A 1,153,433-nucleotide genomic window follows, 5' to 3' on the forward strand; every position below is an offset into this window, starting at 1 on the left:
GAAGAATGCAACCTAACAATAAACAGAGACACATCCTGCCCACAATGAGCTTACATATGTCTGCTGTGTAACCTTAGGTGAGTCACTCAACTTCTCTGGGCTTCATTTACCTCATCTGTAAAATGGGAATTAAAACTGTGTCCAACATGTATAGCTTATATCGCCCCTCAGTGCTTTATTACAGTGCCTAGCACATAGTAAGCACTTAACAAATACCATTAAAAAAAATCAGGTTGAACATAGTCATGTCCCACGTGGGGCTCACGGTCGTAATCCTCATTTCACAGGAGGTAACTGAGACCCAGAGAAGTGAAGTGATTTGCCCAAGGTCACACAAGAGACAAGAGGCAGAGCTGGGATTAGAACCCAGGTCCTCTATCTACTAGGCCATGCTGGTACTCACTGACTAGGCTGCTTCTCTCTTCTCAGTTGTCCCAAGAGTCCACTGTAAGAGTGGTTAGCACCTTTGTCAAGGGAAAAAAAGCCAAAGTGAAGTTTGATCTTTCTTAGAAAGATCTCTAAAATGTGCTGAAAACAGTGAGAATCTGTTTCTCAGTCAAATGGACACTCAGCCACTAGGATGGGAATTTGAGTCTTACTACATATAACAATAATAATGGCATTTGTTAAGCGCACACTATATGCTAGGCACTGTACTAAGTGCTGGGGTGGATAGAAGCAAATCGGGTTGGACACAGTCCCTGTCTCACGGGGGGCTCACAGTCTCAATCCTCAATCCTCATCTCAATCCTGAATTCTCTCTCTCATTCAACCCACACATTGTCTGTCACCAAATTCTGTCAGTCCCACCTTCACAACATCGCTAAAATCTACTCTTTCTTCTCCATCCAAACTGCTACCACATTAATGCAGTCATTCATCCTATCCCACCTAGATTACTGGGATAGCTTCCTTGCTGACCTCCCAACCTCCTGTCTCTCCCCACTGCAGTCCACACTTCACTCTGCTGCCCACATCATTTTTCTACAAAAACATTCAGGACACTTCATTCCCCACTCCAGTGGTTGCCCATCTGCCTCCATATAAAAAAAAAAAACCCCAAAACTCATCATTGGCTTTAAAGCAGTCCATCACCTTGCCCCCTCTTACTTCATCTAGCTTCTCTCCTTCTACAACCCAGCCTACACACTTTTCTCCTCTAGCACTAACCTTTCCACTGTGCCCTTATCTTGCCTTTCCCACTGCTGATCCCTTGCCCATGTCCTGCCTCTGGGCTGGAACACCCTCCCTCCTCAAATATGACAGACAGTTATTTCCCCCCCCCCCACTCCGCTTCAATCAATCAATCAATCAATCAATCAATCGTATTTATTGAGCGCTTACTGTGTGCAGAGCACTGTAGCTTCAAAGCCTTATCAAAGGCACATCTCCTCCAAGGGGCCTTCCCAGACTAAGTTCCATGTTTTCCCTCAGCTCCCACTCCCTTCTGCATCACCCTAACTTGTTCCCTTTGCCTGCCCCAGTCCCAAAGTACTTATGTGCATATATCTGTAATTTTATTTATTTGTATTGATGTCTGTCTCCCCCCTTCTAGACTGTGAGCTCACTGTGGGCAGGGAATGTCACTATTTATTGTTGTATTGTACTTTCCCAAGTGTGTAGTTCAGTGCTCTGCACATAGTAAGTGCTTAATGAATCCGATTGATTATTCAAGGTTACACAGCAGACAAGTGGCGGAGCCAGAATTAGAACCCATGGCCTTCTCACTCCCAGGCCCGTGCTCTATCCACTACACCATACATACACCATCCTCTTTCTATGTTCTCTTGACTAGTTTCCTAGTGCATGTGTCCTCATCAGTAAATTGGAGAAGATAATAATACTGTTTTAATACTAAGGAATAACAGTAAGTGAACACACAAGAGTGAGCATCTTGGTCTCTCTGCTTTTTCTCCACCTCTTAATGTAAAGTTAGGAAGTCAACACTCTCTGAAGGCTCCATCCATTCTCTTCCTGGAACATAATCTTTGTGCTTCTCAATCAGTCAATTAATTAATGGTATTCATCGAGTGCTTACTTTGATGCAGAGCACTGTACTAAATGTTTAGGAGAGTACAGTTGGTAGACACAATTCCTGCCCCCAAGGAACTTACAGGCAAGAGCCTGGCAGTCTCATCTGAAGGGCTGAGATCCATTCTTTTTGTCTTTTTTAGCAGCGTGGCTCAGTGGAAAGAGCACGGGCTTTGGAGTCAGAGGTCAATGGGTTCGAATCCCGACTCCTTGGGCAAGTCACTTAACTTCTCTGAGCCTGTTACCTCATCTGTAAAATGGGGTTTAAGACTGTGAGCTCCCCGTGGGACAACTTGATCACCTTGTATGCCTCCAGCGCTTAGAACAGTGCTGTGCACATAGTAAGCACTTAACAAATGCCATCATCATTATTTTTTTTTCTTTAATTTTCATGTTTCTCCACGAGATCCAGCTGGCTTGGCTCTATTCTTAACTTCTTAACTTCACCCTGACTCACGTTGTGCCCCGAGGCCTGTTTTGCTTCCCTTTATCCGGAAAATGGGGTTAAATTACTTCATCCTCCATCGGCACAGTGCATTGGGTAAGTCACCATTACCGTCCATCTTTCTCACCGGCTTTGCTGATAACTTACCAAGTACCTCCAAGGGCTCTGAGAAAAATCATTTCTCAGCCCCCACCCACTGAGAATCTGTGGAACGTCATCTGAGGACACAGGATAGGTTAGTCTGGGGCCTCAGCTTCCTTAATTAGGTACAGATCAGAGTTGGGCTGGTGCCAATGGTCAAGGGGAGCAGTGTGGCCTAGTGGATGGAGCACAGGCCTGAGAGTCAGAGGAACTGGGTTCTAATCCTAGCTCCACCACGTGTCTGCTGTGTGATCTTGGACAAGTCACTTCACTTCCCTGTGCCTCTGCTTCCTCTTCTGTAAAATGGGGATTAAGACTGGGAGTCCTATGTGGAACTGGGGCTGTGTTCATCCTGATTACCTTGTATCATCATCATCATCGATCGTATTTATTGAGCGCTTACTGTGTGCAGAGCACTGTACTAAGCGCTTGGGAAGTACAAGTTGGCAACATATAGAGACAGTCCCTATCTAACCTGTATATATGTTTATATGTTTGTACATATTTATTACTCTATTTATTTATTTATTTTACTTGTACATAACTATTCTATTTATTTTATTTTGTTAGTATGTTTGGTTTTGTTCTCTGTCTCCCCCTTTTAGACTGTGAACCCACTGTTGGGTAGGGACTGTCTCTATATGTTGCCAACTTGTACTCCAAGCGCTTAGTGCAGTGCTCTGCACACAGTAAGCGCTCAATAAATACGATTGATTGATTGATTGATCTAACCCAGCTTTTAATACAGTGCCTGGCACATAGTAAGCGATTAACAAATATTATTATTATTAATAAGGTAGAGGCAGGAAGACTTGTACAGTAACAGTAATCTGGGAGAAATCCCTACTTCCCCTTCTGAGACCACCGATATAATCCACTATTGCTAAGTGGGTGCAGGGAGGAGGAAGGACAGGGTGATGTTGATTCATTGCCAGATCTCTTTGGCCTTTAAATTAACTTCTGCAACTTTATTTCCCTCTAACTTCTTCATCTGAAGACTTTCCTTTTCATTTGAATGTTTGGGAGACTTTTTTTTTCTTCTGAGGATTAATTAGAATAATAGAGAAGCAGCGTGGCTCAGTGTAAAGAGCACAGGCTTTGGAATCAGAGGTCAAGGGTTCAAATCCCGGCTCTGCCACTTGTCAGCTGTGTGACTTTGGGCTAGTCACTTCACTGTGCCTCAGTTACCTCATCTGGAAAATGGGGATTAAGACTGTGAGCCCCCACCATGGGATAACCTGATCACCTTGTAACCTCCCCAGTGCTTAGAACAGTGCTTGGCACATAGTAAGCACTTAATAAATGTCATTATTATTATTACTATGAAAACAGTATTTGTTCAGTGCTTATTATGTGCCAAGCACTGTACTAAGCGCTGGAACAGTTCACATCCCACATGGGGCTCTCAGTCTAAGTAGGAGGGAAATCCCGCCTCCACCACATCTGCTGTGTGACCTTGGGCAAGTCACTTAACTTCTCTGAGCCTCAGTTACCTCATCTGTAAAATGGGGATTAAGACTGTGAGCCCCCCGTGGGACAACCTGATCACCTTGCATACCCCCCAGCGCTTAGAACAGTGCTCTGCACATAGTAAGCGCTTAACAAATGCCATTATTATCATTATCAGGGATTGAATCCCCATTTTGCAGATTAAGAAACTGAGACATGGAGAAGTTACATGACTTGCCCAAAGTCACACAACAGGCTTGTGGCAGAGCCAGGATTAGAATCCAGGTCCTCTGATTCCCAGACCCTTGCTCTTTCCACTAGGCCATGCTACTTCCCAATTATGTGATTAACTTCATCCCGGAAATCATTCCATTAATCAGTAGTAGGTATCAGGTGCCCGCTATGTTCAAAGCATTATATGAAGCACTTGAAAAAGTATAATGGAAGAAAAAGACAGGATCCTTGCCCAAAAGGAGCTTACAATTTAGCAGGGGAGACAGTCAGACTATAATTTACAAATAGGAAGACAAAATGTTCAAATAATCTTGTCTTGTCTTATGCCGTAGAGTGAGAAGCAGCATGGCTCAGTGGAAAAGAGCCTGGGCTTGGGAGTCAGAGGTCATGGGTTCAAATCCCAGCTCTGCCAATTGTCAGCTGTGTGACTTTGGGCAAGTCACTTAACTTCTCTGGGCCTCAGTTCCCTCATCTTTAAAATGGGGATTAAGACTGTGAGCCCTGTTGTGGACAACCTGATGACCTTGTAACCTCCCCAGTGCTTAGAACAGTGCTTTGCACATAGTAAGCGCTTAATAAATGTTATTATTATTATTATTATTATTATTATTATTATCTCTGACCCATAGCGATTCCATGGTCACATCTCTCCCAGATTGTCGCACCTTCACCTGCAATCGTTCTGGTAGGTGTGTCCATAGAGTGTTCTTGGTAAAAATACACATGTGGTTTACTATTGCCTCTTTTGCGCAGGAAACTTGAGTCTCCACCCTCGCCACTCTCCCATGCCACTTTTGTTGTCTGTCTCCCCCTTCTAGACCGTGAGCCCGTTGTTGGGTAGGGACCATCTCTATATGTTGCCGATTTGTACTTCCCAAGTGCTTAGTACAGTGCTCTGCACACAGTAAGTGCTCAATAAATATGAATGAGTGAATGAATGCCACTGCTACCCAGCACAGGTGAGATTTGACTTGTAGCAGATCGCCTTCCACTTGCTAGCCACTGCCCAAGCTAGGAATGGAATGGGTAATAATAATAATAATGGCATTTGTTAAGCGCTTACTATGTGCAAAGCACTGTTTTAAGCGCTGGACGCCTCTGCTTGACTCTCCCTCCCATAGGTGAGACTGGTAGAGGACTGGAAATTCTCCAGGTGCAGTCCAGAGAGGGGGGTTCAAATAGTAGCGCATTTAAAATGATATGTATAAAAGGGCAATAAGTAGTGACTGAAAAAGTGCTAAGGTGGTACAAAAGAGCTTCAGATGACATTAAGGAGAATGTGACCTGAGGAGGAGAAAAAGTAATCGGGGACAGCTGCTTGGAAAAGGTGGGATTTCCAAAGGAGAAAGATGAGATGAGAAAGGATGAGATTTAGGAATGAGAATCTGGAGATTTGACACCCAATCATCTGCTGTGTGGCTTTGGGCAAGTCACATAACTTCTCTGTGCTTTCACTGCCTCAATTGCAAAATGGGGAAAAGGCTTGTGAGCCAAATGTGGGACATGGGACATGAGAAGCAGCATGGCAAAGAGCAGAGATCACAGGCCTGGGAGTCAGAAAGTCATGTGTTCTAATCCTGGCTCTGCCTCTTTTCTGCTATGTGACCTTGGGTAAGTCACTTCACTTCTCTGGGCCTCAGTTCCCTTATGTGTAAAATGGGAATTGAGATTGCGAGCCCCACATGGGACAGAGACTGTGTCCAACATGATTTGCTTGCTTCCCAGCGCTTAGTACAGTGCCTGGCACATAGTAAGCATTTAACCAATACCATTGATATTATTATTATTACATGGACTGTGTCCAACCTGATTAGCTGTCAGAGCTCGTAGTTCAGGGTGCCAGGCTTAACTTTCAAAGAAGGTTTACCTGCAGAGCTCCATGAGTTCGAATCTCATTCATTCATTCATTCAATTGTATTTATTGAGTGCTTACTGTGTGCAGAGCACTGTACTAAGCGCTTGGGAAGTACAAGTTGGCAACATATAGAGACGGTCCCTACCCAACAGTGAACTCACAGTCTAGAAGGGGGAGACAGACAACAAAACAAGACATATTAACAAAATAAAATAAATAGAATAAATATGTACAAATAAAATAAATAAATAAATAAATCTCCCTTACTATATCCATCTCCAGATTGTAAGCTTACTATGGGCAGGGAAAGTATCTGCTAATTTTGTCATATTGTAGTCTCCCAGTCACTTGGTACAGTGCTCTGCACAAAATAAGCGCTAAATAAATATAATTGAATGATTGATTGACTGATCTTCCCCAGCAGGTAGTAAAGTGTCTGGCACATAATACATAATACGCACTTAACAAATGCCATTAAAAAAACATTGAGAATGGGGCACAGTGAGAAGGGAAACTTGGGAAGAACAGATAGTGTGAACTGGGTGTAGAGGGATAAAAGGATGAATAGATAATAATAATAATAATAATAATAATAATGGCGGTTGTTAAGCACTTACTATGTGCAAAGCACTGTTCTAAGTGCTGGCGGGGGGGATACAAGGTGATCAGGTTGTCCCACGTGGGGCTCACAGTCTTAATCCCCATTTTACAGATGAGGTAACTGAGGCCCAGAGAAGTTAAGTGACTTGCTGACAAGTGGTGGAGCCGGGATTAGAACCCATAACCTCCTGCTCCCAAGCTTTTGCTCTTTCCACTGAGCCACGCTACTTCTCTAATATTAGATATTAGATATTAATTATGGTATCTGAGGCCCAGAGAAATGAAGTGACTTGCCCAAGGAAGCAGAGCAGACAAGTGGAGGAGGCAGGATTAGAACCCATAACCTTCTAACTCCCGGGCCCCTGCACTGCACATGCGGCTTCTTTAAGGTAAGAGGGAGAGAGGGGCTAAGTGTGAGTTCCTTCTCCATACTATAAGCTCCTCTTGTGTAGGGAACGTATCTCCACCTCTGTTATATTGTACTCTCCCAAATGCTCCAAAGTACAATGCTGTGGTCAGGGTAGATGCTCAATAAATATGACTGATTGATTGATTGATAGAGTGCCTTTAATAATTGTGACATTTGTTAAATGCTTACTTGTGTGCCAGGCACTGTACTAAGCACTGGTGTGCATACAAGCAAATCGGGTTGGACCCAGTCCCTGTCCCACGTGGGGCTCACAGTCTCAATCCCCATTTTACAGATGAGGGAACCGAGGCACAGAGAAGTGAAATGACTTGACCAAGGTCATATAGCAGACAAGTGGTGGAGCCGGAATAAGAGCTCATGACTTTCTGACTCCCAGGCATGTGCTCTATCCAAAGCCAACGGTCAGGAGTTTCTATTTCACGGGAAGATAAATGGGTAACCACTGGAGGTTTGTGAGGAGTGGAGAGATCATCATCACCATCAATAGTATTTATTGAGCGCTTACTATGTGCAGAGCACTGTACTAAGTGCTTGGGAAGTACAAATTGGCAACATATAGAGACAGTCCCTACCCAACAGTGGGCTCACAGTCTAAAAGACTGTGAGAGAGATGTGTGCAGAGCACCATTACAGAAAGATGAACAGAGCAGCAGAGTGACTGGAAATGGAAGGGAATGGAGTCTAGTGAAGAATAATCAAAGATGAATAAGATGAGCACCTGGACCAGGATGGTGGCAGTTCGCTTGGAGAGGAAAGAGAACCATTGTGGATGAAAAGCTGACAGGATTCCACCACAGACTGGATGGGAGAGTTGAAAGAGGTCAAGGATAATGCCAAAGTTGAGGATTTGAAGACAGAGGAACTAGGATTAGCTAGAGAAATCAGGAAGAGGCAGTTGCCCTTGGTGTCATAGGTGGCTTAAGGGTCAAGGGGAATTAGAGTAAGGTAGAAACCATTTGATTTGCAAGAAGGAGTTTAATGGTGAGGTTGGAGAGTGTGGTCCTGGATTGGAAATGAGGGGAAACACAGATTGTAGTGGGTCAAGAAGGGAGTTGGAAGAGAGGGCAGGATGTGTCTATTCCAGGAGTTTGGACTGGAAACGCAGTAGGGAAATGGGGTGGTAGCTGGAGGGTACAGTGGGATTGAGAGAAGCCTTTTTCAGCCTGGGAAAGATAAGGCAATGGGAAGGAGTTACCAGAAAGTGATCAGTTTACAATTATTATTATTAATTACTAGTATCATATTTATTAAGCACTTACTATGTGATAAACGTTGTTCTAAGCACTAGGGTAGGTATAAATTAATCAGGCCAGACAGTCCCTATCTCACCTGAGGCTCACAGTCTAAGTTGGAGTGAGAATAGGTATTGAATCTCCATTTTACAGCTGAGGAAACCAAGGCACAGAGAAGTTAAGTGGTAGAGCCAGGATTAGAACCCAGGTGCTCTCACTTCCAGGACCATACTCTTCCCAATAGGCCATGCTGCTTCCCCTCTGATGGAGGTAAGAAGGAGATGGAGGAAAATGGTTGATTTTCAAGTTCTCTTAAGGCATTAGCAGACAGAAACAGGTGCCAAATCATCTTAAATTTCTTTCCTTCTTTTCCTTCATATTCGTGTTTCCCTCTGACCTTTCTTCTTCTTACCTTTATTCTCTTCTTGTCATGAGTTCGCACTAATTGTCTTTGCCTTCATTTTCTCACTCCTAGACATCCTTCAGCATTCCTACCATCTTTTCTTTATCGCCTCTCATCAATCAATTAATCAACGGTATTTATTGTATGTTTACTGTGTGCAGAGTTTGGGAGAGTAAAATACAACAGAGTTTGTAGACACGTTCCCTATCCACAGAAAGTCTACAGTCTAGAGGGGAAGACAGACATTTAAATAAATTATGGGTATGTAAGTAAGTGCTGTGGGACTGAGGGTGGAGTGAATATTTTACTTTTCTTATGGTACTTGTTAAGCACTTGTTATGTATCACATGTGGCTCCGTGGAAAGAGCCCGGGCTTTGGAGTCAGAGGTCATGGGTTCGAATCCCAGCTCCACTGCAAATCTGCCATGTGACCTCGGGCAAGTCACTTCACTTCTCTGAGCCTCAGCGACCTCATCTGTGAAAATGGGAATGAAGACTGTGAGCCCCACGTGGGACAACTTGATCACACTGTATCCCCCCCAGCGCTTAGAACAGTGCTTGGCACATAGTAAGTGCTTACTAAATGTCATCATTATTATAAGCGCTTAGTACAGTACTCTGCACACAGTAAGCGCTCAATAAATATAATTGGTGATGTACCAAGCACTGTTCTAAGATCTGGAGTATATGCAAGTCATTCAGATTGGACCCAGTACCTGTCCCATGTGGGGCTCACAATCTAAGTAGGAGGGCGTAGGATTGAATCCCCATTTTACAGATGTAGCAACTGAGGCACAGATAAGGGAAATGACTTGCCCAGAGTCATGCAGCAGACATGTAGCAGAGTAGAGATTAGAACACAGGTCCTCTGGATCCCAGGCCTGAACTCTTTAAGAGAAGCAGCATGGCTCAGTGGCAAGAGCCTGGGCTTGGGAGTCAGAGGTCATGGGTTCTAATCCCAACTCCCCCACATATCTGCTGTGTGACCTTGGGCAAGTCACTTAACTTCTCTGAGCCCCAGTTACCTCATCTGTAAAATGGAGATGAAGACTGTGAGCCCCACGGGGGACAACCTGATTACCTTGTATCTACCCCAGCGCTTAGTAAAGTGCTCTGCACATAGTAAGTGCTCAATAAATACGATTGATGGTAGTAAGCTCTTAACAAATACCAACATTATTATTATTATTTCCCCTAGGCCAGACTGCTTCTCAAGTGCCCAAAGACTACAGATCCAAGGGCAATGATAATAATAATAATAATAATAATAATAATGGGGTCTGTTAAGGATTTACTATGTGCCAGGCACTATACTAAGCACTGGGGTGGATAGAAGCTAGCGGGTTGGACACAGTCTCTGTCCCTTATAGAACTCACAGTCTTAATCCCCATTTTACAGATGAGGTAACAGGCCCAGAGAAGTGAAATGACTTGCTCAAAGCCACACAGCAGACAAGTGGTGGAGCCAGGAGTAGAACCCTGATCTTCTGACTTTCAGACCTATAGAGCGCTACGCCAGGCTGCTGCAAGGGTGACACAGAAGGGAAAGGGAGTAGGGGAGCTTAATTGGGGAAGGCTTCTTGGAGATGTCGTTTCATAAAGGCTGATGATCTTAGGGGTGATCTGTAGGATATGAAAGGGATATGAAATACCCTCATGCCAGAAGCAACATAGATGCCAATTCATTGGCAGCATTGGAAGGCCAGTTTTTAAAGAATGACGAAATAATTTCTTCCCACTACTCTGGGCGATCGCACGTAAATACAAAGATCTGAAGCTGATTAAGAGAAAGAGAGAAAATATGTGTGGGTGTGTGTGCAAATTTTTTAAAAGTTTTCCAAGAAATGAAAAAACTGCAACCCTGTGCTTTAATACGTAGGCGAGAGGCCTGTTAGAAATGGTACGCATTAAGCGGAGCTATCATTCATTCATTCATTCATTCATTCAATCATATTTATTGAGCACTTACTGTGTGCAGAGCACTGTACTAAGGGCTTGGGAAGTACAAGTTATTATTCTGGGCTATGGTAACTAATAGCAGCATCCATCCAGAGAGGTGATACAGCCTTCTATTCTTTTTTCTTTTTTTAATGGTATTTGTTTAGTGCTTACTATGTGCGAGGCACTGTACTAAGCACTGGGGTAAATGCAAGATAATCAGATTGGGCACAGTCCACATCCCACATGAGACTCACAATATTAATCCTAATCTTACAGATGAGCGAACTGAGGCACCGAGAAGTGAAGTGACTTGCCCAAGGTCACTTAGCAGACAAGTAGCAGAGCCGGGATTAGAACCCAAATCCTCTGACTCACAGTTCTGTCTTCCAACCACTAGACCCTACTGTTTAGTGTCATTTCAACGGTTCCCAATATTTGGTGCTAGTTTCTGGCTTAAACCTGTGCAGCTGCATTCCATAGAGGATTCCCAAACACAGTCCTGGGAGTCAGAAGGACTTGGGTTCCAATTCTGGCTCTGCCACATGTCTGCTGTGTGAACTTGGGCAAGTCATTTTACTTCTCTGGGCCTCAGTTACCTCAGCTGTAAAATGGGGATTAAGACTGTGAGCCCCTTGTGGAACAGGGACAGTGTCCAACCTGATTTTCTTGTATCCACCCCATTGCTTAGAACAGTGCCTGGCACATAGTAAGGGCTTAACAAATGCCCAACAATTATTATTATTATTATTGTTATTATTAGGGGGGTCCCACCCAGGGTGTTGGGAGAAACCCATTTCAGAGTCTGGCATCCCTCACCACATATACACACCACTGGGGGCTCAGGTTCAGGGTAGGGAAATCTCTCTCTGGTTTTGTGGTACCTACTTCTGGAGGCCACATTGACCTCCTCTGGGATCTTTCCCTGGAATAACCCACTGACAGGAGACACTGAGATGGGGTCACCGAAGACAGGGCAGAACCACTCCGTTTGGGTTTGGGGAAGCAATGGAAATGTGTGTTCCTAGGTTTAGGGGAAAGATTGCACTGGTGAGAGACTCTACAACCCCCTGAGTTTCTCTCCTACTGTCACGCAATGGGGTGAGCTCCTCTCCAGTCCTCATTCCCCACCAGCCCATTCAACCTTCCCAGCCAAACTGGCCTTTCCTACCCTTCCTTTGCCCTGTCCTCCTGATCAGCTGATTGATAACCTCAGCATAGGACTCAAATGCCTTCTCCCACCACTTTTTCCTCTTCCTCCATCCCTCTTCCCTCCAAGTTTCTGCTCTCACTCTTCGTGATGCACAATGACACAGCCCACTCCTATTTCCAGGAACTTTTTCCTATTTCCTACTTGGAAATAGTGACCATTGGCTTAAGGCACTCAATCATTTTCTCTCTTTTCCCACTTGAGCACAATTCTCACTTCCTCTCAAGCATATTACTTATTGTGGTTTGTTCTCAAGAAGCAGCATGCCTAGTGGATAGAGCACCAGCCTAGAAGTCAGGGGACCTGGGTTCTAATCCTGACTCTGCCACATCTTCTGTGTGACCTTGGCTAAGTCACTTCACTTCTCTGGGCCTCAGTTCCCTCCTCTGTAAAATGCAGATTAAGACTGTGAGCCCCACATGGGACCAGGACTGTGTCCAACATGATTAGCTTGTATCTACCCCCAGCATTTAGTAAAGTGCTTGGCACAAACTAAGCGTTTAAGAAATACCATATGAAACAAAAAAAAAAAAGTGTCCCAACTCCAACAGCTTGTTCACCCGTCTCTCCTGGCTTGAATTTCCTCCTCTTTAACATCTATAGCCCTTTCTCTCCTCAAACTCGTCTGAAATCACACATCTACCCAGAGACTTTCCCAGATTAATCTCTCATCACCCAACGTTTTCTTCCCTTCAATCACCACTTCAAAACTTCTGTATCACCTAAACGTTTGGGTCCTCACACCATGAAGTAGCATTAAGGTGCATATCTTTATATTCTATTGCTTTCTCCTGCCTGAAATTCATCTAAATGTCTCTTTCCCTCAGTAGACCGTATGCCTCTTGGGGGTAGGTAACATGTCTACTAACTCTACTGCACTCTCCCAAGTCCTTAGTACAGTGCTCAGTACACAATAGGTGCTAAATAAAAATTAGAGGGCAAAACTACAGTCCTGTAGACTATGAGTTCATTGTGGGCAGGGAACGCGTTATACCAACTCTGTTCTGCTCTCCTAAATGCTTAGTACAGTGCCCCGCACACAGTAAGTGCTCAGTAAATACCATTGATGATTGATTGATAGATTGTGTGTGGTGGAATTGGTGTTCTCTAGAAGGAGTCTTGCTATGCTGCAACTCAAAGTCACAGGTATGCTTCCTTGGTGTAGTGAGTCTCTAGGAACTTGTTCTGCACTGCATTTCTCACATTACGTCTGCTAGAGGAACCCAGAAAATTTTTCCAATTCATCTTTTGCATACTCTCTGATGGGAAATGATGCTATTCTCCGAAGCACATCAGCACTTTTCTATCACATGAGTCACTGCAGTAGCAGCGTACCATTTTCCCATCTTGGGATAACATGACATCCATTGTACTAGGTAAAAATGCTTACCAACCTAGTTTTTACTTCCACAGCAGCATATCATAGCATCGTTACATGCCTTTAGTATTTTATTAAGGTTTACATGGGCCTGAGAGGGCTTAAACCAGATTGAATGAGGAAAAATAAGCAGCTGCATCTGTCACTGGCTTTACAGAAGCCACTTTCATTCATTCAATCACATTTATTGAGCGATTACTGTGTACAAAGCACTGTACTAGGTGCTTGGGGGAGTACAATATAATTAACCAATGGACACATTCCCGCCCACAACGAGCTCTTACCCTCCAAAACCTGAAGGTCCAAACCCTCCCCTCCCACCCTTGCTAGTATCTGAGGGGAAAACCAAGTCCACATTTACGTTGCAGAGGGAGCAAATTTAGGAACCCTGCTGGAAGTATTTTTCCAATAAGCAGAACAATTTTCTGTTGATCAGCAAGGAGGTCCTGTGAGTTGGCAGGGGCTCAAAAAATCTGAACAAATAGGACATGGGTTAAAAGAATTCTTTTCATCTTTCCCCGAAAATCTTCTTTTCCTTTCCCTTGCTTTTCCAGCTACTCTGCTCTCCTGCTGTACCCTCTCAACCACTGTACCGCCTCGCCCATGCGTACCCCTCACAGAGCACCACTTCCTCACCCTACCCAATTTGAAATGTGGTCTTGTTCATTTAAAGTAGGCGAGGTCTCCGCAGGATAAACACATTTTTGTAAGAGCCTTTTTCAGTGGGGAAAACCATTTGTGGTGTGCTTAGGGGTAACCTAATAGAAAGCTAGCACGTCTGATGGATTCCCTCCCTTTCCCACCCTCTCATTGCCCACAAACCCTTGCTTATAGCACAAGTGGCCTCAGAGCCCAGGTGGGCTGATCTGGGAAAACACAAGATAGGCAGCACTACAGCCAGCAGGATTCAGCTGGATCAGTCAGTCAATCAATTATATTAATTGAGCACTTAATGTGTGCAGAACACTGTACTAAACTCTCGGGAGAGTACAATATAACAGAGTTGGTGGGCACATTTCCTGCCCACAGTGAGCTTACATTCTTGAGGGGGAGATAGACATATATATAATTGAATAAATTATGGATATATATATATAGGTGCTGTAGGAGGGGTGAATAAGGGGGGACTGAACTCCTTATCTTCCCTCCCAAACCTTGTCCTCTCCCTGACTTTCCCGTCACTGTAGATGGCACTACCATCCTTCCCATCTCACAAGCCCGCGCAACCTTGGTGTCATCCTCGACTCCACTCTCTCATTCACCCCACACATCCAATCAGTCACAAAAACCTGCCTGTCTCACCTCCGCAACGTCGCCAAGATCCACCCTTTCCTCTCCATCCAAACTGCTAACCTGCTGGTTCAATCTCTCATCCTATCCAGACTGGATTACTGCATCAGCCTCCTCTCTGATCTCCCATCCTCCTGTTTCTCCCCACTTCAGTCTATACTTCACTCTGCTGCCTGGATCATCTCTGTACAGAAATGCTCTGGGCATGTTACACCCCTCCTCAAAAATCTCCAGTAGCTGCCTGTCAACCTATTAATCAAGTAAAAACTCCTCACCCTCAGCTTCAAGGCTTTCCATCACCTCACCCCCTCCTACATCACCTCCCTTCTCTCCTTCTTCAGCCCAGCCCGTACCCTCTGCTCCTCTGCCACTAGCCTCCTCACTGTACCTTGTTCTCGCCTGCCCGCCATCGACCCCCAGCCCACATCCTCCCGCTAGCCTGGAATGCCCTCCCTCCACACATCCGCCAAGCTAGCCCTCTTCCTCCCTTCAAGGCCCTACTGAGAGCTCACCTCCTCCAAGAGGCCTACCCAGACTGAGCCCCCTTTTTCCTCTCCTCCTCCCCATCCCCCCACCCTACCTCCTTCCCATCCCCACAGCACCTGTAGATATGTTTGTACAGATTTACTACTCTATTTATATTACTTATGCATATTTGCTATTCTATTTATTTTGTTAATGATGTGCATATAGCTTTAATCCTATTTGTTCTGACGATTTTGGCACCTGTCTACACGTTTTATTTTGTTGTCTGTCTCCCCCTTCTAGACTGTGAGCCCGTTGTTGGATAGGGACCATCTCTGTATGTTGCTGACTTGTACTTCCCAAGCACTTAGTACAGTGTTCTGCACACAGTAAGCACTCAATAAATATGATTGAATGAATGAATGAATAATCAAAGTATAAGGGGACACAGAAGGGAGTAGAAGAAGAGAAAATGAGGGGTTAGCAAGAGAAGGCCTCTTGGAGGAGATGTGTCTTCAGTGAGGCTTTGAAGGTGGGGTGATTGATAATAATAATAATGATGATGGCATTCATTGAGTGCTTACTATGTGCAAAGCACTGTTCTAAGCACTGGGGAGATTACAAGGTGATCAGGTTGTCCCACAGGGGGCTCACATTCTTAATCCCTATTTTACAGATGAGGTAACTGAGGCCCAGAGAAGTTAAGTGACTTGCCCAAAGTCACACAGCTGACAATTGGTGGAGCCGGAGTTTGAACCCATGACCTCTGACTCCAAAGCCCGGGCTCTTTCCACTGAGCCACGCTGCTTCTCATGATTGATCATCTGTTGAGTATGAAAAGGGAGGACGTGTGCAAGAGGTCAAAATCAAGATAGACCAGACTGAGGTACACTGAGTAGGTTGGCATTAAAGGACCAAAGTGTGTGATGATCTGGGTTGTAGTACAAAATCAGAGAATCAGTAGACTGTAAGCTCATTGTGGGTAGGGAATTTGTCCGTTTATTATTGTATTGTACTCTCCCAAGTGTTAATTACAGTGCTCTGCATGTAGTAAAAATATGATTGATTGACTAAATGAAGAGAAGTAATATGGGTTGGGGAAAAGTGATTTAGTGTTTTAAAGCCAATGGTAGGGAGTTCTTTGATGTGGAGGTAGATGGACAATGACTGGAGGGTCTAGAAGAATGGGGAAACACGAACAGAAGAGTTTTGTAAAAAAAAATGATCTGGGCAGCATAGTAATGATAATAATAATGATGATGATGATGGCATTTATGAAGTGCTTACTGTGTGCAAAGCACTGTTCTAAGCACTGGGGCGGTTACAAGGTGATCAGGTTGTCCCACAGGGGGCTCACAGTCTTAATCCCCACTTTACAGATGAAGGAGCTGAGGCACAGAGAAATGAAGTGACTTGCCCAAAGCCCCCCAGCTGACAATTGGTGGAGCCGGTATTTGAACCCATGACCTCTGACTCCAAAGCCCATGCTCTTTCCACTGATCTGCACTGCCTCTCCAGCTTCTCTAGTGAAGTATGGACTGGAGTAGAGAGAGGCAGGAGTCAGGGAGATCAGCAAGGAGATTGATGCAGTCATCAAGGTGGATAGGGTAAATGCTTGGATTAACATGGTAGCAATTGGGATGGAAAGGAAAGAGTGGATTTTAGCAATGTTGTGATAGTTGAACTAGATCCTGGGGTCCATTAGATGGCTTAAACAAGAGCGAAAGCACCCAGGAAAATATCGCACAGCAAATGATGATGACGTTCTCCACAGGCAATACTCCCTCATATAGCCTGGCTGAAGAATAGGACTTGGTTAGAGACACTGGGTGCAGGTAGAAGTGAAGAACTTTTGATAGTTTTCCCATGCAGCCCAATCTTAGGCAAAGTGTGCATTAAATTCAAGGGCAACTAAGTTCTGAAACTCATTCGGTGGTCCCCTAGACTGTAAGTTCCTTTAGGTCAAGGGCCATGTCTATCTACCCTACTTTGTTCTCCCAAAGTGCGTAGTACAGTGCTCTGCACACAGTAAGTCTTCAAAAATCTTCCCAGACTGAGCCCCCTTTTTCCTCTGCTCCTCCCCATCCCCCCCAACCCTACCTCCTTCCCCTCCCCACAGCACTTGGATATATTTGTACAGATTTATTACTCTATTTATTTAACTTGTACATATTTACGATTCTATTTATTTTGTTAATGATGTGCATATAGTTATAGTTCTACTTGTTCTGATGATTTTGACACCCGTCTACATGTTTTGTTTTGTTGTCTGTCTCCCCCTCCTAGACTGTGAGCCTGTTGTTGGGTAGGGACTGCCTCCATATGTTACTGACTTGTACTTCCCAAGCGATTAGTACTGTGCTCTGCACATAGTAAGCGCTCAATAAATACGATTGAATGAATGAATGAAAAGAAGAGTAAGAGATCCAGATCAGGTTCTTGAGGGTACCCACAGTTTATAAGGTGAGAAATGATGGTTTATGTTCAGCGCTTGTTATGTGCCAAGCACTGTACAAAGCACTGGAGTAGATACAAGATAATCAGGTTGGACGCAGTCCCTATCCCTGATGGGGCTCACACTGTAAGTGAGAAGGAGAACAGGTTTTGAATCCCCATTTTACAACTGAGGAAACAGACACAGAAAAGTGGCTTGCAGGTGGCAGAGCCATGAGCCAGGATTAGAACCCAGATCCTCTGGCTTCCAGGCCTACGCTTTTTCCAGGAGGCCTTGTTGCTTCCCAGTGTGAGAAGCAGAAGAAGAGCCAGGGAATGACACTGACACGGAGAAGGAGAATCAGATGAATCCCATGTCAGAAAAAGTGAGGTCTGACGATTCAAGGATGAAGGAATGGTCCACGGAGAAAAAGTGTGGCCTAGTGGATGGGATGGCAAATCAGGAGACTTATCAGCTGTGTTACCTTGTTTATGTCCTGATTCGGAAGGAAAGGGAAGTGAGAACATACCTTGAGGAGTCTTCTTGGATCCCTTCTTGGAAGGGATGTGATTTTAATAATAATTATAATTATGGTATTTGTTAAATGCTTACTAAGTTCCAGGCACTGTTCTAAGCGCTGGGGTGGATACAAGCAAATCAGGTTGGACACAGTCCCTGTCCTGCATAGGGCTCACAGTCTGAAGCCCCATTTTACAGATGAGGTAACTGAGACACAGAGAAGTGAAGTGACTTGCCCAAGGCCACACAGCCATTCAGCAGACCCATGACCTCCTAACTCCCAGGCATCCACTATGCCATGCTGCTTAGTCAACTTTTAAAGATGCGGAGAGTGGAGGTATGACAAATATAAAGTGGGTGGAGGTTCCAGGCCAGAAGGACGTGGACGTGGGCGAGGGATTGGCGGTGAGAAAGATGAGAATGAGGTACAGTGAGTAAATTGGTGTTAGGGGAGTGAAGTCTGTGGGTTGAGTTGTAGTAGCTATGCACTCCAGGGTCAAAACAAACAGATCCTACAGACGTTTTGAAGAAGTCATCTAAGTTAAAATGCAATAACCAATTTAAAGAATCAGACCAGTGCCTGGCTTTAAAACTCTGGGGCTTTCTTAGTGTTTTGTAGGAAAAAATAATCCTGATAAATACTGATCTTGGTCTTACAGTTCTTTACTGGACTTGTAAAGAAGTGCTGATTTACTTTCTATTTTCTCATTTTCTCTGGTATCACAAGAGTTTCTTTCCTGTTCCTTTAGCTCTGTGTCGAAGAGGATTCAAGGGAAGGGATAAAGGATAATTAAATGAGTTATGGTTCTCAAACCGTGTGATATCACTTACTGCTGTTGACAGATAGAAACAGCTAATCCGGTTGCGGTAACTAATAGCTCTGCTTTAGGGGAATTATAGGGAGAAATCAGGTGAGAGTACATTAACTCACAAAGCAACAGCAGCATAAGAGAGGCAGCATGGCCTAATGGAAAGAACACAGGCTTGGGAGTCAAAAGGACCTGGGTTCTAATCCTGGCTCTGCCACTTACCTGCTGTGTGACCTTTGGCAAGTCACTCAACTTCTCTATGCCTCTTTATCTCATCTGTAAAAATAAGGATTAAGATTGTGAACCCGATGGGGGCCATGGACTATGTCTTACCTGATTATCTTGTACCTAGACCAGCGCTTAGTAATAATAATAATGATGGCATTTATTAAGCACTTACTATGTGCAAAGCACTGTTCTAAGCGCTGGGGTGGTTACAAGGTGATCAAGTTGTCCCAGAGGGGCTCACAGTCTTAAACCCCATTTTAGAGATGAGGTAACTGAGGCCCAGAGAAATGAAGTGACTTGCCCAAAGTCACACAGCTGACAATTGGCAGAGCCGGGATTTGTACCTATGACCTCTGACTCCAAAGCCCGTGCTCTTTCCACTGAGCCATGCTGCTTCTAGTGCAGTGCTTGGAACCTACTAAGAATTATACAAATACCTTTCTTTAAAAAAAAGAAAACGCAAAGGATCCCCAAGTTGAGAACTGTTTCTGGCCTATCGCATAGCATCCTGGCTGTGCTCTTTGATATCTTTTCTCCCACCTCTGCTCAATCCTCTCTTCCAGACAGTTCACTGCATTGAAACTATTAATTGCGGTGACTGGAATCCAGACTTCTCTCCCTGTTATTAAAGTTAATGTCAGGCAGTTTGATGAGTTGTAGCTAATATTTTCCCGATTCACACCCTTGGTTCTAATTTACTGGATAAGTTACCGCCATTTTGCCATTAGCTCTTTTCCAGATCATAAACACCATGCATTTACTCTCCTCAGTTACTACACAGAAACACCTCCAGAAGCATAATCTCTCTTCAGCCACTTTTTATGAACTACTTTCCCTTTGCAGAACATTTCAATCCTCAGAGAAGTTTGTATGCCCTAGGCCCAAGAGCTTGTGACTGAGCTTTGCACAACTTTCAGGCATGCTGAAGCTAAAGAGTCCCAGGAAAGAGAAGATTAATAGATGCTTGTGGGACACTTTGAAAGCTATGGATGAGAAGGATGCTTTAATGTATATTGTATCATTATAATTAATGAATGCCTATCAATAGGCTATGGTTATGAGCAATATAGTACTTTCCTGGCTATCAATCCTAGACATTTTTCACCAGCAGAAGCATCATGGCCTGGGAATCAGAAGGACCAGGGTGCTAATACAAGCTTCATCACTCGTCTGCTGTGTGACCTTGGGTAAATCACATACCTCCTCTGTGCCTCAGTTCCCTCATCTGTAAAATAATAATAATAATAATAATGGTATTTGTTAAGCACTTACTATGTGCAAAGCACTGTTCTAAGCACTGGGGAGGTTACAAAGTGATCAGGTTGTCCCATGGGGGGCTCACAGTTTTATTCCCATTTTACAGATGAGGTAACTGAGGCACAGAGAATCAATCAATCGTATTTATTGAGCGCTTACTGTGTGCAGAGCACTGTATAAAAGCGCTTGGGAAGTACAAGTTGGCAATATATAGATAAAGTCCCTACCCAACAGTGGACTCACAGTCTAGAAGGGGGAGACAGAGAACAAAACCAAACATACTAACAAAATAAAATAAATAGAATAGATAGGTACAAGGAAAATAAATAAATAAATAAATAAATAGAGTAATAAATATATACAAACATATATACATATATACAGGTGCTGTGGGGAAGGGAAGGAGGTAAGATGGGGGGGATGGAGAGGGGGGTGAGGGGGAGAGGAAGGAAGGGGATCAGACTGGGAAGGCCTCCTGGAGGAGGTGAGCTCTCAGCAGGGCCTTGAAGGGAGGAAGAGAGCTAGCTTGGAGGATGGGCAGAGGGAGGGCATTCCAGGCCAGGGGGATGACGTGGGCCGGGGGTCGATGGCGGGACAGGCGAGAATGAGGCACGGTGAGGAGATTAGTGGCAGAGGAGTGGAGGGTGCGGGCTGGGCTGGAGAAGGAGAGAAGGGAGGTGAGGTAGGAGGGGGCGAGGTGATGGACGGCCTAGAAGCCTAGGGTGAGGAGTTTCTGCCTGATGCGCAGATTGATTGGTAGCCACTGGAGATTTTTGAGGAGGGGAGTAACATGCCCAGAGCGTTTCTGGACAAAGACAATCCGGACAGCAGCATGAAGTATGGATTGAAGTGGGGAGAGACACGAGGATGGGAGATCGGAGAGGAGGCTGATACAGTAGTCCAGACGGGATAGGATGAGAGCTTGAATGAGCAGGGTAGTGGTTTGGATGGAGAGAAAAGGGCGGATCTTGGCAATGTTGCGGAGCTGAGACCGGCAGGTTTTGGTGACGGCTTGGATGTGAGGGGTGAATGAGAGAGCGGAGTAGAGAAATTAAGCGACATGCCCAAAGTCACACAGCTTACAGTTGACAGAGCTGGAATTTGAACCCATGACCTCTGATTCCGAAGCCCATGCTCTTTCCACTGAACCACGCTGCTTCTCCAATGGGGGTAAAATGGGGATTAAGACTGTGAGCTCCATGTGGGACATGGACTGTGTCCAACCTGACTAGCTTGTCTCTGTTGCTGAATTGCACTTTCTAAGCACTTAGTACAGTGCTCTGCACACAGTAAGCACTCAATAAATACAATTGAATGAATGAATGAATCTGCCTCAGCACTTAGTACAGTGCTTGGTACATAGTAAGTGCTAAACAAATACGAAAATGGGGGGGGCATTTTTCAGAATCCCCTACTTAGCTAGAAAAGAGCTTTACTCTTTGAATTCTGCCTTAGATACTTTATCCATTATGAAATGGGATTTTAGGGGCTGGGGTGTGTACCGATGATAAGCAGGGTATGTTCAATAATTTTCCACCTCTTATATTTTCTGAATTCAGTAAGGGAAGTCAGGTTAGCTGTTCAGGATCATGGAGACTGCCTCAATCTGCTGATTTGTATTCAGAACAGGTTGTTGTTACAGACAGATGACTGTTCAGTGGACTATGGGAAACAAGTTAATGGCCTCAATTCAGTTCCATATGGAGTGTTATCAACATTTAAAAATTCACTAGTGTACCAGGAAGTAGAGAGTAGAACTATTGCAATGATTCCCCTGGGCCATGCATGTGACATTTATATATACTCACTAATTCTGTTCCTTAAAAAATACTCCTAGATCTTCAAACCCAAAATGCCAATGCTGTGAGATATCATTTGCACATCTATCTCAGGCCCCATTGTGATGACTTGATTTTCTGCTTCCTGTTCAATCAGAATATGCCACATTTAATCACATCATTGCTCCACATTTTTGCTTAATTTGTGCCACTCGAAAATAGGAGAAGGACTATTACTTGGGGAATTGAATACAGTAAGATAGGGAGCAAGAGGAAAAAAAGGTTAGACGGAAGAGAAAGCTAAGAAGGTAATTCATTTCTTTTGCAGTCTCCCAAGTGCAGCAAACAGTGGTAACTTAGTGATCCACGTTCTCTTCTCCTCTTCTTACTACACCACACACATATAATTCAAAATCTTTCACTCTATCAATGGTCCATTTTGAGTGCTCACTGTGTGCAGAGTAATGATAATGATAACGGTATTTGTAAAGTGCTTACTATGTGCCAGGCACTATACTAAGCTCTGGGGTGGATACAAGCAAATTGGGTTGAACACAGTCACTGTCCCACATGAGGCTCACAGTCTCAATCCCCATTTTCCAGATGACGTAACTGAGGCCCAGAGAAGTGAAGTGACTTGTCCAAGGTCACACAGCAGAAGAGTGGCAGAGACGGGATTAGAACCCATGTCTTTCTGACTCACAAGCCCATGCTCTGTCCACTATGCCTTGTTGCTTCTCCACTGTACTAAACATCTGGGAGAGTAGTGAGGAAGGAAAGTGAGCAGTTATACATGGCATCCAGGGAGGGAATGAGGGAGGAGGAAGTGTTTAAGTGTGAAAGAATGGGGTCAGCGCAGTTCGGGGGAGTGGATTTGGGGAAAGGGCAGGAAAGGTGCTGCTGGGAAACATGGGGGAGTTGAAGAGAGAGCATGAGGAGGATGGAACTGGAGAGGTACAAGGGTGATCTTTAGGTAGAGCACACCGAACTGCAAACTCGCAGTGGGCAGGGTATGTAACTGCTTATTGTTGTGTTGTACTCTCCCAGGCGCATAGTACAGTGCTCTGCACACAGTAAGCATTCCAGTAATACGATTGAATAAATGAATGATGGTTTCAATTTTCTCGCTGAAATAGGTGTTGAGCTCATTCGGGGCAAAGGACAGTGGGGTAAGGAGGCAAGGGATTTGTCGATAGAGTTAAAAGTCGGAAATAGCTGGCAGAGGGAATGGACATGGTGGAGAAGTATTGTTGCTGGGTGGAGGAGAGGACAGAATTAAAGTTGGCAAAGATGAGTTTGAGATAGACGAGGTCAGCTCTGTGACTGGATTTCCACCAGCAGTACTCCACAGCTGAAGCACAAGAACAGAGGAAGCAGGCTGTGGAGGTGAATCAGGGCTTTGGGTCAATGGTACAAGATCGAAGGACAGGGAAGTTAGGGAATTTAGTTCAGGGGAGAGGGTGGAGTTGAAGACATGGATTTGTGCATCAAGAGAAGTCAAGTTGGGAATTGAGACCAAATGAGGCATGACGACCTTGGAAAATTGGAGGGAGAGTGTCAAGAGATTGAACGTCTCTGTTTGGGAACAGGACAGTTTTACGGGGACAGGATGTATGAGAGAGAAGGCAGGTGAGGAGTCAATCAATTGATCATTCGTATTTATTGAGCACTACTGTCTGCAGACCACTGTACATTATAAGCTTATTGTGGGTAGGGAATATGTCTGTTTATTGATATACTGTACTCATTCATTCATTCATTCAATCATATTGAGCGCTTACTGTGTGCACAGCACTATACTAAGCGCTTGGGAAGTACAAGTCGGCAACATATCAAGACGATCCCTTCCCAACAATGGGCTCACAGTCTAGAAACTCATCCAAGCACTTAGTACAGTGCTCTGCACACAATCAGCGCTCAATAAGTAGGATTGAATGAATAAATGAAGCATCAGTGAAGCCAGGGTTGGATAATGTTTCCAAGAGAAGGGGGTGGTAGACAGTATCAAAGGTAGCTGAGAGACGGAGGAGGATTAGGATGGAGTAGAGGCTGTTTGTTGCATTTGGCAAAAAGGAGTCCTTTGAGAGGACAGTTTGGGTGGAGTGAAGGGAATGGAAGCCAGATGGGAGGAGGTCAAGAAGAGAGTTGGAGGAGAAGAACTGCAGACAGCAGGTTTAGATAACACGCACAAGAAGCTTGGAGAGGAATGGTAGAAGGAAGATGGGGTGATAACTGGAAGGAGCTTTAGGGTCAAGGGAGAGGTTTTTTTTTAAGACAAGGGAGACATAGCATGGCTCAGTGGAAAGAGTGTGGGCTTGGGAGTCAGAGGTCATGGGTTCTAATCCTGGCTCCACTGTGTGACTTTATGCTAGTCACTTAACTTCTCTGTGCCTCAGTTACCTCATCTGGAAAATGGAGATTAAGACTGTGAGCCCCATGTGGGACAACCTGATTACCTTGTATCTTCCCCAGTGCTTTGAACAGTGCTTGGCACATAGTAAGCACCTAACAAATACCAAAATTATTATTATTATGATAGGTTGAGGTTGGAGAGAGAAATTTCAGAAATTGTACGGTGACTAGAGATGATGAGATCGTGTTCATTCATTCAATCGTATTTATTGAGTGCTTACTGTGTACAGAGCACTGTACTAAGAGCTTGGTACGTACAAGTTGGTAACATATAGGGACAGTCGGTCCCTACCCAACAATGGGCTCACAGTCTAGAAGGGGGAGACAGAGTAGGTGAGTGGATGAGATAGGGTGGAGCAGGAGGTCAGTGGAGTTGAGGAATGAGAGGAAAATGGGAGTTAGGAGGTAATCGGGAAGCCCTAGTGGCAAGAACATGGGCTTGGAAGTCAGGGGACATGGCTTTTATTCCCTCTCCACCACTTGTCTGCTATGTGACCTTGGGCAAGTCACTTACCTTCTCTGTGCTTCAGTTACCTCATCTGTAAAGTGGGAATTAAGACTGTGAGTCCCACGTGGGACAACCCGATTACCTTGTATTTACCCCAGTGTTTAGAACAGTGCTTGGCAAGTACCAAGCATTATATAATAATGATAGCATTATCATTATTATTATTACTGAAGTCCCTAAGGACCACTGTGGAGACAGAGAAAGAAAGAAGGAATATGAGAAAGAGATCAAAGTGGTTCCGAAAGTTGAAAGTGGGGCCTCGGGGGAGCCGGGGGTGGGGGGGTTCTCAAAGAGAAATCTTTGTGGCTCAAGTCTGTAACCTTTCTTTCTACACTACTGAGTACTGTTATCACTGCTTGAAAAAAAAATCAATTATATTTACTGAGCACTTACTGCGTACAGAACACTCTACTAAGCACGTGGGACAACACAATACTAAAGAATTAGAGGACACATTTCCTGCCCATAATGACCTGACAGTCTAGAGGGAAAAAACAAACCAAAACCTATTTCCTCCCCAAAATGGGGAGAATGGATCATTCAGTAGAGGCATTATCCAAGTAAATACAGTATGCATATATACTCAAATACATATGAAGTGCTCTGCACACAGTAAGTGCTCAGTAAATACGAATGAATGAATCAAGTATGCTTATCCGTGTATGTCTGTAATGTGGGTAATGTATATGTCTTCCTAATGCGTGGCTGCTACACTATTTCATTTGTGAGAAATTTATTATGCATCACACTTTTTAGCTGCTTTGGTTTGACCCAGTTCCATTCCTTACTCAGAGATGTCAGAGATTAAATCAGAAAACATGAAATGTTAGATGTTCAAATGGCTTCCAGTCTTGCAACAAAATGGGAGGCTAGGAATAAGACAAGGAAGCTACTTTTTAAAAATAAGATGTCTTATTTGTTCCATTCAACTATTAGAACATTGAATATTGAATATTATTGTCATTCATTCAATCATATTTATTGAGCACTTACTGTGTGCAGAGCACTGTACTAAGCACTTGGGAAGTACACGTCGGCAACGGAGATGGTCCCTATCCAACAATGGGCTCACAGTCTAGAAATGATAGATTATATTTGATCTAGAGTGAGATAGATTCTCTTTTAGCTAGATTATATCTTGAGTATTTATTCATTCATTCAATCATATTTATTGAGTGCTTATTGCAGGCAGAGCTCTGTTCTAAATGCTTGGAAAGTACAATTCAGCAACAAAGAGAGACAATCCCTGCCCACATCGGGCTCACAGTCTAGAAGGGGGGAGACAGACATCAAAAAAAGTAAACAGGCATCAATAGCATCAATATAAATATAATAATGATAATGATGGTATTAAGTGCTATTTGCCAAGCACTGTTCATTCATACATTCAGTGTATTTATTGAGCGCTTACTGTGTGCAGAGCACTGTACTAAGCGCTTGACTGTTCTAAGCACTGGGGTAGATACAAGGTAATGAGGTTGTCCCACGTGGGGCTCACAATTTTAATCTCCATTTTACAGATGAGGTAACTGAGACACAGAGAAGTTAAGTAACTTACCCAAAGTCTCACAGCTGTTAAGTAGCGGAGCCTGGATTAGAACCCACGACCTCTGATTCCCAAGCCGGTGCTCCTTCCACTAAGCCATGCTGCTCCTCTAGACTGTAAACTCCTTGTGGGCAGGGATTGTTTCCACCAACTCTGTAGTATTGTATTTTCCCAAATCCTTACTGCACAGAGCAAGTGATCAAAAACAAGCTCATTTTGGGCAGGGGTTGTATCTGCTTATTGTTACATTGTACTCTTCCAAGTGCTTAGTACATGTTCTGCACACATTAAGTGCTAAATAAATACAATTAAAGCACACTCTTTATTGATTAATTGATTGACTGATTATGTATGCAACCTAAACCTGATAGCTAATATCTGTTAAGGATTTTGAGATCTTCAATAATCCTTCCCACCAGCAGCCTTGGGTTTCTATGCTGGGTATGTCCCAACCAAAAAAATCTGGAGACAAATAGATATTACCAGGACACTAAATTTCTCAGTAAGTTTTATTGGAAAACATTCTAAGGTTTATAACAAATTCAACCTGAGGAAAGTATTTGAAAATGTGCTACAGATCTGCTGGTGTGTCTACAAATTTCTTAAAAAATCTTGTCAGGTGGTTTTTTTTCTAGTAAGGAAAGAAAACTATCTTTACCAAGGTGGATTGAGATTTGAGATAGAAAATTGTAGAATAAACAAAACCTGTTTCAGAAACTGAGTAGCAAACTCTGTGAGCTGAACCTTAAGGGCTTGTTCGGCTCTCATGATGTTTCACACAAGGAGCAACTAAGAGGTTTAATGAAGGTCAGATTCACTCTGAATATGGCCCAAAATTAGGATTTTTTAACAATAATAATAGTGATAATTGTGGTGTTCGGTAATTATGTTATTAAGAGGTTTTTTATGGAATTTGTTAAGCGCTTACTATGTGCCAGGCACTGTACTGTGCTGGGATAGATATATGTTTATCAGGTTGGACATAGTCCCTGTCCCACATGGAACTCACATTCTTATTTTCCATTATCCAGATGAGGTAACTGAAGCCTAGAGAGGTTAAGTGACTTACCCAAGGTCACACAGCAGACAAGTGAGATTAGAACCCAAGACCTTATGATTCCCTGGCCCATGTTCTATTAACTAGACCATGCTGCTTCCCTTCCTGCTTCCCTATGTTCATCATCAATTGTATTTATTGAGCGCTTACTGTGTGCAGAGCACTGTACTAAGTGCTTGGGAAGTACAAGTTGGCAACATATAGAGACAGTCCCTACCCAACAGTGGGCTCACAGTCTAAAAGGGGGAGACAGAGAACAAAACCAAACATATTAACAAAATAAAATAAATAGAATAGATATGGACAAGTAAAATAAATAAAGAGTAATAAATATGTACAAACATATATACATATATACAGGTGCTGTGGGGAACGGAAGGAGGTAAGGTGGGGGGGATGGAGAGGGGGACGAGGGGGAGAGGAAGGAGAGGGCTCAGTCTGGGAAGGCCTCCTGGAGGAGGTGAGCTCTCAGTAGGGCCTTGAAGGGAGGAAGAGAGCTAGCTTGGCGGATGGGCAGAGGGAGGGCATTCCAGGCCCGGGGGATGACGTGGGCCGGGGGTCGATGGCGGGACAGGCGACAACGAGGTACGGTGAGGAGATTAGCGGTAGAGGAGCAGAGGGTGCGGGCTGGGCTGGAGAAGGAGAGAAGGGAGGTGAGGTAGGAGGGGGCGAGGTGATGGAGAGCCTTGAAGCCCAGGGTGAGGAGTTTCTGCCTGATGCGCAGATTGATAGGTAGCCATTGGAGGTTTTTGAGGAGGGGAGTAACATGCCCAGAGCATTTCTGGACAAAGACAACCCGGGCTGTACTAAATACTGGGTTAGATTCTTTTCTTAAGTACTCATTAAGTGCTTGCTATGTGCTAAACACTGTGGCAAGCACTGGGGTAGATACAAAGTAATCAGGTTAGACAGAATCGGTGTCCCGCATAGGGATCACAGTCTTAATCCCCATTTTACAGATGAGGTAACTGAGGCACAGAGAAGTGACGTGACTTGCCCAAAGTCACCCATCAGACAAGTAGCAGAGCTGGTATTAGAACACAGGTCCTTCTGACTCCCAGGCTCACGTTCTATCCACTAATTAATTAATTAATGATGGTATTTGTTATGCGCTTACTATGTCACGCTGTTTCTCAACAGATTTTAGAAAATGTCTTGATCTAAATTTTGATTGATCTTCTGTCTCCCTATGATGTCACCACTCTCCCTGTGCACCCCCAAAGCAAGTGAAGTTGGGACACTCACGCTCCCTAACTATTCTCATAACAGTATTTGGGTGGCTAATCTGGGTGACTCCATGTAGACTTCTGAATCAATCAATCAATCAATCAATCAATCAATCGTATTTATTGAGCGCTTACTGTGTGCAGAGCACTGGACTAAGAGCTTGGGAAGTACAAGTTGGCAACATGAAAACCACTTTGCCACCATCATCAGCATACACGTCCCTGCAGTAATAATAATAATAATTCTGGCATTTGTTAAGCGCTTACTATGTGCCAAGCACTGTTCTAAGCGCTGGGGGGATACAAGGTAATCAGGTTGTCCCACATGGGGCTCACAGTCTTAATCCCCATTTTCCAGATGAGGTAACTGAGGCACAGAGAAGAGGCTTTGGAGTCAGAGGCCATGGGTGCAAATCCCGGCTCCACCAATTGTCAGCCGTGTGACTTTGGGCAAGTCACTTCACTTCTCTGGGCCTCAGTTACCACATCTGTTTAACGGGGATGAAGACTGTGAGCCCCCCCCCCCATGGGACAACCTGATCACCTTGTAACCTCCCCAGCGCTTAGTACAGTGCTTTGCACATAGTAAGCGCTTAATAAATGCCATCATTATTATTATTAAGTGACTTGCCCAAAGTCACACAGCTGACAAGTGGCGGAGCCGGGATTAGAAGCCATGATGAACACATCTATCGAAACTTAGATGGATTTATGGCAGGGGCAGCGACATTTGAAAACCCTTTTGCAATGGGAGAGGTCAGTGTTTGAATTAGTAGTGATACCTAAACATGGAAAATTCAGGGAGTCACATGGCATTGACAAATGAACAGCAACTGTCTACTGTAAATATCTGTAATTTATTCATTTGTATTGATATCTGTCTCCCCACCTCTAAACTGTAAGCTCCTTTTAGGCAGGGAATGTGTCTGTTTATTGTTGTACTCTCACAAGAGCTTAATACAGTGCTCTGCACACAGTGAGCACTCAGTAAATATGATTGAATTGATGAGTGATTGGTCTACTTTTCTCAGTGAATGGTTCAAACATCATCTCTTATATATCATATCTTATGTATGTTGGCAACATATATGTTGCCAACTTGTACTTCCCAAGCGCTTAGTACAGTGCTCTGCACACAGTAAGAGCTCAATAAATACGATTGATTGATTGATCTCTTGATCACAAACACATTCTTCGAATAATTGTTCGTCTCAAACCTACATCACTAGTAACTCTATTATTCATGCTTTATCCCTGCATGTACCCTCTCCTCTTCCAATAATCATAATAATAATTACGGTATTTGTTAAGCGCTGACTATGTGCTAGGCATTGTTCTAAGCACTGGGGTAGATACAAAATAATTGGGCTGGACACAGTCCCTGTCCCACTCTCACAGTCTTAATTCCCATTTTACAGATGAAGGAACTGAGGCACAGAGTAGTTAAGTGACTTGCTCAAGGTCACACAGCAGACAGGTGGAGGAGCCAGGATTAGAATCCATGACCTGACTTCCAGGGCTGGGCTCTATCCACTAGACCATGCTGCTTCTCAGTCCACAGAGAAGCAGCGTGGCTCATTGGAAAAGAGCACGGGCTTTGGAGTCAGAGGTCATGGGTTCAAATCCCACCTCTGCCAATTGTCAGCTGTGTGATTTTGGGCAAGTCACTTAACTTCTCTGGGCCTCAGTTACCTCATCTGGAAAATGGGGATTAAGATTGTGAGACCCCCATGGGGCAACCTGATCACCTTGTAACCTCCCCAGTGCTTAGAACAGTGCTTTGCTGTTCTAATAAATGCTAATAACACTTAATAAATGTTATCATTATTATTATTATTATTATTATTATTATCAACCTATCTCCCTCTCCATATTCAAAGTATTACTGATAATAGTAGAACTGTGGTACTTAAGTACTTTCTCTATGCCAAATACCATCACAGGGGTAGATCCGATATAAGCAGAGAAGCAGCATGGCTCAGTGGAAAGAGCATGGGCTTGGGAGTCAGAGGTCATGGGTTCAAATCCCGACTCCACTGCTTGTCAGCTGTGTGACTTTGGGCAAGTCGCTTAACTTCTCTGTGCCTGTTACCTCATCTGTAAAATGCGGATTAAGACTGTGAGCCCCCGGTGGGACAACCTGATCACCTTGTATCCTCCCCAGCACTTAGAACAGTGCTTTGCACATAGTAAGTGCTTAACAAATGCCATCGTGATTATTATTATTATTATTATTATTATTATTATTATTATTATCACATGAAACACAATCCCTTTCCCACAGGGGTTTAGCATTCTAAGGGAGAATTGATAGTTAATCTTCATTGTACAGATTGGGAAACAGAGGCACAGAGAAGTCAACTGATTGCCTAAAGTCACAGTGCAGGCAAGTGGCAAAGCCAAAACCTGGACTTGTTGAATCCCAGTCCTGGGCTCTTTCCCCTAGGCCATATTACCTCTCCTAAAAAGCCACCTCCTCCAGAAGGCATTCCCTAATTAATCCCCACTTCACTGATCGTCATTCTTTCAGCCACTAAAACACTCATGTGTGGACTCGTTAATTCAGTTCCCCATTTACCTGTTAGCGTGTCTGCAATTTGTGTTGTGCCCTCTTGTTTCCCCACTTAGATTCTCCAATTCCATAGGAGCAGGGATTGCCATTTACTTTTATTGTGAGTTCCAAAAGACCCACATCAGTACTCTCCACAAGGAAGATGCTCAATAAATGTTGCTGCTGCTGACTGGGGGATTTACTTAGATGCTAAAACCAACAGCAGTGAAAAGGCAGAAAAATAGGTGAGGCAATTCATTCAATCATTCATTCATTCATATTTATTGAGCGCTTACTGTGTGCAAGGCACTGTACTAAGCACTTGGGAAGTACAAGTTGGAAGCATATAGAGATGGTCCCTACCCAACAACGAGCTCACAGTCTAGAGGGGGAGACAGACATTAATAAAAATAGATAAAACAATAAGTTACAGAAATATATAGATACATATGTGCTGTGGGGAGTCATTCATTCAATCGTATTTATTTATTGAGCGCTTACTGTGTGCAAAGCCCTGCACCAAGCGCTTGGGAAGTACAAGTTGGAAGCACATAGAGACGGTCCCTACCCAACAACGAGCTCACGGTCTAGAGGGGGAGACAGACATTAATACAAATAGATAAAACAGTAAGTTACAGATATATACAGATAGATACATATGTGCTGTGGGGAGTCATTCATTCAATCGTATTTATTTATTGAGCGCTTACTGTGTGCAAAGCCCTGCACCAAGCGCTTGGGAAGTACAAGTTGGAAGCACATAGAGACGGTCCCTACCCAACAACGAGCTCACGGTCTAGAGGGGGAGACAGACATTAATACAAATAGATAAAACAATAAATTACAGATAGATACATAGGTGCTGTGGGGAGTCATTCATTCAATCATATTTATTGAGCACTTACTGTGTGCAGAGCACAGTATTAAGCTCTTGGGAAGTTCAAGTTGGCAACAGATAGAGACGGTCCCTACCCAACAACGGGCTCAGAGTCGAGAAGGGGAGACCGACAACAAAACAAAACATGTAGACAGGTGTCAAAATTATAAGAACAAATACAATTATAGCTGTATGCACGTCACTAGCTCTTCGCCCCAAAGAAATGCTTTGCTCCTGGAGGCTTCCCATATTTGTCAGAGTTAACATCTGTCTTTCCCAACATGCCTGGCAGTTGCACAGTCTCATAGTTACACTGGTTCAGCAAGTAGAGCAGCATGGCCTAATGGACAGAGCCTGGGCCTGGGAGTGAGAGGATCTGGATTCTAATCTTGGGCTCCACCACTTTCCTGCTGTGCGACCTTGGGCAAGTGACTTAACGCCTCTGTGTCTCCATCTCCTCATCTGCAAAATGAGGATTCAATACCTGTTCTCATTATTATTACTATTATTATTATTACATAAAAGTGCTCACTATGTGTCAAGCACAGTTCTAAGAGCTGGGGTAGATAATAAGAATAATAATAATTATGGCATTTGTTAAGCACTTATGTGCAAAGCATTGTTCTAAGCATTGGGGAGGTTACAAGGTGATCAGGTTGTCCCACGGGGGGCTCACAGTCTTAATCCCCGTTTTACAGATCAGGTAACTGAGGCCCAGAGAAGTGAAGTGGCTTGCCCAAAGTCACACAGCTGACAGTTGGCGGAGCCAGGATTTGAACCCATGACCTCTGACTCCAAAGCCCGGGCTCTTGCCACTGAGCCACGCTGCTGCTATTTGTTAAATGGTTACCGTGTGCCAGGCACCGTTCTAAGCACCGGGGTTAGATACAAGCTAATCAGGTTGGACACAGTCCATGTCCCACATGAGGCTCACAGTCTCAATCCCCATTTCACAGATGAGGGAACTGAGAATTGAAGTGGCTCGCCCAAGGTAATTCAGCAGAGAAGTGGCAGAGCTCACATCTCTCTGATTCCCAGGCCCGTGCTCTACCCACTAGGCCATGCTGCTTCCACTATTTGTTAAGCACTTACTATGTGCCAAGCACTGTACCAAGTGCTGTGGTAGATTAATCATGTCAGACCCAATCCCCGGCTCTCATGGAGCTCAATGTAAACCACAAAATAGGCCGTTCTCCCTCCTATAATAATAATAATAATAATGATGGTGACATTTCTTAAGCGCTTACTACGTGCAAAGCACTGTTCTAAGCGCTGGGGGGGATACAAGGTGATCAAGTTGTCCCACATGGGGCTCACAGTCTTAATCCCCATTTTACAGATGAGGGAACTGAGGCTCAGAGAAGTTAAAAGTGACTTGCCCAAGGTCACACAGCAGACATGTGGCAGAGCCGGAATTTGAACCCATGACCTCTGACTCCAAAGCCCGTGCTCTTTCCAATGAGCCATGCTGCTTCTCCTATTCTTAATAATAAGAATAATAATAAGAAACCGAAAAGCAGTGTGACTTAGTAGAGAGATCACGGGCCTGGCAGTCCGAAGTTCCTGGGTTCTGATCCCAGCTGGGTTAATGAGAAGCAGCATAGCTCAGTGGAAAGAGCCCGGGCTTTGGAGTCAGAGGTCATGGGTTCGAATCCCGGCTCCACCACTTGTCAGCTGTGTGACTTTGGGCAAGTCACTTCACTTCTCTGGGCCTCAGTTCCCTCATCTGCAAAACGGGGATGAAGACTGTGAGCCCCCTGTGGGACAACCTGATTGCCTTGTAACTTCCCCAGTGCTTAGAACGGTGCTTTGCACATAGTAAGCGCTTAATAAATGCTATCATTATTATTATTATTAATTGCTTGCTGCGTGATCTTGGGCAAGTCACTTAACTTCTCTGTGCCTCCATGACCAAATCTGTAAAATTGAGGATTAAGATTGTGAGCCCCACGTGGGACTTCTTCTCCTTCCTCAACTCTCCCATCTATCCCAGCAGTATATCAAGAGGCGAGCTCTTGCCTTCTCTCAAAATTCACCCCCTCAACTTTGCCCCCTTCTACTTTACTTCCCTGATTTCCTCCTACTACCCAGCCCAACACATTTCCCTCCTCTAAGGCCAACCTACTCCCTGTACCTCAGTTTCAACTACCTAGCCGCCGACCTCTCTCCCAAATCCCGCCTCTGGCCTGCAACTACCTCCCTCCTCATATCTGACGGATGCTCACTCTCCCCACATTCAAAGCCTTACAAAAAACACAACTCCTCTAAGAGAACTTCCTCAAGAAGGAAAGAGCAGGAGCGTGGAAGTCAGAGGATGTGGGTTCTAATCCCGGCCCTGCCATGTCTGCCGTATGACCCTGGGCAAGTCACTTCACTTCTCTGTGCCTCAGTTATGTCATCCGTAAAAGGTGGGATAGGGACTATGTCCAACCTTATTACTGTAGAGAAGCAGCGTGGCTCAGTGGAAAGAGCCCGGGCTTTGGAGTCAGAGGTCAGGGGTTCAAATCCCGGCTCCACCACATGTCTGCTGTGTGATCTTGGGCAAGTCACTTCACTTCTCTGGGCCTCAGTTACCTCATCTGTAAAATGAGGATTAAGACTGGGAGCCCCCCGTGGGACAACCTGATCCCCTTGTAACCTCCCCAGCGCTTAGAACAGTGCTTTGCACATAGTAAGTGCTTAATAAATGCCATCATTATTATTATTATTATTATTACCTTGCATTCATTCATTCATTCTTTCAGTTGTATTTATTGAGCACTTACTGTGTGCAGAGCACTGTATTGAGTGCTTGGAAAGTACAATTCCAAGGTTGTAGGCTTCCAGCATTGCTTAGTAGCAAGAGTGTTGGCTTTGGAGTCAGAGGTCAGGGGTTCTAATCCCGGCTCCTCCACTTGTCTGCTGTATGACCTTGGGTGAGTCACTTAACTTCTCTGTGCCTCAGTTACCTCATCTGGAAAATGAGGATTAAGACTGTGAGCCCCCTGTGGGACAACCTCATTACCTTGTACCTACGCCAGAGCTTAGAACAATGCTTGGCACATAGCAAGCACTTCACAAATACCATTATTATTATAGAGAAGCCAGCATGGCTTAGTGGAAAGAGCTTGGGCTTGGGAGTCAGAGGTCACAGGTTCTAATTTCGGCTCCACTACTTGTCAGCTGTGTGACTTTGGGCAAGTCACTTAACTTCTGGGTGCCTCAGTTACCTCATCTGTAAAATGGGGATTAAGGCTGTGAGCCCTATGTGGGACAACCTGATAACCTTGTATCTATCCTTAGAACAGTGTTTGATACATAGTAACCACTTAACAAATACCATTATTATTATTATTATTACAATTCTACCCCAGTACTTAGAACAATGCTTGACACAGAGTAAGCACTAAACAAATACCACAATTATTATTATTACTCTTCTCCCACTCCCTTCTGCATCACAGTTACACTAAGATTTCCATCCTTTATTCATGCCTCCCTCAGCCCCACAGCACTTATGTACATATCTGTAATTTAATTTATTCATTTATATTAATGTCTAGACTCTCCCTATACTGTAAGCTCACTGTGGACAGGGGATGTGTCTGTTATATCTCTGTTATGTAGTATTCTCCCAAGCACTTAATACAATAGGTGCTCAGTAAATTCAATTCATTGATTGATTGACATGGACTGTGTATAACTTGATTATCTTCTGTCTACTTCAGCACTTAATACAGTGCCTGGCACATAGTAAGCACTAAACAAATACCATTTAAAAAAAATACATGTTGAATCTTAATTTTATAGATAGGGATCGTCATTTTAGAGTCTTAAACTGGACCCCCAGGTGGGATAGGAACTATGTCCAACCAGATTAATTTGTATCTTTCCCAGCACTTAGAACAGTGCTTGACACAGAATAAGCATTTGCCAAATATAATTATATTACTGCTAACAATAATAATGAAAAGTAAGGTAGGCATTCTATCTAGCAATCAGAGGCAGTTACAAGGAGAATGTCCTTAGCCCTACCTTTCCTCAGATATTCTCTTACACTTAATTTTTTATTCTCTCCAAATTCTAAAGCTAGGAAGTGACCCTGGTTACCGTATTAAGATACACCTGAGGTGGACCCCAACGAATAAGTAGTTGAATAAAATCCTAACTCAATGCTTAAATATCAATAATCCCAAACACGGTGTGAAACAAATAGCTAGAAAGACTTCTGGAAAAATACGCATGTCTGTTTTTCCCTGACAAAACTGTCTCTCCAGTTAATATAGGAGAGAAACAGCATGGTCTAATGGACCGGTGACTGTAATAGGAGCTATTAATATTCTAGTGATTATTATTATTGCTGAATGAATCTCCTCATTTATCAATTTAATTTGATGACCTCCCAATGGGTTTATTGCAAATGTGAGTAGCCTACGTTTCTAAGTACTAAAATGCCTCAACGATGTTGGACTTTCTTCTTAGCTGCTGCAATATTCTTCATGTGATCAGCTCTCTTAGAAGTGAAAGCAAAGAGTAATTTTTATTACTTTTTTTTCTTGGGAATTTTGCCTTCGTAGTGATTTACTGGATTTATCATTGTAGCTGAATGACAATTTCACCTTCATTCTTATAAATCACTCAAAAGCTAGGCTGGTAACTTTATTGGAGTACCAACCAACTTTGTGGTATTGTACTTTCCCAAGCGCTTAGTACAGTGCTCTGCATGGAGTTAACACTAAATACACACCATTGATTGAGTGCAGTTATTCTAATGCCTGTCTCCCTCTCTAAGGTGTAAGCTTCTTAAGAGCAGGGAACGTATTTACCAACTCTATTGTACTGTACCTTCCCAGGCAGTAAGGGCTTAATGATTACCACTGATGATTGATTAATTGAATAAAGCTAGAGAAAGGATCAATTGAAAACATCAACACTCGAAGCAATGATAAATATCATCATCATCAATCGTATTTATTGAGCGCTTACTATGTGCAGAGCACTGTACTAAGCGCTTGGGAAGTACAAATTGGCAACATATAGAGACAGTCCCTACCCAACAGTGGGCTCGTAGTCTAAATATGTCCTCCTTTCACAGAGAAGTCTCTTACAGGGTTAAGGTTAGAGGCCTCATTATTGAATATGGGAAGATAATGTCCCAGATAAAACCTCCAAAATCTTGGATTTTTTTTCTATGTGATAGCTTTGTATTTTTAGACCCATCTATAACCGGACTTTTAATTCCCCTCTTCCAAGCATTAATCCTGTAAAGAATATTTGAGGTAATGGATCCTTCCATAGAAAATTTCCCTATATATTTACTCTGCCTTCTGGACGCATGAATAGGTCAATTACAACACATTTTTTGCAAGTGAAACAGTGGGATGAGTTAGGGTTATGAAGTGGGATGAGCTAGGGCCATGACTTGGGATGAGTTCAGATGAGCCCACTGTGGGCAGGAATTGTCTCTCTTTGTTGCTGAATTGTACTTTCCAAGCACGTAATACAGTGGTCTGCACACAGTGAGCACTCAATAAATATGATTGAATGAACAAATGAATGAATGAATGAGCTAGAGCCATGAAGTGGGATTAGTTAGGGCCATGAATTGAGACGAGTTAGAGCCACAGAGTGAGATGATTTAGGGCCATGAAGTGGGATGAGCTAGGGCCATGAAGTGGGATGAGTTAAGGTCATAATAATAATAGTAATAATACTAATAATGGTATTTGTTAAGTGCTTACTTTGTGCAAAGCACTGCTCTAAGCACTGGGGAGGTTACAAGGTGATCAGGTTATCCCACGGGGGGCTCACAGTTTTAATCCCCATTTTACAGATGAGGTAACTGAGGCACAGAGAAGTTACGTGACTTGCCCAAAGTCACACAGCAGACAGTTGACGGAGCCGGTATTTGAACCCATGACCTGTGACTCCAAAGCCTGTGCTCTTTCCACTGAGCCACGCTGCTTCATGAAGTGGTATGAGTTAGGACGATTAAGTGGGTTGAGGTGGGGCCATGAATTGGGATTATCTAGGACCATGAAGTGGGTTGAGTTAGGACCATAAAGTGGGAGAAGCCAAGACCATGAATTGGAATGAGTTAGGGCCACAAAGTGGAAAGAACTAGGGACATAAAGCGGGATGAACTAGGGCCATGAGCTATAGTCCCTGATTTTTACAGCAGCATGAAATCTCTCCATCTCCTCTCAAGAAGTGTCTTTGTATGAGATGGGGGAGCTAATTCTCCTGGGTTCTAAGTGTGGCTCTGCCATGTGCCTGCTGTGTGACTCACTTATGCTAAATTCTTTATGCCTCATTTTCCTCATCTGTAAAATGGAGATTTAATGCCTATTCCCCATCCTTTGTAGCCTGTAAACCCCATGTGAGACAGAGGCTGTACCCAACCTGATTATCTTGTATCTGCCCCAGTTCTGCCCCTCTCAGGATCACGCCTGGAGAGTTTCCAGTACTCTATCAGTCTCGGCTATGAGAGGGAGAGTCAGGCAGAGGCCTACCCATTCCATAGTAATAATAGTAATAATAATAATAATAGTATTTAAGTGCTTACTATGTGCCAATCATTTTTCTAACACTGGAATAGATACAAGAGTATTAGGTTGTCCCCATGTGGGGCTCACAATCTTAATCCCCATTTTCCAAATGAGGTAACTGAGGCACAGAGAAGTCAAGTGAAACCCAAAGTCACACAGCTGACAGGTGGCAGAGCCAGGATTTGAGCCCACGACCTCTGACTTCTAAGCCTGTGCTTTTTCCACTAAGCCACGCTGCTTCTCTAAGGCACTAGTAGAATTTAAATATTGTGGCTTGGGTCAATTAAAAAGCATATACGTTTACCTCGAAGGGATCATCTCTTCATGAAGCCATTGGGTATATTTTTTTTTAACCTAATTCCTCATTTCTACCCTATTTCCTTCTCTGCTGTCCTTTCCTTGGTCTAGTCTTGTTTTATGCTGTCGAGTTATCTCTGACCCATAGGAACACCACGGGCGCATCTCTCCCAGAACGCCTCACCTCCATCTGCCATCGTTCTGGTAGTCGATCCACAGAGTTTTCTTGGTCAAAATCCAGAAGTAGTTGACCATTGCCTCCTTCCACGCAGTCACCTTGAGTCTTCGCCCTCGACTCTCTTCCATGCTGCTGTTGCCTGGCACAGGAGAGTTTTTACTTGTAGTTTTTACATGCCTGCCACTGGCCAAGCTAGGAATGGAATGAGTATAATAACGATAATGGTATTTGTTAAGCGCTTACTATGTGCCAAGCACTGGTCTAAGCCTTGGGGTAGATACAGGGCAATCAGGTTGGACAATCCCTGTCCCATATGGGGCTCACATTTTTAATGAAGCTGAAACTGAGGCACAGAGAAGTGAAATGACTTGTCCAAGGTCACCCAGCAGACAAGTGGCGGAGCCGGGATTAGAATCCACGACCTCTGACTCCCAAGCCCGGCTCTGGCCACTAAGCCATGCCCTTAGTCTACCTCTGCTTGACTCTCCCTCCCACAGTCATTCACTCATTCATTCAATTGTATTTATTGAGCACTTGCTGTGTGCAGAGCACTGTACTAAGCGCTTGGGAAGTACAAGTTGGCAACATATAGAGACGGTCCCTACCCAACAGCAGGCTCACAGTCGAGACCGGTAGAGTACTGGAAACTCTCCAGGTGTCTCTCTGAGATAGAGCATTTCTGTGCCCGTTGTTGGGTAGGGATTATCTCTATTGTTGCCAAATTTTACTTTCCAAGTGCTTAGTACAGTGCTCTGCATACAGTAAGTGCTCAATAAATACGATTGATTGAATGAATGAATGCGGTACTTTAATAATAATAATTGTAATATTTAAATGCTTACTATATGGCACTTACTGAGTGCTGGGACCATTATTATTATTATCCAAGATAATCAGATCCCACATGGGGCTCACAGTGTGACATGTTTTGTTGTCTGTCTCCCCCTTCTAGCCCGTGAACCCGTTGTTCGGTAGGGACCGTCTCTCTATGTTGCCGACTTGTACTTCCCAAGTGCTTAGTACAGTGCTCTGCACATGATAAGTGCTCAATAAATACGATTGACTGAATTCCTACCTTGGGCAGTGGCTAGTGAGTGGAAGGCAGTCTGCTACAAGTCAAAACTCACCTGCTCTGGGCAGCAGAGGCATGGGAGAGAGTTGAGGACAGAGACTCAAGTTTACTGCACAGAAGGAGGTTAATGGTAAACCATTCTGTATTTTTACCAAGAACACTTTATGGATACACTACCAGAACGATTGTAGATGGAGGTGGGGCATTTTGGGAGAGATATGTCCATGGAGTTGCCATGTGTCGGGATCGACTCGACAGCAAAAGACAAGACCCCAATGCTAAGTACAGTGTTTGGCATAGAGTAAGCACTAAACAAATAGAATTATCATTACTATTCTATACACGTGATTTGCAATAGTCAACCTGGTTAACCAGATTTCAACTGTAACTTTCTGTTCATATGACTTTTTTATGGTACTTGTTAACACTTACTATGCTTCAAGCACTGTCATAAGTGCTGGGATCAATCCTTGTGAATTAGATGGGACACAGTCCCTGTCCCACATGGAGCTCGCAGTATAATAATAATAATAATAATAAAGGCATTTATTAAGCACTTACTATGTGCAGAGCACTGTTCTAAGTGCTGGGGAGGTTACAAGGTGATCCGGTTGTTCCACGGGGAGCAGCATGGCTCAGTGGAAAGAGCCCGGGCTTTGGAGTCAGAGGTCATGTGTTCAAACCCCAGCTCCGCCAATTGTCAGCTGTGTGACTTTGGGCAAGTCACTTAACTTCTCTGTGCCTCAGTACCTCATCTGTAAAATGGGGACTAAGACTGTGAGCCCCCTGTGGGACAACCTGATCACCTTGTGACCTCCCCAGTGCTTAGAACAGTGCTTTGCACATAGTAAGTGCTTAAAAAATGCCATTATTATTATTATTATTATTATTATTGTAATTATTAATCCCCAATTTACAGATGAGGGAACTGAGGCACAGAGAAGTTAAGTGACTCACCCAAAGTCACACAGCTGACAATTGGCAGAGCAGGGATTTGAACCCATGACCTCTGGCTCCAAAACCTGTGCTCTTTCCACTGAGACACACTGCTTTTCAAGTATAAGTAGGAAGGAGCACAGGAGAATTGAGGCAGAAAAGTTAAATGAACTGTTCAAGGTTACCCAGCAAGCATTTGGAAGAGCCGGAATTTAAACCCATGTTCTTTGACACCCAGGCGCCCGCTCTTTCCACTAGGCCATGCTGCTTCTTTGTTCATGAATCCTGTGATAAGGTACGTTTTTCCGATGCAATAATAATAGTCATGGTATTTGTTAAGCAAAAAAAAACTCAGAGCTGGGGTAGATACAAGACAATCAGGTTGACACAGTCTCTTCCCCACATGGAATTCACAGTCTAAATAGGAGGGAGAATTTCCATTTTACAGATGGGGAAACTGAAGCAGAATTTAAATGACGTACCCAAGGTCACACAGCAGACAAGTGGCAGAGCCAAGATTAGAACGTAGATTCTTTTACTCCCAGGCCTACTCCCTTTCTGTAAGGCCATGCTACTTCTTTTATCACGTTTTGAACAAAGGGAAATATCTGATTGAAAACTTTCTGTAGACTCTCACTGATCTCCACTGTTAGTTAAGAACCTACTCAGGTCCTCCTGGGCTGGCTACGGAGAAGCAGCATTCGTCACTTGCTTCCACAATTACTGACACTTCAGACTACAGTGGGGTACAGGGGAAGCAGGTTCTAGTAGATCTTGAGAAAGCAATCAACACAATCTTTTGACTTGCCTCTGGAAACTATTAAAAAAGTTTAGCCGTCCTGAAAAATTGATCTAGAATCTAGGATTATTTCACTGTCCCTAAATATGGCTGGGTGTCAGAATTGAAAGCACATAAGCTGCCCCTTTCTCCATTACCAGTTGAGTAAAGCAGACAGGTGTACTAGATCTAAGCTTATTTGACCTATTTCACACAGCTATTTCTGAGGATGCAACAAAGAATCTGAAGCTGGTGTCAGAATATGATTCTATTCCTCCGAGAAACTTTTCCAACTCAGCTGGTGAAAAGCATCATCAAAAGTCTTTGAATCAGCAATACAGGTGCTCCTATATATGACAACTGTGTTCTAACTGAACATGCAAGAAATCCAGATGAGTATAAAGTACCTTTCAGAGTAAGCAAAGAACTAGGCATTGGCAAATTCCCAGAGAAAGCTGAGGTTATGTATCAAGTATTATGTATCTTTTAGACTGTGAGCCCACTGTTGGGTAGGGACTGTCTCTATATGTTGCCAACTTGTACTTCCCAAGCGCTTAGTACAGTGCTCTGCACACAGTAAGCGCTCAATAAATATGATTGATTGATTGATCAAGTCCTACATATAACGAAGGATCTACAATGGAACAGAGCTGAATACAGTTACGGAGTTCTGTAACCTACTTAGACTATTGTCAAAAAATGCAAAGATAATGATCATACAGATGCCATTTGTTAAGCGCTTACTATGTGTCAAGCACTGTTCTAAGTGCTGGAGTAGATCTAAGTTAATCAGGTCAGACACAATCTCTGTTCCACATGGGGCTCACATTCTAAATAGGAGTGAGAACAGGTATTGAATCCCCATTTTACAGTTGAAGAAACTGAAGTACAGAAAAGTTAAGCGACTAGCCCAAGGTCACTCAGCAGGCAAGTGGTCGAGCTGGGACTTGAACATGGGTCTCTGATGCCCAGACTCCTTCCACTAGGCCATGATGCTGCCCTAAAATAGGCAAAGAATTAGTACTTGGATACTTGGATCTCTGAATACTGTCAGAGATAGTATATATGTATATATGTTTGTACATATTTATTACTCTATTTTACTTGTGCATATTCTATTTATTTTCTTTTGTTAATATGTTTTGTTTTGTTGTCTGTCTTCCCCTTCTAGACTGTGAGCCCGCTGTTGGGTAGGGACCATCTCTATATGTTGCCAGCTTGTACTTCCCAAGTGCTTAGTACAGTGCTCTGCACACAGTAAGCACTCTATAAATACGATTGAATGAATGAATGAATGAATGAATGAATGTCAGGGTGGGTCATCAATCAATTGCATTCACTGAGCCCTTACTGTTTGCAGAGCACTTTACTAAGGGCTTGGGAGAGTACAATATAACAGAGTTGGTAGGCCCGTTCCCTGCCCACAATAAGCTTACAGTCTAGGAGTAAGAAGCGTGTCTGCTAATTCTGTTGTATTGTACTCTCCCAAGCACTTAGTACAGTGCTGTGCACAAGCCTCAATCTCGCCTGTCTCACCTCTGACCCCTGACACACGTCCTACCTCTGGCCTAGAATGCCCTCCCTCCTCAAATCCGCCTAACTCTTCTCCCCTTCAAAGCCTTACTAAAGGTTCACCTTCCCCAAGAGGCCTTCCAAGACTAAGTTCCCCCTCCCTTCCGCATCACCTTGACTCTCTCCCTTTGCTCTTCCCCTGCCTCTCTGCCCCACAGCACTTATGTATATATGTACCGTCACCAAAACCTGCCAGGCTCACCTCCGCAACATTGCCAAGATCCGCCCTTTCCTCTCCATCCAAACCGCTACCCTGCTCATTCAAGCTTTCATCCTATCCTGTCTGGATTACTGTATCAGCCTCCTCTCCGATCTCCCAACCTCCTGTCTCTCCCCACTTCAATCCATACTTCACGCCACTGCCCGGATTGTCTTTGTCCAGAAACGCTCTGGGCATGCTACTCCCCTCCTCAAAAATCTCCAGTGGCTACCAATCAATCTGCGCAGCAGGCAGAAACTCCTTACCCTGGGCTTCAAGGCTGTCCATCACCTCGCCCCCTCCTACCTCACCTCCTTCTCTCCTTCTCCAGCCCAGCCCGCACCCTCCGCTCCTCTGCTGCTGATCTCCTCACCGTACCTCGTTCTCGCCTGTCCCGCCGTCGACCCCCGGCCCATGTCATCCCCCGGGCCTGGAACGCCCTCCCTCTGCCCACCTGCCAAGCTCGCTCTCTGCCTCCCTTCAAGGCCCTACTGAGAGCTCACCTCCTCCAGGAGGCCTTCCCAGACTGAGCCCCCTCCTTCCTCTCCCCCTCCTCCCCCTCTCCATCCTCCCCGCCTTACCTCCTTCCCTTCCCTGCAGCACCTGTATATATGTATCTATGTTTGTACGTATTTATTACTCTATTTATTTATTTTACTTGTACATATTTATTCTATTTATTTTATTTTGTTAATATGTTTTGTTTTGTTCTCTGTCCCCCCCTTTTAGACTGTGAGCCCACTGTTGGGTAGGGACCATCTCTATATGTTGCCAACTTGTACTTCCCAAGTGCTTAGTACAGTGCTCTGCACACAGTAAGCACTCAATAAATATGATTGAATGAATGAATGAATGAATGTACATATCTATAATTCTATTTATTTCTGTTGATATCTGTTTACTTGTTTTGATGTCTGTCTCCCCCCTTCTAAACCGTAAGTCTGTTGTGGGCTGGGATTGCCTCTATTGTACTTTCCCAAACAGTTAGTACAGTGCTCTGCACACAGTAAGTGCTCAATAAATATGATCGAATGAATAAATGAATAGTAAGCACTCAATAATTACCACTGACTGACTATCAGGTCATCAACATGGTGTCAACTTCAAGCCTAAACTGAAAGTATTCAGAGCAATTACAGGATGCAACCTTCTTTATCTGAGAAGCAGCGTGGCTTAGTGGAAAGAGCAGGGGCTTCTGAGTCAGAGGTCATGGGTTCTAATCCTGGCTCCGCTACTTGTTAGCTGTGTGACTTTGGGCAAGTCACTTCACTTTTCTGTGCCTCAGTTCTCTTATCTGTAAAATGGGGAATAAGACCGTGAGCCCCACGTGGAACAACCTGATTACCTTGTATCTACCCCAGTTCTTAGAACAGTGTTTGGCATATAGTAAGTGCTTAACAAATACCAGCATTATTATTATTATTATTAAATGCCATAGCCTACCTCTAGATCATTCAATGCCTGCTATATTGCTGTTTCTGTTTCAATGGTAAGAAAAGGTCAATAAGCCCATCAATCCACCAAGATTGGAGCAATGCTCCTCACAGTCCATCTTTGTTGAGGGGATGTGTGAAAAGAATGGAAGACAATAGGAAACAATAACAATGTAACATTAATATTGTTATTAATAAAAATGATAATAGTAATGATACTATCTCCTTGTGGGCAGGGAACATGTCTACCATCTCTGTTATGTGATACTCTCCCAAGAGTTTAGTACAGTACTCTGCACTTGGTAAATGCTCAATAAATGCAGTTGATTGATGGATATTATTTCTTAATAACTTACTGCATTCCAAGCTCTGCAGTAATAATAATAATTATTATAATGATGGCTTTTGTTAAGTGCTTACTTTGTGTCAAGCACTATTCTAAGTGCTGGGATAGATAGAACTTAATCAGGTTAGACACAGTCCCTATCCCACATAATAATAATAATAAGAATGGCATTTGTTGAGTGCTTACTATGTGCAAAGCACTGTTCTAAGTGCTGGGGAGGATACAAGGTGATCAGGTTGTCCCACATGGGGCTCACAGTCTTAATCCCCATTTTACAGACGAGGTAACTGAGGCACAGAGAAGTTAAGTGACTTGCCCAAAGTCACACAGCTGACAATTGGCAGAGCTGGGATTTGAATCTATGACCTCTGACTCCCAAGCCCATGCTCTTTCCATTGAGCCACGCTGCTTCTCTAAATTCATTCATTCATTCAATCATATTTATTGAGCACTTACTGTGTGCAGAGCACTGTACTAAGAGCTTCGGAAGTACAAGTCTGCAACATATAGAGATGGTCCCTACCCAACAACGGGCTTACAGTCTAGAAGGGGGAGACAGACAACAAAATAAAACAAGTAGACAGGTGTCAAAATCATCAGAAAAAATAGAATTATAGCAATCAATCAATCAATCAATCAATCGTATTTATTGAGCGCTTACTGTGTGCAGAGCACTGTACTAAGCACTTGGGAAGTACAAGTTGACAACATATAGAGACAGTCCCTACCCAACAGTGGGCTCTAAAAATATGCACATCATTAACAAAATAAATAGAATAGTAAATATGTACAAGTAAAATGAATAGAGTAATAAATCTGTACAAATATATACAGGTGCTGTGTGGAGAGGAAGGAGGTAGGGCAGGGTGGGATGGGGAGGAGGAGAGGAAAAAGGGGGCTCAGTCTGGGATGGGGCTTCCACTCTTAATCTCCATTTTACAGATGAGCTAACTGAGACCCAGAGAAGTTAAGTGACTTGCCCAGGGTTACACAGCAGATGAGTGGCAGAGCCGGGATTAGAACCCATTACCTTCCAACTCCCAGGCCCATGCTCCTATCCACTACACCATGCTGCTACTAAGCTTGGGAGGTCTATGAAAGTTGATCAAATCATACGGTCTCTATCCCACATGGGGACCTCAGGCTAAGTAGGAGGGAGAAAAGGTATTGAATCCCAATTTTACAGATGAGAAGTTAAGCAACTTGCCCCAGATCACTCAGCAGGCAAGGGGAGGAGCCTGGATTTAGAATCTGGATCCTCTGACTCTCAGATTGGGGCTTTTTCCAACAAACAGCTTCTATACGTTGAGCTAAAAAGGAGGACAAAGGAGGCATAGAAATGTCTGGAGACATAACAAAGAAAAGCTTTGGTTGATGTGGCTGAGCTGCAGACGTTGGGTGTCAGCAGCAAAAGACAACCAAAGGCAGGCCCGAAGCCTAAGAATTTGAGCAGACGACTTGAGAAGATCCAAAATTTTGAAGCAGAGATGAATAATCGCAGCAGCTCCTGCAGATTTCAGATGTCCTCCAGCCGGGTGGGAAGGAATGAGGAACACCACTGGTCTGATCGATAGGCCTCGCTCACCCACGCTCATCCAGCTCACTGTCCACGCGTCATCTTCTATTCTATTCTATTCTATTCTATTCTATTCTATTCTATTCTATATCTAAATATCTATTCTATTTATTTTATTTTGTTAGTATGTTTGGTTTTGTTCTCCGTCTCCCCCCCATCTTACCTCCTTCCCTTCCCCAAAGCACCTGGATATATGTATATATGTTTGTACATATTTATTACTCTATTTATTTTACTTGTACATATCTATTCTATTTATTTTATTTTGTTAGTGTGTTTGGTTTTGTCTCCCCCTTTTAGACTGTGAGCCCACTGTTGGGTAGGGACTGTCTCTATATGTTGCCAACTTGTACTTCCCAAGCTCTTAGTACAGTGCTCTGCACACAGTAAGCGCTCAATAAATACAAATGATTGATTGACTGATTGATCTTCAAACATTGTAGGACAGCTGCAGTCGAATCAAGGGTGAATCGAGCATTTAAATGAAATGAATGTGTGTGCAACCTTGTTGACTAGCTCCATGGTTTAACTGCTTCAAAAGAGATCTTCTCACTCTTTCACTCTGATGTCTTCCAGGTTGGAAAGGAGTCCATCCCTGAACAGTGCTCCAGCACTTAGAACACTGCTGGACACATAATAAGCGCTTAATAAGTGCCATTATTATTATTGTGCCAACAGTCTACAGACTTTGTTAATAATAATAATAATAATGGCATTTGTTAAGCACTTTCTATGTGCCAAGCACTGCTCTAAGTGCTGGGGTAGATTCAAGGTAATGATGTTGTCCCACGTGGGGCACACGGTCTTAATCCCCATTTTCCAGATGAGGTAACTGAAGCACAGAGAAATTAAGTGGCTTGCCCCATGTCTCACAGCAGACATGGCAGAGCAGCATTAGAACCCATGTCCTCTGACCTCCAAGCCTGTGCTCTTTCCACTGAGCCACAATGCTTCCCTTTGTTGTCTATAGTAATTGATTTCAAATGTTCTTATTGGTGGGTAAAAGAAAAGAAGAGCACTAAACTAGGCAGATAGGGTCCCAATCTCTGGAGGAAACCTGAGAGCATGCAAATGACACCCAAGCAAAACCAGTGCTTTTGCAACCAATACAGCATTAAAGGGCAGGGCAGGAAGTCCAAAGCACTGGGAGCTGTAGGTCTTTGTTAAATAGTCTTCCACAACATACATGCCTTCTTGTAAAATTTAAGTCTTTTGGGAAGGAGATTTCAAAAGCAAAGAACGTTAGTACTATTGGCCAATACAGAACACTGTTAAAAGCACTGCTCTCAATCCCTGGAAACACAATTCTATCCTACTGAATGCTCACCTCAGCGTGGCTCAGTGAAAAGAGCACGGGCTTTGGAGTCAGAGGCCATGGGCCATGGGAGCCAAATCCCGACTCGGTCAATTGTCAGCTGTGCGACTTTGGGCAAGTCAACTTAACTTCTTTGTGCCTCAGTTCCCTCATCTGAAAAATGGGGATTAAGACTGTGAGCCCCACGTGGGACAACCTGATCATCTTGTATCCCCCCAGTGCTTAGATCAGTGCTTTGCACATAGTAGGTGCTTAACAAATACCATCATTATTATTATATAGTGAAAAGTGAAAACAGATGCCCACAAAGAAATCATGCCAGTTTTTTGACATTCATTCATTCATTCAATCGTATTTATTGAGCGCTTACTGTGTGCAGAACACTGTACTAAGCACTTGGGAAGTACAAATCGGCAGCATTTAGAGACAGTCCCTACCCAACAATGGGCTCACATTCTAGAAGAATGAAACCATTGTTTATTACTATTATTATTAATATACTAATGATAAGAATAATAATGATGTTGAGAAAGATGAGAATGATGATGACTGTATTAAGTGCTTACCATATTCCAAGTACTATGTTAAGTGCTGAAATAAGTAAAAGATGGTCAGGTGGAACATACTCCCTACCCACATGGGACTCTCAATATAAGAAGGGAGAAGGGGTATTTTATCCCCAGTTTACAGATGAGGAAACATAGGTGCAGATTGAGGCCCTAACTAGACAAAACTGTCAGGAGAAGATTCAAAGTAGTTTTGCCTAAGATGATGAGATAGGCAATTACTGTTGCTTTGTGAATAGTTCTTTAAAAATTTACTAGGCCATAGTAGATTTTACTTAGACAGATTTCTCCCAAGGCACAATGATGATATAGTCAGATAAATTTTGTCTTTACCAAGGCCAAATCATTTTAATTTTCAGTTTTAATGCCTACCCACTATGTATCATGCAGGGTTTTGTCAAGAATTTTAGTCTGTATTTATTTTGCTCAGTCAAAATGTGTCATAGATGTAGAATTTCAATGAATCTGAGTTGAAATCAGGATGAGATAAAATAAGAAGCTACTTAGACAAGCAAACACCTCCTCTTTTGCACTGAAACCCAGAACTTAGGTGTTATAGGGTCACTTACATGGTAAAACCATTTAAAGTTTCTGACAGAACAATTCTTTAGAAAAGGGAGCAAATTTCTTATCTTTCACAATGATTAAGGAGCACCCTCAATAGCGGTATCTGTTAAACTCTTACTGGGTGCCAAGGACTGTACTAGCACTGGGAGGTAGATACAATGTAATTAAGTCAAACAGTCCTTGGCCCTCTTTGGCCTCATAATCTAAAGGGGAGGGAGAATATGTATTTTAATCCCCAAAGGAGGAAACTGAGAAGTTAAGTGACTTGACCAAGGTCACAAAGCTAGCAAGTGGAAGCACGGAGATTAGAACCCAGCTCCTCCAACTCCCAGGCCCATGCTCTTTCCTGAAATTCACACAGGCAGAATAGGCAGGATAAATCATTTTGTTCTCTATAAACTTAAATGCTCATTAAAGAATCTACTCTACTCTAGGAAGGTGTTCCCTAGCACTTAACACAGTGCTCCTCACACAATAAATGCTCAATAAATGCCACTGATTGAGTGCAGAAAATGGAGATAGTGGGATTTTTATAGAGCATAACACCATTGGGTTCGTTTCATGGCTTGCTGTCACTACTGATTCAACATATATGAAAATGCCACTATTTGCATAAAGTATTTCTTTTAAAAATCTTCGGAAATGATTCAAAGGACTCTTATGCAGTGAGTTGTTTTAAATTTGTCTGTCAGTGGGAATGGGGGGTAGCAGGGAGTAAAAGAGGAGAGAGAACAGAGGAGCATAAATGAGGGAAAGGGGAGGTCAAGTCATAGCAAATTCATTTGACCTCAGGGCAACATATGGAGTACAAAGTCAGTATTTAGTACCCAAAACGTTTCCTGTCTCAGCTGGTGGGGTGATTGCTGATGAAGTTAATAGAAGATGGACAGTCCCATCCCTGGACCCATCTTCAAAAGATCAAAACGTGGCCTACTGGTTAGAGCACAGGGCCTTGGAATCAGAAGGACCTGGGTTCTAATCCTGCTTCCACCACTTGTCTGCTGTGTGACCTTGGGCAAGTCATTTCACTTCTCTGCACCTCAGTTCCCTCATCTGTAAAGTGGGATTTAAGACTGTAAGCCTCAGCGTGGCTCAGTGGAAAGAGCACGGGCTTTGGAGTCAAAGGTCATGGGTTCAAATCCCGGCTCCACCACATGTCTGCTATGTGACCTTGGGCAAGTCACTTAACTTCTCTGTGCCTCAGTTATCTCATCTGTAAAATGGGATTAAGACTGTGAGCCCCCCGCGGGACAACCTGATCACCTTGTGACTCCCCCAGCACTTAGAACAGTGCTTTGCACTTAGTAAGCGCTTAATAAATGCCATCATTATTATTATGTGGGATGGGGACTGTGTCCAACCTGATTAGCTTATATCTACACCAGCTCTTAGTACAGTGCCTGGTAAACACCAAATATCATTAAACAAAAAACGATACAAAACCAAGAAACTAACCTTCTCAAAAACTCTTGGACACCATCAGCATTGTCGTGCTCATTACAGAGATGAACAGATAGGTAAATGACTTAGACAAGGCCAAAGCAGAGACGGGATTATCTATCAATCATTCTATGATATTTTTTGAGCTCTTACCATGTGTAAAGCACAGTACTAAGCACTTGGGAAAGTGCATTATTATAATGGACTTGGTAGATGTGATCTCTGCCACAGAGACCATATAGTCTAAAGGGGGAGACATAGGATAAAATAGATTAGAGATAGGGGAAATAGAAGTGTATAAGGATATGTACATAAATGCTGTTGGGGTTGGGGAGAGTATCAAAGTGTTTAAGGGGTACATAGCCAAGACGGGAGAGGGAGTAAGGGAAATGAAAGCTTAGTAGGGGAAGGTTTCTAAGGGAAGATGTAATTTTAGAAGGGTTTTGAAGGAGGAGAGAGTGTTGGACTGTCAAATATGAAGGGAGAGGTCGGCTGGAGGATGTGAGCAATAGGTCAGAGGTGGGATGGATGAGATGGAGGTAAGGAGAATAGCATGGTGCTAGAGAATGGAGTGTGTGGATTTGGTTGTAGCAGATCAGCAAGGTAAGCTAGGAAGGAGAGAGAAGGACTCTCACCTACTTAATTCCTTTGTTTTGCAGTCTTGACCGCAGCGGGTTAGGAATGCTAGGATTATTATGCCATTCCGCTGGCCCTTAATTCAGCTTGCAGTATAGAGATCTATTTTGCTATAAGTCTAAATCAGGTATCGCTAGATAGTTACAGTCAGTGGTATTTATTGACTACTTAGTGCAGAGCACTGTAGTAAGTGCTTGATAGAGTAAAATAAAACAGAGTTGGTCAACTCCATCCCTGCCCACAAGGAGCTCATAGTCTAGAAGGGTAACAGTCCACAGCGACAATTAATCAATTAATCAAACTGTATTTACTGAGCATTTACTATGTGCAAAGCCTTATACTAAGGCTTTCTCAAGCACAATATAACAGAATAGGTAGACATGTTCCCTGCCCATAAGGGACTTACAGTCTAGTGGGGGAGACAGATATTAAACTAAATTATAGATGTTCATTCTTTCATTTCATCGTATTTATTAAGCACTCACTTTGTGCAAAGCACTGCACTAAGCATTTGAGAGGGTACAATATAACAATAAGCAGACACATTTCCTGCCCACAACGAACTTACAGCCAAAAGGGGGAAACAGATGACATAAATAAGTAGATAAATTACAAATATGTACGTAAGTGCTGTGGGACTGAGGGTGGGGTGAATATCAAGTGCTCAAAGGTTACAGATACAATTGCATAGGTGACATAGAAGGGAGAGGGAGTAAGGGAGATGAGAGCTTAGTTGGGGAAGGCCTTCTGGAGGAGATGTGTCTTCAATAAGGCTTTGAAGCAGGGGAGAGTACTTGTTTATCAGCTTTGAGCAGGGAGGGCATTCCAGGCCAGAGGCAGGACATGGGCTAGGGTTCAGCAGTGAGACAGGAGAGATCGAGGCACAGTGAGAAGGTTAGCACTAGAGGAATGAAGTGTACAGGCTGGATTGTAGAAGGAGAGAAGAGAGGTAAGGTAGGAGGGGCAAGGTGATGGAGTGCTTTAAAGCCAATTGTGAGGAGTTTTTGTTTGATATGGAAGTGGACGGCAGCCACTAGAGTTTTTTGAGGAGGGGGGGTGACATATCCTAAATGTTTTTATAAAAGGAAAATCCGGGCAGTGGAGTGAAGTTTGGACTGGAATGGGGAGAGACAGGAGGCTGGAAGGTCAGAAAGGAAGCTGATGCAGTCATCCAGGTGGGATAGGATGAGTGGTTGTATTAACGTGATAGAGGTTTGGATGGAGAGGAAAGGGCAGATTTTAGCAATGCTGTACAGGTGGGACCGACAGGATTTGGTGATGGATTGAATATGGGGGTTGAAGGAGAGAGCAGAGTCAAGGATAATGCCAAGGGTAAGGGGTTGTGAGACAGGAAGGATGGTGGTGCTATCTACAGTGATGGGAAAGTCAGGGGAGGACAGGGTTTGGGTGGGAAGATAAGGAGCTTTGTTTTGGACATAATAAGTTTGAGGTGATGGGAGGACATCCAAGTAAAGATGTCCTTTCTTAAAGGCAGGAAGAGATGAGAGACTGGAGAGAGGGAGAGAGATCAAGGAAGTAGGTGTAGGTTTGCATAGCAGTGGTAGTTAAGGCCATGGGAGTGAATGAGTTATCCAACTGAGTGAGTGTAGATGGAGAATAGAAAGGGACCCAGAACTGAATCTTGAGGGACCCCTATAGTTAGGGGGTGGGAGGCAGAGGAGGAGCCTGTCACCCGTCATCCGGGGACGGGTTCGTTCAGTGATCGACGAGAGAGAGGGAGAGAGAGGGGCCGGGGAGGGAAAGCCTGAGTTTATATAAAATTTATTCCGTGAGGCTAATTGAATTTATGTAATTGTTTAGGAGCAATGGATTGAACTTCCCCTTCAGGAGGAATATAATCAATTAGCACTATTAGAGCTTCCCTACACGGGAGGAACACAATCATATATTAATTGCGTGTGGGTGAGGCGGCTAGCTCTCACCCATGTGCACTTCCCACTCGGGAAGAATCCACTTACTTTCCCACATGGGAAGAACTCATTACATTACCCGCACATGTGGTGGGCGGCTAGCTCTCACAATGTGCTCTCCCTACGTGGGAGGAATCCACTCATCATTCCCATCAGCAGCAGGGTACCTGGGTCCCACCCATGAGACACTCACCCATCCCATGGCCCTTGCCTCAGTGTGTTGGTTCTGGTTGTAGAGCAGGCATCTGGCCTTCTGGGCAGGGAGAGACACGTGGGCTGCTGCTGCTGCTGCTGCTGTGTGTCCTGGTGTTCTGACCTTGAAGTTCAGAGGCAACAGGTATTTATTGCCTGTGCCCCTAGGCCATTCCAGCTATCCAATCTCTGCCCTCCCCCCTCCTCCATACCTAATTTGATTGGCACGGGGGTGAGGGACACCTTCTGTATTCCCAGCTTGGGCTGTCAATCTAGCAGATTTGGTCGTGGGGGCGGTATCCCACCCTCACTTCCGAGTTCCACCTGCTGGCTCAGGTGGTCACAAGATAGCTTTTGACCTTGAGATGGCCGGTACCTGAGGGTCACCTCGGGACAGAGCCCAAGAAAGAAACTGAGAATGAATGGCCAGAGAGATAGGACGGAGTCAGTGAAACCAAAGTTGGATAACGTTTCCAGGAGAAGGGAGTGGCCCACAGTGTCAAAGGCAGCTGAGAGGTCAAGGAGAATTAGGATGGAGTAGAGGCCATTGGATTTGGGAAGAAGGAGATCACTGGTGATCTAGACCGTAAGCTCATTATGGGCAGGAAGTGTGTCCATTAATTCTGTTCTATCTTACTCTCCCTAGCACTTTGTACAGTGCGCTGCACATAGTAACCGCTTGATAAACATGATCGATTGATTGACAATGTAGTGTTTTCCCAGGTGCATTCCTGACTTGGCAGTTGTTCAAAATTTGAGCATCGTAAGGGGTAGCAAGTAGCTCGGCTGCTGTTTCTATTTGAAGGAGGAAGCAATCCCATTTGCGAAGAGACAGTTATAAACCCAGCCCACACTTTGTCTGCATGTCTCTAAAAATAACAGTATACAGTATACTAGCCTGACTGCTTCCTTAATAGCTGGAATGTAAAGGAAAATTTGACCAACATAATTATATATTTTTCGTTGTCACTATGGAAACATTTTCAGGCGTACTAGAAGGTCAAAATCTATTTAGGTCAGTTGTGGAGAGGTGTGCTACCTGGTATCCTTACAAGTGCAAAGACCTCCATGTCCATAATGGAAATAGGAAACTTATTCTGCAGTACCTGCTAACTGGGAAATGCCTTTCCCAGAAGACAGAGGCCTATATTTCCTCGATCCAAATGGGGCTAACAGCCAATCAGCATGTCAAGCGGAGACAAAGGCGAATTCAATAGAGAGAAACCGGCTGATTTTTCCTAACCTTCTTCCTGCCTTTTTGAACATACACTGAAAGCCTTACTGAACATCCTGCTGCTCCTGTCCTTGGGAGTACTCATGTTCTGAGCTTTGCATTTCTATAGAAGTTTATATGTCCACTCAGTTTTGACAGAATGAACATTTTCACTGTGCCTGCTCTCTTTCCTTTTTAATCAATCCATCAGTGGTATTTATTGAGTGCTTCCTGCGTGCAGAGCACAGTACTAAGCTCTTGGGTGAATACAACAGAATTAGTAGACATTCGTTCATTCATTCATTCAATCATATTTGTTGAGTACTTACTCTGTACAAAGTACTGTATTAAGCACTTGGGAGAATACAATACAACAATAAACAGACACATTAATTCATTCAATTGTATTTATAGATTGCTTATTTTGTGCAAATCACAATCCTATTTATTGAGGGTTTACTGTGTGCAAAACAGTATACTAAGCACTTGGGAGAGTACAAGATAACAAGAAACTGACACACTTCCTGCCCACAATGAGCTCACAGTCTAGAGATGTTTCTTGTCCACTACAAATTTACATTTTTAGCCTGTGAACTCTGCATGGGACAGGGACTGTGTCCAATCTTGATTATTTTGTATTTATCCCAGCATGTAGCATAGTGCTTGGCACATAGTACGTACTTAAGAGATGCCATCGACATTATAGTTATTATTATTCTTATTTACATAGAAAGAAGTTCAGAAGCGAATTGCATCACTTGTTTGTTTTTTTAAAAAATGTGGCTACGGAATGGAATTAATGATGACGAGAAAGGTTCCAGAGGTTGAACCTGTGGCTTAGAGAGAAAACAAGCTCTATATTTTAGGGAACAGCCTAATGTTTCGGGTTTGCAGCTTTGTAAGAATGCCTGTGGGAGGAAAACGAGGAAAACCTTTTGTTCTGGAGAAGTAGAATGAACATTAAATCTCAAAAGGGGGCACTGAGATCTCTGTGAGCAAATCCATCTATGAAGACACAAGGGTTATTTGTGGTAGGTTTCTTACCTACTTTGTCCAAACCCACTCATTTGAGGGGGTGTGCGGCACTGGATCCAAAATTTTGCTGAATTAACAAAGAGAAATGTCAATAAAGATGGATAAACAGCACCTCTGGAGGCAGAGATGACGTAGCAGAGAGGCAGTGAGGGAGACTGAATAGAAAGAAGAGGAAGCACAGAGTAGTCAGAAGAACTGACTACATTTATCTCCATCTAAACTGCTACCACATTAATACAATCACTCATCCTATCCGGCCTAGATTACTGCATCAGCCTCCTTCATGAACTCCTAAACCCCTGCCCCTCCCCACTCCAGTCCATACTTCAATCCACTGCCCAGATCATCTTTCTACAAAAATGCTCAGGACATGTCACCCTCGCTCCTCAAAAATCTCCAGTGATTGACTATCCACCTCCATATTAAACAGAAATTCCTCACCATTAACTTAAAGCAGTCCATCACCTTGCCCCCTCCTCCCTCACCTTTCTTCTCTCCTTCTAGAACCCAGCATGCATACTTCCGCTCCTCAGATGCTAACCTTCTCACTTTGCCTTAATCTAGCCTGGCTCCTGACCCACATCTTGCCTCTGGCCTGGAACTCCCTCCCTCCTCAAATTCGACTCGAATAATTTCAACTCACTGGCTAGAAACCATTACAATTTCCCTGACATTTAGATTTGGTTTTCAGGGGAAAGCGCAAAGCATTTTACCTTCCACACAAGAGTAGAATATTTACCATTTACTTACTTTTTGTGGTTCAAATGAACTCAACTTCCTCTATCAGGTAGTTCAGGAAATGTGTCAAAATGTAACCATCTCTATTATATTGTACTCTCCCACGTGATTAGTAAAGGGTTCTCCACACAGTAAGTTCTCAATAAATATACTTGATTGGTTGATTGATTGATTGATTCAATCCTATGAATGAATGAATGAATGAATGCTCTGCACACAATAAGTGCTCAGTAAACACCAATACTTGACCCAGGGAGTCAAGAGGCTGAAATTCACTTCTGGTTAGCACAGCCCCCCACTTCAAAGATTTACTGAAGGCATATCTCCAAGAGGCCTTCCCAGACTAAGCCCCACTTTTCCTCATCTCCCACTGTCTTCTGCTTCGCCCTGACTTGCTCCCGTCACTCTTCCCCCAACTCTGCAGCTCCGCAGCACTTACGTATATATCTGTAATTTTATTTATTTGTACTGAAGTCTGTCTCCCCTCCTCTAGATTGTGAGCTCACTGTCGGCAGGGAATCCACTGTTTATTGTTGTATTGTATTTTCCCAAGGCCTTAATACAGTGCTCTGCAAACGGTAAGCATTTAATAAATGCAATTGAATGAATGAATGAATGAACTGAACAGAGGCTGGAAGCTACATGGCCTATTATTTAGAGTATGGGCCTAGGAGTTAGAAGGACCTCAGTTCTATTCCTGGCTCTTCCACTTGTCTGCTGTGTTACCTTAGGCAAGTTACTTTACTTTCTCTGTGCCTCAGTTACCTCATCTATAAAATGGGGATTAATACTGTGAGCCCCACATGAGACATGGACTGTGTCCAACTTGACTAGCTTGTATCTACCCCAGTACTGAGTACGGTGCCTGGTACAGTAAGTGCTTAAACAAATACCATTAAAAAAAAACAACCTGGAACAATCAACACTCAAAGAATTTCAACTCACTGGCTATAAACCATTACGATTTCACTGACATTCAGATTTTGTTTTCAGGGGAAAGCACAATTTTTACCATCCATAAAAGAGTAAAATACTTGCTATTTACTCACTTTTTGTGGTTCAAATGAACTCAACTTCCTCTATAACGTAGTTCAGGAAATGTATCTACCAACTCTGTGATATTGTACTCTCCCAAGTGATTAGTAAAGGGTTCTCCACACAGTAAGCGCTCAATAAATATACTTGATTGGCTGATTGATTGATTCAATCCTATGTGAAGACCCAGGGAGTTAAGAGGCTGAAATTCATTCCTGGTTAGCACTTCTGATCTCCCTCTAGACTGTAAACTCGTTGTGGGCTGGGAACACGTCTACCAACTCTGTTGTATTGTACCCTCCCAAGTGCTTAGTATAGTGCTCTGCACACAGTAAGGGCTCAAAAATACTATTTATTGATTGCCTGATTTAGCCATTTGGTAGTCACCCCTCCCCCCCTCACCCCCAGCCTCACAACACTTATGTACAAATCCATCTCTAATTATCTGCTTCCCTGTAGTCTGTAAACTCACAGGCAAGGATTATTTCAACCTATTCTTTTACACTGTACTCTCCCAAGAATTTAGTACTGTTTGTCTCCCCCTCTAGACTGTAAGCTCATGTGGGCAGGGAATATGCCTGTACTTTGCCAAGTGCTTAGTACAGTGCTCTGCACACAGTAAACTCTCAATAAATACAATTGAATGAATGAATGAATGAATGAACGAATGAATGTTCTGCACACAGTAAGTGCTCAGTAAACACCAATACTTGACTGGTTGATAGGTTAGGTTTACTGATTAGTTTTGATCTTGAGAAATTCCTTTGAATTTTGCATATAAAACAAAAATTAATTCATTCAATCGTATTTATTGAGCACTTGCTGTGTGCAGAGCACTGCACTAAGCGCTTGGGAGAGTACAATACAACAATGAACTGGCACATTTTTCATCCTTATCTTCTAAGAGATGAGAATAAAGGAGAAAGTATTTTGAATTCCTCAGGAAAAGAAGCTATAGAAATCTGAGGTGGTATTAGGATACTCACAGAGAATGCCTCATGAAGGTTTGCCCCCCTAGAGGAGAACTTAAATGAATTATCGAAGAATAAGGCTAAATTATGATGAACAGTAAAATCCAACTAATATGTACTGAAGAGAGAATGAGGGAATCTAATAAGTAGAAGCAGCATGGCCTAGTGGAAAAGGCATGTGCCTTGGGAGTCGGAGGACGTGGGCTCTAATCCCAGTTCCGCCACCATGCTTGCTGTGGGACTTTGGGCAATTCACTTAAAGTCTCTGTTCCTCGATTCCCTCATCTGTAAAATGGTGGATTCAATACCTGTTCTCCCTTCTACTTTTTATTCTTTAAATGGTACGTATTAAACACTTACTTTGTGCCAAGCATTGTACTACTGGAGTAGATGGAGAGAATACAACTTGGTCACGGTCTCTGTCCTATCCAGGGCTCATAGTCTAAGTAGGAGGGAGTAGGAATTAATCCCTCTTTTAGAAATGAGGAGACTGAGGAACAGAGAAAGAATTTGAACTCCAAACCCCATATTCATTCATTCAATCATATTTATTGAGTGCTTACTGTGTGCAGAGCACTGTACTAAGCACTTGGGAAGTACAAGTTGGCAACATTTAGAGATGGTCCCTACCCAACAGCAGGCTCACAGTCTAGAAGGGGGAAACAGAGAACAAAACAAAACATATTAACAAAATAAAATAAATAGAATAAATATGTACAAATAAAATAAATAAATGAATAGAGTAATAAATACATACAAACATATATACAGGGAAGGAGGTAAGGCGGGGGATGGGGAGGGGGAGGAGGGGGAGAGGAAGGATGGGGCTCAGTCTGGGAAGGCCTCCTGGAGGAGGTGAGCTCTCAGTAGGGCTTTGAGACAGGACAGAAATTGAGTTTGACCTAATTATCTTGTATCTACTCTAGTCTATAATAAATACTTGGCACATAGTAAGTGCTTCAAAATGCCATTGTTAATAAGACAGTGAAATGTCTATCAGAGGTATTTTTACACAATAAGTATTATGCTGGGACTGGGGAGTAATTGTGTGTACCTGATCTGTTGGCGGGCTACATTTAGATTTAACTTCCTGGTGGCTTTTCAGTTCTGTCCCTTGGGAACCCCCTCAGCTAGGCATGGATTCCAGAAATATTCATTCAATTGTATTCATTGAGCGCTTACTCTGTGCAGAGCACTGCAGTAAGCGCTTGTGGGGTACAAGTTGGCAACATATAGAGATGGTCCCTACCCAACAACGGGCTCACAGTCTAGAAGGGGGAGACAGACAACAGAACAAAACATGTAGACAGGTGAAAAATGACTCTTCATGGCCACTTCATGCTATTTGCATATTACCTGCCCCTGTACCTTGACTGAGACTCTGTTAACCTTACTGTAGAAAACACCTCCTTCTATAGTATAAACCACTTTCATTCATTCATTCATTCAATGGTATTTATAGAGTGTTTATTTTGCACAGAGCTCTGTACTAAGCACTTGGGAGAGTACAATATAGCAATAAACAGACACGTTCCCTGCCCACAAGAAGCTTACAGTCTTGAGGGAGAGACAGACATTAATAGAAATAAATAAATGACAGATATGTATGTAAGTGCTGTGAGGGCTGCCCTACTATCGCAACAATAAAGAGGGCAAAGGAATGAAGCAGGAGGGTTTGATTTCCAGGAATTTCAGTTTAGTGTGAGGTCCGGCTTTTAGTCCGTGTGTGGGTGGGGCAGCCACCTAGAAGGACCCCTCTCAGAGAGGGCAGTGGCAGGGGTTCATTCATTCATTCAATCATATTCATTGAGCGCTTACTGTGTGCAAAGCAATGGACTAAGCACTTGGGAAGTACAAGTCGGCAACATATAGAGACGGTCCCTACCCAACAATGGGCTCACAGTCTAGAGGGGGGAGACAGACAACAAAAACAAAACAAGTAGAGAGGTGTCAATACCAACAGAATAAATAAAATTATAGCTATATACACATCATTAATAAAATGAATAGAGTAATAAATATGTACAAATATACACAAATGCTGTGGGGAGGGGAAGGGGGAAGGGAAGAGGGAGGGAGGGAGAATTGGGAGAGAAGGAAGAGGAGGAGGAGAAGGGAAAGGGGGGGCTCAGTCTGGGAAGGCCTCCTGGAGGAGGTGAGTTCTCAGTAGGGCTTTGAAGGGAGGAAGAGAGCTAGCTTGGCAGATGTGCGGAGGGAGGCCATTCCAGGCAAGAGGTAGGATGTGGGCCAGAGGTCGACGGCAGAACAGGCAAGAGCCCATTGTTGGGTAGGGACCGTCTCCATATGTTGCCTACTTGTACTTCCCAAGCACTTACTATAGTGCTCTGCCCACAGTAAGCGCTCAATAAATACGATTGAATGAATGAATGAATCAATGAACGAGGCCCAGTGAGGAGGTTAGCGGTGGGAGAGGAGCGGAGTGCGCGGGCTGGGCTGGAGAAGAAGAGAAGGGAGGCAAGGTAGGAGGGGGCGAGGGGATGAAGAGTTTTGAAGCCAAGAGTGAGGAGTTTTTGCTTGATTTGAAGATTGATAGGAAACCACTGAAGATTTTTGAGGAGGGGAATGACATTTCCAGAGTGTTTCTGTGCAACGATAATCCGGGCAGCACAGTGAAGTATAGACTGAAGCGAGGAGAGAGGAGGATGGGAGATCAGAGAGGAGGCTGATGCAGTAATCCAGTAGGGATAGGATGAGAGATTGAACCAGCAAGGTAACGGTTTGGATGGAGAGGAAAGGGAAGATCTTGGCAATGCTGGAGTTGGGCGTCGGATGGGCCTCAGGGTGGCTGTAGGGTTGGAGGCCATGGCAGGGTCACCCCTGGGAATGACACCAAAGTGCCCAGCCTCCTCCTGCTCTTAGCCCTTCTTTCCCCTGACTTTCCCAGCACTGTAGATGGCACCACCATCCTTCCTGTCTCACAAACCCATATTCTTGATGTTATCCTTGACTTCTCTTACATATTCAATCCACCTTCACAATATGGCTAAAATCAGCCCTCTCCTCTCCATCCAAAGTGCTACCACATTAATCCAAGCACTTAGGCTATCCCTCCTTGCTCCAAGTATTTAGCCTCCTTGCTGACCACCCAGCCTCCTGTCCTTCCCCACTCCAGTCCATACTTCACTCTGCTGCCCAGATCATTTTTCTACAAAAACATTCAGGCCACGTTTCCCAGCTCCTCAAGAAACTTCAGTGTTTACCCATCCACCTCCACATCAAACAGAACTCCTTATCATTGGCTTTAAAGTAGTCAATCACCTTGCCCCGTCCTATCTCACCTCACTAGGCTCTTACTACAATTAGCTTGCACACTTCACTCCTCTAATGCTAACCTTCTCACTATACCTCAATCTCATCTATCTTGCCACTGACCTCTCGCCTACATCCTGCCTCTAGCCTGGAATGCCCTCCCTTCTCAAATCTGACAGACAATGACTCTCTCCCCCTTCAAAGGCTTAGTGAAGGCACATCTCCTCCGAGAGGCCTTCCCTAACTAAGCCCTCCTTTTCTATTCCTCCCCTTCCTTCTGCATCACCTTGACTTGCTCTCTTTATTCATTCCAACCTCCCAGTTCCACAGTACTTATGTACCTATCTGTAATTTATTTATTTCTATTATTCATTCGATCGTATTTATTGAGCGCTTACTGTGTGCAGAGCACTGTACTAAGTGCTTGGGAAGTACAAGTCAGCAACAGATAGAGACGGTCCCTACACAACAACGGGCTCACAGTCTAGAAGGGGGATACAAACAACAAAATGAAACATGTAGACAGGTGTCAAAACCAGAACAAATAGAATTATAGCTATATGCACGTCATTAACAAAATAAATAGAATAGTAAATATGTACAAGTGAAATAAATAGAGTAATAAATCTGTACAAATATATACAGGTGCTGTGGGGAGGGGAAGGAGGTAGGGTGGGGGGTGGGGGGAGGAGAGGAAAAAGGAGGCTCAGTCTGGGAAGGCCTCCTGGAGGAAGTGAGCTCTCAGTAGGGCTTTGAAAGGAGGAAGAGAGTTAGCTTGGCGGATGTGTGAAGGGAGGGCATTCCAGGCCAGGGGAAGGACGTGGGCTGGGGGGTCGATGGCAGGACAGGTGAGAATGAGGTGCGGTGAGGAGATTAGCGACAGAGGAGCGGAAGGTGTGGGCTGGGCCGTAGAAGGAGAGAAGGGAGTTGAGGTAGGAAGGGGTGAGGAGATGGAAAGCCTTGAAGCCGAGAATGAGAAGTTTTTGCTTGATTCGAAGTTTGATAGGAAACCACTGGAAATTTTTGAGAAGGGGAGTGACATGCCTGGAGCATTTCTTTTCAAAAATAATCCAGGCAGCAGAGTGAAGTATAGACTGAAGCGGGGACAGACAGGAGGATGGGAGATCAGATAGGAGGCCGATGCAGTAATCCAGTTGGGATAGGATGAGAGATTGAACCAGCAGTGTAGTGGTTTGGATGGAGAGGAAAGGGCAGATCTTGGTGATGCTGTGGAGGTGAGACCGGCAGGTTTTGGTGATGGATTGTATGTGTGGGTGAATGAGAGAGTGGAGTCGAGGATGACACCAAGGTTGTGGGCCTGTGAGACGGGAAGGATGGTAGTGCCATCCAAAGTGATGGGAAAGTGAGGGAGAGGACAGGGTTTGGGAGGGAAGATAAGCAGCTCCGTCTTGGACACATTGAGTTATTAATGTCTGTCTCCTCCTCTAGACTGTCAGCTTATTGTGGGCAGGGAATATTTCTGTTTACAGTTATATTGTACTCTCCCAAGTGCTTAGTACAGTGCTCTGCACACAGTAAGCACTCAATAAAAAAAAGGAATGAATGAATGAATGAACATGTGCACACCTACTGTAACATAGCAGTATCTTTTAAGGGAGGAGCAGTGTGGCCTAGTGGATATAGCAAGGGCCTGGGAGTTAGCGGATCTGGGTTCTAATTCCAGCTCCACCACTTGTCTGCTGTGTGACTTTGGGCAAGTCACTTCGCTTCTCTGTGCTTCAGTTTCCTCATCTGTAAAATGGGGATTAAGACTCTGAGCCCCATGTGGGACAGTGACTTTGTCAAATCTGATTACCTTGTATCTACCCCAGCACTTAGAGCAGTGCCTGGCACATAGTAAACGCTAAGCAAATACCATAAAAAAATATTTTGTAAGGAAAGGAGTGTCCAATTCTTCTCCACTGCAAGGGTGATCACACTATTGAAGACAACCTCCGAAGCGCCTAGTACAGTGCTCTGCACACAGTAGGCGCTCAATAAATATGATTGAATGAATGAATGAAGCCCGATTGGTGGGGTTCAAATTAAGGAGGTGTAGCCAAATTACCAAAGGTCAAGTGCAGCTAGAATCTATTTTGGGGGATGGGCAAAAACTGATAGTGCCAAAGGCAATTTGGAAAAAAAATGCAAGAAGAGGATGAAAACATTTCTGTTTTCACTTCTACTCTTACTTCTTCACCTACCAGTTGTCACAAGGGAAATAAATCCAGAGACTGTCATGGGGCAAAGGGAAGTTTGGAGGTTACTTATTTGCTCCTTCAACACCCTCTCCCCTGCTTTGGCCTTCCTTAATTTCCAGAACTGCATTATACCACTTGCAATCAATGCAATGATAAGGTCTAGCATCCATTTTGTGGGTGATTAGAATTGGAAAGGGTCTAAGCTCTTGAAGTGGACTCAGTATATCCTCCTACTCAGAAAACTGCTGATTTGTACCTTGATGACTTATTTCTCTAGAGAGGAGACATAACATGGAGGAGGGTTAATAGACTAAGCTAGAGCTTGCTTGGCAATAGAGCACACTCTAAAAAGAAACCTGGAAATGTATGATTCCAATAAATAATGCATTGGCTTTCTGATTCGTGGTCTAATAGGTCTACATGGTCTACATGCCTTTGGCCTATGGTTACTGAGGTAAACATATAGACAGAAATTTACTTTGACATGACACACTTCTGCAAAAATCTAACTGTTCGTTCCAAGCCCTGAGAAATGCCTGGAGCCTCATGAAGGTGTACTAAAATGTTGGGACCAAGAAAAAACTACTCGATGTTTCATTAATTCATTCAGTCGTATTTATTGAGTGCTTACTGTGTGCAGAGCACTGTACTAAGCGCTTGGGAAGTACAAGTTGGCAACATACAGAGACAGTCCCTACCCAATAATGGACTCACAGTCTACAAGGGGGAGACAGACAACAAAACAAAACATGTAGACAGGTGTCAAAATTGTTAGAACAAATAGAATTAAAGCTACATGCACATCTTTAACAAAATAAATAGAATAGTAAATATGTACATGTAAAATAAATGGAGTAATAAATCTGTACAAATATGTATACTAGTGCTGTGGGGAGGGGAAGGAGGTAGGGCGGGGGCAATAGGGAGGAGGAGAGGAAAAAGGGGGCTCAGTCTAGGAAGGCCTTCTTTCTTCACAGAAAGAAGTGAAGTGACTTGTCCAAGGTCACACAGCAGTCAAATGGCGGAGCCGGGGTTAGAATCCAGGTCTTTCTTACTCCCAGGCCTGTGCTCTATCCACTAAGCCAGGCCGCTTTTCCAGCCTGCTGAATATCATTCATTCAGTTATATTTATTGAGTGCTTACTGTGTGCAGAGCACTGTTCTAAGCACTTGGGAGACTACAATGCAGTAAACTGACACAGTCCCTGTCCACAAGGAGCTTACGGTCTAGAGGCGGGGAGGCAGACATTAACATAAATAAATCCACGTTAGTGTAGCTACCTAGTGCCATGGTTTAAGGGTGACTTGGTGACTTCCATGTTTAACATTACAGAATATTTTTGCTACTCTCCTGTTTAAACTTTTCACACGTTTATGTGGGGATGCTTTTTGTTTTCAAGAAAATGCTGCATTCCCTAATGTTCTGTAAAATATTTCCTTGTGTTTTCTTGTGTGTTTTTTTTTGTTTGGGGATTTTTTTTGTGGTATTTGTTAAGCCCTAAAGCCAGGCACCATATTTAGAGCTGGGGTAGATATAAGATGACCAGGTTGGACACAGTCCTTGTCCCACATGGGACTCACAGTCTTGGCCCCCATTTTACAGATGAGGGAACTAACTGAGGGACAGAGAAGTTTTCTTTTGAGGTGAGCAAACTGCTCTTCTGATGGTGTCAAGCGGGATCGTATGGAAGCAAGATTCTTCATCCTCCCTCATTTTGTGCCATATCATCACACAATGTTCAGGCCTTAAAGTAAATATTGACCATTCCATAAATTTGTGTTAGGAAAGTGTATTCACGCACGAATTGGGCTGTCACTTTGTGTAATTTTTTTATGTTATTTGCTAGCTTAGACAAGAGGCTCTTGAGATAGAGAACAATAATAATAATAATAATAATAATAATGATAATGGTGTTCGTTAAGCACTTACTATGTGCCAAGCACTGTTCTAAGCGGTCGGGTAGATGCAGGGTAATCAGGTTGTCCCACATGGGGCTCACACTTTTAATATCCATTTTACAGATGAGGTAACTGAGGCACAGAAAAGTTAAGTGACTTGCCCAAGGTCACATCGCAGACAAGTGGTGGAGGCGAGATAATAACCCACATCCTCTGACTCCCAAGCCCACATTCTTTCATCTAAGCCACAAGGTGATCATTAATGGCAACTAAGAATAGCAGCAATTTGTCTAGTGGATAGAACATGGGCATGGGAGTCAGAAGGACCTGGGTTCTAATCTCAGCTCCACTGCTTATCTGCTGTATGACTTTGGGCAATCACTTAACGTTTCTGTGCCTTGTTTTACCTCATCTGTAAAATGGGGATCGAAGGCTGTGGGCTGCAAGTGGGACATGGACTGTGTCCAGCCCGATGGTATTGCATCTATCCTAGTGCTTAGTGTGGTGCCTGTCACATAACAAACACTTAACAAATACCATAAAAAATAGCTCTTTGCTGTACCCTCATACTTTCTCCCCACCCCTCTACCTCCATTGCCCTGCCAAACCAGCTGAAAACTGGAGTAATGACTCCATAGTATGACTCTTTGTTTTAATTCCATAAAAGGAATGTGAATTGCATGGAATAAAAAATTGTAAAACACGGTGGAGTTTTCCTTTGAAAAAGGAATAAGCAACTAAGCAGCCTCATTAACATTTTTTTAATAGCCCGTGTTCCGTTCTCACACCACACTCTACTCAATAAAGAAGGCAAAGCTTTTACCAAGTCTTCCACCAGAAGTAAAGTGAAACTGAGAGCCTCACTTAAGTTTTGAAACGAGACTAATTGCCTGGAAACCAGAAACAATTTCAGAGAAGAAAAGTCAATCTGTTTAATGTCATTTAAGGTAGAAAACAATTCATAAAGACATTTTTCTGGTAAATCACCTCTGATTAAATCATTTCTCTGGCCATTGTTAAAGTAGAGATGGGGAGCAGGGGGATTCATTCATTCAGTGGTATTTATTAAGTGCTTACTGTGTGTAGAACAGGGTACTAAGTGCTTGGGAAACTACAATCCAACAATAAAGAGTAACAATCCCTGCCCATAATGACCTCACAGTCTAAAGGAGGAAGAAGTTGCCAGCAAAGACTTCACTGAAGTGTGAAGTGTTAGATAAGAGCACCGTGTTGGGCATCAGAGGACATGGCTTCTAATCCTGGCGCTGCCACTTGTCTGCTGTGTGACCTTGGGCAAACTAGTGAACTTCTCTGGGCCTCAGTTACCTCATCAGTTACCTCACATGGGACAACCTGATTACCTTGTATCTAGCCTAGTGATTAGAAAAGTGCTTGGTGCATAGTCAGCGCTTAACAGAGACCATCATCAATCATCGTTATTATTATTATCTATATTTGCTCAACAAGAAGAAAGCTTGGGAACTGCCTGCCTGATTTGACTTGTTAGAAGGTTAGGAGAAACTGGTTCCATGAGCTATTTGTTTTTGTTGTGGTAACAGCAGCTAATTGAGTTTTTCCCCAACTCTAGACTTTAAGCTCATTGTGGGCAGGGAATGTGACTGTTTATTGCTGTATTGTACTTTTCCAAGCATTTGGTACAGTGCTCTGCACGCAGTAAGCACTCAATAAATATGAGTGAATGAATGTATCAACCAAAGGCCTAGATATAGCAAAGGACTTGGTTGGAGACTTTGGATGGACCTACCCATTTTGTTAGGATTTCTACAAAAAGGATGTAGGAATGCAATACTTTCTGTCCCATTGCTGGCCTCTGAGATAGAAAAAAATGTGTGCAACATTGGTTTGCACTGGGATCAACCTCTGAAAATGTCTGCCTACAAGGGGCAGAATTGCAGGAGTAAATACCTTGAAGAAAACTTTCTTCAGCAGAATGGGTTTGCCTCTACCTCACCCTTTTGAAAGGAACAGACTGTGAGCTGGTTGTGGGCAGGGAATGTATCTGTTTTATGTTGTATTGTAACAATAATAATAATAATGGCATTTGTTAAGCGCTTACTACGTGCAAAGCACTGTTCTAAGCGCAGGGGGGATACAATAATAACAATAATAATAATGGCATTTATTAAGAACTTACTATGTGCAAAGCACTGTTCTAAGCGCTGGGGAGGTTATAAGGTGATCAGGTTGTCCCACGGGGGGCTCACAGTTTCAATTCCCATTTTACAGCTAAGGGAACTGAGACCCAGAGAAGCTAAGTGACTGTCACACAGCTGACAGTTGGCAGAGCCGGGATTTGAACCTCTGACCTCTGACTCCAAAGCCCCCCAGATCAGCAGGTTAATAATAATAATAACAATAATAATAGTGGTATTTGTTAAAGGAGCTTACTATGTGTCAAGCACTGTTCCAAGCATTGAGGGGAATAATAATAATAATAATAATAATAATAATAATAATAATAATAATAATAATAATGACATTTATTAAGCGCTTACTATGTGCAAAGCACTGTTCTAAGCGCTGGGGAGTTTACAAGGTGATCAGGTTGTCCCACACGGGGCTCACAGTCTTCATCCCCATTTTACAGATGAGGTGGCTGAGGCCCAGAGAAGTTAAGTGACTTGCCCAAGGTCACAGAACCGACAAGTGGCAGAGCCGGGATTGGGACCCAGGTCCTTCTGACTCCCAGGCTCGAGCTCTATCCATTAGACCACCCTGCTTCTTGGTTTATTAGCCTGGACAATCCAGTGGACTACTGGTTGCGGCCTCCGGGCTACCTGGAGCTCAGCAGAAGCCATTCATTCATTCGTTCGTTTAATCATATTTATTGAATGCTGTACTAAGCACTAGGGAGAGTACAAGAGAACAATAAACAGAGAGATTCCCTGCCCACAAAGAGTTTATAGTCTAGAGGGGAAACAGGTCTCCCAACTCAGAGAGACAGGTTGTCCCACGTGGGGCTCACAATCTTAATCCCCATTTTACAGATGAGGTAACTGAAGCTCAGAGAAGTTAAGTGGCTTGCCCAAGGTCAAACAGCACACATGTGGAGGAGCCGGGATTAGAATCCATGACCTCTGACTCCCAAGCCCGATGCTCTTTCCACTGAGCCACGCTCCTTCTCTGTACTCTTCCAAGCACTTAGCACAGTGCTCTCCAGACAGAAAGCACTCAATAAATATGATTGAATGAATGAACAGAAAGAGAAAACTAGGGAGGAGGAATATATATCTCCCATTCAGAGTTGCAAAGGGGCATCAATCAAAGCTGATGATAGTAGTAGAGAAGCAGCATGGCTTAGTGGATAGAGCACGGGCCTGTGAGCCAGAAAGTCATGGTTTCTAATCCCTGCTCTGCCACATGTTGACTGTGTGACCTTGGGCAAGTCACTTCACTTCTCTGTGCCTCAGTTACCCCATCTGTAAAATGGGGGTTGAGCCTGTGAGCCCCACGTGGGACGCAAAGTGGGTCCAACTCGATTTGCGGCATCTACCCCTGTGATTATTTCGGTGCTTGGCACTTAACAAAATACCACAATTATTATGATGTCCCTCTGCATTAAGCAAAAACTTTTCAGGTAGGGATTGTCTCTATCTGTTGCCAAATTGTACTTTCCAAGAGCTTAGTACAGTGCTTCCCAGACTGAGCCCCTTCCTTCCTCTCCCGCTCCTCCCCCTCCCCATCCCCCCACCTTACCTCCTTCCCCTCCCCACAGCACCTGTATATATGTATATATGTTTGTACATATTTATTACTCCATTTATTTTATTTGTAAATATTTATTCTATTTATTTTATTTTGTTAATATGTTTTGTTTTGTTCTCTGTCTCCCCCTTCTAGACTGTGAGCCCGCTGTTGGGTAGGGACCGTCTCTATATGTTGCCAACTTGTACTTCCCAAGCACTTAGTACAGTGCTCTGCACACAATAAGTACTCAATAATTACGATTGAATGAATGAATGGATGGATGCTCTGAACACAGTAAGCACTCCATAAATACGATCGAATGAATGAATTAATTAATCCTCTTCCAGGCTCCAAATCCACTCTCAACATTTTATGTATCTTGCTCTCTCTTCACCTGCTAATCCCTCCCAAACCAAATGTCTTTATTACTCCTGAGATTGCCTTCTAATTTTTCCTCATTCCTTAATCTTTTTTCTCCAACCCCTCTCTCACTCTGTTTTTCCAGCTTGGAATTTTCTCCTTTCCCAAATCTGGCCCACTACATCTCGCTAGAGGAAAGAGCGCTGGCCTGGGAATTAGAGGACCTGGGTTCTAATTCCAGTTCTGCCACTTGCCTGCTCTGTGACCTTGTACAAGTCACAACTTTTCTGGGTCTCAATTTCCTCAACTGTAAAATAGGGATTCAGTATCTCCCTTCCTTCCAATTTAGGGTGTGAGCCCCATGTGGGACAGGAACTGTGTCCCAACTGATTAACTTGTATCTACCCCAGTGCTAAGTACAGTGCTGGACAGATAGTAAACACTTAACAAATACCAGAAAAAAACCCTTCTTACAAGCCTTTCAACCACCTCTCCAACTAGCCTTCCCAATTAGAACCCATCAGCAGCGGCCCAGACATGTCAAGCAGTTATGTATTTTTTTATACCCATCCCGAGTACTTGTATATGCATATTTATTCAGTGTACAATCAATTATTTATTTTAGTTACTCTATTTGTAAATAAAAGATATCTATCACCCCCACTAGAGTGTAAATTCCTTGTGTCCAGAGACGGTGTCACTTCTTTGAATTGTACTTTTCTAAGCACTTAGTTGCCCCACTGGCTGTTCAACATTGTTACTATTACTGCTATTAGTACTTGTGTTTTCTCATGCCGTTGAGTTGTTTCCAACCCATAGCAACACCATGGACACATTTCTCCTAGGATGCCCTGCTCTCCATCTGCAATGGTTCTGGTAGTGGATCCATAGAGTTTTCTTGGTAAAACTATGGAAGTGGTTTACCATTGCTGCCTTCTGCATAGTAAACTCGAGTCTCCACCCTCGGCTCTCTCCCATGACGCTACTGCCCAGCACGGATGAGTTTTGACTTGCAGCAGATTGCCTTCCACTCACTAGCCACTGCCCAAGCTGGAATTGGAATGGTTATACCTCTGCTTGACTCTTCCTCTCATAGCTGAGACTGGTAGACTACTGGAAAGTATCCAGGTGTGACTCTGAGAGTGGATTACTAGTACTACTACTAATAAAAATAATAATAATCATGGTATTTGTTAAGCACTTATTATGTGCCAGGCACTGTACTAAGTGCTGGGGTGGATACAAGCAAATCGGGTTGGACACAGTCTTTGTCCCACGTGGGGATCCCCGTTTTACCCAGATGAGGTATCTGAGGCACAGAGAAGTGAAGTGACTTGCCCCAAGTCACACAGCCGATAAGTGGCAGAGACAGGATTAGTACCCATGACCTTCTGAATCCCAGGCCCATGCTCCATCCACTGTGCCATGCTGCTTCTCTACTACTACTACTAGTACTACTATTGCCACTACTACTGCTACTACGAACTGTGTTTTTCCGCAAGGAAGGATAGCATTTCAATGATGAGTGATTCTCAATGCCAACTGGAAAGAAATTTTCTTTTAGAATAGCAACTCCGATATTGCAGAAGATTCAACAGGGCATGCAAAAAAACAATATGAATGTATGGAGTCATGTTTTTTAAAGCATAACATTTCCATCTTCCATTACATCCTTGTTAGATCTAAAAGCAGATAATGAGAGAAATGACAGGAAAATGTGTGAAATTCTGACCAGAAGGAATGAAATGAGGCTTTATTCATCAAGAGACTATCCTAGCATTGGAAGTTCAGAAACTCCTTACCATCTGCTTTAAAGCATTCAATCACCTTGCCCTCTCTTACCTTAGCCCACTGTTGGGTAGGGACCGTCTCTATGTGTTGCCAATTTGTACTTCCCAAGCGCTTAGTACAGTGCTCTGCACATAGTAAGTGCTCAATAAATACGATTGATCGATCGACTGATTAACCTCGCTGCTTTCCACTACAACCCGGCCCACACTTTTGGCTCCTCTAATGCCAACCTATTCACCGTACTTCTCTCTCATCCATCTCACTTCCAACCTCTCGCCCACGTTTTGCCTCTGATCTGGAAGGCCCTCCCTCTTCATAACCAGCAGATAATAATGATGGCATTTTGTTAAGTGCTTACTGTGTACAAAGCACTGTTCTAAGTGCTGGGGGGGGGGATACAAAGTGATCAGGTTGTCCCACGTGGAGCTCACAGTCTTAATCCCCATTTTACAGATGAGGTAACTGAGGCTCAGAGAAGTGAATTGATTTTCCCAAGGTCACCCAGCAGACATGTGGTGGAGCTGGTATTAGAACCCATGACCTCTGACTCCCAAGCTCGTGCACTTTCCACTGAGCCATGCTGCTTATTGTTCTCTTCACCTTCAAAGCCTTATCAAAAGCACATCTCCTCTAAAAGGTTTTCCCTAACTAAGCCCGCATTTCCAGTTCTCCCACTCCCTTCTGCATCCCTCTTGCACTTGGATTTGCACCCTTTACTCACCCCTCCCTCAGCCCCACAGCACTTACATACATACTTATGGTTTATTAATTTATATTCATGTCTGTCTCCCAATCTAGAATGTAAGCTTGTTGTGGGCAGGGAACGTGTCTACCAACTCCGTTATAATGTACTCTCCCAAGCAGTTAATACAGTGTTCTGCACACAATATGCACTCAATATATATGATTGACTGATTCATTCATTCATTCATTCAATCATATTTATTGAGCGCTTACTGTGTGCAGAGCAGTGTACTAAGCGCTTGGGAAGTACAAGTCGGCAACATATAGAGACGGTCCCTACCCAACAACGGGCTCACAGTCTAGAAAGGGGAGACAGACAACAAAACAAAACATGTGGACAGGTGTCAACTCATCAGAATAAATAGAAGTAAAGCTAGATCAATCAATCAATCAATCATATTTATTAAGTGCTTACTGTGTGCAGAGCACTGTACTAAGTGCTTGGGAAGTACAAGTTGGCAACATATAGAGACAGTCCCTACCCAACAGTGGGCTCACAGTCTAAAAGATGCAGATCATTGACAAAATAAATAGAATAGTAAATATGTACAAGTAAAATAAATAGAGTAATAAATCTGTTCAAACATATATGCAGGTGCTGTGGGGAGGGGAAGGAGGTAGGGCGGGGGGATGGGGAGAAGGCAACTGATCTATTTGTAATCATGAACATCATTTGTATTTTTAATTTACATTCTTTGTACCATTCCTAAGAAGCAATAATAATAATAATGATGGTATTTGTTAAGCACTTACTATGTGCAAAGCAATGTTCTAAGCCCTGGGGGGATACAAGGTGATCAGGTTGTCCAATGTGGGGCTCACAATCTTAATCCCCACTTTACAGATGAGGGAACTGAGGCCCAGAGAAGTTAGGTGACTTGCCCAAAGTCACACAGCTGATTGTGTGATTGTGTGACTCCAAACAATTGGTGGAGTCGGATTTGAACCCATGACCTCCAACTCCAAAGCCCATGCTCTTTCCACTGAGCCACGCTGCTTCTTTAATCAATCATCAATCAATTCATCGTCTAATCAATCTCTAGGTAATCTATCATTCCTCTGCTTGCAGATCAATACAGATTCATTTACTTATACATTCTTATACTCTGGGTCTCAGATACTGTTTTGTAGCTATAATAATAATGATACTTGTTAAGCACTTACTATGTATAAGGCACTTTACTAAGCTCTGGGGTGGATACAAGCAAATAATAATTATGGTATTTGTTAAGCACTTACTATGTGCCAAGCAAGTCCCTGTCCCATTAGGGGCTCATAGTCTCAATCCCCATTTTACAGATAAGGTCAGTGAGGCCCAGAGAAGTGAAGTGACTTGCACAAGGTCACACAGTAGGGATATGACTGTAAATTTCTAGTGTCCATATCCTGGCTATTTGATTAGCTCTTCATAACATCAAGCAAATAGGTACTTATCACCATATTTCTCTGGATTTATTATTAACTTTTTAATAAGTAATAATTTTTTAAACCAATATGTATGGTTTTATAAGTTGAGGGAGGGGTTCTAACTGTACCTGGCTCTTTTAATTCCAGGCAACTCAATTTTACCTGAACTCAATCTCCATCCTTTGGGTTCTGTAATCTCTGCCACTTTCTAATAATTCATGGTAATTTTAGCGTTTATTTAGTACTTACTTGGTGCTAAACACTAGAGTAGATGCAAGAGAGTCAAATCGGACCCGGGCCCTGTTCCACTCAAGGATTATAATCGAAGAGGAAGAGAAACTAAGGATTTTATCTCTATTTTAAAGATGAGAAAATGGAGGCCCAGAGAGGTTAAGGCATTTCTTCAGGATCACACAAAAGGCCAGTAGGAGGGCTGGGACTATAACCCAGGTTTTCTGACATCCAGTTCCCTGCTCTTTGTACTAGGCTACACTTTCTCCTAAAAGATTAATATTCTCAGCTCAAATGCCACACAAATGCAGTTTCCCCACTGAACCAAAGAAAAATCCCCCTTTTTCTTCTCCTCCCCCACCACCTCCTTCCCTTCCCTACAGCATCTGTATACATGTTTGTATAGATTTATTACTCTATTTATTTTACTTGTACATGATTACTATTCTATTTATTTTGTTAATGATGTGCATTTAGCTTTAATTATATTTGTTCTGACGACTTGACACCTGTCCACATGTTTTGTTTTGTTGTCTGTCTCCCCCTTCTAGACTGTGAGCCCGTTGTTGGGTAGGGACCATCTCTATATGTTGCCACCTTGTACTTCCCAAGCGCTTAGTACAGTGCTCTGCACACAGTAAGTGCTCAATAAATATGATTGAATGAATGAATGAAAAATCCTGCCTCTTCCAAAGTCCACAAGTGGTGGCAAGAATGATAGGCAAATGGGAAAAAAAAAAACAAGGAAGCACTTCCCTTCTCTCCTGTGTAAGGAATTATTAAAGGTAGATGTTCTAGGAGTGACAACACAGAGAGAAAGACTGTACTCAAAGAACCAGGCTTGAAGCATGGGAAGGGAATATGCTTTGCCGTTTAAATTATTTTTCCATTCTGAAACATTATTTTAGGGGCTCCTCTGAAATTCAAAGTTGCTTAGTTTATGAGTACTGGTGCTGCTGCAGATTATTTCATAATTATAGATAGGGAAACTGAGGCCCTGACATATGAGGTGACTTTAAGGTCAAAAATCAAATCAGGGCTAAATGCTTTAAATTTTTCAGTTTAAAATTATAGGAGTAAATTGTGCGATAAATTATGTAGGTGTATAAATACCATGCATTGTGGCAATGAGAAGCAGTGTGGCCTAATGGAAAGTTTATGGGCTTGGGAGTCAGAGGACTTGGGTTCTAATTTAGCCTTCCTCGCTTTCCTGCTGGGTGACCTTGGGCAAGTCACTTCTCTTGGTCTCCGTTCTCTAATCTGCAAAATGGGGATTCAATATCTGTTCTCCCTCCTATTTAACTGTCAGTCCACGTGGGATCTGATCATCTTGTATCTACCCCAGTATTTAGTACAGTGCATGACTCATAGTGAGCACTTAACAGATACCACCACGATAATTAAATTTAATCCAAATGATAGATTCCTATCAGGATCGCACCTGGAGAGTTTCCTGTACTCTACCGGTCTCGGCTACAAGAGGGAGAGTCAAGCAGAGGCCTATCCATTCCATTCCTAGCTTGGCAGTGGCTAGCAAGGGGAAGACAATCTGCTACAAGTCAAAACTCACCTGTTCTGGGCAGCAGAGTCATGGGAGAGAGTCGAGGGTGGATACTCGAGTTGACTGCGTGGAATAAGGCAAAGGTAAACTACTTCTGTATTTTTATCAAGAAAACTCTATGGATCCTCTAGCAGAAGCAGATGGAGGTGGGACGTTCTGGGAGAGATGTGTCCATGGCACTGTTATGGGTCGGAGATGACTCGACAGGATAAGACAAGAAAAATGATAGATTACTTTGGAATTCCAAAGTCGGTTCCAAACCTTTGCAGATATTTGACTTACATCTTTTAGTCTAGTGGGAGTTCTAGGTAGGGGGGCCACTAATGTTCGGTCAGTCAGTCAGTCAATCATATTTATTGAGCACTTACTGTGTGCAGAGCACAGTACTAAGTGCTTGGGAGAGGACAAAACAACAATATCTACATCTCTGCCCCTGCTCTCTCTCCCTCCCTCCAGGCTCGTATCTCCTCCTGCCTTCAGGACATCTCCATCTGGATGTCTGCCTGCCATCTAAAACTCAGTATGTCCAAGACTGAACTCCTTATCTTCCCTCCTAGACCTTGCCGTCTCCCTGACTTTCCTGTCACTGTAAACGGCACTTCCATCCTTCCCATCTCAAAAGCCCGCAACCTTTGTATCATCCTCGACTCCGCTCTCTCGTTCACCCCACACATCCAATCTGTCATCAAAACCTTCCAGTCTCACCTCTGCAACATCACCAAGATCTGCCCTTTCCTCTCCATCCAAACCACTACCTTGCTGGTTCAATCTCTCATCCTATCCCATCTGGATTACTGCATCAGCCTCCTCTCTGATCTTCCATGCTCCTGTCTCTCCCCACTTCAGTCTATACTTCACTCTGCTGCGCGGATTATCTTCATGCAGAAATGCTCTGGGAATGTTACTCCCTTCTTCAAAATTCTCCAGTGTCTGCCTGTCAACCTATGAATCAAGTAAAAACTCCTCACTCTTGGCTTCAAGGTTTTCTGTCACCTTGCCCCCTCATACCTCACCTCCCTGCTCTCCTTCTCCAGCCCAGCCCGCACCCTCCACTCCTCTGTCGCCGCTAACCTCCTCACTGTACCTCGTTCTCACCTGTCCCGCCATCGTCCCCCGGCCTACATCCTCCCCCTGGCCTGGAATGCCCTCCCTCCACACATCCACCAAGCTAGCTCTCTTCCTCCCTTCAAAGCCCTACTGAGAGCTCACCTCCTCCAGGAGGCCTTCCTAGATTGAGCCCCCTTTTTCCTCTCCTCCTCCCCATCTCCCCCTCTGCCCTACCTCCTTCCCCTCCCCATAGCACTTGTATATATTTGTACAGATTTATTACTCTATTAATTTTACTTTTACATATATACTATTCTATTTATTTTGTTAATGATGTGCATATAGCTTTAATTCTATTTGTTCTGATGATTTTGACACCTGTCCACATGTTTTGTTTTGTTGTCTGTCTCCCCCTTCTAGACTGTGAGCCTGTTGTTGGGTAGGGACCATCTCTATATGTTGCAGACTTGTACTTCCCAAGCACTTAGTACAGTGCTCTGCACACAGTAAGCACTCAATAAATATGATTGAATGAATGAACAATATAACAGACACATTCCTTTCCCACAATAAGCTTACAGTCTAGAGGGGAAGCTTACAGTCTAGAGTCTAATGGCTCCTGAATAACAAAGAAGCACACGTGTTTCACCGCACACCAATCAATCAATCGTATTGATTGAGCACTTACTGTGTGCAGAGCACTGTACTAACCACTTTGGAGAGTATAATATAACAATATAACAGAGGTGGTAGACACATTCCTTACCCACAATGAGCTTACAGTCTAGAAGGGGAGACAGACATGAATATAATAAATGAATTATGGATATGTACGTCAGCACCATGGGGCTAAGGGACGAGTGAATAAAGGGAACATATCAGGGTGATGTAGGAGTGGGAGAAGGTGATGCTATCATAGCTGCAATTTTGTGGAAGCTCATGGATATCACATTCATTCAATCATATTTATTGAGCGCTTACTGTGTGCAGAGCACTGTACTAAGCACTTGGGAAGTACAAGTCAGCAACATACAGAGAGGGTCCCTACCCAACAACGGTCTCACAGTCCAGAAGGGAGAGACAGACAACAAAACGAAACATGTAGACAGGTGTCAAACCAATTAGAATAAACAGAATTATAGCTATCTGCACATCATTAATAAATAGAGTAGTAAATACAGACAAGTAAAATAAATAGAGTAATAAATCCATACAAATGTATACAAGTGCTGTGGGGAGGGGAAGGAGGTAGGGTGGGTGGGGATGGGGAGGAGAAGAGGAAAAAGGGAGCTCGGTCTGGGAAGGCCTCCTGGAAGAGATGAGCTCTCAGTAGGGCTTTCAAGGGAGGAAGAGAGCTAGTTTGGCAGATGTGTGGAGGGAGGGCATTCCAGGTCAGAAGGATGTGGGCTGGGGGTCGACGGTGGGATAGGCGAGATCGAGGCACTGTGAGGAGGTTAGTAGCAGAGGAGCGGAGGGTGTGGGCTGCGTTGTAGAAGGAGAGAAGGGAGGTGAGGTAGGAGGGGGCGAGGTGATGGACAGCCTTGAAGCCGAGAGTGAGGAGTTTTTGCTTGATATCGCATGACCCCAAAGAAATTCTCCTGGGCACCCCTGAATTCCCCCAATAATCGTTTTCACCAAAGCTTTTGCATTCTCTTCCCAGTTCCTATGGACTTTCCCCGACGATCGAGCCACAGTCAGAGTGGAGGGAAAGCTCAGTGCTGAGAATTTTAAAATAATAATAATAAATAAATAATAAATATTGAGGCAATTGTTAAGCACTTACTATGTGCAAAGCACTGTTCTAAGCACTGGGGAGAATACAAGGTGATCGGTTGTCCCACGGGGGGCTCACAGTCCTAATCCCCATTTTCCAGATGAGGTAACTGAGGCCCAGAGAAGTTAAGTGACTTGCCCAAAGTTACACAGCTGACAAGTGGTGGAGCTGGGATTAGAACCCATGACTTCTGGCTCCCAAGCCAATGCTCTTTCCACTGAGCCACGCTGCTTCTCTAAAGCAGACATTAAAGCATTTGGTGCCCTACTGAAACTGGACAGAGAACAGACTGGCTGACAACAGGGCAACTGACCACTCCTAAGCTTTACTGACGTACACTGGCTTTACTAATGTTTCTCTTTGCCTAAAATGAAGTACTTGCTGGACTTCCCTGAAAGCCTGTGTCACTGACTTCCTGTGCCACCAGGAAGTTCTTTTTTTATGGTTTTTGTTAAGCACTTACTACATGCCAGGCACTTACTAAGCACTGGGGTAGATAAAAGCTAATCAGATCAGACAAGGTCCCTATTCCGCATGCGTTCACAATCTTAACCCCCATTTTACAGATGAACTAACTGAGGTCCAGAGAATTGAAATGACTTGCCCAAGGTCACACAACAGACAAGTGGCGGAGCCAGGATTAGAACCCAAGTCCTTTTGACTCGCAGGCCCCTGCTCTACCCACTAGGATATGCTGCTTTTCAAAGATTCCCCTTTGAGGTGCATGTTCCTGAATTTTCAGAATCAGGATCAGAACCTCAATGAGGCCAATGAAACTCTAAGAAGAAAATGCTGTTGAGAGGGAGTGGATTGTAGTGTAAAGATCAAGGGTCAGAGAGTCAGGAAATGTGGGTTTTATAATCCTAGTTCTGCCAGGTTTCCTTGGTGGCTTCAGACAAATCATTGGGCCTCAATTTCCTCTATAAAATGGGAGGTTTTAATTTTTAATGAGATAGCTTGTGACAGTGCTTTGGAAAAATTAAAGCACCATTCAGATTCTAGACAGTGAGCCCGTTGTTGGGTAGGGACCGTCTCTATGTGTTGCCAACTTGTACTTCCCAAGTGCTTAGTACAGTGCTCTGCACACAGTAAGAGCTCAATAAATACGATTGAATGAATGAATGAATGAATTCAAGGTATTACTACTATAAAAATGTTGTGCAGTTTGTGGTTTATATAATTAACCTGAGGGAACTTTCAAAACAGGAAGTAGCCTTAGAAAAAACCCTCCATTCTCTCTTCCTTTGAAGAGAAATATGTAAAATTTTCCTTAATAGATGCCAAACATTTGGGGATCTATGGCTTTTCCAAGTCAACCTTTCTTCCCATTGAACTGGCCGTAAGTAGACAGCCTAAAAAGCCAAAGTTGATTTTCCTTTTTTATGGTATTTTTTAAGTACTTACTGTATGCCAGGAGGCCTACTAAGCACTGGGCTAGATACAAGCTAGTCATGTTGGACACAGTCCACGTCCCACATGGGGCTCATAGTATTATCCCCGTTTTACGGGATAGGTAACTGAGGCACAGAGAAATTAAATGACCTTCCCAAGGTCATACAGCAAACAAGGGGCAGATCTTGGATTAAAACTCAAGTCCTTCTGACTCTCAGGCCCGTGCTCTATCCACTAGACCACACTGCTTCTCACTGATTTGGTTCTTTCAAAATAGTGAGGAAGTTGCTGGAGAGTCACTATACTATTAATCTGGGCTTCTGTATCAAGGTATGAGGAATACATGGACATTTTTATACAGAAAAAGTTATTTGTGGCTACTACGGACAATTTTAAGAATTCTTCTAACACTTTCTCCCACTGTTTTACATTCTTGCTATATGCTTCATTTTTTTCCATCCTAATTCCAGCAATTTGGAGAATCCTGTTTCCCCCTCAGTCAGTCAGACTGAGGGATCCCAGAGAAGCTGCCTTCTTTGAGCTGAGAACCCAGGAGGAATTGCCCTTCTTTTTTTTAATTTTTAAGGTATTTTTTAAGTGCTTACTGTATGCTAGGCCCTGAACTAAGTGCGAGGCTAGAAACAAGTTATTCAGGTTCTACACAGTCCCTGTCCAACATGGGACTCACAGTCTTAATCCCCATTCTGCAGATGAGGAATCTGATGCACAGAGGAGTTAAGTGACTTGCCCAAGGTCACACAGCAGACAAATGGTGGAGCCAGAATTAGAACCCAGGTCCTCAAGCCCACTTATTTTCCATTAGACCAAGCTGCTTCTCAAGTCTTTGTGTTTAGATCATAAACATATATGTGCACGCACACACACACACACACACACACACACTCTCATTCACTTGTTCACTCCTGGTTCTTTCTAATTCTAAACAACCTGAATTTCCACCTGCGCAGTTCTAGATTAACGTCTCATCCTGTGAGAAAAGAAAAACGAATCAACCCAACTGGTAGTTCTTGGTCTGAGAATGAAAATTGCGCTTTAGTTATAACACCTTTGGTGTGAATTGGGGTGACATCCTGGGTCACACGGCATTGCTTCCTCTATAAAAGCTTATTTGTGATAGAGGATTCCAGTCCCTCTAGTCCAGATTCTTGGTCTCTATAGTCAATTGTTTGCTGATGAGTTGCTTAAATGAGAAGCAGCATGGCTCAGTGGAAAGAGCATGGGCTTTGAAGTCAGAGGTAATGGGTTCAAATCCTGGCTCTGCCACTTGTCAGCTGTGTGACTTTGGCATGTCACTTAACTTCTCTGGGCCTGAGTTCCCTCATCTGTAAAATGGGGAATAAGACTGTGAGCCCCACATGGAACAACCTGATCACCTTGTAACCTCCCCAGCGTTTAGAACAGTGCTTTGCACATAGTAAGTGCTTAAGAAATGCCATTATTATTATTATTATTATTAAATATTCTCTAATTTTATACTTTAATCGTAAAGGATTTTAATCAGTCAAATTGAGAACTAGGGCCTCAGTGCCAAAGCCATTTGAGGGTTTTATTGACAGTTACTGTGTGCAGAGCACTATACTAAGCACTTGGGAGAGTACAATAGAACAATACAGTAGGTGCATTCTCTACCCACGAGTTTACAGATTTGGTAGAACATTTTGCCATGACTTTTGGCACCCCACATATGATCAATGCCTTTTGGGAGTTTGTCCATTAGCCTTAGTTAACACATGGCTAGCTTGTGAGAGATAAATATGGAAAAACTTCAGATCAGAGATGAAAAAAAAAGTTCAACAGAGGTCACCCTCTACTTAAAAGCAGATTACCCAGGCATCCTGAGTGCCCATCAATTAATCGGTGGTATTTCTGTCCAGAATAGGGTGGCAATTTGATCACTTTCATACTGGACAGTCCAGCTGGTCTGTCCCTCTTCCAGAACAGATACAGTACCACCAAACACTAGATTGTAAGTTCCTGGAGGGCAGGAACTTCCAACTCTATTGTGTTCTCCCAAGTGCTTAATACAGTGCTTGACAGACAGTAAGTGCTCAATAAATAATAATTATGGTACTTGTTAAGTGCTTATTATGTGCTAAGCTCTGTTCTAAACTCTGGGATAGATACAAGCTAATCGGGTTGGACGCCCTCCCTGTCCCACATGAGGCTCACAGCTTTAATCCCTGATTTACAGATGACGTAACTGAAGCCCAGAGAAGTTAAGTGATTTGGCCAAGGTCACAGAGCAGATGTACGGCAGAGACATGTGAAGAATCCAGGTCCTTCTGATTCCCAGGCCCGTGCTCTAAACACTAAGCCAAGCTGCTTCTCATTAATACTGCTAATTGATTAACTGATTGATACCTTTATGCTAGTATTTTTTATTTTAAGTACCCAGTATACTCTGTGGAATTCTGTGGCTTGGAAGCAGCATCCATGTTCACAATGACCTGGGAAGGAAACACAAAGCCTCTGGAGCAAGAGAGAGAAATGTTTCAGATTTAAGTGGACCAGATGTCTGCTATGACATCATTACGTTATACTGCACATCTGTCAGAATGCACATAATGTCATGTGCATTTGGGTGCTTGGTATATCCAAGTGCCAACCTTGGCCACTGTAGCCCAAAAGAAAATATTGACCACACACATTCCCCAAGTCTGAAATTTCAAACTAGTGAAACAATCAAAGCCTCCATCTAGAGGGGATGACAAGAGAAGGGCTATGAGTAGAGATGCTTCTTTGAGAAATAAATCAATGGTATTTATTGAGAAGCAGTTTTACCTGGTGGAAAGAGAACAGGCCTGGAGTCAGAAAAACTGGGTTCTTATGGCTCTGCCTCTTACCTGCTGTGTGACCCTGGGAAATTCACTTAAAAAAAAATAATGGTATTTGTTAAACGCTTACTATGTGACAGGCACTGTTCTAAGAGATATAAGATAATTGGGTTGGACACAATCCCTGTCCCACATAGGGCTCATAGTCTAACCCCGATTTTACAGATGAGGGAAATGAGGCACAGGGAGGTTAAGTGATTTGCCCAAGGTCATACAGCAGACAAGCAATGGAGCTGGGATTAGAACCAAAGCCCTTCTGATTCCCAGGCCCATAGTCTAATCACTAGGCACACTGCTTCTTTGTGCTTCAGTTCCCTCATCTACAAAATGAGGATTCAATGCCTGCTCTCCCTCCTACTTAGACTGTGAGCCCCATGTGGGACCTGATAATCTTGTACCCACCCAGCCCTTAGTACAGAGCTTGGCATATAGTAAAGCTTAGCAAATACCACAGTCATTTATTGAGTGCTTACCTCTGCAGAGCACTACAATAATAATAATAATGGTATTTGTTAAGCGCTTTGTATGTGGTGGGCACTGAATTAAGCGCTGGGATAGCCAAGATCTGCCTTTTCCTCTCCATTCTAACCGCTACCATGTTAGTACAATCACTCATCATAAACCAACCAACTGGATTACTGCCTCAGTATCCTTTCTAATCTCCCAACCTCCTGTCTCTCCCCACTTCAGTCTATACTTCACTCTGCTGCTCGGATTATCTTTCTACAGAAATGCTTTGGGCATATCACCCCACCTCCTCAAAACTCTCCAGAGGTTGCCTATCAACTTTCACATGAAGCAAAAACGCCTCACTATTGGCTTCAAAGCTCTCCATCACCTTTCCCCCTCCTACCTCATCTCCCTTCTCTCCTTTTACAACCCAGCCCACACACTCCACTCCTCTGGTGCTAACCTTCTCACTGTGCCTCATTCTCACCTGGCTTGCCATTGACTCCTGGCCCATGTCCTACCTCTGGCCTAGAAAGCCCTCCCTCTTCACATCACCCAAACTAGCACACTTCCCCTCTTCAAAGCCCTAATGAAAGGTCACATCTTCAAGGAGGTCTTCCCAGACTAGGCCCCCTTTTTCCTCTGCTCCCCCTCCCCTCCCCATTGACCCAACTCGCTCCCTCTGCTCTGCCCTCCTCCCTGCACCTTAGCACTTGTGTGTATATATGTACATATTTATAATTATGTTTATGTTATTAATGATGTATACATATCTATAATTCTATTTATTTATAATGGTGCTACTGATGCCTCTTCACTTATTTTGAAGTCTGTCTCCCCCCTTCTAGACTGTGAGCCTGTTTTTGGGCAGGGATTGTCTCTATATCTGTTGCTGAATTGTACTTTCCAAGTGCTTAGTACAGTGCTCTGCACACAGTAAGTGCTAAATAAATATGCTTGAATGAATGAATGGATCCGGTTGGACACAGTCCCTGTGTCCCACATGGACTCACGGTCTCAATCCCCATTGTTCAGATGAGATAATTGAGGCCCACGGAAGTGAAATGACTTGCCCAAGATCACACAGCAGACAAGCGGCAGAGTCAGGATTAGAACCCATGACCTTCTGACCCAAGGCCCGTGGTCTAGCCACTACATCACGCTATCCTAAACACTTGGGAGAATACAACAGTGTTGGTAGACACACTTCCTGCCCACAGAGAGCTTTCAGTATAGAGGAGGAGCTTGGAGTCTAGAGAAAATGTCATCAAAGAGTATTTGAAACAATGCTATTTTAAAACATTGGACAAATAACTTAGACAGAAGGCTACAATAAAAATATTCCAGAATGTTTATACTGAGTTTTAGAAATACCATAGTGTGAATTTTAAAAAGGCTTAATTCTTAAAGAGAGAAGTCTGCTTCGAAAGAAAACTCCCCATTTACTCTGTTCGGGTCTGACATGGAGAGCAAAATCAAATTTAAAAATGTATCCTGTTTGGAGTGGCTGGAAGAAGGGCAGCCACTCTCTTTAAAATTAAAAAAAAATCATCCACTTACCTTTTTCTGCCCAGTGGGCTTACTCTCCTGCTGAGACTATTAACATTCATTGACCACCTACTGGGTGTTTTTCCTCTTCCTCATTATAGAGGCAGGGGAATTCCTCTGTACTCCTTCAAGAAAAGCAAAACTCCTTCTAAAGACAAGGAGTTTGGTCTGACAATTTTAACATGGAGGCTGTAATAATAATCATAATTGTATTTATTAAGCACTTACTATGTGCTAAGCACTTTTCTAAGTGCTGGGGTAGATACAAAGTAATCAGGTTGTCCCAAGTGGAGCTCACAGTGTTAATCCCATTTTATAGATGAGGGATCTGAGGCTCAGAGAAGTGACTTGCCCAAAGTTGCACAGCAGACATGTGGTGGAGCTGGGATTAGAACCCACAACCTCTGACTCCCAAGTCCGAGCTCTTGCCACTAAACCATGCTGGTCACCCACAAAATCTTGCTTGAACTAGGGAACACTTTTAACCTCTTGATAGTACAGTACCCTACACACAGTAAGAGCTCAATAAATATGATTGAATGAATGAATTTCACTACCTTGTGATTTGGGGTGACCTGGGCTTGCTGCGTATCGCATGGGAACATGTAAAGTGAAGCGTAACTATTAATGGATATGACAGTCTTGGATCAATCAATCAACTGTATTTATTGAGTACTTACTGTCTATAGTGCATTTAGTAAATGCTTGGTAAAGTACAATACCACAGAGTTGGTAGACCTGATCCCTGCCCCCAAGGACAGGGATCCTTTCTCTCTTTTCTTTCCTTTCTTTCCTTTCTTTCTCTTACTTTCTTTCCTTTCTCTCCATGTCCAGTGGCGAGAAAGACATGAGAATAAATTACAGATAATGGAGGAAGCCCAAGTGCTGCCGGTGGAGATGAGTATCAAAGTACTTGGAGGGTACAGGCAGGCTCAAGTGAAAGCAGCATGGCCTACCGAATAGAGTATGGTTCTGGGAGTCAGAAGGAACTGGGTTATAATTCTGGCTCCACCACTTCTCTGCTCTGTGACCTTGGAGAAGTCACTTCACTTCTCTATGCCTCAGTTACTTCATCTGTAAAATGGGAATTAAGACAGTGAGCCCCATGTGGGACATGGACTGTGTCCAACCTGATTAGCGTGTATCTATTCCAGTGCTTAGTACAGTGCCTGACACAGGGTAAGGACTTAACAAATACCTTTTTTTTTTTTTAAAAAAAGTGCATAGGTAATGTTGAAAGGTGGGGTGATGAGAGGTTAGTCAGGGAAGGCATCTCTGAAAAGCTTGCATAAAAGGTGGTTGGGAAAGAAGGGAAAATATAGCTGAAGTAGAACGTGTTCCTTTTGAACATTTTAGGAATTATAACGCATTAGCTGGCTACTATTGAAAGGCTTCCTTCAACCAATCAATCAGTAGTGTTTACTGAGGACTTACTCCAAAGCAATATACTATGAGCAGCGTAGCTTAGTGGCAAGAACCCGGGCTTGGGAGTCAGAGGTCATGGGTTCTAATCCCGGCTTCACCTTGTCAGCTGTGTGACTTTGGGCAAGTCACTTCACTTCTCTGGGCCTCAGTTACCTCATCTGTAAAATGGGGATTATGATTGTGAGCCCCACGTGGGACAACCTGATTTCCTTGTATCTACCCCACCGCTTAGAACAGTGTTTGGCACATAGTAAGCACTTAACAAATGCCATCATTTTTATTATTATTCTGTGAATATGATCCCTGCCCACTAGGAGCTTACAGACCAGAGGGGAGACAAAATAAATTCCATCTGAATAGGTACATAAGTGCTGTGTTGTTAGGGTGAAAATCAAGGTGTTAAAGTGTTACTGGCCCAAGGGCATATGCTGATGCAGAAGGGAGGGCAAATAAGGGAAATGAGGGCTTAGACAGGGAAGTCCTCTTGGAGAAGTCATTTTAGTAGGGCTTTGAAGATGGGGAGAGTGGTGGTCTGTCAGCTATGAAGGGGGAGGGAGTTTCAGGCCTGAGGGAGGGTGTGGGCAGTGAGACAGATGAGATCAAACTACGTTTGGTATTAGAGGAGCAAAGAGAATGCGCTGGGTTGTAGTAAGAAATCAGGGAGGTAAGGTAGGAAGGGGAAAAGCCAACTGTAAGGAGTTTCTCTTTGGTGTGCAGATGAACACTGGAGTTTTTTCAGGAGTGGGGAAACGTGAACTGAACATTTTATTTTAAAAAAATGGTCAGCAGAAGAGTGAAGTATGGACTCTAATGGGAGAGACAGGAGGAAAGCAGGTCATCGAGGAGGCTGACACGGGAGTCAAGGCAAAATATGAGTGCTTGGATCCGAGTCGTAATAGTTTGGATGGAGCAGAAGGGGGCAGGTTCTATTCATTCATTCAATCTATTTATTGAGCACTTACTGTGTACTGAGCAATGTACTAAGCGTTTGGAAAAGTAAAATGCAACAATCAACAGTGACATTCTAGAGATGTGAAAGTAGAACTGGTAGGATTTCAGAGATTGAATATGTGGGTTGAATGACAGAGTTAAAGATAACACTAATAATAATTATGGATTATGTTATTTGTTAAGCACCTACTATGTGCCAAGCACTGTTCTAAGCACTGGGATAGTTACACGGTAATTGGGTTGGACACAGTCCCTGTCCCACATGGAGCTCGCAGTCTTAATCTCCATTTTACAGATGAGGTAACTGAGGCACAAAGAAGTTAAGTGACTTGCCCAAGGTCACTCAGCAGACCAGTGACAGAGGTGGTATTAGAACTCACATCCTCTGACTCACAAGCCCCTGCTCTTGGTTGAGGGCATGTAAAATGGAGAATTGTGGTGTTATCAACAGTGATGAGAAAGTTAGAGGGAGGACAGGGTTTGGGTGGGGAGAGAAGAGTTCCATTTTGGACATGTTTAGTTTGAGGTGTCTGTGGGAGATCCAAGTAGAGCTGTCCTGAATCAATCAATCATATTTATTGAGTGCTTACTGTGTGCAGAGCACTGTACTAAGCGCTTGGGAAGTGCAAGTTGGCAACATATAGAGACAGTCCCTACCCAACAGTGAGAAAATCGAAGACTGCAGTGAAGAAGAGAGGTCAGAGCTGGAGAGCTAGATTTGGGAACCATCGGCATAGAGACGGTAGTTTCAGCTGTGTGAGTGAATGAGTTCTTCATGGGAGTGGAGGTAGACGGAGAAGAAAAAGGGACCCAGAACTGAGCCTTTACGGGCCTCCCACAGTTAGGGGGTGGGAGGCAGAGGAGAAGCTGGTGAAAGAGATCCAAAAGAAGTATCCACAGAGCTAGGAGGAGAACCAGGAGAGGACTGCATTAGTGAAGCCAAGATAAGATAATGTTTCCAGGAGAATGAGGTGGTCTACAGTGATCAAATCAGTCTAGAAGTGGGGAGACAGACATCAAAACAAGTAAACAGGCATCAATAGGATCAATACAAATAAATAGAATTATAGATGTATGCACATCATTAATAAAGTAAATAGAATAATAAATATGTACATATATACCCAAGTGCTGTGGGGTGGGGAGGAGGGTGGAGCAAAAGGAGGGAGAGTACAATACCACAGAATTGGTAGACACATTCCCTGCCCATAATGAGCTTACAGTCTAGGGGGATGATGATGATGGTGATGAAGAAGAAGAAGATAATATTTGTTAAATGTTTACTATATGCCAAGCACTGAATTGAATAAAAGATAACCAGCTCAGAAACAATCCTTGTCCTACAAAGGGGTCTCAGTCTAAGGAGGAGTGAAAACACATATTTAATCGCTATTTTACAGATGAGAAAGGAGGCAACAGAGAAGTTAAGTGACCTGCCCAAGGTCACCAAGCAGGCAAATGGCGGAGTCAGAATTTGAACCCAGGATCTCTGACTCCTAGTCCTTTGGTCTTTCCACTACACCACACTGCTTCTCTAGCAGCCCCTAAATCGTGTCCTGTCTACCTGCTCAATTTATGCTGGGCAATAATAACAATAATCATGATAATAATAATAATGATGGCATTTATTAAGCACTTACTATATGCAAAGCACTGTTGTAAGTGCTAAGCAATACAGAGCTAACCTAGGGCTCAACCAATCAACCAACAGCATTTATTGACCACTTATTTAGTGATGAACACTTTTCTAAGGATTTGGGAGAGTACAGTAGCTAGTAGACAAGATCCCTGCCCTCAAGAGCTTATGATCTATTAGAGTGACAGACATAAAAATAAATCACAGTTAGAAGAATGCAACAGACTTTCAAGATAAGTATATAAATGCTAGGAGGATGAGTGAAGCAGTGTGGCCTAGTAGAAAGAGAACAGGCTGGAAGTCAGAGGACCTGAGTTCTAACCCTCGTGCTGCCACTTGTCTCCTGGGCGATCTTGGGCAAGTCACTTCACTTCTCTGTGCCTCAGTTTCTCCAACTGTAAAATGGGGATTAAATCTTACTCCTTTCTATATAGCCTGTGTGCCCCATGTGGGACTGGGACTTGATTCCCCCTTGACTTCCCTCTTCTAGACTTAGTACAGTAAGCACTTAGTAAGCGCTTAGTACAGTGCTCTGCACACAGTAAGTGCTCAATAAATACGATTGATAAATACGATTGATGATGACTGTGAGCCCACTGTTGGGTACGGACTGTATCCATATATTGCCAATTTATACTTCCCAAGCGCTTAGTACAGTGCTCTGCACATAGTAAGCGCTCAATAAATGTGATTGATTGATTAACTTGTTTCTACCACAGCACTTAGAATAGCGATTGATGTATAGTAAGTGCTTAACAAATATTATATTATTATTATATAATATATATTATTATATATATTATTAACAAATATAATAATAATAATAATAATAATAATAGCATTTTTAAATGCTTACTATGTGTGTAGCACTGTTCTAAGCACTTGGAGGAATACAAGGTGATCAAGTTATCTCACGTAGGGCTCACAGTCTTAATCCCCATTTTACAGATGAAGTAACTGAGGCACAGAGAAGTTAAGTGACTTGCCCAAAGTCACACAGCTGACAAGTGGTGGAGCCAGCATTAGAACCCATGACCTCTGATTCCCAAGCCCATGCTCTTTCCACTGAGCCACAGTGCTTTTCTAAGAGAGAGGATGATGGTATGTCTCATTGCCTGGGGAGCTCAGGAAAGGCAAGGAAGTCTAAACTTAGTGTTTTGGTGCATTCACGCCTATCTGAAAGGTAGGTTTAACGAAGATGAAATTGAAGTTGACCATGCAAGCCATGAAGGTGGAACTCGGTTCTGGGTGACCACTATGAGACTAATTAGGCTCAATAGTAAGCTGGCTTTTTGCTGCCAGGTTGAATTTCAGTGAATCTGACAGGGTTTCTCTTGGGGATGGAAATTGTTGCTTCAGAGTGTGGGAGAATAGATTTAGACTGCTTTCCTTGCCATTGTTGAGGCTTTTGATCAAGAATGAATAGTTGCTGTGCAATAGACCTGGTGAGCCTGTTGAAAACCCCTTTCACAACAGGTGAAACATTTAAAGCAAAGCTAACAAAAGTAAAGATAAAAAAATCCAACTGTGAGAATATCTATGGTCACTTTGTTCAGTGGCTGGTAAGATTTTTGGCAGAGTAAACTGAATCAGCTGATCCACAATATCGTGAACCACGCATTTTTTTATTTGTGGTCCTACCAAGAAGCAGCATGGTCTAGTGGTTAGAGTCAGAAGGAACTGGATTCTATTCTTGGCCCATCACTTTCTTTTTTTATAATGGCATTTATTAAGCACTTACTATGTGCAAAGCACTGTTCTAAGTCTGCTGTGTGACCTTGAGCAAGTCACTTCACTTCTCTGGGCCCCCGTTACCTCATCTCTAAAATGGGAGATTAGCTTATATGTACCACAGTGCTTAGTACAGTGTCTGGCACACAGTAAGTGCTTAACAAATACCATTATAAAAGAGGCAATTAGGTAGAGCTGTCCCGACTTTGGCACTATGCTAAAGGTGAGAAGAACATAGGAAAAGGCATCAAGGCTACTTCAGTGTTTAGATGTTTGAACTCTTATAAAGACTATCACCCAAATTACTGGTTGCTCAGACATAAGTTTGCTGTCCAGAAAAATGTGAACATCTGACCATTGACATTAAATCACTCAATCAGCTCTCTCCCTTTGACTTACCCTTATTCCTCTCCCATTGTACCTCAACTCACACATTTCATTATTCTTAATTAAACAAATTTACTGGCTGCCTCTTTCTCATCTCTATCACCCCCTGTCTCTTGCTCATACCCTCCCTCTGCCTGGAATCTCTCCTCCTTCACATTCATTCATTCGTTCAATCGTATTTATTGAGAGCTTACTGTGTGTAGAGCACTGAACTAAGCTCATGGAAAGTACAATTTGGCAACAGATAGGGACAATCCCTACCCAACAATAGGCTCACAGTCTAGAAGGGGGGAAGACAGACAACAAAACAGCAAAACAAGTAGACAAGCATCAAAAGCAAGACAGACATCAGTAGCAACCACATCTGACAGACCACTCCTCTCCCCATCTCCAAAACCCTTCTAAAACCAGATCACATCTCCAAGAGGCCTTCCCGAATTAACTTTTCCTACCCCCACCCTGTTTACCTCCCCACTTAGTCACTGTACTCCATTCTGTACTCCATTGCTACTACAACACAGCCCCCACGTTTCATTCCTTTAATGCTAACCTTTTCACTGCACCTCCATCTCTTCTATCTTGCCACCGACCTCTCACCCACATCCTACCTCTGGCCTGGAATGCCCTCTCTCCTCATATCAGACAGATAATTGCTCTCCTCCACTTCAAACCTTATTGAAGGCACATCTCCTCCAAGAAGCCTTCCCTGACTAAGCCCTCCTCTCCTCTTCTCCCACTTCCTTCTGTGCTGCTCTTACTTGCTCCTCCATTCCTCCTCCCTCCACAGCACTTATGTTGTTAAGTGTTTACTATGTACCAAGCACTAGTACTATGTCCTGAGTTGGATTTTTGTTTATGGTATCTATTAAGTACTTACTATATACTAGGTACTATACTAAGCACTGGGATAGATACAAGCTAATTAGGTTGGACACAGGCCATGTCTCACATGAGGCTCATAGTATTAATCCCTATTTTACAAATGAGGGAACTTGACAAGATAATCAGGTCGGACACACATCCGCCAAGTTAGCTCTCTTCCTCCCTTCAAAGTCCTACTGAGAGCTCACCTCCTCCAGGAGGCCTTCCCAGGCTGAGCCCCCTTTTTCCTCTCTTCTTCCCCATCCCCCCCACCCTACCTCCTTCCCCTCCCCACAGCACCTGTATATATGTTTGTACAGATTACTCATTTATTTTACGTGTACATATTTACTATTCTATTTATTTTGTTAATGATGTGCATCTAGCTATATTTCTATTTATTCTGATAACTTGACACCTGTCCACATGTTTTGTTTTATTGTCTGTCTCCCCCTTCTAGACTGTGAGCCTGTTGTTGGGTAGGGACCAACTCTATATGTTGCCAAATTGTACTTCCCAAGCACTTAGTACAGTGCTCTGCACACAGTAAGTGCTCAATAAATGCAATTGAATGAATGAATGAATGACACAGTCCCTGTCCCATGAGGGGCTCTCAGTCTGAGGACTTCCTCACTTCTCACCCGTGGATTCTCATCCAGGAAGAGATGAGGCCCTGTGTAGTGGGAAACCAACCATAATCCTTCAAATTTCATTCACTGTAGCTTTCTAGCTTCCTCTTACCTCCTGCCTTTCTTCCAATCTCCTTGCCAGGAGCTGCAAGGAGGGCTTGAGGCTCCCTTCCCTTTCCTGCCCCTCCACCACTGAGGGAGAGTCGGAGGGGTGGGAAATGGCCAAAAGATGAAGGGGCTCAGGGTAGGGATTAGGGAAGATACAATTACAAATGTCATACTGCATAGCAAAATTCTGTTGTAGCACTTTCTTGCTTTTTACATATATATGTATATATGCATACATATATATAATGGTATTTATTAAGTGCTTACAATGTTCCAGGCACTTCTAAGCACTGGGATGGATACAAGCAAATGAGATTGGACATAGTCAGTGTCCCATGTGGGGCTCACAGTCTCAATTCCCTCCCTCCCTCAATTTCCCTCCGCACATCCGCCAAGCTAGCTCTCTTCCTCCCTTCAAGGCCCTACTGAGAGCTCACCTCCTCCAGGAGGCCTTCCCAGACTAAGCCCCCTCCTTCCTCTCCCCCTCCTCCCCCTTTCCATCCTCCCCTTACCTCCTTCCCCTCCCCACAGCACCTGTATATATATACATATATATGTTTGTATGTATTTATTACTTTATTTATTTTATTTGCACATATTTATTCTATTTATTTTATTTTGTTAATATGTTTTGTTTTGTTCTCTGTCTCCCTCTTCCAGACTGTGAGCCCACTGTTGGGTAGGGACCTTCTCTATATGTTGCCAACTTGTACTTCCCAAGCGCTTAGTAGTACACTGCTCTGCACACAGTAAGCACTCAATAAATATGATTGAATGAATGAATGAATGAATTCCCATTTTACAGATGAGATAACTGAGGCACCAGGAAGTAAAATGACTTGCCTAAGGTCACACAGTAATCAAGTGATGGATATATATATATATATATATATCATCAAATAGCAATCAAAAGCTCCTATAATTGGATTCTGAGGCAAACCATGACTTGCGCTCACTCCTGGCCTTGTGGGAATAAAAAAGAGCAGTGATTATTGGTAAGCTGGAGGTCATTTAAGAGGTAAGGTGAGGGAAGCAACATGGCATAGTGGATAGAGCATGAGCCTTGGAGTCAGAAGGTCATGGGTTCTAATTCCAGCTCTGCCACTTGTCTGCTGTGTGACCTTGAACAAGTCACTTCACTTCTGTGTGTCTCAGTTACCTCATCTGTAAAATTGGGATTGAGACTGGGAGCCCCACATGGCATAGGGACTGTGTCCAAGATGATTTGCTTGTATCCACCTGAGCACTTAGTATAGTAATAATAATAATAATAATAATAGTGGCATTTATTAAGCACTTACTGTGTGCAAAGCACTGTTCTAAGTGCTGGGGATTACAAGTGATCAGGTTGTCCCACGAGGGGCTCACAGTCTTCATCCCCATTTTACAGATGAGGTAACTGAGGCCCAGAGAAGTTAAGTGACTTGCCCAAAGTCACACAGCTGACAATTGGTGGAACCAGGATTTGAACCCATGACCTCTGACTCCAAAGCCCGTGCTCTTTCCACTGAGCCATGCTGCTTCTCATAGCCGCGCTGCTTCTCATGAAGCAGCTTCTCAGTTCTCATACAGTGCCTGGCACATAGTAAGCACTTAACAAATACCACAGTTATTATTATTATTACCATTTAGAAATGTTCTAAAGGCTTTCCAAAATCCATCCCAAACTAACCCCACATGGATGGACAGTTCTAGAGGAAAGTTAGGCAAATGATCCTCAAAGAAAGGAAAACTAAATAAGGTTTCAGATGTAAAGCCAGCACGAATGACTGGTCAAGGGGTAGACCTGGAAGAAAACCCAATAGGTGATGCCCACTCATGAAATGATTGTAGCTTACATGAAGACTGAGACACTGGAGTTCAAAATTCATTGGAAATCCATATATGCAATTATAGCACAATAATTCAGCACGAGCGCAGGTTTCCTTTGGCTAAGAACATACATCAATCAATCAATGATTTTTATCAAGAGCGTACTGTGTGCATTCATTCATTCTTTCATTCAGTGGTATTTATTGAGTGCTTACTGTGTGCAGAGCACTGTACTAAGCGCTTGGGAAATCCACCACTCTCCATCCAAACTGCTACTATGTTGTTCTAAGCACTTATTCTATCCTGCTCTGACTTAGGTGTCAGCTTCCTCCCTGACCCTCGGTTGTGAGCCCCATGAGGGATAAAGGACTGTGTTTAATTCCCACCTCGCCCAGCACTTAATACAGTACCCTGCAAACAGCAAGTGCTTAATAAATACTATTCTATTACTACTACTTGACCTCCCAGCTTCCTGCCACTCCCTTCTCCTGTTTATAGTTCACTTTGCTGCCCGAATAATTTTTTTAAAGAAACGTTCAATTCCACATCTCTGTGCTCCTCAAAAACCTCCAGTGGTTCCTCATTCATCTTCAAATCAAACAAAGACTATTTACTGACTGTATTCAGGCACTCAAACATCTCACCCCTCCTATTTTACCACACTGATCTACTACAACCCAATCCACACATTCTAGTCCTATAACTCCTATAACACCAACCTACTTACTGTAGCTCTGTACTTCTGTCTCATCTTTCTTGCTGTTGACCCCTTGCCCACATTCTCCCTCTGGCCTGGAACTCCTTCCAATCAATTAATCAATCAATCAATCAATCAATCGTATTTATTGAGTGCTTACTGTGTGCAGAGCACTGTACTAAGCGCTTGGGAAGTACAAGTTGGCAACATATAGAGACAGTCCCTACCCAACAGTGGGCTATCCAACAGTCTAGAAGGGGCTCACAGTCTAGCAGTCCAGCAGTCCACCCCTCTCCACCTTCAAAGCCCTCCTAAAATCACATTATGTTGCCGATATGTACTTTCCAAGCGCTTAGTACAGTGCTCTGAACACAGTAAGTGCTCAATAAATACAACTGAATGAATGCATGAACAAATCGGCAACATGTAGACACAGTCCGTACCCAACAGGGCACTGCACTAAGAGCATGGAAGAGTACACTATAACAGAGTTGGTAGACACCATCCCTGCCCACGAGGAGCTTCTAGACTAGAGGGGGAGATGGACATAAAACAAGTTCCGTGAAGGCATGAACTGATTTTCTTTGTAATTCATCAGAAGATCTAACCATTCTACTGTGCACGGACTAAGTGCTCAATAAATACCATGGATTGACTAAATGCAGAAAAAGCATAGATACCATAGCTTCTGAGCTCTAGATATTAGCTGTCTAGCTACTGGAGGTTGAGGGGAGAATGATAGGAGGAAATAGTTCAGCAAATGAGTCCCAACTTAGGAAAAAAAAATCAAAAATCTGAAATGGCTGCTGAATCAATTAAAATGCATTTGAGGAGATGTACTCATGGTTGCTTAAAATCCAATTATGCACTTGATAGAGTATTAATATTTAAACATCCTAGAGTTTGTTTAGGCATCAACCCTCAAATATAGCTTCTGACACAGCGTCACTGGCCACAGAACCCATTTGAAAATAGAAAGGGGATATCAATTTTTTTCTACTCAACACTTGTGAAAAGAACATTCAAAATGCATAGCTCTAAATCTGCCCCTCTCTGTCTTCTTAAAAATGGGGTCTGAAAAGTTGTTTTTTTTTTATCTGACCTAGGCACTGCATCCTCTGTCTAGTTGAAATAGAAGATTTTCAATTGATGATGATGATGATGATGGCATTTATTAAGCACTTACTATGTGCAAAGCACTGTTCTAAGTGCTGGGGGGAATACAAGGTAATCAGGTTGTCCCACGGGGGGCTCACAATCTTAATCCGCATTTTACAGAGGAGGTAACTGAGGGACAGAGAAGTTAAGTGACTTGCCCAAAGTCACACAACCGATAAGTGGTGGAGCCGGGATTCAAACCCACGACCTCTGACTCCCAAGCCCGTGCTCTTTCCACTGAGCCACGCTGCTTCTCCAATTGTTTTGGAAACATCAAACATAAGATAGCTGAATGTGGTATTGATACTGTCATCAACCTATGCAATAGCTTTAACTGTGATGTCCCTGTGCTATTCTCAACATCAAATAACGTGATGATCAGATTTGAGAAAGAAGCTGTTTTACAGCATTTGAAAAAAAAATATTTTTAATCCTGGACTCGAACTAATCAAAAACAAGCCCAAGGGAACAATTTTATTATATAAGGGAGGAGAATCAATCGGTGGTATTTATTAAACCAGCATATTTTTGTTAAGGATGGGCAAATTTCTAATCTGAAAGAAGGGGACAAGAAAACAGTTTCTTTGGGTCAGCGGCTGACGATAAGATGCTGCAAACAGTTCCCGCTATACTGTAAGATTGTTGTGGGTAGGGAACGTGTCTACCAACTCTGTTGTATTGTGATGATGATGATGGCATTTGTTAAGCACTTACTATGTGCAAAGCACTGATCTAAATGCTGGAGCACTGTTCTCCCAAGTACTTAGTACGGTGTCCTGCACCCAGTAATAATAATAATTTAATAATTTTGGTATTTGTTAAGCACTTACTATGTGTAAAGCACTATTCTAAGCGCTGGGGAGGATACAAGGTGATCAGGTTGTCCCATGTGGGGCTCACAATCTTAATCCCCATTTTACAGATGAGGTAACTGAGACACAGAGAAGTTAAGTGACTTGTCCAAAGTAAGTGCTCAATAAGTACCATTATATGATTGATCATTTGGGCTTGTATTTGGGTTTGGAGCTTGGCTACATCTGTCACGGGTAAGACTGGGATGATTGTCAAAGAGGCCAGGGAGATGCTGAGAGAGAAGTGAGCACTATTGCTCACCTGTTCCACTTCTTAAATTGTCCATTCAGACTAAGCCTGAGAACAATTAGTGGACCTTGACTATTCACTCAATCATATTTTTTGAGCACTTACTGTGTGCAGAGTACTGTACTAAGCGCTTGGGAAAGAGTGTCAAAGTCTTATTGAAGGTACATCTCCTCCAAGAGGCCTTCCCTGAGTAAGCCCCACTTTTCCTCATCTCCCACTCATTTCCTTGTCACCCTGATTTACTCCTTTTGCTCTTCCCCGCTCCCAGCACTTTTGTACTTATCTATCATTTAATTTATCCCTTTGTTCTTCCCCTCACCATTCCCAAAGCACTATGTACATATCTGTAACTTTATGCATTGTCTGTCTCCCTCACTGTAGACTGTGAGCTTGTTATGGGCAGGGGCTGTCACTGTTTATTGTTGATTATAGGTGACCTGAGTGAGCTGTGTGACCTTGAGCAAGTCACTTCACAACTCTGGGCCTCAGTTACCTCATCTACAAAATGGGGATTCGACACCTGTTCTCCATCCTACTTAGAATATGAGCCCCATGTGGGACCTGATTATCTTGTATTCAGCCTAAGCCTAGGCACTCATTTACTAAGCACTTAGTACAGGTCTTGACACATAATAAGCACTTAAATACCACAATTGCTATCATTATTATTAGTATCAGATTCAATACCAATCACTAATTCTTAGATTGAGTACTCCCTGAGGGACTGGGGGTGTGTGCCTAATTCCCACCTATGTATTCTTTCCCAGTGCCTAATACAGCGCTCTGCACACAGTAAACTTTTAATAATTACTATTACTACTGATGGAAATAAAGTAGGAGAACAGATTACACCCAGGCATCACAGGAATAGCTGCTATGCCAAATTTGCAAATAGGCTTGCTTAGCCCTTTAACCGATTAAAATGTGTACCACTGACCAGGACATTTTTCTTTATGGATGATAATGTTCACTACTAGGTACTTATTATGAGGCAAGCGCTGTGCTGCATACTGGGAGAGATATGCAATAATCAGAATGTGGTATTATTTGTTAAGCGCTTGCTATGCAGCAGGAACTGTACAAAGTGCTGGGGTAGATACAGGCTAATTATATTGGCTGGCTGTGGCCCACGTGGGGCTCAGATAATAATAATAATAATGTTGGTATTTGTTAAGAGCTTACTATGTGCCAAGCAGTGTTCTAAGTGCTGGGGTGGGTACATCAGGTTGTCCTACGTGGGGCTCACAGTCTTAATCCCCATTTTACAGACGAGGGAACTGAGGCACAGAGAAGTTAAGTGACTTGCCCAAAGTCACACAGGTGACAAGTGGCGGAGCACTGAACTAAACACTTGGGAAGTACAAGTCGGCAACATCAAATAATAATAATAATGATGGCATTAGTTAAGCGCTTACTATGTGCAAAGCACTGTTCTAAGCACTGGGGAGGATACAAGGTGATCAGGTTGTCCCACATGGGGCACACAGTCTTAATCCCAATTTTACAGATGAGGGAACTGAGGCACAGAGAAGTTAAGTGACTTGCCCAAAGTCACACAGGTGACAAGTGGCGGAGCCGGAATTAGAACCCATGACCTCTGACTCCCACACCTGGGCTCTTTCCACTGAGATACTGCTTCCCAGTCATTATCCTATAAACTAAAATGTGGGAGAGGAGATCCTAACTTTACAGGAATGAACTCTGAGGCCCAGGATCCCCAGAGGACATTCGGGTCCAGTGGGCTAACCTACATGTTGACCCTAGTTATGTCAATCTCTGAAGAGTTTAAAAATATTAGTGCCTGTACTCAATTTATTTTGTTTCAAACAAAATGGAGAAATTGAAATCAGGTATTTCCAAGGTCTATGAAATTCATATAATTGATCTTAAAAGTGTGAAAAAGCGTGAAAAAGATTGTGAAGCAGCGTGGCTCAGTGGAAAGAGCCCGGGCTTGGGAATCAGAGGTCATGGGTTCTAATCCCAGCTCTGCCACGTCACCTGTGTGACTTTGGGCAAGTCACTTCTCTGTGCCTCAGTTCCCTCATCTGTAAAATGGGGATTAAGATGGTGAGCCCCATGTCCTGATCACCTTGTATCCTCCCCAGTGCTTAGAACAGTGCTTTGCACATAGTAAGCGCTTAACTAATCCCATTGTTATTATTATTATTTGATGTTGCCGACTTGTACTTCCCAAGCGTTGAGTACAGTGCTCTGCACACAGTAAGCACACAATAAATACAATTGAATGAATGAATGTCCTTGATTGGGTTGCATCTTGCAGCATAGGTATTAGTAGTCAAAAGAAATACAATTTCAGTGGCTCGTATTTTAAACTTTTCTTAGACTGTAAGCCCACTGTGGGCAGGGAACGTGTCTCCAACACTGTTGTATTGTACTCTCCGAAGGGCTTAGTACAGGGCTCAATACCACTGATCTTTTAGACTGTGAGCCCACTGTTGGGTAGGGACTGTCTCTATATGTTGCCAATTTGTACTTCCCAAGTGCTTAGTACAGTGCTCTGCACACAGTAAGTGCTCAATAAATACAATTGATGATGATGAGAATTCTTACTTGCCATCTCCTTTCTGTTTGGCCTAGTAGGTACATATTTCCCTGCAGGGCCAGTTTCAGGCATTTGACCTCCTTGGAGTGAGAAAGAAAAAATGCTATTCATCCTTTCATTCAGTTGCATTTATTGAGTGTTACTGTGTGTGAGAGCAACTGTACTAAGAGCCTGAGAGACTACAATAGAGCAATAAACAATTCCCTGCCCACAACGAGCTTACAGTCTAGGAGGTGGATGCACAGGAGGTTGCATGCCTAGTAACGTCAGGACATGATACAGATGTCCTACAGAGCCCACCCTAGTTTCTCAACCTAGCATGTTTCTACAGGGGACCCCCTGACCCGCCACCTCTTACACCCAAGCCATTGCTGTCACCTCCTAGATCTCCTCCATTTTCCACTTGGGTGGAAGGAGGCTGGGCATTTTCAAGTTTTCAATCCCTGCTCCCCTGCGGGGACGCCCCCTGACAATGCATCCTGAAGAGGCTGCCAGAATCTCCTATAATCTTAAATACGATTGATTGATTATCGACGGACGCTGGCTCTGTTCACATGGCTACCCATTGAACTCATCCTTCCGCTTAGAGCACAGACTCGGCCATTTTTCTTTCCAAGGGGATAGCAGTTTAAAAATGAACGAGGACAACGTAAATGTGCAGAGAGGATGGAGGGGGATTCTTCACAAAAGTGTTGATATCATGGTGTTGAAAGTCAAGCGAGAGTATAAAACACCGTGAAGTCCATTCCTGCTGACTTCAGAAGCACTAGGATTGGTTCAGGATAAATTCAACACAACAGAAACAGTTCACTTGAAAGGTTCAATTATTGGCAAGAATAAATTTAAAACAAAGTAAAGCATAAGGATTTAGGATAATTAAGCCACTTAAAAGTATAACAATATTTCAGGAATACATTTTGAAGAATCCAGCATATTGAAATTTACATACATATTTGTTGTTAGAAATGTACCGAGGAATGACAACATTCAAAGCTGGTTTGAAAGGGCTTGCCAAAATTTCACTAAAATATAATTTCAGGTATTTAGAATTATTTGTCTCAAATGAATTCTATTTTTTCCCCTTTGACTCCATTTGTGCCATTAGGGATTGCCTACAATAGATAGGATGCAAATTTTCAATTCAGGAGAGATTTAGGCACTTGGCACATTAACGAGAACTATCACAAGTATTTATTGTGGATACTATGTCTGGAAAAGTATATGCATCGGGCCTGGCAATGGAAAAATGTAGCAACTAGTATTCACTTAGAGTATATGGTCTCTTGCTGCTCTCCCTGGGCACCTAAATATATCAGGCTTGATCCTACTGTTAAACAAAATCAGATTCCTGTGAAGTTTATTTGCATTAGCTCTTTCAGCCAATGGCACACCCCGATAGTGCAATAGAGCAATAATTTATAAAATGGTTCCTCAGGGGCTTGAAAGAGTACAGTCTTTGTTAAAGTTGGAGTTGTTATTTTTAGTCAACAAAATGTCAAAAATTAAATATTACTATTTAGGCAAGTTGCTTATACATTTGATTAAATACCCTGTATTTATGATCTTAATTAAGTACTCCAATTTTAAGTAGTCCTAAAACTAAATATTTTCAAAGGCAAAATTCTAAACTTAAATCATGGCCATGAAGGAAAAAAGAAAAACAGAAAGAAAAATGACAGTATTAAAGGAGTCTTTGAAATAATTGTAATCTACTTTATTACTGTTATCACCTGATACAGGTAGGAGCATTCGGGGTCATCCTTCTGAAAATGACTTATTTGAATTCATTTCTAAAACCTTATTTATAACAAGTTTAAGGGAGAAAAATCTTCACGGTACGGGAGCCATTTATCTTTGAGCAATTTTCAAAGTGCACAGTGCATTTATTACCTAGGGTACCTATTTAGAAGTATTAATGAAAGCACAGTACAGTGAGTACTAAATATCATTTTAAAATATCAAACACTATTACAAATACTGTGAGCTAATTGGGCATTGACTTTCCATCGGTGGAAAGTACTGTTCTGGAGATGCTACCTGTGGTAAATCTTCTCAGAAAACGTAAATGGGAAATTATTTCTGTATGAACAGTAAAAAGGAACATTTTATTCTATTCTGTTTCATTCATTCAATCTTATTTATTGAGCAATTACCGTCTGCAGAGCACTGTACTAAGCACTTGGAAAGTACAATTCAGCAACAGAGACAGTCCTGCCCAAACGCATACCATTTCCGAGAGACCAGTGGAAAAAGAACATCATCTCCAATCTACATTGAATCTTTGTAATATTTGTATATTCGTTCATTTATTTAATCAATCGTATTTATTGAATGCTTGCTGTGTGCAGAGCACTGTACTAAGCACTTGGAAAGTACAATTCAGCAATAGAGACAGTCCTGCCCAAACGCGTACCATTTCCGAGAGACCAGTGGAAAAAGATCATCTCCAATCTACATTGAATCTTTGTAATATTTGTATATTCGTTCATTTATTTAATCAATCATATTTATTGAATGCTTACTGTGTGCAGAACATTGTATTAAGCACTTGGAAAGTACAATTCAGTAATTGAGAGACAATCCCTGCCCACACGCATCCCATTTCTCCCCCTTTTAGACTGTGAGCCCACTGTTGGGTAGGGACTGTCTCTATATGTTGCCAACTTGTACTTCCCAAGCGCTTAGTACAGTGCTCTGCACACAGTAAGCACTCAATAAATATGATTGATTGATTGATTGATTGATTTCCAAGAGACCAGTGGAAAAAGTACAGCATCTCCAATCTACACCAAATCTTTGCAATATTTATATATTCATTCATTTATTCAATCGTAATTATTGTGTGCAGAGCACTTTACTAAGCGCTTGGAAAGTACAAAAAAGCAATCAAGGGAGAAAATTCCTACCCACACATATCCCATTTCCCGGAGACCAGTGGAAAAAACCAGCATCTCCAATATACACTGAATCTTTGTAATATTTATACGTTCATTCATTTACCCAGTCCATCATATTTATTGTGCGCAGAGCACTGAACTAAACGCGGGGAAAATACAAACCAGCAATCAAGAGGGACAATCCCTGCCCAAGACTGTCCATTTCAGTGAGAAATTTAGGAAAGTCGATTAATTGCCTCTGACACCTTGCTTATATAAAGCAGTCTAAATCCTCACTAGCAAATTTGTAATTTCCCTGAGCGGGCGGCGGAAACATTGAGACAAGTCTCAGCTGCAGAATGCCCATCGTCCAATATCTGTGGGTTAACGGATTACCGTGAGCTGACGCGTTTAGGTTTTGGAGCAAGAGGAAACATTTCTCCTTTGAATTTCCTTTTTTGTTTTTTTCCCTCTCCTCCTACAGGGAATTGCGGCAACGACCTGACGGCGAGGTCAGGGAGAGGATTCAATTCCAGAGCTGGGCTGGGAAATTCCCTCCTCCTTGCAAATCTTTCCAGGATTCAAACAGAGCGAGAGGCTGCTATGCGTAGGGGCTGCTATGTAATAGACACTGATCTTTACACCTAGAGACTGATTTGTCTTTATAATAATAATAATAATGATGGCATTTATTAAGCACTTACTATGTGCAAAGCACTGTTCTAAGCACGGGGAGGTTACAAGGTGATCAGGTTGTCCCCCGGGGGGCTCACAGTCTTAATTAATCCCCATTTTACAGATGAGATAACTGAGGCCCAGAGAAGTTGTGACTTACTCAAAGTCACACAGCTGACAAGTGGCAGAGCTGGGATTTGAACCTATGACCTCTGACTCCAAAGCCCAGGCTCTTTCCACTGAGCCACGCTGCTTCTCTTTATCTTTTAAGAGGCCTGTTTCTAGACTGTAGAGCCCGTCGTTGGGTAGGGATTGTCTCTATTTGTGGCCGAATTATACTTTCCAAGCGCTTAGTACGGTGCTCGGCAAACAGTAAGCGCTCAATAGTAGCAATAAATAAATGAGAGCATTTGAAAGCTGGGTCAGGATCCACCGCCAGCGGGATAATAATAATAATAATAATGACATTTATTAAGTACTTACTTTGTGCAAAGCACTGTTCTAAACACTGGGGAGGTTACAAGGTGATCAGGTTGTCCCATGGGGGACCCACAGTCTTAATCCCCATTTTACAGATGAGGGAACTGAGGGCCAGAGAAGTTAAGTGACTTGCCCAAAGTCACACAGCTGACAATTGGCGGAGCTGAGATTCGAACTCATGACCTCTGACTCCAAGGCCCGGGCTCTTTCCACTGAGTCACGCTGCTTCTAGGGTGTCAGCGTCATTATCGAGGGCATTTATGAGCGCTTACTGTGCAATGCAAAAGATTTAAAAAAATGAGAAATGATATTATTAGAGTCTTTGAAATGATCTCTCAAGCACATAGCATAGTACTCTAAGCGCAGAAGGCGCTCAATAAATGAGCTCGTTGTGGGCATGTGACTGTTTATTGGGACATGGTACTCTCCCGGATGCTTAGTACAGTGCTCTGTGTGCGGAAGGCGCTCAATAAATGAGCTCGTTGTGGGCATGTGACTGTTTATTGGGACATGGTACTATCCCGGGCGCTTAGTACAGTGCTCTGCATGCGGAAGGCGCTCAATAAATGAACTCCTTGTGGGCATGTGTCCGTTTATTGGGAAGGGTACTCTCCCGGGTGCTTAGTACAGTGCTCTGCGCGCGGAAGGTGCTCAATAAATGAGCTTGTTGTGGGCATGTGTCAGCTTACTGGGACAGGGTATTGTCCCTGGCGCTTAGTATGGTGCTCTGTGCGCGGAAGACGTTCAATAAATGAGCTCGTGTGGACATGTGTCAGAGTGGCACCATGGAAAGAGCACGGGCTTGGGAGTCAGAGGTCATGGGTTCAAATTCTGCTCTGCCAATTGTCAGCTGTGTGTGTGACTGGGCGAGTCACCTAACTTCTCTGTGCCTCAGTTCCCTCATCTGAAAAATGGGGATGAAGACTGTGAGCCCCACGTGGGACAATCTGATCACTTTGTATCCTCCCCAGCGCTTAGAACAGTATTTTGCACATGGTAAGCGCTTAACAAATGCCATTATTATTAGAGATGCAGCGTGGCTCAGGGGAAAGAGCCCGGGCTTGGGAGTCAGAGGTCATGAATGCAGAGGTCATGAATGCATGAATGAATGCATTCATTCATTCAATCGCATTTATTGAGCGCTTTCTGTGTGCAGAACACTGCACTAAGCACTTGGGAAGTCCAAGTTGGCAACCTATAGAGACGGTCCCTACCCAACAGCGGGCTCACTGTCTAGAAGGGGGAGACAGACAACAAAACAAAACAAAACATGTTAACAAAATAAAGTAAATAGAATAAATATGTACAAGTAAAATAAATAGAGTAATAAATATGGACAAACATATATACATCTATACAGGTGCTGTGGGGAGGGGAAGGAGGTAAGGTTGGGGGGATGGGGAGGGGGAGGAGGGGAAGAGGAAGGAGGGGGCTCAGTCTGGGAAGGCCTATAATGATGGCATTTGTTAAGCGCTCACTATGTGCAAAGCACTGTTCTAAGCGCTGTGGGGATACAAGGTGATCAGGTTGTCCCACGTGAGGCTCACAGTCTTAATCCCATTTTACAGATGAGGTAACTGAAGTTAAGTGACTTGCCCAAGGTCACACGGCAGACATTCATTCATTCTTGTGGGCACGTGTTTATTCATTCATTCAATCGTATTTATTGGGCTCTTGTGGGCACGAGTTTATTGGCACTGGGAATTCATTCATTCATTCAATTGTATTTATTGAGCGCTTACTGTGTGCAGAGCACTGGACTAAGCGCTTGGGAAGTACAAGTTGGCAACATATAGAGACGGTCCCTACCCAACAGTGGGCGCACAGTCTAGAAGGGGGAGACAGAGAACAAAACATATTAACAAAATAAAATAAATAGAATAAATATGTACAAATAAAATAAATAAATAGAGTAATAAATACGTACAAACATAGATACAGGGCACTCTCCCCGGCGCTTAGTACAGTGCTTTGCACAGCATAGGCGCTCCCTCTCCCCCTTCTAGACTGTGAGCCCGCTGTTGGGTAGGGACCGTCTCTATATGTTGCCGACTTGGGCTTCCCAAGCGCTTAGTACAGTGCTGTGCACATAGTAAGCGCTCAATAAATACGATTGAATGAATGAATGAATGAATGAATGAATGAATGAACAAACACGACCGATTGATTGGTTGAGTGCATTCCGCTGCGCTGGTGCAGCAGAGGCGAGGGCCAGGAAGCCACGCCCCCGGGGAGAAGGCCACGCCCCCTTCCGGTTTCGCCCAATAGAAACGGCGAATTCCGGCGTCTGTTATTCTTCCAGCCAATGAGGCCTCCCTCCGCGATAAAGCCACGCCCACCGGGAGGAGGCCACGCCCCCACCCGGGAGTTGTGATTGACAGGAGTGGATGGGGTTCATTCGTGCAGCCGCCGTCCACGCCGGAGCCCGGGAGCCGGGCCCGGGGAAATTCACTGCAAATCTTCGGCAACACCGCTGCTGCTTCCCCAGCCTCGAGCAGGAGCAGGAGAAAAAGGGAGAAAGAGGACTGGGAGAGGGGGAAAGAGGACTGGGAGAGGAGGAAAAAGGGAGAAAAAGGGCCGCAAGGGGAGAAAAAGGGAGAAAAAGGGCTGCAAGAGAGAGAGAAAAAGGGCTGCAAGAGGAGAAAAAGGACTGCAAGAGGAGAAAAAAGATTGCAAGAGGAGAAAAAGGGCTGCAAGAGGAGAAGAAAGACTGCAAGAGGAGAAAAAGGACTGCAAGAGCAGAAAAAGGACTACAAGAGCAGAAAAAGGACTGGAAGAAGAGAGGAAGGGAGGAAAAAGGACTGGAAAGAGAGAAAGGGAGGAAAAAGGACTGTAAGAGGGGGAAAGGAACTGGGAGAGGAGAAAAAGGACTGCGAGAGGAGGAAAAAGGGATTAAAAGGATTGGAAGAGGAGGAAAAAGGACTGGAAGAGAAGAAAAAGGGAGGGAAAAGCCTGGAGGAGGAGAAAAAAAGGGAGAAAAAGGACTGGCCCGGCGACAGAGCCGGAGATTCTTCTCCTTGTGAACCACATCATTATCATTATTATTATTTTTCCCTTCCGCGAGAGGCGGGGAGGACAACCTCTCGGCGCGAACCCCCCCCCCGCATGAGGACGGGAGTGAAATAGGCCGAGGTGGGATTTAAGGGAGAAGACCGGGCCCAGCGTTGTGGTTGTTGTTGTGGTGGTGGTGGTGGTGGTGGTGGTGGTGGGTCCATTTCGCCGGCCAAGAAGTCAACATGGCGAGCGACTCCCCGGCTCGCAGCCTGGATGAGATCGATCTCTCGGCCCTCAGGGTGAGCAGATTTCTTCTTCTTATTATTATCATTATCGTTATTATTTGTTATTATCATTTAAACAGTGGGGGTTGTCTGGGGGAGGGAGGGGGGACACAGAGACCTTGGCTGGGCCTTCAACTGCAGATGGGTTGCTGGGTGTGCAAGCGCTTTGTGTGTGTGTGTGTGTGTGTGTGTGTGTGTGTGTGTGTGTTTGTGGTGTCAGATACTCTTGGGGAGATTGTGTGTGGTTGTGTTTGAGCCCACTGTTGGGTAGGGACTGTATATGTTGCCAATTTGTACTTCCCAAGCACTTAGTACAGTCCTCTGCACACAGTAAGCGCTCAATAAATACAATTGCTGATGATGATGATTGTGTGTGTTTGTGTTTGTGGCGTTAGATACTCTTGGGGAGATTGTGTGTGGTTGTGTTTGAGCCCACTGTTGGGTAGGGACTGTCTCTATATGTTGCCAATTGGTACTTCCCAAGCGCTTAGTACAGTGCTCTGCACACAGTAAGCGCTCAATAAATACGATTGATGATGATGATGATTGTGTGTGTATGTGTGTTTGTGGTGTCAGATACTCTTGGGGAGATTGTGTGTGTGGGGGGTCAGATTCTCTTCGGGAGATAGTGTGTACGTGTGTGTGTGCCTGTGGTGTCAGATACTCTTGGGGAGATTGTGTTTGTGTTTGTGGTGTCAGATACTCTTGGGGAGATTGTGTTTGTTGGTGTCAGATACTCTTGGGGAGATTGTGTGTGTTGTGTTTATTCTATTTATTTTGTTTTGTTAGTATGTTTGGTTTGGTTCTCTGTCTCCCCCTTTTAGACTGTGAGCCCACTGTTGGGTAGGGACTGTCTCTGTATGTTGCCAACTTGTACTTCCAAGCGCTTAGTACAGTGCTGTGCACACAGTAAGCGCTCAATAAATACGATTGATTGATTGGCGTCAGATACTCTTGGGGAGATTGTGGTTGTGTTTGTGGCGTCAGATACTCTTGGGGAGATTGTGTGTGGTTGTGTTTGTGGTGTCAGATACTCTTGGGGAGATTGTGTGTGTTTGTATTCGTCGTGTCAGATACTCTTGGGGAGATTGTGTGTGGTTGTGTTTGTGGCGTCAGATACTCTTGGGGAGACTGTGTTTGTGGTGTCAGGTACTCTTGGGGAGATTGTGTGTTTGTGTTTGTGGTGTCAGATGCTCTTGGGGAGATTGCGTGTGTGTGTGTTGTGTCAGATACTCTTGGGGAGATTGCGTGTGTGTGTGTGTGTGTGTGTTGTGTCAGATACTCTTGGGGAGATTGCGTGTGTGTGTGTTTGGTGTAGGATACTCTTGGGGAGATTGTTTATGGTGTCAGATGCTCTTAGGGAGATTGTGTGTGGTGTCAGTTTCATTCATTCAGTCGTATTTATTATAGTGTGCAGAGCACTGTACTAAGCGCTTGGGAAGTACAAGTCGGCAACATATAGAGACGGTACTCTTGGGGAGATTGTGTGTGTGTATTTGTGGTGTCAGATACTCTTGGGGAGATTGTGTGTGTGTGTGTGTGTGCGTGTGTGCATGGTTGCTCCCTGCACATAGTGGTCACCGATGCTCTGCAGATCGATGGGGTTTTTTGCCTAAAAACTCGCTCAGGACATTTTCATTCGCCACCGGGTGGAAAAGAAAAGCCCCTCGGATTGATAATCATAATCCCTATTTATTGAGCGCCAACTGTGTGCCAAGCACTGTAGATGCAACTGCCGTAGCAGACCCTCCTATGCCAGGCGAAATAACCGGCCTGATCTGACCAGGGAGTGATTTAAGGCGAACGTTTTCTCCTTTTCAAAAATAATAAGAAAATGTGCCATCCGGAATCGCAGATTTTCCCAGTGGAGGCAGAGCCTACCTGCAAGATGGCATTGCCATTTAGCCCGTTGTGAGTTGGGTTGGCAATATGAAGCCAATCCAATTGCTCCAAGGTGGCAATTATTGATCCGGTGAGCATATTATAGATGGCAACATCACCCCCCCTTCCCCTTTTCCTTTCTTTCTCCAGCTCCCAGCCTTCAGCTTTTCCCAACCACCTTTTCCAGATGGGTGGGGTTTTTTTGCAACACTGCTTGGGTCTCCTTACTTTTTTGGTTGGCATTCCAGTTGTGGTTTTTTTTTTTTTTGACAGGTGAAATAGAGTCCATCCAGGGGCCTGGGAGGGCTTTTTCCCCCAAGACACAGATAGCTAAGGGTGTGTTGAAAGGGTGGGGAGTGATGGAGGTGGAGGAAAATGGGTGGGACTTGGTGCTCCAATATGTGGGCGAATTCTTTGTATAGAGCAGTTGCCTCTCCAATTTTCATTCACTTTCAGTCCTGCTGACAGACTCAGATGCTGCCACTCTGTTGACTAAGACATCACCGTTCCAGGATCCATTTTGCTGCTGTTGTAAAATCTGAGCATCAAAAAGCCCAATGCTCTCTCCCCCACTCCCAGACCGGGCACATTTTTAAGCAAAAAGGATGACCTTTCTTGCTATTTTAATTACAAGCCGCCTGCCGGATTTGAGGTAGGGGGTGGGGAAAGGAAAAGAAGGATTAGGATTGGATTCACAGTCATTAAAAAAATGCTTATCGGCTTTGACTATAAGAAAAAAAATAGCAAGTGCATCTATTTTCTTGATATAGGGAGACTGGACTTGAATTGATGGTGATTATTAACGTGGTTGTGCAGACAAGGGGTTGGCTTAGTCACCCTGTGGAGAGCACATTGTTAAACTGATGCTAAACCCGAAAGTATTGTCTTGCATCTTTACCTTTTATCCCCAAATCCTCCTCTCCCTCCAATCTCTTTTTTTTGTTTTGTTTTATTTTAAAGGGTCCTTATGGACTTCTCCTTAGCCTTCTCTCTAGCTACTTCTGGGCTATTTTGGGGGGTCTCAAGATGAGGTTTTATCAAGCAGTAGGAACCAGGGTAGGAGTAGCATTCAGCATGGATATGCTCGTTTGGATGGCTGGGCTGAAAAACCTCATTCATAGTTCATTACAGTAAAACTGCTTATTCCATTTGAGTGGCATCAAATGCTGAATTAATAAGAGCAGCTCCCACACTTTTCCATCCACCTCCCAGCCTCTTTAAAAAAAAATACAGTTTGCTTCAGTGCAAGTGCTTTATAAAGTGTCTGAATTAATTTGCCCTATTTTCAGCACAGTGGGCTGCTAGCAGAATACCCGTACAAATTAATGAAATTGCTTAGCTCTTCAAGGTGTGGAGAAAATTGGAATACACGCGCCCGAACAATGAAACTGCTTGTTCTCTTAGGAAAATGGAACATTATTTTAGGGAATATTCATGGTGTCATTTCCTTATACCTGATTTTTAGCAATCTCACAGGAATTTAGAGTGCATTAAATTGGATGATGCCCATTTGAGCTTTTTTTTTTTCCTAAAGGAAGACTTTGACACTTAAAATCATGGGAAAAAAGTCTATATTAAGTCTTTTGGGAGGGCTGGCCCTTTAGTGTCTTCACATTTTGGATAACTACATTTCAGAATGACAAATTTGACTTGCACAGAAATTGCACATTGTATTACAGCTTGGATTGGGATATTTCTCGTAATAGCATCATGCCTGAGTAGGGGGTGGGGAGAGAAGAGAAGCAGCATCTGAGAGTGCAGCAGCATAAAAGCACTCCTGGTTGAGATTAAGGGTAAATATAGTACAGTATATGGCAAAAATGTATTCAGTATGGACTTAATGCTGAGCTTCCTGGTGTGATCCTTTTTGAGGCCTGAATAATTGTTCAGGCCCATGATAAAGGTTTGGGTGGGGTGATTTAGGAGGGAAAGCTGGAGACTTGAATTTTTACAGGAGGAAGATTATCCTCTCTCTCCCAAATGAAGAAATATGGAATCGTCCTGATGAAAAAAAAAAATCTTATTTTTTTTTCCCAAACTCAGCAGGGAATGTGTCCAAGACAGATACCTTTCTGAGTGCTTGATTTTAGCGACGATGCCAAGATCTCACTAGGCTGCTATAATAATAATAATAATAAATTAATAAAAATTATGGTATTTGTTGAGCACTTTAGGGGTGGCATTGCTGCAGCCAAAGTCTATTGCTGTTTTGGTGACATTTCAGTTTGCACAGCTAGTTTTATGAAACCTAAATCAATCTCTGGGGTGAGGCCGGATGTATTAAAACCACTCCCCCTGCAATAGGGTCTCTGCCTTTCTCATTTTGTCCTTGACACATGTTCCAAGGAGTGGCATGGCCTAATGGAAAGAAGCATCGTGGCTTAGTGGAAAGAGCCCGGGTTTGGGAGTCAGAGGTCGTGTGTCCTAATCCCAGCTCTGCCACTTATCAGCTGTGTGACTTTGGGCAAGTCACTTAACTTCTCTGTACCACAGTTACCTCATCTGTAAAATGGGGATTAAGACTGTGAGCCCCAGGTGGGACAGTCTGATTACCTTGTATCTACCCCAGTGCTCAGAACAGTGCTTTGCACATAGTAAGTGCTTAATAAATGCCATTAAAAAAAAAACAGTGCGTGGCACATAGTAAGTGCTTAATAAATACTGCAATTATTATTATTATTATTGTTATTATTATTATTATTATTATTATTATTATTATTATGGGCCTGGGAGTCAGAGAACCTGGGTTCTTCTAATCCCGGCTCCGCCGCACGCCTGCTGTGAGGTCTTGGTGATCTTGCAATCAAGCCTCTTAACTTTTCTGTGCCTCAGTTACTTCATCTGTAAAATGGGGATTCAATATCTGTTCTCCGTCTTAGTTAGATTGTGAGCACTGTGTGGGACAGGGACTATGTCTGACCTGATTATCTCATATCTTCCCCAGGGCTTAGAGCAGCTCTTGACACATAGAGTAAGTGCTTTACAAATAACAATACTATGGCCTAGTGGGCCTGAGAGCCAGAAGGACCTGGGTTCTAATCCTGGCTCCTCCACTTGTCAGCTCTGTGACCCTGGGCAAGTCACTTCATTTTTCTGTGCCTGTTACCTTATCTGTAAATTGGGGATTAAGACTGTGTGCTCTCCGTGGGACCGGGACTACATTTAACCTGGTTACCTTGTATCTACCACAGTGTGTAGAACAGTGCTTGACACATAGTAAGTGCTTAACAAATGCCATTATTTTTATTATTGTTCCTAGATGGACTTTAAATGATCCAAGAATAGCAACAGTGCATAATTTAAACCAAAGACATGGGTTGCCACTGCTTACATTTTAATTATGTAAGATATGATAGCTTTTCAGCGAGATCCTCTCATGTTAAAAAAAATGGATCCCCTAAGTCAAACTCATTTAGCATTTGAAACAATTGGTAGAGTTGACAGAGGTAACTAATATGTTTAAAAGTTCCAGTTATTTCCACAGAGGTCGAATAAAGATCAAATTTGCTGCCTTGAGCCCATTACTTGGCAGTGAATAGTAATTTCTTAAGGTTTGTGAAATTTTTGTTTAGGGGGAAATAAAAGCCGATCTCATATTTCAAGACTCATTTATAGGTACATAGTATTTCAAGTGTCAGGGATTGAAATAGCGAGCAAAAGGCATATAGGGAATCTCTTGGTATTTGTTGGGGGGTGGGGTAGAGAAACCCTGGCGAATGAAGTGAAGGAATGAAAACCATCTGCATCCAGTGGCAGGGCACTTAAAGCAGAAGGAAGATTATCCAACAACTCGAGATTGTCCAAGCTTTCTAAGGAGAGAGGAGAGGTGTCCAGTGAGGAAAAAGAGGTGGCTCCTGGCATTTGATTAAAGATGTGGTATCGGGCAGGGGGTAGGGCTGGGCCTGCTGCCATCACCATGGCCATTCGCGTCAGTCCACCCACCCACGAATGGGCAAAGCCACAAACAAAATGCCTGCGAATACTGAGAGACTACCATGTAATTGCGGGTGCAAATATAAAATGAGATTGTGGCTCTGCATATGATGATCAATGATGTTTATTGATTGCTTATTGCGCACAAACACTAGTGGATAGAGCGTGAGCCTGGAAGTCAGAAGTTCTCAACCTAGCTCTGCCTGCTGTGTGACCTTGGGCAAGTCACTTTACCTCTCTGTGCCTGTTAGCTCATCTATAAAATGGGGATTGAGACGGTGAGCCCCCATGGGACAGGGACTGTGTCCAACCCAAAGTGCTTGTATCCATCCCAGCGTTCAGACATATTAAATGCTTAACAAATACTACAATTATTGTTATTATACTAAGCGCTTGAGAGAATACAATATAGAAGAATTGGTAGACACGTTCCCACGAGGACTGGAAAAAGCATGGCCTAGTGGAGAGTGGGCCTGAAAGCCCAAAGTCCTGGGTTCTTATCCGGCCTTTCCAGTTGCCGGCAGCGTGACCTCGGACAAATCACTTAACTTGTCTGTTCCTCAGTTTCCTCATCTGTAAAATGGGGATTCAGCCTGTGTTCTCGCTCCTATGAGCCCCAGATGGGCCAGGTACCTTGTCTGATCTGATTACCTTAGTATTCAGTTAGTACTTAGTATGATCCATGGTGCATCGTATGTACTTACAAATAGTTATTTTCAAGGATGAAAAAAAATACAGTCCAGGGGTTTAAAGGTTAATTTCCTAAATCTCAATATCAAAGGCACAAAATTTGCCAGTCTCATTTTTCATTCTCCTTCAGTTGAAATAATTTCTGTGGCACATGAGTATCAATCAATCAGTGGTATTTATTGCCACTTAGTGCAGAGCACTGTACTAAGCTCTTGGGAGAGTACAGTGCAACGGAGTTGGTGGATGCATTCCCTGCTCAGAATGAGCTTTCAGTCTAGAGGGGCAGCAGATATCAATATAAATAAATAATTTACAGATCCGTACAGAAGTGCTATGGGACGGACGATGGGGTGAATACCAAATGCCCGAAGAATATGGATCCAAGTGCGTATCCCGCCGTCGACCCCCGGCCCACGTCCTCCCCCTGGCCTGGAATGTCTTCCCTCCTCACATCCGCCTCTCTTCCTCCCTTCAAAGCCCTACTGAGAGCTCACCTCCTCAGGAAAGTTCATATCCTATCAGCACACACAATGTCATGCACTTTAAGAAGATTACATTTTAGCTAGTAAAATTTTGGCCTACAAATCCCCTCTGTCTTGAGATGCAAAGTGGGAATGACCCAGACAAAAATATAACTAAAAGCTCCTACTGTCCCTATGAAACTCCCTTTGGACTCCTAAAATAGCTGCTTCCACCCATTTTGCATCCTGACTCCGATACCAACAAACCACTGAAATTTTATCAGGATTATTAAGAAGCAGTTCAAACTGTCTTAATCTCTGTATCACCCTTATTTACCGTATTTATTTTTCCTTTTCTCCCCTTTAATCACTTTTCAGCCTAGTTCCATTGATTTTTTTTTTTTTGGGGGGGGGGTGTTTGTGGAAGGAGTAGGTGGAAGAGAAAAGTTGAGCACAATGAATTAGGTTCAGAAGACATAGTCTTAAAAATCCACTCATTTGAGAGCTCAAAAGGAAATCTTCACAAATCAAGCAGCATGGTTTAGTGGAAGAGACCAGGCTTGGAAATCGGAGGATGTGGGTTCTAATCCTGGCTCCGCCACTTTTTTTTTTATGGCATTTGTTAAGTGCTTACTATGTGCAAAGCACTGTTCTAAGCGCTGGGGGGGATACAAGGTGATCAGGTTGTCCCACGTGGGGCTCACAGTCTTAATCCTCATTTTTTTTTTTTTTTTTTTTTACAGATGAGGGAACTGAGGCTCCGAGAAGTGAAGTGACTTGCCCAAGGTCACACAGCAGACATGTGGTGGAGCTGGGATTCGAACCCATGACCTCTGGCTCCAAAGCCCATGCTCTTTTCCACTGAGCCACGCTGCTTCACAGCACTTGTCTGCTGTGTGACCTTGGGCAAGCCACTTAACTTCTCTGTGCCTATTACCTCATCTGTACAATGGGGATTAAAACTGTGAGTCCCACGTGGCACAACCTGATTACCTTGTATCTACCCCATAATGTAACTGAGTGTTTGATTGAATTTGCCCTCTAATTTTGAGTAGGGTAGCAGTGTTGGAATTGTTAATATTTCAGGAAGCTGCCAAAATCTTCATAGGATCAGATTATTGAACAGAGGTGGCAACAGCAGGGCAGTATTCTTGCTAAGTAAAAATCAACTGTGATTTTTCAGAAGTTTTTAAATTTTTATTTTTATTCTTTTCACTTACCTACTAACAAAATGGGCTGTTTTCGAAGTTATCAGAATATCAAAGTGTTCATTATTCATCTTAACCAGAGTAGTCTTCTGCACCAAAGCTAATATGTCAGTCATGGTTTGCTGTCTGCTTAGTTATCTGCCTAGAAGGCCATAGGATATATTTGCTAATGAATAGTACAGAGGATTCTTTCCCAAGAAAGAGAGCCATTCTTTTGTTTTCATATTTGCACAGCCGATTGATATGCAGAAAATGGTAATGTTACCAGCTGCTCTTCTCTAGAGTGTATTTGTATAAATTGAGATTTCACTATCTCCCTGTTTGGTTTGTCTTTTAATGGTAGAAGTTTTGCCATCTAAAGTAGGATGAGATTGGTTGTGCCTATTTATTGATTTCCATCACGTCAGACACAGCCAGCAACATGACTACTACTCAATTCAGCGGTTCTAAGCAGCATGTCCTAATGGAAAGAACACAGGCCTGAGGACCTGGATTCTAATTCAGGCTCTTCCACTTGCTTGCTGTGTGACTTTGGGCAAGTCAACTCACTTCGTTATGCCTCAGTTCTCCTGTTCTCTTTCTAATTTAAACTGTGAGCCCCATGTGGGACAGGGGCTGTGTCCAACTTAATTAACTTGCATGTCCCCCGGCACCTAGAACAGTGTTTGACACGTAAATAAGCCCCCTGTAGACTGTAAGCTCATTGTGGGCAGGGAACGTGTCAGTTTATTGTTATATTGTACTCTCCCAAGTGCTTAGTACAAGTGCTGTGTACCTGGTAAGCGCTCAACAAATATGATTGAATGAATAAATGCTTAAAAAATACCATAAAATTTGAGTATGAGTCAGGGGACTTGGGTTCTGTCTCCACTTTGCCACTTGTCTGCTTTGTGACCTTGAGCAGGTTACTTAGCTTCTCTGTACCTCAGCTTCCTCATCCGTATGATAGGGATTAAAGCTGTGAGCACCACGGGGGACATGGACTGTGTCTAAACTGATTAGATTATATCTAGCCCAGTGCTCAGTACAGTGCCTGGTGCATAGTATATGCTTTTTTTAAAAAAAAGAAAGATGCTTTTAATATCATCATGTTCTTCCATGTAGTGATAGCTCAACAGGACCTAATCTGAATTATAGTACCATCCTGAAAGTTCAGAGAAAGGTCCAGGGGTAATTTTTCATGGAAATTTATCCTGCACATTCATTCATTGTCGTATTTATTGAGCACTTACTGTGTGCAGAGCACTGTACTAAGTGCTTGGAAAGTACAATTCAGCAACCGTTAGAGACAATCCCTACAACGGGCTCATAGTCTAGAAGGGGGAGACAGACATCAAAACAAGTAAACAGGCATCAGTGGCATCAATATAAATAAATAGAATTATGGATGTATACACATCATTAACAAAATGAATAGACTCATAAATATGTACATATTTACACAAGTGCTGTGGGGTAGCGGGGTAGAGCAGAGGGAGTGAGTGGGGCCGATGGGGAGGGAAAGCAGAGGATAAGGGGTGCTTAGTCTTGGAAGGCCTCCTGGAGGAGGTATAGAAATATTTGGAGGTCTTTTATTGGTAATTTCTCCACCTCTCTGATTTTTCTATTTATAAGTGAACGTCTGTTTCAAAGTTGTTTGGAAGAAAGTCTTGATTCCTGTGAAAAAGAAAGGAGCCTAGACCTTATTGATTCATTCAGTGATATTTATTAAGCACTTACTATGTGCAGAGCACTGTACTGAGTGCTTGGGAAACTACAATACAACAATCAAGTGACAGTCCCCACCCACAGTGAGCTCAGAGTCTAGAGGGAAATGCTTGCATTGTATTGCATTGCAGGAAATGCTTATATTGTAAAATGGCCGCCTTCAGAACCCCAATGTTCACATTGAGAATGACTGTCACCTGTAGCTTAAAATTGTAATTTTTATAAGGTGTGCCCATCCCCATGGTTTTTACATGTTATTTAAACTTGAGACTGTGTGCCTTTTTGGAAAAAAAAAATAGGTAGGCTCAACTGAGTAGTTAAGGAAATGAAAGGCCAAGTAGTGGTTAATGAACCCACTGATAAAGGCCCTTATGTTGATATCTTTTTAAAGGAGAAATGAATAATGGAAAAAAATGACCTTGGGTAAAATTACGGAGAACTTCATTTTTAAACCATCACTCTTCTGACCCGTAATGCAGCAGGTGGAGTCGAGGTTCCTGGAGTTGGCTGTTCTGGGAGATGGTAGCCTGAAAAGGGGCCATCCTTGGATGAATCCCAGTCGTAACTGTCTGTTCCTATGGAAATAATGCTTTTTCATTATAATAGCTTTCTTTTAATCCATGAGATTGGAACCTTGGCAGCACAAGTAGGACTGCTCTATTTCCTGGCTCTAACAATTTTCAATAAATGTAGTTTCATTCCAGTTTCAGTTGTATCAGTGGAAACACAGAATACCCCCCCCCACATAGAATTTATGTTCTTTTATCTATTCAAGGTATGCGTGTTAGTAGGTTTGCATTGAACACCAAAAAAACCCTCCAAACAAACCACAGGGGATCACATAAGTTTTAGAAGATGTCACTCATAAGTCTGTAGACTAAGCTAGAGAAGCATTGTGGCCTCTTGGAAAGGGCTGGGAGTCCGAGGACCTGGGTTCTATTTCTGGTTCTGCCACTTAACCTGCTGTGTGACTTTGGAGAAGTCACTTCACTTCTCGGTGCCTCAGTTCCCTCATCTACAAAATGGGGTGTTAATATGTGTTCTTCCTCCTACTTAGACTATGAGCCCCGTGTGGGACCTTATGATCTTTAGTATAGTGCTAGTCACATAGTAAGCACTTAACAAAAACCAAAGTTGTTATTATTATCATTCTGTTAATCTCATTGTGAACAGGGAACATGTTTTGCCGACTCTGCTGTATTGTACTCTCCTGAGCTCTGCACGCAGTAAGTGCTCAATAAACGTCAGTGATTGATAAATTCTTTCGTTAAATTAACATTAAAATAAACATGAGCCTAGAGGCAAACTTTTCTTTCTGAGCACAGGACATACAAAACATTCAAAGACGTGTCAGGACATCTTCTACGTACAAGTACTCTCCTTCCTTCAAAGCTTCAAAGCCCTCCTTTCCTCTTCTCCCACTCCCTTCTGCGTTGCCCTGACTTGATCTCTTTATTCATCCCCTCTCCCAGACCCACAGCATGTATGTACACAGTAGAGAAGCAGTGTGGCTCAGTGGAAAGAGCCCGGGCTATGGAGTCAGAGATCATGGGTTCAAATCCCAGCTCCGCCAATTGTCAGCTGTGTGACTTTGGGCAAGTCACTTTACTCTGGGCCTCAGTTACCTCATCTGTAAAATGGGGATGAAGACTGTGAGCCCCCCCATGGGACAACCTGATCGCCTTATATCCTCCCCAGCAGTTAGAACAGTGCTTTACACATAGTAAGCACTTAATAAATACTATCATTATTACTATTATTATATCTGTAATTTGTTTTAACTTCTGTCTTTCCCTCTTGACTGTATGCTTATTGTGGGCAGGGAATGTGTCTGTTTATTGTTATTCTCTCCCAAGCGCTTAGTACAGTCCTTGGCACACAGAAAGCACTCAATAAATATGATTGACTAGAATGAAGAGCATCCAAACAGTGATTCTGGCAACCCATTAGTATTTATTGAGTGCTTGCTCTGGGCAGAGCACCGTACTGAGTGCTTGGGAGAGTACAGTAAAGTTAGTAGACACAGTCCCTGCCCTTGAGAGCCACAGATTAATTGTAAAAGGAAAAAAAAATTAGAAATGTAAAAGGCCGAAAGGAACAATGAGTTAAGTAGAACTTCAAAGAACGCAGGGTTTTCTCAGGGACGACTCTCATTCAATCGTATTTATTGAACGTTTACTGTGTGCAGAGCACTGTACTAAGCGCTTGGGAAGTACAAGTTGGCAACATATAGAGACGGTCCCTACCCAACAACAGGCTCACATTCATTCATTGTCATATTTATTGAGCGCTTACTGTGTGCAGAGCACTGTACTAAGCGCTTGGGAAGTACAAGTTGGCAACATATAGAGACGATCCCTACCCAACAACGGGCTCACAGTGTAGAAGCAGCTTGGCTCAGTGGAAAGACCACGGGCTTTGGAGTCAGAGGTCATGGGTTCAAATCCTGCCCCGCCACATGTCTGCTGTGTGACCTTGGGAAAGTCATTTAACTTCTCTGAGCCTCAGTTCCCTCATCTGTCAAATGGGGATTAAGACTGTGAGCCCCACATGGGACAACCTGATCACCTTGTATCCCCCCAGGGCTTAGAACAGTGCTTTGCACATACTAAGCGCTTAACAAATGCCATCATTATTATTAGAAGGGGGAGACAGACAACAAAACAAAACATGTGGACAGGTGTCAAGTCATCAGAATAAATAGAAATAAAGCTAGATGCACATCATTAACAAAATAAATAGAATAGTAAATATGTACAAGTAAAATCAGTAGAGTTACAAATCTGTACAACATATATACAGGTGCTTTGGGGAGGGGAAGGAGGAGAGGAAAAAGGGGGCTCAGTCTGGGAAGACCTCAGTCTCCACATCCTCATCTAATCAATCACTAAATTGTATTTATTGAGCACTTACTGTGTGCAGAGCGTTTTAATAAGCTCTTGGGAGAGAACAATAGAACGGAGTTGGTTAGACCCGTTCTCTGCCCACAAGGAACTTACAGTCAACAGTCTGAAGACAGGGAGAGCCACTTCTTTTAAAGGGTCTTGTGAAAGCATCCTTCTCACTCTCCCTTTCCTCATTTTAGAAGTAGGAAGGGCCTCTAGACTGTAACCTTATTTGGGCAGAGAACATCTGCTAATTTTGTTGTAATTGTACTCTCCTAAACATACTCTCTGCACAGAGTAAGTGCTCAATAAATACCACTGATGATGATGTACCTAGCGTGTGGATGCCACAAGTGTACTAGCCGTGTAGGGTAGGGTTGAAAGTCCTCCGATGGGTTGATTGCTCCCCCTCGTCCCCCTCTCCATCCCCCCCCCCCGTCTTACCTCCTTCCCTTCCCCACAGCACCTGTATATATGTATATATGTTTGTACATATTTAGTACTCTGTTTATTTTACTTGTACATATCTATTCTATTTATTTTATTTTGTTAATATGTTTGGTTTTGTTCTCTGTCTCCCCCTTCTAGCCTGTGAGCCCACTGTTGGGTAGGGACTGTCTCTATATGTTGCCAACTTGTACTTCCCAAGCGCTTAGTCCAGTGCTCTGCACACAGTAAGCGCTCAATAAATGCTATTGATTGATTGGTGCAAGCCACTCAAAATTTTACCACTGCTTCCAGCAATTTGGGACTGATTTTGTGTTAATTAAAAAAGAGCTACCCCACCCCAGTGGAGGGTCTTGTCTTATGCCGTCGAGTCATTTCCGACCCGTAGTGACACCCCGGACACATCTCACCCAGAACGCCCCGCTCTCCATCTGCAGTTGTTCTGGTAGTGGATCCATACAGTTTTCTTGGTCAAAATCCTGAAGTTGTTTACCATGGCCTCCTTCCACACAGTAAATTTGAGTCTCCACTCTCGACTCTCTCCTATGATGCTGCAGCTCAGCATGGGTGAGTTTTGACTTGTAGCTGATGGCCTTCCACTGGCCAGCCACTGGCCAAGCTAGGAATGGAATGGGTAGGCCTCTGCTTGACTCTCCCTCCCGTAGCCAAGGCTGGTAGAGTATTGGAAACTCTCCAGGTGCGACCCTGAGAGAGCACCAGTGGAGGGAATGAGCTGTAAACAGCCATATAGACTGCCATATAGACAGTCTTTTAGACTGTGAGCCCACTGTTGGGTAGGGACTGTCACTATATGTTGCCACTTGTACTTCCCAAGCGCTTAGTACAGTGCTCTGCACACAGTAAGCGCTCAATAAATACGATTGATTGATATAAACCAGTCCTGCCTCCTTAGTTTCTGAGGTAAGCTGACTCCGTCCTTTGGTCAGTCAGAATGTGTTCGGTTCCACCAAGTCATCTCTCCATCAGGTACCACTTTAGGCTCTGCTGTGAATGCTTTTCTCAAATGCCTGAAACCAGGGAACTCTCTCATTGAGTTTATTAGTTATTCATCAATCGTATTTATTGAGCGCTTACTAGGTGCAGAGCACTGTTGTTATTTATTACTTATTATTATTATTATTATTATTTATTATTTATTACTGTTATTAGTTATTCCTTTTTTGAAATGTTGCTCACAAGTAGAAGAGTTGTTTGGACTTTCCATTCACGTCGACCTTTGTTGGAAGAGAAGATGACTCACGATAACTGCAGGGAATGTGTCTAACTGTGTCATATTGTACTCTCCCAAATGCTTAGTACAGTGTGCTGTTGGGTAGGTGTTGCCAACTTGTACTTCCCAAGCGCTTAGTACAGTGCTCTGCACACAGTAAGGGCTCAATAAATACGATTGATTGATGGTAAATAATAATAATAATGATGGCATTTGTTAAGTGCTTACTATGTGCCAAGCATTGTTCTAAGCGCTGGGGGGGATACAAGGTAATCAGGTTGTTCCTTGTGGGGCTCATAGTCTTCATCCCCATTTTACAGATGAGGTCACTGAAGTGAAGTGACTTGCTCAAAGTCACACAGCTGAAAAGTGGCGGAGCTAGGATTAGAACCCATGACCTCCGACTCCCAAGCCTGGGCTCTTTCCACTGTGCCACACTGCTTCTCTAAAGGCCAAGAGGGTTGCCAAATTATATTTTGTCATGGTGATGAAGCAACATCGTGTATTGGAAAGATTGTGAGCCTGGGAGTCTGAGAACCTGGGTTCTAATCCCAAACTCCATCACTTTTACCATCTGCGTGACCTTGGGCAAGTCACTTCAATTCTCTGAAGCAGCGTGGCTCAGTGGAAAGAGTACGGGCTTTGGAGTCAGAGTTTGTGGGTTCAGATCCCGGCTCTGCCAATTGTCAGTTGTGTGACTTTGGGTAAGTCACTTCACTTCTCTGTGCCTGTTACCTCATCTGGAAAATAGGGATTAATAATAATAATAATAATAATAATAATGGCATTTGTTAATGTGCAAAGCACTGTTCTAAGCACTGGGGGGATACAAGGTGATCAGGTTGTCCCACGTGGGGCTCACAGTCATCATCCCCATTTTACAGATGAGTTAACTGAGGCTTAGAGAAGTTAAGTGACTTGCCCAAGGTCACACAGCAGACATGTGGCGGAGCCGGGATTCGAACCCATGACCTCTGACTCCAAAGCCCGGGCTCTTTCCATTGAGCGACTGTGAGCCCCACATGGGACAACCTGATCATCTTTTCAAGCGCTTAGTACAGTGCTCTGCACACAGTAAGCGCTCAATAAATACGATTGATTGATTGATTGGGCCTCAGTTCCCTCATCTGCAAAATGGTGATTTCCTAACCTCTTCTTCCTCCTACTTAAGCTGTGAGCCACTTGAGGGACCTGATTATCTTTTATTGATCCCAGTGCCTAGTACAGTACTTGGCACTTAACATATACTGCAGTCATTAATCGTGAAGTGGCTAAATACCATTTATCTACTCATGCTCTTGTGAGGCAGTATTACTATATGTGTTTAGAGCTGTTCAGTTTCTCCCTGATCCTCTTAGATGAGTTTTGCTTGAATGAAATGAAAGGGGAGTCGTAAAAATCTCAGTAAATGCTAATGATTGATTCTCTGATGTCTAGGGGCATTTTTATTGGTAGGTGGAATGAGAACTTAACTGAAGTTAGAAGACTCCTAAAATAGTCTCATCTCTATGGCCTGCAGCCCTAAAGTGGCTCAACTGCCATGATTTAGTGAGTGTGAACGGCCGTAGAGCCCGTGGCAGAATAATCATTCGTTTTATTCCCATCAGAAGGCCCCCAGGACTGTCACGTCAATCAATCCATCAATTGAATTTGTTGAGCACTTAATGTGTGAAGAGCATTGTACTTGTACAATTGTAATTGTACTAGGTGCTTAGACTGTGAGCCCACTGTTGGGTAGGGACTGTCTCTATATGTTGCCAATTTGTACTTCCCAAGTGCTTAGTACAGTGCTCTGCACATAGTAAGCGCTCAATAAATACAATTGATGTTGATGATGATGCTTAGGAGAGTACAATATAACCCACGCATTCTGTGCCCACAACGGGCTTATAGCGGGAAGCAGCGTGGCTCAATGGAAAGAGCCCGGGCTTCGGAGTCAGAGGTCTTGGGTTCAAATCCAGGCTCTGCCAACTGTCCGCTGTGTGACTTTGGACAAGTCACCTAACTTCTCTTTGCTTCAGTTCCTTCATCTGTAAAATGGGGATTAAGACTGTGAGTCTCACGTGGGACAACCTGTTCACTCTCCCAAGCATTAATACTACAGTTAGCAGACGCCAGGCCAACAAGGGCAGACACAAGCGCTTAGTGCAGAGCTCTGCATATGGTAAGAGCTCAATAAATATGATCAAGTGTTAGTAAATACAACTGAGTGAACATAATCCCTCTGTACAGCAAGTTTACAGTCTACAGCAAGAGAAAGACAGTAAAATAAATTAGCAAAAACTCTAGGGTGCTTGGAGTGTCTTGATTGATTTAGAAATAAGGAAATCCCCCTTAGAGTGATTAGATTTTTATAACCTTACTAAATTTCTAAGATGAATATTTGTTGTAAGTACAGGGTGAAGGTTGCCTATGGAAATCATTCATTCATTCAGTCGTATTTATTGAGCACTTACTGTGTGCAGAGCACTGTACTAAGTTCTCGGGAGCGTACAGTATAACAAGAAACAAACACATTCCTTGCCCACAACGAGTTTACAGTCTTCACATCTTCCTCAAGGTGTTTTTGGACTAATACCAATCAAGTGACAGAAAATGTAGTGGGCATAATAAGTCATAAGAAAGAATTTCACCCATAATCAAATAATAATATTTATCATTTATAGATTGCTTTCATCTTCAAAGCTTATGGAGACAGGAAATAAACACGAATTGTGCATGTGACCTGACAAGTAAATCCACTGAAAACAATTCATCCCTGAATCATAAGAAAACTGCCATGCAGGCTATATGATGCGTTGAGCCAAACCTTCTAATTAATTATGATATTAAAGGCATGCTGTGTGCTTTTGACTGTGCTAAACACTTGGGTGGATATATTATAATCAGATTAGTTGCAGTGTCAGACCCACGTGAGGTTAATGGTATGTTATAAAAAATAATTCCGTAGAATTCAATTGCTTCTTTTTACACACCTATGCTTATCTCACGAGAGGGATTTATTAGATTTTATTGGTTGTCTTTTGCTTGTTTGACGTCTATTAAGGACGTAATATTGATAATCTGTCAGACATTTTCAAGCCTAAACGTGAACAAAGGTTCTGGAAAACAATCTATTAAATTCCAGGCAGTAAAGCCAGAAAGGCTGCTGAAGCATTATTGAGCCAGCAACATGTAAGTGAGAAAAATGTGTGGTGTGGTTCATTCTAGAACATCATATTTGGAGCTTAATTTAAAGTACTAAACGAATGGACCATGTTACATCATATTGTAAGAATATGGAGACCTGAGTTTTTTTGATAGTATATATTCATTCATTCGATCATATTTATTGAGCGCTTACTGTGTGCATGGCACTTTACTAAGCTTTTGGGAAGTACAATTAGAGAAGCAGCGTGGCTCAGTGGAAAAAGCACGGGCTTTGGAGTCAGAGGTCATGGGTTCAAATTCCGGCTCCACCACGTGTCAACTGTGTGACTTTGGGCAAGTCACTTAACTTCTCTGGGCCTCAGTTCCCTCATCTGTAAAATGGGGATGAAGACTGTGAGCCCCACATGGGACAACCTGATCACCTTGTAAATTCCCCAGCGCTTAGAACAGTGCTCTGCACATAGTAAGCGCTTAATAAATGCCATTATTATTATTATTATTATTATTACAATTCAGCAACAATTAGAGACAATCCCTGCCCACAACGGGCTCACAGTCTAGAAGCGGGGAGACAGACTTCAAAACAAATAAACAGGCATCAGTGGCATCGTTATAAATAAATAGAATTAGAGGTAAATACACATCATTAATAAAAAATAGAATTATAATTAAATATGTACATATACACAAGTGCTGTAGGGTGGAGAGAGAGGCAGAGCAAAGGGAGCAGAGGAAAAGCAGGGCTTAGTCTGAGAAGGCCTCCTGGATAATTCTTCTTTGATTCATATTGCATAGTGCCGTGGATAAAGCATGCGCTTAAGAGTCAGGACCTGGATTCTGATTCCGGTTCTGCCACCGGTCTGCTGACCTTATGCAAGTCAGTCATATTTATTGAGCACTTACTGTGTGCAGAGCACTGTATTAAGTGCTTGGGATAGTATGCTCCCTTCTAGACTGTGAGCCCACTGTTGGGTAGGGACTGTCTCTATATGTTGCCAACTTGTACTTCCCAAGCGCTCAGTACAGTGCTCTGCACACAGTAAGCGCTCAATAAATACGATTGATTGATTATAACAATAAACAGACACACTCCCTCCCCTCAAAGAGATCTATGCCTCCATTCCCTCATCTGTAGAATGGGGATTAAAACTGTGAACCCCATGAAGGACAAGGACTTTGCCAAACCTGATTAACTTGTTTCTACCACAGCACTGAGTACAGTGCCTGGCATATAGTGTTTCACAAATACCATTAAAATAAATAAATACTATTGACTATTTTTAGGTCTCTTCAAGCACTAGGAATAATGCTTCTGATGTGTTGATTCTGGAAGCTTCCTGCCGATATTATACATCCCAGGTGAAATTGTTCGTGCAGTGTAGCTCAGTGGAAAGAGCATGGGCTTTGGAGTCAGAAGTCATGGGTTCAAATCCCGGCTCTGCCAATTGTCAGCTGTGTGACTTTGGGCAAGTCACTTAACTTCTCTGTGCCTCAGTTCCCTCATCTGCAAAATGGGGATTAAGACTGTGAGCCCCCCGTGGGGCAACCTGATCACCTTGTAACCTCCCAGTGCTTAGAACAGTGCTTTGCACATAGTAAGTGCTTAATAAATGCCATTAAAAATATTCTTTGCTATTTTTCACGTTAATCACTGAGGAATACTAAAAGAAAATATCTAAAGGACGTATACTCAATTCATTCATTCATTCAATCATATTTATTGAGTGCTTACTGTGTGTAGAGCACTGTAGTAAGCGCTTGGAAAGTACAGTCCTGCAGCAAACAGGGACAGTCTCTACCCAACTCACTTATGCTAGTGTGTGTGTTTTTGTTACACATTTTGGCTAGAAGGCAATCATCATCATCAATCGTATTTATTGAGCGCTTACTATGTGCAGAGCACTGTACTAAGCGCTTGGGAAGTACAAATTGGCAACATATAGAGACAGTCCCTACCCAACAGTGGGCTCACAGTCTAAAAGGGGGAGACAGAGAACAAAACCAAACATACTAACAAAATAAAATAAATAGGATAGATATGTACAAGTAAAATAAATAAATAAATAATAAATAATAAATAATAATAAATAATAAATTAATAAATAAATAATTCAGGCAATGGCTGAATGAGGGATCATCCTTCCCACAGCGAACCTCCATGGGAATGTAGTGCCACTCAGTCTTGAGAGAAATGGTGCATCACTGGAACCAAGATGACCGACTAAAATGTGAGCAGTTTGGCCTACCGGAAAGAGCACGGGCTTGGGCATCAGACGATCTCTAATCACAGCCCCGCTACCTGTTTGCTGGGGGACCTTGGGCAAGCCACTTCTCTGTACCTCAATTTCCTCGTCTGTAAAGTGGGGATTCAAACGTTTTCTTCCTCCTACACATTCGTTCAATTGTATTTATTGAGCGCTTACTGTGTGCAGAGCACTGTACTAAGCGCTTGGGAAGTACAAGTCGGCAACATATAGAGATGGTCCCTACCCAATAATGGGCTCACAGTCTAAAAGGGGGAGACAGAAAACAAAACATATAGACAGGTGTCAAAACCACACAGACGGTGAACCCCAAGTGGGTCAGGGACTGTGTCAGACTTGATTGTCTTATAACTACCCTGGCGCTCAATACAGTGTTTGGCACATGGTAAGTTCTTAATAAATACCACAGTTATTGTTATTATTCATGATGAGGGTTAACCCCTGTATTAACAGGAGTTATCAGGAGACCTGGGAATACTTTAAGGGCATGTTTCCTATGGTGCTCAATAAATACTATTGGTGGAAGGAATATATAGTGGCTGCTACAAAATCTTTAAGTACCAGACTATCTTCATTGTTGTTTTTTTAGTGTACATAAATGGAGAATATGCTGAGGAGATTTGTGCTTGGAAAATCTAATCAAGTAAATACATTCGGCCAGGAAATTTAGTTACTGACCTGCGATTAAATGTTGTTTCAATGTGAAATTCAGTCAAGGTAACCGCCTATCTCAGGTTCAGAATGCCCTTCATTTTGAAGTCACTGCATTTCCCCTGTCCTCTCATTCAGGTGCAGGAGTTCTATATGCGTTCTAGAAGTCCTAAACTTTCTGTGAATTCAGTCATTCAATTGTATTGAGCGCTTACTGTGTGCAGAGCACTGTACTAGGCTCTTGGGAAGTACAAGTTGGCAGCATATAGAGACGGTCCCTACCCAACAGTGAGCTCACGGTCTAGAAGGGGGAGGCAGACAACAAAACAAAACATGTAGACAGGTGTCAAAGGTGTCAGAACAAACAGATTTGAAGCTAAATGCACATCATTAACAAAATAAATAGAATAGTAAATATGTACAAGTAAAATAGAGTAATAAATCTGTAATAATAATAATAATGATGGCATTTCTTAAGCGCTTACTATGTGCAAAGCACTGTTCTAAGCGCTAGGGAGGTTACAAGGTTATCAGGTTGTCCCATGTGGGGCACACAGTTTTAATTCCCATTTTCCAGATGAGGTAACTGAGGCTCAGAGAAGTTAAGTGGCTTGCCCAAGGTCACACAGCAGACATGCGGTGGAGCCGGGATTCGAGCCCATGACCTCTGACTCCAAAGCCCATGCTCTTTCCACTGAGCCACGCTGCTTCTCATAGCAAATATACAAATATATTTGTACAAATATATATACAAGTGCTGTGGGGAGGGGAAGGAGGTAGGGCTGGGAGGATGGGGAGGAGGAGAGGAAAAAGGGGGCTCAGTCTGGGAAGGCCTCTTGGAGGAGGTGAGCTCTCAGAAGGGCTTTGAAGGGAGGAAGAGAGCTAGATTGATGGATGTGTGGAGGGAGGACATTCCAGGCCTGGGGAAGGACTTGGGCCAGGGGTTGACAGTGGGACAAGCGAGAACGAAGAACAGTGAGGAGGTGAGCGGCAGAGGAGCGGAGGGTGCGGAATGAGCTGGAGAAGGAAAGAAGGGAGGTGAGGTAGGAGGGGGCGAGGGGATGCACAGCCTTGAAGCCGAGAGTGAGGAGTTTTTGCTTGATTTGTAGGTTGACAGGCAGCCACTGGAGATTTTTGAGGAGGGGAGTAACATGCCCAGAGCATTTCTGCACAAAGATGATCCAGGCAGCAGTGTGAAGTACAGACTGAAGTGGGGAGAGACAGGAGGATGGGAGATCAGAGAGGAGGCTGATGCAGTAATCCAGTCGGGATAGGATGAGAGATTGAACCAGCAAGGTAGCGGTTTGGATGGGGAGGAAAGGGCGGATCTTGACGATGTTGTGGAGTTGAGACCGGCAGGTTTTGGTGACGGATTGGATGTGTGGGGTGAACGAGAGAGTGGAGTCGAGGATGACACCACGGCTGCGGGCTTATGAGACAGGAAGGATGGTAGTGTCGTCAACAGTGACGGGAAAGTCAGGGAGATGGCAGGGTTTGGGAGGGAAGATAAGGAGTTCAGTCTTGGACATATAAAGCAGCATGGCCTAGTGGATAGAGCACGGGCGTGGGAGTCTAAAGGACCTGGTTTTTAATCCCGGCTCTGCCACATGTCTGCTGTGTGACCTTGGGCACGTTACTTCACTTCTCTGGGCCTCAGTTCCCTCATCTGTAAAATAGGGATTGAAACTGTGAACCCCATGTGGGATAGGGACAACCTGATTAACTTGCATCTACCCCCCAGTACTTTGAACAGTGCTTGGCACACAGCACTTAAAAAGTACCATAATTATTAATTATTATTATTGTAAAGGTACCAGGGAAACCTTTCTCTCCCTTAACCCAAGGAGATGAAAAATCTGTTCATATAAAGGCCTGCTCAGGCATAATAATGATGGTATTTGTTAAGTGCTTTCTATGTGCCAAACACTGTTCTAAGCATTGGGGGGATACAAGGTAATCAGGTTGTCCCACGTGGGGCTCTCAGTCTAAGTCCCCATTCTACAGATGAGGTAACTGAGGCAGAGAGAAGTTAAGTGACTTGCCCAAAGTCACACAGCTGACAAGTGGCTGAGCCGGGATTAGAACCCACGACCTCTGACTCCTAAACCCGTGCTCGCTGCTCGCCACGGATGGGCCTGCTGGTCGATCTGGCCCAGCTTTTGCCCAGGATCGAAGATGCTGCCTAGAGAAGCAGCTTGGCTCAGTGGAAAGCGCACGGGCTTTGGAGTCAGAGGTCATGGGTTCACATCCTGGTTCTGCCAATTGTCAGCTGTGTGACTTTGGGCAGTCACTTAACTTCTCTGGGCCTCAGTTCCCTCATCTGTAATATGGGGATTAAGACTGCGAGCCCCACGTGGGACAACCTGATCACCTTGTATCCTCCCCAGCGCTTAGAACAGTGCTTTGCACATAGCACTCAACAAACGCCATTATTAATTATTATTATTATTATTATTATTATTATTATTATTATTATTATTAAACATGCTGATCCCTCAGCCACTGAGAGACAAATGCTGAGCTCTGATTTTTCGCAGGCATCTCTGGGGCAGGCAGAGCTTATGTTGACCATCCTAGCCAGATTGGTGATATTTATGGCGGAGAATTGTATCTGTCCCAGTGTGGGAGATGTTTGGGACATACACATGCTTTTTTGTCTGCTGGGTGACCTTGGGCAAGTCACTTCATTTCTCTGTGCCTCAGTTACCTCATCTATAAAATGGGGATTAAGAGTGGGAGCTCCATGTGGGACAAAACCTTATGAAAGATACGTCTCCTCCAAGAAGCCTTCCATGACTAAGCCCTCCTTCTCTTACTCCCTCTGTGCCGTTCTTACTTGCTCTTTCATTCATCCTCCCTCCCATCCTCAAAGCACACATATTTGTAATTTTACTTGATTAATCTATTTATATTAATGTCTGTCTCCCCCTCTAGACTCTGTACTTGTTGTGGGCAGAAATGTGTGTGTTTCTTGTTATATTGTATTCTCCTAGTATAGTGCTTTGCAGATAGTACAAGCTCAATAAGTACAAATGAATGAATGACAGGGACTGTGTCCAACCTGATTATCTATGTCTACCCCAGCTCTTAGCACAGCATCTGAAACATAGTAAGTGCTTAACAAATACCACAATTATTATTATTATCTCTGGAGCATGCATGGATTCTGTATAGAGAACTGTGAAGATGTAGCTCTTGCTGGCACACAATCCCATAAAAGTTTAAATTGCTTTTTATTTTTAAGAACAGATCAGATGTAAAGCTGTAGGTGCAGAAGGCTGACAAAATTTGGATGGCACCTGTGTATATTTGGGGAGGGTGTGGGGGAAGGACGGGGAAGCTTTAAAAATCCTCATTTTGCTCTCCCCCCATTATTTTCTGTGGCTGGAAATTAGGCGGGAGTAACTGCCTGGCTCTAGACCATCCGGGTCTTTAAACCACCATGTAAGATACGGTGTTTCAAAAAATATTTTAAGATTGTCATTTTAGGTTTTCATCTGATAGATGCCATCAGGGCTTGTTATGAAAAGGAAGTATCTTTTTCTGAAGAAGAGAGGAAATTGCAGGAATTCAGTAAAATGTGTAGTACTTTGCAGTAAAACAGGAGACAGAAACAAGATCAAAGCTCCAGATGTCTTTGCTGTATTGGTCTGGTCGCTTCTTTTTTTTTCGTCTGGGGGAAAAACATGTGCTGAGGTGGATGTAAAGAGCTCCAATTTTCACTAGGGCTCTTGGAAATCTCCCCTGCTTCCACCTTTTAATTTCCAACATAAATAAAATGTACCTGGGACTTTCTTCCTAAGCAGCCGGGGCATTACAGACTCTTCAATCTCATGAATCAAGGGCTGGTTTCTTTTCATCTCAGAAACAAATAGGTCTCAGGTTTTTGTTCATCACCAGACACATTTAGGTTGCATCAGATTGAAAGAAACAGCCTTTTGAATGGTTGACTTCAGTTAAGTGTTGTTGATTTGAGTTGAAATCAGATTTATTTATGCTTCATATTATAGCCACTGTTAATCAGGATATGCTTAATGTTTTAGTAAATAATCATGAGTTTACTTTTTTAGCAGAGATTAGAATGAAGTCTTATATACCTGACTCCTGACATTCAAGTTCCACTGTCCAAATTTTAGAGGAGTGTGCCCACATTTCTATTTTGAGTCAATCAGTCATATTTATTGAGTGCTTTCTGTATGCAGAGCACTGTACTAGGTGCTTGGAGAGTACAGTATAGCAAAGTTGGTAGTTATATTCCCTGCCCACAAGTTTACATTCTTTCATTCCTGTTTTATTGACTTCTCCCTGCCTCGGTTGCCTCATCTGTAGGTTGGGGATTTAGACCACGAGCCCCACATGGGACAACCTGATGACCTTGTATCTACCCCAGCGCTTAAAACAGTGCTCGACATATAGTAAGCGCTTAACAAATGGCATCATTATTATCATTACATATTCCAGACTGAGCCCCCTTTTTTCTCTCCTCCCCATCCCCCCCCCTCTGCCCTACCCCCTTCCCTTCCCCACAGCTTGTATATATTTGCACAGATTTATTACTCTATTTTACTTGTACATATTTACTACTCTATTTTGTTAATGATGTGCATATAGTTGTAATTCTATTTATTCTGATGGTTTTGACACCGGTCTGCATGTTCTGTTTTGTTGTCTGTTCTCCCCTTCTAGACTGTGAGCCCGCTGTTGGGTAGGGACCGTCTCTATATGTTGCCGACTTGTACTTCCCAAATGCTTAGTACAGTGCTCTGCACACAGTAAGCGCTCAATAAATACGATTGATTGATTGATTGATTTTGACATAGCAGATTGCTCTGAATGAGTAAATGAATGGTCAATTGGTCATATTTATTGAGTTCTTAGTGTGCACAGAGCAGTGTACTAAGCACTTGGGGAGAGCATAATATAACTGAGTTGGTAGGACGTGTTACCTGCCCACAAGGAGTTTACAGTCTGGTGGGGGGGGATAGACATGAAAATAAAGTATGGATATGTACACAAGTGCTGTGGGGCTGAGCGTTGGGTAAATACTAAGTGCTTTAAGGGTACAGATCCAAATGCGAACGTGACCCAGAAGGGAGGAAGAGTAACAGACATGAGGGCTTAGGTAGGGAAGGCCTCATGAAAGAGATGTGTAATAAGGTGGGGGGAGTGATGGTCTGCCAGATATAATCACAGTAATAATTCTCGTACTTGTTAAGTGCTTACTGTTTGCCAAGCACTGTTCTAAGTGCTGGAGTAGATACAAGCTAATCAATTTGGACACAGTCCCTGTCCCATATGGGGTTCATTCATTCATTCAATCGTATTTATTGAGCGCTGACTATGTGCAGAGCACTGTACTAAGCCCTTGGGAAGTACAAATCGTCAACATATAGAGACAGTCCCTACCCAGTGATGGGCTCACAGTCTAGAAAGGGGAGACAGACAACAGAGGATTGGTTTTTTCATTCACATTTAAAAGGGGGAGGCCCAGAGAAGCGAAGTGACTTGCCCAACGTCACCCAGCTGACCAGTGGCGGAGCCGGGATTAGAACCCACGACCCCAAGCCCGGGCTCTTTCCACCGAGCCCCGCCGAAAAGGTTCACAGTCTCAATCCCCATTTGACAGATGAGGTGACTGAGGCCCAGAGAAGTGAAGTGACTTGCCCAGAGTCACGTAGCAGACAAGTCACGGAGCTGGGATTAGAACCCATGACCTTCTGACTCCCAAGCCCGTGCTCTCTCCACCACGCAGTACTGCTTCTCAGTTATGAAGAGGGGAGGGGTTTCAGGAGAGAGGCAGGATACAGCCGAGGGATTGGCGATGAGAAAGACAACATAGAGGTACAGTGAATAGGTCTGTGTTAGAGGAGCGAAGAGGATAATAATAACAATAACTATGGTATTTGTTTAATGCCTGCTATGTGCCAAGCACTGTTCTAAGTGCTGGGGTAGATACAGGGTAATCAGGTTGTCCCACGTGGGTCTCACAGCCTTAATCCCCATCTGACAGATGAGGTAACTGAGGCACAGAGAAATTAAGTGGCTTGCCCAAGGTCACACAGCAGACAAGTGGCGGAGGTGGGTTTAGAACCCACGTCCTCTGTCTCCCAAGCCCGTGCTCTTGCCACTAAGCCACGTTGCTTCCTGGGTTGTATCAGGAAGGAGGTGAGGTAAGATAGGAAGGGGCAAGCTTATCAGGTGCTTTAAAGCCATTGGTACTGAGTTTCTGAGTGATAGAGAAGCAGTGTGGCTCAGCGGAAAGAGCCCGGGCTTTGGAGTCAGAGGTCATGGGTTCAAATCCCGGCTCTGCCCCTTGTCAAGTTGTGTGACTTCGGGCAAGTCACTTAACTTCTTTGTGCCTCAGTTACTTCATCTGTTAAATGAGGATTAAGACTGTGAGCCCCACGTGGGACAACCTGATCACCTTGCAACCTCCCCAGCGCTTAGAACAGTGCTTTGCACATAGTAAGCGCTTGATAAATGCCATTATTATTATTATTATGCGGAGGTGGATCATTACATACTCTACCAAGCACTTAGTACAGTGCTCTGCATATAGGAGGACGCAGTGAATGCGATTAATTGATTAGTGAGCCGCCGCACTGTTTTATAGGAGCAGCACCGTTTTATTATGCTGGTACTGCTCTCACCCCTAATTTATCAGCGCTGCCCACCAAGGAAGTGGTTGAGAGGCAGTCCTGCACTTCTTGCTTAATGGACCCGGTAAGAGGAGAGGAGTCCGATAGTTAAATGAAAGTGCTATTAGCATCCAGAACGCCATTGACTCCGGCCGTCCTTGTACAGACCCCAGACATTCAAAGCGCATCGGGTCTTCAAATGAGAAGGGAGCCCTGAAGATGAAAGGAGAGGGCCTTCTTCACGTTCCTCTCTTTGTCCGTTGTTCATTTTGAAGTACGTTTTTGCTTTCAGCATCTCATTAAGCTCCAGTCGAGGGCAGGTGATAATTGAGTGAAGGTGCATCATCCTGGTGGCGGGGAGGGGGACGTGAAGGTATCATCGGGCCTGCCTGTCGCATGTGTGAACTGGCAAAAAGGGACTGTATATATGTATATATGTGTGTACATATTTGTTACTCTATTTATTTTACTTGTACATGTCTATTCTATTTTATTTTGTTAGTATGTTTGGTTTTGTTCTCTGTCTCCCCCTTTTAGACTGTGAGCCCACAGTTGGGTAGGGACTGTCTCTATATGTTGCCAACTTGTACGTCCCAAGCGCTTAGTGCTCTGCACACAGTAAGCGCTCAATAAATACGATTGATGATGATGATGACGGTAAGGATGGTTCTAGAACTAGGTGGGAAGTAGGGCTCATCCTGGAGATATGCTCTAGATCTGAGGGTTCATATAACATCACAACATTATGCTGCCTGTGTGCTTAGTAAAGTGCTTCCAGCGCCTAGTGCATTGCCTGGCACAGAGTAAGCGTTTAACAAATACCATAAACAACAATCTCAAAGTCTGTGGCTTCCATGGCATCAGGCAGCTTTGCAGGCCTCTGAAAATGCAACCTGATTAGCTTGTATGTACCCCAGCACTTAGTAAAGTGCCTGGCACAGAGTAAGCGCTTAACAAATATTAAAAAAAATGGTTCCTGAAGGGAGGGGAATCACCCTACTCCCACCAATTTTCTGTTCATTTCCCTTTTTTTTTTTTCCGTGGTATTTGTTAAGCATTTAGTATTGTTGGGCACTGTACTACGGAGAAGCAGCGTGGCTCAATGGAAAGAGCCCGGGCTTTGGAGTAAGAGGTCATGGGTTCAAATCCTGACTCCGCCACTTGTCAGCTGTATGTCTTTAGGCAAGTCACTTAATTTCTCTGGGCCTCAGTTGCCTCATCTGTAAAATGGGGATGAAGACTGTGAGCCCCCCCCGGGACAACCTGATCACCTTGTAACCTCCCCAGCGCTTAGAACAGTGCTTTGCACATAGTAAGCGCTAAATAAATGCTATCATTTATTATTATATATATTGATATATATTGATATATATCAATATATATATATCAATATATATGTTGATGAATATATATTGATAGCATTATATTGCTATCATTATTATTATTACTAAGCCCCGGGGTAGATACAAGCTGATCAGGTTGGACGCATTCCCCGTTCCTGATAGGATTCAGCGTCTTAATTCCCATTTTACAGATGAGGTAAGAGAGGCACGGAGAAGTTAAGTGACTTGACAAAGGTCACACGGCAGATAAGAGCCGGATTAGAGCTCAGGCCAGAGGGCCTGGGCTCTTTCTACTAGGCGATGCTGCTTCTCCGAGCCTTGGAATAGAGGCAGTTCTGAGAAAGCCAAGACCCCCGACCCCTGTCGTGCAAGGTCACTCCCAGGAGTCAAAACCCCCACAACAGAGCCACGTGGCTTAGTGGCTAGAGCGTGGGTTTGGGAGTTAGAGGTCATGGTTCTAACCCCGCTCTTTCACTTGGCAGCTGTTTGAGCAAGTCACTTCACCTCTCTGGACCTCAGTTACCTCCTCTGTAAAACGAGGATTGAGACCGTGAGCCCCAGGTGGGACAACCTGATTACCTCGGATCTACCCCAGCCCTTAGGACAGTGCCAGGTACATAGTAAGCGCTTAACAAATACCATCATTATCATTATTAGGTAGCAGGATGCAGATAGGTTTGTGTCTCTGACAGCCCGCCGTTGGGAGCGTATTTTTGACCAGTTCATGCTGGGCATCACCCTTGTCCCATCTGACCTGTGATAGCTCTCCCCTTCCTCCTGCAGACTCCCCCCAGCCCCAGGCAGGGGATACCCCATTAACTGGGTACCCCCCGGAGGGTACTAGAGGGTCAGAAGGTGGGTGGGGAGAGAAAGGGGCCAAAGTGAGCCTGGGGGCAGTCTGGGGGTTCCGAGTGAGGAATAATCATAATAATAATGATGGCATTTATTAAGTGCTTACTATGTGCAAAGCACTGTTCTGAGCGCTGGGGAAGCATTGCTAGCTGCTCAGGCTGAGGTGGATTCCCCTCCTTGGGGATCCCGTCCACTGACACTTCTTCCTGGCAGCCTTCCCAGGTTTTTCCGGGCCCTGTTTGTAATCCCCAAGCCCTGTAATACGGAGAGGAAACCGCTTGCACCACCGGAGTGTGACAGTATGTAGGAGAAAACCTGGCGGGTGGAGAGGGGGAAGGGGAAGGCCCGTGACACAACCGAAAGGCCTTATTCGAAGCTCTCTGACCCAGTGTCATCAGTCTGTCAATCAAAGGTATGTTTTGAGCGCTTACAATGCGCAGAGCATTCATTCATTTATTCATTCAATCGTATTTATTGAGCACTTACTGTGGGCAGAGCACTGTACGAAGTGCTTGGAAAGTACAGTTCAGCAATAGAGACAATCCCTGCCCACACTGGCTTTACTACTACTACTACTACTACCTCTACCTCCTCCGCCTCCTCCTCCTCCAATCAATCAATCGTATTTATTGAGCGCTTACTGTGTGCAGAGCACTGTACTAAGTGCTTGGGAAGTACAAGTTGGCAACATATAGAGACAGTCCCTATCCAATAGTGGGCTCACAGTCTAAAAGGGGGAGACAGAGAACAAAACCAAACATACTAACAAAATAAAATAAATAGAATAGATATGTACAAGTAAAATAAATAAATACAGTAATAAATACGTACAAACATATACAGGTAATATATAAGCACTGGGTAATAGTAAGCACTTAACAAATGCCATCATTATTATTATTACCCAGCGCTTAGAACAGTGTCTTAAGCAAAGCACTGTTCTAAGCTCTGGGGAGGATACAAGGTGATCAGGTTGTCTCATGTGGGGCTCACAGTCTTAATCCCCATTTTCCAGCTGAGGTAACTGAGGCACAGAGAAGTTAAGTGACTTGCCCAAAGTCACACAGCTGACAAGTGGCAGAGTCGGGATTAGAATCCACAACCTTTGGCTCCCAGGCCCGTGCTCTTTCCACTAAGCCCACGCTGCTTCTCTGTGCCTCCATAAGTGCCATGGGGCTGAGGGAGGGGTGAGTAAAGGGTGCAAATCCAAGTGCAAGGGTGATACAGAAGGAAGCGGGAGGAAGGGAAATGAGGGATTAGTCAGGGAAGGCTTCTTGGAGGAGATGGTCCTTCATTAAAGCACTGAAGGTGAAGCAGCGTGGCTCAGTGGAAAGAGCCCGGGCTTTGGAGTCAGAGGTCATGGGTTCAAATCCCGACTCCTCCAACTGTCAGCTGTGTGACTTTGGGCAAATCACTTCACTTCTCTGGGCCTCAGTGACCTCATCTGGAAAATGGGGGTTAAGACTGTGAGCCCCCCGTGGGACAACCTGATCACCTTGTCACCTTCCCAGTGCTTAGAACAGTGCTTTGCACATAGTAAGCGCTTAATAAATGCCATTATTATTATTGTTAAGGTGGCCGTATGTATGATACACCGCAGGATTGTCTGCTTATTGTACTCTCCCAAGCACTTAGTAAAGTGCACTGTTCACACAGTAAGTGCTCAGTAAATACAATTGAACAAATGAATGAATGTGAGTGCAGCGTGGCTCAGTGGAGAAGAGCACGGGCTTTGGAGTCAGAGGTCATGGGTTCGAATCCTGGCTCCGCCACATGTCTGCTGTGTGACCTTGGGCAAGTCACTTAACTTCTCTGAGCCTCTTACCTCATCTGTAAAATGGGGATTAAGACTGTGAGCCCCATGTGGGACAACTTGATCACCTTGTATCCACCCCCAGCGCTTAGAACAGTGCTCTGCACATAGTAAGCGCTTAACAAATGTCATTATTATTATTATTATCACTGCTCTGTGTGACCTCCCTCAGCCTAATCGGAGGGCTTTGGCCTGGGAAAAAGGAGGTTTGGCTTACATAGCTAGGCGATCTCTAGCGCTACATAGCTAGGAGATCAAGTGCTTAGTACAGTGCACTGCACACAGTAAGCGCTCAATAAATACGATTGAAGTACGATTGATTGATCTCACTGCTAGGGGATGAAGACTTTCAGCAGCCTTGCTTGGGGGAGGATTCCAAAGTCATTGGCACCCGAATGAACATCACCTGGAGGAGAACCTTCACCCTTTGCTGCTGAATGGAAGAGCCTGGGCAGCAATAATAATAATAATGATAATTATGATAATTTTTAAGCACTTACTATGTGCCATGCACTGTTCTAAGCACTGGGGTAATAATGATAATAATGGCATTTGTTAAGCACCTACTCTGTGCCAGGCACTGTACTAAGAGCTGGGGTGGATGTGAGCAAATCGGGTTGGATACAGAAAAGCAGAGAAGCAGCATGGCTCAGTGGAAAGAGCCCGGGCTTTGGAGTCAGAGGTCATGGGTTCAAATCCCGGCTCTGCCTATTGTCAGCTGTGCGACTTCGGGCAAGTCACTTAACTTCTCTGGGCCTCAGTTCCCTCATCTGGAAAATGGGGATTAAGACTGTGAGCCCCCTGTGGGACAACCTGATTGCCTTGTAACCTCCCCAGCACTTAGAGCAATGCTTTGCACATAGTAAGCATTTAATAAATGCCATTATTATTATTAGTAGTATTATTATACAGTCCCTGTCCCACATGGGGCTCACAGTCTCAATCCCTATTTTCCTGATGAGGGAACTGAGGTACAGAGAAGTGAAGTGACTTGCCCAAGATCACACAGCAGACAAGTGGCGAAGCCGAGATTGGAATTCATGACCTGCTGACTCCCGGGCGCGCTCTGTTCACAGTTGGACACAGCCCCTGTCCCACGTGGGGCTCACACTTTTGTCCCCGTTTTACAGATGAGGTCACAGAGGCCCAGAGAAGTGAAGTGACTTGCCCACGGTCACACAGAAGTCATGGGATGCAGCGTGGCTCAGTGGAAAGAGCACGGGCTTGGGAGTCAGAGGTCATGGGTTCTAATCCCGTCTCCGCCACTTGTCATTCATTCATTCAATCGCATTTATTGAGTGCTTACTGTGTGCAGAGCACAAGACGCCAACATATACAGTCCCTACCCAGCAGCATGCTCAGCTGTGTGACTTTGGACAAGTCATTTAACTTCTCTGTGCCTCAGTTACCTCATTTGTAAAATGAGATTAAGACTGTGAGCCCCACATGGGACAACCTGATCACCTTGTATCCTCCCCAGCGCTTAGAACAATGCTTTGCACGTAGTAAGCGCTTAACAAATGCCATTATTATTATTATTATTATTATTATTATTATTATTATCATGTGGTGGAGTTGGGATTAGAACCCAGGTCCTTCTGACTCCCAGTCACCTACTCTATCCACTAAGGCACGAGTGCCACTTGCTAGAGAGTTTCATCCTGCTTCAGGAACCAAACACTCGACGGGGGACAGGACGGTATCTGGAATTGTGGTGTCCTGACAGAATGTCACTTAGAGAGTGTATGGGTGGGCACCTCAATCAAGCAATCAGTGGTATTCATTGAGCACCTACTGTGTGCAGAGCACTGTACTAATAGCATGGGAGATTACAGTATAATAGAGTTGGAAGACACATTCCCTGCCCACAACGAGTTCACAGTCTAGAGGGGGAATCCAAAAAAACGAGTAAATTATCATTAGTATTATCAGTGGTCCAAAGAATGATTAAATTATATTAATCTCTCGGGAGTTATTTGATGTCCCCAACGAGTAGTCCCAGAACACGTCATTGTCATCGCCCCAGAGTTCTTTGTCGGGGGCTCAAATGGTGTGCAGAGCACTGTACTGATTGCATGGGAGAGTACTGTATAAGAGTTGGTAGATTTGGTCCTTGCCCACAGTGAGCTTGCAATCTAGAGGGGGGAGACATACAATAATATAACTGAATAAATTACAGATGTGGATATAAGTGCTGTGGAACTGAGGGAGGGATGAATAAAGGGAGAAAATCCAAGTGCAAGGGTGACGCAGAAGGAAGTAGGAGAAGAGGTAATGACGGCCTGATTCGGGGAAAGCCTCTTGGAGGCTGCATTTAGAGGCTGATAATTTTTGGAAAATACTTGGGTGTAATTAGGACAGTGCTCTGCACACAGTAAGTGCTCAATAAATACAATTGAATGAATGAATGAAGACATGCGACAATGACGTCTTCAGGTTTTAGGATGTTTAACTTGTGCATTTCCTCTTTTTTTACGGTATTTGTTAAGGGCTTACTGTGTGCCAGGTACTGTGCTAAGCGCTGGGGTGGGTACAAGCTGGGTTGGACAGGGTCTGTGTGCCGCATGGGGCTCACAGTCCTAATCTCCATTTTGCAGATGAGGTCACAGAGGCGCAGAGACTAAAGCAACTTGCCCAAAGTTACACAGCAAACAAATGGCATAGCCGGGACTAGAACCCAGGTCCTTCTGATTCCCAGGCCCATGCTCTATTTATTAGACCATGCTACCTTCTTCCCCCCTCGTTTTGTGTGTAAGGAATGCTTCATTTTGAGACTTGAAATTTACAGCTGGTATCTAGTGAGATACATTCTCGATGATGTTCCTGGAGTGTCAACCATGTTGTGAAGCACTGTACTAAAAGCTATGGAGAGTCAGTGTGTCCTGCCTTTGAGAAGGTTTAATCCTTCAATCGATCATATTTATTGAGCACTTACTGTGTGCAGAGCACTGTAGTAAGCGCTTGGGAGAGTACAGCACAACAGAGTTGGTAGATGCATTCCCTTCTCACAACTAGCTTGCACTCTGGCTTTACACTCAGAGAGGGCAACAGACAAAACCTATTTACAGAGAGGAACTGGAGGATGACCAAGGTTGTGACAAAGTCAGACACATGTAGCAGAATGAATAATTAGATACCCAAATAAATATATATATGTAAATACTGAGGATAGAAATAAAATATGTAAGGGTTGGCACAATTGGGGTGTTTTGAATTCACTCTTCCAGTGAGAGGAAGTGTAATTCATTGGAAAGAGCACTAAATTCATTCATTCAATCGTATTTATTGAGCGCTTACTGTGTGCAGAACACTGCACTTGATGAAGAATCAGAGGGTTTAGTGCTGTTAGCTGTAGGTCACACCTATTTTGAATCGGTTTTTCTCTGTGCAAAATGGAAATAATGTTTTTTTTTTGCCCTAGGAAGAATCAGAGTAAATCTTATACTTTATATTGTTTTATAATGTATTCTTATGCCACCACAGAAAAAAATGTTTTAATTGAAATACCATATCTATGACCACCAATGTGTGTTTTAATCACTTTGGGGAAAAGATGCCATAGGTAGCTTACTACTATTATTGGTTATTTATTGTATCAACTTTAACATTTAAAATATACCCTGAGTATCTCTTTTTGGGTAAACGTTCCCAGAATGTGTCAAGCTTTTTATTCCTAGTTGCACCACCAATCTAAATTTGATCTATTTTGACTCTGTAACGTTTTTTTCTTGTTGTTTACCGAATATATTTTCAGATAAGGTGAAATCGATTGTCAGTGGGAACAGTTTCATTTAAGTCTCCATTTCTTCCTGGTTGAGATCACCCTGCCTGTAGTACTGTAATAAATAGGGCCAGGAGGAAGAACGAATATCTAAAAAGAAGTAGTACACGTGTATCCGAATGAGTAACTGAATATACAAAGAGTGTAAGTGAATACACATATTTGTGTCCACAGGGCCACATCTCGTACATTCATTCATTCAATCGTATTTATTGAGCGCTTACTGAGTGCAGAGCACTGTACTAAGAGCTTGGGAAGTACAAGTTGGCAACATATAGAGACGGTCCCTACCCAACAACGGGCTCACGTCTAGAAGGGGGAGACAGACAATAAAACAAATATATTAGCAAAGTAAAATAAATAGAATAGTAAATATGTACAAGTAAGAGTACTACATCTGTACAAACATATATACACTCTCTGTGCCTGTTACTTCAGCTCCAAAATGGGGATTAAAGAGCATTGCATGCACAAACTTTATTGCACCCTAAAATTAAGTAGCACATCTATCAAGCCATGAGAGAATGTATGTCAGAGAGCCTACTCTTTGCTGGGACTTAGTTATTCTGTTTCTGTCCTTCAAGAAAAATGAGGTGTTCTTTTTCTTTTTCCATTTTGTGCGGTCACAGTATACTCCATCGTAGATGGAAAAAGACCAACTTGTGTAACTTTCTTGTGATGTCAACATCTTGTCTTCATCAGGATTATTCGTGAAGAGAATTTTTGACTTGCCAAACCGTGAAATGTGTGAACGTATCCGGCCGTTACGGAGTGGAAAATGAAGAAAGCTATCTCCTGGTTTCTTTTTCGTTTTTACAGTTCACTATGTAGGTCTTTATATCATTGATTCGACCTTCTCTGCTTGGGTGTGTCCCTTTCAGTTCCTTATACAGCAGCGGGCTTGGGTACAAGACTCTTGTCCATTCCCTTCACCCGTCCCGCTCAGCGCAGGGCCCTTCTTGCTGTGAGGGCTGGCGGGATGGTTGCTTGTAAGGATGTCTGTCAGTATTCTTAATAATAATAATAATTTTGGTTGTTTAAGTGCCTTCTATATGCCAGGCATTGTACTAAGTGCTGGGGTAGTTACAAGGCAGTTGGGTTGGATACACCCCATAGGAGGCACCTTAAACCCTGATCGCCCAATTGTACTATCATGGAGTCATATAAGGATCTTGGCTAAACTTTTAGGGAAACCTAATTTCTTTAACAATTGCCAGAACCCTGCTTTGTTGATAATGTTAAATCAGCAGTAGAGACTGACTCCTTGCTTGGAAACATTCACTAAAAGTCAGAGACAGAGTCCCTGCTTTTATAATAATAATAATAACAATAATAATAGTAATAATAATTTTGGTGTTTGTTAAGTGCTTACTATGTCTTTTAGACTGTGAACCCACTGTTGGGTAGGGACTGTCTCTATATGTTGCCAACTTATACTTCCCAAGCGCTTAGTACAGTGCTCTGCACACAGTAAGCGCTCAATAAATACGATTGATGATGATATGTGCAAAGCTCTGTCCTAAGTGCTGGCGAGGATACAGGTGATCAGGAAATGTTTATGGTATTCAGCACTTTTCATTCATTGTTGTATATATTGAGCGCTTACTGTGTGCAGAGCACTGTACTAAGCGCTTGGGAAGTAGAAGTTGGCAACATATAGAGACGGTCCCTACCCAACAGCGGGCTCACAGTCTAGAAGGGGGAGACAGACAACAAAACAAAACATGTGGACAGGGGTCAAGTCATCAGAATAAACAGAAGTAAAGTTAGATGTACATCATTAACAAAATAAATAGAATAGTAAATATGTAAAAGTAAAATAAAAATAGAGTAATAAATCTGTACAAACGTGTATATACAGGTGCTGTGGGGAGGAGAAGGAGGTCGGGTGGGGGGGATGGGGAGGAGGAGAGGAAAAAGGGGCTCAGTCTGGGAAGGCCTCTTGGAGGAGGTGAGCTCTCAGTAGGTCTCTGAAGGGAGGAAGAGAGCTAGCTTGGCGGATGTGCGGAGGGAGGGCATTCCATTCCGGGCCAGGGGGAGGACTTACTGTGAGCAAGGACTTATTCTGTATGTTGGCATAAATAAAAGCAAATCGAGTTGGACACAGTCCCTTTCCCATGTGGAGCTCACAGTCTCAATCCCCATTTTACAGATGAGGTAACTGAGGCACAGGGAAGTAAAGTGACATGCCCAAGGTCACGCAGCAGATAAGTGGCAAATCTGGGATTAGAACCCATCATCTTCTGGCTCTCAGGCCCATGCTCTATTCACTGTGAAAACTATGTAAGGGTCTCAGTGTGGTTCCCTGTGCTTTTCTCGTTACTCTCCGGCCACAAAGATCCTTTCAGTTTGTTGCCTCATTTTGATGTAAAACCAAATTAGGATTCAGATGCCTTCCAGTGCAAATCCCATCAACCCAGCAGTCACATCTATCCATCAATCAATGGTATTCAATCAATCAGTCAATCGTATTTATTGAGCGCTTACTGTGTGCAGAGCACTGTACTAAGTGCTTGGGAAGTGCAAGTTGGCAACATATAGAGATGGTTGCTACCCAACAGTGGGCTCACAGTCTAGAAGCGCTTGAGCGCGCTTCATTGAGCGCTTACTTTACTAAGTGCTTGGGAGAGTACATTGTGATGGTAGACATGTTCTCTGTCCACACAAGCTTACAGTTAGAGAACTGTAGCTCTAAGCCTTGCATATTCGTTTAATCTTTCCTCTGCACTGACGTATATATATATATATATATATATATATATATATATATATAATATATATATATTATAATTCATTCTAAATTACATTTATTTATTCTGATTACACTTTTTGAAATTATTTTTTGTGTCTGTCTTTCCCTTAAACTGTTAACTCCATGTGGGCAGGTGGAGATTTTACATTTTACAGATGAGGTAACTGAGGCCCAGAGAAGTGAAGTGACTTGCCCACAGTCACACAGGTGACAATTGGCGGAGCTGGGATTTGAACTCATGACCTCTGACTCCAAAGCCCGTGCTCTTTCCAGTGAGCCACGCTGCTTTCCAGCAGACAGCCTTGAAAACAGGGACAAGCTCCTTGTGGGACAATAATATCAGACACGTGTCGACATGGGGAGAAACTATCTAAAACATTTTGCGTGTAGGAGAGAACATTGATTGCAAAATAGTCCTTTCATTCATACCATCAGTGATGTTGCTTTGAAAGGGAAGGACTGTTCTATTTGTGTGGCATTTGAAGAGAGGGTATTCCAGGTTTTTGAAATCCCAGAAAAGGCTATATTTTTAGCATGCTCATGGTTTTATTTCCATATTTAGCTAAGGAGAATGCACATTTATTCCATAGGAAAATGATAAAAATACAAGTGTTTTGCAGAAGCTTACTTGTAAATAGTATGTAGGCTGTAATTTTTCACACTTGCTTATGGTATTTGTTAAGCACTTACTACGTGTCTAGCGCTGTTCTAAATGCTAGAGTAGATGTAAGTTAATCAGGGGGATCCTTGATGAGTAAATACAAGATACTAAACCTGCAGGACTAAATTTAAAGATCCAGAGTGTGCTCTGTGGGTCTCTTTTTATTAAATAATAGATGTTAAATCAATCAATCAGTCGTATTGAGTGCTTACTGTGTGCAGAGCACTGTACTAAGCGCTTGGGAAGTACAAGTTGGCAACATATGAGACAGTCCCTACCCAATGGTGGGCTCATGTAGTTTTAAAGAAAAATTGGGAAACAATTTTGGGTTTTCAGAGCCCCTTGCGGGACAACCTGATCACCTTGTAACCTCCTCAGCGCTTAGAACGGTGCTTTGCACATAGAAAGCGCTTAATAAATGCTATTAGTATTATTATTATTATTGTTATTATTATTATTATTATCTCCTCTCCAGACACCCAGTTTGAAGGAACAGCAAATTTAACCCTATGCAAGTACATTTCCATTCACGATTTATCAGGTGCAAAAACTCATCTACTCTATGAGTCCAACGTATTTCATCTTCATCATGTAAGGCAGAAGATGAGATGGCATGCCAGGATTTTCTTAAGGATACTATTCAGTAGAGGGGATGGGAATTTTTTCCCAGTCATTTTTAGTATATGAAGTGACTTTCTGTAAGGCCTCACATTCTCATACATTAATTTAAGACTATGCCACTGTCTCAGGATTTTTGTGGATGCAAAATAGGAGGTATTCCTTTTTTTTTTTTTCTACCCAAAGGAACCTGAGCCCTGAGAGATTGTTGCCAAGACCGTATAGGGTGTTAGTAACACAACCGATATATGTGTGCATAGTTCACCAAACTCGCTCCTTATCTGTCCCTGGGTGTGTGGTGTTTGTCTTATCAGTTTGTTTCATGTCTTCTCCCAATCCCCTTAGCCCTTCCATTTTGTACACTGTGATGAAGCTGAAGGCTCGTGAACTCCTGTGCTTGAAATACATAGTGCAGCAGCGCTTAGAACAGTGCTTCGCACATAGTAAGCACTTAACAAATGCCATCATTATTATAACTGGCCACATCTTTCTTCATGATGCACATATGGGATTGGTCCTTTTGTGGCAAGAGCATGGTCTTGGGAGTCAGAGGACGTGGGTTCTCATCCCAGCTCCACCAGTTTTCTGCTGTGTGACCTTGGGTGAGTCACTTCACCTCTCTGCTGCAGTTATTTTATGTGAAAATGTAAATGGGGAGAAAGACTGTAAGTCCCATGTGGGACGGGGACTGTGTCCAACCTGATTACCTCGTATGTACCCTAGTGCTTAGAACAGTGTTTGGCGCATAGTAAGCACTAAACAAATGCCGTAATTATTAGTATTAAGTGAAAGAAGTAAACTTTCAGACTGCATTTAGTGTCCCCTTTACAGTTGAGTGCACAGTGTTTTCCTAAGTAGATATACCCATTCACCAAGAGCTCAGAGGAGCCAGTGGAAATGGGAGATAAGTCTGTAAAATGGGGATTAATAATAACAATAATAATAATAATGATGGTATTTGTTAAGCACTTACTATGTACCATCTAAGGGATGAAGGCTGTAAGACCCATGTGGGACAGGGACTGTGTCTGACCTGATTAATTTATATCTACCCCAACGCTCGCAGTGGTTGGCTCTTAGTAAGTGCTTAACAAATACTACAGTTATTATAATTAATTGTCAGCCAGCACTGGGGGTGTTTATAGTTGCACTGGGCTACAGTTTCCCTCACTCTGACAGTTGATGTCAATCAGTCAATCATATTTATTGAGCACTTACTGTGTGCAGAGCACTGTACTAAGCACTTGGGAAGTACAAGTTGGCAACATATAGAGACAGTCCCTACCCAACAGTGGGCTCACAGTCTAAAATGATGTCTTTGCAGTTACACAGTGCTCTCTTTGTCGTCAGCACAATTCAAATGGATGCCCATTTTCCACCTCTGTCTCTCGGCCTTCTGTTGGAAAACAGGGGCATTGTCTGGCCTGTTACTTTTAATGATGGCATTTATTAAGCGCTTACTATGTGCAAAGCACTGTTCTAAGCACTGGGGGAGATACAAGGTGATCAGTTTGTCCCACGGGGGGCTCACAGTCAATCCCCATTTTACAGATGAGGTAACTGAGGCACAGAGAAGTTAAGTGACTTGCCCAAAGTCACACAGCTGACAATTGGTGGAGCCGGGATTTGAACCCCTGACCACAGACTCCAAAGCCCGGGCTCTTTCCACTGAGCCACGCTGCTTCTCTCTGTTCCAGCTTCCAGGCAGCCTAGAGCAGTTTTAGTCTGGGCATTACTCAGCTATGTTTGGAACTAGCTGTCCAATGAAAGTATGTTTCAGAGAAGCAGTGTGGCTCAGTGAGAAGAGCCAGGGCTTGGGAGTCAGAGGTCATGGGTTTGAATTCCGGTTCCACCACTTGTCAGCTGTGTGACTCTGGGCAAGTCACTTAATTTCTCTGTTCCTCAGTTCCCTCATCTGTAAAATGGGGATTAAGACGGTGAGCCCCATGTGTGACAACCTTGATTACCTCGTATACCCCCCAGCACTTAGAATTAGTGTTGAGCACATAGTAAGTACCAACATTATTATTATCATTATTATTATTATTATTATTATTATTATTATTATTATTATTATTATGTTTCATGCTCTTCAGCTGGGTACCGAAGGCCAACAGATATTACTGCCTTAGAAGAGTTACAAAATCCGCTTGTAACTTCCTCAGGACATTTGTGGTTTTAAGAAATGCACCACTAACAATTTGTCAGTAGTCTTGAATTGTAAACGCCTTAATAATAATAGTAAAATAATAATCATGGTATTAAGCGCTTACTATGTGCCAGGCACTGTACTAAGCACCGGGGTGGGTACAAGCAAATCGGGTCGATCCCCATTTTACAGATGAGATAACTGAAGCCCGGGGAAGTGAAGTGACTTGCCCAAGGTCACACAGCTGACAAGTGGCAGAGCTGGGATTAGAACCCATGACCACCTTATTCCCAGGCCCGTGCTGTCTCCAGTACACCATCCTCAAGGGCAGGGGTGTTGCATCATTACCATTTTGTTCTCCCAAACTTTTAGTTAAGGCATCCTGCATGTAGTAATAGTATTTATTAAGCTCTTACTGTGTGCCGAGCACTGTAGTAAGCACTGGGAGAAAATACTCAGGTGGGAATTAAATACGGTCTTTGTCCCTTATGGGGCTCAACCTAAAAGGTCACAGGAAAAGAGCAGATTGAGTGCTTTATAATCGATGGTAAGGAGGTGATTGAATTTTTTATGGAACGGACTCAAGATCTAGCATCTCTTTGATTTCATATTAGAATTCTGGGAAAAGGGACTCTCTTCAGACTCATCCTGATGATGATGGCTAGTGATGGCTCAAGGCTCAGTTGTGGGAAGCAGGGATATTATGAAAAATCCATTTCTTATCAGAAAGTTTAATTGAAGTACCCCAAGGGTGATGGAATTTGTTGCAGGCCGGGGAATATGTCGACTAACTTGGTGATATCATTTTCTTTCCAAGCGCAAGTACAGGCCTCTGCATGCAGGAAGCAGTCTGTAAAGATCACTGATTGATTGATGGGTGGAATGTGAATAGTTGTCGCTCTTTTCTTGAGGCCCAGATTCAAGCCCATGTCTAAACACGGATGTATGCCAGCACTGTGGGGAATAAAACCTAATTTACCATGGGCATTAGAGAAGGAGAAGTTTTAGTTAGCACTCTGGTGGATTGATGCACTATATATATTTTATGGTATTGGTTAAGCTCTTACTATGTTCCAGGCACTGTACTAAGTACTGGGATAGATACAAGCTAATCTGGTTGTACTCAGTCCAGGTTCCACACAGGGCTCACAGTCTTAATCCCCATTTTCTAGTTGAGGTTAATCAAGGCACAGAGAAGTGAAGTGACTTGCCCAGGGCCATACAGAAGACAAGTGACAGAGCTGGAATTAGAACCCAGGTCCTTCTGACTCCCAGGTTCACACTCTATCCATTAGGCCATGTTGCTTCTTATAGACTTTATGTCTGTTTTCTGGTGATCCAAGTTATTTGAAAATGCCCGTATGGGAATTAAATGATAGCAACCAAGTATAAGGAAATCAGCAGACAGTCAGATAGATCAAAATGTGAAATGTTAAGTTCGGCAGCAATAGGAATCAATGAAATAATGAAAAAAATAAACATTAAGCCGTCCTTAAGATGGGGTAACGGACATGATGTTAATGGAATTATCGGGGTTGGAAGAGGTAAAACCAGTGAAGCCATAAATAACAGTAACTAATGGAACTCTGAATAATTGTATATTTTTCTCCCAGACTGAACAGTAAGGTCTTTGAAGGCAGAGATTGTACCTGGTACAGTGCTTAACACACAGGAGTTTCTCAGTAAATACTGTTATTTATTGCTGACCCAATAGCAGCAACATTGCAGAGTATTATGGAAAAGTTTTCATGAAGTGCTTTGAGCAACCTTTAAACCTTTGAGTACTTTAGGGGTCAGGGCAGTTAAGAAAGTCTCTCCTCAATATTCAGATAATCTGCTTCACACCTCCAAGGTCTACAGCTATCCATAGGAATTTGACACTTTGAGAGGATTAGTAACTCTTTGATGCATACACTTCACAAAGCCACGAAGTGACACTGCTCTTGTTGTAGTTTATGGTTGAGTCATGGAATTGCCTCCAATTCTCACTTGGGTTTAATAATGTGGCTATACCCAGTGGTAAACTGGGCCCAGATTCTCAATTTGGACCAGGAATTACAGTTTAAAGGGTGGTGGGAGAGATGAGAAAGGTAAGGTGAATGGATTAGCTTGAAAGGAATGAAGATTGTGAGCTGCGGTGTTGTACTAGAAGTGAGTGCTAAGTAAGATGGCTTGTTGTACTGTATAAACAACCACTGTGCGTTCCGAGTGTGTGTTGTTGCCAACTTGTACTTCCCAAGGGCTTAGTACAGTGCTCTGCACACAGTAAGCGCTCAATGAATACGATTGATTGATTGATTCTGAGATGGTATGAGGATCCCTCTAACATTTTAAACAAAGGAACAACTTCCTCATTACTCCAGTCATTGTTTTCGTGTAAAGATAAATAATATTTTGGGGAAGCAGACTTTTCTGAGCCCTTTAACTAGATGTTAAAGTGCAGTGGCCATCCTTTATGCCAACCTGTCTCACTTCTTAAAGAGTGGCCAAGTTCCTTAAAATCTCTCCTTTTTGGCCAGAGATGAGGGAGGGGGCACGACGACAGTGGATGTAGCAGGGTAGCACAGACAAGTTTTGCTGTTCCTAGTTCTCCTTCCCCTCTTCCTCTTTTTCTTCCCCTTTTGCCTCTTCCTCCTCCACCTCTTTCTCTCAATGGCTGCTGTTAATAATAATAATAACAACAATAATAGTAGTAATTATGGTATTTGTTAAGCACTTACTACAAGCAAATTGGTTTGGTTACAATCCCCATCCCATGTGGGGCTCACAGTCTCTATCGCTGTTTTACAGATGAGGTAACTGAATCAAAGAGGAAGTGAGCTGACTTTCCCAAGGTCACACAGTAGACAAGTGGCAGAGCCGGAATTAGAACCCATGACCTTCTTAATAATAATAATAATAATAATGATGGCATTTATTAAGCACTTACTATGTGCAAAGCACTGTTCTAAGCGCTGGGGAGGTTACAAGGTGATCAGGTTGTCTCACGGGGGGCCCACAGTCTTAATCCCCATTTTCCAGATGAGGTAACTGAGGCACAGAGAAGTTAAGTGACTTGCCCAAAGTCACTGAGCTAACAATTGGTGGAGTCGGGATTTGAACCCATGGCCTCTGACTTTAAAGCCCGTGCTCTAAGATCACCTCAAGAGAAGCAGTGTGACCTAATGGAGTGAGCACAGGCGTGGGAGTCAGAGGACCTGGGTTCTAATCCTTGCTCTGCCAAACGCTTACTATGTTACCTAGGGCAAGTCACTTCACTTCTCTGATTCTCAGTTTTTCTGTTCTCCCTCGTACTTAAACTGTGAGCCCCATGTGGGACAGGGACTGTGTCCAACCTAATTCACTCGTATCTACCCCAGCGCCCAGAATTATGTTTGACACACGGTAAGTCCTTGACAAATGCCTTGAAAAAAATTCTAAAGGATCTAGGACCCAAAGACATTTAGAGACGCACAAGGCAATTGCAAGAAAAACATAGTTCTGCCTCCTAGAAGGCATCCCGTCCATTGCGTGGCAAGATTTCCCATCGCTCTGTCTCTCAAAAGTTCAACTGCTGTCTTTGGGACTCATCTGCTTGCTGTTCCAGATGTTCTGACCTCTATTACTTGAAGGGATTATTCTATAGTGTACCAGGAGAGATAAATTGCTGCTAGATCGTTAATCCAACCTCATCAACTGAGCCCCAAGGACTGTGTGAATACCAGTGGGTGGTCAGACTCTTTAGACTTCCACTGCAGGAGGCACGTTTGCCATTTAATCTCATCGTTTTAGGGGCTCCTGGACTAGTCTTCCATTGTGTGTGTCCCATGCAGTTTTCCATCAGACAAAGGCACTGTTGAAATGTGGATCGTTGTGGGCAGGGAATGTGTCTGTTATACTGTCATACTGTACTCTCCCAAGTGCTTAATACTGTGCTCTGCACACAGTAAGTGCTCAGTAAATATGATTGATTGATTTTTAAATCCATCAACAGAGTTCAGCTACTGAAAACATCAAATATCGTGAGCAGAGGTCACGGTGTCAGAAAACATCTTTCGATAATTACTGCTGAGAATCTGAAAGAATAAACCATGAAAGATATAGATGACTGACATTACTGAAGTATTACTGAAGTGCAACATTGACTCTCAAATAAGCTGTGCTAAGATAGCTTCATTCATTCAATCTCCATTGAAAGATGCCTAATCATAATGTTCATTAAACATTAATGAATGTTAGAACAGTTAGAACACACTTAGAATGGTGCATTTCACATAGTAAGTGCTTAACAAATACCATTGTTATTATTATTATTATAAAAATATTTTATTGAAGCAGTTGGTCTGCCAGTTGGGAATAGAGATGAGAAGACCTGGGTTTTCATCTCCTGGCTGTCTTGCTTGTTTTTTTCTCCCTCCTTCTCAACTGTGAGCTCATTGTTGGGCCTCTATTTGTTGCCAAATTGTACTTTCCAAGTGCTTAGTACAGTGCTCTGCACACAGTAAGCGCTCAATAAATACAATTGAATGAATGAATGACTGAATCTTCCTTGGGTTTTTTGGCTACAGATGAGCCAGTTGGGATTTTTAAGCACTTACTATGTGTTAAGCACTAAAAAACGGTCCGTGTCCCACATGGACCTTAGACTTAGTTCCCATTTTATAGATGAGATAACTGAGGCCCAGAGAAGCAAAGTGACTTGCTCAAGGTCACACAGCAGTCAAGTGGCGGAGCCAGGAGGAAGACCCAGGCCCTCTGACTCCCATGCCTGTTCTCTATCCACTAAGCAATGCTGCTTCTCTGTTGATGTTGCTCAATTAATTCCATCTCTTTGTAGAAGAGAATGACCTGCTCTCCAACCTCCTCCTTTCCCAGGACACTGCTAATAAATGATGATTGCCACTGTGCCTGGTGATCCTCTGCAGGAAGACATACTGAAGGTCACTTTTTTTTTTAAATCACTAGAGCTTAAATCAACTGCTGAATTATTCAAGGGTGCTTCATATTTGCATGTCTTGCTGCTTAATAAAATTCTCACTCTCTAACTCCCATTCCAGAGACTTGGAAAATGAGAATGTGCTCATTGTCAGTCTAAATTCGGGCAGCCTTCTTAAAATTTCAGCTCTGTTATCAAAATGGAAGTCCCCTAAGAATCAGCAAGTAAATACCTGAAACCTAAGAGTGGTCGTGCAATTTATTATGACTAATGGTCTTATATAAATATTATATTGGCATAGTATTTAAGTGGTGTCTCCTGAGTGGAGTTGAAAATCTTTTATATAGGACACTTAGTCTTGCTCAAATACTGTGAACTAGGCAAAGAGGGACAGCGACCCCCACGTAAGCATTAAATGGTGAGTCTCCTGAGGATCAGGGACCTGTGTATTTTCTCCCCGTGCTTAGTAAGCACATATTAAATAATAATAATAACAATTATGGTACTTTTTAAATGCTTACTATGTGCCAAACATTGTTCTCAGTGCTGGGGTAGATACAGGTTAATCAGGTTAGACAGTCCCTTCCTACGTGGGGTTCACACTTTTAATCCTCATTGAACAGATGAGGTAACAGGCCCAGGGAAGTGACTTGCCCAAGGTCACATGGCAGACGTGCGGCAAAGATGGGATTCGAATCCAGGTCCTTCTGAATTCCTTGCCCATGTTGTATCCACTAGGCCATCCTGCTTCTTACTACAACCCATCTCTCAGACTTTGCTCCTCTAACACCAGTCTATTCACTGTAGCTCCATCTTGTCTATCTCGCTGCCAGCCGCTCGCCCACGTCCTGCCTCTGGCCTGGAATGCCCTCCTTCTGCATATTCATTCATTTGTTCATTCATTCAATCATTTTTATTGAGCGCTTACTGTGTGCAGAGCACTGTACTAAGCGCTTGGGAAGTACAAGTCGGCAACATATAGAGACAGTCCCTACCCAACAATGGGCTCACGGTCTAGAAGGGGGAGACAGACAACAAAACATGTGGACAGGTGTCAAGTCATCAGAATAAATAAAAATAAAGCTAGGTACACATCATTAACAAAATAAATAGAATAGTAAACATGTACAAGTAAAATAAATAGAGTAATAAATCTGTACAAGCATATATACAGGTGCGCTGGGGAGGGGAAAGAGGTGGGGCGGGGGGATGGGGAGGAGGAAAGGAAAAAGGGGGCTCAGTCTGGGAAGGCCTCCTGGAGGAGGTGAGCTCTCAGTAGGACTTTGGAGGGAGGAAGAGAGCTAGCTTGGCGGATGTGCAGAGGGACGGCATTCCAGGCCAGGGGGGAGGACGTGGGCCGGGGGTTGACAGTGGGACAGACGAGAACGAGGTACAGTGAGGAGGTTAGTGGCAGAGGAGCTGAGGGTGCTAGCTGCACATCTGACAGACAATCATTCTCCTCACTTTAAAGGCTTTGAAGGCACTTCTCCTTCCTTCCCACTTTTATCCCTTTCTTCTTTCCTTTTCTCCCCTTCTCCCCTCTTTTTTCTCCCACTCTTTCTCACTTTCATTTTCTCTGCTTTATCTTTCACCCTCTTTTCCTCCTCCATCCTTTGTCTCCTGCCTCAAGTTTTCCCTATTCCTTCAAATTAAAAGTTGACATACCTTTGAACACTACATATCCAGTGCTCTTTTATCTTTATCAGTCATATTTATCAAATGCTTACTGTGTGTAGAGCACTGTACTAAATGCTTGGGAGAATACAATATGACAAAGTAGGTATACATGTTCCCTGTCCAAATGGAGCTTACGAACTAGAATGGGAGCTCTTTTTCATCAGAGGTTCATTTCAGTAAGCGCTCAGTAAATATGATTGATAAAGATAAAATAGCACTGGAAAAGTAAGTTAGGGGTAAGTATGGGAAGGAAGACAGAGGAAAAGAAGGAAGAAGAAGAAGAAAGGAGAACAAGTGAGATGGGATCTTATTTCTGGTGGACTTTCCCGAATAGAGCTATCTCTTTTCCTCCCTTCAAGGTCCTACTGAGAGCTCACCTCCTCCAGGAGGCCTTCCCAGACTGAGCCCCTTCCTTCCTCTCCTCCTTGTCCCCCTCTCCATCCCCCTCATCTTACCTCCTTCCCTTCCCCACAGCACCTGTATATATGTATATATGTTTGTACATATTTATTACTCTATTTATTTTACTTGTACATATCTATTCTATTTTATTTTGTTAGTATGTTTGGTTTTGTTCTCTGTCTCCCCCTTTTAGACTGTGAGCCCACTGTTGGGTAGGGACTGTCTCTATATGTTGCCAACTTGGACTTCCCAAGCGCTTAGTACAGTGCTCTGCACACAGTAAGTGCTCAATAAATGCAACTGATTGATTGAATAGAGTAGGCACTTAATAGATCAATCAGTCCTATTCACTGAGCACTTACTGTGTGCAAAGCACTGTATTAAGCACTTGGGAGAGTAAAATATAAAAGTGTAGATAGACACATTCCCTGCCCACATAGAGCTTACAATCTAGAAGAGGAGCTCTTTTTCTTCAGAAGTTCATTTCAGACTGGTGAATCCCCTCTGTCTGTCAGGTTGGATGAGCGAGTGCATAAAATTATTCAATGGCATAGTGGAGCCAAGGGAAACTCTTAATAGTTGGGGCAAGGACAGAAATAGGGTCATTGGCTTACTCGCTCCACTTATCTTATTCCTAGTATAGGTGTTTGCTTTCCTTCAGACTCTAGACTGTAAGCTCTCCTCTGTACTATAAGTTCATCGTCTAGACTGCTAGCTCATTTTAGGCAGACAGTGTATTTAGAGAAGCAGCATGGTCTCATGGCTAGAGAATGGGCCTGGGAATCAGAAGGAACTGGGTTCTAATCCTAGCTCTGCCAGTTATCTTCTGTGTTACCTTGGACAAGTAACTTAACTTCTCTGTGCCTTGGTTGCCTCATCTGTAAAATTGGGGTTGATATTGTGAGCCCCTTGTTAGGACATTCATTCACCCAGTCAGTCATATTTATTGAGCGCTTACTGTGTGCAGATCACTGTACTAAGCACTTGTGTACTAACCCCTTCCTTCCTCTCCCCCTCGTCCCTCTCTCCATCCCCCGCATCTTACCTCCTTCCCTTCCCCACAGCACCTGTATATATGTATATATGTTTGTACATATTTATTACTCTATTTATTTATTTATTTATTTTACTTGTACCTATCTATTCTATTTATTTTATTTTGTTAGTATGTTTGGTTTTGTTCTCTGTCTCCCCCTTTTAGACTGTGAGCCCTCTGTTGGGTAGGGACTGTCTCTATATGTTGCCAGCTTGTACTTCCCAAGCGCTTAGTACAGTGCTCTGCACACAGTAAGCGCTCAATAAATACAAATGATGATGATGATGATGGGAAGTACAAGTCAGCAACATATAGAGACAGTCCCTACCGAACAACGGGCTACCGGATTATCTTGTAAATACCCCATTGCTTAATAGAATGCCTGGCACGTAGTAAGTGCTTAATAAATACCATAAAAACCCCCAAAACCAACCCTTAGTTTTATTATAGCCTTCCTAGTGCTTAATACGGTGCTCTGTGCACAGTAAATTCTTAATAAGTACCATTGATTGGTTGCAGTTTCACTATTGACATTGAGTATCTGATGTACATTCCTACTGCGGAGAAAAAAAGTATCCTGGAACCCGAATGTGGTTGTGTGTGTATTTTTAAATTCATTCTGCATTTTGAAAAGTCTAACTGTCGCATTTTCCCTTCGATTTCTTTTCATTCTACTTTCCGTGCCAGAGTCGCTTTCATGCCACACTCCTACACACAGAGATCTTTTTTCAACTTCATATCATCCCCAGATTCTCTGAGCATTCTGTGGGTTTGTTTAGTTTGGTCACCAACAGAGATATTAAGTAAAAGGAGCCCTGGAGCCTATGCCTGTGGGACACCACATCCTACTAAACTTCCCCTTGCTCTGCAGCTTGACTACGAGCTCTGTGGGGGTGTCAGAGCTGCCTGTGTACCCATCTAAAGCAGTGTGGCTCAGTGGAAAGAGCCCGGGCTTTGGAGTCAGAGGTCATGGGTTCAAATCCTGGCTCCGCCAATTGTCAGCTGTGTGACTTCGGGCAAGTCACTTCACTTCTCCGGGCCCCAGTTCCCTCATCTGTAAAATGGGGATGAAGACTGTGAGCCCTATGTGGGACAACCTGATCACCTTGTAACCTCCCCAGCGCTTAGAACAGTGCTTTGCACATAGTAAGTGCTTAATAAATGCCATCATCATCTTCATCTAACTCTGGGGGGATCAAACTGTGATTCCCCCATATGCTGTCCAATCTGATGATCTTGCCACTTAGCAAGATCTTGCCGGTGCTTAGCATATTGTAAGTGCTTTTCATTCATTCGTTCAGTCATGTGCAAGCACCTTTTAGACTGTGAACCCACTGTTGGGTAGGGACTGTCTCTATATGTTGCCAACTTGTTTGTACTTCCCAAGCGCGTAGTACAGTGCTCTGCACAGAGTAAGCGCTCAATAAATATGATTGATGATGATGATGTACTGAGTGCTTGGGAGAGTACAGTACAGCAGTAAAAATACACATTCCCTGCCCATGACAAGCTTACAGTCTAGGGGCGGGGGAGACAGATATTAATAGAAATAAAAAAATTACAGGTATGTACAAAATTGCTGTGGGGCTGGGAGCGGAGAAGAAGAAAGGAAATGGGAGGTGAGGAAAGCGGGGGCTTAGTAAGAGTATGGGAAGGGAGGAAAGTGGGGGCTTAATCTGGGAAGGCTTCTTGGAGGAGCTGTACCTTAATGAACACTTAATAAATACTGTCATTATTTCCAGCTGGTCAGTGAAGATGGCATGTAGAAAATAATTGAAAGTGTGACTGAAGTAGACAGAAAGCTCCTTTTGGGCAGGGTCAGTGTTTACCAACAATTTTTTTTTAATGTTTTTTGTTATGCACTTACTACGAGCCAGGCACTGTACTCAGCACCGGGGTAGATAGAAGCTATTCAGGTTGGACACAGTCCATGTCCCACATGGGGCTCAAAGTCTTAGATGTGGAGAAGCAGCATAGTGGATAGAGGACCAGCCTGGGAGTCAGAAGGTTATGGGTTCTCATCCCGTTACTTGCTTGCTGTGTGACTTGTTAGGCACTTACTATATGTCAAGCACTGTCCTAGGCACTGAAGTGGGTACAAGCAAATCGGGTTGATTTGTGACTTGTCTGCTGCAAGTCTGGGCTTCAATTCCCCTCATCTGTAAAATGGGGATTGAGACCGTGAGCCCCACGTGGGACAGGGACTGTGCCCAACTCGATTTTGCTTGTACCTGCCCAGCGCTTTGTACAGTGCCTGGCATATAGTAAGTGCTTAACAAATACCATAATTACTATTACTTCTCAGTACAACTCTTGTACTTTTCCAAGTGCTGAGTACAGTGTTCTAAACACTCAGTAAATGCCACTGATTGCCTGAAGTCAAGGTAGGATGCAACTATTGCTTATCCCTTATCTACATGACCAGTCAGAAGACGATTAATTTTCTCTGGCATGATTTTTCTCTTCATTTATGGAAAGGCAAGTAGAAATAATTCCCTGGAGAGTGATGCAGGCAGATGGCTGTAGAAGTCTTCTATTGGGGATGAATTGATTAAAAATAGTGGCCTGAGGACTTCAGGCCCTTGCTCTGTGGTGCAGGGGACTCTCTGATCAGAAACACCAAAGCAGCCTTAGCATGTTCCAGTCATTTGCCCTCTATCAGACAATTGAGAAACTTGGAGAGCTATTCGCTGTCCCTCTTCAAGTTGACTTTCAGTGGAGGCCAGAATGTCTGAGGAATTTTAAGAGCAGGGAATGAAAGATGAAATGGAGAAAAAGTATCTTCCTTGTATTTTCAGTGTTGTTTTGGGTTGAATTTTTAAAGCTAAAGTAGGGGGAAGTGAAAGTGACATTCAGAAGGAAGCTGTCAATAATTCTTTTCACAGCCTGAGGAATAGAAGGAACCTTTGTACAAATGTTGGACAGGGTATATTGATAGAAATTCAAAACTCGGTACTTGATAATATGTTTCCAAGGCATCAAAAATGTAAGATATAGAATTTAGGAAATAGATGCCATTGGGAAAGGTCAAAGCAAAACCCTGTGAAGGCAGTCATGAATCCGGGCCAAATTCATCTCTTTAGAGGAAAAAGGAGGAGAAACTATTATATTATTGGCTCCCCTATGGTAAAGCCCATATTCTGCTCTGCTCTGTGACCTTGGACAAGGCACTGCACGTATCTAGGCCTCAGTTACTTCTTCTGTAAAATGGGGATGGAGACTGTGTCCAACCCGATTTGCTTGAATCCACTCCAGCACTTAGTACAGTGCCTGGCTCATAGTAGATACTTAACAATTACCACTATTATCATTATTTTATTTTATGCTTCTAAGCTTCTGGTGCAGCATTCAGTGACTACTCAATAAATACTGAAGACTGACTGACACTTAAGGGTTGCTTTGGTCCGAATCCATCACAAGGGAAAGATGATTGAACGTGCCCCAATGTGGCTGTGCTTTAAACACCCATTAGGAGAGTTTAAATTACAGCTTGTATAAGCATTGATGAAAGGTAGCTGAACAATATTGGCATTAAGAATGTTAGATAATAATGATGGCATTTATTAAGCACTTTGTGCAAAACACTGTTCTATGCACTGGGGATGTTACAGGGTGATCAGATTGTCCCATGGGGTGCTCACAGTCTCCATCCCCGTTTTACAGATGAGGGAACTGAGGCCCAGAGAAGTGAAGTGACTTGCCCAAAGTCACACAGCTGACAATTGGCAGAGCCGGGATTTTAACCCATTACCTCTGACTCCAAAGCCTGGGCTCTCTCCACTGAGCCATGCTGTCTTTCTCGGCCCGAATCCTACACCTCCAAAATTCTCCAGCAAGCCCTCATATGAGTTAACATTCAGTAAAACACAACCAAGGAGCAGTAGTTTCTGTTAGACTTTGATAATCAACTGATTTCTTCTGAAGGAGTTTTTCAATCAATCAGCCGTATTTATTGAGCTCTTATTGGGTGCCGAGCACTGTTTTAAGCTCTTGGAAGAGTACAGTATAACAGAGTTGGTAGACACATTCTCACCCATCAGGAGCTCACAGTCTGGAGGGGGAGACAGACATTAATATAAATTAAAAAAAATAAAATAATATATAAATAAAATATATAAATAAATAAAATAAAAATATATAAAATAGGGATATATATATATATATATGTATATACTGTGGGGCTGAGGGTGCCAATCCATTTGTAAGGTTGATGCAGAAGGGAGAGGGAGAAGAGGAAAGGAGGGCTAAGTTAGTGAAGGCCTCTTGGAGGAGATGTGCCTTCAATAAGGCTTTGATGGTGGGGGAAGTTTGGCTCAGTGGAAAGAGCATGGGCTTTGGAATCAGAGGTCATGGGTTCAAATCCCGGCTCTGCCAGTTGTCAACTGCGTGACTTTGGGCAAGTCACTTCCCTTCTCTGTGCCTCAGTTACCTCATCTGTAAAATGGGGATTAGGGCTGTGAGCCACCCGTGGGACAACCTGATCACCTTGTAACCTCCCCAGCACTTAGAGCAGTGTTTTGTACATAATAAGCGCATAATAAATGCCATCATTAGTATTAGTCTGTCAGATATTAAAGGAGAGAGAGTTATAGACCAGAGGCAGGATGTGGGTGAGGGGTCTTTAGTTCATCTTCAGTTCATCTCTTGTTTTTCAACATTTTGTGACTTCTCTATAAGAATCATTCGTACTTAGAGAAACATAGTAAGGACTGTTACTCAACATGTATATTAATGTTATATACATATATATATATATATATATATGTAGTTATATATATATTAATAGTTACGCGTCCCCCCGAGCCTCTGCCGCTAATCTCCTCACCGTGCCTCGTTCTTGCCTGTCCCGCCATCGACCCCCGGCCCACGTCATCCCCCGGGCCTGGAATGCCCTCCCTCTGCCCATCCGCCAAGCTAGCTCTCTTCCTCCCTTCAAGGCCCTACTGAGAGCTCACCTCCTCCAGGAGGCCTTCCCAAACTGAGCCCCTTCCTTCCTCTCCCCTCGTCCCCCTCTCCATCCATCCCATTTTACCTCCTTCCCTTCCCCACAGCACCCGTATATATGTATATATGTTTGTACATATTTATTACTCTATTTATTTATTGATTTATTTTACTTGCACATATCTATTCTATTTTATTTTGTTAGTATGTTTTGTTCTCTGTCTCCCCCTTTTAGACTGTGAGCCCACTGTTGGGTAGGGACTGTTTCTATATGTTGCCAACTTGTACTTCCCAAGCGCTTAGTACAGTGCTCTGCACATGGTAAGTGCTCAATAAATACTATTGATTGATTAATGTTGGAGTCCCCTTCTAGATTGTAATCTTATTGTCTGCAGGGAGCATGTCTACCAACTCTGTTTTATTGAACTCTCCCATGCACTTATTACAGTGCTCTGCATACAGTAAGAGCTCAATAAACACCATTAATTGATTGATTGATTGATCATTGATATTTTAACTACTTATTGGGTAGATTTCAGACTTAAAAGTTGTGCTCTTCATCAAACCGCCTCAGGATGTGAATCATTAATTAAAGTGTCAGTTAAAATACATGAAACAATGACAGTCATTAAAATTGCCTTAGGGTAAAAAGCTGCCTGGCCTTGCTGCAGGATCGTAATGACAATAATAATTATTATGGTACTTCTTAAGCACTTGGTGCCAAACACTGTTCTGAGCACTAGAGTAGATACAAGTCAATCAGGTCGGACTCAATCAATCAATCAATCGTATTTATTGAGCGCTTACTGTGTGCAGAGCACTGTACTAAGCGCTTGGGAAGTACAAGTTGGCAACATGTAGAGACAGTCCCTACCCAACAGTGGGCTCACAGTCTAAAATCCCTGTCACACATGGGACTCATTTTTACAGATGAAGTGACTGAAGTCCAGAGAAGTGAAGTGACTTGCCCAAGGTCACAAGGCAGAAATGTGGTGGAGCTGGGACTAGAACCCAGGTCCTTCTGACTCTCAGACCAGTGCTGTATCCAGTAGTCCACGCTACTCCTCCTCTGAAGCTTTATCCAATACATGGGGGCTTAGTAACCAGGAGAACTGAAGTTGGAACCTTGTAGAAAAATTCTGTTACTCCTGTTCCCACTATTTCAACTGCAAACTTGGAAAGTGAGAGTAAAACTGACTTAATAGTAGTAACAATAATGATAATAATAATGATAAATAATACAACTACTAAAAATAATAATAAAATAATAACAATTGCTGTATTTGTGAAACATTTACTAGCTCAACAGTGCCAAGCATTGTACTAGTACTGGAGTAGGTATAAGATAATCAGATTGGACACAATCCTTGTCGTGCGTGGGGCTCACATCTAAGAAGGAGGGAGAGTAGGTATTGATTCCAATTTTGCAAATGAGGGAACTGAGGCGTAGAGAAGTTGATTGACTTGCAGAGCCAGGTTTAGAACCCAGGTCCTCTGACTCCCAGGATTCTGCTCTTGTCCGAATGAATAATAATAATAATAATTATTATTGTGGTATTTGTTAAGCTTACTATATAACAGGCACTGTACTAAGCACTGGGGTGGATACAAGCAAATCGGGTTGGACATAGTCCCTGTCCCACAGAGGGCTCACAGTCTTAATCCCCATTTTACAGATAAGGTAACTGAGGCAGAGAGAAGTCAAGTGACTTTCCCAGGGTCACAAAGCAGACAAGTGGCGGAGCTGGGATTAAAACCCATGACCTTCTGTGTGGGGCTCAATATTATGATCAATTCCTTGACGTCCTAAGAAGGGTGGAAACAATTTGTAGGAATTACCTCTCCACCCCTCCACCTGAGCCATTTACAAAAGTGTTCATGGACATCTGTTCAAATCTTCAGTGAACTTCAGAGCTGGGAACTGAAGAACTGGGAACAACATAGCCTAGGAATCAGAGGATCCAGGTTCTAATCATCATCATCATCATCATCAATCGTATTTATTGAGCGCTTACTATGTGCAGAGCACTGTACTAAGCGCTTGGGAAGTACAAATTGGCAACATATAGAGACAGTCCCTACCCAACAGTGGGCTCACAGTCTAAAAGGGGGAGACAGAGAACAAAACCAAACATATTAACAAAATAAAATAAATAGAATAGATATGTACAAATAAAATAAATAAATAGAGTAAAAAATATGTACAAACATATATACATATATATAATCCCGCCTCTACCACTTGTCTGCTGTGGGACTTTGGGCAAGTCACTTAACTTCTCTGGGCCTCAGTTCCCTCATCTGCTAAATGGCGATTAAATACCCGTTATGTACACATTTATTATTCTATTTATTTTGTTAATGATTTGTATTTATCCATAATTCTATTTATTGATGTTGATGCTATTGATGCCTGTTTACTTGTTTTGTTAAGACTGTGAGCCCACTGTTGGGTAGGGACTGTCTCTATGTGTTGCCAATTTGTACTTCCCAAGCGCTTAGTACAGTGCTCTGCACATAGTAAGCGCTCAATAAATGCGATTGATTGATTGATTTTGTTTTGTTGTCTGTCTCCCCCCTTCTAGACTGTGAGCCCATCGTTGGGTAGGGATTGTCTCTGTTGCTGAATTGTACTTTCCAAGCGCTTAGTAAAGTGCTCTGCACACTTTAAGTGCTCAATAAATACGATTGAATGACTGAATGAATGAATACTTAAGACTGTGGTATGGAGTCTATGCTGGCATGACCATTGTCACCTGGCAGAGCCTAGTTTACCTCCAATTTGTTCTAGGTTTCACACAGAGAAAGAGAAGGGCCACTGTAACTTTCTCAGTGTGGTGGAGGGCTTTTGCTTAGAATGGGTTTCTAAGTGATAGACAATTTTCCCCATCTACAGTTAGTTTCAGAGGTGTCTATTTGTAATGTTTCCACAACCTCCACAACTTGAAGTAACCAAGGAATGAGTTTCTGCTACTTAGCAGGGAGCTTTCAGTTGTGGTTGAGAAAAGCGTGGTTTAGGTTAAGTTCTTTTCTATGCTGAAAAACGAAGGCATTTTACTACAAAAGTGAACAAAGAAAAGTTAGAAGGTCTGGGAGGTAAATGAGATTGATTTCCTCCAATTCTATCCTGCTCAGCTGTAGTGAATTTACTGATGGTATCCAATTATAGGTTATATACACGGTCCTATGCCTACAACCCTCTTTTTACAGTAATAATGAGGAAGACATTGGTCTCGCCTGTTGGAGGAAGGATAGAGGCTTAGTAGTATAAGGAATATAATATGTGGTCAGATTTAGTTCTTGGAAGATGCTGCATTTGTTAGAAAATGCTTCCTTTGTTAAAAGATGCTACCATGGAAATTGTTTTATGGCGTTGAAATATTGTTAGGAACACTATTGTCTGGCTTTGTGATCATTCTTTCCCTTCAGTCTTGGCCATGTGGAAAATTGGAAGCATTATTGCCTCAGAACGAATGCTTCAAATTAGCTTTGACGTTCACTCTGTGTAATGCAAACTGACCCAGAACTATTACTGAAGGGTTAGAAGATGAGAAACAATGAAGTGTTGGGTTGCTTCTCTTTCTAGTGGTCTAAAGCGTGAATGGACTTTTAAGTGAAGCAACATGACCTTTTCTTTTAGACTGTGAGCCCACTGTTGGGTAGGGACTGTCTCTATATGTTGCCAATTTGTACTTCCCAAGCGCTTAGTACAGTGCTCTGCACATTGTAAGCGCTCAATAAATGCGATTGATGATGATGACCTATTGGATAGAATTCAGAATTGGGATTGAGGAGGTATCGGTTCCAGTTCAGCTTCACCATTAATTTACTGGGTGGCTGTAAGAAAGCCTTTTAATGTCTCTGCACATCTGTACACACCATCTAAAATAGGATTGGCCATACCTGCCTTGTTTTATAGACTGTAAACTCAGTGTGGGCAGGGAATGTGTCTGTTTATTGTTATATGGTACTATCCCAAGTGCTAAGTACAGTGCTGTGCACACAGTAAGCGCTCAATAAATTCGATTGAATCAATGAATTTTCCCTTTTAATTTTGTAATTAAGTTTACGTGTAGCCTCAAAGCAGGCTGTGAGCCCGAGAATCTTCAGATAAATGGGTTGTTATGTGGAGTATGGCGTTTGGCTTTCGGGAAGCAGTGTGGCTTAGTGGTAGAGCATGGGCCTGGGACTCAGAAGGACCGGGGTTCTAATCCTGGCTCTGCCACATGTCTGCTGTGTGACCATGGGCAAGTCATTTATCCCCTCATCATCATCATCAATCGTATTTATTGAGCGCTTACTGTGTGCAGACCACTGTACTAAGCGCTTAGAGAGAGAGAGGGAGAGAAACATTTTTTTTCTTGGTACACAGCCCTTTGCAGACAGAGCATTTTACTCTATTATTAAATTGACACAGATAGGGAAGAAACACACTATGCAGGTGAAGGCAGATGTGCATGTATATTTACAACCTTTTTTTAGTCACCTCATCTGTAAAATGGAGATTAGAGTGTGAGCCCCATATGGGACAGGGACTGTGTCCAACCTGATTAGCTTGTATCATACCCAGCGCTTAGAACAATGTTTGACACACGGGCAGCACTTAACAAGTACCATATCATTTTATTATTATTATTCACTCAGAGAAAACGAAGGGGCAAAGCATAGCTAAAAGATGGTGGAGAAATTTTCACTTCATTTCATAAGAGTCTTCTGATTATTCAGAATGGGCTTTTTGGCATATTGTATAACTATTAGTGGTATTTGTTCAGCACTTTGTGCAGAGCACTTCTCTAATCACTTGGGGGAGTACGTTAGAGTTGGTAGATGCAGTCCCCACCCTCAAGGAGCTTACAGTTTAAGCTTACAGTTTGAGAAGCAGCGTGGCTCAGTGGAAAGAGCATGGGTTTTAGAGTCAGAAGTCATGGGTTCAAATTCCGGCTCTGCCAACTGTCAGCTGTGTGACTTTGGGCAAGTCACTTAACTTCTCTGTGCCTCAGTTATCTCATCTGTAAAATGGGGATTAAAACTGTGAGCCCCCCGTGGGACAACCTGATCACCTTGTAACCTCCCCAGTGCTTAGAACAGTGCTTTGCACATAGTAAGTGCTTAACAAATACCATCATTATTATTATTATTATTTAGGCAGATTACTTTGCTGATTGCAGTCAAAAGCAGAGGGTCAGTGGGGCTGACCCAGCATGGTCCAGCCAGGTGTAGCCTGGCCCAAGGTCTGATTGTGTCTAGGACAGCCCCCTGCCCACACCCACCACCCCTCATCCCAGCTCCAAACTGGTCACTCAGTCACTGTTAGAATAATATGAATAATAATAATTATGGGATTGGTTAAGTGCTTACTACATGCCAAGTCCTGTTCTAGGCTCTGGGGTAATTACAAGGTAATCAGGTTGTCCCACGTGGGGCTCACAGTCGTAATCCTCATTTTTCAGATGAGATAACTGAGGCACAGAGAAATGAAGTGGCTTGCCCAGAGTCACACAGCAGACAAGTGGAAGAGCTGGGATTAGAACCCACATCCTCTGACTCCCAAGCCCGGGCTCTTGCCACTAAGCCACGCTGCTTCTCAGCGTGGTATAGTGGCTAGAGAAGGCGCCTGGGGGTCAGAAGGTCATTGGATCTAATCCTGGCTCTGCCACCTGTCTGCCGTGTGACCTTGGGCAAGTCATTTCACTTCTCTTTGCCTAAGTTATCTCCTGTGAAATGGGGACTAAGACTGTGAGCCCCATATGGGACAGGGATTGTGTCCAACCCAATTTGCTTGTATCCACCCCAGTGCTTAGTACAGGGCCTGGCACATAGTAAGCCTGAAACCAATACCACAGTTATGAAGACACTACCAGCAGTGAAGCTCAGTTACAAGTTTCGAGTGCTTGACAGTCCTGTTCACGTGGGGCACATAAAAAGGCTACGATGATTGCATTTTTTTTTTTTTTAAATTTTGGAACTCTCGTCTGTTCTTTGCTCTTTTTGTTCTATTAATCCAGATAAACATTCCAGGAAGCTTGGGTTTTGGAGGTAGGTCAAATGAACCAAATTGTACTTTCCAAGCACTTAGTACAGTGCTCTGCACACAGGAAGTGCTCAATAAATACTGTTGAATGAATAAACTTTCCGGCTGCCAAAAGCTTTACCAGTTTTCAAAAATTTCACGAAGTCTTCCTACTCTTAATAATGGCATCATGGTGTCGCATCAGATGCCACTGAGTCTAAAGACATAGAATATCAACTCTGTGGATTGTATTTTACATTTTTATTAAAATTCTTGCGCATAATCTGATTTCTTGGCATGATCTAATTTCTTTTAGAACATGGTCTGATAGACCCATACTCACGAGTTTAATCCAGTTATTTATTCTTGGGTACAAGTTCTCCACTCAAAGGCAAATTTATTTAAAAATAAGGTAAGTTTTTTAAAAGTTGCATTTACTTCCAAAATGATTTATCTGTCTCCAGGGCCTTGAGTACGGTCAAATGTCTGACATTTCTCATATAGATTTTCTTTTATAGCATTTTGATTTTTTCTCTGTTCCTGCTAACGATCTCATTTTATCTTCCCAAGATTCCTGTGAGGTAGGAAGGGGTTGATATTATTGTCCCACTTTATACATGAGAAAACTGAGGCACAGAGAAGTAGTGAGTTGTTCAAGATCACACAACAGGGGAGTGACAGAATTCAGAATTTCTGCCTATTAATTCCATGCTCTTTAGACCCCATCCATCTCTCTGGCCTCATCACCAGTCCTGTTACAATTTTGGTGCATTTTTCATTTGGCTGCTTTCTCATCTTCTCTGCTTGTCCTCACCACCTTGTGGAATTCAATATCCATGTGGATGTTCTTGCTGACCCACTTTCTTCCTAACACTCCCCAACTCCACGGACCTCTTTTTTCCACCCCTTCTGACTCCCTCATTGTCTTCGACACACACTCTATCACGTCGTCATTAGTGTTGGTATCATTTTTTAACCTCACCAATTGGAAAATTGTGGTCTCCAACCACAGCTTTCCAACTTGCCTTCTGCCCCACACAGTCCCTCCTCACAAAACCTTTTGTAGAAAATCATTCTGCTCAGCCAGAATATTTCTAAGGTCGAGGGGAAGGGCGCAGGAGGAAACAATGATAAAACAGGAGGGAGTACAAATTTAGGAGGCTGATAAAGCTGAGTAAATAATTGATTATAGATATAAGTTGAATATACCAAGAAATCAAATTATATGCATAAGTGCTGATGATAGGAATAAAATATATGGGTCCAGGTAAACCTAGCAGCATTATAATGGAGTGAGAGAACAGTGTAAGAAATGTCAGCGAGCCCCTAAAGAGCCTTCTTTATGAGTGGGACAAGAGGTTCCCTATACCAACTCTTCTAAAAGATAGATTTTACAAAAACTTTTTCATGGTATTTGTTAAGTGCTTACTATGTTTCAGGCAGTAAACTAGGCCTTAGGTAATTATAAGTTAATTGGCCGTGTCCAACAAGGGGCTCACAGTCTTAATCCCCATTTTACATATGAGGTAACTGAGGCACAGAGAAGTGAGTGACTCACCCGACATCACACAACAGACAAGTGGCGGGGGAAAAAAATGATCCCACCGGCAAATCTGGGGTCTGGAAATTACGAAGTACATGTGACTGCCCCGAGAAGTCCATCTGAATACTGAAGTTGTTTTATAACGGCAGAGTGGGAGCCCTATCTGATCCAGGCCCCATTGCTCAGAGGGAAAACTGAGTTATGAAGTAGTTCTATTCCTGTTGACCTGTGCTGTCATGTTGGAGGAGACAGCAGAAGACCTAGGTGCTAGGGTTAGGTTAATTAATTTTGGTACTTAAGGGCTTATGGTGTGTCAAACACTGTTAATGGGCTGGGGTAGATACAAGATAATCAGGTCAGACACAGTCCCCGTCCCACATGGGGCTCACAGTCTAAGTAGGAGAGAGAACAGGAATCGAATCCTCATTCTACAGTTAAGGAAACTGAGGCCCAGAGGCGTTAAAAGACTTTCCCAAGGTCACAGAGCAGACCAGTGAAGCAGCATAACCTAGTGACTTGGGAGTCAGAATGATCTGGGTTCTAATTCCGGCTCCTCCACTCATCAGCTGTGTAACCTTGGGTAAGTCTCTAGGCGCTTGGGAAGTACAAGCTGGCAACGTATAGAGACGGTCCCTACCCAACAGTGGGCTCACAGTCTAGAAGATTAAGTTTTTGAGCCCCATGTGGGACAACTTGATTACCTTGTAGCTACCCCAGCGCTTAGAACAGTGCTTTGCACATAGTAAGCGCTTAATAAATGCCATCATTATTATTCTCTAAGCCTCAGTCACCTCATCTGTATGACATGTGGGACAGGAACTGTGTCCAACCTTGTATCTACTCCTGCACTTAGAACAGTGCCTTGTATGTAGTAAGCGCTTAACACCATAAAAAAAAAGTGGTGGAGTCTGGATTAGAATCCAGGTTGTCTGACTCCCGGGTTCATGCTTTTTCCGCTAGGCCATGCAGGTCTTCACTAGGCCATGCTGTGTAGTTTCCACTCTTAATAATCCATGAAACGCATCCTTCCAGCTCACCAGGAGCATCATTAAAAGTCCAAGAGAGAGAAAAGTTACTTCTAGACTGCTCCTTGAACACTCATACAAAGACATGGTGACTGTGAACCTCTTGATTTCAGTTTTCTTCAGATTGATGATCAGTTCCTAGCATCAGGCAGTGTACCAGCCTACTCAAGTAAATCCTTCAGTCAGCGGGCTTGAGGATTTATTGAGAATGAAGAACGGAATTAAGTTCTTGGAGACGAGTCAGTCATATTTATTAAGTGCTTACTGTGTGCCAGACATTATTTATTAAATAAATAATAATGGCATTTAAGCGCTTACTACGTGTGAAGCACTGTTCTAAGCGCTGGTGGGGGGATACAAGGTGATCAAATTGTCCAACGTGGGGCTCACAGTCTTAATCCCCATTTTACAGATGAGGTAACTGAGGCTCAGAATAGTTCAGTGACTTGCCCAAGGTCACACAGCAGACATGTGGCAGAGCTGGGATTAGAACCCATGACCTCTGACTCCAAAGCCCGGGCTCTTTCCACTGAGCCATGCTGCTTCAAGTACTTGGGAGAGTACAATATAACATGCATTCCCGGCCCACAACGAGCTTACAGTCTAGACAGGGAGACAGACGTTATTGTAAATAAATAAAATTTCAGTTGGGTACATAAGTGCCATGGGGTTGGGAAGGGGGATGAATAAAGGGAGCAAGTCAGGGCGATGCGGAAGGGAGTGGGAGAAGAGGAAAAGAAGGCTTAGTCAGGGTAGGCCTCTTGGAGGAGATGTGCCTTCAATAAGGCTATGAAAGTTATAAAGAGGGAGGGCGGTCCATGCCAGAGGCAGGATGTGGGCGAGAGGTTGGAGGTGAGATAATAGTAATAATAATAATAATAATAATGGCATTTGTTAAGCGCTTACTATGTGCAAAGCACTGTTCTAAGCGCTGGGGGGGATACAATGTGATCAAGTTGTCCCACATGGGGCTCACACTCTTAATCCCCATTTTTACAGATGAGGTAACTGAGGCTCAGAGAAGTTAAGTGACTTGCCCAAGGTCACACAGCAGACTTGTGGTGGAGCCGGGATTCGAACCCCTGACCTCTGACTCCAAAGCCCGGGCTCTTTCCGCTGAGCCACGAAATTGAGATAAAGAGAGAAGGTTAGCGTTAGAGGAGCGACATGGGCGGGTTGAGTTGTAGTAGGGAAGCGGTGAGGTAGGAGCGGGCAAGAAGCAGCATGGCGTAGTGGATAGAGCAGGGGCCTTGGAGTCAGAAGGTCATGGGTTCTAATCCCGGCTCTGCCACTTGTCTGCTGTGTGACCTTGGGCAAGTCACTTCACTTCTGTGGCCCTCAGTTACCTCATTTGTAAAATGGGGATTGAGAATGTGAGCCCCGTATGGGACAGGGACTGTGTCCAACCTGATCTGCTTGTGTCCACCCCAGCGCTTAGTACAGTGTCTGGCACATAGTTAAGCCCTTAACAAATACCACAATTATTGTTATTATTATTATTATTATTGAGTGTTTTAAAGCCGAGTACAACAGAAGCTCCAGAAGCTACTAGACTGTAAGCATCTTGAGGGTAGGTTTCTACCAAGTCCATTTTTTGTTCTCTCACAAGGACGTAGCACAGTTCTCTGCACACCAGAAGCACTCATTAAATGCCATTGGTGTTCCCTGTCTTCACAGAGCTTCCAATCTAATGGAGGAAACCAGTTGTCAGAGTTTTTGTTTACAAATTAGAGGAGCAGGAGAAAGAAGAAGGATAGAACAGGAAGAAGTACAAAGTGATCAGAATGAAATAGCTAAGTAAATGAATATCCAAATACATATATAAATAAAAACCGACAGTAGTCCACATATAATAATAGTAATAATAATAATGGTATTTGCTAAGCACTTACTACATCCCAAACACTGTTCCAAATGGTGGGGTAGATGCAAGGTAATCAGGTTGTCCCACATGGGGCTCACAGTCTCAATCCCCATTTAACAGATGAGGTAACTGAGGCACAGAGAAGTTAAGTGACAAAAAGTCACACAGCTGACAAATGGCGGAGCCAGGATTAGAACCCACGACCTCAGGCTTCCAAGCCCGTGCTCTTCCACTAAGCCACGTTGCTTCCACGTGTATCGAAGAGGGGACTAAGGTACAAAGTGTACATGATAAATTGCATTCCGTGGCCGCTCAAAATGAGTTGCTGTTAATTTGTCAGGGAAAAGCTGTACAGATAAACAAATACATCAGCCACAAATGTTTATGTTATCTCTGCAGACTATAAATATTTATATTTACAAATCAATATACTTACTATGCAATATAAATATTTATATAATATAAATATCATACAATAAAAGGTATAATGATAGACGGGAAATGAGAAAACCAAAATAAATTCAATGCATTCGTTGCGAGTATGTTAAATATGTCTGAAAGCTTCAGACCAAACTGAAGATCTAGAGATCTGTACTTTTTACTTCTACCTGTACTCACCACAAACACCACATGCAGCTGTCTGAGTATTTTGTTAACGTGACCCCTAAGCCACATTGAAAAACAGCGGCAACTCAGCATCAAAACCAAAAATTGTCCTGAAAGAACAATTTCCCCCTCCCATCCCCCCCTTCTTACCTCCATCCCTTCCCCACAGCACCTGTATATATGTATATATGTTTGTACATATTTATTACTCTATTTATTTATTTATTTTACTTGTACATATCTATTCTATTTATTTTATTTTGTTAGTATGTTTGGTTTTGTTCTCTGTCTCCCCCTTTTAGACTGTGAGCCCGCTGTTGGGTAGGGACTGTCTCTATATGTTGCCAATTTGTACTTCCCAAGCGCTTAGTACAGTGCTCTGCACATAGTAAGCGCTCAATAAATACGATTGATGACGATGATGATGATGAAAGAAAACTCATCCACCAACATTATGGTGTCCTCTCCACTGCTGCTCTTCTCTGACAGCTACTCTTCCATCTCCTAATAGTAATAATGGCATCTGTTAAGTGCTTACTATGTGTCAAGCCCTGTCTAAGTGCTAGCGTCGATATAAGCTAATCAGGTTGGACCCACTCCCTCCCCCACGTGGGGCTCAGTCTTAGTCCCCATTTTACAGATGTGATAACTGAGGCCTGGAAAAGTGAAGTGACTTGCCCAAGGTCCTACAGCAGACAAGCGGCGGAGCAAGGATTCGAACTGTACATATTTACTATTCTATTTATTTTGTTAATGATGTGCATACAGCTATAATTCTATTTGTTTTGACGATTTTGACACCTGTCTATATGATGATGATGATGATGGCATTTGTTAAGCACTTACTATGTTGCAAAGCACTGTTCTAAGCACTGGGGGAGGTTACAAGGTGATCAAGTTGTCCCACAGGGGGCTCACAGTTTTAATCCCCATTTCACAGATGAGGTCACTGAGGCACAGAGAAGTGAAGTGACTTGCCCCAAGTCACACAGCTGACACTTGGCAGAGCCGGGATTTGAACCCATGATCTTTGACTCCAAAGCCCGGGCTCTTTCCACTGAGCCACGCTACATATATATATACAGGTAGACGGCAAAACAAAACAAAATAAAATCAATAAATATGTACAAATAAAATAGAGTAATAAATACGTACTATGTTTTGTTTTGTTGTCCGTCTCCCCCTTATAGACTGTGAGCCCCTTGTTGGGTAGGGACCGTCTCTATATGTTGCCAACTTGTACTTCCCAAGCGCTTAGTACAGTGCTCTGCACACAGTAAGCGCTCAATAAATACGACTGAATGAACGAATGAACCCAGGTCCTTCTGACGCCAAGGCCTGTGCTCTTTCCTCTAGACCATGCTGCTTTTCCTCCGCAGCAGAAGGTTTAGTTTTTCTCTTTGTATTTCATCATTCCTTCTACACTATTGTATGCTCTACTTGTTCTTTTCCACTCTCTTTTGAGTTATTTTATATATTAACTTTTCAGCCTTCAACTGGATGTAAAATGATATGGCAATATTTCAGGTTTGTCCATAGTATATTGTAGGATCCCAGGAAATGCTGTCTCCTGAAAGGGTAAATAGTAAAATAGTATCATTTTTTTTTTTCTTGTACAAAGCATGCATCCTTTGGGTGCATTTTGTTAGCTTGAATGATGGTTTATTCACAATATTGCCAGTTGCATGAACTCTCTTAAAGGTCAAGCCCAATGAAAGTCAGCTCTGATCTATGAGGAAAACTTTCATGTTGATGCACTTAAATTTTATAGCATATATTATTTTAAAGGTGGGTAAAGGTTAGCTTTACCTGTGCTGGGCAGCAGCGTCACGGGAGAGAGTCGAGGGCAGAGACTCGTTTTTACCGTGCGGAAGGAGGCAATGGTAAACCATTTCCGGACATTTACTAAGAAAGTGCTATGGATACACTACCAGAATGATTGTAGATGGAGTTGAAGTGTTCTGGGAGAGATTCATTCATTCAATCGTATTTATTGAGCGCGTACTGTGTGCCGAGTACTGTAGTAAGCGCTTGGGAAGTACAAGTTGGATGTGTCCATGGCCTAGAGAAGTAGCATGGCCTAGTGGCAAGGGCACGGGCTCGGGAGTCAGAGGACGTGGGTTCTAATTTCGGCCCCGCCACTTGTCTGCTGTGTGACCGTGGGCAATTCACTTCGCTTCCCTGTGCCTCAGTTGCCTCATCTGTAAGGTGGGGATTAAGACGGTGAGCCCCATGCGGGACAACCTGATTACCTTGTATCTACCCCCAGTGCTTAGAACAGTGCTTGGCACATAGTAAGCGCTTAACAAACACCATAATTATTATTATTATTATTATCATTATAGTGTCACTACAGCATAAGACAAGACAAGGCAACAGGTAATTTAATAAATCTGTAATTTATTTATATTAAAGTCTTTCTCCCCATCTACAGTGTAAGCTTATTGTGGGCAGGGAATATAATAATAATAATAATAATGATGGCATTTATTAAGTGCTTACTATGTGCAAAGCCCTGTTCTAAGCGCTGGGGAGGTTACAAGGTGATCAGGTTGTCCCACGGGGGGTTCACAGTTTTAATCCCCATTTTACAGTTGAGGTAACTGAGGCACAGAGAAGTGATGTGATTTGCCCAAAGTCACACAGCTGACAATTGGTGGAGCCGGGGCTTGAACCCATGACCTCTGACTCCAAAGCCCGGGCTCTTTCCACTGAGCCATGCTGCTTGTCTGTATATTGTACTCCCTTATTAATAATAACAATAATAATAATAATAATTGTGATATTTGTTAGTGCTTACTGTGTGTCAGGCACTGTACTAAGTGCTGGGGTAGGTACAGGCAAATCATATTGAACACAGTCCTTGTCCCACATGGGCTCACAGCTTCAATCCCCATTTGACAGATGAGGTAACTGAGGCCCAGAGAAGTGAAGTGACTGGCTCAAAGTCACACAGCATATAGTGCTTACAGTGCTCTGCACACAGTAAATGCTCAATAAAGATGATTGATTGATTGATTTTGACTTTACGTAGGCTGCCGGATTGGGACTCTGCAGGATTGGGTCTCTGCTACAGTGGATTGGGAGGAATGAAGAAAAAATTGTCCTTTCAGAGAATGTTGATTTTTCTGTTCTATTCTCAAGAGCCCTAATAGAAAACAGCATATATTGACCCAACTGCATACCAAACACTATAGTATGTGTGTATATATATATATATACATATGTATATTTTATTTTATATAGTTTATAGAGATATACTTTATATATATATTTAAGTGCTTACTGTGTGTCAAACACTACTCTAAGCACTGGGGTAGATTCATGGTATTCTATTTATTCTATTTATTCTTTTTATTTTATTTTGTTAGTATGTTTGGTTTTGTTCTCTGTCTCCCCCTCCTAGACTATGAGCCCACTGTTGGGTAGGGACTGTCTCTATGTGTTGCCGACTTGTACTTCCCAAGCACTTAGTACAGTGCTCTGCACACAGTAAGCGCTCAATAAATATGATTGATTGATTGATTGATGGTAATCAGGTCAGAAATGGTCCCTGTCCCTCATGGGGTTCACAGTTAAGTAGCAGAGAGAACAGGTATTGAATCCCCATTGAACATTTGAGGAAACTGAGTCATAGAGGAGATAAATGATTTGCCCAAGGTCATCGAGCAGTGTGGCTCAGTGGAAAGAACACGGGCTTTGGAGTCAGAAGTCATGGGTTCAAATCCTGGCCCCTCCAATTGTCAGCCGTGTGACTGTGGGCAAGTCACTGAACTTCTCTGTGCTTCAGTTACCTCATCTGTAAAATGGGGATTAAGACTGTGAGTCCCCCGTGGGACAACCTGATCAGCTTGTAACCTCCCCCGCGCTTAGAACAGTGCTTTGCACATAGTAAGCACTTAATAAATGCCATCATTATTGTTATTATTATTATTATTATCTAGCAGGCATGTGTTAGAGCAGGGATTAGAACCCAGGTCCTCCGACTCTGAGGCCCATGCTCTTTCCACTTGGCCATGCTACTTCTCATGGCCCATAAAGGGTGTAAATGGAAGGACAAAGGTGATGTATAAGGGAGAGGGTGTGGAGGAAATGAGAGCTTAGTCAGGGAAGCCTTTTGGAGGAAGTATGATTCCAGTGAGGCATTGGAGGTGGGGAGGGTGATGGTTTGTCGCATATGAAAGGGGAGAGAGTTCCAGTTCAGAAGCAAGACATGAGCAAGGGTTGATGGCGAGATAGAGGATATGGAGGTACAGTGAGTAGGATGGTGTTTGATGGTTTTAGGGAAGCAGCGTGGCTCAGTGGAAAGAGCACGGGCTTTGGAGTCAGAGGTCATGGGTTGGAATCCCGACTCCCCCACATGTCTGCTGTGTGACCTTAGGCAAGTCACTTCACTTCTCTGAGCCTCAGTTGCCTCATCTGTAAAATGGGGATTACGACTGTGAGCCCCACGTGGGACAACTTGACCACCTTGTATTCCCCCCCACCCCCAGCGCTTAGAGCAGTGCTCTGCACATAGTAAGCGCTTAACAAATGCCATCATTATTATCTTCTAGACTGTGAGCCCATTGTTGGGTAGGGACCGTCTCTATATGTTGCCAACTTGTACTTCCCAAGCGCTTAGTACAGTGCTCTGCAGACAGTAAGTGCTCAATAAATATGATTGAATGAATGAAGGAACAGCAAAGTGAACATGCTGGGACATAATAGGAAAACAGCAAGCTAGAGGGCAGGTTAATTGAGTGCTTTAAAACCAATGGTAAAGAGTTTCCGTTTGATGCAGAGGTGACCATGAGATGTTCTTGAGGAGTGGGGAATCATGGACAGAAAATTTTTTTTTTAGAAAAATGAGCCATACAGCAGAGTGAAGTGTGGACTGGAGTGGGAGAGACAAGAGTCAAGGGTGGTCAACAAGGAGGCAGATGCAGTAGGCTAGGTGGGATAGGATATATGCTTGAATCAGTGCCGTAGCAGTTTGGATGGAGAGGAAAAGGTGGTATTTTAGCAATATCGTTGAGAGAACCGGTGGGATATTCATTTATTCAGTCGTATTTATTGAGCGCTTACTGTGTGCAGAGCACTGGGAAGTCCAAGTTGGCAACATATAGAGACGGTCCCTACCCAACAACGGGCTCACAGTCTAGAAGGGGGAGAAAGACAACAAAACAAAACGTGTGGTCAGGTGCCAAGTCGTCAGAATAAATAGAAGTAAAGCTAGATGCACATCATTGACAAAATAAATAGAACAGTAAATATAACAGTAAATAAACAGTAAATAAATAGAACAGTAAAACAGAGTAATAAATCTGTACAAACATATATACAGGTGCTGTGGGGAGGGGAAGGAGGTAGGGCAGGGGGGGAGGAGAAGAGGAAAAAGGGGGCTCAGTGTGGGAAGGCCTCCTGGAGGAGGTGAGCTCTCAGTAGGGCTTTGAAGGGAGGAAAAGAGCTAGCTTGGCGGACGTGGGGAGGGAGGGCATTCCGGGCCGGGGGAGGACGTAGGCCGGGGGGTCGATGGCGGGACAGGCGAGAACAAGGCACAGTGAGGAGGTTAGCGGCAGAGGAGTGGAGGGTGCGGGTTGGGCTGGAGAAGGAGAGAAGGGAGGTGAGGTAATAATGATAATAATAATGATGGCATTTGTTAAGCGCTTACTATGTGCAAAGCACTGTTCTAAGCGCTAGGAGGGATACAAGGTGATCAGGTTGTCTCACGTGGGGCTCACAGTCATCATCCCCATTTTGCAGATGAGGGAACTGAGGCTCAGAGAAGTGAAGTGACTCGCCCAAGGTCACACAGCAGACATGTGGCAGAGCCGGGATTCGAACCCATGACCTCTGACTCCAAAGCCCGTGCTCTTTCCATTGAGCCACACTGCTTCTTTAGGAGGGAGCGAGGTGATGGAGAGCCTTGAAGTTGGGAGTGAGGAGTTTTAGCTTGATGCGTAGATTGACTGGTAGCCACTGGAGATTTTTGAGGTGAATCGGTGTGTCTTTTTGTGCTGTTCTTGGGCAGTTCCCGGCATTGCCTTTCTTAACTGATCATCTCAAACTAGTATTTCTGCGTATTGCTGTTTTTTCATAACTCTTTGTTAGCCCTGGAAATGTAACAGCTCTATGATACCTTCTCGGTAACTTGCTGTTATGACACCTGTTGTGAGGGATCCAGCGGAAAAGCGACAGACTGGGGCTGAGGAAGAACAATTTCGAAAGTGTGAATAGTGAAACCTTAGCTATTAGCATCTCCAAAACATCTGTGAACTCCAGACCGGGAGTGAAAACTGCATAAACAAGATCAGGAAATTGCTTTCCTTGCCAAGATAAGCAAGGTGAATATCCCTATGACTTCACCGTTTTATTTCCTTCCCCTTACACTAAGGCCTGTTCAGAGGGTGAAAGGCAGATGCTTAGATCAAGAAGAAATTTCAAAGGGAAAAGGAGTGTTAAAGGTGCAACTCTAAAGGGTTTTGATGCACTACACCAGTGTTTGCTTTTTATTAGTAGTATCAGTGATTTCTGGGCATTCAGTAGACCCAAACCGTTCATCATCATCATCATCATCAATTGTATTTATTGAGCGCTTACTGTGTGCAGAACACTGTACTAAGCACTTGGGAAGTACAAGTTGGCAACATATAGAGACAGTCTGTACCCAACAGTGGGCTCACAGTCTAAAAGGGGGAGACAGAGAACAAAACCAAACATACTAACAAAATAAAATAAATAGAATAGATATGTACAAGTAAAATAAATAAATAAATAGTGTAACAAATATGTACAAACATATATACATATATACAGGTGCAGTGGGGAAGGGAAGGAGGTAAGATGGGGGGATGGAGAGGGGGACAAGGGGGAGAGGGGGAGAGAACGGTTATGATAAGTACAGCAGAAGCTAGAGAGACTTTCCTTGCCCACACAAGGTGCTTATTGATTCCTTGGAAAATCTATAAATCCGAATAGATCCTTGACTATTTACTGTTATATTGTACTCATTCAATCCTGTTTGGTAGAGCAATGTACTAAGCTCTTGGGAAAGTACAATACAACAATAAACAATGACATTCCCTGCCTACAACAAGCTCACAGTCTAGAAGAGGGGGAGACAGACATCAATATAAATAAATAAAATTACACTTATATACACACGATCTGTGGGGCTGGCAGGGTGGGGGGAAGGGCAAAGAGAGCAAGTCAGGGTGACACGGAAGGGTGTCGGAGATGAGGAATAGTGGGGCTTAGTCTGGGAAGGCCTCTTGGAGAAGATGTGCCTTCAATAAGATTTTGAAGGGGCGGGGAGAGTAATTGTCTGGTGGATTTTAGGAGGGAGGGCATTCCAGGCCAGGGGCAGGATGTGGGCCAAGGGTCGGTGGTGAGACAGGTGAGATGGAGGCCCAGTGAGAAGGTTAGCGCTAGAAGAGTGAAGTGTGTGGGCTGGGTTGTAGAAGGAGAGAAGCGAGGTGAGGTAAGAGGGGGCAAGGTGATCGAGTGCTTAAAGCCAATGGTGAGGAGTTTTTGTTTCATATGGAGGTGAATAGGAAACCATTGGAGATTTTTGAGGAGGGAGATGACATGTCCTGAGCTTTTTTGCAGAAAGGTGATCTGGACAGCGGAGTGAAGTATGGACCGGAGTGGGGAGAGACAGGAGGTTGGGCGGTCAGCAAGGAGGCTGATGCAGTAATTTAGGAGGGATAGGATGAGTGCTTGAATTAGCGTAGTAGCAGTTTGAAGGGAGAGGCAAGGGCGGATTTTAGCAATGTTGTGAAGTTCATTCGTTCATTCAAGCGTATTTATTGAGCGCTTACTGTGTGCAAAGCACTGTACTAAGCGCTTGGGAAGTCCAAGTTGGCACCATATAGAGACGGTCCCTACCCAACAGCGGGCTCACAGTCTAGAAGGGGGAGACAGACAACAAAATAAAATAAATAGAATAAATATGTACAAGTAAAAGGGCATTCATTCATATTTATTGAGTGCTTACTGTGTGCGGAGCACTGTACTAAGCGCTTGGGAAGTCCAAGTTGGCACCATATAGAGACGGTCCCTACCCAACAGCGGGCTCACAGTCTAGAAGGGGGAGACAGACAACACAATAAAATAAATAGAATAAATATGTACAAGTAAAAGGGCATTCATTCATTCATATTTATTGAGCGCTTACTGTGTGCAGAGCACTGTACTAAGCACTTGGGAAGTCCAAGTTGGCACCATATAGAGACGGTCCCTACCCAACAGCAGGCTCACAGTCTAGAAGGGGGAGACAGACAACAAAACAAAACATATTAACAAGATAAAATAAATAGAATAAATATGTACAAGTTAAAAGGCATTCCAGGCCAGGGGGAGGACGTGGGCCAGGGGTCAACGGCGGGACAGGTGAGAACCGGCAGGATTTGGTGATGGGTTGAATGAGAGGGAGGAGTCAAGGATAATGCCGTGGTGATCCCACAACAAGCTGCGTTATTGGTGACTGTTTGTGATCCTGTGAATAAAAAGAAGGAAGAGACTTGCGAAGGCACTGATGGGCGGGATATTGGCAATATCTTCATGCCAGACCAACTGGAATATATCCAGTTCCCACTTTCCATGATCCACTTCATACCTTTCTGAGGAACAGGAGGAAATAGGTCAGGGAAACAAACCGACTCTTAATAAAGTGTACAGGAATTTAATCTTTGCTTCTTTCCTCTTCGAAATAGACCCAATTGGTCCTTTATCTGTCAGCAACTCTTTTACCCATTAGTCTACCCCTAACAAAAGGAAGGGAGCAACAGACCGTGAGGAGACAAGGTGAGCATTCAGTAGGAAAATCTGAGCCCAAATCCCTCAACGCTCTGGTTCCAAAAGCTTCAGTGACTGACACATCAAGCCTGCAGTGATTTGTGAAAGATGTGGACAGAGCCTGTCTTCTGGACTGTGAGCCCGTTGTTGGGTAGGGACCGTCTCTATATGTTGATGATTTGTGCTTCCCAAGAGCTTAGTACAGTACTCTGCACACAGTAAGCACTCAATAAATACAATTGAATGAATGAATGAATTTTGAAGCTGCCATGTTTAAAGAAGCCCTCAACGGAAGGTACCAGCTCCTTTTTTCCCCGCCTCTTTTTGTGATGGTATTTATTAAAGCGCTTACTATGTTCCAGTCACTGCACTAACTGCTGGTGTAGATACCAACTAATTAGGTTGGAAGCAGTCCATGTCCCACATGAGGTTCACAGTCTTAAACCCCATCCTATAGATGAGGTAACTGAGGCACAGCAAAGTGATGTGACTTGCCTAAGGTCACAAAGCAGACAAGTGGTGGAGCTGGAATTAGAACCAATAACAACAACAACAGTTATGGTATGTGTTAAGTGCTTATTATGTGCCAGGCACTATACTAAATGCTGGGGTGGTACAAGCAGATCGAGTGGACACAGTCTCTGTCCCACACAGGGCTCACAATCTTAATCTCCATTTGACAGATGAGGTAACTGAGGCACAGAGAAGTGAAATGACTTGCCCAAGACCACACAGGAGATGTTGGAACCAGGATAAGAACTCCTGACCTTCCAAGTCCTAACTTCGAGGCACGTGCTCTTTCCACTAAGCCATGCCGCTTTGCTTTAGTATTTTTGGAGGGTTTTGATTACCTAGGAAAATCTGAACCTCTCACATTCCCCCTCACTGCAGCCGTACCGTAAATCACTGCCTCTGAGCAAGGGTTTCTACTCACTTAGATTTGCATTCCGTTTCCATCAGGCACAAGTAGTTTACTTTTCAACTTGAATCCCCCAGAAATATCATCTCTCCCCAGCCCTCCTACAGCACCTCCCTAAAACACCCCTCTTTGGCTACCAAGACTGTAAGGGTTTCAGGTCCACGATCAGGTCATTATGTGATTTAAAGGCTGTGGTCAGGGATAACTTTACAGGTCTCTATTTAGAGAAGTTGCTGGAGGAAAATTTCTGTGTGTGTATGTGTGTGTTTAAATTGAGTTGTTGATGTGATTCTTATTCTAGGTGCTTACTGTTTGCACCTTCTTGCCTTGTCCAATGCTTGCCGTATAATTGCTCGACTGGCCCCTGGCCAGAAACGCGTTTAGAAGCAGTCCCAATGGCTAAGCACTGACCCAGAGATTATATCTTGGTGCGGCTGTTAAATCCTGTATTTGCTGTAAACCTCCAGACTATTAGGGGCAGCCCTGCAGGCAGAGTCTTGCTAGATCTTCCTGTTTCATTGGATTCTTTGCATCCATTCTCACTGGGCACGTAGTCACAGAATTTGCAGAAGAAACCCTCCTTAATCCTGATGAGCAAATCCGGGGAAGGCCTGAAAAAGATGAGTGCGTCTAAAGATGGAATTGTAAGCTTGTTATGGTCCTGTTATGGTATTTTAGTATTTACTGAGTGCCATACACTGTACTAAACCTGGAGTGGGTACAAGAAAATCAGGTTGGACACAGTCCCTGTCCCAAAATAGGGTAATTTTGTTGTGTTGTACTATCCCAAGTGCTTAGAACAGTGCTCTGCACATAGGAAGGGATCAATAAATACGATTGATTGATTCATTCATTCAAATGTGTTTTTTGAGTGCTTACTGTGTGCAAACCACTGTACTAAGTGCTTGCGACCACGCGATTCATGGAAATGGGGTTTATTTGGACACACAGGAGAATGGGGATGGTTTTCATCTACATTCACCAGGATGGAGTTCAGGGGATAAGTATGGAACATCTTCCTTGCATGGAACAGGTAGCTTTGTGGCTACACTAGCTAGCCACAAGGCTAGCTTGGAGGTAGAGTAATCGACCCAAGGACCTCTATGTCCCTTTGACTGAATTAGTTCCAAGAATCTCTGGATATTCCCCTGACAAAAATTAACTGGAGAAATAAGTTTTAAAGTGGAAGTTACCACTTTTTACTTCAGTACATCCCATTTAAGGCAAGTACGTGTGCAGTATACGTATTGTGATATACATCAGATAGAAGAAGACACCGTCCCAAAGACAAATTTCCTTTATACTTGAAAGTCTCTCTTACATTTTCTTCCCAGTCTAACATTCACCCAGCACATTGACAAAAGCTCCTGTTGGCAACTCAATTTACTACTCCGTACTAAACTCTGTGATATTTACCTTGGATTACGGCAGACTTGTTCCTGTGAAATGCGTGCATATTGTCAAATTACCATTAATTTACAAACGTTCTGTAAATTGACCATTTACTCGCTAGCCTTCCCCAGGCTCTGAAAACTCTTTCCGTAGTGGAAGTGCCCTGACGTTGGCTTGGTCTACTGAGGGCCAGGCGTATTTCCGGAAAGGAATTTTGTAATAGAAAAATCCCATTTTAGATTCAGATCTGTGTGGGGTGAACCCAAACTCCGGATACCAAGTTTAAAATGGCTGAAAGAGTTGCAGGGAGACCAAGACTGAGCCCCTTCCTTCCTCTCCCCCTCGTCCCCCTCTCCATCTCCCCCATCTTACCTCCTTCCCTTCCCCACAGTACCTGTATATATGTATATATGTTTGTACATATTTATTACTCTATTTTACTTGTACATATCTATCCAATTTATTTTATTTTGTTAGTATGTTTGGTTTTGTTCTCTGTCTCCCCCTTTTAGACTGTGAGCCCACTGTTGCGTAGGGGCTGTCTCTATATGTTGCCAATTTGTACTTCTCAAGCGCTTAGTACAGTGCTCTGCACATAGTAAGCGCTCAATAAATACGATTGATGATGATGAGGGAGACAGAGCTAAAGGGCCTGGAGTTACCAACCACTGGCCCTGTGCCAGAGTTTTCCCAAGTAGCATCAGTCAACCAGTCAGTCAGTGGTACTTACTGAGCGCTGGCTGAGCTTATTGAGCTCGGTGTTGGTAGACCTTATTCCCGCCTTCAAGGAGTTTACAGTCAGTCTAGCGGCCCATCTGCCTGATTGACAGGTGGCATTTGGTACAGTGCTCTGCACACAGTAAGCGCTCAATAAATACGATTGATGTGATGATGATGATGATTGTGTGTGTTTGTGGCGTTAGATACTCTTGGGGAGATTGTGTGTGTTTGTGGCGTCAGATACTCTTGGGGAGATTGTGTGTGGTTGTGTTTGAGCCCACTGTTGGGTAGGGACTGTCTCCATATGTTGCCAATTTGTACTTCCCAAGCGCTTAGTACAGTGCTGTGCACACAGTAAGCGCTCAATAAATACGATTGATGATGATGATGATGATGATGATTTGGGGTTCGTCTTCTCCCTCCCGGCATCCTTGGGAACCTCAGGATAGTCTCCAGAGAGTTCAAGCCAGGGTGGTTGTAGGTAAGGGGAACAGCTCTCAATGAGGCAGACTGGGAAAATCGGAAACTTTTTCCCAGGCTTGGGAGCTGCTCTTTCAATCATTCATGGGCCAACAGGGCAAGCAGAACTCATTAGAACAACTGAAGAGTGTTTGCATTCTGTAAACTGTTTCTGACCTGATGTTCCACTTGGTCTGCCTAAGTGGAGATTCTTGCCGACTCGTGACCAGAGAAAACAAACAGGATTCATGCATAGAATTTTGAAAACATGACACCAGGAAGGGAAATAATAACAATAATAATAATCATGATATTTGTGAAGTGCTTACTTTCTGCCAAGTTCTGGGGTAGACACAAGATTTCAGCTCTCAAATGAGGCTCCCGGGTTGGGAGTTAGAGGTCATGAGTTCTCATTCTGGCTCCACCACTTATCAGCTGTGTGACTTTGGGGAAGTCATTTCACTTCTCTGTGCCTCAGTTACCTCATCTGTAAAATGGGGATTAGGACTGTGAGCCCCACATGGGACAACTTGATTACTTTACATCTACCCCAATGCTTAGAACAGTGCTTGGCACATAGTGCTTAACAAATACCGTCATTATTATTATTATTATTATTATTTTATTATTATTATGAAAGACTGAGAACAGGCATTGAATTCCCATTTTACATATGAGGTGAGTGAGGCACAGAGAAGTTAAGTGACTTGCCCAACATCACCCAGCTGGTGAGAGGCAGAGCTGGAATTAGCACCCTGGTCCTCTGACTCCCAGGGCCCTTGTTAATAATAATAATAATAATAATAAATGATTACAATAATGACATTTATTAAGCGCTTACTATGTGCCAAGCACTGTTCTGATCACACAGTGATCAGGTTGTCCCATGTGGGGCTCACAGTCTTCATCCCCATTTTACAGATGAGGTAACTGAAGCACAGAGAAAAAACCTTTGTGGTTTTATTATTCAGGTAAAAAAAAAAAAAGATCAGATCAAATCACCAGTTTGGTGCATAAATTAGGAATCCTTCACTTTTCTCAGATTTTTTTCCTAATGAATATTGACTCTGCTATAGGTGGTTTAGAGCTTCTGGGACTATTTGACTATACCCTTTTCCTGCTATACCTTTGTCTTTTTTTTTGACCAATAATAACATGATAAAAGTCCTCTAGATGTAAGCTGTTTTGGGCTGTGAACATATCCACTAATACTGTTTTTTTGAACTCTCCCAAGCGCTTCATGCAGTGCTCTGCACACATTAAATGCTCAATAAATACCACTGATGGATCGATTAGCGAAAACTAGTGTGTGTATTTTGTTGCAAGTTTGGACACATTTTTTGCTCATGCAAATACTAAAATAACTATAGGTTAGGAAAGCAGCGTGGCTTAATGGAAAGAGCCTGGGCTTAGGAGTCAGAGGTCATGGGTTCTAATTCCACCTCTACCACTTGTCGGCAGAATGACTTTGGACAGGTCACTTAACTTCTCTGTGCCTCAGTTCCCTCATCTGTAAAATGGGGATTAAGACTGAGCCCCAAGTGGGACAACCTGATTACCTTGTATCTACCCCAGCGCATAGAACAGTGCTTGGTACATAGTATGCGCTTAACAGAAACCATTATTATTATTATTATTACAGGTGGCTTTTTAAATGTTTTTTATTTGTTGCTTACATTGTGCCAAGGGCTCTTCTAAGTACTGGGGTAGACACAGGTTAATCAGGTTGAACACAGTCCCTGTCCCTCATAGGACTCAATGTCTAAATTGGAAGGAGGAGGATTTAATCCCCATTTTACAGATGACATAACTGTGGCCCAGAGAATTTAAGTGACTGGCCTAAGCTCACACAGCAGACAAGTAATGGCTTTTATGTTTGCCAGTAGAAGTGTACGTGTGTGCATGTGTGTATATTTTAAATAGTACTACAGTTTGTTTATCCTTCTAAAAGTGTATGAATTTTTAAACAAATTGTAAGTAGGCATTATGCGTGAATTTTACATTTAAGGTCAGCATCATTATTGCCATGTTATTTGGATGCTTCCTTTGGGAAGTAAGTTTTCCATGGAGTTCAGAAAAGCTGCAGTTTTTGAGAATGTACATCAGTCAATCAATCGTATTTATTGAGTGCTTACTGTGTGCAGAGCACTGTTCTAAATGCTGGGGAAGTACAAGTTGGCAACATATAGAGACAATCCCTACCCAACAGTGGGCTCACAGTCTAAAAGGGGGAGACAGAGAAGAAAACCAAACATACTAACAAAATAAAATAAATAGAATAGATATGTACAAATTAGAGTAATAAATATGTATAAACATATATACATATATACAGGTGCTGTGGGGAAGGGGAAGAGGTAAGATGGGGGGGATGGAGAGGGGGGTGAGGGGGAGAGGAAGGAAGGGTACATATCATTGTCCTGCTTGGGGGACTCTTCTCTGAAGTCAGTCAACTATTTCTGTCAGAAAATTAAAGGAAAGATCATTTATTAGAATTACCCTGAGAAGTTGCTGTGGTCTGGATTAACTTTTGGAAGCTTGAGTATGGTCTACAACGTATGTTCTTTAATAATGATAATAATAATAATGAATAATAATTGTATTTGTTAAGCGCTTATGTGCCAATCACTCTGAGTGCTGGGATAGCTATAAGTTTATCTTGTAGGACACAGTCCCTGTCCCACATAGGGCTCACAGTTTTAATCCCCATTTTACAGATGAGGTAACTGAGAAGCAGCGTGGCTCAGTGGAAAAGAGCCCTGGCTTTGGAGTCAGAGGTCATGGGTTCAAATCCTGGCTCTGCCACTTGTCAGCTGTGTGACTTTGGGCAAGTCACTTAACTTCTCTGGGCCTCAGTTCCCTCATCTGTAAAATGGGGATTAAGACTGTGAGCCCCTTTGGGACAACCTGATCACCTTGTAACCGCCCCAGTACTTAGAACAGTGCTTTGCACATAGTAAGCGCTTAATAAATGCCATTATAAAAAAACCCAAAAACTGAGGCTCATAGAAGTGAGGTGACTTGCCCAAGGTCACACAGCAAGGAAATGGCAGAGCTGGGATTAGAACCCAGGTCCTTCCGACTCCCAAGCCTATGCTCTATCCACCAGGCCTCGCTGCTTCCCAAGTGGTAAGGAAGCCTAATTCTTGCATGTGTATAAATTGTTTGAATTTAAGTTATTGGGCCCCTCTCAGGGTCGCACCTGGAGAGTTTCCAGTCCACTCCCAGTCTCGACTATTGGAGGGAGAGTCGAGCAGAGGCCTGCCCGTTCCATTCCTAGCTTGGGCAGTGGCTAGTGGGTGGAAGGCAGTCTGTTACAAGTCACACCTCTCCTGGGCTGGGCAGCAGCGGCACAGGAGAGAGTCGAGGGTGGAAACTCAAGTTGGCTGCGCAGACGGAGGCAATGGTAAACCACTTCTGTATTTTTACCAAGAAAACACTCTGGATACACTACCAGAATGATTGCAGATGGAGGTGGGGCGTTCTGGGAGAGAGGTGTCAATGGTGTCACTATGGGTCGGAGACAACTCGACAGCATAATAATAATATGGCATTTTTTAAGCTCTTATTATGTGCAAAGCACTCTTCTAAGCGCTCTGGAGGATGCAAGGTGATCAGGTTGTCCCACGTGGGGCTCACAGTCTTCATCCCCATTTTAGATGAGGGAACTGAGGCCCAGAGAATAATAATAATAATAATGTTGGTATTTGTTAAGCGCTCACTATGTGCAAAGCACTGTTCTAAGCGCTGGGGGGAACACGAGGAGATGAGGTTGTCCCATGTGGGGCTCACAGTCTTAATCCCCATTTTACAGATGAGGGAACTGAGGCATAAAGAAGTGAAGTGACTTGCCCGAGGTCACACAGCAGACATGTGGGGGAGGCGGGATTCGAACCCATGACCTCTGACTCCCAAGCCCGCGCTCTTCCCACTGAGCCACGCTGCTTCTCTAAGCTTGAGTAATGAAGTGAAGAGTAGTGAAGAGAAGTGAAGTGACTTGCCCAAAGTCACACAGCTGACAGTTGGTAGAGCCGGGATTTGAACCCATGACCTCTGACTCCACATCCCGTGCTCTTTCCACTGAGCCACGCTGCTTCGCAAGTTGTCAAGACAAGTTGTTGGGATCTTTGCGGTTCTTCATCCTTCTCTTATTCAAATTTGCCTGTTAGTGATTTTACTTCTACCTCCTGGAATTCCTGCATTGGGAAGTTAAAGATATCATTTGGGAATTGAGGGGGAAATTTTTTACCTGTGCTTAACATTGAGAAAATGTTGGAACTGTTATTACTGAAGTCATGTTCATTTAGCACCATGATAGAGTATATTTTTTTTAACATAAACAGTTATTCTGGCTATCAGGCTCAGTATTAGCCCATAATGGTTCATAGTTGTGTTTTGGGATTTTTTCATGTTTCTCTATTTGCAGAGTCAAGCCATTAGCACTGATCAATTCCTTTATGATTGATCTTACCCCCCATCTTACCTCCTTCCCTTCCCCACAACACCTGTATATATGTATATATGTTTGTACATATTTATTACTCTATTTTACTTGTACATATCTATTCTATTTATTTTATTTTGTTAGTATGTTTGGTTTTGTTCTCTGTCTCCCCCCTTTTAGACCGTGAGCCCACTGTTGGGTAGGGACTGTCTCTATATGTTGCCAATTTGTACTTCCCACGCGCTTAGTACAGTGCTCTACACATAGTAAGCGCTCAATAAATACGATTGATTGATTGATTGATTTAGGGATTTTCAAAGTTGAATGGCAGTTGAATGGGAGGACATCCAATAAGATCAGAAACACATCAGCTTCCCAATTTCTCAATTTTTTCTCGAATAGCAGCAGGGCATAGAGTGAATATGTCAGCCTATTTCACAACACTTATCGATGAGCAGAGGGTCTGTGTACCCAAAATCTTACCTGGCTTACCATCTCGTCATGAATATTTCAGTTCTCGATAAAGTTCAACAAAACCACGGGAGTTCAAGATGCTCATTTCTCTTGAGTTGTGGTCGCGAAGGAAAATTCAGTAGGTGCCATTGTATCCCTTTGTGAGCTAAGGAGAAACCAGTGCTTTATTATTCTTAGAACAGGCTCTATTAGGTGCTGAACACCGTCACTGCTTGTCCTGTCTTTTGTTCCCATCCAGTTTAAAGATTTTAATAGACCACCTGTTTGTACATGCTTCGATTTTTCCTCATTCAGGCGTAACACAGTGCCTCTCACTAAACGGACCGGATGAACTATGTAGTTCACCTTTGAAATCCTTATCACTTATCAAATAGTATTTGAGGTCTGCATCTGTTTCTGCCTTTTCCTGTTAGAGAAAATCTCCACCCTTCAGATAGGTGTTCCCTCAATTTTATGAAGACACTTTATGGTTTGGGATTCTTACAGGTTGGGATGTAATGCTTGCCCTTGCATATTGCTTCATGAATATGGAAAAGTGGCTCCTAGGGCAGGAATTGGGGAGTTGCTCTCTTGGTGGGTGCTACTGATACCCACGTTTTGTTTGGGTATTTCTGCCTAAATTTTAATATGCTGTTCAAAAAATGCAGTTTTCCATCGACATTCCCATCATCCTCACGGAGCCTCCTCCACCTTGGGATTTGTGGAAATCTGTTTTTTTTTTCTCCAGTTTTTCCAGATTAAGAAAATATGAGTTTTCATAAGTCTTTTTAAAAGAAGCAGTGTGCCCTCTATTGCAACACAGTGGGAAAAGAGAGACCAAGGAAAAGTAGAGCAGTGGTTTGAATAGAGACCAGTCTGGCTTTGTGTAAATAACCCGCATTCCCATCGTGTTGCCATGGTTCTGCTGAAATTGTCAGTGCTCATGCCGGTAGTCAGAGAGAGTAACCCTTAGCTGCTAGGTTGTTCGGGAAAATGGTTAGGAAATTGAAAGAAAATAATCGTTATTCAAAATGAAGAGGCAGGAGCAATCAGGTACATCAGGAATCTTGCGCTTGAAGGGCCTCAGTGTCCAGCGCTTAGACTAATGCTTTGTACTAGTAAGTGCTTAACAAATGCCATCATCATTATTATTAGCCAGTGGCCCATGGCCAGTCTGTGTACTGACACCTTGTTCAGGGGGTGGGGCTCAAATGTCAAGACAAACTGTCAGCCCCTCCTTGGGATCCTCAAAAATCTCCAGTGGCTACCAATCAATCTGTGTGTAAGGCAGAAACTCCTCACCCTTGGCTTCAAGGCTGTCCATCACCTCACCCCTTCCTACCTCCCCTCCCTTCTCTCCTTCTCCAGCCCAGCCCACACCCTCCGCTCCTCTGCCGCTAATCTCCTCACCGTACCTCGTTCTCACCTGTCCCCGCCATCGACCCCCAGCCTACATCCTCCCCCGGGCCTGGAATGGCCTCCCTCTGCCCATCCGCCAAGCTAGCTCTCTTCCTCCCTTCAAGGCCCTGCTGAGAGCTCACCTCCTCCAGGAGGCCTTCCCAGACTGAGCCCCTTCCTTCTTCTCCCCTTTGTCCCCCTCTCCATCCCCCTCATCTTACCTCCTTCCCCTCCCCACAGCACCTGTATATATGTATATATGTTTGTACATATTTATTACTCTATTTATTTTACTTGTACATATCTATTCTATTTATTTTATTTTGTTAGTATGTTTGGTTTTGTTCTCTGTCTCCCCCTTTTAGACTGTGAGCCCACTGTTGGATAGGGACTGTCTCTATATGCTGCCAACTTGTACTTCCCAAGCGCTTAGTACAGTGCTGTGTACACAGTAAGCGCTCAATAAATACGATTGATTTTGATTAAGCATGATATGACTAGGGTTTTAAAGTCAGTGAATTTAAAGTCAGTGATGAAGTCTTTGGGCTTCATCACTGAAGCGATCATTTCAGGATTGCCCAAGTGCTTAGTACAGTGCTCTGCACACAGTAAGCACTCAATAAATACAATTGAATGAATTTCAGTCATTCAGTCCTCCCCATCCCCCCGCCTTACCTACTTCCGCTCCCCACAGCACCTGTATATGCTGGGCTGTATGTGCACCTGTATATATATATATATATATATATATATATTCATTACTCTTTATTTTACTTGTACATATTTATTCTATTTATTTTATTTTGTTAATATGTTTTGTTTTGTTGTTTGTCTCCCCCTTCTAGATGGTGAGCCCGCTGTTGGGTAGGGACCATCTCTATATGTTGCCAACTTGTACTTCCCAAGCGCTTAGTACAGTGCTCTGCACACAGTAATCGCTCAATAAATATGATTGAATGAATGAAAGAATTTGTTTACTGAGCGCTTGTTGTGTGCACTGGACTAAGGATTTGGGAGGGTATAGTAACAGTAGAGTTGGTAGCCATGCTCCCTATCCTTAATAGTAATAATAACAATAATAATAATAATGATTATGGTATTTATGTGCTTACTATGTGCCAAGCACTGTTCTAAGTGATGGGCTAAATACAGGGGATCAGGTTGGACCCAGCCGCTGTCCGACATGGGGCTCACAGTCTCAAGCCCCATTTTACAGATGAGGGAACTGAGGCTCAGAGAAGTGAAGTGACCTGTCCAAGGTCACATGGCAGATGAGTGGCAGAGATTGGGATTAGAACCCATGACCTCCTGATTCCCATGCCTGAACTTTATCCACTACGCCATGCTGCTTCATGCTTCCATGAGTTTACAGAATCTTAAGGGGATGTAACAGATGACAAAACCCCCCAAATAACAAAACATTCATTCATTCAGTGGTATTTATTGAGCACTTACTGTGTGCAGAGCACTGTACTAAGTGCTTGGAAAGTACAATTCAGCAATAAAGAGGGACAGTCCCTGCCCATACCGGGCCTACAGATGATTTGTGATTTGTGAAGTGAAGGTGATGCTGAAACCTGGAACTGATAACAATTTTATTTTTATTTTGTTATTTTATTTTATTTTGTTAATATGTTTTGTTTTGTTGTCTGTCTCCCCCTTCTAGACTGTGAGCTGGCTGTTGGGTAGGGGACCGTGTCTATATGTTGCCAACTTGTACTTCCCAAGCACTTAGTACAGTGCTCTGCACACAGTAAGTGCTCAATAAATACGATTGAATGAATGAATGAAGCCTTCAGGGATAAGTGAGTGATTTACCATGGTTTTTGAGATTATCAGAAATCTTGGGGCCATCTTTTTCTATTATCCAGTCAACCTACGCTATTTATTGAGTGATTAATATAGACTATGAACACCTTCTTTAAAGTGAAAGCTCTTTTTTTGGTATATGTTAAACACTTACTAGTCCCCCATCTAGACTGTGAGCCCGTTGTTGGGTAGGGCCCGTCTGTATATGTTGCCGATTTGTACTTCCCAAGCGCTTAGGACAGTGCTCTGCACACAGTAAGCGCTCAATAAATATGATTGAATGAATGAATGACTTACTGTGTGTCAAACACTATAGTAAGTGCAGGGATAGATACAAGTTAATCAGGTTGGATAGAGTCCCTGCCCCACATGGGGCTCACAGTATAAGTGGACTAAGTAGAGAAGCAGCGTGGCTCAGTGGAAAGAGCATGGGCTTTGGAGTCAGAGGTCAAGGGTTCAAATCCCAATTGTCAGCTGTGTGACTTTGGGCAAGTCACTTAGCTTCTCTGTGCCTCAGTTACCTCTTCTGTAAAATGAGGATTAAGACTGTGAGCCTCTATGGGACAACCTGATCACCTTGTAACCTCCTCAGCACTTAGAACAGTGCTTTGCACATAGCGCTTCATAAATGCCATTATTATTATTATTATTATTATTATTATTAAGTAGGAGGGAGAACAGGTGAAGCAGTATGGCCTTGTTGAAAGAGCACAAGCTTGGGAGTCAGAGGACCGGGGTTTCAATTCCCACTCTGCCACTTGAGTCAACCAGTGGTATTTATTGAGCACTTACTATTTGCAGAGCAATGTACTAGGGGCTTGGGAGAGTGCAATACAACAGAATTAACAGAAACGTTCCCTGATCCTAAGGAGTTTGTCTGCTGTGTGACTGGGGGCAAGTCACTCCACTTCTCTGTGCCTCATTTACCTCATCTGTAAAATGAGGATGAAGGCTCTGAGCCCTATTTGGGACATGGACTGTGTCCAACTTGATTATCTTGTATCTACCCTAGTGATTTGTTCAGTGCCTGGCACATAGTAAGAGTTTAACAAATACCATAAAAAATAAACAAACAAAAAAACCAGGCATTGACTCCTCATTTTGCAGTTGAGAATACTAAGGCACAGAGAAGTTAAGTGCTTTTCCCAAGGTCACACAATGGGCACGTGGCAGAACTGGGATTAAAACCCAAGTCCTTTGGCTCCCAGGCCTGTGCTTTCTCCACTAGGCTTCACTGCTTCCTAAAATACAGGGATTGTTTCTAACAACTGTTAGATTGTTTCCGAAGCATTTAATATAGTGCTCTGCACACAGGAAATGTTCAATAAGTATCATTAATTGAGTGGTGACTGTGTGCCAAGCCAAGTAAGCAGAATTTCCTAGTGGATAGAGCACATGTCTGGGAGTCTGAAGGATCTGGGTTCTGATCCCTGCTCTGCCACTTTCATTCAATCGCATTTACTGAGCACTTACTGTGTGCAGAGCACTGTACTAAGCGCTTGGGAAGTACAAGTTGGCGACATAGAGAGACGGTCCCTACCTGACAATGGGCTCGCAGTCTAGTAGGGGGAGACAGGCAACAAAACAAAATGTGTAGACAGGTGTCAAAACCGTCAGAATGAATAGAATTATAGCTATATGCATTCATTCAATCGTATTTATTGAGCACTTACTGTGTGCAGAGCACTGGACTAAGCGCCTGGGAAGTACAAGTCGGCAACATATAGAGACGGTCTCTACCCAATAATGGTCTCAAGGTCTAGAAGGGGGAGACAGATGACATAACAAAACATGTGAACAGGTGTCAAGTCGTCAGAACAAATAGAAATAAAGCTAGATGCACATCATTAACAAAGTAAATAGAATTATAGTCACAATCATCGTAATGGTTTTTGTTAAGCACTTGTCTGCTGTGTGACCTTGGGCAAGTCACTTAACTTCTCTATGCCCCAGTTCCCTCATCTATAAAATGGGGATTAAGACTGTGAGCCCCATGTGGTACGGACGGGGAGTATGTCCAATCTGATTAGTTTATATCCAGTGTGCCTGGCACATAGTATGTATTTACCAAATACCTTAAAAAATAAAAGGCTTTAAGGAGAGAACAATGCAGTAGAGTGGGAAGACATAGCTCCTGTTTCCTCTTTCCCTCTCCTTCCTTCTTTCCCTGTTTTTTCCCGTTTTCCTCTCCCTCTCTGTTCATTTTTCCCTCTCCCACTCTATCTTCAGTTCACCTTTCCTCTTCATCTTTCTCTCCCTTCATTTTTCTTCTCCACTCCTAGCTCCTTTCTTTCTCTGCCTCCCCCTCCCTTTCTCCTCCAATTCTCTTTCCCCCTTTCCTTTCCCTTCCCCCTTTCCTTTCTCCCCCCTAAACTTTATCCCCATCTTACCTTCCCTTTCTTTGCCATCACCTCTCCTTCTCCCATCCCATCTTCCCCTTCCTCTCCCTTTCCTCTCAAGCTCTGAGTTAGCTTGAGCCAGGTAATTGGGCATTTTTACAGGGGCCCTTAGTACACAGGTGGCAGAGGATCAAAGAATGATAGTGAAAGAGCCCTGGGTACATCTTTGATCTTCCATCTCCTTGTGCCTTTTTCTCCTGCCCCAGGGCCTTCCACTGATCTCAAGCCTTTCCTTGCAGAACTCAGTAGGTAAATGTTTTATTCCTTCCCCCTCCCACCTTGGTATGATTAAGACTTTCTGTGAACTTTAGTGTGAGCCCAAATGTCAGCAGCACTGAATTTATTCGTTCACTCATTGTCATGTTTACTGTGTGCAGAGCACTGTACTAAGTGCTTCAGAGAGTACAGTACAACAATCAACAGACACATTCCCTGCCCACAATGAGCTTGCAGTCTAGAAAAGGGGAGACAGACTTCATACATTACAGATATGTGCATAAGTGTTGTGACAGTTCAGAAGGGAGTGGGAATAAGAGGAAAACGGGGTTGGGGGAGGAGATGGGGCCTCAGTCAGGAAAGGCCTCTTGGAGGAGATGTGCCTTCAATAAGGCTTCGAAAGGGGGGAGAGTAATTATCCATTGAGGAGGGAGGGCATTCCAGGACAGAGGCAGGATATGGGCTAGGGGTCAGGGGCTCCATAGCTGAGATCAAGGCACAGTGAGAAGTTTAGCACTGTAGTAAGTGCTTGGGAGAGTACAATACAACAGAGTTGGTAGACATGTTCCCTGCTCATGTCATCATCATTTTTCAGTGATATTTATCAAGTGCCATATATCCATCCACTCTCTGGACTGCATTCTGTGGGTGTATACATCAGTATAGGGTGAATAACTGGCAGCCAACTTTGAAGACCTATCAGGGAGAATTATATGCATATATACATAAATATATACATATATACATACATATGTATATATATATATTTATCTTGGAACTTAAGTATTTACTCTGTCAGTCACTGTACTAAACAATAAGGTAGATACAGTCCTCTAGACTGTAAGCTTGTCATGGGCAGGGAATGTGTCTGTTGTTGTATTGTATTCTCTCAAGTGCTTAGTATAGTGCTCTGCCCACGGGAAGTGCTCAGTAAACACAATTACCTGACTACAAGGTAATCAGGTCAGACACAGCCCATGTCCCACATTGGGCTCACAGTCTAATTCAGAGGGAGGGAGATTTAATCCCCATTCTATAGATGAGGAAACTGAAGCCCAGAGAAGTTAAATGATTTGCCCAAGGTCACAAAGCAGATAAGTGGAAAATCTGAATTAGAACCCAGGTCATCTAATATCCAGGCCAGTGCTCTTTTCCCTAGGCCACACTGCTTCGCTAAAGGTAGGTACCCCAAGTAACAGTTTTGGTCTGCCTTGTCTTGGGATATGAGGCTCATCAGGGACAGTGTCCAGTCTGATGACCTTGCATCTATTCCAGTGCCCAACACAGTGTTCTGGCACCCTAGTTAGTGCTTAATAGCGACCATAATTATTACTAGTAAATGCCAAAGTCTTGTGAATTTAATGAGCAGATGCTTAGTTACAGAAAAGCTGCAGTGTAATTAGTCAACCCCAGTAAATACCTTTTTTGGCAAATAAATTGGTCCATCATCCATGGTCATTAGCCTAGGCCCATGCCTGAAAGAAATTGAACTGGACCTAAGAAGAACCAGAATATATGGAAGGAGTAATTTTAATAAAAATAAAATTAGTTCCTAAACCAGTTTCGATGTTACCGAAGCTGCCTTCAGCCCAGTGGTGCTGTTGCAGTGACATGACCAATTATGAACAGAGCTACTGACAGTTTTGCAATCTGGTGTAAATCATTCTGGCTGTCTGTAAGCCTGTGACGGAGTGATAAATTACATGAAGCTGGGAGAAGGAACTAAATTTAATCAGGCAGAGTGAAGGCTTTGTAGGGTTGCCCAGCTGAAGTGACTTACAATCTGGGAAGGCTGCACCTGGTTTAGGAATTCGCCTTCCTTATCTTAATGAGTGGTATTTATTTAGAGAAGCAGCGTGGCTCAGTGGAAAGAGCACGAGCTTTGGAGTCAGAGGTCATGGGTTCAAGTCCCGGCTCCACCAACTGTCAGCTGTGTGACTTTGGGCAAGTCACTTAACTTCTCTGTGCCTCAGTTACCTCATCTGTAGAATGGGAATTAAGACTGTGAGCTCCCCGTGGGACAACCTGATCACCTTGTAACCTCCCCAGCGCTTAGAACAGTGCTTTTCACATAGAAAGCGCTTAATAAATGCCATTATTATTTATTGAGCTTGTTGTGCAGAGCACCTCGCCCCCTCCTACCTCACCTCCCTTCTCTCCTTCTCCAGCCCAGTCTGCACCCTCTGCTGCTGCTAACCTCCTTACTGGGCCTCGTTTTTGCGTGTCGCGCCATCGACCCCTGGCCTGGAATGCCCTCCCTCCACACATCCGCCAAACTAGCTCTCTTCCTCCCTTCAAAGCCCTACTGAGAGCTCACCTCCTCCAGGAGGCCTTCCCACACTGAGTCCCCTTTTTCCTCTCCTCCTCCCCATCGTGCCTTCCCTCCTTCCCCTCCCCACAGCACTTGCATATATTTGTATATATTTATTGCTCTATTTTACTTGTACATATTTACTATTGTATTCTATTACTATTTACTATTCTATTTATTTTATTAATGATGTGCACATAGCTCTAATCCTATTTATTCTGACGGTTTTGACACCTGTCTACATGTTTTGTTGTCTGTCTCCCCCTTCTAGACTGTGAGCCCATTGGGTAGGGACCGTCTCTATATGTTGCCAACTTGTACTTCTCAAGCGCTTAGTACAGTGCTCTGCAGACAGTAAGCACTCAGTAAATACGATTGAATGAATGAATTGTACTATGCACTCTGGAGAGTTCAACACAGTTGGTGGACTTGATCCCTGCCTTCAAGGAGCTCACCTGCTCTCTGTCCTCTATTCCAGAAGGCTATTGTAGTTTCGGTTGGTTATTCACTCTAGCCCTGATATCTCTCCCTCTTTGCACTCTCCAATTTCCTTCTGTCTTCAGGACATCTCTACTTGGATGTCCTCCCATCACCTCAAGCTTAACAAGTCCAAAACAAAGTTCCTTATCTTCCCACCCAAACCCTGTCCTCCCCCAGACTTTCCCATCACTGTAGATGGCACCACCATCCTTCCTGTCTCACAAGCCTGTAACCTCGATTTATCCTCAACACCTCTCTTTGATTCAACCCACATATTCAATCCATCACTAAATCTTGTTGGTTCCACTGCCTCACCGTCGCTAAAATCCACCCTTTCGCCTCCATCAAAACTGCTACTACGTTAATGCAATCACGTATCCTATCCCACCTGGATTACTGCATCAGCTTCCTTGCTGACCTCCCAGCCTCCTGTCTCTCCCTACTCCAGTCCATACTTCACTCGGCTGCCCGGATCATTTTTCTACAAAAACGTTCAGGACATGCTTCCCCACTCCTCAAGAAACTTGAGTGGTTGCCCATCCACCTCTGCATCAAACAGAAGCTCCTCACCTTTGACTTTAAAGCATCTAATCACCTCACCCCCTCCTACTTCACTTCGCTGCTCTCCTTTTACAACCCAGCCTGCACACTTCACTTCTCTAGTGCTAACCTTCTCACTGGGTCTCCATCTCGCCTGGTCACCGCTGACCCCTGGCCCACGTCCTGCCTCTGGCCTGGAACACTTCCCTCCTCATATCTGACAAACAATTACTCTCCCCTGCTTCAAAGACTTCTAAGACACATCTCCTCTTTGAGACTTTCCCGACTAAGCCCTCCTTTTCCTCTTCTCCCACTCCCTTCTGCATCACCCTGATTTGCTACTGTTATTCATCCCCCTTCACAGCTCCACAGCCCTAATGTACACAGCTCTAATTTATTTCTATCAATGTCTGTCCCCCTGCCCTAGAGTGTAAGCCTGTTGTGGGCAGGGAATGTGTCTGTTTATTGTTAGTACTCTTCCAATCAGTTAGTACAGTGCTCTACTAACACCATTTCCTCTCCATCCAAGCCATTACCCTGCTGGTTCAATCTCTCATCCTTTCCCAACTGGATTATTGCATCAGCCTCCTCTCTGATCTCCCATCCTCCTGTCTCTCCCCACTTCAATCTATACTTCACTCTGCTGCCCGGATCGTCTTTGTGCAGAAACGCTCTGGGCATTTTACTCCCCTCCTCAAAAATCTCCAATGGCTACCAATCAACCTACGCATCAGGCAAAAACTCCTCACTCTTGGCTTCAAGGCTCTCTATCCCCTTGCCCCCTCCTACCTCACCTCCCTTCTTTCCTTCTACAGCCCAGCCCGCACCCTTCGCTCCTCTGCCGCTAACCTCCATGCCGTTCTTCGTTCTCGCCTGTCCCGCTGTCGACCCCTGGCCACATCCTCCTCTTGGCCTGGAATGCCCTCCCTCCACACATCCGCCAAGCTAGCCCTCTTCCTCCCTTCAGAGCCCTACTGAGAGCTCACCTCTTCCAGGAGGCCTTCCCAGACTGAACCCCCTCCTTCCTTTCCCCCTCCCCTCCTCCCCCCAGCCCTACCTCCTTCCCCTGCCCACAGCACCTGTATATATGTTTGTACAGATTTATTACTCTATTTTACTTGCACATATTTACTATTCTATTTATTTTATTTTGTTAATATGTTTTGTTTTGTTGTCTGTCTCCCCCTTCTAGACTGTGAGCCCGCTCTTGGGTAGGGACCGTCTCTATATGTTGCCAACTTGTACTTCCGAAGTGCTTAGTACAGTGCTCTGCACACAGTAAGCACTCAAATATGATTGAATGAATGAATGCTCTGCACACAGAAAATGCTCAATAAATAAGATTTAATGACCGACTGTGTGCAGAGGACTGTATTAAGCACTGGGAATTAGATATGGGCCCTGTCCCTGGAGGAGTTCACAATCTATAAAGTTGTCCTGCTTTCCAAAACAGAGCTTTTTCCACTTGGCCACACTGTTACCCGCTTCTCACCCTGGCTGGAGTTCTCCAGTCATCTCAGCTCCAGGAGCTGGCTCTATTTAAAAACACAACAACGAAAGCTTCTTAGACTGTTCCATTTTGATTTATCTGCCAAAGAATCTTTGATAGATCGTGAGCCCCATGTGGAACTGGGCCTATGTCCAACTTGATTATTTTGTATCTATCCCAGGACTTGGTAAAGTGCTTGACACATAATAAGCAAACCCCAAGTAACAATATTATTATCATTACTGTTAGTGCTTCTTTGAGATTAATGTCTTCATTCCATCATATACATTGAGTGCTTATTGTGTGCAAAACATTCATTCATTCAATCATATTTATTGAGCGCTTACTTATTGTTGCCCATCTGTAGTAAGCACTTGGAAAGTACAAATGGGCAACATATAGAGATGGTCCCTATCCAACAACGGGCTCACAGTCTAGAAGACAGGCTCACAGTGTTTGGGAGAGTACAATGCAACAATACCCAGCCCTTTTTCAGTAAAATGAGTTTTTGCTGTTGCTATAGCGAATAATGGTATCCGGTTCAATCAAAGCAATGCCAACAGGCCTTTAAACTCGGCTTTTTCAAGCGCAAATGTAATGACAGGAAGCATCATATCAGCACTAGTCGACTTGAACAGCCATAATTGCAAACTTGGACATTATGAAAGAGGATGGTGGGCTCTTCTGATGTAAGGGAGGGGATTCAGACACTCTGACACTAAGAGTCTCAGAGCATATTTTTTACTATGGAACTAGGTATTTTTCCTGTCACATAGTAAGCGCTTAACAGGTACCATAATTAATTATTGTGTTTCCTTGGGCAGAATCACATGAATCTTACACGTTCATTTTGGCAGCATCAAAATCAGCCTTTAGAATACATGCAGACTACATACCATATCTGCCATAGCACATTTATCAGCCTGCTATTTTATTTTAGTGTTTGTCTTCCTCAGTAGATTGTAACCTCTCTGAACTCTCCCAGGCATTTAGTATAGTGCTCCTCACAGAGTAGGCTCTCAATAAATGTCATTAATGGTTTAGTCAAATGTAGCAGGTTTGATAGTTCCCAGGCATGGCATAGCCATACAAGAAAATGGAAAAAAAAAATAGAACTGATAGCAATTTAAAAATATTTTTATGGGCTCTAAATATTTAAACATATTTTGTGTCTTAGAGTGTTGTAAGTGCAGCACTGGATAGCGGGCCAGGAGATGAATAAGCATTATTCTCCCTAGCTTTGAAAGCACTTCTGGGGACTGTTCGTATTGAAAATAATAATACTAATAATAATGGCATTTATTAAGCACTTACTATGTGCAAAGCACTGTTCTAAGCGCTGGGGAGGTTACAAGGTGATCAGGTTGTCCCACGTGGGGCTCACAGTCTTAATCCCCATTTTACAGATGAGGGAACTGAGGCACAGAGAAGTTAAGTGACTTGCCCAAAGTCACACAGCTGACAATTGGCGGAGCCGGGGTTTGAACCCATGACCCCTGACTCCAAAGCCCGTGCTCTTTTCCACTGAGCCACGCTGCTTCTCTAATAATTTTGGTATTTGTTAAGCACTTACTATGTGCAAAGCACTGTTCTAAGCGCTGGGGGGATACAAGGGGATCAGGTTGTCCCATGTGGGGCTCACAATCTTAATCTCCAGTTTACAGATGAGGTAACTGAGGCACAGAGAAGTGAAGTGACTTGCCCAAAGTCACACAAAGCCTGGAGACTCAAGATTAACACAAAGAGTTATCCTACAGTTGCTGTTTTCTGTTCTAGTTTTGATTTAGTAAGCGGATGATTGTCAGGTTTGAAATCCTAACAAAAGAATGTTAAATATGGTTTTAAGTCTTTTTAGTTTACTTCAGGAGTTTGGCAGATGTCATTACAGAAGCCGGAGCAGAAAATTATAATGATTCTGGAAATCGTGCTACTACATTTTTCTATTTGGCTTACTAACTCACCCTCTGAAAGCACCCTTCTAATTGAAGTATGGGCTAATGTTTGGAATTATTGAATTAGGGTGTGAAGACTATATTATTTTCTTTCATAATCTGCCTGGTGTGCTATTTCTCTTCATCCGTTTGGCTTTTATCTTTTGATTTCAAAAGGGGGAAAAATAAGGGCCCCCTTTGAACTCTTAAGAGCTGGTTCAGATCCTATGAGGTAGTAATACTTTCTTGGGTCTCTGGGTTTCTATTGAAGCAGCATGGCATAGTGGATAGAGTAGGAGCCTTGGGGTCATGGATTCTAATCACCGTTCTGCCACTAGTCTGCTGTGTGACCTTGGGCAGGTCACTTCACTTCTCTGTGCCTCAGTTACCGCATCTGTAGAATTGGGATGGAGACTGTGAGCCCCATTTGGGACAGGGACTGTGTCCAACATGATTTGCTTGGATCCACCCCAGCGCTTTGTACAGTGCCTGGCACATAGTAGGCACTTAACAAATACTATAATCATTATAATTACTATTTGTATTTTTATTAGTGAATAGAGGACAGGCCTGGGAGTCAGAAGACCTGAGGTTTAATCCTGGCTCCACCACTTGCCTGCTACATGACCTTGGGCAAGCCACTCAATTTATCTGTGCCTCAGTTCCCTCATCTGCAGAATGGGGATTCAATCCCTCTTCTCCCTCTTACTTAGACTTTGAGGGACCTATTTATCTTGTGTCTACCCCAGCACTTAGTACAGTGCCGGGCACATAGTAAGCACTTTACAAATGCTTACAATTGTTGTTATTATTAAAACACCTAGAAGTGTGGACAGGCACTGGAGCGATGTCAACTGCTGGTCTATTGGGAAGTTGAGGGAGTTGGAGAGAGCTGGCTCAGGGTAAAGAGCACAGGCTTAGGAGTCAGAGATCATGGATTCTAATCCTGCCTCTGCCACTTGTCAACTGTGTGACTTCGGGCAAGTCACTTCACTTCTCTGGGCCTCAGTTACCTCATCTGTAAAATGGGGATTAAGACTGTGAGCCCCACGTGGGACAACCCGATCACCTTCTATTCTCCCCCAGCGCTTAGAACAGTGCTTCGCACATAGTAACCGCTTAACAAATGCCATTATTATTATTATTATTATTATTATATTATTATTATTATTATTATTATTATTATTATTATTACTGTTATGTCTGCTATGTGACCTTGGGCAAATCACTTAACTTCTCTGAGCCTCAGTTACCTCATCTGTAAAATGGGGATTAAGACTGTGAGCTCCAGGTGGGACGACCTGATCACCTTGTATCCCCACCAGCATTTAGAACAGTACTTGGCACATAGTAAGCGCTTAACAAATGCCATCATTATTATTATTATTATTATTATCATTATTAGCTCCAAGGTTAATATTTTGCTCAGGAGCCCAGCACGAACCCACTTCTGGGGATGCACTCCTCTTCATGGGTGGTTGGGAAATGTCCAAGTCATCTGAAAGCCCCCTACTTAGTGAAGCAGGGGTTAATTCCATTATTGTCACCATTGCTTGTAATGTGGTGGTTTTTGATCAGTAGTATTTATTGAGTATTGTTTTAATGGTATTGTGACAGGCACTCATCTAAGCTCTGGGAGAGATGCAAGATAATCAGGTTGGACACAGTCCCTGTCCCACGTGAGGCTCACAATCTTAATCCCCATTTTCCAGATGAGGGAATTGAGGCCCAGAGAAGTGAAGTGACTCAGCTAAGTCACTCAGCAGACAAGTGGCAGAGCCGGGATTAGAATATAGGTCCTGACTCTCTATCCGTTAGGCCACTGTGTGCAGAGCTCTGTAGGAAGCACTTGGGAGAGTACAACACAGCAATGTAACAGACACATTCCCTGCCCACAATGAGGTTACAGTCAATCAATCAATTGTATTTATTGAGTGCTTACTGTGTGCAGAGCACTGTACTAAGCACTTGGGAAGTACAAGTTGGCAACATGTAGAGGCGGTCCCTACCCAACAGTGGGCTCACAGTCTAAAAGGGGGAGACAGGGAACAAAACCAAACATACTAACAAAATAAAATAAATAGAATAGATAAGTAAAATAAAAAATAAATAAATACAAGTAAAATAAATAAGTAAATAAATAAATAGAGTAATAAATATGTACAAACATATATACATATATGTATATATACATATAACATATATATGTCACACACATATATACATATACATATATGTATATATACATATAACATATATATATGTCACATATATACGTATAACATATACATATATGTATATACACACACACACATATATATACACATATATATATATACACATATGTATATATATATATATATAGATATACATATAAGCCTAGACAGTGTACAGAACACTGCATTAAGCACCCGGGAGAGTTTAATACAGAGAAGACATGATCCCTGTCTAGAAGGGGCTTACAACCCCAAGGCGAGTAATAGTAATAATAATAATGATGGCATTTATTAAGCACTTACTATGTGCAAAGCACTGTTCTAAGCGCTGGGGCGGTTACAAGGTGATCAGGTTGTCCCACGGGGGGCTCACAGTCTAAATCCCCATTTTACAGATGAGGTAACTGAGGCTCAGAGAATAATAATAATAATAATGATTGTATTTGTTAAGCGCTTACTAATGTGCAAAGCACTGTTCTAAGCGCTTGGGAGATACAAGGCAATCAGGTCGTCCCATGGGGGGCTCACAGTCTTAATCCCCATTTTCCAGGGAACCGAGTCTAGAGGGAGAACTTTAACGTTTCCGTCTAGAAGGGATGACACCACAGCAGACATAATCCCTACACACTGGCCCACACCAGCGCTTAGTACAGTGCTTTGCCCACAATAAGAGCTCAGTAAATACGATCGAATGAATAATAATGATAATAATAATGGCAATTGTTAAGTGCTTACTATGTGCAAAGCACTGTTCTAAGCACTGGGGGGGGATACAAGGTGATCACATTGTCCCATGTGGGGCTCACAGTCTAATCTCAATTTTGCAGATGAGGTAACTGAGGCTCAGAGAAGTTAAGTGACTTGCCCAAGGTCACACAGCAGACATATGGTGGAGCCGGGATTAGAACCCATGACCTCTGACTCCCAAGCCTGGGCACTTTCCACTGAGCCATGCTGCTTCTCTGAATGAATGAATGAATGAATAAATAGCCCCTGAGACGTGGCATAGCCTAGTGGAAAGAGGACAGATTTGGGAATCAGAGGACTTGGGTTCCAATCCAAGCTCCACCACTTGTCTGCTGTGGGACTTGGGGCAAGTCACTTAACTTCTCTGGTCCTCAGTTTCCTCAACTGTAAAATGGAGCTTCAGTACCTGTTCTCCCTCCTACTTACACTGTGAGCCCCACATGAGACAGGAGCTAGGTCTTACCTGATAAACTCGCATCTAGCACAGTGCATTAGAAAAGTGCTTGAAGTATAGTAAGTGCTTAAGAAATACCATGATGATGGTGATGATGACAAGCAGTTATTCTGAAAGTACATCCAAAGATGTTCACCAGGAGCAAAGCAATATGTTCCCTTGGCACCTTGACAGTGAGGGTCTTTTCCTGGGCCCCTCTATTTTTCTTCCTACAGGTAGTAGTTCTGTCCTCTGAAAACAAAATTTTGTGAACACTGGGAATGGTAAAAATTACATAAAAATTGAACTAAACCTCTATTTGGCAAATGTTAGGAGAGTAAAAAAAAAATCTAAAAAAGAATCAATTTTCCGGCTTGTTATTGGAGCAAGTTGTAAATTTTTCATCACTGTTTCATTTTAGCCTGTTTACTACAAAACCACACTTCATTCTAGAGAATGATGAAATAACGCAAGCTAATTTACCCCAGAAGAAAATCTACTTAATGGGCTATCATTCAAAGTTGAGATTTGAATAAAGAAAATTGTTCCCAGCAGTCATTTTTAAATTTGGGGAACTGTCTACGATCTGCTCCTTTTCTGTTTAATGCCCTGAACTCCGTTTCACGTATTCCGCCTTAAAATGGAAGGAATTCTTGCAAGTGCCGGGTGAATGATCACAGGTGACTTTTCATTTTTTAGCGTACTTTTATGTACACACCATTGTACCCAAGCCTCACCCCTTTGATGCTGCTTTGCAGCACCAGGGTGATGGAGACATGTCCAGTGGGTACAGCACCCAGGCATGTGTAGAGCGTTTCCCTCTTTCACCTTGTCTGGAAGACCTTCTCTAGGATGCACTTGTTCCGATGGTACAAGTTGTCCTGTACACCTGCCAGTTGGTCATTAGTAACTGCCTTACCTCCTTCCCTTCCCCGCAGCACCTGTATATAATAATAATAATAACAATAATGATGGCATTTGTTAAGCGCTTACTATGTGCAAAGCACTGTTCTAAGCGCTGGGGAGGATACAAGGTGATCAGGTCGCCCCACGTGGGGCTCACAGTCTTAATCCCCATTTTACAGATGAGGTAACTGAGGCCCAGAGAAGTAAAGTGACTTGCCCAAAGTCACACAGCTATTTTATTTAGTTAGTATGTTTGGTTTGGTTCTCTGTCTCTCCCTTTTAGACTGTGAGCCCACTGTTGGGTAGGGACTGTCTCTATATGTTGCTAACTTGTACTTCCCAAGCGCTTAGTAAAGTGCTGTGCACACAGTAAGTGCTCAATAAATACGATTGATTGATTGACAATTGGCGGAGCCAGGATTTGAACCCATGACCTCTGACTCCAAAGCCCGGGCTCTTTCCATTGAACCACGCTGCTTCTATGTATGTATATATGTTTGTGTGTATATATATATATATATATATATATATATATGTTTGTACCTATTTATTACTCTATTTATTTATTTATTTTACTTGTACATATCTATCCTATTTATTTTATTTTGTTAATATGTTATTGTTTTGTTCTCTGTCTCCCCCTTCTAGACTGTGAGCCCACTGTTGGGTAGGGACCGTCTCTATGTGTTGCCAACTTGTGCTTCCCAAGCGCTTAGTACAGTGCTCTGCACACAGTAAGTGCTCAATAAATACGATTGATTGATTGATAGAGAACCTCTCTAGCCATGTCTCAGACCCACAGCTGGGGAAGAGAGTTTGTATGTCTGCAAGTTGGTGAATTTGGAAGTGTCAGTGTCCTGCAAGAATTGCTCGTGGGACAGGATGTGGTCTGTGCAGGAGGGGCTAGTCGAGTTTGTCCATTAGCCAGTCAGTCAGTCGTATTTATTGAGTGCTTACTGTGTGCAGAGAACTGTACTAAGTGCTTGGGAGAGTATAATATCACAATATGACAGACACATTCCCTGCCCACAGTGAGCTTACAGTCTAGAAGGGGAGACAGACATTAATAGAAATAAATAAAATTACAGCCATATAGGGTGGGAGGGAGGGTTAATAATGATTATAATAATAATAATGACGGTATTTGTTAAGTGCTTACCATGTGCCAAACACTGTCCTAAGCATTAGGGTAGACACAAGGTAATCATGTTGGACATAGTCCCTGTCCAACTTGGGGCTCACAGATAAAGTAACTGAGGCACAGAGTAAGTGAATAAATGGAGCAAGTCAGGGCGACGCAGAAGGGAGTGGGAGAAGAGGAAAGGTGGGCATAGTCAAGGAAGGCCTCTTGGAAGAGATGTGCCTTCAATAAGGCTTTGAAGGAAGGAAGAGAAATTGTCTATCACAAAAAGGGGTTGGGGGATTGTTGTGTCTGGTAGTCTGTCCTTCAGCCTCAAGCTTGCGGCTCATCTAAATCCATTTCCCTTCCTTGCTCAGCTCTCTGTGAACTGCGCCATCGCAGCCATGAAGAAGCCCAAAGGCAAATCAGATTGTCTGAATCAATCAATCAATCATATTTATTGAGCACTTACTGGGTGCAGAGCAATGTATTAAGCGCTTGGCAAGTACAAGTTGGCAACATATACAGACAGTCCCTACCCAGCAGTGGGCTCACAGTCTAGATGGGGGAGGCAGAGAACAAAACCAAACATATTAACAAAATAAAATAAATAGAATAGATATGTACAAGTAAAATAAATAAATAAATAGAGTAAGAAATATGTACAAACATATATACATATATGTATATACATATATACATATATACAATACAATATGCAATACAATACAATACATATATACATATATATACATATATACAAGTGCTGTGGGGAAGCGAAGGAGGTAAGACGGGGGGGATGGAGAGTGGACGAGGGGGAGAGGAAGGAGGGGGCTCAGTCTGGGAAGTATGTAGAATCTTCCCTTGACCTTGACCTTGGCTGCAACCAAGACAGTAAATCCCCAATTGTTTCTTTTACTGAGAGCACTGTTCTACTTGAAAATCCTGCAATCTTGCTCCCTTGCCCCCCCACTGCTGACGATCACTCATGCACGAAGCAGCAGGGCCTAGTAGATAGAGCACAGGCCTGGAAGTCAGAAGGTAATGGGTTCTAATCCCCACTCTGCCATTTGTCTGCTATTTGACCTTGGGTAAGTCACTTCACTTCCCAAGTCTCAATTACCTCGTCTGTAAAATGGAGATCAAGACTGTGAGCGCCTCTCTTCCTCCCTTCAAAGCCCTACTGAGAGCTCACCTCCTCCAGGAGGCCTTCTCCCCTTTCCCTCTGTTCCTCCTCCCCCCCCCATCGTCCCGACTCCCTCCCTCTGCCCTCCCCTTTCCCGTCCCCACAGCACTTGTGTATATTTGTACATATTTATTACTCTTTTATTAATGATGTCTATAATTCTATTTATTTCGATGGCATTGACACCTGTCTACCTGTTCTGTTTTGGTGTCCCTCTCTCTCCCTTCTAGACTGTGAGCCCATTGTTGGGTAGGGATTGCCTCTATATGTTGCCGAATTGTACTTTCCAAGTGCTTAGTACGGTGCGCTGAACACAATAAATGCTCAATAAATACAGTTGATTGAATGACAGGGACTGTGTTCAACCTGATTTGCTTATATCTATCCCAGGACTTAGTACAGTGCCTGACACATCGTAAGCACTTAACAAAGACTATAATTTTTATTATTGTCATTTTGTACGAATGCCTCCTCATGCTCTTCTCAACTTTTCATCCTCCTAGTTCTCCGGAACTCCCAGCTGATGGCTTCATCCCCCTTGTTCCAATCAATCAATCAGTCAATCACTGGCATTTATTGAGCACTCACTAAGCGCAGAGCATCATCATCATCATCAAAAGTATTTATTGAGCGCTTACTGTGTGCAGAGCATCATACTTAGCGCTTGGGAGAGTATAATACAAGAGAGTCAGTGGGCAGGGGCCCCTCCCACAACGAGCTTACAGGCCACAGGGGGAGAAAGACATTAATATAAATAAGTAAATTACAGGGTTGCGGGGCTGAAGGTGGCGTGAATACTAAGAGTTCGTTTCCATCCTTCCATCCCACTAATGGTTGCTTTCTATCCGTTGCATATTGTAAGACCTCAGTGACACCTGTCATCCCAATGGCAACACACCTCTGATTTGCGGATGCTAACTTGAGTCACTACATCCCGTCATCCTTTCTCTTAGTCTCCATTCAGGTTGTATACTCTCGTTACAGCTTTTCTTTCTTCATTTTTCATTACTATCAAATAGTATTCAAAAACTAGTTTTCCTTTACCTTTCAGTCAAGAAAAACTCAGTATTGGAAATAGAACAATGGGTGTATTTCAAGCGAATGTAGAACTTCCGTCTAAATTAGTTACAGAAACAGCATGGAGCATGCAAACTATTGGGAAACACAGCTTGGAAACAAACAGCAGCTGCCACCATTTGTGGGTTCTTTTTAATCTGTTCTTTTACTTCTTCTGTTGATAGGATCACCTGCTGCTCTGTTGAATACAGGAGAATTATAATATTCTAGTATATTTTCAGAAGCATTCTATTTTCCTCTATGACACTCTACATGATGGCCTTAAGAACATCCCACTGGTATTATGGCCCATCTACCCCATGGTCCAACTCCAAATGCTGCTTTTTGGGGGGTTTTTTTTAAAGGTATTTGGGAGTCAGAGAATGTGGGTTCTAATTCTGGCTCTTCCACTCGCTTGCTGTGTAAACTTGCACAGTTCACTTAATTTCTCTGGGCCTCAGTTACCTCATCTATAAAATGGGGATTGAGATTGTGACCCCCTCGTGGGGCAACCTGATTACCTTGTATCTACCCCAGCATTTAGAACAGTGCTTGGCACACAGTAAGCGCTTCACAAATACCATCATCGTTATCATTATTCCCTGAGCCTCCATTTCCTCATCTGTAAAATGGGGATTCAAAACCTGTTCTTCCTCCTGTTTAGACTCTGAGCCCCATGTGGGGCTCACATTCATCCCTCCTCCCAACCCCAGAGCACTTATGTACAGATCTGTAATTTGTTTATGTTAATGCCTGTCTCGCCCTCTTGACTGTAAGCTTGTTGTGAGCTTGGGATGTGTCTGTTATGTGGTTATATTGTACTTTCCCAAACGCTTAGTACAGTGCTCTGCACATATTAAGCGCTCAGTAAATTTGATTGACTGACTGACAGGGACTGAATCCAACCTGATTAACTTGAGTCTACCCCAGCACTTCGAACATTGCTTGACATATAAGTGTTTAACAAATATGATCCTTGTTATTGTGGTGAACCCACCACAAGCTGCCTTATTAGTGACTGTTTGTGATCCCATGAACAAGAAGAAGGAAGAGACTTTGCAGAGGCACTGATGGGCTCTACCTGAGGCAGATGATTACTGGCCTGTGGGGGTGGAGCATAGAGGGAGGCATGGCTTTCTCTCCTTGTTCTACCCAGTAACGTGCCTATATTAATCAATGACTGCCACATAGGACCACAGCTGCGATGCCTAAAGCAGATAAAAGGCAGTTGCTTTGAATCCTGAGGAGGCATATAGGAGGCACAGAAGGAAACCCCAGGGGCAGAAGCATGCAGCAAAGCAAGAAGGAAACACTTGACAGCGGCAGTACTTGGAAGCAGAAAGAAGAAACATTGGCAGAATAAGCTCCTTTAACCACAGACTGGTATTGGATCCTGGTGGAGTGGAGTGAGGGAGAGTGTGAATGTGTCACTCCCATGCACGCTGGTAAAACTAAGGAAAAAAAACTTTCCACGATAACCTCGGTGATCAGAGGTGCGGTTTGACTGTATTACGGGTCACCGAGGCTCCCCCGTCCCAAGAAGGTCCTGGTTGGTATGAACCGGGTGCTCATGATAATTAACCATTATTATTAATAAGCCATTACCATGTGCAAAGTGCTGAGGTGGATGAGTTAATCAGGCAAGACACTGTCCCTGACCCACGTGGGACTCACAATCCACGTGGGAGGGAGAGCAGTCCCCTACTAAACTGCAAGCTCCTCGTGGGCACGGATTGTGTCTACCAAATGTATCATATTCTCCCAAGCACACAGTAAGCGCTTCATTCCATTGATTGGCTGATTGGAAAATAAGATCTTGCCCCATATTGCAGATGAGGGAGTAGGAATGAAGATCTCAAGCTTGTGGAGAGAAGGAGAAGAAAGTGGATAAATAGGAGAAAGCTGATTGAGTGCCTTAAAGCCAGTGGTCAGAAGTCTCCGCTTGATGCAGAGAGGCTGATGCAGTAGATAAGTCATGTTATGTCAAGTTGGATTTGTGTTTATTCATTCATTCATTCAATCATATTTATTGAGTGCTTACTGTGTGCAGAGCACTGTACTAAGCGCTTGGGGAGTGCAAGTTGGCAACATAAGATAAGGTCCCTACCCAACAGCAGGCTCACAGTCTAGAAGGGGGAGACAGACAACAAAACAAAACATGTGGGCAGGTGTCAAGTCATCAGAATAAATAGAAGTAAAGCTATAAGCAAATCATTAACAAAATAAATAGAATAGTAAATATGTACAAGAAAAATAGAGTAGTAAATTTGTACAAACATATATACAGGTGCTGTGGGGAGGGGAAAGAGGTAAGGCAGGGGGATGGGGAGGAGGAGAGGAAAAAGGGGGCTCAGTCTTGGTAGGCCTCCTGGAGGAGTTGTGGCCATTTGGATGGATAAGAAGGAACATTCTGGAAATGACTTGAAGAAGCAATAGAATTGGATGGAAAACTGAGTATGGGGGTTGAAGAAAAGAAGGGAACAAGGATAATGCCAAGGTTACAGGCTTGAGAGTTGGGGAGGATGGTAGTTCTGTCACCAGTGATGTGGGCCATGAAACCATGGGAGCAGTTGAAATCACTAAGGCAGTGAGTGAGTGTAGCTTGACAAGAGAAGTGTACACAGACTTTGCACCTTGACAAACACCCACAATTAGGGAGTGGAAAGCAATGGATGAGCTTGTAAAAGAGACTTGAAAAAGAACAGCCAGAGAAGTCAGAGGAGAACCAGGCTGGGATTGTGTCTGCTTATTGTTCTATTGTACTCTTCCAAGAGCTTAATACGGTGCTATGCACACAATAAGCACTGAATGCGATTGAATGAGTGAAGGAGACAACTGTCATGAAAAACAGAGATACGTAGTTTCCCAGACTGGGGAGTGGTCCGCAGTGTTGAACAGAGCTGAGAGGTCGAGGAGGTTTAGGTTGGAATACTGTCTGGCAGATTTGGCAAGACTGAGATCATTGGTGACCTTGGAGAAAGCAAGGAAATAAAGGAATCACAACCAGATTGTAGAGGGTCCAGAAGGGTGTTGGAAGAGAGGGAGCGATTGAGTAGTTTGTATTGGAGTGGTAGAAGGGACCCTGTGTCGCCCTGACTTGCTCCCTCTTTTCTTCCCCCCTCCCAGCTCCACAGCATTTACGTACATATCTGTCATTTATTTTTTACATTAATGTTTACCTCCGCCCCCTAGATTGTAAGCTCGTTGTGAGCAGGGAATGTGTCTGCTTATTATTGTATTGCACTCTCACAAGTGCTTAGTACAATGATTTGCATCCAGTAAGTGCTCACTAGTTGATCGAATGAATGAATGTTTGATAATTTAGTATCTGGATTACCATTTTCTCTCCAGTATTAAGTCATGTGTGCCCCAAAGTTCCTCAAAGTTGAATTTTGTGAGAATTTTGACAGTGGCTCTTTCAGAACTTTGTTTTTCTGGAATAAGACATTGTATATGATGCCATTTCCTCATTTCTTTTAGGACCCTGCAGGGATCTTTGAACTGGTGGAACTTGTTGGAAATGGAACATATGGACAAGTCTATAAGGTATGCCTCACTGAGTTTGTACAAAGCTCTAAATGATTTTCGATACATGAATCTACATGTTAAAGATGTCAGTGACATGCAGGCTACCTCACTCAGTTTCACAGTCTCCTCAAAACCACATGCTTTGGATTTCAGCCGCTCTCCTTTAATTGCCTATGATTGTGTTGTCTATTCTAGGTCTTCAATTTGGGTGCATTGACCTGTAATGCATACATTGTAGGATCAATACTTTACACATAAACCATTGGATTTTTGAAGTCCTTTGAGCTTTCCATACCTTTTTACTTTAATTATGTCAAGAATAAGATTTCAAACATAGAAGGTAGGCCATCTTTTACAGAGATTTTATCCTATTCAGCTACCATGACTGAGGGGCACAAACCCAAGATGACCTGGGGCATTTAGTAAGTGGCATTAAAAGAAAAATATCAACACCACGAGGAAGGCTGAACCTGTCGTGGGTTTTGGAAGTTTGGTTATTCCTAGTTGTGAGTTGGTGAGACTTAAAGGACATTGGCAGAACTGTCGAAGCCTACCGTATGATCTCGATTCTGTCAGCAATGTCCGATAGCATCGTTCTTTGGCTGTGCTCTGAATTTAAAGCCACCCAACTGAAAATAAAATGCAGTAATTTTTTCTCGGAGTAATGGGGGAACAGTTGCTTTGAATTGGGGTCCTATTCTCTTTTATTGACACCCTTCAAAGGAATGGTTCTTTCGACAATGATGAAAGTGAAATTGAAGTGAATTGGACTTGAACTAAAATTTCTTGGGTTTAAAACGTGTGGCGATGAAAATTGATTTAAAACAGCCAAACCACTATTTTATGATTATCACCAAGTAAATGTACCTCTTATTTCTGTGAGGTGAAATGGGACAGTATTTTCCACTACCACTTCTGACATTATGACCTATTTCAGAAATTCTTCTTGGAATTACTGGTACCCAGTTTATTTTCTAAATTGTTTCATTGCATTTATTAAATAACTTTAAAAAGTTCAATTGTAGTGTATGAAATTCTAGTACTTGTCAATGAATAACATGATTAAAGCCTTATTTAAAGATTTAAACTACAGAAGAATGAGGGCATAAGCCCTCATTTTCTTGGAGGCACAAGGAATATTAGTATCATCTGGAAAAATATTGTTTTAAGTGAATGTCTTCTTGAAATGTAGGACCATAGCAGACTACCAATATTTAGTTTATCTAAAGCTAATTAAGTCAAGCTTTACTTTTACCCTAACTTTAGCTGTCCTCAGGAATTTCTAAAATGAAAATAATCCTGGAGACTTGCCACTAAATTTTGAGAAATTGGCAAGGACACGTGAGGGGGATGTGGACCAATGAAGTTACATTGGTGGAAACAGCATTAGGGCAAGTTCTTAACTGAAGGGTTTCTCATGTCATGTTTTTAACTTGGAAAAGCAGGATATTTTCCTCCACTTCTTCCTAGACCTCCAATTTGTTTTTACTGGTATTTTAATGGTCTCTCTAAAGACTTCCCTTGAAAGTTCATTTGTAACTTCTGTTCATTTCAAAATGTGTGTCGCCTCACTTCAGCCAAGGAAAGACATCTGGAATTGAATTATCACAGATCAGCCTGGATTTGCTCTGTAAAGGGGCGGGGAGCAAGGAAATAGAGTTTCTGGTTGGTTCCCCTCTTCTGAAAACTACTGAGTTGGGAATACAGCATGTGCCTTTTGAAACATAAGAAAAAAACTAGTCATTAGGGAAGTTGCTCCCTGCTGCTGCAGAAAAGCTAATTGTTCCAGTTCCCTTCCTGTTAATTAAAGCTTTCATTGTCCATTTGAAAATACTGCTGGGCCACGGTGGGCAGGAGGGAAAGCCACTTAATTTTTCCTGAGGAAACAGGGCTTGGCATAAAGTAAGTGCTTAACAAATACCATTATTATTATTATTAATAGTAGTAGTAGCAGCCAAGAAGGGTATGGGCACACTGACCCTGTCGTTCATTAGTGGCCTGGTAAAGATGTTTGGCTCTATCCATTCCCTCTGGCTCTCCATCGTGCTCGTTCTCTGTTCTGCACCTCCTTTGTTCAATCTATTCATTTTGGAGAATTAGAGTAGATACTTGGAAACAAAATAGAGAAAAAGATCAAGAAATGGCAACCTTTAAGGAGAGCAACAGTAACATTTTAGGGGTTGACTAAATAGGAATGTATGGTTCCGAATGCTGGACAGTTAAAAAACAAGATAGAAAAAAATTGATTCTTTTGATATGTGGTGTTGGAGAAGGCTTTTGTGAATACCATGGACTGCCTGAAAAACAAACTAATGGATTTTAGAGCAAATTAAGCCAAATAACTCGACTTAGATTAGCATATTTGGGACACATAATCAGGAGGAGTAATTCTCTGGAGAAGACACTAGTGCTAGGAAAAGTCCAGGGAAAATGAAGAAGAGGCAGACCCGCAGCTAGATGGATAGAGACTGTAATAACGATAACGGAAGGACCGATAGAAAGGTTGCGGATTATGGCGGAGGTCAGGACATTCTGGAGAAAGCATGTCCATGGAGTCGCTATGAATTGGAAACGACTCGACAGCACTTAATATATCGGAATATTTCACGGTCTGTGAAATTTAAATTGCATCCATCTTATCGTGTCAAATACCTGTGCCCCTTTTATTACAGGCACTAGTCAGGACTGCACCTGAACCCGAACAGGACCAGTCTGCTAGGGAACCCAGTCAATCAATTAATCATACTGATGCAGCACCTACTATGCGCAGAGCACTTTACTGAGCACTTAGAAGAGAACACTGAAGTGAGACAGTGTGAACCCTACCCTTAAGGGTCTTACAGTCCAGTGGGAAAGACAGGCACAAGGCAAATTGCAGAGAGGAGGATTGGATGGATATATGGGTAGGGAAGGGCTTAAGTAGCAGTCTGTAAGGTGATCCCTATGGTTGAGCTACTGGAGGGAGTAAGTGCAGAAATGCAGAAGTGGTATAGAAATGTTGAGGTGAGTATGGAGGGTATGACTAGACTAGCAGAAAAATCAGTTGGGGAGAGCAGCCTAGAGGAAGGATTTCTAGAGAGCTTTTACAGAGTGGGTGAGCGGCCGTCCGGCCAATTTGAAGGGCAAGGGAATTCCAAGCAAGAGAAAAGGAGTAAGTAGTTGGAGGTCAAAGTTGAGTAAGTTAGGCTGAGAGAAAAGAAAAGTGAAGAGGGAGAAGAGGGTGGAAAAATGAGAGGGGTCGAGTGCCTGAAGTCAGTGGTCAAGAGTTTGTGCTTTTTGCATAGAGGAATGGGTAACCATTTAAGATTTTTTTTAAACAGCCATCTGGGGAGCAGAGAAAGAATGAACTAGAGAGGGGAGAGGCAGGAGGCAGTGAAGCCAATGTAGAGTTGACAGAGAGTCTAGTTGAAATAAACTCTAAGCTCCTTGTGGACAGGGAGCATGTCTACAAACTCTGAGAAGCAGTGTGGCCTCGTGGAAAGATCACGGGCCTGGGTTCTAATTCCAGGTCTGCTACTTTCATTCATTCATTCATTCATTCATTCATTCAATCGTATTTATTGAGCACTTACTGTGTGCAGAACACTGTACTAAGCGCTTGGGAAGTACAAGTCGGCAACATATACAGACGGTCCCTACCCAACAACGGTCTCACAGTCTAGAAGGGGGAGACAGACAACAAAACAAAATATGCTTCTCTGATGTGTGATGTTGGGCAAGTCAGTTCACTTCTCTGGACCTCACTTCCCTCGTCTGTAAAGTGGAGGTTAATAATAATAATAATGATGGTGTTTGTTAAGCACTTATTATGTTCAAAGCACTGTTCTAATGTGGGACGTGAACTGTCCAACCTGATTAGATTGTATCTACTTCAGCACTTAGTACAGTGCCTGACACATAGTAAGCGCTTAACAAATATCATTATGAAAACAAAAAACTTTTATTGTATTAGATCAGTGGTATTTATTGAGTGGTTAATGTGTGTAATAATAATAATGGTGGTATTTGTTGAGCCCTTACTATGTGCCAAGCACTGTGCTAAGCGCTGGGGTAGATACAAGGTAATCAAGGTGTCCCACGTTGGGGCTCACAGTCATAATCCCCATTTTACAGATGAGGCTCAGAGAAATTAAGTGACTTGTCCAAAGTCACACAGCTAATAAGTGGAGGAGCCGGGATTAGAACCCATGACCTCTGACTCTCAAACCCATGCTCTTTCCATTAAGCCATGCTGCTTCTTGTGTATCTCTCCTATCCACTCCAGTGTAGAGGATTGTATTAAGCACTTGGTAGAGTACAACGGAGTCAGTTAACACATTTTCTGCTTACAAGGTGCTTAGAGTCTAGAGAGGAAGACTGACATTAATTAAAAAAAATTATGGATATATGCATAAAGGGCAGCATGGCCTAGTGAAAAGAACAGCAGGCCTGGGGGTCAGAAGATCTGGATTCTAATCCCAGCTCCTCAAGCTGCTTGCTTTGTGACTTTGAGTAAGTCACTTATCTTCTCTGTGCCCCATTTACTACTTCTGTAAAATGTGGATTTAATGCCTGTGACCATCTACCTACTTAGACTGTGAAACCCATGAGGGACAGGGACCGTATCTTACCTCATTAATTTATATGACTTATAATAACTATTATGGTTCTTTTTAAGCACTTATTATGTGCCAAGCACTGTTCTAAGTTCTAGGGCAGATACAAGTTAGGTTGGACACAGTCCCTGTCCCACATAAGGCTCCCAATCTTAATCCCCATTTTACAGATGAGGTAACTGAGGTCCAGAGAAGTGAAGTGACTTGCCCAGGTTCACACAGCAGACATGTGGCGGAGCCACGATTAGAACTCACGACCTTCCGACTCTGAGGCCCGTGCCCCATCCCCTAAGCCCTGCTGCTTCTTGTTTATCTCTCCTATCCACTCCAGTGCTTAAAACAGTGCTTGCAACATAGGAAACACTTAACAAAAGCTGTAATAAATTAAGAAAATATAAGTTCTGTGGGGCTCAGGGTCAGGTGAATATCAAGTGCTAAAGGGGTACAGATCCAATTTGACAAAGTAGGAAGAGGAAGTAGCATGGCTCAGTGGAAAGAGCACGGGCTTTGGAGTCAGAGGTCATGGGTTCAAATCCTGGCTCCGCCAATTGTCAGCTGTGTGACTTTGGGCAAGTCACTTAACTTCTCTGTGCCTCAGTTACCTCATCTGTAAAATGGTGATTAAGACTGTGAACCCCTTGTAGGACTACCTGATCACCTTGTAACCTCCCCAGCGCTTGGAATAGTGCTTTGCACAGAGTAAGTGTTTAATAAATGCCATTATTATCATTATTATTAAGTAGGGGTTATGAGGGCTTGAATTAGAGGAGGCTTCTTAGAGGAGATGTGGTTTTAATAAGGCTTTCGAGTTGGGGAGAGTGATGGTCTGTCAGATATGAAGGAGTAGGGAGATTCAGGCCAGCGGGTGGATGTGGGCAAAAGGAAGGCAGCAAGATAGAAGAGATTGATGAGGAAGTGGTCATTAGAGACATGAAGTGTGTGGGCTGGGTGGTAGTAGGAAATCAGCAAAGTGAGGTTGGAGGATGTGAGCTGATTGTCAGTTAGTTGTATTTATAGAGCATAAAGCACTTACTGTGTGCAGAGCACTGCATTAAGGCCTTGGGAGAGTACAGTATAATAATATAGCAGACACATTCCCTGTTCACAGCAAGTTTACAATCTAGAATGGGAGACAGATATATAAATAAATGAAATTACAGATATATACGTATGTGCTGTGGGGAAGGTGGGGGGAATGAATCAAGGGAGCAGGTCAGGGCGACGCAGAAGGGAGTGGAAGAAAAGAGAAGGCTTAGTCAGGGAAGACCTCTTGGAAGAGATGTGCCTTCATTAAGGCCTTGAAGAGGGAGGAGAGTAATTGTCTGTTGGCTATGAGGAGGGAGGGCGTTGCAGGCCAGTTGCAGGCCAGAGGCAGGATGTGGGCAAGAGGTCGGCAGCAAGATACACGAGATCGAGGTACAGCGAGAAGGCTAGCATTAGAGGAACGAAGGGTGCAGGCTGGGTGGTAGGAGAATAGCAGGGTGAGATAGGAGGGGCCAAGGTGATGGACTGCTTTAAAGCCGATGGTAAGGAGTTTCCATCTGATGCAGAGACGGTTGGGCAAGGAGCTTCTTGAGGAATGGGGAAACCTGGACTGAGTGACTGTATTGTACTTTCCAAAGTGCTTAGGACAGTACTCAGCACACAGCACTCAATAAATGCCATTGATTGATTGAATGATTGATATGTCTACTTTCTGGTCTAGGGTGGTGGCCATTAGGATGGGAGGAAGGGGTTGATCCAAGAAGTACTGTGGAGAGTAAGTTCCACAGGATTTAGTGACTTACTGAAAGGAGTGTGGAAAAATAATAGGGAGACAAGAATAATGCCAAGGAAAGCTGGCTTCAGAGACAGGGTAGTATGGTACAGTCAGTTTTGATGTGAAATTATTTGCAGGGGTATATTTGAGACAGAGTTTAATTTTAGACATGCTGAGCTTCAGCTGCAAATGGGCTGTCCTTGGGTAAGTGTCCCGGAGGCAGAAGGAAATTTGAGATTGAAGAATAGGTGAGATATTGGGGCTAGTGAGGAAGATTTGGGAGTCACCCACATAGAGGTGACGTCTGAAAACCTTGAGAGTGGATGAGTTCTTCCAGGAGGTGAGAAGAGGATCCAGAAGAGTTAGGGGGTTGAAGGCGGGCAGAATTGGAGTCAGGGAAAGAGATGGAGTAGGAAGGAGAAGCAGTCAGAGTAGAGGGGAACCAGGAGAGAACTGTGATCCAAGTAGGATAGCGTTTCCAGGAGAAGGGGGTGTTTCCTCCCAGAGACCGCATCATCTCTGATGACAGCTCTGAGGTCTACTGTCTCAAAAATATCACCTGAGTGTGTTCTTTTTTTCTTGGGAGGCACTATTACTGGTTGTCAGTGAAGAAAATCCAGTATGCCAGATGTGTAAATCATATCTAATTGTTGTTTGCCTTATTTTGCTGGATTAGAAAAACAGAAATGAAAGAAAACCCAATGATTCTATTTCAGGGACAGTGGGGAGAAAAAACTCACACTTTTTTTTTTTAGAGGCGCCAGCTGTCTCTTGCAAAGCACCTATGGGGGACCAAAAGGAAACCCCAGTACACCTCATTAAAGCAGAGATATTTTTATAAGGACCAGACAGGGTTCTCCTGGGAACTGAGGGGAAGGATGGAAGGGGAGTTTCTCTTGCTAGATATTTATCTTTAAGGCCCCTACAAATTGGTGCTCTCTATCCTGAGGGCTTTGTGAGGTGCCCTATTGTAATAAGGAACAGTTATTAATGCAGTAGTCTCAAAGAGTGTTGCCGGTGTGAACTGAATTACCGCCTTGGGAATTCAGCCACATTTCTCTCAAGTGCATGTGCTCCTCATTATTTCAAAGTAGACTTCCTGTCTGTTTGCGTCTCAGAAAATGAGAAGCAGCGTGGCCTAGTGGAAAGATCACCAGCCAGGGAGTCAGAGGACTTGGGTTCTAATGCCAGTTCTGCCACTGGTTTGTTGTGTGACCTGGGGCACGTCACTTAACTTCTCTATGCCTCAGTTTCCTCATCTGTAAAATGGGAATTTAATCCTACACCCCCTTTCAGGTGCTACTCCGGCCACCTGTACTTCTGACCCCATTCCCTCTCATCTCATGAAATCTCTCGCTCCATCCCTCCTCCCCTCCTTAACTTCCATCTTCAACCGCTCACTCTCCACTGGTTCCTTCCCCTGTGCCTTCAAACATGCTCACGTCCCTCCCATACTAAAAAAACTCTCTCTTGACCCCACCTCATCTTCTAGTTATTGCCCCATATCCCTCCTACCATTCCTTTCCAAACTCCTTGAACGAGTTGTCTACACACGCTGCCTCGAATTCCTCAACACCAACTCTCTCCTTGACCCCCTCCAGTCTGGTTTCTGTCTCCTACATTCCACGGAAACTGCCCTCTAAAAGGTCACTGATGACCTCCTGCTTGCCAGATCCAACAGCTCATACTGTATCCTAATCCTCCTCGACCTCTCAGCTGCCTTCGACACTGTGGACCACCCCCTTCTCCTCAACGCACTATCTGACCTTGGCTTCACAGACTCCGTCCTCTCCTGGTTCTCCTCTTATTGCTTCGGTCGTTCATTCTTAGTCTCTTTTGCAGGCTCCTCCTCCCCCTCCCATCCCCTTACTGTGGGGGTTCCCCAAGGTTCAGTGCTTGGTCCCCTTCTGTTCTCGATCTACACTTACTCCCTTGGTGACCTCATTCGCTCCCACGGCTTCAACTTACTGATAACACCCAAATCTACATCTCTGCCCCAATCTCTCTCCCTCCCTCCAGGCTCGCATCTCCTCCTGCCTTCAGGACATCTCCATCTGGATGTCTGCCCGCCACCTAAAACTCAGCATGTCCAAGACTGAACTCCTTGTCTTCCCTCCCAAACCCTGCCCTCTCCCTGACTTTCCCACCTCTGTTGACGGCACTACCATCCTTCCCGTCTCAGAAGCGCGCAACCTTGGTGTCATCCTCGACTCCACTCTCTCATTCACCCCTCACATCCAAGCCGTCACCAAAACCTGCCGGTCTCAGCTCTGCAACATTGCCAAGATCCGCCCTTTCCTCTCCATCCACACCGCTACCCCGCTCGTTGAAGCTCTCATCCTATCCCGTCTGGACTACTGCATCAGCCTTCTCTCTCATCTCCCATCCTCGTGTCTCTCCCCACTTCAATCCCTACTTCATGCTGCTGCCCGGATTGTCTTTGTCCAGAAACGCTCTGGGCATGTTACTCCCCTCCTCAAAAATCTCCAGTGGCTACCAATTAATCTGCGCATCAGGCAGAAACTCCTCACCCTGGGCTTCAAGGCTGTCCATCACCTTGCCCCCTCCTACCTCACCTCCCTTTTCTCCTTCTACAGCCCACCCCGCACCCTCCGCTCCTCTGCTGCTAATCTCCTCACCGTGCCTCGTTCTTGCCTGTCCTGCCGTCGACCCCCGGCCCATGTCGTCCCCCGGGCCTGGAATGCCCTCCCTCTGCCCATCCGCCAAGCTAGCTCTCTTCCTCCCTTCAAGGCCCTGCTGAGAGCTCACCTCCTCCAGGAGGCCTTCCCAGACTGAGCCCCTTCCTTCCTCTCCCCCTCGTCCCTGTCTCCATTACCCCATCTTACCTCCTTCCCTTCTCCACAGCACCTGTATATATGTATATAGGTTTGTACATATTTATTACTCTATTTATTTTACTTGTACCTATCTATTCTATTTATTTTATTTTGTTAGTATGTTTGGTTTTGTTCTCTGTCTCCCCCTTCTAGACTGTGAGCCCACTGTTGGGTAGGGACTGTCTGTATATGTTGCCAACTTGTACTTCCCAAGCGCTTAGTACAGTGCTCTGCACACAGTAAGCGCTCAATAAATACGATTGATTGATTGATTGATTATTTAGACCGTGAGCCCCATGCAGGACAGGGATTGTGTCCTACTTGATAATCTTGTATCTACCCCAGTGCCTAGAACAGTGCTTGGCATTTAGTGAGCACTTAAGAAATACCGTGAAAAGATGGGTTCTTGATGCAAAAATCATTTTATTGGACCCTTCTCCATATAGATCTATTATAGATGAGGGAATTTTATATAATCAGTCAATGGTATTCATTGAGCACTTACTGTATGCAGAGCACTGTACTAAGCTTGTGGGAGAGTACAGTACAACAGAGTTAGTAGACAGGTTCCCTGCCCACAACAAGCTTATTGGATAGAGGGGAAGACAGATAATAATATAAATTGATAAATTATGGCTGTGTACAAAAGTGTTGTGGGGCTGAGGATGGGGTGAATACCAAGTGCCCCTTCTAGACTATGAGCCTGCTGTTAGAGAGGGATTGTCTCTCTCTGTTGCCGAATTGTACTTTCCAAGCACTTAATACAGTGCTCTGCACACAGTAAGCGCTTAATAAATACGACTGAATTGAATGAATGAATGCATAGATGGTACAGAAGGGAGAGGGATTTGGGGAAAAGAGGGCTTAATTGGGGAAGGCCTCTTGGAGGAGATATGACTTTGATAAGGTTTTTGAAGGTGGGGAGAGTGGTGGTCTGGTGTTTTTGCAGGGGCAGCGAGTTCCAGGCCAGTGGGAGGATGTGGGAAAGTGGGTAGCCACCCAGCACTTACGTTTGTCATTTTTTAAATTTCTATTTATTTCTGCCTCCCCCTCTGGACTGTAAGCTCATTGTGGACAGGGAATGTGTCGGCTATATTGTTCTATTGTACTCTCCCAAATGCTTAGTACAGTACTCTGCACACAGTAAGCTCTCAAGAAATACGATTGACAGACTGACTGACCGGATGACACCATGCTCAGGGTTGAGGATGGGAGAAGCCGTCTGCCTGAGCCGTGCTACTTGGAAGCATTGGGGGAAAGGGGAGGACCGAGGATATAGTGTAGCCGCCACAGCAGCAGGAGTGAGAGGACAGAGGATGGTCTAAACCGTATAATTTCCAAGCACTTAGTACAGTGCTCTGCAAACAGTAAGCGCTCAATAAATACGATTGAATGAATGAATATAAGATGTAGGATGGGTGCAGCGAATATCAATCATTTTGCACACATGGCTGACATAATGAGGATTTCCTAAGAGCAGAATTAATTCATTCAGTAGTATTTATTGAGCGTTTACTGTGTGCAAAGCACTTGGGATAATGATACTAATAATTATGGTATTATTAAATGCTTACTATGTATCAAACACTGTACTAAGCGCTTGGGATAATAATAATAATAATAATGGTATTTGTTAAGTGTGTGTGTGAAGGACTGTGTGTCAAGGAGTGTTCCCAGCTCTGGGAGCTAATCAGGTTGGTGATACAGTTCCTGTCCCACAAGGGGCTCACAGTCTTAATCCCCATTTCACAGATGAGGTAGCTGAGGCTCAGAGAAGTGAAGTGACTTGCCCCAGGTCACACAGACAAGTGGCGAAGCTGGGATTAGAACCCAGGTCCTTCTGACCTTCAGTCCCTTGCTCTCTCCTCTAGGCCATGCTGCTTAGGAGAGTACAATATAACAGTAAACAGATACATTCCCTGCCCACAACAAGGTTACAGTCTAGAGATGTACATCTGTAATATATTTATTCATTTATTTATGTATACTAACATCTGTGTCCCCTTCTAGACTGTGAACTCGTTGTGGGATGGCCAATTAGAAAATGTTTTCAATATTTGGCAAAGAGTCTGTTAAAAAAAAAAAACCTGGAGAGAGTGATTCAAGGAGCTTTCATGAGTTGTTAGCCAAATGTATTTTTGAAAAGGAAAAAAAAAAATCCTATGAGAGCTTCCTTTTATATTTCTCCCACTGGTCGTTTTTCAGGAGACATATATGGTATGATAAGAATATTAATTGCGGAGGACTTTCATCTGCATTCTTACAGAAGTACTCTTTCTCTTCCAATTTACGTTCCCTGGTATTTTAATGACATATGGGGCCATCAATATAATATATGCGTAAAATCCATAGATTATATTCAATCCAATTACCTTTTTCAACTCCCTGCCTTGTATGTGGCTATTAAATTCAAAGGCGATATGAAGAGATATGTTAAATCCATTTATATATATTTACATACCACAGTAGACCCTTGCAAGAGAAAACAGTTTCCTAGTTGGCTATAAAACAAACTGATGAGGGCAGTTGGGAGGTGGTTTCAGGAACTTGCAGCAGTAAGAATAATAATAATAATTGTGGTGTTTGCTAAGTGCTTACTGTGTGCCAGGCACTGTCCTAAGCACTGGGGTGGTTATAAGCAAATTGGGTTGAGCACAGTCCCTGTCCCATACCTTAATTCCCATTTTACAGTCTTTTAGACTGTGAGCCCACTGTTGGGTAGGGACTGTCTCTATATGTTGCCAACTTGTACTTCCCAAGCGCTTAGTACAGTGCTCTGCACACAGTAAGCGCTCAATAAATACGATTGATTGATTTTACAGATAACTGAGGCAGAGAGAAATGAAGCGACTTGCCCAAGGTCACACGGCAGACAAGTGGCGGAGCTGGGATTAGAACTCAGGTCCTTCTGACTTCCAGGGCTGTGCTCTACATACAAGGCCATGCTACTTCTCTAACCATCGGTAGTGGTGTTTCTGGACAGCCACATTGTCGGAGTGGTGTTTCTGGGTGTATGCGCTGTCTGTAGAGAAAATCCCGCTGGGCCTCGAATCTCACTGGGGCTCGGAGCCACTCTTGGTAACGGAGGACTCAGTCATATGGCAGTGGGTGACTAGGAGAAAGAGCAAGGGACTATTAGAAGATCCAGGTTAGGTCTCGTGGCCTGTGTGTGACCTTGGACAAGTCACATCTTCTCTGAGCCTCAGCTTGCTCACCCATAAAATGGGGTAAAAGATAGGTTGTGAGCCCCATGTGGACCGGGGACAGTGCCTGACCTCATTACCTTGCATCTATCCCAGTAATATCTGCCCCTCTAGACTATAAGTTTGTTTTGGGCAGCGAATGTGTCTGTTTACTGCTGTATTATATTCCCCCAAGCGCTTAGTACAGGGCTCCACACACAGTAAGCACTCAATAATAATAATAATAATAATAATAATGGCATTTGTTAAGTGCTTACTATGTGCAAAGCACTGTTCTAAGCTCGGGGGGTGGGGGGATACAAGGTGATCAGGTTGCCCCGCGTGGGGCTCACAGTCATCATCCCCATTTTACAGATGAGGTAACTGAGGCTCCGAGAAGTTAAGTGACTTGCCCAAGGTCACACAGCAGACATGTGGGGAAGCCGGGATTCGAACCCATGACCTCCGACTCCAATGCCCGTGCTCTTTCCACTGAGCCACGCTGCTTCTCGGAGCCACGCTGACTGACTAAATGCCTTTATTGTGTTGTTGTATATTATATGTTTTATAATAACATTGTAATAAAATCATGAGGGAATTTAAGGTCTGTGTTAAGCAGGCTTATCACATAAACTGCATCTATAAGGGCTAGGTAAAATTAGCCTCTCTGTGTCTTCCTGCCCTGGAGGGAGGGTGTGTGTGGTTGGTGGAGGTGAGATATTACTGGGTATATTCAACCCTAAATCCCAACCACAGGAGCTTCCCCCAATTCATTTTTGGAGTCCCTGGACTCTGGTCAGCTTCTGCTGGGTCCTGAAGCCCCCCAGTTTTGTTCATTCAGATGTATTTATTCAGCGCTTACTGTGTGCAGAGCACTGTACTAAGCACTTGAGAAGTACAAATCGGCAACATATAGAGACAGTCCCCTCCCAACAACGGGCTCACAGTCTAGAAGGGGGAGACAGACAACAAAACAAGTAGACAGGTGTCAATAACATCAGAATAAATAGAATTATAGAATTTTGTTATTCTTATGCAGGGTTTGAGTGTTGTACACGTTGTTTCCCAAGTTCCTGCACCCATGGAGGTGAGGTTAGTGAAGACAAACCTAACACCCCGCTCCCGGAGCTGGCTGCAGGATGTTCACAGACAAAGACTTAAAGCAGTGTGGCTCAGTGGAAAGAGCCCGGGCTTGAGAGTCAGAGGTCATGGGTTCTAATCCCGGCTCCACCATTTGTGTGCTGTCACACCTTGGGCAGGTCACTTAACTTCTCTGTGCCTCAGTTTCCTCATCTGTAAAATGGGGATTAAGATTGTGAGCCGCACGTGGGACAACCTGATCGCCTTTATCCCCCCCAGCACTTAGAACAGTGCTTTGCACATAGTAAGCGCTTAACAAATAACATTATTATTCCCATGGCCAGGGCTCCCTAGGGGTCCACATAAGCAATAGGAGTTTATCTTTTAGCCCCTTCTGCAGGCAAACATCAAGATTTGAAGTCTCAATGATATTTTATACATTCTTAACGAGGTAATACATGAAATTAAATCCAGTTCAAACCACCTTTCCCTGGCTCTACTACTTCTTCCTCCAGGACTCTCTGTACTTCCTTGGAGGCATCCCAGGGCACATGTTCTTCTTCCCATCAGGGACAGGAGCCTGGCTCCTCCAGATCCCTACTCTGAACCTCCAGGGATCCTCTCCGATTCCCTCCCTGTACTCTGTGTCCATCCAGGGCCCACAGCACAAGTTCTCCCAGGAGAAGCAACATGGCAGAGTGGATCAAGCACGGGCCTGGGACCCACAAGGTCATGAGTTCTAATCCTGGCTCTGCCACTTGTCTGCTGTGTGAACTTGAGCAAGTCACCTTGCTTCTCTGGGCCTCAGTACCCTCATCAGTAAAATGCGGATTGAGACTGGGAGCCCCACATGGGACAGGGACTGTGTCCAACCTTATTTGCTTGTATCTACCCCAGTATATAGTACAGTGCCCGGCAGATAGAAGCACTTAACAAATGGCATAATTATTTTTATTATTGTTATTATAGCTCACTCTCCTCACCTCAATATGGCTGACTGTCATATTCTTCCCCTAACCTGGCCCCTCTACGTCCTCAATCAATCAGTTGTATTTATTGAGCGCTTACTATGTGCAGAGCACTGTACTAAGCGCTTGACCTCAGTCCCCATCTCGGATTGGCGTTCAGCTCCATCTTCAAGCCGGGGCACATTGAGTGTCTCTCGTGGTTCCTGCTCCTAAGTGTGAGGGATCAGTGGAACTGATCGTCACAGAGGGAGTGGAGAAGGAACATGTTATAGAGCTTGTGATTGTCGATGATCTCCAAGGTGATATTCCAGTCCAGTTAAACTGAAAACTGTACAGATCATTTTTTGTTTGCAGTCTCCATCCTCTCTCGCAAGGATAAGGACTTTGCTTAGTAGTGATAGTATTTATTAAGCTCTGACTGCCTGCAGAGCACTGTACTTTATGAGTGTCTTTTTTGTCCCCTGTCTTCTTTCAGTCAGTCAATTCATGATTAGTAGTAATTGGTTACCTACTCTGTGCAGGACATTTCACTGACCACTTGGGAAAGTATTATAGGATTCGTAGACAGGATTCTAGCTCTCTAGAGTTTACACTATAGTGGAAGATGCAGGCACTAAAATCAATTCAGGATAGTGTGAAGAAGGTAAGAGGGGAGCATATATGTTAGTCCTTAAGTAATAGGGTTTGTAAGATAGGTACACGAGCCTGAAATCTTGCCCCTCAATTTGTTATTTATCATCAATTATTTATTTACCAGTTGATCAATTGATAAATGATTCGATAAATGGATTTATCAGTTTATTATTTATCAATGATTTATTTATCAATGTATTTATTCAGTGCGATTGAATTAATAAATGATTGAATTATACCTTACTGTTCTTATTTACTCATTCAGTCAGTCATATTTATTGAGTGCTTACTGTGTGCAGAGCACTGTACTAAGCGCTTGTAAAGTACAGTTCAGCAACAGATAGAGACAATCCCTACCCAACAATGGGATCACATCTAGAAGGGGGAGACAGACAACAAAACAAGTAGACAGGCGTCAGTACCATCAAAATTGTTATTGAGTTTTTCCTCCTCCTTGACACTGTAGTTTTTAGTTTTATCTTTCCTTATGCGTTTGTCCATAACCCCCCTCAACCCACGCATCCTCTTGACTCTAAACTCGTTGTGGGCAGGGAACGTGTCTGGTTGTCTTAGGCCGTCAGGTTGTTTCCAACCCATAACGACACCACGGACACATCTCTCCCAGAATGGCCCACTTTCCATGTGCAGTCGTTCTGGTGGTGGATACATAGTTTTCTTGATAAAAATATGGAAGTGGTTTATCATTGCTGCCTTCCATGCAATAAACTCGTCTCCGCCCTCGACTCTCTCAATCAATCAATCAATCAATCAATCGTATTTATTGAGCGCTTACTATGTGCAGAGCACTGTACTAAGCGCTTGGGAAGTACAAATTGGCATCACATAGCTGCTGCCCAGCACGGGTGAGTTCTGACTTGTAGCAGATTGCCTTCCACTCGCTAGCCACTGGCCAAGCTAGGAATGGAATGGGTAGGCCTCTGCTTGACTCTCCCTCCCGTAGTCGAGACTGGTAGATCAATCAGTCAATCGATTGTATTTATTGAGCGCTTACTGTGTGCAGAGCACTGTACTAAGCGCTTGGGAAGTACAAGTTGGCAACATATAGAGACAGTCCCTACCCAGCAGTGGGCTCACAGTCTAGAAGAGTGGGCTACTGGAAACTCTCCAGGTGCAACCCTGAGAAGGGAATGTGTCTGCTGGCTCTGTTATATTGTACTCTCGCAAGTGCTTAGTACAGTGCTCTGCACATAATAATAATACTAATGTCATTTATTAAGCGCTTACTATGTGCAAAGCACTGTTCTAAGCGCTGGGGAAGTTACAAGGTGATCAGGTTGTCCCATGGGGAGCTCACAGTCTTAATCCCCATTTTACAGATGAGGTAACTGAGGCACAGAGAAGTTAAGTGCCTTGCCCAAAGTCACACAGCTGACAAGTGGCAGAGCCAGGTTTTGAACCCATGACCTCTGACTCCAAAGCCCGTGTTCTTTCCACTGAGCCACGCTACATAATAATAGATTGATTCTTAGATTGTCACCTCCCAACACACACTTCAGGAGGTCATGGACTGTTGTGTATGTCTCATCTGTGTACTATTTTTCCCAGAGCTGGGCACATAGTAGCCACTTAATAATGTCATTCTACTACTACATTAACTTCTCAATCAGTCAGTCAATCATATTTATTGCGTTCTTACGGTGTGCAGAGCACTGTACTAAGCGCTTGGGAGAGTATGATGTAACAGTTAACAGACACGTTCCCTGCCCACAATGAGCACACAGTCTTTATTTTACTTGTACATGTCTATTCTATTTATTTTATTTTGTTAGTATGTTTGGTTTTGTTCTCTGTCTCCCCCTTTTAGACTGTGAGCCCACTGTTGGGTAGGGACTGTCTCTATATGTTGCCAACTTGTACTTCCCAAGCGCTTAGTACAGTGCTCTGCACACAGTAAGTGCTCAATAAATACGATTGATCGATTGATTACAGTGACGTGGCTCAGTGGAAAGAGCACGGGCTTTGGAGTCAGAGGTCAGGGGTTCAAGTCCTGGCTCTGCCAATTGTCAGCTGTGTGACTTTGGGCAAGTCACTTAACTTATCTGTGCCTCAGGTACCTCATCTGTAAAATGAGGATTAAGACTGTGAGCCCCCCTTGGAACAACCTGATCACCTTGTAACCTACCCAGCGCTTAGAACAGTGCTTTGCACATAGTAAGAGCTTAATAAATGCCATTATTATTATTGTTATTTTTATTACAGTGGGAGACAGACTTTAATATAAATACATAAATTACAGATATTTACACATACGCTATGGGGCTGGGAGGGAGGATGAGTAAGGGAGCAAGTCAGGGTGATGCAGAAGGGAGTGGGAGAAGAGGAAAGGAGAGCTTAGGGAAGGCCTCTTGGAGGAGTTATGCCTTCAACTCCAGAGAAGCAGCCTGGCTCAGCAGAAAAGAGCATGGGCTTTGGAGTCAGAGGTCATGGGTTCAAATCCCGGCTCCGCCAACTGTCAGCTGTGTGACTTTGGGCAAGTCACTTAACTTATCTGTGCCTGTTACCTCATCTGTAAAATGGGGGTTAAGGTTGTGAGCCCCCAGTGGGACAACCTGATCACCTTGTAACCTCCCCAGCGCTTAGAACAGTGCTTTGCACATAGTAAGAGCTTAATAAATGCCATTATTATTATTATTATCATTATTCAATGAGGCTTTTAAGCAGGGGAGAGAGTAATTGCCTGTTTGAGATGAGGAAGGAGGGAGTTTCAGGCCATAGGCAGGATGTGGGCAAGAGGTCAGTAACAAAATCGAGGTACAGTGAGAAGGTTAGCATTATAGGAGCAAATTGTGCGGGCTGGGTTGTAGTAGGAGAGTAGCGAGGTGAAGAGAAGCAGCGTGGCTCAGTGGAAAGAGCCCAGGCTTGGGAGTCAGAGGTCATGGGTTCTAATCCCGGCTACGACACTTGTCAGCTGTGTGACTTTGAGCAAGTCACTTCATTTCTCTGGGCCTCAGTTACCTCATCTGCAAATTGGGGATTAAGACCGTGAGCTCCATGTGGGACAACCTGATCACCTTGTATCCACCTCGGCGCTTAGAGGAGTGCTTCGCACATAGTAAGCGCTTAACAAATGCCATCATTATTACTGGAGAAGCGGCGTGGTTTAGTGGAAAGAGCATGGGCTTGGGAGTCAGAGGTCATGGGTTCTAATCCCTCCTCTGCCACTTGTCTGCTTTGTGACCTATGGCAAGTCACTTAACTTCTGAGTCCCTCAGTTACCTCATCTGTAAAATGGGGATGAATACTGTGAGCCCCACGTGGGACAATCTGGTTACCTTGAATTTACCCCAGCGCTTAGAATGGTGCTTGGCACATAGTAAGTGCTTAACAAATACCACAATTATTATTATTAAGTAGGCTGAGGCAAGGTGATTGACAGCTTTAAAGCCAATGATGAGGAGCTACTGTCTGATGCAGGGGTGGATGGGCAACCACTGGAGTTTCTCCAGGAGCTTCTGAGAGTGAAAGTGTTGAAGTGGCAACTGGGGTGACTTAAACTGGGGCGATTAGAAAGTAGTCAGGGAAAGCTTCATGGAGAAGGTGTGATTTTTAGTAGGGCTTTGAAATGGCAAAACAAGTGTGGTCTCTCAGAAGTGAAAGGAAAAGAGTTCTAGGCTGGAAGGAAGTTGTGAGGGAGGGTGTAATCAATCAATCAGTCGTATTTATTGAGTGCTTACTGTGTGCAAAGCACTGTACTAAATGCTTGGGAAGTACAAGTTGGCAACATATAGAGACAGTCCCTACCCAACAGTGGGCTCACAGTCTAAAAGGAGGAGACAGAGAACAAAACCAAACATACTAACAAAATAAAATAAATAGATTAGATATGTACAAGTAAAATAAATAAATAGAATAATAAATATGTGGAAACATATATACATATATACAGGTGCTGTGGGGAAGGGAAGGAGGTAAGATGAGGCGGATGGAGAGGGGGACGAGGGGGAGGGTGTAGCAGAAGATGTGGTGAGCAGTTATCTTGAGAGTAAGGAAGCATACTTTTGTAACATTGACATAGGGGTGTGGATTAAGTCATATAAGAATTAAGTCTAGTAATGAGAGGAGAAGAAAAGAAGGAGGGTAGAAGGAAGAGGACGGTAAAAGGGCCTTCGAAGCTCTGTCTCTTACTTGTGTTGTACTCTCCTAAATGCTGCTTACAGTAGGCATTTGATGAAATAATTCCTGTGCTCCTCCAGCATGCTGTTTTGCCATGATCTCATTCTTCTGTTCCTCCTCCCTTGATCCTAGGCACAGTGATCGCTGTGTTGCTTTAGTCTCACCCTTCTGCTCCTTCACGTTCCCTCTTTTGCCCCCACAGGAGTGACTTTGTTTGAAATTATGAGGTAAAAAGACTAATCGTTTCATCCTTTCTAAAGAGAAGCAGCATGGCTTAGTGGAAAGAGCATGGGTTTGGGAGTCAGAGGACATGGGTTCTAGTCTGCCGCCGCCGCTTGTCTGCTGTGTGACCCTGGGCAACTCACTTAACCTTTCTGTGCCTCAGTTACCTCATCTGTAAAATGGGAATTAAAAGTGTGAACCCCACGTGGGACAAACTGATTACCCTGTCTCTGTCCCAGTGCTTAGAACAGTGCTTGGCACATAGTACTCGCTTAACAAATACCATAATTGTCATTATTGTTCTAAAATTTTGGGGTGGAAATGATATGAGTGCTTGAGTGCTTACTGTGTGCAGAGAACTGTACTAAGCACTTGGGAAGTACAAGTTGGCAACCTGTAGAGACGGTCCCTACCCAACAGTGGGCTCACAGTCTAGAAGTCACACAGCTGACAATTGGCAGAGCCGGGATTTGAACGCGTGGAAGGATGCCTGACTCAGTGAATGAATGCTTCTAAGATTCAGGAAGTCCACTAGGCTACATCCCAAATTCATTCATTCATTCAGTCGTATTTATCGAGCGCTTACTGTGCGCAGAGCACAGGGAAGTGCAAATCGGCAACAGATAGAGACGGTCCCTACCCAACCACAGGCTCCCAGTCTAAAAGGGGGAGACAGAGAACAAAACAAATAAAACAAAACAAGTTAAGAGGGAAGCAGCATGGCACAGTGGCTGGAGCCCGGGCCTGGGAGACTAGTTGACTTCAGTTTATTTAAGAATTGTTCTTAATGCTCAAAAGTGACATTTAGCAAGAATTTATTAGATATTTTTGTGTGCTGGTAACCCTTTAATTGATGCTTGTGATTCCAAATCACTTATAAAATGTAATCCCAGGTATTTGTAATATGTTTGAAGTGCTCTCCCCAGAGTCAGGCCCATTTAACTCCATAGATTAAGGTGGCAGGAGTGATTTGAGGGTTCATTCATTGTCATATTTATTGAGCATTTACTGCATGCAGAGCACTGTACCAAATGCTTGGAAAGTACATTTCAGCAATAAAGTGAGAATCCCTGCCCACACCAGGCTTACATTCTTTGAGAGTGAGACTTAATTGCCGTAGGTAAAATTTATAAGCAGTGATTTTATTTCTTTTCCATGACAAATAGGAAGATATATTTAACTCTGAAGAGTGTTTGCTCCATGCGATTTTCATTGTAATAGGTAACAGTGTTGCTTGCATCTCATTCTGGCCTGTGACCTTGTCAGAGTGCACTGTGATCCTGTCAGTTTTCATAATTTTAACTGGGGTAAGCTGTAGAAGTGTGTAGATGGGAAGCTTTGGCAGAATGCCTTTGGATCCTATGGAAATAGAGGCACTCTTGCTGATGGGAAGAACCACTGGTTAATGAAGACCTGAATAAATCCCATTGTGGCATATGAGACCTTTGGCAGCTGGGCAGAATTGGTTTAGAGATGAGATTAGAAGAAACAGTTGGTTAAAGTAGCGTGTGTTTTTGTGGCTTGGGGAAGAGTGGCTTTCTGAATCCTGGGAAGTTTCTTATTAGGATTAGTCAATCAGCAGTTTTTATTGAGCATCTGCTGTGTGCACAGTACTGTACTAAGCACTTGGGAGAATAGATGAGACTTCTCTGATGCGATTTCTGCCCTAGAGGAGCTAAGAATCTAACTGGGGAGACACAGACCCTTAAACAATTTTCAGATACGACTGTGGGGTAATTAATTAATGATGGTATTTGTTAAGCACTTAACATGTGCAAAGCACTGTTCTAATCACTGGGGAGGTTACAAGGTGATCAGGTTGTCCCACGGGGTTCTCGTAGTTTTAATCCCCATTTTACAGATGACGTAACTGAGGCACAGATAAGTTGTGACTTGCCCAAAGTCACACAGCTGATGGTTGGCGGAGCTGGGACTTGAACCCATGACCTCTGACTCCAAAGCCCGGGCTCTTTCCACTGAGCCACGCTGCTTCTAATAAGAGGATGGAGTTTGGTATCGTTGTCTGTCATATTCTACAGAGACATCACTACCAGTGAAATTGACCTATGAATTGCCCTTTCCTCTCCATTAAAACATTAATCCAAGCACTTAACTTACCCCACCTTGACTATGACACCAGCCTCCTCTCTGACCTCCCTGCTTTCTGTCTCTCCCCTCACCAGTCCATACTTCAGTCTGTTGCCCAGACACTTTTTTTCCTGAAAAAGCCTCAGTCCAGAGAAATTTCTTACCATTGGCTTTCAAGCACTCAAGCAGCTTTTCCCCTCCTCCCTTATTTTGTTGATTTCCAACTACCACCCAACCCACACACTCTGCTGCTTGTACACCAACCTTCATTCTGTGCCGCGGTCTCATCTATCTCACCGCAGACCATTGCCCTCAACCTCCCTCTGAAGTAGAATCCCCTCCCCTTTCATATCTGACAGTCCACTACTCTCATCACCTTCATAAACCTACCAAAGTCACATCTCCTCCAAGAAGCCTTCTCTGACTAGGTTCTCGTTTCCCCCATCTCCCAATCATTTGGGTCTACTATGTACGTGGTTGTCTACCCCTTGACCCCCTTCGATACTTAGCCCAGCTCCACAATTACTTGGGTACCTATCCTTATACACTATTATTTCCACTATTTGTAATTTATTTGAATGATAATAATGATGGCATTTATTTAGCACTTACTATGTGCCAAGCACAGTTCTAAGCACTGGGATGTTGTCCTATATGGGGGTCAAAGTCTTAATCCCTGTTTTGCAGATGAGATAACTAAGGCACAGAGAAGTAAAGTGACTTGCCCGAAGTCACACAGCTGACAAGTGGCAGAGCCGGGATTAGAACTCATGACCTCTGACTCCCAAGCCTGGGCTCTTTCCAGTAAGCCACACTGCCGCTCTTGTCTCGCTCTCCCTGTATACCGTAACCTTCTTGTCAACAGGGATCGTGTCTACCCTCTCTATTGTATTATACTTTCCCAAGCTCTTCGGATGTTGCTCTGCATAGGGTAAGTGCTTACTAAATACCATTCATTCACTGATTGATTAATTAGTACGGTACTCAAACACAGACAAAGCTTCTAACCGAATTCTGATCTATATACTCAGAGGTTAAATGGAAACACTAAAAAATGTGGATGGGGAGAAACAGAGATAGATACAGTATTGAGAAGCAGTGTGGCTCAGTGGAAAGAGCACGGGCTTTGGAGTCAGAGGTCATGGGTTCAAATGCCAGCTCTTCCACTTGTCAAGCTGTGTGATTTTGGGCAAGTCACTTAACTTCTCTGGGCCTCAGTTCCCTCATCTGTAAAACGGGAATGAAGACTGTGAGCCCCACGTGGGACAACCTGATCACCTTGTATCCTCCCCAGCGCTTAGAACAGTGCTTTGCACATAGTAAGCGCTTAACAAATGCCATCATTATTATTATTACTATTATTATTGCCTACCCCTTCCAGTTGAAACGTCTACTTTTTGATAAAATAACATCATTCCTCCTTCCATCTATCAGTTGCCAAGTAACATGAACCGTAATACCCATGTGACTCTCAGTTTTTAGTCTGAGCACCCTAATTTAGGAGAATAAGCCACTTAATGACTTAGTGATTACATGGTACTCACCAAGTAATTAAACAATCAATAGTTACTATATAATTACCATTATTCCAAAGTTATTTGTAACCTGTAAAAAAAAAGCCAGGTCTAAATTACAAGCCGATCCTCCAAGTATGTTCATTTTTAGCAGCAAGTTCCTGGGGAGATGTAAGTGTCATTTTCCTTCCCAGATCTGAACTAACTTGTACATTTTCGTAGGGAATTTACCTGTAGGGAAACCGATTCTAAATTTTTTCTCCCTGTGTCAGAAGCGATGATATCAAACGATATGATTTTGAAATAAAGAGTTTTACCCAGGACCTGCTTCAGACAGTAAGAGAGGGAGGCAGTCACCTCAGGCTACATCATCAAGAGGGTGAGAGAAGATCTGGTGGTGATTGAAAATGGGAAATGGACCATACTAGAGATTTTATCTATGGGGACTGCACGTTTTGTTCACTCCTCAGGTCCTATCCAGGTAATCCATTAATGCCTGTGTTGTTCTCTCATTTTTATATCTGACCCTGAGCTCATTAAGAGCAGAGAATGTACCTACTAATTGTTTTGTACCATACTCTCCAAAGCGCTTAGTACAGTTCTCTGCACATAAGTGCTCAACAAATGCGATTGATTAATGGCTTGATCAAGCCGTGGTGACTAGCTGCTGATTCTCTGCTTTATTTCTTGGGCAACTGGATGCCTCACTTTCTCCCGCTTGGTAAACCAGTATGACTCTCTCAGCCTGACATACAGGAGGCAATGAGTGTTAAATAACAGCAATAACAATCATACTGAGCTCCCAGGATTACTGTATTAATTAAATAATGTGCATGAAGTACTTTAAAATCCTTTGGGGAAAGGTGATATGCAAGTACAAAAGACTGTTATTGAAAATTTTGCAAGAATTCAGAGATATAACACATTTTAAGAGAAAAGAATGCGCAGTAGGCCACCACTAATGGGTAGCTTCTTGCAGGCACTTTGTACGCAAGGAGCAGGGCCAATTTCAGACAACACGTAACTGAGGGCCCGTGCCCCAGGTCTTCAGGAAGGGTGGGGATGAGGAAGGTGAGTGGGTGATCAGTCTCTTTATGCTCAAGTAACAAGCAACACTCGTGTGAACACGGACCTAGGAGGAGACCTCAGTGGCTCTACAGCAAGGAATGGGCAAGCTAGTTTCAGGTTCTTGATAACAAAACAAACTTTAGACAACCCTGGTCCAGTACGTTTCTAGTCCCGCTATCCAAACCCATGCTGGTGAGAAGATCACCTCTATGCTGATACCCAAATCCACATCTCTTGCCTTGCTCTCTCCCCCTCTCTCCAGTCTCGCATCTCCTCCTGCCTTCAAGGCATCTCTACTTGGATGTCCTCCCGCCACCTCAAACTTAACATGTCCAAAGCAGAGCTCCTATCTTCCCACCCAAACCCTGTACTCCCCCTGACTTTCCCATCACTATAGATGGCACCACCACCCTTCCTGTCTCACAAGCCCATAAACTTGGCATTATCCTTGACTCCTCTCTGTTGGTCCCACCTTCACTACCTCACTAAAATCCACCCTTTCCTCTCCATCCAAACTGCTGCCGTGTTAATACAGTCACTCATCCTGTCCTGCCTAGATTACTGCATCAGCCACCTTGCTGACCTCCCAGCTTCCTGTCTCTCCCCACTCCAGTCCATAGTTTACTCTGCTGCCCAGATCATTTTTCTACAAAAACATTCAGGAAATAATAATAATAATAATAATAATAATAATAATATTTTTAAGTGCTTATTATGTGCCAAGCACTGTTCTAAGCTCTGGGGTAGACACAAGAGAATCAGGCTGTCCCATGTGGGACTCACAGTCTTCATCCCCATTTTACAGATGAGGTAACTGAGGCCCAGAGAAGTTAAGTGACTTGCCCAAGGTCACAAAGCAGACAAGCGGCGGAGCCGGGATTTGAACCCATTACCTCTGACTCCAAAGTCCGGGCTCTCTCCACTGAGCCATGCTGCTTCTCTTTCTCTCTCTCTTCCTGTATACCATAACCTCCTTGTGGACTACAGAAATGTTCGGGGCATAACATCCCTGACTCCTCAAAAAACTCCAGTGGTTGCCTGTCCACCTTTGAATCAAACAAAAACTCCTCATAATTGGCTTTAAAGCTGTCCATCACCTTGCCCCCTCTTACCTGACCTCACTTCTCTCCTTCTACAACCCAGACTGCAAGCTTCGCTCCTCTAATGCTAACCTTTTCACTGTGACTCTGACTTGCCTCTCTCAGCCGCCGACCCCTTGCCCACATCCTGCTTCTGGCGTGGAACACCCTCACTCCTCAAATCCAGACAATTATTCTCCCCACTTACAAAGCCTTATTGAAGGCACATCTTCGCCAAGAGGCTTTCCCAGACTAAGCCCCACTTTTCTTCACGTCCCTCTCCCTTCTGCGTCATCCTGACTTGCTCCCTTTCCTCTTCCCCCTTCCAACCCCACAGCACTTACGTACAAATCTGTAATTTTATTTATTTGTATTGATGTTGGTGTCCCCCACCCCCCAGACTGTAAGCTCACTGTGGGCAGGGAATGTCAGTTTATTGCCGTATTGTACTTTCCCAAGCACTTAGTACAGTAAGCACTCAGTAAGTACGATTCCCCCGGGCCTGGAATGCCCTCCCTCTGCCCATCTGCCAAGCTAGCTCTCTTCCTCCCTTCAAGGCCCTACTGAGAGCTCACCTCCTCCAGGAGGCCTTCCCACACTGAGCCCCTTCCTTCCTCTCTCCCTCGTCCCCCTCTCCATCCCCCCATCTTACCTCCTTCCCTTCCCCACAGCACCTGTACATATGTATATATGTTTGTACATATTACTGTATTTATTTATTTTACTTGTACATATCTATTCTATTTTATTTTGTTAGTATGTTTGGTTTTGTTCTCTGTCTCCCCCTTTTAGACTGTGAGCCCACTGTTGGGTAGGGACTGTCTCTGTATGTTGCCAATTTGTACTTCCCAAGCGCTTAGTACAGTGCTCTGCACACAGTAAGTGCTCAATAAATACGATTGATGATGACTGAATGAATGAATAAATGAAAGCAAAAGGAAGTTAGTTGAAGAGTATTCTTGTCATATTCATTTTTCTTTTCTTGGCTATTTGGTCCCATGTGATTCTGTGACAGCACAACATCTTAAGGCTTCTGGGTCTGAACATCATTTGCTTTCCTCGTTGTTGTCAGTCAGTCAGTCGTAGCTATTGAGTGCTTACTGTGTGCAAAGCGCTGTACTAAGCACTTGGAAGAGTACACTATAGCAATAAACAGACACATTCCCTGCCCACAGCGAGCTTACACTCTAGAGGAGGAGGCAGACATTAGTATAAATAAATAAATTACAGATACGTACGTAAGTGTTGTGGGGATGGGAGGGGGATGAATAAAGGGAGCAAGTCAGGGTGATGCAGAAGGGAATGGGAGAAGAGGAATGAGGGGCTTAGTCAGAGAAGGCCTCTTGGAGATGTGCCTTCAATTCGGCTTTGAAGAGGGGAAGAGTCACTGTCAGATATAAGCAAGGAAGGCATTCCAGGCCAGAGGTTGTATTACTTGACATATTAAAACTCATCATGTTTGTCAAATTATGTATTCCTTGGAGTGGGAATTTCGGGTTGATTCGAGGTGGATTTTTAAAAGGCACTTATATTTCTTCTACAATGTATTCTGGACTTAAATGTCAAACAATCACTAGCATTTCTGGACAAAATCACTTTGCTGTGTTGGGATGGTCATTTACTGGAGTGGAAGGCCCAGGATTTTATTGTCAATCCTTTAGACACTTGCTGTCTAGTTCTCCATTAGAGCTTCGTGGGTAGTGGAGTTTTGAACTTGTTATTCGATCCTGGGGAAATTTGAGCTCGGAATGCAAGCTGACGTAAAAGGTGTCACCTATTTTTTTAAAATGGTATTTGTTAAGCACTTACTACGTGCCAGGCACTGTACTAAGCACTGAAGCATTGAAGCACAGAAGAGTAAAGTGACTTGCCCAAGGTCACACAGCAGACAAATAGCAGAGCCAGGATTAGAACCCAGGTCCTCTGACTCCCAGGCTTGTGCTTTATCTGTGCTGTTCCCCATTAAAAAGGACTTTTCATTTCAATAAACAGTTCATTTTAATCTCTATGTCCAACAGATGGAGGTCAGTGATTGGATAATTAGTCATTAATTCCTTAGTAGAGTGGAGAAATACAGTAGCTGTACAACCCATAATCATTATTTCCCAGAGGGATCATTTCTGCAGTGAATATTGCTTTGTGTATATAAAAATTTCATATCTGAAAATGAACTGGAGCAATTCTAGATGAGTTACAGATTTTGCCCTTGTGCGTATTATAGGTCTGATAGGTTTAGATGGCTTTCTTACTCTTTTTCTCACCATTTAGGCTGTGCAGTTTGGGAAAATATTTAACAAATGTGAATATCATTCAAGTCTGCAAGCACCGCCAACAGGATGCTACCCCTTATTCACTCAGTACTTAAACTCCCCAGTTTGAAGGGCACCTTCAGAATCACCCATTCTGAGTGACAAGCGAGGGAGAAAAAGGGAAGACTTGGAAGTCAATTTTACAAGATGAAAATGACTGTACACTAACAGACCTCAGGGCCCATCATCACTCACCATCATTAGAGAAGCAGCGTGGCTCAGTGGAAAAAGTGTGGGCTTGGGAGTCAGAGGTCATGGGTTCTAATCCGGGCTCCACCACTTGTCAGCTGTGTGACTTTGGGCAAGTCACTTAACTTCTCTGTGCCTCAGTTACCTCATCTGCAAAATGGGGATTAAAACTGTGAACCTTCCATGGGACAACCTGATCACCTTGTACTCTCACTTAAATTCTCTGTGCCTCAGTTACCTCATCTGCAAAATGGGGATTAAAACTGTGAGCCCCCCATGGGACAACCTGATCACCTTGTGTCCCCCCAGCACTTAGAACAGTGCTTTGCACATAGTAAGTGCTTAACAAATGCCATCATTATTATTATTGTTATTCACCCTATAGAGCATGGAAATTTTCTGTTATTTATTTACATGTATAACCCTTGGGATTGAAAACATATGAAAAACTTTAATTGTATAGTTGGGGCCCAGTTTTTCTTTTATTATTCCCAGTCCCTTTTACTTTTTGTCTCTGGGAAGATGTGTAACTTAATGGAAAAAGCCTAGCCCTGGAAGTCAGAAACCCTGGGGTCTTATCCCAGTTCCACCATTTACTTGCTGTGTGACCTTGAGCAAGTCACTTAACTTCTCTGTCCCTCAGTTCTGTCATCACCAAAATGGAGTTTCAATACTTGTTCCCCCTCCTACTCAGACTGCCAACCCCATGTGGGACCCGGTTATCTCATATCTACCCCAGCACTTAGTATTCATTCAATCGTATTTATTGAGCGCTTACTGTGTGCAGAGCACTGTACTAAGTGCTTGGGAAGTACAAGTTGACAACATATAGATATGGTCCCTACCCAACAGTGGGCTCACAGTCTAGAAGGGGGAGACAGACAACAAAACAAAACATATTAACAAAATAAAATAAACAGAAAAATATGGAATGCTTCACAAATTTGCATACAGTGCTTGGCATGTAGTGAGGGCTTAACTAGTGCTACAATTATTATTAATTATAACTATCATCTCTCTGACACCGGGTAATAGAAACCTAGTTTCATGAGAAGCAGCGTGGCTTAGTGGAAAGAGCACGGGCTTGGGAGTCCAAGGACGTGGATTCTAATCCCAGCTCCGCCACTTGTCTGCTGTGTGACCTTGGGCAAGCCACTTAACTTCTCTGTTCCTCAGTTACCTCATCTGTAAAATGGGGATTAAGACTGTGAGCCCCACGTGGGACAATCTCATTACCCTATTGTCACCCGTCGTCCGGGGATGGGTTCGTTCAGTGATAGGCGAGAAAGAGAGAGAGGCCGGGGACGGAAAGCCTGAGTTTTATATAAAATTTATTCCGCGAGGCGAATTGAATTTATGTAATTGTTTAGGCGCAATGGATTGAACTTCCCTTTCGGGAGGAATATAATCAATTAGCAATATTAGAGCTTCCCTACACGGGAGGAACACAATCATACGTTAATCGCACGTGGGTGAGGCGACTAGCTCTCACCCACGTGCACCTCCCACTCGGGAAGAATCCACTTACTTTCCCGCATGGGAAGAATTCATTTCATTCCCTGTGCACGTGGTGGGCGGCTAGCTCTCACCATGTGCTCTCCCTACATGGGAGGAATCCACTCATGATTCCCATCAGCAGCGGGGTACCTGGGTCCCACCCACGAGACACTCACCCGTCCCGCGGCCCTTGCCTCAGTGTGTTGGTTCTGGTTGCAGAGCGGGCATCTGGCTTTCTGGGCAGAGAGAGACACATGGGCTGCTGCTGCTGCATGTCCTGGTGTTCCGACCCGAAGGTCAGAGGCGACAGGTATTTATCGCCTGTGCCCCTAGGCCATTCCAGCTTCCGGCCTCAGTCTATCCAATCTCTGCCCTCCCCCCCTCCTCCATACCTAATTTGATTGGCATGGGGGCGAGGGACATCTTCTGTATTCCCAGCTTGGGCTGTCAATCTAGCAGATTTGGTCACGGGGGCGGTATCCCACCCTCACTTCCGAGTTCCGCCTGCTGGCTCAGGTGGTCATCATCATCATCATCAATCGTATTTATTGAGCGCTTACTGTGTGCAGAGCACTGTACTAAGCGCTTGGGAAGTACAAATTGGCAACATATAGAGACAGTCCCTGCCCAACAGTGGGCTCACAGTCTTAAAGAGTCACGAGATAGCTTTTGACCTTGAGATGGCCGGTACCCAAGGGTCACCTCGGGACACCTGTATCTACCCCGGTGCTTATAACAGTGCTTGGGACATAGTAAACGCTTAACAAATACCCTAATTATTATTTTATTATTGAGTTCATCTTTTTCTCTGAACCTCATCTCAGGTCTCGAATACACATTTTTACTTAGATTCCTTTTCTTCCTTGGGATATACTTTAAAATGATCTCAAATCGGGGGAAAGACGTTCTTTTACCAGAGCAAGTGGGTACATCTTGTGCTACTTATTTTCTCATAAAGAAGCAAAGATCCATTAAAACTACAACGGGAAGAAACCAGTTCACATGGGCCACGTGCCAGTGTGCCACAGTAACTCTTGAATTTAAATAACATTTTAAGGGAAGAACTGTTGGTGCCCCGGTTAAATTTCCAAGATTGACAGTATGGAGATGCAGTGAAGGAACCAAGGAATGATGGTATTTGTTAAGTGTGTACGATGTGCTAAGCACTGTTCTACGCGCTGGGAGGGATACAAGGTGATCAAGTTGTCCCACGGGGGCTCACAGTCTTAATCCCCATTTTACAGATGAGGTAACTGAGGCTCAGAGAAGTTGTGACTTGCCCAAAGTCATACAGCTGACAAATGGCGGAGCTGGGATTAGAACCCATGACCTCTGACTCCCAAGTCTGTGCTCTTTCCACTTATCCACGCTGCCTCTGAAGTGTTGTTGTCCTGAGCGTGTTATACAGAGCTCAAGCACTCAATCAGTGCCACCGATGGATTGATTAATATATAAGATGGCGATGGCCCCCTCTTGTTTTATTTTATTTCTCTGCTGCTTTGGAATCAATCAATCAATCAATCGTATTTATTGAGCGCTTACTATGTGCAGAGCACTGTACTAAGCGCTTGGGAAGTACAGATTGGCAACACATAGAGACAGTCCCTACCAAACAGTGGGCTCACAGTCTAAAAGGGGGAGACAGAGAACAGAACCAAACATACCAACAAAATAAAATAAATAGGATAGAAATGTACAAGTAAAATAAATAAATAAATAAATAAACAGAGTAATAAATATGTACAACCATATATACATATATACAGGTGCTGTGGGGAAGGGTAGGAGGTAAGATGGGGGGATGGAGAGGGGGACGAGGGGGAGAGGAGGGAAGGGGCTCAGTCTGGGAAGGCCTCCTGGAGGAGGTCTTTGGAAGAACTAAGGCAGTACTATCCACACCCACTCTTTGGAATACAGATGGCATCGTTTCAAAGTGCGACCAAATGCCCAGTCCAGGCGGGGTTACAAGATATTCTTCTCATCCAGTTGGTTTTTGGTTCTAGCAGTCCATTAGACTGGACGAGTATGGCTTGAGGTGATGACTGATTCCTCAATTAAAGGCTGTGTTTGCTGAAGGGCTGCCGAGCGGCATGAACAAAATTCCCATTCAAATGCACTGTTTTGTGAGCTCCTCAGAAACAGTTAACCAGGATTTTTGTGGGCTGATTTTAGTAGTCTGATGAATTCACCTTTTCAGGAGTTAATTTGAGAGAAAACGTTTATCCTAGGTGCATTTAATTATTTTTAGCCCTCTCTGGAGGCCACCTTAGCGTTACCAAAGTGCTTCTGTGTTCATTATCCTGTTATTGCGGATGGTGAATGGTGAGGTAAATCAGAAGAAGTATCTCCGTTCATCAGATGGGGAAACTGAATCTCTCGGAGGTTAAGTGAGTTGCTCAGGATCGGGCAGTGTTCCTCTGGGAGAGCGTGGCTTGAAACTCAGAGAGCTCCTGAACCGTTAGTCTTTTGATTAACACACTGAGCTGTGCTGCCGCTGTTCTTGCCCTTGGTTATTTTGAAGGTCTCGATTCATATGGAGAAGTTTTAGTTCTCGTTACCGTGGAGACCACCTAAGACCCATGTCCTCAGCTGAAGGGACCCAGCCCGTGTGCTTGAATTTCAACAGTGTGTTCTTGTGAGTGCAGTTGGCTCCCTTTCCTGGCAAACCAAAACCTGGAATTGTCCATTTTCCGGGGAAAAACGGCGTATTTTCTTTTATGGTATTTTTTAAGTGCTTGCTATGTGCCAGACACTGTACTAAGCACTGGCAAAGATATAAGCTAGGCAATTTGGACACAGTCTGTGTCTCAGATGGGGCTCACAGTCTGAATCCCCATTTTGCAGAAGAGACGTCTAGACTGTAAGCCTGGTGTGGGCTTACACCCTCTTTATTGCTGAATTGTACTTTCCATGCTCTTAGTACAGTGCTCTGCACACAGTAAGCGCTCAATAAATGTGACTGAATGAATGTATGAAGAAGAGGTACGGTGCTTTGCACACAGTAAGCATTCATTAAATAGGATTGGATGAATGAATAACTGAGGCACAGAGAAGTTAAATGACTTGCTGAAGGTCCCGCAGCAGATGAATGGGGTAGCCAGGATAAGATCCCAGGTCCTCTGACCCTTAGGCCCATGCTCTTTCAACTAGGCTACGCTACTTTTCTGCCTTAACCTGAAACAGGAGTATTCTTGTTTTAAGAAGGAGTGGGAGAGATTTTAATATAATAATAATAATAATGATGGTATTAAGCATTTACTATGTGCAAAGCACTGTTTTAAGTGCTGGGAAGGTTACAAGGTGATCAGGTTGTCCCGCAGGGGGCTCACAGTCTTAATCCCGATTTTCCAGATGAGGTAACTGAGGCACAGAGAAGTGAAGTGACTTGCCCAAAGTCACACAGCTGACAATTGGCAGAGCCGGGATTTGAACCCATGACCTCTGACTCCAAAGCCCGTGTTCTTCCCACTTAGCCATGCTGCTTCTCAATAGCACCGTGTTAGCAGTATGCATCTATAGGTTAATTTTGCCTTGCTTTTATATTATGCTTTAGCTCATACTGGAGTGGATACAAGATAATTAGGTTGGACTCAGCCCCTGTCACGCATGGGGCTCACAGTCTAAGGAGGATGAGAAAATTGAGACACCAATAAAGTGATTTGTCCAAGGTCACACAGCAGACCGATTGGCAGGAGCTGGTGTTAGAAGCCAGACCCCTCTAACTGCCAGGTTCCAGTAGGCCATGCTGTTTGCCATGAATTTAAGCACTTACCATTTGGGGGAATCAGAGGAAAATATAATCCCTTTATAGAACTCCTTTTTTTCAGCCCACCTTCCAACCCCACATCACTTATGTACTTATCTCTAATTTATTTATTTTAATGTCTGTCTCCCCTTCTAGACTGTAAGCTTTTTTTGGGCAGGGACTGTATCTTTTTGTGGTCATGTTGCACTCTCCCAAATGCTTAATATAGCGCTACTGTGTAAAAATATGATGGAATGAATGAATGAATCATTCATCCATTCCATTGTAAATAGCACTTACTGTGTGCAGAACACTGTACGAAACACATGGGAATGAATCGTCATCAGTGGTATTTATTGAGTGCTTACTGTGTGCAGAGCGTGGTACTGAGCATTCGGGAAAGTACAGTACAACAGAGTTGGCAGACACATTCTCTGTCCATAAGCAGCGTGGCTCAGTGGAAGGAACCTGGGCTTTGGAGTCAGAGGTCATGGGTTCGAATCCCGGCTCTGCCAGTTGTCAGCTGTGTGACTTTGGCAAGTCACTTCACTTCTCTGTGCCTCAGTTCCCTCATCTGTAAAATGGGGATTAAGATTGTGAGCCCCCTGTGGGACAACTTGATCACTTTGTAACCTCCCCAGCGCTTAGAGCAGTGCTTTGCACATAGTAAGTGCTTAATAAATGGCATTATTATTATTATTATTATTATTATTATAATGAATTTATAGGTTAGAGGGAGTCCATTATCTGTGAACTCTTCAAATAAATGAAAAAGTAGAATGGAGGTATCCCTGTACACTTTGACCACATTCCTGTGGAGAAGCAATAGCAAGGAAAACTTTTTTATTTGGGGATGTAATCCCTTTCTTTAAATATGATTTATCTATTGATTTCTGGTGACTGTCTGAAATCAGGGAGGAGAGCGTTAAAAGTAATGTACCACTTTTTTTAAAGGAAAGTGAATAAAGGTGTTTAAGATCTTACCACTAATTGTGGACCCCTCTCAGGATCACATCCGGAGAGTTTCCAGTACTTTTGTCAGTCTTAGCTATGTGAGGGAGAGTCAAGCAGAGGCATACCCATTCTATTCCTAGCTTGGGCAGTGGCTAACCAGTAGAAGTTAATCTGCTGTGTCAAAATCAATCAATCAATCAATCAATCGTATTTATTGAGTGCTTACTGTGTGCAGAGCACTATACTAAGCGCTTGGGAAGTACAAGTTGGCAACATATAGAGACAGTCCCTACCCAACAGTGGGCTCACAGTCTAGAAGGGGGAGACAGAGAACAAAACATATTAACAAAATAAAATAAATAGAATAAATATGTACAAACCTTAAGGGAGACCTTAAGGGAGGGAGTGTCCCTACCATAGGAGAAGGGAGAAAATACTGAGTCATTCAATCAGTTCTATTGAGCACTCACTGTGGGCAGAATACTGTACTAAGTGCTTGGATGGTGCAGAATGTCGAAAAGTCGCAGTGTTGGGGGTGGCACTTACCAATCAGACCTAGACATGGAAGAATCAGAAAGTCTCTGATCAGGAAATGGTGTGGTGTTTTGAGGTTGTCTTGAGTTAGACTGAATAGATTAGAGAATACATTGGAGAGATTTGAAAAACTTAGGTTTTTAGGGGGAAAGTTGGAACCCCATGAGCCATTTGTACATATCTATTCTATTTATTTTATTTTGTTAGTATGTTTGGTTTTGTTCTCTGTCTTCCCCTTCTAGACTGTGAGCCCACTGTTGGGTAGGGACCGTCTCTATATGTTGCCAACTTGTACTTCCCAAGCGCTTAGTACAGTGCTCTGCACACAGTAAGCGCTCAATAAATATGATTGATTGATTGAGCTACAACTGTTGAGCTATTTGGTGTTCTTTTGCTTTTGTTTTATGGTATTTAAAGTGTTTGCTATGTGCCAAGGACTGTACAAAGTACTGGGGTAGCCACAAGCTAATCAGCTTGAACACAGTCCCTGTCCCACCTGGGGCTAACAGTCTTAATCCCCATTTTACAGATGAGGTAACTGAGGCATAAAGAAGTTAAGTGAGTTGCCCAACGTCACACAACAGCCAAGTGTAAGAGCCGGGGTTAGAACCCATGCTATTTCTTTCTTTCTTTTTTAAAAAAAATAATGGTGTGTGTTAAGTGCTTAAAACTGTGTTTCAAACACTGTTCTAAATGCTGGGGCAGATACAGGTTAATCAGGTTGGACACAATCCCTGTCCCACGTGGAGCTCACACTCTTAATCCTCATTTTACAGATGGGGTAATTGGGGCCCAGAGAAGTTATTTGATTTCCCCAAGGTCACACAGCAGACATGTGGCACAGTTGGAATTAGAACCCAGGTCCTTTGGACTCCCAGGCCTGCGGTCTGTCCACTAAACTAAAGTGCTTCTCTACTCCTTCTTAGATTGTGAGCCTCTTCTAGACTGTGAGCCTGTTGCTAGGTAGGGACCGTCTCTATACGTTGCTGACTTGTGCTTCCCAAGCGCTTAGTACTGTGCTCTGCACACAGTAAGCACTCAATAAATGCGATTGAATGAATGAATGAGGGACTGGGATGGTGCCCAACCTGATTGACTTGTATTTACTTGTTACATGCTTAACAAGTACCATTATTATTATTCACTCATTCAATGGTATTTATTGGGCGCTTACTGTGGGCAGAGCACTTGGAAAGTACAATACAGCACTGAAGAGAGACGGACCCTGCCCACAATGGGCTTACAGTTTAGAGGGGACAGACAGGTATCAAAATAAGTAAACAGGAATCAATATAAAAAGAATAAAGTGCTGTGGGGCCGGGAGGGGGGAGGAAGAGCAAAGGTGGCGAGTCGAGGTGATGCAGAAGGGAGGGGGAGCCGAAGAATATTATTATTATTAATGATAATGATGTTAATGATATGCATATAGCTTTAATTCTATTTGTTCTGATGACTTTGACACCTGTCTACATGTTTTGTTGTCTGTCTCCCCCTTCTAGACTGTGAGCCCGTTGTTGGGTAGGGACCATCTCTATATGTTGCCAACTTGTACTTCCCAAGCGCTCAGTACAGTGCTCTGCACACAGTAAGCGCTCAATAAATGTGATTGAATGAATATTATTATTATTACAATTTAATCCCCATTTTACAGTTGAGGAAACCCGAAGCACAGAAAAGTTAAGTGACTAGCCCAAGGTCACACAGCAAGCACTAGACAGAGTCAGGATCAGAGCCCAGGTCCTCTGTCTCCCAAGCCCGTGCTCATTCCCCTAGACCCTACTGTCTTAAGTGTTTAAATGCTAAAAGTGAAACCTTTTAGGAGGTTTCAGGAGCTTTTCTGGCACTAGCAGATTGCTGTCTATACAAAGTAGCAGATGTCAAGTAAAAATAAATTTCATCGACCTCAAGGTGAAAAGTCCCACCCAAAATCTCCGCAGGTTAGGAGCCTGCGTGGAGCAAGGAGAGCAGAGGTGAGGAGGTGTCCTGTAGCAGACCTTGGGGTGTAGGCTGTCTGCCAGCAGGAACTTGTTTGGACAACGAAGCGGGTAAAATGTGCAGACAAACCCCAGTCTTGGGCTCTCATCCTATGCGAGCCTTCGGGCCACCAAGGACAGCTTTATGCCTCTCCCTGCGCAGGGAACCCAAACCAACGAATGGTTAGTGATGATGCCTGCTCTCTGGTTTTCCTTTTACAATCCTTCAAAATATGGACAAGGAGAGAACATTGAGTACACCCAAACTATTATCTGGTCATTGAAACGAAATGGGTTTGAGAATAGATTTCCTTCCTTAATAATACTTGGTTGGGTGGGATGTTCTTTCCCAGGGTCTGCTGAACATTTGTCGAATTATATTTTCAAGGCTCCTGGAGAATGTGATCCTGGCTGTTATTCTTGTTTGACATTATTTATATCATGGCCAAAGTAGATAGTTCCCAGAGCTACTGCAAATCCTGAAGAAGCTCTCCCTTTATTCACTCAGTTTAAACACTTGCACTCGATATTCATCCCACCCTCAGGCCTGCAGCACTTGTGTAGGTGTCTGTAATTTACTAATTTATACAAACGTCTGTCTCTCCCTATAGACTTTAAGCTCTTTGTGGGCAGGGGATGTTGTTTACCATCTCTGTTGTATGGTGCTCTGCACAAAGTAACTGTTCAATCAGTGGTATTTATTGAGTGCTTACTGTGTGCAGAGCAGGCTTTTGTAGTGAATACAGCACAGGTTTGGGAGTCAGAAGGTCATGAGTTCTAGTCCAGACTCTATCAGTTGCCTATGATTATTATTATTATTATTATTATTACTATGTGGCCCTGGGCTAGTCACTTCACTTCTCTGGGCCTCAGTTCTCTCATCAGTTCCCTCATCATAGAGAAGCAGCGTGGCTCAGTGGAAAGAGCCTTGGCTTTGGTGTCAGAGGTCATGGGTTCAAACCCCAGCTCTGCCAATTGTCAGCTGCGTGACTCTGGGCAAGTCACTTAACTTCTCTGTGCCTCAGTTACCTCATCTGTAAACTGGGCATTAAAACTGTGAGCCCCTCGTGGGACAACCTGATCACCTTGTAACCTCCCCAGTGCTTAGAACAGTGCTTTGCACATAGTATCATCATCAATCATATTTATTGAGCGCTTACTGTGTGCAGAGCACTGTACTAAGTGCTTGGGAAGTACAAGTTGGCAACATATAGAGACAGTCCCTACCCAACAGTGGGCTCACAGTCTAGTACAGTCTAGTAAGCACTTAATAAATGCCATTATTATTATTATTATTATTATTATTATTATCTGTGAAATGGGGATTGAGACTGTGGGCCCAATGTTGAACTGGGACTGTGTTTAGCCCAGTTTGCTTGTATTCACCCCAGTGCTTAGTACAGGTGCCTGGCACATAATAATGATACTAATAATGATAATGATAATTATAATGATAATAATAATAATAATAATGGTATTTGTTAAGCACCATGTTCCAAGCAGTGTTCTAAACGCAGGGTGAGATACAAGGTAATCAGGTTGTCCCACGTGGGGCTCACAGTCTTCATCCCCATTTTACAGATGAGACAACTGAGGCCCAGAGAAGTGGAGTGACTTGCCCAAGGTCACACAGCTGACAAGTGGAGGAGCCAGGATTAGAACCCACGCCCTCTGACTCCCAAGTCTGGGCTCTTTCCACTAAGCCAAGCTGCTTCTCCAATTATCAAATGTCATTATTATTAGGAGAGTACAGTACAACAGAGTTGGTAGACAGGCACTCTGCCCACAGCTTATAGTCAACAAATAACACAGATTGATATATATGATAAGAATGTAAGGCTTATTACATGTATGAATGTAAGACAGGAAGCAGTATGGCTTAGTGGGAAGCAGCGTGACTTAGCGGAAAGAGCACGGGCTTGGGATTCAGAGGTCGTGGGTTCTAATCCCAGTTCTGCCACTTGTCTGCTGTGTGACCTTGAGCAACTCACTTAACTTCTCTGTGCCATAGTTACCTCTTCTGTAAAATGGGGATTGAGACGTGAGACCTTCATGGGACAACCTACTTCGTATTTACCCCAGTGCTTAGTACTGTGAGCCCACTGTTGGGTAGGGACCGTCTCTATATGTTGCCAACTTGTACTTCCCAAGCAGTGCTCTGCTCACAGTAAGTGCTCAATAAATACAATTGATTGAATGAATGAACAATGCTTGGCACATAGTACGTGCTTAACAAATATCATAATTATTATTATATTATTCTCCCTCACAAAAATATTCATTCATTGTTACATTTATTGAGCACTTAGTGTGTGCAGAGCACTGTACTAAGCGCTTGGGAGAGTACAGTATAACAATTAACAGACACATTCCCTGCCCACGGTGTGCTTACAGTCTAGATGGGCAGACAGACATTACTGTGTCCAAAATCGGAAACACCAGGGAAATGTGTAAAATAAAATGATGGTATTGTTAAGAACTTATTACTAAACTGTGTAATACCGTCCCATCGGAGAATTTTTTTTCTGACCCCAGCTGGTGATTGGTTTGTGCCCTGAAGCTACATTCCCTTTGTACTTTTATTCCTGCTGGTTTATCTGGAACTGCAGATCTCATCTGTGTGAATATGTGACCTCTTTTGGGAAACTTCTCAATTATCTGCCTCAGTTGCATCTAGTACCAGATAGTTTCCTAGGTTAATTGCATGCTATGTCAAAAGGTGTTTTCTTTTAGATGGTAAATTGGCATCCTACTAAATGGTGTGAAGTCACCAGATCTAAAACAGTCGGATTTTAAAATGAATGATGTTGCAAAGAGATTGAATGAAACCATTAGGAAAACATGAACAGTCTTTTCATGATGGTGACATTTTAATACTCTTCCTTCAAAAATTGAGATTAAGGGGCATAAGATTAAGGAAAAATTTTTGTGTTGCCTATTTTAAGCATTTAGGCACAAAATAAATAACACTCAATTTGAAGTGTAGAACGGCTCGAGAATATGTTGGTTGACAGTGTTCAAAAGTTTGGCAGGAGAGGTAAGATTTCTGTGTTTGGTTTTTCAGTGCCAAACATATGAAGATAGAGAGAGATATGTTATTTTTGGAAAATGAAGTGGTCAATGAAGTCAAGTAATTAATTTTGAAAGGGAGACTGTTTTTAAAATAATTGGAAAATTATGTATCATCCAGTTTACATACAGCCATATATACTCTAAAGTATAGTAAACACTTTATTAGTGGTATTTGTTTTATATAATTATGGCATTTATTAAGCGCTTTCTATGTGCAAAGCACTGTTCTAAGCGCTGGGGAGGTTACATGGTGATCAGGTTGTCCCATGGGGGGCTCACAGTCTTCATCCTCATTTTACAGATGAGGGAACTGAGGCCCAGAGAAGTGAAGTGACTTGCCCAAAGTCACACAGCTAAGTGGCAGAGCCGGGATTTGAACCCATGACCTCTGACTCCAAAGCCCGGGCTCTTTCCACTGAGCCACGCTGCTTCTTAGTGCTTAGTATGTGAAAGGTACTGTATACATACCGTTTATGTATGGGAACGTCAATTAATGAATTCTATTTATTGAATGCTTAGTTTATGCAAAGCATTGAATCAAGCACTTCAGAGAAGACAGTAGAGTTGATGGACATGATCCCTGCCACTCAAGGAGTTTACAATCGTGTTTAATATCTTAGTGTTGAAGGTAAAGCTAGTGAAGAGAAAGCAATATCCACATGTGAATGGAAAGACAAGCTGTCCCTTCTTTGACCAGGACCAGCAGTTAGTGTGCATGACTAAATATTGTCCTTTAGAACTTTTTAATTTTTTTGGGGTTTTTTCCCTGATTGACATTCTGCACTTCGGCGGTCCTTTGGCCTTCGGGAAGGTCATTTCATTTAAATATTGGAAAGTGACTTGCATTTCCCATGGCTCTGCCTGGCAGTGATGGACGTCAAGTAGAGAAGCAGGATACCTAGTGGATAGAGCACGGGCCTGGGTTCTAATTCCGGCTCTGCCGCTTGTCTGCCGTCTGGACTACTGCATCAGCCTTCTCTCTGATCTCCCATCCTCGTGTCTCTCTCCACTTCAATCCATACTTCATGCTGCTGCCCGGATTATCTTTGTCCAGAAACGCTCTGGGCATATTACTCCCCTCCTCAAAAATCTCCAGTGGCTACCAGTCAATCTGCGCATCAGGCAGAAACTCCTCACCCTGGGCTTCAAGGCTGTCCATCACCTCGCCCCCTCCTACCTCACCTCCCTTCTGTCCTTCTCCAGCCCAGCCCGCACCCTCGGCTCCTCCGCCGCTAATCTCCTCACCGTACCTCGTTCTCGCCTGTCCCGCCATCGACCCCCGGCCCACGTCCACCCCTGGGCCTGGAATGCCCTCCCTCCGCACATCCGCCAAGCTAGCTCTCTTCCTTCCTTCAAGGCCCTACTGAGAGCTCACCTCCTCCAGGAGGCCTTCCCAGACTGAGCCCCTTCCTTCCTCTCCCCCTCGTCCCCCTCTCCGTCCCCCCATCTTACCTCCTTCCCTTCCCCACAGCACCTGTATATATGTATATATGTTTGTACATATTTATTACTCTATTTATTTATTTATTTTATTTGTACATATCTATTCTATTTATTTTATTTTGTTAGTATGTTTGGTTTTGTTCTCTGTCTCCCCCTTTCAGACTGTGAGCCCACTGTTGGGTAGGGACTGTCTCTATATGTTGCCAATTTGTACTTCCCAAGCGCTTAGTACAGTGCTCTGCACATAGTAAGCGCTCAATAAATACGATTGATGATGATGATGATGTGACCTTAGGCAAGTCACTTCACTTCTCTGTGTCTGTTACCTCATCTGTAAAACGGTGATCAAAACTGTGAGCCCTTTGTGGGACGTGGACTGGGTCCAACATAGCTCATGTCTACCCCAGGGCATAGTACAGTGCCTGGCACATAGGAAGCACTTAAAAAATACCATAAAAAAATTGGTCTTTCCTGAAATGTGTTCAAATTCAAAACTCTTGCTTTCCTGCGGAGTCACTCACCCGGTTTTCCTCCTTCCTTTTCCACTGTCAGTACTATCTCAACCACAACAGGATAGTAGTTTTGATTGTCAGATCAATTAGCCGATTTTTCAACTCCCCCATGAAATCCAACAGTCACACTTTGGGTTTTAGTAAATTACTGGCTGCTGCTGCTCAAATGACTTTGGGCTGTTGTGTGTTAAATGGGAGACTCTGTATTTAGGGTTGTGTTTTTTTTTTCTTTAAATCTCATGACTCACTGATCCTGTAGTTTATTTGTTAGGGATGAGTCTCAACACCATAAAAACAGGGCAGAAAAAGCCATACAGGGAAGATCTCTTACTGGATACCTCCAGCTAAAAGGGAGGTCCACAGAAAGATCCAGAAAATAGGTTAGACCTTGGGAAAACATTGGATTAGTTGGAACCAGTTGTAGTAAAGGAAAAAAATATCTTGAAATGCCTTGTTTTGTCTTTGAACAATATCTCTACTTGTTATTCCCTCTACCCATGCCTGTTTGATTACCATCCTTTGAACAAAAACATATCCATCTATCACTATCACAATCTCCATTCTTGTACGTTGGGAAAACCTAACCATGATCTTTATCTGCTTTACTTATAACCAGTCATGTTTATTTTGTGTGACGTAAACTGTACGAAGTGCTTGGAAGAGTACAGTAAAGTTAGAATCCATGCTCCCAACCCTTAAGGAGCTTACGATCTAACACGGGAGACTTAAATAAATTACATATAGGGGAAGTAAAAGCATATATGACATATATATGCATATATAACTAATCAGCGTGGCTTAGTGGAAAGATCCCGGGCTTGTGAATCAGAGGTAATGGGTTCTAATCCCAGCTCTGCCACTTGTCAGCTGTGTGACTTCGGGCAAGTCATTTCACTTCTCTGGGCCTCGGTTTCCTCATCTGTAAAAAGAGGGTTAAGACTGTGAGACCTGCATGCTACAATCTGATTACCTTGTATCTAGAACAGTGCTTGGCACATAGTAAGCGCTTAACAAGTGCCATCATTGTTATTATTATTATTAGCTTGTATATACCCCAGCACTTAATACAGTGCCTAGCACATAGTAAGCGCTTAACAAATGTGTTAAAAAAAATAAAGGGTGAGGGAATTCCAGGCAGGAAGGAGGGCTAGAGCAAGATGTCGGTGGCAGGAGAGACTAAAATGAAGTACAGTAAATTAACTTGGAAGGAAAGATGATTGGGAGCTGGGGTGTAGCCGATTGGATGGCGTAAAACAGTTGGTCAAGAGTTTCTGTTTGATGCAGCGAGGGCAACCATTGGAGGCTTTTAAGGAGGTGTAGTGACATTATTCTATATTCCTCTTTATCATCTATGAAAGGATAAATGTATAAATGCGCATGAAATTACCATAAAGAAAATAGGCTTTCTACTGTTTTACACTTCACTTCTGGAGCTCTACCAACAATTCGGTATGACAGCTAATTACTGGAACTATTTTAAGTCTTGTGCACCACATCTCGTTCCAGCAGTTGGAAAGGAAACTCTAACAATTACACTGACAAACCTATTTATGGAAAGAGAGGAGGGATAACAGACAAATATCAATCAGTGGTATTTGTTGAGTACCTTCTAGACTGTGAGCCCGTTGTTGGGTAGGGACCATCTCTGTATGTTGCCAACTTGTACTTCCCAAGCGCTTAGTACAGTGCTCTGCACACAGTAAGCGCTCAATAAATACGATTGAATGAATTGTGTACTTTGTGCAGAGCACTGTGTTGAGCACTTGTGTCTGCTAGGTCTAGGTCTAGGAACAGGTCTAAGCCAACAGAGAGCCTCCCACTAATATTAGAGTTTCCCTCAGAGGGGTAATGGAGTATTCTGGCGATCTGATTCTATGCTTCTAGGCCAGAACATTACAGAATCTGTTAATTATTCTGTCAGTGTGGATTAGGATGTATCCTAAACAAAGGATGCATCCTAATCAAAGCGGCGTGGCCTAATGGAAGGCTCACAGACCTCGGAGTCAGAGGATCTGGATTCTGATCCCGACTCCACGACTTGTCTGCTGTGTGACCTTGGACAAATCACTCATCTTCTCTGTGCCTCTGTTTATTTCATAATAATAATAATAATGATGATGGCATTTATTAAGCACTTACTATGTGCAAAGCACTGTTCTAAGCGCTGGAGAGGTTACAAGGGGATCAGGTTGTCCCACGGGGGGCTCACAGTCTTAGTCCCCATTTTACAGATGAGGGAACTGAGGCACAGAGAAGTGAAGTGACTTGCCCAAAGTCACACAGCTGACTATTGGCAGAGCCAGGGTTTGAACCCATGACCTCTGACTCCAAAGCCCGGGCTCTTTCCACTGAGTCATGCTGGGGATTACAGTTGGGAGCCCCATGTGGGACATGGACTGTTTCTAACCTGATTATCTTGTAACTACCCAAGCGCTTAGTAGAGTGCCCGGCAGGGAGAGGAAGGAGGGGGCTCAGTGTGGGAAGGCCTCCTGGAGGAGGTGAGCTCTCAGTAGGGCCTTGAAGGGAGGAAGAGAGCTACCTTGGCGGTTGGGCAGAGGGAGGAAATTCCAGGCCAGGGGGATGATGTGGGACGGGCGAGAACGAGGCACGGTGAGGAGATTAGCGGCAGAGTGTGCGGGCTGGGCTGGAGAAGGAGAGAAGGGAGGTGAGGTAGGAGGGGGTGAGGTGATGGACAGCCTTGAAGCCGAGGTTGAGGAGTTTTTGCCTGATGCTTAGGTTGATTGGTAGCCACTGGAGGTTTTTGAGGAGGGGAGTAACATGCCCATAGTGTTTCTGGACAAAGACAATCCAGGCAGCGGCGTGAAGTATGGTGAACTATAGAGGAAGACTTCTACCTCTTATCGGTAGAGGTCTGGCTCTAGCAGAGAAATGCTCCATAAGTTAGAGTTACCGTGCAGAAAGAAAAGCTGTTGGAGACAAAAATCCAGGGAGAAGTGGAGAATTAGGTTTTGTCGTTGGCGGGTTTGGGGGAGGTTTCGTTAGTTAGTGCACCTTATAAACTGCAAACATTTGCAGGCAGTCATTTGAAAGTTTAAACTATGGGGTCTTCGCCCTGATTTGCTCCCTTTACTCACCCCTCCCTCAGCCTCACAGAACTTATATACATATCTGTAATTTCTTTCTTTCTGTTGAAGTCTGTCCCTCCCCTGCCAGACAGTGAGCTCGTTGTGGGTAGGACATGCCTCTGCCAACTTTGTTATATTCTACCAAGCGCTTAGTACAGTGCACTGCACAGGGTAAGCGCTCAATAAATAGGAATGATGAAGATGATGGGGTTCATTGTTAGACGAGAATGGGAGAAGTGCACTGAACTTGAAATGCTCATTTTTCTTTGGTTTAGGTGTATGGAAGGCAGGCAGGATTTGTAAAATGGGTGAACAAATCTACGGGATAGGAACTGCTCTTTTCACTGCGCTGAAGCTAGCAGATTTCATTTATGACCTCCCACATGCTGCCATTTAAATAATTCTTTGGGTGCTTGCTCGCACACAAATGGTACAGTGGTGTTGAAAACGGTTTTCAGCTGTGCCTTAGTTATTCCTAAGGTTGAAAACTCAAGGACGATTCATCTTATTTTCAGAACTAGTCAGTTGGGCTTTCCTAAGGACATTGCCTGAGGTTACAATCGCCAGCAGGGTCTCCAATGAAACCTAAGATTTATAACAATCTTATAACAATTATATAATAATATGTAATATAGTTATATATTATGTTTATAACAATCTTATAATGAGAAACCTAAGATTTATAACAATTTGAACAGGCCACAAGGAATCATTTTCTGGTCTCTTCACCGCCCAAGAAGCATCGTTGCTCCTTAAGCAGCAGTGAGGAGTAGTGTGGCCAAGAGGAAAGAGCACCAGCCAAGGAGTTGGAGGATCCGTGTTCTAATCCTGACTCTATCACTTGTCTGCTGTGTGACCTTGGGCAAGTCACTTAACTTCTCTGCCTCAGTTTCCTTATCTGTAAAATGGGGATTAAATTCTACTCCCTCCTACCTAGCCTGTAAACCCAATAACAGATGGGGACTGTGTCTGACCTGATCAGCTTGTATCTACCCCTGCCCTTAGAACAATGCATGACACTTAGTAAACACTTTACAAATACTATAATAACCAATACAATGCTAACACTAAATGGAAGAAGTATTCCCGGAAAAGAAAAAGACTGCCTTTTTATCAGTAGGTTCACCTCACCTATAATTGTGTGCTGTAGATCAATCAATATTATTTATTGAGGACCTGCTGTACAAGCACAAATAACTCCATAATGCTTCTGATGACCCTAAGGAAACATTACATTTTTTATAATTATTTTTGCATGGTAACTTCATAGGGAACCTAGCCAGAATGAACACCAGCGTACAATTCACGTTTGAGGGATCCATGGGAAAGAAAATAAGTGAAAAAAGATTCTCGTAGTAGGTTTCAAACTTAAAAGTTGAGCAGTGCTTTGTAGTAACTTCAGTTTTCTGCTTATTGAAGTGCCTCAGCTACAATCACTGGATTACAAACCACCACTAACAGAACCAAGGTGGTCATTTTTTTTCAAGGAAAAGATGTAAGAAAATGTCAAGAATATTGAAGCAAATAAACTCTATATCTTACCCTCTCAAGTTCTTAGTGCAGTGCTCTGCACATAGTAAGTGCTAAGTAAATACTCTTAATTGCTTTCCAGTGAGTTAGAATAATTTTCTTTTGATTATGTTGTGCCTCTATAATTTGAAATGTATTGCCCTACTACTCTGCTATATTATTGTTGTTTGTATTTTAGAATCAGTGATATATCGGTCGAAGTTATATATTGAGCACTTACTGTGTGCAGAACACTGTACTAAGCACTTGGGAAAGTACAATATCACAGAGTTGGTGGATATAATCTCTGTCCACAAGAAGCTTTCAGTCTTGAGAGGGATATATTGCAACAGATATAAGTATAATTAAGTATTTTATATTTCAGAAATGTAATGCAACAGATATAGGTATAATTGAGTATTTTATATTTCAGAAATATTGCCAAATAATTTTCATTTTTGATAATGAAAAACAATCCTGGTCTCCTCTAAGCATTTACTTGATAGCTGGATAACTTGAAGTATGAGATTGTTTAAGCAAATATCTTTGCTAAAGGAAGCTGCAATAACCATATGGCATGTTCTAGTACGTGTTGTAAATTTAATACTCTTAATATTTTCCTGTGGAATTAAAATTTGTCAAAATTTGAAATTTATGTCTTCAAACTCCAGACCTATATGTCTTAACAAATTTCATTCAGTCTTGTTGATTGAGTGCTTATGGTGTGCAAAGCACTGTACTAAGTGCTTGGGAGAGTACCATATAACAATTAACAGATGCAGTCCCTGCCCACAACGAACTTACAACAGCAACTAACTTCTTAGCTGTGATTTAGTATGTAGCTGCACTGTCAATCAGTTGTATTTACTGAGCACTTTCTGTTGGCAGGGCACTGTATTAAATGCTTGTGAAATTATGATGCAACACAGTAGGTAGATAAGATATCTGCACACAAAGAGTTTAGAGGGGGAGACGGATGTTAAAATAAATTACCCATGTGTATGTATAAGTACTTAAAATAAATTACCCATGTGTATGTATAAGTACTGTAGGGCTGAGGTGGAGTGGTTATCAAGTGCCTAAAGGGCATAGAACCAAGTGCACGGGTGATGCAGAAAGGACAAATCCCGACTCCACCACGTGTCTGCTTTGTGACTTTGGGCAAGTGACTTCACTTCTTTGGGCCGCAGTTACCTCATCTGTAAAATGGGGATTAAGAGTGTGAACCCTATATAGAACAGGGGACTGTGTTCAACCTGACTACCTTGTATCTCCCCCAGAGCTTAGAACAGTGCTTGGCACATAGTAAGTGCTTAACAAGTACCATGATTATTATTATTATTAGTAGTAGTAGTAATTAAAAGTTGAATCCTATCCACGTTTGCATTGCATGACTGAAAAGACAGATACGGGAAAAGACTAAATTGAAATTGGCAACCAGTTTTATATTGTGAGTGTGTAAAAATATTATGCAGGCTTTCCACTAGGTCACTTGTGTTCAGTAATAATAATAATAATGATGGTATTTGTTGAGTGCTTACTATGTGCCAAGCATTGTTCTAAGTGCTGGGGTAGATACAAGGTAATCAGGTTGTCCCACGTGGGGCTCACAGTTTTAATCCTGTATATATGTATATACGTTTGTACATATTTATTACTCTGTTTATTTATTTTACTTGTACATAACTATTCTATTTATTTTATTTTGTTAGTATGTTTGGTTTATGTTCTCTGTCTCCCCATTTTAGACTGTGAACCCACTGTTGGGTAGGGACTGTCACTATATGTTGCCAACTTGTACTTCCCAAGCGCTTAGTACAGTGCTCTGCACACAGTAAGTGCTCAATAAGTACGATTGATTGATTGATTGATTAATCCCCATTTTACAGATGAGGGAACTGAGCCCCAGAGAAGTTAAGTGACTTGCCCAAGGTCACACAGCTGATAAGTGGCGGAGCCGGGATTAGAACCCTTGACCCTTGATTCCCAAGCCCATGCCCTTCCCAGTGAGCCACGCTGCTTCTCTAAAATTATTGCTGCATTGGCCAGGAATCGAACCCAGGTCTCCCGCGTGGGAGCCGAGAATCCTACCACTGAACCACCAATGCCCCAGCATGGCCTAGTGGAAAGAGCGCAAGTCTGGGAGTCAGTAGGATCTGGGTTCTAAACCCGCTCCACCACTTGTCTGCTCTGTGACCATGGCCAAGTAACTTAGCTTCTCTCTGGCTCAGTTTCCTGGGGAGAAGAAAAATGAATCAGGGAAGGCCTGGAGGAAGTGTGTTTTTAATCAATCAATCAGGGGTACACTCTTATTAGGCACAGAGCACTGTACTAAGTGCTTGGAAGTGTACAATACAATAGAATTAGCAGACATGTTCCCTGCCCATAAAGAGCTTACAGCCTTTTGGAAAGAAATCTAGTTGGACACAGTCCCTGTCCCACATAGGGCTCACAGTCTTAATCTCCATTTAACATCTGAGGGAACTGGGGAACAAACAAGTTAAGTGGCATAGGTTTTTAGAAGGGGAGCTGAAGGGGAAGGGAACTCGCTGTAGACTGTAAGCTCACTGTGACCAGGGAGTGTGTCTGTTATATCGAACTCTCACAAGTGCTTAGTACAGTGCTGTGCACACAGTAAGTGCTCTATAAGGACGATTGCCTGACTGATAGGAGGAAAGCTTGAAGGCTGGAGAGATGAGAACAAGCAAGACTGGTTTCTGCTCTATGGTCAGCCCAGAAGTTCATCACTATATCATGTGGTTTAAAACCCGACTTGATTTTATACATAAAACATTAGTACCGCCTGCCTCCCTGGGCAGAATGGTAGGATAGCTGCTCGGGAATCTTGCTTACATGCATCCTTCTGAGACATCTCAGCCAGAGAAGCAGTATTTCAATGATTATTGCTTCAGTGTATTGTACTTTCACAAGTGCTTAGGACAGTGCTGTGCCCACAATAAGCACTCAGTAAATACCACTTATTGAGTCATTTACTACTGGAGACAAGACTCTATTCCAGGACTTCATTATTGGTCATCTTGGCCATTTGGAGTTGAGTGTGTCCTGTAGGTGACAGTGATGAAATTGCTCCAGAGACTAGCTTGAGAGATGATTTAGGTCTCACACCCAGGATAGAAGTTGATCACCTCTCTCTAGCAATGACTTTTGAAGCCTAGAATTTGGTAAAAAAAAAAAAAACAAAAACAAAAACCCCCCAAACTTGCTGCCTTATTGTTGCCAGGTTTTGTAAATTAGCCCCATATTGTCTTCTTCCACATTTCCCTGGGCTTTCCGCCCTGCCCTGTCACACTCTTCAGCTGTCTCCCACCCTATAGAGCCTTTGAGTGGTTACAGAGATGCCTCTTTGTGGTGAGCACATGTGAACGTGCAGTTTAAAGATTGTTTTTGAAGAAATAGTTTAAGCAATATGTCCTGGATTTTATTTTCTAGTCATGCAACAGCACTTACCGCAAATGAATGAAACTCAGTTTATGAAGGCTGCATTGCTTGATTGCATTTTTTACTTCTAAATTAACATTTATTTATTAATGACTGCCCACTTTCAGGCTTCAGAGTTTCTTCTCTGGCAGAGTTTTGCTGGATATGAGAGCAAGCCTTTTAATAGAAAATTTAAAGGTGTGGGGAGGGCTGCCAGGTGTCTTTGCATATTTGGCATCTTTGTTAGGGCAGCAGCATAGGAGTCAGAAGGACCTGGGTTCTAATCCAGAGTCCACCACTTGTCTGCTGTGGGACATCAGCAAGTCACTTAACTTCTCTGTGCCTCATTCATTCATTCATTCCATCATATTTATCGAGAGCTTACTGTGTGCAGAGCACTGTACTAAGCGCTTGATACAAGTTGGCAACATATAAAGACGGTCCCTACCAACTACTGGCTCACAGCCTAGAATGGGGAGACAGACAACAAAACATGTAGACAAGTGTCAAAGTCGTCAGAACAAATAGAATTAAAGCTATTCCCTCATCTGTAAAATGGGGTTTAAGACTGTGAGCCCCATGTGGGACATTCATTCAATTGTATTGAGCACTTACTGTGTGCAGGGTACTGTACTAAGCACTTGGGAAGTACAAGTCGGCAACATATTACTCTATTTATTTATTTATTTATTTTACTTGTACATTTCTATCCTACTTATTTTATTTTGTTGGTATGTTTGATTCTGTTCTCTGTCTCCCCCTTTTAGACTCTGAGCCCACTGTTGGGTAGGGACTGTCTCTATGTGATGCCAATTTGTACTTCCCAAGCGCTTAGTACAGTGCTCTGCACATAGTAAGCGCTCAATAAATACGATTGATTGATTGATTGATATAGAGACGGTCCCTAACCAACAACGGGCTCACAGTCTAGAAGGGGGAGACAGACATGGACTGTGTCCAATCTCGTATCTACTCCAGCACTTAGTACAGTGCCTGGCTTGTAGTAAACACTTAACAAACACAATAAAAAGCAAAACACAATGAAACAAAAACCTGTATTTGTTACTTTAGAGACAGTCATTCAGTTGTATTTATTGAACACTTACCATGTGCAGAGCACTGTATTTAGTGCCTGGGAGAGTACAGTATTACAATAAACAGACACATTCCCTGCCTATGAGGAGCTTACAGTCTAGAAGTGGGGAGATAGATATTAATATAAATAAATTACAGATGCATACATAAATGCCTTGGGGCTGGAAGGGGGGAGATGAACAAAGGGAACAAGTCAGGGTGATTCAGAAGGGAATGGGAGAGGAAAGGGGGACTTAGGGAAGGTCACAGGCCTGGGCTAATCTCCAGAGTGTAATGTAAAAATGGAGGCTGCTGATCCATTGAAAAGATCTGGTGGTATCATAAATTGCAAAACCAAACATGGAAGTAGAGCTCCTTGTGCTCCACCTTGGGGTGCTAATCAGTCAATCAATCGTATTTATTGAGTGCTTACTGTGTGCAGAGCACTGTACTAAGCACTTGGGAAGTGCAAGTTGGCAATATATAGAGACAGTCCCTACCCAACAGTGGGCTCACATAGTATTATTCTTTTATTTGGGGGAGTGTTGTTTAGAGGCTTGTCCTTTAGGGTGGTGCTTATTTCTCCACCCTTCCCATGCTCTCACATCCCTTCCTTCCTTCTGCTTTTTCTCTTTCCTCTTTGCGATCTTTTCTCTCCTCCCCATCCTCTGGGCCCTGCCTTTCCTCCATCACAGTTGCCCCTCCCGTTTTGCTGAGGACACGCTTCACATCGTGTTCATGGGTACAGTAGTGTGTCCAACAGGGTAAATTCTGCCTCTGATCGATATTGTCATTGTTCATTCGTGTTTGCACCAATTATATCGGCAGCCTTATGGAAGGCCCTGAAGCAATCTAAAGTGTTCTTCCTTGTGAAGGAAACCCACACATACATGCTTGACAGAGAGAAAGAGAGAGGGGGTGAGGGTGGGGGGGAGAGAGAGTGAAAGAGAGAGAGAGAGGAAAGGAGGAGGAGGAAAGAGAGAGAGGGTAGGGGGGAAGAAAGTGGAGGTAGCGGTGAGGGGGAGATAAACAATGAGAAAGAAAAAGAGAATGTGTGTGTACTACAGGTTCAAAGATAGCATTATTTATGTTGGCATTTTATTGGTGAGGGTGTGTGAGTGGCTGGAAAGATTGTTCCACACCTGATCATCTCTTCCACAATGTGCCAGGCAAAGATTGCCCTTTCCTGAATTGCTTGCATTTATGACCTATAGTGCTTGCTGATATTTTATTTTTATTTTTCCCACTATGGGTGGCAATCTTGATGAAGCCTGTCTGCAAAATGAAAAAAAAAACTGATCTGGAAGCTGAAGCCAGCTACTTCAGTTGTAGCATTAATCACATCTCAGCCCTGTTCATTGGTCTTAAAAATGACGAGAATGATGAGATATAGTTTATTTAGAAGTTTTGAAAAATTGCCGTTGTAGCTGGTTTTAATTAAATTGGCCACTTCAGTGGTACTACTGCAGCTGATAGTCTAGCTGCCTGCCAGAAGCCCATACACCATCTGGAAGTATCTGATATTTTTAAGTCACAGTTGATTGTGGAAAAAACACGAAATACATGTTTAGGATAAATTTCACACGGGTATATTAAAGAATGTGTATTATTCCATTAAGTGATGTTTAAAAGTTCCATTACCAAAGCGATTCTTACTATCCATTCAACATGAGTCACCTTCTGTAATGGAAGTTTAAAATCCATCCCATTAGCAAGACCAAAACAGGCAATCTCCACTGATGACTGAGTAGCCTTATGGGCAAGGAATGTATCTACCAACTCTATTACATTGTAATCAATCAATCAGTTGTATTTACTGACTATGACTGTGAGCTCATTGTAGGCAGGAATGTGTCTGTTCTTATATTGTACTCTTCCAAGTGCTGAGTACAGTGTCTTGCACACAGTAAGTGCTCAATAAATACGATTGAATGATTTACTTAGTGCTTACTGTATGCAACACTGTACTAAGAGCTTTGGAGAGGACATTATAATAATAATAATGGCATTTATTATGTGCTTACTATGTGCAAAAGCACTGTTCTAAGCTCTGGAGAGGTTACATGGTGATCAGGTTGTCCCATGTGGGCTCACAGTCTTAATCTCCATTTTCCAGATGAGGTAACTGAGGCACAGAGAAGTTATGTGACTTGCCCAAAGTCACACAGCTGACAATTGGCGGAGCTGGGATTTGAACCCGTGAACTCTGACTCCAAAGCCCGGGCTCTTTCCCCTGAGCCGCACTGCTTCTCCAGAACAGAGTTGGTAGACACATTTCCTGCCCACAATGAGCTTACCATCAGTTCATTCCTTCAATCATATTTATTGAGTGCTTACTGTGTGCAGAGCACTGTACTAAGCACTTGAAAAGTACAGTTCGACAACAAATGTCAGAGCTTGGATTAGAACCCAGTTGTACCATGCACCTGGTAAGCTCTCAATAAATACCATTGATTGATTGATTGTCAGCAACCCTACCCTCCTTTCTTCTCCTCTTTCCTTCTCTTCCACACCTCCCGCCCCCCCTTGCCATGTCCTTGGCCATCGAACAGGGAACTTGGTGGAGCTGAAGGTATTTCATCCTACAGGAAAAGTGAAAATTCCTGTAGCGTCCTTTCTCTGGACTTTCTTTTCAGTGTATTCCTGTCTTCTTGCTACCCCATTAGTCAGTCGTATTTGTTAAGCATTTACAGTGTGCAGAGCACTGTACTAAGCGCTTGGGAGAGAACCATATAGAAGTAAACAGACACATTCCTTGCCCACAACGATCTTACAGCAGGAGGAGACAGGCATTAATATAAATCAGTACATTACTGATACATACTTAAGTCCTGTAGGGCAATTAGCACCTCATTCTTTTTGGGTGGAGTTGGGTAATACTTATTGCCAGCTCTGTTTTCACAATCAGTGCACTGATCCCCAAACTTTTCCTGCAGTGGATTTTTTTTACAAGGATGACAATGGAGGACAATCCTTTACGCTGTGTTGGAAAGCCATTAGAATGATAGTGGGAATGATGCGTGTAGAAACAAATACTTTTGATTTTGGCATATAAACACCACCTGTGCACTGCCATGAAAGCAAGAAGCGGAAGAGGAACAGAACTACGTATGATAGTTAAGTGCCGTGTTGTAGATACAAGTTGCAACTTCTTCCCTCCTTGAAGGAAGTTTTTGGATCTTACCATAATTCCTAGAAGTAACATACTAATGTCAGATTATAGCGTATAAACATTAACCCACACTAGAGTCTGTTTTTACCTCCTTTCTCTGGTAATAATAATAGTGATGGTATTTGTTAAGCGCTTACTATGTACAAAGCACTGTTCTAAGCTCTGGGGGTGTACAAGGTGATCGGGTTGTCCCACGTTGGGCTCACAGTCTTAATCCCCATTTTACAGATGAGGGAACTGAGGCACAGAGAAGTTGTGACTTGCCCCAAGTCACACAGCTGACAACTGACGGAGCCAATTGGTACACAGTTTTATGTCATGGAGTCTGCCTTTTTAAAGACGGAGAAGAAGGATTTTGATTTCAGACTGATCTTGTGCGGCACTATAGCTGTGTAATAAAGTGTCTTTGGTGCTATGGTTGTTGAGACTTTCTGGGACTGAGATTATGTAGAAAGTGCAGTCTGCCCTGCCCTCCAGACTGTATTTACTGTAAGGGAGGGTGTCTAACAACCCTGTTGTATGCTCTCAAGAGCTTAGTACAGTGCTCTTCACACAGAAAGTGCTCAATAAATCCCATCGATTCATTGATTGATTGTACTGCAAGGCTCCCTTGAACTACCAGGTAACCAGTGTCATAAATCATGAAATAAGGTCATGACTTGGCACCAAAGTTGTTCTTTATCAGATTTAGTCTTTGTTGCCTTACTATTCCAGTAGTGGTGTATGGCACTGTTGTCAGTTTGCAGCCATTTAGGACTTTCTCTGATAGAATATCCAGCAGTTAGAATACTTTTGCTGCAGAAACCAGGCCTTGTTTACGACCAAGGTTCTGGGCAAATCCCTAATTCTTTTCCCTTTGGGCAGTTGGGTTGAAAAGTGGAAAACTTTTTGAAAGCTTTTTAAATTTTTTTTTATTTTTATGGTATTTGTTAAGTGCTTAAAATGTGCCAGACACTGTTCTAAGTCTGGGGGCAGATGCAAGTTAATTAGATTGGGCACCATTCCTGCCTTACATGGGACTCACGGTCTTCATCCCCATTTTGCAGATGAGGTAATTTAGGCACAAAGAAGTGAAACGACTTGCCCAACGTCACACAGCAGATGCGTGGCAGAGCTGGGACTGGACCTTCTGACTCACAGGCCTCCCGTGCTCTACCCATTAGGCCACGCTGACCCCTCCTTACAAAAAGTGCACCTGTTCCCTCTGTTGAAGTCGAAATGGGAACTGTTTGGCTGGTGGCCAGGCAGTGGGGGAGAGCCGGGCCTCCCACACCTTCCCTTGGAGTTCAAGTCCGCCAACTGTGACTCACCGAAGAGGCGGAAGAGTCCCGAGGCCATTCCCAGATCTGAACCGCAAGATTCTCCGGTGCCAAGATCCGTTTCGTTCCTAAACGTTGTCATGCTTGGCGGTGCTAGAGATTAGACTTGGTGATGCATTCAATTAAAAAACAGAGCCAAATTTGTTTCTTTGAAGACAACTTACATTTTCAGAGGTTTAAGTGGTACTTAAAGGCGTGCTTTTAAGGAAAATTATTTTAAATTTTCTAAATCTGCTTTCATAACTAGTAGCACTATATATTCATCAGTATACCTTGACCGTATCCTTGACTGCAACGCAAGACTATGGGACTGAATGTCTGCTGACCCTAGAAAACAGAGCACGGGCTTGGGAGTCAGAAGGTCATGGGTTCTAATCCTGGCTCTGCTACTTGTCTGCTGCGTGACCTTAGGCACGTCACTTCATTTCTCTGAGCCTCAGTTCCCTCATCCGTAAAATGGTTATTAAAACTGTGAGCACCACGTGGGACAGGGACTGTGTCCAACCTATTGGTGTTGTCGGCTTATGCTGTCATGTCCAATCCATGGCGACACCATAGACACATCTCTCCCCAAACCCCCCACTTTCATCTGCAATCATTCTGGTAGTGGATCCGTAGAGTTTTCTTGGTAAAAATACGGAAGAGGTTTACCATTCTCTCCTTCCACGCAGAAAACTAGTCTCTGCCCTCAACTCTCTCCCGTGCAGCGGCTGGCCAGCACACGTGAGTTTTGACTTGTAGCAGATGGCCTTCCACTGGCTAGCCACTGGCCAAGCTGGGAATGGAATGGGTAGGCCTCTGCTTGACTCTCCCTCCTATAGTTGTGACTGGTAGAGCACTGGAAACTCTCCAGGTGTTACCCTGAGAGGGGGTGTCCAACCCGATTTGCTTGTATTCTCCCCCACCCCAACGCTTAGTACAGTTCCTGGCACATATTAAGTGCTTAATAAATACCATAATTTTCAAAAACAAATTCAAGATCGTCCTTTTACTGGATCCTCTTTCTTCACCGGATCCTTCCCAACTCACACTCCCCACCCCTCCCATGATCAGCTCTTACCTGTACCCTCTTTTTAGCTCTCCCACTTCCAACTTCTGGTGTACACTGTCTTCCCTCACCTGGAATTCCCTTCCTGCCCACATCCATAAAAGGCACTTTCCTCTTCCAAATTAGTGGTATGCCCCAAAATCTCACTTTCTACAGGAAGCCTTCCTGGATTAATTCAAAACACCTGCCTTACCAATCTAGTACCACCTATGGCATATATATTTCATTCTTTTCCTTAACAAACTGTGAGCCCATTGTTGGGTAGGGACCGTCTCTGTATGTTGCCGACCTGTACTTCCCAAGCGCTTAGTACAGTGCTCTGCACGCAGTAAATGCTCAATAAATACAATTGAATGAATGAATGAACATTATATACCTACAAAAGTCTGCACTTCTGTACTTTATATAATTTTTTAGAGGTGTCTGTTTAGTGCTTACTCTGTGCCCGGCACTATACTAAGTACCAGGGTAGGTGCAAAATAATCAGTTTGGACGCATCCCTGTCCCCTGTTCATTCATTCAATCACATTTATTGAGCGCTTACTGTGTGCAGAGCACTGTACTAAGTGCTTGGGAAGTACAGTTTGGCAACAGAGACGGTCCCTACCAAGCGACGGGCTCACAGTCTAGTGTGCTCATCGTCTTAATCCCCATTTTACAAATGAGGTAATTGTATGAAGTAAACTCAGTTATTTCTTTGTGATATTCATTCATTCAATCATATTTATTGAGCACTTACTGTGTGCAGAGCACTGTACTAAGCACTTGGGAAGTACAAGTTGGCAACATATAGAGATGGTCCCAACCCAACAACGGCCTTACAGTCTAGAAGGGGGTGACAAACAACAAAACAAAACATGTGGACAGGTGTCAAGTCATCAGAATTAATAGAAGTAAAGCTAGATGCACATCATTAACAAAATAATCCTGAAACACTTGTATGACTTCCTGTTATAGCCTTGTTATTCCTCTTGCTCCCACTGTCCATGCTTTTTGTTTGTAAGTCCACCTGCTCAGTTGTAAAGTCATGCTGGACAATGATGTGTGTCTTGTTTCTGTGGAACTCACCCAAGAGCATAAAATAATGCTTCACCATTACACCTTCAATAAATGTCACTGCTGCTGCTGCTGAGATTATCATAGGTTTATTAGACTCAGAACTCTCTGATATAAAAACAGTAATTAGTTTTTTATGGTATTTGTTAAGTGCTTACTATGTTTTAAGCATTGTCCTAAATTCTGGGGTTGATTCAAAATAATCAAGTTGGAAACAGCCCCTCTCCCACACTGGGCTTTCAGTCTAGGAAGGAGGGAGAACAGGTATTGAATCCCCATTTAAAGGATGATGAAACCAAGGCACAGGGAAGTGAAGTGACTCACTCAAGGTCACAGCAGGCAGGTTGTGGAGTAGGATTAGAACTCGGGTCCTCTGGCTTCCAGGCCCTAACTGTTTCCACTAGGCCATGTTGCTTCTTTCTGATGTTGAAGTAAAGGATGGTATTCTTTCTTTACCCATAAGGGAATTTTATTCCTACCCAAATATCAAGCTTGCCAATGTGTAGATACCATTGATGGTTTACTAGACTGTAATATGAATCATTCTTTCAGTCATTCATATTTATTGAGCGCTTAATGTATGCAGAGCACTGTACTAAACGTTTGGGAGCTACACTATACAAATAAACAGACACATTCCCTTTCCACAAAGGGAATCCTCAGGTACGCAGACATCAGTAGATTTTTGTAATACATTTGAAATCATTTTAAAATCCCATAACCAGAAATTTAATTGGCCATTTATCCTATGTGATTACAGTTTCTGGTTTTAATTGTTTGTGCAACTTCCCTGTAGAGACATTGTTAAAATGGTATATTTGAGGAGTGTATCAAGTTATTGGGATACTTCCTTTGGTTGCTTTGTTCTCTGAAAAGATTATTTGTAGTAAAGTGGTCAATTTAGTGACCTGGAATAGGGCACCAAAATGACTCATGGGGTCCTAAAGCGAAGGGTAATTTCAATGGCTTTTGGGCTGAATACTGATTGGAATATAGATTATTTTCTGGGAGCAATTCATGTTACACTAATATATATATATATGCCTTTATTAATCCATATCTGGTAGACAAACCAGAAAGGGAGAGTAAAGAGAACATAATTTAAAACAGTCAGGTATCACTAGATCTTCTTGGGAGAGTACAGTATAACTGTATTGCCTTTGGAAAAACTCATTCAGTCGTACTTATTGAGCGCTTACTGTACAGACCACTGTACTAAGCGCTTGGGAAAGTACGACACACAATAAACATATATATGCCTTTATTAATCCATATCTGGTAGACAAACCAGAAAGGGAGAGTAAAGAGAACATAATTTAAAACAGTCAGGTATCACTAGATCTTCTTGGGAGAGTACAGTATAACTGTATTGCCTTTGGAAAAACTCATTCAGTCGTACTTATTGAGCACTTACTGTACAGACCACTGTACTAAGCGCTTGGGAAAGTACGACACACAATAAACAGACACATTTCCTGCCCACTGTGAGCTTACAGTCTAGAAGGGGATGCAGACATTAGTATAAATAAATATGCCAATAAGTATGAACGTGCTTTCCTTTTTGCCTTGGAGAATGTGTCAATCCAAAGGCCCTTATCACAGCTCAGTGACTTATATTAGGACGGAATCTAATAACCAGGGGTTAGATTTGCCTTCTTAACATACCTAGGTGACACCCATTTCTCACATGTTCCTCTTCTCGCTCTACGTCTCTCCGGAGCCTTTGAACTGAGCCCAACCCATCCCACCCCCACAGCTCCCACTCACTGTCCTTCAATGGGAGTTGCGTGGGTGGGCCTATCGAGGGACAGCATCTAATGGATGGCGTGTGTGTTTTGAGTAAGCAGGTGGGGTAATGGGTATGCTTCACGTAATCGAGATTGGGTCATGTTTTGTAAATAAGCCGAGTGCTTCGGATGTCGGGGAAGTAAATATCCCCCTTCCGATTGTGGGTTAAGTATTCTGTAGGGGCTTGACAGCCCAAGCAAAGAGAATCTAGTCAGTCCTTCAATGTGGGGGTTGCATTCTTGTGGAACCTCGTGCTAATGAGAAATTGCATTTTAGCCCTTAAGCCTTGACTGGCCTATGCAAAGCAGAAATTGTGACTTCAAATTCTGTTGCATTGGACAGTTTCAGCGCTCTGCACATAAGCGTTCAATAAATATCACTGATTGCATCGTGTCCTATCTAGATGCTAGTGAGTTGTTGGAAGAATGTTCCCTACCTCCTCACAGCACTGTAAAGGAAAGACTTAGTGAAAATAATAAGAATAGTAATAATAATGGTATTTGTTAGGCATTTACTTTGTGACACGCACTGGGCTAAATTCTGAGATAGATTTAAGGTAATCGGGGCAGACACAGTCTCTATCACACATTGGGCTCACAGTCTTAGGAAGAGGGAGAACAAGTGTATAATATCATCATCAATCGTATTTATTGAGCGCTTACTGTGTGCAGGGCACTGTACTAAGTGCTTGAGCACTGTACTAAGCGCTTGCAAATGAGTAAACTGAGGCACTTAGAAGTTATGTGACTCGCTGAAGATCACAGCCAGGAAAGTGGTAGTGCCACATTAGAACCCAGGTCCTCTGACCTTTAAGTCCATGCTATTTCCCGTAGGCCACGCTGCTTCACTAGTGAAAGACAGATTTATCTTACAAGGTTGTGCCCCAAAGCAGCTAAATATACTTTCTTGAATTGTATTTCTGTTTCAGACTTAAATGCACTTAACTGATTCAGGATCGATAGTCACGATAACTAAAAGCTAAAAGGAATGGGGTTTTTCTCTGCATTGGAATATAAGCCCATCTGGGCCTTTCTCATAAAATCCTGGATATGAGGCAAACCGTCAGTGTATCTCACCTGTTTAGGGATGGAGTATTTTCTCTAAGAGAAGTTATATGAGTAAGTAGAATGAGAACAACTGCAGCCGCTTTTGACATTGTATGGTTTTGTATTTTTCTTTGGTCACAAAGTAAGGCTTTTCAAAGGATGCCTATAACAGAGACTGTTTTTTTTTATCCCTCAAAGCTGACAGCTATAAAGAAAAGAAAGTGATTTTAATGAACAACCTTACCGAATCAGCTCCTTGAAGCTTCAGTCATTCATGTGAATCAAAAACAAGTGAAAGTAGGTCATACTGTAAAAACAAATTAAGCTTTGCCTCACATTTTATTGGCTTTACCTGCTCTTCTCGTTCACCTGGTTTATAGTTAGCAAAATGCAGTCATTTTAATGAATGGCTCAAATAAAGGGGACATCGAAAAAACAACACTGCTTTTCTTTTAGGTGTTCTTCCAAATTGTTATACAGTTTAATAGCGCAGGAACTAGCAAGCAATTTTTTTTTGAATTTTTGCTTGAACCGAAAATTCAAGTCCACATTGGAAAATGCCAAAATAATAATAATAATAGTAATAATAATAATAATGGCATTTATTAAGTGCTTACTATGTGCAAAGCACTGTTCTAAGCATTGGGGAGGTTACAAGGTGATCAGATTGTCCCACGGGGAGCTCATAGTCTTCATCCCCATTTTACAGATGAGGTAACTGAGGCTCAGAGAAGTGAAGTGACTTGCCCGAAGTCACACAGCTGACAATTGGTGGAGCCTGGATTTGAACCTATGACCTGTGACTCCAAAGCCCATGCTCTTTCCACTGAGCCACACTGCTGCCGAAAGCTAGTCAAGATAGACTACTGATTTAGTGAAGTAGTGTGGATACTGCAATGTAGAGGTGATTTCTAGTTTCATAGAAATCGGGGTACAGTGCAAGCAAATAAAATCTGTGTGTGGACTAGATAAGAGCAGAGATCGGTCTTTCGATTTTCAGATGTTAGAAAGGAATTTATATGGCATCCAAGTATGATATTGATGAAAGTATATTCTTAGTCTTCCAAGTGACTTTTAGTCTTTATAGATCTATTATTTAACACCACTCCTTTTGGTCTTCTAGGAACACAGAGAATCATGACATTTAGGGTTTAATAGCAAACATATTTAATAATCCTTATTTACTCTTTCTGGAAAATTATGTCTGCCCATTGTATTGTACTCTTCCAAGCGTTTATTACCATGTTCCACACATAGTAAATGCCTGATTCATTCATTCATTCAATCATATTTATAGAGCACTTACTGTGTGCAAAGCACTGTACTAAGCGCTTGGGAAGTACAAGTCGGCAACATATAGAGACGGTCCCTAACCAACAACGGGCTTACATTCTAGAAGGGGGAGATAACACCAGGATTATTATTGTATCACCCTAGTGGATACTATATAATCAGGTCAGACACAGTCTGTGTCCCGCATGGGGACCAGGGTTTAGAAGGGAAGATGAGATGAGATGGAGATGGGTTGAGCTTGAGGTGCCAACAGATCATCCAGGAAGAGATGTCTGAGGGGAAGCGCAGCTGCATAATTCAATAAATAGCAGCGGGGAAGAGAGAGAGGTCAGGGCTAGAGAAGGAGATGTGGAGTCATCCTCCTGGAGGTGGTAGCTGCAACTTTGTGAGAAGATGAGTTCCCTGAGAGAGTGAGCCTAGAGCGAGAAGTAGGGGAAGGAAGAGGTGGATTGAGAGTCAGCCAAAGAAGCCAAGAGGGACCTGTTGGAGAGGTGGAAGAAGAACCAGGTGAGTCCCACAGAAGCATTTCAAAGAGAAAGGGGTGACTAGCCGTATCAAAAGTAGCTGAATAGAGAAGGGCAATCCTCTTGGATTTGGTTGTCAGGTGGTCACTGCTGACGTTCTAGAGATTGGTCTTGGTGGAAAGAAGATGGCAGTGGGTGTAGACTGCTTTTCAAAGAGTTCTGTGGGGAAAGGAGGAGAAGGAGAGAGGTGGCTACTCGTTTAAAGTGGCTGTGGGGTCCAGGGTTGGCCTTGTTAGAATAGGGGAGAGTTAAGTGTGTTTGAAGCTAGAGGGGGAGGAATTATCTAAGGATGAAAGGTTGAAAATAGCTTGTAAAGTTAAGGATGCTTGTAAGGTTAAGGATGCCGCCTTCTGAAGATCTAGGTTGTAAGCTTGTTGTCCACAGGGGATCAATCAATCAATCAATCGTATTTATTGAGCGCTTACTATGTGCAGAGCACTGTACTAAGCACTTGGGAAGTACAAATTGGCAACATATAGAGACAGTCCCTACCCAACAGTGGGCTCACAGTCTAAAAGGGGGAGACAGAGAACAAAACCAAACACACTAACAAAATAAAATAAATAGAAATGTTCAAGTAAAATAAATAAATAAATAGAGTAATAAATATGTACAAACATATATACATATATACAGGTGCTGTGGGGAAGGGAAGGAGGTAAGATGGTGGGGATGGAGAGGGGGATGAGGGGGAGAGGAAGGAAGGGGCTCAGTCTGGGAAGGCCTCTTGGAGGAGGTGAGCTCTCAGCAGGGGATGTTTCTGCCAACTCTGTTTTATTGTTCTCTTCCAAGTGCTTAGTACAGTGCTCTGCACCTAATAAGCACTCAATAAATGCGATTGATTGATTAAAAGGTCTAGCCGTTCTTCTTTGCCTTGGTCAGTGAGCCCCGTGAGGGCCAGGGGATATGTCTGACCCGATTAACTTGTCTCTCCCCCAGTGCTTAATATAGTGCTTGCCACAGAGTAAGAGCTTAACAAATATCCCAATTATTATTATCATTGTCCTTATTATTACTGAGCACCTGGTGGTACTAGCTGCTGGCATTGCTTCCCAACAGTTAGCAATTCCGTTGCTGGTGCTTCGGCTGGAGGATATTTTTGTTCAGTTGGATTTTCGAGGAGAGGTTTGGGTTCTCTTCAGAGAACTCACGTTGTCTCTATTTAGCAGCTGTTCAGCTCTCCTGCTATCTGCTTCTTAGGAATGACTGTGTTAGACCATTTAAAATCACAAGCCTACAATCAGAAGTTTCTTCAGAGTCAAGAAGGGTTTATCTTTCACCATTATGCATACTCCAAGGATTGTAGGAACTTCTTATTTTTACAGCACCACCAGTTGTCATTCATTCATAAAAGACCATTCTTATTCTGATAGTAATTATAGTCCCATGATAGTTCAGTTCAATCCATTAAATTATAAGATCTTTAAGTGCAACAGTTGTTTCTTAAAATTCCTTTATATTCTCCACACGCAGAGCTTTGCATCCCCTCAAGCACTCAGTCATCTGGTTGATAAACCCAGCAGGCAATGGGTTAGATTGAGAATTCCCATGTGTGTGAATTTCAATTGAGAACTGAGATAAAACGCAGTCAGCAGAGCATTTCTGCTTAATTTTCGATTAAGTTACTGCTTAGAAAACAAAATGCATTCATTCATTCATTCAATCGTATTCATTGAGCACTTACTATGTGCAGAGCACTGTACTAAGCACTTGGGAAGTACAAATTGGCAACATATAGAGACAGTCCCTACCCAACAATGGGCAACTTCTCTGAGATTCACTTTGTGAAAGCAAAGCTGTTTCATTATCGTTATTATTGTTATGGTATTTGCAAAGCGCTTACTGTGTCAAGCACTGTTCTAAGTGCTGGGGTAGATATGAGTTAATCAGGCCTTTTCATGGTTGTTTCATGCAGTGATTTATTTGGTTCCACAGATGAAAACCACACATTTCCATTGTCATTGATTATGCATTTAAGTAATAAATTGAAATAGAGAATAACCAAATATCTAAGTGAGATCTATGTATAGCCTTGTCTCTTCTGTTATTTACAATTGTGCAGCAACTTCCAGGAGTTCCAATTTTCTGGAATTTCAGAGACTGGCAACTGGATGAGGAGGAGACCTCACTCCCTACATGTAATCACACTTGAGAAAATAGAAAAATAAATGGGTGCCTCTGGTGTCAGGTGGGAATAAATCCAATAAGACAAACACAGGCTTTAGTGGAGAAAGGAAAGGAAATTTCTGGTTAAATATATGAGAAATCGCATAAAGTAATTTTGTTCTCTCACTGTCCTTGATTCTAGTTTCTGTCTTCTCCCCGGAGCTGGTTTTGGCTTGCTTACTTCCCCTTGAACTCTCTAGGCGTGTGGTATGCCAAGGAAAGTTTATGTGGAGAGATTTGGGCTTGTGAGACAATTCACCTCTCTTGGGTATCCTGTCAGCTAAGAGGTTCCACAACTTTTAGTTCCAAATAGTAGATTGTTAATTTCTGAGCCCAATCACTCTTATTTATTGAGAGTTTCTAGTGTGCGGAGCACTGTACCAAGCACTTGGGAGAGTACACTAGAACAAGAGTTGGTAGATACATTCCCTGCCCACAGTGAGCAATCCATTTATCAACAGCATTGAGCGTTTCCTGTGCGCAGAGCACTGTACTAAGCGCTTGGGAGAGTACACTACAACAGAGTTGGTAGATATGTTCCCTGCCCACTGTGTGCTTAATCTTACTCCTATTTGCAAATAATTTTGGTCTCTCCTTCTAGATTGTAAATTCCTTTTTAGCAGGGCTTGTGTCTTCTTCTTTTGTACTCTCCCAAGGTCTTAGTTCAGTGCACTACAGATAGTTATTGAGCACAATTTTACTCTTGTGCAGAGCTCTTGTGAGCCCACTGTTGGGTAGTGACTGTCTCTATATGTTGCCAACTTGCACTTCCCAAGCACTTAGTACAGTGCTCTGCACACAGTAAGCGCTCAATAAATGCGATTGATTGATTGATTGATTGGTTTTTTTTAATGGTATTTAAACCACACACTGTAGTAAACAATGGGGTAGATAGGTTGGACACAGCCCCTGTCCCAAATGCAGCCTCACACTCTTAAAATTCATTTATAGATGAGGCATGGAGAAGTGAAGTGACTTGCCCAAGGTCACACAGCAGACAAGTGGCAGAGCTGGGAATAGAACTCAGGCCCTCTGACTCCAAGACCATGCTCTTCCCACTAGGACACATTGCTGGTTGATTTCCTAATTTTCATTATCAAGTGCCAAAATGTTCCTTTGGCCCCTAAAAATGTTTTCTCCTTGAAAGTACTTTGAAATTTCTGAGAAACATGATCTGGTGATAATATTATGTCACTGGCTTTGCTAGGCCTGTTTACAGAAGCGTAACGGAACAGTCGATGGTAACTCTAATGGGAGTTAAATTCACTTACAAAGACCATAAACATAAAATGAATAATCTGTACTCCCCCTAGCCCCATTATGGCCCCCAATCAATTTCTAATGTAGGCCTGGATGGCGAGAAATCTGCTCCTTGGACAGAAACCAGTGAGAGAGCTCTTTTTTGAATCTGTGCACCATAGGGAGCACTCTGGGAAAGGGATATGAGCATCAGTTGTGTGCCTGGCTATGTTTTTGAAGTGTGACTAAGATTTTAGGATTTCAGGCGGTGTGAAACATTTTCCATGGACAAGAGATAGAGCTGGTCTAATATGTGCTGTATAAAAATGCTGAAAAGAGTTTCTGTTGATGTTAATTGTTTGCTAAGACCCAGTGTATACCTTAGCAAAGCATGAGGCTTTTTCAGCCCATCGTTCAAGTTCTTCGCCCCTGAGCAAAAAAGAAATACCCACTGGTTGCTTAAAGTGGATTCTTCTGATTTCACAGTGATTTTTTTCAACATTACGTCTTTTAGGGGAGTGTAATATAGGGTGGCTTCAAACTGATGCATTCCAAATAAGGAAACGAGGTGAACCGTTAAGAACCAGCTTCAGGTTGTTACTAAAGCTCAACATTTTGAAATGTGTCTTCATTTTCATATTGGCAGCAGTGATTATCTCCCCAGTCTTCAGTTTGTCAACCTAGTAATTTGAAGACAGTTTATCAAACAATGGTATTTAATGAGAAGCAGCATGGTGTTGTGGATAGAGCACAGGACTGGAAATCAGAAAGTCATGGGTTCTGATCCCAGCCCTGCCACTTGACTGCTGTGTGACCTGAGGCAAGACACTTCACTTCTCTGTGCCTCAGTTACCTCATCTGGAAAATGAGGAATAAGACTGTGAGCCCTATGCGGAACAAGGACTGTGTCCAAACTGAATTGCTTGTATCCACCCCAGCACTTAGTACAGTGCACATAGTAAGCACTTAACAGATACCATTATTATTGTTATTATTATTATTATTATTATTATTATTAGCATTTATTGTGCAACTAGCACTGTACTGAGCACTTGGGAGAGTACACTGCAACAGTTCCTATATGTGTTCCCTGCCCACAATAAGCTTATAGTCTAGAGGGGAAGTCAGGCATTAATATACAGACCTTAATATAAATAAATAAGTTACGGAGAGGTGCATTAGTGCTGTGGGGTTTAGGATGGGGTGAATATCAAGTACTTAAAGAATACAGAGACAAGCGCTTGTAATGCGATAAGTTGTTTTCCTGTAACCGGTATGTCTCTTATAGTAGGTGAAAGTGCTTTTCAGAAGTAGCTCAGCATGTTATTATTAGGCTTTTTAACCAGGAAACGTTCTTGAATAATTCAATAGCCAAGTGGCAGGAAGGCAAGCAAGTCTGAAAATGCATTTCCCTGTAAACTTTGCACATCACAGTGCAGCAATTGTTTCCATGCACCAAATTCCATTATGAAAACACACAAATTTTATTCCCTTTTGTGCAGATTTCTAAACTTTGTATTATCTAAGGCTGAGTATTGGTTTTTTTTTCTTTTTTTTTTTTTTTTTTAAAGAAAGCTTTCGTGTTCCACAAACCAGGCAACAGATGCTGCTGTTTGACCTTGGGATTTCGGAGAGAATTGTCTGTCATGTTTACGCCGGGAAGCGACTGTTGGAAATGAGTGATTTTTGAATGTGGCTGAGTGATTAAAAAACATTCTGCATGTATAGCAGCTGCTTGAGAATGATCCCCTCTCCCCCCATCCCTCTTCCCCGCCCTGAATTTGCCCTTCATTAATGTACAATTTTTTTCTGTTTTTAATTGGAATTGCTCTAGTTACAGATGTCCCAGCCTCTGGGTGTCTGGCCTTCCATCTGACACCCCATTTCTCTGTTGAAAGTTACAGTTGGATTATGAAGCATTCCACTTTTAAAGTCCCATTGTTTCTGAAGACTGGGATAGGAAGATTTAGCCAGTTTTGCGGCAGGAGAGCCAGCTGGAATGGGAATATTAATAAGCACATACTCACTGACTCTCTGTCTTGTAGCCCTTCCCTGTCCTGTAGAAGACAAAAGGGGTGGCAGCAAAAGCTTTCTAAGAATGAATCATTATCACAGTGTAACATGTCTCCATGACACTGGTTGAGTTATGTTTTGTGATAAGACCACATTCCTGCAATTTTCATTTTGGGGGAAAGCAAGTAGAAGTGAACAGACTGTGATTCCTCACCCTCCCCTGCTCCCTCCCCCCAAGTAATTTAGCTGTGGAGCAGAGTATTCTCAATTTGTATTATCTTAAAATAACAAGGACAACGAAACAAAACAGGAAGGTTCTTTGTTTGCATCCCCGGAAACAGAATGGCTTCATTCTTTAAATATTAATAGCAAACACGTCTTGCAACACTCTTTTGCGTTGCATTGCCCACCATTCTCAAAATTTGAAAACCTGACAATGGTTTGGCCTGATCAGGTATCTTGTTGTTTCCCCACTGGTAATTCCCAGAATGAAAATCTATCTTGAAATGGCAACTCTTGGCAGTTGCTGAAATGATAATTTTATCAGCCAATTTAAAACATGGAGTTGGGGTGGTTAGAAACCATGTGGTTTTCTCATGTTGGTTTAAACAATTTTAATTCAAATCCAGATCATTCTCACTACTCATCTATCTTGACACATCAGGCTGAGAATAATTTTCTTTTCTGATTTAAAAATTGTAGTAGTAGTTGTAGTAGTATTTATGGAATGCCCAACTGGTATACTGTACTATACTGAACATTTGGAAACCTCAGAATAAAGAGATGACACTTACTCTGCCAACGAGGAACCTGTGTATATTCCTGTGAGATAGACAAACACAAAAAATATTTACAGAAATAGTCAAAATAAGTAATTGTGTGGACACTTGAGTAAACCTACATACAGAAATCTTGACGGATGGGTATTTCAGAAATGCTAGAGTTGGCTGCTGTTTGACTTACGGGGCTGAGTTGTCAATTCTTTAAAGGCAGGCATCATCATGTCAACTGATTGTTTTAATTCATTCAATCGTATTTATTACTGTGTGCAGAGCACTGTATTAAGCGCTTGGGAGAGTACAGTATAATAGTAAAGGTTTTGTTTTATACTCTCCAAGCACTTAGTGCGATATTCTCAACAGAGTAAGTATGGCGGTAAATACTTTTGATTGTTTGACTGGACATTTGTAAATAATAATACTTGCAGTAATAGCTGGAAATAAAGTTCCAAATCCCTTCCCAGCTCGGCTGGTATCTCCCAGTTTGTCTACTTTAGGATTAGACCATCTCCGTGGTGAGACCAGACACCTCCAGTCTTCCAGGCCACGGGGTGAAGATTTTAGGGACAGAGCATCTTGAGTTGGTGACAGCACCAGGACATTACTAGCCAGAGGCGTCTGTGATTCCCCTCCCCATCTGAAAAAAAATCAATCATTCATTCAGTTGTATGTATTGAGAGCTAACTGTGTGCAGAGCACTGTACTAAGCACTTGGGAAAGTGCAGTACAACAACAGTGACACTCCCTGCCCACAACGAAAATGCAAAATGAGTAGCCTTCCTCAGAGCCAGCAGGGAAATTCCTAAATGCCCTCCAGCATTTCCCACCTTCATTTTCTTCCTGAGAGGAAGGCTGATACTGGGGTCAGTTTTATTCCTGAAATCCACGCGGAGCTGAGTCAGGCAGATAGAGTATGTTTTGGGTCAGAGAAGCCTATCCCCATCCTTCTGCTTTTTTGATCAGTGGGCCAGGCTTAATGTGGGAAATTGAGACTGGAAAAATTCACTCATTCATGGTCTAGGTTTGAGCACAGCAGAGAAGAAGGCAGATACACATATGCCTGACTCATAACCAATATAAAATACTTCATATCATCTTGAAACTATTGTCATTAGTGGGAAATATGTAGGAATTAGAATTGTAAAAGAATTAGCGATTGAAGGCTTGCTGGGTTTCTAATCCATTTTAAGTAAGATTGTAGGTCACAGGAGAATTTCTTTTTTTGCTAAGAATTAAATGTTTCCTGGTGGAGTTGGTTCACACTTCAGGAATAAACTCTTTTTGAGAATTTTGGTATCTTGGTTCAATTATGATATACCCTAGGAATCTTCTTCAAAATTCCTTCTCAGCCATGTACGGCATACTCTTCTTTGATCAGCTTCAATTAACCTTGGAAAACAAAAGCACTATGTACCTTCATTGATAGTGTTGTTATTAATATCATTCATTAATCAATTTTGTCGGAAAAATGTTTATAACCTGTGGATTGTACCATAGAGATGTTCTTACATTTTTTAAAAAGAAGGGCATCAAAACAGATCCCTGAAAATGCTTTAGGGTCCATGTTATCATTATAATTAATGATAATAATATTTGGTGAGCACTTACTATATGCAGAGGACTGTATTAAGCCCTGGGGTTGATAAAAGATAATTAGATTAGACACATTTCCTGTTCTACTGGATCTCACAGACTAAGTGGGAGAGGAACAGGTATTTAATTCCACATTTTACTGATGTGGAAACTGAAGCCCAGAAAAGTTGTTACTTGACCAAGGTCACGGAGCAGGCAAGAGAAGGAATCCTGATTAGGTCTCTTGACTCCTAGTGCTGTACTCTTTCCACAAGGCTAAAGAACTTCTCATCACGCCAAGGTTTGGTAAAACTGAATCCCCAGCACCAGTGGGACTTTGTTAGAATCATGAGACCTTTGGGTAGAGACATAATTCCTCTTTGCCCGAGAGAAAGGGACCATGCCGAATTGTCACCTGAGGATTTTCTCTCAATTCTTAGTACAGAGATCTGCACACAATAAGCACCTAATAAATTGTCCTGTCTTTTGCTGTCGAGTTGTCTCTGACCCAAAGTGACGCCATGGGCACAACTCTCCCAGAAGTCCCACCTCCATCTGCAATCGTTCTGGTAGTGTATCCATAGAGTTTTCTTGGTAAAAACATGGAAATGGTTTACCATTGCCTCATTCTGTGCAGTGAACTTGAGTATCCACCCTTGACTCTCTCCCATGCCGCTGCTGCCCAGCACAGGTGGGTTTTGACTTGTAGCAGATTGCCTGCCACCCGCTAGCCACAGGGCAAGCTAGGAATGGAATGGGTAGGCTTCTGCTTGACTCTCCCTCCCCTAATCGAGACTGGTAGAGGACTGGAAACTCTCCAGGTGCGACCCTGAGAGGGGACCTGATAAATACCCTTAATATCAGTATCAATCAATCACATTTATTGAGTGCTTACAAATGCCTCTCTTAGCACCTCCTGCACTCTAAGTTCCAGAAGAAGAGAAGCACTACATTGCTCCTTGAGCACCAAACTGCAGTCAAGATCTCCATCTGAGAAAGACGACTAGGAGAGGAGCTGTTCATTGCACCCCATTTCAGTCCCTACGTAAGACTACACATCGGGCTCCATCTCAGCCTTCCTGTTAGTCACTCAGTGATATTTATTGAGCATTTAATATTTGTAGAGCACTTACTATGTGCTGAGCACATAGTGGGGGAGTGCAATACAGTAGTAGACATGGTAGGCATGTTCCCTGCCCAAAAGGAGCATACAATGTAGAGGATTGCGTTCCCCGGTGTTTAATAATGATAAGGATGATGATAATAGCAGTAATACTATCCTTGTGGGCAGGGAACATATCTACCAGCTTTGTTCTATTTTCCCAAGCACTTTACAATGAAGATGATGGTATAATAATAATAATAATAATAATAGTAATAATAATAATAATAATGGCATTTGTTAAGTGCTTACTATGTGCAAAGCACTGTTCTAAGTGCTGGGGAGGTTACAAGGTGATCAGTGTGTCCCACAGGGGGCTCACAGTCTTAATCCCCATTTTACAGATGAGGTAACTGAGGCACAGAGAAGTTAAGTGACTTGCCCACAGTCACACAGCTGACAAGTGGCGGAGCCAGGATTTGAACCCATGACCCCTGACTCCAAAGCCCATGCTCTTTCCACTGAGCCACGCTGCTTCTCATATCTCGTATCTGTTAGCGCTTACTATGTGTCAAGCAATGTTCTCAGCTCTGGGGGAGATGCAAGGTAATCAGGTTGTCCCACATGGAGCTCACAGTCTTAATCCCCATTTTACAGATGAGGCAACTGAGGCACAGAGAAGTTAAGTCACTTGCCCAAAGTCACACAGCTGACAAGTGGTGGAGCTGGGATTAGAACCCATGACCTGTCACTTGCTCAGTACACATTATTTGGTATTTGTATATATGTTTGTACATATTTATTACTCTATTTTACTTGTACATATCTATTCTATTTATTTTATTTTGTTAGTATGTTTGGTTTTGTTCTCTGTCTCCCCCTTTTAGACTGTGAGCCCACCGCTGGGTAGGGACTGTCTCTATATGTTGCCAACTTGTACTTCCCAAGCGCTTAGTACAGTGCTCTGCACACAGTAAGCACTCAGTAAATACGATTGATGATGATGATGATGATAGTAAGGGCTTACTGGGTGCTAAATCGTGTACTAAGAGCTGGGGTAGACACCAGATAATCAAATTGGACTCAGTCCCCCAACACACTTGGAGCTCATAATTTATGTAGGAGGAAGAACAGATACTGAATCCCCATTTTATGGATGAGGAAACGGACACACAGAGACATTAATTGAGTTGCCCAAGGCTATATAGCAGGCAAGCTGCTCCAGTAGATAATAATTCTGGTACTTGTTAAGTGCTGATTATGTGCCAGGCACTATACTAAGTGTTGGGGTGGATAAAGGCAAATCAGATTGGATACAGTCCTACTCCCATGTGGGGCTCACAGTCTCAATCCCCATTTTACAGATGAGGTCAGTGAGGCCCAGAGAAGTTGTGACTTTCTCACACAGCAGACAATTGGCAGAGCCGGAATTAGGTAGGAGATAAGCAGATCGGACACGGTCCCTGACCCACATGGGGCTCTTGGTCTAAGTAGGAGGGAGGACTGATTATATGGTGGGGGGACATAAATCTAGACACAGAGGGAATTTTCAGAAGAAGAAAAAGACTTGGTCTTGGCCACGACCAGTGCCTCTAGGGTCAGGAGATGGTTGGTTAGAGAATGGCTGGTTTCTAGAAGAGATCTGCTAAAATGAATGTCTTTGAAGATTTCCTATTTCTGGAAACTGACTAATCAGATGTTGGTAACAAATTCAGGGATATAATATTGAGTAAAGTGCATTTGGTTAGAGAGATGGAATTTCTTTGGCATTAGACTTCTTATAAAAAGTATTTTTAATGTGCATGATGATTTATTTCTTTAAAAATAAGCATTCCACAGGAGCTGTTTCCATCCATTTCCCGTTTTTATGCCTTTTTAATGTATTGAGGTGAGTGATGAAAAATCAATAGACTCCATTTTCTTTCCTTCACCGTGTCTAGAATGCTGCTGCTCAAAAATCATCGTTTTCAGCTGCTGTTTTTCAACATATATAGTTTTTACCTTCCTCAACATTTTTCAGTGGCTTTCCTTGATCCTTTGAGTTAAATTTGAACTATTCCTTGCCAGCTTCCAAGAACTATTTCCAATATTCCTGACACCATTTCTCTGTCAACCTATCAAAGATATTTATTGAGCACTTTAACTGTAGGGACTGTCTCTATATGCTGCCAACTTGTACTTCCCGAGCGCTTAGTACAGTGCTCTGCACACAGTAAGCGCTCAATAAATATGATTGATGATGTTGATAATGCAGAACACTGTACCAAGTGCTTGGAAAAGCACAGTAATAATAATAACAATAATGGTGATGGTATTTGTTAGGTGCTTACTATGTGCCAAGTACTGTTCTAAGCATTGGGGTAGGTACAAGGTAATCAGGTTGTCCCACATGGGGCTCACAGACTTAATCCCCATTTTACAGTTGAGTTAACAGGCACAGAGAAGTTAAGTGACTTGCCCAAGGTCACACAGCTGATAAGTGGCAGAGATTGGATTAGAACCCATGACCTCTTACTCTGAAGCCCGTGCTCTTTCTCTTTTATAGAGAAGCAGCGTGGTTCAGTGGAAAGAGCTTGGGCATGAGAGTCAGAGGTCTTGGGTTCTAATTCCGACTCTGCCGCTTGTCAACTGTGTGACTTTGGGCAAGTCACTTAACTTCTCTGTGCCTCAGTCACCTCGTCTGTAAAATGGGGATTGAGCTTGTGAGCCCCATGTGGGACAACCTGATCACCTTGTATCCCCCCAGCGCTTAGAATAGTGCTTGGCACACAGTAAGCACTTAACAAATACCATTATTATTATTATTTCCACCAAGCCATACCGCTTCTTTTAATAAAATACAATAATGGAGTTGTTTGACATGATCCCTGCTTTCAAGGAGCTTACAATGGAAAGTGAGGGAAAGATATTAAAATAAATAGATTGGGGAAGCGTATAAGTACATAAATACTGTGGGGCTGGAGGGGGGTGGGTATCAAAATTCCCAAGGAGGACAGACCCAAGTGCGTAAAGGAATGCAGAAAGAGGGCTTAGATGGGAAGTGAGTGCTTAGACAGGAAGGTTCTCTTGGAGGAGATATGATTTTAGTAGGACTTTCAAGTTGTGGGGAGTTGAGGTCTGTCTGTCATACATGAAGGGGGAGGGAGTTCCATTCGTTCATGCAGTCGTATTTATTGAGCGCTTACTGTGTGCAGAGCACTGTGCTAAGCGCTTGGGAAGTACAAGTTGGCAACATACAGAGATGGTCCCTACCCAGTAGCGGGCTCACAGTCTAGAAGGAGGATGTGGGTGAGGGGTCGGCCACAAGAGAGATGAAATCGAGGTACAGTAAGTCATTAGGTTAGTGGTAGTGGAGCAAAGTGTGCGGTCTGGTTTGTTGTAGGGGCATGAGTGAGCATAACCTCCCTCCTCTCTTCATAGCTCCTACCCATACTTCCCACTCCTGTCCCACAGGTGGCCTAGTGGATAGAGCAAGGGCCTGGACACCAGAAGGTCCTGTGTTCTAGTCCCAGTTCTGCCACTTGTCTGCTATGTGACCTTGGGCAAGTCATTTAACTTTTCTGTCCCTCAGTTCCATCATCTGTAAAATGGGGAATGCGACTGTGAGCCCCATGTGGGACATGAACTGTGTCCAACCTGATTAGGTCATATCTACCTGAGTGCTTAGAGCAGTGCTTGGCACATAGTAAGTGCTTAACAAGTATGGCTTCAACTATCATCTCTACACTGGTGACACCCAAATCTACATCTCTGCCCCTGCTCTCTCTCTTTCCTTTCAGGCTCATGTCTCCTCCTGCCTTCAAGACATCTCCATCTGGATGTCTGCCCACCATCTAAAACTCAATATGTCCAAGACTGAACTCCTTATCTTCCCTCCCAAACCCTGCCCTCTCCCTGACTGTCCCATCACTGTTGACGGCACTACCATCCTTCCCGTCTCAACAAGCCCGCAACCTTGGTGTCATCCTCGACTCCGCTCTCTTGTTCACCCCTCACATCCAATCTGCCACCAAAACCTGCCGGTCTCACCTCCGCAACATTGCCAAGATCCGCCCTTTCCTCTCTATCCAAACTGTTATCCTGCTGGTTCAATCTCTCATCCTCTCCCCACTGGATTACTGCATCAGCCTCCTCTCTGATCTCCCATCCTCCTGTCACTCCCCACTTCAGTCTATACTTCCTGCTGCTGCCCGGATCATCTTTATGCAGAAACGCTCTGGGCATGTTACTCCCCTCCTCAAAAATCTCCAGTGGCTACCAGTCAACCTACGCATCAGGCAAAAACTCCTCACCCTGGGCTTCCAGGCTGTCCATCACCTCGCCCCCTCCTACCTCACCTCCCTTCTCTCCTTCTACAGCCCAGCCCGCACCCTCTGCTCCTCTGCCACCACTCACCTCTTCACTGTGCCTCGTTCTCGCGTATCCCGCCGTCGACCCCCGGCCCACGTCCTCCCCCGGCCTGGAATGCCCTCCCTCCGCACATCCACCAAGCTAGCTCTCTTCCTCCCTTCAAAGCCCTACCGAGAGCTCACTTCTTCCAGGAGGCCTTCCCAGACTGAGCCCCCTTCTTCCTCTCCCCCTCTTCCCCTTTCCACATCCCCGCCACCTTACCTCCTTCCCCTCCCCACAACACCTGTATGTATGTATACTCCATTTATTTATTTATTCATTTTACTTGTACATATCTATTCTATTTATTTTATTTTGTTAGTATGTTTGGTTTTGTTCTCTGTCTCTATTGGACTGTGAGCCCACTGTTGAGTAGGGACTGTCTCTATATGTTGCCAACTTGTACTTCCCAAGCGCTTAGTACAGTGCTCTGCATGCAGTAAACTCTCAATAAATACGATTGATGATGATGATGTTGATGATGATGTATATATGTACATATTTATTACTCTATTTTACTTGTACATATTTATTCTATTTATTTTATTTTGTTAATATGTTTTGTTTTGTTGTCTGTCTCCCCCTTCTAGACTGTGAGCCCACTGTTGGGTAGGGACCATCTCTATATGTTGCCAACTTGTACTTCCCAAGCACTTAGTACAGTGCTCTGCACACAGTAAGCACTCAATAAATATGACTGAATGAATGAATGAAAGTACCACAATTATTATTACTATCATTACTGTTCTTATTGTTCCCTTACCTCCCTCTGTTCACCCATTTACAGTCCCCCTGCTCTCAGAGAATCAGTGTGGCTCAGTGGAAAGAGCACGGGCTTGGGAGTCAGAGGTCATGGGTTCTAATCCCAGCTCTGCCACCTGTCAGCTGTGTGACTTTGAGCAAGTCGCTTGACTTCTCTGGGGCTCAGTTACCTCATCTGTAAAGAGGGGATTAAGACTGTGAGCTGCACGTGGGACAACCTGATTACCTTGTATTCCCCCCCACCCCTCCCAGCGTTTAGAACACTGCATGGCACATAGTAAGCGCTCAGCAAATACCGTCATTATTATAATTATTTGGTTGGATAGGTCACTCCTGTTCACAGTGAAAGATTATGAAGGCTCCAAACACAAGCTTTAGTTTGGTGGATGATTTAATTTTAAGGCCAAAAGGAAGTATGAGCCATTGGTAGGAACTCCTCAGAAATGCTCTTGCTGTTTGGAAGGAAATCAGAGAAGAATACTTGAAGAATAATGAGACATAAGGCAGATTTTAAAAAATTTGACAAGCATGGACACAGAGGATGTAGGATCCTTTCTTTATAACCTGAGTTGGCAAGACTTTTTTTTTTTTACCACTGAACATTTGCATTATTTCCTGCATTCAACAGCCTTGTCGCATTTCTGCCTCCTGTCTTATTAAATGCAGTATGCTTGTGTTGATGTCCCGTCGACAGGGAGTAACTAAGCACACAAATGTCAGGAAGGTGAAAGGTACTTTACACAGTGAGCTTAATCCTTCAGCTTTTAAGCATCAGTAATTGTCATTGACACTAAGGAAGAGATACACACTTAGATATTGTAAGGATCGGACCCATGAACCTCACCAAGAATATGCATCATGAAGGAGACCCATCAGTCAGTTTGATGCATGCACTGTGATGTGGCTGAATTAATAAATTGTGTGTTGTTTGGAGAGTTCAGGGTTATTTTAATGTATTTCAGGTTGTGAGCTCCTTGAGGGCAAGGAAAAGGTGTTTTGCCTCTGTTGTTCTCTCCCAAGTGTTTCATATTCAGTAGCTGCCCGATTAATACCATTGGCTGATTGATTTCAGATTAAGAAAGTGGGGAGGTTCCGATGCGTTGTAGAAATTGAATGTCAGTTTCTAGACAAAACACGCTGACAGAAAAACAGACATAACACGGGCCTGGATGTCAGAAGAACCTGGGTTCTAATGCCTGCTCTGCCACTTGCCTGCTATGTGACTTTGGGCAAGTAACTTAATTTATCTGTGCCTCGGTTATCTCATCTGTAAAATGGGGATTAGGACTGTGAACCCTGTCTGGGACGTGGACTGTCTCCAAACTGATTTCCTCATATCTATTGCAGTGCTTAGAACTTAGACATAATAAGGGCTAAATAAGTACCATAATAATAATTATTATTATTACAGTGCTTGGTACATAGTAAGCTCTTAACAAATACCATAAAACCAAACAGTGACAGGGCCGGAACTCAGTTAAAACCAGTCTTCCTCAATTTGAAGAATCTGAATTAAAGGAAATTTGTCGAAAGAGCAATCTGTTTTCTCCATTGGTTGTGCTGACAAGAAGAAGCCATGCACTTGGTGAGCCTACAGTTGTTGGAAAAATGATGGATGACCGAGCGCTTAGAACAGTGCTTGGCACATAGTAAGTGCTTAACAAATGCCATCATTATTATTATTATTATCAGTCAATCAATCACAGTTATTGAGCACTCACTGTGTGGGGATGGCCATATTAAGCGCTTGGGACAATGCAGCATAACAGAGTTGGCAGTCACGTTTCCTGCCCATAGAGAGCTTACAGTCTACAGTACATATGTAGAGTCCAGTATAACTGCACAGAGCACTGTACTAAGCTTTTGGGAGAGTACAGTATAACAGAGTTGGTTGACACTGTCCCTGCCCATAAGGAGCTTGCAGTTTAGAGAAGGAGAAGGAGAATCCCACAAGGAGCCTACATTCAGATTGTCTTATTATGAGAAGTATTTCTGAAAATGAAGTGAAAATTGTTGCAAGTGAAAATTGTTGCCGGGACAGATCACATGTATAAGGCACAAGTGCAACTTCAGGCAACGTTTAAGTTTTTCAAAAGGGCAGAAGTTTTCTTATCGGGTGAAAGGGCCTACTGAAGTCATGTGAGAAGTGCGCCATTTAACAGTGAGTCATGACCGTGGTGTGCTGCAATTAACCACAAAATTATCTTATGTGAAACTATTTCGGTAACGCTGATCAGAGTTTCTCCATGTATATGTTGTTTTTTTCCCATGCTAGAATGTCTGGGATAGAGAAGAGGAGGAATCATTTTATGTGTTCCTGCAGCCCAAACACATTTACCCCTATTAATAAAATTAAGAATGCAGTTTTTTTGTCACTGGATTTTTTTATGGGTAGCAGTAGTAAATGGGATTCTAGATTTTGTTTGTGGTCTGATTGCTTGGGAAGGGAAACATTCTAGGTCAGAGTCTTTCCACTTAAAACAAATGGGGAGAGATTTGTGTGATTTCTGTGTGATTTTGTTCTCTGTCTCCCCCTTTTTAGACTGTGAGCCCACTGTTGGGTAGGGACTGTCTCTATATGTTGCCAACTTGCACCTCCCAAGCGCTTAGTACAGTGCTCTGCACACAGTAAGCGCTCAATAAATACGATTGATTGATTGATTGTGAAAAAGTGGACGTAAAGTTAATCGGAGAACACAAAAGGTAAATATTTTATGCACCTCTTGCTAAGGGAGCCATTTGCAGAAGAGTGATGTCATTTTTTTGGTTTTGGTGGTCTAGGAATACAATCTAAATTTGCCCTTCTGCTATTTTTATTCCCTAAGTAACATGAATGCAAAAAACCCCTAAATATTTGATTAAAACTCATTAATTATTTAATATTGATCTCAGAGGTTGTTTTACCAGTATGAAACAGCCACGGAAATTTACTTCATGCAGTTGGCCTCCTTTACTGCCAGGGACATTCACTCTAATAGAAAAGGATGTTTCTAGGATTTTGACTCGAATGCCACCAGTACTCCCTCCCAAAAAAAGTACGCTCCAAGTCACTTTTATAGGCTTCCCATCTTGCAATTGGTGGAACCTTCTTTCCTTTGTAGATATTCTGACTGCCAGATGGACAGAGAGAGTGACATTCTTCTCTGTGTTGAGTCTTAAAGTCCTGAAAGAAGCTCAAGAAACCGCCGGGATCAGAATCCAGTTGAGCTACCCAGCTGTGTTGTCTGGGAGAGGCAGTGTCTTTATAAGGGAGATGAACTTTTGAGACATTAGTTGGTTTCCTGAGTTACGTAGATCCAATGGTAGATAAATTTTCTCCAGGACAGGTGTGGCCAAATCTGGTATGTTTTTTTTCAGTTCCAATGGTAGGAATCTTCTTAGCCACTTTCTGGGCTGCCATTTCATCTTCAGAGCCTATGCAGTTACCAATTTTTGCCGGATAGCGGAATGAGGAAAAACGAACCTGGTTTGGAGTCAGCAGCAGAACGCAGGAAAGTGTTGAATCTCTTAATCTAAGAGAAATGAAACGAGATGAACGTTGGTCAACTGGAAACCCTTAACCCCTTAGCATGGGGAAACAAGCCCTGTAGTTTGTGTGCACTTGGAATGTGGAAGATAATTGTTGAACTGTTTCCTGTTGGGAAGAGAGGGGTGGAAGGAACAAGTTTAGCTTTGTATCCTTACTGGAATTTCTTACTGGCACTGTTACATTTGAAACAGCTCTCAGTATTGATTTTTTTTTTTTTTTTTATCAATTTACCCTCGCTGCCAGGAGCACATTATCCGCACCAGTCCCCAAATATCTTAGTTTCATTTACCATAAAATGAAAAGTGATTTTTATGTTTGTGATTTTGACAAATTGGTGACATTGTAAGTCGTTAATCACCTCACAGTAAACATTCAGTATCTTAGTTAAAGAGTAGCCCAGTCTAGTAGTTAGTAGTGGAATAGGGAAGCAGCATGGCCTAATGGAAGTAACACAGATCCGGGAGTCAGAGAGCCTGGGAACTAATCCCAGTTCTGTCGCTTGCCTGCTGTGTCACCTTGGACTAGTTGTTTAATTTTTCTGTGCCTCCGTTTTCATAAAAAGTGGGGATTAAATCCTACATTCTCCCATTAAGACTGTAAGCCCCATGTGAGACAGGGTTATCGACCCTGGTTATCTTTTATCTACCCAAGCAAACATTTAGTATAGTGCTTGGTGCATAATATGTACTTTAAAAATGCCATTAAAAATAATCCTTTGAGTCACAGATGACACTGCCAACCTTGAAATTATCCGTGAGAGTCTTTGAGAGAAAACATTTTGCACGTTATCACACTGTCCCCAAAAACATTGAGTAGTGCATCTGTATCATAAACTTGTTGTGGGCAGGGAATGTGTCTACCAACTCTGTTGTATTGTACACTCCCAAGCATTTAGAACAGTGCTCTGTGCACAGTAAACTAAAAACGGCTGGGAAAAAATTGCCCAGGTGAGAATCAGATATGGTCCCTGACCCTCAAGAAACTCAAGATCAGGAGGGCAGAGGGGATTGGTGATAGATGCATGTCTTGAGATGAAACAATAGTAACATTAAAGCATGAGAGGAGAAAAAGCTGTTTAGCATAAGACGAATACAGTGGCTCAAGGTGCAGACTTTCAGCTTCTTCACAGCTCAAACTCCACCACAACCATCTCAGCCACAGTTACAGCCGCAGCCATAGCCATGGAGTTTTAAAAGTTAAGAAGGACTTTATCTGCTGCTACTTCTATGGTTGTTTTCTCAGCCTTTCCGGGTTGGAGCAGGGACTGATGGGGAGTCCCGATGGATGGGATTTGGGCAGCTTCTCTCTCTCAGGCTGTAGGCTCTGGTCCCGTGGTCGGGGAACAGTGATGGCCAGCAGAAGATGCCTCCCCCTCTACACTGTAAGCTCATCATGGCCAATCCCAGCCTTGACACTTGCCCACTGTGTGACCTTGGGCAAATCTTTGCTTCTCTTCACTTCACTTCTCTGTGCCTCCTTACCTCATGTGTAAAATGGGGATTAAGACTATGCACCCCATGTGTGACAGGGACTTTATCTACCCCAGGGCTTAGAACAATGCCTGGAATATAAGAAGCGCTTAAAAAAATTACAAGCAGAGAACTAATCAATTCTGTTGTATTGTACTCTACCAAGTGGTTTGAACAGTGTTCTGCAGATAATAAGCCCTCAATAAACACCATTGATTGATTGAGTTGTTTGTGCAGAAGTAGTGATGATTTGTATTCCTGCCCTTCATGGCAGCTAGTTGAATAATCGATATTTTTGTGTCTCTCTGAAAGGCTGAAATGTAAAGTACAGTCTTTAAAAAAAGGCACCCCTCATCAACAAAGTCCCAGAAGGACCAACTTCTTTGTTTTTCATGTGTTCTTTCCCGTAAATAATGACCTGAAGACCATGACCAAAAATACACGTTTGGATTTTTCATACGCTACTCAGTTTTTCCCAGCCCTTAGTTAAGGAGGTTTGTACACATTAGGTATTATTACTACTGTTAACTATCCGATTGACAAGGGACCAATAAGAGGTGCATCATCATCATCAGTGGTATTTACTGAGTGCTTACTGTGAACAGAGTACTGTACTAAGCTTTTCTGGGGAGTCCACATCTGGTTTTTCCATGAAATACCATTCTCCCTCCCCTTTTCAAGGGGGGAAACAAGGGTCAAGCAGGGTGATCTGTTTTGCAATCATAAAATCCTGTGATTTAATCTTTCTTCATAAGAGGCACACATGATAAGCCTTCCCAATACACGGAGTTGGTTGTTGACTGTGGTAACTGGACCGGTTGCCTGCCAGTTCTGACTCAGTTGGTTCCCCATCTCTGCAGTCTGTAATTTTTCACAGCCTCACTGTGGCTGTTGAGTAGAACCCTCTGCTTTTTTAGGGAGCTTGTGATTTAAAAAAAAAACTGAGCTTGAAAACCACTGGGAAGTTTTGTCATTCCTAATCTTGAGAAAAATATTCTTTACTGATATATTTTCCCAATTTAGTAGTGTCATAGTAATATTTACATTTAGATTCAGAAGAATTTTGTGCTTAATGACTGAAATGGTCTCATCTGTTTAACATAGACACTCTGAATATAAAAAAAAGAGATATTTAAGGAAAACAAAACCAAAGTACTTGTATCATTAGGTCATTGAAAAGAATAGCCTTTTATTGTATGGGTACTATAGAGTGTAAGCTTATTATGGGCAGGGAACATGTCTGCTGATTCTGTTGTATTGAACTCTCCCAAGTGCTTAGTGCTCAGTAAATACCATCAATTCATTATTAGTTCTAGTCTCTCCTGAGGAAGGTGTATTGCTGTACTCAACTTTCCACTTCAGTGAGCATTTCACTTTCTTTTACCAGTCACCAGGTTGGGATCCCAAAGCTTCAGAAACTTTTACATTTGAAGTGTGAAATATTTTTTGTTAATTTAGAGAAGAAGACACACAAACAACTGGGATGAAGATGAACCCTGAAATCTCCAAGATGCTATATCTTTAATTTTGAAGAGACCTGGACAGTAGCCATTATATTTTAGCCACTTTAGTGCTCATGCTATGTCTATTCAACCGAGGAAAATAGGGAATTGAGACAAAGGGTGACTAAGGGTGAAGGTAAAACTGCAATTGAGGACAAGGTTTAAGGTTTAAGTTTTTGTTTTTTTTAAAAAACCTGACAGTCAAGTCTGGATCCTTGAAGAACTTAGCTAGTCACCTCACCTCTACCCCCACAGCACTTAGGTACATGTCTTTACCTTGATTGCTTCCCATCCGTATAATATATTTTAACGCCTGCCTCCTCTGCTAAATTGTAAGATCTTATATCATAATTACTATCATTATTATTATTATTATTGAGGACAGGGATGTCTACTGATTCGTTTTGTACTCTCCCAAAGAGTGTACACGGAGCTCTTACAGAGGGATGATAGTAATTATTTGATATTTGTTAGGTGCTTACTATGTGCCAAGCACTGTACTGGGGTAGATCCAAGATAATCAGTTTCCACATGGGGAGGATTCATACTTCTACTCGTACTCTAAGTATGAATAGCAGCTACTTCTAGAGAAGCAGCATGGCTCAGTGGAAAGAGCCCGGGCTTTGGAGTCAGAGGTCATGGGTTCGAATCCTGGTTCTGCCAATTGTCAGCTGTGTGACTTTGGGCAAGTCACTTAACTTCTCTGTGCCTCAGTTCCCTCATCTGTACAATGGGCATTAAGACTATGAGCCCCCTGTGAGACAACCTGATCACCTTGTAACCACCATTTATTAAGCACTTAGAGTGCTTTGCACATAGCGCTTAATAAATGCCATTATTATTATTATCATTATTATTATTAAGTAGGAGGGAGAACAGGTTTTGAATCCCCATTTTGCAGACAGAACTGAGGCACAGAGAAGTGAAGTGACTTACCCAAGGTCACGCAGCAGACAAGTGGTGGAGTCAGGATTAGAACCAAGGGCCTCTGAATTCAAAGCCCGTGCTCTATCCAGTAGGGCATTCTGCAAGAGCTCGTTCAGTACTATTGATTGATTGATCTGAATGATCCAGATGGCTCATCTACAAAGGCTACGTCTCTGGATATAGTTGATTAACCCACATATTTAGTGGGCTTTAATAAACAAGAGGCTAGGTCAAGAATCTGTGCTCTTGCTTGGGGAAAGTGGTTTTTTTTTTCCTTCTTCTGGGGTATTTTTATTTATTTTTTGTTGGGGCCAAATTAAATGCCACCAAGAAAGAAGATGACACGAAAGGTATCTTTAATTGCTGAAGTGAATATCTTACAAAGACTTCACGGCTTATTTTCTCCACAGTAACATCTGGGTTAGAAAAACACCGATACAGTGGTTTATAGACCTTTCACCATTGCACACGTGGGTTTTATGAGTACAGGAGAAGTGAAATCATGAGTGAATTTGAAAGGCCTCTCCTTTCACACAGGAAACAGGTTATTTTTTCTTATCTGTATGTAAGAATGACTTTCCAGAAGCCTGTCTAATTCTAAGTATAGGATTCATTTTAATGCAGTCATTTCTATTAAAACGTAGTAACTTGTGTTCTAGAAAAATCGTGAAGCGCTGGTATCCGTAAAACCACTTATCCTGATACTACATCAGAAACATGTCCCCTCTCCTCAAAAGCCTCCAGAGCCATCTGCTCCTCAAACAGAAAGTCATTACTATCGACTTTAATGATTTCAATCAACTCTACGCCTCCTACCATGCCTTGCTGATTTCCTTCTACAGTCCAGCCTGCCCACATCGCTTCCGTAATGCCAACCTATTTAATTTTACCTCAGTCTCGTCTATCCCACCACTAGCCCCTTTCCCATGTCCTCCCTCCATCTTCATATGTGATAGACCACCATTCCTCCTGTCTTCCAAGCTCTATGCAAATCACATCTCCTTCAATAATAATTATGGTATTTGTTAAGCGCTTACTCTGTGTCAGACACCGTACTGAGCTCTGGGGTGGACACGGGCAAATGGGGTTGGGCCCAGTCCCTGTCTCACATGGGGCTCACAGTCTCAGTCCCCGTTTTAGAGATGAGGTAACTGAGACCAGAGAATAATAATGATAGTGATAATGATGGCATTTATTAAGCGCTTATTATGTGCAAGGCACTGTTCTAAGTGCTGGGGAGGTTACAAGGTGATCAGGTTGTCCCACAGGGGGTTTCACAGTCTTAATTAATCCCCATTTTACAGATGAGGTAACTGAGGCCCAGAGAAGTTAATCAGTCAATCAATCGTATTTATTGAGCACTTACTGTGTGCAGAGCACTGTACTAAGCGCTTTAGTTAAGTAATTTGCCCAAAGTCACACAGCTGACAAGTGGCAGAGCCGGGATTATAACCCACGACCTCTGAATCCAAAGCCCGGGCTCTTTCCACTGAGCCATGCTGCTTCTCACAAGAAGATAAGTGAAGTGACTTGCCCAAGGTCACACAACAGACAAGTGGTGGAGCTGGGATTAGAGACGGTCCCTACCCAACAACGGGTTTACAGTCTAGAAGAGGGAGACAGACAACAAAACGAGTAGACAGGTGCCAATACCATCAGAATAAACAGAATTATAGCTATATACACATCATTAATAAAATGAAGAGAATAATAAATATGTACAAATATATTCATATGCTGTGGGGAGGGGGTGGAGGTAGGGCAGAAGAAGGGAGGGGGATGATGGGGAGGGGAGGAGGAGGAGACGAGGAAAAAGGGCTCAGTCTGGGAAGGCCTCCTGGAGGAGGTGAGCTCTCAGTAGGGCTTTGTAGGGAGGAAGAGAGCTAGCTTGGCGGATGTGCAGAGGGAGGGCATTCCAGGCCAGGGGGAGAACGTGGGCCGGGGGTCGATGGCGGGACAGGCGAGAATGAGGCCCAGTGAGGAGGTTAGTGGCGGCAGAGGAGCGGAGGGTGTGGGCTGGGCTGGAAAAGGAGAGAAGGGAATTGAGGTAAGAGGGGGCGAGGGGATGGACAGCCTTGAAGCGGAGAGTGAGGAGTTTTTGCTTGATTCGAAGGTTGCCGATTTGTACTTCCCAAGCGCTTAGTACAGCGCTCTGCACATCGTAAGCGCTCAATAAATACAACTGAATGAATTAGAACCCATGACCTTTTGACTCCCAGGCCACTATGCTGTAACTACTTTCCCTCCTTCAAGAAGCTTTCCCGACTAAGCCCTAACTTCCCCTATTCCCCCTCCATTCTGCATCACCCGTGCACTTGGTCTGTACCCCTGAAAAACTTTGATCTTCAACCTATCCACACAACAGTTATATACGTATCCATCTATTTTGTATAATACTCTCCCAAGCGCTTAGTACAGTGGCCTGCACACCGCAAGCATGCAGTAATTGTTATTGATTGATATTTAATGTTTCTCCCCCCCCTCTAATCTGGAAGCGCTTTATAGGCAGAGATTGTGCCTACCTTCTGTATCATATTGTAGTCTCTTAAGTGCTTAGTACAGTGCTGTGCACATGGCATTCAGTAAATACTATTTATTAATGGACTGAGCTGCTTACATTAATTTGGGGCTAGTATTCATCCTGGTGGATGTGCACTATGGAAAGAATATTCCCTAATTCCTAATAGCATTCTGTCCACACCATACTATGGAAATAAATGTTATAGCAGAGCTGACTATACCAACCCATTGTTGGGTAGGGACCATCTCTCTATGTTGTATGTTGCCGATTTGTACTTCCCCAGCACTTAGTACAGTGCTCTGCACACAGTAAGCGCTCAATAAATACGATTGAATGAATGAATTGGACACATTCTCTGCTCACAACGAGCTTACAGCTGCTGAACTAAATGTTCTGCACAGAAAGATCCTGCTCTCTACAATTTGTACTCTAAAAGGGAACCGTGGCATAGCCATCCATACACGTAATCAGTTATCTGAGGTATTCAAATTACATTCAAAAGGTTTTCATTTTTGTATTAAGCTTTTTAAATGCTAGTAGTAATTCATTCGGGTTCCTGGGAATGGCTTACCAACTAGATAACATTTTGCAGAATATAATAATAATAGTATTTGTTATGTGTTATATGCAAAGCACTGTATTGAGCCGTGGCTAGATACAACATAAGCAAATTGGACACACTCCCTGTCCCTCATGATGCTCGCAGTCAAATGGGGAAGGAAAGCAAGAATTTTATCCTCGGTTTTTACAGATGAGGAAACTGAGGCACAGAGAAGCTGGGACTTGGCCGAAGTTACCTATTAGGCTGGTGGAAGAGCTGGGATTCGAATGCAGGCCGCCTGACTCGTAGGCCAATGCTTTTTTTTCACTAGTCCACATTCCTGGAAAGTAGGAGAGAAAGAAGTTTAGTCAGACGTCACGAGAGGAAGTTCTTCAAGAAAAGGAAATGAAAGGGGAAAAGTGTAGAGATGACAGAGGGTGTCCCACGTAGAGTGCCTTGCATCCACTGAGATCTCTGGAATAGTTACTTGATGATAATGGGAATCAGATGAAGGGGTGTGAGACAAGTTGAAACAGAGTTAATAATTAGGCTAAGAATAATACTAATTATGGTCTTGGGGGCGAAGCATCCTGAACTGAAGAGCAGCAAACTAAAAATATAATGTGGCAGAGAGCCACAAGGCCAAAATAATTCAACAGAAATGGGAAGGAGACATTGGCAGGTGACAGAGATGTGGTGCAGGTAGGGTGACAGACTTTCTGACACCAGTGGAGTGGAGTGGGGTGGGGAGAGAGAGATGGAGTGGAGAGCAGGAGCTCCCAGGGGAGAATCGGAGGGAGAGAGAGAAAAGTAGAGAGCAGATACTCTCCGGGGAGTGAGGTGGGGGATAGAGAACAATGGAGAGTCAGTCCTATTTATTGAGCGCTTCCTGTGTGCAGAGCACTGTACTAAGAGCTTGGTAGAGTACAATGCAATAAACAGACTCATTCCCTGCCCACAACGAGCTGCCGGTTTAGAGGGGGAAACAGGCATTAATATAAATAAATTACTGATACTACTCCTAAGTACAACTACCATGACTACTATTACTCCTACTAATAATAATAATTATGGTATTTGTTAAGCACTTACTATGTGCCAAGCACTGTTCTAAGTGCTAGGGTAGATATAGGGTAATCAAGGTGACCCACGTGGGGCTCAGTTTTAATCCCCGTTTTATAGATGAGGTAGACTGAGGTGCAGAAAAGTTAAGTGGCTTGCCCAGGGTCATACAACAGATGAATAGCAGAGCCGGGATTAGAACGCACATCCTCTGACTCCCAAGCCTGTGCTCTTTCCATTAAGCCACATTACTGGTACTACCACTACTCTCCAAATAATCATGATGAGGATGGCTCCAGCCTACAGCAGATAAATAATCCAAAAATGTATTAATCGAAGATCATGTCCTGCCTTGCATTGAACCAAGTAGCAAAAAGAAAAAAAAAGCTGCCCATTTTAGGGAAAGCAGAGATGTACCAAACTCAGAGCAATTCTAAAGCAGTTATTTGAAAAGGTGAAAAGACAGTTGAAGGTTGAGGAAGCCACTGCCCTTTTTACATCTGAAAAATGGAAATTACCATTCATTTGCAAACACTTCATTAAGATGATCTCATCACTTTCACTAGCAGGCATCTGTAGCATTTACTGTGTAGGAAACCCCAGGGCTATTGGCATAGGGGTGAAGCTTTTGTAGTGGCTGTCCCAAACAGATATTTGTCCAAGACCATCATTTATTTTTATTAGAACATATTGCCACCCACCATTCTTTTACCTGGGCAGCATCTCAAAAGATCAAGTATCGTATTTCCCTGCACCATTTTCCATCCCCAGAAACATTTTCTCAGTGAAACTGAAGGTTTCAAGCCAATTCAAAGTTTCAAACCTATTCAGACACATTAGTCTCTTAGCTCCTTGTGGGCAAGGATCGTGTCTACCAACTGTTTTTTTTTATATGGTATTTGTTAAGCATTAACTATGCAGCAGGCACTGTACTGAGCACTGGGGTAGATATGTGCTAATCGGGTTGGACACAGTCCATGTCCCACAGAGGGCTCATAATCTTAATCCCCATTTTATGGATGTGGTAACTCAGGCACAGAGAAGTGAAGTGACTTTACCAAGCACAAACAGCAGAGAAGTGGAGGATCCAGGTTTAGAACCCAGGTCTTAGTGACTCTCAAGCCTGTGCTCTATCCACCAGGCCACACTGCTCCTCTGGAGGGCCATACTGCGTCTCAGTGGGGCGGGGGGGAGGGGGGGGGCATGATGCTTTATTGTATTGTACCCTCCCAAGCTCTTAGTATAGTGCTCTGCACAAAAGTACTCAGTGGATACCATTGATTGATTCTACCAGTCATATTTCCAGCAGGGTTTTTTTTTTTTTTGATCAATCAGGAAGTGATGTTGCTTGCATCCAAAAATAATGCTACTTGGAATGTGTGGAGAACAGTATCTTTCCTACAGCCATCAAAATGCATCCACTTTTTTTTCTAGACAGGGTATTTTTATCCGTGCTCGAGAGAAACGGAACCCTTCTTACATTTTCTTTTCTGTTGTTGGCAAATGTTGTTTTGTGAATGGGCCAAAAGAGATTTTTTTTTTTCCATTTGTGACACTGGTTCAGTGGATAAAACAAATTACCCATTGCGGGGTGGCAAATAGCAACCCCCTCATTCACAGGGACAGACACCAGGTTCAAAAGTTGTCACCATCGCGTGACCAGTTCCCGTTCCATGTCAGTCTTATGGCTAATCTCCGACACATTCATTCATTCATTAGATCGTATTTATTGAGTGCTTACTGTGTGCAAAGTACAGTTGGGAGAGTACAATATAGCAATGAACAGACACATTCCCTACCCACAACGAGTTTACAATCTAGAGGGGTAGATAGATTTTGATGTAAATAATATATATATTCTGTGGGCCTGGGAAGGGGGAGTGAATAAAGGGAGCCAGTTGGGTGACGCACGGGAAAGTGGGAGAAGAGGGAAGGGGGGCTTAGGGAAGGCTTCGTCGAGGAGATGTGCCTTTAATAAGTCTTTGAAGGATGAGAGAGTAATGGATTGTCTGTCTGTCAGATGTATACCAAGCAGAGAAGCAGCACGTCCTAGTGGGACGAACTTGGACTTGGGAGTCAGAAGACCCGGGTTCTAATTTTTCTCTGCCACTTGTCTGCTCTGTGACCTTCTTCATGCCTCAGTTTCCTCATATTTAAAGTGGGGATTAAATCCCACTCCCTCCTACCTAGGCCGGGAGCCCCATGCAGGATTGGGACTGTGTCTAACCTCTTTTTTTCCTTGGAATCTAAGTTATTTCTATGTGCCAGGCCCGGTACTTAGCATTGGGTTAGATATAAGGCAATCAGATTGGACACATTCCAGTCCTACGTGGGACACACAGTTTTAATCCCCATTTTATAGATGAGGTCATTTAGGCATAGAGATGTTTAGTGACTTGCCCAAGGTCACACATCAGAAAAATGGTGGATATAAGACAATCAGATTGGACACATTCCAGTCCTACGTGGGACACACAGTTTTGATTCCCATTTTATAGATGTCATTTAGGCATAGAGATGTTTAGTGACTTGCCCAAGGTCACACATCAGAAAAATGGTGGATATAAGACAATCAGATTGGACACATTCCAGTCCTACGTGGGACACACAGTTTTAATTCCCATTTTATAGATGTCATTTAGGCATAGAGATGTTTAGTGACTTGCCCATGGTCACACATCAGAAAAATGGTGGAGCTGGAATTAGAACCCAGGTCTTTCTGATTCCCAGGTCCATACTCTACCCAGTAATCCTTGCTGCTTCTCAACTAGAAAACCTTTTATCTATCTGCCCTTAGAACAATATCTAACACATATTGAGTGCTTAAAATACCACAATTATTATCACTGTTATTACATGAGAATCTGGTCAGCCCCATGTTGGAAGTTGAGAAACAGGGTGGTCTAATGGTTAGAGAATGGATCTGGGAATCAATCTGATTAGTTTGCTTCTACCCTAGTGCGTAAAACAGTGCCTAGCACATACTAAGCACTTAACAAATACCATTCAAAAAAAAAAGGCATAGCTGAATTAAACTCAGAATAATTTATCCCACAATATTTATTTTTGAAGGTGAGCCAATTGGCATTTGAACCTTTGGTCTTAGGCATTTATAAATGTGTTCTGGAGCTGCTGGGACTTCCATTCAGCTTTTCTGGGGAGTAGACATCTAGTAGGCTGTTTTTCTGATCCATTCCATCTTGGAATGGATCCAAGATATGGATCCAAGATATGATAAGTAAAAAGTACATTTTTTTTACTCTATTTATTTATTTATTTAATTTATTTATACATATCTATTCTATTTCATTTTGTTAGTATGTTTGGTTTTGTTCTCTGTCTCCCCCTTTTAGACTGTGAGCCCACTGTTGGGTAGGGACTGTCTCTCTATATGTTGCCAATTTGTACTTCCCAAGCGCTTAGTACAGTGCTCTGCACATAGTAAGCGCTCAATAAATACGATTGATGATGATGATGGAGGGCACCAAGATGGTCCCCAGAAAGCTGCCAAAGGCCATAAAAAAGGAAGCTGGTATTTTTCCGTTTAGGCATTTCGTGTTTTCCTTTCTAGTCAACAATTGCAGTTGAAAGGACTGGGATCCCTTGATGAAACTGTTTAGGTTTTGCAGGTGCAGAAGATTTAATTTTTATATAAGCCCAAGTAGAGATTTAATTGCTGCTCTTCGGAAGTGCAAAACAAGAGAATGTAATAATTAGAACTGTCATTGCACGCTTTCTCTTACCCCGATGCTGACATGAGCTGGTTTAAAAATCTATTTTTAACCCGTGCTTCAGTGGTAACTCCTACTTTTTTGTTTCCTTTCAAAAATCGTCCGACTGGATTTATTTATTGCAAATTTTATGAAGTGCAATGTCAAGTGCTTTAGATGAAAGATGGGGAAATAAGCCTGTGCCTGAATAAAGACTGTAGCTAGAGAGGTTTTGTTTTTTAACTCACAGACGAGGAACCACAGAATCCATTGGATCTAGCCAGCAAAATAGAAGGCCAATTACCCATATTAATTGGTGAAAATATTTTGCCTGAATATCAGATTTAGAAAGCTCAAATTGGCTAGACAGTTTCTTACAGTGCTTTTAAGTGGCTGTTCTCGTCCCTCCCTCTCCCCCCACCCACACTCATATAAAATTCTGGCATTATCAAATTTCGTCCTTAGAAGGGATTGTGGTGAGTCAGTGAGATTAGTGTGACTGGTGGAAACTGGAACCCTTCATGGTGGCATGGATCGGGCTGCAGAAGGGGTATTAAAAAAATGTTTTTTGATGGGGGACGTCTTAGACTGCATATTGAGACCATGGCCTAATTTGTCCTGTGAGCTTGTAACATCGTAAGGGAACAAAATGTGGACGTTTTTTTCCCAGGCACATGGAGAGCATGGGATTCCTGAATATGGATGAAAGGAGAAGGATGGGATTTTTTTCTGGCTCTTTGGGAATAAGAGAAGTTGTGGAAGGAGACAGGTACAAAAGAGGATAAAGGGTAGGATAAAAACGGAACTTCCCCCTAATATTATGGATTCTTAACCGGCTGGCATCCTCCGCAAATGGACACTTAAGCACGGCTTCTGCTCTCTGAGGCATTTATTAAAACAGGTTTCCATTATTGCTAAGTCTAAACAGATGAAATGCAGAAACCAATTTTCTTCATGCTAGACTAATTAAAAACAAGGCAAGGAAAGACTCGGGGGGAGGGGGATTTTTTATTTTTAACGACTTCAGGCTGAGTAATACTTCTCAACCTAGCCTCTGCTGTTCGTGTCCTGAAATCGAGGGGGAATGGAGTCTGTGAAAGTGTGATGGTTTGTTTGGGCTTTTCCTCAGGGAAATTGAGGAGAGGTGCGGGTGTGTGTGTCCTCGGAGCCATCCTCCTTAAGCGTGACAGTGGCCGGGGAGCAAAAAACTTGAAACGAAGAGGAAGGGAAGAGGTGGTTAAAAGCTTGTGAGCTCCTCATGGGGAGTGAATGTCTCTGCCAACTCTGTTGTAGTATGCTCTCCCAATTACTTAGCACAGTGCTCTGCACACAGTAAGCACTCAATAAATACCTTTAATTGATTAAAAGGCAAGTTTAAGATTTCTCCTGTGAGCCCAAGAGCCTTGGGACAAGGAACACCCTCTGACCAAATCCATCTTTTAAACATGGTGATTCATTCATTCATTCAGTCAGTCGTATTTATTGAGCGCTTACTGTGTGCGGAGCACTGTACTAAGCGCTTGGGAAGTTCAAATCGGCAACATATAGAGATGGTCCCTACCCAACAACGGGCTCACAGTCGAGAAGGGGGAGACAGACAACAAAACAAAACATGTGGACAGGTGTCAAAATCGTCAGAACAAATAGAAATAAAGCTATATGCACATCATTAACAAAATAAATAGAATAGTAAATATGTACAAGTAAAATGAATCAATTAATAAATCTGTACAAATATATATATGTACAAGTGCTTTGGGGAGGGGAAGGAGGTAGGGCGGAGGGGATGGGGAGGAGGAGAGGATGTTTATTGACCCTTTCCGCCTCCACTCCGTGTTTATCCTCATTTGAAGGATGGGCGCTGTCTTTCTACATCAGAGCAGTTGCATCATGCACCACAAGGTGATGAGTGCATTGCAAAAAATTCACAGTTTTATAAGCATGAATTTAGTCCTCAACATGATTTCCATCTGTCTGGATGAAAACCTCTTAAGTGGTTTTGGATTCTGGTAGCTCAGAGATTGCCAATCTCCCTGTGGATAGTTGTGAGAATTGGTCCCAGTTGTTGCGTTTCCGCAAACAGTTAACAAATTTCGGTTAGCCGGGGACATATTCAGGCCACTCTTAATAGAGAACTTTCACTTCGGTCAGACCCCAGAGGGCGATTTCCAGAGGGTCACTCAGCTGACTTTCCCGACTTCTTTTTTTTAATTAGGGCTTTTCCCCAAATTAGGCTCTGCCATGTAGCATTTTTTTACAGTTGAAAATTCTGTTGTTCTGTGATGCGAGTACCCAGAAATCTGGTACATGGAAACTGTAATTAAGATGAACATCTTAAAGATTTCACTGCAGCCTTCCAGAAGTCGGAATGTGAAATTAACTCAGTTAACATTTATTAAGCCCCCATGGCATGGGTGGCATGACCAGCATGGCACTAGGTTCCAAGGAGAGGAGAGACACATCACAGGAAGACAGTAGTCTCTGGCTTGGCAGAGCTCAGAGTTTATTATAAGACAAACAAACGCGATGAATATTGTTAGATACAGAGGTCTCAGCCAAAACTGTGTCCCTTAGAAGACCTCCAGACAGATCAATCAATCAATCAGTCAACTGTATTTATTGAGCGCTTACTGTGTGCAGAGTACTGTACTAAGTGCTTGGGAAGTACAAGTTGGCAACATATAGAGAGAGTCCCTACCCAACAGTGGGCTCACAGTCTAAAAGGGGGAGACAGAGAACAAAACCAAACATACTAACAAAATAAAATAAATAGAATAGATATGTACAAGTAAAATAAATAGAGTAATAAATATGTACAAACATATATACATATATACAGGTGCTGTGGGGAAGGGAAGGAAGTAAGATGAGGGGGATGGAGAGGGGGACGAGGGGGAGAGGAAGGAAGGGGCTCAGTCTGGGAAGGCCTCCTGGAGGAGGTGAGCTCTCAGTAGGATATCAGCTCTCAGATATGGCTGAAAGCTGGGAGGGAAATTCCGGGTAAGGAAAGGGCAAAACCTATCTGAACCAAAGGACAAAGGAGGTGGTTTACCTATATTTCCCAGAAGCCATTGGGATATTCTGGGAAAAATTTGCTCTTCCTTCCATAGGTGTACAGCTACACTGCCTATAAGCAGGCTTGGGGTGGAACTTAGGTTTTATAAGGGGTTGTTCCAGAGAAAAAGCCTTGAAATATCAGGCCTTGAATACCTCTGTCTTTATTCCTTCCAAGTGCCATATGGATTAAACATGGATTATTGCCAGTGTTCTGTTTGAGAATATAGTGCAGGGATTGTCCCTGTTGCTGAATTGTACTTTCCAAGCATTTAGTACAGTGCTGTACACACAAGTGCTCAATAAATATGATTGAATGAATGAATGAAAGGTAACTGGGGCTTTTGTAGAACTAGAATGTGAGCCTGCTGTTGGGTAGGGACCGTCTCTATATGTTGCCGACTTGTACTTCCCAAGTGCTTAGTACGGTGCTCGGCACACAGTATGCGCTCAATAAATACGATTTAATGAATGAATGAACTGCAAATGGGATTTAGACTACCTTCTCTACCCCTTATTTTCTCGCACTGTAAAGAAGAGGGCACATTTTTATTTGAATCCTCATTCAGATCAGACAGAAAGGTGGCACAAATCTCACCAAGCATGAGCTTCTGAATCAAATGAATATGCATATATGTGTGTGTGTGTGTGTGTGTGTGTGTATGTGTAAGTGTATAGGTTAGATAACAAAATGTTAGCTTTATTTTATTCTAGCTTCATTTTTATTTATTCTAGTGACTTGACACCTGTCCGCATGTTTTGTTTTGTTGTCTGTCTCCCCCTTCTAGACTGTGAGCCCATTGTTGGGTAGGGACCGTCTCTATATGTTGCCAACTTGTACTTCCCAAGCGCTTAGTACAGTGCTCTGCACATAGCGCTCAATAAATACAGTTGAATGAATGAATGAAGTATATGCATGTACTCAGTTATTTTATCATACAGGTTTTCACCAGGCATTTTGGCTATCATGCAGTTAGGGAATTAGGGCACCTTCCAGCAGTGAACATCTGTTGCACATCAAGTAACAGTATTATTGAGCACTTACTTTGTGAATAGCACGGTGCTAAGCATTTGGGAGAATACAACGGAGTTGGTAGACACATTTGCTGCCCTCAAAGAGGTTGCAGTCTAAAGGTGTCTAACTAGATTGTAATACATACCATATGTTGAAAGAAGGAGTTTATTACTCTATTTATTTATCTTACTTGTACATATCCTATTTATTTTATTTTGTTAATATGTTTGGTTTTGTTTGGTTTTGTTCTCTGTCTCCCCCTTTTAGACTGTGAGCCCACTGTTGGGTAGGGACTGTCTCTATATGTTGCCAATTTGTACTTCCCAAGCGCTTAGTACAGTGCTCTGCACATAGTAAGCGCTCAATAAATACGATTGATGATGATGATGACGATGACTACAGTGTGAGTGTTCCTTGCCATGAGGTTCCTCCAAAATGTAAGTGCTGAATTTTAGGAGAGGGAAGGACCAGCAAAGTTGGGACCTGTGAACAGGAGACTTGTTGTGAGCTGAGCAGTTTACTTCTACTTTAATATCACTGTGGTAGTGCAGGCCCCAGCATTCATTCATTGATTCAATCAATCATCCATTGTCAGTGCTTTGCACATAGTAAGCGCTTAATAAATACCATCATTATTATTATATTTATTGAGCACTTACTGTGTGCAAAACATTGAGAAAGTACAATACAACAATAAATGGACACATTCCCTGCCCACAACAAGCTTTCAGTCTAGAGTCAAGCTTACAGTCACTTTGTACAACCCAGCCCTCACACTTCGCTCCTCTAATGCTGTCCTTCTCTCTGTGCCTCCATCTCGCCTGTCTCACCGCAGACCCCTGGATCACATCCTGCCTCTGGCCTGAAACACCCTCCCTCCTCAAACCCAAATTACAGTTACTCTCCCCCTGCCCCCTTCAAAGCCTTATTGAAGGCACAAGAGGCCTTCCCAGACAAAGCCCCACTTTTCCTCATCACCCATGCCCTTCTTTGTTGCCCTGACTTGCCTGTAACTTTATTTATATTGATGTCTGTCTCCCCCCTTCTAGACTGTAAACTCACTGTGGGCTGGGAATGTCATTGTTTATTGTTGTATTGTAATTTCCCAAGCACTTAGTACAGTGCACTTCACACAGTAAGTGCTCAATAGATCCTAATAAATGAATGGAGGAGCTGGCAGAATTAGTGCCTGCCCACAGAGGACACAGTCTAATGGGGAAGGATAGCAGGTATTGACTCTCCATCTTACAGATGAGGAAACTGAGGCCCACAGAAATTAAGTAACTTACCCAAGGTCACAAACCAGGCAGTTGGCTGTCAGCATTAGAACCCAGGTCCCCTGACTCCAAGGGCCATTCTCTTTCCACTAAGACCATACTGCTTCCCTCTTAGCTAGCATCCTGTTATAACTAACTGCTTTCCCCACTCCCACCAGTTTACTTGGTACGTGTGGGTTTGCACTATCAGCTCTTGAAATGAATCACTTATCTACGAGTATTACTCTAGGACATAATTTGTCTCATTTGTGGGTCTGTGACTTATGAATGAAAGCAAGCTGGTGGAAATCTTGGATCCACACACCCAAGTCTGCTAATTCTGTTGCATTTTACTTTCCCAAGCACTTAATACAATGCTCTGTACGTAGTAAACACTCAATAGATACGATTGATTGGTTGACTGATCCCTTTGCCCTACCCCTGCTCCCCGCCCCACAGTGCTTGTGTATATATGTACATATCTGTAATTCTGTTTATTCATATTAATGCCTGTTTAGTTGTTTTGGTGTATATATATCTATAATTCTATTCATTTATATCGATGTTATTGATGCCTATTTACTTGTTTTGATATCTGTCTCCAGACAAAGATTGTCTCTTTTGCTGAATTGTACTTACCAAGTGCTTAGTACAGTGCTGTGCACACAGTAAGCACTCAATAAATGATTGAATGAGCGAATAAATGAGGTTAGGTGCAGGGACTGTTGTTTCTATGTGTTTAACATCTTTTATTCATTCAGTCATATTTATTCATTCATTCATCCATTTAGTCATATTTATTGAGTGCTTACTGTGTGCAGATCGCTGTACTAAGCACTTGGGAAAGTACAGACAGCAATAAACAGGGACATTTCCTGCCCACAACGAGTTTGCAGTCTAGAAGTGGGGGAGACAGACGTCAGTGCGAACACATAAAGTTACAGATATGTACGTTAAGTGCTTAGGGCTGGGAGGGGGGTATCTATCCCGATGCTTACTATGGAGTCTGACACATAATAAGCACTTAAATACCATCAAATAAACAAAACAAAAAAAATTATAGGTAGTTAAGGCCTACCAAAAGTGCTTACTACTACTACCACTACTAGTAATAGTAATTGTGGTACTTTTAAAGAACTGGTGTTGTCTTATGCTGTCCAGTAGTTTCCGACTCATAGCGACTGCTTGGACACCTCTCTCCCAGAATGCTTCACCTCCATCTGCAATCGTTCTGGTAGTGTATCCATAGAGTTTTCTAGGTAAAAATAAGGAAGTGGTTGACCATTGCCTCCTTCTGCGCTTTAAACTGAGTCTCCACCCTCGACTCTCTCCCGGGCTGCTGCCGCCCAGCACAGGTGAGTTTTGACTTGTAGCAGATTGCCTTCCATTCGCTAGCCACCGGCCAAGCTAGGAAGGGAATGAGTAGGCCTCTGCTCGACTCTCCCTCCCGTAGTCGAGACGGGTAGAGTACTGGAAACTCTCCAGGTGTGACCCTAAGAGGGGGTTTTAAGGACTTTACTAAGTGCCAAAGACATAAAATGATCAGATTGGATTCACAGCTACAGGAGATGAATCAATCAGTGATGTTTATTGAGCACTTACTGTGTGCAGAGCACTGTACTAAGTGCTTGGGAGAGTACAAGGTAATAAAAGTGGTGGACAATAATGATCCCTACCCTCAAGGAGCTTACAGTATAGAGGAAGAACACTTAGGACTCTGTATGCCACTGCTGTTGTTGCTAATGCTTTTGATTTAAGCCCTGTTCAGTGCTTTTAACTGTTCCCTTCGGGCATTTCGTACTTACCCAACCCTCACAGCACTTACAGACATATCCATAACTCATTTATTTACATTAATGTCTGTCTACCCCTCTTGTATTATACTCCCCCATGTGTTTAGTACAGTTCTCTGCACACATTAAGCACTCGGTAAATACTATCGATTGATTGTTACATCATGAGGTGGTAGTATCATGAGGTGGTAGTATAGAGAAGCAGCGTGGCTCAGTGGAAAGAGCCTGGGCTTTGGAGTAAGAGGTCATGGGTTCGAATTCCGGCTCCGCCACATGTCTGCTGTGTGACCTTGGGCAAGTCACTTAACTTCTCTGAGCCTCAGTTACCTCATCTGTAAAATGGGGATTGACTGTGAGCCCCACATGGGACAACCTGATCACCTTGTATCCCCCCAGCACTTGGAACAGTGCTTTGCACATAGTAAGCGCTTAACAAATGCCATTATTTTTAGAGAGGCAGCGTGGCTCAGTGGGAAAGAGCATGGGCTTTGGAGGCAGAGGTCATGGGTTCAAATCCCGGCTCCGCCGACTGTCAGCTGTGTGACTTTGGGCAAGTCACTTAACTTCTCTGGTCCTCAATTCCCTCATCTTTAAAACGGGGATTAAGACTGTGAGCCCTCCGTGGGACAACCTGATCACCTTGTAACCTCCCCAGCGCTTAGAACAGTGCTTTGCACATAGTAAGCACTTAATAAATGCCATCATTAATTAATTAATTAGTATTGGCTGAACAGTTACTTAGGATTCATTCATTCATTTCAATCATATTTGTTGAGTGCTTACTGTGTGCAGAGCACTGTACTAAGCACTTGGAAAGTACAATTCGGCAACAAGTGGAGACAATCCCTACCCAGCAACGGGCCCACAGTCTAGAAGGGAGGAGACAGGCAATAAAACAAAACAAGTAGACAATATATATAAATATAAATGAATATAAATAAATAGGATTATAGATATATACACATCTTTAATAAAATAAATAGAATGATAAATAAGTACATGTAGACACAGGTGCTCTGGGGCGGGGAGGGGTGTGGAGCAGAGGGAGGGAGTTGGAGTGATGGGGAAGGGAGGAGGAGCAGAGGAAAAGGGGGGCTCAATCTGGGAAGGCCTCCTGGAGGAGCTGCGCTTTCAGGATATACTTTCTATTGCAGCTCCTATAGTCATTAACAGATTTTATCTTTGATGAGCATGTTCCATTCCCAGTTGTAAAAAGAAGGAAACTAGACTACTATTTTAAATGCTTTTCTCATGGAATCCCTTGTTTCCGGGGGTTTTATTTTATTATTATGATTTTTTCATGAATGTCCTTAATGTGCTAGACACCACAGTATGTGTGAAAACAGACATTGAGAAGGTGAAATAGAAATAAATCGGGAGAGATGGGACAGAGTGATAACTGTTTCTTTTTATTCCTGTCTGGGAAGGTAGGCCACTAGAAATAGATCAACACCATTTTAAAATGCCAAGGGGAGATGTTTGGTTGGATCAGAAAAGAGAAAATATTTTCTAGAGTTGGGATAGAGCAGCAGTCATGAGGAATCTTTTCTTTTTAATCTTTTCTTTTTCTTTCTAAGTGAAGCAGCATGGCTCAGTGGCAAGAGCCCAGGCTTGGGGGTCAGAGGTTGTGGGTTCTAATCCCGGCTCTGCCACTTGTCTGCTGTGGGACATTGGGCAAATCACTTCATTTCTCTATGCCTCAGTTACCTCATCTGTAAAATGGGGATTAAGATTGTGAATCCCATGTGGGACAGGGATTGTGTCCAACCAGATTTGCTTGTATCCACCCCAGTGCTTAATTCTGTGCCTGACATATTGTAGGTGCTTAACAAATACCACAGTTACTATCACTATTAATAATGTTATTATTATAATCATTCATTGTGGCATGAAAATGCTAAAATGAACAGAACTTGCCCACCACATGGTTGGATGGGAACACTCTGATCCCTCTTGACAGTATGTGTCTGTTTTTTGTCATATCATACTCTCCCAAGTGGTTAGTACACTCCTTTGCACACAATAAACACTCAGTAAATACATTTGAATGAATGGGGGAAGCTAGTGGGATCTGACTTGCTCCCTTTGCTTTTCCCTTTGCTTTTCAAGCACTTAGTACAGTGCTCTGCACACAGTAAGCGCTCAATAAATATGATTGATTGATTGATTGATTTCCCCCCCTCCAAGCCCCACAGCACTTGTGTACCTATCTGTCATTTTATTTATTTGTATTGATGTCTGTTCATTTGTATTGATGTCTTTTTCCACCCCTCTAGACCGTAAGCTCATTGTGGGCAGGGATTGTCACTATTGTACTTTATTCAGTGCTCTGCACACAGTAAGTGCTTAATAAAAATGAATGAATGAATGATTGAGTCTGTCTTGTGATGCAGAGTTGTATAGCTGTCTTCTACTCTCTTTCTCCCAGCTCTTACTATGCCGGGTGAACGTCCAATTCTTGCCCCATTAACTCCCTCCAGAAAAAGGCTCCTGGTTAAAGAGCCCTATCAACCTTGATGAGTTCTTTGGTGGGTAATAATAATAATTATGGTAGTTGCTAAGCACTTGCTATGTGCCAAGCACTGTTCTAAATGCTGAGGGAGAAACAACGTAATCAGGTTGGATACAGTCTCTGTCCCACAAGGGGCTCACAGTCTTAATCCCCATTTTTCAGATGAGGTAACTAAGGCCCAGGGAAGTGAAGTGAGTTTCCTAAGGTCACAGGGGAGACATGTGGCAGAGGCAGGATTAGAACCCAGGTCCTTTAGACTTCCAGGCCTGTGCTCTAGGCAGGGGTGAGAGCAGGCATTGGTCACTCCTCTCCTAAGTAACAGTGATTTGAGCTGTTTCTGTTTGGCCCCTGGAGAGACCCTTCAGCAGAACTGCACACTGGACAGTTGTCCACAGTGTTGTACGGTGCGCAATAATAATTGTGGGATTTGTTAATCACTCACTAAGTGCCAGGGATGGATACAAGCAAATCAGGATGGACAAAGTCTCTGTCCCATATAGGGTTCACAGTCTTAATCCCCATTTTACAGATTAGGGAGCTGAGGCCCAGAGAAGTGAAGGGACTGACCCAAGGCCACACAGCAGACAAGCGGCAGAGCTGGGATTAGGAACTTCTGGCTCCCGGGCCCATGCTCTATCCACTATACCAAGTTGCTTCTCTACTCTATGCTGCATCAAATGGTCAGCAGGCACCACTCATGGTTGTATTGGAAGAAATTGTTGGTCAGGGTGAAATTTTCTTTAGGCCTACGATTACAGAGAGCTGCTTTCTTTGTTTCTTCCCTGAGGAAAAGTTGGCTTTCTCACTTGGTAGCTAGAGCCTCCAACCATCCCTGAATAACCAAAAATGAAAGCATCATTCCTGTTGAACAAGATGAAAGGCTCCAGGAGTACTCTGAGGACTCCACTCCATCTTAACCCCATGTCCCAGGATCAGAAAATCAAAAGCCGGCAGGCCTATGGATGCCAGCTCCCTCCCTCACTGCTCTCCTCGGTAAGCGCTTTTGATTCAGCTACAGCTGGTTCCCCAACTTCACAGAGGCTAAAGCCAACCAGGTAATCTCTAGGGAAACTTAACCCGAGACCAGTATGCAGAATCAAAGGAGGCTTTGGTCATTAACTGGCTTTATCTTCCCTCTTTTCAGAGGTACAGTTCAAAAGCAGTTTCCCAAATCTCAGATCAGAAGGGAGGAAGAATTTCCAGTTTACTTGGTTTGCATAGACCAACTCCCACACACCAAGGGTTTCATTGTCTAGAATGGTTTCACTGATTGGGTTTTTTAATTGCCTTTTGAGCCAAAGAGGGGAGAAAAAAGAGATGCCTTTTAGATACATTCCCTGAGATTATGCCGAATTATCCATGAGCTTGGGGGAATTGTAGAGTATCATTGTTCTGATACCTGAGACTTTCAATCATCATTTAAGGAAACCTCAAAAACTACCAAATTATATTTGAAATACATAGCTGTACCTCAGTGCTTATAGAGTTTTAGCTGGGATGTCATTCTAAATGAAATTTTCTTCATCAGATTCTTGGTGAACAAACCCAAATTTGTATTTATCCTCAACTGTGACGTCTTAACAGGCCAACCTAACTGGTTGCAAAACTGTCATGGAACACATTTGCGTTTTAACCATTCAGATAATCTCTAAAGCTCATTATGGGCAGGAAATATGGCTGCTAGTTCTGTTGCATTGTATGCCCCACACATAGTAAGTGCTCAATAAATGCCACTGACTGATTGATTGATAATTGGTTTGCCAATTAATGTTGAGGGAATTTGATATTGAAAATTACTTAGACTGTGAAACCCATGTCGAATAGGACTGTGTCCAGCGTGGCTCGCTTGTATCTACCCCAGTGCTTAGAACAGTGCTTTTGATGCATGGTAAGTGCTTAACAAATATAATAGTAATTATAATGATTCGACTTAGATCAGCATATTTTGGACACATAATAAGGAGGACTAATTCTCTGGAGAAGACGCTAATGGTAGAAAAAGTCCACGGAAAACGTGGACGAGACAGACCAGAAGCTAGATGGTCTAGCTAGAAACCATAACAGTGATAACGGGGGAATCATTAGAAAGGTTACAGATTATGGCAGAAGACAGGAAATTCTGGAGAAAATCTATCCACAGTGTCACAATGATTCGGAAACAACTCGACGGTACTTGGTAATAAAATAATATTAACAGTAATTTAACGCAAAAGCTTTAGAGTGAGGTTGTGTACATGGCTTTTTCATGTGCATGAGCTTTCTCCCAGTTGTTTGCCTTGTGATTGGCAGAGCGCTCCACCCAATAAATAGCTGTAGCCAAGTAGCCTAGGTTAGACTGTAGGCTAAATTGCAGACTGTAGCCCTCTAGACTGTAAGCTGTTTGTGGGGAGGGAGTTTGTCTGTTTATTGTTATATTGTACTCTCCCAAGCACTTAGTATAGTGCTCTGCACACAGGAAGCGTGAAATAAATATAATTGAATGAATGAATGAGTAAATACTCTCCCATGTGCTTAGTAGAGTGCTCTGCACACAGTAATGCTCAATATATATGTTTGTACATATCTATTACTCTATTTATTTATTTTGTTTCTACATATTTATTCTATTTATTTTATTTTGTTAATATGTTTTGTTTTGTTCTCTGTCTCCCCCTTCTAGACTGTGAGCCCACTGTTGGGTAGGGACCGTCTCTATATGTTGCCAACTTGTACTTCCCAAGCGCTTAGTACAGTGCTCTGCACACAGTAAGCGCTCAATAAATACGATTGAATGAATGAATGACTGAGTGGCAGTAGAATCTCTCCACTTTGCCCATAATAATAATAGTAGTAATAATAATAATGGCATTTGTTAAGGCTTACTATGTGCCAAGCACTGTCTAAGCGCTGGGTTAGATACAAGGTAATCAGGTTGTCCCCACGTGGGGCTCACAGTCTTAACCCCCAGATGAGGTAACTGAAGCACAGAGAAGTTGTGACTTGCCCAAGGTCACACAGCAGACTAGTGGCGAAGCAGGGATTGGAACCCCACATCCTCTGACTCCCAAGCCCGTGATTTTTCCATTAAGCCACGCTGCTTCTCAGCCCGCCATCAAAATATCTGGGCTCAGAAGACTGTTCTGAAGACACACAGGGTGGCTAGAGAGTTGAAGATGAGGCCTGGAGTTTGGAAAAGCCCGGAATGCTATCTTACGATTGGTGGTCATCAGAGTACCTTCAGCGAGCAGGTAGGTGAGGCCAGTGAGTTGGGTTATTTTCCAAAAATGTTGGTCTTAATGTAAGAAATGACAGTAGTGGATCAAGCTAATAGTACATCCACACCTGTATTCTACCTCAGTGGGAATAGCCACCCAGCCCAGTATTATGCCTTGGGGGCATTAAGATACTTGAATACTTGATACTTGATACTCGACCCACATCCTCCCCTGGGCGTGGAATGCCCTCCCTCTGCCCATCCGCCAAGCTAGCTCTCTTCCTTCCTTCAAGCCCCTACTGAGAGCTCACCTCCTCCAGGAGGCCTTCCCAGACTGAGCCCCTTCCTTCCTCTCCCCCTCACCCCCCTCTGCATCCCCCATCTTACCTCCTTCCCTTCCCCACATCACCTGTATATATGTATATATGCCTGTACATATTTATTACTCTATTTATTTTACTTGTACATATCTGTTCTATTTATTTTATTTTGTTAGTATGTTTGGTTTTGTTCTCTGTCTCCCCCTTTAAGACTGTGAGCCCACTGTTGGGTAGGGACTGTCTCTATATGTTGCCATCTTGTACTTCCCAAGCGCTTAGCACAGTGCTCTGCACACAGTAAGTGCTCAATAAATACGATTGATTGATTCAATAATCAATCAATCGTATTTATTGAGCACTTGCTGTGTGCAGAGCACTGTGCTAAGCGCTTGGGAGAGTGCAGTATAACAGAGTTGGTAGACACATTCCGTGCCCGCAATGATCTTAGTCTATAGGATACTTCGTGATTGTCCTGTTGTCTACTAGCATTTAGATTGGCACTATTAGGTTTGACCTATTCAGATTTGATTGGGAAAATTATCTTTCGGAATGCCTTTGGTCCATGCTGAGATCATCAGCATGACCCATTTGGCTTTATAGAAACAGTGTGGCTCAGTGGAAAGAGCACGGGCGTGGGAGTCTGAGGTCATGGGTTCAAATTCCGGCTCTGCCACTTGTGTGCTGTGTGACTTTGGGCAAGTCACATAATAATAATAATAATAATAGCATTTATTAAGCGCTTACTATGTGCAAAGCACTGTTCTAAGCGCAGGGGAGGTTACAAAGTGATCAGGTTGTCCCACGTGGGGCTCACAATCTTCATCCCCATTTTACAGGTGAGGTAACTGAGGCCCAGAGAATAATAATAATATTAATGATGGTATTTGTTAAGCACTTACTATGTGCAGAGCACTGTTTTAAGCATGGGGGAGGTTACAAGGTGAGCAATCTCTCTGTGCCTCAGTTACGTCTTCTGGAAAATGGGGAGTAAGACTGTGAGCCCCCCGTGGGACAACCTCATCACATTGTATACCCCCCAGCACTTAGAACAGTGCTTTGCATGTAGTAAGCACTTAACAAATGCCATCATTATGATTATTATTATTATTTAGGAGGGTTTTTATATTGGGTTGGTTCCATGGAAAAGGTTACGTTTCAGGACTCCCAAAGGGCATAGTAGCATCCTCTCTGTTTTAGGATTGGGAGTCCAAAATTTTCCATTTGTCCGTACAGTGAAAATCTGTCTTCCTTGAATAATGGTACCTACTAAACACTTATTATGTGCCATGCACTGTATTAAGTGCTGGTTTAGATGCTAGTTAATCAGATTGGTCACGGTCCCTGTCCCACATGTTCATTCAGTTGTATTTATTGGACGCTTACTGTGTGCAGAGCACTGTACTAAGTGCTTGGGAAGTACAAGTTGGCAACATATAGAGACGGTCCCTACCCGACAACGGGCTCACAGTCTGTGGAGGAGGATTCAATCACCATTTCACAGATGAGGTAACCGAGGCCCAGAGAAGTGAAATGACTTGCCCAAGGTCACAGAGCAGACAAGTGGCAAGGATGGATCCCCTCACTCCCAGGCTGGTGCTCTTCCCACTAATCCACACTGCCTCTCCCTGCTGAGTGGTGTAAGTTTGGGATGGGATCCCTGATAGCTTTAAACTAAGGGAGGCTAGACTCAAATTAATTTGAATGGCCCTGGCCCTCATATTGGAACAATCTATCTCGTCATCTGTCTTCGCTTGTCATTTAGATTAATGTCAAACTACCTAATTGTCGATCTTTCCCAGCTCACTGTAACAGGATCAGCATTGCTGGACTGACCAATTGACACTTCTGAAAAATGTACCATAGTCTGTGAATTGTGTCAATTCCGTGTGCATTGTTGTATTCAGTTATATGCAAATCCATAATTTATTCATTTATATTTAATGTCGGCCTCCCCCTCTCAACTGTAAGCTCGTGGTGGACAGGGAACATGTCTATCCAGAGAAGCAGCGTGGCTCAGTGGAAAGAGCACGGGCTTGGGAGTCAGAAGTCATGGGTTCTAATTCCCGGCTCCGCCACTTGTCTGCTGTGTGACATTGGGCAAGTCACTTAACTTCTCTGAACCTCAGTTACCTCATCTGTAAAATGGGGATTAAGACTGTGAGCCCCATGTGGGACAACTTGATCACCTTGTATCCCCCCCAGCACTTACAACAGTGCTTCGCACATAGTAAGCGCTTAACAAATGCCGTCATTATAATTATTATCAACTCTGTTATACTGTACTCTCCCAAGCACTTAGTACTCAGTAGCAGAAGCAGCATGGCCTGGTGGCTAAAGATCAGGCCTGGGAATCAGAAAGACCTAGATTCTAATTTTGGCTCCACCATGTCTCTGCAGTGTGACATTGGGCAAGTCATTTTACTTTCATTCATTTATTCATTCATACAGTCATATTTACTGAGATCTTACTGTGTGCAGAGCACTGTACTAAGCGCTTGTAAAGTACAATTCTGCAACAAAGACAGTTCCTGCCCACAAAGGGCTCACAGTCTAGAAGGGGAAGACAGACATCAAAACAAGTAAACAGGCATCAATATAAATAAATGGAATTATAGATATATACACTTCATTAATATAAATACTCAGAATTATAAATATGTACATATATACACAAGTGCCGTGGGGTGGGGAGGGGAGGTAGAGCAAAGGGAGCGGGTTGGGGCAATGGGGAGGGGAGGGAGAGCAGAGGAAAAGGGGGGCTTAGTCTGGGAAGGCCTCCTGGAGGAGCTCAGCCTTCAGTAGGACTTCTCTGGGCCTCAGTCTCCTTATCTGTAAAATGGGGAGTTAGACTGTAAGCCCCATGTGGGACAGAGACTGTGTCCAACTTGATAAAGCTTGTCTATATTCCAGCTCTTAGTACAGTGCGCTTAACAAATGCCATTAAAAAAAATGCAGCTGATTGATTTGGTTTATCATCTGTGACACCACTTTGCAGGAAAATAGCCACTACCATTATTACAGAAGCACAAAGAAATATGCTTTAGTGTCATTACTAGCATTTTTATTACTACAATTTTTTACCTTGTGGTGAGTACTACCTGTAAAGAAGATAGCTGGCAGCTTGATTTCTGAAATAAATATTAAAACTACCTCTGAGAGTGGAGCTAGATTTTTCCAGTGAAGCTAAACATTTGCATTGGAGTTGGTTTTAATATGGAAAATATTCCGTTTAGCCTTTACAGACATCTATGAAAAGCACTTTATTTTGGGGTGATTTTGCTTCTTCAGTATTGTCACCTTCAGAATCGTAGTAGATAATAGAACCCAAAAAGTATTTTATGCTTTCAAGCAAATGCTAAATTTGTTCCTTTTGTGAAATGGAAAATCCAACAAAATAGTACTCTGAGACTCATACAGTGTGAATGTGGACACTCCTGGGATAGGATGAGTGATGGGGGGGGCATGTCTAATTCCCACCTGTATATTCTCTCCCAGCATTTAATACGATGCTCCACATACAGTAAGTGCTGAATAAATACTATTAGTACCACTCACAGTTTCAACTCAGTATACTTCAAATTGGCTGCCTAAAAATGGTGTACTTTTTTGGAGCTTTCGACAAAAGAGTAGAGTAGGATTCAGGATTCAATAATAATTATGTCCTTCAGATTTGTTCTTTTGAAGGTCATGAAGGTGGAACTGTAATGAAGTAATGAAAGGTTATAATTGTGTATTTCTCGTGCCAAAGCCGAAAGGCCAAATTTAAATAGCATGTCAACTGGGTTTGTTTATTAAGGAGATGTGGGCCGTTGTGTGAGTTTATATTAGAAAGATCTGAACTAATGCAGTCTGCATCTGAGTAGCTTTCAAATACTGGCAGGCAGAAGACTAATTTGGAGAACTAGGTTTAGGAAAAGAGGGATCATTGCATTTAAGCACTTCTGTTATCTTATTTACAGGAATTTACTACTGCTCCTATGGTCAGAAGCTCAGCCTCAGGCTTGGGTCTCTGAATGTTATTGGGTTGTTATTGATACATTTCAAAATAATGCTGAAATGCTTTTCCAGGCAGAAATCCATTTTGAATGTGTGGGGCTGGGTGTGGGCGTTCTAAAATCTATTATCATTTAACAGGTAACATGCAGAATGTAATACTAAAACTGAAGGTGCTGGATTCTTTCTGTCAGCCGAAAGGTCAGTAGAATTATGATGTGATGACAGACTCTTTCCATCAACACAAAATGGAAGGAGAAATTGCCTAGGTGCCTTTTATTAGCTAAAAAGCAGAGTACATCAGACTTTCAGTCCCAAGATATGTCCATTACGTAGGTTCAATTACAGAGTATTTTCATGCCCCTGTGCATCTGTTTTATATATTCATTTTTTTGTGTCAGGCCTGCCTACAGATCGTTTCATATCCCAATTGGTACCTACCCTGTGTAATCAAAGTGACACAATATAGAGACAGAAAGCTTAGTCACGTTAAGTTTTCTGATCTTATACTCCTGCAACTGTAGTTTTTCTCCCTGCTGATACATGAAGATGAGTAAATGGCCACTAAATACCTAGTATTGACCCACTGACCAGTTGATCACGGAAGTTGAGGAAGTTCTTCTCAGTTCTGAGATCCTGAAATGTTCTCTTTTATCCCCAGATTGGTTTTTCCTCAACTGTTTATTTGCCCTCCCTAGTATTTTTTGAATGCCTAGTGTGGATAAGACACTGATCCAGGCACAGAAAAAAATTTCAAAAGAAGAAAAGGCAAGTCCCTGACAAGGAGGCACTTAAGATCTGATCCCCCTCTCCATCCCCCCCATCTTACCTCCTTCCCTTCCCCACAGCACCTGTATATATGTATATATGTTCGTACATATTTATTACTCTATTTATTTTACTTGTACATATCTATTCTATTTTATTTTGTTAGTATGTTTGGTTTTGTTCTCTGTCTCCCCCTTTTAGACTGTGAGCCCACTGTTGGGTAGGGACTGTCTCTATATGTTGCCAACTTGTACATCCCAAGCGCTTAGTACAGTGCTCTGCACACAGTAAGCGCTCAATAAATATGATTGATTGATTGATTGATTGATTGATTAAAATCAGATTGAAGTTAGTCCTGGTCTGAAAGCCAAGTCCAGGGCAAGAGGATTCTGTGACTGCACTTGGAACTGTGACCTCTGGGCATTTGATATCTGCCCCAGCACACAGCACTTTGGTACATATCCATAATGCATTTATTGTATATTAATGTCTCTCTCCCCCTCTAGACTGGGAGCCCGTTGTAGGCAGGGATTGTCTCTTTTGATTGCTGTATTGTACTTTCCAAGCACTTAGTATGGTACTCTGCATGTAGTAAGCAATAAATACAATTGAATGAATGAATTTATTGAGCGCTTACTGTGTGCAGAGCAATGTACTTGTGCTTTGCACATAGTAAGTGCTTAACAAATACCATTATTATTATTATTATTATTATTATTATTATTATTACTAAGCCCTTGGGAGAGTACAATGCAATGATAAACAGATACATTCCCTGCCCACAACTGCCCTGCAGTCTAGCAGCAAAACTGGAAATTCTAATTTCAGTTGTGACACTGACCTGGGAGTGACTTAGTGGAAAGAGCCCGGACTTGGGAGCCAGAGGACGCGGGTTCTAATCCAGACTCCATCACTTATCTGTTGTGTGACCTTGGGCAAGTCACCTCTCTTCTCCACGCCTCAGTTACTGCATTTGTAAAATGGGGATGAAGACTGTGAGCCCCACGTGGGACAAACAGATTATCTTGTATTGCCCCCAGTACTTAGAACAGTGTTTGGCACATAGTAAGCACTTAACAAATACCAACATTATTATTATTATTTTATCTGTCCCCTTTCCAGATCTCCTTTCCTTTTTTGAAAATTCAAGACCATCCCTTTGAAGTGTCTGAAGTTTAAATAATAGAGGAATGTTTACTACTGCACTTTCTAATTCTTAAGTGCCATATCAAGGCCTGATATAAATTGTAGAAATTATTCCAAACCAAAATCTGACTCAGGGGGCCTCAGGATTTTATAGATATGTGAGGCAACTGAAGGATGATTTTGCCAAGAGAAAAAAAAATGCTTTTTTGATTTCCTCAAGTGAGTAGACAGCACTTCTATTCTAATGGACAATCAATCACTTGGTGTTGGTATTGGTGTAGACCGAAATTCACCCAGTATACAGGTGAAAAGAAGACTACTACTAATACTAATGGCTAATACTACTTCATTCATTCATTCAATCGTATTTATTGAGCGCTTACTGTGTGCAGAGCACTGTACTAAGCACTTATTTATTATTATTATTTACTTATTTATTATTATTTATTACTAGAGTAATAAATATGTACAAACATATATACATATATACAGATGCTGTGGGGAAGGGAAGGAGGTAAGGTGGGGGAGATGGAGAGGAGGAGGTGGGGGAGATGGAAAGGGGGAGAGGAAGGAGGGGGGCTCAGTCTGGGAAGGCCTCCTGGAGGAGGTGAGCTCTCAGTAGGGCCTTGAAGGGAGGAAGAGAGCTAGCTTGGCGGATGGGCAGAGGGAGGGCGTTCCAGGCCAGGGGGAGGACGTGGGCCAGGGGTCGATGCGGGACAGGCGAAAACGAGGCCCAGTGAGGAGATTAGCAGCAGAGGAGTGGAGGGTGCGAGCTGGGCTGTAGAAGGACAGAAGGGAGGTGAGGTAAGAGGGGGCGAGGTGATGGACAGCCTTGAAGCCCAGGGTGAGGAGTTTCTGCCTGATACTTGTGACTAATATCACAGATCAGTGATGAACTTGACCTCAGTTGGTGAATGGAATGACTCCCTCTGTTGCCCTCAATCTTCCAGAAAGGGGTTGTCGGCAGGAGAAGCGGTGTGACCTGTTTGGAAGTGCTTGGGCCTGGCAGTCACTTGCCAGCTGGGCAGCCCTGGGAAAGTCATTTAACTTTTCTGTGCCTCAGTTTTCTCATCTGTAGAATGGGAATTAAATGTCTGCTCTCCCTCTTTAGAAGCAATGCGGCCCTGTGGAAAAAGCACAGGCCTGGAAGTCGGAGGACCTGGGCTCGAATCCCAGCTCTGCCTGTTGTTTGCTGTGTGACCTTGGGCATACCACTTAACTTCTCTGGGCTTCCGTTACCTCATCTGTAAACTGGGGATTAAGTCCTTATTATATTACTATTAAATTCTGCTTAGGCCATGAATCCCATCTGGGACAGGGACTATGTCCAACCCATTAATCTTGTATTTTGTTAATCTTGAGAAGCGGCGAGGTTTAGTAGAAAGAGCCCAGGCTTGGGAGTCAGAGGATGTGGGATCAGATCCCGGCTCTGCCACTTATCCGCTGTGTGACTTGGGTAAGTCACTTAACTTCTCTGTGCCTCAGTTACCTCATCTGTAAAATGGGGATTAAGACTGTGAGCCCCATGTGGGACAACCAGATTACCTTGTATCTACCCCAGTGCTTAGAACAGTCCTTGGCACATAGTAAACGCTTAACAAGTATTACAATTATTATTATTATTATTAAGCCCTTGGGAGACTACAATACAACAGGATTGGCAGACACGTTCCAAAAAATCAATCATATTTATTGAGCGCTTAATATGTCCAGAGCATTTGACCAGACTCTGTCCAGAGAGAACAGTGCTCTGCACATAGTAAGCGCTTAATAAATGCCATTATTATTATTTGGAAGAGAACAGTCTAACAAGGTTAATAGACACGTTCCTTACCCACAAGCAGTTTATAGTCTAGAGATTTACACCCTCTTACAGTCTCCCTTTGCCTTTTCCACATGTAGAAACAGAGCTCTGCTTTCAGGCAAGATTTTATTATGTTGTCTTGAAATCTGGGATTAGAACACATTCCATCACAGGCATTCCATTTTTATTTTCCAGGCAATTCGACTTTCCTGGCATCAGGGTCAAAAAAAATTCAGGAATGGATGTATTTTGTTATAACGAAATGCATTGTGAGACTGGTGAATGGTAAATAATTCCCTAATAACTTTTGGGAGTGTTTTGTTTAACTTAGTTTTTTTCCCTCAGTTGACACCATCCAAAGACCATTAAATAAAGACAAGGGTTTGAAATATGTTGTTTGGAATGCTAAATGTGCTAATAAGCCATCCATATATAATGTGTAGGGTCACAAATATCATTGGCATAAATAATTCATACTGCCGTCTTTGTGTTCACTTGATTAATTAGCTCTTTGTCATTTTTTTTCCACATAATTGTAATGTAATCTTGTACATTGTGATGAAAGAAAACCTGGGAAATGTTTCAGCTCTGAGCTGTGTTTCTGGATTGGTGTTTAATTTATTTTAGTTAAAATGAGAGCTTTTGAAAAAGGCTCAATCTGTATCTGCTTTTTCCTGGATGCATCCAGTTTGATTCGATTACTAGTTGTTTCTTAGTTTTATTGATAGAAAAAATGCAGTTTGATGTTTCCCCCCAAGTGCCAAGATGCAACAGTTTCTGCTTCTTAAAACTTTTTACATGTATTTTTCTTTAAAGCAATGAGCTTTGAATAATCTTGTAACAAGCTGCTCATGGTAAAGCTGAATTTTACACAAAAAATAAGATCATTTATTTCTTGCCCAGGGGAATGACTATTCCAAGGAAATGCTTTAAATAATTGCAACAGAGCAAGGCTGACGATTTGTTTACTTCCATGTGGCTTGGTTCTTATTGCCGAGTTTCTAAAGTTCAGACTCAGTTGTACAGTGACAGTATTCCATGATAATGATTAATTCTAAGGTCTTATCCATCTAGGATTTAGCAGGAAGACTTTATGATTTTGTTGATCTCTTTCTATTCAGAGGCCTTTTTAATAGTATTTGTTAAGCACTTAAAAGACTGTAAGGTCATTGTGGGTAGGGAATGTGTGTGTTATTTTGTTATATTGTACTCTAACAAGTGCTTAGTACGGTGCTTTATGAAGTGTTCTAGACACAGTAAGAGCTTGGTAAATATGACTGATGTCAAGCACTGATCTACGCCCTGGGGTATATAAAGGTTTTAGAGGTTGGATACAGTCCCCGTCCCACATGGGGCTCACAGTTTAAAAGAGAGGGAGTGGGATTTAATCTCCATTTTACAGTTGAGGAAACTGAGACACAGAGAAGTTAAGTGACTTTCCAAGGTCACACAGCAAGCAGTTCGGTGTTATTTAGTGAAAGTGTAGAGTACTGTAAAAATAGTAATAATAATGATGGTATTTGTTAAGCGCCTACTATGTGCCAACCTCTGTACTAAGCGCAGGAGTAGATATAAGGCCATTGGGTCTTTTATGGTCTCTCAGTCTAAGCAGGAGGGAACTGAGACACAGAGAAGTTAAGTGACTTACCCAAGGTCACACAGCAGGCAAGTGGCAAGCTGGGATTAGAACTCGGGTCCTCTGTCTCTTAGGCCCAGGCGTTTTGTCACTGCCTATGCTGATTCTGAACTAAGCGTTTGGGGAAATAGAAGACAGTGGAGTTGGCTATAAGAATCTTACTATCTTCAGGGGGAGAAGGACACTGAAATAAATTACAGATAGGGGAAATAGTAGAATATGGGATATGTATATAAGTGCTGTGAGCTGGGGTGACTATCAAAGTGCTTATTCAATCATATTTTTTTGAGTGCATACTGTCTGGAGGGCACTGAACTAAGCCCTTGGGAGAGCGTGGGCCTGGGAATCAGAGGACCTGGGTTAGGATCCCGGCTCTGCCATTTGCCTGCTAGGTGACTTCTCTGGGCCTCAGCTTCCTCCTCTGCAAAATGGGTGACTCAGTGGAAAGAGCCCGGGCTTTGGAGTCAATGGTCATGGCTTCAAATCCTGGCTCTGCCAATTGTCAGCTGTGTGACTTTGGGCAAGTCACTTAACTTCTCTGTGCCTGTTACCTCATCTGTAAAATGGGGATTGACTGCAAGCCCCCTGTGGGACAACCTGATCACCTTGTATCCCCCCCAGCGCTTAGAACAGTGCTTTGCACATAGTAAGTGCTTAATAAATGCCATCATTATTATTACTATTATTACCTGTTCAATACCCTCGAGACTGTAAGCTCATTGTGAGTAGGGAATGTGTCTGTTATTATGTTGTACTTGCCAAGTGTTTAGTACAGTGATCTGCACTCCGTAAGTGATCAATAAATACGATTAACCGACTGACTGACTACAGTATAACAGAAGTGGTAGACACGTTCCCTGCTCACAACAGGCTTACAGTCTAGAAGGGGAGACAGACATTAATATAAATAATTTAATTATGAATACAATTGAATGAATGAATAATTGCTGTGGGGCTGAGGGACAGTTGAATAAAGTGTGCAAATCCTAGTACAAGGGCAATGCAGAAGGGAGTGGGAAAAGAGGAGATGAGGGTTGAGTCGAGGAAGGCCTCTTGGAGAAAAATGTGCTCTTAATAAGGCTTTGAAGGTAGAGGGAATGATCCTCTGCCAGATATGAAGAGGGACAGCATTCCAGGCCAGAGGCAGGATACAGGCGAAGGGTCAGTGATGTGATTGATGAGATTGAAGTGCAGTGAATAGGTTGGCATAAGAGGAGCAAAGTATGCAGTCTGGGTTGTAGAGGGAAGTAAGGTAGGAAGGGGCAAGGTGATTAAGTGATTTAAAGATACGGCAAAGAGTTTCTCTTTAATGCAGAGGGCTACACAGCCAAGTGCGTATGGATGACACCGAAGGGAGGGTAGATAGGGGAAATAAGGACTTAGTCATGGAAGGACTCTCGGAGCAGATGTGGATTTAGGAGGGTCCTGAAGGTTGAAACTCATTTCAGCATTTTCTTTAGCCTTTTGTTCTTATTGGAAAAAAGTGTTATTGGAAAAAAAAATAACATGATTCCCGTATAACCAAAGTCTTGCCATGTGTCCCAGAAAAATCAAATGAACGCTGAAAATACCTTTCAGCTCTGCTTGGCAACTCCCATTATAAATGATGAGTGTTAAATGGCAAACCGAGAGTGGATTGTTTTCAGATTTTAATCAGGTCATACTGTTCCAAGCAGACTTGGAGGGAGGATAGTCTGAAATGATATTCTCCAGTGAAGAAAAAATTGGAAACCTGTTTGTCACTCCCTGCCCTCATCATTTGAGGCTGGGGGTGGGAGCAGGCTTCTACTTTGGGAGGGAAGTCTGGAGGAAAGAAATCTTTTCAAAGGGCCATGAGCACATGCCCTATTGAACGAGCATGGGCTTGGGAGTAATAATAATAATAATAATGGTGTTTGGCCATTTGGTAATAATGGTATTTGGAGTTAATGGCTTAACGTGTTTACTCTGTGCCAGGCACTGTACTAAACACTGGGGTGGATACAAGCAAATCGAGTTGGCCACAGTCCCTGTCCCTCGTGGGGCTCCCAGTCTCAATTCCCATTTTACAGATGAGGTACCTGAGGCCCCAGGTCACACAACAGACAAGTGGCAGAGCTGGGATTAGATGTCATGACCTGCTGCTTCTCCTCGATAACTTCATTTGCCACCTCATGTCTCTCTCCACTCCAGCCTAAACTTCTCTCTGCTGCCCAGACTTTATTTTTCTACAAAAAGATTCAGTCCTTGTCCCCCTACTTCCTCAAGAATATCTGGTGGCTGCCCATCCACCTCTGCATCAAACGGAATCTCCTAAAATCGGCTTTAAAGCACTCAGTCATCTTGCCCCCTCTCACCTCACCTCAGTGCTCTCCTACTACAACCTGGCCCACAGACTTCACTCCTTGTATGCCAGCCTACTCACTGTACCTCAGTCTCATCTCACCCTGGGCTTCAAGGCTGTCCATCACCTCGCCCCCTCCTACCTCAGCTCCCTTCTCTCCTTCTCCAGCCCACCCCGCACCCTCCGCTCCTCCGCTGCTAATCTCCTCACCGTGCCTCATTCTCGCCTGTCCCGCCATCGACCCCCGGCCCATGTCATCCCCCTGGCCTGGAATGCCCTCCCTCTGCCCCTCCGCCAAGCTAGCTCTCTTCCTCCCTTCAAGGCCCTACTGAGAGCTCACCTCCTCCAGGAGGCCTTCCCAGACTGAGCCCCTTCCTTCCTCTCCCCCTCGTCCCCCTCTCCATCACCCCCATCTTACCTCCTTCCCTTCCCCACTGCACCTGTATATATGTATATGTGTTTGTACATATTTATTACTCTATTGATTTATTTTACTTGTACATATCTATTCTATTTATTTTATTTTGTTAGTATGTTTGGTTTTGTTCTCCGTCTCCCCCTTTTAGACTGTGAGCCCACTGTTGGGTAGGAACTGTCTCTATATGTTGCCAACTTGTACTTCCCAAGCGCTTAGTACAGTGCTCTGCACACAGTAAGCGCTCAATAAATACGATTGATTGATTGATTGATCTATCTTGCCTGTGTTCTACCTCCGATTGGAACACCCTTCCTCTTTGTATCTGACTGACAATTACTCTCTCACTTCAAAGTCTTATTGAAGGCACGTCACTTCCAAAACGCCTTTCCTGACTAAGTCCTCGTTTCCTCTTCTCCCACTCCCTTCTGCGTTGCCCAGATTTGCTCCCTTTAATCACCACCCCCCAGCACAAACCACTTCAGCCCCACAGCATTATCTACATATCTGCAATTTATTTATTTATAGTAATGTCTGTCTCCCCCTCTAGACTGAAGGCTCGTTATGGGCACGGAATATGTCTACCAACTCTGTTATATTGTTACATTATCCTCTATCAAATGCTTAGTACAGTGCTCTGCACACAGTAAGCAGTCTATAAATACGATTGATTGAGTTCACATTCTTGATCCCCATTTGTCAGGTGAGGAAACTGAGGCATAGAGAAGTGAAGTGACTTGCCCAAGGTCACACAGAAGACAAGTGGCAGAGCTGGGATTAGAACCAGGCCCCAAGGCCCATATGCTCTATCTACTAGGCCATAGTTCTGCTTCCACAATTCTCATTAATAGTCAGTCATGTTTATTGAGAGCTTACTGTGTGCAGAGCACTGTACTTACCACGTGGGAGAGTACAATATAACAATATAACAGATACATTCCCTACCCTCAATAAGGTTACTGTCTAGGGAACTACCTTCTTTTGAGGCCTACAACATTATCATGCCTTTCCCCTTAAGATGCTGAGTTTTCCTCTGTCAGTATCCAGAATTCACAACCCAGTTGGACTTGACCATTTAAGTAGATATGATACAGATATGATACAGATATTGCGGAAAAGTGTCTCAAGTGAGCAGGACAAGGCATTAATGATCAGCAGCGGGTGGATCGAAGGGCTTTTTAGGATTATAAACTCAGTACTGAGATCACAGCACAGACTTAGTTGGGAAGCAGTGTGGCTTAGTGGCAAGAGCAGGAGTTTGGGATTTAGAGGTCATGGGTTCTAATCCCGCCTCCTCCATTTGTCAGCTGTGTGACTTTGGGCAAGTCACCTAACTTCTCTGTGCCTCAGTTACTTCATCTGAAAATGGGGATTAAGACTGTGAGCCTCATGTGGGACAACCAGATTACCTTGTATCTACCCCAGTGTTTAGAACAGTGCCTGGCACATAGTAAGCGCTTAACAAATGCCATCATTATTATTAACAAACACCATTCCAAAAAAAATGAACAAATGTTGTTCCTATATGGTTTGGAGTAGAATGAAGGAGTGTAAACCAGCTCCTCCACTTGTCTTCTGTGTGACCTTGGACAAATCAATCAATCGTATTTATTGAGCGCTTACTGTGTGCAGAGCACTGTACTAAGCACTTGGGAAGTACAAGTTGGCAACATATAGAGACAGTCCCTACCCAACAGTGGGCTCACAGTCTAAAATCACTTAACTTCTCTATGCCTCAGTTTCCTCTCTGTCAAATGGGGATTAAGACTGTGAGTACCATTTTGGACAGGGACTGAGTCCAACTCGATTTGCCTGTATCCATCCCAGCACTTAGTACAGTGCCTGTTACATAGTAAGCACTTAACAAATATCATCGTCATTATAGTAGGTGCTTAACAAATGCCATAATCATTATTATTATTACAAAATTGTTTTTTTATGTTTATGGAGGATGGAGTCCAATGTAGAACTTTCACAGTGAACAACTATGATGTTAGAACTTTTTTCCTATCAGACAACACTGGCACTGTCAAAGGCAGGAACAGATATATTATTCCTTTTCGAGAGTTGGTTAAAATTCCTGCTTAGCCATTTACTTCAGTTGTTATTCCAAACTGGGGAATTCAGGGCTAAATTTGATCAAGCCCAGCAATGCTTTCAGTTCATGTCTCTTTGCTTCTGGCACCCCTTGATCGTAGATTTATGATCCATTCTCTGTATGTCTAAATTTCAGCTGCTACAACAGGCGGGTTGTTTCCTGTGGTTCAGTTAAGGGCCTCAAGTGACTGCAGATTGATTGACCAGACAACTGTAGATTTTCAGGCATAATCTCTGCCCTTGTTTTTCTCTAACAAGCTGAATTTTAAGAAAGAAAAGACTTGTTTCTTCACATGAAGCAAGCCAGCCCTTTCCCCCATTGAACTAACACCACCAAAACAGACTTTTCCGCACCAATACTTTGTTCAATGCCTCTTAGACGTCTGTGTGATAGTAGTAGTTTATCATCAAATTCAATAAATGAGGTACAATTTAATTACAAAAAAAATCACCCTTCTGAGAGTCTTTTAATTATAATATTTCTTGCATCCTATAACTATTCTTGAGTCATTGCTATAGTGGAGTGTCTGCTTGAATTGTAAATGTATAGAAATTATACACTGGAAGAGCGGTCTTGTTCCAAAATGTTTAAAAGCAGTATGGAGAATGATAATTCTGCACTAGAGCCAATTCAAGGCTGTAGATCCCACAGCTAATCAAAATTATACTGCTGCGTGACTTAGTGGAATGAGCACAGGCTTGGGAGTCAGAGGACGTGAGTTCCAATCCTGGTTCTGCCACTTGTCTACTGTGTGACTTTGGGCAAGTCACTTAACTTCTCTGTGCCTGTTACTTCATCTGTAAAATGGGGATTAAGACTGTGAGCCCCATGTGGGACAGTCTGATTACCTTGTATCTACTCTAGCAGTTAGAACAGTGCTTGGCACATAGTAAGCACTTAAAAAATACCATCATCATCATCCACAAAAATGTCATAATATCAAGTATTGTTTAGTCCATCAGTCCGCAGCCATTTGAGGCCCTAATGTGTTGTGTTTTTGTGTTTTGTTTTTTTCAAAAGGAAAAATTTGGTATTGTAGTTTTGGAGAATGATTGTAAGGACCAAAAAGGCCCAGTGAAGATGTTTGATTATTTTACTGTAGGTTGTTGATTTGTGAAATGGGAAGCAGTTAAGCCAATTGATAGATTTTTAGATTTTTGGGTTCCACAATTTTGTGTTTTCACTATTGGAAAATGTATTCTGTGAACTGCAGTCTCAATTTGCCTGTGTATCAAAGTTCGTCCAGCCGTTTGGGTGGAGATAACAAGAGGCAGGTTCGACTCTCTTAGGAAGAATAAGGAGTAGCTTGTGGAATCCTGAATATTCACTCAGTCGTATTTATTTAGCGCTTACAGCGTGCATAGAACTGTACTAAGCACTTGGAAAGTACAATTCAGCAAGAAATAGAGACAATCCCTACACAACCACGGGCTCACAGTCTAGAAGGGAACCCTGACAAGAACTGCAGGAGAAGTTAAGAAGATTGTAGGAATAAAGGTTGAAAACTTGTGAAAGCACCTTCTGGTGGAAAATGGTCCTCTTCTAATATGTTGTTAACTCCTTGTGGACCAGGAATGTGTCCACCAACTCAGTTGTATTATACTCTCCCAAGTGCTTAGTACAGTGTTCTGTGCACAGTAAGTGCTCAAGATATAGCATTAATTGATGGATAGTGCATCGTAATCAGTGTAAATTCTGGTTCAGCTGTGGAAAGATCTTTCGATAAATCCTTCCAGATCTCCCCCGGGGTCTCTGTCCATTCCAGAAAGCATCCTAAAACACCTTCATCCCTTAAACCCATATATATTTTCAGTGCCGAGCTGCAATGATTCCAATTCAAATCTCTGGTGGGAAGAAATGGGTAGTCGAGGGGTTGCTTTCATTGCCGTCTAGAGTAAAAACCACAATATCTGTACTGCTCATTAAAACTTTAAAGCTAGGTCATATCGATTGTACCTTTGAAAGGTTTTTAGGAGCCTTAATGGCTTTTGTAGTGGCCAGCGAGCACCATCACTCTTGCTTTCTCAGCCCTGCGCTGACAGCAGACACACTGCAAATGAATATTTATAGAAGAGAAGGCAGATGGGGTCTTTCTCCACCTTGTATGGAATATCAACGTCGCTCTGAATTTTGCCTCTCTGGCCCTGAGATGTGACAGAAAAGAAGAACCAGGTTGAGGTGGGGATAAAACTAAGGAGGCCAGATTTAATTTCTCAATAATTGTCTTTAGGGCGGGTGTCTGGGTGGGCCTGCCTCCTTCACATTATTCATTCATTAGTATTTATTGAGCACTTACTATCACCTCTTATTGTCTAGATGTGTTGATTTTTGGAGGCGACTGGAGTGAGATTTCGTCCCATATTCTCCCAGGCTCTCCTCACAGCTGAAATGATTGAAAATGGTGAGGTGACGAAGTGAAAAACCTGCTTTTCTTCTCTTTCTCCACAAAAAGTTATTGGGAAGAGAAGGTCTTTGAGGTTCTAGGTCAATTTGTAAGGGGTATAGGAGAAGACAGTGATCAGAGCCTGTGACCTCCCTCTGGCCTGCAATGCCCTCGCTCCTCAAATCTGACAGGCAATTACTCTCCCCTGCTTCAGATTTTTATTGTCTGCACATCTCCAAGAGGCCTTCCCTGACTAATCCCCACTTTTCCTCATCTCCCACACCCTCCTGCGTTGCCCTGACTTGCTCCCTTTATTCATCCCCCTTCCTAACCCCGCAGCACTTATTTATATATCTGTAATTCATATATTTCCATTAATGTCTGTCTTCCCATCTAGGCTGTGTGCTCATTGTGGGCAGGGATTCTACCTGTTTGTTGTCATACTCTCTCAAGCGCTCGGTACAGTGTTTTGCACACAGTAAGCACTCAATATATATGATTGAATGAATGAATTATTTGCAAGAAAGGTTATCTGGGCTAAAGAAGCTGCAGAAGATTTTCAGTTCAGGAAAGAGAATACCAAAGCGCAGCTTGTCATGCGAAATCTTATCAATCAATACCATTCATCCAAAGAATACCTGAAAAAAATCTTAGAGAATGTGTTCAATGCACTACCTTTTTCCTAGTAGAATCATGTGTGTGTGTGAGAGTGTGTGTGTCTGTGTGTGTTTGTTTACAAGGGAGTGCTGATGTTGGAGAAACCAAACATTCATTTTCTGTGGTCAAAAAGACACCCTTGGCAAGCTGTGGCTCAACAGACAAATTTATATTATGGAGACACAATTACTGCTTTAGTAAGTATAATAGATTATATGAAAATGCCAGATCAGCTTGGGAAGCAGCATTATATGGTTTGATATCCGTTGCGTGCCTTCAGTACAGATGGGCTTAGATATTCTGCTTGAATGGAATAAGCATTGCTAAATGTTCAATGAATAGCGTTTTGTTAAAAAGAATAAGTATTTCGAAGGGGCTTGAGTCAACAAAAGACTCAGAGCATTCCAAATGTCACCTCAGATTGCCCTTGAATTTTACTTTTTTGTACAATTTCTCTGAAAGAATTGTTGTTGTAAGTGATAAGAAAAGTAAATAGAGAATACAGAGTTAAAATAAACTCAAGCATGTGGGAACAAAATACAAGGACATTCTAGCCAGAATTTCTGTAGTTATCAATCTCGTAAATGTATGAAAAGTCCTTATATGGACTGATACCCTAGCTTGCTAATTTAGCTGTTCTTATAACTAGCACTAGAATTCTCCAACTCATCTCTTCTGTTATATGGTATATAAGCACGTGGCAGAGTCTTACATTAAGCCCTATGAAACACGAGTACATTTACCAAGCATATTGGTATTATTCCTTTAAGCACTGGCTCGTGGATAACTTGAAAGCCGGAGTTTTAATCTTGCTTGCTTCTAATTCACTCCCCTGCCAAGTACTGTTGGAGACTGATTTAAATCTACTGCTCCTTACCCTTTGCTCCCTCCAAAACCCTGTAATGAGAAGGTTCAGGAGAAGGTTGATAAAGTTCAAAGAAAAAAATAGCTGCATATAAATAAAGGGCTGAATTATATATACCTGCAGATGAGGTCCGCTTCTACAGTATTGATTTGAAAGAGTTTTATAGCTTCATTCAAAGACCTATTGAGAAGCAGCATGGCCTGTGGAAAGACCATGGGACCAGGAGTCAGAGGACCTGGGTGCTAATCCTCGCTTTGCCAATTGATCTCTGTGTGACTTTCTGCAAGTCACTTCACTTCTCGGTGCCTCCTTTTCCTCAATTGTAAAATGGGGATTAAAAAATAATAATAGTAACTGTTGTATTTAAGTGCTTTACTGTGCGCCAGGCTCTGTACTAAACGCTGGCGTGGATACAAGGTAATCTGGTTGTCCCACATGGGACATCATAGTCTTAATCCCCAGTTTACAGATGAGGTAACTGAGGCACACAGAAGTGAAGTGATTTGCCCAAGGTCACACAACAGACAAGTGGCAGAGTGGAGATTAGAACCCATGGCCAAGCCCATGCTCTATCCACTATGCCACACTGCTTCCCTACTTCCTCATACTTAGACTGTGAGTCCCATGTGGGATATAGGCCGTGTCCAACCTGATAAACTTGTATCTACCCCAGCACTTAGAATGGTGCTTGACACATAGTAAGCACTTAACAAATGCCATGAAGAAGAAATTTTCGTCTTTAATCCCTTGAAACCTTGAAATGGCATAACCAGCTTATTTTAGCCATTGACTCTAAAGCCAATTCTTAATCGATCACGCAGTCATATTTATTGAGAATTTACTGTATGCAGAGTGTGCAGCTCGACTGCATTCATTCATTCATTTAATCGAATTCATTAAGTCCTTACTGTGTGCAGAGCATTCATTCAGTCATAGTAATTGAGCTCTTACTGTGTGCAGAGCACTGAACTAAGCCCTTGGGAAGTACAAATCGGCAACATATAGAGGCGGTCCCTACCCAACAACGGGCTCACAGTCTAGATGGGGGAGACACAGTAAAACAAAGCAAGTAGATAGGTGTTAAAACACTTGGGAGAATACAGTACGACAGTAAACAGACATATTCCCTGCCCACAATGAACTTACAGTCTGGGAAGGGGAATGGGGGAGGACAGATATTAATATAAATAAATAAATCCATTGTTGGGTAGGGACCATCTTTATATATTGCCGACTTGTACTTCCCAAACTCTTAGAACAGTGCTCTGCACACAGCGTGACTCAGTGGAAAGAGCACGGGCTTTGGAGTCAGAGGTCATGGGTTCAAATCCCAGCTCTGCCACTTGTCAGCTGTGTGACTTCGGGCAAGTCACTTAACATCTCTGGGCCTCAGTTCCCTCATCTTTAAAATGGGGATTAAGACTGTGAGCCCCCCGAGGGACAACCTGATCACCTTGTAACCTCTCCAGCGCTTAGAACAGTGTTTTGCACATAGCACTTAATAAATGCCATTATTATTATTATTATTATTATTAATAAATGTGATTGAATGAATGAAATCAAGCTTATGGTGGGCAGGGAGCGTGTTTGTTTATAGTTATACTGTACTCTCCCAAGTGCTTAATACAGTGCTCTGCACAATTATAGTGCTTAATAAAAGCTACACACAGTAAGCACTCAATAAACACGGGTGACTTGACTGATGGACTGCAGCGTGCTGTACTAAGTGCTTGGGAGAGTGCAATATAACAGAAATGGTAGACATGTTCCCTGCCCACAACAGGTCTAGAGGAATTCAGGAACAAAAAGCTACAACACTTAATAAGAAAAGAATTACATTAAAAGGAGTAGGCCATCAAGTATCTGTGTGGCCTAAAGGCTGTAAGAAAGGCATATGGAGGAGAGAGGCATTCATTCATTCGTCCAGCCATATTTATGGAGCGCTTATTGTGTGCAAAACATTGTACTAAGCACTTAGGCACTGTACTAAGTGCTTGGCAGTTAAGTTCATTCCCCTTCTTTTCTCCATCTATACTCAATCCCTTGGAGAACTCAATATTTCCCATGGTTCCAACTAGTAACTCTATGTGGTTGACTCAGAAGTATGTCTCCATGCCCCGATCATGTGTCTGTTATAGTGTACTCTCCCAAGTGCTTAGTACATTGTTCTGCGCACAGTAAATGCTCAATAAATAAGATTGACCGACTTCTCAGTCTTGCATTCCCTTTTCCTGTTGCATCGCCCTTGCCCTTGGACTTGCACCCTTTATTCACACCACCCTCAGTCCCACAAACTTACGTACATATTTAAAATATATTTATATCAGTATGTGTCTCCTCCTCTAGACTGAAATCTTTTTGTGGTCAAGGGATGTTTCTACTTACTCTTTTATATTGTCTCTCCCAATGCTTGCTACAGTGCTCTGCACACAGTAAATGCTCAGTAGATACACTTGATTGATAGACTGATTTCCTCTTGCCTTCGGGACATTTTGAGTTGGCTTTACCTTCAACACCTCAAATTTAACATGTCCAAAATAGAACTCCTCATCTTCCCACCCAAACACTCCACTCCCTGCACCTTCACTTCTGTTGGGTAGGGACCGTCTCTATATGTTGCCAACTTGTACTTCCCAAGCGCTTAGTACAGTGCTCTGCACTCAGTAAGTGCTTAATAAATACAATTGAATGAATGAGTGAATTAGACAACACCACTATAATCCCTGTCTCACAATCCTACAACCATGTCATTATCCCCAACTAATCTCTCATTCGGCCTTCGTATTCAGTCTGCCATTTCTGGAATCTTCCCCTTCCCTCTTCATCCAAAATGCTACCATACCCATCCTGTCATTTTTCACATCCCATCGGCTCTACCTCATCAGCCTCCTCGCTGACCTCCCTGCCTCCAGTCTATACATTGTCCACCATATGAGAAGCAGCGTGGCTCAGTGGAAAGAGCATGGGCTTTGGAGTCAGAGATCATGGGTTCAAATCCCGACTCCGCCAATTGTCAGCTGCGTGACTTTGGGCGAGTCACTTAACTTCTCTGGGCCCTAGTTACCTCATCTGTAAAATGGGGATTAAAACTGTGAGCCCCCACTGTGGGACAACCTGATCACCTTGTAACCTCCCCAGTGCTTAGAACGGTGCCTTGCACATAGTAAGCACTTAATAAATGCCATTATTATTATTATCATTATCATATACTTCTCTCTGCTGCCTGGATCGCTTTTCCAAAAAAATTCTGCTTACACCTCCCCACTCCTCAGAATCTTCCAATGATTGACCGTTCAGCTCCACATGAAACAGAAAATCCTACCATTGGCTTTGAGACACCTAAACCTTCTACCTAATTTTACATCTCCCTCTACAACTCAATCCACCCCACTTCAATTTTCTAACGCCAACCTGCTTACTGTACATCAGTCTCATCTCTCACACCTATCCCTTGGTCATGTTCTCCCTCTGGCCTGGAACTTCCCACTTCATAACTGACAGACCACCATTCCTCCCATCTTCAAAGCTCTACTAAAATCACATCTCTACCAGGAAGCCTTCCATGAGTAACCTCTCATTTCCCCACCCTATTCTCCCTCCCTTTTATGTCGTCAATGAACTTTGGTCTGTAGTCCTTGGGCACTTTGTTAATCACCTCACCCCCGGCTCCATATACACATACTCCACCACTTCCCCTATCTGTAATTCATTTTCATGTCTACCTCTCCAACTTGACTGTAAGTTCCTTAATCATCTACCCATTCTACTGTATTATAATCTCTCAAGCACTTAGTATAGAGCTCTGCACACAGTAAGTGCTCAGTAAATATCATTGATTCATTGACTGATAGTTCACCTGTTTTCTCCTATGGTGTATCTGTCTTTATTGTTGAACTTCTCGGATTTTAGTGCCTCCAACTGTCAAATTGGATGAACATTAGCCCTGGAAAGCAGATAGAAAAATCTCTTGTTATCTTAAAGAAAGAAATTGCAAACCCAAATTTCAATTTCTGCCCCAGAAAAAATGTGATTTCCTTTGCCTCTCCTTTGTGTGTCTCTTTATACCTGCCTGGCTGCGAGCCGAATGTCACTTTAATTGGCATGAAACATTTCAGTTATGCATCCAAGATTAGCCTCTCCTAGTAACTGGTTAATGAATAGTTGAAATCAAATGCTAGGAGAGGTTAGTAATGGAAGGTATATTATATTTTCTAGGGATATCTCAAGAAGCATTGCTATAAAGAAAACATTTGGAAGCTAAGACCACAACTTTTTTATGCGTCACCTGATTATTATTATTATTAATAATAATAATATTGGTTAAATGTTTACACTGTAGGTTCAATAATATTTATTAAGCACTTACTATAAGCAGAGCTCTATACTAAGTGCTGGGGAAAAATATATACATGGTAATTAAACATATTATTTGTCCCTCAAGGTCTTCAGAATCTATGCCTATGCGCTGTAGTAAGTTTTGGGACTGATGCAAGATAATGGAGTCATATCCAGTCCCTGTCCTACATACTGTTCAGAGTCCGAGTAGGTGATTATGAATCCCCATTTTACTAGATGAAGAAATGGAGGCATAGAGAATTTAAGGTACTCCTGCAGGATCACATAGTGGGCAAGTGGCAGGCGAGATTCGAACTCCCAAGCCCATCCTGTTTCTGCTCGGCTTTACCACGTCTCCTGATGATAACCTTTATGGTGGATGGCAAAATGATTTCAGTTTTATTTCATTCATGGATATGCCTTTTCAGTCTTAAGCTAATCAGTGGGTTCATTCATTCAGTTACATTTATTGAGTGCTTACTGTGTGCAGAGCACTGTACTAAGTGCTTGGAAAGTACAGTTTGGCAACAAATAGAGACAGTCTGTTCCCAACAATGGGCTTACAGTCTGGAATGGGCTCACAGCTTATTTGACTTCACCCCATGTGAAAAGAGAAAATCTCTTCCATGGCTGACTCTGTATACATTTACTTTATTTTCTACCACTAAGTAGTCACTTTTCCATGTACAGCTGATTAAATTACTCTGACAATATAACAGAGTTGGTGATCACATTCCCTCACAAAGTGCTTCCAGTCTAGGGGCTGGGATCAGTTCTCCAAAAGACCAACCTTCAACTGTCAATATTTCCTTTATTTTCTACCACTAAGTAGTCACTTTTCCATGTATAGTTTAGTAAATTACACCTCTGAAGTCAGATTCTTCTGGAGGGGTTTTAATTATTTCCTACCCGTAGAACATCATTTGGTGCAGTATGGTAGCGTAGGTCTAAGCATAGGAGTCTACTAGAACATACGAACACCATGTTTTTATGCTAAAATAGGTAGGTAAATAGTATAGTGCTTTGCACACAGTAAGCACTCAATAAAACTGGTTGAATGAATGATTGAAAGAAGTAGAACAGATTGAGTTATTCATCAATTATCAAATGGAACTAACTGTACTCTCTTCTAAGACGCTACTGCCGAGACACCCTCCATGGCTGAACCTGAGTTATAGAAAAGCAGAGTGGCCCAGTGGAAAGAGCATTGACCAGAGAGTCTGAGAACCCGTTGTACAAATTCCAGATCTGCCACTTATTTGCTGTGTGACCTTGGGCAAGTCACACAACTTCTCTGTGCTTCAGTTCCCTCATCTGCAAAATGGGAATTCAGTAGCTGTTCTCCTTCCTACTTAGACTGTGAGCCCCACGTGGGACCTGCTTACCTTGCATCTACCCCAGCCCTCAGCACAGTGCTTGGCACATAGTAAGAACTTAACAAATATTACAGTTGTTGATAACTGCTAGAGAAGGTAGCAGCATTTTCAGGGCATTAGACCCAACCAATAACAAGGTGAAGAGGTGAATAAATGCATCATTCTGGTAAATCCATGATGTGAAGAGCCACAAAGCTTGTAAAATTCTGAGGCAGGTCACCGTCATTCCAGATAGACATACCAGCCTATTTGTTCAGACAGGGAAACCCGAAAATTACTGTGAGGCTCTAGTTTAAGATGGAAAAAAATGTATAGGTGAGGCTTAAGAAAGATGTAATGGGACAGTAATGATTTCAATAAAACTTGGAGACGTCACACTCAGCTTTCATAATGTACTTCTTCTGGCTATTGAGGCTCTCTAGAGTACATCACCAACTCATTTAGAAAATATTTATGGCTTTTTAGACTTTTTGAACCAAGGGTAAAACGGAACTAATAGAAAACCTGAAGAGATCTCACTCAGGTTTCGTAATGTACTACTTCTGGCTACTGAGGCTCGGTGATTCCCTAGAGATTATCACCAACTCATTTAGAAAATATTTATGTCCTTTTAGACTTTTTGGACCAAGGGTAAAGTGGAACTAATAGACCTCCAGGAGGGCCTTTTCATTCTCAATTAATAATCAATCGGGGGTATTTATTGTGATTCCCAATGGGTGACGTACTTGTTTCCTGTAGGGAAGCACAAGCATAGATTTTCAGTTTTTGGGTGTTAATGAAATCTGAAAAGCACCCAGAAGACAGTAAGTAAAAATCAACAGCTAACAAAATAATAGCTGTTATCTATGTTAAATACAAAAAGTGAAGGGAAGAGGATCTTTAAAGACTGCCAGTTCCTGCTGTCATTAAACAGCTGGTGAAATTCTTAATCCATGTTTGGGAATCTTACCTCTCACATCCATTTCCCTACCATTTTCACAGCAGACTCAAATCCAGAAGTTGCTATTTCTGGAGTCCGCTTTGGCAGGGCTACGTATTCTAGTAGATTCCTACCCTACAGAGTTTATACTACATTAGGAGTAGCATTTTGGAAGTTCCCTTTTTCATAAATTTAGGATTAAAGTTTAGGATTAAAGTCCAGGTTGATGAACAGACTAGATTTAGATTCTGAATTCTCTTTGGCCAATGCATTATGTATGTATTATGATTAAATTGTACATTTTATGGGGAAACAATAATAACAACAGTAATAATATTTAAGTGCTTATGATGTCCCAAGTGCTGGGGTAGATATAATAAAATCAGGTCACACATGGGACTCATAGTCTGGGGGGGAATTAGTTATTTAGTATCCATTTTGCAGATAAGGGAACTGAGGCACAGAAAAGTTAAGTGACTTGCCTGAGGTCCCACAGCAGGTAAGTGGTAGAGCTGGGATTAGAACCCAGGTCCTCTGGCTCTCAGTCCTGTGCTCTTTCCACTAGACTATGCTGAAAGAGTGTTGATATGTAGAAGTAGATCTAATAATTAGTAATAATTATGGTATTTGTTAAGCATTTATTATGTGCCAGGTACTTACTAAGTGCTGGGGTGGATACAAGGAAATCGGGTTGGACGCAGTCCCTTATCCCACTTGGGGCTCACAGTCTCAATCCCCATTTTACAGATGAGATAACCGAGCAGAGAAGTGAAGTGACTTGTCCAAGGTCACAAGCAGCAAGCTGCAGAGCCAGAATTAGAACCCATGACCTTCTGAATCCCAGGCCATGCTACTGTGGAAGAATTAGTCAATCAATAAATCGGTAGCATTTATTGAGCACTTACCATGTGCAGAGCATTCTATTAAACCCTTGGGAGAGGACAAATATAACAGAGTTGGTAATCACATTCCCTCACAAAGTGCTTCCAGTCTAGGGGCTGGGATCAGTTCTCCAAAAGACCAACCTTCAACTTTCAATATTCATTCTCAAAGGGCTATTGATTTCAGATCCAGCCTGACGATGGAATTGAACTGGAAAAGTGAATTTTCAGGTAAAAAATGTGGTCACTATTTGACTCACTGGTTAACCAAATGGGAAAAAGGCGGTAAGATAGTGGCAGGTTTAAAACTTGGAGCTCAGGCAAAGTTGGGAAGAAACACTGTCCCATCTAAATGCCGTGGGAGAGTTTTATAAGTTCCTGAATCTTCAAAAACTTTCAAAAGTTTTTACTTAAAAAAAAATCCCCAAATGTTACAGGTACAACGGCGGATTGAGCATTTTAAAAGCTGTAAAAATAAAGCGTTTTTAAAAAGGAGCAACAACAAATTCATTGTAATCTTGTTCTCCATTGAAGATCACTTTCAGGGTTTACTATTCACAGTGGAAATATAATTTAGCTTGGTATTGTTTCTCTTACCAAGGAGGGATGGGAAAATGGGTGAATAGAGCAGGGTCTATTATGCAGCTAGGGGAAAAACAATTAAACCAGACTCCCATCTCTCCAGTTCTTATTATCCTCATTTTCCTGTGTGAAATCTTGTCAGGTCAGTAGAGAAATGATTAATGGGAATGTAGCTGCTTAAAGCCCCTTTTTATGTCTGCTGAGGCGCTCTGTGGACTATACTTCATTGTTCTGGTCTTCCATGAAAGTGGGGAAAGTTGTATGTAGAAAAACTATTAGAAACTAATCATTTGTAATACCAAATATTTCATGGAGTGCTTTCTTATTGACTGAGTTGTATAAGGACGTAATGCTTCCATAAGAGCCCCAGTTTATCAGTCGTAAGTGTAGATCCCACTGTACTTCCAAGTTTTTCCGGGTGTAGCGTCTTCCAGATGCTGATGTGTATATATATATACTTTTCCTTTTGCCACTAGTGTATTTCGTGAGTGTTCCTGAACATCAATCATTGCTGTCAAGTAGTGAAGGGAAAAGAGATCCATGTCTACAAGAATTAGATGGGGTTTTCCCCATTCATTCATTCATTCATTCACTCAATTGTATTTATTGAGCACTTACTGTGTGCAGAGCATGCTTAGGAAGTACAAGTTGGCAACATATAGAGACGGTCCCTACCCAACAGTGGGCTCACAGTCTAGAAGGGGGAGACAGAGAACAAAACAAAACATATTAACAAAATAAAAGAAATAGAATAAATATGTACAAATAAAATTAATAGAGTAATAAATATGTACAAACATATGCATATATACAGGTGCTGTGGGGAGGGGAAGGAGGTAAGGTGGGGGGGATGGGGAGGGGGAGGAGGGGGAGAGGAAGGTGGGGGCTCAGTCTGGGAAGGCCTCCTGGAGGAGGTGAGCTCTCAGTAGGGCTTTGAAGGCACTTTCCCCAGTGCCGGCAGTAGTACTAGAGACAAACTGAGCGATACAGACACCAAAATCCTTGTGCCTTCCACCTTCGGAATAGGATTTGTCTGCAGGGAAACCAGAAGTGAAAACTGGCAGATGGTATTGAAGAGGTGTTTCAGAAGCTGTGTTTCTGTCAGCCTGTGTGGAATCCAACTCCTTTGGGAAGGTTTTTCAAGTCAGGGGTGTTCAGTGTAGTCACAAAGTCTAGGCTGGGATAACAGAGCGTGGAAATGCCTGTTGTCCAGAATTTCCAATGTAGCATTGTTTAGTTTGTGGCGAGGATAAATGGAGTGCTAAATGTCTGGAGAAACAGTGTTTCAGGTATTCTGTATCCCAGGCTTTCTTTTGCCATAGAGGAAACCTAGCATTCATTCATTCAATCGTATTTATTGAGCGCTTACTGTGTCCAGAGCACTGTACTAAGCGCTTGGGAAGCACAGATCGGCAACATATAGAGACGGTCATCATCATCATCATCAATCGTATTTATTGAGCGCTTACTGTGTCCAGAGTGCTGTACTAAGCGCTTGGGAAGTACAGATCGGCAACATATAGAGATGGTCCCTACCCAACAACGGGCTCACAGTCTAGAAAGCTTTCCATTTGCTAGTGGCCCCCTGCTATCTTACATTCCTCACATGATTTAACTCTGTGATTATAATGTTATTTTCCATCCCGAGAATCCTACAAAATTTGGAACAAAATGTTGTAATAACAGTAATAGTATTTATCAAGCCCTTACTGTGAGCAGAGCATTGTACTAAGCACTGGTTGAGGTGGGCTTAGTCCCCAAGTCCTCCAACTTCTAGGCCCGTGCTTTTCCCATTGAGCCACACTGCTTTCTTGTTAAACATTATTAACTCATAGGTAACTGGATTATTAATTTATTGTTTCTTTAGAGGAGTTTATTAATGCTAATATTAGTAATAATGGTATTTGTTCACTTCTGGTATCTGCCCAAACTGGACCAGACTACCTAGAGAGCTGTTTTGTCAGGGGCTAGAAACAGGAAAGTGTTTCTAATGAAAATAATAAGAATTGTGGTATTTAAGTGCTTACTGTGTGCCAGGTTGGATATAAACAAATTGGGTTGGACACAGTCACTGTCCCATGTGGGGCTCACAGTCTCAATCCCTATTTTACAGATGGGGGAACTGAGGCACGGAGAAGTGAAGTGACTTGCCCAAGGTCACATAGCAGACAAGGGGAGGAGCCAGGTTTAGAACTCATCATCATCCGACTCTTAGGCCCATGTTCAATCCACTACACCATTCTGCTTCTGTACCTCACTGATGAGTGGCAGCTACCATTAAATAGGATGACTGAGATCGTGTCCAAATTTCGAAAGAATTTTGAGTCCCTAGTTACAATCTGGGCACCTTCCTCTATTTCTTTCATCTTTTCCACCCACTGAGTCTGGTGGAGGGGTTTTATATATATTTATGTGTATATGTATATATATATATATACTTGACATTTGTGTTTGAAGAAGAAGCCACTAACTCTAAAATACTGCTGTGAGTGTGCACTTGACTGAACAGGCCAAATCAGGACACACGTTGTGCACATAAAAAGGCTGTCTCTTGCTGTGCTGTTGTGTTTCATATCTGCAATGCCCAGAGCTGTTTTCTCTTTTGCCTCCTGCTTCTGTTCCTTATGGATCTTTTGCTCAAAAGGAGCCACTTCTTTCTTGATAAAAAGCACTGCTTATTTCTTGATAAGATGGGATATAGGCCGAGTCTTGTCCACTGATTGATGGACGCATCTTCTCTTTGCGTAAGACTTCTTGGTGAACTTGATTCTCAGGAGTGTGGGCATAGGTGTCTCAGTAAACAAAGTCAGTGGAAACAGCACTAATTTATTTTAAAAACTGAAATAAAATAGTCCTAAGAGCGAAAGGCAAGGAGGGTCAGGAATAAGTGTGTGTTCTTGTTTATCTGCTTGCCTTGGTTCTTTTTGCTTCAAAGCAGAGGACTAAATGACTCATCTCAGTGGCTTCTTTGAGCTACCGTTGTCTGTAGCAGGAACCACTTCCTTCCTCTTTCCTCATACTGATAGGCAGTTTAAAAACTAAATACACATGTTGCATTTAATCCGGTTGGGGGTTGGACTCAAGGTAGAGGGTAGAAAGAAAAGAACAAAATGATGGCTTGGGGGCATTTTCAACACAGGGAGAGCTTTCAAACTGATAAGCTTTAACTACAGTAAATGGCATATTGTGGCTTATAAAGTAAAGTTGTCTTTATTCCCTGTTCTTGGTCCTGGAAATAAAGATAACTTCATTCTTTCATGCATATGATTCAAAGTATTCTGTTGCCAGCATTCAAGTATCTCTGGGGCTGTTCAGATTTCCTCTCAATTTTCAGGTGAACTTAGAACACTTTGCTTACATTCTTTTACTTTTGGAAAATTTGGAGAATGGAAAGTGTTGGTTACCTGCAGAGACTTTTAGGCAATTTACCATTGTAGGAGTATTGAAATCTTCCTGAACTGTTATTGGCCAAGTAGGAAAAGGGAAAATACTCTTGGAAAGAAGCCATAAAACAAAATACGTTTGAAATGATTAATGTATTGATAGCAAAACTGCTGAAATCCCAGGGTGCAGCTTGTAACCGAGTGGTGATTTTGTCCCATAATGCTTTACTAGAGATACATAACATTTCAGTTTCAGGGGAGCTAGCTTAGATTGTAAACTCCTTGAAGGCAAGTATTGTGTCTACCGACTTGAGTGTACCGTCCCAGGTGCTTAGTACAGTGCTCTACACTCAGTAGCAGAACTTCATTAAAATCACATCCTCATTAAAATCCCTAAACCTTAATAAAATCACATCGCCTTCCCCGACCAAGCCTTCATTTCCTTTATTCCCTCTCCCTTTTCTTTCACCCTTGCACTTGGATTTTACTGCGGCTCCTCCACTTGCCTGTTGTGTGACCTCGGACAGCTCACTTTACTTCTCTGTGCCTCAGTTACCTCATCTGGAAAATGGGGATTAAGACTGTGAGCCCCACAGGGGACAGGGACTGTGTCCAACCCGCTTTGCTTGTACCTACCTTAGTGCTTAGTACAGTGCCTGGCACATAGTGCTTAACAATACCATAATTATTATTATTCATTCATTCATTCATTCATTCAATCAGTTGTATTTATTGAGTGCTTACTGTGTGCAGAGCACTGTACTAAGCGCTTGGGAAGTACAAGTTGGCAACATAGAGAGACGGTCCCTATCCAACAGCAGGCTCACAGTCTAGAAGGGGGAGACAGACAACAAAACAAAACGTATTAAAATGAAATAAATAAACTAGTAAATATGTGCAAGAGAATAGTAAATATGTACAATATTATTACCCTTTTTTCACTTCACCCTCAGAGCAGTAATGTACATATCCACAATTTATTTTAATGTCTGTCTTCCCTTTTATTTCGACTGTAAACTCCTGACTGGCAGGGAACATATTTACCAAATCTGTTACATTGTACTCTCCCAGGTGCTTAGTACGGTGTTCTCCACACAGTAAGCACTCAATAAATATGATTGATTAGTTGAGTGAGTCGATAGTAAGTTCCTTGAGGCCAAGGATCACGTTTGCTAACTCTATTATACTTTCACAAACGCTTAGTGGGGTAGTGGATAGAATATGGACCTGGGAATCAGAGGATCAATGGTTCTAATCCCAGCTCTGCCACTTGTCTGCTGTGTGAATTAGGGCAGGTTGCCGTACTTCTCTGGGCCTCATCTGTGAAATGGAAATTGAGACTGTGAGCCCCACGTGGGGCAGGGACTGGGACCAATCTGATTTGCTTGTGTGCATGCCAGTGCTCAGTACAGTGCCTAGCACATAGTAAACGCTGAACAAATGCTGCAATTATTATTGTAATTGTTATTATTTTTGCAGTGCTCTGCACACAGTAGGTTACAGGTTCCTTGAGGCTAGGATTCATTTATACTAACTTTACTGTATTGTGATTTCTTCTCTAGGCTGTGAGCTTATCTCTAGATTGTGAACTTGTTGTGTTGGACAGGGAATGTGTCTGTTGTTATATTGTACTCTCCCAAGCGCTTAATTCAGTGCTTTGTACATAGCACTGAATAAATACAATTGAATGAATTGTATTCTCCCAAACACTTAGTATGGTGCTCTTCTTACAATAAGCATGCAATTCATTGGATTGGGAAGGTTTAATATGCCTCAGTTCCTGCTGCCATCCCAACATTTGAAATGAATTGAAATGGGAAAATGTAAAGCTCCTAGTGTGCAGGGGTCTGTGTCTTTTACAGAGACACAGTTTCTCAGTTTCAAAGGATAGAGTTCTGAATACAGTAGGTGCTCACTAAATGATGTTGATAATAGTAATAAAATACTGGATCTTATTATTAGCCAGAGCTTAATGGTCTATGAAGACATGATTAGAGATCAAAACTGTCCATGAAAATCTGTATGAATTAGATATCTTTGCAAGTCTCTGTCTCCCCCTTTTAGACTGTGAGCCCACTGTTGGGTAGGGACTGTCTCTATATGTTGCCAACTTGTACTTCCCAAGCGCTTAGTACAGTGCTCTGCACACAGAAAGTGCTCAATAAATATGATTGATTGCAAGTGCACTCTGATGCTAAAAAATGCTTTACTTTTGAGACTTCTGAAAATAAATTAGTTTACGAGGGGACTCTGGACTTGGAAATGTGTAATTCTGTGAACACAGTTTCTTTCAGCATTAGTGTACTCAATGTGAGAACTTTGGAATGGATCAAATACCCAGAAAAGAAAATCTCTATTTGATTTATTCAAAGACTGTACGAATTTTTAATGGGACATGAATCTCATACATTCCCTGAAGAGCTCTTTTATTGAGCTCCTTATGTTTTCTTGAAGTCCCATGTGCTCTATCACACAGAAGAAATCCACTTGGAACTTGTAGGACTGATTGGATACTTAAATAAATGTAACTTTTAAGGTCGCAAATGCTTTAATGCTCAAGAGGAATATGCTTGACTCTATTGTCTGGGATTTAATGCCGATTTGATCAGCAACACCGACTCACATCTCTTTTCATAGAAAAAGAATCCCATAGAATCTCAACTATCTACAGAATAAGTTGTACATATTTACTACTCTATTTTGTTAGTGATGTGCATATAGCTATAATTCTATTTATTCTGATGTTTTTGACACCTGTCTACATGTTTTGTTTTGTTGTCTGTCTCCCCCTTCTAGATTGTGAGCCCGTTGTTGGGTAGGGATCGTCTCTATATGTTGCTGACTTGTACTTCCCAAGCGCTTAGTACGGTGGTCTGCACACAGTAAGCGCTCAATAAATACGATTGAATGAATGAATGAATGCAGAAAAAAGTGTGATTTTTAAAATCAGAAGCAAATATCTAGGTACATTACCTATAACTTGGACCATCTACTGGTCAGAATGGCAGAAATTGAATTTATAGGGATGAAGAAGGTAGATCCATTCATAATGGTTGGTTTGTATTTATTAAAAATGAAGATGTTTTGTGGACAGAGCATACCTCTGGAAATGTCCGTGTCTTATTGGAACGTGCATTCCAAGACTCTTTATTGTCATTCATTCATTCATTCAATCGTATTTATTGAGCGCTTACTGTGTGCAGAGCACTGTACTAAGCGCTTGGGATGTACAAGTTGGCAACATATAGAGACGGTTATTGTCATTCCCAGAGAACTGATTCTTAGACATGGCCTTCTCTTTATCCCCATTTTGTGGTTCTAGCAAAGTTAAAACAGAAAATGATGCAGCTCTAGGACTTTTTATTCCTTCAAATTAAAAAAAAAAATCAATGGTATTTATTGAGTGCTTACCATGCACAGAGCACTATACTAAGCACATGGGAGAATACAACATAACAGAGTTGGTAGACACATTCCCTCTCCACAAGAAACTTCAAACAGCAACATTAACTGTAAACCTTAAAATGCTGCTGCTAACAAGTCCGAAGTTAGCTTCATCAAAATCAATAGGAACAACTTCAGAGATGTTTAGGAATTAGGATGGGAATGTCCTCATACAACTTTCTCTGTCTGGATTCTACCAGGAGGAATTTTGGCCCACCTAGAATTGCAGTTTGCCCCCTTTGCTTTCACCCATCTTGTCTCCTCCTTCTACCCCCAACCTCAATTCCCCAAATTTCAATTTTCTGAGGCCTCATTGTACCCACTTAAGCAATTCCTTCAGCTTTCAGTTATTAGATATTTGGTTAATATTATCCTTTTATAACCTTTCATTTGGGAAATGTGACGTGTGTGTGTGTGTGTGTGTGACAGTCTGTTTTCCTTCTAGGGTACTAATAACTTCCATGAACAAGGCCTTTCCCAGATTTTGTATAGTGCTAATAAATTATTAGGACTTTCCGTGTGCCAGGCACTGTACTAAGGGTGGGGGTAAATACAAGTGGGTGATTGAGAAGCAGCATGGCATAGTGAGAATCAGCATGGTAAGAGCGAGGCCTTAGGAGTCAGAGGTCATGGGTTCTAATCCCGGCTCCACCACTTGTCCACTGTATGACCTTGGGCAAGTCACTTAGCTTCTCTGTGCCTCAGTTACCTCATCTGTAAAATAGGGATTAAGAGCCTGAGCCTCACGCGGGACCAGGGACTGCAGTCCATCCTGATGACCTTGTATCTACCCCAGTGCTTGGAACAGTGCTTGACACATAGTAAGCGCTTAACAAATACCATAATTGAATTTAACAAATACCGTAATTATTACTATTGTTATTATTATGCAAGTTGATTAGGTTGAACATAATCCCTGTCCCAGTTGGGGTTTTTGTCTAATGGGGAGGAAGAACACGTATTTCACCCCCATTTTGCAGGTGAGAAAACTGAGGCCAAGAAGTGAAATGACTTGCCCAAATTCATCCAACAGGCAGTGAGCAGAGCTAGGATTTGAACCCAGGTCCCCTGACCCCCAAGCCCATGTTCTTCATATGCTGTTCTCAAAGGGCCAGGTGTTTCCCTTTTAAAACCAATGGCATTAAACTTAATGCTGTTTATGGGAAGTTGTTTATGGGAAGCCTAGTGGATAGAGCATGGGGTTGAGAGTCAGAGAACTTGGGTTCTGATTCCACTCTGCCACTTGTCTGCTGTGTGACCTTGGGCCAGTCCCTTAACTTCTCTGTGCCTCAGTTCTCTCATATTCAAAATGGAGATTCAATACCTGTTTTCCTTCCTATTTGGACTGTTAGCTCCCTGTGTTATCGTGTATCTACTCCAGTGCTTAGGACACTGCTTGGCACGTAATAATAATAATAATATTTATAATCGTGGTACTTTTTACGCACTTTGTGTCAAGCACTGTCCTAAGCCCTGGAATAGAAACAAGTTAATCAGGTTGGACACAGTCCCTGTCCCACATGGGGCTCACTCTCTCAATCCCCATTTTCTAGATGAGGTAACCGAGGCCCAGACAAGTGAAATGACTTGCCCAAGGTCACACAATCGACATGTGGTGGAGCCTGGATTAGAACCTAGGTTACGTTTGTACATATTTATTACTCTATTGATTTATTGATTTATTTTACTTGTACATATCTATTCTATTTATTTTATTTTGTTAGTATGTTTGGTTTTGTTCTCGGTCTCCCCCTCTTAGACTGTGAGCCCACTGTTGGGTAGGGACTGTCTCTATATGTTGCCAACTTGTACTTCCCAAGTGCTTAGTACAGTGCTCTGCACACAGTAAGCGCTCAATAAATATGATTGATTGAGGTCCTTCTGACTCTCAGGCTCTTGCTCTCTCCACTAAACCTCATAGTAAGTGCTTAACAAATACAATTATCATTCAGTTTACTACCTTTGTTAAAAAATGCCAAGAATTATTCCCACTACATCCACAGGCTAAACAGTTCCTTTGGCAGACCTGATCACAATCCTCTTCTGTTGCAGTTTCTGTTGATACCATTGAAGAGACTGGATCACCTAATAAGGTGGTGTTATTCAGTCTAAAGCATTTGATAAATGTTTGCTGATTGAGTGATAGACTGGCGAGCTTTTATTCGCTGTCTACGATGGAAGCTCATTATCAGATTAAATTTGGGCCCCGATTTAGTAGCAAGCCAAGTACTTTCCTCATAAAGTTTTCAATCAAATAAAAGAGGAGTCTTTTTAATCCCCATCTTCTAACTTTTAATTTCCCTGAAGTAATGTATTTACATTCCCCGTTGGTTTAATTACTTTAATAAAGGCTGCTCACCTTTGAGTAAAAGCAAGAGTCTAAATTTAGAATTAAGATGCCTCAATTACTTTTGAGTTGGTTATGCTCCAATATTGCCCATTTTATACTTTATAATCTCCGTTGACTCAACCCTGTTCTTGGGTAGTTTGACCACTTCTTTTTTCTTTTTCAAAGCAGGATTCTCGAGCTTTCCCCCCTTTAAAGGTTGAATTAGAGTTCTACAGTTGCTTAGAGCGACACTGTAAATGTCAAAGAACACATTGTGTTTGATGCTGTAAAATATCATTCTAATTTAATTCACAGTGACAGTCAAGATGCAAGTTTTAGCACATTATAAGCTCACTGTACAGAGCAGTGTAATGTTTGTCTGCTTGGTTATATTTTAATGACATTGGTATTTAACTTGAATTTTCTGAAGGGAGCTTTATAATGCTATAAAATCTTAATTCATGGATTTTTCAGGTGGGGTCTTATGCCCTTTACATAATGTGACTTTGTTTATGTCTTCGTCACCCCATAAATACTTTCCTGCGCCATCACCTCAGAGATGGGTGATTGTATCGACCTCTAAGCCACTTAGGGTGTTTGGTAAACTTTCTGAAGATTGACCAGATGAAGCAAAGGAGTTGAGAAGGGATTCAACTGGGGGCAATCTGGCCGTTACCATCCACCGTATTTCTATCTCCGAGTCAGTAGGGAAAAAATGCTCTTCTAAAGCTGGCCTAGTTACTTGTCAGAACTGCTCTGGGTTTGGCCAGATGAACTGTCATCAATCAATAATCAATCGTACTTATTGAGCATTTGACTGTGTGCAGAACACTGTACTAAGCACCTGGGAGATTACAATATAACAGTAATAATTATGATGTTAACGGCTTACTGTGTGCCAGGCACTGTACTGTATAAAGCTCTGGGGTATAGGTATATATATATATATATGTACTACAAGCCAATCGAGTTGGATACGAGACCTGTCCCATGTGGGGCTCACAGTCTCAATCCCCATTTACCAGATGAGGTTACTGAGGCACAAAGAAGTAAAATGACATGCCCAAGGTCACACAGCAGGCAAGTGGCAGAGCTGGGATTAGAACACTCAACCTTCCTACTCCCAGGCCCGTGCTCTATTCACTATGCCATGCTGCTTCTCTATAAAATATTACAGACACATTCCCTGTTATTAAGAGCATCCCTGTTCTAAAATGACTGCATCAATATTTTATTGAGCACCAAGTTAAGCACTTGGAAGAGAACAATCCCTGCCCACAGGAAGTTTACAATCTAATCTATCTGTTCTATTTATTTTATTTTGTTAGTATGTTTGGTTTTGTTCTCTGTCTCCCCCTTTTAGACTGTGAGCCCACTGTTGGGTAGGGACTGTCTCTATATGTTGCCAACTTGTACTTCCCAAGTGCTTAGTACAGTGCTCTGCACACAGTAAGTGCTCAATAAATACGATTGATTGATTGATTGATTAATGGGGGAGACATACACACACATAATAATGTACAAATTAGGGGGCCGAGTGCCTAAATAGCTCTAGCCTGTGAGCCCGTTGTTGGGTACGGACCGTCTCTATCTGTTGCTGACTTGTACTTTCCAAGCACTTAGTACAGTGCTCTGCACACAGTAAGCACTCAATAAATACGATTGCATGAATGAATGAATGTGTGTGTTTGGGCAGTTGTTTTGAGGGTAAAAATTCAAGGTGATGCCAAAGGGCTGAAACTGCAGTCTAGGGAGGAGAAGAATGACTAGGGGCGAGCCTGAAAGAGATGGTTTTGAGAAGGGTCTTGAAGAGAGGAGAGCTGAGGTCTGGCGGGTTTGAAGGGGAAGGAAGCTCCAGGCTGGAGGCAGGATGTGAGCCAGAGGTTGGAGGTCAGAGGGTTGGGAATGACCTGCCAAGAGGAGGGGAGTTTGGGAGGAAAGGGAAGTGGGAGTTGGGATGAAGAAGGAGAATAGAGTGGGTGGGTAAGGGGACACTGGCCTGATGGAATTCATTCATTCATTCATTGTCGTATTTATTGAGTGCTTACTGTGTGCAGAGCACTGGACTAAGCTCTTGGGAAGTGAAAATAGGCAACATAGTAGTAGTAGTAGGAGTAATAGTAGTAATAGCAATAGTATTTATTGAATCAATCAGTCGTATTTATTGAGCGCTTACTGTGTGCAGAGCACTGTACTAAGCGCTTGGGAAGTACAAGTTGGCAACATATAGAGACAGTCCCTACCCAACAGTGGGCTCACAGTCTGAAATGGGGGGGGAGTCTAAAAGTAGTTAAATAACTACTGTGTGTAGAGCTCTGTACTAAGCACTGGGGAAAAAAAATACACAAGTGAGATACGCTTAGCGCTTAGTACAGTGCTCTGCACATAGTAAGTGCTCAATAAATACGATTGATTGATTGATACATGATCCCTGGCCCTCCAGGGGCTCACAATTTTAGAATAAAGCACAAAGATGGTAAGGATGAGGTGGTTGAAAAAATGCCTTAAAGCCCACGATCAGGAGATTCTGTCTGATGTGGATACAGATTGGTAACCTTTGGCCTTTTCAAGGTAGGGAAACACCTGAGCGGAATGACATTTTAGAATGATAATCGAAGCATCAATGGGAGGCACAGACTGGATATGGGAGAGGGTGGAAGCCAACGCAGGTGTAGCCGGCAAACAAAAGGTGCCCGGACCGGGAACAGCCCCTAAATTCTTTTGATTTCTGTGACAGCTAATCTGATTGGTGTGGCGGACTACAATCTAAATACAAATTAGTTGTCAAAAAGAATCTTCCTGATCCTTTTGGGAATTGAGCAATTTTATGCAAATAAGATGTTAATGTTCAGTGACTTGGCGTGGAGGCCTTTTGGTTTTGCATTGTGGGAAGCACTAGGAATATTAAAAGGATGAAGAAAGGCTATAATTATTGTTGAATGCAGAAGAAGAGACTAAGGCAGGAGAAAACCTCTTTTTCTCCTTAAAGGTCCTATTTTCCAAACTTTTTATCACGCTTGCAGCTAAACCTTTTCTGTTTCTTCATGTTCTTCTTCAAATACAAAGGCCACAACTAATAATAATAATAATGATAAAAAATAGTATTTAGTCAGTACTTACTATATGCTAAGCACTGTGTTATGTTCTGGAGTAGATTCAAGATAATCAGATCGACACAGTTCCTGTCTCACCTGGTGATCATAGTCTGAGAGGGAGGGGAAGCACTGAAAAGCAGCGTGGCTCAGTGGAAAGAGCCCGGGCTTGGGAGTCAGAGGTCATGGGTTCTAACTCCGGATCCACCACTTGTCAGCTGTGTGACTTTGGGCAAGTCCCTTAACTTCTCTGGGCCTCATCTGTAAAATGGGGATGAAGACTGTGAGCCCGATGTGGGACAACCTGATCACCTTGTATCCCCCCCAGCACTTGGAACAGTGCTTCACACACATAGTAAGCACTTAACAAATGCCATTATCATTATTATTATTATCCCCTTTTTTCAGTTTGGAAAATTAAGTCATGGAGAATTGAGGTGATTTGCCCAAGGTCACACTGCAGACAAGTGGCCGAGTTTTCATTCATTCACTTGTATTTATTGAGTGCTTAACTAAGTGCAAAGCACAGAGCTGGGACTAGAACCCCAAGCCTCCTCCTGTTTTCTAATAACAACCACAACAACAATAACCACAACAACTACAGCAATAATAATCAAAATGATAATAACTGTGGTTTTTGTTAAGCCCTTACTGTACGTCTGCCACAATTCTAAGCACTGGAGTAGAGCTACAGCACAACTGATTAGGTCACAGTCCCTGTTCCACATGAGACTCACAGTCCAAGAGGGAAGGAAAGTAGATGTTTAAGTCCCATTTTACAGATGAGGTAACTGAGGCACAAAGCTGGGAAGTGGCTTGCATTAGAACCCCAATCCTCCGACGGAGATCCTCCTGCTATTTTTTTTTTAATGGGCTTTTTTAAGTCCTTACAATGTGCAGCACATTGGGAAGTTACAAGATAATCAGGTTGGACACAGTCCCTGACCCACATGGGGCTCACAGTCTTAATCTCCATTTTAAAGGTGAGGTAATTGAGACACAGAGAAGTTGAGTGACTTGTCCAAGATCACACAGCAGGCAAGTGGGAATCCTCCGATCCCCAAGCCCGTGCTCTTTCCAATCATCCAAGCTGCTTCGTGAGAAGGAGCACGGCTTAGTGGATAGATCACGAGCCTGGGAGTAAGAAGTCTTCTAATCCCGGCTCCACCACTTGTCTCCTGTATGACCTTTGGCAAGTCACTTCACTTCTCTGTGCCTCAGTTACCTCATCTGTAAAATGGGGATTGAGACTGTGAACCCCACAGGGGACAGGGACTGTGTCCAACTTGATTTGCCTGTTTCCTTCCCAGGGCTTCGAACAATGCCTGGAACAGAGTAAGCACTTAACAAGTACCACTGTTATTATTATTAATTGTAATTCCTAAATGAAGTACTCCTCTTATTCAAGTGGAACTGTAGTTGTGCTCATCAGTATCTTGCTCTCTTTTTGAACAACGATGACACTTGTTGTCTCCTCTACAAATACACTGTGACCTCCCCATCAAGTTCAACTGACTCAGTCTTACAACACTGTATGCTTAGCATTTTTGGGAAAGGGATTCCTCAGTCAAATTAGTCACTTTTTGCAGCGTAATTTTGTATTTTCACATAGCTGAGTTATTTACCTACATACGAAACATGGAATTGGGAAATCTAGACTGTCTAGATTTACCCAAGGATTTGGTGAAAAGAAGGAAAGTTAAATATTTGTTCATTGGGTGACTAATGGCATATTGTTCTATTTTCTTCTCCTTCATTTCAACATTTGGTATCTAGCTTAAGGGAGAGGCAGGCTGAGAAATAAATACAGGTGTATTTTCTGTAAGAAACATTTGCAGACAGTCAGGTGGTTTTAACCATTTGCAGTAATAAAATGTCCTGTGGTGTGTGTGTCATTGTTTCGGGTAAATGACTCATATTCTAAGTCATTAGCAATATATTTGGTCATTGGGGTCTGGGGTGATTTGCACTGGTTTGTAACTATTCACCAAAGGTGAGTGAATGGAAGAATGAAAAGTAATAGGTTGTGGGAGTTTTAAATGAACCCAAAGGACTTGTTTTCATTGGCACCTGGTCTTTGTGATTTAGAATAAAGGGCACGATAAATAATATGATGGGAAGTGAACCTGACATTTTATCGGGTGTATTCATAATAATAATAATAATAATAATAATAATAATGATAGCATTTATTAAGTGCTTACTATGTGCAAAGCACTGTTCTAAGCACTGGTTAAGTTACAAGGTGATTAGGTTGTCCCCATTTTACAGATGAGGTAACTGAGGCACAGAGAAGTGAAGTGACTTGCCCAAAGTCACACAGCTGACAATGGGCAGAGCCGGGATTTGAACCCATGACCTCTGACTCCAAAGCCCGGGCTCTTTCCCCTGAGCCACGCTGCTTATAATGCAGTTTATGGAAAGGAATTAGGCCAGCACTCGCAATCACTGCTTTCATATTAGAATATTTATTTGAAAGTCCATTGTCTTTAAGGACTGGTTAAACATTTACACTTGTAAATGTAACTAATCTTATCATATTATCCCTGTGTGGCCATTTAGTGACCCCACATAGAATATTAATATTCAGAACAAAGAGATCAGGTTAGGAAACTAAGGAGCCAGAGAAAAGGGAAGTTTGGCCATCATGTACTTCTCTTTCCTGAGAAGAGGAGTTAATGTGCTCAATCAATCAATGGTATCTACTGAGTGCTTACTCGTGGCTTAGTGGAGTCAGAGGTCGTGAGTTCTAATCCCAACTCCGCCACTTATCAGCTGTGTGACTTTAGGCAAGTCACTTAATAATAATGATAATGGCATTTGTTAAGTGCTTACTATGTGCAGAGCACTGTTCTAAGCACTGGGGGGGATACAAGGTGATCAGGTTGTCCCGCCTGGGGCTCACAGTCTTAATCCCCATTTTACAGATGAGGTAACTGAGGCTCAGAGAAGTTAAGGGACTTGCCCAAGGTCACACAGCAGACATGTGGCGGGGCCAGAATTCGAACCCATGACCTCTGACTCCAAAGCCCGTGTTCTTTCCACTGAGCCACGCTGACTCCGTTACCTCATCTGTAAAATGGGGGTTAAGACTATGAGGCCCACGTAGGACAACCTGATTACCTTGTATCTACCTCAACGCTTAGAACAGTGCTTGGCACATAATGAGCCCTTAAATACCACAATTATTGTAATACTGCACCAAGCACTTGGCAGAATATATCACAGTAAAATTTGCAAATATATTCCCGACCATTAACAAGTTTACAATATAATGCTATTTGCATTTGTCCCTAATTAATGATCTTTAAACTTGGTAGAGTTTGAGCAGAAACAATCCCTGCTAAACATCAGACCAGTATCTATAGAGATGACATTGAACTTAATGAAGTGGGCTGAGATGGAAAATGCCAGATTAGAATAACTTCTTCCCCTAATTTGTAAACTGTGCTATTGGCATCTTTTTGAAATAGTAATGTTAATATACAGGATAATATACAGGATTCTAATGCAGAAAGTTACATACCCAGGTCCTTTGCCCTTCTTGCCCAGGCAACACAGGAATTCACTGTGATGATGATGATGATAATAGCGCTCAATAATTATGATTGATGATGATGATAATGGCATTTGTTAAGTGCTTACTATGTGCAAAGCACTGTTCTAAGCCCTGGGAGGATACAGGGTGATCAGGTTGTCCCACGTGGGGCTCACAGTCTTAATCACCATTTTACAGATGAGGTAACAGAGGCTCAGAGAAGTTGTGACTTACTCAAAGTCACACAGCAGACATATCACGAAGCTGGGATTCGAACCCATGACTTTCGGCCCCCAAACCCATGCTCTTTCCACTGAGCCATGCTGCTTCTCTGTGATCATAGATCTATGAGTCTAAAATTACCTGGATGTTTCTAAATGTCATATGCTTCTTCAGTAACTAATAGTAACTAATCTCAAGTAATTGAACATCTTTGTAATGGAATTCCTTTGCCACTAAAATTCATATTTGAGGTCTTTTTCGTCACCTTCTTTTGTTTGACAGCTATAATGTTTTAGGGAAGCATAGTGGCACAAGGGATAGAGCACCAGTCTGGGAGTCAGATGGTAACGGGTTCTAATACCCTCTCTGCCACCTGTTTGCTGTGTAACCTTGGGTAAGTAACTCGACTTCTCGTGCCTTAGTTGGTTTATCCCTTCTAGACTGTGAGCCCGTTGTTGAGTAGGGACCGTCTCTATATGTTGCCGAATTGTACTTCCCAAGCGCATAGTACAGTGCTCTGCACACAGTAAGCGCTCAATAAATACGAATGAATGAATGAATGAATGCAGAATGGGGATTCAAATGCCCATTCTCCCTCCTACTTAGACTGTGAGCCCCTTATGGGACCTCATTGTCTTGTATCTACCCCAGTGCTTACTACTGTGCTTGGCACCTAATGAACACTTCAAAATGCCACTATCATTATTATTACTATTATTGTTATTATTTGGAAGGCACATATTCGTATGGACTTTCACTGTAGCAGTAGTGATGGCTTTGGAATAACGATAGTAATTATGGTATTTGTTAAGCACTCACTATGTTCCAGGCACTGTACTAAGCACTGGGATGGATACAAGCAAATCGGTTCTGGATACGGTCCCTGTCCCATGTTTGGTTTACGTTTTACAAATGAGGTAACTGAGGCTCAGAGAAGTGAATAATAACAATAATAATAATGATAATGGTATTTGTGAAGCACTTACTATGTGCCAAGCACTGTTTTAAGCGCTGGGGTAGATACAAAGTAACTGGGTTGTCCCACATCAAGCTCACAATCTTAATCACCATTTTGCAGATGAGGTAACTGAGGCCCAGAAAAGTGAAGTGTCTTGCCCAAGGTCACGCAACAGACAAGTGGTGGAGCCGGGATTAGAACCCGTGACCTTCTGACTCCCGGGCCTGTGCTCTAACCACTAGGCCAGGCTCCTTGGGCCTCCTCTGTTGAATGCTTTAAACTTGACTGAAATTTCTTTGCCTTGATGATGTCACAGAATTTTTTTTCATCAGCAAGTTTTGTTTAATAATGATAATAATAGTATTAAGCACTTACTATGTGCAAAGCACTGTTCTAAGCGCTGGGGAATACAAGGTGATCAGGTTGTCCCATGTGGGGCTCACAGAATTAATTCCCCTTTTACAGATGAGGTAACTGAGGCACAGAGAAGTGAAGTGACTTGCCCAAAGTTACACAGCTGACAAGTGGCGGAGCTGGGATTAGAACCCATGACTTCTGGCTCCCAAGCCCATGCTCTTTCCACTGAGCCATGCTGAAATAGTCCCCCCGCCCCAACTCTAGCACATTTTGGTAAATAAATAGGGGTTGGCAATTATTCCGAGTAGAGGATGACTCCTGCAATTTTGTGTTGGGTGGTGGGCCACATGCTAGGCTCTTGGCCATTGGGGAGAGGGTGGTGGGTGTCATAAACTCGGGAATGCCGCTGTGTCTCCCTGCAGAAGCTCCTACCCGTCTTGGAGCCATTGGTAAACTTGGGCATGCTGCAGTCCCCGGAGCAGAAGTGCCTGAGAGTTCCTGATTGCATCCACAGCTGGCTTAGAAGCAAATAATAATAATAATGCTGGCATTTATTAAGCGCTTACTATGTGCAAAGCACTGTTCTAAGCACTGGGGAAGTTACAAGGTGATCAGGTTGTCCCACGGGGGCTCACAGTCTTAATCCCCATTTTTCAGATGAGGTAACCGAGGCACAGAGAAGTTGAGTGACTTGCCCAAAGTCACACAACTGACAATTGGCAGAGCAGGGATTTGAACCCACGACCTCTGAGTCCAAAGCCCGTGCTCTTTCCACTGAGCCACGCTGATGCTGAGAGTCAGAGGACTGGAGTTCGAATCCCAACATTGCCATTGGCCTGCTGCGTGACCTAGGGCAAGTCACTTAACCTCTCTGGGCCTCAGTTTTCTCATGTGCCAAACAAGGGTATTCATTTTACTTGTACATATTTACTATTCTATTTATTTTGACTGAGCCCCCTCCTCCCAGACTGAGCCCCCTCCTTCATCAATCGTTTTTATTGAGCGCTTACTATGTGCAGATCACTGTACTAAGCACTTAGCACTGTACTAAGCGCTTAGCACTGTACTAAGCCCTCCTTCCTCTCCCCCATCCCCCCTCCCTACCTCCTTCCCCTCCCCACAGCACCTGTATATATGTTTGTACAGATTTATTATTCTATTTATTTTACTTGAACATATCTCCTATTCTATTTATTTTGTTAATGATGTGCATCTAGCTTTACTTCTATTTATTCTGAAGACTTGACACCTGTCCACATGCTTTGTTTTGTTGTCTGTCTCCCCTCTTCTAGACTGTGAGCCCGTTGTTCAGTAGGGACCATCTCTATATGTTGCCAGCTTGTATTTCCCAAGCACTTAGTACAGTGCTCTGCACACAGTAAGCGCTCAATAAATACAATTGAATGAATGAGTGAATGAATGAATTTTGTTAATGTACATATAGCTTTAATTCTTCTGATTTTGACACCTGTCTACGTGTTTTGCTTTGTTGTCTGTCTCCCCCTTCTAATAATAATAATAATAATAGTAATAATAATAATAATGGTTTTTGTTACGTGCTTACTGTGTGCAAAGCACTGTTCTAAGCGCTGGGGAGGTTACAAGGTGATCAGGTTGTCCCACGGGGGGCTCACAGTCTTCATCCCCATTTTACAGATGAGGTAGCTGAGGCCCAGAGAAGTGAAGTGACTTGCCCAAAGTCACACAGCTGACAGTAGGCAGAGCCAGGATTTGAACACATGACCTCTGACTCCCAAGCCCATGCTCTTTCCACTGAGCCACACTTCTAGACTGTGAGCCCATTGTTGGGTAGGGACTGTCTCTATATGTTGCCGACTTGTACTTCCCAAGCGCTTGGTACAGTGCTCTGCACACAGTAAGCGCTCAATAAATATGATTGAATGAATGAATGAAAGGGTAAGATGCCTACTTTCCCTGCCTCTTGAATTGCAAGCCCCAAGCTGATCAGGACTGTGTCCAAATCCAATCACTGGTCAGGATGGAGCTTGCAATCTAATCAGTCAATCAATCAATTGTATTTATTGAGCGCTTACTGTGTGCAGAGCACTGTACTAAGCACTTATTAATTAAAACTTTGACCGTGAGCCCAATGTGGAATACGGATGTTTAACTAATACCAATATCATTATTATTATTATTATTATTATTATTAGTAGTAGTAGTAGTAGTAGTAGTAGTAATATCATTATCATTGAACTGAAAGAAGCTGTTAAGGGAAAAATTGGCTGCAGGTAGGTGAATTATCTGTCAAACTGTTCCGTCCTCAGGCAAAATGAAGTTGAAGGTTGGTTTCACCTATTTAGGGGCCAGTATTTGCTCTAAAATAATAATAATAATAATAATAATAATAATGGCATTTATTAAGCGCTTACTATGTGCCAAGCACTGTTCTAAGTGCTGGGGAGGTTGCAAGATGACCAGGTTGTCCCCCGGGGGGCTCACAGTCTTAATCCCCATTTTACAGATAAGGGAACTGAGGCACAGAGAAGTTAAGTGACTTGCCCATATTAGGCTAAAAGCCTAATATGCTATAGAAATTCCTTCTGTAAAGTATATATTGAGCACTCACTCTATGCAGACACTGTACTGAGTGTTTGGGAGACTGTAACAGAGTTCAGTCTAACCTTTTCAGTCAACTTCCTTATTCAAATGAATGAAATATTTCAGATGTTGCTGTGACTATTATCTCAATGGAAGCTGGATTAAGTTTTTAAGGTATTTAAGATCACGAATGCTCAAAAGAATGCCTAATGAAAGAATGACAGATCTGCAGTTCCTATTTGAATTAGATTGAAATTGAAAGTTCCAATTTGGGTTTGTACCCCAATCCCCCTTGTCAGAAAAACTTTTATAAAATGTATTTTTCTCTTTCTACATCATAGTGGTATAAAGCAGTACTTTATACCTAGTAGTGAGAAGTATTCTGGATTTGTGGTTTGGATGTAGTAAACATTTATTTTTAGCTAATACGTTTAGCTATTTACATTTTGCTTGCAGCTTTTATTGGACAATGTGAAAAAGCAGTTGAATACTTATTGGATAAAGTATCATCCAAAACACATATTAACTTTAGCTAGCAACCAAGATAACCAAAACAAAAATTGAATTTCATTTGCATTTGTCAGATGCACATACTAATATCATTTGCCTCTATGTTCTTATCATTTGGCAAAATGCAGAAGAAACAATAGGAATTACTTTTTTATTTCCTTAAGATTTTTTAAAAATTATTTTCCCCATAAAACTGACATTTACAATTATCTATTTTTAGTGACTACTTATCCTACAGTAAATTTATGAGTTTTATTCAGATTCTCTTCTCTACCTTTACTTCATATTTAATGAATGGTAGTATCTTTTAGAACAGTGCTTTGAGCCCACTGTTGGGTAGGGACCGTCTCTATATGTTGCCAACTTGTACTTCCCAAGCGCTTAGTACAGTGCTCTGCGCACAAGTGCTCAATAAATACGATTGATTGATTAGAACAGTGCTTGGCACATAGTAAGCGCTTAACAAATATCATCATTATTATTATTATCTTTGAAGATATTTGTGTCCTCAAAGTGTTGCTTGCTTTGACAATGAGAATATACATGTAGGAATTGCAGTTTTTATAAAGTATCATCTCTGTCACTATCAAACACCTGTGGGCAGAAAATACGTCCGCTATGGTAAGTCGTACCCTCCCAAGCGCTTAATGCATTGCTATTCAAACGGTAAGTGCTCAATAAATACGATGGATTGAGTAGCAGCAGTAGTAAACGAAGGAGACAAACAAAAATAGTATTTACAACTAGAATAGCTAGAATATATAAACTAAGCATATATAAAGTTGTTACACAGTGGCTATAAATGAGTTCATTAATGCAAAAGTTTATTAAATGAAATGCCTCAGGGTGCTGGAAAATTGACTGGGAAAAGTTCATTGGTGGAGATGGGATTTTAAGTGGAATTTGAACCTGTGGAGAGCTGTGGGGTGTCTGATGTTGGGAAGAAGGGAATTCCAAGGGGAATACTAGATTTTTAGCTCTCTTTGGACAGGGATCTTATCTACTCTAATGTACTTTTCCAAGTGCTCTTGATATAGTAAGAGCTCAACAGTTACCATTGATGAATTGATTCAGAACCACTCTTCCCACCTTCAAAGCCCTACTCAAATCACATCTCTTCCAAGAGGCCTTCCGTGATGAATCCCAAAGTTCCTTTATTCACTCTACCTTCCGTGTCACCTATGCACTTGAATCTCTGCCTGTTAAGCAACTTGTAGTATAGAGGGGAGCAGCTGGAGGCTGGGAGACTTCCCTCCCAAACCCAAACCCTGTCCTCTCCCTGACTTTCCCATCACTGTGGATGGCTCTACCATCCTTCGTGTCTCACAAGCCCGCAACCTTGTTGTCATCCTTGACTCTACTGTCTCATTCACCCCATATATCCAGTCCATCACCAAAACCTGCCAGTCTCACCTGCACATCACCACCAAGATCCGCCCTTTCTTCTCCATCCGAACCATTACCTTGTTAGTACAGTCACTCATCCTATCCCAACTGGATTACTGCTTCAACCTCCTTTTTGATCTCCCAACCTCCAGTCTCTCCCCACTTCAGTCCATACTTCACTCTGCTGCCCGGATTATCTTTGTACAGAAATGCTCTGGGCGTGTCACCCCCCTCCTCAAAAATCTCCAGTGGATACCAGTCAACCTACGAATCAGGCAGAAACTCCTCACTATTGGTTTCAAAGCTGTCACCTCGCCCCCTCCTACCTCACCTCCCTTCTCTCCTACAGCCCAGGCCTCACACTCCATTTCTCTGCTGCTAACCTTCTCATTGTGCCTCATTCTCCCCTGTTGCGCCGTCGACCCCTGGCCCACATCCTATCTCTGGCCTGGAATACCCTCCCTCCACACATCCACCAAGCTAGCTCTCTTCCCCCCTTCAAAGCCCTACTGAGAGCTCACCTCCTCCAGGAGGCCTTCCCAGCCTGAGCCGCCCTTTTCCCCTGCTCCTCCTCCCCTCCCCATCGCCCCTACACCCTTCCTCTGCTCTACGCCCCCCTCCTCACCTCCCACAGCACTAGAAGCAGTGTGGTTTAGTGGAAAGAGCATGGGCTTGGGAGTCAGAGGTCATGGGTTCTAATCCCACCTCCGCCATTTGTCAGTTGCGTGACTTTGGGCAAGTCACTTAACTTCTTTGGGCCTCAGTTACCTCATCTGTAAAATAGGGATCAAGACTGTGAGCCCCAAGTGGGACAGCCTGATAACCTTGTATCTGTCCTAGAGCTTAGAACAGTGCTTGGCACACAGTAAGCTCTTAACAAATGCCAACATTATTATTATTATGTACATATTTATAATTCTATTTATTTTATTAATGATAATAATAATAATAATGACATTTATTAAGCGCTTACTATGTGCAGAGCACTGTTCTAAGCGCTGGGGGGATACAAGGTGATTAAGTTGTCCCACGTGGGGCTCACAATCTTAATCCCCATTTTACCGATGAGGTAACTGAGGCTCAGAGAAGTTAAGTAACTTGCCCAAGGTCACACAGCAGACATGTGGCGGAGCAGGGATTCGAACCCATGACCTCTGACTCCAAAGCCCGTGCTCTTTCCACTGAGCCACGCTGCTTCTCTATGATGTGTATATAGCTGTAAGTCTATTGTTTTATATTGATGCTATTGATGCCTGTCTACTTATTTTGCTTTCTTTTGCTCTCTGTCTCCCCCCTTTTAGACTATGAACCCGTTGTTGGGCAGGGATTGTGTCTATTTGTACTTTCCAAACGCTTAGTACAGTGCTCTGCACACAGTAAGCGCTCAGTAAATACGATTGAAGGAATGGAAGACGCTGCTGCAATAGTCTGGGGAGGGTGAGGTCAGAGCTGCTTGTACCAGAGTGGTAGCCATTGGGTTGGAGATGTAGTGTGGAAAAAATGGGGTATTATCTGGCAGTACACTGAGATTTGAAGGATATCAGAGGTCTCCGGTGACACCAGGTTTTCTGGCTCCTAAACTGCTGTTATCGATGAACCAGTTTCTTCTGCCTCATAATCAGGCTGAAACCCAGAAGTTGAGCGATTCTGAGTGTTGCAGCAGAAGCACTGTCTGACAAAAGCAGACAGTTTTGAAGCAGCTCACTTTACATCGGAATTCAGGGAATTCTGCTGATCTGCCCTCAGTCAGAATCCCTGAAACAGGGTGTTTATCCGGGTGATTGAGTAGGTTTCCGAATATTCTAGAGTGCTGAATGGCTGAGCCAGATTTCCAGGGAGGGAATGTTAGCCTTGGGAATGATTCTGAAATTTCATCCCAGTCTTTCAAACCGGCTTTCTCTAAAATCTAGTTTAATCGTTATCCATAGAAAGACAGTTTGAACACGATTTTAAGTAACACTACTAACTTATCTGGCAATAGATGTTCTCTCTGAAGGAACTAATCAAAAAAGGGAAGTAACATAAACTGGTGGAAAGAGCGCAGGACTCAGGGTCAGGAGATCTGGGTTTTAATCCTGGCTCTAACAGTGTCCTGCTGAGTGATCCTGAGAAAGTCTCTTAACTTCTCTGTACCTCATTTTCCTCATGTAAAATGGGGATTGAATTTACCTGTTCTCCCTCTCCTCCCTCTTCTATATAAACTATGAGCCCCATGTAGGACAGAGACTATGTCTGATCCGATTATATCAACCCCAATGCTTGGCACATAGTAAGTGTGTAACAAATACCACATCAGTAAAAGCAGAATGATGTAATGGAAAGAGCACACCTGGTAGTCAGAGGACATGGGTTCTAATCCCAGCTCTACCACTAGTCTTCTCTGTGACCTTGGGCTAGTCATTTAACTTCTCTGTGCCTCAGTTACCCCATCTGCAAAATGGAGATTAAAATCTGTGAGTCCCATGTGGGACATGAAGAGTGCCCGAACTGATTATCTTGCATCTACCCCAGGGCTTAGTACAGTGTCTGGCTCATAGTAAATGCTTAACAAAAAATATTAAAAACATTATTATTAAAAGGCCTATTTCTGTTCTTAGAAAAAAAAAAGCAAACTTTTTTAAAGGAAACAGTCACTAAGTGTTGCCTCCGTGGAACATCAGAAGGATTTTCCATATAATCTGTGGTGATTAAATTATTTTAAAAATATCTGTGCCTTCCATGTCACCAGAGGACATGATCTTGGTTGGTAGCAGGTTGCTTTTAAAGAAGGAAGCCTTGGATTTGAAATAGCAAAAACATCCCTTTCCTCTGTTAAACCCACCAGCCATCCATAGCACTGACATTGTTAATATCTATGTTCAGTGCTTGTATCTGTGTTTTTATTCAGTTATACATTCAGTTTATTTTGATGTCTTGATTTGTAAATATGTTTTATCTTTCTTTTTAGAGTATAAGCTTCTTGTGGGCTGATCTTTGTTTTTCCCTTTCTAAGTGCTTACTGTAAGCTTGTTGTAGGGAACATGTCTACCAACTCTGTTATATTTTTCTATTTTACTCTTCCAAGTGCTTAAAACAGTGTTCTGCTTAATAAATATGACTGATAGCACCATGCATTGCCCATGCATTGGAGCTTAATGAACATATCTTGAATACTGTTACTACTACTTCTGCCATTCTGCTTTACTTATTTTATTCACCTAGGTTTTACAGTTAAAATCAGAGTTAAATATGTTGAAGAGAATCTGCTCAAATGGGCTTTCCTTCAACTATACAGATAATTCTTCCATAACTGATTTTTTTCATCCTGCTCTTTGGCTGGAATGCAATTGCCGATTTGGGGAACAGACTTCCAATTATGTGTGTTGGTCTGGATACAGCCCGTCACAGGGTCAGAAGAAGTGGTACTGTGTGTATGATCATTATGTCAGAGGTTGGATGAATCACACATGATTTTTCTCAACATGGGGTTTTCCTTAACATGGGATTCTCTAACAACCCTCATGTTTCAGGAGAAATGATTGAAGTTGCATTTAAATATTATCATTTTTCACCCAAGGATCTTAAAATGTTGCTTGCCATTTATTTCTGTAAGGTAGGCAGAGAGCAGTTGTTACCATCCTCATTTTACAGCTTAGAAAAGATTCAAGTCAGCATTTGTACCATCCGATAGACCCTGACCTCTGGCTAGCTCTGAATTCTGGCTTTCTCACCAGTGTTTTCTACGGTTTTCCCACATTTCTTTGAGAAGCTCTTTCCATTGACGCAGAGCCAGTCCAGTTCCCTGCCTCCCAGCTGGTGAATGGCAAAGCCACATGGAACAGGTGGTTGCTTGTTTTTTCCTTGTTTTTTTATCTTTTATAAAAGCTCCAGTTATTTTCCTCGGACTGTTTCAGGGTTTGATCATTCTTGTGGTTAAAAAAAATACTTCACCAAGCCTAACCAAACTATCTCTTAGTGCAATTCAAAACCATGTCCTCCTGCCCAGACGTCTTTGGACGTAAAGAACAGCTGGCTGGTGTCCGCCAAGCCTTTCATATTTGCAAGGATAATTACCGTCACCCCTTAACATTCCCCCTTCAGACTGAAGGTCCCCAAATCCCTCCCAGATTCTCACAGATCCTTCTTTCCATCTCTTTCATCATTTTTGTGACTTTTTGTTCAACATCCTCCAATCTCTCCGCTTTCTTTTTTCAATGAAGTAGGCAAAATTTGACTCAAAATTCTAGTAAGATCCATCCATTGTGTTTGAATGCTTACTGCAGGCAGAGCACTATACTAGATGCATGAGAAAGTAGAATAAAAAAGGGGTTGGTAGACACAATGCCTGCCCTCAAGAATCTTAAAATCTAGAGGCAAGGACAGACATAAGTAAATTACAGCTAGGGGAAATTCATTCAATCGTATTTATTAAGCGCTTACTGTGCGCAGAGCACTGTACTAGCGGAGTCTAAGGTCTATCCATAAATGCTGTAAGGCTGAGGGTGGGGTGAATATCAAGTCATTTATTCAATCATATTGATTGAGTGCTTACTGTGTGCAGAGCACTGTACTAAGCACTTAATAATAATGATAATATTTAAGCGCTTACTACATGCCAAGCACTGTTCTAAGCACTGGGGTAGATGTAAGGTAATCAGGTTGTCCCACATGGGACTCACAGTCTTAATCCTCATTTTACAGATGAGGTAACTGAGGCACCGAGAATTTAAGTGGCTTACCCAAGGTCACACAGCAGACAAGTGGAGGAGCCTGAATTAGAACCCATGGCCTCTGACTCCCAAGCCCGGGATCTTTCCTTAAGGGACACGGATAGGAGTGCATAGACAAGGTAGAGGTGAGGACAGACAAGGGAAATGAGGGCTTAATCAGGAAGGCCTTTTGGAGGTGAAGTGATGTTAATGAAACTTTGAAGGTGGAGAGAGTGGTGATTTGCCATATGAAGCAGGAGGGCATTCCAGCCCAAGAGTTATTGCCCTGTCTCCCCTCTGCCCTTCCTTTCCAAACTCCTAGAACAAGTCATCTACACTCTCTGCCTCGAATTCCTCAACTCCAACTCTCTCCTAGACCCCCTCCAATCTGGCTTCCGTCCCCTACAGTCCACCGAAACTGCCCTCTCTAAGGTCACCAATGACCTCCTTCTTGCCAAGTCCAGTGGCTCCTACTCTATCCTAATCCTCCTCGACCTCTCAGCTGCTTTTGACACTATGGACCACCCCCTTCTCCTCAACACACTATCCAACCTTGGCTTCACAGACTCCATCCTCTCCGGGTTCTCCTCATCTCTCTGGCCATTCATTCTCAGTCTCCTTTGCGGGCTCCTCCTCCCCTTCCCATCCCCTTACTTTAGGGGTTCCTCAAGGGTCAATTCTTGGTCCCCTTCTGTTCTCCATCTATACTCGCTCACTTGGTGAACTCATTTGCTCCCACAGCTTCAACTATCATCTCTATATTGATGACACCGTTGTTGGGTAGGGATCGTCTCTATACATTGCCAACCTGTACTTCCCAAGTGCTTAGTACAGTGCTGTGCACACAGTCAGCGCTAAATAAATACGATTGAATGAATGACACCCCAATCTGCCTCTCCACCCCTGTTCTCTCTCCCTCCCTCCAGGCTCGTGTCTCCTCCTGCCTTCAGAACATCTCCATCTGGATGTCTACGCACCATCTAAAACTCAACATGTCCAAGACTGAGCTCCTTACCTTCCTTCCCAAACCCTGTCCTCTCCCTGACTTTCCCATCACTGTAGATGGCACTACAATCCTTCCCATCTCACAAGCCCGCAACCTTGGTGTCATCCTCAACTCCGCTCTCTCATTCATGCCACATAGCCAATCCTTCACCAAAACCTGCCGGTCTCACCTCCGCAACATCGCCAAGATCCATCCTTTCCTCTCCATCCAAACCACTGCCTTGCTGGTTCAATCTCTCATTCATTCATTCATTCATTCATTCATCCATCCATCCATCCATCCATCCATCCAATTGTATTTATTGAGCACTTAAAGTGTGCAGAGCACTGTACTAAGCATTTGGGAAGTACAAGTCGGCAACATATATGTAAAACGAGTTCACAGTCTAGAATCCTATCCCTACTGGATTGCTGCATCAGCCTCCTCTCTGATCTCCCATCCTCCTGTCTCTCCCCGCTTCAGTCTATACTTCACTCTGCTGCCCAGATTGTCCTTGTACAGAAATGCTCTGGGCATGTCACTACCCTCCTCAAAAATCTCCAGTGGTTACCTATCAACCTTCATATGAAGCAAAAACTCCTCACTCTCAGCTTCAAGGCTCTCCTCGCTCCCTCCTACCTCACCTCCCTTCCCTCCTTCTGCAGCTTAGCCCGCACCCTCCGCTCCTCTGCTCCTGCTAACCTCCTCACTGTACCTCATTCTCGCCTGTCCTGCCATCGACCCCCGGCCCACATCCTCCCCCAAGCCTGGAATGCCGTCCCTCCACACACCTGCCAAACTAGCTCTCTTCCTCCCTTCAAAGCCCTACTGAGAGCTCACCTCCTCCAGAAGGCCTTCCCAGACTGAGCCCCCCTTTTTCCTCTCCTTCTCCCCTCCCCATCACCCCCTCCCTCTGCCCTCCCCCTTCCCCTCCCCACAGCACTTGTGTATATCTGTACATATTTATTTCTCTATTTTTATTAATGATGTATAGATAGCTATAATTCTATTTATTCTGATGGTATTGACACCTGTCTACTTGTTTTGTTGTCTGTCTCCCCCTTCTAGACTGTGAGCCCATTGTTGGGTAGGGATGTTGCCAATTTGTACTTTCCAAGTGCTTAGTACAGTGCCCTGCACACAGTAAGCACTCAATAAATGCGATTGAATGAATGAAAGGGAGAGAGGCACTGGAAAGATGGAAGAGACAGATGAAAAAAGGTTTCAGAGTGTAGGTTGACATTAGAGGAGCGTAGTGTGCTGGTTGGATTGTAGTGGAGATATCAGTGAGGTTTACATAAGAGGGGGTAAGGTGATTGAGTGCCTTAAAGCCCATGGTAAGGAGTTTATGTTTGATGCAGAAATGGGCTGAGATTTCTTTTAAAATGATCTAGGCAGTAGAGTGATATGTGGCTAGAGAGGGGAGAGACAGGAGGCAGGGATATCAGGGAGGAAGCAGATGCAGTACTCAAGGTGGGATATGGTAAGTGCTTGGATCAGCGTAGTAGCAGTTTGAATGGAGAGAAAAGGGGAGATTTGAATAATGAGAAGGTAGAACAGATAGGATCAAGTGCTTAGTACAGTGCTCTGCTCACAGTAAGAGCTCAATAAATACGATTGAATGAATAGGAATTGGTCACAGATCAAATATGTAGGCCGAGTGAGAGAGATGAGTCGAGGATAATGCCAAGGTTAGAGGCTTGTGAGAGAGGGAGGATGACGGCGCTGACTACAGTGTTTCCAAAGTCAAGGGGAAGACAGAGCTTGGGTGGGAAGAAGAGGAATTCTGTTTTGAAAATGCTAAATTTGAAGGGTCGGCGCAGGACAGTCAAGTAGAGATGTGCAATGTGGAGCAGTGTGGCCTGGTGGAAAAAACACAAGCCTGGGAGACATAGGACCTGAGTTCTAATCCTGGCTGTGCCACATGCCCACTCTATGACATTGGGCAAGTTATTCAACTTTCCTGTGCCCCAGTTTCATCTGTTAAATGGGGAGTCATTACCTGTTCTCCCTCCTATTCAGGCTATGATCCCCGACCTGATTATCATCTATCTGCCCCAGCACTTAGTGTCGTGCTTGGCACATAATAATTGCTTAACACATTTAGACTGTGAGCCCAATGTTGGGTAGGGACTGTCTCTATATGTTGCCAATTTGTACTTCCCAAGCGCTTAGTACAGTGCTCTGCACATAGTAAGCGCTCAATAAATACGATTGATGATGATGATATCACAGTTTTTTTTTGATGGCATTTATTAAGCGCTTACTATGTGCAAAGCACTGTTCTAAGCGCTGGGGAGGTTACAAGGTGATCAGGTGGTCCCACGGGGGGCTCACAGTCTCAATCCCCATTTTCCAGATGAGGGAACTGAGGCCCAGAGAAGTGAAGCGACTTGCCCAAAGTCACACAGCTGACAAGTGGCGGAGCCGGGATTTGAACCCATGACCTCTGGCTCCAAAGCCCAGGCTCTTTCCACTGAGCCACGCTGCTTCAATAACAGTTATTAGTAGTAATATTATATTTCCTGAAAGCAGGAGGAAATATGAGACTGTAGAGAAAGAAAGGGGTCAGTCAGTGGTGGAGAGGTAGATTTGGGAATCATTTGTATAGAGATGAGAAATGAAGCTGTGGGAGGAAATCAGTGCCGTGGGATTGGGGTGGGGTGAATATCTAGTCCTTAAAGTGTACAGATCCAGGGATCTGACAAATCAGTCAGTAAATCATTCAGTGGTATTTATTGAGGCTTTACTCTGTGCAGAGGACTATACCACACATTTGGGAGATTACCCTACTGAAAGCTCACCTCCTCCAGGAAGCCCAGCCAGACTAAGCCCCCCTTTTCCTCTGCTTCCCCCCCATCACTTCGACTTGCTCCCTTCTCTCTACCCACCTCCCCACCCCAAAGCACTGTGTATATATGTACATATTGATAATTATAATTCTATTCATTTTTATTAATAATGTATATATATCTATAATTGTGTTCATTTATCATGATGCTACTGATGCCTCTTTACTTATTTTGCTGTCTGTCTCCCTCCTTCTAGACTGTGAGCCCGTAGTGGGCAGGGATTGTCTCTATTTGTTGCTGAATTGCGCTTCTGAAGCGCTTAGTACTGTTCTCTGCACACAGTAAGTGCTCAATAAATACAGTTGAATGAATGAACAGAGCTGGTAGACATGGTCCCTGCCCACAACGAGCTTGCTGTCTAAAGAGAAGCAGTGGGTGACTGTTGGTTTGGGAGTCAGAAAGACATGGGTTCTAGGCCCGGCTCTGCCAGTTATCTGCTGGGTGACCCTGAGCAAGTCACTTCACTTCTCTGGGCCTCAGTTACCTCATCTGTAAAATGGTTATTAAAACTATGAGCACCATGTGGACAGGGACCGTGTCCCATCTTGATTTGCTGGTATCCACCCCAGTACTTAGACTGTGAGCCCACTGTTGGGTAGGGACTGTCTCTATATGTTGCCAACTTGTACTTCCCAAGCGCTTAGTACAGTGCTCTGCACACAGTAAGCGCTCAATAAATACGATTGATTGATTGATTGATTGCTTAGTACAGTGTGTGGCGCATGGTAAGTGCTGTGAGCCTGTTGTTGGTAGGGACCGTCTCTATATGTTGCCAACTTGTACTTCCCAAGCGCTTAGTACAGTGCTCTTCACACAGTAAGCGCTCAATAAATACAATTGAATGAATGAATGAACAAATACCATCATTATTACTAAAGGGGGACGAATGCTGAGTAATGGGACGTATTTGCTCGTACTTCTTTCCTTCTTGGACCCATTTTTATAATGTTGACTTTTTAATAATTGTACTACATTCCTGCCCTCACACTCAGCGAATGTTCAGATATTAAACTGTCTTTATTGCTGTTTTGGTGTAAATCAGATTTTCTCCTTTCAGAATTTATGGGATTGGAGGAGGAAAGGACCTGCCTATAAGTGTTCTACCTCAGAACTGCCCTCAGAACTATGTCTTCCCTTGTTTCCTTAGAACCATTTTTCTAATTAAAGTCATTTCAATTTTATTCTTGCATTCCAGAGTTTTAGCAGTCCCATCAGATTTAGTGTCATCTGCAAATGCAAAGCATAGTTTGAATTCCAGGTTGCAGATAAAGGTACCATATTACACATTGCCGACCCTGTGACTGATCTGTGAGGGAAACTGATCACAGTCTCCTCCTAAATTGAAACTAAGCCTGTGATAAATATCTCTCTTTGTGACCCTTTAACTAGGCTTTTTGTCAGAAGCGAACTGTGTGTCCCAAACTTGGCAACAAAGAGCTTTTTAAAAAATCCATTAACATTTTCAAAAATATGGTATTATTGAAAATATTTTGAGTGGTAATTAGATGGCATATGATAACCTGTTTTTCACAATAGGGACAGAAGTTACTGAACAAACTTGCAGGGATCATAGATTTAATACATAGTGTGAATTTATGGCTGGATGATATATCTTTCAGTCAAGAAGCAGCATGGCTCAATGGAAAGAGAGCGGGCTTTGGAGTCGGAGGCCATGGGTTCAAATTCCAGCTCCGCCAATTGTCAGCTGCTGGGTGACTTTGGGCAAGTCACTTAACTTCTCCGGGCCTCAGTTACCTCATCTGTAAAATGGGGATTAAGACTGTGAGCCTCCTGTGGGACAACCTGATCACTTTGTAACCTCCCCAGCGCTTAGAACAGTGCTTTGCACATAGTAAGTGCTTAATAAATGCCATCATTATTATTATTATTATTATTATAATACCTTCGGAAAGAGTACAAGAGTACAGGCCTCTGAGTCAAAGGATTTAGGTTCTAACCCTGGATCAGCCTTTTGTTTTCTGTATGTCCTTGGACACCTCACCTGTACCTCATCAATAAATGGGGATTAAGACTGTGAGCCCCATGTGGGACAGGGACTGTGTCTAAGCTGATCAGCTTCTATCTACCCCAGTGCTTAGTACAGAGCCTGGCACATAGTAAGTGTATAACCAGGACCATTAAAAAAGAAAAAATTGGTCCATCATCATAGTCATCATTATATTTCTTAAGCACTTATTGGGTCTCATGTCATGTTTTAATTCTGGGGTAGACACAAGTTAATTAGTTCAGACACAGCCCATGTTCCACATGATGCTCACAGAGAGGGAAGAGGGGGGATGGTCTATGAAAGAGGGGGAATGGTCATGGAATCCCCATTTTAGAAATGAGGAAACTGAGGAAAAGTGAAGTTAAGTGACTTGGCCAAATTTACAGAGGAAGTAAGTGGCGGAGCCGGGATTGGAATCTAGGTGCTCTGATTCCCAGACCTGTGCTCTTTCCACTAGGCCACAGTGCTGCTCATCAAGCGAATGATCGTAAGTCGCATCCCAAAGATAGCTGGCAAATCATGCAGGCACCGATGAATTCTGAGGGTAAAAATGGAGTGGTGAGAACTATGGAAAATCAGCATGGCCTATTGGAAACTTCAAGTACCTGGGAGTCAGAGAACCTGGGTGCTAATCCCGGCTCCACCACTTGTCTGCTGTGGGAACTTGGGCAAGTTACGTAACTTCTCTGTGCCTCAGTTACCTCTTCTGTAAAATGGGGATTAAGATGGGGAGCCTGATGTGGGACAGGGACTGTATCCAACCTGATTATCTTGTGTTTACCCCAGTGCTTAATATAGTGCCTGGCCACATAGAAAGCATTTAACCATTGGAAACAAAACATAAGAATCTTTCTGCCTAGAACAAGGTGAGACCAAAGCCCATGGATCAATCCTGAGGACTCTCTAGTGCTTAGCAGTTTTCAAGCGGATGATAAGGAAGACATTGATAATAATTGTGGTATTTTTTAAGCACTTTCTATGAGCCAGGCATTCTAAGTTCTGGAAAAGATACAAGCAAATCATAATTCCTGACCCACATGGGACTCACAGTCTTAACCCCAATTTTTCAGCTGAGGGAAGTGAAGTGACTTGCCCAAGGTCACACAGCACACAAGTGGCAGAGCCGGGATTAGAACTCACGTCCTTATGACTCCCAACCCTGTGCTCTATCCACCAGGCCACGCTGCTTCTCTTATTTCTGATGACTCATGAGGTCACAACTTTTCCGAGAATAGAGTTCGTAAGTATTACAGCGCCTGGGAACTTAGGTCACAGGAGAATAGTCTTACCAATTGGCAATCTTTTGTGGTCAAATAGTGTGGCTATCGAAGAATGCATAACTAATATGGTGCTTTGTGGGTCGACTGTGTTAATGCTTATCTAGAAAACCAGCCAAGTAAACAGCTACTTTATAGGGAAGCAGTTTGGATATCATTTAGAGTAGAACAAACCAGAGCTCCCGGAGTTTGGCAACATCCGGTGGATAATGAGGGCGTATTAGGTCGCCCCACCGTTCTGTCCTGACGACAGCTTGGGAACTACCATTTGTATTAGAGGAGCATGGGTTCCATTGACCTTTCAAGCTATTTCATGTTCTTGCCATTCATGGCCCCTCAGGTCCTATTTGAGGATTGTAGGCAGAACAGCACTGTACATAAGAGATTACCCCGTATGTGGTTGCTGACACACACTGTAGAACGCGTCGCGTGTCACAATGTGGGGTTATGAATAATGTAAAGCCTTCCTGCATTTCATCTATGAAGCTACTTTCAATTTCACGTGCCATTTTTGTCCGACTTCCTGCCTACCCGCAGTACCAGAAGTGTGCTCAACTCAGTAAAAACAGTGTTCCACACTGCATTTGTGCTGACACTGTTGACAATATCATCAATCGTATTTATTGAGCGCTTACTGTGTGCAGAGCACTGTACTAAGCGCTTGGGAAGCACAAATTGGCAACATATAGAGACAGTCCCTACCCAACAGTGGGCTCACAGTCTAAAAGGGGGAGACGGGGAACAAAACCATTTGGGGAGGTGTATAGTTCCCGGTTGTGCAAAGAACTCGGCCTCAGATTGATTTTATGTGGAACAGTGATGAGCCTACTTCAGTAGGAATCAGTGTGGCCTAGTAATAATAATAATAATGATGGCATTTATTCATCATAAATGGTATTTATTGAGCGCTTACTGTGTGCAGAGCACTGTACTAAGCGCTTGGGAAGTACAAATTGGCAACATATAGAGACAGTCCCTACCCAACAGTGGGCTCACAGTCTAAAAGGGGGAGACGGGGAACAAAACCATTTGGGGAGGTGTATATTTCCCGGTTGTGCAAAGAACTCGGCCTCAGATTGATTTTATGTGGAACAGCGATGAGCCTACTTCAGTAGGAAGCAGTGTGGCCTAGTAATAATAATAATGGCATTTATTCATCATCAATCGTATTTATTGAGCGCTGACTGTGTGCAGAGCACTGTACTAAGCGCTTGGGAAGTCCAAGTTGGCAACATATAGAGACAGTCCCTACCCAACAGTGGGCTCACAGTCTAAAAGGGGGAGACAGAGAACAAAACCAAATATACTAACAAAATAAAATAAATAGAATAGATATGTACAAATAAAATAAATAAATAAATAAATAGAGTAATAAATATGTACAAACATATCATCATCAATCGTATTTATTGAGTGCTTACTGTGTGCAGAGCACTGTACTAAGCGCTTATGCATATATACATGTGCTGTGGGGAAGGGAAGGAGGTAAGATGGGGGGATGGAGAGGGGGATAAGGGGGAGAGCGCTTAAGCTATTAAGCGCTTACTATGTGCAAAGCACTGTTCTAAGCGCTGGGGGGCATACAAGGTGATCAGGTTGTCCCACGTGGGGCTCACAGTATTAATCCCCATTTTACAGATGAGGGAACTGAGGCCCAGAGAAGTGAAGGGACTTGCCCAAAGTCACCCAGCTGACAAGTGGTGGAGCTGGGATTTGAACCCGTGACCTCTGACTCCAAAGCCCGGGCTCTTTCCACTGAGCCATGCTGCTTCTCTAGTAGAAAGATAATGGGCCTGAGAGTCACAGGACATGGGTTCTAATTCCCGATACTGCTTGCTGGGTGACCTTGGACAAGTCACTTAACTTCTCTGTGCTTCAGTTTCCTCAACTATAAAATGGGGATTAAGTTTTACTCCCTTCTACTTAGACTTTGAGCCCCATGTGAGATAGGGACTGTGTCAAACCAATAATCTTATGTCTGCCTCAGCACTTAGAACAGGATATGGCACATAGTAAGCGCTTAAGAAAATACCGTATTTTTTTTTTTACTGATCTAGGCTCTTTTTGGGCAGTACTCCTGGATTGGAGATTACAAATTTTACGTGATGTAAATTATTTATATTAATGTCTGTCTCCACCTATAGACTGTAAGCACGTTATGGACGGGAGACGTGTCTACCACCCTTGTTGTATTGTACTCTTCCAAGTGCTTAGTACAGTGCTCTGCACACAGAGCATGCTCAATAAATACTATTGAATGAATGAATGAATAAACTACCACTGATTGTTGAAGTATGATTATTGGAACATTTACTCACAGTTTTTCCAAAATGGTCTGGTTCCATGTTTCCATTCTCTTACTGGAGCATTCTGAAGAATAGACAGAGTGGGCCAAATTTGTAGTCTTAAAAATCGTAAATAATGCTGGTATTTAAGTGCTTCCTCTGTGTCACGCAGCATGGCCCAGTTGCAAGAGCAACAATTTGGGAGTCATGGGAGTCAAAGGATGTGAGTTCCAATCCCAGCCACACACTTGTCAGCTGTATGGCCTCAGGCAAGTCACTTAACTTCTCTGGGCCTCAGTTACCTCATCTGTAAAATGGGGATTAAGACTGTGAACCCCATGTGGGACAGGTACTGTTGTCCAACCAGATTACCAAGTATCTACTCCAGTGCTTAGAACTGTGCTTGGCACATAGTAAGTGCTTAACAAATACCATAATTATTATTATGTACCATGCACTGTACAGTGCACTGTAGTAGATGCAATATAATTATCGGACACAGTCAGTGAGTAGTAGAGAGGATTCATGGGAAGGATTGAAAAATCCATATCAATCAGTGGTATTTATTGAGCACTTACTATGTGCAGTGCACTGTTCTACGGACCTGAAATAGGAATAAAAAGGAACATTTAGCAGGAATTCTTAAATCCCATGGTCCAAAAATAAACAAACAACCCAGTAACAAAATCTTCACTCTAAGTAGCTTTAATATTGTTTTAGTAGGTTTTTTTTTAAACTGCCATTGTGGGAGAGAGCAAACATCTTGGCTTTTGACTGTTTTTCAGATATAGGAGATAGGCTATGGCTTTGTACTCCTTGATAATGTCACAAATGACTATAGATGCCTGCTACCTCAGTATTGTATCCCATATCCAAAGCTATAATTTCTAAACCTTCTAGACTGTGAGCCCGCTGTTGGGTAGGGACTGTATCTATATGTTGCCAACTTGTACTTCCCAAGCGCTTAGAGTAAGCACTCAATAAATACGATTGAATAAATGAATGACTGAATGAAATATTTTCATCAGTGGAAAACGAGTATAGTTTTCTATTAAATGGAAGGAGTGAGGTGTGGAGAAACGATTCCGACAAAATTCTCATAAGCAAAGATACAATCACCACTCTTCTGAGTGATAAAGCAACCATGTTGTGTACAAAAGGGAGACTTCATTATGTGCCGTCAGCACCGTCTGCTCAGCTTGCCTTTTTCTTTCATGTGAAGCATTATGACTTCATTAAATTGCCCACTAAATTTCATGTCGCCCGCCTTCCCGATCAGATATCACCAAAACCATGTAGAAATTGATTTTTGTGTGAGCAGATGAGCAGGAATTCTGCAGTAATACATGGGCTTCCTTCCCTTTTCTAGTTTATTGTGTCTGTTTTATTTTAAAACTCACATGCCTTAATTATATCCCCAAACTTTCCCTACAAGGTACCATAAAACTTCAGTGGGGTTGAGGGCTCTGGGGAGGAAAAAGTCAGGGGAGAAGCAGCTTGGCCCAGGGGGAAAAAGGACAGAACTGGGGAGTCAGGAAACCTGGGTTCTACTCCCAGCTCTGCCACTTGCCAGCTTGTGTGACTTGTGTAACAAATCATTTAATTTATCAGGGCCTGTTTCCTCATCTGTAAAAAGGGGATTCAATACCTGTTCTCGTGTTCCTTTAGACCGCGAGTCCTATGTAGGTCAGGGACTATCTGACCTAATAATAATTATTATTATTATTATTACTGTACTTATTAAGGACTTACTAGGTGCCAAGCATTATTCTAAGACGTGGAGTAGATACAAGTTAATCAGGTTGGACACAGTCCCTGTCCCACTCATTTTACAGATGAGGTTACTGAGGCCCAGAGAATCAAGGCCTTGTCCAAGGTCACACAATCAATCAATGAATCAATCGTATTTATTGAGCGCTTACTGTGTGCAGAACACTGTACTTGGGAAGTACAAGTTGGCAACATATAGAGACAGTCCCTACCCAACAGTGGGCTCACAGTCTAAAAAGACTGTATCCAACCTGATTTGCTTGTGTCCACCCCAGCACTTAGTACAGTGCCTGGCATATAGTAAGCACTTAACAAATACCATAATGAATTAATTATTATTACTATATGGCAGAGCTCGGATTAGAACCTAAGACCTTCTGACTCCCATTCAGTCATTCATTCATTCAGTCATATTTATTGAGCGCATACTGTGTGCAGCACACTGTACTAAGTGCTTGGGAAGTACAAGTTGGCAACATATAGAGACGGTCCCTACCCAACAGTGGGCTCACAGTCTAGAAGGGGGAGAAAAAAAGTTGCCCACTTAGTTTGCACGTTAGGCACGGATGGGGTTCGAACCCGTGATCTTTGGTTTACGAGACCGACGCTTTACCACTTGGCCACCGCGCCTGTGTTATTGCTATATACACTAAGCCACCCTGACACTTAGCACAGTCCTTAGCACACAGTGAGTGCTTACCAAATACCACTGTTTTCATTATTATTAGTAGTATATATTTAATAATATTATATCACAATAATATATTATGTGATAATATAATTATAAGGAGCATCCTTTTCCTTCTGCTCCAGACTGAATGCTTACCCTGCCTCCTTCCCCATTCTCCTCCCCAAAACTCAACTTTTCCAGCACGGCATACCCTGTCAGCCTCACTCCTGAAACATTAAATCTGACTGCATGTACAGTCTGGAAGCAGCAAATGAATCTGTGCTTTCCATTGCTTTTTTTCAGTTGCAACTGATGTAATACTGTGTGTCTCTCAGCACAGGCATTCTCATCTGGGAAACTGTATTCTTGTGTCTGCCACATACGTGCCTTTATTAAATGAGTGAGAAGTCCCAGTGGGTGTATCAGCTTCCTATTGAAGTGATGAATTAGATGAAACAAAATGCGGCAGCATATTTTATTTCTTTCTTCTGTGGCATCCTGGCTTCCACATGGTGAAAATGCAGTGTCCACCCACCGTCGCCTAAGGATGTAAATCCCAGCGGCTCAGAGAGCCCAGGACCTGACCATAATTGGCAAACCTGTACAGTGCAGAGTATGGTGGGGGGTGGGGTGACATAATATGACTTTCTAATCTGGTGCTGAGAGGCAGGATTCAACTGGGGAAAGGCCTGTCAGGGGCCCAGAGGGGAAGACAAGGTTCCATCATAGAGCAGTCCACGAAGATGAAAAGCTATCAGTTGTAAAGCTTTTAAAAAAAAAGACTCACATCAAAGAGTTTAGTTCAATGGGCTGGCCTATGGTTTCTCCTCAAGAGGAAGGGAGATAGAAAGGTTTCAGCCTAATTCGAGAACCTTAGCTTCCGATTTTGCTCTAGTCTCAGTTCTGGTTCATGCCCCTCCCTGCCTCCACCTTTCCTCACAACTTCATGCTGTGCGAAACCTCAGTGTCAGTGTTTTCCATTCCTTTCCCCCCCATCTCCCCAGGACTCTAGGAATCTCTCCAGTGACCTAGTTTTGTGCTTGCCATTTGGATAAGCTAGTTGTCCAACCCCAGCTGAAATATTGACCCTTTGTGAGTTCATTTTTTTCAACTGGAAAAAAGAAGCATTGCAACAGTTGAGAGCCTTGCTTCTTATAAGGTCCTGATAAGCATAGTTACTTCTCATGGCCTGAATTTTAGAGTTTGTAAGGGGAGCCAAAAGGAAGAGGAACTTTTCCCGAGATGCATAAGCTTATGAGCTTTTGAAAAGCTTGATACGAAGATACAGGCCCTAACTAAAATCTCATACTCTGCCGTCAGTATGCTCCATTTTACAGTGTTGTATGAGAGTAACTTCAAAAACCTTTAACACAATATTTCCTTTTCATTTCCCACTTAGACTGCCAGCTCCTTGTGGGTAGGGTGTGTGTCTACTGAATGTGTCTGTTGTATTCTCCCAAATGCTTAGTACAGTGCTTTGCCCACAGTAAGCGTTCAATAAATACGATTGATTAAATTAATGAAAGTAAGTGCTCAATAAATATGATTGACTGATCAAGTTGCCCTAATGAAGTTGAGGAGGGTTAGAGTGGTTTACTGACAGCTCTGTGCCCCCCTTGCCGCCACATAAATCTTAAGGCATGGGAGCAATTGAAGCAGAGAGTGAAGTGTCAGAAGCTTTGGATTCCATTCCTGGACGTGCGACGTGTGAGACCTCACTCAAGGTCACTCATCATTTCTTGGCCTTGGAGACCTTATTTGCAAAATAGCACTTACTGCACTAACAACTTCCAACCCAGGTACATAGGGAAGAGCAATGAGTTCATGGTAGTAAAGTGCTTTGAGATCCCCAACTGAGGTTGCTCTATAATTTGCAATGTACACATTAGAGCAGTTTCAACCTTCTGCCAGTCAATCGTGTTTATTGAACACTTACTGTGTGCAGAGCACTGTACTAAGCACTTGGGAGAGTACAGTTTAATAATGTAACAGACACATTCCCTGCCCACAACAAGCTTGCAGTCTAGAGGAGGAGACAGGCATTAATATAAATTTTGATGCTATTGATGCCTGTCTACGTGTCTTGTTTTGTTGTCTGTCTCCCCCTTCTAGACTGTGAGCCCGTTTTTGGGTAGGGGTTGTCTCGTTGCTGAATTGTACTTTCCAAGTGCTTAGTACAGCGTTCTGCACACAGTAAGCACTCAGTAAATACAGTTGAATGAATGAATGAATAAATAAATTATGGATATGTATGTAAGTGGTGTGGGCTGCTAGTGGGGATGACTGAAGTGCCAAAGAGAATCTCTGCATCCATGAAGAAAAATTGACAGCAAGACCCACATTTACATTTTTGGTATTCCCTCCTTGTTCGTTGTTTTTCATCAGGGAAATCTGATATCTCCAGTGGAATGAACCTTGAGCAGGGAGCAGTGTCTGGGGGAGGAATTAGAATCCCCCTTCTGATCCCCGCAGATGGGAATAGAGAAAGGCACACTCTACATAGATTGTCAGTCAACCAATCAGTCACTTAATGGTATTTATTGAGCAGAGCACTGTACTAGGCACTTGGGAAAGTACAATACAATAGAGTTAGTAGGCATTGGTCCCTGCCCACAAGGAGCTTACAGTCTAGAGGGGCAAAATGGACATTAACATTACAGATAGGGGAAGTAGGGTAATATAAAGATGGGGACAAGTGCAACAATGGGTTATTATTTAAGAGCAGAGATCTTGAATAGCAGATTTATGAACATTCTTAGGACTTGTCCAACACTGATATAAGAGAACATCAGATCTCACCCTGGCATCAAGAGACCCACAGAATCACTGCTGGACAGACAATAGAAAACACCCTTAGTCTTGTTAGGCATTAGGGTTATGTTTCAGGCTGGATGAAACAAAAATATTTGGCTCCTGACTTCTAGTCAGATCCACAGAGTCTCCTGTCTGATGTGTGGACTGAACCCCAAGGGAGATGGCATAAATTTTAGAGTTCATTAAGGGGAGCTAAGAGGAGGAAGAAGTTTTCCCAAGATGCCATCTCTCTGGCCTTTGCTGGCCTTCAGAAAGATCCCACTGGAAGTTAGGAAGCTACTGCCTTATTCAATCCAAGAAGAGAGATACAGGCTCAGGGAACCCCCCATCCCTCCCAAAACCTGAAGATATGGGCCTGGAGTCAGGTGGGTGATGGGGGTGGGGATAGGGGTTGGGGAATTCCCCCAAATTGTGGTTCTCCTCACTTTGCAGATTCCCCTTCCCTGTGAGGTGAAAGCCCTAGATCCCATACACTGGAACCAGAGCTTGTTCTCACTCAGCCATTCGGGAACCCTCGGGGCATCAGACCTGGGACTGTTTATTTGGAGAAATAAGGAGACTATAAATAGACTGTAAATTCTCCAACTAGAATGTAAGCTGCTAGAGGGCAGGGATCCTGGCTACCAACTCTATTGTATTGAACACTCCCAAGCACATAGTTCAGTGCTCTGCGTACAGTAACTGTTCAGTGAATATCATTGATTGATAGATCTGCACACAAGGGGTAAATATGCCTGGACAGAATGAAGAGAGGAAGTGAAGAAAAGACAAGAAGAGGTAGGAGAGAGGCACAGAAAGGGGGAAACAGAGAGGGAAAGAAATAGAGACAGGGCTTAGTGGAAAGGCACAGACCTGGGAGCCGGAGGACCTGGGTTCTAAAACCAGCATCTCCCCTTACCTGCCGTGTGACTTTGGGCAAGTCACTTAACTTTTATGGGCCTCAGTTTTCTTACCTATGAAATGAGGATTCAGTATTTCTCCTCCTTCCCACTTAGATTGTGAATCCCATGAGGGGCAAGAGACTGTGTTTAGGCTGATTATCTTGTATCTATCCCAATGCTTAGTACGGTGCTTGGCACACAGTAAGCCCTTAAGAAGTACCACAGTTATTATCAGAGGCAAAAGTGACAACTCACCCGTCAGCTTTCACACAAAATCATTCTTCTTGACAAACTGCTCCGGGCAGCAGCAACAGCAGCAGCAGGAGTAAAGCACCATACCCTTGCAAGTCTGCTGGACATTTTCCTGGCATTCCTTCCACTCCTCTAATTCCCAGGATGTTTCCCTGGGTACTTAAGAGTGTTACTGCCCAGTAGCTCATTCCCCTGCCCCAGAAACCTCTCTGTAGAAATGCATATAGACATGGAAACCACAGCAGAAGTAGAATTGATGTGCAGGACAGCTGAAATGGGTCTCAGCTACGTAGGGTTGAAATAGTAATAACAATTACTTTGTAATTTGTAATCACCTTGTAACCTCCGCAGCACTTAGAACAGTGTTTTACACATAGTAAGTGCTTAATAAATGCTATAAAAAATTAAAATGATATTTGTTAAACACTACGTAGCAAGCATTGGGGTAAATACAATACACTGAGATCTCTGTCTCTATCTTATTTATATATCTTGATGCTAATGATATGAGTCTACTTGTATTGTTTTGTTGTCTGTCTCCCCCCTTCTAGACTGTGAGCCCGTTGCTGGGTAGGATAGACATGCCCACGTCTCCCCCATTCTAAAAAAAAACCCTTTCTTGACCCCACCTCCCCTTCTAGTTATCGCACTATCTCCTTCCTACCATTCCTTTCCAAACTCCTTGAACGCGTCGTCTACACACACTGCCTCGAATTCCTCAACACCAACTCTCTCCTCGACCCCCTCCAATCAGGTTTCCATCCCCTACATTCCACCGAAACTGCCCTCTCAAAGGTCACCAATGACCTCCTGCTTGCCAAATCCAACAGCTCCTACTCTATCCTAATCCTCCTCGACCTCTCAGCTGCCTTTGACACTGTGGACCACCCCCTTCTCCTCAACACGCTATCCAACCTTGGCTTCGCAGACTCTGTCCTCTCCTGGTTCTCCTCTCATCTCTCAGCCGTTCATTCTCAATCTCTTTTGTGGGCTCCTCCTCCCCCTCCCATCCCCTTACTGTAGGGGTTCCTCAAGGGTCAGTTCTTGGTCCCCTTCTGTTCTCAATCTACACTCACTCCCTTGGTGAACTCATTTACTCCCACGGCTTCAACTATCATCTCTACGCTGATGACACCCAGATGAAGCAGCGTGGCTCAGTGGAAAGAGCACGGGCTTTGGAGTCAGAGGTCATGGGTTCGAATTCTGGCTCCACCACAAGTCTGCTGTGTGACCTTGAGCAAGTCACTTAACTTCTCTGAGCCTCAGTTACCTCATCTGTAAAAATGGGGATTAAGACTGTGAGCCCTCTGTGGGAAAACTTGATCACATTGTATCCCCCCCAGCGCTTAGAACAGTGCTTTGCACATAGTAAGCGCTTAACAAATGCCATCATTATTATTATTATTATTATTATCTACTTCTCTGCCCCTGCTCTCCCTCCCTCCCTCCAGGCTCGTATCTCCTCCTGCCTTCAGGCCATCTCCATTTGGATGTCTGCCTGCCATCTTAAACTCAATATGTCCAAGACTGAACTCCTTATATTCCCTCCCAAACCCTGCCCTCTCCCTGACTTTCCCATCACTGTTGACGGCACTACCAACTTTCCCGTCTCACAAGCCCGCAACCTTGGTGTCATCCTCTACTCCGCTCTCTTGTTCACCCCTCACATCCAATCCGTCACCAAAACCTGCCGGTCTCAGGTCCGCAACATTGCCAAGATCTCCCCTTTCTTCTCCATCCAAACTGCTATCTGCTGGTTCAATATCTCATCCTATCCCATCTGGATTACTGCATCAGCCTCCTCTCTGATCTCCGATCCTCCTGTCTCTCCCCATTTCAATCTATACTTCAAAAATCTCCAGTGGCTACCAATCAACCTGCGCATCAGGCAGAAGCCCCTCACCCTGGGCTTCAAGGCTGTCCATCGCCTCGCCCCCTCCTACCTCACCTCCCTTCTCTCCTTCTCCAGCCCAGCCCGCACCCTCCGCTCCTCTGCCACTAATCTCCTCACTGGGCCTCGTTCTCGCCTGTCCTGCCGTCGACCCCTGGCCCACATCCTCCCCCTGGCCTGGAATGCCCTCCCTCCACACATCCGCCAGGCTAGCTCTCTTCCTCCCTTCAAAGCCCTACTGAGAGCTCACCTCCTCCAGGAGGCCTTCCCAGACTGAGCCCCCTCCTCCCTCTCCCTCTCCTCCCCCTCCCCATCTCCCCCGCCTTACCTCCTTCCCCTCCCCACAGCACCTATTTATATATGTGTATATATTTGTACATATGTATCACTCTATTTTACTTGTACATATTTATTCTATTTATTTTATTTTGTTAATATGTTTTGTTTTGTTGCCTGTCTCCCCCTTCTAGACTGTGAACCTGCTTTTGGGTAGGGACCGTCTCTATATGTTGCCAACGTGTACCTCCCAAGTGCTTAGTACAGTGCTCTGCACACAGTAAGCACTCAATAAATACAATTGAATGAATGCATGAATGAATAGGGATTGTCTCTATTTGTTGCTGAATTGTACTTTCCAAGCGCTTAGTACAGTGCTCTGCACACAGTAAGCACTCAATAAATACAATTCAATGAATGAATGGAAGAATATCCCGCATGGAGCTCTAAGTTTTAGGGAATGGAAGAACAAGTATTTAAACCCCATCTTACGGATGAGAAAATGGAGGCATGGTGACAGTAAGTGGCTTGCCCAAAGTCACACAGCAGGCAAGTAAGGGAGCTAAGAATAAAACCCAGGTCTTTTATTAGCCAGGCCTATACTTTCTCCATCTAGGCTGAGCCCCCTTTTTCCTCTCCTCCTTCCCATCCCCCCTGCCCTACCTCCTTCCCCTCCCCACAACACCTGTATATATGTTTGTACAGATTTATTACTCTATTTACTTTACTTGTACATATTTACTACTCTGTTGTGTTAATGATGTGCATCCAGCTTTATTTCTATTTATTCTGATGACTTAACACCTGTCCACATGTTTTGTCTTGTTGTCTGTCTCCCCCTTGTAGGCTGTGAGCCTGTTGTTGGGTAGGGACCGTTTCTATATATTGCCGATTTGTACTTACCAAGCGCTTAGTACAGTGCTGTACACACAGTAAGGCCCAATAAATACGATTGAATGAATGAGTGAACTAGGCCACACTACTTCTTGACTTTCTCTCTTCCTGTTTCTGTTGAGCTGCTACTGCCACTTCTCTCACCAAACTTCCTGTTGCTATTGCCACTTCTACAGTTGTGAGAACTACCATGGCCAAAAATAGGACTTCAATACCCATCTCTGGCCCATCTCAGGCAAATGAATGGGAGTTTAAACCTGTTTCTCTCACAAGTAATGTACAAGTAATAGATTCATTAGCTTATTCAGGCTCCACTTCAAGTATTCTAGTCTTTTTCAGTCCAAAAGAAATGTCATCCCTTCTTTTCAGCTCAAGACAGTATTCATTCATTGTCATATTTATTGAGTGTTTACTGTGTGCAGAGCACTGAACTAAGCCCTTGGAAAGTACAATTCAGCAACAAAGACAATCCCTACTCAACAACGGGCTGACAGTATGACAGCACACTGACGGGAAGCTCAAATACCTAACTTGGGCCCCTTACTTTATTTTCTGCCCCCCTCAGTAAAAAGGATAATTATTTATGAGCCTCTTCCATCTAGCAATGTGTTGTGTTGTGTTGCTAATGACAAAATCACTCTTCAGCCTCCTCTTCTTCAAGCAGAAAAAAAAATCCCATTTCCTTTAACCTTGTGGCTCACTTCCTGGCCCTTTGATTTGGGCCTGTAGTAGAAGGTCAGAAGGATCAGGAAGGTTGTGCCCTCATTGCTCTCAGCTTCCAGAGTCTCCCTGGTGTTTCTCTGGATCCCTGATGTGGGTTTCTGTGGCTTATACTCAGGTTTGATTCCTGATACATAGTCTCATTGTCCAGAAGCCAGGGCCCCATTTATCTCAGTGACCTAGAAATGAGGATGCTCTATGTCCCATTACAGGTCCCCTGAGCAATTCCAGTATCTGAAGTCATCTACTCCAAAACCATCTTGATTTTTTTTTAAAACAATTCCTCCCAGTTCATCAAAAGCCGAGACAGACATGGCTATTTCTAACCTGTGCTGAAGAGTTTTGTTTTTTCAATTGGCATTCATCTAGCCAAAAAGGAAACAACAGCCATATTTGATGAGAGAAGATTTGCTATCACCAAGTGCTGAGTAATTCAGCATGGAAAACAAATCAACACAGCATTTTATTATTGTATAGCATAGAACAATGTCTAGACTTTTTCTGTGAGAGGTGTGTGCATGTGATCTTTCCTTCTTTGTGGTAAAGACCAAGAGGTCAAACAGCTGAGTAATCCTCTATTTTCCATCTTTAAATTCTATATTTCTTTCTCACTGTCAGTAAATGTAGTTTTTATGTTTTGCTTTTGAAATGCGGTGACGTTATCTACTGAAACACTCTGACTGGTCTGGCTTCTTGTGTCCTGTCTGATAGCATTTTTAATTTTCTGGGGAGAGTCAACACAGTTCAGCTTTTGTTAGTGGTGACTATTTTAGTTAACAAAGCTTGGCTCCTTTTGTTGAGAAATGACTGGGCAATTGTCCCCTGACAAGGCATTTTATGATACTTTTTGTAGACTTAGCAGTTACTTAAAGAAAAGGGGGGGAAATGGCCATTAAGCAGGCATCAGAAATCATAATAAACTATTTTATATAGCACCTTTTTCTCAAATCGTTTCAGGTATTATCATTTTATTTGCTTAAATGCTTAGTGTGTGTCAAGCACTGCTCCTTTCCTTAAATACAATTGAAAGTTTGTGACTCCTTTGTAAATGTGATTCAAAGCCCTAAGTGGGTAGAAAGAGGTCACCTTTTTTAACTGACTGGATTCTAAAATATATACTAGATCGTTGTTCCGAAATTCCAGAACCCACATTGAACCCAAGTAAAAATGAAACATAAAACAAACTCATTCAGTTTTCCTGCCAGCCATATGTGAAAATTTGGTTTGAAAATTCATTTTCATCTCTGAAAACTTTAATTAGAAACAGATACATACATAGTTTGACAGAATTACGGTGCTGGACCCTTTAAATATTTTGTAGTAAGGCTCCGGTCTGATTTCTTTTCCTTGTCTCTGTTGAGTCCTTGGCCATCTCCCTGAAGGGTTGCCAATAATTTAGATCCTAATAAGATTTGACGTTTTCCCCTGGTGTAAAAAGCAGTTCTCTCATAGCTTAGCTTCATTGTGGACCTCTCCTGATCAAAGGTTGACAGCTCTGCCTTAGTTCTGTGAGAGACTTTGGAGATGTTTTCACCTGGGACTGAGTGGAGCCGGCTAATTGTTCCACCTCTTGGTTCTCTTTTAAGCTCAAACCACAGCCTTTGGTATATCCACTCCTCCGTGCGGTCCCAAGGTGAATTTATGCCGTGGGCTGGAAATAAAATAGAAAATGGAAGAACCAAGTACATTTCCTCCAGGACTTTATTAGTGTTTTCCTCTTCATCGTTATCTGTACCAATATTAGAATAAAATGAAAACTCACCACATGAACTAAGCCTTTGGGTCCTGATGTCAAAGGCAAGGCAGCCATCAGAGAGTTGTTGGGTATTTTGGGGGTTTTTTGGTCTAAGGGTTGTCAATGTCGACCTCTGGCCCACGTCCTCCCCCTGGCCTGGAATGCCCTCCCTCCATGCTAGCTCTCTTCCTCCCTTCAAAGCCCTACTGAGAGCTCACCTCCTCCAAGAGGCCTTCCCAGACTGAGCCCCCTTTTTCCTCTCCTCCTCCCCATCTCCCTAGCCCTACCTCCTTCCTTTCCCCACAGCACCTGTATATATATTTGTACAGATTTATTACTCTATTTTACTTGCACATACTTACTATCCTATTTATTTTGTTAATGATGTGCATTCAGCATTAATTCTATTTCTTCTGACGACACCTGTCCACATGTTTTGTTTTGTTGTCTGTCTCCCCCTTCTAGACAGTGAGCCCATTGTTGGGTAGGGACCATTTCTATATGTTGCCAACTTGTAATTCCCAAGTGCTTAGCCCAGTGGTCTGCATACGGTAAGCGCTCAATAAATACGATTGAATGAATGAATGGCTTTGATTGTTCTATCTTAAAGAAATGAAACTCCTGGCCAGAGGTCATGACAAATGGAACATGTCAGAACCCCTGGCAGGGGAGGAGACAGGGTGTGTTAGGAAAGCTGTTATGGCACATGTGATCATCACTTACACCACAACTTACAATAGGCCTCACTCAACTCTGTCTCCATCTGAATCCAGCTAGGAGTCCATATTGGTAGTGATACAGCACTTGCTGAATGCCAGGCACTGTACTAAGCACAGGGGTAGATACAAGCTAACCAGGTTGGACGCAGCCCCTGTTCCACATGGGGTTCACGATCTTAATCCCCATTTTGTAGATGAGGAAAATGAGACACAAAGAAGCAAAGTGATTTGCCCAAGGTCACCCAGCAGACATGTGGTGGAGCCAGAATTAGAACCATGCCCATGCTCTATCCACTTGAACACACTGCTTTTCACCCTGACTGATAGACTATCAGGTTTTTTTTTTTTTGCTGCTCTTTGTGTCCGGGCCAGAGTGTCCAGGAAGTGGTGCAGTTAAGCAGTGGCTAGTGAACACTGCTCCCAAACCAACTTCCTGCATTACAACCCTTTCCTGTGGAAAGATAGTGGGGACAGGATGGGAGGCAGAGGAAAAAGAGGGAGGGCTCTTAAAGCTCATTATTCTTATTATTTGGGTGCTATCTTTTACTCTCCTTTCTTCCTCTTGTGGGGGGAGAAGAAAAGGGGGAAAAAATGTTGTGATGGAAGTGACAAAGTCTGAACATAAGAGCAGGACGAAGGAAGGTAGGAAAAGACAGAGACGGAAGGAGAGCAGGTAAAATTGATGGGGAGATGATCACAACTGGGAAGGAGAGATAGGGAAGAGAAGGATTAGGGAGCAGCAAAATAGATAAGGACAAAATAGCTAATAAATCAATGAAATTTATTGAGAGTCTACTGAGGGTTTAACCACTGAACCCACTGCTTGGAAAAATACAGCAAAGAAAAATGCACATTTCCTATCCACAAGGAGCTAACCATCCACATTGGGGAAGAGGGGTTCAGACAGACAAAATCACAGGTAATGGAAGCAGTAGGAAGAAGAACAAAGGAGGCAGCATGACCTAGTGGAAAGAGGACAGAATTGAGAGTCAAAAAACCCAGATTATAGTTGCAGCTGTGACACTGACCTACTCTGTAACCTTGGCCAGGTCACTTAACCTCTTTGAATCTCAGTTGTCTCATCTGTAAAATGGGGATGAGATAGGCTGTGAAGTCAGTGTGGGACCAGGCCTGTGCCTCATCTGATAATCTTGTATCTATCCCAGCACTTAGGAAATAGGGAGCACTTGATAAAGACCACAGTTTTAAAGATCAGATAGGTAGTAAAGCAAATATGCCAGGATAAAATACCAGATTACTTGAATGTACAATTGAATATATATGTACTTATATTTGCCTGTGTATGTGTGTATGTGTATGTATGTATATATTATATATATTATATGTAAGTGTGTATATATGTGTGTAAAAATATGTATCTATGCATACATACAGATGTATATATATATATGTAAGTGTGTATATATACATGTGTCTATATGTGTAAATATATGTATCTATGCATACATACATACTATGTAGGTGTATATATACATATATATATGTACACACACACAAACGCAGATACTGAGGTTGTTAATGCTTGGCATCATCCTCTACTTTTATCTCTTATTTAACCCAAATCCTGGTGATTTTACCTTCACAGCATTGCTAAAATCCACCCTTTCCTCTCCATCCAAACTGCTACTATGCTCATCCAAGTACTAACTAATAATAATAATAATAGTACTTGTTAAGCATTTATTATGTGCTAAGCACCGTTCTAAGAGCAGGGGTAGTTACAGAATCATTAGAATAGAAACAGTCCCTGTCCCACTTGAGGCTCATAGTCTAAGCAGAAAGGAGTAGGATTTGAATCCCCATTTTACAGATGATGAAACTGAGGCACAGAGAGGGTAAATGACTTGCCCATTGTCACCCAGTGGACATGTCAGAGACAGGATCAGAGTCCAGTTTTTTTTGATGCCCAGGCCTGTGCTCGTTCCAATAGAGCGCTTAGTACAGTGCTCTGCACACAGTAAGCGCTCAATAAATACGATTGAATGAATGAATGAACATATTCTGTTTATTTTATTTTGTTAATATGTGTTGTTGTCTGTGTCCCCCTTCTAGACTGTGAGCCCGCTGTTGAGTAGGGACTGCCTCTATCTGTTGCCTACTTGTACCTCCCAAGTACTTAGTACAGTGCTCTGCACGCAGTAAGCGCTCAATAAATACGAATGAATGAATGAATAGACCATTCTGCTTCTCTAAATGATAAATTTATTCTATCCCATATTGCCTTGACAGGATTAGCCTCCTCACCAACTTTCCTGCCTCCTGTCTCTCCCCACTCCAACCCATGTTTCACTCGGCTGGCCGGGTCATTTTTCCAAAAAAAAAAAAAAAAAAATCAATCCATGTTTCCCCATTCCTTAAGAACCTCCAGTGGTTGCCCATCTGCCTCCACATCGAACAGAAATTCCTTACCATTGGCTTCAAGGCACTCAATTCCCTTGCCCCCTCCTATCTTACCTCGCTGCTCTCGTACTACAACCCAGCATGCGCCCTTCATTCCACCATACCTCGATCTCGTCTAGCTCACAGCCGTCCCCTCACCCGCATCCTGCCTTCGGCCTGGAACTTCCTTTCCCTTCGTGTCTGACAGACCACCACTCCTCTGACCGACCCTCAAAGCCTCACTAAATAAAATCACATCTCCTCCAAGAGGCCTTCCCCAACTAAGTCCTCATTTCCCCTACTCCCTCTCCCTCCTGCATCACCCTTATTCGTGGTTTTGTACCTTTTAAGCTGTTGATATTTCCCCTACCCTCAATCAATCTATCATTTATTGAGTGCTTACTGTGTGCGGAGCATTGTGGTACGCACTTGGGAGAGTACAATATAACAAAGTTGGTCGACATGTTCCCTGCCCACAAGCAGCTAACAGTCAAGAGGGCTCCACCCTTACAGACCAATCCCAGCTCTGTCACGTGTCTGCTATGTGACCATGGGCAAGTCATTTAACTTCTGTTCCTCAATTACTGCATCAGTTAAATGGGGATTAAGATTGTGAGCCCCATGTGGGAAAGGGGCTGTGTTCAACCTGATTACCTTGTATCTACCAGTGCCCATAGAACAATCTTTGGCACTTAGTAAGCGCTTAGCAAATGCCACAATTATTATTATCAATCAATCAATCGTATTTATTGAGCGCTTACTGTGTGCAGAGCACTGTACTAAGCTCTTGTTAATCATAGTTATTGATCATTGTTATTAAACGGGGAAACAGATATCAAAATAAATTGTGGATATACACAGAAGTGCTGTGAGGCTGAGGGTGGGGTGGATAAAGTAGGTGACAAGGTAATTAAGTGATTGAGTTTCCTCTCAAGGGCTATATTTACAGCAGTTGTGTTTCTTTTCCACTTTCCCCAACAAGTTGTATCTGGCCTTGAGAGAACATTTTTTTACCCAGAAGAATTATCATCCAGTTGCTCTCAGTGGAGGTTCAGAAATGGAAGCTTTCCACATTGCATTCTCTTTGTACCCTGGTTCTCTGTGTGAACAGTGTCATTCATTCATTCCTTCAGTCGTATTTATTGAGTGCTTACTGTATGCAGAGCACTGTACTAAGCACTTGGGAAGTACAAGTTGGCAACATATAGAGATGGTCCCTACCCAGCAACGGAGTCACAGGCTAGAAGGGGGAGACAGACAACAAAACAAAACATATTGATAAAATAAAATAAATAGAATAGTAAATATGTACAAGTAAAATAGAGTAATAAATCTGTACAAACATATACACAGGTGCTTTGGGAAGGGGAAGGAGGTAGGGCCGTGGGGTTGGGGAGGGGGAGAGGAAGGAGGGGGCTCAGTCTGGGAAGGCCTCCTGGAGGAGGTGAGCTCTCGGTAGGGCTTTGAAGGGAAGAAGAGAGCTAACTTGGTGGATGTGTGGAGGGAGGGCGTTTCAGGCCGGGGGAGGACGTGGGCTGTGTCCAGAGGGCAGCTTTCTTGGGAATATTTTAAAGTGAAACATCCAATAATAGTAAACATGTTTTTAGAAAGCATTTAGGAATAAGGAATGTATGATATTATCTGGTGTGGGCAGGGATTGTCTCTCTCTCTGTTGCTGAATTGTACTTTCCAAGCGCTTAGTAAGGTGCTCTGCACACAGTAAGCACTCAATAAGTACTATCGAATAAATGAATGAATTTATCCCCATAGTATAAATTATCCTACATTGGTAGTTTTTCTGGTTCTTCATATGTTGAATGTTAAGGCCAGTGTTGAATTGGATTTATTTAAAAGTTGAATCTCTCTGATTTCTTTCTTTTCAGGGTCGTCATGTTAAAACAGGACAGCTTGCTGCTATTAAGGTTATGGATGTCACTGGGGTAAAGTATCAATTTCCATTTTTTTTCTGTATCCAGTAAAGTATACACTTTTACCTTTTGCTGTATCCTTGCAACGCAGATGAGAAACTTTCGGGACAGAGGGAAAGAGTTATTTCATGACCGTGACATAATTATAATATGGTTGATGAAGAGATTTAATGAATCTCTAAAATGCCATTAAAGCTTAGAATATAAAATTCACACCATTCAGTAGAAGATCGACTGTAGGTTTGTCACTCACAGATAAATCATATCAATTAAATCGTATGCCTGGAAACTGCCTCTTAGAATTAGAGAAAGAATATGTTCATTAATTCCCATAAATAAAGGATTGGCATTTGCTTCTCAAGGAAGAACTAGGATTTCCAAAGTATTAGGAGAATAATGCAACAATTAATGACAGAGACATGTCAAACAATTTTCCCAGAGGGCCACCTGGAAGTGAGTGTGGAGGAGACAAAAATGCAGTGAAGGTTGGTTAGTCTAAAGGTTACAGTCTAATGATATTTTTTTGTCCAAAATAAAATCTAGGACTTTTTAAAATTTGTTTTTACTCAGTATTTATTGGGCACCTTCTGTGTGCAGAGCACTGTACTAAATGCTTGGGAGTTAGAATAGTGTTAGAAGACAAGATTGCTGCCCACAGGGAGCTTACAGTTTTGCTCATCACTATAATTGCAACACGGAAATTACCATTGTCCAAGAACAGTGTTTCTTTAAACACTTTCTTTTCCCAAGCTCGTTGTGGGCAGGGAACATGTCTACCAACTCTGCTGTATTGTATTCTCCCAAGATCTTAGTACAGTGCTCTGCACACAGTCAGCACTCAGTATATACCAATGATTGGTCGATTGAGTGCTTACTGTGTCATGACGTGTCAATTCCTTTCATGCCTGCAGAAGATTTGCAAACGTTCTTACGTTTTCATAAAGTTTACATCTGAACAATGTTGCTTCGGTTTGTTGTCTTTATGAAAACATAAAAACATTTGCAAATCTTCTGCAGGCATGAAAGGAATTGACATATCATGGGTATAATTGACCAGTCAGGCAGAAGGATATATTGAGTGCCAACTGTGAGCAGATGTTTCAGAATAATGATTTGGGGCAGCAGAGTGCAATGTGATTCATTCATTTAATCATATTTATTGAGCATTTACTGTGTGCAAAGCACTATACTAAGCTCTTAGGAGAGTATGATATATCATTAAACAGACACATTCCTTGCCCAGAGCGAGCTTACAGTCTAGAGAACTGTAAAGCTGAAAGGCTGGCAACGTGAGCCTGTTGTTGGGTAGGGACCGTCTCTATATGTTGCCAACTTGTACTTCCCAAGCGCTTAGTACAGTGCTTTGCACACAAGCGCTCAATAAATATGATTGAATGAATGAATGGAGACTGATGCAGTAGTCAGGTTGAGGTATTACTAGTGCCTGGATCTGCATGGCGGCCATTTGAATGGAAAGAAAGGAGCAGATCCTGGAAATGTTGTGGAGGTAAGACTGACAGTCTTCATCAACAGATTGGCTAGAGGGTTCAAAAGAGCAAACGGGGTCAAAAGTGGACTTTGGATTTCAGGAGATGGGATTTGAGAGTCATCCGCCCGGAGATGATAGTTGAAAGCATAGGAGCGCATTAGTTTGTCAAGGGAGTGAGTCTAACGTAAAAAGAGAAAGGGACCCAAGAGAGATCTCCAGAAGCAGAGGCAGAACCAGAAATAGAGACTGAGAAGGAACAGCCAGAAAGGTAGGAGGAGAACCAGAAGGGAACAGTGATAGTAAAAACAAGACTAGGTACAGTTTCAAGGAGAAGGGAGTGGTCTCCAGTGTCAAAAGCAGCAGAAATGCAAATAGGTTATTATGGAGTAGTTAATATTTGTTGGATTTGGTAAGGAGGAGGTTATTTGATAATATTATAATATATTATCATAATATAATTATATTATTATAATATGATAATATCATTATTATTATTATTTGATTATATTAGGAAGAGCGATGTCAATCTGCTGTGTGACCTTGGGCTAGTCACTTCTCTGTGCCTCAGCTACCTCATCTGGAAAATGGGGATTGAGACTGTGAGCCCCACATGGGATAGGGACTGTGTCCAACCCAATTTGCTTGTATGCTACCCCAGTGTTTAGTACAGTGCCTGGCACATAATAAATGCTTAACAAATATCACAATTATTAGTAGTAGTAGTCGCAGTAGAGTGCCTGTCACATAGGAAGTGCTTAACAGATACCATTATTATTATTGTTATTATTATTAGAGTCAGGAGGGTGGAGACCAGAGAGTAGTGGGTCAAGAAAGGAGATGAAGAGAAGCTGAAAGCAGTAAGTGTGTGAACTCATTCAAAGAGATTGCACTAGAATGGGGAAAGGAGACTAGATGAAATCTGGATAGGGCAGTGGGGTCTAGAGAATATTATTTGAGGATGGGGGAGACAAGAGGGATGGGGGAGATTAAGCCCTAATTTCCCTTTCTGGGCAGGGAATGTATCTACCAACTGTGTCATATTATACTCTCCCAAGCTCTTAGTATAGTGCCATGCACACAGTAAGTGTTCAGTAAATACGATGGATTGACTGATTGATTGGCAAGAGCATCTTTGAAGGCATTGAGGAAGGAGAGAAATAGTTGATGTTGGTGATTAGGGAGGGAAGAAGAGTGGACATGACTGATTTTGTAAGGTAGGAAGGGATGAAGTCAGAGGCATATGTAGATGCAAAGTGGGAGATCTCTTGAGAGACAGCTGAGAAAAATAGGAGCATAGATGTTAGGGTGAGGCTGAATTAGGGAGTAAGCGGGTCACATTGGAGAGCTCATACCTGTTTTTTATGACATTTGTTAAGCGCTTACTATGTGCTAGGCACTGTTCTAAGTGTCAGAGTAGATTTCAGATAATCTGGTTTGACACAATCCATGTCCCAGGAGTAAATACAAGATAATCAGGTTGGACACAGTCCTTGTCCCACATGGGGCTCACAGTCGTAATCCCCATTATACAGATGAGGTTACTGAGGCACAGAGAAGTTAAGTGACCTGCCCAGGGTCACATAGCAGACAAGTGGACTAGAACTCAGGCCATTCTGACTGATAATTATAATTTTGTCAACAAAGTCACTGGCATTGATTTACTTATGGCATTTATAAAGTGCTTACTTGTATCAAGCACTGTTCTAAGCTCTGGGTAGATACAAATTCATCAGTTCGGATGCAGTCCCCGTCCCACGTAAAACTCACAGTCTATGTAATGAAAATGATGATGGTATTTTTAAGCACTTAATGTGTGCCAAACACTGTTCTAAGCAGTAGGGTGGACAGAAGGTAATTAGGTTGTCCCGAGTGGGGCGCACCGTCTTAATCCCCATTTTACAGATGAAGTAACTGAGACACAGAGGTGTTAAGTGACTTGCCCAAAGTCACACAGCTGATAAGTGGCGGAGCCGAGGACAGGTATTGAACCTGTCATTTTACAGCTGAGGAAACTGAGGCACAGAGAAGTTAAATCATTTTTTCAAGGTCACACAGTGGGCAAGTAGTGGAGCCGGGACCATCTCTATATGTTGCCAACTTGTACTTCCCAAGCGCTTAGTCCAGTGCTCTGCACACAGTAAGCGCTCAGTAAATACGATTGAATGAGTGAATGAATTTAACGTCTCTGTGCCTCAGTGACCTCATCTGTAAAATGTGGGTAAAAACTGTGAGCCCCACGTGGGCCAACCTGATCACCTTGTATCCTTCCTAGCGCTTAGAGCAGTGCTTTGTACATAGTAAGCGCTTAACAAATGCCATTATTATTATTATTTAACGTGGCCAAAATCAACCTGGGGGTGCTTAGACTTTTGCCTGTAGCATTGTGCAGCAAGAACGCAGGAGCAGAGGAGGTGTACGACAGAGGTAATCCTGAGCTTGGGATGGGTTGGTGGTGCGAGCAAGAAGTTAGCAATGGAGGGCAGTATTGAAGGTGTGGATTTGTGTGTGAATCAAGACAAGGGATGTTAGGTAGGGATCAAAGCAGCGTGGCTCAGTGGAAAGAGCCCGGGTTCGGGAGTCAGAGGTCATGGGTTCAAATCCCGGATCCGCCACTTTTCAGCTGTGTGACTTTGTGCAAGTCATTTGACTTCTCTGTGCTTCAGTTACCTCATCCAGAAAATGGGGATTAAGATTGGGACACGTGGGACAACCCGATAATCTTGTATCTCCCCCAGCACTTAGAACAGTGCTTGGCACATAGTAAGCGCTTAACAAATACCATTATTATTATCGAAGTCATGAATGATGCCCCGGAAGAGGAGGAGGAGACTTAGAGACTGGAGTTCTGTCTGGGGAGAGAACAGTTTTGTGGTGAGAGAGTATGTGGGTGAGAAGACTAGTTAAGTGGTTGGGGTCTCAGAATTGACGAGGTTGGAAATTGCACAATGACTAGCGTATTGCTATTTGTGAGATGTCAGATTTGTTCAGGGATATCCGTCTTCTTTTTCCAGATCAAAATGATGAACGAGAGCCTAAAAATTAGTATTTTCCTAGGAACTAGGAGGGGAATAACCGACTGTGAGCCCACTGTTGGGTAGGGACCGTCTCTATATGTTGCCAACTTGTACTTCACAAGCGCTTAGTACAGTGCTCTGCACACAGTAAGCGCTCAATAAATACGATTGATTGATTGATTGGAATGGTTCACCCACGTGTTGAAGATCTGGTCTATCAGCGGACCCATGTAATAATAATCATGGTATTTGTTAAGCTCTTACTATGTGTCAGGCACTGTACTAAGCTCTGGGTGAGCAAATTAGGTTGGATACAGTCCCTGTCCCACGTGGGGCTCAGTCTCAATCCCCATTTAACAGATGAGGTAACAGAGGCTCAGAGAAGCTAAGTGACTTGCCCAAGGTCACACAGCAGACAAGTGGCGGAGCCGGGATTAGCGCCTTCTCACTCCCAGGCCCATGCTCTATCCACCGTGCCAAGTGTTCATGGGTGAATGAGTCTCTAAAAATGAATATGGAAATGAAGACCATCAACATCAGATGCTAGGAGTTTCCCAAAGAGATTCAAATAAAAGTCCCATCAACAAAACTATTAATCAGACTCTTTTGGATTATAAACTGTTGTGGGCAGGGATCATGTCTACCAACTCTATTGTATTGTATTCCCCTACTAAACGCTTAGTCCAGTGCTCTGCACACAGCTGTGTGACTTTGGGGAAGTCACTTAACTTCTCTGACTCAGTTACCTCATCTGTAAAATGGGAACTAAGACAGTAAGCCCCACATGGAGCAACCTGATAACCTTCTATCTACCCCAGCTTGGCACATAGTAAGTGCTTAACAAATACCATTATTATTACTATTATTTTGATTGTGAGCACATTATTGGGTAGGGATGGTCTCTATCTGTTGCTGAATTGTACTTTCCAAGCGCTTCGTACAGTGCGCTGCACACAGTAAGCGCTCAGTAAATATGACTGAATGAATGAATGGAAAATGCTCAATAAAAACCATTGATTGATTTGGAAAATAGATCAAGCATATTTATTGAAACCACTGTACTTGCGAGAGTACAGTAATTTAACAGAGTTGGTACACAGAGGATTTGAGTGGTCTCCTGTCCAAAGTGATAACATGGATGGGCTTGCCTTGAGGCCACTTATTCTGCCTTCCCTTTCTCACACGGTTATTGAAGATGTCATTGCTTATAGAACCAATGTCATTGCTGGATCAGGTCGTGTTAAATCTCAAAATGGGTGGTGTCCTCCATTCCCCGCAAAATATTTTCAGTTTTGATTAAAACTCTGCCGTCCTTCCCCATGCAAATAGTCCTAAACATTAACGGACAATTGACTCTACAAAGCAAAACACCAGTACACACCAGGAAATCATCTGGGACGTGACTGAATGGAAAATCCCTTCCACCAAATGGCCACTATTCATCTCTTTGATCATCACGCTTTAAGTGCTTTTCCCACTGTAAAATCCACATGACTCCTTTAAAACATTCTGATTCACAAACTATGTTCTCCATTGGCAGTATGGAACACTGCAGTAGCTGTTCGCAAATTACCGAATCTGATTAGTTTGTAGAGCTACTGTATTTAAGAACTGAGATTAATTTTCCAGAGGTTGGCTGCTTAATGTATGCCATCTGACCTACTGCACTGAGCCCATTGAAACATGATGTGTGGAAAGAAGGTTTTTTTTCCTTTTGTACATTTTTATGAGAATTTCCTAGATTAAGATAGAACAGATACAGGAGGATGGATCAAAACCTGGCTGCAGTTTTGTAGTTCAGCCAGCAGCCCCTTTAAGGGTTGATCAGCTATCCTGCAGTTTCTGATTTCCTGTTTTAATACTTGAATTCTTGAGTAGTACTTAGAATTTCTATAACTGCAGAATTCAAGAAAAGTGCATTTAATTGAAGAGATTTTCCTGGGTTTTTTTTTTCTGCCTTCCTCCTACCATTTGTGTTACCACAGTTGTTTTGCCACAGATTTCTGGGAGCATTTGAGGCCCTTTGGTTCTTCTGTGTAGGAGACTGTGAGCCCACTGTTGGGTAGGGACTGTCTCTATATGTTGCAAACTTGTACTTCCCAAGTGCTTAGTACAGTGCTCTGCACACAGTAAGCATTCAATAAATACGATTGAATGAATGAGATTACATTTATATGTTGACAACATAAACGCCAATCCATCAATGAGGAGGAAAATGATCTGAGCAGTTCACTAAGGAGAATCCCTGAGGTGCAAAAAAAACCTCTTTTCTAGGTTTAACTAAAGTTTTGGGGGAGAAACATTGATTCTTTTAGATCACTAGGACCATATGTCCTTCCAAAATGTGTAATTTACCCCCCGCCCCCACCACCACCACCAACTCCCATGCCCCGAGAATGAATTCAGGGTACTTACCTGTAGACTTTGACCCTAATTGAAACTTTCCCATTAACTACAGGAAGCTCAAGAGTAAACCCTTAATACACCATAAAGACTACAAACTAAAGAGCCTATATGATGAATTTAGCATTGAAATGATTTTAAGAAATAGAGATAACTAAGTGAAAATTTGGAGGGAAAGTGTGGAGAGGCTGTGGATTAGACGAAGATGCTATCCTTTGGTTATAGAAGGGCACTTTGGGAAGAGCATTAGCTGGGATTGGATAGTTAATTTTCTTTTCCACTATACTATAGCTTTCTCATTGCCCTGATGGCATAAAATAGTAAAGGTTGTTTCTCTAGAAGATCGAGCCTTTTAAATGGGGAAGAAATAAATTTGTTGTTTCTCCTCCTGTTCAGGAGCTTAATAACCCATGTCACCTACTCTGCAAGCTTTGGCTTTCCCACATCCCATAAGGCTATCAAATTGGTTATCTCTTCATTTCTCTAGAGAAAATACAATTCTTTCCTCAGAAAATATGCTTACTTGCCTAAAATCTCTCTTCCCAGGCATTTCACGTTCTTTGTTGTAAGGTTTCCTTGGCTTTTTATAGAAGTTGTTCAGTTTTCAGAAGCCTCAACCATCTAGTTGAGTTTACATTTAGCCGAGCAGAATCAAAAACACAGTCTCTTGGAGTCCTCAGCATTACAGTGGATGAAACTCAAACAATCATTCAGTCAATGGTGTTTATTGAGCACTTAGTTTGTGCAGAGCATTGTACTAAGCAATTGGGAGAGTACAGTATAACAGAATTGATAGACACGTTCCCTTCCCACAACAGGTTTACAGTCTGGGGGAGACAGTCATTAATATAGATAAATTGCAGATGTGATCCTAAGTGTTGTGGGGCTGATGGAGGGGTGAATAGAGGGAACAAATCCAAGTGCAAGGGTGACACAGAAAGGAGTGGGAAAAGAGGAAGTGAGGGATTAGTCCGGGAAGACCTCTTGGAGGCCTTCAATAAAGTTTTGAAGGTCAGGAGGGTGACTGGCAGTTGGAGATGAAGGAGTGCATTCCAGTCCAGAGGCAGGATGTGGGTGAGAGGTTGGTGGTGAGGTAGATGAGATTGAGGTACGGTACAATGAATAGCGTGGCATTAGAAGAGTGAAGTGTTGGGGCTGGGTTGTAGTAGGAGAGCAGCAAGGTGAGGTAGGAGCGGGGAAAGTGACTTAAGTGCCTTAAAGCCGATGGTAAGGAGTTTCTGTGATGCGGAGGTGGATGGGCAACCACTGGAGATTCTTGAGGAGAGGAGAAATGTGGGTTGAACATGTTTGTAGAAAAATGTTCTAGGCCCCAGAGTGAGGTATGGACTGGAGTTGGGAAAGACAGGAGGCAGGGAAGTTATCAAGGAGGCTGATAACAGTAATCAAGGCACAATAATAATAATAATGGCATTTATTAAGCGCTTACTATGTGCAAAGCACTGTTCTAAGTGCTGGGGAGGTTACAAGGTGTTCAGGTTGTCCCCCATGGGGCTCACAGTCTTCATCTCCATTTTACAGATGAGGCAACTTAGGCCCAGAGAAGTGAAGTGACTTGCCCAGAGTCACACAGCTGACAAGTGGCGGAGCTGGGATTTGAACCCCATGGGTTAAGTGCTTGGATTAATGTGGCAGTAGTTTGGATGGAGAGAAAATGGTGGATTTTAGTGACCATGTGAAGAGTGAATTGACAGGATTTAGTGGCATTGAATATGTGGCTTGAATGAGAGAGATGAATCTAGGGTAATGCCAAGGTTATGGGCTTGTGAGACAGGAAGGATGATGGTGCCATCTAAAGTGACATGAAGTTCCTTGGGTGGACACGGTTTTGGTGTGAAGATAAGGAGTTCTGTTTTGGACATGTTAATTTTGAGGTGTCAGCAGTACTTCCAAGTAGAGATATCCTGAAGGCAGGAGGAAATATGAGATTGCAGAGAAGGAGAGGGATCAGGGCTGGAGAGGAAGATTTGGAAATCAAGGAAAAACACCTCACTCTCGGCTTGAAGGCTGTCCATCACCTCACCCCCTCTTACCTCACCTCCCTTCTCTCCTTCTACAGCCCAGCCCGCACTCTCCGCTCCTCTGCTGCTAACCTCCTCACTGTACCTTGTTCTCGCCTGTCCCGCCATCGACCCCCGGCCCACGTCCTCCCCCTGGCCTGGAATGCCCTCCCTCCGCACATCCGCCAAGCTAGCTCTCTTCCTCCCTTCAAAGCCCTACTGAGAGCTCACCTCCTCCAAGATGCCCTCCCAGACTGAGCCCCCTTTTTCCTCTCCTCTTCCGCATCCCCCCGCCCTACCTCCTCCCTCTCCCCACAGCACTTGCATATATATTTGTACAGATTTATTACTCTATTTTACTTGTACATACTTACTATTCTATTCATTTTGTTGATGATGTGCATTTAGCTTTAATTCTGTTTATTCTGATGACTTGACACCTGTCCACATGTTTTGTTTTGTTGTCTTTCTCCCCCTTCTGGACTGTGAGACCATTGTTGGGTAGGGACCATCTCTATATGTTGACAACTTGTACTTCCCAAGCACTTAGTACAGTGCTCTGCACACAGTAACTGCTCAATAAATATGATTGAATGCATGAATGAATGGAAATTGTCCATGTAGAGATGGTAGTCGAAGCCATGGGAGCGAATGAGTTCTCCAGGTGATTAGCTGTAGATGAAGAACTCCAACTATCCCCACCTCCATTTCTCCTCACTCTTACTGTACCTCTGGCTTGGAATTCTCGCCCTTCTCCGGTCAGACAGACCACAGCTTTCCCAACATTGAAATTCTTCCTAAAACCCCACTCCTTGCAACAAGCTTTCTTCTGTTTATTTTGAGGACCCTGAGCCATATCATCCCCTCAGTCTGCTCTAGCATTTATAAACTTATTTAATCATCAGTGGTATCTATTGAGAACTTACTTTGTGCACTTGAGAGAGTACAATACAATAGAATTGACAGACATGTTCCCTTTCCATAACAAACTTACAGTCTAGAGGGGGAAACAAACAAGGTAAATACAGTACTTATACCCATCCTCAGCACTGTTGTGTTTGGAATATTATTCAAAATTGTGCATTCAATCATTTATTTTGACTACGCTAGCTGGTCTGTCTCCCGCATTAGAGTGTAAGCCCCTTGTCATCAGGAAATGGATCATTTCTTTATTCTGGGCTTTCCAAGCATGTAGTACAGTGCCCTGCATTAAGTGGGCACTCAGTAAATTCTAACACTACTAGGGCTGAGAGCAGTACCTTGAATCAATCCCTCAGAAAGAAACAAAGGAAACATAAGACACATTCTCTGTCAAAAGGGGGACTACAACATAGATGTATTCACCATCAGTGGAATCAGAATAAATAAAATTGAAATTTGTACATATTTAGTACTGTATTTTATTTGTACATATTTATTCTATTTATTTTATTAATATGTTTTGTTTTGTTGTCTGTCTCCCCCTTCTAGACTGTGAGCCCGCTGTTGGGTAGGGACCATCTCTATTTGTTGCCAACTTATACTTCCCAAGTGCTTACAGTGCTCTGCACACAGTAAGCGCTCAATAAATACGATTGCATGAATGAATGAATGAACTGAGAAACAGCGTGGCTTAGTGGAAGGAGCATTGAAGTTGGAGTCAGAGGACGTGGGTTCTAATTCTGGCTCTGCCACTTGCTTGCTGTGTGTGACCTTGGGCAAGTCACTTCAGGTCTCTGTGTCTCAATTTCCTCATCTGTAAAATGAGGATTCAGTACCTTTTCCCCCTCCCCCAGTAGATTATGGGCCCCATGTGGGACAGGGATTGTATCCAACCTAATTATCTTGTATCTACCCCAGTACTTAATACAGTGCTTGGCACATAGTAAGCATTTAACAAATTATTATTATTATTATTATCACAAGAGCTGAGGTGGAACAACAATTAAAAAAAAACAGATTTTGTCTTGTTTTTCAAATAGACGTTTTCTTAACTGAACTATGATGTTCACTTTTCACCACACATAGAAGCAGCTTGGCTTAGTGGATAGAGCACTGGCCTGGGAATCAGAAGGACTGGGTTCTAGTTCCGACTCTGCTGTTTGTCTGCTGTGTAACCTTGGGCACGCCACTTCACTTCTCTGGGGTTCAATTACTTTATCTATGAAATGGGGATTAAGAGTGTAAGCCCCATGTGGGACAGGGACTGTGTCCAACCTGATTAACTTGTATTCATTCATTCAGTCATATTTATTGAGTGCTTAACTATGTGCAGAGCACTGTACTAAGCACTTGGGAAAGTGCAGTACAGTAATAAAGAGAGACAATCCCTTTCCATAATGAGATCACAGTCTAGGGTGAGGAGACAGACATCAATACAAGTAAACAGACATCAATACAAATAAATAAAATTACATATATAAGTGCCGTGGGGTGGGGAGGGGGGGAAGAGCAAAGGATCAGGGTGACATGGAAGGGAATGGAGATGAAACGTGGGGCGTAGTCTGGGAAGGCCTCTTGGAGGAGATATGCCTTTACCTGGGCTTTGAAGAGGGGAAGAGTGATGGCCTGGCAGATTTGAGGAGGGAGGGCTTTCCAGGCCAAAGGTAGGATTTGGGCCTGGGATTGGCGGCAAACCAGACAAGATGGAAGCACAGTGAGACAGCACAAGAGGAGCAAAGTCTGCGGGGTGGGTTGTAGAAGGAGAGAAGGGAGGTGAGGTAGGAGGGGGCGAGGTGAAGGAAGGCTTTAAAGCCAATAATGAGGAGTTTTTGTTTGACACAAGGTTGATAGGCAACCACTGGAGATTTTTGAGGAGGGGGGTGACATGCCCTAAGTGTTTCTGTAGAGAGATAATCTGGGCAGCGGAGTGAAGTATGGACTGGAGTGGGGAGAGACAGGAGGTTGGGAGGTCAGAAAGGAGGCTGATGAGTAATCTAGGCAGAATAGGATGAGTGATTATACTAATGCTGTAGCAGTTTGGATGGAGAGAAAAGGGGTAGATCTTAGTGATGTTGTGAAGGTGAAACCGACAGGATTTGGTGACAGATTGGTTATGTGTGTTAAATGAGAGAACAGAGTCAAGGATAATAATAATAATAATAATAGTATGTGTTAAGCGCTTACTTTGTGCCAAGCTCTGTTCTAACCGCTGGGGTAGATGCAAGGTAATCAGGTTGTCCCACATGGGGCTTACAGTCTTCATCCTCATTTTACAGATGAGGGAACTGAGGCCCAGAGAAGTTAAGTGACTTGCCCAAGGTTACATAGCAGACAAGTGGCGGAGCCACTATTAGAACCCATGACATCTAACTCCCAAGCCTGTGTTCTTTCCACTGAGCCACGCTGCTTCTCGTATGACACCATCGTTATGGGCTTGTGAGACGGGAAGCCTGGTTGTGCCGTTTACAGTGACGGTATAGTTTGGGAGAGGACAGGGTTGGGGAGGGATGATGAGGAGCTCTGTTTTGGACCTGTTAAGTTTGAGGTGGTGGGAGGACGTCCAAGTAGAGATGTCATGAAGGCAGGAGGAGATCCCAGCCTCGAGAGAGATCAGGGGAGGAGAGGTAGATTTTGGCGTCATCCGCATAGAGAGGGTAGTTGAAGCTGTGAGAGCGACTACCCCAATGCTTAGAACAGTGCTTGGAGCATAGTAAGTGCTTAACAAGTGCTGTTATTATTAATGTTGTTCTGTTGAGCATGTATATGCTGTAATCATACAGTCATTCCCTTCTTGCTCACATAAAGCCACTTCTGGTTGGGAGCTCAATTGTGCCTACAGTGCAGACAAGAGTTGGCTAATGAGAAAACCCACAAAAAAAGCTGCACATTGTCTTCTTGAATGTTCAGATTACTCGTTCAATCATTCATTCACTCATATTTATTAAGTGCTTTCTGTGGGCAGAGCACTGTACTAAGAGCTTGGGAGAGTACAACTTAATAAATAGACGCATTCCTTGCCCACAATGAGCTTGCAGCCTAGAGGTGGAGATAGACATTAATATAAATAAATGAATTAATAAATTTCAGGTATGTACACAAGTGCTGTGGGGTTGGGACTCATTGGAGCAGTTCTCAAACCCTTGGCCACGATGCCCAAAACTGAAAAGAGCAGCCCTCTTTCCCTAATATTCCAGATTGATATGTAGAATTTGTGTGAACCTTCTCTTAGGTTCCTTTATGTTTTGTATTGGAGAGTTGTACTAAAATATGAGAGAATGAGTTAATGCAAAATTATTTTTGTGGTGGCTTGAGTTTTGTTCTTGTTACCTTAAACATCATTTCTCTTTTTGCTATCCCTCCTAATTATGTTACTTTGGCAAGTGTTTTGAAGTACATAGGTAGAAATGCTACCACATTTATTGGTTCACAAAATACAGAGCTGAGGTAAATGGTCGGCATCTTATAAGCCAGTGCTTAAAACCGGGCCTAAACTCCATTGCTATCAAATGATGAACTTCTGTCCCTTCACTTCCCCCTTCTTAATCAGACCTGCTGCAGGCCATGGCCAGAGTGGAGTCTGGGAGATGCCTAGACAATCGTCAAGCACTTGGTAATGAATGTGGCAGCATTTAAGTATATGCTGTGGGCCGAGCACTTGTACTAAGCGCTAGGTTAGAAGATTATATAGTGTAAGGAGGAAAGAAAACAGGTAATGAATCCCCATTTTACAGATGATGATGAAACTGAGGCCTAGATAAATTAAAAGGCTTGCCTGAGGTCACACAGCAGGAAAGTGGCAGTATCAGCCAGTGCTCCCAACCCCTGTGCTCTTTCCAGTAGGCCATGCTGCTTCCTACCTCATGAAAAATGTGTGGTTTTTTCTTCCTCCCTAGCCTTTGTCGGCTTGGATTTCTTTTGGCCTCTGTTACTTTCCAACCCAGTTGTCTTTTGAAGAAAACGTCTCTTGCTTGCATTCCCGGGTCTCTAATTCTACTGTCCTTTCTTTTCCTCATCTCTAATTACTCCCTGACCTCTATACCTTTCCCCTCCCCTTCCCTCAGGTGAAGACTCCTCAATATAAGACATGCCAAGATTTAAAATTAGCTTCTGAGTTTCTTTCTCTTCTGGGGAAGCTTAGCAGGAAAGTTTCCCTTAATTCATTTAAAAAGTTATGACTATCATATAGGCCGAAGCACCTTGGAGTAATTAATTTTCGTGGCACTTCTGTGCCAACAATAAAGATGAGGAAGGAAATTGGATCAGGGATGTGGTGAGAGTTGTTCTGAGCCAAAAAGGAAGTTTAAGCCAGAGTTCTAATGCATATTTCCTCAGTTTGAGCCATTCTTTGACTCAGACCACTCAGCCATTTTTTTATGGTATTTGTTAAATGCTTAATATGTGTCAGGCACCGTTCTAAGTGCTGGGGTAGATACAAGCTAATCAGGTTGGACACAGTCCCTGTCCCACATGGGGCTCACAGTCTTGATCCCCATTTTACAGATGAGAGAACTGAGGTACAGAGAAGTGAAGTGATTTCCCAAGGTCACACAGCAGACAAGTGGCTTAGCTGTGATTAGGACCCAGGTCCTTCTGGCTCCCGGGCCTATGCTCTAACCACTGAACCATGTGGCTTCTCTCCTTTAATGCCATTAAAGGTGGCCGTTGCGCCATCTTTAATGCTAAACTTTCCAGCTTTCTCCTTTTCGTACAGTGCCCTGATCCAGGCACTTGTGTTCTTCTTGAGCCATCCTCTTCTTTCTGACTTCTACTTTAATCTGGGGTTATCGATCCTGTCATTTCCTATCCTGCATCCCCTAGGGTTTTAAGGGATTTGGAAATTCTTTTCACTTTCACCCTCTATTTCCAAGATCAGCTGCCCCCTGTCATTTTTTTTCCCAGCCAACTCTTCTCTGTCCCACTTGTATTTTCCTACTGCTTTCCTTTCCCAGAACAGGAAGCTTCAGAGATGTAGTCTAGAAGTCATAAAGGCCCTCTGGAGTGGGTGTTATTTTTATCCTTGATAGCATTAGCAGTTTTGAAACAAGAACAACAAACCAAACAGTCAAACAAAACCATCCAGAAGTAGTGCTTTAGAATTCTTATGTTGGCTTAGAGCTGTGGTTTCAGGGAGCAAACAGCATTTGATTGATAGTATACTTCCAGGTGTTTGTTTAAAGATGCAGGTCTAAACTTATTTGTGGAAAAGCACTTTGCTTGTTTGTGCAGCCATGTAATAATACATGTAAACCATGTAGTATGGTGGCTAACTTTCAGGTTCCTGCCTGCTGCATGTTTTTGTTGAGAAAAGCTCAGAAGGAAACGTTGTCCTGGGTCAAGCTTTCAGTCAGTCAATTGTATTTATTGAGCGCTTACTGTGTGCAGAGCACTGTACTAAGCACTTGGGAGAGTACAGTATAACAATAAACAGACACATTCCGCACCCACAACTAGCTTTCAGTCTTGTGGAGGAGACAGACATAAATATAAATAAGTAAATTACTTTCAGTTCAAGGAGAGATCACAGAACTGCCCAGAAGGAAGACATCAAGGTTGCTCCACTGGTTTTAATAACCGATATAAAGCTCTTTTCCACCCACATCTTTTCCCAGGGCCAGAGGGGAAGGGAGCCCTGGCACCCTCTCCTCCTAGATCATCCCATTCGTTCGGGCTCAGTCTTGAGAAAGGAGAGGAGATGCCCACTGCTTTCAGAGCACCTGAAAGCCAGGGACATCCTTCCCAGAGCACCGATTTTGGCTGCTTAAATGCATCCATCACCTCTTTTTATGCCCCAGAAGGTCACCCCAAACTCCCATCACACCTTTCCAGACCCCACATTGGGGACCCCACACTTAGTAATTGAAAGTGCAATTTAATCTAGTCAGCTCCCCAGTAGGAATAGAAAATTATTATCTCATTGTTTGTGCTAGGCACTAGGACAACCATATTGGTAAATACGGTTTTGCCCCAAGGAGTTTTCTTGTTTAAATTCACTCTGAAACTTCATTGCTGTCTGTGCGGGAATTTTCTTAAATCCCATATCAACTTTTTGTGTTTTTTTTTAATGACATTTGTTAAGCGCTTACTCTGTGCCAGGCACTGAACTAAGCACTGGGGTTGATTCAAGTTAATCAGGTTGGACACAAATCCCTGTTCCACATGGGGCTTACAGTCTTAATATCCATTTTACAGTTGATAACTAAGGGACAGAGAAGTTAAGTGATTTGCCCAAGGTCAGTTGCCCGCAGCAGACAAGTGGCAGAGCTGGGTTTAGAACCCAGACCCTTCTGACGCTCAGGCCCCTGCTCTATCATCATCATCATCATCATCATCAGTCGTATTTATTGAGCACTTACTGTGTGCAGGGCACTGTACTAAGCGCTTGGGAAGTACAAATTGGCAACATATAGAGACAGTCCCTACCCAGCAGTGGGCTTACAGTCTAAAAGGGGGAGACAGAGAACAAAACCAAACATACTAACAAAATAAAATAAAGTATCATTTATTTTATGATATCATTATATCATTATATGTATCATTAAGCTACACTGCTTCTCTGTCTCATCCATCTCACTTGCCTAGGTCCTTTAAGGTTTGGAACCTGATATTTGTTTAAGACTGTTTTATCTGCCATCGCTGGTTTATCCTATTCATGTTAATTTCTTAAATACTACTATTACTGTTAATAATAATGCTAATAATAACAACAATAAGAAGCAGCGTGGCTTAGTGGAAAGAGCATGGGTTTGGAAGTCAGAGGATGTGAGTTCTAATCCCTGCTCTGCCACTTGTCTGCTGTAGGACCTTGGGCAAGCCAATTAACTTATCTGTGCCACAGTTACCTCATCTGTAAAATGGGATTAAGACTGTGAACCCCGTGTGGGGCAACCTGACTACCTTGTACCTACCTTAGCGCTTAGAACAGTGCTTGGCACATAGTAAGCGCTTAACAAATACCAGAATTATTATTATTATCAATAATAATAGTAGTGATAGTATTTGTTAAATGCTTGCTGTGTGCCAAGCACTGAACTAAGAACTGGGGTAGATACAAGATAATCAGGTCAAATATATTCCCTGTCACTGACCCATATGCCACAGTAGAGAAAGCAGGGGGAGGGAAAGCAGACATTTAATTCCCTTTATACAGGTGAGGAAACTGAGGCACAAAGAGAGGTTAAGTGACTTGCCCAGGGTCACACAACAGGCGCTCAATAAATACGATTTAATGAATGAATGAACTAGCAAATGGGATTTAGACTACCTTCTCTACCCCTTATTTTCTCACACTGTAAAGAAGAGGGCACATTTTTATTTGAATCCTCATTCAGATCAGACAGAAAGGTGGCACAAATCTCACCAAGCATGAGCTTTTGAATCATATGAATATGCATATGTGTGTGTGTGTGTGTTTGTGTGTGTGTAAGTGTATAGGTTAGATAACAAAATGTTAGCTTTATTTTATTCTAGCTTTATTTGTATTTATTCTGGTGACTTGACACCTGTCCGCATGTTTTGTTTTGTTGTCTGTCTCCCCCTTCTAGACTGTGAGCTCATTGTTGGGTAGGGACCGTCTCTATATGTTGCCAACTTGTACTTCCCAAGCGCTTAGTACAGTGCTCTGAACACAGTAAGCGCTCAATAAATACAATTGAATGAATGAATGAATGAATTGGTGGAGTCGGGATTAGAACCAAGGACTCTTAGCTCCCAGGATCTATCCTTTAGATCATGGCATCAAGCATCCTGACATAAGAGCCTCTCTTTTGCTGGGACACTGTAGCTGCGGGTTCTCACTGTGGAGGAAATGGAAAAGTTTGTGTTAAAAGGGATTAAAAGGGAATTAAATGCCTGGTGTTCAGGGAAAAGAAAGAAAAAATAATGTTGATATTTCCTCCTAAGCCATAATTTAGAAATCTGGCTGCTCCAATATTTCCAACTAGGTAATGACAAAGGGGAAGAGAGACAGTTTTCAAGGTAACCGGAGCTGTTTTTATGATACGTGCCTGAATCACCAACCATTACAGTTGTCTGTGCATTTGTTTCAGGAGCCAGGCATGTTCCTTCTAGTCTGGTGCCCCTGATAACTACAGAATGCCATATTATCTAGTATCCCAAGGCTGTTGGGCACTTGCTTAGTCATTTCCTTCCAAGGAGAAGGTGGGTAGAACAGATTCTCTCCATATTCATTTCTAGCACAGTCATAACCAATGCAATAATTGTAGTTATGTTGTAGTGTTTTTTAAGTGTGTACTCTGGGGCAAGCACTATACTGAACTCTGGGATAGATACAAGATAATCAACTATTATGTGAGTAGGAGGGAAAACGGGTATTAAATCCCCATTGTACAGATGAGGGAAAAGAGGCACAGATAAGTGACACAGCAGACAGGTGGTGGAGTCGGGTTAGAATCCAGGGCCTCGTACTCCCAAGCTAGTGCTCTTTCCACTAGGCCACACTGCTTTCCCTTTAGTTAGCATCATCCTGTAATCGGTCTGCCTTCTTCCAGGAGCTAGTTAGAGCCACCTAGTTAATTTAATACTGAAAGAAAGAGAGAAATGCTAAAAAAAAAATCAATTGCAACGGGAATTATGTGTTACACTTATAACTAGTAGCACTAGTCAGTGTGAAAAAGCCCTGGAATGTCTGAGGTCATGTCCTTATTTTGGTTTTCTGCCAACCAGCCATGTTTTCCTGGAGACAAGTGCCATAATAGGGACCCGTGAGGCTTTTTAGAAAAGTTTCTTTCCTTCACCCTTTAAGTGGGACGCACTGAGATGCTTTAAAAATGTGACCTTCATCTCTATTAACGGGGTTCAGCTAAAATAGCTAAAATTCGTGAGTCACCCCCAGACTTCATTTTAGCTGAGTTGTGACTTCTTTACCGTTCAGGATTGTCCACATGTAGCAAATAGCCAACTGACTGATTTGTAGATGTCTACCAAACCTGTTATACTGTACTCTCCCAAGCACTTAGTACAGTGCGATCTGCACACAGTATGTGATCAATAAATATGATTGATAGATTTGTTTCACCTCCTCTTCCTGCTCCTATTCTCTCCCTGGTGGAAGTTCTTGCAAATAAGGCAATAGAAAGGAGGAGGAAATTGTATTTGCACTGGGATTTCCTTGCTTTTTTCAACTTATTCATTCAATGGTACTTATTGAGCACCTACTGTGTGCAGAGCACTGTACTATGCACTTAATTTTTTTTTTATTATACAAGGTAAGCAGATTGTCCCACCTGGGGCACACAGTCTTAATCCCCATTTTACAGATGAAGTAACTGAGGCCCAGAGAAGTTAAGTGGCTTGCCCAAGGTCACACAGCAGACAAGTGGCGGAGCGGGGATTAGAACCCACGACTTCTAACTGCCAAGCCCGGGCTCTTTCCTCTAAGCCACTCCTCTCTCAGCCCCACAGCACTTATGTACATATCTGTAATTTATTTATTTATATTAATGCCTGTCTCCCCCTCCAGACTGTAAGTTCACTGTGGACAGGGAACATGTCTACCGACTGTTTTATATTGTACTCTCCCAAGTACTTAGTACAATGCTCTGCACACAATAAGTGATCAGTAAATATGATCAAGTGAAGAAAGAAGCCTAGATGAGTGACAGAAAAACAGAGTTGGCAAGCTCATTTTTATTGAAACCATTTATAATGAATCCAATTTTAAAATCCTATCATAGTTAATATTTTTACACAGGTAAGGATAATTTCCCACTCTTGTCATCTGAAATTAGATGTAAACAAGTTCCAGTAGATGCAAAGAAGCTCCTTGAGTTGTCTTTCCTTAGTTGTTTATGGTTGTTTATATATCTGCCTGGTTGCCAGCTAGCCAGAAGAGCCATTTTAACCAAATCAATTAATCAATCAATCAATTGTAAGGTAAAAGAGGCAGATACCAGTGATCTCCAGAACCCAGGGCTGTTACTCTCCCCCGCACACCTTCAAAGCCTTATTGAAACCACATCTCCTCCAGCTGGCCTTCCCTAGCTAAGCCTCCCTTTTCGTCATCTTCCACTCCCTCCTGTTTCTCCTTGACTTGCTCCCTTTGTTCTTCCCCCCTTCCCAGCCACAAAGCACTCATATACATGTATGTAATTTTCTTATTTATATTAACATCTGTCTTCTCCCCTCTAGATTGCAGGCGCATCTCCTCCAAGAGGCCTTCCATGACTAAGCCCTGTTTTGCCTTTCTTCAACTCTCTTCTGTGTTGCCTTGACTTGCTCCCTTTATTCATCCCTCCTCTCAGCCCTACAGCACTTATGTACACATCTGTAATGTATTCTTATTAATATCTGTCTCCATCTCTAGACTGTAAGCTCACTGTGGGCAGTGAATGTGTCTGTTTATTGTTGTATTGTACTCTCCCAAGGGCTTAGTACAATGCTCTGCATGCAGTAAGCTCTCAATAAATACGATTGAATGATTGAATGAATGTCAGTCGGTCTGTAAGTTAATTGTATTTATTGAATGCTTCCTGTGTGCATCGTAGTGTACCAGTCACATTTATTGAGTGTCTCCTGTGTGCACAATACAGTACTAAGTGCTGGGAGAGCACAATATAACAGACACATTCCCTTCCCACAGTGAGCTTACAGTCTAGAGATGGAGACAGACATTAATATGAATAAGTTACAGATGGGCACGTAGTGCTGTAGGGCTGAGAGGAGGGATGAATAAAGGAAGCAAGTCAGGGCAACACAGAAGAGAGTTGAAGAAAAGCAAAAGAGGGCTTTGTCATGGAAGACCTCTTGGAGGAGATGTGCTTTGGCCATCTGAATAGCATGCATTCCCTATTCCCTTCGCATATACCGTCCTCCTTTTCACACCGCTGCCCGGATTGTCTTTGTCCAGAAACGCTTTGGGCACGTTACTCCCCTCCTCAGAAATCTCCAGTGGCTACCAGTCAATCTGCGCATCAGGCAGAAACTCCTCACCCTGGGCTTCAAGGTTGTCCATCCCCTCGCCCCCTCCTACCTCACCTCCCTTCTCTCCTTCTCCAGCCCAACCCGCACCCTCCGCTCCTCTGCCACTAATCTCCTCATCGTGCCTCGTTCTTGCCTGTCCCGCCGTCGACCCCCGGCCCACGTCATCCCAATGGCCTGGAATGCCCTCCCTCTGCACCTCCGCCAAGCTAGCTCTCTTCCTCCCTTCAAGGCCCTACTGAGAGCTCACCTCCTCCAGGAGGCCTTACCAGACTGAGCCCCCTCCTTCCTCTCCCCCTCGTCCCCCCTCCGTCCCCCCGTCTTACCTCCTTCCCTTCCCCACAGCACCTGTATATATGTATATATGTTTGTACATATTTATTACTCTATTTATTTATTTATTTATTTTACTTGTATATATCTATTCTATTTATTTTATTTTGTTAATATGTTCGGTTTTGTTCTCTGTCTCCCCCTTCTAGACTGTGAGTCCACTGTTGGGTAGGGACCGTCTCTATATGTTGCCAACTTGTACTTCCCAAACGCTTAGTACAGTGCTCTGCACACAGTAACCGCTCAATAAATACGATTGATTGATTGATTGATTGGTGCTTAGTTCTTCTGAGAAGCTAAAGTCAGCCCTGCCTTTTTTAGTTTTTTATGGTATTTTTGAAGTGCTTACTATGTGCCAGGCACTGTGCTAAGCGCGTGGGTAGATACAGGCTAATCAGGTTGGACACAGACCATGTCCCACATGGGGCTCACAGTCTTAATCCTCATTTTAGAGATGAGGTAACTGAGGAACAGGGAAGTTAAGCAACCTGTCCAAGATCACATAACACACGTGGTGGCACCAGGATTAGAACCCAGGTCCTGGCCCATGTACATAGGAGAGAATTCTGCCCTCCCTTTTGTGTTGTTTACCCACTTGGGCCTGTACTCATTCAGTTTTCACCCCATTCTACACACATATCCATGTGTAATATAATTTAATGTCAGTTTCCCCCTCTGGACTGTAAGCTCCTTGTGGGCAAGGATCATGCCTACCTACTCTACTGTATCGTACTCCCCCAAACACTTTAGTACCGTTCTCAGAGTTAATGCTAAATAATTGCCGTTGATTGATTGACAGTGGCCCCAGCCACAGGGTGTAAAAGCAGTTCCAGGGAGAGTCAAAAGGGGCACATTCAGAGAGAGTTTCCTCAGCCCAGGGCCTGAAATGTAGAACAGGTGGCAAAGAGCAAAGTAAATGCTGATTTTTCTCAAAATCCCTTGAAACTCCATTTCTTACCCATAGAAACATTTCCAGCCCTGGTCCTGTTATAATGAAGAAGATTGGCAATATATGCCTGCCATTTAGAGTTTCTCCTCCTTCTTGTTTAGGAAAAGGAAATGTGGCACCACTTGGTGGTAGTGGGGTGGGGGTGGGGATGGGGAGAGAGAGAAACAAAAGAGGAAGGAAGGAAGGAAAAAAAGAAAGAAAGAAAGGAAAGAAGGAAGGGAGGAAGAAAGAAAGGAAGAAAGAAGGAATGGAAAAAGAAAGGAAGAAAGAAAGGAAGAAAGAAAGAAAGAAAAAAGAAAGGGAGGAAGAAAGAAAGAAAAACAAAAGAAAGGGAAGAAGAAAGAAAGGGAGAAAGAAAGAAAGGGAGGAAGGAAGGAAGAAAGAAAGAAAAAGAAAAAGGAAGAAAGAGAGAAAGAAAGAAAGAGAGAGAAAAAGAAAGAAAGAAAGAAAGAAAGAAAGAAAGAAAGAAAGAAAGGGAAAAGAAAGGGATATGGAGAGGGAAGAAAGGGGGGGGAGAAAGGGAGAGCTGGAGACGTATCAAAGGAAAAATCGCTTCCTAACTAAATCAGTAGGACTTGACATGAATATGAGTTGCAAAGACAGAAAATTGGACAAAAGAATAGTAAATACCACTTGTCAATCAGACTCCAAGGCAGAAGCATTAGAACATGCTTCCAAAATTATTCCCTTTCTGTGCCAGGAGAAATCCCAGAGCCATTTATTTGGTTCTGGGAATGTATTTTTTACTCTGTGCATTTTGGGGGGAAAAATCATAGGTAGTCATGAAAAATAAATGATTTTAAAAATGTGTCTCTCAGGGACTACTAAATACTCAATTTACCTAACTCTGTTTGTTGCCAGTCCATTTCCTTGGAGATGTTAAAACTTTAACTGTCTATTTGAATCTCTTAGCCAACGTGGACCGTTATTCCAACTGAAAGAATTAATCTTGAGGAGAGCTTTTCAAAAGTTCCTCTTTAGCCAACATATCTTCTGGAATTTTTTGTTTGTGAATGGTTTGTGTCAGTGGCTGTTTATTCACTCTGTCCAAGAGTTCATTTTGAAGTTGAATTTGGTCTTGTTTAAATACGCAAGAAACAGAAAAAAACACTAAGTTTAGCAAAGGAATTTGAAACATCTTTCCCACAGAACTTACTCTAGCTTTAAAGACTTGTCTGTTTGAAAAGTCTGCAGCATAAGCAACCTTAATAAATTCACTTGATAGTGACTTTCTCAAATGGATTTTTTTTAGTGGTATTTGTTAAGCACTTAGTATGTGTCAAGCACTATTCTACACACTGGGTTAGATACAAGTTAATCAGGTTGGGCACAGTCCCTTTCCCACATGGGGCTTACAGTCATCTGTAAAATGGGGCTGAAGACTGTGAGCCCCACATGGGACAACATGATGACCTTGTATCCCCCCCAGCGCTTTGAACAGTGCTTTGCACATAGTAAGCACTTAAATGCCATTATTATTGTTGTTATTGTCATTATTATTATTGTCCTCGACCTCTCAGCTGCCTTCGACACTGTGGACCACCCCCTTCTCCTCAATACGCTATCCAACCTTGGCTTCACTGACTCCGTCCTCTCCTGGTTCTCCTCTTATCTCTCCGGTCGTTCATTCTCAGCCTCTTTTGCAGGCTCCTCCTCCCCCTCTGATCCCCTTACTGGGAGGGTTCCTCAAAGTTCAGTTCTTGGTCCCCTTCTGTTCTCGATCTACACTCACTCCCTTGGTGACCTCATTCGCTCCCACGGCTTCAACTATCATCTCTACGCTGATGACACCCAAATCTACATCTCTGCCCCTGCTCTCTCCCCCTCCCTCCAGGCTTGCATCTCCTCCTGCCTTCAGGACATCACCATCTGGATGTCTGCCCGCCACCTAAAACTCAACATGTCCAAGACTGAACTCCTTGTTTTCCCTCCCAAGCCCTGCCCTCTCCCTGACTTTCCCATCACTGTTGACGGCACTACCATCCTTCCCATCCCACAAGCCCGCAACCTTGGGGTCATCTTCAACTCCACTCTCTCCCTCACATCCACGCCGTCACCAAAACCTGCCGGTCTCAGCTCCGCAACATTGCCAAGATCTGCCCTTTCCTCTCCATCCAAACCGCTACCCTGCTCGTTCAAGCTCTCATCCTATCCCGTCTGGACTACTGTATCAGCCTCCTCTCCGATCTCCCATCCTCTTGTCTCTCCCCACTTCAATCCATACTTCACGCCACTGCCCGGATTGTCTTTGTCCAGAAACGCTCTGGGCATGTTACTCCCGTCCTCCAAAATCTCCAGTGGCTACCAATCAATCTGCTCATCAGGCAGAAACTCCTCACCCTCAGCTTCATCACCTCGCCCCCTCCTACCTCACCTCCCTTCTCTCCTTCTCCAGCCCAGCCCGCACCCTCTGCTCCTCTGCCGCTAATTTCCTCACCGTGCCTCGTTCTCGCCTGTCCCACCGTCGACTCCCGACCCACGTCATCCCAATGGCCTGGAATGCCCTCCTTCCCCACATCCGCCAAGCTAGCTCTCTTCCTCCCTTCAAGGCCCTACTGAGAGCTCACCTCCTCCAGGAGGCCTTCCCACACTGAGCCCCCTCCTTCCTCTCCCCCTCCTCCCTCTCTCCATCCCCCCCGCCTTACCTCCTTCCCTTCCCCATAGCACCTGTATGTATGTATATATGTTTGTATGTATATATTACTCTATATATTTATTTATTTTACTTGTACATATCTATTCTATTTATTTTATTTTGTTAATATGTTTTGTTTTGTTCTCTGTCTCCCCCTTCTAGACTGTGAGCCCACTGTTGGGTAGGGACCATCTCTATATGTTGCCAACATGTACTTCCCAAGCGCTTAGTACAGTGCTCTGCACACAGTAAGCACTCAATAAATGCGATTAATTGATTGATTGTTATTATTATTATTATTATTATTATTATTATTATCATTATTATTATTGCAGTCTAAGTAGGAGGAACAATAGGTATTGCATCCCCCATTTACAGGTGAGGCACAGAGAAGTCAGGTGACTTGCCCAAGGTCACATAGCAAGTGTGTGGCAGAGTCGGAATTAGAACCCAGGCCCTCTGACCACCAGGTCTGTGTTGCATAGTCACCTAATTTCTTTCTGCTTTTCATACTCCTGAATTTCTAGCCTGTAAACCCAGTGTGGGCAGAGATTGTCTCTCTTTATTGTTGAATTGTACTTTCCAAGCACTTAGTACAGTGCTCTGCACACAGTAAGTGCTCAATAAATGTGATTGAATGAATGAATGAATGAACTACTATCTTGTAGTTGTTTCCTGCCAGCTAAGGAGATGAGCTCCATTTTTCCAATCAATGGCATTGTTTGAGCACTTACTGAGTACAGAGCACTGTACTTAGTGCCTGGGAGAGTCCAGTGCAACAGAGTAGGTAGAAATGTTCCCTGCCCACAAGCTTCCTAAGACTCTTTCACCCTAATCTCCCTTGTTTCTCCCTTTTCAGGGAAAGTCATTGTGCTATATTTTGCGGTCTTTGAGGCTTTCTGATCTTAAATTGAATTTTAGGTAAATTTGAGCAGAAATTGCCATTTGAGGGTTTGTGCCCTGCAGATCATAATGGGAAATTGGAGTCCATTTCATTCAGTGAGGTTCAGTGAGCAGATGGTGGTAATGACTACAGCCTTTATCCCCACTGTCACTGTAATTCCTTCTCTTCCGGATCGTTGGTTCAACTGCTCCTGGGAGAAGCAGGAACCAGGGAGTTAGGAGACCTAGGTTCTAATCCAGACGCTGCCACTTGCCTGTTGTGTGACCTAGGGCAAGTCAGTGGGGGTGAAACCACCCTCCCACCTCAAAGATTGTGAACCCCTATGGCAGCCAGGGACTGTGCCTGATCTGGTTATCTGGTATCTACCCCGGTGATTGTCACAGTTAAGTACTTAAAAAATACCACTGAGTGGAAAGATTCCGGGCTTGGGAGCAAGTGGATGTGGGTTCTAATTCCTGCTCCACTATTTGTCTGCTGTGTGACTTTGAGCAAGCCACTTAACTTCTCTGGGTCTCAGATACTGCGTCTGTAAAATGGGGATTAAGACTGTGAGCCCCATGTGGGACAATCTGATTATCTGGCAAGCCACTTAACTTCTCTGTGCCTCAGTTACCTCATCTGTAAAATGGGGATTAAAACCGTGAACCCCCCGTGGGACAACCTGATTACCTTGTATCTACCCCGGTGCTTAGAACAATGCTCAGCACATAGTAAACGCTTAACAAATGCCACTATTTTGATTATTATTATTGTTGACTGATTGTTTTGCCCCCTCGGTTCTGCTGGGATGGGGGCGTGCTGCAGTGACGGCAGCACTTAGAACAGTGCTTTGCACATAGTAAGCGCTTAACAAATACCAAAATTATTATTATTATTATTACCCCAGTGCTTAAAACAGTGCTTGGCACATAGTAAATGTTTAACAAATACCGTCATTATTATTAGTCTCTGTGCCTCAGTTTCCTCATCTGTAAAATGGGGATTTGATACCTGTTCTTCCTCCCTCCCTAGACTGTGAGCCCCATACAGAGTGATGGTGTACACTCTGTTTATATTGTATCTACCCAAACATAAGTGCTTGGAACAAAGTCATTGCTTAACAAATACTGTTCTTATTATTAGTGATGAAAACAATGAGTGATCACCTTGCTACTCAATTCAGCAGGAACCTTCAGCCCTTGATAAATCCCATTTCACAATGATAGCTTTTTTCAACTTTTCACAGTTGGCATCAATTTGGTAACATTGTTTTGTTAAGCTGTGTCCAATTTTCCTAATAAAACTGGACCAGTTCCCAACACCCCAATTAAATAAGATTTCACTACAGGAATATTTTGCTCACCACCACCATCACTTCGACTACTGCTATCCTCCTCTTCATTATCGTTACTAGTACACATTATTACATCAGCCTAGCAGCTAGCCCTTTACCCACGGTGAGTCACATTTTATGCTGGGTGGATAGAAAAGCCAAATGAAAATGCTTTCATTTACTTTACTACTCTTGTGGGGAAAGAGAACTGATGAAACATTTTGTGGGCTAATAAATTTGGGACCCTTTCTTTATAAGAGTTCACATTATTTGTGTAACAAAATCCTAATGTAGGAAGGGAAAATCTATATTTATAAATACAAATGAATCTATCAATCATAGATATATGATTCGAGGAGCAGTGTGGCCTAGCAGATAGAGAACAGGCCTGGGATGCAGAAGAACCTGGGTTCTAGTCCTGGCTCTGCCACTCGTCTGCTGCGTATGACCTTGGGCAAGTCACTTAACTACTCTGGGCCTCAGATATCTCATCTGTAAAATGGAGATTAAGAATGTGAGCCCCATGTGGGACATGGACTTTGTCCAATCTGATAAGCTTGTAGATACCCCAGTTCTTAGTTCAGTGCCTGTAAAGTAAGCAGTTAACAAATACCCCCCCAAAAAAGTAAATGGACATAGATATAGCTGTAGATAGTCTCCATGGTTTTCCTCCATATCCACAGAACAATAATGATAATAATTACAGTACTTGCCAAGTGCTTTCTGTGTGCCAAGCACTTGTCCTAAGCATTGGGTTAGAAACTAGTTCATCAGATTGGACACAATCCCTGTCCCACATGGGGCTCACACTCTTAATCCCCATTTTGCAGATGAGGTAACAGGCCCAGAGAAGTGAAGTGACTTGCCCAGGGTCACAAGTGTGGTCGAGCAGGTAAGCGCTCAGTAAATACGATTGAATGAATGAATTAGAACCCAGATCCTTCAGACTCCCCCAGGCCCATGCTCTGTCCACTGAGCCACACTGATTCTGGCTGTGAAATCAACCTATTAGTCATATGTGGCTAAAAAGACCAATGTGAAGCCACAGTCCTGTCACACGCAACTGTTCTTTGTTGTGTTTTTCTGTGTTTATCATTCCAGTGGTCTTTGGTGGGTCTCATGATTTTGTGTAAGTCAGTTGCTAAGGGAAGAAGTAAATATTTCTTCCCATACACCCCACACTTGCTGCACTGCTGAATTCACCTGCGCAGTGTGAATTTGCAGATAAACCACCCTGGGAGTCAGTCAGTTAATCATATTTATTGAGCACCTACTGAGTGCAGAGCACTCTATTAAGCACTTGGGAGAGTACAATATTGCAATATAACAGACACATTCCCTGCTCGCAGTGAGCTCACAGTCTAGAGGGGGAGACAGACATTCATATAAATTAATAAATTACAGATATGTGCATAAATACTGTGGGGCTTAAAGGGAGGATGAATAACGGGAGCAACTCCAGGTGATGAAGAAGGGAGCGGGGAAAGAGGAAAGGAGGAAGTAGTCAGGGAAGTGTTCAACCAGCTGTTTGACTGGTTGAGCGTATAGGTCCCCCACTTCTCTGCAGACAGGACATTTGCAGAATTGTATTTTCCCTGTGTAGATTAAATTTCATTAAGTGAAAAGGTAAATGAGAGTTTTCTTAATCTGGAACTGGGTAGGGCAGTTGTTCCGGATCGTCATAGGAGCTGAAAGTTTCCAGGATAGTAACATATTGAGCCCACTGTTGGGTAGGGACCGTCTCTATATGTTACCAACTTGTACTTCCCAAGCGCCTAGTACAGTGCTCTGCACACAGTAAGCGCTCAATAAATACAAATGAATGAATATTGGGGTGGATGGGTCATTGATCTCACACAGAACAGCTTTTTTTTTAGTTTTTTTTTTAATCATTTGATCCTCCTTGTATTTAAGGATCACGCAAAATTCACACGATTTTTCCCATTGTTCATTAGCTCCCTGTGGGCAGGGAACATTCTTACCAACTCTGTTGTATTGTAATCTCCCAAGTGCTTAAAACAGGGTTCTGCACACAGAAAGTGTTAGTAAATATGATAGATTGATTTGTATCCTTCATTTCCTCCCCTTTCAGAATTAGTTTGCCTCCTATCTTGCTCCTCACTGCTACTCCTCACTCTTTAAACCTCAGAATGATTAATAAACTTGGATTGCCTGCAGTGTCGAGTATTAGATCTCTTAGGCTTCAGTTCTCCATAGTCACTATAGAAGTTTGTATCACTTGGGAATGTCTGTACTTTACCATTGCCCTCATTCTCTAGATCACTAATAGACAGTTGCTAAATGATATGAACACTTCCCTCAAGTTTCGAACCACTCACTAGTAACTCCTTTAAATTGACCAACATCAAATATCTTGGAAATGGAATTTCCCCACTATCCTCAAACAATCCATCGTGGTTGTGCAATGCAGGGGCAAAAGAAATGATTGACATTTAATTAGCCTACAGTCCAGTCGTCACCAGAGCACAGTGGTAGATGTTTCCCGTCACTACTATTTTCTGGGCTAGAAGGATCAAAGTAACTTATTTGAAGAAGCATCGTGGCTCAGTGGGAAGAGCACGGGCTTTGGAGTCAGAGGTCATGGGTTCAAATCCCGGCTCCACCAGTTGTCAGCTGTATGACTTCAGGCAAGTCACTTAACTTCTCTGCGCCTCAGTTACCTCATCTGTAAAATTGGGATTAAGACTGTGAGTCCCCTGTGGGACAACCTGATCACCTTGTAACCTCCCCAGCACTTAGAACAGTGCTTTGCACATAGTAAGTGCTTAATAAATGCCATTATTATTATTATTATTATTATTATTATTATTATTTGAGGATACTCAGAAATAAAAGGGGTAAAACCATGTTCTGTTATGCTTCACTGCTCTGAAATTGCAAGCGTTTACACCCAACGAGCAGGACTTTTGCTCCGCAACATTCATCATGTTCTTAGTATTGGCTAAACACCCAAGATTTCAGTCTGAGTGGATGATGTGCTGCTTTCCCAATGGGTAGGAAGCTACAGCATCTGTAAGTTAACTTAAATACATACAATGAACTACTTTTTTAAAAAACAAATGATCCCAAGATGCTTTGTTATATTTCAATTTTCTGACTTCCTAAACTAGAGAGAAATCATGGCCTAGTGGAAAAAAAAAAAACCATGGGCTTCGGAGTCATAGAACTGGGCTCTAATCCTGACTCTGCCACTTTTTTTATGATATTTGTTGAGCGCTTACTATATGCCCGGCACTGTACTAACTGCTGGGGTAAATACAAACTAATCAGGTTGGACACAGTCCCTGTCCCACATGGGGCTTACATTCTTAAACCTTAATCCCCATTTTACAGATGAGGTAACTGAGGTACAGAGAAGTGAAGTAACTTGCCCAAGGTTGCAAAGCAGATAAGTGGCAGGGTCAGGATTAGAACCCAGGTCCTAACTTCCAAGCCCGTGGTCTATCCACTAGGCCATGTTGCTTTCTTCCTTCTGTGGGTCAAGTGACAACTTCTCTGGTCCTCAGCTTCCTCATCTGTAAAATGAGGTTCAAATACCTGTTTTCCCTCCTCCTTAGGCTATGTTGGGTAGGGACTGTGTCCTAGGTACGTATACTTTATCTACCCCAGCGCTTAATACAGTGATTGGAACATAGTAATTGGTTAACAAATACTATTATCATTAGCATACACACTCTTACAGTGGCCTAAGGTGAAGAGCATCAAAACCCTCAGCTTCTTCAGTTGAGGACCCACTGGCCAAGAGATGGCAGTGAATCAGTCGATCGATCATATTTATTGAGCACCTGCTTTCTGCAGAACACTGTGCAAAGCACTTGGGCAAGTACACTGTAACAGAGTTGGTAGACATATCAATCAATCAATCAATCGTATTTATTGAGCGCTTACTGTGTGCAGAGCACTGTAAGCGCTTGGGAAGTACAAGTTGGCAACATATAGAGACAGTCCCTACGCTTCCAGTCTAGGTAGCATTAAGGCTGTGCTCCCATGTTTAGAGTTCAAACGGAAAAAAACAGAAGCAATAGTAAGCTGTTTTGTACCTTTCACATGTTTCTCTTTGCAGCATTTAGTAATAATAATAATAATGGTGGCATTTGTTAAGCACGTATTATGTGCCAAGCACTGTTCTAAACACTGGGAGAGACACAGGGTAATCAGGTTGTCCCACGTGGGCCTCCCAATCTTAATCCCCATTTTAAAGATGAGGTAACTGAGGCTCAGAGAAGTTAAGTGACTTGCCCAAAGTCACACAGCTGACAAGCGCCGGAGCTGGGGTTAGAACCCACGACCTCTGACTCCCAAGCCCGGGCTCTTTCCACTGAGTCGATGATCATGCAGAAGAAAATGAACTGCGAAAGGGCTGAACATGATTTAATAATGAGATAAAATGTAAACTCAGTTAAAGAAGAACGCTAGTGGTTTTTAATGACATACTTTATTTTCTTATACAGGATGAAGAGGAAGAAATCAAACAAGAAATTAACATGTTGAAGAAATATTCTCATCACCGAAATATAGCTACATACTATGGAGCGTTCATTAAAAAGAATCCACCAGGAATGGATGATCAGCTCTGGGTATGTAGCATTTTCAAAAGTGAACTCCTCTCTTTCCTGCAAAGGACATGTGAACTTGGTTAGTTCCTTTTAACGTGCTACACTTCAAAATGAACTTGTTAAACTGAATTTTGAGTCTATTTCTGATTCTACCATTGAATCAGTTTGTAATGTGAACATGTAACTTCTCTTTACTGGGCCTCAATTTTTTCCATTGTAATAGTTATGAAAAGAATTTTGTCCCCCTCTGTACATCAAAGGAATGGTGAAAGGAATAATTGGGGATGGACTAAGGAATGATTAGATAAGGTCTGGAGGATTCTTTGCATTCTCACTCCTTTCCTTTACCCCTCAGATGACGTACACATTGAAGGTTTTAAAGATAGGTACACTCCTGTGTTACATAGATTAAGAATTTACCATTCCTGCTCTGACAGAAAATATAATGTCCCCTACGCTGATCATGGGCTCAAATATAATTTGAAGTCCTCCTTTGGAAGCAGCATGGAGTAATGGAAAGAGCACAGGACTGGGAGACAGGAGACCTGGGTTCTCATTCCGGCTCCACCACTTATCTGTTGTGTGACCTTGGGCATGTCACTTCACTTTTCTGTGCCTCAGTTACCTCATCTGTAAAATGGGGATTAAGAGCGTGATCCCCATGTGGAACAGTGAGCCCACTGTGAGCCCACTGTTGGGTAGGGACTGTCTCTATATGTTGCCAATTTGTACTTCCCAAGCGCTTAGTACAGTGCTCTGCACATAGTAAGCGCTCAATAAATACGATTGATGATGATGATGATGACAGGGACTGTGTCCAACCTGTTTAACTTTTATCTACCCCAGCGCTTAGAACAGTGCTTGGCACATAGTAAGCTCTTATCAAATACAATAATTATCATTATTATTATTGTTATTAGTAGTAGTAGTAGTATTCCCCACTCAGGGTCGCATTTGGAGAGTTTCCAGTACTCTACCAGTTTCGGCAAAGGGAGGGAGAGTCAAGCAGAGTCACACCCATTCCATTCCTAGCTTGGCCAGTGACTAACCAGCAGAAGGCAACCTGCTACAAGTCAAAACTCAGAGGCGGCACAGGAGAGAATCGAGGGTGGAAATTCAAGTTTACTGCGCGGAAGGCAACAATGGTAAACCAATTCCGGATTTTGACCAAGAAAACTCTATGGATCCACAGAACAGTCGCAGATGGAGAGCAGGGCGTTCTGCGAGAGATGTGTCCGTATGGGTCGGAAACGACTCGAAGGCATAAGACAAGACAAGTAATAGTGTTATCCCAACTCTGCTGTTTGACCTTGGGCATATCACTCCTCTTCTCAGGGCCTCAGTCTCCTCACATCTCTAAAATGAGGATTGTATAGCTGTTCTCTCTGCCCCTTCAACTAGGAGCCCCATGAAGAACAGGGACTACCCTTGACCCATAGTCTGCACTTAACAAGTGTATTAGGATGCACGATGAAGGTGGCATCAAACCCTAGAGAGGTTTTGCTGTGTCCAGAGGGGCAGGCTGTTCTCCTAAAAATTGGGCCATAAGTCCTGCCCATCCTTCTCTGTTCTCCGTGACATCCTCCCCAGCCACCTCAAAGAGGTTCAGTGGGGAGGAGTCAAACTGTTGTATGGGGGAGCAGCTGCTACCGAGTACACGATTTTATGCTTGTCGTTCTTGAGGATGCATGGTTGCACATCGGGATCCAAATGGGAAAATCGGGCTTACCGTTATTATCATTATCGTTAAAATGCAACGTCATAATGATAACAATGAAAAGCCACACTCCAAATTGTTAATTGCCTAAAAGTTTATTTTTTCTCTTCCCTCTAAGAAAATATGAACTGTGGGGGTAAGCCAATGTTAGTATATCAGTCAGTCAATCAATCAATCAATCAATTTAAGGCCCATGTGGGATAGGGACTGTGTCCAACCTGATTGGCTTGTATCTACACCAGGGCTTAGTACAGGGTCTGGCACATAGTATGTGCTTAACAAATACCACTATTATTATTATTATTATTACAATTCTAGACTAGTAGTCTCAGAACTTAAAAGCATTACCTCCCATCTAGGCTGTAGCTAGTTGAAATATCCTGTGTCTTCTAACCACTTTGCCCTATACCACTAGGCCTCCAGCTGCTCCAGCATCCCAGGCCCTGTCCTCTGGGATTGAATCCACAACAGGGAGACTCATGTATGAAGGCCTGGTTGATCCAGGGCTGCAGAATCCTTTATCCTGCAGAATTTCATCCCGAAGGGGCTCCAGAGATGGACACTGTGGGTGATAAATGGTCCATTGATGCCTTTCAGTGAGAAGCAGCATGGCCTACTGGAAGGATCTTGGGCCTTGGTAGTCAGAGGACCTGGGTTCTAATGCCGCTCTGCTGGTTGTCTGCTGTGTGATCTATGGCAAGTCCGTGCACAGGGTACAGTGCCATGCACATAGTAAGCGCTCAATAAATGCCATTGAATGATTAAGTCACTTAGCTTCTCTGTGCCTCAGTTACCTCATCTGCAAAATGGGGATTAAGACCGTAATTCCTGTGTTGCGCATGGACTTATACCCAACCTGATTATCTTCTATTAGTTATATAACTTTCACAGTATGGTGGCTGGCACATAGTAAGAGCTAAATGAATATCATTATTTTTTTTTTAATTGGCAACTAATGCTTCTCTACCTTCCTTTTTCTCCCTTAGTTCCCCAGTTTCTAACTCTTTGTCAGCAGTTCCTCCTGGAACTGCCCAAGTCCCAGTGGAATTAGTAAAAGGGGAAGGGGGGAGTTGAGAAGGAAGGCTCATAAATATTATATCCTCATTCCTGTCCCCTCTGGCAGAATCACAGAGGGGCTACCAGTAGTAAGTTTAGAGCAAAATCCAGTAGCTGCAGTATTTCCATGAAAATGACCATCAACCTCTTCTTCCACTTCAGAATCTGTTTTTCTGTTCAGTACTTGTCAGTCATGTGAGTGCGCAGAAGGATATTTTGTAGTTCTCCCCAGGAATTGTTTAGAGGCTGCTTTGCCCTTGGGTTGAACAAATGGTAACTATTAAAAGCATTCTGGAGGTGAGAAAGACCCATTACTTATCTCTGAGGGTTATTCCCTGAAAGCACATGAGGTCACAAAGCCTGTTGGGAGTTTAGGAGAGGTAACAGGCCTGTCAATCAGTCCATCAATGGGCTTCATTCATTCATTCATTCACTCGTATTTATTGAGGGTACACCATGTGCAGAGCACTGTACTAAGTGCTTGGAAAGTTCAATTAGGCAGACAGAAAGTACAGACCTGCCCATAGAAAGCAAAAAGAAAGCAGAAGCACCTAATGGGGAAAATGGTTTTCAGTGCTCCTCTTGAACCAGAATTTATAGAATTTGTGATGGTAAAATCAGAGTTGAATTAGAGCAGTCTTTGTGGAAAATGATTTCTCTTTGGATTTTGTTTCTGTTTAATCACCTCTGAATAAGTAAACTCAAAGGTATTGCCAAGATTATTTATACAAAGGCGACTGTAAGCTCCTTTTGGCCAGGGATTTGTATCTGCCAACTATATTGTGTTATACTCTCCCAAGCCCTTAGTGAAGGGTTCTTCACTCAGTAAGCACTCAATAAATACCATTGATTGAAATGGAATCAATACAAGACAATTGGTGGAGCTGGGATTTGAACCCATGACCTCTGACTCCAAAGCCCGGGCTCCTTTCCACTGAGCCACGCTGCTTCTCTAACTTCTCTACTCTTAACTTCTCTGTGCCTCAGTTACGTCATCTGTAAAATGGGGATTAAGATTGTGAGCCCCAGGTAGGACAACCTGATCACCTAGTATCCCCCCAGCACTCAAAACAGTTTCTTTGCACATAGTAAGCACTTAACAAATAGGATTAGAGAAAAATAGGATTAGGCAGCTGGGCTGGCCAGATAACACTTCTCAGGCTATTGACATCTGCGATCAGCTTGTTGGGATGGAGGGCTGCATGGTAGAAAATCCCCACAGTGCTTTTCAGGAACTAAAGGGGAGAACTAAAAGGAACTAAAATAATAATAATTATTATTATTATGGCACTTGTTATTATGATACTTGTTATGGTACTTCTTACAATGTGCCAAGCACTATTCTAAGCACTGGGGTATACAGGTTGGACACAGTTCCTGTCTCACATGGGACTCACACTCTTAATCCCCATTTTACAGATGAGGTAACCGAGGTCCAGAGAAGTGAAGTGACTTGCCCAAGGCTACACAGCAGACCTGTGGCAGAGCCAGGATTAGATCCCAGCTCCTACTGACTTCCAGACTCGAGCCCCATCCACTATACCATGCAGCTTCAATAGTGAGAACAGGGGTATTGATTGAAAATTATTGTGTTTAAAAGTAAATAAGGTTTTCCCAGGAAACTCCTTTGAAGGTGGAGACTGAAGATTGCATTATGTCCCTCACCAAACCTGTGTTGTTTCAGGTGTCTGATTGAATTTTATAACCTGGGAGAATTCTATCAGTCTGGCCTTGCAGATAAACACTTGTTTTGCTCAGGTTCTTTGTCCAAGTAAAACTACTTCTGATAATGGCCAAGTGATTCTCTTTTATCAGCCGCTGAGGGGCCTATACAGAAATCAAAAAAAAAAAAGGAGCTCTTTCAATGATGATTAACATCTCTCAGAAATAAGGCAAGCTTCTGACATATGACATTTACCCTCATGTTTCCCCTTCATTTCATGATGAAGAGGTTTTCAGTTTCACAGCTCTCTGTGTGAAAATGGTGAGGCTAAGAATCACGGTCTATTAAACTGACTAATTTCCCTGAAATTAAAAAGCTACACAAAGCACATCCTAGTCTCTTAATGACATTATAGCTAATGCAAGTCTAGTCTATTTGTAAAAAGGACATAAAATCCTGATTATCTCCTAAGAACTAAGGAGGCCAAGTAAGAGAACATACTACTAAGGGGATAATTGAAATAGCAAGTGCATTATTTCAAACCTTACTGAATTGTAAAATAAACAATGCTTTATCCCATCTCTGTAGTAAGCACTGTGGCATATGATGTTAGTCACATCAGCGAGTCAGAGATGTCTCACAATAGTAACTAAAATTTCCAGTCATTGTTACCAGTTATTTCTCTTGCTAAATTAAATTATTGGGGCCTAGATTCATTCATTCGTGCATTCATTCGTGTTTATTGAGCACTTACTGTGTGCAGAGCACTGTACTAAGCACTTGGGAGATTACAACAATAAGCAGACATATTCCCAGCCCACAACGAGATAGATGAAAGAAGATATTCTACAGTGTTTTTTTTTTTATTCCTATGCCTTTGCCTTCTTCATTAAAACAAGAGGAGCAGTGTGGTGTAATGGATAGATCCCGGGCCTAGGAGACGTAAGGTCATGGGTTCTCATCCTGGTTCCACCACTTGTGTTACCCTGGGCAAGTCACTTAACTTCTCTGTGCCTCAGTTACCTTATCTGTAAATAAATCTCAATAAATATGATTGATAATCTGTAAAAAATGGGGATTAAGAGTGTGAGCCCAATGTGGGGACAGGGACTGTGTCTGGCCTGGTTAACTTGCGTCTACCCCAGTGCTTAGAGCAATGCTTGGCACATAGTAAGTGCTTAACAAGTACCATTAAAAAAAAAACCAGCAAAAAATGGCTTATATCCATTTTCTTTTCTTAATGGTATTTGTTAAGCACTTACTATATGCCAGGCAGGGTATTAAGAACCTGCCCTTCTAGAAGATAAAAAATGAGAAAGGAAGGCAGTCTTGTTAAAGCATTAAAACCATCACCTCTTCCAGCTAATTGTCTTGCAGGGTCAATTAAAATCTGTTTATCATCTTAGCACTTCCTGTATCTCAGAAATGGGATGTTTCTTTTTGTGGAGCATTTTAATCACTTCTTAATATAAAATCAATTGTTCTATCACTCTCAGAAACAAATAACTGCACTTCTGCCAAATTAGGGGAACAGATTTCCTGCTCAGAAGAGCAAATCCCTCCTACGGGCTCCAGATGTTAACTGGAGTTTAGGAATGCAAATAAGACTTGGAAAATGTACTGATGTGTGCAGCAGTAAAGACTGAGCTTGGAGAAGCGGTGTGGCCCAATGGAAAGAGCACAGGCCTGGGGGGCTGAATACCTCAGTTCCGATGCTAAGTGCTTAGTACAGTGCTCTGCACACAGTAAGCGCTCAATAAATACGATTGATTGATTGATTGATGCTGCTCCGCCCCTTGTCTGCTCTGTGACCTTGAAGTCATTTAACTTCTCTAGGCCTCACTTACCTTTTCTGTAAAAGGGGATTAAGACTGTGAACCCCATGTGAAACACGGACTGGGACCAACCCGATTAATTTGTATCTATCCCAGTGCTTAGAACAGTGCTTGGCACATAATAAATGCTTAATAAGTACTATTAAGATGATGATAATTATGATAACACTCTTTCCCCTTAAATTTGAGGGAAGCTGAACTAATCTAGGTAACCTACCCAGCACCTAGTTCAGTGCCTAGCACATAGTAAACGCTTAAAAAAGAAGAAGCATGGCCTAGTGAAAAGATCAAGGGCCTGGGCATCAGAGGATCTAGCTTTGAATCATGGCTCTGCAGATTGCTTACTTGGTGACCTTGGGCAAGTCACCTAAGGTCTCTGTACTTAATAATAATAATAATGATGGCATTTGTTAAGCGCTTACTAAATACTTGTAGATGTACTCTTACTATGTAGAGAAGCTGCGTGGCTCAGTGGAAAGAACACGGGCTTTGGAGTCAGAGGTCATGGGTTCAAATCCCGGCTCCGCCACTTGTCAGCTGTGTGACTTTGGGCAAGTCACTTAACTTCTCTGGGCCTCAGTTCCCTCATCTGTAAAATGGGGATTAAGACTGTGAGCCCCCCGTGGGACAACCTCATCACCTTGTAACCTCCCCAGTGCTTAGAACAGTGCTTTGCACATAGTAAGCGCTTAATAAATCCATCATCATCAATCGTATTTATTGAGCACTTACTGTGTGCAGAGCACTGTACTAAGCGCTTGGGAAGTACAAGTCGGCAACACATAGAGACAGTCCCTACCCAACAGCGGGCTCATTAAGCGCTTACTATGTGTAAAGCACTGTTCTAAGCGCTGGGGAGGTTACAAGGTGATCATGTTGTCCCATGGGGGGCTCACAATCCTAATCCTAATCCCCATTTTACAGATGAGGTAAATGAGGCACAGAGAAGTTAAGTGACTTGCCCAAAGTCACACAGCTGACAATTGGCGGAGCATAATAATGATAATACTATCATTATTATTATTATTACTTCAGTTTCCTCAACTATAAAATGGGGATTAAATCCTCCTCCCTCTTCAGACTGTGAGCCCCTCATGGGACGGGAACTGTACCCGGCCTGATGAACTTGTATCTACCCCAGCACTTAGAATAGTGCTTGACACATAGTAAGTGCTTAACAAATACCATTAAAAATAATATCATTAAAAGAAAGAGCTCCCCATACTTTCTGGAGGTATGCAATTCAAACACTGATGTGGAGTTTGACTATTCACGGAATACCCCCCAATATACCAATATACCAAAATATCTACCAAAATATACCAAAAATACCCCCAAACTCTGAGGAAATAAATGATTCACAGGAAACCATAGAGATTCCCACTGTTGGGTAGGGTCTGTCTCTATATGTTGCCAACTTGTACTTCCCAAGCGCTTAGTACAGTGCTCTGCACACAGTAAGCGCTCAATAAATACGATTGATTGATTGATTAGGGAGCTGAGAAATGTGCTGAGAGAAATAAAGGGTACTTTGAGTGCTCTGCTAATTCAAATTTTGAGGAAGTCTGCTACAGAGAAGGGGCCTTGGTATTTTCTGAGTTTATTCAAGTCTTTGCCAGTTTTGAGCCTGCATTTCAGTACTCCAAGTTGAAGTAACTGCCTGGTGGAGAATGAGCAGGAAAGAAGGTGGGCTATAGGGCCATTATTTTTATTTTTTTTTAATGGTAATTATAATAATAATGACATTAAGCTCTTACTATGTGCCAAGCACTGTTCCAAGCACTGAATGGTACTGGTCTCCAGTTTGTGCTCTTTCCACTAGGCCATGCCTCTCTCACAACTGCTTTATGTACAGAAGTAGTGCCTTATGAGAAGCAGTGTGGCTTAGTGGAAAGAGCACGGGTTTGGGAGTCAGAGATCGTGGGTTCTAATCCCGGCTTCACCACTGTGTGACTTTGGGCAAGTCACTTCACTTCTCTGTGCCTCAGTTACCTCATCTGTAAAAATGGAGATTAAGACTGTGAGCCCCACATGGGACAACCTGATAACCTTATATCTACCCCAGTGCTTGGAACAGTGCTTGACACATAGTAAGCTCTTAACAAATACCATCATTATTACTATAATGCATAGCGCCATCGGGCTGGGAGTCAGAAGGATCTGGGTTTTAATCTGGCTCTACCAGCTGTCGGCTGTGTGACCTTGGGCAAATCACCTCATTTCCCTGGGCCACAGTTATTTGCAAAATGGGGACTAAGACTGTGAGCCTTATGTGGGACAGGGTCTGTGTCCAACCTGATTACCTTGTATCTACCCTAGCGCTTAGAACAGTGCTTGACACGTAGCGCTTACTTATTAAGTGCCTTCATGATCATCATCACAGGAATGACATGAACGGGCTTGGAGTCAGAGGACGTGGGTTCTAATCCCGGCTCCACCAATTGTCTGCTGTGCGACCTTGGCAAGCCACTTAACTTCTTTGTAGTTCAGTTACCTCATCTGTAAAATGGGGATTAAAACTGTGAGCCCCACGTGTGACAACCTGATCACCTTGTATCCCCCCCAGCGCTTAGAACGGTGCTTCACACATAGTAAGTGCTTAACAAAGTTATTATTAATCCTTCAATCCAACTGAATTTTTTGTCCAAATCAAAAGCAAAGCCTTTAGAAATATTTGTGTCCAAAAATTGGGGAGGCCGCCACAGTGAGGTAGCGGCAAGAGGAGTCCCGTCTGTTTCGCTGCGAGTCCTTAGGGGCATGTGCTGACTTCTGTGCAGGTTGCCCTGCCAACAGGGGTACACATGGGATGGCTGCAGTTGCCAGGGCAACGACAGAAAAGGCAATAATATTGATAATAATTGTGGTATTTGTTAAGTGCTTACTAGGCGCTAGGCACTGTTCTAAGCGCTGGGGTAGATACAAGGCAATAGGGGTGGACACAGTCAATCAGTCAATTATAATTATTAATAATAATAATAATGATGGTATTTGTTAAGCGCTTACTATGTGCAAAGCACTGTTCTAAGCACTGGAGGGTTACAAGGTGATCAGGTTGTCCCACGTGGGGCTCACAATCTTAATCCCCATTTTACAGATGAGGTAACTGAGGCACAGAGAAGTGAAGTGACTTGCCCAAAGTCACACAGCTGACAATTGGCAGAGCCGGGATTTGAACCCATGAACTCTGACTCCAAAGCCCGTGTTCTTTCCGCTGAGCCATGCTAATTACTGAGTGCTTACTGTACGCAGAGCACTGTACTAAGCACTTGGGAGAGTACAATACAACGATATAATAGACACATTCCCTGCCCACAACAAGCTTATAGTTTATAGGGCTCGAAGTCTTAATCCTGTTTTATGAATGAGGTAACTGAGGCCCAGAGAAGTGAAGGGACTTCCCAAGGTCACACAGCAGACAAGTGGTGGAGTCAGTATTCGAACCCATGTCCTCCTGACTCCCGGCCCCGTGCTCTATCCATTAGGCCATTTTGCTTCCTGAAAGATGGGGAAGGAAGGTCATGTGCAGCCCAGCCCTGTTCTCCTTGGCACTTAGTGGTGGTGGAAAGAGCAGTCTTAGAGGTCGAGGGGGTATCAGCTAAGTAGGCCCAAATGGCTGTCAGAACTGATGGCCAATTAATAATAATAATAATAATAATAATAATAATAACAATGATGTTGGCATTTGTTAAGTGCTTACTATGTGCAAAGCACTGTTCTAAGCGCTGGGGAGGATACAAGGTGATCAGGTTGTCCCACGTGGGGCTCCCAGTCTTAATCCCCATTTTGCAGATGATTACCATCTCATATAAAATTATGTAAGTAAACATTGTTTGGAAGTTAGTCGTTTTCATTCCTACTGGTTGGAAAAATCATTCTTGTCACTTACCAACCCAATGAGGTGCTCAATAAAAACTGTTGATTGATTGATGGTACTTTCCCTAGGACTCGGTACAGCGTGCGTCACACTCAGCAAGTACTCAATAAGCACCATTACTGAAGAGTAGCACCAACTTCAACCAAATTCTGCATTTGCAGTGGTATCTTACCGAAAGCCAGTTCGTGAAGAAGCAAATTTTCTATTCGCTGTCAGTCCTACTAGTGACAATTGCCCCCCAAAACTTGTTAGTTTTAGTGACAGTCCATTATCAAGCAGGGACTGCTGCAATAGCTACGGTTGAATCTGTCTTCCCATTTCCAAGAGCCTGAGTATACCACTTCATGGAATTTAATACTGCTATTTTTAAATTACAGAAAATAAAAACAATACATTGCTTGAGAGCCTTCATTCTTTGGGACTTTTTTGGCAAGTAGACTTGGGCACTTGATTCTGTTGGGATTCATTGATTTATCTTCAGAAAACAGTTTGTTTAGCTTTTTCTAAGGGATAGCTCTCAAAGTGTTTCACAGGCATTCTCCAGGGTAAAACCTATAATTCTCCTAGAAATTAAAGTGGTTTCCCATCAGAAACCCATGGATGAACTTTTTCTTAAAATGCCCATTTACGAAATGAAAGGGAAAAATACTTCATCAATTCTTCTTATGGTTTTTCCAAGCCTCACATTGCTAAGAGTGTTATATTTCATGTGTGCCTTTTCACAGACCTCTCTCTACGTAAAATTTCAATCAGTCCATCAATCGTAATTACTGAGTGCCTTGTGCATGCAGAGCATTGTACTAAGCGCTTGGGTGAGTACCACCGAGTTGATAGACACCTTCCTGGCACATAACGAGCTTCAGTCTAGAAGAGGAGACAGGCATTAATATAATGACTATATGAATGGTTGTAATAGTAATAATTGTGGTATTTGCTAAGTGCTTTCTATGGGCCAAGCCCTATGCTAAGTGCTGGGATAGATACAAGGAAATCAGGTCCCGCATGGGGCATGCAATCTAAGTAGGAGGGAGAACAGGTTTTGAATACCAGTCTGCAGATGAGGGGACAAAACCACAGAGAAGTGAAGTGACTTACCCAAGGTCACAACGTGGAGCTGGAATTAGAACCTAGGTCTGTGCCCTTTCAACTAGGCTATGCTGCTGCCCTGTCTGTACACAGTGCTGTGGGACTGAGGATGGGGTGAAGTTCAAGTGTCCAAAGAATACAAATTTATTCATTCATTCGATTGTATTTATTGAGCGCTTACTGTGTGCAGAACACTGTACTAAGCGCTTGGGAAGTACAAGTTGGCAACATATAGAGACGGTCCCTACCCAACAACAGGCTCACAGTCTAGAAGAGGGAGACAGACAACAAAACAAAACATGTGGACAGGTGTCAAGTCATCAGAACAAACAGGATTAAAGCTAAATGCACATCATTAACGAAATTAATAGAATAGGAGATATGTACAAGTAAAATAGAGTGATAAATCTGTACAACATATATACAGGTACTGTGGGGAGGGGAAGGAGGTAGGGCAGGGGGGATCTAATTGAATAGGTGACACAGAAGGAGGGAGGGATGACTGTAAACTCATTGAGGGCAGAGAATGTATCTGACAACTCTGCTACATTTTACTCTCCCAAGTGCTTACTACAGTGGGGAAAAGGGGTTAATCAGGGAAGGCTTCTTGGAGGAGCTTTGATCTTAATAAGGCTTTGAAGGTGGAGACAGTGGCAGTCTGAAATATAGGGAGGCGGGGAGGGAGTTCCAGGCCAGAGGGAGGATGCGGGAAAGGAGGCGGCTATACGATAGATGAGATGCTGACACGGTAAGTACGCTGGCGCTAAAGGAGTGAAGAGGACGGGTTGAGCTATAGTAAATCGGTGGGGTAAGGTAGGGAGGGGCAAGGTGATTGAATGTCTTAAAGCCAGTGGTAAGGAGTTCCTGTTTGATGTGGAGGTAGATGGGCAACCTCCGGAGGTTTCTGAGGAGTGGGGAGACATGGACTGAATTTTTTTTTTTTAGAAAAATGATCTGAGCAGCAGAGTGAGCTATGGACTGGAGTGGGGAGAGACAGGAGGAAGGGAGGTCAGTTAGGAGGCTGATGCAGTAGTCCAGGTGGGGAGGATAAGTGCTTGGATAACTCATTCTGCCATATTTATTGAGTGCTTACTGTGTGCAGAGCGCTGTACTAAGAGCTTGGGAAGTACAGTTCAGCAACAGAGACAATCCCTACCCAACAACGGGCTCACAGTCTAGAAACATTGTAGCAGTTTGGATGGAGAGGAAAGTGCAGATATTAGTGATGCTGTATAGGCAGAAACAACAGGATCTGATGAAGATTGAATGTGGGGGTTGTATGAGAGAGATGAGTTGGGGATAATGCCAAGGTTACAGACTTGTGAGGTAGGAAAGGATAGTGTTAGTGTCTACAGTGGTGGGAAAGACCAGGGGCGTGGCACAGTTTGGGTGGGGAAGATAAGGAGTACTGTTTTGGACATTTCTATTTAAGGTGTCGGTGAGTAGAGATGACCTGAAAGCAGGAGGAAATATGAAGGAGAGATGGAGAGAGGTCAGGGCTGGAGATGTAGATTTGAGAATCATCAGCAGAGAGATGGTAGTTGAAACCATGGGAGCAATTGAGTTCTCCAAGAGAATGGGTGGAGATAGAGAATAGAAGGGGACCCAGAAATGAACCTTGAGGGACCCCCACAGTTAGGGGGTGGGAGGCAGAAGAGGAGCCTGAGAAAGTGACTGCGAATGAGTGGCTAGAGGGATAGAAGGACAAGACAGGAACTGGTGTAAATGGATAATATATGTACCTTTAGAAGCTTTTCTCAGACATTATTTTGTTTTTTAAGAATCCCATTGAGAGGAGCGAAGGGGAGGAGGGATTAGTCATTCATTCAATCGTATTTATTGAGTGCTTACTGTGTGCAGAGCACTGTAGTAAGCACTTTTGCCCATTTGGAAGTTCATCATCATCATGAGTCGTATTTATTGAGCGCTTACTATGTGCAGAGCACTGTACTAAGCGCTTGGGAAGTACAAATTGGCAACATATAGAGACAGTCCCTACCCAACAGTGGGCTCACAGTCTAAAAGGGGGAGACAGAGAACAAAACCAAACATACTAACCAAATAAAATAAATAGAATAGATCTGTACAAATAAAATAAATAAATTCAAGTTGTCTTGAATCCAGTGGCAATAAAGGAATGAAGGGACTAGTTCTAGCTTTGGTCTTCAGTAGAAGCTACTGAGGAAAAGATAATAAAGGGGAATGCTTATTGAAAAGTTAATTTTACAAAATGCCTTTCTATGGGGGTGAGTTGGTTAGTGGTCCACTTTTTTTTCCTCCTCATGAGAAGCAGTGTGGCTCAGTGGAAAGAGCACGGGCTTTGGAGCCAGAGGTCATGGGTTCAAATCCCGTCTCTGCCAGTTGTCAGCTGTGTGGCTTTGGGCAAGTCACTTAACTTCTCTGTGCCTCAGTTACCTCATCTGTAAAATGGAGATTAAGACTGTGAGCCCTGTGAGACAACCTGATCATCTTGTAACCTCCCTAGCGCTTAGAACAGTGCTTTGCACAGAGTAAGTGCTTAATAAATGTTACCATTATTATTATTATTGTTATTATTATATGTAAAGCAGGTGACTTAGCAATTCTGTGTTTGGCATCTTTAACTGTATATCTGCTTATTAATATGAGTGAGGTTACCTGCAGTGAGAGGTACTCCAAGCTACGTGGAGCTAGTGGTAATCATCACCATTTCCCCATGGCTAGAACAACCCGTTGCCAGCGTTTTTTAGTGTATTTCATCATTTGATAATCATTCTGTTTCATAGTGGAAGAGAAATCACTTACCAGCAATTCATTGGAGCTGAGCATCCAATATTGTAAAACCGAATGACATTAGAGCGTGGCCTCACAGTAGATTTGAATGTACTTTTCTGTATTTTCCATCATTTGCCATGACTTCCACTGGTGCCCTGGATTCATAGGTCTTGGTGTGGGGGATTTTCTGCAACTGATGCAGGATCAAGGAATGGATTTCTAGGAGGAGTGTCACGGCCTAATGGATAGAAAACGGATCTGGAGGTCAGAACAACCCCGGTTCTAATCCCGGCTCTTCTACTTCGTTCATTCATTCAATCGTATTTATTGAGTGCTTACTGTGTGCAGAGCACTGTACTAAGCTCTTGGGAAGGACAAGTCGGCAAGATATAGAGACATTCCCTACCCAGCAGTGGGCTCACAGTCTAGAAGGGGGAAACAGACAACAAAACAAAGCATGTAGACAGGTGTCAAAATCGTTAGAATAAATAGAATAATAGCTATATGCACATCATTAACAAAATTAATAGAATAGTAAATATGTACAAGTAAAATAGAGTAATAAATCTATACAAACATATATACAGGTGCTGTGGGGAGGGGAAGGAGGTAGGGCGGGGGGATGGGGAGGAGGAGAGGAAAAAGGGGGCTCAGTCTGGGAAGGCCTCCTGGAGGAGGTGAGCTCTCAGGAGGGCTTTGAAGGGAGGAAGAGAGCTAGCTTGGCGGATGTGTGGAGGGAGGGCATTCCAGGCCGGGGGAGGATGTGGGCTGGGGGTCGACTGCAGGACTGGTGAGATCGAGGCCCAGTGAGGAGGTTAGCGGCGGCAGAGGAGTGAAGGGTGCAGGCTGGGCTGTAGAAGGAGAGAAGGGAGGTGAGGTAGGAGGGGGCGAGGGGATGGAGAGCTTTGAAGCCAAGAGTGAGGCTTCTACTTCGTTCATTCATGCAATTGTATTTATTGAGCGCTTACTGTGTGCAGAGCACTGTACTAAGTGCTTGTGAAGTACAAGTCGGCAGCATATAGAGACGGTCCCTACCCAACAATGGGCTCACAGTCTAGAAGGGGGAGACAGACAACCAAACAAAACATGTCGACTGGTGTCAAAATCTACTTATCTGCTGTGTGATCTTGGGTAAGTCACTTCACTTTTCTGTGCCTCGGTTACCTCATCTGGAAAATGGGGATTAAGACTGTGAGTCCCTTGTGGAATGAGGACTGTAACCAACCTGATAAACTTGTATCTACCCCACTGCTTAGGACAGTGCCTGGCACATAGTAGGCATTTCACAAATACCATTTTTTTAAAAAATAAGTTCCTGAACCAAGCAAATATGTTTTGGGAATTAAGATATGGGGAGGGAATTAAAAGTTTTCAACAGCGTCAACAGAGTATTCTCCCACATTTGAGGATGTTTCTCAAGCAATTCTCTCTCTCCCCCTTCTAGACTGCGAGCCCGTTGTTAGGTAGGGACCGTCTCTATCTGTTGCCAACTTGTACTTCCCAAGCGCTTAGTACAGTGCTCTGCACACAGTAACCGCTCAATAAATACGATTGAATGAATGAATAAAAGAACGAGTTTGAACCTGGGTCATCAGTAGATCTGCCCACTAGGTAGACACAGGAAAGTACCCAACCTAATAGGGATGAGTTGGGGGTCTAGTGAACATTAGGCAAAGTTCCCAAGCAACTCCTTTCCCTGTTCCCTGTCTGAGTTATTATAAAACAGTGGACAACAGTGGAAAGAGCAGGGGCCTGGGATTCAGAAGGATCTGGGTTCTAATCCCCATTCCGCCTCATGTCTGCTCTGTGACCTTGGGCAAGTCAATTAACTTCTCTGGGTCTCCGTTTCTTCATCTGTAAAATAGGGATTAAGAGTGTGAGCCCCATGCGGGTCAGGAATTGTGTCCAACCTGATTAACTTGTATCTATCCTAGCGCTTACAACAGGGCTTGGCATATAGTAAGCACTTAACACGTACTATTATTATTATAATTATTATTAGAGCTTAGTTTATTGACTGGGTTCCCCGCCGATCCTTGTCTCCTGGTGGAGTGCCCCTCTTTTTTTTAATGGTATTTGTTAAGCGCTTGTTATATATCAAACACTGTTCTAAGCGCTGGGATAGGTACAAGTTAATTAGGTCAGACACAGTCCCTGTTTAAGCACTTAGTACAGTGCTCTGCACACAGTAAGCGCTCAATAAATACGATTGATGATTGATGATGCCCCACATGGGCTTCACAGTCTAAGTGGTTAGGAGAACAGGTATTGAATCTCTATTTTACAGTTGAGGAAACTGAGGAACAGAGAAGTTAAGTGGCTTGCCCAAGGTCCCATAGAAAGTAATCGGCTGAGCTGGGATTAGAACCCAGGTCTTTCAGACTTCCAGGCTGTGCTCTTTTCACTAGGCCTCTCTGCTGAAAGATCCAGTGGCCAAGACTGCTCGTGCAGACTCCGGGGACAGGAGCAAGAGGGCCTAATAGCTGGAGCTTGTGGCAAAAGAGGATACCTGTCCCACTCACTCTCAGGTTTGCATTTCATCCCCTGTCGGTCCCAAGAGCGCCAGAGCCTAGAGCAATGGAGGGTCACTTCCTTTTCCCGCTTCATCTGCTGCGCAGGATTAGTATGACCTGGAATGTTACATATACTTGGGATAACTATTCAAATCAGATTCCCGCTACAGAAAAATCATCATCTTTGCCACTGTGCATGTCTGGTGGCTATGGAAAGGGCCCAGGTCAGGTAATAGGTGACTTGTACTTCCCAACTTGTACTTCCCAAGTGCTTAGTACATGCTCTGCACACAGTAATCGCTGAATAAATATGATTGATTAATAGGTGGGAAACTCCTCCCCTTTCCCAGAGGGACTTTTGATCCGTTTCCCATATGTCTGTTAGGCATCCCTGTATCTTACTACTCAGCCAGCCAGTCAGTGAATCATATTGAGTATTTACTTTGTACAGAGCACTGTAATAATAATAATAATAATAATAATAATAATAATGGCATTTGTTAAACACTTACTATGTGCCAATTACTGTTCTAAGCACTGGGGGGATACAAGGTAATCAGGTAATCGGCCTCACAGTCTTAATCCCCATTTTCCAGATGAGGGAACTGTGGCACAGAGAAGTGGAGTGACTTGCCCAAAGTCACACAGCTGACAAGTGGCGGAGCTGGGATTAGAACCCATGACCTCTGACTCCCAAGCCCGTGCTTTCTCCTCTGAGCCACGCTGCTTCTCCTAAGCACTACCTTGAGGGACCAAGTTCCCCTAGAAACTGTCTCGCGCTCCCCCGCAACAGTCAAGGTCTGGTGTGACCTTGGGAAAGTCACTTCATTTCTCTGTGCCAAAGTTACCGCATCTGAAAATGGGGATTGAGACTGTGAGCCCTAAGTGGGACAGGGACTGTGTCCAACACAATTTTCCTTGTACAGTGCTTGGCACATAGTGAGCACTTAACAAATACTGTTATTATTACTAATCTCAACATTAATCCTTTCCTTCTCCATCAGGGAGTAGAATAGAAAAGGGCTGAGTTCTGTCAGCAGCTTCACTAGATCACATATGTGGCTGTAAACAGTTGATTTTTATCATCAGAACATTTTGAACACTAAATATTTTCACATTTCTGAGTGTTCTGTGTGTATTTCAGGATAAGAGGAGATAGGATGTTTGCAAGGATAAGGGTTGGTTACCAGAAACTTCAGTGTCAGGTGTCTCCGGCCAGTGAATAAACAGCTGCAGAATCAGTCAGTCAGATTTATTGAGCACTTACTGTGTGGAGAGCACTGTACTGAGCACTTGGGAGAGTACAAGATGAAAGAGTTGGTAGACACGTTCCCTGCCCACAGCAAGCTTACAGTGTAGAGTGCGGAAGCACTCGAGAGAGAGCAGTCAATTGAACAATAGTACTTACTGAACACTTACTGCATACAAAGCACTGTAGTAAGTGCTTGGAAGAATTCAGTACCTACTCTCCTTCCTGTTTAGACTGTGAGCCCCATAAAGGACAGGGGTAGAGAGAAGCAGTGTGGTTTAGTGGAAAGAGCCCAGCATTGGGTTCTAATCCCAGCTCCACCACTTGTCAGCTGTGTGACTTTGGGCAAGTCACCTCACTTCTCTGTGCCTCAGTTACCTCATCTGTAAAAATGGGGATTAAGACTGTGAGCCCCACGTGGGATGACCTGATTACCTTGTATCTACCCCAGTGCTTAGAACAGTGCTTGGCATTCATTCAATCAGTCGTATTTATGGAGTGCTTACTGTGTGCAGAGCACTGTACTAAGCGCTTGGGAAGTACAAGTTGGCAACATATAGAGACGGTCCGTACCCAACAGCAGGCTCACAGTCTAGGAGGGGGAGACAGGAAACAAAACATATTAACAAAATAAAATAAATAGAATATATAAATATGTACAAGTAAAATAAATAGAGTAATAAATCTGTACAAATGTATTATTATGATTATATATACAGGTGCTGTGGGGAGGGGAAGGAGGTGGGGGGTGGGAGGAGAGGAAGGAGGGGGCTCAGTCTGGGAAGGCCTAGTAAGCACATAGTAAGCCTGTTTTGGGGTAGGGATTGTCTCTTTTTATTGCTGAATTTTACTTTCCGAGTGCTTAGTACAGTGCTCTGCCTACAGTAAGTGCTCAATAAATGTGATTGAATGAATGAATAAACGAATACCATTATTATTAATATAATTTAATCTGATTAACCTGTATCGACCCCAACGCTTAGAACAGTGCTGCTTAACAAATGCCGTAATTATCCTCACCACATGATTCCTGCCCTCAGAAAACTTATAGTCTAGAGCAGCCATTACGAGTCTGGGGAATCAATCAATCAATTGTATTTATTGAGCACGTACTGTGTGCATAGCACTGTACTAAGCGCTTGGGAAGTACAAGTTGGCAACATATTGAGACAGTCCCTACCCAACAGTGGGCTCACAGTCTAAAAAAAGTACTACTAAGAAAGTGTCCAGGGAGAGACACAGCCATGGGAACTTTAATGGTAGACCTGAGCTTCTCCCAGCAAGGGGTATCTCCTCCCTCTCTTCTCTCATTGTTTTTTAATGGCATTTGTTAAGTACTTACTATATGCTAGACACTCAGCGCTGGGGTAGAAACAAGTTAATCAGGTTGGACACAGTCCACGTTCCATATGGGGCTCACGGTCTTCATCCCCATTTTACAGATGAGGTAACCGAGGCACAGAGAAGTTAAATAACCTTCTGCAGGTCACGCAGAGGAAGGAGCCGGGATTAAAACCCAGGTCCTTCTGACGCCCATTAGGCCACACTGCTTCTCATGGCAGTTCACACTATCTTACCCTCTCTCTATCTCCACAACTAAGGGGACACTGCTCAGTCCATTATAATGAAGGCAAAGTAAGTCAACCCGGGTCATTAATTGATTTTAGCCGATTCACTTGTTCTTTCTACTAAATAGGGCCAACTTTCTGACTGAGTTAGGAATTGCACAACACATCGCATTTCTAAATTAGGAAAAGCTTTGTGGAGAGTCAACCTGGGCAATGTGGAGTAGGAGGTTGTTTCATGAAGAGGGAAGCTCGCACGAAAAGACACCCTTACCCATGCCTCATTTTTCCCCTCAGGAAAATGAAGTATAATTGTATGTTCTACCCCAAAAGGTTGCCGAGTGACATAGTGGTTTTATGTGGGATATTTTCAGATGAAAGGTGCTTAATTAGGATTTATTGTTTATTGACTGTATTTGATGCATCCAAGCCTCTGGGAACATTTACTAAAGTTAATTAAAACCAGGCACTTCCTGCCATTACAGCTTACAGTGCCACTGAAGAAACAACTGGTTCCACAATGCGTGGTTCTCTCTTCCTCTTCTGGAATTTTTTTAGAGAGACATTAATCAATCAGTAATATTTATTGAGTACTTACTATGTGCAGAGCACTGAACTAAGCTCTTGTAAGAGTACAATACAACTGAGTTAACAGACCCATTTCTTGCCTGCAATGAGCTAGGAGTCGAGTGGCAAAGAGACACTAGTATAAGTAATTTATAATGTATAATTTAAAGATACGTATGTAAGTGCTGTAAGTCTGGGGGTGAGGCATATATCAAATGCCCAAAGGTCACAGATCCAAGAGCGAAAACATGACAGAAGGGAGAGGGAGTTGGGGAAAAGAGGACTTAATCCTGGAAGAACTGTGAACTTAATAAGGCTTTGAAGGTGGGGACAGTGGTGGTTTGGCCTGTATGGAGAGGAATGAGTTCCAGGGGAGGGAGGGGACATGGGAGAGGGGTCAGCAGCAAAATACTCAAGATAACTCCCTCTGAATAACTGGATCGTGATTTTGCCTTGAGTAGTGAGCGTGGCCTGAGATGTATGTTAAAAATCCTTCCACTTTTTTCGCATGGCGAAGTGGATAGAGCCTCGGCCTGGGAGTCAGAAGGTCATGGGTTCTAATCCCGGCTCTGCCACTCTCCCGCTGTGTGACCTTGAGCAAGTCACTTCACTTCTCTGGGCCTCAGTTCCCTCCTCTGTAAAATGAGAATTGAGACTCTGAGCCCCACAAGGGACAGGGATTGTGTCCAACTCTGTTTGCTTGTATCCACCCCAGCGCTTAGTACAGTGCCTGACGTATAGCAAGCGCTTAACAATACCATCATTACTATTAGTAGTAGTGGTATAACTCTAATTTTTAGCTTTGACCAAATTGTAACTTTCATTTTGTGTCGTCAAATGACAACTCGCTGACTATAAGTTAAAAATGTCCGGGCCCAATATTATTTCGTTAGCACTTTCCCCAGGCAGAAATTGCACTCCATGGTAACTGACTGACATTATTTATGTGGCGGTAATGTAACCCAGTGCACACTTTGAACTTTAATTATAATAATTGCACTTTTGCTTCCTTGCCAGCTGGTGATGGAGTTTTGCGGGGCCGGCTCCGTTACTGATCTGATCAAGAACACAAAAGGCAACACTTTGAAGGAGGAGTGGATCGCCTATATCTGCCGGGAGATTTTACGGGTATGTGTCACGTCTTCTGTCATACTTTCAAGTGCTGGGGATGGAAGGACGTTCCTTTTTCACCCCTGCAAATTTCAAGAGAGCTGTTGTCCCTACTCCCCCACCAAGCACCTGGGTGCTTGGTGAAATGAATGATGTGAAGCCCAATCTGATCAAATCTGAGAAATCTGATTCATTCATTCAGTCAGTCATATTTATTGAGCACTTACTGTGTGCAGAGCACTGTACAAAGTGATTGAGAAGTACAAGCTGGCAACATATAGAGACTGGTCCCTACCTAACAACGGGCTCACAGTCTAGAAGGGGGAGACAGACAACAAAACAAAACATGTGAACAGGTGTCAAGTAGTCAGAACAAATAGAATTAAAGCTAAATGCACATCATTAACAAAATAAATAGAATAGTAAATATGTACAAGTAAAACAAATAGAGTAATAAATCTGTACAGGAAGTAGCATGGCTCAGTGGAAAGAGCACGGGCTTTGGAGTCAGAGGTCGTGGGCTCAAATCCCGGCTCCGCCAATTGTCTGCTGTGTGACTTTGGGCAGGTCACTTCACTTCTCTATGCCTCAGTGACCTCAGCTGTAAAATGGGGATTAAGACTGTGAGCCCCAGGTGGGACAACCTGATCACCTTGTAACCTCCCCAGTACTTAGAACTGTGCTTTGCACATAGTAAGTGCTTAATAAATGCCATTATTATTATTATTATATATACAGGTGCGGTGGGGAGGGGAAGGAGGTAGGGCAGGGGGATGGGGAGGGGGAGAGGAAAAAGGGGGCTCAGTCTGGGAAGGCCTCTTGGAGGAGGTGAGCTCTCAGTAGGGCTTTTAAGGGAGGAAGAGAGCTAGCTTGGCGGATGTGTGGAGGGAGGGCATTCCGATGTCTTGAAGTGCATTTGAACTCGAGTTCCAGTTCAACTAGGAACGGCTTTATTTCATTCATTCAATTCGTTTGATCGTATTCATTGAGCACTTACTGTGTGCAGAGCACTGTATTAAGTGCTTATTTGCTACCTTTGTCACTTCACAGATTAATTCAATCTATCTTATTTATTGAGCACTTACTGTGTGCAGAACACTGTACTAAGTGCTCGGGAGAATACAATATAACAGAATTGATAGATACATTTCCCTGCCCACAGTAAGCTGAATTTCCATTAGGTATCCATTTTTCACGAGTTGTTAGAAATCTTCCAAAAGAGTGTCCTTTCTTTATTACATTTGTGGAAAGTCTGTAGCTCAGACAAGCAATCATAGTATTGCACTTTTGAAGAAAGAGTGAAACACTGCCTGACTGAAAAAGCTGGAGGAGTCTGCTGAGATTTTGGGTTATTTTCTGTCATGGCCTAGTGGATTGAGCGCAGGCCTGGGATTCAGAAGACCCTGGGTTCCAACTGGCTCTGCCACTTGTCTGCTGTGTGACCTGTGGCAAGTCACTTTACTTCCTTGGGCCTCAGTTACCTCATCTATAAAACGGGGATTAAGTCTGTGAGTCCCATGTGGGACAGTGTCTATGTCCAACCTGATAAACTTGTATCTACCCCAGCACTTAGTACAGTGCCTGGAACATAGTAAGCACTTAACAAATACCACAATTATTATTATTATCTTGGTTTTTACCAACACAGCCAACAGGAAACTTCTGCTGAGTCGTCACATTTTTTTGTTTAAAATTTTGGCAGGGAAAGTTGGACCCAGTTTAAAATCCATCTGTTTAAACACCATACTGTTTATCAGTCTCTTCACAAGGATTGAAGTTCCCTGTTCCCTCTCAACCTCCTGATGGAGGCAGTCGGTGTAACCTGGGATCTATTTCTTTGTGAAAAAAGAAATACCACTGACTGATTCCTGGGCTTACGCAGTGTCTCCGTACTTAATGTCGAACTGTGCAGCAGCAAAAAAACAAACAAAAAAACCGCCACAGGGCTTTGCCATCTATTCTGGCTTCCCTTAGAGTTACTACTGGTTTGCTTATGATATAGAATTCTTTTCAAGGCTCTATTTTAACTTCAGGTGCTACATTGATTATTCCGACAAGATGGGTAGTTACCTTCCCTAGCTAAAAGCTTAAAGGAGTCATGAAATCTTTTGTGCGTGTGTTTCCCATCACTCCCAGTCTGCCTCCAGTTTTTTCCTTCTCTACCGTCTAGAACCTTCCTTCTTTCCTTTCTGTCCCCATCTTCCTTCTCCCTTTCCTTACTGTGTGCAGAGCATCATCATCATCAATCGTATTTATTGAGCGCTTACTGTGTGCAGAGCACTGTACTAAGCGCTTGGGAAGTACAAGTTGGCAACATATAGAGACAGTCCCTACCCAAGAGTGGGCTCACAGTCTAACAGGGGGAGACAGAGAACAAAACCAAACATACTAACCAAATAAAATAAATAGAATAGATATGTACAAGTAAAATAAATAAATAAATAAATAGAGTAACAAATATGTACAAACATATATACATATATACAGGTTCTGTGGGGAAGGGAAGGAGTGGCACTGTACTAAGTGCTCAGGAGAATACACTATAACAGAACTGGTAGACATATTCCCTACCCACAGTAAGCTGAATTTCCATTAGGTATCCATTTTTCACGAGTTAAGATAGAAACCCTCTCCATAGCCATCTCAGAGACATTTTCTTGTTTGTTCTCCAAGAGAGTATCACTTCTTTTTTTACATCTGTGGAAGGTCTGTAGCTCAGACAAGAAATCATGGCATTCCACTTAGGAAGAAGGAGTGAAACACTGCCTGACTGAGATGTGGGACCTTGGGCAAGTCACATCACTTTTCTGTGTTCTCCCCACTTCTAGACTGTGAGCCCACTTTTGGTTAGGGATTGTCTCTATTTGTTTCTGAATTGTACTTTCCAAGCACTTAGTACAGTGCTCTGCACACAGTAAGCGCTCAATAAATACGATTGAATGAATGAATGAATTTCCCACCAATTTCACTTCTTTTCCACAAGCCTCCTCACTTGTGCTCCCTTTCCCTGCTATCGAGCATGCCCTGATTAGCATGTAGTGATTTCCCAGGAGCTAGAGTATAGGTAAATTAGTGACCAGTTAATTTATGAGTGGGTAATTTTCTAGAAGTGTCTCAATTATAGATTATCCAGGTGTATCGCGAATTTGCTCACTCTAATCCCTGCCAGTAGAGGAGTATCATGAGGTCCTGTCATGATTATAACCTGAGTAAACTGAGCGACAGCAGTTTATAAACTTAAGAGAAGCAGCGTAGCTTAGTGGAAAGAGCATGGGCTTGGGATTCGGAGGGCGTGGGTTCTAATTCCGGCTCCTCCACTTGTCTGCTGTGTGACCTTGGGCAAGTCACTTAACGTCTCTGTGCCTCAGTTACCTCCCATGTGGGTTAACCTGATTACCCTATATCTACCCCAGTATTTAGAATAGTGCTTGGCACATCGTAAGTGTTTAACAAATACTATAATTATTCTTATTATTAATAATAATAAACTGAAGCAGCATGGCCTAGAGGAAGGAGCACAGGTTTAGGAATCAGTGGACTTGGGTTCTAATCCTCACTCTGCCACTAGCCTGCAAGTTACTTAACTTTTGTGTGCCTCACTTTCCTCATCTGTAAAATGGTGATTCCATACCTGTTCCCCTTCCCCCTTAAAATGGTGAACCCCGTGTGGGACAGAGACTGTGTCCAACCTAATAATCCTGTATCTCCCTCAGCACTTACTACAGTGCTTGACACATAGTAAGCATGTAACAAATACCACAGTTATCATTAGTATTCTTCAGTCTTCAACTATTACTTTGTCACTAAAATCGATGGTTTGTCACAGAAATCACCGAGCGAATCTATAACCCTGGTATCTTGTATCCTCAAAGCAAAAACAATGGCTGAATGTAGAACTGGTAGAAATCTAAGTTTAGAAATCACTGAGAAAGACTGTATGTTATGTAATGAGTACAAAGTCAAGGACCTGCCTAATGCAGCTCTGAAAACTACGGTGGAAGATGAGGATAAAAACCGTTCCTCTTTATATAAGTGCATGCATATTTAAAACCAATACAGAATGTATTTGTCTTGTTAAACGTTTACCATAATAATAATAATTATAATGATGGCATTTGTTAAGTGCTTACTATGTTCAAAGCACTGTTCTAAGTGCTGGGGAGGATACAAGGTGATCAGGTTGTCCCACATGGGACACAGTCACAGTCTTAATCCCTATTTTACAGATGAGGTAACTGAGGCCCAGAGAAGTTAAGTGACTTGCCCAAAGTCACACAGCTGACAGTTGGCGGAACCGGGGTCTGAACCCATGACCTCTGACTCCAAAGCCCATGCTCTTTCCATTGAGCCACGCTGCTTCTCTGCTAAGTCATTAGATGTGAGGAATTAGGTTATCCTGTCTAATATAAATGATTAAAATTTCAAATTTAATTTGAAAAAATGTTGTACGTGGAAATGACAAAGGAGGTTGGATTGCACATACCGTTTTATCAGAAGTAACTTTTTTATGATATTTGGTAAGTGCTTACCATGTGTCATGTTCAGTTCTAAGTGCTGGGTTATATACAAGTTGATCAGGTTGGAAACAGTCCCTGTCCTACCTGGGGCTCGCAGACTAAGCAAGGGAGTAGGATCTACGCCACATTTTACAGCTGAGGAAACTGAGGCCCAGAGAAATTAAGTGACTTTCCCAAGGTCACGCAGCATGCAGTTGGCAGAGACAGAATTAGAACCCGGTCCTCTGAATCCCAGGCCCATGTTCTTTCCTCTAAACTACACTGCTTCCCTTGATCTCTACTGTCAGATAATTAGAATCCCATTTTAGACACTCTGCAAAGTCCCCTGCTAGGAAGGAGTAAATGAATTAGTGTTTCCCCAACCTGTAATTTAGGACATTATTTTGGGCATATGAAAGTTGTAGTTATAAATAATTCTAACTCTGCATATGGGCCTCTTTTTTATTTCTTATTTTTTGCTCATTGGAATGATTGTTGAGTGTGTAGAAAAGAATGCATTTGGAACTTGGATGTATTTCCATTAAACCCTTCCTATTTCTTCATCTCTCCAGGGACTGAGTCACCTGCATCAGCATAAAGTGATTCACCGAGACATTAAAGGGCAGAACGTCTTACTGACAGAAAATGCAGAAGTGAAATTAGGTAAGGATGGTTCAGACTCCTTAGACTTGTAGAGGGAGCACAAAAGTCAGGTAAATCTTGGAATGGAATTAATTTGGCTTAGACCATGACAACAGCCATAGTTATTTTGTAATTGTGGCTCGCTCTGTAATGGAAATGACCATTTTCCTTGGTTTATTTTTTATATAAAGAAAGGCAGATCGAGATCAGGATGTCCTACAAAACACACTTACAGCTATGTGCGCATAGTGATTTGGTGTGCATATGTGTGGGTGTGGTTGATGGTTTCAGTGGATTAGAATTTACCACCGTTTTGTTGACATCAAATGCTGTGTAAAGTTTTATTGCTCATGTTGCCATATTCTGTAATAATAATAATGATGGTATTTGTTAAGCGCTTATTATGTGCCAAGCACTGTTCTAAGCGCTGGGATAGATACAAGGTAATCAGGTTGTCCCACGTGGGGCTCACAGTCTTAATCCCCGTATTACAGATGAAGCACAGAGAAATTAAGTGATTTTCCCAAAGTCACACACCTGCTAAGTGGCAGAGCCAGGATTAGAACCCACGACCTTTGACTCCCAAGCCCAGGCTCTTTCCACTGAGCCACGCTGCTTCTCTTCTCTGTAGTCTTGCAAATGACAAAAGATGTACCAATCATCTTGATTCATTTTCTGTTTCTTCCATACGTGCACAAGCTGAAATCATCTTGATGCATTTTCTATTTCTTCGTTTCACGCACACACGCTGATGCCCTCCCATGCGATACAAAACCGGCACCAAATTTATGTATTGTTATCTTTGAATTCACTGGTTCTGGGTGCCATATTGCTTCTACTCAGGAGTCCCATGGAAGTCCCAAGGGAAACCAGAGTTAATGTACCTTTTAACTCCCTAGCCATGGTGCTGGTTTAAACCCCGTAGAGCCCCTGTCTCTGAGCCACTTTCCACGGGCTGAGCGGGCAACAATAGAATCACAGTCATTACTGTTCACGTGACTCTGGACTGGAAATGTCTTGGAGACTGGGGTCCCTTGGGTTTTAAAATCACTTTTAGAGCCCTGACGTTTCCTTTGTCTGACTGAGGAGAAGAAGCCTGTGGCCTAACCCCAGAACTCTATGATGGATGAGAAAAGCCACAGTGGTGATGACAGTGTGGTAACAAAAATAAGAAGGTCTACCTTCCTCTCCCTTCCCCACCTCTTCTTCTCCCTTTTTTGCCAGTGCTTAGTGCAGTGCTCTGCACACAGTAAGCGCTCAGTAAATTTGATTGAATGAATGAAAGAACCCCTTGCCCATGTCCTGCCTCTGGCCTGGGGCTCCGTCTCCCTTTACATCCCACAAAAGATCACTTCCCCATCTTCAGAGCCTTATTAAAATCACATCTCCTCCAGGAGGCCTTCCACAACTAAGCCCTCATTTTCCCCACTCTTTCTCCTATGTCGTCGTTGGACTTGCGTTTATACCATTTATCCACCCCATCCTCAGCACTTCAGCTCTTATGTACACATTCATAATTTATTTTAGTGTCTGTCTCCCCCTCTAGACTGTAAGCTCCTGTTATATTGTATTCTCACAAGCTTTTAGTACAGTGCCCTTCACACAATAAGTGCTCAATAAATGCAACTGAATGATTGATTGATTGATTGATTCCACCGTCTGCTTCCCCTCTACATCCTTTACCTCCTTATTTCTTCCCTTTCTCCCTCTCTTTTTCTTCCTTCACCGCATGTTCATCTTTGAAGGCGTCCCCGGTTTCAAATAGCCAAGTATCTGACCACATTATGCATGTGAAAAGTCTGTCCTTTGTTGTGTTGTTACAAGCGCTTAGTACAGTGCTCTGCACATAGTAAGCGCTCAGTAAATACGATTGATGATTTAATGATTTCACTACCTGGTGCTGTTTGTTATTTTCCCTCCATGTGTCCTGATCTTTATGAAGATTTGCTCAATAAAAGAGCTTTGGCCATAGCATCCTGGTTTGGTCCTCTGTGAAGACAACCAACTCTACCAACTCTATTACATTGTACTTTCCAAAGTGCTTAGTATGGCACTTTGCATACAGTAAAGGCTCAATAAATACCATTAATTAATTGATTGAGTTACCCATTGGCAGGACAGATTTGGCCCCTAGGATTCATTAATAATAATAATAATAATAATAGTGATGGTGGTATTTGTTAAGTGCTTACTATGTGTCAAGCAGTGTTCTAAAGCACTGGGGTATATGACAAGTGAACCAGGTTGTACGCTGTACCTGTTCCACATGGGGCTCACGGTCTTCACCCCCATTTTACAGATGAGGTAACTGAGGCCCAGAGAATTGAAGTGACTTGCCCAAGTTCATTCATTCATTCAGCCGTATTTATTGAGCACTTACTGTGGGCAGAGCACCGTACTAAGCGCTTGGAAAGTTCACACAGCACACAAGTGGCAGAGCCAGGATTAGAATGCAGACCTTTCTGACTCCCACGCCTGTGCTGTATACACTAGGTTATAGGCTTTATTGTGCTCACCTTTTCTAGACATGGGGTAGTTTTGTGACAGAGGAGTTTATACTCTAAGAGAGGAGACAAAGCACAATAGTGATAGAAATGAAATCAAACCACCTGAACTGGCAGTTGGGTCAGTAGTATTCCCCCAATCATGGTTTAGTGTGTCCTGAATGGCAGAGAGCCTTTGACCTCTGCTTGTCAATCAATCAATCTATCAATCAATCGTATTTATTGAACGCTTACTGTGTGCGGAGCACTGTACTAAATGCTTGGGAAGTACAAGTTGGCAACATGTAGAGACAGTCCCTACCCAACAGTGGGCTCACAGTCTAGAAGTCATCCACTTCTGCAGAGGAAAATGATTTTGGTACTTACTAAACACTAATCCCATCTCTGCCACTCACCGGCTGTGGAGCCTTGAAGTGGCCGATCACTCCACTTCTCTGGGCCTCAGTTAACTCATCTGTAAAATGGGGATGAAGACTGAGCCCCATGTGGGACAGGTACCGTGGCCAACCTGATTTGCTTGTGCCAGGGCTTAGTGCAGTGCCTGGCATGTAGTAAGCGCTTAACAAATACTATGATTATTATTACTAAGTGCCAAGTACTGGGATAGATGCAATACAATCAGAAAATCAGAAATCAGATTGGAAACATATCCCTCTCCCACACAGGGCTCAAACTTTAAGGGGGAGAGAATATACCTCATTTCCCCATTTACAGAGGAGTCGGTCAGTCAGTTGTATTTATTGAGCACTTACTGTGTGCCCAGGACTGTGCTGAGCGCTTGGGAGAGTACAGTATAACAATATCACAGACACAGTCCCTGCCCACAGTGAGATTATTGAGGCACAGAGAAGTTAAGTAACTTGCCCAAAGGCACAAAGCAAGCAAGCGGCAGAGCTGAGAATCAAAGCCGTCCGATTCCTGACCATACCCTCTTGCCACTAGGCTAGGCTGCTTGGCTCTTCAGGTTAGGATTGGGGTAAATCAGTCAATCAATCAATCAATCAATCGTATTTTTTGAGCGCTTACTGTATGCAGAGCACTGTACTAAGCGCTTGGGAAGTACAAGTTGGCAACATATAGAGACAGTCCCTACCCAACAGTGGGCTCACAGTCTAAAAGGGGGAGACAGAGAACAAAACCAAACATACTAACAAAATAAAATAAATAGATATGTACAAGTAAAATAAATAAATAAATAGAGTACTAAATATGTACAAACATATGTACATATATACAGGTGCTGTGGGGAAGCGTTTAACAGATACCGCAATAATTAATATGATTATTAGTACATCCACACAGACCACCACTCTTCCTACTTCCAAAGCCTTTTTAAAATCACATCCTCAACCAAGAGGTGCTACCCAATTAAGCCTTCATCTTCTCTCCCCCTTCCCTCTCCCTTCTGTGTCACTTACGCACTTTGAACTTTACCCTTAATTGATTTTAATGTCCGTCTCCCCCTCTAGACTGTAAACTCCTGGTGGACAGGGAACATGTCTACCAACTCTGTTGTAGTGTACTCTCCCAAGGGCTTAGGACAGTGCTCTGCCACTGAGTGACTGACCGATTACATAGAGGTTTCACTTGGTGGCCAGCAAGAGGCCACCACCAAGCCTTAGCGGTCACTGCTGCTTCTAAGGGCCTGGGAGGGTGGTAGGATCCAACCGACCCAGCCGGAATGCCGGGATTTGGGGAGGGGCTGGAAAGGGTGGAGCCGAAGACCACTTCTTTTATGAGACAATGATGACTGCACTTTAACAACCACGCGCTGTTGCCGGCACAAACTGGGCCACAGACTGGTCTCATTCAGGGGAAGTAGATCAGAGGTGGACGAACTCTACCGTCGACGTAGACGATCCCAGGCACGAACCTCAGCCTCTTAGCGGACTCTCAAGTAAGAGAGTTTTGCATTGGTCACCTGGCTTTCTTTGAAAGAGAAGCTCTGTTCCTCAGTTGAGAGTTGGGAGCTGGGGGAGAGGAAGGGCGGGAGAAAGCAGGGAAAAGGGACAGAGAGCATAAGGGGTGTTTCCCAAGTTTTTAGCCACAGAGCTCTTTAATTGTAAGTGGACTGGGAAGGGAAATCCAATTCTATGTGACAGAATGGTCAACCCTTGAACATTAGGCAGTTGCTCTGTTGATGATTCATTTTTAAGTATTTAGTTTTAAGAGATTTGTTATAGTGGCCGAAGAAGTTAACAAGATGGTTATTTCCTTGTGAAATATGCAGTTGGAAAACATTGCTCAATCCAGACTCCAAATATTAAGAAAGGTCATGCCTATAAGATTTCTTGAGAAATAACTATGTTTTTCTTTTTCTATAGTGGATTTTGGAGTCAGCGCTCAATTAGACAGAACAGTGGGCAGAAGAAATACATTCATTGGAACTCCTTATTGGATGGCACCTGAAGTTATTGCCTGTGATGAAAATCCCGATGCCACGTACGATTTCAAGGTACCAGTGAACCTAAGCAAGATCTGTTGGAGGGGGAAAAAAAAAATCTTCTTTACGGTGTAGGTCAAAGAACGGTCGTGTGAACATATACGGCACTTTTCACTCCCACTTTTTAAATGACTTGAAACATCTTCCTGTCTTCTTTTGACAAGAGAAGCAGCATGGCGGAGTGGATAGAGCATTTGCCTGGGAGTCAGAAGGTCGTGAGTTCTAATCCCCTTCTAGATTGTGAGCCTGTTGTTTGGTAGGGATTGTCTCTATTTGTGGCCGAGTTGTACTTTCCAAGGGCTTAGTACAGTGCTCTGCACATAGTAAGCACTCAATAAATGCGATTGCATGAATGAAAAGGTCATGGGTTCTAATCCCAACCCCGCCACGTGTCTGCCCTGTGACCTTGGACAAGTCACTTCACTTCCCTGGACCTAAGTAACCTCATCTTTAAAACGGGGATTGAGACTGTGAGCGCCACTTGAGACAGGGACTGTGTCCAACCTGATTTTCTTGCATCCACCCCAGCGCCTGGTACGTGCTCAGCACATAGGAAGTGCTTAGCAAATGCCATTATTATTGTTATTATTTTGCATACACTTACACCCCCATTTTGATCTCATCTTAGGAATTGAAAAACATATTCCAGTTTTGGTCGTAGTAAATATTTATGGCAGAATTCTTTGGGGCAAGCTTTTCATTTCAGAATAGCAGATGAAGATAGGAATTTGTGGCACAAAGCCATCTTCTTGGTCGAAATAGAATCAGACGTCTCTAGCAGGCATCTTAGTCTCACTGCTCGAGTTTATGTGACTGAAACATTTACCATTGGAGAAGGAGAGATGGAGGTGACTTTACCCACTGTAGGACGTTTTTCATCAGGTCAGCTAGAGAAGCCTGTTAGAATTGAATGTGCTCTCCATGACATCTGAACAAATGAAAAACTGCTAATAATTTGATGCTGGGAACCGAGAGGAGGTTTTAATGTTACTCTATATTCCAAAGGCTGTAAAACAGCTGAGTTGTTTTGCATCTCCTTCTTTCATCCTGCAAACCTATGGCCTCGGAAGAAATTGCGGATTCTTGAATTTATTCCAGACTTCTTACTATTATGGCTTGACATCAATCTGTTGTGATATTGTCTTGACAGTGGGTCAAACGGTCAGTCAGCATCTACTGGAATAAGAACTAGGAACCTAGTTTTTGAGCAATATCATTTGAAGAGGATTGGGAGCGAGAACATTTAGTCTTTGCCTAATTTATTGGTTAAACGTGGACAAGAAAGTTCACATTCCATACCTGTTTATGCATCTGGGAAAATCACCTCTGAATCAGATAGAAAATATGTTCCATAAAGCATAGTATGAAAATGAATGTTTTAAAAGCCATTTGAAATCTTTCCATTAAGCTCCATTATCCAATCATGAGAAGAAGCGTGGCTCAGTGGAAAGAGCACGGGCTTTGGAGTCAGAGTTCATGGGTTCAAATCCCGGCTCTGCCAACTGTCAGCTGTGTGACTTTGGGCAAGTCACTTTACTTCTCTGTGCCTCAGTTACCTCATCTGTAAAATGAGGATTAAGACTGTGAGCCCCCCAGGGGACAACCTGACCACCTTGTAACCTCCCCAGCGCTTAGAACAGTGGTTTGCATGTAGTAAGCGCTTAATAAATGCCATTATAAAAAAAAATCATGGAGACAGAAAGCTTACAATGTTGACAGAACTCAGCATCACGGAGATGTACTTTAGTTACTTGCCATATACAAATTACAGCCTCTATGGAAGGCTGGAGACACAAATAATTACTGGACCAAGATTTAGTCATTATGGTAAATTAAAGGAAGTCAGCTTGATAACAACTAGGCCCCCTTAAAAATGAACCCCCTAACCAAATGTATTCATTCAGTCATTCAGTCAGTCATATTTCTTGAGTGCTTACTGTGTGCAGAGCACTGTACTAAGCGCTTGGGAGAGTACAATTAGAATAGTAAACAGACACATTCCCAAATGAATGTAGTTCACCGAAACTGTTTGTGATAAGTACATGGCCAGAAAACCTAAAATGAAAATCCTGGTCAAAGTAATACTGTATGTATTCCAAGCCAGCAAATTCTCCATTTAGTAGTCAGAGATTTTTGCCGTTCCTGAATCACTAGTTACATAAGACAACTAGCTACTGTGTTGTGGATACTTTGGTTTAGGTTTTCAGATCCCATGGGGTGCAGCTGTGTTTCTTTATTTAGCAGATGTGTTGTCTGCCCTGACATGATCAGCCCTTTCCCCTTAGTTTAACCCTTCTCAAAATATGGCCTTACAGTGACCTTTGTGGTATTTGTTGTGTGATTCCAAATGGGTCCTCCTAGAGCTTAAGTCTTGACAAAAGGGCTTCCTGCAGACCAAGGAGTATTAGAAGCAGCATGGCCTAGTGGATGGAACGTGTCCCGGGAGTCAGAAGGACCTGGGTTCTAATCCCAGCTGTGCCACCTCCCTGCTGCCTGACCTTGGTCAAGTCACTTCACTTCTCTGTGTCTCAGTTCCCTCATCTCTGAAATGGGCTTGAAGACTATGATCCCCCTGTGGGACATAGACTGTGTCCAACCTGACCAATTAACTCATATCCACCCCAGCACTTAGTACAGTTCCAGGGCACATAGTAAGGGCTTAACAAATACCATAAAAAAGCTACTGGAAGCAGTGAAGTAGAGCAAGGACTTCTTCTAGTGATCAAGAACTAGAGTTTGCAATCATTGAATACCTGGGGAGTTTAAACCTAAATTGTACACCAGTGCCTGGATTTAATAGTAATAATAATTGTGGTATTTGTTAAGTGCTTGCTATGTGTCAGGCACTGTACTAAGCGCCGGGGTGGATACCAGCAAATCGGATTGGACACAGTCTCTGTCCCACATGTGATTCACAGTCTAAATCCCCAATTTGCAGTTGAGGTAACTGAGGCATTGAGAACTTAAGTGACTTGCCCAGGGTCACACAGCAGACAAGTGGTGGAGCCGGGATTAGAACTGACGCCAAGTCCTGTGCTCTATCCACTAGGCCACACTCCTTTCCTGGATTTGCCCAGATCAGCGCTTAGAACCATGCTCAGCACTTAGAGCAGTGCTTGGCACATAGTAAGCGCTTAACAAATACCATAATTATTATTATGTAGAAGTAGTAACATTTATTGAACACCTGTTTAGAGTGGGGCACCTTCTAGACTATGAGCCCGTTCTTGGTTAGGGACCGTCTCTATTTGTTGCCAACTTGTACTTCCCAAGCGCTTAGTCCAGTGCTCTGCACACAGTAAGCGCTCAATAAATACGATTGAGTGAATGAATGAATGCACCGTGTTAGGTGTTTGGAAAGCCCACAATAAAGAAGGGACCCATTCTTTGCCCGCAGGGAACAGTCATTGTAATGGGGTGAGGAGATGGGGCAGGGGACAAAAATGAAAATATTTACAACTATAACGGTCAAAATAAGTATTTGAGTAAACAACCTGCTGCGTAGCACCACATACACCTCTTGTTCCGTTTAATATTCTAGGAGCAACTGAAGAGGTTTCTTCACAGTCCATAAAGCCTTCAATCACTAGGAGAACTTGAAAGTATTTTGACCATTTTTTCTTAGTCTCCCGAGCATGTGTCCTCAGCTGACTTTTCAGTTAGCTTGTCTTTTCCTCCCTCGACTGATTTAGGCAGTTAAGAGTTAGATAGAGAGAGGAAGGGTGAGGCTCGGAATCCCTCTACTGTCTTTGGAGATGAAGTGTTTCTACCAGGCTTCGTGTTTTGACTCTAAAGTTGGCTTTGATGGCCTATTTTAACTTACTCTGGCCTGCTGCATCCCCCCCATCTTACCTCCTTCCCTTCCCCACAGCACCTGTATATATGTATATATGTTTGTACATATTTATTACTCTATTTTACTTGTACATATCTATTCTATTTATTTTGTTTTGTTAGTATGCTTGGTTCTGTTCTCTGTCTCCCCCTTTTAGACTGTGAGCCCGCTGTTGGGTAAGGACTGTCTCTGTATGTTGCCAACTTGTACTTCCCAAGCGCTTAGTACAGTGCTCTGCACACAGTAAGTGCTCAATAAATACGATTGATGATGATGATGATGATGATGATGCAGACACCAGTAGCTGGAGGGCATTTTGGGACCCAAACAGAATTTCAAGGCCACTGACCAGTTGGCCAGTTTTGAGGCCCTCCAGCTGATGCACTTCCTTTGAGGTGAAGACACAGTGCAAAGGGAGATTTTTAAGGAGCGAGTTAGTTGTCCTTGACTTGGTCCAAGTGTTTCAATACAAAAAAAAGTGAAGAGATGATAATATTTATTACAGCAAGAGGCTCTGAAGGCCTGTGAACCATGCATTATTGTTAAAAAGAGAGTGAACTCTGATATATCAAGGTAGTGATAGAAGGCACTGGCACCAAACACTCCACTTAATAAAGAAAAAACACAAAAATATAATTTATCTAATTTTTTTTTCAAATTTTTCTAGATATCTATCCTTTTTTCTGCAACAATCAATCAAGTTACTTGAGTGCTTACTGTGTGCAGAGCACTGTGACAAGAGCCTGGGAGAGTGCAGTAAGACAGAGGTTGGTAGACACATTCCCTGCCCACAAGGAGCTCACGGTCTAGAGGAATACTGCTCATCAAAGGAAAATTTCCCATTTCTTGTGAGCACATAGTAGCACGTTGTACAGTAAGAGAAGGTTTCCCCTTTAATGTTGAATTTGAAATAAATATTTATGGTGGTTGACATTCTTAAAATGCCTATACTTTCATTTTTTTTCATTTTACATATCAATAAAGATATTTCAAGTTGTATTTTTCCAAATACTACATTGTAGCCTTGGTTCAAGATAAATGTCTTCCAGGGCTACAGTACACACAACCTAACAATATGTACCTCTTCTTTAAATAACACATGTGTAGTAGTATTTTGTTACCATTTTTAGGGCAGTAGTTCACAGCAGTAGCCACCCAGTAATTTTGGGGAGAACACCAACCGCCTAAGTAATCAATCAGTCAATCAATCAATTGTATTTATTGAGCGCTTACTGTATGCAGAGCACTGTACTAAGCGCTTGGGAAGTACAAGTTGGCAACATATAGATATGGTCCCTACCCAACAGTGGGCTCACAGTCTAGAAAGGGAAGACAGAGAACAAAACAAAACATATTAACAAAATAAAATAAATAGAATAGGTATGTACAAGTAAAATAAATAGAGTAATAAATATGTACAAACGTATATACATATATACAGGTGCTGCGGGGAAGGGAAGGAGGTAAGGTGGGGGGATGGAGAAGGGGAGGAGGGGGAGAGGAAGGAGGGGGCTCAGTCTGGGAAGGCCTCCTGGAGGAGGTGAACTCTCAGTAGGGCCTTGAAGGGAGGAAGAGAGCTAGCTTGGCGGATGGGCAGAGGGAGGGCATTCCAGGCCCAGGGGATGACGTGGGCCAGGGGTTGATGGCGGGACAGGCGAGAACGAGGTACGGTGAGGAGATTAGCAGCGGAGGGTGCGGGGTGGGCTGGAGAAGGAGAGAAGGGAGGTGAGGTAGGAGGGGGCGAGGGGATGGACAGCCTTGAAGCTGAGGGTGAGGAGTTTCTGCCTGATAGGAGTTTCTGCCTGATATCAAAATAATAACTGTTTTCATTGAAAATGTAATTTTTAATGCATTTTTACAATTCACGGTACATAATACTGAAAACAGTAGATAATAATAATGGTACTTGTTAAGTGCTTACTATGTGCCAAACACTGTTCTTTCTAAGTGTTGGGGTGGATTCAAGGTAATCAGGTTGTCCCACTTGGGGCTCCCAGTCTTAATCCCCATTTTCCAGATGAGGGAACTGAGGTCCAGAGAAGTGAAGTGACTTGCCCAAAGTCACGCAGCTGATACGTGGCGGAGCCGGGATTAGAACTGACGACCTCCGACTCCCAAGCCTGGGCTCTTTCCATGCTGCGTCTCTGAACCCCAAACCCCCCGTGACTGTGTTAGAAGCCCTAAGCCAGGCCGCAAATGCCATACCCAGCCACTGCCCTGTTCAGAAACACCCTGGTAGGAGGGAGGACACTCAGACTCCTTCACAAATATCTTACCCACCCAGTGTCCTGATCAAAACCACGCTGTTTGAAGGGAGGACATACAGACTGCTTCCCAAATGCCATAGCCAGCCAGAATCTTGATCAGAAACACACTGGTTATAGGGAAGACACTCAAATTTCTTCATAAATGCCATGGCCAGCCAGCATATTGATCAAAAACACACTGGTTGGAAGGAGGATGCTCAGATTGCTTCACCTTTTCTATTCTGAGGAGAACAGCCCCAGATGAGAAGCAGCGTTGCTCAGTGGAAAGAGCCCGGGCTTTGGAGTCAGAGGTCATGGGCTCAAATCCCAGCTGTGCCACCTGTCAGCTGTGTGACATGGGGCAAGTCACTTAACTTGTCAGTGCCTCAGTTACCTCATTGGTAAAATGGGGATTAAAACTGTGAGCCCTCCATGGGACAACCTGATCACCTTGTAACCTCCCCAGCGCTTAGAACAGTGCTTTGCACATAGTAAGTGCTTAACAAATACCATCATCATTATTATTATTATTAGATCCTTGTCCTTAATACCGTCCATATACTTTGCACTTACCATCTCATGGCTCGATAGATTTTTATCCCCCAAGCAGCATGGGAAGCCCAGCTCCTGCCAATGAACAGACAGTGTCCATTCATCTTTTGTTTTCACGAGTGACCCTCCACTGTTTTTTCTTCTAGCATTAGAACAGCCCTTCCTGCGTCCTCTGACCTCCCCTAATCTTCTGACCTCTCTCGGTGGAGGCCCGGCACCGATGAGCTGACCCCTCCTAGGGAGAAAGCTAGGCTGGGAAATGAATCACCACTCAGGCTTGCCTCCTGGCAGAAAGGCCAGCCATCAATCAACCAGTTGCATTTATTGAGCGCTTATTGTGTGCGGCCCACTGTACTGAGTGCTTTGGAGAGTACAGTGGAAGAATTGGTAAGCACTGTCCCTGCCTACAAGGGCTTATCCATGAATCCCTTAGAGAAGCAGTGTGGCATAGTGGAAGGAGCCCAGGCTTGGGAGTCAAAGGTCGAGGGTTCTAATCCCGGCTCTGCCACTGATCAGCTGTGTGACTTTGGGCAAGCCACTTGACTTCTCTGGGCCTTAGTTCCCTCATCTGTAAAATGGGGATGAAGACTGGGAGCCCCACGTGGGACAACGTCATCACCTTGTATCTACCCCAGCGCTTAGAACAGTCCTTGGCACATAGTAAGCACTTAAGAAATGCCACCATCATCATCATCAAGTCTGGGTAGACAGTCACAGTATCTGTAGCTGCTCCTTAATTCAGCATGTCCACAGAACTTTGAAAGCACTGCCCATCCAGGCTTCTGTATGGCAGCTGAAGCCCCCAAGTCAGCCCTCTTGGGTTCCCAATCAGCTGGACCTATGAAACTCTGCCTCTGCTCAGTAAGTCTTTATTTATCCTTGTGAAGCATCCTGTCAAATAATAATAATAATAATAATAATAATAATAGTATTTGTTAAGCACTTGCTATGTGCCAGGCACTGTTCTAAGCACTGGGGAAGATGCAAGGTAATCAAGTTGTCCCATGTGGGGCTCACAGTCTTCATCCCCATTTTACAGATGCGGTAACTGAGGCACAGAGAAGCTAAATTCATTCATTCATTCATTGTCGTATTTATTGAGCGCTTACTGTGTGCAGAGCACTGTACTAAGCGCTTGGGAAGTACAAGTTGGCAACATACAGAGACGGTCCCTACCCAGCAGTGGGCTCACAGTCTAGAAGGGGGAGACAGAGAACAAAACAAAACATATTAACAAAATAAAATAAATAGAATAAATATGTACAAATAAAATAAATAGAGCAATAAATACGTACAAACATATATACATCTATACAGGTGCTGTGGGGAGGGGAAGGAGGTAAGGCGGGGAGGATGGGGGGAGGAGGGCGAGAGGAAGGAGGGGGCTCAGTCTGGGAAGGCCTCCTGGGGGAGGGAGCTCTCAGTAGGGCCTTGAAGGGAGGAAGAGAGCTAGCTTGGTGGATGTGCAGAGGGAGGGAATTCCAGGCCAGGGGGATGACATGGGCCGGGGGTCGACAGCGGGACAGGCGAGAACGAGGCACGGTGAGGAGATTAGCGGCAGAGGAGCGGAGGGTGTGAGCTGGGCTGTAGAAGGACTAAATGACTTGCCCAAGGTCACACAGCTAACAAGTGGCGGAGCCAGGATTAGAACCCACAAACTCTAGCTCCCAGGCCCGGGATCTTTCCACTAAGCCACAAATGAAAACACCCCTTGCAGGGAGGATTAAATAATAAATGATTACAAATGACTTGGCAGTTATCGAATTCTAGGTAAACTGCTCAGCGGATGATAGCTGGGCTTGAGAAAGACACTGACTTTTTTTTTAGGCCAGTAGGTTGATTAAGTCCTACTCAAGCTGAGAGCTTTGTGTGGGTTCATGGCGAAGCAGCGTTGCCTAATGGAGAGAGCTTGGGCCTGGGAATCAGAAGGACCTGGGTTCTAATCCTGCCTCCGCCATCTGTCCACTGTGGGACTTTGGGAAATTCCCTTCCCTTCTCTGGGTTCTCCCCCCTTCTAGACTGTGAGCCCGTTGTTGGCAGGGATAGTCTCTATTTGTTGCTGAATTGTACTTTCCAAGCACTTAGTACAGTGTTCTGCAAACAATAAGCACTCAATAAATACAATTGAATGAATGAATGTGTCTCAGTTACCTCATCTGGAAAATGGGGATTAAGACTGTGAGCCCCATGTGAGACCAGGACTGTGTCCCACCTGCTTAGCTTCTATCTACCCCAGCGCTTAGAACAGTGCCGGCACATAGTAAGCACTTAACCAATACCATTAAAAAAAAATGTGGGACAGGGACTGTTTCCAAACAGATCCACATGTATCTACCCTAGTTGTGAGGACAGTACTTGACACATAGTATGTGCTTAACAAATTCAATAATAATAATAATGATAATAGTAATAATGGAAACTGTCACGGCCCAGTTACCCTGTTTCTCATAACCTCATATCTCCTCCAGTGCTTTGCATATAGCAAGTAATAAATGTCATTATAATCATTATTGCCATTTCCAGTAGTTCCCTTCAGGAAAAGGCAGAGGACTTAAAGCACACCAGTACCATTCCTATGAGGCCTACCTGCAATTTGTGTGGCAATTTGTATTTCCCACCCCCACCAATGCTATAATAATAATAATGGCATTTGTTAAGCGCTTACTATGTGCAAAGCACTGTTCTAAACGCTGGGAGGGGATACAAGGTGATCAAGTTGTCCCATGTGGGGCCCACAGTCTTAATCCCCATTTTATAGATGAGGTCACTGAGGCTCAGAGGAGCTAAGTGACTTGCCCAAGGTCACACAGCAGACATATGGCGGAGCCGAGATTAGAACCCACGACCTCTGACTCCCAAGCCCAGGCTCTTTCCCCTGAGCCACATTGCTTCTCTAAGGAAGCAATATGCAAGGTCACCTTGGGCAACTCACTTAACATTTTTCTGTTTCCTCACTTTGTAGGCCACATTTTCCCTCTCTGTAAAGTCTATGTTAAGTCAGTAAATTCGGGATATTAACTCTCCCAACCTACCTCTCAGGGACACTGCCGATCCCATGAAGTCTTGAATTAGGACTGTGGCCTAGTGGGCATTCATTTATTCATTCAATTGTATTTATTGAGCACTCACCGTGTGCAGAGCACTGCACTAAGCGCTTGGGAGAGTACAACAGTAAACAGAAACATTCCCTGCACACAGCAAGCTTAAACGGTGCTCAGGCTTGGGAGTCAGAGGACCTGGATTTTAATCCTGGCTCTGCCACTTGTCTGCTTTCTGATCTTGGGCAAGTCACTTCCCTAATCAGTGCTTCAGTTTCCTCATCTGTAAAATCCATTCATTCAGTCGTATTTATTGAGCTCTTACTGTGTGCAGAGCACTGTTCTAAGTGCTTGGGAAGTAAAATGGGGATTAAATACCTGTTCCTGCTTTTACTTATCCGGTGAGTTCAGTGTGGCTCAGGGACTGCTTCCAACCTGATTAACTTATATAATGATGGCATTTGTTAAACGCTTACTATGTGCCAAGCACTGTTCTAAGCACTGGGTTAGCTACAAGGTAATCACGTTGTCCCACAGTCTTAATCCCCTTTTTTACAGATGAGGTAACTGAGGCACAGAAAAGTTAAATGACTTACCCAAGGTCATACAGCAGACAAGTGGTGGAGCCGAGATTACAACCCTCGTGCTCTGATTCCCAAGCCCATGCTCTTTCCACTAAGTCATGCTGCTTCTCATAATTATAATTATGGTATCTGTTAAGTGTTTACCCTGTGCCAGGCACTGTACTAAGTGCTGGGGTGGATACAAGCAAATCTGGTTGAACACAGTCCCTGTCCCACTTAGGGCTAACAGTCTCCATCCCCATTTTACAGATGTTAAAACTGAGGCCCAGAGAAATGAAGTGACTTGCCCAAAGTTACATAGCAGACAACTGGAGGAGGTGGGATTAGAACCCAGGTCCTTCTGACTCACAGGCCCGGGCTGTAGCCATTAAGCCATGGGGCCAGTGTTTAGAGCTTGACACATAGTAAGTGCTTAATCAATCAATCAATCAGTTGTATTTATTGAGCGCTTACTGTGTGCAGAGCACTGTACTAAGCGCTTGGGAAGTACAAGTTGGCAACATATAGAGACAGTCCCTACCCAACAGTGGGCTCACAGTCTTGAAGAATAATAATAACAGGAGCCCTGGGGAGGATAAACGAGGTTATAGGAGAGGGAACGGGTTCTTTAGAAGCTCAACAAATCCAAGGTCATTGCTTCCATTGAGGCTGATTTCTCTTCGTACCAATGGGAAGATCAGGTTGCCAAAAATCCTTGGAGGAATGGATCAGTTAAATGGGGGTGAGAAAGGAACATGTGGCTTCTCCTGGCGTAGCACAGAGTCTGACCATCAGCGGCAGCTTTGACAATTAAGGTCAATTCCAATAGGCTACTACGGGAGTTACAGAGCAGAGTCCTAATCCTGGCCCACTGTCTTTGCTCTCATCCATCAATCGGTGGTATTTATTGAACACTTACTCTGTTCAGAGCACTCTACTAAATAATAATAATAATGTTGGTATCTGTTAAGCACTTACTATGTGCAATGCACTGTTCTAAGCACTGGGGTAGATACAAGGTAATCAGGTTGTCCCATGAGGGGCTCACAGTCTTCATCCCCATTTTACAGATGGGGGAACTGAGGCCCAGAGAAGTGAAGTGACTTGCCCAAAGTCACACAGCTGACAAGTGGCGAAGCCGGGATTTGAACCCACGGCCTCTGACTCCAAAGCCCGTGCTCTTTCCGAATACTTGGGAAGAGTACAATACAACAGAGTTGATAGACATGGTCCCTGCCCACAATGAGCTTACCATCTAGAGCTTAGTCTTACAGTCTAATCCAAGTTATCTTTTGAAACACATCCTTTGCATGTTGAGCAAACATCTCAACTGCATGTTTAGCAGACATCTCCATCTGGATGTCTGCCCGCCTCCTAAAGCTCAACATGTTGAAGACTGAACTCCTTGCCTTCCCTCCCAAACCTTGCCCTCTCCCTGACTTTCCCATCTCTGTTGACGGCACTACCATCCTTCCCGTCTCACAAGCCCGCAACCTTGGTGTCATCCTCGACTCCGCTCTCTCATTCACATCCAAGCCGTGACCAAAACCTGCCGGTCTCAGCTGCACAACATTGCCAAGATCCGCCCTTTCCTCTCCATCCCAACCGCTACCCTTCTCATTCAAGCTCTCATCCTATCCTGTTTGGACTACTGCATCAGCCTTCTCTCTGATCTCCCATCCTCGTGTCTCTCTCCACTTCAATCCATACTTCATGCTGCTGCCCGGATTATCTTTGTTCAGAAACGCTCTGGGCATATCACTCCCCTCTTCAAAAATCTCCAGTGGCTACCAATCAATCTGCGCATCAGGCAGAAACTCCTCACCCTGGGCTTCAAGGCTGTCCATCACCTCGCCCCCTCCTACCTCACCTCCCTTCTCTCCTTCTACAGCCCAGTCCGTACCCTCCGCTCCTCCACCGCTGATCTCCTCACCGTACCTCGCTCTCGCCTGTCCCGCCATCGACCCCCGGCCCACGTCATCCCCCGGGCCTGGAATGGCCTCCCTCTGCCCATCCGCCAAGCTAGCTCTCTTCCTCCCTTCAAGGCCCTGCTGAGAGCTCACCTCCTCCAGGAGGCCTTCCCAGACTGAGCCCCTTCCTTCCTCTCCCCCTCGTCCCCCTCTCCATCCCCCCATCTCACCTCCCTCCCTTCCCCACAGCACCTGTATATATGTATATATGTTTGTACATATTTTTTTACTCTATGTATTTATTTATTTAATTTATTTGTACATATCTATTCTATTTATTTTATTTTGTTAGTATGTTTGGTTTTGTTCTCTGTCTCCCCCTTTTAGACTGTGAGCCCACTGTTGGGTAGGGACTGTCTCTATATGTTGCCTATTTGTACTTCCCAAGTGCTTAGTACAGTGCTCTGCACATAGTAAGCGCTCAATAAATACGATTGATGGTGATGATGATGATGAGCACCATGCATGGTAGCTGGGCTCAAGTTGGATATAGCCCCTGACATTTCTCCCCTCTTCGCCCCTGACCCCAAAACCTCCAAGCCATGGATACAAGACTGCACTTTTAACAGAGGCTCTGAAATCTGTCTGTGTTCTGCTGTTTGTAATAATAATAATAATAATAATGATGGTATTTGTTAGGTGCTTACTATGTGCCAAGCACCGTTCTAAGCGATGGAGTAGATACAAGGTAATCAGGTTGTCCCACGTGGGGCTCACAGTCTTAATCTCCATTTTACAGATGAAGTCACTGAGGCACAGAGAAGTGAAGTGACTTGACCAAAGTCATACAGCTGACAAGTGGCAGAGCTGGGATTAGAACCTACGACCTCTAACTTGAGGCCCGGGCTCTTTCCACTGAGCCACACTGTTTCACGCTGCTTCATGCATCCACTACTAGGCTAGTAATCACGGAATGGCCTGCAGAATAATGAATTCCTCTCAGTGTGCCAGAAACAAGACAAACTGTGGCCACTAAGGATAGTTATCTCTCCCGACCTCTATCCCCATTCTGTTCTTCTCTTCCCCCCGCCTTCCTCTTCTGATCTATCTCCTCCCTGGTTAATCGTTTTCTTCCTTATTGATGATGATGATGATGGCATTTGTTAAGCGCTTACTATGTGCAAAGCACTGTTCTAAGCGCTGGGGGGATACAAGGTAATCAGGTTGTCCCACGTGGGGCTCACAGTCTTCATCCCCATTTTCCAGATGAGGGAACTGAGGCTCAGAGAAGTGAAGTGACTTGCTCAAGGTCACACAGCAGACGTGGCGGAGCTGGGATTAGAACCCATGACCTCTGACTCCTAAACCCGGGCTCTTTCCACTGAGCCACACTGCTTCTCTATTTAAGTTCTGAAGCATCACTAATGGGTCCAAATGCGTAAAACAAGCCACGTCAAGGACTTTTATTGCTTTTTAGTACAGGCAGTTGAGCGTAGCTTGCAAATGTTTGCCGGTGTGTCTCCAGGACTATAAATATTACTTTTGGAAAATGAGATAATCCCAGGGAAATGATCTCAACTCTGATATCAAATTTGAATGCTCGAAGAAGCAGCAGCACCTGCCCAGAGTCAGGGGGCAGTGGGGGATTGTGTGCAGATAGGCAGAGAGAAATTATCTTTGCTTTGCAGGGTGTGGTTTGGAGTAGATGCCAAGACGTGCGTGAAAGTTGGCTCTTCCTTTCTCCGGCTGGACAAATGTAGATGCTCTGTGCAAATACCCTCAAGACTGTCAGCCCCCTCTAGACTGTAAGCTTGTTGTGGGTAGGAAACGTGCCTGTTATATTATATTGTGTTCTCCCAAGCGCTTAGTACGGTGCTCTGCACACAATCAGTGCTCAATACATGCGATTGACTGACTGGCTAATAAAGGATGTGGTTGTGTGAAGCTCAGGGAGCACAGGAAAGAGAATCCCATTTCTGGAGAAAGATGAGCCTTTGTGTGTTCCACACAGATCATCCGCTGGAACCACCATCCTCCCTGGCTCACAAGCCCTGTAACCTTGTCGTTTTCCCCAACTCATCTCTTGCTCATTCAGCCCACATATACAGTGTCACCAAATCCTGACAGTTCAAACCTTCAAAACATAGCTAAAATCTGCCCTTTCCTGTCCATCCACTCATCATGTTGAGCCAAACACTTATTGCAGCTTGTCTTGACAACTGCATCAGCCTCCTTGCTGACCTTCCTGCTACTTGTGTCTCCCAACACCAGTTCATATTGCATTCTGCTGCCCAGATCATTTTTGTGAAAAAAACATTCACTCCATATTTCCCCACTCCTCAAGGATATTTAAAAGATTTCCATCCATTGCCGCATCAAACAGAAAACCTCACCATCAGCTTTAAAACATTTAATCACTCTGCCCCCTTCTTACCGTACCTCTCTGATTTTCTTCTACAACCCAGCCTACACACTTGGCTCCTCCAACGCCAACCTACTCACTATACCTTGATGTCATCTATCTCGCCGCCAACCCCTCGCCCACGTCCTGCCTCTGGCCTGGAATTCCTTTCCTCTTCATATCTGACAGATGATCATGCTCCTCGCCTTCAAAGTCTTATTGAAGACACATCTCCTCCAAGAGGCCTTCCCCGACTAGCCTCTCCTTTCACCTACTCCCTTTCCCTTCAGTGTTTCCCTTCCTCTGGGATTTCTACCCTTTATTCAAACCACCCTCAAATCCACAGCACTTATAACTATATATCCATAATATATTTTAGTGTCTGTCTCTCCCTCTAGACTGTAGGCTCCTTGTGGATAGGGAATGTACCTACCGACACGGTTGTATTGTGCACACGGTAAGCCCTTAATATATATGATTAATTGATTGATCGATTGGTTCTTCCTCCTCCCTAGACATAAGCCCCATTTGGGGTGAGACTCTATCTAATCTGATATATTAACCCTAACTCTATAGGGTTAATAGATATATTAACTCTAATCTGAGTATATTAACCCTAGGACTTAGTACAGTGTTTGGCACATAGTAAGCACTAAGCAAATGATAAAATTGTTGTTATTATTATCATCATCACCATCATCATCATTGGTAAACAGTGTGATTACAGAAAAAAGCAAGAACCCAGAAGACCTAGGTCCTAATCCCGGCTCCTCCACTTCTCTGATGTGTGACAGTGGTTAAGTCACTTGGTTTCTCTGGGCTTCTGTTACCTCATCTAAATGGGGGTTCAGTACCTATCCTCCCTTGTACTGTCAGCCCCATGTGGGACTGTGATTATGTCCAAAATGAGTAACTTGCATCTACCCCAGCACTTAGAACAGCAAGGGTCCAACAAATGCCATTATTGTTGACAGTAATTATTATTGTTGTTATTATCATGAATATTATGAGTGGTCCCCAGAAGGACCATTCATTCATTCATTCATTCATTCATTCATTCTTTCAATTGTATTTATTGAGCGCTTACTGTGTGCAGTGCACTGTACTAAGTGCTTGGGAAGTACAAGTTGGCAACATATAGAGATGGCCCCTACCCAACAGTGGGCTCACAGTCTAGAAGGGGGAGACAGACAACAAAACAAAACATATTAACAAAATAAAATAAATAGAATAGTAAATATGTACAAGTAAAATAGAGTAATACATCTGAACAAACATATATACAGATGCCATGGGGAGGGGAAGGAGGTAAGGCGGAGGGGGAGGAGGTGAAGAGGAAGGAGGGGGCTCAGTCTGGGGATTGCTGGGGCCCTGTTTGTCTTAGACTTCCCACTTCCAAGGGTCGAAGTGCCTGAAGGCATTTCTCTTCAGATTGTTGTTTAAACCCAATAAGCCTCTCCTGGACATTTTCGACCTCTTAAATTGTTTTAGAGCAGCTGGGTAGAAGGAGTGGTGCGGTAAACTAGAAGGCCATGAGAAAGGATAACTTTCATGCTTAGAGCTAATTTCACTGAAAATTTAGTGGCAGCAAAATATTAGGGAATTACCAAACAAAACCTCCTGCCCATCATTATTATAGGAAATCTCTCCCCATATAAGTCAATGGACTGACCCTTCTCTAAGGCCTTCTTAAAATGCCACCCCCTCTAGGAAGCCATCCCCAATTAATTCCCCAAACCCCAAGTGATAGCAAACTAAAAGACATCCTTAACAATTTTTTAATGGTATTTGTTAAATGCTTACTCTGTGCCAGGTACTGTACTAAGCACTGGGGTAAATACAAGGTAATCAGCTCCGACACAATCCACAATCCGTGTCCCAAGTGGGGCTCACAGTCTTAATCCCCATTTTACAGATGAGGTAACTGAGGCACATTGAAGCCAAGTGACTTGTCCAAGGTCACATGTCAGACAAATGGCAGAGTCAGAATTAGAACCCAGGTCCTCTGACTTCCAGGTTTGTGATATATCCACTAGTCCATGCTGCTTCCTAAGTATATACACTTAAAGCATGTATGCTTATTCAGTTGTACATTCAGTTGTTTCAACCTGACCTATTTGAGCTATTACTTTTCTTGTTCTTGTCCTTGCTACTGCTAATTCTGTTAAACTCTCCCCCTTCTAGACTGTGAGCCCACTGTTGGGTAGGGACCGTCTCTATATGTTGCCAACTTGTACTTCCCAAGCGCTTAGTACAGTGCTCTGCACTCAGTAAGCGCTCAATAAATATGATTGATTGATTGATTGATTGAGTGTAAATTCCTTGTGGGCAGGGAGTGTGTGTTTTAGGTCTTTAGTACTTTCCCAAGTGCTTACTAAAGGCCTTGCACATAGTAGGTGTTCACTAAATACCACTGATTGATTTATGGATTGATTAGGACCTCCATCTCGGCCTTTTGCCTAGCATTGACATTCTCCAAAAACCCCTTAAAGAGAAAAGAATAAAATCGGATGAAAAGGAAGCCCGGCGTATCTCTCCGTGAGTTGTGCGGTTTTCCAAGATAATTTGGGGTCTGGGAGAAGGCAGGGAATGGAAGGAGATATTTAAAGGATAGAGATACTTGGGGAAGCAGCGTGGCTCAGTGGAAGGAGCTCGGGCTTTGGAGTCAGAGGTCTTGGGTTCAAATCCCGGCTCTGCCGCTTGTCAGCTGTGTGACTTTGGGCAAGTCACTTCACTTCTCTGTGCCTCACTTACCTCACCTGTAAAATGGAGATTAAGATTGTGAGCCCCACATGGGACAGCCTGATCACCTTGTATCCTCCCCAGTGCTTAGAACAGTGCTTTGCACATAGTAAGCACTTAACAAATACCAAAATTATTATTATTATTATTATTATTATTATTATTATTATTATTATTATTATTAAAGCAGTGCTCAGCACATGGTAAATACTGAATAAATTCAGTTCATTCAATCATATTTATTGAGCGCCTTACTGTGTGCAGAGCACTGGACTAAGCGCTTCTAATGCCACTGATCAATAGATGAGGAGGATGGAGGATCACAGTATACACAGGTATGGAGTCCCAGGGGAAGTTAGCAAGCCCTGACTATCTTTGAGACCATCTGAGTGACAGCATCTCATGATATCATGAGTGTGACTTGCTTCAGAGAGTGCCCAGGTGGTCTGCCTGTATAGTCTGGTTATAAAAAGATTATGCTTGAGACATGAGCAAAAGCCTGGCCTGGGGAAAGACCACGGGCCTGGGAGACAGAAGATCTGGGTTATAATAATAATAATAATAATAATAATAATAATAATGGCATTTAAGTGCTTACTATGTGCAAAACACTGTTCTAAGCGCTGGGGGGATACAGTGTGATCAAGTTGTCCCACGTGGGGCTCACAGTCTTAATCCCCATTTTTACAGATGAGGTAACTGAGGCTCAGAGAAGTTAAGTGACTTGCCCAAGCTCACACAGCAGACTTGTGGTGGAGCTGGGATTCGAACCCATGACCTCTGACTCCAAAGCCCGTGTTCTTTCCACTGAGCCATGCTGCTTCTCTAGTCTGGGTTGAGAAGCAGCGTGGCTTAAAGGAAAGACCCTGGGCTTGGAAGTCAGAGGTCGTGGGTTCTAATTCCGGCTCCGCCGCTTATCAGCCGCGTGATTTGGAGCAAGTCACTTAACTTCTCTGTGCCTCACTTGCCTCATCTGTAAAATGGGGATTAAGACCTTGAGCCCCACATGGGACAACCTGATTACCTCGTATCTACCCCAGTACTTAGAACAGTGCTTGACATATAGTACGTACTTAACAAATACCATTATTATTATTAATCCCAGCCCCTTGGCCAAGCTGCTTCACTTCTCTGTGCCTCAGTTTCCTCATCTGTAAAATGCCTGTTGATGATGATATTTGTGAAGCACTTACTCTGTACCAAGCACTGTTCTAAGTGCTGAGGGAGACACAAGGTCATCAGGTTGTCCCACATGGGGCTCCCAGTCTTCATCCCCATTTTACAGATGAGGGAACTGAGGCCCAGAGAAGTTCAGTGACTTCTCTCTGCTTCCATTACCTCATCTGTAAAATGGGGATCAAGACTGTGAGCCCCACATGGGACAATCTGATTACCTTATATCCTCCCCAGCGCTTAGAACAATGCTTGGCATATAGTAAGCGCTTAACAAATACCATGATTATTATTATTCCTTCAATAGTATTTATTGAGTACCTACTGTGTACAGAGCACTGTACTAAGCGCTTGGGAGAGTATAATACAACAGTAAACAGACACGTTCCTTGCCCACAATAAGCTTAGCATCTACAGGGGGCATCAGACATTATTGGACATAAAAAAATTACAGATATGGATGGAACTGCTGTGGGGCTGTGGTGGGGGGGCATGACTAAAGGGAGCAAGTCGGAGCAATGCAGAGAGAAGTGAGAGAAGAGGAAAGGGGGATTTAGTCAGGGAAGGCCTCTTGGAGCCTTCAATAAGGCTTTAAAGCGAGGGAGAGTAATTGTCGGTCAGATTTGAGGAGGGAGGATATTCCAGGCCAGAGAGAGAATATGGGTGAGTGGTCGGTGGTGAGATAGAAGAGATCGAGGTACAGTGAGAAGGTTAGCATTAGAGCATTGGCATTGGCACATTATAAGCACTTCGCAAATGCCACAAATAATGAAGTTATTTATCGTGCTGTTTTTTTCCTTCTGTTTCAGAGTGATCTGTGGTCTTTGGGAATCACCGCGATTGAGATGGCAGAAGGCGCCCCCCGTAAGTCAACCCCCTTCATCGGGGGGTGAAAATTGCTGCTGGTTTGCATGGTAGCCATTGTAGAGACCTTGCCAAGTCCTGCAATGGCATATCTTCTGGTCGAGTAAACATTGTGTTAGCTGTAGCTGGCGTGGTTGGAAAGACAAGCCAAACTTAAATCCACCCAGGAATCCTCCGGGAATTTATCCATATCAGATTTTCACAAAGAAGAAAATAACATTGCTTACCCTGCAACATTACGGCACAACTTGAACATAGAGCCAGAGGTGCTCGAAACTTTCTAGCAGGGGGAGTGTATTTAAAGACTTACAGTCACATTCAGGTAGCAGTGGATTTCCTTTCCAACTCCAGAAAAATTAGGGCTTGCCTGGCAGATACTTGTTTTAGTTCATATTAAGTACTGGATTTTAAATCCTTTTTTTACACCCATTTCTTCTTAGACGCGAACAGTTGTGTTCCTGCAAAATTCCTGGGTCAAGGAAAATTTCCACTGTGGCATTGGCTTTGTTCAATAAAGTTCACATGCACATATACTCACACGCACACAGTCTCTTTCTTTTGAAACCGAACAGGTTGGTATTGACGGGCAAACGGCAGTCTAGTCAATGTGCCTAACGAAAGCACAAGTTCTGGCAGAAGTAGGTATATCGTAGGTACTGTTGCAAGAGTAAAAGTAGGGGAGGCCAAGCATTTTAAGGTTCTTAACTCCTTGAGAATATTCTCGTTGTTGTTGCCGACTGTTTTCAGTATTCCCTTTGCCTGCCAACAAATGAAGGGAAATTTTCTGTGATCCAACAGACTATTTACTAAGGTCATTATCATTTCTTCTTCTTTTGGAAAGCAGAGAGCTGCCATGATCTCTTTGTTGCTTAATGTGGAGGTAGTTGTTATGACTGGCTATGTGATTTACTGGGCTATTGTGCACTAGTTAGAAGCCCTGGGTTCATGGACTGTTAACAGAATTCATAGGGGCCACTGGACCAGAGACATTTGTGAATTAAAAAATAAGATGCTATTTGGAGCACAAACTGTATCATCACTCTAGTTGATTAGGCCAAATGCCAACTTGACCAACACAATATCTTCTTTTCAATGATGACCCGTTCGCTGATGTTGGATTCAGAAAGCCAAACAAAATATTTATTTAAAGGTAAGCAGCAAACTAGTATGATGAAAATCAGCGTTCGTTTAACTTTCACCTAAATTTTAAAAATATATTAAAAGCTTTCCCCACCCATCTCCATCATCTGTCATTTTGGAATGCTTCCCTGAGCCACATTGATTCTGTGGCTCATAGGAATTGTCCATTCCCTCCTCAAAGAAGACATGAATACACAAATTTCAGCTTAAAGTTTTAGTTCCCCCAGAAGTCTATAGAAAGAAAACTGAGTTTGGATTAGGCTCCAAATCTTGGCAATTTAATCTCACTCTTATGCCCAGGACCCTCCCAACAATGTTTAAAGTGCTCTTGTAACTTTCATTTCCCAAAATCCTCTCAGAAAAAATGAATGGATGAAGAACAAGCCAAGCCACTCTGATGTGGGATTCAAAAGCGTTTCTGAAAACCCGAACTTTTTTGAGAGTGTGGTTTTATTAGATTACTTAGAATTTATAAATTGATTCCATTAAAAACGGTTATAATAAGCTTAAGAGAAAGAGGAGAAGCATGGCAAGATTCCTACCTCGGTTTAGTAACAAAATGGTTTCCCAGCTTGTTGTAGCTCTTCTCTTTGAAACTATTTTCTCATGTGGCCAAAAGCGAGGCGGTATTCATTTGCACTCTAATACTCGTTTCATTTGTGCTGTCCTTTACAACAGAGAATGTCGAAGTGTCTGTTTTAATGTGACAGATGAAATGCACCACATCATATATTTTATATAATGACACATTATATTTGGTGTCCTTGGATTCCTCTTGGTACCTGGGCTTTTGAATATTTACCAAATGGAAATCCTTCAACAATTTCGACACCTTGGATCATCACCTCATTTGAAAAGGCCATTGAGATCGGAGTTCCTGCCAAGGGAGCTTTTAATTGGTTCATTAAATACTAGATTTGTGGTTCTTTCATCACTGCCACGTCCTCTAGAATGTTAGCATTCACTATTCTTCTGGCTAGGACTCATGTTTTTCTCACTCTCTTTCAGCTCTTTGTGATATGCACCCCATGAGAGCCCTGTTTCTCATCCCCAGAAACCCGGCCCCAAGGTTGAAGTCAAAGAAATGGTAAGGTTTTTTTTGTTTGTTTATATATTTTCAAACTTTTAATCAGTCAAAAGTAGGCTTCATAGTCCTATGAATTAATTGCATTGCACAAAACAATGTGCTTATACACCAAGGTCATAGTCCAAAGTTGACCTTCCTCTCATTGATTTTATGGGGAAGAATCTAAACCCCAAAATTCAACTGCCTAGAATTCAGATGGTGTTTTCATTTGCAAGTGTGAGCAATCTCTGAATAACACCCATTGTGTTTGTTTATAGTCCCAAAGCGAATTGTTCATCAGTGTTTATGAGACATGACTCATGGTGTTTTATTGAACATCTCCTGTGTAAGAAGCTAGCAAGACATGGTCCATGCCCTGTAAGGGTTTATAATGTAATTTTAATGTCTCCCCTGAGGAGTCCCCCTCTTGCTGCTAAGCATGGCACCCACGAAGCAAGTTCTGCACTCTTATGTTCTCATCCATATGCTCATTATGGGTATTGGCATGTGTTAATAATTTCTCTCTCCTTCATGTTAACTATTTTATGTACAATGAAATGTGGCTTCTAACTGCCCTTTCTGGATTGAAAATTTTGAGAGGGCAGGAATAGCCTAGTGGAAGCAGCATGGGCCTGAAGTCAGAGGGCCTGGGATTCAGAGGACCTGGAATAATAATAATAATAATAATAATAATAATAATGACACTTGTTAAGCACTTACTATGTGCCAAGCACTGTTCTGAGTGCTGGGGCAGATACAAGTTAATCAGGTTGGACACAGTCCCTGTCCCACATTGGGCTCACACTCTTAATCCCCATTTTTTAAAGATGAGGTAACTGAAGCACAGAGAAGTTAAGTGACTTGCCCAAGGTCACACAGCAGACATGCAGGGGAGCTGGGATTAAAACCCACTTCATCTTAGTCCCCAGGACTGTGCTCTATCCACAGAGTCATGCTGGATTCTAGTCCTGGCTTTGCCACTGTTCTGCTCTGTGACCTTGTGCAAGTCACGTAAATTCTCTGTTTTTTCATCTGTAAAATGAGAATAAAATATCTATTCTCCTTCCTACTTAATAATGATGGTGTTAAGCACTTTCTATGTGCCAAGCACTGTTCTAAGAGCCAGGGTAGATTCAGGGTAACTAACTTCTCTGTGCCTCAGTTATCTCATCTGTAAAATGGGGATTAAGACTGTGAGCCCCCCAAGGGACAACCTGATCACCTTGTAACCTCCCCAGCGCCTAGAACAGTGCTTTGCATATAGTAAGTGCTTAATAAATGCCATCATTATTATTATTATTAATGTAATGTATTTATGTATATTAATGTGTGTCTCCCCCATACTAGACTAAGATCGTTGTGGGCAAGGATTGTGTCATTTGTTTTGTTGTATTGTGGTTAGTGCTTAGTACAGTGCTGTGCACACAGTTAGTACTTAATAAATGCAATTGAATGAATGAATGAATGAATGAACGTTTGGATTAGCGTGGCAGCAATTCTGATGGAGAGGAAAAGGTGGATTTCACCGATATTGTGAAGGTAGAATCAAAGGGATTTGGTGACATATTGAATATGTGGGTTGAATGAGAGAGATGAGTCGAGGAGAAGGAAAGTTGGATTTCACCGGTATTGTGAAGGTAGAACCCAAGGGATTTGGTGACATATTGAATACGTGGGTTGAATGAGAGAGATGAGTCGAGGATAATGCCAAGGTTTTGAGCTTGTGAGACAGGAAGGATGATGCTGCTGTCTTCAGTGATGTGAAAGTCAGGGGAGGTCAGAATTTGGGTAGGAAGATAAGGAATTCATACTTGGACATGTTTATTTTGAGGTGTCAGTAGAATAGGTAGGGTAGTCCTGAAATCAGGAGACTGCAGAGAAGGAGAAAAATCAGGGCTGGAAATGTAGACTTGGGAATCACCTGCCTAGAGATGGTTGTTGAAGCTGTGGAAGCGAAAGGGTTCTCCAAGGGGAGTGGGAGTAGATGGAAAATAGAAGCACACCCAGAACTGAGCTTTGAGGGACTTCCACAGCTAAGGGGTGTGAGGCAGAGGAGGAGCCCACAAAGGAGACTGAGAATGAGGGGATCAAGGAGAAGATTGGAGGAAAGGAAGCAGAGGCAGCGTCTGTAGAAAACCCACTCAAGGAGTTTGGAGAAGAATGGTAGGAGGAAGTTGGGGTGATAACTGGACCATCTCTGTATGTTGCCAACTTGTACTTCCCAAGCGCTTAGTCCAGTGCTCTGCACACAGTAAGCACTCAATAAATATGATTGAATGAATGAATGAATGAGCTGTGGAGTCAAGGGAGTTTTCTTATGTTAGACGATACATAAACATATTTGAAATCAGTGGGGAAGAAGCCATTGGAGAGGCACAGTGAAGTGAATGAGTTCTCCAAGGGAGTGGGTGTAGATGGAGAAGAGAAGGGGACACAGAACTGAGCTTTGAGGGACTCCCACAGTTAGAGGAAGGGAGAGAGGAGCTCGTGAAAGGGATTGAGAATGAATGACCAGAGAAATAGGAGGAGAACAAGGAGAATCCAGTGTCAGTGAAGCTGGTGTTGGATAATATTTTCAGAAGAGGGCGATCCGCCATGGATCCACCATGTCAAAGGCAGCTGAGAAGTTGAGGAGGATTAGGATCCAGTAGAGGCCATTGGACTTGGCAAGAAGGAGATCGTATGTGACCTTTGAGAAGACCGTTTCCATGGAGCAAAAGGGGCAGAAGGTAACGAGGGAGTCAAGGACACAACATTCAATTTGGCTCCCACCTCTTTATAATAAAATTCCAATTCTAAGTGGAAATACGTCATCACTTTTGGAGGATCAGGAATGAGTGGGATTTTATTTTGAAAATCCGAAAAGAAATAAAACGCCGACATGTTTAGAAGGCAACCGAGACACTCAAAAAGGAAGCCCCACAGATGTTACCAAATGTTCTGTACCGAAACGAGTTAATATACTTAAGTGCACAGTAATTCTCGTGTTTTGCAAGAAAAGCAGTGGGTGAGAGGGAAGAGAGAGGATGAGGCTATTGATCCTAAAACGAATGTACGGGGGAGTGTGTAGCCAGATTGCTTCCCCGGGCACTGAGTGCGAAGATCACACTCCTGTTCCTATGGACACAGGAGAAAAGAAGAGCACTGCTTCTTAGCCCTGAGTTCTGGGACATGGCGAGTGGGAGTGTGCTACTAACAATAGCGATAGTGTTCTTTATGCCAAAATGAGTTGGGGAGAAGTTCCTTTTGTGCCTTGATGCTAGGGCTTGTGGGGGAGTGATAACAACACGTGGCATTTTGGAATGCTTGATTAATCAAAGGCCAAACCAGCCCTCAGAGGGTTATTTGTCCCCTTTGATAGCAGAGGAAGCTGAGTAGTTAAGTGACTTATTGCCAGGCCACCCAGGAAGCCGAGGCTATTCGGGGTTTCCGGCTCCCAAGTCTCAATCCAACCTGTTCGGCTATGTTCCCTCTTAGGACTGCAACAATTCACCTCCTTGGTGCTGTGGCTTAATTCTGGGAGGCTTGTGGAGAGGGGAAGGAGTAATGAAAGGAAGCTTTTGTTAACTAGCATGGGCTCTTGACGGCAGCACTCTTAATGGCACTTCAGTGCATTGCTAAAAAGAAAAAATAGAATCTAGATGACTTGATTAGGTGTGATGCACCAGCTTTAAGACTCCTATGATTGACAAAATCAGAAAAGTCATTTTTTTTGGATGGCCCATGCTAATAGCAGTCGTTCGAATCATCTTGCAAGACCAAGGCAAGAGGTGTTCAGAAGATAATAAGGATTGTCAGGTTTTTTTAAAAGGATGAATTAAATAGAGAGTTTGAATTGCAGGCTTTTCTTGCAGAATTTTTTTGTGGCCAGTACCCACTCAGTCACAGGAAATATTTCAGACCTATGACTTTGAAGAGGTACTGATTACCTGACTGGAGGTTGGAATTGCACAAAGCCAATTTCTCAGTGTTGGGGTGGGACAATCATTACTTCAAATAAATGCACATATACTTCAAGGAAGCTGCTGAATTAAGCATAATCATTTTTTTAAGGTTGGTGGTGGTTGTTTTTTTTTCTAAATTGTACTGCTAGAGATTTAGTCCCTAACACCAGGGCTTTTTTTGAAATGATTTTTTAAGCGCTTACTACATGTCAAGCAATGCTCCAAACACTGGGATGGTAATAATAATAATAATGGTGATGGCATCTATTAAGCACTTATAATGTGCCAAGCACTGTTCTAAGCGCTGGGGAGGTTACAAGGTGATCTGGTTGTCCCACGAAGGGCTCACGGTCTTAATCCACATTTTACAGATGAGGCAACTGAGGCACAGAGAAGTTAAGTGACTTGCCCAAAGTCACACAGCTGACAATTGGCGGAGCTGGGATTTGAACCCATGACCTCTCACTCCAAAGCCCATGCTCTTTCCACGTGCTCAATCCCTGTCCACATAAGGCATATGGTCTAAGTCGGAGGGAGGAGGACTTAATTCCCGTTTTACAGATGAGGTAACTGAGGCACAGAGAAGTTAAGCACCTTGCCCACTGTCATACAGCGGAGAAATGGTGGAGCAGGGATTAGAATCCAGGTCCTCTGACTCCCAGGACTGTGCTCTTTCCATTAGGCCATGCTGTTCCTCAGGAGTAGCCTGGTTTAGGGGAGCACAGGCCTGGCAGTCAGAAGGTCATGAGTTCTAATCCCTGCTCTGCAGCTTGCCCTCGGTGTGACCTTGGGCTACTTACTTCACTTCTCTGGGCCTCAGTTACCTCATCTGCAAAATGGGGATTGAGACTGTTAGTGCCTTGTGGGACAGGGACTGGGTCCATTCTGATTTGCTTGAGTCCTCCCCAGCGCTTAGTACAGTGCCTGGCACGTAGTAAACACTTAGCAAATACCACAATTATCATTATTATTATTATTAGGAGGAATTTGAAGCCGTATTTTTCAAACCAAAGTTAAGGCAAATTCAGTCCATCAGGGAAGAGAGGGAACTATTTAATTTGCTAGAAGATTGTATGATGTTGTTGTTGTAGTAGCCAGCATCACCGTAGTAGTATTAAGTACCTACTCTGCAAAGCACCGTACTAACCGTTGGGAAAAAATATACAATGTGGCCTAGAGAAAAGGTAACAGCCTTGGAAGGCTGGAGTACTGGGTTCTAATCCCCTCTCTGGTATGAGAGCTAAAAAAAAATAGTAAATACACAGGAGGGTTTAGAATAAATCACCTAGGAGTGTTGAGATAAAATTTTCCAGTGCTTAGAACTGTGTTTTGCACATAGTAAGTGCTTAATAAATGCCATAATTATAATTATTATTATTATATAGAATTAGACACAGGCCCTCACCCAGAAAGGGCTCCCAATCTAAGAATAAGGGGTCTGGTGGCAGATACATAAGGAAAGTTGGAACAATAAAAATACAAAAACTATATAAAAGACAAGGACAGTGCTAAATACAGCAAAAATAATAATAATAATAATAATGAGTGTGGTATTTGTTAAGCACTTACTATGTTCCAGACACTGGACTAAGCACTGGGGTGGATACAGGCAAATTAGGTTGGGGGCAGTAGTGCACCTTGGCTAGAAGAGCAGCGTTTATAATAATAATAATAATGATGGCATTTATTAAGTGCTTACTATGTGCAAAGCACTGTTCTAAGCGCTGGGGAGGTTACAGGGTGATCAGGTTGTCCCACGGGGGGCTCTCAGTCTTAATCCCCATTTTACAGATGAAGAAACTGAGGCACAGAGAAGTGAAGTGACTTGCCCAAAGTCACACAGCCAACAATTGGTAGAGCCGGGATTTGAACCCCTGACCTCTGACTCCAAAGCCCGTTCTCTTTCCTCTGAGCCACGCTGCTTCTCCGGCTACTGTTTCAGGCTTCACATGACATGTATGATAGCCACAAGTCACAGTAACAACCACAGTCTTCCCAAAGGTTGAAAAGTAAAGAATGGCTTCCTACTGCTAGACTTTCTTCCACCTCATCAATCAATCAATCAATCGTATTTATTGAGCGCTTACTATGTGCAGAGCACTGTACTGAGCGCTTGGGAAGTACAAATTGGCACCTCATCACACAAGGAAGCATCCAATAGCATAGGGGTGGGCGGTCTCTAACAATAAATGAGCCCGGGCTTTGGGGTCAAAGGTCATGGGTTCAAATCCCAACTCCGCCAATTGTCAGCTGTGTGACTTTGGGCAAGCCACTTCACTTCTCTGTGCCTCAGTGACCTCATCTGTAAAATGGGGATGAAGACTGTGAGCCCCCCGTGATGAGGGACAACCTCATCACCTTGTAACCTCCCCAGCACTTAGAACAGTGTTTTGCACATAGTAAGCACTTAATAAATGCCATTATTATTATAATTATGGTATTTGTTAAGTGCTTACTCTGTGCCAGGCACTGTACTAAGTGCTGGGGTGTCTACAAGCAAATTGGGTTGGAAAGGTCCTGTCCCACAAGGGGCTTCACAGTCTTAATTCCCATTTTAAAGATGAGGGAACTGAGGGCCAGCTAAGGGAAGTGACTTGTCCAAGGTCACACAGCAGACGAGTCAGGATTGGAAGCCATGATCTTCTGACTCCCAGGCGCGTGCTCTAACCACAGCGCCATGCTGCTTCTCATTGCTACTCTCTCTCCCATGCAGCAGGCCCCAGGGGCCCAAATAAGAGTCCGCTTGTGGGTTCAAACTCCTGGGATTCCCTCACCCTCCAGTTGGAGAAGATGTGAGGCATATGACAACCTGACAATGATATTTTCCCTTATTTTCCATCTTGCTGGATTATTGTTCTTATTCTGTGAATCAATCCACTGTATTTACTGAGCATTTATCATATGTAGAACACTGTATACTAAGCTCTTGGGAGAGTAAAATGTAATAGAGTTGATAGATATGTTCCCTACCCACAGTAAAATTAGGCAAAGGTTGTGCCTGTTAATTCTCCTGCACTCTTTCAAGCACTTAGTACAGTGCTCTGTATAGAGTTAGCACTCAATAAAATACTACTGATTGATATTTTTATCACCACCACTGTCTTAACCTTAATAGGCAGTGTGGCTTAGTGGAAAGAACACGGGTTTGGGATTCAGAGGTCATAAGTTCAAATCCCGGCTCCGCCACTTGTCAGCATTGGTCAAGTCACTTCACTTCTCTGTGCTTCAGTTACCTCATTTTTAAAATGGGGATTAAGACTATGAACCCCACATGGGACAACCTGATGACCTTGTATCTACCCCAGTGCTTAGAACAGTGCTGGGCACATAACAAATACCATTATTTATTATTAATAAATACCATTATTAGAGAAGCAGCATGGCTCAGTGTAAGGAGCACAGACTTTGGAGTCAGAGGTCATGGGTTCGTATCCTGGCTCCGCCACATCTCCTGTGTGACCTTGAGCAAGTCGCTTAACTTCTCGGAGCCTCAGTTACCTCATCTGTAAAACGGGGATGATGACTGTGAGCCCCATGTGGGGCAACCTGATTACCTTGTATCCCCCCAGCGCTTAGAACAGTGCTTTGCACATAGTAAGCGCTTAACAAATGCCATTATTATTATTATTATTATTAATAACCTTCATTAAAATTAATGCTCCCAGTCTACCAGGAACGTAGAAAGAGTTGAGGTTTGGCCGATTTGGGACATTACTTTGAAATCCCCAAAACTCTTTTAGCTGTTGAATCATTCTAGCCGCCTTGTATAATTAGCCCAGTCTTCTTGACAAATACTCCAGGCAGTCTATTTTGCCCAAGGAATCCTGTTCACCACTACATCCTGCTCACCATCCTGGTGCTCTAAGCCGCTGCACATGCACTTGTGTATGAACAGAATGCCCTCCTTTCCAATCAATCCATCGATCGATCGATTCATTCATTCATTGTCGTATTTATTGAGCGCTTACTGTGTGCAGAGCACTGTACTGCGCGCTTGGGAAGTACAAGTTGGCAACATATAGAGACAGTCCCTACCCAACAATGGGCTCACAGTCTAGAAGGGGGAGACAGACAACAAAACAAAACATGTGGACAGGTGTCACGTCGTCAGAACAAATAGAAGTAAAGCTCAATGCAAATCATTAACAAAATAAATAGAATAATAAATATGTACAAGTAAAATAAAAAGGGTAATAAATCTGTACAAACATATATACAGGTGTGGCGGGGGGGAGGAGGTAGGGCGGGGGGGATGGAGAGGAAGAGAGGAAAAAGGGGGCTCAGTCTGGGAAGGCCTCTTGGAGGAGGTGAGCTCTCAGTGGGGCTTTGAAGGGAGGAAGAGCGCTAGCTTGGCGGATGTTTGGAGGGAGGGCATTCCAGGCCATGATCGATGATATTCATCGACCAGTAGAGTACTACACTTAACACTTGGGAGGGTACAATTGACTCGTTGTTTGCCAACCCTAGGTACTTCCCTGCTTCAAAGCTGTACTAGAAATCTACGTCCTACCTGAAGCCTCTTCAGCATTAGTTTGCCACCCCTGTCTATGTCTGCTACTCCAGGTTCCCATGTCCGTTGTGAGCCCACATCACCAGAACTCTCTGTGGATTGTTGAAGAGGACTTAGTAGTCCTTGGTTCTTACTTTGCCAAGTTAGTTTCACTAGATTTTCCCAAGACAGTGGACCTAGGCAAATGATCCAAACCATTAGAAAAATACAAACTGATGGAGGTGAGAAGAGGGAGAAAAGGGAGAAACAACACTTCCGTCAGCAGGATAGTTAAGGTATTCCTTACCGCCAACCCAAGATTCATGGAGAATTATATAGGGACTAGACACAAGGAAAAGCCTGGACAATAGGATAATTTCCCTGATTTTATATGGCACCTGTCTCTCTGTTTGTGCTGTTTTGACAAACTCTTTTCTTTAGAGAGTTGACAAAACTTTTTAGTAAGTAAAATAGACACAAATCTCAGATAATACAATTTAAAATAGACTGAGCTTGGCAGTAAGAATTGTGCATTGGGATTTGTCAAAGTTCCAGAGACTTTTTACAGCTTTAGAGAGAGTAAGAACCCTTTCCAGGCACATATTTTCACGGGAGAAATACATCCCCTTTAATAATAGTTCAGTTAAGGAAAGTTGTACTTGAGCAGCTTTCAAGAAGTGAGAAATTCAGTTGTCTTGTACAGTGATCCCTCTTTAATATAATTATTGTTATTGTATTTGTTGAACGCTTACTGAACTTCAAGCACTGTTCTAAGTGCTGGGTTTGATATAGGTTAATCAGGTTGAACGAAGTCTCTGTCCCATATGGGGCTCACAAACTAAGAAGATGTAGTTTTGAGAGCTTATTAGCAATTGTTTCGATGGGAAATCAGGGGAGTCATCCCAATGCCCCTCTTCAAACTTCTCCTGACCCCAGACATTTGTATATTCACAGAATTATCGTATGTCTTTTGAATGCCATCAGACTGCATTTATTAATACAGTTTTGCACTGAGGCAGCCCATTCTCCTGGAAAATGATTCAAACTTGACACACTCATTTCCTGTTGAGTACTCGTTTCACTCATGTGCATCAAACTTGCTTTCTTAGGAAATAGCGACCATTTCAGAAACCACACAAACTTCAAAAACCGCACAAACTTCTAAAGCCGCTGACTGTAATACCGTGTGTCACATCCCGTAATTCTTTATACTCTTTGTCTTTTGAGTTTTCTTTTTTATTCCTAAACATCCCCATGCAAATCTTCCTCCGAATTTTCTAATTTGGGATGTCAAATGGTGGATCGTTGAGGTGTGGAGTCAGTGCTATAGAGACCATTTGCTTTGAGAGGCTACTGTGCTATATTGCCTTGATCACTTCTGCATGTTATATGTAATAAAACCCATATATAGCCCCTGGGTGAAAAGGCAAATCATTCTACTCTAAAGCAATAGTCTATTGGCTCCTTAGTGATTGGGACCTTCAAACCTACTTCATCAGTTTAGAATGGAGGCTGAGGAGATACTCTATAACAGAAGCAGCGTGGCTCAGTGGAAAGAGCACGGGCTTTGGAGTCAGAGGTCATGGGTTCAAATTCCGGCTCCTCCAATTGTCAGCTGTGTGACTTTGGGCAAGTCACTTAACTTCTCTGTGCCTCAGTTACCTCATCTGTAAAATGGGGATTAAAACTGTGAGCCCCCCCATGGGACAACCTGATCACCTTGTAACCTCCCCAGCGCTTAGAACAGTGCTTTGCACATAGTAAGCACTTAATAAATGCTATTTTATTATTATTATTATGAGAACACTCTAATTTCTTTTTCATCAAACTCCCCCGTCCTTCTATTTAATTAACTAATGCAATAGGAAGCTAAACGAGCTCTCTATTAAAGGTTTGAAACTTTAACAAGAAGCAGCGGAAAGACCTAGAAGTTTGTCCCTGGGCTCCAGTAATGTAAGATCAAATAAATTCTCAGATTTAGAATTGAAGGGCCAAGAAGATTTGAGGGGTCCTTAGGCAGGGATGGACTTGTGAGCCACAGGGCCACAAGCTCTAGACCCTCAAATGTTGGGGAGGGTGCAGGACAGTGGCCGGGGAGGAGGAGAAGGAGGATGGGATAGAGGTGCGTAAAGTGTTTGCATTTCTAGCTCTAGCACAATCATTCATTCATTCATTCAGTCGTATTTATTGAGCACTTTCTGTGTGCTGAGTACTGTACTAAGCGCTTGGAAAGTACAATTCGGCAATAGAGACAATCCCTTCCTAACAATGGGCTCACAGTCTAGAAGCAGGGATTCAGACAACAAAATGAAACAAGTAGACAGGCATCAATAGCATCCATATAAATAAATGAAATATAGATATAAGCACATCATTAATAAAATAAATAGAATAATAAATATGTACAATAATACACAACTGCCGTGGGGTGGGGAGGAGGGTAGAGCAAAGGGAGGGAGTCAGGGCAGTGGGGAGGTAAGGATCCTTGAGCAAACTGTTCACCTACCATATTCAACTTCCTCTCCTCCAATTCTCCCCTTGGCCACCTCCAATCTGGCTTCTGCCCCTTCACTCCATGGAAACTGACCTCTCAAAGGTCAACAGTGACCTTGTTTTTGCCAAATCTGAGGGCATCTACTCCATCCTAATCCTCTTCGACCTCTCAGCTGCCTTTGACACTGTGGACCACTCCCTTCTCCGTGAAACATTATCCAACCGTGGCTTCACTGACACCTTCCTCTGCTGATTCTCCTCCTATCTCTCTGGCCACTCCTTTCAGTCTCTTTTGCCACCTCCTCCTCTGCCTCCCACCCCCTAACTTTGGGGGGTCCCTCAAGGGTCAGTACTGGTGGGTCCCTTCTATTCTTCATCTACAGCCACTCCCTTGGAGAACTCATTTGCCCCCATGGCTTCAATTACAGTCTCTATGTGAATGATTCCAAAATGTACCTCTCCAGCCTTGACTTCTCTCCTTCACTATGTATAGTACTTATAATAATAAAAATAATAATGGCATTTATTAAGTGCTTACTATGTGCCAAGCACTGTTCTAAGCACTAGGGAGGTTACCAGGTGATCAGGTTGTCCCATGGGGGGCTCACATTAATCCCCATTTTACAGATGAGGTAACTGAGGCCCAGAGAAATTAAGTGACTTGCCCAAAGTCACACAGCTGACAAGTGGCGGAGCCGGGATTTGAACCCATGAGCTGTGACTCTTTCCACTGAGCCACGCTGCTTCTCTTTTACTATGCCATTTCCGCAGTCATTTATTTCAATTTCTGTCTCTCCCAGAAGGCTGTAAGCTCCTTGAGGGCAGGAGTCCTGCCTACCAACTCTGTTGTATTATACTCTCTCAAGCACTTAGTACAGTGCTCTGCATTCCAAAAATATTCCCTTGATTGGTTGATCCCACCTTACTTCCCATCCTGGCAACATGCTAAAGCATTGGGTAAAAGATGGAAATTTGTAGCAGGGAGGTGTCCAAGGTTTGAGCAGAAGATGCTGCTAGGCCCCAAGCTGAAGTCACCGCTGACTCTGTAACACCAGAACAGGATGACTGATGAGAAGTAGGCAAAGAGAATTCTTCAGGGCTCTCAATCCACAATGCATGAAACTGTCTGTGGCTGGAGGGACTGACAAGGATGAAAAAGGATCCGAGAGCCTTTATCTTTTTTAAACCATTAAAATCCTTACTCTATCCCTGGTGCAGGAGAGGATAGGGGGGGGATCATGCAGCAGCAGAAGGTGTAGCAGAAATAAGCATATGTGGTTCACCAGAAGTCCCTGCTCTGGGGCAGGGATAAGAGGATCAAGGAAAACCAGGGCTTCAAGGAACCCTAAGCCTTCTAGATAATCCCCGGGGACTTGGGAGAGTTCCCCAAAATAGCTCCAAAAATTGAGAAAGAATTCTGCTGTCTGTCTTAGTAGGAACATGCTCAAAAGATGAAAAGTTTTTGTAGGTTGCAAGCACTTTTCTCCCCTTTTTTATGTGGATAAGGATATTTTAGGAAAGGTGAGAGTTATTTATTGGTGCTTGCCTTTTTGATCTGGATGCCTGGTGCTTGGGATTCCTAATGTATCTGTCTTCCAGTTTCTGTCATGTACTAATGATGGGATAGAATGATGCATATAATTTCTTTGTATACCTCAGGGCTTTCCATTCTCATCTTCCCTCTGTCCTTTATGACCTTATGTCCGTTAGCATCACTACTAACTCCCCAAGATTGATATCAGTGGGGGTATTTATTGAGTGCTTGGGAGAGTACAATGCAATAAAGTTGGTAGACATGATTCCTGCCCTCAAGGAGCTTATGGTCTAGTGGGAGAGAAAGACATTAAAATAAATGAAAGATAAGGGAAATGGCAGAGTATTAGGCTATGTACATAAGTGCTGTGGGGCTGGGGGGTGGGAGTGAGCACCAAAGTGCTTAAGGGTGATTTGGGGATGGGATGGGGTGAGACTCAAAATGATTAAAGGGTACAGACCCCAAAAATAGGCAAATCAGGAAGGAAGATGAATAGGTTTAGTCAGGAAAGACTTCTTAGAAGAGATGCAATTTTAGTAGAGCTTTGAAGATGGAGAGAATGCTGGTCCATTGGATATGAATTGGGAGGGAGATCCAGGTTACAGAGCTGTGTGACCTTGGACATATCACTTCACTTCTGTGTGCCTCAGTGACTGCATCTGTAGAATGGGGATCGAGACTGTGAGCCCCACGAGGGACAGGGACTGTTTCCAACCCAATTTGCTTGTATCCACCTCAGTGCCTAGGATGGTGCCTGATGCATAATAAGCACTCAACAAATACCATAATTATTAAATGCGGGAAGGACAAAATCAGGGAGAAGGCATAGATCCTAACCTGGATCTGCTCTATGCTGTCCTCTAGACTGTAAGTGTATTGTAGCTTGGGAATGTGTCTGTTTATTGTTGTATTGTACTCTCCGGAGCCCTTAGAACAGTGCTTTGCACCCAGTAAACGCTCAATAAATGCAATTGAATGAATGAAGCGGTGGGGCCTAGTGGGTAGGGTACAGGCCCAGAAGTCAGAAGAACCTAGGTTCCAATTCCTGCTCTGCCATTTGTCTGTTGCGTGACTTTGGACAAGTCACTTCACTTCTCTGTACCTCAGTTACCTCATCTTTAAAATGGAATTAAGACTGTGAGCCCCATGTGGAAAATGGACTGTGTCAGATATGATTAGCTTGTAACTACCCCAGTGTTTAGTACAGGGCCTGGCACATAGTAAGCGCTTAACAAATACCATAAAAAAGCAGGTTTGCCATGGAGAGTTTCCTCTCGAACACCCATCCAGACAGGCTCAATCAGAGCAGAGGAGACCCAAGAGAGGGCCAGCAGTGTGCTGTAAAACACACACACACACAAACACACACACTCTCTCTCTCTCTCTCTCTCTCTCTCTCTCTCTCTCTCTCTCTCTCACACACACACACACACAGCTGCCATTGTGGTTCCTCATCTTCCTCCTATAGGCTGGGTGTGGATTATCAAGAAATCAGTCATTCAATGTCATAGCTATTGACTACTTACTGTGTGCAGAGCCCGGACCTGTGAGTCAGAACGTCATGGGTTCTAATCCCGGCCCTGCCACTCGTCTGCTGTGCGACCTTGGGCAAATCACTCCCCTTCTCTGTGTCTCAGTTCCCTCATCTGTAAAATGGAGGTTGAGATTGTGAGCCCCACGTGGGACAGGGACTGTGTCCAAGCCAATTTGCTTGTATCCACCCCAGAGTTTAGTACTGTGCCTGGCACATAGTAAGCGCTTAGCAAATACCATCATCATCATCTTATTATTATTATTATTACTACCACCAAGTGCTCTGGGGAATACAATGTAACAGAGTTGACAGACATTTTCCCTGCCTACAACAAGCTTAGAGTCTAAAGGGCGAGATAGACATTAATGTAAACAAATAAATTACTGATGTGTGCATAAGTGCTGTGGGGCTGAGGGAGGGGCAAATAAAGAGTGCAAATAAAAGCAGAAGGGGGATGCAGAAGGGAGAGGGAGAAGAGGATATCTAGGCTTAGTCCGGGAAGGCCTCTTGGAGGAAAAGCAAGTTACCCCTTGCTTCCCCTTAGATCTGTTTTTGGAGTTGGACAGTTGAGGGCTTCAGGCCAGAAACTCGAGGGGAGAAGGGGCTCTATGCTCCACTACAGAGGTGATCTAGAGATTATATATTAAAAATTATTTATTTATTTTAATGTCTGTCCCCCCCCCTCTAGACTGTAAGCTGACTGTTGTACTTCCCAGGCACTCAGTACAGTGCTCTGCACACAGTAAATGCTCAATAAATACGATTGAATGAATGAATGTGGGCAGGGAATGTGTCTACTATCTCTGTGTATTGTATTCTCAAAAGTGCCTAGTACAATGTTTTACACACAGAAAGCACTCAGTAAATGTCATTAATAATGATGATGATTGAATCATAAGCTTCCTGTGGTCACTAAGCTCTTGCCTGGGCCCTGCCCAGGATTCAGATCTGACAAGGAACGTATCTATCAATTTTGTTGCATTATACTCTCCCAAGTGCTGAGTTCAGGGCTCTGTACCCAGTAAAAACTCAATAAATGCCGCTGATAATGATGATGATTGAATCATCAGTTCCCTGCTGTCTCTTAGCTCTTGGCTGGGCCCTGCCCAGGATTCAGGTGTGAGTTTAGACGCCTTCCCCAGCTGTGAACAGGGGCTTTTCTGGATGTACCCAGAGTCAGCACAGATCATCTTCTCCCCTTCGTGTGTGACCAAGGGTGTTCCACATTCACACATCCACTCACACACCCATCATCCATGAAGAAAAACCTGCATTTCACCAAAAATATATGACATACCGTGCTCTAGAAGCACAAACACCATAAGACCTGCCACTGATTATGAACTGGTTCACAGTCACTCTAACACTGTGATGTGGCCGGAGCCCTGAAGACCAAGGTCATTTACAGCCCTGAGCAGGAAAGCATTCCTCGTTTCTGGCCCCTTGGTGCTCACGTTTTGTCCCCTGCTTCGAACTCCTGCCCTCTCCACAGGAGACCACAGCTCTCCACAGCTCTTCTCATAAGCAAGTATCTCCTTAAATTCCACTTTCTCCCACAGACTTTCCTCAGTTAATTTCCCAGTACGCTCAACCATAGCATCCCTTCCGCCAACTCTAGTACTTAAGGCCTTATTTACACCCTCCGTAGCATTCATTTATGTCTGCTTTATTTATTTTTGGCCATTCTAATTGTAAATATTTTTAGGTTTTTCTCTTCTGTTAGAGTATAACCTCCTTGTGGGCTGGGAATATGTCACGTCCTAATTCTGTACTTCCCCAGTGACTACTCATAAGATGCTACTGTTACTACTTAAGCATATCCAAAGATATTTCTTGGTAACACATAGCTGAAAGCCACCACTGTATTCTCTTAGTTGGGCAGAACACTATACGTGGTGCACTGAAAGACAAAAGGCATGGAGAACTGAAAAATGACTTTTTTTCATGGAATTTATTCAGCTCTATGTTCCAGGCGCAGTATTAAGTACTGAGGTAGACACACCTTAATCTGGTTGGACACAGTTCCTGTCCCACAGAGGAAGTAAATGAGGCACGGAGAAGTGAAGTGACTTACCCAAGGTTCACACAGCAGACATATGGCAGAGCTGGGATTAGAACCCAGGTCCTTTGACTCTTTCCAGTAAGATCTCCTCATAAGGACATGTCCTTAGGAAGATTGACAGAGTCCTTAGGAAGATTGACAGAGTGTGGCAACAGCTTGGGATAAAGCTTCAGGCCAAACCAAATCTGCAGAATGGAAGTGGCATTCAATTCTCTATATTACTGTGCCATCTGGATTTACTTTAGTCTCCTCATTTGGCCCATTAAGCAGTTTCATTAGCATCTCCTATGAACTGAAGCAGTTGAGGATTAATGAATTAATTAAGGATTAATGAATTAGCCCCATTCTTAGCCTGGACAAGGAAAGGCTGATGGTACATATACAATAATAATAATAATAATGGTATTTGTTCATTCATTCATTCAATCATATTTATTGAGCACTTACTGTGTGCAGAGCACTGTACTAAGTGCTTGGGAAGTACAAGTTGGCAACATATAGAGATGGCCCCTACCCAACATGGGCTTACAGTCTAGAAGGGGAAGACAGACAACAAAACAAAACATGTGGACAGGTGTCAAGTCGTCAGAATAAATAGAAATAAAGCTAGAAGCACATCATTAACAAAATAAATAGAATAGTAAATATGTACAAGTAAAATAAATAGAGTAATAAATCTGTACAAACATATATATAGGTGCTGTGGGGAGGGGGGGAGGAGGTAGGGCAGGTGAGCTCTTACTATGTGCCAAGCACTGTTCTATGCACTGGGATAGATACAAGATTATCAGGTTGTCCCACGTGAGGCTTACAGTCTCAGTCCCCATTTTACAGATGAGGTAACTGAGGCGCAGAGAAATGAAGTGGCTTGCCCAAAGTCACACAGAAGACAAGTGATGGAGTTGGGATTAGAACCCAGGCCCTCTGACTCCTAAACCAGTGGTCTTTCCACTAAGCCATGCTGCTTTTCTGCTGCTACAAGTGCGGTAGAGTTAGTGGGTCAGGTGGAAAGAGTAGGAGGCTGCAAGCCACTCTGCTGTTATGATGATGATGATGGTGTTTGTTAAGCACTTACTTTGTGCCAGGCACTCAATTAGGCGCTGGGGGGTAGGGGGTGGGGGGCAAGACAAGCCAATTAAGTAGAACACAGGCCCTGTCCCATATAGGGCTCACAGTCTCAATCCCCATTTTTCAGATGAGGTAACCGAGGCCCACAGAAGTGAAGTGACTTGCCCATGGTCACACAGCAGACAAGAGGAGGAGCTGGGATTTGAACCCATGTCCTTCTGACTCCCAGGCCGGTGCTCTATCCACTAGGCCAAGCTGCTGCTTGGGCCTCAGTTTCCTCTTCTGTAAAATGACGGTAATAATGATTGCCCCGCTCTACCTCACAGGGCTGTTGTGAGTTTAAAATAAAAATCATTCTTGTTACAATGTTTGGTATAGTAATAATTGTGGTATTTGGCAAGCGCTTACTATGTGCAGGCACTGTACTAAGCATTCAATCGTGTTTATTGAGCACTTACTGTGTGCAGAGCACTGTACTAAGCGCTTGGGAAGTACAAGTTGGCAACATATAGAGACGGTCCCTATCCAACAGCGGGCTCATGGGGGTATATAGGAGGTGATTGAGTTGGACACAGTCTTTGTCCCACATGGGCTCTCAGTCCCTTAATTCCCATTTTAAAGATGAGGTAACTGAGGCACAGAGAAGTGCTTTGCACATAGTAAGCGCTTAACAAATGCAATTAAAAAAAAGGTGAAGTGACTTGCCTCGGGTCACACAGGAGACAAATGGCAGAACAGGATTAGAACCCAGGTCCTTCTGAATCCCAGGCCCTTGCTCTATTCACTAGGCCAAGCTATGCCCTGCTCACAGTGGGTACTCAGTAAATACCAATGACTGTTAAAACTTGAAAGGTCAGATGGTTTCATTATACTGTACACAATGTTTGATAAGGGAGGAGGAGCATAACGAGAAATAGAAAGAACTAAGGCACTAGCAGTTAGGGTGCATGCAAATTAGTTTCATGAATGTGTTTTACTTCCATTAGACCTAGACTCTTAGGTTGTTGTGGGCAAGGAACTTTTCTACCAACTCTGTTGTGCAGTACTCTCCCAGGCGCTTAGTACAGTGTTTCACACACTGTAAGGGCTCAATAAATACTGTCGACTGATTGGTCAAGTAACATCCACTTGGTATTTAACATACAATAGATGTCTTTAAATTCAGGAGGAGTTAAATGTGTTGAGTCTTTGTCCTACTCAAGTAGGTAAAGACCAATCAGAAGGTTTGATGAAAAAGAGGGGTAGTTTTTGCTTCAGGCTGTTAATTCCTCCTCTGCTAGAATGCAAAGTGCCGTAAGGGCAGGGATCACACCTCCTAATGCTAATGTCTTCTCCCAAGTACTTAATCAATCAGTCAATCAATCATATTTATTGAGCTCTTACTGTGTGCAGAGCACTGTACTAAGCGCTTGGGAAGTACAAGTTGGCAACGTATAGAGATGGTCCCTACCCAACAGTGAGCTCACAGTCTAGAAGGGGGAGACAGAGAACAAAACAAAACATATTAACAAATTAAAATAAATAGAATAGATATGTACAAGTAAAATAGAGTAGTAAATACGTACAAACATATATACATATTTACAGGTGCTGTGGGGAAGGGAAGGAGGTAAGGTGGGGGGATGGGGGGAGGGGGAGAGGAAGGAGGGGACTCAATGTGGGAAGGCCTCCTGGAGGAGGTGAGCTCTCAGTAGGGCCTTGAAGGGAGGAAGAGAGCTAGCTTGGAGGATGGGCAGAGGGAGGGCATTCCAGGCCAGGGGGAGGACGTGGGCCAGGGGTCAACGGCGGGACAGGCGAGAACGAGTCACGGTGAGGAGGTGAGCGGCAGAGGAGCGGAGGGTGCGGGCTGGGCTGGAGAATGTACTTAGCGTTGTGATCCGCTCACAGCAGGCACTCATTCATTCATTCAATTCAATCATATTTATTGAGCACTTACTGTGTGCAAAGCACTGGACTAAGCACTTGGGAAGTACAAGTCAGCAACATAAAGAGATGGTCCCTACCCAACAACGGGCTCGCAGTCTAGAAGGTGGAGACAGACAACAGAACAAAACATGTAGACAGGTGTCAAAACCGCCAGAATAAATAGAATCATAGCTATATGCACATCATTAATAAAATTAATAGAGTAGAAAATATGTACAAGTAAAATGAATAGAGTAATAAATCTGTACAAATATATACAAGTGCTTTAAGGAGGAGAAGGAGGTAGGGCGGGAGGGCGATGGGGAGGGGAGGAGGAGAGGAAAAAGAGGGCTCAATCTGGGAAGGCACTCAATAAATACTGTTGATTGAAAGACTTAATTAGTACAGTGCCTGGAACATCATAAGTTTAACAGATACTACTATTATGATTATTATTTGATAGATAAGTTTATAATCCTATCTACATTATCAGCAAGAATTTCTTGAGAAGCACCATGGCCTAGTGGATAATAATAATAATGGTAGTATTAGTGGTGCTTAGTGAATGCCATCATCATTGTTATTATTGTTATTGGTCCAGTGCTCTGCATGCAGTGGGCGCTCAATGAACCCGATTTAATGACTGGATGGTGCAAAAAAAAATTGTATTTATTTTGTTAATATGTTTTGTTTTGTTGTCTGTCTCCCCTTTCTAGACTGTGAGCCCTCTGTTGGGTAGGGTCCGTCTCTATATGTTGCCAATTTGTACTTCCCAAGCGCTTAGTACAGTGCTCTGCACACAGTAAGCACTCAATAAATACGATTGATTGATTGATAGTATTTGTTAAGCGCTTACTATGTGCAAAGCATTGTTCTAAAGTCTGGGGGGGATACAAGGTGATCAGGTTGTCCCACTTGGGGCTCACAGTCTTAATCCCCATTTTACAGATGGGGGAACTGAGGCACAGAGAAATTAAGTGGCTTTCCCAAGGTCACACAGCTGACAAGTGGTAGACCCAGGATTCGAACCCATGACCTCTGACTCCCAAGCCTGCGCTCTTTCCACTGAGCCACGCTGGATAGACCATGGGCTTGGAAGTCAGAAGGATGTGGGTTCTAATCCAGGATCCACCGCTTTGCTGTGTGACCATGGGCAGGTCATTTAACTTCTCTGTGCCTCATTTACCTCATCTGAAAAATGGGGATTAAAATTATGAGCCCCATGTGGGACAGGGCCTGTGTCCAATCCTATTATCTTGCATCTACCCCAAGCTTAGTACAGTGCCTGGAACAGAGTAAGTGCTTAACAGATATCATGACCAAAAAAAAGTTAGAATTTATTGGGTTTTCAGAGAGTAAATAGTCTTATCTACATATATATATATACATATATACCTGTATATATGTATATATGTTTGTACATATTTATTACTCTATTCATTTATTTTACTTGTACATATCTATTCTATTTATTTTATTTTGTTAGTATGTTTGGTTTTGTTCTCTGTCTCCCCCTTTTAGACTGTGAGCCCACTGTTGGGTAGGGACTCTATATGTTGCCAATTTGTACTTCCCAAGCGCTTAGTACAGTGCTCTGCACATAGTAAGCGCTCAATAAATACGATTGATTGATTGATTGATTATCTACTGGCTCTCAGCCGTAGTTACTCGTTCCCTTTGCTATCCAGAATTGTGTCAGAGAATTACATTGTTTCTGGTTGTGTATCAGAACTAATTCAGGATTATAATTTTTTTGAACCACTCCACTTTCATGCTTAATTCTCCAGTCATTAGGTGGCACTGTAAATTGATTTGTTGTTTAAGCTGCAAATCACCAAAGAAGGAAAGCAATTTACTTTTTCTTGCTTAAATAGCTGTCCTCCTATAGGTGTCCAATATTAATTTGTGGTTTGCACTAATCTTATTTGTAAAACCACCACAGATTGGTTTCTCAGCCCAACTTTCATCTACCCGCCTTCCTCAGGTATAATTTAGAAGAATTAATTACAAATAAACTTTTCCCTCTGTGGTTTTAGCCAATAAAATTGATTTTCTCATTTTTATAAGGAAATGGTTACCACTAAGGTTTTGTTTGAATTGTTTTTTAGAAAAGGCAGAACAATCTAATGATATAATTTGTTTGAAATTTCACCCCACCCCCCAAAAAAAATTACATTTTTGCTAAGTATGCAGCTATTTCCCCACAGTTGTTTTCAGAGCAAGACATTCAGTAGCTCCCAAAGTGACAGAAGAGGGTTGGAAAAGAAATCCTGGGCTTATTTCTGTACCGTGACACCAAACTACCTGTTAGATTATATATGTTTGTACATATATGGTACATATCTATTCTATTTATTTTAGTTTGTTAGTATGTTTGGTTTTGTTCTCTGTCTCCCCCTTTTAGACTGTGAGCCCACTGTTATGTAGGGACTGTTTCTATATGTTGCCAACATGTACTTCCCAAGCGCTTAGTACAGTGCTCTGCACACAGTAAACGCTCAATAAATACGATTGATGATGATGATGATGATGATGATTGTAAGCCTCTGAGGGCAGGAATCATGTCACTTGCTTCTGGTGTTTTGTTTTTTTCCAATAATTTTGTACAATGTTCAGCATACAATGTTCAGCACCCAGTGGGCAGTCAAGAAATGCACTAATGCTTGATTATCACTAGGGTCCGAAGACAAATGTTTTGGGTTGGAACCCTATCCTAATAAGGCACAATTAAAAATTTCCTGGAAAATAATCCAGAAATATAGGTATAACAGACCAAAAATAGGGGGAACCATGAGGAAGAATTCAGAATTAAGACTCATACTACGTCAGGAAGCAGCGTAGCCTAGTGGAGGCAGAAGACTTGGGAGTCAAAGAACCTGTGTTCTAATCCTGGCTCTGCTCTTGGCCTGTGTTGTGATATTGGGCAAGTCACTTAACTTCTCTGTGCCTCAGTTTCCTCATCTGTACAATACGTGTTTCCCCTCTAGATTGTAAGCTCATTATGGAGAGGGAATGTGTCTGCTAATTCTGTTGTATTTGGTGATGGCTTGGATGTGAGGGGTGAACAAGAGAGCGGAGTCGAGGATGACACCAAGGTTGCGGGCTTGTGTGACGGGAAGGATGGTAGTGCCGTCAACAGTGATGGGAAAGTCGGGGAGAGGGCAGGGTTTGGGAGGAAAACAAGGAGTTCAGTCTTGGACATGTTGAGTTTTAGGTGGTGCGCAGACATCCAGATGGAGATGTCCTGAAGGCAGGAGGAGATGCGAGCCTGGAGGGAGGGAGAGAGAGCAGGGGCAGTAATGTAGATTTGGGTGAGTCCTTAGGCAAAAGGCTGAGTACAGATGTTATCCCCAATAAAGGGTTTTTTAATGGTATTTAAGTACTTACTATGTGTCAAGCACTGTAATAATAATAATGATGGCATTTGTTAAGTACTTACTATGTGCAAAGCACTGTTCTAAGCGCTGGGGGGAATACAAGGTGATCAAGTTGTCCCATGTGGGATGCACAGTCTTAATCCCCATTTTACAGGTGAGGTAACTGAAGCTCAGACAAGTTAAGCAACCTGCCCAAGGTCACATAGACAAGTGGCGGAGCCGGGATTTGAACCCATGACCTCTGACTCCAAAGCCCGTGCTCTTTCCACTGACCCATGCTGCTTCTCTGTACTAAGCTCAATGGTAGATCCAAGATAATCAGGTTGGACACAGTCCATGTCCCACTTGGCCTCACAGTCTTAATCCCCATTTTACAGATGAGGTAACTGAGGCACAAAGAAGTGAAGTGACTTGCCCAAGGTCACACAGCAGACAAGTGGCAGAGCTGGGATTAGAACCCAGTTCCTTCTGTCTTCCAGGTCTGGGCTCTTTTCACTAGGACAAGTTGCTTGCCAAGAATTTTCTAACCCTTCAAAACCCTGCAAAATCACATGTTATAGGACTTTATATGAGATCAAGAATACCATGCTCATGTGCACACATTCAAGTCCAACACCCAGTTAGTTCATTGGTTCATTGTATTTATTAAGCTCTTTCTATGAGCCAAACATTGTTCTATGCTCTAGTGTAATAATAATAATAATGGCATTTGTTAAGCACTTACTTCGTGCAAAGCACTGTTCTAAGCACTGAGGGGGATACAGGGTGATCAGGTTGTCCCACGTTGGGCTCACACTCTTAATCCCCATTTTATAGATGAGGGAACTGAGGCCCAGAGAAGTGAAGTGAGAAGCAGCGTGGCTCAGTGGAAAGAGCACAGGCTTTGGAGTCAGAGGTCATGGGTTCAAATCCTGACTCTGCCAATTGTCAGCTGTGTGACCTTGGGCAAGTCACTTAACTTCTCTGGGCCTCAGTTGCCTCATCTGTAAAATGGGGATTAAGACTGTGAGCCCCCTGTGGGACAACCTGATCATCTTGTAACCTCCCCAGCGCTTAGAACAGTGCTTTGCACATAGTAAGCTCTTAATCATTGATTTATAAAAAGCCCAAAGTCACACAGCTGACAAGTGGCAGAGCCAGGATTTGAACCCATCCTCTGACTCCCAAGCCTGTGCTCTTTTCACTGAGCCACGAGGGTAGATATATAACAGATTGGACACCATCCCAGTTCAACACAGGGTTCAATCTAGGTGGGGGAGATAACAGCAATGGTAATAGTGGATTGCAAACAGAGTCAGCAAATGGAAAGAATACTGTCAAGACAGTAAGTGAATGGTTTTTGGAGGGGGTGTCCTCAGTCTCCCTGCCTCTCCAGGAAAACAATCTTGTGTTACAAACCTCTGTCCTCCTCGGGGTACCTCCTTGCTGCCTGCAGGACTTGGGGGAAGACTATTCCTGTGTGAAGGCAGATCCCGGAGTCCTGGTTTTAAGGAGATCCAAAGCCACACGGCATTCAGCAGCCAGGGAGAGAAGATTCTCAGTTTCCGTGCCATTGGTACTTCCCATCTCAACAGCCCTTGCTTCAGCCTTGGAAGGGTGACGAGCTATCCATAATAATAATAATAATAGTGTTTGTTAAGCACTTACTATGTGCCAAGCACTGTTCTAAGCACTGGGGTAGATACAAGGTAATCAGATTGTCCCACGTGGGACTCACAGTCTTAATCCCTATTTTACAGATGAGCAACTGAGGCACAGAGAAGTTAAGTGACTTGCCCAAAGTCACACAGCTGATAAGAGGCAGAGCTGGGACTAGAACCCATGACCTCTGACTCCCGAGCCTGTGTTCTTTTCACTAAGCCACACTGCTTCTCCAGAGTATATTCTCCATAGTATAAAGTCTCCATCAGTCCCCTTTATTTCCAGATTAGAGACCTTCAGCCCAGGAGAGAAGCTACCCAGCCTCCACATCTTCAGTAAATAGAATCCCGCTACAATCTTCCTCCACCCTCTTTGTCTGATATGGTACAAAAATCTTAGGAGCTCAGGTTTGAGCTTGAAAGATGGTCCTGGCAGATGATAATCCTGTCTTTTTTATCAATCAATCAATCAATCATATTTATTGAGCACTTACTGTGTGCAGAGCACTGTACTAAGCACTTGGGAAGTACAAGTTGGCAACATATAGAGACAGTCCCTACCCAACAGTGGGCTCACAGTCTAAAAGGGGGAGACAGAGAACAAAACCAAGCATACTAACAAAATAAAATGAATAGAATAGATATGTACAAGTAAAATAAATAAATAAATGGAGTAATAAATATGTACAAACATATATACATATATACAGGTATATATGTCCTTTATGGTATTTAAGGACTTAATATGTGGCAGTCACTGTACTAAGCACCAGGGCAGATACAAGTTAATCAGGTTGGACACAGTTTACATCCCATAAAGGCGCTCAACAATCTTAATCCCCATTTTACAGGTGAGATAACTCAGGCCCAGAGAAGGGAAGTGACTTGCCCAAGGTCACACAGTAGACAAGGGGCAGAGCAGGGACTCCCAAGCCCATGCTGTATAAGCTAGGCCATGCTGCTACCCTAAAAGCCCATATATGATAAAAATTTAAGCTTGAAACTTGCTGTTTAAAATCCAAATAGGCTGATGGGCTTTGGCTCGGTCATTATTTGCAAGTTCAGAGTTCTGAACTGAAAAGTCCAGAGTAATTTGGTATAATCAAGTTCATTTAAGCATTCGAGGGTTTTTTTGGTATTAATTGTTGGGTCCACATTCCAGCCGCACGATTTTTCCCGTAAGCCCTCAGTGGTGATTTTTCCCGTAAGCCATCAGTGGTGATTTTTCTTTGAGTTTTATGGGTGTCAGCTACATTTTCATCTCTCTCTCTCCTGACAACAGGTCTAAAAAATTCCAGTCTTTCATTGAAAGCTGCTTGGTGAAGAATCACAGTCAGAGACCTACAACTGAACAACTGATGAAGCATCCGTTCATCAGAGACCAGCCTAATGAGAGACAGGTCCGCATCCAGCTCAAGGACCATATTGATAGAACAAAGAAGAAGCGAGGGGAGAAAGGTCAGCACCAAATCCGTATCTTTCTAGCTGCGGAACCAAAACATGGGCCGGGTCATAGTGCCTTGCTGGGCCCATGTGGAGACCGGTCTGCATTTCAGATAGATTCCCATTATTCTTTTGTTGAATGACTGAATCCAGGCCTCTAAGATCACAGATGTTTGGAGTGTCAATGCAGGGGGCCCTGCTAAAATGAATATTCTTTTTCAAAGGATAGACATGTTGAAAAGAATCCATCTTTATTCCCCTGAACAAAATCACGCTGGGTGATACAATGAAACTCCTCTGAGTAAAAGATAAAGACCCGCTCTGAAAGGTAATGAAGAAAAAGTTTCCTTAAAATAAAAAAATGAATATTCAGTGCACTGCAAATCGAAAAGCCAAAAGACATAGAGTGGCGGCCATTTAAAAACCGGCTTCTCACAAGTGTAATTCTGGTACAGTAAGACTGTCTTCTCCTGGGACATGAGTATTTGGGGGAAATTATTTTACAGTAGAAATGCCTATTTTGGGACCCAAATCTGTGCAGGCCACACTGACAGCTCAACCTCAAAGCTATGGGAATCGTGAAGAAAGCAGATTAGCATTTTTACCTTGGAGCCCACGTGGGGAAGCCTGTCTTCAGTGCATCTGCCTGACTGATACAGTGTCATTCATGTTTCCCATTCCCCTCGTTCTACAACCCTCAGAAGCGAGGCAGGCTGCTTGTTGTGGGGAGGGAGAAGGGGGGAGCCTTCCTACACTTCCAGCAGTTGCCGTCAATCCTGCAGAATTGACAGTTAAGAATCATGTCCAAGAACATTCACAGGAAAAGAAACCCCACCATCTGTTCCTTTTGGCCTGTCATTTCTAGTCTTCCTGTCTTAAGTGGCGACAAAAAAAAATCCTGTGATCAAATCTCCATAACTAAGAAGCAGCATGACATAGTAGATAAAGCACAGTCCTGGGTGTCAGAAGTTCATAGCTTCTAATCCCTCTCCGCCACATGCCTGCTGTGTGACCTTGGGTAAGTCACTTCACTTCTTGGGGCCTCAGTTACCACTTCTGGAAAATGGAGATTGACACTGTGAGCCCCACGTGGGGCAGGGGCTGTGTCCAACTCGATTTGCTGGTATCCACCCCAGTGCTTTGTACAGTGCTTGGCACATAGTAAGGGCTTAACAAATACCACAATTATTAGTAAGTCAATATCAGGAGCTCCATTAGGAGAGGCAAATGCCAGGAATGTCTTTTCACCTGAAAAACATTTCACTCGATACAAATTCTGCATTTCGCTTTGAACTCTGTGTTTATTTCAGCGTAATTTCAGTTTGACAGGTGAAAATGCAGACCATCTGAAGTTCCAGTTACAGATTTACATTATCTCTAAACAAAGCTAGCTCTCTTCTCCTATCTGTAGTGTTACAGCACTACCTAAGGATGCCTCCTTCATTCCCAGGCTCCAGATTCTCCCACCACCGACATAAGGTGAAATAAAGATTATACTATGGTCATTTTCACTGGAAGTGCAATAATATCTGGAGTTTGGTACAGAATCTCCCAAGGCCTAATAAAGTAGACATTTGGAAACTACACTGAAATCCTACTGTAGTGAAATGGCTGAAACCAAGCACTTTCTGGAAATAGATGATTTCTGGAAAAAGGTTGCTTTGCTCCATGGATTATGCTGCTCTTTATCTGGGCCTTTACCCTCCTTATTTAAACCTAATCGGTAACTTAATAAATTAAACATCAGCAGAAAGGCAAATGGACAGCAGTGAAGAGGTTGAGGTTCTAGGGAAGGTATTTACCAGAATACCGGCATTTTTCTTGAATTCCAGGATTCTTCTATTCCTGGTTTCTAAGTAGGCATCGAGAGACTTGGCAAGGTGTTCATGTTGGCAGTCACAGGAAGCAGAACTAGCAATAGTTGCCCTAGCCGCAACATGATTCTAAGATGTTACCACAACCATTCATTATCAGAAGGCCTAATTTTTATTTTTTTGTATGTGTGTGTGTGTGTGTCCAGTGTTGCAGTGAGTATTTTTTTAGTGGTATATTTTCATTCATTCGTCATTCACACATATTTATTGAACGCTTATTGTTTGCAGGGCACTGCACTAAATCACTTGGGAGAGAAAATACAACAATAAACAGACACATTCCCTGCCCACAATGAGCTTACAGTCTAGAGAGTAAGTGTGAAGTACTTACTGTATGTCAGGCACTGAGCTAAATAATAATAATAATAATAATAATGGCATTTGTTAAGCGCTTACTATGTGCAAAGCACTGTTCTAAGTGCTGGGGGAAACAAGGTGATCAGGATGTCCCGTGCAGGGCTCACAGTCATCATCCCCATTTTACAGATGAGGTAACTGAGGCTCTGAGAAGTTAAGTGACTTGCCCAGGGTCACACAGCAGACGTGTGGCGGAGCCGGGATTCGAACCCACGACCTCTGACTCCAAAGCCCGTGCTCTTTCCACTGAGCCACTCTGCTTCTCTAAATGCTAAATGCTGGGGCAGATACAAGCCAATCAAGTTGGACACAGTCCATGCCCCTCATGGGCTCAGTCTTAACCCCATTTTACAGATGAGGTAACTGAGGCACAGAGAAGTGACTTGTCCAAGGTCATACAGCAGACAAGTGTCAGAGTTGGGATTAGAACCCAGGTCCTCTAACTCCAAGGCCCATGCTCTTTCCACTAGGCCTCCTTCCTGCTCAGATGCAATGAAAGCAAAACATTGAATTACATTCTGGCTTCTTACACAGTGTCTAATTCTCAACCGTGCTTCAGTATAGTACTTTGTAATCAATCGGTCATATTTATTGAGTGCTTACTCTGTGCAGAGCACTGTACAAGCACTTGGGAGAGTACAGTAAAATAGAGTTGGTAGACATCTTCCCTGCTTACAACAAACTTACAGCTTTGCACATAGTATGAGTTTAATAAATGCTATTACTATGGTATTTCTTCCCAAGGTCCCAACAAAAAGTCGTCTCTCAAAGGCAAATGTAACATACCTTCATTACTCCATCTGAAATCTTCTCTGATGTCCCCTTATTAATGAAAATAATAGTCTTTATTAAGTGCATACTATGTGTCTTGCACTGTGCTTCGTACAAGATGATCTTCAAAGCCCTACTGAGAGCTCACCTCCTCCAGGAGGTCTTTCCAGGCTGAGCTCCCTTTTTCCTCTCCTCCTTCCCATCACCCCCCCGCCCTCCCTCCATCCCCTCCCCACAGCACTTGTATGTAGTTGTACATATTTATTATTCCATTTATTTTACTTGTACATATTTACTACTCTATTTTATTAATGATGTGCATATAGCTATAATTCTATTTAGTCTAATAGTCTACATGTTTTGTTCTGTTGTCCATCTCCCCCTTCTAGACTGTGAGCTCGTTGTTGGGTAGGGACCATCTCTATATGTTGCTGACTTGTACTTCCCAAGCACTTAGTACAGTGCTCTGCACACAGTAAGCGCTCAATAAATGATTGAATGAACGAATTAGTTAAGACCCAGGCCCACCTAGAGCTCATAATCTGAGACAGGGAGAACAGGTATCTTCCCATTGTACAGATGAGGAAACTGAAGTTCAAAGAGCATATATGGCAGAGCTTAGGTTAGAACTTGGGTCTCCTGAGTCTCAGGGTTACAGTCTTTGTATTGGGCCATACTGCCTCTCCCCTTACCCTGAGCTGCCTCACTCTGATCCCGGGGTTTACTATTCTAACAGTGATAATTGGTATTTGTTAAACCCTTCCTATACTAAGCACAGGGGTGGATACAAGATAACTAGGTTGGACATAGTCCCTGTCTCACATGGGGCTCATAGTCCAAGTAGGAGGGAGAACAGATATTTCAACCCCATTTTACAGATGAGGAAACCGAGGCCCAGAGAAGTTAAGTAATCTGTCCAAGGTCACACTGCAGGCAAGTATCAGAGCCAGAATCAGAATCCAAGTCATTTGACTCTCAGGCCTATGGCCTCTCCACCAGGCCACACTGATTCTGGCCCTCATTCACTCCCTCTGCTTTGCAAGGACCCTCTGACTTATTTCCCAAAATTTCCCTTGGCCTATGATTCTTCTGATCCCTCACAGGTTCACAGTAATAATAATAATAATAATGGCATTTATTAAACGCTTACTATGTGCAAAGCACTGTTCTAAGCGCTGGGGAGGTTACAAGGTGATCAGGGTGTCCCATGGGGGGCTCACAGTTTTAATCCCCATTTTACAGATGAGGGAACTGAGGCCCAGAGAAGTTAAGTGACTTGCCCAAAGTCACACAGCTGACAATTGGTGGAGCCGGGATTTGAACTCCTGACCTCTGACTCCAAAGCCCGGGCTCTTTCCTCCGAGCCACGCTGTTAGAGTTGTTCTTCAATTCAAGGACAACATGATTATGGGGAGGATGTAGCCGTGGGGGTCAATAGCATCGAGAGAGACTCTCCCCCACATGGATGAACAAGGCCCGTGAAAATAGTGTACATTTTCTGGTCCTTTTCCATTCAGAGTGAACATTGCTCAGTCGCCAGCGGAAGAAGTAAATCCTTCCTCCGCCCGAATATACACTTGCATCTTTTTTGCTGTAGCGGTGTTGTTTTGCGCTGAGCCATCTACACTTTCTACCCCAATCCTCCTGTACCCACTAGCACACAATAAAAGACAGTATATAGGGAGAATGGGTGCAGTCTCTGATTGTGGAACATAATATGCCCAGTCACCAGCAGGATCCTGACAGCAGCCTATTCAGGGTGGTCATTTTCATGTTTTCATGAGATGTTTTGGGAAAAGTTAAAACAAGAAATGAAAACCCAAAAAATAACAAACCCCAAAGGCAAGACATCGTGTCCAAACGTCTTCAAGATCAGGCACGAGGTCTAATATATAAATGTAATTTATTTCTAATCTTTCTGCCCTGCGTTCATATTTTTCTCACTGCCAAACTTTTGGAAGAGTCTAACGTCCCAAACTCTCATGACTTCTCGGTTTTTAAGAAATACTCCGTTTTCTACAAGACATGTCGACACCTGCTAATTCATTTTGGTAATATAAAAGCAATCAAACCAGATTCCAGTGAAGTACAAATTAAAATTGTGTAGCCTGAAAAATGAAAGTTTCACCCTAGAGAATAGAAGTAATTGGATTAATATGAGACTCTCTCTTGCTGTGATTTCCTTCATTAGATGAAAATTTTGCATTTCACTCTGAGCTCGGTGTTTATTTCCGTGGAAATTCAGTTTAAAGCATGATTGCAACCACATGGATGCATACCTTTTATAGCCAGGAACATTTGCTTCTGAAAAGGGGTTGTGTATGGAGGAAGAGGGGAGGACTGAACACACCCAACATCTTAAAGGGAGAGAAGGTAAATAAGTGTCCAAAAGAAGCTGTATTAGATCTAAATTTGGAAGGGTGGTTCCTAGAGCAAAAAAACTAGAGCCACAAGGCTTCCATCTTCATTTTTCACATTTTCTTTCTAGTAAAGTAAGGCTCAGCAGATGGTTTAAAATATGTTTTTAACTTTCTATTTTGTCCAAAAGAGAAACCTTCTGTTGTTCCTCAAGATGCTATCTAGGGATAAATTCTGAATCCATGGAAATCCGAGTTAAATGCTTGTTAAGAAGCTATTATTGTTGCCTGTGTAGTGAAGGAAGAATTATGATCATTCTGGGGAAAGATCCACTATCTAAAATCATGTCTAAGTGGACACTTGGTGGGCACATTGGGATGATATCTGTTACTCTAATAAGAGGGAAAGAGTAACAGCAAATCAAGATTTTGTAAAGGTGGGAAAGAGTGAACAAAGTCAAAAAGCCTCAGGTCTCATCTAAATCTCTTTTTAGATGAGACAGAGTATGAATACAGTGGAAGTGAAGAAGAGGAAGAGGAAAATGACTCGGGAGAACCCAGGTAAGAAAGGGAAAATGCCACCAGACTTTCTGTCCTTGCATTTCCACACACCGCTTTTGTCTCTATAAATCTCACTTTTCCTCTCCTTTCCTTTCTTATCCATTTTTTGTGATCCATTACTGTAACCCTATTCATGCTGTTTTGGACCTGCCTCTAATAATAATAATAATGATAATAATAATGATGGCATTTATTAAGAGCTTACTATGTGCAAAGCACTGTAATGATGGTATTTGTTAAGTGCTTACTATGTGTCAAGCACTATTCTAAGCACTGGGTTAGATACAGGATCATCAGATTGGACACAGTCCCTGGCCCACAGGGGCTCTCAGTATCAATCCCCATTTTACAGATGAGGTGACAGAGGCACAGAGGAGTGACTTGACTTGCCCAAGGTCACACAGCAGATACATTGCGGAGCTGTGATTAGAACCCAGATCCTTCTGACTTCCAGGCCCAAGCTCTGTCCACTAGGCCATGCTGCTTCCCATATTGCTAATAATATTAACAATAATAATAATAGTGATATTTGCTATGCACTTAAAATATGTTAAGCACTAGGATAGATGCAATACATATTTATTAATTTATTTATATTGATGTCTGTCTCCCCCTCCCGCCCTAGACTGTAAACTTGCCGTGGGCAGGGCAAGTGACTGTTGTTGTATTGTACTCTCCTAGGCACTTAGTACTGTGCTCTGTACAAAGTAAACACTCAATAAAAACGATTGAATGAATACAGTCAGACACAGGTCCTGCCCAACATGGGATTCCCAGCCTAAGGTGAAGGGAGAGCACGTATTTTTATCCCCCATTTTATAGATGAGGATGTAGACACAGAACCATTAAATGACTTGCCCAAAGTCACACAATCAACTGTATTTACTGAGCACTTATTATGTGCATAGTACTGTACTAAGTGCTTGGAAGAGTACAGTGCAACAGACTTAACAGGTATGTTCCCTGCCCATAATGAGTTTACAGTCTAGAGGGGATGGACATTAATAAGACTAAGTAATTTATAATCAATCAATCAATCAATCGTATTTATTGAGCGCTTACTGTGTGCAGAGCACTGTACTAAGTGCTTGGGAAGTACAAGATGGCAACATATAGAGACAGTCCCTAATTTAAAGATATGTACCTAAGTGCTTTGGGGGTAGGAGCAGGTGACTGTCAGATATCCAAAGATCACAGATCCAAATGCAAAGATGACCCAGAACAATAATTATGGTACTTGTTAAGGTCTTACTATGTGCCAAGCTCTGTTCGAAACGCTGGGGTAGATAGAAGGTAATCATGTTGTCCCAAGTGGGGCTCATGATCTCAATCCCCATTTTAAAGATGAGGAAACTGAGGCACAGAGAAGTTAAGTGACTTGCCCAGGGTCACACAGCGGACAGGTGGCGGAGCCGGGATTAGAAATCATGACCTCTGACTTCCAAAGCCTTGAGAGAGAGCGCTAGGGAAAAGAGGGCTTAATTGGGGAAGGCCTCTTGGGGAAGATGCTACCTCAACTAGGCTTTGAAGGTGTAGAAAGTGGGGGGGTCTGGCTTACATGGAGGAGGGAGGGAGTTCCAGGCTAGTGGGAGAACGTGGGACTGTGAGCCAACTGTTGGGTAGGGACTGTCTCTATATGTTGTCAAATTGTACTTCCCAAGCGCTTAGTACAGTGCTCTGCACACAGTAAGCGCTCAATAAATATGATTGATTGATTGGGGCACAGTGAGTAAGCCGGCGCTAGAGGAAAGGAGTGTGTAGGCTGGGCTCTAATAGGAGATTAGTTAGGTGACATAGGATGGGGTGAGCTGATTGACTGCTTTAAAGCCAAAAAGGAGTTTCTGTTTGATGCGGAGGTGAGTGGGTGGCCACTGGAGGTTTTTGAGGAATGGGGACACATGACTTAGTGGAAAGAGCACGGGCTTGGAAATCAGAAGTCATAGGTTCTAATCCTGGTTCCTCCACTTGTCAGCTATGTGACTTTGGGCCAGTCCCTTAACTTCTCTGTGCCTCAGTTGCCTCATCTGTTAAATGGGGATTCAGACCGTGAGCCCCACGTGGGGCAACCTGATGACCTTGTGTCTACCCCAGCGCTTAGAACAGTGCTTGACACATAGTTAGTAATAATAATAATAATGGCATTTATTAAGCGCTTACTATGTGCAAAGCACTGTTCTAAGCGCTGGGGAGATTACAAGGTGATCAGGTTGTCCCACAGGGGGCTCACAGTCAATCCCCATTTTACAGATGAGGTAACTGAGGCCCAGAGAAGTTAAGTGACTTGCCCGAAGTCACACAGCTGACAGCCAGTGGAGCCGAGATTTGAACCCCTGACCTCTGACTCCAAAGCCTGCGTTCTTTCCACTGAGCCATGCTGCTTCCCAAATACCATTATTATTATCATTATTATTATTATTATTATTATTATTATTACTATTATTATGAACCAAACGTTTTTGTTGATTAGCAGCAGGCAAGTGGCGAGCTGGGCTTAGAACTCAGGGTTCCTGACTTCCTGTCCTTTGCTTTTCAATGAGGGCACACTCCTAGAACTTCCCTAAGTAGACCCATGCAAAAAAGCAGAAATTCGCAGTCTTCTTTCATTCCCCAAGCCCCCTGCCTTTCATCCCTCATGGCCAAGACAAGAGTGAGTTCAGTGGTGAGGGATGGCTTGGTAAGGACCCATAGGCTGGGACATTCTTCATTAGTAGCCGGGATTAGAAAGAAATGATGCCCAAGAAATCAGATCTAATTCCTAGTGATGAATGTACCTCTGAACCATGACCGTTTTGTGAAATGACTTACTTTTCAGTTGACTCCCTGAACTAACTCTCTTCTTCCTTGAGATCACTATATGTTTCGCTTTCCTTACTTCGACAGGTCTGTTGACTTGGATTTTCATTATGCTGTGTCAGTCGATCAGTAAAGTCAGTGTCATCGTATACCTGCATTTTTTCTTGCCTAGGGTGTCACTATATATGGACAAATTAGCTAGATCATTTTCCAGGGCCAACGACCAAATTAATGATAATAATGATGATTGTGATATTTGTTAAGTGCTTACTATAGGGCAGGCGTCATACTACGCTCTGGGGTGGAAACAAGCAAATTGGGTTGAACACAGTCCCTGTCATCATCATCATCATCATCATCATCAATCGTATTTATTAAGCGCTTACTGTGTGCAGAGCTCTGTACTAAGGGCTTGGGAAGTACAAGTTGGCAACATATAGAGACAGTCCCTACCCAGCAGTGGGCTCCCACATGGGGCTCACAGACTCAACCCCCATTTTACAGGTGAGGGAACTGAGGTACAGAGAAGTGAAGTGACATGCCCAAGGTCACATAGCAGACAAATAAAATCCATCCCTGGGGATTTAGAATGCTGCCCATTATTTACTTGGCACTGGAATGAAGATGGCTTCCCAGCAGACATGTGGAAAACGAGCCAACTCCCTGGAGATCGAGTTCCAAATCTCTACAGTCCCAGCACAGCCAATTGCATTTATAAAGGTTATTCCGCAACATCCATAAAACCAGAAATGTGCTTCAGTGAGGAACCTTTCTGATGGATATCTGTTCAGTTTAGAGACTGGTCATAATGCAGTGTATTCGTCAGTCTGCATGATTTGTTTGTGACTACTTCTATACTTCAGAAGTATTCAGAAGTAGAAAGAGCATAAGCCTGGGCGTTAGAAGACCTGGGTTCCAGTCCCATCTGTGACATTTGCCTGCTATATGACCTCAGGCAAGGCACTTAAACTTCTCTGTGCCTCAGTTTCCTCATCTGTAAAACAGGGGCTCAACACCTGTTCTCTATCCCTCTTAATAATGATGGTATTTTGTTAAGTGCTTACTGTGTGTAAAGCACTGTTCAAAGCTCTGGGGAGGTTACATGAAACAGGGCCTGTATCTGACCTGATTATCTTGTATGTACCCCAGAGCTTAGTACAGTGCTTGGCACATAGTAAGCATTTAAATACCACAATTATTACTCTTCTGCAATTAAAAATTTAAAAAATGAGACAAATTGGAGACATTGAGATACTGCTAAATTTAATAATAATAATAACAATGATGGCATTTATTAAGTGCTTACTATGTGCAAAGCACTGTTCTAAGCACTGGGGAGGTTACAAGGTGATCAGGTTGTCCCTCGTGGGGCTCACAGTCTTAATCCCCATTTTTCAGATGAGGTAACTGTGGCCCAGAGAAGTGAAGTGACTTGCCCAAAGTCACACAGCTGACAGTTGGCGGAGCCGGGATTTGAACCCATGACCTCTGACTCCAAAGCCCGGGCTCTTTCCTACTGAGCCACGCTGCTTCTCTAACCCTTTCTGGTAGCTATTGCTTGGCACAATCATTTTTTTAAACAGTCTTAGCTCCATTGAAAATCACAATTCATCACAAGAGGGGCCTATTTAAATGTTTGTTTGGAACAGACTTTATGCATCACTGAGCATCATTTAGAAATGGGATTTGACTGTGCTGGGCACTGGTGGTAGTAGTAGTATAAATGTTAATAACTAATGTCATTTTCAACCGCACTGCCAAAGGGAAAAGTGGATTTTGCTTCAGAGTAAGTATTAAATGTTCCTGTTATCTGCCACAGATATTAGCAGGTACAGTCGCTGCTCCTTAAATGAAGAAAGAGTGAAAGCTGCCAAAGGAAAATAAATGGGGCAATAATCTCTTCACTTTAATTCACTGCCCATATCATGCATTGAACAAGATATGGGACAAATTGTCAGAACCTGTTTGAATTTTACAGAAGCTGCATACTTAGAAAAGCCCGCAGCTTAATGCTTAGTACAGTGCTCTGCACACAGTAGGCGCTCAATAAATACGATTGATTGATTGATTAATGTTAAGCCAATTGAAAGGGTACCAACAAATGTTTTCCAAAAAATGCCAGAGAAGACCACACGTGCCATTATAGTCTGTCTATTTTGCCCTTTCTAAGGTCTAACCTGGTAGGAGAGGTCATTATTAATTTATTTTACTTGTGCATGTCTATTCTATTTTATTTTGTTAGTATCATCATCATCAATCATATTTATTGAGTGCTACTGTGTGCAGAGCACTGTACTAAGCGCTTGGGAAGTACAAAAGCGCTTGGTTAGTATGTTTGGTTTTGTTCTCTGTCTCCCCCTTTTAGACTGTGAGCCCACTGTTGGGTAGGGACTGTCTCTATATGTTGCCAACTTGTACTTCCCAAGCGCTTAGTACAGTGCTCTGCACACAGTAAGCGCTCAATAAATACAATTGATGATGATGATGATGATCTGTTCAGTTTTATACCAGAGAGTCTGGTTTTCAGATCACCCATCCATCCCCTGGCCAGCTTTGGAAACCTGCTGGACAACTCTGCGCCCACTGCTTCTGCAGAGAGACATCGTGGCTGAGGGGAAAGAGCAGAAGCTCGGGAGTCAGAGGTCGTGAGTTCTAATCCCGGCTCTGCCACTTGTCTGCTTTGTGACCTTGGACAAATCACTTAACTTCTCTGTGCCTCAGTTACCTCATCTGCAAAATGGGGACTAAGACTGAGCCCCACGTGGGAAAATCTGATTACCTTGTATCTACCCCAGCACTTAGAACAGTGCTTGGCACATAGTAAGTGCTTAACAAATGCCGTCATTATTATTTTATTTTCAGCACCCGGCCCCCAGCTGTCTCGAATCTAGCCACCGTATTGGTTTTGTTCTCTATCTCCCCCTTTTAGACTGTGAGCCCACTGTTGGGTAGGGACTGTCTCTATATGTTGCCAACTTGTACTTCCCAAGTGCTTAGTACAGTGCTCTGCACACAGTAAGCGCTCAATAAATACAATTGATTGATTGATTGATTGATTGCTGACTCCCAAGAGGTACCTGTGTTGACAGGGACCACCAGAATAGTTGAGCAGTAGCCCTGAGGCAAGGGAGGGATGACGGCACATTCTACGCTCTGCACATTTCAGAAAAACCTTTCTGCATGTCCTCCTTGGAGCCATCCTGTTAGACTGTTAGCCATCCCTTTTAGACTGTGAGCCCACTGTTGGGTGGGGACTGTCTCTATATGTTGCCAACTTGTACTTCCCAAGCGCTTAGTACAGTGCTCTGCACACAGTAAGCGCTCAATAAATACGATTGATGATGATGATGATCCTGTTACAGTGCATAACCAACTGATAGTACACAACACAGTGTTTCTTTGGTTGCTTTTGCATTGGCAAAGGGGCATCAGTATTGTTGAGTGCTGTCGGTGATTGCCCCACCCTGAAGGGCATGCAAGCAGCGTGGCACAGTGGATAGAGCACCAGCCTGGGAGTCAGAAGGTCATGAGTTCTAAGTCTGACTCTGCCATTTATCTGGTGTGTGACCTTGGACAAGTCACTTCTCTGTGCCTCAATTATCTCATCTGTAAAATGGGGTTCGACCACATGGGACAGGGACTGTGTCCACCTTGCTATACTTGTTTCCCCCTCCCCCCCCACAATGCTTAGTATAGTGCTCGGCACATAATAAGGGCTAAACATATGCCGTCATTATTCATTGATTCAATCATATTTATTGAGCGCTTACTGTGTGCAGAGCACTGTACTAAGTGCTTCTTGAGAAGCAGCAAGGCTTAATGGATAGAGCATAGTCCTGGGAGTCAGAAGGACTCGGTTCTAATCCCCGCTCTGCCACATGTCTGCTGTGTGACCCTGGGCAAGTCACTTCACTTCTCTGGGCATCAGTTACCTTATCTATAAAATGGGGATTAAGAGTGTGAACCCCATGTGGGACAGGTTCTGTGTCCAACCTGATTAGCTTGTATTCATTCATTCATTCATTCATTCATTCAGTCGTATTTATTGAGTGTTTACTGTGTGCAGAGTACAGTACTAAGCGCTTGGAAAGTACAATTTGGCAACAAAAAGAGACGATCCCTATGCAACAACAGGCTCGGAATCTAGAAGGGGGTAGACAGACAAATCAAAACAAAAAAAAGTAGACAGGCATCAATAGCATCGAAGTAAATAAATAAAATTATAGATACATGCCCAGAGTCACCCAGCTGACGATCGGTGGAGCCGGGGTTTGAACCCGTGACCTCTGACTCCAAAGCCAGGGCTCTTTCCACTGAGCCATGCTGCTTCCCTAATATACATATAGTTGGCTTTCATTCTCTTTGTTCTGGTGACTTGACACCTGTCCCCATGTTTTGTTTTGTTGTCTGTCTCCCCCTTCTAGACTGTGAGCCCACTGTTGTGTAGGGACTGTCTCTATATGTTGCCAACTTGTACTTCCCAGTGCTTAGTACAGTGCTCTGCACACAGTAAGCGCTCAATAAATATGATTGATTGATTGATCTAGCTTTAATTCTATTTGTTTTGACGATTTTGACACCTGTCCCCATGTTTTGTTTTGTTGTCTGTCTCCCCCTTCTAGACTGTGAGCCCACTGTTGGGTAGGGGCCGTCTCTATATGTTGCCAACTTGTACTTCCCAAGGGCTTAGTACAGTGCTCTGCACACAGTAAGTGCTCAATAAATACGATTGAATGAATGAATGAATGAATGCACATCATTAATAAAGTAAATACAATAATAAATATATGCATATATGCACAAGTGCTTTGGAAAGGGGGGTAAAGCAGGGGGAGGAAGTAGGGGCGATGGAGAGGGGAGGAGAAGCAGAGGAAAAGGGGGGCTCAGTCTGTGAAGGCCTCTTGGAGGAGGTGAGCTTTCACTAGGGCTTTAAAGGGGGGAAGTGAGCTAGTTTGGCAGATGTGTAGTTTGTAGTTTATATCTACCCTGGTGCTTAGGACAGTGCTTGCCACATAGCAAGTGCTTAACAAATGCTATTATTATTATTATTATTATTATTATTATTATTATTACCATTATCCGTCCCCAATCCAAGTGAGCTTGGGCTCATTTTAGTTTGGTAATTTTTTGGTTGTGTTCTTACTCTCATTCCCATGCTGTTGTTACTTGTTGTTACTCGCACTTGTTAGCAATCCTCTCACTCTGGTGTTTTCTCCCCCTTTTGGGTTTCTGGTCCTCCTTTCATTCTGCGAAGCTCCATCCTGAACTTGCCGGGGGAGTCGACACTGAGGCGCGACTTCCTGCGGCTCCAGCTGGCCAACAAGGAGCGGTCCGAGGCCCTGCGACGGCAGCAGCTCGAGCAGCAGCAGCGGGAGAATGAGGAGCACAAAAGACAGCTGCTGGCTGAGCGACAGAAGCGAATTGAAGAGCAGAAGGAGCAACGGAGGAGGCTAGAGGAGGTAAACGGGGAGTCCGTGGCGTTTCTGGGGTCCTGGCCCAGCCAATGGCTGTGCCCTCAAACGGCACACTGGGAGAAATTCTTGGGACACGCATATCCCCCTCGTCCCCCTCTCCATCCCCCCCATCTTACCTCCCTCCCTTCCCCACAGCACCTGTTTATATGTATATATGTGTGTACATATTTATTACTCTAGTTATTTATTTATTTATTTTACTTGTACATATCTATTCTACTTATTTTATTTTGTTAGTATGTTTGGTTTTGTTCTCTGTCTCCCCCTTTTAGAGCATGAGCCCACTGTTGGGTAGGGACTGTCTCTATATGTTGCCAACTTGGACTTCCCAAGTGCTTAGTACAGTGCTCTGCACACAGTAAGCGCCCAATAAATACTATTGATTGATTGATTGATCCAGTTTTTGAAACCCTTTCATGTCCCAGGGGATCGAGCGCAAGCCTGGGAGTCAGGAGGACCTGAGTTCTAATCTTGGCTCTGCTACTTAATAATAATAATGGCAAATAATTATCTCATCTGTAAAATGGGGTTTGACCACATGGGACAGGGACTGTGTCCACCTTGCTATACTTGTTTCCCCCTCCCACCCCCAATGCTTAGTATAGTGCTCGGCACATAATAAGGGCTAAACATACGCCGTCATTATTCATTCATTCAATCATATTTATTGAGCGCTTACTGTGTGCAGAGCACTGTACTAAGTGCTTCTTGAGAAGCAGCAAGGCTTAATGGATAGAGCATAGTCCTGGGAGTCAGAAGGACTCGGTTCTAATCCCCGCTCTGCCCCATGTCTGCTGTGTGACCCTGGGCAAGTCACTTCACTTCTCTGGGCATCAGTTACCTCATCTATAAAATGGGGATTAAGAGTGTGCATTAGTATATTACAGTAAAGTTTGTAGACATGACCCATCCCCTCTAGGTGTTTACAAATTGGTATCCCAGGCCCTTCAGAACAGTTTGGAACTGAAAGTTCATATTTGAGAAGCAGCGTGGCTCAGTGGAAAAGAGCCCAGGCTTTGGAGTCAGAGGTCATGGGTTCAAATCCTGGCTCTGCCGCTTGTCAGCTGTGTGACTTTGGGCAAGTCACACTCTAGGCCTCAGTTACCACATCTGGAAAATGGGGATGAAGACTGTGAGCCCCCCGTGGGACAGGCTGATCACCTTGTAACCTCCCCATCACTTAGAACAGTGCTTGGCACATAGTAGGCACTTAGTAAATACCATTGTTATTATTATTATCTCCCCCTTCTAGACTGTGAGCCGCTGTTGGGTAGGGATTGTCTCTATATGTTGTCAACTTGTACTTCCCAAGCACTTAGTACAGTGCTCTGCACACAGTAAGCACTCAATAAATATGATTGAATGAATGAATGAATGAAGGACACTTTTTCTGTAGAATGCTGAAAAGCTTAGAATTCATCAGTCAAAAGCAAAATGATCTAGATAATTTCATAGGGACTTTTGACAAAGCACTGCTAAATCCAGGCAGGGGTTGTGCTTCTTGAATATGTAAAGTGTATCATGAATGAGTGTATTCTGGGTTAAAGTTTTCCATAGGATTGCTTATAAGTTAGGATCTGTTCTAGAACCTCTGGAACCTCATTGTGGGAGGGGAATGTGCCTGCCAACTCTATTGTATTGTAATCAATCAATCAATCAATCGTATTTATTGAGCGCTTACTGTGTGCAGAGCACTGTACTAAGCACTTGGGAAGTACAAGTTGGCAACATATAGAGACAGTCCCTACCCAACAGTGGGCTCACAGTCTGAAAGGGGGAGACAGAGAACAAAACCAAACATACTAACAAAGTAAAATAAATAGAATAGATATGTACAAGTAAAATAAATAAATCAATAGAGTAATAAATATGTACAGACATATATACATATATACATGTGCTGTGGGGAAGGGAAGGAGGTAAGATGGGGGCAATGGAGAGGGGGACAAGGGGGAGAGGAAGGGGCTCAGTGTGGGAAGGCCTCCTGGAAGAGGTGAGCTCTCAGTAGGGCCTTGAAGAGAGGAAGAGAGTTAGCTTGGCGGATGGGCAGAGGGAGGGCATTCCAGGCCCGGGGGATGATGTGGGCCGGGGGTCGACGGCGGGACAGTCGAGAACGAGGCACGGTGAGGAGATTAGTGGCAGAGGAGCGGAGGGAGCGGGAGAGAAGGGAGGTGAGGTAGGAGGGGGCGAGGTGATGGACAGCCTTGAAGCCGAGGGCGAGGAGTTTCTGCCTGATGCGCAGATTGATTGGTAGCCACTGGAGATTTTTGCGGAGGGGAGTAACATGCCCAGAGCATTTCTGGACAAAGACAATCCAGGCAGCAGCATGAAATATGGATTGAAGTGGGGAGAGACACAAGGATGGGAGATCATCATCAATCGTATTTATTGAGCGCTTACTATGTGCAGAGCACTGTACTAAGCGCTTGGGAAGTACAAATTGGCAACACATAGAGACAGTCCCTACCCAACAGTGGGCTCACAGTCTAAAAGGAGATCAGATCAGAGAGAAGGCTGATACAGTAGTCCAGACGGTATAAGATGAGAGCTTGAACGAGCAGGGTAGCAGTTTGGATGGAGAGGAAAGGGCGGATCTTGGTGATATTGCGGAGCTGAGACCGGCAGGTTTTGGTGACGGCTTGGATGTGAGGGGTGAATGAGAGCGGAGTCGAGGATGACACCAAGGTTGCGGGCTTGTGAGACGGAAGGATGGCAGTGCCGTCAACAGAGGTGGGAAAGTCAGGGAGAGGGCAGGGTTTGGGAGGGAAGACAAGGAGTTCAGTCTTGGACATGTTGAGTTTAGGTGGCGGGCAGACATCCACATGGAGATGTCCTGAAGGCAGGAGGAGATGCGAGCCTGGAGGGAGGGGGAGAGAGCAGGGGCAGAGATGTAGATCTGGGTGTCATCAGCGTAGAGATGATAGTTGAAGCCGTGGGAGCGAATGAGGTCACCAAGGGAGTGAGTATAGATCGAGAACAGAAGGGGACCAAGCATGGAAACTTGGGGAACCTCCACAGTAAGGGGATGAGAGGGGGAGGAGGAGCCAAGCACTTGTACTCTCCCAAGCACTTAGTACAGTGCTCTGCATGTAGTAAGCACTCACTAAATACCCTTGATAATGATGCAAGGTACCGTAATGTTAAAAACACTCATTCATTCATTCATTCATTCAATTGTATTTATTGAGCGCTTACTGTGTGCAGAGCACTGTATTAAGTCCTTGGGAAGTACAAGTTGGTAACATATAGAGACGGTCCCTACCCAGCAAAGGGCTCTGGTTTATCTAGTGTGATTCACAACAAACGATCTCAACATTCACCTTAAAGTTTTCTTACACATTCTAAAAAGAAAGGCCCGCAAAACTATCAAAATGTAGAATATGTCACAGAACAAGAAGAAATCGATACCTTAATACTAATTTAACTCGAGCCATTGCTAAGAGTTTATCCCTTTGCTGCCTAGCTAGGCATGCTGCTCAGGTTGTGCTTCCAGACTAGGTGGAAACACTTTTCCTTTCTCCGCTTCCCCTGCCACTCTTCCGCCCTGGCCCCTAGCTCTCCATGCCCTAATCCTCACCACTTTCCCGCCACTACCTCCTAAGGTTGCCAATGGTCCCCAGATTCACACAGTTCAGATTACTGCTGTAGCTCCCACCATTCATTCATTCAGTCAGTCAGTCAGTCATAGTTATTGAGCGCTTACTGGGTTCAGAGCACTGTACTAAGCGCTTGGGAAGTACAAGTTGACAACATATTGGCAAGTTGGCAAGAGAAGCAGCGTGGCTCAATGGAAAAGAGCATGGGCTTTGGAGTCAGAGGTCATGGGTTCAAATCCCGGCCCCACCACTTGTCAGCTGTGTGACTTTGAGCAAGTCATTTAACTTCTCTGTGCCTCAGTTCCCTCATCTGTAAAATGGGGATGAAGACTGTGAGCCCCACGTGGGACAACCTCATGACCTTGTATCCCCCCAGCGCTTAGAACAGTGCTTTGCATATAGTAAGTGCTTAATAAATGCCATTGAAAAAATATATATACAGATGGTTCCTACCCAACAGTGGGCTCACAGTCTAGAAGGAGGAGACAGACAACAAAACAAAACATTCTTATCTCTCTGGCCATTCATTTTCAGTCTCGTTCATGGGCTCCTTCTCTGCCTCCTACCCCTTAACTGTAGGGGATCCCTCAAGGTTCAGTTCTGGGTTCCCTTCTATTCTCCATCTACACCTACTCCCTTGAAGAACTCATTCACTCCTAGGGCTTCAACTATCACCTCTATGTGGATGTTAGCCAAATCTGCATCTCTACTCTATCCCTCTCTCCAGTCTCACATTTCCTCCTGCCTTCAAGGCATCTCTACTTGGGTGTCCTCCCATCACCTCAATGTTAAAATATCCAAAACAGAACTCCTTATCTTCCCACCCAAACCCTTTCCTTCCCTGACTGTAGACGGCACCATCATCTTTCCTGTCTCACGTAACCCTGTCGGTATCCTTGATTCCTCTGTCTCATTCCACCCAAATAGTCAATCCTGTTATTAAGAATATTATCCTAATATTCAATTACTAAATCCTGTTGGTCCCACCTTCAAACATCGCTAAAATCCACCTTTCCTTCTCCATCCAAACTGCTACCACAGGAATGCAATCCTATCCCTATCCCTCTTGTATTATTTCATGAGCCTCCTTGCTGACCTCCCAGCCTCCTGTCTCTCCCCACTCCAGACCATACTTTACTCTGCTGCCTGGATCATTTATCTACAAAAACATTCAGGAAGTATTTCCCCACTCCTCAAAAAATGCAAGGGGTTGCCATCCACCTCCGCAACAAAGAAAAACTCCTCACCATCGGCTTCAAAGCACCCAGTCGCCTTGCCCCGTACCACCTCGCCTTGCTACTCTCCTACTACAACCCAGCCCAGACACTTCTCTCCTGTAATGCTGACCTTCTCACTGTGCCTCCATCTCGTCAATCTTGCTGCCGACCCCTGGCCCACATCTGGCCTCTGGCCTGAAGCACCCTCCCTCCACAAATATGACACATAATTACTCTCCCCCACTTCAAAGCTTTATTCAAGGCACATCTCCTCCAAGAGGCCTTCCTTGACTAAGCCTCTCCTTTCCTCTTCCACTGCCTTCTGCGTCGCCCTTGCTCCCTTTGTTCTTCCCTCGCTTTCAGCCCCAAAACACTTACGAAGCAGCGTGGCTCAGCGGAAAGAGCCCGGGCTTTGGAGTCAGAGGTCATGGGTTCAAATCCCGGCTCCGCCACTTGTCAGCTGTGTGACTTTGGGCAAGTCACTTAACTTCTCTGGGCCTCAGTTACCTCATCTGTAAAATGGGGATTAAGACCGTGAGCCCCCATGGGACAACCTGATGACCTTGTAACCTCCCCAGAGCTTAGAACAGTGTGTTGCACATAGTAAGTGCTTAATAAATGCCATTATTATTATGAACACATCTGTAATTTATTTATTTATATTAATGCCTGTCTCCCCCTCCTCTAGACTGTCAGCTTGTTGTGGGCAGGGAATGTGTCTGTTTGGTAGTCAAGTAACCTTTCCACTCAGAGCTTACAGTGGAAAGCTCTACTCTACCCCAGCTTTCAGTGGGGGAGATAGACATTAAATTAAATTATGGATAGACACATAAATCCTGAGGTGGGGTGAAAAGTGCTTAAGGGTACAAATCCAAGTATATAAATTCATTCATTCATTCATTCATTCATTCAATCGTATTTTTTGAGCACTTACTGTGTGCAGAGCACTGTACCAAGCGCTTGGGAAGTACAAGTTGGCAACATACAGAGACGGCCCCTACCCAACAGCGGGCTCACAGTCTAGAAGGGAGAGGGAGTAGGGAAAATAAGGGCTTAGTTGAGGAACGCATTTTGCAGGAGATGTAATTTTAAGATGGCTTTGAAGGTGGGGAGAACGGAAGTCTGTTGGATAGGAAGGGGAGGAAATTCCAGGCCAGAGGGAGGAGGTGGACAAGGGGTTAGCGGTGAGATAGATGAGATCTAGGTACAATGAGTAGGTTGCTGTTGGAGTAGAGAAGCAGGTGGGCTGGGTCGTAAGAGGAAACGAGAGGTTTGGTAGGAAGGGGTGAGCTGGTTGAGTTCTTAAAAGCCAACGATTTTACGTTTGACATAATAATAATAATGGCATTTGTTAAGCGCTTACTATGTGTGAAGCATGGTTCTAAGTGCTGGGGGGTGGGATACAACGTGATCAGGTTGTCCCACATGGGGCTCATAGTCTTAATCCCCATTTTACAGATGAGGTAACTGAGGCACAGAGAAGTTAAGTGACCTGCCCAAGGTCACACAGCTGACAAGTGGTGGAGCCGGGATTAGAACCCATGACCTCTGGCTCCCAAGCCCGGGCTCTTTCCACTGAGCCACGCTGCTTGTGGACTTATGACCACTGGAGGTTCTTGAGGAGAGGGGATAATACAGACTGAATTTTTCTTTTTAAATGATCTGGGCAGCAGAGTGAAGTATGGATTGGAGTGGGGAGAGAGAGGACACAGGAAGGTCAGGGAGGAGGCTGATGCAGCAGTCAAGGTGGGATAGGATAAGTGCTTGGATCAGTCAGTCAATCACATTCATTGAACACTTACTGTGTGCAGAGCACTGAATTAATCAATCATATTTATTGAGTGCTTACTGTGTGCAGAGCACTGTACTAAGCGCTTGGGAAGTACAAGTTGGCAACATATAGAGACGGTCCCTACCCAACAGTGGGCTCACAGTCTAGAAGGGAGAGACAGAGAACGAAACCAAACATATTAACAAAATAAAATAAATAGAATAGATATGTACAAGTGAAATAGAGTAATAAATATGTACAATTATATATACATATATACAGGTGCTGCGGGGAAGGGAAAGAGGCAAGACGGGGGGGATGGAGAGGGGAACGAGGGGGAGAGGAAGGAGGGGGCTCAGTGTGGGAAGGTCTCCTGGAGGAGGTGAGCTCTCAGTAGGGCCTTGAAGGGAGGAAGAGAGCTAGCTTGGCGGATGGGCAGAGGGAGGGCATTCCAGGCCCGGGGGAGGACGTGGGCCAGGGGTCGATGGTGGGACAGGCGAGAACGAGGTACGGTGAGGAGATTAGCGGCAGAGGAGCGGATGGTGTGGGGTGGGCTGTAGAAGGAGAGAAGGGAGGTGAGGTAGGAGGGGGCGAGGTGATGGACAGCCTGGAAGCCTAGGGTGAGGAGTTTCTGCCTGATGCGCAGATTGATTGGTAGCCACTGGAGGTTTTTGAGGAGGGGAGTAACATGCCCAGAGCGTTTCTGGACAAAGACAATCCGGGCAGCGGCGTGAAGTATTAAGCCTTGGGAGAGTACAATATAATAATATAACAGACACATTCCATGCCCATAGTGAGCTTACGGTCTACATGATCAGTGGAGCAGCAGTTTGGATAGAGAGCAGGGGGTGGATCTTAGCAATGCTGTGAAAGTAGAACCGACAAGATTCGGCGACAGACTGAATATGTGGGTTGAATGAGAGAGATGAGTTGAGTAGAATACCAAGATTATGGGCTTGTGAGACAGGGAAGATAGTGGTGTTGTCTAAAGTGATGGTAAAGACAAGGGGAGGACAGGGTTTGGGTGAGAAGATCTTTGTGGTGAACTGCGCTGTGTGATGTCTTTCACCTTTAATTCTAGCGGTAGCAGCCCCCTCTGTTGACAAACTCAACTCTTCTTCCCTGCTGCTCCTTAATCCCTGCCTTTCCAAACCTGGCTGGGGCTGTGGTAGTGAAGGTAGAGATGGATTGGGGTGCGGGGGGGTGGGTCCCCATCTGCCCTCCCTAAGCCACATCCATCTCTTTCTCCTGATTCTGCCCCGATTGCTTCACTGTCTCTGTCTCCAAGGTGGTTGTTACTATTCTATTTATTTTGTTAATGATGTGCATTCAGCTTTAATTCTATTTGTTCTGATGACTTGACACCTGTCCACATATTTTGTTTTTGTTGTCTGTCTCCCCCTTTGAGACTGTGAGCCCATTGTTGGGGTGGAGACAGAATTGATTTACCTCAAGTGACTGTGTAACATGAAGGGAGAACTTTATGCATCCTGGAGTACATCAGCCAGGAGAGTAATACAAATCCCCCAATTTTACACGTTATACAGTGCTCAAAACCTGGGATAGGCCTGTTTCATGCCATAACCCATTAATGTATTTTTCAGATTGTGGGATGCTCTGAGGGAGAGTGAAATCAGAGGTTTCCTTTTAAAGTGAGACATCACATCACTTTCTGTCTCCCCCTTTTAGACTGTGAGCCCACTGTTGGGTAGGGACTGTCTCTATAGGTTGCCAATTTGTACTTCCTAAGCACTTAGTACAGTGCTCTGCACACAGTAAGCGCTCAGTAAATATGATTGATGATCACTCTGTGGCTCCATTGGTTTGAGATAGCCACCCAACATTGTCTGTTTCTTCTTCTCCTGTCTGTTTTGTTAGACTTTAAACCCCAGCATAAATGCTTATGCCGGCAACAACATTTGCTATCAGTTGGGATGGGTGAACAGTTTTCCTTCCAGGTGATTCTTTTTGCTTCCTTAGGGACTAAAAACAACAACACCTGAGCTAGTTACAAGCTCAGCATTTTTTCCATCTAACTTGGAGGCCTGTAATGTTGTCCAGGTGCAAAGCATTCTGCTCTAGAAAAATTGCAGGTCCATTTTTTTCTGGCCTGTACTGTTGAAAAAGGCAAAGCAGCTGCTTTGAAAAGATGAGGACAGAAATATCAGAAAACAGCTTAATATATGAACTCCCACCAACCCTCTCCCACCAGAGGATGTTTTCCTTCTCAGAACTTCCCAAATCACCACCTCAGTTTTCTTCAATACAGACTATTCAGGAAGTTCCATGAATTTTGCTGTCTAGATTGTGAGCCTGTTGTTGGGTAGGGACCATCTGTATATGTTGACAATTTGTACTTCCCAAGCGCTTAGTACAGTGCTCTGCACACGGTTAACACTCAATAAATATGATTGAATGAATGAATGAAGAAAAAAGGAAAATAAAACACCAAATTAGTCTGTCCAATAACAAATATACAATATAATTTCATTCATTCATTCGATCATATTTATTGAGCGCTTACTGTTTGCAAAGCACTGTACTAAGCTCTTGGGAAGTACAAATCATCAACACATAGAAATGGTCCTGCTGTTTTAAGGGGAAACAGTTCTATTCCCTTCATCCCCTTCTCTGGTTGGATTGGTATATTTTAGATAAACTCCAATCCCATTTGCAGTCCCATGACCGAGTAGGAGTTGAGACCATGGAGATAAATGAATTTCCCATCTTTCACTGATGCAGATTTGCTTGCCCCTAAAAATCAACATAGTAGGACACAGGTATCCCACGCCTGAAAATAAGGATTTAGCTCCAGATGACTGAAAAACTCATAGCCAAGTTTCTGCATCCAGAAGCTGCTCCTAAACAGCACATTTGTTTCAAAGTTGAGGGTTTCAGATTAGAAGCAAAGGAGCATAGAGAAACAGCATAGCCCAGTGGACAGAGCACAGGCTTGGAAGTCAGAAGGCCCCGTCTCCTGTGTTACCCTGGACAAGTCACATAATTTCTCTGGTCCTCAGTTACCTCATTTGTAAAATGGGGATTAAGACCGTGAGCCCCACTTGGAACAGGGACTTGTAGCTTACCTCAGTGCTTAGTACGGTACTTGGCACATGGTAAGCATTTAACCAATAGCCTAAGAAAGAAAACATTCTAGAGGATAAAGGATGAAGGAGAACAAAGCACAGAATGCTCAAAATCTCATTGCCCTCTGAGGAAGGAGAAAGGGACAAGTGGAAAAGTTCAACAATAATCAAATCGTAGTCTAGACATACAGTGCCAACTGAGAAGTTTCTCATATCCCTGATTCATCTCTCTATTTTACTGTTAGATTCAACTTCCTGCATGCTTCAAATACCTGAGCCGAATACTAGATCAGGAACTCTGGAGAGGGACAAAGAAGTGGCATCTTGCAGATGCTATCTTTTAATCTTATGTCTCTTGTTCTCTCAGCTGAACCCTGTGGTAGTCTTTCTGACCATCTCTCTGATGGCTGAACCAAAACAGAGTGATAAAACCTTATGGCCAGTGACTGGTTTCTTTTGGAACCTGCACGATGGCTGTCTAGACTGACCGAATAAATTGTGAATGCATCTCCAAAAGTCCAGCGTAGCATGACTCTTAACATATGTGAACCTATTGTGTTCGAGCCTGCTTTGAATGCTTTTGTTTGACCTGGTTTCAAAAAGTCAAAAAGCTCTTTATCAGGAGGAATCTTTTCCTTTTTATTTATTTAAAATGATCAGAAAACTAGAGCCAATGACTGTTCCATCGTGATCCTTGAGTCACTGATTTTCCCTAATGGTTTGAAGCCACAAACATGAGAATGTATATTTTATTCATATCATATTTATACTATATTCATATTGAGGAGAGAAATGTATATTTTATTTATATCATTTTATGCTATATTCATATCGAGGAGCGATATGTATATTTTATTCATGTCATATTTCATATTATATCTATGAATATCGAGCACTTACCATGTGCAGTGCAGTGTTCTAAATGCTTGGGAGAGTACAAAAAACAGTAATTATGATAATTGTGATACTTGTTAAGCACTTACTATGTGCCAGGGACTGTCGTAAGTGTTGGGGTGGATAGTAATAATCATTGTGGTACTTCATTCATTCATTGAAGTATATTTATTGAGCACTTACTGTGTGCAGAGCACTGTACTAAGCGCTTGAAAAGTACAGTTCGGCAACAAATAGAGACAATCCCTACCCAACAACGGGTTCACAGGTACTTGTTAAGAGCTTACTATGTGCCAAGCATTTTTCTAAGCACCAAGGTTGATACACGTTAATCAGCTTGGACACAGTGCGTGTCCCACAGGGGGCTCCCACTGTTACCCCACATTTGACAGATGAGGAAACTGATGCTCAGAGAAGTTAAGTAACTTTCCCAAGGCTACAGAGCAGAGAAATGGTAGAGCCGACATTAGAACCCAGGTCCTTCTGATTTCCAGGCCTATGCTCTATCCACGAGGCGACACTCCCTGCCTGCAGCAAGTTCACAGTCTAATTTCAAACTCATCTTTGTTATACTTTGAAAAAGTCACCTGGACGTGTAAAACCCCTCAAGTGTTCCAAGGCAAAATGGATACATCTACCCTAAATTGTTAGTGGAGGCGTTCATGTCCTCCACTGCTCCTCTGGGGATGCTAGCTGATGGACATTTTTCAGGTGCTGAAAAAAAAGGACAATGAAAAAGTCTGTAATAGGGTTTGGAATGGACTGCAGGTATGAGTGGAAGTTTTGTGAGTTTGAAATGGATGCATTTATGACATTGATAGGCTTGACGTTTGATGTTGCTGTGAATAAAGAAAAGTCTATCAGGTTTTTTTTGGAATCCATTGGAAAGTAGCTTTTATGTAGAAGGATCAGGCACATTAATAACCAAGGCCAAGATGAATGAACAAGGCCACTGGTAGTCAACAAATTGTTAAACGGGTTGTCTGCTCAAAAGACACACAACTTAAAACCAAAAAGAGCAAGGTGTTTTCTTTTAAAATTATAGTGTAGTCCCTGCGAATCATGCTGGATTGCCTTATGGGGTAAGAGTGCAATGTGATATTCACAGTGATGGTGTTCTGGTTTAAAATTGTTTTGGTGATTTTTTTCTATTTTTTCAGTGTAGTAATTGTAATTATGCTGAGAGTGTGAAGTTAGAAAAATCCACTCACTGAACTTGATTCTTCTCGCTAGTAATTTGTGATTTTGGCACGTTTGCGGAGAGTAACATTTCTGTTCTGTTGCATTAAGTAGTTCCCTGTGTGCCTGAAAGAAATCACAACTTCCCTAAGTGTCTCACTTACCAGGAAGTGATATAGAGAGTAGAAAGATTCAGGCTCAAGAAATAAAAAAAAAAAAAATGTAAATGAGAGCCGAAGAGGGACTCTTGCATATGAAGTCTACCCCAAGATCCTGTGCTATTTCCCATCTGTTGTTGAAGTCTTTCCCAAATCTGATGTCCAATGTTTCTCTCAGAAAAAACCTTTTCATCATAATGTACATTGGTTCTCACTGCCCAGGATTCTCCCCTGTAGTTTCTTCAGATATCTCCCTAAGAATTTCTGGCATTTATTTCCAGTGAGGTCATTGTTCAGAAGGCTACAGCAGTGTGTCCCTCCAAAGCGATAACATGTCCTCTGACATGTCTGGGTGGCAGGAAAGATGGGATGAGATAGGGACTGACTTTCAGTGATTTTTTGAAAAGGTCTTTACAAAATTGAATTGTCCTAGGGATGGTTTTTTGGTAGGGAAAATTCCTAAGGAACAACTGACTTTCACCAGAAAATCCACAGAAAGCCACAGCCTCTCCCCACAACCCAGTTATTATTATCATTACAATATTTAAGCGCTATGTGCCAAGTACTGTACTTGGGTTGATACAGAGAAGCAGTGGGGCTCAGTGGAAGGAGCACTGGCTTGGGAGTCAGAGGTCATGGGTTCTAATCCAGGCTCCGTAACTTGTTGGCTGTGTGACTTTGGGCAAGTCACTAACTTCTCTGTCCTTCAGTTACCTCATCTGGAAAATGGGAATGAAGACTGTGAGCCCCACATGGGACAACCTGATTACCTTGTATCTCCTCCAGCGCTTAGAACAGTGCTTGGCACATAGTAAACGCATAACAGATGCCATCGTCATTATTATTACTGTTATTACAAGTTAGGTTAGGCACATTCGTGTCCTGGTCTAGGGCAGAGGGAGAGCAAATATTATATCCCCGTTTTACAGATGAGGAAACTAAAGCACAGAGAAGTTAAGTGACCTGCCCGAGGTCACACAGCAGGCAAGGTGGGATTAGAACCAGTTCCTCTGACACCCAGGCTCATGCTCTTTCCACTAAACCATGCTGCTTCTCTAAGTCCTTCTTGTCTTCATCTTCCCCTGCTCCACCACTTCTCTCTAGACTTGATGTGGGCAGGGAATGTGTCTACCAACTCAGCTGTATTGTTCTCTCATAAGCTCTTAGTACAGTGCTCTGCACACAGGAAGTGCTCAATAAATGCTATTAATTGATTTCCCTCCAGTAGAGTTAATTGTCAAGGATCCATTTTTCACCCCAATCCAATAAAACAGAAAAATCAGTTGTTTCATTCCCATTTTATAGTTGAAGAAACTCTCCCTAGGCCAACAGCGCAGGCCAAGTTCAGAGAGGAGGAGCTAAATTCAGAGATCTTAGCAGTTACGGACTTCAGGGTGCCTTTTTTTTTTTACAGCATTAGGGAAAAATGTAGATCACAGTTAAGAGCTGGGGACCAGAGCTGCTTCATCTACAATAAATGGAAGTGTCTTCCACTTGCCAGAATCTAAAAGGAGCAATGCAGTCTATCCAGGGAAAGCATAGTTGGCATATTGTAGAATTGGTGAAGAAAACCATTGTTTGCAATTAGAAACTATCCAAGTTATAATCTGTTAGTGACGGCTAACGTTTTCATAGGGTTAGTATTAGATAGTATCCCTATCTTTGTTAAATCCTTTCTATCAATGGTATTTATTGAGTGCTTATTGGATGCAGAGGACTGTACTAAATGCTTGGGAGAGTATAGTACAACAGAGTTGGTAGACATGATCCCTGTCCACAGGGAATTTACAGAAGGAGAGACAGATATTAAAATAAATTAGAGAAGCATCCTGGCCTAGAGGATTGAGCACAGACCTGGGTTCTAATACTGACTCCACCACTTGTCTGATGGGTGACCTTGGGCAAGTCACTTCACTTCAATTCTCTGGGTCTCAGTTCCCTCATCTGTAAAATGGGGATTAAGACTGTGAGACAGGGAGTGTGTCCAACTTGATTAACTTGGTGCATGGTAAGCACATAACAGGTACTACTTACTATTTTTATTACTATCAACATCATTTTAAATTGCCGAGGGGGAAATGGTAGACTGTAAGGATATGTACGAAAGTGTGGACTGTAAGGATATGTACGAAAGTGTGTGGGCAGAGGATGGGTTGAATATCAAGTGCTTAATTAGTAATTATGCTTATTATATGCAAGCACTGTACCAAGCACTGGGGTTGGACACAAGCAAATCGGGTTGGACACAGTCCCTGTCCCACATGGGACTCAGAGTCTCGATCCTCATATTACAGATGAGGTAACTGAGGCACAGAGAAGTGAAGTGACTTGCCCAAGGGCACTCAGCAGACAAGTGGCAGAGCCAGGATTAGAACCCATGACCTTGCGACCTCCAGGCCTGTGCTCTATCCAGTACACCACGCTGTTTCTCCGCTTAAGGGGTAATATATCTGTGTGCGTAGGCAACGCAAAGGGGAATATGGGAGGGTTAAAATCCTTTAAATGCCTGCACATCTTTGCCCTCGAAACCTTCCTCCTTGTTCATTTTCAAAGCCACATTTTCCTTTGGCTATGGGAGCTGAACGTTTCAGTCCCTTTCAAAAGCAATTTTCTCGGAGTCCCTCTCCACCTAACTGACGGAAGTGCCTCCGGTTGGCGTTCCATCCTTGACCTTGCCTGTTTCAGTTCTGCAGCCCCCGCTTTCTACTCCCGGGGATATCGGGTTTAGAAGAGTGAACTGCTGCCTTTTGAAGGCTTCCTTTTCATGGCGAGCCCCAGAGACCCGCCGTCAGGAGCGGCTTGGCATTCGGATGGCTCTCCTCATCGATATCAGGAGCCTGTCTTTTCCAGTACCGAATAATTAAGGGCCCATCACCGCCGTCAACCTGCCTAAGCGCTCTCGAAATGAGCTAGAGATAGGGTGACGGATGAGAAGTCAGCTCACGCCAGGTGACGACGGTGGGAAGCCGCGGGAGAAAGTAACGGAAACCCTCAGCTTAGAGTGGGGAGAGAGGGAAGGGTTCTTAAGGATGCCGACGGCCTTTGTTTTTCATTTTCTGCCTCGCCGTTGCTACCCTGAATCATCCTTTCCAGAGGTGGGCAGGATTCTGCGTCTCAATCATCATCATCATCCCCAGAGTGCCAGCTAAATGCAGCATGAGCAAGCAGAACTGGTGGGAGCGGGGGCGGTGGAAGGAAAGGGAAATAAATCATTGCCGCTTTTGGCCGGCGCTGGAAATCTCACCCACTGGCCCATCCTCTTGGACTGCCCTGAAATGTTGGCTGGGGATGAAAGCGAGCTCCGGGAACAGAGCGATTCCAACACCTCAGGGGCTCGGGCCTTATGTTAATTCAGTGGAGCTGCAGGAAAATGGCCTTTAATTCATTTAACCATTAACTGCAGTTGGCCATAATGCAGCCAAGCCAGTAAGCTGCAGGCTGGGAAAAAGGCCCAATAGTTTTTATTTACGGATTAGTACAAAAGCACACTTCAGGCTTATTATTAGCACCACCTTTATGAGATGAATGAGCCCGTTGTTGGGTAGGGACTGTCTCTATATATTGCCAACTTGTACTTCCCAAGCGCTTAGTACAGTGCTCAGCACACAGTAAGCGCTCAATAAAGACGAATGAATGAATGAATGATTTCTGTTTTATGCAGCAGGTCTGTTATTGAAATGATAGGGCGTAAATTTCACAGTGATGAGGTGTTGTGTTTTTAGCCAGCCAGGGTTTGCTGTCTAATACAACATTTCTGTGAAATGGGGATTAGGAGTGTGAGCCCAGTATGGGGAAGGGACTGTGTCCAACCTGATTACCTAGTATCTACCCCAGCACTTAGAAGAGTATTTGGCACACAGTAAGTGCTTAACAAGTATCGTAATTATTATTATAAAGATTGGGCTCACATGACCTGGTGGAGCCCGTTGTTGGGTAGGGACCATCTCTATATGTTGCCAACTTGTACTTCCCAAGCGCTTAGTACAGTGCTTTGCACACAGCTCAGCCACTTGTCTGTTGTGTGACCTTTGGCAAGTCACGTAACTTCTCTGGGCCTCAGTTACCTCATCAGTAAAATGGGGACTGTGTCCGCCCTGATTAGCTTGCATCTACCACAGCCCATAGTCCAGTGCCTGGCACGTAGTAAGCGCTTACCTAATACCATAAAAAAAAAAATGGAAGTGAGGATTGTTGGATGAGTCAGGTAAGCGTACCCATGAACCTTATGCTTGGGAATTGAACATCATCTGCAGTGACTGGTTTCCTTACAGCTCTGCTGCAAGACACATGGAGAAATAGCAGCAAGAGAGTCATTGTACCCATCTCAAGCGCCACAGCCCCCAAAATAGCGAAGTTAGCTGTCAATCAGCGGCATTTATTAAATGCTTAACTGTGTGCAGAACACTGTGCTAAGCGCTTGAGAGAGTACATCTCCAAGTTTGAGTGAGCTGCCCTTCATCTTCTGCCAGAAAGGAGACTTTCCTTCATTAAAATGTGAGCCTCATCCCAGACTGGGACTGTGTCCAACCTGATGGGCTTGCATCTACCCCGACATAGAACATAAAACAATGCTTGACACATAGTGTGCATTTAACAAGTACCATAATCATGTATTATCATTCCCTGCTATGAGGATGCAGTGGGGAGAACCAGGTGCAGATGTTTTAGAGGCAGGCAGACAGGCCTCGGCTGTCCTTGCTTGAACTGCTGAGAGATTTGGATTTCCCACAACCATCCGTTCTCCTCTCCAAAGTGCTATTTCTAAAGAAAGACACAGATGATACAAGTGAACGTGCAGATATAAAATTTTGTAAATTTTGCATTCCCACTCTCTATCCCTCACCTTCTCTTCCGCTGAAGCCTATGACCTATGCCTCTATCCCTCTCTTCGATTTCTAGTTGTCTTCATCTACGACCCACCTCCTGGACCCTGCCTCCAATTTTCAGAGCAACTTTGACACCTTTCTTGCATTTCTTTTCTTTTTTTTCTTTCTGACATTTGTTAAGCATTTCCTATGTGCCAAGCACTGTATTAAGCACTGGGGTAGATTCAAGATAATCAGGTTGGGCACAGTTTCTGTCCCACATGGGACTCACAGTCTAAATAGGAGGGAGATAGATTTAATCCCCATTTTACAAAAGAGGTAACTGAGGCATAGAGAAGTGAAGTGACTTGCCCGAAATCACAAGGCAGGCAAGTGGTAGACCCAGAATCAAGGTTCTATTTCAATCATAATGTATTTATCATATCTATAATTTAGTAATTTCTGTTAATGCCTATCTCCCGCTCTAGGCTGTAAATGCACTGTGGGCAGGGAACCTGTCTACCAACTCTGTTACATTGTACTCTCCCAAGCACTTAGAACACATTAAGCGTTCAGTAAATACAATTGATTGGTTGGCTGTTAAGTCCTCTGACTTCCAAACCTGTACTCTTTCCTCTAGGCTGTTTCTCACTTCCTTCCTCCTCCTCCCCTTCCCTGATCCTCAGGATTTCAAGCACCATTGAATGATTACTTCAACATCCTTTTGGGCATTCCTAATAACATCCCCCACCCCCAGCCACTCACTTCCTCCCATCCCTCAACTGACCCTCATTCCAGTGACTCGCCAACTCAAACACACCCTGGATCTGGTCATCACTAATCAGTGTACCATTTCTAACCTCACCAGCTGTGAAATCCCACTCTTGAACCACAACATCCTTGCTTGTCTTCTCTCCGACAATCCCCTCCCTTCAAAACTATTCTTCCCCACCCCTCCAAGAGACCTCTAATGCATTCACCTCCTCCACTTGGTTTCCCTATGGTCTATTGAGTGGTTGGTTCAGGGTCATCAGAGGATACTGTTATAAAAAAATGCAACTTTGTGTAAGCGTAAATCATCATAATAATGTGGTATTTGTTAAGTGCTTACTAGGTGCCAGACACCATTCTAAGTGCTGGAGTAGATACAAGATAATTGGGTTGGACACAGTCCCTACCCCACATGGAGCTCTCGGTCATAATCCCCATTTTAAAGATGAGGGAATTGAGGCCCAGAGAAGTGAAGTGACTTACCCAAGGTCACACAGCAGACAAGTCACACAGCAGACAAGTGGGAGAGCCAGGATTGGCTTTCCAACTCCCAGGCCCGGTCTCTAGCCGTGAGGCCATTTCTAATACATTTGCTATGATGCCTAGCCTTTTTCATTTTTATGCTCTGAAACGGCAGTCATACTCTGGAGATATTTTCATTTGAAATTCTTCCCAACAGCTATCATCAAGTGAGTTCTTCAAGAGCTCAAATTCTATGCATCATTTAAATGTCGCCGGCAATGATTTCAACCCACTGTGGTTTCCTAAAGGAGGTCCCATTTAAAATGGTTTACATTATTTCAGAGAGCCTGCCTTTAATTATTCATCCAATAGCATTCTTCATCTGAGGCTCTTAAATGTGGAGTGCGCGTTTTTCACATATCATTCTTGAGTTCATAAACAGGAGACTCATGAAGTCTAATTTACCTGCTTTCAGCAGTGTTATTTCCCTGCACAATATATTTCCCTATTTGTGGCATTTTGTAATTGTTCTCTTTCTATGTGAAGATGCAGCACTTATGTAAATATCTGTAAGTTATTTATGTATATTAATGTCTGTCTCCCCCTCTAGACTGTAAGCTCATTGTGGGCAGGGAAGCAGCATGGCCCCAGAACTTAGCTGGGGCTCAGTTGAATTTAGCATTATTTATATTCCCCTATGACAATGATTTTCTAACTCAAAAACATCTGAGTGTAGAGGAAATTTTTTTTTTCATTTCAGTGAGTCACATATATACTGAGTGCTTACTCTGTGCAGAGCACTATATTAACCACTTGAGAGAGTACAATATGACAGTATAATAGACATGGTATTTGTGATTGTTTAGCATGTGCCAGGCACTGTACTAAGCACTGGGGTAGACACAAGCTTATCAGGTTGGACACAGTCCCTGTCCCACATGGAGCTCACAGTCTTAACCCCCATTTTACAGATGAGGTTACTGAGGTAACCCACTCCCTTCTGCATCATCATGCATCACCCTAGAGAAGCAACTTGGCCCAGTGGAAAGAGCCCGGGCTTGGGAGTCAGAGGTCATGGGTTCTAATCCCAGCTTCGCCACTTGTCAGCTGTGTGACTTTGGGCAAGTTACTTAATGTCTCTAGGCCTCAGTTACCTCATCTGTAAAATGGGGATTAAGACTGTGAGCTCCACGTGGGACAATCTGATTACCTTGTATCCCTCCCAGTGCTTAGAACAGGGCTTGGCACATAGTAAGCACTTAACAAATTCCACTATTATTATTATTGTTATCACCCTGACTTACTCCCTTTGTTCTTCCCCCTCTCAGCCCCAAGCATTTATGTATATATCTGTCATTTTTGTAGGAAAATGATCCAAGCAGCAGAGTGAATTGTGGACTGGAATGGGGAGAGACAGGAGGCTGGGAGGTCAGTAAGGAGGCTGTTGCAATAATCCAGGCAGGATAGGATGAGTGATTGTATTAGCATGGTAACAGTTTGGATGGAGAGGAAAGGGAGGATTTTAGTGAGGTAGTGAAGGTGGGACCAACAGTATTTGGTGACTGATTGAATATGTGGGTTGAATGAGAGAGAGGAATCAAGGATACCACCAAGGTCATGGGCTTGTGAGACAGGAAGGAAGGTGGTGCCATCTTCAGTGATGGGAAAGTCAGGGGGAGGACAGGGTTTGGGTGGGAAGATGTTGAAGACTACACTCTTGCATAAGTATATGCAGGTCTGAGCACCTTATTCCCAAAATAAATTGAAAGAGGAGTAGGCGTTTTAATACAATTGAAGCATAATTTGGCCAGTGTAAGTTTTCTCCAGAGATCAGATTGAAAATCCCCGTCTAGGTCCACCCGCTTTAAATGTTTTCACAGTGTTTCCCTCCAATGGCTGATCAAGTGATGCTTTCTCTGAAATGGAACATTCAGTACGTTTATAAATTGGCAAAATAAACGCACATAGTTGTGCATATTTCTTAATTTGTCTCTGATAAGCACATCAACCACAAAGCTTATGTAGAATGGGCAATTTAAAACCAGAACGAAATGGTGGCTTTGTGAGCTTCATTACATTATATATTATAAATTGCTTATTTACTTAAATGTCTGTCTCCCCATCTAGACTGTAAGCTCGTTATGGACAGGGAATGTATCCGCTAATCCGTTGTATTGTACTTTCCCAAGGACTTAGTACAGTGCTCTGCACATAGTGAGCACTCAATAAATGACATTGATTGATTGATTTTTTTTAGTTTTTTTATGACATTTGTTAAGTGCTTCATATGTGTCTAGCACTGTTCTAAGCACTCTCTGACACTCTGAGCCCCCCGGGGGCAGGGCTGACCAGTGATGATGCTGTTGATGCCTGTGTACTTGTTTTGATGTCTGTCTCCCCCCTTCTAGATGGTGAACCTAGTGTAGGCAGGGATTGTCTCTCTTTGTTGCTCAATTGTACTTTTCAAGCGCTTAGTACAGTGCTCTGCATACAGTAAATGCTCAATAAATACTAATGAATGAATGAAGTTAATCAGGTTGGACACAGTCCCTGTCCCTCATCGGCTCACAGTCTAACTGAGACCAATTAACTGAGACCAGTTTCAAAATGATCCCCATATCCTGAAAGTGGTATTGTCTACTCTTTCCAGGGGAGCCTCTGGTAACAAATTGGATGGCTTAATGTTCTTTCAGGGTAGCCAATGAACCTGACCTTGACATCCGAAAACCTTCCCATCCGCAGGGTGACTAGCGATTACTTCCATTGTCCGTGTGAAACCGAACTGTCATCTCTTTTCATATATAGGTCAGATTTGATGAGCTCTCCTAAGACATTCTAGGATTCTGATAGAAATTCCATGGCCCCAAGCCCTGGGCAAGTACCTCATTTGACCAGTTATAATCGACTTGTTTTAAATCCCTGTGCAGTTTCTATCAGGCATGTTCTTCCTCACTTCCTGTTGTAAATCCCCACTGGTCTATGGAATTTTAACTGTTTCTTTCTATCTGCAACTTGCTGTGTTTTAGCAATGGGCAGTGTGAGTCCTAAACATGAAAATGGGATTTGAGACATAAGAGGGTGGAAAAACAGAGAATGAGCATGCAAGAAGCACACTAGTCCTCATGCATATGCAAAAAAAACCAAAAAAAAAAAAAAGCCATGGAGCACTGTTGAAGTATCAGGAGCGCCCAGACACAAACTTTTATTTTCTGTGGAAGTGGGCATAAAGAAAAATAAAAGGTCTGGCTGGAAAACAGTTGTATATGCAAAAGAAGACGCCTCAGAGAAGGGTTCAAGATGGGCAGAATATTAAGCAGCGTAGCCTAGTGGAAAGAGCACGGGCCTGGGGGTGAGAGGACATGGATTCTAATCCCAGCTCTGCCATTTTTCTGCTGTGTGACCTTGGGCAAGCCACTTCGCCGCCACTTCACTTCTCTGTGCCTCAGTTACCTCATCTGTAAAATAGGAATTTAAGACTGCGAGCCCTACATGGAACAGGGACTATGAGCCCTATGTGGGATGGGGACTGTGTCCAACCTGATTAGCTTGTATCTACCCCAGCTCTTAGAACAGTGCTTGGCACATAATAAGTGCTTAACAAAGTACTGCAATTATTATTATTACCATTGTATTCATGACAGGGCCAGGCTTAGTGATTTCTGCCTTCCGGTTCTCCAGAAACATATTCGTGCTTATTTCCATGACAAAGCAGGAGTGTGTCATCTCTAATAATAATAATAATCATGGTATTTGTTAAGCGCTTACTGTGAGCCAAGCACTGTACTGACAGTTGGGGTGGATACAAGCAAATCAAGTTGGACACAGTGCCTGTGCCACATGGGGCTCACAGACTTACTCCCCATCTTTATAGAAGAGGTATCTGAGGCATAGAGAAATTGACTTCCCACAGGTCCCCCAGCAGGTAAATGGCGGAGCTGAGATTAGTACCCAATACAGTGACTGCCAGGCTTGTGCTCTATCCACTAGGCCATGCTACTTCTCTACATTAATGATGTCTCCTAAGATTTTCAACAGGGCCATTCCTAAATACATGGAATACCCAGAAGGATCGCACCATTATCCTCATTTAATATGATTATGATTGACATAATCATCTGGTCTCAAGACAGTTTTTAAAAATTAAATTTCTTCTTGCTATCCCTAAGATGTCATCCATTTCTTAAGTTTTCTCTTCTCTCCTCTTCCCTTTTCACAATAATGGACCCAAGTTCCCAACACCAGAATTAATAATAATAATGGTAATATGATTGGCATAATCATCTAGTCTCAGACAATTTTTAAAAATTAAATTTCTTCTTGCTATCCGTAAGATGTCATCCATTTCTCAAGTTTTCTCTTCTCTCCTCCTCCCTTTTCACAATAATGGACCCAGATTCCCAACACCAGAATTAATAATAATAATAATGGTAATAATAACAATAATAAGTAATAGTTGAGCTAAATGTTAAGCCCTGAAGAACAAAGCTGTCCACAAAGACCCCACAGCAAGAGTAAGTCAGCCCTGTTGGAATAGGAAATTCTAACTGCAGTAAATGACCACTTCTCCATCTATCAGGCAGCCTTCAAGACATTTCTAGCCTGTGAGCCCGTTATTGGGTAGGGACCGTCTCTGTATGTTGCCGAAGTGCTTAGTACAGTGCTCTGCACATAGCGCTCAATAAATATGATTGAATGAATGAATGAAAGACATGGGGCATTGTCAGGCAAAGTAAAAAGATCCATATGATGAAAATGCCATAGAGATGAAAAGTCCATTTGAGAAGCAGCGTGGCTCAGTGGAAAGAGCAGGGGCTTGGGAGTCAGAGGTCATGGGTTCTAATCCCGGCTCTGCCACTTGTCAGCTGTGTGCCTTTGGGCAAGTCACTTAACTTCTCTGTGCCTCAGTTACCTCATCTGTAAAATGGGGATTAAGACTGTGAGCCCCATGTGGGACAACCTGATTACCTTGTATCCCCCCCCAGTGCTTAGAACAGTGCTTGGCACATAGTAAGCATTTAACTAATGCCATCATTATTATTAAGACGATAATTACTACAACAAAACACCACGCAGTGCCTCGTGCTCCAGATGTCTGCATTACGACAGGAAAATCAAAGTTAACGACGGTCAGGCACAACAGGTGGTGAGATGCCAATGCAGGAGAGATCCAAGACTATGCAGGCCATTGTGGAACCAAGAACTTATTTTAAAAAAATATCTTGTGGTCCTACACATACTTACACAGCTCCTCTGACTACTGATGGGGTGCCAGCTATAACCACCCACCCTGGGGCAAATCAAAAATCAAAGAAAAAAGAAACATTTAAGAATGCAGTTAATAAAACCTCAGCTAATGTTGCATCTCACCTAAAAACTATGTGTCATTTGTTGCAGTTGGTTCACTGCCATAAAAAAAAGTGGCTTTTTCCAAGTAGAAACTCTGCCCATATTATTCTTAATCGATGATATTTATTGAGGGCTTACTTTGTGCACTGCACTGTGCATTTGGGAGAGTTCCATACAACAGAACAGTAGTGCTTACTATGTCAAGCACTGTTCTAAGTGTTGACGCAGATACAAGCTAATCAAGTCAGACAAGTCCCTGTCCCATGAGGGGCTCAAAGTCTTAGTAGAAGGGAGAACATATCAAATCACCATTTTACAGATGAGGAAACAGAGGCCCAGAGTTACCCAGCAGACAAGTGGCAGAGCTAGGATTAGAATTGATGGCCTCACCCATGCTCTTTCCACTAGCCCATGCTATTCCTTACTGCTAGTAGTAGTAGTAATGGTGGTATTTATTGAATAACCACCAAGTTGCAAGTGCTTGCTTATTTACGTGAGCAAACTCAAACCTACTTATTGTACTGGAAAAGTAGTCAGAAAATTAACTGTAGTCAATCAGTCAGCCGTATTTGTCTGTTTCTGTGTGCAAAAGAGTTGGTAGACATGACCCCTGCCCACAGAGAGCTTAAAGTCTACAGGGAGAGATAGATGTTAAAATAGATTAGGGATTTGGGAAACGGTTGAATATAAGTGGGGCTGGGGTGAATATCGAAGTGTTTAAGGGGTCCACAGTCCAGCTCATAGTTGACACAGAGGAAAGGGTAAGGAAGGCAGATAAGGAGCACAGTACTGAGCGGAAGTAGCGGTATTGAAGTTATCGTGGGTCTAGTCAACAACATTCTAGTTCTTGAGGAAAATGGAAAGAGTTTTGTTTCCCCCCTGCTCATTTTCAATTGACTTTTTCCTCCTCGATTCCCCTCTAGTTCTCCTTTTTACCATCCCACACACATCATGTTTCCCAATAAAATCTTCCTCCTTCCAACTCATATCTCCACCTTCTCGGTTTTTTTCTTGCCCTCCCAAAAGCAATATTGATATGAAGCCAAAGTAATCCTGAAACTTGTTCATTTTTGTCAGTCAGTCAATCAATCAATCAATCATATTTATTGAGCGCTTACTGTGTGCAGAGCACTGTACTAAGCGCTTGGGAAGTACAAGTTGGCAACATATAGAGACAGTCCCTACCCAACAGTGGGCTCACAGTCTAGAAGGGGGAGACAGAGAACAAAACCAAACATATTAACAAAATAAAATAAATGGAATAGATATGTACAAGTAAAATAAATAAATAAATAGAGAATAAATATGTACAAACATATATACATATATACAGGTGCTGTGGGGAAGGGAAGGAGGTAAGACAGGAGGGATGGAGAGGGGGACGAGGGGGAGAGGAAGGAGGGGGCTCAGTGTAGGAAGGCCTCCTGGAGGAGGTGAGCTCTCAGTAGGGCCTTGAAGGGAGGAAGAGAGCTAGCTTGGCGGATGGGCAGAGGGAGGACATTCCAGGCCAGGGGGATGATGTGGGCTGGGGGTCGACGGCGGGACAGGCAAGAATGAGGGACGGTGAAGAGATTAGCAGCAGAGGAGCGGAGGGTGCGGGCTGGGCTGAAGAAGGAGAGGAGGGAGGTGACGTAGGACGGGGCGAGGTGATGGAGAGTCTTGAAGTCGAGGGTGAGGAGTTTCTGCCTGATGCGCAGATTGATTGGTAGCCACTGGAGATTTTTGAGGAGGGGAGTAACATGCCCAGAGCGTTTCTGGACAAAGACAATCCAGGCAGCAGCATGAAGTATGGATTGAAGTGGGTAGAGACACGAGGATGGGAGATCAGAGAGAAGGCTGATGCAGTAGTCCAGACGGGATAGGATGAGAGCTTGAACCAGCAGGGTAGCAGTTTGGATGGAGAGGAAAGGGCGGATCCTGGCAATGTTGCGGAGCTGAGACCAGCAGGGTTTGGTGACGGCTTGGATGTGAGGGGTGAATGAGAGAGCGGAGTCAAGGTTGACACCAAGGTTGTGGGCTTGTGAGACGGGAAGTATGGTAGTGCCGTCCACAGCGATGGGAAAGTCAGGGAGAGAGCAGGGAGAGTCATAACTTATTCTGAGTGTTGTGAGATACATCCAGGTTAATTTGGCTTGGAGCTTTGGTTGAGTTTGCAATGCAATTTTTCAAATACGTTTGGAAATCAATTACCCTGGTAGTTGTCTCCATGGTTTCGAGAAGACCAAAACCAAGTGAGTCCTTTGGAAATTGTAACTCACTCTTTAGTGGGTCTCAGATGCAATGTATAGAGTACTTGGAGTGTCTATATCCCTTTGAGCTACAATCAGTGAGTAGTCACCTGGCACAAGACATAAATGGTGTGTAATTATGAAACGATACTGATGTCTGGGAAAGACAGTGGGAATGTACAAATCCTTCATAGAAGAATCAGCTTACTCTTTAAATGGCTTGATCCAAAACCTTAGTTTTTCTCTAGAAAAATAACACTGTTTGGAGAAAGGAATGTAAAATAGTTGTTGCAGCTGTTTATTTCATTCTAGTTGCTGTCACTGACTGATCACTTGTAAGACTGGTCCCCGCTAAAGTGTACGCTCGTTGTGGGCAGGGAATATGTCTGTTATATTGTATTTTCCCAAGTGTTCAGTACAATGCTCTGCACACAATGAGCGCTCAATAAATAGAGCATCATAAAAGTCAGTTGAATTTTGATCTGCAAGTAGTGGTACACCCTGTCTCTTTCCAGCTGCAAACAGCCTTGAGAAACACGGCTGCAGTCAGAGAGTCATAGTCAGTGCCTTTTTTTGAGCACGTACAGTGTGCAGAGTTGGAACAGTGATCACTCGCTCAGTGGAAAGATCACAGGCTTTAGAGTCAGAGTTCATGGGTTTGAATCCCGGCTCCGCCAATTGTCCGCTGTGTGACTTTGGGCAAGTCACTTAACTTCTCCGTGCCTCAGTTACCTCATCTGTAAAATTGGGATTAAGATTGTGAGCCCCCCGTGGGACAACCTGATCACCTTGTAACCTCCCCAAGCGCTTAGAAGAATGTGTCAAGCACATAGTAAGAGCACATAGTAAGCGCTTAATAAATGCCATCATCATTATTATTATTATTATCATTATTCTGAGCCCGAATCTGAATGATGCTTCCACGTTGGTCCTCCCACCTTCTAGGCAAACCCCCTCGAGGAGCAGAGAAATGGTTGATGCTGAATTCTGACCAGACATAATGTCGCATAATTAGATGACCAGAAAAACCAAAGAGTTTCCAAATTTTTATCAGTGAGACTTTCTAAAAGGGAAAAATCTACCCGCAATTGGAAATGACAACAGCGACTTAACCTACTTTTCGTTCAGCACTCAGTGCCATGGCAGTCAGAAACTGTGACCCTCTCCCCATCCAGTTAGGTTTTAAGCAGAGTTGCTCGTGGACTCTTCTCTGCTGGCCGAGGGGAGTGATGATGGTTTGGCAGTCCTATCTTTTCATATTAGGAAGTAATCATTGTGTGACTTGGTAGAGAATTATCCCTGTTTTTATGTGTTTGCACAATTCCTTTATTTGATGTGTGCTTCCCACACCCATAGCAGCAAAGGAGAGAGAAGGAAATTCGAAAGCAACAAGAGCGAGAACAGCGGCGGCATTATGAGGAGCAGATGCGACGGGAGGAAGAGAGGAGACGGGCAGAGCACGAACAGGTCAGCTGGATTCTCAAGTTGTTTGGGTGTTGGGAATGGTCTCCCACTGCAAAATCAGCTCTGAGTTTTCACTCTTTCAGGAAGACGTTGAAAGCATAAACCTTACATCAGCCCATCTCCCTGTGCCTCCCCCATTACCCAAGGATAAATTGTTTAATACAACTTGGCCTGACTCAATCTTAACCTCATTCAACCTTTCTTTAATGCCTCGGGTGTAATCCTCCTGCTTCAGATGTAGAACCGACACATGGAAAGCCACAAACATCTAGTCAGAAGGGAGTTAGAAGGACCTGGGTTCTAATCCCGGCTCCGCCATTTATCTGCTGTGTGACCTTGGGCAAGTCACTTAACTTCTCTGGTCTCAATTACCTCATCTGTAAAATGGGGATTAAGACCGTGAGCCCCATGTGGGACAGAGACTGTGTCCAACCTGATTACCTTGTATCTACTCCAACACTTAGAACGGTACTTGGCACATAGTAAGTGCTTAATGAATACCATAATTATTATTAATTATTATTATTATTATTATTCCAATTTAATTAGCTTGTATCTACCCGAGCACATAGAGAAGCAGTGTGGCTCATTGGAAAGAGCACGGGCTTTGGAGTCAGAGGTCATGGGTTCAAATCCCGGCTCCGCCAGTTGTCAGCTGTGTGATTTTGGGCAAGTCACTTAACTTCTCTGGGCCTCAGTTACCTCATCTGTAAAATGGGGATTAAGACTGTGAGCCCCTAATAGGACAACCTGATCACCTTGTATCCTCCCCAGCACTTAGAACAGTGCTTTGTGCATAGTAAGCACTTAACAAATGCCATCATTATTATTATTATAGAACAATGCTTTACACATAGTCAGCACTTAACAAATGCCATCATTATTATCATTATTATTATTATTATTATTATTGTTAATATTATAAGTCATTCCCCTACCTAATCAATTCATAAAACAGGTATTTATTGAGTGGTATTTATTGCTTACTGGGAGCACTGCAACAGAAGTGATTTTTTTGTTGTTGACTCCGTTTCGTGTTCCTGATACTCTTAAATCCCAACATTGGCCCACCTTTCTCTTTCCATGAAATACACATCTTAGCAGTGAGAAAGATTTTCTCTCTGCAGAAAGTCTACAGGGTATACCACAATCGTTTTCTCCCCGCTTAACTGCAGAGTGGCAATTGAGCTTTATGGCATTGTTGATGCCAGAGATCATGTAAAGAAGTGATCTAGTAATGAAAAGCTCTAAAGTCGAGGGAAGAGTTATCTGAAACCCCCTAATTGTAAAACTTTGTGGAAACACATTCAGCTATGGCAAATAAAAGTTTACGTTACTGAACTTGGGTTCTGAAGCCAAGCTTCCCATTTGTTGAGCAGATCCCCAGGTTTTTCCGTTTTTCGCCTCCCTTCCGCATCTCCCTTGGAATCTTCTGTCTCTTTGGAATTACTGCTTCTCTCTCTTTTTCTCTCTCTCTCTCTCTTTTTTTCCCCCTCTGAACCCTGCCACCCACCTCTCCAGGAGTACATCAGGCGACAGTTAGAGGAGGAACAGAGACAGTTAGAGATCTTGCAGCAGCAGTTACTGCAGGAACAAGCACTCCTTCTGGTAATGGGCAAGCCAAGCACCAAGCTCTCCCGCTCTCGAGCCGTACCGTGGGAGGAGGCGTGGAGCTTTCGGGGAGGGAGGGGTGTATGCATGTAGCTACAGATGGTGTTGTGTGTGCTTTCCGTGTGGCCAACGTACAACATAAAATTCATAGGTGTCCGTTAAGCTCTTCATCCCCATGAGTCTCAGAGAACGTGAAAGCCTTTCTTGATCTTTCAGTGGAGCAAAAGTAACGCTGCCTCTATGAGGTCAACTTTGCAAACTCAAGTGCAAGTTCCTGTATGAACTTTCTCCTTGTTCTCAACCACTGATGCAAGCTTTCATTGGTTTCACATCCTCACTGGGCACTGTTTTTTAAATCCCACAATCTATTTTTGTAACTTTAGCATAAATTCAGCTTTTGTAAGATTGGACTTCTTTCAGAACCCACTGGGTTTATCCCACGGTGATTTTGAAGGCCATTTGCACTTCCCAAGCGCCTAGTACAGTGCTCTGCACACCGTAATTGCTCAATAAATACGATTGAATGAATGCATTTGTAACGCACCGAAACGCAATCAAAGTGAAATGTATTTTCTTCCCTACGAACTCACTCGGCTTCACGGGACGGAAAGCCATATTTCATTTGAAGGCTATCAGTTCTATTCTCATGACAGAAACATTGGTGTCCTCTGTTCCTGCTGATTCCAATTGCGGTACTTTTTTGAAAACTCAATAGTGTTTTCTGAATGTTCCTTATTCAAATCGGAACTTTGACATTGGCATTTCGTTAGCATCCTTTTGGCCTGAGAATAAGTCCATTAGTGGTTTATCTAAGTTTACTAAACATGATATGATCTGTACCATTCCCCCCCAGCTATTTTAGCTTTGTCGTAATTGTACATTTTTAGCTGTGCCCTAATTTCACCCCAGTTTTCCCAATTCGGCCATAGCTCATCCTTAACAGTGCGCCGGCCAGAATGCCTGTGGCAGTGCTGTCAACTTGTGAACCTATCTTGTGTGCACGATGACAGTCCGTGTCCGAGTTGAAACCTATGGCACCCGACAGATCCCCTTGCAATCTCTGAGGGACCACCCTTATAAGCGCCTAAGAACCATCTCAGTTACTCCCTTGGCATACCCACCCAGGCACAGCAGTGGTTATCTCACATATATTGCCCTTTTTTGCCTTGTTCTCCCCGGGTAGGAATATAAGCGAAAACAGTTAGAAGAGCAAAGACAAGCAGAAAGACTACAGAGACAGCTCCAGCAAGAGCGAGATTACCTGGTCTCCCTTCAGCAGCAGCAACGGCAGGACCAGAGACCAGCCGAGAAGAAACCGCTCTACCATTATAAAGAAGGGATGAATCCCAGTGAGAAGCCGGCTTGGGCCAAGGAGGTAAGACAGATCTGGGAGGTTGGTTTGGCCAGATGTTTTACCGCCTTGCAGATGCCAAGTTAGTCCACTAGAAATGGAGAATTGAGCTGGGTGCAGCACGGCTGCAAAGTTTTTTGGTTGTAAATTCCACTTTGTGCCTAGAAAAGAGTCCTAAAGTTTCAGCTGTGAAGCTCCCAAAGCGACCCTGGTTCATTCGCGGTACAGTTGCTACCATTGAGATTTCCCATCGAACTAGAATGATCCTCTCGTCTCCCTGAATTTTTTCCCGGAATGTGAATATTCTGCAGTGCCGTATCCACAAAGAGAAATGGTGGCATTCCTGGAGAGGTATTGAGCGTGAGTCTGATGTATGGTGGATTGGTTGTCTGATTTGACTCCTACTTTTTTAGGCCTCGCAGATATTCCGCTTCCTCTCTCTTACATAAATTGGTTGTTATTTCCAGAAGCATAATCATTTGGATAAAAGATTTAGGAGAAAAGTGAGCTAACCAAATGGATGTAAAATCTTTATTGCCCATTCTCTAGCTAGTACACTAGAGGATAATTGTGTTAACAGAGTGATAAAAAGGTAAAGTGCCTGCTCCTTTCCTTCCTCATAAGTAATCTGCAGATGTTGCCCATTCTCTCTTTCCTTGAGAAACATGACTGTTTTAATGTGTCTTCCTCAGTTTTTGTGTTTTAATAGTTCCGTTTTGTGATCCCACTCCCAGGTGCATCAACGATCCCTTAATAACTCGCCTGTTCTTCCAGCTAAGCAGAATCACTCTGCTGTTAACCAGCAGCTGACACACTTCAGTTCTGCCAAAGATGCAGCTCCATCATCCTCTACTAAACAGTCTTCTAACCCTGCCAAGTTGAAGTTCTCAGCTAAGCTAGAGTCTCAGTACCTGCTGCCTAAGTCAAGCGCTCAGAAAGCTGACAAGTTAGTCTCTGTTAAGAATCCAAAATCCAGATTCCGGCTAGCACCCCAAGCTCAGAAGGGAACCAGACATCCCAGTCAGGTTAGACTCAGGCTAGAAGAGCGGATGAAAAAATGGGAAGCGGCAAGGATGGTGCTGACCTCCCCAAAGGGGCCAGGCTCTCAAACGTGTAGCTCAACTAGGGAGTCGGGAGTTGAGGTCATTTGTGTTTCCTCTCCCAATCTTTCCAAAGGAATGGGCCCTAATTTTCCCATTAGTAAAGTTCCGAGGGATTTTAGAGATGCACGTGGCATCTGGGGGAGGAAGTCCATGAACGCCCACATATTTCCACATGCCTTGGCTCCTTTAAGGAGCGCCACCTCACTCACTGACATCTCGTCGACATGGGGCCACTTTGCCCTAAACGTGTCCAGTCCCAAACATGGGGTTAGGAGAGAGAAGATTCCTGCTCCTATTGAAAAGTGTCATGCTTCTCTGCAGAGTATCCCAGAACTCCTTCTGTCCCCCACCCAGCTCCTTCAGGCACAGCTGCAGAGAAATATCAGAAGAAGTATGGAGCAAATTCCTCTTCCTTACTTGGGGCTCTCCTCAGCACACTCTCACCTGAATTTATCCACTTTGACTCCTCTTTTTTCGGGCTTTTTTTTTATCCCCTTCTTTAAACTTCCTAGCATATCCTCTACATTCAGAGTTGGTCCCAGCCCCTAAAGCGTTCCGAGGCAGCATTCCTCAAGGAAAGTCCTTGCGTATCTCACCCAGGCCATTTTCTAGCTCGTCCCGTTACCCTCCCCTTCATCCTACGCAAGCCCCTCCTGTTAAAAAAAACAGAATTGTTAGGCCTTTGACCAGCAGGATATCCCTCTCCACAAGCACTCCAGACGTGAGGTTTACTGGACACCGTAACAAGGAGCCCACTATGGTGGGTGTCTCCTAGCAACTGGAGCTCTTTACTGTGAGCTTTGTGTCCTAGTGGAGATGTGGGAATAACCTCTCCATAGCCACCAGATTTTAAACAAATCCTTCAGGATGTGTTTAACACATATCTAGTGTCTTACTAACCTCGGTTCTGTTCAAGAAATCATCCAGAAGCTTTAAAATGATCTTTTCTTGTTGGACCTGGTTCAATTTGATGTTACAGAAGGCGCATCAAAAGAAGGGGATGAGACTAACTTTGATCTTCAGTTCTAAAGCACTGGAGAACGTACAGGACTACAAATAGGAAGTTTTGATTTGCTCGGGGGCAGGGGGGGCGGTTAGTTATTTATGTTGTAATTTGTTTCCTTTCCCAAACTGAGAAAAGAAAAATTTTAAAGGAAGATTATTTTTTTTCCCCTGCTTGTGATTCAAAAGCTTGAGCCAAATGCAAATTCTTTTCCAAAGCATACAGCAGCAAAGTCCCTCCCCTCTGCCAGGGAGGTGAGAGAGTCAGAGAAACCAATTTCTAGCATTCATTTTAAGGCTTCGGATATGAGCAGAACTATAAACCAAGGTGCTTATGTTGTTATTTCTTGTCACTCGATGCTGACTGAGTCTTGTGATAAAATGATACGGCTAAGCCTTTTTCAATGTAGAAATGAAAAAGTACTATTCCCCTTCTTATATTGGCCCTCTTTAAAATGGAAATTTCAAAAGAACCCCTCCAGACAGCAATCAGTGCACCTGTCTGCTGTGTGACCTTGGGCAAGCCACTTAACTTCTCTGTACCTCAGTTGCTCATCTGTAAAATGGGGATTAAGGCTGTGAGCCTCATGTGGGACAATCTTGTTTCCTTGTATCTACCCTAGCACTTAGGACAGTGCACAGCACATAGTAAGTGCTTAACAAATGCCATAATTATCTTATTATTATTATTATTATTATTATTATTATTGTTGTTGTTGTTGTTCAGCTCTTACTGTGTGCAGACCAATGATATAAGTGTTAGGGAGAGCATGGTATTGATTGCCCTAAAAGAGTTTACAGTCTAGCAGGTGAATGTATGGAGACATCAGCAGTTTTGTTTCTTCCTCAGCTGCAGTGAAACATAGTGTCTTGATTCTACACTTAAAATGATACTGTCTGCATTGCTATTACCAAGTGTCACCTACAGTCTCCATCCAACATTTCTCTCTGATCTTCAGCACTTCTTCCATAGTAACTTCCAGGCTCTTAGGTTGATTCTCCAAATCGTCTTCTTTCCCTCATCATGTTGGTCAAATCATCCCTTCCCTATCGGAGAGTCTCACGACGAATTCAGTACGAATTCAATTAAAAACCTCCTGGTTTTTAAGGTTCTCCATTGGTAAAATGGAGTTGGTTAATTGCATTCTATTGTCCTCAGAGGGGTGTTGGAAAGATCTGTTCCTCATTTTTTTTTGTAAAGAAGATAAGAAAACTGAAAAAATTACAGATCAGTATTTTGTTTTTCCTCCATCCTTGATTAAATGCCTCAGAAGGTCTGCAATCTGTTTCTTTCCAGAGCAATCTGTTCTTTTCCAGACTGCTTTGGTCTAAGTGGCAGGATCTTACCCCATTTTTCATCCTCCATTTCTGTTAACTATGGAATCTGCCCTTCCTGGTTGCCACTTTCCCATTTCTGACTCTCCTTCAATTTTACATCTGCTCTGAAGTTCACAGTGCCTTTGCTCCCTTGATCTTCTTATCAGATTTGGGGATGATGATGAGGAAGATGATTATTGTATTTGTTATATTCTCACTATGTGTCAAGCACTTTTCTAAGTGCTGGGGTAGATACAAGTTGGGCACAGTCCCTATGGGGCTCACAGTCTAAGTAGAAGGGGTAACGGGGATTTAGAGAAGCAGCGTGGCTCAGTGGAAAGAGCCCAGGCTTTGGAGTCAGAGGTCATGGTTTCAAATCCCAGCCCTGTCACTTGTCAGCTGTGTGACTTTGGGCAAGTCACTTAACTTCTCTATTCCTCAGTTCCCTCATCTGTAAAATGGGGATGAAGACTGTGAGCCCCCCATGGGACAACCGGATCACCTTGTAACCTCCCCGGCGCTTAGAACAGTGCTTTGCACATAGTAAGCGCTTAATAAATGCCATCGTTATTATTATTATAAGTGGGAGGGAGACGGGTACTGAATCCCCATTTGACGGATGAGGGAACTGAGGCCCAGAGAAGGGAAGTGATTCGCCCAGGGTCACGCAACAGACAAGCGGCAGAGCCGGAATTCATTTGTTCATTCATTCATTCCCCGGGCTCCAAGAGAAGCAGCGTGGCTCAGTGAATAGAGCCCGGGCTTGGGAGTCAGAGGTGGTGGGTTCGAATCCCGGCTCCACTGCTTGTCAGCTGGGTGACTTTGGGCAAGCCACGTCACTTCTCTGGGCCTCAGTTCCCTCATCTGTCAAATGGGGATGAAGACTGGGAGCCCCATGCAGTACAACCTGCGTGGCTCAGTGGAAAGAGCCCGGGCTTTGGAGTCAGAGATCATGGGTTTGAATCCCGGCTCCACCACATGTCTGCTGTGTGACCTTGGGCAAGTCACTTAACTTCTCTGAGCCTCAGTTACCTCATCTGTAAAATGGGGATTGACTGTGAGCCCCACGTGGGACAACCTGATCATGTTGTATCCCCCCCCAGCGCTTAGAACAGTGCTTTGCACATAGTGGGTGCTTAACAAATGCCATCATTATTCATTTTTTAGTAGAAGCAGTGTGGCTCAGTGGAAAGAGCATGGGCTTGGGAGTCAAAGGTCAAGGGTTCAGATCCCGACTCCGCCACTTGTCTGCTGTGTGACCTTGGGCAAGCCACTTAACTTCTCTGGGCCTCAGTTCCCTCATCTGTAAAATGGGGATGAAGACTGTGAGCCCCATGTGGGACAACCTGATCACCTTGTATCCCCCCAGCGCTTAGAACAGTGCTTTGCACATAGTAAGCGCTTAACAAATGCCATCATTATTATTATTGCTATTATTATTTTACAGTGGAGGAAATTAAGGTAGAGTGAAGCTAAGTGACTTGCCCAAGATCAAACAGCAAGCAATTGATTGAGGCGGCATTAGATCCCCGGTTCTTGTTACTCCCAAGCCCATGCTTTTTCCACTGGGCTTGTAAAATGGAGAACCTTAAAAACCAGGGGGTTCCAGTATTGGATTCGTCATGGGATTCTCCGATAGGGAAGGGATGATTTGACTGAAATGACAAATAATGTACAGTAACATAATATCAATATGTAGAGAAGCAACGTGGCCTAGTGAATAGCGCATGAGCCCAGGAGTCAGAAGAACCGGGGTTCTAATCCCAGCTCTGCCACTTGTCTACTGTGTGATCTTGGGCAAGTCACTTTATTTCTCTGTGCCTCAGTTCCCTCATCTGTAAAATGGGGATTTAGACTGTGAGCCCTATGTTCAACCTGTTGTATCTACCCCGGCACTTAGAATAGTGCCTGGCACATAGTAAGTGCTTAAACAAGTAGTAATGCCATTAGTAGTAGTAGTAGTAGTAAAGGGTGGGCAAAAGTGAGGAAAAAGTTCACTGCTCCATTTTCACCACCAATACAGCATGTGGAAGCTTTTCCTGCTCTTTGTCCCAATTCTAGGACAGGCAGGGAGGCACATTCATTAATTGACAGCTCTGATGTGATCTGTTATATAGTATCAGGGGATTATGCAGACTTTATCCTTGGCCCTTTGGAAGGTAGTTTTTTTTTTCCTTTTCTTCACAGTAGTTTGTGGTGTGCTGGGCCTGCTTGGTTTTTTTCCCCCTCTTGTAGGACCAGAGGAATGAGTGGGGTTGAGTATACATTTGTGACACTTCACCACGTTCTCCTTTTGAGACTCCTGCCAATTGTCTAGCCAGGTTTGTTTGTTTTAAGCACTCAAATCTGGCCCAGCCTTCCCCTGTATTTTGGGGGACCTCCTTTTTAATGCCAAGCGGTATTGTGACCACCAAGGGCCCCTTTTTCCATTCCCGGGAAATGGAGTTGAGTCTGAGTCTGTCCACTTAGTGTGCTTGCAACACCTGTAGTTTATAATTGGTAAGTTCTGTGCAAATCTTGTTTCTATCTTGCCTCACTCCCTGCTCTCTCTGTTGGAGTTTGAAGTATTTTATGTTATTATGGTACTTGTTAAGTGCTTAACAAGGCACTGCACTAAGCACTGGGGTAGTTACAAGCAAATTGGGTTGGACACAGTCCCTGCCCTATGTGGGCCTCACAGTCTCAATTCCCATTTTACAGATGAGGTAACTGAGGCCCAGAGAATAATAATGATGGCATTTATTAAGTGCTTACTATGTGCAAAGCACTGGTCTAAGCGCTGGGGAGGTTACAAGATGATCAGGTTGTCCCACAGGTGGCTCACAGTCTTAATCCCCATTTTACAGATGAGGTAACTGAGGCACAGAGAAGTAAAGTGACTTGCCCAAAGTCACACAGCTGACAGTTGGCGGAGCCGGGATTTGAACCCGTGAGTGACACTCATGAGAGAAGAAAGGACTACACATGGCCTAGTGGAAAGAGCATGGGCCTGGGTGTCAGAGGACCTGGGTTCTAATCCCAGCTCCACCACTTGTCTGCTGTACGACCTAGGGCAAGTCGCCCTGTCGGCTGTGTGACCTTGGGCAAGTCACTCAACTTCTCTGTACCTCATCTGTAAAATGGGGATTAAGACTGTGAGCCCCATGTGGGACTCAGGCAGAAACTCCTCACCCTGGGCTTCAAGGCTGTCCATCCCCTCGCCCCCTCCTACCTCACCTCCCTTCTCTCCTTCTCCAGCCCACCCCGCACCCTCCGCTCCTCTGCCATTAATCTCCTCACCGTACCTCGCTCTCGCCTGTCCCGCCATCGACCCCCGGCCTGGAATGCCCTCCCTCTGCCCATCCACCAAGCTAGCTCTCTTCCTCCCTTCAAAGCCCTACTGAGAGCTCACCTATTCCAGGAGGCCTTCCCAGACTGAGCCCCTTCCTTCCTCTCCCCCTCGTCCCCCTCTCCATCTCCCCCATCTTACCTCCTTCCCTTCCCCACAGCACCTGTATATATGTATATATGTTTGTACATATTTGTTACTCTATTTATTTTACTTGTACATATCTATTCTATTTATTTTATTTTGTTAGTATGTTTGGTTTTGTTCTCTGTCTCCCCCTTTTAGACTGTGAGCCCACTGTTGGGTAGGGACTGTCTCTATATGTTGCCAACTTGTACTTCCCAAGCGCGTAGTACAGTGCTGTGCACACAGTAAGCGCTTAATAAATACTATTGATGATGATGATGTGGGACATGGACTGTGTCCAACCTGATTAGCTTGTACCTCCCCTAGTGCTCAGTACAGTGCCTAGCATATAGTAAGCACTTAACAAGTACCATTAAAAAAAAAATCACTTGAAGAAATCCCTGATTTGGGGTTTCTCTGGAAACTCCTCCTGGAGTCTGCCTGTCTATGTTGCTTCCATAAGGCTTTCACGCAAACAGTTAGCCGATGCCTCTTTATCATAACTCAGCAGACCTTGTTCACAGTTGGCTGCTTCTTCATGTCCCCCCTTGTAGCATCCAAACTGTGGTGTCATCCTTTCTGCTTTGTGATTCATTTCACTTGGGTTTCATGAGAATCCCACATTCTACCTCGTCCTGCTATCTCTCTACACAGATGGGCCCCTCATGTTTTATAAGAGGCCTCAATTGTCAGCCTGATTGTATTAGCAAAACCAGGACCCCATCCTTCTATTACCCATACAAAGATTGTTCGGTGCAATCAACTTCAAAATGATGGAGATTATTTTTTTTTTTAGCAATGACAGGCTTGTACTTTATTTCTCCCTTCAATATTTTTCACAAACAGCAAAGGAAGCTGCTTTGTGCCCTTGAAGAGGAGGGAATTCAAGAATAAGTTTCTAAAATTGAGTCAATATGGAATCTGGCAGAGTTTTATCACTACGAAAATTCTTCTTTTAGGTTTTTATCTTCTTTTTATAACAGTGTAATGGAGGATATTTTTGTAGGGCTGATCCAAAGCTCCTCAAGGGTATTTTGTTTAATGGTGATGTTAAAATACCATTAGGAAGAAAAAGTCAGTTCTGAAAATGAAATTGGTCAGGCCTTCCTAATCTAGGTCTTGCAATTAGATTAGAACAGTGCTTTGCACATAGTAAATGCTTAATAAATGCCATCATTATTATTATTATAATTAGTCCACAACCTCTTCTTCCCATTGAGTAATGAAATCCACCATAGTTGAAAGCACATTTTGGCCAGGCATTTGGTCAGTTTGCTCCTAAAATTGGCTAGAGGACTCCCTTTTTTCATCGTGATTGACTGTGGGTAATTAGTGCTAAATCTTATATGATAGGGAGATGTACTGGAACTCTTCTCAGGCAGATGGAAATAATCTGGATTGGATCCCAGTTTCTATTTGCATATAGCCTTATTCCAAAGCCTTCTTCCCTTTTTCTTGCACCCTATTTGGGTCTCCTGTTAGGCTGGTGGAGGGCAAGGGTTTAGGCCTTTACACAGGTTCGTATCCATGACATTCCTAATCTGTCCAAAAAAGTATCAAGTTGCTCCAAAAGACCTTCGGTGAAACTTAGCAGTCGATAGACGAGCCTCCTGCAATGTTTGCTCTAATTTCTTATCTTGGTCTGCCATCCTGAAGAATCTATTTTATCCTGTTGAGTAGCACCTAAGGAGAGTAGAAGCTCCTGAGTTCATTAAAGCCCACAGTTGCACCAAGAGCAAAGATTGTCTTTGGCCAGCCCTGGAGCATACCCTCTTATTTGGTCTTGTTAAATTTTATGCACTGAAGTTCAATCTAGAAACTTTCAGGCTCCAGATACCCCACAAAAAGCCACCTTGAATTAGTGCTTTCCAGAATGGCGCCTCCTGAATCATTTACTGTTGCCAACTGAAATAGCTCAAAGAAAAGGGAAATTCAAATTAAACCCTTTGTTCCTTTTCATTTCTACATCAAAAACTCATTTTTCACAGTTGTAAGCAACTAATAAGCCACCAGCCCATTAATTTATTTGTAAAATCAAAAAGCCTCTATATCTCTCCTAGTTCTTTTCCACTGAAAGCTCTTACCATGTTACGGTCCTATCTGAGGTGAGGTTCTGGTCCTTGGATGGGATCCTGTTCCAGATCCGGAATTTCAAATGGGGCTCATCTCTAAATGGAATAGCAGCTGGTTTTTCTCCTCTCTGCGTGTGTACTGTCCTGTCAAAAATGATCTTATTCTTTCAGTTTCAACAAAGGCAAGCTATTTGACTGATCTCCAAATTACTTTTACCAACATCCAAGAAAATAACAAAGTACCCTGGGGTTCTCTGCTGTGGAGCCATCAGACTTTAATAAACAAACAAACAAAAAAGAATCTGCTGTTGGGAGAAGTGGTGTGTTCTGAATTTGCATGCAGCGGTTTGGGTTTCTCTCGTGCCGCCTTCTGGGGACTTTCTTAGCTTCTGGATTTCATCCTGCTGTGGGTCTGCTGCTGGGGACCAGTAAAACAGCCAACAGGGCTTTGTTTTTGTAATATCTTGCAAGGAAAGTGCTCAGTCTGGTCTGTAATCTTGGTCCTCTCAGCAGTTCATGGTTGGGGCTGCTGCGAGCTGATGGGACAGTGGTGTTTCACTAAAATGTTAACTGTATGTGCCCTGCACAGCCATAGTAGAGCAGCGAGAGCCTATTCTGACTGGTTCTGATTTGGGGTTCTAGGGTGCCTGATTTATTATAGACCCTCAGATGTCTTTTTGAGAAAAAATAAAAAAGTCTTCACAATACATGTATGTAGTAATGTCAGTGAATGGTTTCACGTGGAGTAATAGAACAATAATAGTTTATTAGGAACTTTTCCATTATGCCAAGCAAAGGAGAGGACAAAGACAGAAACTGATGCATCATACTGTAATAATAATAATAATAATGGCATTTGTTAAGTGCTTGCTATGTGCCAAGCACTGTTCTAAGCACTGGGGGAGATACAAGGTAATCAGATTGTCCCACATCGAGCCCACAGTCTTAATCCCCATTTTACAGATGAGGTAACTGAGGCCCAGAGAAGTGAAGTGACTTGCGCAAAGTCATACAGCTGACAAGTGGCAAAGCAGGGATTAGAACCCATGACCTCTGACTTCCAAGCCCGGGCTCTTTCCACTGAGCCATGGCTGCTTCTCATAATGAATCAATAGTATTTATTGTGAGCAGATCATCATCATCATCAATCGTATTTATTGAGCGCTTACTATGTGCAGAGCACTGTACTAAGCTTGGGAACTACAAATTGGCAACATATAGAGACATTCCCTACCCAACAGTGGGCTCACAGTCTAAAAGGGGGAGACAGAGAACAAAACCAAACATACTAACAAAATAAAATAAATAGAATAGATATGTACAAATAAAATAAATAAATAGTAAATAAATAAATAAATAGATCATGTGCAAAGCACAATATTAATCACTCAAGTGCATACAACAGAAATGATCCATGCCCTCAGAGAGCACTGGAGCCTACCGGCAACCTAAACATTCCAGATAGGAGGAAACAGTAGAGTTTATAAGATATGCACCTAAGTGCTCAGGGAGTTGTGGATACTTAAGTGAGTACTTAAATGCAGATGCAGCTGTCAGGGGGTATGAGGTGGGAAGACTAGAAGTTAGCTGGGGAAGGTCTCCTATTCATTCATTTATTCTATCGTATTTATTGAGCGCCTTCTGTGTGCAAAGCAATGTACTAAGTGCTTGGGAGAGAACAATACAACAACAACTGACAGACATATTCCCTGCTCACAATGAGCTCACAATTTGGAGCTAATGGGATGGGGAATTGAGGAGAACACCCAAGGAATGATTCATTCATTCATTCAGTTGTATTGAGTGCTTACTGTGTGCAGAGCACTGTACTAAGCGCTTGGGAAGTACAAGTCGGCAACATATAGAGACAGTCCCTACCCAACAACGGGCTTACAGTCTAGAAACGGGCTCACACTTTACAAATGCCTTGGACTCATGGCCAGTCTAGGCAGAGGGCAGTACAAAAATAATTAAGTCATTTTTTAAGTACTTTGTGTCAAGCATTTTGTTAAATTCTGGGGTAGATAGACAATAAAGGGACTCTTGGATGGAGAGGAAATGATTAATATATGTATTTCTGTATTCATTCATTCACTCAGTCGTATTTATTGAGCACTTACTGTGTGCAGAGCACTGTACTAAGCACTTGGAAAGTACAAGTTGGCAACATATAGCGATGGTCCCTACCCAACAACGGGCTCACAGTCTGCAGCGTGGCTTAGTGGAAAGAGCACGGGCTTGGGAGTCAGCGGATATGGGTTCTGATCCCGGCTCCGCCACTTGTCTGCTGTGTGACCTTAAGCAAGTCACTTAACTTCTCTGTGCCTCAGTTCCTTCATCTGTAAAATGGGGATTAAAAGTGTGAGCCCCATGTGGGACAACCTGATTACCTTGTATTCACCATTAGAACAGTGCTTGGCACATAGTAAGTGCTTGACAAATACCATAATTATTATTATCATTATTATTTCAAAGGCAGGCACGTGTTTAGTCCTTTGTGTGTATGTCCAGGGTGAGCTAATGAAAAATGGAAATCATTTAGACTCCACAAGTTTCTTTAAGACCCATATATGTTAGACAGCTAACATTAGGAAGATTGGATAGTAGATCACTTTGTGCCTGTTCAGCACTGTATTTCTAAATCCTGTCAAACCGAACCACTAAAGACAGGATCATATTTACTTGAGGTTGCATCCTCAAGTGTGCTGATTGGTCTTGCAGCCTGCCAAAAGGATGCAGAAAACCTTGAGGGGGTCAGTGCCGACAGCTCCAGGCTGCTCCCATTCACCCCATTACCAAGTTTTTAGACTCGAGGGATTATTGGGGAAGTGGGTCGGGATGAGAGCTGAAAAAGCCAGAAGTGTTTTTTGTTAATCAGATGGCCCCGTGGACCAGAGAGCCCCGGATGAGGCTCTGATGTGGGAATGACTGTCTCAGTCGTTTCAAGAGCTACAAGGACCACTGAATATTGGTGCAGCAATGCAGAGGAAAGCCTGAGATTGGACTAGGTCAAGGGATGCTGACATAATAATAATGATGATTATAATAATTGTGGTATCTGTTAAGCGCTTTCTATGTGCCAGGCACTCTGCTCAGCTCTGGGGTGGATACAAGCTAATTAGATTGGACACGGTCCCTGTCCCATTTGGCTCACACAATCCCCCTTTTACAGATGAGGCACAGAGAAGTGATGTGACTTGCCCAAAGTCACACAGCAGACAATTGGCAGAGCCAGGATTAGAACCCATGTCCTTCTGACTCTCAGGCCCTTGCTCAATCCACTATGTCACACTTGCTTCTGAATGATGATGGTATTTTTTAAGTGCTTGTCATGTTCCAAGTGCTGTGATAGAAACAAGGGAATCAGATTGGACACAGGCGCTGTCTTACATGGAGCCTCCCAGTCTAAGCAGGGTTCGGAGGGGGGAAGAAAGGGAGAGTTCCACACAGTGAAGAAATCAAACGGGAAATAATGAAGGTCTGAAGTACGGCTGAATCGGGCCTTCATTTCTGAGGTGAACTGCCCCTCAAGTCCCATTAATCCTGCCCTGCGGAATACATCTGACTAAAGTTATCCAAGAGGAACTGGAACCGTAGTTGCTATTAAAATGAGCAAGTGCTGTTTCCACGAGGATTATTGTGACCAGACTTCCTGAACTGCTCTCTTAAACACTTGTTCTGCTACTGCTGCTGCTGCTCCCTCCCAAACAAAGATCCGCTTTTTGCTCTAAAGGATTGATTGATTGATTGATTGAATAAGATTCCAGAGGAAAGAGAGGAGAGGATCTGGGAGGGGAAATTGAGACCAGAACTGATCTGAAAGGAGGATGGACCAGTAGAGCAAGGTGCACACGAACACAAGCCTAGAGATGAGGGGGAATAAACAGGAAGAAAAAAGCAGAGGGCCAGGCAAGGTGTCATCTAAACCATAAAAGACAACTGAAAGACTAAAGGGGAGTGGGGTGATTTTTGGTGAGGAGAAAGACAATAGGAAAAAGGAGCGTTAAAGAGAGTGGAGAAAATTTTACAGACAGTACTTTAAAATAGACCCCATTCATTCCAGCCCTTACTAGGAGCACCCATTTAGTACTTATGGTATTGGTTAAATGCTTACTATGTGCAAATCACTGCACTAAGAGCTGTTGTAGAAACAGGAGCTTTGTCTAGTGGAAAGAGCACATACCTGGGAGTCAGAGGACATGGGTTCTAATCCCATCCTTGCCATGTGTCTGCTGGGTGACCTTGGGCAAGTCACTTAACTTCTCTGTGCCTCAATTCCCTCATCTATAAAATGGGGATTGAGACTGGGAGCCCCATGTAGGACAGGGACTGTGTCCAACCTGATTATCTTGTATGTACCCCGGTACTTAGAACAATGCTTAGTACACAGTAAGCGCTTAAATACAGTTATTATTATTAGGTCCCACATGGGGCTCACAGTCTAAATAGGAGGGAGAACAGGAATTGAATCTGCATTTTGCACATGAGGGAACAGAGGCACAGAGAAGTTAAATGACTCACCCATGGTCACACAGCAGTTATATGGCAGAGTTATAATTAGACCCAGGCTCTCTGACGCCCAGGCCCAGACTCTTTCCATGAGGCCAAGCTGCTTCCCATTTGTTTTCAGTAGAGCCATTTCAGAGTTTTACATAGGGGACCCAGGTTTTAATCACTAAGCTGGGAAACAGCACGGCCCACGTCATCCCCCGGGCCTGGAATGCCCTCCCTCTGCCCATCCGCCAAGCTAGCTTTCTTCCTCCCTTCAAGGCCCTGCTGAGAGCTCACCTCCTCCAGGAGGCCTTCCCAGACTGAGCCCCTTCCTTCCTCTCCCCCTCGTCCCCCTCTCCATCCCCCATCTTACCTCCTTCCCTTCCCCACAGCACCTGTATATATGTATATATGTTTGTACATATTTATTACTCTAGTTATTTATTTATTTTATTTGTACATATCTATTCTATTTATTTTATTTTGTTAGTATGTTTGATTTTGTTCTCTGTCTCCCCCTTTTAGACTGTGAGCCCACTGTTGGGTAGGGACTGTATATGTTGCCAATTTGTACTTCCCAAGTGCTTAGTACAGTGCTCTGCACATAGTAAGCGCTCAATAAATATGATTGATGATGATGATGATGATGATGATGATGGTCTAGTGGAAAGAGCACAGACCTAAGACCTGGCTCTAATTCTGGCCCTGCCACGTGTCTGCTGTGTGACCTTGGGCAAGTCATTTACCTTATCTGTGCCTCAATTACCTCATCTGTAAAATGGCAGTTAAGATCATGTATGTTTGGTTTTGTTCTCTGTCTCCCCCTTTTAGACTGTGAGTCCACTGTTGGGTAGGGACTGTCTCTATATGTTGCCATCTTGTACTTCCCAAGTGTTTAGTACAGTGCTCTGCACACAGTAAGTGCTCAATAAATACGATTGATGATGATGATGATGTCTCTTGTGGGACATGAGCTGAGTCCAACCTAATTAACTTATATGTAGTACAGAGCTTCAAACAGTCCTTGACACCTAATAAACGCCTAAGAAATACCATAAAAATTAAAAATAGAAATAAACCTTTTCCCTCCGTTAACTTTTCCAGGTTACTATATCCTTCTCTACACTTCTCTTAAGGGATGCAAGTGTCAGAAACCTTCATTGTCTCATGTCCTTGCCTATCATTCATTCAGTCATATCGAGTGCTTACTGTGTGCAGAGCACTGTACTAAGCGCTTATAATAATAATAATGATGGCATTTATTAAGCACTTAATATGTGCAAAGCACTATTCTAAGCACTGGGGAGGTGACAAGGTGATCAGGTTGTCCCACAGGGGGCTCAGTCTTAATCCCCATTTTACAGATGAGGTAACTGAGGCACAGAGAAGTGAAGTGATTTGCCCAAAGTCACACAGATGACAAGTGGTGGAGCCAGGATTTGAACCCCTGACCTCTGACTCCGAAGCCCGTGCTCTTTCCACTGAGCCACGCTGCTTAAGCTCTGGTACAAACAGTGTCCTCTCAGCCTCCCTCTAAAGCAATAGTTGAGGCCTTCTAAAACCTCCAGGCTCTCTGTGCTGCTCTTGGCCACATAGGGATATAGAGAAATGTGGATAGTTAGTCCATTGAATAATTTGAGCCCCTGGGGTATGCTGTTCTTGGTCTTTAGAGTTTAAACTGGTTAGGAATGTAATTCTGGCTTCACCACTCACCTGCTGCTTGAATTTGGGAGGGTCACTTGACTTCTCTGTTCAGAATGGGGGTTAAATACCTTTTCTCCGTCCCCATTAGACTGTGACCTCCATGTGGGATGGGGTTTACTTTATCTCCTCCAGCGCTTAGTATGGTGCTTAACAAACACCAGTTAGTCATACTTATTGAGTACTTATTGCCAAGAACTCATTGCGGGCAGGAAATATGTCTGTTGTTGTGTTGTACTCTCCCAAGTGCTTAATACTGTGCTTTGCACAAAGTAAGTGCTCAATAAATGTGATTGAATAAATGAACGATTATCATCATCATTGTCATGAGAGAGTGGGGAGAAAGGGGTGGTGTAGAGTTTGTGAGCTGTTCAGAAAGAGACAAAAATGGCTGTGCAGGTGACTACGGTGAAATTCTTCGGAATTGGACCGGCTCTCATGCCTTGATTCTGTCTCTTCCGTTATCAGGTGGAAGAACGGTCCAGGCTGAACCGTCAGAGCTCCCCGGCCATGCCACACAAGGTCGCCAACAGGATATCTGACCCCAACCTGCCGCCTAGGTCGGAGTCTTTTAGCATCAGCGGGGTGCACCCGGCTCGGACACCCCCCATGCTGAGACCGGTGGATACCCAGGTAAGGCTTCTGCACCCCACTTCATTCCAGACTTACCCTCTCCTATTGTTGCTCCACCAATACTCTTCTACTTCCCCGTTTTTAACTTATTTTCATGTCTGCCTCTGCCTCTGTGCCGTGAGCTCTTTGTGGGCAGGGAACTCTATTGTATTGTACTCTCCCAAGTGCTTAGTACAGTGCCTTGCACACAGTAAGTGCTTAGTGAATACCGTTGATTGACTGAGTGACTAATGGTTTGGAGAATCATGTTAAGTTCACCAGTGTACAGCACCTATATTTGCTTAGCTAATCCATATTGGCCATCCACCGCCACATTTATTCATTCATCCATTCACTCAATCGTATTTATTGAGCACTTAATGTGTGCAGAGCACTGTACTAAGCGCTTGGGAAGTACATGTCGGCAACATATAGAGACGGTCCCTACCCAGCAACGGGCTCACAGTCTAGAAGGGGGAAACAGACAACAAAACAAAACATGTAGACAGGTGTCAAAATCGTCAGACCAAATAGAATTACGAAACATGAAACAAAAATTCCTCACATTGCCTTTAAAGCACTCAATCACCTTGCCCCCTCCTACCTCACCTTGCTACTCTCGTACTACAACCTAGCCCGTACACTTCGCTCCTCTAAGGCTAAGCTTCTCACTGTGCCTCCATCTCTCCTACCTTGCAGCTGACCCCTCACCTACATCTTGCCTCTGTCATGGAATGCCCTGCCTCCTCAAATCCAACACTCTCCCCCTTTCAAAACCTAATTGACGGCACATCTTCTCCAAGAGGTTTTCCCTGACTAAATGCCCCCTTTCTGCTTCTCCCACTCCCTTCTGCGTCACCCTGACTTGCTCCCTTTTTCCTACCCCCATCCCAGCCCACAGCACTTACGTACATGTATGTAATTCATTTATTTATATAGTTCCTTCAGTCATTTATTGAGCACTTACTGTGTGCAGAACACTGTACAAAGTACTTGGGAGAGTACAATACAACATTAAACAAACACATTCCCTGCCCACAACGAGCTTACAGCCCAGAGGTGGGGAGACAGACATGAATACAAGTAAATAAAATGACAGATATGTACATCAGTGCTGTGGGTCTGGGAGGGGGGAGGAGTTAGTGTGGGAAGGCCTATTGGAGGAGATGGGCCTTCAATGAGGCTTTGAAGGGGGAAGAATAATTGTCTGTCAGATTTGAGGAGGGAGGGCGTTCCAGGCCAGAGGCAGGATGTGGGCTAGGGAACGGCGGCAAGATAGGTGAGATGGAGGCACTGGGAAAAGGTTAGCACTAATGGAACAAAAGTATGCAGGCTGGGTTATAGAAGGAGAGAAGAGGGGTGAAGTAGGAGGGGGCAAAGTGGTGGAGTGATTTAAAGGCAGTGGCGAGGAGTTTTTGTTTGATGCGGCAGTGGATGGGCAACCACTGGAATTTTTTGAGGAACAGGTTGACATGTCCTGAAAATTTCTGTAGAAAAATGATCCGGGCAGCAGAGTGAAGTATGGGCTGGAGTAGGGAGAGACAGGAGGCCGGGAGGTCAGCAAGGAGGCTGGTGCAGTAATCCAGGCGGAGAAGGATAAGTGATTGTATTAACATGATAGCAGTTTGGATGGAGAGGAATGGGATTTTAGCAATGTTGTGAAGGTAGGACTCACATAATTTAGTGATGGATTAAATATATAGGTTGAATGAGAGAGAGGTGTCAAAGATAACACCAAGCCTGCAGGCTTGTGAAACAGGAAGGTTGGTGGTGCTGTCCACAGTGATGGAAAATCAATCAATCAATCAATCAATCAATCGTATTTATTGAGCGCTTACTATGTGCAGAGCACTGTACTAAGCGCTTGGGAAGTACAAATTGGCATCACATAGAGACAGTCCCTACCCAACAGTGGGCTCACAGTCTAAAAGGGGGAGACAGAGAACAGAACCTAACATACCAACAAAATAAAATAAGTAGGATAGAAATGTACAAGTAAAATAAATAAATAAATAGATAAATAGAGTAATAAATATGTACAACCATATATACATATATACAGGTGCTGTGGGGAAGGGAAGGAGGTAAGACGGGAGGATGGAGAGGGGGACGAGGGGGAGAGGAAAGAAGGGGCTCAATCTGGGAAGGCCTCCTGGAGGAGGTGAGCTCTCAGCAGGGCCTTGAAGGGAGGAAGAGAGCTAGCTTGGCGGATGGGCAGAGGGAGGGCATTCCAGGCCCGGGGGATGACGTGGGCCGGGGGTCGATGGCGGGACAGGCGAGAGCGAGGTACAGTGAGGAGATTAGTGGTGGAGGAGCGGAGGGTGCGGGAAAAGTCATGGGGAAAACACGTTTGGGGTGGAAAGATAAGGAGTTGTGTTTTGGACCTGTTAAGTTTGAGGCGACAGAAGGACATCCAAGTAGAGATGTCTTGAAGGCAGGCGGAGAAGTGAGACTGGACAGAGTAAGAGAGATCAGGGCTGGAGATGTAGATTTGGGTATCATCTGCATAGAGGTGGTCATTGAAACCATTGGAGTGAATGAGTTCTCCAAGTGGGAGTAGATGGAGAATAGAAGGGGACCCAGAACTGAACATTGAGGGACCCCTACAGTTAGGGGGTGAGAAACAGAGGAGGAGCCCATTAAGGAGACTGAGAATGAATGGTCAGAGAATTGAGGAGAACCAGGAAAGGACAGATTCAGTGAAGCCAAGGTTGGATAATGTTTCCAGGAGAAGGGGGTGGTCCACAGTATTGAAGGCAACTGAGGGGGTCCAAGAGAGAATTGGAGGAGAGGAATTTGAGACAGTGGGTGTAGAAAACTCACTCACGGAGTTTGGAGAGGAATGGTAGGAGGGAGATGGGGCGATAACTGGAGAGAGCCATGGGGTCAAGGGAGGGTTTTTTTTAGGAGAGGGGAGACATTGGCATGTTTGAAAGCAGTGGGTAAGAAGCTTTTGGGGAGTGAACGGTTGAAGATGGCTGTAACGGATAGAAGAAGTGAGAGGACGAGACTTTTGATATGGTGCGAAGGAATGGGATCGGTTGCGTAGGTGGAGGAGGTGGCTTTTGAGAGGAGGCTGGAGATCTCTAAAGATACTACTGGGAAGGATGGGAGAGTTGAAGAGGAGGCCAGAAGCGGGAGGAACTGAAGAGGGTCAGGGGCGTTTTTAGGGAGCTCACTCCTGATGATATCAATTTTCTTAATAAAGTAGTTGGCCAGGTCATTGGAAGCCAGGGATGGGGAGGCAGAGGGACAGGGGGCCTGAGGAGGGAATTAAATTTCTGGAACAATTAGCGAGGGCGAATGGCCTGGGTGTCAATAAGGGGGGAGAAATAGTTTTGCTGGGGAGAGGAGAGGGCAGTAAAGCACTCAAGGATAAACCAGAAGTGGACAAAGTCAGCCTGATATTTAGATTTCTGCCAGCATTGCTCTGCGGCTTGAGCACAAGAGCGAAGGAGGTGGACTGTTCAGGTGATCCACTGCTGGGGGTTGGCAAAATGAGATCAACGAAGGAATAGGGGGAAGAGTGAGTTGAGTTCAGTAGAGAGGGTGGTGTTGAGAATGTGACTCTCCCCCCTCTAGACTGTACGCTCACTGTGGCAGGGAATATGTCTGTTTTTGTTGTATTGTACTCTCCCAAGCGCTTAGTCCAATGCTCTGCACACAGTAAGTGCTCAGTAAATATAATTGAATGAATCCTGTTAAATTGCCCCCTCTGCTGGCAAGTACTAATTAAAGCCAGTATGATCTGTATTTTCTTCCAGCGTCAGTTTCAGAAATAAATAACTGAGCCAAACAGAAACATCTTGTAAATTAAAACACCCATTCAAATGGAAGACTAATGCATCCCCCGTAACCTTTTCTCCACACACCTTCAATAATAATAATAATAATAATAATAATAGTAGTAGTATCAATCAATCGTATTTATTGAGCGCTTACTGTGTGCAGAGCACTGTACTAAGCGCTTGGGAAGTACAAGTTGGCAACATATAGAGACAGTCCCTACCCAACAGTGGGCTCACAGTCTAAAAGGGGGAGACAGAGAACTAAACCAAACATACTAACAAAATAAAATAAATAGAATAGATATGCACAAGTAAAATAAATAAATAATAGAGTAATAAATATGTACAAACATACATATATACAGGTGCTGTGGGGAAGGGAAGGAGGTAAGATGGGGGGATGGAGAGGGGGACGAGGGGGAGAGGAAGGAAGGGGCTTAGCCTGGGAAGGCCTCCTGGAGGAGTTGAGCTCTCAGTAGGGCCTTGAAGGGAGAAAGAGAGCTAGCTTGGCGGATGGGCAGAGGGAGGGCATTCCAGGCCCGGAGGATGACGTGGGCCGGGGGTCGATGGTGGGACAGGCGAGAACGAAGTACGGTGAAGAGATTAGCGGCAGAGGAGCAGAGGGTGCGTGGTGGGCTGTAGAAGGAGAGAAGGGAGGTGAGGTAGGAGCTGGGCGAGGGGATGGACAGCCTTGAAGCCCAGGGTGAGGAGTTTCTGCCTGATGCGCAGATTGATTGGTAGCCACTGGAGATTTTTAAGAAGGGTAGTAACATGCCCAGAGCATTTCTGGACAAAGACAATCTGGGCAGCAGTATGAAGTATGGATTGAAGTGGGGAGAGACACGAGGATGGGAGATCAGAGAGAAGGCTGATGCAGTAGTCGAGATGGGATAGGATGAGAGCTTGAACGAGCAGGGTAGCGGTATGGATGGAGAGGAAAGGGCGGAGCTTGGCAATGTTGCGGAGCTGAGACCGGCAGGTTTTGGTGACGGCTTGGATGTGAGGGGTGAATGAGAGAGCGGAGTCGAGGATGACACCAAGGTTGCGGGCTTGTGAGACGGGAAGGATGGTAGTGCCGTCAACAGAGATGGGAAAGTCAGGGAGAGGGCAGGGTTTGGGAGGGAAGACAAGGAGTTCAGTAGTAGTAGTAGTAGTAGTAGTAGCATTGTTTAAGCACTTACTATAAGCCAGACACTGTTCTAAGTGCTGGGCTAGCACAAGCAAAGCTGGTTGGACACAGTCCCTGTCCCATATCGGGCTCACAATCTTAATCCCCATTTTTCATCTGGGGTAACTGAGGCCCAGAGAAGTTAAGTAACTTGTCCAAGGTCACACCCCCAGACAAGTGACAGAGCCAGGATTAGAATCCAGGTCCTTCTGACTCTCAGGTCCTTGCTCTATCTACTAGGCCACACTGCAACTCCTATTTAATTACTTGAATCCTGTTACAGTAAGTAACTCTAAGTTACTATGCCATCCATACCATGGGTATCCTGCAAGGACCATTCTGGATTCCTTTCTCTTCTCAAACTGTACTCACTCCCTTGGACAGCTCAACTGCAACCACACCTTCAATTACTTCTCTGCTGATGACTCCTAAATCTATCCTTGGGCAAGTCACTTCAGTTCTCTGTGCCTCAGTTCCTTCATCTGTAAAATATGGATTAAGACTGTGAGCCCCACGTGGGACGGGGACGGTGTCTACTCTGATTATCTTGTGTCTACCCCAGCACTTAGTACAGTGCCTGGCAAATGTGAACACTTAATAATAATGGCATTTATTAAGCGCTTACTATGTGCAAAGCACTGTTCTAAGCACTGGGGAGGATACAAGATTATCAGGTCGTCCCATGTGGGGCTCACAGTCTAAATCCCCATTTTACAGATGAGGTAACTGAGGCACAGAGAAGTCAAGTGACTTGCCCAAGGTCACACAGCTGACAAGTGGCAGAGCTGGGATTAGAACCCATAATGACTTCTGACTCCCAAGCCCGGGCTCTTTCCACTGAGCCACGCTGCTTCTCTCAATTGCTGCTTAGCCAGTACTATTTAAAAAAGCTCTCTTTCTTGACTTTTTCCACCTCACCCCTGCTCACACGTTTCATATTTCTCTCAAGCTGTCATATTTACCATGCCACATTCTGGTCTCTACCACTACCAATCTCTTGCTCATACTCTCCTTATTCACATCCACCAGACACTGTTCTCCAATCTTTATATTTCTTCTGAAATCACATCTCCTCCATGAGGCCTTTCCCAATTAATTCTTCCCTCTCCTATATTCCAGCACTGCCAGCACTTCCCCACTACCTAAACATTTGAACACTCACCCCTCCTCTCCCCTTGGCTCTTAACCATCTTCATCCACTATTCCATCCTCTGATCTATATATTTCTTCTAATATCTGACTCCCCAGCTAGAATGTGTGCTCCTTGAGAGCAGGGATCATGTCTTCTAATTCTTTGGACACTTCCAAAGTGTTCTGCACACAGTAGGCACTCAGTAAGTACCATAGATTGAGTGTAGTTAAAGTGAGTGTCTGTTCATCCTGATGGTGTGGGATTGGGTAAGTACCTGCGTAACCTGTCATGATTTTGTTAACTACAGTCATGCCCATTCAGAGCCTTTATCTTCCCAGATGGCAGGATCCTAACTTTTTCCACCTATGCCTGTATAAGAACTACCCCACTCCATCTTCTTTGTTCCTTGGCTTCTAGTCTGTACTTTCCCAGCTCTGCTAGGTTCATCCAAGAATGTGCAGAAGTGACAGGAAAAACTGTGAATGCTGTATTCCTAGTGTGGAGGCGACATCATCATCATCAGTGGTATTTATTGAGCACTTACTGTTTGCAGAGCACTGAACTGAGTGCTTGGGAGGCTACGAGTTAGTAGATGCATTCCCTGCCTACAAAGAGGTTTCAGTCTAGAAGGGAGATAACTGCCTTTATATGTGATTTCCATCATAAATATGGGTGACATAATCCCACCAGATAGGACTTAATAGTCACAACTACAAAGATCAGAAGAGGATTTTAGGAGAGATACCATGTTTGAAAGCCCGTCTCAGGGTTTCCAATACTCTACCAGTTTTGGCTATGGGAAGGGAGTCAAGCAGAGGCATACTCATTCCATTCCTAGCTTGGGCAGTGGCTGGTGAGTGGAAGGCCATCTGCTACAAGTCAAAATTCAGCCATTCTGGGCAGCAGCAGGATGGGAGAGAGTCGAGGGTGGAGACCCGAGTTTACTGCACAGAAGGTGGCAATGGTCAACCACTTCCATATTTTTACCAAGAAAGCTGTATGGATCCACTACCAGAATGACTGCAGATGGAGAGCGGGGCGTTCTGGGACAGATGTGTCCGTGGTGTCACTATGGGTTGGAAACAACTCGACGGCATAAGACCAGACAAGACAATGTTTTAACAGATAGGAGTTGAGTCAAGAGCCTTTTAGCTTATTTCTGTTTGTGACTTCTTAACTACTCCCCACGTAGCACTGACTTTTTTATACTGCCTGGCAAATTTGGTAATCTTTCTCTGCCTCAGTGTAAAATTTCATCATAAAACTATCTCAGCTCTGTCACTTGTCTGCTGTGTGACCTTGGACAAGCCATATAACTTCTAGGTGCCTCAGTCGCCTCATCTGTAAAACAGAGATTCAACACCCATTCTCCCACTTACTTAGATTGTGAGCCCTGTGTGGGACAGGGACTGTGTCTGTCCTGATCATCCTGTATCTTCCCCAGCCCTTGGAACAGTGCTTGGCACATAGTAAAATGTTTAACAGATACCATAATTAATAATCTTATGTTTTCTAAAATTCAATGAACTTTCTTGTCATACTCAACCTCCCCCCAGTCTGTTTCTAATTGACTGTCCAACTGGCTTTTTAACAGAGGATGCTAGATCAGACCTATATGTACATCTCTAAATCCAAATTCATTCATTCATTCAATCGTATTTATTGAGCATTTACTAAGCACTTGGAAAGTACAATTCGGCAACAGAGACGATCCCTACCCAACAACGGGCTCACAGTCTAGAAATACGAGAGGTTTATGAAAACCGGAAACCCAAAGTGGAAGTAAGAATAGGCCACACACTGTCCAAATATTCACATCAGAAGACCTTTCAAAAACTACATTTTAGCAAGGAGATTTTTTTTTCTGGTATTGATGGTTTTATTTTGGCTTGATGCTTAGATTCCACACCTGGTATCCGTGAAATCCCAAGGACCGGCCTTGTCTGCCTCTCAGTCAGTCCACGAGCAGCCCACAAAGGGAATAGCAGGGTTCCAGGAAGCTCTGACAGTGACGTCTCACCGTGCTGAGATGCCACGACAGAACTCGGATCCCACCTCTGAAAACCCTCCTCTCCCCCCTCGCGTTGAAAAGTTTGACCGAAGTTCTTGGTTACGCCAGGAGGAAGACATCCCACCAAAGGTAACACCTCTCAGGTGTATTTTATCACTCCTCACTTTCACAGTCAGACAGAGGCAGCCAAGGGTATCACCTTTTTCCAGCGTTTTATAGGCAGACTACATCCCCATCTTCATAACAGACCTGAAGTGGGTTGAGATTTTTCTCCCCATCCACTGATGAAGAAATTGAGTTACAGAAAGGTTAAACAACTTAATAATTATGGTACTTTGTTAAGCGCTTACTATGTGCCAAGCACTGTTCTAAGCACTGGGCTAGATCCAAGGTAATCAGGTTGTCCAATGTGGGGCTCAGAGTCTTAATCCCCGTTTTACAGATGAGGTGACTGAGGCACAGGGAAGTTAAGTGGCTTGCCCGAGGTCACACAGTAGACAGGTGGCGGAGGCGGGATTAGAACTCATGTTCTCTGACTCCCAAACCTGTGCTCTTGCTACTCGTATATCCAAGATTAGCACTCAACAACCCCCAGTCCCTTGACAGCTGCTTCAGCTCTGCTACCTCTAAGCTAGGAGGTAGATGTGGGAAACTGAGTCACCATATTGGTAAGACCTTTGCACTGCAGTGGGTTCCATTAAAAGAGCTCATTCTGGACTTCCTTCTGAGTTATAAGGGGTGTGGACTTGGGAGTTGAATGCCTGACCACCTTATTAGCCAAGGACCAAGGAACGAGAGCCTGTGATTCAGAATAGTTTATCGTCAGAAAAACTATTTATTCATTCAGTCATATTTAGTGAGCACTTACTGTGTGCAGAGCACTGTAGTAAGTGCTTGAGAGAGTACAAAATAACAATAAACAGACCCAGTCCACCCACAACGAACTATGTGCTCCAGTAAAATCGTGTTTCCTTTCAAACTGACAACCTCCTATTTGAATCCAGTGTAAATTGCTGATTTAGGGAGAAACGTGCGTTCAGGTTAAGAAAGTGGTAACACTCAATGTGCCATTCTTGTTAAGATGATAACGATGGCATTTATTAAGCGCTTACTATGTGCAAAGCACTGTTCTAAGCGCTGAATCTCTCACCTGTCACTCCAGTACTAGTTGACAGTGAAAACCTATTACTGATAAAATCATGTTGAGTGCTCCTCTAGCAGAGGAACTGTACTTTCCAATGAATACAGTGCTGTGCACACAATAAGCAGCATGTCTCAGTGGAAAGAGCACGGACTTGGGAGTCAGAGGTCATGGGTTCTAATCCCGGATCCGCCATTAAGCCGCTGTGTGACTTTGGGCAAGTCATTTAACTTCTCTGTGCCTCAATTAACTCAACTGGAAAATGGGGATTAAGACCGTGAGCCCCATGTGGGACAACCTGATTACCCTGTATCTCCCCCAGTGCTCAGAACAGTGCTTGGCACATAGTAAGCGCTTAACAAATACCAAGATTATTATTAAGCGCTAAATAAATATGATTGAATAAATGAATGAATAAAAGTTAATTCAGTGCCTGTCGTGGACAATAGACACCCTGGTAGCAGCACTGAGTTGGCACTCAGTTGTCTTCTTCTTGAGGACTCTGCTTACATTTTCAAAACCAATTCTCATTTTATTTGGCTGGTATTCCGATGATAATAATTGTTACCCTCAGCCAAAGAAGCCTTCAGCCCAAGGAAAAGAATTGTCATTGCAGGTGATGTATCCAACAGTAAAAATATTCAGAGTTAAGATTTTTCAAGATCTCTGACCTTCACACTCAACCTTGCATTGCGGTATGTGGTGCATAAGTAATTGTAAGCTGGGTGGGGGCAGGGGTTGTCCCTCTTTATTGCTGAATTGAACTTTCCAAGGACTTAGTACAGTGCTCTGCGCACAGTAAGCGCTCAATAAATATGACTGAATGAATGAATGAAAACACATTCACCGATCACGAGTGCCCCATGCACCAGTCTTACAAACTGTGATCTAGTTTCTTAAAATCAAAATGTATTCACTTCCTGTTTCCCCCAGTCTTTTCTTTGGGCTTCCACCTTTGGAAAATCTAGGTATAAAGATTTAGTTTCATGGGGGTGTTATATCTGATATAACTTTTTTAAGGGATTTTTACAGTTACTGAGGTAACTGAGTGCCAGAGAAGTTAAGTGACTTGCGTAAAGTAACATAAAAAGAGAAGTAGCATGGCGAAGAGAAGCAGTGTGGCTAAGAGAAGCAGAGTGGCTTTGTGGATTGAGCACAAGCCTGGGAGTCAGAAGGACCTGGGTTCTGATCCTGGCTCGGCCACATGTCCTCCGTGTGACCTTGGGCATGTCATTTAACGTCTCTGGGCCTCAGTTCGCTCATCTCTAAAATAGAGATTAATAGTGTGAGCCCCAAGTGGGACAGGGACTGTGTCCAACCTGATTAACTTGTATCTACCCCAGTGCTTAAAACAGTGCTTGACACATAGTAAGCAGTTAACAAATACCGTAATTATTATTATATTTATTATTATTATAATTAAGTGTTGGAACCAGGATTAGAACCCAGGTCCTCTGACTCCCTAGTCAGTCCCTCCTCCCCTCCCCATCGCCTCCCCTCCCTCCCCACAGCACTTTTATATATTTGTACATATTACTTTATTTCACTTGTACATATGTACTACTCTATTTTATTAATGATGTGTATATAGCTATAATTCTATTTATTCTGACAGTTTTGACACCTGTCTACTTGTTTTATTTTGTTGTCTGTCTCCCCCTTCTAGACTGTGAGCCCATTGTTGGGTAGGGACTGTCTCTATATGTTGCCGACTTGTACTTCCCAAGCGCTTAGTCCAGTGCTCTGCACACAGTAAGTGCTCAAGAAATACGATTGAATGAATGAATGAATGCTCTTTCCACCAGGCCATGTTCCTTCCAACTTCAGGTTTCTTGTAAGGTACTAATTTTCCCCCAAACTGAACTTTGTAGCTGAGTGAATAATAATAACTATGGTGTTTATTAAGCACTTACTAGCCAATCACTCCGCTAAGGCCTGGGATGAATAAAAAATAATCAGATAAGACACAGACCATTTCCCATGTGAACCTCACACCATCAGTGGTTCATGGAGAAGGGGGTCCATCCTCATATAGATGAAATAATAATAATAGTAGTAGTATTCATTCCCTTCTCAGGATGGCACCAGGAGAGTTTCCAGTACTCCACCAGTTTTGACTACAGGAGGGAGAGTCAGGAAGAGGGCTACCCATTCCATTCCTAGCTTGGACAGTGGCTAGTGACAGGAGTGGCATGGTAGAGAGTCGAGGGAGGAGACTCGTTTATTGCGCAGAAGTAGGCAATGGTCAACCACTTCCGTATTTTTATTAAGAAAACTCTATGGATCCACTACCAGAACGATTGCAGATGGAAAGCAGGGCGTTCTGGGAGAGATGTGTCCATGGAGTTGCCGTGGGTCAGAGATGACAGCATAAAACAAGTATTCATTAGTGGTTACCATTTCCCAAAGCACTGTGCTGAGTACTGTGATAGATGCAGGCTTTTCAAATTAGTCCAGTCCTTGTCCCACCAACTGCTTCCAATATAAAAGGTAGGGAAAGTGGATACCTTATGTCCATTTCCATCTCCATCCCAGATCTGCCACTTGTCAGCTGTGTGACCTTGGGCAAACCACTTAACTTCTCTGTGCCTCAGTTACCTCATCTGGAAAATGGGAATTAAGACTGTGAGCCCCACGTGGGACAACCTGATCACCTTGTATCCCCCCCAGTGCTTAGAACAGTGCTTCGCACATAGTAAGCGCTTAACAGATACCATCACTATTTCACACCTGAGGAAAGTGAGGCACAGAGGAGTTAAGGGACTTGTCCTAGGTCACACAGCAGTCCATTGGCACGGCTGGGACTGGAATCCAAGTTTCATCGTAACCACTACCAAGCTCTTTTAATCCATCCATGAATCAATCAATCAGTGGTATTTATTGAGCACTACCTATTGTACAGAACACTGCTCTCATTCAGTCATTCACTCAATCGTATTTATTGAGTGCTTATTGTGTTCACGCCACTGTAGTAAGAGCTTGGGAGAGTACAATGTGACAATAAACAGTAAAATTCCCTGCCCACAATGACCTTATAGTCTAAAGGGGGGTAGTCTGACATCAGTACAAATATATAAAATGATAGCTATGTACATAAGTTCTGTGGGGCTGGGAGGGGTAAGAGTAAAGGGAGCAAGTCAGGGCGAGGCAGAAGGGAGTGGGAGATGAGGAAATGTGGGGTTTAGTCTCGGAAACCCCCTCTCAAGGTCACACCTGGAGAGTTTCCAGTCCTCTACCCATCTCGGCAAAGGGAGGGAGAGTCAAGCAGAGGCCTATCCATTCCATTCCTAGCTTGGGCAGTGGCTAGCAAGTGGAAGGCAATCTGCTGCAGGTCAAAACTCACTCGTGCTGGGCATCAGCAGCATACGAGAGAGTTGAGGGCAGAGACTCAAGTTTACTGCGCGGAAGGAGGCAATGGTAAACCACTTTAGTATTTTTACTAAGAAAACTCTATGGATACACAACCAGAATGATTGTAGATGGAGGTGGGGCATTCCGGGAGAAACGTGTCCGTGGTGTCGCTGTGTGTTGAAAACGACTCGACGGCATAAGACAAGTCTGGGAAGGCCTCTTGGAGGAGATGTGCCTTCAGTAAGGCTTTGAAGCAGGGGAGAGTAATTGCCTTTTGGATTTGAGGAGGGAGAGTGTTCCAGGATGTGGACTAGGGTTCGGCGGTGAGACACGCGAGATGGAGGCACAGTGAGAAGGTTAGCACTAGAGGAGCAAAGTGTATGGCCTGGGTTGTAGAAGGAGAGAAGTGAGGTGAGATAGGAGGGGGCAAGGTGATAGACTGCTTTAAAGCCAGTGGTGAGGAGTTTTTGTTTGATATTGAGGTGGATAGGCAACCACTGGAGGTTTTTGAGGAGGAGGGCGATATGTTCCAAGAGCCAGGGTGAGTACAATACAACAGAATTAGCAGAAACTTTCCCTGCCCATAATGATCTTACACTCTAGAAGGGAAGACAGACATTAATAAGCTCATTGTGGGCAGGGAATGTGTCTGTTTATATCGTACTCTCCCAGGTGTTTTGTGCAGTGTTTTGCACACAGTAAATGTTCAATAAATGTGATTGAAGGAATGAATGTCATGATATATAATTTAAAAATATGTACATGGGTGCGGTGGGATGGGGGTGGGGTGAATATCAAATGGCCAAAGGTCACAGATCCAAGTGTGACTTTCTTTCTCTGTCTCAACTAGGAGGGAGAACTGAGGCAAAAAGGGGTTCTAGGTATTCCACTGAAACAGTGATATTTTTGCTATGTTAATCACCCCTTCTGGTGAAACTATGGCTAAATCTCGGCTGCTCTTGACCTGGTGTTTACACTACAGGATGGCGGCTTTTACTCTTCCTCCCCCTCTTCAACTGTACTCATTTCTTTCAGGTGCCTCAACGAACAACTTCCATATCCCCAGCATTAGCGAGGAAGAACTCCCCGGGAAATGGCAGTGCCTTGGGAACGAGGTTAGGATCACAGCCCATCAGAGCAAGGTAAGGAAGACCGAGAGCAGCAGCATGAGACTAAACCTGCCTGACTGCTCACAGGTCACCCGAATAACGCCACAGGGCCCGCTACCAAAGCGCGGGAAAGGGAGTGCATTATCAGAGCAAACAAAGTGGAAAATACAGAGCTAGGCTGAGTGTATTGCAAAACCTTATTTAACCAGCGCCTCAGGGACCAATCCATCACTGGTATTTATTGAGTTCTTATTATTTGCAGAGCACGGCAGACACCAGAAAAAAAGGTGTCCAGACACACAGATTCTTTCTTTAGCTCCAGGTCAGCTAACCTCCCCTGGGAAACGTTGAGGAGCTTCAAAATTACTGCTGGTTGAAAAATCTAAAATATCCTCTCTGAAATAAAGTCTCAATATGGACCTTGTTGTTGGTAGCCTGCCGCAGGAAGTGATACAGTGCTCACTCAGAGAACTGGATCACTGAATGAATGAGAACAACCAAGGCCCTGTGTCTTAAAAGGTTTAGTTAAATGTGAGGCTCTTAAAGGTCTGGGTTTCTGGATATTCTCTGAATTCAGTTTGTCTTCCACCTGACAGTATGCTCACTGTGTTATTGAGATTTCCAGCTCCACAAGAGATTTTTTAGAGCATAGGCTTTGGAGTCAGAGGTCATGGGTTCAAATCCTGGCTGTGCCAGTTGTCAGCTGTGTGACTTTGGGCAAGTCACTTAACTTCTCTGTGCCTCAGTGACCTCATCTGTAAAATGGAGATAGAGACTGTGAGCCCCCTGTGGGAAAACCTGATCACCTTGTAACCTCCCCAATGCTTAGAACAGTGCTTTGCACATAGTAAGCGCCATAAATGCCATAATTATTATTTTTATTATTATTATTATTTGGTCAGAATGAGTAAGTCACCTCCTTGCAAAGAAATCTCAGTAATAATTAAAAAGTAAATACCCTTCCTTCACTGCCTAGAAGGCCTGTGAAGATTTGGCTTCACATAGGTGCCATTATCGTCTCCTTTACACCTCATTTCCTCAGATTTTTTTTTCCTAATAAATGCTGACCCTATTTAGGAGTAATTGAAATGGGAAACAATCTCCATCATGCTGCAGAAGGACGAGCTTTCGTCATAAAATGGTCCAAGTGTTCATAATAAAAGAAACCTGATTCTTGAGAGAAGATTAGAAAAAAGGTCTTAGTATTTTGGAATATGAAATCTTCCTTTTCAAGATGATCAGTCTTAGGAGATGGTCATTTACAAGTGAGTAGGAATGAGGCAGAGAAGCATTAATCTTTACAGGACAGATCCGCCAGAACGTTTCCCTGCCTCAGACTTTCAATGAGCCGTTTTCTTCCAGGCACTTTATCAAATTCATTGCAGTGCTGCTGTTGCTAGGCAACACTGCAAGCAGCTGAGCAGGATCCCTGGAACTAACTGTGCCTGTCCTTAGCCAGAAGAATGCCAGTGTTCCTGCTTAGAACTTTATTAATTAGTCACTAGGTTGAACAGTGATAAACCCCTACCTAATTAGGGATTTTCCTTCTGCCCTTTGAACCCTACTCCTAGGTAAGCTTACTTGGCAGGATTTAGAATAGTAGTTCCTTCACTTGCTTGGCTCCTTCTGGTTTAGTAGATTCTGTAATCAACATGTCTCGCCCTCGTAGCAGGGATCTCAGAGGAGAGGAAGATTTTTTTGTTGTAGAGAAAGCAGCATGGTCTAGTGGAAAGACGTGGAGCTAAAGTGTCTGAGGACCTGGGCTTTAGTTCTGGCTTTGCCACTTGCTCTGTGACCTGAGGAAAGATTTTTCTGTGGCTCAGTTTCCTCATTTGTAAAACGGGGCTTCATTACCCATTCTCTGTCCCCCTTAGACTGTGAGCTTCGTGTGGGAGATGATCAATTCATTTATTCATAGAGAAGCAGCGTGGCTCAGTGGAAGGAGCATGGGCTTTGGAGGCAGAGGTCATGGGTTCAAATCCCGGCTCTGCCAATTGTCAGCTCAGTGACTTTGGGCGGATCACTTAACTTCTCTGTGCCTCAGTTCCCTCATCTGTAAAATGGGGATTAGGACTGTGAGCCCCACGTGGGACAACCTGATCACCTTGTATCCCCCCAGCACTTAGAACAGTGCTTTGCACATAGTAAGTGCCACTTACTGTGTGCAGAGCACTGTGCTGAGCTCTTGGGAAAGTACAATACAACAATAAAGACTGACAATCCCTGCCCACAACAAGCTCACAATCTAGGCAGGGGGAAACAGACATCAACACAAATAAACAGTAAATAAAATTAGAGATATATGCATAAGTGCTGTGGGGCTGGGATGGGGGGAAGAGCAAAGGGAGCAAGTCATGGTGAAGCAGAAGGGTGTGGGAGATGAGGAAAAGTGGGGCTTAGTCTGGGAAGACCTCTTGGAGGAGATGGGCCTTCAGTAAGGCTTTGAAGTGGAGGAAAGTAATTGTCTGGTGGATTTGAGAAGGGAGGGCTTTCCGGGCCAAAGGCAGGACGTGGGCTAGGGGATGTGGGCTAGGGGTTGGCAGCAGGACAAGCGAGACTGAGGCACAGTGAAAGGGTCAGCACTCGACCTAAATAGTTGGCATCTATCCCAGCACTTGGCACATAGTAAGCACTTAACAAATATCACTCTCCAGTGGCTACCAATCAATCTGCGCATCAGGCAGAAACTCCTCGCCCTGGGCTTCAAGGCTGTCCATCATTTTGCCCCCTTCTACCTCACCTCCCTTCTCTCCTTCTACAGCCCAGCCGCACCCTCCGCTGCTCTGCCGCTAATCTCCTCACCGTGCCTCGTTCTTGCCTGTCCCTCCATCGACCCCCGGCCCACATCATCCCCTGGGCCTGGAATGCCCTCCCTCTGCCCATCCGCCAAACTAGCTCTCTTCCTCCCTTCAAGGCCCTACTGAGAGCTCACCTCCTCCAGGAGGCCTTCCCAGCCCCTTCCTTCCTCTCCCCCTCGTCCCCCTCTCTATCCCCCCCTTCTTACCTCCTTCCCTTCCCCACAGCACCTGTGTATATGTTTGTACATATTTATTACTCTATTTATTTATTTATTTTACTTGTACATATCTGTTCTATTTATTTTATTTTGTTAGTATGTTTGGTTTTATTCTCTGTCTCCCCCTTTTAGACTGTGAGCCCACTGTTGAGTAGGGACTGTCTCTATATGTTGCCAACTTGTACTTCCCAAGTGCTTAGTACAGTGCTCTGCACACAGTAAGCGCTCAATAAATACGATTGATTGATTGATTGATTTTATATATATATATATATATATATATATATATATATATACACAAATATATATATATATATATTTTTAATGCCTAGGTTGAAGACCCTTTGTAGTGATTTGGGATTTGCGGGGATGCTAACATGGTCCCGGGGTCTCTCTTCCAAATGCTGTTCAAATCCTGTGACCTGAAAAATGGTCACAATCCTTTTGATACATTTATATGTAGACATGTAGACAGAAAAGCAGCATAGCACAGTAGATAAAGCATAGGCCTGGGAGTCAGAAGGTCATGAGTTCTAATCCTGGCTCTGCCACTTGTCTGCAGTGTGGCCTTGGGCACGTCACTTAACTTCTCTGTGCCTCAGTTCCCTCATCTGTAAAATGTGGGGGATTAAGACTGTGAGCCCCATGACGGACAGGGACTCTGTCCAACCTGATTTACTTGTATCCACCTCAGCTGTTAGTACAGTGCCTGGCACATAGTAAGCACTTAACAAAAACCATAATTATTGTTATTACATGTTACACTGGGATTGGGATGGGACCTTGTGACTACAAGGAGGTCATTTGCTGTACTAGGAAGGAGGGAAGGCGGTTATAGTGTGAGGGAGAAAATGACTGAGCCTCAAATTCATTCAGTCGTATTTCCTCAAATCAGAAATCCCCATACCCACATCCCATCAGCAGCAACATTTGGTACTCCCTGGTTTGAATATTTACAGAAGACTCATTCCTCAAAGAGGCATTGCTTGGCCCTTAATACTCAGTCTTCTTAATTTCGTATTTGACCTCATGTAAAAACAGTGGCTCTGTGTAGTTTTCCAAAGCACAGCTGACACTGTACACGAGCATGTCACATCTCAGGAAAAATATTTACTAAAATGCGAACAATGACCCTCCTTTTTTCCTCTGTCTCTGTCTCTCTGTCTTCATCTGTCCCTCCGTACCCTGCTGTGGCAGAGTCTCTCTTAGGAGGTTTGAGGGGACAGAATTTTAGGGGTTTTCCATTGCCTCAACATTTACCAACTGTTTGCATTCAGGGATGCATCAGACAGTGCTAGTTGATCTAAAACTTTGAAATCTCCAACTTAAAAAATTAGAGGAGGATTTACCAGAAGGAGACATGACAAATCCACCTTGATCTCCTCAGGTGTCCAGTCCTTGCCTCCTTTTCTTATGCATTTAGCTGATTCTGCAGATATCTGCTATGTTTCCATCTCCCATGAGAGTGTTCAGTGATTCTAGGTATGGCCTATCTTTCTCAACAGTCTCCTAAGAGATGCAGGGTAGCCTAGCAGAAAGAGCATGGTCCTGGGAATCAGTAGGACCTGGGTTCTAATCCTGTTCCTGCCATTTGTCTGCTTTGTGTGACCTTGGGCAAGTCACTTTACTTTTCTATTCCTCATTTCCCTCATCTGTAAAATGGGGATTAAGAATGTGAGCCCCATTTGGAACATGGACCATATCCAACCTTATTAGCTTGTTTCTATCGGCATTTAGTACAGTGCTGGCACATACTAAGCGCTTAACAAATACCATTTAAAAAGCCCGCTTCACATGGTGGATACATTTTAGGCTTCTTTAAATATTTGTATTAATGAACCTTACTCTGCTACCCATAGAGACCTCCCCTAAACCTGCTAGAAGCAGGAGGACAATTAGGCTCTTAGAACATTTCAAAGTCCAACTTGCAGCAATCACTCAAATCCCAGACATGTGTTCACTCATCCTGCATACCTCCTTCACGTTCACCTGTTGGTCATTCACATTCCTGGAGGGAAGGGCCTGTCAGCTTCTGGTCAAGTGAGCCAAATACCAAATCGCACAATTGAGTCAAAAACAAGTTTTTTCCCCCACTTCCTTTTCTCTGCATTTTTAAAAATTATACAAATGCCTACTCTACAGGAAACTTGTTGCAGATGTTGGTTAATTGGCATTTCAGCCACTTGCACCTGTGATATTGCCAACATTCTTTCCATTAGCATAGTGGATAGAGCTAGGGCCTGGGAATCAGAAAGTCATTGAAGCTTATCCGGGCTCTGCCACTTGTCTGCTTTGTGATCTTGGGCAAGTCACTTAACTTCTCTGTGCCTCAGTTCCTTCATCTGTAAAATGGGGGGGATTACGAATGTGAGCCCTAGGTGGGACATTGACTGTGTCCAACCCTATTATCTTGTTTCTACCCTAGTGCCTAGAACAGTGCCTGGCACGTAGTAAATGCTTAACACATACCGTAATTATTATTATTAAAAATGTAAGGGGAAAAGTAAATAAATTCAGAAAGTACCCTGAGTTAGGCTTCTAAAACAGGATGAGGGTAGGGAGGGAGTGAGAGGCAGTAGGAAGGAAGAATACCCAGAAGGAAACAACCACCAAGGTTTATAGTTTTCCTGGAGATTCAGTTAGATAGTGAAATAGATAAAATCTTCTCTTCAGTGCAGTGGAAACATAAATATTTAAATGAAAATTTTCCTGATTTCTCTTCAGTGTCCCAGTACAGAGATTGACACCCTCACAAGCATTTGAATTTTACCACTGGGTCTCCAGGATTTCCAGCATTTGAATGGTGCTCTGCACACAGCAAGCACTCAATAAATGCTGTTGATTGATTGATTGATGGGATCCCATTGTTCATTCTCAGTCAGAACCCTGCAGACTTACATATCCTTAGCCTTCTTTTGTTCTTGGCTTCTTCCATTCAGCTCTTTTTCCTCCCTCTCATCAGCAAACACTGACCCCACTATCCTATAGGCCAAATTCCAGCCCTCCCCCTGGGAATGCTAATATCCTCAGAATGTGTTGTCTAAGATTCCCTTCCACCACTTTCCTGGATATATTTGACCTCTCTTAGGAATGTACCAGACTCATCTTACTGATGCAAGATTGAGCTCCTCACTCTAATGTGGTCTGCAGTCTTCCTTTTTCCATGTGTATTTATGGTTATTTGAATATTTGATTTTTAAGGAGAATGTATAACTTGTCCTTCCCTCTATTCTCCACATGAATAGTCTTAGTTCAATTTGAAGTTCTAATTTGGTGCTCCCTGGTTTGAATATTTACAGAAGACTCATTCTTCAAAGGGGCATTGCTTGACCCTTAATACTCAGTCGTCTTAATTTCCTATTTGACCCCATGTAAAACAGTGGATCTGTGTAGTTTTCCAAAGCACAACCCACACCGTACACGAGCAAGTCACATCTCAGGGAAAACATTTACTAAAATGCTAACAATAATATCGAATGAACAGATCTCTTGTAATGTTAATGCATTTATCAGCATGGCCTAGTGGAAAGAGCTTGGCCCTGGGAGTCAGTGAGTCAGTCGTATTTATTTAGCACTTACGGTGTGCGGAGCAGTGTACTGAGCGCTTGTGAAACTGGAAGGATAGTGGTGCCATCTTCGGTGATGGAGAAGACAGGGTTTGTATGGGAAGATAAGAAGTTCTGTTTTGGACATGTTAATTTGAGGTGACAGGAGGACATCCAAGTGGAGATGTCTTGAAGGCAGGAGGAAATGCGAGACTGCAGAGAGGGAGTAAGATCAAAGAGCTGGAGATGGAGATTTGGGTATCATCTGCATAGAGATGGTAGTTGAAGCCATGGGAGTGAATAAGTTCTCCAAGAGAATGGGTGTAGATGGAGAATAGAGGGGCATCCAGAACTGAAACCTTGAGAGACACCCAAAGTTAGGGGGTGGATGGCAGAGACTGAAGTTCTAGTAGTCCCTTCCCTATCACTACCTGGAGTGTGACCTTGGGCAAATCACTTACCTTCTCTGTGCCTCAGTTGCCTCATCTGTAAAATGGGGATGAATATATGTAAATTCATCCCCATTTATATATATGTATATATATATATAATATAATATATAATATATACATACTCCCTTCCTTTCAGACTCTGAGCCCCATATGGGATAGACTGTGTCCATTCTGATTATCTTATATCTGCTCTAGCACCTGGCATGTAATAAGCATTAATAAAAAGCATTATTATTATTTCATAAATTATAGCTTTAAAACCATCTGTGGAGGAGAACAGAAGAGTCTAACATGTTTTGGCAAAATACATCTTCATATGTGCAGAAGCTGAAGCATCATCCACTAAATCAAGGACTCCGAGTGCCTGGGAAAACTAAATTATTCTGTGATGAAATATTTTTGCAAACCAGCATATGCAGTGATAGTCTTTTCTGGCTATTTCAGAAATTTAGCTTTTGCTATTTATTTGTTTTTAAATTTGCATAGTGCCCTTTCACTCGAGAATCAAGAATCAAGCATTTTAAAATGCTATTTTTAAAGGCCCTTTTTTCCAGAAGTTTGAAAATAATCAATCAAAAATAGAATGAGTCTGTAAGACTGTTGAAAGAAAGTACCACATGCTTTCTGCACATGATGAAGGAGGTCATTGTTTTGGATAAATAAATCTGCAGATGATCAACTCTCAGCCTTTCAGACACACACACCAACTTCCTCAGACGTGTGCACTCTACAATCCCAATTCGATGTTCCAATCACCCAGTCTGCTAGATGACAAGAAAAGGTCCTCTCCCGCATCCTTGGAAAGCAACATGGCATGGCCACAGGCCTGGGCGTCAGAAAGTCATAGGTTCTAATCCCACCTCTATCGCTTGTCTGCCCTGTGGCCTTGGGCAAGTCATGTCACTTCTCTGTGGCCCCGTAAAATGGGAATTGAGGCTGTGAGCCCCACATGGGGCAGGGACTGTGTCCAGTACAATCTGCTTGTATCCACCCCAGCGCTTAGTACAGTGCCTGGCATATAGTAAGCACTGTATGCATTTCAGTGTTTTTCTAAGAAATCCAGCTTGAATTTAAAGATCCGCACCAAAGGCTTCTGAGTTTGCAGTAATAATAATGGTGGTGTTTGTTAAGCGCTTACTATGTGCAAAGCACTGTTCTAAATGCTCGGGGGGGGGATACAAGGTGATCAGGTCCCACTTGGGGCTCACAGTCTTCATCCCCATTTTACAGATGAGGTAACTGAGGCACAGAGAAGTTAAGTGGCTTACCCAAGGTCACAGAGCTGACAAGTGGGGGAGGCCAGATTCAAACCCATGACCGCTGACTCCCAAGCCTGCGCTCTTTTCATTCATTCATTCATTCAATCGTATTTATTGAGTGCTTACTGTGTGCAGAGCACTGTACTAAGCGCTTGGGACCATGCTGCTTCCCCAGTACTGACCCTAGTACTGGTGGAAACCTCCAGGTTCTTGAAGGGTCTCACTTTCAGGGGCCATTAAAGTCCAAACTTCCAGTGTGTTCTCAGAATGTGGAGAGAGAGAAGAGAAACAAGACAAGGCACACCCATCTTCTTGGACAGAGAGTATCTCCATATCCGAGAACAGAGAACAGCTGGGGAAGCAGCTTGCGTTGTGGATAGAGCACTGGATAGACACAAGATCTCACTTGCAGCTCATGATCTTAATAGGAGGGAGAACAGGTATCTAATCCCCATCTTGCAGATGAGGTAACTGAGGCACAGGGAAATTAAGTGACTTGCCCTCGGTCACTTGGGCAGGTATATGGCGAAGCAAGGATTGGAATCCAGGATCGCTGATTCCCAGGGCTGTGTTCTTTCCACTAGGCCACACTGCTAGTAGCGCTTTGAAGGTGAGGAGAGAGTGGTAGTCTTCTGGCTATGAAGTGGGAGAGAGGTCCGGCCAGAGGAAGGATTCATTCATTCATTCAGTCGTATTTATTGAGCGCTTACTGTGTGCAGAGCACTGTACTAAGCACTTGGGAAGTACAATTCAGCAACATATAATAATAATGATGGCATTTATTAAGTGCTTACTATGTGCAAAGCACTGTTCTAAGTGCTGGGGAGGTTACAAGGTGATCAGGTTGTCCCACGGGGAGCTCACAGTCTTAATCCCCATTTTACAGATGAGGTAACTGAGGCACAGAGAAGTTAAGTGACTTGCCCAAAGAGACGGTCCCTACCCAACAGTCTAGAAAGGATCAATCAATCAATCGTATTTATTGAGCGCTTACTGTGTGCAGAGCACTGTACTAAGCGCTTGGGAAGTACAAGTTGGCAACATATAGAGACAGTCCCTACCCAACAGTGGGCTCACAGTCTAAAAGGGGGAGACAGAGAACAAAACCAAACATACTAACAAAATAAAATAAATAGAATAGATATATACAAGTAAAATAAATAAATAAATAGAGTAATAAATATGTACAAACGTATATACATATATACAGGATGTGGACGAGAAGTCATCAGTGAGATAGATGAGACTGAGATACAGTCAATAGGTTGTTTTTTGAGGAGGAAGGTGCGCAGGCTGGAATAGAGTGGGAGATTAGACAGGTTAGGTAGGAAGGGGAAAGCCTTAAAGCCAATGATAAGGAGTTGCTGTTTGGTGGATTCTGTTTGACAGCTCCAAGTGGAGCTGTGGTAAAACAGATCGCTCAGCCAACCCTGGATGGTGTGAGGGCTCTTCTCAAATATAAAATGTCGATTCAGATTCCAAGGAGAACAACTTACTTCAACTGGAGGCTTGATTACAAATTATAAAGCAGACGATGAGCCTATGTTTGCAGACCACTGTCATTAAGACCGCCGTTTTGGGGGAACTGCAGCTGGCCTACAAAAGTAGGCTTCACTGTATTTGCTTGACTGTTTTGAAGTTGGCCGTTCATGCTGTTTTGAAAAGAAAAGGAATTTAAACCCAAACCATGCACAGTATCATCATTCCACCTAAAATCCCTCTCCAAGGAAATTCTAGGCTCACCATCACCGTGAACCTCTCGGTGGTTACGTGGAAACACAGTGGTGTGTGGATGCAAGCCTGGAGGGAGGTTTGGTGAAGAAGGTGCCCTGGATATGGGTGTGTTGCCTGGATCTTTACTACAAAATTAATAATATGAGATTCAGGTCTGCCCCTTAAACACTTGGTTGCTTACCCCAGCCCCACAATGCTTATGAAAATATTCTTACACTCTACTACTTCCCCTCTCCCTAATTTACTTTAATATGTGTTCCCCCCTGTAGACTAAGCTCCTTGTATCAGGAGTCACATCTACAAATTCTGTTGTACTTTTCCAAGCACTTAGTACAGTGCCCTGCACCCAGTAAGCACCCAGTAAATATGATTGTTTGATTGGTTGGAGGTGGAGGCAGGTGCATGGGACTGGCGCATTGCTCAGAAGCTGCAGAGATCGGCAGCGTGGCTCAGTGGAAAGAGCCCGGGCTTTGGAGTCAGAGGTCACGGGTTCAAATCCCAGCTCTGCCAATTGTCAGCTGTGTGACTTTGGGCAAAACACTTCACTTCTCTGTGCCTCAGTTCCCTCATCTTTAAAATGGGGATTAAGACTGTGAGCCCCCTGTGGGACAACCTGATTGCCTTGTATCCCCCCAGCGCTTAGAACAGTGCTTTGCACATAGTAAGCGCTTAATAAATGCCATCATTATTATTATTATAGCGCACAGCCCTGAGAGTCAGAAGGACCTGGGTTCTAATCCCGGCTCTGCCACTTACCTGTTGTGTGGACTATGGGCAACTCAATAGAGAAGCAGCATGGCTCAGTGGAAAGAGCACGGGCTTTGGAGTCAGAGGTCATGGGTTCAAATCCCGACTCCACCACTTGTCAGCTGTGTGACTTTGGGCGAGTCACTTCACTTCTTCACCTCAGTTACCTCATCTGTAAAATGGGGATGAAAGCTGTGAGCCCCACATGGGACAATCTGATCATCTTGTAACCTCCCCAGCGCTTAGAACAGTGCTTTGTACATAGTAAGCATTTAATAAATGCCTTATTATTATTAATTCACTTCTCTGGGACTGAGCTATCTCAGGTGTAAAATGGGGATTGAGACTGTGAGCCCCACGTGGGACAGGATCTGTGTCCAACCCGATTTGTTGGTATCCACCCCAGTGCCTGGCACGTAGTAAGTGCTTAACAAATACCGCAATTATTATTATTATTATTGGACTTCCATCCTACTTAGACTGTTTGCCCCATGTGGGATGGGGACTTTAAGCAACCTGATTATTTTGTATCTGCCTCATTGCTCGGCTCATAGTAGGTGCTTCACAAATTCTGCTATTACTAGTCTTGGTATTATTATTAGTATTAATCATAAATTTTATACTACTAAATATCAACAATGGTGTACGTATTATAAATTATTTACATTAACGTCTGTCTCCCCCCCAGGCCTTAAGGTTGTTGTGAATAGGGAATGTGTCCACCAACTGTGTCGTATAATATTCTCCCAAGTGCTCTGCACAAAGTAAGCACTCAGTTTTAAGCACTTAGTACAGTGCAAGCACTTAGTTCAGTGTTCTGCACACAGTAAGCGCTCAATAAATAGGATTGAATGAATAAATACCTTTGATGATGATGGTGAAGTAAATCTACTTGTACTTTGGTTACTTGAAATCAGTCATATTTATTGAGCACTTACTCTGTGCAGAGCACCGTACTAAGCGCTTGGGAAAGCACAGCATAACAGAGGTGATAGACGCTTTCCCTGAAATCTGAAATCACTCGCCGCAGATCAAACGGTTGTCTCTTTGAGCTTCAGACAGTCAAAAATGGACATTGAGATTTTGTTATCCGGACTAACAGGTGTCCCGGTGGAGGGTCTTACTCTTTCTCAGCCTTGGCATCAGAAGGCTTCCATCCCTCCCGCTGTGAGAGACGATGAATATTCTGTCTCTGTGCTTTGGGGAAAAGGGGGCGGGAGGGTATTCATTCATTCATTGTCAGTCATATTTATTGAGCACTTACTATGTGCAGAGCACTGTACTGAGCGCTTGGGAAGTACAAGTTGGCGACATAGAGATAGTCCCTACCCAACAAGGGGCTCACAGTCTAGAAGGGAGAGACAGACAACAAAACAAAACATGTGGACAGGTGTCAAGTTGTCATAATAAATAGAATTAAAGCTAAATGCACATCAGGGGATTTAAAGTGTGAGCCCCACGTGGGACAACCTGATCACCTTGTATCTACCCCAGCGCTTAGAACAGTGCTTTGCACATAGTAAGCGCTTAACAGATGCCATCATTATTACTATCGTTATTACCCCAGCACTTAGAACAGTGCTTGGCACAGAGTAAGCGCTTAATAGATACCATCATTATTATTATTATATTATTGTACATATTTACTGTACATATTGTATATATTTACTATTCTATTCATTTTATTTTGTTAATATGTTTCGTCTTGTTGTTTGTCTCCCCCTTCTAGACTGTGAGCCCGTTGTTGGGTAGGGACTGTCTGTATATGTTGCCAACTTGTACTTCCCAAGAGCTTAGTACAGTGCTGTGCACACAGTAAGTGCTCAATAAATACGATTGAATGAATGAATGAATCAGTAACAAAATAAATAGAATAGTCAATACGTACAAGTAAAATAAATAGAGTAATCTGTACAAACATATATACAGGTGCTGTGGGGAGGGGAAGGAGCTAGGGCATGGGGGGGATGGGGAGGAGAAGAGGAAAAAGGGGGCTCAGTCTGGGAAGGCCGCTTGGAGGAGGTGAGCTGTCAGTAGGGCTTTGAAGGGTGGAAGAGAGCTAGCTTGGCAGATGTGCGGAGGGAGGGCATTCCAGGCCAGGGGGAGGACGTGGGCCGGGGGTCGACGGCGGGACAGGCAAGAACGAGGTACGGTGAGGAGAACGAGGTACAGTGAGGGTACTTCACTAACCTCTGTGGTCTCTCTCCTCTGCGCCCGGTGTGTTTGTGTGTGTGTGTGCGTGTACAGCAACCCTGACTTGCGGAGGACGGAGCCCATCTTGGAGAGCCCCTTGCAGAGGACGAGCAGCTCTTCCAGCTCCAGCACGCCCAGCTCTCAGCCCAGCTCCCAAGGCGGCTCCCAGCCGGGCTCGCAGGCCGGCTCCAGTGAGAGGAACCGAGTCAGAGGTGAGGCCTCTCTTCTCCCCCGCTGGGGTTTTTTTATGGTATATTTGTTAAGCACTTACTATGCGTCAAACACCCTTCTAAGATCTGGGAAAGCAGCATGGCCTAATGGATAGAGCACGGGCCTGGGAATCAGGTGGTCATGGGTTCTAATCCCGGCTCTGCCACTTGGCTGCTATGTGACCTTGGGCAAGTCACTTCACTTCTCTGTGCCTCAGTTACCTCTTCTGTAAAATGGGGATTGAGGCTGTGAGCCCCACATAGGACAGGGACTGTGTCCAGCCCAATTTGCTTGTATCCACCCCAGTGCTTAGTACAGTGCTCTGCGCACAGGGAGTGCTCAATAAATATGATTGAATGAACAAATCTCATCATCATTATTATTATTACAAGACTAGGTAGGTACAAGACTCTAGACTGTAAGCTCATTATGGACAGGGAACATGTCTGCTAATTTTATTGGATTGTATACTCTCAAGCGCTTAGTACAGTGCTCTGCACATAGTAAGCACCAACTAAAGACCTGTGATTGATTACAAGTTAATTAGGTCAGACGCAGTCCCTGTCCCTCATGAGACTCCAAGAAACAGAGTGGTGTAGTGGATAGAGCAGGGGTTTGGGAGTCAGAAGGTCATGGGTTCTAATCCGGGCTCTGCCGCTTGTCTACTCTGTACCTTGGGTAAGTCACTTCACTTCTCTGGGCCTCAGTTTCCTCATCTGTAAAATGGGGATTAAGACTGTGAGCCCTATGTGGGGCAAGGACGGTGTCCAACTCGATTATTTTGTATCTACCCCAGTGCTTAGTCCAGTGCCTGGCCATAGTAAGCGCTTAACAAATACCGCAATCATTCTTCTTCTTTTTCTTCTTCTTCTTCTCCTCCTCCTCCTCCCTCCTCCCTCCTCCCTCCTCCCTTCTTCTTTCTTCTTTCTTCTTTCTCCTTTCTTCCTTCTTCTTTCTTCCTTCTTCTTCTTCTTCTTCTTCTCCATTTCACAGTTGAGGAACTGAGGCACAGAAAAGTGAAGTGACTTGCCCAGCAAGCAATTGGTAGAGGTGGGATTAGAACCCAGGTCCTTCTGACTCCCGGGCCTGTGCTCTTTCCGCTAAGCCATATTGCTTGTACTTGCTAACTTCCTGCCTTGCTGCCAGTGATCACTTAGAGAGGGGACCGTAGGGGAAAGTGCTTAGTACAGTGCTCTGCACACAATAAGCTCTCAATAAATCCAAATGAATGAATGAATAAATGAAAGACCAGTTAATAACACATCTCAGCAGAGACACTGCTGGGGCTGTGACTGTCACCCCACATCCCTATTGCTGTCTCATCTGGGTCAAGATCAGAAGGAACCGAGACCCACTTTCTTAGCATCCTTCCTGGTCGTTCTTTTGGGGGTCCCTGGGCTATTCCCCCTGTTATCGGCTTCACATTCCCAGTTAATTTCCTCCTTTTCAGGTCACCTTAAATCCTCCAAGCCAGTATCTTTTCTGTTATAGTGGCAGTGAGCTATGCTTTGCCTTATAAAACACCCTTGGGCATCCCTGGAAGAAGAGAATGCGGCACATATGTCAATTTCATGTTTCTAGGAAAGCAGAATCCATTTATCCGGACTTCAGGCACCAACCCAGCGGATAAAAATCTGCAGAATATTGGAAGCGTTGAGCAGAGCCAGTCTTGACTTGCTCATTTCGTGAATGTGACAGTATCGCCTACTTAGAAAAAAATCACTTCTCTCGGCATCCCATTGAAGTAATTTATCATAAATAGTTTAGTTTCTCTAATGAAGTAGCCCCTGAAAATATCAATGTTTCCCTACTAATTAAATGTGATGGTACATTGCTTCCATTAATCACAGTTCCTTCCTGCAGAACTGCAATTTTCAAAGGGTAAATTTTTATAAGTATGAAGGACAATGTCCTTTAAGTATCACTTGGTGAATTAGGATATGTTCAGGGCCTTTTAGGGGAAACAGCATGGCATAGTGGATAGAGCCTGAACCTGGGAGTCAGAAGGACCTGGGTTCTAATCCAGGCTCCTCCACTTGTCTGTTGTGTGACCTTGGGCAAGTCATTTCACTTATCTGGGTCTCAGTTACTTCATCTGTAAAATGGGGATAGAGACTGTGAGCCCCACATGGGACAGGGACTGTGTCCAACCCAATTTCCTTGTGTCCACCCTAGCACTTAGTACAGTGCCTGGCACATAGTTAGCGCTTAGCAAATACCACAATTATTTTTCATTATTATTTTAGGATAGGGGAACTCCGATCAGGCAGGCCTTATTTGTGCAGGGAACAAGGCTAGGAAGAGGAAGAAATCTTTTTTTTTAAAAAAAAATTCCTGTCCCAGCACCATGGACTGTCTCTGTGCCTCTATTCTCCCGGATCATTATTTCTTTTATTTGTAGGGTTTTAATGAAAGCATTTGTATATGATTGGGCTTCTCCATTTTTAGTGTATTCATTCAAAATTCTTGTACTAAGATTTGATCATCATCATCATAATTGTGGTATTTAAGTGCCTACGATGTGCCAGATAGTGTACTCAGTGCTGTGGCAGTTACAGAAGAATCAGTCAAACCCAGTCCCTGTCTCTCGTGGACCTCGTAGCCCTAAGTAGGTGGGAGAACAGGTATTGAATCCCCATTTTACATTTGAGGAAGCTGGGGCACAGAGAAATGAAGTGACTTGCCCAAGATTATGCAGCGGGCAAGGGGAGAGCCAGTAATAGAGCCAGTAAGCGCTCAATAAATACGATTGATTGATTGATTGATTAATAGAACCCATGTCCTCTAACTCCCAGGCCTACGCTCTTTGTACTAGACTTTGCTGCTTCTTATCACATCCCTTTAAGATGTTTTATACATATATGTATATGTATATACATATATGTATGTATATATATGTCATTTTATTTATTTGTATTGATATTTGTCTCATTCATTCAATTGTATTTGTTCATTCATTCATTCAGTTGTATTTATTGAGCACTTACTGTGTGCAGAGCACTGTGCTAAGCACTTGGGAAGTCCAAGTTGGCAACATATAGAGACAGACCCTACCCAACAGTGGGCTCACAGTCTAGAGGGGGGAGACAGACAACAAAACAATCAACAAAATAAATAGAATAGTAAATACGTACAAGTAAAATAAATAGAGTAATAATTGTGTACAAACGTATATGCAGGTGCTGTGGGGAGGGGAAGAGGTAGGGCAGTGGGAGGGGGAGAGGAAAGAGGGGGCTCACTCTGAGCAGGCCTCCTGGAGGAGGTGAGCTCTCAGTAGGGCTTTGTTCTAGACTGGCAGCTCATTGTGGGCAGGGGATGTCACTGTTTATTGTACTTTCCCGAATGCTTAGTACGGTGCTCTGCGCACAGTAAGCGCTTAATAAATACGATTGAATGAATGAATGAATAAATAAATGTCAAGAATTTTCTTGTCCTCTTGGTAGTGGATGCAGCAGGGGCGTCCCCAGAGTGAGTGATGTGCCCCAGTCTCCAGAGGTCCACTGAGTCACTAGCCAAGTATTCCACATGACGTGTTGACTCCCTTAATCCATCCCCCCTCCCAGTACCACAGCATTTACGTACATATGGAGATTAAGACTGTGAGCCCCACATGGGACAAACTGATTACCTTGTATCTACCCCAGTGCTTAGAACAGGGCTTGGCACATAGTAAGAGCTTAACAAGTACCACTATTCTTGGCTTAGTGGAAAGAGCCTGGGCTTGGGAGTCAGAGGTCGTGGGTTCTAATCCCGGCTCCACCACTTGTCAGCTGTGTGACTTTGGGCAAGTCACTTCATTTCTCTATGCCTCAGTCACCTCATCTGGAAAATGGGGATGAAGACTGTGAGCCCCACGTGGGACAACCTGATGACCTTGTATCTACCCCAGCACTTAGAACAGTGTTTGGCACATAGTAAGCGCTTAACAAATACAATTATTATTATTGTCCATAATTGATTTCTATCGGTGTCTGTCTTTCCCTTTATTTATTGTTCTGTTGTATTCTCCCAAGCACTCAGTACAGTTCTGTGCACACAGTAAGCGCTCAGTAAATACGATTGAATGAGTAAATGAATTGACTGAACTAAGTGCGCAATAAATATGATTGGCTGACTGACTGACAGAACCTAGTTCAGTGCTGTGGACCCAACATGTTCCTTAAAGAGGAAGTTGTGAGACTGAGAGTGAGAGGCTGGACTGCCCCCAGTCTTTCTCTCTAGACTGTAATCTCGTTCTGGGCAGGGAATGTGTCTGTTTAGTGTTGTAGTGCTCTGCACATAGTAAGCACTCAATAAATACGATTGAATGAATGCAAGAGGAAGTCATCCAAGGGTAATCAAGACTAACAAATGTTTGCTAACAAACATTTGCCCTTTTTTTTCCCTCCCACCCGCCGACCCACCAACCAGGCAATGCCAAACCTGAAGGATCGCCTGTGCTCTCCCACGAGCCTTCCAAAGGGAAACAGGAAGAGACCAGGGACATTACCCGGCCAAGTCGCCCTGCTGTGAGTCTCTCTCTTTCTCTCTCTCTCTTTCTCTCCCCCCCGCCCCACTTCATCCTATTTTATGCCCGTGGTATTTATCATGCATACCCTCGTTCAAATCAAAGAACCAAATTCATATGACGGGGAAGCCCAGCACATTAGAGCTAGCCTGCGACTTGTGGAACAGACCCATTGGATTGACAGGAAATGTGAGGGATCCAGGGAAATCATAGACTGTTATTCAGTCAAACCTGTATTTGTCAGTTAGATTATTTGGGTCCTAATTTTTCTTCCACCTCCCTGTTACTTGAATTTTAGTTATTCTTATGTTTATTAGCCCCTCCCTCAGACGTGATTGTGGGCAGGGCAGTCAAATTTATCCCTCGAAGGCAGCTGGGGGAAGGACAGTTCTGAAAAGCAGTGGGGCCTAGTGAAAAGAACGGAGACCTGGGAATCAGAAGGATCTGGGTTTTAATCCCGGTCCTGCCACTTGTCTGCTCTGTGAGTCACTTAACTTCTCTGTGCCTCAGTTCCCTCATCTGTAAAATGGAGATTAAGACTGTGAGCCAGCTTCGGACATAGACTGTGTCTTACCTAATTATCTTGTATCTGCCCCAGTGCTTATTACAGTGCCTGGCACATAGTAAGTGCTTAATAAGTACCATACAAAAAGGGCAGTCAGATCTTTCAGGTTAGCTTCTTAATCACAACTGTGGCAGAAAATGTGCTGGGAAGTGTTAAAAGCTCAGCTAAAGTGAAGCCTGGTGATTATCCATGGATTTCGCGGCACTGTGTTTTCTCCAGGTCTGGCACCATGAATAATCAAGAGTTCCCTGCATGTTTTTCCTGTTTGCAATTAGTTATTATGAAGTTAGCTTTGACCCCCTTTGGCTCCTAATCATCCGACTGGCCCCAAACGATCTTATGGAAAGCTGGACACACTGATTGAAAAATTAACTTTGCAATAGCTCCTGTGTACCTTTTATCTTTTTCTTTTTTCAGGAAAACTCATTAAAATGGTCCCCACAGGCTTTCTGGTTTAACTTGATGTTTGTATTTTGAAACAAAAACGTGTTGAAATCGATACTGAACTTGCCCCATTTTCTTTTTTACCCATATTGATGTTTTGCTGTTTTACCTTTTTATTCATAACATCATTGTACTAACTATTCTAATTTTGTTTCTGACTTGCTTGCCCTTCCTCTGGCATATTCTTCTGATGCTGATTAATCTTCCCTTACGCTCAGAGCTATAAGAAAGCTATAGATGAGGTTAGTGATATCTTTTCTCTGTCAGTCCTACCTTTTTGCAAGGTGACTTTTAGAGTGCAATATTTCAAATGTTGTTTTCCTGGAGTGGTTGTCCAGAAAAGGTGGTGAATTGGAACAAAGTGGAAGCTTCACTCACTTGACGTGAACTCCTCCACTGTAAGCTAGTTATGGGCAAGGATTGTGTCTGCTTATTGTTCTGTTGTACTCTCCCATGCATTTAGTACGGGGCTCTGCACACAGTAAGTGCTCAATAAATATGATTGATTGAATGGATGAATGAATGAAAGTTGTGAGCTATGATTTCATTTGACTCAGACAGAATCCCCATGCAGACTTCTTGGTTAGCTACCATCCCAATATCCTTTGAGCTAAAAAGATCCACAGTTCCAGACTGGAAGCGCTGTCACCCTACCAGAGTTAAACAGTAGGTGATTTTGGATCCCTGAGTAGCTTTTAGAGATTTGCTGAAGGCCCACTTCTCTAAACTCAACCATCCTCTGAGTCTATGCTCTAGAGATAGAAAGAGACAATGGAATGCTTCTAATAATTGTAGTATTTGTTAAGTGCCTCTGATGTGTCAAGCACTGTTCTAAGCTCTGGGGAACATACACGATAATCAGGTCAGACAGTCCCTGTCCCACACAGGGCTCACAGTCTAAATAGGAGGGAGAACAGTTATTGAATCCGTATTTTACAGATGTGGCACAAAGAAATTAAGTGACTTACCTAAGGTTACACAGCAGACACATGTCGGAGCCGGGTTTAGAACCCAGTTCCTCTGACTCCCAGGTTCGTGGTTTACCCCTATCAATCAATCAATCGTATTTATTGAGTGCTTACTGTGTGCAGAGCACTGTACTAAGCGCTTGGGAAGTACAAGTTGGCAACATATAGAGACAGTCCCTACCCAACAGTGGGCTCACAGTCTAAAAGGGGGAGACAGAGAACAAAACCAAACATACTAACAAAATAAAATAAATAGAATAGATATGTACAAGTAAAATAAATAGAGTAATAAATATGTACAAACATATATACATATATACAGGTGCTGTGGGGAAGGGAAGGAGGTGAGATGGGGGGGATGGAGAGGGGGACAAGGGGGACAGGAAGGAAGGGGCTCAGTCTGGGAAGGCCTCCTGGTGGAGGTGAGCTCTCAATAGGGCCTTGGACTTCCACTAGTCCACACTGCTTCTCTCAAAGTGTATGTGATGGTACTAGGGCAAGAAAAATCCACTTCAACAAACATTAAGAGTAACCTCAACCACAGAACAATGCCGGCAAGTCAGGCGGCTGCTCAATGGAGACATTTTTCCCACGTCAAGAATATAGCTTTGTTATTTGTGGGGATTTCCTAAAAGGACTGAATGTAAATTAGAAGAATGAAAACACCAATTTCTGTTTGATCCCCTGCAAACACTCGCCTTAGTGGTTCTCTTAATCTGAGAAGTCTTTTGGAAACTATTTCATGTGCATGGAATGAGTCATTCTGAGGCATGCCACCGTATCGTGGAGAGTGAGAAGCAGCATGGCCTAGTGGTTAGAGTATTGGCCTTCCAGCCAGTTTTAATCCCGGTTCCTCCACTTGATCCTGGGCAAGTCCATTAACTTCCCTTTGCCTCGGTTATATATCACCTGTAAAATGGGGATTCCACCCTTGTTCTCCCTCCTGTTAGACTGTGAACCCCATGTGGAACAGGGACCGATAATCTTCTGTCAACCCCATGCTTAGTACTGTGTTCGGTGCACAGTAACTTTTATCAATTTACACAATTATTGTTATTATAGAGTTTCATCCTGTTGGGCTGGGGGGCCAGATAGACTGAAGAGATTCCATAATGTCTGTGAGCTCTGCCCATAGGTAGATGTGGAGCTGTTATAACATTTCGATAAGGAAGTTTCAGTTATGGCTGTATGATATCAGCCCTCCCGAAATACGGTATGTGACACCATGTTGTCTTGCTTTGGATGGTTTACAAAGTGGGTAGAATGCTGAACTACTCCTCTAAACTGTAAGCTCCTTGTGGGCTGAGAGTGTGTCTGCTTATCGTTATATTGAACTCTCCCAAGCACTCAGTACAGTGCTCTGCACACAGTAAGCGCTCAATAAGTGCGATTGAGTGTATACTTCAGACAAAGGGCAACCGTGTTCAGATGACAGCCAAATGTGATGCCCCACAAAATCATAAATCTCTGCCTGCAGCTCTAGCTAGTGATATGAGAAGGGGAAGAGGAGCCCATTAAAAATATGCCCCTCTTAATAAGTACGCTCCTTTCTTCATGAGGGAAAAGACTGGGGGTTACTGCGGGGTCAATTCGCTTTCATTTAGACCACATAACAAATAGGAAGGCACTGCAGCACACATCTGCTGATGAAATGGTTGTGCGTGTGCTTTAAATCAACACTAATGAGCCTCCTGATAGACAGATGACAGCTGCCTGGGGGAAAGGGCTCTGCATTTGGATTTCATCAGTCTAACAGTTTAAAAGTCGAGGGCTGTTGGATTCCATTTGGATGCCTCCGTATTCTTAGGTTTTCACGTTGGTTTCTAAACAGTTAAGTCATCTCTCCAGTAGTCTTAACTCAGTGGCATTTAAACAACTGGGGCGAATTTGAGAGGCTAAAAATAAAAAAAAAATGCGTCGGCAAGGGAAAACAACTGTATGGCTTAAGGGTCATAGCTTTATTTTGAACTTGGAGATTTTTGCCAAGGTTCTTACATTAACTTTTCAATTAATCAAATGCCCCTTTGAAATGTATTTTCTGTCAATGTTGTAAAATTCTATACCATCTCGGAAAAGTTAAAATAGCCGTTTTAAATGCCCTGCTGTGGAATACATGGCAAATAGATTAGTAAATTTAACAAACAATAATTTCACTATTAATATTTGTTCAGGCTGTAGCTTTTTTTGTTTTTTTTTTCTTTTTTACCAGAGAGCAGTTAGAAGTCCTACAAAGAAAAAAAAATCAGTAAGACCCTAGTTTTCAGTTGTGTTTCTTTTAATACATTGTAAGAGGTAAATTTTGCCTAAAATATTATAGAAGCACCCAGATCATTTGTTTTAAAAGATTTAAAGAAGCATCTAATTAAGCAAAATGTTCACACTATGTCAGATGAAATGAGCTATGTGATTCTTGAAATTACATTGAATTGAGTCCATTGAATATTGAATCAAAGGATTCCGTACAACTAAGGACTATTTAGCTGCTGTCTGGTATTATAGACTTTGTCACCTTCTCTTGGTTCTGTAGAAAGACACACACTTTTGATACTGAAGAGCCCTCGCATTCTTGTCTGTTGAATATTTTTTTTTCACTCCAAGTTGGAGGCAGTCAAGCAATGCAATTCTAGAAAGAGGTCGTTATTCTGAGAAAGTGGATAATGTCGAAGAATTAAATATCAATCCTTAACTCGGGGATGTCAGTGAACCCCAGATTATGGCTGCTTAATGTAACAATGTTTCTACCACCTGTGTTAAAGCAAGTTATTAAAAATGGAATGGTAATGAAACATCCAGTTAAATTCCCTGACTCATGCTAAGGTAAATTATTTCTACTCTTAGCTCATTGTGGACAGGGAATGTGTCTACCAACTCTGTACTCTCCCCAGAGTTTAGTTTAGTGCTTGCACAGAGTAAGTGCTCAATAAATACCATTGATTGATTCTAGACTGACAGGCCTACATAATAATAATAATAGATGATAGCATTTATTAAGGGCTTACTATGTGCAAATCACTGTTCTAAAAGCTGGGGAGGTTACAAGGTGATCAGGTTGTCCCACGGGGGGCTCACAGTCTCAATCCCCATTTTACAGGTGAGGTAACTGAGGCACAGAGAAGTGAAGTGACTTGCCCAAAGTCACACAGCTGACACGTGGCAGAGCCAGGATTTGAACCTGTGACCTCTCACTCCAAAGCCCGGGCTCTTTCCACTGAGGCACGCTGCTTCTACACATTTTTGCAAGTCACTCTTAAAAGTTGGGGAATTCTGAAATGCCCTCTCTCTTCCTATATGGATTTCTCCCCACTTCATTTCTAATACTGAGTAAAAATTAAGTCGTGCTCTGTAGCCGTGCAGCAAAAATGTAGGTATTTTATGAAAATGCAGAGGGAAAGTTTAAATTACAGAAAAGCTTACTATTCCATTTATTTCTAGTCTGGAGAAAATGAAAAGGCAGGCAGTTGAAAGGATTAAAGAGCATGCAGCCTCTCCTCCAACAAGGTTAGGCTGTAAAGATTTTGAAGCTGTAGTCATTCATTCAATCATATTTATTGAGCGCTTACTGTGTGCAGAGCACTGTACTAAGAGCTAGGAAAGTCAAAGGCTGAAAGAGGATGCCATAGGCTGATTGTTACTTACAATATCTTGAAGCATGAGACAGGGCAAACACAGAATTGCTGTTCACTATTGTCTCCATCACCAAGAAGACAGGCACCCATTGAAGCTTAAAGGTGGTAGAAATCAGAACCCAGTGAACATTTCTTCCCACTGTGTGCACTTGGGCAAGTCACCTCACTTCTCTGTGCCTCAGATACCTCATCTGTAAAATGGGGATTAAGACTGTGAGCTCCATGTGGGACAGGGACTGTGTCCAACCTGGTTAGCTTGTATCTTTACCCCAGTTCTTAGTACAGTGCCTGGCACACGGTAAGCGCTTATTGAAAACCATTAAGAAATGATTTCTATTGGTAGTACTGCAGCCAGAAATTATCGATTCCGGAAGGTGGTGGATAAATTTATCATCAAAAGATCTATAATTATGAGCGGAGAGAGTTGGACTTCAGAGGGAAAAATTAGGGATATTAGGAAATACACTCTCATTCATGAGAATGATTGTCTAGGAGCCCACCCTCATGATCTTTCTCATGACATTCTTCTAAGAGTTCTGGGGATTAATGCTAGAGACAGAATACTGGGGTGGATGTGCTTTTGCTCTAACCTAGTATGATATTCCTCATAGTCTTATGTTCCAACTGCAAATGAAATTGATAAGCATACATTTCAAAGAGCAGGCTTTGGGATAGTGGAAAACGTTTCTAAATGGCTCTCCTTTTGGGTCCCAGGCCAATTTTCTTTGGTTGAGAAAGACCAAATGGCTAGATGCAGAGATGATCTTAGTCTGAATTGAAGTATTCAGTTATCATGGCTATATATTTTATTATAGTTCACTCACAAAATTATCAGCATTGGAAATAACATCTTTAAAACCATATTCTCTCTTTAATTTGCATTTTAAAGCATTTCTTAATTACAGCTAACATTTTAAAGAACAGCCGTATTCCATAAAACTTAGCAGAAATATGTACCGGTCAAGTGACTGTAAAGCTGAGCGGCTTAATAATATTGGCAATGAAATTTACTTCCCAATTATAATTGTCATATTCCTTTTCTTGCCCGAATAACATATTCTTCTCCAGTAGTTAACTTTTTGCAAGAGTTAAAACAGATCCTTCAGTTTCTTCTCCCTGCCTATGAGGACAAGCGATTCATATTTGTCCCTGCCAAAAAATAAAATAAAATAAAGCAAGCCCATTCACTTCACATGCTTTCCTGGCCAATTGCTGAAGCTAGAGAATCTTGCAGGAGATGGTCTCGTGATGAATATTCTCCCACACCAATATAGCAGTCCTCTTACCGTAATAGCCACTGAAGTCTTCAAAGGCTATTTTAATGTCTGTCTCCCCCTCTAAGGTTGTACGCTCATTGTGATCAGGGAACATTTCTACCAACTCTATTGTATTGTATTCTCCCAAACGCTTAGCACAGTGCTCTGCATACAGGGGATGCTCAATAAGTATGACTGATAAAATATGATTGATCGATTGTAATCCAGTCTCCTCAGATGTTGCCAGCAGATTCTTTGGGGATAGATAGGAGCTTTACTTTAAGGGTAGGGCAAGGAAATGGACAGCAATTTGATATATTTCTAAGGATTCCCCTTGGAGTTGACGTCCACTTAGGAGTGACTTCAAGGCAAATTTTCATAACACTTTCCTTGTGATTTATGAGGAATTAAGGATAGATTATTCTTCACACTTAGCACTTTGGGGAGTTTCATTTGAGTAACTGGCCATTCTGAGTTTCGAAAACAAAAAGTGTATTGCTTTCCCATCCCTAAGATAATAACTAAAGTACAAGCTGCACTGGAAAATATTACTAATTTGCTACTAAAAATATAATGACATACCCAGCTTTAATTATACCCATCTGAATATTTTTTGTATGTTTCCTAAGTGCCAAAGGGAGAGATTTTTAAGACCAATTTAGATGGTCTTAATTAGTGAATCCTACCCTCAATTGGATAGTCAACACAAAATGTATGGACTGCAATAAAGAGAGAATATGGCCATAAGGAAATGGTGGAATTTAGGTTTTTTTTCAATGAGTTTCTTTCTCCCTAATCCTTTATCTCTGACCGAATGCAATGATGCCTACCTCGGTCACTAATATAGGGAGAAATGGTAAGACTGACACTTGCAATGCTTCTTCTCATCATGTGCATGCTTTGGGCCATGAAAAACAATTAAAAAAAAACCCTAACCCATTCTAATTAGAGCTATCGCGCTTTTGCTGAACTGCTTCCCTCTGCACCGCTGTAAGAGCATGTAAAATAACAGATAATTTCTTCTCCACACGTGCCTGCAACGTCCCCTTAATTTAAATGGCACACTTTCACATAAGGGTCAAGGTTTCATCAAAGTCATGGTAAACTGAAAAATTATTTCTCCCTTGAAGTGTTTGATGATTGCAGATAGAGCCAGATTCTGCTAGTGAAATGTGTATATAATCAAATCTTGATCCTATTTCTAGTGGTCCTTTTTTCCTTCCTCTCGGATGACTCGCGATCCATGACTCTAAATTAATTTGGAATTGTTTGGAATGAGTCAAGGGGTGTTTTCTTGATCCTCAAGATTCTGCAAATTCAGTTGTACCATTCCAGGAGATGGAGCCTTGGGAATCTCATGACACTCTGGATGATGCCATCACTCATTTTCCAGTGGCATTTGTACCTGGGAAAAAAATCATGACCCAGATCTCTCTGGGAGAGTCTCAAGGCAAGGCTACTCAGGGAGAAATTCTTAAAGTGATCTTTTCAACCCACGTTGTTTTCCAGTTTACTCTGATGGTGACTGAACTTCACCTTTCTAAAATAAAATGAGAACAAATATATATGTATGCACAATTTATATACATATAAAATGCATATTCCGATATAAACAGTAGCGGCCTAGCCACTGATTTTTGTTTGTACAAGAATAAAATGAGTTTCATTTTTTAATTTTTTTTATTGCTATATGCCACAAACATTGTCTTCTGTTTGTCCTGTTCCGATAACTATATTTGTAACGATTTTGGAGAGCTATTTTCCTTGTGGCTCATGCTGTAACATTGGCTTTCAGAGATACGCAAATTATTTTTATCCTTAATCCCGTTCACCTAGAGGGCTTACTCTTCCTTTGCAGGACCTGACCGCATTAGCCAAAGAATTAAGAGAATTGCGGATCGAAGAGCCCAACCGACCCCTGAAGAAGGTGACTGATTACTCTTCCTCCAGTGAGGAGTCAGAAAGTAGCGAGGAAGAAGAAGAAGATGCAGAAAATGAGGCCCAGGATGGGACGGTGCCTGTCAGCGATATCCCCCGGCTCATGTAAGAGACATTTTCGGCCCGGTATACATTTGCCAGTGCAGCATCACTTCTAAGAATAGCAATAATAATCGTAAATGTGGTCAGGATAGAAAGAGCATTGATTTGATTGAAGTGTGATGTTGGAAAAGGCCTTTGCAAATACCATGGACTGCCTGAAAAATAAACAAATGGATTTGGGAGCAAATTAAGCCAAAGTGGTCTTTGGAAGGCCAAATGATTCGCCTTAGATTAGCAGATTTTGGACACATAATCAGGAGAATGAATTCTCTGGAGAAGACACTAATACTAGGAAAAGTCCAGGGAAAACGCAGAAGAGGCAGACCAGCGGCTAGATGGATAGAAACCATAACAACGATAATGGAAGAACCGTTAGCAAGGTTACCGATTATGGCAGAAGACAGGACGTTCTGGATAAACTATATCCATAGAGTTGCTATGAATCGGAATGACCCGATGATAATGACAATAATAACTGTTTTAGGTTCAGGGAGTGGGTAATGATTTATTGAGGAAGTGGAACAGGGCACCGGTGCAGTGGATCCTTTCCTTAAACCCCTTTCTCGCCAACCAGATCCAGGATCTGTTGGTTCCAGGGACACATCTGGGCCAGTATTTTCCATATCAAGTGGCTTGGCACATTCTAGAGGGGAGGGGCAGGGATTTTTTAAGGACAGAACCCACAGTAATTGCCAACTTCTGGAAAGATGACCCTTATTTGATTTTTAGAGATGTAGAAGGAAAAAGCACAACAAATTAGAACTTAGTGCTGGTTTTGGGTGTTTCCAACTCCTTATAATCTCCCCAGATTTAATTTACATCCCCTGCAGGGGAAAATTTGACTAGGTCACCTCCCTAGCCTGACCACAAATATTTCTGAACTTTTTTGTTTTCCGTTCTCCTCTCGAGACAGTACATACACCCAGAAATTTTATCTAGGTCTTTGATAGACTGACTACAGGCCTGGTGGCCAGTATCACTGTGCCACTGACCTGTATGGAGCAGGCTAAGAAAAGGATAGGAACTCATCTTTCTAATAGTGTGGGAATGAACCTTTGACAGTTTGTTGTTCTATGGAGAGCCCCAGTTTAGAAGACTGCTGATCATAACTAACTTCAGCAGCTTAGCAGCAGGACACCTTCCACCAGCACTCAATCATTCTATCAGTTGGTATTTATTGAGTACCTACTGTGTGCAGAACACTGGGGTGAATGGGTTGCCCCACTTTTCCGGGTGTTGTGTCTCATCCAGCTGCTCCTGGTTCCCCAAAATTCTGGGGAACCAGAATTTATCACTGGACAAGTAGCAAGAATAAAAGTAGTCAGCTGTCAGCTGTCAGCTGTGTGATGTAGGGCAAGTCACTTAACTTCTCTGTGCCTCAGTTACCTCATCTGTAAAATGGGGATTAAGACTGTGTGCCCCATGTGGGACAACCTGATTACCTTGTATCCCCCCCAGCACTTAGAACAGTGCTTGGCACATAGTAAGCGCTTAACAAATGCCGTTATTATTATTATTATTATTATTATTTAGTGAAAGAGGGGTCCCCATCAGTAGAGCAACAGTCTGAGACTTCTGGTGGTCAGATTATCATTATTAGTAGTAGTAGTGGTAATAATAATAATATTTGTTTAGCACTTGCTATGTGACAAACACTGTTCTAAGCTCTGGGGTAGGTACAAGTCAATCAGATGGGACACAGTTCCTGTCCCACATGGGGCTCACACACTTAATCCCCATTTTACAGATGAGGTAACTGAGGCACAGAGATGCTTAGCAACTTGCCCAAGGTCACACAGCAGACAAATGATGGAATTAGAACCTAGGTCCTTCTGACTCCTAGGCCTGCATTAATCAAATATCATTGATTGACATCTCCCCCCTCTATACTGTGAGCCAGTTATTGGGTAGGAACTGTCTCTATATGTTGCCAATTTGTACTTCCCAAGCGCTTAGTACAGTGCTCTGCACACAGTAAGCGCTCAATAAATATGATTGAATGAATGAATGATTGAATTTCCTTGGCACTTCAATATTCTGAAGCAACCACTGGTGCCCAAAAGCAGCGTGGCTTAATGGAAGGAGCTCGGGCTTGGGAGTCAGAGGTTGTGGGTTCTAATCCTGGCTCCACCAATTGTCAGCTGTGTGACTTTGGGCAAGTCACTTAATTTCTCTAGGCCTCAGTTACCTCATCTGTAAAATGGGGATTAAGACTGGGAGCCCCACATGGGACAGCCTGATTACCTTGCATCTACCCCAGTGCTTCCAACAGTGCTTGGCACATAGTAAGCGCTTAACAAATACCATCATTATCATTATTATTATAAAAGTTGTGACTGGTTTTTAAACTTGTACCTGTTGGGCTTTAATCTTGTGGCAAGTTGGGGTCAGTCAAAGGGGTCCTTCCCCAATTTGTATCTTCACTATGTGCATTGTAGAGAATGCTTGCTAGGATTTTGAGACTGTTCTCCTGACAGTTTCTGTCTGCATAGACAATGATCCGGTGTTGGGGAAAAAAACGGCCGAGTGAATGTGCAGGAATTTGGTGAAGGAAAACTAACTTTAACATGAGTTTTCCTCAACACGGAGTTTGCTAGTCTGTGACCCCCATGTTATTGGGAAACTGTGTATACTGCCTCCAGGTCAAATGAGAAGCCTGAATGCTAAACAGGAAACATTTGGCAAGGCGTTGGTTATTCAGATTAGCTATCAAGATCCATTTTCCTCACCCAAAACCTGGAGAAATTAAATTATGGAACCTTTATCAACAATTTTTAGTAGAAGATTTTTGAGAGATAATGAATGGGGTGATTCAACCGAAATGCAAGGCAATTCAAGACTCGAGGTTTTCTACTGGTGATTTTATGTCTAATAATTAAGGAGTAGAAAGAAGACAACTATGAGGCAATAGGTGAAAATTTGACAATCTTCACTAAAATACATGTTAATTATTTATTAGGATATATTTTCCATAACTATTATTAATTATTTATCAGAGAATGTTATTTCCATAATGATTATTAATTATTTATTCAGGAATATTATTTCCATAACCATTTCATCCCAAGTACATATATCTAGAATATCTAGAAGACATGACGGGTCTAAGATCACGTTCTGTTTACCCAATTGAATGCCTAAAAGTGGTGTTTAGGTATATTCTTTGTAATATTATATACTTTAGAATGAAGCTGTCAGCCAGTACATCAATACATCTTCTTGAATAATTTAGGGACAATCATTTCAAAGATCAAAGGCTTAGGAAAATACCCAGAAGGGATCTGGGGCATTTGTCTTACTCTCCCACAAAAAGAAAAAAAGCTTTTTATGAAATGTTGTTGCAAAATAGCCTAGCATTACTCCAAGAGTGGAGAATAAATTAATTCTCTTCCTTGTATAGGGTATTTTACCTCTCTTTTTCCATGTTCCTCTTGCCACCATGCTTCATATTCCTTTTCTCCCTCTTTTGAATTACCGGCTTTAGCAATATACATTTCCTCCTTTACCGTTTCTGTTTTGGTCCTTTTAAACCCTCTGCTTATGTCTTTATTTTCCTCTTTTTTTTGCATCTTGCTTTTTCATCCATCTCTCATTTTCACTTGGCTTCTTTTACTTCCTACTGTTCCACACTCCACCTGGCCAAGACTCTAGACCAAAAATAATCACACAGATCTTTTCAGATTTAATCAGAATCCACTCCGCTTGCCTCAAGTGCATACACAGTATTAGCCTTATAATATATTATTATAGATATAATCATTATACATTAGAATTATGACAAATAATTATACTACTAATAATTGTGGTATTTGTTATGCTAGGAGCCAAGCACTGTACTAAGTTCTGGGGTAGATACAAGATAATCAGGCCCCACGTGGTGCTCACAGTCTAGGAGAGCAGGTATTGAATGCCCATTTTACAGATGAGGTAACTGAGGCACAGAGAAGTTATGTGACTTGCCCAAAATCACCCAGCAGATATGTGATGGAACTGGGATTAGAAACCAGATCCTCCAACTACCAGGTCCATTCTCTTTCCCCAGGGTCATGCTGCTACTTGGGCTTACCACAAGCCCATCTTTCCACAACTCATCGTATGGCCAGGAAGGGTCATAATAATAATAACATTTAATAATTATTGTATTTTTAGGAGCCACCTAAGGGCCAGTAGCCTTCCATGCCGCATGGCAATTTCAGAGGTGCTGTGCCCATAAGAACGTAAAGAGCCACCCTGCTTTGCAGAAGCATTTTGGCCACAACTTTTCTGGCGTTCACCATTCGTTTGAGGGCATTTTGCAGAACTGATCTCATTACTAACATAGCTGTGAACTATATTTTTAAACTCAATTATTGAAGCCTGAGAACATATCTGAATAGGACATTTAAAAGCAAATTATATTAATTGAAAATTAGGCTATGAAAATGCAAAGCTACTACTCAAGAACAAATGCACATAACTAGCAAGGCTGATTTGCTGTTGGTCCACACTGACTAGTTTGTTTTTTTTTAACTGGCATTTATTAAGTGCTTACTGTGTGCAAAGCACTGTTCTAAGCTCTGGGGAGGTTACAAGGTGATCAGGTTGTCCTACCTGGGGCTCACAGTCTTAATCCACATTTTCCAGATGAGGGAACTGAGACATAGAGAAGTTAAGTGACTGGCCCAAAGTCACATAGCTGACAAGTGGTAAAGCTGGGATTTGAACCCATGACCTCCGACTCCAAAGCCTGGGCTCTTTCCACTGACCCACGCTGCTTCTCAGATCAGGTCTTGATCAGAAAGAGATTTAAAACATTTAACTTTCTAGATATTCAGACTACAATCATCATGATGTCCTTGCCTGGCTTCATTTCATACAGTATTTGGAGATTTTAAGAACATTCTCCCTTTGCTCTGTCTGATTTTATTCCAGCCAAACAGACGGGAACCATTGGTTTGGATGTAAGGAGAGAGTTGAAAGGCCTATTAAGAAGAAGTATGGTTTTAGGAGATGAATGGTTTTAGAAGATAAATAAATCATGCACATTCCTAATAGTCTGCCTGCAAGGTAGCCATTAGGCAGGTCTCAGAGGCTCTGGGTCAACTCTATTGTTGAAAAGCTTTTTTCTGTGCTTTGCTGGATAAGAGAACAAAAAATAGTATTCACCATTCCTATTCATTTGCAAGCATTCTGCTTCCCCTTGACGGCAAGTGAGGAACTTGCACACAAACCAAGGAGAATCAGGTAAATGGTAGTTCGATGGAGTGTGTAGTAATAATAATAATGATGATGGTATTTCTTAAGCAAATACTATGTGCAAAGCACTGTTCTAAGCACTGGGGGGATACAGGGTGATCATGTTGTCCTACGTGGGGCTCACAATCTTAATCCCCATTTTACAGATGAGGTAACTAAGGCACAGAGAAGTGACTTGCCCAGAGTCACACAGCTGACAAGTGGCGGAGCAGGGATTAGAACCCACGACCTCTGACTCCCAAGCCCGGGCTCTTTCCACTGAGCCACGCTGCTTCTCTAAGTCCAAGTCCATCCAGTTTGAAACTAGAACCAAAACACTTGTATTAGCTGTGATTCTTGTTTTGATAACAATAATGAGGTATTTGTTAAGTGCTTACTATGTGTCGAGCTCCTTTCTAAGCCCTGGGGTAGATACAAGCTAATCAGGGTGGAGACACAGTCCCTGTCACACAAAGCACTCACTATCTTAATCCCCATTTTATGGATGAGGTAACTGAGGCACAGAGAAGTTAAGTGGCCTGCGCAGGGTCACACAGCAGACAAGTTTGTGGAGCCGGGATTAGAACTCAGTCCTTCTGACTCCCAGACTCATTCTCTATCCACTGGGCAATACTGCTTCCCCCAATACCATTTAAACATTTCACAGGTTTGGTGAAAGTTACGTGGAAGAGTATTTGAGGATTCATTTGGACAATGCAACTACCTGCTAAATCAGTGCTTTTTGACTGTCAGCCCTCCGAAGCAGAAGGACCATGTCTAATTCCCAGCTGGGCATTCGTTCCCAGTGCTTAGTACAATGTGCTGCACATAGTAAGCTCTTAACAAATACTGTCATTTCTAGTACGTGCTGCCCTACCAATCAGACTGTCAAGGAAATATGGTCACTATCAACAAATATTTCCAGAACACTTACTGAATCCGTAGCCACGTGTGGATATTTTTTCATTTGTTATGGGGAAAAACTGTATTTTCACCCAGAAAAAAGGGAGAGGATGTTAATATCAAAGAAAATGATAGTAATACCATAGTGAGGGTTTTGATGAAATCATTTAAGAGAATAATGAGTCTAAATTTGTCCTTGGTGGGGTGAAAGATAGTATATTGCTTGTCTGCCAAGTCTATGGAAGATTCTCACTTGTACACGATACGGGAAAGATATCTGTTTGGGTGTAAGGACCAAGTAGAAGACTATTCATTCATTCATTCAATCGTTTTTATTGAGCACTTAGTGCAGAGCACTGTACTAAGCGCTTGGGAAGTACAAGTTGGCAACATATAGAGACGGTCCCTACCCAACAACGGGCTCCCAGTCTAGAAGGGGGAGACAGACAACAAAACAAAACATGCGGACAGGTGTCAAGTCATTAGAGTAAATAGAATTAAATAGAATTAAAGTTATCAGAACAAATAGAATTAAAGACTACAGCATAAGTTGTCTGCCTTCTCCTATTTCCTTTTCATTTACCTCCTATTTTTTATGGTATTTGTTAAGCACTTACTATGTGCCAGACACTGAACTCAGCACTGGGGCAAGTATAATAACAATAATAATAATAATAATAATAATAATAATAATGGTATTTGTTAAGTGTTTACTATTGCCACACACCATTCTAAGCCCTGGGGTAGATACAAGGTAATCAGGTTGTCCCACGTGGGGCTCACAGTCTTCATCCCCATTTTACAGATGAGGTAACTGAGGCCCAGAGAAGTGAAGCAACTTGCCCAAGGTCGCCCAGCAGACAAGTGGCGGAGCTGGGATTAGAACCCACGTCCTCTGACTCCCAAACCCGAGCTCTTGCCACTAGGCCGTACTGCTTCCCCCATCCTTTGGCTCGTTTCACCAGGCCACGCTGCCTCCCGATTTCATTCCCTATTCCGTATTTCATTCTGAAGTTTCAGTCCAGTAAGTCGTATGTGCAGTAATTCATTCAGTCGTATTTATGGAGCGCTTACTTTGTGCAGAGCACTGAACTAAGTGTTTGGGGGAGTACAATAAAACAGTAAATGGACACATTCCCTGCCCACAACGAGCCCACTAGAGGAATGGGGAGGAATCAAGAAATCTTGTGTAGAGCATGGGCTAGTTGGGATGAACTACATCTGTGCTCCGTTGGTCTGTCTGAGCTCCCGTGCGACCACTGTAATAAAGGAAGAATGGTCAGGTGAGTCTTTAAAGATCCAGAATGCATCTTTGGACTCCAATAAGTAAATATTTCCTGGGCCAAGTGCAGCAGGGTGCTAGACTAGCTAAGGGAGGGAATCACTTGTCTCCCACAAAACTGATTTGGCTGGGCAATGGTGTATGAAGGAGTGCTGTATCAAAGTGCCAGGAAATAAATGGATTCATTTACTTTGATTTCCCTGTAAAATGATAGGACTAATTCTTCCTTCTGGAATACACATATCTTCATTCCTTTTTGAAGAGTTTTTAGCTGCTCCTTCCATTGTGTTATAACACAAGTCCAGGTACAGACTCATCTCTTCCATCATCTTATTTTTGTGATTTCAGGAAATCTATGTTTAATTTTAGACATTATTATACACTGCCTCTTCCATCTTCACTGTTTCTCGTCTATCGCTTTCCCACCTCGCCCCCTCCATTCATCTGTCCGGGTTGTAAAATCCCTGAAAAAGGTTTCTCTCTGTGGGTCTAAATTGCATGGAAATTGCAAGTATAGCATGTCTTATGCCATACTGACCTAGGTTTTGAGCAGGTAGTTGGTCATTTCAATCATCATAGAGCCTGGAGGTAAGAACAAAGGGAGCGTGAAATTAGTACCAGTAATGTAGTGGCAAAATATCAGCCCTCCTTCTCCCTTCCCCCCAAATCTTACATTTTTATTTTGGAAATGAGAGAGAGGGGTGCAGACCAAAATTTGAGAAAGGGGGCATCTAAACCAGGCTGGCCCAAGACTCAGTTTTGGACAGACCATGTTATCTGATTGGGTCTCAGTTTTTCTGCTTACAAAATGGGTATAAATGTGTTAACAAAAACAAATAATAATAATAATAAAATAGTGACATTTGTTAAGGCCTATATGCCAAACATTATACTAAGTTCTAGGGTATGTACAAGATTATCGGTCAGACGCAGACACTGTGCCCCACAGGACTCATAGTCTAAGTAGGGTTAATTGGTATTTAATTCAGTATTTAAAGACAGTGTTCAGAGCACTGTGCTAAGTGTTTGGGAGTGTACAGTACAACAGAGTTGGTAGACACATTTCCTGCCCACAAAGTGCTTTGTTGTTGTTGTCTTATGCCATTGAGTCGTGTCCGACGTCATGGACACATCTCTCCCAGAACCCCCAACCACTGTCTGCGATTGTTCTGGTAGTGTCTCCATAGAGTTTTCTTGGTAAAAATATGGAAGTGGTTTACCATTGCCATCTTCCATGCAGTAGATGCCCTAGACTCTCTCCCATGCCGCTGCTGCCCGGCACAGGTGAGTTTTGACGTGTAGCAGATTGCCTTCCACTCACTAGCCACTGGCCAAGCTAGGTAGGGAATGGACAGGCCTCTACTTGCCTCTCCCTCCCATAGTTGAGACTGGTAGAGCACTGGAAACTCTTCAGGTGCCACCCTGAGAGGGGACGAAGAGTTTACAGTCCTTTTATATCCATCATTAGTTATGTTGCATCAACAACCTGAATTTAAGAACTGATGTAAAAGCCCTGATTAATCTGTAATCATTTGGATTCACAGGCAGGGTTCTTATAATAATATACCATATTATTTAAAATTGGCCTTATTTAAATGGATTTCCTATAATGACAAAATGTCCTCCAGATGAGTGTACAAATATTGCATTTTTGCATATGTTTGAGGTCACTAATGTGCTTCCTTCCCTCTGGCAGACCCACAGGAATTCCAGGAAGCAATGAGCCGTACAGTATGGGGATGGTTGGAAGTCACGGGCTGGAGACCTCTCACGCGGATACGTTTAATAGCATTTCAAGAGAAGGGACTTTGATGATAAGGGAGGTAAGTCAACAGCAAAGATGCGTGGAGGAAATCATCTGTATTTTCGATGATAAACCATACCACCCGAGCTCATATGCTTCACCTGACCTCTTGATGATCATGAAAGGAAGGGGAATGTGGGTGTGTAGAAGCAGTTGTCCAGCCCACCTTGGAAAGTCCAAACTACATAACTCAGAATTCTGTGGTGTCCAATGAACAACTTCTGAGCATGCTACAGCCCAGACATTTGAAGTGAGCAAAAGCAGCCAGGGAAGCTGTGCAAGAAAGACTGAACAGTTTAAATAAAATAACCCAAATTTGGAGGTATTTAAATGTTTATATTGCCCGGGAGAGCCTATAATAAGCCCAGACTGTCCCACTTAAACCAGGGTTCACAGTTTTCTTCTGCTAATGCTGCCGAGGAGAATGTTTATACAGCATCTATCTAAGCACTGAAACCTCATCTCTGAAGTAAATGATTGATTTAATTGTTCTGCTTTTTTGTATTTTACATATCTCTCTGAGTTTTCAGCCAGATTTAATTGCATTCGTACCAATTCGTCTGTAAGAAGTGTGCATATTTGAATAAAAAATTTGAGCTTGAGGTTAGAAAAGTGCCAAGTGCAATTAGCTCATGCCCCAGTGATCCTAAAAAGCAACTAGTTTGCCTACCTTTCCCTTATGTTTGAATTTCTTGGTCATTTACCAGGGATGTTCAGTAGTTTTAAGGATGGATGCCACTTTACCCAGTTAACCGAGTGGGAAAATTTCAGTAATTAGACTGCTCTTGCAGAAACAACAAGAACTGTGGATTACCGCCTGAAGTCTGTCCGCAGCAGAAGTGGGATTAGCACTTGGGCTGATTGTTCACATTCCCAGTTTGATTTTGCCTTTGCCCACTCTAATAATAATTATTATTATTATTATGGTACTCGGTAAGCACTTAATATGGCCAAGCACTGTTCTAAGCACTGAGGTAGATACAGGTTAATTAAATTGGACCCATCCCTGTCCCGTATTGAGCTCACACACTTAATCCCCATTTTTTGCAGATGAGGTAACTGAGGCACAGAGAAGTCAAGTGACTTGCCCAAGATCACACAGCAGACAAGTGGTGGAGCCGCGATTTGGGCAATTACATAAGCCCACAATTATCCAACAATAGCATTTGTGGGGGCTTTTCTCCTTCTACTTCCCTCCAGGACAACCGACCACCTGCAAAGAAGGGCTGTGTATGTGTGCGTGTGCGTGTGCATGCGCACCCACCCACACACACACACACACACACACATATATATTTTCCCCAATTTATAAGCATGCATCTCCTCCAGCTTCTGAAAGCAGTACATGGCAAGGAGGGAAAGAGCACAAATTGCTCAACCCCTAAAAGAGAGAACAAAAGCAGTATAGGCTAGATTTGTTTACTCTCAGAAATTTTAAAAAAACTCCTTGCTTCAAGAATAAAAAAGGAGAGAAAATACATTATGCTGTGAGCAGAGAAAGGTAATAACTAAATGATGACCAGGATATGTGTTTCACAAAGCATATGGCTAGAGCATCATTTCACAGGATTGCTGATTCCGGTCAAATTCACTTTGAGACTTTTTTTCATATATGGCTCCAGATGAAAAAAAAATATCCCTTTGACTTCTAAAGCTGGCACTGTGTCATAACGGTATATAAATTCTCCAAGTAGGAAATGGATCATTTCAATAGAAAAAGGAGAGTTTCCATCACAGTCTTTCCGCATGGGAAAACACGAATAAATATCTGTTGGAGTGAATTATGGTTTCTTTCCGAATGAGAGGACACCAGTTTGTCATGGAGTGTGGAGCGACCGTTTCTCAGGTTGCGTGGACCAATTCTGGGATGAACACTTCCAGGCAGAGCTGGTTCAAGGTTGTCCGAGTCCAGGAGCTACCATTTCTAGGGCTTGGCTTTCTCCCCTAGTTGTTCTCTTCCCTGCAAATACCTACCCACCCTGAAGCTAAGCCTGGTAGAAGATGGGGAAGATTGGGAACAGCAGTGGAAAGGAGAGAGCCAGAACTGAGAGGGAGAGAGGAAGAGGAAAAAGCACACCAATAACAGCAGCCTTCTGCTTCAGCACTCCAGGGACAAGAGGCTGTGACTTATTTTTTAGTGCTATTTGTTAAGCCCTTACTATGTGCCGGGCACTTTACTAAGCACTGGGATAGGTATGAGCTAATCAGGTTGGACACCATCCATATCCCACTTGGTGGTCATGGTCTTAATCTCCGTTTTACAGACGAGGTAACTGAGGCTCCGAGAAGTGAAGTGATTTGTCCAAGGTCACCCAGCAGATGTGTGGCAGAGCTGGGAGTAGAACCCAAGTTCTCTGATTCCCAGGCATATGCTCTTTCCACTAGGCACAGCTGTTTCTCAAGGCCTCCCTTGGAATGTCAAAGGGGAGGAACCTCCTACCGCCCCACTACTTCTACCTATTTTTCAGCCAGTGGAGCCTGGGGCAGATACCATTCTTACAATTCCCCTACTTTCTTTCTGCTTGGGCGCATGAGCAGTTATTTACCCTCCCCGCAATTTTCAGTAGAATAGAAAATTCTTGCACAGAGTTGAAAACCATACTCACAGTTGCTTCCTTGGAGAAAAATCTGTCATCTTGAAGGCATAGGTAGCTTTTAACCTTTTGGGATCAAAGCAGTAGGCATTCACCTCTTGGCTGGTAGAACCAATACCGATTTTTTAACGGTACTTGTTAAACGCTTACTAAGTGTCAAGCACTATATTAAGCGCTGGGGTACATACCAGCTAATCGGGTTGGTCAGAGTCCCTGTCCCACATGGGGCCCACAGTCTTAATACCCATTTTATAGATGAAGTAACCTAGGCATGGAGAAATAAAGTGACTTCGTCATCATCATCATCAATCGTATTTATTGAGCGCTTACGATGTGCAGAGCACTGTACTAAGCGCTTGGGAAGTACAAATTGGCAACATATAGAGACAGTCCCTGGGACTTATCCAAGATCACAGAGCAGACAAGGGGTGGATCTGGGATTGGAACCCAGGTCCTTTGCCTAACAGAGCCGAGCTGTTTCCACTAAGCCACGCTGCTTCTCTAATGTGAATCGTAATCGAAAAGGAGAGAACTGACCAAGATTGGGGTCTTCGCTTCCGAAGTCTTCAGCTGCCAGAATAGCTCCCTCGGAAATTATATTCTGTCTTTGTCACCACTACAGTAGTTAGATGAGCAGAGATTGGCAAATCCAGGGATCACTGAAGCCCCCCTCAGGGTTGGTCATTCCAGTGAATAACTGGGGCAAAAAACAGCATTCATTGCCTAAATGTGATATGTCACGTTTGTGGGCTAGGTACATTTCTGCAGAAATGCCATGGGATTTATGCTTCCTAGGATGTAAATTAAAATGTAAAAAACCTGTTCAAAATTCAAAGAGGTCAGAAGGAGTTCATTGTGCGTGCCGAGAGGCAGTAAAGAAGGGAAACCGACTTTTGATTTGGAGCGTGGCTGTGGCGCTAGAGTGGGGCTTTGAAGGGGGAAAGGGGTTCAGGAGACAGGGCTCCCAGAAGGAATTCACTCAGCTCTGTCACACAGTAAACCCTCAGTAAATATGAGTGATTGAGGTAATCACAATAATTATAATTACACTGTTTGTTAAGCACTTACTATGTGCAAGGCACTCTGCTAAGCACCGGGGTGGATACGGGCAAATCAATGGACACAGTCCCTGTCCCACATAATAATAATAATAATAATGATGGTATTTGTTAAGCGATTACTATGTGCCAAGCTCTGTTCTAAGCGCCGGGGTAGATACAAGGTAATCAGGTTGTCCTACGTGGGGCTTACAGTCCCCATTTTACAGGTGAGGTAACTGAGGCTCAGAGACGTGAAGTGGCTTGGCCTAGGTCACACAACAGACAAGTGGCGGAGCCAGGATTTGAACACACAACCTCTGACTCCTGAGCCCATGCTCTTGACACTAGGCCATGCTGCTTCTCTAAGTGGCAGTGGCTGGAATTAGAACTCAGGTCTTACTGACTCTCAGGCTCATGCTCTATCCATAGGCTATATTGAGTTCCAAAGTTCTTGGTTTCTCTAAAACCACTGGAGGCAATAGGCTCCCTGTCAATCGATCAATCAGTTGTATTTAGTCAATTGTATTTAGTCAATCATATTTATTGAGCACCTACTGTATGCAGGGCACTGTACTTAGTGGATGGAAGAATACCGTGCAACAGAGTTGGTAGACATGTTCCTTACCCACAACGAGCCTACAGGCTAATAAGCAGTGTGGCCTAGTGGATAGAGCACGTGCTTGGGAGTCAGAAGGAATCAAGTTCTAATCCTGGCTCTGCCACTTAATAATAGTAATAATAATAATGATGGCATTTGTTAAGCGCTTACTATGTGCAAAGCACTGTTCTAAGCTCTGGGGAGGTTACAAGGTGATCAGGTTGTCCCACGGAGGGCTCACAGTCTTAATCCCCATTTTACAGATGAGGTCACTGAGGCCCAGAGAAGGTAAGTGACTTGCCCAAGGTCACACAGCTGACAGTTGGCAGAGCTGGGGTTTGAACCCATGACCTCTGACTCCAAAGCCCGGGCTCTTTCCATTGAGCCACTCTGCTTCTGCTTCTCACTTGTCTGCTGTGTGGGCTTGGGCAAGTCACTTCACTTTTCTGTGCCTCAGTTACCTCATCTGTCAAATGGGGATTGGGATTGTGAGCCCCACATGGGACATGGACTGGGTCCAACCCGATTTGCTTGTATCCAGCCCAGAGTTTAGTTCAGTGTCTGGTAAATAGTAAGCGCATAACAAATATCACAGTTGTTATTATCATGTGGGGCAGGGACTGTGTCCAACATGATCTAGCTTGTAACAATAATAATAATGGTGGTATTTTTTAAGCGCTTACTATCAATCAATCAATCATATTTATTGAGCACTTACTGTGTGCAGAGCACTGTACTAAGCGCTTGGGAAGTACAAGTCGGCAACACATAGAGACAGTCCCTACCCAACAGCGGGCTCACAGTCTAGAAGGGGGAGACAGAGAACAAAACCGAACATACTAACAAAATAAAATAAATAGAATAGATATGTACAAGTAAGATAAATAAATAGAGTAATAAATATGTAAAACATACATATATACAGGTGCTGTGCGGAAGGGAAGGAGGTAAGATGAGGGGGATGGAGAGGGGGACGAGGGGGAGAGGAAGGAAGGGGCTTAGTCTGGGAAGGCCTCCTGGAGGAGGTGAGCTCTCAGTAGGGCTGAGCACTGTATCTGCTCCAGTGCTTAGTACAGTGCCTGGCACTTAATAAGTGCTTAACAGTTACCATTAAAAAAAAACTGGATGACTTGCTCCGCATTTGGATAACGGCATTCACGCTGGCTTTTCTGTTCCTTGTGTTTTTTTTGTGTGTGCAGACCCCAGGAGAGAAGAAGCGCTCTGGCCACGCCGACAGCAACGGCTTCGCGGGGCACATCAATCTCCCCGATCTCGTGCAGCAGAGCCACTCCCCGGCGGGGACCCCCACTGAGGCCCTGGGGAGGGTCTCAGCACATTCCCAAGACATGGATTCGGTGGCTGAAGTAAGTTCTGGTTTCCTGAAAGAGCCGTTCTTTCTCTCCTGCTCATAGAGTGTCGTAGCGTCAACCTGTGACCGGGGATTTAGCTGTTCTTGCTCTGTGTTTCTGCTCAGAGACTGTGTAATGAATCAGTCAATCATTGGTATTTACTGAGAACTTACTGTGCACTGAGCACTCTGCTGAGTATATATATATATATATATATATATATATATATATATATATATATACACTCATATATAATGATATATTGTCATCATATAATAATGATAATGGTTATATTTGTTAAGCTCTTACTATGTGTCAAGCACTGTTCTAAGCGTTGGGGTAGATACAAGATAATCAGGTTGCCCCACGTGGGGCTCACAGTCTTAATCTCCGTTTTACAGATGAGGGAACTGAGACACAGAGAAGTGAAGTGACTTGCCCAAAGTCACACATCTGACAAGTGGAGGAGCCAGGATTAGAACCCATGACCTCTGACTCCCAAACCCGTGGTCTTTCCATTAAACCACTCTGCTTCTCATAATGTTTTTATAGTATTTGTTAAGCACTTCCTATGTGCCAGTCACTTAACTTCTCTCTGCCTCAGTTACTTCATCTGTAAAACAGGGATGAAGACTGTGAGCCCCATGTGGGACAACCTAATCATCTTGTATCCACCCCAGCGCTTAGGACAGTGCTTTGCACATAGTATCATCATCAATCGTATTTATCATCAATCGTATTTATTGAGCGCTTACTATGTGCAGAGCACTGTACTAAGCACTTGGGAAGTACAAATTGGCAACACATAGAGACAGTCCCTACCCAACAGTGGGCTCACAGTCTAAAAGGGGGAGACAGAGAACAAAACCAAACATACCAACAAAATAAAATAAATAGGATAGATATGTACAAGTAAAATAAATAGAGTAATAAATATGTACAACATATAAATACATATAAATATACATATAAATATATATAAATACATATATACATATAAATATGTATAGTAAGCGCTTAATAAATGCCATCATTATTATTATTATTACTAAGCGCTGGGGTAGATACAAGCTAATCAGGTCAGAAACAGTCCATGACCCACGTGGGGCTCATAGTTTTAATCCCCGTTTTACAGACGAGGTAACAGAGGCACAGAGAAATCAAGAGAAGCGACATGGCGGAGTGGATAGAGCATGGGGCTGGGAGACGGATGGCTGTGGGTTCTAATCCCGGTTCATCCACTTGTCTGCTGTGTGACCTTGGGAAAGTCACTTGACTTCTCTGTTCCTCAGTTACCTCAACTGTAAAATGGGGATTAAGACTATGAGCCCCACGTGGGACAGGGACTGTACCCAGCCACCCCAGCGCTTAGACCATTGCTCGACACATAGTGAGTGCTTAACTAATACCATGATTATAATTATAAGTGACTTTCCCGGATCACCCAGTAGACAGGTGGCAGAGCCGGGATTAGTATCTAGGCCCTCTGACTCCCAAGCGTGTGCTCTTTCCACCAGGCCACACTGCTTCTCCCCCTCGCCTCCACCAGACTGTTTTCCTCCATTTAGGTTCAGTGCATAGTATGTATCTATTAGTATGTAGTAAGGAAGCAGCGTGGCTCAGTGGAAAGAGCACGGGCTGTAGAGTCAGAGATCCTGGGTTCAAATCCTGACTCCACCAATTGTCAGCTGTGTGACCTTTTAGACTGTGAGCCCACTGTTGGGTAGGGACTGCCTCTATAGGTTGCCAACTTGTACTTCCCAAGCGCTTAGTACAGTGCTCTGCACACAGTAAGCGCTCAATAAATACGATTGATGATGATGATGACTTGGGGCAAGTCACTTCACTTCTCTGTGCCTCAGTTACCTCATCTGTAAAATGGGGATTAAGACTGTGAGCCCCCCGTGGGACAACCTGATCACCTTGTAACCTCCCCAGTGCTTAGAACAGTGCTTTGCACATAGTAAGTGCTTAATAACTGCCATTATTATTATTATATTATCTTCACTCTCCCTCCGTCTTTCCTGTTAGCGACAGCCAATCCAGAAAACCTAACAAATCATTTTTAAAGTTCAGAAATGACAACGTTCCCCCCTCCATCCCCTGGCTCTCTCTGCACACCTTCCTGGGAGAGACAGGGATTATTTCTAGACTGTGAGCCCATTGTTAGGGACTGTCTCTATATGTTGCCAATTTGTACTTCCCAAGCACTTAGTACAGTGCTCTGCACACTGTAAGCACTCAATAAATACGAATAAATGAATGATGAGTGAAGAACAGTTGATATTCTAATGATAACTGTGTTTTATGTTAAGCGCTTACTCTGTGACAAGCCCTGGGACAGATACAAGATTATCAGGTCAGACATAGTCCTTATCCCACGGTCTAAAGTGAGAGGGTGAACAGGGATTTAATCCTCATTTTACGGATGAGGTAACTGAGGCCCAGAGAAGTGAAGTGACTTGTCCAAAGTCACACAGCAGACAAGTGGTGGAGACGGGATTAGAACCCATGACCTCTGACTCCCAAGCCCGTGCTCTTTCCACTGAGCCATGCTGTCAGCCCATAGCGATAATAAAAGTAATAATCGTGGTATTTGTTAAGCACTTACTACGTGCCAAACACTGTATTAAGTGCTGCGGTGGACACAAGCAAATAAAGTTGGAACACAGTCACTGTCCCACATGGGGCTCACAGTCTCAATTCCTGTTTTCCAGATGAAGTAACTGAGAAACAGGGAAGTGAAGTGACTTGCCCAAGGTCACACAGCAGACAACTAGCAGAGTCAGGATTAGAACCCATGCCTTTTGACTCCGAGGCCCATGCTGCATCCACTATGCCATGCTGCTTCTCATGGTGAAGTGGAATAGCACCTAACTGGTGGCATAGATGGCACCTGATATTCAGGTGGCAGAGCACCGGGCTGATTCAGAGATTTGGTTTGTAATGGAGGTCTTCTTGGGTGTGTGCTTCCAGCACACAGACACTGGCAAAAAATGGTTTTCAAATGATGCCCAGTCGGATTTTGGATAACCCTCCAGGAATATGTCCGTTTGTTGTTCTATCGTACTCTCCCAGCACTTAGTAGAGTGCTTTGCACACAGTAAATGCTCATTAAATATGATTGAATTAATGAAACCCATTGAGTTGGAAGAGATTCCCCGGCAGAACAGATGTGTCTCCTAACGGTTGCATGTAGGTCTTAGAAAATAATAAATCAATGCTTAGAACAGTGCTTTGCACATAGTAAGCACTTAACAAATGCCATTATTATTATTATTTGACTGCATTTCTTCCGTCTGCTTGCATAGAGTAAATTGAACAGGGCAGGGCCACTAAATATTCCCACTTACCCCCATTGCAATGGGGAATGGATGAGACAGGCACACCTATAACCCTCCAGGAATATGTCTGTTTGTTGTTCTATCGTACTCTCCCAGCACTTAGTAGAGTGCTTTGCACACAGTAAATGCTCATTAAATATGATTGAATTAATGAAACCCATTGAGTTGGAAGAGATTCCCCAGCAGAACATATGTGTCACCTAACGGTTGCATGTAGGTCTTAGAAAATAATAAATCACTGCTTAGAACAGTGCTTTGCACATAGTAAGCACTTAACAAATGCCATTATTATTATTATTTGACTGCATTTCTTCTGTCTGCTTGCATAGAGTAAATTGAACAGGGTAGGGCCACTAAATATTCCCACTTACCCCCACTGCAATGGGGAATGGATGAGACAGGCACACCTAGATTCATTCATTCATTCAATCGTATTTATTGAGCACTTATTGTGTGCAGAGCACTGTACTAAGCGCTTGGGAAGTACAAGTTGGCAACATATAGAGATGGTCTCTACCGAACAGCGGGCTCACAGTCTAGAAGGGGGAGATAGACAACAAAACAAAACATATTCAGCGGGCTCACAGTCTAGAAGGGGGAGATAGACAACAAAACAAAACATATTAACAAAATAAAATAAATAGAATAGTAACTATGTACAAGTAAAATAAATAGAGTAATAAATCTGTACAAACATATATACATGTGCTGTGAGGAGGGGGAGGAGGTAGGGTGGGGGGGATGGGGAGGGGGAGAGGAAGGAGGGGGCTCTGTGGGAAAGCCTCCTGGAGGAGGTGAGCTCTCAGTAGGGCTTTGAAGGGAGGAAGAGAGCTAGCTTGGCGGATGTGAGGAGGGAGGGCATTCCGGGCCAGGGGGAGGACGTGGGCCGGGGGTCGATGGCGGGACAGGCAAGAATGAGGCACAGTGAGGAGGTTAGCGGCAGAGGAGCAGAGGGTGCGGGCTGGGCTGTAGAAGGAGCTGACATGGCCTGCTATGCTATCATGAATTGTACTCTCCAAGCGCTTAGTACAGTGCTGTGCACACAGTAAGCTCTCAATAAATACGATTGAAGGAAGTAGTCTCTGAATCCCAATAAACTTAATCAGGACAACCAAATTTTTAAGCAGTCTTTAGGGTATAGAACTACTGAAAATGTTGAATATTAATTGATCAGTGGTGTTTATTCATTCAATCATATTTACTGAGCACTTGCTATGTGCAGAGCACTGTACTAAGCACTTGGGAAGTACATTACAACAGAATTAGCAGGCATGTTCCCCACCCATAAAGAGCTTACAGTCTAGAGCTTGGTAAGGCCTATGAAAATTGTAGAGCAGCTTTTCATTCATTCATTCAATTGTATTTATTGAGCGCTTAGTGTGTGCAGAGCACTGTACTACACACTTAAGCATCTCCCAGCATTTTTCCTGTATCTGACCTGCTGCAAAGATAATTTCTTCTAAGCCGTTCTGTGATCTGAAACCCTATTAAGGATTCTTGGAGTGTTCAGTTAACTTCCTTCCTTTGTCCCCCTCTCCATCCCCCCCATCTTACCTCATTCCCTTCCCCACAGCACCTGTATATATGTATATATGTTTGTACATATTTATTACTCTATTTTACTTGTACCTATCTATTCTATTTATTTTATTTTGTTAGTATGTTTGGTTTTGTTCTCTGTCTCCCCCTTCTAGACTGTGAACCCACTGTTGGGTAGGGACTGTCTCTATATATTACCAGCTTGTACTTCCCAAGTGCTTAGTACAATGCTCTGCACACAGTAAGCGCTCAATAAATATGACTGATTGATTATATTCTTTAGTAATCGATTCAGGGCTATTCTGGCTTAGAGCATTGCCTGTAGTGAAGATGAAGGAATTCAATCAATCATATTGAGTACTAACTATGTGAAGAATCCTATACTAAGCACTTGGGAGAGTACTTTATAAAAGAGTTGGTAGATACATTTCCCGCCCACAACGAGCTTACAGTCTCAAGGGGGAAGACAGACATTGATATAAATAAGTCAGTTATGAATATCATCAATCATCAATCGTATTTATTGAGTGCTTACTATGTGCAGAGCACTGTACTAAGCACTTGGGAAGTACAAATTGGCAACATATAGAGACAGTCCCTACCCAACAGTGGGCTCACAGTCTAAAAAGGGGAGACAGAGAACAAAACCAAACATACTAATAAAATAAATAGAATAGATATGTACAAGTAAAATAAATAAATAAATAGAGTAATAAATATGTACAAACATATGTACATAAATACATATGTACATATGAATATGTACATAAATGCTGTGGTGCTGATGAAGGGGTGAATAGAGAGTGTATATCCAAGTACAAGGGGGATGCAGGAGGGAGTGGGAGAAGAGGAAATGAGGGCCTAATCAGGAGAGGCCACTCGGAGGAGGTGTGCCTTCAATAAATTGGGGAGGATAATCACCTGTCAGATATGAGGAGGGAGGGTGTTCCAGGCTAGAGGCAGGACGAGGGCAAAAGGTCACTGGCGAGATAGACGAGAGTGAGGTCCAGTGAGTAGGTTGGCATCAGAGGAGCAAAGTGTGAGGACTGGTCTTTAGTAGGAAATTAAAGCCGTAAGATAGGAGAGAGCAAGGTGATTGAGTGCTTTAAAGCCTCCGATGAGGCGTTTTTGTTCGATGAGGAGGCAGATGGGCAACACCTGAAGGTTGTGGAGGAGTGGGGAAACATGGAAATGCGAATTGCCTCAGTAATTGCCACCATCTGATCTTTCACCTTTCTTATTCACTCATTCATTCAATCGTATTTATTGAGCGCTTACTGTGTGCAGAGCACTGTACTAAGCGCTTAGGAAGTGCAAGTCAGCAATATATAGAGACGGTCCCTACCCAACAGCGGGCTCACAGTCTAGAAGGGGGAGAAGTGAAGTGACTTATCCAAAGTCACACAGCTGGCATTTGGCGGAGCCGGAATTTGAACCCATGACCTCTAACTCCAAAGCCCGTGCTCTTTCCACTGAGCCATGCTGTGCATTCTTATTAGAATCAATCAGTCAATCAATCAATTGTATTTATTGAGCGCTTACTGTGTGCAGAGCACTGTACTAAGCGCTTGGGAAGTGCAAGTTGGCAACATATAGAGAAAGATGGTGATGGTAGTGGAATCTTTGAGGTTGTCGGGCACTGCCAGGGCTGCTCTTGTAAGTATTAAGCAGGGTGTCTTCCCTGTGTTTGTCAACCTACATGGGTATGCCAACAGAACAAATCAATCAATCGTATTTATTGAGCGCTTACTGTGTGCAGAGCACTGTACTAAGCGCTTGGGAAGTACAAGTTGGCGACGTATAGAGACAGTCCCTACCCAACAGTGGGCTCACAGTATAAAAGGGGGAGACAGAGAACAAAACCAAACAAAACCAAGGGACCTGCCATTTTTCATGAGCCTCACAGCTGAAATGTCTCCTTCAGGAAGTGGGACAGTGCCGTAATTTGGCACAGGGGAAAGATTTCCATATTTCCAGAGATTCACCTTCATCGATAGAAGGTGTGTTGAGGAGAATATCAAAATGCAGTTGCCGTCTCTGCGGGATTTTTTCCTGCGTTGAGGCCGGAGCTCACTTCACTCATCTTACATACCATGATGGCTGGGCAGGAATTGTCTTTATTTGTTGCTGAATTGTACTTTCCAAATGCTTAGTACAGTGCTCTGCACAAAGTAAGCACTCAATAAATACAAATGAGTGAATGAATAAATGAATGAATGCTGGGTAATGTAACATCCTGGTGGATAGAATATGGGCCTGGGAGCCAGAGGACCTGAGTTCTAATCTAGCTCTGCCACTTGTGAGCTGTGTGTCTTTGGGCAAGTCACTTCACTTCTCTGTGCCTCAGTTCCCTCATTTGTAAAATGGGGATTAATAACAATAATAATAATAATAATGGCATTTGTTAAGCACTTATTAGCTTTCTTTCTATTTATTTTGATGACACCTGTCCACATGTTTTGTTTTGTCTTCTGTCTCCCCCTTCTAGACTGTGAGCCTATTGTTGGGTAGGGACCATCTGTATATGTTGCCAACTTGTACTTCCCAAGCGCTTAGTACAGTGCTCTGCACACAGTAAGCGCTCACTAAATACGATTGAATGAATGAATGAATACTGTGTCCAAAGCACTGTTCTAAGCGCTGTGGAGGATAGAGGGTGATCAGGTTGTCCCAAGTGGGGCTCACAGTCTTAATCCCCATTTTCCAGATGTGGTAACTGAGGCACAGAGAAGTGAAGTGACTTGTCCAAAGTCACACAGCTGACAAGTGGTGGAGCCGGGATTAGAACCCACGACCTCTGACTCCCAAGCCCGGGCTGTTTCCACTGAGCCACACTACTTCTCTAAGACTGTGAGCCCTGTGTGGGACAGGGCCTGTGCCCAACCCAGTTACCTTGTATCTACCCCAGAGCCTAGAAAAGTGCCTGGCACACAGTCAGAGTTTAACAAATACCACACTTACTATTACTGTCGTTATTATCAAAGGGTCTTGGTTCCTTAATCTGCATAGCCTTGAATCCCTTCAGCTTTGGCATTCCACCTTCCACATTCCCAATTGCATGTCTTGAGACTGTGAGCCCGTTGTTGGGTAGGGACCGTCTCTATATGTTGCCGACTTGGACTTACCAAGTGGCTAGTTCAGTGCTCTGCACACAGTAAGCGCTCAATAAATACGATTGAATGAATGAATGAAGCCTCTCTTAAGCACTTAGTTCAGTGTTCTTCACATAGTACGTGCCCAAAAATACCATGGATTGATTTTTTTATGGTTTTTTTGGTCAATCAATCAATCAATCAATCGTATTTATTGAGCGCTTACTGTGTGCAGAGCACTGTACTAAGCGCTTGGGAAGTACAAGTTGGCAACATATAGAGACAGTCCCTACACAACAGTGGGCTCACAGTCTAGAAAGGGGAGACAGAGAACAAAATCAAACATATTAACAAAATAAAATAAATACAATAGATATGTAAAATAAATAAATAAATAAATAGAGTAATAAATATGTACAAACATATATACATATATACAGGTGCTGTGGGGAAGGGAAGGAGGTAAGACGGGGGAGATGGAGAGGGAGACGAGGGGGAGAGGAAGGAGGGGGCTCAGTGTGGGAAGGCCTCCTGGAGGAGGTGAGCTCTCAGTAGGGCCTTGAAGGGAGGAAGAGAGCTTACTACTATAGGCCAGACACTGTACGTGGCTTAGTAGAAAAATCCCAGGCTTGGGAGTCAAAGGTCGTGGGTTCCAGTCCTGGCTCCGCCACCTGTCAACTGTGTGACTTTGGGCAAATCACTTAACTTCTCTGTGCCTCAGTTACCTCATCTGTAAAATGGGGATTGAGACAGTGAGACCCAGGTGGGACAACCTGTTTACCTTATATCTACCCCAGCACTTGAACACATAGTAAGTGTTTGACAAATACCATCACTTACTTGCTGTACTAAAGACTGAGATAGACACAAGTTAGGTTGATCAGAGTCCTTGTCCCACGAAGGGCTCTCATTTTAAAGTTGGGGTAACTGAAGGCACAGAGAAGCGAAGTGACTTCCCCATGGTCACACAGCAGAAAAGTGGCAGATTTTGTTTGACCAATGAGGTCCTGCAATGTGTAGGTACGGCGATTGTTTTCTGCAAGTACATACTATATCTCCGAGACTGTTGTGTCGTGGTGACTTTTTTATGGTACTCATTAAAAAGCCTGGGCTTTGGGGTCAGAGGTCATGGGTTCAAATCCCGGCTCCACCAATTGTCAACTGTGTGACTTTGGGGCAGTCACTTAACTTCCCTGTGCCTCAGTTACCTCAACTGCAAAATGGGGATTAAGACTGCGAGCACCCCCCATGGGACAACCTGATCACCTTGTAACCTCCCCAGTGCTTAGAACAGTGATTTGCACATAGTAAGCGCTTAGTAAATGCCATCATTATTATTAAGTGCTTACTGTGTGTCAGACACTACTAAGCACTGGAGTAGATACAAGATAATCAAGTTGGACACAAGCCCTGTCCCGAAAGGGGCTCACAATCTAAATTGGAGGGAATATATGATTTAGTCCCCAATTTAACTGAGGCACAGAGAAATTAAGTGACTTACCCACGGTCACGTGGCAGACAAGTATAAAGCTCGTTGTGGAAGTGGGCGAGAGGTCGGTGGTGAGATAGATGAAAATGAGGCACAGTAAGAAGATTAGTATTAAAGGAATGAAGTGTGCAGCTGGGATTCACTAGGAGAGTGGCAAGATAAGGTAGGAGCGGGCTAGGTGATTGAGTGATTTAAAGCCAGTGCCAATGGTTAGGAATTTGTATTTAATGCTGAGGTGGATGGGCAACCAGTGGAGGTTATTGAAGAGTGGGGAAACACGGACTGAACGTTTTTGTAGAAAAATGATCCAGGCAGCAGAGTGAAGTATGGACTGGAGTGGGGAGAACCAGGAGGCTAGGAGGCCAACAAGGAAGCTGATGCAGTAATCAAAGCGGGAGAGAAAAGTGATTGGATTAATGTGGTAGGAATTTGGATGGCGAGGAAAGGGCAGATTTTGACGATGTTGTGAAGGTGGAACTGAGAGAATTTAGTGATGGACTGAATATGTGGGTTGTGAGAGAGGAGTCAAGGATAACGCCAGGGTTTTGGGCTTGTGAGATGGGAAGGATGATGGTGCCATCCACGGTGATGGGAAAGTCAGGTGGGGGACAGGGTTTGGGTGGGAAGATGAGGAGTTCTGTTTTGGACTTGTTAAGGTGAGGTGATGGGAGGACACGCAAGTAGAGATGTCTTGAAGGCAGGAAGTAATGCGAGGCTGCAGAAAGGGAGAGAGATCAGGGCTGGAGATGTAGATCTGACCATACAGGGATTGCGTCTACCAACTCTGTTGTATCTTGCTTTCCTAACAGTACAGTGCTCTGCAAACATTATGTGCTCATTGATTGATAGAGCAAGTAGAAAACATCATGGGTCTGGAATATGTGGAATGGGCCAAAAGGCCAAAAGTATGGAAGCAGCGTGGCTCAGTGGAAAGAGCCCGGGCGTTGGAGTCAGAGGTCATGGGTTCAAATCCCAGCTCCTCCAGTTGTCAGTATGTGACTTTGGGCAAGTCACTTCACTTCTCTGTGCCTCAGTAACCTCATCTGTAAAATGGGGATTATGACTGTGAGCTCCCTGTGGGACAACCTGGTCACCTTGTAACCTCCCCAGCATTAGAACAGTGCTTTGCACATAGTAAGCGCTTAAAAAATGCCATTATCATTATTCTTACCTAATGGTCAGTGATTACTTTTTCTCAGGAAAATAATAAAATAGCACTCCCGTTAGGTGGCTGAGTATGGACTGCTTTCACCATTTTCAGAGCCTTTACTAAAGCCTTGTCTCCTCCAGGAAGCCTTCCCTGATTAGCCTCTCACTTCCCTACTCTTTCTGTCCTCACTTCTGCATCACCCACATACTTGAGGCCATACCCCCTTTTGTCTTGTTGCGTCGTTTCTGCCCCATAGCAACACCACAGATACATCTCTCCCAGTACGCCCCACTCTCCATCTGCAGTCAATCTGGTAGTGGATCCATAGAGTTTTCTTGGTAAAAATGCAGAAGTGGTTGACTGTTGCCGCCTTCTGAGCAGTAAACTCAGGTCTCCACCCTCGACTCTCTCCCATCCTGCTGATGCTCAGCGTGTCTGAATTTTGACTTGTAGCAGATGGCCTTCCACTGGCTAGCCACTGGCCAAGCTAGGAATGGAATGGGTAGGCCTCTGCTTGACTCTCCCTCCCAAAGCCGAAACTGGTAGAGTACTGGAAACTCTCCGGGTCGACCCTGAGAGGGGGCATACCCTCTTAGCACTTTGATATTCATCCCAGCTCACCATCCCCTTAGCAGCCCGTTGTTGGGCAGGGACCGACTCTATATGTTGCCGACTTGTACTTCCCAAGCACTTAGTACAGTGCTCTGCACACAGTAAGCACTCAATAAATACGATTGAATGAATGAATGAATTCCCTGATACTCTGTTGCTTTATCTTCCCTTCTAGATTATTCTCTCCTTTAGGGCAGGGATCGTCTCTTTGAACTCTGTTTCTTTTTTATGGCATTCGTTCAGCACTTACTAGTGCCAGGCACTATTGAACCCTCCTAAGTGTTTAGGACAGTGCTCTGTATATTGGAAGTGCTCAATAAATACCACTGATTTAGTGATCGATATGGATAACCAGGATGGTGGAAAACTTAGAGATTAATCTTTATGTTTAAGTCTGGGCTATTTGTTTTTCCCTCTGGCAGTAACGGTTACTGAGCTCTTATCTTGTTGGTTATTTGATAGTACGGCATTGGGAGCAGTACCAAAGCATCCTTTACTCCGTTCGTTGACCCCAGAGTGTACCAGACGTCACCAACTGATGACGATGATGATGACGATGAGGAATCATCTGCTACAGGTAAGTTGAAGGAGGCCTTGATTTCTTGCCCCTTCTAGACTGTAAACTCGTTATGGGCAGATAATATGTCGTTTACTGTTGTATCGTACTCTCCCAAGTGCTAGTGCAGTGCTCTGCACACAGTAAATGCACAATCAATATGGCTGACTGGCTGACTTCTCCCTCTCTCAGTAATAATAATAATGGTATTTGTTAAGCCTTTATTATGTTCTAATTACAGGGGTAGACACAAGCCAATCAGGTCGCCCCACGTGGGGCTCACAGTCTTAATCCCCATTTTACAGATGAGGTAACTGAGGCACAGAGAAGTGAAGTGACTTGCCCAAATTCACCCAGCTGACAAGTGAAGGAGCTGGGACCTCTGACTCCCAAGCCCCTGCTCTTTCCACTAAACCACGCTGTTTCCCAATTCCTCCCCCTTCTGCGTTGTCCTTGATATTTATTCACTCCACCCTCAGCCACACAACACTCATCTGTAGCGCTTAGTACAGTGTTTGGCACATAGTAAGTTCTTAACAAATACCACAATTATTATTGTTGTTAAAATGGGGAATAAAGCCACAAGCCCATTGAGGACAGGGATTGTGTCCAACCTGATTATCTTGTACCTACCCTGGCCAGTGTCTGGCACATAATAAGCACGTAGCAAATACCATAAAAAAATCAATATTATATTTTAGCAAGCCTAAAAACCAGGTGTTGCTTCTGGGTCAAAGTTTACTGCATTACAGGGTGAATTCCCCAGTCAGTCAATCAGTTAATGATGGATATGTACATATCCATAATTTATTTTAATGCCTGTCTAGCCATCTAGATTATAAGCTTCTGGTGGGCAAGGAACATGTCTAATAATAATAATAACTATGGTGTTTGGTAAGCGCTTACGATGTGCCAGGCACCCTACTAAGCGCTGGGGTGGCTACAAGTAAATCAGGTTGGACACAGTCCCTGTCCTACGTGGGGCTCACAGTCTCAATCCCAATCCCATTTTGCAGGTGAGGTAACTGAGGCACCGAGAAGTGAAGTGACTTGCCCAAGGCCACGCAGCAGACAAGTGGCAGAGCCAAGATTAGAACCCATGACCTTCTTACTCCCAGGCCCATGCTCTATCCACTATTTCAAGTCTTTTAACTCTGTTCCCAGTTGCTTAGTACAGTGCTCTGCACACATTAAGCACTCAGGAAATATCATTAACTGATTGGTTGACTGAGGAACCTCACCCTGTAATGTAGTAAACTGTGACTCAGAAGCAAAGCCTGGTTTTTAGACTTTCTAAAATAAATCATTGATTTGTTTCTGGTGTTTGCTAAATGCTTATTCTGTGTCAGTCACTGGCCAACATAGGTACAAGATAATCAGGTTGGACACAGTCCCTATCCCAAATAGGCTCACAGCTTTAAACCCCATTTTAATTGTGGTATTCGTTAAGTGCTATGTGCCAAGCACTGTACTAAGCACTACAGATGTGGGAACTGAGGCACAGAGAAGTTCAATGACTTTCCCAAAGTCTTACAGAAAACAAGTGGCAGAGCCGTGTTTAGAACCCAAGTCTTCCAACCCCCAGGCCCAGGTTTTTTTTTTTTTCCAGTAGGCCACACTGCTTTTCTTTATTACCTGCATCTTTTCCATTCAGCTTCTTGTTATAGCCCAGAGAGTTCCAAGTCTTCAGGGAGAGACTCTCTCTCTGGGACTTGCGGACTTTAAAGGAGCCTATCCAGTTCTGCCAGAGAAGTGGCTCTGGCACTTGTCGGCTGGGTGACCTTGGACAAGTCACTTAATTTCTCTGTGCCTCAGTTACCTCATCTATAAAATGGGCATTAATACTGTAAGCCCCATGTGGGACATGGTCTGCGTCCATGTTTTGTTTTGTTGTCTGTCTCCCCCTTCTAGACTGTGAGCCCATTGTTGGGTAGGGACCGTCTCTATATGTTGCCGACGTGTACTTCCCAAGTGCTTATTAGTACAGTGCTCTGCACATGGTAAGTGCTCAATAACTATGACTGAATGAATGAATTAGCTTGTATCTACCCCAGAATTCTCCATTCTGCAGCCTACCTGGATACAGTGCTACGTGCTGTCAGATTAAACCGTCCAGTCCTGGAACACGAGTCTTCCTTAATGTGGGCTTCTGTAAGAACACAACACCACATTCTAGGACAACTAATTGTGCTGTAAATTTCCAAGAGTGATGTCTGGTTGTGTGAAGAACTTGAATAAGCCTTTGATTTATTGGTAGCATACCAAATCCTCTGAGACCCACCAGTCATGAAATCCTACTTACTAAGTCAAAATGGGAAATTGGTTTTTGAAATGTTTTTTAAACCAATCCTTTCCAAAACAGGGGAAAAGAAGTTGGCGGCATTACACACCCTAGCTAAAATCACTTCCAAGAAAGTCTGAAAGGATAGACCGCCCTTTGGCTATTAACTTAAAAATTAACTGGAAAACGTGGTCAAACCTGTCACTCTTGATCTTCAAATTCGTGCTTTCTTGCAATTTGCATCTTTACTTTTAAACCCCTATTAAATTTCTACTGGTGCTGATAAATTGAGTTCACGGCCCTCCTGTGCTGTTGCCTCCGTTCCACAATGTGTGAACTGCGCCCCTAACTCACAAGCCCCAGCTTTATTACCCAGCTGCATTGCTGAAAGCCACGCTGAAAGACACAGGGTGAGGGGCAAGACTCCATTTATTGATCTTGTTCATGATGTGGAGGGTCTGGGGAAGGAGATGAGCTCATCAGCACTGCCCCAACAAAAGGGATTTTCCCAGTGGCACTTTAGAATGATTGGCAAGATAAGCTGAAAGAGAAGGAAGCAGTTGAAACATTCCAATTTGTGATTCCCGAAGAGGAATGTGAGGAAAGATGGAGATTCAAGATACGTTTTGGAGAAATAATAACGATAATGATAATAGTAATTGTGGTATTTGTTAAGCACTTACTATGTGTCGAGCGCTGGAGTAGATGCAAGGTTCAAGATGCAAGATGCTGGGTTCCGCATGGAGCTCAGTCTAAATAAGAGGGAGAGGAGCCCATTGTGGGCAGGAATTGTCTCTATTTGTTGCTGAATTGTACTTCCCAAGTGCTTAGTACAGTGCTGTGCACACCATAAGCGCTCAGTAAATACGATTGAATGAATGAATGAACAGGAATTGAATCCCCATTTTGCAGGAGAGGGAACTGGGATAATGGAGAAACTAAATGACTTGCCCAAGGTCACACAACACATGTGGTGGAGCTGGGATTAGAACACAGGTCCTCTGACTGTCAGTCATTAAATCCTCATTTTGCAGCGGAGAAGTTAAGTGACTTGCCCAGGGCCACACAGCAGATAAATGGTGGAGCCGGGATTAGAACGCAGATCCTCTGACTCTCATTCCCGTGCTCTTTCCACTGGGCCACGCTGCCTCTAGACAAGGGGCAGCAATGGGGAGAAGCCCCAACAGAGCTGAAGGCAGGGCTGGGGAGGAGCAAGGCAAAACTGGGGGTTGTTGACCGCTGAATTTCAGAGTTACTCGTTATTCTAGTTCTGCCTCCACCTCTAATCTGGGTTTACAGTATAAATTCTCCTCTTCCCACCTGTCTGTAAACTTGAGGGCTAGGAACACGTCTGCTGACTCTGTTGTAATTCATTCATTCATTCAATCATATTTCTTGAGCGCTTACTGTGTGCAGAGCATTGTACTAAGCGCTTGGGAAGTACAAGTCGGCAACATACAGAGACGGTCCCTACCCAACAACGGGCTCACAGTCTAGAAGGGGGAGACAGACAACAAAACAAAACATGTAGACAGGTGTCAAAATCATTAGAATAAATAGAACAAAATAAACAGAATAGAAATATGTACAAGTAAAATAGAGTAATAAATCTGTACAAGTATATGCAAATGTTGTGGGGAGGGGAAGGAGGTAGGGCAGATGGGGGGATGAGGAGGAGGAGAGGACAAAGGGGGCTCAGTCTGGGATGGCCTCCTGGAGGAGGTGAGCTCTCAGTAGGGCCTTGAGGGAGGAAGAGAGCTAGTTTGGTGGATGTGTGGAGGGAGGGCATTCCAGGCCAGGGTTAGGACGTGGGCTGTACTGTAATGTAATGTACTCTTCCATGCGCTTAGCACAGTGTTCTGCATACAGTAGGCACTCAATAAATACCATTGATTGATTAGTTTCCCAGGGAAGCCTCCCTGAGGGTGTAATTTGGGTAAGTGTTCTAGTAACGTTTCCCTGCTACTTGCAACATTTTCTCCTCAATAATAATAATAATAATAATCATGGAATTTGTTAAGTGCTTACTTAGTGCCAGGCACTGTACAAGCGCTGGGGTGGATACAAGCAAATCAGGTTGGACACAGCCCCTGTCCCACATGGGGCTCACAGTCTCAATCCCCATTTTACAGTTGAGGTCACTGAGGCCTGGAGAAGCAAAGCGACTTGCCCAAGGTCACACAGCAGACAAGTGGCGGAGCCGGGATTAGAACCCAGGTCCTTTTGACTCCCTTTCCCGAGCTCTATCCACTACTACGCCATGCAATAAACAGACATATTGCCTGCCCACAAAACGCCTGCAGTTGCCTAGCCTCCAGGGAGCACCTGTTTCATTCATTCACTCATTCAGTCATATTTATTGAGCGCTTACTGTATGCAGAGCACTGTACTTAGCGCTTGGGAGAGTACAAGACAACGATAATCCCTCTCTGTCACCTTTCCCATTCCCTCTGACTCTTCTAATGTGACACGGCTGTCCCTCCACCTCTTCAGGAGCTAACATGGCTAATCCGTGTCCCTCTTGGGATACTCCCCTGTGCCCCGCGCCTACCCGAAAGTCGCTGGCCCGAGGGTCAGGGTGGCCCATCACGTACTCCTTCCTCCTTCCTTAAGAAAGGGTAAAAGAGGAGCTTCCCCGCCCTCCTCATTTTTGTCTTTTCTCTTAATAATAGTGGTCGTATTTGTTAACTATTCACAACGTGCCAAGTACTGGGGTAGACACAAGATAATCTGGCTGGACACAGTCCCACACAGAGCTTTCAGTTAGTTGTATTTATTGAGTGCTTACAGTATGCAGAGCACTGTACTAAGTGCTTGGGAGAGTTATGTTGCTAATTTGTATTTCTCAAGCGCTTAGTACAGTGCTCTGCACATAGTAAGCGCTCAATAAATACGAGTGATGATACAGTACAACAATAAACAGTCACATCCCCTGTCCACAACCAACTTACAGTCTATAGGGGGAGACAGACATTAATATAAATGATCAATTTGCAGATATAAATAAATTACAGATGTACAGTCTAAGAGGGAGGGAGAACAGGTCTTTCATCCCCATTTTTACAGATGAAGAAACCAAGGCCCAGAGAAGTTAAGTGACTTGACCAAACCTTTTAAACCTCATGACCAGCTCGTGATCATCATTCCGATAAAGTTGCTAATTCTGTCTTTTGCAGCTCTGTTTACCAGTGAACTACTGAGGCAAGAACAGGCCAAACTGAACGAAGCCAGAAAAATCTCAGTAGTAAATGTGAATCCTACCAATATCCGACCTCACAGTGACACCCCAGAGATTAGGAAATACAAGAAGCGCTTCAATTCAGAAATACTCTGTGCTGCTCTATGGGGTAAGTTGAGATGACGCATTCCATCAGCCCTTATGTCCTACAAAAGATAGTTATTCTGCAAACTACATTCCAAGATCCTTGTGGCCGGAAAACTCATCCATCAACCCTGTTAGATTGTACTCTCCCCAAAACTCACTACAGTGCACACGGTGAGTACTCAATAAATACGATGGATTTAATTGAGCTCCTGTTTGTGCATTTTGAATGTATAGGAGTAAACCTGCTTGTGGGAACCGAAAACGGACTAATGCTTTTGGACCGCAGTGGCCAAGGGAAGGTGTACAACCTTATCAACAGGAGACGGTTCCAGCAGATGGATGTTTTGGAGGGACTCAATGTCCTGGTGACAATATCAGGTAGGCTAAAGTGCAAACTGACTATTCAAGGCTCTGATTTCCACAGAGAAATAGACCAGATTCCCAACCCCAGCCCGAAGAAGAAGGAAGATCCTGAGAGTCAGAGAACCTGGGTTCTAATTCAAGCTTCGCCACTTTTCTGCTGTTTGAACTTGGGCAAGTCACTGCACTTTGGTGTGCCTCAGGTCCCTCATCTGCAAAATGGGGATAAATACTCTGAGCCCCCTGTGGGACGTGGACCATGTCCAACCTGATTAGCTTGTATCTACCACAGTGCCTGGCACATAATGAACACTTAACAAATACGATTAGAAAATGGCCCACTGCCTGGCTTAGTATTCATGATAGCCAGAGGAAATGTTAGTTCAACCAACCAAGCCTGAAAATAGTACCACATTCTGAACTAAAAGTGACCTAGTGGAAAGAGCGAGGACCTGGGTTCTAATCCCAGTTCCACCACTTGTCTGCTGCATGACTTTGGGCAAGTCACTTAACTTCTCTAGAAGTTAAGCAGCATGGCTCAGCGGAAAGAGCATGGGCTTTGGAGTCAGAGGTCATGGGTTCGAATCCCGGCTCCACCACAAGTCTGCTGTGTGACCTTGGGCAAGTCACTTAACTTCTCTGAGCCTCAGTTACCTCATCTGTAAAATGGGGATTAAGACTGTGAGCCCCCGTGGGACAGCCTGATCACCTTGTAACCTCCCCAGTGCTTAGAACAGTGCTTTGCACATAGTAAGTGCTTAATAAATGCCATTATTATTATTATTATTATTCTCTGTGCTTCAGTTACAGACACAGACTGTATCCTACCTGATTGTCTTGTATCTACCTCAACACTTAGTTCGGTGTCTGGCACACAGTAAACACTTAACAGATACCATTTTTTTTAAAAGGGGAAACCAATATCCTTTATTTTTAATTCATTGTCCTAAAGAATGCATGTCCTTTTGTTATAGTGAATCAGCATAGTAGAAGTAATAATAATAATAATGGTGGTATTTGTGAAGCGCTTACTATGTGTCAAGCACTATTCTAAGTGCTGGGGTAGATACAAAGTAATCAGGTTGTCCCACATGGGGCTCACAGTCTTAATCCTCATTTTACAGATGAGGGAACTGGGGCACAGAGAAGTTGTGACTTGCCCAAGGTCACACAGCTGACAAATGGCAGAGCCGGGATTAGAACCCATAACCTCTGACTCCCAAGCTTGGGCCCTTGCCACTGAGCCACGCTGCTAGCAATAGCACTGCGTTATCCTCTTACCTGCCTCCAAAAATTGTCTCCAGATTTCAATCTTGGAGCTAGAAGCTATAGTTTATTGAATAGCTTTAGATAGCACATGATAAGAGAAGCCTTTGAGGGAAAAAATAAGGAGGAGAGGATGTTCAGAATATAATTTCCAGCTCCATTTCCTCAAGAGAAATGTTTGCATTTACTTATGTGGAGAATTTTAACATATTGGGCTAGCAGCTACTCATGATTATAATTCAGTGTTGGGCGATTCAGTTAAATTGCAACTAGGAAAAAAATTTGATAAAGGAACACTTATTGCCAAAATTGAACTCACTGCCCCAAGGATTCAGAGGCAGTTAAAGGGGCATTTTATTTAATGGCATAAGCGCTTACTATGTGTCAAACACTGTTCTGAGTGCTCAGGTAGGTACAAGTTAATTAGGTCAGATACAGTTCCTGTCCCTCAGGGCTCACAGTCTAAGTAGGAGGGAGAACAGGTATCCCCATTTTACAGTTGAGGAAACTGAGACCTCAAGAAGTTAAGTGACTTGCCCAAGGTCACATAGCAAGCAGCTGGTAGATCGGGATTAGAACCCTGGTCCATCTGACTCCCAGGCTCTTGGTCATTCCACTTTTCCCTCCTAATTAATAATTATGGTATTTGTTAAGCGCTTACTATGTGCCAAGTACTATTCTAAGCACTGGGGTAGGTATAAGGTAATCAGGTTGTCCTACGTGGGGGCTCACAGTCTTAATCCCCATTTTACAGATGAGGTAAATGAGGCACAGAGAAGTGAAGTGACTTGCCCAGAGTCACACAGCTGACAAGTGGCAGAGCTGGGATTAGAACCCAAGACCTCTGACTCCCAAGCCCGGGTTCTTTCCACTAAGCCATGCTGCTTCTCCTAACTACAGACCGACCCTATGGACTGCTCATTCATGACCTGTTAAATTTTCAATATCCCTCTCTGTTTTAGGTACTAATTCAGAAGGATCTAATCCTCAGTTCTTTTTGCCCATCCTCATTTCTTTGTCCTTAACAGGCATCTCATGGGTGGACAAAAACATAAGGAAATGTGGATTGGGGTCTTGACGAGTTTTGAGATAGTTGGAACTTTTCTCCAATATGATTTTTGTTCCCCTTTAATCGTTACTTTTCACCAGGACTCTGGACTGCAGGGAGTCTCAGTTAATTTTCCTGTTTAAAATATTGTAGGATTTGAGAGATTCCCCGCGACTGAACTCCTTCTGACTACTAACGTAAACAGTTACTTCAGTGTAGCACTTGGATTATTCTGGATAACTCTATTTCCTGAACATTTGTTGATTCTTAATTTGGTAAACCAGTAAGCTTCTCAGCACCCATATATACCTTGTATAAAAGGCAACCCTGCAGCTGCCTGGAAAATTCATTTTTTAGATCTTTTTATATGGGAATGACATGGTTTTAATGAGGGTGGCATTTCTCCATAACCAGTGAAAATAATAGTGATAGAAAGAAACGAAAATAGGAGTGTAAGTTTATTTTGTTATATTATTAATGTTAAGAAATGAATGAAAGGTGCATTGACCCTATGATTAATCTGTTTTTACTGCCTTTGACACAGAACTGGTTTTATTCCAGGGTTTGGTGCACTGAAATGAATAAAGGTAAACAGTGTCAGAAAATACATCTTTTTCCATGGCAACGCATCAGCCTCTCCTAATTCCAGTAGGGAATAGAGTCTTGCTGAAGTTAATTAATCCATCAATCAATGGTGTTTATTGGGTGCTTACTGTGTGTAGAGCACCATAATAAGTTCTTGGGAGCGTAGATTAGTTTGGGGATTTTTTTATGGTATTTCAGCGCTTACCATGTGCCAAGCACTGCTCTAACCTCTGGGATAGATGCAGGATAATCAGACACAGGTCAGAAGCAGCACCTGTCCCACAAGGGGCTCACAGTCAAGAAGGAGGGAGAACAGACTTTGAAACCCCATTTTACAGATGAGGAAACTGAAGCACAGAGAATTAAGTGACTTTCCCCAGGTCACACAGCAGGCAAGTGGCAGAGCTAGGATTAGAACCCAGGTCCTCTGACTCACAAGTCACTAGGCCACTGGTAGAGAAGCACAGTTCCTGCTCTCAAGGAGTTTACAGCCCAGTGGTTACAAGCCTAGCGGAATCAGTGGATGGTGAGTCATTCCCGAGTCCATTTCCCCTGCATGAGGTGCTGCATTTGGGGAAACCAGCAAATGACCCAAGGGAGTTGTGGCTGGAGAAAGACTCCCCTTGTTTCCAGTTTCTAGACTGCAAGTTCCCTCTAGACTGTAAGCTCGTTGACGGCAGGGAATGTGTCTGTTTATTGTTGTATTATACTCTCCCAAGGGCCTAGAACAGTGTTCTGCACACAGTAAGCGCTCAATAAATACAACTGACTGACTGACTGACTGACTGGGAGTAGACAAGCTCTTAACTTCTTCAATCAGAGTCCCAAGCCTCTGGTCTAATGAGGTTTCATTGTATTTTGTTCCTCCTGTTCAGTTCCTCCCCATTTCCTGCTCCTTACCTTCAGCTTTAAAGTACCCAGTCTCCTTGCCCCCTTCTACTTTTTCTCACTGATTTCCCCCTCCAACCATCCCACGCACTTCGCTCTTTTCATGGCAACCTACTCACTGTACCTTCATCTTGGCTATTTCACCACTGACCTCTCGCCCTCTGGCCTGGGATGCCCTCCCTCTTTGTATCCAACAGAGGATTTCGTTCATTCATTCAGTCATTCGTTCATTCACTCAATCGTATTTATTGAGTGATTACTGCGTGCAGAGCGCTGGACTAAGCGCTTGGGAAGTACAAGTTGGCAACATAGATAGATGGTCCCTACCCAACAGCGGGCTCACAGTGTAGAAGGGGGAGACAGACAGCAAAACAAAACATGTAGACAGGTGTCAAAACTGTCAGAATAAAATAAAATAAAATAGAGTAATAAATACGTACAAACATATGTACATATATACAGCTGCTGTGGAGAGGGGGAGGAGGTAAGGTGGGGGGTATGGGGAGAGCGAGGAGGGGGAAAGGAAGGAGGGGGCTTAGTCTGGGAAGGCATCCTGGAGGAGGTGAGCTCTCAGTAGGGCCTTGAAGGGAGGAAGAGAGCTAGTTTGGCAAATGTGTGGAGGGAGGGCATTCCAGGCCAGGGGGAGGATGTGGGCTGAGGGTTGAAGGCGGGACAGGTGAGAACGAGGTACAGTGAGGAGGTTAGCGGCAGAGGAGCGGAGGGTGCGGGCTGGGCTGGAGAAGGAGAGAAGGGAGGTGAGGTAGGAGGGGGCGAGGGGATGGAGAGCTTTGAAGCCGAGTGAGGAGTTTTTGCTTGATTCGAAAGTTGATAGGCAACCACTTGAGATTTTTGAGGAGGGGAGTGACATGCCCAGAGCGTTTCTGTACAAAGATAATCTGGGCAGCAGAGTGAAGTATAGATTGAAGTGGGGAGAGACAGGAAGTTGGAAGATCAGAGAGGAGGTTGATGCAGTAATCCAGTCGGGATCAGGTGAGAGATTGAACCAGCAAGGTAATGGTTTAGATGGAGAGGAAAGGGCGGATCTAGGCAATGATGTGGAGGTGAGACCGGCGGGTTTTGGTGACGGATTGGATGTGTGAGGTGAATGAGAGGGCGGAGTCGAGGATGACACCAAGGTTGCGGGCTTGTGAGACGGGAAGGTTGGTAGTGCCGTCTACAGTGACGGGAAAGTCAGGGAGAGGACAGGGCTTGGGAGGGAAGAAAAAGAGCTCAGACCTGGACCCACCTTCAAAGCCTAATTAAAAGGATATCTCCTCCAAGAGACCTTCCCCAATTAAACCCTCATTTCTTTTTTTTAATGGTATTTGTTAAGTGCTTACTCTTCTGCATCACCCTTGCACTTGGATTTGCACCTTTTATTCACCCCTCCCTCAGCCCCAGCACTTATGTACATTTCCATAATTTATTTATTCATTTATATCTGGGAATGTGTCTGCCCACTCTGTAATATTGTACTCTCCCAAGCACTTAATACACTGTTCTCTACCCAGGAAGTGCTCAGTAAAAATATTTGATTGATTGATTCCTAGAGGTTATTCATTAAGCTCTGTGATTTCCTAGGATTCTGTTACTTTGAACTAGCCAAGTGACATCACTGATTCTATTTCCTTTTCCTCTGCTAGTTTCCTTGATTAGAGTCCAGATTTGCCTTCTTTAAATTATTGCAATTTCCTGTTTTCCCCCCCTTTTATTCCTGTCCTACAGTAGTTGAATAGAATACGTCACTGGGGCCGTTGTCGAAAAACCATCTTTCAGTCAGTGCTTAAGGTGAGGGGCATGGGCAAGGTGGTGAGCAGACTTGTAATACATATCCCTGAGGTGGGCAGAAATCAATCGATCATACTTATTGAGCACTTATTGTATGCAGAGCACTGTGTTAAGCGCTTGGGAGGGTACAGTATAACAGTGTCGGTATACATGTTCTCTGACCACAGCAAGTTTACAGTTTAGAGGGGGAGACAGACGTTAATACAAATAATAAATTATGGATATGTATGTAAGAGTTGAAGGAGAGGTGAGTAAAGGGTGAAAATCAAAGTGCAAGGGTGATGCAAAAGGGAGAGGGAGAAGAGGAAATGAGAGGGCTTAGAAATGGCTCATTACATCAGCGGTACCTGCCAGAGTGCATTTGAGAACGGGCCACTTAGGAAACTAATCTCTGACAGGAAAATGCCTGAAAAGCAAGGAAAGTTGATCGCCAGAATGCCAAGATTAATCAGCCAGTCTGCCTCAAGAGGAGTTTGACCATGTGAGCTCTAAAGTAAAGAAACTGAGTGATGGTACATTGTCGGTTGTTATAAGAATGTGGGCCTGGAAAACAACGACAGAAAAAGGAGAAAAACGGCCTGAGGACACCTGATAATGAAGCTTTCTTTTTCAATAGGAAAGAAGAATAAGCTACGAGTTTACTACCTTTCGTGGTTAAGAAATAGGATATTACACAATGATCCCGAAGTGGAAAAGAAACAAGGTTGGATCACTGTTGGGGATCTGGAAGGTTGCATACATTACAAAGTTGGTAAGTCACTGGCCACAGAATTGTGTATCTGGTCAGGTCAGCTATGTTTTCCCAGTGGTAAATGTGCCTTGAGATTTCCCCGAGAAACTGGCACCACGACGGTGTTGAACTGAAATGGAAATCAACCCAGATTGTCTCCAGATCTAATTCTTTTACAGTTTAGTGTGAAAACTATTTCCCGTCCTTCCAAACTATTGAGTCTTTATGATCTTTTAAGATGAATCGAGATTGACTTCCTTCTCCTGAGAGGGTAGCGCTAGCTCGACAACAAGATGGAGAATAATTCGGTGACCTTATGTTTTTCTCACTCAGAGACTGGCAGTGGAAATAAAGGAGCCCTCTGCTTTGGGTTCATTTTATAGGTAGAGATAAAGCACTGAGCTTCCGTTTCACCACCTTGAATGGGCAGAGTCAGATTATACTATAGTATAGTAGTATAGTATAGTATACTCTAGTATCCCTGTGTACTATAGGGAGGACCTGTTGACCAGCCTAAGTGGTAGCCTGTGGGGGCTTAGGGTGCCACTAATGAGATATTTGCTAGCCATGCCATTTCCTCAGGAGAATGAATATAGTTTCCTCATCCTGCTGTTACAGAATGAGGAGCATAAATCCTCAGAGCATCTGCAGTCTCCTTCTCTACCATCTCTCAGCTGTGAACTGAGTGAGAGGCCAAATAAGACCAAATAAAGAGTGTGACCTTGCACCAGTCACCTAACATCCCTGTGCTTCAGTTCCCTCATCTGTAAAATGGGGATTAAGACTTTGAGCCCCCTGTGGGACAGGGACTGTCCAACCAGATTATCTTGAATCTACCCCAGTGCGTAGTACAGTGCCTGGCACATTGTAAGTGCTAACAAATCCCACAAAAAAGAGGGGTCCCAAACTTGGGGTGAACCCAGGTGGCAACTCCAGCCATTCCTTGCTTCTCCCTTTCCTGATGCAGCAACTAAAACTGGAGAGCTCTCTAGACTGTGAGCTCGTTGTGGGCAGGGAATGTGTCGATGTTATATTGTACTCTCCCAGGTGCTTAGTACAGTGCTTTGCACACAGTAAGCACTCAGTAAATATGAATGAATGAATGAGAGGGAGGGAGGGAGAAGTGGGGAAGATGGGAGATGCAGGAGAAGTTATCATCCCAAACACTTCTTAGATCAAAAATGGTCTTTTTTGCCAAACAAAACAAAACACTTACCCAGACTAGTGATTGGCACCCCTAGTATTTTCCCTGTCCAAGCCAAAAAAACAAGGGAAGATGTAGATTTTATTCATTCATTCATTCGATCGTATTTATTGAGTGCTTTTAATGTGTGCAGAGCACTGCACTAAGCGCTTGGAAACTACAATTCAGCAATTAAAAGAGACAATCCCTGCACACACTGGGCCCACAATCTAGAAGTGGGGAGACAGACATCAAAACAAGTAAACAGGCATCAATAGCGTCAATATAAATAAATAGAATTATAGAAGCAGCATGGCTCAATGGAATGAGCATGGGCTTGGGAGTCAGAGGTCATGGGTTCTAATCTTGGCTCCACCGCATGTCTGCTGTGTGACCTTGGGCAAGTCACTTAACTTCTCTGAGCCTCAGTTACCTCATCTGTAAAGTGGGGATTAAGACTGTGAGCCCCACATAGGACAACATGATCACCTTGTATGCCCCCCAGCGCTTAAAACAGTGCTTTGCACATAGTAAGCATTTAACAAATGCTATCGTAATTATTATATTTACACATGAAAACAAATAAACAGGCATGTATGTACTAAGCACTTAATACAGTGCTCTGCACACAGTAAGCACTCAATGTATCTTCCAGCGACAGATCTCTTGCTGTACGTGATCTCAGTTGATGTAGACAAGAGTAGGAGAGATGCTAGTTTCAATAATTTTATCCTCCTACCTGATTTATACCAAAAGTTGCTGCCAGTAAAATTAACATTCTATTTTATGTGTTTAATCCTGCTCTTGAAACAAGGCTCCGAGGCTCAGTTGTGAAGGAAATGTTTGTCCGATGGAAGTGCTATTAAGATGAATAGTTAAAAAAATCTTTAACTGTTAATTAAAATAGATTTTCGAAAATTTCTCCTCTGAATGAAATTGTCGTGCCTCCCAAAATTTCCTTTCCTGCTTATCGTTTTTATTACCAGGAGGCTTCCTATTGTTTACATAAAGCATTTATATCAACCGTAGTGTATCTGTGATTTCACTTATTTACATAAAAATCCCCATCCTCAGTTCAGTTGAAAAGACGATCAAACTTCCACATATTCTGTACTTTGCCTTAACAATGAAGATTGTTTTCTGGATTATTAGCCTCTCAAAGATTTTGTTTCCCCATGAAGTTTGCATTATGCTTTACCAGTTTATCATTTTCTTCTCCCCCAAACCAGCCCTAATCCCTGCTACAGATATCCATGAAAACCAACACTGTCACACCTGGGCAAAAATTCATTCAATTGTATTTATTGAGCTCTTGCTGTGTGCAAAGCACAGGCCCAGCATGGCTCAGTGGAAAGAGCCCGGGCTTGGGAGTCAGAGGTCATGGGCTCGAATTCCGGCTCCGCCACTTGTCAGCTGTGTGACCTTGGGCAAGCTACTTAAATCTCTGGGCCTCAGTTCCCTCATCTGTAAAATGGGGATTTAAGACTGTGAGCCCCACGTGGGACAACCTGATTACCTTGTATCCCCCAAGCCCTTAGAACAGTGCTTTGCACATAGTAAGCGCTTAACAAATGCCATCATTATTAGTAGTAGTAGTATAGGATCAACGCCATTGCTTCTCTTCACAGCTGTTCACGCAAAGCCCAATCCCTTCAGAAAGAAAATAAGAAATATGTCTATTGTGTGAATAATCCAAGCATTGGCTTTGACTCTGTGTCAGCCAAAGAGGTGATTAGCTCCACGCCCATGGCATTTTGGGCAGAGGGGGCAGTTGAAGCTAGTCCATCCCGTCTTTTGGAGTTAGGCGTGGACTGGGGTGGTGCTGTTCTAGACTGTGAGCCCGTTGTTGGTTAGGGGCCATCTCTGTATGTTGCCAACTTGTACTTCCCAAGCGCTTAGTACAGTGCTCTGCACACAGTAAGCGCTCAATAAATACGATTGAATGAATGCTGGCCAGTCAGCCTATATTTGTTTGGCTCCACTTTTTGCCCTACCCATAGGCGCCGGCCCCAGGACCTGAGGCATTCCAGTTGTCTGCACTGGCCTATATGGTCAGGTAAGGGGCTGCCTCTGTTCCCCCCAACCTTCCAGAACAAGCCATCCATATCCCCTGAGCCCCTGATTATCATCATCATCATCAATCGTATTTATTGAGCGCTTACTATGTGCAAGGCACTGTACTAAGCGCTTGGGAAGTACAAATTGGCAACATATAGAGACAGTCCCTACCCAACAGTGGGCTCACAGTCTAAAAGGGGGAGACAGAGAACAAAACCAAACATACTAACAAAATAAAATAAATAGGATAGATATGTACAAGTAAAATAAATAAATAAGTAAATAGAGTAATAAATATGTACAAACATATATACATATATACAGGTGCTGTGGGGAAGGGAAGGAGTTAAGATGGGGGGGATGGAGAGGGGGACGAGGGGGAAAGGAAGGGGCTCAGTCTGGGATTATCTTGTGTGATAAGAATAATAACTGTGGCATTTGTTAAACACTTACTCTGTGCCAGGCAGTGAACTAAGCTGTCCATGCTACAGATGCCTGGCCATGCTATTGATGCCTGTCCACTTGTCTGGTTTTGTTTTGTTGTCTGTCTCCCGGCTTCTTGACTGTGAGCCCGTTGGGTAGGGATTGTCTCTATTTGTTGCCAAATTGTACTTTCCACGTGCTTAGTACAGTGCTCTGCACTCAGTAAGTGCTCAATAAATATGATTGAATGAATAGGCTCTGGGGTGGATACAAGCAAATTGGGTTAGATACAGTCCCTGTCCCACATGGGGCTCAGAGACTTAATCACCATTTTAAAGCTGAGGTTACTGAGACCCAGAGTAGATTTGTTAAGCACTTACTATCTGCCAGGCACAGTACTAAGTGCTAGGGTGACTACAAGCAAATCGGGTTGGACACAGTCCCTTTCCCATATGGAGCGCTCAATTTGTAGCTGAGGTAACTGAGGCCCAGAGAAGAGAAGTGACTTGCCCAAGGACACGCAGCAGACAAGTGGCAGAGCAGGGATTAGAACCCAGATCCTTCTTAGTAGGACTCACATGGCTCAGTGTGGCTTAGTGGAAAAAGCCCGGGCTTGGGAGTCAGAGGTCGTGGGTTCTAATCCCGGCTCCACCACTTATCAGCTGTGTGACTTTGGGTAAGTCATGTAACTTCTCTGTGCCTCAGTTCCCTCACCTGTAAAATGGGGATTAAGTGGGACAACCTGATTGCCTTATATCTACCCCAGTGCTTAGAACAGTCCTTGGCACATAGTAAGCGCTTAACAAATACCATCATCATCATTATCATCATAATCATGTGGTAGGGGTGGGATCAGAACACTCGTCCCCTGACTTTCAGGCCGTGCTCTATCCATTAAGCCACACTGCTTTTCCAGCGGCTGCCCTATGGGAGTGTTGGGGTTGTGTCTGGGTTGTACCGGCCTTAGCGTCGCTGCTACTGGTTATTGGGGATGGTGACGGGTGGCTGTTTCTGGGCAGGGAGAGGGCAGAGCCATTCCACATGGCTTGTCTTCGCCAACGCTGGGCCAGAGGCAAATGCAGCTCCTGGCCCGCCTGGTCCCTCAATTTAGGAAGGACAAACTCAGCAGAGGAGAAGGAGGGGGGAAAAAGAAGAGAAGGAGAGACTGTTCTAGACTGTGAGCCCGTTGTCGGGTAGGGACCGTCTCTATATGTTGCCAATCTGTACTTCCCAAGCGCTTAGTACAGTGCTCTGCACACAGTAAGCACTCAATAAATACGATTGAATGAATGAAAGGAGGGGGAAAAAAAGAGAAGAAGAAGGCAGAGGTCAAAATGGCAATAGTATGGTAGAGTAAGTTAATTCATTGAGTGCCTATCCACATTGAGAGCCTTCTAAGTAATAATAATAATAATTTTGGTACTTGTTAAGCTCTTACTATATGTCAAACACTGTACAACTAAGTGCTGGGTTAGAAGAGAGCCTTCTAAGTAATAATGATAATAATTTTGGTACTTGTTAAGCTCTTACTATATGTCAAACACTGTACAACTAAGTGCTGGGTTAGAAGAGAGCCTTCTGAGTAATAATAATAATAATTTTGGTGCTTGTTAAGCTCTTACTGTATGTCAAACACTGTTCAACTAAGTGCTGGGTTAGATAGAAGAGAGCCTTCTAAATAATAATAATAATAATAATTTTGGTACTTGTTAAGCTCTTACTGTATGTCAAACACTGTACAACTAAGTGCTGGGTTAGAAGTTAATCAGGTTGGACACAGTCCCTGGCCTACATGGGGCTCACACTCTTAATCCTCATTATACAGATGAGGTAACTGAGGTCCAGAGAAGGTAAGTGGCCCAGAGAAGGTAACTGACTTGCCTAAGGTCATACAGCAGAAGTGTGGCAGAGCTGGGATAGAACCCACGTCCTTCCGACTTGCATGCCCGTGATCTCTCCACTAAACCATGTTGCTTTCATTCAATTCATTGTCATATTTATTGAGCGCTTACTGTGTGCAGAGCGTTGTACTAAGTGCTTGGAAAGTACAATTCAGCAATAGAGACAGCCCTGCCCACACCGGGCGGCTTCTCAGAGTACAGGACTAGACATTTGGAAGAGTACTATAGAAGTACACGATACAGTCCAAAGAAGCAGGATGGCGTAGTGGATAGAACATGGACCTGGGAATTAGAAGGTCACGGGTTCTAATTCCAGCTCTACCTCTTTCCTGCTTTGTGACCTAGAGCAAGTCACTTCACTTCTCTGTGACTCAGTGACCTCATCTGCAAAGTGGGGATCCTGACTGTGGGCCCCATGTAGGAGAGGGACTGTGTCCAACCCAATTTATGCGTATCCGCCTAAGCACTTAATACAGTGCCTGGCACAGAGTAAGCGCTCAAGAAATACCATAATTACTAAAGCATCTCTCTGCCCTCCTTTCCATTCCCTGCACTTTTCTTTTCCTCTTTTTACTTCCTTCCCCACACTCCTCCTTCCCTTCTTTCCTCTCTCTCTCTCTTTGTTTTTTTCTTATTATTTTATTTCATTCTACTCCTAGATCTTCCATTCCTTTCCTCCCTTACCCCTTCAGTGCCCACCCCCTCAGAACTCAGATTCCCAGCATGGCTTAATGGAAAGAGCACGGGCTTGGGAGTGAGAGGCCATGGGTTCAAATCCCGGCTCCACCAATTGTCAGCTGTGTGACCTTGGGCAAGTCACTTAACGTCTCTGTGCCTGTGTTACCTCATCTGTAAAATGGGGATTAAGACTGTGAGCCCCATGTGGGACAACCTGATCACCTTGTATCCTCCCCAGTGCTTAGAACAGTGCTTTGCACATAGTAAGTGCTTAACAAATGCCATCATCATCATCAACTCTGTCCCCAATATCTCCCCCATGCTCATTCCTGAACTCCAAAGAATGATATTGTGCAATCCAATCAGTTGTACCTAAACTGTGAAGAAGGCCTCAGCATCACTGATGGCTCTTCATCAAGATGCCTCCCAGGGCGGCTCTTCATCAAGATGCCTCCCAGGGCTGTCCCTAGGGTAGGGAGTTAGGAGTAATCGCCCTGGGCACCATATTCTGGGGTCCCCTTTGGGAGAGCAAGACTTCAGAGCATTGCTGTCCTTCCCAAGCACTTAGTACAGTGCTCTGCACACAGTAAGCGCTCAATAAATACGATTGATGATGATGATGCTGTCATGTAAGATAATGGGGAGAGAGTGGAGGCTTTCACAAGTCCAACTTCCAGACATCCCATTTACCCCCACCAACCCGTGCTGTAGTGTATCTCCAGAGATGCACGTGCCAGAGGAGTGCTGCTTTCCAAGGTCCAACTGGGCAAGGTGAGGTAGGGAGAAAGTGGCAGCATCTGAGTGATTCAAGACAAAACTCTAGATCTTTAAGTTACCCTCTCCCCCTCCTCCCGTCCCCCAGCTGGCAGGCTTCACTGAAGGTCTTGACCCCCCCCTGCCAAGTAAGACCAGGGTGGTTCTTCACCAAACACTGTTTATAGCATTTTCTTTACCCAAGAACAATTCCAAAGTTTGGCAAAACTCCTCAGAGCCATCCAAAAACAGAATGACTTCCGACTCCCTGATTTCCATTTCAAAATTTAATACCGAGATTTAGGACTATTGTCATCTATGAAGGTGAATAGGAGTCATCATAAGAATATTAGAAATGTCTGTTACCCAAATCAATGATGATGATGGTATTTGTTAAGTGCTTACTATGTGCAAAGCACTGTTCTAAGTGCTGATCAATGGTCCATCCATCTCATGTTCTGTCTGCAACTGCGCAACTCCCCTTCTAGGCTATAAGCTGCTCACAGAAAGGGAATTTGTATATCACCACTGTTCCATTGGACTCTCCCAAGAACTCAGTACTCAGTACAGTGCTCTGTACACAGTAAGCACTCAATAAATATGATTGATCAATTGATTGATTGAACAGAATGCTTGGAGGAACCACATGGTGGATTCTAGACTGTGAGTCCATTGTGGGCAGGGATTGTCTCTCTTTGTTGCTGAATTGTACTTTCCAAGAGCTTAGTACAGTGCTCTTTACACAGTAAGTGCTCGGTAAATATGATTGAATGAATGACTGAATGGTTTCCCTTCTTATCTTAATAATTATGCATGTACTTTCTAACATCCATAATTTTTCCCCCCATATCCCTAATTTTCCTTCAGGTCAACATTATTCATTCATTCAATCATATTTATTGAGCGCTTCCTGGGTGCAGAGTACTGTACTAAGCACTTGGAAAGTACAATTCGGCAACAGATAGAGACAATCCCTACCCAACAATGGGCTCACAGTCTTATGAAAGCATTATGTCTATGAATGTATCCGAACGTTGAACGTTACAGTATTTTCAGTATGTTCACCTTTCTGTGATTACAAATCAATCAGTCATACTTAATAATAATAATAATAATAATAATAATAATGGCATTTATTAAACACTTACTATGTGCAATGCACTGTTCTAAGTGCTGGGGAGGTTACAAGGTGATCAGGTTGTCCCACAGGGGGCTCACAGTCTTCATCCCCATTTTACAGATGAGGTAACTGAAACACAGAAAAGTTAAGTGACTTGCCCAAAGTCACACAGCTGACAATTGGCAGAATTGGGATTTGAACCCATGACCTCTGACTCCAAAGCCCGGGCTGTTTCCACTGAGCCACGCTGCTTCTCGTGGCTTGCTTATTGAGCGCTTACTGTATGCAGAGCACTGTACTAAGCACTTGGGAGAGTATAATAGAGCAGAGTTGATAGACACTTTCCCTGCCCATTCAGAGCTCACAGTCTAGAGGGGGAGACAGACATTAATATAAATATATTAACAGAGTCGTACATAAGTGCTGTGGGCCGAGAGTGGGGCCAATAAAGGGTGCAAATCCAATTGCAAGGGGCTCACGAAAGGGAGTGGGAGAAGAGGGCTTAGTTGGGAAAGGCCTCTTGGAGGAGATGTGCTTTTAATAAGCACGTTTACCACTTGCTGGGTGAAACCCTCCGTCTATTTTTCCTTTCACTTTATCTACTTGCCTCTTTGTTTCTAGTGAAAACTGTCATTGTTATTCCTAGCAAAAATCTCCTCTTCTTCCTGGAAGTCTTCTTTCTCCACATGGAGCCGGCACTATAGGGGGTCGAAAGAGAGTATGGTTGTTGTGATACAAACCATCATCCTGAAAACAATTCTTTTTTGAGATCGGCTGAAGGCAGGAAGGAAGTCCATTAGTAGCAACAGCTTCAGGAAAAAACACAATAAGCAGTGTATCTCAATGCCCTAGGTGTGCTGTAGGTCGAAAATCAGAGCAGGGAGTTTTGGGATTGTTTACTGGACTGTAATGAGAGGATCAGTATGCTGACTTCATTCACTTTGCCTTCGCCACATGTGTTTCCCTAGGAACTCAGGCAATCATCCTCTGTAATATATGATAAATGTACTTAAAATGTGCTTTTCTACTCTTTAGTGAAATATGAAAGGATCAAGTTCTTGGTGATTGCTTTAAAGAACGCTGTAGAAATATATGCTTGGGCTCCTAAACCATATCACAAGTTTATGGCCTTTAAGGTAGGTGTGTGATTGTGTGTGGTTGCAAAACCAGTCCTTAAAATAAACTGATTTTGTTTTAAAGTACTGTCATCCACGATGATTGCATATCTCATCACCTCCATCCAGGTACATCTGTATCCTGTATAATGCCTATTTATAAGATGTAAGTCATGTTTCAGCTGAATTGCTAATTATGATAGGCACATACGCACTGTTAGAAAATATGGTAAATTACATCTAATCACAGTCTTTTTGGTTCCCTAAACCTCTTTCTCACTGAAGACTCCTCACAGTTAAAACAGCACATATATTACTTTGAGACAAACAAGGCAGGTCCTGCCCTGACCTTTGGGTAGTTTATAATCTAAATAGGTCATTTGTTGTGGTCAACCAGTAAGATGACACTCTTTTTTTTCAATCCTGCCCCATGCCATCTCACATTCAGGGTTAGGGAGAACAGAAACCTCAGCAATAGTGGTTCCCTAGAATTCAATCTGTCCCTTCAAGACTCAGAGTTTCACTAAGCCTTTCTCTCATCTTATCCATCAGTGATATTTGAGAACTTATTGTGTGCAGAGCACTGTACTAAGTACTTGGGAGAGTACGAGGTAACAGAGTTGGTAAACACATTCCCCACCCTCAGTGAGTTTACTCCAAGCTGTGGAGTAATCCAAGAATCCTTTGTTTCCGTGACTTCAAATTAATTCCAACTTGGGGATAGCTAATGATGATTTTGCTTTCTTGGAAATGTGCTTGTTTTTTTATTTTTTTTTTCGGTCTTTCTTTCATCTCCATCCAAACATCGGCTCACATTGGTTCTGTCTCCTGCCTCTTTGATTCCCCTGGCTTCCCGCTGTATTGCTCTTTCTCAGTCACCCAGGCCACTTGTGCAGAGTGGCAGAAGTTGCTGCCTTGGGCATATAATGCAGGCACCGTTCCCTGCTGAGTCACGCCATCTAAACTGTTCCCTCAGCACAAGTGGTTATTTGGGAATGGGCACACAGCGACAGTCATCGGTGGAGACGGGCCGCCCTCCATAACCTTATGTTAACTGGGAGAAATGTGTGGAGCGTATTTATATAAGGAATCATCAAAGAGCGCCTAAAGATGAATCATCTTAGGCAAGGAGAGTGGAGCTCTCCAGAGAGATCTCCGCGGGCAGACGCTTTGCCACTCAAAATCTCATTCCCACCCACTGCTTCCAGTTTGGGAGTTACAGACGTCAACTTGCCTGGGAAATGCAGAAGGGGAATGTATGGTCCCTCAGTACGGCCTGATGAAGAATAATAATAGGGTATTTGTTAAGTGCTTATTGTGTGCCAAGCACTGTTCTAAGTGCTGGGGTAAATACAAGGCAATCAGGTTAGACAGAGTTCCTGTCCCGCATGGAGCTCACAGTCTTAATCCCCATTTTACTGATGAGGGAACTGAGGCATGGAGAAGTTAAGTGACTTGCCCAAAATCACAGAAAAGTGGCAGAGCCAGCCACAGAGCCAAAGCTAGGGCTTGACGGGAAAGGGAAGTGACATTTTGGGGGCGGGAAAGGCTAGGAAGAGTCAGCAGATGGAAGAGCAACCCCCAAACCAACCCAGCATCCCCATTCCCACCTGGAGTCCACTCTCCACAATCCAACCTTCCCGCTACAAGTTCTACCCTCCCAACAATCCAGCCCCCTGCCCGGAGCCCAACACTCCCACCCAATCCAGTCCCCCACCCCAAATCTGACGTCCCCACCATCACCAATCCAGCCCCCTCTGCACCAAGTTCAACCCCCGCACCCCTCAAATCCAACCCATGGAGGATTGCATGCACCTCTCCTGCAATAAAAATGTAAGATGGGCATGAGCTCCCAATGAGAAGCAGCATGGTCAAGTGGAAAGAGCACAGGCCTAGGAGTCAGGGGAACTGGGTTCTAATTTGAGCTTTTCCCATTGCTTGATGTGTGACTTTAGGAAAGTCAGTTAACTTCCCTGTGCCTCAGTTTCCTCAACTGTAAAATGGGGATTAAGTACCTGTTCTCCCCCCTTAGACTGTGAGCTCCACATGGGACAGGGTCTGTGTTGGACATGATTAATTTGCACCTACCCTAGTGCTTAGAACTGTGTTTGAGCCAGAGTAAGTGCTTAACAGATACCATAAAAAAAATGTGATGGGAGGGGGGAACTGGCCCATTGGTCATACATTCATTCAGTCGTATTTATTGAGCGCTTACTGTGGGCAGAGCACTCTACTGAGCAATTAGGAGAGTACAATAAAACAACAAACAGATTCTCCCCCCCCCCCCCCCATTTTAGACTCCCTGCCCTTTTATACTGTGAGCCCACTGTTGGGTAGGGACTGTCTCTATATGTTACCAACTTGTACTTCCCAAGCGCTTAGTACAGTGCTGTGCACACAGTAAGCGCTCAATAAATACGATTGATTGATATATTGATTCCCTGCCCACAATGAGTTCACGTCATGGCTAGAGCATGGGCCTGAGAATCAGCAAGTCATGGGTTCTAATCCTGGCTCCACTGCTTGTCTGCTGTGTGACCTTGGGCAACTCACTTCACTTCTCTATGCCTCAATTACCTCATCTGTAAAATGGGGATTGAGACTGTGAGCCCCACCTAGGACAGGGACTGTGTCCAACCCGATTAGCATGTATCCAGCCCAGCGCTTAGTACAGTGCCTGTCATCTAGTAAGTGTTAACAAGTACCATAATCATTGTTATTTGTTGTGCACTTACTGTGTGTAGAGCATTGTCCTACACACTTGGGAGCTTACAAGATTATAGAATTTATAATTGGTAGAGTTGATAGGATCTCTCAAGGAGTTTATAGTCTAGTGAGGGAGACTGACACTAAAATATACTACATAGGGGTAACAGAAGAGTATAAGGATAGGTATGTAAGAGTTGAGGGGGTCGGGCTGGGATAGGAATGGGTATCAAAGTGCTTAAGGGCTACAGACCCAAGTGCATAGGCGATGCAGAGGGAAGACAAACAGGGTGGGTAAATGAGAAATGCTTGCTTATTGTTATATTGTACTCTCCCGAGTGCTCTGCATGCAGTAAGGGCTCAATAAATACAATTGAATGAATGAATGAATGAGTGAAAGTTAAAACTTACCCAATTCTTCCATTTGAAGTTAATTTGTCCAGGGCTGATTCTGGCATTAGCCCACGGTAACGTGAAGACTGATTGAAGGAATCTTTAAAGTCTTTTGCAGATCTCCAACACAAACCACTGCTTGTTGATCTCACAGTTGAAGAAGGGCAAAGATTAAAGGTGATTTTTGGATCACACACTGGATTCCATGTGATTGATGTAGATTCAGGAAACTCTTATGACATCTACATCCCGTCTCATGTAAGTTCAGAGAAACAGAATGTTCTTGAATGTCAAAGAATAATTGGAAGCCAAACGTAATTTTTACCATTTGACTTTATCAAATTCTTACAGCAAGCCATTCTAAATTTGTCTGGCTCCTGAACTGGTATACTTGCTATCCATTAACTAAGCAAACATGTTGGCAAAAAATATGAAAGTAGTTACAGTAAAATCAGGACACAAACTCCAGTTCATTACTGGTTAATCTTGACCGTTGAATGTTAGATGGCACATTATATAAAATGGTGGGTATTTTTAGAGGGCTGCTTCTTTCAAGTCCCAGATAAATTGTGTTTGTTTTTGTTTTGTTTTAATGTAGATAGAAGTAGCTGGTTAATTCTTTTTCCCAACAAAGATATATCAGGCTCTCCTTTTTTAAGTGATTGGAAAAAAATTGGGGACTGGGCTATCATTAGGTTAAGTAATTGTTACTTGCTTTGATAGGGAAATCACTAATATTCCTACGTTACTTCTGGGATGCCTTCTTGCAGGGTTTGAAAGGGTCAGAAAGACATATTTACTTGTACATATTTACTATCCTATTTATTTTGTTAATGATGTGCATTTAGCTTTAATTATATTTATTCTGACGACTTGACACCTGTCCACATGTTTTGTTTTGTTGTCTGTCTCCCCCTTCTAGACTGGTTGCCCGTTGTTGGGTAGGGACCATCTCTAAATGTTGCCAACTTGTACTTCCCAAGCGCTTAGTACAGTGCTCTGCACACAGTAAGCGCTCAATAAATACAGTTAAATGAATGAGTGTTTCCTAAAGGAATAAATTTCATCTGGGGACTCAGGAGATCCCAGTTCTAATCCCAGCTCTGCCACCGCCCACCTGTGTGACTGTGGGCATGTCTCTTGACCCTAGTTTCCTCACCTGCAAAATGGGGATTCAGTTATTATTATTATGGTATTCATTAAGCATGTGTCAAACACTGTTCAAAGAGCTGGGGAAGGTACAGTTAATCAGACTGGACAGAGTCCCTGTCCCACATAGGGCTCAGAGTCAAAATCGGAAGGCAAACAGGTATGAAAACGCCATTTTAAACTCTGATCCCCATGGGGAGACAGAGACTAGGTTTCAAGCTGATTATCTCATATCTACCCCAGCACTCAGCACATACGTGCTTGAAAAATACCATTTTTTCAATGGGATTTTTTAGAGAAAGGTTGCATGCAGTCCTTTGATTGTAATCTGTCAGAGAGAGCCATGCATCCTGAACAGAGTTCAGAACTTCTCTAGCACTCCAGTACAGACAGTGGAGCTAATGTATGCATATAGACAGTGGAGCTAATGTATGCATATAGTAGGAGAAGGGGGTATTCACACATAAAATGTGTCCAGTTTCAGAATTTTAGTTACAGATTTTTTGAAGACAAAGAAGTCAGCTGCCTGGGGAAAATCTCAGTAGGCCTTGTGTCAAACAAGTCCCCAAAGAACATATTATCTATAAAGTGCTTTGGAGCAGGGGTGAGGGGAAAGGATGAGGTTGGAAAGACAGGGGTAGCATCTTCGTGACCTGAGGTGGGGAACCAATTACATCTTGTCTTCATTTTTTCCTTCCCATGTCTTTTGCTCCGCCCCTGACAATGATGAAGGGCTCTGTATGCAGCATTTTTTTTGAAATGGTATTTGTTTAGCACTTACTGTGTGCCCGGAATATAAGCGCTGATTTGGGCACCAGCTAATCAACTGTGTGCAGTTCATTTTGGACTGGGCAGGGATGATCAGCCACACATAGGCATTCACACATTAGTACCGGAGAGGGAAGCCTCTTTCGCCACCTGACTCAAAAATAATAACCGTGATATTTTTGAAGGTATTTAAGTGCTTACTATGTGCCAAGCACTGTACTAACTGCTGGGGTAAGTACGAGCTAATCAGATTGGGCCCAGTCCGTGTCCCAGACAGTGCTCACGATCTTAATCCCCCATTGTATAGTTGAAGTAATTGAGACACAGAGAAGTGAACTGACTCGCCCAAGGTCACACTGCAGACAAGTGGTGGGGTGGAATTAGAACTCATATCTTCTGAGTCCCAGTCCCATGCTCTTTTCACTAGGTCACACTGCTTCCCGTCTATGGTATTTATATGGCACAGTACACTCTGCAAACAGTGAGCGCTCAATAAATACGATTGAACGAATGCATCTGTGGTATTTTCCATCTCTGTGCCAAGCTCTTACCACATGCCACACACTGGGGTAGATCCATGATAAACAGACCTGTGGCTCACAGTGTAAGGGGAAGGGACAAAAAGTATTTAATCCTCATTTTACAGTTGAGGAAACCAAGAAACCGAGAAGTTAAGTGACTTGCCCATGGTCACACAGCAGGCAAGTGGCAGAGCTAGAATTGGAAGCCAGGTGTTCCAGTCATTCATTCATTCATTCAGTTGTATTTATTGAGCGCTTACTGTGTGTAGAGCACTGTACTAAGTACTTGGAAAGTACAATTCAGCAACAAATAGAGGCAATCCCTGCCCACAATGGGCTCACAGTCCAGAAGCGGGGAGACAGGAATCAAAACAAGTAAACAGACATCAGTAGCATCAGTATAAGTAAATAGAATTATAGACATACACACATCATTACCTGCACTCTATCCAGTATCACCCACTCCCAGGCCCACAGCACTTATGTGCACATCTGTAATTTCTTTATATTAACATTTTTTCCCCTTCTAGAATGCAAGCTCATTGTGGGCAGGGAATGTGTCTGCTTATTGGTATAGTGTACACTCCGAAGCGCCTAATAAAGTGCTGATCACACAGGAAGCACTCAGTAAATACGATCAAGTGAACTGAATGAAAGAGTGAATTCTATTGATAGCTTTAAAATTTGTCAGTTAACTGGGATGTCAGAGTAGGTGCCAGTCATCAATTTGGAATGACACAATTTGTGTTCCCTTTCTTATCTATAGAGCTGGAGTGTTTCCTGGAAGTTTTATTTACAAATGCCTGACTCCAGTCCTGACCTAAAATAAGACTATTATCATTATTACTATGGTATTTGTTAAGCACTTACAACGTGTGAAGCATTTTTTCTAAGCTTTGGGATAGATACCAGTTAATTAGGCTGGACAAAATTCCTGTCGCGCATGGGGCTCACGGCTTAAGTAATATTCATTCATTCATTCAATCATATTTATGGATCACTTACTGTGTGCAGAGCACTGTACTAAGCGCTTGGGAAGTACAAATCAGCAACAAATAGAGACGGTCCCTACCCAACAACGGGCTCACAGTCTAGAAGGGGAAGACAGACAACAAATCCTCAGGAGCTTAGCCTTTGAACCGCTTGTAGAACACCAACCATTTTCGATCTGATTATGTTGTATCTAACCCAGTGTTTTGTCTAGTGTTTGGCACATAGTAAGTGCTTAACCCGTACCAATTTTTAAAAAATCACAATTGCGTTAGTTTGGAACCAATATGCAGTCGGATCTCTCTTCTTGGTTTGCTTTTTCCGAGTCAATTGAATACCCGCTCTTTGTTTCTCTTACAGATTCAGGGCAATATCACTCCTCATGCTATTGTTATCTTGCCTAAAACGGATGGAATGGAAATGCTTGTGTGCTACGAAGATGAGGGGGTGTATGTAAACACCTATGGCCGAATAACTAAAGATGTGGTGCTTCAGTGGGGAGAAATGCCCACCTCTGTGGGTAGGTTAACCCTTCCTTTTCTCCTTCAACAATTACACCCCCAAAATGAGTCGAAAGTCAAGAAAAGTGAAACAACTATTTGATTCCACAAAACAGTCTGTGAATAACACTTGTAAGAGCTGCTTTGTACGTTTATCTCAAATCATATGTCGTTTTTGTGGTTTAGATGTGAACAGATACTGTAAATTTTTGCCCATCTAATGTTTTTAATGCAGTTTTGGAAATTCCTTTTGACAGCCTACATTCATTCCAATCAAATAATGGGCTGGGGAGAGAAAGCTATTGAGATCCGTTCAGTGGAAACAGGACATTTGGATGGAGTATTTATGCATAAGCGAGCTCAAAGGTTAAAGTTTCTTTGTGAAAGAAATGATAAGGTAAATCCGTTTCAACATTTGCATTAGTGTTTGCATTTTAAGAGACCGCCAGGTACCTGTGAAACCTTCATTTTCTTTTACGCTGAATTTGATCTGATCTGGGCTGAGCCATTTATACAGTCTAAACTGTCACTGTTTGATTTGCTCAAAATGAGTAGTTGAAAGTTCTCTCTCCGACACACAAACGCATACACATGCACGCACACACATGCCACAAACTACTCAAAACAAGTTAGGAAGCTAATCCTTTGTTCAGTGTTCAGGGCATTGCATTGCCCGGTGCTAGTTGAGTCAGATTTCCACCCAATCCTAATGTTAAACAGATTCCTACTGAAATCAAAAAAGGACATTTGACTCATCTTGGCTCTGAAGTGACCACAGATGCTTCAGGGTAGAGAGGCAAAACGGCCTTCTGTCACCTGGAGCAAGTTGTACCAAACGGCACCCAAGACACTCAGATTTGCACCCCCCACTGACACATTTTCTTGCTCTCCATCTTCTCCCCCACCACCTTCCGTCTCCCAGTCCCTCCACCCCAGCTCAAACACCCTTAGCTAGGAAGAGACAAAGGGGGAGGAAGACTAAAGGACGCATCCCCCTCTTCTGGAACAGCTAGACCTCTGAGTTCCCACTCCAGCCATCTTGAGAGACTCTCGAAGTGCTTTCAGTCTCACACTTCTGAGGCTCTTTCGACAGCTCGAGTTTGGCCTCAGCAGTTTGGTCTTTCTCTTCTCCTGAACCTTCGGGGCTGTGCTCTGGGTGGGTAGCTTGAAACCACTACATGTCTACCGTGCCCCCGTGCTAAGATTATCTCCCATATCTCTTGTTCTCTGTCAAGCTAGGCCGCAGTTGGGAATCGGTGACCCTCACGGAAGCTTTCAACACTACCCTGTCAGCTCCTCCACAAAGGCTAATGAGAAGCCTGTCATGGAAGAGAATATAACCATTGGCCACATGACCTGCCCCCCCAGCCCCCTCAGAGGCCAGTCTGACCTGGGGTGAGCTGGCACGGCATGTGTAGTTAGGTCCAGATGTGGGTCAGACATAGTTTGAAGGATCCTGGAGATCTGTGGTTGGTTCATTCGTTCATTCAATCGTTTTTATTGAGCGCTTACTGTGTGCAGATCACTGTACTAAGCGCTTGGGAAGTACAAGTTGACAACATATAGAGACGGTCCCTACCCAACAGCGGGCTCTAGAATGTCTCTACAGGGCCATGTCCGGTCTAGCCAACCAGGCCTGTTGTGGAGTAGACTTGAGTCCTCAGTTCAGCCCTAAAACCAACTCAGAATCCCTCGGGCGCTTTCGGCAGAGGCTAATCCAGAGCGTCCTAGGCCCGTATTGAGCTGACCACCCCCCTCCTCCCCTCAGTATGACGCACACCGCAGAGCTGTGCCAGAACTAGACCGGTTTCCCAGCAGGGTCGACTGCAGACAAACTCTTTTGGATTCTTTTCGGTGTCACTTTTCAGGCGTGCTCTGTGCCTGTAGCTGGAGAGCGCATCTCCCCTTGTTGCTCCACGCATCTGCCTTTAGCTCTAATCATTCAGACGACAGCCATTTACAGACATTTCAGTGGAGCTTCCCGAGAAGCAGTCGTCCGTGACGATGGTCTTCTGCAGAAGTTGCCAGAAAGGGGCGGAGGTAGTATAAGGAGGAGCAGAAAAGTCACCGTTGTAGCAGTTGGAAATGGCCAAGTTCAAGACAATATAAAGGAGGATTATCCCGATCGGGATAATTGGTCCTTAGCACTGATGCGGTGGCTGTCGGCTGTAGCTTGGGCAGATAAGACTGGAATCTTTCCAAACCCCAGATGCTGGCTGGTTGCTGCCAATAGATCAGATAACTTGAAATCAGTGGTATTTATTGAGCACTTACCTTGTGCAGAGCATTATACCAAGTGCTTTGGAGAATACAGTAGAAGAGAGTTGGTAAACGTGTTCCCCACCCCACAAAGAGCTTACAGTCTAGATGGGGTGACAGAAATTAATATAAACAAATTACAGAAGAATGCATATTAATTACGGAGAGGTACATAGCAACAAGGGGAGATGTACTCCAGAGATAAAGGCACAGAGCAGACCCAAGGATTGACATTAAATCAGTAGGGATTTGGCTGTGTCTCTCTGCCGAGGGGAAAGGGATGAGAAGTTGAGGTTTAGTGAAAGCGCGCTGCTCATTCATGCCCTTGCTACGCAGAATGGCGGCACGCTTAGCGGGCTTGACAGAGAACCCTAATTCACCCTCAGGAGACCAACTGGGGAAACAATGAATCTCTCCCTGACTTGAGCATCAAGACGATCACAGCAGCCAAAAATGTGAACTGCAGATAGAGTTACCGGCCCCAGATTGGGGAGGGGGCTGTGCCACCATGAATAATTGGCCTGTTCAGAGAAGCCTTGCAAGACCCTAGGTGAACTTATGACTTCCCGGATCCTCGACCAGGAATCTGGTGCCTGATAGCAGCACCAGCCTCCCTTGGAAAACTTAACCCCAAAAAATGGCTTGATGTAAAAAAAACCTAAAGGGTCATCACTGCAGTGTGGCCTAAAGCCTTCCTGGGTCCGGTGAACAGTATTAAAGATGATAACAGTACCAAGCCCAAGATCGATAGGAATGCTTCTGTGAAGTACTGTACACTTCCCGGCACCTTACACACACCACTCACACTTGAGGTTGAAAAGTTGACACATAACAAAGGCCCAGGAGAGAAAGAGTGGAAGGACGGTTGAAAAAAGAAAAAAGGCATGCAGTTGAACTAATTTCTTTTTAATTTCAAACAGGTGTTTTTTGCATCCGTGCGATCGGGAGGAAGTAGCCAAGTGTTTTTCATGACCCTCAACAGAAATTCCATGATGAACTGGTAACGGAAGAGCACTTGGCACTTATCTTCGTGGCGTTATTTCTAATTTAAAAGAACAGTACCCATGTGGACTCAAGCCAGTCTAGAGGCAGATTCAGAAGGCTCGAGGAATACACTGCTTTTCCCCTTCCGCCGTCAAATACAGTACATCCTTCATTCTTGCAGCCTGGTTGAGAAAGAGAGAGCGAGAAAGAGAAACGAATTTCCCGGAGACCCCTAAGAATGCTGTGCTTGTTGTCTTTGGACAAAGAACAAACCTACGAACTTCAAAGCCAGGGTTATGAACCCTGAGAGGTCTTCTGATTAAGCTGTGTAATAGTGGGTTATGAGTTTTTTGGGTTTTTTTTCTTTGCCCCTTATCTTGTAAGACTGGAGAAGAAAATAACGTCAAGAAAATGAGTCTGTCTTTAATTCTGTCTGCCTGCTAGCATTAAGTACACGGTATGTTGTAAAACTGCCACTTTCCAATGGCGAGAGACAGCACAATAAATGTACCTTTTATCTTTGCGCTGAAGGCCATAACTGTATAGCTGGGTAATTTTCAAAATCTTTTGCCTTCACCAACATGCAAGTTGCTTTTTGACAGCAACTAGTTAATGAGTTTTTAAAAGAGAAAAAAAAAATATTAGTTTTCCCCTCTTTTGGGAAATAGATTATACGTGGCTAAACTTCTAGCCTTAGATTAATAAAAGCAACTACCATTTCTGTCAGTCTTGTCGGTCCATATTGGGATGTGGACCTTATCGTGACAGTTTGTGTTGATGGGGATAGTAGTGCCATTTGGTTGAATCGCCCTGGAGTTAGAGTCTTTAGCCTATCCTCCTCACAGTTGTATTATGCAGCGGGTCAGGGCAAAAGAGTGGGATGGCAAATGGGTTTCAGAGGAATGAAGAATCGCTGCCATGGCGAACAGGGCCATAGTATGTAGAATAAGGCACAAAGCCACCCGGGTAAAAGAGGTTCTCTGTCATAGGTCTTTATTACGCCTGGGACTTTCGGTATACTCAGCTTCTGCCCGCCATGGACTGAGACGGTGATTGTCCGGACTTTGGTCAGTCTTGCCTCTGTCCTGGGGGTGCTACACACTAGAGGAGAAAACTGTGACTTAAAAACGCAACTAAGAAGAGCTTTTGAGATGCCCGCATCCTCCACGTTGGCGATGGGGGGTACTAGGCTCCAAAGCCAACCTGAGAGCCAACAGGCGTCAGAGGGCTCAGAAAGGACAGAACTTGGATGACAGGGTTTGGACCAAAGTTCTGAGACGAAACATTTTACCTTCCTCCAAATTACCCAACATACAGTCAACAACATCTGTGCAGAAATATCTGTGTATTTAGTTCAGATTGAATTGTGTCCTTCTAAACTCTTGCTCAGATGATTTGAAATTTAAGTGAGTGTCTGGGAATTCTTCTTTTAATAGCTACAAGCATGGCTGCCTGTGGTATTAAGATGTTGCATAACGATATCTGTGTTGCGCTTCCTGTTTTTAACCTACCTCGTTTTGTTTTGTTTTTGTTTCTCTGTTCATCGCAGCAGGGTTACCTCCAGGAGACATATAGAGAGCTCAACTGGCAATCTCAGGTGTATTTAATCATTAAAAAAACAAAAACAGTAGTTGCTCCAATTGTTATCCTTTGATCATTCCAAAAAAAAAAAAAAAATCGATGTGGTGGCTTGTTCCCAGGATACTGTGCAGCTATAGTAATGGATTGTGGAATCCATTATTCTGCTGATATTTGCTTAAAATGATAAAAAATTGAGCAGCTGGATGTGCTATTAATGAGAACAAAACACAAATCAGGAATGCAGAGCAAATGCAAAATGGTGATTTGGGGGAAAACACTCTAGTTTCAATCTGACATTAAGTACTATAAAGGTGGTTTAGTCATTTGCATTTTACTGAACAGGTAATTAAGGAATTGAATGAAGGATTATCTCTGAGTAATCAGAGGTGTCCTAGTGGTGATCTAATTGCAAAAACTCAATGAAATTTTCCTGTTCTCATTTTTACTGCTGTAGTTGTTCTGTTGGATAATGGTCTATTTTCAAATTCAGTGCAACCGATTCAGCAATAAACTTTATGATTGAATCTAACAGCTACTGTAATTGTTGAACGGTGAACTAAAAATGGAATGGTGATATAGATCTCATCACTGAATGAGATTGCCACCTGCTCTTTATATTGCTGCTGTGGCAGATGAAATCAGAAGCTTCTTGAATTATGTTGCCAACTGACAAGCGGTTTTTTTTTTCCCAAGTGACAGAACACACAGCTTTAAATGATTTTTTATTCTGGGTTTTGGGGTACAGTTAAGAAATAAAAGGGAATCATTGTGTTTAAACTTAAGGTAGTTTGTGAATGTATTTTTTAAAACCTAGATTCATTGAAACAAAACCGTAAGGAAACAATATTAATGCAGTCTTGTTTACAGTATGTACATTAACATAACATAGGACATAAGCATTTCTGGTGCCAACAACAATAAAACACAAAAGTTAAACATCAAGCCATGCCTTTTATATTTTTGTATTAACACTTTTCAACTGGGTACTAACCACAAGCACATAAGAAATTCCCCCCCAAAACCTTATGTTAACCATTAATTACAGAATATTTTTCATCACATGGCATTCAGCCTACCATTTCTGGAGCCTGTCCCATACAGACATACAGATTTCTTTAAGATCTTGTCTCATGTCTTTTTCCAATGCCCAAATCTTGGTGGTTGTTTTTTTTTTATTTTAGGTTTTGTGGGTTTTTTAAATCTTAGTTTGTTGGGGGGGGGTTGTAAAGGATTTTTGAAATTTTAAAAACATTCTTTAATTTTCTTTTTCACTTTTTCTTCCTGACATTTTTTTGTTGTGGCTGTATTTTATTTTTAATGGACTACTGGAAGAAAAATAATACACAGTCATTTTTAATAATAAAAGGGGTATCTAGGGAACTGCAAATGTGTCTATAGTAATAATAATTGTGATATTCATTAAGTGCTCACTCTGTACCAAGCACTGTACTCAGTGCTGGGGAAGATATGAAATAAATCGGGCACAGTCCCTGTCCCACATGGGGCTCACAGTCTAAGTAGGAAAGAGAGCAGGTATTGAATCCCCTTTTACAGATGAGGAAATTGAGCCAAAGAGAAGTTAACTGACCTGCCCAAAGTCACAAAGTGGGCAAGGGGCAGAGCTGGGATTAGAACTCAGAACCCAGGCCCCTGCGCTTTCCATTAGGCCACGCTGCTTTCTACTCAGCAGCGGCTGATCCATATGATTCATCTTTCAGACAAAGCAGTGCAACTGCTTAGCAGACCTGTCCCTTCTTCTGGGTATTCATAACCTTTTTAGCATTTCACTGTGTCTAATGGAAGGTACTAATTACCCCCCCTCCAGACTTCTAATTCCATTCAACTTCGTGGAAGTCACAGCCAAATCATACCCTACATTAAACTTGGAAAGCGCTTTGGCAGAATTATAAATTTTAAAAACTAGCTTTTGGATGCTTCCCTCTTTTTAAAAAAAATTTGAGAAATCCTTTTATTTTGGTATTTCGAGCAGCTCCCTAAAAGTACCCGGAGCTGTTCATTTATTACCTAAAGTAAGAAATGAGAGGGTAGAGGCTGATTTATGTTGAATACCACTTGCTTCACTTTCCTAAATAAAAGACAAATGTTCAGGGACAGGTTCGGATTCATATCTCCAAGCTCGGTAAATCGTTTCCAGGTTTAGCATCCAACCACCCTTGTAAAAATATCCCAATTCCTGGATGTAAGAACCCGCTAACATTTTGCCATCTGTTTTTGTGCCTGTCACTTTCTTACCTTCAGTGGCAGTTTGGTGTCTCCAAGTCTTCCTGTTCAGTCAGTTTGACTAAGAAGGGGAATCTGGATTTTAGGCAGCCGTCATTTTGTTTGTGTATATTGCCAGACAGGGTAATGTGGTCGCCACCTGTTTCCACGTTTCATTACGTTTGAGAGGTGGAGTCCGTTTGTTTCCATTCCATGTTTCAAGTGATGTAATTCCATGTCCAAAGTGTGAAACTAGCTTTTAGTGTGAACAATGTGCTGCCCTTGAAAGTCTGTCTTAAAAGGCATTATTTGCATATGTGCTAATTGCTTCGAAATTTGCGTGAGCAGCGTGCTGTGTTGTTAAAAGTAAGACACTGAAATATCATTGCTTTCTCCTGCTGGAAGGAAATATGATCAATTCCTAATCATTTTGTGGTGATTCAAAAAAGAGCCAGGAACTTTGTATTTCATTCAATCCAACACATACCTTTGAGTGATTAGTTACCTAATGGTTCGTTCTAGGAAATGTCGAGATGAAGGCTTCTTGCCTTGTGGCTCCAGAGGATGCGATAATGTGCTTTCCTGGGTACAGCAACTCACTCCCGTCCTTCCCATATTCCCCCCTGGAGCCAGGCTTATTCCCAATTCCTGGGCAATCTGATGGCACACCTATCTGCCACAAAGCCCTCCTTCCACCTACATGAAGGTGTATATGGGGAAATATTTTGTGGGGGAATGGTGTGGGGGGAGGAGAGAGAGGCAGTCCCTGAGCACCACTTTCTCCATGGCATCAGTGCCAGGAAGTGGCATGGAATATTAGAGCACGGGCCTCGGAGTCAGAAGGTCATGAATTCTAATTCCAGCTCCACCACTTGTCTGCAGTGTGACCTTGGGCAAGTCACTTAGCTTCTCTGGGCCTCAATTACCCCATCCGTAAAATGGGGATTGAGAGTGTGAGCCTCAAAAGGGACGGGGACTGTGTCTGACCTGATTTTCTTGTATCCACCCCAACGCTTAGTACGGTGCTTGGCACATAGTGAGTGCTTAATACCATTATTATTATTATCTGAAGTATCTGTAGCATAAGTGGGGAAAAGAGAGAAGAGGAGGTCAACTGTGTCTCTCTGTGGACTTTACAGGAGACCATTGTTTTCCTAGCCAAAGGGGGAGAAATGGGCTCAGTATATTTCAAACAAAGCTGGTCCTTTCACTGAGGTTAGGTTGTTCCCAGCTGTGTGCAGTGAGTTCAAGTCTCTCTGGATGGATTGAGTAGCGTGTGGGTATGGTTCACTAAAGCTAATTAATCACTCCCTTCAGACAGAACAACAAGGCCCAGTGTGTTGCTTTAGGGGCTCCAAAAGGAAACAAGGCCCTTGATGTAGCCTACTGAGCAGCAATTGAGAATCTTCCACAATTCTGAAAATTCAGAATTTGAATTTCAGATGAACGTATTGTTCAGTTGTTGCTACATAGTTATGACAAAATTTAGAGGAGTTTTTTTTTCCAGATAGCTATGTAGAAGATTGAGGAGTTTCATAGCAGGAAGCATCAAATTTCACTGTGAACCATGATCCCTCCACATCAGCAAGTGTCAAAGGACCCCCCCGCCACCCAAAACATAGTTTTAATGAAAGCATTTTACCACAAATTTCAAGGCCCCAAATAGGTTTGACCAAGTTAAAGTACCAAATTTGTTTATTCATCATAGGTGTGGAGAATGAACAGCTCAGTTCCAGCTTATATATATATATATATATATATATATATATATATATATATATATAAATATATATAGCATTTCCATAACTTCCATAAAATGAGGTAACAATAATTAATATTAAAACAGGAAAAAAGACCCGTCACAATGTGTAAATTATGAACTGAAAAGTGTGTTCAGTCTCCTTTACCATAAAAACAAAGATTATAATAATTATGGTATTTTTAAGCACTTACTATGTGCTAGGCACTATACTATGCACTGGGATGTCTAGATACCTACAAATCTCTAAAGAATAATATTCAAGTCCTTAGTAAGAGGCTTGGCATTTGGGAGGTTCTTGCTAAATACTATCAGTTGGCATTTTGAAATCTCAAATTTCCTAGGGAGTTCCATGTTCCCAGTGATAGGGGATGAACCTAATAGTAGCAATGAATACAATCATTCTGGTCTGTTTTCAACTCTAATTTTATCATTTTGTAGGTTCCCATTAGGAATTTACTTAATAAATGCTGTCCGATTGTGAGAAGTGAGTTCTTACAGTTGCAAATGGGTTTTATCTAGAAACTCCTGTCCTTGCAGTTGTCTGAGACTGAGGGGGGTGTGCTGCATGAAGATCATGCATCATTTGCAATGGCGTTCACCACGGGAGTATTATACAATTTTTGGTTGTACAGTGTAGATCTCACGGAAAATTAAGATATTGAAAAAAATGGGATTTACTTATCCTACAGCTATGCTTTATCCATCTCTCCCCTATTCCCTCCAAAAAATTCCTTAATGGATTTTCTGTTTTAGTTCCTTTTTTAACAAACATGAAGACCTCCAACAGATTCAGTTGGGACAAAATCATTTAAAATGCAAAAATGAGGAATTTGGTAGTCTCTTAATCCTGAGGGTAAATGTCAAGGAGGGTTGACTAAGAAGGGATGCGTGTCCCACTGTCAGACACAGAACCCTAGGCTGATGGAGCCATCAGTCTGATCTAGCAAGAAAAGTAGCACTTTTTTTCCTGGGTTGTACAGATTTATTTTAAGTTTTCAGCATTGCAGTACCACAAGGGTTCCTTTTTTTCCCCTCTTTTTTTGTCCGCAGGCTTTTTTTTTTAAAAAAAAAAGAAATGCAAGGCTTTCTAAAAAGCAAATAGAAATAATACCCTCCAAGGGAAAGAAACTGCAAACCAACTGTTAAAAGGTTCATTGCAGCTTGGGTACATTTTAAGTCTCAAAATTGACAACCGTTCTGAGGATCTTGCAGGCCACTGAAGCCTGTGTATATTCAGTTCATCTGAATGTGTGTTGCATGAAATTACATTTTAGGAAATATTCACATTACTCCTAATGAATTCACTGTTATATCGACTCCTGTAAGGGGTACACCGTGTAGTTCCGTTCTGTTTGATCTTGTATTTTCCTGCTCAACTTAATAAAATAAATATTGAAAAACATAGAAAATAAACCAACATAGCAGGGAAAAATGTGTTTTTTCCCTACTATCTCCTTTGTCTTTTCATGACTATGTTGAGCTGCAGGGGGAACATGGCTAATATTAATGGAGGGCCTGGACCAAAACCTAAGCGATGCCAAAATTCTGGTCTGCCAGGAAAATTTTTCCCCTATTTAAAGGCAGTTTAAACTTGTGATTTTGTGAAAACTTTGCTCCAAAGTTTACAGGTGGGAGCGTGAGCCTTCCTCATTTGTCAGGAGAAGGAATTGAATTCTCTTTGTGCAGAGAGAAACCAGGGTAGAACCCCTCTGTGCCTGGAAGGTTCCTGATGTCTTTGTTTGTCAGTCTCCAAAACTGAAGTCCCGCCACAGTGATAATCATGTTTTTAAAACTGTCTTTCATTCTGTGCTAGTTTTTAAAAACATATCCTGTAGTTTTCCTTTCCAGAGGTTTTCTTGTATACTTTAGAGCATCGACTTAGGAGTCAGAGGCCCTGGGTTCTAATCCTCGCTTTTCCACAAGCCTGTTGTGTGACCTCGGGTAATTCAATTTCTCTGTGCCTCAGTTTCCTCACCCGTAAAATGAAGATTCAATACCTGTTCCCCCACCTACTTAGATTACAAGCCCTGTGTGGTACAGGGATTGTGGCTGACCTGATTATCTTGTATCTTTCCCAGCACTAGGAAAAATTATTTCAATCATATTTATTGAGCACTTACTCTATGCAGAGAACAATGCTAGATACATTTTAAGCACTTAATACCACAATTATCATTACTCTCTTCATACTTTGTAGAGTTTGGTTGCATAGGAATTCGAGGCTGCACATCATTTAGAAACAGTATCCTGCTCTTAGGTATTGTTATTATCAATCAGTCTTATTTACTGAGCAGTTATGTGCAGAGAACCGTAAACCCTTGGAAGAGTACAACAGAATTAGCAGACGTGTTTCATGCCCATAACGAGCACATAGAAATAAGTAATTTATATGATTTAAATTATAGAAAAAGGGTTAAGAGGTAAAAGAAAAAAAACGAATGTGGATAGCATCTGATGGTCAGCCAGGTTTGCTAGACCGCATTGTTCTAGGTTCAGTGCTGTTCAGGATTTCAACTTGCAGGGAATTTCTACCCTCAAAAATTTCCTTTGTAAAAGTTTGGAGTTGTCCATCTAAGGGAATAATAATAATGGAATTTGTTAAGTCACTTCCCGAACTAGGCACTGGGGAAGATACAAGATAGACCCAGCGGGAAGGGAGAACAGGAATTTAATCCCCCTTTTACAGATGAGGAAACTGAAGCACCAAGAAGTCAAGGGACTTGCCTGAGGTCATGGAGCAGACAGCAAGTTCTCTGATGTCCAGGTCTCTTTCCCTTAGGCTGTGCTGAAGCGCACCTGTGACCAGAGTTTAGACTCTTGATTGATTTCTTAGGATTTTAAGAGGCCTCAAATCCATTGAACACCTTCATCATCACTGATGAATCAGACCACGATGTGGGAAGGTTGTGTTCCAACAACATGCTCCAGGTTTACTCTGAGAAACTCCCTCTTCTGAACAAAATAGAGTTTTTTCCTTGCCACGCTACTAAAGCTGGGGGAAGTAGGAGACACCAGAGTCTATCTGTGGTCCCTAAGAAAGTTCTCAACCAAGAGGACATAATGTCCTGTCAAAAGAGTGTATCCTGAAGTGGTTCACTGTGAGAAAGGATAAACAAAAAAAAAAAAGAAAAGAGAAAGCATGCTTGGAACTGATCAAAAAGCAGGGGTAAGACTATCCCCAAAGTCATCAGTCAATCATCTTTATTGAGCGCTTACTATATGCAGAGCACTGTACTAGGCGCTTCAAAGAGTCTTCTAGACTGTGAGCCCACTGTTGGGTAGGGACCATCTTTATGTGTTGCCAACTTGTACTTCCCAAGTGCTTAGTACAGTGCTCTGCACACAGTAAGCGCTCAATAAATATGATTGATTGATTGATACAATATAACAGACACATTCCCTGCCCACAATGAACTTACAGTCTAGAGCTTACAGGCTGCAGTCTAAAAGTAGCACATTATCTTGATCTTCTCTTTCTTTGTCAAGTCCTGATTCGAACTAAGCCATGCATCATCCAGAAAAGGCAAGTTTCCTGGAAGCTCAGTCTCTTAATTTTCCCAGACATTTGGAAGGAGTGAAGAAAACTGACTATGTTCTCAGGTAGAGAAAATTATCTACTTTCCTTCCCCTCAACTCCTCAGGTCAGCCAGAGATTGAACCCATTGTCTCCTGAGAACTGCCAGTGAGCAACATTTATTCCTGGAAGGAAATGCCCTAAATCTATTAACCAATGTTAATAATAACAATAATAATAATAATCATGATGATGGTATTTGTTAAGCGCTTCCTATGTGCAAAGCACTGTTCTAAGTGCTGGGGAGGTTACAAGGTGATCAGGTTGTCCCACAGGGGGCTCACAGTTTTAATCCCCATTTTACAGATGAGGTAACTGAGGCACAGAGAAGTTAAGTGACTTGCCCAAAGTCACACAGCTGACAGTTGGCAGAGCCGGGATTTGAACCCATGAACTCTGACTCCAAAGCCCGTGCTCTTTCCACTGAGCCACGCTGCACTGTGCTAAGCATTTGGGAGAGTGTAATGCAATGATACAAGAGGACCTGAGTTCCAATTCCGGCCCTGCTACTTGTCTGCTGTGTGACCTTGAAAAGTCTCTTAACTTCTCTGTGCCTCAATTGTGACATCTGTAAAAGGGGGATTAAGACTGAGCCCCACTTTGGGCAGGGATTGCGTCCAATCTATCTTGGATCTACTCCAGCACTTAGTACATTTCCTGGCACATAGTAAGCACTCAAATACATTTAAAAACAGAGTTGGCAGACATTCCCTGGGGCTTTTATGGAATCAGATTAGATACGGCAAAAAACTCACCATCCGGAGATGCTCCTGGGTTTCTCCTAATACTTCAAAGCCAAGCCCTCTTGAGCCATTGTGCTCCTGTATGGTGATGCTCAATCATATGGCTTTTTCACTGTGACTTCATGCTGGCTTATTCATCCCAGGCAGAGGGAGGAAAGGGGAGAATAGGGTTTGATTTGTTTAAAAATCAATAATCATCATTGTGGTATTTGTTAAGCTCTTACTTTGTGCCGAGCACTCTACTAAGCACTGGAGTAGATACAGTATAATCAGGTCAGATGCAATCTCTGTAATAAATGGGAGAAGAGGTGTTAAATCTCCATTTTACAGATGAAGTGACTGAGACACAGAGAAGTTCAGTGACTTGCCCAAGGTCACACAGCAGGCAAGTGGCAGAGCCAAGGTTAGAATACAAGTCTTCTGACTCACAGGACTGTGAGGCCTTACTGCTTTATTGAGCACTTATGCGTGCAGAGCACTGTACTAAGTGCCTAGGAGAGTCCAATACAGTAGAGTTGGCAGATACAATCCCTTCCCTCAGGGAGCTTACTGTCTAGAGGAGGAGACAGACAATTATTTTAATGTTAAAATTAAAATTAAATTAAAATTAATAATTAAATTAAAATAAATTATAGATACAAGTGGCAGAATATAAAGATTTGTATGTAAGTGCTGTGGGACTGGGGTAATGCTTTTTAGAACTATCCCAAATCTCATTTGTAAGGGAGAAGATGGCAGACTCCTGAATATTTTCCCCCATTCTCTGCTTCGTCATTTGAAGCTGCCCTGTAATATTTGAGGGGTTTTTTTTCCTTCAACCCTTTAGTTCACCCAATTTTGTCTTCCATCATGGGGAAAACAGAACAAACATGTCCCTTACCGTCTGGCCCAGATTTTTGAAGGTAGAAAATGTATTTGGACATTTCACCAACATTCTTGTAACTGGAAAGATGTTTCCTGAAAAAAGGCAAAGCAGCTGTGAATGTTCTGTGGAGAAAAATTGTCCTGGAACCAACTCTGAGGGTCCAATAATTTAGGAAGAGGAAGAGTAGAAGACACTCCAGCTCTGAGACACTAGGATGATAAGCGTGATTTATTGATCAGATCTCCCAGAGAGTCAGCTGTTGAATTTTCCAGATAATGAGTGAATCTACAAGAGGTAAAATGACTACCCTATTGAAGGAAGAAAAATCTGAAAAATTCCTTAATGGAAAATATCATCAAAATCCTGTTCTCCATGCAAGAGGAGAGAAAGTATGCCTGAGATTTTGTCATAGACTATAGGGATTGAGTGAAAACCTTCCTTTGGAGCTGGGCAGCAAGGCCCAGCTAGGTGTTGAGAATATGTCAGTGAATATGAATGGCATTTACTGAGCCTGGGTACACTGCTAAAGACATGACCTGGTTTAAATAGCTGGTGGCATTATCTATTCTCCTATTCCAGCTCCATAATCAAGAACTCACCACACCAGGGAAGGGGAATGCATATTAAATGGAGAACATTTATCCCCTTTTTCCCCCTGGCTAGGAGACACACACAGCAGGAAAGAGAGGAAAGAGAGGAGGGAGGGAGGGGAGAGGGAGAGGAGAGAGAGAGAGACTGATTGCTTGTCCAGGGAACTAGTGCAAATTCAGCTCAGTGCTAGCACATATACACTTGTACAAAAAGCTCATTGTGGGCAGGAAATTTGCCTGTTTATTGTTCTATTGTACTCTCCCAAGCACTTATACAGTGCTCTCCACACAGCAAGCACTCGATAAATACAGTTGAATGAATGAAAGCCCCACTTCTCTCGTTAGAAAAGGAAGAGACGTGAAACTTGAAATGTTTGTGTTTGGGTTTTTTGCTACATTCGAGAAATACACTATGGTTTATCACTCTAGAGCCAAAGTCAGAGTTTCCCAAACAAATCTGATGATCCCCAGGGGAGTAATCTGCAGTTGCAAGTCCCCAGTGGGATTTAGTCCAGGAAGCAAAACAAGGACCATTTGGTCCTCCCTATAAGGAGGAACGTCTCTGGGTTGAACTGGGGAGAGCATCTTCATAGAAAGACAAGATGGAAGGAGAATTGTTCTCTAACCCTGTCCTCACCTCCTCTCCCTCTAGCCCTGTAACTTGGCAGGAGAGCCCTTGCTCATCTCTGATAATTATGGTACTTGTAAAGAGCTTACTATGTCCCAAACACCCTTCTAAGCACTGGGGCAGATACCAGTTTATCAGGTTGGACACTTCCCTGTCCCACTTGGGGCTCACAGACCTAATCCCCATTTGACAGATGAGGAAACAGGCACAGAGAAGTGAAGTGACTTACCCAAGGTCACACATCAGAAAAGTGGCAGAGCAGAGATTAGAACCCAGGTCCCTCTGACTCCCGGGCCTATGCTTTATATGCACTAAGCCATGCTGGTTTTCCGAATCTCTGGAATAGATACAAAATGCAAGTCAGATGTGACAGTCATTCATTCATCCATATTTATAAAGCACAGTCAAAGAGGGAGGGAGAGTGGGTATTTTATCCCCATTTTACAGATGAGGAAATTGAGGCACAGAAAATTTAAGCCACTTGCCCAAGGTCTCATAATAGACAGATGGCAGAGCCAAGATACAGTAAAACTGAAGCAGCGTGGCTCAGTGGAAAGAGCATGGGCTTTTGAGTCAGAGGTCATGGGTTCAAATCCCAGCTCCTCCAGTTGTCAGCTGTGTGACTTTGGGCAAGTCACTTAACTTCTCTGGGCCTCAGTTACCTCATCTGTAAAATGGGGATTAAGACTGTGAGCCCCCCGAGGGACAACCTCATCACCTTGTAACCTCCCCATCGCTTAGAACAGTGCTTTGCACATAGCGCTTAATAAATGCCATCATCATTATGATTATTATCATTATTAATAAAACAATGCCTCAAACTGCAAAGCAGCAGTCAGTTTCTGCAGACAGATGGCAAGAATAGAACAGCTCTTTTAAAACATAACCTTCATAACTAACATTAACAGTTACACAAACACACACATACACCCACATCTATATCTGCATATGTCTTAATGATAATATAGAATACACGCAAAATTATTTATAAATCCAGGGAGCAGAATGACTCTGGCTACTTAGTGCAGTGCTTGGAACATAGTAAGTACTTATCAAGCATTATTACATACAGTATAATATTAATATATACTATTATTATATTCTGTAACTACTATGCCTACTTGTTCCCAGTACCCCTTTTAAACACTGCTCTACTTCCTGTACGATGTCTTCTTGGGCCCACCGTCCATGAGTCCTTCCCTGAAGTTCACTTGCCTGGTCCAAACTGCTGTTATTTTCTGTTATTAATAATAATAATCATCATCATCAATCGTATTTATTGAGCACTTACTGTGTGCAGAACACTGTACTAAGCGCTTGGGAAGTACAAGCTGGCAACATATAGAGACAGTCCCTACCCAACAGTGGGCTCACAGTCTAAAAGGGGGAGACAGAGAACAAAACCAAACACACTAACAAAATAAAATAGAATAGATATGTACAAGTAAAATAAATAAATAAATAGAGTAAATAGAGTAAATAAATAGAAATAGAGTAATAAATAGAGTAATAAACATTTACAAACATGTATATATTTATACATATATACACATATATAATGATTGTGGTATGTGTAAAGTGCTTTCTATGTGCCGGGAACTGTACTAAGCACTGGGGTAGATGATAATAATAATAATAATGATGGCATTTGTTAAGTGCTCAGTATGTGCAAAACACTTCTAAGCACTGGGGGGATACAAGCAAATCGATGCAAAGCAGTCCCTGTCCCCCATGGGGCTCACAGTCTCAATCCCCATTTCACGGATGATGGAACTGAGACCCAGAGGAGTGAAGCGACTTGCCCAAGATCACACAGCAGACATGTGGCAGAGCTGGAATTCGAACCCACTTCCTCTGTCTCCCAGTCCAGTGCTCTTTCCACTAGGCAACACTGCTTCTCTAATTAGACATGGTCCCGTTCCCCTGGGGTTCTCATAATCGAAGATCAACCACTCCAATACCGTGAAGCTAGCTCACAAGTCATAGATTCCCGACCCTTACTCTATGCACGTTCACTTTGTCTGCACAGCCAATCCCCACAGACATTGATTTGGTGTCACATCTAAACAGATTTCTGAGGAGGATACCAGAGAAGAGTACAGGGGTAGAATTATAAAAAAAAAAAACCCCAAACCACTTCTCAAAGAAAAGCTAATGGCTTAGTAATGAGAAGCTGCATGGCCTAATAATAATAATAATAATGTTGGTATTTGTTAAGCGCTTACTATGTGCAAAGCACTGTTCTAGGCGCTGGGGTAGATGCAAGGTAATCAGGTTGTCCCACGAGGGGCTCCCAGTCTTCATCCCCATTTTCCAGATGAGGGAACTGAGGCCCAGAGAAGTGAAGAGACTTGCCCAAAGTCACCCAGCTGACAGGTGGCGGAGCCAGGATTTGAACCCACGGCCTCTGACTCCAAAGCCCGGGCTCTTTCCACTGAGCCGCGCTGCTTCCCCAGCTTAGCCACGCTGCTTCCCCAGCTTAGTGGCCTAGTGGAAGGAGCAAGGAACTGGAAGTCAGGTGGGCCCTGGTTCTAATTCCAGCTCCGTCACTTTTTTGTAGGTAACCTTGGGCAAGTCACTTCACTTCTGGGTCTCAGTTACTTCATCTGTAAAATGGGAATTAAGACTGTTCGCCCATGTGGGCCCTGGACTGTGTCCAACCTGAGTAACTTGTATCTACCCCAGCGCTTAGTACAATGCCTGATACATCGAAAGCGTTTTGCAAAATACCATTAAAAAAAGAAAAAAAACCCAGCTGAATTTGGAAAAAGTGGCACTCTTCCTGACTTAGACCTGGAAGGAGAACAGGTTCCACCTTTCCAACCATTCATAAGAGGAGAGTTTAACTGAAACTAAATCACCAAACTGCTGATTCTGGAGATAGAGGGACAAAACAAAAAGGAGAAAGCACCTTTCATCCTGAGACCTGGTGACAACACTCAATTTCAGAGGCAAGAACAGGATCCTCAGCAACACCTTAAATTCTTTCTAAATAAACCTACCATGAAGACTCTGGTCAAGATGGGCAGTGAGCCAGCATGGCCTAGTGGAAAGAGCACAGACCTGGGAATCAGATGACCCGGGTGCTAATGCCGGCTCTGCCTCACCTGCTGTGTGACCTGGGGGGCAAGTCACAACTTCTCTGTGCCTCAGTTTCCACATCTGCCAAATGGGGATTCAGTATTTATTCTCCCTACTTAAACTGTGAGTCCCATGTGGGATCTGATTATCTTATACTTGCCCCAGCACTAAGTACAGTGCTCGGCACATAGTAAGTGCTTAACACTTACTTGGTCGGTGGGAAGACCACGGGCTTGGGAGTCAGAGGTCATGGATTCATTCATTCATTCAATCGTATTTATTGAGCACTTACTGTGTGCATAGCACTGTACTAAGCGCTTGGGAACTACAAGTTGGCAACACATAGAGACGGTCCCTACCCAACAGCGGGTTCACAGTCTAGAAGATTCAAATCCCGGCTCCACTAACTGTCAGCTCTGTGACTTTGGGCAAGTCACTTAACTTCTCTGTGCCTCAGTTACCTCTTCTGGAAAATGGGGATTAAGACTGTGAGCCACCACTGTGACAACCTGATCACCTTGCAACCTGCCCAGTGCTTAGAACAGTGCTTTACACATAGTAAAAGCTTAATAAATGACATAAAAAACTTCTTAATAAGTACCAGAGTGGGGCATTCATCCGTGCATCATCACAGGTGACAAAACCATTCCTACAGCATGAGAAGCAGCATGACGTAATGGATAAAACATGGGCTTGGGAGTCAGAAGGTCATGGGTTCTAATCCCAGCTCTGCCACTTGTCTGCTGAGTGACCTTGGGCAAATCACTTCATTGGGCCTCAGTTCCCTCATCTGTAAAATGGGGATTAAGATTTTGAGCCCCATGTGGGACAGGGATTGTGTCCAACCTGATTAAGTTGTATCTACCCCAGCACTTAGAACAGTGCTTGACACACAGAAAGCGCTTAACACCATCAGTATTATGATTACATTTGGAAAGCCGCTACCCGCAGGTATTTTTGTTTCAGGGCAGCAAGGTGATCAAACCAAGAGGCAATTTGAAATATTTTCCGCACTGCATAACAGCCCCCTTCTGAAACGATGAGGCCAAAAGACCCAGCTGAAAGAGTGGAGGAGCAATAAGAAAGTCGTTTCTCTGTTAACTGATGGACCAGCAGTTAATGATGTTACTACAGAAGGAGAAATATGAGCTGCCTAAGCCATTCAACACACAATGGTTCACAGGTCAGAAAGTAATCTCGGAGTGAAATCACAAATACTGGAATGCTGAGTTAATCAGTAAATTTAAAAGAACAGTGAGTGGGAACTCAGGAGTTTGTCTCCCCTGCAAAACTGTAAGCTTGCTATGGGCAGGGAACGTGCCCGCTAATTCTGTTCATTCAATTGTATTTACTGAGCACTTACTGTGTGCAGAGCACTGTACTAAGCACTTGGGAAGTACAAGTTGGCAACATATTGAGATGGTCCCTACCCAACAACGGGCTCACGGTCTAGAAGGGGGAGACAGACAACAAAACAAAACAAGTGGACAGGTGTCAAGTCATCAGAAGAAATAGAAGTAAAGCTAGATGCACATCATTAACAAAAGAAATAGAATAGTAAATATGTACAAGTAAAATAGAGTAATAAATCTGTACAAACATATATACAGGTGCTGTGGGGAGGGGAAGGAGGTAGGGCAGGAGGTGAGGGGGGAGAGGAAAGAGGGGACTCAGTCTGGGAAGGCCTCCTGGAGGAGGTGAGCTCTCAGTAGGGCTTTGAAGGGAGGAAGAGAGCTAGCTTGGCGGATGTGTGGAGGGAGGGCATTCCAGGTCAGGGGGAGGACATGGGCCGGGGGTCAATGGCAGGACAGACAAGAATGAGGCACAGTGAGAAGGTTAGCAGCAGAGAAGCGGAGGGTGCAGGCTGGGCTGTAGAAGGAACGAAGGGAGGTGAGGTAGGAGGGGGCGAGGTGATGGACAACCTTGAAGCCGAGAGTGAAGAGTCTTTGCCTGATGCATAGGTTGATTGGTAGCCACTGCAGACTTCTGAGGAGGGGAGTGACATGCCCAGAGCGTTTCTGCACAAAGATGATCTGGGCAGCAGCGTGAAGTATAGACTGAAGTGGGGAGAGACAGGAGGATGGGAGATCAGAGAGGAGGCTGATGCAATAATCCAGTCGGGATAGGATGAGAGATTGAACCAGCAGGACAGTGGTTTGGATGGAGAGGAAAGGGCGGATCTTGGTGATGTTGCGGAGGTGAGACCGGCAGGTTTTGGTGACAGATTGGATGTGAGCGAGAGAGCAGAGTTGAGGATGACACCAAGGTTGCGGGCTTGTGAGACGGGAAAGATGGTAGTGCCGTCTACCTGTTGTAATTCTGTTGTACTGTATAGTGTGCAAGCATTTAGTACAGTGTTCTGCACAAATAATAATAATAATAATAATAATATTTGTTAAGTGCTTATTATGTGCCAAGCATTGTTCTAAGTACTGGGGTAGGTACAAGGTAATCAGGTTGTCCCACGTGGGGCTCACAGTCTTAATCCCTATTTTACAGATGAGATAACAGAGGCCCAGAGAACTGAAGTGGCGTGCTCAAAGTCACACAGATGACAAGTGGCAGAGCCGGGATTAGAACCCATAACCTCTGACTCCCAAGCCTGGGCTCTTTCCACTAAGACACGCTGCTTCTCAAAGTAAGTGCTCGGTAAATTGAATGATAAGTACAGTGCTCTGTACACAGTAAGTGCTCAATAAATACAATTGAATGAATTGAACAATAAAGTCTCAGAAATAGGATGACTTCTCTGCAATGGCTATAATCATTAAACTGAACTCTAATTCCCTGGGAAAGGCAAATAGATCTGGAATGACATTGTGCATCTCCTCTTGACTCTATTTTCCCCAATACTTTACCTGTCATTGTGATCACACTTGAACCAGTTTTGCATTTTTAATCCAGTAAACTAGAGCTAAGGCTACTTCATTCATTCATTCATATTTAATTGAGTGCTTACTGTGTGCAGAGCACTGTACTAAGCGCTTGGGAAGTACAAGTTGGCTAGATATAAAGACGGTCCAGCGTGGCCTAGTAGAAAGAAAATGGACCTGGAAATCAGAGGACCTGGGTTCTAATTCTGGCTCCGCCACTGGTCTGCTATGTGTCCTTGGGCAATTCAGTTCAGCTACCCGTTATTATTCAATTACTCTTTAATTGAGTAATAATACTCAATACTCTTTAATAATTACTCAAGTAATTATTCAATTACTCTTCAATAACTCCTTAACTCAGTTATCTCATCTGTTAAATGGGGATTATAACTGTGAGCCCCATATGGGACATGGACTGTGTCTAACCTGATTAGCTTGTATTACTCCAGTGCTTAGTACAGTGCTTGGCACATAGTAAGTGCTTAACAAATACCACTAATATAGTAATAATAATTACTATTATTAGGGAAGCAGCAAGAACCCGGGAGTCGGAACGACCTGGGTTCTAATCCCAGCTCCGCTACCTGTCAGCTGTGTGACCTTGAGTAAATCACTTCACTTCTTTGGACCTCAGTTCCCTCATCTGCAAAATGGGGATTAAGACTCTGAGCCCCACGTGGGACAGAGACTGTGTCCAGCATAATTAGCTTGTCTCCACACCAGCTTTTAGAGCAATGCACACATAGTTCTTATCAAAATATTATTATTATTAGAGCAGCCTTGGGGGGCGGGTGAGTCTAATAAAAGAACATGGTCTAGTGGAGAGAGCACGGGCCTAGGAGTAGGAGGCCCTAGAGTCTCCCTGCCATCTTACCTCCTTCCCTTCCCCACAGCACCTGTATATATGTTTGTACATATTTATTACTCTATTTATTTATTTTACTTATACATATCTATTCTATTTATTTTATTTTGTTAGTATGTTTGGATTTGTTCTCTGTCTCCCCCATTTAGAATGTGAGCCCACTGTTGGGTAGGGACTGTCTCTATATGTTGCCAACTTGTACTTCCCAAGCGCTTAGTACAGTGCTCTGCACACAGTAAGCGCTCAATAAATACGATTGATTGATTGATTGAGTACAAACAAAAGTTGGGTTCTAATCCTGACTCTGCCACTTGTCTGTTTTGTGACCTTGAGAAAGTCACTGAATTTCTCTGTGCCTCAGTTCCCTCATCTGTAAAGTGGAGATTAATACTGTGAGCCCCATGAGGGACACGTACTGTGTCCAACCTCATTAGCTTGTATTTACCCCTGTTCTTAGTACAGTGCTTGGCACATATTAAGTGCTTAATAAGTACTATTTTAAAAAGAAGGGGGTGGGGGAGAAGACACCAAACTGGAAATCAAAAGACCTGGTAGGGTATTAGGAGTGTGACTTTTGCTCAATTTGCTTATTCTCTATATTTTAAATGAAAGAAACAAACACCTGCTACTTTATTACAGCATTGGAAGCCTCTCCAATATTTATGGAGTGCAGAGCATTTTATAGGCAGATAAATCAAGAGCTCCTGCCCTCAAGGAGCTTTCAATCCTGTGAGGGAAGAAAAGTACATATAAGATCATCATCAGCAGTACTTCATTAGTGGTATTTATTGAGCACTTTGTGTGCAAGTACTGTACTAAATGCTTAGGAGAGTGAGCACAAAATGACAGAGTTCCCTGCCCACAATGAGCTTATGTCTAGGGGTGGGGAGACAAACATTAATATAAGTAATTTATAATAGAGCATGGTCCTGGGAGTCAGATGATCATAGGTTCAAATCCTGGCTCTGCCACTTGTCTGCTATGTGACCTTGGGCAAGTCCCTTCACTTATCTGTGACTCAGTTACCTCATCTGTAAAATGGGGATCACAACTGTGAATTCCATGTAGGACAGGGACTGTATCCAACCTGATTAGCTTGTATCCAGCCCAGCGTTTAGTACAGTGCCGGGCATATAGTAAGCGCTTAATACCATTATTAAGTGCTGTGGAGCACATAAATTCCAAAAGGTAACAGATCCAAGTACATAGATGATGATGATGATAATGGCATTTATTAAGTGCTTATTACGTGCAAAACACTGTTCTAAGTGCTGGGGAGGTTATAAGGTGATCAGGTTGTCCCACGTGGGGATCACAGTCTTCATCCCCATTTTACAGATGAGGTAACTGAGGCACAGAGAAGTTAAGTGATTTGCCCAAAGTCACACAGCTGACAATTGGCAGAACCAGGATTTGAACCCATGACCTCTGACTCCAAAGCCCGTGCTCTTTCCACTGAGCCACACTGCTTCTCAGTAATAATGATGGCATTTGTTAAGTGCTTACTATATGCGAAGCACTGTTTTAAACGCTGGGGGGGATACAAGGTGATCAGGTTGTCCCACATGGGGCTCACAGTTTTAATCCCCATTTTACAGATTGAGATAATGGAGGCACAAAGAAGTTAAGTGACTTGCCCAAAGTCACACAGCTAACAAGTCTTCTAGACTGTGAGCCCACTGTTGGGTAGGGACTGTCTCTATATGTTGCCAACTTGTACTTCCCAAGCACTTAGTACAGTGCTCTGCACACAGTAAGTGCTCAACAAATACAATTGAATGAATGAATGAAAATGGGGGAGTCAGGATTAGAACCCATGATCTCTGACTCCCAAGCTCATGCTCTTTCCACAGATAATAATAATAATGGCATTTATTAAATGCTTACTATGTGCAAAGCACTGTTCTAAGCACTTGGGAGGTTACAAGGTGATCAGGTTGTCCCACGGGGGGCTCACAGTCTTCATCCCCATTTTCCAGATGAGGTAACTGAGGCCAGAGAAGTGAAGTGACTTGCCCAAAGTCACACAGCTGACAATTGGTGGAGCCGGGATTTGAACCCATGACCTCTGACTCCAAAGCCCGTGCTCTTTCCACTGAGCCACGCTGCTTCTCTGAGGGGACAGAGAAAAATTGGGGAAAGCCTTTTGGAGGAGATGCAATCTCAGCAAGGCTTTGAAGGTGGAGAGAATGGTGGTCTGGTGCATATGGATGGCATGGGAGTTCTAGATCAGAGGAAGGACGTGGGAAAAGGGTTGGCGATGAGATAGGTGAGATCGGGGCACAAGGAGTCTGCTGGTGCTAGAGGAGCAAAGTGTGCAGGCTAGGCTGTAGTAGGAAATCAGTGAGGTAAGGTAGAAGGGGCAAGCTGATTGAGTGCTTTAAAGCCGGTAGTAAGGGGTTTCTGTTTGAAAGTTGCAATAATTAAGCATTTACGAGCATGGGTAAAAACTATAAGGAGCACTTAGTGCAGAGCACCGTACTAAATACTTAGAAAAACTACAGTGACATTAGTAGACAATCTCTGTCCCCAAGAAACTCAACATCTACTGGGAAGTTTACAATTTAATTGGCCGCAAATAGAAACATGAGCTGATATGTGAGTCCTGGAGTGCCTAAGAGTAGATGACTGGAATGGGAAGGTGGAGGGAGAATAAATCAGAAAATGGATTGTGGAGGAAGTGGCTATTTCAAAAAGTTCAGGAGGCAGGGAGGTGTGGGTGGTGGAGTTGGGGCAGGGATGGCATTTCAGGGTAAAAAATGGCATGGATAATGGACTGGAGAATGGAGAGTCAAAAGCAAGTGATGTTAGGTGGTTTCTTTGGGAGGAAAAGAGATGAAGAGCTGGACTGTGGGCAGCAAAGACACCTCCAAACAAGAAGGAGCCACAAGATGCTTGCAGAAGCTTGTGGAACTGAACTTTTGTGGAAAATGAATGAAACGTGGTTTCAGCAGTGAGTACCTCCAAAAGAATAAGGTGAAACATTCAAACTAGTCATAATAATAATAATAATGACATTTATTAGGCGGTTACTATGTGCAAAGCACTGTTCTAAGCTCTGAGGAGGTTACAAGGTGATCAGGTTGTCCCACGGGGGGCTCACAGTCTTCATCCCCATTTTACAGATGAGATAACTGAGGCACAGAGAAGTTGTCAACCTACACATCAGGCAGAAACTCCTCACCCTCGGCTTCAAGGCTGTCCATCACCTCGCCCCCTCCTACCTCACCTCCCTTCTCTCCTTCTCCAGCCCAGCCTGCACCCTCTGCTCCTCTGCCGCTAATCTCCTCACCGTACCTTGTCCTCGCCTGTCCCATCATCAACCCCCGGCCCATGTCATCCCCCTGGCCTGGAATGCCCTCCCTCTGCCCATCCACCAAGCTAGCTCTCTTCCTCCCTTCAAGGCCCTATTGAGAGCTCACCTCCTCCAGGAGGCCTTCCCAGACTGAGTCTTTTCCTTCCTTTCCCCCTTGTTCCCCTCTCCATCCCCCCATCTTACCTCCGTCCCTTCCCCACAGCACCTGCATATATGTATACATGTTTGCACATATTTATTACTCTATTTATTTTACTTGTACATATTTATTCTATTTTATTTTGTTAATATGCTTTGTTTTGTTCTCTGTCTCCCCCTTCTAGACTGTGAGCCCACTGTTGGGTAGGGACCGTCTCTATATGTTGCCAACTTGTACTTCCCAAGCACTTAGTACAGTGCTGTAGCACACAGTAAGGGCTCAATATGATTGATTGATTGATTAAGTGACTTGCCCAAAGTCACACAGCTGACAGTTGGTGGAGCAGGAATTTGAACCCATGACCTCTGCCTCCAAAGCCCATGCTCTTTCCATTGAGCAATGCTGCTTCTCGGTAATATTCGCCTCGGTTCATGAGAAAAACAGGAAACACATGAATCAACTGCATTAGGCCATCTGCCTGTTGGACAGAACATTCCTGGAACTCACAAATAGGTAGCCAGCAGCTCAACCAACCCAATCCACATTCTCCCTTACTGAGTTTTTTTTTTCCACATTTGAAAACTCATAGAAGCCTTTTAAATTCCAGAGATGGCCTCAGTCTTAGATCACAGTTCTCTGGCCAGTGATTTGAATCTGACTCATGAAAATACAGATGGGAGGCACATTTTATCTAAATTCACCAATAGCAGAAGCACTAACAGAAAATTACTGACCTCCTTCCCCCAGAATTTAAGGAATTATTTTACCAAAAGTACTCCACAGTGTGTTGTGATCATTAAAGCCACTTTCATTTTTCACGTGTATCGTATTGAAATCATCTTAACATGCTGTTTAACTGAGATGGTTTAAGAATTACAAATCAAAGCTTTCTAAGTGTAGGAGCATCATTAATTTGAAGTTCAGTTCCACCATAATGAATTAACCCATGACGGTTCTCCTTGAGTATTTCAGTTACATGCATTTCTGTCAACAGGATTCATCACAAACAGTCAGACCTCAAAAGCTAACCAGGGCAAGGCATAGACCTGGGCTGCAAGAAGTATTCATTCATTCATTCATATTCATTGAGTGCTTACTGTGTGCAGAGCACTGTACTAAGCTCTTGGGAAGTACAAGTTGGCAACATATAGAGATGGTCCCTACCCAACAGTGGGCTCACAGTCTAGAAAGTAGAGCTATCATTTTGATAAGTAGCCTCTGCCTTTCATGTAATAATAACAATAATTATAATAATTGTGGTATTTGTCAAGTCTTTACTAAATGCCAAGAATTATGCTCATTTCTGGGGTAGATAGGATAAATTTAGATAAGACCCAATCACTGTCCTACACAGAGCTCAAAATCCCAGAAGGAGGGAGGACAGGTACTGAACCCCATCTGACAGGTAAGGAAACAGAGGCATTATGAAGTGGTTTGGCCATGGTCACACAGCAGGCAAGTGGCAGAACTGGGATTAGAACCCTAGTGTTATAATTTAATAATAATAATGGCATTATTAAGTGCTTACTATGTGCAAAGCACTGTTCTAAGCGCTGGGGAGTTTACAAAGTGATCGGGTTGTCCCACGTGGGGCTCACAGTCTTAATCCCTATTTTACAGATGAGGGAACTGAGGCACAGAGAAGTTAAGCGACCTGCCCAAAGTCACACAGCTGACTAGTGGCAGAGGCGGGAGTGTTCTGACTCCCATCCTCGTGCTCTTCCACAGTTGGAATGAATCTGGTAGCCCAAGTTTCTTGGGATTCATAGGCTTGGAAAGGACCTTATAAGAGACCACCTATCCCACCCAGGTAATGGGGAACATTCCCCTAGACTGTAAGCTCGCTGTGGGCAGGGAATATGGCTACCAACTCTGTTGCATTGCACCCTCCCAAGCATTTAGTACAGTGCTCCATGCACAAAAAGTGTTCAATACATAGCACTGATGGATAATACGTGGGACCACGCTCATGAAAGGCAAAGCTGTTTAGATAAGGTGTCCTTCAAACCTAATGGTACCTCATGACTCCTAGGACATGAAAAATGTGCCATTTCGTCAACTTTAAAGTGAATCTGCACTTGAAAGACATTCCTCGCTGTACTACGCACTTGGAAAAGTGCAATACAACAGAGTTGGTAGAGAAAGAGCAGTCTGTCACAGGAACTTCCAGTTTCCTGTTTATTTCCCTGAGTTTCACACTTCTGGGCTTCTTTCCTCCTTCCCTTGACTTACTTCACAGCCTGGGTAGCAGGGAGGGCTCAAGTGAGGCGCAAGAAAGAGTTGACATGCCCTGTGGGTAGTCTGAACCCGTCCAATCATTAAAGGGACCCCAAAACAATCAAAGGACCCCAAAATATCGATGTCTGCACTATGTGGTTCTCTCCAAGGCTTTGTGAAGCAGATGCACCTCTGGAAAAAGCTTTATTGGTTTTTGCTAATAACTATGATTTTATTTTCTGGGTTTTTTTTGTAGTGAAGCATCCTTTATTAGCCTTCCCAAAATTACTGCCCTTCCCTCCTATTTTCTTGAGGAAAGAGAATGAAACGATTTGTTCTGTAAGACAAGTATCATCAGGTGAACATCTCCTTATTGACTCCCATGCCCAAGTTCACATCAACTGTTTCTGACTTAACTCCATCCTCAAACCGCCCCCGCGTCACTTCCCATATCTCTTGGCCTGAAGACGCTGACAACTATTCAATCAACAAAACTGAAACCATCAGGCATGAATTCCCCGAAAAACTCTCCTTCCCTCTCCAGTCCCCCCTACCTTCTTCTGCCCTCCTCTTCCACTCTCTCATACTTCCTAAGAGTCTTTCAAGAAATCTCTCTGCTCTTTTCAAAGTCTATAGCCTCCATCTGCACCTTCAATCCCACCCCTTCCCACACTTTTGCCCACCCTTTTACCCTCTCTCATTGCTACCTGTAACTGCTCACTCTCCAATCACTCCTCCCCCTCCACTTTCGAACACACCCATAAAAAAAACCTCTCTCGATCCCATGGCTCCCTCCAGTAATTCTTCCATCTCCCTCATACCATTTCTTTCCAAACTCCTCAAAAGAATTGTTTGCACTCTGACTTCCTCCCTCAAGCCACTCTTTGATCCCCCGTAATTTGGTTTCTACCCTCTCCACTCCATGGAAACTGCCTTCCCTAAGGTCACCCCCGACCTTCTTGCCAAAGTCAATGGACTCTCCTTCATCCTGATCCTCCCTTATCTCCCATGTGCCTTTGACACTGTGGACCACCTCCTTCTCCTGGAATCATTTTGGTTTCACTGATACTGCCTTCTTGAGGTTCTCTTCCTAATTCTCTGGTCACTCCTTTACAGTTTCTTTTACAGACTCTTTCTCTGCCCCCTACTCCCACTCTGGATTCCCTTTTATTCTCCATTTGTACCCACTTTCTTGACTTCCACAGTTTTAAATAGCAACTCTAAGCTGATGACTCCCAACCTTGACATTATCCTCTACTTATCTCTTTCATTCAACCCACATATTGAGTCTGTCACCAAATCCTGACAGTTTTTCCTTTTATGGTATTTGTTAAGCATTTAATAAATGCCAAGCACTGTGCTAGCCCCTGAGGTAGAGATAACCTAAACAGGTTGGACACAGTCCATGTTCCACATGGGGCTCACAGTATTAATCCCGATATTTACAGATGAGGTTGAGGCACGGAGAAGTGAAGTGACTTGCCCCAGGTTACGCTGTAGACAAGTGACAAAGCCAGAATTAGAACCCAAATCTTTCTAGCTTCCAGGCCTGTGCTCTGTCTACTAGGCCATGTGACTTCCTGCCTTCACAACTTCTCTAGAATCTGCCCCTTCCTCTCTGTACAAACCACTGCCACTTTGGTTAAAGCACTTGTCTAATAATAATAATAATAATGTTATTTGTTAAGCACTTACTATGTGCAAAGCACTGTTCTAAGCGCTGGGGAGGTTACAAGGTGATCAGGTTGTCCCACGGTGGGGCTCACAGTTTTAATCCCCATTTTACAGATGAGGTAACTGAGTCACAGAGAAGTTAAGTGACTTGCCCAGAGTCACACAGCTTTCAGTTGGCGGAGCCGGGATTTGAACCCATGACCTCTGACTCCAAAGCCCGTGCTCTTTCCACTGAGCCACGCTGCTTCTCCTGCCTCAACTGTTGCATCAACTCCTTGCTGGCCTCCCTGCCTCCAGCCTCTCCCGTCTCCAATCCATACTTCCCTCTCTTGCCTATATATTTGTACAGATTTATTACTCTATTTATTTTACTTGTACATATTTACTACTCTATTTTGTTAATGATGTGCATTATAGCTATAATTCTATTTGTTCTGGCAATTTTGACACCAGTCTACATGTTTTGTATTGTTGTCTGTTTCCCCCTTCTAGACCGTGAGCCCATTCATTACTGGGTAGAGACCGTCTCCATATGTTGCCAACTTGTACTTCCCAAGCACTCAGTACAGTGCTCTGCACACAGTAAGGGCTTAATAAATACAATTGATTGAATGAATGAATGAAATTTTTCACAAAAATTGTTCTGAGTGTCACAAGCCGCTGATTCATACCAACCAGGACCTTCCTGGATCAGGGGAGCCTCAGTGACACATAGTAGAATTCAAACCACACCTCTGATCACCAAGGTTACTGTGGAAAGTTTTTACTTAGTTTTACCAGCATGCAAGGGAGTGACACATAATAATAATAATAATGATGGTATTTGTTAAGCGCTTACTATGTGCAAAGCATTGTTCTAAGTGCTGGGGGGATACAAGGTGATCAGGTTGTCCCAAGTGGGGCTCACAGTATTTATTTATTTATTACTCTATTTATTTTACTTGTACATATCTATTCTATTTATTTTATTTTGTTAATATGTTTTGGTTGGTTCTCTGTCTCCCCCTTCTAAACAGTGAGCCCACTGTTGGGTAGGGACTGTCTCTGTGTGTTGCTGACTTGTACTTCCCAAGCACTTAGTAAAGTGATCTGCGCACAGTAAGCGCTCAATAAATACGATTGATTGATTGATTTACAGATGAGGGAAATGAGGCCCAGAGAAGTTAAGTGACTTGCCCAAAGTCACACAGCTGACAATTGGTGGAGTCGGGACTTGAATCCATGACCTCTGACTCCAAAGCCCGTGCGCTTTCCACTGAGCCATGCTGCTACACACACTCACTCACTTACTCCACCAAGGGTCCAATACCAGTCTGCAGTCAAAGGAGGCCGTTCTGCCAATGCTTCTTCTTTCTGCTTCCAGGTGCTGTTCTCCTGCCCCAATACTTGCTTCTCTGTGTTGCTGCTTGCCTTACAGGTGTCCCCCCCTTGATTCAAAATGAGCATCTTTTGATTGCCTTAGGTGTGGCAACTGTGGCCCTACATGGCAGTCACTGACTGGTCCAGGCCCGTAACTGTGTAGAACAAGGAGAGAAAGCCCCGCTTCCCTCCATGCTCCACCCCCACAGACCCACAATCACCTGTCTCAGGTAGAGCCCATCAGTGGCTTAGCAAAGTCTGTTCCTTGTTGTTTATGGGATCACAGACAGTCTCTAACAAGCCAGCTTGTTGTGGGCTCACCACCCTAGGCAGGTCTCTCCACTCCCCCAAAACCTCCAGTGGTTTCCCAACCAGCTCTGCATCAAACAGAAACTCGTGACCACTGGCTTTAAGGTCAGTCAATCCTATTTACTGAGTACTTTTTGTGTGCAGAGCACTGTACTAAGCACTTGGTAGAGTACAGTGTAACAGTATAACAGACACATCCTCTGTCCACAAAGAGCTTATGGATTAGAGGCGGAGACAGACATTAACATAAATAAGTTACAGATATATAAATAAGTGCTGTGGGATTGGAAAGAGGGATGAATAAATAAGCGAGTCAGGGCGACAGAAGGGAGATGAAGAAAAGATGAAGAAGCGAGTCAGGGAAGGCCTCTTGGAGATTCATTCATCCATTCAATTCATTCAATCATATTTATTGAGTGCTTATTGGGTGCAAAGCATTGTACTAAGCACTTGGGAGAGTATAACAACTGACATATTCCTGCCCATAACGAGCTCATAGTCTAGAGCGGGAGACAGACATTAATATAAATATAGTACAGTGCTCCAGTGCTTAATACAGTGCTTGGCACACAGTAAGCATTTAACAAGTACCATAATTATTATTAAATAAACAAGTAAATTAATAGATAAATTACAGGCATATAAAGCTATACATATATGCTGTGTGGATGGGAGGGAGGATTCATTCATTTGTATTTATTGAGCACTTACGTGTGCAGAGCCCTGTACTAAGCACTTGGGAAGTACAAATTGGCAACATATACAGACGGTCCCTACCCAACAACGGGCTTACAGTCTAGAAGGGGGAGACAGACAACAAAACCAAACAGGTAGACAGGTGTCAATACTATCAGAATAAATAGAATTATAGCTATGTACACATCATTAATAAAATAGAGTAATAAATATGTACAAATATACACAAATGCTGTGGGGAGGGGAAGGGGTAGGGCCGGGGGGGTCATGGGGAGGAGGGGAGAGGAAAAGCCGGGGCTCAGTCTGGGAAGGCCTCCTGGAGGAGGTGAGCTCTCAGTAGGGTTTTGAAGGGAGGAAGAGAGCTAGTTTGGCGGATGTGTGGAGGGAGGGCATTCTAGGCCAGAGGTAGGACTTGGGCCGGGGGTTGACGACAGGAGACCCAGTGCAGAGGTTAGCAGCAGCAGAGGAGCGGAGTGTGCAGGCTGGGCTGGAGAAGGAGAGAAGGGAGGGGAGGTAGGAGGGGGTGAGGTGATGGAGAGATTTGAAGCCGAGAGTGAGGAGTTTTTGCTTGATTCAAAGGTTGATAAGCAACCACTGGAGATTTTTGAGGAAGGGAGTGACATGCCCAGAGCATGTCTGTTTTGAGATAATCCAGGTAATAATAATAATAATAATGATGGCATTTATTAAGTGCTTACTATGTGCAAAGCACTGTTCTAAGCGCTGGGGAGGTTACAAGGTGATCAGGTTGTCCCACGGGGGCGCTCAGTCTTAATCCCCATTTTACAGATGACATAACTGAGTCACAGAGAAGTTAAGTGACTTGCCCAAAGTCACACAGCTGACAACTGGCAGAGCCGGGATTTGAACCCATGAACTCCGACTCCAAAGCCCGGGCTCTTTCCACTGAGCCACGAAAGTATAGACTGAAGCGGGGAGAGACAGGAGGATGGAAGATCAGAGAGGAGGCTGATGCAGTAATCCAGTCGGGATAGGATGAGAGATTGAACCAGCAAGGTAGCGGTTTGGATGGCTGATTAAAGGAGCAAGTAAGTGTGGTGCAGAAGGGAATGGGAGATGAGGAAAAGTGGGGCTTAGTCAGGGAAGGCTTCTTGAAGGAGATTCATTCATTCAATTGTATTGAGCACGAGCACTGTACTAAGTGCTTGGGAAGTACAAGTTGGCAACATATAGAGACAGTCCCTACCCAACAATGGGCTCACAGTCTAGAAGAGACTGTGAAGGAGATGCGCCTTCAATAAGGTTTTAAAGTGGGGAAGAGCAATTATCTGTCTGATATGAGGAGGGAAGTATTCCAGGCTAGAGGTAAGATATGGGTGGGAGGTTGGGCCAGATATGCCTTCACTAAGGCTTTGAAGGATTGGGAGAGTAATTATCTGTCAGATAAGAGGCAGGAGGACACTAAATTAAGCCTTTCCCTCCTACTAAACTTTCTTCCTCTCCCACTACAACCCAATCCAGGCTTTGCTCCTTATCTTGACCTTGCCTCTCTTACCTTTGACCCCTTGCTCACATCCTCCCTGCTTCCTGAAGCTCCCTCCCCCTTCATTCGTTCAACTGTATTTATTGAGCGCTTACTGTGTGCAGAGAATTGTACTAAGTGCTTGGGAAAGTACAATACAGCAACAGAGACAATCCTAACATTTATCAATTAACTAATTCTTTCATTAAATAGTTTTTACTGAGCATCTACTGTGGGCATCACCAAGGGGGCATAGTATGGAAGGATAAAATCAGGGTGGGAAATTCTTTCCATTAGGATAATGTCTGATCATCAAATTGTAGGGCTTCTGGGCTGTTTCTGTGGACTGCTTCTGGGTATTTGGGATGCTGAAGGTACTAAAGAGGTCACATCCTCATCCTGAAAAAGCCGGAGCTCATTGGTTATTTGTTTATGCTCATGGCCTTCTCCAGCGATTATATATTGAGACCTGCTCCTGCTGAGTTCCGCTTGAGAAGGAATCCATTTGGGGTCTCAGGAAGATGTCCTCCACCCAAAATTGAGATGGCAGTAAAGTGGATGCAGCATGCTCTGCTGGGTAAGCACAGTTCTGAGATTCAGAAGGACCTGGGTTCTAATTCTGAATCTGCTACTTGCCTCCTGTGTGACCTTGGGCAAGTCACTTTGCTAGGATTATCTTTCGACAGAAACATTCAGGGCATGTCACCCACCCCTCCTCAAAAATCTCCAGTGGTTGCCTATCCACTTCCATATCAAACAAAAACTCCTCGCTATTGGCTTCAAAGCTCCACATCACCTTGCCCCTTCTTACTTCTGCCCCCTTCTCTCATTCTCCAGCCCAGCCCACACACTTTGCTCCTCTGGTGCTAACATTCTCTCTGTGCCTCGATTTCGCCTATCTCGCAGCCAACCTCTGGCCCACGTCCTATCTCTGGCCCTTCCTCCTCAAATCCTCCAGACTAGCACACTTCCCCCCTTCAAAGCCCTACTGAAAGCTCACCTCCTCCAAGAGGCCTTCCCAGACTGAGCCCCACTTTTCTTCAGCTTCTCCTCCCTTTGCATCACCACGACTCTCTCCCTAAGCTCTTCCCCACCTATCCCCGCCCCACAACACTTATGTATATATGTACGGATATATATATATGTATATATATATATACACACACACACACACACACACACACACACATATATATATATATATATATATATATATATATATATCCTCAAATACCATCATCGACCCCTTGGAGAGGCCCACAATAAGAGCTCAGTAAAAACTATTGAATGAAAGAATTAATTGATTAATGTTAGGATTATCTCTATTGCTGTATTGTGCTTTCCCAAGTGCTTAGTGTATATATATACATATCATCATCATCATCAATCGTATTTATTGAGTGCTTATTGTGTGCAGAGCACTGTACTAAGCACTTGGGAAGTACAAGTTGGCAACGTACAGAGACAGTCCCTATCCAACAGTGGGCTCACAGTCTAAGAGGGGGAGACAGAGAACAAAACCAAACATACTAACAAAATAAAATAAATAGAAAAAATTCCGGCTCTGCCAATTGTCAGCTGTGTGACTTTGGGCAAGTCACTTCACTTCTCTGTGCCTCAGTGACCTCATCTGTAAAATGGGGATTAAGACTGTGAGCCCCCCATGGGACAACCTGATCACCTTGTAAACTCCCCCGTGCTTAGAACAGTGCTTTGCTCATAGTAAGCGCTTAATAAATGCCATCATCATTATATATGTGTATATATATGTGTGTGTATGTATATATATAGTTATATTTATTTATATTGTTGACTGTTTACTTGTTTCAATGTGAGTCTCCCCCCCCACCCCCCAGACTGTGAGCCCGCTGTGGGCAGGAATTGTCTCTCTTCATTGCTGTATTGTACTTTCCAAGTACTTAGTACAGTGCTCTGCACAGACTAAGTGCTCAGTAAATACGATTGAATGAATACTGTATAGTAAAAGAATAGTCTATTTTTAATTGGGTTCAGCTGCCTGGAGTTTTGTAGGTGCTTCTCACAGCTAAAAGGCCCACAGCTGTTAATGGTGCAATCACCCAATTAAGTGTGTAATCTTTAAAGCAGGCCTTAGAGAAGCAGCATGGCTTAGTGGAAAGAACCCGGGCTTGGGAGCCAGAGGTCATGGGTTCAAATCCCTGCACTGCCACTTGTTAGCTGTGTGACTTTGGATAACTGTGTGCCTCAGTTCCCTCATCTGTAAAAGGGGGATTAAGACTGTGAGCCCCACTTGGGACAACCTGATTACCTTGTATCTACCTCAGCACTTAGAACAGTGCTTGGCACATAGTAAGCGCTTAACAAATACCATCATTATCATTATTATTCTCTATGTCTCAATTATCTGTGAAATGGGGATTAAGACTGTGAGCCCCATGTGAGAATGGGACTGTGTCCAACTTGATTAGTTTGAATCTACCTCAGCAAATGGAAGAGTGCCTGGCACAAAGTAAGCACTTACCAGATACCATAAAAAAAAAAAATCCTTATCTGCTGCTGGGAAGCAGCACAACGTAGTGGAAAAAGCACAAGCCTGGGACTCTGAGGACTTGAGTTCTAGTGCTGCATTTCATTCATTCATTCAATCGTATTTATTGAGCGCTTACTGTGTGCAGAGCACTGTACTAAGCGCTTGGGAAGTACAAGGTGGCAACATAGAGAGACGGTCCCTACCCAACAGTGGGCTCACAGTCTTTATCACTTGACTGCCACGTGACCTTACGCAAGTCACACTTTCATGTGCCTCAGTTTTCTCAACTCTAAATTGGGAAACTGTACTTAATGCAGAGTAAATGCTTAACAAATACCATTTTTAAAAAGTCCTCCAGCTTAATAATAATAATAATAATGACATTTATTAAGCACTTACTATGTGCAAAGCACTGTTCTAAGCACTGGGGAGGTTACAAGGTGATCAGGTTGTCCCTCGTGGGGCTCACAGTCTTAATCCCCATTTTACAGATGAGATAACTGAGGCACAGAGAAGTTAAGTGACTTGCCCAAAGTCACACAGCTGACAACTGGCGGAGCTGGGATTTGGACCTCTGACTCCAAAGCCCGTGCTCTTTCCACTGAGCCACCTGCTTCTTGTAATTCTTCCCCAAGAGATAAGATAAAGGCAACAGTAAAGGGTTCCCTAATAAATATCCAGCCAACAAATGAAAGTCCTTTATTTATCACCATCAGGATCATTTATCTTGGTGACCTGAAGGAAGCAGCAGGATGTAGTGGAAAGAGCACAGACTTGGGTGTCAGAAGGTCATGGGCTCTAATTCCAGCTCTGCCACTTGTCTACTGTTTGGCCTTGGGCAAGTCATTTTACTTCTCTGGGCCTTAGTTACCTCATCTGTGAAATGGGGATTAAGAGTAGGAGCCCTATGTGGGACAGAGACTGTGTCCAACCCGATTTTCTTGTTTCCACCTCAGCACTTAGTACAATGCCTGGCACATACTATTTAAGCGCTTAACTTAGTGCTTAACTAGCATACTAAGCGCTTAACAAATACCATGATTATTATAATTACCATAATTATTACTATTACTACTACTTAGAAGCAGCATGGCTCAGTGGAAAGAGCACGGGCTTAGGAGTCAGAGATCATGGGTTCAAATCCCAGCTCCATCAGTTGTCAGCTGTGTGACTTTGGGCAAGTCACTTAACTTCTCTGTGCCTCAGTTACCTCATCTGAAAAATGGGGATGAAGACTGTGAGCCCCCCGTGGGACAACCTGATCACCTTGTAACCTCCCCAGCACTTAGAACAGTGCTTTGCACATCGTAAGCACTTAATAAATGCCATCATTACTATTATTATTATTATTGTAATTATTATTGTTATTATTACAGAGTTCTTGGCACCTACTGAAAGAATTAAATTAGTCAGAATCTGGCCTCCCAGGTTTGAAAAACTAAATTCAAACCCAATTTGAATGGTCAGCCATTCTTTCCCTGAATATCCAATTATTAATTCCAGTCCCTTCTTAATAATTAATATTTCTGATATTCATTAAGCTTCACCTTTAACTTGGATTTCTACCCTTTGTTCACCCCACCCTTGACCCCGCAGCACTTATATACGTATCTATCATTCATTTATCTATACTAAGTAATGTCTGTCTTCCCCTCTAGACTATAAACTTCTTGTGAGCAGGGAACATGTCGAGCCCTGTTCTAGTGCTGGAGTAGGTACAAATTAATTCATTCAATCATTTATTGAGAGCTTACTGTGTGCAGAGCACTGTACTAAGTGCTTGACAGTCTCTGTCCTTGATGTAGACAGACTTTCCCCCTCAGGCTCCCATCACTGTAGATAGCACCACTATCCTCTCTATCTCAGAAGCCCATTAACTTGGTGAGAAGCCCTCAACTCTCTCACTCAACCCACATATTCAATCCATTTCTAAATCCTGTCGGTTCCACCATCACAACATCGCTAAAATCTGCCCTTTCCTCTCCATCCAAACTGCTACTATGTTAATCCAGTCACTTATCCTATCCCACCTTGAGTAATACCTCAGCCTCCTTTCTGACCTCCCTGCCTCCTGTCTCTCCCCAATCCAGTCAGTGCTTCACTCTGCTGCTCAATCATTTTTTTTACAAAACCAATCAGTCTCCCTACCCCTCAAAAACCTCCAGTGTTTGCCCATCCACCTCTGCAACAACATTTATTCATTCATTCATTCAATCGTATTTATTGAGCAGCTTACTATGTGCAGAGCACTGTACTGAGCACTTGGGAAGTACAAGTTGGCAACATATAGAGACGGTCCCTACCCAACAACGGACTCACAGTCTAGAAGTGTGTGTGTGTGTGTGGGGGGGGGGCACACAACAAACCAAAACATGTGGACAGGTGTCAAGTCGTCAGAACAAATAGAATTAAAGCTAAATGCACATTAACAAAATGAATAGAATAGTAAATATGTACAAGTTAAATAGAGCAATAAATCTGTACAAACATATATACAGGTGCTATGGGGAGGGGAAGGAGGTAGGGTGGGGTGGATGGGGAGGAGGAAAGGAAAAGGGGGGCTCAGTCTGGGAAGGCTTCCTGGAGGAGGTGAGCTCTCAGTAGAGCTTTAAAGGGAAGAAGAGAGCTAGCTTGGTGGATATGTGGAGGGAGGGCATTCCAAGCCAAGGGGAGGCCATGGACCGGGGATCGACAGCAGGACAGGCAAGAACGAGGTACAGTAAGGAGGTTAGCGGCGGCAGAGGAGCGGAGGGTGCGGGCTGGGCTGGAGAAGGCGAGAATGGAGGTGAGGTAGGAGGGGGCGAGGGCATGGACAGCCTTGAAGCCGAGAGGGAGGAGTTTTTGCTTGATGCGTAGAATGACAGGCAGCCATTGGAGATTTTTGAGGAAACAATGGCCTTTAAGCACTCAATCATCTTGCCCCCTCCTACTTTACCTCTGATTTTCTACTACAATCCAGCCTGCACACTTCAATCCTCTAATGCCAACCTACTGACCATATATCGATCTCATCAATGTTGCCCGGATCCACTGACCCCTCACCCACATCCTGCCTCTGGCCTGGAACTCCTTTCCCCTTCACCAGCGCTTAGAACAGTGCTTTGCACATAGTAAGCTCTTAATAAATGCCATTATTATTATTATTATATCCGACGGATGATCACTCTCCCCACCTTCGAAGCCTTATTAAAAGGACATCTCCTCCAAGAGGCCTTCTTCAACTAAGCCTTCATTTCCTCTTCTCCCACTCCCTTCTGCATCACCTTTAACTTTTTTTAATGGCATTTATTAAGCTCTTACTATGTGCAAAGCACTGTTCTAAGCGCTGGGGAGGTTACAAGATGATCAGGTTGTCCCACGGGGGGCTTACAGTCTTCATCCCCATTTTTCAGATGAGGTAACTGAGGTCCAGAGAAGTTAAGTGACTTGCCCAAAGTCACACAGCTGACAGTTGGCAGAGCCGGGCTTTGAACCCCTGACCTCTGACTCCAAAGCCCGGGCTCTTTCCACTGAGCCACGCTGCTTCTCTAAGGGTAACTTGGATTTGTACCCTTTATACACCCCACCCTCAGCCCCGCAGCACTTATGTACATATCCTTTATTCATTCATTTATACTAAGAGATGTCTGTCTCCCCCTCTGGACTGTAAGCTCCTTGTGGGAAGGGAACATGTCTACCAACTCTGTTATAATGTACTCTTCCAAGTGCTTAGAACAATGCTCTGCACACAGGAAGTGTTCGATAAATACAATTGATTGATGGGGCTCACAATGTAAATGTAAACTGAAGCCCCATCTTACCTCCTTCCCTTCCCCACAGCACCTGTATATATGTATATATGTTTGTACGTATTTATTACTCTATTTATTTATTTTACTTGTACATATCTGTTCTATTTATTTTATTTTGTTAGTATGTTTGGTTTTGTTCTCTGTCTCCCCCTTTTAGACTGTGAGCCCACTGTTGGGTAGGGACTGTCTCTATATGTTGCCAATTTGTACTTCCCAAGCGCTTAGTACAGTGCTCTGCACACAGTAAGCGCTCAATAAATACAATTGATGATGATGATGATGATAAGGAAGGTGAAGGATAGAGAAGTTAAGTGATTTGCCCCAGTTCACCCAGCAGGCGAGTGGTGGAGCTGGGATTAAAACCCAGGTCTTGTGTCTCCCAGTCCTTTGCGTTATTCATCAGGCCATGCTGCTCCTCCATTTGGCTTCTTCCACATGATTCCCTTTCTCCCTCCATGACTTTGATCCCTTGCAGCAAATATTCACTCATTCAAGCTTCCCAAAAGGAGAAACAGAAGTCCGCGGGCCTTCTGGCATTCTGCTCAGCATTTTCCTGACACGATGGTGGGGTGAAGAGGTGAGCAGAAAAACAAAGAGATCTACTGGCCAGCCTAAGTCCAGCACTCTGCTCCCTGCTTCGACCACAACCGCTAAGCATGGGTGCGAGCGTCTCATCAGCTCCAAGTGAAAAATAAACTGGGGAGAGATAAAAGGACTGAAACTTTCAGGAATGACTGAAGTTAAAGTTTTACTGTTTTTGCAAACGGAGCAAAGATTACTGATTACTATGCTCCTTGACTGTCCCGTGTTTTTTTTTTCTTTCCCCAACATAAAGGGGCCGTGAAGTCCTCTCCCCCTCGTCCCCCTCTCCATCCCACCATCTTACCTCCTTCCCTTCCCCACAGCACCTGTATATATGTATATATGGTTGTACATATTTATTACTCTGTTTATTTATTTATTCATTTATTTTACTTGTACATTTCTATCCTATTTATTTTATTTTGTTGGTATGTTTGGTTCTGTTCTCTGTCTCCCCCTTTTAGACTGTGAGCCCACTGCTGGGTAGGGACTGTCTCTATGTGTTGCCAATTTGTACTTCCCAAGCGCTTAGTACAGTGCTCTGCACATAGTAAGCGCTCAATAAATATGATTGATTGATTGATTGATTGCTGAGTGGACAGAAGGTTGAAATCCTCCAGGCTGTCATGGCACACGTTTCCTTCTCACCCTGGCCTGGGGTTTTCTACAAGACTGTGTAAGTGTCGTGGTTCTCTTTGTGGTGCACAGCCTACAGAGGCAGCCTGTCACGCTAGCAGAGTCGGTCGATCAGTCAATCGTATTTGTTGAGAGCCTACAGTGTGCAGAGCACTGTACTGAGCACTTGGGAGAGTCCAATATAACAATATAACGGACACATTCCCTGCCCACAACGAGCATACAGTCTAGAGGGGACTCACAAATGCACGTCTCTAACCCTGCCACAACATGCAGCAGCCTGAAGTCCCTCCTAGCTGAGCATGGGCTCAGAAATCAGGACCCGACATTTAATCTGAGTTAAGCACTGTGGAGTCTTTATCCTGAATTGCGGCACTCTGTGTGTTTTTTGTTTTTGTTTTTTTAAAAGAGAACGAATTGAGAAACAGCGTGGTCTAGTGGAAAGAGCATGGGCATGGGAGTCAGAGGACCTGGGTGCTAATCCCAGTTTTCACATGTCTGTTGTGTGACCTTGAGCAAGTCACTTGCCTTCTCTGTGCCTCAGTTACCTTATCTGTAAAATGGGGACTAAGGCTGTGAGCTCCAACGTGGGACATGGACTGTGTCCAACCTTGTATGTTGCATTTACCCAGCATGGCTCAGTAGAAACAGCGCGGGCTTTGGAGACAGAGATCATGGGTTCAAATCCCGGCTCCGCCAATTGTCAGCTGTGTGACTTTGGGCAAGTCACTTCACTTCTCTGGGCCTCTGTTACTCATCTGTAAAATGGGGATTAAGACTGTGAGCCCCCCATGGGACCTGATCACCTTGTAACCTCCCCAGTGCTTAGAACAGTGCTTTGCATATAGTAAGTGCTTAATAAATGCCATCATTATTATTATTACCCCAGGACTTAACACAGTGCTTGGAACATAGTAGGCACGTAATAAATACCATTTAAAAAACTGTGAACATTTTAAGAAAAATGTTGCAGAAAATTGTGTTTTCTACAATATGTACAAAGAATTACTCTACTGAGAAATCATTTGAAAATTATTTTTATTTTCCTCCTTTAAAGGTGTCAGATTTGGGTAGTCTTGCCCTAAATGCTTTTTTTTATGGGCAATACTGACAATACATCTGTAAAGGAACTGTATACTAAGATTGTACTTCCGGCAATTATCTTTTCTTTTGGTTGTACATGGGCAGTTTTAAAAATCTCTGACCTGGGAAACTTGAAGTTACTACAAAATATTTTTCCTTTAAGCCAGGAGGCTGGCACTAGAGAGAAAATACTTGGAACAGCAGAGTTTGCTGGATATGAAAACAGCTGCCTTAGGGTCACTTCAAGACCCTAAAAGATGGATTCAACATCTGGTTTCCAGGATTCCCCCAAGTCATGGTCCCAAATATGGAATTTAATTCCTTCTCGTCTTTTTTGGTATTTAAGTGCTTACTGTGTGCCAGGCACTGATAATAATAATAACAATGGTACTTTAAGCGCTTACTATGTGTCAAGCACGGGGGTAGATGCAAGTCAATCAGGTTAGACTCCATCCCTGCCCCACATGGGGCTCCCACTGTTAATCCCTATTTTACAGATGAGGTAACTAAGGCCCAAGGTCACCCAGCAGACAAGTGACTGTTCTAAGCACTTGGGTAGATACAAACTAGTCAGGGTGGACACAGTCCCTGTCCCACATGGCACTCACAGTCTTAAACCCCATTTTCCAGTTGAGGTAAGTGAGGTCCAGAGAAGTGAACTGACTTGTTCAAGGTCACACAGCAGAAAAATGGTGGGGCTGGGATTAGAAACCAGGGCCTTCTGACGTCCAGGCCCATGCTCTATCCACTAAGCCCCATTGCGTCTTGAACTGTTTCATTTTTAGGCGCTTAAGACCAAAATGTTCCCCAAGTTTGTGACCTTGCAGAGGTGGCTGATCTGGAAAGGAAGTCCACAATTGTCAGGGAACAAAAATCTAATTCTCCTCATCTAATGCCGGTTTTACTTACTTCTCCATCTACGTTCATCACGGTTAGACGTCTTTACTACTCTGATAGCTACTATCTCAGTATCTCTGCGCATCTGTCTGCTGTGGAAATTCAACCATTCTAAAGACTTTATCAAATACTGATACTGGCTCAAAGAAGTAGAATGCTGAGTCTCTGATTTGTTGATCTGTACCCATGAAACTTCCTCCGGTATCTTTCTTATTTGCTTCTGTTTCAATAACGGTGTTTCACTGCAAGTGGGAATTGCAAAGGCTACTGATCGATTAAATCTCATTAATATTCTGTTGAACGAACTTTCTAACTTGAGGCCAGGTTATGGTCTCTGATCCCTGAGCTTTCTCCTCCTCTTTCACCTCCACGCTTTCCCTTTGCTCCTCCTCCATCCAATGTATAACTAGTCTTACTGCTGAGGAAAGGTCACATACACCCAGGTGACCAGTTGAATGCACTGGATTCTCTAAAAGGCCACAGGAAGGGGACAGCTGGAAGAGAATGGCAGAAGACAAGGTAAAACCGCTTTTTTGTATTTTAATTTTGAAGGTTGGGGGTGGGATTGTTGTGATTTAATGAACTGCCAGGGAGCCGGTATCCTTACAATTGCAGTTCAGATAGCAGGTGCATAGAGTCAGAGTCAGCTGCTCTCTGATCTTCCCTTTTTAGCAAATATATCCTGATGGATAAGATCTTTTAAAAATAACTTCTCTATCTGCCTAGTTGTTTGGGGAGCTTTAAAAGCAGTAGCTTCCACCCCTAACCATCTTTATTCCAAAGTACGTATATTAGCTAATGAAAGACATTAAAATTAAGCAACAAGCCATTCCCCATAACGACATTCTGGTTTTTGATCATAAAGCATTTTTATTCACTTCTGCTCCATGTACAGAGAGCCCAGCACCTTTGACAACCAACGAGGAAGGTTGTGTTTTCTTGAAGTCTCTGAAAAGATGCAGCTTTATGAACTTGGAGGCATTTTGGGTATTTGGAGTTCCCCCACCCTCATCCCCTCCACACTGATATACATATCCATAAAAATTATTTATTTATATTAATGTCTGTCTTCACCTCTAGTCTGTAAAGTCACTGTGGGCAGGAAACGTACCTACCAACTATGTAGCATTGTACTCTCCCAAACGCTTAGTACAATCCTCTGCACACAGTAAGTGCTCAATAAATACCATTAATAGAGAGCTTTAACACTCACAGATTATCTCTTCAACTCCACTTCCTAAGGCAGCCATTTTTCCAGATACTCATTCTCTCCCAAACTGGAGGAAATTCTTGATACAAATGGGAACTGGAGCAATCGATCCATGGTAATGGGAGAGAGCATGAATTCAGAACCCCTAATATCAGAATGCCTTTGTCGCTCATACCCTCTAACCTAATCATGAAGGCCAAAGGGGTCGAGTGCCCTAGATGTGTTATCGATCAATCAGTTGTATTTATTGAGCACTTACTGTGTGCAGAGCACTGTACTAAGCTCTTGGGAGAGTACGATATAACAAAGTTGGTAGACACATTCCCTGCCCACAGTGAGCTTACGATCTAGGGTGCAATTGCATTTTATGTGGGTACCAGCTGCGGTTACTGGGGGAGGTGATAGAATTCTGTTTAAATGTGATAATAATAGTAATAATAATTATGGTGTTTGTTAAGCGCTTACTATGCACCAAGCACTGTTCTAAGTGCTGGGGTAGATACAAGATAATCAGGTTGTCTCACGTGGGGCTCACAGTCTTGATCCCCATTTTACAGAAGAGGGAACTGAGGCCCAGAGAAGTTAAGTGGCTTGCCCAAGATCACACAGCAGACAAATGGTGGAGCAGGGATTAGAACCCACATCCTTGGACTACCAAGCGCACGCTGTTTTCATTAAGACTAGAAGTTTCTTCTAGACTGTGAGCCCACTGTTGGGTAGGGACCGTCTCTATATGTTGCCAACTTGTACTTCCCAAGCGCTTAGTACAGTGCTCTGCACACAGTAAGCACTCAATAAATATGATTGATTGATTAAGCCATGTTGCTTATCTTGAAGGGTCAGGTGGGATGATGGATCAGATGGTGGGAAGGGTCAGAAGCCACAACTGATAAATATACAGAGAAGCAGCATGGCTCAATGGAAAGAGCACGGGCTTGGGAGTCAGAGGTCGTGGGTTCAAATCCCAGCTCTGCCAATTGTCAGCTGTGTGACTTTGGGCAAGTCACTTGACTTCTCTGCGCCTCAGTTACCTCATCTGTAAAATGGGGATTAAGACTGTGAGCCCCACGTGGGACAACCTGACCACCTTGTATCCTCCCCAGCACTTAGAACAGTGCTTTGCACATAGTAAGTGCTTAACAAATGCCATTATCATCATTATTATTACAAATATCTTACTATTAGCTTGTTTGGGGATGGCTGGAGAAATTGTTCAGCATTTTCCTTCTAGTTGGATATGGAACATTGTCACCAATATCAGTCAGTCGGTTGGTCAGTCGTATTTACTGAGTGCATACTGGGTGCCGAGCACTGTAGTGAGGCTAGGGAGAGTACAGTATAACAAGAAGCGGACACATTCCCTGCCCACAATGAACTTAAACTCACTTGTCCCGAAATGTGCATGATTTCTCATTGACTCATCCTCTGCACGACTTGATTTCCAAAAGTTAAAGTCACTACGCCTTGGATTTTTATAATACTCTTTCATCCAAAACATGTCCATGTCACTTATCTGATTACCTTCTAATGTCACAAAATGTGGCTAGTAAGCTTGTTTTGGGCAGGGAAAGTGAATATCATCTCTGTTATATTGTACTCTCCCAAGTGCTTAGTACAGTGCTCTGCAAATAGTAAGTGCTCAATAAATACAATTGATTGATTGACTGATAGTATTCTTATCATCTCCTGTTATTTATGAGGAAATTAAAAGTAGTTGGGGCTTGCCCAAGAATGGCCACGCATCAGAGAAGGGGATGGGAATCGAACTCGGCTCTCTTTCCACCTGACCTCACAGTCTTAAAGGAACAGTGTGGCCTAGTGGATAAAGCCCAGGCCTGTGAGTCAGAGCTGGGTTCTAGTCCCAGGTCTGCCTCTTGTCTGCTGTGTGACCTGGGGAAAGTCACTGCACTTCTCTGGGCCTCAGTTTCCTTGTCTGCAAAATGAGGATGAACAATGTGAGCTCCATAAGGGACATGGACTGTGTCTAGCCTATCTTGTATCTGGCTCAGTGAAAAGAGCACAGGTTTAGGAGTCGGAGGTCGTGGGTTCTAATCCCGGCTCCGCCACTTGTCTGCTGTGTGACCTTAGGCAAGTCACTTAAATTCTCTGTGCCTCAGTTCTCTCATCTGTAAAATGGGGATTAAGACTGTGAGACCCATGTGGTACAACCTGATCACCTTGTATCTACCCCAGTGCTTAGAACAGTGCTTGGCACATAGCAAGTGCTTAACAAATACCGCCATTATTATTATTATTATTCTCTACCCCAGGGCTTAGTACAGTGTCTTGTACTTCCCAAGTGCTTAGTACAGTGCTCTGCACACAGTAAGCGCTCAATAAATACGATTGAATGAATGAATGAATGAATGAGTGCCTGACATGTAACAAATACTATTTAAAACAATAAAAAAACAACCGGCACAAATGATATGATTTTAGTATTGGCGTGTGGGTTTGTGCAGTGCCATGCTTGAGGTCTCGTTTCTGCTAGCTCTGCTCCCTCTGGAGCAGGGAATGCAATGAACCAGTAGGAGGGCACGGGGTAGCATATTGCAATGTGCATCAATCATTCATTCCATCAATCAATCATATTTAAAGGTTCTTGCATGCAGAGGTTCTTATGTACTGTGTACTAGGTACTATGTACTCTAGACTGTGAGCCCATTGTTGGGTAGGGACCATCTCTATATGTTGCCAACTTGTACTTCCCAAGTGCTTAGTACAGTGCTCTGCACACAGTAAGCGCTCAATAAATAGGATTGAATGAATGAATAAATGTACTGGACTGTTTTATGGTCAAAGTGGCTATGAGACAGAGAAGCAGCGCAGAGTAATGGATAGAGCCCAAATCAATCAATCAATCATATTTATTGAGCGCTTACTGTGTGCAGAGCACTGTACTAAGCGCTTGGGAAGTACAAGTTGGCAACATATAGAGCCAGTCCCTACCCAACAGTGGGCTCACAGTCTAGAAGGGAGAGACAGAGAATAAAACAAAACATATTAACAAAATAAAATAAATAGAATCGATATGTACAAGTAAAATAAATAGAGTAATAAATATGTACAAATATATACATATATACAGGTGCTGTGGGGAAGGGAAGGAGGTAAGACGGGGGAAGGAGGGGGGACGAGGGGGAAAGGAAGGAGGGGGCTCAGTCTGGGAAGGCCTCCTGGAGGAGGTGAGCTCTCAGTAGGGCGTTGAAAGGAGGAAGAGAGCTAGCTTGGCGGATGGGCAGAGGGAGGGCATTCCAGGCCCGGGGGAGGACGTGGGCTGGGGGTCGATGGCGGGACAGGCGAGAACGAGGTACGGTGAGGAGATTAGCGGCAGAGGAGCAGAGGGTGCGGGCTGGGCTGGAGAAGGAGAGAAGGGAGGTGAGGTAGGAGGGGGAGAGGTGACGGATAGCCTTGAAGCCCAGGGTGAGGAGTTTCTGCCTGATACGCAGATTGATTGGTAGCCACTGGAGATTTTTGAGGAGGGGAGTAACATGCCCAGGGCATTTCTGGACAAAGACATTCCGGGCAGCAGCATGAAGTATGAATTGAAGTGGGGAGAGACATGAGGATGGCAGATCAGAGAGAAGGCAGTAGTCCAGACGGGATAGGATGAGAGCTTGAACGAGCACGGTAGCGGTTTGGATGGAGAGGAAAGGGCAGATGTTGGTAATGTTGCGGAGCTGAGATCGGCAGGTTTTGGTGACGGCTTGGATGTGAGAGGTGAATGAGAGAGCGGAGTCGAGGATGACACCAAGGTTGCGGGCTTGTGAGACGGGAAGGATGGTAGTGCCGTCAACAGAGATGGGAAAGTCAGGGAGAGGGCAGGGTTTGGGAGGGAAGACAAGGAGTTCAGTCTCGGACATGTTAAGTTTTAGGTGGCAGACAGACATCCAGATGGAGATGTCCTGAAGGCAGGAGGAGATGCGAGCCTGGAGGGAGGGGGAGAGAGCAGGGGCAGAGATGTAGATCTGGGTGTCATCAGCGTAGAGATGATAGTTGAAGCCGTGGGAGCGAATGAGGTCACCAAGGGAGAGAGTGTAGATCGAGAACAGAAGGGGACCAAGAACTGAACCTTGGGGAACCCCCACAGTAAGGGGTTGGGAGGGGGAGGAGGAGCCCGGAAAAGAGACTGAGAATGAACGACCGGAGAGATAAGAGGAGAACCAGGAGAGGACGGAGTCTGTGAAGCCAAGGTTGGATAACGTGTTGAGGAGAAGCGGGTGGTCCACAGTGTTGAAGGCAGCTGAGAGGTCGAGGAGGATTAGGATAGAATGCTTTCACGCAGTAAGCGCTCAATGAATAATAATAAGTATGGTAGTTGTTAAGCACTTACTATGTGCCAGCCACTGTACTAAGTGCTGGGGTGGATACAAGCAAATCGGGTTGGACACAGTCCTACATGGGGCTCATTTTCTCAATCCCCATTTTCCAGGTGAGGTAACTGAGGCCCAGAGAAGTAAGTGACTTGCCCAGGGTCACACAGCAGACAAGCAATGGGGCCGGGATTAGAACCCATGACCTTCTGACTCCCAACCCCATGCTCTATCCATTACACCATGCTGCTTACAACACAACAATATAACAGAAACATTCCCCACTCACAAGAGGTTTGGTCCCTTTAAGTGTGTCCAAGGGGAGCTCCAAAGATCAACATGAGTTTGTCCACCTTTTGAACAGTGAACATGGGTAAAAATCATCCTTTCGTATACTGTTGCAGCTTGGTACAGTGGCACTGTTTGCTGCTTTCCTGCTAAGACTCACCTCTGTGTGACTCCCTTTTTCAGTCTCTCATTCTTCCTTCCCCACACCCCCGGTGATCTGTGCCTAATATTCAGTCAGGACGGAAAGACCAGTAAAACCTTAACACACAATGCTCCGCGTATATTATTTAGTCATTCAATCGTATTTATTCAGAGAAGCAGCGTGACTCAGTGGAAAGAGCCTGGGCTTTGGAGTCAGAGGTCATGGGTTCAAATCCCGGCTCCACCACAAGTCTGCTGTGTGACCTTGGGCAAGTCACTTAACTTCTCTGAGCCTCAGTTCCCTCATCTGTAAAAATGGGGATTAGGACTGTGAGCCCCACATGGGACAACTTGATCACACTGTATCCCCCCAGGGCTTAGAACAGTGCTTTGCACATAGTAAGCACTTAACAAATGCCATCATCATCATTTATTGAGCGCTTACTTGGTGCGGAACACTTGTTCTAAGCTCTTGGGAGAGCACAACCTGACAATAAACAGACACATATTATAGACCTGAATATCAAATGCAGCCTTCCTAATATACTCCACCCTCTTCTGGGGACTTATTATGTTCCACAACACTTAAGGCAGGTTTGGGTGACCATTATAAATCAATCCACTGCAGTCCTGAGTGATCTCACGGCTTCCTGACTCCCTGACAATGTGAATTGACATCACCCTGGAATAACCTCTAGACCGTAAGCCCCTTGTGGGCAGGAATTGTCTCTTCCTATTGCTGTATTGTACTTTCCAAACGCTTAGTACAATGCTCTGCACACAGTAAGTACTCAATAAATTCGATTGAATGAATGAACGAATAACTACCAGGCCCTTTCATTGCTTAGAATCTGTTTTTTTTGCCATTCAGAGATAGCTTCCTGGCTCATCATGTGGCAGGCTATGGCCTTGGTGGTTTCTCAGCCCCTTGTGGTACGGGAGGTTGTGTTTTCTAACTCTCTGGCCATGGGGCAGGGCTCCAAAGGGTAAGAGTTTAAAGTCTGTAGATAGAATATCCTATTTGCAGCCCCGTCTTCACTGACTACTAAGCATAGCCAATTCTACTGCCTAAAGTGCTAGAGGATTTAGAATTGGATGTTGCTTCTCCATATCTCACAACAGGAAAGAAGGGGAGGAAAAGCAGGGAACAAGATGAGCTTGTTGTGGGCAGAGAATGTTTCTGTTTATTGTTATATTGTACTCGCCCGAACACTTAATACAATGCTTTGCCCGCAGTCAGCGCTCAATAAATATGATTGAATTGAATGAATGAAGAAGGCAGAGAGATTAAGGGGTTCAGAGAGTGGACTTGGTTTGGCCAAAAGAGGAGGGAAGCTGCGTGGGGTAGTGGAAAGAGCACGGGCTTGGGAGACAGAGGACCTGGGTTCTAATTCCAGCCCTGACACTTGTAGGTTGTAGGACCTTGGGCAAGTCATGCAGTTCTCTGTGCCTCAGTTATCTATAAAATAGGGATTAAATCCTACTCCCTTCTACTTAGGCTGTGAATCCCATATGGGGCAGGGACTGTAACCACCCTAATTAACTTTTATCCGTCCCAGTGCTAACAGTAAGCACTCAATAAATACAATGAAAGAATGAATGAATAGTAGCGCATAGTAAATGCTTAACAAATACTATTAAGAAAAAAGCAGGATGGCAGAAGATAGATAGGAAATAGCCACATTGATCTGACTGTTCCTAGTCTCTGCGCAAACAGTTTGGGGATTTCTGGCTCTTACTTATGCATCTCCAAATCAGAATTTTCAGCTGGGCCACTTGCTCTAGGACTTGTGGAAAGCTTTTATTTGATAAACCTGATTAATATTTTCTCTTCCCACCTTTTTTCCCCCCATATTTATTTATGCATCTCCGAGTCAGAATTTTTGGTGGGGCCACTTGCCCTACGACTTGTGGAAAGCTTTTTTTTGGGTCACCCTGATTCAACCCTGATTAACATTTTATCTTCCCACCTTTTTTACCCCGACCCCATTCAAAATTTCGGTTTCACCTGAACCCTAGGTTATTTATTCTACTTCCTGGCCCCTGACCCCGACACACACATCCACTGCCCCAAAGCACTTAAGTCCCCCTTTCTGTATTATTTTAGTGCCTGTCTCTCCCTCTAGAATCTAAGTTCCTTTTTCAAGAGGTCTTCCCGGATTAAGCTCCCTTTTCCCAGGTCCCTCTCCCTTCTGTGTTATCTATGCACTTGGATCGGTGACCTTAGGCACCTAGTGTTCTCCGAGCCCTCAGCCCCACAGCACTTACGCCTTGTCTTACGTTGTCGAGTCAACTCCAACACATAGCAACACAATGGACACGTGTCTCCCCAAATGCCCCACCTCCACCTGAAATTGTTCTGGTAGTGTATCCATACAGTTTTCTTGGTCAAAATATGGAAGTGGTATACCATTGCCTCCTTCCACACAGTAAGGTTTAGTCTCCACTGCTGACTCTCTCCCATGCTGCTGCTGCCCAGCACAGGGGAGTCTTGACTTGTAGCAGATTGCCTTCCACTCTCTAGCCACTGCCCAAGCTAGGAGTGGAATGAGTAGGCCTCTGCTTGACTCTCCCTCCCGTAGTTGAGACTGGTAGAGTACTAGAAACTCTCCAGGTGTGACCCTGAGAGGGTGAGCGCTTATGTATATATCTATATATAATTTATTATAAATTATTTCTATTGATGTCTGTCTCCCTCTCCAGACTGTAAGCTCATTGTGGACAGGGAAAGTGACTGCCAACTCTGATGTATTGTATTCTCCAAAGCATTTAGTACAGTGGCCTTGTTTAGTAAACATGCAATAAATACCATGGATTGATTGACTGAGGCCAAACTCAATTGTACTCTCCTGACTGTTTAGTACAAGTGGTCTACCCACGGTAAACACTCAATAAATGCAATCGATTGATTGATTGAGGACAGGTATTGCGTCTAATTCTATCATACACTCCCAACTGCTTAGTACACAGGTAAGTACACACAGTATGTGCTCAATAAATACTACAGGTTGATCAATCAATCAATCATATTTATTGAGCACTTACTGTGTGCAGAGCACTGTACTAAGTGCTTGGGAAGTACAAGTTGGCAACATATAGAGACAGTCCCTACCCAACAGTGGGCTCACAGTCTAAAAATGAGAAAGTACTACTAAAAAGTGAGAGAGGTGATAAATTGTGATCCCAGACTATCAGTTGCCACCTAGGTCACTCTATAATTTAGACAAACTAATCTGTTGGTTGCCATCTGATTCTTTTTTTAAGTGCTTACAAGGTGCCAGGCACTATACTAAGTGCATAACAAGACTATCAGGTTGGACACATTCCTTGTCTCTCACGGAGCTCACAGTCTTAATACCCATTTTACAGATGAGGTAACAAAAGCCGGGAGAAGTGAAGTGACTGGCCCAATGTCACCCAGCAGACAAATGGAGGAGCTGAAATTAGAACCTGGGTCCTTCTGATTCCCTGGCCTGAGCTCTATCCACTAGACTATGTTGATTCCCCTGCATTTAACAGCCTCTTGCATTGCTTAGGATAATAATAATAATAATAATAATGATGGCAATTATTAAGCACTTACTATGTGCAAAGCACTGTTCTAGGCGCTGGGGAGGTAACAAGGTGATCAGGTTGTCCCACAGCGGGCTCACAGTCTTAATCCCCATTTTCCAGATGAGGTAACTGAGGCCCAGAGAAGTGAAATGACTTGCCCCAAGTCACACAGCTCACAATTGGCAGAGCAGGGATTTGAACCCATGACCTCTGACTCCAAAGCCTGGGCTCTTTCCACTGAGCCACGCTGCATCTTAGGATGCCAAGCTGTCTTGATCCTGAGCCCTGTGTGAGGTACTGTGAAGTACTATGAGGTTCTATGAGGTACTAGAGAAGCAACATGGTGTAGTGGATGGAGCATGGACATGGGGGTCAGAAGGTCTTGGGTTCTAGAGAGGTGTGCTTTGCACATAGTAAGCGATTAATAAATGCCATCATTATTATTATTAGTGTGGCTCATTGGAAAGAGCACGGGCTTTGGAGTCAGGGGTCATGGGTTCAAATCCCGGCTCCGCCAATTGTCAGCTGTGTGACTTTGGGCAAGTCATTTAACTTCTCTGTGCCTCAGTTCCCTCATCTGTAAAACGAGGATTAAGAGTGTGAGCCCCCCATGGGACAACCTGATCTACTTGTAACCTCCCCAGTGCTTAGAACAGTGCTTGGCACATAGTAAGCGCTTAATATAAATGCCATTATTATTATTATTATTATTCTCTGGACTTCAGTTCTTTCATCTGTAAAATGGGGATTAAGACCGGGAGCCCCATGTGGGACAACCTCATTACCTTGTATCCACCCTAGCACTTCAAGAGTGCTTGGTACATAGTAAGCACTTAACAAATACCATTATTATTATTATTATTATTATTATTATTATTAATCCAGGCTCTGCCACTTGTCTACTTGCTGTGTGACCTTGGGCAAAGCACTTAGCTTCTCTGTGCCTCAGTTACCTCATTTGTAAAATGGGGATTAAGACTGTAAGCCCCATGTGGGATGGGGACTGTGTCCAACCTACCTTGCTTGTATCCACCTCAGCACTTAGTACAGTGCCTGGCACATAGTAAGCGCTTAACAAATGCCACAGTTATTATTATTATGTTCTACCCAAGTCTCTGACTCCATCATACCCATGAGAACAGAAAATGGCTTGGATTTTCTTAATGCCCAGGACAGGGGCTCAGGAATAATTCTGGGGCCAAGGGAGTACTAATGTACTTATTGGACAGTGTTGGTGGAAAGATCAGTCACCATCATCATCATCATCAAAGGTACTTATTGAGCGTTTACTGTGGGCAGAGCAATTAATCAATCAATCATTTTATTGAGCACTTACCAAGTGCAGAACACTGTACTCGAGCTTAGGAAAATACAAGAATTGACAGATACATTCCAGTCAGTTGGTCAATCAAAGGTACTTATCGAGTGCTTACCCTGTGCAGAGCACTGAACTAAGCGCTTGGGAGAGTACAATATAATAATAAACAGACACATTCCCTGCCCACAGTGAACTTACAGTCTCATGGGGGAGGCAGATATTAATATAATTAATTTTAATATATGATTTATAGCTACTTACATAAGTGCTGTGGTGCTGAGGGTGAGGCGAATATCAGGTGTCCAAAGTCAGTCTTCAGGGCTATATAGAGGACTCCCTCCTTCCTCCCCCTGGATTCTTAGGAGATTCCACAGCTGGAGGTAAGAGAGAGGAGTATCAAGAAGGAGCATGGCCTAGGGGAAAGAGTGCAGCCCTGGGAGTTGGGAGACCTGGGTTCTAATTCCACCTCGGCCACTTGGCTGCCGTGTGGCCTTGGGACAAGTCATTTAACTTCTCCCTGCCTCAGTTTCCTCCTCTGGAAAATGGAGGTTAAATACACATTCTCCCTCCTACTTAGATTGTGAGCCCCATATGGGACAGGGGCATATCTTGAATTGACCCAGTAGTTAGCATTTAAATGCCACAGTTACTTTTAGAGAATGAAAAGAGAGTTGTGAGCTAGTGGTTAAAGTCCAAGCCTGAGAATCAAAATGCTTGTGATGCACTATTGTGGGGCTACCTTAAGCCCTCAGAGCCTCAACTTCCTCATTGTTAAAATAGACACGACACTACTCCTTCTTCCCAGTGGTTTTGTGAGGATTAAGAAAGCTTTTGAAAAAAATGTAAATTGGCTCATTGTCCCATAAAGGGGCTCACAATCTAAGTAGAAGGGAGAATGTGTATTTAACCTCCATTTTCCAGAGGAGGAAACTGAGGCAGGGATAAGTTCAATCCATCAATCAGTGGTATTTATTGAGCCCTTACTGAGTGAAGAGCACTAATTCATTCATTCAGTAGTATTTATTGAGCGTTTACTGTGTGCCGAGCACTTTTCTAAGTGATTGGGAAAGTACAGTGCAGCATTAAATGGATACATTCCCTGCCCACAAAAAGCTTAGTCTCAAAAACTCTAGCGGTTGCCCATTCACCTCCACATCAAACAAAAACTCCTTACCATTGGCTTTAAAGCAGTTCATCATCTTGCCTCTCCTAGCTCACCTTACTACTCTCCTACTACAACAAAGCCCACTCACTTCGTTCCTCTAATGCTAATCCAAGGGCTCTGTTTCTATCCTAATCCTCCTCGACCTCTCAGCTGCCTTCGACACTGTGGACCACCCCCTTCTCCTCAACACACTATCCCACCTTGGCTTCACAGACTCCTTCCTCTCCTGGTTCTCCTCTTATCTCTCCGGCCTTTCTTTCTCAATCTCCTTTGCGGGCTCTTCCTCCCCCTCCCATCCCCTTACTGTAGGGGTTCCTCAAGGGTCAGTTCTTGGTCCCCTTCTGTTTTCTATCTACACTCACTCCCTTGGTGAACTCATTCGCTCCCATGGCTTCAACTATCATCTCTATGCTGATGACACCCAAATCTACATCTCTGCCCCTGCTCTCTCTCCCTCCTTTCAGGCTCGTGTCTCCTCCTGCCTTCAGGACATCTCCATCTGGATATCTGCTCACCATCTAAAACTCAGTATGTCCAAGACTGAACTCCTTATCTTCCCTCCCAAACCCTACCCTCTCCCTGACTTTCCCATCACTGTTGAGGACACTACCATCCTTCCTGTCTCACAAGCCTGCAACCTTAGTGTCTTCCTCGACTCTGCTCTCTCACACCCCTCACATCCAATCCGTCACCAAAACCTGCTGGTCTCACCTCTGCAACATCGCCAAGACCTGCCTTTTCCTCTCCATCCAAACCGTTACCTTGCTGGTTCAATCTCTCATCCTATCCCGACTGGATTACTGCATCAGCCTCCTCTCTGATCTCTCGTCCTCGTGTCTCTCCCCACTTCAAACTATACTTCATGCTGCTGCCCGGATCATCTTTGTGCAGAAATGCTCTGGGCATGTTACTCCCCTCCTCAAAAATCTCCAGTGGCTACCAGTTAACTTTCGCATCAAGCGAAGACTCCTCACTCTCGGCTTCAAGGCTGCCCATCCCCTCGCCCCCTCCTATCTCACCTCCCTTCAGTCCTTCTCCAGCCCAGCCCGCACCCTCCGCTCCTCTGCCGCTGCTAACCTCCTCACTGGGCCTCATTCTCGCCTATCCTGCCGTTGACCCCCAGCCCACGTCCTCCCCTTGGCCTGGAATGCCCTCCCTCCACACATCTGCCAAACTAGCTCTCTTCCTCCCTTCAAAGCCCTACTGAGAGCTCACCTCCTCCAGGAGGCCCTCCCAGACTGAGCCCCCTTTCTCCTCTCCTCCTCCCCATCCCCCCCGCCCTACCTCCTTCACCTCCCCACAGCACCTGTATATATGTTTGTACAGATTTATTACTCTATTCATTTTACTTGTACATATTTACTATTCTATTTATGTTGTTAATGATGTGCATCTAGCTTTAGTTCTATTTATTCTGATGACTTGACACCTGTCCACATGTTTTGTTTTGTTGTCTGTCTCCCCCTTCTAGACTGTGAGCCCATTGTTGGGTAGGGACCGTCTCTCTATGCCACCAACTTGTACTTCCCAAGCACTTAGTACAGTGCTCTGCACACAGTAAATGCTCAATAAATACGATTGAATGAATGAATGAATAATGCTAACCTTCTCACTGTGTCTTGATCTCACCACCCACCCCTCATCCACATTCTGCCTCTGGCCCGGAATGCTCTCCCTCCTCAAATCTAATAGTTACTCTCTCCCTGTTCAAAGTCTTACTAAAGGCACACCTCCTCCAGGAGGCCTTCCTGACTAAGCCCCCCCTTTCCTCTTCTCCCACTCCCTTTCAGCATCACCTGACTTGCTCCCTTTGTTCTTCCCCCCTCCCAGCCCCACAACACTTATATACATGTCTGTCATTTTTTTATATATATTAATGTCTGTCTCCCCCGGCCATTGGGAAAGTACAGTATGATAGAGTTGGTAGACATGATCCCTGCCCACAAGGAGCTTATATAGTTTAGAGAGGACTTAATGCCACATTAATTCAAAGCATAGTTAGTATAATTATTAATAACATATTGTTAAATTATTTTAGGTGGTCTCACAATTTCTGGTCAGTATACCAAAATGAATTGCCCGAGGGCAAACAGCCTACCAGAGAGGTTCGGACATTTCTCTCCATGCAAATGTGAAAAAATGGAGAAGAGCTGAATCCTTCTTGTCCAAACACTTGAGTTGTAACTGGCTGCTTGGGGACTGGTCCCAGCTCCTTTCTTAAGGAAAGAAAAGTCCAAGGGAATGACCCATCTTTTTTTTTATGGTATTTGTTGAGCACTTACTATCTGTCCAACACTGTTCTAAGAGCTGGAGTAGATACCAGTTAATTAGGTTGGACGCAGTCCTTGTCCCACATGGGACTCACAGTCTAAGAAGGAGAACAATCTAATTGGAGGGAGGAATTAAGCATAAGCACTTAATAATAATAATAAATTCATTCACTCATTCAGTGGTATTTACCTGTATATATGTGTATATGTTTGTACATATTACTCTATTTTACTTGTACATATTTACTATTCTATTGGTTTTATTTTGTTAATATGTTTAGTTTTGTTGTCCGTCTCCCCCTTCTAGACTGTGAGCCCTCTTTCAGGTTGTGACCATCTCTATCTGTTGCCAACTTGGACTTCCCACGTGCTTAGTACAGTGCTCTGCACACAGTAAGCGCTCAATAAATATGATTGAATGAATGAATGAATAATGATTATGGTATTTGTTAAACTCTTACTGTGTGCCAGGCAGTGTTCTAAGCAATGGGGTAGATATAAAATAATCAGATTAGACACAGTCCCTATCCCACACAGTCTTAATCCCCATTTTACAGATGAGGGAACTGAGGCCCAGAGAAGTTGCGCCTTGCCTAATGCCACGCAACCATCAAGTGGCAGAGCCGGGATTAGAACTCATGACCTTCTGACTCCCGGGCCTGGAACAGGGAAGAAAATTAATGTGTGTGTGGTGGTGGGGAAGAGGAGCTGGATGACTCTTAGGTCCCTTCCAAAGATGCAGCCCCTAGAAATAGCAATAATAATCTCACAATAATATCCTTTAGCAATTTGAATCTGAGGAAGAAAACAGCTCCAACCCCACTATCCTAGATTCCCTCTTGCCTACTAACAATTTAACTGCCGGGCCGTAAAGACATAATGGTTATAGTACCTAGATGATGACAGTGATGGGGATGACAAAGATCATTCAAATTCTGATTGATGATCCCAAGCAGATGCCCATTTTGTCAGGAATGCATTTGCAGCAGATAATAATAATGGTGGCATTTATTAAGTGCTTGCTATGTGCCAAGCACTGTTCTAAGCACTGGAGAGGTTACAAGGTGATCAGGTTGTCCCACGGGGGGCTCACAGTCTTCATCTCCATTTTACAGATGAGGGAACTGAGGCCCAGAGAAGTGAAGTGACTTGCCCAGAGTCACCAGCTGACAAGTGGCGGAGCCGGGATTTGAACCCATGACCTCTGACTCCAAAGCCCGGGCTCTTTCCACTGAGCCACGTTGCTTTTCATCTTCTGTTCTCTCCCTTCCCTGAGTATAGGACACTTCCCCCCTTCAAAGCCCTACTGAAATCTTGCTCCTCCAGGAGGCCTTCCCTGACTGAGCCCCACCTTTTCCTCTGCTCCTCCTCCCCTCCCATCTCCCTGTCTCCCTCCTCCTTCTCTACCCCTCTCCCTGCCCCACAGCACTTGTGTATATATGTACATATGTATTATTCTATTTTATTAATCATGTGTATATATCTATAAGTCTATCAATCAATCAATCGTATAGAGTGCTTACTGTGTGCAGAGCACTGTACTAAGCGCTTGGGAAGTACAAGTTGGCAACATATAGAGACAGTCCCTACCCAACAGTGGGCTCACAGTCTAGAAGGGGGAGACAGAGAACAAAACCAAATATATTAACAAAATAAAATAAATAGAATAGATATGTACAAGTAAAATAAATAAATAGAGTAATAAATATGTACAAACATATACACATATATACAGGTGCTATTGATGCCTGTCTACTTGTTTTGTTTTGTTGTCTGTCTCCCCGCTTCTAGACCATGAGCCCGTTGTTGGGTAGGGATTTTCTCCATCTGTTGACAAATTGTACTTTCCAAACACTTAGCACACTGCTCTGCACGCAGTAAGTGCTCAATAAATATGATTTGAATGAATGAAGGAATGAATAACACCAAATCAATAACTCACTCCTTCTGCCCAGTTTGAAGCTAATGGGAGGGAGAGGCCACCCAAGACGGGGTACCTTGGCTTGCCTTAGAAGCGTCCTCCCACACAGCCACGATTCAAGGGCACAGCTGACATCTGAAATATTTATAAAGAAAAGAACGACGTGGCTTCTAAGCACCAAAAGACCCTCCATCCCGAAGCTTAGTGCAGAATTAATAATGCATGGACAATAGAGAGAGGAAATGATTAATAGCTTTGGCATTCTCATATTTAAAACATCCGTCAAACAAATGGAGCATTTTGGCCCAAGAACAGAAACAGCCCAGACTGGAGGTCTTTAAGAAATTGGTTTAGCGTCAGACAGAAAGACGTGAGACTGGAATTATTCGCTTTTGTATTCTTGTCCCTTCCCAGGACTCCACTGCAACTTTGTTTTTCTCCGTCATTACTGCAGTCCTGGGCTCCTTTCAGTTTGGATACAACGCTGGAGTGATCAATGCCCCACAGAAGGTAGGTCAAACCTCTCTAATGATCTGGTGGCAAATTCCAAAAGTCAGGCTTTTATCAGCTCTCTGTCAATAGCAGAGCAGTATACTTTGCCCTTGGCACCAGTGTTGTTCTCTGATGTAAAGTGGACGCATTTTGGAGGGTGGTGAAAAATCCTTGGTTGGAGCGGAGCACAACTGTAGAGCGAAGCAATTTGACTTTGTTGCCCAATTGGTGATCTGCTGAGAACGGGACCTGGGTGATGAATTAATTACTGGCATTTATTGAGCGCTTATTGTGTGCAGGGCCCTGAACTAAGTTCTGGAGAAAGTGTAATCTGTGATAATGAATGATTCACAGCCATGGTTTTTAGAGTTCATGCTGAAACCACAGTCACAGCTGATCCACCAGAAGCAGCATAGCTTAGTGGAAAGAGCACGGGCTTGAGAGTCAGAGGTTGTGAGTTCTAATCCCGCCTCCTCCACTTGTCAGCTGTGTGACCAGGCAAGTCACTTAGCTTCTCTGTGCCTCAGTTACCTCATCTGTAAAATGGGTATTAAGACTGTGAGCCTCACGTGGGACAACCTGATTACCTTGTATCTACCCCAGCGCTTAGAACAGTGTTTGGCACATGGTAAGTGCTTAACAAATACCGTCATTATTGTCCAGGGCCCAGGATTGCCCAAGGGGTAAAAAAGGAAAATTTGCGAGGAGAAGAGAGCAAATTTTTAAATTTTTTTTACTAGCATTGTTAAGCATTTACTATGTGTCAAGCACTATTCATTCATTCATCCATCCAATAGTATTTAGTGAGGGCTTACTGTGTGCAAAGCACTGTACTAAGCACTTGGGAGAGTACAATAGAACAATAAATAGAAACATTCCCTTCCCATAACAAGCTTACAGTCTAGAGGGGGAGACAGACATTAATATAATTCTAAGTATTGGGGTAGAGAAAGGTTAATCAGGCCAGATACAGTCCTTGTCCCACTTTGGGCTCACAGTCTAGGTGGGCCCATTTTGCTGTTGAGGAAACTGAGGTACAGAGAAGTTGAGTGACTTGCCCAAGGTCACAGAGCAGACAAGTGGCGGAGCTGGGATTAGAACCCGGGTTCTAATAATACCCATCATAAAAGCTGTGATAGGGTGGCTTTTCCCAGAATGTCCATTGATAGTCTACCTTATCAGACAAAGACGTTGAGTAGGAGCTGGGGAAGAGCAACAACAGGCCATAAGTAATAATAATAAATGTGGTATTGTTAAGCACTTACTGTGTGCCAGGCACTGTACTAAGTGCTGGGGTAGATGAAAGTTAATCAGGTCGGACACAGTCCCTGTCCCACATAGGGCTCAGAGTCTTACTCCCCTTTTGACAGATGAGGTAACTGAGGCACAGAGAAGTTAAGTGACTTGCCCAAAGGCACGCGGCAGACAAGTGGCAGAGCCGGGATTAAAAGAACCCTAGTCCTTCTGACTCCCAGTTCCGGGCTATATCCAGGAGGCCAAGCTTTATCATCAATCGTATTTATTGAGCGCTTACTATGTGCAGAGCACTGTACTAAGCGCTTGGGAAGTACAAATTGGCAACATATAGAGACAGTCCCTACCCAACAGCGGGCTCACAGTCTAAAAGTGGGCTCACAGTCTTTATGCCACCCATTACAGAGTACAAGGAAACAGTTATGAGGTCTTGGAGAAGATATAGATGGGGGAGCGGAGAAAGGTTTACCGCTGATGAGCAAAAAGGGTTGAACATCCAATTCCCCTTTCCTTAAAATAGAACTGATAAGAATAGTACAAGCTGAATAAAGATTTGAGGATGGGAAGGGTAAAAAGAAATGACATGTGGAGGATATGACTGGGAAAGCCTGCCATGCTACTTGCTAATAAGGGGGGACACATTGATATCATTGAGCTATTGGGATGAGTTCATTAAAAGAGCATCACCATATCAGCTCTGGGCAATCTCTGCCAGTGCTAGCTTGGGGTTTTGATTAAATTGACCGTGTGCAGATTGAGATCAAAGTAGGAATTCCCTACAGGAAAACTTTTTTTAAAATACCCCGTTATCAGAGTGTGGGATTGTGGGAGTGGACATTCATTCATTCAATCATATTTATTGAGTGTTTACTGTGTGCACGTGAGTCTCCTACTGAGAACATGGACAAACCTCTGAAAATTTAGGGACCAAAATCTATCCCAAGGAACTGTTGATAGTGCTAGTAATCTCTCATCCCTGCAAGTCTTGTTCAATCAATCAATCATATTTATTGAGAACTTACTGTGCACTGAGTATTATATTTAGTGCTCTGGAGAATACAATATAGCAATATAACAGAGCTGGTAGACATATGCCCTGCCGTCAGTGAGTTTAGACTGTAGAGGAAGAGACAGATATTAATATAATATAATAATATAAGAAGCAGCATGGCTTAATGGAGAAACCATAGGCCTGGGAGTCAGAAGAACCTGGGTTCTAATACTGGCTCTGCCAATTGCTTGCTGTGTGACCTTGGGGAAGTCACTTAACTTCTCTGTGTCTCCCTTTCTTCAGCCACAAAATGGAGATACCTGTTCTCCCTCTTACCTGGACTGTGAACCCCATGAGGGACAAGGACTGAGTCTGTCCTAGTTCACGTATATCTACCCTAGCTCTTAGAATAGTGTTTGATACATTCATTCATTCATTCATTCAATCAATCATATGTATTGAACGTTTACTGTGTGCAGAGCACTGTACTAAGCGCTTGGGAGGTACAAGTCGTCAACAGATAGAGATGGTCCATACCCAACAATGGGCTCACAGTCTAGAAGGGGGAGATGGACAACAAAACAAAACATGTAGACAGGTGTCAAAACCATCAGAATAAATAGAATTATAGCTATATGCACAGCATTAATAAAATAAATAGAGTAGTAAATATGGACAAGTAAAATAATACCGTAGTAAATATGTACAAATATGTACAAGTGCTGTGGGAAGGGGAAGGAGGTGGGGCGGGGGGGCATTGGGGAGGGGAGGAGAGGAAAAGGGGGGCTCAGTGTGGGAAGGCCTCCTGGAGGAGGTGAGGTCTCAGTAGGGCTTTGAAGAGAGGAAGAGAGCTAGCTTGGCGGATGTGTGGAGAGAGGGCATTCCAGGCCAGGGGAAGAACGTGGGCCAGTGGTCAACGGTGGGACGGGAGAGAACGAGGTCCAGTGAGGAGGTTAGCGGCAGCAGAGGAGCGGAGGGTGTGGGCTGGGCTGGAGAAGGACAGAGGGGAGGTGAGGAGGGGGTGAGGTGATAGAGAGCCTTGAAGCCAATAGTGAGGAGTTTTTGCTTGATACAAAGGTTGACAGGCAACCACTGAAGATTTTTGAGGAGAGGGGTGACATGCTCTGAACATTTCTGTAGAAAGGTAATTCGGGCAGCAGAGTGAAGTATAGACTGAAGCAGGGAATTACAGGAGGCTGGGAGATCAGAGAGGAGGCTGATGCAGTAATCCAGGCGGGATAGGATGAGAGACTGAACCATTCATTCATTCAATCATATTTATTGAGCGCTTACTGTGTGCAGAGCACTGTACTAAGCGCTTGGGAAGTACAAGTTGGCAACATATAGAGATGGTCCCTACCCAACAACGGGCTCACAGTCTAGAGGGAACCAGCAAGGTAGCAGTTTGGATGGAGAGGAAAGGGCGGATCTTGGCGATGTTAATGATTACGATATTTGTTAATCGCTTACTATGTGCCAAGCACTGTTCTAAGTACTGGGGTAGATAAGGGGTAATCAGGCTGTCCCACGTGGGGTTCACAGTCTTAACCCCCATTTTACTGATGAGGTAACTGAGGCCCAGAGAAGTGACTTGACTTGCCCAAGGTCACACAGCAGAGAAGCAGTGGAGCCAGGATTAGAACCCACATCCTCTTACTCCGAAGCCCGTGCTCTTTCAGTGCTTAATAAACACCATTGAAAATGAATATATACATGCATACATACAGACATAAATTAATCAATCATATGTACATAATAATAATTATTATGGTATTTATTAAGTGCTTACTATGTGCCAGGCACTGTACTATGCACTGAGGTGGATACAAGCAAATTGGGTTGGATGGAGTCCCCTGACCCACGTGGGGTTCACAGTCTCCATCATCATTTTACAGATGAGGTCACTGAGGCTCAGAGAAGTGAAGTGACTTGCCTTAGGTCACACAGCAGACAAGTGGCACATCCGGGATTAGAACCCATGACCTTTGGACTCCCAGGCCCGGGCTCTAGCCACTAAGCCATACCACTTCTCTAAGTGCTGCGGGGCTGAGGGAGGGGTGAACTAGGCTCAGTGGAAAGAGCACGAGCTTTGGAGTCAGAGCTCATGGGTTCAAATCCCAGCTCTGCCACATGTCTGCTGTGTGACCTTGGGCAAGTCACTTAACTTCTCTGAGCCTCAGTTACCTCATCTGTAAAATGGGGAGTAAGACTGTGAGCCCCACGCGGGACAACCTGATCACCTTGTATCTCCCCAGCACCTAGAACAGTGCTTTGCTCATAGTAAGCACTTAACAAATGCCATCATCATTATTATTATTATCCTAAAAAAACCCTCTCCTGACCCCACCTCCCCTTCTAGTTATTGTCCTATCTCCTTCCTACCATTCTTTCCAAACTCCTTGAATGAGTCATCTACACACGCTGCCTCAAATTCCTCAACACCAACTCTCTCCTCGACCCCTTCCAATCTAGCTTCTGCCCCCTATATTCCATGGAAACTGCCCTCTCAAAGGTCACCAATGACCTCCTGCTTTCCAAATCCAATGACTCCTACTCTATCCTAATTCTTCTCGACCTCTCAGCTGCCTTCGACACTGTGGACCACCCTCTTCTCCTCAACACGCTATCCAAACTTGGCTTCACAGACTGTCCTCTCTTTTTTCTCCTCTTATCTCTCCAGCCATTCATTCTCAGTCTCTTTTGCGGGCTCTTCCTCCCCCTCCCATCCCCTTACTGTAGGGGTTCCTCAGGGGTCAGTTCTTGGTCCCCTTCTGTTCTCGATCTACACTCACTCCCTTGGTGAACTCATTCGCTCCCACAGCTTCAACTATCATCTTTATGCTGATGACACCCAAATCTACATCTCTGCCCCTGCTCTCTCTCCCTCCCTCCAGGCTCGTGTCTCCTCCTGCCTTCAAGACATCTCCATCAGGATGTCTGCCCGCCACCTCAAACTCAACATGTCCAAGACTGAACTTCTTATCTTCCCTCCCAAACCCTACCCTCTCCCTGACTTTCCCATCACTGTTGACGGCACTACCATCCTTCCCATCTCACAAGTCCGCAACCTTGGTGTCATCCTCGACTCCGCTCTTTCATTCACCCCTCACATCCAATCCGTCACCAAAACCTGCCTTTCTCACCTCCACAACATCACCAAGATCAGCCCTTTCCTCTCCATCCAAACTGCTACCCTGCTGGTTCAGTCTCTCATCCTATCCCGACTGGATTACTGCATCAGCCTCCTCTCTGATCTACCATCCTCCTGTCTCTCCCCACTTCAATCTATACTTCACGCTGCTGCCCATATCATCTTTGTGCAGAAAGCTCAGGGCATGTTACTCCCCTCCTCAAAAATCTCCAGTAGCTAGCAGTCAACCTACGCATCAGGCAAAAACTCCTCACTCTCGGCTTCAAGGCTGTCCATCCCCTCGCCCCCTCCTCCCTCACCTCCCTTCTCTCCTTCTCCAGCCCGGCCCGCACCCTCCGCTCCTCGGCCGTTAACCTCCTAACCGTGCCTTATTCTCTCCTGTCCCACCGTCCACCCCCGGCCCACATACTCCACCTGGCCTGGAATGCCCTCCCTCCGCACATCCACCAAGCTAGCTCTCTTCCTCCCTTCAAAGCCCTACTGAGAGCTCACCTCCTCCAGGAGGCCTTCCCAGACTGAGCCCTCTCCTTCATCTCCCCCTCCTCCCCCTCCCCATCCCCCACACCTCCTTCCCCTCCCCACAGCACCTGTACATATGTTTGTACGTATTTATTACTCTATTTATTTTACTTGTACATATTTACTATTCTATTTATTTTATTTTGTTAATTTGTTTTGTTTTGTTGTCTGTCTCACCCTTCTAGACTGTGAGCCCACTGTTGGGTAGGGACTGTCTCTAAATATTGCCAACCTGTCCTTACCAAGCACTTAGTACGGTGCTCTGCACACAGTAAGTGCTCAATAAATATGATTAAATGAATCAATGAAATCCAAGTGTAAGGGTGATACAGAAGAGGAGATGAAGTCTTGTTTCTTCTAGAGCACAGAGTGCAATGAATAAGTAGAAAGCAAAGGTGCAGTCTATTCACTTTACATGCCAAGCCCATTTATGGCCAAAGTGACCCAGCAGAGTGCCTATACTATGCTATAGTGTCATGGACTAGCAGGGAGAAGCCAGAATAGCCACCTCAGTAGCCACTGTAACCTTCGTCACTCTTGTTAGCCTACTATTTCAAAAATTTCTGCTGAGCCTGTGGTTGTGTGAGATGCTCTCTGTGGGTCTTTGGTCAGAAACCTTAACAACCAAAGGCAAGGCTCCAGCTGGTATTCCCCTAACGCTGACTGTTTCATTTCTAGACTGTTAGCTAGTTGTGGGCAGGGAATATGTCTGTTTAATATTATACTTTACTCTCCCAAATGCTTAGTACAGTGCTCTGCACACAGTAAGCGCTCAATTAAATACAGTCGACTGACTGACCTTCCCCATGGCAAGCTGCCAGGTGGATTTTGGAAGAACTTATGAAGGTAAAGAGAGGGTGAATGGAGGGGTAGACAAACTTTTTAAGAAATGTTTTGCAAAACTCTTTGACCGGCTCAGCCCAAGTATGGAAGGGCCTATATATATATATATATATATATATATAAAATAAATAATTAATAATTATGATATTTTTAGTACATACTATACGCCAGGCACTGTACTAAGTGCTGGGGTAGATTCAAGCAAATTGGATCAGACACGGTCCCTGTCCCACATTGGGCTCACAGTCTTAGTCCCCGTTTTACAGATGAGGTAACTGAGGCACAGAGAAGTTAAGTGACTTGCCCAAGGTCATACAGAAGACAAGTGGCAGAGCTGGAATTAGAACCCATTGCCTTCTGACTCCTGGGCCCATCCTCTATGTACTATACCACATATATTTTGCATATTTTTTTAAAAAATCCAAACCCCATGTTTCTTAGTGGCCCAAACAGAATCATCCTTTTTTTCAATTCCATGTAAGGGGGATTTTCAACATGATTTTTGCCATCATGTTTTTGGCTAGGCTGAAAGCCACTTGTTCGAGTTTGTGCCCGTTAGGTTTGCTTCAACCTGAATCTTAAATCAGCCCTCTATTGACTGGAAACAGAAATGATTATTTCAAATCTTGTCAAAAATATATCATCTCCCTGCTGACTCAGCCGTGATTTCCCAAATCCTTATGCCATTAATGTGATAAATTTGGTCTCCTCACTGAAGCCCCACTGTAACATGGTCCATTATTTCACAAGCCCACGTTACTGTCTTGCTATCAATAGGTTGTTTTCCTAAGCGCCTCGGCCTTTTGGCTAAGATTTATATTTATGTCCTCTAGATTACTAAACTCGTTCTGGGCAGGGAATGTCTCTACCAACTCTGTTGTAGCGTACTCGCCCAAGTGCTTAGTACAGTGCTCTGCACACAGTAACCATGCAATAAATGCCATTGATTGGTAAACTGGTTTCCACCAGTTCATGGATAGTAAAAATTTGGGAATTCTGCAGCAAATTAGCTTTGCTTTGACAGTGTACAGTAACACAAGCCCCGTTCATTATAGGTCCTAATTATAACAATCAACCACAACCCCCAGAGAGAAACAGACCAAGATTCAGTGATTCACCCCAAATTCTAGAGCCCCCTGAAACAGTGATCATCACACTCCACCATGTTGCCCCTTAAAATGATTCCAGGGAAAACTGGCAAAAGTGTGTTTTTGACTGTTTGCGTTATGTGTTTAATTTCAGGTGATAGCGTCCCATTACAGACATGTACTGGGCATCTCCTTGGATGAGCTAATGATAACCAACTTTACAGATTATGCACTTGTCGATTTGGATGATACAGTGATGCCTGCAGAAATGGAAAAGGCTGGTCCGCCTTCATCCCATGAAACTGTTACCTTGTACTGGTCTCTGTCCGTGTCCATCTTCGCCATAGGAGGAATGATCTCTTCCTTCTTTGGAGGATGGCTTGGAGACAAATTAGGAAGGTAAGCAATCTCCATGGACTCTGGAATGCACAGAGAAAATTTTGACACTTTTATTTAGAGCAGTCTGGTGGTTGGGGTGAAGTCTTTCATTTCTATTTACAAAGTTCCTTACCAATCTCAACAGATCATGAGATAGGTCAGCTGTCCACTGCCAGAACTTTGAGTGAGTTGTCTACACCTGCTGTCTCAAGTTCCTCTCCTCCAATTCTCTCCTTGCCCCCCTCCAATCTGGCTTCTGTCCCCTTCACTCCACAGAAACTGCCCTTGTAAAAGAATGATCTCCTTCTTGCCAAATCCAATGGCCTACACTCCATACTATTTCCTCTCGACCTCTCAGCTGCCCTCAACACTGTCGACCAGTTCTTTCTCCTAGAAACACTGCCCAATCTTGGCTTCACTGACACTGTCATCTCCTAGTTCTCCTCCTATCCCTCTGGCCTCTCATTCTCAGTCTCTTTCACGGGCTCCTCCTCCCGCTCCCATCCCCTAATTGTGGGGGTCCCTCAGGGTTCAGTTCTGGGTCCCCTTCTATTCTCCATCTACACCTAGTCCCTTGGAGAACTCATTCACTCCCATGGCTTCAACTACCACCTCTATGTGGAGGATTCCCATATCTACATCTCCAGCCCTGATCTCTTGCCTTCCCTGTTGCCTTGTATTTCATCCTGCCTTCAAGACATCTCTACCAGAGAAGCAGCATGGCTCCGTGAAAAGAGCATGGGCTTTGGAGTCAGAGGTCGTGGGTTCAAATCCTGGCTCTGCCAATTAGCTGTGTGACTTTGGGCATGTCACTTAACTTCTCTGTGTCTCAGTTACCTCATCTGTAAAATGGGGATTAAGACTGTGAGCTCCCTGTGGGACAACCTGATCACCTTGTAACCTTCCCAGCGTTTAGAACAGTGCTTTGCACATAGTAAGTGCTTAATAAATGCCATCATATTACTAGGATGTCCTCCTGTCACCTCAAACTTAACATGTCTAAAGCAGAAATTCTTATCTTCCCACCCAAACCCTGTCCTCCCCCTGACTTTCCCATTGCAGTAGAAAACACCACCATCCTTCCTGTCTCACAACTTTGGCATTATCCTCAAGTCCCCTCTATCACTAAATCCTGTTGTTTCAATCTTGACCTCTGACTCCAAAGCCGGTGCTCTTTCCACTGAGCCACACTGCTTCTCTAATGAAGGCACATCCTCTCCAAGAGGCCTTCCCTGATTAGGTCCTCCTTTCCTCTTCTCCCACTCCCTTCTGCATTGCCCTGACTTGCTCCCTTTATTCACTCCCCGCCTCAGTCCCACGGCACTTATGTACATATCTGTTATTCATTTATTCATTTATTTATTTATATTAGTATCTATCTCCCCTCCCTCTAAACTGAAAGCTTGTTGCGGGCAGGGAATCTGTCTAGTGTTATATTGTACTTTCCCAAGCACTTAGTGCAGTGCTCTTCACGCAGTACGTGCTCAATAAATATGATTGACTGACAGAACAAAACATAGATTCTAGCCTGTGACCTGGCTAATCTAGGAAATTGAAATTGAAAGCCTGAATTTTCTGCCTCTGTTCTGTGATTTCCTCTGGCAGAGGAGACAAGCTTGTTGTGGGAAGGGAACATGTCTTCCAACTCTGTTGGACTCTCCCAAGCACTTAGCACAGTATTCTGCACATGGTAAACGCTCAATAAATACCACTGATGGATTGATTGATTGATAGCCTAAAATGTGTATATGTAGTTGTCCTGTAATAATAATAATAATAATGATGGTATTTGTTAAGAGCTTACTATGTGCCAAGCACTGTTCTAAGCGCTGTATCTTTGAAGAATGCACTACTGTTGACAAGCACCTAGCCATGAACCTAAGCGTGACTGAAAAGACCAACGGAGAGGTTGGAAAAGATAAATCCGAGACTGACATTCTCACCAGGGTTGTTTGCATGTAGGGATAGATCTTTACTGTCTTAATGGGGCTTGTTAGAGATGGTGCCATTTTAAGAGGGATTTGAATGTAAGGAGAGCTGTGATCTGTCTGTTGTGAAGAGAGAGTTCCAGGCCAGGAACGGTGTGAGCTAGAGAGGATGGAGACCAGGAGAATCAAGAGCGAGGTAGGGTTAGAAGAGGGAAGACAACGGTTTGGCTAATAGCCAGAGAAGAGAGCAGTTAGGTAAGGCAGGGCTAGATGGAGAAACTTGAAGTCGATTGTGGGGTTTCTGCTTGATGTGAAGAGACACAGGGAGCCGTCAGACTGTTTTGAGGAGAAAAGAAATGTGGGCTGAGCAAAGCAGAAACATTAAATGGGGGAGAGGCTAGAGGCTGGGAGGACAGTGAGGAGGCTGATGCAGTAGCCTAGCTGGGGAAACAACACAGCTTGTGAACTAGGATGGTAGCAGTTTGGCAGAAGAGGGAGAAGCAGATAGTATGTTTGGTTTTGTTCTCTGTCTCCCCCTTTTAGACTGTGAGCCCACTGTTGGGTAGGGACTGTCTCTATATGTTGCCAATTTGTACTTCCCAAGCGCTTAGTACAGTGCTCTGCACATAGTAAGCGCTCAATAAATACGATTGATGATGATGATGATGATGAAGCAGATCAGGAAATATGGAACAGGAGCAACCAGTAGTGGATTGAATGTGAGAACATTGTATTTTTTTATGGCATTTGTTAAGCACTATGTCCCAGGCACTGTTCTAAGCCTTGGGATAAATACAAGTTAATCCATTTGGACACAGCCCCTGTCCTACTTGGGGCTCACAGTCTTAATCCCCATTTTACAGATGAGAGAACTGAGGAACAGAGACAGTGAAGTGAGCTGCTCAAGGTCCCACAGCAGAGAAGTGGCAGAGGCAGGATTGGAACCCAGGTCCTTCTGATTCCCAGGCCCGGGCTCTATCCACTAAGCTACACTATGGAGGTGTCCTGAAGGCATGAAGAGATGTGGGATTACAAGTCACATGAGAAGTCAGGGCCAGAGAGGGAGATTTGGAAGTCATCCTCATGCCAATCCTCAGCACTTTTGTATACATGTTTAGTTAATTATTCACTTTGACTACTTATGATTAATTTTGTGTTTGTATCCTCAGTTAAAGTATAAATGCATCCACCCACTCTGTTATATTGTAGTCTAGCACTGTTTAGCATAGTGCTCTGCACACGGTAAGCGCTCAATAAATATGATTGATTGATTAATCGATCAGTTCCTCAATCCCAGACTGAGCCCCTCCCTTCCTCTCCCCCTCGCCCCCCTCTCCATCCCCGCATCTTACCTCCTTCCCTTCCCCACAGCACCTGTATATATGTATATATGTTTGTACATACATTTATTAGTATACATTTATTACTCTATTTATTTATTTATTTTACTTGTACATATCTATTCTATTTATTTTATTTTGTTAGTATGTTTGGTTTTGTTCTCTGTCTCCCCCTTCTAGACTGTGAGCCCACTGTTGGGTAGGGATTGTCTCTATATGTTGCCAACTTGTACTTCCCAAGCGCTTAGTACAGTGCTCTGCACACAGTAAGCGCTCAATAAGTACGATTGATTGATTGTAGGCAAGGGAAGGTGCTGCTTTTTTTTTATTTTGGACTTCACAAGCATTTAGTACAGTACACAGCACCAAGTGAATGTCTAATACGTACTGGTAGAATTTATACTACTAGTACTTCTCACTCAACCAATTATTTCATCAGAAAGTAGGCTAAGAATCTTGGTGAATTCCTCAGGACAGACAAATTTTTCTGGCAATTTCCAGAGCCCTGGTCTATTGATGTGAAGTGCTTTTTATTAGGTTAACAAAAATAATACAGAGGCCTTGCACTTTCTCTGATTCTGTTTTGCTGCAAAGACAAAACCACTGGGCTGCTTTTCACTCTCACAGAAGACACTGGACTTAGGTACTACATTGTTGATTATGTTTTAAAATAGCCTATCCCTAGCGATTCTGGTTAAAATCTTGCTGGCAACGAAAGATAGGTAGATTCACTTCTAGTTAACTCTTCCCCCACATTGTTCCATATAGAGTATGTATATTTTGGATGGTGGAGAGGGGAAACTGGAAGAAATCTGATCTAGCAGTTTTCCTGCACAGTCTTCCTCATGGGATGTTTCCTCCCCAGCCCAGCACAGTTTTCCTCATGTGGTACTTCTTCTTCCTCAGACCAGCACACTTTTCTTCATGGGGAGTATCCTCTCCAACCCAGGAAAGTTTTCCTCATGGATTGTTTCCTTCTCAGCCCAGTGTTCCTCATGGGATATTTCCTCCCCAGCCCAGGAAAGTTTTCTTAATGGGGTGCCTCCTTCTCAGTCTACACTCAGTCAGGGAAAAAAGGGGTAGTAGATGGAGAACATTGTAAAAGGATGAGTGGAAAGATTCCACACCAGAATGGTAAACTCCATCTCTCTCCATTCCTTTCTGTGTACCCATCCATCCCCAACTCCATCTCTCTTCATTTTCCTCTGTTTCTTTTTGTCACAGCAGTGTGGAATCCCAACTGTTTATTGCTAGGTTACCATATCTTTACAGTATCTGCTGATTACTTTATTAAAATCTGTTCAATATCATTTCTACCAGGTTCTTTTCTTGGTCCTCACTGACCCAGACATGTTTGGATCAGTCAAATTTAAACCTTAGTTTTTTCTTCTGGAAAAAATACAATCTTTCTAGGTGTTTGCACCAAGTTTAAAAATCTTAATATGAATAACTAGGTAAAGGGTAATTTTTGTTATTGCTTTGATGACTTCCTATTAAATGCTTATATTTATATTTGGGGAGAAAGTTCAGGTTTTCCTAGATGGCATGTTAAAATGTGTGGACCCTCTAATTTTTCTACAATACTGAGGTTCTAAGAGATTATAAAAATAAATTATGCCACTTCACCACTTCCACATCACCTCCAAAGTACTTCTGTGTGCTTGTGTTCATTCATTCATTGATTCAATCATATTTATTGAGCACTTACTTTGTGCAAGGCACTGTACTAAGCACTTGGGAGAGTACAATATCACACAGACACATTTCCTACCCACATTGAGTTCACAGTCTAGAGGGGGAGACAGACATTAATATAAATAAATAAATTACAGAGATAGATATAGATAGATAGACTTATGTGCTTAGGGAATGAGGGGAGGATGAATTGAAGAGAGAAAATCAGGGTGATGCAGAAGGGAGTAGGAGAATAGAGAGGGGGGCTTAGGGAAGCTTTCCTGGAAGAGATGTGACTTCAATAAGGTTTTGAAGTGGGGAGGAACAATTTTCTATCTGATATGAGGAGGGAGGGCATTCCAGGCCAGAAATAGGATGTGGGTGAGAGGTCAGTGACAAGATAGATTAGATTGAGGTACAGTGAGAAGATTAGCATTAGAGGATCAAAGTGTGCGGGCTGGGTTGTAGTAGAATAGTGAAGTGAAGTAGGAGGGGGCAGGCGATTAAGTGCTTTAAAGCCAATGGTGAGGAGTTTTTGTTTGATGCTGAGGTGGATGGGCAGCAACTGGAATTACTTGAGTGGGGAAACATGCTCTGAACATTTCTGAAGGAAAATGATGCAGGCAGTAGAATGGAGTATGGACTGGAGTGGGAAGAGACAGGTGGCAGGAAGGTCAGCAAGAAGGCTGATTCAATAATCAAGGTGGGATAGGATAAGCGCTTGCATTAATGTGGTAGCAGTTTAGACAGAGAGGAAGGGGCAGATTTTGGTAAAGGTGAGAACTGACCAGTCTAAAGGTAGGCTGATCTGATTTTGGTAAAGGTAGAAATGGAAAGGGAGAGCTCTTTATCTTCCCTCTCAAACCTTGTCTTCTCCCTGACTTTCCCGTGACTGTGGACAGCACTACCAATCTTCCCGTCTCACAAGCCTGCAACCCGGGTGTCATCCTTGACTCCACTCTCTCATTCACCCCACATACCCAATCCATCACTAATACCTGCCTGTTTCACCTTCACAACATCGCCGAGATCCGCCTTTTCCTCTCCAACCAAACTGCTCCCTTGTTAGTACAATCATTCATCATATCCCAACTGGATTACTGCATCAGCCTCCTTTCTGATCTCCCAACCTCCTGTCTCTCCCTACTTCAGTCTACACTTCACTCTGCTGCTCGAATTATCTGTCTACAGAAACGCTCTGGGCATGTCACCCCCACCTCCTCAAAATTCTCCAGTGGTTACCTATCAACCTTCATATCAAGAAAACACTCCTCACCACCGGCTTCAAAGTTCTCCATCACCTTGCCCCTTCTTACCTCACCTCCCTTCTCTCCTTCTACAGCCCAGCCCACACACTTTGCTTCTCTGCTGCCAAACTTCTCACTGTGCTTCGTTCTCATCTGTTCTGCTGTCGACCTCTGGTCCATGTCCTACCTCTGGCCTGGAATGCCTTCCCTCCTCACATGGAAGGCCTGGAATGCCTCCCTCCACCAACCTAGCACACTTTCCCCCTTCAAAGCCCTACTGACAGCTCACCTCCTCCAGGAGGCCTTTCCAGACTGAAAGGCCTCCTCCCCATCACCCCAACTCCCTCCCTCTGCTCTATTCCCCTCCCTGCCCCACAGAACTTGTGTATATATGTAAATATTTATTATTCTATTTATTTTTAATGATGTGTTTATATCTATAATTCTATTTATTCATATTGATGCTATTGATGCCTGTCTACTTGTTTTGTTGTATCTGCCTCCCCCCTCTAGACTGTGAGCCCGTTGTTGGGTAGGGGTTGTCTCTATTTGTTGCCAAATTGTACTTTCCAAGCAGTTAGTACAGTGCTCTTCACACAGCAAGCGCTCAATAAATACGATTGAATTAATTAATTAATTAATTAATGAACTGACAGGATTTAGTGATGGCTTGAATATCTTGGTTGAATGAGAGAGAGAAATCAAGGATAATACCAAGGTTATGGGTCTTCTAGACTGTGAGCCCACTGTTGGGTAGGGACCGTCTCTATATGTTGCCAACTTGTACTTCCCAAGCGCTCTGCACACAGTAAGCGCTCAATAAATGCGATTGATTCATTATGAGACAGGAAGGATGGTGGTGGCATGGAAAGTGAGCGGTAGAACAGGGTTTGGGTGGGAAGATAAGAAGTTCAGGTTTAGGCATATTAAGTTTGAAGCGACGGGAGGACATCCAAGTAGAGACATCTTGAAGGCAGGAGGAAATGTGAGACTGCAAAGATGGAGAGAGATCAAGACTGGAGATATAGATTTGGGTGTCATCAGCCTAGAGGTGACAGTTGAAACCAATTTGAGCGAAGTCTTTTAGACTGTGAGCCAGTCTATCTCTATATGTTGCCAACTTGTACTTCCCAAGCACTTAGTCCGGTACTCTGCACACAGTAAACGCTCAATAAATACGATTGATTGATTGAATGAGTTTTCCAAGGGAGTGTGTGTAGATGGAGGAAAGAAGGGGACCCAGAACAGAACTTTGAAGGGCCCACTCAAGGGATGGGAGACACAGGAGGAGCCCACAAAAAAGACTCAGAATGAGCAGCCAGAGAAATACAAGGAGAACCAGAAATGGACAAAGTCAGTGAAGGCAAGGTTGGATAATGTTTCCAGGAGAAGTGAGTGGTCATCAGTATCAAAGGCAGCTGAGAGTTTGAGGAGGATTAGGATGGAGAAGAGGCCGCTAGATTTGGCAAGAAGGAGATCATTGGTGACCTTTGAGAGGGTGATTTCTGTGAAGTGAAGGGGACAGAAGCCAGATTAGAGGGGGTCAAGGAGAGAATTGGAGAAGAGGAACTCGAGGCCGTGGGTGTGGGCAGCTTGCTCAAGGAGTTTGGAGAGGAATGGTAGGAGGGAAATGGGGCGATAACTGGAGGGAGCCGTGGGGTCAAGGAAGGGTTCTTTTAAGATGTGGGAGACACGGGTGTGTTTAAAAGCAGTGGAGAAGAAGCCACTGGAGAGTGAACAGTTAAAGAAGGTTGTTATGGAGGGAAGAAGGGAGGAGGCAAGTGTTTAGCTGAGGTGCAAAGGAGTGGGGTCGGATGCACTCCACTCTCGACTCAATCGTATTTATTGCGTGCTTACTGTGCACAGGTGGAGGGGGCAGATTTTGAGAGAAGGCAGGAAATTTCCTCCAGAGATACTGCTGGGAAAGATGGGAGAGTTGAAGAAGAGGCAGGAGAAGGGAGGGACTAGAGAGGGACAGGGGAGATTTTGGGGAGATCACACCTGATAATGTCAATTTTGTTGATGAAGTAGGTGGCCAGGTCACTGGGGGCAAGGATTGGGGGAAGTGGGGGGACAGGGGGCCTTAAGGAGGGAGTTTAATGTCTGGAGCAACAGGTGAGGGAAATGGGCACGGGTGTCAATAAGGGTGGAGAAGGAACACACAGAAACAGCATGGGTTAGTGGAAAGAGCAATGGGAGTCAGAGGACCTGAATTCTAATCCCAGCTTCCCCAACTTGCCTGCTGTGTGACTTAACTGCTCTGGTTCCTGTTTCCTCATCCATAAAATGGGGATAGAATAGCCACCTCTCTCCCCCTTTGACAGTGAGCCCATGTCTGATTTGAACATCTTGTCTCAACCCCAGTGTTCAGTGCATTGTTTGGCTTAACAAGTGTTTAACAAATACCACATTCATCACCAACAGCGTATTACTGCTCCTTTCCATACCTTAGTTTAGTTCTGCCTCCCCAATCGACTGGAAGACCCTGGAGAGCAGAGATCATTTTCATTTTTCACAGAACACTTTATTAAGCTTGGGAGAATGTAATAGAGTTAGTAATTGCTCAGTGAAGAATTTGGATTGATTAATTTTCTTGCAATTTTCCAGTGATTTCCTCCTAATTTAAAGGAGGGATATTTGTAGGGGTGAGGGCTCTCCTTTCAATTCTATATCTGAGATTTCCATGTCACGTCTACTGGCCAAATTTCTGCCAGTCCAGCCAATCAGCCGCTGTGATCCTCTTTGGGAAAAAAAATATCCTAATTAATTTCCCGATTTTCTACTCTTTTTATACTCCCCAACCCTTTTGCAATACTCCCCAAAATATGCAATTAAGAATAGGTAATGTATGAGCACCCCTCTCAGGGTTGTACCTGGAGAGTTTCCAGTACTCTACCAGTCTCGACTACAGGAGGGACAGTCAAGCAGAGACATATGCATCCAGTTCCGAGCATGGCCAATGGCTAGTGAGTGGAAGGCAATCTGCTACAAGTCAAAACTTACCTTTGTTGAGCAGTAACAGCATGGGAAAGAGACGAGGGCAGAGACGCAGGTTTACTGTGTGGAAGGAGGCAATGGCAAACCACTTCCGTATTTTTACCAAGAAAACTCTATGGATGCACTATCAGAACGATAGACTGTGAGCCCTTTTAGACTGTGAGCCCACTGTTGGGTAGGGACTGTCTCTATATGTTGCCAATTTGTACTTCCCAAGCGCTTAGTACAGTGCTCTGCACATAGTAAGCGCTCAATAAATACGATTGATGATGATGATGATGAAGATGGAAGTGGGGTGTTCTAGGAAACATGTACCCGTGGCGTCGCTATGGGTTGGAGATGACTTGACAGCATAAGAGAAGAGAAGTATACGAGCAGACATACACTATAATAGTAATAATAGTAATAGTAATGATGGTATTTTGTTAAACACTTACTAAGTGCCAGGCACTAAGTGCTGGGGTGGATACAAGCAAATTGGGGTAGATACAGTCCCTGTCCCACGTGGGGCTCACAGTCTCAATCCCCATTTTACAGATGAGGTAACTGAGCCCCAAAGAAGTGAAATGACTTGCCCCAAGGTCACACAACAGACCAGTGGTGGAGCCGGGATTAGAACCCAAGACCTTCTGGGCTCTATCTACTACACCATGCTGCACTTACTATGTGCCAACTCTGTTCTTAGGGCTGAAGTAGGTATGATCGATCAGGTTGGACACAGTCCTTATCCCCATTTTACAGATTAGGTAACTGAGGCACAGAGAAGTGAAGAGACTTATCCAAGGTCATGCAATACACAAGTGGAGTTTCTGGGATTAGAACCAGAACCTTATGACTCATAGGCCCGTGCTCTATCTACTAAGCCATGCTGCTTCTCTTTATTCATTCATTCAATCGTATTTATTGAGCGCTTACTGTGTGCAGAGCACTGTACTAAGCGCTTGGGAAGTACAAGTCGGCAACATATAGAGACGGTCCCTACCCAACAACGGGCTCACAGTCTAGAAGGGGGAGACAGACAACAAAACAAAACACGTGGGCAGGTGTCAAGTCGTCAGAACAATAGAATTAAAGCTAAATGCACATCGTTAACAAAATAAATAGAATAGCGTTATGCAAGAAGTAGATAGACTCGTTGTGATTGTAATCCCATATTTAAAAAGAATACAAACAAGGTATTCATCAACAGGTAACTCCATTAATGACAGTTGCAGCCAGATCTGTTCATATCTGGGGAGCCAGTGTCAGCTCGAATTTGTATCCTGGCAACTCATCCAAAACCGCTAATAAGATTAGAAACCAATTGCTCATCAATACCAAACCCCTTGGGTGAAAGAGCATGGCTTAGTGGAAAGAGCACGGTCCTAGGAAGCAGAAGACCTGGGTTCTAAACCCGGCACTGGCCTGTTGCGGGCTCCATCGCTTAAAGTCTCTGTGCCTCAGTTTCCTCATCTGTAATATAGGGATTTAAAACTTGTCCTCCCCTTACTTAGACTATGAGCAGTGTGGTTCAGTGGAAAGAGCCCGGACTTTGGAGTCAGAGGTTATGGGTTCAAATTCCGGCTCCGCCAATTGTCAGCTGTGTGACTTTCGGCAAGTCACTTAACTTCTCTGGGCCTCAGTTACCTCATCTGTAAAATGGGGATTAAGATTGTGAGCACCCCGTGGGACAACCTGATCACCTTGTAACCTCCCCAGTGCTTAGAACAGTGCTTTGCACATAGTACATGCTTAATAAATGCCATTATTATTATTATTTTTAATGGCATTTATTAAGCGCTTACTACATGCAAAGCACATAATAATAATAATAATTATTATTATTATTATTATTATTGTTATTATTATTATTATTATGAGCCCCATGGAGACAGGAACTGTGTCTGGGTCCAAACTGATTATCTCATATATATCCCAGCATTTAGTATAGAGTTTAGTATAGAGTATAGAGTAATAATCATTACTATTATTATTATTATTTCTACTAACCAACGTGGCCAAACCAGAACTCTGATGGTTCCGTCAAAACCCAGGTCCTAGTACTCACTCTGCGCTTGCTCATTCATTCAATCATTTATTGAGAGCTTACTGTGTACAGAGCACTGTACTAAGCGCTTGGGAGAGTACAATAGAACAATATAACAGACACATTCCCTGCCCACAGTGAGCTTACAATCTAGAAGGGGAGACAGATGTTAATACAAATAAATAAATTATAGATACGCACCTAAGTGCTGTGGGGGTTGATGATAAAGAAAGAAGCAGTGTGGCTCAGTGGAAAGAGCACAGGCTTTGGAGTCAGAGGTCATGAGTTCAAATCCCAGCTCTGCCACTTGTCAGTTGTGTGACTTTGGGCAAGTCACTTAACTTCTCTGGACCTCAGTGACCTCATCTGTAAAATGGGGATTAAGACTGTGAGCCCCACGTGGGACAACCTGTTAACCTTGTAACCTCCGCAGCGCTTAGAACAGTGCTTTGCACATAGTAAGTGCTTAATAAATGCTATTATTATTATTATTACTATTATTATTATTAAAGGGAACAAGTCAGGGTGACACAGAAGGGAGTCGGAGAAGAGGAAAAGAGGACTTAATTAGGGAAGGCCTCTTGGAGGAGATGTGAGAAAAGCAGTATGGCTTAGAGGAAAGAGCCTGGGCTTGGGAGTCAGAGGACATGGGTTCTAATCTGCCACTTGTCTGCTGTGTGACCTTGGGCAATTCACTTACCTTCTCTGTGCCTCAAGTCCCTCATCTGTAAAATGGGGATGAAGACTGTGAGCCCCATGTGGGACTACCTGATTACCTTGAATCTACACCAGTGCTTAGAAATAGTGCTTGGCACATAGTAAGTGCTTAACACATACTATTATTATTATTATTATTATTATTATTATTATTATTATTATTATGTGCCTTCAATAAGAGTTTGCCTATGGGATTTGAGGAGGGAGGGCATTCCAGGCCAGAGGCAGGGTGTGGGCAAGGGTTTGGCAGCAAGATAGATGAGACTGAGGCACAGTGAGAGGGTTGTGCACACAACTTGTGCCCACAGCTTAGGATCCACCCCACACCTGAGCATTTATATTCCTTTCATGGTACAAGTGGCCCAATTTTAATTAATCCCAAATAAAGTGAGAACCCACCTTAAATTCAGAATTCCTTTCGTAGCACTGACAGCACAATGAAAATAAAAGACCAAGATTTTGGAATCTCCTTAAAACAAATATCGTATGGTTTCTCGATGTCATCCTGGACTAACTGCTCCATAACTTTGTCCTTAATTCCAGAATTAAAGCAATGTTGGCTGCAAACTGTCTCTCCGTGACGGGAGCTCTCCTGATGGGACTGGCTAAATTTGGGCCATCTCATATTCTTATTATCGCTGGCAGAGCCATAATGGGGTTGTACTGTGGTAAGTGAGGACCTAATTCTGATTTATTTTAACCAAAGATCCTTTGAGCCAAGTCTACTGAGTTACTGAGTTATAATTATCCAAGTGGCATAGGTGAAAATCGATGTTGTGTGACCTCAGTAAAATTGGTTGATTGTGAAACAATCAATCAATCATATTTATGAGGTGCCTTCTGTGTGCAGAGCACTATACTAAGTGCTTGGGAGAGTACACTATAATAATAATGATAGCATTTATAAAGTGCTTACTATGTGCCAAGCACTGTTCTAAGTGCTGGGTAGGTAAAAGGTTATCAGGTTGTCCCACGTGGGGCTCACAGTCTTAATCCCTATTTTACAGATGAGGCAATTGGGGCACAGAGAAATTAAGTGATTTGCCCAAAGTCACACAGCAGACAAGAGGCGGAGCCAGGATTAGAACCCACGTCCTCTGATTCCCAAGCCCAGGCTCTTTTCACTAAGCCACACTGCTTCTCAATATAACAATATAACCGTCTCAATATAGCAATATAATAATGTAGCCTACAATCTGAGTCCCCGGTCTGTGGCAACCGAGGCAGTTTTGATCCTGACATTATCGGACAGGAGGCCAGAACCTAGGTTACCCTGGTGCAGTCACAGTCGTGATTTTTGCAGAAAGCCACTGGGACTGTGTTCAGACCACTGTGCTAAGTGCTTGGGACAATTCTATTTAACAATATAACAGACATTTTCTCTGTCCACAATGAGCTTACAGTCTAGAGGAGGCGGCAGACATTAATAATTAATTAATTCGGAGAAGCAGCGTGGCTCAGTGGAAAGAGCCCGGGCTTTGGAGTCAGAGGTCATAGGTTCAAATCCCGGCTCTGCCGCTTCTCAGCTGTGTGACTTCGGGCAAGTCACTTCACTTCTCTGGGCCTCAGTGACCTCATCTGTAGAATGGGGATGAAGACTGTGAGCCCCACGTGGGACAACCTGATCACCTTGTAACCTCCCCAGCACTTAGAACAGTGCTTTGCACATAGTAAGCTCTTAATAAATGTCACTATTATTAATATAAAGTTACAGATAAGTACATAAGTGATGTATGTCCCCTTCTAGACTGTGAGCCCATTGTTGAGTAGGGACTGTCTCTATGTGTTGCCAACTTGTACTTCCCAAGCGCTTAGTCCAGTGCTCTGCACACAGTAAGTGCTTAATGAATACGATTGTATGAATGGATGAATGATGTGAGGGTGGGAGAGGGGATGAATTAAAGAAGCAAGTCAGGGCGACGCAGAAGGGAGTGGGAGAAGAGGAAAGGAGGACTTAGTCTGGGAAGGCCTCTTGTAGGAGATAATAATAATAATAATGGCATTTATTAAGCACTTACTATGTGCAAAGCACTGTTCTAAGTGTTGGGGAGCTTACAAGGTGATCAGGTTGTCCCATGTGGGGCTCACGGTCTTAAGCCCCGTTTTCCAGATGAGGTAACTGAGGACCAGAGAAGTTAAGTGACTTGTCCAAAGTCACACAGCTGACAATTGGCAGAACCGGGATTCAGACCCATGACCGCTGACTCCAAAGCCCAGGCTCTTTCCACTGAGTCACGCTGCTTCTCTGAGATGCGCCTTCATTAAGGTTTTAAAGGTGGGGGGAGAGTCACTGTCTGTTGGATATAAGGAGGGAGGGCATTCCAGACCAGAGGCAGGACATGGGCGAGGGTTTGGTGGGGAGATAGAGATCGAGGTTTGGTGAGTAGGTTAGCATTAGAGCAGTCAAGTGTGCGGGCTGGGCTGTAGAAGGAGAAAGAGAGGTGCTGACTCTATTTTGCTTCTCTGCCTTCTCCCAGAGAGGTATCAATCAATCATCCAATCAATCAAGAGTATTTATTGAGCACTTACTGTGCACAGAACACTCTACTAAGCACTTAGGAGAACGCAATATAACGGAGTTGGTAGACACGTTCCCAGCCCACCAGGAACTTAGAATCTAGAGTGGGAGATGTTAAAATAAATTATGGATATGGACAAAAGTGCTGAGGTTGAGTGGGGGAATATTAATAATAATAATAATAGTGGTACTGGTTCATTCATTCAATCATATTTATTGAGCGCTTACTGTGTGCAGAGCACTGTACTAAGCCCTTGGGAAGTCCAAGTTGGCAACATATAGAGACGGTCCCTACTCAACAGCGGGCTCACAGTCTAGAAGGGGGAGACAAACAAAACAAAACATATTAACAAAATGAAATAAATGGAATAAATATGTACAAATAAAATAAATAGAGTAATAAATCCGTACAAACATATATACATATATACAGGTACTGTGGGGAGGGGAAGGAGGTAAGGCGGGGGAGGAGGGGGAGAGGAAGGAGGGGGCTCAGTCTGGGAAGGTCTCCTTGTAACAACCTCAGCGCTCAGTACAGTGTCTGGCTCATAGTAAGTACTCAATAAATACAGTTGTTATTATTCCTATTCCTATTAATTATTATTATTATAATTATTCCTCTGGGAGAGCGTCTGATTGGGCATGGTGTGGCGGGGGCAAGCCTGACAAGACTCAGATGCGGGACCTGAGGTCCAGGGAAGTGACATGACTGACCCAAGGTCACACAGAGCCGGAATTAGAACCCACAACCTCGGACTCTCAAGCCCGTGCTCTTGCTACTAGCCCATCAAGTGCTTAAAGAGCAGCTTCAAATGTAAGGGCAGGACAAAAGAGCAAAAGGGGTAGGGGAAATGAGGGCTTATTCAGGCAAGGCCTCTTGCAGATGTGATTTTAATAAGGCTTTTAAAGCGGGGAGAGTAGTGGTCTACCATATATGAAGGGGGAGGGAGTTCCAGGCCACAGGGAGGATAGGGGACAGGTAAGATTAAAGAACAGTGACGAGGTTGTGGTTACAAGGTGATTGAGTGCTTTAAAGCCAATGGTGAGGAGTTTCTGTCTGATGAAGCAGCGTGGCTCAGTGGAAAGAGCCCGGGCTTTGGAGTCAGAGGTCATGGGTTCAAATCCCGGCTCCACCACTCATCAGCTGTGTGACCTTTGGGAGAGTCACTTAACTTCTCTGGGCCTCAGCTACCTCATCTGTAAAATGGGGATTAACACTGTGAGCCCCACGGGGGACAACCTGGTCACCTTGTAAATTCCCCAGCGCTTAGAACAGTGCTCTGCACATAGTAAGTGCTTAATAAATGCCATTATTATTATTATTATTATTATGAGGAGGTGGATGGACAATCGCTTCGAGGTAAACTTTGGTAAGCTTCTTGTCACCATGTGCTGAATCAGCAGAGGCAACAGAGAGCCTCCTTGCTTCACAAACTGCAAGGGGGACATGCCAGGGTAACCCACCCTGCTCTACACTGCTCTACTGCCCACCTGGGATCTCTTTTGGTTTGGGGGATGCTGAGCAGGTTAGCTAGCTAAAGAAGGATTTCATTCATGCATTCATTCAATCGTATTTATTGAGCGCTTACTGTGTGCAGAGCACTGTACTAAGTGCTTGGGAAGTACAAGTTGGCACTTGTTGTGTGTACAAGTTGTGTAGCAGGGAGTCGGGTCCTTCTGACTTCCAAACCCATGCTCTGTGTATATGTATATATGTTTGTACATATTTATTACTCTATTTATTTTACTTGTACATATCTATTCTATTTATTTTATTTTGTTAGTATGTTTGGTTTTGTTCTCTGTCTCCCCCTTTTAGACTGTGAGCCCACTGTTGCGTAGGGACTGTCTCTATATGTTGCCAATTTGTACTTCCCAAGCGCTTAGTACAGTGCTCTGCACACAGTAAGCGCTCAATAAATACGATTGATGATGATGATGCTCTATCCAGTAGGCCACACTGTTTCTAAAGGGAGACCTTTAAAGAGAGACTTCCTAACTCCTAGGCCCGTGCTCTATCCACGTCACCGTGCCCTTTATGATTGTAAGCTCTTTGTGGGCAGGTACAATACTCTAGTGTTCTGAATTTTTCCAAGTGCTTAGTACAGTGCTCTGCACATAGGAAGCACTCATTAAATTCTAACGATGGATTAGATCGAGAAAGGCCACATGCCATGCAAGTAGAAAAGGACAGCTTGGAAAGAGAGAAAGAAAGAATCTGGGAAGGAGATTTTACTTCATTTTGAGACTGAAATTTATGGTGGGAAAACAGGTTTAATGTAAAGAATTTAAGTTTATGCTCAGTGTTTCAAGAAGAGTGCTATTTCATATGCAGAGGATGTCAGTATATTATTTATGGTAAGCACTCAGTAAATACCACTGATTGATTTTCATAGGTGGAGGACAAAGATTGTTTCTAGTAAATCTCAGAATACAAAATTCAATTTTAGACTGTGAGCCCACTGTTGGGTAGGGACTGTCTCTATATGTTGCCAACTTGTACTTCCCAAGCGCTTAGTACAGTGCTCTGCACACAGTAAGCGCTCAATAAATACGATTGATGATGATGATGATGAATTCCCAGTCTTCTCCAATTCCATAGCGTTGATAATCCATCAGGGTCTTTAAATATACTTGGGCTGAAAAATAGGGAGAATAAATGGCATTTTTACATTCAGTCATGGGGACTGTATTCTTGAATAATAATAATGATAATAATGATGGTATTTGTTAAGTGCTTACTATGTGCAAAGCACTGTTCTAAGCACTGGGGGGATACAAGGTGATCCGGTTGTCCCACGTGGGGCTCACAGTCTTAATTCCCATTTTACAGATGAGGGAATTGAGGCACAGAGAAGTTAAAGTGACTTGCCCAAAGTCACACAACTAACAATTGGTGGAGCCGGGATTTGAACCCATGACCTCTGATTCCAAAGCCCATACTCTTTCCACTGAGCCACACTACTTCTCATGTTTGCGTGAGCTCACTTCTTTTAATTTGATGGTATTTGTTAAACCCTTACAGTGCACCAGGCCTTGTATTAAGCACCAAGGTAGAGACAGACTAGTTAGTTTGGACACAGTCCATGTCCCACATGGGGCTCTCAGTCTCAGTACCCACTTTACAGATGGGGTAGCTAAAGCCCAGAGAAGTGAAGTGACTTGCCCAAGGTCACCCAACAGACAGGTGGCTGAGCTGATATTAGAACCCAGGTCCTTCTGGCTCCCAGGCCTGTGATCTCCCCACCAGGCCACGCTGCTTCTCAGTAATAATGATGGCATTTATTAAGCGCTTACTATGTGCAAAGCACTGTTCTAAGCACTGGGGAGGTTACAAGGTGATGAGGTTGTCCCACGTGGGGCTCACAGTCTTAATCCCCATTTGACAGATGAGGTAACTGAGGCCCAGAGAAGTGAAGTGTCTTGCCCAAAGTCACACAGCTGACAAGTGGAGGAGCTGGGATTTGAACCCATGACCTCGGACTCCAAAGCCCTTGCTCTTTCCACTGAGCTACACTGCTTACAGCTCAGTACTTTGCTCAGTACTTTGCAACAACTCATGCCACGGCCAATGCTGCACATGTGTTCCCTGCAATACACACGCCAAAGTTTCTCATGACGCTCCGCCACGTAATTACCAGACACATGCACGTTGGAAGAGAATGGTCCCTCATTTTGCAGTATAAATCTTTCCAAAGCAATCTCACAATTATTATTATTATTATGTCTCGAGGAGGAGAGCAGGGTCTCTGGCTAGGACAGACAATTGTGTTGCTATTGGACAAAGAGTGATAGTTGGATTCTCCTCAACAGTTGAGCCATGAGATTGTAGGATCTCACTGGAAAGGGGCAGAGCTATGTGGGAAGGCAACCAGCAACTGCCAAGAAAATCATTCCCAGTCTCGATCAATCAATCCATCATTGGCATTTATTAAGTGCTCACGGTGCATTGAGCACTAATAATAATAATGATGATGGTATTTGTTAAGTGCTTACTTTGTGCAAAGCACTGTTCTAAGCACTGGGGGGATACAAGGTGATCAGGTTGTCCCACATGGGGCTCACAGTCTTAATCCACATTTTACAGATGAGGTAACTGAGGCCCAGAGAAGTTAAATGACTTGTCCAAAGTCACACAGCTGGCAATTGGTGGAGCCGGGATTTGAACCCATGACCTCTGACTCCAAAACACGTGCTCTTTCCACTGAGCCATGCTGCTTCTCTAAATCTAGTCTAGTCTTATAAGCAGAAATGCCTTACCGTAGGATTTAAAATATTCAATCAGCTTGCCTCTTCTTACCTCACCTCCCTGATCCACTACAGCCCAACCCACATACAGTGTTGGCTTAGTGGAAGGAGCCCGGGCTTGGAAGTCGGAGGCCATGGGTTCTAATCCCGGCCCTGCCCATTGTCTGCTGCGTGACTTGGGGCAAGTCACTTAACTTCTCTGTGTCTCAGTTCCGTCATCTGGAAAATGTCTGTCTCCCCCTTCTAGACTGTGAGCCTGTTGTTGGGTAGGGACTGTCTCTCTGTCTCTATATGTTGCCAACTTATATTTCCCAAGCACTTAGTAAAGTGGTCTGCACACAGTAAGTGCTCAATAAATACGATTGAATGAATAAAAATGGGGATTAAGTAAGAAATACCAATACTATTATCACTATTATTATTATTATGATGGTTATTATTCTATACTTCAGTCCTCTAATGCCAACCTACTCACTGTACTTTGATCTCATCTATCTCACCACCTACTTCTTGCCCACATCACACCCTCATTCATTCAATCGTATTTATTGAGCGCTTACTGCATGCAGAGCACTGCACTAAGCGCTTGGGAAGTACAAGTCGGCAATATATAGAGATGGTCCCACCCCTTCCCCCTTCATTCATGAGAGAACCACCCCTCTCCCCATCTTCAAAGCCTTGTTAAGGTCACATCTCCTCCAAGAAGCCTTCCCGACTAAGTCCTCTTTCCTCCAACTCCTCCCTTCCATGTCATCTATACACCTGGATCTGAACCCTTTGGGCATTTGTTATCTGTCGTGGGCCCCAAATCAAACCAGGAAATTCTTAGACCAGGTACTCTGTGACAAGTTCAGAGCGATAAACCAAACCGCCACTGTATGCTTGTGGAAAGCTTTACTCAATTCTTAATCGATTTGCAGGGGAGAAATACATCCACACACTCACGCTCACACTAACTACAGCCAACGTAGCTGAAGAGCTTCATTATCATTTGGATTAGTTACTCTTCAACTGCAGGAGTAAAGTCATGGTTGTCACCCCTTTTTATGAATGAAGATATTGAAGAACAGTGTATTGATCCTCAAAAACCTCCAATGGCTACCGATCAATCTGTGCATCAAGCAGAAACTCCTCACCCTGGGCTTCAAGGCTCTCCATCACCTCGCCCCCTCCTACCTCACCTCCCTTCTCTCCTTCTACTGCCCAGCCCGCACCCTCCGCTCCTCCACCACTAATCTCCTCACTGTACCTCGCTCTCGCCTGTCCCGCCATCGACCCCCGGCCCACGTCATCCCCCGGGCCTGGAATGCCCTCCCTCTGCCCATCCGCCAAGCTAGCTCTCTTCCTCCCTTCAAGGCCCTGCTGAGAGCTCACCTCCTCCAGGAGGCCTTCCCAGACTGAGCCCCTTCTTTCCTCTCCCCCTCGTCCCCCTCTCCATCCCCCCGTCTTACCTCCTTCCCTTCCCCACAGCACCTGTATATATGTATATATGGTTGTACATATTTATTACTCTATTTATTTATTTATTTTACTTGTACATTTCTATCCTACTTATTTTATTTTATTGGTATGTTTGGTTCTGTTCTCTGTCTCCCCCTTTTAGACTGTGAGCCCACTGTTGGGTAGGGACTGTCTCTATGTGATGCCAATTTGTACTTCCCAAGCGCTTAGTACAGTGCTCTGCACATAGTAAGCGCTCAATAAATACGATTGATTGATTGATTGATTGATTGAGTGGCTGGCTTTTGTACAGATTTATTACTCTATTTTACTTGTACATATTTACTGTTCTATTTATTTTGTTAATGATGTGCATCTAGCTTTACTTCTATTTATTCTGATGACACCTGTCCACATGTTTTGTCTCCCCCTCCTAGACTTTGAGCCCGTTGTTGGGTAGGGACCGTCTCTATATGCTGCCAACTTGTACTTCCCAAGTGCTTAGTACAGTGCTCTGCACACAGTAAGCACTCAATAAATATGATTGAATGAATAAATACGATTGAATGAATAAATGAATGGTCAAAATTCATACAGGAGGAGGCAGGTCAATTTTTCATTCATTCATATTTATAAATAAATATGTAAATCGCATTTATTGAGCACTTACTGTGTGCAGAGCCCTATTCTAAGTCCTTGGAAAGTACAATAAAGAGAGACAATCCCCGCCCACGACGTGCTTACTTAACCTATAGTATTTATTGAATGCTCACCATGTCCAGAGCACTGTATTAATTAATTCACTCCTTCATTCAACTGTATTTATTGAGCGCTTATTGTGTGCAGAGCACTGTACTAAGCACTTGGGAAGTACAAGTCGGGAAATAGTAATAATGGCATTTACTAAGCGCTTACTATGTGCAAAGCACTGTTCTAAGCTCTGGGGAGGTTACAAGGTGATCAGGTTGTCCCATGGGGGGGCTCACAATCTTAATCCCCATTTTTCCAATGAGGTAACTCAGGCACAGAGAAGTGAAGTGACTTGCCCAAAGTCACACAGCTGACAAGTGGCAGAGTCGGTATTTGAACCCATGACCTCTTACTCCAAAGCCCGTGCTCTTTCCACTGATGCTTGGGAGAGTACTGCAGGATTGGTAGACATGAATCCTGCCCCCAAAATCTAGTGGATTACAACTCAACTCTGGACTTTTCTACTTGTTGTGGGCAAGGAACATGTCTACCAACTCTGTTATACTGTATTCTCCCAAATGCTTGGTATAATGCTCTGAACACGGTAAGTGCTCAACAAATGTGATTGATTCATTGATTGACTGCACAAGCTTTTTTATGAAAATCACTTTTCCATGTGAAATGTCACGTAAATAGAAAGGAAAAGCCTCTACTCATGTGCAGGAAGGAAGGCAACAGTGACCAGTAAATAACTCCATTTATTTTAATTCTTTAGAATTGAATACAGTTAGCAGAAGTTCACATATTCTGGAAGAAAAGAACAAAGCAACAGCCTGACTAAAAATAATTCATCTTAATGATCTGGCCAAATTCCAGTTATGTTGCTTAAACCTGTTCCCATTAGATATGTCATTATTTTTCACTTTCTGTCCAAACCTCTAAAAAGTGCTCCTCGGTATCTGATGTGCTCCACCTGAGTAGTGAATAATATTGGTGCGTTATTACATATCATATTTGTTAATTTTCATGGGCTAAGATATTATAGAAATCTAATGTGCATTGTTCTTTACTCCCTATTACCTGAATGAATGAATGAATGATTGAAATGAATGAATGAATCAATCATATTCATTGAGCCCTTACTGTGTGCAGAGCACTGTACTAAGCGCTTGGGAAGTACAAGTTGGCAACATATAGAGACGGTCCCTACCCAACAGCGGGCTCACAGTCTAGAAGGGGGAAACAGAGAACAAAACCAAACATATTAACAAAATAAAATAAATAGAATAGATATGTACAAATAAAATAAATAAATAAATAGAGTAATAAATATGTACAAATATATATACAGGTGCTGTGGGGAAGGGAAGGAGGTAAGGCAGGGGGGATGGAGAGGGGGAATGATAGATGAGGATTGAGAAGTAGAGCCAGCAAACTCTTGCAAACAACTTCACAAACTTCCCAAGCCAAAAGATCAACAAAGATCAGGGTGAACAAACCCATTACTCACTCATCTGGAAAAGAAGAAATCTACCAAGTTGTTAAATTCTGAATTTGAATCAACCCCCTGCCCTGAGAGCTATCCAATGGAATTTCTTTCACAGTTTTAAGAAGCCCTTTTGGCCCAAACAACAACTGCCTTTTTAATCCCTCTTGGCTCTAGAGGGGCTTATTGGGGATTCTCCCCTATAGCCATAATTACTTTTAGGACAAAAGAAGGCATTTGCGTAGGACTGTGTCCCTTAGAGGGCTATTGAGGTGACAAATTAAGCCTAAAATGCCCATACCACTGAAGCCTTCAGAAACTAGGATTCCATTCCACAGATTTCTCACAGCCATTGAAGCGAGAGTCTAAAATGCCCACAGATGTCAAGTTGGCATTTTAATTAAACATCTTTCTTTCATTCCCCCCAAGCATAAACAAAGGTATTTTAACCAAATTAGCTTTTGTCTTGAGGTCTGAGGAGGCAAGGCTAGAAATAACTCCCACACTCTCAATTTGTCCCCACTGAGCATGGCTTTTGCGGCGAGAACAGGAAGTGAAGCTGATTATTGGACATGGCAAGGGAAAATATCATGGCCCAGGTTCTCACGGGGCAAATGTACAAGCTGGGTTTCTTAGGATTTTTTTTTTAACTGTGTCACGGACTATTCTAAGCACTGGGGTAGATATAAGATAATCAGGTCAGACACTGTTCCTGTCCCACAAGGAACTCACAGTCTAAGGAGAGAGACCAGATATTGAATCCCCATTTTGCAGTTGAGGAGACTGAGGCCTAGAGAAGTTAAGTGCACCAGGCACTGTTCTAAGCTCTGGGGGAGATACAAGCTAATCAGGTTGGACACAGTCCCACATGGGGCTCACAGTCTTCATCCCCAATTGACAGATGAGGTAACTGAGGCCCAGAGAAGTGAAGTGACTTGCCTAAAGTCACACAGCTGATGCGTGGCTGAGCCGGAACTAGAATCCAGGCTCTTTTGACTCCCAAGCCAGTGCTCTATCCACGAGGTTATGCTGCTTCTCATGTCGATATCGACCTCAAATACAGCTGGAGTGCCCATGGCATGCATCATAAGATTCATAATGGCATTTATTAAGCGCTTACTATGTGCAAAGCACTGTTCTAAGCATCATTTTTTTTACGGTGCCCGTTAAGCGCTTACTATGTGTCAAATACTGCTCTATGCGCTGGGATAGATACAAGTGCATCTGTTTGGACACAGTCCCTATCCCACATGGGACTCACGGTCTAAGAGGGAGGCTAGGAGAATTGAGGCGCGGGAAGGTTAAGTGACTTGCCCAGGGTCACGCAGCTGGCGTTTGTCGGAGCCGGGATTAAAACTTAGGTCCTCCGCCAGGCCCATGCCCTTTCCACTTGGCCACGCTGTTTCTCCTGGGGTAAGTTGCTCACCCTCTCGGGGTCTCAGTGTACAGCCACAACTGTAAAATGGGGACGAGATTCCCCCCTCTCCCTGCCTCTTAGACTGAGCCCCAGTGCTTAGCACAATTGATAAGTGCTTGATAGACACTATTATTGAGCAGAAAAGGCACAGGAGAGGACACCACTGAGAGCTCACCTCCTCCAGGAGGCCTTCCCAGACTGAGCCCCTTCCTTCCTCTCCCCCTCGTCCCCCTCTCCATCCCCCCATCTTACCTCCTTCCCTTCCCCACAGCACCTATATATATGTATATATGTTTGTACATATTTATTACTGTATTTATTTATTTATTTTACTTGTACATATCTATTCTATTTATTTTATTTTGTTAATATGTTTGGTTTTCTTCTCTGTCTCCCCCTTTTAGACTGTGAGCCCACTGTTGGGTAGGGACTGTCTCTATTTGTTGCCAACTTGTACTTCCCAAGCACTTAGTACAGTGCTCTGCACACAGTAAGCGCTCAATAAATACGATTGATGATGATGATCACAGAATCTTGGGCCAGGTTCTTCCATTCTGGCCCACCTGACCCAATCGATTCCTGAGGCCTACTCGGCCTTCGTTGATCTTTAGTGGACCAGTGTCTAAGTCTGATATCTTTAAATTATATATTATAAATTGATGATTCATCTACATTAATGTCTGTCTCCCCCTGAGGACTGTAAGCTTGTTATGGGTAGGGAACATGTCTGCCATAATTTATTTATAATTATTTAATTTAAAATTATAATTATAACGATGATGATGATGATGATGGCATTTGTTAAGCACTTACTACGTGCAAACCCATTGCTGGGTAGGGACTGTCTCTATATGTTGCCAACTTGTACTTCCCAAGTGCTTAGTACAGTGCTCTGCACCCAGTAAGCACTCAATAAATATGATTGAATGAATGAATGAAAGTGCAAAGTACTGTTCTAAGCGCTGGGGAGAATACAAGGTGATCAGGTTGTACCACGTGGGGCTCACAGTTTTAATCCCCATTTTACAGATTGTTAAATGTTATTTATTTAATGTATATCTCTCCCCCACCCCTAAACTGTAATCTCATTGTGGGCAGGGAATGTATCTGTTTATTGTTGTACTGTACTCTCCCAAGTGCTTAGTACAGTGCTTTGCACACAGTAAGTGTTCAACAAATACAACTGAGTGAATGAATGCTCTGCACATAGTAAGTGCTCTCTTTTCACTTTTCCCAGACCCCACACTCCTCTCCTCTGGGGCTAACCTCACTGGGCCTCACTCTTGCCTGTCTCACTGCTGACCCCTGACCTACAACCTACCTCTGGCCTGGAATGCCCTCCCTCCACAAATCCACCAAATAATCAATCATCATCATCATCATCATCATTAATCGTATTTATTGAGCGCTTACTGTGTGCAGAGCACTGCACTAAGTGCTTGGGAAGTACATGTTGGCAACATATAGAGACAGTCCCTACCCAACAGTGGGCTCACAGTCTAAAAGGGGGAGACAGAGAACAAAACCAAACATACTAAGAAAATAAAATAAATAGAATAGATATGTACAAGTAAAATAAATAAACAAATAAATAGAGTAACAAATATGTACAAACATATATACATATATACAGGTGCTGTGGGGAAGGGAAGGAGGTAACATGGGGGGGATGGAGAGGGGGACGAGGGGGAGAGGAAGGAAGGGGCTCAGTCTGGGAAGGCCTCCTGGAGGAGGTGAGCTCTCAGTAGGGCCGGTATCTGATGTGCTCCATCTTAGTAGTGAATAACGTTGGTGTGTTATTACATAGAATATTTGTTAATTTTCATGGGCTAAGATGTTATAGAAATCTAATGCGCTATTTTCCTTTACACCTAATGTTGGTGTGTTATTACATAGAATATTTGTTAATTTTCATGGGCTAAGATGTTATAGAAATCTAATGCGCTATTGTCCTTTACACCCTATTACCTGAATGAATGAATGAAAGAGTGATTGAAATGGATGAATGATAGATGGGGATTGAGAAGTAGAGCCAGCAAACTCGTCCCCTTTCCAAGCCCTACTGAAGGCTCACCTCTTCCAAAAGGCCTTCCCAGACTTATCCCCCCTTTTCCTCAGCTCCTCTTCCCCTCCCCATTGCCCTGACTTGCTCCCTTTGCTATACACCACCTCCCCACCCCATAGCCCTTGGGTATATATGTACATACCTATAATTCTATTTATTTATATTAATGCCTGTTTACTTGTTTTGATGTGTATCTAGAATTCTATTTATATTGATGCTATTGGTGCTGTCTACTTGTTTTCATGTTTGTCTCCCCCCTTCTAGACTGTAAGCCCGTTGTGGGTAGGAATTGTCTCTATTGCTGAATTGTACTTTCCAAGTTCTGAGTACAGTGCTTTGCGCACAGTAAACACTCAAGCAGTGCGGCTCAGTGGAAAGAGCACGGGCTTTGGAGTCGGAGGTCAGGGGTTCAAATCCCGACTCCACCAGTTGTCAGCTGTGTGACTTTGGGCATGTCACTTAACGTCTCTGTGCCTCAGTTACCTCATCTTTAAAATGGGGGTTAAGACTGTGAGCCCCCCGTGGGACAACTTGATCACCTTGTAACCTCCCCAGTGCTTAGAACAGTGCTTTGCACATAGTAAGCACTTAATAAATGTCATTAATAAATGTCATTAACAAATGTCATTCTCCCCCTTTTAGACTGTGAGCCCACTGTTGGGTAGGGACTGTCTCTATATGTTGTCAACTTGTACTTCCCAAGCACTTAGTACAGTGCTCTGCACACAGTAAGCGCTCAATAAATACAATTGATGACGATGATGATGATGATTATTATTATTATTCAATAAAAGGCACCGACTGATTGACCTGGGTCCAAATGGAAGTGAAAGGAGGCCCAGGCCTTGGTTTCAAATGGACATTTCTGAGCCTGTGCCATCAGTCAGTCAATCGTATTTATTGAGCGCTTACTGTGTGCACAGCAATGTACTAAGTACATGGGAGAATACAATACAGTAATAAACAGACATATTTCCTGCCCACAACGAGCTCGCAGTCTAGAGGGGGAGACAGACATCGATACAAATAAATAAATGACAGCTATGTACATAAGTTCTGTGGAGCTGGGAGGGAAATGAACGCAGGAAGCAAGTCAGGGCAACAGATAAGAGAGTTGAAAAAAAGCAAGAGTCAAGAAAAGTCTTGGAGGAGATGTGCCCGTGTGGTGTGTTCACATAAATCAATCAATCAATCAATCGTATTTATAGAGCGCTTACTGTGTGCAGAGCACTGTACTAAGCGCTTGGGAAGTACAAGTTGGCAACATATAGAGACAGTCCCTACCCAACAGTGGGCATAAATGTGGAAAGAGCAGGTGAGCAAGAGGACCATGAGCTCATTGCAGGCAGGAATTTTCTCTCTTTATTCCTGTATTGTACTTTCCCAAGGACCTCTCAGGGTGGCACCTGGAGAGTTTCCAGTACTCTATCAGTCTCGACTGTGGGAGGGAGAGTCCAGCAGAGGCCTAAATGTTCCATTCCTAACTTGGGCAGTGGCTAGCGAATGGAAAGCCATTTGCTACGAGTCAAAACTCCCCTGTGCTGGGCAGCAGCGGCCTGGGAGAGAGTCAAGGGTAGAAACGCAGGTTTAATGCATGGAAGGAGGCAGTGGTAAACCGCTTCCATATTTTTACTAAGAAAACTCTATGGATCCGTTACCAGAACGATTGCAGTTGGAGGCGGGGCATTCTGAGAGAGATGCATCCATGGTGTCGCTATGGGTCGGACACCACTCGACAGCATAAAACAACAGCAACAACTTTCCCAAGCACTTAGTAAAGTGCTCTGCACACAGTAAGTGTTCAATAAATACGATTGAATGAATGAATTCCCCACTTCACATTTGGCCCTAAAAAGGGGTGAGATGTGAGTGAACACGTGATTTCATTCATTCATTCAATCGTATTTACTGAGCACTTACTGTGTGCAGAGCACTGTACTAAGCGCATGGGAAGTACAAGTTGGCAACATATAGAGACAGACCCTACCCGACAACGGGTTCACGGTCTAGAAGGGGGAGACGGACAACAAAACAAAACACGTGGACAGGTGTCAAGTCAACAGAATAAATAGAAATAAAGCTAGATGCACATCATTAACAAAATAAATAGAATAGTAAATGTGTACATAATGCAACCAAACCCAGTCCTCTATGACCATTGGACCACCCAGCCTTATCCCTGTGTTGACTGAAGCCTGGCTAGGGCCCCAGGATGTGGCAAGCTCTCCTATGGGGATAAAGAACATTGAGATGATTGATTCTCTCACTGTATCTTTCCTTCAAACTGGAGCTGACTGGAAACCATTTTTGAGTGCTTCAAAGGAGTCCATCACCTTGCCCCCTCCTATCTCACCTCACTGCTCTCCTACTACCGTCCAGGCCACACACTTGGCTCCTCCAGTGCGAACCATCTCCCCGTACCTCGATCTCATCTATCTCGCCTCCGACCTCTAGCCCACATCCTGCCACCTTTTCATATCCAACCGACATTTGTTCTTCCCACTTTCAAAGCCTTATCGAAGGCCCATCTTTTTTCGAAGGCCTTCCTCATTTCCTCTTCTCCCTTCTGTGTCAACCTGATTTGCTCTCTTATACTGACCCCTTGCCTCAACCCCACAGCACGTCCCTATCTGTAATTTATTTATAATTAATATTAATGTCCATCTCCCCCCTAGACTGTAAGCTCATCGTGGGCAAGGAACACATTGACCAACTTTGCTATATTTCTATATTGTACTCTCCCAGGCATTCAGTACAGTGCTCTGCATAGAGTAAGCTCTCAGTAAATATGATTGATTGATGGATCGATTCATTCTGTTTTATCCAGGGCTAGTAACAGGACTGGTTCCCATGTATGTTGGCGAAATCTCTCCTACGTCTCTTCGAGGGGCTCTTGGTACGTTCCACCAGCTGGCCATAGTCTCTGGGATCCTTGTAAGCCAGGTACAGAAGGATTGTTCCAAACAAGTGTGATCGTCATTATCATCATCATCAGTGGTACTTATTTAGCGTTTACTATGTGCAGAGCACTGGACTAAGCGCTTGGGAGAGTGCACTGCAGCAGACTTAGCTAGTAGGGTTCCTGCCCACGATGAGCTTACAGTCTAGGTGGGGGAGACAGATGTTAATATAAACAAATAATTTATAATATATAAAGAGGTACAGAAGTGCTTTGGGATGAAGGGTGGCAGGTGAATATCAAATGCTCATCCATCCCGGCTCTGCCAATTGTCAGCTGTGTGACTTTGGGCAAGCCACTTAACTTCTCTGTGCCTCAGTTAACTCATCTGTAAAATGGGGATGAAGACTGTGAGACCCCGTGGGACAACCTGATCACCTCATAACCTTCCCAGCACTTAGAATAGTGTTTTTCACATAGTAAGCGCTTAATAAATGCCATTATTATTATTATTATTCATTCAATCATATTTATTGAGTGCTTACTGTGTGCAGAGCACTGTACTAAGCGCTTGGAAAGTACAATTCGGCAACGAATTGAAACAATCCCTACCCAACAACGGGCTCACGGTCTAGAAGGGGGGAAAACAGACAACAAAACAGGTAGACAGGCATCAATAGCATCAATATAAAGAAATAGAATTATGGATATATGCATATCATTAATAAAATAAATAGAATAATAAATATGTGCATGTACAAAGATCAGGGTCCAAGTGCGTAGATGATGCGGAGAGGAGAGAGAGCCTGGGAAAGGTGGACTAAATCAGGGAAGACCTCTTGGAGGAGATGTGACCTAATAATGCTTTGACGGTGGGGAGAGTGGTGGTCTGGCGTATGCATTTAATCGAGTCTGGGGGTGGGGGCAATATATATACAGAAACATATCTATCTATCTATCTATATATCATTTATACATGTAAATATATTATATACACAAATATATATCATTTAACACATTAAGCACAGGAAATATCAGTAATATCATTTTGTACCATTTCATGTTTACACGTTACAATACAACTTGGAGCATAAATTATCATCAGGTTTTCCATTTAGCTGGTAAGAGTTCAGGCTAAGGTTTAAGCTTTGGAATTGGGGCTGACCCACTGTTAGGGTTCAGCCAACCATAGGAATTGTATGACTCTGTGTGGGATCTGTTTTGTGAATCTGCCTTTTCAGATCATTGGACTCGACTTCATCCTGGGAAATGATGACCTGTGGCCAGTGTTGCTTAGTTTGTCCAGTGCCCCTGCTATCCTTCAAAGTTGCCTCCTCTTCTTCTGCCCGGAAAGCCCCAGATACCTTTACATCAAACTCGGAGAGAAAGAAAAAGCGAAGGAAAGTAAGTCCCTGAATCGTTTCGGTGTTTTTCATTTTCCCAGTCTGACCATATTATGTCTGATTTTAGGTCATCTGCAGTTGCAAAATTGTGTGCACCAACAATTGCACACAGAGCTGGACACTTGTGCCCTCAGAATGAAAGCACGTGGCAGATGTTTCCCACAGGAGAATGATCGGGCCAATAAATCATTCATATTTATTGAGCGCTTACTGTGTGCCGAGCACTGTACTAAGCACTTGGGAAGTACAAGTTGGGCCAGCAATTAAGACACGATCTGTGCTTGTAACTTGGCACCAGCAAACATTTGTTTGAATAAAAGTTGGGCATACACACAGAGGAGTAAGAATTACAGTATTTGTTAAGCACTTACTACGTGCCAGCCTATGTACTAAGCGCTGGGGTGGATACAGGCAAATCGGATTGGACACAGTCCTTGTCCCATATGGGGCTCACAGTCTCAATCCCCATTTTAAACGTGAGGGAACTGAGGCACAGAGAAGTGAAGTGACTTACCCAAGGTCATACAGCAGACAAATGGTGGAACTGGAATTAGAGCCCATGACCTTTTCATTCAGTCAGCCATATTTATTGAGCACTTACTGTGTGCAAAGCACTGAACAAAGCACTTGGGAGAGGACAATATAACAACAGATAAGCCCATGCTCTATCCACTGTGCCATGCTGCTTCTCATGAAGCCTTCAAATTATGTGCCTCCAAATAAATGGTTCACAATTCCATTTCTTTGGAACATTTTTTTCTCCGATGAGACAGGATAATAATAATAATAATAATGATGGCATTTATTAAGCACTTACTCTGTGCAAAGCACTGTTCTAAGCCCTGGGGAGGTTACAAGGTGATCAAGTTGTCCCACGAAGGGCTCACAGTCTTAATCCCCCATTTTACAGATGAGGTAACTGAGGCTCAGAGAAATAAAGTGACTTGCACAAAGTCACACAGCTGACAATTGGCAGAGTCAAGATTTGAACCCATGACCTCTGACTCCAAAGCCCGGGCTCTTTCCACTGAGCCACACTGCTTCTCAATTATGATGGCAATTAGGAAACAGCATAGTCTAGTGGAAGGAGCACAGGGCTGGGAGTCAGAAGGTCATGGGTTCTAATCCCGGCTCTGCCACCTGTCTGCTGTGTGACCTTGGGCAAGTCACTTCACTTCTCTGGGACTCAGCGACCACATCTGTAAAATGGGGATTAAGAACGTGAGCGCCTTGGGAGACAGGGACTGTGTCCAACCTGATTACCTTGCATCTACCTCAGTGCTTAGCACAGTGCTTGGCACATAATAATAATAATAATAATTATGGTATTTATTAAGCGCTTACTATGTGCAAAGCACTGTTCTAAGCGCTGGGGTAGATACAAGGTGATAAGGTTGTCCCACGGTGGGCTCACAGTCTTCATCCCCATTTTCCAGATGAGGGAACTGAGGCCCAGAGAAGTGAAGTGACTTGCCCAAAGTCACCCAGCTGACAACTAGTGGGGTCGGCACATAGTAAATGCTTAAAAAATACCATTATTACTCATTCATTCACTTGTATTTATTGAGCACTTACTGTGTGCAGAGTGCTATACTGTATTATTATTATTGTTATTCCAACTTTGCATGCAGGTTTTGATGCACTGAATAACAGTCTATAAGAAATAAATTTCTAAAACTGCCCAGGCTGAATTCAGAGATTTTTGTCTACATAGTAGGGAGTAGGGGCTGCTACTATTTACTACGGGCTCAACTGGTAGACTGAATGACTGAGCACCTCCTCCTCCCCTTCCCCTACAGCCTACCTCCATTTACCAGCTCACTCTTCCTTGCCAACAATGAGTTTCTTCCAAAGAAAAGGAAAGGTTACCTAAAAGGTACTTAATCTACTTAATCCAAGGTACTTAATCAGTGCTTAGAACAGTGCTTTGCACATAGTAAGTACTTAATAAATGCCATTATTATTATTATTATTAATCTAGCCAAGTAACATTGAAGATAAATTGAATCCACTACTTCTATTCTCAGGAGTTGTCGAGATTGAGAAGCAATGTTGCCTAGTGGATAAAGCACAGGCCTGAGAGTCAGACTTGCCCCTTAGCTTCTGTGTGACCTTGGGCAAGTCACTTGACTTCTCCGTGCCTCAGTTCCCACATCGGGAAAATGGGGATTAAGGCTTTGAGCCCCATGTGGGACAGGGACTGTGTCCAACCTGATTAGCATGGATCCACCCCACTGCGCAGTACAGTGCCTGGCACGTAGTAAGCGCTTAACAAATGTCATTATTACTCTCCTGTCATCATTATTCTCAAAAGTTGTAGAGACTCCTGTAATAATCAAGGAGAGAAACTCTCAGTGCTTCCAATCAATAATATTAATTGATTGTACTTCCCAAGTGCTTAGTATAGTGCTCTGCACACAGTAAGCGCTCAATAAATAGGATTGAATGAATGAATGTTTACTCTGTACAGACCGCTGAACTAGGCACATGGGAGAGTGTGAGAGATTTGCATTCATTCAATCGAATGAATTGAGCACTTACTGTGTGCAGAACATTTTGTTTGTGTGATTCCCAGCTCTCTAGGAGTATACAAACTAAGGAGGAAAATGGATTCTAAAATTAATTACAGGTAAGAGGAAGCATTAAAGTACGAAGATCTGTACACAAGTGCTTGGTGGATTGGAAGTACTTAAGTGCTTAGATGGTGTGAGAGTGCTGAGGTGACAGTTGGGCAAAAATAAAGCTAGGAGATTAGAGATTAATCAGGAAAGACTTCTTGGAGGAGTTGTGATTTCAGAAGGGCTGTGAAGATGGGGAGATTGGTGGGCTTCCAGATGGCTGCCTTATCCAGAGGTAGGAGATGCTTCCTTGCTTCTCTGCTTAAATAATAATAATGATGGCATTTATTAAGTGCTTACTATGTGCAAAGCACTGTTCTAAACTCTAGGGAGGTTACAAGGTGATCAGGTTGTCCCACGGGGGGGCTCACAGTCTTAATTCCCATTTTACAGATGAGGTAACTGAGGTACAGAGAAGTTAGGTGACTTGCCCAAAGTCACACGGCTGACAATTGGCGGAGCTGGGATTTGAACCCATGACCTCTGACTCCAAAGCCTGTGCTCTTTCCACTGAGCCACGCTGCTTAAAGGATGGGCTCACAGGCCTTGGGGTTTTGCTATGGTCGCCTTGGGCTCTCCAGCTGGGGCAGCAGTAGAAGCTTCTAGGAATGTGTGTTGCAGGAAGGAGGGAACCCCTCTTTCCCAACTGTTGAGACAGTAGATTATGAAGTGGAGTTCCCCTTCATACCACCACTCAGACCACCACTCTCCCCATCTTCAAAGCCCTACTAAATTCTTATCTCCTCCAAGAAGCCTTCCTTATTATTATTATTATTATTATTATGGTATTTGTTAAGCACTTACTATGTGCCAAGCACTGTTCTAAACACTGGGGTAGATACAAGGTCATCAGGTTGTCCCACGTGGGGCTTACCATCTTAATCCCCATTTTAAAGATGAGGGAATTGAGGCACAGAGAAGTGAAGTGACTTGCCCAAAGCCAAACAGCAGACAAGTGGCAGAGTTGGGATTAGAACCCATGACCTCTAACTTCCAAGCCCAGGCTCTTTCCACTAAGCCACGCTGCTTCTCCTTGACTAACCTCTCATATCCTCCTGTCCGGACTGGATTACTGCATCAGCCTCTTCTCTGATCTCCCATCCTCCTGTCTCTCCCCACTTCAATCAATCAATCAATCAATCGTATTTATTGAGCACTTACTGTGTGCAGAGCACTGTACTAAGCGCTTGGGAAGTACAAGTTGGCAACATATAGAGAAAGTCTCTACCCAACAGTGGGCTCACAGTCTAGAAGGGGGAGACAGAGAACAAAACCAAACATATTAACAAAATAAAATAGAATAGATATGTACAAGTAAAATAAATAGAGTAATAAATATGTACAAACATATATACATATATACAGGTGCTGTGGGGAAGGGAAGGAGGTAAGACGGAGGGGATGGAGAGAGGGACGAGGGGGAGAGGAAGGAGGGGGCTCAGTCTGGGAAGGCCTCCTGGAGGAGGTGAGCTCTCAGTAGGGCCTTGAAGGGAGGAAGAGAGCTAGCTTGGCGGATGGGCAGAGGGAGGGCATTCCAGGCCAAGGGGATGACGTGGGCCGGGGGTCGACGGCGGGACAGGCGAGAATGAGGTGCAGTGAGGAGATTAGTGGCAGAGGAGCGGAGGGTGCGGGCTGGGCTGTAGAACGAGAGAAGGGAGGTGAGGTAGGAGAGGGTGAGGTGATGGACAGCCTTGAAGCCCAGGGTGAGGAGTTTCTGCCTGATGCGCAGATTGATTGGTAGCCACTGGAGATTTTTGAGGAGGGGAGTAGCATGCCCAGAGCATTTCTGGATAAAGACAATCCAGGCAGTAGCATGAAGCATGGATTGAAGTGAGGAGAGACACGAGGATGGGAGATCAGAGAGAAGGCTGATGCAGTAGTCCAGACGGGATAGGATGAGAGCTTGAACGAGCAGGGTAGTGGTGTGGATGGAGAGGAAAGGGAGGTTCTTGGCAATGTTGCAGAGCTGAGACCGGCAGGTTTTGGTGACGGCTTGGATGTGAGGGGTGAACGAGAGAGCGGAGTCGAGGATGACACCAAGGTTGCGGGCCTGTGAGACGGGAAGGATGGTAGTGCCGTCAACAGTGATGGGAAAGTCAGAGAGAGGGCAGGGTTTGGGAGGGAAGACAAGGAGTTCAGTCTAGGACATGTTGAGTTTTAGGTGGTGGGCAGACATCCAGATGGAGATGTCCTGAAGGCAGGAGGAGATGCGAGCCTGGAGGGAGGGGGAGAGAGCAGGGGCAGAGATGTAGATTTGGGTGTCATCAGCGTAGAGATGATAGTTGAAGCCGTGGGAGCGAATGAGGTCACCAAGGGAGAGAGTGTAGATCGAGAAGTGAAGGGGACCAAGAACTGAACCTTGGGGAACCCCCACAGTAAGGGGATGGGAGGGGGAGGAGAAGCCTGCAAAAGAGACTGAGAATGAATGACCGGAGAGATAAGAGGAGAACCAGGAGAGGACGGAGTCTGTGAAGCCAAGGTTGGATAGCGTGTTGAGGAGAAGGGGGTGGTCCACAGTGTCGAAGGCAGCTGAGAGGTCGAGGAGGATTAGGATAGAGTATGAGCCATTGGATTTGGCAAGCAGGAGGTCATTGGTGACCTTTGAGAGGGCAGTTTCAGTGGAATGTAGGGGACGGAAGCCAGACTGGAGGGGGTCGAGGAGAGAGTTGGTGTTGAGGAATTCGAGGCAGCGCGTGTAGACAACTCGTTCAAGGAGTTTGGAATGCCAAGGGTATGGGCTTGTGAGACAGGGAGGATGGTGGTGTTGTCTACAGTGATGAGCAAGTTGAGGGGAGGACAGGGTTTGACTGGGAAGATGAGGAATTATGTTTTGGGTGTGTTAAGTTTGAGGTGTTGGCAGGACATCCAAATAGAGATGTACTGAAGGTAGGAGGAAACGTGAGACTGCGGAGAAGGAGAGAGGTCAGGAGTGGAGAGATAGACTTAGGATTCATCCACACAGAGATGGTAGTTGAAGCCATGGTAACAAATGAGTTCTCCAAGGGAATGAGTGTAGATGGAAAATAGAAGGGGATCTGAAACTTATCCTTGAAGGACCCCCACAGTTAGAAGGTGGGAGGAAGAGGAGGAGCCCTCAAAATAGATTGAGAAGGAGTGGCCAGAGAGACAGGAGGAAAACCAGGAGAGGACAGTGTCAGTGAAGCCAAGGTTAGAACACATTTCTAGAAGAAGGGGGTGATCCATAGTGTTGATGGCAGCTAAGAGATTGAGGAGGATTAGGTGGGAGTAGAGGTCATTGGATTTGGCAAGAAAGAGATCATTGGTAGGCTTAGGGATGGCAAACATTACATTGCAAACATTACAATCCATACGTCACTCTGCTGCTTGGATCATCTTTGTGCAGAAACACTCAGGGCATGTTACTCCCCTCCTCAAAAATCTCCAGTGGCTACCAATCAATCTGCGCATCAGGCAGAAACTCCTCACCCTGGGCTTCAAGGCTGTCCATCCCCTCGCCCCCTCCTACCTCACCTCCCTTCTCTCCTTCTCCAGCCCAGCCCGCACCCTCCGCTCCTCTGCCGCTGCTAACCTCCTCACTGGGCCTCGTTCTTGCCTGTCCCGCCGTCGACCCCCGGCCCATGTCCTTCCCCTGGCCTGGAATGCCCTCCCTCTGCCCATCCGCCAAGCTAACTCTCTTCCTCCCTTCAAAGCCCTACGGAGAGCTCACCTCCTCCAGGAGGCCTTCCCAGAGCCCCCTCCTTCTTCTCCCCCTCCCCCCACCTTACCTCCTTCCCCTCCCCTCAGCACCTGTATATATGTATATATGTTTGTACGTATTTATTACTCTATTTTATTTGTACATATTTATTCTATTTATTTTATTTCGTTAATACGTTTTGTTTTGTTGTCTGTCTCCCCCTTCTAGACTGTGAACCCCCTGTTGGGTAGGGACCATCTCTATATGTTGCCAACTTGTACTTCCCAAGCACTTAGTGCAGTGCTCTGCACACAGTAAGTGCTCAATAAATACGATTGAATGAATGAATGAATGAATGAATATCCCTACCCTTTTCTTTGCCTTTATACTTGGGTCGATAGCCCCTAAACACTGACATAATCACCACTCTCACAGTACTTATGTACGAGAAGCAGCATGGCCTAGTAGCAAGAGCCCAGGCTTGGGAGTCAGAGGACATGGGTTCTAATCCTGGCTCCACCACTTGTCGGCTTTGTGACCTTTGGCAAGTCATTTAACTTCTCTGTGCCTCAGTCACCTCATCTGTAAAATGGGGATTAAGACCGTGAGCCCAATGTGGGGCAACCTGATTACCTTGTATCTACCCCAGTGCTTAAATCAGTGCTTGGCACATAGTAAGCGCTTAACAAATACCATCATCATCATCATCATCAATCGTATTGATTGAGCGCTTACTGTGTGCAGAGCACTGTACTAAGCGCTTGGGAAGTACAAGTTGGCAACATATAGAGACAGTCCCTACCCAACAGTGGGCTCACAGTCTAGAAGGGGGAGACAGGGAACAAAACCAAACCTACTAACAAAATAAAATAAATAGACTAGATATGTACAAGTAAAATAAATAAATAAATAGAGTAATAAATATGTATATATACATATATACAGGTGCTGTGGGGAAGGGAAGGTGGTAAGATGGGGGGATGGAGAGGGGGACGAGGGGGAGAGGAAGGAAGGGGCTCAGTGTGGGAAGGCCTCCTGGAGGAGGTGAGCTCTCAGCTGGGCTTTGAAGGGAGGAAGAGAGCTAGCTTGGCGGATGGGCAGAGGGAGGGCATTCCAGGCCAGGGGAAGGACATGGGCCGGGGGTCGACGGCGGGACAGGCGAGAACGAGGCCCAGTGAGGAGGTTAGCGGCAGAGGAGAGGAGGGTGCGGGCTGGGCTGGAGAAGGAGAGAAGGGAGGTGAGGTAGGAGGGGGCGAAGTGGTGGACAGCTTTGAAGCCGAAGGTGAGGAGTTTCTGCCTGAAGCGCAGATTGATTGGTAGCCATTGGAGATTTTTGAGGAGGGGAGTAACATGCCCAGAGCGTTTCTGGACAAAGACAATCCGGGCAGCGGCATGAAGTATGGATTGAACTGAGGGGAGACACGAGGATGGGAGATCAGAGAGAAGGCTAATGCAGTAGTCCAAATGGGATAGGATGAGAGCTTGAATGAGCAGGGTAGCAGTTTGGATGGAGAGGAAAGGGCGGATCTTGGCAATGTTGTGGAGCTGAGATCGGCAGGTTTTGGTGACGGCTTGGATGTGAGGGGTGAATGAGAGACGAGCGGATGGGAGATCAGAGAGGAGCAGTGAGTGCGCCTACCAGCTGTATCGTATTCTTTCAAACACTTAGTACAGTCCTCTCCACACAGTATGCACTCACTAAATACCACTGAGTGACAGACGGAGACGGTAAGCTCATTGTGGGCAGGGAAGGTTACTGTTTAATGTTGTATGGTTCTTTCCCAAGCTCTTAGTACAGTTCTCTGCATGCAGTAAATGCTCAATAAATACAACTGAATGAATGAGTAGTGAGAAGCAGCGTGGCTCACTGAAAGGAGTACGGGCTTGGGAGTCAGAGGTCATGGGTTCTAATCCCAGCTCCACAACTTATCAGCTGTGTAACTTTGGGCAAGTCACTTAACTTCTCTGTGCCTCAGTTACCTCATCTGGAAAATGGAGATTAAGACTGTGAGCCCCATGTGGGACAACGTGATCACCTTGTATCTACCCCAGTGCTTAGAACAGTGCTCGGCCCATAGTAAACACTTAACAAATACCAAAATTATATATTATTATTATTATTATAGAGGAGGGGAAGGCCACATAAGAGTGTAAGGCAGAGGTAGCTTCATGAAGCTTGAGGTCATGACAGGAAGGGGATTCCTGAAGCATAACTGCTGAAGCAACTCCGAGAAGAGTGTTGTAGAAGTATCACACAACAGCAGAACCTCAGACTCACAGCTGCAAAACAGGCCCAAATAGGAATCTTCCATTTTAATCTCTCACGAATGTGGTCATTTCCCCATGGTGATCACTTGCAACCTCTCCCTCACTGATCTGATCAAACAGTCGATCATTGGTATTTATTGGGCGCTTACTGAATGCAGAGCTCTGTACTACACGCTCGGGAGAGTACAGTACAATAGAGTTGATACACGTGACCCCCTTCCTTCAAGGTGCTCACCATCTAGTCGGGGAGCATACGATCTTACTATGGTCTTCAACTTGAGGAAAAGAAAGTAAGCCGATCATTATTCCGGTCAGGCCTGCAACGGCTCCGAGGGGATGTGGACCTCACCAAGGACATCGGGGAAATGGAAAAGGAAAAAGAAGAAGCTCTGAGTGAGCAGAAGGTTTCCATAAGTCAGCTCTTCACTTCCCCCAGCTACAGACAGCCAATCCTGGTGGCGCTGATGCTTCACATAGCCCAGCAGTTTTCTGGAATCAACGGGGTGAGTTTGGAATGATCCTCCCATGGGGCTATGGTCAGAAAAGAAATGGCACACTCCGTTCTTTTGGGCAGGGCATTCGCACTATTGGCTTCAAAGCTCTCCATCACCTTGCCCCTTCTTACCTCGCCTCCCTTCTCTCCTTCTACATCCCAGGCTGCTCACTCTGCTCCTCTGCCACCACTAACCTCCTCACTGTGCCTCGTTCTCGCCTCTCCTTCCGTTGACCCCGGCCCTCGTCCTACCTCTGGCCTGGAATACTCTCCCCCCTCAATCCACCAAATTCCTCAATCACTTCCCCCTTTCAGAGCCCTACTGGAAGCTCACCTCCTCCAGAAGACCTTCCCAGACTAAGCCCTCCTTTTCCTCTGCTCCCCCTCCACTCCCTATTACCCCCACTGTCTCCCTCTGCAACGTGGCTCAGTTTTAATCTCTCACTAATATGGTCATTTCCCCGTGGTGATCTCCCCACTTTCAACCTCTCCCTCACTGATCTGATCAAACAATCGATCATTGGTATTTATTGGGTGCTTACTGAATGCAGAACTCTGTACTAAACGCTTGGAAGAGTACAGTACAATAGAGTTGATACACATGACCCCCTTCCTCCAAGGCGCTCACCATCTAGTTGGGGAGCATGTGATCTTGCTATGGTCTTCAACTTGAGGAAAAGAAAGTAAGCCGATCATTATTCCGGTCAGGCCTGCACTTGGAAAGAGCCCGGGCTTTGGAGTCAGAGGTCATGGGTTCAAATCCCGGCTCCACCAATTGTCAGCTGTGTGACCTTGGGCAAGTCACTTAACTTCTATGGGCCTCAGTTACCTCATCTGTAAAATGGGGATTAAGACTGCGAGCCCCCTGTGGGACAACATGACCACCTTGTAACCTCCCCAGTGCTTAGAACAGTGCTTTGCACATAGTAAGTGCTTAATAAATACCATCATTATCATTATTACCTCCTCCCTGCCCCACAGCACTTGTGTATATATGTACATATTTATAACTATAATTCTATGTGTTTTTATTAATGATATGTATATCTATAATTCTATTCATTTATAGTGATGCTACTGTTGCCTGTTTACTTGTTTTGATGTCTGTCTCCCCCCTTCTAGACTGTAAGCCCATTGTGGACAGGGATTGTTTCTATTGCTGAATTTTACTTCTCAAGCGCTTATCATGGTGCTCTGCACACAGTAAGTGCCCAATAATATGATTAAATGAGTGAGTGAATGAGGTGTACAGAAGTCAAGAAAAGGAATGATAATGTGTGAAAAAAACAAAATTCAGTGAAAAGAGAATATTTATTCATTCATTCAATCAAGTTTATTAAGTGCTTCCTGTGTAACGAGCACTGTAATAAGTGCTTGGGAAGTAGAGTACAGCAGTAAACAGTGACAATCTCTGCCCACAACGAGGCTCATCATATAGAGGGGGGAAGACGGACGTCGATACACATAAACATGCATTAATACAAATAAATAAAATTACAGATATATACCTAGGTGCTGTGGGGCTGAGAGGAAAAGAAAGAGCAAGGATGTCTCACATGAATCCTTGAAGGAGAACGAAATGTGCTCAAGAATAAATATTTGGGAATGCTTCTCACATTCAAAGCCTGGAATTACTGTTTTCCTAATAAGGAAGAAAAAACCCCTCCAAAATAGATATTTCCTTTATTTTCACATTAAATTTAGAGAGAGTACTGAGACGAGCAACTAAAGTGATTGAGTTAAAAACAGAGACCCCAAGAAGAAAGACCGAAGTAATCGGGATAATTTCACCTGGAGAATAAAAGGATGAGAAACAATGTTGACCATATTTCTCCTTATCCTTTGTCCTTTTTTATGGTATTTGTAAAGAGCTTCCTACGTGCCATCATCATCATCATCATCAATCATATTTATTGAGCGCTTACTATGTGCAGAGCACTGCACTAAGCGCTTGGGAAGTACAAATTGGCACCATATAGAGACAGTCCCTACCCAACAGTGGGCTCACAGTCTAAAAGGGGGAGACAGAGAACAAAACCAACCATACTAACAAAATAAAATAAATAGGATGCCAGGCATCGTACTAAGCGCTGGGGCAGATACAAGCTAGTCAGGTTGGACATAGTCTATGTCCCGCCTGGGGCTCACTGTCTTAATCCCCATTTTACAGATGAGCTATTTGAGGCACAAAGAAGTTAAGTGATTTGCCCAGGGTCACACAGCAGACAAGCAGTGGAGCCAGAATTAGAACTCGGGGTCCTTCTCACTCCCAGGCCCGACATCTATCCACTAAGCCCTGCTTACTCTGCTAGGCCGTTTTGTTTCTCCTAGGTCATGCTGCTTCTCCTAGAGTATTAAGTGTTGGAAAACTATCAAAAGTTAAAGGGTTTTAAATAGTCCGGTCCCGTTTACTGGATGGGGATGGCACAGGTGTCGCTAAACCCTGATGGAGTTAAGTCAGAATGGACTCCGGAGAAGCTAGCTGAAGAGCATCATCATCATCATCAATCGTATTTACTGAGTGCTTACTGTGTGCAGAGCACTGTACTAAGCGCTTGGGAAGTACAAGTTGGTAACATATAGAGACAGTCCCTACCCAGCAGTGGGCTCACAGTCTAAAAGGGGGAGACAGAGAACAAAACCAAACATACTAACAAAATAAATAGAATAGATATGTACAAGTAAAATAAATAAATAGAGTAATAAATATGTACAAACATATATACAGGTGCTGTGGGGAAGGGAAGGAGGTAAGATGGGGGGGATGGAGAGGGGGACAAGGGGGAGAGGAAGGAAGGGGCTCAGTCTGGGAAGAGCAGAAAAGAGTGGGAAAGTGGCTGTCCGCCCGTTCACCCCAGTGGGGTATGAGTGACGAACAGCCCCAATCCAGCCAAGACTGCCACCTTTTATTGGAAAAAAAAGGGAGAGATTTCACATAACACTCAACCGCAAGCTCACGCAAGTCCAATCACATCCAACTGACTTGGTTGCAACAACCGATCCGCGACTGGTGAGCTTGTGAGCCTCGTGTGGTACATGACAGCCCCTCAGTTGCTTAGAGACTCAGCAATCGTGTGGAACAAAATGGAGGATCAACTCAAAATGGAGTAGCTACGGTCAAGAGGAACATCTGCTTCAACACATTAAGAATTACACCTAAATAACAACAGGCTTCTGGCCAAAGAAATCCTGGCAGTCCCACAATCTCTGGCGAGATCTTGTAAAATCTTCTGGATTTTCAGCTATCCGGAATGGTTCAGATGAGACTTTCTGGAGCGTGGGGGATAACAATCGACTCTGACCCCTAAAATTCTATTAGCGCAGTTTAAAAGAAAAAACTCAACACTTTTTAGATTACAATAAAACCCAAGCCACTCCTTTGACCCTCCAGTGACTAAGAATATTACAGAACCATAGAGCAAGGTGAGCCTTCAAGCCATCATCTGGACCCAGCCTCTTGGGAAGGAAGTAGGACTCAGGCAGTCAGGATTCGGGGGTGCGGAGGTGTTGTTCACTAATCTTCTTCCTGCAGCTCATTATCAAATATCCTGTTTCCAGATCTTTTACTACTCAACCAGCATTTTTGAGAAAGCTGGAGTGAAAGAACCAGTTTATGCAACAATCGGAGTTGGAGTTGTCAACACCGTCTTCACCGTTGTCTCAGTAAGTAAACATCCCTTAGTAAATACACTTTTTGTTTTATGTGCATTCATTCATTCAATTCATTCGTTCAGTCCTATTCATTAAGCGCTTACTGTGTGCTGAGCACTGTAGTAAGCACTTGGGAAGGTACAATAAAGCAATGAAGAGTGACAATCCCTGCTCACAGTGACCTCATATGTGCTATTGGACTATTTTCAGGAGATTCAAAAACTGCATACTATGGGACTAAAAGTGGGGATTTTATCTAGGAACCAGGGAAATGTGTAACCAACAAGGTCACAGAAACCAACCCTGTCAGGGAGGGATATTAGCCACATTAGGGATTGGCTTGGTTCTTCCTCTAGATAACAGATGTGTTTCTCAGATGATGTCAGCCTTTGGATCGGTAAGAATTTTCGTTTCCTGATGATACTTTGGTACAATGGGATTTGATGGGATTGGATGGAAGAGAAGCCGCACCGTGAAGTAGAGGGAGCATGGGCGTGGGAGTCAGAAGGTCACGGGTTCTAATCCTGGCTCTGCCACTTGTCTGCTGTGTGGCCTTGAGCAAGCCACTTAACTTCTCTGGGCCTCCGTTACGTCATCTGTAAAATGGGGATTAAGACTACGAGCCCCACTTGGGACAACCTGATTACTTTGTAGCTACCCTAGCATTTAGAACAGTGCTTGGAACGTAGTAAGTGTTTAACAAATACCATAATATTCATTATTAATCAATCAATCAATCGTATTTATTGGGCACTTACTGTGTGCAGAGCACTGTACTAAGCACTTGGGAAGTACAAATTGGCAACATATAGAGACTGTCCCTATCCAACAGTGGGCTCACTTCGCTTCTCTGTGCCTGTTACCTCATTTTTAAAATGGGGATTAAGACCATGACCCCCTACATGGGACAGGGACTGTGTTCAATCCAATTTGCTTGTATTCACCCCAACGCTTAGTACAGTGCCTGGCACACAGTGAGTGCTTAGCAAATGTCATAATTGTTATTATATTATTACTATTTAAGTCATTGGCCTGGAGGTAAAAGATTTGATGGCCCATTGCCCTGGGACCACCTTCCCATTCAGCTTGGAAACAGAAGAAGCCAAACTGTATAATTTATTATAGAATGAGGATGCTTGATGATTTTTATTAATAATAGTAATAATAATAATATTTAAGTGTTTACTATATGCCAACATTATGGTAGAAGCAGCATGATGTTGGATAGAGCTGGGACCTGGGAGTGAAGGTATGGGTTCTAATTCTGGCTCCACCCCTACTTTCTGTGTGACCTTGGGCAAGTCACGTCACTACTCTGTGCCTCAGTTACCTCATCTGCAAAAGAGCATTAAAACTGTGAGCCCCATGTGGGACAGAGACTTGTCCAACGTGATTAGCTTGTATCTACCCCAGCGCTTAGAACAATGCTTGACACATAGTAAGCGCTTAACAAATAGCGTCATTATTAGATACGAGATCATCAGGTCCCAAGTGGGGTTCACAGTGTAAATAGGATTTAATCCCCATTTTGCAAATGATGAAACCGAGGCACAGAGTAGTCAAACGACTCGGCCAAGTTCACACAGCAGGGTAAAGGAGCCCTCGGGATTAGAACCCAGGTGCTTTATCCACAAGTCCACGATTTTTGTATTCTTCCTTCTGATTTCCCAAGGCCTCGACGTGCCATGAGCGTGTGCTTGCTGCCGTGATGATATAGGTATTTCAGTTTTAGTCCACAAACACGGATATTTAAATATTACCTCAGACCAGTCAATCAATTACAGACTTGATATCCAGATCAGAAGTTTGACCTCTTTAAGCATCACTGGACCTTGGAAAGAGGGGGAGGAGCAGATAACAAACAGAACTCACATGGAGGCTTGCGAGAAAAGATAGCAATCCATCTGAGCTAAAAGTCCACTCTGAAGCAATATTGCTTGCCCCAGAATGAACAGGACTAAGCTTGAGATTCAAATGGACTGTGCCAGGGGGAGGAGGGGACTTTGTGAGGGTGTTGTAGCATAGTGTGGTGGGTAGACCACTGGCCCGGGAGTCAGAAGGTCATGGATTCTAATCCCGGCTCCACTACTTGTCTGCTGTGTGTCCTTGGGCAAGTCACCTTACTTCTCTGTGCCTCAGTTACCTCATCTGTGAAATGAGGATTGAAACTGTGAGCCCCACGCGGGGCAGGGACTGTGTCCAACCCGATTTGCTTGTGTCCACTTCAGCGCTTAATACAGTGCCTGGCATATAATAAGCATTTAACAAATACCATTATTATTATTATTATTATTCATTCATTCATTCATATTTATTGAGCACTTACTGTGTGCAGAGCACTGTACTAAGTGCTTGGGAAGTACAAGTTGGCAACGTATAGAGACGGTCCCTACCCAACAGCGGGCTCACAGTCTAGAAGGGGGAGATGGACAACAAAACAAAACATATTAACAAGATAAAATAAATAGAATAAATATGTACAAATAAAATAAATAAATAGAGTAATAAATGCGGACAAACATATATACATATATACAGGTGCTTTGGGGAGGGGAAGGAGGTAAGGCAGGGAGATGGGGAGGGAGAGGAGGGGGAGGGGGGTAGCAGCATGACCTACTGGAAAAAGCAGGGTCTTGGGAATCAGGGGACCTGAGATCTTCTAATACAAGCTCCACCATTTGCATGCTATGTGGCCTTGGGCAAATCACTTCTTTGTACCTCAGTTTCCTCCTCTACAAAATGGGGATTATTTACCTGTTCTCCCCACCCCTTGATTGTGAGCCCCATGTGAGACAGGAACTGTGCCTGACCTGATTATCTTGTGTTTTCTCCAGTGCTTGGTACATACAAGTGCTTAGTACATGCTCTGCACATAGTAAGCACTCAATAAATATGACTGAATGAATGAATAAGTGCCTAACAAATAACGTGATTATATTATTCTGAAACACGATCCAAGTTTGGCTCTATTCCCCTGGTGGCTGGGCCTTTGGTCTCTGCTTCTGTTTCTCAACATGTCACAACCAAGACAGAGGAAAGTCATGCAAATAGCCAGTATTATCAATTTATACACCCAGATCCTCACACATTCAGCCTCAAAGAGCCCAAACCATTTATTTGATCAAGTATTATTAATAATAATAATAATGTTGGTATTTGTTAAGCACTTACTATATGCCTAGCACTGTTCTAAGCGCTGGGGTAGATACAAGGTAATCAGATTGTCCCACGTGGGGCTCACAGTCTTCATCCCTATTTTAGAGATGAGGGAACTGAGACCCAGAGAAGTTAAGTGACTTGCCCAAAGTCACACAGCTGACAAGTGGTGGGCCAGGATTTGAACCCATGACCTCTGACTCCAAAGCCCGTGCTCTTTCCACTGAGCCACACTGCTTCCCATAATAATGGCATTTATTAAGCACTTACTATGTGCAAAGCACTGTTCTAAGACCTGGGGAGGCTACAAGATTATCAGGTTGTCCCTCATGGGGCTCACAGTCTCAATCCCCATTTTACAGATGAGGGAACTGAGGCACAGAGAAGTTTAGTGACTTGCCCAAAGTCACACAGCTGACAATTGGCGGAGCCGGGATTCGAACCCATGACCTCTGACTCCAAAGCCCGGGCTCTTTCCTACTGAGCCACGCTGCTTCTCTATTATTATTCTCTATTATCTCTATTATTATTATTATTATATTATATTATTATATATTATTATTATTATTATTATTAGGTTCAGTACAGAGCATTTCCCCTCTCAGGGTCCTATCTAGAGAGTTTCCAGTACTCAATCAGTCTCAACTAGGGGAGGGATAGTCAAGTGGAGGCATATTCATTCATTCATTCAATCAGATTTATGAAGCTCTTACTGTGTGCAGAACACTGTACTAAGTGCTTGGAAAAGTACATACAGCAATATAAAGTGACAATCTCTGCCCATAACGAGCTCACAGTCTGGAGGGAGGAGACAGACATCAATACAAATAAACAGACATCAATGTAAATAAATACAATTACAGATATACTCATAATTGCCGTGGGGTGGGGGCAGAGCAAAGGGAGCAAGTCAGGGTGAGGCAGAAGGGAGTGGGAGAAGAGGAAAAGGAGGAAAAAGTGGAAAATTCATCCACTGCATTCCTAGCTTGGGCAGTGGCTAGCAAGTGGCAGGCGATCTGCTATAAGTCAAAATCCCCCTGTACTGGGCAGCAGCGGCGGGGGAGAGAGTCAAGGGCAGATACTCAGGTTTACTGAGTGGAAGGAGGTAATAGTCAACTAATTCCATATTTTGACCAAGAAAACTCTGGATCCACTACCAGTACGATTGCAGATGGAGGTGGGGTGTTGTGGGAGAGACGTGCCCATGGCGTTGCTATGGGCCGGAGATGACTCGACAGCATAAGACGAGATTCCGCATTTAATTTATAAAAAGCCCCCTTTAGAGAAGTTCAGAAGAGCACACTGTAAATGAAGTATACAGCCTAGACCATTAAGTTGGACACAGTTGAAAACCAATAGTGCAATATCCAAACAAGTGTGTCTTTCATTCATTCATTTAATCGCATTTATTGAGGGCTTACGGTGCACAGAGCACTGTACGTGGGGTGTTAGATTGCTATCTTCTAGGCTGTGAACCTGTTGTGGGCAGGGATTGTCTCTATTTGTTGCTGAATTGTACTTCCTAAGCACCTAGTACAGTGCTCTGCACACAGTAAGCCCTCAATAAATATGATTAAATGAATGAATGATGTATCCCTTGATTTCTTTCCCTTCCTATCTTTCATTCATAGTGATGCTTAGACGCTCTTCTCTGAGGGGAAAGAGATTCATTTGTGGCTCTTAGCTGGCTTCTCTTTACGCCTTTTCAAGGTGATCAAGGGGTGTGTGTCTGTTAATTAAGGTAGCATAATTCTAAAATAGCTGCTTATGAGGGTTGTGATAACCGCTTCAGCTATTATCAACTTATTGTCAGCTGGGTCAACTCCACAAAAGATCAAAAGTTCTACTATGCTTCAGCTGTAGCGTTAGTACAGCATTCTCGAATAGTAATTCTTCATTGACAAGGAATGCTTTATAAACAATAAAGGGAAAAGGAAACAAAAAGAGGAGGGAGCAAGTGGCATTTGGGAGGAAAGAACAGCCAGGGAGGAAGCAGCGGGCGGGGACATGGACGGATCGGAGTATGAAAGGAACAGCTAGAAGGGATTTGCCAGGGAAATTACTAGAAGGGCCTTGATTTGAGAGGAAGCTGACTTGTAAGGAGGAAGGTGTTGGAGAGGCCCGAAGCCAATGGTAAGGAGTTTCTGCCTACCAATGAGGGGAACAGCACAGGTATCATATCAAGAGTTCTTCCATCCACGAACCTGCCTTGGGGATGCCCACGTCAGAATTTCTGCCGACTGATGAATTCTATTTTCTATTTTTCCAATCCCCAGTTCCCCACTTATCTGCCACCCTTAGATAGTCTCAGGTGGGCCGGGATAGTGACTACTAACTCCTTGAATAAGGTGGGACAAATTTCACAAAATCAGGCTGGGAGAGGGAAGAACATCAAGGGTGGAGGAAGGGGAAAGGAAAGAATGGGAGGGGCATCACCGAGACGGGACAGGGATAGGGCCCAGAGTCAAGGCAACTGCAGGAAGGAGTAGAAGATATTCCTGAGCATGCCTGCTCCCAGATAATAATAATAATAATGATAATAATAATAATAATAATGGCATTCGTTAAGCACTTACTATGTGCGAAGCACTGTTCTAAGTGCTGGGGGGGATACAAGGTGATCAGGTTGTCCCACGTGGGGCTCACAGTCTTCATCCCCATTTTCCAGATGAGGGAACTGAGGCTCAGAGAAGTGAAGTGACTTGCCCAAAGTCACACAGCTGACAAGGGGCGGAGCTGGGATTAAAGCCTGTGATCTCTGACTCCCAAGCCTGGGCTCTTTCCACCAAGCCACACTGCCCCATCTGCTCAGGTGACTTCCAGCCAACCCGTATCACGAATAACTCCTTAACCAAACTCCATCTTCTGCATAATTGAAAATGGACCTAAAAATTTGCATCTGTAAGATATATTGGCCAGGAACCCCCTCCCTCCACAAATCTGACAATTACTCTCCCCCCATTCAAAGCTTTATTGAAGGCCCATCTCCTCCAAAAGGCTTTCGCGGACTAGGCCCCACTTTTCCTCACCTCCCACTCCCTTCCACGTCACCCTGACTTGCTCCCTTTGCTCTTCCCCCATCCCAGCCCCACAGCACTTATGTATATAACTGTCATTTAATTTATTTGTATTGATATCTGTCTCTCCCGCTCTAGACCATAAGCCCATTGTGGAAGGGAATGTTACTGCTTATTGTTGTATTGTACTTTCCCAGGCACTTAGTACAGTGCTCTGCACCAAGTTAGTGCTCAGTAAATATGATGAATGTGTGAATGAATGAATCACGGAGCTACCACCCCCTTGAAGAAGGTCAGACATAATTTTGCAGTGTCAGGCCTTGGGGGCAAAACATCAAGCCTGGAGGAAGGGGAAGGGAAAGAATAATAATAATAATAATAATAATGTTGGTATTTGTTAAGCGCTTACTATGTGCAAAGCACTGTTCTAAGCGCTGGGGTAGATACAAGGTAATCAGGTTGTCCCACGAGGGGCTCACAGTCTTCATCCCCATTTTACAGATGAGGGAACTGAGGCCCAGAGAAGTGAATAAGAGAAGTATCACTGAGACAGGACAGGGATACAGCCCAGAATCAAGGCAGCTGCAGGGAGAAATAGAAGATGTTACTGAGCATGCCTGTTACCAAATCAAAATCCCCATCTGCTCAGGTGACCTTCAGCCAATGTATATCACGAATAACTCTTTACCCAAAATTCATTCATTCATTCAATTGTATTTATTGAGCACTTACTGTGTGCAGAACACAGTACTAAGCGCTTGGGAAGTACAAGTTGGCAACATATAGAGGCAGTCCCTAACCAACAACGGGCTCACAGTCTAGAAGAGGGAGACAGACAACAAAACAAGACATGTGAACAGGTGTCAAGTCGTCAGAATAAATAGAAGTAAAGCTAGATTCATTCATTCAATTGTATTTATTGAGCGCTTACTGTGTGCACAGCACTGTACTAAGCGCTTGGGAAGTACAAGTTGGCAACATATAGAGACAGTCCCTACCCAGCAGTGGGCTCACAGTCTAGACGCACATCATTAACAAAATAAATAGAATAGTAAATATGTACAAGTAAAATAGAGTAATAAATCTGTACAAACATATATACAGGTGCTGTGAGGAGGGGAAGGAGGTAGGAGTCTCACCTGAGGCTCACAGTCTTAATCCCCATTTTACAGATGAGGCAACTGAGGCACAGAGAAATTCAGTGACTTGCCCAGGGCCACACAGCAGGCAAGTGGCAGAGCCAGGATTAAAACCCAGGTCCTTCTGACTCTCAGGCCCGTGCTCTATCCTCTAGGCCATGCTGCTATCCAAAAAAACCCCAACAGATATTGAATCCCCACTTTGCAGATGAAGGAACTGAGGCACAGGGATGTTAAGTGACTTGCCCAAGGTGACCCAGCAGGGAAGTATTGCAGCGTGGCTCAGCGGAAAGGGCACGGGCTTTGGAGTCAGAGGTCATGGGTTCAAATCCCGGCTTCACCGACTGTCAGCTGTGTGACTTTGGGCATGTCACTTAACTTCTCTGTGCCTCAGTTACCTCATCTGAAAAATGAGGATTAAGACTGTGAGCCCCACGTGGGACAACCTGATCACCTTATATCCCCCCAGCGCTTAGAAAAGTGCTTTGCACATAGTAAGCACTTAACAAATGCCATTATTATTAATCAATCAATCAATCATATTTATTGAGCGCTTACTGTGTGCAGAGCACTGTACTAAGCGCTTGGGAAGTACAAGTTGGCAACATATAGAGACAGTCCCTACCCAACAATGGGCTCACAGTCTAAAAGGGGGAGACGGAGAACAAAACCAAACATACTAACAAAATAAAATAAATAGAGTAGATATGTCCAAGTAAAATAAATAAATAGAGTAATAAATATGTACAAACATATATACATATATACAGGTTCATTCAAGGTAAGATTACCTATGTGAGAGGAGTCAAGGGCCAAGCGACAACACTGTCTCTCAAATAGGCCGAGAGAGAGCTAGTCTTGGCCTGATTAGATGTTTGGGCATTTCCTCCCGACACTTAGAGCACTTATTATTATTATTATTATTATTATTATTATTATTATTATTATTATTATTATTATTATTGGAGTCAGGGTTAGAACCCAGCTCCTCAGACTCCCAACCCCATCCCCCTTCCACTGCTTCTGCTGCTTCTCGAAATGAAGAGCTCCCCGTGTTGCCTTTCAAGCGTGTAGATCACCATGGGAGATAACAGGTACATTTACCCCTGCTAGATAAGTTGTTTCCGGTACATTGATCTGCTTAAGCATGTTGATATACAAGTGATGGTAATTAGGCCTTTTAACTCATTAGCTAGAAATTCAGGACAAATTCAGGTATTTGCATTTCTGTCACACTGAGAACAAAATCACTGGGCTTAGGTTATCTTCAAAGCCAAAAGAGAGACAGCTTTAGATTGCTTTCAAAACAGAGCTACATTTAGATCTAGAATAGAGAAAGAATTGGAGGAAAAGCTAAGCCTATATAGTCGCTGAATTTGTAGCCCTGGAAGATTTGCGTTTCTTTTATTTTTCAGGCCAGGAAACTCATTCACGTGACCAAAAATTTATATTTGCGATTTAGAAGTAGATGTCACAGAATCCTGCTATCTAGGCAGCACATTGACAAACGACGGAGTGATAGAGAAGGAAATAGAAGGCTGGCATTTCCCCCGGGAGACTGTCCGACAAAGTGTGGTGTCAAACAAAGTGTGGCTGAACCTAAGTATCAGACTCCAGTTCGGGTCTAAGGAGCTATAAAAATAATAATTGTGGTATTTGTTAAGCACTTACTAAGTGCCAGGCACTGTACTAAGAACTGGGGTAGATACAAGATAGGTTGGACACATTTTATATCCCACATGGGGCTCGCGGTATTAATCCCCATTTTACAGATGAGATAACTCAGGTTCAAAGAAGTGAAGTGACTTGCCCGAGATCACACTGCGGACAAGTCATGGAGGCAGAATTAGAACTCGGGTCCTTTTTAGATTGTGAGCCCACTGTTGGGTAGGGACTGTCTCTATATGTTGCCAACTTGTACTTCCCAAGCGCTTAGTACAATGCTCTGCACACAGTAAGCGCTCAATAAATACGATTGATTGATTGATTGAAGTCCCTGGCCCGTGCTCTATCCATTAGGGCATGCTGCTTCTCTGTAGTATTGTCCAACCTCCTCTATGGCTGTGAGACCTAGGCCACACACTGACAACACAGAGAAGCAGTGTGGCTCAGTGGAAAGAGGCCTGGCCTTGGAGTCAGAGGTCATGGGTTCAAATCCCAGCTCCTCCAAGTGACAGCTGTGTGACTTTGGGCAAGTCACTTAACTTCTCTGTACCTCAGTTACCTCATCTGTAAAATGGGGATGAAGACTGTGAGCCCCCCCGGGACAACCTGATCACCTTGTAACCTCCCCAGTGCTTAGAACAGTGCTTTGCACATAGTAAGCGCTTAATAAATTGCCATTAAAAAAAAAACAAAACACATCCAGTTCCTTGATCAGCTCTATCAGTGTTATTTTCCTGGCCAAGCTCAATATCAAATGGCGAGACAAGGTTAGGAACAATGAAGTTCTGGAAGGTAGTTGGTCTTTTAGCGTCGAAACGAAGATCATCTTAACCCAACATGTTGGGTGGGGCTTGGGAAGAGAATGAGTGACAGCAAGATACCCGAACAGCTGCTGCATGGGCTGCTGAAATGGGGAAATCAAATAATAATAATAATAATAATGGCATTTATTGAGCGCTTACTATGTGCAAAGCACTGTTCTAAGCACTGGGGAGGTCACAAGGTGATGAAGTTGTCCCACGGGGGGCTCACAGTCTTCATCCCCATTTTACAGATAAGGTAACTGAGGCACGGAGAAGTGAAGTGACTTGCCCGAAGTCACACAGCTGACAATTGGCGGAGCCGGAATTTGAACCCATGACCTCTGACTCCAAAGCCCGTGCTCTTTCCACTGAGCCACACTGCTTCTCAAGCACAAATCAAACACAAAGAGGGTAGAGGAAAAGTTTTAAGGTCACAGAAAAAACAAGCTTCAAACAACGGAGCATCCCAGCTGAAAACCAGAAGACGATGGCAGAGGATAGACCTGCAGGACATACTGCCATGAAGAAAGGACCGTGGCCTAGCGGATAGAGCTCGGGACTGGGAGTCAGAAGGACATGGGTCCTAATCCCAGATCCACCACTTTTCTGCTGTGTGACCTTGGGCAAGTCATTTAACTCCTCTGTGCCTCAGTTATCTGTAAAATGGGAATTAGGACTGTAAGTGTTATGTGGGACAGGGACTGTGTCCAACCTGATCCCAGACTGAGCCCCTTCCTTCCTCTCCCCCTCGTCCTCTCCATCCCCGCATCTTACCTCCTTCCCTTCCCCACAGCACCTGTATATATTTATATATGTTTGTACATATTTATTACTCTATTCATTTTACTTGTACATATCTATTCTGTTTATTTTATTTTGTTAGTATGTTTGGTTTTGTTCTCTGTCTCCCCCTTTTAGACTGTGAGCCCACTGTTGGGTAGGGACTGTCTCTGTTTGTTGCCAACTTGTACTTCCCAAGCGCTTAGTACAGTGCTCTGCACACAGTAAGCGCTCAATAAATACGATTGATGATGATGATGATTATCTTGCATGTACCCCGGGGCTTAGTACAGTGCATACTACATAGTACACAGTCTTCTAGACTATGAGCCTGCTGTTGGGTAGGGACCGTCTCTATATGTTGCCAACTTGTACTTCCCAAGCGCTCTGCACACAGTAAGTGCTCAATAAATACGATTGAATGAATGAATGAAAGTGCTTAACAAATGCCACTTAAAATAAAATAGGGGAATGACTCTTTTTGAGCCAAAGCTTTGTAAGGAACGAGGGATGAAAAGGCCAAAGAGAAAACTGCAAGGAGCTTCAGACATTAAGCTGGATGAAACAACAAGGAATGGTATTTTTGTGTGCACAATGGGGCTGAGATGGTGTGTTCTTCCATTGGTCTGTTCAGTCATACGTGCCCTCATTGCTGAATTTCACCGTCAGCAGTGTCTTCTTTGAGTAGGGAGAACAACTCTGTGCATGTTTTTCGGGCCCTGCGTATGAAAATTCAGTGGAAGTTATAATGCCTTTTCAATGGAAATCAGAATTGTTATAATAATAATAATAATAATGGTATTTGTTAAGCACTTACTATGTACCAAGCACCGTTTTAAGCACCAGGGTAAATACAAGGTTATCAGGTTGTTCCTCGTGGGGCTCACAATCTTAATCCCCATAGTACAGATGAGGTAACTGAGTCACAGAGGTTGTGTGACTGCCCAAAGTCACACAGTTGACAAGTGGCGAAGCCAGGATTAGCTTGCCCATTTTCACTTCCCAAGTGCTTAGGACAATGCTCTGCACACGGTGAGAGCTCAATAAATATAATTGAATGAATGAATGAATTAGAACCCATGATCTCTGACTCCCAAATCCGGGATCTTTCCACCCAGCACTTAGAACAGTGCTCCAGCACTTAGAACAGTGCTTTGCACATAGTAAGTGCTTAATAAATGCCATTATCATTATTATTATTAGTATTACTAAGCCACACTGCTTCTGCTAAATATTTGTTGTGTTTACTATGTGCCAAGCACTGTTCCAAATGCTCTAAGCGCTGGGGTAATCAGGTAATCAGGTTGTCCCACGTGGGCTCACAGTCTTCATCCCCATTTTCAGATGAGGTAACTGAGGCACAGAGAAGTTAAGTGACTTGTCCGAAGTCACACAGCTGACAAGTGGCAAACCCGGGATTAGAACCCATGACCTCTGACTCCCAAGCCCAGGCTCTTGCCACTAAGCCACGCGGCTTCTCCTTGTAACATTTTTGCAAGTTCTTGCAACATTTTGGAGCCGAAGGATTCTGATTTGTCTTTTGTATTTCTCAGGTTTTCCTTATAGAGAAAGCTGGAAGACGTTCCCTGTTTCTGATCGGTTTGATTGGAATGTCCATAAGCGCCATTGTTATGACAGTGGGACTTGCATTATTGGTGAGTATGGTGGGCGATATGGTCTTGGCATAAAGTTGTGCCTATTAACCATTCATTTCATTCATTCAATCATATTTATTGAGCGCTTACTGTGTGCAGAGCACTGGACTGAGCGCTTGGGAAGTACAAGTTGGCAACATATAGAGACGGTCCCTACCCAACAGTGGGCTCACATGCCAAATAAGGTGGGACCACCTTGAAATCTCAACATTTGCCCCACCACTTAATTTGGCATTTGGGAGACTTGGTTATGTGAAACCAAAGCTAGAGGGGACGAGGTCAATTTTAAAAAAATTAAAAATAATAATAATAATAATAATAGCATTTATTAAGCACTTACTATAAGCAAAGCCCTGTTCTAAGCGCTGGGGAGGTTACAAGGTGATCAGGTTGTCCCACGTGGGGCTCACAGTCTTAATCCCCATTTTACAGATGAGGGAACTGAGTCCCAGAGAAGTGAAGTGACTTGCCCAAAGTCGCAGCTGACGGTTGGTGGAGCCGGGATTTGAACCCATGACCTCTGACTCCAAAACCCAGGCTCTTTCCACTGAGCCACACTGCTTCTCAAAAAGCAGGCTGACACATTCATTCACTCAATCGTATTTACTGAGCGCTTACTGTGTGCAGAGCACTGTACTAAGTGCTTGGGAAGTACAAGTTGGCAACATATAGAGACAGTCCCTACCCAACAGTGGGCTCACATGCCAAATAAGGTGGGACCATCTTGAAATCTCAATATTTGCCCCACCACTTAATTTGGCATTTGGGAGACTTGGTTATGTGAAACCAAAGCTAGAGGGGATGAGGTCAATTAAAAAAATTAAAAATAATAATAATAATAGCATTTATTAAGCACTTACTATGTGCAAAGCCCTGTTCTAAGCACCGAGGAGGTTGTCCCACGGGGGGCTCACAGTCTTCATCCCCATTTTACAGATGAGGTCACTGAGGCCCAGAGAAGTGAAGTGACTTGCCCAAAGTCACACAGCTGACGGTTGGCGGAGCCGGGATTTGAACCCATGATCTCTGACTCCAAAACCCAGGTTCTTTCCACTGAGCCACACTGCTTCTCAAAAAGCGGGCTGACACATTCATTCATTCATTCAATCATATTTATTGAGCGCTTACTGTGTGCAGAGCACTGTACTAAGCGCTTGGGAAGTACAAGTTGGTAACATATAGAGACGGTCCCTACCCAACAGTGGGCTCACAGACACATGTGGGAGGTGGGGTGTAGGGAGGGAGGTGCAGGGTGACATCGCCTCCCAGCTCTCTCCCTTTGGAGAGGGAGTAGGAGAAGGGTGGAGAAGCAGCGTGGCTCAGTCGAAAGAGCCCGGGCTTTGGAGTCAGAGATCGTGGGTTCAAATCCCGGCTCTGCCAACTGTCAGCTGTGTGACTTTGGGCAAGTCACTTCACTTCTCTGCACCTCAGTTACCTCATCTGTGAAATGGGGATTAAAACTGTGAGCCCCCTGTGGGACAACTTGATCACCTTGTAACCTCCCCCAGCGCTTAGAACAGTGCTTTGCACGTAGTAAGCGCTTAACAAATGCCATCATCATCGTGTGGAAAAACCGGGAGCAAGGCCTAAGAGGGGAAAGGAAGAGGGGCCGGAAGGGGAGGATTTGGAGTTGGTGATGATAGTCTGAGGAAGAACTGATGGAAGGTGCACTGTGGTTAGGGCCTCGGGGGCTGCTACCGCCTACAGGGGTCTAGGGCTTGATCACAGAGTCACCTTGGAAGCCCAAATCTTGCAATCAATCCATCAATCATATGTACTGAGCGCCTACGGTATGCAGAACACTGAACGGAGTACGTGGGAGTCTACCACGCAGCCTGGCGTAGTGGATAGGTCCCGGGTTTAGGAATCAGAAGGTCAAGGGTTCTACTCCCGGCTCCACCACTGGTCCTCTGTGTGACCTTGGGCTAATCCCTCAACTTCTACATGTATATAAGAGAAAAGAGCACGGGCTTTGGAGTCAGAGGTCAGAGGTCATGGGTTCGAATCCCGGCTCCACCAAGTCTGCTGTGTGACCTTGGGCAAGTCACTTAACTTCTCTGAGCCTCAGTTCCCTCATCTGTAAAAACGGGGATTAAGACTGCGAGCCGCACGTGGGACAACTTGATCACATTGTATCCCCCCAGCGCTTAGAACAGTGCTTTGCACATAGTAAGCGCTTAACAAATGCCATCATTATTATTATTATTATTATAACTTCTGTGTATATGTTTGTACATATTTATTACTCTATTTTACTTGTACATATTTATTCTATTTATTTTCTTTTGTTAATATGTTGTGTTTTGTTGTCTGTCTCCCCCTTCTAGACTGTGAGCCCGCTGGTGGGTAGGGACCGTCTCTATATGTTGCCAACTTGTATTTCCCAAGCGCTTAGTACAGTGCTCTGCACACAGTAAGCACTCAATAAATACGATTGAATGAATGAATGAACTCCTCTGGGCCTCAGTTACCTCATCTGTGAAGTGGGGATTGAGACTGTGAGCCCCACATGGGACAGGGACTACATCCAAGCCCATTTGCCCATATGAGAAGCAGCGTGGCTCAGTGGAAAGAGCACGGGCTTTGGAGTCAGAGATCATGGGTTCAAATCCCGGCTCTGCAAATCGTCAGCTGTGTGATTTTGGGCATGTCACTTAATTTCTCTGTGCCTCAGTTGTCTCATCTTTAAAATGGGGATTAAGACTGTGAGCCCCCCGTGGGACAACCTGATCACCTTGTAACCTCCCCAGCACTTAGAACAGTGCTTTGCACATAGTAAGTGCTTAAAAAATGCCATTATTAATTAATTAATTTGCTTGTATCCACCAGGGCGCTTAGTATGGTGCCTGGCACATGGTAAGCACTTAACAGATACCATAATTATTATTAATTATTATTGTTAGTATGCCTGCCCACAAGGGCGTTAAATCTTACAGGGGAGAAAAACACCAAAATGAATTACAACCAGGCGGAAGTAGTCAAGTATATATATGTTTCAGGCAGTTGTGAGTACTAAAGGACTGAGGTGGTATGAAAGTGCTTAAATGAAGCAGTGTGGACTAGTGGAAAGATCACAGGCCTGGGAGTAAGAGGACCTGGGTTCTAATCCTGACTCCGCCACTTGTCTGCTCTGTCACCTCGAGTAAATTGCTTCTCCAGGCCTTGGTTATCTCATCTGTAAAATGGGGATTAAGACTGTGAGACCCATGTGGGACAGAGACCGTGTCAATCCTGATTTGCTTGTATCTACCTCAGCACTTATAGCTTAGCTACGGATCCTGGCACGAAGTAAGTCCTTAATAAATACCATTTTAAAAAATGACAGCTGAATTTATAAGGAAAGGAGATTACAAATCTATCAGAAACTGTGAACCCAGAATTCCCAGATTTTCTAGAATCAATGCAGGGACCAACCGATGATGGAAGACTAAGAGTTAGTATGTTCTCTCTTTCCTCTCTCTACTTCCATCCACTATCTTTACCTTGCCACTTATTATTCCCTATCCCTCCTTATCCCCCTTCTACTCTTCCATTTCTCCACTTTTCCAGCATGGCATAGTGGCAAGAGCATGGGCTTGGGATCCCAGCTCTCCCACTTGTCTTTTGTGTGACCTTGGGCAAGTCACTTCTCTATGCCTCAGTTTCCTCATCTGTAAAATGGAGATTAAGACTGCGAGCCCCATGTGGGACAACCTGATTACCTTGTATCTACCCCAGAGCTTAGAACAGTGCTTGACACATAGTAAGCGCTGAACAAATACTATAATTAGAGAAGCAGCGTGGCTCAGTGGAAAGAGCACGGGCTTTGGAGTCAGAGGTCATGGGTTCAAATCCTGGCTCTGCCACTTGTCAGCTGTGTGACTTTGGGTAAGTCACTTCATTTCTCTGGGCCTCAGTTCCCTCATCTGTAAAATGGGGATTAAGACTGTGAGCCCACCGTGGGACAACCTGATCACCCTGTAACCTCCCCAGTGCTTAGAACAGTGCTTTGCACACAGTAAGTGCTTAATAAATGCTATCATTATTATTATTATTATTTTCCCTCTCCCTTCCCCTTTACTTTTCTTTTTCCCTTTCTTTCCCTCTTCCCAACCCACTTTGAGGTTCTGCTCTCTTTAGGCCCTGTCACCTTAGATCCACCACCTATACTCTCTAACCCCAATTACTGGTCACACCCACCTATCATCATTCATTCAATCATATTTATTGAACGCTTACTGTGTGCTCAATAACGTCATCATCACCTACCACATGCTCAGCTCTCACATCCAACTTTCTGAACCATTTTGATTGTTTTTTCATGTTCCTTTTCTATCTCTCCCCTCTTTCTTTCTCCCTCTCCTCTCTCTGTCTCTCTCCTCTCTTTCCTTTCTCTCTCTTCTCTTTCTCTCTCCCATGTCTATCTCTTTGTCCTCTCTCCTCTCTTTCTCCATCCTTAAACTGATCCTCAGAGACTTCAAGATTCATTCAATCGTATTTATTGAGTGGTTACTGTGTGCAGAGCACTGCACTAAGCGCTTGGAAAGTACAAGTTGGCAACATATAGAGACGATCCCTACCCAACAGTGGGCTCACAGTCTAGAAGATATACCTTCTCAATGACTTTTCCTTTGCCACCTTCCTCTCGCTCCTCAATTCCTCAACCTCCTGCTCCACCCCTCCTCACTCCCTCACCAGTTTGGACACACGCTCAATCTCATCATCTTTAACCTCACCTGTTTTGAAATTCCACTCTCCTCCTACAACTTTCTCACTTGCCTTCTCTCCCATACACATAAACCCACAAGACTGTTTTGTTCCCCAAAAGAGACCTCTAATCTTTAAATCCCCTCCAGTTTTCCCATTTGGTCTCCCTATCTATCCTTCCTTTTCTTGATGCAGAAATCCACGCCCTCTACTCTGCTGTCTCCACTGAACTCAATTTTCTCATTCTTCCGTCAACTCAATTCCTTTGTTCCCCTGTCTCTCCATCAAATCTCTTACCACCAAGCCACAGCCCTGGATCACCTTTGCTGTACACTTCTTCCACTACTGAGCTTCAGCTGCAGAGCACTGAAATCCAGAACTCTGTCTATCTCAGACTCATCTTCCTGTGCTTGAACTCTGCCCAGCAACAATACTTCTCCATCATTATTCACTCTCATGTCCACTGCTTACACCAGCTGTTTCAGACTTTGAACTCTATCCTCAAACCCCCATCCCCACACCATCCCCATCACTGGCCCCTGATGACCTTGACACTTATTCCGCCAGAAAAATGGAAACTTCACTCATTCATTCAATTCAATCATATTTACTGAGCACTTATTGTGTGCAGAGCATTGTACTAAGCACTTGGGAGAGTACAATGTAACAAAGACAGACACATTCCCTGGCCACAGTGACCTCACAGTCTACAGGGAGAGACAGACATTAATATAAATAAGTAAATTACAGAGAGGCACATAAGTGCTGTGGGGCTGGGAGGGGGATTGAATAAAGGGAGCAAGTCAGGCAGGTACAGAAGGGAGTGGGAGAAGAGGAAGGAAGGCTTAGTCAGGGAAGGCCTCTTGGAGGAGATAAAACCAACAGGCATGATGTCACTAAAATCTCCTTTGTACCTCTCCATTTCCACCCTTCTACTTCCTCCTCTTTGACCCTCCTATCCTTCCCCCATATATCTCCAGAGATCTCCCTCCTCTTAAAATCTACATCCTCCGCCCGCACACTTACCCGCTCTCTTCTTCCCACCCTGAATATCATCTTCAATCGTTCCCTCTACAGTAGACCTTCCTTCCCCACTGCTTTCAACATGCTCATGTTTCCCCTGTCTTAAAAAAAAAAAACCCTCCCTTGACTCCATGGCACTTCCAGTTATTGCCTCATCTACCTCATTCATTCATTTATTCAATTGTATTTATTGAGCACTTACTGTGTGCAAAGCACTGTAATAAGCACTTGGGAGAGTGCAATATAACAACAAACAGACACATTCCCTGCCCACAATGAGCTCACAGTCTAGATAGAGGGGAAGACAGACATTAATATTAATTAATTAGTTAATTAATCATAAATATGTACATATATATAATAATAATAGCATTTATTAAGTGCTTACTATGTGAAAAGCACTGTTCTAAGCGCTGGGGAGGTTACAAGATATCAGGTTGTCCCACAGGGGGCTCACAGTTTTAGTCGCCATTTTACAGATGAGGGAACTGAGGCACAGAGAAGTTAAGTAACTTGCCCAAAGTCACACAGCTGACAATTGGGGGAGCCGGGATTTGAACCCATGACCTCTGACTCCAAAGCATGTGCTCTTTCCACTGAGCCAGGCTGCTTCTCAATATATATGTGCTGCGGGGATGGGAGGGAGGATGAATGAAATGAACAAATCAGGGTGACGCAGAAAGGAGTGGGAGAAGAGGAAAGGAAGGCTTAGTCAGGGAAGGCTTCTTGGAAGAGATGTGCCTTCAATAAGGCTTCGATGTGGGGAAGAGCAATTGTCTGTCATATTTGAGGAGGGAGGGCGTTCCAAGCCAGAGGTACGATGGTGGTGCATCAGCCTTTTCTCTGATCTCCCATCCTCGTGTCTCTCCCCACTTCAATCCATACTTCAAGCTGCTGCCCAGATCATTTTTGTCCAGAAACGCTCTGGGCATGTTACTCCCCTCCTCAAAAATCTCCAGTGGCTACCAATCAATCTGCGCATCAGGCAGAAACTCCTCACCCTGGGCTTCAAGGCTGTCCATCACCTCGCCCCCTCCTACCTCACCTCCCTTCTCTCCTTCTCCAGCCCAGCCCGCACCCTCCGCTCCCCTACAGCTGATCTCCTCACTGTACCTCATTCTCGCCTGTCCCGCTGTCGACCCCCGGCCCACGTCCTCCCCATGGCCTGGAATGCCCTCCCTCCGCCCATCTGCCAAGCTAGCTCTCTTCCTCCCTTCAAGGCCCTACTGAGAGCTCACCTCCTCCAGGAGGCCTTCCCAAACTGAGCCCCCTCCTTCCTCTCCCCTTCATCCCCCTCTCCATCCCCCCTGTCTTACCTCCTTCCCTTCCCCACAGCACCTGTATATATGTATATATGTTTGTACAGATTTATTACTCTATTTATTTATTTTACTTGTACATATCTATTCTATTTATTTTATTTTGTTAATATGTTTGGTTTTGTTCTCTGTCTCCCCCTTCTAGACTGTGAGCCCACTGTTGGGTAGGGACTGTCTCTATATGTTGCCAACTTGTACTTCCCAAGTGCTTAGTACAGTGCTCTGCACACAGTAAGCGCTCAATAAATACGATTGATTGATTGATTGGTGAGTGGTTGGCGGTGAGATAGATGAGATTGTGGTGCAGTGAGATGGTTCGTGTTAAAGGATTGAAGTGTGGAGCCTGGATTGTAGTAGGAGAGTAGTGCGTTGAGGTAGGAGGGGGTAAGGTGATTAAATGCTTTAAAACTAATAGTGAAGAGCTTTTGTTTGATGCAGAGGTGGATGGGCAACCACTGGATTTCTTGAAGAATGGGGAAACATGGTCTGAACGCTTTTGAAGAAAAATGATCTGGGCAGCAGAATGGAGTATGGACTGGAGTGGGGAGAGCCAGGAGGCAGGGAGGTCAGCAAGGAGGCTGATACAATTCATTCATTCATTCAATTGTATTTACTGAGTGCTTACTGTGTGCAGAATACTGTACTAAGCGCTTGGGAAATACAAGTTGGCAACATATAGAGACGGTCCCTACCCAAATGGGCTCACAGTCTAGAAGGGGGAGACAAACAACAAAACAAAACAAGTAGACAGATGTCAACACCATCAGAATAAATAGAATTATAGCTATATACATATCATTTATAAAATAAATAGAATAGTAACTATGTACAAGTAAAATAAATAGAGCAATAAATCTGTACAAACATATATACAGGTGCTGTGGGGAGGGGAAGGAGATAGGGCTGGGGGGTGGGGAGGAGGAGAGGAAAAAGGGGGCTTAGTCTGGGAAGGCCTCTAGGAGGAGGTGAGCTCTCAGCATGGCTTTAAAGGGAGGAAGCGAACTAGCTTGGCGGATGTGTGGAGGGAGGGCATTCATGAAAGATAATCATTACAATTCTCATGATGATGATGATGGTGGTGGTGGTGGTAGTATTCACTCCTCACTATCCCTCATTCAGTAAGCACTCAATAAATACGATTGAATGAATGAATGGATGACGGCGGGACAGGCGAGAACGAGGTACAGTGAGGAGGTTAGTGGCAGAGGAGCGGAGGGAGAGGGGTGGGCTGTATAATTATCAAGGATAGGAAAAGTGTTTGCATCAATGCGGTAGCGGTTTGGACGGAGAGGAAGGGGTGAATTTTGGCAAAGTTGTGAAGGTAGAACTGACAGAATTACCCTGCTGCTTCCACTTCCTCTCCTCCAAATTCTTTGAGGACAGGAAGCATGTCGGCTAGCTCTGTTTTATTGTACTCTCCCAAATATTTAATATTCTGCACACAGTAAGCACTCAATTGATTGTCTAATTAATTGATCCACTGCAATTTGGCTTCTGTCCCCTCTCCTCCATGGAAACTGCCTTCTCTATGGTCACCGGTGACCGCCCCCCTTCTTGCCAATCCAATGGCCTCTACTCCATCCTAATAGTCCTTGGCCTTCCTGTTGCCGCCCTACCTCCTTCCCCTCCCCACAGCATCTGTATATATGTTTGTACAGATTTATTGCTCTATTTATTTTACTTGTACACATTTACTATTCTATTTATTTTATTAATGATGTGTATATAGCTATAATTCTACTTATTCTGATGGTATTGACACCTGTCTACTTGCTTTGCTGTGTTGTCTGTCTCCCCCTTCTAGACTGTGAGCCCGTTGTTGGGTAGGGACCGTCTCTGTATGTTGCCGACTTGTACTTCCCAAGCGCTTAGTACAATGCTCTGCACACAGTAAGCGCTCAAGAAATATGATTGAATGAATGAATGTTGCCTTCAACACTGTGGACCACCCCCTTCTCCTGGAAATATTCTCTAACCTTGGCTTCACTGACACTGTCCTCTCCTGGTTCTCGCCCTAGCTCTCTGACTGCTCATTCTCAATCTCTTTTCCAGGCCATCTTTTCCTCTGCCATCTTTTTTTCAGGGTATTAAGTGTTTACTATGTGTCAATCACTGTATTAAGCACTGAGTTAGATACAAGGTAATCAGGTTGGACACAGTCCCTGTCCTAAATGAGGTTCATAGTCTTAATCCCCATTTTACAGATGAGGTAACTGCGGCATGGAGAAGTGAAGTGACTTGCCTAGGGTGACACAGCAGACAAGTAGAGAAGCAGCGTGGCTCAGTGGAAAGAGCCCGGGCTTTGGAGTCAGAGGTCATGGGTTCGAATCCTGGCTCTGCCACATGTCTGCTGTGTGACCTTGGGCAAGTCACTTAACTTCTCTGAGCCTCAGTTACCTCATCTGTAAAATGAGGATTAAGACTGTGAGCCCCACGTGGGACAACTTGATCCCATTGTATCCCCCCATCATCATCATCATCATGATGGTATTTGTTAAGCGCTTACAATGTGCAAAGCACTGTTCTAAGCGCTGGGGAGGTTACAAGGTGATCAGGTTGTCCCGGGGGGGGGGCGCACAGTCTTCATCCCCATTTTACAGATGAGGTAACTGAGGCACAGAGAAGTGAAGTGACTTGCCCAAAGTCACACAGCTAAGTGACAGAGCCGGGATTTGAACTCATTACCTCTAACTCCAAAGCCCGGGCTCTTTCCTACTGAGCCACGCTGCTCCTAAGCAGCGCTTAGAACAGTGCTTTGCACATAGTAAGCGCTTAACAAATGCCATCATCATTATTATTAAGTAGCAGAGCCGGGACTAGAACCCAGGTCCGTCGGACTCTCAGACCTGTGCTCTCTCCACTACGCCATGCTGCTTCCTATTCCTCAAGGCTAAACTCTGGGTCCCTTTCTATTCTCCATCTACACCCACTCTCTTGGAGAAATCAATTACTCCCTTGGCTTCAATTTCATTCATTCATTCATTCAAGCGTATTTATCGAGCGCTTACTGTGTGCAGAGCACTATACTAAGCGCTTGGAAAGTACAATTCGGCAACATATAGCGACGGTCCCTACCCAACAATGGGCTCAAAGTCTAGAAGACTTTACCACCTCTTTACCACCGCTGCGTGGATGATTTACAAATCTGCCTCTCCAGCCCTGACTTTGGAGTTTGGCATTTCTTAGAATATCCCTATGTGGATGCCCCTTTGATAGCTTGAAGTTACCACGTCCCAAATGGAATTTCTCAGATTCCTACCTAAATCCCATCTTCTCCATGACCTTCCTCTGCCTGTACATAACACCTCTGTCTGCTCTGTCTCACAGGCTTGACTCAGAGAGTAGTGGGAGTCAGAAGGTCATGTGTTCTAGTCCCAGCTCCACCACTAGTCTGCTGTGTGACCTTGGGCAAGTCACTCCACTTCTCTGGGCCTCAGTTGCCTCATCTGGAAAATGGGGATTGAGACTGTGAGCCCCACGTGGGATAGGGACTGTGTCCAACCCAATTTGCTTGAATTCACCCCAGCACTTAGTTCAGTGCCTGGCACATAGTAGGGGCTTAACAAATACCACTACTATTATTATTAACTGTCACGAAATCCTGTCAGTTCTACCTTCACAATATCTCTATAATATGCCTGTTTCTCTTCATCCAAACTGCAACCATGCTGATTGAAGCAACGTGGCTCACTGGAAAGAGCACGGGCTTTGGAGTCAGTGGTCATGGGTTCAAATCCCGGCTCCGCCAATTGTCAGCTGTGTGACTTTGGGCAAGTCACTTCACTTCTCTGGGCCTCAGTTCCCTCATCTGTAAAATGGGGATGAAGACTGTGAGCCCCCTGTGGAACAACCAGATCACCTTGTAACCTCCCCAGTGCTTAGAACAGTGCTGTGCACATAGTAAGTGCTTAATAAATGCCATTATTATTATTATTATTATCTTGCCTTGACTTGCATCAGCCTCCTTGCCGAGCTCCCTGCCTCCTGTCTCTCCCCTTTTCCGTCCATACTTCACTTTCCTCCCTGGATTATTTTTCTAAAAGCCTCCAATGGCTGCCCTTCCATTTCCAGAATTTTTTTTAGAGTATTCATTAAGTCCTTACTATGTCACAGGCACTGTACTAAGTGATGACGTAAATACAAGACAATCGGGTTGGACACAGTCCGTGTCCTGCATGAAGCTCACCGCCTTAATCCCCATTTTAGAGATGAGGTAACTGAGGCACAGAGAAGTGAAGTGACTTACCCAAGGTCACAGAGCCGACAGGCGGAGGTGGCAGGATTAGAACTCAGATCCTTCAGACTCCCAGGTACGGGCTGTATTCACTAGGCCATGCCTCTTGGAGTTATTCGGTTTGGGACAGTGGGGGAAGGGTGTTCTGACTTGGAGTTTTGCAATTTTTTTTAGAGGAGATCGTGTTCCTTTATCAAAAGCAGCAACAGTATTGATTTTCTACTGATCCCGGAGCACTGTTTTAGATGCTTGGGAATGACATTTCCTAGTTGAAAGAGCATCGGCCTGCGAGTCTGAGGTCTTGGGTTCTAATCCCTGTTCTGCCAATTGCTTGCTGTTTGACCTTGGGCAAATCACTTAACTTCTCTGTGCCTCAGTTCTCCCTTTCTCCCTTCTACTTAGACTCCGAGCTCCATATGGCACAGGGACTGTGGCCAACTTAACTTGTAACTACCCCAGGGCTTAGAACAGTGTTTGACACATAGTAAGCACTTAACAAATACTATCTACCTCTGTACAAAACAAAAACTCCTTACCATTGGCTTTAAAGCAGTCCATAATAATAATGGCATTTATTAAGCACTTACTATGTGCGAAGCACTGTTCTAAGCGCTAGGGAGGTAACAAAGTGATCAGGTTGGATCAGGTGTCCCACAGGGGGCTCACAGTCTTCATCCCCATTTTACGGATGAGGTAACTGAGGCACAGAGAAGTGAAGTGACTTGCCCAAAGTCCTACAGCTGACAATTGGCGGAGCCGGGATTTGAACCCATGACCTCTGACTCCAAAGCCTGGGCTCTTTCCACTGAGCCACGCTGCTTCTCTCATCACTCTGCCCCCTCCTACCTCATCTTGCTTCTCTCCTTCTACAACCCAGCGCACATACTTTGCTCCTCCGGTGCTAACCTTCTCACTGTGCCTCTGTCTCGCCTTTCTCGCTGCCGACCCCTGGCCCGCATCCTACTTCTGTCCTGATTTGCCCTTTTCTTTATGGCATCAAGTGCTTACTATGTGCAAAGCGCTGTTCTAAGCGCTGGGGAGGTTACAAGGTGATCGGGTTGTCCCACGTGGGGCTCACAGTCTTCATCCCCATTTTACAGATGAGGGAACTGAGGCCCAGAGAAGTTAAGTGATTTGCCCAAAGTCACACAGCTGACAAGTAGTGGAGCTGCAATTTGAACCCACGACCACTGACTCCAAAGCCCATGCTCTCAGCGTGGCTCAGTGGAAACAGCCCGGGCTTTGGAGTCAGAGGTCGTGGGTTTGAATCCCGGCTCCGCCACAAGTCTGCTGTGTGACCTTGGGCAAGTCACTTAACTTCTCCAAGCCTCAGTTACCTCATCTGTAAATATGGGGATTAAGACTGTGAGCCCCACGTGGGACAACTTGATCACATTGTATCCCCCCAGCGCTTAGAACAGTGCTTTGCACATAGTAAGCGCTTAACAAATGCCATCATTATTATTATTATTATTATTATTATTATACTGAGCCACGCTGCTTCTCTTCCTCCTCAAATCCCACAGACAACTGCTCAAGCCTTATTGAAGGCCCGCCTCCTCCAAGAGGCCTTCCCAGACTAAGCCCCATTTTTCTTCATCTCCCACTCCCTTCTACATCGCTCTGCCTTGCTTCCTTTACTCTCTCCACCTCTATTTGCCCCCCAGCACTTATGTCCATATCTGTCATTTTATTCATTTATATTGACGTCTGTTTATTAGTATTGATGTCTGTTTCCCCCAGCCCCCTAGACTGTGAGCTCATTGTGGGCAGGGATTGTCACTCTTTAGGGCTGTATTGTACTTAGTACAGTGTTCTGCACACAGGAACCACTTAATAAATACAATTGAATGAATGAATGAATAAAAAAATAAAACAACATCCAATAGAAGTAAAAACCAGTCTCTGTTGTCCTAGAAGTTTCATCATCATCATCATCATCATCAATTGTATTTATTGAGCGCTTACTATGTGCAGAGCACTGTACTAAGCGCTTGGGAAGTACAAATTGGCAACATATAGAGACAGTCCCTACCCAACAGTGGGCTCCCAGTCTAAAAGGGGGAGACAGAGAACAAAACCAAACATACTTTCAGTGCTTGTTCTTTTCTTGTTAGGATAAATTTGACTGGATGAGTTACGTGAGTATGGTAGCAATCTTCTTCTTCGTCAGCTTCTTTGAAATTGGACCAGGCCCCATCCCTTGGTTTATTGTTGCTGAACTCTTCAGTCAAGGACCTCGCCCTGCAGCTATTGCAATAGCAACATTCTGCAACTGGACCTGCAACTTCATCGTGGCCATGTGTTTCCAGTACGTTGAGGTAAGAGCTGTCTCAAATTATCGGCAAAAGCTCCGAAAATTCGCCCCCTCCGCACTACTGATTGGAATTCTTTGTTTGCCTGTCTCCCCTCAGGTTCTGTTGGGGCCCTACGTGTTTGTCCTCTTTGCTGGGATAGTTTTAGGATTCACTCTGTTTACCCATTTTAAAGTACCAGAGACCAAAAATAAGTCTTTTGAAGAGATCGCGGCGGAATTCAAAAGGAGAAGGCGAGCTCCCGCTAAGGACTCCAAGATGGCTACAGAACTGGAATACCTGGGTGGCAGTAAGAATGTGTAAAGGAAACGACGCGTTTAGGCACGATGCTCCTGCAGAACTTGGGACTGGCATGTTTTAAAAAGCTGGATTTTGAGGTGCTTTCTTAATTGAAAAAATTCCAAGTGTTTTTATTTACAGTCTAAGATGCATACATCAAAACTCTCAAGAGGAGACAGACAGTCTGGGCCATTACTACCTGTTTACATGATGCTGTGACCTACTACAGTTTCTGGCACGTAGTAAGTGCCAGAATTACCAGAATTGTTAACAAATACCAGAATTGTTATTATAATTATTATGACAAAGCCAAAATACTAGTCTATTCGGTTTCCTCAAAGGGCACTTTGGAAAAAAAATCAATATCCCTGCACATACTGACGGCAGGCAGAAGAAAAGTAGGAAAGATTTCCATGGGGGACGTTATTGTTTCCTTAGGGCTGTAACTGAAAATTTTAAGTTCCATCAGGACATACACATACACACTGGGAATGGTTGCATTTGAAATTCCTCCCGTTTGGGTATATGATCCAAAAGGTGAAATAATAATAATAATAATAGTATTTGTTAAGTGCTTACTATGTGCCAGGCACTGTTCTAAGCAACAGGGTGGATACAAGCAAATAGGGTTGGACACAGTCCCTGTCCCACGTGGGGATCCCAGTCCCATTTCACAGATGAGGTAAGTGAGGCCGAGAGAAGCAAAGTGACTTGCCCAAGGTCACACAGCAGGTAAGTGGCGGAGCTGGGATGAGAACCCTTGACCTTCCAACTCCCAGGATCATGCTCTATCCACTATACCATACTGCCTCTCTAATGTCCAGTCGTAACAGGGATCACAAGAGTAGCACGATTTAGTGGAAAGACCATGGACCTTGGGATCAGCAGACCTGGGTTCTAATCCCAGTTCTGCCATTAATTGCTGTGTGACCTTGGGCAAGTCACTTAACTTATCCGTTCTTCAGTTTCCTCATCTGTAAAATGGGAATTAAATACCTGTTCTCTCTCCTGCTTAAGCTGTGAGCCTTATATGAGACAGGGACTCGAATATCCTTTATCTATCCCAGAACTCAATACAGTGCTTGGCACATAGCGCTTAAAAATGCTACAATTATTATTATTATTATCTGACTTATTTTTCCCTTCAGTGCTTTTTTGGTATATTATTTCTACTTTCCTGTGTGTATGGTTCCCTCTCTCTGACCCAATGTACTAGAAGCAGAGTGTGTGTGTGTGTGTGTTTTCATGTAACTTGGGGAAAACATATTTATCTTTTCAGTGTAGCCCTCATGTGGGTTTTTCATTTCTTTCTACCATGTTCTTTCACTCTCTGAGTATCATTTCCAGAGCATAGTCCCTCTGCTGGGGGTCACTCATTCATTTATTCAATCCTATTTGTTGAGTGCTTACTGTGTGCAGAGCACTGTACTAAGCGCTTAGGAGAATACGATACAACAATAAGCAGACAGCATCCCTACCCACAAGGAACTTACAGTCTAGAAGCGGTGAGGAAGGCATTAATTCAATGCAAATAAATAGATGGCAGATATGTACGTTAGCGCTATGGGGCTGGGAGGGGGGATTATTATTATTATTATTATTAATTATTAAGTTAAGTTGTTAAATATTATTATTAATTATTAATCTCTGGGATAGGGATGAAGAAAGGGAGCAAGGCCGGATGAAGGGAGTGAGAGAAGAGGAAAAGGGGCGCTTAGTCTGGGAAGACTTCTTGGAGGAGATGTGACCTCAATAAAACGTGGAAGGAGTCCTTCCTGACGATGGGGATTCATTGAAGCAGCATGGCTCAGTGGAAAGAGCACGGGCTTGGGAGTCAGAGGGCATGGGTTCTAATCCCGGCTCTGCCACGTGGCTGTTGTGTGACCTTGGGCAAGTCACTTGGGCAACTTCTCTGAGCCTCAGTTACCTCATCTGTAAAATGGGGATGAAGACTGTGAGCCCCACGTGGGACAACCTGATCACCTTGTATCCCCCCCCAGCGCTTAGAACAGTGCTTCTCATATAGTAAGCGCTTAACAAATGCCATCGTTATTATTATTATTATTATAGCCCAGAAAGCCTGTGGGTATCCTATAGTGCATGAGGACTTATACTACTAAGTGAAATTGAACGGCCCGATTCATTCATTCATTAGATTGTATTTATTGAGCACTTACTGATGAAGGATGGCTTGTAGAATTAGGGTTCTAGTGGCTTCTTGGGAGCCGTTATCTAAATGAAGCACCAGTTGATGGGGAGGGGAGGAGGGGTGTTGGTTGGTTTCCCAGCCAGAGAATTCCTAAGTTCAGACCTTCAGCTCCACCCCTGCACTACCCCTTGAATAATAATAATAGTGATGATGGCATTTGTTAAATGCTTACTATGTGCAGAGCACTGTTCTAAGTGCTGGGGAGGATATAAGGTGATCAGGTTGTCCCAGGGGGGGCTCACAGTCTTCATCCCCATTTTACAGATGAGGTAACAGGCACAAAGAAGTGAAGTGACTTGCCCAGAGTCACACAGCTGACAATTGGCGGAGCTGGTATTTGAACCCATGACCTCAGACTCCCAAGCCCAGGCTCTTTCCACTGAGCCACGCTGCTTCTCTAAGCAACTAAGAATAATAATAAGAATAAGAATTGTGTCATTTGTTAAGTGCTTACTATGTGCCAGGCACTGTGCTAAGCACGGAGGTGGATATAAGCAAATTGGGTTGGACACAGTCCCTATCCCACATTGAGCCCATTAATAATAATAATAATAATAATAACAATAATGGCATTTGTTAAGCACTTCCTATGCAAAGCATTGTTCTAAGCGCTGGTGGGGATAAAAGGTGATCACGTTGTCCCACGTGGGGCTCACAGTCTTAATCCCCATTTTACAGGTGAGGTAACTGAGGCTCAGAGAAGTTAAGTGACTTGCCCAAGGTCACACAGCAGACATGTGGGGTACCCAGGATTAGAACCCATGACCACTGACTCCCAAGCCCGTGCTCTTTCCACTGAGCCATGCTGCTTCTCTGGGAAGGGATTGTCTCTCTGTGTTGCCGAATTGTACTTCCTAAGTGCTTAGTACAGCGCTCTGCGCAAAGCACTCAATAAATATGATTGAATGAATGAATGAATAGGGCTCGCGATCTTAATCCCCAATTTACAGATGAGGTAACTGAGGCACAGAGAAGTGAAGTGGCTTGCCCCAGGTCACACAGCAGACTGACTCGTGGTGGAGCTGGGATTAGGAGAACCAGATCCTCTGACTCCTTAGCTCGTGCTCTTTCCACTAGGCCATGCTGCTTCCCAATCTACCCCAGTGCTTAATACAGTGTCTGGCACATAGTAAGCGCTTTACAAATACAATAAAAAGAATGCAGGGGGAACTGGGGAGAGAGGTGCGAATGGCTCAGCACAAACCATCACATCGACTGCAAAAACAACACAAATGCATGTCCTGTTGCAGATAGGAAATGTCTTACCTCTCTTAACCACTCGTGTCTAAGCAATGCCCAGCCAAATGACAAGAGGCCAGAAAAGAGGTATTTTGGTGTTTTTCGGGAGCAAGTTTGCAAATGAGTCTCCCCTTTGAGGAAGAGAATGAAATATGGGAGTCAATCCTGATGAGCGGGATTGGATTCCTCAGAAAGCACGTGCTCCTCACTCACCTACTTGGTTGCTGTCAGGATAACTGGCCCCTGCAAAATAAGTACTTTTTGAAACACTTCAGATAAGCTGAAATAGGATGAGTGTTCCTAGATCAAAGCAGATTCCCTGAAAATTTAATGGAGTCTCTTCTGAGGCCTGACTAAAAGGGTTGTAGACGCATGATTCAAGAGGTCAAGATGTATAAAAATGTCTCCCTGTCATTGTGAAGACCAGGTTCTTCCTTTTATAAATGCCAACCCAACTCCTTAGCACACTCTTGTAAAAAGATGGAGGCTTGAGAATTTGATCGGTGTTCTGGTTTCCATCTTCGATTCTCCAAACAACAATAAAAGAAATGAATCACAGAAGTGTTAAGTGCTTTTGGTAGGGATGATCTTACTATTTGTCCTAAGGCAGTACTTGGTTTACCTGATGTACCGATGCTTTGAAATACTATTTTTTTTCCTGTTTCCTTGGTTTTCAGAGGTGGAAGAGACCTCCGCCAACCTTTATGAAGCCAAACTGAGTACCATACTGAACACGGGCTTACCAGAATGGATGTTTACCACAATTGGGGTGGTTTACCAAAAAAAAATTAATGATCTAATTAAAGACCTGCCCTCTCAGGGTGGCACCTGGAGAGTTTCCAGTACTCGACCAGTCTCGACTATGGGAGGGAGAGTCAAGCAGAGGCCTATCCATTCCATTCCTAGCTAGGGCAGTGGCTAGTGAGTGGCAGGCAATCTGCTACAAGTCAAAACTCCCCTGTGCTGGGCAGCAGCGGCCTGGGAGAGAGTCAAGGGTGGAGACCCAGGTTTAATGCACGGAAGGAGGCAATGGTAAACCGCTTCCGTATTTTTACCAAGAAAACTCAGTGGATCCACTACCAGAACAATTGCAGATGGAGGCGGGGCGTTCTGGGAGAGATGTGTCCATGGCGTCGCTATGCGATGGACACGATTCGACAGCGTAAGACAACAATTAAAGGCCGCATTTGGAATTCACTAATTCACTTGAGGTAACGTCATTTAATGGCTGATACTATTCATTGATTTTCAAAAAAGTTGTTGAACATTCTTTAGTTTTCAAATGCTATGTGAAAGTCATTTTTGAGTGTTTTGCAAATATGAATCAGCAGATTTTTGAGGAAAAAAAGCAACTCCATGTCTGAAAAATGCCACCTTCTTTTGAACCAGAGGATAGCCTCACCTGGCAACTCATTCATTCATTCAGTCGTATTTATTGAGCGCTTACTGTGTGCAGAGCACTGGACTAAGCGCTTGGGAAGTACAGGTCGGCAACAGATAGAGACGGTCCCTACCCAACGACGGGTTCACAGTCTAGAAGGGGGAGACAGACGACAAAACAAAACGTGTGGACAGGTGTCAAGTCATCAGAACAAATAGAAATAAAGCTAGATGCACATCATTAAGTGCTTTGCACATAGTTAATACTTAATAAATACCATATTTATTATTCTTATTAAAATAAAGAGAATTCCAAGCCAGATGGAGGATGTCAGTCAATCGTATTTATTGAGCACTCACTGTGTGCAAAGAACTATACTAAGCGCTTGGGAGAGGACAACATAACAATAAACGGACACATTCCCTGTCCACAATGAGCTTACAATCTAGAAGCAAATATGGTATCTGATAGATTTTGCTATGGACCTGATCCAAGTGAAATTCTGTCCGTTTTCACAATAAGATCAGCTTCAGGTTTGAGCCAGTCTGTATAGAGTAGAGAAAAATCTGAAATTTTTTTAAAAAATCAAATGTGGCGAACTACTTTGCTCCTGGGCCTCAGGTAAGTTTATTGCTGCAAAATTCAAAGTAAAAATTATGAGACTCTTAGCAAATTTAGCATATTCTCTGTAGGCCAATGCTGCTTCTCCAAGCAGGATGTGAAAGTAACAATATTTTGCATAGGAAGTATCATCATCAATCGTATTTATTGAGCGCTTACTATTTGCAGAGCACTGTACTAAGCGCTTGGGAAGTACAAATTGGCAACATTTAGAGTCCCTACCCAACAGTGGGCTCACAGTCTAAAAGTATACGGTGTATACCTTTCTTCTATTTGTGGAATTCATGCATTCATTCAATCAAATTTATTGAGCGCTTACGGTGTGCAGAGCACTGTATTAAGTGACAGTAAACTCCTTGAGGTCAGAGAACGTGTCCACCAACTCTGTTATATTACACTCTTCCAAGCGCTTAGTACAGTAAGCGCTCAATAAATACAACCGATTGAACTGGTAACAGGGTAGATAGTGCCCAAATGGCTGCTTTTCTGTGTAAGTTTCTCGCTGGGCTGACTCAGGCAAAAACCAGAAAACCGAAGGTATTGAATTTATTGTTCTCCATGGAAAAACTCATTTCTCTATCATGATTTTTTCCTATAAAGTAAACTTCCATTGAGGTCACCGGGAATAGAATGGAGAGGCAAATAGCTAATGAAGCAATTTATAAGAAGAAGAAGAAATTTGACAGGATTAAAATATCAAACAGAAACTCCTGGGCCTTTTACTGCATATATCGTAGATAGTAAAGTTTCCGTGCCACAGTGATTATATATGGACCTTGATCTTCAGATTGCTTCTAGAGTTACTGCTCTTTCTTTGGCTAACCCTGATGATGGGGATTGGACATTCGAGAAGCAGCGTGGCTCAGTGGAAAGAGCCCAGGCTTTGGAGTCAGAGGTCATGGGTTCAAATCCTGGCTCCGTCAGCTGTGTGACCTTGGGCAAGTCACTTAACTTCTCTGTGCCTGTTACCTCATCCGTAAAATGGGATTAAGACTGTGAGCCCCACGTGGGACAACCTGATCACCTTGTAACTTCCCCAACGCTTAGAACTGTGCTTTGCACACAGTAGGCACTTAACAAATACCATCATTATTATTATTATTATTATTCAGAAAATATGTTAACTGATCACTCTCCGACTCTATTGTAGTAAGTATACCTGGCTCCTGCAAAATAAGTGTGGCTTGGAATACTTTGGATGAGTTGCTATAAACTTAGAGTTCTTAGATCCAAGCTGATTATTTGGAAATTAAATGAAGTCGTCTCCCAATCCGATTCTCCATTTTCTCAATTGTAAAATGGGGAGAGAAGATTATAGATTCAAAACATTTAGAGGCGCCAAGAGAAAATTCTCTGTGGGGACATTTTCAGTCAATGAATCAATCAATCTTGATCTTCAATTGACTGAATGATTGAAAACGTCCCCACAGAGTATTCAATCTTGTTTATTGAGTGGAGTGCTTACTGTGTGCAGAGCACTTTACTGTGTGCAGAGCACTGCACTAAACATTTGGGAGAGTACAGTATAACAGAGTTGGTAGACACATTTCCTGCCCACAAACAGCTTATAATCTATAGTCAGACCAGTGTTTTCTGGATAGGTAGTTTACCACGGAATGCTAAGTTATATAAAATTAGAATTTCCTTATATTTTTCAGAATCAATCAATCAATCATATTTATTGAGCACTTACTGTGTGCAGAGCACTGTACTAAGTGCTTGGGAAGTACAAGTTGGCAACATATAGAGACAGTCCCTACCCAACAGTGGGCTCACAGTCTAAAAGAAGAAGAAAAAGCCCTTTGAGCATTACCCATAGGAAGCACAATTTTAAGGTTCCCTGCCAAAAATATTTTCAAATAAGTGTCACACTCTACATTAGACAACACAGTAGTGTAATAATGAAATTTCTCAGCTCATGTCTGAAAGGAAGCACATTATTTGAGTTCTGCTTCGAGCACATACTATTATTTCCAAGCTTCTGCTGTATTGCAAGTCCCAGGTAAGTGTTCTAAAGGTACTAAAGGTCTCACAAGCCCGCAACCTTGGTGTCATCCTCGACTCCGCTCTCTCATTCACCCCTCACATCCAAGCCGTCACCAAAACCTGCCGGTCTCAGCTCCGCAACATTGCCAAGATCCGCCCTTTCCTCTCCATCCAAACCGCTACCCTGCTCATTCAAGCTCTCATCCTATCCCGTCTGGACTACTGCACTAGCCTTCTCTCTGATCTCCCATCCTCGTGTCTCTCTCCACTTCAATCCGTACTTCATGCTGCTGCCCGGATTATCTTTGTCCAGAAACGCTCTGGACATATTACTCCCCTCCTCAAAAACCTCCAATGGCTACCGATCAATCTGCGCATCAAGCAGAAACTCCTCACCCTGGGCTTCAAGGCTGTCCATCCCCTTGCCCCCTCCTACCTCACCTCCCTTCTGTCCTTCTCCAGCCCACCCTGCACCTTCCGCTCCTCCGCCACTAATCTCCTCACCGTACCTCGCTCTCGCCTGTCCCTCCATCGACCCCCGGCCCACGTCATCCCCCGGGCCTGGAATGCCCCCCCTCTGCCCATCCGCCAAGCTAGCTCTCTTCCTCCCTTCAAGGCCCTGCTGAGAGCTCACCTCCTCCAGGAGGCCTTCCCAGACTGAGCCCCTTCTTTCCTCTCCCCCTCGTCCCCCTCTCCATCCTCCCGTCTTACCTCCTTCCCTTCCCCACAGCACCTGTATATATGTATATATGGTTGTACATATTTATTACTCTATTTATCTATTTATTTATTTATTTTACTTGTACATTTCTAGCCTATTTATTTTATTTGGTTGGTATGTTTGGTTTTGTTCTCTGTCTCCCCCTTTTAGACTGTGAGCCCACTGTTGGGTAGGGACTGTCTCTATGTGATGCCAATTTGTACTTCCCAAGCGCTTAGTACAGTGCTCTGCACATAGTAAGCGCTCAATAAATACGATTGATTGATTGATTGATTGATACTTACTGTGCTTTGCAAACATTTTTTTTTGTTTATGTGAGCATCTTGCTTTCAGGAGTTCAGGGTTAAGTTCTGAGGTCCGACACATGCCTTAGACATCATTTGAATTGCAAGGGTTACCCCTTTGTCTTCTTTAGCCGTCAGTCAGTTGTATTTATTGAGTGCTTACAGTGTGCTGAGCACTGTAGTAAGCGCTTGGGGGAATATAATACAATAATAAAGATACACTCCCTGCCCACAATGAGCTTACAGTCTAGAGGACCATTAAAAGGAGTTTATGTGCATAAGGAAAACTTCCAATCAGTAATAAACCTGGACTTTTTTCCTGAATCATACTCCCAGCCTAAAATTCTGCGCTTTTTTATGGTATTTCTTAATCACTTACTATGAGGTAGACACTCTATTAAGCACTGGGGAAGAGTAAAGCCGAACAAATTGGACACAGTCCCTGTCCCACATGGGGCTCCCATTCTTAACCCCCATTTTACAGATAAAGTAACTGAAGCACAGAGAGGCTAAGTGACTTGCTCAAGGTCACGGAGCAGCCACGTGGCCAAACTGGAGTTAGAACCCAGGACCCCTGACTCTGAAGTCCATGCTCTTTACACTAGGCCACACTGCTTCTCCTGTTTCAGACTTTTTGTTTTCAGAGAGGATTGGTATCATGGTGTGTGGGAGAGATGGGAGGACCGAACTGAGAAAATGAATTCTATTTCTACAGAGAGAGTTTCTGTGCTTTTACTGCTTCGTCCCAGTAGTAATGGATTTATTGAGTGTCCAGGGGATGCATGGCTCTGTATTAAGCTCTTGGGCAGTGACTCATTTCCTGCCCAATCAATCAATCAATCAATCAATCGTATTTATTGAGTGCTTACTGTGTGCAGAGCACTGTACTAAGCGCTTGGGAAGTACAGTGTGGTACATAAGTGCTGTGGGGCTGGGAGGGCAGATGAATACAAGGAGCAAGTCAAGGCGATGCAGAAGGGAGTAGGAGAAGAGGAATGGAGGGTTTAGGGAAGGCCTCTTGGAGGAGATAATATAATAATAATAATAATAATAATAATAATAATAATAGTATTTGTTAAGCACTTACTATGTGCCAAGCACTGGTTATCCCACAAAGGGCTCACAATCTTCACCCCCATTTAACAGATGATGTAACTGAGGCACAGAGAAGTGAAGTGACTTGCCCAAAGTCACACAGCTGATAAGTGTGATGCTGAGAAGCAGCGTGGCTCAGCGGAAAGAGCCATGGCTTTGGAGCCAGAGGTCATGGGTTCAAATCTCCACTCTGCCAATTGTCAGCTATGTGACTTTGGGCAAGTCACTTAATTTCTCTGTGCCTCAGTGACGTCATCTGTAAAATGGGGATTAGGACTGTGAGCCCCCTGTGGGACAACCTGATCACCTTGTAACCTCCCCAGTGCTTAGAACAGTGCTTGGCACATAGTAAGCGCTTAATAAATGCCATTATTATTAAGTGGCAGAGCCAGGATGTGCCTTCAGTAAATCTTTGAAGTGTATAGATATATGTATATATCTATAGATATATAGATTCTGTCTAGAGGAGAACCTAGAACAGTGTCCCCAGGGCCGTAGTAATTTAGAGGTGCCTGGGGCTGGTGCCCAGGGGCGCTTACCAAATGAGCTGTCTTCGCCCTTAAATCCCTTGAAACTCTCTATGGCTGGATAGACCACGTTTTCTCCGGGTGGCCATTCCCTCACCCCCAGTTGAGCTCCTTCTGTCCCCTGAGCTCTGGCCTGGGGACAATCCTGGCAGGTCCAGGCTTAGGTGGGGCAGTGTGGGGGCCAGGTGGGATGGATGGATTTGTACTTCCCAAGCACTTAGTACATAGGGACTGTCTCTATATGTTGCCAACTTGTACTTCCCAAGCGCTTAGTACAGTGCTCTGCACACAGTAAGCGCTCAATAAATACGATTGATGATGATGATCTCTATATGTTGCCGATTTGTACTTCCCAAGCACTTAGTACAGTGCTCTGCATACAGTAAGTGCTCAATATATATGATTGAATGAATGAATGAATGCTCTGCCCATAGTAAAGCGCTCAATAAATACAATTGAATGAATGAATGAATGGAACGACTGGAAGTTGAGGGCAAAGGGAGGGGCCGGTTTAGGTTGGGGTGGGAAAGAAGGGAGAGCTTTCATTCAATCAATCATATTTATTGAGCGCTTACTATGTGCAGAGCACTATACTAAGCGCTTGGCAGAATACAACAGAAAAATAAACTGACACATTCCCTGCCCACAATGAGCTTACAGTCTAGAGATGGAGACAGAAGATATAAATAAACAAATTACAGATATAATAACAATACTTATGGCATTTGTTAATAATAATAATGGCATTTATTAAGCACTTACTATGTGCAAAGCACTGTTCTAAGCACTGGGGAGGCTACAAGGTGATCAGGTTGTCCCATGGGGGGCTCACAGTCAATCCCCATTTTACAGATTAGGTAACTGAGGCACAGAGAAGTGAAGTGACTTGCCCAAAGTCACATAGCTGACAATTGGCAGAGCCGGGATTTGAACCCATGACCACTGACTCCTAAGCCCAGGCTCTTTCCACTGAGCCATGCTGCTTCTCTAAATGCTTACTGTGTGCCAGGCACTGCTCTAAGCGCTGGGGTGGACACAAAATAGGTTGGACACAGTCCTTGTCTCACATGGGGCTCACAGTCATAATCCCCATTTTCCAGATGAGGGGACTGAGGCCTACAGAAATGAAGTGACTTGCCCAAGGTCACACAGAAGAGAAGTGGTAGAGCCGGGATTAGAAACTATAACGTTCTGATTCCAGGTGCTCTATCCACTAGGACACACTGCTTCCCATTAGAGAAGCAGCGTGGCTCAGTGGAAAGAGCTCGGGCTTTGGAGTCCGAGGTCATGGGTTCTAATCCTGGCTCCGCCACTTCTCAGCTGTATGACTTTAGGCAAGTCACTTCTCTGAGCCTCAGTTACCTCATCTGTAAAATGGGGATTAAGACCGGGAGCCCCACGTGGGACAACCTGATCACCTTGTAACCTCCCCAGCGCTTAGAACAGTGATTTGCACATAGTAAGCACTTAATAAATGTCATTAATCATCATTAATCATTAGGCGCTGAGGGGCCGGGTAGGGGGATGAATAAAGGGTCTAAACCAGGCTCTGTGGAGGAGGAGGAGACATTGGAGCACCGTCAGATCAGATGCTCTTTTCCCACCCTGAGGGATCGGGGCAGCAGCCGTGATGTTTCTGACCTGTGTCTTTCTGCCCAGCCGATGTACCTGCTTCTGCTCTGTCTACTCTTCCAGTAAGAAAGTCTCCAGACGCCTCTATCCCAGGGAATGCCTCCAAATTCCCGACTTGGGGGGAAAAGACAACTCCCTACCCCATGTCAGTAATATGAAACCCCTCCCTGGGCAACAGGGAGTCCCCAGCAGTTCATTCATTCATTCATTCAATCATATTTATGGAGTGCTTACTATGTGTGAAGTACCATATTAAGTGATTGGGAAAGTACAGTATAGCAATACTCATTCATTCAATCGCATTTATTGAGCACTTACTGTGTGCAGAGCACTGTACTAAGCGCTTGGGAAGTACAAGTTGGCAACATATAGAGACGGTCCCTACCCAACAGCGGGCTCACAGTCTAGAAGGGGAAGACAATAAACAGACAACGACCATACAATCTAGTGGGGGAGACAGAAATTGATATAAATGAATAAATGACAGATACATTCATAAGTGCTGAGGGTTGGGAGGGAGGATGAAGAAAGGGAGCAAGTCAGGGTGATGCAGAAAGGAGTGGAAGAAGAGGAAAGGAGGGCTTGGTCAGAGAAGGCCTCTTGGAAGAGATGAGCCTTCAGTAAGGCTCTGAAGATGGGAAGAGTCATTGTTATGCCTCCCCTATTCCTTTCCTGTTGTAATTCGTCAGGGACCAATTAATCAATCAATCAATACAGACTAGTGGGGGAGACAGAAATTGATATAAATGAATAAATGACAGATACATTCATAAGTGCTGAGGGTTGGGAGGGAGGATGAAGAAAGGGAGCAAGTCAGGGTGATGCAGAAAGGAGTGGAAGAAGAGGAAAGGAGGGCTTAGTCAGAGAAGGCCTCTTGGAAGAGAAGAGCCTTCAGTAAGGCTCTGAAGACGGGAAGAGTCATTGTTATGTCTCCCCCATTCCTTTCCTGTTGTAATTCATCAGGGACCAATTAATCAATCAATCAATCCATCACAGAGATCCTAGAGCTATTGCACAAGTAGGGTAAGACTGATAGGATTCGGGGAAAGATTGCAAGGAGGCTGAAAGAGCATGGGCTTTGGAGTCAGAGGTCATGGGTTCAAATCCCAGCTCCACCAATTGTCAGCTGTGTGACTTTGGCCAATTCACTTAATAATAATAATAATAAAATAATCATAATAATAATGATGGTATTTGGTAAGCGCTTACTATGTGCAAAGCCTGTTCTAAGCGCTGGGGGGATACAAGGTGATCAGGTTGTCCCACATGGGGCTCACAGTCTTAATCCCCATTTTACAGATGGGGGAACTGAGGCCCAGAGAAGTGAAGTGACTTGCCCAAAGTCACACAGCTGACAATTGGTGGAGCTGGAATTTGAACCCATGATCTCTGACTCCAAAGCCCGGGCTCTTTCCACTGAGCCACGCTGCTTCTCTATGCCTCAGTTCCCTCATCTGTAAAATGGGGATTAAGACTGTGAGCCCCCCCATGGGACAACATGATCATCTTGTAACCTCCCCAGCAATTAGAACAGTGCTTTTCATACAATAAGCGCTTAATAAATGCCACCATCATAATCTTGGAGATTCATGGGAAGCAGCATGGCCTAATGGATAAAGCCCGGGCCTGGGGGTCAGAAGGTCATGGGTTCTAATTCCGGCTCTGCCACTTGTCTGCTCTGTGACTCTGGGCAAGCCACTTAACTTCTCCGTGCTTCAGTTCCCTCATCTGTAAAATGGGGATTAAGACTGTGAGCCCCACGTGGGACAACCTGATCATTCATTCATTCAATCGTATTTATTGAGCGCTTACTGTGTGCAGAACACTGTACTAAGTGCTTGGGAAGTCCAAGTTGGCAACATCTAGAGACGGTCCCTGCCCAACAGCGGGCTCACAGCCTAGAAGGGGGAGACAGACAACAAAACAAAACATATTGACAAAATAAAATAAATAGAATAAATATGTACAAATAAAATAAATAAATAAATAGAGTAGTAAATATGTACAAACAACTATTAATAATAATAATAATGGCATTTATTAAGTGCTTACTATGTGCAAAGCACTGTTCTAAGCGCTGAGGATCCAAAGGATCTACCCCAGTGCTTAGAACACTGCTTGGCACATAGAAAGCATTTAACAAATATCATAATAATAATTAACAATAATGATAATAATGATAATTGCTGCATGACCTTGGGCAAGTCACCTCACTTCTCTGGGCCTCAGGTACCTCATTCTTAAAAGGGGATTAAGACTGTGAGCCCTATGTGGGACAGGGACTGTGTCCTACCTGACTATCTCGTATCTACTCCAGTGCTTAAAACAGTGCCTGGTACATAGTAATCAATCAATCAATCAATCAATCAATCATCATCATCATCATCATCGTATTTATTGAGCGCTTACTGTGTGCAGAGCACTGTACTAAGCACTTGGGAAGTACAAATTGGCAACATATAGAGACAGTCCCTGCCCAACAGTGGGCTCACGGTCTAAAAGGGGGAGACAGAGAACAAAACCAAGCATACTAACAAAATAAAATAAATAGAATAGATATGTACAAGTAAAATAAATAAATAAATAAATAGAGTAATAAATATGTACAAACATATATACATATATACAGGTGCTGTGGGGAAGGGAATCAATCAATCAATCGTATTTATTGAGCGCTTACTGTGTGCAGAGCACTGTACTAAGCGCTTGGGAAGTACAAGTTGGCAACATATAGAGACAGTCCCTACCCAACAGTGGGCTCACAGTCTAAAAGAGTGGGCTCACAGTCTAAAAGTAAGTGCTTAACAAATACCATAATCATTATTATTATCCTGGGAGAGCTCTTTTTTTTCTCCCTCTCTCCTTCTGCTACCCAACGAAGTCATATACTCCATGATGATGATGTCACTCAGCACATGAGGCTGTTCTTTAGGCCCTAACCAATCAGTCAGTGGTATTTATTAAACACTGTGTGCAGAGAAGTGTATTGCACACTTGGGAGAGTAATAATAATAACGATGATATTTGTTAAGTGCTTATTATGTGCCAGACACTGTTCTAAGCACTGGAGCACTGTTCTAGTATGAAGCATCCTTCATCTAATAACCCCCATTTCTGAGAAGCAGCGTGGCTCAGCGGAAAGAGCCGGGGCTTTGGAGTCGGAGGACATGGGTTCAAATCCCGGCTCCGCCAACTGTCAGCTGGGTGACTTTGGGCAAGTCACTTCACTTCTCTGGGCCTCAGTTCCCTCATCTGTAAAACAGGGATTAAAACTGTGAGCTCCCTGGGGGACAACCTGATCACCTTGTAACCTCCCCAGTGCTTAGAACAGTGCTTTGCACAGAGTAAGCGCTTAACAAATGCCATTATTATTATTATTATTATTATTATTATTATTATCAGTGGAGAAAAAGAAGAACCAAAAAAGGGTAATTCCAGTCTGGCAAGGTCTCTAGCACAAATTAGGAATCACTACTACTTCAGATCACTCTTGTAGCCTTGAGCCTTGTCCTGCTTTGGAAACACCATTTCTTTATTATTGGATTTGGAAGATGGTGACATCCAACTAAAAAAATAAGACCGGAAACACAATTTCCTCTCCTCAAGGCTAAATAATGTAGATTCCTTCCATCGCTCCTTGAAAGACATCCTGTCCATCTCATTTCTGTTACTTGTCTGGGCGCTCTGCTGTTTCTTCACTTCCTTTTGAAAATGGGGTGATGAAAACTGGACTTCGGACACCAATAAGAAGCAGCGGGCCTTGTGGAAAGAACACTGGCCTGGAGTCAGAAGATCTGGGTTGTATTCCCAACACCGCCATTTGTCTGCTGTTTCACCTTGGGCAAGTCTTAACTTCTCTGTGCCTCAGTTACCTCATCTGTAAAATGGGGGTTAAGGCTGTGGGACATAGACTATGTCCAAAATTACTAGATTGTATGTACTCCAGACCTTAGTACAGTGCTGGGCACATAGTGCGAGCTTAGCAGAGAAGCAGCATGGCTTAGTGGAAAGAGCATGGGCTTGGGAGTCAAAGGTTGTGGGTTCTAATCCCGACTCTGCCACTTATCATCTATGACTTTGGGCAAGTCGCTTCACTTTTCTGTACCTCAGTTACCTCAACTGTAAAATGGGAATTAAGATTGTGAGCCCCACGTGGGGCAACCTGATAAACTTGTATCTCCCCTAGTGCTTACAGCAGGGCTTGGCACATAGTAAGCGCTTAACAAATACCATTATTATTATTATTATTAACAAAAACATAAAAAAAGCCAACCATTGCCTCCTTTTTCTATATCTCTGTGTCATGTTATCTTTTTAAACACGTGCCATTAAACTGATGATTCTTAGTTCTGCACAGTTGAATAGGAATCGCAGCAGGACGAGTCACAACAATATTATAATTCATATTAAGTTCTCCTCAGCTATGGCCTTCGGGTCATTTTCTACTAAACTTGGGCCTGGGTAGCATTCCCTCATCCAATTTGCTTTTTGTCCCTGAGTTGATTTTCCTGTAATAATAATAACTGTGGTATTTGTTAAGCGCTTACTATTTATGAAACAGTGTACTAGATACAAGATAATCAGGTCCCAAGTGGGGCTCAAAGTCTAAGTAGGAGGCAGAACAGGTATTGAATAATCCTCATTTTTGCAGATGAGGGCACGGGGGGCACAGAGAAGTGAAGTGACTTGCCCAAGGTCACACACAGACAAGTGGCAAAACTGGGATTAGAACCCAGATCCTCTGATCTTCCCAGACTGAGCCCCTTCGTTCCTCTCCCCCTCGTCCCCCCTCCATCCCCCCATCTTACCTCCTTACCTTCCCCACAGCACCTGTATATATGTATATATGTTTGTACATATTTATTACTCTATTTATTTATTTATTTAACCTGTACATATCTATTCTTTTTATTTTATTTTGTTAGTATGTTTGGTTTTGTTCTCTGTCTCCCCTTTTTAGACTGTGAGCCCACTGTTGGGTAGGGACCGTCTCTATATGTTGCCAACTTGTACTTCCCAAGTGCTTAGTACAGTGCTCTGCACACAGTAAGTGCTCAATAAATACGATTGATTGATTGATTGATTGATTGATTGATCCCCAGACCCACGCTCTTTCCACTAGGCCACACTGGTATTCAATGAGCATTTGCTCTGTACCATAGCAAGAACACTTGGGAGAGTTCAATCGAATAAGTAGACAGAATCTCTCCTCTCAAGAAGCTTACAGTCTAGCAGGGGAATATAGACATTAAAATAAACTACAGCATGAAGCAGCATGGCGTAGTGGAGAGATCATAGTTCTGGGACTTAGGAGGTCATGGGTTCTAATCCCGGCTCCGCCGCTTGTCTGCTGTGTGACTTTGGGTGAGTCACTTCACTTCTCTGGGCCTCAGTTACCTCATCTGGAAAATGGGGATTAAGACTGTGAGCCCCACGTGGGACAACCTGATCACCTTGTAACCTCCCCAGCCCTTAGAACAGTGCTTTGCACATAGTAAGCATTTAATAAAATGCCATTATTATTATTATTATTATTACTCTCGGGGCCTCAGTTACCTCATCTGGAAAATGGGGATTAAGACTGTGAGCCTCATGTGGGGCAACCTGATCACCTTGTAACCTCCCCAGCCCTTAGAACAGTGCTTTGCACATAGTAAGTGTTAAATAAAATGCCATCATTATTATTATTATTATTACTCTCTGGGCCTCAGTTACCTCATCTGGCAAATGGGGATTAAGACTGTGAGCCCCATGTGGGACAACCTGATCAACTTGTAACCTCCCCAGCCCTTAGAACAGTGCTTTGCACACAGTAAGTGTTTAATAAAATGCCATTATTATTATTATTATTACTCTCTGCGCCTCAGTTACCTCATCTGTCAAATTGGGATATAGACTGTGAGCCCCCCGTGGGACAACCTGATCACCTTGTAACCTCCCTAGCACTTAGAACAGTGCCTTGCACATAGTAAGCGCTTAATAAATGCTATCATTATTATTATTATTATTATTGTATCCTCCAGCACTTAGAACAGTGCTTTGCACATAGTAAGCGCTTAACAAATACCATCATTATTATTGGAGCAAAGAGTCAACAGTGAGAGAGATGAGAGAGGCAGTGAGTTGACTGACTCTAGAGGAGCGGGGTAGGTTTATAATGGATAGAAAAGAGAGGGTAAATAATAGGGAGAGAGAATGCCTTGAATCGGTGGTGAGAAATTTTTCCTTGATGCAGTCAGATGGATAACTATTGGAGGCACTTAAATAGAAGGGAGACGAGCGCAGAATGATTTTTCGAAAATGACCCGGGCCGGACCACAGGTTGAAGTATGGCCTGGAGAGGCTGGAGGCAAGGAGGTTAGGGAGGAGGCTGATGTAGTATTGAAGGTGGGATGTGACCAATGTGGTGGCAGTTTAGATGGAGGGGAAGGGGCAAATTCTTGAGATGGAACTGAGGTGGTCAGTGACTGCATACATGGGCCGAAGGAGCATCAAAGGTAATCCAAGGTTATCGAGTTGCGATGATGGGGTTGTCTACAGCGATCAAAAGTTGTAGGGCAGGAGTCTGTGATTAGTCCAATTCCAGTTTCAACTTGTTCCCAAGTGACATTAGTCATTTTTCTTATTACCTTACTGTTACAGTTTAACTAACTGCTAATGATTAAGAGTATTCAAAGACTAAGTAGTCCTTAGCAGTAAATGTTTGTTGCCCTTTAGTTAAGGTGCTTAGTTAGGTGTCCCCCCCTACCCCTACCTCTGCAGTTAGTGGATGCATTATAATTAACAGCGCCTGGAAAAAGCCACCTGTCAGCAGGGTTTTGAGTTGCTTTCTTAATGCATTAAGACAATCACCATTAAGGCTTTTCTGTTTCGTCAGATAACTGGCAACCTTCCCCATCCGACTCTTTAAACAGAGCCTTGAAAGCAATTTAGCCTCCTAATTCTGAAGACTCACAACATTTTTCCTCATTAACATTTTCTGGTGCCGATCAATCACGAGTTCTGGTGCCAATAATTAAAATAGTGAAGGCTGCTGTTGTTTTCCTGCATCACTTACGTGTTCCGAGCTTCTCTTCCACACTGTTTGCTAGGCAACATTTTCGAGTTAAGTATATCGGTCTCGTCAGAGAGTCAGGGGTACAGACCAATTAGCAGAGAAAAGGAAATAATGATAATAATAATAATGATGCTTTTTGTTAAGCTCTTATAGTAAGTGTTGACGTAGATTTACTATAAGCAGATGGAAACAGATCCCGTCCTCCATGGAGCTCACCATCTAATAGTCAATGAACTATGATCCCTAAGACCAAGTTGCAATCTCTCTGATTCCTCAGCAATTTTTCCTCCTAATTGAAGTTTCCTGATTATCTTGAAATAGTAATAATAACGATAATGACATACAAAATGGGGGTAGATTTAAGATAATCAGGTCCCACCTGGGGCTCATAGTCTAGGTAATTAAGACAGGTTTTCGATCCCCATTTCGCTGATGAGGGAACTGAGGCACAGAGAAGTGAAGTGACTTGCCGAAGGTCACACAGCAGACAGGCGGTGGAGCCGGGATTAGAACCCGGGCAATCTCACTCTCAGGCCCGTGCTCTTTCCACTAGGCCACACTGTTTCTCAGGAGGCTTTACAACATTTCCATTAATTGGTTATAAGAAGATTGCTTTGTATGTTGAGAAGGACTGGGGAGACTCCATTATTTATTTATTATTTTATTCAAGAATGGTGTTTGTTCAATGCTTACTATGTACCAGGCACTGTACTAAGCACTGGGGTAGATACAAGATGACCAGGTTGAACATAGTCAACGTACCACGTGGGGCTCACAGTCTTAATCCCCATTTTCCAGATGAGGTAACTGAGGCCCAGAGAAGTGAAGTGACTTGCCCAGGGTCACACAGCAGACAAGTGGCTGAGCTGGGATTAGAATCCAGGCTCTCTGACTCCCAGGCTCTTTGATTCTTGACTCTTTGGCTCTGACTCTTTGAATAAAGTAAAGAAGGAAAAGAAAGACTGACTAGATCAGAAAGGAAGGCTGGAGAAGGCTCTAATGGTGGGAGAGGAGGGATCAGAGGGTCACTGAAAACACAAAGCAGAAATGGCAAAACAAGAAGAAAACCAAGGGGAGGAAGTTCATGAAAGAAATAGCATGGCCTAGGGGAAAGAGCATGAGCCAGGGGATCAGGAGCTGGCTTCTAATCCCAGCTCCACCACTTGTCTGCTGGGTGACCTTGGGCAAGTCACTTCTCTGGGCCTCATTCATTCATTCAATCGCATTTATTGAGCATTTACTGTGTGCAGAGCACTGTACTAAGCGCAGAGTACTAAGGCCTCAGTACCTCATCTGTAAAATGAGGATTAAGACTGCGGGATGGGGACTGTGTCCAACCTGATTATTTATTCAATCATATTTATTGAGCTCTTACTGTGTGCAGAGCAAGGTACTAAGTGCTTGATTATCTTGTATCCACCCAGCAGATAGAACAGTGCCAAGCACGTAGTAAGCTCATAAAAAATATTATTAGACGGTTTAATAGAGTAATTAAACCCACGCACCATGCTGCCTCAGGGATGGGTCTCCAACAGAGAGCCACGAACATACTATTTGCCCATCAATTCCAAAAAAGCCCGAAAAAACTATCCATCACTCCTCAAAGAAAACCTGCCTACCTTCCACCCATTCCTCATGTTCTTACATATCACCTTACCTGTGGCAAGAATTTAACAAATGCCTTAATTATTATGACAAAATGGAGCTGTGGGGAAATGGAGGAATAATTGTAAAAGTGATGATGAAAGGGGATTCATTCATTCTTTCATTCAATCATATTTATTGAGTGCTTACCTTGTGCAGAGCACTGTACCAAGTACTTGGGAGAGTACAATATAACAACAATAATATTATAATGATGGTATTTGTTGAGTGCTTACTATGTGCCCAGCACTGTTCTAAGCACTGGGGGAGATACAAGGTAATCAGGTTGTCCCATGGGGAGCTCGTAGTCTTAATCCCCGTTTGACAGATGAGGCAACTGAGGCACAGGGAAGTTAAGTAGTCTAGGGGGTCGGCGGCAAGATAGGGGCACAGTGAGAAGGTTAGCACTGAAGGAATGAAGTGTGTGGGTTGGGTTGTAGAAGGAGAAAAGTGAAGTGAGGTAGGAGGGGGCATGGTGGTGGACTGCTTTCAAGCCAAAGGTGAGGAGTTTTTGTCTGATGCAGAGGTGGATGGGCAACCGCTGGAGTTTTTTTGTGGAGCAGTGTGAACTGTTCTGAATGTTTTTGTAGAAAAATGATCTGGGGAGCAAAGTGAAGTAGGGACTGGAGTGGGGAAAGACAGGATGCTGGGAGGTCAGCAAAGAGGCTGATGCAGTAATCTAGTCAGGTTAGGATTAGTGATTGTATTAATGTAGCAGTAATTTGGTTGGAGAAGAAAGGGTGGATTTTAGTGATGTTGTGAAGGTGGGACTGGCAGGATTTTGTGATGGATTGAAAATGTGGGTTGAATGAGAGAGAGAGGAGTCAAGAATAGCATCAAGGATCTGGGCTTGTGAGCCGTGAAGGATGGTGGTGCCATCTACAGTGATGGGAAAGTCGGGGCATTCATTCATTCAATCGTATTTATTGAGCGCCTACTGTGTGCAGAGCACTGTACTAAGTGCTCTGCACACAGTAGGCGCTCAATAAATACGATTGATTGATTGATGGAGATGGGGTGATAGGTGGAGGGCGCCGCGGGGTCAAGGGAAGGTTCTTTTAGGATAAGGGAGACGTGGGTATGTTTGAAAGCCACAGGGAAGAAACCAGTGGAGAGCGAACTGTTGAAGATGACTGTTAGGGGGAGAAGAGAGGCAGCAAGAGTTTTGATAAGGTAGAAAGGAATGGGGGTGGATGCCTGTTATCTACAAGTAGGGGGCAAAATAAGTTAACCGCTGTAAATCGGCCGCAGGATACAAGAACCCAAGGTGGTGACACAGACATGAAAATTTACTCGGAGGCATGAGTTCAGATAGAGCAGTAAAGATAGGAAAGCTGAATGCTCACCTGTTCACCTCCCGAGAGGTACCAGTGATGAAAAGTCCCGATCCCCGCCACTTCTTCCCTTTTATTTGGTTCCCCATCGGAGCTATACAAAGGATTTCCAGGCGCAGGAAACTCCGGCACCCTGTTAACAGGAGATGTTAGCAGGAGACATCGCCCACACAGGATGGGGTCGTCTCAGACAGGGCGTAGCCACTTTGATTAGTGTCAGCCCTCCTCGATTTACAGGATCTTCCTCGAGGCCGGAGCCTATTCCTCACATATCCTGTTGTTAAGCCCTTCATGCAATGGAGTCGGTTATGCTAAGCCTTTAGGGAAAATGCAGTCAATGCCGCTTCTGCCGGAGTATGCGTCTAGGGTGGACAACAGTGCCCAGCTGAGGTAAATTTAAAAGGACTGAGGGACAGAGTAGGAGAGACCATGGGTGGGGAGAGGGAGAGTACTTTATTTCATGTATTCATTCAATCGCATTTATTGAGCGTTTACTGTGTGCAAAGCACTGCACTAAACTCTTTTTTTGCCAGATGGAATCAGAGAGGGTGGATACCGCTGAAAAATCTCCTATTCAACATACATACATTAGTATAGCCATAGTTGTCATCTGTTCTTGATGGTAAACACAATTCAAGGTAATTTTGGTTGAAATAAGGGCTCTATCAATGGTTCAGGAACCAATCTCAGTGGAAAGAGCCCGGGCTTAGGAGTCAGAGGTCATGAGTTCTAATCCCGGCTCTGCCACTTGTCAGCTGTGTGACTTCGGGCAAGTCACTTCACTTCTCTGTGCCTCAGTTCCCTCATCTGGAAAATGGGGATGAAGACTGTGAGCCTCACGTGGGACAACCTAATCACCTTGTTTCCCCCCCAGTGCTTAGAACAGTGCTTTGCACATCGTGTAAGCACTTAATACCAACACTACTATATAATATTGTTCCCATTAGAAAACTGGTTCTGCCTTACAACATTTTGTCTTAAGAAGCAGTTTTCAGAAAATAGTTATATTCCAATGGATCAAAGTACTCCCTGGAACATCCTTACCCACAATACCCTAAATTCCCAGGTCAAGAGGTATAAAAAGTGTGCTTGCAGGGGACATTCATTCATTCATTCATTCATTCAATCACATTTATTGAGCGTTTACTGTGTGCAGAGCACTGTACTAAGCGCTTGGGAAGTACAAGTTGGCAACATACAGAGACGGTCCCTACCCAACAGTGGGCTCACAGTCTAGAAGGGGGAGACAGAGAACAGAACAAAACATATTAACAAAATAAAATAAATAGAATAAACATGTACAAATTAAATGAACAGAGTAATAAATATGTACAAACATATAGACATATATACAGGTGCTGTGGGGAGGGGAAGGAGGTAAGGCAGGGGGGATGGGAGGGGGAGGAGGGGGAGAAGAAGGAGGGGGCTCAGTCTGAGAAGGCCTCCTGGAGGAGGTGAGCTCTCAGTAGGGCTTTGAAGGGGGAAAGAGTTCTAGTTTGGCAGACGTGTGGAGGGAGGGCATTCCAGGCCAGGGGTAGGACGTGGGCCAGGGGTCGACGGCGGGACAGGCGAGAATGAGGCCCAGCGAGGAGATTAGCGGTGGCAGAGAAGCGGAGGGTGCGGGCTGGGCTGGAGAAGGAGAGAAAGGAGGTGAGGTAGGACGGGGCAAGGTGATGGAGAGATTTGAAGCCAAGAGTGAGGAGTTTTTGCTTGATTTGAAGGTTGATAGGCAACTACTGGAGGCTTTTGAGAAGGGGAGTGACATAGCCAGAGCGTTTCTGTAGGAAGATAATCTGGGCAGCAGAGTGAAAAATAGACTGAAGAGGGGAGAGACAGGAGGATGGGAGAACAGAGAGGAGGCCGATGCAGTAATCCAGTCGGGATAGGATGAGAGATTGAACCAACAAGGTAGCGGTTTGGATGGAGAGGAAAGGAAGAATCTTGGCCATGTTGTGGAGGTGAGACCGGCAGTTTTTTGTAACAGATTGGATGTGTGGGGTGAATGAGAGAGCGGAGTCAAGGATGACACCAAAGTTGCGGGTTTGTGAGACGGGAAGGATGGTAGTGCCGTCTATCAAACACCTTACCATTGAGAAGCAGTGTGGTCTATTGGGTAGAGCATGGTCCTGGAAGTTAGAAGGACCTGGGTTCTAATCCCAGCTCCACCACTTGTCTGTTGTGTGACCTTGGGCAAGTCACCTAACTTCTCTGGACCTCTGTTACCTCATATGTAAAATGGAGATTAAGACTGTGAGCCCCATGTGGGACAGAGACTTTCCAAATTGATTAGCTTGTGTCTACCACCCTATGTGGGTAGGGATTGTCTCTCTTTATTGCTGAATTGCACTTTCCAAGCGCTTAGTACAGTGCTCTGCACACAGTAAGTGCTCAATAAATATGATTGAATGTTTGAATGAATGCTTAGAGCAGTGCCTGGCACAGGAAAAGCAGCATGCCGTAGTGGATAGAGAACAGTCCCAGGAGTCAGAAGGTCGTGGGTTCTAATCCCAGCTCCATCACATGTCTGCTGAGTGACCTTGGACAAGTCACTTCACTTTTCTTGGCCTCAGTTCCCTCGTCTGTAAAATGGGGATTAAGACTGTGAGCCCTATGCGGGACAGGGACTGTGTCCAACTCTAATTTGCTTGTATCCATCCCAGTGCTTAGTACAGAGCCTGCCACATAGTAAGCACTTAAATACTGTCATTATTATGATGATTAAGCTGCTGATCACAGGGACTTGGCTAGAGAGCATGGGTAGCTCAGAATCACACATTTTTCAGAAGCTCTCCTGTCAGTCAATCAATAAATGGCATTTACCGAGTGCTTACTTTGCACCCAACACTGTAATAAGGTCTTGGGAAACTGCGATACAGTGAGTAGACATCAGCTACTTACTCCTTCTGCTGACTGCTCCTTCTGTTCCACTGGTTCCTTGTGGGCAGGGAACGTGTCTACCAACTTCTCTTTCTTTGAGAAAGTAACAGATTGGTATTTGTAACAACTACAAATGATGGTATTTGTTAGCTCTTCAGATGAAACACCCTTCATTACCACCTAGGAGGAAATTCCAAACAGATGTCCAGCTGCTCTCAAGTCCCATGGACTGTGTGCTGTTGCTTCGGGAAAAAGAGCACTTACACAAGTCCCCTTCACCTTTGCCCAGAGTGTATTGATTTGGGAATCTACGAAACCCTTATTAGGAATACCCTCCCTGCCCCCATCAATTACCCATTGCGCTGGGAGTGACCTTGAGGTTTTATGGTGCTTATTAAAGGTAAATTAATGTCCTTACATTGATCGTAGTTGGGTGGAAGAGTTCCAGCGGATAGAGCATAGGCTTGGGAGTCAGAAGGTCGTGAGTTCTAATCCCGGCTCTGCCACTTGTCTGCTGTGTGACGTTGGGCAAGTCGCTTCACTTCTCTAGACTTCAGTTGCTTCTTCCATAGAATGAGATTGAGACCATGAGCCCCACGTGGGACAGGGAATGTGTCCAACCTGGTTTGCTTGTATCTGCCCCATTGCTTATTTCAGTGCCTGGCACGTAAGCATTTAACAAATACCACAGTTATTATTATTATTTTACCTTTCTCCAGCCCTAAGTATGGTGCTTGGCACAAAGTAAGTACTTAGCATAATACAGTGGGATGGTAATAATATCAGCAAAGGGCAAATCCAGAGTGGTTCTGGGATTCCCACTCATACCTGCTCTAGGTCAGATCCCTATCCTCAAGGCAGCACCAGAACTCTAGACTAAAAGCTCGTTGCAGCAGAAAATGTGTCAGTTTATTGTTGTAAATTGTCGCAAGCTCTTAGTACAGTGCTCTGCACACAGTAAGTGCTCAATAAATATTGACCGAATGAATCAGTCAGTAGCTCTCTGGCGTCTTCAGGTTCAGAAATGTTTCAGGTTTAGGCTTGCCTTTTAGACTTCCTGTGGTCTGAAACCGCTCTCCTAGAACTTCCTCGAGGTACATCAGTTTCAAAGAATAGGAACTCGAATATAAGCCATGCCACGATGGATCGTTCAACCACCCATCCGACCCCGGATTCTGTCTCCAGCAGGGGCACCGAGAGAGGATTGGAACTACAGTCTGACAACACACGTCTCCTTGATGTTTCCCTCTAACATCTCTACCTTTTGATCATTATGGTATTTGTTAAGCCCTCACTAGATGTCAAAGCACTGTTCTAAGTGCCGGAGTCAAGATCCAAGGCAATCAGTTCCCTGCCCCATGTGAGACTCACAGTCTACGCAATGATAACAATAATGATGATGATGGTATTGGTTAGGCACTTACTATGAGCCAAGCACTGTTCTAAGTGCTGGGGTAGATACAAGGTAATCAGGTTGTCCCACGTGGAGATCACAGCCTTAATCCCCATTTTACAGAGAAGCAGAGTGGCTCAGTGGAAAGAGCACGGGGGTGGGAGTCAGAGGTCATGGGTTCTAATCCTGACTCTGTCACTTGTCAGCTGTGTGACCTTGGGCAAGTCACTTTGCTTCTCTGTGCCTCAGTTTCCTCACCTGTAAAATGGGGATTAAGGCTGTGAACCCCACATGGGACAACCTTGATTATCTTGTATCCCCCCAGCGTTTAGAACAGTGCTTGGCACATAGTAAGCGCATGACAAATACCAACATTATTATTATTATGAGGTAACTGAGGCCCAGAGAAGTTGTGACTTGCCCAAAGTCACACAGCTGACAAGTGGCAGAGCCAGGATTAGAACCCACTACCTCTGACTCCCAAGCCCGGGCTCGTTGCACTAAGCCACGCTGCTTCCCTTGAATCTCCTTTTTACAGCTGAGAGAACTGAAGCACAGAGAAGTCAAATGACTTGCCTGAGGTCACACAGCAAGCAAGTGGTAGAGCTGGGATTGGAATCCAGGACCTCTGACTTACAGGCCTGAACTCATTCCACTAGGACAGTCAAGCCCTTTGCCATTTAATAATCTTTTTATGGCCCTGTTGCCCAAGACCTTATCTGAAGTCTTCCCTATCCCTTCGTGGCTCTCACACCACTAACCCACAGCCCTGTATCACTGCCACTGTCCTCCTCCTTCGCTCTTATGCTCGAGCTGCTGAATGCTGCTGGCGAAAGTCTAAACACCAGGCCAACCTTGTTCACTTTAAATTTATCCTTTATTGCCTTAGTTCTGCCCTCTCCTCTGCCAGGCAAAACTATTTCTCCTCCCTTATTGACACCCATGCCCATCACCCCCATCAGCTGTTCCAGACATTTAACTCCCTACTCAGGCCCCCTATTCCTCCCCCTCCACGATTCCTCACCCCCAGTGACCTGGCCACCTACTTCATTAGGAAAATTAACACCATCAGGTCTGAGCTCCCCAGAGTCACCCCTCCCCCTTCCCCATCCCCTCCACTCTCGACCCCCCCTCCCACTTTCCCATCCTTCCCAGCAATATCTTCAGAGGAGCTCTCCTCCCTCCTCTCAAGTGCCACCATATCCACCTGTGCTTCGAACCCCATTCCCTCTCACCTTATAAAACCCCTCACCCCTTCCCTCCTCCCCTCCTTAAATTCCATCTTCAACTGCTCACTCTCCAACAGCTTCTTCCCCTCTGCCTTCAAACATGCCCACATCTCCCCCATCCTAAAAAAACCCTCCCTTGACCCCACTGCCCCTCCAGTTATCGCCCCATCTCCCTCCTACCCTTCCTTTCCAAACTCCTAGAGCAAGTCTTCTACACTCTCTGCCTCAATTCCTCTCCTCCAACTCTCTCCTGGACCTCCTTCAATCTGGCTTCTGTCCCCTTCACTCCACCAAAACTGCCCTCTCAGAGGTCACCAATGACCTCCTTATTGCCAAATCCAATGGCTCCTACTCTATCCTAATCCTTCTTGACCTCTCAGCTGCCTTTGACACTGTGGACCATCCCCTTCTCCTCAACACATTATCCAACCTTGGCTTCACAGACTCCATCCTCTCCTAATTTTCCTCTTATCTCTCTGGCCGTTCATTCTCAGTCTCTTTCATGGGCTCCTCCTCCCCATCCCATCCCATTATTGTAGGGATGACCCTCAAGGGTCAGTTCTTGGTCCTCTTCTGTTCTCCATCTATACTCACTCCCTTGGTGAACTCATTCGCTCCCACGGCTTCAACTATCATCTCTACGCTGATGACACCCAGGTCTACCTTCCACCCCTGTTCTCTCCCCCTCCCTCCAGGTTTGTATCTCCTCCTGCCTTCAGGACATCTCCACCTGGATGTCTTCCTGCCACCTAAAACTCAACATGTCCAAAACTGAGCTCCTTATCTTCTCTCCCAAACCCTGTCCTCTCCCTGACTTTCCCATCACTGTAGACGGCACTACCATCCTTCCCGTCTCACAAGCCCGCAACCTTGGTGTCATCCTTGACTCCGCTCTCTCATTCATCCCACACATCCAATCTGTCACCAAAACCTGCCGGTCTCACCTTCGCAACATCACCAAGATCCGCCCTTTCCTCTCTATCCAAACCGTTACCTTGTTAGTACAATCAGTCATTCTATCCCGACTGGATTACTGCATCAGACTCCTTTCTGATCTCCCATCCTCCTGTCTCTCCCCACTTCAGTCTATACTTCACTCTGCTGTTCAGATTATCTTTCTAAAGAAACGCTCTGGGCATGTCACTCCCCTCCTCAAAAATTTGCAGTGGTTGCCTATTAACCTTCAAATCAAGCAAAAACTCCTCACTCTCGGCTTCAAGGCTGTCCATCACCTCTCCCAGTCCTACCTCACCTCCCTTCTCTCCTTCTCCAGCCCAGCCCACACACTCCGCTCCTCGCTAACCTCATCAATCTGCCTTGCTCTCGCCTGTCCCGCTGTCTACCCCCGGCCCACATCCTACCTCTGGCCTGTAATGCCCTCCCTCCACACATCCTTCAAACTAGCTCTCTTCCCCCCTTCAAAGCCCTACTGAAAGCTCACCTCCTCTAGGAAGCTTTCCCAGACTGAGCCCCCCTTTTCCTCTGCTCTTCCTCCCCTTCTCATCGCCTTTTCTCACTCCCTCTGCTATACCCCTCTCCCTGCCTCACAGCACTTGTGTATATATGTACAAATTTATTATTTCATTATTCTATTAATTTTATTAACGATGTGTATTTGTCTATAATTCTATTTATTTATATTGATGCTATTGATGCCTGCCTACTTGCTTTGTTTTGCTGGCTGTCTTCCCCTTCAAGACTGTGAGCCCATTGTTGGGTAGGGATTGTCTCTGTTGCCGAATTGTATTTTCCAAGTGCTTAGTACTCGGCACACAGTAAGCGCTCAATAACTATGATTGAATGAATGAATGAATGAATCTCCTTAAGTAGATCAGAGCCCTGAGAGACTCTCGAACCCATTCCTCTCAGCCTGGGGTGGCTCTCTTTCCCTGAAACCTCACTTCCTAATTTGCAGGGACCAGATTCATTCCAGAATCAGAACCAGATCGAGGATCATTCAGTACAGGGGAAGGGAGTTTTGGCAAACACCCAGCTCTGAGGACCACCATTCCTGCCTCCAGGTGTTTTTGGCCTTTAAGATACGTTCGGTCTGAGAAACTCCAGCCTGGGAGTCAGAAGGACTTGGTTCAAATCCTGGCTCTGCCACCCATCTGCTATGTGACCTGGGGCAAGACTCTTCACTTCTCTGTACCTCAGTTACTGCATCTGTAAAATGGGAATTAAGTCTGTAATGATGATGACAGCATTTGTCAAGCGCTCACTAGGTGCTGAGCACTGTTCTAAGCGCTGGGGGCTCACCTCCTCCAGGAGGCCTTCCCAGACTGAGCCCCCTCCTTCCTCTCCCCCTCTTCCCCCTCTCCATCCCCCCCACCTTACCTCCTTCCCTTCCCCACAGCACCTGTATATATGTATATATGTTTGTACATATTTATTACTCTATTTATTTATTTTACTTGTACATATCTATTCTATTTATTTTATTTTGTTAGTATGTTTGGTTTTATTCTCTGTCTCCCCCTTCTAGACTGTGAGCCCACTGTTGGGTAGGGACCGTCTCTATATGTTTCCAACTTGTACTTCCCAAGCGCTTAGTACAGTGCTCTGCACACAGTAAGTGCTCAATAAATACGATTGATTGATTGATTGATTGGGGGTAGATACAAGGTAATTAGGTTATCCCACGTGGGGCTCACAGTCTTAATCCTCATTTTACAGATGAGGTAACTGAGGCACAGAGAAGTGAAGTGACTTGCCCAAAGTCACATAGCTGATCGGTGGCAGGGTTGGGATTAGAATCCATGACCTCTGACTCCCAAGCCTGGGCTCTTTCCACTAAGCCACGCTGCTTCTGTGAGCCCTGTGAGGGGGTAGGACTGTGTCCAACCCGATGAGCTTGTACCGACCCAGCGCTTAGTACAGTGCCTGGCACATAGAAAGTGCTTAACAAATACCAGAAATACCAAAAATGTCAGCTTCCCCAGGCAGCTACTATACGCACAGAAGGAAGCATCTTATGGAGTGGAGAAGCAGTGTTAGTAGAAAGAGCCCGGGCTCTGGAGTCAGAGGTCATGGGTCCAAATCCCGGCTCTGCCAATTGTCAGCTGTGTGCCTTTGAGCAAGTCACTTCACTTCTCTAGGCCTCAGTTACCTCATCTGTAAAATGGGGATGAAGACTGTGAGCCCCCCGTGGGACAACCTGATCACCTTATAACCTCCCCAGCGCTTAGAACAGTGCTTTGCACATAGTAAGCATTTTATAAATGCCATTATTATTATTATTATTATTATTATTATTATTATTACTGTCACTTGGAATTGTAAAACTAATAAAAAAGGCCGTTTCCTAAGGAGAAGCAGCAAGGACTAGTGGAAAGAGCTTGGGTCCGTGAGTTGGAGAACTTGGCCTCTCATCCTGGCTATGCCATCCGCCTGCTGTGGGATTTTTAAGCAAGTCACTTGACTTTTCTGTGCCTCAGTTTCCTCATCTGAAAAATGGGGGTTCAATACCTGTTCTCCCCTCCTACTTAGACCTTGAGTCCCATGTGGGACCGGAACTGTGTCCAACCTGATGATCTCATGTCTACCCCAGTGCTTGGCACATAATTAATTCTTGACAAATTCATTCATTCATTCATTCATTCAATTGCATTTATTGAGCACTTACTGTGTGCAGAGCACTGTACTAAGCGCTTGGGAAGTACAAGTTGGCAACATATAGAGACGGTCCCTACCCGACAACGGGCTCACAGTCTAGAAGGGGGAGACAGACAATAAAACAAAACATGTGGACAGGTGTCAAGTCGTCAGAATAAATAGAAATAAAGCTAGATGCACATCATTAACAAAATAAATAGAATTGTAAATATGTCACAAGATAAAACTTGAGCCCACTGTTGGGTAGCGACTGTCTCTATATGTTGCCAACTTGTACTTCCCAAGAGCTTAGTACAGTGCTCTGCACACAGTAAGCGCTCAATAAATATGATTGATTGATTGATTGATTGATTGATTGATAAAAAAAGAAACTCCCAAGGGTCTTAGCACCAGTCCCCAACTTTATTTTTTCCTTCCTGCCAGGTTCAGCCCTAGACAAACCAGAGTCTAGGAGGGCGACAGCCAGGCCCTGCTTCCTCTCCCCATGGGAGAAGCGGGCTCTTTCCTGATAGAAATGCTTGGGTAATAATAACGATATAATAATAATTATGGTATTTGTTAAGTGCTTACTATGTGCCAGGCACTGTACTAAGTGCTGGGGTGGATACAAGGAAATCTGGTCTCACAACGTCCGAAGCCGAAAAGGCTCTGACCAATTCCAGAGCCCCGTCATTCATCATGCCCTATATTACAAGGGGAAATTCTAAGGTTTACAGAATCACTGGGAGCTCAGTGATACGGAACATTTCCTCTGTTCCGAGGATAATGATTTGTTTTTCAAACAGAATCTGACCCAGTTGACTCTTTATTATCTGCTTAAAGCTCATCTTTTTCGTTTAGCTTAAGAGGGATGTTTTACTTGAAGGTCATTAGCACCACATGGTGACCAGCACATAGCAGTGCAACCCAAATCCCTGGATCGCTTTTTATTCGGTGGTTCGCACTAACAACAGCGGTGGTATTTGTTAACCGTTGTGTCAGGCACTGTGCTAAGCGCTGGCTTTTTCAGCTCTAACCGATTTATTACGAGAACCTGGGTTCTAATCCCAAGTCTGCCACTTGTCTGCTGACCCTGGGCAAGTCACTTCACTTCTTTGGGTCCCAGTTACTTCATCTGTAAAATGGAAATTAAGACCGTGAGCCCTAGGTAGGACGGGAATCGTGTCCAACCCATTGGGTGCCGACATTCTCACTGGCCCTCACTCTCACCTGTCCGGCCGTCGACGTCATCATCATCATCATCATCAATCATATTTATAGAGCGCTTACTATGTGCAGAGCACTGTACTAAGCGCTTGGGAAGTACAAATTGGCAACATATAGAGACAGTCCCTACCCAACAGTGGGCTCACAGTCCTTCCCCTGGCCTGGAATGCCCTCCCTCCTCACTTCCACCAAACTAGCTCTCTTCATTCCTTCAAAGCCCTACTGAGAGCTCACCTCCTCCTCCAAGAGGCCTTCCCAGGCTAATCCCCTCCTTTCCTTAGCCCCCATCCCCTCCCCGTCTCCCCAACTATCTCCCTTGGCTCAGTGGAAAGAGCACACGCTTTGGAATCAGAGGTCCTGGGTTCAAATCCTGGCTCCGGCAACTGTCAGCTGTGTGACTTTGGGCAAGACACTTAACTTCTCTGTGCCTCACTCACCTCATCTGTAAAATGGGGATTAAAACTGTGAGCCCCTGTGGGACAACCTGATCACCTTGTAACCCCCACAACTCTTAGAATAGTGCTTTGCACATAGTAAGCACTTAACAAATACCATTATTATTATTATTATTATTACCCCCCTACCCCACAGCACTTGTGTATATGTAGCACATATCTATAATTCTATTTATTTGTATTAATGCCTGTTTTCTTGTTTCGACGCACATACATCTATAATTCTATTTATTTATATTGATGCTATTGATGCCTGTTTACTTGTTTTGATGTCTGTCTCCCTCCCGCTAGACACTGAGCAGGGATCGTCTCTGTTGCTGAGTTGTACTTCCCAAGCACTTAGTACAGTGCTGTGCACACAGTAAGCGCTCAATAAATACGATTGAATGAATGAATGAATGAATTGACAAATGTGCTGGGGAGGTTACAAGGTGATCAGGTTGTCCCACAAGGGGCTCACAGTCTTCATCCCCATTTTACAGATGAGGGAACTGAGGCCTGGAGAAGTGAAGTGACTTGCCCAAAGTCACACGGCTGACAATTGGCGGAGCCGGGATTTGAACCCATGACCTCTGACTCCAAAGCCCGGGCTCTTTCCGCTGAGCAACACTGCTTCTCTATTCTATTCCTGCAGCAGCTACAATTTGGGCAAACCACCATGCTCATCTTGAGACTGATAATCTAAGCCTCCAAACTCACAAGCTCAGCCTAATGCTTGTCAGCCCTACTATGCTAAATTGGGAGGGAAAAAATCGGCTAAAATCAACTCCCTCCACCCTCCTCAAGTATTAACTGGTTAATGTGTCAGATATTGTTAGCAGTATGGAGAGATTTACCATTTTATTCCTACCAGTCATTATGTTTGCAGCATTACGCCTTAAATAAATGCCAAAGAGAAGAAAGGATAACCTTAAATTATCAGCAAATTTGACATTCCAGCTAAAGGACCAGAAAGGAAAAGAAGAGATGCTGAAGTTAAAGAAATATTGGCGCCCAGGGAGGTAAGTAATTGATTTGTGTCTCAGAGAAGCTTTATGAAAAAGTAGTTTGATAAACCTGTGTTTTATGGAATTTGTTAAGGACTTACTGTGTAGCAAGAACTGAGGAGAAGACACGAGACCATCAATCAATCAATCAATCGTATTTATTGAGCACTTACTGTGTGCAGAGCACTGTACTAAGCGCTTGGGAAGTACAAGTTGGCAACATATAGAAACAGTCCCTACCCAACAGTGGGCTCACGGTCGAAAAGGGGGAGACAGAAAACAAAACAAAACATACTAACAAAATAAAATAAATAGAATAGATATGTACAAGTAGAATAAATAAATAAATAAATAGAGTAATAAATATGTACAAACATATATACATATATACAGGTGCTGTGGGGAAGGGAAGGAGGTAAGATGGGGGGATGGCTGAACATGGTCCCTGTTCCTCATGGGGCTTCCAGTCTAGGTAAGAGGGAATAGCACCTAATCCCCATTTCACGGGTGAGGAAACTGAGGCACAGAGACGTTAAGTAACTTTCCAAAAGTCACCCAGTAGGCAAATGGAAGAACTGGAATTGGAACCCAGGTCCTCTGATTCCCAGGCCCATGCTCTTTCTACTAGGTCACACTGCGTCATCAAAAAGCTCTTAAGAATAAATACATTAAAATAATTGAAATATGAAATAATTTCTAAAAACTGGAAAAAAGTTCAACATACTGGTGCTAAAGAATACCAGACTGAAATTAGCATTTCTATAATAAAAAACATAAGCCACATTAATGGAGGACAAAAACAGAGCATGGATGATCCCCAAAATGCCATTTTCAGATGTGGTAGTGTCAGCCTTCTCCCCAGTGTAAATCAGCATTATTACAATTAAAAAAGCAATACAGTAATAATGGCATTTATTAAGTGCTTACTTTGCACAGAAAGCTTTGCTAGGGGCTGGGGTGGATAAAATATAATCAGATCAGACAGCCCCAAATTTGTTAATATGTTTTGTTTTGTTCTCTGTCTCCCCCTTCTAGATGGTGAGCCCACTGTTGGGTAGGGACCGTCTCACGTAGGGACCATCTCTACATGTTGCCAACTTGTACTTCCCAAGTGCTTAGTACAGTGCTCTGCACACAGTAAGCGCTCAATAAATATGATTGATTGATTGATTGATTGACCAAAGGAAAGGGAAGGATCTGAGGCCTGGAGAAGTTATGTGACTTACCCAAGTCACACAGCAGACATGCGGGGGAGCCGGGATTAGAACTCAGGACCTTCTGACTCCCATGGCCCATGTTCGACTCTATGGGGAGCACTGTACCAAGTGCTTGATAGTCATTCATTAAATCGTATTTATTGAGCACTTACTGTGTGCAGAGTACTGTACTAAGTGCTTGGAAGGTACAATTCGGCAACATATAGAGATGGTCCCTACCCAACGACGGGCTCATAAATCCTCTGATAGGTACATAAGTGCTCTGCGGGTAATGTAGAGTGTTAAAGTTCTCCAGAGGTACTGACCTTCTAGACTGTTAGCTCATTCATTCATTCAATCATATTTATTGAGCACTTAGTGTGTGCAGAGCACTATACTAAGCGCTTGGAAAGGACAATTCGGCAACAGATAGAGACAATCCCTACCCAACAGCGAGCTCATGGTCTAGAAGCGGGGGAGACAGACAACAAAACAAAACAAGTAGACAGGCATCAATAGCATCAAAATACATAAATAGAATTATAGATATATACACATCACTAATAAAATAAATAGAAAATTAATATGTACAAATATACACAAGTGCTGTGGGGCGGGGGGTTAGAGCAGAGGGAGGGAGTCAGGGCGATGGGGAGGGAAGGAGGAGCAGAGGAAAAGGGGGGTTCAGTCTGGGAAGGCCTCCTGGAGGAGGTGAGTTTTCAGTAGGGCTTTGGGCATGAAACATTTCTGCTAATTCTATAGCAGTGTATTCTTCCAAGCGCTTAGTAATAATAATAATAATGTTGGTATTTGTTAAGCTCTTACTATGTGCAAAGCACTGTTCTAAGCGCCGGGGAGGTTACAAGGTGATCAGGTTGTCCCACGGGGGGGCTCACAATTTTAATCTCCATTTTCCGGATGAGGTTACTGATGCCCAGAGAAGTTAAGTGACATGCCCAGAGTCACACAGCTGACAGTTGACAGAGCTGGGATTTGAACCCATGACCTCTGACTCCAAAGCCCAGGCTCTTTCCACTGAGCCACAGCAGCTTCTCCAATTGTACCCTATTAGTACAGTGCTCTGCAAATGGTAAACACTCAACAAGTACCACCGATTGATTGATTGATTGGCTCGAGTGCGTGGATAACAAAAAAAAGGGAGGGCGAAATGGTTGGGGAAATGAGAAGGTAGGGAATTCTAAATGGAGAAGATATGATTTTAGTAAGGATTTAAAGAGACTAAAGCGTAGCAAAGCAGTTCACCTCCCTGAAAGACTTTCATCCTGGTTCTGTTTATGCTCAAGTGGGCGGGCGAGGCTACATTGGAGTAGCACGTTGGGTAGAAACAGCGTGACGTGGTCATTCATTCATTCAGTCGTATTTATTGAGCGCTTACTGTGTGCAGAGCACTGTACTAAGCGCTTGGGAAGTACAAGTCGGCGACATCTAGAGACGGTCCCCACCCAACAACGGGCTCCCAGTCTAGAAGGGGGAGACAGACGACAAAACAAAACATGTGGACAGGTGTCAAGTTGTCAGAACAAACAGAAGTAAAGCTAGATGTGTCAGCTGTGTGACTTTGGGCGAGTCACTTCACTTCTCTGTGCCTCAGTGACCTCATCTGTACCATGGGGATGAAGAGACTGTAAGGCCCCCCCGTGGGACAACCTGATGATCTTGTATCTCCCTCAGCGCTTGGAACAGTGCTTTGCATATAGAAAGCACTTAATAAATGCCATTATTATTATTATTATTACCTACCCTATTATTACCCTACCTATTACCCCATTATTACCCATCACAGAAGCAGCGTGGCTCGGTGGAAAGAGCCCGGGCTTTGGAGTCAGAGGTCATGGGTTCAAACCCCGGCTCCGCCAATTGTCAGCTGTGTGACTTTGGGCAGGTCACTTTATTTCTCTGGGCCTCAGTTCCCTCATCTGTAAAATGGAGACTAAAGGCTGTGAGCCCCCCATGGGACAACCTGACCACCTTGTAACCTCCCCAGTGCTTACAACACAGGTCTAAGAGTCAGGGTACCTGGCTTCTAATCCTGCCTCTGCCCCTTATCTGTCGTGTGACCTTGAGTAAGTCACTTCGCTTTTCAGAGCCTCAGTTTCCTCACCTGAAAACAGGGAATCGATACCTGGTCTCTCTCCTACTTGGATTATGAGCCCCATGTGGGACACGTCCGACGTAATTATCTTGCATCTGTCACTGACCTTACCACAGTGCTTGGCACAAACCACCATCAATAATAATAATAATTTTGGTATTTGTTAAGCGCTTCCTATGTGCAAAGCACTGTTCTAGCGCTGGGGAGGGCACAAGGTGATCAGGTTGTCCCAAGGGGGGCTCACAGTCTTAATCCCCATTTTACAGATGAGGGAATTGAAGCACAGAGAAGTGAAGTGACTTGCCCAAAGTCACACAGCTGACAAGCGGCAGAGCTGGGATTTGAACCCATGACCTCTGACTCCTAAGCCTGTGCTCTTTCCACTGAGCCATGCTGTATTTATTGAGTGCTTACTATAGGCAGAGCACTGTACTAAGCGATTGGGAGAGTACAATACAACAGAGTTGGTAGGCATGTTCCCTGCCCACGAGCTTACAGTCTAGCGGGGGAGACAGACATTATTATAAATAAGTAATTTATATAAATAATTTAAAGGTATGTAATGATAATAATGATGGTATTTGTGAAGCGCTTACTATGTGCCAAGCACTGTTCTAAGCATTGGGTGCTGTGGGGTTGAGGGTGAGGTGCATATCAAATGCTCAAAGATCCAAGTGCAAAGATGATAAAGTAGAGAGGCAGTGCGGTTTAGAGGAAAGAACCCGGGCTTGGGAGTCAGAGGACATGGGTTCTAATCCTGGCTCCACCTCTTGTCTGCTGTGTGACATTAGGGAAGTCACTTCACTTCTCTGGGCCTCAGTTACCTCATCGGTAAAATGGGGATTAAAAGTGTGAGCCCCACACGGGACATTCTGATTACCTTGTATCTACCCTGGTGCTTAGAATGGGGCTTGGCACATAGTAAGCACTTAACAAATACCATTATTATTATTATTATTAATCAATACCATAACAAATACCACAAGTTATTATCATTATTATTAAATACATAAAATTACCATCGCTATTATTATTATTCTCCAGGATAGACTGTGTGACTTAATAACAATAATAATTATAGTGTTTGTTAAGCGCTTACTATGTGCCCGTTGTTGGGTAGGGACTGTCTCTATATGTTGCCAACTTGTACTTCCCAAGCGCTTAGTACAGTGCTCTGCACACAGTAAGTGCTCAATAAATACGACTGAATGAATGAATGAATGCCAAACAGACCTGTTCTTTCTTCCTACCTTTATAGTCATAATAATAATAATTATGGTATTTGTTAAGTGCTTACTATGTGCCAAGGACTGTACTAAGGGCTGAGGTAGATACAGGATAATCAGGTACCACATGGGGATCACAGTCCAAGGTAGGAGGGAGAACAGGCATTGAATCCCCATTTTACAGATGAGGGAACTGAGGTACAGAGGAGTTAAGTGACTTGCCTAAGGTCACTCAGCAGGTAAGTGGAGGAGCTGGAATTATTCATTCAACCTTATTTATTGAGCGCTTTCAATGTACAGAGCACTGTACTAAGCACTTGGGAAAGGACAGAACAGTAACAAAGAGTGATAATTCCTGCCCACAATGAGTTCACAGCTTAGGGCAGGGGGGAGACAGATATCGATACATATCCAGTGCTTAGAACAGTGTACATAGTAAGCGCTTAATAAATGCCATCATTAAACAGACATCAATATAAATGAATAAAATTATAGATATATATATACATAAGTGCTACGGGGCAGGGAGAGCAAAGGGAGCAAGTCAGGGTGACGCAGAAGGGAGTGGGAGATGAGGAAAACTGGAGCTTAGTCTGGGAAGGCCTCTTGGAGGAGATGGGCCTTCAGTAAGGATTTGAAGGCGGGGAGAGTAATTTTCTGTGGGATTTGAGGAGGGAGGGCATTCCAGGCCAAAGGAAGGACATGGACCAGGAATCAGCAACGAGACATGAGAGATGGAGGCAAAGTGAGAAGGTTAGCACCAGAAGAGCAAGAGTGTGGGCTGGGTTGTAGAAGGAGAGAAGGGAGGTGAGGTAGGAGGGAGCAAGGTGATAGACGGCTTTAAAGCCAATGGGTGAGGAGTTTTTGTTTGATAAGGAGGTGGATAGACAACTACTGGAGATTTTGCGGGCCGGGGGGAGCGACATGTCCTGAACGTTTCTGTAGAAAGATGATCTGGGCAGTGGAATCAAGTATGGACTGGAGTGGGGAGAGGCAGGAGGTTGGGAGGTCAGCAAGGAGGCTGATGCAGTAATCTAGGCGGGATAGGGTGAGTGACTGTATTAACATGGTAGAAGTTTGGATGGAGAGGAAAGAGCGGATTTTAGCAGTGTTGTGAAAGTGGATCAGACAGGATTTAGTGATGGATTGAATATGTGGGTTGAATGAGAGAGAGGAGTCAAGGATAAGGCCAAGGTTACGGGTTTGTGAGACAGCTAGGATGGTGGTGCCGTCTACAGTGATGGGAAATTCAGGGGGAGGACAGGGTTAGGGTGGCAAGAGAAGGAGCTCTGTTTTGGAAATGTTAGGCTTCTCCAGTGGCTACCACTCAATCTGCACATCAGGCAGAAACTCCTCACCCTGGGCTTCAAGGCTGTCCATCACCTCGCCCCCTCCTACCTCACCTCCCTTCTCTCCTTCTCCAGCCCAGCCCGCACACTCCTCTCCTCCACTGCTAATCTCCTCACTGGGCCTCGTTCTCGCCTGTCCCGCCATCAACCCCCGGCCCACGTCCTCCCCCAGGCCTGGAATGCCCTCCCTCTGCCCATCCGCCAAGCTAGCTCTCTTCCTCCCTTCAAGGCCCAACTGAGAGCTCACCTCCTCCAGGAGGCCTTCCCAGACTGAGCCCCTTCCTTCCTCTCCCCCTCGTCCCCCTCTCCATCCCCCTCATCTTACCTCCTTCCCTTCCCCACAGCACCTGTATACATGTATATATGTTTGTACATATTTATTACTCTATTTATTTATTTATTTTACTTGTACATATCTATTCTATTTATTTTATTTTGTTAGTATGTTTGGTTTTGTTCTCTGTCTCCCCCTTTTAGACTGTGAGCCCACTGTTGGGTAGGGACTGTCTCTCTATGTTGCCAACTTGTACTTCCCAAGCGCTTAGTACAGTGCTCTGCACACAGTAAGCGCTCAATAAATACGATTGATTGATTGATTGATTGACTGACGGGAGGATATCCAAGTGGAGATGTCTTGAAGGCAAGAGGAAATGGGAGACTGCAGAGTGGGAGAGAGCAGGGTTGGAGATGCAGATTTGGGTATCAGCTGCATAGAGGTGGCGAATAAAGCCAAGGGAATAAATGAGTTCTCTAAGGGAGTGGGTGTAGATCAGAGGTGAGGGAATTGCCTGGTTCTCCAGGATGACTTGGCACTCACCACTCCACCCTCACCAGAGATGACATTCCTGCAGGATCACAGCAGGCACAAGCATAACTTCCCAGTGAGCTCTCATTGGGAATATCGTGCTATTTAGACCGAGGAGAGCCCTGCTTAATTCAATGAATGGCAGTTATTGAGCACTTACTGTGTGCAGAGCACTGGGTAGGGACCATCTCTATATGTTGCCAATTTGTACTTCCCAAGCACTTAGTACAGTGCTCTGCACACAGTAAGCGCTCAATAAATACAATTGAATGAATGAATGAATACTATGCGCTTTGGAAGGTACAGTACAACAGAATTAGCAGACACGTTCCCTGCCCGTATTGAGTTTATAATCTAGAGAAGCAGCATTGCTGAGGGGAAACAGCTCGGGCCTGGGAGTTACAGGATGTAGATTCTAATCCCGGCTCTGTTACATGTCTGCTGGGTGACCTTGGGCAAGTCACTTAACTTCTCTGGGCCTCAGTTACCTCATCCGCAAAATGAGGATTAAGACTATGAGCCCCATGTGAGCTCACCTGTCTACATGTTTTGTTTTGTTGTCTGTCTCCCCCTTCTAGACTGTGAGCCCGCTGTTGGGTAGGGACCGTCTCTATATGTTGCCGACTTGCACTTCCCAAGCGCTTAGTCCAGTGCTCTGCACACAGTAAGTGCTCAATAAATACGATTGAATGAATGAATGAATGAATGTGGGGCAGGGTCTGTGTCTAACCTGATTACCTTGTATCTACCCCAGAGCTTAGAACAGTGCATTGCACATAGTAATAATAATAATAATAATAATGGCATTTATTAAGCACTTGCTATGTGCAAAGCACTGTTCTAAGCGCTGGGGAGGATACAAGGTGATCACGTTGTCCCACGGGGGGCTTACAGTCTTCATCCCCATTTTACAGATCAGGTAACTGAGGCACAGAGAAGTTAAGTGACTTGCTCAAAGTCACACAGCTGAGAGTTGGCGGAGCCAGGATTTGAATCCATGACCTCAGACTCCAAAGCCCGTGCTCTTTCCACTGAGCCATGCCGTTTCTCTAAAAAAACAAAACACTGTTCTAAGCACTGGGGAGGCTACAAGGTGATCAGGTTGCCTCACGGGGGACTCACAGTCTTCATCCCCATTTTCCAGATGAGGGAAGGCACAGAGAAGTGAAGTGACTTGCCCAAAGTCACACAGCTGACATTTGGCAGAGTCAGGATTCGAACCCACAACCTCTGACTCCCAAGCCCGGGCTCTTTCCATTGAGCCACGCTGCTCCTCACTAACAAATACCACAATTATTATTATCATTATTATTATTATTATTATTATTATTATTATTATTATTATTATTATTATTATCAGAGAGCCATGAGAAGATCAAGGACCCTTCCCAGTGGATACTGTATTCTCCATAAGCTCTTAGTACAGTGCTCTGCACACAGTGAGTGCTCAATAATTATAACTTATCGATATGGTCTAGGCTAGCTTTTGCAATATTGACCAAATTATTTTTTTCCCTTCATGCCTACCATCAGTTCATCTTTTTCAGATGAACTTTTCTCCGGAATTACTATCCTTGTGCCCTTTACCTCAGCTCTTAGTGCAGTACTTTGCACAGGATTAATAATCAACAAATGTCAGAAACAGAAATGAAAATAATAAGGGAGCTTATCAGTGGTTCAGTGGAAAGAGCCCGGGCTTTGGAGTCAGAGGTCGTGGGTTCAAATCCCGCCTCTGCCAATTGCCAGCTGTGTAACTTTGGCGAGTCACTTAACTTCTCTGTGCCTCAGTTTCCTCATCTGTAAAATGGGGATGAAGACTGTGAGACCGCTGTGGGACAACCTGATCACCTTATGATAATAATAATAATAATAACAATAATAATAATAGCATTTATTAAGCGCTTACTATGTGCAAGGCACTGTTCTAAGAGCTGGGGAGTTTACAAGGCAATCAGGTTGTCCCACAGGGGGCTCATAGTCTTGATCCCCATTTTACAGATGAGGTAACTGAGGACCAGTGAATAATAATAATGGCATTTATTAAGCGCTTACTATGTGCAAGGCACTGTTCTAAGCGCTGGGGAGATTACAAGGCGATCAGGTTGTCCCACAGGGGGCTCACGGTCTTAATCCCCAGCGCTTGTAACCTCCCCAGCGCTTAGAACAGTGCTTTGCACATAGTAAGCGCTTAATAAATGCCATTATTATTATCACAATCCCCAGAAGAGGAAGCAAGGCTAGTTTAGCCCATTCTCCCCAGTCAACGGTATTTATTGAGAGCCTACTGTGTGCAGAGCGTTGTACTCCCTCCCTCTGCTCTACCCCCTTCCCCGCCCCACAGCCCTGGTGTATATTTGCATTTATTTATTATTCTATTTATTTTATTAATGGTGTGTATATTATCTATAATTCTATTTGTCTATGTTGATGCTATTGATGTCTGTCTGTTTTGTTTTGCTGTCTGTCTCCCCGCTTCTAGGCTGCGAGCCCGTTGTTGGGTAGGGGTTGCCTCTATCTGTGGCCAAATTGTACTTTCCAAGCGCTTAGCTCCGTGCTCTGCACGCAGTAAGCGCTCAATAAATACGATTGAATGAATGAATCGATCTCATTTATTGAGCGCCTACTGTGTGCAGCCCCTCTCAGGGTGGCACCTGGAGAGTTTCCGGGACTCTACCCGTCTCGACTACGGGAGGGAGAGTCAAGCAGAAGCCTAACTGTTCCATTCCTCACTTGGGCAGTGGCTAGTGAATGGAAAGCCATCGGCTACGAGTCAAAACTCACCTGTGCTGGGCAGCGGTGGCCCGGGAGAGAATCGAGGATGGAGACTCAACTTCCTTGTGCGGAAGGAGGCAATGGTAGACCACTTCTGGATTTTGACCAAGAAAACTCTGTTGATCCACTAATCAATCAATCAATCATATTTATTGAGCACTTACTGTGTGCAGAGCACTGTACTAAGCGCCTGGGAAGTTCAAATTGGCAACATATAGAGACAGTCCCTACCCAACAGTGGGCTCACAGTCTAAAAGGGGGAGACAGAGAACAAAACCAAACATACTCACAAAATAAAATCGATAGAATAGATATGTACAAGTAAAATAAATAGAGTAATAAATATGTACAAACATATATACATATATACAGGTGCTGTGGGGAAGGGAAGGAGGTGAGAGGTAAGAAGGTAAGAACTTCACTACCAGAATGATTGCAGATGGAGGCGGGGCGTTCTGGGAGAGATGTGTCCAAGGCATCGTTATGGGTCAGACGTGACTCGACAGCATAAGACAACAACAACAACAACAACAAACGTATTTTATTTTATGAATCATGTGTATATATCTATAATTCTATTTATCTATTTTGATGGTAATGACGCCTGTCTACTTGTTTTGTTTGGTTGTCTGTCTCCCCCTTCTAGACTGCGAGCCCGTTGTTGGGTAGGGACTGTCTCTATCTGTTGCCGAATTGTACTCTCCAAGCACTTAGGACAGTGCTCTGCACATAGTAAGTGCTCAATCAATCAATCAATCAATCAATCGTATTTATGTATAAATGTATACATGTATAATATATGTATACATGTATAATATGTATAAATACGATTGAATGAATGAATGAATTGTGTGCAGAGCACAGTACTAAGCGCTTGGGAGAGTACAATATAACAGTATATATACTTAGTTCTTAGTATATAGTTTAGTATATACTTAGTATACTTAGTATACAGTTCTTGAACCTCAGGGGTTCAAGAACTGCAACTAGTAGGGAGGTGATAACAGTGTATTTCTACCAGTCGGGCCTTTCCCATTAATGGTACTCACGAGTACACCAAGTGGTTTTAGACTGTGAGCCCACTGTTGGGTAGGGACTGTCTCTATATGTTGCCAACTTGTACTTCCCAAGCGCTTAGTACAGTGCTCTGCACACAGTGAGCGCTCAATAAATACGATTGATGATGACGACGATGATGGTACTCTCCCTAACCCCTTGGGTGGGTGACGATTACTCCTGAGAAATTCTCCCCTGGACGGGAGGGAAACTGGAAGTCGGCGGAGGGTCGGGTGTGTGTCGGGGGGTCTCTTCTGTCATTTATTCAGCCATATTTATTGAGCCCCTACCATGTGCAGAGCACTGTACTGAGCGCTTGGGAGAGTACAATACAACACTAAACAGACACATTCCCTGCCCACAACGAGTTTACAGTCCAGAGCCGGGGAGACGGACGTTAGCATAAATAAATTCCAAACATGTACAGAAATACCGTGGGAAAGTGGATCGTTTCTCCTTAAGTCTGTGAAGGGCGGTCGAGGTCTCCCTCCTGAAGTTGGGTACGGGTGACTTGAGCCAACGAAAAAGCAGAAAGCGTACGATCGATTCCGTCCTTTCTTTTCCTGCCTGTCTCACTGTAGACCGTGAGGTCCTCATGGGCAGGGGTCCTGTCTACCAGCTCTACTGTATTGTACTTCCCCAGGCGCTTGATACAGTTCTCGGCGCACAGTGAGCGCTCGATAAATACCATCCATCGATTGACTAGCCACAAAGTTAAAACCGTACTCGGAGAGTTGGTTTTTCCATTTCGTATGGGCCTGGACCAAACTGGCGAGGCAAATTCAACTTGAGCTGCAAGCTGCCTTTGAAGCATTTTTTTTTTGATGGCATTTATTAAGCGCTTACTATGCGCAAAGCACTGTTCTAAGCACTGGGGAGGTCCCAAAGTGATCAGGTGGTCCCACGGGGGGCTCACAGTCTTCATCGCCATTTTCCAGATGAGGGAACTGAGGCCCAGAGAAGTGAAGTGACTTGCCCGAAGTCACACAGCTGACAGTTGTCGGAGCCGGGATTTGAACCCATGAACTCTGACTCCAAAGCCCGGGCTCTTTCCACTGAGCCACACTGCTTCTCCTAAGCATTGATAAAGGGGCAGAGGGGGTGAAGGAAGGGGGCTCAGGCAGGGGTCCCCAAGGCTGTCTCTCCCACTTCTAGAGCAGACCCTCGCCCAGAACTGGTTCTCTGAAGCGAATCAAGCGAAGCGATGGTAGTTACTGAGAGCTAACTGTGCTGCGCAGCAATGTATCAAGCGCTTGGGAGAGTATCATCATCATCATCAATCGTATTTATTGAGCGCTTACTATGTGCAGAGCACTGTACTAAGCGCTTGGGAAGTACAAATTGGCAACATATGGAGACAGTCCCTACCCAACAGTGGGCTCACAGTCTAAAAAGAGTACAGTACAACAGAGCTGGTAGGCCCATTCCCCGCCCATAAGGAGCTTCCAGTCTAGAGTGAGGGACGGACGTGAATAGAAAGAAATTGGGGGTACGGACCTGAGGGCTGTGGAGGCCGAAGGTGGGATGTCTACCCCCTCTACATGGCCTTCCCCTCCTCCAGGAGGCCTTCCCATACTAAGCCCCCTCCTTCCTCTCCCTCTCCTCCCTGCCTTACCTCCTTCCCCTCCCCACACCACCTGTATATATGTATATATGTTTGTACGTATTTATTACTCTATTTTATTTGTACATATTTATTCTATTTATTTTATTTTGTTAATATGTTTGGCTTTGTTGTCTGTCTCCCCCTTCTAGACTGTGAGCCCGCTGTTGGGTAGGGACCGTCTCTATCTGTTGCCAACTTGGACTTCCCAAGCGCTTAGTACAGTGCTCTGCGCACCGTAAGCGCTCAATAAATACGATTGAATGAGTGAATGAATGAATATATAACAGTACAACAGGCACATTCCTGGCTCACAGTGAGGGCAGGAGACAGATATTGATATAAATAAATAAATAAATTATGGATATGTACTCAAGGGTTGTAGGGCTGGGAGGAGGATAAATAAAGGGAGCAAGTCAGGGTGATGCAGAAGGGAGTAGAAGAAAAGTAAAAGAGGGCTTAGTCAGTGAAGAGTACCATAATAATAATAATGATGGCATTTATTAAGTGCCTACTATGTGCAAAGCACTGTTCTAAGCGCTCCATAGAGTATGTAGACATATTTCTGGCCCTTGAGGAGTTTACAAACTACCTTTCGGGGGAGACGTTAAAATATGTCCATCTTAGACTGTAAACCCCATATAGAATAGGGATTGTGTCTGACCTGACTAACTTGTATCTACTCCCAAAGCTTAGAACAATGCTTGACACATAGAAAACACTTAACTACACTGACAAATACAGTAATAATAATAATAATGAATTATTTATTCATTCATTCAATCGTATTTATTGAGCGCTTACTGTGTGCAGAGCAAGCACTGTATTTATTGAACGCTTACCGTGTGCAGAACACTGTGAAAAGGGCTTGGAAAGTACAATGCAGCAACACTGAGAGACAATCCCTGGCCACAGTGGGCTCACAGTCTAGAAGGGGGGAATTATAATAATAATAATAATGATGATGGCATTTATTAAGCGCTTACTATGTGCAAAGCACTGTTCTATTATAGCTAGGGGAAAATAACTCAGTATAAAGAACGGTATATAAGCTCTGAAAGGGTGAGCTGTTAATTGCTTAGGGGGAGTAAAATTCCGGAGCCCACAGAGAAACTTCTCAGTGTATTATAAATGACTTTACATCTGTCTCCCCCGATAGATTATGGAATTTGTTACCCATCAAGTAATGAACTAAGTTTTGGGATAGACACATGATAACCAGATCGGAGTCCCCAACGAAGCAGCATGGCTCAGTGGAAAGAGCCCGGGCGTTGGAATCAGAGGTCATGGGTTCAAATCCCGGCTCTGCCAACCGTCAGCTGTGTGACTCTGGGTAAGTCACTTCACTTCTCTGGGCCTCAGTTCCCTCATCTGTAAAATGGGGATTAAGACTGTGAGCCCCCCGTGGGACAACCTGATCACCTTGTAACCTCCCCAGCGCTTAGAACAGTGCTCTGCACATAGTAAGCGCTTAATAAATGCCATCATCATTATTAGTAAAAGGGGCTCAAAATCTAAGGAGGAGAGAGAAAAGGTATTTTCCCCCATTTTACAGTTAGGAAACCAAGGCACCGAAGAGGGAAGTGACTTGCCCAGGGACACAGAGCAGGCAAGTGGCAGGGCTGGCATTAGAATTTGGGTCTCCAAACCATCAGTCGGATCACTATCAATCAATCAATCGTATTTATTGAGCGCTTACTGTGTGCAGAGCACTGTACTAAGCGCTTGGGAAGTACAAGTTGGCAACATATAGAGACGGTCCCTACCCAACAGTGGGCTCACAGTCTAGAAGACTATCCACTATCACTAGCCACTAAGCCACACTACATCCCTCCTGGAGATCAGGTATTGTGGATTGTACCTTTTTCGGTCTAGAAAATCAGCATTTCCTAGAGGCTAGAGCATGGGCTTGGGAGTCAGAAGGTCATGGATTCTAATTCTGGCTCCACCGCTTGCCTGCTGGGTGACCTTGGGCAAGTCACTTCATTTCTCTGGACCTCAGTTGCTTCAGTGACCTCATCTGTAAAACGGGGATTAAGACTGTGAGCCTTCTGTGGGACAGGGACTGGGCCCAACCTGATTTGCTTGTATCCACCCCAGCAATCAATCAATCAATCAATCAATCGTATTTATTGAGCGCTTACTGTGTGCAGAGGAAATACAGTGAGCACATAGACAAATGAGGGTATCTAAGTGAGTAGATGACATATCTATCTATACATATCTATCCTATTTATTTTATTTTATTTTGTTTATTTTGTTAGTATGTTTGGTTTTGTTCTCTGTCTCCCCCTTTTAGACTGTGAGCCCACTGTTGGGTAGGGACTGTCTCTATATGTTGCCAATTTGTACTTCCCAAGCGCTTAGTACAGCGCTCTGCACATAGGTAAGCGCTCAATAAATACAATTGATGATGATGATGATGATGCAGAGCACTGTACTAAGCACTTGGGAAGTACAAGTTGGCAACATATAGAGACGGTCCCTACCCAACAGTGGGTTCACAGTTTAGAAGACTGTGTGCACTTAGTGCAGGGCCTGGCACATAGTAACCACTTAACAAAAACCACAATTGTTATTATCATATTTTACTTCTAGTGCCCTCTCATTCATTCATCCATTCAATCGTATTTATTGAGTGCTTACTGTGTGCAGAGCACTGTACTGAGTGCTTGAGATGTACAAGTTGGCAACATATAGAGATGGTCCCTACCCAACAGCGGGCTCACAGTTTAGAAGACTAAATCAATCAATCAATCGTATTTATTAAGCGCTTCCTGTGTGCAGAGCACTGTACTAAGCGCTTGGGAAGTACAAGTTGGCAACATATAGAGGCAGTCCCTACCCAACAGTGGGCTCACAGTCTAAAAGCTTAATAAAGTGCTCTGAACCCAGTAGTAGGGAAGGAATGTGGCCCTAATCAATCAATCAATGATATATATTGAGCCCTTACTATAATAATGATGATGGTATCTGTCAAGTGCTTACCATGTGCCAGACACTGTACTAAGCGCTGGGATGGATACAAGCAAATTGGGTTGGGACACTGCCTGTCCCACGTGGGGCTCACAGTCCCATTCCGCATTTTACAGACGAGGGAACTGAGGCCCGGAGAAGTGAAGTGACTGGCCCAAGGTCACCCAGCAGACAAGTGACAGAGGCGGGATTAGAATCCATGACCTTCAAAGTCCCAGGCCCATGCTGTAGCCACCATGCCAGGCTGCTTTAGAGCACCATAGTAGGCACTTGGGAGAGTACGACATAGTGTGAGAAGCAGCGTGGCTCAGTGGAAAGAGCACGGGCTTTGGAGTCAGTGGTCGTGGATTCAAATCCCGGCTCTGCCAATTGTCAGCTGTGTGACCTTGGGCAAGTCACTTCACTTCTCTGGGCCTCAGTTACCTCATCTGGAAAATGGGGGTTGACTGTGAGCCCCCTGTGGGACCACCTGATCACCTTGTATCCCCCCAGTGCTTAGAACAGTGCTTTGCACATAGTAAGCGCTTAATAAATGTCATTATAACAGAGTTAGCAGGGACACAGACTGTGTCAAACCTGATGATCTAGTAATAATAATAATAATAATAATAATAATGGCATTTATTAAGCGCTTACTATGTGCAAAGCACTGTTCTAAGCAATGGGGAGGTAACAAGGTGATCAGGTTGTCCCACGGGGGGCTCACAGTCTTCATCTCCATTTTACAGATGAGGTCACGGAGGCCCAGAGAATAATAATAATAATGATGGCATTAATTAAGCATTTACTATGTGCAAAGCACATAGATACCTATTTCTCTTCTGACCCCAGCCTACGCAACCCTATGCCCATTTGTGGCTTGCAATCAATCAAACTTATTTACCTAGTGCTTACTGTGTGCAGAGCACTGTACAAAGCGCCTGGGAAAGTACACTACAACAGAGCTGGTCGACACGGTCCCCCCTCACAGCAAGCTTACAGTCTAGAGAGGGAGGTATTCATTAATATAAATAAATTACGGATATTTACGTTAAGTGCTGCGGGGCTGAGGGAGGGATGAAGAAAGGCTACAAATCCATTCACTCATTCATTCAATCATATTTGTTGAGCGCTTACTGTGTGCAGAGCACTGTTCTAAGGGCTTGGGAAGTACAAGTTGGCAACATCCAAGCGCAAGTATTCATTCATTCATTCAATCGTATTTCTTGAGCGCTTGCTGTGTGCAGAGCACTTGGGAAGTACAAATCGGCAAGACATAGAGACGGTCCCTACCCAACAATGGGCTCACAGTCTAGAAATGTAGTATTCATTCATTCATTCAATCGGATTTATTGAGCGGTTACTGTGTGCAGAGCCCCGTACTGAGCACTGGGAAAGTACAATTTGGCAACAGGTGGAGACAATCCCCACCCAACTGCTGCCTGCACAATGCGCTTACGGTAGAGGCAGACAGACAATATGAATATGATTATAATATGAATATGTTAATGTGAATATGTACCATATGAATATGCACAATATTAATATGTACATGAATATGTACAATACCGATATGAATATGTACAATACCGATGTGTACGTAAGTGCTAGTGGGGCCGAGGAAGGCTAAAAGGACTAAGAGGACCCACTTTGAGGGCTTCTGACCGCTGCCAGGAAGAAGGGGCCCAACAGGACCGGTGAGAATTGAAGTCCTGGAGCTAATCTCCCGTACCTCGATCTTGCCTGTCCCGCTGTCGACCCCCGGCCCACGTCCTACCTCCGGCCCGGAATGCCCTCCCTCCTCAAATCTGCCAAAAGATCACTCTTCCCCCCTTCAAAGCCCTGCTGAAGGCTCACCACCTGCAAGAGGCCTTCCCAGACTAAGCCCCCTTTTTCCTCAGCTCCCCATAATAATAATAATAGTGGTATTTGTTAAGCGCTTACTATGTGGAAAGCAGTGTTCTAAGCGCTGGGGAGGTTACAAGGTGATCAGGTTGTCCCACATGGGGGCTCCTCGGTTTTTCTCCCCATTTTACAGATGAGGCAACTGAGGCCCAGAGAAGTGAAGTGACTTGCCCAAAGTCACCCAGCTGACAGTTGGCGGAGCCCGGATTTGAACCCATCACCTCTGACTCCAAAGCCCGGGCTCTTTCCACTGAGCCGCGCTGCTTCTCGATGCCATCCGCGTCACCTCAACTCACTCATTCATTCGTTCATTCAACCGTATTTATTGAGCGCTTACTGTGTGCAGAGCACTGGACTAAGAGCTTGGGAAGTACAAGGTGGCAACAGATAGAGACGGTCCCTACCCGACAGCGGGCTCACAGTCTAGAAGGGGGAGACAGACAACAAAACAAAACATATTAACAAAATAAAATAAATAGAATAAATATGTACAAATAAAATAAATTGAGTAATAAATACATACAAACATATATACATATCTACAGGTGCTGTGGGGAAGGGAAGGAGGTAAGATGGGGGGGATGGAGAGGGGGATGAGGGGGAGAGGAAGGAAGGGGCTCAGTGTGGGAAGGCCTCCTGGAGGAGGTGAGCTCTCAGTAGGGCCTTGAAGGGAGGAAGAGAGCTAGCTTGGAGGCTGTGCGGAGGGAGGGCATTCCAGGCCAGGGGGAGGATGTGGGCCGGGAGCACTCCATTTGCTCTTCCCCCATCTCCCCACCCCACAGCACTTACGTATTTATGTATATATGTATAATTCTATTTATTTATATTGATGCCTGTATACTTGTTTTGACGTCTGTCTTCCCCCTTCTAGACTGTAAGCCCTGTGTGGACAGGAACTGTCTCTCTTTATTGCTGAATTGTACTTTCCAAGCGCTTAGTACAGTGCTCTGCACACAGTAAGTGCTCAATAAATACAAATGAATGAATGAATGCACACTCCACTCCTCTATTAACACCAAGAAGAATTGTATTTGTTAAGCCCTTACTACGCATCAAGCACTGTTCTACGCCACTTGTCTGCTGTGTGACCCTGTGTAACATCTCTTTACCTCAGTTATTTCATCTGCAAAATGGGGATTCATAATAATAATAGCATTTATTAAGCACTTACTAGGTGCAAAGCACCGTTCTAAGCGCTGGGGAAGGTTACAATAATAATAATAATGGCATTTATTAAGCGCTTACTATGTGCAAAGCACTGTTCTAAGCACTGGGGGGATACAACATCATCATCATCAATCATATTTATTGAGCGCTTACTATGTGCAGAGCACTGTACTAAGCGCTTGGGAAGTACAAATTGGCAACACATAGAGACAGCCCCTACCCAACAGCGGGCTCACAGTCTAAAAGGGGGAGACAGAGAACAAAACCAAACATACTAACAAAATAAAATAAATAGAATAGATATGTACAAGTAAAATAAATAAATAGAGTAATAAATATGTACAAACATATATACATATATACAGGTGTTGTGGGGAAGGGAAGGAGGTAAGATGGGGGGGATGGAGAGGGGGACGAGGGGGAGAGGAAGGAAGGGGCTCAGTCTGGGAAGGCCTCCTGGAGGAGGTGACAAGGATACAAGGTGATCAGGTTGTCCCACAGGGGGCTCACAGCCTTAATCCCCATTTTCCAGATGAGGGAACTGAGGCCCAGAGAAGTGAAGTGACTTGCCCAAAGTCACACAGCTGACAAGTGGCGGAGCCAGGATTTGAACCCATGACCTCTGACTCCCATGCCCGGGCTCTTTCCACTGAGCCACGCTGCTTCGCTAAGACTTCTCTTAAGACAGTGAGCCCCATGTGGGACAGGGACTGTCTCCAGCCTGTTTAGCTTGTATTCACCCCAGCGCTTAGAACAGTGCCTGGCACAGAGTAAGCGCTTAATGAGCTCCATAAAGAAAGGTAGATATTAATCGGGGGAGACACAGTCCCTGTCCCATAAGGGGTCCCCTCACAAATAGGAGAGATCAAGAGTTGAATACATTCTGCTGACTGGGCTTTGGGGAAGGGGTAGGGAGGACCCGCTGATCACCCTGGCTTGGAAATGGCGAGGAGGGGAAGGAAGGAACCTGCTTTGAATGGAATGCCTCCTCCCCACAGCAGACAAAATCACTGTGGAATAATAATAATAATAATAGCAATAATAATAATAATAATGGTATTTGTTAGCAATTACTATGTGCCAAGCACTGTTCTAAGCTCTGGGGGAGATACAAGGTAATCAGGTTGTCCCACGCGGGGCTCACAGTCTTAATCCCCTTCTAGACTGGGAGCCCACTGTTGGGTAGGGACCGTCTCTATATGTTGCCAACTTGTACATCCCAAGCGCTTAGTACAGTGCTCGGCACACAGTAAGCACTCAATAAATATGATTGATTGATTGATTGATTAATCCCCATTTTCCAGATGAGGTCGCTGAGGCACAGAGAAGTGAAGTGACTCGCCCAAAGTCACACAGCTGACAAGTGGCGGAGCGGGGATTAGAATCCATGGCCTCTGACTCCCAAACCCAAGCTCTTTCCACTGAGCCATGCTTCTTCTCTAATAATAATTTTGGTATTTGATAAGCACTTACTATGTGCCAAGCACTGTTCTAAGCGCTGGGGGAGATACAAGGTAATCAGGTTGTCCCACGGGGGGCTCACAGTCTTAATCCCCATTTTCCAGATGAGGTTACTGAGGCACAGAGAAGTGAAGTAACTCCCCCAAAGTCACACCGCTGACAAGTGGCGGAGCCGGGATTAGAACCCATGGCCTCTGACTCCCAAACCCGAGCTCTTTCCACTGAGCCATGCTGCTTCTGTAATAATAATTTTGGTATTTGTTAAGCACTTACTATGTGCCAAGCACTGTTCTAAATGCTGGGGGAGGTGCAAAGGTAATCAGGTTGTCTCACGGGGGGCTCACAGTCTTAATCCCCATTTTCCAGATGAGGTCACTGAGGCCCAAAGAAGTGAAGTGACTCGCCCAAAGTCACACAGCTGACAAGTGGTGGAGCTGGGATTAGAACCCATGGCCTCTGACTCCCAAACCCGGGCTCTTTCCACTGAGCCACGCTGCTTCTCTACTAATAATTTTGGTATTTGTTAAGTGCATACTATGTGCCAAGCACTGTTCTAAGCGCTGGGGGAGATACAAGGTAATCAGGTTGTCCCATGGGGGGCTCACAGTCTTAATCCCCATTTTCCAGATGAGGTCACTGAGGCACAGAGAAGTGAAGTGACTCGCCCAAAGTCACACAGCTGACAAGTGGTGGAGCCGGAATTAGCATCCATGGCCTCTGACTCCCAAACCCGGGCTCTTTCCACTGAGCCATGCTGCTTCTGTAATAATAATTTTGGTATTTGTTAAGCACTTACTATGTGCCAAGCACTGTTCTAAATGCTGGGGGAGATGCAAAGGTAATCAGGTTGTCTCACAGGGGGCTCACAGTCTTAATCCCCATTTTCCAGATGAGGTCACTGAGGCCCAAAGAAGTGAAGTGACTCGCCCTAAGTCACACAGCTGACAAGTGGCGGAGCGGGGATTAGAATCCATGGCCTTTGACTCCCAAACCCGGGCTCTTTCCACTGAGCCACGCTGCTTCTCTAATAATAATTTTGGTATTTGCTAAGCACTTACTATGTGCCAGGTACTGTTCTAAGCTCCGGTAGAGATACAAGGTAATCAGGCTGTCCCACGTGGGGCTTACAGTCTTAATCCCCATTTTACAGATGAGGTCACTGAGGCACAGAGAAGTTAAGTGACTTGTCCAAAGTCACACAGCTGACAATCCTGGCAGAGCCAGGATTAGAACCCATGGCCTCTGACTCCCAAACGCGGGCTTTCTCCACTGAGCCACGCTGAATCTGACAGGGCTGTGGGCGTTGTTAGCTGTGGGCCTCCTACCCTATCCCAGTCTGGCCCCCTCATTTTATCAGCTTTCTAGGGGGCTGCTAGCATGTCAGGAGGACCATTAAGAGGAGGAGATGGGGTGGAGAATGGGGAGATGGGGGGGGAGAAAGTCATGGGTTCCAATCCCGGCTCAGCCGCCTGTCTGCTGTACCACACCACAATGTGCAGTACTTGGCACATTGTATGTGCTCAAACAAATAGTATCACTACTATTATTTCTAAGGAGCTTACAGTCTAGAGTGGGAAATTCACCCCACATATCCAATCTGTCACCAAAACCTGCTGGTCTCGCCTTCATAATATCGCCAAGATCTGCCCTTTCCGCTCCATCCAAACCACTACCTTGTTGGTTCAATCTCTCATCCTATCCCATCTGGATTACTGCATCGGCCTCCTCTCCGATCTCCCATCCTCCTGTCTCTCCCCACTTCTGTCTATATTTCACGCGGCTGCCCGGATCATCTTTGTACAGAAACGCTCTGGGCGTGTCACTCCCCTCCTCAAAAATCTCCAGTGGCTGCCTGTCAACCTACAAATCAAGCAAAAATCCTCACTCTGGGCTTCAAGGCTGTCCATCCCCTCACCCCGTCCTACCTCACCTCCCTTCTGTCCTCCTCCAGCCCAGCCCGCACCCTCCGCTCCTCTGCCACTAATCTCCTCACCATGCCTCGTTCTCTCCTGTCCCGCCGTCGACCCCCGGCCCACATCATCCCCCTGGCCTGGGATGCCCTCCCTCTTCCCATCCGCCAAGCTAGCTCTTTTCCTCCCTTCAAAGCCCTACTGAGAGCTCACCTCCTCCAGGAGGCCTTCCCAGACTAAGCCCCTCTGCTTTCCTCTGCTCCCCCTCCCCTCCTCATCACCCCGACTTGCTCCCTTTGCTCTACCGCCCTCTCCTCCCCCACAGCACTTGTGTATACATGTACGTATTTATAATTATAATTCTATTTTTATTGACGCATACATATCTATAATTCTATTTATTTCATTCATTCATTCATTCAATCGTATTTATTGAGCGCTTACTGTGTGCAGAGCACTGTACCAAGCGCTTGGGAAGTCCAAGTTGGCAACGGATAGAGACGGTCCCTACCCAACAGCGGGCTCACAGTCTAGAAGGGGGAGACAGACAACGAAACAAAACATATTAACAAAATAAAATAAATAGAATAAATATGTACAAATAAAATAGCGTAATAAATACGTACAAACATATATACATATATGCAGGTGCTGTGGGGAGGGGAAGGAGGTAAGGCGGAGGGGAGGGGGAGATGTGAGCCCACTGTTGGGTAGGGACTGTCTCTATATGTTGCCAATTTGTACTTCCCAAGCGCTTAGTACAGTGCTCTACACATAGTAAGCGCTCAATAAATACGATTGATGATGATGATGCTACTGGTGCTTGTTTACCTGTTTTGATGTCTGCCTCCCCCCTTCTAGACTGTGAGCCCTTTGTGGGCGGGGATTGTCTCTGTTGCTGAAATGTACCTCCCAAGCGCTTAGTACAGTGCTCTGCACACAGTAAGTGCTCAATAAATGATTGACTGAACGAATGAATGAATAACCTGATTAGCTCATACCCACCCAAGCACTTAGTCATTCAATCACTCAATCACATTTATTGTTATTAGTAGTAATAATAATAACACATTGGTATCATTATTATTATATTAGTAACAATGATAATAATAATAATGGTATTTTTTAAGCACTTACTATATTCGCTACTGGTTGAGTCCAGTATGACAGAGTTGGTCGACATGATCCCTGCTCCCAGAGAGCTTACAGTCTACTACAGTGCTTGGCCCAAAGAACCAAGCAAATACCATTATTATTATCAGTCTTTGTAGGCGCTCAATTCACTGGCTCATTGAGGTGGGAAAAGGTCCCAGTGATAGCTAGCACCTTGAAGAAGTGTGCCATAATAATAGGAATAATAATAATAATGGCATTTGTTAAGCGCTTACTATGTGCAAAGCACTGTTCTAAGCGCTGCAGAGGATACAAGGTGACCAGGTTGTCCCACGTGGGGCTCACCATAATAGCAATAATAATAATAGTACTTGTTAAGCACTGGGGTAGATACAAGTCCCTATCCCACCTGGAGCTCACACTCTTAATCCCCATTTTACAGACCAGGGAACTGAGGCCCAGAGAAGTGAAGCGACTTGCCCAAAGTCACACAGCAGACAAGTGGCCGAGCTGGGATTCGAACCCATGACCTCGGACTCCCAAGTCCGGGCTCTTTCCACTGAGCCACGCTGCTTCTCTCCATCCATGACTTAGTGGATAGAGCAGGGACCTGGATTCTAACCCGCCATATGTTTTCTGTGTGACCTTGGGTCAATCACTTCACTTCTCTGCACCTCAATTGCCTCATCTGTAAAATGGGGATTAAGAGTGTGAGCCCCAGGTGGGATAGGGACTTGAATCTACCCCGGTGCTGTATATATGTATATATGGTTGTACATATTTATTACTCTATTTATTTATTTATTTATTTATTTTACTTGTACATATCTATCCTATTTATTTTATTTTGTTAGTATGTTTGGTTTTGTTCTCTGTCTCCCCCTTTTAGACTGTGAGCCCACTGTTGGGTAGGGACTGTCTCTATATGTTGCCAATTTGTACTTCCCAAGCACTTAGTACAGTGTTCTGCACATAGTAAGCGCTCAATAAATACGATTGATGATGATGAAGTACTATTATTATTATTATTATTATTGCTATTATTATTAAGCAGCATGGCCTAGCTTGAGGCAGGATGGCCCAGTGGCAAGAGTGGTTTAGAAGTCAGGGGTCGTGGGTTCTAATCCCTGCTCCGCCACTTATCACCTGCTGTGTGACCTTGGGCAAGTCACTAAGCAGCGTGGCTTAGGGGAAAGAGCCCGGGCTTGGGAGTCAGAGGTCGTGGGCTCTAATTCCGCCTCCGCCACTTGTCAGCTGTGTGACTTTGGGCAAGTCACTTCACTTCTACGGGCCTCAGTTCCCTCATCTGCAAAATGGGGATGAAGACTGTGAGCCCCATTCATTCATTCATTCGTATTTATTGAGCACTTACTGTGTGAAGAGCACTGTACTAAGCGCTTGGGAAGTCCAAGTTGGCAGCATAGAGAGACGGTCCCTACCCACCAGCAGGCTCACAGTCTAGAAGCAGTCTGAGAAGCAGCGTGGCTCTGTGGAAAGAGCATGGGCTTTGGAGTCAGAGGTCATGGGTTCAAATCCCTGCTCCACCAATTGTCAGCTGTGTGACTTTGGGCAAGTCATTTCACTTCTCTGTGCCTCAGTTCCCTCATCTGGAAAATGGGGATTAAGACTGTGAGCCCCTCGTGGGACAACCTGATCACCTTGTAACCTCCCCAGTGCTTAGAACAGTGCTTTACACATAGTAAGCGCTTAATAAATGCCATCATTATTATTATCATTATTAGAAGGGGGAGACAGACAACAAAACAAAGCATATAAACCAAATAAAATAAATAGAATAAATAGAATAATAATAATAATAATAATGGCATTTGTTCAGCGCTTACTATGTGCACAGCACTGTTCTAAGCACTGGGAAGATATAAGGTGATTAGGTTGTCCCACGTGGAGCTCACATTCTTAATCCCCATTTTACGGATGAGGGAACTGAGGCTCAGAGAAGTTAAGTGACTTGCCCAAGGTCACACAGCAGACATGTGATGGAGCCAGGATCAGAACCCATGACCTCTGACTCCCAAACCCGGGCTCTTTCCACTGAGCCACGCTGCTTCTCAAGTCTCAATATGTACGAGTAAAATAAATAGAGTAATAAATATATACAAACATATATACATATATACAGGTGCTGGGGGGAGGGGAAGGAGGTAAGGCGGGGGGGATGGGGAGGGGGAGGAGGAGGAGAGGAAGGAGGGGGCTCAGTCTGGGAAGGCCTCCTGGAGGAGGTGAGCTCTCAGTAGGGCTTTGAAGTGAGCTAATCACCTTTTATCTACCCCAGCGCTTAGAGCAGTGCTTGGCACATCATAGTAAGCGCTTAACAAATACCATCATAAGAGAAGCAGCGTGGCTCAGTGGAAAGAGCCTGGGCTTTGGAGTCAGAGGTCAAGGGTTCGAATCCTGGCTCTGCCACATGTCTGCTGTGTGACCTTGGGCAAGTCACTTAACTTCTCTGGGCCTCAGTTACCTCATCTGTAAAATGGGGATTAAGACTGGGAGCCCCCCATAGGACAACCTGATCCCCTTGTAACCTCCCCAGTGCTTAGAACAGTGCTTTGCACATAGTAAGCGCTTAATAAATGCCATTATTATTATTATTATTATCATTATTATTGTCTGTGCCTCAGTTATCTCAGCTGTGAAGCGAGGATGAAGACTGTGAGCCCCAAGTGGGGCAACCCGATTACCTTGCATCTACCTCAGCGCGTAGAACGGTGCTTGATACATAGTAAGTGATCAACAAATACCATCATTTTTATTTTATTATTACTCTTATTATTACTACTGAGAAGCAGTATGACCTAGTGGATAGAGCACAGGCCTGGGAGTCGGAACGTCATGGGTTCTAATCCAAGGGCAAGTCACTTAACTTCTCTGTGCCTCAGTTACCTCATCTGTAAAATGGGGATTGAGACTGTGAGCACCCCCGTGGGACAACCTGATCACCTTGTAACCTCCCCAGCGCTTAGAACAGTGCTTTGCACATAGTAAGCACTTAATAAATGCCATTATTATTATTATTATTATTATTATCTGTAAAATGGGGATTAAGGCTGTGAGCCCCACGGGGGACATCCTGATCACCTTGTATCCACCCCAGCGCTTAGAACAGTGCTTTGCACATAGTAAGCGCTTAACAAATGCCATTATTATTATTATTATTATCCGGGCTCTGCCACTTGTCTGCTGTGTGATCTTGGGCAAGTCACTGCACTGTATTCATTCATTCAATCGTATTTATTCATTATTGAGCGCTTACTGTGTACAGAGCACTGTACTAAGCACTTGGGAAGTACAAGTTGGCAACATAGTCATTCATTCATTCAATCGCATTTATTGAGCACTTACTATGTGCAGAGCACTGTACTAAGCGCTTGGGAAGTACAAGTTGGCAACATATAGAGACGGTCCCTACCCAACAGCGGGCTCACAGTCTAGAAGGGGGACACAGACAACAAAACAAAACATATTAAACTTTTTATCCCTTCAAGACCCTGCTGAGAGCTCACCTCCTCCAGGAGGCCTTCCCAGACTGAGCCCCTTCCTTCCTCTCCCCCTTGTCCCCCTCTCCATCCCATCTGACCTCCTTCCCTTCCCCACAGCACCTGTATATATGTATATATGTTTGTACATATTTTTTACTCTATTTATTTATTTATTTATTTTACTTGTACATATCTATTCTATTTATTTTATTTTGTTAGTATGTTTGGTTTTGTTCTCTGTCTCCCCCTTTTAGACTGTGAGCCCACTGTTGGGTAGGGACTGTCTCTATATGTTGCCAATTTGTACTTCCCAAGCGCTTAGTACAGTGCTCTGCACATAGTAAGCGCTCAATAAATACGATTGATGATGATGACATTAACAAAATAAAATTAATAGAATAAATATGTACAAGTAAAATAAAGAGTAATAAATATGTACATACATATATGCATATATACAGGTATCCTCCCCAGCGCTTTGCACATAGCAAACACTTAACAAATGCCATCATCATGAGAAGCAGAGAGGCTCAGTGGAAACAGCATGAGCTTTGGAGTCAGAGGTCTTGGGTTCAAACCTCAGCTCCTCCAATTGTCAGCTGTGTGACTTCGGGCAAGTCACTTAACTTCTCTGTGCCTCAGTTACCTCATCTGTAAAATGGGGATTAAGACTGTGAGCACCCCCGTGGGACAATCTGATCACCTTGTATCCTCCCCAGAGCTTAGAACAGTGCTTTGCACATGGTAAGTGCTTAATAAATGCCATTATTATTATTATTATTATTATTATTATTATTATTATTATTATTATTATTCTCTGGGCCTCAGTTCCCTCATCTGTAAAATGGGGATGAAGACTGTGAGCCCCACGTGGGACAACCTGATCACCTTGTATCTACCCCAGTGCTTGGAACAGTGGTTGGCACATAGTAAGCGCTAAACAAATACCATTAGTATTATTCATTCATCCATTCAATAGTATTTATTGAGCGCTTACTCATCATCAATCGTATTTATTGAGCGCTTACTATGTGCAGAGCACTGTACTAAGCGCTTGGGAAGTACAAATTGGCAACATATAGAGACAGTCCCTACCCGACAGTGGGTTCACAGTCTAAAAGGGGGAGACAGAGAACAAAACCAAACATACTAATGAAATAAAATAAATAGAATAGATATGTACAAGTAAAATAAATGTGTGCAGAGCACTGTACTAAGCGCTTGGGAAGTACAAGTTGGCAATGTATAGAGAGGGTCCCTACCCAACAGTGGGCTCACAGTCTAGAAGACTGTGATAATAATAATATTATTATATCATTGTTAATAATATGATTACTAATAATAAATTATCATTATTATTATTATTATTGAGAGCAATTGGCAGCAAGTGCTCTGAGCGTCGAGGCCCACGCCTCAGCCTCAGCCTCGCCTCAGCCAATTTCGCAAGGTTTGGAGGCGGTGGCCACGCCTGCCGTCGTGCGTCATGATCACGCCTGCCGTCTTACGTCATGGACACGCACGCCGCCTTACGTCATGGACACGCCTCCGCTTTACGCCATGGCCACGCCCTCTATCTACGTCAATGCTCCCTCTCCCGATTACGTCATTGCCCCGCCCCGTCACGTGATGCCGGTTCCCTGTCCTCCCAGCGCGCAGGGCGCTAATGTCTGGGCCCGTTGGCGTGCCTGCATTCATTCATTCATTCATTCATTCATTCATTCATTCATTCATTCATTCATTCATTCATTCATTCATTCATTCATTCATTCATTCATTCATTCATTCATTCATTCATATTTATTGAGCGCTTACTGTGTGCAGAGCACTGTACTAAGCGCTTGGGAAGTGCAAGTTGGCAATAGATAGAGACAGTCCCTACCCAACAGCGGGCTCACAGTCTAGAAGGGGGAGGCAGACAACAAAACAAAACATATTAACAAAATAAATTAAATAGAATAAATACGTACAAGTAAAATAAATAAATAAATAGAGTAATAAATATTAACTTCCCGAAGTCGGGGAAAGTAGGACGCCAAATAACAAATAATAATAATAATAATAATAATAATAATAATAATAATAGCGTTTGTTAAACGCTTACTTAACAAATCCTAGGTGTGGGATTGTGTCCCAGGTGGGGCTCTTATAAGCAACGTGGCTCAGTGGAAAGAGCCCGGGCTTGGGAGTCAGAGGTCATGGGTTCGAATTCATTCATTCAATCGTGTTTATTGAGCGCTTACTGTGTGCAGAGCACTGTACTAAGTGCTTGGGAAGGACGAGTCGGCAACATATAGAGACGGTCCTTGCCCGACAACGGGCTCACAGTCTAGAAGGGGGAGACAGACAATAAAACAAAACATGTAGACAGGTGTCAAAATCGTCAGGACAAATAGCCCCCTCTTTCCTCTCCCCCCACCTTTACCTCCTTCCCCTCCCCACAGCACCTGCATATGTGTATATATGTTTGTACATATTTATTACTCTGTTTAATAATAATAATAATAATGGTGGCATTTATTAAGCCCTTACTATGTGCAAAGCACGGTTCTAAGCGCTTGGGAGGTTACAAGATGATGAGGTTGTTCCATGGGGGACTCACAGTCTTCATCCCCATTTTCCAGATGAGGGAACAGAGGCCCAGAGAAGTGAAGTGACTTGCCCAAAGTCACCCAGCTGACAAGTGGTGGGGCCGGGATTTGAACCCATGATCTCCAACTCCAAAGCCCATGCTCTTTCCACCGAGCCACGCTGCTTCTTATTTATTTATCTTACTTGTACATATTCTTTCTATTTATTCTATTTTGTTAATATGTTTTGTTGTGTTGTCTGTCTCCCCCTTCTAGACTGTGAGCCCGCTGTTGGGTAGGGACCGTCTCTGCATGTTGCCAACTTGGACTTCCCAAGCGCTTAGTACAGTGCTCTGCACATAGTAAGTGCTCAATAAATGATTGATTGATTGATTGATTAGTACAGTGCTCTGCACATAGTAAGTGCTCAATAAATACAATTGATTGATTGATTAGTACAGTGCTCTGCACATAGTAAGCGCTCAACAAATACGATTGAATGAATGAATGAAATAGAATTAAAGCTATATGCACATCATTAACAAAATAATCGAATAGTAAATATGTACAAGTATAATAGAGTAATAGGAGTTAGGGCGGGGGGATGGGGTCGACGGTGGGACAGGTGAGAACGGGGCACGGTGAGGAGGTTAGCGGTAGAGGAGCGGGGTCCCGGCTCTGCCACTTCTCAGCGAGTAACTTTGGGCAAATCACTTCACCTCTCTGTGCCTCAGTTACCTCATCTGTAAAATGGGGATGAAGACAGTGAGCCCCACGTGGGACAACCTGATTACCTTGTATCCCCCCCCCAGTGCTTAGAACAGTGCTTTGCACATAGTAAGCACTTATCACGTACCATCATTATTATTAATCCCCATTTGACAGATGAGGGAACAGAGAAGGCACAGAGAAGTTAAAAGTGGCTTGCCCAAAGTCACATAGCCGACAAGTGGCGGAGCGGAATTAGAACCCATGACCTCTGGCTCCCAAGCCCGGGCTCTTACCACTGAGCCAGGCCAAATGAGCCGTGTGTTAGCCGGGACGCTCGAGGAGCCCCTTTGGAAGAGTCAGCCGTGGGGGCCCAAAGTTAGGCCACCCTCATTCAGTCATTCCATCATATTAGTTCTGGAGCGCTCACTGTGTGCAGATCACTCAGTGCAAAGACCCCGGGCTTGGGAGTCCGAGGTCATGGGTTCATTCATTCAATTGTATTTATTAATAATAATAATAATAATAATAATAATAATGGCATTTATTAAGCCCTTACTATGTGCAAAGCACTGGTCTAAGCGCTGGGTCGGTTACAAGGTGATCAGGTTGTCCCACGGCGGGCTCACAGTCTTCGTCCCCATTTTACAGATGAGGGAACTGAGGCCCAGAGAAGTTAAGTGACTTGCCCAAAGTCACTTTATTTATTGAGCGCTTACTGTGTGCAGAGCACTGTACTAAGCGCTTGAAAAGTACAAATCGGCAACAGATAGAGACGGTCCCTACCCAGCAACAGGCTCACAGTCTGAAAGTGAAGAGAAGCAGCGTGGCTCAGTGGCAAGAGCTCAGGCTTGCGAGTAAGAGGTCGTGGGTTCTAATCCGTACTCTGCCGCTCGTCAGCTGTGTGACTTTGGGCAACTCACTTCACCTTTCTGTGCCTCAGTTCCCTCATCTGTAAAATGGGGAGTAAGACTGTGAGCCCCAGGTGGGACAACCTGATTACCTTGTATCACCCCAGCTATTAGAACAGTGCTTGGCACATAGTAAGTGCTTAACAAATACCATTATTAATTATTATTATTCTGATCCCGGCTCCGCCACTTGTCAGCTGGGTGACTTTGGGCAAGTCACTTCACTTCTCCGGGCCTCAGTTCCCTCATCTGTCAAATGGGGATGAAGGCTGCGAGCCCCCGGTGGGACAACCCGATCACCTTGTATCTCCCCAAGCGCTCAGAACAGTGTTTGATGCATAGTAAGCAGTTAATAAATGCCATTATTATTATTATTATTAATATTTTTATTATTCTAATCCCGGCTCCGCCAATTGTCAGCTGTGTGACTTTGGGCAAGTCACAACTTCTCTGTGCCTCAGTTCCCTCATCTGTAAAATGGGGATGAAGACCGTGAGCCCCCCATGGGACAACCTGATCACCTTGTAACCTCCCCAGCGCTTAGAACAGTGCTTTGCACATAGTAAGTGCTTCATAAATGCCATCATTATTTTTTATTACTATTATTCTCCGGGCCTCAGTTCCCTCATCTGTCAAATGGGGATGAAGACTGTGAGCCCCCCATGGGACCACCTGATCACCTTGTGTAACCTCCCCAGCGCTTAGAACAGTGCTTTGCACATAGTAAGTGCTTCATAAATGCCATCATTATTTTTTATTACTATTATTCTCCGGGCCTCAGTTCCCTCATCTGTCAAATGGGGATGAAGACCGTGAGCCCCCCATGGGACCACCTGATCACCTTGTGTAACCTCCCCAGCGCTTAGAACAGTGCTTTGCACATAGTAAGTGCTTCATAAATGCCATCATTATTTTTTATTACTATTATTCTCCGGGCCTCAGTTCCCTCATCTGTCAAATGGGGATGAAGACCGTGAGCCCCCCATGGGACCACCTGATCACCTTGTGTAACCTCCCCAGCGCTTAGAACAGTGCTTTGCACATAGTAAGTGCTTCATAAATGCCATCATTATTTTTTATTACTATTATTCTCCGGGCCTCAGTTCCCTCATCTGTCAAATGGGGATGAAGACTGTGAGCCCCCCATGGGACCACCTGATCACCTTGTATAACCTCCCCAGCGCTTAGAACAGTGCTTTGCACATAGTAAGTGCTTCATAAATGCCATTATTATTTTTTATTATTATTATTCTCCGGGCCTCAGTTCCCTCATCTGTCAAATGGGGATGAAGACTGTGAGCCCCCCATGGGACCACCTGATCACCTTGTATAACCTCCCCAGCCCTTAGAACAGTGCTTTGCACATAGTAAGTGCTTCATAAATGCCATTATTATTTTTTATTACTATTATTCTCCGGGCCTCAGTTCCCTCATCTGTCAAATGGGGATGAAGACTGTGAGCCCCCCGTGGGACCACCTGATCACCTTGTATAACCTCCCCAGCGCTTAGAACAGTGCTTTGCACGTAGTAAGTGCTTCGTAAATGCCATTATTATTATTATTATTATTGTTAATTATTCTCTGGGCCTCAGTTCCCTCACCTGTCAAATGGGGATGAAGACCGTGAGCCCCCCGTGGGACAACCCGATCACCTTGTATCCCCCCCAGCGCTTAGAACAGTGCTTTGCACATAGGGAGCGCTTAACAAATGCCATCATCGTCATCATCATTATTATTCCACCAACTGTCAGCTGTGTGACTTTGGGCAAGCCACTTCACTTGTCCGGGCCTCAGTCCCCTCATCTGTCAAATGGGGATGAAGACTGTGAGCCCCATGTGGGACAACCCGATCACCTTGTAACCTCCCCAGTGCTTAGAACAGTGCTTTGCACATAGTAAGCTCCCCCTCTCCATCCCCCCGCCTTACCTCCTTCCCCTCCCCACAGCACCTGTATAGATGTATATATGTTTGTATGGATTTATTACTCTATTGATTTTATTTGTACATGTTTATTCTATTTATTTTATTTTGTTAATGTTTTTAAAATAAAAATAAACTTTTGTTCGTGTGTTTGGTTTTGTTCTCCGTCTCCCGCTTCTAGACCGTGAACCCACTGTTGGGTAGGGACCGTCTCTCTCTGTTGCCGACTTGTCCTTCCCAAGCGCTTAGCGCAGTGCTCTGCACACAGGAAGCACTCGATGAATGAATAAATGCCATCATTATCATTATCATAGTAAAGCGCTTAACAGATGCCAACAGGACGTGCTGCCTATTAGGAGGAGGCGGGCGGGCGCCCCGCACGTCACCGTGCGGGGCCGGAAGTGTCGGGCGGCGCGCGAGGGGCGGGGAGGGGAGGGGTGGGGTGGGGTGGGGCCCGGCCCCCCCCGCCGGCGCCGCAGTGGGGTCGGGCGCGCGGCTCCTTGTCTGACAGGAAGGTGAGGGGGAGGGGGAAGGGGAAGGGGAGGCCCCCTCCCACCGCCCTCCCGCCCAGTGCGCGCGCGCGTTCCTTCCCCCCCTCCCCCCTCGGCGCGCGCCCTCCCGCCGCGGCCGGGCCCCGTGAGGCCCCCCCCCCTCCGTCCCCCCGTCCGTCCGTCCGTCCCCCGTCCGTCCGTCCCCCCCGTCCGTCCCCCCGTCTCTCCCTCCCTCTCCCCGGGGTCCCGGGGCGGTGCCTGTCAGCGGGCCGCGGGCCGGACCCTGGGTACTTGGGAAAGGGGCTTCCGACAGCGCGCTTCCCCCCCCCCTCCTCCTCCTCCTCCTCCCCCTCCTCCCCCTCCTCCCCTTCCTCGGCTTCCCCCTCTCTCGCCCTTCTCCTCCTTCCCTCCTTCCTTCTTTCTTTCCCTCCGTCTCTCTCTCCCTGTCTCCTCTCCTCCCTCTTCCCTCTCCCTTCTCGTCCCCTCCTTCCCTTCTCTCTCTCTCTCCCTCTCTCTTTCCCTTCTCTCTCTCCCTCCTTCTCTCCTTCCCTCCCTCCCTTCTCTCTTTCCCCTCTTCTTCTCCCTCTCTCCCTCCTTCCCTCCCTCTTCTCTCCCTTTTCTCTCTTTCCCCTCCTCTTCTCTCTCTCCCTGTCCCTGTCCCTCTCCTCCCTCTTCCCTCTCCTTTCCCTTCTCTCTCTCCCTTCTCCCCCTCTCTCCCTCCTTCTCCCCTTCCCTCCCTCCCTTCTCTCTCTCTTCCTTCCCCTCTCTCTCCCTCCTCTCTCTCCCTCCTCTCTTTCCCCTCTTCTCCTTTCTCTCCCTCCTTCCCTCCCTTTTCCCTCTCTCCCTCCTTCTCTCTCTTTCCCCTCTCTCTCCTTCTCCTGTCTCTCCCTTCCCTCTCCTCCCTCTCTCCCTTCTCTTTTCCCCCTTCTCTTCTCTCTTCCTCGTTCTCTCCCTTCTCTCACTCTCCCCCTTCCCTCCCTTTCCCCTCTCTCCCTCCTTCCCTTCCTTCTCTTTCTCCCTTCTCTCTCCCCTCTCCTCCTCTCTCTCCCTCCCTTCCCTCTCCTCCTCTCTCCCCCTCCTTCCCTCCCTTCTCTCTCTCTCCCTTCTCTCTGTTTCCCCTCTCCCCCTCTCTCTCCCTCCTTCCCTCCCTTCTCTCTCTCCCTTCCCTCTCTTTCCCCTCTCTCTCCCTTCTCTCTTTCCCCTCTCCTTCTCTCTCTCCCTTTCCCTCTCCTTCTCTCTCTCTCCCTTTCCTCTCTTTCCCCTCTCCTTCTCCTCTCCCTCCCACCTTCCTTCCTTCCATCTCTCTCCCCCTGTCTGCTCTCCCTTCTCCTTTCACACCCTCCTCTCCTTCCCTCTCTCCCTTTTCCTCTCGCCCTCTTTCTCCTCTCTCTCTGCCTCCTCCCTCCCTCTCATTCAATCATTCAGTCGTATTTATTGAGCGCTTACTGTGTGCAGAGCACTGTGCTAAGCGCTTGGGAACCCTCCTTCTCCTCTCTGCCTCCTCCCTCCCTCTCATTCAATCATTCAGTCGTATTTATTGAGCGCTTACTGTGTGCAGAGCACTGTGCTAAGCGCTTGGGAACCCTCCTTCTCCTCCTCACCCCTCTCCTCTCTCCCAAATGGATGGAAAAGTTTTCTCCAGCTTGAGGTGATGCTGGGCGCAAGGGCTCTCCACGCCTGTAATATTATTATGGGTCGGCAGTGCATCTGACATTTCTCTTGTCCTCCCCCAATCGTTTAGTCCAGCTGTCTGGACAGAGTAAGCGTTCAAGAAATACCATCGATTGATTGTTAATCGAAAGCATTCGGTTGGCAGGTGGGCAGCGAAGGACTTCCCACAGGGGAATAGTAATGCCGACGTTCAGTACCTGACCCGGATACCTGGAGCCTGAACAAAACATTTCCTTCCTTTGCTCCCTCTCGAGCGTTTTGTGTATGTGTTTGTGTGTGTTTTATCATTTTCAAACTTTGTGCTTAGTTCCTACAAAAAAAATAATAGTCTCTCCCCAACCCACCATGGCCGACGAAATCGATTTCACCACTGGAGATGCCGGGGCTTCCAGCACTTACCCTATGCAGTGCTCAGCTCTGCGCAAGAATGGCTTCGTGGTGCTCAAGGGCCGTCCCTGCAAGATAGTGGAGATGTCCACCTCCAAGACTGGCAAACATGGCCACGCCAAGGTAACTTGCCCGGCGTTCACGAGCTACAGCCCAACCGGCCACAGCGCTCTTTATAAATAAGTTAGAAGTTTCATCTTTCTCAACTTCGCCAGGCATTTCTAGCGTTTTTACATCATCAAAGATACATCCTTTTGGGTCTGTTGAACATATTCAAACCTCGTACATCATCATCAATCGTATTTATTGAGCGCTTACTATGTGCAGAGCACTGTACTAAGCGCTTGGGAAGTACAAATTGGCAACATATAGAGACAGTCATCATCATCAATCGTATTTATTGAGCGCTTACTATGTGCAGAGCACTGTACTAAGCGCTTGGGAAGTACAAACTGGCAACATATAGAGACAGTCTCTACCCAACAGTGGGCTCACAGTTTAGAAATGATCTTTGGATTAAAGGACATGATCTTTAGATTAAGGCAGAACATTTCCCAGTTATTTTTTTAACGTAATTCATTCATTCGGTCGTATATCTTGAGCGTTTACTGTGTGCAGGGCGCTGTATTAAGCACTTGGGAAGTACAAGTTGGCAACATACAGAGACGGTTCCTACCCAACAAGGGCTCACAGTCTAGAAGGGGGAGACAGACAACAAAACAAAACATGTAGACAGGTGTCAGAGTCGTCAGAACAAATAGAATTAAAGCTACATGCACATCATTAACAAAATAAATAGAATAGTAAATATGTACAAGTAAAATAGAGTAATGTGTACAAATATATATACAAGTGCTGTGGGGACGGGAAGGAGGTAGGGCAGGGGGATGGGGAGGAGGAGAGGAAAAAGGGGGCTCAGTCTGGGAAGGCCTCCTGGAGGAGGTGAGCTCTCAGTAGAGCTTTAAAGGGAGGAAGAGAGCTAGCTGGGTGGATTTGTGGAGGAAGGACATTCCAGGCCAGGGGAAGGACGTGGGCCGGGGGTCGACGGTGGGACGGGTCGACAGGGACAGGCGGGACAAAGCTATTTGTTAAGGGCTTATGTCTCGGTCACTATACTAAGCGCTGGGGCAAATACAAGTTAGTCAGGTTGGAAACAGTCCCTGTCCCACAAAGGGCTGACAGTCTTCATCCCGATTTTACAGATGAGGCGACCAAAGCACAGAGAAGTGATTTGTCCAAGGCCTCGCAGCAGACAGGTGGCGGAGCCGGGACTAGAACCCAGGTTCTTCTGACTCCCAGGGTATCTCACTAGGCCGTGCTGCTTTACAGAGGATGCCTGAGTGCCTGGAATTACGCTCTAACTCTGTGCAATAACTGTTAGGCTTTGATTTGTTTCACCAAACGCCCCTGGATGCTACTACAACTCGGTGGTCCAAGTGTCACTGGGGAACGATGTGTTATAATGTTATTTGTTAGTCCATTGAAGCACTGCTGCGTGGCCCGATGGAAAGAGCACAAGACTGGTAGTAGTTGAAGTCTTGTCTCTGTCACCGGCCTGTTGTGTGACTTTTGGCATGTCACAGGGCTTTTCTATACCTCAGTTTCCCCCATTTTACAGATGAGGTAAATGAGACCCAGAGAAAAGTGGCTTGCCCAAAGTCGCGCAGATAAGTGGCAGTCGGGATTAGAACGCGTGACGTCTGGCTCCCAAGCCCGTGCTCTTTCCACTGAGCCACGCTGCTTCTCTCACCTCAGTTTCCTCATCTATAAAATGAGGATTAAATACCCGCTGTCTGTCTCTTTCCCATTAACTGTGAGCTCCATTTGGGGTCAGGGACGGTGTGATCTTATTGTACAGGACGTATCCCAGAACACAGTATGCATGTAAAATGCTACGATTGCGGTTATTAGTAGACATCATTGTGTGTGAGGATGTGTTTAGGGGACTGTACTCACCATGCTGTGTTGTCAGAAACTCAGTTTTGGACAACGCCGGGAGCTTCTGACCCATCAGGGTTTCCCCCGTCGGTTTCCCCGTAAGAGTGACAGAAGGGTGAGGGAGAGAATTGTTTAGGGACACTTTTGAGAGTCTTAGAAGCCAGTGCTGAGGAAAGACCTGGCTGACCTGTTCTTATTTAAATTATTTAAATTAAATTATCACTGCTTTGAAAAGGAGAATCATTTATAGTTGGTGTCTCTTGCACCAAAATGTGGTGCTTTTATGAGTTAAATGCTTCGTCAATAATAGGGTAACTTTTTAAAATCTGAATTTAGGTTCACCTGGTTGGAATTGATATTTTCACTGGAAAGAAGTATGAAGATATTTGCCCTTCTACGCACAACATGGATGTTCCAAATATCAAGAGAAATGATTATCAAGTGAGTTTTTTGGGTTTTTTTTTTTTACCTTTTACTCTCTGTACTTCCCAAGCGCTTAGTACAATGCTCTGCACACAGTAAGCACTTAATAAATACGATTGATTGATTGACTGACTCTTTACTCCAAAGAATGGGAGTGTTTTGGGGCTCCTCTCCCCCCCGTTAAACTTGGTGATTCAACCCAGCCAGAAAATACTTTCCATTTTGTTCCTCTTTTGATCTCTTTTCTATACAGGTTAGAATCAATGGTATTTATTTAGCACTTACTATGTGCAGAACATTAGAAGAAGAATTTAGTGCTATTTAGTATTTGTGAACTGTATTAGGGCATTTTTAATGGTGTGATTTCCATTCTTTAAAATTAAAGAATTGTTGTTTCTGAAGCAGCAGTGCCTTTATTTCACGCCTTCCCGAGCAAGTAGAGTAACTAGTTGGAATTCATTCATTCAATCATATTTATTGAGCGCTTGCTGTGGGCAGAGCACTGTACTAAGCGCTTGGAAAGTACAAATTGGCAACATATAGAGACTGGAATGACTTATTCAGCGTGAATGGCTAGTTTTCAGATGGGAAAAATATTCCCCCAAATTGGTGACTGTATTTGATGAGTTTTCTTACATTTTTGAAATTGAAAGTGTTGCAAAGGCAAGCAAAACCCATTTACATTCTTCTACTTCATTTACAACAGGCTTACCTCTCTACTGCGTTGGATGTTTTGTTTTATTTTCCTTGGTCCTTCAGCTGAATCATCATCATCAATCGTATTTATTGAGCACTTACTGTGTGCAGAGCACTGTACTAAGCGCTTGGGAAGTACAAGCTGTCAACATATAGAGACAGTCCCTACCCAACAGTGGGCTCACAGTCTAAAAGGGGGAGACAATAATAATAATCACAAATCGGATATTTCAGGTTATTCCTGGAGGGGTATCATACTTGAGTGAATTTCAGTCTGTGGCCAGACTAAATATATTTGTAATAAAAAAAAGAAATGACAGACCCAGCCTCAGAATTTGATACACTATTTGTATTTCCCAAGCGCTTAGTACAGTGCTCTGCACATAGTAAGTGCTCAATAAATACGATTGATGATGGTGATGGGCTATAAAAATAGATGGTCATCAGATGAAACTGTTAAAGAATGTGGTTATCAAAAGTGTCATTGGGAAACACTTAATCATACAACGGTTGGTAAGTCTTTGGAATTTATTACCTTCGGAACTTGGGGCATAGGCCCGAATTATCAGCTGGTTCAACAGGTGTGTGGATAAATGTACGGAGGAAGGTTACTAGCAGCGACGTTAGATGGTGACATCCCTAAATATTGGGGTGGATAGAAGCCAGTTTTGTCCCGTGGTTCCCTCAGGCATCCGGTTGCCAATGAAGGATGCAGGATTCTAGCTCGTTGTGGGCAGTGAATGGGTCTGTTTGTTATTATAGCGTACTCTCCCAAGCACTTAGTACAGTGCTCTGTACACAGTAAGGGCTCAATCTATATGATTGAATAAAAGAATGACTACCGGCCTAGAGGGTTCATTGATCTAATGCAGTAATGGCATAGATTATCCATTGCCTTGGGCTTGACAGGTCCAAGTACATAATTTTGAGGTGGCATTCACCAACAGACTACTTTTCCTCATGAAACCTTGGCAGTGGCCAAACATAACCTGGGTGATATTTGAAGATTAGAGAAAGTATAAGTCTGTCTCTCAATCTACCCGTCGCAGTGACCCTGAATATTTCACAGGGCCTAGCATAGTGTCAAAGGTGCAACTTTACCAGAGGTTACTAAAGAGGGAAGAAAAGTGGTTCTCTTTAGTCCGTCACTTATTTAAAACTGAACTCAAGTGCAAATGGGGGTTATACCACTTTTCGAAGATTTTCAGATCCGCTTTCGTTACTTGCTGGAAAGAAATTAATGTGATCGGCGTAGTGTGTAGTGCCAGAAGATAGTCTTTATCATTAGTCAGATAATCGTATTTATTGAGCGTGTGCAGAGTATTATATCAGGTGCTTGGGAGATTACAGTGCAGAAGAGTTGGTTGACATAATTCCTTTCCACAAAGGAGTGGACAGTGTAGAGGGAAAGATGAAAAAAATGATTGAAATCGATTACAGATAGGGGAAATGGCAGAGTGTAAGGATATGTCTCTCCCTTCAGACCTGGTGGGCAAGGAACATATCTACCATCTCTATTGTACTCTTCCAAGTGCTTAGTACAGTGCTGTGCACACAGAGCCCAATCAATCAATCGTATTTATTGAGCGCTTACTATGTGCAGAGCACTGTACTAAGCGCTTGGGAAGTACAAATTGGCAACATATAGAGACAGTCCCTACCCAACAGTGGGCTCACAGTCTAAAAGGGGGAGACAGAGAACAAAACCAAACATACTAACAAAATAAATAGAATAGATATGTACAAGTAAAATAAATAAATAAATAGAGTAATAAATATATATACAAACATATATACATATATACAGGTGCTGTGGGGAAGGGAAGGAGGTAAGATGGGGGGGAGGGAGAGGGGGACGGGGGAGAGGAAGGAAGGGGCTCAGTCTGGGAAGGCCTCTTGGAGGAGGTGGGCTCTCAGCAGGGCCTTGAAGGGAAGCCCAGTACATTGATATACATAATTGCTGTGGAGCTGGGGGTGAGGTGAATTTCAAGTGCGTAAGGCATGCAGACCCAAGTGTGTAGGTAACACAGAGGGGGTGACGTGGAGGGGAAATGAGGAGATCATCGGGGAAGGTCTCCTGAGGGAGATGTGATTTTAGTAGGACTCTGAAGGTGGGGAGAGTGATGGTATTATCATTATGATATTATTATTTTTCACTCTTGCTTTGGGCCAGACACTATACTAAGTGCTGGGGTAGATATAGAATGGCTCAGTGGAAAGAGCACGGGCTTTGGAGTCGGAGGTTGTGGGTTAAAATCCCGGCTCCGCCACTTGTCAGCTCTGTGACTGGGCAAGTCACTTCACTTCTCTGGGCCTCAGTTCCCTCATCTGTAAAATGGGGCTGAAGACTGTGAGCCCCACATGGGACAACCTGATTACCTTGTATCTACCCCAGCACTTCATCATCATCATCAATCGTATTTATTGAGCGCTTACTATGTGCAGAGCACTGTACTAAGCGCTTGGGAAGTACAAATTGGCAACATATAGAGACAGTCCCTACCCAACAGTGGGCTCACAGTCTAAAAGGGGGAACACTTAGAACAGGGCGTGGCACATAGTAAGCACTTAACAAATACCAACATTATTATTATTATACAAGATAGGCTGGACACAGCCCGTGTCCCTCATGGGACTCACAATCTTATTCTCCATTTTACAGATAAAGGTAACAGGCACAGAGAAGTTGTGACTTGCCCAAGGTCACACACCAGACATATGACAGAGCTAGGTTTAGAACTGAGGTCTTCTGACTCCAATCAATCAATCGTATTTATTGAGCGCTTACTGTGTGCAGAGCACTGTACTAAGCGCTTGGGAAGTACAAGTTGGTAACATGTAGAGACAGTCCCTACCCAACAGTGGGCTCACAGTCTAGAAGTCTAGACTCCAAGGCCCGGGCTCTTTCCCCTAGGCCTCACTGCTACTTTAGGATATGGTCTGTGTCTAGATTGTAAGCCTATTTTGGGCAGGGATCTCCCAAGCACTTAGTACAGTGTTCTGCACATAGTGTTTTGTTGTCTGTTTCCCCCTTCTAGACTGTGAGCCCGTCATTGGGTAGGGACCGTCTCTACATGTTGCCAACTTGTACTTCCCAAGCACTTAGTACAGTGCTCTGCACACAGTAAGCGCTCCATAAATGCGATTGAATGAATGAATGAATAGCGCTTAATAAATGCCATTGATTGATGCGATATGGTCTGTGGTAGTGGCTCTGATGGTCTTAGCCAGGATGGGCAAATGGCTACTGGCGAGCCTCACGTGGCTCATCTTCACGTGCTCTGTAGCTCACGGTTCATTCCTTATTTTGGGGGGCGGCCCCCCAGCTCCCTGGCTGTCTCGCTCACCATTTTGATTGGCGTCTCTCAACCGTAGTCCGTTTGAGGCTGGCCGTCTCTTCAGTTCGCAAGAAGCGGCCACCCCTGCTCTCATAAGGGGCTGAAGATCAACAGCTAGAGAAAAGCTTCAGTTCTTGGTATTTCAAGACTAATATGTCCGTTTAGGTGGCTCACTTATGTCTAGTGCTTTTCCTGCTTTCTAGTTAAATGGGTTCTATTGGTTTTTTTAACTCCCAAACTCACTACACAGGTGCTTTTTATTCTTGCGCATAATTTCCTTTGGTCCTCAGATGTTTGAGGTCCTTCATTCATGCAGAATCCGAAGTTTCAGAAGCTAATACTGCAAACGTGGGTTGGGAAGAATAAATCCTGATCCTTTTTTGTACCTGTCATCCACAACATGCCTACCTTGAGGGACTCAGGTTTTTTGACCTTACCAGGGAAGAGGGTGTCTAATACGCTGAGGGGATTGATACGGGCCCCATACCTATCAGAATTTTGGTTGAAACTTTAATGCCAGTGTCCAATTTGTTTGTCCGGAGATTAGGGGGGTTAAGTATCATTTCTCTGTCGCGCCACCAACCTCTTGCCTACCTCCTTCCCCTGGTCCGGCACACCTTCCCTCTTCGTATCCGAGAATTACTCTCCCCACCATATTGAGGGAACATCTCCAAGCGGCCTTCCCTGACTAAGCCCTCATTTCCTGTTCTCCCATGTCCTTCCGTGTCATCATCATCATCATCATCATCAATCGTATTTATTGAGCGCTTACTATGTGCAGAGCACTGTACTAAGCACTTGGGAAGTACAAATTGGCAACATATAGAGACAGTCCCTACCCAACAGTGGGCTCACAGTCTAAAAGGGGGAGACAGAGAACAAAACCAAACATACTAGCAAAATAAAATCAATAGAATAGATATGTACAAGTAAAATAAATAAATAGAGTAATAAATATGTACAAACATATATACATATATACAGGTGCTGTGGGGAAGGGAAGGAGGTAAGCTGGGGGGATGGAGAGGGGGACGAGGGGGAGAGGAAGGAAGGGGCTCAGTCTGGGAAGGCCTCCTGGAGGAGGTGAGCTCTCAGTAGGGCCTTGAAGGGAGGAAGAGAGCTAGCTTGGCGGATGGGCAGAGGGAGGCCATTCCAGGCCCGGGGGATGACGTGGGCCGGGGGTCACCCTTGCACTTGGATTTGCTCCCTTTTTAAATAATAATAATAATGATGATGGCATTTATTAAGCACTTACTTTGTGCAAAGCACTGTTCTAAGCCCTGGGGAGGATACAAGGTGATCAGGTTGTCCCACGTGGGGCTCATAGTCTTAATCCCCATTTTGCAGATGGGGGAACTGAGGCACAGAGAAGTGAAGTGACTTGCCTAGTCACACGGCTGACAAGTGGCAGAGCCGGGTTTTGAACCCATAACCTCTGATTCCAAAGCCCATGCTCTTTCCACTGAGCCACGCTGCTTCTTTTTTCCCCCATCCCTCAGCTCCACGGTGCTAATGTACGTATCCTTAATTTATTTATATTAATGTCTGTCTCCCCCTCTAGACCGTGAATCAGTTGTGGGCAGGGAACGTGTCTACGAAGTGTTATTTTGTACTCCCTCGAGGGCTTTGTACAGTGTTCTGCACACAGTAAGCACTCAATAAGTACAATTGATTGAATGTCCCCTTCACCTTCCACAAAATAATTTGTGGCCCAACTGCATATCAGCATTCTAAAATAGCTTTCAGGAGAAGGATCAGTTCGCAGCCTAGAAATGAATATGTAGTATACACCTCTCTCCCTTCCCCCTAGCAAGACTGACACCTATGTCTCTCATTCCAAAAAGCGAAAAACATCTGTTCTTCTCTTACATGCTGAGGAAACAGTTTGTTGAAGGTAGAGAATAAGAAACTTCTTGGATTAACAGAATATATATTATTTATATATATTCTTATATAATATAATATATATATATATATAATTTTTATAATTTATAATATATATTATACTTACAGAATATAGTTTTAATTCATTCATCCAGTCATATATTTTCATTCATTCATTCAATCGTATTTATTGAGCGCTTACTGTGTGCAGAGCACTGCACTAAGTGCTTGGGAAGTGCAAGTTGGCAACAGATAGAGACGGTCCCTACCCAACAGCGGGCTCACAGTCTAGAAGGGGGAGACAGACAACAAAACAAAGCATATTAACAAAATAAAATAAATAGAATAAATATGTACAAGTAAAATAAGTAAATATGTACAAACATATATACATACATATTTTGAGCACTTACTGTGTGCAGAGCACTGTACTAAGCGCTTGGAAAAGTACAATACAATAAACAGTGACATTAACAGTGACATTAGGAGAAGCAGCGTGGCTCAGTGGAAAGAGCCCGGGCTTTGGAGTCAGAGGTAATGGGTTCGAATCCCGGCTCCGCCACTTGTCAGCTGTGTGACTTCGGGCAAGTCACTTCACTTCTCTGGGCCTCAGTTCCTTCATCTGTAAAATGGGGATTGAGACTGTGAGCCCCCCGTGGCACAACCTGCTCACCTCGCATTCTCCCCAGCACTTAGAACAGTGCTTTGCACATAGTAAGTGCTTAATAAATGCCATTATTATTATTATTATTATTATTATTATTATTCCTTGCCCGCAATGAGCTTACAGGCTGGAGAGGGGGAGACAGACATCGATGCAAATAAATAAAATTGCAGATATTTATATAAGTGCTGTGGGGCTGAAGGAGGGGAAGAGCAAAGGGAGCAAGTCACGGCAACGCAGAAGGGAGTGGGAGAAGAGGAAAGGGAGGCTTAGGGAAGGCCTCTTGGAGGAGATATCATCATCAATCGTATTTATTGAGCGCTTACTGTGAAGATGTGCCTTCGATAAAGGCTTTGAAGGGGGAGAGAGCAATTGTCCGTTGGATTTCAGGAGGGAGGGCGTTCCCAGGCCAGAGGCAGGACGTGGGCCAAGGATCGGTGGTGAGACCGGCGAGGTGGAGGCACAGTGAGAAGGTTAGTACTAGAGGAACCAAGTGTGCGGGCTGTAGAAGGAGAGAGCAAGGGTGAGGTATGAGGGGGCGAGGTGATGGAGAGCTTTAAAGCCAGTAGTGAGGAGTGATACAGAGGTGGAATGGGCTTCCGTCCCCTTCATTCCACGGAAACTGCCCTCTCAGAGGTCACCAATGACCTCCTGCTTGCCAAATCCAATGGCTCATACTCCGTCCTAATCCTCCTCGACCTCTCAGCTGCCTTTGACACTGTGGCCCACCCCCTTCTCCTCAACACGCTATCTGACCTTGGCTTCACAGACTCCGTCCTCTCCTGGTTCTCCTCTTATCTCTCCGATCGTTCTTTCTCAGTCTCTTTTGCAGGCTCCTCCTCCCCCTCCCACCCTCTTACTGTGGGGGTTCCCCAAGGTTCAGTGCTTGGTCCCCTTCTGTTCTCAATCTGCACTCACTCCCTTGGTGACCTCATTCGCTCCCACGGCTTCAACTATCATCTCTACGCTGATGACACCCAGATCTCCATCTCCGCCCCTGCTCTCTCCCCCTCCCTCCAGGCTCGCATCTCCTCCTGCCTTCAGGACATCTCCATCTGGATGTCTGCCCGCCACCTAAAGCTCAACATGTCGAAGACTGAGCTCCTTGTCTTCCCTCCCAAACCTTGTCCTCTCCCTGACTTTCCCATCTCTGTTGACGGCACTACCATCCTTCCCGTCTCACAAGCCCGCAACCTTGGTGTCATCCTCGACTCCGCTCTCTCATTCACCCCTCACATCCAAGCCGTCACCAAAACCTGCCGGTCTCAGCTCCGCAACATTGTCAAGCTCCGCCCTTTCCTCTCCATCCCAACCGCTACCCTGCTCATTCAAGCTCTCATCCTATCCCGTCTGGACTACTGCACCAGCCTTCTCTCTGATCTCCCATCCTCGTGTCTCTCTCCACTTCAATCCATACTTCATGCTGCTGCCCGGATTATCTTTGTCCAGAAACGCTCTGGACATATTACTCCCCTCCTCAAAAACCTCCAGTGGCTACCAATCAATCTGCGCATCAGGCAGAAACTCCTCACCCTGGGCTTCAAGGCTGTCCATCCCCTCGCCCCCTCCTACTTCACCTCCCTTCTCTCCTTCTCCAGCCCAGCCCGCACCCTCCGCTCCTCCACCACTAATCTCCTCACTGTACCTCGCTCTCGCCTGTCCCGCCATCGACCCCCGGCCCACGTCATCCCCCGGGCCTGGAATGCCCTCCCTCAGCCCATCCGCCAAGCCAGCTCTCTTCCTCCCTTCAAGGCCCTACTGAGAGCTCACCTCCTCCAGGAGGCCTTCCCAGACTGAGCCCCTTCCTTCCTCACCCCCTCGTCCCCCTCTCCATCCCCCCATCTTACCTCCTTCCCTTCCCCACAGCACCTGTATATATGTATATATGGTTGTACATATTTATTACTCTATTTATTTATTTATTTATTTTACTTGTACATTTCTATCCTACTTATTTTATTTTGTTGGTATGTTTGGTTCTGTTCTCTGTCTCCCCCTTTTAGACTGTGAGCCCACTGTTGGGTAGGGACTGTCTCTATGTGTTGCCAATTTGTACTTCCCAAGCGCTTAGTACAGTGCTCTGCACATAGTAAGCGCTCAATAAATACGATTGATTGATTGATGGGCAACCGCTGAAGATTTTTGAGGAGGGGGGTGACGTGTCCTGAGCGTTTTTGCAAAAAAAGATCTGCGCCAAATTCAGATTGAAATAGAGTAATCGCCATATCGCTTCCCCCATCTTTTGATTCTGCTACTAACTTGAAAGGGTCGGTATTTGCTGTGAATTTCTTAAAAAGCTATTGATTTCGTTGAAATGGTAATGGGGAAAATAAAAGCTGTCTCAGTGATTCAGTGGCGTGAATGAAATCTGATAGCTTGATGCAACCCATGCTTTATCCCAGTAGGATAGCCCTGAGTTGTGCTCGTGGTTCATTTAATGGCATTTATTGAGCACGTACTTTGTGCAAAGCACTGTACTAAGCACTTAAGTGTATGTTTTTAGACTGAGCCCACTGTCGGGTAGGGACTGTCTCTATATGTTGCCAACTTGTACTTCCCAAGCGCTTAGTACAGTGCTCTGCACGCAGTAAGCGCTCAATAAATACGATTGATTGATTGTTGGAGGTTTTTATGTGCCATGAATTGTGCCACATGGTTCCCGTGTTTAGCTCTGGTTTTATATAACAGTAATGATGGCATTTATTAAGCGCTTACTCTGTGCAAAGCACCATTCTAAGCGCTGGGGAGGTTACAGGGTGATCAGGTTGTCCCATGGGGGAGCTCACAGTCTTCATCCCCATTCTACAGATGAGGTAACCGAGGCACAGAGAAGTGAAGTGACCTGCCCAAAGTCACACAGCTGACAATGGGCGGAGCCGGGATTTGAACCCATGACCTCTGACTCGAGAGCCCGGGCTCTTTCCACTGAGCCATGCTGCTTCTCTTTATATGGTCCCATAACTCACTTAATTCATTCAATCGTATTTATTGAGCGCTTACTGTGTGCAGAGCACTGTACTAAGCAGTTCCTGTGAGCCATTTTCATTCTTAATTTTTAAAATCCTTTTGGGACAGTCAGTGGATTAATCATGCCTACATTTCCACATTTTATGTAGATTGGAGGAGCTGGCAACAGTCCAGGTCGCTGGACACGATAGAAGGGGTCCTACCTGAATGCGTCCAGTAGTAGTAGCAGTTGTATTTATTAAGCTTCCCTGAGTTGAAAACATTCATTCATTCAATAGTATTTATTGAGCGCTTACCGTGTGCCGAGCACTGGACTAAGCACTTGGGAAGGACAAGTCGGCAACAGATAGAGATGGTCCCTACCCAACAACGGGCTCACAATCTAGAAGGGGGAGACAGACAACAAAACAAAACATGTAGACAGGTTACAAAATCGTCAGAACTAATAGAATTAAAGCTATACGCAAATCATTAACAAAATAAATAGAATAGTAAATTTGTAACAAGTAAAATAGAGTAGTAACCAACTGGCTACCAACTTGAACTTCCCAAGCACTTAATACAGTGCTCTGCACACAGTAAGCGCTCAATAAATGCGATTGAATGAATGAATAATAAATCTGTACAAATACATATACAAGAGCTGTGGGGAGGGGAAGGAGGTAGGGCAGGGGGGATGGGGAGGAGGAGAGGAAAAGGGGGGCTCAGTCTGGGAAGGCCTCCTGGAGGAGGTGAGCTCTCAGTAAGGCTTTGAAGGGAGGAAGAGAGCTGGCTTGGTGGATGGGCAGAGGGAGGGCATTCCAGGCCTGGGGGAGGACGTGGGCCGGGGGTCAGTGGTGGGACGGGTGAGAACGAGGTACGGTGAGGAGGTTAGCGGCCGAGGAGCGGAGGGTGCAGGCTGGGCTGGAGAAGGAGAGAAGGGAGGGGAGGTAGGAGGGGGGCGAGGGGATGGACAGCCTGGAAGCCGAGAGCGAGGCGTTTTACACTACACTAAGTGCTTGGGAAGCGTACAATGAAGAAGCGATACATTTGCAATTAGAGTAATTTAAGTGGTTGAATTACAGTGGAACAAAAGATCTATAGTATACCCACAAAAGCACTAGAAATGGGTATAAATAAGTGCATGTGTCATAGAAATGGCTGATGGGTTTGTACGTCTTCTCAACTCCACTGCCCTCCTGCTCCACCCCACCCACTCACCCGTTTGGACCCCCCCTCGACCCCTTGGTCTTTAGTCACTGTTCAGCCTCACCAACTCTGAAACCTCCCTGTCCGCCCTCAACCTCTTCACCTGCCCTCTCTCCCACACCACCCCCTCCCTGCAAATCCATCACAGGGACCTCCCACCTTTGGACCCAAACCAATTTTCTAAAATCATCCTGTCCCATTTAGTTCCTGTATCCAAACCGCCGTCCCTTTACGCACAAGTTAATGCCCTTATGCTGTTGGGTAGGGACCGTCTCTATATGTCGCCAACTTGTACTTCCCAAGCGCTTAGTACAGTGCTCTGCACACAGTAAGCGCTCAATAAATACGATTGAGTGAATGAATTCAACTCACTCACTCCCCTATCCCTTCACCAATCTCATACCACTAGCCCACGGTCCGCTTCCTTTGTTCCTGGTGGAAATCCAGATATCGGGCCAACCGTGTCCACCTCAACCTCCCCCTTCTAGACTGTGAGCCCACTGTTGGGTAGGGACCGTCTCTATATGTTGCCAACTTGTACTTCCCAAGCGCTTAGTACAGTGCTCTGCACACAGTAAGCACCCAATAAATACGATTGAATGAATGAACCTCATTCTCACCTGTTTGAACTGCCCTCTCCTTTCCCCAGCAACATTATTTCTCCATCCTTATTACTCCCACGCCCATTGTCCTTGCCAGTTGTTTGAGGTGTTTAACTTCCTCCTCATAACCTTGCTCCTAACGACCTATTTTTTTTTAAAAAAAACGACCTTTCTCTTTTTTTACTGAGAAAACCGAAAGCCTCAGGCCTGATCTCCCTAAAATCTCCCCTGCTCCTCTCGAGTCCCTCCCTCCCTCCTGCCCTTTCCATGCTTATGTCTTCCAGATCCTAAAAGAAACTCTCATTCATTCATTCATTCATTCATTCGATCGTATTTATTGACCACTTACTGTGTGCAGAGCACTGTACTAAGCGCTTGGGAAGTCCAAATTGGCAACATAGACGGTCCCTACCCAACAGCGGGCTCACAGTCTAGAAGGGGGAGACAGACAACAAAACATGTGGACAGGTGTCAAGGCGTCAGAATAAATCGAATTAAAGCTCTCCCTTGACCCCATGGCTTCTTCCAGTTATCGCTCCATCTCCCTCCTATCATTCCTCACCAAACTCCTTGAGGAAGTCGTCTACATCTGCTGCCTCCACTTCTTCTCATCCAGTTCTCTCTGTGATCCCCTCCAGGCTGGCTTCCGTCCTTTTACTCCACAGAAACTGCCCTCGCAAAGGCGATCACCGACGATCACCTTCTTGCCAAAGCCAGTGTCCTCTATCCTAATTCTCCTCGACCTCTCAGCCGCCTTGCCAACTTGTACTTCCCAAGCGCTTAGTACAGTGCTCTGCACACAGTAAGTGCTCAATAAATACGATTGATGATGATGATGATGATGTGGGCCACCCCCCTTCTCCTGGAAACTTTATCTAACCTTGGCTTTATTGACACTGTCCTCTCCTGGTTCTCCCCCGCCTCCCACCCCCTAACTATTTTTGTACATATTTATTCTATTTTTGTACATATTCTATTTTTGTACATATTTATTCTATTTATTTTATTTTGTTAATATGTTTTGTTGTCTGTCTCCTCCTTCTAGACTGTGAGCCCGCTGTTGGGTAGGGACCTTCTTTATATGTTTCCAACTTGGACTTCCCAAGCGCTTAGTACAGTGCTCTGCACACAGTAAGCGCTCAATAAATACGACTGAATTGAATGAATGAATGAACTATGGGAGTACCCCTCTAGGCTACAAAATCACTGTGGGTAGGGAACATGCCTACCTACTCTGTTGTGTCATACTCACCCAACCACAGAGAAGCAGCGTGGCTCAGTGGAAAGAGCCCGGGCTTGGGAGTCAGAGGTCATGGGTTCTAATCCCGGCTCCACCACGTGTCAGCTGTGTGACCTTGGGTAAGTCACTTCACTTCTCTGGGCCTCAGTTGCCTCGTCTGTAAAATGGGGACTAAGACTGTGCGCCTCATGTGGGACAACCTAATTACCTTGTATCTCCTCCAGCACTTAGAACAGTGCTTGGCACATAGTAAGCGCTTAACAAATACCATCATTATTATTAGAGAAGCAGCGTGGCTCAGTGGAAAGAGCGCTGGCTTGGGAGTCAGAGGTCATGGGTTCTAATCCCGGCTCCTCCACGGCAAGTCATTTCACTTCTCTGTGCCTCGGTTCCCTCATCTGGAAAATGGGGATGAAGACTGTGAGCCCAATGTGGGACAACCTGATTGCCTTGTATCTCCCCCAGCGCTTAGAACAGTGTTTGGCACGTAGTAAGTGCTTAACAAATACCAAAGTTATTATTATTATTAGAGTGTTCTACACACAGTAAGCATTCATTAAATGCGATAGAGTAATCCCAGCTCCTCCGCGACAAGTCATTTCACTTCTCTGTGCCTCGGTTCCCTCATCTGGAAAATGGGGATGAAGACTGTGAGCCCAATGTGGGACAACCTGATTGCCTTGTATCTCCCCCAGCGCTTAGAACAGTGTTTGGCACGTAGTAAGTGCTTAACAAATACCAAAGTTATTATTATTATTAGAGTGTTCTACACACAGTAAGCATTCATTAAATGCGATAGAGTAATCCCAGCTCCTCCGCGACAAGTCATTTCACTTCTCTGTGCCTCGGTTCCCTCATCTGGAAAATGGGGATGAAGACTGTGAGCCCAATGTGGGTCAACCTGATTACCTTGTATCTCCCCCAGCTCTTAGAACAGTGTTTGGCACGTAGTAAGTGCTTAACAAATACCAAAGTTATTATTATTATTAGAGTGTTCTACACACAGTAAGCACTCATTAAATGTGATAGAGTGATTGATTGAGTCTCTGAAGGTTCAGTGCTGGTTCCCTCTATTCTTCTACACCCACTCCCTTGGAGAACTCATTCGCCCCCATGGCTGAAACTACTATTAATTTCCAAAAATTCCAGAATCTATAACTCCAGCCCTGATCTCCTCTGCAGTTTCATATTTCCTCCTGCTTCCAGGACTCCTCTTGTTGGGTGTCCTGCCGACATCTCCAACTTAACATGTCAAACAAAACTCCTCATCCTTCCCCCCCCAAATCCTGTCCTACCCTTGATTTTTTTCCCATCACTGTAGATAGAACCACCATCCTCCCAGCTTCAAAAGCCCATGATCTTGGCCTTACCCTTGACTCCTCTCTCTCAGTCAACCCACATACTCAATCTATCACAAACGCCTTTTGGTTCAACCTTTGCAACGTCGCTAAAATCCACCCCGCCCTCTCCATCCAAACTGCTACCAGGTTAATCCAAGCACTTATTCACTTATTCTATCCTGCTGAGATACTGCATCGGCCTCCTTGCTGACCTTCCTTCCTCCTGTCCCTCCCCACTCTAGTCCTTACTTCACTCTGCTGCCGGGATCATTTTCGTAAAAATCATTCAGGCCAAAAATCATTCAGGCCACCTAGACCCTTTTTTCAAGAACCTATTTTTATTTTGTTAGTGATGTGCATTTATTTAGCTTTAATTCTATTTGTTCTGACGACTTGGACACCTGTCTATGTGTTTTGTTTTGTTGTCTGTCTCCCCCTTCTAGACTGTGAGCCCGTTGTTGGGTAGGGACTGTCTCTATATGTTGCCAACTTGTACTTCCCAAGCGCTTAGTACAGTGCTCTGCACACAGTAAGCGCTCAATAAATACGATCGAATGAATGAATGAATGAACCTCCAGGGCTTGCCCATCTGACTGTGCCTCAAACGCTTTACCATAAAGCACTCAATCAACTCACCCCTTCAACCCACTCATTTCCCACGACAACCCAGCCCACAAACTTCACTCCTATAATGCCAGCTTAGGAGAACCAGTATGGCTCAGTGGGAAGAGCCCGGGCTTTGGAGTCAGAGATCATGGGTTCAAATCCCAGCTCCGCCAGTCGGGCAAATCACTTCACTTCTCTGAGCCTCAGTTCCCTCATCTGCAAAATGGGGGATTAAGACTGTGAGCCCTCTGTGGGACAACTTGATCACCTTGTAACCTCCCCAGAGCTTAGAACAGTGCTTGGCACATAGTAAGCACTCAATAAATGCCATCATTATTATTATTATTGTTATTCAGTGTACCTTGATCTTGTTTGTCTTGCCTCCAACCCCATGCCCTTGTCCTCCCTCTGTCCCGGAAACCTGCCCCACTTCATCCACCTTCAAAGCCCTATTAAAATCCTGTCTTCTCCAAGAGGCTTTTCCCAGTTAAGCCCTCATTTTTCCTAGTTCCTATGCCCGTGGTTCTGTACCCTGTAAGTACTTGATATTCCCCTGACCCTTAGCCCCACAGAACTTATGCGCATATCTGTAATTTTTTTAATGTCCCTCTCCCCCTCTAGACCATAAGCTTGTTGTGGGCGGGGAATTTGTCTACCAACTCTGTTACATTGTACTCTCCCAAGCACTTAACACAGAGCTCAGCACATTCTAAGCGCTCAGTAAAGTCGGTTAATCGATACTCTTCACACCTTTAGCAAACTGTCTCTGGGAGGATGAGTAGGTTACTCAGTTTTGTGGACCAGAGCCAATCTAAGCTCAGTGGAGAGTGGCAACCTTAAAACTTTGCAGTCCAGAAGGTGGGAATCTGTCACGTTAGCCCCAGAACTGCTACTACTACTAATAATGATGGCATTTGTTAAGCGCTTACTATATGTGAAGCACTGTTCAAAGCGCTGGGGGGGGATACAAGGTGATCAGGTTGTCCCACATGCGGCTCACAGTCTTCATCCCTATTTTACAGATGAGGGAACTGAGGCCCAGAGAAGTGAAGTGACTTGCCCAAAGTCACACAGCTGACCAGCTGCGGAGCCGGTATCCGAACCCAGGACCTCTGACTCCCAAGTCCGGGCTCTTGCCAATGAGCCACGTACTACTTTCAATCAGTCAGTGATATTTATTGAGCTTACCATGTGTGGTCCACTAAGCACTTGGGAGAATACAGAAGTGTCGGCGGACATGATCCCTGCCCTCGATGAGCTTTCATTCTAGGGGGGAGTCGGACATGAAAATAAATTATAGGTAGGAGAAACAACAGGGTTGTGGGGGTGGGATGAGTATCACGGTGCTTGGTGGGTGAGCACTTGTGAACCCGTTGTTGGGTAGGGACCATCTCTATATGTTGCCAACTTGTACTTCCCAAGCGCTTAGTACAGTGCTCTGCACACAGTAAGCGCTCAATAAATACGATTGAATGAATGAATGAATAAACGGCACAGAAGGGAAGAGAAATAGGGTGGGGAGATGAGAGGTCAACCAGGGAAGGCTTCTTGGAAGAGATGTGAATTTAGAAGTGTCTTGGAAGTGCGGACAAGGTTGGTCTGTCGCATATGAAGGGGGAGAGAGTTCCAAGTAAGGCATGAGCACGGAGTTGAATTTGAGATCAAGGCCCAGGCTTGTATTAGAGGAACAAAGTGTGTAAGTTAGGCGGTAGTGGGAGAAGCGTGAGGTTGGGTCGGAGGAAAAATGCTGATTGTGTGCCTTAAATAATAATGATGGCATTTATTAAGCGCTTACTATGTGCAAAGCACTGTTCTAAGCGCTGGGGAGGTTACAAGGTGATCAGGTTGTCCCTCGTGGGGCTCACAGATTTAATCCCCATTTTACAGATGAGGGAACCGAGGCCCGGATAAGTGAAGTGACTTGCCCAAAGTCACACAGCTGACAATTGGTGGAGCCGGGATTTGAACCCATGACCTCTGACTCCAAAGCCCGTGCTCTTTCCTACTGAGCCACGCTGCTTCTCTTAAAGCTGACGGTGAGGAGTTTGGTGCTGAGGTGGATGGGCAGCCACTGGAGGTTGGTGAGGAGAAAGAAGACACGGGCAGAACTAGTTTTTAGAAAAACGACCTGGGCAGCTGCGGATGGACTGGATAGGAGAGAGGCTGGTGGCAGGGAGGTCAGCGAGAAGACCGACGCAGTAGTCGAGGCAGGATACGACAAGTTGTTGGAGCCGTGTGGTTGCAGTTTGGCTGGAGAGGAAGGGGGTCGATTCTTAGAGGCGTTGTGGCGATCCCACCTCCCCCACATGTCTGCTGTGTGACCTTGGGCAAGTCACTTCACTTCTCTGTGCCTCAGTTCCCTCATCTGTAAAATGGGGATTAAGACTGTGAGCCCCACATGGGACAACCTCATCTCCTTGTGTTCCCCCCAGCGCTTAGAACAGTGCTTTGCACATAGTAAGCGCTTAACAAATACCAACATTATTATTATTATTAGAACCGACGGGATTTGGTAACAGGGTGAAGGAGAGAAATGAGTCAAAGGTAACGCCAAGGTCGTGGGCTTGAGACAACTTCTCCATAAACGCGGAAACTGGGGACCAAGGCTTGCGGAGCGAGCCTCTTCCCTCACTATCAAAACCCTACCGAGAGCCATCGTTTCAAATGCCCGTGTGCGGCTTCCTGCTTTCTCCTCTCGCACAGTCTGGAAGGGGGAGACGGACAACGAAACAAAACATATTAACAAAATAAAATAAATAGGATAAATATGTACAAATGAAATAGAGTAGTAAATACGTACGAACATAGATACATATATACGGGACTTGTGTCCTATCCCACCTTGACTATTGCATCTGCCTTCTCAACGACCTTCTATCGTCATCATCATCAATTGTATTTATTGAGCGCTTACTGTGTGCAGGGCACTGTACTAAGCGCTTGGGAAGTACAAGTTGGCAAAACGTAGAGACGGTCCCTACCCAACAGTGGGCTCACAGTCTAAAAGGGGGAGACAGAGAACAAAACCAAACATACTAGACTGCGATCCCACTGTTGGGTAGGGACCATCTCTATGTGTTGCCAACTTGTACTTCCCAAGCGCTTAGTACAGTGCTCTGCACACGGTAAGTGCTCAATAAATACGATTGACTGATTGATCTAGACAGGGATGTGATTTGGAGAGCAGGGGTAATAATAATAATAATGATGGGATTTATTAAGCGCTTACTATGTGCAAAGCCCTGTTCTAAGCACTGGGGAGGTTACAAGGTGATCAGGTTGTCCCACAGGGGGCTCACAGTCTTGATCCCCGTTCTACAGATGAGGTAACTGAGGCACAGAGAAGTTAAGTGACTTGCCCAAAGTCACACAGCTGACAATTGGCAGAGCTGGGATTTGAACCCATGACGAGGGCTGTTCCAGGAGGATGGGCTTCGGCAGGTGTCTCACTCCAAAGTCCGCGAGGCGTGCAGCCACAAACCCTCTTAGGGTTCATCCAACTGAGCTCAGTCCATAAACTGAATTAACAATATAAAACCCTGGCTGTGGTGTTGCCTGAAGAAATACCCCTACTTTTCAGTTTTAGGGTTCCAAGTCAGTCTATAAATGGTTAAAGGAGGAAATGTGACATGACCTTTCCGTAAGCAAAATTTATTTTTACAGTTGATTTGTATTCAAGACGGTTACCTCTCCCTGCTGACGGAGACCGGTGAAGTCCGTGAGGATCTGAAGGTGCCGGAAGGCGAACTGGGCAAGGAAATAGAGGGGAAATACAACGCAGGTGAAGATGTGCAGGTAAAGACATGTCGGAAGAGTGGAAGTACAATTTTTGTTTAATGAAAATGCTATCGCCAATTCCTCTGGCCAGGTAACGATATGTAGTGTCTTTTTGTTTTCCCTTTTCATTGTAATTTGGAACTTCTTTCCTAGTTAACTTGAACTTTCAGAGTTGTAAAGTTTATTTTAAAGTTGTAAAGTTATTTTATTCACATGGAGAAGCAGCGTGGCTCAGTGGAAAGAGCACGGGCTCTGGAGTCAGAGGTCATGGGTTCAAATCCCGGCTCTGCCAATTGTCAGCTTTGTGACTTTGGGCAAGTCAGTGCACCTCTCTGCGCCTCAGTTACCTCATCTGTAAAATGGGGATTAAGACTGTGAACCCCCCCGTGGGACAACCTGATCACCTTGTAACCTCCCCAGCGCTTAGAACAGTGCTTTGCACATAGTAAGCGCTTAATAAATGCCATTATTATTATTATTATTATTTACATTTTTATGTAGCTGTATTTACTGGCATAATTGCCTCATCCCATTTTGGAGGCAGAAATAAGTGATTATTTTTAGTACCATGGGACTATAAGCACAGACATGCTAACAGGAGAAAGAAGTTGAGAATGCAACAATACAGCATGGAGGAGGAGGAGTGAATTCATTGAGTGCCAGTTGTATGCAGCATTTGGGTCAGTCACTGTCACAAGTGCCCTTCATGCTCCTTTTTTTTCCCCCTTTTTTTCCTTCTACCTTCACTGCTAGTCCATAAACTGAATTAATAATATAGAACTCTGGTCATGGTGTTGCCTGAAGAAATACCCCTACATTTCAGTTTTAGGGTTCCAAGTCTATAAATGGTTAAAGGGGGAAATGTGACATGATCTTTCTGTAAGCAAAATTTATTTTTACAGTTGATTTGTATTCAAGATGGTTACCTTCACTGCTAGACTTAATTATTGTAATATATTTAACTGTCTTTGTCCTCCTCTAGAGTGTAACTCTTTGTGGGCTGGGATTGTGTCTTGCAAGTACTGTACTCCCACAAGAGCTCAATACACTGCTCTGCACATAGGAAACTCTCAATAAATGCGATTAATGGATATGGCCTGCATATCGCCCCACCCTTACTTTAAAGTAACAAAAACTGCAAAAAGAAAAGGGGCAATTACGCAAGTAAATGCAATACTGTTGGCTGAAAAATTCTAAAGCAGTGTTTGTAGGAGGTGCGTGTTTCCTTCACCTAGACAGTTCTTGAAAAGTAGTGATTTTTGTATAGATAATAATAATAATAATGATGGCGTTTATTAAGCACTTACTTTGTGTAAAGCACTGTTCTAAGTGCTGGGGAGGTTACAGGCTGATGAGGTTGTCCCACGGGGGGCTCACGGTCTTCATCCCCATTTTACAGATGAGGTAACTGAGGCACAGAGAAGTTAAGTGACTTGCCCAAAGTCACACAGCTGACAAGTGGTGGAGCTGGGATTAGAACCCATGACCTCTGACTCCAAAGCCTGTTCTCTTTCCGGCTTCTCATGGATGAAGTACCGTCCCCCAAGCGCTTGGCACAGTGCTCTGGAGCGCGCAGTAAAAGCTCAAGAAATATCATTGATTGATTAAGTGCTCCGAAACTGTATTTATCAGTGATGAGGTACTTCCTGGAAATTTTCAAGGCCCCAAACAGTTGTTGTTGTACACATTGTGAATACATTTAATCAGCGTGTTTTTCCTTCTAGGTCTCTGTCATGTGTGCAATGAGTGAAGAATACGCTGTAGCCATAAAGCCCTGCAAATAAACAGAATCATCAGGCTTGAGCCAACGGTTCAAGTCTGGACAAACCACAGATCTTAAATTCGGTTCTGACCGTCACCAAAGCTATGGCCTTCACGAGCAACCTCATTTCTTTTTGAATTGTTTCGAAGTAGTGCTGGATGCTGGACTAGTCTTGCAGGCAACTGGCCATTTTTAAAATCACTGAGGTTTATAATCCTGTATGAATTAAGTAGATCCCTTACCTGCAGTCCACCTGCATATTCTCTCCCAGAGCTTAGTATAGGGCTTCGCACCCCGTAAGCGCTTAATAAATACTATTACTACTTCGTCTTCAACATTCCTCCAGCTGCTAAACGAACGGTCCAGAAACCTGACCCAATAGACATTTTTTTTTATTATCTTGTATTTTTCTGGGAACACTGTACAGAAGAATTAAGTTCTAGGTTTTGGTTGAAAGGGAGGTCTGTACATTTAGAGTACTGTAGCACCCAACTTAAAATAATTCTGGATATGGCTCCTAGAATAGAATGTGGGATCGGACCCTTCAACGCTCAGTACTGTGGGGGCCCAAGCACAATTTCTAGAAACCGAGAAACTCAAGTGATCCAAAATGCCAGTTGCTTTGCCAAAAGTCCCAGTGGCCATGGGCAACTAGCTCAATATATTACCTCTGTTCTACTTTTTTATTTGCCAACTCATTGGCGTATTCAATATAATGCTTTACAATGGTGTCAAAACCCTGCCTATGGTTGAGAGGGACATTGACGTGTCTCAGCTGTTGGGTGGCCGTTACAAAGGTAGGTTGTCAAATGGTGGCACCACAGGGGTGGGGGTAAAGGAGAGGGAGATAGTCGAAGTTACAGTTTTTTTCACTCGAGGCCTTTGTCATCAGACTAAAAAGCAGAAAAACCCCATTTATTTGGCGTTTTCTTTCTGCTGTCTTTTTCTTGAAATGTTATTCAAAAGGACCAACCAGCTCCCCAAGATCTCGTCTGCAGCGCTGTCGGCGTGTGGTTCTAATGACGATGATCCAGTTTTCGACCATTTAAAAAACGAGGAATGTCAGCATTGAAACTTTGGTCCCACCGAAAGGGCACACGCTCGATTTAACCTCCGTGTTGAAAATGTGTTCGGTTTTCTGCGGTTGAAATTCTGTGTAAAAACGCTCCTGAATCGTGGATCAAGTTTAGGTTTATATAATGCCAATTCAGCTCAGTTTTTAGGCCTGTGGCATTTAAGTTAGGGTTTACTCATTTCCACCATTTAATAGAGCAATTGGTTGCTCTAACTGATTCACTTAAAAGTAGATTAAGTAAGACGGTTCAGTGACAGATTTGACAGAACTTGGAGAGAGTTCTCTGAGCGGCACCCTCACCCACCCCGCCAAAAAGTCCAGTGAATCTCTATCCCCGGACAATCTAATAAAGTAGATTGTACAAGTTAAGACAGCACGATGAGGTAAAAGATGCAGTTAGTTTCTAGATGATTGGACCAGTGGTTTCCAAAACTGGTAGTCGCTAGACTTTGCATGCTTTAAAATATCCCCAGGTGAAACTGTTAAATTGCATTGTAGAGGAGGGAAGAGATGGTAGAAAACTGTAGCAAGGGAAATGGTTAAGCACAAGGAATCTCAAGTTCTTCAATTAAAACAATTTGTGGATATACGATCTCATTTTTCCCCTCTCTAAAGCACAATTAAGCACCGATGCGTAATTCTTGGCATCAGTCCATCTAAATATCCACTGCGTATTTCTGTCCATTTCCTGGTTCTTTGTAAATGTATTTGCTTGCTGTCCCTTCGCATGATTACTGGAAATCTGGAAAATAATCAAAATGATTAAGCAATGTTATTGATTAACAGCAAGGTGACGGTTAAGCCTTGTTTGTCCGAGCTAACCGACCATAGAATGACTCCGGACTTTAATAATGGAAATAAGATTTTTGGCCCTATAAAGACTTCTGTCCCAGAAATGAACTCAGTGGTGAAAAATCCTCAAACTCAGCATCTTCATGTCAAATTAGTCTAGAGTGGTGGTGCGGGCCAAGGCCGAAAATTCCTAATCAGTTTAGCGCTAATTCTAGGCTGGCCACTCTAGTCCTTTTTGACATGTCAGACTTCATATTCATCAGTATAGTTTAAATGGCATTGTAAGGTTGAACAAATTACTACAGCCACGTGTCCCTAATTTGCTCCCTTCAAATGGCAAGAGTTATGGGTCTGCTGCTGAAATTTCGTTTTTCGTACTATGTAAAGTGTAAATACTTTTCTGGTGTATGAATAATCTGTGGATTTTTAAAATCTAGGACTGTTTTCTTCCAGTAGGTCACTCGATTGAGAAGGATTCTGGAGAACAAGTCCACCCAGTTCTCCTTGAGTGCGAGGCCTGCGCTCTTGGGAAACTTTACCTTAAGAAAAACTCGTGCCCTAGTACTCACTCAGTTCTGATGCCACAAGCGTGCGCGTAAGCCATTTTTTTGCAGAACTCTGAATCCAAACAGGCTCACGCTCTTGGAAGAATGTTCCCTAATTCCGTTACTGCTTTTCTAGCCAAAACAGGGAGTGAAAACACGGGTTACGGCAGAACTGGGTAAATTCCACCGAAAAGGAGCACGCGTTTTTAATCTCTAGCACAAAAGTGACTTTGTCGTCTTTAATGCCGGAGAAGGGTTGCTAGGAGTTGATTCCTCGCTATTCGCAGCATATGGTTTAATACCTTGTTACCACGTGCAGGTTACGGAATGTCCTGTTGGCAGTTTACATGATATGTGATGTAGCGTAGATGTATGTCTTAGGAGCATTTTATTAAGTTTATTTGCAGTATTAACAAAAATGAGCTCGATAGACTGAAGGTGGATTTTTTTTTTTCCCTCAAGGTTCCTTTTCTTAGCTAAATAATCGATGATTCCGGACTTCTGTCGTGCCCTGTGGCGAAAAATGTATCCTAGAAAGTTACCGCTGTGTCTTTAGTTGAGCATTGCTTCACGGACAGAATGATGAGGTGCCTCTCTATTCCCATGGAGCTGTTAATTAACTTCAACGTCCAAGGCTTAAGCAGCTTCTAACAGGTCTTTTGGTAGCATCGGGTTTTTTTTAACTTGTACTCCATATTAACAACAGACTTTTGCTGCCAAAGCACGATGATGATAAACTTTAGCAGTAGGTTCTGGACTAGGTTAAAAATATAGGCCGTGAAATCCTGGCTATGGGTTCTCCGTTCTGAAAGTTATATTTTATGGCGTCATGTGTGTGTGCGCGCACGTGGACACATGATTTTGTGTTTGGGTCTCGTGCCGTGTGCGTGCACACGAGCGTGTATTCGTTTTTGTTTTTATTATTTTTCTGAAGTCGTTTCCCACTCTCTAAAAGTACCGTAGGCTGCTTAGGGCCTCAAGTGTTGATAAATTTCCATTTCAACTTCACCCGTCCTCGTTTCTGTGTTTTATGTGCTTGGTTGCTCCTCAGCTGGAATATTTCTGGTTGAGCTGTAATTTGAATGCACTGTTCTCAGGGCTGTTTTTGCTAAGAGTTGAAATTTAGCTGACGTTTCCTTATTTTATAGGTTTTTGCCTCAAAACCGATTGCAATATTTTGCTGATTCATAGTCATCTGTAGCAAACCCCCAAATAATCCAAGCTGTTTACAGCATTCTGAGTGAATTCAGGAATAAAATCGGGGCTTCTACGTCTAATCCGATTTAGCTGTCTCCTGTTAAATGAAAATAGAAGACGATATCTCTGCTGGATACCTTCTGGAGCAAATTTAAATACAACATAAAAGTGCTGTGCATTTCTAATGCACACATTTCCTGAAATACGAGAGATGCATTCAGTTATGGGCAGGGAACATGCCTGCCAACTCTGTCGTATTCTCCCCAGTGCTCAATACCGTAAGCGTTCAATAAATACCATATATTGAGTTATCCCTGGGCGTAGCAACTTCATTCATGCCGAAGGATACCTACTCTCTGCCGAGCTGCGTGTATTTCTCTTCCCTTTCACCCTGAGTAAATATGCATTAGCCTCGTTGTGGCTAATAGAGAACCTGCTAAGTACTAGAAATGAATTTTATTTTTCCAATTGCACCAGACCATTCTTGCCTGCTACAGAGGACCTAGGTTTCAGGCAAAATTTAAGGCATCGCTCTATTCTAGGCATTATACTGGACAGTTTCATGTTACAAATGTTTTGCATGGTACAGCTTCATTCCTGAATTCTTACTAATATCCATAGAAGTGGCAGCTGAGTAGTTCTACATTTTGGTTATTATCCACTGTAAACCTAGAAACACTCAATTTTCATCAAAATGTTTGTTTACAGGTGTGGCATCTATCCAGGTAATATAGCCCACTGAAAATCACAAGTTCTTTTCCATCTTGTATTTGGAGGCACAGGCATTTTTTTTTTCCTGGAATTTGGTTTTGTTCTTCCAGAAAAGAAAGGAGACACTGGTTGTAGCAAACCGAGAAAAATTTATATCTAGCCTTAGAAATAAAAACTGAAATTTTGCTAACAACTGTAAAGACCATTTGCATTTTAGGAGCTACATTTTGCTTTCGAAGTCATGAGAGCAATCATTTGGAAACTAGAAGTGTACACGTTAGTAATAGCGACATTGCAAATATTTCTAGTGTTTTTATTAATCTCTAAAGATTGTTGAAAGCCTTTAAAATGTAGATGGTAAATTCACCGACTAAAATGTTTTATAAATGGTGGTGAGTTTTGACTTGTATTTACAACAAGGAAAAAAATAAAGCTAAACTTAAGGTTCATTTTTTTTGGCGTATCATTATTTCACACCTTGAGCAGTATGTATGTTCCACATGTAAAACATTTCAAAACTAGGGTGTGTAGAAACTGTACGAGATAATGCTTACATTACTGTTAAAAAATAAAATATCATAACGTTTTATGCTTGACTTCTTTAGCCCTATTGAATTGTATCCGTTAAGAATGTGACTATTTGAGCTGTTCCACGAGTGGAGAAATACCTAGTTTTGATATAAAATTGTCACCTAATCCCATAGGAAAGGTTCTAAAGTAATAATAATGATCATGGTACTTGTTAAGCGCTTTCTATGTGTCACACACTGTTCTAATCCCTCCCCCTCCACTTGCTGCTGTGTGACCTTGAGCCAGTCACTTCACTTCTCTGGGCGTCAGTTCCCTCATCTGTAAAATGGGGATTAAGACTGTGAGCCCCCTGTGGGACAGGGACGGTGTCCAACCTGATTAGCTTATATCTACCCCAGTCCTGAATAAAAATAATAATTATGGTATTTGTTAAGCGCTTACTGTGTGCCAGGCCATCGTGCGAAGCGCTGGAGAGGATACAAGCAAATCGGGTTGGACACAGACCCTGTCCCACAAGGGGCTCACAGTCTTAGTCTCCATTTTACAGGTGAGATAACTGAGGCCCAGTGAAGTGACTTGCTCAAGGCCACAAAGAAGACAAGTGGCAGAGCAAGGGATTAGATTGAGCCCGTTGTTGGATAGCTCTGTTGCTGAGCTGTACTTTCCAAGCGCTTAGTACAGTGTTCTACACACAGTAAGCGCTCAGAGGCCTTCCCAGACTGAGCCCCTTGCTTCCTCTCCCCCTCGTCCCCCTCTCCATCCCCACCATCTTACCTCCTTCCCTTCCCCACAGCACCTGTATATATGTATATATGTTTGTACATATTTATTACTCTATTTATTTATTTTACTTGTACATATCTATTCTATTTATTTTATTTTGTTAGTATGTTTGGTTTTGTTCCCTGTCTCCCCCTTTTAGACTGTGAGCCCACTGTTGGGTAGGGACTGTCTCTATATGTTGCCAATTTGTACTTCCCAAGCGCTTAGTACAGTGCTCTGCACATAGTAAGCGCTCAATAAATACGATTGATGATGATGATGATGACTGAATTAATGAATGAATGAACCCATGACCACCTGACTCCCAAGGCCCCTGCTTTATCCTCCACGCCATGCTGCTTCCCAGCAGCACTTAGAACAGTGCCTGGCACATAGTGGTTAACAAATACCATTTAAAAAAAAAAAAAATTTAACCACCTCTGACCTTGCAACTCCATGAGAATGTTGAAGAATAGTGCAAACCACATAGAGACCAGTATGACATACCGCAAATCTCTACTAGCAATCTTATACGTGCAGAGGTAGACATAGATAATAATAATAATAATAATAATGCATTTGTTAAGCGCTTACTATGTGCAAAGCACTGTTCTAAGCGCTGGGGAGGTTACAAGGCGATCAGGTTGTCCCACGGGGGGCTCACAGTTTTCATCCCCATTTTACAGATAACTGAGGCCCAGAGAAGTGAAGTGACTTGCCCAAGTCACACAGCTGACAATTGGCGGAGCCGGGATTTGAACCCCTGACCTCTGACTCCAAAGCCCCTGCCCTTTCCACTGAGCCACGATCCAACCAGCGCCCATTCTGCCAAAAGCGCTTAGTACAGTGCTCTGCACATAGTAAGCGCTCAATAAATACGATTGATGAAGAGTGACCACCAAATTGTGCTGATGGCACTAACTAGGCCACAGTGCAGGAGCTCCCTGTTCTTTCGTACAAAGTAAGGAATTTTTTTTTTTTTTTATGGTATTCGTTAAGCACTTCCCGTGTGCCAGGCACTGTACTAAACACTGGGGTAGATACAAGCTAATCAGGTTGGACACAGTCCCGGCCCCGGGTCATCACCATAATCAGCGGTATTTGTTGGGCGCTTACTATCTGCAGAGCACAACTAAGCGCTTGGAACAGAAGCAGCATGGTTCTGCTGAGAGGTCATGGGTTCAAATCCCGGCTTCGCCGCTTGTCAGTTGTGTGATTTTGGGCAAGTCACTTAACTCCTCTGGGACCTCCTCTGTAAAATGGGGATTAAGATTGTGAACCCCACATGGGACAACCCCATCACCTTGTATCCTCCCCGGCGCTTAGAACAGTGCTTTGCACATAGTAAGTGCTTAAGAAATACCAAAATTATGATTAACAGTACAACAGAGTTGGCAGGCACGTTCCCTGCCCACAGTGAGTTTACAGTCTAGAGGGAGGGATCGCAGTCTTAATCGCCATTTTACAGCTGGAGGTAACCGAGGCGCCGAGAAGTGAAGTGACTCACCCGTCGTCAATCGTATTTATTGAGCGCTTACTGTGTGCAGAGCACTGTACTAAGCGCTTGGGAAGTACCCAATGTCACCCAGCTGACAAGCGGCAGATTTAGGATTAGAACCCAGGTCCTTCTGACTCTCGGGCCTGTGCTGTATCCACTAGGCCGCAATTGAAAGAATCTCTGAGAGTGGGCTTGGGCGTCAGAGGTCATGGGTTCTGATTCATTCAACCATTCAATCGTATTTATTGAGCGCTTACTGGGTGCAGAGCACCGTACTAAGCGCTTGAAAAGTACAAGTCGGCAACAGAGACAATCCCTCCCCCACAACGGGCTCAATCTAATCCCGGCCCCGCCACCTGTCAGCCGTGTGATGTTGGACAAGTCACTTCACGTCTCTGTGCCTCAGTTACCTCATCTGCAAAATGGGGATTAAGACTGTGAAGCCCCACACGGGACAATCTGATGACCTTGCGTCCACCCTGGCACTTAGAGCAGCGCTTGGCACATAGTAAGCGCTTAGAGAAGCAGCGTGGCTCGGTGGAAAAGAGCGTGGGCTTTGGAGTCGGAGGTCATGGGTTCAAATCCCCGCTCTCCACCTGTCAGATGTGTGACTTTGGGCAAGTCACTTCTCTATGCCTCAGTTACCTCATCTGTAAAGTGGGGATTAAGGCTGTGAGCCCCACATGGGACAACCTGATCACCTCCCCAGCACTTACGACAGTGCGTGGCACATAGTAAATGCTTAATAAATGCCATCATTAACAAATACCATCATTATTATTAATGTCTGCCCGGCATGGCAGAGACTAGTGCTATCAATGTTTCATTTGTGGCACCTGGGTTGAGGGATGTTAGTTTACACTTTCCTCTCTGTTTTTGATACATCACTCTATTTATTTATTTATTTATTTTACTTGTACATTTCTATCCTACTTATTTTATTTTGTTGGTATGTTTGGTTCTGTTCTCTGTCTCCCCCTTTTAGACTGTGAGCCCACTGTTGGGTAGGGACTGTCTCTATGTGATGCCAATTTGTACTTCCCAAGCGCTTAGTACAGTGCTCTGCACATAGTAAGCGCTCAATAAATACGATTGATTGATTGATTTGGGAAAAAATGCCAAGGCCCCTGGCCGGTGATTATGCTGAGACTCAGGCCGAATACGCCTCCTTGGATAGACCGTAGCTAGGCTGTAAGCCTAGAGAAGCAGCGTGGCCCAGTGGAAAGAGCCCGGGCTTTGGAGTCAGAGGTCATGGGTTCAAATCCTGGCTCCGCCAATTGTCAGCTGTGTGACTTTGGGCAAGTCACTTCACTTCTCTGGGCCTCGGTTACCTCATCTTGTAAAATGGGGATGAAGAGTGTGAGCCCCCCGGGGGACAACCTGATTTATTTATTATCGTATTTATTGCGCGCTTACTGTGTGCAGAGCACTGTACTAAGCGCTTGGAAAGTACAAGTTGGCAACATATAGAGACGGTCCCTACCCAACAGCGGGCTCACAGTCTGGAAGAGGGAGACAGCAAACAAAACAAAACATATTAACAAAATAAAATAAATAGAATAAATATGTACAAGTAAAATAAACTGAGTAATAAATGTGTACACACATATATATATATATATATATATATATACAGATGATTTTTACTCATGTGAAATCGAATACAAAGGGCTTCAACTGAAGGAGTGCTCACTTTATAAAGCAGACACAGAGTCACACAAAATGGCTTAATACTCACATGCAGCATAGGAAATATCTGCAATTCACTGTCGCACTTCAAGTTTTCATTTTTTTGTTTTATACAATGCTTGCCTTGGAGATCATCGGCACAGAAGTCCTTATCACCAGTGATGGTATTTTTTTCCAACATATCTCCCAGGTGGATAAATTCGTTGCGACAGGCGTGATATTTCAGAAACCACTCTACGGTAAACGACACGGGATCAGGGCAGCTGAATGAATTAATTTTCAGCTTGATCTCAGTCGAATTAAACACGGTTTTTCTAAATATTAGCGGCTTGGAGCCGTAGCCGACGTTGGCGTCCCACCGTCCGGGCTCGGGCACGGCTCCGGCGACCACCGGCAGCGGGATGAGGAGGCGGCGGCGGCCGGCCATCTCCTCACCCGAGGCCCGCACGGACGGGCCGGCAGGAGGGAGGGAGGGACCTTGTAACCTCCCCAGCGCTTAAATAGTAAGCACTTAATAAATGCCATTATTATTATTATTATCATTACAATCTCCCTAGACTGGAAGCTCATCGGGGGCAGGGATCATGTATACAGACTGCTTTACTGTACTCTTCTGAGTGTTTAGTACAGTGCTGTACACACAGTAAGTGCTCATTAAATACCGTTGATCAATCTATTGTTACAATGGGCTCCTGACTTGTTCTGCTTTAGCGACCAATAGGCAGATTTAATAATAATAATTGTGGTATTTGTTAAGCACTTGCTATGTACCAGACACTGGTCTAAGTGCCGGGGTGGGTTCAAGCAAGTCGGGTTGGACACGGACCATCCCACCTGGGGCTCACAGTCTTAATCCCCATTTTACAGATGAGGGAACTGAGGCCCTGAGAAGTGAAGTGACTCCCAAGCCCGTGCTCTATCCAGTAGGCCACCCAAATCAATCAAGCCAGAGCACTGTACCAGTCGCTTGGGTGAGTACAATTTATAATGGAATTGATAAATCCAATCTCTGATCTCAAGGAGCTTTCAGTCTAGAGAAGCAGCGGGCTTTGGAGTCAGAGGTCATGGGTTCAAATCCCGGCTCCGCCACTTGGCAGCTGGGTGACTTTGGGCAAGTCACTTAACTTCTCTGCGCCTCAGCTACCTCAACTGTAAAATGGGGATTAAGACTGTGAGCCCCCCGTGGGACAACTTGATCACCTTATAACCTCCCCAGCGCTTAGAACAGTGCTTTGCACATAGTAAGCGCTTAATAAATGCCATCATTATTATTATTAGTGGGAGAAACCCGATAAATTATAGACAGGGGAAGCAACAGAATCTAAGACCCAAGTGCATACGTGATACTTCTAGACTGTGAGCCCGTTGTTGGGTAGGGACCGTCTGTATATGTTGCCAACTTGTACTTCCCAATTGTTTAGTACAGTGCTCTGCACACAGTAAGCCCTCAATAAATACGATTGAATGAATGAAAGGAGAGGGAAAAAGAAGAGAAGAAGGAGGCAGAGGTCAAAATGGCAATAGTATGGTAGAGTAAGTTAATTCTTTGAGTGCCTATCCACATTGAGAGCCTTCTAAGTATTAATAATAATAATAACGACACTTGTTAAGCTCTCACTATATGTCAAACACTGTACAACTAAGTGCTGGGTTAGATAGAAATTAATCAGGTTGGACACGGTCCCTGGCCCACATGGGGCTCACACTCTTAATCCTCATTCGACAGATGAGGTAACTGAGGTCCAGAGAAGGTAAGCTCTCAATAAATACGATTGAATGAATGAATGATACAGTAGAAAGGAAGACTAGAGTGGGTAGGAGTGAGAAAAGTCAGTCAGGAAAGGCTTATAGGCAGATATCTGATCTTGTCTTATTGTTATCACTATTATTATTATGGTATTTGTTAATTGCTTACTATGTGCCAAACCCTCTTCTAAGTGCTGGGGTAGATGCAAGGGAATCAGGTAGAACACAGTCCCTGTCTCACAAGGGGCTCAGAGTCTCAACCCCCATTTTGCAGACGAGTTAACTGAGGCACAAAGCAGTTAAGTGACTTGCCCAAGGTCACACAGCAGACAAGTGGCGGAGCTGGGATTAGAACCCACGACCTCTGACTCCCAAGCCACCAGGCCGTGTTGTTTCTCTGTGTTATGCTGTCAAATTGTCTCTGACCCACAGGGAAACCTTGGACACATCTCTCCCAGAACGCCCCCACCTCCATCCTCAATCGTTCTGGTAATGGATCTGAGAGAGTTTTCTCGGGAAACAACTACAGAAATAAATACCATTAAAAAAAAAAAATGGAGGGCAGTCAGGAAACAGTCCCTGTCCCATGTGGGCTCATGGTTTCGGGGGAGGGAGTAGGGGAGTCACATCCCCATTTTACAGATGAGGAAACAGAGGCATAGAGAGTGTAACTGTGAGCCCACTGTTGGGTAGGGACTGTCTCTATACGTTGCCAATTTGTACTTCCCAAGCGCTTAGTACAGTGCTCTGCACATAGTAAGCGCTCAATAAATACGATTGATTGATTGATTGATTGATTGTAACTCGCCCACGGCCATCTGAGGGAGATTTGGCAAAGTCAGGTTTAGAACCCAGGTCTCCAGACTCTGAGGACTGGGCTCTTTCTGCTAGACCACCCCACTCTCCTCTGCTCCCAGATCCTCCTGAATCCAGTTTTCGTCTCCCCAGCACATTATTTGGGCAAATAATAATAATTATTATTATGGTATTTGTGAAGCGTTTACTATGTTCCATCATCATCGTCATCAGTCGTATTTATCGAGCGCATACTGTGTGCAGAGCACTGCACTAAGCGCTTGGGAAGTACAAGTTGGCAACATATAGAGACATCATCATCATCATCATCAATCGTATTTATTGAGCGCTTACTGTGTGCAGAGCACTGTACTAAGCGCTTGGGAAGTACAAGTTGGCAACATATAGAGACAGTCCCTACCCAACAGTGGGCTCACAGTCTAAAAGGGGGAGACAGAGAACAAAACCAAACATACTAACAAAATAAAATAAATAGGATAGATATGTACAAGTAAAATAAATAAATAAATAGAGTAACAATAAATAAATAGAGTTCCAGGCACCGTTCGAAGCGCTGGGGTTGGATACGTGCTTTGTTTTGTTGTCTGTCTCCCCCTACGAGACTGTGAGCCCGTTGTTGGGACCGTCTCTATATGTTGCCAATTTGTACTTTCCAAGTGCTTAGTACAGTGCTCTGCACACAGTAAGCGCTCAATAAATATAATTGAAAGACACAAAATGAAAGAAATGGTTTACCTCTGCCTTCTTCCACGCAGTAAACTTGCGTCTCCGCCCTCGACTCTCTCCCATGGCGCTGCTGCCCAGCACGGGTGAGTTTTGACTGGTAGCAGATTGCCATCCGCTCGTTAGTCACTGGCCAAACTGGGAATGGAATGGGTAGGCCCCTGCTTGACTCTCCCTCCCGTAGTCGAGACTGGGAGTGGACTGGAAGCTCTCCATGGGCCACCCTGAGAGGGGCTTCTGATCTAGTCTTAGTAGGGTTTCAAGATGAGGAGTGTGGTGGGTGGCCAGGTGTGAAGTAGGAGGGAGTTAAAGGCGGGAGGGCAGACACGGGCAAAGGGTTAACAGCGAGAGAGAGGAGATGCTATGGTTGTGGATTTGTGAGACAGAGGGTGGTGGTGGTGGTGTCTACAGTGTTGGCAGAATCAGAAGGAGGAGAGTTTGGGTGGGAAGCTGAGGGCGTGTAAGCTGCAAACAAATTATTTTTATTATTTTTTTATCATTATTATTTCTTATTTAACATAAGAAATTATTAAGAAATTATCACTATCAGGTGCTTCTTTCTTTAGCACGTGTGTGTGTGTGTGTGTGTGTGTGTGTGTGTGTGTGTATGGCAACACTATGTCCTAGGGAAATCTGCGCATCTTTTGGTATGATAAATGAGAGTTAACTCATCTCCAGATGGTAAGCAGTTTACTGGCAATGATCAATCAATCAATCAATCGTATTTATTGAGCACTTACTGTGTGCAGAGCACTGGACTAAGCGCTTGGGAAGTACAAGTTGGCAACATATAGAGACAGTCCCTACCCAACATTGGGCTCACAGTCTCAAAGGGGGAGACAGAGAACAAAACCAAACATAACAACAAAATAAAATAAATAGAATAGGTATGTACAAGTAAAATAAATAAATAAATAAATAGAGTAATAAATATGTACAAACATATATACGTATATACAGGTGCTGTGGGGAAGGGAAGGAGGTAAGATGGGGGGATGGAGAGGGGGACGAGGGGGAGAGGAAGGGAGGGGCTCAGTCTGGGAAGGCCTCCTGGAGGAGGTGAGCTCTCAGTAGGGCCTTGAAGGGAGGAAGAGAGCCAGCTTGGCGGATGGGCAGAGGGAGGGCATTCCAGGCCCGGGGGATGATGTGGGCCGGGGGTCGATGGCGGGACAGGCGAGAACGAGGTACGGTGAGGAGATTAGCAGCAGAGGAGCGGAGGGTGCAGCGTGGGGAACTTTGCCAATAAGGGGCTAAATTGATGAATAGTAGTAATAATAAAAAATAATTCTGGTATTTGTGTTGAATATGTACCAGTCACTGTACTAAGCGCTGGGGCAGATACAAGTAAAGGGGGTTGAACACAGTCCCTCTCCCACGTGGGGCTCACAGTCTCAATACCCAGCAGCGTGGCTCAGTGGAAAGAGCCCGGGCTTGGGAGTCGGAGGTCATGGGTTCTAATCCCGGCTCCGCCACTTGGCTGCTGTGTGACTTTGGGCAAGTCGCTTCGCTTCTCTGGGCCTCAGTTCCCTCATCTGTCAAATGGGGATGAAGACTGTGAGCCCCACGTGGGACAACCTGATTACCTTGTATCTACCTCAGCGCTTAGAACAATGCTTGGCACATAGTAAGCGCTTAACAAATACCATCAGTCTTATTATTATTTTACAGGTGAGGTAACAGGCACAGAAGTAAGGCCACTTGCCCAAGATCACATAGACAATTGGCAGAGCTGGGATTGGCACCCTTGACTTTCTGATTCTGTATGGAACATCATTCATTCAATCATATTTATTGAGCGCTTACTGTGTGCAGAGCACTGTACTAAGCGCTTGGGAAGTACAAGTTGGCAACATAGACGGTCCCTGCCCAACAACGGGCTCACAGTCTAGAAGGGAGAGACAGACAACAAAACAAAACATGTGGACAGGTATCAAGTCGTCAGAACAAATAGAAATAAAGCTAGGTGAGTAATAAATCTGTACAAACATATATACAGGTGCTGTGGGGAGGGGAAGGAGGTAGGGCGGGAGGAATGGGGAGGAGGAGAGGAAAAGGGGAGCTCAGTCTGGGAAGGCCTCTTGGAGGAGGTGAGCTCTCAGTAGGGCTTGTTTTAAGTTCAGTTTCTAGGAAAAAAATAGTTTAAACTGATCTCTAGGCTTTACCCACTCCTGAAAATCTGTATTTGTAACTCTCCACAAAAAAATGACAGCTTCCCATCTAGCAGTCTAGATTTCCCCATTCACTAGCTGCTAATTCTTAACACACTGTGTTGGAACAGTGCTTGACACATAGTAAGTGCTTAATAAATACCATTATTATTATTATTATTAATGGAGTACAGAAGCAAAACCCAACTTGTTCCAGTTTTCCCCTGTGTATTTGTATTTCAGATAAAATGACTCATTGACGAGGAAATTCATCACATTCAATTTTTAAAAGAATCCTTAAATTTTCCAAACAGTCATTATGGGATTCACTCTTCAGTGGAGAATATTTATTCATCTTTTCAGGTTGAGGGGTCAGTCACCAAAAATAGTGTGGAGGAAGAGAAAATGTCTAAAGATGACTTAGATGTTTTACAATCGCACGATCCATTTTGCATCGGTATCATTTCTCTTTGGAACTCAGCAGATCAGGCTGTATTTCCTGACTCTAGAAAATGAGTGGAGATTGATTTATTCAATAGTATTTACTGAGCGCTTACTGTGTGCAGAGCAATGGACTAAGTGCTTGGGAAGGACAAATCGGCAACATATAGAGACGGTCCCTACCCAACAATGGGTTCACAGTCTAGAAGGGGGAGACGGACAACAAAACAAGTAGACAGGTGCCAATACCATCAGAGTAAATAAAATTATAACTGTATACACAACATTAATAAAATAGAGTAATAAATATGTACAAGTAAAACAAATTGAGTAATAAATATGTTCAAATATTTACAAGTGCTGTGGGGAGGGGAAGGAGGTAGGGCAGAGGAAGTGGGGGCAATGGGGAGAGGAGGAGGAGAGGAAAAGGGGGGGCTCAGTCTGGGAAGTCCTGGAGGAGGTGAGCTCTCAGTAGGGCTCTGCAGACAGTAAGTGCTCAGTAAATATGAATGAATGAATGAATGACCCGTTGTTGGGTAGGGACCGTCTCTATATGTTGCCAATTTGTACTTCCCAAGTGCTTAGTACAGTGATCTGCACACAGTAAGCGCTCAATAAAGACGATTGAATGAATGAAGAGGGGAAAAGAGCTAGCTTGGTGGATGTGAGGAGAGAGGGCATTCCAGGCCAGGGGAAGGACGTGGGCCGGGGGTTGACGGCGGGACAGGCGAGAAGGAGGTACAGTGAGGAGGTTAGCTGTGGCAGAGGAGCGGAGGGTGCGGGCTGGGCTGGAGAAGGAGAGAAGGGAGGTGAGGTAGGAGGGGGCGAGGGGATGGACAGCCTGGAAGCCGAGAGTGAGGAGTTTTTGCTTGATTCGAAGGTTGATAGGCAACCCCTGGAGATTTTTGAGGAAGGGAGTGATGTGCCCAGAGCGTTTCTGTACAAAGATAATCCGGGCAGCAGAGTGAAGTATAGACTGAAGTGGGGAGAGACAGGAGGATGGGAGATCAGAGAGGAGGCTGATGCAGTAATCCAGTCGGGATAGGATGAGAGATTGAACCAGCAAGGTAGCGGTTTGGATGGAGAGGAAAGGGCGGATCTTGATGATGTTGTGGAGGTGAGATTGGCAGGTTGTGGTGAAGGATTGGATGTGTGGGGTGAATGAGAGAGTGGGGACAAGGACGACACCAAGGTTGCGGGCTTGTGAGACAGGAAGGATGGTAGTGCCTTCTACGGTGACGGGAAAGTCAGGGAGAGGACAGGGTTTGGGATGGTAGATAAGGAGCTCAGTCTTGGACATGTTGAGTTTTAGATGGCGGGCAGACGTCCAGATGGAGAGGTCCTGAAGGCAGGAGGAGATGCGAGCCTGGAGGGATGGAGAGAGAACAGGGGTGGAGAAGTAGATTTGGGTGTCATCAACGTAGAGATGATAGTTGAAGCCGTGGGAGTTAATGAGTTCACCAAGGGAGTGAGTGTAGATGGAGAACAGAAGGGGACCAAGAACTGACCCTTGAGGAACCCCTACAGCAAGGGGATGGGAGGGGGAGGAGGAGCCCGCGAAAGAGACTGAGAAAGAACGACCGGAGAGATAAGAGGAGAACCAGGAGAGGACGGAGTCTGTGAAGCCAAGGTCGGATAGTGTGTTGAGGAGAAGGGGGTGGTCCACAGTGTCAGAGGCAGCTGAGAGGTCGAGGAGGATTAGGATAGAGTAGGAGCTGTTGGATTTGGCAAGAAGGAGGTCATTGGTGACCTTGGAGAGGGCAGTTTCCGTGGAGTGCAGGGGACAGAAGCCCGATTGGAGGGGGTCGAGGCGACAGTGTGAGTTGAGGAATTCAAAGCAGCGAGTGTAGACGACTCATACTAGGAGATGAACATGTAATTCTGAAGCCACGATCTAACGTCCTAAGGACTTATCTTTTGAATTTATTCTGAAACTGGTATAAAAGAAGCTGCATCATTTGGCCTTTTAGTAATTAATAGCAATTTTTAAAGTGTTGTGTTTTTTGAAGTTTTATACCTAAGGAAGAGATCACCACCGTCATCAATGTTATTTACTGAGCACTTCCTACTTGAGAAGCAGCATGGCTTAGTGGAAAGCATGGACTTGGGAGCCAGAGGATGTAGGTTCTGATGCTGGCTCTGCTGTGTGACCTTGGGCAAGCCACTTAACTTCTCTGTGCCTCAGTTACCTCATCTGTCAAATGGGGATTAAAAGTGTGAGCCACATGTGGGGCAACCTGATAACCTTGTATCTACCCCAGCGCTGAGGACAGTGCTTGGCACGTAGTAAGCGCTTAACAAATACCATCATTATTATTATTATTACTACTATAGGCAGAGCTCTGTACTAAGCACTTGGGAGAGTTCAATACAACAGTGTGGCACAGTGGAGAGAGCACGGGCTTTGGAGTCAAAGGTCATGGGTTCAAATCTCAGCTCCAACACTTGTCAGCTGTGTGACTTTGGGCAAGTCACTTAACTTCTCTGGGCCTCAGTTCCCTCATCTCTAAAATGGGGATGAAGACTGTGAGCCCCATGAGGGACAATCTGATCACCTTGTAACTGCCCCAGTGCTTTGCACATAGTAAGCGCTTAATAAATGCATAAAAAAAATAAGCAGACACATTCCCTGCCCACAATGATCTTACAGTCCGAAGGCAGGGGACAGACATTAAAATAAATAAAAAACTCATAATCTATATTTTAAAGCTATGTAAATAAATGCTGGGAGATCCATTAAAAAGTATCTGCCCTAAGGATGTCTTTTCCCAGTTTATGGGGACTGACCCTGGCTTAATCTTAAACTGGAGAAATTGTATTCCTTCCCTGAAAAAACTTCTCAGTCCTGAGGTTTTATTATTGCTGTTGTGATTATTATTAGTATTGTTATACCATTCAATCGTATTTATACTGTCCGCCTTACCTCCTTCCCCTCCCCACAGCACCTGTATATATGTTTGTATGTATTTATTACTCTATTTATTTATTTTATTTGTACATATTTATTCTATTTATTTTATTTTGTTAATATGTTTTGTTCTAGACTGTGAGCCCGCTGTTGGGTAGGGACCGTCTCTATATGTTGTCAATTTGTACTTCCCAAGCGCTTAGTCCAGTGCTCTGCACACAGTAAGCGCTCAATGAATACGATTGAATGAATGAATGAATGATGGGTAGGGACCGTCTCCATATGTTGCCAACTTGTACTTCCCAAGCGCTTAGTACAGTGCTCTGCACATAGTAAGCGCTCAATAAATACGATTGATTGATTGATTGATTGATTGATTGCACACAGTAAGTGCTAAATAAATACGATTGAATGAATGAATGAATGCTATTATAATAAGGCCTTCCCAGACTGAGCCACCTCCTTCCTCTCCCCCTCACCCCCCCTCCATCCCCCTGTCTTACCTCCTTCCCTTCCCCACAGCACCTGTAGATATGTATATATGTTTGTACGTATTTATTACTCTATTTATTTATTTTACTTGTACATATTCTCTTTATTTTATTTTGTTAATATGTTTTGTTCTCTGTCTCCCCCTTCTAGACTGTGAGCCCGCTGTTGGGTAGGGACCGTCTCTATATGTTGCCAACCTGTACTTCCCAAGCGCTTAGTCCAGTGCTCTGCACACAGTAAGCGCTCAATAAATACGATTGAATGAATGAAATACGAATGATTGAATGAATGAAATACGAATGATTGAATGAAGGAATGACCGAATCCCATACGATGGGTAGGGACTGTCTCTATATGTTGCCAACTTGTACTTCCCAAGCGCTTAGTCCAGTGCTCTGCACACAGTAAGTGCTCAATAAATACGATTGAATGAAAGAAATACAATTGATTGAGTGAAGGAATGACTGAATGCCATATGATGGGTAGGGACTGTCTCTATATGTTGCCAACTTGTACTTCCCAAGCGCTTAGTCCAGTGCTCTGCACACAGTAAGCGCTCAATAAATACGATTGAATGAATGAAATACGATTGATTGAATGAAGGAATGACTGAATGCCATACGATGGGTAGGGGCTGTCTCTATATGTTGCCAACTTGTACTTCCCCAGCGCTTAGTACAGTGCTCTGCACACAGTAAGCGCTCAATAAATACGATTGATTGATTGATTGAATGAATGAATGAATGAAATACGATTGATTGAATGAAGGAATGACTGAATGCCATACGATGGGTAGGGACCTTCTCTATATGTTGCCAACTTGTACTTCCCAAGCGCTTAGTCCAGTGCCCTGCACACAGTAAGCACTCAATAAATATGATGGAATGAATGAAATACGAATGATTGAATGAAGGAATGACCGAATGCCATATGATGGGTAGGGACTGTCTCTATATGTTGCCAACTTGGACTTCCCAAGCGCTTAGTACAGTGCTCTGCACACAGTAAGCGCTCAATAAATACGATGGAATGAATGAAATATGATTGACTGAATGAAGGAATGACCGAATGCCATACGATGGGTAGGGACCGTCTCTATATGTTGCCAACTTGTCCTTCCCAAGCGCTTAGTACAGTGCTCTGCACACAGTAAGTGCTCAATAAATACAATTGATTGAATGAAGGAATGACCGAATGCCATACGATGGGTAGGGACCGTCTCTCTATGTAGCCAACTTGCCCTTCCCAAGTGCTTAGTCCAGTGCTCTGCACACAGTAAGCGCTCAATAAATACGATTGAATGAATCATCATCATCATCATCAATCGTATTTATTGAGCGCTTACTGTGTGCAGAGCACTGGACTAAGCGCTTGGGAAGTCCAAGTTGGCAACATATAGAATCGGTCCCTACCCAACAGTGGGCTCACAGTCTAAAAGGGGGAGACAGAGAGCAAAACTAAACATACCAAGAAAATAAAATAAATAGAATAGATATGTACAAGTAAAATAAATAAATAGAGAAATAAATATGTACAAACATATATACATATATACAGGTGCTGTGGGGAAGGGAAGGAGGTAAGATAATAATAATAATAATGACATTTATTAAGCGCTTACTACGTGCAAAGCACTGTTCTAAGCGCTGGGGAGGTTACAAGGTGATCAGGTTGTCCCGGGGAGGCTCACAGTTTTAATCCCCATTTTACAGATGAGGTCACTGAGGCACAGAGAAGTGAAGTGGCCTGCCCAAAGTCACACAGGTGACAAGTTGTTGCCAACTTGTACTTCCCAAGCGCCCAGTCCAGTGCTCTGCACACAGTAAGCGCTCAATAAATACGACATTGATTGACAGGGGGGGATGGAGACTGTCTCTATATGTTGCCAACTTGTACTTCCCAAGCGCTTAGTACAGTGCTCTGCACGCAGTAAGCGCTCAATAAATACGATTGATTGATTGATCGATTGCGGGTGGGCGCCAGCGCCCCCTGGCGACGCCTCCGTTGCCCTTGGCGACGCCCCGCCCCAAGCCCGGCATCTCCCTCCCGCGTTTCGACGTCGTGCGTGCTGACGTAAGGACGTCCCGTGCGTGCCGCGTCAGGTATAAAAGCGCGGCGCGTTGGCTTCCCCTTCCCTGTCTTTGTGGCTTCTTCGCCTGGCCAAGATGGCGCCGGTGAGTGGCCAATGGCGTCGGGAGGGGTGGGCTGGTCCTGCCTCTCAGGCAAGGCCGCACCCTTTGGGGCCCAACTTTGCGTTTTATCACGGTCCTTGAAAATCAATCAATCGATCAATCGTATTTATTGAGCGCTTACTGTGTGCAGAGCACTGTACTAAGCGCTTGGGAAGGACAAGTTGGCCACATAGAGAGACAGGCCCTACCCAACAGTGGGCTCACAGTCCACGGTCTGGAGAAGGCCTTGTCGGTTGCGTAACTTTGGGCAAGCCGCTGCCCTTCTCTGGGCCTCAGTTCCCTCATCTGTAGAATGGGGATTAATCAATCAATCGTTTTTATTGAGCGCTTATTGTGTGCAGAGCACTGGACTAAGCGCTTGGGAAGCCCAAGTTGGCAACGTATAGAGACGGTCCCCACCCAACAGCGGGCTCACAGTCTAGAAGGGGGAGACAGACAACAAAACATATTAAAATCATCATCATCAATCGTATTTATTGAGCGCTTACTGTGTGCAGAGCACTGGACTAAGCGCTTGGGAAGCCCAAGTGGGTAACGTATAGAGTCGGTCCCTACCCAACAGCGGGCTCACAGTCTAGAAGGGGGAGACAGACAACAAAACATATTAACAAAATCATCATCATCAATCGTATTTATTGAGCGCTTATTATGTGCAGAGCACTGTACTAAGCGCTTGGGAAGCCCAAGTTGGCAACGTATAGAGACGGGCCCTGCCCAACAGTGGGCTCACAGTCTAGAAGGGGGAGACTGAGAACAAAACCAAACATATTAACAAAATAAAATAAAGAGAATAGATATGTAGAAGTAAAACAAATAAGAGTAATAAATACGTACAAACATACATATTTACAGGTGCTGTGGGGAAGGGAAGGAGGTAAGGCGGGGGGGATGGAGAAGGGGCGAAGGGGGAGGTTGAAAGGTCTTGTATTTTTTTTCCCCTCTTACTATAACAACTGGGTTATTTTACTTATTATTAATAAGTAGTAGTATAATTAATAATAGCAGCGTGGCTCAGTGGAAAGGAGCACGGGCTTTGGAGTCAGAAGTCATGGGTTCAAATCCCGCTCTGCCAATTGTCAGCTGTGTGACTTTGGGCAAGTCACTTAACTTGTATATATGTTTGTACGTATTTATGGGGGAAGCAGCGTGGCTCAGTGGAAAGAGCCCGGGCTTTGGAGTCAGAGGTCATGGGTTCGAATCCCGGCTCCACCACACGTCTGCTGTCACTTCACTTCTCTGGGCCTCAGTTCCCTCATCTGTAAAATGGGGGTGAAGACTGTAAGCCCCATGTGGGACAATTTGATTACCTTGTATCTACCCCAGCGCTTAGAACAGTGCTTGGCACATAGTAAGCGCTTAACAAATACCAACATTATTATTATTATTATTATTATTAAAACTGTGAGCCCCACGTGGGACAATCTGCTCGCCTTGTGTCCTCCCCAGGGCTTAGAACAGTGCTTTGCACATGGTGGGCGCTTAATAAATGCCGTCATTATTATTATCATTACAGTTCAGCATATAGAAGCAGCGTGGCTCAGTGGAAAGAGCATGGGCTTGGGAGTCAGAGGTCATGGGTTCAAATCCCAGTTCTGCCACTTGTCTGCTGTGTGACTTTGGTCAAGTCACTTTGCTTCTCTGTGCCTCAGTTACCTCATCTGTAAAACGGGGATTAAGATTGTGAGCCCCACGTGGGGCAACCTGATCACTGTGTATCCTCCCCAGCGCTTAGAGCAGTGCTTTGCACATAGTAAGCGCTTAGCAAATACCAAAATTATTATTATTCTCTGTGCCTGTTACCTCATCTGTAAAATGGGGATTAAGATTGTGAGCCCCACCCACGTGGAACAACCTGATCACTTTGTATCCTCCCCAGCGCGTAGAACAGTGTTTTGCACATGGTGGGCGCTTAACAAATACCAAAATTATTATTATTCTCTGTGCCTCAGTTACCTCATCTGTAAAATGGGGATTAAGATTGTGAGCCCCACGTGGGACAACCTGCTTTTCGTGTAACCTCCCCAGCGCTTAGAACAGAGCTTTGCACATAGTAAGCGCTTAACAAATACCAAAATTGTTGTTTATTATTATATAGAACAGCGTGGCTCAGTGGAAAGATCCAGGGCTTTGGAGTCAGGTCATGGGTTCGAATCCCGACTCCGCCAACTGTCAGCTGTGTGACTTTGGACAAGTCACTTCACTTCACTGGGCCTCAGTTCCCTCATCTGTAAAATGGGGATTAAAACTGAGCCCCCCGTGGGACAACCTGATTTTCGTGTAACTTCCCCAGCGCTTAGAACAGTGCTTTGCACATAGTAAGTGCTTAACAAATACCATTATTATTATGTAGAGACGGTCCCCACCCAACGACGGACTCACAGTCTAGAATCTATATCGATCCATATTATATCGATGCATATCCATATCAATCCATACGATTGAATGAATGACAACGCGCTCAATCCAGTGCTCTGCACACAGTAAGCACTCAATCAATATGATTGAATGAATGAATAATCATTATTATTATTCTCTGGTTCTCAGCTCTCTAATTTTATTTATTTATAATGATGTCTGTAGTGTTGCCTGTCTCCCCTCCTCTAGACTGCGAGTTCATTGTGGGTAGGGGTTTTCTCTCTGTATCGTTGGATTGTACTTTCCCAAGCGCTTAGTGCAGTGCTCTGCACACAGTAAGCGCTCAATAAATGCGATTAAATGAATGAAAATAAAATGAAAAGCGCTTAGTACGTAGCAGGCACTGTTGTAAGCGCTGGGGGTCGATACAAGACAATAGGTTGGACAGTCCTGTGTACATAAGAATAATAATGATGGCATTAATTAAGGTTTATTGGGAAGCAGCGTGGCTCAGTGGAAGGAGCCCGGGCTTTGGAGTCAGAGGCCTTGGGTTCAAATCCAGGCCCCGCCACTTGTCAGCTGTGTGACTTTGGGCAAGTCACTTCTCTGGGCCTCAGTTCCCACATCTGTAAAATGGGGATGAAGACTGAGCCCCTCGTTGGGCAGCCTGATTATCTTGTATCTAACCCAGTGCTTAGAACAGTGCTTTGCACATAGTAAGCGCTTAACAAATACCAACATTATTATTATTGTGTGCAAAGCACTGTTCTAAGCGCTGGGGTCGATACAAGACAATAGGTTGGACAGTCCTGCGTACATAATACTAATAATGATGGCATTTATTAAGGCTTATGTGCAAAGCACTATTCTAAGCACTGGGGAGGTGACAAGGTGAACGGGTTGTCCCATGGGGGGCTCACAGTGTTAATCCCCGTTTTACAGATGAGGTAACTGAGGCCCAGAGAAGTGAAGTGACTTGCCCAAAGTCACACAGCTGACAGTTGGCAGAGTAGGGATTTGAACCCACGATCTCTGACTCCAAAGCCCATGCTCTTTCCACTGAGCCACGCTGCTTCACAGTGTATGTACATTCATTCATTCATTCATTTCAGAAGCAGTGTGGCTCAATGGAAAGAGCCCGGGTTTGGGAGTCAGAGGCCGTGGGTTCAAACCCCGGCTCTGCCACTTTCTGTTGCATGACTTCAGGCAAGTCACTTCTCTGTGCCTCAGTTCCCTCATCTGGAAAATGGGGATTAAGACTGTAAGCCCCACGAGGAACAACCTGATCACCTTGTATCCTCCCTAGTGCTTAGAACAGTGCTATGCACATTGTAATCGCTTAACAAATGCCATTGTTATTACAAGACAATAGGTTGGACAGTCCCGTGTATATGCATTCATTCAAAAAGCAGCGTGGCTCAGTGGAAAGAGCCCAAGCTTGAGAGTCAGAGGTCATGGGTTCTAATCCTCGCTCCACCTCTTGTCAACTATGTGACTTGGGGCAAGTCACTTCACTTCTCTGGGCCTCAGTTACCTCATCTGGAAAATGGGGGTTAAGACTGTGAGCCCCACCTGGGACAATCAGATTACTTTGTATCAATCCCAGTGCGTAGAACAGTACTTGGCACATAGTAAGTGCCTAAAAAATACCAACATGTTTGTTATTATTCATTCAGTCGTCTTTATTGAGCACTTACTGTGTGCAGAACACTGTACTAAGCGCTTGGAAAGTACAATTCGGCAAGTATGTGGTGTATGTGTACATATCTATAATTCTGTTTATTAACATTAACGAGTTTTGCTTGTTCTGATGTGTATGTGTATCTCCAATTCTGTTAATTTTTAATGGTGCTTTTGATGCCTGTTGACTTGTTTTAGTAATAATGGCATTTATTAAGCACTTACTATGTGCCAAGCACTGTTCTAAGTGCTGGGGGGGTACAAGGTAATCAAGTCCCATGGGGGCCTCACAGGCGTCATCCCCATTTTACAGATGAGGGAACTGAGCACCGGAGAATAATAATAACATTGATAATGTTGGCATTTGTTAAGCGCTTACTTAGTGCCAAGCACTGTTCTAAGTGCTGGAGGGGATACAAGGTAATCAAGGTTGTTCCATATGGGGATCACAGTAATAATCCCTATTTTACAGATGAGGAAACTGAGGCACAGAGAAGTGAAGTGACTTGCCCAAAGTCACACAGCGGACCATTGGCAGAGCTGGGATTTGAACAGAGCAGAGCTGGGAGTCATGGACCTGACTCCAAAGGCCTGGCTTTGGGCAAGTCACTTCACTTCTCTGGGCCTCAATTACCTCATCTGGAAAATGGGAATTAAGACTGAGCCCCCTGTGGGGCAACCTGATCACCTTGTTACCTCCCCAGCGCTTAGAACAGTGCTTTGCACATAGTAAGTGCTTAACAAATGCCATTATTATTATTATTTATTCAATCGTATTTATTGAGCGCTTACTTTGTGCAGAGCACTGTACTAAGCGCTGGGAGGTAACAAGGTGGGACTGTACTAAGCGCTTGGGAAGTACAAATCGACAACATATAGAGACGGTCCCTACCCAGCACCGGGCTCAGTCTAGAGAGGGAGACAGACAACCAAACAAAACATGGAGACACTTGTCAATGCCATCAGAATAAATAGAATTGTAGCTATATGCACATAATCAATAAATTATAATAATTATAATTAATTAATAAAATTAATAGTGGATTCATATGGCGTGATTAATAAAATAAATGCAGTAATAAATCTGTACAAATATATGCAAGTGCTGTGGGGAGAGGAAGGAGGTAGGGCAGAGGGAGGGGAGGAGAGGAAAAGGGGGCTCAGTGTGGGAAGGCCTCCTGGAGGAGGTGAGCTCTCTCAGTAGGGCTTTGAAGGGAGGAAGAGAGCGAGCTTGGCGGATGTGTGGAGGGAGGGAATTCCGGGGGGCCAGGGGAGGCGAGAACGAGGTACATTCCTGATGTTTTAATAGCTGTGAATTCTGACTCATCTATGAAAGCTTTCAATTAAGGTGACCTATGCTGGCCACCCCCTCTAAATGCTTTAATACGGTTCCAAATACGTGCTGCGCCACCCAAATACTGCATGGCCGAGTGGTTAGAGCCCAAGCCTGGGAGCCAGAATGGTCATGGATTCTAATGCCGGCTCTGCCACTTGTTTGGGAACAGGCTACCTGTATTCATTCATTCATTCAGTCGTATTTATTGAGCGCTTACTGTGTGCAGAGCACTGTACTGAGCGCTTGGGAAGTACAAGTTGGCAACATAAAGAGGCGGTCCCTACCCGAAGACGAGGTCACCGCCTAGAAGGGGGAGACAGACAATAAAGCAGGTAGACAGGTGTCAATACCATCAGAATAAATAGAAGTAAAGCTAGATGCACATCATTAACAAAATAAATGGAATAGTAAATATGTATAAGTAAAATAGAGTAATAAATCTGTATAACCAATCAATGGTATTGAGCACTTACTGTGTGCAGAGCACTGTACTAAGCGCTTGGGAAGTACAAGTTGGCAACATCTAGAGACGGTCCCTACCCAACAGTGGGCTCACAGTCTAGAAGGGGGAGACAGACAACAAAACAAAACATACTAACAAAATAAAATAAATAGAATAGATATGTACAAGTAAAAAAATAAATAACTAGAGTAATAAATATGTACAAACATATATACATATAAACAGGTGCTGTGGGGAAGGGAAGGAAGTAAGATGGGGGGGATGGAGGGGGGAAGAGGGAGAGAGGAAGGGGCTCAGTCTGGGAAGTAATAAATCTGTACAAATCTATATACAAGTGCTGTGGGGAGGAGGAGAGGAAATGAGATGATGGTTGTATTGAAGGCAGAGGTGCTAGTACTTCAAATACTAGTACAAGCTGGGGTGATCATAGAATCCTTAATTTGTCAAGTTTTCCTTCTCATTTAAATTGGCTGAAGTTGGGGATTTGGCCAAGACTTAAGAAGGCTTTGTGGATTGGATTTGTAGATAATGTCCCTAATACTTCCCACCATTATACTCAGTAGCATTTATTGAAGCCTGTATGGGGGAACATAAATGAAAAGGCATAGTTCCTCTCGCCATCATGGTAACTGCAGTCTTTGTAGTGATGGAAAAGGGTAAGTATTTACATATGTACATAGATTCATTCATTCATCCATATTTATTGAGTGCTTGCAGTGTGCAGAGCACTGTACTAAGCGCTTGGGAAGTACAAGTTGGCAACATATAGAGACGGTCCCTACCCAACAGCGAGCTCACATGGAGTAATAGTGGTGGGCAGGGAATGTGTCTTTATTGTACTCTGCCAAGAGCTTAGTACAGTGCTCTGCATGCAGTAAGGTCTCAAATACAATTAACTGACTAGCCATTTGATTAATAATAATGGTATTTAAGCACTTACTATGTGCCCAGCACTCTTCTAAGCACTGGAGTAGTTATAAAAGATTTTTACCTGCAGCAGGCCAAAGTACCAACAGGCCCGCTGTCGTTGGACTGAAATGCTATGGTCCAGGAGGCAGTGGTCTCAAATACGATTAACTGACTAGCCATTTGATTAATAATAATGGTATTTAAGCGCTTACTATGTGCCCAGCACTCTTCTAAGCACTGGAGTAGTTATAAAGGATTTTTACCTGCAGCAGGCCAAAGTACCAACTGGCCCGCTGTCGTTGGACCGAAATACTGTGGTCCCAGAGGCAGTGGTCTCAATAAATACGATTAACTGACTAGCCATTTGATTAATAATAATGGTATTTAAGCGCTTACTATGTGCCCAGCACTGTTCTAAGCACTGGAGTAGTTATAAAGGATTTTTACCTGCAGCAGGCCAAAGTACCAACGGGTCCGCTGTCGTTGGACTGAAATGCTATGGTCCGGGAGGTAGTGGTCTCAGTATTCATTCATTCAATCGTATTTATTGAGCGCTTACTGTGTGCAGAGCACTGTACTAAGCGCTTGGAAAGTACAATTCGGCAACAGATATAGAGACAGTCCCTACCCAACAACGGGCTCACAGTCTAGAAGGGGGAGACAGACAACAAAACAGAACAGGTAGACAGGCATCAATCATCATCATCATCATCATCAATCGTATTTATTGAGCGCTTACTATGTGCAGAGCACTGTACTAAGCGCTTGGGAAGTACAAATTGGCAACATATAGAGACAGTCCCTACCCAACAGTGGGCTCACAGTCTAAAAGGGGGAGACAGAGACCAAACATAACAAAATAAATAGAATAGATATGTACAAATAAATTAAATAAATAAATAAATAGAGTCAAAAAATATGTACATACCATCAATACCATCAAAATAAATAGAATTTAGATAGACACACCATTAATAGAATAATAAATATGTACAAAAATACATAAGTGCTGTGGGGTTGGAAGAGCAGAGTTGAGTGTCCTGCCCAGACTCTCGCTGAGGTTCATTCATTCATTCATTCAATCGTATTTATTGAGCACTTACTGGGTGCAGAGCATTGTACTAAGCGCTTGGGAAGTAACCACTCTAGCTTTCACCACCCACATCAGACAGCTAATTTCAAGATTCTGGCTGGGTCTGTCCACTGCCAAGCAGCGTGGCTCAGTCGGAAGAGCCTGGGCTTTGGAGTCAGAGACTGTGGGTTCAAATCCCGGCTCTGCCACTTGTCAGCTGTGTGACTTTGGGCAAGTCACTTCACTTTTCTGGGCCTCAGTTCCCTCATCTGTAAAATGGGGATGAAGACTGTGAGCCCCTTGTGGGACAACCTGATTACCTTGTATCTACCCCAGCACTTAGAACAGTGCTTTGCACATAGTAAGTGCTTAACAAATGCCATCATTATTATTATTATTATCCTCCTGGAAGGCAGAACCCAGGCTAGAACCAAAGTCTCAACTTCCAGGGCTGTTCTCTTTCCCCCTGGACCAATGACAGCAGTAAAATGAAAATAATCAGAGAGGGAAAGATTGAGGAAGGTGCAGGCACTTCTATAATTTTAAGCAGTAATCCCTGGTGGCCCTAGAAGCCAAGTGACCTAGTGGGTAGGGCCTGGGCATCCAAAGGTCCTGGGTTCTAATCCTAGCTCTACCTGTCTGCTGTGTGACCTTAAGCAAGTCAGTTCACTTCTCTGGGCTTCAGTTACCTCATCCATAAAATGAGGATTAAGACTGTGAGCCCTGGGTGGGACATGGATTGTGTGCGACCTGATTAATTTATATCTGCCCCAGAGTTTAGTATAGTGCCTGACACAGCGTGGCTCAGTGGAAAGAGCCCTGGCTTTGGAGTCAGGGCATGGGTTCGAATCCCGGCTCCACCACACGTCTGCTGTGTGACCTTGGGCAAGTCACTTCACTTCTCTGGGCCTCAGTTCCCTCATCTGTAAAATGGGGGTGCAGACTGTAACCCCATGTGGGACAATTTGATTACCTTGTATCTGCCCCAGCGCTTAGAACAGTGCTTGGCACATAGTAAGCGCTTAACAAATACCAACATTATTATTATTATATTAAAGCACCTAACATGCCAATTAATTAATCAATCAATTGTATTTGAGCATTCCTGTGTGCTAAGCATTTAGATTGCAACACGACAACATAAGACACATTCCTTGCCCACAATGAGCTTAACGCTGTCAAAAAACCCATTCAGATAGATGAAAACTTCTGAGTGAACTGCAAACCAGTTTCTGAATATCTAATAGAGCTTGTTTGTGGTATTTATCCTTTCGTACCCCACTTTAATAATGTACCCTCATAAGTATTTTCGCATGGGTTCAATTGGCGTGCCATGAAAATCCACGTGGGAAAGATTTTTGGCATTACCTGAAGTGTGTTAAATGCTGTTTGGATTGATAGCATTTCCTCGTTTGGAGATGTTGGAGAAATATTTAAGTTTATATCAGATTAAATTCTTTAAGTTTGCCTGGCTAAGCCAACAGCTGCGCTCTCTGCCATTGTTAATCCCATCAGACCATCAAGGTTGGAAAAAGAGGACTTTGAATAAAACGCGTCACACTCCAGGCGTGGTCTCAGCTAGAGCTTGGGTTGTCACACAGCTCTCATCAGTCAAGTTCTGCTGTTGGCTCAAAGTTTATAAAGAATCCACAAATGGGAAGACAGGGTCAAAGAGAGAGGTTTTTAGAAGCAGCGTGGCTCAGTGGAAAGAGCACGGGCTTTTAGTCAGGTCGTGGGTTCAAATTCCGGGACCGCCAATTGTCAGCTGTGTGACTTTGGGCAACACACCTTCTCCGTGCCTCAGTTACCTCATTTGTAAAATGGGGGTGAAGACTGAGCCCCACGTGGGACAACCTGATCACCTTGTCACCTCCCCAGCGTTTAGAACAGTGCTTTGCACATAGTAGGCGCTTAATAAATGCCATTATTATAAGGTACTCAGGTTGTTCCCCCTGGGGTTCCCCGTCTTAATGAGAAGCAGCGTGGCTCAGTGGAAAGAGCCCGGGCTTTGGAGTCAGAGGTCATGGGTTTGAATCCCGGCTCCGCCACATGTCTGCTGTGTGACCTTGGGCAAGTCACTTCACTTCTCTGTGCCTCAGTTCCCTCATCTGTAAAATGGGGATTAAGACTGTGAGCCCCCCCCCCGTGGGACAACCTGATCACCTTGTAACCTCCCCAGCGCTTAGAACAGTGCTTTGCACATAGTAAGCGCTTAATAAATGCCATTATTATTATATTATTATTAATGCCAATTTTACAGATGAGGGAACTGAGGCACGGAGAAGCGAAGTGGCTTGCCCAGGGTGCTCTTTCTGCTAAACTATGCTGCTTCTCTAATGAGTGCTGTGTGGGAAATGAGCAATAGTTGAGGCATAGACACAGCCCTTGCCCACATCCCTTTTCCTGTTATTGGGACAGGTTGGACAGGACCAGATGCTTGCACTCTGCTTAGTACTGAGTGCTAGTTGAGAAGCAGCATGATCTAGTGGCTAGATCATGGGTCTGGGAGCAGAAGAAGGTCATGGGTTCTAATTCCCGCTCCCCCACTTATCTGCTATGTGACCTTGGGCAAGCCGCTTAACTTCTCAGGGCCTCAGTTCCCTCCTTTGTAAAATGGGATTAATAATAATAATAATAATAATAATAATAATGTTGGTATTTGTTAAGCTCTTACTATGTGCAAAGCACTGTTCTAAGCGCCGGGTAATAATAACATTTATTAAGCGCTTACTATGTGCGAAGCACTGTTCTAAGCACTGGGGAGGTTACAAGGTGATCAGGTTGTACCACGCGGGGCTCACAGTCTTCATCCCCATTTTACAGATGAGGTAACTGAGGCACAGAGAAGTGAAGTGACTTGCCCAAAGTCACACAGCTGGCAATTGGCGGAGCTGGGATTTGAACCCTTGACCTCTGACTCCAAAGCCCGGGCTCTTTCCACTGAGCCACGCTGCTTCTAGTGGGAGCCCTACGTGGGACTATGGACTGTGTCCAACCCGCCAAGATCCGCCCTTTCCTCTCCATCCAAACCGCTACCCTGCTAATTCAAGCTCTCATCCTATCCCGTCTGGACTACTGCACTAGCCTTCTCTCTGATCTCCCATCCTCGTGTCTCTCTCCACTTCAATCCATACTTCATGCTGCTGCCCGGATTATCTTTGTCCAGAAACGCTCTGGACATATCACTCCCCTCCTCAAAAACCTCCAATGGCTACCGATCAATCTGCGCATCAGGCAGAAACTCCTCACCCTGGGCTTCAAGGCTCTCCATCACCTCGCCCCCTCCTACCTCACCTCCCTTCTCTCCTTCTACTGCCCAGCCCGCACCCTCCGCTCCTCCACCACTAATCTCCTCACTGTACCTCGCTCTCGCCTGTCCCGCCATCGACCCCCGGCCCACGTCATCCCCCGGGCCTGGAATGCCCTCCCTCTGCCCATCCGCCAAGCTAGCTCTCTTCCTCCCTTCAAGGCCCTCCTGAGAGCTCACCTCCTCCAGGAGGCCTTCCCAGATTGAGCCCCTTCTTTCCTCTCCCCCTCGTCCCCCTCTCCATCCCCCCGCCTTACCGCCTTCCCCTCCCCACAGCACCTGTATATATGTATATATGGTTGTACATATTTATTACTCTGTTTATTTATTTATTTATTTATTTTACTTGTACATTTCTATCCTACTTATTTTATTTTGTTGGTATGTTTGGTTCTGTTCTCTGTCTCCCCCTTTTAGACTGTGAGCCCACTATCGGGTAGGGACTGTCTCTATGTGATGCCAATTTGTACTTCCCAAGCGCTTAGTACAGTGCTCTGCACATAGTAAGCGCTCAATAAATACGATTGATTGATTGATTGATTGATTATCTGGTATCTTACCCCAGCACTTAGAGCAATGTCTGGCACATAGTAAGCACTTGATAAGTACCGTAATTATCATTAGTATGGCCTCTATCTGATGAGAAGCAGCGTGGCTCAGTGGAAAGAGTACAGGCTTTGGAGTCAGAGGTCAGGGGTTCAAATCCTGGCTCCGCCAATTGTCAGCTGTGTGACTTTGGGCAAGTCACTTCTTTGTGCCTCAGTTCCCTCATCTGTAAACTGGGGATTAAGACTGAGCCCCACATGGGACAACCTGATCACCTTGTATCCCCCCAGCGCTTAGAACAGTGCTTTGCAGATAGTAAGCACTTAACTTGTGAGCCCCACAAGTGGCACAGGTAATAATAATAATGATTATGGCATTTATTAAGCGCTTACTATGTGCAAAGCACAGTTCTAAGCACTGGGGAGGTTACAAGGCAATCAGGTTGTCCCACGGGGGCCTCCCAGTCTTCATCCCCATTTTACAGATGAGGGAACTGAGGCCCAGAGAAGTGAAGTGACTTGCCCAAAGTCACACAGCTGACGAGTGGCAGAGCCGGGATTTGAACCCCTGACCTCTGACTCCAAAGCCCGGGCTCTTTCCGCTGAGCCACGCTGCTTCTCCAGGTACTCTAACCCAATTTGCTTGTATCCACCCATGCTTAGTACAGTGCCAGACACGTAGTAAGTGCTTTACAAATGCCATAATTTTCTTCTAGACTGTGAGCCCACTGTTGGGTAGGGACTGTCTCTATATGTTGCCAACTTGTACTTCCCAAGCGCTTAGTACAGTGCTCTGCACACGGTAAGCACTCAATAAATACGATTGATTGATTGATAACATATACCATTATTATTATCTAGACCATTTCATACCATCTCAGACTCCCTTAGGTTATCTCAGGGTACATTAATTCCAGTTAAGAGAAATGTTTTGAGGTCCCTTTATGTGGGATGTGGAGCGGTTCGGTTTGATTCTCATCGTGGAAAATTACTAGAGGGCCGATATATTCAAGTCCACACACAAGGATTTTTATTGTGCAACGCGGACAAATGAATTTCCTTCAATAATGACTTCTTCTTTTCACAGCCAAAGGACAGAAAAGCTAAGAAATCAACCTGGAAGTTTAGCCTTGACCTTACCCATCCAGTAGAAGATGGAATCTTTGATTCTGGAAACTTCGTAAGTTTCATTTCTCATAACTTTTATAAGTAAGCTTGTACCGCATATGTGCCGTTTTGCATTTAAGCAGTTTGTTGAAGCCGTTGCCGAGTTCTGTTTGTCTTTACAAGTAAAATATTGATATATTTTGTATGTGATTTTTAACCTGAGCTATGTTGCTAGGGTACCTTCCCTAGTGAATATCTAGGGTTCTCTTCCCTAGTGTACCGTCTCTTCTGCTTTATTAAAACAGGAGCAGTTTTTGAAGGAAAAGGTTAAGGTCAATGGGAAAACTGGAAACCTGGGAAATGTTGTTCATATTGAACGCTTCAAGAACAAGATTACAGTTGTATCCGAGAAACAGTTTTCCAAAAGGTGGGCGTGTTTCCTTTCCATGTGAAATTTGCAAGCAAATTTTAGTCATTTCTAAGTGGAAAAAAAACAATAATCAGGCACAGACAGGTGCTAGGTAAGAATGCTTGCCGCTTTTAGGTCACCCACACCTGTGTGGCTCAGTGGAAAGAGCATTGGGTCTGGAGTCAGTGGTCATGGGTTTGAATCCCGGCTCTGCCAATTGTCAGCTGTGTGACTTTGGGCAAGTCACTTAACTTCTCTGGGCCTCAGTTACCTCATCTGTAAAATGGGGATTAATACTGAGAGCCCCCCATGGGACAACCTAATCACCTTGTAACCTCCCCAATGCTTAGAACAGTGCTTTGCACATAGTAAGCACTTAAAAAATGCCATTATTATTATTATGTATGAGCGCCTCTCCCCACTGGGGGTTAGTTAGGGTCTGGGCAGACTTTTGGCTGAATATTTTACCACGTCTGGGTGGTAAAATAAGCTTCCCGTAACTAGCTCCATGAGGATTTCACAAAGGAAATCGGAGCCTCCGTCAACATAGAAGTCTTGAAATTCATTCATCATCATCATCATCAATCGTATTTATGGAGCGCTTACTGTGTGCAGAGCACTGTACTAAGCACTTGGGAAGTCCAAGTTGGCAACATATAGAGACAGTCCCTACCCAACAGTGGGCTCACAGTCTAAAAGGGGGAGACAGAGAACAAAACCAAACATACTAACAAAATAAATAGAATAGATATGTACAAGTAAAATAAATAGATAAATAAATAGAGTAATAAATATGTACAAACATATATGCATATATACATTCAGCCACGTCGGAGGGCCAAAGTCCCCAGAGAGCCACTTTTCCTGGCTTTTCCTAAAATCGTCTTCCAACCACGCCATTTCTAGAGTGGGACAGCAACCCTGTTGTCCCAGATAGTCATACTTACTGCAGAGGTTGTACGTGGCTAAAGGGGGTAAGCGCGGTCAGAAGCCAGTACATTTTTCTGGAATCGGGGAACCAGGAATTGAGAAACATTGTTCTAGCACATCTCCGGCTCTCATCAACTCCCATCTGTCGCACCATACCGCTTCACACTTCTTACCCCTTGGTTTTGTAGTGCTGAGGTGGTGATGGAAGAAGTTAATGTCCTTCTGAGTTCGCAGGACAGTGTCCCGTTCCTTACAAACTTGTAAATTGGCCTGGCAGATGAAGTCTTAATGGTCAGATTCTGGAATTGTCACAGTTCAGATCAATGTGGCAGTTGTTTTCAGCTTGAAATAAATGGATTGTATTGAACACTTCCTGTTTGGAGGGCAGTAGTCACAATCTCAGCCCTCAGGGAACTGAGTGTAATAATAATAATAGCATGTTGGGTAGGGACTGTCTCTATATGTTGCCAATTTATACTTCCCAAGTGCTTAGTACAGTGCTCTGCACATAGTAAGCGCTCAATAAATACGATTGATGATGATGATGATTAAGCATTTACTTTGTGCCAGGAACTGTGCTCAGTGCTGAGGTAGACACAAGATAATCGTGTCCCACATGGGACTCCCAAATGGGGTTTACTGTCTCAATCCCCGTTTTACAGATGAGGGAACTGAGACCCAGTGAAATGACTAGCATGAGTGTAATAATAATAATAATGGCATTTGTTAAGCGCTTACTATGTGCAAAGCACTGTTCTAAGTGCTGAGTGTAATGCAGCATAATGTAATCTAAGAGTGTAATGCAGAATGACTACAGGCGGGAGGAAAAGGAGAGTGGTAAGCCTTATATAGGGCAGACTAGAGTATTTGTCTTCTCAATTCACATAAAGCTATTCCTAAACCCAGGTGATTATGTATGTAATCCTGACCCTTTTTATATCTAAAGGTACTTGAAATACCTTACCAAGAAGTACCTCAAGAAGAACAACCTTCGAGACTGGCTTCGGGTGGTTGCCTCTGATAAGGAGACCTATGAGCTGCGGTACTTCCAGATTAGTCAAGATGATGAAGGATCTGAATCTGAAGACTAGGTGCGGCCTTCTAAGTGGCAGGGCTGGGTTTTTTAAGTACAGTGTATAACAGTCTGAGACATCTATTTATAACAGCACTTCCTAACTTATTGGTGAATAAAAACATTGTACTCTAGCCCAGAGACTTGGCTTTTTTTTATGGTATTTTGAGTACTTCCTATCAAACACCGGTTTGAGCCCTGGGGTAGAAACAGATTAATTATATAGAACACAGTCACCGTCCCGTGACCAGAGGCTTCACAGTCTGAACAGGGGACCCTGAGGCACAGGGTGACTTGTCCAAGATCACTCAGCAAGCAGTTGGCAGAGCCAGGATTAGAACCCAGGTCTCCTGACTCCCAGACTCGTGCTCTTCCCACCGAGCCCTGCTTGTTTCTTCTGTTTTGAATTTAACAGTATGGACCGCTAAGCTGAGTGTTTTCACGTCAAAAATTACGCTTACTAGCAGTCTGACATATTTGAGTGTTTACTCCATGCAGAGCACTGGGGAAAGTGTATGGGGGCTTACAATGAAAAAGGAAAATGATTGCCTGCCTGTGAGGGGCTTACATTCTAGTGGGGGAGACCAACGCAAGTAGGAATAGAAAGGTGTGTTGGTGAGTCCAACGGGTAAGTTCTCGGGTGATGGACAAGGGCCTTGAAGTTGGGGAGGGAGATTCATTCATTCAATCGTATTTATTGAGCGGCTCCTACTCTGTCCTAATCCTCCTCGACCTCTCAGCTGCCTTTGACATTGTGGACCACCCCCTTCTCCTCAACACGCTATCTGACCTTGGCTTCACAGACTCCGTCCTCTCCTGGTTCTCCTCTTATCTCTCCTCTTATCTATCCTTCTTTCTCAGTCTCTTTTGCAGGCTCCGCCTCCCCCTCCCATTCTCTTACTGTGGGGGTTCCCCAAGGTTCAGTGCTTGGTCCCCTTCTGTTCTCAATTACACGCACTCCCTTGGTGACCTCATTCGCTCCCACGCCTTCAACTATCATCTCTACGCTGATGACAGCCAGATCTACATCTCTGCCCCTGCTCTCTCCCCCTCTCTCCAGGCTCGCATCTCCTCCTGCCTTCAGGACATCTCCATTTGGATGTCTGCCCGCCACCTAAGCTCAACATGTCGAAGACTGAACTCCTTGTCTTCCCTCCCAAACCTTGCCCTCTCCCTGACTTTCCCATCTCTGTTGACGGCACTACCATCCTTCCCGTCTCACAAGCCCGCAACCTTGGTGTCATCCTCGACTCCGCTCTCTCATTCACCCCTCACATCCAAGCCGTGACCAAAACCTGCCGGTCTCAGCTCCACAACATTGCCAAGCTCCGCCCTTTCCTCTCCATCCCAACCGCTACCCTGCTCATTCAGTCCATACTTCATGCTGCTGCCCGGATTATCTTTGTCCAGAAACGCTCTGGGCGTGTTACTCCCCTCCTCAAAAATCTCCAGTGGCTACCAATCAATCTGCACATCAGGCAGAAACTCCTCACCCTGGGCTTCAAGGCTGTCCATCCCCTCGCCCCCTCCTACCTCACCTCCCTTCTCTCCTTCTCCAGCCCAGCTCGCACCCTCCGCTCCTCTGCCGCTAATCTCCTCACCGTACCTCGTTCTCGCCTGTCCCGCCATCGACCCCCGGCCCACGTCATCCCCCGGGCCTGGAATGCCCTCCCTCTGCCCATCCGCCAAGCTAGCTCTCTTCCTTCCTTCAAGGCCCTGCTGAGAGCTCACCTCCTCCAGGAGGCCTTCCCAGACTGAGCCCCTTCCTTCCTCTCCCCCTCGTTCCCCTCTCCATCCCCCCAGCTTACCTCCTTCTCTTCCCCACAGCACCTGTATATATGTATATATGTTTGTACATATTTTTTTTACTCTATTTTATTTGTACATATCTATTCTATTTATTTTATTTTGTTAGTATGTTTGCTTTTGTTCTCTGTCTCCCCCTTTTAGACTGTGAGCCCACTGTTGGGTAGGGACTGTCTCTATATGTTGCCAATTTGTACTTCCCAAGCGCTTAGTACAGTGCTGTGCACATAGTAAGCGCTAATAAATACGATTGGTGATGATGATTGAGCGCTTACTGTGTGCAGAGCACTGGACTAAGCGCTTGGGAAGTACAAGTTGGCAACATATAGAGACGGTCCCTACCCAACAGCGGGCTCACAGTCTAGGAGAGATCATCTGTCAGAAGAGAAGGCTTTAGGAAGGTCAGTGTGTCTTGACAGCAAAGCCCAGTAAAGCAGCGTGGCTTGGAAAGCCTGGGCATGGGAGTCAGAGGTCGTGGGTTCTAATCCCGGCTCCGCCGCTTGTCAGCTATGTGACATTGGACAAGTCACTTCTGTGCCTCAGTTCCCTCATCTGTAAAATGAGGATGAAGACTGAGCCCCACATGGGACAACCTGATAACCTTGTATCTATCCCAGTGTTTAGAACAGTGCTTAGCACGTAAGTGCTTAACGAATGCCATCATTATTATGTGAGCTGGGGTATAGTGGGGGGAAAAGCAAGGATAAAGTCAGATTGAGTGCCTTAAAACCAATGGTCGAAGTTCCTTGTTGCGGTAGAGGTGGGTTACCTGGAGTGTTTTGAATGGGGAGACCTGCTGGTGTGTTAGAGAAATGGATGTTGGGCCAATCAATCAATTGTATTTATTGAGCGCTTACTGTGTGCAGGGCACTGTACTTCGCTTGGGAAGTACAAGTTGGCAACGTATAAAGACAGTCCCTACCTAACAGTGGGCTCACAGTCTAAAAAGGGAGGTCTGTGAGGATGGTGATGTAATAATAATTGTATGAAGCGCTTACTATGAGAAGCAGCGTGGCTCAGTGGAAAGAGCATGGGCTTGGGAGCCAGGGGTCATGGGTTTGAATCCCAACTCTGCCACTTAGCTCAGTGACTGGGTAAGTCACTTCACTACTCTGGGCCTCAGTTCCCTCATCTGTAAAATGAGGATTAAGACTGTGAGCCCCACGTGGGACAACCTGTTAACCTCATATCCACCCCAGCGCTTAGAACAGTGCTCGGCACATAGTAAGCGCTTAACATCATCATCATCATCAATCGTATTGAGCGCTTACTATGTGCAGAGCACTGTACTAAGCGCTTGGGAAGTACAAATTGGCAACATATAGAGACAGTCCCTATTATGTGCCAGGCACTGTACTTAGCACTGGGGTGGATACGAGCAAATCAGGTGGGACACAGGCCCTAGGGAATGTGTCTACCAACTCGGTGATATTGCACTAGCCTGAGTGCTTCAGTGCTCAGTAAGTTACGATAGAGATGGTATATAAGGGCTTCTCAAAGCAGTCACCTTGTCCCCTTCTACTTAACCTTGCTGCTCTTGTACTATAATCCACCCCAACCGCCTCGCTGTGCCTCCATCTCATCTATCTCTCCACTGACTCCTCGCCCACATCCTGCCTGTGGCCTGGAACGCCCTCTTCGAATCCAAAAGTCACACTCCCTTCCTTCAAGGCCTCATCTCCTCCAAGAGGCCTTCCCTGATTAAGCCCCGCTTTCCTCTTCTCCCACTCCCTTCTGCGTCACCATGGCTTGCTCCCTCTGTTCTTCCCCCAAGCCCCAGAGCACTTCTGTACAGATCTGTAGTTTATATTAATGAGAAGCAGCGTGGCTCATTGGAAGGAGCCCGGGCTTTGGAGTCAGAGGTCATGGGTTCAAATCCCGGCTCTGCCAGTTGTCAGCCGTGTGACTTTGGGCAAGTCACTTGTCTGGGCCTCAGTTCCCTCATCTGGAAAATGGGGATTAAGACTGTGAGCCCCCCGTGGGACAACCTGATCACCTTGTATCCCCCCATGGGCAATACAGCAGGTCAGGACTCTTGACAACTTGACACCTGTCTACATGTTTTGTTGTCTGTCTCCCCCTTCTAGACTGTGAGCCCATTGTTGGGTAGGGACCGTCTTTATATGTTGCCAACTTGGACTTCCCAAGTGCTTAGTACAGTGCTCTGCACTTAGTAAGCGCTCAATAAATATGATTGAGTGAATAACTCCAAGCTGACATGTCAAGCTGACTTCATAACAATCAATCAGTCAGCTGTATTTATTGAGCGCTTAGTGTGTGCAGAGCACTGTGCCAAGCGCTTGGAAGAGGACGAGAAGCAGCGTGGCTCAGTGGAAAGAGCACGGGCTTTGGAGTCAGAGGTTGTGGGATCAAATCCCGGCTCCGCCACTTGTCAGCTGTGTGACTTTGGGCAAGTCACTTCACTTTTCTGTGCCTCAGTTACCTCATCTATAAAGTGGGGATTAAGACTGTGAGCCCCCCGTGGGACAACCTGATCACCTTGTAACCTCCCCAGTGCTTAGAACAGTGCTTTACACATAGTAAGCACTTAATAAGTGTCATCATCATTATTATTATTATGTCTCCCCCTGCCCAACGCTAGACTGTAAGCTCATTGTGGGCAGGGAATGTGTCTGTTAATTGCTATATTGTATTCTTCCAAGCAGTTAGTGCTGTGCTTTGCACACAGTAAGTGCTCAATAAATGCGATTGAATGAATGGGCTAGTATAGAGAGGAAGGGGTGGATTCTGGTAATGTGGAAGAACCAACAGGATTTGGTAACAACATGGGGTTTAAAAAAGGGAACACTTGGGCCTGGGCAGAGTTGCTGAAGTAGAGGAGGATTTGGGAGTGAAGAAAAGTAAAGTTTTGGACATATTGGGCTTTATTGCAGCATGCTTAATGGGCAGAGCCCGGGCTTGGGAGCCAGAGGTCATGGGTTCTAATTCCAGCTCCTCCACTTGTCAGCTTAGGCAAGTCACATAACTTCTGTGCCTCAGTTAGCTCATCTCTAAAGTGGGGATTAAGACTGAGCCCCACATGGGACAACCTGATTACCTTGTATCTACCCCAGGGGTTTAGAACAGTGCTTGGCACATAGTAAGCACTTAATAATAAAGGCATTTATTAAGTGCTTACTATGTGCAAAGCGCTTCTGTTCTAAGGTATTAATAAATACCGTCATTATTATTATTGCCTGTGGGCCATTCATGTCCCTATTCTAGAAGCAGGAGGTGTGAGATTGGAGGGTGGGTTGGGACTAAGTAAGGTAGATTGGAGATGGATAATAATAATTATGGTATTTAAGTGTTTACTATGTGCCAGGACTGTAGTGGAAGCCCTGAGGCAGTTGAGTTCTCCAAGGGAGTAAGCGTAAATCAGCGGGGCCTAGTGGAAAGAGGTCGGGCCTGGGAGACGGAGCACCTAGGTTCTGATCTTGGTTCCAGTGCTTGTCTGCTATGTCACCCCAGGTAAGTCGCTTAACTTCTCTGCCTCAGTTACCTCACCTATAAAATGAGGATTAAGCTGCTGTGTGACCTTGGGCAAGTCATTTCACTGGGTCTCAGTTCCCTCATCTGTGAAACGGGGATTGAGACAGTAAACCCCATTTGGGAGTCCCATGTGGGACACGATTATCTTGTGTCTTCCTCAGCACTGAGTACAGTTCCTGGCACAAAGTAAATGCTTAATAATCATCATCATCATCAATCGTATTTATTGAGCGCTTACTATGTGCAGAGCACTGTACTAAGCGCTTGGGAAGTACAAATTGGCAACATATAGAGACAGTCCCTACCCAACATTGGGCTCATAGTCTAAAAGGGGGAGACAGAGAACAAAACCAAACATACTAACAAAATAAAATAAATAGAATAGATATGTACAAGTAAAATAAATAGAGTAATAAATATGTACAAACATATATACAGGTGCTGTGGGGAAGGGAAGGAATTAATCTTAATCCCCATTTTACAGCTGAGGTAACAGGCACGGAGAAGTTATATGACTTGCCCAAGGTCACACAGCAGACAAGTGGCGGAGCTGGGATTAGAACCCGTGTCCTCTGACTCCCAAGCCCGGGCTCTTCTCACTAAACCACGTTGTTTCTCACTTAACTTCTCCTTGCCTTGGCTACCTCATCTGCAAAATGGGGATGAAGACTGTGAGCCCCACATGGGGCAACCTGATCACCTCGTATCTACCCCAGCGCTTAGAACAGTGCTTGGCACACAGTAAGCGCTTAGAGAAGCAGTGTGGCTCAGTGGAAAGAGCGCAGGCTTGGGAGTCAGAGGTCATGGGTTTGAATCCCGGCTCCGCCACTTGTCAGCTGTGTGACCTTGGGCAAGCCACTTAACTTCTCTGTGCCACAGTTCCCTCATCTGCAAAATGGGGATTAAGACTGTGAGCCCCCCGTGGGGCAACCTGATCACCTTGTATCCCCCCAGCGCTTAGAACAGTGATCGGCACATTGTAAGTGCTTAACAAATACCATCATTATTATTATTATTATTACTAGTAAGTGCTTAGGTGGATACAAGCTAATGGGGTTAGATTCAGTGCCTGTCCCAAATGGGGTTTACAGTCTCAATCCCCATTTTACAGATGAGGGAACTGAGACCCAGTGAAACGACTTGCCCAAGGTCACACAGCAGACAAATGGTGGAGCCGGGATAGAACCTACGATCTCTCTTATCCTTCTAATCTAAAAGCCCTTCAGATTTTGCAGACACTTATGAATCTTCCATCTGCGACTGTAGTTTGCTATCCACCCCTTCTCTTTGCCCCCGTATTTCAAATGAAAAATCGGCCCTTCAAAGTATATAAAATGCTTTGAGAACATTAAATGAAATGCCAGATATTTTTGAACGGCCAGCATGGGGAGCCTCGATAACACCGATTCGTCCTGTTCGGTTCAACAAGAAAAGACTTGACTAATAACTGTGTTCCGAAATTGTGGTCTCGCATTTCAAAGAATCGTAGTGCAATAATATGCCTTTTAAAACATGCTGACCCCAATGTGGTCTTCTGAGTACAGGGAGTAACTGAGACTCCCAAGTCAAAAACAACAGGATATCCTTGCAGTGAGGTTTTTTTTCTTTCTGGAGTTCCAACTTGTATGGAGATGGCTGTTATTTAATCCGAATGAGATATAGATTATCTCTGTTCAAAAGCTATGAAAACAAAGATCGGTACTTTCATAATAACGCGGCCCAATTTCACAGCTCTGACCTGGTAAAGCCTGCCAAAACATTGTTAGCGTTAATGTTTCCCCTCCTGATGTTTTAACATTTAATTACTTCCTGACCCTGATTGTGGGTTTAAGGCCCATAAGGAGTTTGGGGGTGTTTGTACTTTAGTGAATTCCAAATCAAGCTTGGATGTTTGTTTTTTTAATAAAAGGTGAAATGTTGCAAATTGCCCCAGCTTTGGTGCTCTGGTGGTTTAAAGGCCCCAGCTTGGATGGAAAAGCAGCATGGATCACTGGCCCGGGAATCAGAAAGATCTGAGTTCTAATCCTGACTCTACCACGTATCTGCTGTGTGACCTTGGGAAGTCACTTCACTTCTCTGTGCCTGTTACCTCATCTGTAAAATGGGGATTAAGATTGTGAACCCCATGTGAAACAAGAACTGCGTCCAACCTGATTAGCTTGTATCTACCCCAGCACTTAGCGCAGTGCCTAGCACAGAGTAAGCACTTAACAAATATCATAAAAAATGAAAAATACTAATTTCCTTCCCAATGAACTCCTGCATGGAACCCTTGGCTATTAAGGTGCTTTCAGTAAGTCCTTGTTCCGTGCTGTGTTTACACAAATAGAAATGGAGAGTTGAGGTGGATTATCTGGTTGTCAGGCCAAAAGAAACCTGCTCTTGAAGAAATTGGGTTTTTTCGGATAATTGCTCATCAATCCCCTTCCGCGAGTTCAGTTTCTCTGATTAATGGAAGCATTCTTGCTTCACAGGTATGTGAGAGCGCTTAGTTACTGCTTGTGATGTCCTATGTGTGGAACAAAAAAACCAACATTTTGGCTATCTGGTTCTTGGGTAGTGATTAATGCAGGCACTGGGGAAATAGTGATGCTTTCTCACTGTGGGCCCTGGGAAAAGCTGAGCCTGAGGGGTTTGTTAGGATTGGGGACACTAGCAGGAGGTGTTTTAAAATTTATTTTAATAGTGTTTGTTAAGTGCTTACAGTATGCCAGTAGCACTTTACTAGGCGCTAAGGTAGATAGAGAATAATTAGATTGGACACAATCCCTGTCCCACATGGGGCTCACAGTCCTAATCTCCCAGCCCGCTGTTGGGTAGGGACTGTCTCTATGTGTTGCCGACTTGTACTTCCCAAGCGCTTAGTACAGTGCTCTGCACACAGTAAGTGCTCAATAAATACGATTGTTTGATTGATTGATTTTACAGGTGAGGTAACTGAAGCCCAGAGGAGTTAAGTGCCTTGCCCAAGGTCACCCAGCAGATAAGTGGCAGAGCTGGGATTGGAACCCAAGTTCTTCTAACCCCCAGGCCCATGCTCTATCCGCTTGGCCACGCTGCTTCTCTTGACGTTGACCTATCCTGATGCCCTCTCACTCCCTTCATAGTTACAGGACTTCTCTCCCTTTCCCTTCCACCTTCTCCACCCAAGCAGCACTGCCCACTCCTGCTACTCTTCCCTCTTCCTAAAGCCTGTCAGTGATGCGATCAGGTTGGAAGGCAGGGTGAGCGTGGTTTGGGCTGGCGTTTCCCCCTGGCATCTCTCTCTTGGGGCCGAGCAGAGGCCTACCCATTCCGTTCCTAGCTTGGCCAGCGGCTTGTGAGCGAGTGGTGTCCCGAGGTGACCCTGGGGTACCGGCCATCTCAAGGTCAAAAGCTATCTCGTGACCACCTGAGCCAGCAGGTGAAACTCGGAAGTGAGGGTGGGATACCGCTCCCACGACCAAATCTGCTAGATTGACAGCCCAAGCCGGGAATATGGAAGGTGTCCCTCGTCCCCGTGCCAATCAAATTAGGGATGGAGGAGGGGAGAGGGCAGAGATTGGAAGCTGGAATGGCCTAGGGGCACAGGCAATAAATACCTGTGGCCTCTGACCTTCGGGGTCAGAACACCAGGACACGCAGGAGCAGCAGCGCACGTGTCTCTCCCTGCCCAGAAGGCCAGATGCCCGCTCTGCAACCAGAACCAACAACTGAGGCAAGGGCCGTGGGATGGGTGAGTGTCTCGTGGGGGGGACCCAGGCACCCTGCTGCTGTTGGGAATCAAGAGTGGATTCCTCCCATACAGGGAGAGCACACGGTGAGAGCTAGCCTCCCACCACATGCACGGGTAATGGAATGAATTCTTTCCATTTGTGAAAGTAAGTGGATTCTTCCCAAGTGGGAAGTGCACACGGGTGAGAGCTAGCCACCTCATCCATGCGCGATTAACGTATGATTGTGTTCCTCCCGTGTAGGGAAGCTCTAATATTGCTAATTGATTATATTCCTCCCGAAAGGGAAGTTCAATCCATTGCGCCTAAATAATTACATAAATTCAATTCGCCTCACGGAATAATTTTTATATAAAACTCAGGCTTTCCGTCCCCGGCCTCTCTTTCTCGCTTCACCGATCACTGAATGAACCGCTCCCTGGACAGTGGGTGACAGTGGAAGGCAATCTGCTCCAAGTCAAAACGCACCTGTGCTGGACAGCAGCGGCATGGGAGAGAATAGAGGGTGAAGACTCAAGCTGACTGCGTGGAAGGAGACAACGGTAAACCATTTCTATATTATTATCATCATCATCATCAATTGTATTTATTGAGCGCTTACTGTGTGCAGAGCACTGTACTAAGCGTTTGGGAAGTACAAATTGGCAACATATAGGGACAGTCCCTAGCCAACAGTGGGCTCACAATCTAAAAAGGGGAGACAGAGAACAAAATTATTGCCAAGAAAGCTCTGGGGATCCACTACCAGAATGATTACAGATGGAGAGCGGGGCGTTCTGGGAGAGATCAATCAATCAATCGTATTTATTGAGCGCTTACTGTGTGCAGAGCACTTTACTAAGCGCTTGGGAAGTACAAGTTGGGAGAGATGTGTCCTTGGCGTGTCTATGGGTCGGAAATGACTCGACAGCATAAGACAAGACACTGTGGGTGGCATGGGAGAGATGGGGGCCTAGAAGGGGAAGTGTAGAATACAGCAGGTCAGGACTCTTGACAACTTGACACCTGTCTACATGTTTTGTTTTGTTCTCTGTCTCCCCCTTCTAGACTGTGAGCCCATTGTTGGGTAGGGACCGTCTCTATATGTTGCCAACTTGGACTTCCCAAGTGCTTAGTACAGTGCTCTGCACTCAGTAAGCGCTCAATAAATATGATTGAATGACTAACTCCAAGCTGACGTGTCAAGCAGACTTCATAACAATCAATCAGTCAGCTGTATTTATTGGGCGCTTATTGTGTGCTGAGCAGTGTGCCAAGCGCTTGGGAGAGGACGAGAAGCAGCGTGGCTCAGTGGAAAGAGCCCAGGCTTTGGAGTCAAGTTGGGGGTTCAAATCCCAGCTCCACCACTTGTCAGCTGTGTGACTTCGGGCAAGTCACTTCACTTTTCTGTGTCTCAGTTACCTCATCTATAAAGTGGGGATTAAGACTGTGAGCCCCCCGTGGGACAACCTGATCACCTTGTAACCTCCCCAGTGCTTAGAACAGTGCTTTGCACTTAGTAAGCGCTTAATAAATGCCATCATTATTAATATTACAATATAACAATAGAACGGACACAGGCCCTGCCCACAATGAGCTTATTCATTCATTCAATCGTATTTATTGAGTGCTTACTGTGTGCAGAGCACCGTACTAAGCGCTTGGGAAGTACAAGTTGGCAACCTATAGAGACGGTCATCATCATCATCATCAATCGTATTTATTGAGCGCTTACTATGTGCAGAGCACTGTACTAAGCGCTTGGGAAGTACAAATTGGCAACATATACAGACAGTCCCTAGCCAACAGTGGGCTCACAGTCTAGAAGACAGGCTAGAGGCGGAGACAGACATTAATATAAATAATTACAGCTATGTACGTAAGTGCGGTGGGGCTGGGAAGGGGAATGAATGAAGGGAGCAAGGCAGGGAGATGCAGAAGGGAGTGGAAAAATAGAAAAAGAGGGCTTAGTCAGGGAAGGCCTCTTGGGAGATGTGCCTTCAATAAGGCTTTGAAGGAGGGAAGAGTCATTGTCTGTCGAATATGAAGAGGGAGGCAGCGTGGCTCAGTGGAAAGAGCCCGGGCTTTGGAGTCAGAGTTCATGGGTTCAAATCCCAGCTCTGCCAATTGTCAGCTGTGTGACTTTGGGCAAGTCACTTCACTTCTCTGGGCCTCAGTTACCTCATCTGTAAAATGGGGATTAAGACTGTGAACCCCCGTGGGACAACCTGATCACCTTGTAACCTCCCCTGCGCTTAGAACAGTGCTTTGCACATAGTAAGCGCTTAATAAAATGCCATTATTATTATTATTATAGGGAGGGGTACCCCAGGCCAGAGTCAGGATGAGGGTGAGAGGTCAGTGGTGAGATAGACAGTGAGAAGGTTAGCATTAGAGGAGTGAAGTGTGGGGGCTGGATTGTAGTAGGAGAGTGGTGAGGAAGGAGGGGGAGAGGTGATGGTGTGCTTCGAAGCCGATGGTGAGGAGTTTTTGTGTGATGTGGAGGTGTCACAGTACTTCCCTCCTGATTCATTCATTCATTCAATTGTATTTATCATCATCATCATCATCAATCGTATTTATTGCGCTTACTGTGTGCAGAGCACTGTACTAAGCGCTTGGGAAGTACAAGTTGGCAACATATAGAGACGGTCCCTACCCAACAGTGGGTTCACAGTCTAGAAGGGGGAGACAGACAACAAAACAAAACATATTAACAAAATAAAATAAATAGAATAAATATGTACAAATAGAGTAATAAATACATGCAAACATATGTATATGTATACATATGTATACATGTAAACATATATATATATGTTTGTATATATATATATATATATATGCATTGCTAACGCAATGACCATCTGAATGGATCAAATATATGTTTTACCAACACTTTTTCAAAGTCACATCTGATCCGGTTTTCTAAATAGGGAAAGCTATTTAGCATTCTGCTACGCTTCAATTCAGTTTTTGCCTCGAAATGTCCCCTTTGATACTAGGTGGGCAAACCTCAACCTAGCCCGATATCCTTACTTGTGTTACAGGACTAATCTTGGGAAAAAAAAAAGAACAATTTGGCCCAACCGAAGCTTGCTGTTATGTCCGGCCCTGGACTTCACTTACGAGTCTCCGCTGATGAATGGACAACCACTGATTTAGCTGAAATCCAGCTAAATGGGGATGATTTAGCTGAAATTCAAGTCATGCCAATTCCCATTGTTTACCCAAAGGCCGAGGCTCTGATTTAGGTGAGCCCCCCATGGGACAACCTGATCACCTTGTAACCTCCCCAGCGCTTCGAACAGTGCTCCGCACATAGTAAGCGCTTAACAAATGCCATCGTTATTTATCGATTGATGGTATTCATTGAACTTCTGTTGTGTGCAGAGCACTGTACTAAGTGCTTGGGAGTGTACAGTGTAACAGAGTTGGTAGACACGTTCCCTGCCCGCAGCAAGTTTACAGTCTAGGGGACTATCGATATATCTATAGATATATGTGTGGACAAGCCTTCTTTAAAACTGAGAGGTTCCTTCACTCGAAGTCAGAGGGAACACAGGCCTGGGAGTCTGGCAACCTGGATTCTGGATCCCACTTCCCTTGCATGAACTTGAGCTAATCGTTTAAGTGCTCTGTGCCTCAGTTTCCTCATCTGTAAAATGGGGATAAAATACCCCTTCGCCCCCCTTTTAGATTGTGATCCCCTGGAAAAGCAGCATGCATAGTGGATAGAGCATGGGCCTGGAGTCAGAAGGTCATGGCTTCTAATCCTGGCTCTGCTGCTGGTCTGCTATGTGACCTTGGGCGAGTCACTTCTCCTCACTCTCAGCTTCAAGGCTGTCCATCCCCTCGGCCCCTCCCACCTCACCTCCCTTCTCTCCTTCTCCAGCCCAGCCCGCAACCTCCACTCCTCCGCCACCGCTAACCTCCTCACTGGGCCTCGTTCTCGCCTGTCCCGCCATCGACCCCCAGCCCACGTCCTCCCCCGGGCCTGGAATGGCCTCCCTCTGCCCATCTGCCAAGCTAGCCCTCTTCCTCCCTTCAAGGCCCTACTGAGAGCTCACCTCCTCCAGGAGGCCTTCCCACACTGGGCCCCCCCTTTTCCTCTGCTCCTCCTCCCCTCCCCATCACCCCTACTCTCTCCCTCTGCTCTACCCCCTTCCCTGCCCCACAACACTTGTGTATATGTGTACGTATTTATAATTCTATTAATTTTTGTATTAATGATGTGTATATATATATGTGTTTATTACTCTATTTTATTTGTACATATTTATTCTATTTATTGTATTTTGTTAATATGTTTTGTTTTGTTCTCTGTCTCTCCCTTCTAGACTGTGAGCCCACTGTTGGGTAGGGACAGTCTCTATATGTTGCCAACTTGTACTTCCCAAGCGCTTAGTACAGTGCTCTGCACACAGTAAGTGCTCAATAAATACGATTGATGATGATGATTGAATGAATGAATGAATGAATAGACTGTGAGCCCACTGTTGGGTAGGGACTGTCTCTATATGTTGCCAACTTGTACTTCCCAAGTGCTTAATACAGTGCTCTGCACACAGTAAGCGCTCAATAAATATGATTGAATGAATGAATGAATATATATCTATAATTCTATTTATTTTTGATGCTATTGATGCCTGTCTACTTGTTTTGTTGTCTGTCTCCCCCTTCTAGACTGTGAGTCTGTTTTAGGGTAGGGATTGTCTCTATGTTGTCGAATTGTACTCTCCAAGCACTTAGTACAGTGCTCTGCACACAGTAAGCGCTCAATAAATATAGAATGAATGAATGAACTTCACTTTTCTGTGCCTCAGTTCCCTCATCTGTAAAATGGGGATCAAGACTGTGAGCCCCATGTGGGACAGGGACTGCGTCCAACCCGATTATCTTGTAATAATAATAATGATGGCATTTATTAAGCACTTACTATGTGCAAAGCACTGTTCTAAGCGCTGGGGAGGTTACAAGGAGATCAGGTTGTCCCACGGGGGGCTCACAGTCTTAATCCCCATTTTACAGATGAGGGAACTGAGGCCCAGAGAAGTTAAGTGACTTGCCCAAAGTCACACAACTGACAATTGGCAGAGCCAGAATTCGAACCCATGACCCCGACTCCAAAGCCTGTGCTCTTTCCACTGAGCCACGCTGCTTCTATCCAACCCAACGCTTAGTACAGTGTCTGACATAGTAAGGGCCTAACGAATACCAAAATTATTATTATTGTGGGAGAGGCACTGTATCTGGCCTGATTACCTTGTATCTACCTCACGATGCTTGGCAAATAATAATCATTTAATAAATACCATCATTATGAATATCATTATTATGCTACTATTATTTACAGTGACTATAAAGGGAAACCATTCATTCATTCATCCAATCGCATTTATTGAGTGTTTAATGTGTACAGAGCACTGTATTAAGCGCTTGGGAGTGTACAGTGCAACAATAAACAGACACCTTCCCTGCCTACAACTAGGACACTAGGTGAGGGAGCAATCTTTTTCTCCGGCCCTCTCTCCTTTGGTGAACAATTCTTAAGAAGGAGGGTGTGTGAAATTCATCTGAGCAGTTATTTCCCTGGTTACATGGAGAAGCATCAGTTCTGGCCCAGTGATTTGGACTTTGAGGATGGGGAGGCCTGTGGGATGAGGGAAAGGGAAGCCCAGGCAGGAGAGCTGAGATTGGGAAACTGAAATAATAATAATGGTACTTATTAAGTGCTTATTGTGTGTCAGGCACTGTTCTAAGCGCTGGGGTGGATACAAGCAAATAATAATAATAATAATAATAATGGCATTTATTAAGCGCTTACTATGTGCAAAGCACTGTTCTAAGCGCTGGGGAGGTTACAAGGTGATCAGGTTGTCCCACGGGGGGCTCACAGTCTTAATCCCCATTTTCCAGATAGGGGAACTGAGGCATAGAGAAGTGAAGTGACTTGCCCAAAGTCACACAGCTGACAATTGGCGGAGCCGGGATTTGAACCCATGACCTCTGACTCCAAAGCCCGGGCTCTCGCCACTGAGCCACGCTGCTTCTCATCGGGTTGGTCGCAGTCCCTGTCCCACGTGGAGCTCACCGTCTCCATCCCCATTTTACAAATGAGGTAACTGAGGCCCAGAGAAACAAAGGGGTTCGCCCAAGGTCATGCAGCAGAAAGGTGGGGGAGTCGGGATTAGAACCCACGACATTCTGACCCCCAAGCCCGGGCTCTATCCACCACGCCACGCCGCTTGGCAAAGGAATCATTTTAAGGATCCAGGAAAACCAAACCGAAGCTGTAAACTGGAAGTCCGTTGCTAAGGACAGACCAGCATGGATCACTGCCATCAGGAAGGGAGGACCTCCTTTTGAACAAAAGTTTTGTATGTAAAAGGAGACGAGGAGGCAGAAGGAAAAGATTTGCCAAGCGCTGGAACTTGCTTCCTTTTCTCTTCCCCCTTCCCAGCCCCACAGCACTTATGTACATATCTGTCATTTTATTTATTTATATTAATGCCCGTCTCCCCCACCTCTAGACTGTAAGCTCATTGTGGGCAGGGAATGTCACTGTTTCCTCTTGTGTTGTTCTTTCTCCAGCATTTAGTACAGTGCTCTTCTCCCACTCCCTTCTGCATCCCCCTAACTTGTGCTCTCTTTGTTCATCCCCCCTCCCAGCCCCATGGCACTTAGGTACATATCTGTCTTTTATTATTTATATTAATGTCTGTCTCCTCCACCTCTAGACTGTAAGCTCACAGTGGGCAGGGAATGTTACTGTTTCCTATCGTATAGTTCTTCCTCAAGCGCTTAGTACAGTGGTGCTCCATCAATACGAATGAATGAATAATAATAATAATAATAATGGCAGTTCTTCCTCAAGCGCTTAGTACAGTGGTGCTCCATCAATACGAATGAATGAATAATAATAATAGTAATAATAATGATGGCATTTAAGCACTTACTATGTCCAAAGCACTGTTCTAAGCGCTGGGGGGGGGATGCAGGGTGATCAGGTTGTCCCACGGGGGGCTCACAATCTTAATCCCCATTTTACAGATGAGGCTCTGAGAAGTTAAGTGACTTGCCCAAGGTCACACAGCAGACATGTGGTGGAGCTGGGATTCGAACCCATGACCTCTGACTCCAAAGCCCGTGCTCTTTCCAGTGAGCCACGCTGCTTCTCTAAAGAATGAATGAAATATGAAGCTTCGCAACATGAGGGACAACTTTTTTTAATGTGCACAATGTGGCCAGAGATGGTGGCCTCTTCATAGGTGAATTTCACTGTTGTTGGGGTCTTCTTCCAATGTAAAGGAAACTATATATCTACAGCTTAAGGGAGAGAAGGGCATCCTTTCTCTCGTTTAAACCAATAAAAACAGAATTTGCCGTGGAAAATATTTTAGTAAAAAAGTTTGTGCTCATCATTACTACAAAATGAAAGGGCCTGGTAAAATTAAGAAACCAATCGAACCACTAGACTTCTAGATGCTCACTAGAGCTGTAAATTATTTACTATTCTAATTATATAATTATATTTATAATAATAATAATCTAAGCCCTGGGGTAGATACAAGGTAATCAGGTTGTCCCACGTGGGACTCATAGTCTTAATCCCCATTTTATAGAAGTGGTAACTGAGGCACAGAGATTAGACTGTGAGCCCACTGTTGGGTAGGGACTGTCTCTATATGTTACCAATTTGTACTTCCCAAGCGCTTAGTACAGTGCTCTGCACATAGTAAGCGCTCAATAAATACGATTGATGATGTTAAGTGACTTGTTCAAGGTCACATAGCAGACAGGTGGTGGAGCCAGGATTAGAACCCAGGTCCTCTGACTCCCAAGCCCAGGCTCTTGTTGCTTCTCGTGCGTGGCATTCCCTGCCCACAATTAGCTTACAGTCTAGATGGGGTGGGGGTGATAGGCATTAATATCAATAAATAAATTACAGATATGTACCTAAGTGCCATGGGGCTGGGAGGGCAGATGAACAAAGGGAGCAAGTCAGGGGGATGCAGAAGGGAGTGGGAGAAAAGGAAAAGTGGGGCTTAGTCTGGGTAGGCCTCTAAGAGGAGATGCGCCTTCGATAAGTCTGTGAAGGTGGGGAGAGAAATTGTCGGATTTGAGGAGGGAGGGCATTCCAGGCCTGAGGCAGGATGTGGGCTAGGGGTCGGCGGCGAGATAGGTGAGATTGAGGCACTATGAGAAGGTTAGCACTAGAGGAGTGAAGTTTGAGGGTTTGGGTTGTAGTAAGAGAGAAGCGAGGTGAGCTAGGAGAGGGCAAGGTGATTGAGTACTTTAAAGCCAATGGTGAGGAGTGTTTTGTTTGATGTGGAGCCCCTTTTAGACTGTGAGCCCCCTTTTAGACTGTGAGCCCACTGTTGGGTAGGGACTCCCCTCCTCAAAAATCTCCAGTGGCTACCAATCAATCTGCGCATCAGGCAGAAACTCCTCACCCTGGGCTTCCAGGCTGTCCATCCCCTCGCCCCCTCCTACCTCACCTCCCTTCTCTCCTTCTCCAGCCCACCCCACACCCTCCGCTCCTCCGCCGCTAATCTCCTCACCATACCTCGCTCTCGCCTGTCCCGCCGTCGACCCCCGGCCCACGTCATCCCCCGGGCCTGGAGTGCCCTCCCTCTGCCCATCCGCCAAGCTAGCTCTCTTCCTCCCTTCAAGGCCCTGCTGAGAGCTCACCTCCTCCAGGAGGCCTTCCCAGACTGAGCCCCTTCCTTCCTCTCCCCCTCGTCCCCCTCTCTATCCTCCCCATCTTACCTCCTTCCCTTCCCCACAGCACCTGTATATATGTATGTACATATTTATTACTCTATTTATTTTATTTGTACATATCCTATTTATTTTATTTTGTTAGTATGTTTGGTTTAGTTCTCTGTCTCCCCCTTTTAGACTGTGAGCCCACTGTTGGGTAGGGACTGTCTCTATATGTTGCCAACTTGTACTTCCCAAGCGCTTAGTCCAGTGCTCTGCACACAGTAAGCGCTCAATAAATACGATTGATGATGATGATGAGGTGGATGGAGCCACTAGAGTTTCTTGAGGAGTGGGGTGACATGTCCTGAGAGATTTTATAGAATAATGATCTGGGCAGCAGAGTGAAGTGGGGAGAGACAGGAGGCTGGGAGGTCAGCAAACAGGCTGATGCAGTATCCAGGCGGAAGAGGATGAGTGATTGTAGAGAAGCAGCGTGGCTCAGTGGAAAGAGCCTGGGCTTTGGAGTCAGAGGTCATGGGTTCAAATTCAGGCTCCGCCAATTGTCAGCTGTGTGACTTGGAGCAAGTCACTTCACTTCTCTGTCCCTCAGTTACCTCATCTGTAAAATGGGGATTGACTGTGAGCCCCATGTGGGACAGCCTCATCTCCTTGTAACCTCTCCAGTGCTTAGAACAGTGCTTTGCACATAGTAAGTGCTTAATAAATGCTACCATTATTATTATTATTTTTTTATTATTTATGTGGTAGCGATTTGGATGGAGAGGAAAGGGCAGAATTTAGCGATGTTGCCAAGGTGGGACCGACGGGATTTATTGATGGATTGAATATACGGGTTGAATGAGAGAGAAGAGTTAAGGATAACATCAAGGTTATGCACTTTTGAGACAGGAAGGATGGTGGTGCCATCTACAGTGTCGGGAAAGTCAGGGAAAGGACAGGGTTTGGGTGGGAACATAAGGAGCTCTGTTTTGGACCTGTTAAGTTTGAGGTGATGGGAGAACATCCAAGTAGAGATGACTTGAAGGCAGGAGGAGATGCGAGACTGCAGAGAGGGAGAGAGATCACGGCTGGAGATTTAGATTTGGGTATAATAATAATGGCATTTATTAAGCACTTACTATGTGCAAAGCACTGTTCTAAGCGCTGGGGAGGTTACAAGGTGATCAGGTTGTCCCACGGGGGGCTCACAGTCTTCTGCATAGAGGTGGGAGTTGAAGCCGTGGGGGCGAATTAGTTTTCCGAGGGAGTGGGTGTAGATGAAGAATTGAAGGGGACCCAAAACTGAACCTTGAGAGACCCCCCACAGTTAGGGGGTGGGAGTCAGAGGAGGAGACTGCAAAGGAGACTGAGAATGAATGGCCAGAGATAAGAGAAGAACCAGGAGAGGACAGTGTCAGTGAAGCCAAGGTTGGATAACGTTTCCAGGAGAGAGGGACGGTCAACAGTGGTCGAAGGAGAGGTGGAGGAGGATTAGGATGGAGTGGAGGCCGTTGGATTTGGCAAGAAGAAGATCACTGGTGACATTTGAAAGGGCAGTTTCTGTGGAGTGAAGGAGATGGAGGCCAGCTTGGAAGGGGTCTAGGAAAGAATTGGAGGAGAGGAATTTGAGACAGTGGTTGTAGAAAACTTGCTCAAGGAGTTTGGAGAGGAATGGTAGGAGGGAGATTGGGTGGTAACAGGAGAGAGCCATAGGGTCAAGGAAGGGCTTTTTTTTTCTTTTTAGGAGAGGGGATATATGGGCATGTTTGAAAGCAGTGGAATAGAAGCCATTAGGGAGTGTACAGTCGAAGATGGCTGTTTGGAAGGGAAGAAGGGAGGGGACAAGTGTTTTGATAAGGTGTGAAGGAATGGCATTGGATGCACAATGGGTGGAGAGGAGAGAAGGCAGGAGATCTCTAGAGATACTGCTGGGAAAAATGGGAGAGTTGAAGGGAAGGAAGGAGGAAGGACTGAGGAGGGGCAGGGGCGATTTTAGGGAGCTCACGCCCAGTAGTGCCAATTTTCTTTAAAAAGTAGGTGGCCAGCTCATTGGGGGCCAAGGATGGGGGAGGCAGGAGTACAGGGGCCCTGAGGAGGGAGTTAAACATCTGGGACAAGTGGTGAGGGCGATGGGCATGGGGGTCACTAAGGGTGGAGAAGCAATTTTGCTGGGCAGAGGGGAGGGCAGAGATAAAGCACGCAAGGATAAGTTTGAAGTGGATGAAGTCGGCCCGATATTTAGATTTCATTCAATCGTATTTACTGAGCGCTTAGTGTGTGCAGAGCATTGTACTAAGTGCTTGGAAAGTACAAACACTTCTACTAGTGGCGCTCTGCGACTCGTACTCAAGAGTGAAGGAAGCGGACAGTGCAGATGATCATTCGTTCATTCAATCATATTTATTGAGTGTGTACTATGTGCAGAGCATTGCACTAAGCACTTGGAAAGTACAGTTCGACAACAGGTAGAGACAATCCCTACACAACAACAGGCTCACAGTCTAGAGGAGGGAGTCAAACAACAAAACAAAACAAGTAGACATCAGTAGCATCAAAATAGATATATAGAATTGTAGAAATATGCACATCATTAATAAAATTAATAGAATCATAAATATGTACAAATATACTAAAGTACTTTGGGGCGGAGAGGGTGGTAGAGCGGAGGGAGGGAGTCGGGGCGATGGGGCGGAGTGGAGGAGCAAAGGAAAAGGGAGGCTCAATCTGGGAAGACCTCCTGGAGTAGATGAACTTTTTCTGAAGGGGGTTTTGAAGGGGGAAAGTGTGCTGGTTTGGTGGTTGTGAGGAGGGAGACATTCCAGGCCAGAGGGAAGACTTGGGCCCGGGGTTGACGGCGGAACAGGCGAGAAGGAGGCCCAGTGAGGAGGTTAGCAGCAGCAGAGGAGCGGAGTGTGCAGGTTGGGATGGAGAAGGAGAAAAGGGAGGTGAGGTAGGAGAGGGCGAGGTGATGGACAGCTCTGAAGCCGATAGTGAAGAGTTTTTGCTTCATGAGAAGGTTGATAGGCAACCACTGGAGATTTCTGAAGAGGGGGATGACTTGCCCAGAGCGTTTCTGTAGAAAGATAATCTGGGCAGCAGAGTGAAGTATAGACTGAACGGGGGGAGACAAGAGGTTGGGCGATCAGAAAGGAGGCTGATGCAGTAATCCAGTCGGGATAGGATGAGAGATTGTACCAACAAGGTAGCAGTTTGGATGGAGAGGAAAGGGAGGATCTTGGTGATGTTGTGAAGCGCTTAGTGCAGTGCTCTGTACACAGTAAGCGCTCAATGAATATGATTGAATGAATGAAGGTGAATCCAGCAGGTTTTGGTGACGGATTGGATGTGATACAGGGCTGTGGGTTAGCAGTACGAGATCGATGAAGGGTTAGGAGAAGTCCCGGATCAGTGTGGAAGCAGTTTGGATGGAGAAGAAGGGGAAGGTTCTAGAGATGTTGTGAAGGTAGCACTGACAGGATCTGATGACAGATTGAATATGTGGGTTGACTGAGAATGATGAGTCGAAGATAATGCCAGGGTTCCAGGCTTGTGAGACAGGGAGGGTGGTGGTGCCATCTACAGTGATGGGAAAGTCAGGGAAAGGTCAGGGTTTTGGTGGGAAGATGACGAGTTCTGCTTTGGACATGTGGAGTGTGAGGTGTCAGTGGGATATTCGAGTAGCTCAATGTGGGCAGGGAATGTGTCTGCTTATTATTATATTGTACTCACCCAAGCGCTTAGTACAGTGGAGAGTACAGTACAGTAGAGAAGCAGCGTGGCTCAGTAGGAAAGAGCCCGGGCTTTGGAGTCTGAGGTCAGGCGTTCAAATCCCGGCTCTGCCAATTTTCAGCTGTGTGACTGTGGGCAAGTCACTTCACTTCTCTGTGCCTCAGTTCCCTCATCTGGAAAAATGGCGATTAAGATTGTGAGCCCCATGAGGGACAACCTGATCACTTTGTAACCTCCCCAGCACTTAGAACAGTGCTTTGCACATAGTAAGTGCTTAATAAATGCCATCATTATTATTCTTATTATTACAGTGCTCCGCACACAGTGAGCGCTCAATAAATATGATCGAATGAGTTCAAGTAGAGATGACCTGAAGACAGGAGGAAATGTGGGAATGCAGAGAAGGAGAGAGGTCAGGGATGGAGAGGTAAATTTGGGAATCATCTGCATAGAGATAATGGTTGGAGCCGTGGGAGCGAGTGAGTTCTCCAAGGGAGTGGGTGTAGATGGAGAATAGAAGAGGATCCTGAACTAGGCTTTGAGGAACTCCCACAGTTAGCGGGTGGGAGGCAGAGGAGGAGCCGGCAAAAGAATCTGAGAAGGAGCAACCAGAGAGCACAATGTCAGTGAAGCCAAAGTCAGAGAATTTCCAGTAGTCCATGACACTTGGACTTGGGCCCCCTGAAAGAGACAGGAATCAATCAATCAATCGTATTTATTGAGCACTTACTGTGTGCAGAGCACTGTACTAAGCGCTTGGGAAGTACAAGTTGGCAACATATAGAGACAGTCCCTACCCAACAGTGGGCTCACAGTCTAAGAGGGGGAGACAGAGAACAAAACCAAACATACTAACAAAATAAAATAAATAGAATAGATATAAACAAGTTAAATAAATAAATAGAGTAATAAATATATACATATATACAGGTGCTGTGGGGAAGGGAAGGAGGTAAGATGGGGGGATGGAGGGGGGAGAGGAAGGAAGGGGCTCAGTCTGGGAGGATTTTGGGGTCCGGTTAGCCAGTCCCGCAGCGTACATCTGGTGGCCAGGGCGATGCCCCCATTAATTTGAGTCGGGCCAGGGCTGGGGTCCGCCTACTGGGCCCATCCCAAACCCTACTGTCTGCTGGGTTTCTGATAATAATAATAATAATAATAATTATAATAATGATGGTATTTGTTAAGCGCTTACTATGTGCAAAGCACTGTTCTAAGCGCTGGGGAGGTTACAAGGTGATCAGGTTGTCCCACCGGGGGCTCACAGTTTTAATCCCCATTTTCCAGATGAGGTAACTGAGGCACAGAGAAGTTCAGTGACTTGCCCGAAGTCACACAGCTGACAGTTGGCGGAGCCGGGATTTGAACCCATGACCTCTGACTCTGATCATCTGCAGTTGCAGCCTCCCCTCTCCCATTTTACCCCACCCCGAGGCTGTCTGTCTGCCCATCCCCCAACACCCTCCCACCCCCGGCCTCTCCTCCATCTCTCCGGAACACCTTTGGTTTTTGTGTGACCTTGAGCAAGTCACTTCACTTCTCTGGGCCTCGGTTCCCTCATCTGTAAAATGGAGGTTGAGACTGTGAGCCCCATGAGAGAAAGGGACTGTGTCCAACTCGATTTGCTTGTATACAGCCCGGCACTTAGTATAGTGCCTGGCACATAGTAAGCACTTATATGTCACAATAATTATTATTATGAATTATAATAAAGTTTCTTCACCTTTGGCACAACCACCACTCAATGCCCCTTAGCTGGTCTTCTTTGGGATCATCCTCTGCCTAAGCCCAACCCAGGCCTGGAGTCACTTAATAATAATAATAATAATGCTATTTGTTAAGCGCTTACTATGTGCAAGGCACTGTTCTAAGCGCTGGGGAGGTTACAACATGATCAGGTTGTCCCACGGGGGGCTCACAGTTTTAATCCCCATTTTATAGATGAGGTAACGGAGGCCCAGAGAAGTGAAGTGCCATGCCCAAAGTCACACAGCTGCCAGTTGGTGGAGCCGGGATTCGAACCCATGACCTCTGACTCCAAAGCCCAGGCTCTTTCCACTGAGCCACGCTGCTTCTCTGCAGTCAGACTTCTCTGCAGTCAGTCTGCTGTCTGACCTTGGGCAAGTTACTTCACTTCTCTGTGCCTCATTTACTTCATCTATAAAATGGGGGCTAAGACTGTGAGCCCCATGAGAGAAAGGGACTGTGTCCAACCCGATTTGCTCATAACCCACCCAGCGCTTAGAACTGTGCCTAAGTAAGCACTTGGCAAATACCATTATTATTATTATTATTATTATTTCCCATAATATTATTATATGGAAATAACAAAATAATTATATTATAATTAATAATATAATAACCAACAATAAACAAGTGTTAATGATTATAATAATATATTATTGATTATATAATATGCTATAGTAATTATTTTCCCCATAATGATAATAATGATTGATTATAACACAATAGAGTCAGTAATAATAATAATGATGGTATTTGTTAAGCGCTTACTATGTGCCAAGCACTGTTCTAAGCGCTGAGGGGGGGATACAAGGTAATCAGGTTGTCCCATGTGGGTTCACAGTGCTAATCCCCATTTTACAGATGAGGGAACTGAGGCATGGAGAATAATAATAATAATGATGGCATTTGTTAAGCGCTTGCTATGTGCAAAGCAGACAAAATCGCTGTGGAATGATGATAATAATAATAATAATAATAATGGTATTTATTAAATGCTTACTATGTGCAAAGCGCCGTTCTAAGTGCTGGGGAGGTTACAAGGTGATCAGGTTGTCCCATGTGGGGCTCACAGTCTTATCATCATCATCATCATCAATCGTATTTATTGAGCGCCTACTGTGTGCAGAGCAGTGTACTAAGCGCTTGGGAAGTACAAGTTGGCAACATATAATCCCCAGATGAGGGAACTGAGGCACAGAGAAGTGAAATGCCTTGCCCAAAGTCACTCCATGCCTCATTAATCAATCAATCAATCAATCCTATTTATTGAGCGCTTACTGTGTGCAGAGCACTGTACTAAGCACTTGGGAAGTACAAGTTGGCAACATCTAGAGACAGTCCCTACCCAACAGTGGGCTCACAGTCTAGAAGGGGGAGACAGAGAACAAAACCAAACATATTAACAAAATAAAATAAATAGAATAGATATGTACAAGTACATATGTACACGCCTCATCTGCAAAATACAGTGCAGAGCACTGTACTAAGTGCTTGGGAAGTACAAGTTGGCAACACCTAGAGACAGTCCCTACCCAGCAGTGGGCTCACAGTCTAGAAGGGGGAGGCAGAGAGCAAAACCAAACATACTAACAAAATAAAATAAATAGAATAGATAGGTACAAGTACATATGTACATGCCTCATCTGCAAAATGGGGACTAATGCTGTTAGCCTCACTAAGTGACCCATTGAGTGACTGACACATTCCACGCGTAAGAGCTTTTCCTCTAGGGGTGAATTGTGCCTCCGTTCTACAAATGTCTGGACAAGTATATGTTTGTACATATGTATTATTCTATTTATTTATTTATTTATTTATTTATTTATTTTACTTGTACATATCTATTCTATTTATTTTATTTTGTTAGTATGTTTGGTTTTGTTCTCTGTCTCCCCCTTTTAGACTGTGAGCCCACTGTTGGGTAGGGACTGTCTCTATATGTTGCCAATTTGTACTTCCCAAGCGCTTAGTACAGTGCTCTGCACATAGTAAGCGCTCAATAAATACGATTGATGATGATGATGATGATGATGATGATTTGCCCTCATGCCTTGGGCAGGGCTTGGACTGCCGCAACCCCGCACTGATTCCAAGAGGTTTGGTTTTTGGACTCTTTTGGAAGTCGAAATGCTGCTCCTGGGAGTTTCCCAAAGAACACACACTTTGCAAGTCTCCTCCTGCCAAGGAATGCTCCGGGCTGAGATTCTCCAGCCACCCACCAGCTTCCCCGCCCAACGCTTGGAAACCAGCTCTGCCCACACCCACCGGGAGAATATTTTTGAAAATAGGGAGGGGATCAATCAATCAATCAATCAATCATATTTATTGAGCGCTTACTATGTGCAGAGCACTGTACTAAGTGCTTGGGAAGTACAAGTTGGCAACATATAGAGACAGTCCCTACCCAACAGCGGGCTCACAGTCTAAAAGGGGGAGACAGAGAACAAAACCAAACATACAAACAAAATAAAATAAATAGAATAGATTTGTACAAGTAAAATAAATAAATAGAGTAAAAAATATGTACAGACATATATACATATATACAGGTGCTGTGGGGAAGGGAAGGAGGTAAGATGGGGGGGATGGAGGGGGGACGAGGGGGAGAGGAAGGGGGGAAGAAGATGTGGCAGGTGGGGAAGGGAAGGAGTGGTGAATGTCACCTCTTTCAGGAGCATCGTGTCCTCTGTCTTCTCTGTTCACTCGTGTGTTGATGGTGATGATTAATAATAATAATGATGGCATTTATTAATCATCATCATCATCAATCGTATTTATTGAGCGCTTACTGTGTGCAGAGCACTGTACTAAGCGCTTGGGAAGTACAAGTTGGCAACATATAGAGACAGTCCCTACCCAACAGCGGGCTCACAGTCTAAAAGCGGTAGACAGAGAACAAAACCAAACATACTAACAAAATAAAATAAATAGAATAGATATGTACAAGTAAAATAAATAGAGTAAAAAATATGTACAGACATATATACATATATACAGGTGCTGTGGGGAAGGGAAGGAGGTAAGATGAGGGGGATGGAGAGGGGGACGAGGGGGAGGGCTTACTATTAAGCGCTTACTATGTGCACAGCACTGTTCTAAGTGCTGGGGAGATTACAAGGTGATCAGGTTGTCCCACGGGGGGCTCACAGTCTTATTCCCCATTTTACAGATGAGGTAACTGAGGCCCAGAGAAGTTAAGTGACTTGCCCAAAGTCACACAGCTGACAATTGGCGGAGCCGGGATTTGAACCCACGACCTCTGACTCCAGAGCCCGTCAGAACCCTGGGACTCTGACGCCCAGGCCCATGAAAGGGGAACTTGACAAATTAAAAGTTCCAGGTGGGCTGGGGAGTGAAGCTCATTGCGTTGCGCTTTTGTTGTGCTTTCCTAATAACAATAATGATACTCATTAGGCAGTTACTATGTAGTAAGCACTGTTCTAAGTGCTGGGGTAGATACAAGTTTATCAGGCTGGACCCAATCCCGGTCCCACATGGAGCTCATAGTATAAGCAAGAGAGAGTAGAATGTGCTTAATATAACACACTGCACTCAGAAGGCACTTCATACATACTGTTACTCCTCCTCCTCCTCCTCCTCCTGTAAATTAACTAGGTTTCGAGCAAGGGATTAAAGAGACAGATCTTCCAAAGGGTTTTCTGGAGAAGCATCAAGGCCTAATGGAAAGCACGTAGAGCCTGGGAGTCAGAGGCCCTGGGTTCTAATCCCAGCTCTGCCGTATGTCCGCTGTGTGACTATGGGCAAGTCACTTTCATTCATTCATTCAATCGTATTTATTGAGCGCATACTGTGTGCAGAGCACTGTACTAAGAGCTTGGGACGTACAAGTCGGCAACATATCACATATAAGGCAACACTTAACTTCTCTGTACCTGTTGCCTCATCTGTAAAATGGGGATGAAATGCTCCTCTCTCCAATTGGGACTGTGAATCCCATGTGGGTCAGGGCCTGTATCCAGTGGATAAACTTGGATAATAATGATGGCATTTATTAAGTGCTTACTATATGCAAAGCACTGTTCTAAGTGCTGGGGAGGTTATAAAGTGATCTGGTTGTCCCACAGGGGGGCTCACAGTCATAATCCCCATTTTTCAGATGAGATAACTGAGGCACAGAGACGTGAAGTGACTTGCCCAAAGCCACACAGCTGACAATTGGTGGAGTCGGGATTTGAACCCATGACCTCTGACTCCAAAGCCCGGGCTCTTTCCACTGAGCCACACTCTTTGTATCTACCCTAGCACTTAGAACTGCCTTTGATGCATAGTAGCCGCTTAACAAATACTGTAAAAAAAAGTCCTAGCCTTCACTGTTTATAAACAAAGACGTCTTCGGTAAATAGTAGTCTTAGCTTTTGTAAAAACAGGTCTTATTTAAATAACGTTTCCTATTCCACATCAGCTATGCGGCCTTGGGCAAGTCACTTAACTTCTCTGGGCCTCAGTTACCTCATCTGTAAAATGGGGATTAAGACTGAGCTCCATGTGGGACAACCTGATCACCTTGTATCCCCCCAGAGCTTAGAACAGTGCTTTGCACATAGTAAGTGCTTAACAAATATTATTATGATTATTATTATTATGATTATGATTATTATTATTATTATCAATCTGGAATTGTAATTGGATTGATTTTCCAGTAGGTGGAGCCAGCAGCTTTCCATTACTGAAGAGCTCCGAGGACTTTAATAATAATAATGATGATGACATTTATTAAGCGCTTACTATGTGCAAAGCACTGTTCTAAGCGCTGGGGAGGTTACGAGGTGATCAGGTTGTCCCACGGGGGGCTCACAGTCTTAATCCCCGTTTTACAGATGAGGTAACTGAGGCCCAGAGAAGTGAAGTGACTTGCCCAAAATCACACAGCTGATAACTGGCGGAGCTGGGATTAGAATCCATGACCTCTGACTCCAAAGCCCAGGCTCTTTCCACTGAGCCTCGCTTTAGGGAAATTAGAATGAATTTTTTTTATTTTTATGGTATCTGTTAAGCGCTTACTCTGTGCCAGGCACTGTACTAAGCGCTGGGGTGGATACAAGCTAATCAGGTTGGACACTGTCCAAGTCCCACTTTGAGATTATACTCTTAATCCCCATTTTACAGATGAGGTAACTGAGGCCCAGAGAAGTGACTTTCCCAAGGTCACGCAGCAGATAAGCAACAGAGCCAGGATTATTCATTTATTCATTCATTCAATCATATTTATTGAGCGCTTACCGTGTGCAGAGCACCATACTAAGCTCTTAGTGAGGCCCAGAGAAGTGACTTTCCCAAGGTCACGCAGCAGATAAGCAACAGAGCCAGGATTATTCATTTATTCATTCATTCAATCATATTTACTGAGCACTTACCGTGTGCAGAGGACCATACTAAGCTCTTGGGAATGTATAATACAATAATAAACAGTGACATTCCCTGCCCACAAAGAGCTCAAATTCTAGAGTGAGGGAGACAGATACCAATACAAATAAATAAAATTGCAGATATGTACATAAGTGCTTCGGGGCAGGGATGGGGGGAGAACAAAGGGAGCAAGGCAGGGCGACGCAGAAGGGAGTGGGAGATGAGGAAAAGTGGGGCTTAGTCTGGGAAGGCCTCTTGGAGATGTCTTCCATAAGGCTTTGAAGCCGGGGAGAGTGGTTGTCTGTTGGATTAGAGGAGGGAGGGAATTCCAGGCCAGAGGCAGGACGTGGGCCAGGGGTCGTCATCATCAATCGTATTTATTGAGCGCTTACTGTGTGCAGAGCACTGTACTAAGCGCTTGGGAAGTACAAGTTGGCAACATATAGAGACAGTCCCTACCCAACAGTGGGCTCAGGGTCGGCAATGAGACAGGTGAGATGGAGGAAAGTTAGCACCTGAGGAGAGAAGCGTGTGGGTTGGGTTGTGGGAGGAGAGAAGCGAGGTGAGCTAGGAGGGGGCAAGGCGATGTAGTGCTTTAAAGCCAATGGAGAGGAATTTTTGTTTGATACGAAGGTGGATGGGATTAGAACCCCGGTCCTTCTGACTTCCAGCCCAGTGCTCTCCCTCTAGGCCTCACTGCTTCTTTTAAGTGAAACAGTACCACACGACCTCTTCAAATCCACTGTGTGGATTTTTTGGAGTGCGGAGAACTATTTCCTCCATCAGTTGATGATGATGATGATTATGGTATTTGTTAAGCGCTTACTGTGTACAAAGCACTGTTCTAAGTTTGGGGGGGATACAAGGTGATCAGGCTGTCCCAGGTGGGGCTCACAGTCTTAATCCCATTTGACAGATGAGGTAACTGAGGCACAGAGAAGTGGCTCGCCCAAGGTCTCTCAGCTGACAAGTGGTGGAGTGGGATTCGAACTCATGACCTCTGACTCCAAAGCCCGGGCTCTTTTTTTTTAATGGCATTTATTAAGTGCTTACTATGTGCAGAGCACTGTTCTAAGCACTGGTGGGGAGATACAAGGTGATCAGGTTGTCCCACGTGGGGCTCACAGTCTTAATCCCCATTTTACAGATGAGGTAGCTGAGGCACAGAGAAGTCAAGTGACTTGCCCAAGGTCCCTCAGCTGACAAGTGGTGGAGGTGGGATTAGAACCCACAACCTCTGACTCCAAAGCCCGGGCTCTGTTTTTTTTTAATGGCATTTATTAAGCACTTACTATGTGCAAAGCACTGTTCTAAGCACTGGGGGGGATACAAGGTGATCAGGTTGTCCCACGTGGGGCTCACAGTCTTCATCAGTTGAAACTCCTCTGGATGGAAATGATCCAGGTAGCCACGGTCAAGGTTTATATTTCATGTTCTTTTGTGGCAAAGAAAGACACATCCAAAGTAGCACTGCTGAATTCAATCGTATTGATTGAGCGCTTACTGTGTGCAGAGCACTGTACTAAGCGCTTGGGAAGTACAAGTTGGCAACACGTAGAGACGGTCCTTACCCAACAGTGGGCTCACAGTCTAGAAGAATGACACCCTTTTTTATAATCTCCGCAATGAGATGTGTTATCGGAATGATAGCTGGAAGCTGTAATGCACTTATAGGCTTTGTGAGACCGTGGGATTGCCAAAGAACTTCTTACATCAATGGTAGTGTGGCCTGCTGGGTAGAGCATGAGCCTGAACGTCTCCGCTAAAGTGTAAACTCACCATGGGCAGGGGATGTGTCTGCTTATTGTTATATTGTAATAATAACAATAATAATAATGGTATTTGTTAAGCGCTTACTATGTACAAAGCACTGTTCTAAGCGCTGGGGAGGTTATAAGATGATCAGGTTGTCCCACGGGGGGCTGACAGTTTTAATCCCCATTTTACAGATGAGGTAACTGAGGCCCAGAGAAGTGAAGTGACTTGCCCAAAGTCACACAGCTGACAGTTGGTGGAGCAGGGATTTGAACCCCTGAGCTCTGACTCCAAAGCCTGTGCTCTTTCCACTGAACCACGCTGTTTCTCTAATGTTGGTATTTGTTAAGCACTTACTATGTGCCAAACACTGTTCTAAGCGCTGGGATAGTTACAAGGTAATCAGGTTGTCCCACATAGGGCTCACAGTCTTCATCACCATTTCATAGATGAGGGAACTGAGGCCCAGAGAAGTGAAGTGACTTGCCCAAAGTCACACAGCTGATAATTGGCAGAGCCGGGACTTGAACCCATGACCTCTGACTCTAAAGCCCGTGCTCTTTCCACTGAGCCATGCTGCTTCTCTGCAAAATAATAAATAATAATAATCAATAATAAATAAGTAATAAATAAATGAATAATAAATAAATAATTCTATTTATTTACATTGATGCTATTGATGCCTGCCCACTTGCTTTGTTTTGTTTTGTTGTCTATCTCCCCCTTCTAGACCGTGAGCCCATTGGGTAGGGATTGTCTCCATTTGTTGCCAAATTGTACTTATCTGTTGTGTGACCTTGGGCATATCACCTAAACCTCTCAGTGCCTCAGTTACCTCATCTGTAAAATCTCCGCTGTAAAATGAAAAATGGAGTTTAAGACTGTGAGCCCCAGGTGGGACTGTGTCCAACCTGACTAGCTCGTATCTTCCTCAGTGCCTAGCAGAGTGCCTGGTGCCTAGTAAACATTTAACAAATACCACGGGAAAAATAAATTGAGCGAGGAGTTGATGGCAAGAGAGATGAGGTGGAGGTGTACCTCCACCGTCTTCTAGACTGTGAGCCCACTGTTGGGTAGGGACCGTCTCTATATGTTGCCAACTTGTACTTCCCAAGCGCTTAGTACAGTGCTCTGCCCACAGTAAGTGCTCAATAAATAAGATTGAATGAATGAATGAATGAAAGTGTAGTAAGTAGGTTGGTGTTAGAGGAGCAAAGAGTTTGGGCTGGGTAGGGGGTGGGAGGTGCAGGAGGAAAGGTAGGAAGGGGAGAATAATAATAATAATGTTGGTATTTGTTCATTCATTCATTCATTCAATCGTATTTATTGAGCGCTTACTGTGTGCAGAGCACTGTACTAAGCGCTTGGGAAGTCCAAGTTGGCAACATATAGAGATGGTCCCTACAGTCTAATGGGCTCACAGTCTAGAAGGGGGAGACAGACAACAAAACAAAACATGTGGACGGGTGTCAAGTCGTCAGAACAAATAAGCCCTTACTATGTGCCAAGCACTGTTCTAAGCGCTGGGATAGATACAAGGCTATTAGCTTGTCCCACTTGGGGCTCACAGTCTTCATCCCCATTGTCCAGATGAGGTAACTGAGGCCCAGAGAAGCGGAGTGATTTGCGGAGTACTGGTGGAGTCGGGATTAGAACCCAGGACCTCTGACTCCCAAACCCGGCCTCTTTCCACTGAGCCACGCTGTTTCTCACAATTGATGAGAACTGATCGAGTGCCTTAGACTGTGAGCCCACTGTTGGGTAGGAGCTGTCTCTATACGTTGCCAACTTGTAATTCCCAAGCACTTAGTACAGTGCTCTGCACACAGTAAGCGCTCAATAAATATGATTGATTGATTGATTGATTAATTAAAACTGGTGGGGAGGAGTTCCTAGGGCAGGCTTTCTGAGACCTGTAGGATTGAGGAGGGATTATGCTAATGCAGAACACAGCCCAGAACTGGAGCCTTTTTCTTAGAACAATCCAGAGAAAGGATTCCTCGCTCTGCTGGAGAAACTGCGAGGTCTAATGGATAGACCACGGGCCTGGGAGACAGAAGGACCTGGGTTCTTAATCCCAGTTCTGCCGCTTCTCTGCTGTGTGACCTTGGGCGAGTCACTTCACTTCTCTGGGCCTCAGTTCCCTCATTTGTAAAATGGGGATCGAGACTGTGAGTCCCATGGCGGTGGCAAGGACTGTGTCCAACCTGATTTGCTTGTACCTACCCTGGCGCTTAGAACAGTGCCTGGCACACAGTAAACACTTATAACAAATATCACAATCACCTTCATCTCCCCTCCTCAAAAATCTCCAGTGGCTGCCTGTCAACCTAAGCATCAAGCAAAAACTCTTCACTCTGGGCTTCAAGGCTGTCCATCCCCTCGCCCCCTCCTACCTCACCTCCCTTCTCTCCTTCTCCAGCCCAGCCCGCACCCTCCGCTCCTCTGCCATCGCTAACCTCCTCACTGGGCCTCGTTCTCACCTGTCCTGCCGTCGACGTCCTCCTCCTGGCCTGGAATTCCCTCCCTCCACACATCCTCCAAGCTAACTCTCTTCCTCCCTTCAAAGCCCTTCTGAGAGCTCACCTCCTCCAGGAGGCCTTCCCACACTGAACCCCCTCCTTCCTCTCCCCCTCCCCAACCCCCCCACCCTACCTCCTTCCCCTCCACACAGCACCTGTATATATGTTTGTACAGATTTATTACTCTATTTATTTTACTTGTACATATTTACTATTCTATTTATTTTGTTTATGATGCGCATTTAGCTTTAATTCTATTTGTTCTGACGACTTGACACCTGTCCACATGTTTTGTTTTGTTGTCTGTCTCCCCCTTCTAGACTGTGAGCCAGTTGTTGGATAGGGACCGTCTCTATATGTTGCCAACTTGTACTTCCCAAGCTCTTAGAACAGTGCTCTGCACACAGTAAGCACTCAATAAATATGATTGAATGAATGAATGAATAATAATAATGGTATTTGTTAAGCACTTACTATGTGCAAAGCAGAATCATCATCATCATCATCATCCTGCTCCATCTGCTTGGTCACAGTTCATCGTCAGGAAATTCTTGCTATTCTTCTGATGTGAAGGCTTTTTCTGTTATTTCTTGAACTCCAGTGGGATCAGAAAATAGCCACTCACCACCCAACCCATTGTTCTCTACGATGCGGGGGAAGCCAATTCCTTAGTGTGGAAACTACTGCACCTTAATAAAGGTTTAAGTAAATCTTTCCCATTTTATAGTGGCTCCTCTTGACTGTGAGCTCGTTGTGGACAGGAAATGTCTGTTGTGTCATATTCTCCCAAGTGCTTAGTACAGTACTTTGTGCATAGTAAGCGCCCAATAAATACGATTGAATTCCTACTCTGTCATCCTATACAGCTCAAGCTGCTGTAGAGGTACAGGAAAATATTATGGGGAAACAGTGTGACCTAATTGAAAGAGCACAGGCCTGGGATCAGAAGATCAGGGTTCTAATCCCGGCTCCACCACTTGTCTATTATGTGACCTTGGGAAAATCAATTAACTTCTCCTTGCCTCAATCAATCAATCAATCGTATTTATTGAGTGCTTACTGTGTGCAGAGCACTGTACTAAGCGCTTGGGAAGTCCAAGTTGGCAACATAGAGACAGTCCCTACCCAACAGTGGGCTCACAGTCTAGAAGGGGGAGACAGACAACAAGACAAAACATGTAGACAGGTGTCAAAACCGTCAGAATAAATAGAATTAGAGCTATATGCACATCATTAATAAAATAGAGTATAAAATAAAATAGCCTCAGTTTCCATGTGTAAAATGGGGATTCAATCTATGATCGCTCTCCTACTGAGACTTGTAGCCCCAAGTGGGACAGGGACTGTGTCTAAACTAATGAACATGTATCTACCCCAGCGCTTACAATAGTGCTTGACACATAGTATGCACTTATAATACCATCATTATTATACCTTAACCCCTCTCCACCAAAGGGAAAAACTCATTTTTCTCTAATACCTGAGTTATTTAAAGAACGTTCTTTAATTTCCTTTTATGTCTTTATGTCTTCAAACAAGTTGGAGATGTATAGCTCTAGAAAATACAGTTCTACAATGATTGATTTGTAGATGCATTGGTGCATCTCTTTAGCTACCCAAAATCCATGGGAGTGATAGCCGTGCAAATTCCAATCGGGATGAGGTAAAACATCACAGCCTAGGAAGGTAACTCAAAGTTTGTGGGCTCAGTTGATCATTGGAAAACACTGGAAGGTAAGATTTTAGGAGAGGTCAAGTACCTGGTGTAGTAGCAATGAAAGAATAATCTTATAATAACTGTGGTATTTCATTCATTCATTCATTCAATCGTATTTATTGAGCACTTACTGTGTGCAGAGCACTGTACTAAGCACTTGGGAAGTGCAAGTTGGCAACATATAGAGACGGTTCCTACCCAACAATGGACTCACAGTCTAGAAGGGGGAGACAGAGAACAAAACAAAACATATTAACAAAATAAAGTAAATAGAATAAATATGTACAAGTAAAATAAATAGAGTAATAAATACGTACAAACATGTATACATATATACAGGTGCTGTGGAGAAGGGAAGGAGGTAAGGCGGGGGGGATGGACGGGGGAGGAGCGGAAGAGGAAGGAGGGGGCTCAGTCTGAGAAGGCCTCCTGGAGGAGGTGAGCTCTCAGTAGGGCCTTGAAGGGGCCTTGTTAAGTGCTTTCCATGTGCTGAGCATTATACTAAGCGCTGGGGTAGAGATAAGACAATCAGATCAGCGCTTAGAACAGTGCTTTGCACATAGTAAGCGCTTAATAAATGCCATTATTATTATTGGGCACCATCCCAGTATCACAAAGGATTCACAGTCTAAGGAGGAGAGAGAACACAAATCCGGGCTCCGCCACTTGTCAGCTGTGTGACTTTGGGCAAGTCACTTCACTTCTCCGTGCCTCAGTTCCCTCATCTGTAAAATGGGGATTAAGACTGTGAGCCCCCTGTGGGACAACCTGATCACCTTGTAACCTCCCCAGCGCTTAGAACAGTGCTTTGCATATAGTAAGCGCTTAATAAATGCCATTAAAAAAAAACAGGTATCGAATTCCTGTTTTGCAGAGGAGGCACCTGAGGCCCAGTGAAGTTAAGTAACTTGCCCATGTCACACAGCAGGCCAAGAGTAGAGCCAGAGTTAGAATCCAGGTCCCCTGATTCCCAGGCCCACACAGTTCCATTTTATTGTTGTCCTTAGAGCTTAGTACAGAGCTCTGTACATATTGTTGTTGTTGTCTTGTGCCGCTGAGTCATGTCCAACCCATAGCGACTCCATCGACACATCTCTTCCAGAACACCCTGCTCTCCATCTGCAATCGCTCTGATAGTGTATCCATGGAGTTTTATTGGTAAAAATACAGGAGCGGTTTACCATTGCCTCCTTCCATGCAGTAAACCTGAGTCTCCACCCTCAACTCTCTCCCGGGCTGCTGCTGCCCAGCACAGGGGAGTTTTGACTTGTAGCCGATTGCCTGCCACTCGCTAGCCACTGCCCAAGCTAGGAATGGAATGGGTAGGCCTCTGCTTGACTCTCCCTTCCATAGTCGAGACTGGTAGAGTACTCGAAACTCTCCAGGTGTGACCCTGAGAGTTGTCTGTACTTAGTAAGTGCTCAATAAATACGATTGAACGAAGGAATGAATGAATGAATAGTCCACTTCTACCGTTTAGCCAAACCAGTTTGCTAATGTGCCCTGAAAGTTGTGTTCCTTTTGGGTTTTACCACAAAACTTCGATGTTAGCTGCTCCAATTTTCTCTGAATTTCTCTGCAATGCCATGGGACCTAGCTTTCCTTCCAAAATAATAAAAAGAAGAGAGACTTCACTCCCCTCCCCACCATTAGAAGAGTGTTTATTATGAAGGAAAAAGTCCTCTCTGGCCTATTTCTTCATTTGATCCAACAACCACGGAGGTTGGACATTATACAGTTCAAAATCCCATTTACTTTCTCAGCATTCTTGACTCTCTACACAGTCCCCGAATGCCAAAGATAACATCTGGATCAGCAATTTCTCATAAATCACTGGAACACGGAACATGAAACAACAAGAAGAAACAAGGAATTCAATAACAAATATGACAAGGTGCACAAATAAAAGAATTGAAACCAGATGAAAAGGAGCCTCCCTTTTTGAACAGAAGGTCAAATGCTCTTCCACTGGGAAAGCAAGTTACCCACCAAATCTTATAACAATCCCTTTATTGTAGTCTCTACTAAACCAACAACATAATGCTTTGGAATATTTACAGGATAGAGTTAAGGCTTTCGATATACAACTGCAAAATAGGCACAGTTTATTTTAGTTTGCCCAGCTGTGCAGTAAAGGGAAAATCATTTCATTTTAAGAAATTCTGGGCACAAGGTTTGAATCGACTCCATGAAAAACCCATGGCTTGTAGGGCTTTGTGAATGGGTGTTTGTGTGGTGTCCTCCAGGGAGCTGACTAGGCCCGTCCCTTACAGGGCCGTTTCCTAACAGGTCAATAGGGTTTGAATTAATCAATCAATTAATCAATCAATCAATCACTGGTTTTTGTTGAGGCCTTACTGAGTGCGGAGCACTGAGTCGATAAGGACCATCTCCTCAGAAGGCTGTCTCCCAACAGGCCTGTAGGGTTTGCACACAATAAGCGCTTAATAAATGCCATCATTATTATTAGTATTATTTGAATTAATCAATCAATCAATGGTGTTTATTGAGGCCTTACTGTGTGCGGAGCACTGAGCCTACTAGGACAATCTCCTCACAAGGTTGTCTCCAAATTGGTCTGTAGGGTTTGAATCAATCGATCAATCAATCATTGGTATTTATTGAGGACTTACTGTGTGCAGAGCACTGAGCAGACTAGAGCCATCTCTGAACAGGCCAGTAGGGTTTGAGTTAATCGATCAATCAATCAATGGTATTTACTGAGAGCTTACTGCGTGCAGAGCACTCTACTAAACGGTTAGGCGAGTGCGTTATAACAGATTTGGTAGACACGATCCCTGTTCACAACGAGCTTCCTCACAGGTTCTTCACAGGCCTACTTCCCAAACGGTAGGAGTGGACTATTCATTCAGTCAGCCCTTCATTCAGTCGTATTTATTGAGCACTTACTATGCACCTAAATTGCCTCTGTAACTCGTTGGACTTTGTGACTCTATGAGGGAGGTGGGGTGGAGAACGTCCTTTAGGGTCTCTTACTATTAGCCCCCTTCCTCTCTCCCCTCTAAACCTCCCCAGAGGGCAAGGGACTATTCTAATTGCTAACTGCGATCTCTTCTAGCGTTAAGTAATCGCTTAATAAACATTATCACTACTCCTACTTGCCACAGCTTCAGGGGATGTAGTCACGGTACTTCCTATTCTGCTTGTAGACAATCAAGAAACCAGTGGTATTACTGGGCACTTTCTGGGTGCTCTCTGTGTACACAGTACAACAGAATTGGTCGATACATTCCTTGAGTGCAGTGAGCTTACAGTCTAGACGGGGAGACGGACAATAGAAATAATTGATTTGCGGATATGTACGGGAGTGTTGTGGGGGTGAGGGAGGGGTAACTAGAGGGAGCAAATCCAAGTTCAAGCGACACAGGAGTGGGAGGAGAGGAAATGAGGGCAGAGCCAGGGAAGGCATCTTGGAGGAGACGTGCCTTCAATAACTTTTTGAAGCGGGGGGAGAGTAATTGTCTGCTGGATACGAAGAGGGACGGGGTTCCGGGCCGACTACAACCCAGCTCGCAAACTTTCCTCCTCTAATGCCAGCCCTCTCACTGTACCTCCATCTCATCTATCTCGCCGTTGACCTCTGGCCCACATCCTGTGTGCTACTTGGCGCACAGTAAATACGACTGACTGACATTTGTGGGACATTGTGAAGTGTGTGGAAATCAATCAATCAATCAATCAATCGTATTTATTGAGCGCTTACTGTATGCAGAGCACTGTACTAAGCACTTGGGAAGTACAAGTTGGCAACATATAGAGACAGTCCCTACCCAACAGTGGGCTAGGAGTTTTAGGTCTGTAGCAAAAGTGAGCGCAGCACAGGGCTGACATTGGTTCGGTGTTTGAACTTCGTCACTGCTGCAGTTGTCATTGTCTGGGCTAGCTGCTTTTCATTCATTTATTCAATCGTATCTATTGAGTGCTTACTGTGTGCAGAGCACTGTACTATGCGCTTGGAAAGTACGATTTGGGAACATATAGAGACAGTCCCTACCCAACAGTGGGCTCACAGTCTATTCCTGCTCAACCTGTCCACTTTGCGGAGGGCCAAAAGCTCACCACTGATTGGAAAGAAGTGTAACCCAGTGGAAAGAGGTGGGCCTAGAGGTCAGAGGACCTGGGTTCTAATCCCAACTTCGCCATCACCTGTCTGCTGTGGGACCTTGGCCAAATCACTTAGCTTCTCTGTGGCTCTGTTTCCTCTGTAAAACAAGAAATCGTGACGTAATGAGAAGCAGCATGGTGTAATGGATAGAACATTGGCTTGGGAGTCCAACGGGCATGAGTTCTTATGTTGGCTCTGCCGCTTGTCTGCTGTGTGACCTTGAGCAAGTCATTCGCTTCTCTGGGCCTCAGTTCCCTCATCTGTAAAATGGGGATTAAGACTGGGAGCCCTTCGTGGGACAATCTGATCACCTTGTAACCTCCCCAGCGCTTAGAACAGTGCTTTGCACATAGTAAACGCTTAATAAATGCCATCATTATTATTATTATTGTTATCTGTAAAATGGGGATTGAGATTGTGATTCCCGTGTGGGACAGGGACTGTGCCCAACCTGATAAATTTGTATCTTCTCCAGTGCTTAAAACAGTGCTTGGCACATAGCACTTAACAACTACCATTATTATTATTATTGTTATTATTATCATTATTATTTTTATTATTACTCATCTCCTTCCATTTATACTGTGGACAGGTCTATCATCAGACTTTTTTTTTTTTTTGTTAAGCCCTTACTGTGTTCCAGGCCCTGTACTAACCGCTAGGGTAGGTAGTAGCTAATCAAGTTGAACACAGTCCATGTCCCATATAATAATAATATTAATAATAATGGCATTTATTAAGCACTTACTATGTGCCAAGCACTGAAAGAGCCCGGGCTTTGGAGTCAGAGGTCACGGGTTCAAATCCCATCTCCGCCAATTGTCAGCTGTGTGACTTTGGGCAAGTCACTTAACGTCTCTGAGCCTCCATTACCTCATCTGTAAAATGGGGATTAAGACTGTGAGCCCCCCGTGGGACAACCTGATCACCTTGTAACCTCCCCAGCACTTAGAACAGTGCTTTGCACATAGTAAGTGCTTAATAAATGCCATCATCATTATTATTATTATTCTCAGCACTGGGGCTCACAGACCTACTCCCCATTTTACACATGAGGGAACTGAGGCCCAGAGAAGTGAAGGGACTTGCCCAAGGTCGCACAGCAGAGGAGTGGCAGAGCTGAGATTAGATCCCACTTCCAGGCCCAAGTCCACTAGGCCATGCTGTTACCCATTGATTACCCAATGCTTAGTATAGTTCATTCAATCGTATTTATTGAGCACTTACTGTGTGCAGAGCATTGTACTAAGTGCTCGGGAAGTACAAATTGGCAACATATAGAGACGGCCCCTACCTAACAACGGGCTCGCAGTTCTTGGCACATAGTGCTTAACAAATACCACAATTATTATGATTAGTCCCCAAGCAGTCCAGTTGGGAAGTAGACGACCCTACCCACTTAATGACTGTGTCCCAGTTCCCCCCATCTCCCAGGAAACCTCCCCACACCCTCTCAGCGGCCTGCTTTTCTAGGAATTTTTTTGGCTCGCTCTGGAGTTTTTGTTCCTGAGCCTCCAGGATGAACTTGACCTTAAACTCCTGACAGAGGCAAATGTTGCTAAGAAAAGCCCTGAGAAAGTGGCCAGAAAAACAGAAACCACACAGAGCGAAGGGAGGGTACTTTAATGACTACAAGCAGTGCTGTCTCCTGGATATAACGTTGCTGCTAGACTTTTTCACCTTCATTCCCATAACTTCAGTGACCAAACAATGCTATTTATTTATTCATTCATTCATTCAATCGTATTTATTGAGTGCTTACTGTGTGCAGAGCACTGGACCAAGCGCTTGGGAAGTACAAGTTGGCAACATATAGAGACGGTCCCTACCCAACAGTGGGCTCGCAGTCTAGAAGGGGGAGACAGAGAACAAAACAAACCATATTAACAGAATAAAGTAAATAGAATAAATATGTACAAGTAAAATAAATAAATATTTATTTATTGAGTGCTTTCCGGGTGCAAAGCGCTGTATTAAGCACTCTGCACTGTAGCATTGAACTGCTGGGAAGCAGCATGGTCTTGTGGCTAGAGCACGGGCCTGGAATCTAGTCCTGGCTCTGCCACTTGTCTTCTGTGTGACCTTGGGCAAGACGCTTCACTTCTCTGTGCCTCAGTCACCTCATCTGTAAAATGGGGATTAAGAGTGTGAGCTACATGTGGGACAGGGACTGTGTTGAACCTGATTACTTTGTATCTCCCCCAACACTTAGAACAGTGTTTGATACGTAGTAAAAATTTAACAAATACCATTATTATTATTATTATTATTACCAGAAACACTTCCTTCTTGGGAGGCACTAAATAACTACAAATCTCTTAGGTTTTTAATAAATCTTGTTCACGATAGTCCTGGAGCTGTGAGAACAAGCTTAAACTGGTTTCAATAATTTTGAACAAGTCTAGGTACTTGGATTATCTTGAATCTAGGTTTTATTTGTGAATCATTCAGAGTGGTTTTAGTGTTTCCATTCTGAAGCTGCTAATTGAACAGCTAAAAGTCCGATGGGCAATCTTTATTGATAATAATAATAATGAGTATTTGTTAAGGGCTTACTATGCATCAGGCACTGTACTAAGTGCTGGAGTAGATATAAGGTATTCGGGTTGGTCACAGTCCCTGTCCTACACAGGGCTCCCAGTCTTAATCCCCAAGTGCTTAATCCCAGCATTTAGTACAGTGCCCCAGCAGCACCTGGCACAAACTAAGTGCTTAATCAATCAATCAATCGTATTTATTGAGCGCTTACTGTGTGCAGAACACTGTACTAAACACTTGGGAAGTACAAGTTGGCAACATATAGAGACGGTCCCTACCCAACAGTGGGCTCACAGTCTAGGAGACAAATACCATTATTATTATTTCACAGATGTGGTAACTGAGGCTCAAAGTCACTTTGAGTGGGTAAGTCACTTACAAAGGTCACACAGCAGACAAGTGACAGAGCCGGAATTAGAACCCAGATCCTTCTGATTCCCAGGCCCAGGCTCTATCCACTAGACCATGCTGGGCCACCCCTGCATTTCAGTTGCATCTCCGCAACATTGCCAAGATCTGCCCTTTCCTCTCCATCCAAACCGCTACCCTGTTTGTTCAAGCTCTCATCCTATCCCATCTGGACTACTGTATCAGCCTTCTCTCTGATCTCCCATCCTCATGTCTCTCCCCACTTCAATCCATACTTCATGCTGCTGTCCGGATTGTCTTTGTCCAGAAATGCTCTGGGCATATTACTCCCCTCCTCAAAAATCTCCAGTGGCTACCAATCAATCTGCGCATCAGGCAGAACCTCCTCACCCTCGGCTTCAAGGCTGTCCATCACCTCGCCCCCTCCTACCTCACCTCCCTTCTCTCCTTCTCCAGCCCAGTCCGCACCCTCCGCTCCTCTGCTGCTAACCTCCTCACCGGGCCTCGTTCTCGCCTGTCCCGCCGTCGACCCCCGGCCCACGTTATCCCCCGGGCCTGGAATGCCCTCCCTCTGCCCATCCGCCAAGCTAGCTCTCTTCCTCCCTTCAAGGCCCTACTGAGAGCTCACCTCTTCCAGGAGGCCTTCCCAGACTGAGCCCCTTCCTTCCTCTCCCCCTCGTCCCGCTCTCCATCCCCCTCATCTTACCTCCTTCCCTTTCCCACAGCACCTGTATATATGTATATATGTTTGTACATATTTATTACTCTATTTATTTATTTTGCTTGTACATATCTATTCTATTTATTTTATTTTGTTAGTATGTTTGGTTTTGTTCTCTGTCTCCCCCTTTTAGACTGTGAGCCCACTGTTGGGTAGAGAGTGTCTCTGTATGTTGCCAACTTGTACTTCCCAAGCGCTTAATACAGTGCTCTGCACACAGTAAGCGCTCAATAAATACAATTGATTGATTGATTGATTCAGTCTTGCTGGGGAATGTGTTTCTTCCCCTACAGTGTTACTGTAATCCTCCTCTTCCTCATCATTATTAGGATGAGCAGAGGGGTTTAGTGGAAAGAGCCCGGGCCTGCGAATCAGAGGGCCTCAGTTCTACTCCCAGCTCTTCCAATTGTCTGCTGTGGAACCTTGGGCCAATCACTTACCTTCTCTGGGCCTCAGTTCCCTCATTTATAAAATTGAGATTTCCCCCTCTACTTCGACTGTGAGCCCCTTGTGGGACCTACATATCTTGTACCTCCCCCAGCACTTAAAGAAGTGTGGCCTAGTGGAAAGATCACAAGCCTGGAAGTCAGAGGCCGTGGGTTCAAATTTAGGCTCCACCACACGTCTGCTGTGTGGTCTTGGGCAAGTCATTTAACTTCTCTGGGCCTCAGTTACCTCATAAAATGGGGATCTAGACGTGTCCGATCTGATTGCCTTCTATCGAGAAGCAGCATGGCTCAGTGGAAACAGCATGGGCTTTGGAGTCAGAGGTCATGGGTTCAAATCCCAGTTTGGCCGATTGTCAGCTGTGTGACTTTGGGTAAGTGTGCCTCAGTTACCTCATCTGTAAAATGGGGATTAAGACTGTGAGCCCCCCTTGGGACAACCTGATCACCTTGTAACCTCCCCAGCACTTAGAACAGTGCTTTGCACACAGTAAGCACTTAATAAATGCCATCATTATTGTTACCCCAATGCTTACAACAGTGTTCGTCACATAGTAAGCACTTAATGTATACCACATTATGATTATTATTATGATTATTATTACATTGCTTGGTACATAGTAAGTGCTTAACAAATACAACAGTTACTATTAAAGCTGATTTCTTTAAAACCACTTCAGAATGAATTCTGCAGACCAAGTTCCCACTTTTTTGGCATTTATCCTGAAGCAACTGAGGTAGAGTTGGTAAAAAGTCATGCCGTGCCTCAGGACCTGGGGATAATGGCCCTGCCTTTCGCCTGCTGTGGGATCTTGGATGTGTGACTGGACTTCTCTGTGTCACAGTCTCTTCTTTTCTGAAATGGGGATTAAATACCTGTTCTCCCACCCCTGTGGACTGTGACCTGGTGTGGAACAGGGATTATAATAATGGCATTTGTTAAGCACTTACTATGTGCCAAGCACTGTTCTCAGCGCGAGGGAGGATACAAGGTAATCAGGTTGCCCCACATGGGGCTCACAGTCTAAATTCCCATTTTCCAGATGAGGTCACTGATGCCCAGAGAAGTTAAGTGACTTGCCCAAAGTCACACAGCTGACAAGCGGTGGAGCGGGGATTAGAACCCATGACCTCTGACTTCCAAGCCCATGTTCTTTCCACTGAGCCACGCTGCTTCTCAGGATAGGGTCTGATTTGATTATGATGTATCTATGCTAGCACTTAGTACGGTGCTTGTAAGCACTTAAAACAAACACACACGCTAAGTGTTCATCACTATTAATGAGACCAAGAATGAGTCATTTTTAATGTATGCTCAATTATCTCCGGGCCTCCCACAGTTTTACACCTACCAGGAGCATTTCAACTTGGTGGGGAGTTTAGAGTTTGGCACTAAAAAAATAATAATACTTTGGGCAACTGGGTCTTAGAACCATAAGAAAACAAATTTATGGAAATGAAATCTTTAAGGATGAGGTTTCGTTCTCCTCTCAGTAATTTTCGGCAAACCCTGCATTAAACAGTAACATGCTGCACTCCATGGCTAGGTTAAACAGAGAGTTGTCCCACATGATTCCCTACCCATAAGGAGCTTACAATCTCCTGGGAAAGCAAAATATATTTAAATGACTTCTGACCCAGCACAGGATGCCTGAAAGGAGGCTCAAATCAATCAATCATATTTTTTTAATAGTATTTGTTAAGCACTTACTATGTGCCAGGCACTGTACTAAGCACTGGGGTGGACAGAGTCCTTGTCCCATTTGGGGCTCATAGTCTCAATTCCCATTTTACAGGTGCAGTAAGGGAAGCACAGATAATTCATTCCTTCAGTCATATTTACTGAGCACTTGCTATGTGCAGAGCACTGTATTAAGCACTTGGAAAATACAATTCCTCAACAAATAGAGACAACTCCGACCCAATGGGCTCACAGTCTAGAAGGGGGGAGACAGACAACAAAACAAAACAAGTGGACAGGCATCAATAGCACAGAGAAGTGACTTACCCCAGGGTCACATAGCACACAAGTGGCTAAAACGGGATTAGAACTCACAACCTTCTGATTCCCAAGCCCGTGCTCTATCCACTACGCCATGCTGCTTTATTGAGCACTTACTGTGTGCAGTGCACTGTACTAAGCACTTGGGAGAGTACAATATAACAATATAACAGACACATTCCCTACCCACAACGAGCTTACAGCCTAAAAGGGGAGAAAGACAGAAAATTGCCAGAATCCCAGTGAAGCCTGGGGTATGAGGGACAAATCAGATTAAAAACATTCATTCCCTTCCTGATCTTCCTTGATTAGAATTCCATTTGTTTTTCCCCCATCGCTTTCCACTTCCTGTTTTTGTCCTCATCGACATGGCTTTTCTTTCTCAGTTTTTCTTTTCACACCCACAGGGAAACCTGATCCCGGTACTTACTGAAACTTGTGAAACAAATATTTTGGTTGCACTGCGAATCAGCAAGTATTTCTTTTTCCACTGCCTCAGACTGAGGTCTAGCATGAGTTTTTCACTGGGAAAGAAGGCATTGAGAGAAGGTTATGATTCTGAAGGAAAGAGGAGGCCTTCCCAGGCTGAGCCCCCTTTTTCCTCTCCTCCTCCCCTCTCCATCGCCCCTCCGACCTACAGCACTTGTGTATATTTGTACATATTTACTGCTCTATTTATTTTACTTGTACATATTTACTACTCTATTTTATTAATGATGTGCATGTAGCTATAATTCTATTTATTCTGATGATTTTGACGCCTGTCTATATGTTTTGTTTTGTTGTCTGTCTCCCCCTTCTAGATTGTGAGCCTGTTGTTGGGTAGGAACCGTCTCTATATGTTGCCAACTTGTACTTCCCAAGCGCTTAGTACAGTGCTCTGCACATAGTAAGCACTCAATAAATACGATTGAATGAATGAATGAATGAAGAAATGCTCTTCAGTTTAAATGATCAGGGCTTTCATTCATTCAGTCATTTATTGAATGTTTATTGTGTGCAGAGTACTGTACTAAGTGCTTGGAAAGCACAATTCAGCAACAAAGAGACAATCCCTGCCCACAACGGGCTCACAGTCTAGAAGGGAATAATATTCATTGTGGTATTGGTTAAGTGCTTACTATGTGCCAAGCACTGTACTAAGCACTGGGATAGGAATAAGGTATCAGGTTGTGCTACCTGGCGCTGTCTCAATTTCCATTTTACGGAGAAGGTAAATGAGGCACAGAGAAGTTAAGCGGCTTTCCCAAGGTTACACAGCAGACAAATGGCAGAGCCGGGATTAGAATCCGTGACCTCTGACTTCCAAGCCTGGGCTCTTTCCACTAAGCCATGCTGCTTTGCTTTGTTGTTAGGGCATTTTTATTTGGACTGCAATGTTGGCTTTGGCTGAAAGCACACTGCAGCCACCTGAAACCCCCTTTTCGAAGGAGATGCTGGCTATTCTTTATGCTGAAAAATACCAATTTTCCCCTCCTCAATCGCTCCATCAGTCAGTGTTGTTCATTAAGTGCTGACCCTGTGCAGAGCAGTGGACTGAGTGTTTGGGAGACTCCAGGATCACAGAGTTGGTAGACACATTCCCTGCCCTCAAGGAGCTTACAGTTCAGCGATTGATGTAAATAAATCAACCCACATGCCATTTGCCCTTTTAACCTCTGCCAGGGTTCCTTACTGGACCAACCTTGACCCACGGCTGGGTAGGGCAGCCATTGACGGAACACAGAGTCGTATACGCCCTTCTGCTGGCCCATAAATAACGGACATGCCGGGTCATCCCCTTTATTCATTCATTCATTTAATCGTATTTACTAAGCGCTTACTGTGTGCAGAGCACTGTACTAAGCACTTGGAAAGCACAGTTCAGCAACAAAGAGAGACAATCCCTACCCACAACAGGCTCACAGTCTAGAAGGCGGGGGGAGACAGATATCAAAACAAGTAAACCCTCTGCCCATCCGCCAAGCCCTCCCTCTGCCCATCCGCCAAGCTAGCTCTCTTCCTCCCTTCAAGGCCCTGCTGAGAGCTCACCTCCTCCAGGAGGCCTTCCCAGACTGAGCCCCTTCTTTCCTCTCCCCCTCGTCCCCCTCTCCATCCCCCCGTCTTACCTCCTTCCCTTCCCCACAGCACCTGTATATATGTATATATGGTTGTACATATTTATTACTCTATTTATTTATTTATTTATTTATTTATTTATTTTACTTGTACATTTCTATCCTACTTATTTTATTTTGTTGGTATGTTTGGTTCTGTTCTCTGTCTCCCCCTTTTAGACTGTGAGCCCACTGTTGGGTAGGGACTGTCTCTATGTGATGCCAATTTGTACTTCCCAAGCGCTTAGTACAGTGCTCTGCACATAGTAAGCGCTCAATAAATACGATTGATTGATTGATTGATTAAACAGGCATCATTCATTCATTCAATCATATTTATTGAGTGCTTACTGTGTGCAAAGCACTGTACTAAGCATTTGGGAAGTACAAGTCGGCAACATATAGAGACAGTCCCTATCCAACAACGGGCTCACAGTCTAGAAGGCTCACATGTAGACGGCTCACATCAATAGCATCAATATAAGTAAATAGAATTAGAGATACATATACACATCAGAACAAGTAAAACAGACATTAATATAAATAAATAGAATTTTTTTAAATGGCATTTATTAAGCGCTTACTATGTGCAAAGCACTGTTCTAAGTGCTGACTGTTCTAAGTGCTGGGGGGAATACAAGGAGATGAGGTTGTCCCATGTGGGGCTCACAGTCTTAATCCCCATTTTACAGATGAGGGAACTGAGGCCCAGAGAAGTGAAGTGACTTGCCCAAGGTCACACAGCAGACATGTGGGGGAGGTGGGATTCGAACCCATGACCTCTGACTCCCAATCCCGCGCTCTTTCCACTGAGCCATGCTGCTTCTCTAGATATGTACAACCTGATTGTCTTGTATCGACCCCGCACTTAGAACAGTGCCTGCTACGTAATAAGCGCTTAACAAGTACCATTATAAAAAATAAAGTTCGGCCCCAAAGTCTCCAGCTCTGCTCCCTCTAGACTCTAAGCTTGTTGTGGGCAGGTAGTGTGTCTACCAACTCTGTTGTAGCATACTCTCCTTAGTCCTTAGTACACAAACTGTTCAATATAGTTCCTCTTTTGGCCCATTTTCAACAATTCATGAGCACTTAAAGCTCAGAGTTGGCTGCTGCTAATCTTTAAGTAGCCAGGGCAAATACCACCAAGGCTGACAGAGCGATACGTATTTAGCGTCTTTAAAAAATCTCTCGCCAAGTCTTTCCCACTCCAGTTTGGTTTCTCATCAGCCACTTTGTAGGTGGCGTTCTCAGTTTTGTTGTCGGTTGGTTTACTTGTAAAACCCTGTGGCTAAAATGAGATGCATAAGAAATTAGGAAGCCATCTAATAAGGACCCTGGTCTAATAGGGAGACAGCATTTTCCTTTATCTTCCCCTGCTTCCTAACATATCAAAGGAGTGGGATTTTTTTTCCTGTTTCCTTTTATTTCTTGGCAAGGTGCTCCTCATTTCCAGCTTCAGATGTCTTCAGATGTCTTTGCTCTTTGCTTTTTACACTCAAGCAATCTGCCCCAGCTCCCCCGTCTTTCCATTACGTCTCAGCCTGAGGTTTAATCCCAGATCTGCCACTTTTTTTTAAATGGCATTTATTAAGTGCTTACTATGTGCAAAGCACTGTTCTAAGAGCTGGGGAGGTCACAAGGTGATCGGGTTGTCCCACGGGGGGCTCACAGTCTTAATTCCCATTTTACAGATGAGGTAATCGAGGCACAGAGAAGTTAAGTGACTTGCCCAAAGTCACACAGCTGACAATTGGCATAGCGGGGATTTGAACCCATGACCTCTGATTCCAAAGCCCGTGCTCTTTCCACTGAGCCACGCTGCTTCTCTTCACTTGCCTCCTATGTGACCTTAGGCAAGTTACTTGACTTCTTTGAGTCCTAGTTTCGTCATCTGTAAAATGGGGATTAAATACCTTCTCTGACTGTATTGAGTCTACCCCATTACTTAGCCTAGCTCTTGGCGCAAAATAAGCACATTACCAACACCACAGTTATTATTATTATTATTATTCAGTCTTGAAATCATGAGATTTTCTTGTACATTTCCTTTTTTTGTATACGTGGATATTTCTTCATATATCCTCAACATTATTATGCAAAAACACATTCAACTCTCTTAGACTCTCTACCACTTTACTCTTTGTTACAGCTAGTTCTCCAGACCTGTTGAAATCTGCTTTCTTAAGATTAAGTTTCTCTATTTTCCTGCTTTCTCTCTGTTCTTTGTTAGGACTTCCGAATCTGGGCAGTTTATATTCACTTCCTTCTTCCTCTCTGTTTTCAAGTTCAGAGTCCTCATGATCAGGGAGACAAGCTGTATGTCCAGAGACCTGGATTCTAATTCCTGCTCTGCAACTGGCCTGCTCTGTGATCTTGGGCAAGTCTCTTAACCCCCACTGTGCTTCAATTTCTGCATCTGTAAAATGGGACTAAGAAAGCCGTTCTTCCAGTTCTTACCCCTCCTCCCCCTCCCCATCCCCCTGCCTTGCCTCCTTCCCCTCCCCACAGCACCTGTATATATGTATATATGTTTGTACGTATTTATTACTCTATTTATTTTATTTGTACATATTTATTCTATTTATTTTATTTTGTTAATATGTTTTGTTTTGTTCTCTGTCTCCCCCTTCTAGCCTATGAGCCCACTGTTGGGTAGGGACTGTCTCTATATGTTGCCGACTTGTACTTCCCAAGCGCTTAGTACAGTGCTCTGCACACAGTAAGCGCTCAATAAATATGATTGATTGATTGAATAAATACGACTGAATGAATGAATGAATAAATAGCATTGTATTGAGTAAGTGCTCAATAAATACGATTGAATGAATGAATGAACCCCATGCGGGTCAGGGACAGTATCTGATCTGATAACTCTTCCATCTACCCCAATGCTTAGCACAGTGCTTTGGCACTCTAGACCGTTAGCTCATTGTGGGCAGGGAATGTGTCTGCTATTCTCTTGTATTGTGCTCTCCCAAGTGCTTAGTACAGTGCTCTGCATACAGTAAACGCTCAATAAATACAATAGAATAGATGGATGAATCAGTTTGGACACACTCCATTTCCCACAGGGGAATCACGGCCTTAATTTTACAGGTGAGGGAACTGAGGTCCAGAGAAGTGAAGTGATTTGCCCAAAGTCACACAGCAAAAGGATGGTGGAGCTGGAATTAGCATGCACTTCTTTGGACTTCCAAGCCCGTGCTCTATCCACTAGGCCACCCTGCTTCCCAGGCACCTGATTGGGTCCTGGTCTAAAGCCCTAAAGCAAACCAAAAAAGAACATAGTCCTAGAAGTAAGAAGACCTGGGGCACTAATTCCTGTCCCGCTGCTTGTCAGTTGTATTACCTTGGGCAAGTCAACTAACTTCTCTGTTCCTCATTTTTCTCATCTGTAAAATAGGGATTCCCCTCTCTGGATCACACCTGGAGAGCTTCGAGTACTCTCCTAGTCTAGACTACGGGAGGGAGAGCCAAGGAGAGGCTCAATTCCTGGCTTGGGCAGTGCTAGCGAGTGGAAGGCAATCTGCTCCAAATCAAAACTCACCCGTGTTGGGCAGCAGCGGCGTGGGAGAGAGCCAAGGGTGGAGACTCAAGTTTACCGTGTGGAAGAAGGCAATGGTCAACCACTTCCGTATTTTTACCAAGAAAACTCTCGGGATCCACTACCACAACAATTGCAGTTGGAAGGGGGACGATCGGGGAGAGATGCATCCACGGCGTTGCTATGGGTTGGAGATGACGGCATAAGACAAGACAAAATAGAGATTAAATACCCATCCTCCCTCTGATTTAGTCTATGAGCCCTGTGTGGGATAGGGACTGTGTCTGAAAGATCATCTTTTATCTATTCCAGTACTTAGTACAGTGCTTGGCACAAAGCGCTTAACAAATATTAGTACTAAACCACCTTTGACTTTATTTTTGGCAGTTCATTCATCCACTCATCTTTATTGAGCGCTTCCTGTGTGCAGAGCACTGTACTAAGCGCTTGGGAAGTACAATTCGGCAACATATAGAGACTGTCCCTACCCAACAACGGGCTCACAGTCTAGAAGGGGGAGACAGACAACAAAACAAAACATGTAGACAGGTGTCAAAGCCGTCAGAATAAATGGAATTATAGACTGTGAGCCCACTGTTGGGCAGGGACTGTCTCTATGTGTTGCCAACTTGTACTTCCCAAGCGCTTAGTACAGTGCTGTGCACACAGTAAGCACTCAATAAATATGATTGATGATGAATTATAGCTATATGCACATCGTTAATAAAATAAATAAGGTCTGGACTTGTTTCAAAACCTTAGAAGGAAAAATCCCTGCTCCTTAAAACTGGAAAGGTGTGCAAAAAAATGGGCCTGGAGCAACTGACAGCAGTGCAGTAGTGCGTTGATGATAATGATGATAATAATAATAATAATAGTATTTATTAAGCACTTTCTATGTGCCAAGCACTGTTCTAAGCACTGGGGTAGACACAAGGTAATCAGGTTGTCCCACCTTAGGCTCACGATCTTCATCCCGATTTTACAGATGAGGTAACTGAGGCACAGAGAAGTTAAGTGGCTTGCCCAAGGTCACACAGCAGACAAGTGGCTGAGCCGGGATTAGATCCCACATCCTCTGACTCCCAAGCCCGGGCTCTTTCCACTAAACCACACTACTTCTACTGTAAACGATGTATTTATACCTCATTATCATTTAATGAATATTAATTAGAAATCAAATTATTTTCAGAGAAATTTTATCTAGTGTTGATCCTTAGAAGTCGGCTGTTATTTTAATGTTTCAGACTCTCAGCACTGATGCGGCAAAATGAAATCAACCAATCAATCAGTGGAATTTATTGAGCGCTTACTGTGTGCAGAGCGCTGTACTGAGGGCTTGGGAGAGTGTGATGAAACAGAGTTTTGTAGACATGTCCCCTGATCACAAGGAGCTTTCAGCATAGAGAGAGAAAAGGCAGAAAACTCCAGATAGTTGGTGTTGTTCTAATCATAATGGATGGAGGAGGAGGAGAAGAAGGAAAAAGACGAGGAAGAGGAGGAGGAGTAATAATAATAATAATAATTGCATTTCCTAAGCACTTACTATGTGCCAGACACTGTACTAAGCGCTGGGTGGATACAAGAAAATTGGGTTGGAGACAGTCCCTGTCCCACATGGGGCTCACAGTCTCAATCCCCATTTTATAGATGAGGTAACTGAGGCCCAGAGAAGTGAAGTGACTTGGCCAAGGTCACACAGCAGACAAGCTGGGACCCGGCCGGGCTCGGGACAGGAGGGGAAGCCGGGACCTCCGGCCTGGGAGATGGGGTCAGTTTGCGGCGAGCGAATGAAGGCGTCTCGGTTCCTACAGAGAGGCTGTGTGGTCTAGTGGAAAGAGCTGGGCTTGGGAATTGGGAGACACGGGTTCTAGTCCCGCTGTGCCTCTTACCGATGGCATTTGTTAAGTGCTTACTATCATCATCATCATCAATCGTATTTATTGAGCACTTACTGTGTGCAGAGCACTGTACTAAGCGCTTGGGAAGTACAAGTTGGCTACATATAGAGACAGTCCCTACTCAACAGTGGGCTCACAGTCTAAAAGGTGGGCTCACAGTCTAAAAGGTGGGCTCACATGTGCAAGGCACTGTTCTGGGCGCTGGGGAGATTACAAGGTGGTCAGGTTGTCCCATAGGGGGCTCACAGTCAATCCGGGATTAGAACCCATGACCTCTGACTCCCAAACCCAGGCTCTTTCCACTGAGCCACACTGTGTATATGTTTGTACAGATTTATTACTCTATTTATTTTCCTTGTACATATTTACTATGTTGCCAACTTGTACTTCCCAAGTGCTTAGTATAGTGCTCTGCACACAGTAAGCACTCAATAAATACGATTAAATGAATGAATGAAGCAGCATGGCCCAGTGGAAAGAGCCCGGGCTTTGGAGTCAGAGGTCCTGGGTTCGAATCCCGGCTCCACCAAAAGTCTGCTGTGTGACCTTGGGCAAGTCACTTAACTTCTCTGAGCCTCAGTTACCTCATCTGTAAATATGGGGATTAAGACTGTGAGCCCCACGTGGGACAACTTGATCACATTCATTCATTCATTCAATCGTATTTACTGAGCGCTTACTGTGTGCAGAGCACTGGACTAAGCGCTTGGGAAGTACAAGCTGGCAACATAAAGAGACGATCCCTAACCACGAACGGGCTCACAGTCTAGAAGGGGGAGATGGACAACAAAACAAAACATTCATTCATTCAATCGTATTTATTGTATCCCCCCCAGCGCTTAGAACAGTGCTTTGCACATAGTAAGCACTTAACAAATGCCATCGTTGTTATTATTATTATTATGAATGAATGATTGAATGAAAGGATTAGAAACCAGGTCCTTCTGACTCCCGGGCCTGTGATCTATCCATGCTGCTTCCCATTTGGGAAGAATCTTAGTGTTACTCAGACGTGGCAAAGCATCTAGCTCCCATCCACAAACGCTTCCCACTCGGAAGCAATCCATTTATGCGTTACCCATCCGTGGCGAAGCGATTTAGCTTTCAGTCCCACGAGCTTTCAGAAGGACACTTGCCCAACCCACAGCTCCCCACTTGGTGCAGGCCAAGCGGGCAGCCCATGCTCCGGGCAGAGGTGGCCCGCACCCGGCTGCTGTGAGTCTCCATCCACTGCCCAGTACGTTGGCACCTGGCCTTCCATCATCATCATCAATCTTATTTATTGAGTGCTTACTGTGTGCAGAGCACTGTACTAAGCGCTTAACAAATTAACTGCCAGGCTGTTTGGACTGCCCTCCAACCTTCGTACCTTATTTGATTGGCATGGGGATGAAGGGCATCTTCGGTATTCTCGGTTTCGGTCGTGCGGGCTGTGTCCCACCCCTGAGTCCGATTTCCGTTTTGCTGGCTCGGGCAGTCACGAGATCAATCAATCAATCAGTTGTATTTATTGAGCGCTTACTGTGTGCAGAGCACTGTACTAAGCGCTTGGGAAGTCCAAGTTGGCAACATATAGAGACAGTCCCTACCCAACAGTGGGCTCACAGTCTAGAAGGGGGAGACAGAGAACAAAACCAAACATATTAACAAAATAAAATAAATAGAATAGATATGTACAAGTAAAATAGATAGAGTAATAAATATGTACAAACATATATACATATATACAGGTGCTGTGGGGAAGGGAAGGAGGTAAGATGAGGGGGATGGAGAGGGGGACGAGGGGGAGAGGAAGGAAGGGGCTCAGTCTGGGAAGGCCTCCTGGAGGAGGTGAGCTCTCAGCAGGGCCTTGAAGGGAGGAAGAGAGCTAGCTTGGCGGATGGGCGGAGGGAGGGCATTCCAGGCCCGGGGGAGGACGTGGGTCGGGGGTCGACGGCGGGACAGGCGAGAACGAGGCATGGTGAGGAGTTTAGCGGCTTGACCTTGAGATAGGGGGTAGTCTGGTTCACCTTGGACACTGACCTAGCCTCAGTGACCCTGCAGCTAGCACAATAGATGAGGAGCAAGAGCTCATTTCACAGGTGGGGGAAACCGAGGCTCAGAGCAACCCCCCGATTCTGTTCAAGATCACACAAACACAGCACCTGTATATATGTTTGTACAGATTTATTACTCTATTTTACTTGTACATATTTACTATTCTATTTATTTTGTTAATGATGTGCATTTAGCTTTAATTCTATTTATTCTGATTCATTCATTCATTCATTCGTATTTATTGAGCACTTACTGTGTGCAGAGCACTGTATTAAGCACTTGGGAAGAACAAGTCGGCGGCATATAGAGACAGTCCCTACCCAACCACGGGCTCACAGTCTAGAAGGGGGAGACAGACAACAAAACAAAACAGGCAAAACAGGTGTCAAAATCGTCAGAACAAATAGAATTACAGCTTGAGCGCTTACTGTGTGATGACTTGACACCTGTCCATATGTTTTGTTTTGTTGTCTGTCTCCCCCTTCTAGACTGTGAGCCCATTGTTGGGTAGGGACCGTCACTATATGTTGCCAACCTGTACTTCCCAAGCGCTTAGTACAGTGCTCTGCACACAGTAAGCGCTCAATGAATACGATTGAATGAATGAATGAATGAATGACAACTCAGAATCACACGAGGCTCTGTTTTCTAAGAATACGCACCGGGGATAGACTGTGAGCCCGTTGTTGGGTAGGGATTGTCTCTATTGCTGAATTTTACTTTCCAAACACTTTGTATAGTACTCTGTACACAGTAAGTGCTCAATAAATACGATTGAATGAAAATACTGTTGGTGTCGATACTATTTTATGGATTAACTGATCATGAAAAATCTGTAGACAATTCCCTTCATTTATTTCATGGAACAGAAAATTTAGTATTTAATGCAAACAGTTTTCCTTACTCTCAATGGAATGACTATTAACCATATGCTAAGCATGCAAAACACATTGTAAACAACCCCTCTAAACTCCTGAGACAGCTGCCTTTTCTTTCTCGCTAACGTTGGCAAAAAAAAAAAAAAAATTATTGTAGACTCTGTGTTGTGCCTGGTATTTCTGCGGGTGTCCCCTCTGCCTATTATGGAAGCAAAATACAAAGTTTGTGATCTGAAACTGACCCTGTTATCCTCCTCTCTAGCAGAGAGTCTGGTTTCCGCATTAGGCTGGGCCGATGAAAACGTAATTAATGCTGCGGAATCAAAAGCAGATAAGGAAATATAGCGCCGGTGTCAGACCCTCATCAGAGACTTTTAGTAGCACCGTCCCTCGGAAAAGAACAGGGCTTTGCACACAGTAAGTGCTTAATGAATGCCATTATAAAAGGGCTTTCATAATTGTTATTTCAGTCACATCCTCGGAAAAATGAATCTCCAGCTTGTGGTTCCCAGGTGCCAGGGTATTTGCGCTGGAAATCCTGTGTTATTGAGGTGCGAGGGGTAGGGTGGGAGGGTACAGTGCTAAGCTCTTAGTACAGTTCTTTGCACACAATAAGCGCTCAATAAATACCATCAAGGGAATGAAATCCAGTGCTTAAAAAAGGTGGGTATTTAGGTGGAGGAACCCTATGTTAGGAGACAGTTGACTTCCTTCATGAGACTTCTTTGGTCAGGATTTTGTTAAAGGTCAAGATAGTGAGGGAGCCGTCTGTTGCCGAATTGTACTTTTCAAGTGCTTAATACAGTGCTCTGCACACAGTAAGCACTCAATAAATAAGGTTTAATGAATGAATGAACTTCTCCAAGAGGCCCATTGAAATGAGGCCCAGCAGATTACCTAGTAATCTCTTACTAGACTGTAAAATCTAAAATCTCTTTTTAGACTGTGAGCCCACTGTTGGGTAGGGACTGTCTCTATATGTTGCCAACTTGTACTTCCCAAGCGCTTAGTACAGTGCTCTGCACACAGTAAGCGCTCAATAAATATGATTGATTGATTGATTACCTGTCACAGTTGAATTTTGGACTGAGTTTTATCCACTGATACATTCCTGATGGCATCAGCCATTGTCACAAGTAGTGGCAGTCTATGATCTCCCTGTGGGTTGGGATCCTGTCTACTTATTATTTTGTGTCATACCCTCCCAAGAATCTAGTACAGTGCTCTGTGCACAAGTACTCAGTAAATAGAGAAGCAGCGTGGCTCAGTGGAATGCGCACGGGCTTTGGAGTCAGAGGTCATGGGTTCAAATCCCTGCTCCGCCAATTGTCAGCTGTGTGACTCTGGGCAAGTCACTTCACTTCTCTGGGCCTCAGTTACCTCATCTGTAAACTGGGAATTAAGATTGTGAGCCCCACGTGGGACAACATGATCACCTTGTAAACGCCCCAGCGCTTATTTTATTTTGTTAATATGTTTTGTTTTGTTTTCTGTCTCCCCCTTCTAGACTATGAGCCCATTGTTGGGTAGGGATTGTCTCTATCTGTTGCTGAAATTTACTTTCCAAGCACTTAGTACAGTGCTCTGCGCACAGTAAGCGCTCAATAAATATGATTGAATCAATGAATGAATGAACAGTGCTTTGCACATAGTAAGCACTTAAATTTGTTTCATTTTATTTTCTCATTTAAATACCATTGATTGATTGACTGATTGTATTTATTTTGATGCTATTGATGCCCGTTTACTTGTTTTGATGTCTGTCTCCCCCCTTCCGGACTGTGAGCCCATTGTGGGCAGGGATTGTCTCTCTTTGTTGCTGAATTGTACTTTGCAAGCACTCAGTACAGTGCTCTGCACACAGTGAGTGCTCAATAAATACGATTGAATGAATGAATGAATGCCTCCAGTACTGGAAAGACATGGCCTAGTAGATAGAGCCCGGGCCAGGGAATCAGAAAGACCTGGTTCTAATCCCGGTTCTGCCACTTGTCTGCTGTGTGACCTTGGGCAAGTCACTTCACTTCTCCCTGCCTCAGTTCCCTCATCTGTAAAATGGGGATTAATAATAGTTGCGGTATTTGTTAGGGAAGCAGCATGACGTAGTGGATAGAGCACAGGTTTGGGAGTCAGAAGGTCATGGGTTCAAATCCTAGCTCTTCCACTTGTCTGCTGTGTGGTCTTGAGCAAGTCACTTCACTTTTCTGGGCCTCCGTTACCTCATCTGTAAAATGGGGATTAAGACTGTGAGCCATACACGGGACAGGGATGTGCCTGGCATGTAGGAGGCACTTAACAACTATCATAGTTATTATTACCTACTTACTATGTGCCAGGCACTGTATTAAGCACTGGGATAGATAAAAGCTAATCAGGTCAGACACAGTTCCTGTCCCACACGGGGCTCACTATCTTAATCTCTTGGATCTGTGACCTTTGGACATTTGATATTCTGCCCGACTCCACAGCACTTCTTTCATTCATTCATTCATTCAATCAATCGTATTTATTGAGCGCTTACTGTGTACAGTGCACTGTACTAAGTGCTTGGGAAGTACAAGTCCGCAACATATAGAGACGGTCCCTCCCCAACAACGGGCTCACAGTCTAGAAGGGGGGGACAGACAGCAAAACAAAACATGTAGACAGGTGTCAAAACAGAACAAATAGAATTAAAGCTATATGCACGTCATTAACAAAATAAATAGTAAATATGTACAAGTAACATCAATAGAGTAATAAATCTGTACAAATATATATACAGGTGCTGTGGGGAGGGGAAGGAGTAGGGTGGGGGGGATGGGGAGGAGGAAAGGAAAAAGGGGGCTCAGTGTGGGAAGGCCTCCTGGAGGAGGTGAGCTCTCAGTAGGGCTTTGAAGGGAGGAAGAGAGCTAGCTTGGCGGATGTGCGGAGGGAGGGCATTCCAGGCCAGGGGAAGGATGTGGGCCGGGGGTCGATGGCGGAAAGGCGAGAACGAGGCCCAGTGAAGAGGTTAGCGGCAGAGAAGCGGAGGTGCGGGCTGGGCTGGAGAAGGACAGAAGGGAGGTGAGGTAGGAGGGGGCGAGGGGATGGACAGTCCTGAAGCCTAGAGTGAGGAGTTTTTCCTTGATTTGTAGGTTGACAGGCAGCCACTGGAAATTTTTGAGGAGGGGAGTAACATGCCCAGAGCATTTCTGCACAAAGATAATTCGGGCAGCTGAGTGAAGTATAGACTGAAGTGGGGAGAGACAGGAGGATGGGAGGTCAGAGAGGAGGCTGAAGCAGTAATCCAGTAAGGATAGAATGAGAGATTGAACCAGCAAAGTAGCGGTTTGGATGGAGAGGAAAGGGCGGATCTTGGTGATGTTACAGAGGTGAGACCAGCAGGTTTTGGTGAGGGATTGGATGTGTGGAGTGAACGAGAGAGTGGAGTCGAGGATTCATTCACTCATTCATTCAATCGTATTTACTGAGCACTTACTGTGTGCGGAGCACTGTACTAAGCGCTTGGGAAGTACAAGTTGACAACATATAGAGACGGTCCCTACCCAACAGCAGGCTCACAGTCTAGAAAGGGGAGACAGACACCAAAACAACACGTATTAACAAAATAAATATGTACAGGTAAAATAAATAGAGTAATAAATCTGTACAGACATATATACAGGTGCTGTGGGGAGGGGAAGGAGATAGGGCGGGGAAGATGGGGAGGAGGAAAGGAAAAAGAGGGCTCAGTGTGGGAAGGCCTCCTGGAGGAGATGAGCTCTCAGTAGGGCTTTGAAGGGAGGAAGAGAGCTAGCTTGGCGGATGTGCAGAGGGAGGGCATTCCAGGCCAGGGGGAGGACGTGGGCCGGGGGTTGCGGGCTTGTGAGATGGGAAATATGGTAGTTCCATCTACAATGATGGGAAAGTCAGGGAGAGGGCAGGGTTTGGGAGGGAAGATAAGGAGTTCAGTCTTGGGCATATTGAGTTTTAGATGGTGGGCAGACATCCAGATGGAGATGTCCTGAAGGCAGGAGGAGACACGAGCCTGTAGGGAATGGGAGAGAGCAGGCGCAGAGATGTAGATGTAAAAATAATTTATTATAAATTACTTACTTATTCATATTAATGTCTGTCTCCTACCTCTAGACAGTAAGCTCATTATGGGCGGGGAACGTTTCTGCTAATTTCTTTTGTACTGTACTCTCCCAAGTGCTTAGAACAGTGCTCTGCATTCATTCATTCATTCAATCATATTTATTGAGTGCTTACTGTATGCAGAGCACTATACTAAGCACTTGGAAAGTACAATTCAGGAATAAAGACAATCCCTGCCCACACCGGGTTTATACTCTAGAAGGGGGGAGACAGACATCAAAATAAGTAAACAGGCCTCGATACAAATAAATAGAATTGTAGATATATACACATCAAAATGAGTAAACAGGCAACAATGTAAATAAATAGAATTATAGGAATGTACATATATTCACAAGTGCTGTGGGGCGGGGTGGGGGGATAGCGGAATCCTGCCACTTGTCTGCTGGGTGACCTTGGGCAAGTCACTTAACTTCTCTGTGCCTCAGTTACCTCATCTGAAGAAGATGGGGATTAAGAGTGTGAGTCCAATGTGGGACAGGGACTGTGTCCAACTTGATTATCTTGTAACTACCACAGTGCTTAGAACAGTGCTTATATTGATAATAATGATGATGGCATTTGTTAAGTGCTTACTATGTGCCAAGCACTGTTCTAAGTGCTGAGGGGGATACAGGTAATCAGGTTATCCCACATGGGGCTCATAGTCTTCATCCCCATTTGACAGATGAGGTAACCGAGGCACAGAGAAGTGAAGTGACTTGCCCAAAGTCACACAGCTGACAAGTGGCAGAGCTGGGATAAGAACCCACATATTCTGGCTCCCAAGCCTGTGCTTTCCACTAAGCCATGCTGCTTCTCAAGTAGTAAGAGCTTCAGTAGATAACATTGATGATGGTGGTGATTTCTTTCTTAGGTATAAAACCTCTGACTCCCAAGCCTGTGCTCTTTCCACTGAGCCACGTTGCTTCTCTAATATGATGATGATGATCGTTTTTGTTAAACGCTTACTATGTGCAGAGCACTGTTCTAACCGCTGGGGTAGATACAAGGTTAATACGTTGTCCCACGTGGGGCTCACAGTCTTAATCCCCATTTTACAAATGAGGGAACTGAGGCCCAGAGAAGTGAAGTGACTTGCCCAAAGTCACACAGCTGACAAGTGGCAGAGCTGGGATTCGAACCCATGACCTCTGACTCCCAATCAATCAATCATATTTATTGAGCGCTTACTGTGTGCAGAGCACTGTACTAAGCGATTGGCAAGTACAAGTTGGCAACATATAGAAACAGTCCCTTTTCCACTGAGCCACGGTGTATGTACTTGGCACATATTAAGCGCTTAACAAGTACTGTAATAATTATTATTTATTATCCCCTTTGCACCATGGAGTTTGTAGTTCATGTTTCCTTCCAGGTGATTCTTCTGGTTGTTCTGTTTGAAAAGATTTTAAAGCACCCTGCCTGGGCTTTATCTTTAATCTCCAGCAGGGACTTTTCCAAGTTCAAACGACTGAGAAGTGGCAGAGCCAAGACTAGAACATGAAACTCCTTCCTCTCAGTCTTATGCTCTTTCCCTAGGCCATGCTGGGGGCCAGCATGCTCCAGGAGGCCTTCCCAGACTGAGCCCCTTCTTTCCTCTCCCCCTCGTCCCCCTCTCCATCCCCCCGTCTTACCTCCTTCCCTTCCCCACAGCACCTGTATATATGTATATATGGTTGTACATATTTATTACTCTATTTATTTATTTATTTATTTATTTTACTTGTACACTTCTATCCTACTTATTTTATTTTGTTGGTATGTTTGGTTCTGTTCTCTGTCTCCCCCTTTTAGACTGTGAGCCCACTGTTGGGTAGGGACTGTCTCTATGCGATGCCAATTTGTACTTCCCAAGCGCTTAGTACAGTGCTCTGCACATAGTAAGCGCTCAATAAATACGATGATTGATTGATTGATTGATTGTACATATTTATTACTCTATTTATTTATTTATTTATTTTACTTGTACATATCTATTCTATTTATTTTATTTTGTTAGTATGTTTGGTTTTGTTCTCTGTCTCCCCCTTTTAGACTGTGAGCCCACTGTTGGGTAGGGACTGTCTCTATATGTTGGCAATTTGTACTTCCCAAGCGCTTAGTGCAGTGCTCTGCACATAGTAAGCGCTCAATAAATACGATTGATGATGATGATGATGCTGCCTGGCCACTATGGGAAGCAGCATAGCTTTGTGGATAGAGCACAGCCCTGGAAGCCAGAAGGACCTGAGGTCTAATCCCTGCTCTGCCAAGTGTCTGCTCTCCATCCCCCCCATGTTACCTCCTTCCCTTCCCCACAGCACCTGTAAATATGTATATATGTTTGTACATATTTATTACACTATTTATTCATTTTACTTGTACATATCTAGTCTATTTTATTTTGTTAATATGTTTGGTTTTGTTCTCTCCCCCTTCTAGACTGTGAGCCCACTGTTGCATAGGGACTGTCTCTATATGTCACCAACTTGTACTTCCCAAGCGCTTAGTACAGTGCTCTGCACACAGTAAGCGCTCAATAAATACGATTGATTGATTCCCCTTCGTCCCCCTCTCCCTCCCCCCGTCTTACCTCCTTCCCTTCCCCACAGCACCTGTATATATGTTTGTACAGATTTATTACTCTATTTATGTATTTATTTTACTTGTACATATCTAGTCTATATATTTTATTTTGTTAATATGTTTTGTTTTGTTGTCTGTCTCCCCCTTCTAGACTGTAAGCCCACTGTTGGGTAGGGACTGTCTCTAATATGTCGCCAACTTGTACTTCCCAAGTGCTTAGTACAGTGCTCTGCACACAGTAAGTGCTCAATAAATACGATTGATTGATTGATTGATTGCTGTGTGACCTCGGGCAAGTCATTTAACTTCCCTGGGCCTCAGTTCTCTCATCTGTAAAATGGAGATTAAATAATAATAATGATGGCATTTGTTAAGTGCTTACTATGTGCAAAGCACTGTTCTAAGCGCTGGGAGGGATACAAGGTTGTCCGACGTGGGGCTCACAATCTTAATCCCCATTAATTCTGTGAGTCCACTGTGGGACAGGGACTGTGTCCAACCTGACTAACCTGTATCTACCCCAGGGCTTAGAACAGTGTTTAGCACATAGTAAAGGCTTAACAAGTATCATCATTAACAAGTACCATCACTAGTTTTATACCGTACTTTCCCAAGTGCTTAGTAGGGCGTTCTGCAGACAGAAAGTGCTCAATAAATATAACTGATCAATTGATTAATCGATAGTGGCTTGGGTGTACCATGGACTCTGAAATTCAGCTCCCCTAGTCCACTTCTGTAGTGACTTTTGCTTTTATTTTGCTTATTGTGTATTTTTCCTTGCCCCTTATGCTGTTTTAATGATATAATAATAATATGATCATGATAACCATGGTGTTTGTTAAGTGCTATGTGCCAGCCACTGTACTAAGCGCTGGGATGGATACAAGCAAATCGCATTGGACACAGCCCCTGTCCCACATTGGATTCACACTCCTAATCCCCATTTTATACAGACGAGGTAACTGAGGTACAGAGCAGTTAAGTGACTTGCCCAGAGCCACACAGCAGACAAGCGGCAGAGGTAGGATGAGAACCTACGACCTTCTTATTCCCAGACCCACGCTCTAGCCACTATACCACATTGTTTCCTATTGTTTCGTTTATTGTTTCTTTTCTCTCAGTGTGTCTGTCTCCAGCTTTATCCTTCAATTCATTCAATCATATTTACTGAGCGCTTACTGTGTGCAGAGCACTGGACTAAGCGCTTGGGAAGTACAAATCAGCAGCATATAGAAACGGCCCCTACCCCACAGCGGGTTCACAGTCTAGAAGCCCCAACCTAATTCATAGATTGTGAACCTCTTGAGGGCCAAGGTCTGTGTCTTATTGCCACTTGTCAACTTTTTCCCAACACTCAGTACTGTACAGTACAGTAAGTGCTTAATGATTACTATTTCTACCACTCTTACGGTCCACAATAAAGAGTGTTAAGAAATAAAGGGCCTTTTCATTTCTAACTGCTCTGATCTGTAATGTAGAGATGAGAAAGGGAAGAATAAAGAGAAACGTTGCTAACAAGGTGACTGGAAGCCACAGGTGACAGTTCGCATTTAAATTCCAACTGTACTATTACTTGCCAGTGAATTTTCAGTGTTGGCAGAGGGTCTGTATTGGGAGACCTCTCAGAGATCTAGGCTTTCAGGGATAACTAATTTTTTTTTCTCATCATCATCATCAACCTCATGGCCTAGTGGAAAGAGGATGGACCTGGGAATTGGAGCACCTGTGTCCTAATCATCGTGAATCTAATCTAATCTAATCTAATCTAATCTAATCTAATCAAGTTCTAATCTAATCAGAGAAGTAGTATGGCTCAGTGGAAAGAGCCGGGGCTTGGGAATCAGAGATCATGGGTTCTAATCCTGGCTCCGCCGCCTGTCGGCTTTGTGACTTTGGGCAAGTCACTTAACTTCTCTGTGCCTCAGTTTCTTCATCTGTAAAATGGGGATCAAGACTGTGAGCCCTACGTGGGACAACCTGATCACCTTGTATCCACCCAGTGCTTAGAACAGTGCTTCGCATATAGTAAGCGCTTAACAAATGCCATCATTATTATTATTATAATAATCCTGCTCTGTCATGTGCTTGCTGTGTGACCTTGGGCAGGTCGCTTCACTTCTTTGTGCCTCAGTTTCCTCAACTGTATAACGGGGATTCATTTCCTGTTCTCCCTCCTACTTGGACTGCGAGCCTCATGTTGGACAGGGACGGTGTCCAACCTGAGTAACTTGTACTGACCCCAGTGCTTAGTACAGTACTTGGCACATAATAAACGCTTAACAAATACCATAAAAAACAAAACAAACAAACAAAAAAGTGCTCGACTCAGTGATTAACAAATGCAATAATAATGATAATACAATACTAGCAATAATAACAATAATAATTCATTGAGTGCTCCCTGAGGGTGGGTAGTTGGTGCCACAGGGATTTATTTCAAGAACATGAAAAAACAGTCCCATCTGTAAGCCCGGTGTGGGCCGGGATTGTCTCTCTTTATTGCTGAATTGTACTTTCCAAGCTTAGTACAGTGCTCTACCCACAGAAAGCACTCAATAAATATGATTGAATGAACGAATGAATCTGTAACGTGTTTATGATCTAGACAGTGGAAAAAGTCAGAAAGTAGATTAGTTCAGTAGATTTGTTCTTATATAATACAACTGAGCTGCTTTTCTGGAGGAGAAGTGCCTGTGATGTTGGAAATCAGGCTAAGCTAGTGAGCTGTGACAAGGAAGTGAGAAAACGGAGAAAGCGTTTTTGGATCTGGACTTGGACAGAAGGGAAATTGGGTGGGTGATTTTGTGAGTGGGAAGGGAGAGTTCGTTCCATTCTGAGGGTCGACATTCCAAGCCCACTGGGTGCAATGCACTGTACTAAGCACTTGGGAAGTAGAAGACAGAAGTAACACATTGTCTTCCAGATATTTCATGAAAAGTTATCCTTCCTGGAAGACAGCAGCTCAGGTTCAGCTTTTCTTCAGTAGAGGAGTGGGAGCAGACTAGGTAGGGAAATTGGGGCTTTTTGCTCTTAATTTAAAGAGCAATGGACACCTAATGGGTAGTGAAGCACTTCATCAAGTAGCATGTAAGGTGAGCGAGTCCAGCAGGGACATGATGATGATGATGATGATGATGATGGCATTTATTAAGCGCTTAGTATGTGCAAAGCACTGTTCTAAGCGCTGGGGAGGTTACAAGGTGATCAGGTTGTCCCATGTGGGGCTCACAGTCAACCCCCTTTTACAGATGAGGTAACTGAGGCACAGAGAAGTTAAGTGACTTGCCTGAAGTCACACAGCTGACAAGGGGCGGAGCCGGGATTTGAACCCATGACCTCTGACTCCGAAGCCCGTGCTCTTTCCACTGAGTCACGCTACTTCTGCTTGATGTGGCAAGAGGTTGGAAGCAGAGAAAGTAATGAGAAGGTACAAACAAGAGATAACCAGGCATTAAACATAGGACCGTGAGCCCCACGTGGGACAGGGACTGTATCCGACTTGATAATCTTATTATCTACCCCAGCGCTTAGTACAGTGCTTAACACATAGCAAGAGCAGGGCACAGAGCAGACTTCCACTCTCACCACCTTAAAAACCTTACTAAGATCATATCTTCCCCGAGAGGCCTTCCCCAGTGACTGCTTCATTTTCCCTACTCCATCTCCCTTTTTGCATCTCCTTTGCAATCGGATCTCTATTTATTCATTCATTCAATCGTATTTATTGAGCGCTTACTGTGTGCAGAGCACTGTACTAAGCGCTTGGGTATTCTTTAAGCAGTTGATATTCACCTCACCCTCAGCCCCACAGCACTTACGTACATATCTGTGATTTATTTATTTGTCAATGTCTAGACTGTAAGCTCTTATCTACATACCCATCATTTATTTATTTGTCTTAATGTCTTGACTGTAAGCTCTTACGTACATATCCATCATTTATTTATTTGTATAGTGGCTAGACTGTAAGCTTGTTGTGGGCTGGGAATGTATCTGCCAACTCTGTTGTATTGTACTCTGCCAAACATTTAGTACAGCACTCTGCACATAGTAGGTGCTCAATAAATACCATTGAATGAATGAATAATGCCTTTCTTCTCCTCTAGACTGTAAGTTCCTTGTGGGCAGGGAAGGTGTCTACCAACTGTGTTGCACTCTCTCAAGTGTTTAGTACAGGTCTCTGCGTACAGCAATAAATGCCATCAATTTATTTTTTTATGGTATTTGTTAAGTGCTTACTATGTGCCAGGCCCTATTCTAATCGCTGGGGTAGATACAAAATAATCAGGCTGGGCACAGTCCCTGTTCCACATGGGGCTCACAATCTCAATCCCCATTTTACAGATGAGATAACTGAGGCCCAGAGAAGTGAAATGACTTTCCCAAGGTCACACAGCAGACAACTATATGTTGCCAATTTGCCAATTTGTACTTCCCAAGCGCTTAGTACAGTGCTCTGCACATAGTAAGCGCTCAATAAATACGATTGGTGATGATGATGACAACTGGCTGTGTGCCAAACTTGTACATATCTATTCTATTTATTTTATTTTGTTAGTATAGTTTTGTTCTCTGTCTCCCCCTTTTAGACTGTGAGCCCACTGTTGGGTAGGGACTGTCTCTATATGTTGCCAACTTGTACTTCCCAAGCGCTTAGTACAGTGCTCTGCACACAGTAAGCGCTCAATAAATACAATTGAATGAATGAATGAACGCCGGGGTGGCTCCCAAGGAGATTAGGTTGGACGCAGGCCTTGTCCCGCAGCGGGCTCTTACCATGTGTATTACTCTATTTATTTATTTATTTATTTATTTATTTATTTATTTATTTATTTATTTATTTATTTATTTATTTATTTGTCTTATATTACTCTTTATTTACTTATTTTATTTGTACATGTTTATTCTATTTATTTTATTTTGTTAATATGTTTTGTTTTGTTGTTTGTCTCCCCCTTCTAGACTGTGAACCCACTGTTGGGTAGGGACCGTCTCTACATGTTGCCGATTTGTACTTCCCAAGCGCTTAGTACAGTGCTCTGCACACAGTAAGCGCTCAATAAATACAATTGAATGAATGAATGAATGTAGTGTGTAGTGTGTAATAATAATAATAATGATGGTATTTGTTAAGCACTTACTATGTGCAGAGCACTGTTCTAGGCGCTGGTAAATAGAGTAATAGATACATACAAACATATATATGACTCGCCCAAAGTCACCTGGCTGATAAGTGGTGGGGGCAGGATTCGAACCCACTACCTCCAACTCCCAAGCCCTGGTTCTTGCCACTGAGCCAGGCTGAGCAGCATGGCTCACTGGAAAGAGTACGGGCTTTGGAGTCAGAGGTCATGGGTTCAAATCCTGGCTCCGCCACTTGTCAGCTGTGTGACTTTGGGCAAGTCACTTAACTTCTCTGGACCTCAGTTACCTCATCTGGAAAACGGGGATTAAGACTGTGAGCCCCACGTGGGACAACCTGATCACCTTGTATCCCCCCAGTGCTTAGAGCAGTGCTTTGCACATAGTAAGCGCTTAATAAATGCCATTATAATAAAATAATAAATTGGCGGTGCTCTAACCAGTAGGCCACGATACTACAATTATTATTTTCAGCATCATTTCATTTGAGCCAAGGCAAATAACGCGACAGAATGCTCAGAGGATTGTACTAAGCACTAGCTTGGCACGCTGGCTCGAGCCTGGGTTCTAATCCCGGCTCCCCTATTTGTCAGCTGTGTGACATTGGGCAAGTCACTTCACTTCTCTGTGCCTCAGTTACCTCATCTGGAAAATGGGGATTGAGACTGTGAGCCCCACGTGGGACATGGACGTTGGACATGGTAACCACCCCACACTTAGTACAGTGCTTGGCACATAATAAGCGCTTAACAAATACCATTATTTTTAAAAATACAATAGGGTTTTCCCACAATCCCTGTCCTCAGGAAGTTTACAGTCTAATGAGGGACAAAGACATTAAAGGTATAAATTACAGGGAGGGGTAGCAACTGAGTCATCATCATCATCATCATCAATCGTATTTATTGAGCGCTTACTATGTGCAGAGCACTGTACTAAGCGCTTGGGAAGTACAAGTTGGCAAGATATAGAGACAGTCCCTACCCAACAGTGGGCTCACAGTCTAAAAGGGGGAGACAGAGAACAAAACCAAACATACTAACAAAATAAAATAAATAGAATAGATATGTACAAGTAAAATAAATAAATAATGAGTCATGAATGATGGGGGCTGGAATAGCACTTACTATGTCTCAAGCACTGTTCTAAGTGCTGGGGTAGATAAAAGTTTATCGCGTTGGACACATGGGCCTCATGGTCCAAGTAGGAAGAAATAGGGCTTAATTCCCATTTTACAGGTAGGGAAACTGAGGCACAGATAGGTAAAATGGCTTGCCCAAGGTCACACAGCGGCCATGTCCTTGTATTTGTACTTCCCAAGTGCTTAGTACAGTGCTCTGCACACAGTAAGCGCTCAATAAATGCAATTGATTGATGTCACAGAGCCAGGATTAGAACCCAGGTCCTCTGATTCCCAGCCCCGTATTCTTTCCACTAGGCCATGCTCCTTCTCTAGGGCTGTTTGCTCTGGTCCATAAGTCAGTCAGTCAGTCGATTGTATTTATTGAGCTCTTACAGTGTGCAGAGCACTGTACTAAGCTCCTGGCAGAATACAACAATAAACAGAGACATTCCCTACCCACAGTGAGCTTACAGTCTAGACGGGGAGACAGGCATTAATATAAATAAGTAAATAAATTACAGGTACAGTGAGGAGGTTCGGGGCAGCAGAGGAGCGGAGGGTGCGGGCTGGGCTGGAGAAGGAGAGAAGGGAGGTGGGGTAGGAGGGGGCGAGGGGATGGACAGCCTTGGAGCCAAGAGTTTAAAGAAATTACAGATATGATGATGATGGTATTTGTTAAGCGCTTACTATGTGCAAAGCACTGTTCTAAGCGCTGGGGAGGTTACAAGGTGATCAGGTTGTCCCATGGGGGGCTCACAGTCTTCATCCCCATTTTACAGATGAGGTAACTGAGGCCCAGAGAAGTTAAGTGACTTGCCCAAAGTCACACAGCTGACAACTGGCGGAGCCGGGATTTGAACCCATGACCTCTGACTCCAAAGCCCGGGCTCTTTCCACTGAGCCACGCTGGACATAAGTACAATGGGGCTGGAAGGGGGGATGAATAATTCCCCCCAGAGTACGCACATGCGAATCACCATGGCCTAGTAGCTACAGCCCGGGTCTGGGAGTCAGAGGACCTGGGTTCTAATCCCGGTTCTGCCACTTGCCTGCTGTGTGACCTTCAACAAGCTGCTTCACTTCTCTGGGCCTCAGTTCCCTCATCTGTAAAATGGGGATTGAGACTGTGAGCCCCATGTGGGACAGGGGCTGTGTCCAACCCGATTTGCTTATACCCACCCCAGTCTGGCACAAAGGAAGCACTTAACAAATATCTCAATTAACATTATTATTATCATCTGTTCTTCTTGGCCTTCCTTTTTCTCCTTAGGCTATAATAATAATAATAATAATAATAATGGTATTTGTTAAGCGCTTACTATGAGCAAAGCACCGTTCTAAGCGCTGGGGAAGTTACAAGGTGATCAGGTTGTCCCATGGGGGGCTCACAGTCTTCATCCCCATTTTACAGTTGAGGCAACTGAGGCCCAGAGAAGTTAAGTGATTTGCCCAAAGTCACACAGCTGACAGCTGGCGGAGCCGGGATTTGAACCCACGACCTCTGACTCCAAAGGCCGTGCCCTTTCCACTGAGCCACGTTGCTTCTATAGTTATGTAGCTCTCACCAAGGGAAGCTACTGCAGTGCTGCATTTTGGAGTGATTTTGTTAAGATGAGAACTTGGAAATGCCATTATTTGGTCAGACCAGTGATCTATCCAGCCCAGTATTCTACCTTTGATCGTGACAAGAGGTTATTCTCTCTTACCACAGTCCATCCCACAAACTCTGCTCCTTTAGCACCAACCTTGTTGCTGTGCCCCAAACTCCTCTATCTCGCCACCAACCCCTTTTCCACGCCCTCCCCTTAGCCTGGAATTCCCTCCCCTTCCATATACACCAGACCACCTCTCTTCCCACATTCAAACTGTGAGCCCACTGTTGGGTGGGGACTGTCTCTATATTTTGCCAGCTTGTACTTCCCAAGTGCTTAGTACAGTGCTCTGCACACAGTAAGCGCTCAATAAATGTGATTGATTGATTCAAAGCCTTATCAAAATGGCATCTCCTCCTAGAGGCCTTTCCCTGTTAAGCCCTCTTTTCCCCGGCTCCCTCTCATCATCATCATCATCATCAATCGTATTTATTGAGCGCTTACTGTGTGCAGAGCACTGTACTAAGCGCTTGGGAAGTACAAATTGGCAACATATAGAGACAGTCCCTACCCAACAGTGGGCTCACAGTCTCCCTTCTGTATCCTCTACGCGCTTGGATCTGTGACCTCTGGACATTTGCTATTTGCCCCATCCCCAACCCTACAGCACCTATGTACATATCTGTCTGTGGTTATATTGTACTCTCCCAAGTGCTTAGTGCAGTGTTTTGCACATGGTAAGCGCTCAATAAATACCACTGAGTGAATGAATGAATCCTTAAATCTTACATTATAAATCACTTATTTATTCATATCAGTGCCTGTCTCCCTGTCTAGACTGTAACCTCCTCATGGACGGGGAACGTATCTGCTAATTAGGTTGTATGGTACTCTTCCAAGTGCTTAGCACAGTGCTCTGTACATACTAGGATGTTCAATAAATAGCACTGATTGGTTGATAGACTGTGAGCCCACTGTTGGGTAGGGACTGTCTCTATATGTTGCCAACTTGTGCTTCCCAAGCGCTTAGTACAGTGCTCTGCACACAGTAAGTGCTCAATAAATACGATTGATTGATTGATTGATTGATTGATAGATTGAGAAGCAGCGTGGCTTAGTGAAAAGAGCCCGGGCTTGGGAGTCAGAGGTGGTGGGTTCTAATCCCGACTCCGCTACTTGTCGGCTGTGTGACTTTGGGCAAGTCACTTGGCTTCTCTGGGCCTCAGTTACCTCATCTGTAAAATGGGGATGGAGACTGTGAGCCCCATGTGGGACAACCTGATTACCTTACATCCCCCCCAGCACCTAGAATAGTGCTTGGCATATAGTAAGTGCTTAACAAATGACATTATTATTATTATTATTATTATTATTATTATTATCATTATTATTATTATTGTCCAGGTTGTGCTTTGGAGGGAGGGGAAAGCTCAGATGGATGGTCCAGCTCATTTTTCAGGGGAGGGTCTCAGATCTGTAGGAAATGGTCCCTGGTGTTGCAGACAGAACTTCTAGGGAGTGATGGAGTTCTGCCAGCATTGGCCTCTTCAGGCTTTTCCACCCCTTGGCTGTCAGCTAGCTCAGAGAGTTGCCCTTTCATTCATTCATTCAATCATATTTATTGAGTGCTTACGGCGTGCAGAGCACTGTATTGAGTGCTTGGAAAGTACCATTCAGAAATAGCTAGAGACAATCCCCAACAACGGGCTCTGGGAAGGGCTTATTTGGACAATTTTCACCTCCTCTAATAATTGCGGTAATAATAACAAATAATAATGTCTGTTAAGCGCTTATTCCCTGCCAAACACTGTGCTTAGTGCTGGGGTAGTTACAAGACGAACAGGTCCCGTAGGGGGTTCAGAGTCTCAGTAGGAGGGATGTATTAAATCCCCATTTCACAGTTGAGGATACTGAAGCACAGAAAAGGTAAGTGACTTGTCCAAGGTCACAAAGCAGGTGAATGGCGGAGCCGGGATCGGACCCCAGGTCCTCTGACTCCTAGACCCGGGCTCTCACTCACTTTGGAGCCAGGGAAAGGTAGTACTTACTGTGTGCAGAGCAATGTACTAAGCGCCAGTGAGCACTCAAGAACTACTATGGAATGATTGATCAGGTAGAGTATACAGGCTCTTCTTGACAAGAAACTATGGCCAACAGGGGTCAAGAAATCCCTCTCTAGCCTCTCTTCTGACTTTCTCCTCTAGCGGCTCAGCTGTGCTCCTGGGGGTGGGGGGTTTGATGGGCATTGGGGGGTCGGGAGAGGGATCAGGGGACAAGCGCAGCATGAGAAGTAGCTTCCTTGAGAAGAGGTGTGGCCTTGTGGAAAAAGTATGGACCTGGGTGTCCGAGGACCTGGGTTCTAATCTCGGCTCTGCCACTTTAATAATAATAATAATGACGATGGCATTTGTTAATAATAATAATGATAGTAATAATAATAATAATAATTGGCATTTGTTAAGCGCTTACTACATGCAAAGCACTGTTCTAAGCGCTGGGGAGGATACAGGGTGATCAGGTTGTCCCATGTGGGGCTCACAGTCTTAATCCCCATTTTACAGATGAGGTCACTGAGGCCCAGAGAAGTTAAGTGACTTGCCCAAGATCACACAGCAGATATGTGGTGGAGTCGGGATTCGAACCCATGACCTCTGACTCCAAAGCCCGGGCTCTTTCCACTGAGCCACGCTGCCTCCCCAGATGAGGAAACTGAGGTCCAGAGAAGTGAAGTGACTTTCCCAAAGTCACACAGCTGACAAGTGGTGGAGCCGGAATTAGAACCCATGACCTCTGGCTCCCAAGCCCGTGTTCTTTCCACTGAGCCTCCATGCTGTGTGAGCTTGGACAAGTCACTTCACTTCTCTGGGCCCCAGTTACCTCATCTGAAAAATGGAAATTAAGACTGTGAGCCCCTTGTGGAACAGGGACTGTATCCGACCCGATTATCTCGTATCTACCCCAGTGTGTAGTATGGTGCCTGGCACGTAGTAATCGCTTAACAAATACTGCAATTATTATCACTTATTAAGCACAGTAAATTCACTCCTTCACCTTGAGAACTGAGGACTCCCTCCCTTTTCCTGGTGCTTCTGTGAATGGAGAAGGCTTGGCTGAAAGGACAGAGGCTAGAAAGGCCAGGTCTGGGAAATGTGTAGAGAGCTTGGTAAGATGGGTAATAGGTACTTGAGCTTCTTAGGGTCTGATCCGGACAGTTGGCTGTCAGAAGTCCAGCCTCCTTTCTGATCTCCCATCCTCCTGTCTCTCCCACTTCAGTCTATACTTCACTCTGCTGCCCGGATCATCTTTGTGCAGAAACGCTCTGGGTATGTTACTCCCCTCCTCAAAAATCTCCAGTGGCTGCCAGTCAACCTATGCATCAAGCAAAAACTCCTCACCCTCGAGTTCAAGGCTGTCCATCCCCTCGCCCCCTCCTACCTCACCTCCCTTCTGTCCTTCTCCAGCCCAGCCTGCACCCTCCGCTCTTCTACCACCACTAATCTCCTCACTGGGCCTCGTTCTCGCCTGTCCCGCCGTCGACCCCCGGCCCACGTCCTTCCCTGGCCTGGAATGCCCTCCCTCCACACATCTGCCAAGCTAGCTCTCTTCCACCCTTCAAAGCCCTACTGAGAGCTCTCCTCCTCCAGGAGGCCTTCCCAGACTGAGCCTCCTTTTTCCTCTCCTCCTCCCCATCCCCCACGCCCTACCTCCTTCCCTTCCCTACAGCACTTGTATATATATTTGCACAGATTTATTACTCTATCTATTTTACTTGTACATATTTACTGTTCTATTTATTTTGTTAATGATGTGCATATAGCTTTAATTCTATTTGTTCTGACGATTTTGACACCTGTCTACATGTTTTGTTTTGTTGTCTGTCTCCCCCTTCTAGGCTGTGAGCCCATTGTTAGGTAGGGACCATCTCTATATGTTGCCGATTTATACTTCCCAAGCGCTTAGTATAGTGCTCTGCGCACAGTAAGTGCTCAATAAATACGATTGAATGAATGAATGAATGAAGTAATGACAGTTACCCGAGCCCTGAGCAGTGATATTAAAATGACATCTCCTCCAATCAATCCATCAATCATATTTATTGAGCACTTACTGTGTGCAAAGCACTGTACTAAGTGCTTGGGAGAGTACAGTACAAGAGGCCTTCCCCAACTAAGCCCTCATTTCCCCTCCTCCCTCTTCCTTCTGTGCTTCCTATGGACTTGGATCTGTACCCTTTAATTACTTGATAGTCAGTCAGCCCCACAGCACTAATAAACATATCCAAAATTTATTTTAATGTATGTCTCCCCCTCTAGATTATAAGCTCCTTGTGGACAGGAAACATGTTTCCATGTTCTGTTATACTGTACTCTCTCAAGCGCTTAGTATAGTGCTCTGCACACAGTAAATCTCAGTAAATACTAAATACCGTTGATTGAAGACAATGCTCTTCTTACTCCTGGAGATTCATCCTATGCCAACTGATCGTTGCCAACTTGTACTTCCCAAGCGCTTAGTACAGTGCTCTGCACCCAGTAAGTGCTCAATAAATACAATTGAATGAATGAATGAATGATCGACTTGACAATAGTTAACATCAATCAATCAATCAATCATATTTATTGAGCGCTTACTGTGTGCAGAGCACTGTACTAAGTGCTTGGGAAGTACAAGTTGGCAACACATAGAGACAGTCCCTACCCAGCAGTGGGCTCACAGTCTAGAAGGGGGAGACAGAGAATAATAGCTATATGTGTTATAATTATTATCGAGTACTGTCTAGTCATTTCCGATTCATGGTGACTCTGTGGAAGCAGCGTGGCTCAGTGGAAAGAGCCTGGGCTTGGGAGTCAGAGGTCATGGGTTCAAATCCTGGCTCCGCCAATTATCAGCTGTGTGACTTTGGAAAAGTCACTTCACTTCTCTGTGCCTCAGTTCCCTCATCTGGAAAATGGGGATTAAGACTGTGAGCCCCACGTGGGACAACCTGATCACCTTGTATCCCCCCAGTGCTTCAGAACAGTGCTTGGCACATAGTAAGCACTTAACAAATACCATCATTATTATTAGTAATATTATGGATATATTTTCTCCAGAACATCCTGTATTCTGCTATAATTCTGTTATCGTTGTTATGGTCTCCATCTAGCTGCCATTCCGCCTCTTCCACCTTCTCCCTGGACTTTTCCTAGCATTAGTAGCATTACATGTGTTACCTGAAATAATGGTACGTATACCGGGAAGCAGCGTAGCCACATGGGACTCAGAGTCTTAATCTCCATTTTACGGGCAAGCTACTTGAGGCACAGAGAAGTGAAGTGACTTGCCCTAGGTCACACAGCAGACAAGTGGCGGAGCCGGGATTAGAACCCAGGTCCTTCTGACTCTCAAGCCCGTGCTCTAACTACTAGGCCGTGCCACTTATCAGATTGAATGAATGAATGAATCACTCTTGTTTGTTGAGTGCTTACTGTGTACCATTGTATTCTCCCAAGCGCTTAGTACAGTGCTCTGCACACAGTAAATGCTCAATAAATATGATTGAATGAATGAATGAATGAATACAATGTAAAAGGCTTGGTACACTCCCTGCACACAATGAGAATCAAGCCATTCCTTTCTTTAAGCTGAACTTGGGTGTATACTTCAGAGAAGTATCACTGTGGCTCAGTGGAAACAGCCCGGGCTCGAGAGTCTGAGGACATGGGTTCTAATCCCGGCTCCACCACTTGTTTGCTGTGTGACCTTGGGTAAGCCACTTAACTTCTCTGTGCCTCAATCACCTCATCTGCAAAATGGGGATTAAGACTGTGAGCCCCACGAGGGACAACCTGATTACCTTGTATCTACCTTAGCACTTAGAACAGTGCTTGGCACATAGTAAGGACTTAACAAATACCATTATTATTATTGTTATTGTCAGTTAAAAGGTCTCACAATCCAACTCTTCCTATGTGGTTCCAATTCCAGTCATTCCTCAGCTGACCAGCACAAAGCCAATCAATCAGTCGTATTTTGGGGCACCTGCTCTTTGCCGAGGACAGAACTGATTGAGTACTTTAAAGCTAAGGTGAAGAGTTTCTGCTTGAGGAGGAAATAAATGGGCAATCTTTGGAGGTTTTGGAGGAGTGGGGAGGTGTGCACAGAATCAATCAATCAATCATATTTATTGAGCGCTTACTGTGTACAGAGCACTGTACTAAGCACTTGGGAAGTACAAGTTGGTAACATATAGAGATGGTCCCTACCCAACAGTGGGCTCACAGTCTAGAAGGGGGAGACAGAGAACAAAACAAAGCATATTAACAAAATAAAATAAATAGAATAGATATGTACAAGTGAAATAAATAAATAGAGTAATAAATGCGTACAAACTTATATACACGTATACAGGTGCTGTGGGGAAGGGAAGGAGGTAAGGCGGGGGGATGGAGAGGGGGAGGAGGGGGAGAGGAAGGAGAATGATTATTTTAGAAAAATAATTTGGGCGGAGGCGTGAAATATGGACTAGAGAGGGGAGAGGCTGGAGGCCAGGAGGAAGCTGGATATCTGTGGCAAAGGTTCTCATCAAAGATGTGTTCTGTTGATTTCGTTCGATATTTGTACATCTCGAGGGTGCTTGAAATGCAGACTAAAGGTCAAATTGGCTTCTAGCCTTCTTTTCTGTTTCTCCAGGGAGAGGATAATGCTGATCACTTGAAGGGTTTTATTATTGCTCAATTTAAACAGCAAGCAATCCCGACTCAGCCAAGAAGAAATAAGTAGAGGATAATTTCATGCTTGTTTGAGTTTATAATTTACACGACATTATGTTGACGCGTAAGAAGCAGTGAGAAGGAGTGTGGCCTACTGGAAAGATCAGGGACCTGGGAATCAGGGGGCCTGGGTTCTGATCCTAGCTCCACAACTAGCATGTGGTGTGACCTTGGACAAGTCACTTCACTTCTCCATGCCTCACTTTTCTCCTCTGGAAAAATGAGTATTAAAAACTTGTTCACCCTCTCACTGTGGGATAAGGACTATGTCTGACCTGATTATCTTATATCTGTCCCAGGGCTTGTCATAGAGTAAGCGCTTAACAAAAAGCAGTTATCATTAATATATCAACTCTACTTCATTCATTCATTCATTCAATCATATTTATTGAGCGCTTACTGTGTGCAGAGCAATGTACTAAGCGCTTGGGAAGTACAAATTGGCAACATATAGAGACGGTCCCTACCCAACAACGGGCTCACAGTCTAGAACGGGGAGACAGACAACAAAACATGTAGGCAGGTGTCAAAGCCGTCAGAATAAATAGAATTGTAGCTATATTTACATTATTAATAAAATAGAGTAGTAAATATGTACAAGTGAAATAAATAGAGTAATAAATCTGTACAAATATATACAAGTGCAGTGGGGAGGGGAAGGAGGTGGGGGGAGCGATGAGGAGGAGGAGAGGGAAAAGGGGGCTCAGTCTGGGAAGGCCTCCTGGAGGAGGTGAGCTCTCAGTAGGGCTTTGAAGGGAGGAAGAGAGCTAGCTTGGTGGATGTGTGGAGGGAGGGCATTCCAGGCCAGGGAACGGACATGGGCCGGGGGTCGACGGTGGGACAGGCGAGAACGAGGTCCAGTAAGGAGGTTAGGGGGAGCAGAGAGTGCGGGCTAGGCTAGAGAAGGAGAGAAGGGAGGTGAGGTAGGAGGGAGCGAGGGGATGGAGAGTCTTGAAGCTGAGAGTGAGGACTTTTTACTTGATTCGTAGTAGACAGGCAACCACTGGAGACTTTTGAGGAGGGAAGTGACATGGCCAGAGTGTTTCTGTACAAAGATAATCCAGGCAGCAGAGTGAAGTATAGACTGAAGCAGGGAGAGACAGAATGATGGGAGATCAGAGAGGAGGCCGATGCAGTCATCCAGTTGGGATAGGATGAGAGATTGAACCAGCAAGGTAGCGGTTTGGATGGAGAGGAAAGGGCAGATCTTGGTTATGTTGTGGGGGTGAGACCGGCAGGTTTTGGTGACGGATTGGATGTGTGGGGTGAACGAGAGAGCAGAGTCGAGGATGACACCAAGGTTGCGGGCTTGTGAGACAGGAAGGATGGTGGTGCTGTCTACAGTGATGGAAAAAGGGAGAGGACAGGGTTTGGGAGGGAAGATAAGGAGTTCAGTCTTGGACATATTGGCAGGCAGACGTCCAGATGGAGATGTCCTGAAGGCAGGAGGAGATACGAGCCTGGAGGGAGGGAGAAAGAGCAGGGACAGAGATGTAGATTTGGGTGTCATCAGTGTAGAGATGATAGTTGAAGCCCAAGACAATGTGTAAAGCACTGTACTAAGGGCTGAAAAAGAATACAGAGGTGAGAATTAGATATTGTCACTGTCCCTCAGGGGGCTGACAATCTAAAAGACCATTCATTCACATTTATTGAGTGCTTACTGTTTCAAAAACTGAACTAAGTGCTTGGGAGAGGACAACACAACAATAAACAGAGAAATTCCAAGCCACCCACTTTTTGCACCCTCCAACACCCCGGTTCCTCCCTGAAGGTGGGCTTTCTCACCTCTGATGTCACTCTGGGTGGTCTGGGGCGTTCCCAAGGTATGTCCACATTATTTCAGGGTGTCTCCTGGTGGGGAGGCCGTGCAGTCTTTGCAAAATAATAATAATAATAGTAATGATGGCATTTGTTAAGCACTTACTATGTGAAAAGCTCTCTTCTAAGTGCTGGGGTAGATACAAGGTGATCAGGTTGTCCCACGTGGGGCTCACAGTCTTAATCCTCATTTTCCAGATGAGGTAACTGAGGTACAGAGAAGTGAAGCAACTTGTCCAAAGTCACACAGCTGACAAGCGACGGAGCCAGGATTAGAAACCATGATCTCTGACTCTCAAGCCCGTTCTCTTTCCACTGAGCCATGCTGCAAAAGGGTCAGCTAGGACGACCTCCTTGGGCTGATTGTCCAGAGAAGTGCGTATGTGTTGGTAATGGGTGGCAGTTATCCCACTCCTTCAATATTGTCCATAACAACAGTTTTCTTGGAAGTGAAGGGACGATCTGTTCTTTGTTGCAGCCCTGTTGTCCTTTCTCCTTTGTGCTTGACACTGTGTCCTCATCCCTCACCCTTCGGTGTTCTATGTACTGTGGGAAGCAGCATGGCATAGTTAATAGAAGCAGTGTGGCTTTGGAGTCAGAGGTTGTGGGTTCTAATCCCCGATCCACCACTTGTATGCTGTATGACCTTGGGCCAGTCGCTTAACCTCTCTGTGCCTCAGTGACCTCATCTGTAAAATGGGGTTGAAGACCATGAGCCCCACATGGGACAACCTGATTACCTTTTTTGTGGGTTCTAATCCCCGCTCCACCACTTGTATGCTGTATGACCTTGGGCCAGTCACTTAACTTCTCTGTGCCTCAGTGACCTCATCTGTAAAATGGGGATGAAGACTGTGAGCCCCACATGGGACAACCTGATTATCTCAATCAACCAATCAATCGTATTTATTGAGCGCTTACTGTGTGCAGAGCACTGTACTAAGCGCTTGGGAAGTACAAGTCGGCAACACATAGAGACAGTCCCTACCCAACAGCGGGCTCACAGTCTAAAAGGGGGAGACAGAGAACAAAACCAAACATACTAACAAAATAAAATAAATAGAATAGATATGTACAAGTAAGATAAATAAATAGAGTAATAAATATGTACAAACATATATACATATATACAGGTATCTCATATCTACTCCAGTGCTTAGAACAGTCCTTGGCACATAGTAAGTGCTTTCAGCGCTTAGAACAGTGCTCCAGCACTTAGAACAGTACTTTGTACATAGTAAGCACTTAATAAATGCCATTATTATGAACAAATACCATTATAATTATTATTATAATAGAGTACAGGCCTGGGAGTCAGAAGGTCAAGGGTTCCAATCCCAGCTCTGCCACTTGTCTGCTGTGTGACGTTGGGCAAGTCGCTTCACTTCTCTGTTACCTCATCTGTAAAATGGGGATTGAGATTGTGAGCCCCAAGTGGAACAGGGACTGTGTCCTACCCGATTTGCTTGTGTCCACCCCAGCACTTAGTACAGTGCCTGGCACATAGTAAGTGCTTAACAAATACCATAATAGTTATTTTCATTACTATTGTGTGGCTCCTGATACCTGCCTTTTTGTGTTACAGCTAGGAGCTACCTGACCCACCGCATTCCCCTACTCCATGTGGCTCAGTGGAAAGAGCTCGTGCTTGGGAGTCAGAGGTCATGGGTTCGAATTCCGGCTCCGCCACTTGTCAGCTGTGTGACCTTGGGCAAACCACTTAACTTCTCTATGCCTCAGTTACCTTTTAGACTGTGAGCCCTTGTAGACTGTGAGCCCACTGCTGGGTAGGGACTGTCTCTATACGTTGCCAACTTGTACTTCCCAAGTGCTTAGTACAGTGCTCTGCACACAGTAAGCGCTCAATAAATACGATTGATGATGATGATTACCTCATCTGTAAAATGGGGATTAAGACTGTGAGCCCCACATGGGACAACTTGATCACCTTCTATCCCCCTGAGTGCTTAGAACAGTGCTTTGCACATAGTAAGTACTTAACGAATACCACCATTATTATCATTATTATTATTATTATTATTATTATACAGTTTGACTACCCCGACATCAGCAATGGGGCCCCTCAACCTCAATGCCAGTGCAGATCTGGGAAATGTGGTGGAGGTAAAACCAACAGGATTTAGTGACAGCCTGAATGAGAGAGAGAGAGAGAGAGAGAGAGAGAGAGAGAGAGAGAGAGAGAGAGAGAGAGAGAGAAAGAAAAAAAGAAAGAAAGAAAGAAAGAAAGAAAGAAAGAAAGAAAGAAAGAGAAAGAGAAAGCATGGATAAGGCCACACGATTCAGAGAAAGGGAGAAGGGTGTGGTGTCCTCAACGCTGCTGGCACAGTCAGGTGGAGAAAAAGGTTTCTGGGAACAGCGGGCTTGACCCTGGACCCTGAAGATAATCGCTTCAAAGCCCTCGTGACCAGATCAATCCTTTTCCAGGCACTCAACACCCCATTTATCTGGCTCATTCTCCATTGCTTTTTCCCCAACTTCTGAGCCGCTGATATTCTCTCGAGAAGCAGGGTGGCATCTCAGCCCGGATCTCTGCCAACAGGCAACGCTCATGCTCCACCACGTCTACTGGTCCAAGAGCAATGAGAGGAGGTGGGATGAGAAGGAGGTGGCGCCGGTGAAGCCAGAGCAAGTTTTAAAGGTCAAACAGTGGGTTTGAGGGCCAAATGATATTTTGAAAACCACTTCTAAGGATTTCTCGTGATAGGTTTCATCCCCATGGGGGAAGCGCCGGTCGAATCAACGTGGCTTGATGCCTTCCCGGTGAATGTGGGGTTGAATCCTTGGGGTAAGAATCGGAAATGAACAGGATCCGGGCACCAAAGGCCTCTATGCACTTGTGGGCAGCCTATGTTGGCATGGCCTAATGGGTAGAGCACAGACCTGGGAATCAGAAGGGCCTGGCTTCTAATCCCAGCTCTGCCACTTGTCTGCTTTGTGACCTTGGGTGAGTCACTTCACTTCACTGTTGCCTCAGTTCTCTCATCTTTAAAATGGAGTTTAAGTCTGTGAGCTCTATGTGGGACAGGAACTGTGTCCAACCCAATTATCTTGTATCTACTCCAGGGCTTAGAAAAGTGCCTGACACATAGTGAGTGCTTAACAAATACCAATCAATCAATCAATCATATTTATTGAGCACTTACTGTGTGCAGAGCACTGTACTATGCGCTTGGGAAGTACAAGTTGGCAACATATAGACAGTCCCTACCCAACAGTGGGCTCACAGTCTACCATTATTGTCTTTATTACCATTAGGGAGATCAATCAATTAATAATCATATTTACCGAGCATTTACCAAAAAGCAGCATGAATAAAGCATGGGCCTGGGAGACAAAAGACCATGGGTTCTAATCCTGGCTCCACCATTTGTCTGCTGTTTGACCTTGGTCAAGTCATTTAAATTCTCTGTGCCTCAATTATCTCATCTATAAAATGGGGATTAAGACTGTGAGCCCCATGTGGGACATGGACTGTTTCCAAACTGGTTAGCTTGTAACTACCCCATTCCTTAGAACAGTGCCTGGCACAAAGTAAGCGCTGAACAAGTCCCACAATTAATATTAATGAATGAGTGAACATGTGAGAAGGAGCCATTGGAAAGGGAATGGTTGAAGATGGTGGAATGAGGGGGTGACAAGCAGGTGGAAGGGATAGATTTTGAAATCTCCTCTTGAGGTAATGCTGGGAAATATGGACGAGTCAAAGAAGGGGCAGGAGATAGGAGGAATTGGAGAGGAGCAGGGGAAATTTTAGGAAGGTCATATCGGATGGTTTCAATTTTCTCAATAAAGCTTATGACCAGGTCATTAGGGTCAAGAGATGCTACCGATTGGTTGCCAATTGCTTGGTTGCCAGTATTGAACAACATCAGCCCATAAGCCGCTGGCTAGAATCTAGTCAGCAAATGAGAATACGAGAAACGTCATCCTTTTCTTTGGAAATGGAAACGATGACATCTTTGAAATTGTGCAGCATTTGCTTAACACCCCATATGGTCAGGATAAAGCTTTGCTGGTGTCTAAGACATCCCGGAGGCAGTATTTCAAGACTAGCTGAGTAGGGCTGAATGTGCTCTCCTAGCCCCCACTCAGGAATGGGTGCAAAAGATTATGAGGGTTTCGGAGAGGCACATTGCAAAGCTGCAAATGATTCGGGATAGTCGTGGACTGTAGGAAGACAACAGTGATGGGACGTGATCTAGTGAATTGACAACAGGGCTTTGCACATAGTAAGTGCTTAACAAATGCCATAAAAAAAACGGTGATAGAGAAGCATTGTGGTTTAGTAGATTCATTCATTAATTCATTCATTCAATTGTATTTATTGAGTGCTTACTGTGTGCAGACCACTGTACTAAGCGCTTGGGAAGTTGGTAACATATAGAGACGGTCCCTACCCAACAATGGGCTCACAGTCTAGAAGGGGGAGACAGACAACAGAACAAAACATGAAGATCGGTGTCAAAATCGTCAGAACAAATAGAATTAAAGCTATATGCACATCATTAACAAAATAAATAGAATAGCAAATATGTACAAGTAAAATAAATAGAGTAATAAATCTGTACAAATATATGTATACAAGTGCTGTGGGGAGGGGAAGGAGGTAAGGCCGGGGGGATGGGGAGGAGGAGAGGAAAAAGGGGGCTCAGTCTGGGAGATAGATAGAGCACAGTCCTGGGAGTCAGAAGAACTTTGGTTCTAATTCCGGCTCCCCCACTTGTCTTCTGTGTGACCTTGGGCAAGTCCCTTCAGTTCCCTGGGCCTCAGTTACCTCATCTGTAAAATGGGGATTAAGACTGTGAGCCCTATGTGGGACAGGGACTGTGTCTGACCTGATTATCTTGTATCTACTCCAGCTCTTAGCACACAGTGCCTAGCACATGGCAAGCACTTAACAAATACTACAGTTATTATTATTAACCTCTTTTGCAGCAGTTGGACATGGAATGGTCTTTTCTAACCTAAAGTGATGGGCAAAAAACCTAAGGGCTACGGGTAACAACTGCAGCCACGATTCAAGAACAGTCGATACCAGAGTGTGGCGGAAATTCGTTTTAGTCATGAAATCCTTCAGTCAATCACTTCACTTCTCTGTGTCTCAGTTACCTCATCTTTAAAATGGGTGTTAAGATTGTGCGCCTCATGGGGGACAAGGACTGTGTCCAACCTGATTAGCTAGGATCTACCCCAGTGCTTAGTACAGTGCCTGGTACATAGTAAGCACTTTACAAATGCCATTAAAAAATCAATCAATGATATTCACTGAATGTTGTTCGTGTGCCAAGTGTTTGGGAAAGTACAGTACGATAGAGTCAGCAGACACAATCCCTACCCACAAGAATTTATATATCTAGCAGTTGCACTTCTCATTTCCAGAGAGCTTTCACCTTTAGCATCATCACTGAGTAAACATACCGACATTAAAGGAAAAAAATTTTTCCAACTACTTTCATTGACCTGATCCTTATCACTGTCTATTGGTTGAAAAAGTGCAACTCTCGGGAAAATCACATGACTGCATCTGAATAAAAAAGCTTTCTTCTCCATTTACCTTCTGGGGAGAGGGAAGAAGAAAGTTCTTCAATGACTTCAGGTCACATTTTGGGGAAGCAGCGTGGCTCAGTGGAAAGAGCCCGGGCTTGGGAGTCAGAGGTCATGGGTTCTAATTCTGGCTCTGCCACTTCTCAGCTGTGTGACTTTGGGTGAGTCACTTAACTTCTCTGTGCCTCAGTTCCCTCATCTGTAAAATGGGGATTAAGATTGTGAGCCCCATGTGGGACAACCTTGATTACCTTGTATCCCCCCCCCCCCCACCCCCAGAGCTTAGAACAGTGCTTGGCACATAGTAAGCACTTAACAAATAGCAACAATATTATTATTATTATTTTAAAGGAAGCGGCTTGTGAGGTAACTACAGTATCAAAGTTGATGGATAACAGGTGGGAAATAGTTGCTAGGCAACTTTAATAGGAAAAAGAAAAATAGCCTGCAAATCGAACTTGCTTCCTCACAGGCAAACTAGAATATTTTATGATTCTCAAGGGATTTCTTTCCAGAACATTTCTACCTAGATAAAAAATATGTGTTTATTTTATATATGGTCGCCTCCATTACACTAAATTTCAGGGTCAATATTCTTTCTAGAGCTTTTCAATTGATTTTGAAACATTTAGAAGGGATTTAGAGATTCACCCAAGAAAAAGCATTTCCACAGTTATGAATGTGTAGCCCTTCGGCTCAGTGATAATAGGGGAGAGTATAGCAGGCCTAAGTAGAGCCTTACGGATACACCGTCCTTACCTCTCGAACACAGGAGGGACACTCAGAAGATATCAAAGAAAAAGACACTGGCTGGATATGTTGCTGAGACCTTCCTGCGAGCTGGGGTCACCACGAGACTGAGAGAGGCAAACCCTTTGTTCACGACAGAGGAAGAGAGAGACCAGAGCGGGGAGAGAAGGTAGTGGAACTTTTAGTGCTTCTGGGATCCTAAGAAAAACAGTGTTTGAATAAAGATAAGCTCGATATGATGAACCAAACCAAGCTGGTTCCCACTCCAGTCTGTCACCCAGAACGAGGGCCGGGTCACTGTTTTCATTCTAAACAGCTAGAAAGGCAGTAGTGTTTGTTTTCGCACAAACCCCGCTGCCTCATCTGAGCCAAACCCAAGCCATCTGCATTTTTTTAGACTTATTCTGTGAATTAATATGAGGAAAATTCTCAGATCAAATACTCTTTTGACTTTGACAGAGAGCGACCCACTCCTGCGGGACATCTCTCTACTGGATAATTCTTGGCAAGGTGAAGGGCTGGTTTGGTTCACTGCCGGCCAACACTCCCAGGATAGAGCCTGCTGGGAGCCTCCCGCCTCCCCGCCACTTGACCGCCTCACACTCTGTTTGTATCACCGTCACTCTCCCCCACTTCAAAGACTTATTAAAGACATATCTCCTCCAAGAAGCCTTCCCTGACTAAACACCCCCTTTCTTTTTCTCCCACCCCCTTCTGCCTCATCCTTGCACTTGGATTTGCTCACTTTATTCACCCCTCCCTCAGCCCCACAGCACTTATGTCCATATCCATACTTTATTTACGTAAGTATATGTCTCTCCCTCTAGACTGTAAGCTCATTGTGGGCAGGGAATATGTCTACCAACACTGTTATATTATACTCTTCCAAGTGCTTAGTAATAATAATAATAACAATGATTGTATTTGTTAAGTGCTTACTATGTGCAAAGCACTGTTCTAAGAGCTGGGGGGATACAAAGTGATCAGGTTGTCCCATGTGGGGCTCACAATCTTAATCCCCATTTTACAGATGAGGTAACTCAGGCACAGAGAAGTTAAGTGACTTGCCCAAAGTCACACAGCCGACGTGGCGGAACCAGGGTTAGAACCCATGACCTCTGACTCCCACGCCTGGGCTCTTTCCATTGAGCCACGTTGCTTCCCCACGTGCTCTGCACATGGTAAGTGTTCAATATATGTGATTGATCAGTTGACTGCTCATGGTCTACACTCTGACCTCTGGTTCTGAGTATAGAGGGTAAACACCAGCCTGGTTGTTGGCTAGGAATGGGTCATGTGTGAAATAGACCATGCTATATTGATTCCTGGACACTGGAGGTTAGAAATTTCAGACATGATGCTAGGGTATTTTATTAGGAAATGCAGTGTTTTAATCTGGAGGCTAGAACCCCGACAGTGTGGCTCGAAAGATCAGATGCCTAATTCCAGGGCTAAAACTTTCCAGGGCCCTGTTCAGTCTCTCATATATATGGTATTTGTTCAGCGCTTACTATGTGCCAGTCACTGTACTCAGCACTGGGGTAGATAGAAGCTAATCAGGTTGGACACAGTCTCTGTCCCACGTGGGGCTCACAGTCTCTTAATTCCCAATTTACAGATGAGGTAACCGAGGCACACGGAAGTTAAGCGACCTACCCAGGTCAGACAGCAGGCAAGTGGCAGAGCCTGGATTAGAACCCAGGTCCTTCTGACTCTAAGGTCCATGTTCTATCCACGAGGCCGTGTGGTTTCTCTTGTAGAGAAACCAGGAAGTAGGCTGGAAATGAGAGGACTGTGGCTGCGACAGAGAGAAGGCTGCTCCGTTTACTTTCCGAGAGTAGTTCCCCTGCATTCATGAGAAGCGGCCTTGCCTAGTGGAAAGAGCATGGGGCCGGGAATAAGCGAACCCGGGTTCTAATCCTTACTCTGCCACGTACTTGCTGTGTGATCTTGAGAAAGTCACTTTACTTCTCTGTATTTCGGTTTCCTCACCTGCAAAATGGGGATTCAGTATTCTTTCTCCCTTCTAATCAATCAATCAATCAATTGTATTTATTGAGCGCTTACTGTGTGCAGAGCACTGTACTAAGCGCTTGGGAAGTACAAGTTGGCAACATATCTAATAATAATAGTATTTATTAAGTGCAAAGCACTGTTCTAAGCGCTGGGGAGGTTACAAGGTGATGAGGTTGTCAATCAATCAATCAATCAATCGTATTTATTGAGTGCTTACTGTGTGCAGAGCACTGTACTAAGCGCTTGGGAAGTACAAGTTGGCAATATATAGAGACAGTCCCTACCCAACAGTGGGCTCACAGTCTAAAAGGGAGAGACAGAGAACAAAACCAAACATACTAACAAAATAAAATAAATAGAATTGATATGTACAAGTAAAATAAATAAATAAATAAATAGAGTAATAAATATGTACAAACATATATACATATATACAGGTGCCGTGGGGAAGGGAAGGAGGTAAGTTGAGGGGGATGGAGAGGGGGAGAGGAAGGAAGGGGCTCAGTCTGGGAAGACCTCCTGGAGGAGGTGAGCTCTCAGTAGGGCCTTGAAGGGAGGAAGAGAGCTAGCTTGGCAGATGGGCAGAGGGTTGTCCCACAGCGGGCTCACAGTCTTCATCCCCATTTTACAGATGAGGGAACTGAGGCCCAGAGAAGTTAAGTGACTTGCCCAAAGTCACACAGCTGAGAAGTAGCAGAGTCGGGATTAGAACCCATGACCTCTGACTCCCAAGCCCAGACTCTTTCCACTGAGCCACGCTGCTTCTCTACTTCTACTGTGAGTCCCACTTGGGACTATTATTATCTTGTATCCTATTATCCTATTAGACCTTATTATCTTGTATCTACCCCAGCACTTAGTACAGTGTTTGTCCCATAGTAAGCACTTAATAAATACCACAATTTATTATTACTATTAATAATTCCCTGTTCTCCAGAAACATGATGTAAAAACCCCTTTGTCTCTTGCTGGCCTTGTCCTGTCTCCATTATCTGTCTCGCAGAGAGCGTGCTGAGCCCATACTTAGAATGCTTTGACCTCAGCCCTCCATTGCAGATGGACAAATCTGTCTATTTATTATTCCTGGAATTATCTATTATTTTCTTATCGCAAAGGAGTGTATTTTTAAGTCTTGGGAAAATATGACCAAAGGTTCATATTTCTGTAGGAAGGAGGTTTGCCAAGCACTGTTCTAAGCGCTGGGGTAGATACAAGTTAATCAGGTTGGACACAACGCACTTAAGCACTTAGAGAAGCACTGTGGTGTAGTGGATTTAGCATGGGCTCGGGAGTCAGAGGGACCTGAGTTCTAGTCCCTGCTTTGCCACGTGTTTGGTATGTGACCTTGGGCAACTCACTTCACTTCTCTGGGTCTCAGGTACCTCGTCTGTAAAATGGGGATTAAGCCCATAGTTGGGTAGGGACCATCTCTATATGTTGCCAACTTGTACTTCCCAAGCGCTTAGTACAGTGCTCTGCACACAGTAAGCGCTCAATAAATATGAGTGAATGAATGAATGTAGGACAGGGACTATGTCCAACGTGATTACCCCAGCACTTAGAAAAGTGCTTGCTACATAATAAGCACTTAAAAAGTACCATTTAAAAAAGCAGTTAGTGCAGAGCACTGTATTAAGCTCTGGGAAAAAATATACAGGTGGGAATTAGACCCAGACACCATCCCTTGAGGGGCTCACAGTCTATGAATATAGATTGGGCTGGAGGATAAGACTGGAGACAGACAAAGTGGGAGAAATGAACACTCAATCACAAATACGTGATACGCAAAATCCAAACAAAAGTCAGGTGGGAGCTGTGGAATAAGGACCAGAATTTCTCCATGTGATTCAGAGTTCACATTCATTCATTCATTCAATCGTATTTATTGAGCACTTACTGTGTGCAGAGCACTGTACTAAGCACTTGAGAAGTACAAGTCGGCAACATATAGACATGGTCCCTACCCAACAATGGGCTCACAGTCTAGAAGGGGGAGACAGACAACAAAACAAAACATGTGGACAGGTGTCAAGTCATCACAATAAATAGAAATAAAGCTAGATGCACTTCTCGAGCGCCGCCATAGACGCCCGGGACTCCGTTCCCGAGAGGCCCGCCCGCCCGCCATCACACCGCGAGACGCCCGGGACTCCGTTCCCGAGAGGCCCGCCCGCCCGCCATCACACCGCGAGGCCTTGCTGCTCCCGGAAGGATCCTCTCCTCAGAGCGCCGCCATAGACGCCCGGGACTCCGTTCCCGAGAGGCCCGCCCGCCCGCCATCACACCGCGAGACGCCCGGGACTCCGTTCCCGAGAGGACCGCCCGCCATCACACCGCGAGGCCTTGCTGCTCCCGGAAGGATCCTCTCCTCAGAGCGCCGCCATAGACGCCCGGGACTCCGTTCCCGAGAGGCCCGCCCGCCATCACACCGCGAGGCCTTGCTGCTCCTGGAAGGATCCTCTCCTCAGAGCGCCGCCATAGACGCCCGGGACTCCGTTCCCGAGAGGCCCGCCCGCCCGCCATCACACCGCGAGACGCCCGGGACTCCGTTCCCGGGAGGCCCACCCGCCATCACACCGCGAGGCCTTGCTGCTCCCGGAAGGATCCTCTCCTCTGAGCGCCGCCATAAACGCCCGGGACTCCGTTCCCGAGAGGCCCGCCCGCCCGCCATCACACCGCGAGACGCCCGGCACTCCGTTCCCGAGAGGCCCGCCCGCCCGCCATCACACCGCGAGGACTTGCCGCTCCCGGAAGGCTCCTCTCCTCAGAGCGCCGCCATTGACGCCCGGGACTCCGTTCCCGAGAGGCCCGGCCGCCCACCCTCCCGCCATCTCAGCGCCCCCACGGACGCCCCGCCTGCTTCCACCCCCCCCACTTAGGAGGCCTTCCGTAAAGTGCCCCTCATCCCCCCCCCTTCCCGGTCCGGTCCTGACTGACTCTACCCCCCGCCCGCCCCCAGGTAAAAAGCCCTTGTTAGCACCTTGTTAGCACCATGTTACATGTTACATTAACGACAACCTCATTCACACCTCCTCAGCCCTCCCATGCTAGTTGACTGTTCGCTCCCCTCCCCAGGTATCTCTGCTCCCTGACCCCCCTTAACTGGCCCACCCTACTCCAGCTCTTAATAGTTTGTATCTGCTCTCTGTGGCATCATTGTTTGCCAATTCTATTATTGCCATAGCATATTGATTGCTCAACTACACCCTGTGATGCCATCGCCTACTTTTATCATTGTTACTGTTTTATTGCTTCTGCATCTCAATTGTTAACCCCCCACTGTACTGTCACTCGCCCTGCTGACCTCACCATGAACTTTCAGTTCCCTTGCTCCCAACTGCCATTCCCATTCCTCACCTTCCCCTTCCCCTCTCCCACCCAGCTGTTTCCCTCCCTCTCACCCACCAAGACCGCTCCCCCTCAACCCCTACCAAGGATTCCTCTGTACCTGCGCAGGTCCTCTGCTTCTCCCTCCCGACCCCCCTCCTCCCCTTCTCCCCACCCCCACCCCATCCCAGTTCTCCTTTCCCATCGCCACCCCCCGTCCCACTCTCCCCGCCCAGGCCCCCGCCAACTCATCCCAATCCAAACCCTCCCCACCCCTCGCACCCTTCCCCCTCCCTCCCCACCCTCGACAGCTGATGCCAAGTGTGGCCTCTGGAACCCCCGCTCCGTTTTAAGTAAGATTCCTTTCATCCTGGACCTTTTCCTTTCCAGTTCTCTACTCCTCCTCGCCCTAACTGAAACATGGCTGTCGTCGGACGACACGGTCTCTTCTGCTGCTCTCTGCAGTGCAGGCCTCTTCTTCTCCCACTCCCCCAGACTCACTGGAAAAGGAGGAGGTGTCGGTTTCCTTCTCGCCCCCCAATGTCGCTTTCGCACTATCCCTCCTCCCCCTTCCCTTTCCTTCCCCTCCTTTGAAGCCCACATTATTCGCCTCTACCACCCCCTCCAGATTCTTGTAGCCGTCATCTACCGCCCTCCGGGCCCCACTTCCAACTTCTTTAACGACTTTGACCCCTTCCTCACATTCCTTCTCTCCTTCTCCATGCCCACTCTGATCCTTGGAGACTTCAATATCCACATGGATATCCCTAACGACTCCTCTGCCGCCCGCCTTCTATCTCTCCTTGACGCTGCCAACCTCTTCCTCCACCCCACCTCACCCACTCACCAACTTGGTCATACCCTCGACCTCATCATCTCCTACCGCTGCACTGTGTCCACCCTCACCAACTCTGTGATCCCTCTCTCTGATCATAATCTTCTCACCTGCCTCCTCACTCACACTCCTTTCCCCTGTAAATCCGTATTACTCCCTCACAGAGATCTCCGCTCTCTGGACCCCACCCATCTTTCGGAACGCCTCACACCCCACCTCGCCGCCCTCTCCTCTCTACCCAGTCTTGATGATCAGATTACTGCTCTCAACTCTACCCTTTCTACTCAGCTAGACTCGCTCGCTCCCCTTTCCCTTCGCCGCTCTCGCACCACTAACCCACAGCCCTGGATCACTGCCACTGTCCGCCTCCTTCGCTCTTATGCTCGAGCTGCCGAACGCTGCTGGCGAAAGTCTAAACACCATGCCAACCTCGTTCACTTCAAGTTTATCCTTTCCTGCCTTAACTCAGCCCTCTCTTCTGCCAGACAAAACTATTTCTCCTCCCTTATTGACACCCATGCCCATCACCCCCCGCCAGCTCTTCCGTACATTCAACTCCCTTCTCAGGCCCCCGGTTCCTCCCCCTCCTCCTTCCCTCACCCCCAACGATCTGGCCTCCTACTTCATTAACAAAATTAAATCCATCAGGTCCGACCTCCCCAAAGTCTCTTCCCCCCTTTCTCCAACCCCCCGGCTCTCAACATTCTCTGCTACTCTCCCATCCTTCCCAGTGGTATCCTCAGAGGAACTCTCCTCCCTCCTCTCAAGTGCTACTCCGGCCACCTGTGCTTCTGACCCCATTCCCTCTCATCTTATGAAATCTCTCGCTCCATCCCTTCTCCCCTCCTTAACTTCCATCTTCAACCGCTCACTCTCCACTGGTTCCTTCCCCTCTGCCTTCAAACATGCCCATGTCTCTCCCATCCTAAAAAAAACCCTCTCTTGACCCCACCTCACCTTCTAGTTATCGTCCCATATCCCTCCTACCATTCCTTTCCAAACTCCTTGAACGAGTTGTCTACACGCGCTGCCTAGAATTCCTCAACAACAACTCTCTCCTCGACCCCCTCCAGTCTGGCTTCCGTCCCCTTCATTCCACGGAAACTGCGCTCTCAAAGGTCACCAATGACCTCCTGCTTGCCAAATCCAACGGCTCATACTCTGTCCTAATCCTCCTCGACCTCTCAGCTGCCTTTGACACTGTGGACCACCCCCTTCTCCTCAACACGTTATCTGACCTTGGCTTCACAGACTCCGTCCTCTCCTGGTTCTCCTCTTATCTCTCCGGTCGTTCTTTCTCAGTCTCTTTTGCAGGCTCCACCTCCCCCTCCCATCCTCTTACTGTGGGAGTTCCCCAAGGTTCAGTGCTTGGTCCCCTTCTGTTCTCAATCTACACTCACTCCCTTGGTGACCTCATTCGCTCCCACGGCTTCAACTATCACCTCTACGCTGATGACACCCAGATCTACATCTCTGCCCCTGCTCTCTCCCCCTCCCTCCAGGCTCGCATCTCCTCCTGCCTTCAGGACATCTCCATCTGGATGTCCGCCCGCCACCTAAAGCTCAACATGTCGAAGACTGAGCTCCTTGTCTTCCCTCCCAAACCTTGTCCTCTCCCTGACTTTCCCATCTCTGTTGACGGCACTACCATCCTTCCCGTCTCACAAGCCCGCAACCTTGGTGTCATCCTCGACTCCGCTCTCTCATTCACCCCTCACATCCAAGCCGTCACCAAAACCTGCCGGTCTCAGCTCCGCAACATTGCCAAGATCCGCCCTTTCCTCTCCATCCAAACCGCTACCCTGCTAATTCAAGCTCTCATCCTATCCCGTCTGGACTACTGCACTAGCCTTCTCTCTGATCTCCCATCCTCGTGTCTCTCTCCACTTCAATCCATACTTCATGCTGCTGCCCGGATTATCTTTGTCCAGAAACGCTCTGGACATATCACTCCCCTCCTCAAAAACCTCCAATGGCTACCGATCAATCTGCGCATCAGGCAGAAACTCCTCACCCTGGGCTTCAAGGCTCTCCATCACCTCGCCCCCTCCTACCTCACCTCCCTTCTCTCCTTCTACTGCCCAGCCCGCACCCTCCGCTCCTCCACCACTAATCTCCTCACTGTACCTCGCTCTCGCCTGTCCCGCCATCGACCCCCGGCCCACGTCATCCCCCGGGCCTGGAATGCCCTCCCTCTGCCCATCCGCCAAGCTAGCTCTCTTCCTCCCTTCAAGGCCCTGCTGAGAGCTCACCTCCTCCAGGAGGCCTTCCCAGATTGAGCCCCTTCTTTCCTCTCCCCCTCGTCCCCCTCTCCATCCCCCCGCCTTACCGCCTTCCCCTCCCCACAGCACCTGTATATATGTATATATGGTTGTACATATTTATTACTCTGTTTATTTATTTATTTATTTATTTATTTTACTTGTACATTTCTATCCTACTTATTTTATTTTGTTGGTATGTTTGGTTCTGTTCTCTGTCTCCCCCTTTTGGACTGTGAGCCCACTATCGGGTAGGGACTGTCTCTATGTGATGCCAATTTGTACTTCCCAAGCGCTTAGTACAGTGCTCTGCACATAGTAAGCGCTCAATAAATACGATTGATTGATTGATTGATTGATTAACAAAATAAATAGAATAGTAAATATGAACAAGTAAAATAAATAGAGTAATAAATCTGTACAAACAATGGCCACCACAGCCTCTGGCTTTCCTGCTACGTGAGGCCTCAGGCTGTAGTCGTTTTCTTCTCCTTCCTGCCATAGTGGTGGAAAACAGGACAGGATGGGATCTCCTCACAGGGGTAGAGGGTAGGGGAGGAAAGGCAGTTTGCTTAGCCACAGTGAGGGGGGCGTCTACAACACGCAGTGAGGTGAGGCTGCCACTGCCAGACGTTTCCCTCAGCTGGAGGGGAAGGCCCGACCATAATAATAATAATAATGATGGCATTTGTTAAGTGCTTGCTATGTACAAGGCACTGTTCTAAGCACTGGATAATAATAATGATGGCATTTGTTAAGCGCTTACTATGTGCAAAGCACTGTTCTATGCGCTGGGAAAGGCCATGAGCAATGGATCTGGGTTCAGGGGAAGAGGGAAGGGACACAGTGCATAATAATAATAATAATAATGGTGGTATTTGTTAAGCGCTTACTACATGCAAAACACTGTTCTAAGCGCTGGGGGGATACAAGGTGATCAGGTTGTCCCGCTTGGGGCTCACAGTCTTAATCCCCACTTTACAGATGATGTAACTGAGGCACAGAGAAGTTAAGTGGCTTGCCCAAGGTCACACAACTGACAAGTGGCGGAGCTGGGATTCGAACCCATGACATCTGACTCCCAAGCCCGCGCTCTTTCCATTGAGCCACGCTGCTTCAAAACAATGCAACAAGTGCTGCATTTCTGGTCAATAGTTGTGTTTTAATAGAGGGGCAGAGGCTACGGAGTATATCCATTCATTCCTTCATTCAGTAGTATTTATTGAGCGTTTACTGTGTGCAGACTGTACTAAGTGCTTGGGAGAGGACATGAGCCCACTGTTGGGTAGGGACCGTCACTATACGTTGCCAACCTGTACTTCCCAAGTGCTTAATCCAGTGCTCTGCACACAGTAAGTGCTCAATAAATACGATTGAATAAATGAATGAACAAGCAGACATATTCCCTGTCCACAATTTTATAGTCTAGAGGGTAGAGTAGATGAGGGACAGACAATTAGAGAAGCAGTGTGGCTCAGCGGAACGAGCACGGGCTTTGGAATCAGATGTTATGGGTTCGAATCCCAGCTCTGCCACTTATCAGCTGTGTGACTTTGGGCAAGTCACTTAACTTCTCTGTGCCTCAGTTCCCTCATCTGCACAATGGGGATTAAGACTGTGAGCCCCCTGTGGGACAACCTGATCACCTTGTAACCTCCCCAGCACTTAGAACAGTGCTTTGCACATAGTAAGTGCTTAATAAATGCCATTATTATTATTATTATTATTAATTAATCTCCCCCAATTCAAAACCTTATTGAAGGCACATCTCCCCCAAGAGGCCTTCCCTGACTAAGCCCTCCTTTCCTCTTCTCCCACTCCCTTCTGCGTCTCCCCGTCTTGCTCTCTTTATTCATTCCCCCGTCCCAGCCCCACAGCACTAATGTACATATCTATAATTTATGTTTTTATATTAATGTCTGCCTCCCCCTCTAGACTGGAAGGTCATTGTGGGCAGGGAATGCGTCTGCTTATTGTTATATCATTCTCTCCCAAGCACTTAGTACAGTGCTCTGCACACAGTAAGCGCTCAATAAATAGTGATTGAATGAATGAATGAGTGAACAGATGTGCGTCATTTTGGGTTTGGGACCGAGGTCATGATTATGGTAAATTGACCTTCGGCTGTGGGAAAAACATCTTTTAAGTGAATGGAGGAAGCAGAAGTCTACAGACTAACGTGCAATGAAAGACTTGGCTAACTTTTGGAATGGTCATGGATTCAGTCTTGTTTGATCCTGGAAGTCAGCTTTGGATCAAGTTAGAAGAAGGCTTAGTAGTGCGAGGCCTGGAATTAGAGCTGAAATATGCACAGCCTTTTAGTTTGAATACCCTATCACATTTCTTTCAACATTTGATCTAATTTTGGCTGTCTCAGAATTGCATCGAGAGCCTAGTGTGATGAATGTTTAATTTCATAGTAGACACAATGCTTCTCATGATTCATTCCGACAGCCTAGTTAAGGAAGGGCATTGAAGCAGAAAAGGGAAGCCGTTTGGAAGTCACCAGCAGATATTTTCAATTAAACAAATATCCAAAGAGATAATCTGCAACATAAAGTGGAGAATTTCAAGGTGCATAGATGAGAAAGAAAATGGAAAGCAACATGAAGGATCGAGGAGTTAAAACGGAAGCCGTTTGGAAGTCACCAGCAGATATTTTCAATAAAATAAATATCTAAAGCGATAATCTGCAACATAACTTTAAGTGGAGAATTTCAAGGTGCATAGATGAGAAAGAAAATGGAAACCAACATGAAGGATCGAGGAGTTAAAATCAGAGTCCAGATCAGAAGTATAAAACTCTATTTGATGACAGCGAAAGTACTTGAACAATTTAGGTCAGCAGGATCTGGTGTTAGGTATCCTAGAGGACCTGGGGCCTCAGCAGATTTATGACAGTTACTAAAAATCATTTTTGAGTATTCATAGGGTGGGGAGAGGTATTTTTATTCATTTGGTACTATTCACTGAGTACCAGCTAAGGGCAGAGCAGTATTCTAGGCAACTGGGAGTGGACAAGAAAAATAAAAGACTGTAGATTCTAGACTGTGAGATGAAGGGAATTGTTCTACCAACTCTTTTTTATTGTACTCTTCTAAGTGCTTAGTACAGTGCCCTGCACACAGTGAGAGCTCAATAAATACAATCGATTGATTGATAGAAGACTTGGTCTGTGCCTTCGAAGAGCTTCCCAACAGGTGCTATGGTATAATAAAATAATAATAATAATAGTAATAATGGTATTTGTCAAGTGCTTACTACCTTCCAGACACTATACTAAGCATGAGGGTAGATACAAGATAATCAGGTTGGACACAGTCCCTGTCCCACAGGGGGCTCACAATCTTAATCCCCATTACAAATGATTGATTGATTGATTGATTGATTGACTGATTTTACAGAGAAGTGAAGTGATTTACTCAAGGCCACACAGAAGACAAGTGGAGGAGCCAGGATAAGAACCCAGGTCCTTCTGATTCCCAGGCCTGTTCTGTATCCGTTAGATTATTATCATCCAGGTTTGCTAGCTATTTTGGCTATTTTGTAGAATTCCTGCCACACCTATCGATTTTGCGAAATACTGTTGGGGTCAGCCACTTTCACCTGTGCTGACCTTGGGGAGTGTCTATCTCTCACTCTAGACTCTAAGCTCATCGTGAGCAGAGAATGTGTCCACCAACTCTGTTCTTTTGGACTCTCCCAAACACCTCGTAGAGTGCTCTGTATGCAGTAAACTCGGAATAAATACAATTGATTGGTTTTCCTGCACTTAGAACAGTGCTCTGCATTGATCAGTGCTCTACTTAATAAGTAAATACAAAGAAGTATTCAGTAAGTAGGGAAGCAGCCTAGCCTAGCGTGTAAACCGAGGGCTGGGAGCCAGAGGAACTGGGTTCTAATTCTGACTCTGCCACTTACCTTTTATTCGTTCATTCATTCGATTGTATTTATTGACTGCTTGGTGACCTTGGGCAAGTCACTGAACTTCTCTGTGCCTCAGTGAGGCTTCAATACCTGTTCTCCCTCCTTCTTAATAATAATAATAATAATGATGATGGCATTTATTAAGCTCTTACTATGTACAAAGCACTGTTCTAAGCTTCTAGACTGTGAGCCCACTGTTGGGTAGGGACTGTCTCTATATGTTGCCAACTTGTACTTCCCAAGCGCTTAGTACAGTGCTCTGCACACAGTAAGCGCTCAATAAATGCAATTGATTGATTGATTGATTGATTCTAAGCGCTGGGGAGGTTACAAGGCAATCAGGTTGTCCCACAGGGGGCTCACAGTCTTAATGCCCATTTTACAGATGAGGTAACTGAGGCACAGAGAAGTTAAGTGACTTGTCCAAAGTCACACAGCTGACAATTGGCGGAGCAGGATTTGAACCCTTAACCTCTGACTCCAAAGCCCGGGCTCTTTCCAATAAGCCACGCCACTTAAGAGAGTGAGCCCCATGGGGGATAGGGACTGTATCTGGCTTAATGAACTTGTATCCACCGCAGTACTTAAAACAGTGCTTGGCACACAGTGAGTGCTTAACAAATACTATAAAAAGTAATATTATTACTGTTACTGATGTGCTCTGGAGGGAATTTTAAAAAGATGATACACACAGATGTTCATGGGATGGAGTAAAATGGGGAGAGGTTTGATGTGGGAATGTGTCTGTTTATTGTTGTATTGTACGCTCCCAAGTGCTTAGTACAGTGCTCTGCACACAGTAAGTGCTTAATAAATATGATTAAATGAATAAATGAATGTGGGGAGACCATAAAGAGGCTGGCAGTGTGGCCTGGAAGTCAGGAGAGTCAGGGAACTGAAGTTCCAACTCTTAGTACAGTATAGCACTTAGTAATAATAATAATAATAATAATAATAATAATAATGTTGGTATTTGTTTAGCGCTTACTATGTGCCAAGCACTGTTCTAAGCACTGGGGTAGATACAAGATAATCAGGTTGTCCCACATGGGGCTCACAGTCTTAATCCCCATTTTACAGATGAGGTAATTGAGGTCCAGAGAAGTTAATTGACTTACCCAAGGTCACACAGCTGACAGGTGTCAGAGCCGGGATTAGAACCCACTACCTCTGACTCCCAAGCCCGGGCTCTTTCCACTATGCCACGCTGCTTCTAGTACAGTGCCTAGCAGTACAATAGCCTGGCAAATGGTAAGCACTTAACAAATACCATATATTTTTCTTTTAATTTGGAGCAAATTACTTAGTGTCTGTATGATTCAGTTTCCTTATATGTAAAGCAGATATTAAATTCTTGTTCTCCCTCTTCCTTAGACTGTAAGCGCCACGAGGGAAGGTAACTGTGCACGATTTGTTTACCTTGTACCTACCCCAGTATTTAGTACTGTGTTCAAAACCTAGTAAGCGATTAATACTGAAGTTTTTACTGTTATTAGTATTATTAGATGTTGAAGGTTGAACCAAAGTGGTGGTAGTAAGAGTGGAAAAATACAAGCCAGATCTGTCAGATATTATGAAGGAATATCTGTCAGGGATTATAAAGCAAGATGTCAGGGATTATAAAGTAAGATATCAAGGATTATAAAAGATGATTGGTCAGATATCAAAGAATATGGGTCAGATATTATAAAGGAGACCTGGCAGCTATTATAAAGGAAGACGGGGCAGGTATTACAAAAGAAGATCTGACAGATATAAAAGAAGATCTGTCGGGTATTATCAAGGAAGATCTGCCAGACATTATAAATGACAATCAGTCAGGTATTATAAAGGAAGATCTGAGAGATATAAAATAAAATCTGGCAGGTATTATAAAGGGATATCTGGAGGAAATAGACTGTAAGCTCCCTGTTGACTGCAAGGTCGTTGTGGACAGGGAATGCTCTTTTATGCTGTTAATAATGATGGCATTTATTAAGCGCTTCCTATGTGCAAAGCACTGTTCTAAGCACTGGGGAGGTTACAAGGTGATCAGGTTGTCCCACGGGGGGCTAACAATCTTAATCCCCATTTTACAGATGAGGTAACTGAGGCACAGGGAAGTTAAGTGACTTGCCCAAAGTCACACAGCTGACAGTTGGCGGAGCCAGGATTTGAACCCATGAACTCTGACTCCAAAGCCCGTGCTCTTTCCACTGAGCCACACTGCTTCTCTATTGTTCTATTGTAATCTCCCAAACGTTTAGGACAGGTCTCTGCACACAGCAAGTGCTCAGTACACAAGATCGATTGACTGATTAATTACAAAAGAAGATCCGTCAGGTATTATCAAGGAGATCTGACAGGTATTATAATGGAAGATCTGGCAGGTATTGGAGGCAGACTGAATATGGAAGCCAAGTGCCAGAGAAGAATCGTGGGTGACGCCAATATTGTTAGTTTGGAGAAAAGCTTAGTGAAAAACAGGATGGAGTGCAAAAGAGTAAACTTAGATCTCCAGCGGTTGCCCAGCCAACTGCACGTCCAACCTAATTATTCATTCAGTCATATTTATTGAGCGCTTACTGTGTGCAGAGCACTGTACTAAGCAGTTGGGAAGTACAAGTTGACGGTCCCTACCAAACAGCGGGCTCACAGTCTAGAAGAGGGGAGACAGACAACAAAACAAAACATGTGGACAGGTGTCATCAGAATAAATAGAAGTAAAGCCAGATGCACACCATTAACAAAATAAATAGAACAGGAGATATGTACAAGTAAAATAAACTAATTAGAGTCCTTACTCTCAGCTTTAAGGCTTTCAACCAGCTCCCTCCCCTGTTTTACCTCTATGATCTTTTACTACAACCCCAGGCTGCAAACTTCACGCCTCTAACACCAACCTACCCACTTTTACCTCAGTCTCATCTGTCTCACTGATGACCTCTTGCCAATATCCTCTCTCTGGCTTGGTACTCCCTCCTCCTTCATCTCCAGAAGACCCCCATTCTCCCTCTTTTCAAAGCCTTACTAAAATCATAGCTCCTCCTCGAGACCTTCTCAGACTAAACCCTCATTTCCTTGATTTATCTTCCCTTCTGCGTCATCTATGCTCTTGGACGATGATGATGGCATTTGCTAAGCGCTTACTATGTGCCAAGCACTGTTCTAAGTGCTCAGGAGGAATACAAGATAATCAGGTTGTCCCACGTGGGGCTCACAGACATAACATCCATTTTAAAGATGAGGGAACTGAGGCCCAGAGAAGTGAAGTGACTTGCCCGAAGTCACACAGCCAAGTGGCAGAGCCGGGATTCGAACCCACAACCTTTGACTCCCCAGCCTGGGCTCTATCCAGTGAGCCCCACTGCTTCTCATGGACCTATACCTCTTAAGCATTTGATCTGTTCGCCTTAAGCCCCACAGTACTTATAATAATAATAATGATGATGGCATTTGTTAGGCGCTTACTATGTGAGACGCACTGTTCTAAGTGCTGGGTTGGATACAAGGTGATCAGGTTGTCCCACATGGGGCTTACAGTCCAAATATTCATTTTACAGATGAGGTAACTGAGGCACAGAGAATTTAAGTGACTTTGCCAAAGTCTGACAGTTGGCAGAGCCGGAGTTTGAACCCATGACCTCTGACCTCAAAGCCCGTGCTCTTTCCACTGAGGCACGCTGTTTCTCTGTGAACAGCAATTCCCTGTGAGCCGCAATCATGTCTACAGACTCTATTTGATTGTACTTTCCCAAGCGCTTAGCACAGTAATTCACACACAATACGTGCTCAGTAAATATCACTGATTGATTGATTGAACCAAGTCCAAGACATCAATAATAATAATAATAATAATAATAATAATGTTGGTATTTGGTAAGTGCTTACTATGTGCCAAACACTGTTCTAGGCGCTGGGGTAGATACATGGTAATCAGGTTGTCCCATGTGGGGCTCACAGTCTTAACCCCATTTTACAGGTGAGGGAACTGAGGCACAGAGAAGTGAAGTGATTTGCCCAAAGTCACGCAGCTGACATGTGAGGGAGCCGGAATTAGAACCCATGACCTCTGACTCCAAAGCCTGTGCTCTTACCACGAAGCCACGCTGCTTCTATCAAAAACAAAGGGTGTACAGAGACTAGTTTGAAGAAGGAAAATGGTTATTCTCCTTCTTCAAACTAGTCTCTATGTACCACTCATGTGTTGTGGTATATTAATGTCCTTTCGACTATAGCTCACTGTTGGCAGAGAGATGTCCACCAACTCTGTTGCACTGTACTCTCCCAAGCGCTTAGTACAGTGTTCTGTACACAGTCAGTGCTCAATAAATAACACTGATCGATTTATTGAACAATGTAGTACATCCACTGGTGTTTACATGTGTGTTACTGTGCAAAACCTGACAAAACATTTTCAGCAAAATTTCCTTTATGAGGACATGCATTTCACATTTTAAGAAGGAAATGGAGAAACTGGATTAAAGATTGAAAATTGATCGTTGATATTTACTGAGCACTTACTATGTGCAGAGCACTGGAAAAAGAAGGGACTCTTGGGGAGTTGGGTTTACTTAGTCTGGGAAAGAAATGGGTGGGAGGCAACTTCAAATCAGTTTAGGGTTTGTATATATATGCACAAATATAAAAGGTTTATATGTCTCCAATATAGGCATATTTGAAGACAAATACAAATAGGGTTTTTCTATGTATACACAGTTAGGTGGACAGATGGAGCGATGGATAGATGAATGGATGAATAGACTGATGGTTGAGTAGATGGTAGATATATAGATGGAAAGATAGATAAATGGACAGATAGATGGATAAATAGATGGAGAGATGGATAAATGGACAGACGGATAGCTGGCTAGATGGCCAGATAGATTAGTAGATGGGTACATTGATAGCTAGATAGGTAGATAGATAGATCTGTCTATTCTTACCTTTCCACCTAAACCCTGCCCTCCCCCTGACTTTCCCATCACTGTAGACAGCACCACCATCCGTCCTGTATCACAAGCCCATAACCTTGACATTATCCTTGGCTCCTCTCTCTCATTCAACCCACACATTCAATCTGTCATTTAATTCTGTCAATCCCACCTTCACAACTCCGCTAAAATCCACCCTTTCCTCTCCACCCAAACTGCTACCACGTTAATACAATCACTCATCTTACCCTGCCTTGATTACTGTATCAGCTTCCTTGCTGACCTCCCAGCCTTCTCTCTCTCCCCACTCCAGTCCATACTTCACTCTGCTGCCTGGATCACTGTTCTACAAAACCATTCAGGACATGTTTCCCCACTCCTCAAGAAACTCCAGATGTTGCCAGTCTACCTCTGCATCAAACAAAAACTCCTCAGGAGGCATTAAAGCACTCAATCACCTTGCCCCCTCCTACCTCACTTCACTACTTTCTTACTACAATCCAATCTGCACACTTCACTCCTTCAATGCCAACCTTCTCACTGTGCCTCAATCTCGTCTATCTCGCCGCCGACCTCTCCCTCAAATCCTGCCTCTAGCCAGGAACACCCTCCCTCCTCATTTCCAACAGACAATTACTCTCCCCTCCTTCAAAACATTATTGAAGGCCCATCTCCTCCAAGAGGCCTTCCCAGACTAAGCCCCCCATCCTCTTCTCCCACTCCATTCTGCGTCACCCTGACTTGCTCCCTTTGTTCTCCCCCAACCCCCAGCTTTATAGCACTTATGTACATATCATTTATTTCTTTATATTAATGTCTGTCTCCCACTCTAGACTGTGAGCTCACTCTGGGAAGCGATGAGTCGGTTTTTTGTTATATTGTACTCTCCAAAGTACTTAGTACAGTGCTTTTGAATGAATGCTCTGAACACAGTAAGTGCTCAATAAATGCAATTGGATAGATGGATAGATAGAAAGATAGACAGAAAGATAGATAGATAGATAGATAGATAGATAGATAGATAGATAGATAGATGGATAGATAGATGGATAGATAGATAGATAGATAGATAGATAGATAGACAGATATTGCACTCACTGCTTCAAGAGGAACAAAACTCTCAAGGACCAAAGAATTTTGGCAGTACTGCACATTATAATCAGTTCCTGTGGAAAGGTTCTTTGTCTTCCCTTCATGACTAGACCAAGGCTCATCCATCGTTTACAATGTTCTAATCTCAGCTCCACCATTTGTCTGTTGAGTGACCTTGGGCAAGTCACTGCACTTCTCTGGGTTTCAGTTTTCTTATCTGGAAAATGGGGATGAAGGCTGTGAGCCCCATGTGGGACAGGGACTGTGTCTAACCTGTTGACTTTGTATCTACCCCAACGCCTAGAACAGTGCCTGGCACATGGTAAGCACTTAACAAGTACCATCATAATTATTATTGTTACCACGGTGGGAGACTCCATTATCATCATCATCCTATAAGGGCTACAGTCTCATCAGAGGTATTTAGGAATCTTATAAGGACCTTTTGATCCTTCTGAGAACAGAAAAAGGAAACTGGCTAGATGTAGCTAAAAGCTAGATGTCAGGTATGCTTGTTTTTCCAGTGATTGAGGCTGAGGATAGAATGGACAGCCATCTGACTAGGATTGCTTAGGGACAATGTTGTCTGGAGAAGTGCTTACTACAAGTACAAGTGCTTAGTACTGTGCTCTGCACATAGTAAGCTCTCTATAAATGTACTGATTGGTTGATCGATTTACGCAAAGACAGAAGATGACCTCTGAAAGATCCACCCCGGTGCTGTCGTTTAAGGTGTCCTACCAGCCTAACCTTCAGGTTTGTGTGTCTCCAAATTCCGGGTGACTTTCTAATTGGAGGAAAGAACTTGTACAGCTGCTACACATTCTCATAAGATCAATTGAGTTGGATCGCTGCCTCCCTCTTGTCTTGTCTTACGCTGTTGAGTCGTTTCCAACCCATAGCGACACCATGGACACATCTCTCCCAAAACACTCTGCTCTCCACCTGCAATCGTTCTGGTAGCAAATCCATTGAGTTTTCTTGGTAAAAATATGGAAGTGATTTACCATTACTGCCTTCTGAGCAGTAAACTTGAGTCTCCGCCCTCGGCTCTCTCCCATGCCGCTGTTGCCCAGCACGGATGAGCTTTGACTTGCAGCAGATTGCCTGCCACTCGCTAGCCACTGCCCAAGCTGGGAATGGAATGGGTAGGCCTCTATTTGACTGGTAGACTGGTAGAGAACTGGAAACTCAACAGGTGTGACCCTGAGAGGTGTCAAGAGGCTCACAATCTGAAAATACAATTGGTGAGAGGAAATAGACACCAGAGGAGTGATGAAGGAAAACACTGAGACAAGCTATAGACAAAAACAAAGGTCATTCATTCATTCATTCGTATTTATTAAGTACTTTCTGTGTGCAAAGCATTCCACCAAGTGCTTGGGAAAGTACAATACAGCAGTAAAGAGTGACAATCCCTGCCCACCACAAGCTCACAGTCTAGATGTGGGGAGACAGACATCAATGCAAGTAAATGGTCATCACTATAAATAAATGCAATTACCGATATGGATATAAGTGCTGTGAGGCAGGGAGAGGCGGGAGGGGAGAGGTCGGTGGGTTATTGTGGCAGGAGGAGCAGAGTTTCAGGCTCCTCCTTGATCAGGGTCTGCAGTCACAATCGTGCCCATGGCAACTGGTATAGCTGCGGCCATGGGTCTTCCAGAGGATTTGTGGAGGCTACATCAAGCTATGATTGCTTCTGTCTGTCCCCCGGAGTGGTCCAAGACAGGTCGAGGTGGAGGCTCCTTGGTGAGGTGGAGGAGAGCTGGAGTAGTATTGGGGGAGGCAGCCTGAGAAGAAGCATGATGTAGTTGATACAGTACGGTCCTGGGAGCCCAGAAGGTCACGGGTTCTAATCCCAGCTCCGCCACTTGTCTGCTGTGTGACCTTGAGCAAGTCACTTCATTTCTCTGGACTTCAGTTACCTCACCTGTAAAATGGGGATGGAGACTGTAAGCCCACTGTTGGGTAGGGACCATCTCTATATGTTGCCAACTTGTACTTCCCAAGCGCTTAGTACAGTGCTCTGCACACAGTAAGCGCTCAATAAATACGATTGAATGAATGAATGAATGACTGTGAGTCTCACGTGGGACATTCATTCATTCAATCGTATTTATTGAGCGCTTACTGTGTGCAGAGCACTGTACTAAGTGCTTGGAAGAACAAATCGGCAACAGTCTTCTAGACTGTGAGTCCGTTTTTGGGTAGGGACCGTCTTTATATGTTGCCAACTTGTACTTCCCAAGCGCCTAGTACAGTGCTCAGCACACAGTAAGTGCTCAATAAATACAACTGAATGGATGAATGAACATGTAGAGACGGTCCTTATCGAACAGCGGGCTCACAGTCTAGAAGGGGGAGACAGACAGCAAAACAAAACAAGTAGACAGGTGTCAGTACCATCAGAAAAGATAAATAGAATTATAGCTACATGTACATCATTAATACAATAGAGATTAATACAATTAATGCACATTATTAATACAATAAGTACGTACAAATATACACAAGTGCTGTGGGGAGGAGAAGGGGGTAGGGCAGAGGGAGGAAGTGGGGGAGATGGGGAGGGGAGGAGGAGCAGAGGAAAAGGAGGGACAGGGACCGTGCCCAACCCAATTGGCTTGTATCGACCCCAGCTCTTAGTACAGTGCCTGGCACGTACGAAGGGCTTAACAAATACCACAGTTATTATTATGATGTGGAGGAGAGCCAGAGCGGGATTCAGGGAAGGAAGTATGGTGGTCAGGTAGAGCAGGACAACAAGAGCCCTGATGTCACAGTGAGAAGCTCCTTGTGAGCAGGGAACATGTCTAGCAAATATGTTTTATTGTACTTTCCCAGGCACTCTCCGCATAGAGTAAGTGCTCAGTAAATAGCACTGATAGATTGTTGAGAAAGTAGCAGTCAATCAATCAATCAATCAGTCGTATTTATTGAGCGCTTACTGTGTGCAGAGCACTGTACTAAGCGCTTGGGAAGTACAAGTTGGCAACATATAGAGACAGTCCCTACACAGTCTAAGTCTAAGTCTAAGGAGTTGTGATGAGAACTGTGTGAGGGAGAAGCTGGGAGCAACTTCAATTCCTTCATCTGTTTGCATGGGGAATGTGGGAAGTAGGGTCCCCTCTAGACTGCAAGCTCATTGTGAGCAGTGGATGTGTCTGTCTCCCCCTTTTAGACTGTGAGCCCACTGTTGGGTAGGGACTGTCTCTATATGTTGCCAATTTGTACTTCCCAAGCACTTAGTACAGTGCTCTGCCCATAGTAAGCACTCAATAAATACGATTGATGATGATGATGATGTTCCCCTCCCCACAGCACTTATATATATTTGTACAGATTTATTACTCTATTTATTTTGCTTGTACATATTTACTATTCTATTAATTTTGTTAATGATGTGCATAGAGCTATAATTCTATTTGTTCTAACGATTTTGACACCTGTCTACATGTTTCATTTTGTTGTCTGTCTCCCCCTTCTAGACAGCGAGCCCATTGTTCGGTAGGGACCGTCTCTATACGTTGCCGACTTGTACTTCCCAAGCTCTTAGTACAGTGCTCTGCACACAGTAATCACTCAGTAAATATGACATTGATTGAATGAATGAATTGCTATATTGTACTCTCCCAAGGGCTTAGTACAGTGCTCTGCACGTGGTAGCAGCTCAATGCATACAAATGATTGACTGACTGATTAGGTTCACAATTGAGTCTCCTTTCCCATTTTTCATTTGGGCAGTAAAGTTGCTTTGCTCATTAATAATTGTGGTACTTGATTGTCTTTCATCTACCCCAACTCTTAGTACAGTGCTTGGCACAAAGTAAGTGCTTAGCAAGTAACTACAATTATCAGCCCGCACCCTCTGCTCCTCTGCCGCCGCTAACCTCCTCATCGTGCCTCGTTCTCACCTGTCCCACCATCGACCCCCGGCCCACGTCCTCCCCCTGGCCTGGAATGCCCTCCCTCCACACATCCGCCAAGCTAGCTCTCTTCCTCCCTTCAAAGCCCTACTGAGAGCTCACCTCCTCCAGGAGGCCTTTCCACACTGAGCTCTTATTTTCCTCTCCTCCTCCCTATTGCCCCCTGCCTTACCTCCTTCCCCTCTCTACAGCATTTGTATATATTTGTACAGATTTATTACTCTATTTATTTTACTTGTACATATTAACTACTCTATTTTATTAATGATGTGCATATAGCTATAATTCTATTTATTTTGATGGTTTTGACACCTGTCTACATGTTTTGTCTTGTCGTCTGTCTCCCCCTTCTAGACTGCGAGCCCGTTGTTGGGCAGGAACCGTCTCTAAATGTTGCCGACTTGTACTTCCCAAGTGCTTAGTACAGTGCTCTGCACACAGTAAGCACTCAATATACTCGGTTGAATGAATGAATGAATATTAAGCATTTACTGTATGTCAGGCACTGTACTGAGCACTGAGGTGGATACAAACAAATTGAGTTGGACACAGTCCCTGTCCCATGTGGGGCTCACAGTTTCAATCCCCATTTTGCAGATGAGATAACTGAGGCCCAGAGAAATAAAGTGACTTACCCAAGGCCAAATTCATTCATTCATTCATTCATTCATTCATTCATTCAATTGTATTTATTGAGCACTTACTGTGTGCAGAGCACTGTACTAAGCACTTGGGAAGTACAAGCTGGCGACATATAGAGACGGTCCCTACCCAACAACGGGCTCACAGTCTAGAAGGGGGAGACAGACAACAAAACAAAACATGTGGACAGGTGTCAAGTCGTCAGAACAAATAGAATTAAAGCTAGATGCACATCATTAACAAAATGAATAGAATAGTAAATATGTACAAGTAAAATAAATAGAGTAATAAATCTGTACAAACATATATACGGGTGCTGTGGGGAGGGGAAGGAGGTAGGGCAGGAGGGATGGGGAGGAGGAGGGGAAAAAGGGGGCTTAGTCTGGGAAAAGATAGCAGAAAAGTGTTGGATTTCTATCCACTAAGCCATGCTGCTTCTCTTTACCTGTCTGTAAATCTCTTGGAGTACTGAAGAGTTTCTATTCCAGGTTTCTGAGGGTTGGAGGTAATCGAGACACTTGGACTGCTTATAGGCAGGGATCACATGTACCAATTCTGTGTTGTTGTACTCTCCCAAGTGCTTAGTACAGTGCTATGCACGCAGTAAGGGCTCAACCGATCCCATTGATGATGATGGTGATGACCTCTTTATTCCAGCACTCAGCTGCGAGGCCCTAGACACCCCTGTTTTTTTATTTCACCTTGGACCTCCCATTTCTAAACCATCACTTCGTCCACCGTACAATAGAAATCTATCGTATTGTACTTTCCCTAAAGCTCAGAATGGTACTCCGCACACAGTAAGCACTCAATAAGTTCCATTGATTATAGCCTGATTGGTCAATGTGGAGAAGAAATCTGTCTGTTACCTTGGTTGCACTTGTTTCTCAGAGCAGAGATGTTAACTGAGGGGAGGAAATAATAATAATAATAATAATAATAATAATAATAATAATAATAAGGATGGTAGTTAAGTGCTTACTATGTGCCAAGCACATAGTGAAGCACACAGAAAAGCAGTGTGGCTCAGTGGAAAGGGCATGGGCTTTGGAGTCAGAGGTCATGAGTTCAAATCCTGGCCCCACCACTTAGCTGTGTGACTTTAAGCGCTTAGTATGGTGCTCTGCACACAGTAAGCGCTCAATAAATATGATTGATTGATCGACTTTGGGCAAGTCACTTAACTTCTCTATGCCTCAGTTACCTCTTCTGTAAAATGAGGATTAAGACTGTGAGCCCCTCATGGGACAACCTGATCACCTTGTAACCTCCCCAGTGCTTAGAATATTGCTTTGCACATAGTAAGCGCTTAATAAATGCCATTTAAAAAAAAGCACTGTTCTAAGCACTGGGGGAGATACAAGGTAATCAGATTGTCCCACGTGGGGCTCACAGACTTAATCCCCATTTTACAGATGAAGTAACTGAGACACAGAGAAGTTAAGTGACTTACCCAAGGTCACATAGCTGATAAGTGGCGGAGCTAGAATTAGACCCCACACCCTCTGACTCCCAAGCCCGGGCTCTTTCCACTAAGCCATGATGCTTCTCAGCATCTTCTCATATCTTGGTGTGATAGAAACTGCACCTACCAATTCACAGAGACATTTATTAACTGAGCGTGGCCCTGTGGAAAAAGCAAGGGCCAGGGGGCAGAGGATCTGGGTTCTAATCTTGGCTCTACCACTTACCTGGTTACCTGGCTGCTGCTCTATCAATCAAGCAATCATATTTATTGAGTGCTTATTGTATGCAGAACATTGTACTAAGCATTGGGAGAGTACAATATAACACATAAGTCACATAATAATAATATGATATAATATAATATAATATAATACAATATAATATAATAATAGAATAGAATAGAATAGAATTTAATAATATAATATAATATATAATATAATATAATATAACATAACATAACATATAACATAACATAACATATAACATAACATAACATAACATAATATAACATAATATAATATAATATAATATTATATAATAATATATAATAATATAATATAATAATAATAATAATGGCATTTGTTAAGCACTTCCTATTAGCCAAGCACTGTTCTAAGAGCTGGAGTAGATACAAGGCAATCAAGTTGGGAACAGTCCCTGTCCGACATGGAGCTCACAGCGTTAATCCCCATTTTACAGATGAGGTACCTGAGGCACAGAGAAGTGAAGAGACTTGCCTCCTGTACCTCTCCCCATTTTACAGATGAGGTAACTGAGGCACAGAGAAGTGAAGAGACTTGCCTCCTGTACCTCAGTTCTCCTGTTCTTCTTCCTCTTACCTCTTACACATGAGAGCCCCACGCAGTACAGGGACTGTGTCCTACGTAATTCACTTGTGCTTACAATAGTATTCAGTACACAGTAAGCACATAACAAACACCATAAAATAAATTAGCATGGCAGCTCAGGTCAGCGTTCTTATTAGAATGCAAAAAAGGTTGATTTATTCATGCCTTTTCCCTGGTAGTGCTAATGCATTCTCTCCTAGCAGTAAAATGATTTAATAGGCAGCTATTTGGGTTTTGTTACTTCTCAGAATGTCAATGAGCAGTCCTTTCTGGGCAAGCTAGATTTCCAGGCATGTAGAATATGGGCAGCACTAATAGGAAGGATAACCTGAACGTTTACTACAGGATTATACGAGGAAAAATGATTTGGTAAATAAACCACTTTATCAATAGAGGCTTCTGCTCTATCAGTCAATTTGTATTTATTGAGCACTTATTGCATGCGGAACACACTAAGCACTTGGAAGAGTACACTATTACAGGGATGAGAGGCATGTTTTCTGCCCACAATGAACTTACAGTTCATTCTCCATCCAAACTGCTACCCTGCTCATTCAAGCTCTCATCCTATCCCGTCTGGACTACTGCACCAGCCTTCTGTCTGATCTCCCATCCTCGTGTCTCTCTCCACTTCAATCCATACTTCATGCTGCTGCCCGGATTATCTTTGTCCAGAAACGCTCTGGGCATATTACTCCCCTCCTCAAAAATCTCCAGTGGCTACCAATCAATCTGCGCATCAGGCAGAAACTCCTCACCCTGGGCTTCAAGGCTGTCCATTACCTCGCCCCCTCCTACCTCACCTCTCTTCTCTCCTTCTACTGCCCAGCCCGCAAACTCCGCTCCTCCACCGCTAATCTCCTCACTGTACCTCGTTCTCGCCTGTCCCACCGTCGACCCCCGGCCCACGTCATCCCCCGGGCCTGGAATGGCCTCCCTCTGCCCCTCCGCCAAGCTAGCTCTCTTCCTCCCTTCAAGGCCCTGCTGCGAGCTCACCTCCTCCAGGAGGCCTTCCCAGACTGAGCCCCTTCCTTCCTCTCCCCCTCGTCCCCCTCTCCATCCCCCCCATCTTACCTCCTTCCCTTCCCCACAGCACCTGTATATATGTATATATGGTTGTACATATTTATTACTCTATTTATTTATTTATTTTACTTGTACATATCGATTCTATTTATTTTATTTTGTTGGTATGTTTGGTTCTGTTCTCTGTCTCCCCCTTTTAGACTGTGAGCCCACTGTTGGGTAGGGACTGTCTCTATGTGTTGCCAATTTGTACTTCCCAAGCGCTTAGTACAGTGCTCTGCACATAGTAAGCGCTCAATAAATACGATTGATTGATTGATTGATTGATTACAGTTTAGAGGGGGAGGCAGACATTAGTGTAAATAGATATCTTACGGATGATGAAGGGTGCAAGTCCAAGTACAGGGGTGACGTAGAAGGGAGTGGGAAAAGAGGAAATGAGGGCTTAGTGAGGGAAGGCCTCTTGGAGGAGATGAGCCTTCAATAAGGCCTTGAAGGTGGGGAGAGTCATTGTCTGTCGAATATGAAGAGGGAGGGCATTCCAGGCCAGAGGCAGGATGTGGGCTACAGGTTGGAGCTGAGATAGATGAGATTGAAGTATAGTGAGAAAGAATTTCTAGACTGTTAGTTCTGTGTGGGCAGGAATGTGTCTATCAGATACATTATATTGTACTCTCCCATTGTTTAGTACAATGTTCTGCACATAATAAGTACTCAATATGAGGAGCAGCATGGCTCGGTGGAAAGAGCAAGGGCTTGGGAGTCAGAGGTCATGGGTTCCAGTCCTGGCTCTGCCACATGTCTGCTGTGTGACCTTGGGCAAGTCACATTATCATTATCGCATTATCATTATCAACTTCTCTGAGCCTCAGTTACCTCATCTTTAAAATGGGGATTAAGACTGTGAGCCCCAAGAGGGACAACCTGATCACCTTGTATTCCCCCCAGCACTTAGAACAGTGCTTCACACATAGTAAGTGCTTAACAAATGCCATTATTATTACTATTACTATTATTATTATTATTCTCTTTGCCTCAATTACCTCATCTGTAAAATGGGGATTAAGATTGTGAGCCCCATGTGGAACAACCTGATTACCTTGTATCAGCACTGTAGAACAGTGCTTGGCACATAGTAAGCACTTAACAAATCCCATCATTATTATTATTATGAATGATTGATTGATAGAGCAGCATCCTTGGCTAAGCAATGGAGTGGTGCATTTACCAAATCATTTTTCCTCATAAAATCTTGTAGTAAGTGCTCAGGTTATTTTTCTTATTGTGCCACCCATCTTCTATATGTCTGGAGGTCTAGCCTGACCCCAGAGGATTGCTCATTGTTTAATACAGTGCTCTACCCACAACAAGTGCTCAGTAAATATCACTGATGGATTGAATGATTGATTGCTGCAGTATTTCAGCTCAGCTACATTAATTTCAATGGAAAAGAACAATTAACCAAACCTAGAGCTGGATAAGAAACAAAGGTTAGAGTGAACTAAATATTGCTTGAACTTCTGTTTGCAAATAGATGCCAGAGGCCTAGAAGGCAGTCAGGAGGCAGGGAATGTCTACCATCTCCGTTGTATTATATGCTCCCATGGTCTTATTACAGTGCTCTGGACACGGGAAGTGCTCAGTAAATACCATTAATTGATTGATTAATGCTGTTGTTCATACATATGGATGGGCAACAGAAAAACAAGTTAGAGATCCCTCTAGACTGTAATCTCATTGTGGGCAGGGTATATCACAGTCTATTGTTGTATTGTACTTTGCCAAGCTCATAGTACAGTGCTCTGCACACAGTTTTTATTATCAAGTGCCGTCGAGTCGTTTCCAATTCCTAGAGACTCCATGGATACACTTTCTCCAGAACGTCCTGTCCTCTGCCATAATCCACAACCTTTCTAACGGTTCTTCCGTTATCGTTGTTTATGGTCTCTATCCATCTAGCCACCAGTCTGCCTCTTCCACATTTTCCCTGGACTTTTTCTAGCATTAGTGTATTCTCCAGAGAATCAGTCCTCCTGATTATGTGTCCAAAATATGCTAATCTAAATCCAGTAATTTGGCCTTCCAAATTTGCTCCAAAATCCATTTATTTGTATTTTGGGCAGTCCATGGCATTTGTGAAAGCCTTCTCCAACACCACATTTCAAAAGAATCGATGTTCTTTCTATCCTGTTGTCCGGCTTTCAGATCCATACATTAAGCACTCAGTAAATATGATTGAATGAATGAATGAAATTCATTTTTTAATGACATTTTGTTAAGCACTTATTATGTTCCATGTGCTGTACTAAGTGCTAGGATAGACATAAGGCAATCAGGTTGGACACAGTCCGTATCCCACATGGGCTCATGGTCTTAATCTCTATTTTCCAAATGAGGTAACTAAGGAACTGAAAAGTTGTGACTTGTCCAAGGTCATATAGCAGGTAACTGGCAGAGCTAAGGTTAGAACCCAGGTTCTCAGATTTTCACACCCTTGTTCTTTCCACTAATCTACAACATTTCTCACACTTTATGGGCAGAGATTATTTCTACCAACTCTATTCAAGTGCTCTGCACACAGCACTCCATAAATTATTAATATGATTTCTAGACTGTGAGCTCGCTGTTGGGCAGGGACCATCTCTATATGTTGCCAACTTGTACTTCCCAAGCGCTTAGTACAGTGCTCTGCACACAGTAAGTGCTCAATAAATACGATTGAATGAATGAATGAATTATTACTATCTTGGTATTTGCTAAGGGCTTACTATGTGCTAAGCGTGGGGTAGATGCACAGTCCCTGTTCCACATGGGGTTCACAATCTAAGTATCATTAATTGATTAATTCATTCATTCATTCAATCACATTTATTGAGTGCTTACTGTGTGCAGAGCACTGTACTAAGTGCTTGGGAAGTACAAGTTGGCAACATATAGAGACGGTCCCTACCCAACAGTGGGCTCACAGTCTAGAAAGTGGGCTCACAGAATGATCTTGTGAAGGTGCAAAGAGGACCCAGGTAACCTCCAACCATGTCATTATATTTTGTGATATTTTTCCAGCAGGAAGATTCAGATGGAGGAATTTAGGAATGCTTGATTGACTCACTCATAAAAGCAGGAAATGGAGTATGGTAGAGGAAAAAGATTTGTCAGCAGACACAGGAGAAAGAAAAAGAAGGGTTATTGCCTTATGTTGTCTAGTCGTGTCAGACCCATAGTGACGCCATGGACACATCTCAGAATGCCCCACCTTCATCTGCAATCGTTCTGGTAGTGGATCCAGAGTGTTTTCTTGGTGAAAATATGGAAGCAGTTTACTACTGCCTCCTTCCACATAGTAAACCTGAGTCTCCACCCTTGACTCTCTCGCATGCTGCTGCAGCCCAGTCCAGGGGAGTTTTGACTTGTAGCGGATTGCCTTCCACTCACTAGCCACTGTCCAAGCTAGGAATGGAATGGGTAGGCCTCTTCTTGACTCTCCCTCTCGTAGTTGAGTCTGATAGAGTACTGGAAACTCTACAGGTGTGACCCTGAGAAGCAAAAAGAAGGGTAGATGGAAGAAAATGTGGAAAGAAGGGTCTTCAGACTTGGGAGAGATTGGAGTGCTAAAAAATGATGCTTAATCCCTCAACCCCAACCAAAAGGAATGAGATCTTTTTTACTATTATTATCATAAATAGTAACAATAGTAATGATAATAATACTAAAAATCATTGTATTTGTTAAGCGCTTACTATGTGCCAAACACTGAGGTTGGTACATCATCATCATCACCAATCGTATTTATTGAGCGCTTACTATGTGCAGAGCACTGTACTAAGTGCTTGGGAAGTACAAATTGGCAACATATAGAAACAGTCCCTACCCAACAGTGGGCTCACAGTCTAAAAGGGGGAGACAGAGAACAAAACCAAACATACTAACAAAATAAAATAGATAGAATATGTATGTACAAATAAATTAAATAAATAAATAAATAGAGTAAAAAAATATGTACAAACGTATATACATATATACAGGTGCTGTGGGGAAGGGAGGGAGGTAAGATGGGGGGATGGAGAGGGGCACGAGGGGGAGAGGAAGGAAGGGGCTCAGTCTGGGAAGGCCTCCTGGAGGAGGTGAGCTCTCAGCAGGGCCTTGAAGGGAGGAAGAGAGCTAGCTTGGCGGAGGGGCAGAGGGAGGCCATTCCAGGCCCGGGGGATGACGTGGGCCGGGGGTCGATGGCGGGACAGGCGAGAGTGAGGTACGGTGAGGAGATCAGCGGTGGAGGAGCGGAGGGTGCGGACTGGGCTGGAGAAGGAGAGAAGGGAGGTGAGGTAGGAGGGGGCGAGGGGATGGACAGCCTTGAAGCCCAGGGTGAGGAGTTTCTGCCTGATGCACAGATTGATTGGTAGCCACTGGAGATTTTTGAGGAGGGGAGTGATATGCCCAGAGCGTTTCTGGACAAAGATAATCCGGGCAGCAGCATGAAGTATGGATTGAAGTGGAGAGAGACACGAGGATGGGAGATCAGAGAGAAGGCTGGTGCAGTAGTCCAGACGGGATAGGATGAGAGCTTGAATGAGCAGGGTAGCGGTTGGGATGGAAAGGAAAGGGCGGATCTTGGCAATGTTGTGGAGCTGAGACCGGCAGGTTTTGGTCACGGCTTGGATGTGAGGGGTGAATAGGAAAATCAGATTGGACAGTCCCTGTCCCATGAGGATTCACAGCCTAAGTAGGAGGGCAAATAAGGTATTGAACTCCCATTTTACAGACGAAGAAACTGAGCCATTGAGAGTGGACTAAGTTGTTCGGTATCACAGCAGGCAAATGGCAGAGAAGCAGTGTGGCTCAGTGGAAAGAGTACGGGCTTTAGAGTCAGAGGTCATGGGCTCAAATCCTGGCTCCGCCAATTGCCAGCTGTGTGAGTTTGGGCAAGTCACTTCACTTCTCTGTGCCTCAGTTCCTTCACCTGTAAAATGGGGATTAAGACTGTGAGCCCCATGTGGGACAACCTGATCACCTTGTAACACCCCCATGCTTAGAACAGTGCTTTGTAAGTGCTTAACAAATACCATCATTATTATTATTAGCTGGACTTTGGGCAGTTTTTTGGTACTAAAATGAGGCTATAACTTGTTCTTTTGTTGGTAGTAGAAAGAGCCTTCCCTAGAAAGCAGAAAACTTCTCTAGCATGTGCAATTTATTTTATAGCACTTATAAGAAACCGTTGCATAGTCAGTTGGATCTAGGGATCTTGGGATTTCATAAAACTGGGGGTATCCAAGCCTACGTTTCCTTCCCTTCAACATCATTGGACCAGCAGCATTACTGGGCTTTCCTTTCTGAACATAAATCTCCTCTCAAGTTGCTTCCATCTGAGGGACTCTAAGCGCCAAAGTGCCAGGAGATTTTCAGCACCGAATCACACTGCATCGTTCTCACATGGCTCACTGTATCAGTTACATTGTAGCTGTACTTGGCTCATTGATGCTGTGAGCCTCTGGATCTCCACAGGAATGAAGCTTCAGTGCCCGGCCCAACTTCCCCAATCAATCGATCAATGAACCAGTGGGATTTACTGAGGGTGCGGAGTGCTGTACTAAACACTTGGGAGATTTCCCCTTAGCAGGGGTGGTAGCTATGTTCCCTGCCCACAGTGAGTTTACAGTCTAGAGGGAGGGCTCGAGGAGTGCCATCTTGGATCCGGATGCACCTGCTGACTGCCTTCTCTCCCCCTCGTCCCCCTCTGCATCCCCCTCATTTTACCTCCTTCCCTTCCCCACAACACCTGTATATATGTATACATGTTTGTACATATTTATTACTCTATTTATTTATTTATTTTACTTGTACATATCTATGCTATTTATTTTATTTTGTTAGTATGTTTGGTTTTGTTCTCTGTCTCCCCCTTCTAGACTGTGAGCCCACTGTTGGGTAGGGACTGTCTCTATATGTTGCCAACTTGTACTTCCCAAGCACTTAGTACAGTGCTCTGCACACAGTAAGCGCTCAATAAATACAATTGATTGATTCTATGACTTCTGAGTGGGAGAAATAATAATAATGGCATTTGTTAAGCGCTTACTATGTGCGAAGCACTGTTCTAAGCGCTGGGGGGATACAAGGTGATCAGGTTGTCTCATGTGGGGCTCACAGTCTTAATCCCCATTCCCATTTTACAGATGAGGGAACTGAGGCTCAGAGAAGTTAAGTGACTTGCCCAAGATCACACAGCAGACATGTTGCGGAGTCAGGATTAGAACCCGAAAGAGAAAGAGAGGGAAGACTTTGGTATATGACAGTTGATCACGCAATCATATTTATGGAGCACTTCATTTATTCATTCATTCACTCTTATTTTTTGAGCACTTACTGTGTGCAGAGCACTGTACTTGGAAGGTACAATTCGGCAAGTGATAGAGATGATCCCTACCCAACAACGGGCTCACAGTCTTGTGTATGGAGCATTGTAGTAAGCACTTGTAAGTAAGTAGTAAGTATAGCAGAGTTGGTAGAAACCTTCCCTGCCCAGGATGATCTGGCAGTCTAGAGGGGGAGACAGACATTAATCAATCAATCAATCAATCAATCGTATTTATTGAGCACTTACTGTGTGCACAGCACTGTACTAAGTGCTTGGGAAGTACAAGTTGGCAACATATAGAGACAGTCCCTACCCAACAGTGGGCTCACAGACTAGAAGGGGGAGACAGAGAACAAAACCAAACATATTAACAAAATAAAATAAATAGAATAGATATGTACAAGTAAAATAAATAAATAAATAGAGTAATAAATACGTACAAACATATATACATATATGCAGCTGCTGTGGGGAAGGGAAGGAGGTAAGATGGGGGGATGGAGAGGGGGCAAGGGGGAGAGGAAGGAAGGGGCTCAGTCTGGGAAGGCCTCCTGGAGGAGATGAGCTCTCAGGAGGGCCTTGAAGGGAGGAAGAGAGCTGGCTTGGCGGATGGGCAGAAGGAGGGCATTCCAGGCCAGGGGGATGACGTGGGCAGGGGGTCGATAGCGGGACAGGTGAGAACGAGGCACGGTGAGGAGATTAGTGGCAGAGGAATGGAGGGTGCGGGCTGGGCTGGAGAAGGAGAGAAGGGAGGTGAGGTAGTAGAGGGCGAGGTGATGGACAGCCTTGAAGCCCAGGGTGAGGAGTTTCTGCCTGATGTGTAGGTTGATTGGTAGCCACTGGAGATTTTTGAGGAGGGGAGTGACATGCCCAGAGCATTTCTGGACAAAGACAACCTGGGCAGCGGCTTGAATTATGGATTGAAGTGAGGAGAGACAAGAGGATGGGAGATCGGAGAGGAGGCTGATACACTAGTCCAGACGGGATAGGATGAGAGCTTGAATGAGCAGGGTAGTGGTTTGGATGGAGAGGAAAGGGCGGATCTTGGCAATGTTGCAGAGGTGAGACCGGCAGGTTTTGGTGACAGCTTGGATGTGAGGGGTGAACGAGAGAGCGGAATCGAGGATGACACCAAGGTTGTGGGCTTGTGAGACGAGAAAGATGGTAATGCCGTCAACAGTGATGGGAAAGTCAAGGACAGGGCAGGGTTTGGGAGGGAAGACAAGGAGTTCAGTCTTGGACATGTATAATATAAATGAATAAATTGTGGATATGTACAAAAGTGCCGTGGGACAACCTGATTACCTTGTATCCACCTCAGCACTTAGAACACTGCTTGGCACATAGTAAGCACTTAACAAATGCTATAATTATTATTATTATTAGTGCTTGGCACAGTGTTGGATACCTAATAAGAAGTGCTTGACAGATACCACAGTTAGCATTACTAATATTATTATTATCATTAATAATAATGCCACTCTTACCTTGGTGTTTCATGACAAGTCATTCAAGCCAAAGGGTCATTCACATTAGTCCCCTGGGGCCATTTTCAGCCCTGTTTATGTGAAAGGGCCACCGGTCTCATAGAGTTAAAGGATAGATTTCTTGAGAAGATGGAACAGAATTCTCTCAATGGGTGTGCCTGTGGAAATCTCTGCTGGGCCTCTGTTTCACTGCTTCCCAAGAAAAGCCCTGCCTTATCTCTGAAGCAATACGTGGGAGGTAAAACAGTAGTCCACTGGGAGATGGTGTTTTGGAAAGGGCAGATCAGGTGCAAGCTTACAATGCATGCTCACTAAATGATTTATAATAGATTTCCATTACTAGGCGATCTCTATTGTGGCAAGGAAGCCTATTTACCCCTAAAAGTGTTTGGAAAGTGAATCATTGGCTTATCTATTAGATACCTTCCCCTGAGGTTTTTGAAATTGTATTTTTTTAAATATTCCTCATTAAGCAGAGCATTTCCATTAGAAAAGATTCCTCAACCCCTTTTAGTAGTGAAGAGGGAATTTTGTGTGGGGCGGGATTGGTGGGCTCAAAAACACTCACCTTATTTGCCCGTGGAAGCTCTGAGGAGCCAGAAAAAAGCATAGTTAAGGTTGGTTAATTTGTGGCCAGTTGGTCTTCTGTTTGTTTTTTTTTCCTCAGGATTCTCGTGGAAGGCTTGGCTGGGTTTTCTTGAATCTTTACTATAGGAGGAATGGCAACCAAATCAATCAATCAATCAATCAATCAATCGTATTTATTGAGCGCTTACTATGTGCAGAGCACTGTACTAAGCGCTTGGGAAGTACAAATTGGCATCACATAGAGACAGTCCCTACCCGATAGTGGGCTCACAGTCTAAAATCTACACAGATCCTGACTCTCTTGAATTTTTTTGCATTTTACCTCCAACAGGAAGCAAGGACATCATAGAGGCCACATATGAAAGATGAATAGATGAACATTGCAACATGCAGGGCTGAGGGCTGATTTTGGTCCACCAGTGATAAAGAAAAGGAAGGGGAGTTGAAGAAACTCTCCATGAGAAGCAGCATGGCTGAGTGACAAGATCACAGGCTTGGGAATCAGAAGTCATGGGTTCAAATCCCAGCTCCACCACTTAGCTGTGTGACTTTGGGCAAGTCACTTAACTTCTTTGGGCCTCAGTTCTCTCATCTGTAAAATGGGGATTAAGACTGAGAGGCCCACATGGGACAACCTGTTAACCTTGTATCTACCCCAGAGCTTAGAGCAGTGCCCTGCACATATTAAGTGCTTAACAAATACCATCATTATTATTATTATTATTAAAATGGCACCACTAAAGTCTTGGAAAAGCCACATTTCTTACACTAACTGAAGTGGAGAGGGGGAGAAAATGAAATTTTAGTAGTATCTGGGGATATTCTGAACGGTGGAAAAGGTCATCTCACAGTAGCATTTTATTATATAAAAAGGCACACTTTTCCATTCACTTTTGGTTTAATCAACATAGAAGTGTTCAAATCCATAAAGCTTTTCATGGTGAATGCTAAAAAAATGCAGTTTAGATACTTACTTGGCACAATATTTTTAAAATGATATGCCATAGTCATTACCAGCATTGACACTGGTTTTTAGGAGACGTGCTTCCGACCAAATATGTTGTTTCCTTGGGTTCATTGCCTCTGTGTGTCATTTTGAAGTCAGGGATGCTATTTATTCACCTCAAATGACAGTGATTTTACAATCCATTTCCCTTGGCGTCTCTCCCTAGTGAACAGATTCTGGATGGAGATCTAATTGAGTTAATGCAATAAATGCACATTTCATATGAAGAAATCCCTGCTGGGCTAGTGCTTTTTCTTTGAACATGAATCACAGGGTAGGAAAGCTATAAATAACTGGGAGAAATTGCTTATGTACCCGAAGGAGGAGAAATACCTTATTATATGGCCAAGAAATCTCTCCAGGGACCGTCAGATACTCATTATAGAAATCTTTCGTTGTTAACAATAAACTTATCGGCTGTGTCTAAATTCAAATCAGTTTACTTAAAATTTGATCAGCAAATGGCCCACAGACACTCAGTGTCTTCAGTTGTGAAGCGTAATGATTTAGTGGAAAAAGCACAAGCCTGGGAATCAGAAGACAATCCCTGCCCACAACGGGCTCATAAGAATAATAATGATGGCATTTGTTAAGGACTTACTGTGTGCAAAGCACTGTTCTAAGTGCTAGGGGGGATGCAAGGTGATCAGGTTGTCCCACATGGGGCTCACAGTCATCATCCCCATTTTACAGATGAGGTAACAGAGGCTCAGAGAAGTTAAGTGATTTGCCCAAGGTCACACAGCAGACATGTGGCAGAGCTGGGATACGAACCCATGCCTTCTGACACCAAAGCCCGTGCTCTTTCCATGCTGCTGGTCTAGCAGGGGAGAGGCAGACATCAAAACAAGTAAACAGGCATCAATAGCATCAATATAAATAAATAGAATTATAGGTATAGGCACATCATTAATAAAATGAATAGAATAAGAAATATGTACATATATACACACAAGTGATGAGGTGTGGGGGGGTAGAGCAGGGGGAGCAAGTGGGGACGATGGGAAGGGGAGGGGAAGCAGAGGAAAAGGAGGGCTTAGTAAGGGTAGGCCTCCTGGAGGAAGTGAGCTTTCAGTAGGGCTTTGAAGGGGGGAAGTGTGCTAGTTTGGCGGATATGAGGAGGGAGGGCCTTTCAGGCCAGAGGTAGGACGTGGGCCAGGGGTCGACGGCGGGACGGGCGAGAACGAGGCCCGTTGAGGAGGTTAGCGGCAGAAGAGCGGAGGGTCCTGGCTGGGCTGGAGAAGGAGAGAAGGGAGGTGAGGTAGAAGGGGGCGAGGGGATGAAGAGCTTTGAGGCCAATAGAGATGAGTTTTTGCTTGATACGGAGGTTGATGGGCAACCACTGGAGATTTCTGAGGAGGGGGGTAACATGCCCAGAACGTTTCTGTAAAAAGATAATCCGGGCAGCAGACTGAAGTGGAGAGACACAGGAGGTTGGGAGATCTAAATTGTGAGCCTGTTGTTGGGTAGGGTTGAGAAGCAGCGTGGCTCAGTGGAAAGAGCATGGGTTTCGGAGTCAGAGGTCATGGGTTCAAATCCCAGCTCCACCAATTACCAGCTGTGTGACTTTAGGCAAGCCACTTACCTTCTCTGTGCCTCAGTTACCTTATCTGTAAAATGGGGATTAAGACTGTGAGCCCCTGTGGAACAATCTGATCACCTTGTAACCTCCCCAGCACTTAGAACAGTGCTTTGCACATAGTAAGCACTTAATAAATGCCATTATTATTATTATTATTATTATTATTGTTTGTTGCCAAATTGTGCTTTCCAACCACTTAGTACAGTGCTCCACACACAGTAAGCCCTCAATAAATATGATTGAATGAATGAATCAGAAAGGGTTCTAATCCTGGCTCTACCAATTGCCTGCTGTTGGGCAGCTCTTTTCACTCCTCTGTGCCTCAGTTTCCTCATTTGTAAAATGGGGATTTAATCCCTGTCCTCTCTCCTACTTAGGTTGGGAGCCCCATGTGGGACAGAGACTGTGTCCAGTCTGATTAACTTGTATCTTCCCCAGTGCTTAGCACAGTGCTTGACATATGCTAAATGCCTGACAAACACCACCATTATTATAGGCTGAGATTTTTCTGAGTGTTAGGCTAGGTCAGGTAGAATGGTCCATGAAACAGTTCTGTGCTGTTTTTTTTTTCTTTTCATACTGCATCCGGAATCATTTCCCATTTCAGAGTGTTGAAAGAGGTAAGAGAAGGGATAATCTGCAGTAATGATATCTCTCTTTTCTTTCCAAAATAGCCCCTAAAAATGTGATTTTTGCCACTCTCATTCTGAAATCAACCAGAAGGATAACCACTGGCTAAAAATAAGTTGGCAACATGTTCTCTGTGGTTGGAACGTGAAGGTTGGTACTCTAGTTCTCTACCATTGTATTTTGAACTTCAAGAAAGTCACTTTGGAATTCAGCCGGCTGCTCCCAAGAAACTCTATTACTGTCTCCTTTCTTTACAGGGTCTGCTAAACCTCTTGGGCCCTTCTTATGTCTTTCCATGCATTAATAATAATAATAATAACAATAATAATAATGGTATCTGTTAAGCGCTTACTATGTGCCAAGCAATGTTCTAAGCACCAGGGTAGATACAAGGTCATCAGGTTGTCCCATGCAGGGCTCACAGTCTTCATCCCCATTTTACAGAAGAGGGAACCAAGGCACAGAGAAGTTAAGTGGCTTGCCCAAGGTCACCCAGCAGACAGGTGGCAGAGCCAGAATTAGAACCCATGACCTCTGACTCCTAAACCCGTGATTTTGCCACTAAGCTTCAACATCTTATATCAGTCAGACGGTCAATTGCATTTATTGAGCACTTACTGTGTGCAAAGCACTGTACTAAGTGCTTGGGAGAGCACAATACAACAATGTAGCAGACACACTCCCCGCCCACAGTGAGTTTCCAGTCTAGAGGGCGGTTATATGTGAATAGTAATAGCTGCTGTAATAATAATAATTATGGTATTTTTTAAGTGCTTACTATGTGCCAAGCACTGTTCTAATCATTGAATGAGCTATTGCAGCTTTAATTCCAGAGACTTTGGGTTACCTTTTTATAAATCCTATTGTGTTTTCAAATAAATCAAGAGAGACAGTATGGCCTAATGGAAAGAACATAGGCTGGAAGTCAGAGGACCTAGGCTATAATCCTGACTTTACCTCAAGCAATCACTCTATCAGTGGTATTTATTGAGCACTTTCCATGTGCAGAACACTGTTCTAAATGCTTGGGAGAGTATCATACAGTAGGGTTGGATAGGCACATTCCCAATGAGTTTACAGTCTAGAGGGGGAGACAGACATTAATATAAATAAATAATATATGGATTTGTATATTGGTGCCGTGGGGCTGAAGATGGGCAAATAACAAATGCCCGAAGGGCAGAGATCCAAGTGCATAGATGATGCAAGAGGGAGAGGGAGACAGGGGAAAAAAGATTTCATCGGGGACCTTGGGTAAGTCACTTAACTTCTTGGTGCCTCAGTTTCCTCATCTGTAAAATCTCCCTCCCACTTAGACTGTGACACCCATTTGGGTCAGGAATTGTGTCCAATCCTTTAATGATCTATCTGACCCAGTGTTCAGTACAGTGCTTGGCACGGAGTAAATGCTTGATAAATACAAAAAAAAAAAAATCAGGAGACTGAGAAGGATCAGCCAGAGAGATAGGAGGAGTCTCCATGAACTGCAGTGGGGGTGGAAATCAGACTGCAGAGAGTTAGGAAGGAACTGGAGGAAGAGGGTTTATACAACCAATCTGAGGAGTTTGGACAGGAATGAGAGGAGGGAAAAGGGATGACAACTGAATGGAATAGTGGGGTTGGAAGAAGATTTTTTTCTTTTAGGATAAGGACATGTTTGAAGGCCAATGGGAAAGAGCTATGAGAGTATAAATGCTTGAAAATGGCAGTCAGGGAGAGAGAAGGAATGAACACAAGGGTTTTCAGACTATAAGGGAGACTGTGAGCCTGTTGTTGGGTAGGGACCATCTCTATATGTTGCCAATTTGTACTTGCCAAGCGCTTAGTACAGTGCTCTGCACACAGTAAGTGCTCAATAAATACGATTGAATGAATGAATGAGGTTGAAAGAGTAGTTGAAGGTGGTCTCTAGGAAGGAAGTGGGGATTTTCCTCTTGAGAAATGGTGGAGAAGAGTGAGAGAGTAGATGTGAGGTTGGGGATGTTAGTGGGTGATTTGGGAGAGCTCAACCTGCTGATTTAGATTTCATCAACTTCTCGGTGCCTCAGTTCCCTCATCTGTAAAATGGGGATGAAGACTGTGATCCCCCTGTGGGACAACCTGATCGCCTTGTAACCTCCGCAGCGCTTAGAACAGTACTTTGCACATAGTCATTGCTTAATAAATGCCATCATTATTATTATTATCAACAAAATAGTTGTCAGATCATCATGGGAGAGATAAGAGGGAGAGTTAAATGAACAGGAGCCTTCATGAGGGTGTGGGAAATAGGTGTGGGAATTGATGAGGGATGAGTCAGGCTGCTTAACAGAAGAGAGGGCAGAGTTGGTTAAAGATGTGTTCAAAATGCCCAAAGTAGGCCTGATGCCTGGATTTCTGCCAATAGCACAATTACAATAGCGGAACAAGGGTTGTCTATAAGTGCCTCTAGGCTGGGAGGTTGTTTATGTGTAATCTGTGCAGGGGCAGAGGGAGTTTGGTGAAGGGGTGGAGGTGCAAGCATGGATTCATGCTTCAAAAGAGGGAAGGCTGAGTTGGAAGTCCAGATGGGGTGTGATCCCCTATAGTGGAGGGAATCTAGAGATAGGGGATCTCTATTGTGGGGAAAACAGTTTTGTGGGGAGGGGATGTGGAGAGGAGATTGGAGTCTGAGAGTGGGATTGTAAATCTGGTCAGGTGAGATGTGGTACAGTGACTGACGATGAGATCCAGCATATGTCCAAGTTCGGTATGACTATGACTAGAATTTAAGTTTGCTGTGGGCAGGATCATGACTATCTACTCTGTTATATTGTATTCTTCCAAGTGCTTAGTACAGTGCTCTGCACACAGTAGCCACTCAGTAAATTCAGTGGATTGATTGAATGGGGAAGGTGGGGTGAGCAGGAGGTCATTGGAGCCAAAGGAGTGAGAAGGACTTCACGCGGCTGCCCGGATTATCTTTGTCCAGAAACGCTCTGGGCATGTTACTCCCCTCCTCAAAAATCTCCAGTGGCTACCAATCAATCTGCGCATCAGGCAGAAACTCCTCACCCTGGGCTTCAAGGCTCTCCATCACCTCGCCCCCTCCTACCTCACCTCCCTTCTCTCCTTCTCCAGCCCAGCCCGCACCCTCCGCTCCTCTGCTGCTAATCTCCTCACTGTGCCTCGTTCTCGCCTGTCCCACCATCAAACCAGGCCCACGTCCTCCCCCTGGCTTGGAATGCCTTCCCTCCGCACATCTACCAAGCTAGCTCTCTTCCTCCCTTCAAGGCCCTACTGAGAGCTCACCTCCTCCAGTAGGCCTTCCCAGACTGAGCCCCCTCCTTCCTCTCCCCCTCCTCCCCTCCCTATCCCCCCCGCCTTACCTCCTTCCCCTCCCCACAGCACCTGTATATATGTATATATGTTTGTATGTAGTTATTACTCCATTTATTTTACTTGTACATATTTATTCTATTTATTTTATTTTGTTAATATGTTTTGTTTTGTTCTCTGTCTCCCCCTTCTAAACTGTGAGCCAACTGTTGGGTAAGGACCATCTCTATATGTTGCCAACTTCTACTTCCCAAGCGCTTAGTACAGTGCTCTGCACACAGTAAGCACTCAATAAATACGATTGATGATGATGATGATGATGAGGTGGATGGAGCCACTAGAGCTCACCTCCCCCAGTAGGCCTTCCCAGACTGAGCCCCCTCCTTCCTCTCCCCCTCCTCCCCCTCCCCATCCCCCCCGCCTTACCTCCTTCCCCTCCCCACAGCACCTGTATACATGTATATATGTTTGTATGTAGTTATTACTCCATTTATTTTACTTGTACATACGATTGAATGAATGAATGAATGAAGGACTGGGTGGCTGGGTTGTCAACAGGAACACTGGCATGAATATTTAATTCCCCAGGGATCACTGGGGTGGGAAGAAAAAGAGAGAAGGTGAGAAAGGAGTCCAAGTCACTCAGAAAATTGGAACTTTTATGAAAACGCTCAGTTTCCCCATAACACTGTTTTAATTATCACGATCCTCTTCGATGTGAATTTTCAAAACGTGTTCTGATGCTGCTGATGATTGGGTCTCCTATTGAAAATTTTGGAGGAGCCTCCATCCTGTGAATTCAGAACCGAGAATCTGCACGAAAGAATTGATTGCTGGACATCCTACTCATGTTCCTACTGGGTTCAGAGGGCAATAAACAAAAGAAGGGAAATTCTGATTGTATACTTTCAGTGTCAACTTCCATGGTTTGGAGTTGCTACGGAAGGGATGGAATTCCATGCAGGGGGAAGGGTAATGGGTTGGAGAGAGGGGAATCATAAATGACTCTGGGAGGAGCAAAGAATATGTTTTGGGGTGAAATGGAAAAGGAGAGCTGATAGATAAGGGGAAACAGCTGATGATGAGCTAGTAGTATCTGTTAAGCATTTACTATGTGCCAAGCACTGTATTAGCGATGGGGTAGATATGAAATAGTCAGGTCTCGCCTGGGGCTCACAGTCTTAGTAGGAGGGAGAACAGGTAGTGTCCTCCTGTACAATGTGTGTTCCACAGTGTTCTTTTCCCGGCTTTTCCCCCTCCCTCTCTTTGCTCCTTATTAATATTAAATAAAAAGCTATGCTATCCAGCTCCCAATATATCATTAACCTTAAGTACATGGTTCAACTGGTCCATCATAATTATTAGGCAGAGCTTCCTTTTATTTAAAATTCAATTTCCCCCATCTTGCTCTCCACTCTCAATCAGTCAATCACTGACACTTACGGCGCACGTACTATGCTCAGAGCCCTGTACTGAGAACTAGGGAGAGAATACTACAACAGAGTTGGGAGACGCATTCCCCGACCATAAAGAATCATATTTTCCTCTTTTCTAACCCTAACTTCAAGTAGCAGCAGGGTCTAGTGAGAGTCAGAGGACCCCGGGCACTAATCCCATTCAGCCACTCATCTGCTTGTAACCCTGGGCAAGTCACTTGACTTCTTTGTGCCTCAGTTCCCTCCTCTGTAAAATGGGATTAAGACTGTGAGCCCCATGTGGGACAGGGACTGTGCCCAAGTTGATTAGTTTATATCTAGTCCAGTGCTTGACATATAGTAAGCACTTAACAAATACCATTACTATTATTATTGTTATTATTATTATTATTATTATTATTATTATTATAACACAGAGAAGCAGCATGACTTAGCAGAAGGAGCACGGGTTTGGGAGTCAGAGGATGTGGATTCTAATCCAGGATCTGCCACTTGCCTGCTGTATGACCTTGAGCAAGCCACTTAACTTTTCCGTGCCTCAGTTATGTCATCTGTAAAATGGGGATGAAGACTGGGGGCAACTTGATTACCTTGTATGTATCCCAGTGCTTAGAACAGTGCTTGGCACATAGTAAGTGCTTAAATACCATCATCATCAATACAGGCTCCACATGGAATGTTTCCTAGTTGCTTTTCTAGGTACAAGTATTAATCAATGGAAAGGTGTAAGTTTCTCACTGGCAAGTAACGTGTCTGCTAATTCTGTTGCATTGTATCAATCAATCAATCAATCAATTGTATTTATTGAGTGCTTACTGTGTGCAGAGCACTGTACTAAGCGTTTGGGAAGTACAAGTTGGCAACATATAGAGACAGTCCCTACCCAACAGTGGGCTCACAGTCTAAAAGGGGGAGACAGAGAACAAAACCAAACATACTAACAAAATAAAATAAATAGAATAGATATGTACAGTAAAATAAATAAATAAATAAATAAATAAATAAATAAATAAATAGAGAAATAAATATGTACAAACATATATACATATATACAGGTGCTGTGGGGAAGGGAAGGAGGTAAGATGGGGGGATGGCAAGGGGGACGAGGGGGAGAGGAAGGAAGGGGCTCAGTCTGGGAAGGCCTCCTGGAGGAGGTGAGCTCTCAGTAGGGCCTTGAAGGGAGGAAGAGAGCTAGCTTGGCGGATGGGCAGAGGGAGGACATTCCAGGCCCGGGGGATGACGTGGGCCGGGGGTCGATGGCGGGACAGGCGAGAACGAGGCCCGGTGAGGAGATTAGCGGCGGAGGAGCAGAGGGTGCGGGCTGGGCTGGAGAAGGAGAGAAGGGAGGTGAGGTAGGAGGGGGCGAGGGGATGGACAGCCTTGAAGCCCAGGGTGAGGAGTCTCTGCCTGATGCGCAGATTGATTGGTAGCCACTGGAGATTTTTGAGGAGGGGAGTAACATGCCCAGAGCGTTTCTGGACGAAGACAATCCGGTCAGCAGCATGAAGTATGGATTGAAGTGGGGAGAGACACGAGGACTCTCCCAAGCACTTAGTACAGTGCTTTACATATAGTTTGTTCTCAATAAATACCATTAATTGATTGATTAAAGACTCTCTGCTATAAAATGGATTGACTGGCCACGCTAGTTAGTATTGTTTTGGGCAAGTCACTCAACTTCTCTGGGCCTCAGTTACCTCATCTGTAAAATGGGGATTAAGACTGTGAGCCCCATGTGGGACAACCTCATTATCTTGTATCTCCCCAGCACTTAGAACAGTGCATGGCACATAGTAAGCGCTTAACAAATGCCATTATTATTTTTATTATTATTGTTGTTGTTAAGAACTCACAGACTAATCATCGTCAGGATCCTGGAATCTAAAGAGATTAGAGAGAAGCAGCATGGCTTAGTGGAAAGAGCAGGGGCTTGGGAGTCGGAGGTCGTGGATTCTAATCCCAGCTCCGCCACTTGTATGCTGTGTGACTTTGGGAAAGTCACTTCACTTCTCTGGGCCTCAGTTCCCTCATCTGTAAAATGGGGATTAAGTCTGTGAGCCCCACGTGGGACAACCTGTTTACTTTGTACCTACCCTAGTGCTTAGGACAGTGCTTGGCACATAGTAAGTGCTTAATAAATACCATTATTATTATTATTATTATTATTATTATTAATTAGTCCCCCAAGTGATTAGTACAGTGCTCTGCACACAGTAAAGGGCTCAATAAATACAATCGATTGATGGATTGAATGTGTTGCAGCCCTGCTGCCTGTCTTCTCGCTCTTCTCCCTCTCTGCCCCAGCAGCAACATGATGACCATGAGGAAGACAGGGAGAGCATCACTAGGCAAGCCTGAGTGTTAGCTTTGACTCCTCTCTCTAATTCAACCCACATATTCAATCCATTACTAAATCCTGTCAGTCCCACCTTCACAGCATCGCTAAAATCCACCCTTTCTGCTCCATCCAAACTACTACCATGCTAATCATCATCATAATAATAATAATGGTATTTATTAAGTGCTTACTATGTGCAAAGCACTGTTCTGAGCGCTGGGGAGGTTACAAGGTGATCAGGTTGTCCCTTGGGGAGTTCACAGCCTTAATCCCCATTTTACAGATGAGGGAACTGATGCTCAGAGAAGTGAAGTGACTTGCCCAAGGTCACAGAGCAGACATGTGAAGGAGCCAGGATTAGAAGCCATGACTTCTGTCTCCCAAGCCTGTGCTCTTTCCACTGAGCCACGCTGCTTCTCAATACAATACAATCAACACTGAGAGCTCACCTCCTCCAGAAGGCCTTCCCAGACTGAGCCCCCTTCTTCCTCTCCCCCTCCTCCCACTCTCCATCCCCCCGCCCTACCTCCTTCCCCACCCCACAGCACCTGTATCTATGTTTGTACAGATTTATTACTCTGTTTATTTTACTTGTACATATTTACTATTCTATTTGTTTTAGTTTGCTAATATGTTTTGTTTTGTTGTCTGTCTCCCCCTTCTAGACTGTGAGCCCACTGTTGGGTAGGGACCATCTCTATATGTTGCCAACTTGTACTTCCCAAGAGCTTAGTACAGTGCTCTGCACACAGTAAGTGCTCAATAAATATGATTGAATGAATGAATGAATGAATGAATGAATGAATGAACACAATCACTCATCCTATCCCACCTAGATTACTGCATCAGTAATCTCTTTCCACTCCAATCCCTACTTCACTCTGCTGCCCAGATCATTTTTCTACAAAAACATTCAGGAAATGGCTCCCCACTCCTCAAAAAATGCTAGTGAATGCCCATCCACCTCCATATCAAACAGAAGTGCCTCACCATTGTCTTTAAAGCAGTCAATCACATCACCCCCTCCTATCTCACGTCCCTACTCTCCCACTACAGCCCAGTCTGCACACTTCGCTCCTCTAATGTTAACCTTCTCACTGTGCCTTCATCTCGCCTGTCTCACAGCCGACCCCTCGTCCACATCCTGCCTCTGTCCTGGAATGCCCTCCCTCTTCAAGTCCGACAGAAATGACTCTCCCCCCATTCAAAGCCTAATTGAAGGTACATATCCTCCAAGAGGTCTTCCCTAACTAAGCCCCACTTTCCTCTTCTCCCATTCCCTTCCTCGTCACACTGACTTGCTCCCTTTGTTCTTCCCCACACTCAGCCCCACTGCACTTATGGACATATCTGTAATTTATTCATTTATATTACCGTCTCTCCCGCTGTAGACTGTAAGCTCGCTGTGGACAGGAAATGTGTCATTTAATAGAGCATCATACCCTCCCAACGCTTAGTACAGGACTCTGCACACAATAAGCCTCAATAGATGTAAGGATGACATTTATTAAGCGCTTACTATGTGCAAGGCACTGTTCTAAGTGCTGGGAATGTTACAAGGTGATCGGGTTGTCCCACGGGGGCTCACAGTCTCAACCCCCATTCTACAGATGAGGGAACTGAGGCACAGAGAAGTTAAGTGACTTGCCCAAAGTCACACAGCTGACAATTGGCAGAGCCGGGCGATTTGAACCCATGACCTCCGACTCCAAAGCCCGGGCTCTTTCCACTGAGCCACGCTGCTTCTAGATAGATATGTCAGATATGTTAGAAGGAACGAATGATTGACTATTACTAACTACACTATTACTTTCAATTAATGGCTACACATTGTTATCAAAATTTTCACATTATTGGTTAGTCTCCTGTTAGAAATCATCATCATCATCAATCGTATTTATTGAGCGCTTACTGTGTGCAAAGCACTGTACTAAGCGCTTGGGAAGTACAAGTTGGCAACATATAGAGACAGTCCCTACCCAACAGTGGGCTCACAGTCTAAAAGATGTTTGTTCACTTCTAAATGGATTCATGCTTTTGGTACGATTCATCAACTTTTTGATCCTCAAGTTGGTTTCTCTCAATTGCAATATCGGCACAGCAAGGAAGTTGGTTGGGGGAACTCCTAGGCCTGCGTCAGGAGTTTCTGGCTCATCGCCTTCCAGAGGCAGGCGGACTCGGCAGGAGGAGATTACGGCCAACTAGCTCCCTGGATCTCCACCAGGTTTTTTCCAAATCTTCCCTATGGAAACCCTGGCCAGCTGTCTCCCATTCTGCTGCCACCTCATTCCGGTTTCCCTGCCTCCCACTATCCCCACCCTCCTTCCCCCATCCAGCTCCACCATGCCCCATCTAATCCAGACCCTGTCAAAAGTAATCGGGATAAAAAACAAAAACCCAGGCTTTAAAAGGTTGACATGCTGATGTACAAATCATTTTGCAAACATCTCGCTTTCCGTGATGCAGATGAGCTGCGACAGCTGTTTCCGTGAAGTCGACCCAGAGCTCTCAGGTCACTTTCCGAGGACAGCGAGGAAGCTCAAAAGGATGAAGCTAGCTCAGCTGTGGCTTTCAGGGGCTGTTTTTCTTTTTTGTTCTTGTTTGTTTTTTTTAACAAAGATTTAGATCTGGAGAGGAAATAGCAGTAGAATATTCATTTGCATCCTGGCAACTTTCTATGATGCTGATCCTTACTCTGCACTCCTGATCATTATTGTTTAGAGAGCTTCAACGATATAAGAAGGATTAGACAGGATATTAAAAAAATTAATGACTTGAATAAGTCCTACTGTTGTCTGAAGCAGCCATGGTTAATTAATATACTACTACTACTAATAATAATAATCGCATTTATTAAGCGCTTCTATGTGCAAATCAATCAATCAATCAATCAATCAATCAATCAATTGTATTTATTGAGTGCTTACTGTGTGCAGAGCACTGTACTAAGAGCTTGGGAAGTACAAGTTGGCAACACATAGAGGCAGTCCCTACTCAACAGTGGGCTCACAGTCTAAAAGGGGGAGCCAGAGAACAAAACCAAACATACTAACAAAATAAAATAAATAGAATAGATATGTACAAGTAAAATAAATAAATAAATAGAGTAATAAATATATACAAACATATATACATATATACAATATCATTATAAAATACGATTGTGGAGTTTGTTTCAGTATTATGATAATTATGATTAAGAATAATGAGAAGAACTCCACAATTATTATTTAGCAATGTTATTATTGTTATTATTATTACTGATAATAATAACAATAATAATGGCATCTTTTAAGTACTTACTCTGAGCCAAGCACTGTATCAAGCACTGAGCTACATACAAGATAATCAGGTCTGACACAGTCTCTGTCCCATATGGGGCTCACAGTCTGAGTAGGAGGGAGAACAGATCTTGAATTCCTCATTTGATAGATGAGGAAACTGAGGCACTGAGAAGTTAAATGACATACCCAAGGTCACACAGAGGGCACGTGCAGAGTCAGAATTAGAACCTAGCTCTCCTGACTTCAGGCCTGTGCTCTTTCCACTGGCTTTCCACTGGTCCACTGATGCTTGGGACCAACATATACATTCAAGCTGCCCAGCAGCCCTAGGTAATAGCCCTTTAAGTTTTATTCTCTTTGTTCCCTTCTCGATCATTTCCCTGGCCTTGAATAAAATCCATAATGCTCAGGAGCCCAGAAACAATTTAGATAAGTTAATTCGGGTTTGATCCGAGAATGTCATCAATAAACAGCTACAAAAATGGAAAGGTATTTCTATTTCTCTCCCCAAAGACACGTGTGTGACTGTGCACACGCTCACACATAACTGACATAAAACCCCTAAAATGCAAAAACAACACTGTATTTTTTTCACGTGGTATCATTTTGTCTGTTCCATTTTATTCCGTGTTCTCTAGATAGCTATGGCAGCACAAATATTAGAAATCTCACGGACCAATAGATCCACGGCATTGCTGTATACATATCCCATGTCGATTTGTGAAAACCACAAGTTCACATTAATGACTAAGTTGAATTTTCCTCTCCCACCCCCTCCCAGCAAGTGTTTTCAAAGGCTTGATAAATTATTCTGTACCTCCCAGACTTCTCTCTATAACATAAAGGAAACCTCGCTCTACTACGAACCCTTCTATTCACCTCTCATGGACTCGGTGGATTTCCATTATTTATTTTCCACCATAAAGCAAATGATTCTCAGACTAAATAATGCAGAAGGATCCTTTTGTCTCCGGGCTGTGGTGGGAGGGATAGGGGCGAACATGTTATTCAGTAGACACTGTCAGATGAATATAAATTAGGTCTTAGAGATTATAAATGCATTTTGTTCCTTTTTTATTTGGTATGCAGATGGCAGGCGAGCTCTAAACTGTGGGACCTCGGCTGTGTCATTTAACTTCTCAGGGCCTCCATTTCCACATCTACAAAATGGGGGTTCAATACCTGTTCTCCCTCTCCTCATCTATAACATGGGGATTCGATATCTGGTCTCCCTCCTACTTAGATTTTGAACCCCATGTGTACTCGTTTTGATATGTATATATCTATAATTCTATTTATTAATATCGATACTACTGATGCCTGTTTACTTGTTTTGATGTCTGTCTCCCACCTTCTAGACTGTGAGCCCGTTGTGGGCGGGGATTGTCTCTCTTTATTGCTGAATTGTACTTTCCAAGCGCTTAGTACAGTGCTCTGCACACGGTAGGCACTCGATAAATATGATTGATTGAATGAATGAATGAATGACAGAGACGGTGTCAGACATGATTATCAGTGCTTGGCTCATAATAAGTTAGGGTTAGGGTTAGGGTTAGTACTGGTTCATACTGGTTCATGTAGCCTAGACACACTCAAAATATATTCTAACCCTTCCATATATGACACAAGAACGCTATATGGGGGAACCAAGAACAGGATTGGCTCCTGGTGAAAGTATCCAAAATTGTAATCTCCAGACAGTGATAATAATACATAATGATAATATTTGTTAAGCGCCAGGCACTGTATTAAGCACTGGGGTGAATTCAAGTTAATCAACTTGGACACAGTCCCTATCCCACATGGGGCTCAGAGTCTTAATCCCCATTTTACAGATGAGGGAACTGAGGCACAGAGAAGTTACGTGACTTGCCCAAGATCACACAGCAGGCAAGCAACAGAGCAGGGATTAGAACCCAGGTCCTTCCAACTCCCAGGCCCATGCTCTATCCACTAGGCCACACTGCTTCTCAACAGCCATATTGTCAACCAGATAGTCATCAAGGCAGCAGGCATGGCTACTTGAAGCCTCCAAGACGCTGATTCAATGAAAATCAACTAATCAATTAATACAATGATATTTATTGAGCGCTTCCTGTGTGCAGAGTACTGCACCAATTGCTTGCGACTCAGACATAAAATAAACACCACATCCATGCCTAGCAGCATCTCATAGGCCTGACACAAAAGAGATTTACAGAAATCAAGTTGGAGGAAAGTCCTGACATGTGGAGGATGACAAGGGTTAAGAGGACGGAGTCTATGCGATAGCAATGAAATCAACGGCTTTTAACAATGAAGGCCCTATGGCATGGCTCTTGTCTTAGAAGCAGTGTGGCTCAGTGGAAAGAGCACGGGCTTTGGAGTCAGAGGTCATGGGTTCAAATTCCGGCTCTGCCAAGGGTCAGCTGTGCGACTTTGGGCAAGTCACAACTTCTCTGTGCCTCAGTTACCTCATCTGTAAAATGGGGATTAAGACTGTGAGCCCCCCGTGGGACAACCTGATCACCTTGTAACCTCCCCAGCGCTTAGAACAGTGCTTTGCACGTAGTAAACACTTAATAAATGCCATTATTATTATTATTATTATTATGCTGCCAAGTCATCCCTGACCCATAGCGACTCCATGGATGCATGTCTCCCAGAATTCCCCGCTCTCCATCTGCAACCGTTATTCATTCATGCATTCATTAGTATTTATTGAGCACTTACTGTGTGCAGAACACTGTACTAAGCGCTTGGAAAGTACAATACAGCAATAAAGAGAGCCAATCCCTGCCCACAACGGGCTCACAGTCTAGAGACGTGGCAGGGGGATCGTTTTGGCAGGGTGTCCATAGAGTTTTCTTGGTGAAAAAAGGAAGTGGTTTACCACCGCTTCCTTCCATGCAGTAAACTTGAGTCTCCGCCCTCGACTCTCTCCTGTGCTGCTGTTGCACAGCACAGGTGAGTTTTGACTTGCAGCATCATCATCATCATCAATCGCATTTATTGAGCGCTTACTATGTGCAGAGCACTGTACTAAGCGCTTGGGAAGTACAAATTGGCAACATATAGAGACAGTCCCTACCCAACAGTGGGCTCACAGTCTAAAAGGGGGGAAGGCAGCAGATTGCCTTCCACTCGCTAGCCACTGCCCAAGCTAGGAATGGAATGGCTAGGCCTCTGCTTGACTGTCTCTCCAGTAGCCAAGACTAGTAGAGGCCTGGAAACTCTCCAGGTGCCATCCTGAGAGGAGCTTATTGCTCTAGCGTCCTTGAAATCATTTTATACCTCCCTTGCTTCTGCTGCGGAGAAGCAGCCTGGTCTAGTGGGGAGAGCCCGGACCTATGAGTCAGGAGAACCCAACTTTTAATCCTGACTCTGTCACTTGTCTTCTCTGTGACTTTGGGTAAGTCACTTCACTGCTCTGTACCTCAGTTACCTCATCTGTAAAATGGGAACTAAGACTGTGAGCCCCACGTGGGACAAGGACTGTGTCCACCCTGATCTACCCTGATCTGGGGATTCAATACCTGCTCTCTCTCCTACTTAAAATATGAGTCTCTTGTATTTACCCCAACGCTTTATACAGTATCTGGCACATAGTAAGCACTGGGAAGAAGCGTGGCTCAGTGGGAAGAGCCCGGGCTTGGGAGTCAGAGGTCTTGGGTTCAAATCCCGGCTCTGCCAACTGTCAGCTGTGTGACTTTGGGCAAGTCACTTCACTTCTCTGGGCCTCAGTTACCTCATTTGTAAAATGGGGATTAAGGTTGTGAGCCCCACATGGGACAACCTGATCACCTTGTATCCTTCCCAGTGCTTGAACAGTGCTTTGCACATAGTAAGTACCTAACAAATACCAAATTATTATTATTATTAGCAAGTGCCATAAAAAGCAACAACCATTTTTATGCGGTATTTGTCTCTTCTCGACGTTCTACAGTCCAGTCTCCACCCCCTTAACTCCCCTGAGAGCCCACTCTTCAAGGCTACCAATGACCTCCTCCTCACAAAATGAAACGGACTCAACTAACCCCTAATCCTTCTTGACCTGTCTGTAGTCTTTGACACACAGACCACAACCTTCCCATGGAAACACTATCTACCTTGGGTTTTACTGATACGTTATTCAGGAATTCAAGCAACACCTCCATCTCTTCCACATTCATAAATGAGGCCAGTGGTTATTTGGGTGCTGGCCTAGAGGACCAATACATTATCAGACAGCAAGCGGCACCTGGTGCGGGAATAACAATGATAATAATAATAATTGTGGTACTTGTTAAGACTTACAAAGTGCCAAGCACCATGCTAAGCACTGAGACAGATACAAGGGACTCACATTTTAAGTAGGAGGGAGAGCAGGCATTGAATCCCCTTTTTGCAGATAAGGGAACTGAGGCCCAGAGAACAATAATAATAATAATTACGGTATTTGGTAAGTGCTTACTATGTGCCAGGCACCATACTAAGCTCTGGGGTGGATTCATTCATTCATTCAATCGTATTTATTGAGTACTTACTGTGTGCAGACCACTGTACTAAGCGCTTGGGAAGTACAAGTTGGCAACATATAGAGGAGGTCCCTACCCAGCAACGGGCTCACAGTCCAGGAGGGGGAGACAGACAACAAAACAAAACATGTGGACAGGTGTCAAGTCACCAGAACAAATAGAATTAAAGCTAAATGCACATCATTAACAAAATAAATATGTAATAGTAAATATGTACCAGTAAAATAAGTAGAGTAATAAGTCTGTACAAACATATATACAGGTGCTGTGGGGAGGGGAAGGAGGTAGGGCCAGGGGAATGGGGAGGAGGAGAGGAAAAAGGAGGATCAGTCTGGGAAGGCCTCCTGAAGGAGGTGAGCTCTCAGTAGGGCTTTGAAGGGAGGAAGAGAGCTAGCTTGGTGGATGTGTGATACAAGCAAATCGGGTTGGACACAGTCCCTGTCCCATGTGGGGCTCCCAGTCTTCATCCCCATTTTTACAGATGAGGTAATTCAGGCCCAGAGAAGTGAAGCAATTTGCCCAAGGTCACACAGCAGCAAATGGCGGAGCCGGGATTAGAATCCTTGACCTTTTGATTCCCAGGCCCGCGCTCTATCCACTACGCCATTCCGGGAGTCTCTCGCTGTCTTTGTTGCTCTGTGTGTCTGGTTGCTATGGCAAAGCTACAGGTCATCTCCTTGGGGGTGGTTTCCCCTAGAAACAGAGACGGTCACTCGTCATCGGGAGCATCGCAGCATTAATCCTTCCCCAACAACCTGTTTCTCTCCTGGTTCTCCTCTTACCTCTGGCCATTCCTAGTTCCTTTTGCTGACTCTAATAATAATGACGGTGGTATCTGTTAAAGAAGCAGTTCGGTCTAGTGGATAGAGCTTAGTACAGTGCTCTGCACACAGTTAGCGCTCAATAAATACAATTGATGATGATAGAGCTCAGGCCTAGGAGTCAGAAGGACCTGGGTTCTAGTCCCAGATCCACCATTTGTCTGCTGTGTGACCTTGGGCAAGTCACTTCATTTTCCTGGGCCTCAGTTAACTGACCAGCAAAATGGGGATTAAGGCTGTGAGCCCCACGTGGGACAGAGACTGTCCAACCCGATTATTTTGTATCTATCCCTGAGTTTAGTACAGTGCCTGGCACATAGGAAGCACTTAACAAATACCACATTATTATTAGTGTGTGGGCATTGGTCAAGGTGATGCCTATAACAACCTGATTTCCTTGTATTTACCTCGGTGGTTAAAACAGTGAAGAAGAAGAAGCTAGAGAAGCAGCGTGGCTCAGTAGAAAGAGCCCGGGCTTTGGAGTAAGAGGTCGTGGGTTCAAATCCCAGCTCTGCTAATTGTCAGCTGTGTGACTTTGGGCAAGTCACTTCACTTCTCTGGGCCTCAGTTACCTCATCTGTAAAATGGGGGTTACGACTGTGAGCCCCCTGTGGGACAACCTGATCACCTTGTAACCTCCCCAGCACTTAGAACAGTGCTATGCACATAGTAAGCGCTTAATAAATGCTATTATTATTATTGTTATTATTAAGAGCTGTCTGGCCTAGTGCAAATTCAAAGCAGCATGGCCTAGTGGCAAGAACACAGGCTTGGGAATCAGAGGTCATGGGTTCTAATCCCGGCTTCGACACTTGTCTGCTGTGTGACCTTGGGCAAGTCATTTAACTTCTCTATGCCTCAGTTACCTCATCTGTACAATGGGGATTGAGACTGTGAGCCCCACGTGGGACAACCTGATTTCCTTGTTTTTACCTCAGTGCTTAAAACAGTGAAGAAGAAGAAGAAGAAGAAGCTAGAGAAGCAGCATGGCTCAGTGGAAAGAGCCCGGGCTTTGGAGTCAGAGGTCATGGGTTCAAATCCCGGCTCTGCCAATTGTCAGCTGTGTGACTTTGGGCAAGTCACTCAGCTTCTCTGTGCCTCAGTTACCTCATCTGTAAAATGGGGATTAAGACTGTCTTTTAGACTGTGAGCCCACTGTTGGGTAGGGAATATCTCTATATGTTGCCAACTTGTACTTCCCAAGCGCTTAGTACAGTGCTCTGCACACAGTAAGCGCTCAATAAATACGATTGATTGATTGATTGATTATAACTCCAGAGGAAACCCGGTTAGCAGAGATGAGAGACTGTGAGGGCCTCCCTGCAAACCTGACTGCACTGCAGTCAATTGCTTCACACTGCTTCTCAGTCCTCCTCGAGTATTTTTAATCAATCAGTTGTATTTGCAGAGCATTCGCTGTGTGCAGAGCACTGTACTAAGAACTTGAGAGAGCACAATACAATGGAGTTGGTGGACGTTTTCCCTGCCCACTAGGACCTTACAATCTAGACGGGGAACTTGTAACCGGAACGAGGTTTGTCAGCTATTTATGACAGCAGCCTGCATCACCAGTATCATTACCCCCATTGAAGAAGCCAAGCGTTTAGTACAGTGCTCTGCACACAGTAAGCGCTCGATAAATATGATTGAATGAATGAATAAAGCCCTGCAAAGCATAACTGAATCTTCCAACGTGAAGACGAATGGCACTTGTTCCAAATACTGAAGAACTCACCCAGCAAGCAGAGGAATGAAAAATAACAAGGCAGCTGGGAGACACTTGGAGATTGGAGAAGCAGCGTTGCTCAGTGGCAAGAGCAGGGGCTTGAGAGTCAGAGGATGTGGGTTCTAATTCCAGTTCTACCACTTGTCTGCTGTGTGATCTTGGGCAAGCCACTTAACTTCTCTGTGCCTCAGTTACCTCACCTGTAAAATGGGGATTAAGACTGTGATCCCCGTGTAGGATAACCTGATGACCTTGTGTCTACCCCAGTGCTTAGAACAGTGCTTGGCACATAGTAAGTGCTTAACAAATACCATTATTATTATTGCTATTAATGTTAGCTACAAGCAACGGTTAGGCCTTGTACAGCTATTCCGTGTTCTAATCCCAGATCCTCCAGTTGCCTGCTCTGTGACCTTGGCAAGTTGCTTGACTGCTCCTGGTCTCATCTGCAAAATGGGGATTTAATACCTGTTTCCCCTGCTATTTTTTATGGCATTTATTAAGCCCTTACTACATGCAAAGCACTGTTCTAAGAGCTGGGGAGGTTAAAAGGTAATGAGGTTGTCCCACTGTGGCTCACAGTCTTCATTCCCCATTTTACAGATGAGGTAACTGGGGCCCAGAGAAGTTAAGTGACTTGCCCAAAGTCACACAGCTGACAAGTGGCGGAGCCGAAATTTGAACCCATGACTTCTGACTCCAAAGCCTGGGCTCTTTCCACTGAACCACGCTGCAGACTGTGACCCTCATGTGGGACCTGATTATCTAGTATCTACCCCAGAGCTTAGCAGAGTGTTTGGCACATAGCACTTAAAAATGCCACAGTTGTTGTTATTACGATAATAATACAGTCCCCCTAGACTACAAGCTCATTATGGACAGGGAACGGGTTTGTTAATTCTGTTAATTATATTGTACTTTTCCAAGCACTTAATGCTGTACTCTCTACATAGTGAGTTCTCAATAAATAGGATCGATTGACTGATTGATTATCATTCTTCCCTCCCTGACTGCCATCTCCCAATGTTCTTTCTCGAACGTTTTGTTTTGTCGTCTGTCTCCCCCTTGTAGACTGTGAGCCCGTTGTTGGGTTGGGACCATCCCTATATGTTGCTGATTTGTACTTCCCAAGTGCTAAGTACAGTGCTCTGCACACAGTAAGCGCTCACTAAATACGATTGAATGAACGAATGAATGAAAATTCATTCATTAATTCAGTCGTATTTATTATTACAGTTCTCGTCCCGTAGTAATGCTTCAACAAATACCACAATTATTATTATGTATGACTCTAAATTAAAATTGGGGCAAATTCCTATTGCCACCGACTTCCTAGTCTATCTGCTGATTCAGTCAACAACATAGTTAATTGATGTCCTCAAATAAGGGTTACATGACTCTTTCATCCCACCCCGTTTCTTCTCTGTTACAGAATGAAGATGCTCTTTGAGTAATGATTCAAATTTTATCAAAGTAACAATTTCTAAGAAAAAAAGGCACCAAATCATTAACTGCATTTGTATCCTCATTTCTCACACTACAACCCAGCCTGTAACACTTCACTCTTATCTTACCAATCTCTTCACTGGGGAGCTATATATTGTCTCTTTCATCGTCGACATTTTGTTCATGCTCTCCCTCTTCCTTCATATCCAACAGCCCATAACTCTTCCCTTCTTCACAGCCCAACTAAAATCACATCCCCGCCAGGAAGATTTCCCTGACTAATTTTGCATCTCCTCATTCTATTTTCCCTCACTCATGCATCACATGTGCACACATCCCCTAAGCACTGAGGCACAAATACACACACATACCAACATCACTTACGTACACAAACTTAGAGCTTGTTGCCTCCCCTACCTGAAATTTATTTTAATGTCTCTCTCCCCAGATAGATTGTAAACTCTTTGAGGTAAGGGATCGTTGTCTATTTACCCAATTGCACTCTCCCAAGCTCTGCAGGCAGAAAGCGATCAATAAATACTTTTGATTAATCGATTGATTAATTGGCTAGGATCACCATTTGGGTCATCTCCTCACAAGTGGAATGTATGTAGATTGCTCATTTTCCTTCTCTTGAGTGTTAATCCAGAAGTCTACTGGCTCTGTCTGACAGAACAAGCGATGTGGTCTAATGGGAGTCAGAAGAACCTGGGTTCCAATCCCAGCTCCATCACATAGCTGCTGTTTGACCTTGGGCAAATCACTTCACTTCTCTGGGCCTCAGGTATCTCATCTGTAAAATGGGAATTAAAACTGTAAGCCCCTCATGGGACAGAGACTGCATCCAACCGCATTTGTTCGTATCCATCTCAGTGTTTAGTACAGTACCTGGCACAGTAGGTGGTTACCAAATACTACAATTATTAAAAGACTCATTTTTTAATATCTTTAAGAAAGTCTTCTCTGTCTTTGTGTGCTAAAAATAGGCTGTAGCCCCAAAATAAGTATATCAAAACCTACTACATGTTTTTCCTCTTACATGTCTGAGACCTGGCATGGCTTAGTGGAAAGAGCCCGGGCTTTAGAGTCAGAGGTCATGGGTTCAAATCCTGGCTCCGCCAATTGTCAGCTGTGTGACTTTGGGCAAGTCACTTAACTTCTCTAGGCCTCATTTCCCCCATCTGGAAAATGGGGATTAAGATTGTGAGCCCCCTGTGGGGCAACCTGATCACCTTGTATCCCCCCAGCGCTTAGAACAGTGCTCTGTACGTAGTAAGGGCTTAACAAATACCATTATTATTATTATTATTAATCCCATCTCTGCCCTACCTGCTGTGTGACCTTGGGCAAAAGCCTCAGTTCCCTCATCTGAAAAATGGGGATTCAATACCTGTTCTTCCTATATCTTGTATCTACCCACGGGGCTTAGTATAGTGCTTGGCACATAGTAAGTGCTTAACAAATCCTATTATCATCATCATCATTATTATTACTACTTGCTAATTAACTGTCCTGAATGCGGAACTAATACGAGTGCAACGCTACGCAGTCTTTCAAATCAAGTGAAGCAATGTGGCCTAGAAAATAGAGAACAGGCCTGGGTGTCACAGGGACCTGAGTTCTAGACCCAGCTCCGCCACATGTCTTCTGCATGACTGTGGGCAAGTCACTTCACTTCTCTATGCCTCAGTTACCTCATCTGTAAAATGGGGATTAAGACTGTGAGCCTCATGTGGGACAGGGACTGTGTCCAATCTGATCAGCTTGTAGCTGCAACAGAGCTTGACACATGGTAAGGGCTTAACAAGTACCATCATTATAATTATTATTATTACACAGTCTTTGATCCTGCCGCATGATGCTGTGAGGCAACTGGTCAGTGGTGGGTGAGGAAATCCGCTAGAAAAGATGAAAGGGCCGAGAACAGATGCCACTTAGGATCCTGATCACTCCTGTTCAAAATAAGCAAAGAGAAAATAAAAACTAATAAAATAAAATCCTCCAGAACAGATGAAAGGGCTGAGAACAGCTGCCACTTTGGATCTTGATCATTCCTGTTCAAAATAAATGAAGGGAAAATAAAACCACTGGTAGGTCTAAAGGGAAGAAAAGATCATTAAAGGTCCTACCCAGAATAAGACTGAGAAGGATGAGAAAGCCATTCATCAACCCAGAATTTGGCATCTGAGTGTTGACAGGCTGCTCATACCCCCAAGGAAGATTGTTAAGAAATTCTCTGGGTTAATTTGCTAAATGTCTACTGGATTTTCTCCAGCTTCCTCAAAGTAGGAAACTGAAAGTGATCACTGCCCATTCCCTAGTGACTTACTTTTGACAACTGAATATTTCCAGCCACAGGTTGAAGACTGGTTGTTCTGGAGATTGATTGATTGATTGGGATACTGAAACCTACGCCTGGATGGAAAGAAATTCCATTGCTCCCCATGGCCGACTGCAGCTGATTAAGCTGGGGGCTTTGGACCTTAAGTTATGTTGTCTAGCTTTGCCCTGTTGTGAGCACGGTTTGAATTTCTAAAGGAGATCTGGAAACCAGGTGATGAGCCATTTCAGTATCATAATCTAATTCCATCCTTTCCAAGCCCGTTATGAGCAGGGAACATGTCTCCTAATTGTGTTGCATTGTACTCTCCCCAGCACTGAGTACAGTTATTATTATGGTATTTGTTAAGCACTTACTATATGCCATCATCATCATCAATCGTATTTATTGAGTGCTTACTGTGTGCAGAGCACTGTACTAAGTGCTTGGGAAGTACAAGTTGGCAACATATAGAGACAGTCCCTACCCAACAGTGGGCTCACAGTCTAAAAGACAGCCAGGCACTGTACTAAGAGCTGGGGTGCATACAAGCAAATCGGGTTGGACACAGTCCCTGTCCCACATGGGGCTCACAGTCTCTATCCCCATTTTAAGATGAGGTAACTGAGGCCCAGAGAAGTAAAATGATTTGCCTAAGGTCACACAGCAGATAAGTGGTGGAGAAGGGAATAGAAGCCAGGACCTTCTGATTCCCAGGCCCATGATCTCTCCGTTACACCATGATGCTTCTCTGCGTACTTACTCTGCACACAGTAAGTGCTCTATAAATACCACTGATTGATGGATTGACACAAGGGGAATCACTCAGGCCAATTATGAGGAGCAATAACAATTTTCAATAGACAATTTTTGATAAATAGACAATTTTCACTCTACAATTCAGGATGGAGAAATGTTGGGGAATTGGAAATGGTCTGCTGGCAGTATGCTCCTCTCTGGCTGGAATGGGCTGCAATATTTTGTTTGTTTGTTTCCTTTTGTTTGTTTTATGGTATTTGTTAAGTGCTCAATCAAAATGATAATAATTGCAGGGGCAGACAGACCCAAAATGACTTTTTTGCAATTAGGAAGAAAAACAGAGATACAATTTGCCCAACAAGGGAAACAAAAGATGAATAATGATTAAATTAAAGCTTAAATGTTAATAATTACTATGGAATTTTTTAAGAACTTACTATGTGCTAAGCACTCTATTAAGCACTGGGATAGAGATGAGATATTGGTTTAGACACAGTCCCTAGACCCATATGGGGCTCATAGTCCAAGAAAGAGAGAGAAGAGGTATTAATGATAATAATAATAACGATGATGATGGTATTTGTTAAGCACTTGTTGTGTGTCAAACACTGTTCTAAGAGCTGGGGTAGATACTAATAATAGTACTTATGGCATTTGCTAAGCACTTACTATGTGCCAGGCACTGTACTAAGTGCTGGGATACAGGGTAATAGGGTTGTACACAGTCCCTGTCCCACATGGGGCTCACAGTCTTAATACCCATTTTACAGATGACGTCACTGAGGCTCAGAGAATTTAAGCAACTTGCCCAAGGTCACACAGCCAATAAGTGGCAGAGCCAGGATTGAATAGTCATTTTACAAAGGAGAAAACTGAGGCCCAGAGCACTTAAATGACTTATCCAAGCCAGCAAGCAGAATTGGGGCCATAACTGAAACCTAGGTCTCCTGGCTCCCAGGTTCAAGCTCCTTCCATTAGACCACACTGCTTCCCTGGAGGACATTCACTGATGTGGATGATAAGATATGATACGGATGAATGAAACCCGGCTTTGTTTAGGGACCTGTGCAGTCCAGAGGGAAACTGAACAGATGCTCCATGGAGGATTCCTGTTAAGTCAGTTGTAGCAGTGAAACCTCCCTTCTGGGGTGATGCTGAGAATCACATTGCTCAGAAACAGATCGGCCAAAACTGTCCCTGTCGCTTGGAAATCACTTCCTTGAAGGAACCGATACATTACAGAAACCTCCACCAAACGAGGACAGACACAAGTCACGGGCTTTAAATTGCCACCGTCTATGCAATTCTGACTTGGGGCCCAAACCCCGCCCTGTCTGTGATACTCGTGGAAACTGTAGTTCTCAATCAATCAATCAATCAATCGATCTTATTTATTAAGCTCTTACTATGTGCAGGGCATTGTACTAAGTGCTCCTCCAGGAGGCCTTCCCAGATTGAGCCCCCTCCTTCCTCTCCCCCTCCTCCCCCTCCCCATCCCCCCGCCTTACCTCCTTCCCCTCCCCATAGCACTTGTATATATGTATATATGTTTGTATGTATTTATTACTCTATTTATTTTATTTGTACATATTTATTCTATTTATTTTATTTTGTTAATATGTTTTGTTTTGTTCTCTGTCTCCCCCTTCTAGACTGTGAGCCCACTGTTGGGTAGGGACTATCTCTATATGTTGCCAACTTGTACTTCCCAAGCACTTAGTACAGTGCTCTGCGCACAATAAGCACTCAATAAATACAACTGAATGAATGAATGAATGAATGAGAGTACAATACCCTGCATTAATAAAGCATGGCTTTATCCTGTAGGAGAGCTTTTCTTAATTCAATCTTGTACCAATCTTGTCCCTACCCCTGCGCTTAATAGAGGAGGGTTGAGCCCACAGTAAGCACTTAAATACAAAAAGTATTATTGTTATTACCATTACTGTCAGTAGTAGAAGTACTAGTTATAGTAGTACTAGGGGTCTTTTGTAGAGAGAGAGAGAGAATCAAAAGGGCTCTTGCAGATTCCTGTTTGCTTACAGACTTTGGTGTTGTCTGAGAAGAGACCCAATACCCTTTTCTTTTTTCTTTTTTAATGGCATTTGTAAGTGCTTAACTATGTGCCAGGCACTGTACTAAATTCTGGAGTAGATACAAGCTAAGCAGGTTGAACACGGTCCCTATCTCACATGGGGCTCACAGTCTCAACCCCCATTTTACAGATGAGGTAAATTAGGCACAGAGACGTGAAATGACCTGCACTAGGTCACACAGCAGACAAGTAACAGAACCGGGATTAGAAATTACATCCTTCTGACTCCTGGGCCCATGTCCTATCCACTAAATAATGCTGGTTTATTGAGCAGGATCTAGGAACAGCTTGTTTTAAGGTGTGGCTTGATTTAAAAAAAAGGAAGATACTTAGAGCCTAGTTATTACATAGTTATGAAAGTGTTGTCTATTCTTTGTCCACTGAGTGGAGCTGAGAACTCTTAACATGACTGATCCCACAGGTCATGTGCTTTCAAGTTTCTTCCTGGTAAAGACTATTTAGAATCATCTGTACTGTTTCCAGAATGTGCGGAGCATCTTACTAAGCATTTAAGAGAGCACACATTCCCTGCTCACAAACTCCTTTCTCTCACTGGCTCGGGTGCTTCATCTTCACTAGATCCATGTGTGATGGGAGGGAGTCAGTACAATGCTCTGCACACAGTAAGCGCTCAATAAATATGATTGAATGAATGAATGAAAGCGCGAAAGACCCTATTTTACTTGTGGGATGCTCTTTATGGGCAGGGGACATGTCTACTCATTCTGTCATACTCTCCAATGCACTTAGTACATTTAAAGCAGTCAATCACCTTGCCCCCTCCCACCTCACCTCACTATTGTCCTAATACAACCGCCTTACCTCCTTCCCCTCCCCACAGCACCTGTATATATGTACATATGTTTGTACATACTTATTACTCTATTTATTTATTTGTTTTACTTGTACATATTTATTCTATTTATTTTATTTTGTTAATATGATTTGTTTTGTTGTCTGTCTCCCCCTTCTAGACTGTGAGCCCGCTGTTGGGTAGGGACCGTCTCTATATGTTGCCAGCTTGTACTTCCCAAGCGCTTATTACAGTGCTCTGCACACAGTAAGTGCTCAATAAATACGACTGAATGAATGAATGGATGAACCCAGCCCGCACACTTCGTTCCTCTGGTGCTAACCTTCTCACTGTACCTCAATCTGGTCTGTCTCGCCACTGACCTCTCGCCCACATCATACCTCTGGCCTGGAACGCTCTCCCTCCTCCTATCAGACAGATAATTTCTCTCCCCCACTTCAAAGCCTTATTGAAGGCACATCTCCTCCAGGAAGCCTTCCATGACTAAGCCCTCCTCTCCTCTTGTCCCACTCCCTTCTGCATCGCACATACCTGCTCCTTCATTCATCCTCTCTCCCTTCCCCAAAGCACAGATGTATATATCCCTACAAATCTGTAATTTATTTATCTATTTATTTATATTAATGTCTATCTCCCCCTCTAGACTGTGAGCTCATTGTGGGCAGGGAATGTATTTGTTGTTATATTGTACTCTCCCAAGTGCTTAGTACAGTGCTTTGCACATGGCAAGTCCTCAATAAAAATTATTAATAATAATAATTATTAATAATAATAATAGAGGGATTTCCCCAGCTTGCAGCAACTGGAACAATAGAGACCCAACACAGGTCTCTTGCTCTTATGTACTGATTTATCCTCTGCATACATGTACCTACATAAAAGCTTCTTAAGGAAAGAGAGACAAGGAGGCAAACAGGTATGATAACACAAGAGACAACCTTTTTGTGAGCCAGAACTGTGGACCCCACATTGGCGTTTTCAGGCATTTCTGTATACCTAGCTGAGCTTCACCATCAGTGGTATCTTTGAAAATGTAGGATGGCTATATTCATATTCAAATGGACAGTCAATTTTATTCATTCTGACTCTGCCGCTTGGGAACATTTCTGACTGTTGCACCCAGGAGACTGTAAACTCATTGTTGGCAGGGAAAGGGCCACTGTTTCCCAAACAGGGAAAGGGTCACTGCTTCCCAAATGCCCAGTACACATGCTCCTTCTCTGCTTCCCACCCTGTGCAAGTCCCTCCAAGTTCAGTTCTGGGTCTCCTTCTACACTCACTCCCCTGGAAACCTTATTCACTCCCTTGGCTTCAACTACCAACTCTGTGTGGATGATTCCCAAATCTACATCTCCAGCCCTGATCTCTCTCCCTCCCTGCAGTCTCATATTTCCTTCTGCCTTCTAGATATCTCCACGTGAATGTCCCACCTAGGCTTCAAACTTAACATGTCCAAAACAGAGCTCCTTTTCTTCCCACCCCTAACTCTGTCCCTCACCTGATTTTCCCATTCATTCATTCATTCATTCAATCGCATTTATTGGGTGCTTGCTGTGTGCAGAGCACTGAACTAAGCGCTTGGGAAGTACAAGTTGGCAACATATAGAAATGGTCCCTACCCAACAATGGGCTCACAGTCTAGAAGGGGGAGACAGACAACAAAACAAAACATGTGGGCAGGTGTCAAGTCATCAGAACAAATAGAATTAAAGCTAAATGCACATCATTAACAAAATAAATAGAATAGTAAATATGTACAAGTAAAATGAATAGAGTAATAAATCTGTAAAAACATATATACAGGTGCTGTGCGGAGGGAAAGGAGGTAGGGCGGGGGGATAGGGAGGAGAGGAAAAAGGGAGCTCAGTCTGGGAAGACCTCTTGGAGGAGGTGAGCTCTCAGTAGGGCTTTGAAGGGAGGAAGAGAGCTAGCTTGGTGGATGTGTGGAGGGAGGGCATTTCAGGCCAGGAAGAGGACGTGGGCCGGGAGTCAATGGCGGGACAGGAGAGAACGAGGTACAGTGAGGAGGTTAGCGGCACCTTTGTCCCATCATTGTCGAGGGCACTACCATTCTTCCTTTCTCACAAGCCCATAACCTTAGCATTATCTTTGACTCGTTCTCTCTCATTCAACACATATATTCAATCTGTTGGTTCAACCTTCATGGGGCTAAAATCCACCCTGTCCTCTCTATCCAAACAGATATTATGTTAATCCAAGCAATTATCCTATCATTCATTCATTCAATTGTATTTATCGAGCTCTTACTGTGTGCAGAGCACTGTACTAAGCGCTTGGGAAATACAAGTTGGCAACAGATGGAGACAGTCCCTACCCAACAATGGGCTCACAGTCTAGAGGGGGGAAACAGACAACAAAATAAAACATGTGGACAGGTGTCATCATCAGAATAAATAGAAGTAAAGCTAGATGCACATCAATAACAAAATAAATTTGATTACTGTATCAGTCTCTTTGCTGACCTCCATGCCTCCTGTCTCTCCCCACTCCACTCCAAACTTCACTCTGCTGCCCGGATCATTTTTCTACAACTATATTCAGGCCATGCATCTCCACTCCTCAAGAAACTCCAGTAGCTGCCCATTCACCTCTGCATCAAACAGAAACTCCTCATCATCAGCTTTAAAGCAGTCAATCACCTGGCCCCCTCCTACCTAACCTCACTACTCTTCTACTACAACTCAGCCCACCCACTTCTCTCCTCTGTTGTCTACCTACTCTCTGTACCTCAGTCTCATCTATCTTGCTGCCAACCTCTCGCCCATGTTCTGCCTCTGGCCTGGATCGCCTTCCTTCTTCATGTCTGGCAGACAATTACTTTCCCCACCTTTGAAAGCCTTATTAAAAGCACATCTCCTCCAAGAGGCCTTCTCTGATTAAGCCTTGTTTTCTTTGTCTTCCACTTCCTTCTGCGTCACCCTGACTTCCTCCCTTTATTCATCCCTTCTGTCCACACCCACAGCCCCAAAGCACTTATGTGCATATCTATCATATCTTTATGTGTATTAATATTCATCTCCCCCTCGGGACAGTAAGCTCCTTGTGAGCAGGGAAAGTATCTACCAACTCCCTACTGGATTACTGCATCAGCCTTCTCTCTGATCTCCCATCCTCCTGCCTCTCCCCACTTCAGTCTATACTTCACTCTGCTGCCCAGATTATCTCTGTGCAGAAACGCTCTGGGCATGTTACTCCTCTCCTCAAAAATCTCCAGTGGCTGCCTGTCAACCTATGAATCAGGCAAAAACTCCTCACTTTCAGCTTCAAGGCTGTCCATCACCTCGTTCCCTCCTACCTCACCTCCCTTCTGTCCTTCTCCAGCCCAGCCCGCACCCTCCACTCCTCTGCTGTCGCTAACCTCCTCACTGTACCTTGTTCTCACCTGTCCCGCCGTCGACCCCTGGCCCAAGTCCTCCACCTGGCCAGGAATGTCCTCCCTCCACATATCTGCAAAGCTAGCTCTCTTCCTCTCTTCAAAGCCCTACTGAGAGCTCACCTCTTCCAGGAGGCCTTCCCAGACTGAGCCCCCTTTTTCCTCTCCTTCTCCCTATCCCCCCACCCTACCTCCTTCCCCTTCCCACAACACCTGTATATATATATATATATTTGTACAGATTTATTACTCTATTGCTTGTACATATTTACTATTTATTTTGTTAATGATGTGCATATAGCTTTAATTCTATTTGTTCTGACGATTTTGACACCTGTCTACATGTTTTGTTTTGTTGTCTGTCTCCCCCTTCTAGACTGTGAGCCCATTATTAGGTAGGGACCATCTCTATATGTTACCGACTTGTACTTCCCAAGTGCTTAGTACAGTGCTCTTCACACAGTATGCGCTTAATAAATATGATTGAATGAATGAATGAATGAATGAATGAACTCCCAGGCATTTAGTTTGATGTTTGGCACACAGTGAGTGCTCAACAATACGATTGACTGAATGATGATATCCAAGCAATCTTGCATATCACACTAGCAAATCACCACTTTCATATAATACATGTGTTCCATTTTTCATATTTAAACCTTCCAGCATTATTCCTAGAACCGGAATATTCTCTTACATCAGAGTGAGATGAATTAGAAAAGTGCATAAAGCTGGACTGCTTAATCCTGCTTAATTTAAAACTGAAGGATATTTGTTCTAGTAACAGTAGGTCTCAGGAAGTTCCCTAGTTTCCTCTTTGATCATTGCCTCTGTTGACAGTCTGCAAACTCTCACTGATATCGTTTGTAGAGAAACTAAGCAACTGAGAACTATATAGTTGGTTGTAAAAATAAACTGGCAGAGAAGCAGTCTGGGTTAGTGGAAAGACCATGTGCCTGGGAGTCAGAAGGATCCAGGTTCTAATTTGCCACTTGTCTGCTGTGTGACCTTGAGCAAGTCATTTCACTTCTCTGTGCCTCAGTTACCTCATCTGTAAAATGGGGATTAAAACTGTGAGCCCCACGTGGGACAACCTGATTACCTTGTACCTACCCCAGCAGTTAGAACAGTGCCTGGCCCATAGTAAGTGCTTAACAAATACCACAAGAAAAGAGATGAGCAAACAGATAAGAATCAAACTCGTGCTCACTAAATAGATAGGCAATGGTAAAATTAAATAAATTGCTTAAACATGTATGCTATTATGGTAGGAATTTTCACCTAATTCATTACCAGAGAGTTCAGGCTTCAGGCATATTGGTTTGTTCAAGCAAAGTCTGATGGCTCTTTCATAGAGAGATGATTGGCCACTGGAGAATTGAGTTTTAATAATAATAATAATAATGACAGCGGTATTTGTTAAGTACTTACTACGTGCCAAGCACTGTTCTAAGCACTGGGGTAGATACAGGGTAATCAAGTTGTCCCACGTGGGGCTCACATTTTTAGTTCTCATTTTACAGGTAGGTAACTGAGGCACAGAGAATAATAATAATAATAATAATGGCATTTATTAAGCACTTACTATGTGCAAAGCATGGTTCTAAGCGCTGGGGTGATCAGGTTGTCCCACGGGGGGCTCACAGTCTTAATCCCCATTTTACAGATGAGGTAACTGAGGCCCAGAGAAGTTGTGACTTCTCCAAAGTCACACAGCTGACAATTGGAGGAGCTGCGATTTGAACCCATGACCTCTGACTCCAAAGCCCGTGTTCTTTTCCATTGAGCCACGCTGCTTTAGGGTTTAATCCTACAACTGAATGCTTTGTTTTCACATTCATTTAGGGTTCCTGAGTGTTCTTCCTTCTCTCCTCCTCCCGCTTTCAATTCATGGAGTGAATTAAAAGTGACTTTTATTATTATTGCTATTTCTATTTGATTGTTTAATTTTTCACCAATGTTTTGTTAAAATTGTTCTACTTTTATTTACAATGAAAGCTCAGGCATTGAAGAATTCAGAAAAATCTAAGCAGGGATCTGCCAGAACTGGTGGATTTTCAATAATGTGGATTCAAAATATCTCAGGAATACGTCATCAACATTCAGGTCTTGGACTCAGAAATGAGTAATATCTTTTCTTTAGCCAGAAAATGATAAATCTCTTTTGTGTCCTAGCTCCACTTCAAAAATACATTCTCGATACTGTAATCTGAATTTCAGAATATAGCTAAATATTCTGTGTCCACACGCAGCTTCATTGCAGTGTGCTATCAATCGTCCAAAACAGTGTTTGCGCCAACCTCAAGAGAATAGAACAGAACAAAACCCCTGGAGAACTGCAGGCAGTTTGGAAATAAACCAGGATGAAAACAAATGTCGGATGAAAGCCACTGCATTACACAGTAGTGGAGGAATCGTTGGGGGAGGGTTTCTTCTTCTAATCAAATTGGATCAGGCAGAATTGGAAAGAATGAGAAGGCAAACCCGAGGTAATACGTGGGCACAGATGCACCGCTTAGATCTGCCTGTCCTACTGTGATTCACTAACAAAGGGATTGAGATAGGGATTTGGGTTTAAGAACAGTCTCAGCCTTTCATCTGAGCCACCTTAAAAAGAATATCAACATCCACCTTCTCTTTGGGAAGAACGTGGGGTAAGATGATGTGCAGGTGATGGAGAACAGGGAGAAAAGATGAGTGCCTTGGAAAACATCTCAATCATTTTATGCTGATAGAAATACAGTAATGAGTGGGAAAGGTGAAACCTAAGAGAGACACTCTAATTATTTTTTAACCAAATCTCCATGGTCTTTTCCTTTTTTTATGGTATATGTTAAGCACTTACTACATGCCAGGCACCGTTTAAAGCGCTGGGGTAAATCCAAGATAATCAGATTGGACACAGTCTCTGTCTCATATAATAATTATGGTTTTGTTAAGCATTTACTATGTGCCAAACACTATTCTAAATGCTGGAGTAGAAACAAGGTAATCAGGTTGTCCCACATGGGGCTGACAGTCTTAATCCCCATTTTATAGATGAGGAAACTGAGGCCCAGAGAAGTTAAGTGATTGCCGCAAGTCATCCAGCAGGTTTGGGGGGTATTTATTGAGCTCTCATTTTGTGTAAAGTACTGTACTAAGTGATTGGAAAAGTACAATACAATACAATTGGTAGATGTGGAGCGAATGAGATTTTCTATGTAGATGTGGACCCCCTTAAACACTCTGATACTCACCCAAGGACCAAAACACATTGGACACATCCAATCTGTCACCAAAACCTGCCAGTCCCACCTCCACAACATCGTCAAGATCCGCCCTTTCCTCTCCTCCAAACTGCTACCCTGCTGGTTCAATCTCTCATCCTATCCCGACTGGATTACTGCATCAGTATCCTCTCTGATCTCCCATCCTCCTGTCTCTACCTACTTCAGTCTATACTTCATGCTGCTGCCCGGATCATCTTTGTGCAGAAACACTCTGGGCATGTCACTCCCCTCCTCAAAAATCTCCAGTGGATGCTCTGATTCAAGCAAAATCTCCTCACTCTCAGCTTCAAGGCTGTCCATCCCCTCACCCCCTCCTATCTCACCTCCCTTCTCTCTTTCTCCAGCCCAGCCTGCACCCTCCACTCCTCTGCCACCGCTATCCTCCTCACCGTACCTCGTTCTCGCTTGTCCCGCCATCGACCCCCGGCCTACGTCCTCCCCCAGGCCTGGAATGCCCTCCCTCCACACATCCACCATGCTAGCTCTCTTCCTCCCTTCAGAGCCCTATGGAGAGCTCATCTCCTCCAGGAGGCCTTCTCAGACTGAGCCCCCTTTCTCCTCTCCTCCTCCCCATCCCCACTGCCCTACCTCTTTCCCCTCCCCATAGCAACTGTTTATATATTTGTACAGATTTATTACTCTATTTATTTTACTTGTACATATTTACTATTCTATTTATCTTGTTAGTGATGTGCATTTAGCTTTAATTCTATTTGTTCTGATGACTTTGACACCTGTCCACATGTTTTGTTTTGTTGTCTGTCTCCCCCTTCTAGACAGTGAGTCCATTGTTGGGTAGGGACCATCTCTATATGTTGCCACTTGTACTTCCCAAGTGCTTAGGATAGTGCTCTGTACCCAGTTAGTGCTCAGTAAATACAACTGAATGATTGAATGAATGAACACTTATGAACAAATCCTTATACTCTACTGTTTCCCCTATCTGAAATTTATTTTAACACGTCTCCCCCACATAGACAGTAAGCTCCCTTTGTGAAGGGATCACATCTACCGACTCATATTGTATTTTATTGTACTTTCCCAAGAACCTACCCACACAGTAAGTGCTCAGTAAATAACAATAAATAAACAGATTGACTGATGAGACAGTTGACTGTTGATTCTGATTATTTCCTTTTAAAACCAACCCTATTGAAGAAAACCTGGGCTTGGTGAGAGAGAAAAAAGCATCAAAACCTTGAGGGATTTATCAGATGACAAGCACGCTAAGGTTTAGGTTTTTCCATTATTATTCTTAGTGTGCTGACTCTGCACTCATCACTTTTTAGAGGAATAAACACATTTAACAAAGAACAGCAATACCAAAATATCAAGGAAATGCAGGGCTGAACTGTTCTGACGACTTGACACCTGTCCACATGTTTTGTTTTGTTGTCTGTCTCCCTCTTCTAGACTGTGAGCCCGTTGTTGGGCAGGGACTGTCTCTATATGTTTCCGACTTGTACTTACTAAGCACTTAGTACAGTGCTCTGCACACAGTAAGCGCTCAATAAATATGATTGAATGAATGAATGAATGATGGAAAAATCATACCTATTTAAAGCCACTGCAAAGAAGAAAAGAATACCCCCAACCAATTAGGGAGGGGAATGAAATTGAATGGTTCAAGGAATTAGTGCTGATGCAGAGAATCATTTCCCCTTAGATAATCGATTGAGATTCATTCAATCGATTGAATCCCAAGCACTGGACTAAGTGCTCGGGAAGTACAAGTCAGCAACATATAGAGACAGTCCCTACCCAACCACGGGCTCACAGTCTATAAGGGGGAGACAGACAACAAACCAAAATATGTGGACAGGTGTCATGTTGTCAGAACAAATAGAATTAAAGCTCAGTGCACATCATTAACAAAATAAATAGAACAGTAAATGTGTACAGGTAAAATAAATCCGTACAAATATATATACACGTGCTGTGGGGAGGGGAAGGAGGTAGGGTGGGGGGGATGGGGAGGAGGAGAGAAAAAAAGGGGCTCAGTCTGGGAAGGCCTCTTGGAGGAGGTGAGTTCTCAGTAGGGCTTTGAAGGGAGGAAGAGAGCTAGCTTGGCGGATGTGTGGAGGGAGGGCATTCCAGGCCAGGGGGAAGATGTGGGCTGGGGGTCGACGGCGGGACAGGCGAGAATGAGGTACAGTGAGGAGGTTAGCAGTGGCAGAGGAGTGGAGGGTGCAGGCTGGGCTGGAGAGGGAAAGAAGGGAGGTAAGGTATTCAGGTTCGTTTAGCAATGCATTATTATTATGTGATTGCCTTGGAGCCTTGAGAAATAAGTCCATCAGACACAAGGCAGATTCTCTAATAAGTATCATTTTGCATGTTTCTTTGACAGCCTTAGGAGAAAATTTAAGGACAGATTGGATCTTATTCATTCATTCATTCAATCGTATTTATTGAGTGCTTACTGTGTGCAGAGCACCGTACTAAGCACTTGGGAAGTACAAGCTGGCAACATATAGAGACGGTCCCTACCCAACAACGCGCTCACAGTCTAGAAGGGGGAGACGGATGTTTTTCTTTACACCTCAAAATGTTTCCAAGATGCAGTAAAAGGCAGATGATGACTGTTATTACTAATATTATGATTGTTATTATTATCATTAATTATTATTATTATTAACCTGTCTACATGTTTTCACCTGTCTACATGTTTTGTTTTGCTGTCTGTCTCCCCATTCTAGACTGTGAGCCCGTTGTTGGGTAGGGAACCGTCTCTATATGTTGCCAGCTTGTACTTCTCAAGCGCTTAATACAGTGCTCTGCACACAGTAAATGCTGAATAAATGCGATTGAGTGAATGAATGAATTATTAACAATAATGATTATAATTATATTAATACATTTGTTAAGTGCTCACTTTGTGTCAGGCACCGTTTTGAGTGCTTGAGGTAGATACAAGTTAATTAGGTCAGACACAGTCCCTGTCCCACATGGGGCTCATTTATTTATTCATTCATTCATTCTTTCAATCGTATTTATTGAATGCTTATTGTTTGCAGAGCACTGTACTAAGCGCTTGGAAAGTACAATTTGTCAACTAATAGAGACAATCCCTACCCAACAGCAGGCTCACAGACTAGAAGGGGGAAGACAGACAACAAAACAAAACATGTAGACAGGCATCAATAGCATCAATATAAATAAATAGAATTATATATACACACTATTAATAAAATGAATAAATAAAAAATATGTAAATAAATACACAAGTGTGTGGCAGGGAGGGGCATAGAGCAGAGGGAGGGAGTTCGGGTGATGGGAGGGGAGGAGGAGAAGAGGAAAAGGGGGGCTCAGTCTGGGGAGGTCTTCTGGAGGAGATGAGCTTTCAGTAGGGCTTTGAAGAGGGGGAAGTGTGCTAGTTTGGCAGATGTGAGGATGGAGGGCATTCCAGGCCAAATGTAGGATGTGGGCCTGGGATTGATGGCGGGACAGGTGAGAACGAGGCACGGTGAGGAGGTTAGCAGCAGAGGAGTTGGGTGTGTGGGCTGGGCTGTGGAAGGAGAGAAAGGAGGTGAGGTAGGAGGAGGCCAGATGATGGAGAGCCTTGAAGCCAATAATGAGGAGTTCCTGTTTAATGCAAAGGTTGATAGGCAACCACTGGAGATTTTTGAGGATCATAGTCCCAGTAGGAGGGAAGACAGGCATTTAATCTCCATTTTACAGGTGAAGAAGCTGAGACCCAGAGAATTGTCCAAGGTCACACGTAGCTGGCAAACACATGCATCAGGATTAGAACCCAGGTCCTCTGAATCCCAAGGCCGGGCTCCTTCCAGTATGTCTCACTGGTCTATTCAGCAGCTACCCATTCATTCAATCAGTCATATTTATTGAGTGTTTACTGTGTGCAGAGCTCTGTATTAAGAGCGTGGGAGAGTACAATACAACAATAAACAGACACATTCCCTGACCACAATGAGCTTGCAGTCTAGATGTGGAGAGATAGACATCAATACAAATAAAATGACAGATATGTACGTAAGTGCTGTGGGGCTGGGACGGGGTAAGAGCAAAGGGAACGTGTCAGGGCGATGCAGAAGGGAGTAGGAGAAGAGGAAAGGAGAGGCTTAGTCTGAGAAGGCCTCCTGGAGGAGATGTGCCTTCAATGTAGCTTTAAAGTGGAGTAATTGTTTGTCAGATTCGAGGAGGGAGGGCTTTCCAAGCCAGAGGCAGGATGTAGGCAAGGGGTCAGCGTCAAGATAGATGTGACCAATGCACAGTGAGAAGGTTAGCATTAGAGGACCGAAATGTGGGGGCTAGGGTTTAGTAAGAGAGTAGCGAGGTGAATTAGGAGAGGGTAAGGTGGTGGACTGCTTTAAAGCTAATGATGAGCAGTTTTCGTCTGATGCAGAAGTGAATGGGCAACCACTGGGGGTTTTTTGAGGAGCAGGATGACATGTCCTGAATGGACATGATACATCTGATGATAAGGCATCAGAGAAGCAGCGTGGCTCAGTGGAAAGAGCACGGGCTTGGGAGTAAGAGGTCATGGGTTCTAATCCCCGCTCTGCCACTTATCGGCTGTGTGACTTGGGGCAAGTCACTTAATAATAATAATAATAATGGCATTTGTCAAGCGCTTACTACGTGCAAAGCACTGTTCTAAGTGCTGGGGGGATGCAAGGTGATCAAGTTGTCCCCCGGGGGGCTCACAGTCTTAATCCCCATTTTACAGATGAGGTAATTGAGGCTCAGAGAATTTAAGTGACTTGCCCAAGGTCACACAGCAGACATGTGGCAGAGCCGGGATTCAAACCCATGACCTCTGACTCCAAAGCCCATACTTTTTCCACTGAGCCATGCTGCTTCTCTAACTTCTCTGGGACTCAGTTACCTCATCTGTAAAATGGGGATTAAGATTGTGAGCCCCACGTGGGACAACCTGATAACCTTGTATCCCCCAGCACTTAGAACAGTGCTTTGCACATAGTAAGCACTTAACAAGTACCACTACTATTATTATTTATTATTATTATAAGGCATAGGGCAGGGCCTCTAAGGGCAAGAGGCTCGGGAACAAAGGCAGGCCCAGACTCACCTCACCCCTGCCTTTTTCACACTCTTAATTGGTGATTCTGACTCACGTATTAATTCAAGTCCTTATAATCATAATTCTATGGGTTTAGGACAGCGAAGGGGCTCAAAATGGATGGTGTTGCCTTCAGCCGACGATCTTGTTGGAGAGATGAATTTAGAATGAGTGCTCTTAGGTTTTCTGGTTTTTTTTGTGGGGGTTGGGGGTTGAGGGTGGCGTTTGTTAAGTGCTTACTTTGTTCCAGGCACTGGTCTAAGTGCTGGGTAGATACAAGATAATCAGGTTGGACACGGTCCATATCTCCCAAGGCACTCAGTCTTAATCCCCATTTTATGGTTAACGTAACTAAGGTCCATTCATTCATTCAATTGTATTTATTAAGTGCTTAGTGTGTGCACTGTTCTTGCCTGTCCCGCCATAGACCCCCGGCCCACGTCCTCCCCCTGGCCTGGAATGCCCTCCCTTCACACATCCGCCAAGCTAGCTCTCTTCCTCCCTTCAAAGCCCTCCTGAGAGCTCACCTCCTCCAGGAGGCCTTCCCAGACTGAGCCCCCTTTTTCCTCTCCTCCTCCCTACACCCCGCCCTACCTCCTTCCCCTCCTCACAGCACCTGTATATATGTTTGTACAGATTTATTACTCTATTTATTTTACTTGTACATATTTACTATTCTATTTATTTTGTTAATGATGTGCATCTAGCTTTATTTGTTCTGACGACTTGACACCTGTCTACTTGTTTTGTTTTGTTGTCTGTCTCCCCCTTCTAGACTGTGAGCCTGTTGTTGGGTAGGGACCGTCTCTATATGTGGCCGACTTGTACTTCCCAAGCGCTTAGTCCAGTGCTCTGCACGCAGTAAGCGCTCAATCAATACGATTGTATGAAAATGAATGAATGCAGAGCACTGTACCAAGTGTATAGGAAAATACAATACAGTAATAAGGAAAGACAATCTTTGCCCACAACGAGCTCACAGCCTCACAGTCTAGAGTGGGGGAGACAGACATCAATACGAGTAAACGGGTACTTATATAAATAAGTAAAATGACAGCTATATATGCAAGTCAGGGTGATGCAGCCCGCTTCTAGACTGTGAGCCCGCTGTTGGATAGGGACCGTCTCTATATGTTGCCAACTTGTACTTCCCAAGCGCTTAGTACAGTGCTCTGCACACAGTAAGTGCTCAATAAATACGATTGAATGAATGAATGAGGAAAAGTGGAGCTTAGTCTGGGAAGGCCTCTAGGAGATGGGCCTTCAGTAAGGCTCTGAAGGGGAAGAGTAATTGTCTGGAAGATTTGAGGAGGGAATGCATTCCAGGCCAGAGGTAGGATGTGGTCCAGGGGATGGTGGCAAGACAGGCGAGATCTAGGCACAGTGAGAAGGTTAGCACCAGAGGAGAGAAGTGTGAGGGCTGGGTTGTAGAAGGAGAGAAAGGAGGTGAGGTTGGAGGGGGCAAGCTGATGGAGCACTTTAAAACCAATGGTGAGGAGTTTTTTGATATGGAGGTGGATAGCCAACCACTTGAGAGTTTTGAGGAAGAGGGCGGTGACATGCCCTGAATGTTTCTGTAGAAAGATAATCCGGGCAGTGGAGTAAAGTGTGGACTGAAGTGGGGAGATGCAGGAGGTTGGGAGGTCAGAAGAGAGTCTGATGCAGTAATCAGTCGGGGTAGGAGGAGTGATTGTACCAACGTGGCGCTGGTTTGGATGGAAAGGAAAGGGCTGATTTTAGCGATGTTGTGAAGGTGAGACTGACAGGATTTAGTGACGGATTGGATATGCAGGTTGAATGGGAGAGAAGTGATTTGCCCAAGGTCACACAGAAGATAAGTGGAAGTGAGGAGTATTGGAAAGAGCACGGGTTTGGGAGCCAGAAGTCGTGGGTTCTAATCCTGCTCCGCCACTTGTCAGATGTGTGACTTTGGGCAAGTCACTTAACTTCACTGTGCCTCAGTTCCCTCATATGTAAAATGGGGATGAAGACTGTGAGCCCTACGTGGGACAACCTGACTACCTTGTAACTATCCCAGTGCTTAGAACAATGCTTGGCACATAGTAAGCGCTTAACAAATACCACCATTAGAGAAGCAGCATGGTTCAGTGGAAAAAGCACAGGCTTTGGAGTCAGAGGTCATGGGTTCAAATCCAGACTCTGCCCATTGTCAGCTGTGTGACTTTGGGCAAGTCACTTAACTTCTCTGGGCCTCAGTTACCTCATCTGTAAAATGAGGATTAAGACAGTGAGCCCCACGAGGGACAAACTGATCACCTTGTAACCTCCCCAGCACTTAGAACAGGCTTGGCACATAGTAAGCACTTAATAAACATCATTATTACTATTATTATTATTATCATTATTATGAGTGAAGATCCAGTTCGCTGCTGGCCAAGGGGGCTAGTGTAGGATGGAGTAGCGGAATGAAGTTCGTCTCCTACCAATAAGCTCCTGTTAGCACGAGGAACAGTGTGGCCTTGTGGAAAGAGACAGGCCTAGAAGTCAGAGGACCTGGGTTCTAATCTTGACTCTGTCATTTATTCACTGTGTGACCTTGCACAAGTTGCTTAACTTCTCTGTGCCTCCGTTTCCTCATCTTGTGAAATGGGGATCGAATTCCAGTTCTCCCACCCATTAGGCTGTGAGCCCCCACGGGGGACCTGACTAACTTGCATTTACCCCAGCATTTGCTAAAATGCTTGGCACATAATAAGAAGTTAACAAATGCCACAATTAGTGAAGTGAAAATTCCTTGTGGGGAAGGACTATGCCAGTTCTTCATTTTTTAACTTTCAATTGCCTGATACATTGGTGCACCAAGTGGGAATCCAATCAATCAATCATATTTATTGAGCACTTACTTTGTGCAGAGTACTGTACTAAGCGCTTCAGAGAATACAGTATAGCAATGTAACGGACACGTTCTCCTCCCACAGTGAGCTTACAGTTTAGAGGGGAAGACAGAAATAAATACACATAAATAAATTACAGATATGTACATAAGTGCTGTGGGGCTGAGAGGGGGGAAGATAAAAGGGAGCAAGTCAGGGTGACACAGCAGGGAGTGGGAGAAGACGAATGGAGGACCTCTTGGAAGAGATGGGCCTTCACTAAGGCTTTGAAGGAAGGGAGAGTAACCGTCTATCGGATATCATCATCATCATCAATCGTATTTATTGAGCGCTTACTGTGTGCAGAGCACTGTACTAAGCGCTTGGGAAGTACAAGTTGGCAACACATAGAAAGAGTCCCTATGCAACAGTGGGCTCGAGGGTGTCCCAGGCCAAGAGGTAGGACGTGGGCGAGAGATCAGTGGCGAGGTAGACAAGATCAAGTGCTAAGTGCTTGGGACATTACACTGTAACCCCATGTGGGGCATGGACTGTGTACAACCTAACTATCTTGTATCTATCCCACTGCTTAGTAATAATAATATTAATAATAATAATAATAATTATAATGATGGCATTTGTTAAGCTCTTACTATGTGTGAAGCACTGTTCTAAGCGCTGGGGGGGATACAAGGTGATCAGGTTGTCCCACGAGGGGCTCACAGTCTTAATCCCCATTTTACAGATGAGGTAACTGAGGCCCAGAGAAGTGAAGTGACTTGCCCGAAGTCACACAGCTGACAATTGGTGGAGCCGGGATTTGAACCGATGACCTCTGACTCATAAGGCCGTGCTCTTTCCACAGGGTTTGGCACATAGTAAGCATTTAACAAACACCATAAAGCAACCCACGACAAAGCAATACATTTCAAGATACAACTTTGATAAAATATTATGCGCTCATTCCCTTCTGTGATGGACAAAATCACACGATCTCTATGGGCCCGTTGAGCAATCTACAACAGCTTCATCTTTGTTTCAGATTGAAAGCTCTTGTCTGACAAGGGACTTTTTCTGTCTGACATTGTACAGATCCATCGTGACCCCATGTCTTGTGACAATCACTCACTCAATCAGGTCTATTTATTTAGCACTTACTGTGTACAGAGCAGAGTATTAAGCGATTTTAATTCTATTTATTGAGCGCTTACTGTGTACAGAGCAGAGTTTTAAGCAATTGGGAGAGTACAACAGAGTTGTTAGAAACATTCCCTGCCCATAATGAGCTCACAGTCTAGAGTGGGAGACAGACATCAATAAAGATAAATTATGGATATGTACATAAGTGCTGAGGGGCTGAGGGAGGGGTGACTAGAGGAAGCAAATCCAAGTGCAAGCGTGACACAGAAGGGAGTGGGGGAAGCCAGACAATCTAAATAAATAAATTGCAGTTATGTGCATAAGTGCTGTGGGGTTGAGGGAGAGGGGGATAAAGAAGGGAATGTCCGGGTGACACGGTAGGGAATGGGAAAAGAGAAAATGAGGGCACTTGATGTTCATGAATTTTCCCTTTGGAAATTAGAATAGATTAGAGTAGAATAGAAGCAGTGTGGGTTCTATTCTCTCCCTCTCTAGAGTGGTTAGAGCATGGGCCTAAGAGGCAGAAGGATCCGAGTTCCAATCCTGGCCCTGCCACTTGTCAGCTGTGTGGTCATTCGATCGTATTTATTGAGCGCTTACTTGTGTGCAGAGCACTGTACTAAGCGCTTGGGAAGTACAAGTTGGCAACATATAGAGATGGTCCCTACCCAACAGTGGGCTCACAGTCTAGCGTTCCATGGACAGAACGCTTCACTTCTTTGTGCCTCAGTTCCCTCATCAGTAAAATGGGGATTAAGACGGTGAGCCTCATGTGGGACAGTGACTGTGTCCAACCTGGTTAGCTTGTATCTACACCAGGGCTTATAAGAGCTCCTGGCACATTGTAACTGCTTAACTAGAACTGTAAAATAAAATGGGTGCTTTCTTGTCTGCAGAAGGGGGGTTAGGTGTGGGCTAAATCGGATTGCCTTCTTCTTCTTCTGAACCCTTCTCCTTGTTTCTAGGTCCCACCCAGCTCCCAGCTCGGTCTCGGAGGGAGAGTTTAAGGAGTGCCATTTTGCAGCGGTGGGAACCAGGTTCACTAAATGTAGAAGGCTTGTCAAGGATTGAAGCCAGAATTAGAATCCAGGTCCTCTGACAGCCACTTCAGATTAGTAGGCTGTATCATCTTAGAGCAGCAGCATGGCTCAGTGGAAAGAGCACGGGCTTAGGAGTCAGAGGTCATGGGTTCAAATCCTGGCTCCGCCACTTGTCAGCTGTGTGACTTTGGACAAGTCACTTAACTTCTCTGTGCTTCAGTTACCTCACTTGTAAAATGGGGATTAAGATTGTGAGCCTCAACCTGATCACCTTGTATCCTCCCCAGTGCTTAGAACAGTGCTTTGCACGTAGTAAGCGCTTAACAAATACCAAAATTATTATTGTTATTTAGGTTCAGCCAGTCCTTGAACTGGATCTGGGGTGGCGAGCTCTAAGACCATTAAGAAGTTGAAAGGATGTGCCAAGATTCTTTTGTTTTTAAGATCTGCCATGCCTGGATAGTGCATTCTCTATAGAGGTTCCTGAATTGAGCCCGTTGTTGGGTAGAGACCACCTCTATATGTTGCTGATTTGTACTTCCCAAGCGCTTAGTACAGTGCTCTGCACACAGTAAACGCTCAATAAATACCATTGAATGAATGAATGTAATTAGAAAAAACTTGCATTGCAGATGGTGCTTTGAGAAACTAAAACAGAGAGCATAATGGATGTATTTTTAATTACTGCAAATATACCATACATTAAAGCAAATTACCATCTCTGGAAATACATTAGCGCCATACAACCATTTGCTACACACTGAATGTGTTCTGTAAACTATTTATGATGATGATGATGATGCTGGCGTTTGTTAAGCACTTACTATATGTCAAGCGCTGTTCTAAACGCTGGGGTAGATAATAATAATAACAATGGTATTTGTTAAGCGCTTACTACGTGCAACACACTGGGGTAAATACAAGGTGATCAGGTTGTTCCACGTGGGGCTCACAGTCTTCCTCCCCATTTTACAGATGGGTAACTGAGGCCCAGAGAAGTGAAGTGATTTTCTCAAAGTCACACAGCTGACAAGTGGTGGAGCCGGGATTAGAATCCAGCCCTGGCTCTTTCCACTGAGCCATGCTGCTTAGGGTAATCTGCTGGGACACAGTCCACGTCCCACATGGGGCTCACAGTCTTAATCTCCATTTTACAATTGAGGTAACTGAAGTCCAGAGAAGTGAAATGACTTGCCCAATGTCACACAGCAAAGAAGTAGCAGAGCTGGAATTAGAACCCGGGTCTTTCTGACTGTCAGGCCCGTATTCTATGCACTACACCACGCTTATTTGCATGTGTGCATGATGTCCTTGAATTACAAATATCAGTGTCCTGTGATAACAGTTGAAATGGACTTCAATGAGACAGACATCTCTATTGATCTTAAGTTTAATTTCAGGCTGGAAAGCTGATGAAAATAAAAATCACAAAATCAACGTGCAAGCAACCGGAAGAGAAGCTGAAACTAGGGAGAATTCAGCAAATCCATCGACTCAGTTGTACCCTCCCAAGCGCTTAGTACAGTGCTCTGCACAGAATAAGAGCTCAATAAATTTCGTTGATTGACTGATTGATGCTGTTGTTCTCTACACATGGATGGGCAACGAAAAAGCTAGGTAGTGACCATACACTGAAGTGCCTCTTGGACGGGTATATTGTCTACCAACTCTGTTGTACTGAAATCTTCCCACCTCTTAGTATAGTGATCTGCATGGGGTAAATGCTCAATTGATACCATTGATTGATTGATTGATTAAGTTTGGTTCTCTCATTGTTTAATGTGACTGATAGTAAATCAGGCCACGGTTTGACCTCCCTCTGGCCTGGAAATCCCTCCCTCCCTCCATCAGACCAATACTCTCCCCAACTTTAAAACTCTCCCAAAATCACATATCCTCCAGGAGGCATTCCTTGACTAACTCCTAATTTCCCCTAACCACCCTTCCCTTTACAATAGCTACACACTTAGCTGTGTAACTCTTAAGTACACTCATCCCAGCCCCATCGCACTTATGTAAGTATCTTTACATTTGACTAGTCCCCTTTCTGTAATTTATTTTAACGTAATTTCCCTGCTGGGGTCTGTAAACACCTTGTGGGCAGGGATTGAATCTACCAACTCTATTATAACGTGGCTAAGTGGAAAGAGCACAGGCTTGGGAGTCAGAGGTCGTGGGTTCTACTCCCCTCTTGGCCACTTGTCAGCTGTGTGACTTGGGGCAAGTTATTTAACTTCTCTGTGCCTCAGTTACCTCATCTGTAAAATGCAGATTAATCAATCAATCAATCAATCAATCAATCGCATTTATTGAGCGCTTACTGTGTGCAGAACACTGTACTAAGAGCTTGGGAAGTACAAGTTGGCAACGTATAGAGACAGTCCCTACCCAACAGTGGGCTCCCAGTATAAAAGGGGGAGACAGAGAACAAAACCAAACATACTAACAAAATAAAATAGATTAGATATGTACAAGTAAAATTAATAAATAAATAGAGTAACAAATATGTACAAACATATATACATATATACAGGTGCTGTGGGGAAGGGAAGGAGGTAAGATGAGGGGGATGGAGACGGGGACGAGGGGGAGAGGAAGGAAGGGGCTCAGTCTGGGAAGGCCTCCTGGAGGAGGTGAGCTCTCAGTAGGGCCTTGAAGGGAGGAAGAGAGCTAGCTTGGTGGATGGGCAGAGGGAGGGCATTCCAGGCCCGGGGAATGACGTGGGCTGGGGGTCGATGGCGGGACAGGTGAGAATGAGGCACGGTGAGGAGATTAGCGGCAGAGGAGCGGAGGGTGCGGGCTGGGCTGGAGAAGGAGAGAAGGGAGGTGAGGTAGGAGAGGGCGAGGGGATGGACAGCCTTGAAGCCCAGGGTGAGGAGTTTCTGCCTGACGTTCAGATTGATTGGTAGCCACTGGAGATTTTTGAGGAGGGGAGTAACATGACCAGAGCGTTTCTGGACAAAGACAGTCCGGGCAGCAGCATGAAGTATGGATTGAAGTGGGGAGAGACACGAGGATGGGAGATCAGAGAGAAGGCTGGTGCAGTAGTCCAGATGGGATAGGATGAGAGCTTGAACGAGCAGGGTAGCGGTTGGGATGGAGAGGAAAGGGCGGATCTTGGCAACGTTGCGGAGCTGAGACTGACAGCTTTTGGTGATGGCTTGGATGTGAGGGGTGAATGAGAGAGCGGAGTCGAGGATGACACCAAGGTTGCAGGCTTGTGAGACGGGAAGGATGGTAGTGCCGTCAACAGAGATGGGAAAGTCAGGAAGAGGGCAGGGTTTGGGAGGGAAGACAAGGAGTTCAGTCTTGGACATGTTGAGTTTTAGGTGGCGGGCAGACATCCAGATGGAGATGTCCTGAAGGCAGAAGGAGATGTGAGCCTGGACAGAGGGGGAGAGAGCAGGGGCAGAGATGTAGATCTGGGTGTCATCAGCGTAGAGGTGACAGTTGAAGCCATGGGAGTAAACGAGGTCACCAAGGGAGTGTGTGTAGATCGAGAACAGAAGGGGACCAAGCACTGAACCTTGGGGAACCCCCACAGTAAGGGGATGGGAGGGGGAGGAGGAGCCTGCAAAAGAGACTGAGAAGGAACGACCGGAGAGATGAGGAGAACCAGGAGATGACGGAGTCTGTGAAGCCAAGGTCAGATAGCGTGTTGAGGAGAAGGGGGTGGTCTACAGTGTCGAAGGCAGCTGAGAGGTCGAGGAGGATTAGGATAGAGTATGAGCCGTTGGATTTGGCAAGCAGGAGGTCATTGGTGACCTTTGAGAGGGCAGTTTCCGTGGAATGTAGGGGATGGAAGCCAGACTGGAGGGGGTCGAGGAGAGAGTAGGTGTTGAGGAATTCGAGTCGGCGTGTGTAGACAACTCGTTCAAGGAGTTTGGAAAGGAATGGTAGGAGGGAGATGGGGCGATAACTAGAAGGTGAGGTGGGGTCAAGAGAGGGTCTTTTTAGGATGGGAGAGACATGGGCATGTTTGAAAGCAGAGGGGAAGGAACCAGTGGAGAGTGAGCGGTTGAAGACGGAAGTTAAGGAGGGGAGAAGGGGTGGAGCGAGAGATTTCATGAGATGAGAGGGAATGGGGTCAGAAGCACAGGTGGCCGGAGTAGCACTTGAGAGGAGGGAGGAGAGCTCCTCTGAGGATACTGCTGGGAAGGATGGGAGAGTAGCAGAGCGTGTTGAGAGCTGGGGGGCTGGAGAAGTGGGGGGAGTGACTTTGGGGAGGTCGGACCTGATGGATTTAATTTTGTTAATGAAGTAGGAGGCCAGATCGTTGGGGGTGAGGGAAGGAGGAGGGGGATTAAGGCTGTGAGCCGCACCTGGGACAAGCTGATAACCTTGTATCTCCCCCAGTGCTTAGAACAGTGCTTGGCACATAGTAAGTGTTCAACAAATACCATTATTATTATCATTATTATTATTATTATTATTACTACTTTTCCAAGCACTTAGTAATAATAATAATGATATTTGTTAATTGCCTACTATTTATAAAACATTGTTCTATGCACTGGGGTTGATAGCAAGCTAATCAGGTTGGACCCAGTTCTTATAATAAGGATGGTATTTGTTAAGCACTAACTGTGTGCCAACCAATGTTCTAAGCACTGGGGTAGATATAGGGTAATCATATTGTCCCACGTGGGGCTCACAATTTTAATCCCCATTTAACAGATGAGGTAACTGAGGCACAGAGAAGTTAAGTGACTTGCCCAAGGTCACACAGCAGACAAGTGGCAGAGGTGGAATTAGAACCCATGACCTCTGACTCCCAAGACTGTGCTCTTTCCACTAAGCCACGCTGCTTCTCATCTCACATAGGGCTCCCAGTCTTAATCCCCATTTTACAGATGAGGTAACTGAGGCACAGAGAAGTGAAGTGATTTGCCCAAGGTCACACAGCAGAAAAGTTGCGGAGCAGGGATTAGAACCCAGGTCTTTTCTGACTCTCAGGCCCAGGCTCTATCCATTGGGCCATGCTGTTTCCAAGTACAGAGGAGAGGTAGAGAAGCAGCATGGCTCAGTGGAAAGAGTACAGGCTTTGGAGTCAGAGGTCATGGGTTCGAAACCCAGCTCCACCACATGTCAGCTGTGTGACCTTAGGCAAGTCACTTAACTTCTTGGTGCCTCAGTTACGTCATCTGTAAAATGGGGATTAAGACTGTGAGCCCCCTGAGGGATAACCTGATCACCTTGTATCCTCCACAGTGCTTAGAACAGTGCTTTGCACATAGTGAAGCATTATTATTATTATTACTGAAGGCACATCTCCTCCAATACCCTTCTCTGACTAACCCTCCTTTCCTCTTCTCCCATTTTCTTCTGTGTCATCCTGACTTGCTCCCTGCGTTCATCCCCCCTCCCCACTGCACAGAATTTATGTACGTGTCTGTAAATTATTTATTTATATAACTGTCTGCCTCCCCCTCTAGACTGTAGGCTCGTTGAGGGAAAGGAATAGGTCCATTTATTGTTATATTGTAGTCCCCCAAGTGCTTAGTAAGAGTGCTCTGCACACAGTAAGCACTCAATAAGTATGACTGACTGACTGGCAGCCAGTTATCTCTAGGTTGCCAAGGAGCATTTTGGCTAGGAGGATTCAGTGCATCCTTCCTGGTCCAAGCCGCCTTATTTCTGCCTACTGTAATCCAGTTTCTGGAAAAAGCAGGGCTAACTCTTTTTTGCGTGTGGGGTATGTGTTAGCGCTTATTATGTGCCAGGCACTGTATTAAGAACTGGTTTGGATAAAAGATAATCCAATTGGGCACAGTCCCCATCTTTCTTAGGGCTCCCAGTCTTAATCCCCATGTTACAGATGAGGTAACCGAGGCACAGAGAAGTCAAGTGATTTGCCCAAGGTCACCCAGTAGACAAGTAGTGGAGCCGGGATTAGGACTCAGATCCTCTGATTCCCAGGCCTGAGTTCTTTCCACTAGGTCACGCTGCTTTTCAACCTTGATTTAAGGATGGGAGTTACAACTTGCTGTATCGACCCTACCTCTCCCTATTGCTACCACAGAACGCCGAGATCTTGCAGCGATAGAGACAACCTCTCTTCCCATCCAGTTTCCATCACTCCACCATGGGGGTCTGAACTCCTGTAGTAGTGAAGGCCTTTGGGCTTCCTGTCACTACAGAGGCCCTAAGTCTGAATCAATCAATCAATCAATCGTATTTATTGAGCGCTTACTATGTGCAGAGCACTGTACTAAGCGCTTGGGAAGTACAAATTGGCATCACATAGAGACAGTCCCTACCCAACAGTGGGCTCACAGTCTAAAAGGGGGAGACAGAGAACAGAACCAAACATACCAACAAAATAAAATAAGTAGGATAGAAATGTACAAGTAAAATAAATAAATAAATAAATAAATAGAGTAATAAATATGTACAACCATATATACATATATACAGGTGCTGTGGGGAAGGGAAGGAGGTAAGACGGGGGGATGGAGAGGGGGACGAGGGGGAGAGGAAAGAAGGGGCTCAGTCTGGGAAGGCCTCCTGGAGGAGGTGAGTTCTCAGCAGGCCCTTGAAGGGAGGAAGAGAGCTAGCTTGGCGGATGGGCAGAGGGAGGGCATTCCAGGCCCGGGGGATGACGTGGGCCGGGGGTCGATGGCGGGACAGGCGAGAGCAAGGTACAGTGAGGAGATTAGTGGTGGAGGAGCGGAGGGTGCGGGCTGGGCAGTAGAAGGAGAGAAGGGAGGTGAGGTAGGAGGGGGCGAGGGGATGGAGAGCCTTGAAGCCCAGGGTGAGGAGTTTCTGCCTGATGCGCAGATTGATCGGTTGGTCTGATTGATTGGTCTGAAGTAGCAAAACCACTCAATGCCTCTTCTGACCTCATACCCCATGAATCACTTCTCTCTCATTCATTCAATCATATTTATTGAGCACTTACTGTGTGCAGAGTACTGTACTAAGCACTTGGGAGAGAATGATACAGACTGTGAGCCTGTTGTTGGGTGGGGACCGTCTCTTTATCTTGCTAACTTGTACTTCCCAGGCGCTTAGTACAGTGCTCTGCACACAGTAAGTGCTCAATAAATATGATTGAATGAATGAATGAATAACAATAGACACATTTCCTACCCACAATGAGCGTACAGTTTTTTTACTGTCCTTTCCCCCCCGACAATTTCCACCACGTGTTCCTCAGGCTCCTCAATAATGAAAGCCTGCTGCTTAGTACAGTGCTCTGCACATAATAAGTGCTCAATAAATATGATTGAATGAATGAATGAATCTCCCCTTCCCTCCCCATCAGCAGAGTGACCCTAATGGCTTTCCCAGCTTGGTGACAGTTTTGTCTTCTACCCTTTCTATTCCAGTCCCATTCTCTCCCAGCATGAAGATCCCATTCCCCTCAAACTATGGCAAGAGTCAGTTGGGACCCAGATTCTCTGATTCCCAGGCCCATGTTTTTTCCACTAGGTCACGCTGCTTCTCAGCCTAGTCCTTCCCTGAGGAAGCCCTCATTTCTTCTTTTCCCACTCCCTTCTGCATCACCCTGATTTGCTCCCTTTATTCACCCCTCCCTCAGCCCCACAGCACTTTTGTCCATACCGCTAATTTATTTATATTAACGGCTGTTTCCCGCACTAAGCTGTAAGCTCATTGTAGGCAGGGGATGTGTATACCAACTCTTTGTATTGTACTCTCCCAAGCACTTAGTACAATGCTCTGCACACAGTAAGTGCTCAATAAATATGATTGAATGAGTGAGTCCTGTTATCCCCCTGCTTTCTGACTGTGGGGTGACTTAAAGAAGATTCATTCATTCAATCATTTGATCGTATTTATTGAGCACTTACTGTGCAGAGCACTGTACTAAGCGCTTGGAAAGTACAATTCAGCAACAGAAACAATCCCTACCCAATAATAGGTTCGCAGTCTAGAAGGGGGGACACAGACAAGGAAACAAAACAAGTAGACAGGCATCAATAGCATCAAAATTAATAGAATTATAGATATGTGCACATCATTAATAAAATGAATAGAATAATAAATATGTAAATATGTACACAAGTGCTGTGTGGCGGGGAGGGGGGTAGAGTAGAGGGAGGGAGTTGGGCCGATGGGGAGGGGAGGAGGAGTAGAGGAAAAGGGGGGCTTAGTCTGAAAAGGCCTCATGGAGGAGGTGAGCTTTCAGTAGGGAATGCTAGATTGATTTTTTTTATTATTATCAGCATCCAGGAATATGCACTTTATCTCAAATTTGGTTTCCTAAATGAGGCTATGCGTGTAACTGTCCCAATTCCATCACACTGTTCTACTATCATTATCCAAAGCCATTTATATTCTCTGAAAAATGGCAAAGACCTGGATCCTGTGCAATTTTGAGAGAGAGTGAGGGAGAGAGAGAGAGCTAGAGAATGAACTGGGCTATTGAGACCATTTGTAACAGCTTTATTCTGGGTGAAGGTATGTTGATGACTTTGTAAATGATTCAGGATCTTTATTAGAAATTTGTCCCATCCAATATGTGCTCTGATTTGCCTCTTTGGAGCAGGTGCTCTTAGAACACCTGCACAATCTACTCTAGTACAACTGCAACTAATAGAATGAGAAATCCTCCACTTATCTATAACTGAGGTAAATCACCCAACAAAATGAGACAATAATGCTATTTCTTTCTGGGCCCCAAATGTACATTTCTTGAGCTGGTGCCTGGGGTTTACTTATTCATCTGCTTCAGCTAAAGCGTACTGCTTTTATTCTGAAAGGCATCTTCTTACCCAGAGAGATAAAATACCACCCAGATTTCTCCAAGTAGCAGTGTGGTAGTTGTGATAGCATTCATTCATTCATTCATTCATTCAAAAGTAATTATTATGAACTTACTTTGTGCAGAGCACTGTACTGTTTGGAAAGTACAATACAACAATAGAGACAATTCCTGCCCACAGTCTAGGGGAGGGGACAGACATCAATACAAGTAAAACAGACATCTGAGGACCCACTTAATAATAACAGTATTTATTAAGCCCTTACTAAGTGCCAAACATATAGTACACTAAGCACTGGCTTAGACACAAGATAATTAGTTTCTCCATGGGGCCCACAGTTCATTCATTCATTCATTCATTCAATTGTATATATGTTTGTACATATTTATTACTCTATTTATTTTACTTGTACATATCTATTCTATTTATTTTATTTTGTTAATATGTTTGGTTTTGTTCTCTGTCTCCCCCTTCTAGACTGTGAGCCCACTGTTGGGTAGGGACTGTCTTTATATGTTGCCAACTTGTACTTCCCAAGTGCTTAGTACAGTGCTCTGCACACAGTAAGCGCTCAATAAATACGATTGATTGATTGATTAAGCACTTACTGTGTGCAGAGCACTGTACTAAGCGCTTGAGAGAGTACAATAGGAGGATGAACAAGTATCAAATCCCCATTTTGCAGATGAGGAAACTGAGGCTCAGAGAAATTAAGTGACTTGCCCAAGGTCACACAACAGACAAATGGCAGAGGCAGGATTAGGACTCAGATTCTCTGTCTCCCGGACCCACGGTCTTTCTACTAGGCTACACTGCTTCTCACTTGACATGACACTGTGTCCAAGGATCTTGAGAAAATACAGAATAACGAAGCGATATGTCCCCTACCTACAAAGAGTTTACACTCCAATGGCGGAGACGAGTGAAGGAATATTTACAACACTGTGAAAATGAGTAAATCAAGAAGACATAGGTAAAAGAGCACTAAGGAGGATTTAAATAAGTCCACAAATGCTAGAGTCAGTCAGACAGTCAATAGTATTGGGCTCTTGGGAAAGTACAACAGTAAGCAGACACATTCCCTGCCCAGAGGTAGCTAAAGGGATAATATGGCTCAAGTTCAAAGTGTCTCTTTTCAGAGGGCCATGATGTAAATTGCAGTGGGGTCAGAGGGAATCCCTGCTGAATAAATAAATACAACTTCCCCTTCTCCCTTGGAAACCGTGGGGTTTCCAGGCTAAGACTCATTCTGGGATGGTCAAGGCACTGCCAACCTCAGATAGCCCTGTGGGCTTCCGTTTACATGAGTTTTAAAAGCTCCCTCAGGATTAGAACCCAGGACCTCTGACTCCCAGCCCTGTGCTCTTTCCACTAGGGAACACCAATATCGATCCTTGGTTGCGTGAAGGATTTTCCAGGTGAGGGCTGGTAAAAGTCAAAGGAAAAAAGCCATTGTTTGAATCATCTCTAATGTGTGCATTTCAGAATAATGAGGTGAAAACCTCCACTTTGTTTACAATGTAAGTAGGTCTTCCATCTTAAATTTATTTTAAATTTGAGGCTAAAGAAAATTTTGTTTTGGGCAGAAAAATCAAACTCTCCCAAGAAAGTTGTCACCAAGAAGTAGCGTGGCTTAGTGGAAAGAGCACGGGCTTGGGAGTCGGAGGTCGCGGGTTCTAATCCCTGCTCCACCACTTGTCAGCTGTGTGACTTTGGACAAGTTGCTTAACTTCTCTGTGCCTCAGTTACCTCATCTGTAAAATGGGGATTAAGACTGTGAGCCTTATGTGGGACAACATGATTACCTTGCATCTACCTCAGCGCTTAAAACAGTGCTTGGCACATAGTAAATGCTTAACAAATACCATCATTATTATCATCATCATCATAATGCCTGGGTCTTCTTTAATTAATTTGTTGGCCCTTAACCCTTTGCCGATTCTGAGACAAATCTGTTCTCACTGATATACTTTATCACAATTTCATCTGTTACATAAAATCCCACACTCTCAAAAGACTTGCCTTGACTTTTGTAAATATCTGAAAATATCTCTCTGTTGTTGAAAGGCATTTTGTTTGAGAGCATTCTCCCTCATGGAGTGACTCACACACCCTGGATTCTTTCAAAACTAAAATTGATGGTGCAGTTATCTTCCATCAAAGAAATTCACCACAAATCAATCAATGGTATTTATTGAGCACATACCATAGGCAGAGCACTGTGCTAAGTGCTTGGGAGAGTATAAGAGTTGGTAGACACATTCCCTGCCCAGGAGGAGCTTACAGGAGCTTATTCATGTATTTGTATTACCCAAATCACCCCCTTCACCTTGATGAAATCTCAATCAGTCATGTCATCTTTATTATTATAATAATAACGGTATTTGTTAGGTGCTTAGTATGTGCCAGACACTGTACTAAACTCTGGGTAATCAGGTTGGACACAGTCCCTGTCCATGTTTTTTAAGTGCTTACTATGTACCAGGAACTGTATTAAGTGCTGGAGTGGGTACAAGCAAATCAGGTTGGACACAGTCCCTGTCCACGTAATAATAATAATTATAGTATTTTTTAAGTGCTTACTATGTGCCAGGAACTCTATTAAGCGCTGGAGTGGATACAAACAAATCAGGTTGGACACAGTCCCTGTCCCATGTGGGGCTCACAGTCTCAATGCCCATTTTGCAGATGAGGTAACCGAGGGACAAAGAAGTGAAGAAACTTGCCCAACGTCACACAGCAGACAAGTGACAGAGCCGGGATTAGAACCCATGACCTTCTGATTCCCAGGCCCATGTTCTACCCACTACGCCATGCTGCTTCTCTATGCTCCCAGTCTTAATCTCCATTTTATAGATGAGGTAACTGAGGCACAGAGAAGTTAAGTGACTTACCCAAGGTTACACAGAAGACAAGAGGTGGAGCTGAAATTAGAACCCAGATCCTTCTGACTGCCAGGCCTGTACTCTATCCACTAGGCAGCATGGCTCAATGGAAAGAGCCCGGGCTTGGGAGTCAGAGGTCATGGGTTCAAATCCCGGATCCACCAATTGTCAGCTGTGTGACTTTGGGCAAGTTACTTCACTTCTTTGTGCCTCAGTTCCCTCAGCTGTAAAATGGGGATGAAGACTGTGAGCCCCATGTGGGGCAATCTGATCACCTTGTATCCTCCCCAGTGCTTAGAACAGTGCTTTGCAATCAATCAATCAATCAATCAATCGCATTTATTGAGTGCTTACTGTGTGCAGAGCACTGTACTAAGTGCTTGGGAAGTACAAGTCGGCAACACATAGAGACAGTCCCTACCCAACAGTGGGCTCACAGTCTAAAAGGGGGAGACAGAGAACAAAACCAAACATACTAGCAAAATAAAATAAATAGAATAGATATGTACAAATAAAATAAATAAATAAATAAATAGAGTAATAAATATGTACAAACATATATACATATATACAGGTGCTGTGGGGAAGGGAAGGAGGTAAGATGAGGGGGATGGAGAGGGGGACGAGGGGGAGAGGAAGGAGGGGGCTCAGTCTGGGAAGGCCTCCTGGAAGAGGTGAGCTCTCAGCAGGGCCTTGAAGGGAGGAAGAGAGCTAGCTTGGCGGATGGGCGGAGGGAGGGCATTCCAGGCCCGGGGGATGACGTGGGCCAGGGGTCGACGGCGGGACAGGCGAGAACGAGGTACGGTGAGGAGATTAGCAGCGGAGGAGCGGAGGGTGCGGGCTGGGCTGGAGAAGGAGAGAAGGGAGGTGAGGTAGGAGGGGGTGAGGTGATGGACAGCCTGGAAGCCGAGGGTGAGGAGTTTCTGCCTGATGCGCAGATTGAATGGTAGCCACTGGAGATTTTTGAGGAGGGGAGTAACATGCCCAGAGCGTTTCTGGACAAAGACAATCCGGGCAGTGGCATGAAGTATGGATTGAAGTGGGGAGAGACACGAGGATGGGAGATCAGAGGGAAGGCTGATGCAGTAGTCCAGACGGGATAGGATGAGAGCTTGAACGAGCAGGGTAGCCGTTTGGATGGAGAGGAAAGGGCGAATCTTGGCAATGTTGCGGAGCTGAGACCGGCAGGTTTTGGTGACAGCTTGGATGTGAGGGGTGAATGAGAGAGCGGAGTCGAGGATGATACCAAGGTTGTGGGCTTGTGAGACAGGAAGGATGGTAGTGCTGTCAACAGAGATGGGAAAGTCAGGGAGAGGGCAGGGTTTGGGAGGGAAGACAAGGAGTTCAGTCTTGGACATGTTGAGTTTTAGGTGGTGGGCAGACATCCAGATGGAGATGTCCTGAAGGCAGGAGGAGATGCGAGCCTGGAGAGAGGGGGAGAGAGCAGGGGCGGAGATGGAGATCTGGGTGCCATCAGCGTAGAGATGATAGTTGAAGCCGTGGGAGCGAATGAGGTCACCAAGGGAGTGCGTGTAGATCGAGAACAGAAGGGGACCAAGCACTGAACCTTGGGGAACCCCCTTGGGGAGGGGGAGGGGGAGCCTAGAAAAGAGACTGAGAATGAACGACCTGAGAGATGAGGAGAACCAGGAGATGACGGAGTCTGTAAAGCCAAGGTCGGATAGCGTGTTGAGGAGAAGGGGGTGGTCCACAGTGTCGAAGGCAGCTGAGAGGTCGAGGAGGATTAGGATAGAGTAGTGTTTACACATAGTAAGTGCTTAACAAATGCCATCATTATTATTATTATTATTACTAGGCCATGCTGTGTGATAGTCTATACACCTGTAAGCTTGTTATGAGCAGGGAACGTGTCTGCTAATTCTGTTGCATTGTAGTCTCCCAAGTGCTTTGTATAGTGCTCTTCACATAGTAAACAGTAAATATCATGGACTGATTGATATATCTTCCCCAATCCCACTCTTCCACATCTTCCTCACAAAATCCTTGCTGATAACTTTACAATTTAGGTTCCTCATTCGAAGGCAGAATTTGAGAGCAAACAAAAACAAAATATAAAAAAACTCCCCTGATTTTGTCGGTTAACAAACCTGGAACATGACTATTATGCAGGAAAGATTGAAGCTTGGGATACATTTTTAGAGCAAGCATCATAGTGCATTTCTCTTTTCCCATCCTCTTGTAGGATCCAACTGCTAAGCAGTAGCCAGAAATCATTTGAGATTTACAGTTTAAATCTCGAGGAATAAGCAGACACGCTTAGCTAAAGTCTGTGTTGAATGCACTCTGGGAACTAAAATGAGCAAAAAATTTGTATTGAAATGTCATGAGTATAACCCATGTAACACATGCTGCTCTCCTCTCTATTGAACATGGTTTCCATAACAACATGGCTTTTATCTCAAGGGGGATTTGCCAGCTTAAAATAATAACCTTCAGCTAATTAAAACAACTAAATAAAAGTTTCACCATTATTTATTTTTCTATTATCCATGAGCCATAATATCTAACAGTCCCTGGAACAGAGCAAACAAAAATTAAAGCCTTCTGTGTTTGCCTGCTACAAAATGGATACTTCTCAGCCAGCAAGAAGATTGTATCAAAAGGATCTGTAGCTCAACCCAGTAATTCCAAGATGGGTGAACCTTAACTTTGCATTTGAATTCAAAGCTAGGATGTTGAATGGACTGCACTGGGATTGTGATCTTTTCCACCCAAGTGAAACAGTGGAAAAGCGGTGGCAAAAAGATGTATTAAAGAAAGGGGATTTTATTAGACTATACTAATAATAATAATATTTGTTAAGCACTTACTATGTGCCAAGCACTGTACTAAACGCTGGGGTAGATACAAGAAAATCAGGTCCCCCATGGGGATCATACTGTAAGTAGGAGGGAGAACAGGTATTGAATCCTCATTCTGCAGATAAAGGAAATGAGACACAGAGAAGTTAAGCGATTTGCCCAAAGTCACACAGCAGGCAAATGGCAGGGCTGGGATTAGAACCCAGGTCTTTTTTTTTAAATGTAATTTGTTAAGCACTTACTAACTCTGTACCAGGCCCTGAACTAAACCCTGGAGTAGATACAAGCTAATCAGGTTGGATACAGTCCCTGTCCCACATGGGGCTCAGTTTTTAATCCCCAATATACAGATGAGATAATTGAGGCACAGAGAAGTTAAGTGATGTGCCCAAGGTCACACAGCAGACAAGTGGCAGGGTCTGGATTAGAACCCAGGTCCTTCTTACTCCTAGGTCCATATTCTTTCCCCTTGGCCATGTTGCTTCCTGAAAATCTTTACCACGTTTGAGCCATACTTGGGATTGCTTTGCTGTTTAATGATAAACGAGGGTCAATCCTGTCTTTAGATTACTAAAGGAAGCCGCGTGGGCTTGGGAGTCAGAGATCATGGGTTCGAATCCTGACTCCACCACTTGTCAACTGTGTGACCTTGGGCAAGTCACTTCACCTCTCTGGGCCTCAGTTCCCTCATATGTAAAATGGGGATGAAGACTCTGAGCCCCCCGTGGGACAACCTGATCACCTTGTATCCCCCCCAGTGCTTAGAATAGTGCTTCGCACATAGTAAGCACTTAATAAATGCCATTATTATTAAAGGAAGATACAGAACTTGGTACTCCATCCACCATCCAATTAGGGAAGCAGCATGGCCTAGTAGAAAGAACACGGAAGTTAGAGGACCTGGGTTCTAATCCTGGCTCTGCCAATTGCTTGCTGAGAGGCCTAAAGCAAGTCGTTTCTGTTCTCTGTGCCTCAGTTTTCCTGTTCTCCCTCCTACTTAGGCTGTGAGCCCCATGTGGTTCCAACCTAATTAACTTGCACCTACCCCAGAGCTCAGAAGAGTGTTTGACACATAATATGCTCTTAACAAACCCCGTAAAAAACATTTTAAAAAATTGAGAGTTCTGTGAAGGCCCTGGCAGCCATGACTAAACCAACATCCACCCCCTCTTCTGGCCCTCCCCACCAATTAGAAAATGACCAAAACCGAGATTTAATTGATAACACAAATGGGAAAGATCATAAAACTGGGTACTAGAGAAGCAGCATGGTGTAGTATGTTGCCTTGGGTTAGGGTTAGGGTTAGCATGGTGTATATGTTGTCAACTTGTACTTCCCAAGCGCTTAGTACAGTGCTCTGCACGCAGTAAGCGCTCAATAAATACAATTGAATGAATGAATGAATGAATGGTAGACAGAGCACGGACCTGGGATTCAGAAGGACGTGGGTTCAAATCCCGGCTCCGCCACTTGTCAGCCGTGTGACTTTGGACAAGTCACTTCACTTCTCTAGGCTTCACTTACCTCATCTGTAAAATGGGGATTGAGACTGTGAGCCTATGTCGGTCAGGGATTGTGTCCAACCCAATTTACTTGTTTCCAACCCAGCGCTTAGTACGGTGCCTGGCACATAGTAAGCGCTTAACAAATACCGCTATTATTATTATACTAAAGTCACTCCATCTTAAGACTCTTAGGGTCCAGCTGAGGATTTGCTCACCAAAGCCTTTCAGTTAGGTGACATCAGCCTGAGAGTTTTACCAGGGTAGAGTGAAGAAAAAGGGTTCAGACTAAAATAACCCAAATTCATTCATTCATCATTCAATCGTATTTATTGAGCACTTACCATCTGCCAAGCACTGTCCTAAGCGCTTGGGAGATTACAATATAACAACAATCAGACACATTCCCTGCCCACAACAAGGTCACATTCTGCAGGGATTAAGCAAAAAAAGCCAAATCAACCCTCCTTTCTACCCAAGTAAACTTTAGGGAGAGAGGAAGAAGTTACCGCATGATGATTTCTTCAGACTGGATCTCAGAGCAGCAGGTAGATACCTCTTTATCTCTCTCCCTGTCTTTGGGTCTATTCTCAGGAGAGCTGGTTCTGCCCCATTAATAATAATAATAATAATAATAATAATAATAATAATAATGGCATTTGTTAAGCACTTATGTGCCAAGCACTGTTCTAAGCACTGGGGTAGATACAAGGTAATCAGGCTGTCCCATGTGGGGCTCACAGTCTTAATCCCCATTTTACAGATGAGGTAATTGAGGCACAGAGAAGTGAAGTGACTTGCCCCAAGTCACACAGCGGATAAGTGGCAGAGCTGGGATTAGAACTCACGGCCTCCAACTCCCAAGCCTGGGCTCTTTCCACTAAGCCACACTACTTCTTTGATGTGTTGCTTTCCTCCTATTAGCCATAAAATTAGTCTCCAGCCAGAATAATCCAGATGTCCTTTACAGGGGTGAGGAGGGCAGGAAGACGAAGGTCCTAGAGACTGGACTTCAAGAGACTGGCCTTATTAGCAGTTTTGTCCTTTCTTTCCTGGTCTGCTAGAGGGTGGCTAATTGCTTTTCGCCAACCTAGATGTGAAATGAAGAGGTCTATTCAATACCCCATCTCCTGTTTTCCCCGGGAGTGTTGAGGATGCCAAGTGATTGCATTGTAGCCACTGCATTAATGTAATACCATTATGGGCAAGATGATCTTTAGGAAACAAGCCCGTGTGCTTTAGAATCACTCCTGGCTCAAGAGCCTTGCTTTCTTTGGCTTTCTTATTAAGTGAAAATGAAATGGCATCTCTTATATTATGCTTTGCACATCGCAAATAAGGAGTTTCCAATCTACAGGTTAGGTAACTCAGGTCCCAGGGTGATGTCTTCCTTTTCTTCTTTTTTATAGTATTAGTTAAATGTTTGCTATGTGTCACGCGATGATCATCATCATAATAATAATGATAACAATAATTGTGGCATTTGTTGAGTGCTTACTATGTGCCAGGCAGTATACTAAGTACTGAGGTGGATACAAGCAAATTGGGTTGGACACAGTCCCTGTCCCATGTGGGACTCACAGCCTCAATCCCCATTTACAAACGAGGGAACTGAGGAACAGAGAAGTGAAGTGACTTGCCCAAGGTCACACAAGAGACAAGTGGTGGGGACAGGATTAGAACCCAAGACCTTCTGACTCCCAAGCCCCTGCTCTTTCCACTAAGCCATGATGTTTCTTTAGCCACACTGTTAAGTGACTTGCCCAAGGTCACACAGTAAGTGCTTGACAAAGTCAGGATTAGAACCCAAGACCTTCTGACTCCCAAGCCCCTGCTCTTTCCACTAAGCCATGATGCTTCTTTAGCCACACTGCTAAGTGACTTGCCCAAGGTCACATAGTAAGTGCTTGACAAAGTCAGGATTAGAACTCAGGTCCTCTGACTCCCAGCCCCAGGCTCTTTCCACTAGGTCTGGTTGTTTCCTTTTCCACTATTCTGTCAGTCAAAGACAACTGATAAATAATTTCAAGTACCAGTCAATAAAATTAGCATGAGTCCCCAGAGGTAGGTCACAAACCAATATGACAAGAAAAAAAAGAAATTAGTCTATGCGATAATAAGGATGTGATAATAATAAAATGACCAAATGCATCCCAAACATTTTTCAGGTTACTGAGGACATCACACACTTCATTGCAATCATACTATGAGGATCAGGAGAATGTTTTGCGGGGTTTATGGATTTGTGGGGAAGCTAGCAGTCAGCTCTCCATTCATTCATTCATTCAATCGTATTTATTGAGGGCCTACTGTGTGCAGAGCACTGTACTAAGCACTTGGGAAGTACAAGTTGGCAACATATAGAGACGATCCCTACCCAGCAATGGGCTCACAGTCTTGAAATGGATGCACATATGTACTATGGGGCATGTACTCATGTACATATTGGTCTTTTCAGATTTTTCTTGGAATTCAAGGAAGAATGAGTAAAAGAGAGAGTAGAGAGAGGCCCCTGACTTTGGATTTCCCATGTCTTAATGGCTGCTGATTAGCAAGTTTTAGAACTGGCTCACAGGTCACATCATATTTATTCTATTTATTTTATTTTGTTAGTATGTTTTGTTTTGTTGTCTGTCTCCCCCTTCTAGACTGTGAGCCCACTGTTGGGTAGGGACCGTCTCTATCTGTTGTCACCTTGTACTTCCCAAGTGCTTTGCACAGTGCTCTGTACACAGTGAGCACTCAATAAATACGATTGAATGAGTGAATGAATGAATCATGCATTACATTTTGATGCTGCTTTTGACCAGTCCCTTTGTGTGTGTGTGTGTGCATGTGTGTGTGTGTGTGTGTGTGTGTTGTGTGTCTGTGGTATTCATTAAGTGCTAACTATATGTGCCAGGCACTATACTAAGGGCGGTAGATGGAGGGGTGGATACAAGATAATCGGATAGGATACATAGGGCTCACAGTCTTAATCCCTTTTACAGATGAGGTTAGAGGGGCACAGAGAAGTTAAGTGACTTTCCCAAGGTCACACAGCAGGGAAATAGTGTAGTCAGGATTAGAACCCAATGCCGCTGACTCCCACACTTTTGCTCTTTCCACTATGCCATGCTACTTTACCTCTGAAGAATGTCAGCTGCCTGAGACCAAATCTAAAAGAAATGTCTTTTTTATGGTATTTGTTAAGTGCTTACTATGTGTTAGGCACTGTTCTAAGAGCTGGGGTATATACAAGCTAATCAGGTTGGAAACAGTCCATGTCCCCCATGGGAATCATGGTCTTAATCCCCATTTTAGACATAAGGTAACTGAGGCATATAGAAGATGGGTGACTGGCTCAAGGTCATACAGCAGCTAAGTGGCAGAGCTGGAATTATTCATTCATTCATTCAATTGTATTTCATGATTTAATAAGTGTACTAAGCGCTTGGGAAGTGCAAGCAGCATGGCTTAATGGAAAGAGCATGAGCTTAGGAGTCAGAGATCATGGGTTCTAGTCCCATCTCTGCCACTTGTCTGCTGTGTGACCTTGGGCAAACCACTTCACTTCTCTGTGCCTCAGTTACCTCATCTGTAAAATGGGGATTAAAAGTGTGAGCCCCACGTGGGACAACCTAATTACCCTGTATCTATTCCAGCACTTAGAATAGTGTTTGGCACATAGTAAGTACTTAACCAATACCATTATTATTATTAGTAGTAGTAGTAGTTGTAGTAGTAGTAGTAGTAGTAGTAGTAGTAGTAGTAGTAGTAGTGACCGTCTCTATATGTTGCCAACTTGTACTTCCCAAGCGCTTAGTACAGTGCTCTGCACACAGTAAGCACTCAATAAATACAATTGAATGAATGAAAGTACTAATAATCCCTGCCCACACCGGGTTTACAGTCTTGAAGGGGGAAGATAAACATCAAAACGAGTAAACAGGCATCAATATAAATAAATTATAGATATATACACATCAAAACAAGTAAATAGGACTAGAAACCAGGTCCTTTGACTTCCAGTCCTGTGCTCTTTCCAGTAGGCCATGCTGCTTCCTATGGATCCAAGATAGAATTTAGTCTCAAAATGACGGGTCTTTTACTTCCCCATAAAATAACCAAGTTGGACACAGTCCCAGTCCCAGAGAGGACTCTTGATCTAAGTATTCATTCATTCATTCGATTATATTCATTGAGCACTTACTGTGTGCAGAGCACTGGACTAAGCACTTGGAAGAGTCAACGCTTAGTACAGTGGTTGGCACATAGTAAGTGCTTAATAAATGCCATCATTATTATTACAATATAACAATAAACAGACACATTCCATGACCACAATGAGCTTACAGTCTTGAGGGAGTAGCACTAAATCTCCTAGTAAGAGCGAGTCGGATTGAATCTCCATTTCAAAGATGAGGAAACTGAAGCACAGAGAAGTAAATTGACTTGCCCAAGGTCACACAGCAGACAAGAGGTGGAGCCAAGATTAGAACCCAGGTCCTTCAACTCCCACGTCCAGGCTCTTTCTATAAGGCCATGCTGCTTATTGGCCACTTAGGATAGCTAGTATGGCAGGAGGGCAGATATCATGGCTTGTATCACATATAATAATGATGGTATTTGTTAAGCGCTTACTATTTGCCAAGCACTGTTCTAAGTTCTGGGGGGCTACAAGGTAATCGGGTTGGCCCACGTGGGGCTCACAGTCTTAATTCCCATTTTACAAATGAGGTAACTGAGGCACAGAGAAGTTAAGTGACTTGCCCAAAGTCACACGGCTGACAAGTGGCGAAGCTGGGATTTGAACCCATGATCTTTGACTACCAAGCCCATGCTCTTTTCACTGAGCCATGCTGCTTCTCATGGAACTAAATCATTTATAAGTGCTCAGTAAATAATTAACAAGAACAGGATGATGAAAAAGGATCACTTAGCAAGCATCACTCACCAATAAACTAGGCCAACCTAGACTACAAGGCTCTTCTCCTATAGCTTTAATCCTGCCCCTTATTTTCCCTTTGTTCTGAGAGTGTGGGATTTGGGAAAAACCTTGGTCCTCCTAGACTGTAAGCTTGTTTTGGACAGGGAACATGTCTGCTAATTCTGTTGTATCATACCCTCCCAAACACTTAGTACAGTGCTGTTCAGATAGTAAACACTATTGATTGATTGGTTGGCCAAGGGTGAACTCACGTTTTTTCTCTTCAATCCGTCCTGCCAGACTTTTCCTCTTCTGAGACTATCTCTAGAAATCCAATTCTATTCAATCCAATCCAAATTCAATCATGACAGTAATAGTAATGGTATTTGCTAAGCACTTACTATGTGCCAAGTATTGTACTAATCATGGGGGTGGATACAAGGATTGATATTATCAATCAATCAATCATATTTATTATTTAGTATTTATTATTACTATGTGCTGAGCACTGTACTAAACACTTGGGAGAATACAATACAACAGAATTAGCAGACACATTCCCTGCCCATAACGAGCTTACAGTCTTGAGAGGGAGACAGAGTTCTTGTGTCCCTAGAAGCCCTAATACACCAAGATTATACGCTCACACTGCTGCCCAGGACAAACTGAACACCTGTGGAAAGCTATTCCTACATATCTCCTCCAAGAGGCCTTCCCTGACTAAGCCTCTTCTCCTCTTCTCCCACTCCCTTCTGCATCACCCTGACTTGCTCCCTTTATCCATCCTCCCTCCCAACCCCACACCACTCATGTCCAGATCTGTAATTTATCGATTTATTTATATTAACATCCGTCTCCCCCTCTAGACGGCAAGGTCGTGGTGGGCAGGGAATGTGTGTGCTTATTGTCGCATTGTTCTCTCCCCGGAACGTAGTATAGTGCTCTGCACACAGTAAGCACTCAATAAACACTACTGAATGAACGAATCAATTAATGAATGGTTATGCATTGCTGTCATGCCAACCGGAATGTCAGTGTATTGGGACCATACGGAAACCTAAAGCATCTCCCCACTGTTTCAGGGTACTGGGGATGGCGAGATTATATCACACCATGCCACTGAAATCTGTTGCAGGGATTGTTCATAAAAATGTTCTTAGCTTCCCTGAACGATGGGGGGTGTTCGTTGAATGAAATTCCCCGGATCAACTTGTACCTCACTTCCTCAAAAGGAAGACTCTAAAACAGGAGCAGAAGCACTCAACTGGTTTAAAACCTAAATCGGCAAATGATAGTGTTTCCAAAATAAATTGAGCTTAAATGGAGTGAAAGAGAAAAGAAGAAATATCAGAGAAAAATGAAAGACATGATGCAGACTTCCAGACAGGAGGAGGCCAGAGACTGCTGAGGGTTTTGCTGAAATCCCAGACTTTTCCTCCTGGCCAAGTCTCAGAGTGTTTCAGGGTGAAGGACTTCCACTCTTCTAGTTTCTTTAAGCGACGGCTACACGTTGGGCCCACTTTGAGGTATGAGTGTGAACAGAGAACATTTATCTGTCTGATTTACAGTATGTCTCCAAGGAGGAGGAGGATAAAGATTCATTCAATTGTATTTATTGAGCACTTACTGTGTACAGAGCACTGTACTAAGTGCTTGGGAAGTATAAGTTGGCAATGTATAGAGACAGTCCCTACCCAACGAGGGGCTCACAGTCTTGAGGATGAAGATGGGAATGAGGGCAAGCGGGATGAAAATGGGGAGGGGAATGAGAAGGAGGAGGTAGAGGAGAAGGAATAGGAGAAGAAGGAGAAAAAGAAGGGGGGAGAAGGAGAATGAAGACGGGAGGAGAATGAGAAGAAAGATAAGGAATAAAGGAGGAGGAGGAGGAAGCAGAGGAGGAGTACAAAGAGGAGGAGGAGAAAAGGGGGCAGGAAGGAGGATGAGGAGGAGGAGGAGATGCACGGGGCTATTTGTGGTGGGGCAAGGAAACAACTGCTGCTGTGTTGTAATAATAATAATAATAATGCTGGCATTTATTTAGTGCTCAGTAAGTGCAAAGCACTGTTCTAAGCACTGGGCTCACAGTCTTAATCCCCATTTTCCAGATGAGGGAACTGAGGCCCAGAGAAGTGAAGTGACTTGCCCAAAGTCACGCAGCTGACAATTGGCGGAGCCGGGATACTTTCCCAAGTGCTTAGTACAGTGCTCTGCACACAGTAAGAGCTCAATAAATACCATTGATGATGATGATGGTGGTGGGGAGGGCAAGGCAACAAGCATCATTGCTGTCGAATCTGATTTTTACAAAACTAATACTACTCCATTCATTCATTCAGTCAGTCATATTTATTGAGCACTTACTGTGTGCAGAGCACTGTACTAAGCACTGGGGGGAGTACAATACAATAATAAACAGTCACATTCCCTGCCCACAGCTAACTTACAGTATGGAGTCGGGGAGACAGACAGCAAAACAAATAAGTAAAATGACAGAGAAGTACTTAAGGGCTGTGGGGCTGGGGGAGGGGGAAAGAGGAAAGGGAGCAAGTCAGGGTGGTGCAGAAGGGAGTGGGAGATGAGGAAAAATGGGATTTAGTCTGGGAAGTCCTCTAGGAGGAGATGTGTCATCAATAAAGCTTTGAAGTGGGGGAGAACAATTGTCTGTGGGATTTGAGGAGGGAGGGCATTTCCAGGCCAGAGGTAGGACGTGGGCCAGGGGTCGGCGGCGAGACAGGCGAGGCGAAGTCACAGTGAGAAGGTTAGCTCCAGAGGGATGAAGTGTGGAGGCTGGGTTGTAGAAGGAGAGAAGCAAGGGGAGGTGGGGGGTGGGGTCTCATTTCAATCAATCAGTAGTATTCACTGAGTGCTTAACATGTGCAGAACACTGTACTAAGCACTTGGGAAAGTATTTTGCTTGTTTCTGTTAAGCGCTTACTCTGCTGGGGTAGATATAAGGTAATCAGGTAGGACACAGTCCCGGTCCCACATTAGGCTCACAGTCGTAATCCCCGTTTTACAGATAAGGGTGAGGCTCAGAGAAGTGAAATGACTTATTCAAGGTCACACAACAGACTAGTGGTGTAGCCAGGACTAATAATAATAATGATGACATTTGTTAAGCGCTTACTATGTGGAAAGCACTGTTCTAAGCGCTAGAAGCACTGTTCTAAGTGCTGGAAAGCACTGTTCTAAGCGCTGGGAGGGATACAAGTTGATTAGGTTGTCCCAGGTTGTCCCACGTGGGGCTTACAGTCTTAATCCCTATTTTACAGATGAGGTAACTGAGGCTCAGAGAAGTTAAGTGACTTGCCCAAGGTCACACAGCAGACATGTGGTGGAGCCGGGATTTGAACCCATGACCTCTGACTCCAAAGCCCGGGCTCTTCCAACTGAGCCACGCTGACTAGAACCCAGGTCCTTCTGACTCTATCCACTAGGCCACAAAGAGTATACAGTTCAACTCGGTAGACACTTTTCATTTGAGTTATTGACTTCATGGTAGGGGTGGTAGCGGTTCTTTTCTAGTCTCATAACTCACTGCCTTATCTAAATAATGTTTTCTGTCTTTCCTCTTTGCTGATCCTATATGAACTGTGTTTAGAGCCTGAGGGTGCAATCTATAGCTCACGCTAAATCGTATGTAAAATGCTCTACTACTGGCAGGAAGCGTCACAGATGCAGCATGTTGAAGGAGTTCACAATGAATTCCAAATGTTAGCCACCCGACAAATAAAAAGGAGTTTCCTACTTTATGTAATATAGACAAAAATAATCAGAGATTAGCTACGCTTTTATGCACAGGAAAATTCATGCATAAGTACTGGAGCCCATCCTTGTGGAAGAACAACTCTTCAAAGCAGTCTCTAAGTGGAGGCTGTTTGAAACGGAGAAAGTAATTTCAGTTATCTGGGTTTATAGGATTTCAAACTAAGGCTTGAATTCATCAGTTTTGTATCTCTTTTGAACACTCTAGCAGTACTTTACTCATAGCAAGCTCCTTGCTCAGAAATCGCTTCTTCCAACCTCTATTATATTGTGCTTTCTTATGTGTGTAGTACAGTGCTCTGCAAACAGTATCCACTCAATAAAAACCATTGATTGATTAATTAATAAACATTATTACTATCACTATTCTTTCAGCACAAAAGCTTTAGTTATACAAGAGAAATGTTGCAAGAGCCGAGTGCCATGCCCGTTTGTAGACTACAAACAAATGCAGCCAGTTAAAAGGAAGCTATTGGTATGGACTGTGATGGTTCTATAATAATAATAATAATGGTGGTATTTGTTAAGTGCTTACTATGTGTCAAGCACTGTTCTAACTGCTGGGGTAGATACAAGGTAATCAGATTGTCCCACATGGGGCTCACAGTCTTAATCCTCATTTTACAGATGACAGAACTGAGGCACCGAGAAGTTAAGTGACTTGCCCAAGGTCACACAGCAGCCAAGTGGCAGAGCTGGGATTAGAACCCACGACCTCTGACTCCCAAGCCCCGGCCCTTGCCACTGAGCCACGCTGCTTCTCTAAGAGTTCTGCTTTTATAACTTCACATGAAAGAAAAAGGTCCCCTTTTTGCTCATTTCCTTCCCCAAACAGTGGAGGAGACCCTTGGCCCTTGAAAAGTAGATTCTGACATATTTTCTAACTGTAGGGTTGCCTCAAAGTTTATTTTTGGGCCCCACTCCTGTTTTCCAAATACACCCACTCCCTTAGAGAACTCATTCACTTCCCCAGCTTCACCTACACCTCTATGGAGATGATTCCCAAATCTACATCTCTGCAGTCTTACATTTCTTTCTGACCTCAGAGCATCTCTACTAGGATATCCCACTGACATCTCAAACTAATAATAATAATTATGGTACTTGCTAAGCGCTTGCTTTATGCCAAGCACTGTCCTAAGCTGTGGGGTATAGATGAGAAGCAGCGTGGCTCAGTGGAAAGAGCCCGGGCTTTGGAGTCAGAGGTCACAGGTTCAAATTCCGACTCTGCCAATTGTCAGCTGTGTGACTTTGGGCAAGTCACTTCACTTCTCTGGGCTTCAGTTACCTCATCTGTAAAATGGGGATTAAGACTGTGAGCCCCCTATGGGACAACCTGGTCACCTTGTAATCCCCCCAGAGTTTAGAACAGTGCTTTGCACATAGTAAGCACTTAATAAATGCCATTATTATTATTATTATACAAGGTAGTCAGGTTGGACACAGTCCCTGTTCCACATAGGGCTCACAATCTTAATCCCCAATTTACAGATGAGGTAACTGATGCCCAGAGAAGGGAAGTGACTTGCCCAAGGTCACACAGAAGACATGTGGCAGGGCAGGGATTAGAACCATGACCTCACTGAAAACTAAAAATGTCCAAGACGGAATTCCTCATTTTCCCACCCAAATTCTGTCCTCCCAATGTCTTTTCCATCACTGAAAGCAACACCAACCCCCCATCTCACAAACCCTGCAACCTTGGCATTATCCTGGACTCACCTCTGTCTTTCAACCCACTGTCACCCTTCACATGGGGCCGGGATAGAGATAGAAAGGCTGAGCTATGCAAGGTTTATATTTACGTGGCTAATTGGACTTCCCATTTGGGAGGAATACACTTATTTTTAGTTATTCACACCCAGCGAATTGAACTTCCCTCCAGGGAGGAATACACTTACATGTTACTCGCTTATGGAGTATGGAGAAGCAGCGTGGCTCAGTGGAAAGAGCATGGGCTTTAGAGTCAGAGGTCAGGGGTTCAAATCCCGGCTCCACCAACTGTCAGCTGTGTGACTTTGGGCAAGTCACTTCCCTTCTCTGTGCCTCAGTTACCTCATCTGTAAAATGGGGATTAAGACTGTGAGCCCCCCGTGGGACAACCTGATCACCTTGTAACCTCCCCAGTGCTTAGAACAGTGATTTGCACATTGTAAGTGCTTAGTAAATGCCATTATTATTATTTTTATTATATGGCGAAGCATCTAGCTCCCGGCAATGACTGCTTCCCACTTGGGAGGAATTCACTTATGCATTTCTCACACATGATGAAGCATCTAGCTCCTGCCCAGGAACGCTTCCCACTCAGGAGGAATTATTATTATTATTATATGGCAAAGCACCTAGCTCCCGGCAATGACTGCTTCCCATTCGGGAGGAATTCACTTATGCATTTCTCACACATGGTGAAGCATCTAGCTCCTGCCCAGGAACGCTTCCCACTCAGGAGGAATTCACTTATGTGTTACTCGCTCATGGTGAAGAAACTAGCTCCTGCCCACAAACACTTCCCTCTTGGGAGGAATTCATTTATCTGTTACTCGAAGGTGGTGAAGCATCTAACTCCCACTCACAAATGCTTCCCACTCGGGAGGAATGTATTTATATGTTAGCTTCCACCCCTGTGAGCATTCGGTGGGACACTCACCCATCCCACAGCTCCTCACCTGGTGCAGGTAGAGTGACATCCCACACTCTGGGCAGAGGTGATGCAGTCGGCTGCTGCTGATTTATTACTCTATTCATTTTACTTGTACATATTTACTGTTCTATTTATTTTGTTAATGATGTGCATCTAGCTTTATTTCTATTTGTTCTGACGACTTGACACCTGTCCACATGTTTTGTTTTGTTGTCTGTCTCCCCCTTCTAGACTGTGAGCCCGTTGTTGGTTGGGACCGTCTCTATATGTTGCCAACTTGTACTTTCCAAGCGCTTAGTACAGTGCCCTGCACACAGTAAGCACTCAATAAATATGATTGAATGAATGAATCCACTGCCCAAAACGTCAGAGGCAGCAGGTGTTTATCACCTGTCCCCCTGGACCGTTCGGTCTTCTGGCTTCTGCTTGTCCAATCTCCGTCCCTTCCCCCCACCCCCACCTTATTTGGTTGGCACGGGGGATGAGGGACACCTTCTTTCCTGACCCCAGATGTCTAGCGGTTTTGGTCACAGGGGAGGTGTCCCACCCACGCTTCCGAGTTCCACTTTGCTAGCTTGGACATTCATGAGATAGTCATGACCATGAGGTAGTGAGTGTGTCGGTTCATCTTGGAACACCCACATGTTCAATATGTCACCACATCCTGTCGGTTTTCCCATTAAAACTTCACTAAAATCCAGCCTTTCCTCTCCATCCAAACTGCTACCACTCTGATCCAAGCACTTATCCTACCATGCTTTGACTACTGCATTGGCCTCCTCCCTGACCTTGCTGTCCCCTGACCCTTCCAATGCTAGTCCATACTTCACTCTGCTTCCCGGATCATTCCACCCATGTCTCCCCACTCCTCAAGAATCTCTAATGATTGCCCATCCACATCCTCATCAAACAAAAACTCCTGACAACCCTCTTTAAAACACTCAATTAGCTGAGACCCTTCTACCTCTCCTTGCTTATCTCCTAGTACGACCCAAGCTAGCCACTCTGCTCTTCTAATGCCAACCTATTCTCTGAACTTTAATCTTGTCTCTCCCACATTCACCCCTTGCCCAAATGGTCCCTCAGGCCTGAAACTCCCTTCCCCTTCACATATGACAATCTACCACTATCCCCACCTTTAAAAATCTCCTAAAAATCACATCTTCAAGAGGCCTTTGTTGATTAATCCTGCAATTTCCCTAACCATCCTCCCCTCTGCTTTGACTATACACTTGAATAATCACACCAGCCCCGCCACACATACATAAATACCCTTTCCTTACCCGTAATTTATTTTAATGACTGTCTCCCCCTGTAGATTGTAAGTTTCTTATTGACAGGGATCACACCTGCCAACTCTGTTGCATTATACTTTCCCAAGTGTTTAGTAAAATGCTCAGCACACAGTAAGCACTTAATAAATACCACTGCTTGATTGATTAGGGACAGAACTGACTGAGTTCCTTGAATCTGATAATGAGGAGCTTCTGCTTCATCAATCAATCCAAGTGTCAAGGTGGGAAATGAGAAGTTCTTCAATCGGCATGGTAGGAGTTTGGATGGAGAGGATAGGACAGATTTTGGAGATGTAAAATGTAAAACTGACGGGATTATATGTTGCCGACTTGTACTTCCCAAGCACTTAGTCCAGTGCTCTGAATACAGTAAGTGCTCAATAAATATGATTGAATGAATGAATGATTTTGTGCCATTGATGAGTGAGTTAAAAGGAGATGGGTGATAATGCCAAGATTACAGTCTTGTGAGGCACAGAAGATGGTGTTATTGGTTAGAATGATGGGAAAGTTGGGGGTAGGACTTAGGGTAGGAAGATGAGAAATTCTGCTTTGAACATGTTAAGTTTGAGATGTCAGGAGAAAATCCTAGTAGAGATATCATGAAGGCAGAAGGAAATGCAAGGCTGTGGATGAGGAAAAAGGTCAGGGCTGGAGAAGTAGAATGGGAATAATCTGTGTAATCAATCAGTCAGTCAGTCAATCATATAGTACATTATAATGATCTAAAAGACACATTCCCTGCCCACAACAAACTTACTGTCTAGAAGGTAGTTGAAGCTGTGGGAACAAATGACTTCCCCAGGTGAGTGGGTGTAGATGAAGAGTAGAAGTGGACCCAGAACTGAGTTGTTAGGGGTTCCCAAAGTTAGAGGGGTGGGAGATGGAAGATGACCCTTGTACATATTTACTATTCTATTTATTTTGTTAATGATGTGCATCTAGCTTTATCTCTATGTATTCTGACAACTTGACACCTGTCCCACATGTTTTGTTTTGTTGTCTGTCTCCCCCTTCTAGACTGTGAGCCCATTGTTGAGTAGGGACCGTCTCTATATGTTGCCAACTTGTACTTCCCAAGCGCTTAGTACAGTGCTCTGCACACACTAAGCGCTCAATAAATACGATTGAATGAATGAATGAATGACCCTGAGAAAGATACGGAAAAAGAACAGCCAGAGAGCTAGGAGGAGAATCAGGAGAGGACAGTGTCAGTAAAACCGAGGTTAGATAGCATGTCAGGAGAAGGGGGTGGTCCACAGTGTCAAAGGCAGCTGACTGGTCAAGGAGAACTAAGATAGAGTAAAGACCACTGGACGGTGGCTTTGGAAAAAGCAGTTTCATTGGAGTGGAGGAGGCAGAAACCAGATTGCAGAGAGTAGAAAAGCAGGGTAGAGCAGAGGAAGTAGAAGCAGTGGGAGAAACCAACTCATTCAAAGAGTTTGGACAGGAATGACAGAAGGGAGATGCTTCCACTTGAGTCCATTCCCCTTAAGCACTCAGGTACTTAAAACCAAGTAGAGAAGCAGCTTGGCTCAGTGGAAAGAGCACGGGCTTTGGAGTCAGAGATCATGGGTTCACATCCTGACTCCACCAATTGTCAGCTGTGTGACTTTGAACAGGTCACTTAACTTCTCTGTGCCTCAGTTACCTCATTGTAAAATGGGGATTTAGACTGTGAGCCCCCCGTAGGACAACCTGATCATCTTGTAACCTCCCCAGCACTTAGAACACTGCTTTGCACATAGTAAGTACTTAATAAATGCCATCATTATAATTATTATTCTCTGTGCCTCAGTTACCTCATCTGTAAAATGGGGATTTAGACTGTGAGCCCCCCGTGAGACAACCTGAGATCATCTTGTAACCTCCCCAGCACTTAGAACACTGCTTTGCACATAGTAAGTACTTAATAAATGCCATCATTATTATTGTTATTCTCTGTGCCTCAGTTTACCTCATCTGTAAAATGGGGATGAAGACTGTGAGCCCCCCGTGGGACAACCCGATCACCTTGTAACCTCCCTGGTGCTTAGAACAGTGCTTTGCACATAGTAAGTGCTTAACAAATGCCATCACTATTATTATCATTATAATTAGCATTTATGCGCATATTTAATACTCAATTTATTTCAATGTCTGCCCGTATACTCTGCCACTTCCCCCATCAGTAATTTATTTTAATAGCCGTTGTTTCATCTAAAATGAAAGCTCTTTCCTGGAAGGGGTTGAGTCTACTAACCCCTCGCCTTGTCTCGCCTTATGCTGTCGAGTCGTTTCTGACCCATAGCGACTCCATGGACACACGTCTCCCAGAACGCCTCACCTCCGTCGTCAATCGTTCTGGCAGTGTATCCAGAGAGTTTCCTTGGTAAAAATGCAGCAGTGTTTGACCATTGCTTTCTTCCGTGCAGTAAGTTTGAGTTTCCTCCCTCGACTCTCTACCGTGCCGCTGCTGCCCAATACAGGCGAGTTTTAACCTGTAGCAGATTGCCTTCCACTGGCTAGCCACTGGCCAAGCTAGGAATGGAATGGATAGGCCTCTGCTTGACTCACCCTCCCGTAGCTTAAACTGGTAGAGTACAGAAAGCTCTTCAGGTGTGCTCTTGAGAGGGATATTGTATTGTACTCTCCTGTAATTCTAATCCCAGAATTGATTGGATTCTCCCGCCTTTCCCTTCATCTCTCTGTAGACTGCAAGTTCCACGTGGGCAGGGATCATGTCTGCCAACTGCACTGTATAGTACCCACCCAAGATCTTAGCACAGTGCTCTGCACACAGTAAGCGTGCTATAAATACCCTTGACTGTGGTATTTGTTAAGCGCTTACTACGTGCCAGGCACTGTACTAAACACTGCGGTGGATACAAGCAAATTGGGTTGGACACGGTCCCTCTCTTGTAGGGGGCTCACAGCCTTTGTCCGCATTTTACAGATGAGGGAAATGAAGCAGGGAGAAGTGAAGTGATTTGCCCAGGGTCACCCGGCATCCAAGTGGCAAAGCTGGGGTTAGAACGCATGACCTCTAACTCGCAGACCCACGCTCTATCCACTACACCCATGTTGCTTCCCATTTGATTGATTGATTGAGCTAAATATAGTAGGCTGATGTGGACATATTCCCAATTCTGCTAAAGGAATGGACCCTGCCAGGAGGTAGGGACCAGAGAGTCGAGGTTGTTTCTGCATCCTCAATTCATCTTGTTCCGTGAGACGTGTTGCGTTATCGATCGACGTGTAAGATCAATTGGTATTTCAAGATTTCTGCAGTGCTTTGGCCTCCAAGTAAAGACAGATCTATTCCCTCAAATCTGAAATCTCTTCCAAGTTGTTTGTGTGTTTGGCATTAAGCCGTAACAGCCAGCATTTCAAAAAGCTTTTCATAAGGAAGCGGCATGGCCTAGAGGGAAGAGCACAGGCCTGAGAGTCAGAGGACCTGGGTTCTACTCCCAGCTCTGCCACTGGTCTGCCTTGTGCCTTTGGGCAAGTCACTTAATTTCTCCGTACCTCAGTTTTCTCAACTGTAAAATGGGGGTTAAATCCTACTCCCTCATACTTAAGACTGTGAGCCCGATGTGGGACAGGGACTGGGTCCAACTAGATTTGCTCATATCCACCTCAGCGCTTAGTACAGTGCCTGGCACATAGTAAGCACTTAACAAACACCATCATCAGGATCATCATGCAGAAAGAGGGCTCTGTGATAAGACATATTTAGCTTACAATTCCCCTCTCAGGGAAGTTTCCAGTACTCTACCAGTCTCGGCTACGGGAGGGAGAGTCAAGCAGAGGCCTACCCACTCCATTCCTAGCTTGGCCAGTGGCTAGCGAGTGGAAGGCAATCTGCTAAAAGTTTAAACTCACCCATGTTGGGGAGCAGCGGGATGGGAGAGAGTCGAGGGTAGAGACTCAAGTTTTCTATGCAGATGGAGGCAGTGGTAAACCACTTCCATATTTTGACCAAGCTAGCTCTCTTCCTCCCTTCAAGGCCCTACTGAGAGCTCACCTCCTCCAGGAAGGCTTCCCAGACTGAGCCCCTTCCGTCCTCTCCCCCTCGTCCCCCTCTCCATCCCCCCCATCTTACCTCCTTCCCTTCCCCACAGCACCTGTATATATGTATATATGTTTGTACAGATTTATTACTCTATTTATTTATTTATTTATTTATTTTACTTGTACATATCTATTCTATTTATTTTATTTCGTTAGTGTGTTTGGTTTTGTCTCCCCCTTTTAGACTGTGAGCCCACTGTTGGGTAGGGACTGTCTCTATATGTTGCCAATTTGTACTTCCCAAGCGCTTGGTACAGTGCTCTGCAAACTGTAAGCGCTCAATAAATACGATTGATGCTGATGATGATGATGATGATCAGGAAAAGTCTATGGATACACAACCAGAACGAATGAAGATGGAGGGCGGGGCATTCAGGGAGCGATGTGCCCGTGATGTCGCTATGGGTAGGAAATGACTCGATAGCATAAGGCAGGACAAGCGTACTATTCCATTGCATTTCTATTCCTCATCTTCTTGATTTTGCCACTCCCTGGTTACTTTAGCACTCGAGTATCCCATTATCGTCTGACTCTGCCATCTGTTTAGTCATTTATTTATGTACTTGCTTACATTGTTTTTCTCAGTTGTAAACATGCTCTTACTCTCCCACCTGCCATATATTTGTTCATTTGTGCCAACTTGTCTCCCTCATTAAATTGTTAAACTCTTGAGGTCAGGAACCATGTAATAATGTTAACAATAATGATGGCAAGTGCTTAAGTGCTTACTATGTGCAAAGCACTGTTCTAAGCGCTGGGGAAGATACAAGGTGATCAGGTTGTCCCATGTGGGGCTCACAGTCTTAATCCCCATTTTACAGATGAAGTAACCGAGGCACAGAGAAGTCAAGTGACTTGCCCAAAGTCACACAGCTGACAAGCGGCGGAGCCGGGATTAGAACCCATGACCTCCGATTCCCAAGCCTGGGCTCTTTCCACTGAGTCATGCTGCTTCTCATGTACTAAGTGCTTAGTATGGTGCTCTTCACACAATAAGCTTTCAAAAATACTGTTGATATTACTGACACAACTAATACAAAATACTATCGATTGATTAATTAATTGGTGTCTTTTACTTTGGGATATTCACAAGTGGCATTTTAGGCATTTGTTAAGTGCTTAATATGTGCCAGGCACTGTATTAAGCTCTGGGGTGGATACAAGCAAATCAATCAATCGTATTTATTGAGCGCTTACTGTGTGCAGAGAACTGTGATTGGACACAGTCCCCATCCCACCAGGGATTCACAGTCTTAATCCCCATTTTGCAAATGAGGTAACTGAGGCCCAGTGAAGTGAAGTGACTGGCCCAAGGTCATACAGTGGACAAGTGGAGGAGCCAGAACAGGTCCTTCTGACTTCCAGCCCCATGCTCTATAATAATAATAATAATGGCATTTATTAAGCACTTACTATGTGCAAAGCACTGTTCTAAGTGCTGGGGAGGTTACAAGGTGATCGGGTTGTCCCACGGGGGCTCACAATCTTAATCCCCATTTTACAGATGAGGTAACTGAGGCCCAGAGAAGTGAAGTGACTTGCCCAAAGTCACACAGCTGACAATTGGCAGAGCCAGGATTTGAACCCATGACCTCTGACTCCAAAGCCCCTGCTCTTAATAAATATGATTGAATGAATGACCTGATCACTCTAGCCTGCCCAGCGCTTGGGAGAGTGCTTTGCACATAGTAAGCGCTTAATAAATGCCATCATTATTATTATTAACAAATACCATCGTTATTATCATTATTACTCATTCAATTGTATTTATTGAGAGCTTGCTGTGTGCCGAGCACTGTACTAAGCGCTTGAGTACCATACTAAATGCTGTACTAATGTTATTATTATTATTATTAACAATATAAAGGACACATTCCCTACCCACAGCGGATAGAGAGGCAGGGAAAAGAACGATGCTTTGGAAAAATGATCTGGGCAGCAGAATGAAAGCTGGCATGGATGGGGAGAGGCTGGAGGCTGGGAGGGCAACCGGGGGGCTGATGCAGGGAGTCCAGGTGGACTAGGGACCAGGACTTGCCCCAGGGAGGTGGCCATTTGGCTATTAAGAAGCAGCGTGGCTCAGTGGAAAAAGCCCGGGCTTTGGAGTCGGAGGTCAAGGGTTCAAATCCCGGCTCCACCAATTGTCAGCTGTGTGACTTTGGGCAGGTCACTTCACTTCTCTGGGCCTCAGTTCCCTCATCTGTAAAATGAGGATTAAGACTGTGAGCCCCCCGTGGGACAACCCGATCACCTTGTGACCTCCCCAGTGCTTAGAACAGTGCTTTGCACATAGTAAGTGCTTAATAAATGCCATCATCATTATTATTATTATTCTCTGTGCCTCAGTGACCTCATATGTAGAATGGGGGTTAAGACTGTGAGCTTTCCGTGGGACAACCCTATCACCTCGTGACCTCTCCAGGGCTTAGAACAGTGCTTTGCATGTAGTAAGTGCTTAATAAATGCCATCATTATTATTATTCTCTGTGCCTCAGTGACCTCATCTGTAAAATGGGGGTTAAGACTGTGAGCCCCATGTGGGACAACCCGATCACCTTGTAACCTCCCCAGCGCTTAGAACAGTGCTTTGCACATAGTAAGTGCTTAATAAATGCCATCATTATTATTATCATTATTATTATTATTATTATTATTATTATTATTAGGGCCATGCTCTTCTCGACTAGTGTTTATTTATTTGTATTGATGTCTGTCTCCCCCGCCTCTAGATGGTAAGCTTGTTGTGGGCAGGGAATATCACTGTTCATTGTTGTATTGTACTCTCCCAAGCACGTAGTACAGTGCTCTACATGCAGTAAGGGCTCAATAAATACAATTGAATGAACTAGTGCACTGTACTCAATCAACCAATCAATCGTATTTATTGAGTGCTTACTGTGTGCAGAGCACTGTACTAAGCGCTTGGGAAGTACAAGTTGGACTGTACTCGAAAGGTACTCTTTATACCCCTCTCTAGACTGCAAGCTCGTTGTGGGCAGGGAATTTGACTGTTATAATGCTCTACTGTACTCTCCCAAGCTTGGTACAGTTGTGTGCACACAGTAAGCCCTCAATAAATACAATTGATTGACTGACTGATGATGATTTTACCTGATAATGGAGTAGGAGGATGGAGTCCTTCATTGAACCTTGGTCCTGTGACCCGGTGTGAAGCGGTTTGTTATAGTGCAAGTGGTTTGCACAGCTTCATTCACACTCTGTCATCTCTCAACGTCATAGTCCATTTGGGGAATGTCTCTATATGTTGCCAACTTGTACTTCCCAAGTGCTTAGTACAGTGCTCTGCACACAGTAAGCGCTCAAAAAATGTGATTGATTGATTGATTGACTAATTTAGGGCCAAAGTGACTACTGTATAATGTGGAGACCATGACCCAGAAGGGATTGCCTTCACAGCCGCTGCAGTCTTTTCCACTCACGTCACTCAGCTAGGTTTAGCCTTAGCATATTTATAATGATAATAATGAGGATTATGGTATTTGCTAAGCACTGACTTTGTGCCAGGTGCTGTACTGAGCCCTAAGGTGGGCACAAGCAAATTGGGTTGGACACAGTCTCTATCCCACGAGGGGCTCACTGTCTCAATCCCCATTTTACAGATGAGGGAACTGAGGCACGGAGAAGTGAAGTGACTTGCCCAAGGTCACACAGCAGACTAGAGGCGGAGCCGGAACTGGAACCCACAAGCTTCTGAATGTGAGTCCCATGTCAGACAGGGGCTGGGTCCAACCTGATTAACTTGTATTTACTATGGGATTTGGCACATAATAAGCGCTTTAAAAATACTGCAGTTATTATTATTTTTGTTCAGAATTCCATGTAGGCCTATCCACCTTGCAGAATATCTCTGACGGGTCTTGGGTCAGGCGCCTTCACTACTAATGGCATAATTTCAGCAGGCAGAACTGTGCCTCTTATCAGGTCTGCCAATTTCCAGAGTAGAGATTTCTCCACTGTACCGACAGCATCATCATCATCATCAATCGCATTTATTGAGCGCTTACTATGTGCAGAGCACTGCACTAAGCGCTTGGGAAGTACAAATTGGCAAAATATAGAGACAGTCCCTACCCAACAGTGGGCTCACAGTCTAAAAGGGGGAGACAGAGAACAAAACCAAACATACTAACAAAATAAAATAAATAGAATAGATATGTACAAGTAAAATAAATAAATAGAGTAATAAATATGTACAAACATATATACATATATACAGGTGGGGGTGGGGGCGGGCGGGCGATTCCTACCCCGATGCGTCTAAAATACAAATTATGATTTTTAAAGTTATGTGATAGATGATGTCATTTCCCAAGCGCTATCAGAAAATGGTCCCTTGTTAGTGTTAAATGTTTTTCACTGACATCGCTGCCTGCCTGAATACTTTAGGTTTGGTCAAATGCGGTGAAATTCAGACGTCATCCGGGACTGATTTTCACTGGCAGTTTTTCAGCTCCAGTCGGGAAAGAGGACGTCAGTGTCTCTCAAGCTGATCTCGTAATTGTAATGACTGATTCTTTGGATTCAATACATAGTCATTGGGTCCGCAATAATCTCTTTCTTGCATTCTGCTAGCACTACTGCTACCGTAAATATCAACCTACACAAAATTAGCTGCTTCTTTATGTTTGAGGTTAAATACCTAAGCCACTGAACTATTTTAAAAACATAACTCTAGGCATTAACTGGTACCCGAACTAAAATGTGAAAGAATTATTTTAAAATTACAAAATTATAGCACAGGCACTCAATAATTATAATGCTTTTCCATTTCACAGGGCCTTTCACAAAAGGCCTTTATCCCTTCTTTATTCAGCAAATGTTCAGAAAATATACACAGAGATGTCATTGGACCGGCAATCTAACTTAATCTTTTCCTAATCGCTTAACTCCAGGTTCAAGGGACAGAAAGTCAAGGGGTACTTTTAACCCTATAGTAGCATGAATTGATACCTTAAATTTTATTTAAAAGATACCAACGTGCTCTGATTTTGTCAAATTGACCTGCGGTTTTCTCCTGCTGGTAGGGTAAATTGGAAACTAAAACAGAAAATTCAAAAAATACAGTTAATGGGAATAGCCCAAATAATGACTACATTAACATCTGTGAAAATACAGGAGATTGGCCTGGGAAGATTGGGACAAAAACTATTAGGGATTAAAAAATCAAGGGTCATTCACAATTGCATTTGAAGACATTTCTAAGTGTTATTTTTCAATATAAAGGGGCATTTGTCCTTTAGTTAACTGAAGGTTGAAAAAATAAGAAATTTTCTGCTTCCCTGGCAATGTCAATATTTTCACTCCAAAATATGTCTCTGTTAATCTTTCTCTTTCACCCGAATGAAACCGGTTAACTGATTAGATTTATACAATGCAGAGCAATAAAACTGAGGCATCATACCAAATGTGTTCCATTTAGCTAAATATAGTAGACTGAAGAGGAAGCTAATAGTTGGTAGGGATATTCTCCTGGAAGCCTGTCACTATTTGTAGATTCAGAATGATCAATAACCCCTTTCCTTTGACAAATGTCTGAATCAGGAGAACCAATCAAGAAGGCTTTGAACTGGGAGACCTCATCCACTACAGTCCTTGTATTCTTTGATCAGTTAGGTTAGAGCTTCCCAAGTGCAGAACCGCGGCAAAGTGATGATAATAATAATAATGATAATAATGGTATTTATTAAGCACTTACTACGTACCAGGCACTGTACTAAGCACTAAACACTGGGGTGGATACAAGAAAATTGGGTCGGACACAGTCTCTGCCCCATGTGGGGCTCACAGACTCTTTTCCCATTTTACTGATGAGGTGACTGAGGCCCAGATAAGTGAAGTGACCCAACCAAGGTCACTCAGTAGACTAGTGGTGGAGCCGGGGTCCACTACTGATGGATCTCGTAAGGGACCGTCTTGTCTTGTCTTATGCTGTTGAATCGTCTCTGACCCATAGCAACGCCGCGGACATGCCTCTCCCAGAATGCCCTACACTTCACTTCCCTGGGCCTCAGTCACCTCGTCAGTAAAATGGGAAATGAGACTGTGAGCCATAAGTCCATATTTCCAGTCCATATTGCATTAGAGAAGCAGCAAGGCTCAGTGGCTTTGGAGTCAGAGGTCATGGGTTCAAATCCTGCCTCTGCCAATTCAATCATATTTATTGATTACTGTGTGCAGAGCACTGTACTAAGTGCTTATTGTCAGCTTTGTGACTTTGGGCAAGTCACTTCACTTCTCTGGGCCTCAGTTACCTCATCTGTAAAATAGGGATGAAGACTGTGAGCCCCTCGTGGGACAACCTGATCACCTTGTAACCTCCCCAGAGCTTAGAAGAGTGCTTTGCACATAGTAAGCACTTAACAAATGCCATTATTATCATTAAAAAGCAGCGTGGCTCAGTGGAAAGAGCACGGACTTTGGAGTCAGAGGTCACGGGTTCAAATCCCTGCTCCACCAATTGTCAGCTGTATGACTTTGGGCAAGTCACTTAACTTCTCTGGGCCTCAGTTACCTCATCTGTAAAATGAGGATTAAGACTGTGAGCCCCGCGTGGGACACCCTGATCGCCTTGTAACCTCCCCAGCACTTAGAACAGTGCTTTGCACATAGTAAGTGCTTAATAAGTGCCATTATCATTATTATTATTATTACAAGATAATCAGGTTGTCCCATGTGGAGCTCACAGTTTTAATCCCCATTTTACAGATGAGGTAACTGAGGCACAGAGAAGTCAAGTGACTTGCCCAAAGTCACACAGCTGACAAGTGATGGAGTGGGGATTAGAACCCATGACCTCTGACTCCCAAGCCCGAGCTCCTTCCCCTGAGCCTCGCTACTCTTCTAATGCAATATGGACGGGAAATATGGACTGGAATGGGGCTAGTCTAAAGGCAGGGAGGTCAGCGAAGAGGCTGATTAAATAGTCGAGGAAGAACATGATAAATGTTTGGATAAGCCTGATGGTAGCCTGAATAGAGAAGAAAACGTGAATTCTAGAGTTGTTATAAAAGTACATCCAACAGTACTTGATGACAGACAGAATATGTGGGTTGGATGAAAGAGATGAGTGGAGATTAATGCCAAGGTTGCAGGCTTGTGGGACAAGGAGGGTGGTGGTGTTGCCTATAGTAGAAGAGAAGCAGCGTGGCTCAGTGGAAAAAGCCCAGGCTTTGGAGTCAGAGGTCATGGGTTCTAATTCAGGCTCTGCCACTTGTCAGCTGTGTGACTTTGGGAAAGTCATTTCACTTCTCTGTGCCTCAGTTCCCTCATCTGTAAATTGGGGATGAAGACTGTAAGCCCCATGTGGGACAACCTGATCACCTTGTATCCCCCCAGTGCTTAGAACAGTGCTTTGCACATAGTAAGTGCTTAACAAATACCATCATCATCATTATTATTATTATTATTATTAAAGAAGTAGGAAAGTCAGGGGGAAGAGAGGGTTTGGGTGGGAAGAAGAGAAATTCTCTATATTAGGTAAATGTTTCAGACATATATGTAGGGTTAGGTTTTTTCCTAATAGAGAACTGAGAGAAGAGATTGGGGAATTTATGTTCGGTAGAATTTCAAAGTTACATAAAAAACAAAAGTTTGGCCAAATCACTTAACCTCTTTCAATCAGGGGACTTTCTAAGTTGGTTGGTGCTGTCATCTTGCTTTGGCACTTTCTAGTACCTAATTCAATCTCTCTCTCTTTCTCTCAATCTCTTTCTCTCTTTCAATATCTCTCTCTCTTGCTCTCACTCTGTCCTCTCTCTCACTAATATTCTCACAGTAGGGCCCAATTTTGCTTTTGTTTTTTGACAATATCAAGGTAAAGCAGTCATGGCCTAGTGGAAGAAGAAGGGTCCTGGGAGTCAGGAGGGCTGGGTTCGAATCTCAGCTCCCCCAGTTATCTGCTGTGTGAACTCGGGCAAGACACTTCATTTATCTGTGCCTCAGGTACCTTACCTATAAAATGGGCATTAAGACTGTGAGCCCTGTGTTGGGCAGGGACTTTGTCCTGATTAGCTTGTATCTACTCCAGCACTTAGTACAGTGCCTGGAACATAGTAAGCTACTGAGACTCACCTCCTCCAGGAGGCCTTCCCAGACTGAGCCCCCTTTTTCCTCTCCTCCTCCCCATCACCCCCGCCCTACCTCCTTCCCCTCCCCACAACACTTGTATATATTTGTACAGATTTATTTCCCTATTTATTTTACTTGTGTATATTTACTATTCTATTTATTTTGTTAATGATGTGCATCTAGATTTACTTATATTTATTCTGATGACTTGACACCTGTCCACATGTTTTGTTTTGTTGTCTGTCTCCCCCTTCTAGATTGTGAGCCTGTTGTTGGGTAGGGACCATCTCTATATGTTGCCAACTTGTACTTCCCAAGCGCTTAGTACAGTGCTCTGCACACAGTAAGCGCTCAGTAAATATGATCGAATGAATGATTGAATAAGCGCTAACAAATATTATTTAAGAAAAGGTAAAGACCTTCTGATACATTAACTACAATTTGATCTCAAGTCAATGTCAGCACTGAGAACATAGCTGAGTATTTGGGCCACATTATCAAATAGGCTAGAACATGTTGTTTGTTAAGCAATTTGTACGGTATTTCTAAGTGCTTATTATGTGTCAAGCACTGTTCTTAGTACACTTCTCTGCACACAGTAAGCACTCAATAAATTTGATTGATTGATTGATTCTAAGCACTGGGGTGGATACAAGTTAATCAGGTCGGACAAAGTTCCTGTCCCATATGGGGCTCATAGTCTAAGTACAAAGAAACAATGCTGTTGAGAAGCAAAGGACAAAATCACTATGCTCATCGATGGAGAAGAACCATCAGATGATGAGAAAAACACACCGCATATCAATCAATCAATCAATCGTATTTATTGAGCGCTTACTGTGTGCAGAGCACTGTACTAAGCGCTTGGGAAGTACAAGTTGGCAACATATAGAGACAGTCCCTACCGAACAGTGGGCTCACAGTCTAAAATTTCATATCATTTCACATTCCTCTGTCAGATGAATAAAGTCAACGTTTTTACAGTGAACCGGCTACATTAGATCTTCTCTTTCCTTTTTTATTTCCTTTTAACTCCCCTGTAATAATTATTCATAGAATGCTTCAAACCCCACAAAATCTACAAAACTCAAATATTCAGAGTCTTAGCTCTAGCCGTGCAGTGAAGTGATTCCTTGAGGAGGAGGTAATGGAATATAAAGATAGGTACCTAAGCGCTACAGTGTGAGGTGAGACAGGCTGGGGGAATAGCCAAGTCCTTTTGGAAAGTATGTTAATCCCACATCCACCCCCTCAGCTTCTGTTCCCACCCAGGCTGGGACGTCCCCGTCAGTAGAATTCGTCTTCAGAAATGAAGGAAAGTTATGTTGCTTTCTATATATGAAATCTACAGCCAGACATAGCAGACCATAGCTCTCCCCACATTCTACGCCCTCCTAGAATCCCATCTCCTCCACCAAGCTTTCCCCAGTTCATTTCCCAGCACCCTGAGTCATATTATCATGCATGATATGAAGCAGAATAGTCTAGTGGAAAGACTATTCCACTAGAATAGTCTAGTGGAAAGAGCACAGGCCTGAGAGTCATTCATTCATTCAATCGTATTTATTGAGCACTTACTGTGTGCAGAGCACTGTACTAAGCGCTTGGGAAGTACAAGTTGGCAACAACTTGCATGCATGCAAGGCCAGTCAGAGGGCCTGGGTTCTAATCCTGGCTCTGCCATGTGTCTGCTGTGTAAACTTGGGCAAATCACTCAACTTCTCTGAGCCTCACTTGCCTCATCTGTAAAATGGTGATTAAGACCGTGAACCTCATGTGGGACAGGGGCTCAGTCCAACCTGAATACCTTGTCCCGGGCTTGGGATTCAGAGGTCGTGGGTTATAATCCCAGCTCCACCATTTAGCTATGTGACTTTGGGCAAGTCACTTCACTTCTCTGGGCCTCAGTGATCCCATCTGTACAATGGGGATTAAGACTGTGAGCCCCACGTGGGACAACCTGATGACCGCAAATCTACCCCGGCGCTTAGAACAGTGTTTGGCACATCATCATCATCATCATCATCAATCGTATTTATTGAGTGCTTACTATGTGCAGAGCACTGTACTAAGCGCTTGGGAAGTACAAATTGGCAACATATAGAGACAGTCCCTACCCAACAGTGGGCTCACAGTCTAAAAGGGGGAGACAGAGAACAAAACCAAACATACTAACAAAATAAAATAAATAGAATAGATATGTACAAATAAAATAAATAAATAAATAAATAGAGTAAAAAATGAGTACAAACATATATACATATATACAGGTGCTGTGGGGAAGGGAAGGAGGTAAGATGGGGGGGATGGAGAGGTGGACGAGGGGACGAGGGGGACGAGGCACATAGTAAGCATTTACCAACTATCACAGTTACTATCCCTTCAGCCAACTAAAGTCCATAGGAACTTATTCACACCCTCCTTAGCACTCATGTATATATGTGTACTTAATTATTTTCACCGCTTGAGTTGTTAATACTTTTCTGTTGTCTCTCCCATTAGAGTGAAGCTCCCCGTGGGCAGGGAATGTGTCACTTTTTTATTCTGTATTTGTGTCCAACTTGATTACTTGTATCTACCCCAGCAGTTAAACAGTGCTTGACTATTACTCATCATAGTAGTAGTAGTAGCAAAGTAGCAGTAGGAGTTGTAACAGTATTCATTCAATTGTATTTATTGAGCACTTACTGTGTGCAGAGCACTGTACTAAGCACTTGGGAAGTACAAGTTGGCAAATATAGAGACGGTCCCTACCCAACAGCGGGCTCACAGTCTAGAAGGGGGAGACAGATAACAAAAAAAAACATATTAACAAAATAAAATCAACAGAATAAATATGTACAAATAAAATACATAAATAGAGTATACAAACATATATACATATATACAGGTGCTGTGGGGAGGGGAAGGAGGTAACGTGAGGGGGGATGGGGAGGGGGAGGAGGGGGAGAGGAAGAAGGGGGCTCAGTCTGGGAAGGCCTGAGTAGTAGTAGTTATCTAGAGAATTAATCAATCAATCATATTTATTGAGTGTGGAGTGGGAGAAGGGTAGAAGGATTTGGAAAAGGTCAGGTATGGAACTGGCTTTGCTCTATCTATACATATAGCTAGCAAAGCTAACTAGCTCTCAGTACTTGGCACATAGTAAGCACTTAACAAAGACCATCATTGTCTTCATTATATGTATGTTGAGTGGCTTTTGCCAAATAATTGCTTGACTAGTCTGCATACCATTCCTGCAGTGTAGCAATTTTTTACCAACTAATGCATGTAGTAGTCTCACCATCAAGCATAATGATTTCAAACGGTGACCAAAATACTCTTTACCAAGTGACTGTTGAGTCTGAACTGTATTTCCCATCACTTTGCATCAACAAAATGGGGATTCAATACCCATCCCCCTTCCCTCTTAGATTATGAACCCCATGGGGACAGGGACTATGTGTGATGTGATTTTCTTGAATCTATTCCCATGTTTAGTACAATGCTTGGCACTTTGTAAGTACTTCATGAGAAGCAGTGTGGTCTAGTGATAGAGCATGGGCATGGGGGTCAAGAGGAACTGGGTTCTAATCTCAGATCCACCACTTGTCTGCTATGTGACCTTGGGCAACTCATTTCACTCCTCTGGGCTTGGGTTCCCTCTTCAGAAAAATAATAATAATAATAATATGTGGGATTTGTAAAGACTTACTATGTGCCAGGCATTGTTCTAACCACTGGGGTAGAAACAAGATAATTTAGTTGGACATGGTCCCTGTCCCACACAGGGCTCACAGTCTTAATCCCCATTTTACAGATGAGGGAACTGAGGCCCAGAGAAGTGAAGTGACTAGCCCAGGATTAGAACCTATTACCTTCTGACTCCCAGTTCCGTGCTCTTAACCATTAGGCCCTGTGCTTCTCCAAAATGAGGATTAAGACAGAGAAATCTCACGTGGAACATGGACTGTGTCCAATCTGATTAGCTTGTATCTATCCTAGCGCTTAGTACAGTGCCTGGCACATAGTAAGTGCTTAACAAATACCATAAGAAATAAATAAATATCACAATTATTATAACCACCATCTAGCCCCATCTCATACAGTTCACCCTATTGCCAAAGAACTTTATATTTCTAATGAAACCCAAAGGAGAATCTTTTCACTTATCCAATTATTTTGTTCCAGACATCTGGAAAGAACAGTCTAGTAATTGATCCCATTGTGTTGATCTTTGTTTTAAAAAGAGCACTATTTTTTAATGACATTTGTTAAGCACTTACTTTGTGCGAGACACTGTCCTAAGTGCTGGGATAGATAGAAGCTAATCAGGTTGGACACAATCCATGTCCCACTTGGACCTCACAGGCTCAATCTCCATTTCACAGTTGCCCAAGGTCACCCAGCAGACAAGTGGAAGAGCCGGAATTAGAACCCAGGTCCTCTGGCTCCCAGGCCTGTTCTTTTCCACTAGGCCACCCTGTTTCTTGATTCCCTTTGGACTGAAATGTAATCAATTTTTTTAACTTTTCTTATTTATAACATTTATTTATTTTTATTTTAAAATTTTACTGCTACTTCCTGTGTATCATATGAGGTTCATTTTAAAAACGTGAAACAAAAATAAAGAGCACACTTGGGAAGAGGGAGGCAAAGATTGCAGTGGGGCAGTCAATCTTTCCTCTGGTCAAACTAGAATGTCTCAATGCCAGAGAGACTAATTTAAAGTAACACTTGAAAGAAAAGCTGAAGAAGCTTAAATTTTGCCCTTGACAAGTGTTTCTAACTATCTGTGAATGAGAAATTAGCCAGGAAAGTGGAACAACTGATCGCAAGAATGAAAGCAATCGGGAAAATGAATTGAGATTCTGGTTGCTCGGATTGGATGGAGAGTGTGTCAAGGATTATGGATTTTAACCAAGTTGTCACCAGGGAGAATTCGAGTTCTAGGTGGTTGAGTGGCAGAAGAAAGTTGGGTTAGGTAGGGAGTGGAGAAGGTGAACAGCTATTTCATGACCGATATTAAAATTGAAGAGTCAGCCAGCCAATCTTATTTATTGAGCACTAACTGGGTGCAGAGCACTGTGCTAAGGACTAAGAGAGTATAATATAATAATAGACACATTCCCTGACCATACTGAGCTTTGCAGTCTAGAGGGGGAGATGGACATTAATATGAATAAATAAATAATAGCTATGTATATAAGTGTTGGGGGGCTGGGAGGGCAAATGAATAAAAGGTGCAAGTCAGGGTGATGCAGAAGGGAGTGCTTAGTACACAGTGCTCTGCACATAGTAAGCGCTCAATAAATACAATTGATGATGATGAAGGGAGTGGGAGAAAAGGCAAGGAGGGCTTAGTGAGGGAAGGCCTCTTGGAGGAGATGTGCCTTCAGTAAAGCTTTAGAGGGTGGAAAGTTATCGTCTGTCAGATATGAGGAAGGAGGGCATTCCAGACCAGAGGTAGGATGTACCTCTTTACATATACCTCTGTACATATTTATTACTCTACTTATTTATTTATTTATTTTACTTGTACATATCTATTCTATTTATTTTATTTTGTTAGTATGTTTGGTTTTGTTCTCTGTCTTCCCCTTTTAGACTATGAGCCCACTGTTGGGTAGGGACTGTCTCTATATGTTGCCAATTTGTACTTCCCAAGCGCTTAGTACAGTGCTCTGCACATAGCAAGCACTCAATAAATACGATTGATGATGATGATGATGATGTGGGCGAGAAGTCGGTGGTGAGATAGATAAGATTGAGGTACAGTGAGAAGGTAAGAACCGTTTCAATGCATAGTGCCTGAAGTCTCTGGAATTGATTCCTATGCCACAGGGCTGACTCCAGAGAACCTCTGGGCTAAATGTCATAGAGGTTTTTGGTTGGTTGTTTGTTTTTAATGATATTTATGAAGCACTTACTATGTGCCATGCACTGTATGAATTGCTAGGGTAGATACAGGATAATCAGGTTGGACATAGTCCATGTCCCACCTGAGGCCCATCATCTTAATCCCCATTTTAGAGGTGAGGAAACTGAGGCACAGAGAAATAAAGTGACTTGCCCAAGATCACACAACAGGCAAGTGGCAGAAGCAGGATTAGAACCCAAGGCTTCTGACTCCCAGGCCCGAGATTCATTCATTCATTTATTCATTCATTCAACCCCATTGCCCCAACTTGCTCCCTTTCCTCTACCCTCCCTCCCCGCCCCACAGGACTTGTGTATATATGTACATATCTATAATTCTATTTATTTATATTAATGCCTGTTTACTTGTTTACATGTGTATATATCTCTAATTCTATTTATTTATATTGATGTTATTGATGCCTGTTTACTTGTTTTGAAGTCTGTCTGCTCCCTTCTAGACTGTGAGACCATTGTGAGCAGGGATTGTCTCTCTTTCTTGCTGAATTGTACTTTCCAAGCACTTAGTACAGTTCTCGGAGCACAGTCAGCACTCAATAAATACGATCGAATGAATGAATGAATGAATTTATTGAGCACTTACTGTGTGCAGAGCACTATACTAAGTGCTTAGAAAGTACAATACAATCAATCAATCAATTAATCATATTTATTGAGCACTTACTGTGTGCAGAGCACTGTACTAAGCTCTTGGGAAGTACAAGTTGGCAACATATAGAGATGGTCCCTACCCAACAGTGGGCTCAGCAATAAAGAGATACAATCCCTGCCTACAAAGGGCTTATAGTCTGTGGTGGGGGGAGGGAGACAGACATCGAAACACATAAGCAGGGATCAATATATAAGTAGAATTATAGAAGTATATATATATACATAAGTGCTGTGAGGGGAGAGAGGGATGGAAGAACAGAGGGAGAGAGTTGAGGTGACGTGGAAGGGAGGTGGAGCTGAGGAAAAGGGGGTTTAGTCTGGGAAGGCCTCTTGGAGGAGATGTGCCTTCAGTAGGGCTTTGAAGAGGGAAGAGTGATGGTTTGGCAGATTTGAGGAGGGCTTTCCAGGCCAGAGGTAGGACGTGGGCCAGTGGTCGGCGGCAAGACAGGTGAGATGGAGGCAAAGTGAGAAGGTTGGCACCAGAGGAGCAGAGTGTATAGGCTGGGATGTAGGAGAGAAGGGAGGTGAGGTAAAGAGCAAGGTGATGGAGAACTTTGAAGCCAATAGTAAGGAGTTTTTGTATGGAACGGAGGTTGATAGGAAACCACTGGAGATTTTTGAGGAGGGGGGTGACATACCCAGAGCGTTTTTGTAGAACAATAATAATAATAATAATGGCATTTATTAAGCACTTACTACGTGCTAAGCACTGTTCTAAGTGCTGGGGAGGTTACAAGGTGATCAGGTTGTCTCGCAGGGGACTCACAGTCTTCATCTCCATTTTACAGATGAGGTAACTGAGGCACAGAGAAGTTAAGTGGCTTGCCCAAAGTCACACAGCTGACAGTTGGTGGAGCTGGGATTTGAATCCATGACCTCTGACTCCAAAGCCCGTGCTCTTTCCACTGAGCCTCGTTGCTTCTTAAAATAATCTGGGCAGGGTAGTGAAGTATAAATGGAAATGGGGCGATTACTATATTACAATACAGAAATACAATAGAGTTTGTAGACAAAATCCCTGCCCCTGATCCCTATCTATGTATCTGGCCTGGGCATCAGAAAGACATGGGTTCTAATCCCAGCTCTGCCCCTTGTCTGCTGTGTGACCTTGGGAAAGTCACTTCACTTCTCTGGGCCTCAGGTACCTCATCTGCCAAATGGGGATTAAGACTGTGAGTCCCATGAGGGACAAGGACTGTGTCCAACCCAATTTGGTCATATCCACCCCAAAGCTTAGTGCAGTGCCTGGCACATACTAAAAGCTTAACAAATACTGTTATTATTATCTATCCACCAAAATAGCGTCTGCCAAAGATGAGAGAAAAAGAGGAGTGGGTAGTTTTTATAAGTCCTACAAGGGACTCACAGTCTCAATCCCCATTTTACAGATGAGGTAACTGAGGCCCAGAGAAGTGAAGTGACATGCCCAAGGTCACACAGCAGACAAGTGGCAGAGCCGGGGTTAGAATCCATGATCTTCTGATTCCCAGGCCCGGGCTCTCTCCATTACACCGTGAAATAGTAGTAATAGGACTATTAAGGATTGTGTCTACAAACTCTATTTTATTGTATCACTGTATTGCTCTCAATGTGTCTGTCTCCAGTCCTAATTTGACACCTGTCTACATGTTTTGTTTGGTTGTCTGTCTCCCCCTTCTAGACTGTGAGCCCGTTGTTGGGTAGGGACTTTCTCTACATGTTGCCGACTTGTACTACCCAAGCGCTTAGTACAGTGCTCTGCACACGGTAAGCACTCAATAAATATGATTGAATAATAGCCTCTAAGCTCACTGTTGTCATGAGCCCATTACCGGGGATTTCTCTCCCGTTAGTTTCATGTGCTCGACCCGCAAGCCCTTCACCAGGGACTTGACTCCCTCTGAATTCAGGCTCTCAGTTTTTATAATTTGCCTATTTGTTTGATTATGACTGGTCCTCCATCTCTCTCCTTTCTACTCCCCACAACAGCCCCACACCATTCCCCAGGAATTTGAACTTGCAATGTCACCCCAGGTAAGGACACAGGAGCCTGGCCACCTAAAGGCCCCGTTCATCAGCGTGGTCCCTGGGCTCAAACTCCAAGATCCGCCCACCACAATGCTGGGCTCCCCTTCGTGCCAACTGAGTCACACACAGGAGCCCAGAGCTTGCGTAGGATGACAAAGCCTCTGGCTCTGGAATGGAAAGGAGAGGAGCAGGTTTCAGGTGGGTTGGGAATCTGTTTTGAGTTCATGGACTGGAAAAACAGGTCACAGAGAAAATCCTCAATACAACGGCATCTCTTGAAGCCACTAGCTAATAGACTTCTGGAAGGGATAATTGCGGGGGACTTTAAACAGGTGGTAATGAAGAATGGCTAACACTGAAGTGGACTCCAAACAATGATTTTGTGGGGAAAAGCACCTGGGACAATGCCCCACAGCCAATCCAATTCTGGCCTACCCCAAGGGATGCAGGTTTGAGCCCGTGGCTGGAATGGCAGTCTGACCTGCAACTGTCAACTGCAATTTCAAGAAACAATACTACTACTACTAATAATAGTAATAATAACTGTGGTATTTGTTAAGCACTTACTATGTGCAGGCATAATAAGTGCTGCAGTGTGTACAAGCCAGTCAGGTTGGATAAAGTCCCTGTCTCACATGGGGCTCACAAGTTTAATCCCCATTTTCCAGATGAGGTAACTGAGGCCCAGAGAATTGAAATGACTTACCCAAGGCCACACAGAAGACAAGTGGCAGAGCTGGAATTAGAACACATGACCTTCTAAATCCCAGGCCCGTGCTCTTCTATGTGCTCTGTGCTACTTATCTAGCACTACAACTACTAGTAATAATGATAGTAGCAATAATAAAGTTATGATATTTGTTAAAGGTTTGCTATGCATCAGCGCTGTAGTAGATACAATATAAGCAGGTCAGGCACAGTCCTTGTTCTATAAGGGGCTTGTATTCCAAGTAGGATGGCAAACAGCCCAGAGAAGTTGTGACCCAGCAGGCAAATGTCAGAGCAGGGATTAGAACCCAGGCCCTCTGATCCATTTCATTCAATCGTATTTATTGAGTGCTTACTGTGTGCAGAGCACTGTATTAAGCGCTTGGAAAGTACAAATCGGCAACATATAGAGACGATCCTTACCCAACAATGGGCTCACAGTCTAGAAAGAAAAGTAAAGACTCCTTTGAGTTGGAACTGAACCTAAGGATGTCTAAGGTTTCACTACTACAGTCCTCCACTCTACCAACTGAGCTATCACAGGGTCACAAATCTGTTAAGCACATACTATGTGCCAAGCACTATTCTAAGCTCTGGGGTAGGTACAAGGCAGACAAGTTTTCCCACATGGGGCTCACTGTCTTAATCCCCATTTTACAGATGAGGGAACTGAGGCACAGAGAAGTTAAGTGACTTGCCCAAAGTCACACAGCTGGTAAGTGGTGGAGCTGGGATTAGAACCCACGACCTCTGACTCTTAAACCCGGGCTCTTTCCACTAAGCCACCCTGCTTCTCTAGTCCGATCAATCCTTGGTAAATCCTTAGTATTTATTCAGTGCTTATTGTGTGCAGAGCACTGCAACTAAGCTCTTGAGAGAATGTAATTAATGGAATTGGTAGACACATTCCCTGCCCACAATAAAGCTTAGTCTAGATGGAGAGAATGACATTAATGAAAATAAATAATCTAATATACATATATATAATATAATATGATATACTTTTGATTATGAAATGTCAAAAATAAATCCAGGCCTTTCCACTAGGCCATCCTATTTATGAGAACAGGAAGCTCGACCTCAGGTTTGAGTCTGCCTTAAAGTGAATTAGGGGTTCCCAGACCAAACTGGACTCCCAGTTCATATTACTACTAATAATAATTATGGTGTTTGTTAAGTGCTTTACTATATGTCAGGCACAGTTCTAAGCACTGGGGTAGATACAAGATAATCAGGTTGAACACAGTCCCTGTCCCACATAGGGCTCACATTCTTAATCCCCGTTTTACAGATGAGGGAACTAAGGCACGGAGAAGTGAAGTGACTTGCCCAAGATCACCCAGCAGACAAGTGGCAGAGCCAGGATTAGGGTGGACTCTAGCCTAGGCCACAGCTGACCAGCTCTCCAGGAGGCCTCCAGCTTGGAGATAGTCCAAATGGCCCTCTTGCCTGCTGTATGACCGTGGACAAGTCCCTTAACTTCTCTGTGCCTCAGTTGTTATATCTGTAAAGTGGGGATTAAGACTGGATTGCCTATGTGGGACAGGGACTGAATCCGACCTGATTCCCTCTCAACTACCACAGCACTTAGTTCAGTGAGAAGCAGCGTGGCTCAGTGGAAAGAGCTCAGGCTTGGGAGTCAGAGGTCATGGGTTCTAATCCCAGCTCCACCACTTGTCAGCTGTGTGACTTTGGACAAGTCACTTAACTTCTCTGCACCTCAGTTACCTCATCTGTAAAATGGGGATTAAGACTGTGAGCCCCACGTGGGACAACCTGATCACCTTGTAACCTCCTCAATGCTTAGAACAGTGCTTTGCACATAGTAAGCACTTAACAAATGCCAACATTATTATTATTAGTAGTAGTAAGTGCTTAATAAATGCCATTATTATTATTATTACAGTGCCTGGCTCATAGTAAGTGCTTAAGAAATACCACTAAAATGAATAATAATAATAATAATGGTATTTGTTAAGTGCTTACTATGAGTCAGACACTGTACTAAACTGGGGTGGATTTGTATTTGATTTGAGTTGATTAGAGTAAATTGAGTTGGACAGAGACCCTGTCCCATGTGGGGCTCACAGTCTCAATCCCCATCTTACAGATGAGGTAACTGAGACCCAGAGAAGAGAAAGTAACTTGCCCAAGGTCACCCAGCAGACAAGCTGTGGAGCTGGGATTAGAACCTATGGTCTTCTGTCTCCCAGGCTTGTGCTCTATCCATTAGGCCATCCCCCTTCTAGACTGTGAGCCTGCCGTTGGGTAGGGATTGTCTCTATCTGTTGCTGAATTGTAATAATGATGCTATTTGTTAAGCCCTTACTATGTGCAAAGCACTGTTCTAAGCGCTGGGGGGATGCAAGGTGATCAGATTGTCCCACGTGGGGCTCCCAGTCTTCATCCCCATTTTACAGATGAGGTAACTGAGGCACAGAGAAGTGAAGTGACTTGCCCAAAGTCACACAACCGATAAGTGGCGGAACCGGGATTAGAACCCATGACCTCTGACTCCCAAGCCCATGCTCTTTCCACTGAGTCACGCTGCTCTTCTACTTCTCTATTTTCCAATTGTACTTTCCAAGCACTTAGTACAGTGCTCTGCACACAGTAAGCGCTCAATAAATATGATTGAATGAATGAATGAATAAAAGAACTGTCTCATGAAACCACCATTATGGGTGGTTCCCAAAATGGAAAGATCCCCTAGACCCATCCTGTTTGGATTTATACTCCTAGAACTAGGCTAGGATTAATCCCACTTTCGAGATGGGAAAGCAGGGGGTTAGCAGTCCAAACACTGATACTAGGTCAGCTCCTCATCACAGAGGAGACTGCAATGATTGATCATTGGATGGGAGTATAAGACTTTCACATATTTCTATTTATATCTGGGAACAAAATTAGGGTCCGGAGGTAGAGCAGAAGAGACTAATAATAATAATGATTATGGTACTTAATAATAATAATAACAATAATAATGGCATTTATTAAGCATTTACTATGTGCAAAGCACTGTTCTAACCACTGGAGAGGTTACAAGGTGATCATGTTGACCCGGGGGGGCCACACAGTCTTAATCCCCATTTTACAGATGAGGTAACTGAGGCCCAGAGACATTAAGTGACTTGCCCAAAGTCACACAGCTGACAATTGGTGGAGCTGGGATTTGAACCCATGACTTCTGATTCCAAAGCCCACACTCTTTCCGCTGAGCCATGCTGCTTCTCTTACTCTGTGCCAAGCACTGTTCTAAGCACCGGGGTAGATACAAGTTAATCAGGTTGGACACGGTACCTGTTCCAGACAGGGCTCACCATCTCAATCCCCATTTTACAGATGCCGTAACTGAGGCCCAGGGAAGTGAAGTGACTTGTTCAAGCAGACATGTGGCAGAACGGGAATTAGAACCCATGACCTTCTGACTCCCAGGACCAAGCTCTTTCCACTACACCACGCTGAACAGAGTTGCGATTAAATGGGGCAAGGTACACACACCCAGGCGTGAAAATTATCCTTTTAAGAAGAGTCAATTAAAGCCCTAAACATAACAATAATAATAATAATAATAATAATAATAATAGCCTTTGTTAAGTGCTTACTATGTGCAAAGCACTGTTCTAAGCACTGGGGAGGTTACAAGGTGATCAGGTTGTCCCATGGAGGCCACAGCCTTCATCGTGGCTCAGTGGAAAAAAGCACGGACTTTGGAGTCCGTAGTCATGGGTTCATATCCTGCTCCACCAATTGTCAGCTGTGTGACTTTGGGCAAGTCACTTAACTTCTCTGTGCCTCAGTTACCACGTCTGTAAAATGGGGATTGACTGTGAGCCCCCCGTGGGACAACCTGATCACCTTGTAACCTCCCCAGTGTTTAAAACAGTGCTTTGCACATAGTAAGCGCTTAATAAATGCCATTATTATTATTATTATTATGATTCATCCCCATTTTACAAATGAGGGATCTGAGGCACAGAGAAGTTAGGTGACTCACCCATAGTCACACAGCTGACAGTTGGCAGAGTGGGGATTAGAACCCATGACCTCTGACTCCAAAGCCCGAGCTCTTTCGACTGAGCCACGCTGCTTCTTTATGATAGGCAGGCTTACTCTAATTTAACAGAAGCTTCATAAGCCAAATCAATCAGCTTGGCCCTCTCAGGTCGTTTATTTCTCCTGAATGGACAACTGCTCCCTTTTGACTTCGGAATTACAATGGCATCGAACCACAATAGTAGAGGATTTATGTCTAGGGTACATTCTGCTGAGTAGGACGTGAATGGCTTTATTTCATTTTTCCTCCAGGAGGAACTGGAAACCAGTATGATTAGCACATTCAGTAGAATCCTATCCAATTTCAGAATCTTGAATTGCCCACAGTAAAGATACGTCTTTTTCCCATCAAGATGCACCACGTATTATCATTCAGGTCACTTACACCTACTCACCGCCGACCGATTTTCGAGCCTGCTTGGAAGATGGAGTTTGGGTTAGAAGTTTAACTGCTGCAAACTTTGTTTGCCATCCCATTCTAAACGATCAACTCCATCGAAAAATTCAATTTACATTTTCTTCTCAATTCCTCCTTTGTCGGTGGGTAGCGATCGCTATTGGCAAAGTACTTAAACAGGCACTCATAAAAGCAGGTATGGCCATCCCTTGTTGCTCAAGACAACCTTCGCATAGATGAGTCAGGAGTCAGAGGAGTCAGAGGTCATGGGCTCAAATCCCAGCTCTGCCACTTGTCAGCTGTGTGACTTTGGGCAAGTCACTTAACTTCTCTGGGCCTCAGTTACCTCATCTGTAAAATGGGGATTAAGATTGTGAGCCCCACATGGGACAACATGATCACCTTGTATCCTCCCCAGTGCTTAGAACAGTGCTTTGCACATGGTAAGTGCTTAACAAATGTCATCATTATTATTATTATGATGATGATGAGTGCTTTTCAGCCAGTTGTCCACTTCCTACTGGTGGTCATTCACAGTGTCTTGATTATTGGCTCAAAGCTGACATCCCTCTTTCAGCTTCTTTCCCAGGTGAGACAAAGGGGTAAAGAGAGAAGGGACAAGGGGCTAAAGAGGAAGCTGGGAGATCTCAAATACCATTCGTACACCCTATAGCCATTCATTCAATCATATTTATTGAGTGCTTACTGAGTGCAGAGCACTGTACTAAGCACTTGAAAAGTACAATTCAGCAACAGAGACAATCTCTACCCAACAACGGACTCACAGTCTAGAAAGGAGGAGACAGACAACAAAACAAAACAGGTACAAGTAAACAGGCATCAATAGCATCAATATAAATAAATAGAATTATAGATATATATACATCATTAATAAAATTAATAGAATGATAAGTATGTACATATATACACAAGTTCTCTGGGGCAGGGAGCGGGGTAGAGCAGAGGGAGGGAGTTGGGGCGAAGGGGACGGGAGGAGGAGCAGAGGAAAAGGGCGGCTTAGCCTGGGAAGTCCTCCTGGAGGAGGTGAGCTTTCAGTAGTATACATAACTCCAGACCATAAGCTCCTTGTGGGCAGGGAACATGCCTACCAACTATGTTACATCGCATTCTCATTCATTCATTCATTCAATCATATTTATTGAGCACTTACTGTGTGCAAAGCAATGTACTAAGCACCGGGAGAGTGCAGTACAACAGCAAACAGACAAATTCCCTGCCCACAACGAGCTCACACTCTAGCACTTAGTGTATTCATTCATTCATTCATTCAATCATATTTATTGAGCACTTACTGTGTGCAGAGCACTCTACTAAGCGCTTGGGAGAGTGCAGTACATCATAATCAGGCACATTCCCTGCTCACAATGAGCATACAGTCTAGGAGCAGGGGAGACAGACATTACTTCCCAAGTGCTTAGTGCAGTGCTCTGCACACAGTAAGTGCTCAATAAATACAATTAAATGAATGAATGAATGAATCGATTCAAATAAATAAATGACATATATGTACATAAGTGCTGTGTGGCTGGAATGGGGGAAGAACAGAGGGAGAAAGAAACCTACAAGGACATCGCGGTATGTCCAACTCTTGAAGTCAAACATAAATTTGAATCCCGCTTACTACAGTTCTTTCACTTTTCAGTTGGGTCTGAAACTCACTTTCACGACAAGAATTCAGGCATTAAAAGGAGAAACTGTTTAGATCATATGCGAAGTCCATGAATGAAAGCATGGAATGGAGAGAATGGGAGAAGGTCAGAAGGTGAAGTGACTTGACTGGCAGCTCAGAGCAAAGAGATCAGCGTTATGTGGCTTGACATTCTGTGGCATTGCTGTCTGTTCGTCAAAAGAGGAAAACATTCATTTCTTCACTCTGGCTCTAGGAGCACAGAACAGGTCTCTGCTTGTTTTGTTTCACCTGAAGATTTAAAAAAAAGATCTAGAATGTCGATTTTTTGTATTATACTTGTGTGAGTCCACCCTCTTGGTATAGCTAAAGATGAATATTATGTCATTCCCCCTGGCTGTCTGAAACTCTTTTTAATATTACAGTAATACCTATGCTTGCTGCAAATTGAAATATAGAAAGAGGTAATTATTCTTTTGGAAAATTCCAGTCAGAGCTCAAACAGATATGATATGACAAATTAAGGGAAAGATTAGGAATACATATTTAAATCTGGAAATTAGAAGAGCGTAGTACACAACTTGAATTGTTTTCTGCAATACATGAAAGATACCATGAAGGAAATGGAATTTATTAAGCTAGTAATTGGTGAGATGCAAAACCCCAGAGAAAGAAAAACTAATTAAAATTAATAACCGTTAGTAAAAAAAAAGTCTACATAAACTCACTACAGGGAAGGCCTGTAGGAGCAGATATTATTTCAATTTTTTTTAAAACTGGACTAATGGACTGCCCAAAAGACAAACAAGTGGATTTTGGAGCAAATTAAACTAAAGTGGTCTTTGGAAGGTCTTTGGAGTGGTCTTTAGATAAGCATATTTTGGACACATAATCAGGAGGACTAATTCTCTGGAGAGGACACTAATGCTAGGAAAAGTCAGGGAAAATGTGGAAGAGGCAGACCAACAGCTAGATGGGTAGAGACCATAACAACAATAAGAGAAAAACCATTAGAAAGGTTGCAGATTATGGCAGAGGACAGGACGTTCTGGAGAAAGTATATCCATGGTGTTGCTATGAATCGGAAACAACTCAAAGGCACTTAATAATAATAATGATTATTCATTCATTCAATTGTATTTATGGAATGCGTACTGTGTGCAGAGCTCTGTACTAAGCACTTGGGAAAATGCAATACAACAATAAACAATGACATTCCTGCCCACAGTGAAATTTGGTCAGGGCCACTCAGATTTTAAACCCATGCAGTTGAACAAATAACACAATTATTATTATTATTAGATTATGAGAAAATCAGAGCCAAGGTGAGCTGATAGAATCATGTTGAAATAGGTAAATCTATCCTTCACTGAGCATTTTAAAAGACCTCCCTTCATCACCAATTTTTTTGTGAACAAAAGGAGAATTGCAAACAACACTTCCATATCGCCTAAGCATTTAGAGATTCACCTCCTACCTATTTGTCCATAGCACTTTGACACTTATCTTTATACTCTGTTCTTTGCATCTACTGGTTATTTATTTTTGTGACTCTCTTCCCTGTTCAAGTTAAACTCCTTGAGGGTAGGTATCATGTCTATTAATTCTATTCTACTTTTCTAAACCCTTAGTACAGTGCATTGCACTTCGTAGATGCTCAGTAAATGCCCCTGCCAGAAGTGATATTCATGTGCTAATATCCAGGATGAAACAGAAGCTAAAGTTGATTGTTATCTTGATAAAGCTGGTCATTATCTTGATTTGGGGGTTCTCTAAGAGTAAACCCTGCTTCCTAACTGTTCCCCAAAACAAAACTCATAGGCGGCATATGGCCCAATAACATTGCTTTTGTTAATCATTCATTCATTCATTCAATGGTATTTGTTGAGTGCTTACTGTGTGCAGAGCACTGTACTAAGCACTTGGAAAGTACAATTCAGCAACAAATAGAGGCAATTCTTGCCCAAAACGGGCTAACAGTCTAGGAGGGGGTAGGCAGACATCAAAACAAGTAAACAGGCATCAGTAGCATCAATATAAATAAATAGAATTACAGATATAGAATAATAATAATGATGGCATTTGTAAAGCACTTACTATGTGCGAAACACTGTTCTAAGTACTGGGGGTGATACAAGGTGATCAGGTTATCCCACGTGGGGCTCACAGTCAAATAGAATTATAAATATGTGCATACATACAAGTGCTGTGAGACAATGGGGAGGGGAGGGAGAGCAGAGAAAGTCTCAGTTTAGTCCGGCACTCTTAAATCTCTGCGGCTTTAAATATTTCCTTGCAAGCTTTACCTTTAGTATTTGATGTCATGATCTTTTCCCATTTTGTAGGCATTAGAAGGAGGTGTGGTCTCGTGGAAAGAGCACAAACGTGGGAGTCAGAGGATCTGGGTTCGAATTCTGGCTTGCCACTTGTCTGCTGTGTGACCTTGTGCATGTCATTTAACTTCTCTGTGCCACAGTTTCCTTATCCGTAAAATGGTGACTAAATAATCATTCTCCCTCCCCTCTAGACTGTGAACTCTTGTTTTGATGTCTGTCTCCCTCCTTTAAGACTGTGAACCCGGTGTATGCAGGGATTGTCTTTATTGCTGAATTGTACTTTCCAAGCGCTTAATAATAATAATAATAATGATAATGTTGGTATTTAAGCACATACTATATGCCAAACACTGTTCTAAGTGCTGGGGCAGACACAAGGTAATCAGGTTGTCCCACATGGGGCTCTCAGTCTTCATCCCCGTTTTACAGATAAGGTAACTGAGGCACAGAGAAGTTACGTGACTTGCCCAAGGTCACACAGCTGACAAGTGGAAGAACCAGGATTTGAACCTGTGACCTCTGACTCCCAAGTCCGGGCTCTTTCCACTAAGCCACGCTGCTTCTACACACAGTAAGCACTCAATAAATATAATTGAATGAATGAATGAACCTTAGGTAGGACAGGGACTGTGTCTAACCTGATTACCTTGTATCTTCTCTGGCATTTAGTACAGTGTTTGGCACACAGTAAGTGCTTAACAGATTATTAACAATAATAATAATAACAATAATAAATTCCAACGAGCTCATCTGGTTTGGAAATTTGATTCAGTCATCATACCCCTTGGGGTTTCCACAGACCCATTCACCATGTCCTGATGGGAGTTTTGAATCCCATATCTGCCATGGGCAATATTGAACTCCCTTGGTCAGTAATTTTAACCTTATTTCTGAGGTAAATAACAAAGAGACCCTAATTTCGATCTAATGAAGTTACACCCACATTGAAGTCTAATAAAGAAGGCAATTTGGTAATTAGACTAAATTTTCATTTTGTTCATTTCCAGCTATGCAAATTAAGTTTCAATTCTATCTGACCAGTTTCCACTGAAAATAATGTTCTTACTTCTGCCCGAATGCCCCTAACAGTTTGTGTTTAATAATATCATGTGTTTAGTAAATATTGACAAGGAAGATATTAGAGCTGATTAAAACTGGGACTAGTCTAAAAGTCCTTTCCCTTCTTGAGGGTAATCTTCTAGAGTGTGAGCCCATCGTGGGCAGGATTGTCTCTATTTGTTGCTGAATTATACTTTCCAAGCGCTCAGTAGAGTGCTTTGCTCGCAGTAAGCGCTCAATAAATATGATTGAATGAATGAATGAATGAATATTACCGGGAAAAGACAATGAGTTAGTCTCTGAAACCAGCAATGCATGTTTTTAAACTACATCAGGTGAAATGTTTTTAAGTACAAGGATTCTATGTATTTGTTTCCAGTGGGCAGTAATGATTCATCTAGAATTAATCTGGCTTGCCTAACTGGTATTTTCATTTCTCTTTTGCAAATGGAATACATTAAGAAATTACTCATTCCTCACAATTTATAAGTGAAACCCATGACACCATAGTCCCAAAATATGCCTTACAGGTGAGCCTTCTGTTTTTCTCCAGCCAAAAGGGTTATTTTAACTCTGTTAGGACTTATACTTGCCAGAGGTTTAGGATCATATTTATTGATTGCTCACTGTGTGCAGAACATTATACTAAGTGCTTGGGAAGCACAAGTCGGTAACGTATAGAGATGGTCCCTACCCAACAGCAGGCTCACAGTCTAGAATACATGAAATCCATTCCATATTTCTGTGATTTATATGAGAGTAGAGAAGCAGTGTGGCTCAGTGGAAAGAGCATGGGCTTTGGAGTCAGAGGTCACGGGTTCAAATTCCAGCTCCACCACTTGTCAGCTGTGTGACTTTGGGCAAGTTGCTTAACTTCTCTGTGCCTCAGTTACCTCATCTGTAAAATGGGGATTAAGACTGTGAGCCCCCCATGGGACAACCTGATCACCTTGTAACCTCCCCAGAGCTTTGAACAGTGCTTTGCACATAGTAAGTGCTTAATAAATGCCATCATCATCATTATTATTATGTGCGCCCCTTCTCCAAGAGGGCAGCTAGTAAATTCTTCAAAATTTTCGATCATTAACCCCCACACACTTGAGCTTCCTCTGATACTGATCCATAGTTCTGGGTGGGCGAAACCAAGTTCAATGGTGAAAGAACAGACATGGGTTAAGTTCTTGCCCAGCTGGTCCCTTGAAATTGTGCTAAGCCTCCTTGTTAGTGAGAAGCAGCCTGGCCTAATGGTTAGAGCACAGACCTGAAAGTCAGAAGGACCTGTGTTCTAATCTAGACTCTACCATTAGTCTGTTGTGTGACCTTGGGAAAGTCATTTCACTTCTCTGGGCCTCAGTTCCCTCATCTGCAAAATGGAGTTTAAGACTGTGAGCCCCATGGAGAAAAGGGACTGTGTCCAACCCAGTGTGGCTCAGTGGAAAGAGCCCGGGTTTGGGAGTCAGAGGTCATGGGTTCTAATCCAGACCTCACCACTTGTCAGCTGTATGACTTAGGACAAGTCACTTAACTTCTCTGTGCCTCAGTTACCTCATCTGTAAAATGGGGGTGAAGACTTTGAGCCCCATGTGGGACAACCTGATTACCTTGTATCCCCCCTAGCGCTTAGACCAGTGCTGGGCACATAGTAAGTGCTTAATAAATGCTATCATCATCATCATCAATTTGCTTGTATTCACCCCAGTGCTTAGAACAGTGGCTGGCACATAGTTAATGCTTAACAATGCCACAATTGTTATTATTATTATAAGTTTCTGCCAATTCACACAGCACACTAGGAGGAAAGAATTCTACATTTATATCACTGAAAAGGCAAGTGAGCATTTTAGTGTGTAGAAATGAAATGCTAGACAGTGGTGGCACAGAACATGAGTGTGTTTTGCCAAGTCCACTCTCCTCTGATGTGGTAAGAGAAAAACTCATGCACCAACTCAGAAAGTTCTTTGCCGCAGTTTTTTTAATGGAGCACGTCTGCCTGAAGAATGGTCTTCATCAAGTAATGAACCTGCACATTCATCGGTTTTACGTTGGTCTGCTCACGCTATGTAAAATAACTCCCCTCTTCTTTAGATTGCTGTTCCTTTTGGCTTCAGAAGGCTCAGGACTTTGTCACCAAGTTGGAAAAGCCAACCTCTGAAGCTTTGTGGGTTGTGTGCCATCTTTGAGAAAAAGCTTCTTAAGGAATGAGAGACACCTCACCTTTGACTTTAAAGCAGTCCATCACCTTGTCCCCTCCTACCTCACGTCACTACTTTCCTACTATTACCTAGCTTGCACACTTCTCTCCATTTCTCACTGTGCCTCAATCTCATCTATCTCACTACTGACCTCTCACCCACATTCTGCCTCAGGCTTAAAACACCCTCCCTCCTCATAAATGTTGCCGATTTGTACTTCCCAAGTGCTTAGTACAGTGCTCTGCACACAGTAAGTGCTCAATAAATAAGATTGAATGAATGAATGAATCTGACAAACAATTTCTCTCCTCCTCTTCAAAGCCTTTTGGAACAGACATCTCCAAGAAACCTTCCCTGACTAAGCCCTCATTTTTCCTCTTCTCCCACTCACTTCTACATCACTCTAACTTTCTCCTTTTGTTTTTCCCCCATCCCAGCTCCACAATACTTATGTATGTATCTGTCATTTATTTTTTTATATTGATGTCACACAGCAGACAAGTGGAGGACCAGGATTAGAATCCATAACCATCTGACTCCTACAACTGTCTTCTTTTCACTACACCATACATATCACACCCTCAGCCCCACATCGCTTCTGTACATATGCATAAACTCATTTATTATATTAATGTCTGTCTCCCTCTCTATCAATCAATCAACCAATCAATCGTATTTATTGAGCGCTTACTGTGTGACTGCAAGCTCACTGTGGGAAGGAAACGTAGGTACCGACTCTGCTGTATTGCATTTTTATTAAGCGCTTACTATGTGCAAAGCACTGTTCTAAGCGCTGGGGAGTTTACAAGGTCATCAGGTTGTCCCACGGGGGGCTCACAGTCTTAATCCCCATTTTACAGATGAGGTAACTGAGGCCCAGAGAAGTTAAGTGACTTGCCCGAAGTCACACAGCTGACAATTGGCAGAGCCGGGATTTGAACGCTTGACCTCTGACTCCAAAGCCCGGGCTCTTTCCACTGAGCCACGCTGCTTCTCAAAATTGCACTCTCTTAAACTCTTAGTGCAGTACTCTGCACACAGGATGCGCTCAGTAAATACCATTGATTGTTTGATCGATTGATAGCAGCTGCACTGAAAGGCTCCAACTGAGAGGGGTGAATGGTGATCTCTGCCATCTTTGAATGCAAGGCAGTACCAATACTCTATCTTTATCAGCCTATTCTCCCCTTAGCAATCAATCAATCAGTGGTATTTATTGAGCACTTACTCTGAGCAGAGCACTATACTAAGAAGTTGGGAGAGTACAATATAACAGAATTGTCAGACACAGTCAGGAAGAAATGGATGAAATCATACAGTTCCATAGCCAGGCCCACATCCACCTGCTTTTACTAATAATGATGGCATTTATTAAGAGCTCACTATGTGCAAAGCACTGTTCTAAGCGCTGGGAGTTTACAAGGTGATCAGTTTGTCCCACAGGGGGCTCACAGTCTTAATTCCCATTTTACAGATGAGGTAACAGGCCCAGAGAAGTTAAGTGACTTGCCCAAAGTCACACAGCTGACAATTGGCAGAGCCAGAATTTGAACCCATGACCTCTGATTCCAAAGCCCGTGCTCTTTTTCACTGAGCCACACTGCTTTTGACCATTAAACTTTTTCCGTGGCCATCTTTATGAACCTGAGTAGGAATTGATAACTCTTGGTGCCCCTGCTGAAGACTTCCCGGTGTTTCCTTCAGTATTTCAAGCATTTTATTCATTTTTAAATGCTTCACCTCCTTTCTTTGGAAGAGAAGGATGGGAACCCCATAGGGAAAGATGCTTTGTAAAGCATAGGCAGTGCGGTTCGATGAATTAAGTAAGCCACAGGCTGAAAAGTCAGTAACTGGGAGTTTAACCTGAATTTGTAATTGATTTTTGGGGGCATGCACTCTCTCTGGAATGCTTTTTTTTTTTTTTTTTTTGCCTGTAAAATGGGAGTAGCGATCTTAATTGGCTGGGCATTCCGTCACACTGAGTAGATGCCAAATAAGGGGTTGCACGAGTGATGTGCTTTTTCTGTAGAAGTTAGGGTAACTTAAAGGCTATTTGCTTACCTAGAGCTGACGTGGGTCATTTTATCTCTTCCCTGTTTTGTTGTCTGTCTCCCCCTTCTAGACTGTGAGCCCGTTGTTGGGTAGTGACCGTCTGTATATGTTGCCGACTTGTACTTCCCAAGCGCCTAGTACAGTGCTCGGTACATAGTAAGCACTCAATAAATACGATTGAATGAATGAATGAATGAATCCTGCTGCTTCAGGGATCCCAGCCCACCCCCTTCATGTCCGCTGATCTCTCAGTATTATCATCTGACACATAGCTGACCCGAAGCCCCGCTGTAGCTGGGACTGATCTTAAGGTCCTTTAGGATACAAACTGCTTCTTTCTATTAATATCTTCTGCTTGAGAAAATCAGTCAAGAATCACTTGAAATCAATAGGATCATTCCTTCTGTTTAAATGTCCGTTGGGGATAGGACTGCGTGGTTGAAGTTATATCAAATTGACCACAACAGTGCTCGCTCACCACTATGTCTCTGTACAAGGTGGAGCAATTAAAAACGATTCAGTTGAAAGACTCATATTTTAAAGGAGGTCTCTTTGAAATAGGTGTCCCTTTTCACATACAAGGATGTACCCGTATAAAGGAAGAGAAAGGGTAGGAGGGTGAGGCAATGTGTATTATCCCTTCAGATGCAAAGATGTTATTGCACATCGTGACATTTTATCGGTATATGAAAGTGTGACTGATAAAACCAATGCTGGATTGACAATCTCTCCTCACAATGGGTCTTGACTTGTCTTATGCCGTCAAGTCGATTCCGATCCATAGCGACGCCATGGACACATCTCTCCCAGAACGCCCGCTTTCCATCTGTCATCGTTCTGACAGTGTATCCATAGAGTTTTCTTGGTAAAAATCCAGAAGTGGTTTACATTGCCTCCTTCTGCACAATAAATGTGAGTCTCTGCCCTCAACTCTCTCCCACGCCACCGCTGCCCTGCACAGGTGAGTTTTGACTTGTAGCAGATTGACTTCCACTGGCTAGCCACTGCCCAAACTAGGAATGGAATGAGTAGGCCTGTGCTTGACTCTCCCTCCTGTAGCCGAGACTGATAGAGGACTGGAAACTCCCCAGCTGTGACCCTGAGAGGGGATCACAGTGGGTAATAACAATAATAATAATAATATTTGTGGTATTGGTTAAGTGCCTACTACGTGCCAGGCACTGTACTAAGTGCTGGGATGAATAGAAGCTAATCAGGGTGGACACAGTCCCTGTCCTACATGGGGTTCCCAGTCTCAATCCTCATTTTACAGATGAGGTAACTGAGGCACAGAGAAATGAAGTGACTTGCCCAAAGTCACACTGCAGGGAAGTGGCAGGTCTGGGATTAGAACCCAGATCCTTCTCACTCCCAGGCCCGTGTTCTGTCCATTACATCATGCTGCTTCTCTACTACACCATATAAAGATTGTTCCTAGCTGCATGTTACATGTCTTCCCCACTGAGACATGTTTTAACTTTTCCCTCTGGTGTCACAC

General features: G+C 43.9%; 5 protein-coding genes and 12 non-coding genes across 30 annotated transcripts; 7 read left to right on the forward strand and 10 right to left on the reverse strand.

Annotated features, from left to right (window-relative positions):
- The first annotated feature begins 75,889 nt into the window (after positions 1-75,889).
- On the forward strand, positions 75,890-76,026 carry LOC119938370. The gene has a single exon (XR_005454416.1). It is a non-coding gene; the product is annotated as a small nucleolar RNA SNORA7 (small nucleolar RNA).
- A 31,087-nt stretch (positions 76,027-107,113) lies between these two features.
- Positions 107,114-667,285, forward strand: TNIK (TRAF2 and NCK interacting kinase). 8 transcript variants are annotated; one of them, XM_038749188.1, is made up of 33 exons: positions 107,114-107,476; positions 213,481-213,546; positions 396,657-396,713; positions 428,087-428,212; positions 449,088-449,198; positions 454,249-454,339; positions 459,147-459,277; positions 478,535-478,589; positions 480,738-480,816; positions 506,124-506,299; positions 512,138-512,204; positions 520,252-520,456; positions 547,341-547,451; positions 548,970-549,056; positions 550,243-550,434; positions 566,019-566,183; positions 574,151-574,390; positions 579,789-579,895; positions 592,863-593,020; positions 597,429-597,526; positions 598,753-598,776; positions 606,243-606,427; positions 615,520-615,646; positions 621,059-621,223; positions 632,897-633,011; positions 638,448-638,618; positions 638,831-638,974; positions 645,148-645,282; positions 654,413-654,513; positions 657,700-657,849; positions 661,380-661,539; positions 661,777-661,916; positions 664,699-667,285. In XM_038749188.1, the coding sequence occupies exons 1-33, from the start codon at positions 107,420-107,422 to the stop codon at positions 664,780-664,782; spliced, it is 4,080 nt and encodes a 1,359-aa protein (XP_038605116.1). In that variant the 5' UTR covers positions 107,114-107,419; the 3' UTR covers positions 664,783-667,285. The 8 variants fall into 8 exon arrangements, with proteins under 8 accessions (XP_038605116.1, XP_038605125.1, XP_038605132.1 ...); XM_038749197.1 differs by having other exon boundaries at positions 547,344-547,451; XM_038749204.1 differs by lacking the exon at positions 598,753-598,776.
- Positions 121,251-121,388, reverse strand: LOC119938094. The gene has a single exon (XR_005454346.1). It is a non-coding gene; the product is annotated as a small nucleolar RNA SNORA7 (small nucleolar RNA).
- LOC119934650 lies at positions 188,051-188,188 on the forward strand. The gene has a single exon (XR_005452992.1). It is a non-coding gene; the product is annotated as a small nucleolar RNA SNORA7 (small nucleolar RNA).
- On the reverse strand, positions 261,548-261,618 carry TRNAG-CCC. The gene has a single exon. It is a non-coding gene; the product is annotated as a tRNA-Gly (tRNA).
- LOC119934519 lies at positions 269,247-269,384 on the reverse strand. Its single transcript, XR_005452953.1, has one exon. It is a non-coding gene; the product is annotated as a small nucleolar RNA SNORA7 (small nucleolar RNA).
- LOC119937514 lies at positions 283,739-283,876 on the reverse strand. The gene has a single exon (XR_005454140.1). It is a non-coding gene; the product is annotated as a small nucleolar RNA SNORA7 (small nucleolar RNA).
- Positions 311,242-311,379, reverse strand: LOC119938541. The gene has a single exon (XR_005454455.1). It is a non-coding gene; the product is annotated as a small nucleolar RNA SNORA7 (small nucleolar RNA).
- Positions 382,080-382,151, reverse strand: TRNAT-CGU. Its single transcript has one exon. It is a non-coding gene; the product is annotated as a tRNA-Thr (tRNA).
- LOC119938091 lies at positions 632,268-632,404 on the reverse strand. Its single transcript, XR_005454345.1, has one exon. It is a non-coding gene; the product is annotated as a small nucleolar RNA SNORA7 (small nucleolar RNA).
- A 37,400-nt stretch (positions 667,286-704,685) lies between the features above and the next one.
- SLC2A2 (solute carrier family 2 member 2) lies at positions 704,686-798,567 on the forward strand. The gene is made up of 11 exons (XM_038744467.1): positions 704,686-704,754; positions 720,831-720,926; positions 728,909-729,153; positions 741,605-741,729; positions 757,753-757,868; positions 759,066-759,228; positions 768,087-768,274; positions 771,823-771,927; positions 784,029-784,130; positions 797,510-797,713; positions 797,807-798,567. The coding sequence occupies exons 1-11, from the start codon at positions 704,740-704,742 to the stop codon at positions 798,008-798,010; spliced, it is 1,563 nt and encodes a 520-aa protein (XP_038600395.1). The 5' UTR covers positions 704,686-704,739; the 3' UTR covers positions 798,011-798,567.
- Positions 712,682-712,819, reverse strand: LOC119936685. The gene has a single exon (XR_005453822.1). It is a non-coding gene; the product is annotated as a small nucleolar RNA SNORA7 (small nucleolar RNA).
- A 3,677-nt stretch (positions 798,568-802,244) lies between the features above and the next one.
- Positions 802,245-802,382, forward strand: LOC119938113. Its single transcript, XR_005454350.1, has one exon. It is a non-coding gene; the product is annotated as a small nucleolar RNA SNORA7 (small nucleolar RNA).
- Positions 802,383-864,170: 61,788 nt separating this feature from the next.
- On the forward strand, positions 864,171-893,455 carry EIF5A2 (eukaryotic translation initiation factor 5A2). Of its 7 annotated transcripts, none has more exons than XM_038745469.1 (5): positions 864,171-864,227; positions 866,182-866,384; positions 868,536-868,640; positions 886,811-886,942; positions 888,649-893,455. In XM_038745469.1, the coding sequence occupies exons 2-5, from the start codon at positions 866,220-866,222 to the stop codon at positions 888,706-888,708; spliced, it is 462 nt and encodes a 153-aa protein (XP_038601397.1). In that variant the 5' UTR covers positions 864,171-864,227; positions 866,182-866,219; the 3' UTR covers positions 888,709-893,455. The 7 variants fall into 7 exon arrangements, 5 of the variants coding, with proteins under 5 accessions (XP_038601397.1, XP_038601615.1, XP_038601473.1 ...); XM_038745687.1 differs by having other exon boundaries at positions 864,208-864,227; positions 866,251-866,384; XM_038745545.1 differs by lacking the exon at positions 864,171-864,227 and adding an exon at positions 864,459-864,490.
- Positions 890,311-897,913, reverse strand: LOC119926695 (transmembrane protein 87B-like). Its single transcript, XM_038744998.1, has 2 exons — positions 897,536-897,913; positions 890,311-890,503 (listed from the first exon to the last, which is right to left on the reverse strand). Exons 1-2 carry the CDS (start codon positions 897,911-897,913, stop codon positions 890,330-890,332), a joined length of 552 nt encoding a protein of 183 aa, XP_038600926.1. The 3' UTR covers positions 890,311-890,329.
- Positions 897,914-908,861: 10,948 nt separating this feature from the next.
- Positions 908,862-924,270, forward strand: RPL22L1 (ribosomal protein L22 like 1). Its single transcript, XM_038745783.1, has 4 exons — positions 908,862-908,933; positions 921,706-921,798; positions 922,031-922,152; positions 924,011-924,270. The coding sequence occupies exons 1-4, from the start codon at positions 908,925-908,927 to the stop codon at positions 924,153-924,155; spliced, it is 369 nt and encodes a 122-aa protein (XP_038601711.1). The 5' UTR covers positions 908,862-908,924; the 3' UTR covers positions 924,156-924,270.
- A 35,666-nt stretch (positions 924,271-959,936) lies between these two features.
- On the reverse strand, positions 959,937-960,074 carry LOC119935756. Its single transcript, XR_005453435.1, has one exon. It is a non-coding gene; the product is annotated as a small nucleolar RNA SNORA7 (small nucleolar RNA).
- Between the last annotated feature and the right edge of the window lie 193,359 nt (positions 960,075-1,153,433).

Source organism: Tachyglossus aculeatus, chromosome 1 (assembly GCF_015852505.1).
Source record: "Tachyglossus aculeatus isolate mTacAcu1 chromosome 1, mTacAcu1.pri, whole genome shotgun sequence".
Classification (NCBI taxonomy): Eukaryota; Metazoa; Chordata; class Mammalia; order Monotremata; family Tachyglossidae; genus Tachyglossus; species Tachyglossus aculeatus.

Bases quoted from the DNA above. Each gene is read 5' to 3' on its own strand.
- RPL22L1 (XM_038745783.1), top strand. The intron at 921,799-922,030 runs GTAAGTTTCATT...TTATTAAAACAG, and splicing joins TCTTTGATTCTGGAAACTTC to GAGCAGTTTTTGAAGGAAAA. The intron at 922,153-924,010 runs GTGGGCGTGTTT...TTATATCTAAAG, and splicing joins GAGAAACAGTTTTCCAAAAG to GTACTTGAAATACCTTACCA.
- LOC119926695 (XM_038744998.1), bottom strand. From the start codon at position 897,913: ATGGCCGGCCGCCGCCGCCTCCTCATCCCGCTGCCGGTGGTCGCCGGA. The intron at 890,504-897,535 runs GTGAGTATTAAG...ATTATTTTCCAG, and splicing joins AGATATTTCCTATGCTGCAT to ATTTCCAGTAATCATGCGAA.
- EIF5A2 (XM_038745307.1), top strand. From the start codon at position 866,139: ATGTGTTTGTGTGTGTTTTATCATTTTCAAACTTTGTGCTTAGTTCCT. The intron at 868,641-886,810 runs GTGAGTTTTTTG...TTATTTTTACAG, and splicing joins TCAAGAGAAATGATTATCAA to TTGATTTGTATTCAAGACGG. The intron at 886,943-888,648 runs GTAAAGACATGT...TTTTCCTTCTAG, and splicing joins ACGCAGGTGAAGATGTGCAG to GTCTCTGTCATGTGTGCAAT.
- SLC2A2 (XM_038744467.1), top strand. The intron at 759,229-768,086 runs GTAAGTCCCTGA...TATTCCGGTCAG, and splicing joins GAAAGAAAAAGCGAAGGAAA to GCCTGCAACGGCTCCGAGGG. The intron at 768,275-771,822 runs GTGAGTTTGGAA...TCCTGTTTCCAG, and splicing joins AGTTTTCTGGAATCAACGGG to ATCTTTTACTACTCAACCAG.
- TNIK (XM_038749188.1), top strand. From the start codon at position 107,420: ATGGCGAGCGACTCCCCGGCTCGCAGCCTGGATGAGATCGATCTCTCG. The intron at 550,435-566,018 runs GTAAGACAGATC...TTCCGTTATCAG, and splicing joins AGCCGGCTTGGGCCAAGGAG to GTGGAAGAACGGTCCAGGCT. The intron at 566,184-574,150 runs GTAAGGCTTCTG...CTTGATGCTTAG, and splicing joins TGAGACCGGTGGATACCCAG to ATTCCACACCTGGTATCCGT.